General features: G+C 37.9%; 1 protein-coding gene across 23 annotated transcripts; it reads right to left on the bottom strand.

The window, feature by feature from the left end:
- Positions 1-331,751: 331,751 nt before the first annotated feature.
- Ptprd (protein tyrosine phosphatase receptor type D) lies at positions 331,752-813,552 on the bottom strand. 23 transcript variants are annotated; one of them, XM_038332350.1, is made up of 34 exons: positions 813,437-813,552; positions 692,779-692,944; positions 616,858-617,006; positions 612,203-612,344; positions 518,718-518,906; positions 515,053-515,163; positions 513,745-513,756; positions 511,468-511,737; positions 507,726-508,307; positions 496,821-496,954; positions 494,988-495,132; positions 492,747-493,052; positions 491,721-491,914; positions 485,305-485,422; positions 477,852-478,439; positions 477,320-477,420; positions 475,969-476,228; positions 464,360-464,450; positions 458,313-458,522; positions 451,435-451,595; positions 442,014-442,126; positions 432,447-432,488; positions 431,846-431,943; positions 405,257-405,380; positions 389,747-389,922; positions 374,292-374,411; positions 373,663-373,817; positions 348,750-349,035; positions 348,161-348,339; positions 347,038-347,164; positions 345,895-346,020; positions 342,476-342,630; positions 337,477-337,612; positions 331,752-335,481 (listed from the first exon to the last, which is right to left on the bottom strand). In XM_038332350.1, the coding sequence occupies exons 2-34, from the start codon at positions 692,861-692,863 to the stop codon at positions 335,413-335,415; spliced, it is 5,754 nt and encodes a 1,917-aa protein (XP_038188278.1). In that variant the 5' UTR covers positions 692,864-692,944; positions 813,437-813,552; the 3' UTR covers positions 331,752-335,412. The 23 variants fall into 23 exon arrangements, with proteins under 23 accessions (XP_038188278.1, XP_038188280.1, XP_038188279.1 ...); XM_038332352.1 differs by having other exon boundaries at positions 477,320-477,417; XM_038332351.1 differs by having other exon boundaries at positions 616,861-617,006.
- Positions 813,553-1,153,433: the final 339,881 nt, after the last annotated feature.

Here is a 1,153,433-nt window from a genome sequence, read left to right as displayed (position 1 = left end):
GAATTTCCTGAGAAACCGCCACACTGCTTTCCAAAGTGGTTGCACAAGTTTGCATTCCCACCAGCAATGGATGAGTGTGCCCCTTACCCCACAACCTCTCCAGCAAAGGTTATTATTGGTGTTTTGGATTTTAGCCAATCTGACAGGTGTGAGATGATATCTCAAAGTTGTTTTGATTTGCATTTCCCTGATAACTAGGGAGGTTGAGCATGACCTTAAGTGTCTTTTGGCCATTCGAACTTCTTCTGTTGAGAAGTCTCTGTTCAGTTCATCGCCCCATTTTTTAATTGGGTTAATTGGCATTTTACCGTCTAGTCTCTTGAGTTCCTTATATATTTTAGAGATCAGACCTTTGTCAGTTGCAGGGTTGGTGAAGATCTTTTCCCAGTCAGTAGGCTGCCTTTGTGTCTTAGTGACAATGTCCTTTGCTTTACAGAAGCTGCTCAACTTCAGGAGGTCCCATTTATTCAATGTTGCCCTTAAAGTCTGTGCAGCTGGGGTTATGCATAGGAAACGGTTCCCTGTGCCCATTTGTTGTAGAGTACTTCCCACTTTCTCCTCTATCAATCTCAATGTGTTCAAATTAATATTGAGGTCTTTAATCCATTTGGACTTGAGTTTTGTGCATGGTGATAGATATGGATCTACTTTCATTCTTCTACAGGTTGACATCCAGTTATGCCAGCACCATTTGTTGAAGATGCCCTCTTTTTTCCATTGTGTACTTTTGGCTCCTTTATCAAAAATCAGGTGTTCATAGGTTTGTGGTTTAAGATCCGGGTCTTCTATACGATTCCATTGGTCAACTTCTCTGTTCTTATGCCAATACCAAGCCGTTTTCAATACTGTAGCTCTGTAATAGAGTTTGAAGTCAGGGATGGTAATGCCTCCAGAAGTACCTTTATTGTATAAGATTTTTTTGGCTATCCTGGGTTTCTTGTTTTTCCATATAAAGTAGATTATTGTCTTCTCAATCTCTGTGAAGAATTTTAATGGGACCTTGATTGGGATTGCATTGAATCTATAGATTGCTTTTGGTAGAATTGCCATTTTTACTATGTTGATCCTCCCAATCCACGAGCAGGGGAGATCCTTCCATTTTCTGGTATCCTCTTCAATTTCTTTCTTCAAAGACTTAAAGTTCTTGTCATATAAATCCTTCACTTCCTTGGTTAGCGATATTCCCAGATATCTTATGCTATTTGTGGCTATTGTGAAAGGTGATACTTCTCTGATTTCCCTCTCTGCTTCCTTATCCTTTGTGTATAGGAGGGCGACTGATTTTTTGGTGTTGATCTTGTATCCTGCCACGTTACTGAAGGAGTTTATCAGCTGTAGGAGTTCTTTGGTGGAGTTTTTGGGGTCGCTTATGTATACTATCATGTCATCTGCAAATAATGAAAGTTTAACTTCTTCCTTTCCAAATTGGATCCCCTTGATTCCCTTATGTTGTCTTATTGCTATTGCTAGAACTTCAAGCACTATATTGAAGAGATAAGGAGAGAGTGGACAGCCTTGTCGTGTTCCTGAATTTAGTGGGATAGCCTTGAGTTTCTCTCCGTTTAATTTGATGTTAGCTGTCGGTTTGCTGTAAATAGCTTTTATTATATTTAGGAATGACCCTTGTATCCCTAATCTCTCCAAGACCTTTATCATAAAAGGGTGCTGAATTTTGTCAAATGCTTTTTCAGCATCTAATGAGATGACCATATGGTTTTTTTCCTTCAGTTTGTTTATATGATGGATTACATTAATAGATTTTCGTATGTTGAACCAGCCCTGCATCTCTGGGATGAAGCCTACTTGATCGTAATGGATAATTTTTCTAATGTGTTCTTGGATTCGGTTTGCCAGTATTTTATTGAGAATTTTTGCGTCCATGTTCATGAGTGAGATTGGCCTGTAATTCTCTTTCTTGGTTGAGTCTTTGTGTGGTTTAGGTATCAGGGTAACTGTAGCTTCATAGAAGGAATTTGGCAGTGACTCTTGTGTTTCTATATTATGAAATACCTTAAGGAGTATAGGTATTAGGTCTTCTTGGAAGTTCTGGTAGAATTCCGCATTGAAACCATCTGGTCCTGGGCTCTTTTTGGTAGGGAGGTTTCTGATAACAGTTTCTAATTCTTCGCGACTAACAGGACGATTTAGAGCATTTACCTGGTCCTGGTTTAACTTTGGTATATGGTATTTATCTAAAAAACTGTCCATTTCTTTTACATTTTCCAATTTTGTGGCATACAGGCTTTTGTAGTAAGATCTAATGATTTTCTGAATTTCCTCTGTGTCTGTGGTTATGTCCCCCTTTTCATTTCTGATCTTGTTAATTTGCGTGTTCTCCCTCTGCCGTTTGATTAGATTGGCTAAGGGTTTGTCAATCTTGTTGATTTTCTCCAAGAACCAGCTTCTTGTTTCATTGATTCTTTGGATTGTTTTCTGTGTTTCTATTTTGTTGATTTCTGCCCTCAGTTTGATTATTTCCAGTCTTCTACTTCTCCTAGGTGAGTCTGCTTCTTTTTTTTCCAGAGCTTTCAGGTGTGCTGTTAAGTCACCAATGAGTGCTTTCTCCGTTTTCTTTAAGTGGGCACTTAGTGCTATGAACTTTCCTCTTAGCACTGCTTTCATTGTGTCCCATAGGTTTGAGTATGTTGTGTCTTTGTTTTCATTAAATTCAAGAAAGACTTTAATTTCTTTCTTTATTTCTTCCTTGACCCAGGTGTGGGTCAGTAGTTGACTGTTCAGTTTCCATGAGTTTGTGGGCCTTCTGGGGGTAGCATTGTTGTTGAATTCTAATTTTAATCCATGGTGATCCGATAAGACACAGGTGGTTACTAATATTTTTTTGTAACTGTGGAAGTTTGCTTTGTTACCAAGTATATGGTCAATTTTCGAAAAGGTTCCATGAGCCGCAGAGAAGAAGGTATATTCTTTCCTATTTGGGTGGAATGTTCTATAGATGTCTGTTAAGTCCATTTGGTTCATTACCTCCATTAAGTCTTTCAATTCTCTGTTAGGTTTCTGTCTGATTGACCTGTCCATTGGTGAGAGAGGAGTGTTGAAGTCTCCAACTATTAGTGTGTGTGGTTTGATGGCTGCCTTGAGTTCTAGAAGTGTTTCTTTTACATAAGTGGGAGCTTTTATATTAGGGGCATAGATATTCAGGATTGAGACTTCATTCTGAAGGATTTTTCCTGTTATGAGTATAAAGTGTCCCTTTCCATCTCTTCTGATTGATTTTAGTTTGAAGTCAACTTTGTTGGAAATTAGTATGGCCACACCCGCTTGTTTCTTAGGGCCATTTGCTTGATAAACCTTTTCCCAACCCTTTACTCTGAGTAGGTGCCTGTCTTTGTGGTTGAGGTGTGTTTCTTGTAAACAGCAAAATGTTGGATTCTGTTTTCGTATCCAGTCTCTTAGCCTGTGCCTTTTTATAGGTGAATTGAGTCCATTGATATTAAGTGATATTAATGACCAGTGGTTGTTAACTTCAGTCATTTTTAGTAGTAGAGTTTGTGTGTTTCCCTTCTTCTAGTTGTGCTGGTGAAGGGTCGCTAGATGCCTGAGTTATTGTCGGCGTTGTTGGACTCCTTGGTTTGTGATTTTCCTTCTATTACTTTCTGCAAGGCTGGATTTGTGGCTGCGTATTGTTTAAATCTGTTTTTGTCCTGGAATATCTTGTTTTCTCCATCAATGGTGAATGCAAGCTTTGCTGGGTATAATAGTCTAGGCTTGCATCCATGTTCCCTAAGTGTCTGTAGCACATCTATCCAAGCTCTTCTGGCTTTCATGGTTTCCATTGAGAAATCAGGTGTAATTCTGATAGGTTTCCCTTTATATGTTACTTGACCTTTTTCCTTTGCAGCTCTTAATATCTGTTCTTTATTCTGTATGTTTTGTGTTTTGATTATTATATGGCGTGGGGATGCTTTCTTTTGATCCAGTCTATTTGGTGTTCTGTAGGCTTCTTGTACCTTCATAGGAACATCCTTCTTTAGGTTGGGGAAGTTTTCTTCTATAATTTTGTTGAATATGTTTTCTGGGCCTTTGAGTTGTAATTCTTCTCCTTCTTCTACCCCAATTATTCTTAGGTTTGGTCTTTTCATGGTGTCCCAGATTTCCTGAATGTTTTGTGTTAAGAATTTGTTAGATTTGTTTAGTTCTTTAATCTGTGAGTTTATTTCTTCTATAGTATCTTCAGAGTCCGAGATTCTTTCTTCCATCTCTTGTATTCGGTTGGAAATACTTGTCTCTGAAGTTTCTGTTCGTTTACTCAGAGTTTCCATTTCCAGTCGTCCCTCAGATTGTGTTTTCTTCAATACCTCCATTTCATTTATCAGGTCTTGTACTGTTTCCCTTACCTGTTTGATTGCTTTTTCTTGTTTTTCTTGTTTTTCTTGGGTATCTTTGAGAGATTTATTTATTTCGTCTACCTTTTTGTTTGTCATCTCCATTTCTTTATGGCAGTTTTTTACCTCCTGTTTACGGTCCTCTATTATTTTTATAAAGTACTGTTTAATGTCGGTTTCTTCTATATCTTCTGGGGTAGGGTGTTCAATTCTTGTTGTTTCGGGATGTCTGGCTTGTGGTGATGTCATGTTGCCTTTCATGTTGTTGGAGGAGCTCCTGCATTGGCGCCTGCCCATCTCTTCCCCAAAGAATGATGGATCCTTCTGCAGACTGTGAGGTCCCCTTGCAGGCCAAGCAGCTCTCGGACAAAGGCCTACCTTGCTCAGGGCAGTCAAATGAAGGAGGGGACCTCCCACCGGCCTGGGAGCACTCAATTCCAGGTCCCCAGAGCCCAAACAGGCTGAGCTGTGGGATTTTGTGGCCCCAAAGACGGGAGGATGAGGAAGGGGGAGGGGGGGAGGATTCTGGGTGCAAGCTGGGAAGGGACAGGGAGAGAGAGGCAGTATCCGGGGAGAATAACCCCTGCAGGAAGAGCAGGAAGTGTGCTGGTGGCAGGGGGGGTTGTGGAGAGTCGGTGGTCCCTCTCCGGGCAGCTGCCGCGGTTCGGGCACTCACTCCTCACTCACCCCAAAGAACGATGGATCCTCCTGCAGATTTTCAGGTCCCCTTGCAGGCCAAGCAGCTCTCGGACAAAGGCCTACCTTGCTCCGGGCAGTCAAATGAAGGAGGGGACCTCCCACCGGCCTGGGAGCACTCAATTCCAGGTCCCCAGAGCCCAAACAGGCTGAGCTGTGGGATTTTGTGGCCCCAAAGACGGGAGGATGAGGAAGGGGGAGGGGGGGAGGATTCTGGGTGCAAGCTGGGAAGGGACAGGGAGAGAGAGGCAGTATCCGGGGAGAATAACCCCTGCAGGAAGAGCAGGAAGTGTGCTGGTGGCAGGGGGGGTTGTGGAGAGTCGGTGGTCCCTCTCCGGGCAGCTGCCGCGGTTCGGGCACTCACTCCTCACTCACCCCAAAGAACGATGGATCCTCCTGCAGATTTTCAGGTCCCCTTGCAGGCCAAGCAGCTCTCGGACAAAGGCCTACCTTGCTCCGGGCAGTCAAATGAAGGAGGGGACCTCCCACCGGCCTGGGTGCACTCAATTCCAGGTCCCCAGAGCCCAAACAGGCTGAGCTGTGGGATTTTGTGGCCCCAAAGACGGGAGGATGAGGCAGGGGGAGGGGGGGAGGATTCTGGGTGCGAGCTGGGAAGGGACAGGAAGAGAGAGGCAGTATCCGGGGAGAATAACCCCTGCAGGAAGAGCAGGAAGTGTGCTGGTGGCAGGGGGAGTTGTGGAGAGTCGGTGGTCCTTCACTGGGCAGCTGCCGCGGTTCGGGCACTCACTCCTCACTCACCCCAAAGAACGATGGATCCTCCTGCAGACTTTCAGGTCCCCTTGCAGGCCAAGCAGCTCTCAGAGAAAGGCCTACCTTGCTCCGGGCAGTCAAATGAAGGAGGGGACCTCCCACTGGCCTGGGTGCACTCAATTCCAGGTCCCCAGAGCCCAAACAGGCTGAGCTGTGGGATTTTGTGGCCCCAAAGACGGGAGGATGAGGAAGGGGGAGGGGGGGAGGATTCTGGGTGCAAGCTGGGAAGGGACAGGGAGAGAGAGGCGGTATCCGGGGAGAATAACCCCTGCAGGAAGAGCAGGAAGTGTGCTGGTGGCAGGGGGGGTTGTGGAGAGTCGGTGGTCCCTCTCCGGGCAGCTGCCGCGGTTCGGGCACTCACTCCTCACTCACCCCAAAGAACGATGGATCCTCCTGCAGATTTTCAGGTCCCCTTGCAGGCCAAGCAGCTCTCGGACAAAGGCCTACCTTGCTCAGGGCAGTCAAATGAAGGAGGGGACCTCCCACCGGCCTGGGAGCACTCAATTCCAGGTCCCCAGAGCCCAAACAGGCTGAGCTGTGGGATTTTGTGGCCCCAAAGACGGGAGGATGAGGAAGGGGGAGGGGGGGAGGATTCTGGGTGCAAGCTGGGAAGGGACAGGGAGAGAGAGGCAGTATCCGGGGAGAATAACCCCTGCAGGAAGAGCAGGAAGTGTGCTGGTGGCAGGGGGGGTTGTGGAGAGTCGGTGGTCCCTCTCCGGGCAGCTGCCGCGGTTCGGGCACTCACTCCTCACTCACCCCAAAGAACGATGGATCCTCCTGCAGATTTTCAGGTCCCCTTGCAGGCCAAGCAGCTCTCGGACAAAGGCCTACCTTGCTCCGGGCAGTCAAATGAAGGAGGGGACCTCCCACCGGCCTGGGAGCACTCAATTCCAGGTCCCCAGAGCCCAAACAGGCTGAGCTGTGGGATTTTGTGGCCCCAAAGACGGGAGGATGAGGAAGGGGGAGGGGGGGAGGATTCTGGGTGCAAGCTGGGAAGGGACAGGGAGAGAGAGGCAGTATCCGGGGAGAATAACCCCTGCAGGAAGAGCAGGAAGTGTGCTGGTGGCAGGGGGGGTTGTGGAGAGTCGGTGGTCCCTCTCCGGGCAGCTGCCGCGGTTCGGGCACTCACTCCTCACTCACCCCAAAGAACGATGGATCCTCCTGCAGATTTTCAGGTCCCCTTGCAGGCCAAGCAGCTCTCGGACAAAGGCCTACCTTGCTCCGGGCAGTCAAATGAAGGAGGGGACCTCCCACCGGCCTGGGAGCACTCAATTCCAGGTCCCCAGAGCCCAAACAGGCTGAGCTGTGGGATTTTGTGGCCCCAAAGACGGGAGGATGAGGAAGGGGGAGGGGGGGAGGATTCTGGGTGCAAGCTGGGAAGCAAGAACCAACTTTTTGTAAGAAGAGACATTAGATTCTGGAGAATGGTGGATAATAAGGGTAGCGTATCGATGTTTCATCTGAAGAATTGCAGAGACAAACATATAGGGTATTTAGTTTTCCATTTGAAACTGAAAAGGGGAATAAATGATGTTTGAAAGGACTCAATCTAACCAAATGGGAACATGACATTCAAAGACTGTTACAACTATTTCCTTTTTGGAAAAAAATGATTTTAAAAGGAAGAATAAAGAATCTTGATAGGACTAGGTTCAAATCCTACTTCACAAGCCCCAGGAGTTCTGCTACAGGAGGTGGTCACACATATTTTAGAGAATTTTTCCATATGGTCAGAAGAACAAACTGTTCCTCCACACTCCACTGGGTTCTCAAGGAGACCCTCACCAGTTCTGCCATGGCAGAAGGAGCCAGAAAACTGAGGCAGCTGTGTGTATTTTGCTACTTTGTTCCTGACAGCACAGTGGTTCTGAGACACTGTTTTACCTGTATAGCCTTTACTTTCTGCAAAGAGTAATTTAAGGCGCTGTGAGTGGGCATCCAAAAGAGGCTAAAAGAAAGAGAAAATTGTTGCCCTGCTGTGAATTTGTTCATGTGCCTGTTTTATGTTTCTAAATAACAGCCTGTGGCTTTATTCAATGTAGCTGTGAATTATATTTATAAGTGGCTAAGAAAAAGAAGTTTCTTCATTTAAGATGTGTGTTAGCACCTGAGACATGGGAAGCGAGTCTTAATGCACACTTGGCTTTCAGGCCCCACGGCCATTATGTGTGAGTTTTTCAGTAACACACAATATGCACATTGTGTGGATGCTCCTGACAATTAAGATGAGAGAGAAGCAGAGTCTGTCTGGTCAAGTTTTCAATGTACAGAACTGAAAACCGTAGTTATTATGGATTGTCATTTGCTGAAAAAGACTGCGGTCTTCTTCTTTGCACTGGGAATGACCACTCTTCTTTCAATAAACTCAAGGCACAGCTCCAGGATCAGACAAACACTGAAGTGAATTAAGCAAACCCATGTGAGTGAGGTGTTAGAGACCCGCATGAGAAGCTGTGGTCATCTTTCAAGCAAGGTTTGACTGATATTTCAAAAGGAAGATTTTCTTGGTTTCTTTTCTGTTGGTATGATAAAGTACCTAAACAAAAGCAACTTAAGGGAGAAAGGGCCTTACTGTGCCCTACAGTCATCTCAGTCCATCATGGTGGCAGGAGCTTGAAGCAGCTTGTCAGAGAGAGAGAGAGAGAGAGAGAGAAAGAGAGAGAGAGAGAGAGAGAGAGAGGAGAAAGAGAGAGAAGAGAGAGAGAGAGAGAGAGAGAGAGAGAGAGAGAGAGAGAGAGAGAGAGAGAGAGAGAGAGAGAGAGAACAAAAAATGAAGCTGGCTATACCCCCCAAGGTCCACTCCTGGTGACCCACTTTCTGTTGGTAGTCTTTACCTCTAAGGCTCCACTATTTTTCTAATCAGCATTAAAAGCTGGGGACCATGTTTTCAAACTTGGGGACATTTCATATTCAAGCCTCAGAGCAGAGCCTGAGTATCCTCCTGTTGAGAGCACGTGTTCTGCCAGTATGAACTCTCAGCAACTGTACACAGTGAATGCAGGATTAACAGCTGTAAAATACTCATGAGTACTGAGCTAATTAGAAATGAGAGATCCAGGGAACATAAATGTGCATACATTCACTCTTTCTACCCATCATTATTGAGATCTTATGAAGTGATGAACATGATTCTGTCCACAAAAGATGCAGTGCTAATTGAGTAAGGCATGCCATACATAGTCTATGCCCTGAAGCAAACACAGCGACTGCCATTGGGTTTTATGTGTAGGACTGGAAGTACACTAAGAACCTTCTATTGGTAGCATCTGATCAGAGAAGTGGGGAAGCTGCTACATGGGCATGCTGGAATGAGCTTTTCCTAGACAAAGTAAAGCAAATTAGAAGACCTTTGATATAGTAGTACAAGGTTCCATAACTCGAGCAATACTGTCATCCAGGTTGCATAATTGGTTCTTTGGTGTGGTAGAAGGGTCCCATTAACTACTCAGTACCAGCCCAACCCGAACACTAAGCACCAGACTTATCTCTCCCTCATTTGTGACAACCATGTTTGTCTCCAGATAGTACCGAAAATCCAATGCAGAGAAAAAAATGCCTACAATTTCTCTCATAGCACACACTGCAGAACTAGTAAATGAAAAAACAATAGTTTATACAAATAAAACATGGAAGGGGCACCTTAATAGTTCTTGCTAAATAATACTCCTATGACTTCAATGGCTAATCATTTAACCACACTGTCCATCTCTGTTTCCTGTCTTGAAAGATAAAAATTGTCTGCTTAGCTGAGTTTGGAATAGGACTTAAAATGAGCAGGCTGAAGTTACAAGAATGGGGATGAAGAAGTAATTAAGTATATTTAAAGCACTTCCCCCAAAATAGTTTCCGATATTGACAGAATTCCAGCAAACTCTTTCTCCTTTATGATAGTCTACTTTGTTTGGAAATATTTTATAAAAAAAATAATAGTTCAATAGTAAGTATCTGGTGCTGACATTGTAATGAGACTAGCCACAAATAAGACTTATGTCTGAATAGGAGTGACACTCTTAAGATTAGGTATAAGATGACCTCAGTGGTTTGTGACTTTCTTTATCTACCTTAGTTTTTCATTGAATGTGGCAATACATTGACCAAAAATTGATTTATTGGACACTTTATATCCTAAACAGAAAATGCCACCGAATATTTACTAGATATAGAAAAGCCCACCAAATTGAGAATTCTTGAATAAACTTGAGGGTTTTAATGTGTTCTCTGGTTTAAGTTATGAGTTGTATGAGTCTAACATTTCTTTACTGATATATGAAGATTACTTGGGTCAGAGTTACTGTTTACCTCCATCGGTGGCTGACGTAATACTTAGGCATCCATAAAATGGCAAAGCTTTCAGAATTCTGAAGTCCTCTGTGTTTGCTCATGGAGCCTTCTAAAGTTTGGTCAGATTCTTGGTCATTTGGAAATCTTTCAAGAGAAATATTCTGCTTGGTGCACCTATCAGATATTTGATTTTTTTACCCTTCATCATTCAAACCATATGCTTGAGAATAATAACTAAAAATAATCTTTTACTAACAATGTCTCTTAGTTTGGGGAATTGATTTCTTCAGAGGAGGAAATTTCAAGAGAGGAAAGATAATTGAACCCAAAAATAGACTGCCATGGGACTCTTTCCATTCCTGGAGAACATAAAGAAAAGAAAATGCAAGCATCTGCTTCATGAAGTAGATGCAGCCCTGTCTGGTCTGGTGGTCTCTTGGGCTCCTTTATGCTTTCAGTGTCTATAAATTTTTGTGAAGGAAAAGAGAATGTCATGGGCTTGTTTTTAATACAGTGAATCAATGTCTTTTATTAGAATGTGTATTTTTATTAAATTAAAATGTTAAAATATGTTTGTTGCGAAAATAATACAAAGTATATGTGAAAATCAGTCATCCACCAAATTCCATTCTAAACTGTAAAGTTAACATAGGAAAATATAACTATAGATGATAGATACAAAGAATATCTATTTGAAAGGCTATTTCTTTGTATCTATTTATGTATTTTTATGATTTCCCTTTTCAGTAAAGATAAATTTTTTTTCTAAATTACACTGTGAGTATTTCCTCTTTTCTAATCTGTATTTCTAGCTCTTTTCTTCACTTACTTAAACTTCATATTCTTGGCATAAATTACCAAAAGAATGAACTGATGAAGGATAGTTCCATTTTGAAGAGAGGGAATAAGGGAAGCTGCAGAGATGACAGCAAAGGTATTTGAGTTACATAATATGGCTCTGTATATGTAAAATACATACCTTAATCATTGTAGGTGTGCTGGTTGAAATTTTTGTCAACTTAACACAAGCTTAGGTGATCTGGGAAGAGGGAACTTCATTCGAGAAAATGTTCACATCAAATTGGCCAGCAGACAATACTGTGGGGCAAACTTTATTAATGATTAACACGGGAGGGTGCAGCACACTCTACATGATACCTCCCCTGGGCAGGTAAAGGTGAACCTGAGAGCAAGCAGTAAACATCACTCCTCTATATTCTGCATATCTTCCTGACTCCAGCTTCCTTCTCTGAGATTTTCACCTGACTTCCTTCAGTGATGGGTGGTGAAGTGGAAGTGTAAAGCAAGTAAATCTCTTCCCTAAAGTTGCTTTGGGTGGGGTGTTTTTTATAGCGACAGAGAGCAAGCTAAGACAGTAGAAACCATTTGTGAAAGGAGAATCCCTGTCTATAATATTCCTCATGGTCTTAATGGCATTTATGGTGATGGACACTTATTTTTATCATTAAAATTACATGCTTTTCTACTCCCTCTCTGTCTCTTTCATTAATTTAATTTTTATGTGAACAAAAATTAGAAACTGTGCAGTAAGATGGAGAACTCCAAGTCCACTCTTCTGAGAACGTCCTTGCTGGAGACCTGCGGCACAGGGACAGGCTCTTGTTACTACTTATTTGTTTTATGCTAAATGAATTCCTCAGCCTGGTTGACAGCCTGATTAATACCAAGAAGAACCACCAGGACTCTTGGCTGGGGCCCCTGGACTGACCCACTCAGCCCCTTTCCATTTCTTCCTCCCATTTTATTCTATAAATCCTATCCAAATCCCCCAGACTAGAAGTCCAATGGTAGTTTATTTCCTGAGATCCCTCTTGCTATACAGAAGCTCTATATATACTCCCTCCGTTTTTAGTTCCCATCTATGAATCTAAAATAAACTTCTCTCTAAAACTCACCTTCTGTGATTCCTGAATTTTAGTCTTAGAATTCACAAAGCAAAAAACCTGAAAGACAATGACTGGGAACAACTGAGCTGCCCATGGAGTTTTCCAGAATCCCAACTCCTCAGGCCAATAAGGGCTCAATAGTTCTCAAAGGCACCTCAACATTCCCACATACAAACAGAAAACTCTTGAGATGTATTCTAATCCTAGGAGATTTGTGGAATATTTTTGTGTGAGAATACCTGACAGAATTACTTTAGAGAGTCAGGGTGTAAGCAGAGGCTAGTTGTTCATTTCCTGACCTCCCAGACCAGAATAATCACACAAAACCTATATTTTAATTACAGCACTTTTTGGCCAATATCTTAGACATCTTCCTAGCTAGCTCTTACATCTTAAATTAACCCATTTCTATTAATCTGTGCATCATCACAAGGCTATGATCTACAAGTAAGGCTCTGATGGTGCCCTTCAACTTTGGCAAATACATGGCATCTCCCAGACGCTGCCCACTCTCTCTATATAATCTAGCCGCCTGGCTAGATTCTTCCCTGGCTGACAATCAGAAGAATCTTTATTATATAAAGAAGCTCTGTAAAAAGCATCCTTATTAACCAATGGCAATTAAATGTATTCATAGCATACAGAGGGGAATCCCACACCACTTCCCCTTTTCTGTCTAAATAAAAAGGAAGATTTTAACTGTAACAAAGTAAAATTACATATAGTAAAACAGGTATCAACCAAGAATTACAGTTATAATATTTCTTTGTGAATCTAAAAATTCATATCTAATTTATCTTTTTTTTAAAAAAAAAAAAGCAGAGAAGGAAGATTTATTTACTCAGGTGACCACGTTAGGAAGGGGAACAAATGAAGAGGTTCAATGTCTTCCCCCAAGTCCAGCTTTGTGGTCCTGATGTAATGTTAAGCTTAAATGGAAGGCAGGTAGATTGCATGACTGGGCAGTCCTGGTCAAGGTGGTTCCTTTGAATCACCCTTGTCTCAGCTCCTTCTCTCTAGCAAACTGGTCTGGAAGCTGCCAGAAGGCTATGAAGAGAAATCCCTCCCCTGGCTGACCCTAAGATTTGGGTTTTTTTTTTTCTTTTGTAAAATTGCTATGTATTTTTTTACTTTTCTTTTTTTTTTCTCATGGTTTATTTTTTTTATATTTAAAAATTTCCATCTCCTTCCCTCCTCCTCCCCCCTCCCTTCCCTCCTCCTCCCCCTTCCCTCCCCTCCTTCTCCCCCTTCCCTCCCCTCCCCTCCACCCATACCTCCCCTCCCTCCCTCTCAAGGCCAAGGAGCCATCAGGGTTCCCCACTCTATGCTAAGACCAAGGTCCTCCCAACTCCCCCCAGGTCCAGGAAGGTGATCGACCAAGCTGAGAAGGCTCCCACAGAGCCCGTCCATGAAGAAGAATCAGAGCCCAGAGCCATTGTCCTTTGCTTCTCAGTCAGCCCCCGCTGTTGGCCACATTCAGAGAGACGGGTTTGGTCGCATGATCCATCAGTCCCATTCCAACTGGAGTTGGTGATCTCCCATTAGTTCTGTCCCACCGTCTCCATGAGTGAACGCACCCCTCTCGTTCCTGACTTTCTCCCTCATGTTCTCGCTCCTTCTGCTCCTCATCAGGACCTTGGGAGCTCAGTCCAGTGCTCCAATGTGGGGCTCAGTCACCTTCCCCATCTGTCGCCAGCTGGAGGTTCCCTCACGGTCCTGACTTTCTTTCTCATATTCTCTCTCCTTCTGCTCCTCATCAGGACCTTGGGAGCTCAGTCCGGTGCTCCAATGTGGGGCTCTGTCATTTTCTTCATCTATCGTCAGGTAGAGGTTCTATGGTGATATGCAAGAAATTCATCAGTATGGCTATAGGAACTGGCCTTTTCAGGCTCCCTCTCCTCAGCTGCCCAAGGAACTAACTGGGGGCGTCTCCCTGGAAACCTGGGAACCCCTCTAGGGTCAAGTCTCTTGACAACCCTCAGGTAGCTCCTTAAATTAAGATATATGCTTCCCTGCTCCCATATCCACCCTTCCTATATCCCAAGCACCCCATTCCTCCGAGCTCCCCCCCGTTCTCCCCTTCACACTTTTCTCTCCCCATCTTCCCTTGGCCCAGTCTCGCCCAACCCTCAAGTTCCCAATTTTGCCTGGCGATCGTGTCTACTTCCAATATCCAGGAGGATTACTATATCTTTTTTGGGGAGTTCACCTTCTTATTATCTTCTCAAGGATCCCAAATTTATAGGCTCGATGTCCTTTAATTATGGCTAGAAACCGAATATGAGTGAGTACATCCCATGTTCATCTTTATGTTGACCCAACTTCTTGATGACATTTTTCTCTCAGGTCTTTGTTTGACTCTCGGGGTTTTTTACTTTGAATTTTATTTTATTTCAGTTCCTCCTCAGATATTCTCTTTATTAAATTCTATTTCATATCTTGAATTGTTTAATTATTTTCTTCAACTCATTGTCTTTTTTTGTGGTCCTCTTTCAGACAATTGTTTATATCATCTTTGATTTTTTGAACATACTATTTTACAATCATATATCAGTATATTAGGTAAGATCCTTTTGTCAGAGAATATTAAAATTTTGGATTCTAATTTTTGGAGAACTATTGTTTTGATCATTCACATTGTGTTTTAGTGTTTGTTAGTTTGTGTTTGGGTGTAGCATTTGGAATGTTTTGTTGATAGAAAATTTTTGGTTTTGTATATCTGATCTTGCCTTTTTGGGTAGTTAATTGGATATTTGTTTTCTGTCATCCTACCTTGTTAGGTTGTGAACCAGTTGAATGGTTCTTCATGTGTGTCTTAGGACCACTCTGTGTTAGTGTGTTAATGGAGTGTCAGAAGTAGTTTCCCCTCAACTAGAAATAGGTGTAACTTTTGATCCTATAAGTACACCTTCTGTAGGTTTAGAAGAATCTCTCTGTTTATCTTCAGGAATTTGTAGCAAGCTTTATGAATTTTTCAAGTTTTGGCCTATATCATGCTGGTGTATGGTTGTGGTTGGGTTAAATGACAGGTAAGCTTATGGAGAAACAGGCCTGGAAAACCTACCAAGAGTCTTGGTTGTGACTCTATATAAAGCTTGTGATACTCCTTCTTTCTTGTTTCTTTTTTTCTTTTTTAATTGATATTTATTGAGCTCTACATTTTTCTCTGCTCTCCTCCCTGCCTCTTCCCTTCCCCTTCAATCCTCCCCCAAGGTCCCCATGCTCCCAATTTACCCAGGAGATCTTATCTTTCTCTAGTTTCTACTTCCCATGTAGATTATATCTATGTAAGTCTCTCTTCTTTAATCTTAACCCTAATGTAATCAATTATGTTGGTTATAACCATGCATTCTAAGAAAGACATTCCAACATTGGCAGAGAGCAAAATGTCCATGTAACAAACTTGTTAAACAAATTTGAGAACATACTGACTAACAAGATTCTGAGAATTATAAAGTTTTCCCTTAATATCTGAGGTACCTTTTATGTTCTCTTTGCCATAAATCTTCATCTTTGGTCAACTACTTTCAAAAAATTATGTCTATTTTATGTATCTTTATAAATCTGACATCCAACAAGGCTGATGGCATAAAGAATTAGTTTTGTAAGTGCTCACATTTGAAATTACATTAATAAAATTTGATTGCAGGTCCATTCAGTCATATTATTCTAACAGAAGAGTTTCAATTGCACTGACTACTGCTACAAGCTTGTACTATCAAAATATGGCATGCCTCCCTCCCATAAGATGCTTTCTAATCTTGTCCCTTCAAATTGTGCCTCACACCCCAGCTTCACTTGCAAACTGCCCCGCTTATCTATTACCTTATTTTTTAATATTTTTATTTTATTTGTCATGAATATTGGTGTGCACATATGTACATAAACAAGATGCATGCCTGGTGCCCAAGGATGCCAGAAAAATGAACTGGGACACCTGGAAGAGAAATCATGAGTCACCATGTAGGTGTTAAGACCTGAAGTTCAATCTTCTACAATACAGCAAGTACTCTTAACTGCTGAGTGATTACTCTGGCCCTGTTTATTATCTTTCAATAGCCATTTGCTAGTATCTTCCATAGTGAACATATCCTCTGCACCACCAGTCTTTTCTATGAAGATTGCCTTGCCTTCATTCATTCCTGAGTTTGCCAGTACATTTTGTCTATCATGACAGAAACAATCTTGTAATAATAAGCAAAGACATTTGTGTTGATTCACAGCTTTGGTCCTTAATAATCTTATTGATGCAGGATGGGTCTGAGCAACCTTTGGTCAGACTCCATGTAGTACTTGTGAAATACCTTATTAAATATTAAATTAGATTTATTTTGTTATATTGCATATAACGATACATGTTCATTAAGACATGCATGGTGAATTAGAAAATATCACATGATGCACAACATGACCAAAGAAAATGACTTAGAAAGAGGCAAGTGTCTTAGAAAGAGTTCAGTGTTGCTATGAGAGAATGATAAATTCTGTGTGATGGATATGTCAGAATTGAGTGTTGAAGAAGAATGAACTCCAATGACCCAAACATGAATTTCACAATGATTTATCAGTCATGAGAATTTGGCAAGGAAAATAGAAGCAATTCTGTTTCTTACATAGATATTTCAAGTAGTAAGGTTTTGAACAAACAGAAATAAGATTATTAATTACATAGAAATAAAAAACAGAATACCAGGTTGTGCAAAATCTGAAGTAGAAGATTCTTAAAAGTCTATTAAGAAACCATTGAAAATCTTAGTGAAATCTGGAGTCCCTAACTAGTACTAATGAGAAAAAGAACCAATTCCTACAACTGGTCAACCTGAAAGAGAATACGAGACTGCAAATCTTCAGCCCTTAATAGGACATCTATTTAATACTATTCTTCCAAAGGTCTAACTAACCTTGAAGTTAAAAGGGGATGCAAAGAGTGTAAGATCTGTAAATAAAAGGTACCTACAGGAAAATAGTACTTTCTGGACACCACATGGCTACTGCATATGTGAACTCACAGCACCTATGACAACATGCACAAAACCTACACAAGTTCAAGTTAGGCAAACGTCCAACATGTATTCACAGAGGGGAGCATAAATTCCAATCCCTAGTAGAAAAGTCCGGGCAGATGATGACTATAGGAGATGAGTCACTTGTCCTTTGGGGTAGCATTCCTAGTCAACCAGCTGGTTCCAAGGAGATCATGCCCAAGAGTATTTGGGCTATGTAAATTGGACTCAATGGTTTGGGGGAGGGTGAAGATCCATAGACAGGGTTATGAGGGTGGATCTAGAAAGGGTTTTGGTGAATATAATCAAAATTTTTGTGTTAAATTCTCAAAAATTAATAATGCACATGTGAATGAGCAGCTCTCAGGAAAGTGCAACCCTACACAAAGAACTATAGGCAACTAAGGAGTATCAAAATAGGAGAAATAATCTTCCCTAAGAAAGAACTAACTATCTGCTTATCCTATACTGAATAATAACTCTGAAAACATATATATATATATATGTTTATGTATATATATATATATACACATACACATTATACAGACTGAAAGGTTGTACTTACGTGTTTAGGAGTATGTATGCATGTATGTATATTTGGATGTATGCAAAAACAACTAAATAAAAAAAGACCACAAATTAGAAAAAGAGCAAGGAGGGGCATATGTAAAGGTTTATAGGGAGGAAATGGGGAGGGAAGATTCAGTAATTAAATTCTAATCTCATGAAAGGAATTAATTTTTAAATATAGAAGAAACCAAAATACAGACTGTCTCTCACAAAACATCTGGGAGCCTGCATGTGACTATTACCCCATTTCAAAATATCTTTCAATTTTTATAGGAATGAAACCCAATGGCTAACATACTGGAACAATAAAAACAAGAGAATTCTGGGAAGTGTAGCACTCAGCTTCTCTAGTGTAGCACAAAGATGATTTATTAGAAGTTGGTGATGGAGGAACCCACATTGCTGAGGAATTATTCAGACTACATCCCATTGGGCCCCAGGTAAAGGAGTCATATCTACAACTAAATGAGATATCAAAATTTAACCAAGACAAAATTTCAGTGTTTCATCCCTCCTTTAGTTAGATGTATTAGCTACTTTTCAACTGCTATTATAAAATACCATGCATAAGATAATTTATAGAAAGAAAGTTTATTTGTGATTATGGTTCCAGAATGATAAGAATATATCATAGAAGGGAGTCATGGCAAAAAGCACCAAACATTGTGGCTGGGTAAGAACAAGATGCTAGTAACACCTATGTTACTAGCAGGAAGCAGAGAGAGCAACTGGAAATAGTGTTAGGACTTGTGCTCCAGGTGACATTGAATCCATCAGGGTCTGTCCTAAGAGACCCCAGGAACTTAGCCAATCAAATATAAAAATTGCCTGTAATCATCATTCCAACCACCATTCTTAGAGCAGGAATAGATGAAATTCACTCAAACTTCACATGGCCAAAATTAAGCAATTAATTCTGGTAATGAGAAACTCAGCAAAGAAACTTTGGAATTGTTGGAATTTTGCGTAGAATGTGCTAATCCTTTATATTTATACTATTTCTGTACTGCACTGAAACATTAATTAAATAATGCAGCAGTGAATTCTGGGAGGTTTTCCCTTTTGAATAAAGTACAACTTAATTTATTTCTGCTTAATTACCACAATTAGATTTGTCCTATTTATTAATAATGATTATCTGTTCTTTTTAAATGGCATTGACCACCAATTCCCACTGCTGTTGAGGGAATTTGATGTGACAAATGTCCATCACTATAAGTTCCATATTATTGTTTGCCTTCATGTACATTATAGCATAATCAATATTTTACCCAATTCGTAGTGTATATATGTCAAACAAATTGATTATACCACAAGAATATTTTCTATACTTTCAAGAATGTTTTATTGCACCAAGTTTGGCTGAACTTTCATGAGCTTGAAAAGCTAATGCAATCATATTCATTGTGTGATGTTTCTCCCCATCTCTAGAGGTCTTGAACCATACAATGAATGTCATCAAAAATAATACTGATTTTACTTTAAAAGAAACAATCCTGATTATTGTTTCTTGCCATCTTTTTTAACAATGTTAAAGGGTTTGCTAGAGGTGAAGTGAAAGAAATTTGCTACTTGCTGTGAGGAAGTGGTATAAATGGTATTGATCTACTGTGAAAGGTTCATGACAGAAAAACATTCAGCATATTATCTCAAGGATAAGCATCTATTTTATTCATATTTTTACCAATAGACAAAAAATTCTCAGGCTAAGTTACCAGCACCTAACTTTTGGCCTTTCCCTCTTTCTATGCATTGACATAATAATAGGAGATAAGGTCTATAAAATTATTTGGATTTTATATTTAAAATCTAAGGAAAGGAAGAAAGAATATAAAAGGAAAAGGAAATATTAGTAAACACACCCTTGGGTTTAAAACACGGTCATAAAAAGTAAGGAAGACTTGGTTCTTCAAAGGTAACACCAAGGAGAAAGGTCAATGGCAGCCTTGTTAGATAGCAAAAACATCTTTTGCTCCAATATCAGAAAAAAGCATCTTGTGAACTGAAAATATATATGGAATCCTTAGAGAAATAATGCATAGATCACATGGTTGGAAAAAGTGAATTCCCTGTGGTTGGCAAAAGTTCTACATGGACCAAAGACAAAAGTGAGGTAAGAATCACTTATGAATGTTAATGAGGGCTGACAAAAAGGAAAGGCCATGTTGATGAAAGGCCATGAAAGGCCATGACCTAGGAAGGCAAACATGGAGGAAGAATATATTCCATCCATTCTGTCATGCCATCAGAAATAAACATAGTACACATTTCACATTCTCATTTAGCAAGACAAGCCATAGGCAGTATCATTTTGAAAAAAATTCACATAGAACTACCGAACAGATTTAAGAAATGAAGACTGGTAATTCTCCAAATTCTTCAAAGAATAATTGTCGCTGATATAATTAAAAAAAATTCAAAGTGAGTACTTTCTCTACTTATTCATATTAAAATGTATCTTCTATTATAAAAACATTTTAGTTGATTTAAATTTAACATAAATAATAAAATAATTTTTCTTTTTGATTTGTTTTTATAAAGTACCAGAATATCTTTTTGTTTATAGACTTTTTATTGAGCTCTACATTTTTCTCTGCTCCCCTCTGTGCCCCTCCCCTCCCCTTCAACCCTCTCCCAAAGTCCCCATGCCCCCAATTTACTCAGGAGATCTTGCCTTTTTCTACTTCCCATGTAGATTAGATTTATGAATGTCTCTCTCAGTATCCTCATTGTTGTATAGGTTGTCTGGGATTGTGATTTGTGGGCTTGATTTATTTGATTTATGTTTTAAAATCACTCATGAGTGAGTACATGTGATAATTGTCTTTCTGAGTCTGGGTTACCTCACTCAAAATAATGTTTCCTAGCTCCATCCATTTTCCTACAAAATTCAAGATGTCATTTTTTTCTGCTGTGTAGTACTCCATTGTGTAAATGTATCACATTTTCCTTATCCATTCTTTGGTCAAGGGGCATTTATGTTATTTCCAGGTTCTGGCTATGACAATTAATGCTGCTATGAACATAGTTGAGCACATGTCCTTGCGGCATGATTGAACATACTTTGTATATATACCCAAGAGTGGTATTGCTGGATCTTGAGGAAGGTTGTTTACTAATTTTCTGAGAAATTGCCACATTGACATTGAAAGGGGCTGTAACAGCTTGCATTATCGGCAATGCAGGAGTGTTCTCTTTACCCCACAACCTCTCCAGCATAAGTTATTATCATTGTTTTTGATCTTGGCCATTTTTGCAGGTGTAAGATGGAATCTCAGAGTTCTTTTGATGTGCATTTCTCTGATGACTAAGTATGCTGAGCATTTTCTTACGTGTCTTTTGGCCAGTTTAGATTCCTCTCTTGAGAATTCTCGGTTTAGGTCTGTACTCCATTTTTTTATTGGATTATTTATTCTTTTGATGACCAATTTCTTGAGTTCTTTGTTTATTTTGGAGATTAGACCTCTGTCTGATGTGGGGTTAGTGAAGATCTTTTCCCATTCTGTAGGCTGTCATTTAGTCTTGTTGATCATGCCCCTTGCTTTGCAGAAGCCTTTCAGTTTCAGGAGGTCCCATTTATTAATTGTTTCCCTTAGTGTCTATGCTACTGGGGTTAATATTTAGGAAGTGGTCTCCTGTGCCAATGCGTTCAAGTGTACTTCCCACTTTCTCTTCTATGAGGTTCCGTGTGGCTGGCTTTATGTTGAGGTTTTTGATCCATTTGGACTTGAGTTTTGGGCATGGTGATAGATATGGATATATTTTCATTTTTCTACATGTTGATATCCAGTTATGCCAGCACCATTGGTTAAATATGCTTTCTATTTTACATTTGGTATTTTTTGCTTCTTTGTCAAAAATCAGGTGTTTGAAGGTGTGTGGATTAATATCTAGGTCTTCGATTTAGTTCCATTGGTCCTCCTGTCTGTTTTCATGCTAATACCAGACAGTTTTAAGTACTGTATCTCTGTAGTAGAGTTTGAAGTCAGGGATTGTGCTGCCTCCAGAAATTCTTTTATTGTACAGGATTATTTTGACTATCCTGGGTTTTTTGCTTTTCCATATAAAGTTGAGTATTGTTTTTTCAAAATCTGTGAAGAATTTTGCTGGGATTTTGATGGGCATTGCATTGAATATATAGATTACTTTTGGTAAGATCGCCATTTTTACTATGTCAATTCTACCTACCCACAAACATGAGAGATATTCCTACTTTCTTGTGTCTCTTTCAATTATTTCTTCAAGGATTTAAAGTTCTTGTTATACAAGTCTTCCACTTGTTTAGTTAGAGTTACTCCAAGATGCTTCATTGATTTCTTTCTCAGCCCATTTTATCATTAGTACCAGGAGTTCTTGTAGATTTTCCATGAGACTATGTTCATCATTCTTACAAATAGTAGCACAAAGACAGAACAAAGTAACAACAACAAAACTTCTAGAAAAAAAAATCAACATATAAAAAGGGAAGGATGGTTTTGGCTCCTACTTTTGGAAACTTTGCTCCATGACTCATTGCTTTAAACCTGAGAACACACATAACACCATGAAGGACCAACCTAATGGAGGGAAATGTCTTGCATTATGGTCAGAAAATGAGAAGGGCAAAAGAGACGAAGGACCCAGGGTTTGAGTCGATCTACCTGAAGGCATTACTAGAGGCCCAACCTCTCCACATAAAAACTGAGCAAGCTTAGGAAGGAATTCTAGACATAAAAGTACAGAGTTAAACACAGCTTCTTATTAGCTGCAATTTTTTTCAGATGGGCTCTGTTTACTGGTAGTAAACAGAGATGCAACCTCTTTAAGTAAAGGTTTCTTGGTTCTTACTGGCAAAATAGCTCTGGCTCTTTTGGGGGTCTAGCTATGGAGTACTTAAATGGGGCTTGTGAGCAGCATGCTACTCATTGCTTAATGGTGACATAGACCTACGCAGACCCTAGGCTGGGGCAGTGAGCATGGCTTACAAAGGCGGTAAACATACCTCTACCATGTTGCGTGGGGCAGAGCACAAAGGCAGGCCCTCAGAGTTGTTTCTAGCCTTGTCTGCTTAGCATTTACAGGGAAAATGGTGCTCATGGTCAGAAAATGATTACAGATATGCAATAAAAACAGATTTTTAAAATGACCTCTGAATGGATTATGATGTTGTATAAATATATATAGGCTTAACAGAGAGATAAGAAAGAGTACAGATAGTCATGGATTAAAGAAATAATGATAATAAAATGGAAATAGAAAGTGATAGAGAAAAACGTCACATAAAGGTGGGAAATACACAGAGTGTCTAGATTATGTATATTTTTTATTTTATTTGAAGGTTTTGGCTGTAGAGAGAGACATTTGATTCTGGGGGCTGCTACGTTAAACCAACATAAAGACATCTTGACTTTAAAATTTGAGTCTAAGGATATGTTACTTTGGAAAAGAAGTTCTGCTTTTGTTTTCGCAGGAAACGAGAGTCTGTGGATTCCTTTCAGGCTAATATGATTTAATGGAACAAGGCCCATAAGTAGAAAATAAAGAATTGAAGTTAATTTATACTTTCTCTATTCTTGTTACCGTAGTGCATTGATGAAAGCTTTGAAAGATCTTTTAAATCGAGATGAAATGAAAAGTTGGCAATGAGCATGGACTTGCATGGATGTGCAGTAGGACATACATAGTCTTTTTAGTGAGTGCTCCAGTGTGGTTCATCCAGGTCTAATGGACATTCAGTTTCTAGGTTTCTGAGATGTCTATAAATTGATATACAGAGTGACTGCACACGTTTACATTTACACAAGCAGTGAATAAGCCTTCTCCTTTCATCGCAGCCTCACCAGCAGGTATCATTGTATTCATGAAGGTCCCTCTCTTCAAGGTGGAATCATAAAGTTGTTTTTCCTGGTAGATAAGGATGTCAGAAAATTTTAAGATGTTTGTCAGCAATTTATGTTTTTTCTTTTGACTATTTTCTGTTCAGATTAGTGCCTATTTTAATTTATTTATTATCCAGAGTTATTTGTATATTTTACAAACTTATTCATCTGACCAAGATTTTTCTTACAATTTTATAATTTTCTTTACACTTGCTGGATGGTTTCCTCTGCTTCACAGAAAGTTTTCCATTTCATCAGATCCTGATTATTCTCATTTTCTTGCCTGTACTGCCAGTGACCTATTTAGAATATTCTGATCTGTACTTATACATTAATATAAGGGCAGGTATTTCCAAACTTTTCCTCCAGCAGATTCTGAGCATTTGGTTTTATGTTGAACTACTTGATCCATTTGGACTTGAACTTTGGGTAGGATGAGCCAAAAGATCTAGCTTCAATTTCATGCATGTGAAATCCCAAGTTTCTTATCACATTTGTTGAAGGTACTGTTTTTTTTTTCTTCGATATATATTGCTAGAATCTTTGACAAAGATTTGGTAGAGTTGTATGATGTTATATCTAGGTCCTCAATTCTAGCACATTGGTCTATATATCTGTTTTTATATTACTATTGCTGTATAGAATATATTAAATATATTATAATGATATATATACTGATATCTTTCGCAGAATTCTTTTCTATTAGGATTGGTTCACTTTAGTCTTCTGTACATTCATGTAAATATTTAAACTTTTTTTACATGTCTGTGAAAAATGGCACTGCAATTTTGACTGGAAGTATACTGAGTCTCTAGATTGGTTTTAATAGAATGGCTATTTTTACAGGATTAGTTTTTCTGATCCACAAGCAAATTGGAAGTTTTCACATTTTCTAGTGTCTATCAGTTTCTTCAGTGTCTTAAAGTTTTCATTATAGAGATCATCCATTGCCTTGGTTAGATTTACTCCTAGATATATTACTCATGTGCATGTATCTGCCTCTCTCTCTCTCTCTCTCTCTCTCTCTCTCTCCATATATATATATATATATATATATATATATATATATATATATATTTATGTGATGTTTATCTGATTTCATTTTTAATAGGTACTTTTTGATATTGGTGTATTGAAACATAGTTTATATTTGTGTGTTAATATTGTACCCTGTCAATTACTGAAACTGTTTATTAGATCCAAGAATGTTTTGGGGGAGTCTCTAGCATCTCTTATGTGTATAATCACATGATATGTGAAAAAATTCTTTGACTTTCCATTTTACATTTGTGTGTTACTTATCCTCTTCTTTTCTATTATTGTTCTAGTTAAGACTTTAAGCTGTATATTGAATAAAAGTGAAAGAAGAACATTTTTGTCTTGTTCTTGATCATAGCAGGGATACTTCCAGAACATGTGATACATATAAACTCAACTATAAAGGAAAATAAAATTTAAAAACTTGCAGGAAATGGATGAAACTGGAAAAATTGTACTGATTAAGGTAACTCAGTCCCAGAAAGACAAATACAGTCTGATATTTTTCTTTCTTTTTTTTTTGGTTTTTTCGAGACAGGGTTTCCCTGTAGTTTCTAGAGCCTGTCCTGGAACTAGCTCTTGTAGACCAGGCTGGCCTTGAACTCAGAGATCCGCCTGCCTCTGCCTCCCGAGTGCTGGGATTAAAGACGTGCGCCACCGCCGCCTGGCTAGTCTGATATTTTTCAAATGTATTTTTACTTAAAATTTTTCATTAGTATGTTTAAGTTATAGTACATATGAGAGGTATGAAACTAGAAGTATACTTTGGAGTGGGTCTTTTTAAGGGAGGAAAGCAATAGATATAGGTCAAATAAAAGTAGAAAGATGAAATACTATGAAGAAAAGATTTAGTCAAGGAATGACATAAGATGGGTTGAGGGAATCAATGGGAAGGAGGAGAGAGTTACTAAACAATAGATACATGAAAAAGTCAAATGGGAACCTCCTACCTCAGATCCTAATTAAAAATGTGACTGCAGAAGGCAGTAAGGCACATGTAGCATGAAAGAAGGGGGATGATTTAAGTGGAGATGGGGTAAAGTAATGAAGGGAAGAAAGGATGAAAGGGTTATCCAAAACAAAAGATATATCAAAAGCCCTTATGGAAACTCACTAGTTGGTAATAATTTCAAAAATTAATTTTCAGAATGACGAGTTAAACTTAAGGTACATGCATAGGTGAGCAATGCTATGCCCAGAACATATGGTAAGTAAATAAAGATTTCAGTAAAAGACATGGGATACCTGTTTAGTAGTTATTAGTTAGGGAAGCACCTGAGGTCTGTAGAAAAGCACAGGATGGTGGGTCCCTATTACTGAAGATGTCACACACTCTGGATTCAGACCATAGCAAAATCAATCTCAAACCAACTAGGAAACTTTCTGCTACTTAGCTTTCATGATGACAGATGGTTCCATGTAGGTTATTAGGGGAGAAAAACACATCAATAGCATTACCCAATGGTGGACACAACACTCTAATAAACAAGAGGTGCCCACCAATACAATAGTATGACTATTGTGAGGTAATGAGGTGATTTGTGACTGGACTTGAATCCTCTTCACAGAGTAGAATTCCTGAATGGTACCTTAAACTTGGTCTATAATCCCTTCCTGGGGAAGTCTTCATCCCTAAAGGCATCAGTGGCATGAAAATTGTGAGATAACCAACTTCTATGTGGTGGAAATTGAATCCTCAGTATAAGGCAGAATTCATGACAGGTACTATAAACCTGCTCAAGACACAGACTGGGGATGTCCACACCCTAGGGTAGAACCTGCTGTTACTTTGCTCAGTACTCACATTGCAGAAGTGCCATCTAAATAGGGATGCTTAGATCCGTAGATCTGAACTGCTCTTTGTCAGAGAAGCATCTTTTGGGGTAGCAGGCAATGTAGAGTCTCATAATTAATCAAAGTGCTAATAAAATGTAAATGTGAGTGTAAAACCTTAAATGAGATATGAGTCAGAAAGAATGAAAGAGCTATGGGATGTGGAAGAATGCTGCTTTTAAATGCTACCTTACAGACATTGGCTTTCAAAGATTGTTAGGAATCATTTCTGATATACAGTCCACTATTGGGATAAGACCTGATGAACTGATTAATTTTAAAAAAAAAAAAAACCTTAGATAGTTACAAGGACTTAAATAGTCCCAGGAAATTATCCGTTAAAGATGAGAGGAAATTGATTTTGATTGAAGAGAAATTACAGGAAGCATATGTGGATCATGTGGGTCTGAATTTTAACTGCACTCTGCTCATATTACCCTATAAACAACCCCCTACAGGAATTTTAGTGTAGAGAGGAGATATTACTTTAGAATGGATATTTTTGTTACACAAACCGAGTAAAACATTAACTTCTGTGGAAAATATCTCTGAACTAATTACAAATGGGAAGTTGAGATTTCACTAATTAGTGGGAACTGACCCTGAAGAAATTGTAGTATCATTAAATAATGAAAATATTGACATTTATGTGAAGAAAGTAAACCATGGCAAAGAGCTTGAACTATTTTTTGGGGAGGGGGGGGGAGATTAACAACTATCCCAAAAGCAAAAGAATCCAACTTATAAAGAGAATTATTGGGTCCTCCTCATTTGTACAGAGCACCCCAATAACTGGAGCCACTACATTCTATCCTGATGCAAATAAATCAGGAAACATAGTTTACAAATCAGAAAATTTAAGTAAAGTGGAACAAAGCCCTTATGATTCTGTCAAAAGTCAGAATTATATGCTATTTCCATGGTTAAGGATTTTAGAGAATCTCTCAACACAGTTACTGATTCACAATATGCAGAAATAGTTGTTTTTTATATTGAAACCACAAAGTTTATACCAGATGATATAGAATTGACTTTACATTTATTTAGGTATAAGATATAATCAGAAATAAGCATCATCTCCTATACATAACACACATCAGATCCCATATGTGCCTTCCAGATCCTCTAACACAAGGCAATGCAGAAATTGATCAATTATTGATTGGGAATGTGCTGAAAGCCTCGGAATTTCATAAAAAAAAATCATGTCATTAGCAAACTTTTTAAAAAGACTTTTCTGTCACATGGCAACCAGTCAAGGAAAATATAAGGAGATGTCCTACTTGTTTTTCATACAACCAAACACTCCTACCTGCAGGAAGTAACCCAAAGGGTTCTCATAGGAATGAAATCTGACAGATGGATGTGTTATATTTTGTAGAATTTGGAAAATTAAATTATGTTCATCACACCACTGATACTTACTAAAGTTTTCAATGGGCAGCTGCTTTGAGTTTCGAAAGGGCTGATTCAGTAATCACATGTTTACTAGAAGTTATGGTCATTATGGTTTTACCTGCACAAATTAAAAAAGACAATGCTCCAGCATATATCTCTAAAAAAAGAAACAATTTTTGGCTTATTATAATATAAAGCGTACTACACAGTTATACTACACAATCCTACAGGTCAGGCAGTTATAGAAAGATTAAATAGAGCTATAAAGAACATATTAAGTAAACACAAAGAGATGATAAATACCCCCAGATATAGATTTCATAACTTTACCAATCATGAATTTTCTTAATGTTAATGAGAAAGAAGCAAAGATCAATAGGAAAAAAAACTTAAATTAAATCAGCCAGTGTACTTCAAGGATGTGTTGACTTCAGAATGGAAACCAGGAGATGTGCTATGCTGAGGAAGGGGTTTCACTCTTGTTTACACAGGAAAATAAAAACTATGGATACCATCAAAATTAATCAAGATTTGCTTTGAAAAGAAGAAACATCTTGATAAATTGAAATGACACCTCATCTATAGAGATGACAGTCCTACAAGTTGTAAGGAAACCTCACAAGGGTTGAGGCAGGGTTCTGTTCTTGTCCTTGCAGCAAAATAAAAAATACCTATCTTTGAGAAGTCAAGAAACCTTGGACATCTAGATGCCTAAAGAAGAAAAAAATCCATCAAGAAAGAATTACCAATCAATATGGTTATTTCACTCATGAACTCATAGAGGGTATTGTTATTATTTTACTACACACCACAGAATGATAACAACACAACTCCTCAGTCAGAAATGGGTGACCTCTTCTTGAGTTTTGGCCAGTGAAGTCCAAATAGACCCAAATGTTATTTGCTAAGGCCAAATGCCCTTGTTTCCCCTCTAGAAGAAAGGTTCTCAACCTTTGGGTCTTGATCCCTTTGGGGTTGAATAACCCTTTCACAGGGCTTGTATATAAGGTCCTGTATGATGGAGGAGAGTTATCTGTCTATGTTTCTTTCATTGGTTAATTAATAAAGAAAACTGCCTTGGCCCTTTAAGAGAACAGAAAATTAGGTAGGCGGAGTAGACAGAACAGAATTGTGGGAACAAGGAAGTAGAGAGTGGGGGAGACGCTTCAGGCATTCGCCATAGGAGTCTCCATGCTGCTCCTCTCCGAGATGGACGCAGGTTAAGATCTCTCCTGGTAAGCCACAACTCGTGGTGCTACCCAAATTACTAAATATGGGTTAAAGAAAGATGTGAGAATTAACCAATAAGAGGCTGAAACTGTGGGCCAGGCAGTGTTTTAAAACAATACAGTTTCCGTGTAATTATTTCGGGTGTAAAGCTAGCCGGCAGCCGGGTGGCAGGACGCAGCCCGCCGCTTCCCACTACAGATTGGCGCCCAACGTGGTGACTAAATCCACTTAAAAACCTGAAAAAGCTTTAAATAAAGGAGAGAGAGAGTTTAACACAGCTTTTTGCTGTTTGCTAGGATGTGCTGTAGAGAGATTTCCTGTTTCGGCAATAGCGGCAGAGAAAAAAAAAGCTGAGTCGTTTTAAAAGGCAGCTTCCTGCACTGTGCCGCCAGTGCAAACTCTGGCTTTAAAGCATTTCAATGGCTTTTATCAGACTGGATGTTTGTGTGCCCGCTTGGGATTGGAAAGAAAGTACTCTGAGACCATGCCAATGGCTCACTGCTCCCTGCCTGCACCTGGGCAGATGGCAGAATCAGGCTTAGGCGAGCAGGAGAGCATGGCGGATTTCTGCCGATGTTTCCAGGCTGCGTGGTGCTCTGTGCATCAGATTTGGCTGTAACTTGGATGAAAAGAGTTTCTGTGCTGCACGCTCAGTCTCAGAGTTAAAGTGCTGAGTGCGGCTCCTACCTGGCAGCCCCAGAGCTAGTAGAAAATGGTACATCCTCCATTTTGAAATTGGAGAGAGGTGGAGCCAACATCCAGAACAGCCGATTCAGAGTCACAAGCGGCTCCGCCATGTTGGACTGGGCGGGGCAAGCACACAGTACCTGTTTTTGACCTAGGAATGTCACAGCTTAGAGTCTTAAGCGCTTAGTGATGTAAAGGCAGAAATCAAACATGTTTCTCGACAGTAAAAAAAATTACAGATTCACAATAGGACAGATTCAGACATATGAATGTATGTAGGCTTGAGAGAGAGAAGAAAAAATATAAAAAATAAAGTTAATGCCTTAAAAAAGGGTAAAGTCTTTAAAGAGACAGAGTACAGATAGTTATAGATTAAAAGAAGTAAAGTGATAGAGTAAAAATAAGCCATGTAAAAATGGAAAATTCACAGAGAGTCTGGATTATGTATTTTGTTGTGTTTTCTTTGATTTTTTTGACTGTAAAGGAGCTAAGTACAGAGAGACATTTCATTATATGGGCTGCCAGGCTAGACCAGAATGGACATCTTAACGGTATGACTTCAGGATTTGGATCTAAAAACATGATGCTTTGGAGAAGAGTTTCTTCTTTTGTTTTCACAGAGGACGAGACTCTGTGGATTGCTTCTATCCCAATATGGTATGATAGACCACGCCCTCCTGAAAGGTTGCTATGAACATCTTCAAAAAATTACTTCATTCAACTGCCAACTGAGAGGAACCCAACACACAGGTTACACCATAAAAGACCTAAATAACAGCGCCCCCATTCAGCAGGAAGCAGTTTGGAGAGAAAAAACTGCGCCCATTTTCCCAAATATTGCTTATAAATGTTCTTTTACATTTAAAGGGGGAGATGATATAGATATGAATTTGCATTGGTATAGATTTTAAGGTCAATTTTGTTATATGTATATGTATTTCTTATCTTGATTAAGCTATTGTGATTGTAGTTCATTTTAAAAACTGTAATGTATAATTAGGAAATATAGGTTGTTAATGGATAATCATTGATAATAGTTAAGCTTGTAGTCATGTTATTAGATTTTCTAGATATGTAGAGACATATTTCAGTTAGATAGACATTCTTCATATCTTTCAAAGACTGCAGAATATGGCATTTAATGTTTTAATAACTTAGGGTTTTTCATGACAATGAGACACGTCTGCTCCTGGCAGCACCAATCTACTTCGAGAGGAAGATGGGCATCGAAGAGGCTACTTATGGAGTTTGTTAGCCATTTGGGCAAGAAACTGCTCTTGCCTGGACTGTTGCATAAACTGGACACAAGGAACCCACAGAAAGAGGACTGCTAAACTTGCCTAAAGGTGAGATGGTCTCTCAGGGTTCCTGATTCGTGAAAGAGTCTGCGAGACGTTCTGCAGGACACAGCAGAAAGTGACTGAACTGTCTTTGGAATTTTTCTGCTTCATGGAAATGTCTGCTGGATACTGTGGGCCTGAAGCCCGAAGATGGATGCCCCAACGGTACAGAGGAACTTTGGGTGACTGTCCAGGCAGCGAGTTGTCTCTGTCATTTCTAGAGTTTTATAAGTTACTTATTTCTTGTTTACTTAGGTAGCATTATATCCTTCTGGAGTCTTTGATGGAGTTGAAGAATAAATAGATAGTTATAGATTTCCTTAGTTATGATAAAAGATAAAATAGATTTAAATATTGTAACTGTAATTCTTGCTTGATAACTGTTTTGTTACATGTAATTTTGCTATGTTAAAGTTGAAGCCTTTCTTTTTTGTTTAAACAGAAAAAGGGGAAATGATGGAGGAGAGTTATCTGTCTATGTTTCTTTCATTGGTTAATTAATAAAGAAAACTGCCTTGGCCCTTTAAGAGAACAGAAAATTAGGTAGGCGGAGTAGACAGAACAGAATTGTGGGAACAAGGAAGTAGAGAGTGGGGGAGACGCTTCAGGCATTCGCCATAGGAGTCTCCATGCTGCTCCTCTCCGAGATGGACGCAGGTTAAGATCTCTCCTGGTAAGCCACAACTCGTGGTGCTACCCAAATTACTAAATATGGGTTAAAGAAAGATGTGAGAATTAACTAATAAGAGGCTACAGATAATGGGCCAGGCAGTATTTAAAAGAATAAAGTTTCCGTGTAATTATTTTGGGTAAAGCTAGCCGGCGGCGGATTAGCTGGTTGCTGGGAACTGGGCGGCGGGAACGCAGCCCAGCCGTTTCACACTACACCTGTACATCAGATATTTACATTACAATTAATAAGAGCAGCAAAATCACTGTTATGAAGTAGCAACAGAATAGTTTTGTGGTAAGAGGTTATCACAGCACAAGAAACTGTATTAAACATTGAGAACCACTGCTCTGCAACTTGACAGTAAGACCTTGCTATGAAAGTCACCTACTAGTAGGATAAAGAGAAACAATACGTGTAGTCTTCTGGAGATTTCATCCTTACTGGTTATCTTTTGTTGTGCTAGAAGGTGCCTTGGAAAAGAAAAGAAATCACCAGTCTTGCTTACCTATAAATACTGTAGGCTACAATAATAGTCAGCTTAGCAAGACATTCTGAATTTTACAATAGCGAATAAATGTCATGGAAGTAACCAACCACCTTCTGACTGAATATAAGGTCTGTTTTGTGAGTTTATTTCAATGCCTTACTCCAATATTGGGTCCAAGAGCCTGTGACTTCTCTTATTTACCTATATCTATTTAGCTTGGGAAACAGTCTTTATGTTTATGGAAAACTTTAGAACCAAAATTTAAAAATATGAACATTATAATTACTTTTTGTATTGTTTTTTAAACTTTAAAAGAAATGTTTTTTCATGTGTATTTGGGAATAAAACTTATCTGACTAGAAATGTTGATGGTCTTGGATATTAAAACCTTTGCTAAACTCCCTGAATTCTGTTTCTTTATTATGAAATGGAAATAGTGCTAACATTTTACAAAAAGCTATCAAGAATTTAATCACTAAGGATAAATCCAATCCTATATATACATATAGATTCTAACTTAATGTGGATCCTGAGTTCTCCCACACTAGGCTTGGTGAAGACTAAGGGAAAAGCAGTTAGATGACATACCATGGGACACCAGAGCCTGTGCCATACCATCACTATTATTGTATTTTAAGCTTTTGTCCTGTGTACTGTCTTTAATTGTTGTCTCATTTTTACTAACATGTTTAAACATAAATATTTTTCACCTTTTAAATTTGAACAATTTTTAAAGTATTTTTGAATGAAAATTCAGTAGAAATGGAGGCTCATTCACTCACCACTGAAACCTAATGTCAGAATTTTAATATAGAATGGCTCTCTGCAGTGTTTGGGAGCCTCGCTCTTAGACTGGAGTGAACAAATTAAGAATCTCTAATAAAAAGCATCATAGATCTTCATTAGTCTAACTTACTCCCATTGAGAATCTTGGGCCAATTGTAACTGATTTCAGACACTAGGGCCTTGCTTCTAACTGTTTTGCTGGAGGATTTGAGCTGCATGTGACTCCAATGTAAACTGACAATAACAGAGACAAATTAACATAACTGACTGTTTCAGTTATGAAGATTAAATAGCCTTTTATTGTAGATGTTTGCCAAGGAAAATGCTCCCTAGTGGAAGACTTTAAGCAGTTAAGATAGATTTGATGAGGGTTTTAATTGCTATTATGCAACTAGTAATAGAAAGCCCTTATTAAATGTCAAACAAGAGCCAATGGCTAGTTTAAAAGAGAAAAGCATCTCCCTGACAAAGACCGGAGGCTTTTCCAACAGCACGTTAGCACCAGCAGCAGTTCCATCAGCCTTCACAAATATTTATCAAGGACCCAGTATGCACATGATAATATCATAAATATGCTGGGCTACTGGAGATAAGCAAAAATCAGACCATGCTGGGGATGATCTGATGATTTGAAGCAAATAACAAGCTACCATGGAAACCAAAGTAAATATAAACATATGCCTGTGTCTTGTTCATGTAGATGTTTTTATGCATTCGACTTAAAAATGACCCAATGAGTAGCATCAAGAATTAGAAAAGATGTATCAATATTGAAAGTGCCACAAAGCCATTATTTTTCAAAAGGATTTCTTATAAAGTTCTTAATTCATTGATTTTTATTTTGTTTTCTGTCATTCATTTTAGAAACTCATCAGAAAAATACTTAACTATATTGTAATGCAGAATACTTGGGTTCTATTATGCCATTAACCTTCTTATCTAAGGCATTTCTCTTAACTTCTCTGGGTTTGAAAGTTCACCTGTAAAACTGACATTTATTGATTTATTTATATTTGGATGAGCTTTGCTACCATTAAGATTCATGGAGTTTATAAAGGAGTGAGTAAATCCCTTATGGTCATATCATAATTCATTTTACAAAATTATTTTATACACTTTAAATCCATTCATTTTACAAAGTGCATGCATACTACCAAAAGAATGAAATTTCCATAAGATTAATTTATTTATAAAGTACACCAAAAAGTAGCAAGAAATTAGAAGGTTCTACAGATTTCCATTCTTTATAATAATATAAAATAGTTTCCTTTTGTTTGTTTGTTTGTTTTTGCCAAATTCATCATACTGTCAAGCTTGCCTCTTCTATTGATGTAAGGTTCCTCTAGCAGCTCAATGGGCTGTGGAGAAAAGTACAAGCAAGCCCACTTTACTTTTATTTATTTATGTTTTATGTATTCAAGTGCTCTATCTACATATATGCCTTTATTTAAAAGAAGGCATCAGATCCCACCGTAAATGGTTGTGAAACACCATGTGGTTGCTGGGAATTGAACTAGGGTCCTCTGGAAGAGTACCTAATGCTTTTAACTGCTGAGCCATTCATCTCTCCAGCTCTCCCTCCCCACTGTCTTTTGGAGATAGTCTCACTATGAAGCCGTAGTTGGCTTGGCACATTGATTTTTTATTTTGTATTGGTATTGTTGTATTTGGGTTATTTTTGGTGGTGGTATAGTTGTTGTTGTTGTGTGTGTGTGCATGTTTGCGTGTGTGATTTTGGTTTTGATTTTTTTTTCAAAGCGGTGATTGTTGCTTATTTTGGATAATAATCAATGTCTGATGCATAATTGGCAAAGATTACCATTCTATGGGCTTCCTCTTAACCTGGTTGATAGTCTTCTGAATAAAAAAACACCAGCCCAGATGGAGTCACAGTATAATTCTACCACATTTTAAAAACAAAACAAAACAAAAAGCAAACAAACAATAAATAAAAAACAAAACGTATAACCAGTACTTCTTTCTTTGTTTTGTTGTTTTCACACCTTGATCTCAGTTTTCCCTCTCTTCTCTCCCTCACACAAACTCACCTCCCCACTTCCCCATCTGCTCCTCATTTCTCTTCAGAAAAGGACCAGTCTCCCAAGGATATCTACCAGCCAAGGTATATCAGTTGCAATGAAACTAGGCTATTAATGCTAGACAAGGCAACCTATCAGGAGAGAAGGATCCTCAAGGCAAGTAACAGAGTCAGAGACAGAGCCCCTGTTCCCGCTATTAAGAGTTCTACAAGAGGATCAAGCTACAAAACTGACATAAACGTGCAGAGGGCCTAGTCAGTCCCATGCAGGCTCCCTTGTTGTCAGTGCAGTCTCTTTGAACTCCAAAAGACCAGGTGAGTTCATTCTTTGGGGTTTCTTGCGGTGTCCTTGAACCCTCTGGCTCCTCCAATCCTTCTTTTCTTCCACAGGATGCCCCACCTAATGTTTGGATAGGGATCTCTGGATCTGCTTCTATCAGATGCTGGGTGAAGTATCTCTGATAACAGACTAGACACCAAGCTATAAGTATAACAGAATAGCAGACTATTATTAGATATCATTTCATTGACTTTTTTTCCCAGTCGTCTTTGCGAGGGCTCTGGGCTATTCCACTTCTGGTCCTGGCACTGCTGGACATATCAGAGGTGAGGTCATTCTCATGGTATGAGTCTCAAGCTGGGCCAGTTATTGCTTGGACATGCTCACAATTTCTACATCATTTTTACCCCAGAACATCTTGCAGACAGGTCAAATTGTAGGTTGAAGGCTTTGTGGCTGAGTTGATGTCCGCATTCCTCCAAAGGAAGACTTTCCTGGTTACAAGAGATAAAGATCTTCACTATATATATATATATATATATATATATATATATATATATATATATATGTATATATACACACACACACACACACACATATATATATATGTATATATAGTGATATATATATTTAGCTCTCTTTCACATGTGGGCTTGGTGAAGATCTTTTTCCATTTTGTAGACTGTTGTTTTGTCCTATTGATGGCATCCTGTTCCTTAAAGAAACTTTTTAATTTCATGAAGTTATATTTGTTAATTATAGATCTTAATACCTGCACAGTTTTTTTTTTTCTGTTCAACAAGTTGTCTCATTCATTCAAGGCTATTTCCCACTCTCTTGTCTGTCAGCTTCAGGGTATGTGGATTTGTATTGAGGTCATTGATGCACTTGGACTTGAGATTTGAGGAGGATGATGGATATGGACCTATTTGCATTCTTCTACATGCCAGCTTCCAGTTAGACCATCACCATTTGTTGAAGGTCCTTCTTTTTGGCATTGTATAATTTTGACTTCTTTCTCAAAAATCAAGTGTCCATAGGTGTGTGGACTTACATCTGAGTCTTCAATTTAATTCCATTATCAACCTGTGTGTCTTTATGCCAATACCATGCAGTTTCTGCCACTATTGTTCTATAGTATAACTTGAAATCAGGGACAAAGGCACCTCAAGAAATGCTTTTATTGTACTGAATTAATTTTTGCTATCTATCCTGGATTTCTTCTTTTTCCATATGAAGTTGAGTATTGTTCTTTCAAGGTTTGTAAATAACCGTGTTGGAATTGTATTGAATCTACATATTATTTTGGTATGATTGCCATTTTTACTTTGTTAATCCTTTTAATACAGGAGAATGGGAGATCTTTCCACTTCTGATATCTTCTCCAAATTCTTTCTTCAAAGATTTGAAGTTCTTGTCATACAGTTCATTCACTTGCTGGGGTAGAATTGCCTCAATATATTTTGTACTATTGTGGCTATTGTGAAGGGTGTTATTTTCCTGATTTCTTTCTCAGCCTGAGAGTCATTTATGTATACAATTGCAACTGATTTTTTGAGTTAATTTTGTATTCAGCAGTTTTCTGAGGATAATCATCTGTTGTAAGAGTTCACTGGGAGAATTTTTTGGGTGTCTTCTATATACTATTATATCATCTGCAATTAGTCATACTTTGACTTCTTCCCTTCCAGTTTGTATCCTCTTGATTTCCTTTAGCTGTCTTATTGCTCTAATTAAAACTTCAATTAATATATTGAATAGAAATGGAGAAAGTGGACAGCCTGGTATTGTCCTTAATTTTAGTGAAATTTCTTTAATTTTCTCTCCTTTTAACTTGATATTGGCTATTTGTGGTAGTTTGAGTGCAATTGCTCCCATAAACTCATAGTAGATGGCACTATTAGGAGGCATGACTTTGGTGGAGTAGATATGGCCCTGCTGGAGGAAGTGTGTCACTGTGGAGGGAAGCTTTGAGCTCTGGTATATGGTCAAGCCATTTCCAGATTCTCAGTTCACTTCCTGTTACCTGAAGATCAAGATGTAGAATTCTCAACTCTTCTCCAGCACCATGTCTGCTTGCATGCCTCTGTGTCCCACCATGTGGTAATGGACTGAACCTCTGAATTGTAAGCCACTCAGTTACATGTTTTACTTTATGAGAGTTGCTGTGATCATGATGTTTTTTGAACAGTAATAAAAACTCTAAAACACTATTTGTTTGCTATATACTGCCTTTATTATGTTTAGGCACGTTCCTTGTACCCCTATTCTCTCTAATACTTTTATCATTAAGGGTGTTTGATTTTGTCAAAGGCTTTTTCAACATCTAATGAGATGATAATATGCTTTTTTCCCTTCTTTGGGTTTATGTAGTGGATCACATTGATAGATTTTCATATGCTGAGCAATCCCTGAATCTGTGGGATGAAGCTTCTTTGATCATGACACGTGAGTTTTTTTTGTGTGTTCTTGATTTCATATTGTGAGTAATTTATTAAAGATTTTTCAACAATGTTCCTGAGGTTAATGTTCTGTAACTCTTTTTTAAATGATCGTTGTGTGTTTTGGGTATAATAGTACCTGTGACATCATAAAATGAATTTTGGAATGTTTCTTCTGTTTTTATTTTGTGGAATAATTTGAGGAGTATTGGTGTTTGCTATTCTTTGAGTGTCTGGAAGAATTCTGTATTAAAACCATTTGACACTGGACTTTTTTTGGTTGAAAGACTTTTAATTATTGCTTCTATTTACTTAGGAATTACAGGTTGTTTATATGATCTTTCTTTAACTTTAGTAAGTGTTATCAATAGAGAAAACTGCCCTTTTCTTATAGATTTTCTAATTTAGTGAAGTACAACTTTTGAAGAATGAACTATTGGTTCTCTGGATTTTCTCAGTGTCTCTTGTTACATTCCCCCTTTTTTTCTGATTTAGTTAATTTGGATTTTCTTTCTATGTTTTTTTAGTTAACTTGTATATCTTCTTGATTTTCTCAATGAACCAACTCCTTGTTTCTTTGTATTGTTCTCTACTATTTCATTGATTTCTTCCCTGAGTTTGACTATTTTCTGCCATCAACTCTTATTGGGTGTGTTTGCTTTTTTGTTCTAGAGATTTCAGGTGTACTGTTAAATTCTTAGTATCGATCTCTCTAAATGCTTCTTGAAGACAGCTATTTGTATGATCTTTCCTCATAGCACAGCATTCATGTGTCCCCTAAGTTTAGGTATGTTGTCAATTCATTTTCATTGAGTTCTAGTAAGACTTTCATTTCTTTCTTCATTTCTCCCTTGACACAGTAGTTCTTCAGTATTTAGTTTTTCAGTTTCCATGAGCTTGCAAGCTTTCTGTTGTTTTTGTTGTTGTTATATCCAGCTTTAATACATGGTGATCTGATGGGATACAGGGAGTTATTTTAATTTTCTTGTATCTGTTGAAACTTATTTTATGATACCACAATGTGTCATGAAAGCTTCCAGAAAAAGTCCCATCAATGAATCCTATGAACCATAACAGTGAAAAATATGGCATTATAAAACTTCATGATGCTGGTTAAAACTACATGTCAACAGCAATACTAAATCCAGAAAACCCACAAATACATGGAAATTAAACAATACTCACCTGAATCATCAATGGGTTAAGAAAGAAATAAAGGGAGAAATTAAAGACTTCCTAAAATTGAATGAAAATGACCAAAAATCATACCCAAATTTATGAGACACAATGAAAGCAGTATTAAGAGGAAAGTTCATAGCACTAAATGCCTACATAAAGAACCTGGAAAAATCCCACACTAGTGAATTAACAGAACATTTGAAAACTTTAGAACAGAAAGAAGTAAACTCACGTAAGAGAACTAGACAAAAGAAAATAATCAAATTGAGAGCTGAAATCAACAAAATAGAAACAAAGAAAATAATACAAAGTATCAATGAGACAAATAGTTGGTTCTTCAAGAAAATCAACAAAATAGACAAACCTTTATTCAAACTACCAAAAGAAAGAGAGGGAATATCCAAATTAACAAAATCAGAAATTAAAAGGGAGACATAACAACAGACATAGAGGAAATACAGAGGATCATCAGGTCATATTTTGCAAACCTGTACTCCACAAAATTGAAAAACTTAAAGGAAATTACCAACTTTCTAGATAAATATCAGTTACCAAAATTAAATCAAGACCAGATAAGCAAATTAAACTGATCTATAACTGCTGAAGAAATAGAAACAGTCATCAAAAGACTTCCAACCAAAAATAACCCAGGACCAGATGGTTTCAGCTCAGAATTCTACAAGCTTTTCAAAGTAGAAACAATACCAATACTCCTCAAATTATTTCACACAATAGAAACAGAAGGAACATTGACAAACTCTTTTTATGAGGCAGCAATTACCCTGATACCCAAACCATAGAAAGACATTACTGAGAAAGAGAATTACAGACCAATTTCACTCATGAACATTGATGCAAACAAACTAAATAAAATACTGGCAAATTGACTCCAAGAACACATCAGAACCATCATCCACAATGATTAAGTTGGCTTCATCCCAGAGATGTAGGGATGGTTCAACATATGAAAATCTTTCAATGTAATCCACCATATAAAAACCTGAAAAATAAAAAGGACATGATCATCTAATTAGATGCTGAAAAGCTTTTGACAAAATACAACATCCCTTCATGATAAACATCTTGGAAAGTGTAGGTATACAAAGAACATACCTAAACATAATAAAGGCAATACATAGCAAGCCAACAGCCAACATCAAACTAAATGGAGAGAAACTCCCAGCGATTCCACTGAAGTCAGAAACAAAACAAGGTTGTCTACACCCTCCATATCTATTCAATATAGTTCTTGAGGTACTAGCTGGAACAATAAGACATCAAGAGGAGATCAAGACAATAGAAATCGAAAAAGAAGGATTCATACTTTCAATGTTTGCTGATGATATGATAGTTTACATAAGCGAGCCCAAAAATTCTACCAAGGAACTTCTACAAGTCATAAACGCTTTCAGTAATGAAGAAGAATACAAGATTTCCTCAAAAAATCAGTAGCCGTCCTGTACACAGATGATAAAAGGGATGTGAAAGAAATCAGAGAAACATCACCCTTCACAATAGCCACAAATAGCATAAAATACTCTAAGTAACTCCAACCAAACAAGTGGAAGACTTGCATGACAAAACTTTAAATCTTTGAATAAATAAATTGAAGAAGACACCAGAAAGTGGAAGGATCTCCTATGCTCTTGGGTAAGTAGAATCAACATAGTAAAAATGGCAATCTCACCAAAAGCAATCTACAGATTCAATGCAATGCCCATCAAAATCCCAGCAAAATTCTTCCCAGACCTCGAAAGAACAATACTCAACTTCATATGTAAAAGCAAAAAACCCAGGATAGCCAAAACAATCCTGTACAATAAAAGAACTTCTGGTGGCATCACAATCCTTGACTTATACTACAGAGCTACAGTACTGAGAACAGCCTGGTATTAGCATAAGAACAGACAAGAGGACCAAAGGAACCAAATAGAAGGCCCAGATATTAATCCATACTCCTTCGGACAAAGAAGCAAAAAATATCACATGAAAAAAAGAAAGCATATTTAACAAATGGTGCTGGCATAACAGAAAATCAACACATAGAAGAATGAAAATCGACCCATATCTATCACGATGGGCTTCTATTATCTTTATAAGATTGGTTTAAAAGTCATTTTCTTGTGCTTTTGCTACAATGGAATATTCAGGTCTTGTTCTTCAAGTATAGCTATGCTCTGGTGGTACAATATTGCCCTGGCTATTGTTGATTGTACTGTTATACTGGCATTTAGACATCTTGGTTTGGGATGATTAGGTCTAGGTCCTGATTTCTGAGTTTATCTTCACTGAATGGGTGTTTTGTTCCTTGGTTTCTGTTTCTTCTTTGGTCTTCTAGTCTTTTGCAATCTGTATTTCTGGCAGTAGGTATCACTTCTGATCTAATAGGGAGTCTCTGTCCAAGTTGGGAGCTGGCCTTCTCTTCATTATCTTGGTCTTGTTACAGCAGGGGGTCTCTGCCCTTGTGATTGATGTGGTCTGTACTTTTTCTTCTGACTGTCTTCATCTGTACCTGAGAAGCAGGAATCCCCTGGGTTTGGGGACAGAGCCTCGCCTCAGGGCTGGTGACAAGGTGGAGGGGCAATGGAATAGATTTAAGGAACAGAATCTAGGAAGTGAGGCAGTTCAGCTGGGAAGTATGTCACTCAACTATTCTGATGACTGGTATGCCCTGTACCTGAGCAGTGGAAATCTCCTAGGGTTAGGACAAGGCCCAGAAGTAGTACAAATGATGAGGTAGAAGGAAAAGAGCTTTGGGATGGGTCTTTGGGAACAGTGTTTAAGGTGTGGGGTAGTTCAGTTGACAAGTGGGTAACTCACCATTTCTTCTGACTGATTTTTTTTTGTTATAGGAAAGCTTTTTAAGTTTATAAAGCCCACCCTTGTAAATTATTGGTTTTAAGTCTTGGGCAAATGGAGTCCTATTCAGTGTATTCTGTTCCATGTCTGTATCATGTAAGAAACTGCCTATGTTTTCTTCAACTAGTTTTATTGCTTTGGCTTTGATGTTGAGTGTTTGATCCATTAGGACTTAGGTTTTGTGCAAGGTGATACATAAAAATAATTTAATTCTTTTGTATGTTGACATCCAATTTTCCCAGCACTAGGGCTTTCCTAGAGATTCCAAAAATATATAGTTTATTGCTGTGTCTTGGCACTACATAGCCAATTGCCCTTAATTGCCCCATATAGATTGAAGGTATGTCCCTATTGATGAAGACACCATGTGCTACAGAAACAGGGCCCAAAGCTAAAACTGACCTACATGCCTCTGGCCTGAGAACTAGCTTTCATGATACTCAAAGGCACCATTCAAATATCCAAGGAAGAGAGGTCAATCAACAGTCATACCAAGCTATGATGTCCATGAACTACACTGAAAACCAGAATGCACAATAGCCATGCAGGTGCAATAGTGGAACACATACTTTGATGGTAATCAACTGTTCTTTAATTGGATTTGTGACCCATTCAACAAAAGGGATAGCATGTTTGGTACTAGAAACCTGGCTTACTATACAGAGGTGGTGAACTCTGTTATGGCAAGAGAATATACAACCATGAGTTTAGTAATCCAGCATAATCCCTAACAAAAATGTATAAATATTTGTCCTTACACCCAGAGATGAGGGTAGTCTTCACCTCTCATCAAGGAGACTTCTCTTTGCAACTGAGACCACTACAGAAAAGCACAACCAATCAAAATTCAAAGCTGTGGATTTACATTCCACTGGATTATATGGGCAAAATATTCCCATACCTAAGGCTCAGAGAACATTTTGGAAAAGTACTTAGAAAGACTGTAGGAGCAAGAAGATCAGAGAATTTGCTCTGAGATTATTTCTCCTAGTAATGTCAGAAGCTACACCTGTGAGGCCTGACCAACACTACTTCTCAAATGTTGGCTGAACAGCAATGTCAAAAAAGAACATACTAAAATGAGGTTGAAAATGTCCTTGAAGCTTCAAAGCTACATAAAGAAATGCAGGTAACTAAGGAAAACTGGGAATGGGAGACATAATCTTCCCCAAGAAAGAGCACACCAATTTGTTTTCTAGGGCCAAATGGTCAGTCTTAAAGTGGTAAGTAACATTATATAGATTATGCTGATATAAATATATGCATCCTATACAATTTTATTGTATTAATTGCTTCATAATATTTCATTTATATGTATAAATATATTTAAATGTAATGTATAATCATATAATTGATATAACATTATTATCCCAAATATATATTTTTAGAAATGTATAGCTATATGCATATATGTATGCAATAGCTATTAAAGAATGAAGAGGCTTTGAGTTTGAAGAACATGGAGAGAGGTATACAGAGTGTTTGGAGGGAGAAAAAGGAGTAATGTTATAAATATAACTCCACAATAAAAATAAGTTAAAAAGAACAGATCTTTCTTAATGTTTGAGTTGATGACTTACTCTGTAGCTTTGTGCTTTCTTGTGGTTGAATCAGCAACTTGCCTTCTGAAAAGCAATGACTGAGATTGAAGAAAATTACTGGATTTAGAGTAGGAACCACTCAACAACTTTTCATCCCTACAATAGGAGAAAATTGTCTGCCTCTCTGAGACTCCCAAACCTGAAAGGCATACCTGTTACTGAAAATGAGATGATATATACAGGTTCCTATGAAAAAAACTCAATATTTAAGTATTATCTCTATGCTTCTAGAAAGGTGCATTTGGCTTTCTCCAAATTCAGAGTGTTTTAATGAGCTCCTACCTTTGGAGTCCCAAGCTGCTTCACTGTTTTAACGGCACCACTAGGATCCAAGATGGAATAAAAAGAAGAAAGTGCACTGATAATCAGCACCAGTATTGACTTCTCACTGCTGCCTGACTGGAGGCAACACGGCCAGGTGTTTCACTCTCCTGCCACCGTGACTGACTCACCAGGACAGACTGGACCCTCAAACTGTAAGCTCAAACAAGTCTTTCCTTTTTCAAGATGCATTTGTCAAGTATGTTTGCAACAGTAATAATCACAGAAACTGACAGAACCAACAAATACTTCCTTTAGTCATAAAAATTTATTGAAGTTTGGATACAGAATCAAGAGTAAAAGTAGACTCTTTTAAGGGGTTGGTGAAAGTGGAAATCAAGGTGAGGAATTACTGCTTTTGAGGAGGAACCTGTGATAAATTGCTGTCCATGGGGAACAACATTGATTAAATAAGGGGGGAGGGGGAGAAAAGCCTGTGCCAAGTGGTTTCTTACTTAGATAAAAATGTTACTACATTTTAAATCCATTCTTTCTAGTCCCTAGGATCTAACGTGTGCCAAAGCACCATCTGCCCTCAGCTGTGTTCAGGCATGCTGAAGGCTACCATAAGAGCTGCCCTTAGAGAAAACACAGCAGAGCCAGCAGGAATGTGCTGGGTAAACAAGAGCCAATCATTGAACGAAGTAGTTTCCTTCACTTCCATAGTATAGTAAACATAGAAAATCTTTAATGAAAAATGAAATATAAATTAAGAAAAAAACAATTAACAAGTCTGCAATTTGTCCAGTACCAGCACTTTATAAAAGACAATTTGCTCATTACATTTCAGTTTTTCCTTCTATTTATGTGTTCATGTATGTTTCACATGCTTGTATGTTTGGTAGTGCACATATGTGTGGGTACACACACACAATACTGAGGTCTTGTGTTGTGATGTTGTTATAGATATTCTTGGCTTTCAACTTGACTACATCGGGAACTAAATCCCAAAATGGAGGCACCACCTCCATGGAACATTTTTGCTTAATTTGAGGAATAAAGACGCACATCCAATCTGAATCTTTGAGTTAGAAAGACATACATCTTTAATCTCAACCATACCATCTGTTGAAATACTGTATAAGGAAATGGAAAAAGAAAAAGTGGCCTTTTGCTCTTTGACTGCCTGCCCTCACCTTATTAGCACATCCATTCCTTAACCAGTGTTAGAGCCTATTTCTTTTGGACTCCAGTGTATACTGGGACATCCAGCCTTGTGAACCAAGCAACTACTGGATTCTTGGAATTTCTATTCTCAGACAGCCATTATTGGATTAGCTAGATGACAGGCTGTAAATCATCCTAATTTATCCCCTTTCTTTTGATATATATTTGAAGAGATTCATTCTATGAGTTCTGGTACTCTAGAGAACCCTGACTAATACAGGTGTCTTCTTCCATTACTGTGCAGGGCTCTCACTGAATTTAGACCTCACTGATTTGGCTAGTCTAGCTAGCAGGTATGCCCCCAGGGATTCTGTCTCAATGTTCTACTTTTCAGGATGACATGCAAGCCTTTATATTCACACAACTTTTACATGAGTGCTAAAGATCTGAACTCTGATCCTCATGCTTACTATGGAAATGTTTTCTCCGCTCTCTGTTTCTTCATTAGGAACTCTCCAAAATCCTTGTCACTAACTCCTCATTTTATAAGTAAGGGAACATTTGGATATAGCCTTGCCACTATCAAAAATGAGATTTAAACCTAAATATGCACTTTTTATTTTAAATATAAATCTTTATTGATTCCTTATAAATTTCACAATATGCAGCCCTAACTGCTATAAGCCACATTATAGAGTAATTACTTAGCCACCTTTTCTTTTCTTTCTTTTCTTTTCTTTTCTTTTCTTTTCTTTTCTTTTCTTTTCTGCTCTTTTCTTTTTTGTTTTCAAGACCGGGTTGCCCTGTAGTTTTGATGCCTGTCCTGGAACTAACTCTCATAGACCAGGCTGACCCTTCACTCACAGAGATCTGCCTGCCTTTGCCTCCTGAGTGTTTGGATTAAAGGTGTGCACCTCCACTGCCTGGCTGCTCAGCCGTCTTTTCATAAGTGACATATCAGAACCAAGGGATCTGGTGAAGGCTAAACCAAAAGGCAAGGCATTTTGGCATTTTAGCTTTGTGAATAAAGTGGCTGTCATTTGCTCTAGATTTTTTGCTGTAGCTTACTCCCTTTGTGTTACATATTTGGAAATTGCTTTCCACAGTTCTGAGCTGTTTAATGAAAATAGTTTCCCGCTGCCAGACCTCTGTTCCTCTTCACTAGGTAAGTGCAGAGATCTGCCTTCCTGCAATCATATTTATCAGCAGGCTTTGATCAGTACTTAGGCAAAGAGCATCCCATTTAAAATATTCATAGATCTCCAAAAACATAGAATTACTACCTGCCCAAGCTGCTGCTCTGGTGTTACCCCGCGACCAGAGCAGCTGATAACAGCATAGCCTGGAAATGACTATCAGAGGCCTGGTCTCTTCTTTGCTTAGAACAGTAAGTCTATCTACAGAGCTAGGCCTGTAGAAACTGCAGATTCTGGTGTATGTGCTATCTGATCAACAGCCATCAGCTTCTCCCTGACTGTTAGCATAGGTTGCTTGGTTACCTGATGGCCTCTATGCATGCTGGAAGAAAAGAAGTGTCATGCTGATTTAAAATACAATCTATGCCCTATTTATAGTTTTACTGAAAATAAACCTTTTAGCTCTTTTATCTACCACCTGAAAACATAGCATAGCACACTAACCTTTCCCTCTATAATTCCCTGGTGATTTATTCCCTCTATTAACTAACTTTCTCCATTAACTAGTTACCTAGACATGTAAAAGCACTCCTAGGGATATCTCTCTGAGTGTGGAAACCCTTATCTGGTTTTCTATGGAGCAAAAGAATTCTATCCCTGGAACCTGTTAAGGCTGGGAAATTGCTGGTTTTAAAAATATATATGACTGGTAACATTGTAGAACTAAGAATGACATAGAAGTAAAAACAATGTAGAACAAGAGAGGAAAAGAACAAGAGTGAACAAGGAAGAATAAGGACTGAAAGAAGAATAATGAAATATGGACAAATGATTCCTATTGTGAATAGATTTCTTACCCCTCAGATTTCAATCCTCAGATTTTTAGTCCTCTTCTAGATACTTGTGCCACCTTTAATTGAACCCTAAATGGAAGTCTTAAAGGCTAAAACTTTTAAGGCCCCACTCACTTCCCAACACTTAACCCTGCAATATGCCCCTCAAAGTTAATTAAAAACCAAATCAACCAACCAACCAAACACCAATACACAGATTAATAGAAATGGGTTAATTTAAGATATAAGAGCTAGGCAATAAGAAGCATGAGCTAATAGGCCAAGCAGTGATTTAATTAATACAATTTCTGTGTGCTTATTTTGGGTATAGGTGGTTGGGAAATGAATGAGCAGCCTTCACCTACAAACAACTTGACCCTCCATCTTTCCAACACCTCTTATAAATCCTTGTGGCACCTGGTTTGTCACACTACACAACCCCTTTTTCTAATCAGCCCTACCTAAAAGTGTTCATTGCAATGAGTCATTCATTTTGTTCAAGGCCTCTGATTTCTGGTACACCATCACCATTAGGTCCTGATCAAAACTCTCAGATAGCCTGTTGATTCCCAGAGTCATGAAGATCTTGAGGTTATCGATTGTTCCCCAGGACCAGTTCCTTTATGCACTCTAGCAGGTCATTCATTTCCTTTCTCCATAGTTAAACTATGGTACTATTAGTTAAAAAGGATGTAAAAACTCTACACAATGAGTTGTGTTATTTACAGAGGAAGTACTGAAAGCTGTGGAAATAGTTTCAGGGTTATTTTTCCCTTTCTGAAATCTCTTAATTTCTGTATTGCTCTGTTAAGTATGTTTTGCTTGATGAGTTGATGACTAGCTACATTATGTGTGTTTGTCTCTCTCCTGCTCTTCAGAGCACAACAGCACTTCAGATAATGGCCGCTGCTTAATCGCCATTGCCCAGATGTTGTCTGGTCAGATGCCATGCCTCTCTCTGGTTCCTAACTATCAGACTTCCACAGCAGCTCACACTGCCATTCTCCAAAGCTCATCTCTTTCTCCTAAACATATTTCTTTAATGGACCTAAGTACTGCCTGCATTGGAAATGATGTGAAGGGATTGAATGTAGAAAATCTCAACGTTCCATTTATGAAGGACTGGCTAAATAAACAGCCTCATCTAACAAAAATAACTACTAAGAGTCTATAAAACATAGTGAGGCAGAACAGTACTTATTTGTTTTAAAATATTAACTTAATGGAATTGATTGATGGAAAATCTAATTAAAATATACTTACTGTTACACAATTTCTGTTGTATCACTATGATACACATAAGTGTGTCTGTATGTATACATATGAAAAACTAATGTATATACTAGGCAAACAGCCATAAAAATGCAAAGATTTTACAGCTGAGTGATAGGACTAGTTATGAAAATTTATGTTTGTGTCTTTATATATATTACTATCATGATTTTGTGATGGAAACAGCTTTTTATGATCAAAATATATTTATTTTAAAAATATACTTAAAGCATATAATATATACAAAAATCTTCAACTTTGCATTAATTTTATATGCATTTCACCATATTTAGAATATTGTAATCCTTAATATCTTTATGTATAGCCAGGTAAAGGTAAATATTCATAATTGGATTAAAATGCTTCATAGAGCCTCAGAAAAGCCTCTGATAATCTGTAACCTGTGAAAGACAGTCATTATAAAATGTTTGTGCTTTAAATTCAAATGCTTCTCTCTGAAAGCCAACATCACAGTCAACATACCTATCTACTCAACATCTAAAGCGAAATACTGTTCTTATACTGGAGTTTATTAGGAGAATCTAGATGAATAGAAGTAATAAGTGTGTTTTCTAACATTTCTTGCCTGTTTTATCATTTTAGCTCTTCATAGAATAGGGTAAACCAGGCCAAAGTGTGATCATTTTCCAAAATGAAGGAATAAAAATTGAGATGAGGTTACCAACGCATGATTCTATGGAACACTCTCTGTCCAGACTAACAGACTTGTTTCTGGTTTCTCAGTATGGCATTCTTGCCAACTCATACAGCATCAAAGCAATGGAAACTATTTTAAAATTTTATTTATTCTATTTGACTAAGGTTGTCTAATAAACAAAGCCTTTCCATTTAAAGAATATTGCATGTAAACTGAGATCAGTGATCTGAAATAAGATTAGCAGATCATTGACTTTTGCAGGCTTCATGGCTTCACATTTAAATCATATGCATAAGTTTATAAGGGAATATATATATATAGCCAGCTAAGAGTGTATGGGGAAGAGGATGGCAAGCCAGTATGTTTATATCCTATATATGAGCAGTGATCTAGCAACCTATGGTAGCTTGGATTCTGTGTTCTACCACATTGATTGATTCACTGATAACATCCTAATCCAGAAATTTCTTTTGAGTGATCCAAAACACAACCCTTCCCTGTAAATACTTATTTACATACAAAATAACAAGTAGGCCAATTTTAACAGAGTGTGACACAAAGAGAAATTCATAGTAACATCCTAACAAATGTATGTTTCACTTCAAAGAAATACAGAATGGTCCTTTTCCCTTCTCAATGGCTCCATGAAACCTGGAATTGCTGAATCTGTCTTATAACCAATCAGGAGCATCCTGAAGTCAAAGGTCATATAGAAGAAACAGTCCCATGTACATTTGGAGGTGATGACTTCATCAGTAACCTTCAACTTGGAGTCCTTGACTTTCTATTATATGAGATGATACTTCTCCCTCATATGCTGATATTTGCTGCTGAAAACTTTCAAACTGATGCAGTTGACCAGAAGATGAAGTTAGAGCTACAAGAGATGAAAAATTAAGATACTAATGACAAAAATCTCTTCATAACTTTCCCCAGAAATTACCCTACCTCAGAATATATTACAGCAATGCATAGAGAAGATCAGAACCTTTCAAACATCATTGTAGACCCTTGTGAAAAGCTTGCTAAAGTTTGCATTCTTATCCAGTAACTATTTCCCAAGTGATGCTGATACTGCCATCTCAAAGCACCCATTGAGGAATTGCTGAAGTGCAGACAGCAGATATTGGAAGCCGAATCTCTGCGTATTGATATAAACTCCAACAATCTCACTGCATGTAGGCAATATCTTGTAAATCATAAATTACTATTTGAAACCCATTTTAAAATAAAGTTTATAAAATTAAACATTAAAGGCCATGGACATTGGTGGTAACGATATTGATAATGCTGTTGATAAAATATGGCTACTACTTGCCAATATGGGTAATATTGCTAGTAATATGGTTAAGGCTATAGATCTCAGAACTAACTATATAGGTTTAATCTGTGACTATATTACCTTTCCATTTTTATGGTCTAAGAAAAATTATTTAGTATCTTTCTATATCAATTACTTTACCTACAAATGAATGTGCTAGTGGAACTCTGAGCATAAAATAGAAAAAATAAATATACATATTTTATACATATTTGGCCAACAGTAAATGTTACAGTAATAACCATAGTAGAAATGATAGTGGCATAGACACACGAATGTGAGGTCATCCACTGGAGAATGGTCAAGATTGCAGTGACCACCCCCTTAAAAATTACTGTCTCTTCCATCCATAAAAACGATCAATGCCAAAACTAGGGGCTGGAACATCCTGAGTCCCTTTCTTTTGCAAAATGGAATTTTGACTGGCTTGATCTTATGCAAGTCTTTTGAAAACAACCATAGTTGTGAATTTATGGCCTTGTAACATCTATAACAAATTGTTTTACCTGATCTTGTTCTACCTCATCTCTAGTTTGTATAAATCTTTCTGTCCCCTCCTTGGCAATGGTCTTTGTGCCATGAAGATCCAGAAATGGGTGAGCACTCCGTAGAAGCTTAATCTCTTTACTTTCCCAGGTGTGAGTTTGTTTAGCAACCACAGTGATACTTCTTTGTGAGGATTGAGATTTGCAGCAATCTGTGAATATATCAATATTTATTTAAATGATAGCTTGATACTATGTCCACTTAGCAAAATAATAGCAAAAACTTATGGCTGCCCTATTCATATGTATTTGATCATACTGTACCAGGCATGTACTGTTTCTGTAAAGTAGGCCTTAATTCCTATCAGAAACCAGTTGTTTAGCCACAAAACAATTTGTGACACTATTGTATGTATGGACTTGGTGTGCCAGGCCATTTATTATTGTAATTTGAAAGGTTCACAGCTTAAACAAACTGTTGATAAGTTTTCTTCTCCAGCATCTTCCACGCAACTTTCCAGTACTGTAAATCCTAACCAGGAAGTAGAGATCAGTATAGTACCAGCCTGATTTCTCCATGCCATGTCACCAAAGTATAGGGCTTCTTCAGCAGTAGGGTCTTACAAACAAGGTCTGATGGGCAACAAAGAAATATGTTTAAACACTAGAATCATAGGGAATTATTATGGTAGCTCTCAGAGAGGCATGTAAGAACTGAAACTGCAGAGAAAAGGCACATTTACACTCTTATGTCACTCTTGACATTAGCTTGCTGAGTGGAACAACAGGAATGACTCACACTGAACAAATTATTATTTTTATATCCCCCTTTATTATTGACCAAGTGGGTACAGTTAAATATATCTAGGTTATGTAGAAACATAATAATATAATGTCAGACATGTTTTTCATAATTTTAATGCTAAGCATATGTTTGTTTGTTATTCTAGCTATTTGTAAATTGAGAACAAAGGTTCTTTTTTTCCTTACACAGACACCCAACAAATTAAGATTGCCAAAGAAAAGAAGTTAAATATGAAAAGCTTATTGTACAATACTGAATAATTTAATGAATATAATTTTGTTGAAATCTATGTGCATGCCACTTTCAGCTCCAACAATAAACCAATTTAACAAAGTTTATCTGAGTACTTTCATAATGCCTATTCTTCTTTGTGAACTATTTCCTAATAAGAATATTCACTAATTTTTCAATATTTATTGCCATTTGACACTTGGACCCTCTTTAGGAGTATTAATTTATCATATTATACTAGTATAAAATATGCATTTTCCTCTTATAAATAACAATTTAAATGAAAAAACTTTGTGTCACTTTGGTAGAGCTTAGTGACATTTTAGTTCATGTGATTAAGGACCATGATATGTTTTATTATCTAGTTTTATGAATACCCCTTGTTTGCTGAATTGCATTTGATATTTTATATGAATAGCCACAAGTTTTGAAAAAGAAGACAACTGTAAAGTAAGACAAAATATTTGACTAGCCTCCCTTACCTCCCAATCTCAGAATCCAAGTGGTCTAACAGTTTGCTCCAGGTCTCTAGGCAAGATAATCCGGCCTCCTGCCTAAGTGTGCTCTGGGCAATGATTAAATTTTAAGATATGAAAACATGCTGGAACTATAATAAACAACCAATCAACATGCCTTCCAAGGTGGACAGATTCTTGGTAGGCAGCCCTAATTGTTGCAATTGCTTTTAGGTGTTCTAATGTACTCATCTGAATTATGCACCACACTGCTTCTGAATGACACAGCCATTTCTGACTCCATTAATATGGAAGATTTCAGCCAAATGCTCTTAAACGATAGCTTCTCTTTATTTGTAATTTCAGACTCTATTGATTTCCTTCTGTTCCCTTCATTATGATTTCAATTGATTACCTTGGCAACTGCAATAACAATGATTGCACTTGACACTGTCTGAGACTCTTGAGATGGTATTTGAATAGGAATGGTATAATTTGGGGGAAAGTGCCTGCAAGAACCTTTCATTAACAGTACACTTACACTTTTCTTTATTGACTTTCCTCTCTTTTGAGTAGACTCTTGTCACAGAGTTGGCTGTGAACGTGGCTACAGTAGTAGTTCAGATTTCTGCAGTTCTTCAGAGAGTAAAAGATTCTTATTAAAGACAATTATGGTATGAATGTGCACAAATATGCATACATGAGACTCCTGTCTGTATGTATTTATCTCTGTGTGTGTATCTCTCTCTTTAACTTTGTGTGTGTGACTCATGTTATGTTTTACTCAATTTAACACAAACTAGTGTAACATGAGGGTGCCTGCTTGTTGGGGTTTCTGTCCCGCCCGGTAGCCCACAGCCAGTAAGCCCCAAAGAAATAACACAGAGATCTCTATACGTTATAAAGCTGATTGGCCCATTAGCTCTAGCCTCTTACTGGCTAACTCTCATATCTTGATTAACCCATTTTTCTGATCTATTTTAGCCATATGGTTCAGTACCTTTTTCAGTGGGGCAGATCACATCCTGCTGCTTCGATGATCTGGGCAGAAGTGGGAGGAATAAGTTTCCTCCTTCCCAGAATTCTCCTGTTCTCCTTCCATCATTTCTACTTCCTGTTTGGTTTTCCCATCTATACTTCCTGCCTGGCCAATCAGCGTTTATTTAAAACATGATTGACAGAGTACAGACAATTCTCCCATACCAAACTAGAGTCATCTAAGAAGAGGAAACATAAAAAAAATACCTCCTTAAGATTATCCTATAAGCAATACTGGTGGGGATTTTCTTTATTAATCTTGATGTTATACCATCCCCCATGCAAGAGGTCTTGGTTTATATAAGAAAACAGCTGAAGACCCAAGAAGAGCAAGTCAGTAAGCACTGTTTCTCCATTCCTTTGTGGCCTCTACTTCAGTTTCTAAGTCCCTGTTTCCCCACTTTATGATGGGCTACAAAAATTCTCTTACTTCAATTTTTACTTAATTTGCAGACAAGATGTAGTATTTGTTATTTTACCAGACTTCATGAAAATTTAGAAATGATAATTTTCAACTTTTTTTCTGAGAGGCCTTTATTGTTCATGAGTAAAGAACAGTGCTGATTCCCACCAAAATGTTTGGCTTATTTATTTGAAATTTTGGAGCAGTGTCAATGTACTGCAATCAATCTATACTGTGTCAGAACTTTGTACAGAAGATGACTGGGTTTACCTAAGCTGTGGACTCTTGGAGGATCTACAATTCACTTAATATCTCTCAACTTCATCTTACTTGACTGTAAAGCCAGGAGATTAGATTCAATTGTGTCCTACTCTTTCTAACTCTAAATTCTTATAAAATCTTTGGCAATGTAAACTGGTAAGCCAGCTTATTATGCATAAATGCAAGTGAATTTAAACAGAGAAAATGTGTGACATATAATACTCCTGTTTGCAAAATCTTCATGTTTTACAACAAGCGAGTACCAAAGTACTCCTAAATTCAAGCTGTTTTCCCTTTCCCTTCTGTGTTGTTTATCCTTGTCCCTTGCCTGCAGAACTTTACTGATTTTGCTGCTCTGTAAACTAATTAGTTGATCAACTCTTTCTTGCTTGTTCATTGGATACAGATTTACAGTTCTATCCTGAGCATAATCAGTTCTTAAAGTGAGTCTCCTCCATTTTGTTCAAGTGTCATGAAAGAATGGCATGAAGATTGAGGAGGAAAGCCCACAGTGTTAGCAACTCTAGATAAGGAAATGTCAAAATAACCTTTCTTAGGGTTACTCAACTACTGCATCAGTATCAGGAGTGAGATTAGAAGACATGGTGTCAGGAGATATTTTTAATGTAAACTGGCAGAAGTGTTATATGTGTGTTGTTAGTCTGTCTTCTACTATGAAATAAGATAAGAAATAACTGGCTCAGATAAAGGTCGTCCTCTAATCAAACCAAAAGGAGAGCGAGGATCAATAGGCAGACTGAAAACAAAGACTGATTAAGTCAGTCTCAAGGCTCAGTTTCCCCTTCTGAGGAATCTGCTTTAGTATAGATTAGTAGTAATTTTTTACATAGTCCATCCATCATCACTGAATCTTTTGAATGAAATATTTACCACAATTAAGAAGATCATCCTTTCACAAGCCTCACATTTGTACTTGCTTGTCATGATTTGGGCACCCCATTCTAACAGTCACAGAAAGATAAGGAGTAAAATGTAGAAAGCAAGCTCTACTTCTAAGGATACTGAGAACCCAAGGTACCTGAGATTGTAACACAACACAGCAAGTGGGAATGAAAGTTATTCTTTTTTGTCAAGCTTGCACACTCTATTTTCACTTAAAGTAATCCCAGCATACCAGGACTCTGTGATTTAAGAGACAGTTAGTATCAATCATTTAGGTGAAACAGTAATATGCATCCAGAAGAAAAGAGAGATGAGGGCCTGTTCTTCATGACATTGCTCTTGATAGTTGCTTCTTTTCTAAACTTAAAGGCCAATTTAAACTCAAGGCTAGAAGCATAAATAATTAGTGAGGCCAATAATGCCCTGGATAGTGTTATTAGTCTTACAAACCCTTTAATACATCATACTACTTTTGTGTCTTATAAAAATACTAAGGTACAGATAATATTCTCTTATATCAGTGGACACAACAGAGAATATTAAGGTTTACCAAAACCATGAGAGACCAGAATTAGGCATCAGTAGAAACTGAGGGATCAGTTCAGGCAGTATTAGAACTTGTTTCCAGAATACTGATTCCTGTATTTGGAAAACTTTATATAACAGTTCAGGGAATCCTGTAGAAGAGGGGCAGGAAGGATTGTATGAGCCAGAGCAGTTAAGGACACCACAGCAAAATTCAAAGAATATGTGAACCGGGCTCAAGGGGGATCACAGAGACTGAAACTACAGTCAGGGAGCCTGCACAGGACTGATCTAATCACTTTGTATATTTGTGTGGCTTGGTCCTCTTGTAGGATTCTAATAGTGGGAACATGACAGTCTCTGACTCTTTACAGACTTTTGAGAACCTACTCCTCATACTGGGTCACCTTGCACAACCTTAATACTTCCGGGGGGGGGGTGCTTAATATTACTGCAATGTGATAAGCCATGTTTTTGTTGATACTCATGGGAGACCTCCCTTTTCCTCAGTAGAAAGAATGTAGGAGTGAATTGGGAGATGGTAAAAGACAGGGGTGGTGGGAAGAGGCTGGGAGGAGAAGTTGGAGGGGAATCCATGGCAGGATGTTAAATAAATAAATTTATTTAAAAAGAGAAAGAGAGAGAGAGATCATGTCAGAGTAGACTAGGATATGAGACTGGAGAGGTTGAGATTGAGGTGACTTGTCTGGTTTGAGCATTGAATTATATACCTCAAAACCAGTAATAGAAGCACAAACTTTTCTTAGAATCACTTCTGGGACCCTGCAGTAAACCCTGAGATACTTCTCAGTCTGTCAGTCCACACTGCTGACACTGCATTCCACCTAAAGAACGGTCAGTCTTAGAGACCCACAAGGAGCTTGGAATGAGCACATTTTCCTTGTTTTGCTGCTTTGTAATGGTTGCTTGCTTCTTCATTCCACTGCCAGGAAATGTGTCCTTTCATGAGGGCATTTGAAGGAGATGCTTTTTTGTTTAGTGATTTTCTGCACCAGCAGTTTCCTCATTTAGAGATTGAAATGGATATACTTCACCTTGGGAAGAGATGTTCTAGAATCTGTTCTTTTTCTGGGAGCAGCCAGGTGGCAGGGACGCTGTAGGCGTGGGGTGAGGAGTAGAAGAGGACACAGGTCTGCAGAAAAGAAAAGGTCTGAGAGAAGAGTGGTGGGTAATGAAATGATTTTGGTCATCTCTCCACCTCTCCCAAAAAAAAAAAAGAAAGAAAATAAAGAAGTTTAATTGCTAAGAAAGTGATTACAAAACCCTACAAAACCAGCAGTGTATTTTGTTCATTTGCCAGTGGAAATCCAATGCTTATAAAAGTGTCAGTGTTAGCAAACTTTGATAGAATAGCTTAACTTTGCAACCATGATGGTCATATTGGTGAATGACCTTAACTGGAAGGAAAGTAGCCCCACAGACAGACAGACAGGCACGCATGCACACACGCACACACACACACACACACACACACACACACACACACAAAACAAACAAAAAAACTGAATCATTGCATTGGTTACATTGGTTAGGGTGGTCAGAAAAAGGTAACAAAGGATCAGATTACTCTGAATTCAAAGACTTTGTTCCTGACTAAGTACTTGAGTTCATATGAGTTACTGGATATTTGGGAGTCATAGTTCATCTTCTGTGAAACAGTATTGGTATCTGTGACTACACTCTAAAGTGAGTGTTTATGATTATATTAACATTGAGTTTTGTTGTTTAATATGATATTGGCTTGTTTCTCTGGTCACTTTTATATGCATGTTGTTAAAAAGCTGCCTCTTTGCTTTTTGATATGCTATCACACATAGTAGAGAAGGGCTAGTAAGTATCCATTTTCACTAGGAATATCAGTGGAGACTCTCAAAACATTGGCAAATTTGCAGTTACTTGATCAGTCAGGTATATGTGCATCTCAGTTGCTTGTCATTGGTTAATTGACACTTGGAAGTTAGTAGATCTATAGACTCTCAATTGTCATTCTGCCAATTATTTTTACACCATAACATCAAGTCTTTCTTTGTGTAGCATATTTTTGTTTACAATTCAATGAAAAAAGAATATTTGGTTAAAAATCAATATTGATTTTACATGAGCTCATTTCATAGCATATAATTTTGTTTCAAGTTGAAATCTAAGATCAAATTCTTCACCAGTTGTTTGCAAAAGCAGATTTCTAGTCACTGACAATTGTGCAAATAATATCAATTAACCTATGCTTCGTGTTACATACTTGGCATTGCTCTAAGTACAACATGCTCACTAACTTATTAATTCTCACTACAATGGACACGATTTTGATATCTAACATACTAAAAAATGTATACTAATTGTAGGCCAGGGCAAAAGAGATCCTCAACTTGATAGGATTCTTCTCCCATCATACCCTCTTTGTGACTGAAAGAAAATCTATCTATAGCACTAAGAGAACATATCGAACCAGGCATATGGTCAAGAGATAACTGCAGGTTGACCACTTGTGAGAACCTAAAAGAAATTCAGATTCATATGTCAGGGTAATATAAGCAGGAGCAATGAAAGCCTGCATCTGCAAGGAGGCAGAGTGGTGAAGGAAAGGATTGTATGTTTTCTACCAGTTGTCTTGGTTTTCTAGAATTGTAAATATGAACTCTGTACTCTCAGATAATAGAAGCTGTATGATATGGTTTACGAATCTTAGATAGATGTATGGCATTTGAGTCATTTATATTATTTCCCAAAACTGTAAAAACTTGTGGGTAGGCTTATAATTAAGACTGTTGAGGCACACAAACTAATCAAAGTGCCAGAACAAGAAGGTGGTAGAGCTGTGGTTTTAACAAAGACCTCATGACTGGAGTAACTCTGTTTACTTTAAGATATTAACACAGCAGCTTGGTTTGTGGCATATGTAAAGAGGATGGGACTTCTTACACCAGACTGAATCACCATCAAGCAGTAGTCTGTTATCTCAAAAAGGACTAATTTTCATTGCTGCTAAAAGGACTCATTATCTAGTTTAAGCAGACACTATAATGCTTTTTTTCAAGGGGACTCACATTTATTGGGAGCCAATTTAGGAGCAAAGGGCAGTCAGAGTCATAGATTTGGAATCAGCAAGAAGAGAAACAGTTTTTTAATCATTAAATGAATCAAGTCGTATAAAACTTGATCATGTGAAAAATTAGTATTCCTTTAGTATAAACAAAAGGAGGGAATGGGAGGAGGGGATGGAATAGAAACTTGGATTGGTATAAATAATGCAAAAAGATAGTTGGTTTACTTTTTCATAAAAATAAAATAAAATAATTAAAAAATTAAATTAAAAAAGTGGTTAAAAGGAACTTAATTGGTGGAGTGAATTCGTGCTTAGAAATAGAACTGGGTTTGAATCTGTGTACTTGCTGGTTGTATTATTGTCTATGTAATCATACCTGGTTTCTGACTCATATTTTTTCACTAGGGTAACACAGCAGAAGTTTAATTCTTTTTTTAAATTCATTTAAAAAAACAAACTATCTTTTTTCATCATACATACCAATCCAAGTTCCCACTCTCTTCCCTCTTCCCATTCCCTCCACATACCCTCCCTCCCCACACCATCCAATCTTCAGAGAGGATAAGGCACATTGCTTTGGGAAAAGCCCAAGGCCCTCCCAACTATATCTAGGCTGAGCACAATATCCATCCAAAGAGAATAATTTCCCAAAAAACCCAGTACATGCAGTAGGGGAAAATCCTGGTGCCACTGCTAGTGGCCCCTCATTCTGCCCCAGTCATGTAACTGTTAACCACATTCAGAGGGACTAGTTTGGTCCTATGCTTTTTCCTTCCCAGTCCGGCTTGGGAAAATTGTTTTGGCAGGTATGCCCATCATTGCCTTGACCCTTTTGCTCATATTCTCATTCCTCCCACTCTTCAACTGGACTTTGGGAGCTCAGTCCAGTGCTCTTATATGGGTCTCTGCCTCTGTTTCCATCAGTTGCTAGATAAAGGTTCTATGGTGATATTTAAGATATTCATCAGTCTGACTACAGGGTAAGTCAAGATTGGGCCTACTTTCCACCATTGCTTAAATTCTTAGATAAGGTCATTCTTGTGGATTCCTGGGAATTTTTCTAGAGCCAGATTTCTTGCTAATCCTATAATGGCTCCTTTAATCAAGATATCTCTTTCCTTGTTCTCTGACTCATTATTTTTAAGAACAGAAAAGTAAGAAGATCCATCTAAAACTTAGTAGAACAACTGCAACATAGAAAAAACACTACTAATGTAAATCAAAACACTAAAAGAAGCAGCTTTAGTAATAAAGATGCTAAATAAGGAAAAAAGAGATGATAATAATTATTATAGTTAATGTTAACATAAAACTAACTTTGTGCCAAAGAATTATAAACCAGTCTACAAACTGCAAAAGACCACATAGTATTTTAGGCTATACATTCCAGATGGTCTCTTCCAAACTACTCCACATGGACCTTCTACTATAAGCTAATCTATTGATAGGAAATAAATGAATATTGCTATGTTCAAATAAGATTACTTAAGGTCACAAATGTTGACATTTAATATTTATTGCAGATATGATTATTAAAAACTATTATTGAAGTTTCTATAGAAATAGGCAGCATACTGTTTTAGAGAGGTCTCAGTTTTCTCTTCCTGTTATGAAAGAGGGATTTTCCTGTTCTACCAAGGAACCACCAAGTTTAGAAACTGAGCTTTAAGTGAAAGAAAGAAAGGACATATTTTCAGGAGTAAATTAACTCTTTCTAGAGAGAATACATCTTGGAGAGAATGACAAAGCATGTAAAGAGTAGTAGAACGAAACAATAACATTTGGAAAGGCTATGTGTTAGAACTGACACATCCACGTCTTGGAGCACTATTTTGTTTTTGGGGTTTTTTTGTTGTTGTTTTTTGTTTTGTTTTATTATTTATTTATTTATTTTTAATAAAAATTTTCCACCTACTCCCATTTCCCTTCCCCTCCCTCCATCCCCCCTTATTCTCTAGTCCAAAGAGCAGTCAAGGTTCCCTGCCCTGTGGGAAGTCCAAGGTCCTCCCCACTCCATCCAGGTCTAGGAAGGTACACATCCAAACAGACTAGGTTCCCACAAAGTCAGTACATGCAGTAGGATCAAAACCCATTGCCATTGTCCTTGGCTTCTCAGTCAGCCCTCCTTGTCAGCCGCGTTCAGAGAGACCGGTTTGATCACATGCTCCATCAGTCCCAGTCCAGCTGGCCTTGGAGAGCTCCCATTAGATCAGCCCCACCGTCTCAGTGGGTGGGCGCATCCCTTGTGGTCCTAACTTCCTTGCTCATGTTCTCCCTCCTTCTGCTCCTCATTTGGACAATGGGAGCTCAGTCCAGTGATCCCATGTGGGTCTCTGTCTCTAGCTTCATCCTTCTCCAGATGAATGTTCTATGGTGATATGTAATATGTTCATCAGTATGGCTATAGGATAGGATCATGTCTGGCTCCCTCTCCTCAGCTGCCCAGGGATCTAGCTGGGGATATTTCCATGGACATCTGGGAACACCGCTAGAGTCACGTCTCTCGCCAACCCTCAAATGGCTCCCTTAATTAAGATATATACTTCCCTGCTCCCATATCCACCCTTCCTCCATCCCAAACGTCCCATTCCCCCAAGCTCTATTAAAGATATTTCCAGCTGTGTGTGTGTGTGTTATATAGTAAACATCATCAGCTAAAGTTTGCTTAATTTACAATTGAAATTTTAATTAAATTTGTGCTTTATTTACTGAGGAAGGCAAAAAGAGGAGCAATACATGGCTCTTAGGTTGAATAAACATTTTATCAGCATTAAACACCTGAAAGTAGGAAATGTCTGGGCATCAATTCCTTGTTTTTACTGACTCATTATCATATATAAATATTCTGCTCACCATCAAAAAACATTTGTGATGCCCTTGATTTGGATATCATAAACTATGACAGGTTATTATTTACTAAGTAAAAGTTATTTTTCTCCCTAAGAAGTTCAAAATTTTACAAACTTGTACAAATATCTGATTATTACTTTCTTTTCCTTAGTACGGATAGGAAAAATGTTGGAAATTGTTTGCAGCTTCTGTGTCTATCTAAAATTAATACCTATTCTAGGTAGGGAAACATAATTCTACCAACAGAACCAAATGTTTTTCATCCTGTTAAGAGTGGCTGAGTTGCTGAGCCCAACCTCCCCCTCTCTCAACATTTCTTTCTTCAATAACCTGCTTGTATCTGATACTGAAGCCATTGTTCTAAGACACTGATATCTTCTCCATTGTTTCTTAAAAATATATTTTTATTGTACATTAATGAGAGCAGACATGGAAGCTACATTTATAACTTCTCTTTTAAATGTGGTAATATATTTTTATTTCTTTATAATTTTAATATGTTTTCATTGAAATACATTTACAGCATGTTTACTTGTCCCTTTTCTCTTTCCAACCTCTCCCAGCTATCCTTCCTTGAACCCGTCCCATCCCTCCATACTCTTAAAATGATATCCTTTTCTTCTTGGGTTATTATTGTTACATGCATGCATACATACAAATGTATTTGCATATGTATGCATGTCTATATAAAAATACATATGTAAATACAACATGCAGGGTCCACTTTTGTTGTTAGTATGTGTATCATTTCAAGGCTGACCTCACCCTGCATTGGAAAAGCAGTAAGGAGTATCATACCTGCGAAAGGCTAATTTTCCTTCTCTCGGTAGACATTAGTTGCATATAGATGTTTTTTCTTCTTTATTCTCTTGAGGATTAGAAATATAAAAGTTTTATAAAGGGCTGAAGAAATTCCTCAGAAGTTAGGCACATGCACATCTCTTCCAGAAGACCAGACTTTCCAGGACTCATGTCAGGTGACTTACAACTGGGGATCCCCACACCAGGGGATCCATCTGGCCACAACATACAGCATAAACACAAGAGACATGCAACACATGTGTAAATTAAAATAAATATTTATAAAAATTGGCCAGGCATGTCTTTAATCCAAGAACTCTGGAGGCAGAGGCAAGAGGATCTTTATGAATTCAAGCTTGCCTGCTATACAGAGATGACTCTAAGGTCCATCAACACCACACAATGAGATCCTGCTGTAAATAATAAATAAATGAAGAAATAGTTGATAATACTAAGAATAGCAAAAAACCGAAAGAAAAAGAAACTAGGAGATAGAAAAAGCAAGGGAGAAGAAACAAAGCAGGAGGCACTTCAGACCATTGCCACAGTGTATGGAGCTTTCTTTGGCCTTAGGGTGTGGGGTGATACCTTTCTACAAATTTCAGATATCATGTGAACATATAGATGTACTGCACTAAGCATAAATTCTGATCTCAATGACAGTGGCTCCACAGACTGCCCACACCACACAACTGTCACCCACATTCAGTGGGCCTGCTTTGGTATGCAGATTCCCCTACAATCAGCCCAGAGTCAATGAGTTCTCACTAGCTCAGGTCAGATGTTTCTGTGGGTATCCCCATTATGGTCATGATTTCTTTCCTCTCATTATTGCTTCTTCCTTTCTGGCAGTGGAACCAAGATTTATCCCTTGTGCTTAAACTGGCATTTGGAACCCACTGTTTTTGAGGCAATAACTTGCTCAGCCTAGATATATGGGGGAGAGCCTCGGTCCTGCCTCAAAGTGATATGTCAGACTTTGTTGACTCCTCTTGGGAAGCCTTACCTTCTCTGAGGAGCAGATGAGGTGTTGGGGTGGGGGAAAGTTGGGGGGATTGAGAGGAAGGGATGGAGTGGTAACTGTGATAGGCATATAAAATGAGAAAAGACTTTTTTCATTTTTAGATGATTTTATTGAGCTCTACATTTCTCTCTGCTGCCCTCCTTTCCTCTCCCCTCTCCTTCAAACCCTTTCCACAGTCCCATGCTCCAAATTTACTCAGGAGATCTTGTCTTTTTCTACTTCCCATGTATATTTGATCCATGTACATCTCTCTTAGAGTCCTCTTGTTCTCTATGTTCTTTGGGATTGTGATTTGTAGGCTGGTATTCTTTGCTTTATGTTTTAAAACCATGTATGATTGAGTACATGTGATAATTGTCTTTCTGGGTCTGGGTTACCTCATTTATTATGATGTTTTCTAGCTTCATCCATTTACCTTCAAATTTCTTTTTTTATTATTACTTTAAAAATAATACCAATCAAAATTCCCACTTCCTCCACTCCTCCCATTTCCCTCCCTCTCCCTATACATATCCTCCACCCACCCTCTCCTAAGAGAGGGAAAGTCACCCTTCCCTGTGGGAAGTCCAAGGCCCTCCCCCTGCATTCAGGCTGAGAAAGGCATGCATACAAAAAAATAAGACCCCTAAAAGCCAGTATATGCAGTAGAAACAAATCCCAGTGCCATTGTTATTGGCCTCTCAGTCTGTCCCAAGTGTTGACCACATTCTGAGGGAACAGTTTGATCCCATGTTCATTCATTCTCAACCCAACTGGATTTGGTAAGCTTCCATTAGCTCAGGCACACTGTCTCAGTGTGTGAACCCCCTCATGGTCCTGACTGCTTTGCTCATATTCTCCCTCCTTCCGTTCTTCAACAGCAATACCACTCTTGGGAATATACCCAAAAGATGCCAAATCATACTACAAAAGCATTTGTTCAATTTGTTCATAGCAGCATTATTTGTAATAGCCATGACCTGGAAACAACCTAGGTGTAGTGTGGAGCTGCGGGCCTGCTTTCCCACCACCTGGCTTTCGGCCGCCTGGCTAGCTTATGCCCCAAAATAACAACACACAAACTGTATTCATTTAAACACGGCCTGGCCCATTAGTTCCAGCCTCTTATTGTCTAATTCTCACATCTAGATTAACCGATTTCTAATAATCTGTGTAACACCATGAGTGGTGTCTTACTGGGAAAGATTCAGCATGTCTGACCTGGTTGCTGGCTCCATCGCATCTGTCTCCCTGAGGAGAGGCACGGCGGTTTGACTAACTTCCCAGCATTCTGTTCTGTCTACTCCGCCCACCTAAGCGCTGGCCAATCAAATGAGCCAGGCAGTTTCTTTATTAACCAATGAAATCAACTCAAACAGAAGACCCTCCCACATCATTTCCCCTTTTTCTGTTTAAGCAAAAAAGAAGGCTTTCACTTTAACATAGTAAAATTACATATAACAAAACAGTTATCAAGCAAGAATTACAGTTACAATATTTATATCTACTTTATCTTTTATCATAACTAAGGAAAACTATAACTATCTATTTATTCTTCAAGTCCATCAAAGTCTCCAAAGGGATATAATATTACCTAGGTGAACAAGAAGTAAGCTACTTCCAAAACTCTAGAAATCACAGAGACATCTTGCTACCTGGACAGTCACCCAAAGTTCTTTTGTACTGTTGGGGCATCCATCTTCGGCCTACAGGCCCATACGTATCCAGCAGACATTTCCATGAAGCAGGAAATTTCAAAAGCAGTTCAGTCAGTATCTGTTGTGTCCTGTAGAGTGTATCTCAGACTCTTTCATGAGTCATGAACCCCAAAGAATCTTCTCACATTTAGGCAAGTTCAGCAGTCCTCTCTCTGAGGGTTTTTTTGTGTCCAGTCTATGCATCAATCCAGGCAAGAGCAGTTTCTTGCTCAAATGGCTATCAAACTCAATAAGGAGCCTGTTCAATGCCCATCTTCCTCTTGAAGTTGATTGGTGCTGCCAGGAGCAGATGTGTCTCATTGTCATGAAAAATCTAAGTTATTAAAACATTAAATGCCATATTCTGTAGTCTTTGAAAGATATGAAGAATGCCTATCTAACTGAAATATATCTCTATATATCTAGAAAGTCTAACTAACATGACTATAAGCTTTACTATTATAGATGATTATCCATTAACAACCTATATTTCTTTTTTTGGTTTTTCGAGACAGGGTTTCTCTGCAGCTTTAGAGCCTGCCCTGGAGCTAGCTCTTGTAGACCAGGCTGGTCTCAAACTCACAGAGATCCACTTGCCTCTGCCTCCCAAGTGCTGGGATTAAAGGCGTGTGCCACCACCGCCCGGCTAACAACCTATATTTCTTAATTATACATTACATTTTTAAAATGAACTACACAATCACAATACCTTAATCAGTATCAGAAATACATATACGTATTACAAAATTGACCTTAAATTTATATCAATAGAGTAAAATTTATACCAATGTAAATTATTCATATCTATATCATTTCCCCCTTTAAATTTAAAAGAACATTTATAAACAATATCTGGGAATATGGACGTAGTTATTTCTTTCCAAACTGCTTTCTGCTGTATGAGGGCACTGTTAATCAGATCTTTCATGGTGTAACCTGTGTGCCAGGTTCATCTCAGTCATCAGTTGGGTGGAGTAATTTTCTGAAGGTGTTCACAGCAACCTTTCAGGAGGACGTGGTCTATCATACCATATTGGGAAAGAAGCAATCCAACGGGTCTCATTTTCAGTAAAAATAAAAGAAGAATCTCTTTTCCAAAGTATCATATCCTTAGATCCAAATTCTGAAGTCAAGGTATTTTCAAGATATCTTTCTTGGATTAGTTCAGCAGCATTTTATAAATAAATATCTTTTATCAGCTGTTGCTTCTTCCTCAGCATTCAAACAATTCAAAGAGAGCGTATCATACAATATCAAGATTCTCTGTGTATTTTCCATATTATATTTATTATATTTATTTTAACCTCTTTTTGTTTTTATTTTTTTTACTTTTATTTTTTGAGACAGGTTCTCTGTATCTTTGTCCTGGAATAACTCTTTAGACCAGGCTGTCCTTGAATTCACAGAGATCCACTGTCTCTGCTTCCCAAGTGCTGAGATTAAATGTGTGTGCTACAACAACTTGAACTCACAGAGATCTTTCTGTCTCTGCCTCCCAGGCATTGGGATTAAAGGTGTGTCCTGCCACACCTTGAAGTCACAGAGGTCAATCAATCTACCTCTGCCTCCCAAGTGTTGGGATTAAAGGTGTGTACCACTACACCAAACTACCTCCCTTTTTTCTTTTTTACTTTTAAGAAGTTTAACCTTTAGCCTGCATATATTTTTAACACATAGTAAACCATTTAGACATTTTCTTCTACTTTAAATTTTTCTTTTACTGTATATCTCTCATTTTTCTGACCACATGAGCCTTTAATTTACCACACAATTTTGGTAGGACTAAAGCCGTGGATTTGATAGCTAGATCCAGCCCATTCCTTAGCTTTCTGCAATTCCAGCCTTGTGGGTGAGATACCGGCCAGAGCCATGTTCATTGCCACAGCTCTTCAGTGTTTCAAGGTCCCTGCCAGCAAGCAAGCTGCAACAGTGTTAAACAACAATCAAAAGCTCCATAGTCAGGACCACCTGCTTGAAAGAGTCAGAGTTTATCTGGGCAGGACAGCCCAGAAAGCTGGCATTTTAAAACAGCACAGCTTTTTTCCTGCTATGGCTGAAAACCGAAAAGCATGCATTCAGCTTTTCATCAATACCATTTAAGTGTTTCATGGCAGGACGTCTTAAAAGAGCTGCAGGTTTTTGCAGCTAAAGCTGAGTCAGGAAACCTCTCTTAGATGAGAGCGCTTGCCTCTAGAGAGCAGAGCAGACTCGGGAAATTGCTGCGACCAAGAAAACATGCTTTACTCTATTCTTTTCCAAGCTTTCTCAAGCTTTCTGTGGATTCAGTTATCCATGTTGGGCTCCATTCTGTAGTGTGGAGCTGAGAGCCTGCTATCCCACTGCCTGGCTTTCGGCCGCCTGGCTAGCTTATGCCCCAAAATAACAACACACAAACTGTATTCATTTAAACACAGCCTGGCCCATTAGTTCCAGCCTCTTATTGTCTAATTCTCACATCTAGATTAACCGATTTCTAATAATCTGTGTAACACCACGAGTGATGTCTTACCGGGAAAGATTCAGCATGTCTGACCTGGTTGCTGGCTCCATCGTGTCTGTCTCCCTGAGGAGAGGCACGGCGGTTTGACTAACTTCCCAGCATTCTGTTCTGTCTACTCCGCCCACCTAAGGGCTGGCCAATCAAATGAGCCAGGCAGTTTCTTTATTAACCAATGAAATCAACTCAAACAGAAGACCCTCCCACATCACCTAGGTGCCCCTCCATGGAAGAATAGATAAAGTGTTGCACATATACACATTAGAGTACTACTCAGTGAAAGTAAAACAAACAAATAAAAAAAATAACATCTTGAATTTTGCATGCAAATGGATAGAATTAGAAAATACTAACCTCAGTGAGGTAACCCAGCCCCCAAAAAATGATATGGTATGTACTCACTCATAAGTGTATACTAGCCATAAACAAAAGACATTGAGCCTATAGTTCATGATCCTAGAGAAGCTAAGTAATAAGGTGAAGCCAAAGAAAAACATATAGAGATCCACCTGGAAATTGGAAGCAGACAAGATCATCTGGCAAAAGTTGGGAGAAGGGGGCAAGATATAGAAGTAAGGGGAGAGGGGAGGAAGAGGGCAGAAGGAGAGGGTTGGGGACAGCTTGGGGGAATATGATACTTGAGATGGAGGAAGGACAGATGTGGGAGCAGGGAAGGAAACATCTTAATTGAGGGAGCCATTTTGGAGTTGGCTCTGGGGGGTTCCCAGGAGTCTTCCCACCTTCTCTTCTATAAGATTCAGTGTGGTCAGATTAATATTAAGGACTTTAATCCACTTAGACTTGAGTTTTGTGCATGGTGGTAGAAATAGATTTACTTTCATTCTTCTACAGGTTGACATCCAGTTCTGCCAGCACCATTTGTTGAAGATGCATTCTTTCTTCCATTGTATACTTTTAGCTCCTTTGTCGAAAATCAGGTGTTCATAGGTTTGTGAATTAATATCTGGGTCTTCGATTTGATTCCATTGGTCAACATCCCTGTTTTTGTGCCAAAACGAAGCTATTTTCATTACTATAGTTCTGTAATAGAGTTTGAAGTCAGGGATAGTAATGCCTTGGAAGTACTTTTATTGTATACAATTGTTTTGGCTATCCTGGGTCTTTTGTTTTTCCAAATAAAGTTGATTACTGTTCTCTCAAGATCTGTGAAGAATTTTGTTGGTATTTTGATGGGGATTGCATTGATTCTATAGATTGCTTTTGGTAGAATTTCCTATATTAATCCTACCAATCCAAGAACAGGGGAGATCCTTCCATTTTCTGGTATCCTCTTCAATTTCTTTCTTCAAAGACTTAAAGTTCTTGTCAAATAGATCTTTCACTTTCTTGGTTAGAGCTTCCCCAAGATACTTTATACAATTTGTGGCTACCGTGAAAGGTGATGTTTCTCTGATTTCTTTCTCTGCTTCTTTATCCTTTGTGTATAGGAGGGCAACTGATTTTTTGGAGCTGATCTTGTATCTTGCCATATTGCTAAAGGTATTTTTGAGCTGTAGGAATTCTTTGGTAGAGTTTTTGGGGTAGCTTATGTACACTTTCATGTCATCTGCAAATAACGAAAGTTTGACTTCTTCCTTTCCAATTCGAATCGCCTTGATCCCCTTATGTTGTCTTACTGCTATTGCTAGAACTTCAGCACTATATTGAAGAGGTATAGAGAAAATGGACAGCCTTGTCTTGTTCCTGACTTTAGTAGTATAGCTTTGAGTTTCTCTCCATCTAATTTAATGTTAGCTGTTGGCTTGCTGTATATTGCTTTTATTATATTTAGAAATGAACCTTGCATCCCTAATCTCTACAAGAAGTTTATCACAAAGAGGTGTTGAATTTTGTCAAATGATTTTTAGCATCTAATGAAATAATCATATGTTTTTTTTTCCTTCAGCTTATTTATATGATGGATTACATTGATAGATTTTCATATGTTGAACCAACCCTGCATCTCTGGGATGAAGCATACTTGATCATAATGTATGATGTTTTTGGATATGTTCTTGGATTTGGTTTGCCAGTATTTTATCGAGAATGTTTGCATCGATGTTCATGAGTGAGATTGGTCTGCAATTCTCTTTCTTGGTTAAGTCATTGTGTGGTTTTGGTATTAGGATGACTATAGCTTCATAAAAGGAGTTTGGCAATGACTCTTTTGTTTCTATTTTGTGAAACACATTAAGGAGTATAGGTATTAGCTCTTCTTGGAAGTTCTGGTAGAATTCTGCATTGAAACCATTTAGTCCAGGGTCTTTTTTGGTAGGGAAGTTTCTGAGGACAGTTTCTAATTCCTCACAACTTAAAGGTCTTTTTAAACTGGTCACCTGGTCTTGATTTAATTTTGGTATATTGTACTTATCTTAAAAAGTGTCCATTTCTTTCACATTTTCCAATTTTGTGGCATACAGGCTTTTGTAGTAAGATCTAATGATTCTCTGAATTTCCTCTGTGTTGGTGGTTATGTCCCCCTTTTCATTTCTGATCTTGTTAATTTGCGTGTTCTCTCTCTGCTGTTTGATTAGCTTGGCTAGGGGTTGTCAATCTTGTTGATTTTCTCCAGGAACCAGCTTTTTGTTTCATTGATTCTTTGGATTTTTTCTGTGTTTCTATTTTGTTGATTTCTGCCCTCAGTTTGATTATTTCCAGTCTTCTACTCCTCCTGGGTGAATCTGCTTCTTTTTTTTCTAGAGCTTTCAGGTGTGTTGTTAAGTCTCTAATGTGTGCTTTCTCCGTTTTCTTTATGTTGGCACTTAATGCTATGAACTTTCCTCTTAGCACTGCTTTCATAGTGTACCATAGGTTTTGGTATGATGTGTCTTTGTTTTCATAGAATTCAAGGAAAACTTTAATTTCTTTCTTTATTTCTTCCTTGACCCAGGTGTGGTTCAGTAGTTGACTGTTCAGTTTACATGAGTTTGTAGGCTCTCCGGAGTTAGAATTGTTGTTGAATTCTAGCTTTATTTCATGGTGATCCGATAGTACACAGGTGGTTACTACAATTTCTTTGTATCTATGGATGTTTGTTTTGTTACCAATTATGTGATCAATTTTTAAGAAGGTTCCATGTGATGCTGAGAAGAAGGTATATTCTTTTCTATTTGGGTGGAATGTTCTATAGATGTCTGTTAGGTCCATTTGGTTCATTACATCTGATAGTTCTCTTATTTCTCTGCTAAGTTTCTGTCTGGTTGACCTATCCATTGGTGAAAGTGGAGTGTTGAAATGTCCTACTATTAGAGTGTGTGGTTTGATGTATGCTTTGAGTTCTAGTAATGTTTCTTTTATATAAGTGGGTGCTTTTATATTAGGGGCATAGATATTCAGGATAGAGACTTCCTACTGATGAATTGTTTCTGTTACGAGTATAAAGTGTCCATCTTCATCTCTTCTGAATGCTTTTCGTTTGAAATCAATTTTGTTAGATATTAGTATAGCCACACCCACTTGTTTCATTGGTCCATTTGTTTGGAAAACCTTTTCCCAACCCTTTACTCTAAGGTAGTGTCTGTCTTTAAGTTTGAGGTGTGTTTCTTATAAATAGCAGAATTTTGGGTCCTGATTTCTTATCCATTTTCTTAACCTGTGCCTTTTTATAGGTGAATTGAGTACATTGATATTAAGTGACATTAAAGACCAGTGGTTGTTACCTCCAGTTATTTTTTCTGATAGTAGAGTTTGTGTGTTTCCCTTCTTAGAGTTGTGCTGGTGGAGGGTTGCCAGATGCTTGTGTTATTATTTGTGTTGTTGGCTTCCTTGGTTTGTGATTTTCCTTCTAGTATTTTCTGTATGGTTGGGTTTGTGGCAACGTATTATTTAAATCTGTTTTTGTCCTGAAATATCTTGTTTTCTCCATTGATTGTGAATGTAAGCTTTGCTGGATATAGTAGTCTGGGCTTGCATCCATGGTCTCTTAGTATCTGCAGCACATTTATACAAGAGTTTCTTACTTTCTTGGTTTCCATTGAGAAGTCAGGTGTGATTCTGATAGGTTTCCCTTTATTTGTTACTTGACCTTTTTCCCTTGCAGCTCTTAATATTTATTCTTTATTCTGTATGTTTTGTGTTTTGATTATTATATGGCGAGGGAATGCTTTTTTTGATCCAGTCTATTTAGTGTTCTGTATGCTTCTTGTACCTTGATAGTAATATCTTTCTTTAGGTTGGGAAAGTTTTCTATAATTTTGTTGGATATATTTTCTGGTACTTTGAGTTGTAACTTATCTCCTTCTTCTACTCCTATTATACTTAGGTTTGGTCTTTTCACAGTGTCCCAGATTTTCTGGATGTTTTGTATTAAGAATTTGTTGGATTTGTTTTATTCTTTAATCAGTGAGTTTATTTACTCTGTAGTATCTTCAGTGTCTGAGATTCTTTCTTCTATCTCTTGTATTCTGTTGGTAATACTTGTCTCTGCAGTTCCTGTTTGTTTACCCAGATTTTTCATATCCAGCCTTCCCTCAATTTGTGTTTTCTTCATTTCTCCATTTCATTTTTCAAGTCTTGAACTGTTTCCCTTACCTGTTTGATTGCTTTTTCTTATTTTTCTTGTTTTTCTTGGGTATCTTTGAGAGCTTTATCCATTTCCTCGATCTTTTTGTTTGTCATCTCTATTTCTTTGTGGCAGTTTTTCACCTCCTGTTTAAGGTCCTTTAATATTTTCATAATGTTCCATTTAAAGTCTATTTCTTCTATTTCTTCTAGAGTAGGGTGTTCAATTCTTCTTGTTTCATGATCCCTGGTTTCTGGTGATGTCATGTTGTCTTTTAGGTTGTTGGAGGAATTCTTGCATTGGTGCCTGCCCATCTCTTCCTTCAAATGGAGCCAGGAGAGTCTTGGTGTCTTGGTCCAGTCTGCTGTGACTGAGTCTCTGGGTGGATCTCCTCAGTACAGGAGCAGGAACTGTTCCTGTCCTTCTGGATAAAACTCCTCAGCACTGAAACAGGGATATCTGTTATTCCATGGCCTCCTCAGACTCAAGGGCAGACGTGGGGGCAGGGCAGTATCAAGTGGAAAAGAGAAGCCCTGCAGCAAGAGCTGGTGTATGGGGGTTGTGCTCTCTTCTGGGACAGTCTGCCCCGGGATAGGACACACTCACCCATCTGGATGAAACTCCTCAGCACTGAAACAGGGATACCTGGTATTCCAAGGCCACTTCAGACAGAAGGGCAGACATGGGGGCAGGACAGTATCAAGTGTAACAGAGACCTGTGTTCCTCCTGCAGCAGGAGCTGGGGTGGGTGGTTGTGCTCTCTTCCAGAACAGTCTGCCCCACGATAGTACACACTCAACTGTCTGGATGAAACTCCTCAGCACTGAAACAGGGATACCTGGTATTCCAAGGCCACTCAGACACAAGGGCGGATGTGGGGGCAGGGCAGGGTCAAATGGAACACAGAAACACTGCATCAGGAGCTGGTGTGTGGGGCTGTGCTCTCTTCTGGGACAGTCTGCCCCAGGATAGCACAAACTCACCAGTCTGGATGAAACTAGAGATTGTTTTTTTTAAAAAAATTAATTTAGTAATAAAATAGTAATGATGGCGTAAATCACAAACAATCCCACACCAGTTTGGAATTATGATGAATAGAATGGTTATTTATTTAAAGGGGAAAAAACTTACAGATCACCGTCCCAGACAACAGCCCTCTGTGCAATCAGGAAGGGAGCATAGTCGTCAGAAGCAGAGCTGGAAGCCAGAGAGAGAGCGGAGGGAAGTGGCCGCATTTTTGAAAAGAGAGACCACGCCCCAATGGGCTGGTATCTCAGTGGCTATTGGCTGAAGGAGCAGAAGGAGCTCCCGCAACACCTCCCCCTTTTGTTTAAGTAAGAGAGTTCTAAACCTACTATGAAATTATATACAATAAGCACAAATATTCTATTCCAACTAGCTTAAGTCTTGTATAATAAGTAACTTGGCCAAGTCATGAGAAGAAAGTAACTACATTTATATAGTCTTCAACCCCATCGAAGATCTGAGAAGGAAAATAATGTTACCTGAGTAATTAGGAAGTGCATTTAAACAACTTCTAGAACATGCAACAAATCACAGAGACAACTAGCTACCTGGACAATCACCCAAAGTCACATTTGCAGCGTTGAAGCAACCAACTTTGGCTAAGGCCTAATGTAACTGACATACCATTTTCAAAGGCAAGAAACTTTTTAGAACTATCTTACCCTGTCTTGGCAGGATATGACAGTCCTGTTTTATCCATTTATAGATGCTCTGTATCTGTCAGTGGTTGAGGTATGGGCATTTCTTTGCCCAAAGGCCAGTTCTGCCAAGAAGAAAGGCTCCACGTGGAGTGTCTTTGGTGCTCAACATTCTCTCGGGAATAGATTGGTGTTGCCAGGAGCAATTGTGTCTCACTACCAAATTATTTGTCTACCATGGAACTCTGAGTTAAATTAAAGGCCATTTTCTACAGCTCTTTGAAGAGGTTGAAGATTATCTATCTATTCTGAGTATAATCTCTATTTATCTAACGAACCTGATTAGTCTAATTATAAATGACAAACATAGATGACTACTGATCTATATAATTCTCAATACCTATCTAACTTAAAGACTAAGACAATAAACAACTGTGCAATAAATGAGGACAATATGACCTCCAAATATAAACAATGTACAAATATACAATGCAATATGGTAAATACGTACAATATATATCAATACAATATATATCAATACATAAATGTTTTAAACAGAGGTAGAAACATGCATGCATACAATAGTCAATATAATTTAACTTTGTATCAATATACAAGAATTGATACCAAATTATTTGTCTAAAAACAGTAACTCACAATTACAAATCTATTATCCCATCATCCAATTATCCCTCTTTTTTTTTAAAAGATCCCTGAGCTTATAAAATTCCTCCCCCAACCCCCAAACCCTCAACCATATACTAATTATAATCAACCCTTAAATAATGTCCCTAAACCCAAGGACAAACTTTACGGGGAGAGGGGACGTCGTCCTCTAGAATTACTTTCAGCTGTCATGGGGGTGACGTCTTTCTGGGGGATCCTGTGAAAATAAAATGATGGTTAAATTCCAAGATCAATATCTTTTAAAATTGTAAATAGTCTCTGAGTATTTTGTGTAGGTCTGGCCAGAATGTTGTACAAGATGTGCACCATTTCAGATAACCAAGTTGGAACTGTCTTGTGCAGCTGGTACCCAAAACAGGTCTTGTAGTCTTGTAGTAGCACTATCAGTATCATGACGGCGGGACGCAGCCCTGCTGCTTCCTTCTACCCGGCCGCCGGCTAGCTTTACACCCGAAATAATTACACAGAAACTGTATTCTTTTAAAACACTGCCTGGCCCATAGTTTCAGCCTCTTATTGGCTAATTTTCACATCTTCCTTTAACCCATATTTAGTAATCTGTGTAGCACCACGAGGTGTGGCTTACCAGGAGAGATCTTAACCTGCGTTCATCTCGGAGAGGAGAAGCATGGAGACTCACTATGGCGACTGCCTGAAGCATCTCCCCAACTCTGCTTCCTTTTTCCCACAATTCTGTTCTCTCTACTCTGCCTACCTAATTTTCTGTCTCTTAAAGGGCCAAGGCAGTTTTCTTTATTAATTAACCAATAAAAGTAGCATAGACAGATAACTCTCCTCCATCATAGTAAAATAATTATTTTGGTCTTTTTCTTCCTCTACCTCATACAGAATCTTCCCCTTCACCTACCTACCCTGCTTTATGCTATTTCTCTTTCAAAAAGACAAAGATAAAACAAAACCAAAAAATGCACAAGTGCATGGGTGCACATGAACCCACATGTACACATGCACAACAACAACAAGAAAACAAACAAACAACAAACAAACAAAAACAGGAAGTAAATTTTGTGCTGGCCAGCCAGCCCTGATCATGATCCTGCTTTGGGCATGGTTCATATACTCAGTGGCATTGCTCTGAACAAAATTGACTTTTCCAAGTAGATATCAATTGCAAATAAATTCTTAGTGAGGAGTAAGATTTTGAGTCTACTTCTTCTTTTCCATGCCAGAATTTTATCTGGCTGAACATGTATATTTTTTTGTTTGTTTGGGTTTTTTTGTTTGTTTGTTTGTTATTGCTGCCATAGTCTCTGTGGTTTCAGGTGCAACTGCCTTATTTGTGTCTGGAAAACACTGTTTTCCTTGAAGTAGTTAACCATTTTTGGCTTTTCAAATCTTTCTGACTCCTTTTCCCTATAGATACCTAAGCCTTGAGGGGAGGTGTGTAATAAAGACACCTCATTCAGGGCTGAGTGCTCCAAAATTGCATACCCTCTGAACATAGACCAGTTGTGGGACTCTGTGTTAATTTTCCTGAACTGCAAGATGTTTCTCTGATGAGGGTTGAGTGATGCAGTGGTCTACATATATAGCAATATGTTATTAAAAGTCATTTTTACTGTTCTGCTCATTTAGCAGAATAATAGTAGTAAATTCTCCCCTAGGCCCAGACCTATCTAGTCTCAGATTCATGGCCTCAAAAAGACTGTCTGATCCATCATTCTACATCATGCAGTTTGCGTTTAAAAGTAAGTTTTGATTACTCACAAAACATATATGCTACAATTGTACCATTAGATATACTTTTGCAGAGAGGATGTTGTTACAGCTCAAAGTATTCATGGATGGGTAGAATTGTTTGTTTTTCTCCTCTAGGAGCAAGTATGGTACCTTCACACTCTATGAATGCTTGTTAGTAGGGATGCAACTTTTAACTGAGCAGTTGCTAGATTTCTACATGTTTAATGACATAAATATTTGATGTCTTCAATAGATTCTTTCTGTTAAGTATTAGAGGGTAGCCTATTGTGTAGAAAGTCCTTCTGTCTATGTGTTGCTTTTATTGGTTAATGAATGAAGAAACTGCCTTGACCTGTGATAGTGCAAAAGTGTAAAAAGAAGTGGGGAAAATTAAGCTGAATGCTGGAAGAAAGAAGGCAGAGTCAGAGAGATGCCATGTAGACCCGCCAGAGACAGATGACCAATGGAATCTTGCCAGTAATCCACAGCCATGTGTCCATACATAGATTAATAGAGATGGGATAGTTTAGAATGTACAAATTAGCCAATTAGAAACTAAAGCTAAAAGGCCAAGCAGTGATTTAAATAACATGGTTTCTGTGTGATTATTTCAGGAATGAGCAACTGGGAACAAACAAGCAGTCTTTCCATTATAAATGTATAACATTGACAAAAAAGATTGTTGTGTTGTAAACTCTATTGAACCACACTAGCTGATGAATCAAAAAATTGTAAGCCATTCCTAGTATTAGGAACTTTACATGACAGTATATGACATTGGGAGCATTGCTCCCCTATTATTTGATAACTCCATTTAAATTCCTTTCTTATATGCATATATTTTAGGGAGTTTCTACACTAGTAAGTTTCTATAAGGCTTTTTAAGTGGTCATTTGTGTTACTTTTTTCTACCCATATTTCTTTCTTTTATGGTGTCCTTAAATTTACTTCCCCATTTAATCTTTCTAGTCTAATTTTTCCTTAATCTCTTTAAAACACTATAATCTCTTTCCCCTTCCTTGAAAGATCCTGCTACCCATAGTACCCAACTAATCACCTAAACTTTGTGGATATGTAAATACAGCACACATATATAAAGCAGTAAAACTAATATCCACACATGAGTTTGTTTTCCTAAGTCTGGATTACCTCATTCAATAAGATTGTTTCTAGCTCCATTTATTTACCAGCAAATCTCATTTTTCTTAAAGGCTGGGTAATAGTCCATTACGTAAATATACCACATTTTCATTATATATTCATCAGTTGATGTATATCTAGACTGTTTTCAATTTCTAGATATTATTAATAGAGCAATGAACATAGATGATCGAGTACCACTATATAGATGAAAGTATTTTTGGTGTATGCCCAAGCTCTCATGGTATATAGCTCTTGCAGTCTGTTGATTTTTTAGGTTTTTTAAGAACTTCCACAGCAGTTTTCATAGTGACAGTGCCAGTTTTTATTTTCATCAGAAATGAACAAGTATTCCCTTTCTCCTGCATCCTTGTCAACCATCTACTGTTGTTTGTTTTATTAATTCTTGATTTTAAGTCACACTACAGAACAATAGTAATAAAAATAGTATGGTATTGGCATAAAGCAGACATGTTACAAATGGAAGAGAATTAGAAGTTTATATAAAATTTCACACACATTTGATCAGCTGATTCTTACAGAAAAGCCAAAAATACACACTGTAGAAAAATACAGCATCTTTAACAAGTGGTGCTGGTCAAGCTGGATAGTTGTATGTAGAATAGATCCATATCAATCACTCAATACAAAATTCAATTCCAAATGGGTCAATCAATGACCTCTATATAAAAACAGATACCCTGAGTCTGATAGAAGAGAAGGTGGGGTATAGACTTGAACTCATTAGCACATGAAAGAACTTCCTGAACAAGAAACTGAAAGCATAAGCATTAGACCAACAATTAATAAATGGGACTTCATCAGCCTAACAACCTGCTGTGCAGCAAAGAACACAAACATTCAAGCAAAGTTGAAGCCTACAGAATGAGGGAAAACATCTTTACCAAATTATACATCTGCCAGAGCATTGGTATCTAGAATATACAAAGAACTAAAAGAAAACAGAACATCACAAAAACAATTCAATTTTTTAAATGGGGAATAAGCAGAGAACATTCAAAAGCTGAAAGAAAAAATACATTCAACTCTTAGTAATCAAGGGAATTCATATTAAAACTACTTTGAAATTTCATTTTACCACATTCATAAAGGCAAAGATTAATAAAACATTGATAATAACTTCTTTTTTCATAATTATTTTTAGAGTGTAATTTAGTTACATTTCTTTTTTTTTCCTTTTCTTCTCTCCAAACCCTGTCACACATCCCACCACGCTCTTCGTCACATTCACAGCCTCTTTATTCACTGTGTTTGGACACACATATGCATATGTAAATACACATATATTCACAAATTACTGCTTGCCACTGAATGAGTTATTCCCATACATTCGTAGTAATATGATTGTGCAAATGTAACAGTGTCACCAATGAATGTGCCAGAGTGGATGGAGAAAAGCTTATGCTGCTTCTAAGTGCTATAAGCAACTGAGAGAAGAGATGGCTTTCACCTTATGATCATTTTTAATACTTTCTCCTTTAAAAATTTCCTAGAAAATTTCTACCACTTAATTCAGGTGGAGCTCTCTATATTTCACAAGTTTTGTTTTACGAGGCCATAGTGAAAAACCCCTAAAAAAACCTCTACCCAAAGACAGTAAGCTAGCAGCAGTAACGCCATTTCGCAGGGCCTGCACAAATGGGGCAGATGAAAGGTTAGGGCTCTTAGGCGCCAAACAGATATCTGTAGTCAGCCATCCGGCCCCAACGGGGAATAGAAAGTCCCTGGGACCCGCTCCACACCCTAGATAAGGCCAAGTCAGTTATTATCTGAGTCCCCTGCTTGGCTCCAAGGCGAACTCACTACCCTGTTTGAATCCACCAATGACAACCCTGTAATCAGGCATCTGCTTCTGTTCGCACGCTTTTTGCTTCCCCTACCCCATAAAAAGGGGAGTCACTTTGCCTAGCGGCATGCAAGTCTCCCGAGTGACTTTGTGCCTGCAGGTACCTGTGACTACCTAATAAACCTCTTGCAGTTTGCATCCGTGGTCTCCGCTTGATCCTTGGGTCTCGGGGTCTCCTCCTGAGGGAAAGTCCTCTTCGGAGGGTCTTTCAGTAGAAAACTTAGATCAAATTCCTCTGGATTATGTGATTTTGATAGTTCCTTCCAATTTTATTTTAGGTGTATGCTTGTTTTGCATGCATGTCTGCACCATACATGTGCAGTGGGTGAGGGGATCAGAAGAGTGAAGTAGATCCTTTGTAACTGGAATTAAACATATATGAAAGCTGCCAAGTGAGTGCTGGAAGTAAAATTCAGTTTCTCTGTATGAACTGTTGTTCATACAGTTCATACAAACTTCTGAGCCAGCTTTCTAGCCAAAGGGTAGCTCTAGTAATTACCAATAGGTTACAGACAACTGAGAGAAATGCAAAGCCATTTTTACCTAACACAGATGAATTGTTCTCACAAACTGCTAATTCCTATGCCCTGCTTGAAAAGGAGCTAGCTTGGTTCCCTTTCCACACTCCATTACCTTTTTTTGACTTTTAGCTTTGGATTTAAATTGGACTGGTCATAATATCCGACCAGTCCTCTTCTGAAAGTGTAACCAGAATAGAGCTACATTGCACTACAAATGCCAATGATCAGAAACAGGAATTTAATCTTTAAATTGTAGTTTATTCAAAGAGCTGGGAACCTGGGAAGATCATGTTAACATCCCAAAAGATCTGCTTTCCCCAGGCCTTTCCCAATCAGCATATTTTATGGAGAATCAGAACAAAGGTAACTAATTATAGCAGACTGGTCAGCTTTACTCTGGGTTTTATGGTTTTAGTGCTTCTTTCTCTTATCTTTTCCCTCATTATCTTCTCTCCTTTATTGCAGGAGTTCACATACTGACAAGACTGCTGAGTCTCACATTCCTCCCAAAGTAGCATCTGGGTCAAAGGGTTACAACACAAGCTGTTAGCAGTGTGTTGAGCTAATTATAATATGTGCAGATTCCTTTTTATAAGATAAAGATCTAATGTGTCCTTACAACACAGAATACAAAAGTATTCCCAACTGTTTCCCTTGTCTCTTATACAGAATATTCCTTTGAATCTATGGAAAAGTCATGATTTGATATCATTTCGAAGACTATTCTTTCCTTTCCTTTCCCTGCAGATCAGTGGTTCTCATCTGGCAAGTGCCTTGCTGACTAGTATCATCTCCCAAAGTGCAAAGGGGCAATCTGTTTGCTTTTCAAAATTCTAAAGCTTAATCTCCTAATTCTCATGTATAATTTCTAGTTAATACATATTAGAATTTGGAGCAGGAGAGGATAGCAGTGTTTTCCTGAACTAGGGACCTGTTTTTAAATAGCCCAGATGCACATAAGGCTGCATGAGAACATAAAGGTAGCATGGAATTCTTGACTCTTTCCTTCACTATTTACTCCAACTAATAAACTCTGCAGAGCTATGGTGGGTTCCTCCTTGAAATAAGATATTTCTTTATGTTGTTCTATGCATTCCAGCAGTTAAATAACATACCTGCTGTGGCCTTTTGCAGAAAAAAATATAATTGACAAAAGAAATGAAGTTTGTAAGAGCAAAACGGTATACCTCTATAGGAACATTAATGCAGAGTGTTGTTTCTGCTTGACTGGCTAGAATGGAATTTGATGAAGAAGGAGTTCTATTACTTGATGATGGTTGTTCTGCATAATGCACCATCTCTTGAAATAGGTTTAAGAAACTAACAGAATTAGTTTTTAATAATTAAGGTTGATGGGATCTGCAGATGAGGTTGAAATAATAAACCATTTGGGTGAGTTAGGAAAGCTCTACTTGATGATTTTCTGGTCCCACATTATGTTTGTCTGAGTCATGGGCTGAGTGTCTTACTTCCTAACAGATTAAACTTCGTTATGTGCAGCGTCTTGGAATTATATGAGATATGGAACCGTATTTTGTTAGTGATGCAACCTCATTCATAAGCACTTTTAAACATTGATTTTATATTGTGCTCAAAAGTACTTGCAGAAATGCAGAATATATACATTCAAGTGTCTGGTTCATTAGGTTTATAATCTAATTTGGGAGAAAGCAAACTGACTTACAGCAATGAGATAATAACTGATATTTTTATCTTGGATTCTTATTTTGAGTATAATAGCCATAAATACAGTAGGGATATGAAATAGCTTTACCAAAAACACGAAATTTGAGCTAGAGAAATAGCTCAGTCATTAAGCATGTATTTCTCTAGTTCTATGGTGTTCTATGATACTGTGGTCTATCCCAGAACACAGACACATAAAAACCATATTAATAGATATTTCTTGAAAGAGAACATAAAGTTTGAGGTGGATTTTGCATATTTGAAAATTGGATATTACAGATAAAAGAAACAATGCAAGTGAAGAAGGAAAGTGGGACTATAATGGCACATATGAAATTTAATGGTTGGTTATGTCTGAATCATATAAAAGATACAATTTATAGCGTAGAAAAATAGAGGTTGATTGACTAGTAAGAATATAGAGTTCTAGGGTGAGCTACAGGAAATCCTCAGAAAAAAAATTGGTTTTGGTACAGTAGTCAGTCAAAATTATTTGGGACAGAAAGAGGAGATAAGACTTCAAAATGGCGAATGATACTATCAATTAAAAAATGAGCTGTAAGATGCTTCTCGGGATTCAGTCATTGAGAAGTGCCTTCTGGCCTAGCTTAGTTGTGTCCTCTGTTAGCAAACCATGGGCATGGTAATATGACTTGATTGCTTAGAAATATGAAAAACAATAATTTAATATTTTTAAATTTCCAGATGAACAGATTATTTTTCATACAAACAGGGGGCCAATACGTTGATATTTTATCAAGAGAAACATTACAATAATCAACTCAAAATTTCCCTGGTTTTCCCTAACCATTTCCTATAAATTTTAAAGTTTGATTATATTTATACTATGACTTTGCACTGATCCTTACATAACATGTCAGTTCTTCCCAATATATCTACTGTCAGGAGAAACATGTCAGCTATACTTTGACAGGTGCTTTCATTAGAAAACACCATGTAAGAATACTATTAGCATTTATATCTATTCCTGCACACCTCTAGTCTTCTGAGATAATACCAATAGGCTAGCTCACAGTCTGTTACCAAACAAAAGACTGTCATGTTTATAGTCCATATACACATCATATTGGTATACATGCTAACACACATCATGATAAAGTACCGCTGGCATCTATATCTATTCCTACACACCTTTACTTTTCTGATATAATGCCAATAAGTTAGTTTGCTTGTCTGCTCCAAAATGCACGATTAGCATATGTATATTCTCTAAATATCACATTGGTATACATATATGCATGCACATTCCAAGAGGTCTTACATATCTGAGTATGAGTTGAATTGTAGAAGTCATAGATGCAGATCTATATATACATATACACACACATATACATGACTAAAATTACAAAGCAGTTAATCCAAAAATCCAAAGATCCTAACACTTCTAAATTTTAGAATTTGTGTTCATTTTTTTTTTAATACGTTACTGCATTTTGTTGTTGTTTCTTTCTTTTTCCTGGAGTATTGTTAAAATTTTATTAGATGCTGTGTGCACATATTAAGTTGTCATATGCTCAGTATTCCCAATTTTGTTGCCTTGTTATTTTTTTGTTAAACATTTTGTCAAACATATTACATACTAATCCCATTGCTATTACATTCTGTATTGGAGATCATCTTCAAGTCCTATGTTTTGTACAAATCCACCCTTGATTCACTCTCACTTTGGTGTTTCCCTACTCAACACTTCTTTAACAGAATACCCTTCATTGGCTGTTAATATATTTGACTTAAACACTGCTGTTTGACCTTTGTAGATGTATTTCAGATGTTAACAAGTATGTTTTGGCAGCTTGAGATCTAGAATCAATTTAAAACTCCATTTAACACCCAGTGAAAGGTTCAAAGTTTTCCGCCAGTTTCATGGCTCCTTCTGGGACATCACCTCTGACTGTATACCTACATCTCTTATTAAATATTTTAGAATGTAGATTTATTTTAGCATCCCCTGGGTGCTTCTGATTGCTATAAATGTAAATATAACTCAGCTCCATCTCAGTTTCAACAAAGCCTCTCTCACTCAATTGAAAACACAGCACATTTATATTATTGCAGAAATAAGGATAACAAAAAGGGATAGCACTTGACACATCACAAGCAACATATAACTTAAGAACAGAAATTCCTGGTCTTCCACCATCTCTCCTCCATGGAAAATTTTTGTTAGGTCATGTCCTCCACTTTATATTATCTGTCTAATATCACCTTCCATTTATTTTTCACAAACAGTGCAAAGTTCCTCATTGTTTTATGGATAATAACTAAGCTAATAATATTGTTTTGTGACTGTTCAATATTCACTTCATCATTATCTCACCTTTTGTCCGAAAATATAAAGATATTTTCTTCCTAAGGACATTTTTCTTCTAAGGAAAATTCTATACTAGCTGTGAAGTTGCCAATATTCTACTGGTATGTGTGCATTCTATCCAATGGTATTGCAATTCTTCTAGGAGGCATCTCTCCTCATTTTGCATCTTAATACAAGTTTGGTATTAGTGTGGCTATTTTAAAAGAATCATGAATAATGAGGAAAAAATATTTTGCTTTGCATTGTGGGGAGCACGAAGGTAAAGGTGATAGTAATTCTGTCCTTATAAAGCTAGTGAGGCTGGAGAGATGACTTCGGGGTAAAGACATGGAAGAAAAGACTGATGACCTGAGTTTTATCCTAAAACCCACATCAAGTTGGGAGGAGAGAACCAACTCCAAAAAGTTGTCCTCTGATCTGCATATAAGCACTGTGGCATGCACCCCTGAAATAATTCATGTACATGTACACACAATAATAATAGATAATAAATTTTAAAGTCACAGTGTGATTTCAGAGTTGAGAATCCAGACAAAATAATGTTAATGATGATAAGAGTGATGTTGTTGGAAAATAACAGAAAAAGGAAGAAATAGAATCAAAACTGTGTTCTGTTGATTTGAAAAGAATGGAAGGTTGCCTGAGATATATAACCAAATATGTCAATATTTATTCATTCATAATATAAAATAAACTATACTTGATAGTAGACTTGTAACATGGCTTTTAAGGTACAGAATTTAGAATTTCACAGTAGCAAGTGTTAAGTATTTTTTTTTCAAACAAGCCTATAATTTATGTCATTTTAAATATATTTGCCTTCTGATAGTTTGTATCCTGGTAGAATGCTTTTGGTTCAATTCTAGTTCAGGGAACTTCTGGGCTCTGTCTGAAATATATGATATCCTCATCTGCAAGCCAATTCTATATACTTACATTGGCCAATAAATGTCTCAAAAGAGAGCATGAATTTGAAAGACAATAAGGAAGGGTTTATGAGAAGGTTTAGATGGAGGAATGAGAAAAGGGAAATGATGTTAATATATTATAATATCATCACATAAAAATAACTAAAAATATGTATATTTCAATTTTTATACCAAATTCGTGTTTATTCTGGTTTTCCTTTCTTATTCTGTTGAAAAAACAGTATAGGAGGATATAGTGGCACTGTAAATTTATTTTAATAAATAAAGACTGCCTGAAGATCTGAAAGGAAAACAGTCCCACTGGTCAGCCTTACAGACCAGGTTATGGTAGCACACTCCTTTAGTCCCAGTAATCACAATGACATGCACCTTTAACCCAAGTAGCAACAGTAGCTTCCATAGAAATCAGGTAGTGCATGCCTTTAATTCCAGTGGTGCATGCCTTTAATCCCAGCCCTATAAAGGAATATAAGACTGGGGGAGACAGTTCTCAGACACAGTCTCATTCTGAGATTCCTGGAGGCAGGAGGTAAGAGCCAGTGGCTGGCTGTTTTGCTCTTTGGATCTTTAGGTTGAATCTCAATTTCTGACCTTGAGTTTTTATTAATAATACTTCATTTGGCACCCAACTTTTTGTGGTACAAATTTATGAGAAAGCCCTTTGCCTAAGACTTGTTAGCCACTAGCCCAGGGCAGGGCTGAAATTAGAATTCCAGCTCTAAGAATTGGAACCCAAATCTAGATACCTGGGTTCAGGAAAAAAACTATCACTCCCAGTTCCCATCTGCCCTAGCTTAGCTTCCTGTAAAGATGGAAAATATACAGAGAATCTGGATACTAAGCATTATTGTGTTGTCTTTGAATTGTTTGACTGCTGAGGAAAGAGCAAGAGATGCTAAAAGACATTTGATTATACATGCTGAAGGATTAATCCAACCTATATATGTGAAAATTTCCTGACTTCAAAAACTAAGTTAAAAGACATGTTTTGGTTCCATAGCAAATGAGAATCTGTGGATTTATTCTTGTTTAAGAAAAGTAAGGTTTGATTGAGGAAGACCCCCTGAAAAATCTTCACTGGAACGGATGACCCACATGATCCAATGTTTCAGAATACATTTGTTGAAGCTTCCTTAGAGTTCTACATCCAGAATAGCTTCAAGACTGCTGGCTGAAATAATACTGCCTTACACAATACTCCAGTTAGGACTTGACCATAATCCTAAATTTTCTTTGGGTCCCCATAAGATTATCAGTGCCCCCAATCAGAGGAAGTAGCCTAGAAAACTATGTCCATATTGCCAAAAAATGAATTATGGATGTTTCTTTTTGTTTAATGTGTTAGTTTCAAGTTGTTATGGATAATGTTCTAGAAAAAAAATAGATTCAAAGTTCTAGTTTTGAGAACTTGTTTTGAGATTAAAGGTGCATGCCTTTAATCCCAGCACTTAGGAGAGGCAGAAGCAAGCAAATCTCTATGAGTTCAAGGTCAGCCTGATCTACAGAGTGAGTTCCAGGATAGGCTCCATAGCTACTGAAAAATCCTGTCTCTAAAAAGCAAAAAAAGAAAGAGAGAGAGAGAGAGAGAGAGAGAGAGAGAGAGAGAGAGAGGAAGAAGGAAGGAAGGAAGGAAGGAAGGAAGGAAGGAAGGAAGGAAGGAAGGAAGAAAGAAAGGAAGAAAGAACGAACGAACGAACGAACGAACGAACGAAAGAAAGAAAGAGGGGATATAAATATAATAAGATATATAATAAGATAGAAAGGTAGATTATTGAATGTACTTTTTAAAGGCAACTATTAGTTTTAAATGTTTGGCATTTGTTTACTTTTGTATATGTATACAACTTTTGTATATTGATATAAATTTGAGATTAGTTTTATTAAAACATATTGTACATATTTTTCTTTATTATTATTTATTATTATTATTTTATTACTTTGAAAAATACCAATCCAAATTCCCACTCCCTCCCCTCCTCCCACTCCCTGAACATACCATTCCACCCCACCCCCTCCAATTCTAAGAGAGCAAGGCACCCTCCTTGTGGAAAGTCTAAGACCCTCACTACTACATCTAGGTTGAGGAAGGTATAAATCCAAAAAGAATAGGATCCCAAAAAGTTTATACATGCAATAGAGACAAATCACAGTGCCACTGTCAGTGGCCCCTCAGTCTATTCAAACTCTCAACTACATTCAGAGGGACCAGTTTGATCCCATTCTCATTTACTCCAAGTTCAATTGGAGTTGGTGAGCTCCCATTAGCTCAGGCAAACTGTCTCTGTGGGTGAACCCATCATGGTCTTGACATCCTTGCTCATACTCTCACTCTTCCACTCTTCACCTGGACCTTGGGCACTCAGTCCAGTGCTCTGATGTAGGTCTCTGCCTGTTTCCATCTTTTGGTGGACAAAGGTTCTATGGTAATATTTAAGATAATAATCAGTCTGACTACAGGACAAGGTGTGTTCAGTTACCCTCTTCTCTATTGCTTAGGGTCTTAGCTGGTGCCATCCTTGTTGATTCCCGAGAATTTTTCTAGACCCAGCTTTCTTCCTAACCCCATAATGAAAATAGATCCATATCTATCACCATGCACAAAAATCAAATCCAAATGGATTAGAGATCTCAATACAAATCTGACTACACTAAACCTGATAGAAGAGAAAGTGGGAAGTTGTCTACAACACATGGGCACAGGAGACCACTTCCTTCCTAAATATAACCCCAGTCGCATAGGCAATAAGAGCAATAATAAGTAAATGGGACCTCCTGAAACTGAGAAGTTTCTGTAAAGCAAAGGACACAGTCAAAAAGACAAAAAGGCAGCCTACTGAATGGAAAAAACCAACCCCACATCAGACAAAGGTCTTATCTCCAAAATATATAAAGAACTCAAGGAATTAGACATTAAAATTCTAAATAATCCAATTAAAAATGGGACACTGAACTAAACAGAGAATTCTCAACAGAAGAATTTCAAATGGCCAAAAGATACTTAAGGACATGTTCAACTTCCTTAGCTATCAGGGAAATGCAAATCAAAACAACGTCGTAGATACTATCTTATACCTCTCAGAATGGCTAAGATCAAAAACACTAATGATAGCTTATGCTGGAGAGGATGTGTAGTAGGGAAACACTCATCCATTGTTGGTGGGAATGCAAACTTGTTCAACCACTTTGGAAAGCAGTGTGGAGGTTTCTCAGGAAATTTGGGATCAACCTAATGTCAAGATGTGAGTAAGAGGCTGAAACTAATGGGCCAGGCAGTGTTTAAAAGAATACAATTTGTGTGTTGTTATTTCGGGGCACAAGCTAGCCGGCAGCCAGGAGCAGGGCAGGATGAAAAGCAGGCCTGCCCAAAGCTCCACACTACGCATACGTTTCTCACCTTGTTCAAGGTATTATACATATGTAGCTTATTTAACAATGTAATGCGAATTTCTAGTCCTTGAAAATTGTTATTATCAACTGTTTATGATAATACAGAAACATAGTTTAATATTTAATCACCTAGTATAATTAAACTTATAGTCACATTAGGTATGTTTTCAAGGTCAAACAAAGACATGATTTAGATAGATAAGTCATCTTCAAACACTTCAGAGATCTATAGAATATGGCATTTAAGATGTTTTAATTACCTAGGTCCTTTTTTATGACAATGATTCAAGTCTGCTCCTGGCAGCACCAATCTAACTCAGAGAAGATAATTGGCACTGAAAAAACTCCACATGGAGGATTTTTCTTTGTGGCCAAGGGAGACATTGGGTAAGAAAAGCCTCTTCCTCGACTGCTGACATTATGCTGTCCTAATTAGACAAAAAGGACACATAATATCCTGCTTCACAGAAAAGTCTATCAAATATAATAGGCCTGTTGGCTGAAGATGGATGCCCCAACATTGCAGAGGAACGTTAGGTGACTGTCCATGCATCCATCTGTTTTTGTCATCACTCATATTTTTGGAGATCACTTGCTTGCACTTCCTGTTTACTCTGTTCCCTTGTTAAATCTCTGAGGGAGCTGAGGATTAGATAGCTATAGTTATAGTTTACCAGACACAGAAAGCAAGTTATGATAGAGAGTAAATTAGTCATAAGGTTTGGGACTCAACATGATAAAATAGATATAAAATATTTTCTCTGAATTTGTCAAAAGCAAATGAACTAGTCATTGTTGATGTATTTATTGCCTGTATATATTGTATATAGTCATTGCACTTATTGTATACAGTTTTCTTATATTAATTATAGCCTCCTTTTTTTAGACAAAAAGGAGAAATGTAGTGGCATCTTATTTGTATTTTAATAAATAAAGATGACCTGAAGATATGAGAGTAAAACAGCCCCATTGGTTAGCCTTACAGACCAGGTTACCACTCTCCAAAACCACCATATCATCACTATTTTTTCCAGAATTACTAAGTCTAGTGTTTATCATGTGTGTATGGAGGTAGGGCCATCAAATGGAACATGAGCAATGCTCTAGAGGGCATATACCTAAGGAAAACTAACCATGTGTCCCCAGTATCAATTGTCCATAGCCCCTCAGCTAGGGCTGGACCTCATCTACCCCTCTCCTGACATTGGTGGAATTTTAACTGTCTTATGTATACATCCATTGATGCTGTAAGTTAGTGATTGCAATGGACCTTTCATTTCCAGGTCACACAATTGTCTTCTCCAAAATCTTTAATTCCTACAAACCCCACTTTGCAATAGTCCCTGAGCCTTGGGGTAAGGGGAATGAAATAGCTGCCACATTTGTGGTTCAATACTCCACAGACACTATCTACATTTGGAAAGTTGCAAGTTTCTTCATCAGCCATCACACATTTGCACAAAGAAATGTCTTAGATGAAGTTTGATTAGCATCTATATTTATCTCTTTAGACAGGGTCTTACTGTGTAGCCCTAACTGATCTAGAACTCATAGAAATCTGTCTGTCTTTACTGCCTGAATACTGGGATTAAAGCCATGTGCCACTCCCAACCCATCCCCAAACACATACAAGTTAATATTTAAGTGGCAGTTTGATACCATATCAATTTAATAAAACAATAGTAGTAGGTTCTTCCTTAGAATCTATGGCCTTCCCAGCCATAGGTTTTTGTTCATTACAAGGTAAGAGAGCCTTCCTAAGGAGGGGCTTTCAATATTTTTCCTCCCTGAGTAACTTCAGACTGAAACAGAAGTGAAAATTCACTGTTCTACATTTTCAATTCAGTCTCTACCATGAACCTAATGTTCCCCCACATCAAGATCCAGAATTCTAGAATTATATCCTCAGCATTGAGCACAGTCTGAGCACTAGCATATATATATATATATATATATATATATATATATATATATATATATATATATATATATAGTAGTAATTTAGTTTACAAATTTTCAGTACATTTTAGAGTCTTGGTAGAAATGATCAAAGCACACTACAATCACTTAAAGGAATACTACCTCACCTTTGGACTTTCTCTGTCCATGTCTCACTCATACTCACTCATATTAAGAAAGAATGTGAGTTCTATGATTGACATATTAGAAATTCATCAAGACACATGACAGGCTCTGTACTGATGTTTGTCCTTCCTGGAGTGAAAACAGGCACTGACAGAATGTACAGCTCTCCTTTGTTGGGAGAAATGCCATGCAGAAAGGTCACCTGGTGAAATAAATATGCCTAGTTCTAAGCCTCATCTTCATGGCCACCAGTTGACATCTGGTACTAAGAAGCACAATTCTCTCATCTTTATCTGAAGTCCATTATTGTGTTTCCCAAGCTTAATAACTCAAGTGAGAAAACAGGGTCTATTTGTTGGATATTCTCTCAGAATTCAAAATGCTCAAGTAGTTATTGAGTATGTCATCTAAGATATTACATTATCATGCTCAGGCTTTATTAGGGTCATAAAAGAACAAACTCACTTCTATTTGGGAACATTGAAGATATTCCGCAGTGGCTGCCATGGAATACCTCTCAGTCTTATTTATTTCTTTGTAAAGAGATATTATCCCAAATTCTTCACTTACATTTCAGAATTCCTGTGAGTATCTAATCTTCTACAGCAAATTGCCCAGTCTACTATTCTGGGTTATATTTTTCTCACTTTTTTAGTTCTTTAAAAATTTCATACAATGTATTTTTTATCATTTTTTTTTCTTTATCATTATCTTACCTCATGTCTCTGGACCAATCTCCCACTATCAAGCTAAAACTGTATAGTCTTGTGTTTCATTTTATCCTATCATATCTAATTTGTGATGACCAAGTAATCTGGAATATGTGAACTTCAGTGGAGTGTGGTCAACCTACCAGAGATCTCGTTCTTATGGTATTTCCAGCATCTATCAATTATCAATAACTCAACCTATCATTCCATAAAGGAAAATGTTCTGACTTGTTCTAGCACAGACCTTGCAATACTCTTTCAGTTCATTTGAATTCCTATGTGCACCTGCCCTGCTAAGTTCAGAAAGAAAACTGTTTCGTTGTAGTCATGTGCTATCTTTGATTAGTAGATGTAGCTATGTATTATTAGTCACTAGAGATCAAAGAATAAAATAATTCTTTCCTTAGAAAGAATGAAAAAATAAAAAAATAAAACATAAGAAAATGCTTGTGCCCTACAGCAAAAGATCACTTAAGCAGGGTGAAGTAAAGTTTCTATTTATTGCATAAGTACTTATGAACTGTAAGTTTACCATTGACAGTCATTCTTGAATAAAACAGGAAAGACAGACAGGAAGAAGACAGTATTATACAATTTATTTCACAAATCATAAGAAAGAGTTCATAGAGAAAATATAGTGAGGTTTCCATTAAATACTAATGCAAACTTCAGCTTTCTACTTAGAGTAGTCCTTCTCTGTACCTAAGCAGCTGGGTCCTGACACACAGAATTATCTTACTGAAATATATACCAATTTCTGAAGATTGAAATTCAACCCAAACCAACTGAGTGGCAAATTGTAGACCCAAAGAGAAGCTCTGCTGAGTCCAGCCGTGAAATTTCACACAAGAAAAGAATTCACATCTAGTAAATGGCAATAAACCAGGAAGATAGAAGATTTATTTATGAGCCTCTGCAAATGTTCTAGCTGTTCCATGAGGACTTAAGGCATTTCCTCCTGTAAGTGCAGACATCAAGCTAGTAATCCATTCAGCATGTAAACATGCTAACAAGCAGATTGCACTCCCAGAACTGTGTTTTCTAAACATAAAATGAAGGGGCTGAGATTGTGTGGTGCTCACATTGAAGCATTCCAAATTTGCTTCTATAAACATCTTTTGAGTGCTATATGCCAGGGTGTTTGCAAGTCATTTCACATCTATTACCTTAGCAGCTAGTCAGTGCAACTGTGAGATAGTTCAAGAATGGCTCAAACAAACCAGTTCCTAATGAAAACAACTTATGCTGGAGAGGATGTGAGGTAAAGGGAACACGCCTCCATTGCTGGTAGGAGTGTAAACTGGTATAGTCCTTTTGGATATCAGTATAGTGGTTTCTCAGAAAATTAGGAAATAACCTTCCTCAAGACCCAGCAATACCACTTTTGGGTATATATCCAAAGGATGATCAACCATGCCACAAGGACACGTGCTCAACTACATTCATAACAGAGACAACATGAATAGAGCCTTAGATAGAAGACAGGCTTTTCTTTAAACAAGAATAGCTTATATTAAAAGAGAGACAGGCATCATAGACAAGTTGATGAGGAGAAATTTGGTTTGGGATGACCCATGTGACAAGGAATTTATAAGAACAAATCGTGGGGAGGGTCATAAATTAGAGACTGTGAAGCCACAATACACACACACACACACGGGGTGGGGGGGAACAGGTGGAATTTTTCAGTTTTGGATTGGAATCTGGCCATTTAGAGTCACCACTATTCTAAAAGCTCAGGTTTATGATCTAGGGCTTCGATCCAATCTGTGGGTTTTTCTTTTTCTCACTCGATTGCCCTAGGCAAGACTTCTAATATTATAGGAAATAGAACTTGTGAGATAGGACATTTGCACCATGATTTTTAATTTGAAAAAAATGTTTTTTAACATTGAGTATTATGCTAGCTATGAAAAGCCTTTATTATGTTGAGGTACTTATTTCTATACCCAATTTGTAGGAAGTTTTTAATCATAAAAGTATATTGGGTTGTGTCAACTTGTTTTCTTCTTCAACTAAGATTATCAAATTGTTGTTTTCCTTGACTTTGTAACACAATGTTTCACATTTATAAATCTAAGTAGGTAGAACTACCCTTGCATTCTATGGTAGTTCGTTGATCGTACTGGGTCATAGTTAGCAATCCTACCACTGTTTCTGGAGTCTGCTGACATTTGATACTGTTTTTGAGGATTTTTACAATTACATTTACCAAGGACAATGACTTAAAGTTTCCTTTTCTTGTCATGTCCTTTTGGCTTGGCTATCAGGTTAATGCTGGTGTTAAGAAATGTATTTGGAAATATATCCTCCTCGAGACTTGTCTCCTCTAGATTTTGTTTGGAGGTTTGTTTGTTTGTTTTGCTCTGATTTTGTGTGTAGGTTTTTAGTTTGTTTATTTCTTTGTTTTGAAAAGCCTGAGATTAGCAAATGGTCTATGCAATGGCTAGTCTTATTGTCAACTTGATTCCGGCACATTCTGAAGACCAGCTGGGACATCCAGCCTCTTGGCCTGAACAAATAATGGATTCTTGGGATTTCCTTGGCTAGACAGCCCTTATTGAACTAACTGAACCATAAACTGTAAGACACTCTAATAAATTCTACTCTGAATATATATATATATATATATATATATGTATATGTATATATATATATATGTATATATATATATATAAAATTTTACAACTGAGTTGTAAAGACCTCAGGTCTTGTGCTCTTTGCTCAAAGGGGAACAGATTATGACTATTCAATAATCTTATTAATCATTGGTATCTTCAAAATTTTCTGTTTTTACTTCAGTAAAATTTCTTAATTTGCATCTTTTTAGAAATAGGTTCTAGTTTGTTAGCTTATAACTATAATACTAATAATTTTATCTTATTTTTCTTATAGTATCTATTCTGATATTTGTTCTCTTTCATTTCTGATTTTGAGTCTTATTTCCTTTATTGTTTAGTTTTATCCAAATTTGTATATTTAAATTATCTTTCAAAAAACAACTTATTTTCATTTATCTTTTCCAATATTTTTCATGCTGTTTTATGTGTTTTTGTTCTAATATTTCCTTTTATTTTTAACTTCAGGTTTAGTTTTCTTTCTGTCTAGTTATAGGAGGCATAATCCTGGACTCCCAGAGTTTATATCCTTTCATTCAGAGACTACAGTAGGTTCTAATATATATGGATGTTGTATTTTTATATTTGCTGGAATTAATGTTTTTTCATTTTCTTGTCTCGTTGGTCTAGAGCATATATTTTACTTTCATGTGTAAATTTCAGGACATTCCAGTTTTATAATTTTGTAGTTAGAAAGGATGCTTAAAATGATTTGTCTTTTTAAATTCTTAAAACTTTTCTGTGTCCTAATCCAGGATCTATACCGATACCAGAGACTATTCCACACACACTAGAAGAATATGTGTTCTGCTACTGTTTATGGTAAGCTATGTGTATATCTTTTATGTCCATTTAATTCTAAAGTAAACTTCAAATCCAGTAACTTTTAATTTCCTATGGAAATATTCTGTTGTAGAAAGAAGGGCATTGATGCCTCATATTATTGTTATGTTATGAAAGTTGTGTTCTTTCAGATCTGCTTGGATTTGCCAGAATAGTCTGAGATATGTCTATGTTAAGCAAAAATATATTTACATTTGATATGTTTTTTTGATGATTGACCCTTAATTGTTATATAGCTTTGACACAAAGACTATACTTCCTGACGTAAGAATCATTACTCCCAAAGACTATACTTCCTGACGTAAGAATCATTACTCCCAAAGACTATACTTCCTGACGTAAGAATCATTACTCCCGTTCTTAGCTTCCATTTGTTTGGATAAAGTGTCCCGTTCTTAGCTTCCATTTGTTTGGATAAAGTGTCTGCATATTTTCACTTTCAATCATTGAATCCCTAAATATGCATTGAATCTCTGGCAAGTAACATGTATACTTTTAAATTTTTAATTTTATGTTTATTTAGGCTTCTTTTTGTCTTTTTGTTGGTGAATTAAGTTCATTTGAATTGCAAATAATTATTCACAGGTTGGAATTTATTGCTTTTAATGAGGCCATCATTTTCTAGATTTGTTTGCCTTTATTATTGTTTGTTTTGAATGATTTAAGAAAAATTTGTTTATTTGTTTTATGTTCATATACTTTTTTGTAAACTTGCTTTTCCTCCTTTTTGTCCCTCTTTATAACTTTATAATTTTGTGGCTCATTTTGTTTTGATCCCGTTGTTTTTTACCTTTTGTATATTTACTACATTAATTTATTTTCTGTTTACCATGGAACTTAAATGAAAGCATCTTATACATGTATTAACTTATTTCAAGATGTCAAAATGCACACACAATGCCCTACATGTCCAGTTACCCTCCTACTTCCTGCTTGGACATTCCACATCATATCAATTATAATGTGAATCTATTCACAAGTAATTATAGATATATTGAGGGTTTATTATAAAATTTTTTATGTTAGCCATTATATTATAGTGGTAAGTGGTTTATAGACTAATTTTATGGTGTTAGATTATTTTGTGTTGACTATATGCATATCTTTAGTGGCAAGTTTTATATTTCCTGCTTTTATAATCCTGATTGGCAGCCTTTTATTTCATATTTAATAATTCCTGTATTATTTCTCACACAGTATTTCTAATAGTGATGTACTCCTTCACTTTTTTCTGACAAATTCTCTCTTCTTTTTTCCAGGTCTCATTTAAATAAGCCATATCAATTCATAAATTGAATTTGTCCTACACAGAAAAAATTGAAGGTCCATAAGTATCCAATTATATTCATGATGAAACTACATGCAAATATATATTATCTGCTTGGTCTAAGTGTCCAAAATGGGAAGCAACAAAATTTATTTTCAGTACCATTCAATCCAGAAAATTAACAAAATACTTTCAGGTGACTATGCTAAAACAAAATTCCCAAAGTAAAAATAACAGGTTATCAAATAACATATGCAATAGAATCTTATTCTTATAAATATGTTTGTTTTCAAGAGTATAATATTATGTATGACACAAAATAACCTACAGTGGTCTAAACAAAAATTATAATAGTAATTTTATGAGGCTGACAGATAAAAACCCAATTTTAATTTTCTAAGTTGTTTTCTCAAAGATAATAACTTTTAAAGAATATTATTTAAGAAACAAAATTTTTACATGGTCATAGATTACAAAATGGATGTACAAAATCAGGGTAAGTGAGCTGTGGCATCAAAATGTTCTTTTGGCCTGAAGCTCTGGCATATTATAATGAGTTCTCCCAGTCTCATAAATATAATTAAAGAAAAACAAATATAACAACGACAAGGAAAAAGGTTGGAAATAAAGAAATTAGTTTTATAGCTTAAATCAAAATAATTTTTAAGTCATTTGCATCTCTCCATTTTGTTCTGAGCCAAAAATTTAAAATATGCAAATTAATCTATGCATGATTTAGAATAATGTGAGTATTCATACTTGGAGTTCAGAAGAACAGATATGTGCATACTTCTGAAGAACACCAACAAGTAAAGTATCTCCTGAGATTCATCAAAAGTTTTGTGAAATAGACTTATATTTCTTTCTATCTGTAGCTCTTCTTCTACTGGGTATAAAGACCAACAAACCATTTGCTCTGACTGTTCCTGACTCTCTTTTACCTGCAGGCATCTTCTGCGGCTTCTGTTTAACACTTGCTGTGCCAGCTTAGTAAAGAGGTCATGGAGACATCTTAACTAGAGATCCTTTTCCTGGTGCCAAAAACCTGGTGGCCATCAACCGAGTCTTAACCTGAATCAACACCAGCTGAGATCTTAGAAAGGTAATGTGAAACCTTAACTGGATTATGGCACAACGTGATCTGTTCCTCGTGGAGTGGTTTCTGTTACAACCGGTCCCTATGCAGAAAGAATGTAAACAACCTACCAGACAAGTAATGTGTCAAGAAGCCAAGGGAAGAGATTAACTAAACTTGTGAGCCTAAAGCATTAAAACAACTATTGTTCAAGTTCCTACCTATAAGTATTTCAGAATAATTGACAGTAATTCTTTTGGCCACATTGATAATATGCAATAGTGTTCTGTTTGTATGCCATAGGCCATAGGTGTCCAAAAGAGGACATAAACAATTTTAACAAAGAATATATTGGAACACATGAATACCTTTCATCTTCCTTATTCATTTCCCATTGTATAGTGTTTTTATACATTTAGTTTTATATAAATATATATATAACAAATATCATTTATTTGATAAGTAATAAGTTCAAGTAGATTTATTGAAAGTATTCAAGTCTTGAAAACAATTTCTATAAGAAATTAAATTGTATTTCCTTCATTACCTCCATTTCATTTTTCTAGTATTGAACTGTTTCCATTACCTATTTGATGGCTTTTTCTTGCTTTTCTTGAGTATCTTTGAGAGATTTATTCATTTCTTCTACCTTTTTTGTTTGTCTTATCCATTACTTTAAAGCAGTTTTTCACGTCCTGTTTAAGGTCCTCTATTATTTTCATAATGTTACGTTTAAAGTCAATTTCTTCTAATTCTTCTGGAATAGGGTGTTGAAGTCTTCTTGTTGCGTGATCCCTGGATTCTGGTGTTGTCATGTTGCCTTTCAGGTTGTTGGAGGAATTCTTGCATTGGCACCTGCCCATCTCTTCCTTCAAATGCAGTCAAGAGAGGCTTGGCATCTTGGTCCAATCTTTGCTGTAACTGACTCTCTGGAGAGTTTGCCTCAGTGCAGGAGCAGGAACTATTCCTGGGCCAAGGACCTCGCAGACAATAGGGCAGGCTTGGGGGAGGCAGGGTCCTGTGGAACAAAGAAGCCCCTGCAGCAGGAGCTGGAGGGGCCCTGTGCCCCTACCCAGACCATCAGCCCAAGGACGGCACACACTCACCCATCTTGATGGATCTCCTCAGCATAAGAACAGGGACTTCTAGAAGTTCAAGGACCCCACAGACAAAAGAGCAAACTTGGTGGTGGGCAGGGTTGTATGGAACAAAGAAGCCCCTGAAACAGAAGCTGAAGGTGCCCTGCACTCTCTTCCGGGGACCTTCTGGCTGGACGGGCAGACACTCACACCTCTGGGTGCCTAGCCTCAGTGCAGGAGCAAGAACTGTTGCTGGGCCAAGGACTTCACAGACAATAGGGCAGGCTGGGGGAGGCAGGGTCGTGTGGAATAAATAAGCCCCTGCAGCAGGAAATGGAGGGGCCATGTGCCCCTTCCCAGACCATCGGCCCAAGGATGGCACACACTCACCCATCTGGATGGATCTCCTCAGCACAGGAACAGGGACTCCTGGTAGTCCAAGGACCCTGCAGACAAAAATCAAAAACACCAATGATAGCCTATGCAGGAGAAGATGTGGAGTAAGGGCAACACTCATCCATTGTTGGTGGTAATGCAAACTTGTGCAACCAATTTGGAAATCAGTGTGGTGGTTTCTCAGGAAACTGGGTGTCAACCTACCTCAGGCCCAATCATACTACAAAACCATTTGTTCAACTGTGTTCATAGCAGCACTATTTGTAATAACCAGAACCTAAGAACAACCTAGATGCCCCTCAATAGAAGAATGGATAAAGAAGGTGTGGCACATATACACTTTAGAGTTCTACTCAGCGGTAAAAAACAATGACATCTTGAATTTTGCATGCAAATGGATGGAAATAGAAAACACTTTACTGAGTGAGATAACCTAGATCCAAAAAGATGAATATGGTATGTACTCACTCATTAGTGAATTCTAGCCATAAACAAAAACATTGAGCCTATAATTCATGATCCTAGAGAAGCTAAATAAGAAGGTGAATGCAAAGAAAAACATATATTAATCTTCCTGCATATTGGAAGTAGACAAGATTGCCAGGCAAAAGTTGGGAGCATGGGGGTGAGGCTGAGGTAGGGAGAAGGGGAGATGGGGAGAGAGCAGGGAGAAGGGGAGGATTGGGGAGAGCTTGGGGGAGTGGGATGGTTGAGATGGAGGAAGGGTGGATATGGGAGCAGGGAAGAAGATATCTTAATTAAGGGAGCCATTTTAAAGTTGGCAAGAGACTTGACTCTAGAGGGGTTCCCAGGTGTCCAAGGAGTTGTCCCCAGCTAGGTCCTTGGGCAGCAAAGGGGAGGGTGCCTGAACTGGCCTTATCTCATAGCCAGACTGATGAATATCTTGCATATCACCATAGAAACTTCATCTGGCGATGGATGGAGATAGAGACAGAGACCCACATTGGAGCACTAAACTGAGCTCCCAAGGTCCAGATGAAGAGCAGAAGGAGGGAGAACATGAGCAAGGAAGTCAGGACCACAAGGGGTGCATCCACCCATGGAGACGGTGGGACAGATCTAATGGGAGCTCAAGAAGGCCAGCTGGCATGTGAGCATGTGATCAAATGGTCTCTCTGAATGTGGCTGACAATGAGGCCTGACTGAGAAGCCAATGATAATGGCACTGGGTTTTGATTCTATTGCATGCACTGACATTTTGGGAGCCTAGTCTGTTTGGATGCGCACCTTCCTAGACCTGGGTGGATGGGGGAGGGCCTTGGACTTCCCACAGGGCAGGGCACCCTGACTTCTCCTAGGACTAGAGAGGGAGGGAGAGGGGGAGGGGGAGGGAAATGAGGGGAGGAGAGGAAGTAGAAAATTTTAATAAATGAATAATTTTTTTCCAATTTATTTATTTTTTATTAAAAATTGCCATCTCCTCCCCTCCTCCTCCCCCTTCCCTCCCCTCCCCTCTACCCATACCCCCACTCCCTCCCTCTCCAGGCCAAAGAGCCATCAGGGTTCTCTACACTATGTTGAGTCCAAGGTCCTCCCAACTCCCTCCAGGTCCAGGAAGGTGAGCAACCAAACTGACAAGGCTCACACAGAGCCCGTCCTTGTCGTAGAGACCAAGCCCATCGCCATTGTCCTTGGCTTCTCGGTCAGCCTCCACCATCAGCCACTTTCAGAGAGTCCGATTTGGTCGCATGTTCCATCACTCCCATTCCAACTGGACTTGGTGGTCTCCCGTTAGTTCTGTCCTGCCGTCTCAGTGGGTGAAATTAAATTACATGCTGTAGAGTAAAGTACACATACATTTCAGTACCCTGAGCAAATAGATTTTAGTAAGTAGAAAAAGATTTGGGATCTAAAACAAACTAATCACCTAAAAGAAATCAAGGGTAGTCCCTAAATAAGAAAATGAAGTAAATGTCAAATTATAATGGTAATAGAAAATTTAAATATAGGCAGAGGAGTCATTAATTTAATTATTTGGCCTAGCTTCCAATTTAGAACAGTTTAAAACTTCTTACTGGAAGGCAATGGAATTGTAGGAAGAGGAGTGGAACATTTACAAAGTAAATCATGACATGCTTTCTCATTTTTCTCTGTTCTATGACTGAGAAATCCAAGCTGACAATTGGAACACATTTCTTAAACTCCAGCCAAGATGTTGTTGATATCCATGGCCTAAAATTTACACTAAATTTAACTGCCTCTCCCCTCCAACAAACATGACCTCACACCTATTCTAAAAGAGTAACTTCCTCTAATGGGCAAATTTCATAGTGGTAAGACAATGAGAGGAATGAGGAGCAAGCTTTCTGTAACAATTTCAAGATTAAACATGAATGAATATCACCAGATGATCTTGAGAGTCCAGGAAAGGTAGGGGGAGAATTAGGGGGACTGAATAGGGAGAAGGCATGGGGCTTCCTAGTCACTCAGAAACCATAAAATTCATAATAAGCAGAAAGCTTGCTTTGAAAATGTATACTTCTTTGGATGAAGAAAACTGAGGCAGTTCAGGTAATGAATAAAATCCCAGTGAGTTCCACAGCCTAATCATTCATTAGAAATATAGATGCAGCATAATAAGGTCAGAAACCCATGCTAACAGCTTTGAGGAAATTCTCCCATGTAGCAGAACTTTCCCAAACCCACTGGCCTTGGTACCGCTGAAAAAGTCAGATTTTATACTTACATGTTGGTGAGTGTTTTCACTTGAAGTCAACTTTTGAGCTCTAACAGCTGAAACCAAGTCATTTAAAAAATACAATGAGAGCTGGAGCTATAAAACTGGAAACTGACTTAGCAGTATGAGCTAAAGATAACCAGGAATTTGCCACTGGGAGCTATTTAATGCTTTTGATGGAGTTGCGGCATATAGAGCCTAAGGTAATTGATGTGCAGAATGAACAAGCTAATAAATACTTATTCTAGACTTTTATGATTTAAGGGGGATGGGAGTATTAGGTTGATGGATAAGTCCCACAGCATTTTTTTTTTTTTTTTTAATGTTGTCTGCTTAGCAATGTTGGCAATGCAATTGTATTTTAAATCCATTCATAAGGTCACTATCAAAGAATAAAAAGAAATTGTCATGTGTCTGGACAGTCACAAAATAATGAACAAATGTTGTTATACAAGCTTCAGTATTTAAAAAATGTACTAAACCATTACTTCTGGTGAATCTATTCAGCATGCTTTTACTATGCCTGGAAATTTAGATGGCCTCTGACCTATAGATTTAAAGTAGTCTTTGAGAGCTCAAAAAGTTAAACACCAATGCATCAGCTAATTTGATCCATAAATGAGCAAATTAAATGGACAAACAGTTCTTGAAATATGTAGAACACATGGCCAACAGACACACAAAAGGAATGTAAGAATCCTTGGCCAGCACAAAAATGCAATAAAAACTATACTGAGATTCCAACTAGCTCCTGCCGGTATGGATGTCATTGCAAAATAAAAATACCAACAAAGATGAGGGGAGAGAGCAAGGCACACTTACAGCTGCTAATTAGATTATAAACTTGTATGGTCACTACAGAAATCAATAAGGATGGTCGTCAAGAAATTAAAAGTACAGTTACCACAAATATAGCTGTACTATTTCTAGGACTATACCCAAGGAAATTTTGAGTGAGCATACTACTCAGGCACCAGCTCTTCTATGTTTATTGCAGTACTATTCACTATAGTCAAGTAGTCGAACCTGTCTGTCAGTCCATCAAAAGATGAACAGAAGGTAAAAATAGGATTTACATGCACAATGAAGTTTTATTTAACCCTAAAGAAGAATAAAATTGTCATTGCAAAATTAGAGATGATCATATTGCATAAAAGAAGACAGATTCCAAAAAGGATATGTTGCATGTTTCCTTTATATACATATAAAACATATATACACTTACAAATAAAATAATAATAGATTTAACAGATAACTATGTATGAGGCAGGTTCTGTACTAAAAGCCTTATGTACATTATATAATACTGTAACATTTTGATGAGATATATGTACTCACACACATACATTATTATTTTATTTATAAGCATTGACATAAATGATTAACAAAAATAGAATGCAGAAACATGCAGCATGAAAACAGAAGAGGCTTATTTAAAAAGAGAAAAAAATAAATAGGAGGTGGAGGGAGTAGGAATGGTAATGAGACGTGAAGGGCATGATATTATGAATTTAATTATTAAGTATAACACTTGAACAATAGTAAATAAAGGAAACTAAAATAGTAAGCAGGCTTTAATAAATTCTAACTTATAAAAACTGAGCAAGAGCTTGAACAAGGAGTAGAAGGACTAAGGATAAGAATCGTTCATCTTTCTTATCTCCTTGTTTGACTTTTTGTGTCTTGAACTCTATTTTTGACTTGGGTTCTTTTAATAAACTTGATTATATGAGGCTTGAACATGGTATGAATCAGCTATCTAGGATATAAACATCTTAACAACCCTCTCTCCCTGCCCCTCTGATGAACACTGGAGTAAGGAGTCCTGTATTACCATCCACACCTAAACCCTCAATTATGTAAGCAATAATCCTTCTGGTTTCTGTTGATGCTAGAAAGAGCAATGTGTTGCTGAGCTGAGCTGGCCTCAGCTCATTTCAGGTTGGCTTTCTCATGTCAAGAGGCAGATGCCTGGGGAGTTAGTCTGGAGAATTAGGATGCTCATATAGGCAAAATATCTTTATCCAACTTCTGGTTTTAATTTTTCATGTTTCAGCAAGTTGCACCAGACTAGACCTCATGATAATGGCAAGATTAAGAAGGAAAGCTGGATTAAAAGCTCACTTATCATAAAGACTAGACTAGACCAAAGTCTGGCCCATCATTAGTATCAACAAACACTTCACAGAAGGTTTAGGCTAAGCTCTGTTTCTAGCAGCAATGAGGAAAAGACTAAGACAGTATCTGCTAAGTCTCAGAAATATTGAGTAGGATGAAAAATTGAGTTTCTTTTGGCAAACAATATATACAACAAATTTCAAAAATGAAGATATTTAAACTCAATCTATATTTCTCTCATTTATATGAAGGTCTCTGTCACCAGAAAGAAGAACAGGTATACAGGAACCCTAGTTTTGAGCATATTTAGACACAGTGGGAATTCAGAAAATGAAGACTATTGGCCTATATGACTGATCTCTAATTTGGGTTCTACAGTTAAGCATCTGCATGATCTGAGGAAAATCTCTTATCTTCAGATTCTGATGGTCTCATCTATAAAATACCTTTATCAAAATGGTACAGTATTTGATGAGACATAAAAATCACTTAGAGTAGAGCATGACACAAAATCACTTGCTTTTTTACAATATATTTTATTATTAATAATGACAAGAAACTATTAACAAATATGCAGATTGAATGAACGTGGAAGTTCAGTGGTTTTCCAGCTGATGTGTAAACAGTGAAGTTATGGATTAGTGATGTGTAAAGTTGTAAAATTATAATACCTCCTTCAGCCTGGGTTTTAACTGCCCGAAACCTCTCCTGGAATCTTGTTGAAGCCTTCTACCTAGCAATCAGTAAAGTATGTAAACGATTGTGCTCACTTCATTTCATGAAAAGAATTGGATTCTGAAATCAATTTAGTGCATTTTAAAGAAAGGCTTTATCAAAATGATCTATAATTGTAGCACCACTCTGCAGATAGGACCATAATGAACTATTGGAAGGCAGGTATCTTTACATGACTAGAGAGAAACAATCTCATTTTACTTCCTTAAACCTCACTTCAAATCCTCCCATCCTTTACCCAGTAAAAACATAAAGGAATTAGATCAAAAGTTCTATAACTTCAGGTCCATGGGCCATAAAAAACCAGCATATTCTACTGGTGGATTGAAAATCCAGGGAAGTCAGTCTCCTAAGCAGAGATCACAGCTAGGAAGTATGTATCAAGCGCCTATCACTTGAAAGAAGGATGGACGTACTTCTGTGAGATGAAAATAAATGAGAAATCTGGAGAAAGAAAGATGCCAAGTCACCAGAGAAACCAATTATGCTTCCAAGCAGCCAGAACATAAGCATATGCCTGGGTACCCAGGGCTTAAAAGAAACCAGAGTGTTGAAAGAAAATCAGGCTTTAGATCTAAAGGAAATCATTTTCTTTGTATATTCTGCCTGCAGTTTTGATTCTGTTATATCTCAATGGAATTTGCATGAACCATTTTAATTCATTCTTGCACAGATACAGCACATTTACTAGCATGCTGATGTTCTAGTAAAAGAAGAATTTGATATATGCTTTTTGGTCTCTTTCAGTAGGGTAGATCACACTAAAATAAAAAAGAAACTCTTACTTTGGAGTGTCTGGGTGAAAGAAGTAATGTTTATTGAGCAGGAATATTTATGTGGCAGGAATTTGACAAATGTGTTCACATATGATCTTTCACTTAAATGTGTCTACATTACAGTATTATAACACCATTGTACAGAAAAAAAAAGGCTTAGGCAGTTGGTTGTATGATGTGGTGGCCCAAGCCACCTTTGTTCCACTTGAGTCAAATCAGACTGGGCACTTAGTAATTTATAGAAAATGTAGAAGGACACATGAATCGCTTCACCCATCTTGACCAGGCTTTATAAATCTATGCCTAAACAGCTTTATTTGTTGCTATTTCAACCATCTCTATTAATCTTTACAAATGTCCCAGGCAGAAGGATCCAGCATAGTTTGTTCTCTCGCAGTCTCTCTCTCTTTTGCTTTTGCTCACTCTCTCTCTTGTGCTTACTCTTTCTTTCCTCCCTTTCGTCTTCCCTCCTTACAGAAAAAGAGAAAGAAAGAATTAATTCAGGAGTCAGAGGGAAAGGAGACTTAAAAGTTAAAAAGGAAGGTCTATGCCTCACAGGGATGAGGGAATGGATGAAAGATATCTTGTACTTCATATGTTCATCATCTGGTTTCTTTGAAAGATCCTCTTTCAGTTACTCATTCACTGCCTGTAGTAGGTGCTGCTTACAAAAGGGAATCACGCTTGAGTCCCCGAGCAGAGCTATGGATTCAGACCCAGGAGCACCAGTTACAGTGAATTAGTAATATTTAAATTGAATTTTGTATGGACTTAGGTGAAGACAAGCCCGTGGCTTGGAAATTTCCTCTAAAACAGAGGTATCTTGTAAATTGTGTTCCATAGATCTCTGCCCTTTAAAAAAGTTCAAGGGATAAACCCAAGTTGCCAATGTCTGCTCTTCTAGAAAGAAAATGATAATTAAACAATACTATCTAGCTTCTTGGGGCCATAAGATCTCCCAGCTCAGCCTGTTTGGGCGCTGGGACTGATGGCAAGTGCAACCTGGCAGGAGGTCCTTTGTTTCAATAGCCTGCCTGTAGCAAGGTAGGCCTTTTGTCTGAGAGATCCCAGCGAGGGGCCCTGAACCTGTACCAGAAGATCCATCAGAGGGGTGAGTGAGTTCCTGAAAAAGAAACCCGGGAAACGTAGCACAGAAATTCCTCAACCCCCTAGACTTCCTGGTCATTCTGTGAGGTACCTTGCCAGCAAGGGGACCTAATCCTGTATCAGAAGATCCATTGGAGAGCATTTGAAGGAAGCGTTGGGCAGGCGCCAATGCAAGAATTCCTCCAACAATTTGAAAAACAACATGAAAACACCAGAACCCAGTGAAATTACAACAGGAGGATTTGAACACCCCAATCAAGAAGAAGTAGAAAAAAATGACATTATGAAAGCAAGAGTCCCTTAAACAGGATGTGAAAAACTCCCTTAAAGAAATGGATGAGAAGAATAACAAAAAGTTTGAAGAAATGAGTAAATCCATAAAAGATACCCTAGGAAACCAAGAAAAAACAATCAAACATATTGGAAACAGTCCAAGACTTGAAAACTGAAATGGAGGCAATGAAGAAAACACAAACCCAGGGCCGGCTGGATATGGAAAATCTAGGTAAACGAACAGAGACTACAGAAACAAGCATAACCAAAAAAATACCAAAAGAGATAGAAGAAAGAATCTCAGATTCTGAAGACACCGTAGAGAAAATAAATGCACTAATCAAAGAAAACAGCAAATCCAACAATTTCTCATCACAAAACATTCAGGAAATCTGGGACACAATAAAAAGACCAAACCTAAGAATAATAGGGGTAGAAGAAGGAGAAGAATTACAGTTCAAAGGCCCAAAAAATGGATGGAGACAGAGACAAAGACCCACATTGAAGTACTGAACTGAGCTCCCAAGGTCCAAATGAGAAGCAGAAGAAGAGAGAACATGAGAAACAAAGTCAGGACCTAGATTGGTGTGCCCATCCACTGTGACTATGGGGCTGATCTAATGGGAGCTCACCAAGGCCAGCTGGACTGGGACTGATGGACCATGTGATCAAACTGGACTCTCTGAACGTGGCTTACAAGGAGTAAGAGCTGACTGAGAAGCCAACGAAAATGGCACTGGGTTTTGATTCTACTGCATGTACTGGTTTTAAGGGAACCTAGTCTGTTTGGATGCTCACCTTCCTAGGCCTGGATGGACAGGGGAGGACCTTGGACTGCTCTTTGGACTGGAGAGGGAGGGGGAGGGGCAGTGGGGGAGGGGAAGGAAAATTTGAGGAGGGGAGGAGGTGAAAATTTGTAGTAATAATAATAATAATAATAATAATAACAACAACAACAATACTATCTAGCCCTTAGGTAATGAACAGATTGTGAGACAGACAAATGTGGGCTACAGCTAGTTATAAATACAACCTTGTATTAATTATTAGAGTGTGTTTTAGGCAAAATTCTCTAGAGGGATAGAGTCAATAGAAAAAAATGTATGTATAAAAGTGCTTTTACTAAATTGGCTTACAGGACAGTGCTGAGTTTTCTAACAATGACCATCTACATGCTGGAAGCCTGTGAATCTGGTAGCTGCTCAGCCCACAAAACCAGAACTCTCAGCAATGCAGTGGAAGGTGGTAGCAGCAGCAGAGAAACTCACTATGGCAGAAGCAAAGGCAAGCATGCCAGCTTGCTTTATCCTTGTTACATTTTCTTTTCTCTGTACTAGTTAGAAGGCATTCCCCATTTCAAAAGGCAGTCTGTCACTTACTTATTCTCTCAGGAAATGCCTCACAAACTCACCAAGGGGTGTATCTTCTAACTTAATTCTGTTATTTTCTTGTTAGCTTCTCGTTTTGTTTTATTTTGTATGGTTTTGAAACAAATCTCTCCATGTAGACTTGCTGACCTGGACCTCATTACACAGACCAGACTAATCTCTAATTCACATATATTCTCCTGCCTCTGCCTTTTCAATGCTGGGGTTAAAGCTTCATTCCACTAAACCAACCAACATGATACTTAACCTGGTCAATTTGATAATAAAATCAGTCACCACAGAGTCAAATATGTCATTCTTCAAACTTTCTACAGATTCCTGTAAGTGGGTCAGGTATTAAACAATAAATACAACTCTAATCTATCCCATTCAGACCATTCTTGTTATTTGTGTTTCAAGAAAGCTCTAGGAAAGGATAACTTTGAAACATAGATGTGGTAGATTTTTCTATTATGACCTCAAAAACTGAATTAATCAGCAATCAGGCAGGGTGATACTTGTGGTGGTATTGGAGAGCATTATGGTGCTAACAGAGATACACTATGGCTTTTTTAGTGGTGATGCTTTCCACATTTGAAGAAAAACAAAAAAGCACAGTAACAGAAGCAGGATTCCAGACCTAATGGGAAGTGTTGTCCTGAAGACACATAAGACACCAATGGGTCAGTCTGTGATGGCTTATTTTCCTGGGCAAACACTAAATGATATCTGAGCTTAGTATTCTAAAGCTAACTGAATTTACTGGATTGGAGATTGAATGTTAAAAGCATACATTTAAGTGAACCTGCTTAAGGAAAACATCAACTCCTTGTGGAACAAAGGCAATGGCTTGAGCTGCTTGTTTTTTTTCCATGTTCTTAATTCTTGACAAGCATGCTGCTCTAAGTACTCAGCAAGTCAGACAGGTAGTGTTTTTTGGGCCACAACCTGTGCTAGAAGTAGTTAGACTCTCTGACAAGGTGTGCCAGGAAGACATTGCTTCAAATTTTATCTTGCTGAACAAATAATGTTAAAGTCCAGATATTTCTATGACTCTTCCAGGCTCCACAGTAGTAGATAAAGGCCCTTTAAGCTAAATGTTAGGCTATTCCCAATCAATGAACCTTTAACTCACATTAACAAAAACACTCCCACACACTGGCATGTTTATGGATCAAGGGAAGTTGTGCATATTTATTTAGTAACTGATCTCTTCAGCATGCCAGTTGCAAGAGATTATATAATGACAGGCGATCGATACTATCTATCACATGTATTTTAAACCCTCTTCAGTGATAATGGGGCATATAAAATCAGCCAGTTCACAGAGCACACAGAGAAATCAGCATGGGGATAGCTCTAGGGATCCCTTCAGTTCACCGCCTGAAAGCTTCCAGGTGCCTCTGGAGTGAGTGTGAGAAAAGACACATGCAGTTTTCTCTGTCATAGAAGGAATTCTGTTATTTAGGGAAGAAGCGATTCTTAGTGCTTATGGGATAGCTATGGAATCTTTAGCTGTCCTTCCTCCTTTATTTTCTAAACAGAGGTCATTAAAATATTTGTCATCTCAATCTTTATATTTCCCCTCCCATTTCGCTGGGCTCTTTCAAACCTACAAGGCCTATCTTTTTCTGTGAAGACTTACCTGAGCATTGCAGTGCCCAATTACTGCATCTCTTTCAAACACCTATGGCTCAGGTACCAAAGAAGCTATCTATGCATAGGCCTGACTTCCATCTGGATTCAACATGGCCAAGTGGTGCTAGGAAATGAAACTTATGTCTGTGACTCTTGGTTTTCTCACCTATAATTTTAGTTTAGTAAAGTTGCAGCCTTTCAGAAAATTATTATAATTTTTAAAACTCCAGTGCTGGAGCCGGGCGGTGGTGGCGCACGCCTTTAATCCCAGCACTCGGGAGGCAGAGGCAGGCGGATCTCTGTGAGTTCGAGTCCAGCCTGGTCTACAAGAGCTAGTTCCAGGACAGGCTCTAAAGCTGCAGAGAAACCCTGTCTCGAAAAACCAAAACCAAAACAAAACAAAACAAAAAAAAAAAAAAACCTCCAGTGCTGGTGCTTTGTGAAACTTAGCTGCTTAGATGGTACTGACTGATGGTCACAGGTTTAATCATTGTGATTGCCTTGAGCACCAACTGCAGAGCTCTATCTGCAGTTAGACATAGACATAGATAGACATAGACAATGAACATATCCACCCTCTGGGTATTAGATGTAGACATAGCAGGGCAGAGGCAGTGGGAAATGGTCTTTACCAGAACTCTGGCAGAAAGTAAAGCTTTAGAAAGAGAAAAAGGTCAACACCTTTGATAAAAGGTACTGATTGACCCTGAAGAAGCAATTTCATTGGCAAATTTTCTGCTTCACACAACCAATGTAAAACTAAACAATTACAGATATTTGCAGTATAAATCTGGGTCCTGGGACATGAAAGAAAGGTGTGGCCAGTAATTTTCTTAAATGTAAGCAATGTGTGTGATATTGTGTGATAACTAGTAGATTACCATGGGATGGAAAGTCCAACAAGTCATGAGGATGATGTCACTGATGACAACCAAGAGTTAAGGTGGGATTCCTTTAGTATATCTGGCAATGTGTCTAGCAGAAGTATAGTCCTGTAATTGTCTGGCCAATCAACCTAGATTAGCATTACTTAAACAGCATAATATTGTGCCAGCCCTATATCTGAGCATTGCCACATAGACTTAGATGCAAGCTCTTTCCCATTCTTTACATTCATCCTGCATCCATACTTGGATCACTTCCATAGCAACTCCTTTCTGGGGGACTGGCTGCATAATATCCATTCTTTCCACAAACAGCATATCTAGAAGCCAAGCATTAAATGAAATAATAAACTTACCATGAAAAAAAACTGACCTATAATCCTCATTCTGTCAAAGCACAAGAAAGTCTGTGCCTTAGTTCTATAGGAGGAGGTACTTTACTAGAACAGCTATGAGATATAAATGAGAAATCACAAAATGTCCCCTAAACAAGTCTCTCTGAACTGAGTGTTGTTAGATAAGGAGACACTAGCTAGAGCAGACTTCTAAACTTTTTCACTTGTCCCCTGTGGTACTTTGAAGAGGAATAGCCCTTATAGGCTCATATATTTGAATGCTTAATCATTAGGAAGTGATATGTCTTGACAGAGATTAGGAGGTGTGGTCTTGTTGGAGCAGGTGTGTCACTGGGGATGGACTTTGTGGTTTCAAAAGCTCAAGCCAGGCCCAGTGTCTGTCTCTTTTCCTGCTGCCTGAAGAACTTGATGTAGAACTCTCAGCCTCTTCTCCAGAACCAGGTCTGCTTGCATGGTACCATGTTTCCTGCCAGGCTGATAATGGACTAAAGCTATGAAACTGTGAGACAACACCAATTAAATGCTTTCCTTTGTAAGAATTGCCATGGCTACAGAATAACATATAGGTTGCTGCCTGTTACTCACTCAGGTCATTTTGTGAAGACCCAATCTGCCACTACCCCTTCTCTCCTCACCCCTAACCCCTACTGCTGTGTCCTCATTCCAACTCAGATGGACATCCCTTGCTCAAGTGCAGGCCATACCACCCAGAACAGGTAGGCTAACCCAAACTAAGACTCCCTGCTGGACCAGAGGTTAACTTAAAACCAGAACTCCAGAGAGGCCACTTTACCTCCTCCACTATCTTGGTTCCAATCCCCACATTCTCATATCCCTCTTCCCTCCTGAGCACCATGCCCCAGACCCCAACTCAGGCAGAGACCCTGCTTGACCTAAGACCATGGAGGACCATCAAAAATCCAGGTGGGCTACTCTCACCTTGACCTCCCCACTCTCTTAGTCCTCCTCATCCCCAGCATCTTCTTCCCTCCTTCTCATCTAGTCCTAGGCTCCAACTTGAGTGTAAACTCCCTGCTGAACCAGAGGCCATATAGAACTCCAGAACTGTAGAGGTCATCTGCCCTCTGAACTCTTCCACTGTCTTGGTGGCCCCCAAAACTATCACCAATCTTCCTGTCCCTCCTCCTCACAATGTGTCTCAGATGTCACAGACCACCAGAAGTTCAGCCCCTAACTCAGTCACAGAGCTCCTGCTCAGTCATAGGCTGCACAGGCAAGAAGACCAGAGGGTAAACAGAAACAAAGGAACAAAAAAACCCACTAAATGAGGAAAAACTCAAAAATCAGCACAAGATCTATAATTACCCCCCCCCCAAATTCAGATGCCTAGACAACAGTTGAAAAACACATTCAATAACAGTAAGAATAATTTGTCACCACCATAACTCAGATATTCTGCAGTAACAAGCCTTGAATATTCCAACATAGATGAAGTACAAGAAAAAGACTTTAAATCAGCTTTATGAAATGATGTGAATCCTTAAAAGAGAAGTGAATAAATCAATTAAATAAATCAAGGAAAAGACAAGCAAAAATTGAAGGCAATAATATTACAATAACAAAGCAAAATGAAACACATGCACACACACACACACACACACACACGCACGCACGCACGCACGCACACACGCACGCACTACCACCACCAACAACAGCAAAATAACAGGAATTAGCAATCAGTGGTCATAGACAGCTCTCAATGTGAATAGCCTTAATTCACCAACAAGAAGAAACTAGAAAAATGGATGCAAGAATGGGATCCATCCTTCTGCTGCATACAAGAAACACACCTCAACATCAAAGATAGATAGTACCTCAGAGTAAAGCATTAGGAAAAGATTTTCCAAGCAAACAGACTTAAGAAACAAGCAGATGAAGCTAATCTAATAGCTAAATAAATAGCCTTCAAACCAAAATTAATCAAAAGAGATGAAGAAAACACCATACTCATCAAAAAAAAAAATCAACCAAGATGATGTTTCAATTGTTAACATCTATGTCCCAAATTCAAGGACAGCCATGTTTGTAAAAAAAAAAATGCTAAAGTTTAAATTATGCATTGATCATCACCAATTGATAAAGGGAGACTTGGATATCCTCTTCTCAACAACAGAGAGATCATCTAGACAAAAACAAGATGAAATATTGAAGAAAACAGATACTATGACCCACATGGACTTAACAGATATTTAGAGAACATTTTATCAAAACACAAAAGAATACACGTTGCTCTTAGCACCTCATAAAACTTTCTCAACTGACCACATACTCAGTCACAAAGTAAGTCTCAAAAGATAAACGAAAATTGAATTAATTCCTTGCATCCTATCAGACCACCACTGATTAAGGCTGTATTTCAACAATGATTAAAGATGTATTTCAACAACAGAATGAACAGAAAGTATACAAATTCAGGGAAACAGAATAGTTCTCTACAGATTGGCCATGGGGTCAAGGTAAAAATGAAGAAAGAAATTAAAAACTTCCTAGAATTCAGGAAAAAATGAATACACAATCCACCCAAACTTATGGGACACCATGAAAACAGTGTTAAAAGGAAAGATTATAACCCTTAGTGGCCACATAAAGAAAATAGAGAGATCTCATACTAGCTACTTAACAGTATACCTGAAAGCTCTAGAACAAAAAGAAGCAAGCACATCCAAGAGGTAGAATAGATGGCATGAAATAATCCACTGGTTGAAATTGATAAAATGGAAACAAAGAGAACAATACCAAGATGCAAAGGAACAAATAGTGTGTTCTTTAATAAAATCAATGACATAGACAAAACCTATCCAAACTAATTGAAAGATAAAGAGAGAATATCCAAACTAACAAAATCAAAATGAAAGGGGTAAGATAACAGACACTAAGGAAATCCAAAGAATCATTAGGTCATACTTTGAAAGCCTGCACTCCACAAAGTTGGAAAATCTAAAACAATGAATAAATTTCTTGATAAATACCACTTTTTCAAGTTAAATCAAGATTAGAAAAGCAACTTAAATGGATCTATAATCATTAGGTAAATAAAAATAGTCATCTGTCAACTGAAAAAAAAAAAAACAAAACAAAAACCCAGGAGCAGATGGTTTTATCCCAAATTCTACCAGGCTTTCATAAAGGAGTTAATTTTAATACACATCAAATTATTACACAAAATAGAAACAGAAGGAACATTGTCAAATTTGTTTTATGATACCACTGTCACCTAGATAACCAAACCATACAAAGAGTCAATAAAGAAAGAGAATTACAAAACATTTTCCTTTATGCACAAAGATTCAACATTACTTAAAAAATACTGGCAACAGGAATCCAAGAACACGTCACAAAGATCAGCCACCCTGTCAAGAATGCTCCATCTATGAGTTACAATGATGGCTTAACATATGATAATCAGTCAATATAATCCACCATATAAACAAATGAAAGAAGAAAAAAAACTATTTGACCAGCTCAATAGATGCTGAAAAAGCCTTTGACAAAATCAAATTCCCCTTAATGATAAAAGTCATGGAAAGATTAAGGGTAAAGTGGACTTACCTAAACATAATAAAGGCAATTTATACCAAATCTATATCCAACATCAAATGAAATGGTGAGAAACTCAGTTCAATTCCACTAAAATTAGGAAAAAGACAAACTTATCTTCTCTCTCCATATCTAATCAATATAGTACTTGAAGCTCTAACTAAAGCATAAGACAACTGAAGGAGGCAGTTTGATTAGGGGAATTGAAATGGAGACCCAGATGTGAACGCATACACCTACAGACACCTGATTTTTGATGAAGAAGCCAAAAATACACAATGGAATAAAGAAAGAAAGCATCTACAGCAAATGGTGTTGATAAAACTGGATGTGTGCCTGTAGCAGAACACAGTGGACTGATACCTATCACCCTGTACAAAACTCAAGTCCACATAGATCAGAGACCTCAACATTAAATCAGGCACACTGAACCTGAAATAACAGAATGTGGGGAAATACCTTTGAACATACTGTCACAGGAGATCACTTCCTAAACAAAAAACTGATAGCACAGGTACTTAGATTAACTACCAATAAAAAAGACTCCATGAAACTAAAAAGCTTCTGTAAAGAAAAGGATAGCATCATAAACAACAGCCTGTAAAATGAGAAAATATTTTCACCAACTCCACATCCAACATAGGGCTCATATCTAAAATATATAAAGAAGTCAAGAAACTGGACTTTAGCAAACCAAATAATCTATTAAAATGGGGTACAGATGTAAACAGAGAATTTTCAACAGAGTAATATCAAATGGCTAAGAAACACTTAAAAGAAATACTCAATGTCCTTAGCTATCAGGGAATTGAAAATCAAAAATACTTTGAGATTCCATCTTACACCTGTCAGAATGGCTAAGATCAAAACCATGAGTGTCAGCTCTTGTTGGAAAGGATGTGGAGTGAAGGAACACTCCTCCACTGCCAGTGTGAGTGCAAGCATATGCAGCTGCTATGAAAGTCAACACAGTAATACCTCAAAAAAATGAAATCAATATGCTTCAAGACCCAGCTAAACCACTCTTTGGCACATATTCAAAGAATGCTCCATTCTATCACAAGGACACCTGTTCAGATATGTTCTTAACCACTTTATTCTTTATTTTTTATTCTTAAAAATGAAAACAACCTAGATGTCCTTCAACTGAAGAATGGGTTAAAAAAAAAAGTGGGGCATTTACACAGTGACTCTGCTGTTAAAAAAGAAATGACATTAGGAAATTTGCATGTAAATGATAGAACTAAAAAAATAATCATCCTGAGTAAGGTAATCCAGACCCAGAAAAATAAACATCATAAGTAGATATTATCTATTAAGTAAAGAATGATCATGCTACCATCCACAGATCCAGAGAAGCTAAGTAACAAGTAGCAAACACATGCAGTTGAAGGACAACACGGAAACCTAATGCAGTGGAAACTCCATGGGATATATGAGTATGTTTCTAGCAACGATTTGTAGCAATGTTTAACAGGGAGCCTGAACCAACTATCTTCTGTGACTGCACAAGGCTTTCAGTGGTATAAATGGGACATCAACCCAGCCACAAAACCTTCAACTTACAATATGTCCTGCCTGCAAACCTTGTAGGAGTAATGATGGCACAGAACTTGTGGGAGTGACAGCCAATGGCTGGTCCAACTTGACACCTGTCCTGGGAGAGAAAGCTCATGCCTGGCACTGCCTGGATGGTGAGAAACCAGAGGCTTGATAGATCAGAGACCTAGACTCATTCCAGACATGGCTGGCAAAACAAAAAAAATTCAATGAAATGATTGCTAATGATATTCTGCTAAGCTCATAGATCAGAGTCTAGCCTAGTCACCATCAGAGAGGCTTCTTCCTACTGATGGGAGAAGATGCAGAGACCTTCAACTAAACTTTGGCAGAGCTTAAGGAACCCCACAGAAGAAGGGGAGTAAAGGTTGTAGGTGCCAGAGACAAAATGAGAACATGGCCCACAGAATCGACCATGCTCATAGGAGCTCACAGATCATGATGTAGCAATCACAGAGCCTATATGGATCTGAGTTAGGCCCTGTGCAACTGTGTTATGGTTATGAAGCTTGATGTTCTTGTGGAACTTCAGCAGTGAGAATGGGGGCATGTCCCTGACTCTTTTGCCTACTATTGGGACCCCTTTTATCCCACTGGATTGACTTGATCAGCCTTCATATAAAGTTCTCTGCATAGTCTTACTGTAACTTCTAATTCAGTATTCAGTTCCTATCCCTGGGGGTCTCTTTTTTTGAAGGGAAATGAAGGAGGAGTGGATCTGGAAGAGAGTGGAGTTCGGGAAGACTGGGAGAAGAAGAGGGAGGAGAAAGAGTAGTTGGGGTGTAGTATATGAAAAGGTAAATTTTAAAAAAGTGTTGCCATGGTCATGAGGTCTCTTCACAGCAATAGAACATTGACAAAGACACCTTACCTTAAATCTTAAAAAGTTTGTATGTAACCTCAACTGTGCAGACATATAAGATAAGCATGCAAATCAAACAATTGATGATAATATATCATAAAGTAGTCCATTCTAAAATAATTCATTGGAATTTTGATTGGTTGTAGTTTTCTTTAATGATCTCCTTCTTTTACAATGAGAAGCTTCCTAGATGTGTGGTAAAAATTACTCTTATATGTGTGTATAACTTAGAATGTAGTGAGGCATTGTGCTGGTTTAGTAAAGTGGTGGTTGCAGGTCTTCCTCCAAGTTTTATGGTTCCATTATCTCTGTGTATTTGGCTATATTTCTAGTACCAGTCATAATTGCCCTCTTATTAAATGGGTCTGAACAACCTTGAACAACAACTCAAAAGAAGCTTTCCTGTGCTTGGTATTGGCATTTTTCTAATAAGATCTTTGGTTCCTGGAGCTTCCCACTTGGGAACCTTTATTTAAAGCATACATATTTCTTTATACATCAACTTTATGTATATTATTGACATTCTATGCAGATAGTACTATAAATCTTAATATTTTTCAAATATCCTTACTGTTAATTTATGTATTTATCTCCCTCCCCTTCCTAACTCGACCCCCCCTCCCTGTTTTGCTCACTTCCCCCATAAAGCCAGTGGTATGCAGTTTATATCCCTTTCTACTAATGTCCCGCCTTCTCACTCTGAAAATGGTTTACTTTTACTTTTCTAGTTACTGCAGATACTACAGGATATGTACTCACATCAGAATATTTGGGGTTAGGAGCCTGAGATGAGAGAGAACCTATGTGTTCTCCCTTTAGGTCTGGGTTGCTTCACTAAAAATAATCTATCCCAATTCTTCCATTTATCTGAAAATTTCATTATTTTGTCTTTATGGCTATAGTATTCCATAGTGTATAAGTACAACTTTTTCATTATCTATTCATCAGTTGAAAGACATTTAGGTTGTTTCCATTTCCTAAGAATTATTATTAGAGCAAATGTGAACATGACTGAACAAGGATCTGTGGAGTGGGATGTCAAATCCTTTGGGCACATGCCAAGGAATGGTGTAACTGAGTCATAGATAGAATTATTTTTACCAGAATTTCCAGGCTAATTTCTACAGTGGCTGCATCAGTTGGCAGTCCCACTAATAGAAAAGGAGGACTTCCTTTTTCTCACATCTCCTTTAGCCTTTGCTGTCAGTTGTCCTTTTTTTTTTTTAACCTTAGCCACTCCACTACGGCAAGATGAAATATCACTGTTGATTTTCTTTGCATTTTTTTATTGCTAGTATGGTGGTTTACATGAAAATGGCCCATTCATAGGGAGTGGCACTATTTGGAAATGTGGCCTTGTTGGAATAGATGTGGTTTTATTGGGATAAGCATGTCACCAGGAATGGGCTTTTGGTTTTCTGATGCTTAAGTCAGGCCCAGTGTCACTCTCTCTTCTGGTTGCTTGCTGATAACAGATGTAGAACTTCTGGCTTTTTCTCCATCATCATGGTTGCTTGTATGTGATTACTGCCATGATCACAATGGACTGAATTTCTGCACTGTAAGCAAGCCCCAGTAAAGTGTTTTTCTTTATAAGAGTTGCTGTGGTCACGGTGTTTCATCACAATAGAAACTCTAAGACAGCTAGAGACAAAACAAAAGTTTTTGATATAATTGTTTGTCATTCTTTTCTTCTTTTGAGAACTCTTTGGTCCAATAACTGACACATTTTTTGAATGGATCATTTTGTGTTTTGTTTTGTTATGGAAGATTTTTTAAAGTTCTTTAGATATTCTGGGAATTATTTCTCCATCAGATGTATAAAGTGGCAAAGATTCACGCCTATTCTGTTAGCATCCACTTTACCTGATTTTATCTGTTTGGTTTTGATCTTTGGTTTTTCAGATGTATAAAAGATTTTTTGTTGCATAATGTCCTTCTTGTCAAATGTTGGTTTTAATTCTTGTACAAATGGAGTTCTATTCAGAAAGTCTTTTTTATATCGATATAATGTAGGGTGCTGTCTGTGTTTCCTTCTACCAGTTTCAGTACATCATGTTTCAAGTTAAAGTCTTTGATCCATTGGCATTAGTTTTGTGCATGGTAATAGATACAGATCTAATTTCATTTTACTGCATATGAACATTCCATTTATTCAGCACTCTTTTAAAAAGATTTTTTCCCCTCCAGTATAAGTGTTAGGAACTTTCTGTCAAATATTAAATGGCTAAAGTTACTTAGACTCATATTTTGGGTCTTTTGTTAGATTGATCTTTGTTATATGTCTATTTTGTGACAATACTATAATTTTTCTTACTATGACTCTGTAATTTTTCTTGAGATCTGCAATGACAATCTCTCCAAGAGTGTTTCTTCCTCAGTATACTTTAGGCTACTCAGGGCCTTTTGTGGTTCCATATAAATTTTAAGAAATTTTGTTTTCTATTTTTATGAAGAATGAGATAGTGATTTTGATTGAGATTACACTGAATCTGTAAATAGCTTTTGGTAAAAGGCCATTTTAATAATCCTAATATTTCTAACCCATGATCATGAAATGTCATGTCATTTCCAATGCCTTTTTAGATTTTCAGAGATTTAAAATTTTTATTATAGAGGCTGTTCACTTCCTTAGTTAGGTTTATACAAGGTATTTTATTTTATTTTTGAGACTACTGTCAATAGGGATGCTTCAGTGATCTCTGTTTCTGCATGCTTGCTGTTCGTATATTGAAAACCTATTGATTTGTGGAAGCTTATTCTGTACCCGACAATGTTGATGAATTTATTCATTCTTTCTAGAAATTTTCTGGAAGAATTATTGGGATTGCTAATGTATACTGGCATATCAACAGGATAGTCTGACTTTTCATTTTCTACATGTAAACTTTTAAATTCTCTCTCCTGCTCTATTGCTTCTTCTATTGCTTAAAGCATACTACTAAAAAGAACTGAGAAGAGTGGACATCTCTGTTTTATTCCAGACTGCAGTGGAATTTCTTCAAGTTTAGTACCTTAGATATTGCCTCGCACTGCAATATAAAAGAAATCGGGACTGCACTTGGTTGTCATCCATTTGAACTGCTTTCCAAATGGCTGGAACTAAAAGTAGATATACGTAGTGAACACTGAAATCTACAACCTTCAGTTTTAAAAGTTGCCATCTGCCTTTCCAACAATATACCAAATCACCTCCTACTACAAGCAATTGTTTAAAATGACTATGCTCATTTGGTATTTACTTTGATTACCTTTAGAGTAATGTATAGATAATGGGGAAAGAGATAGAGATGTCAAAGTCTGAAGTTTTATATTAGCTAAAATGGTAAATTAAAAGCCCTCTGCAGGGCAAAACAGGGCAATAGGAGGATTTGACATTTGCAGAGGATTGTTACTCCCATCATGAGAAGATAGGTCCAACACAATGACAGCAAGTCCTTATCTTCCAATCACATTTTATCGAATAGAACAAATTTGCTGTAGTCATGAACATGGAGAGACACTTGGCAGTGCAGGTTGCTTTAATGGCCATATCATTTTAAACTAAACCTTCTCCATCTGTTTTGCTCTCTAATTATCAATGAACACAGTCTATATTTCACAATTAAATCATAAAAACAAGACTGGTATTATATCAACTAATGCCTTAGCCTTTGGGTCTACACTATTTGGCACCTGCCACGATATTATTTGCTCTATTCCAACAGCACATCACTTTCTCATTTAGAAGAATCTTTGATATTATGTTTTTAATACGGGAAGGAATTCTCTACAAGGCCATTTCATTTCATAGTTCTGCATCATTCACCTTCCACTCCAATTAACATTACTTAGTCTAGTTCTTTTTTCACAACACAGCTCCAAAACAGTAGAAACTAATACAGTCATAAAAGGTCAAATATCTCACATGTTGCAGTAATCATGGAATTTCTTAGCTCAAGTTAAGAAGATATAAAATGTAACAAAGAGAAAATACATGCGCATGTGCATAAATACACATTCCTATCCCATTCTGGTAAAAACAGATTGTGATAAGGATTTTTTCCTAAGGAAAATCCCAGAAGGAGACTAGAGGAATGGGTGGGGAAATGACAAGGTTGCAATAGTAAATATGTTTTTCCACACTACCTGCTTTACCTGCTCTCCACTCCTTCCCTAGCCATCCTGTGGTATTTCTTATTGTAGGCTTGGTAGTCTAACATCAAGAGGGCTTAAGTTTTATCCACATTTCCAGCCCTTTTCACTGCATTGCCTATTGTTTGATAGTTTCTTCTCACTGAGGAATTGTTGATAAGGAAGTAATTTAATCAATTAATGTTGAATGGCTAAATATTATTAACCTTGTTTTTTTTTTCCTCAGAAAGCTTCCTACTCTCACAACCCTAAGTTTTCCTGTAGGAGTGTAGGCAGATGAGTGAAGTATTCATGCAGAATAGATCTCAGGAGGTTTCAGCAGGAGAAGCTAGGCAGAAGCTAGAAGAGGAGTTTGTCACTTAGGTGAGATAGTTGAGTTGACAAATTTTACAAAGGACTTTTTCTACAGTTTACAGTGTTTATGCATTCACTCTGCATGGAAAGTCACTATTGAGACCAGTGTGGTCTCTGTGTTTCTTCCAGAAGCTTAGAACCACAAAACCCAGTGGACCATGATCAGGATCAGGAAGTTTTCAACAAGGAAAGATCATTTCTGTCCACTCTTCATTGCTCAGAGAGATTGTATGGCATTCCATAACTAATAGTGGATGAAACACATGAACTTGCTAAAGCAAGATTCATCAGAGTAAATTTTATTAGATAAATAATGTCTTCCACAACAAAGGAAATAAGACAAGAAAGTTGAAAAGTAAACTTGATGGATTAGACTTTAACAAACACACCATCTTTCTTTGTACAAATCATGGATGTAATTTACTGAAAGTGGACAATTAATAAATATAGTGATTATTGAAATTAGTATTTATTCCATTTCCAGAAAAATGCTCTATTAACATTGATATAAATGCATTTATGTTCCTAGTCTTTAGTTTAATAAAAAATAGACAACTTGTTTTGGAGCGATGGTGCAATAGAAAAAAACACTTGTTGTTCCTGCATAGGATATGGGCTTGGTTCACAGCAGCCATACAATGCCTCTCAACCATCCATAAGTACAACTCCAGGGCAGTAGATGCCCATCTATCTCAAGAGGCATCAAGCACATATGTTGTTTATATGGCAACATATGTTGTTCATCAGGCAAAAACACACATTTCCCCAAAATGAAATTAATAAATGTATATTCATATAATATGCACACATATTCATATATTATATGAATACATATGTGTAATATGTGTATATTCAATAGATATATATATGAATATATGCATACAATGCATTATTACATTATATATATATGTATATTACATGAATACACACACATACAGGAAAGACTGGGGCAAATATTTACATGATGAAATCCTGCCAACCAAGAAAACCTGAAATTATACTTCATGAACTATGTCACACAATCTTCCTGTCAAGTTCATGCATATACTTTAAGGAATGACGACATCTGTTTACCCATTCTCTAGCACCTTCCCAGATACTCCCCTGCAACTGTTCTTTTGAGTGTGATCCATGGTGGAAAAATGAAAATAAGAGTGGTTTTCTGGTGCATTCACTAATTAATAGTTTATTAAAATCAATGTTAATAGTATCAAGGTGCGTGTTCTGGTCAGTATTCCTAAGAGAATGACAATGGACTCAGTCATCAAATATTCCTGCTCTTTCATATTATCTCCCATAGTAGGAGAGGAAAACTATTTTTGATATGATTTGTCATAAATGCTGCAGTCCATATCACTGCTATAGTGACTTTTCTGAATACTCAGCATGTTTTATTCCATCCTTTAGAAAAGGAATAGGGATACATAGAAGTATCATATTTTGCATATATTTTATATTACATAAAATATATATTACATATAATAAAATAATGTTTTCCAAGTTCTTCTTCAGATCCTAATTACACCCTTCATCAAGTCAAGCCATTCTAATTTCAAAATTTTGTTTTCAGTGCAGTGAAAGAAACGTTCTGACTCTTTTTTAAGTCTCCATTGTCCTATCAATAGCAGCTGAGATCACACTAAAATAAGATATATTGTACTAAAACCCTTGTTGTCTTTGTGATCCAAATTGTGAGAAATCCTCTCTGCTACAAAGAAAATGTTGGCTTAACTCTTCTATAATCATTGGTTACTATTTGATTCATAGATTATGTCAAAAGTGAGAACCTGGCTTTCAATTACCCTAAAAATGTAGAAGACTTGAAACTGTTTACTAATTACTACCCTCTCACATTATTCAATAATACTTGCATTTTAAAATCTGTTTTAACAAATAAGGGGTAATATATAGAAACTTCTAGATGCTTACTTACTCTTTGGAAATTCAGCCCTGTGGTTTCAGCTACATGGTCACACCATAATTTCTTTCACCAACCACTGATTCCTAAACACATTATTTTATTTAAATGATGCTGCTTGTTTTTCTAAGCTATTTACCATTTCACTATCACTTCTATTTCATCCCTTTTGGTCATTTATTCAGTGACTGAACCTGACTATCTTATAAAACTGACCCCAAATCAGTTTAATATCATCTGTCATGGAAAACTTATTCCTGGTGAAATAATCAACCCTTTCGAGGGATGATCAGGATTGCTAATGGAGTCAGTATAAAGTCACCTGGGAGGAGAGTATTAAAGAGAAATTATTTGGATTGGGTGGGCCTGCACATAAGGGAAAATTGGTAAGGGATTTTCTATGTTGGATTACTTGAGGTAGGGAAACTTTCCCTGAATGTGAACCATTCCCTAGGTTTCAGTCATGGACTGTACAAGAGTGAAAAACATGAGCTGAGTGGTAAGAAACATATAGTTATCCTCCTGGATATTGGAAGTAAACAAGATTGCCGGACAAAAAATGGGAACTTGGGGGTGGGGTGGGATGGGGGGATGGGGGATGGGGAATGGGGAGAGAAAAGTGTGAAGTGGAGGATGGGAAGAGCTAGGGGGAAAAGGATGGTTGGAATATAGGAAGGGTGGATATGGGAATAAGGAATTATATATCTTAATTAAGGGAGCCATTCTAGGGTTGGCAGAGACTTGACTCTAGAGGGGTTCCCAGGTGTCCAGGAAGGCGCCCCCAGCTAGTTCCTTGGGCAGCTGAGGAGAGGGTGCCAGAAATGTCCAGATCCTATTGCCATACTCATGAATATCTTGCATATCACCATAGAACCTTCACCTGGCATTGGATGGAGAAAATGACAGAGCCCCACATAGAAGCACCGGATTGAGCTCCCAAGATCCTGAATAGGAGCAAAAGGAGGGAGATCATGAGCATGGAAGTCAGGACCGGGAGGAGTTCGTTTGCCCATTGAGACGGTGGGACAGATCTAACGGGAGACCACCAAGTCCAGTTGGAATGGGACTGATGGAACAGGGGACCAAACCGAACTCTCTGAATGTGGCTGACGGTGGAAGAGAACTGAGAAACCAAGGACAACGGCGATGAGCATGAACTCTACAGCATGGACAGGCTCACTGTGAGCCTTGTCAGTTTGGTTGCTCACCTTCCTAGACTTAGGGGGAGCTGGGAGGACCTTGGACTTAACATAGTGAAGGGAACCCTGATGGTTCTTTGGCTTGGAGAGGGGCGGAGTGGGGGGTATGGGTGGAAGGGAGGGGAGGGAAGGGGGAGGAGGAGGGGAGGAGATGGAAAATTTTAATAAAAAAAATGAGAAAAAAGAAAAAAATAAAAAAAATTAAAGAATCAACGCATTCATTCTCTCCTTGCTCTTGACTGTGAATGAGATTTCAACCTGGTATTGGAAACCAAATAAACCCATTCTTCCCTAAGAAAACTCCTGGTCAGGGTATTTTATCACAGCAACTCAAAGAAAACTAGGCCAGTGTGGTCTTAAGAATGGAACGAGTCATCTACTACCACACTTAGTATTTTGATTAGTTTGATGAGCTGTGCAGTGCTTGCCAGCTCACACAGATCTACAGGACAAGAAAGGCCTGTTTTGAGTGCTGATTTACAGCTTCAACTTCCAACAAAAAATCAGGCCAAAGTTAGTGCTTTGGAAATATTTGTTGAATGGAGCGAGCCATGTATAAAACTGCTGGAGACACTGCATTCTTCCTTTTAACAATCACAAGAATAAGGACTAGAGAATCTATGTTTCTAAATGTGTGGTCCCTTTAAAAACAATCCTTGCCATCCCAAAAGGTTAGTAGTGTCACTCAGCAGAGAACACAGAGTGATCCTATCAATATTAATGAGTTCAGTGAAGTGCCACTGGCTTCAATGCAATTTTGACACTCCGCAACCTGACTAATAAAATAAAAACTAATTCTAAAAATAATTTACCTCCTGAAGACCTTCAAATCGATTTTACTAATGAATGGGGGGAAATTCCAGTATAAATCTTCCTTTTTTGAAGGTGAACCAAATGTTATAATAAGCCATAAGTCCAAAATGACATATTGTAAATTATTTGTGTCTGGTTTTAAAGAAAATTGTATGCATTTTTTTCCATCCAGACTTACTATCTGAATCACTTTAGTAGTCAATCTATGAGAGAAGAATGAAACTGAGGGCAATGAGGAAACCAAAGGAATTAGGATATGTCTTTATTTACTTCCTTTTAGCTACTACTTTAGCTTCCTGCTATCTTCCAATTAAATATCACCATGTGGAAGACAGTAGACCAGGAAATGAATTACAAAAATATGGAGCTGTTAACAGATATAAAAATATCATTTCCATTCCCAAATTTCTTTATTATTCAATTAAAGTCAGAATAACCTGTAGCCAAATGAAGAATCTGCAAAAGAAAGACAGCTCTGTGATCCTATTGGCTAGCCACAGACTGACATAATCCTGGAGGCTGTATGTTGTTTTTAATTTCTTGCATATTTGATATGTGAGCCCTGTGGATTTTTCTGGTGGTGGTATGCATACAAAAGTTCATGTGCATGACTTCCTACATGAGAGTACTTGGTGCAAGGGATGAGAGAGACAACCATCTGAACTTTAAAATTCTCCTAGGTCAGTCCAATAATCCCAGATCGGTCACTAGGTAAACAGGCATAACTGTAAATATTTAGAAAATATAGACTACATTAATGCTGAATATGTTAGTATAACATCTTCCTAAAGGGATAGGGCTGCATAGATACTTGAAAATGTTTTCTTCCTGTTCTATTTAGAGTTGAGATTTTCTTTTTTGAGCACTAAGATTCATTCATCTCTCACAGTTACTCAGACACCCTACAATTTTCTCAAAAACCACACCTTTTTAATAGATTCATGGAAATTGCCTTTGAAAACTACATTGAACAATAACAAAAAAACCCTACCTGTCCTCTTGTGTTTCATGCTAAGAAGTTTAAAACTCAGAAATCTCAAAGCCCAAATTAGTCAGTGAAACTTCAGAAACATAAATATAAGTCTTTCTCTGTCCCTCTCATTATCTTCTGTTTTTCTTGTAGCTATATACATGTTTTTATCCACACTGGCTGTAAGTCAACTCATTCTATTATATTAGGGTATGTTGGTTAATCAAATGAAGCACTTGCATGAAATCTGAGTTTGGCTTTTGTTTCCAGAAAATCTCTAAAACATTTTATATGTTTATTTCTTTCATCCTTTTAGTAAAAAGCACCTACTTACTAGGCAATGAAGATAAAACACCATATTCTATTTTCACATTACATACTTTATAAACAAAGAAAGTTTACATTCATACATCTAGTAAATGTTTTTCAACATTGTATTAAGAAGAAAAGATGAAGGAATATTTTGCATAAAGTTTTAAAAGGTCTTTTCTATTTCTTGCATATGCACATTAATTGTCTCCTCCAACAAATGGCAGTCAGAGAGATTCAGGATAGCTGGTACATACCACATACATGCTTCCCCTTTCTGATGCACCTTCTCATATGTCACCTGAATCTCTTCCCCATGTTCCGAGTCAGTCTGTGCTGAGTCAGCGCAGGCAGATTGCAAGCTGAGTTCACAAATGGAAATGTGAACATCTATGGAGACTTTGTTATTCAGAGCCATGTAGAGGCTGTCCACAGATCTATGATTAATTTCCTCTGGAGGAAGCATGCTGGACTGAGTGAGCACTTCTGCTGTTGCATTAACTTCTGACCCTTTCTGTGCCCTTTCTGACGACTCTAACAAAGTTTTGGATTTCTTCAATGAAATCAATAGCTTGAGATGAAATCTCATCACCGTGGGCAACCTTCGCAAACTTTATTGAATAAAGTGTGCAGTGTAGCCCATCCAGCCTCCTACATCTTTACCATTTTAAACCTCAGTGATGAGCTGGCCTTGATGCCATTCTGCCTGAGCTCTTTATTGAATATGTTTCTCTTTTGATCTGCTTCTAATTTACCTTGTGCTTTGCACTGCCTCGTTCTCTGTTGGGGATCGATGGGTGTTTTTTTTTTTGTGTCATTGGTTGTATCACTAATTACTTGACTATAAGTCTGCTGAATGTGTTCAGTTTATTTGTCCACAAAATGCTTTTGCCTTGTCCTGTGTATATATTGGGTTCTCCAGAGTCCCCAAAGTAAGTAGAGAAGTTCAAATATTGAAGGAGCGGCGGGCAGGCCTGCTTTTCGTCCCACCTGGCTCCCAGACGCCTCGCTAGCTTCTCTTTCTATGTGTTGCTTTCATTGGTTAATTAATAAAAAAAACTGCTTGACCTGATAGGCCAGAACATAGGTGGGTGGAGTAGGCAGAACAGAATGCTTGGAAGAAGGGAAGTGAGTCAGTCGCCATGATTCTCTGATCTGAGACGGATGTAGGCCAGAATCTTTGTGGTACACAGATTATTAGAAATGAGTTAAGCAAGATATGAGAGTTAGCTAAGAAGAGGCTAGAACTAATGGGCCAAGCAGTGTTTAAATGGATACAGTTTCTGTGTAAATATTTGGGGCTAAGCTAGCCGTGTGGGAGCTGCGCAGGACGAAAAGCAAGCCTGCTGGCCTCATCACAACATTCAAAGGCAATTGGTTTCTACTGGACATTGGTGACCAAGTTTCCTACTGAAGGGCTTCTGGTAGAGGTATATACTATATTCCTAGAAAAAAAGTGACATTCTTCTGAAGACAATGTGATTTGAGTCAATTCCATATTTCTCTTCACAGCATGAAGAAATTATTATTCTCTCCTTGCTGTCTTAATCACAACAGCCTTAGTAACCTTTGTTTGATTGTATTTTGGAAACTTCTAAGACTGGTATTTGTATTGCAATCATAGTGGTGTTCCCACGTATCTAGTAATTATTTTGATAATAAAATACGTCAGTTCATTCTTAAAGTAATCATATAAGACTAAGAAAAATCTGATATTTTCTGTATTTCCCCAATGAAATATTCATGACATGAAGACTTCACCTTTATAAATCACCTTTATTCACTTTTTTCTTACACTTTTACCAAAAGAGCTCTTTTTTTTTATAGTGGATGATAGAAAATAATATGAATAAATAGATGAGTGTGCTTTTCAATTGCATGTGCTTCTGGTTGCTTAACTAACTTCAGCTTATTCTAAAAATAAAACTTCACCTAGAAGAAAGATTGTGCAACATTATTAAGTAATTTCTTAATATAAAAACCATTGATCATCATGGTATAAATAAAATAATGGTTAAGTTATTGTAGTCACTTAAGTTTTGTCTGTAAGAACTATTACTTATTAATGTGTATGAATTCCTTCCTAATTACTGGCATGTGTACTTATCTGACTTTCTTCTTTTTAGCCTTTCTTAGAGAGGAAGAGTATGTGAAATAAATAGAGACTTGATATGCATTCAAAGCAAGAAGCTGCTCAGAAACATAATAACTTAAACTTACAGGCATTTGATCTTGACCTCGGTAGTTGAATAAGTTTAGCTGAATGATTCTTCTGCTCAATGTTAAATCATTGCAGTCATTCACTAATGTCCACATACACATATGGCCCTTAATGCTTCTCTATCTAGTTTCTCCAGACCAGGTATACCATGATGGTCTCTGATATGCAGTCTAGTCCATGTGCATTGTGAACTGGGTTTAGAAAAGGAAAAAGCTCTGTCAATCCACTGAAGGTCTCGCCTCAGCAATTTCAAATACCACTTCCTTCACTAAATTCTCGTGTTCTCAAGTCACTCTGCTAGGCCAAATAAAGGGAGAAGGGAAATATGCTCTGTTACTTGCTTGGTAGCCTCAATAATTTTACCAGGAAACTGTTCTCTCCAAAAATTTAAAGTACTTTGATACATGTTTGAAATGAATTTGAAATGTGAGGTGATGTAAGCAAATTGTCACCAATGAATATTCCTTTGGGATTACCTACCAATCAATTCCGAGAAATGAGTGAAACTAAACTTTATTCAATTTATAAAAGAGAGAAGTAGATATGTATGTTTCTAAAGGGTGTGTATGCATGTGTGAGTCTACTCTCCCAAGTCTCAAATAAGGTGATGCTTATCAAATGTGACTATATAACTAGCTTGGAGCAAAAATATTACTTCTGGGTTTGTCTGACCGTTTTTTTTGGCAGCTAATACCAGAAGTACTAGGTAGGTTGTATAAATAATTAAAAATATTTTAGTCTACAAAACAAGCTACTTTAAGATTCAAGGGTTATGAGCTTTAACAACTAAAAACTAAAAAATGCTCTGTTTAAGTTACCTTAACATTTTTCTTCACTATTAAGTTTTTTAAACAATATGTTTTGATCATATTTTCTAATTTCTGTCAACTCCTCCCTGATCCTCCCCACCTAACCAATATCATGTTCTATTCCTGTCTCTCTCCTTCTACAATACTAAAAATAAAAAACAAAAAGCCAATATAAAAATTTTAAAAATCACACAAAAACATGGATCCCATTTTGTGTTAATCAACTACTTCAAACTGTGATCTAGCCCTGGAGTGGTTGATAATGCCCTGTGTCATTGTCAACGCATTGGAAACTATTGATTCTCTGTAGTTGAAGGCTGTTCATTCATTTTCTGGCCACCTAGACCTGAAATAATTACACAGAAACTATATTAATTAAAAAACTGTTTGGCTATTTAGCTCATGCATATTTATAGCTCTTATATTTTAAATTAACCCATTTTTATTATTTTATGAATTGCCTCAGGTGGGGAGCACCAAGCCATGGACATGCTCTCAGCTACTTTTATTTCCAACCTCTAGTGGGCACACAAGCACCCAGACCTGAAGTGGGTGACAGGCATTAGCCCCAAATGTTTGTTGGGTGCCATTTTCTAGGTAGAAGATGCTCCTTCGTTTCCTAGCTGCCCAAACCTAAAATAATTACAATACTGCATGGCCTGTTAGCACATGCATATTTTTAGCTAACTCTTATAAATTAACCCATTTTTATTATTTTATGTAGTGCCATGAGGCTCATGGTTTACTATTAAGGTTCTCCAGCATCTGTCTCCTTCAGCAGCTACATGGCAACTCCGTGACTCTGCCTACTCTCTCTAGATGTATCTCTTGTAGTCTGGCTATATTCTGCCCTTCTATAGACTGAAGCAGCTATTTTTATTAACCATTGGTAGTTAAACATATCCACAGCATAGAAATGGAGATGCCACCTCAATTCTCTTTCCCAGAAGGTATCAATTACGAATGTTTTCTTAAGTAAGGGACAGAATTTGAGTCAAATTCACCTTCTCCATACTGGAATTTTGTCTGGTTTGAATGTGTGCCCACCTTGAGTATGCTGTCACAGTCTCTGTAAATTCATATTTGCATTCGTCCTTTATATCTGGAAGATGACTTCTTGGCATCATCTACCATTCTGGTCTTACAGTCATAAAGCATAATTTTATAGATCACTAAATCTTAATGGGGGTGTTGATAAAGACCTACTTAGGACTGGGTGCTCCTAAATCTCTTATTCTCTTTATATTATTCAATTGTGGGTCTTTGTATTAATTACCATTTACTGCTAGAAAATGTTTCTGTAATCAGGGTTGAGAAGTCATCGATTTATGAATATAGCAATATGCCATTATAAGTTATTTTATTGCTATGTTCACATAATAGAATATTATTATTAAGTTTCCCCCAGGTCCTGTAACCTACCTAGCCTCAGGTGCTTGACTACTTTAGCAGAGTCATGTATATATATTTGAAGATCTGTTTTGCCTTATATTGACAAATTTCATCAGTTGCCTTCGTGTGTGTCCTGAAGAATGTCTGGCAATTTCTTCTGTGAAGCAGAAACCATGAAGGACCATCCCCTCTTTTGGAAAGTTCAGAAGTCAGTTTTCTGTGATTTCTGCATTTTTAGCTCATATAGCATACCATCAAGGAATCCAGATAAAACAATTTCTTGCCCAAATAGCTATAAATTCAATAAGGAGCCTGTTTGATGCCCATTATTCCTTTGTTATAGATTGGTTCTGCCAGAAATAGACATGTCTCATGAGAAAAGTCTAGGTTCTTAAAACATTTTGAGTGCCATATTCTGTAGGTCATTGAAGTGTTGAAGGTTATCTATCTAACTGAAGTATATATTTGCATATCTAGAAAACCTAATGAAATTAAAAGCTTGATTATTACAAATAACTATTGATCTGTATTTCTTAACCATACATTATATTTTAAATGACCTGTATAAACATAATACCATAAATAAGAGTTGAAATATATATATAACATATAACATGTATGTATGTGTGTATATGTATATATATTAAGGTCAATTTTTTACACTATATATATAATATTTGTGTTAAATTTGTATCAATAGACCAGAATTCATACCAATGTAAGTAATAATTTTTATATTATATCACACTTTTTATAAAGTATTTGATTGTTACTATTAATCATTTATATGCAACATAATTTAAATGAAAACAAACATTAATAAACAATATTTGGGAAATCGTGCATAGTTTTTTAGACTGCAGGTATGGGCAACCAGGAACAAAAGGAAAAGAAAAAATGGGAAAGGTGCTGTGGGATGCTCATATACCCTGTAAAATTTTTTTACTTGTATTGATTTAATAAAATGCTGATTGGCCAGTAGTCAGGCAGGAAGTATAGGTAAGGCAACCAGACTGGACTAAGGAAATTCTGGGAAGAAGAAAGGCTCAGTCTGCAGGCACCAGAGGAATTAAGATGAGAATACCTCACTAAGTAAGGTACCAGGCCATGTGGCTAAACATACATAAGAATTATAGTCTAATTTAAGTTAATAAATATAGTTAATTTAAATTAAATTAATAAGCCTTAGCTAATAGGCCAACCACTTTATAATTAATATAAGTCTCTGTGTGTTTTGTTGGGACTGAACAGTTGTGGGACCAGGTAGGACAGAAACTTCCATCTACAAATGGTGCCAACATGTGGCAACTGCATCCACATAAAACCTGTGACTGCTTGGGAAGGAATTCTAGATACAAAACTACAGAATTAAGCATGGCTTCTTGGTAGCAGCATTTCCTCAGCTGGGCTCTGTTTGCTAGAGGCAAGCATGGTTCCTTTTAACAGGCTTTCTGACTTGGCATCAGTGGCAAAGCCCTTGTAGCTCTCTTAAGAGGCCCTGCCACCAAACACTGAAATGGTGTTTATGAGCAGTTGATGGCATGCTTCATGGTGGTGGCATGGATCTGGGAACTCCACAGAGTTGTGATAAAAAAAATATGACTCCAGTCAGTACCTCTGTCATGAAGCTAGACACTGAGAAGGCAACAATTGGGGTAGATGCAGCCACCAAAGCTATGGCTTTTATCTTAACCATACCACTTAGGAAATTAAAGACTCATGTGGTCAGAAAAAGAGAGATATACTGTAAATACAGATTCAGACCTGATGGAGGAGTGTCTATGTGTTACTTTCATTATTAATAAGGAAGCTGCCTTGGCCCTTTAAGAGACAGAAAATTAGGTAGGCGGAGTAGACAGAACAGATTGCTGGGTAGAAGGCAGGAGGCAGATGCTTCAGGCAGTCGCCATATGCAGTCGCCATGCTTCTCCTCTCTGAAATGGATGCAGGTTAAGATCTCTCCTCGTAAGCGATCTACCTCATGGTGTTATATAAATTACTAAATATGCGTTAAAGGGGCTGGAGAGATGGCTCAGTGGTTAAGAGCATTGCCTTAAATGGTCCAAAGGTTCTGAGTTCACTTCTCAGCAACCACATGGTGGCTCACAACCATCTGTAATGAGGTCTGGTGCCCTCTTCTGTCCTGCAGACATACACACAGACAGAATATTGTATACATAATAAGTAAATAAATAAATATTAAAAAAAATTTTAAATATGCGTTAAAGCAAGATATGAGAATCAACCAATAAGAAGCTACAGATAATGGGCCAGGGGCCAGGCAGTATTTAAATGAATACAGTTTCCACGTAATTATTTCGGGTGTAAAGCTAGCCGGCAGCCAGGTGGTGGGACGCAGCCCCACCGCTCCTTCAACACAGACCAAAAATAAAAAACCTCTAATGATGGAGGAGAGTTATCTGTCTATGTTACTTTCATTGGTTAATTAATAAAGAAAACTGCCTTGGCCCTTTAAGAGACAGAAAATTAGGTAGGCAGAGTAGACAGAACAGAATTTGGGAAAGAGGGGGAGACGCTTCAGGCAGTTGCCATAGTGAGTCGCCTTGCTTCTCCTCTCCAAGATGGATGCAGGTTAAGATCTCTCCTGGTAAGCCACCCCTTGTGGTGCTATATAAATTACTAAATATGGGTTAAAGCAAGATATGAGAATCAACCAATAAGAAGCTACACACAATGGGCCAGGCAGTATTTTAAATGAATACAGTTTCCGTGTAATTATTTCGGGTGTAAAGCTAGCTGGCGGCTGGGTGGCAGGACACAGCCCCGCCGCTCCTTCTACACTCTAAACAGTTTTAAATGTGTTTAAAAACATACATAGACAGAAGCTCTGTCTTGAAAAACCATATATGTGTGTATGCATATACACACATACATGCACGCATACATACATACATATATACATACACGCATACATACATAGGCTTGGGATAGAAAAGAAAGAGGGACAATGAAAGTCCTTAAAAAAGAGAGAAGTTGGGTGTGGTGGCATTTGACTTTAATCCTGGCACAGAGGAGGCAGAGGCAAGAGGCAAGAGGATCTCTGCGAATTCAAGGGCAGTCTGGTCTACCGAGTAAGATCTAGGAGAGGCTCAGATACACATAGAAATCATGTCTCAAAAAACAAAAATTAAAACTAAAGATAAAATAAATAGAGTTTTTAAAAGCCACATTAAGAGGAAAAATACACAGACAGTCTGGAACCTGTATGCTATTGTGCCTTCTTTGAATTGCTTGACTGCTGAGGAAGGAACAACAGCTACTAAAAACCATTTAGTTATAAACACTGCTGGATTAATTCAGCCTATATATTTTGAAAATGCCTTGACTTCAAAATTTAAGTCAAAATATATATTACGTTGTAGAAGAAGCTTTGCTTTTGTTTTCAAGGAAATGAGAGGGTTTGGATTCATTCTGTGTTAAAAAAAAATCAGGTTTGATTGAAGAAGACCCCCTGAAAAAATCTCTGACAGGCGAGGATGGTCCATATGATCCAACATTTCAGAGCACTTCTGTTGCAGTTTCCTCTGAGTTTCACATCCATAACAGCTTCAAGACTGAGATGATCCAGCTCACAGAATACTTCAGTCAGGGCTTGACCATAATCCTAAGCTTTTCTTGGATCCCCATAAAATTATCAGTGTCCTAGAAGACTACTCCTACATTCCTAAAATTTACTAGAACTCCTGGGCAAAAAAAAAAGGACTTTTTGAACATGGTACCAATAGCATAGGCATTAAGACCAACAATTAGCAATTGGGACCTCATGAAGCTATGAAGCTTCTGTATAAGATCTTTCAGCCTCTTTTAAGAGTTATCTCCAGACCCAAAAAGATTAATATGGTATGTACTCACTCATTAGTGGATTCTATCCATAAACAAAAGACATAGAGCCTAGAGAAGCAGACAAGATCACTGTGCAAAAGTTGGGAGCACAGGGGTAGGGGTGGCTTGGGGGTGGGTGGGGTTAAGGGAGAGGGGGAGAGAGAGGGGAGAAAGGAAGGAGTGGGGAGAGATTGGGGGAGTGGGATGGTTGAGATGGAGGAAGGGTGGATATGGGAGCAGGGAAGAAGATATCTTAATTAAAGGAGCCATTATAGTGTTGGCAAGAGACTTGGCTCTAAAGGGGTTCCCAGGTGTCCAAGGGGGTGTCCCCAGCTAGGTCCTTGGGCAGTAAAGGAGAGGGTGCCTGAACTGGCCTTATCCCATAGCCACACTGATGAATGTCTTGCATATCACCATAGAACCTTCATCCGGCAATGGATGGAGATAGAGACAGAGACCCACATTGGAACACTGGACTGAGCTCCCAAGGTTCTGTTGAAAAGCAGAAAGAGGGAGAATATGAGCAAGGAAGTCAGGACTGTGAGGGGTGCATCCACCCACTGAGATGGTGTGACTGATCTAATGGGAGCTCACCAAGGCGAGATGAACTGGGACTGAATGAGCATGTGATCAAACCAGATTCTCTGAATGTGTCTGACAATGGGGGATGACTGAAAAGCCAATGATAATAGCACTGGGATTTGATTCTACTGCATGTACTGGCTTTTTGGAATCCTAATCTGTTTGGATGCATACCTTCCTAGGCCTGTATGGAGGGGAAAGGGCCTTGGACTTCCCACAGGGTAGGGTACCCTGCCTTCTCTTAGGACTGGAAGGGGGAGAAGGGTGAGTGGTGGGGTGGGAGGGAAATGGGAGGAAGGGAGGAGGTATTATTTATAAAGCAAGCAAGCAAACAAACAACAACAACAACAAAAAGCCCAAACTGACAAGTGGTAGAAACATTAAAAAAAGTTATCTCCTGGTCTGCCTGTGTGTTCCCATCAACAATCACCTTTTGTCTTATTAAGGTTAAACACCTAAAAAAAATGTGGACTATGATACTTCTTCAGAAACATTTGTGTTCCCCAGACAAGACCAGGCTTATGATATGAGCACAGTCTTTTTTTGTTTGTGCAAGATTAAGAAAATTGAAGTAGAACTGTGCAGTAACATTCTAGCTCCTGCAAGATGAACCCAGCTTATTTCTAGGCCATTTTTCTGTCTCTCATCCTCAGTGTCCTTTGTTGAGTTTTCCAAAAAATGCAAAGTAATGGCAATGACATAAGCTAAATATAATTAGAAAAGCAATCTGTTGGAAAAAGAAATGATAATGCTTTTCAAAATGAAGTAGTGTACCATGTAGGAAACTTGGGCGCAGTCCATTGTTTCACAGGATCCATGCCATGGTTCCTCACCATTAGCCCTGATATTGGAAGAAAGTAATTTCAACTATTTTGACCTCCAAACTAACTGAACTCTCTACATTCTCAAATGATGCTGCTTAGAGAAGTTTCAGAACTTAATAATGTATGCTTTAAAGTAAATTACAAGAAAGTACTTGCATATATTTTTCTCTAAATTCTTTATTATTGTTTGCAAATTATATTCTTTGATATTTTGGCTGAGGAAAAAAATAGAAAATGTCAGACATCATGAATAAATCAGTAGTGAGTGATGGTTGAATTGTGTTCTGTCATCTATTCTATCTGGTGGTGACAAGCACAGTATGGGGCTGCCATGGAGGTGAAGATTGCTATGGAGCCAGGTATCATAAACTCAAGACAAAACATAGAATACTGGGACAGCAATGGACCCACATCAGCCATTACAACTCTCAGTACCCTTAGTCCCAGTCTTAAACTGCTGTTGTGGAAGAACTTTTTTGATGTGTGGGAACACCAGAGGAATCGCTGGCATGGCAAGACAGAAATCACAATGCTGCTATTTTCATGAACTCATGATTTCTGTTTGCTGAAAGTCAATCGAAATCATATGCTAGGCAATTCACATGGATTACTTCACTTCATCTGTATGACAACTTAGTGAGTTAAATCTTATCATGAAATTTGTATTATAAGAAAGACTCTAAAACAAACCTGTATAAACAAAGTAATTCACTCAACGTACAGAAATATGAAATAGTAGAAGACGGTTTTGGCTTAAACTTAACAAATCAAAACGACTTGAACCATAATTTATATACTTGAAAGGTCATCTATTTTTTAAGTATATATTTCTAAGATTTGATGCATATATAAACCATGTAATTCCATACCACACATAAACTATAGAAATCTTTCATTATCTGCAAAATTGCCTCATGCCCTATATATTCAGCTAAATCCACATCTTTGAAACCCAGTAACCAGTAAAATTTCTCTTTTCTTTACAGTTCTTTTTTTTCATTTCAAAACTATCAAATAATTGGAGTCATGTGGCATGTATTTTTTTATTTCATTGCTGAGAGTGGAACAATGAGCCTTATGCGTACTGGGCAGACATTTACCGCTGTGACTCCTTCCCAGCCTACTTGAAACCTTTGACTCTGGATTCTGTCTTCATTTACCAGTTTTTCACTGAGATTCCCTCATCCTTCAGAAGGAAACCGAAGCTGATCCATTTTTCTTACCAAGTATTATTCCATTCTATGACTATGCCATAAAAGCTTATCCTTTTATCCATGGAAGTACATTTCTATTAGTTTTAGTATTTTTAATCCTAATATCTAAGTCATACAAGATATTATTTTATTCAACTAGAACTGCTTCTAACTTGTGATGGCCAATATTGCTGAGACATCCTTATTTTTAGTATTCTATTCTGAACACTCGATAATTCTTTGCTAGAGCCAGTTCATGCTCAGTCCTTTAGTATCATGTTTCCTATGCAGAAATACTGTTTTCATTCCAACTGTCATGTGATACTTATCACCTAGAAAGACCTTAAAACAATGTAGAATGAATAAATAAGTGAAAAACATACATTATAACCATGAATATTCTAAACTGGAAGTTCTGCAAACATTTAAGGGCCTATAGTTTTTCAGCTCACTATTCAATCACATTTCCTCACAGGCCATCCTGAAAGCTATACAACGCTGAGCCCAGTGCCTTTCTAGCACTACATCCTAACTCTGAATTAAATAGATTCTACAGAGGCGACATTGAACCTCTTACTCTCATCCATGTCACCTAAATATTTGAGAGAGTGTCCTCAATGATTTTCTATAAATAACCCTTCCCTTTTTATTTCTAAAGGTATGATATTACGGAATCCAAACAACACTAATTGGGAGAAATATCCTGTACAATCTAACACAAAACAGGAAAAGGACAAAGGTGGAGATGGCAGGTACTTCTTGCTAGAGATGAGGTATTCTAGCTCACTAAAAATAAGTCTTATCTGGGTGTGGTGTTACATAGCTATAATTCTAGTTTTGGAGGCCAATGCAGAAGGATCATAGGTTCAAGGCCAACCTAGACATCTTAGTAAGACAAAAAAATTAAAAACTAAGTAGCTGTGTTATAACTCCTAACAACATTAAATAACAAAAATAATTTATTAAATGCATTCCCTCAAACATCAACAATTTTATAAAATTTCTCATTGTATTTGAGATATCTGTAATAAAAATAACTATGAGAAAAGAAGAAGTAAGATAGACTGAGGCTGTAGGTGAGCCACTGGAAGCTCTCAGGATATATTTTAACCTTGTCTAAAAATAACACATTTAAAGAGAAGAGCACTGATGTCCATACTCCTAAAATGAATATTGATGGAGGAGTGTCTATGTGTTAATTTCATTATTAATAAAGATACTGCCATGGCTCTTTAAGAGACAGAAAATTAGGTAGGCAGAGTAGACAGAACAGAATTCTGGGAAAGAGGGGGAGACGCTTCAGGCAGTTGCCATAGTGAGTCGCCATGCTTCTCCTCTCTGAGATGGATACAGGTTAAGACCTCTCCTGGTAAGCCACCCCTTGTGGTGCTATATAGATTACTAAATATGGGTTAAAACAAGATGTAAGAATTAGATAATAAGAGGCTGAAACAAATGGGTCAGGCAGTGTTTAAAAGAATACAGTTTCCGTGTAATTATTTTGGGCAAAGCTAGCCTGGTGGTGGGACATACCCCTCCGCTCATTTCAACAGAATATAAATTGTGACAACTAATTTTCTATTGCCATTCTAACCGCTGCTAGCTTTACAGACTCTTCTCATCATAATTGTTTTTTATGAGATGCTTATAAATTTGTTTTGCTTCATTGCTGATAATAACCATACTACAGCATATGGTAACTATTGAGTCATTCAAATCTTTTCTAATTCCTCTAGAGTATGCCTTATGGCTCAGGTGCCTCTTAGGTAGAATTCTGTAGTCACTCCATTCCTACAAATCAGGTACATGGGTAAATGTGCAAGGGAGACTCATGGTGGTAAGTTTAACCATGTAGCATTTGATACTACGGTAGCAGCAAAAGCAGGGATTCTAATACCCAGTCCATTATTGTGCATGAGTTGAATCTGGTTGTCTGTCTCTTGGTATGGAATACATTGGGATTGTGAGAGCTCTCACATAGAGGCAGGAAGGTGCTCCATACCTCACAATTCAGGCATTTGTTTCCTCCTCCCTCACCTTCCTGACCTTCCCTTTCTCCTTACTGTGTTAAAAGTGCACACTCTTTTAGTAGGTAAATCTTCAGTATTGCTTTCAGATATAAATGTGGAATTTCTGTGTGGAGACTGCATCTCAGGATTTTCCATATTTTTAAAGCAATTAATTCAGTAGATTAAATCTTTTCTGTAATTGAACTCTGATCTCTATGTATAGTAAAATGCATGATGTAATTTTCTCATTTGATATCTTTCTGATTTATGATTTGAAGTTGTTGGCTTTCTCATTTCCAGTTCTTTAATTTATCCCCAGGATAGAGATTTATCTAACTGAAATGGAAGGGTATATACTCTTTGTCTTAAGTTCACCAGTATTTCTCAAATGCTGTTGCTGAATCTAATGTGTTCATTGTAATGTGTATCCAGAGCACATTGCAGGACAAAATAGGCATCCCTATTCTCTCTCAGCATTAGGCTTAGTCCCTGAAATATGCAAACATATGGGAAGATCTGAAGACATAGTCATTCTCTATGCTTTCACGTTTCACAGAAATCACAAATTCATGCTTTGTTTGGCATTAGAATTATGTGGAAAGCTAGTACTTACAAACCCAGAAAAATATACAGAAGTAAGTATATATATAATATTATGAAATAAAAAGGAGTCTTTCATGAAGCAAGAATTGACTTTATAGTTGGATATTTTATAAAAAGTTTGAGAATATATTTCTCTTTATATTTAATTGATTTTTAGTTGGCATGGTAAAAAATCATATTATGTTATGAAACATGGAGATTTGAAATAAAATAGTATTCACTTATGCATGAGTTTGCTTTCCCTATTTTTAACTGTTAAAGCTTAATCACAAGTTGAAAATATCCAGTAGAAAACTACAGAAATCAGGGAAGCGTAGACCCATATTTGCAGCCAAGTTCTCTGGCCAAGTTTAGTTTCCAAGGCAGCTGCTAACCTGCCAGGCCACCTGTGGCTACCTAACAAAAGGCTCAGGATAGACTGCTCCTTCTCTTTGTTATTATGTAGATCGCCTGGGAAGAGGTGTGGATTCCAAGCTGGTGACCTAGTTGCAGGTGTGAAAGTACTCCCGTGGCCCCTGGAAAGAGAATATTAATAAGTTTTCACCTTGGTTTACCTGGGGGAATAAAATGTGTTTGAATAATAAAACGGGAGATCTTCATGAATGAATGAAGCCTGAAACTCCCTTCTGATATTGCTGTGTGAACTGTGTCTTGGTTATTTCCTGCGCCTCCATATCAGTCCAGTTAGGAAAAAGTAGTTTTTATGTTGGGGCATCAGACCCCGACAGGGAAGCAATACCTATCATGATAGCTACATAATATTAAATATCTTGAAGTAGCTCTAACCCAGCAAGGGAAAAAGACCTATATGACAGATCCATATCTATCATGCTGCACAAACTCAAGTCTAAGATTTAGTTTAAAATACCTTAAAATAAATTTTATTAGAATAAACCTAATAGAAGAGAAAGAAGGGAATAGCCTTGAACTTATGGACACAGGAAACACCTTCCATAACAGAACATCACTAGTGTAATTATTTAACCACCCATTAGGCAGGCACATGTGGGCAGACCCTTGGGAACAAAGGGCCCACGTGACCCACGTGCCCGCATGCGTGGTTACCTCCACCTGCGACTCAACTCACCCTCTTGGTGGGCATGCATGGTTCACCCACCATCTGCATCATCAGCATCTAACATACTCACATAAACCCCCGTGCACATGTGCAAGGCATAGGGTCACCTATCATCAGCGTCTGATATAGGTATGTCTTCCCTCCCCCAACCCCCACCCCACCCCCGTGTGCATCTGCTAGGAAACCTTTAAAAGCTGGATGCACCATCTTTGCGCTCCCCCCTCATACCATTTCCTTGGGCCCATGAGCACACCCCTCTTCTTTAGTAAACTCCTAAGTGGGTTTGTTTGCATGTCATGTCCTTTTCTCACTCTCGTTGGACAGACACAAGTCCAGACACTAAGATCAACAAGCAATAAATGGGACCTTTATTACTTGTAAGGCAAAAGACACAATAAATAGGGCAAAGTGGCAGCTTACAGAATAGGAAAAGATCTTCAAATATGATAGAGATGATAGAGAAAAAAGTCTCCAAAATATATAAAATACTCAAGAAATTAGACATCAAAAAGTCAAATAATCCAATTAAAAATTAATTATAATCTAAACAGAATTCTCAGCAGAAGAATCTCAAATTGCTGAGAAATGTTCAACATCCTTAGCCATAAGGGAAATGTCAATCAAAAATAACTCTGAGACTCCATCTTATACTTGTCAGAATGGCTAAGCTCAAAACACAAGTGTCAGCTCCTGCTGGAGAGGATGTGTAGCAAAGAGAACACTCCTCCCTTGCTGGAAGGTGCTGTGGGACTCCTTTAGTCCATAGAGTTTAAGATAACCATCCACTTGGGCATGGTCTCCTGTATTATAAATACTGACATAAAGCTTACACAGTCCTTCTCTCTTGGCTGCTGGATTCAGTTGGTCCCCATTCCCTGCTTGTGCAGAGGACTGTGATCTATGAGTCTACCCTTTATTATACTCAATTCTGAGCTAGTGTGGGACTGAGTTATAGTGTCCATCCACATCTGGCATCAAATGTGAATCCCAACTCCATGCCCAAAAAGTCCAATAAGAACTTTAGAAAAATCCTACTGAATACTCAGAGACTATTTGCAACTATACCAGACAATAATCTTGAAATTTAACCATCATTTTAGTTTTACAGGATCTCATGGAAAAAAAGATCACCCACATGACAGCTGAAAGTAATTTTAGAAGATGACATATCCTCTCCTAAAAAAAATTTGTCCTCAGGGTTAAGAATACCAATTAGGGGTTGATTATAACTGGTATATGCTTGGGGATTTGGGTGGAAATTGTGTATATTCAGGGCAATTGGATGGGATAATAGGTAGATTATATAATAGTGTGAAACTACTCACACCAATAATAATAGGAGTAATAGAATGAATACTTGTGAGTTATTATTTATAGACAATTTACATTGGTATATATTCTTGTATATGAATACAGATTCAAATTATAGTTGTTATATTGAATATGCTCCTACTTCTGTTTATAATATTTGTGCACCTTTGCAAAGTTATTGTCATATTTCTACCTCATATTTTGCATGTTTCTACCTCTGCTTAAGACAACTTATATATTGATTCCATTTTAGGATATATTTATTATATTGTACTATACAGTTCTACCTCTGATCAAGATACTTGTACATTGTTTGCATGTTGAGGTCATTGCCCTCATTGCTGCACAGTTGTTTAAAGATTGTTTAATATTCTAATATGATGCCTTACTCTTTAAACTATATAGGTATTAAGAATTATAGGCCAATGTCATATATGTTTCTCACACTTATAGTTATATGAATCAGGTTCTTTATATACATAGAGATTATATTACATATAGATAGGTAATCTTCAACTACTTCAAAGAACTGTAGAATATGGCACTTAAATAATCTAGGGTTGTGTTGACATGAGTCATGATTGTTCCTGGAAACACCAATCTATTCCTGAGAGAATATTGGACACCAAAGACACTCCACTTGGAACTTGTTTTCTTCTTGGTAAAACTGGCCTTTGGGCAAAGAACAGCACATGCCTCATCCACTGATAAAATGCACAGGGTCCAGATAGGACAAGCAGGATATAAGAAAATGAATTTTGCCAAGGCAAGGTAAGGTGGTTTTGAAATTCTTCCTGCCTCTGAAAATGGTCTGTCAGTTACTGTAGGCCTTAGTCAAAGTTGGTTGCTTCAACGCTGCAGATCAGACTTCTGTGGGTGATTGCCCAGGTAGCCAGTTGTCTTTGTCATTTATTGCACATTTTGGAAGCTGCTTGATTGCACTTCCTGTTTACTCAAGTATTATTATTTTACTCCTTAGGTCTTCAATGGGGTTGAATGCTAGATAGTTGTAGTTACTTTCCTCTCATTATTTATCAAAGCCATTTCTAATATAAGACTTAGATTTCTTAGGATACAATAACTATTAAAGCATTTAGCATATGTTTCTTGCTTGATATTGTTATGCTGTTTGTAATTCTAATATTTGTATTTGATATTTATTCTTATTGCATATAGTTTTTTTTTTTTTTTTTGAACTAGCTCTTGTAGACCAGGCTGGTCTCGAACTCACAGAGATCCGCCTGCCTCTGCCTCACGAGTGCTGGGATTAAAGGCGTGCGCCACCACTGCCCGGCTTGCATATAGTTTTGTATTAGGCTTAGATCTCTCTTATTTAGACAAAAGGGGAGGTGCTATTGTAACTCCTTAAGCCAATAGCCTTTAAGATACCAGCCCATTTGGGTATGGTCTCTTGTACTATAAATGCTCACCTAAAGCTTTTGCAATCTCTCTCTCTTTCTCTCTCTCTCTCTCTCTCTCTCTCTGTCTCTCTCTGTCTGTGTGTGTGTGTGTGTGTGTGTGTGTGTGTGTGTGTGTGTGTGCTGGTGGATTCAGTTCCTGTTCCCTGCTCATGCAGAGAACTGTTGATCTGTGAGTCTACACCTAAATTAAGAACCCTTTATTATATTCAATTTCTGAGCTGGTGTGGGACTACTTTATAGCATCTGTGTACAAGTGGGAGTTCAAACTTGTATAGCCACTTTGGAAATCAATATGGTAGTTTCTCAGAAAATTAGGAATCTATCTACCTCAAGACCCAGCTATACCACTCTTGGGAATATACCCAAGAATGATCAATCATATAACAAGAAGACTTGCTCAACTATGATCATGGCATATCTATTTATAATTGCCAAAATCTGGAAACAACCTAGATGTCTTTCCACTGAAGAACGGATAAAGAAAATGTGATACATTAACACAAAGGAGTATTTTACAGCTGTTAAAAACTATGACATCATGAATATGGAAGGCAAATAGATGGAATTAGTAAAAATCTTTCTGAGTGAGGTAACCCAGAACCAGACAAAAAAACATTCACTTAGAAGTAGATATTAACTATAAAGTAAAGTGTTGACAGAGGCTGTACATTCTTTCCTGCTGCCCAGACTCTAAATAACCACACAGAAACTGTATTGACTAGTTCTTACATCTTAAATTAAACCAATATCTATTAATTTATGTATTGCCACATGGCTGTGGCTTACTGGCAAGTTTCTGGCACATCTGTCTCCTCTGGTGACTTCATGGTGTCTCTCTGATAACACCTACTCTCTCCTCTTCTATGTTAGGAACTCTAGCCGTGCCTTATTCTGCTAATCCACTGGCCTAAACAGATTTATTCATTAACCAATAAAAGCAACACATGGGCAGGAGGACTTACCATACCAGTAAAGGATAACCATACTACATTCCGCAGACCCAGAAAGGCTAGGTAAAAAGAAGCACTCAAGATGGACACTGAGTTCTCCCTGGGAAGGGGAAATATAAAAGATTTCATGGGTGGACTGATGACAGGTAAGGATGGGAGCATGAGGGAACAGACTGGGTAGGGGGAGGAGAGTACTCAAAGAGATGTCTGGAAAGGGTATTAATTTAGAGACACAGAGAAACCTCTTGCAAAGGAAATTCCCAAGTGTCTACAAGGATGACCCAGGCTAAGACTCCTACAAAAAGAGGATAAGTAGTATAAACAGGCCACCTCCTATGGCCAGACCAGACTGCCAAGGGAGGATTGAGACACCAACCCAGCAACATAGCATACAACTTACAATATGTCCAGCCTATGGAATGTGCTGGGGTAAAGGTGGAAAGGAGATTCTCAGAGAGGTCAACCAATGCTGGGTCCACTCTAAAACCAATGCCATAAGGTTGAGCCTACTGTGGCAATACCTGTTCCAGAACCCAGAGGCTAGAGGGCCCAGAGAACTAGAATAGAAATAAACATGAGCAACAGGAAAAAATGTCAGTGCAACAATGCCTAATGATATTCTGCTATATGCATAGATTGGTTCCTAGCCCAGTATTCATTAGACAGGCATCATCCAGCAACTGATGGAAACATATACAGAAACCCACAGTCAAACATTGGGCCAAGCTGGGGAAATCCTACTGAAGAGAGGGAGGAAGGATTGTAGGAACCAGAGGGGTCATAAATTTCACAAGAAAACCCATAGAATCAACTAATCTGGACTCATAGGAGCTCAGAGACTAAACCAACAACCAGGGAGCCTTCATGGAAGTGACCCAATCCCTTACTTATATGTGATAGTTTTGTAACTTGGTCTTTTTGTGCGACTCCTAACAGTGGGAGCAAGGGCTGTCTATGACTTTTCTGTTTGCTTTTGGGAACAGATTCCTTAAACTAGTTGCCTTGCCCAGTTTTAATACAAGGCAAGGTACTTAGTTTTTACCATATTTTGTTATAAACTTGAGAAGCCTGCCCTTTCCAGAACATAAATGGAGGAAAAGTGAATCGGGGAGTAAGGAGATGGAGGTGTGTAGGGGGGGGGGAGACTGGGATGAGAGGGGGGATGGGAAACTGCAGGCAGAATGTAATATAAGTAAATTGCTTAACTAAAAAAGAATAAAGAGGAAAAACTGAAAATATCATTTCCCTGCAGTATAGATTTTGTCCCCTCCTGTTCCTTTAGAAAGATGTGAGTCAGAACAGCAGAAAAATACTGAAAAAGGAGGTATTTATTTGGCTAAATTGTCTGCTTTACCCTGTGAATGTGGTCATGGACCAGGCCCTAGATATAAATGAGAGATGGTGCGTGGCCTTAGGTCTGGAAATCATTTTGAGGCTTCATACATTGTCATAATAAACATATCATATTACCCTCACATATTGACTATGATAAAGTGTGTATATGAATGTGCATGTGTGCCTTTGTGTGTATGTGCATGTGTGTGTGCATGTGTGCATGTGTGTGAGTTTACCTGTACATGTGTGTGTGTACCTTGAAGAAACAAAGAGAATTTTCACAGAGTGTCGTGCAGAATACTGCTTTAAAAGTCAACCTCACAAGCTCATTTCCAAACTGTTTATTTACAGCTCTGCAGCTATCAATAACAAAGACAATTAAATTAACTGGGTCAAAAGCACAGTTAGGTTAAAGAACTCTATTAGAAAATTAAGGGTTGTGGAAAGTGCCCCTCACCAGCCTTTCTCACATGAAATTGATGTAGAGGCTTTTTGGCATTGTTAAAATACTAACAGGATTAATAGCTTTCATGTTAGATAATATTACCCACAAATAGTGCCAAGTTTAAGGAACCCTCCCCCTGTGTGAATAAGAGCTGTTGCCTTGCTTCCTTTTAGACAATGGATGGTATTATGCTGCATCTAGAGAGCATCTGGGGTGAGGGGTTGGCTGCTCTCAGGGAAACCCTTTGTGAAGCTCAGCATTGGTGTGGAATTTGCTGTCAAACTCCAACTAATAAGTCAAACTGTGGCTTTAGCTGTATCTCTGAATAAATACCATGTTTCTTCATTAAATGATCAAATAGACAGCCCAAGGCACTGCAGTAATCTTTTGTGTGGAAAATAATAGATTACAACTAAAATCTAGGGTTTTAGAAAGTGCTGGTAAGCACAGAAGTTCACAAGCCATTTTCTGAGCCAACTTCATGCAGTGATGGCCGACTCACAATGGAACCTGCATTTTATTAGACCAGCGTTCAGCTCGAGAGAAGAAATGGATCCCTTGGGTCCAGTGTTCCTCAGTGTTGCTTGATAAAAGCATCCTAGTGTGTTATTCTGCCTCTTATGTTAATGGTGTGGCATCTCTATGGAATCCTTCTCTCTGCCTGTTCCTCTCTCACTCCATCTCCTCCTCTCTCCTTCCGTCTCTCTCTCTCTGAAACAGAAGAAATTAGATGTCCTCTCCTAAGGTTGTCTTATTAATTTAAAAGAAATTAAATAAATAAAATAGGAATTCAAAGGCAATTCTCTCAGAGTTTTAAAAACAACAACAGCAAGCAAACAAGAACAAAATAAAATAAAAAAAAATACTCAGGATATCCAGAGAATGGAGACCAGAAGTAGAAAGGACCCATGATGTTTAAGCTGTCATGGAGGTCACATACATGACTGACAAGCAACTGCACACCAGGAAGGGAGGTTAGAGAAACATTGATGAACCCCAGGATGCTGGGGACATCCACATGTCAAAGCTAGTGCACTTAGACAAGAGAGGGGAAAAAAGGCAGGAGTTACATTTCTGAATAGTTCAGGAAAGAAGGTAGACTGACAAGCTGCACAGCTATGGGCTGTAATCTACTGCACTAGAGTCAGGGATTCTTGGAAGGAAAATCATAGTATAATGAATTAATTATGGCACCTATCTCTTTAGTTTGACTGAAGTTGAGTCAGCCTTCCTAGGGTGTTCCTTTGGCCAAGTGACCAGTCTACCCCAACTGCAATGTTATCTTTCTAACCTGGCCAGGGCTTCTACTCTCTTAACTGAAAGGTTTTCCTCAATGAAACTTTAGTGCTATTATGTCTAACACCTCCCTCCCTCTGTCTAGTTCTCTCTTTCTTTCTATTTCCATCCTCCTTTTCCTTTATTTCTCAAAATTTTACAGCTGCTTGTTCATGGGCATTTTCTTTGAGAAATATTTTGAATTCTCAATTGATTCATCAAATATTTATGTCCAACTCAGATATTTTTTAACGAGAAATTTGTATTTCCACTCATCTCTTCAAATTTATATCCAGCAATCTGGTTTGTTTGTTTGTTTGTTTGTTTAAACTGTTCCAGTGTTGGTTATATTACCATCTCTTCAAACATACCCACTGAAAGGAATCTTTCTGCCTCACCAACCAGTCCCAAATAATGATAAGGAGATATTTCATTAATTATGAAAATTCTGCCTATAGCTTAGGCTTATTCCTAACTAGCTCTTATTACTTAAATTAAATATTTATTAATCTACATTTTACCATGTGTCTTTTGCCACTTTTCCATTTTATGTGTCCAACTTGTTCTTTGTCTGGCTGGCTTCTCCACCACTTCTCTTCCCTGAGCTTTCTGTCTCCAGAAGTCCTGCCTACTCTCTTCCTTCCTAGCTAACAGCCATCAGGTTTCCATAAACAAACAAGATAGTTCACACAGTATAAAGGAATATTTCACAACACCTTACCCCTTTGTTTATATTCTTTTGCCTCCATTTTATTTTCAACACCACCCTAAACTGTAACTGTGGAAGGTCACTTAGTCCTATTTCATATTTTCTTCGCCTCCTGTAAGCAGCTCATCTCATGGTCATCATATAAAAGCATGTAGCCTGAGTTCATATGATACCTCCACCATCCTGTCTTCTCTGTCAAGTTGCTTATATTCCTTAGATTTGTTTTCTTAATCTGAAACATATCCAGTACATTTATATCTGCCTCTTTGTAGTATAGGGTTAAAATAAGACTCAATGAGAACAAGTCACCAGGTACCTGGCTTATAGCAGTGATATATGGATGAGAACTAACCTATTTTATTTTCTGTCTTTAAAATGTTTTATCCATCTTGTGCCTCTGATATTTCCTTCATGTTCTTTCATTCCCACACAATATCCAACACCCTACAAATTCATAGCTCTTTCATTAATACTAGTGCTTCTACTACTAGCTTTCCCCAAAAATTAATCATTGGAGCATTTGTTCTGTTAATATGTACAATAGTGACATCTGATCAAGGTAGATGAATCTCCTCCCACTGGCCACTATAATAACGTGACATATATCCTACCTTTGCTCAAGTTAACTTCATGTCAAGACACAAGCTCTTAGGTGATTCATAAACACTTTCCTTCATTCTTTATTTCGATCACTGAGACCATTTAGACTAGCTTCAACATCACCCATACTAGGGTCCTCCTAAGCTTTCTAGCCTTAATGCATGCTTCCAAACAGGTTGTTAAAGGCAGGATTGTACAAGACAGAGAGTATGACATCTGTCCTCTAGCTATCCTGCTGTTCTGTCATAGCCAAATGGGTCTGAAGACCCACTATATGTGTTTTTTCTCAACAGTCATAAAGTCTTCATAGTCATCTCATAATCATCATCCCTCAATTCATCACCAGTTATACTAAATTATACTAATTTGTTTATATGGTAAATTGCATCTTTCATTTATCACAACTGATCTGCAACTTGAAAAAAATAATAGTTAAGGTACATTTAGAAATCACTATATTCTTATATCATTCTTGGAGATTTTAATGGTTAACCATCATTCTTTACCAAGTATTGGTTCTATTTTCAAATTTCTGAACCATTTCTCTATGCTTTGAGTCTTCTTGACAACTATCAGTGGCATACAGGGCAAACATTATCTCTACTTTTCTGATGAAGAAATTGAGATGGGGGAGGTTAAATGATTTTTATGAGGGTTCAGCTCTGGCTGGGGAACAGCAAAGCTAAGAAAGCACAGCCTCTGATTCATAATCTATTGTTCCTTCTCAAATATACTTTGCACATCTCTTACCACGTGTAGTACTGTCCGATAGCATTGATGAATACTGGGCATGTTAGTAAAATTCAGAGAACATTTTAACAATTATTTATGCATCTTTAAATTGGGTCTTTATTTTGTGATAATAAAATGGAATCTTCAATTTACTAACTTTGGTAAATGAAAGTCTAAGAAAGAAAAAAATATAGAGCATGATTTGCCTTGAGTCACAAGTAGTATTAATATATTGGTTAATATCCTTTCAGTATTTTTTCTGTACTTGATTCATTTTGTTTATGTAATCATGCTCACAATTTCATTCAATATCTTATTTCATTTTTTCTCTTTTCCTGTATTTTATTTTAAGTATTCATGCTTTAGAAACACAGAATTACTAATATTACTACTAAGTTATAAGAATATCCCGTTTATGAACTTATTTTAATGTAATTAACAACATTTTAATTTTGATCATTTACTGTAAATTTTGACTATCTTTTAATTACTTTACTCCTCTTAATTTTGAATACCACATCTCCAAATAAGGATATAATAAATACACATTCATCTACAATATATGCTGAAGTAACAAAATTTAAACTTGCATTCATAGAGAATGACCCTGCACTATGCAACATTCCAAACAGGAGTTGATCCTCCCCAGGCAAGATAATTCCCACAGTCATGAAAATCTCATTTGTTTGACCCACTGTGAAACCAGAAACACCCAGCATTCCCTTGGCTCCAGCTACTGTGAATCTGGGAGGAACTCAGAAGCAAAGCTCTGTCGTTAGCTCACACTGTAAACTTACTTCCTTTATGGCATATAGAAATCTCAGAATAGCTCATTATGGCTTGATAAATATTAATTAAAACAGCTACATTTATTTAAGTGCATTATATCTTTTCCATGAATTCTGTAAGAATTGAGACACAGTATTTCCAAGTTCTAATAGCCCCAGAACTGATAGACAGTTAGTAAAGTAATATCAGATCATAAAGGACTGTATTGTTAAGGAATTCAAAGTACGTTGGGCCAGAGGCTGATGGCTGTGGTTTGTTAGCTGTTTGTCCTGATCTACCTTGCTTCATTCGTCCTACCTGTTCACACAGCACTACTTGCTTTAAGGGATAATAGTGAGAATTCAAAGTGGTAATTTCGGTAAAGCACCTAGAGCATACTAGGCTGATGCTAGATCTAGAATGACTATTAGTTAGAATTTGTTTTATGTAAACAGAAACTGAAGAGCAGAATTAATAGCCTAGGCTCAACTATTTTTATATTAAACCAAACTTAAAAGGCATTCCCAATTTGGATTTCAGTAAAATCACTTCAGTGAAGTCTTGCTTTCTATTTTTTATAAACTTGATATCTTCAAATGACATTTTCACCTGAATTCTCAAACCCTTGTGTATTAAAAAGGAAATTGAATCAATAAATTCCTGATTCACATTCCTTAACTCATCAAACCATCATTAGAGTTATTTCATGTCTGGGGAAGTCCTACGTGCTTCCATGTGAGGTGTGAAAGTCTTCTCCATCTAAACCAATATATTTTCGAGACAGTTGTAAGTAACAATTAAGTAACAAATGATAGAAGCAGCTCTGAATTCTGAATGGTTGAAAATCAATGAAGCCTGTTCTGAGCAATCCAAATTTTCTCAGTATGACTTAACCCTTGATTATCAGAGAAAAGCATTTCCAGATCAGCATACCTGTGTTCATCAACAAGTAGTATTTATTGAGTGTCTGTTATGTGCCCTCTTTTAAAAACGAAAATATGAGCTCCTTTTCATCAGTCCCTTACTTGGTGAATGTCACAGATAACTTCTGAATCAACACTGGCATTTTCAGCTGACAAGTTAAAACTCTGAAAGACAGAGGGATTGATCAGTGCTCCTGCATAAAACATGGTTTTCCACTCTGGATATGGTAGCCAACTTCTCAATATGTTGTGCCCTGCCACATTTAATCACACTTGAAATTTAATTCCATGTTTTGGTTGTCATTTAGGTCTTTTACCTGGGTTTGACCTGCTTTATATCAGAGTTTCCTATATCACTTTAAGGCTGACATGGCTCAAGGCTCTGACTTCCCATTTCTCTGGCTTTAATATGGACTATTGGAGTGAGAATGTGCATTCCTAAAGACAAAATCCATACTGGTGTAATAGACATAGAAATAGCAGCAAGCATGCTAATTTGTAGAAGAAAGTGGAAGGATGCATGAAAATGGAAAGACCACAACAACTTCACAGAATACTCTTCATTTCGATGTTGCTGGGTAGTCTTTGCTGGAGTCAGAAGAACCTGCAATTCTATACATAATCATATTAAGAGACCCAGAGACTTTTCAAAGAGTATGAATTGACTGCCCTCTGTGTAACGTATTCTGAGAAACAGCAGTATGTGAACCTGGAGATTCTCACAGCAGTTGAAACCATATCTAGCTTTCCTAAGTCTCCATTTCCTCAACTGTGAAATTGGGACTTAACTCATTGGATGTGTATAAGAATTAAATGGATTTTGGTATTGACTCATTCAGAACTTATTAAATATTCAATTAGTGTTAACTGTTGATTCCATATTTTATTTGCTTTAGAGTATTAGCTTGTCTAAATGGATACAAAACTAGAAAGGGATACTGGCAATGGGATGTCCTTAAGAGTCATTGTGTGTGTGTGTGTGTGTGTGTGTGTGTGTATGTGTGTGTGTGTGCATATGTCTGTGTGTGGGGGGTGTGCCTGTGTGATGTTTAAGGAAGTTTATAAAAAGACATTTGTTCTTAAATTTTATTTTTTTGTTGTTCATTTTTTTTTTAAACAGAGTTTCACTATTTAGACTTGACTGATATGGATCTCTCTATGTATACATAGGACCAGGTGGGCCTCAAAATCATGGAGATCCACCTGTCTCTAGTTTGAGTGCCTGAATTGAAGGTATGTACTATCACACCTGACTTGTTTCATAAATTATTACTTCCTAGGTTGTGGACAAGTAGACACAACCATGGTTAAATCCTAAGCAAGAGAAAACATAAGCAAAGATATAAGTAAACAAATGAAGGGAATGAATACTGAGCCAAGCCAGAAAGTCCCATTAGTAGCAGCATTCCAGCAATAGCTGGCCTTTCAACCTGCATGCATCAGACAAACTGAGTTCTGCCAACAGTCAATTAAGACATCAAGAATGAAGTTGAACCAAAGCAAGCAGTGCCAGGTGGAACTGTGTTCAAAATCTATCAAAAACAAATAAGACCTTCTCACTTCAAAGGTTGAGAAGGACAGTAGAAAGCCAAGAAAGACAGAGACTCTGCTAACTTTGGGGCAAATATCAGCTTCTGTGGTGATGGGGGTTGACTTGTTGACTTGGGAGGGATTTAGGCTCCACACCATGACTCTTATTTAGACCTTTTATTTCTTACACATTTTTTTCTATTGGAAGGGAAAGGGCAGGAAGGGAGAGGGGAGTTCACAATCTACATTTTACTAATCCATAAGAATTAGCAAGCCGCCTACTGATTCAATAAACTATAGGTATAAAGTAACCAAGCTACAGAAGGATATAGCCAAGGTCCTCCTCAAAGCCATCATCTTGCTAGAAGACATTGTATAAGTGAAACATACATTTGACCCTTTTGCTGTGGGCACTTTTCAGTTCACTAAGGCACATCCCTGTTCTTGTTTCCCAATGTTTTATATACATCATATAAATGCCTATCGTTATTTTTACTCATCCAATAAAAATAATATATGCAAATATTTAATTTCAAATAATAACTATTCCTTAAGAAATCAGAAATATGGAACAAAAGTCAAAATTGTGGATGAATATTTGAAAGCAAAGCAGGGTTTTTTTGTTTGTTTGTTTTGTTTTTTTGGTCAGAATTTAGTTGTTTAGATGACCATATAAATCTAGCTAGTTTAAACAGTAAATCAGACAATTCAAGATATTAGGGGTTGTGGAGACTCAAAGATCAGACTGAAGGCTGAGTTTATATCGCCAGCTTTCCAAACAGTACCGGGCAACTGGGTGACAAAGGAACAAACACCTCTTTCTCCATTATGAATTTAAAGAATTATCCAGAAAGTGAAGCATTTCCTTAGTATGTGTGAGGGGGAACAATACTGAGGATGCAACCCACGAAATTGCACATGCAAGGCAAGAGCTCTACTTCTGAGCTACATCCCTAGACATAGAGGATATTTTTAATGCCCTACTGTCTTTAGGGGGACATTCTACTACTAATGTACATGTTAACTCCAGAAGAGACCCTTGGCCTTCTGCTTTTTCACAAAATCAGACAGCTCTGTGACTATATTCACTAAAGATTTAAGAGACAAAGAGTCTGGGATTTAATTTATCACTTCTGAATCTCATGTTTATGTTTCTGATAGGCTGATTCCAAATACTCCACAGGAGGCTCTGTTTGAAAGACATTGTGATAGATACAGAGAAGAGTAACCAGTGAATGTGGAGTGCCATTCCAGATAGTGAGTGGAGGCAGCAGAAATAGAGCAAGAGGGTGTCATGAAAACCACATAACTTCTTGGTGATAAAAAAAAAAAAAAAACACGTGGCTTAACTACAGGTAAATGAAAATGGGAAATTGTGAGAGAAGTCACAAGAAGGAGATGTATTCAGACTCTGGAAGAAATTGTGTGACCTTTTAAGGACCAGAAGTTTTTTTAATAAACTGATATTTTCATAACTAATTGATACTTGAACTAGCCACTATAATAATTCTGGCATTATTGAATATTGCTATTTACTTTTGTTTTTTTAGTGTTATCATTAACATACCAAGTGTTTTTATTTAATGATATATTTATTATCAGAAATCTATTTTCTAAATACAAATGATAACGCATAATATGATTGTGGGTTTGGGTTTTTTAGACAGGGTCTCATCTCCTGTAGTACACACGGACTTTCTTTACACTATGTACACTATGTGCCTGAGAAAAACATTGAACTTCTAGTACTTCTGCCTTCACTACACATGTCTTGGGACTATAAGTGTGAGAACCTAAAGATCTTGCCTGTTCATTTTTTATTTTTATAAAAACTGGGAATTATTTTGGCTCACTCCTTCAGAAGTTTCAGTTCATGGTCATTTTGACTTTTTCCTTGGGTTGTGTCATACAACATGGTAGGGATACCCTGTGGAGCACAACAACTCGCTTTATAATAAGACACTTAAACACAGAGACCCATATCAATAATTTCCTACGACAGTAACACAAAATAATCTAATGAAATCCTACAGAGTCCATCTCTTAAACGTTCTACTATGTTCCAAAAGTGGCTACCTGGGGATAAGACTTTTAATCCATGGCCCAAAGTGGAATGTTCCACCTTTAAACTAAAGAGAGGCCATTGGATATGATATAAAACTCACATCTAAATGCTAAGGGGAGAACCACCAAGCTTTTGAACCTGAAACAAAAGCTGATGGGAAGAGAAGGAACCACATTCCTTAAGTTTTCACATGTTTTTCTTTCTCACAATGAGAAAGCAATTGTTTTGAAGTCGCCATGGATTGCTATGGCAGTGCTATAAGTTTCTTCCCTTCCAGTTGGATGGAGAATGCTTATATGTATGCAGGTCAAACAGTACATGGGAAATATTATAAAATAAATTGAGTGCTTCTAATTTTTAACTCATTAGTGCAATTTGAGATAAGCATTTTTTGTATGTCAAGAACTAAAAGGAAAATCTACATAGTTAATTTTTATTCTTTTCAGCATTATAGAGCAAATAGAAATGTTAATAAATTCTAGTGAGCAGAGAGGCCAGTGTGAAGGTATAAGTTCACATATCTGCAGGATACTAACTAACATGGTAGTATGCTTTTATCAGTAGCTCAAAAAACAGTATCAGAGATGACAGTTATCTTGTTTGCCAAAATGCAGAATGTTTCAGAAACATGCATTTACTAGAAAAAGTCTAGTAAGAACATAACTTACAATATGCTGGATGGATTGCCTCTGTGACCAGCCATGCCTAAGAAGTGGACAGTTCCTAATAAATGATGGTGAACTGGCAAAATAATTTTTTTTTTATTTTTTATTAAAGATTTCCATCTCCTCCCCCTTCCCTCCCCTCCTTTCCACCCATACCCCCATCACTCCACCCCTCTCCAAGACAAAGAGCCATCAGGGTTCCCTTCACTATGTTAAGTCCAAGGTCCTCCCAGCTCCGCCTAAGTCCAGGAAGGTGAGCAACCAAACTGACAAGGCTCACAGTGAGCCCCTCCATGCTGTAGAAGTCATGTTCATTGCCATTGTCCTTGGTTTCTCAGTCCTCCTCCGCCGTCAGCCACACAGCTTCTGTAAAGCAAAGGACACTGTCACTAAGACAAAAAGGCAGCCTACTGACTGGGAAAAGATCTTCACCAACCCCGCAACAGACAAAGGTCTGATCTCCAAAATATATAAGGAACTCAAGATACTAGACTTTAAAATGCTAATGAACCCAATTAAAAAATGGGGCACTGAACTGAACAGAGAATTCTCAACAGACGAAGTTCGAATGGCCAAAAGACACTTAAGGGCATGCTCAACCTCCTTAGCAATCAGGGGAATGCGAATCAAAACAACGTTGAGATACCATCTTACACCTATCAGAATGGTTAAAATCAAAAACACCAATGATTGCCTTTGCTGGAGAGGATGTGGAGTAAGGGGTACACTCATCCATTGCTGGTGGGAATGCAAATTTGTGCAACCTCTTTGGAAAGCAGTATGGAGGTTTCTCAGGAAATTTGGGATCAACCTACCCCAGGATGCAGCAATCCCACTCTTGGGAATTTACCCAAGAGATGCCCAATCTTATTACAAAAGCATTTGTTCAACTATGTTTATAGCAGCATTATTTGTAATAGCCAGAACCTGGAAACAACCTAGATGTCCTTCAGTGGAAGAATGGATGAAGAAAGTGTGGAATATATACATATTAGAGTACTACTCGGCAAAATAAAATTTTAAGGTCAAGAATAACATCTCTTGATAATTATTCAACATAAATGGCCTTCAATCCTTTTCAAGTTATATCTGCATATCCTAAATACTTTAAGGATAATTATAAGATTAAGATGCTCAACTAAGACAGTTTAGATTAGAAATTGCTTCACACCTTATTTCAGAGTCTGTATTGATTTCTTTAAACTTTAGCACTGGCTAAACTAAAACATTGGGTTCTAGTTTATATATATTACTTTTTCTATTTCTATTCTATGTGACTGACTTGTTCATTCTATGCTTTGTGCTTCACTTGCTTGTTATCCAGAGTCTCTAAGCTCTTTTTGACTCATATTTTAATAATGCACAATCTACTCATCAAGCTACCTCATTCTGTGGTGAGTGTTACAACCTCAAGACATTTACAAAACAACCAGCAAATACTCTGCTGTAATTAGGTCAAATAATTATGAAAATTTCTTTTGTAGACTGAGCCTATAGACTCATCATGGACTCATAGTGTTTTGTTCCTTTTTTTGGCAAAAAGATAATTGCTTCTATTACCATCCCCAAATAGCATCTTTTCTTCTCCAGTCTTTGTTTGGAGCTGTCTATTAGCTCACTGACACAAGAGTTTCTAATATGTTGCTTTTGTCCATAATTTATTTACTCCATAAATTTCAGCTGAGTTGCAAGCATTTAGATTCCAGCTTAGATCAGCTGTTTTCAATCCAGATCCTTTATCTTTTTAGTTAAATGCATTAGAAGTTCAGATACATCCTAGACAGTATTTACAGAGATGTCTCTTTAAAGCACATATCTACAAATTGATAGGATGTTCTTGTTAAATGCTAATGGGTGCCGAACTGGTCTGTGGGTGATCTGCCATTCTTCAGTGTTTTCACATTACAGCAATCTCCCAAAATTTCTCAGCCAAATACCCACTCATATCCTTACAGATCAGAGTTCAGCAAGCACCCATTTTGAATTTCCTGAAATCAGGGACCAGTGATTTCTACATCATTCTCTTATAGAACAGAACAATTCCAGTTGTAAAGTTTGTTTCTTTCTTTGCCAGTTTGTTTTGTTTTATTTTGATACTGAGTTTCTCTGGTAGGTCTAGCCATCCTGGAGCTTGCTCTGTAGACCAGGTTGGTCCCAAGCTCTGCAACCCACCTATGTCAGCTTCCCAAGAGCTTGGATTAAAAGTTTGTGTCAACACTACACAAAGTCCAGTTGTGGAATTTGATCCAACATGTCTTCTGCTATACTAGCCAGTGCAGTCACTTAATTTTGATGGCCATGTAAACAGATTCCCTCTAATCAACATTATAAAACATGCAGTTTAGTTTGTACACAAACTATAGTTCCTATTCATCAGTGGGGCTATCTGCCATTCTCTTCATCCATTGAAGGTGCAAAAGTTTGTTTTATTTTGTTTTTGTTCTTTGTTTTTAAAAAGTCTTTTGCATCTGTAGGAAACAGTAGACAATTGCTGTTTTTCTACCAAACACATTCTTACAAATACCAATAATAGTTTTACATCAATCAATTGCCTTATTATCCAACTTGTCAGAACATAAAATTTTCAGCTACTGACCTCCAAGAATGTAATCCTAATAGATCTAAAGCAAATCTCACATTCCAGATGCTGTCTTCTATGTGTGACTGGAATGAGCAATGAATGAGTCCTGTCAGGTCAATGAAATGCAACAAGATATGTACAGGCCATGTCTGGGGATGCTCTTTCCAATTTCTCTCTCCATCACCAACATAAGAGAAGTTCTATTTATACTGCACTGAGCGAAAAGAGGCATGATTAGGAATAGATAGATCACCTCAGTTTAAATCCTGTCTTTTCCAGTTTGTGTGACCCTGGAAAAGTTACTTAATGGGTTTAATAGTGATTTCTACATATGGAATTTTAGTTCAAGTCATATAAACCCATACTTCTTAAGCACTGGAAATAGTGCTTGGAACAAAGTTAGTCTTTTCAGAAAATAAATGTAGCTTTAGGAAGGATCAGAAACTGGAGACATTCAAACATGGGCTTCAATGGTATATCCCTTCTGAAGTAAGCCCTAAGGATCTACTTTTGAGCTATGACTCATCATTAAAGCTTTATTGATTAAAACAGTTCATGTGAGCATTCTGTTGAAATAGTCTTCATTTTAATAAAGACAACACAGTTTTGCTTTTGAATATATAGATAAAGAAGATAGGGATACTGCCTCACATTCAACACATACTTATTAAATATCTATTATAAATAAAGCAATCAGCATTTACTAAAAATAAAGTGAGATGAATTTATACAAATAACTGTAATGAATGGTGTAACGTTTCTACAGTCACTGGCAAGTTACCCAGAAATGTCAGTCAAAAATTAGGTTTTTCATTTAGTATTTGTCTTAGTTACTCTGACAAAATATTCAAACAAAATGAATGAAGGGTTTATTTTGGATCTCAGTTCATTTGTGCAGTTTGGCAGGGCTGTGAAGTCATGACACAGGATCATTAAGCAACTTGTCACTTGACCCCCACACTCTGGAAGCCTAAAGAGAGTAATGGCAGCACTCAGCTCACTTACACCACTTTATACTCAGTCCAGGGTTCCAAAACAAAGGTGATACTTTTCATATGAACTAACCTGCCTAGATAATCTCCTACAAGTATGCCAAGGGCTAACTTAATGTAGATAATATTTCATAAATGTGCCTAAAGCTGTGCCTTCTACGTGATTCAATATCCTAAAATTAATATTATCCTGTCAAGCAAATATTAATCTTCACAGTATTCTCGAGACTCTGCCATTTCCAAGAATAAGAATTTAAGATCTTGCCGGGCAGTGGTGGCGCACGCCTTTAATCCCAGCACTCGGGAGGCAGAGGCAGGCAGATCTCTGAAGTTCGAGGCCAGCCTGGTCTACAAGAGCTAGTTCCAGGACAGGCTCTAAAAACTACAGGGAAACCCTGTCTCGAAAAAAAAAAACCAAAAAAAAAAAAAAAAAAAAGAATTTAAGATCTTTTGTAAATGCTGTGTTGTTTTTCATTTATAAAAAAAGTTCATTGAGTTCTTAGAAGTGTCAGAAATGGTTTCAAAAAGTTAGATATTGACTAATTTCAACATGATACCAATCCCACAGAACAGCAATGAGCAGGAAGCTCCTAACAAAGGAATATATAAACTACAAGGAACTAGGGGTATGGATCTATATTACAGCCTTAGTATATGCTGGTCTCTAAGTTTAGTATCCAGCACACAGACAGACAAACAGACACACATACACACACACATGCATACACAAGCACATGCATAGTATTTAAATACAATTAATTGTAATAAATGCATTGAAGAGGAAATTCAAACAATTTCAAAAATATTGGACAACAGAAACATGAAATCACCAGAGATATTCTGTATTTTCTACATAATGAACAGATTTATCAAAGAGACTCATGATTGCTCAGTTGGTCATCTTGAGAGCCAGAACAAAACCCTGTTCTCTTGTACTCTCTCCTCCAGTTTATTCTTCCCAGAGAGCAAAACGTTCACAGGTGAAGCTATTAACTTCAGTTTACAATGATCCTAGGTCAATCACAATTCCAAATAAAATTTTATTCTCAGAATAAACACAGCATTTTTTTTTTTTCCTTAAGCAAACTAAAGTAACTGCTATTTAATGCTTATGTCAGGGTCAGTGGGGTGGCTCAGTGGGTTGTCATGTAAGCTTCACCACCAAAATTAGATCCTCAGAACCTACACAAAGGTAGAAAGAGAGTACCAAGTCTACAGGTTGTCCTCTGCTCTTCACGTGCATTTTGTGCAGGTCTCATGTGCCTCCACACAGAGAAATACATACAATAATGATAATAGCATCAGTGGTGACAATAAGAAGTCAGTAACTTTTTTTTTTGCAGTAAGGTTCAAGTATTGCCAGTTAAAGTAAGATTTTTATAGTAAGAGAAGAAGGATTGAACTCAAAGCGGGAGAAAAACATCTGTAATACATTTTCAGGACTAAATTAATCTTATATCCATTTGTGCTGGGATGATTCCTTGACTTCCCCTGACAGACTGACAAAGAGTAAAAACCAACTCAGATTATAATACCAGAGACACATATGGCTTAACTGGACTCTTAGGCTGAAGTGTTGACACATGGTTATTTTACAGAAACAAATGATCATTAAAGAGAACATAGCAGTCAACACAAATAGGAGGCAATTATCATGTATCACCACCGGCTTCTAGTAAAAACATCTTAATAGACAGCAAATAATAAAAGATACTCTTTTGAAACTAGCTCAATTAATGGCTTTTGTTGTTGTTTCTTATGGGTAAAAGTAAAGTATTTTGGTCTTGTTTTCCCTTCTTTCCAACATTGACCACTATTCCCTATAGGCGGGTTGGGGTCCCTTGATTCGCTTCAGCTCACTTCTATAAAGAGAGCTCATTAAAAAAAAAGTCCTTACACATTTACCACCTTCTTTGTAAAGTGTATTTTGTTTTTTATTGCATTTTTCATGCTTAAGGTATCTCGAAGCAATTTACAGTAATGAGATTTGACTCTGGATTGACAGTGGCCCTGTAGGCAATCATGTTAGCCATTTCTGATTCAAGGAAAGCTAATTCTAAGTCCTGGAAATAAAATCTTCCTTGTCAAAAGAGATGGTCTCCTGAGAGGCAGCATGTTTCCTACTGCTGTCCCATTCTCTCTCCCTTGCATTTTTGTTCTTGCCCTGATCTCCCTTTCTTTTTTTCCTCTCCAAACTTACTTTGCCAGCACTGACAGGAATAAGTGGCTATAAAAGAATGGCATATATGTCATTCTCACAGAGAATTTTTTTTTCCTGCTGTGTCTGAGTCTTGTGCATGCTATGAACTCACATTTGGTAATTTAAAATATGATTTAGAGAGTGCTTGGATCATTTTGGAAATGTGTTCAAAGAATCAGGTTACCCTGGGTCTGCCACATTAATGCTGTCAATGCTTGCAGTCCTGAACTTGTGTCAAGAAGCCTCCTTATTTGATGTTATTTTCCACATAAACCCTGTCATTGGATAAATAATACTTCCTAAATGTTCTTGCATAGCAACCTAAATCCCTACAATAGGACTTTATAATGTAAGTTGTATTTAGTATTTGTCTATGTCCTTGAGTAATAGTAAACATTACAGCACCCGTCTCTAGTGTGACAGAATTGTACCCTAGTATTTGCTATCTTGTCTGACTTACAATGATTAGTAGGTAATATAATTAAGAAGAAAGAGGTAAGAAAACATGAAATTGATAAGAGAGAGACAGAAACAGAGACTCAAAGTGGAAGAGAAGGGAAGAGAAGGGAAGGGAGATAAGAAAAGAAAATTAAATAGCTTCCTGCACATGCTAGAACAAACTTTGGATGGTCTGAGTCCATGTAGATAATATAGACTGTTCAGGTTGTTAAGTTATTTCAGTTTACTTCCATTGTGTTTCTGTAACAGAATGGTATTGACTAGGAACGTTTATGCACAACAGAGACTAATTGCTCAAAATTCTGGAAGCTGGGAAATCCAAGAACGAGGAGCTGTCCGATTTTGTGTCTGTTGAGGATCTGCTTCCTGGTTCAAGGAGGCCAATCTCCGTGTGTTCTCACAAGGAGAAAGTGGAAGGATTTAGGAAGCTCTCTCGGAACCTTTATTAGAGACACTAATCCCATCATGTAGTCTCTGCCTTCATTCCCTAATCATTTATGGGAAGGCTGGCCTCCTAATACATTCCCTGTGGAGATCAGGTTTTCTATGAATCTGAACACACCTTCAGATAATGGTACTCACCTTCCTGGATAAAGGAATTACTTCCATGGGACTCTAATAAAAGGTTATTCAGTCTTTGCCCAAAGTCCACAGTTCTCCCAAGTCATCCTTGATATGTTTGGAATATTCCATAACCTACAGCACAGACATTCATCTCAGTCCATGTCCTGCAGCATCTGCAAGTGTGACTCGACTCCTCCTACTGCACTGGAGGGCATATAAAAGTTCTTCCTAAGGTCTGGCCTGCAGCACCTTTGCTTTCATTCAGGCAGGGGATTTGTTACTGTGAAGATGTGGTAAACAAGGCCTCACCCTGCCATCCAGCGCTAGCTACCTCTGTGTTGACCAGGGCTCTACTTACAGTTCTATTTCTTTGTTGGTTTATCCCAAGCATTTGCTCCTCTAAAACACTGAGGACTTTTATAAGAAATTTGTAATATCAGAAATTCTGAACTTTTATTTTTAATAAAGTACTACTCAGCTTTGTTTTATGTTTCTGGTGTTTTTAATATTTTAAATGGATGTTCCATCAGTCCCATTCCAAGTGGACTTGGTGGTCTCCCATTAGTTCTGTCCTGCCGTCTCAGTGGGTGAACGCATCCCTCATGGTTCTGACTTTCCTTCTCATGATCTCTCTCCATCCGCTCCTCATCAGAACTTTGGGAGCTCAGTCCGGTGCTCCTATGTGGGGCTCTGTCATTTTCTCCATCCAATGCCAGGTGAAGGTTCTATGGTGATATGCAAGATATTTATGAGTATGGCAATAGGATCTGGCCATTTCTGGCACCCTCTCCTCAGCCGCCCAAGGACCTAGCTGGGGGCGTCTTCCTGGACACCTGGGAACCCCTCTAGAGTCAAGCCTCTGCCAACCCTAGAATGGCTAAATCGGACTCTCTGAGGGTGGTTGATGGTGGAGGCTGACCGAGGAGCCAAGGACAATGGCGATGGGCTTGGTCTCTATGACATGGACGGGCTCTGTGTGAGCCTTGTCAGTTTGGTTGCTCACCTTCCTGGACCTGGGGGGAGTTGGGAGGACCTTGGACTCAACATAGTGTAGAGAACCCTGATGGCTGTTTGGCCTCAAGAGGGAGGGAGTGGGGGTGTGGGTGGAGGGGAGGGGAGGGAAGGGGGAGGAGGAGGGGAGGAGATGGCAATTTTTAATAAAAAATAAACTGGAAAAAAAGAATAAATAAATAAATAAATTAATTAATTAATTAATTAAAAAATTTGTAATGGAAAGCTCAAAAAATAAAATTGAAACTGTAAAAAAAATATTTTAAATGGATATGTATCTTGATGCCTGTTTTATTTTAGTTATTTACATGAGGTTATCATTTGTGATGATTACTTATTTACTTATTTATTAGTACTGTGGATTGAAACAGGGTCTTGTGTAGTCTAGGCACAATAGAATGAGAAAAGGCATGGTAGTAGAAATACATGCTTTTATTCCCAGTCCTCAGCAGTTAGAGGCAACAGATCTCTGTGAGGTCAAGGCTAGCTGATCTAAGAGGGAGTTCCAGGATATCCAAGACTACATAGAGAAATCTGTCTTGAAAAACAAACAAAAAAGGGATGGGACCCTGGAGAAATGACTTAGCATTTGAGGGCACTGGCTGCTCTTCCAGAAGTCCTGAGCTTAATTCCCAGCAACTACATGGTGGCTCACAACTATCTGTAATGGGATTTTCTGCCCTGTAGGCATACATGCAGATAAAGTACTCATACACATAAAATAAATAAATAAATCTTTTTAAAAAGATAAAGTATATTTATTCTTCTATTTTTTCAGCTAGTAAAATAAAGAAAGTGGGGGGTGGCTGGGTTGGCCATTTTCTAGTAAGTGTGAGGGGAATTGCTACCAGCAAGTTTGTCTTCAAGAGATAACTATACTCAGAAGTCACAGTGTTGACAGACTTTCTGCCTCCATTTAACGAGCAAAACAATGACTGACATATTTGACTTAGAGTGATATCAACTGATGAAACTAAAGTCAGAAACAGAATTTAACAGCTCACTGCAACAAGCGTTAGTCACTTGCAGAGTTACTTGATGTCAGTGGGGGTTTCTTTACTCAGGCCAAGACTCTGGTCCTACTTAAGGCTTCTGCTCACTGTGCTAATGTTACTTCCACGTTTATGCAGGCTCATGTCAGTCAACCTAGTGAGGACAAAACACACGGGAAAATAATATTCATTTATTAAGCCCTTTATCTTGGAAATGACACATATTAGCTCTGCTCACACCCACTGAACAAAATTAGTCATGTGATTAAACTGTGCTTCCCTCCCAGATGAGCTCTACCCCTTTCACTAGAAGAGAAACCCCAACATTAGATATCATGTGACCTACACAAGCATTGTCATAGTAGTGACATGGTTTACCCAGATCTGGCCATTTTTAATAATTCAGGCAGTTTTTAATAACCAATTCCAATACTGTTAAATAGTCAAAAATTGTGAACTGGCAATAATACATACAACTTACCTAGCACCCAATAATCATTTCCTTACTTCAAAAATAAACTTTCTCATAATTATTACTCTATTCCTGTTAATTAGTTGATTTTAATTAATATGAAATTAAAATTATATTTCAAAATAACTTGTTAATTTTTTCAAGACTTTATGAAAACTAAATTACCCATGAGAGCAACACACTTCTTTCTTGTCAGTAGTAAGCAGATTTTTCTAGAGATAAAACATAGATCAGGGAAGAGAATAAAACAATGAAAAAATATAAAAAGAACAAAAAAGCCAATCAGTTACAAATACAGAATTTAGCTAAATTTTTTCCTCACCAAAATCCAGTCAAAATATTTCATATACATATACAAAGCTTTGGGTTCAATTCATGTCACTACAAAATGAATTTATAAAGTAATCCAGTAAGTTGTACATAGAGAAAGTATATTATTATCCAATTTATAATTCTCCATATTGTTTTAAAGACATAAAGAAAATCCACTTTGCCAAATCTTGCATACACAAAAGCAACTTCTCATCCTTAATAAGTATTACCAATGCTTTGTCCTAGTATGAATTAAGTGTTTACCAAAACATTCAGGAATTCGTTATTTCATGTCAAAGACACCTGTAGGAAACAGCTATTTAGTCATGTAAAGTACCCTGGAATCCGTTACCTATGTTCTGATGTTTTGGGGGACTGATTTTCAAACTCCAGTAAATTGCAGCAGTAATGGCATTCAGATTTTCCACTTTTCACAGTCATGGAAGCATAGCGTGAAAAGCAAATACATTTTGGCACAGGGAAAAAGGATTGCACACTAAGGGTTCTAAGAATGGGGATGCAGCGGTGCTGTGTCGCAGTTTCTCGGTTATTTCTCTACTTAGTGGCATTTTAAGAGAATCAATCCCATGAGAAGAAAGTTTTTTACCGTAATTTTTTTTCAGTACCAGCAGAGGAAATCTTGACTGTCTGTTCAGAGCTGTATTAGAAACAGATAAATCTAGCTCTTTCCTCCTGGGAAACTAATGGAGTGAAGGAATTCAGACTATGTACAACCTCTGGTTGATGATATTCTCTCCAGATGCTACAGGGATTTTTCAAAATGCCAGAAGTCTAGGGTCCATGATAGGAAAGTGGAAATCCTGGGAGAAGTTGTCCTTTATGTATATATACTATAGTAGCCACTGTCTCTCAAACATTTAGAGGTATATGTGATTTGGACACTTTAATGCTTTGATCAGAAGTACTTCTTGGAGAGCATCGGAGGTAGAACACCTTGGTTATTGACCTGTGGACTCTTTTATTCGATCTCTGTCACTGCTCACCCCTCTGTTCTTGGTAAGCACTCTGGTTGCCGGCAACTTTAAAAATGATAACTTATTTAAATCTGTGTTGTTGCTGCTGTTGAACCTCCAGAAAAAGAAGCAAATTAGATCAATGGTTTGAATTTTAGTAAAATAAAACAACAACTAATGGCGAAGCAGCTATTGTTTCAGAACTGATACAACCTCATCAGATCATGGAAAAATCACAGGACACTGAACAAGCCCATCTCCCTTGAATGCCTTTTCACAACAACGGTGCAATAAGGAACCACTAGTTCCAGTGTCTTACTTTCTGGCAGCTTAAGTCTGCATCCTTGGATTGCTCCCATCAGCCTACCATGTGAAGTATAACATTCAGTGCCATTATAAATTGTCACCAAACAGAAAGATGGGTATGTGAGGACTCACACAGAACATACTGTTATATTGGAATATGCAGTACATTTTTGAGCATTGTTTAGTACTATAAACATGTGAAGGAAAGGGTGGATGGAATAATGTGATGGCATCTTGAACAGAAAATATCCAACTTTGGAAACAGGCATCATATAAAACTATCTACAGGTACAGTCAGAACTCAACTACTGCTTGTCCGATTCTCCCACCAATAGCCTACATAATAAGGGCAGTGGGGGGATCATATAGTTTTATAGTCATCTGATCTCTAGGTGGTGCCATCTGTGGGCTATCTCCTGTCCTGGACATTCCCTTTCTAGACCCTTATCTCAAATGTCCAGTTTTGAAGAGAAGCCTCCAGATATTAAATAATGGTACTTTACTTGGTAAACATGTGTGTTCAGGTAGCAGTAAGGAAGAACATATCTGATGTTAGTGTTGTGGAATGAAAAGAAATGAAAGAAGAGACTTGAGAAAACATCATGAAACAACTATCAATGCTGGGAAGTTGCACATTGGCAGATTCAACTAATAGATACTCAAAATTTGAGGGGAAAGAAATCCATCTGTATGGCAGATTTTGTCATTCCTTGAGCAGAACAATACACCAACTAATTTCACAGCATTAACATTGTATTAGCACACTAAAGAACTTAAAGATGATTTAAGTATACTAGGAGAGATTCCTGGGTTCTGTACAACTAATACATCACTTAATAGAATAGAAGCAATCATGGGAAGTTTTTAATTTTTGCAAGGGTTCTGGAACCAACCCCATACATCAAGGGTCAACTGTGCTTTCCTAAAGTCTCCAGGAGACAAGATTTATAGAGCAGCATACAGATGTTTAGCAGTAAAGATGGGTGAAGTATGGCCTCTGTGCTTAGCAGCCAGAATTTGGAGTGACTAGAGTTTGGCTGCATGTGGGGAAAGAGTGAGAACTGAGTTTGGTCAGTAGCCAGATCACGAACAACGACTCTGAAAAAGCTAAAGACAACATATAGTAAATCTAACTGAATTTTGAAGTCCTTCCAAAAATTATCAAGCACACTGAAATGTTGGCTAGCTCTCAAAAATGAACCTTGGCTGAAATGATGTCACTAGTGATGTTTTTCTCTGAAATCTATTTAAGAACATAGAAAATAAATTGTGGGGTATTTTGGGGGACTTTTTGCTCTCAAAATCTCAAAAACACATTTTTCTTGGAGAGTATCCCAACTCCGTTTCTCTTTTTTTCTTAGAAAGAGAGAAAGAACCTGAGAGCAATGATTCGATGAAATTTTACAAAGAACTGATTGGAAATGGCCATTGCAGGAGATTAATCAAATGTATTAGAGCAGGTTTTAAAATGTCATGCTTGTGGAAGTTAAAATGAATGAAGAATTACTTACATACTGATTTGAAATGATGACCAATATATGCTACTAATGAAAGTGCAAATTGAAAAAATAATGTATACAAAGAGTGTAGTCCCAAATATAATGATATATTTTTCTAAAGAGTATGCCAGAGTAAGGCAGAGGGTATGACATTATTCACATCAAATTTTTATTTATTTTACAATGTACATATATTGCTTAACTATAGTAAATTTCACCCAAAATTTCAATGGACAAGCAAGGAAAAGCAGAAATGGTAAAAATAACATGGTCACAAAACCTTATTCACATGATACATTTGATAATATTACCTCAGCTTAGGTAATTTTTTGCTTGATTTAATGCTTGTATATTATAACCCAGTTGCGTGGATGTTTCTGATCCAAAGAAATAAGACTTTCCCCTCTTTTGGTCCAACAGTTTTACTGTACTTTTTCTGAGTCTTCTGAGCCATTTTTTAATATCAAAACTTCACTGACGGAAGACTGCTCAAATAAAAAAGAAACTGTGATCAAGATGTGAGAACAGATTCTGATAACCTGAGAATCTGACAGGGTTAATGGGTAGATAAAGAAGACAGCTTCCTGGAATATTCAGTGTGTATAAAATCACTTTATACTTTCTTTTTTTTTTATTAAAAATTTCCGCCTCCTCCGCGCCTTCCATTTACCTCCTCCTCCTCCCTCCACTCCCCCTCCCTCTCCTCTCCTAAGAACAATAAAAGTTCCCTGCCCTGTGGAAAGTCCAAGTTCCTCCCCACTCCATCCAGGTCTAGGAAGGTGAGCATCCAAACAGGCTAGTCCCCTTCCCCCCAAAGCCAGTATGTGGAATAGGATCCAAATCCAATGCCATTGTCCTTGGTTTCTCAGCAGCCCTCATTGTCCTCCATGTTCAGGGAGTCTGGTTTTAAGCCATGCTTTATCAGTCCGAGTCCAGCTGGCCATGGTGAGCTCCGATTAGAATAGCCCCAACATTTCAGTGGGTGGGTGCACTCCTCGCAGTCCTGACTTCCTTGCTCATGTTCTCCCTCCTTCTGCTCCTCATTTGGACCTTGGGTGCTCAGTCTGGTGCACCAATGTGTGGCTCTGTCTCTATTTCCATCCATCGCCAGATGAAGGTTCTATGGTGATATACAAGATATTCATCAGTATGACTATAGGATCTGTACTTTTCCAGCTCCCTCTCTTCAGCTGCCCAAGGAACTGGGGGGGGCATCTCCCTGGATACCTGGGAACCCTTCTAGAGTCTAGTCTCTTACCAACCCCAAAATGGCTCCCTTAATTAAGATATATACTTCCCTGCTCCCAAATCCACCCTTCCTATATCCCAAACATTCCATTTACCCAAGCTCTCCCCATCGTCCCCTTCCCACTTTTCTCTACCCATCTCCCCTTACCACCAGCTTCCCCCGTCCCCAAGTTCCCAATTTTTACACAGCAATCTTGACTACTTCCAATATCCAGGAGAATAACTATCTGTTTTGCTTTGCGTTCACCTTCTTATTTAGCTTCTCTAGGATCACGAATTATAGGCTCGATGTCCTTTATTTATGGCTAGAAACCAATTATGAGTAAGTACATCCCATGTTCATCTTTTTGGGTCTGGGTTACCTCACTCAGAATAGTGTTTTCTATTTCCATCCATTTGCATGCAAAATTCAAGATGTCATTGTTTTTTTACCAGTGAGTAGTACTCCAATATGTACTCTAATATTCCACAGTTTCTTCATCCATTCTTCCATTGTAGGACATCTAGGTTGTTTCCAGGTTCTGGCTATTACAAATAATGCTGCTATGAACATAGTAGAACAAATGCTTTTGTAATATGATAAGGCATCTCTTGGGTATATTCCCAAGAGTCGTATTGCTGGGTCCTGGGATAGGTTGATCCCGAATTTCCTCAGAAACCGCCACACTAATTTCCAAAGTGGTTGCACAAGTTTGCAATCCCACCAGCAATGGATGACTGTACCCCTTATTCCACAACCTCTCCAGCAAAGGCTATCATTGGTGTTTTTAATTTTAGTCATTCTGACACGTGTAATATGATATCTCAAAGTTGTTTTAATTTGCATTTCCCTGATCGCTAAGGAGGTTGAACATGACCTTAAGTGTCTTTTGGCCATTTGAAATTCTTCTATTGAGAATTCTCTGCTCAGTTCAGTGCCCCATTTTTTAATTGGGTTAATTAGCATTTTAAAGTCTAGTGTCTTGAGTTCCTTATATATTTTGGAAATCAGACCTTTATCTGTTCGGGGTTGGTGAAGATCTGTTCCCAGACAGTTGGCTGCCTTTTTGTCTTAGTGACAGTGTCCTTTGCTTTACAGAAGCTGCTCAGCTTCAGGAGGTCCCATTTATTTAATGTTGCCCTTAATATCTGTGCTGCTGAGGTTATATGTAGGAAGTGGTCTCCTGGGCCCATATGTTGTAGAGTACTTCCCACATTCTCTTCTATCAGGTTCAGTGTGTTCAGATTGATATTGAGGTCTTTAATCTATTTGGACTTGAGTTTTGTGCATGGTGATAGATATGGATCTATTTTCATTCTTCCACAGGTTGACATCTAGTTATGCCAGCACCATTTGTTGGAGATGCCCTCTTTCTTCCATTGTGTACTTTTAGCTCATTTATCAAAAATCAGGTGTTCATAGGTTTGTGGGTTAAGATCTGGATCTTCTATTCGATTCCATTGGTCGACTTCTTTGTTTTTATGCCAATACTAAGCTGTTTTCAGTACTGTAGCTCTGTACAAGAGTTTGAAGTCAGGGATGGTAATGCCTCCAGAAGTTCCTTTATTGTATAAGATTGTTTTGGCTTTCCTGGGTTTCTTGTTTTTCCATATAAAGTTGATTATTTTCCTCTCAAGATGTGTGAACAATTTTGATGGGACCTTGATGGGGATTGCATTGAATCTATAGATTGCCTTTGGTAGAATTGCCATTTTTACTATGTTGATCCTCCCAATCTAAGATCAAGGGAGATCCTTCCATTTTCTGGTATCCTCTTCAATTTCTTACTTCAAAGACTTAAAGTTCTTGTCAAATAGAATTTTCGCTACCTTGGTTAGAGTTACCTCAAGATATTTTATGGTATTTGTGGCTATCGTGAAAGGTGATACTTCTCTGATTTCCCTCTCTGCTTCCTTATCCTTTGTGTATAGGAGAGCAACTGATTTTTTGGAGTTGATCTTGTATCCTGCCATGTTACTAAAGGTGTTTATCAGCTGTAGGAGTTTTTAGTGGAGTTTTGGGGTCACTCATAGACACTATCATATCATCTGCAAATAATGAAATTTTAACTGCTTCCTTTCCGATTCAAATCCCTTTCATCCCCTTATGTTGTCATATTGCTATTGCTAGAACTTCAAGCACTATATTGAAGATATATGGAGAGAGTGGACAGCCTAGTGGTGTTCCTGAATTTAGAGGGATGGCTTTGAGTTTCTCTCCATTTAATCTGATGTTTAATTTGATGTTAGCCATCAGCTTGTTGTAAATAGCTTTTATTATATTTAGGTATCACCCTTGTATCCCGAATCTCTCCAAGACCTTTATCATAAAGGGGTGTTGAATTTTGTCAAATGCTTTTTCAGCATCTAATGAGATCATCATATGTTTTTTTTCTTTCAATTTATTTATATGATGGATTACATTGATAGATTTTCGTATGTTGAACCAGCCCTGCATCTGTGAGATGAAGCCTACTTGATCATAGTGAATAATTTTTCTAATGTGTTCTTGGATTCAGTTTGCCAGTATTTTATTGAGAATTTTTGCATCGATGTTCATGAGTGAGATTGGCCTGTAATTCTCTTTCTTGGTTGAGTCTTTGTGTGGTTTAGGTATCAGGGTAACTGTAGCTTCATAAAGGGAATTTGGCAATGACTCTTCTATTTCTATATTGTGAAATACCTTAAGGAGTATAGCTATTAGGTTTTCTTGGAAGTTCTGGTAGAATTCTGCATTGAACCATCTGGTCCTGGACTTTTTTTGGTAGCGAGGATTTTGATAACAGTTTCTAACTTTTCGTGACTAACAGGACTATTTAGATAGTTCACGTGGTCCTGGTTTAACTTTGGTACTTATCTAAAAAAGTGTCCATTTCTTTTACATTTTCCAATTTTGTGGCATACAGGCTTTTGTAGTAAGATCTAATGATTCTCTAAATTTCCTCTGTGACTGTGGTTGTGTCCCCCTTTTCATTTCTGATCTTATTAATTTGCTTGTTCTCTCTGTGCCATTTGATTAGTTTGGCTAGGGGTTTGTCAATCTTGTTGATTTTCTCCAGCAACCAGCTTTTCGTTTCATTGATTCTTTGGATGATTTTCTGTGTTTCTATTTTGTTGATTTCTGCCCTCAGTTTGATTATTTCCAGTCTTCTGCTCCTCCTAGGTGAGTCTGCTTCTTTTTTTTCCAAGAGCTTCCAGGTGTGCTGTTAAGTCTTCAATGAGTGCTTTCTCTATTTTCTTTAAGTGGGCACTTAGTGGTATGAACTTTCCTCTTAGCACTTCTTTCATTGTGTCCCATAGGTTTGAGTATGTTGTGTTTTTATTTTCATTGAATTCAAGGAAGACTTTAATTTCTTTCTTTATTTCTTCCTTGACCCAGGTGTGGTTCAGTAGTTGACTGTTCAGTTTCCATGAGTTTGTAGGCTTTCTGGGGGTAGCATTGTTGTTGAATTTTAATTTTAATCCATGATGATCCAATAAGACGTAGGTAGTTACTCATATATTTTGGAACTGTGGAAGTTTGCTTTGTTACCGAGTGTGTGGTCAGTTTTCGAAAATGTTCCATGAACTGCAGAGAAGAAGGTATATTCTTTCCTATTTCGGTGGAAAATTCTATAGATGTCTGTTAAGTCCATTTGGTTCATTGCCTCCATTAAGTCTTTTAATTCGTTGTTAGGTTTCTGTCTGATTTGCCTGTCCATTGGTGAGAGAGGAGTATTGAAGTCTCCTACTATTGGTGTGTGTGGTTTGATGGCTGCCTTGAAATCTAGTAATGTTTCTTTTATATAAGTGGGTGCTTTTATATTAGGGGCATCGATATTCAGGAATGAGACTTCATTCTGATGGATTGAATCTGTTATGAGTATAAAGTGTCCCTTTCCATCTCTTCTGATTGATTTTAGTTTGAAGTCAACTTTGTTAGAAATTAGTATGGCCACACCTGCTTGTTTCTTAGGTCCCTTTGCTTGATAAACCTTTTCCCAACCCTTTACTCTTAGTAGATGTCTGTCTTTGTGGTTGAGGTGTGTTTCTTGTAAACAGCAGAATATTGGATCCTGTTTTCGTATCCAATCTCTCAGCCTCTGCCTTTTTATAGGTGAATTGAATCCATTGATATTAAGTGATATTAATGATCACTGGTTGTTAACTCCAGTCATTTTTTGTAGTAGAGTTTGTGTGTTTCCCTTCTTTGAGTTGTGCTGGTGAAGAGTTGCTAGATGTCTGAGTTATTGTGGGCATTGTTGGACTCCTTGGTTTGTGATTTTCCTTCTATTTTTTCTGCAGGGCTGGATTTGTGGCTACGTATTGTTTAAATCTGTTTTTGTCCTGGAATAACTTGTTTTCTCCATTGATGGTGAATGCAAGCTTTGCTGGGTATAGTAGTCTAGGCTTGCATCCATGTTCCCTTAGTGTCTGTAGCACATCTACCCAAGACCTTCTGTCTTTTATGGTTTCCATTGAGAAGTCAGGTGTAATTCTAATAGGTTTACCTTTATAAGTTACTTGACCTTTTTCCTTTGTGGCTTTTAATATCTGTTCTTTATTCTGTATGTTTTGTGTTTTGATTATTATATGGCTTTCTTTTGATCCAGTCTATTTGGTGTTCTGTATGCTTCTTGTACCTTCATAGGAATATCCTTCTTTAGGTTGGGGAAATTTTCTTCTAAAATTTTGTTGAATATATCTTCTGGGTCTTTAAGTTGTAATTTTTCTCCTTCTTCTACCCCAATTATTCTTAGGTTTGGTCTTTTCTTGGTTTCTTAGATTTCCTGGATCTTTTGTGTTAAGAATTTGTTGGATTTGTTTTGTTATTTATTCACTGAGTTTATTTCCTCTATAGTATCTTCAGAGTCTGATATTCATTCTTCCTTCTCTTGTATTCTGTTGGTAATACTTGTCTCTGTAGCTTCTGTTCGTTTACTCAGAGTTTCCATTTCCAGTCTTCCCTTGGATTGTGTTTTCTTCATTACCTCCATTTCATTTTTTAGGTCTTGAACTGTTTCCCTTACCTGTTTGATTGCTTTTTCTTGTTTTTCTTGGGTATCTTTGAGAGATTTATTTATTTCGTCTACCTTTTTGTTTGTCATCTTCATTTCTTTATAGCAGTTTTTTTTTTACCTACTGTTTAAGGTCCTCTATTATTTTCATAAAGTACTGTTTAAGGTCTATTTCTTCTATTTCTTCTGGAGTAGGGTGTTCGGTTCTTGTTGTTTCGGGATGTCTGGATTCTAGTGATGTTATATTGCCTTTCAGGTTGTTGAAGGAGTTCTTGCACTGGTGCCTACCCATCTCTTCCTTCAAATGGAGTCAGGAGAGACTTGGTGTCTTAGTCCAATCTTTGATGTGAATCTGGGTGGATCTCCTCAGTGCAGGAGCAGGAACTATTCCTGACTGGATGAAAGTCCTTAGCACTGAATCAGGGATGCTGGTAGCCCCAGGACACTGCAGACAAAGGGGCGAATGTGGGGGCATGGTGGGGTCGAGTATCACACAGCGAACCTTGCAACACAATTGGAAGGTGCCTGCACTCAGACCTGCTTGGAGGGCAGCCTCTCACCCCTCTGGGTGGATGGCCTTGGTGCAGGAGCAGGACACTGGTCCTGAGCCAAAGACCTTGAATACACTAGGGAAGGCTTGGGAGAGGCAGGGACATGTGTAACAATGACACTCCTGCACCAGGAGCTGGGGGAGCGGGACTGGGACTGTGCTCTCTTCCGGGGCAGATCGCCCCAGGATAGCACACACTCACCCATCTAGATGGAACTCCACAGCACTGAATCAGGGATTCCTGTTAGCCCAAGGACACCACAGGGATAAAAGGGCAAAGGTGGAGGCTGGGCGGGGTGGAGTTTCACACAGTTAACCTTGCAGCACAATCTAAAGGTGCCTCAGACCTGCCTGGAGGGCAGCCTCTCACCCCTCTAGGTGGATGTCCTTGGTGCAGGAGCAGGACACTGGTCCTGAGCCAAAGACCTTGAATACACTAGGGAAGGCTTAATCGAGGCCGGGACGTGTGTAAAACAGACACCCCTGCACCTGGAGCTGGGGGAAAGGTGCTGTGTTCTCTTCCAGGGCAGGTTGCCCCAGGATAGCCCAGTTTATACTTTCTAAATTAAAACTGTATATATTTATCTCATTATGGCAACAAATTACCTGAACAAGTAATTTAAGAGGGGGTATTGATTTTGGCTTACAATGTTAGGATATACAATCCATCATAGCCGAAGCCAAGACAGGCAGCTGGAGTAGAAGGCAACTAACTGGTCATGAAAGCAGACAGTGATGAAAGCTTATGTTCAGCTCACTTTTTTGTGATTCCATCAAGGATCCTTGCCTATGGAATGGTACCATCATATTTAAGGTGAGTATTCTTGTCTCAACGTAATCTACATACTCCCTCATAGACTTGCATAGAAGTTTATTTTCACAGGATCTTAAATTCAAGCAAGCTGACAGTCACGATTAGCTGTCTCATGCTCCTAACAAAGTTTGAAATATTTATTTGCATTTTTTAAAAAAACAAAGATTAACAATTAATTAAGATGACTGAAAATGTCAAATATACCGACTATAAAATGTATCTTTCTAGTCCGGTGGTTCTCAAGCCTCTTAATGCTGTGACCCTTTCATACAGTTCCTCATGTTGTGGTGACCTCCAATCATAAAATTAATTTTGTTGTTACTTCATCATTCTAATTTTGCTGCTGTTATAAATCATAATGTAAATATCTGTATGCTCCAGAGGTCTTAGGCAATCCCTGTGAAAGCATTGTGTGACCTCTAAAGAAGTCACAACTCACAGGATGAGAACCATTGATACAGTCAAAAATACATAGGTACCAATATCCATAAATATAAAAACTGATTCTAATCAGATTAATAACACATATCAGCCTAAGATAATTTATTATTTAAAATAGAGGAAATTCTGGGAAATATACTGATCCTTTTATACTCCCTGCCTTTCTGCCTGCCTGCCTTCTCTCCTTTGGCTGTTTGAGTTCAATATAAAAAGTTGTATTGAATTGTATTAAAATAGGGCCAGGCACAAATACTCATATTCTAGATGTGGATTTTCTGGACAAACCTCTTTGTCACCAAGAATTCTCTCAGATACCTTTAAGCTCCATCCTAAGTGACCCATATCAAATGATCATGAATCTCTCCTTCCCTGCTTTCCATGTTTCATTTGTCCGCTTTTCATAGTTGCAACCAATTTGGATTTGAAATGGTTCAGTTCACTGCAAAGATTAAAGAATAATTTTGTTTACTCTTAATTCAAATTAAACCCAGAGTACAGTTGGTTATCCTGGGCCTGAAACCTTGCTCCAGAAAACAAAGAGAACTGTATTTTCAGGTTTTGAAAGTCATAAAACCACTGATTTCGGGTGCTTTTACCCTCTTCTTTCTTTCTTCTCCTTATCCAGTTCAGCAATATGCATGAACTCGGTGCTGTCAGTAGTTAGACGTGAGGAACTGTGGTGGGGCAGTAGGTTGTGTCATTGGGTGCAGTATTTAATGGTATATTGGGAAGGATAATTTCCCGAGAGGGCAGGAACTGCCTTCACAAGGATGACTCAGGACTTGGGGAAAATAACTGTTCTGTGACAATTTTTGAGGCTTGTTTTTAGTTTCTTTGCCATAATAAAACACTGTGACAAAAGAAAGGAAGGAAGGAAGGAAGGAAAAGAAAGAAAGAAAGAAAGAAAGAAAGAAAGAAAGAAAGAAAGAAAGAAAGAAAGAAAAGAACCTTAGGGGCCGAAGAGTTTTATTTGGTTCATGTTTCCAGGTTATAGTCCATCCTTTAGGGAACTTAGGGAAGATATTTAAGGAAGAACTTTGAAGCAAAAAACATGAAAAAGGGCCTTTGCTGGCATACTCTGGGGGTCTTGCTGGGATAGCCTTTGGGTCCTAGAAACACAGAGAATGTACCTGCAGTGAGATGGCCCTTCCTGTATCAATTTATACTAAGGATAACCTATCTCAGACATGCCACATGCCAACCTTATCTAAATAATCCCTGAAATGTCACTCCCTTCTCAAGTAACTCTAAATAGTATCAAGTTGAAGGTTAAAGTTAAATAAGAAAAGATTTAAGTCTATGGGCCAGGAAAGGCCAACTTTAGTAAAATCTATATAATTTCTAGATGTATATTATAGTCTGAACCTGACATAAGGAATAACTCAAGCTGAATTTCTCAGATGCTCAGAAGACAAAAGAACGATATACACAGTATCTCTCAAGAGTAATCATTAAATAATAGAAACAATCAGAGTGGTTGACATATTTCTCCTCTCTCTCCAGATGATGAAATATCTATTTTATTCTTTGTCACAAAAGGAAAAGGTGACACTGGAGAGAGATTTAAAAAAAAACATCTAATATCTTGGCTTTGCCTAAATTAGCGCCCATTTAGAGTTAAATGACCTTTTATGGCCTTGCTTCAGTGTTCCACAGTACAGTTAGTCTGTAAACCAGATATGTCTTTAGATATGTCTTTTTCTTTTACATCATTCTAGCCCTATAATTGACACAACACTATTACAAGAAAAAATATAAAACCTAACAAAGACAAAAATATTAATGACAGGACAATTTAACTAGTCGGTAACATATTTGTAGAAAGCACTTTATAAAACCCTGACCTCACAAGACTTGAGACTGAGAGTCGTTTTCAACATTCTAGTCAGTTCTTCTTTGCATGGGAGATGATTATTCTCACCAGCTTTGTCAGGATGCATTGCTGTCATTTGGACACATACTCACAGGACTCAAACTTTCAGCAAGAGAGATGTAAAGCTGATTGCCAATGGAATGACAAGAGTTTGGTTCACCATTACTACCAAGATGATGCATTTATAAAAATCATATTGAAAGACCCGGATAAATCCAGACCCCTGTAGCAGGAAAAATAGAGCCAAAAATCTAGCAGAAAAAATAAAGCCAAAAATCTAGGTCAGCCGGTTCAGTGACTCTGTTTCAGGAACTAGCTGAAGATAAAGTTAGATTATAATCTTGAGAATAATGTTGAGAAACAGGGAGTTTGTGATTATTCCTTGTGATTATCACTGGTATTTTCGGAATTTTTCAATGATCATTGGTATTTTCGTAATTTTCCAATGACACCCACCCTAACCCCTTTGGGTTACTGGGTTGTGGTTTCTTCCCTTAAATACCCCTTCTCCCAGCTACTTGGGGTCGAACTCTCTACCCCTGCATGGGAAATGAGTTTCAGCCCCAGTGCACTGGTTCCTGTCCTGTCAATAAACCTCATGTGATTGCAGCAAGGACAGTCTCTTGTGAGTTTCTGGGGGTCGTGTTATCCCGAGACTTGAGTGAGAGTCTCCCTGCTCCAGAGGTCTTTCCCTACAATGGCTTCAAGAGCACATAATAAGGGCATGGAAGGTTTGCACACCTTTCCTCATACTTTACCATAAGCATTCACTCAGCGGTAATTTTTGTAATATCCTTCCTACTGAGCCAGTAAGAACAAATATATTGGATTCTGGGAATAGATACAGCATATTAATTGTTGTCAATGAAGGGGTTGTGGGAACCCAATTTGTATGTGCAAAGTTGCTGGACTTGTAGTTGTGACTGCTGTTTAAAGTGATAGAGTCCTGTGGGTCTGAACTCTCAGTGTGCTATCTAGACCTGTTCTCAGAAGGATATCATCAGAACTGAAAAGGAGAACACCTGCTAATGTTGCCTGCCACCGCACTGCTTGTTTGTGAGGGAAAATCCTCGCATACCTGGCAAGAGAAGGGTGCTGTGACAGTTAAGAGGCAGAAACTGAGTTTGAGTTTATTTATACCCTGCCCTTTGAAATTGGTTTCTATTCATTGCCGTGCTATACTTTTGTAAATGGAATGTCTTTTCTGTCAAAGTTTAAATGTGTGTCTTTATTATATTGAAATTCTATTTTGAATGGATTTAACTACATTGCCTAGGCATGCTGAGACAAGATAGAAATTCTTTTTGAGGGAGAGATTATCATTTTAAACTGATGGTGTTAAGAGTAGAAAAAAAAGAGTAATAATAACCATGAAGAGGAAAAGAAAAGCCACGCACTTACAGGCAATGCATATAAAACATATAAATATGTTTTTAACTTGGTCAACATATAAATCAGTTTTTAACTTGGTAAGGAATAGTCACCAAAACATTTCTGGGCTAAAAACTCATAGGGAAAAAAAGGTAACACAATTCAGATGGGCAAATGTTCTTCCTACACAATGAAGAAAATAGCTTCCACAACCAAATATCTAGTACCACAAACACTTAACAAAATTAAAGAAAGCAGATCTGTAAGAGAGTTAATCAGAACATAGAATCCTTCTGTTGCCTGAGAAAATGTAGGTGGCTATTTTATTAACTGTTTTGGAGGAATACAAATGAACATCAAATCTATGAAAGGCCAGAGTATAATTTCACTAAATCCCTGTTGCAGGATATTTATTTACATTGTGTGAAAATGTGTCATTATTGTTGATTTAATAAAGAGGTGAACTGCCAATAGCTAGGCAGGAAAGACTATGTGGTACTTCCAGGGATAGAGAGGAACTGGAGAAGAATATAGACATAAAGGCAATGCCAGAAAGACACAGAAGTCAGACATACAAAACGAAGGAGAGGTAAAAACAAAAACAAACAAACAAACAAACAAAAAACCCATGTAGCAGAATGTAGACTAATAGAAACCGGTTAATTGAAGTTATAAGAACTAGTTGGGAACAAGCCTAAACTAAAGACCAAGTTTTCATAATTAGTAATAAGTTTCTGTGTTCCCCAAAAGAAAGTCCAACAAGCAAGACATGATATAGTCCAACTTGGTGAGGCCAACAAGTCTATTGGGCTTCTGCAGGGTAAGGAACATCAAGTACTGAGTCCCACCCTATCGTGTATGGCATCCTCAAGGAAGATATATTGTGGAATCTTGCTTTAATTCAACCATTCTCATCTTGTATAATCTAGCATTTCATCTATAGCTGAGGGAGAAATTAGTAGCTAGGGTCTTGGGAAAAGCTCTACTGACTGTGTCTTACCTCTTTACTGCCATTACTTGTTATAGCTCTGATCCCACTGTACTTTTCTGCTCTAGTTTCCATGGCTATAAATAGGGTAAAGATATAGGATCTTAATATAACTTGAGGAAAAAGCACCACACAACAGTAGTCTCAAAAATGACAAAGGCACATTTTCTCAAAAAAAAATTACAGGAAACATGCAACCCAATATATAAAAATGTATTTGCCTTTTAAGTTTCACACTGTCCTACTGTATGAATAAATTCTATATTGTAAAATGAGCTTAAAAGGAAAACAAAATATATGAAAAATATGAAATGATATATGTTATTAGTACTTGAGGAATAAGGCATTGGATGGACACATTTTAATTTGTTCCCTAGTGGAAAGGATCCTCTCTGTTCAAATTCAATATTCCCTCTGTTTCTCTAGAGATCTTCACTGCTAACCACATCCTTGGAAAAAGAAGTTATTCAGGTACAGGTCAATGTGGAATTGTCCAGAAGTCAAATACACCAGGTAAAAATAGTCCAACTTTGAGGCCAATCACTATCATATCTGTGAATTCAAAGTATTTATAGCCAGGAAGATAGATTTGAGTATGTGGTTATTCTATCAAGGAACTCTGGGTGCCCTTTGTTTCTGTCCCTCCAGAAAAATTATGCTGCAGAGGTTGTGGGGAAAAGGGAACACTTTTGCATTACTGGTGAGAATGCAAAGCCGGTACAGCCCCTTTGGATGTCAGTGTGGTGATTTCTCAGTACATTAGGAAACAACCTTCCTCAAGATACAGTAACACCACTTTTGGGTATATATCCAAAAGATGCTCAATCGTGCCACAAGGACATGTGCACAACTATGTTCATAGCAGCACTGTCTGTCATATCCAGAACCTGGAAACAACCTAAATGTCCCTCAACTGAAGAATGGATAAGGAAAATGTGGTACATTTACACAATGGAGTACTACACAGCAGAATACAGTAACGACTTCTTAAATTTTGAAAATGGATGGAGCTAGAGAACATTATTTTGAGTGAGGCAACCCAGACATAGAAAGACAATTATCGTATGCACTCACTCATAGATGGTTTTTAAACATAAAGTAAGGATAGTCAGCCTACAATCCATAATCCCAGAGAACTTAGACAACAATGAGGACACTAAGAGAGATTTACATAGATCTAATCTACATGGGCAGTAAAAAAAAAAAAAGATCTCCTGAGTAAATAGGGAGCATGGGGGGAGACCTTGGGAGGGGGAGGTTAAAGGGGGGAGGGGGAAGCCGGGGAGGGGAGCAGAGAAAAATGTAAACAATAAAAAAAGAAAGAAAAATTATGTAAATACAAAGCCATGGAAGACTTACTTGTTAACAAACAGCAAAGGCCTGTGTATCCTTGTATCAGCCCCTTTGCCTCATTGTGATTATTTACATGTATACTGTGAGGATCTCTTTCAGAAAAAAATGCTAATACCACTTTAAGGAGTTATTGACTAACTGATTCCTCACATTGAAGTCTTTTATCTTCCCCTTCCTGAAACAACAACACATTTTTAAATGGCTTGTGTACTACTTTGTAACTACACTTAAATGGATGAAAAATAATTGATATAGGGAGACCGAAGGGAAGGTTAATGTATTTTTTTATTTTCTTTCTTTCAAAAGAAACTTAGATGTTTGGATTTAGAGCATCACAATAGATGGTGCAATTTTAGTTCCATTTATTTTTCCAAAGGGTTGAAAATATCATTCAAATAATTTTCTTCTTATTGAATTTTCTTAGTCTCAGTTTTTCTGAAACACCTATTTTGGGACCTTTATTAGTTAATAGTGTCTCCTTTCTGTTAATCGTATTTTCGGATACATATTAAATTTGACCGAGTGATTAATACCTGTGACCTTAGAATGAATATTATCCAATCTAATCCTCATGCTAGCTGCATATTAATAGCGTGATGGATTTAATTCATCTTTAAGCTGAAACCTTAGAGATGGTATTCTTTTTGTTTTCCTGGGCTCTGGTTTTTAAGTTCCAGACCACTATCTAGAGCAGGCCACTAAACATATCATCAAAATCACATTATAAATATTCCTAGAATAATGAAAGAAAAAAGAATATAGTATAGAAGAATATTTTGAATATTATGGAAAATGAAGACTTTTCCTCTTAGAATTTTAGCAATTACTGTTCAAAGATACAATATTGGGGTTTTCACATGTGCTGTACATGAGAACTGGAATTCAATACAGAGATGCACAACCTGCGATGCCTGCCTTGACAGAGAAACACTAACATCACATGGATTTGGAACAAGATATCTAAGTTTTCTCCATGTAAATGAGGAGAATTATGTGACACCCTGTTTTCCTTTTATTATATTCTGATGTATCTGCATACAAAGACCAGAGTCACGAGTTATCCTAATGTTACCCTGAGGCTACAGGACACAAAGGGAAAACCAAAGAGCCCATAAAGTTAAAGAAATCATAGTCAGAGCTGCCTTGCTTTCCTTTGAGGGCACTGTCTTTCCTCTTCGCTTTTCAGATGAGCAACATATTTATCTTTCTTTTAAAGCCAGGGTAATTATGTATTGTGTTTTCTGAAATGTTCTTTTAAAGCAGGTTCTCTGACAAAAAAAATAAACTCAAGATCTTGGATTTGCTCTTCAATTTGCATAATAACTTTATCTGGAATTTTCAAAGCAGTTAGTACATCTGGGGCAGCAAGGCCAGGAAGATACAGTCCAGATGACCTAACCTGGAGTGGCAGGCAGATTTTTATCCATTCTGAGGTCACCTATGATTAACCTTCTTTTTTTTCCTAAGCTCTGGGTTATAGTTTGTGTCCTCTGGGACCTTTGGTATAAGGAGATAAAAATAGAGTGCTTCTCAGATACACAGCCACAAAATGCAAAGGAAAATGCACACTTACAAAATCATGTCAGAAACATGGTGCCAAGGAAAACCCCAGGAATCCACAAGGATGACCCCAGCTAAGACTCCTAGCAATAGTAGAGAGGTGCACTGAACAGGCCATCCACTGTAATCAGATTGATAACTACCCTAGTTGTCATCAGAGAGCCTTTATCCAGGAACTCATGAAAGCAGATGAAGAAATCCACAGCAAACACTGGGCCAGGTTCCAGGAATCCTGTTGAATAGAAGGAGGAAGGATCAAGGTCATGACCAGAGAACCCACAGAGACAGGTCTAAGTTCCTGGGAGCTCATGGAATCTGTACCAAGAATTAGGGAGCCTGCATGGGTCCAGGCTAAGCCCTCCGCATGTGTGCGACAGATTTGTAACTTGGTCTGTAAGGCTCCAGCAGTGAGAGCAGGACCTGTCCCTAGCACTTAACTGACTTTTGGGAACCTGTTCTCCACACTGGATTACCTTGTCCAGTCTTTCTGGAGGGAGAAGAACTCAGTCCTACTTCAACTTGATGTGTCATGATTTGTCAAGCTCATGGGAGGCCTGTCTCTTTCTGAATGGAGATTGAAGAGTAGATGGATAGGGAGTAGGAACTGGAGGACAGGAGGGAGGGGAAATTGTGGTCAGAATGTAAAATAAATGAAAGAAATGTTAATTAAATGAAATAGAATTTTAAAAAATCATCTAATAATAGCTGTCATGATGTGCTTCAGAACAAAATTTGTGTTATATGGTGTATGTGATTTTTCATTACTTAAAATAAATGATCATAGTCACAGCTTTTCAATATTTGTATAGATCACTGTCTTTAATTCATAATTTTTAAAATATTTAATTTTAGTGCTAATTAGTGCTAAGTTAATATAAGGCTTTTATTATCAAATTTCATAGGTCCCTGAATTCTATCAAAGTTTCATGTAGGCACTGCTGAAAACAGCCCTTTAAAAACATCTGACTCACATAAGAGGCAATCTTAGTGCTTTGTTTGTATTTATAATATTCATGCCACACTGATTTAGTTTCAACATATGTAAATTAGAATCATTCTCAAAATTTACAGTTATGTTCAAAATTCCTTTAGTTACATTTCCCTTACTAATTATTATTTTTGCTGGGGACTTTCTAGAAACCACCTTTCAAATAAAAGCTTCTTGCTATAATTCACAGAAGGTAATTCCACCTTTACGAAAGTATTCTAATGTTAAAGTGTCGTGACTCTCTTGCAAGTAAGTCCGCAGAACCAGCTGGTGTTACCAGTCCTGGCTAGGGTAATTTAGGTAAAATTTTTTAATTGGTTGAAATATCCAATATAAGGATCCTATTTTTATTTGTTAGTCCAAACCTCAACTTTGACTCTCTAAAAATTACGGAAGACTTCATTGACACTTAATTACCAACTCGGGGAACAGTAAAACACATTGTTTTATCATTTAGCAGAATCCCTTACAAAACTTTTGGATTTTGTTTAAGAAGAAAAAATTATATATGTTTAAATGATAGCTACTGACTGCCTGCTTCTCAAATCTTAATTGCCAGTCTGTACTGTTTAGGGCCATTCTGTCGCTTTTACATCATCAACTTTAAAAAATATTCACAAATTCTTGCATCAAATAAGACATTATATGTAAAAAATGTAAAGAATGATGGCTGTTGTTTACTAACCACAAGAATATGCACACACACACACACACACAGAGAGAGAGAGAGAGAGAGAGAGAGAGAGAGAGAGAGAGAGAGAGAGAGTTATTTGACCTTAGATACTATTGATGCAAAAGTTCTCCAAGATCTAATTATTTATAAAAGTGAATGCATATTCACAGCTAGTTCATGTAAAATTTGCTAAGGCATTGTTCACTGTTTTCTTCAGCATAGCTTTTCTACTAATTGTATTCACATTGTTAGTTGAGACTGTGTGAAACTGTTAAGAGTCCCCTTGGAGGTTCACTTGAACCACACTTTCATCATTTCCTGAAATGACTGAGCCTCATTAATGGTTGCTACTTTCAGTTTCCAAAGAAACTGACTTGAATTTTCACCTAGAATATATCAATCTGCAATAATGAACATATGAAAGCATCTACTAGGCATTATCATTAAGGTCATCATTAGACACAGGAATTGTAATTCATCTAAAATTATTACAGCTAAAAAGATCAGGACAATAGACAAGTTAAAGAGAAAACTGTTGTTTAGGAGTACCATGAAAGATTGGGTAAGACAGATGCAAGAAACCTTCTAGCTTACTTTTGAAAAAGAGTCACTAACAGTTAACTAAACTTTTACATTAAGGGTAGGAGCATATCTACTTTAAAAGCTAAGCTACATAATGCAATTAAATGTGTCAATATTTCTTAGTTTCATAATGTTTTTTAAAGTATTTTTCTATTAAAATTATATGCACTATACTGTTCTCAGCCTAATAAAGAATACTCAGAAAAACTGCCAGTTACACTATCATCCCAGTGAAGAGGCAGATTACAGAATGGAATGGGAAAAACACTTCTATCACCTATATTTCTGGCACCTATACAGAGAATTGGTGTCAAGAATATATGAAGAACTCAGAAAACGAAACACTAAGGAAAACAGTTAAAAATTGATGCATGAAACTTGTAATGGCTATTCTTGGTTGTCAACTTGACACATCTAGGAATATAGATTCTATTTGGAGAATTTCCTCCTTTATATTGGCCTATTGGCATCGCTGACTGTCATTTTCTTGGTTGTTGATTGATGGATGAGAGTCAAGTTACATGGATAGTGCCATCTCTGAGCTGATGGGTTTGGTTCTTATAAGGAAATAGCTGAGCAGACACAGGAAAGCAAGACAGTAAGAAATCTTCCTCTCTAGTCTCTGCTCAGTTTCTACCTTGAGTTTCTGCTTGATTTTCCTCAGTGATGCGCTATGACCTATAAGCCAAAAAAGTCCTTTCCTCGCCTGTGTTGCTTTTGGCCAGTGTTCTATGTCAGCAATAGAGAGCAAACTAGGACAGGAATAGACACCAGGAGCATGAGCTGTTGCTGTCATTAACTTGATCATGTCTGGGCTGGAAGGATTACAGAAAGATTATGGAGCTTTGAGCCAGAAGAGACCATTGGTTGCTCACAGATTAATGAGCTGTTATAGAAGCTTGAAAGATAATGTTGTGACAAGTGTAAATGGAGAAGGCCAGGCTTGTGAAGTCTGATAAAGAAATCTGAATCCTTCAAAGACTCTCTTGACTTTTCCTGGAATATTTTTAGTTAAGAATCCGTGTTTCCTGGTCAATTGGGGTTGAAGAATTAACTGTAATAGAGAAAAGAATGGTACCACTAAAATGAAATCTTTGCTTTACTAGGACAATTATTGCTGGTTAACTGAGGGTGAAAATGACATATAATTGATAAGAGACCAGCAACACTGAGGTGAAACCTTTTGGGAGTTATTTCCTGAAGGTCTGGATACAGAGCTGTGGTCCAGAGGGAGCCAAATCTGCATTTCAAGCTAGTTCCTGAACTTGGTAGTGTGAAAAGATCTCCTGAATGGCATTGATTTTGAAGGCATAAAAAGCTCAAGAGCAGAAGTTGAGGGTTATCATTAATGTGGCAGTTGAAACCCCTACAGAAAGGTTGGAAGGTGAAACCTAGGTTGTAGTAGAGTATCCAGAATGGAAGGCATCATGAAAAGAAGTCAAAGCCTGGTGCTGTGAAAGGGAGGGAGAGGCCATGGTAAAGGGTCAGCCACAGTTGAAGTGGAGACCCCAGCATCCTGAAGATTACAGGACTGTAGGATGACCAGCAAGGAAAATGTCAGTTGTGATGTGGAACTCAGTGGAGCCTTCCAGACAATCTATGTGTTGTGGATACAGAGCTGGAGAAGTGTGACTACCCAAGACTTTAGGTCCCATAAGATCGTGAGTGAGTCCCAGTTTCTAGATATTGACCTGAGATTTATACAGTTTGAGTTTAACTTTGTAATTGTATATGAATTCTTCATTTAAAAATAGCGTATAACTTATTTTTGATATTACATGAGCCTGTAATAGAGACTTTGAACTTTTAAAGAATCATTAAACCTTTAAAGCATTGAAATTTCTAGAGAATTTTGGAACTTTTTTAAAAACATTGTTTTCAATTAGAAAAACATGTATTTTCATACAATGTATTTTGGTCGTTTGTCCCTCCTTCAATTCCTACCAGCTCATCTCTACCTCACAACCCACTCAACTATTTTTCCTCTCTAAACAAACAAATAAAAACAAGAAAAACATACAAAATATGCCCACAAAAAGAAAAATCAAAATAATCAGTCAAAAGCCCAGTAATACAAAAAATGGTCAAATAAAGCAAAATGAGACCAAATGTGTATAAAAATGTACTGAGTTCTTTTGTGTTAGCCAGTCTTTCCTGGGCGTGGGCCTGCTCTGGGAGGTAGTTAATATAGTCAGTGACACACTATGCTAGGAAAATATTTTTTCCTATGCCAGGAGGTATCAGTTGTAGATACTTTCTTGGTTAGAGGTGGGAACTTGCATCCACATTCCCATCTCAGTGCTGGACCACCTCTGTCTTGAACCTGTGCAAGTCTTAATTGTACAGCTACAGTTACACAAACATACCACTTTAAGCCACACCCTTTCCTTTCTTGTTTGCGCCAAAGACCTAATGTTAATATCATAATATGAAACATTGAATTTACATGTGCATCAGTCCTGTTGTGTTTGAAAGGCACTGTTTTCTTGGAGTCATCCATCACCTTTGGCAGTAGCCATATCCTCTTCCACTTAGATCCTAGGGCCTTGATGGAGGGTTTTCATGAAGATATCTCATTTAGACCTGACTATTATAAAGTCTTTTACTCTCTGCACATTGTCCAGTTGTGGGTTGCAATGTGAATTTTTAAAACTGCAAGAACAAGCTTCTCTGATGAGGCCTGAGGAAGGTACTAAGAGTTGTACCATGTTTTCTATTATGACACTAGTATGAGGTCTTGGAACCAAACAAGAACAGAAAGGATATAGCTTACAGTGACATGTTTTTTGATAAATTGAAAAGGGATAGACTTGTGATGGTTATTATTGCTTGTTAATTTGACATACATGGGAAGAGGAAAACTCAACGGAATAATGCCTCAATCAAATTGACCTATGAGTACATATGTGAGACAGTTTTTTGACTGCTAATTGGTAGAGCATGTCCAAGTCCAGGCAGGCAGTGTTATTGCTGGGCAGATGGGCCTGATCTAAAAGAAAAAGGTAATAAGCAAAACAGGAGAGCACACCAATCATCAACACTCCTGTACAGTCTCTGTTTCAGGTCTGGCCTATAGCTTCCTAAAATTAGTTCCCTCAGTAATGTACTATCATGTGGAAGTGTATGATGATATGAATCTCTTCTTCTCCATGTTGGTTTTGATAATCAGTCTATCATAGCAATAGAATGTAAGCTCTAACAAAATGAAAGAAAATTCTCAAAAGAATAAAATTAATGTTTTTAAAATCCTCAACATCTTTAGTCATCAGGGAAATTAAAATTAAAATTACATTGAGATGTCATGTTATCCTGGGCAGAATAGAATACTAATAAAACAAAAGACAGCAAATGCTGTAATGGATATGGGAAAAGGGGAACACACATTCATTATGTAGACACTTTGCAAATTAGTATAATGGTTCCACAAAATGTTAGAAATAAATATTCCATTTTACCCAGTGGTTCTGTTCCTGGACCCATTTCTCAAGTGCTGTCTCTAAATCCAACAACAAACATACTTGCTTCTCCATGATCACTGCTGCTCTCTTCACAAGAGCCAGGAAATAATAACAGCTGAGATATCCATAAGCTGATAAATGGATAATGAAATGTGGTTGAAATACTCAATAGAATATTATTCAGTTGTAAAGAAAAATGAAATTTGCAGATAAATGGGTGGAACTGGACATGATCATCTAAGTAAAGTAATCCAGGCCCAGAAAGACAAATACATCCTCTTCTTTTTGAGATATGAATACTGGCTTCAAATCTTTAGATTCATGTTTCATTAGGAATACCAATACAGGCCAGGAAATTAATAAGGAGTTATTGGTGGGATTTAAAGAAGGGGCTAACAAACAGGTGATAAAAAGGGAAAGGAGAATAATAGACCATGAAGGACTAAATAGAGTGAGGAATGGAAGAGCAGGGTAGAGGGACAGTGTGGGGCAGAATAACCAACACTAATGACTTCTTAAAATTCCAAATGGAGCCGGGCAGTGGTGGCGCACGCCTTTAATCCCAGCACTCGGGAGGCAGAGGCAGGCGGATCTCTGTGAGTTCGAGGCCAGCCTGGTCTACAAGAGCTAGTTCCAGGACAGGCTCTAAAAAAGCTGCAGAGAAACCCTGTCTCGAAAAAAAAAATTCCAAATGGAAATGGAGTACCATTGTACTTCCTAAAACATACTCCCTGAAATACTGTCTCCATGTATCTCTTTCTAGCTGTCTCATCTCTTTCTCACCTATGATTAAGTATGCAAGGACAGTAATTTTATTATGCAGCATGGTTTTTATTTGTTTGTTTTAATTCCAAAATGAAAAGGTCAGAGTCTTGCTACTCTGATTTCAAGAAGTCTAGGGGCAAATTCACGTTTGCCCCCTGCTTTTGAAAGTTTATAAATGACTACTCTCTAGCAATCACCATGAATGAACTATATTTCCATGGCTGTACCGACCTTATCATCTCCTCAACAATCATGTTTTTCTGTGTCTCACATAGTTCAATAGGATACCAAAGGCTCAGTAGAGCCCAGAAAGACAAACACATTTCAACTTTTCTCTGTAATGTAGTTCAATACAACTCCAAATATACTTAAAAATAACTTCCAGGTTGATAAGGCCTGTTATACAAACAGTTCAGAACTGAAAGATAAAACTGGTTACCAAATAGCAGCTATTAAAAAAATATTTTAAGGAAACCAAAGCAGTTCAAAGAATATCAAAACTAAATGAAAGCAACAGCCGAAGTGGACAGATTAGGTAGAAACTTACCAAGGGTCAGACCAAGTATTCATCTCTCCGCTTCACCAAATAAATGTAGAGACCAGCTGCTGCCAGCTGAAGTAGGAAGATAAGAAAAGTCCCTGCAAAAAAGGAGATTGTTACATCTACATGGGACATTCAATCTTCCTCTCTTTCCAGGGACAGCTTACTGAGGTGACTGACACCTCAAATGTGTTTCTTCCCCCGAGTCATAGCATGCCAAAGTTGTTATCAACATTGGGAAGATCAAAGCCTGAGCTCTTGTATCAGCTAAGCCACCTGTCTTCAGAAGACCAACTAAAGAGACAAATAACTGTGAAAAACAGAGACAGGGGTTTTATTCAAAATGACCACCTTGGGAAGAGAAACACATAAAGGAAGCCAATGATGCCCTAGTCCATATTTAAGGTCCTAATTGGAAGTCAATGTTTAAATTGATGGCAAGAAGCAGCACAAACAAGCAGTCTTGGTCATGGTGTAGTACCAACATGACTTGTCCTTGTCTGGCTCTAGTCTCTCCTGGAAGGTTGTCAAAACCATGTGAAATCTTTTCTTGGGAGACAAGCTCCAGTAGCTAGAACCAGCAATCAGCCTTTTCTTCTACCAGCGTGAGATTCTGGGGAAAAATTTTCATTCCTTGGGGAATCATTTTTTCAATCGTCGATAGCTGAAGGGAGAAATACAAAGGAGTCTTTAGTAACTTTGCTCTTGCCAGGATGGATTCACTACCTTGAATTATATAGTTAGCCTTAGGTTTTTGTGTCCTGTTTTATTCAACAATTTCCAAAATTTGATGTAATATCTAAGAGGGTCTATTTTGGCCAACAAATGAGCTGACTCCTTAATGCTTTCTTCTTGACAGATTATTTGTATTTATTCTGTGAAAGACATCCTGTGTCATGCCATGTACCTATTCTTTCTGTCAGTCATCCAGCTTGACCTTTTATTAACCATGCAATAGTGTGTAATAGATCTCGTGTTCTAACCTATCACAAAGAGAGTGGCATAAACTGGAGAAAACTGTTGCTTTTTATCTCAGTGAACACTGCAAAGGTTTCCATGAGAAGAGTGATGAAAGACTTCAGTGGTAGGGAGTTCCTCTTGTCCTATGCCTGACACCAGACTGAAGGTCTCTGGGCTGGTTTTCACATGCTACTTCTGCACTGAGTTTTGCATTAAACAAAAGAAAAAGAATTCTGACTCCAGAATTGTTTACCTCCCAAAATAATGATTTCGTAGAGAAGACTGCCTCTTCATGGCATTCACATTTCTGGATAATTAGCAAAGCTACAGTACCTCCTTTAAATGGCCATCTGATGTCTGAGGACTTCATTACATTGTCAGAGCACTTACTGCAATTAAACTCCCAACCCACTGCACCTACATTCAGGGTCTTGTCCTGGATTTATAGCTGCTGCTTTAGAACAGAAAATAATCTGGCTTCAGAGAAAATGTATTAGTAACTGCAAAATAGTCATTATTATTTTCCCATTTTGCAATAATATAGTTTTTATATAACCCAACAAATCTCAATTATTTCAAAATATTTAAAATTTAGGGATATAAGTCACACTAAGTCAGTTTACCTGATATTGCCATTGTCTGCTTGGTTCATATTTAATTTCTTTCTCCACTGTACTTTAAGTTTAAAATCATTTGTGTTCTATAAATAAAATCAGTGTATGCCATTGGGACACGAATGCATGTAGGACAGCAAAAACTAGTACTACCTAGGCTAGAAATTTTTATTTGTTTATTTTTATTTTTATTTTATTTGTTCTCCTTCAGAAAAATATTCCACAGCAGAAAAACAAGAGTAGTGTGAAATTTTCCTTACTTTTATTTCTTTGTGAAGTTCTTCAGTCTGTTAGATTCATCTAATTATTGATGGCAGAGCATCAATAAATAAAGAAATGTAAATAAAATAAATAAATAAATAAATAAAGTAAATAAATGTGCTTCACAGTGAATGGGTTATGCTCTGGTTAAGGACTCACTGAAACTACGGGGTCAATTATCTCTGGTAGCAATATCTTTTCTACATATTACTGTGTAAATAAGAAGCATGTTCAATCACGAGAGGCTACTGTTTACAAAAGGAAACTATTCAAAAGGCAGAACTAGCATTTGACTTTATTTTCGTGGTTCTAGTATCATCCAATTTTTCTTTGCAGCCCTCAGCTTAAAGTTCAGTATGTGAACACGGGGAAACAGTAAAGTTTTCAGTGAGCAATATGGAAGCTTCCACTAAGAGTAGCCCATTTATTCCAGTATATTCTTGTTTGGGGAACATAGAGTACAGAATAGCTACTTCATGGCTCCAAGTGAATCTGCTCATTAGAATGCTGGAGGGAGGTTTGGGGGGTTTAGTGTTTTACATGATCATAGTCCACTAAAGAACCAGAACACCAGGGAATATGTAAAAAGCACCTTCTAGTTTGCAAGTGTATTTGAAGATCTGTAAGTCACACCACACTTTTTCTCTTTGGGCCCAAAGATATCAAAGGTTTATTGTTTTTGTTTGTTCTTAAACTTTCATTAGTTTATTCTTGTTTGGTATGTCATAAATTGCCTACTTTGATAAATAAACTCAATCTAATGATGTCCCAGCCTCAAAACTGACACCACAGTCAGAAGTCTAACATATTGTTTACTTAATTATACTGGTTTATTTGAGCACAATTAAATCGTTGAAAAAACTTTTCCTCAATGCTGTTAGTGAAGATATGATTATATACGCTTTACATAGCATATTTTACAGTTAATAAACATATTCTAGCGAGAGAGAATATGATATAATTTATACAATAAAATGTAAAAAGAACTATTATAAGCAAAATAAGTAATAAGATGTGATGAGAAGCTTCAGACTTTTTGAGGAGTCCTTTCTAATAAGATCCATAATAGCTGAGACATTCCCTGGTGCTTTTTGTTAGTTTTTGGTTTTCTCAAGACAGGGTTACTCTGTGTAGTTCTGGGTATCCTGGAACTAGCTTTGTAGAACAGACTGGATTTACACTCAGAGATCCACATGCCTTAGGTTCCCAAGGGCTGGGATTAAAGGTTTGAGCCACCACACCCAGCTTCACTAGTACATTTTTAGAACATTAATGTACATTAGTAAATTTAAAATAGTACTTGGATCAATGGATATGGAACAAGAAAGTAAGGCCTTATGAAAGTCTAAGCAATGAGTTTACACAGCAGTTCAATCTCAGAATGTTCTACTATAAGCAAGGAGGTTAATGTTATATGCAGTCAGTGATAGGAAGCCTGAGATAGAACATCCAGGAGAGTTCACCTATGGTGTGGAAAAATCCTTCTATACATGTGAAACTGTGGTGCTCTTATTGTTAATAAGAAGTTTATTGGCCAATAGCTAGGAAGGATTTTTGGGACAGAGTCCATGATGGAAAGAAGAAGGGTTGAGTTTCAGGAGTAGCAAGAAGACACAGAGAGCAAAGGAAGATGAAGTTACTACCACATGGCAGAGGGTAGATGAGAAATATGGGTTAATTAAAAATGTAAGAGTTAGCTAGTAACAAACTTGAGCTATTGGCTGATCATATTTAACAAATATTAAGTCTCTGTGTTGGTTATTTATAAACTGGAAAACAGGCAAAAAAAAGTCCACCTACAAATGGCATTCCAACATGGTGCACCTACATCCACCTTAGACCGGAGAAAGCTTAGAAAAGTTACTAAACACACAAAAAAGAGCCAAACCAGGCTTGCCAGTCTAGTGCCTTTTATGCTGCCTGCAGTACAAGAAGCATCTTCGGGCAGCTGGCTGCTGGAGGAGCCAGACATCAGCAACCATACTGACCACCATGTGCTAAGCTAAGCTACATTGGCAGAAGCAGACATACCAGTTTAAAATTTGGCTCAAGCAATCAAAAAACAATATAATGCCCAGTAAAGACACATCTAGGTGAAAAATAGTTTAAAAATAGTAACATCCTTAAAAAAGGAATCAAGTAATAAAATATATAATAAGCCACATAAAGATGGAAAATACAAAGAGTCTAGATTCTGTACATTGCTGTGTTGCCTTGGAATTTTCTGATTGCTAATAAAAGAATGACAGTTGCTGGGACACATTATATTATAGAAAACTGCTGGATTAAACCAATCTATTAATTATATAATAAAATATCTTGACTTCAAAATGGAAGTCAAATTTATGTTACTTTGAAGGAAAGGTTATGCTTTTATTTTGACAGGAAATGAGAGGTTGTGGATTAATTCCAGGTTAATATGGATCAGGTTTCGTGAGGCACAAACCCCTTAAAAATACTGGCAAAAGACACAAAGAAATAATCCTAGAAAAACTATAAAACACGTAATGTATATTTTACCTACTCAACATAAAACAAAGAAATAAAAAATCTTTGGCTAACTTGTGTACAATACACAGTCTATACTTGTACTAATACAGATACATATGTTGCGTTTAAAATTTTATGTATTTTCAGAACAAGGAGACCAGACACCAATGAAAATGGATGGCCCAAGTGATCTAACATTTCAAAATGTCTCTGTTACAATTTTCTCAGAATACTGCATCCAAAACAGCTTAAGGCTGCTAGGTAAGAAGGTCCAACCTCACAAATTATTTTAGCCATGATATAACATTTATCCTGATTTCCTCAAGGTTCTCCCAAAGATAACAGCATCTACAAAAAACAGGAAGTATTCTAGAAAATAATGTCCACAGTCCAAAAAAATATTGGTTATGGATGCTTGTTATCATTTAAGGGAGTTTGGTTACAATATTCTTTTTGATATAGTCAGAAAAAGCTATATAAAATAGTTAAATTCAAAGATGTTTTATAAAGAAAAAAGGGATATATATATATATAGAAATGATGAGTTAAAGGGTAGATTATTGAACCTATTTTACTCCAAAAAACTATTAATCTCAAAATATTTTTATTAGTATGGATTATAGTTTATTGATACAAATTTAAATTTATTTCTGTTATACTGTATGTATGTTTCTACTCTTGCTTGGGGTATTATGCTTATGAATATCATTTAAAAATATAATGTATACTCATTGCTGTTGTCCTTGGTTTCTCAGTCCTCCTCCATTGTCAGCCACATTCAGAGAGTCCGGTTTGGTCCCCTGTTGCATCAGTCCCATTCCAACTGGACTTGGTGGTCTCCCGTTAGATCTGTCCCACCGTCTCAATGGGTAAACGCACTCCTCATGGTCCTGACTTCCTTGCTCATGATCTCCCTCCTTTTGCTCCTCATCAGGACCTTGGGAGCTCAGTCCGGTGCTCCTATGTGGGGCTCTGTCATTTTCTCCATCCAATGCCAGGTGAAGGTTCTATGGTGATATGCAAGATATTCATGAGTATGGCAATAGGATCTGGACATTTCTGGCACCCTCTCCTCAGCTGCCTGAGGAACTGGATGGGGGTGTCTTCCTGGACTCCTGGGAACCCCTCTAGAGTCAAGTCTCTGCCAACCCTAGAATGGCTCCCTTAATTAAGATATATAATTCCTTGTTCCCATATCCACCCTTCCTATATCCCAACCATCCTATTCCCCCAAGGACAATGGCGATGAGCATGAACTCTACAGCATGGACGGGCTCACTGTGAGCCTTGTCAGTTTGGTTGCTCACCTTCCTGGACTTAGGGGAAGCTGGGAGGACCTTGGACTTAACATAGTGAAGGGAACCCTGATGGCTCTTTGGCTTGGAGAGGGGCGGAGTGGGGGTATGGGTGGAAGGGAGGGGAGGGAAGGGGGAGGAGGAGGGGAGGAGATGGAAATTTTTAATAAAAAAATGAGGAAAAAATATAATGTATAATTAAGAAATACAAGTTACTAGTAATCTATAATAATCAAATTTGCAATCATATTAGGTATGTTTTTAAGGTCATTTAGAAATATATTTTTAGATAGAGAGGTAATCTTCAAACACTCCAATGGCCAATGGAATATGACATTTAATATGTTTAATAACCTAAAGCTATCTATGACAGTGAGACACATCATCTCCTGACAGCACCCATTTACTTCAAAGGAAGATTATGGGCATCAAAGAACCTCAGTATAGATTTTGTATTTTGTAAGGCAAAATCTAGTCATTTGGGCAAAAGAAATTGCCATTTCTTCAAATTCTGACAATATACTGTCCAAACTGCTCTAGCAGTACATAAAAAAGCAACTGCCACACTTTGCCAAAACAATATAGGACAGTCCTTTAAATTCCCTGTTTCTCAAAAATATCTGTCAGATATATGAGGCCTGTAGGCCAAAGTTGGAGAACCCAACATTACAGAAAACCCTAAGGTGACAATCCAGGCAGCCAAATGCAACTGTCATTAGGTAACATAACATTAGATAACTTCCCGGGTCTTTATGGAGTCAAAGACTAAATATTTAGACTTAAAGTTTTCCTTAATTATAATAAAAAGGTAAATTAGATGTGAAACTTTATAATGACCAAAATAGGATAGATAATGGACTATTTTCTCTATTTTGACAATTACAAGTGGACTGGATATAACTGTAATTCTTACTTGATAATCATTTTTGCTTTGTATATAGTTTTACTATGTTAAAGTTAAAACCTATTTTTATTAAGACAAAGTGGAGAGATGCTGTGGAATAATCCTTCAGTACACTCTGAAGATCTGTTGCTCTGATTGTTAGTAAAAAGTTGATTGGCCAATAGCTAGGCAACATTTTTGAGGCAGAGAGCATGCTTGGAACAAGAAAGCTAGAGTCTCAGGAGTAGCAAGCATATGCAGAGACAAAAGGATATGCCATGTTGAAAAAAGGTATAGCTATGTGGCAGAGGTAGATAAAAAAAATATGGATTAATTAAAACTTTAAGAGCTGGGTAGTAACAAGCTTAAACTATAGATAGAACATTTGTAACTCATATTAAGCCTCTGTGTCAGTTACTTGGGAACAGGTGAGTCAGAAAGAAGAGTCTACTTACAGATCTGGTACCCACTGATATAGAATGTGGAATCTGTGCTTCAGAGATGGCTCAGTGTGTAAAGACCAGGCTTTATATCCAAGCAGCCCTGAAGAAATCAGGGAGTGGCTGTGCTCAGCCTATATGACCCCTGCACTGTTTGTGGTAGAGACAGAAAAATCACTGGGACTTCTTGTTCAGTAGCAAAATACCTCCGGCCTCAGGGCAAATCTGTCTTAAAAGAATAAGGTAGTAAGTGGTAGAGTAGGACACCCAGTTTCTTTCTCTGGCCTCCACAGGTACGCACATTCATGTGTAGCCATACACACACACATACACACACACACACACACACACACACACACACGTGTGCACACACACTCTACCACACTCTTATACATACATAAAATTGAAATTTCTGCCTTGCAATGCTGAAGCATGCCTGGTCAGCCCATATATGGGGTTCTGTTGAACTTGTTTATACTGGATTTCATAGCCTAGGTTGACGAGGACAACTGACCAGGTCTCTTCCTCCTTATACATACATAAATATATGCAAATGAGCAAATACATAAATAAATAAACACATGAAGTTTTTACGTGTGCTAAGGGGAAGTTACCAGAGTTTCATTCAGAGAGGTGACATGTTTTACCTCATGCATTGTAAAGATCACTGAGGATTCTGCAAAGAAAAAGCTCCATGAGATTCAAAAGGTAGAAGACGAAATAAGGAATATTAACAAGAGGTTGTTTGAGTGCTTTTGAAGAGGATGGAGGGTGTGGACCTACTAAGAAAGGCTTAGACTAGAGATATGCTTTGAAGGTGGACTTTACTAGGGATTAGCTATGGAACTTAAGAAAATAAGAAGAGTGAATGGTTGGTACCTACATATTTAGTTTGAGAACAGAGTGTAGTGGTAGAGCCACAGCCATTATCAAAACTGAGTGGGTAGAGTTTGGAATCAATAGCTAAACTCCAGACATCTAAGACTAAGATGCATGTGAAACTTCCAGCAAAGATTTTTAAATTGGCAGTAGGATTGACATTTGAAGTTTGGGGCCACGTATGGACACAAAGCAATGTGGAAGTCAGTAGTATATTTGTTTTGTCCTTCTGGCTGTTGGGGAAATCTAACTTGGGACTTTCTCATGCTAAGCAAATGATCTACAGTGAGATCGTTATGGATCTGGAGTCATTTAGAGATTCACCAGTCTGACCGTGAATGTATTTTAACATATAAGAAGCTTTCATTCAGTTTCTATGGTTCCAGAATTCCCAAATGTAGCACCAAATTACATTACTCAAGGGCTTATAAAGGCAAAACTCACAAGGCTACATATTTCCTGCCTTTGTGCAATCTGAGACAGGCACACATCCTGACATACTTTCTGTTTACATGTAATTAAGCACACATCTTATTTACATGCAAACTGAAGGTTACAATCTATTTAACAAGCAGAAATCTTGGTTATCTCAAGCAAGAAAGTTTTTTAATTAATTTATTTATATTTATTTAATTATTAATTTTTTATTTTTCAAATTAAATTATATAATTTTTACAAATATTCACCTCCTCCCATTTCCCTTCCCCTCCCCCATTCCCCCTCCTCCTCCCTCTCCAGTCCAAGGAGCAGTCAGGGTTCCCTGCCCTGTGGGAAGTCCAAGGTTCTCCCCCCTCCATCAAGGTCTAGGAAGGTGAGCATCCAGACTAGGCTCCCATAAAGCCAGTACAAGCAGTAGAATCAAAACCCATTGCCATTGTTCTTGGCTTCTCAGTCAGCCCTCCTTGTCATCCACGTTCAGAGAGTCTGGTTTGATCACATGCTCCATCAGTCCCAGTCCAGTTGGCCTTGGTGAGCTCCCATTAGCTCAGTCCCATTGTCTCAGTGAGTGGACACACCCCTCGTGGTCCTGACTTCCTTGCTCATGTTCTCCCTTCTTCTCCTTCTGCTCCTTATTTGGACCTTGAAAAATTTTTTTAAGAACAAAAATAACAGAGGTATTATGACCATTAATTTGAATAAGCAAATATTGCATGAGACAAGAAAATTCAAAGACTAGCCCACAGCATTTCTGGCTATTCTGCCCTTGGGCAAGTGGGGCTTATGGGCTAAAGGCAATTTGTTTCATAAGCCTCTTAAGCACAGTAATTTAAACTTAAGGCATAGTGTTAGCTATCACAAGAGGCATCCCATGTTTCTTGCTTTATCTGTTGCCATACCTTTTAGCTTCTTCATTAATCTCAACTGCCCTCTTTTGCATGCTCTTTTGCCATAAGGATATACTGTCAGAACCTACTGATCACTTATTTTTTACTGTTGCTTCTCACCAAATGGTTTGCAATTTCTCACTTCTACACCAGGAGCTGTAAACTCTGTGTGTGATTCTTTAACATAGCTCCTCCCTCTCTGGACAGCAACCAGGTTAGATCCATGTATGGGAAGACAAAGGAATCCCTAGATGCTTATTCTACTTTAAGCCATCAGATCTGATTGTGTTGATACCAACAGTATTGTTAACAAATTATCATGTTTAGATAGGATCCCATTAAACAAGTGTCTATGTGTAAACATAGAAGTTTGAAAAGCACTGGCTTAGTCATCTTTTATTGACTTCCTACCTGTGAAGTATTTTGACTGCAGGAATGTGGTCAGAGGTAATTGTGATTTAAGTACCAAAACTAACTTCAGTATTATGTTCTTGATTCCTGATAAAGTCAACAGGACTTCAACAGGCTCATTCTCCAGCTTTTATCCTTACTTTTCTTTCACATATAAGATCCTTGAATACTGAACCACCCTTCTTATCTGAGGGACCTACAATAGTCTACCTTATCCCTAACTAAAAAGTTCTAATCCCTTAGCAGTCAATGGAATTACTTAAACCAGTTAGTTATACCCTCCTATGAAAACCAAGGTCATGTTATCATCTCACAACTGGAATGGCTCCCACTCACAGCCCTGCTTGTTCACTTTATCATTAAGTACAATCCCTGTGTATCACCCTACCTCAATTTACAGAAATACATAACTGTGGTGTACTGTCAACTTCACTAGACATAGAGTCAATACAGAAACATACCTCTGGCTAAGCCTATGAGGATATTTCCAGAATTTTTCACTCTGAATTAGCACGACACAATAGTTGAGACTCCTTGCCTGATTAAAGGGAGAAATCAAGCCAAACAACATTCAAGTGTCTCAGTTTCCTGATTGTGTATACAATGTGACCAGCTGCCTCCCACTCATGCTGCCAAGTCTTCTCTATCCTAATACATTGTACCTTTATTCTGTGAGCACAAATAAACCCTTCCTTTCTTAAGCTGTTTTTAGCTCTTCTTTTTTTTTAACAAGAAAAATTATTATATAAAAATGATACTGAGGCATAGACAATATTGATAAAATCTGAATGGATAGCTCATAGGAGTTGGGACAGGTTTTCAGGAAAAAGTGCAGAAGAATTTAGAACTGTAGACTAGAAATGTCCTGATACAACATAAAGGATTCATTAGACCACTGTGAAGTGATAGAACATCAGAATGCTGGGAGAATTGTGGACAACCAAAGGCACAGCTCATGAAATTTTGGAGGTGAATAATGACTTTATCAGGGACTAAAACATAAGTCATTCATGCCATTTCATCAAGAATCTGCCTTCATTCTTCCCATGACCTGAGAGCAGGGATGAAGCCAAATTAAAAAGTAATTGACCAATTTGTTTAGTGGAAGAAATTTCAGAACATGGTAGCCTCCAGCTGTGTTACGGTTACTGTTCATTGCTCACATCCAGTTTGCAGTATGTAGAACAACAGACAAAGCAAAAAATTTGAAAAATAGACAGTTTTGTGTGGAAAGGAGTATGATGTCAAAGTTACAGGATAGAAGAACAGAAAAGAGTTTGGCATCATTAAGGAGAAATTTCCTGTTCATCACTGGGAATCTTAAGGCAAGACTCCACATATCAGAGGCTCCAGCTTGGGAAAGTATGAATTAATTGTATTATCTTCTTATTGTTGGGAAACAGCATCTCATTTAACTCATGCTGTCCTTGATTACACTATGTAGCCAAGAATGACTTTGAAATCCCAATTCTCCAGAATGCAGCTCTAACTCTTAAATGCTGGAATTATAAGCATATTCCTGGCTATTTAAAAAAACAGGGTTTGAACTAAGAATGTTGCTGCTAAAAAACAAACAAGAAAACAAAAAACAAAAAAAACTTCCATGGAAAGAACTAAGCCCTCTGAATGTGGGTGACTGTTATGTGGCTTGATCTGCTGGGAGGGGTCTGGGAATGGAACCAGAACTTATCCCAGGTACAGGAACTGGCTTTTTGGAGCCCATTTCCTATGGTGGGATACCTTGCTCAGCCTTGAAACAGGGAGGGCCTTTGTTCTGCCTCAAACTGGTATGGCAGACTTCATTGACTCCCCAAGGGAGGCCTTACCCACTCACTCTGAGGAGTGGGTGGGAGGTAGGTTGGGGAAGGTGAGAGAACAGGAGACAGGAAAGAAGGGGGTTCTGGGGTTGTTATGTAAAATGAAAAAAACTTAAAAAAAACCTGCTAAGGAAAGCTAACCTCAAAATTAACCTTAAAGGCATATACCTGATGGAAGAATGTCTATGCATTACTTTCATTGGTTAATAAAAAAATTGCCTTGGTCCTTTAATAGGACAGAAAATTAGGTAGGCAGAGTAGACAGAACAGAATGCTGGGAAGAAGGGAAGTGAGGCAGATGCCTCAGGCAGTCACCATGATTCTCCTCTCTGAGATGGATGCAGGCTAGAATCTTCCCAGTAAGCCACCCCTCATGGTGCTACACAGATTACTAAATATGGGGTAATCAAGATGTGAGATTTAGCCAGTAAGAGGCTAGAGTTAATGGGCCAGGCAGTATTTAAAAGAATACAGTTTCCATGTAATTATTTTGGGTAAAGCTAGCCGGTGGCTGGGAGCTGGGCCACAGCTCACAGCTTCTTCTACAAATGGCACCCAGACATGGATAACTGAATTCACAGAGAGTTTGAGAAAGCTTGGGAAAAAATAGAATAAAGCATGGCTTCTTGGTAGCAACAATTTCTCGGGTCTGGCTCTGCTTGCAAGAGGCAAGCAAGCACTTCCTGTCCCATCCCAGATTGCACGCAGAACCCCCCCTTCATCCTCCCCTCTTCGAGGCCATAAAATCCCCCAGCTCAGCCCGTTTGGGTGCTGGGACTGGGTAGTGAGTGCAACCAGGCAAGTGGGAGTTCCTTGGTTTCAATAGCCTGCCTGCAGCAAGGTAGGCCCTTTGTCTGTGAGCTGCCTGGCCAGCAAGATGACCTGATTCTCTACCAAAAGATCCATCATTGTGGTGAGTGTGTACCTAACCCATGGCAAATGCCTGGAGACAGAGCATGGACATTCTTCAACCCCCTACACTTTCTGGCCTTCCTGCAGGGGCTATTCTCCCCAATACTGCCATTCTCCTCCTGTCTTATCCCAGCTTGCACCCAGAACACCCCCTTTATCCTCCCCTCTACTGGGCCATAAAATCACCCAGCTCAGCCTGTTTGGGCACTGGGACCGGGTAGTGACTGCAACCAGGCGGGTGGGAGTTCCTTTGATTCAATAGCCTGCCTGCAGCAAGTTAGGCCTTTTGCCTGCGAACTCCCTGGCCAGCAAGGAGAATTGAACCTGTAAAAGAAGATCCATAGGGATGTAGTCGGAGGAAGAGATGGGAAGGCGCCAATGCAAGAATTCCTCCAACAATTTGAAAAACAACATGAAAGCACCAGAACCCAGCGAACTTACAATAGGAGGACTAGAAGACCCTAATCAAGAAGAAGTAGAAAAAAACTGACATTATGAAAGCAATAAAGTCCCTTAAACAGGAGGTGAAAAACTCCCTTAAAGAAATGTATGAGAAAAATAACAAAAAGTTTGAAGAATTGAGTAAATCTGGAAATGATATCCTAGGAAACCAATGAAAAACAATCAAAAAGATAATGGAAACAGTTCAAGACTTGAAAACTGAAATGGAGGCAAGGAAGAAAACACAAACCGAGGGCCAGCTGGATATGGATAATTTAGGTAAGTGAACAGAGACTACAGAAACAAATATAATCAACAGAATACAAGAGATAGAAGAATCTCAGATTCCGAAGATACCATAGAGAAAATAAAGGCACTGATCAAAGAAAACAGCAAATCCAACAAATTCTCATCACAAAACATTCAGGAAATCTGGGACACAATAAAAAGACCAAACCTAAGAATAATAGAAGTAGAAGAAGGAGAAGTACAGCTCAATGGTCCAGAATATATATTTAATATAATTATAGAAGAAAACTTTCCCAACCTAAAGAAAGACATTCCTATGAAGGTTCAAGAAGCATACAGAATACCAAATAGACTGGATCAAAAAAAAAAATCCCCTCGCCATATTATAATCAAAACATACAGAATAAAGAAAGAATATTAAGAGCTGCAAAGGAAAAAGGTCAAGTAAATTATAAACGTAAACCTATCAGACTTACACCTGACTTCTCTATGGAAAACATGAAAGCCAGAAGGTCCTGGATAGATGTGCTGCAGAAACTAAGAGACCATGGATGCAAGCCCAGACTACAAAACCCAACAAAGCTTGCATTCACCATTGATGGAGAAAACAAGATATTCCAGAACAAAAACAGATTTAAACAATTCGTAGCCACAAATCCAGCCTTACAAAGTAATAGAAGGAAAATCACAAACCAGGGAGTCCAACAATGCCCACAATAACTCAGACATCTAGCGACCCTTCACCAGCACAACTCAAAGAAAGGAAACACACAAACACTACTACCAAAAAATAAATGACTGGATTAATAACAACTGGTCATTAATATCTCTTAATATCAATGGAATCAACTCACCTATAAAAAGGCACAGGCTAAGACACTGGATACGAAAACAGGATCCAACATTCTTCTGTTTACAAGAAACACACCTCAACCACAAAAACAGACATCTACTAAGAGTAAAGGGTTGAGAAAAGGTTTATCAAACAAATGGACCTAAGAAACAAGCAGGTGTGGCCATACTAATTTCTAACAAAGTTAACTTCAAACTAAAATCAATCAGAAAAGATGGAGAGGGACATTTTATACACATAACAGGAACAATTCATCAGGATGAAGTCTCAGAACTAAATATCTATGCCCATTATATAAAAGCACTTACTTATGTAAAAGAAACATTACTAGAACTCAAGACAGACATCAAACCACAAACACACTAATGGTAGGAGACTTTAACACTCCTCTCCCACCAATGGAAAGGTCAATCAGACAGAAAGCTAACAGAGAAATAAGAGAACTAATGGAGGTAATTGATCAAATTGACTTAACAGACATCTATAGAACATTCTACCGAAATAGGAAAGAATATACCTCCTTCTCTGCAGCTCAGGGAACATTTTTGAAAATTGACCACATACTCAGTAACAAAGCAAACTTCCACAGTTACAAAAAAATATTAGTAACCACCTGTGTCTTATCGGATCACCATGGATTAAAGTTAGAATTCAACAACAATGCTACCCCCAGGAAGCCTACAAACTCATTGAAACTGAACAGTCAACTACTGAACCACACCTGGTCAAGGAAGAAATAAAGAAAGAAATTAAAGTCTTCCTTGAATTTAATGAAAATAAAGGCACAACATACTCAAACCTATGGGACACAAAGAAAGCAGTGCTAAGAGGAAAGTTCATAGCACTAAGTGCCCACTTAAAGAAAACAGAGAAAGCACACATTGGAGAATTAACAACACACCTGAAAGCTCTAGAAAACAAAGAAGCAGAATCACCTAGGAGGAGCAGAAGACTGGAAATAATCAAACTGAGGGCTGAAATCAACAAAATAGAAACACAGAAAACCATCCAAAGAATCAATGAATCAAAAAGCTGGTTCTTGGAGAAAATCAACAAGATTGACAAACCCCTAGCCAAACTAATCAAATGGCACAGAGAGAACAAGCAAATTAATAAGATCAGAAATGAAAAGGGGGACATAACCACAGACACAGAGGAAATTCAGAGAATCATTAGATCTTACTACAAAAGCCTGTATGCCACAAAATTGGAAAATGTAAAAGAAATGAACAGTTTTTTTAGATAAGTACCATATACCAAAGTTAAATCTGGACCACGTGAACAATCTAAATAGACCTGTTAGTCGCAAAGAATTAGAAACTATTATCAAAAACCTCCCTACAAAAAAAGCCCAGGACCAGATGGTTTCAATGCAGAATTCTACCAGAACTTCAAAGAAGACCTAATACCTATACTCCTTAATGTATTTCACAATATAGAAACAGAAGAGTCATTGTCAAACTCTTTTTATGAAGCTACAGTTACCACAGAAAGACTCAACCAAGAAAGAGAATTACAGGCCAATCTCACTCATGAACATCGACACAAAAATTCTCAATAAAATACTGGCAAACTGAATCCAAGAACATATTAGAAAAATTATCCATTATGATCAAGTAGGCTTCATCCCAGAGATGCAGGGCTGGTTCAACATACAAAAATCTATCAATGTAATCCATCATATAAATAAACTGAAAGAAATAAAAACCATATGATCATCTCATTAGATGCTGAAAAAGCATTTGACAAAATTCAACACCCCTTTATGATAAAGGTCTTGGAGAGATTAGGGATACAAGGGTCATTCCTAAATATAATAAAGGCTATTTACAGCAAGCCGACAGCTAACATCAAATTAAATGGGGAGAAACTCAAAGCCATCCCTCTAAATTCAGGAACACTACAAGGCTGTCCACTCTTTCCATATATCTTCAATATAGTGCTTGAAGTTCTAGCAATAGCAATACTACAACATAAGGGGATGAAGGGGATTCGAATCGGAAAGGAAGAAGTTAAGCTTTCATTATTTGCAGATGATATGATATTGTACATCAGTGACCCCAAAAACTCCACCAAAAACTCCTACAGCTGATAAACACCTTTAGTAACATGGCAGGATACAAGATCAACTCCAAAAAATCAGTTGCTCTCCTATACACAAAGGATAAGGAAGCAGAGAGGGAAATCAGAGAAGTATCACCTTTCACGATAGCCACAAATACCATAAAATATCTTGGGGTAACCAAGGTAGCGAAAAATCTATTTGACAAGAACTTTAAGTCTTTGAAGAAAGAAATTGAAGAGGATACCAGAAAATGGAAGGATCTCCCTTGCTCTTGGATTGGTAGGATCAACATAGTAAAAATGGCAATTCTACCAAAGGCAATCTATAGATTCAATGCAATCCCCATCAAGGCCCCATCAAAATTCTTCACAGATCTTAAGAGGACAATAATCAACTTTATATGGAAAAACAAAAAAACCCAGGATAGCCAAAACAATCTTATACAATAATGGAACTTCTGGAGGCATTACCATCCCTGACTTCAAACTCTATTACAGAGCTACAGTATTGAAACAGCTTGGTATTGGCATAAAAACAGAGAAGTCAACCAATGGAATTGAATAGAAGTCCCGGATATTAACCCACAAACCTATGAACACCTGATTTCCATAAAGGAGCTAAAAGTACACAATGGAAGAAAAAAAGCATCTTCAACAAATGGTGCTGGCATAACTGGATGTCAGCCTGTGGAAGAATGAAAATAGTACCATAACTATCACCATGAACAAAACTCAAGTCCAAATGGATTAAAGACCTCAATATCAATCTGAACATAATGAACCTGAAAGAAGAGAAAGTGACAAGTACTCTACAACATATGGGCACAGGAGACCACTTCCTATAACCCCAGCAGCACAGATATTAAGGGCAACATTGAATACATGGGACCTCCTGAAACTGAGAAGCTTCTGTAAGGCAAAGGACACTGTCACTAAGACAAAAAGGCAACCTACTGACTGGGAGAAGATCTTCACCAACACAGCAACCGACAAAAGTCTAATCTCCAAAATATATAAAGAACTCAAGAAACTTGTCTTTAAAATGCTAATTAACCCAACTAAACAATGGGGCACTGAACTGAACAGAGAATTCTCAACAGAAGAATTTCAAATGGCCAAAAGACACTTAAGGTTATGCTCAACCTCCTTAAAGATCAAGGAAATACAAATCAAAACAACTTTGAGATACCATATTACACATGTCAGAATGACTAAAATCAAAAACACCAATTATAGCCTTTGCTGGAGAGGTTGTGGAGTAAGGGGTACACTAATCCATTGCTGGTGGGAATGCAAACTTGTGCAACCACTTTGAAAAGCAGTGTGGCAGTTTCTCAGGAAATTCCGGATCAACCTACCTCAGGACCCAGCAATACCACTCTTGGGAATATATCCAAGAGATGCCCTATCATATTACAAAAGCATTTGTTCAACTATGTTCATAGCAGCATTATTTGTAATAGCCAGAACCTGGAAACAACCTAGATGCCCTTCAATGGAAGAATGGATAAAAAAAGTATGGAATATATACATATTAGAGTACTACTCAGTGGTAAAAAACAATGACCAATGACATCTTGAATTTTGCATGCAAATGGATGGAAATATAAAACACTATTCTGAGTGAGGTAACCCAGACCAAAAAAGATGAACATGGGATGTACTCACTCATTATTGGTTTCTAGCCATAAATAAAGGACACTGAGCCTATAATTCGTGATCCTAGAGAAGCTAAATAAGAAGGTGAACCCAAAGAAAAACATATAGTTAACCTACTGGATATTGGAAGTAGACAAGATTGCCGGGCAAAAATTGGGAAATTGCGGGTGAGATGGGCTAAGGGGAGATGGGGAGAGAAAAGTGTGAATGGGAGGATGGGGAAACCTTGGGGGGAATGGGATGGTTGGAGATAAAGGAAGGGTGGATATGGGAACAGGGGAGTATATATCTTAATTAAGGGAGCCATTTTAGGGTTGTCAAGAGACTTGACTCTAGAGGGGTTTCCAGGTGTCCAGGGAGATGTCCCCAGCTAGTTCCTTGGGCAGCTGAGGAGAGTGAGCCTGAAATGACCCTATCCTATAGCCATACTCATGAATATCTTGCATATCACCATAGGACCTTCATCTGGCGATGGATGGAGATAGAGACAGAGCCCCACATTGGAGCACCAGATTGAGCTCCCAAGGTCCAAATGAGGAGCAGAAGGAGGGAGAACATGAGCAAGGAAGTCAGGACCTCTGGGGTGCATCCACCCACTGAGATGGTGGGGCTGATCTAATGGGAGCTCACCAAGGCCAGCTGGACTGGGACTGAAAAAGCATTAGATAAAACCAGACTCCCTGAACATGGAGGAAAATGAGGGATGCTGAGAAGCCAAAGACAATGGCACTGGGTTTTGATCCTACTGCATGTACTGGCTTTGGAGGGGCCTAGCCTGTTTGGATGCTCACCCTCCTAGACCTGGATGGAGAGAGGAGGACCTTGAACTTCCCAGGGCAGGGAACCCTTACTGCTCCTTGGACTGGAGAGGGAGGGGGAGGGGAATGGGGGGAGGGGAAGGGAAGTGGGTGGTAGGGAGGAGGCAGAAATTTTTAATAAAAAATTAATTAATTAAATAAAAAAGAGGCGATCAAGCCCTCTAATCTAAGAGAGGCTTCCTGACTCAGCTTTAGGTGCAAAACCCTGCAGCTCTTTTAAGAGGTCCTGCCACGAAACACTTAAACGGTGTTGATGAAAAGCTGCATATGTGCTCTTCAGTTTTCAGCCATAGCAGGAAAAAAACTGAGCTGTTTTAAAATGCTGGCTTTCTGGGCCATCCTGCCAGGGCAAACTCTGACTCTTTCACACAGGCAGTCAGACTGAGTGTGGTCTGTGAGCAGAATGTTGCAGCTTGCTTGCTGGCAGGGACCTTGAAACACTGTAGAGTTGTGGCGATGAACAGGGCTCTGGCTGGTACCTCCGCCATGAGGCTGGAAAGCTAAGGAATGGGCTGGATCCAGCCCTCAAAGCCATGGCTTTCCATATTGCTTAGTAATTTAAAGGCTCATGTGGTCAGAAAAAGAGAGAGATATACAGTGAAGAGAGATTCAAAGATGAAGAAAACTTCTAAATGATTTACAGTGTGTTAAAAATATATGCTGGCTAAAAGTTAAAGTTCTTAAAGTAAAAAAAAAGAGAGTAGTTGGGTATGGTAGTACACACCTTTTATCCCAACACTTGGAAGGCAGAGGTAGATTGACCTCTGTGACTTCAAGGTGTGGCAGGACACACCTTTAATCCCAATGCCTGGGAGGCAGAGACAGCCTGATCTCTGCGAGTTCAAGGACAGCCTGGTCTACAGAGTTATTCCAGGACAAAGATATACAGAGAATCTGTCTCAAAAAATAAAAGTAAAAATAAGCAAAATACCTATGATGCAGTGGTGATCCAGAGGAGTAACACAACATCTCTAGGGTGGAGCAAGAGTTGACAACATTGTCCAAGTGATGCTAATTTTTCGGGGTAAGAAATGTAAGTATGAACAATGTCACAGATGCTTGCACCAAGATACCAGAAAGCTGTTGTGGCCAAACAATGTATGACAACCTGAGTATTGCAAATATATTGGAGGCAGGTCATGGGAGATCACAGCACAAAGCTGGAAAGGTGAAGCCTAAATGAATTGGAGAACCAGGATGTTGGTGATGCTAGCACTAAAGGACATCTATTGAAAGAGGCTGCCTTCATGGAGCAGAGTTGGACTAGTAGAGTGATTGCTATGATACTAGAGGTAGCACTGGAAAAATGAAGTTGCTCAAGGCTACTGGTTTCCAGATTAGTTTACCACAAACTTCAGATTCTAAATACAGAACTGTACGGTTTGGTATTTTGCTTGTTGGGTTTATGCCTTGTCTTGGTAATGTTTTTTCCTGGCTGTCTCTTAGACCTGCATTTTAAGAAGGGAATGTTTATACTGGGTCATTGTGTATAAGAAGTATGTAACTTGTTTTTGTTTTGTTTTGGTTTGGTTTGATTATAAATGAGTTTATGGTCATTAGATTCATTATGAATCCCATAGGAGACTTTGAAGTTTTGAATAATGTATAATTAAGACTAAAGGGACTGTTTGATATGAACTAAATTCATCTTACATTTTTAGATGAAATGAGACCTTCAGAATATAGGGCATAATGTTATGATTTAAAGCAACATCTTTAGGTGACAAAAGGTCATTGATCTTCATTGTCTATGGATCCCCGACCACGTATCAGCCATTGGTGGTCTCAAGATGAGAAAGAGATGAGGAGCAGGTTCTTGGGCAACAGAAAGGACCCTGGAGACTGTTTTGGAGGAAGTATCAATTATTGAAGCAACTGGGCTAGCTTATATAGCTCCAGTCAGTCATGGGGAAGTAGGGAACAAGCAAAGAAGGAAATCCACATAATTTGCATATGTGAACCTGATTGAAGACAGGCAAATATAAATGATACCCCAATTCATACACCAAAGCACCTGGGAGGAAATGCTGCAGCTAGCAGAGGTAGGGACTTTACAAGCCATTCAGTTAGGTTAGCAGATTGCTGGTCACATATCAGTTCTGAGAAGCCAGTTCTCTGGTGGGGAAACAGAAGCTTAACAGACTCTAACATGACATGGTCTTTGTTTCTATGAAGCTGAATGAACCCACACTTGATTTGGGTAGGGAGCAGCCTCACTCCTACTGTGCAATCTGAGCTGTCCTGGGCATGGGCACCACTCTACTGTCCCTCATTTGGCTTGGGAACCCATCAATTGTCAACTGGAGTTGATTTAGAAATACACATCGGGTTATAACTGGAAAGGTTTATTTAGGAGGAAACACCAACCCTTAATCAGCACCTTCTAATGGGTGGGGGGACCTTGAGTGACAAAAAGGAGAAATCAAACTGAGCGCCATCATTCTTCGGGACAGCCAGAGTGTTGACACAGTACAAGCAGCTGCCTCCCACACTGTTGCCATGACTCTCTCACCAGAATGGACTGAACTCTCAAACTTTGATTCAGAATAAGCATTTCTATTCCTACATGGCTTTTGTTATGTATTTCCTTACAATGTAGTATCAGGTAACCTGGAAATGGCTGAAGTCCGAGGCACCATCCTGGCTGGCAGCTACACAAACAAAAAGCCAAAAAAGATTTATAAACACCTGAAATTATGTAGGGACTCAGCATAGCTAAGCAGGGGCTGAACTGAAAACAGTTGTATTGAGTTCCTAGCTTCTAGATAGAAACTGAAAGAAAAAAGTCTTGGTTCTGTACCTAATATAGATATTTTTATTTTAAAATCTTTATCATAACCTTACATACAATTCTCTCTCATGCTGATTTAGATACTTCCTTAGTTTCTATCAGACAGTGACATTCTAAGCAAAGTAATTCTTTGTTGTCAAGGTAAAAGAGGAGAAGGGCTCCCCTGTGCATTGTAGAATGTTTAGCAGTGTCATTGGCCTCCTCCCAGTTGTGACTCCCCAGTCATCACAGCCGCAAATGTTTTCAGATTGTGCCAAATGTGTCTTGGGGAGAAAAATAGATCATAGTTGAGTATCACTGCAGTATACCCATAGACTTGAAGTTAAACACTGTGCCTAAAATAACCAAGTTATTCCTTGTATTGGTCACCCTTACCATGCAAAGAAAGGGATATTAAGGGGTATTTAATCCTTCCTGATGTATCCTTCAATGAGCATGGTCTATTCTTTGGTTCAGAAAGGAAGACAGATTGTCATTCCTACACTAATGCAACAAAACTGGCCTTTGGCTCTATGCCAATAGCTCAAACTTCATCTTTTATTCCCAAATCACTGAGAATGTGTTCTCCATGGAGGATGTCCTTCACAAAGTACAGGTCTGTGTGAAAGAGTAATGAGCCTAGGGAAGGGTCAGAAGGGGTCTGTCTTTGTTATTATTAAAAAAAAAAAACCTGTGGTTGACCACATAGGCCACATGAAGAATAGATTAAGCGAACTTAAATATATACCAATACGAATTTCTGAGGCCAGAAAGTAGAACAAGCTTGCTCTTTTGCCAATTTGTGAAAAGACCGGTGCTCAACTCATGGTGAACTGTGTTTTGTGGCCAGCAGCCTGGACACTTTTGGTGAGGCCATAGCCATGAAAAAACATATGTCCACTGAGCAGACTGCAGCATCCTCATTAGGAAGCAGAAATATGGTGTTAGCTCTTTGGACCTTGAAAAGCTAGCCTTGGGCTCTCAAGAATTTAATTATTGCAAAGTCCAATGATGACATCCTCTCTTCTTCCAAAAATGGAGAAAGAATAGGAAACCACATATCATTAGAGCACCATGTAGCATCCTGTTGGTTCCTGTACATGAAAAGGTCACCCTTTTCTATGGCTATCTAAATGAAGCTGTGATGTGGGATTCCCCTCTGTATGATATGACTATCATTAGTTAATAAAGAAACTGCTTTGGACTTATAGCAGGGCAGAACTTAGCTAGGCAGGGAAAACTAAACTGAATGTGGGGAGAAAGAAGGGCAGAGTCAGGAAGAAGCCATGTAGCCCCAACCAGAGACAGATGCTGGACAGAACTTTACCTGGCAAGCCACAACTTCATGGCAATACACAATTCCTAGAAATGCTTTAAATAAATATATATTAGAGTTAGCCAATAAGAAGCTAGAGCTAATGGGCCAAGCAGTGATTTAAATAATATAGTTTCTGTGTGATTATTTTGGGTCTGAGCTTCCAGGAGGCCAAGAAACAAACTAATGGCCTCCCTACAACAGTGCTTCTCCACTTCTTCCTCCTTGTTAAAATCCTGCTTCCCACAAGCAGATGATTACAAAAGAGAAAAGATTATTTATCCATGAGAAACTGGAGAAAGAAAACCTCATGCGTCCATGGGGGTCTATACATTTTCTGTCACTCCAAGTATGTTAACTTTCGTTCTGTGTTCTTCCTTAAGCTGATGCCCTCAAGTAAAACACCACAGAAAGACAGACAAAGCAGACTCAATATCCCAGCAGCAGTCATTAAAACAGAATAATCAGGGTACAGCTACGATTGCCCTCATTGCCATTATTAAGTTCGACCATGTATAAAGAAACTGAGTTGGACTAAGAAGTCCAACTATTTTTCAGGACCATCTCGCCAAGATCCTGAACTGACTCACTTTCCCTTAAGAATACCAATGCTGTTTTGCATAAAATTCATTTAGTTATAAAGCTAGGGAGAACCCTTGCTTAAATATATTCTTCAAAGAATAAGAAATTCATGGTGACATATATGTGTGTGAGGGAGAGGCTCTTAGAAATTAAAGTCTAGCATATAATCATGTGTTGTTATCATAGTTTTATAGAAGAAAGCCGCTTTCATTCTCCTGGGGAACTGCACACTTCTTGATGAAGGACTTTAGATTAGTGGAGTCAAGGCAGGGTGACACACTATGTAAGATTCCCAGTGCAGCATTGTAGCTGACAGCAAAATTGCTGGGTTGATCAGTGATGTGTTTCTGATAGCGTGTGTTTTGTTTAACTGTTATTGCTTAAATGTGTGCATGCAAATGCACAGAATTTCAGCTACTTGGAGTTCTGTGCTTTGAGGGTGTATTTAATCCTCTTTAAGGATAAGTAATTTTTATTATTTTAGAGTTGGTCTTCTATAGTGTAATGGGTTCCGTTTATGTGAGGCATTTGTTATGGGTGAGCAACGTGGGCTTGAGGCCCTCCCTAGATGGAAGGGAGGTTTGAGGAGGATCTTATTGCTTGAGCAGTCTCCTTCCTCAGATAAAATAAAGGAACCAGTATCTTCCTTTAGAATTTTTCTTTGTTTACTGCTATTTCACTAAGTATATGAGACTTTAAAGGATGCCTGAGGAGCTAATGCATTTTTCAAAATGTTGAATATGGATGGGATATATTTTCATGACAGATAATGTTTAAAGAGTTCATGGTGTTTCTTTTTCGGGCTGAACTAAAATTTCACAAAGTGCTAATTCTGCTGGATTTTTAATTAATTTGTGTTTTGCTTTCTATTCTTTCTACCTTTAATTCCAAACTTTTGTTAATTCATGTTCTATGTAAAGGTTCTAACACATAGTTTCTCAATATCCCTCAACTTATTTGAAAAAAATAATTGTTTGATTGCATTAGATGGTCCCCATGTATACTTAAAGTGATGTTGCTCATACATTTCTCTGTGTCCCAGTTTCTAGGAAATTAAAGTGTGATGTATGAATTGAAATTCTGTGGACAAGCTGCCACATTTCTGTTAAAGTTTCTTTAGGATTGACTGACTGATTAGAACATTGTGATCGCAGACAGCTGGAATATTACAGATCCATACTCAAATTATTAAGGGTTATCTTTAGCACTCCTAAGATCCACTCATTTTCCAAACCCTTGCTTCTCTGACAAAACATCCTTGAATGATCAGATAACATCATTTGGAATGAAGTAACTCTGGAACTATAGCTTATACCAATTCAAAATCTAAGAATGTCATCAGATAGGATCAGAAGCCTGTTACAGCTTTTCCCATATTACTCTAAGCGACATGACACTGTGCAGACAGACATGGTGTTAGACATCTAGCTGGGAGTCCTACATCTTGAAGGCAATAGAAAGTGGTCTGTGACACTGAGAGAAGCTAAAGCTAAAGCCTGCCACTACAGTGACAGACTTCCTTTAGCAAGGCCATACCTACTTCAACAAGGTCACCCCTTCCAACAGTGCCACTCCCTATGAGCTTATGGGGGGCAGTTACATTCAAACTACCACATTCCACTCCCTGGCCCCATAAGCTTGTAACAATACCATAAAGCAAAATATATTTAGCCCAATTTCAAAAGTCCCCATAATCCATCAAGTCTCAACAATTTTTAAAAGCCCAAAATTCAAAGTTTTCTCATGCAATCTCTTAACTAGAATCCCCTATGAAATCAAAATCAAAGAGGGGATCACTTATGTCTAACATAGAATAGCACAGGATATACATTATCACTCCTAAACTTAAGGAAGGGAACATAGTGAAGAAATACTGGACCAAAGCAAGGCAAAAAAACCAGCTGGGAAAACTCAAGACTCTGAATCTCCATGTCTGATATCAAAACACTCTAGACCTCTGAACTCTGTTCAGCTCTGTTGATTGTAACATATTTCTCACTCTTGGGGTGCTTCATTCCCTGTTAACTTTTCTTAGCAAGTATCCTATGGCTCTGGCAACTCTAACATTTTGGGGTCTCCAAGGCAATCTAGCCTTCAACTTCATAACTTCATTCAAAGGCCTCTCTATTAGACCTCCATTCAGTGTCATCCCAATACATGCTTGACTTCAATGGCTTTCCTTGGTCTCAGAGGCAAATTCCACAGCCCCTTTCCTCTGCCTTTAACTCCAGGACCACGTGACTAAAACTGCCAAGTTCTACTGCTTACTGCAGCTGGAACCATGGGACCCTTATTCAACTACATCTTTACCAACTTTCTGTCCTTCACTGCCTAAGCATTCTTGGCTCAAACTTGCTCTGTAGAGGGTGTCCTCAAACTCAGGGCTTCACCAGTGCCTGCCTTCTGAATGCTAGGACTGAAGGAGTGCACCAGCAGCTGTAAGCTTTGCTTTAGTTCCTTTTCAAAAGTTGGAAACTTAGCTGAGCTATTGTTCTGACACCACAACTCCTTTTATTACATTTCTTTTTCTATTTATCTCCTTAAACACAGGATTTAGCGCTATTCTACTTCCTGGTGCCCCTTTTCTCAATCTATACATCTTGTATTTTCATTCGCTTAGCTTACTCCTTTCCATTATAAATGATCATTAGCGTTATCACTAATAACCACACAATATAATCTATACTAGGCAGTTTTGAGATTTCCTCTGCCAATGGAATTAATCCAAAATCCTTCACTTTAGCCTCAGACAGACACTTCAGACAAAGACAGAAAGTAGCCACATTCTTCACTAAAATGTCACCAAATATCTAGGCAACATATTAAAATTCTTTCCCTCTAAAACCTCTTGAGGTAGCCCCTCATAGTTTATCAAATCATACTCAGCACCAGGATCTCCATGATCCCACTAATTTGTTCCATTAAGCAGCAGTTACAGTATTCAATTGCTTTTCTAATCCACAGGCCCCAAGTACATATTCCTCCAAACTAAAGCATGGTAAGACCTATCATAGTAATAGCCCACTCCTAGTATAAATTTCTGTCTTAAGGCTTCTATTGCTATGAAAAGACACCATTGCCTTGGCATCTCTTGTAAAGAAAACAGCAACAGAGAACAGGGCTCATCTGAAGAAGTGAAGCAGTTGAGATGAGATAATAATAACAACTAAAGTATATGACATTCTAAGTGAAAACAAATATGTAGCATGAACAAAGAAGGCCCCAGGATGTGGGGAAAATGCAGAAACTTAGGGAAACAAAGGTTCTAGCAAAAAAAAAAAAAAAAAAAAAAAGAAAAAAAAAGAAAAAAAGGAAGGAAAGAAAGAAAGAAAGAAAAGAAAAGATTGGAAAAGGACTGAAACAAAGCACAGCTCATTGGATGGGAAATATGAGAAAGGCATCCTTCAAAGTCAAATTTCAGATTTTCTGCTTCTACATCGCTGAGGGGAAATGGTCACCATTAACAAAGTACATAAAAGGAGAAAAGTAACCAAACCGCCACAACAGCAGGAAGTCCTCGCATCAGTGGGCTAGCGCCAGCACTGAAACATGAATTCTGCATGTCGTAGTTATGGGACCTTTGTCTTAAATTTACTTCCCTGTCACCTTTCATTACAAAAGACTGTACTTATTTTTAAACCCAGGAAATATAGGCTAGCTCTTCACTAGAAATTACTTTTTAAAAATGGAAAAATCAGCTTGTTTGATGATTATTACTCTATAGGAATCACATTTCACTGTCACCTATTGTCTTAGCAAAACTGAATTCTGACAAGCAATGAGTGAGCAGGACATGAAGGGAACCACCATCCCTAAGCAGATTTAGTAGCGAGCTAAGCAAAGGGTCTTAAACTCCAGGCTGTGTCAGAAATTCTCGATGCCTTTCTATCCTATACATGTTCTATTAAGACATAAAGAGAGATTAATTCATGACTGATTCAGTTGAATAGAAGTGTTTACAATGCTCTCAAGATTTCCCACAGGAAATAGCTATTTCCAGTCTTTTGTGTTTACAGAAGACATGAGTCTGGAGCCACAAATTGTCACCATGATTTCAACCATGAAGATTCTTCTGATGCCCAGAAGTCATCACTTGTGCATCTACACAGCAGATGAGTCTTGGCTGAAGGAGGAATTAACTCCAGGATGGAAACGAGCACTTTCTGCTATCCTGAGATCATTTGCTTGCATGTATATCCTGCCCACTCTATTTTCTCTGCTTTATAACTTGGAGATTGAACATAACTAGATACTAAGTTGTCTTGGCTTGGCACTCACTATGGTATGATCATACTATAAATGTCTTCACTTGCCTAAAATATTGAAAACCAACATCTAATGTAAACCGTAGATACCGTAAGTAAGGACTTACTTTTAGTACAGAAAAAGTTTTACATAAGTCCAACTACACCTTTTGGCCTTAATCTCAGGACATCAAGGGTAAATGGGGTCAAAGTTGGCATCTCTAAGTTTCAGAAACTGTACAACATCATCAATTTACTAAATACTTGAGTAGATGCCTGAAGAATTTAGTTATCTCTAGTCTGCATTAATTTTCAGATTTTCTCTCATACTTAAGTTTGAAATATTTCAATATTTATTACTATACTAATTTAATTATTCTCCCATCCTTAATTAAATATTTTTACTATCCATAGTATTTTTATAGATTTTAAAGTATCTTTGTACAATATTACCAGTCCTATAAGCCAAGCTTTAGTAACAGGAAAATGCCTTAAGTTATAATATTATTTAACTAATGTGGGGTTTAGTTATTTCATTTCTAGAATAATACTAGATAACAGAATAATTTTGAAAGCCATACTTTGCAAATGGCAAACTTGTCTATTCAAATTTCTTTGTTGACAATCTTAACAAAAGACTGCAGATGAATGGTTTCGTGGCAGACGGCACTGAACGATGTGTATTTGTTTGAATGGTAGATACAGAAGACATTCTGAAAAAATTTAAGCTCTATACTTTCAGAAGAGGGTTCATGATTTTATCTAAATCCCTGGGCACCAGGATACAATACAAATAGTCATTGGGATTACTGTGCTTTGGTATTGTATGAGCACTTAGAATACTTTTTATCATATTTTTCTGTAGTGAGGCAGTCATGTGTTTATTATTCGATGACCAGAAGACAGAAACGAGGTTGAATTACCAGGTCAATAGCCAATATCATACAAAGAATTTCAAACCATGAAAGCCAGGTGGCAGGGACTGATGGCAAGAGCAAGGGATACAGGGTGGGTGGGTTTCTTCCCTGGAGGAAACTAAGCTGAACTAGATAGAAGTGAGACACACCCACTGAAAGTTTCCCTTAATGTACAAAATAGTATCTCAAGAAAATCACCACTGTGTGGTGGGAAAAAAAAGCATAAAAGATTCTAAAATCAAGATTCTGCTTCTGATTCTCAAATTTCTACTGGTATTTTTGCTGTTATTATTTGCATTTAAATTGTTGAATTATTATCTACTCCTTTAATTCTTTCTTATAACCTTAACTGAAATAACATTTGAATTCTATCACCATAAGAGTTCAGGTTTATCTTGAGCCACAGTATTGATTCTTAATAACTAAATTAGAACATTCCCTCTGCCCTGAGGCATAAGCCCTGGTAGAAGGTCATATGATACCATGTTGAAAGAGAGAAAATGATTAATCTAATCTATCTGTAGTGGAAGACATAGACAATATTATTTAATTTTCCCAATTCCTAAAAGGGAACAAACACTCCAATAAATGGGAGTTTTCTTTCTCTTACCTGCCAAGTGTTTACCTTATGTCTCTGTCATTTAGGAACTTGAATAATTGGTCTGTAAGCTTCTTTATTTGAACCTTATAAAGTTCCTAGCTATAAAATATATTTCCCCAGATTAGAACTGTATGTTACTCAATTCTGTCTAATGTAGGGGTTCAGTAATCTCATCTCTCACTTTCAGATTGTGTTACTTTATAGGTAAAATGAGTCACGTCTCTGAGTCTGGTGTCAACATAGGCACAGAGGTGATGACAGCAGCCAGCTTGCTGAGTAGCTGCAGGAACTTAGAAAGGTGTTACACAGCAGAAAATTCTGTAAAGAACAACTATACAAAGTGTGTAGTTGCTAATAGTAGCAGTGCAAATTGGTGGGTAGTTTATTCATTGAAGAGATGTAAGGTGACACACAGTTCAACACAGAGAGAAAGTTTGAGGCAGCGAATTGTGATTTCACATGTGGAATCTGCACTAAATGCTGCTTCTGCCCTTCAAATTGACCAATATTTCAGCTCTAACAATGATGAAATTTTGTGTTGGCAGCAAAATCTCCTCCTGCTGTGACAGCTGGAATGGCAAGAAGTCAAGTTCCAGGATGCTAGCTATTGGCTTATAAGAGTTGATATTTAACAACATGACACTAGAATTGAACATGAACAATCAAAAGAAAGAAAGAAAGTTCTAACCAGTGAATCAGTGGGCCTGGTTAGTTTTCTGCTTAGGGATTTATTCTGTTTCCTGTACCTTAAATTTGTATTTGTCAGAGTTTCTCAGATGTCCTAATTTCTCATGAATTTCCATGACTGGTCCAGCCTCCCCACACAGCTCCCTATAGCTTAGAAGAAATTGAGCTATACCTGTTTTCAAGTGTGCATTGCTGTGGTACAAGTATATAATAATAATATGCATCAATGAAGATATTCTGAGAAGGATTATGAATTTGAGGTGTAATTTAAAGGTTCAATTTTAACGAATTATCTTTTATAGCAGAACAATATGCCTTATATAATTAGTACTCATTAGAAAATTTTGGGATTCATTTTCTTAATCTTGTCAATAAGTGGCATGGGAAAATATATGCTTCTTTTCATAAATGATGGCATGAGACAGCATGTCTGGGGAAAATTGTGGTTTTGTATTGTTTTTTTTACTCAGAGTTTATTTCCCCCCACCCCCTACCCACAGCCTGCCTAAGGAGGACAGAGTGAACATCAGTGGCAAAAGGCAATCAGTGAGGCCCCGAAGAGCCAGCTCCATGCACAGGGTTTTTCAGATTTCAGCAATGTAGAAAACTCTTCAATAACGTACTATAGAAGTAATCCCTGACTAAATAAGCCTGTTTCCTCTGCAAAAGCAATGCAAGATGAGAAAGCTGCCCGTTCCCCCTTTCAACTCTGTCTTCAATGTCCTGCCATCTTCAGTGGTCCAGAAATTCAGTTAGGGTGTAAAGACAGGCTCCTTTTTGATGGCACAGAGGAAAGACTAAAGGACATTGTCCTCGAACTGCTGAATTAACCTTTACCAGACACTTTCTGCAGGCACTGGGTCCCACTCCAATCTATCTGTGTTCTCCCTTTAAAGAAGTAGATAGGAGAGACTCCATAGTCATACTGTCAGTTTCTGGAGAGGTTGGTCTTTGTTTACTCCTATTTTCTTGTACCAGGCATTCTATAGGGGCTTGTCCAGAGTGTCACTTTTTTGTTGAAAATTGGTCCTAACCAAAGACATAATGTGTACTTTCCTTTTTCACTATTTTTGAAGGGTTTAGTGTTTCTGTTCACATTTTCCAGATTGGCCAGTAGTGACAGCAAATAAGCAACCACCTGCTTGAGTCTATCTAAAATAAAAACTAGGAAAATATTTTATCTGTAAGAAAGTTTGACAAAAGTGATGGCAACATCAACTTTTAAGGCAAGGTATGCAAGTCCACGAACTAAATCGAATTGCAGGAACAAGTTTACACAATGGTAACTATTTAATCAGCCTCTAATGGGTGCTCATTAAGTATTTTCCATGCTTCCCAAGTGATCCAAATGAATGATGTAACACCACTCCTGTGTTGTAGCTAATTTCCTGTTGGACAATTTCTCCAGCCCCATCATCACCACAGCTGTTTAATCCTACCAGGCAACATGCTGTGGTGGAACCCTCCTTACCAGGCAGGTATGGGTGATGGCTTCTAAACAGCTCTGAGTCAGCAGACAGGAAGTATTAATGTTTCAGAAACTCAGCCATCTGGCCTTGGACTAAGAATGACAGGAAGGTTCAGAAGGGAAATCAAGAAAGGAAAGAAGAAGGGCAGCACCAAGGGTCTGGGGAGCCAGAGCTACTACTGGAGAAGGATCATAATGTGATTCGGGATTGGAGATGAAGGGGAGCAGCCACTGCTGCAGGAAGCATTAGGGCTGGGGTGGGAGGAAATTCTCTGAGCCAGCTTTAGGGCTAAGCTGCTTAGGGAGGATGTAAGGGAACATTCAGTCTCTGGGAGAGAGCCTGAGATAGGGGCTTGGGCTGAAAATTGCCTTTCTTTCCATCTGAGAACTGAAGGGAATCAAATGAAAGGCTAAGTAGAATGTTTATATTTTTTTCAGCTTAATTGAAATGCTTGCTGTAGGAAATGTGAGAGATGAAGACAATTGGAAAGAAGAAAATAATTGTCTCATCACTGAATTTCTCTGTCAGTGTATCTCCCAAACAGAGCTTCCACTAACATTAAGGTTTATGGTACTTGATTGCTTTTTATCACAAGGTTTCCACTGACTCTTGGATAACTTTGTGATCCTGATTGTTTTAAATGAATGCATTTTATAAGCATTTTCCCTGTTATTTCATATTGTAATTCATATCATTATAATTAAATACAGTTATGATGACACGGGCACTTCTTAAAACATTTATCTTGTGCTGTTTCTAGTGTTTAGCATTTATGCACAATGCAACCATGAACATCTGAATGTAATGATTATCCAATGGTTTGATTGTTTCCCTGAACAGGTTTATGCAAGTAAATTGTGGAAGTGATTATACATTCCAAAAGCTATGGACACTATAAATATTCAACTCTTGAAATACCATTACAGACTATTTTATTCATGAACATTCACAAATATATCCCTTCCTCCATTTCATAATTAACATAGAAATAACATTACAGACTATTTTATTCATGAACATTCACGAATATATCCCTTCCTCCATTTCATAATTAACATAATATATAATGTTATCATCTAAAACAACAATGTTTTAGGTGCTCCTTGTCCTTACACCCAGAAACATGGGGAAAATAAACTGTCAACTGTGTTATTTGACTACATACTAAAACTACTAGATTTTTATAGTTAAAAGAGCCACCGTGGTTTCCAGGGTCAATAGAGTATTCAATAAACTTCTGTTCATTGTTGTGGGGGTGACAGTGGATATTAAACATCACAGAAGAAAGTCCATAAGGGATATTTAGTAAGACCAGGTAGCTGCTACCAGGTGAGAATCAGTGCTTTGTTAAGTGTCCACAGGTGAGCATGAGATAATGCTGCATAGAAGTTTCCTTAAGATTGGAACATTCCATCTGGAAAAAAAAAAACCCTCAGCAAACCAGGGGATAAACAACTCAAAACAGCTTCAGGAGATCCCTGAAATTCACCAGTATTCCTATGCATAAATAATAAAGACTGTTGAGAGTCTTTATTACTTTGAGTAATTTTCTGTCCCTCATATGTTTCTTTAAGTAACCTCAATAAAACTCACTTGTTCCACACATTGGACTTTGGTGGTATCTGTAATTTTCTTTGTCCTGAGTTCCCTATGAATAGGTGTTGGGGGTGGGTGTGTATGTGTCTATGTGTGTTGTGTCTTTCAAGAAAAGATCAAAGATCTTATTACACATCAGACAAACAGCAGAGAAAGAGAACTGGCACACCATACAAACCGAACTTTAACATTTAAAGCTTCATTACTCAACAGTTTGGTTGCTTTTGGTTATCACCCTAATTCCACAAGTCATATCATAATAAGTAATATTTTCTAACAAATGCAACCAGATGTTTCCCTTTTCCTAAATCTTATTCACTTCACCTCCCACTAGCAAAGAGTTGAAGTGTAGCCTTCAAAATCAATAGACTATAATGATTCCGAATAAACACCACCAGAGTACTGACACAGAACACCTCCCTCTTCTCACCTTATTTCTGTCCTTTTCCCATCCTCCTCAGGCCATGCTCCTCAGGAAGTGTCAGAGAATAGATCTTTCACAACACTAACCACACCTTCCGTTTACACAGATGGGCATTGTGGCCTGCACAGAGGATGGAACCTGATTAATTCAGAAGTAGAAAGGAGTCATCGGTAATTTCCCAGTCTATTCCTTTCTGCTTCTCTAGCAAAATCACATTCCTTGTGCCAGCTATGCTTCTTAGTCTTCTAGTTTATGCTTAGCAAAGGCCTTAAAAAGTCCACTTTACTTATGCATATTTTTACATGAGATATTTCTAATCTCTCAAAATCTACTCTAGGTGATAGCTCCTATTCCTTACTAAGTTACAGATGGAAGGAGACAGTCATGATTTATCACCGCTGGTACCTTACACAGGGAGGAAAGTCTATCTATCTTAAGCTGAATGTCACTCTAAACAATGGAGACAGTTCCATTGAGACAAAAATTGGCTTTATATAAATGAATCATTTTAAGTAATAAATATATTAATTTTGAGACATTCTACCATGGTGTTGAAATGGGAGAACAGGATAGTCAACAATAAAATATTTTTTAATTATTCCTATGAGCAATTTCATGAGAAAAGTTCTTGTGAAGTCTGTTAACCCAGTTTCCACAAGAAGTTTGAACAAAATGGAAGGTAATCAGCCTTTGTGCATAATGTCATAATGATAGTAATCGAAACCATGCAATCACATAGATATTCTGCTCTCTATAACTAGCTCTGAATAACCAGTGATTTTCAATAGTATAAAAGTGGCCATTTCAAATTTCAACACAGAAAAGCATTGTGATATTTACATTTAACCCAGTTATGTACTCACAGTGGTATTTATAAGGAATACGGTTCCTGTGGAAGAGATTGAGAACAAGAGTTGTTTCTAATATTTTACATTTGTAGAATCCTTATAAAATCCATTATTCATGGTTTGGGCAAATTTTGGAAATGCTACCACAAGAACACAAGTACCATTAGATATTGTCTCAACTGTTTCATATTCCTCATTCTTGCTGGGAACACAGTGGTTGCCAAGAGCCAGATTGGATGGAGCACAAATTGTCCTCAATCCCTGTCATTACAAGATGACGTTGTCTAGCCCCTATCACTCTGAGAATGTCTCATGTTCACAGTGCTCATGTCTATGTTTAATACAGTTAAAAACAGTGTTCACAGTGCCCCCACCCTTTCCCTGGGCAATGCTTACCTGACAGACCAGAGAATGACATCAGTGGTCTAAGAGGAGTAATGGAGGACATGAACTAAGACAAAAGTAGCGTCAAGGAAAAAGAGTTGATACCGTTTCCTTGGGCCTCAAAGTTGCCTAACTTATTCAAATGTCCTTAATAAAGATTCCAGACTTTACTTAGGCTTTTGTATTAGTATTTGTGTTTGTCTTGTTCTGCCTGTATCAAAATCGGGCCTCTTGATGTCAGCCCAATACTCTACCATTAAGCCCCAACCCCAGTTCCTAGGTTCTTCTTAGTCAGATTCCTTACAATCCTTGAGTTCTACAGCAAAAACTTTACAGTTATGTCTTTCCCTTGACTATTCCAGAGTCCCTGGTGCATCACTCCAAGGCTTTCAGTCATTCTAAACACTTGAATTTCTTGGAGGAAACCACTCTCCTTTCTGTAAAATTATTGAAAGATTCCAAATTACATAAAGTCCATTTCTATGACATCCTCTTCAACCATCAAATTTTAGAAATTTAACTCATAAACTAATGAACTAGTATGCTTCAGACAAGGGTGTCAAATGGAATGCAGAAAAGAAAGCAACAAAAAAACATGGAAACTCTGAATGATCTCAATTAGACCATGGAAAGAACCGCAAGGGGAAAAGCTTATGAGGAAAATAAAATTGGAGAAACCATCAGTAAACATTCTGACTACACGAGATAGCTATTTGTATACCATGAGTTGGACTGTATAATAAACAAAGGGATTTCTGAGTATTAGGAGCAGTCAACCATCCCAAACAGAAAAAGTCCAATGAGCCAGTCAAATAAATGTCTGAATGTGGAACTTTGAGGTTCCATCCAAAAGTAGGTGATTCAAGAAATGACTGTTTTTGTCATTTCAGTCTGAAAGGAGTACCATTGAAATCTTCCCACTTTCAGTTTCTGACCATTATCTGTCTTTCTATCTGTCCGAAGAATAATTCTTACAAAGCAGGTGGTTCACAGCTTAGCACTTGGCATCCTACCGGCATAGAGCTACTCAAATACCTTTCTCAAAACACAACCCCTGGTCATTTCATACCCCAAGCCCTAATAACACCCTAGCAACCCCTATTGACTACCATTTTATCCTTTTGTGGTCAAACACATTCTGGAGTACATTCTAGATCTAGTCATGTTGGACCAATACAAGTTCCACAGATTTTAGGTGTATGCACACTATGGTAAACTCTGTTCTCTAAGTAACTTTTACTGAAAAAAAAAACAAAAACAAAAACCAAAAAACCCTTCTACTTAGAGGAAGTAAAGAGCGTCTAGTTAATACCACACCATCCAGGCTTTGTTTGGGGAGAAAACAAGCTCTGTTTTAATAATCAGTTTATCATCTGCCTACAGGCTCAGGTATTTTACAGGGAAGAAGAGAGATGAGAGCTAAAAGAGATTAACAAGTTTCTTTTGGATCAGAGGTTGGTTGAGGTGATGGATAAACATCTTTTTGGCTGCCCATTATTAGGAAAGGACATGACAAGGTAAGGAGACAAGCAGCTAAAGACGGGTGAGGAGGTGGAGGTGGTGCGATGAGGGGGTGATAATTAGGTGTAATAAGTTGAGGGGTAGTTAATTGTGGAGGCTAAGGAAACTAGGTACTTTTTAGTTCTGAAGACTAAAGGTATCTCCAGGGAGGCGAATGTGGGAGCTTGAATGAACTTACTATAGTTACAAGAATGGTCACTATTCCATTAAAATGAAAGAATTTACATGACTGTGCGGCCCTAGCTGTTGCTATGATAAAACATCATAACCAAGGAAGCTTAAGGAAGAATTTATCTTCATTTCCAGTTCCAAGGAGACAAATGTCCATCATGGCAGGAAGGCATGGCAACAAACAGTAGGCGTGGCGGCAGGAGTAGGAGGCTCAGCATTCACATCTTCACACACAAGCACAAGGCAGAGAGAACAAGCTGGAAGTGGTGGAGCTTGAAACTAGTGCCCATGCCCTGTGTTGTACTTCAACTTTGTAAACCTCCCACCAAACAATACCACCAACTTGGAGATGGGGTACAAGTGTTCAAATGCACCTACGAGGAACATTCTCATTCAAACCAACTATACAGTCTTATTGCTATTCAGAATCAGGCATGCCTATGATTAAATCGCATGTATCATAGGGAAGAACATGAACAGTGAACAAAGGAATACATAACTCAGCCTATAGATCAAAATAGAACACATCTCAGCCCTAACTATCAACTTCTCCTTCCTCTGAAGCCACAAAAGGAATTTTTGGCATGTACCCAAGATGCTCCTGAGCAAATCCTACTCTGATGCTATTGGCCTGATGCAATATTTTCACTCTGAGCTTGTGCTCTGCCTTTGAGTAAAATCCTTTTCTACTTTGGTCTCTGTAAGGACTTCTTAAATTCTTTGAACAAGATGCCAAGAATCTGGAAACACCAATTGCAGACAGACACTGCCAGTAACAATGACAGCCAACTCCCATTAATTTGTGTTACTGGTAAAGGAAATAAGAATATTGAAAAAATTACTTAAATGTAAAGTGAAAGAATTTTTAGAACAAAACCCAATTTTCTTATTAGCTCAACAGACAAGAAAAACAAATCACAAAGCAAAAATGAGACAGATCCTAAAAATTTTTTTCCTCACCAAATAGATAAGACCATGAAATTTTAACCGTGAATTTGTTTTCCCACAGTGCATAACAGTCTTCCTAAAAGAGTGTTTGCCAAAAAAGGCAGCTTCCTAGCCTCTGCCTCAGATCTACTGAATTGGCTTCTTTGTTTTGCTAGCAAAATATATGAGATAAGTTATATGCTTAGTAAATTACCACCAATTCTGTTATTGGCAGGTTTAATTTATTAAAAATTATAACCTAGTGTGAGCTAGTTTTTTTTTCAAGATATAACATGGTCATCTCTTCACTATTGGAACAGGACATTAGCCACATGACTATGTCAACTAACTAAGCAGAAATGTATAGATATATCCAGTCTATAGTAAAGGTAACAGAGCTGTTGATACTCCCTAGTGTAATGAGGAGTGAAAGATAAGTGATATGAAAGTACAAACCAAAGAAATCTGCGGTAGAAAAGCATCTTTCTAGTTCCCTAACTTCTGCAGGTCTCCACGTGGAATCAATTCACAAACCCAAAGACGTGAAGTCAGGTTCCACATGGGAGAAGGAAGAAATAGTGTTTGTCTTTCTGAGACTGAGTGACCTCAATCAGTATACTATTTTCCAGTTCAATCCATTTACCTACTGATTTGCAGTTTCATTTATCTCAGTGAAATAAAACTTTATTGTGTATATGTTTTACATTTTCATTATTCATTCATGAGTTGATGATATCAAAGTTGTTTCCATTTCTTGGTTTTTGTAAATTGAACAGCATTGAACACGGATGAAGAAGTGTTTCTGTGGAAGGATATAGATTCTTTGGGATGGTTTACCTAGGTCATATGCTAGTTCTCAATTGAGGTTTTTGAGGACATGCTACTCTGCTTTCCATGGTGGTTGCATAGGTTTGCACACTCACCAACAGGGAATAAAGATTCTCCTTCCTCCACGTCTTTGACAATATTTTTTTTGATTTCTTGATGATAGCTATTTTCACTTGGTAAGAAGAAATATCAAAGTAGTTTTAATTTTGATTTCTCTGATGCTAATGGTGTTAAAACTTTTTAAATGTTTATTTGCCATCTGCATCTCTTCTTTTGATAACTCTCTGTTCAGATCTATAGCCCAAGCTTTGTTTGCATTGCTTTTATCTTGTTTTTTATTTTTATTTTTATTCTTTTCTCAGATCTTATGTATTCCAGATATTCATCTTCCATTAGATGTATAGCGGGCATAGATTTTCTCTGATAATGTAGGCTGTCTGTTCATTTTATTGACTTTTTAAAGTCCTTGTCTATGCGGATATCCTATAATTTACTCCTTACCATTTTTTTTCTAGAAGTCTGAAAGTTTTAGGTTTTACTGAGAGGCCTTTGGTCCATTTCAAGTTAGATTTTGTGCAGAGAGAAGAGAAAGCAGTTTTTTCCCTCTACATGAAACCATCCAGTTTTTCCCTTTGTTGGAGATACTGTCCTTCTCCAGTGTGAGTGTTAGCTATCTTAAAAATTCAACTGACTGTAGTTACAGGCACCTGAATCTGAATCCCCTGTTATTCCATTTCACAATGTATCTGGTTTTGTGCAAACACTATGCTGTTTTTATTACTATGACTCTGATGTATATACCTTGAGATAGGGTATGGTAATGCATTCAGCATTATCCTTTGTTCTCAGATTAGCTTGGCTTGTCTGAGCTCTTTCGTGTTATTCACTATTTTGAGGTCACCCATGCTCTTACTAGTAACCCCTCACCTTGTAAATAAGTGCAATTAATTCATCAGTTAATCATGTTGGACTTTTGTGGAGCTGTTAATTTGGTTGTTTATAGTGTCTAGTCTGGTGGGAATATATGCTTGCTCTCATCTCACTAGTAAAAGTTAACATAAGAACATTTTTTGAAGCTCAAAGGATGGAAAGGAAACCTATGGCAGGACATTTTCTACTCTCCAAAAGCTAACATTAAGGCCCCCATAGTGGAAACTTGTAATATAAAGGAGGGTGATAGTTATTTGAGTAAAAAGAGGAAAGAAAGATGTCAGTGATAGAACCAAAGTTCTTAACCTGTATATTAATTTTTTTACCAAAACTGTTCAAAAAGTTTAAAGAGTTACCAGAGTCACGTGGTTGGTCTGAGCATAGCAGGCCTTAGGAAGGGGGCATATGGAGACAAGGCCACAGAGAACAGCATGGGGAATCATTTTTGCAGCCATAGTATATGAACGGAGGACAGGAGCATGAAGGAACTGTGGGACAAAGATTCACAATGTCGTATAATTTACAGGGAAAATGAGAGTCAGCTAAAATTCATTTTCCTCATGGTAGAAGTGCTAACAGTGTACTTAAAATTCCAGTATCTATTAATTATTCTGCTCTAAGATATGTTTACATTCTGTCTTGTTTCCAAAAGGCAGAGGGTTAGTACTACATATCGCTGATTACATGAAGGAAGGCACCCCATCTAGTTCAATGTGTTTACATGTTCTGCCACCCTTTAGTACCCTCTGCCTCTTTGACTTACTATCCAACTACACTTCATGATTCATTTGGCTTTCATATCAAATCCATCCTGACAAGAGCACAAATCCTCCGAAACACTTTGTGCAAAATCATGAGATGAACTAACCTCCAAATTCTAGCTCTGAGTTTGGGGTTGCTCTTTCGGATGTGTAGGAAGGAGGCATCCTAAGAGCAAGGGGGATATAATCAGAGGGGACAATGCCTAGAAAGGTAGGTAGCTGGCCCTGCCTGACGGAGCCCAGACAGCTGTTCACACTCACATGAATGACAAGTGCAGGTCTCAGAGTTCCTGGGAGGGTGGGACACAGCAGAGAGTGCACAGCTTGATCTGCAGATGCCAATTTGAGCTTGCAGCCTGCTATGTGTTTTGATTTGAGAATTCAGCAGTCTAGATGAGAAAGTCATAAATGGGCAGATGAATATGGAACACAAAACATCCTGTTTATGAGAAGTGATCACCTCCCTTTTGAGAGGCATGCTTCTCTGAGGTGACAGAACTTAAATGATTGAGATGTGAAGTTTTCCATTTAATGATATACAGGCATTACTAGTTGGAGAAACGAGTGCCAAGAATGAAAGGCTCTGTATCTCTCTTATTCTGACTTAGTTGTCTTTGGGGAACTGTTATGGAAATAGAAAACTAGCCTCTAAGCAGGATTTGGGGTCATGTCACGCAGCCAGGTGTATCATCAAGGAAAAAGGAACTGACAGCTGGAGCATCCTGCTTCGGAAATTCCCAACAGCGATAATGAGCAGGTCAGTGGCACACCTGCTGCAGGGAGGCTGCTGTGTCTCCTCAGGTGCGTGGTCCACCAGGGTCAAAGAACTGCCTCTGATATAATCCAAAGAGCCTTAAAAAGTGTAATTAATAAAAGATCACCAATTCAATTTTTCCATGAATCTAAGATCCACTGTGGGAGTTTGTTAATAAAAACATACTCTTGCCCTTTAGACTTCTGTTCAAATGGATTGGGATCCTAGGAATATGCATCTTCAATAAGCTCTTAGGTGACTCCAAGAATTATAGACACAAAGAATTGGGGAAGGATGGGGGCAGGGAGTGGACCTGCCTTTCTTCTCATATTTATTAATTTAACCCTTACTGTATGCTAAGTTCTTACATATCAGGGATACCATAGCATTGGTCTTCCATAAAACAGCTGTAGCAGATTGCTACAAATGGTAGCTTCAAGCAAGACAAATATACTTTTTTACAGTTCTGTTGACCAGAGTTCCAAACCCTAGGTTCTTTCTGGAGTACCTCTGAAGGATGTTTTTCATCAATCTGTCTTACGTTCTGGTGATTTCTAGGTATCTGTGGTGCCCATTGGCTTGTTGATACTATCTGCCTCATTATTCACATCTTCTTCTGCTCTGTGTATTATTCTTCATTACTTAGAAATTCATTCCCTAGAGAGTTAGTACAAATTCCTACCTGGCACAATATAGCATCAACCCTGACTTCAAATACTCTCCTCCTTTCAAACAAGAACACAATCCGAGATTCTTGGAAACATTACTTTAAAAAAAAGAACACCATTTTGCCCACTCTAAATGCTAAGAAAAGTTATATTGTTTATAGAACAGTTGGGAAGAAAGACATAAGTGAAGTAATGACACAAAGAAATATAAAGTTTTAGTCTGGGCAAATGGCTCAATAGTAAAATATTTACTGCAAATTATAAAGACCTGAGTTCGATACCTACCATACGTACAAAATGGCTTTCACTTATAATCCTTGCACTGGGAGGGAAAAAAATAAAACAGGTTTCTCCCTTGGATTTCCTAGACAGTTATCCTATTTGAATTGGCATTCTCCAAGCTAATGACAGAACTTCTCTCCAAAACTAAACAAAACCCAGCAAACAAAAATTATCACCACCACAGCAGCAAAAACAAGGTGGATGACATTTGAGTTGATCTCTGACTTGTACAAACCAAACAAATGCATGTGTGTACACTCATACTCTTGAACACATGTACACTCATAGAAACATACACAGGTACATGCTCACATGCGTACGCATATTCAATCACATGAATCTGAACACACACATGTACTCATGCAAATGTATGTATAAGAAACATAAGCATTCAACTGAGAAAATATGACTCATCAGAGCTTATTGTGCCAAGAGAAAGCTGTGCAACCTATCATTCAAGATCTACTGTATTTGCTATTTCTATTAATTTTTCTAATTGTTATTTTACTTACTAAAGAAACTGCAATATAAAATACACTGGTGAATTGGTATTTGATGTGTAAGCTTACTCTGGAGTTGTGTATGGGAGTGAAGTAGACCTCCTGTGATTCAAACCCAAGTACATTCATCCCAAAGTGTCCTCTGAGGCCCTGCATCTAGGGAAGAGAAAGAAAAGAAACATACCACAGAGTAAAAACATAGTGCTGTTGCAAACAGAAGGAAAAGTAAATAGCTTGAATAAAAACATCATTCCCCGAGAACAACTAGAGAGAAATCCTTTCCCACAGAAGTCTTTATTGTTTATTGCATGGTATTAAAAACCCTGCAGTGGAAACAGGAAAACAAAGGCTTATGCATGGAGAGCATTCTCGCTCTCCCTGGAATTCTGTTAATTGGGAACTCCAGCATGACCCTTTCAATAGGGCTTCCCCAATCATTTCTTCAGAATGCCGTAAGCACACAATTTGATGGTGTGTTGGCATCTGGTACCTCCACCCATCTGTTATTTGTTACTTCTTTTTTTTCCAGTTTATTTATTTTTTATTAAAAATTGCCATCTCCTCCCCTCCTCCTCCCCCTTCCCTCCCCTCCCCTCCACCCACACCCCCACTCCCTCCCTCTTGAGGCCAAACAGCCATCAGGGTTCTCTACCCTATGTTGAGTCCAAGGTCCTCCCAACTCCCCCCAGGTCCAGGAAGGTGAGCAACCAAACTGACAAGGCTCACACAGAGCCCGTCCATGTCATAGAGACCAAGCCCATCGCCATTGTCCTTGGCTCCTCGGTCAGACCCCACCATCAGCCACCCTCAGAGAGTCCGATTTGGTCGCATGTTCCATCAGTCCCATTCCAAGTGGACTTGGTGGTCTCCCATTAGTTCTGTCCTGCCGTCTCAGTGGGTGAACGCATCCCTCATGGTTCTGACTTTCTTTCTCATGATCTCTCTCCATCCGCTCCTCATCAGAACTTTGGGAGCTCAGTCCGGTGCTCCTTTGTGGGGCTCTGTCATTTTCTCCATCCAATGCCAGGTGAAGGTTCTATGGTGATATGCAAGATATTCATGAGTATGGCAATAGGATCTGGACATTTCTGGCACCCTCTCCTCAGCTGCTCAAGGACCTAGCTGGGGGCATCTTCCTGGACACCTGGGAACCCCTCTAGAGTCAAGCCTCTCCCAACCTTAGAATGGCTCCCTTAAGTAAGATATATAATTCCTTGTTCCCATATCCACCCTTCCTATATCCCAACCATCCTATTCCCCCAAGCTCTTCCCATCCTCCACTTCACACTTTTCTCGCCCCATCCCCCCTCCCCCATCCCTCCCCACCCCTATTATTTTACTTTTTCTTACTAATACATCACAATATCATTCCTTTCAAACCTAAACTATGGATACTGTAGAATATCTCCACATGGAGCAATGTCAAGCATAGGAAGCATAAGGTGCAATCTCCTGCCTTGAAGACTGACATTTGTAGGAGCGATAGGACAGACATATTAGTGGAATGTCAGAGAATAATGAAGCATCAAACTGTGTAGCAAACATTAATACAGTAAGTTCAAAGATTTACCATATACTGAGGAGAGAGACAATTCTGATAAAAGCAGGTATGGAGATAAAAAACAGTCATCCTAACAGGCTGTGGCTGACTTCTATGCAAACGAGGTGCATGACACACATTTACACGCCTGTAGCTATGTTTCAGGTAATAGTATACGGTGGTGACTTGGAGACTTATCTATTTGACATATTCAAAGTTATCTTTTAAGAGCCTCCTTCCAGCTATTCACATCACTTTTAAAGTACATTCATATTTGGGGTTTGTTTTGTATATGTTCATCGATTTAAATCCACTCATCATTTATTGAGTATTTAATATGTTCCAGACCTTTGCTAATGATTTACTTCCATTATCCAAAAAGTAACCCGTGTATGGAAAGGTGTTACTATCTTTGCTTTGTAATAAAACTATTCTGGAATTTTAAGGAAAAATTTTCAAGACCTCCAAATTCATGCTAAGATCATAGACCTCTGTATATAGGAAAGGATGTAATTTTCAACATGCATCAAGTCAGTAGGCCTGTTTAATTTGGGATCATAGTTATTATTAAAGGCATCTAATAAAGCCACCTGGTATCTCACTCACCTCTATCTTGAAAACCTTATTGTTTTCTCTTCCCTTCATCCATTCTTCTTTTTCTTAGCTTGACTTCTGTTCTATTTTCCCTTTGGGTCTGCCTTCTATAGTTTCAACTACACTCTTGCCTCATCTAGAAGCATCTCTCAGCCCATCTTTGTCAGTCCTGGGACAGCCCCAGCTCATTCCTCTTCTCATTTTAAGTGGGAATTTGTCGTCCCCGGGCTCCAGATGCCATGGTGATGAATTGCTGGCGTGCCTGAATGCTCCACACTGGGAACCTGTGAGGAATTGTTTCTTAAGGAGATTTTGGGTCACAAGAGCAGACCACATATGCCGAGAGCACTAAATAACCTGAAGGCAACAAAGACCTCGTTTTGATTGCTGTTTTTTGAAGTAACAGTCTCAGTTAGCTATGAATTGCTTTTCAGTGAACCAGAGTGACCACTGTTTGGCATGACTGTCTCACAATAAGCCTACCTATTGAAACTTTGTACAGAGAAATCTGCCTCTGAAACTAAACTGGCCATTTCTTTCCTGGGTGGTTTAATATGGCCTGTTTTGTTATGCTAATGTTGCTTCTGTCATGGCTGATGGGACCTACCTCAGCTAAGATGTGTGGGAGCTGCATTCTGTAAACCAAATTAATAATATTTGCTGGAGTAGAGACGCCATCAATCTGTTTGGCAACTAACCACCCTTAAGCCCATCATGGAGTAAGGAAAGATGAATAGTGAGAGGTCAATCTTTGGAGGAGAAAAAAAATGCAGCATTCAAGCAAGCATCAGTAGTTACCTGGTGCTAATGTAAAGAAATGAACTACTCTGCAAGAAAACGACACAGTCACCCTGTCTCCTTAGCTTAGGGAAAGGGATATTACCAGATTCCAAACTTATTTTCTCTTCCACAGAGACATTTTCAGACTTGTAGGTCTGTACCAGCCTCAGATCAGAAATGGTTAAATATACTTACACTCTCACTAAACATATACATGGGACAAGCATTTTGGAAAATTTCATTCATGACTTTGCCTTTGAAATATGTAATTGCAAATCATTCACTTAGGGCTGAAGAGATGACTCAGCGGTTAAGAGCACTGGCTGCTCCTCCAGAGGTCCTGAGTTCAATTTCCAGCAATCACATGGTGGCTCACAACCATCTATAGTGGGATCTGATGCCCTTTTCTGTCATAAAGGTTTACAACATACAGATGGATAACAAATAAATAAATCTTTGAAAAAATAACTCAATTGATAATTGACTTCAGTTCAGAAATAACTGCATATTTTCCAGGGGAATGTAAATATTCTCAACCTCAGTGCAATATAATAATGAGTAAAAGTGACATAATGTTTTATTTTGTAGACATGCAAATAAACATTTAAAAATTTTGATATTGCTATCTTCTTTATTTGAAGCCATTTTTTAAAAGCCATCTAATCATTTTAATAGGACTGTGAGCAGGTTTCAGCCTCAAGCATTTATTATGGATGTAGTTAAAACAGTAGTCCTGACAAGAGAGTTGACTTCCCTTAGTTGGGTTAAGACCAGTCACTATGATTTTCCAAGAAATGGTCTTGCTCCTTTTATAATTTTTCTAATCTCATGATAGAACTGGACACTCAGTAACCTTCCTGTGTCAAGTAAGCCTGCTGAGAATCAAGTCCAATACAACATACAATGAATATATATTCATCAGTTATTATCTAATTATCTAAGTAATTTGTTGGCTGATAACTGTGAGGAGCATGACTATATATATACACATATATACACATATATAAACACATATATAAATTTCTCTCTGTCTGTGTAAATGTCTTTATGTTCTGTAAGTACAGTTGATTAAGAAAAGAAGAAATGAAAGTATAATGATATGGAGACTAAGAAAGGAAATAGGACATAGATAGAAAAATAGGACATAATAGCATATAGTCATTCATCACTGTTCTGTAACAGAGCCCAGGGTTCACTCTCAAATCCTACTCAATACAACTTTGGCAACTCCAGTACTGAAGATCTCTGAACTTGGGTTCCATCATTCATGAATACAACTAAAAATAGCACTTTTTCCAGACAGTTTTTCAATAATTAAAGGATTCACTATATTAAGAACAGAGCTTGACAGGTGATGAATGCTCAGTTCGTATTATTTTAATTGAATCTGCTTGAAAATTTAACTGTAATTTAGATCTTGCATGAGCCCCAGTACTGAGCAACATATGTAGGGCCTGTGAAGGCTCAAATAAATGACCAAGAGTGTCTAGGATCTTACACATATTTTAATCTACAGAGAGGAAAACTTTGGCAAGTTTAGGACTTAGGCTGAGATTCTGGATTTTCTGTTACTTAAATTCTTCATTTTGTTTCTATTTCTTTGAAGTTGACACATTTTAACCCATGGGCCACATTGAAAATACAAAACATTAAAGGAAAGCACTGTCCATAATATAGAAATCTTTAAGGTCACAGAATCTCCAAAGTTTCTAGGTTGTCAAATAAATACTCTTCTATTTCCCAATATGGAGCAGATTTGCAGGACACAATTATAGCATTCCTTTCATGTCCTTCATTAGAGGATTTTTTGCATGATAGCAACTCTAGATTCATTTCTCTGCTCTCTCTTGGCCAGTATCATATCTGGCAGCATTATCAGTTAAATATTCATTGGTCAAATTAGAATTCAGCCAAATTCCTTCCCATTTAAAGTGGCAAGGCGAATATAGTGATCATTTGTCAATGTCCGTTTCTGAATTGTTAGTGAGATAGGCTTGGGTGCAGTATTTGAGACAGACAGAAAATGAAGTTTCAGTTGCTATGGTTACAGGTTGGGGTAGTTGTTTGCAAGTTATCTTTGTTTTCAGATGCTCCTACAAGAGCACATATGAACCACTACACATGCTTGCACACGCTTAGTTGTGCGCTGAGTCCTTGCTTTTCTAGTAAGGTGCCCATTTCAAATATTCTGCCCCAAAGTCACCATTAGTAACTCTATTATTGTTAAACTATTCATCATGATTTTTCTCACTGACAACTGCAATTTCATATATTTCACAAAAGAGATGTCACACACTGTTAAAGGGACCTATGATTAGATCTTGGAATTAATAACAGTTTTGCCTATGCTGAAGTCTATTTTTCAAAATCACAGTTCATTTTCATACTCTTAGGAATACTGTTTAGAAACTCAAATAGCTCGACAACAACAAAAAGTAATTGTGACCACTAGTTACAACATACTATTTCTTTTCTTAATTGCTTAAACATTTTACTAAGTTCTTAATTATTAGCAGTAGAGTGAAAAGGGCCAAATGAATGAGAAGCTCATAATAAATAAGTGTAGCTTCCTAGATTCATTAGAAGGGTTAAAATATTAGAGTCCTAAGTAGCTCTATAAAATAAATCTTTCATTGCTGTTGTTGTTTCTTGCTTTTTGAAATGGTTTTGCCTTAGGAAATTTAAGCCTCCTGTATCAGTCTCTTGGTATGAGACCACAGGCTTGCCTCATCATGTATGGTTTTAAAATCACAACTATCTTGGAAGCTATAGAGTCTACCACTTACATGTTGGACCCCTAAGAACTGGAAATTCACAAGTGTCACAACCAATTGTAACTCACATTCCAGGACCAAAATTTTGCTCATATATTCAGCCTTTGATGCAAGATGCTCCTCTGACTCTATATGGACCCTATCACTGGACCTAAGATAAGAAGGAAGGTTGGAAAACAGGACTCAGGTTCGCAAACACATGTATGTCCCAGAGAAGACAGGACACAATATAAAAACCCCAAAGAAGCTGCAAGATAGGAAAGTAAACTGAGCATCATGTAAGCACCTACTGTGTTTCTGCATGATGTTTCCCTGGGAAAATCTAAACAAATGTCTTTTTACTGAGGAAATATACCAACAGCACAATGAAGAATAGGCTCCATTGAAGTCTATACAATGACTATATTGGGCTTACTTATAGGTACATCGGTAAACAGTTACTTACAAGAGCATAAGATAACCCCTGAAGTAACTACATCACTGAAAAGCTGCACCCCAGAAAGCATGACTACTTTCTGGAAGTTGCATTGGTAGAGTTCCTCCTTCGTTTAGCTTTCTCCTTTCTGTGTTCTCTAGTTTCTCCCAAAACCATGTGAAGCCAGGGCAGAATTACATACAGCTAGTATAGACAGGGAAGCACAGTAGAGGAGAGTGAGCCCCTATAGTCTTTGGTAAGGATCTGATGACTGTTTCTTCTTCTTTCATAAGGGAACTGATCAACCAAAGGTCTTCTGTGAGTGGTCGCAGTCACTATAATTAGGAAGGTAATAGCTACATAGTATACCCTGAGCACAGTGTTTCCCCAAAATATGCATACAAAGGTTTTTAATTAAAAGTCTCTTATTTTAAAAATTTCATTAAACCAACCAGGTAAGGCAAACCCAGAACTCTTCCTGTTGTTTGCTGATAGCAGATTTGCACCGTAATTGCCATGTCCGTCTTCTTCTAAATTCTCACAGCATCTTCAAAAACACATGAGTAGCAGCACTCTATAGGAAGTCTCAGAAGCAGGCAGGCATGCACTTGCTTTTCTCATTTTAAAAACTAGGCAATGTGGGCAAGGCTGTAGCTCAGTTCGTATAATGCTTGCTAGGATGCACAAGGACCTGGGTTCAATTCCCAGGACCATAAGTCTGAGCTCCAAGCCAGTCTTGGCTATATGATACTTTGTTTCACAAACAAATAAAAAAGAAAGGAGAGACAGGGAGAGGGAAGAAGGAGGGGAGGATGGAGGGAAAAAGAGAGAGGGAGGGAGGGAAGAAGGGATGGGAGGGAGGGAGGATGGGAGGGAAGGGAGAGAGGGAGAGAGGGAAAGGAGAGAGGAAGGGAGGGAAGGGAAGGAGGGAGGGAGGAATAGAGGAAGGAAGGAAGGAAGGAAGGAAGGAAGGAAGGAAGGAAGGAAGGAAGGAAGGAAGGAAGGAAGACAGCTGGTGGGCAGACAAGCAGCAGGCAGGTAGAAACAGGCAGGCAGTCAAGCAATCCAGTACTTTCCCAATTTTCTTTCTCTTTTGCTTCCTGATACTATTTGCAGTCTGTTGCCTTCTCACTTTTATATGTTCCTGTTAACTCATTTCAGTCATTCTTTGGCTACCACTAACTTACAGAATGGCCCTGGAGTTCAAGATAAACTTCCCAATGCTAAATCCAATTAATAGTCAATTCTTATTCCCTGTGATGCTTGAACGATGGTAGCATTCAACAAACTGTTCACTTTTCCTTGAGAGCATATTACTTTGGCTTCACAGTCATGACCCTTCTCTGAGTTCCCCCAGCTTCCTTCCTATTTAATATACTCTCTTATCCTAATTTATAGACTGAATTTATATTAAAAGCAATCTACATAGTGAAATAGCTCAGGAATACTCTCTTCTAAAATAGGCACTTGTGTGTCTGATGATCTGATGATATCTCTCCTAGAAATCTAGCAAATATTTGAATGTATAACACCCAAAACAACTCTTAGTGTGGGACTTTTATACTTCTCTCTATATTTTCCAAACTCAATTCAATGTTCTTTAGTAAAATCTTACATCTTTTTCCCCCACACATAATAAGCAGTCTCTTAGCAATATCTCCTGGCTCTGTTATGAATTAGATTTTAGAATAGTGCTTTCTTTCTTTTATGATCTCCACAGGCACCAGGAAGTCCCAGGCAGCATTTGTATTCACATGGACTAGAGTAATAGCATTTTACATTTCCCTTCCCATCTTTGCATCCCAGCATGTTTTCCACATGGTGGTGAACCTAATCTTTCTTCTTCTTGTTGTTGTTTTTTTAATGCAATGATTTGTTTTTTCTAACAAACCTCATCATCTTGGGAATAAACACTGATGAGCAGAATTTCGGTCTTCTCAGATGTCATCTTTTAACATTCCATCTCACATACTAAGTAACAAGTTGATAGCTGGGCATGGTTACTCAGGCTGTACCTCAGCACTTGACAGGCTGAGGCAACAGCATTGCATTGCCAGGAGTTGAAAGTCACATTAAGCTGTAAGAGTGAACTCCAAGCCAGTCTCAGATATAATCTATGATCCAACAACAAGGACAGACTATGAAAAGTTTAAAAGTAATAGTGAGAATCTAGGTGGAAGGACTCACAGAAGAGATGCAGACAAGCTGACAGTTGTGCTGTGCTTTTAGAATTAGTACAATGTTGAAAAGCAAAGATAAGAAGATGGGAAGTGAGGCTGCAAATCTATCAGTTCAAAAAAGCTGAGCCTCTGCTCTGTACTGAAGACTAGGGAGTATAATGATTCCTGAGATGGGGATAACTGAGCATCCTAATTGGCTACCCGATTCAAGGTCATCATCACCCCTGAATCCATAAACACACAACATAGAAAAATGGACTCAGCACTTATAATTATTTTCCTAACCTATTATCACTCATGTGTGTGTGTATCTGTGTGTACCTCTCTCTCTCTCTCTCTCTCTCTCTCTCTCTCTCTCTCTCTCTCTCTCTCTCTGTGTGTGTGTGTGTGTGTGTGTGTGTGCACACATGCCTTAAAAGTACAAGATAATGTCATGACCCATAGCACAGGAGTTAAAGGCAGTTGTGAGCCACATGCTGCAGCTATTGGAAGTTAAACACTGGCAGTAGGGAGTACTACTGAATCTTCTCTCTAACCCTCCCACTTCTTGATGCTTTGGTGGCAGCCTCAGTGAGTCCAGGCTGGAAGCTGGGCACAAGCATGGCCCATGAAAATACAAACTATTTTTTATTTAAGCATCTACTGAAAACTTTTACAAGGATCTAGAAAGTTGGTCCCTACATTTTAAGTGGAAACATTGGCCAGTAATGACTCCTACCACACATTCTGTTTGTGACAGAAGAATGACAGAGTTGTGAACACTCGCCACTTTATTCTTTCCTAGTGTTACAAAATGGTTTCTACCTACTGCTCCACATCAAAGAGGTGTTAGCATAGTTTTTCACAGTTGTGGTTCAATTGAACCTTCTCTATTTCCAAATTAATGCTAAAGAGACTTAGTCACTAAAGGAACTCTAGACAGCATGGTTCTGGAAAATATGGTTCTGGTAGGCCTTGCCTTCTCCCCAGTTTTATCTGTCTTGCTAAAAAACTATTGAATTATATTCCTAAAACTAACCACCAAAGTTTATTCCCTTATTTGTCCAATCCTTCCTCCTAAAGCTGACTACAAAGGTCCACCTATTAATGTATTAAAGTCCAACAATCAAAAGTCCTTTTGGTTCACCTAATTAACATGCTCAATTAAAATTAAACCCCTCATCCAAATACAGAATTTCCCAATTTTAGCTTTATAAGTCATCATTTTTCTATGGGTTATGTCTGTCTACCCTCTATCCAGAGGCAATCCTTTGTTCTACTCCAGGACAAATACCCCTTCTCCCTCTTTCTTGTTTTTTTCTCCCCTACTTTTGTTCCCTTCCCCTTCTCCCTATCTGTTTTTCTTCTGCCTTTTCCCTTTATCCCTGTCCTCTGTCCCTCTGGGGGCAAATAAATCTTTGCTGAGAACTTGGTCTTGGGGGATCTTGACCCAACTATATATCCCTCTATCTGTGAGTCGACAAACTGGTCTGTATTGACCATTCCCAATGTTCAAGACAGGTTCAAGGGACCAGCTGAGCACTTAGGCAAAAGAAATGTGTGAAATACAGAAGTAAAAATGCAAACTTGATGTGATATTGACCATTAGTTCTCCTTGGTTTATGAAAGCATTGCAAAGAAAATGTAGCAAGAGAAAGCATCATTCTGCTCCACATAGATGTATTTCTTCCATTGCTAGAGAAGAATTAGAATAATTCTCTTAAATTAAAATTCTGGCTCTGTACCTTTGTCATCTTGGCTATATATTTACAAGTTTGTTTCTGGGATAAGCAATTATCGCAAATATCAGATGAGCAAATATCAGTGAGAATAATAATAGCGATGCTGTTGTCCCCAGTGGAAGCCCCTTGATAAATGTCACTGAAGTGATCTTTTCCTTCCCAGGGAGGAGGTGATATTCTGAACTTGCCACTGTGATCATTAATACTTAACAAGACCTCCCCTTCTTTTATCAAGGGCAGCCCTAGGGACCATTCTCAAAGCTTTGTAATGGAGAATGAAATTAACCTTTGGTTGAGTAGCTCTCAGGTCTATTTGAGAATTCATTATGTAAGTGCTGGCTAGTGAAGGAGTTCCTATAATCTCTTTGGCAAACAAAACGACTTAATTCAATATTTGAGGTGTTACCATATTTTTTCACAGTTGTGGCTCAATTGAACCTTCCCCTTTTCCAAATGATTCCTAAACAGACAAACTCATGAGTCTACAAACTTGTCTACATTGATCAGTCTCAATGTTCAAGACAAGTTCAAGGGAACTAGCTGAGAACTTGGGCAAAAGCAGCATGTAATAAGTGAAATGCAAAAGTGACAATGCCTGGCAGGAGTACTCGTCTTCTACAGCAGATTCAATATGATTCATGGCATGTATCAACTGTTCCTTATCAGACATTAGGTCATATTGATGAATTAAGTAGTGTGGATGGGGTAGGAAACTTCTCAAACTTTTTCTAGACTTGCAGAAACTGAAATCTTATCTTTGGGGATGCAAATTAGCTCTTCTGATTATTCATTCATGAATTTGATCAGTTCAGGGAAAGAAGAAAAATGTCTTCTATCTAACAACCCTCTCCCCCATTGTATGCTCACATACACACACACACACACGTATACACAAACACACACACACACGCATATATATATATAATATATACATGCATGCATACATACATATATTATTTGATTAAATATTATAACTTGGGGAGGAGGGAACCATCATCTCCATCTTGCAAAGAAAGGGACTGGGCATGCCCAGGGAAGGTAACTAGGTTGTTAAAGTTTATACGTTAAAATTTTAGAACTACTAATAGTCAGACACATATGCACTCCAGCTTATCATTCCATTGTTCCTAAGACGAATATTCAAAGGAGTCTACTGTGGAGAAGAAAGTCAACGATATTTGTAAACAGAGGCTACATGTTCTTTCCCTGACCACCCAGGCCCGAATAAGCATACAGAAATTATATTAATTAGAACACTGTTTGGCTGATGGCTCAGGGGTATTTCTAGCTATCTACTTTATCTTAAATGAATCCATTTATATTGGTCTATATATTGCCATGTGACTGAGGCATTACCTTAATTTTCTGCATGTCTTTTTCCTCAGTGGCTGGTTGGCATTTGCATCTCTGCCTTTCCTCTTCCCAGAATTCTCCTATTTTGTTTGCCCTGCCTATACTTCCTGTCTGGCTTAATTCTGCTAAGGCATTGGTCAAAACAGCTTTATTCATCAACCAATAAAAACAACATATACACAGAAGGACATCCCACATCATGGATATAAATAGGCATTCTTGCCTTTCTTTGGGGATAAAAATGATGTACATGGACTGTTATCAGGACTAGAGGTTTGGCTCTGTGCATGTTGAAGCCTTTTCTAGTAAGACCTCTTATTAGGCTTTGACTTCACGAAGAACCATTGGCCTTTAACACTGATGGGAGTGAGGGATCAGTATTAGACATGCCCTTGTTTTATTTTTGGTTTTGCTTTTTTCAATTGCAAGTCATTATGGACTTGGTTTAAATGTCAACTAATGTTTAATTCCCATAGCAAAGTAAGATCTGCCTTGCCCAAAATGTCTGACAAATGCTCTCCCCAGCACTGGCGCAGACTTGCTTCTGCTTGGGCGTTGCTACATATGGTTGGGTTTCTGCTCTGTTTTTGTTTTTGTTTTGGTTCATTAAATCCTATTTTGGAATATTGTTCACTGAATATAATGTAAATAGTGAAATAAGAGGTCATGACTTTAAAAGAGAGAACAGGGTGGTATATGGAAGTGTTTGAGGTGAGAAAAAGAAAGGAAATTATTATTTATAACAATTTTTCAAAAATATAACAGATAGTTAAAAAAGAAAAGAAGAGAATGGATTTATGATCACAATAACATTCTCAGGAAAATGATATAAAGCAAGTTAAAAACAATTTCAATCTTAAAATGGCAATAACTGAGGTAAGCATGTACTTCATTTACATTCAAGCAGAATGACTCTTCCTCCCCCCCACCTCCAACCCTGCTTCACATCAGAGTCCAAATGTGGCCAATTGCTTTAGGGCACCATTAGATTGATTGTTTAAAGCAATTAGTCAAACTCTGTAATTTAATATATACAGAACCATTTTATATTTCAAAGACTGAGTTCAAATCAAGTTGAGCTTTTATTTGAATTAGAAATTCCCTAGTCTTTCTCTTTGTCAATATTAAATTGATAACCTTGTAAAACAAATAAGAAGACAAACGCCATCTTTTAAAAACCTTTCCCGTGGAAAGTTGTTTTTTCTTTTTCCCTTAGGAGATGCTTTTTAAATATGAGCTGCAGTGTTGTAACAGGTGTCTTGACATAATTGTCATAACCACGTGCAAATACTGAAGACGGAAGCTCCTGTTCTCTGAGTCCACGGCCCTTCCCTGCCATCATTTAGAGTCATGTCTCTGCATTGGTTTCTGCTTCTCTTCGGAGACTATTTATTAACTAGGCTCCTCGTGAGTTGAGCTCTTTACTTTCCTTCTGTCTTTCCCTATTTTTCTTGTTTGTTTTCCCTCTGGGAAATTTCCTCCACTTTATATTTCAGGAAATACACTTAACTTCAACCTCCTTTTAAATAAAAATCTTTAATTTTACAGCAATGTTGACATTTTTTTGCACTAAACACCCTCTTGTTTTGATTTTAAAATTTTTAATATTAATTTTTAATTTTCAATATCGTTTTTATAGTTCTCTGGCTATTTCTTCATGTGGCATCCTTACATTACTTCAGGGCTGGGATGCTTTCTCTCATTTCTCTGAGGAAACTTTAGGAACTTTCCCACTCTTTTCTGTTCTTTATTTCCCTGTGTCAGTTTGCATTTTTTCCTCTACCTTTGGTCTTATTTTTTTTAATTGCTATCTGCGTATCTGTGGCTCTTGGTTGTTTGTACAGCAGTAGTGAGGGGATCTACACAACTAGTGTTTCCTTTTGCCTCTAGAAAAAAATCTAAACGCAATAACAATAAGGAAATACTCAACTCTTCATTTGGGGGTACTTTGGGAAGCAGAATTCATTTTTTTAGCTTTATAAACTTCAATATAAAATGTTCATGAAAACAAACAGAAACACCATACACCATGATTAGTTAGAGTCTATCCAACTCAATGAACTTCTGTCCAACTAGAATAGGCATTTGGAACAGAAACCGAGGAATTTTAAATTTTATGCTTTCTCTCAATCACTTAATTTTAGCCTTTCTTGTTTTCTTTGTCAAGTTATGCTATACTATGTGTATAGTTGTTTACGTGTAGCATGTATTAAAGGATAAATTCCATATTTAATAGAGAGAATATGGCTTTTTGTTTCTGAGAGTCTGTGAACTCACTTAATATTGTGTATTCTAAGTCCATCTATTTTCCTGAAATGTTTCTGTTTTCTTTAGAACTGAATAGTATTCATACACACCCCCTACATTATCATTATCTATTTTTCTTTTGATGGACAACTGGGTTAATTCCAATTCTTTGCTACATAAAGCAGTGATAACCATGATGGTACACATATTTCTTTGCAGACTATAGAGTTTTGTGAGTGTATGCCCAGGAGTGAAAGATCTGACTCAAAACAGCCCTAAATAGCTCACTTTACAAGGAGGTTAATGGGTCAATTACCCAAAAGCTTCAGGTGGACTGAGTCGCTCTAGACAGAAAAGTTGATATGACTGATAACACCTGTAAAAGCTTCCCATAAGGAGATCCACATACAAAATGCCCCTGATATCTACTGCTTCCAGACTGAAAGTGAACTGACCTGCACATGGACTGTTCTGTCTCCTATTCCGCCCTTCTATCTTATAACCACCCCACCCCAAGCAACCTACATCACAAGTGCACAGTCTAGCATCCATGGCGAGACTCTGCTGCTCAGTTGTTCTGCTGAAAGGAACAATTCCTGTTGAAGAAGAGATAGGTCTGGTTGCTTTCTCCATTTTCGCATCGCCTCCATCAGTCCCAATCTAACAGAAGTCAAAGGGTGGGGAGATGCAAACTGGGGTGAACCGGACAAAGGAGGCCTCAGAAACTCACTGAAGGTGAATATCCTCCTTCATGATGTCTAACTGAAGCTGAGAGAAAAGGAAACCATTCTATGCTCCTGGAGAGTGTGAACTTGGGATGTGAGCTGTGAGAAGGATCTCCCCTCATGAACTTAGTTGTTAAAAGGCAAAGAAAGCTGGGCTGCTGAAGTGTATTTAAAATTCCTATTTGCATAGAATCTCAGTTTTTATGAAAGTTGGGAGACTATGGGACTTTATTGCAAATATATGCTAATCTCAAAGGTGAGTTGATTCTCCTTGACACTTGATGGCCAGGAAAAGTCAACTCATTCAAAGATACACACACACACACACACACACACACACACACATACAGAGAGAGAGAGAGAGAGAGAATCTCAACATTCAGAATGAAATTAAATAAAAAACACAAAGAAAATATGAAAAGAAAGAAAATGGGAAATCTAGTAGGCAAAAAGAAGAAGGAAAGAAAGAAAAAACTCACTTCCCTCAAAAATTGTCATTATGAAGAAATAGAGGAAATGAACCATCCTGGACCAACTTGAGACAACTTGAGACATTGTGGAAACAATTTTTCCTTGGGTAAGGGTAAGCTGTCCTTCAGACTGGTTAGGAAGCCACAGAATAGAGCTGCAGGGTGTTGTCAAATTTTGATATTGTACATGTAAGGCCACATTCTCCAATCAGTTTATCAATACTTCTGCCTCTTCCGGATATATTTTTTCAATTAATTTTGGCTGACAAGGGGGAAAGAATTGTTGTTTATTTCCAAGTAAATAAGAAATAAAACTTAGTGTATAATGTGATGTTATTGGGATACTCCGGGGAAGAAAGGCTCTGCTCCTTCTGTAAGTAAGGCTGAGCTCTGATTAAATGGTTTTACTACTCTGGTATGCATCCTGCTCAACAGAATGAGACACTAAAACCCTATTTGGCCCTCCAGCTGTCTCAGGATAATCAGTTGAAATGAGGGTAGAGCATAATAAGACTGGAACCAATATCAGCCATCTTAACAGTTTGGCTTGGAGGCACAGTTGATGTGGAAGATCTGTGGGCACTGCACTATTGATTTCTCTTTGTTCTTTGAGCATGTATGTATTTTTCATTTTTAAAAGCCCAGTGCTAATACTGGCCAACTATGTGACTCAAGATCTGAAAGAAAAATCATTCAATATACTATTTCCCGATAGTCAGTCTAGACAACAGTGCCACAAGAATAATAACAAAAGTCTTTTGAAAAGAATTTGCTGTTTAAAATAAAAAAGTGTCAACATCACCTGTGTGGGTAAAGACATTTGTTTTAATTTGAAATAAATTGACTTACGATTAGAGAATCACATACTCTTTTTTAGTGTGTACAACCTGGAAAGATCTTACCACAGCCAGGCTATGTTTTTCCCGTTCACTCCTCTGGTACACGAAGAGACAGCTTTCATTACTTAATATCTTTTTTTCCTCATTATAAATGGAGGACAAAAGTCTGGCATTCTGAACCCATGTGAAAGAGTTAGTGTGAGTCAGCATCCCAAGGGGTCAGATTCTGAGTGACAAGGGTAAAGCCAGACCACTGGCCATTGGTGATCTAACCAAAACTTAGGGTCTCCAAAGATGCTGTAACCCATTTCAACAGCAAGCTGTGGAGAACAGCCTGGGCTAGGGACCTTCAAAATCATCAGGAGTAGAGGTTAAAACTCACGAGTTTTCTTTCTCAGCCAGGGGGAATGATGTTTCAAGCACTGAAAGGTTTTTGGTTTGTTTGTTTGTTTAGATTATTTCTAAAGAAAACTGAGCTGGAAAAGACAAACTCTCCTCAACAATCTACCCAGCACTCAGTAGGGAACTTACCTAGGCTTGGTGATGTCCTGGGTAGAATAAAAGAATTCATAAGTACAAAAGGACTGACCGCTGGAACTGATTCTCAACTTCTTGACTATGCATCTTAAAAGTTGTTATGATCCTACCACATACCATTCTATTCATTTATCAGCATACCAAAGAATCTTCCTCTTGGTGTCCCACCAGAAACTTCTCCACTATCTTCACAGCTCCCACTATCAACAATCTGGCAAAAGTGACTCCAGACATGATCAATCACACAGTGATTCTGGAAGTCAAGGTTCTGGATGATTAATACTGAGTAGTTCCTTGAGAGGTAAAGTGCTGACTTAGTGAGCAGTTGATGCCATGTGTGAGCAGAGTGGTGGACTGGGGAAGGAACGGAGAAGTAGCCAAGAGAAGATGCAGGAGCAGAGCCCTCTCTCTTAGCTGAGAGAGTGCCACTGGTTCCTGCAGCCAGCAGTACACCTGCCATGCATTTGCTAACAGCTGGCCATCACTTAAAGGACTTTAGGTGGACAGGCTTTCACAGCTGTTAGCCTCTTCATTTCTCTACCTTATTGACCAGAGTAACAAATAGCAGAAATAGGAGGTGACAGGCCGTCCTCTAGTCCCCCCAGAAGAAGACATCCAGATGTATGGCCTCTCCATTCTTTGTGTTCTCCACACTTGGGCTTAGTGACCCAAATTGGGATCTGTTCCTTTATCAACCCTCAACATTCTTGCCCCAGTTAAACAGAGTTCACAGACGCCACCTCTCAGAACTATGATCAGTTTGAAGGATATAGGGAATTTTACACAATCACCTCTTAAACAACTTAGAGAAAGAAAATGAGTCTTATTTGCCACAGTATTTCTAGCATCAGTATTGTCTAGCAGACAGCAACCATTAGTTGATGTGAAAATGCCCCAGGCTTTATGCCTTATAGTCCTGTGTAAAGACTGAAGATAGTTTAGTTTGGTCTTGGCTGCAGTGTCTGTCTGGACTTCTGCACAACACAAGGAAATCAACTTGTCCCCAGAAAGCCTCCTCAGTCCCTCCATAGCACAGCACCTATGAGACTATTGTGACACAGCCAAGGCTAGCTACTTGTTCCTTCTGAGTCAATCTATAAATTAAGACATGACTTTAATTCTGCTAAAATGTGTTCAAACAAAAAATGTCCATTTCCTCATTCTAAGAGGGACAGACATGGAGGCTTTTATTGATTTGTGTGAAGTTCCCTAGGAAGTAGAATTCCTACCCAAGTATGACTGACTCCATCCTTTTGTAATAGGAAACAGAGCCATACACAAGTTAAATTTAACTAATGGCATTTTAGAAAATAAGCTGGGTAATCAGCACGGTTCTCTGAGCCAGGTCCAATGTCTTATGAGAAACCATCCAGAGCCCCGGAATCATCCTTCTGGGCTGGCTTTTCAGCTCCTGGAGGGGCTGCCTTGTGATTAAGTTTTGAAGAGCAAGGTCTGGAGGGACTTGGTGACCATTTGTTTTCCTAATACTCAGCTATCAGCAGCAGAGTTTATAGTTGCAGATGAATTTTTTCCTTTATTGCAAATGGCTTTGATTTAATAATAACATTTTCTAAGTCATTGGCCCATAATGAGGATTATTGCCTCTGGGTATTTAATAGAGGACATAAGAAATGGGCCCACTTCACCATGCAAATGTCTGCCACAAACACTGCTTTGGGGGCGCTCAAGGGACATTTCTGCTATAGCACTGGCTGAATCTGGGTAGCGATGGAGACAGTCCGTGTTACTCTGTGTAAGCCACTCACGGGTCCTTAACTGATGTGCATTACTAAGAAGACAAATCTTTACCTTGGTGCCATCAACACAACACCATGCAACCTTAGGAGTCATTTCACCAAAACTGGGACTAGCTGTGAAGACACCAAGAATAAAATGGGGCTGGTAGAAGCAGAAGCAATTCTGGGGCTGGGGCAAAAGAAAGAGCTAAATGTGATGTCATTTCATCCTCATACCAACACCATGAGCTAGATGCTAAGGCTATGCTTACTTAGGGAAGAAACTGATGTCTTTGAGAGAAAAGAAAGTTTTCTCACATTACAGGGAAACAGGCATAAATCCCAGCATGGGTTTGTTCCACATGGAAGCTCAGGCTCTTCCTGAAGTTTGACATGGCCTATGTCTCCCTTGTCCTCACTTCATGAATGCAACACCAAGTTGAAGTTCTCCGTGGCTCTTCATTAGTCTCCCTGTTTTCTGAACCCTAAACCTCTGTAGGCAGTTTCTCAGCTTTCCTACAGAAAGCTGCCATATACAATGTGCTTTCTGGCAATCATTTATCTCTAGTTTGACTTTGCTGTGGTTTCTGTCTGTGAAGTGTCTAGAAGGCTGGTCCTTCCCTAATTCTGCATATAGAGGCATCTCCTTCACATACAGGCAAAGCAGAGTGATATTAGGGGAGAAGACACATTTCTGATGGTTTCAGAGAGGTTCAAGCTACCTCAGTTCATCTCTCTTGACTGGCCTTCTCTGGAGTGCGGCTGGTACTGCAGCTACTGACAGTAGTACTGGGACTGGGGAGGCATAAGAGAGGAAGCATGAGGGGCACATTCAATTTGGCCATGCAACCAGAAATTGTTATCTTCTGTTGCCTCCCTAGACCTTACCCCTTGTCTCGTTAGCCTGGCCAGGCTAATGTTTCCTTTGTTCCAAATAGTTCACATCTATCCTATGTGCATCAGGTTATCTGATGCTCTCTCACTGGATAAAGCAGATCTTGTTATTATCTCAGATTGCTTGTGCTGAATCCAATTGGTGAGAGGCTAAATAATTGGCCCTGGGCATCGCAGTTGGTCAGCGGTAGAGCCAGAATCCTGTGCAAGCAGCCTGACTCCCTAGTGAAACTCTCCAGACTTATATCAGTGCCTTCCATGATTACTGGGTCTTCTGAGGCCAAGGAATTCTGCCATTTCAAAAATGCTTTTTGTATTCTCAATATTCCCCTGATGATTGCACCAACTGCCACTCAGCTTCCCTCTTTATCATTTTTGTACACAGATTCTTTCTCTCAGATTGCTTCTCTTAGTGGATGCCAGCAGCTGTGCGTCTAACTTATTTGGTAGTTCCTGAGATGCTCTTGAAGTGGTATTTAAAATTTGAAGAAAAATTCAACAGGCTCTAAGTGTTACCTTAAAAAGAAAAAAGTGCAACATTCTGAACTTGATCACAAGACTTACCGAAAAGACTGCAACCTGTAGTTAATAACAAAGTGGCTCTTCCCCTTTTTCAGTTGTTTTGTTTTTATTTATTTTTAATTTCAATCATGTGTTGAGGTTTAACTTGTGAATGGATTTGGATGGTATCCTTTGTGTTCCTAGTGTCAAAGCGCCCTTCCAAGTATAACTCCATCCACCCAGTCACCTGATACTGCTTTCCATGGCCCTAATGCCCTGCTTTGAGCCCTATCAGGAGTGCTAGCCAAGTGGTCCATGCTCAGGTTTGGACAGAGGTTGGGTCTGGAGGGTCGGACATGTGAAGAGCCAGAGGAGAATGATCAAATGTGTCCTAGAGGTTTTGAAGATGCATAGCCTGGTACATAAAGCAGGAAAATAAAGTGGTAAAAGGTGTCCAGAACCAAAAGCTGTAAGGGAAGGAAAGAGTTTCTTGTAAGATTACAGAACACTATGTAGCAAGCGCTGATAGGCTCATATTCTATGAGTGTATGTTCTGCAGGGTAGGAGGATGAACTCACATAAACATATATATCAGTATGAACATAGTAAGAATGTATAGTAACTTCCCAAAGGGTAGTTTTAAACCAAAATCTCAAATCATAAGTTTCTTCAGAACCATAGAGACACACAGATATGGTGGACAAGTGCCTGCTGCCAATAGCTTAGGCAGAAAGAAAGACATGCCTCCAAAAGTACAACTTCCCTAGTTACGTGGAGTCAGTACACACCTGCACAGAATTCTTATACACAGGCCCAAGCACTAATGAAGATCTAAGGAATTAAATAGCTGCCAAGTTTACTCTACGTAGTCTTGGACAGAACACAGTCTTTCTTTCCACATGGATCCAACCTGGAAGAATGCTAAATATAGCCCTCCTGGAGGCTTCAGTATCTGAGGAAAAAGAGATCGTGTGGCTTTGTGGTATCAACAGTCAAATTGGGAAGAGCATTGACATACCCTTATCCAATAGCCCTTGTCCAGGAGGATTGGAGAAACAAGGCTCACACAGGGTCTGAGTTCAGAAACAGCAGTCCACAGGGAACATCCAATGGGCTGTGTTGCCTAGATAACTCTTCATTGCCATTTGTCTGGGTGGCTGAAACATAAAAGTCCTATTTTTAAGAACTGCTACAGAACAATTATCCACATAGCAATTCAAAACAATGAGGAAGACTCCAAAATGAACTTATGGAATGCAGCAGTTTTTCTGCCTTATCTGAAGTGCACAAGTTCACTGTTCCGTGACCTCTGAGAGCAATGATTTATCAACTCTTTTTTTTCTCTCTCTCAGATTGAAGAAGGGTTTCATGAGGCTTAGGTTCAAGGTGTTTGACTTTTGAGATGGGATTGGTCTAGACTTCTGACATGTTTGTTTCCTTGGCTGTAGTATTTGTGCATAGTACCTTTAATCTTATCACAGAGTAAGAAATTATTTCTGTAAACAGTATCTGTAGAGGATAGAAATCCTGTTCTCCCACCACTTACCAATTCTCTTTCCTTTATTCCTCTTCTCTCTCCTCTCCTGATTTGCTGTGGGGGAACCCTTTACTTCTTTCTTACAAAACATTTCTTGTAAGTATCCCTAGTTCCCAGACTCTCTGGTTCCCCAGCAGAAAGAAGCCAGAGAAAGGCAGGCTGAACACTTCCCTGCCTCCTGCACAGAACTTACAGACTACATTTGTCGACACAGTACTCTTACTCCCCAATCCTTCAACTTCATGGTTTGTCTTCAGCTTTGAAGTTTTTGTTCTTAAAGACTTAGTAGCTGGGCAGCTGCTCGGTAGCTGCGCGGAGACTCGCGGAACCCGTGTGACCATGAAGGTGGTGCAGCGGCGGGTTAACGGCACAGACACAGAAAATAGACATAAAGCTTTATTAAAGGAGAGATGGAGAGAGGGGAGAGGGAGAGAGAGAGAAAGAGAGAGGGGGGGGGCATGTGCACACGCAAAAGGGGTACAGTGAAAAGAGAGAGAGGGAAAAGATTCAGGATGACTCCAAGAGACCAGAGGTCGCTGGGAGTGGGCGTGGAAAGGGACGGGTACCAAAAGAATAACAGAAGTGAATCCTCTCATGGGTCCTCAGGACCTAGAACTCTATGGATTGCCACAGGAATCTCATTGCTGCAGTGAAATTTTCCTTTCTTGTGGTGAGGGCCTTGCTTTAACCTTGTAGCACTCACCCACCAAGACATAGCAATAGCATTACTTTGGTTGTGGTGTTACACACCCTGGTAGACCCAGAAGTCTCTTGGTTGTTGCTGGAGCTACAACTTTTCTCAACTGAGAAAAATAAAAGTTTCTCAGGGCTTATCTGACACAGCTGGATGCAAGAAGGTGTTAATGGACCGGCAACTGCTTCAAATACATTTTAATAAAATTACTTCCAAGAAGCCATGTGCAACTGAGATAAGAATATGAAAGCAATTCTGAAGCTGGAAGGAGGTGGAGAGACAACAGAAAAAGGTTTGTGTGGGTCTTATGGGGAATAATGAAGTTAGGCCTGAAGGGCATGTGTCTTCCAAAACTTTCCACTGCCTTCTACCCAGGGCTTGATTTTCCCTTTCTAGTCCAAGGACTTTCTGCAAAAATGGAAATTACAACTCAATTATGCAGTCAGTAGAGAGAGAGGACCTGCTTTGAGTCTGAAACACTCATTTATTACAAATCAAAATATATTAAGCAGCTCTCTGTGTGTTGGACTCTGTTACTTGCATACAGATTAACAAACCGATCCCTCAGCTAAGGAGGTATCTAGCAGACAGATGGAAAACTGTCTTAGCTACTGTTGTCATTACTAATACCTGGTGGAAGCAGCATGGGGAGGATAGGTTTATTTGGGCTTACAATTCAAAGGGTATATTCCATTGTGTCAGAAGAGGGACAATGGATGGAACTATTTAGTCTGGGGGCAAAGGTGCACGTATTGAATGGTCACATTTCAACAGCACAGAGGTTGCCACTATGTAGACTTAGTCAAGATATGAACAATAGCCTTTCAAGATACCACTTGTTCTAGTTTCTGTCCACTAGGTAAGCTGCACCCATGAAAAATTCTGTAGTTTCCCCCAAAAGAGTACTGACAGCTGGAGAACAAGTGATTGAGCATTTTACCCTATGGGAAACATTTCAGATTAGAATCATAACTCCAACTATAATAAAAAGAGATAGAGTAATACATAGGAATATAGATGCTCTAGTAGTTTGGAAAGGAATTGGATAATTCCTGCTAAGCTAATCAGGAAAACAACATAATTATTTTAAGATGAGCTTTGAGAGTAAGTCCAAGAGAGGACTGTGAAAGCATGAATTGGAACACTTTTGTGGGAGGTTGAGGCACGAGATACTCAGAAATATATTCAGAAACAGGTGGTGTTCAGAAGGATCTTAGAGATAAGTTTAAACAGGTATGTTGGAAGTTTATAAAAGTGCAAAGAGTTTAGACTTTTTTTCCCCCTTTGAGCAGTGGAAAAGGCATCCAAAGTGTTTAGGCTGAACATGATAAGAACAGTGTTTGAAGCCAACAGACTGCAAATGGTGGGCAGAGAAACCATGTGAGATAAATTTCATCAAAAAGTAAGACATTTAAAGACCAAATAAGATTTAAAGAGAACCTAAATGGGAACTGTGGTTATGTGGATAGATAGGGCACAACTGGAAGCTCATTGTTAGACTAACCTCTCAGGACACAGAAATTTGGAATATCATAGGATGTATGGGACAAAGAGTGTACTCTCAAGAAACCCCTCAATACAGGGAGCAGTAGAGACTCTGTTCTTATCTGAGATGACAACAGTGAATAAGTACCCTGATTTTAACTCCCGAGATTGGTAGATTTTAGGGAAACTTACTGTTTGATGTATAATCCTTCCATGTGATTTATCTCCAGTGCTAACTGGAACCTGTGCTTGGGGAAAGGAAACACCCTTCCCTACTACCTTCTGTCACATTGTTAAAGAATTGCATATATGCAGTTCTCTGTACAGCAGAAAATTAATGTCATTCAACTCACATTGGAATGTGAATGTTCAAAATACAGAGGAGGGGATGTGGGAAGTCTGGGAAGGACATAACATCCTCTCCTAATGAATAGCTCTGGTAGATAGAGGAAGAAACTAATGTGGACCATCAGCCAAGCCTAAAATATCCTCCTGCCTGGCATCTGGCTTCTTTGGCTCTATTCAATTGTTATTGGGAATTCTGGATGCATACTTTGGTTGAAATGTTCTTTGGAGCATTGTGTACTTCCTGGGGTAAGGTCCCAGCCATCATTATTGGTCAAAATGGAATATGGATAATACCCATGAGGGAAAATATAAGTAGAGACTTTCACATGACAGTTTTCACGAAATAAGAATAAGTAAAAATGAATGACAATCCCTTCATAAGCTTAGCCAAAGTGGTGATCAATCCGCTAAGCAAATGCCATTCTTGAAAGGCTTAACTATCCCTCAAATTTGGAGGGGGGTCTTAATTTTCTGAGAACTTGAGAGATGCTATTATATCAAGTGGGTTCTTCATATGAATTACCATTTGATCATAATCATAGATTATCTGTTTAAATAAGGTATATCAAATAGATGATTTACATGGAAATCTCTTCATTGAGTAATATTCTTTATACATTTATTAAATTTAGTGTGTGTGTGTGTCCTCCAAATGATCCATACTGAGATTTTGACAGAAAATGTGTTTGAATGGCCAGACACATGAGAAACCAAAGGGAAAAAAATCAAATATGTCCTACAGGTATTGAAGATGTATTACTTGATAGCCAAAGCAGAACATAATGTACGGTGGTTTAAGGTGTCTAGAACCAAAAACTTGGAGGGAAAGAAAAGGATATCTTGGTAGTATATGGAAATGTGGGGGAGACCACAATTGTTAGCCAAAAATTTAGACAAGTTAATGTAATATAATGTGATAAATGAAAGACTCAGAATCAAAGATAGCAAGACTTAGGAAGAGACTGAAGATCAAAAGTAGGTCTGCCATCCAATGCCAGGTGAAGGTTCTATGGTGATATGCAAGATATTCATGAGTATGGCAATAGGATCTGGACATTGCTGGCACCCTCTCCTCAGCTGCCCAAGGAACTAGCTGGGGGCATCTTCCTGGACACCGGGGAACCCCTCTAGAGTCAAGTCTCTGCCAACCCTAGAATGGCTCCCTTAATTAAGATATATAATTCCTTGTTCCCATATCTATCCTTCCTATATCCCAACCATCCTATTCCCCCAAGCTCTTCCCATCCTTCACTTCACACTTTTCTCTCCCCATCCCCCATCCCCCCATCCCACCCCACCCCCATGTTCCCATTTTTTGTCCGGCAATCTTGTCTATTTCCAATATCCAGGAGGATAACTATATGTTTTTCTTTGGGTTCACCTTCTTATATAGCTTCTCTAGGATTTTTTACGAATTATAGGCTCGATGTCCTTTATTTATGGCTAGAAACCAATTATGAGTGAGTACATCCCATGTTCATCTTTTTGGGCCTGGGTTACCTCACTCAGGATGGTGTTTTCTATTTCCATCCATTTGCATGCACATAGGAGCACCGGACTGAGCTCCCAAGGTCCTGATGAGGAGCCAAAGGAGGGAGATCATGAGCAAGCAAGTCAGGACCGTGAGGAGTGTGTTTACCCATTGAGACGGTGGGACAGATCTAACAGGAGACCACCAAGTCCAGTTGGAATGGGACTGATGCAACAGGGGACCAAACCGGCCTCTCTGAATGTGGCTGACGGTGGAGGAGGACTGAGAAACCAAGGACAACGGCGATGAGCATGAACTCTACAGCATGGACAGGCTCACTGTGAGCCTTGTCAGTTTGGTTGCTCACCTTCCTGGACTTAGGGGGAGCTGGGAGGACCTTGGACTTAACATAGTGAAGGGAACCCTGATGGCTCTTTGTCTTGGAGAGGGGTGGAGTGGGAGTATGGGTGGAAGGGAGGAGAGGGAAGGGAGAGGAGGAGGGGAGGAGATGGAAATTTTTAATTAAAAAAATGAGAAAAAAAGTAGGTCTGCCATATCGGAGCACTGGACTGAGCTCCCAAAGTCCAGTGAAGGGTGGAAGGAGTGAGAGTATTCGCAAGGAGGTCAAGACCATGAGGGGTTCACCCACTGAAAGAGTTTGCTTGAGTTAACGGGAGCTCACCAACTCCAAGTGGAGGGAACAAGCATGGGATCAAACTAGTCCTTCTGAATGTGGTAGACAGTTGGGGCAGACTGAGGGGCCACTGACAGTGGACTAGGATTTGTCTCTACTGCATGTACTGACATTTTGGGATCCTATTCTCTTTGTATGTATACTTTGCTCAACCTACATGTAGTAGGGAGGGCCTTGTACTTGCCACAGGGCATGAAGCCTTGTCCTCTCTTAGGATTGGAAAGGGGAGAGAGAGGTGGGTTTGTGGAGGGAGTGGAAGAAGAGGAAGGAATGGGAATTTGGAGTGGTATATTTTAAAAAAAATCTAATAAATTAAAAATGGAAAAAAAGTAGGTTCTGATATGTCCTATGTTTTTCTACACACACACACACACACACACACACACACACACACACACACACACACACACGCTAGGTATGTGAAGGTCAAAGGACAGTTTTCAAGAGCTGATTCTCCTTCCACTATGTGGGAACAGGGAATTAAGCTTAGATTGTTAAGTCTTGGAGGCAAGTGCCTTTACCCACTGGGCTCTCTTGCTGTCCCATAGTAATATTCTTATTTTCTATGTTTTATGCACTTCTTGAGATATCAGATAACCTGGGTAATGTAATTCTCAAATCAAAAGCTTAAGGATCACTTGAATAAAACAGACATAGTGGTACACACTTGTTACCTCTGAACTTCATAGATAGAGGCAACAAGATTAGAAGTTCATGTTATTCTGTATGTTTTGCTGTTTTCTTTGTCATCACTTGGAATAATGTTTAAAAGCAACTTATGCTGTATACGACCCTATCTCAAGAGAAAGGAAGAAAGAACAACAACAACAAAGAGTCTTTCTGTAGCAGTCTGAAATGTAGGTCTCCAAGCCAGTACATGTGGAGAGTGTCCAGGAATCCATTTTGAATGCAAATTCCAGGTGAAACTGGACCCTTTCTCGAAGTCTTCTGATTGGAAGCTGCTGCTGTATCTTCCGTGAGTTCCCCTTTCCTTTTCTTCTGACATTCTCTGAGGCGCAAGATGGAGAATTTGAGGAGAGAACAATTGTTATCAAGAAAGCATATCAACAAATGTGAGTAAATCCCATCTTCACCTGCAGCAAGGAATGAAAGAGAGGAAACATCCAAAGACTGCACGATTCAAATAAGGCAATCATCCTTTCTCGAGGGTAATAGGCTCCCTGAGGAGAAAGAGATTACAGATTACTAATAGTTCACATAGCAGAAAATTGCAAATTTGAACAAAATAAATGTGTTCTTCCATTTCTAGGCTTTACAATTGACTGTAAGGTAGAAGGATACAGAATTATTAGGCAGCCATCAAATAAGATGGTGATATTAAAATTACACAATCAATTTAATGTTCTGGGTCAGTCAACAAAGAGAACTTCTGCTTCCCTGCCATAAGTGTTAACCCCATTCTCAAGTCTTTGCTTTTTTATTTACTTTCTTCACTTTTGAGGAAGTTATGGCATATCAAATAATTTAATAAATATTTGTACCAGGGATCCCAGAGTAGCTGACCTTTCTCCTTTAGCATCTGAAAACAGAAATGAGAACATAATCACCGCTGTTGAGGTACCTGAGCGAAGCTGGGCCAAAGCATCAAATGAAGCAGCTGCCTTTGTGTGGAATCAATACCTGGTTTACAGCAGGTGTTGAGAAGAAAGCGTGAACAGAGGATTGGCCACAAAATTCACATAGGGTATATATGTATGTGTAAGTGTGAATTTGCACATGCTCAAGTTTCCAAAGTGAGTGGGGGCTAAGGAGATATTTGAAGGCATTTGCTTTAGCATGTAAGGCTTTTGTTGAAAAGATTTCTGGTTCTATTTCTGTGGACAGTGATGAAAACGCATGTTCTTCTCATATAGCCATAGCAAAAAAGCTTCCTCATTAGTTATCCGATGATAGGCAGTTCTCTGAAACCTGGTATTGGGAAGCATTCAGAGAAGAAATAAAGCTTAGCTCGATAGATTGGTTCATGATAAATCTGCCCACTCTCGGGAGGGCTGTGCAGGTACACACTTCTAAGAAGTTTTAGCTACATGCATTAAACAAATGAAGTGATTGAAGGATGAGTGAGGAAGACTTAGAAGCCTTTGGGATAGTCTATGCATACTGGGGCCCATGCTTAGAACAGATAGGGAACAGTCAGAACACTCTTTGATTAACTGCTGGTTGGTGGGTTTCAGGACTGTGCTATGCCCTAAGGCTGTCATGGAAACCAGGAGAGCTAGAGCAGACAGCCGTGAGCTTATACACAGGTTCTGATGGGTTTAGTGTTATGGAATGAAGCCCCTGAGTATGCATTTAAAGAATAAATACCAGATAGAATGTTAGATATTTCATTTTGTTCACAAATGACTGAATGAAAGTAGTTGCAGGGGAACAAAATTGGGCATGTGTGTCCTTAGATATCCTGTTCTTTTTGGGCTCTAGCTCAGTAATGAAGTGAACTTCAAAGACCTTAACCATTGTAATTCATCATTTTGGAAGGCTTAGGAAAAGAAAAATCTATTTGGTTCCTTGACCACATTTTCAATTCTGGAAGTTTCCCAAGTGAAGCAAGGCATGGTAGTCAACGGAAAAGGACAGAGTGGGTGGAGAACAAGTCATCAGAGAATGATGCAGCAATGTCAGAGAGGTGGCCATTCTCAGCGAGGGGTGCAGGTACCAGTGTGGGGGGAAGAGTGAAAGCATTTGCAAACTGCAATGGTTTTGGAAAAATAATTCACTCCTTTGATAGTTTTCTCCTACCAACTGCTTAACATTTCTACTGACAGGAGCTGGAAGGAGTAGACTATGGTCTTCCCTGACTTACCAAAGCTGTGGACTGTATGTATAGTCTGTGCTACTTACATCTGTTGGGGACAGGGAAAAAGCAAAAGTCTCTTCCATTTGCTGTTCCTTATAAGTTGGCATATATACAAAAAGAGTTGCTAAATTAATTTAGACTAAGTCTGAAAGACAGTAATTTAATTCTGTCGCACAATTATTTAACTTTTGTCTGATAAACTGTGTCCTGATATTTTTCAGCTAGTTTCTCTCTGTCTTTGTTGTGTATGCTATATATCTTGTCTGTTAGTGTGTGTTTCAGACTGTCACTGGGGATTAAGTTCATAGCCTAGGTCCTCTATGAACATGGTTAAATTTTATGAAGTAAATGTCACTGTGTGTGTTATTTGTACCCTTTTGTGAGTTAAATTGCAAACAATTATTCTTTTATTATTTCTAGGACAAGGTCTAGTATGTGGAAATATAAAAAGTCACACTCTAAATATAGATTTAGATTCCTCACCAAAAAAGTTAGGATAAATAGAAAGTAGAGAGTTTAAAATGTAAAACTATAAAACTCCGAAAAGACCAAGTAAGAAATTTTAGATAACAGTTATGATTGACTTTTATGTACATTGTTAAAGATTTATGAAATAAACTGTTTTTCAAAGTGAATGATACATAACATACAAAGGAAAGCAACATACTCAGAGAAAATATTGCAAAAGATGTATCTTAGGGAGGAATGGTATCCAGAATGCACAAGGACCCCCTTAAAACAACGGTAACAAAACAGAACACTTTGGTTTAAAACAGACCAAAGAACTTGGCAAATAGATGGTCAGTTAAGACCATCTCTTTATACAGATGCCAAGTGAGCATATGAAAAGAATCACATCACATCACAAGAGAAACATGAATTAAATAAAACAAAGTGACCACTTCATACATATTAAAGTGGCTAGAGAGCAGAGCCCTGGCATCATAAAAAGCTTAGCAAGGATGTGGAGCAACATGAAGTCTCAACATTTGTTGGTGTGGATATAGAACAGCAAAGGCACTTTGTGGGACAAGCTGGTGGTTTCCTATCCAACTGAACATATTCTTACACTGTGATGCTAAAGTGGTTCCTAGTATCTAGCATAAAAGAATGAAAAAAATGTTCCTGCACAAAGTCCTGACCATAGATATTTATAGCAGTTTCAGTTAAAACTGTCAAAACATCAAAGCAATTAAAATGTCCTTCAGTAGACAAATGGATAAACAAACAGTTAGATATCCATACAATGGGTTCTATTTAGAGCTCAGTGGGCATGAATGGAAAGACACAGAGAAACCTAAGTGTACTTAAGCCACAAAAGCGATCTGAAAAGTCCACACATTGAATGCTTTGAATACATGCAGCTCCGATAAAGGGAAACCAGCACAGTAAAACTATAAGTGGTTCCTGTGTAGGACAGGAAGGGGGTGAATCAGCAAAACACTAGAAAATCTAAGGACAATGAAACTGATGCTCTTTGTGATGCTCTCTGTGTGCTGCCGCTTGTCATTATCCCTCTGTCCAATCAATCTCATAGGAGAAACACCAGAGGGAATGTTAGTGTGCCACAAACAGGTTTAGTAGTTTGAGTGAAAATTTGTATGTGTAGTTTCAACTGAAGAAAATAAGCTAGTCAGTAATATGAACAAAATGAGAACCGTGTAGGTGTAAGAGGAAGAAGAAAGGTGAGTTCTCTATATTCCTATACATTTGTGCTTTGAACCTAAAACTACTCAAAAAAAACTGATACCAATTTCTTGAGTTCTTTGTATATTTTAGAGATCAGACCTCTGTAGTGTGGAGCTGCAGGCTGCATTCCCGCCACACCGCTCCTGGCCGCCGGCTAGCTTATACCACGAAATAACAACACACAAACTATATTCATTTAAACACTGCCTGGCCATTAGTTTCAGCCTCTTTCTCACATCTTGACGAACCCATATCTAATAATCCGTGTAGCACCACGAGTGGTGTCTTACCGGGAAAGATTCAGCATGTCTGACCTGGCAGCTAGCTTCATCTCATCTCTCTCCCTGTCAGAGGCATGGCGGTCTGACTAACTTAGGAGAGGTGTGGCATCTGACTGAGCCATCTACCTCACTTCCTTCTTCCTGTCTGTCTACTCCACCTATCTAAATCTTTCCCTATCAAAATGCCAAGGCAGCCGGGCGGTGGTGGCGCACACCTTTAATCCCAGCACTCGGGAGGCAGAGGCAGGCGGATCTCTGTGAGTTCGAGGCCAGCCTGGTCTACAAGAGCTAGTTCCAGGACAGGCTCTAAAAAAGCTGCAGAGAAACCCTGTCTCGAAAAACCAAAAAAAGAAAAAAAAAATGCCAAGGCAGTTTGTTTATTAGCCAATGAGAATCCTCCATCAGACCTCTGTCTGATGTGGGGTTGGTGAAGATCTTTTTCCATTCTGTAGGCTGTTGTTTTGTCTTCTTGACCATGTCATTTGCTTTACAGAAGCTTTTTAGTTTCAGGAGGTCACATTTATTATTAGTTTCTCTCAGTGTCTGTACTGATGGGGTTATATTTAGAAAGTGGTCTTCTGTGCCAATGCATTCAAGTGTACTTCCCACTTTTTCTTCTATGAGGTTCAGTGTGGCTGGCTTTATGTTGAGGTCTTTAATCCATTTGAACTTGAATTTTGTGCATGGTGATAGATATTGATCTATTTTCATTCTTCTTCATGTTGATATCTAGTTATGCCAGCACCATTTATTAAACATACTTTCTTTTTCCATTTGATATTTTTTTCTTCTTTGTCAAAAATCAGGTGTTTGATGGTATATGGGTTAATATCTGGGTCTTTGACTTGGTTCCATTGGTCCTCCTGTCTGTTTTTGTGCCAATACCAGACTGCTTTCAGTACTGTAGCTCTGTAGTAGAGTTTGAAGTCAGGGATTGTGATGTTTCCAGAAGTTCTTTTATTGTACAGGATTGTTTTGGTTATCCTGGGTTTTTGATTTTCCATATGAAGTTAGTACTGTTCTTTCGAGATCTGTGAAAAATTTTGCTGGGATTTTGATGGGGACTGCATTGAATCTGTAGACTGCTTTTGGTAAGATTGCCATTTTTACTATGTTAATTCTACCTACCCAAGAGCATGAGAGATCTTTCCACTTTCTGGTGTCTTCTTCAGTTTCTTTCTTCAAAGATTTAACGTTCTTGTCATACAAGTTTACAAATCTTTGTCATCAAATGAACAAATAATCCAATAAAAAATGGAGTACAGACCTAAACAGAGAGCTCTCAACAGAAGAATCTAAAATGGCTGAAAGAAATGCTCAACATTCCAAGTCATCAGAGAAATGCAAATAAAAACAACTCTGAGATTCCATCTTATACCTGTAATAATGGCCAAGATCAAAAACTCTGATGACAACTTATGCTGGAGAGGTTGTGGGGTAAAGGGAACACTCCTGCATTTCTGGTGGGAGTACAAGCTAGTACAGCCCCTTTGGATATCAGTATGGAAATTTCTCAGAAAATTAGGAAACAATCTACCTCAAAACCCAGCATTACTACTTTTGGGTATATATCCAAAAGATGCTCTTTCATTCTATAAGAACATGTGCTCAACTATGTTCATAACAGCATTGTTTGTCATAGCCAGAACATGGAAACAACCTAAATACCCCTTGACAAAAGAATGGATGAGAAAAAAGTACTCCATTTACACAATGGAGTACTACACAGCAAATAATAAATAAATAAATAAATAAATAAATAGATAGACAGACAGACAGACAGACAGACAGACAGATAGATAGATAGATAGATAAATAAATAAATACATAAGTAAATAAGTAAATAAGAAATAACGACATTTTAAAATATGCAGGAAAATGGATGGAGCTAGAAAACATCATATTGAGTGAGGTAACCCAGAACTAGAAAGACAATTATCATATGTACTCACTCATAAGTGGTTTTTAAACAAAAAGCAAAGAAAACCAGCCTGCAAATCACAATCCCAAAGAACCTTGACAACAATGAGGCCCCTAAGAGAGATGTACATGGATCTAATCTACATGGGAAGTAGAAAAAGACAAAATCTCCTGAGTAAATTGGGAACATGGGGACCATGGGAGAGGGCTGAAGAGGAGAGGCAGGGAGAAAAGCAGAGAAAATATATAGCTCAATAAAATCAATAAAAAAATAACAAATACTCTCAAAAAGTCACTAGCTGTTCATTGTTGTTCATCTGATAGTTAATTGTATGGCCAACAAATCAACTTGAATATAAATCAGAAAATCATTTATGTATTTTATCATTTTCATTTCAGGACAATTTGCTCCTGTTCTCATATTATTAAAGGGTATTACTTTAAATCATGAAAATAAGGTGGATTTTATCACATTTTCCTGAATCTATATAATCTTGTCATTTTTCTTCTTTTCTTTTTGAATAAAATATTATGCATTTATTTTAAATGATGACATAGTCTTCCATTATGATAGATTCTACTTGGTTGTAGTAAATTATTCTTTTTTATACTAGTATTTTGTTAGCTAACATTTCTTGAGGGTTTTTACATCTGTGTTAATGATCAGGCCTGTAGTTTTCATTTATTTTTAAGTGAGAGTTTTAGTTACCCTTTCAGAATTTTATACATGTATAAAAGTATTTCAATAACTTTAACTACCCATTCCCTCCTCCAGCTCTTCCTACATCTTCACCCTCATCATGCCCCCATATTTTTTAATAGCCCACTTGATATAATGAGTGCTACCCATATGTGTACAAGTGTGGGCCCATCTACTGGGTCATTCTCAACCTACCAGAGACTTTACTGTTACTAAAACTGACTCTCTCTCCAGTAGTAGCCATCAACCTGTCAATACCATCTCATCTAGAGTAGAGAACTTAGGTGTCCCTCCTTCACTGTGCTGGATATTTGACTATGTTGAAAATTGTTCTTTTCTTGTGCAGGCAAGCATAGGTACCATATGTTCATTAGAGCAATATCTGGTTATGTCCAGAGACATTATTTCACCCTGTCCTTCTTGATCTTAACTGCTGTAATCTTTTCACCCACTTTTCCATGATGTTTCATGATTCTTATAGTTGGGATATGTGTTGGTTAGTGATATGTTAACTTGATATGAACTTTAATGATCTGAGAAATTGCCTTCATTATATGGGGCTGTAGGCAAGTTAGTAAGACATTTTCATAATTAGTGATTGATAGGGAAGAGCCTCCAGCTCACTATGGGTGGTACCATTCCTGGGCTGGTGGTCCTAGTTTCTATGAAAAAGCAGGCTGAACAAACCATGAGCAGCCAGGAAGCAGCACTACTCCATGGCTTCAGTGTCAATTCTTTCCTCCAGGGTCCTGTCCTGTTTTACTTCCTGTCCTGACTTCCTTCAATAATTGACTACAATGTGGAATGTGAAAGTGTAAGCCAAATAAACCCTTTATTCCTCAACTTGTTTTTGGTCTTGGTGTTTCATCTCAGCTGTAGAAACCGTAACTAAGACAGAAATTGGCACCAGAATAGAGGGGCATAGCTGTGACAGACCTGGCATGCTATTTTGGGAATGATCATGGAAGAATGTAGGCACTTTCAGAGAGAAAGCCATTGAGTGTTCAAAGCTTGATGAGCTGTGTTATGCGAGCTTGGAAGAAAAGAATATTGAGAGAAATGCAGAGGATGGAGGCCCAGCTTGTGGAGTTCCAGAGTGAAGTTTGAGAGTTAGTTAAAGACTATCAAGACCATTGCGTACTGCGAGGAGTGCGCCCATCCACTGAGATGGTGGGGCTGATCTATTCAGAGCTTACCAAGGCCAGCTGGACTGGGACGGAAAAAGCATGGGATAAAATCGGACTCCCTGAACATGGCGGACAATGAGGGCTGCCGAGAAGCCAAGGACAATGACACTGGATTTGGATCCTACTGCTCATACTGGCTTTGGGGGGGGGGGTGGCCTGTTTGGATGCTCACCTTCCTGGACCTGGATGGAGGGGAGAGAAACTTGGACTTCCCACAGGGCAGGGAACCCTTACTGCTCTCTGGACAGGACAGGGAGGGGGAGTGGAGTAGGGAGGGAGGTAAATGGGAGGCGGGGAGGAGGCAGAAATTTTTAATTAAATTAAATAAAAAAAGACCATTGCATATTCTATGTTTTGGATTAAGATTCAGTGGCTTTAGTCAGCTGGGGCTAAATAGTTAGCTGTGATTAACAAGAGACCAAAACTATTGAAGAGAAAACTTTGCTTTTTTTTTTTTTTTTTTTTTTTTTTGATTGATACTGCCCAGCTAAAGCTGAGAAATTAATAGTGATTAAGAAGAGACCAGCAAGCCGGGCGGTGGTGGCGCACACCTTTAATCCCAGCACTTGGGAGGCAGAGGCAGGCGGATCTCTGTGAGTTCGAGGCCAGCCTGGTCTACAAGTGCTAGGTCCAGGACAGGCTCTAAAAAAAAGCTGCAGAGAAAGCTTGTCTTGAAAAACCAAAAAAAAGAAAAAAAAAAAAAAAAAAAAAAAAAAAAAAAAAAAAAAAAAAAAAAAAAAAAAAAAAGAAGAGACCAGCATCACTGAGGTGAAATATTCCCCTGAGGTGTTTCCTGAGAGTTAGAAGACATAAACTTTGTTCTATAGGTAGCGAAGGTTATATTTTGTGCTGGCAGCCAAATTTGGTAGTGTAAGAGTCCCCCAGGTGGAACTAATTTTGAACTCACAAAGGGGTCATAAGGAACATCTGAGACTTGGCACTATGTGGCAGCACTGGAGTCCCTGAAGAAAGCACAGGAGAGACTAATGGGAAAAGTGTAGCTCAGTTGCAGCAAGCCAAGCATAAGCCAAAGTTTCTCCTCAACTTGCTTTGGTCATGGTGTTTCATGTAACATGTATGTGTTCTTTATGGCTGAGCATTTATTCCACAGATTCCTGTTCTCTACAGTTTGACTAAATGTGAGCTTCTGTATAAATTACCATCCCCCACACAAAGATGTTTCTAGGATGAAAACTGAGAGTAGCACTAATCTATAGGCAAAGGGACTTATATTTAAAATACACTTTGAAGTAATGTCCATTGAGCAAAATAATAGTAGGAAATTCTCCCCTAGAGTCTATGAGTCCCCAAGCCACAAATAATTTGCCAGACTTACAGTGCAAGACCATTGTTCTCTTTTGTGACATGGGCCTTAAATATAGTCGGAAATCAGTTGATCACTCCTAGAACACTCATGCCACTATTGTACCTACGGCTCATCTTGCCTGGGTAAATATTACTGTAGTTCACAGGGTTTACAGCTGAGTAAGATGCTGACAACTTTTCTCTTTGATAATTTTCATAATCCCTTCTGCTTGACAATGTTCAGGTGGTATTCATAAGGTACTATACAAGTTAGCCAGCAATGAAGAAGCTTTGAAACCAGTACCAGCTTGATTTCTGCATGTTCTATTTATTTGTTTATTTATTAAAAATTTCCACCTCCTCTCCTCCTTCCATTTCCCTCCTCCTCCCCCCTCCTCTCCCTCTCCAGTCTTAAAAGAAGTCAGGGTGCCCTGCCCTGTGGGAAGTCCAAGCCCTCCCCCCTTCCATCCAGGTCTAGGAAGGTGTGCATCCAAACAGACTAGGCTCCCAAAAAGCCAGTACATGCAGTAGAATCAAATCCCAGTGCCATTATCATTGGCTTCTCAGTCAGCCCTCATTGTCAGCCACATTCAGTTTGATCCCATGCTTTTTCAGTCCCAGTCCAGCTGGCCTTGGTGAGCTCCCATTAGACGCGTCCCTCGCAGTCCTGACTTCCTTGCTCAAGTTCTCCCTCCTTCTGCTCTTCATCTGGACCTTGGGAGCTCAGTCCAGTGCTCCAATGTGGGTCTCTGACTCTATCTCCATCCATTTCCAGAAGAAGGTTTTATGGTGATATTCAAGATATTCATCAGTGTGGCTATGGGACAAGGCCAGTTCAGGCGCCCTCTCCTCTGCTGCAAAGGACCTAGCTGGGGACATTTCCTTAGACACCCGGGAACCCCTCTAGAGCCAAGTCTCTTTCCAACCCTAAAATGGCTCCCTTAATTAAGATATCTTCTTCCCTGCTCTCATATCCACCCTTCCTCCATCTCAACCATCCCACTCCCCCAAGCTCTCCCTAATCCTCCCCTTCTCCCTTCTCTCTCCTCCTCTCCCCTTCCCCCCACCCCATCCCCACCCCTATGCTCCCAACTTTTGCCTAGAGATCTTGTCTAATTCCAATTTCCAGGAGGATAAATATATGTTTTTCTTTGGGTTCACCTTATTATTTAGATTCTCTAGAATCATGAACTATAGGCTCAATGTACTTTGTTCTGGCTAGAATCCACTAATGAGTGAGTACATACCATATTCATCTTTTTGGGTCTAGGTTACCTCACTCAGTAAAGTGTTTTCTATTTCCATCCATTTGCATGCAAAATTCAAGATGTCATTGTTTTTTACCACTGAGTAGAACTCTAATGTGTATATGTGCCATACCTTCTTTACCCATTCTTCCACTGAGGAACACCTAGGTTGTTTCCAGGTTCTTGATATTACAAATAATGCTGCTATGAACATAGTTGAACAAATGCTTTTGTAGTATGGTTGGGCATCTCTTGGGTATATTACAAAGAGTGGAATTGCTGGATCCTGAGGTGGGTTGACTTCCAGTTTCCTGAGAAATCACCACACTGATTTCCAAAGTGGTTGGGGCTTCTTTGTTTCTTCATGTTCTTTATCCATAGCAAAGCTGCTGAAGTTTTCAAGTTTTGCAATGGCATTATCTATCTTTGACACTAAGGTAATGTTCATCTCAGAAAGCACTGGGGAGTGTTCTCTCTACTTCTATCTTCTGAAAGAGGTCAGAGAACAATAGTGTAATCTCTTTGTTAGATGTTTAGTAAAATTCAACCATGGTAGCTTCTAGCTCTTATGTTTTCTGAATGCTTAACTATCTATTTAACTGTTAGTAGACAGAATAACTTAATTGCTCTTTTGAGAATTTTGACAAATTGTGACCTTCAGAAAGCTGGTGTCCTCCATGTAGGTGGACATAGAGCTTTTAGAATCTTAGCTGTTGCGAGGAGTGAGCTGCTTATTGGTTCCAGGACACTTAGCCAAGAAATAATCACACAGAAACTGTATTAATCAATTCACTTCTTGGCCCATTAGCTCTAGCTTCTTATTAGCTAACTCTTACATGTTAATTTAATTCTATTCATCTATATATCACCATGAGGTCGTGGCCTACCAGCAAAATTTTAGTACGTCTGTCTCTGGAGGCTCCATGGCTTCTCTCTGACTCCACCCTTCTTCCTCACAGCACTCAGCCTAGTTTTCCCTGCCTACCTAAGTTCTGCTTTGCTATAGATCCAAAGCAGTTTCTTTATTCATTAATGACAATCGCAGTACACAGAGGGGACTTCCACATCACTTAGCAGTTTGTGTCTTTTCTCCTTGGTTTCTAATAGGTGCTTAGTGACTCAGTTGGTCTTTTTGAAGAGCCCACATTTTTTTGCTGATCTCTATTAGCCTCCTCTCTTGAATTTTTATTTATTCCTCCTATAATTTTTATTAATTTTTCTTATCCCTGTGATTTTGCTAGTTCATTAATGATAACGATTGGATTATTAACTTAGGTCTTTAACTCCTGTAATGTATGAGTTCAGTCTACAAATTTTCTCTAAGCCCTACTTCTGCTGCATCCATCACAAGTTAAGAGATTATATTTCTACTTCCATTTGATCAAATATATCTTTCTTTAGCTTGAAATTTCCTAATCAACACATGTGCTTAGAAATCTCCCCTTCAAGCTCTGTGTAATTGGGATTTTTTTTCTGTCATTAATTTTCAATTTATTTACATTGCATTGTAAGAACAAATGTTATAGGTTATCTAGCCTTAAATTTGTTGAGATACATTTTATGAATAACAATATAGCACATTTGTGTTCATTAATAATATATATTTCTAGTGCTGTTGATATAATGTATAAATAAATGGTCATTGCATCAGCCTGACAGATGGTGTAGAATTAAACAATATTCTTCCTGGTTTTTGCCTGCTAAACCAAACACTTTGTCCCACTGGAGTACTGAAGTCTCCAATTATTATTGTAGATTCATCTCTTTCAATTGCAGTTTTAACAATTTTGTCTCATATGTTTTGACATGCTGTTGTTAGGCAAGTCTGTTGACTTCCACCAAAATATTTTTGTCTACTTATGTCTAAGCTGTGATTGAATATTTTCTTTTCATATAATGTATTTCTACTACAAAAGAATATTATACATATCTTAAGAGAAATCTTTTTCCTTTATATAAAAGGATAAGTAAAATATATACTTGTAATTAATTTCATAAATACTTTAGCTCTGTACTTGTGGAAAGCATTCTCTCTGAGCATCCCAATTGTCTTGTTAATCATTGTGTCTCTTACTGATGATTCAAAGTAAGGTCTGGGAAGGTTGTCAAGGAAAGCAGAGCTGATTAACGTGACTATATTTTCAATCAATCAACCTGTATTTTTAAAATATGTAGCACTTTCCCTTTTTAAAATCAACAGGTTTTCTATTCTCATTTTGGGGCATGGTTTGTGCTTTTCAAGTATGCAAAGTTCAGTTTCAGGTTCGATCATTAATAGTTTTGCTAATTAGTTTTTTATCAACTAAACACAGGCTATAGTTATTTTAGCAAAAGGAACCTCAGTTAAGAAAATACCCCCTACCAAACTGACTTGTTGCTAAGCCTAGTACATCTTCTTAATTATTGATTGAGGAGGATGGGAAGGCTGGTGTCTCTTGAGTATATAAAAAAATCCGATGAGCAATCTATGGGTAAGTAAACAGCACTCCTTCTGAGCCTCTGCTTCTGTTCCTTCTTCCAGGTTCCTTGTCCTGACTTCCCTAGATGACGAACTGACTAAAAGTTATAGCATTAAATAAAGCTTCCCCCACCAAGTTTCTTTTACTCATAGTCTTTCATAACATCAATCGAAATCCTTACTAAGTCATAGGTGTTAAGGGTTCACGACACCACTTTTGTAAATCAGTGAAAATTTTGTGATTATGTTTTGAGATGACATAGACAGATACTTATCCTAAATCAGCCACTTTTTGTATAGGGAATGCTGACATCTGAATTCTCTTATGTCAGGTAACAGAGGCAGACAATGTCCTTGAACCCTACAATGGACGATAATAACATCAACTGTATTGCAAGCAGATATCATTTCCTGCTTTATGTGGGAAGGAAATTGAATTTCAGGGAATTGGATTAATGCACTCATGCCCCAAAAGATGTTAATAGACAAGATTTGCAATCCTGCGCAGTGTATGAATGAGAATGCAAAGGAATTCTGTTGGTCCACCTCTACCTGCTGCTCTTTCTACAATGGTGAAAATTGTTTAAGATTGTGTTTATAATTGTCTAAAAGGGAATAAAGCTATCTTATGAGCTTCCTTTTTCAAATTTGATATATTTACTTTCTTAAGCTACAAAGTGTTTTTTAGTAGAGTTCTTTCAATTTCCAGGAAAAAGGAAAAAATATTTCAAAAGTTCCTATGCGAATAAAAAGAATGGTAGGAAATTATAATCAGTTGTCAAGCTCTGCAAGCTATCAGCTTTGTCTATCAACTTACGAACCACAGCCATTTTGACGTGGTTCAAGTGTTGGGGATTGAGAAGTGGATTCTTCATGGCAAGGGAAGCATGAGCTCAGGCTCTGGAGCATGATTGTCTTTCTTCAAGTAAAGACCACAAAGACCAATTCTCAATTTAGGTTCAGTACACTTGTGGAATACATGAATGAATCAAACCCCTTTTACATTTATTTCATCTTTATAACAGCTATTACCATATCCATTTGAGAAATAAGCAAATTGAGAAGAACAGCGTTTTGCTCCAAGTTAATTAAGAAAAGAAACAGTGGTTGAAGCTCATCCTACCTACGTGTAACTTCACAGATATCTTTTTATCTTATTGGCTCAGCATCTCCAAAACCAGAATACAGGCAAAGATCGGAAGCAGCAGTTTTAAGAGCTGCTATTTAAGATTGTTTTCTCACATCTTTGTAGGTTATCACAGTCCCCACCCTTTATGTTATTCTTTTCTGGATGACGGTTGAAACCCCTTGCTGGGCAAGCTGGTGTTGTTCCCCAAGAATGTCAGCCAGAATTAATGCCTCCATTATGTTTGGGTAGATTCATTTCTTGTACTTAAATAATTTGCAGGTAAACACACATTAAATATTTTAAAATGTGTGTGAAGTTTTGGAGACCTGATAAGCCAAAAGTAATTTTTTCAATCCCTGAAGAAAAGAAAAAAACGTGGCTCCATAAAATAATTTGTCTTTATTTTTTTTTTCTATTCAGTTTCCAGAAAACTGGAGTAAAATTTCTATTTATCTTTCTGGATGAGAAAAAAATAAGAGATGAGAAGGAAAGGAGCAGATTTAGAGATGCTGAGATGTAAGGAAGGTAATTAACTTGAGTACTCAGCATGGGACAGTTTCTAAGCATATGAATTACTCTATCAAAACATGAAGCTTAGCCTGGTTACTTTTAGGTGGGATGGTGTGGAAGGGAGTGGCTTCCAGGGACCCTAGAAAAGCTAGCCAGTTGCTACTCTCTGTGCACTCACAGGTTTTCACCCTAGTCTTTGAATCTTGAGTTTTATTAGAACTGTAGAGATTTATTTAGAACAATCTTTAGCGGCCACAACAGAATTCACCCCAGCGATGGCCTTAGTGGTTAGGCCACTAGTAGTTTAAAGTACAGCCATTGTAACAAGGGTAAAAGAGAATTTTGGCATTCCAGCATGGGGGCTGAATTTCCACACAGAATCTGGGATAACTGAAGGAAAAGGGAAAAAAGTCAGCATGTTAAGTAGAAACAAGCGACATAAGAATACCTGCCACAGTTTGGGGCACCAGCTTCCTAGAGCTGGGTCTGTGGAATGCAATTCTAGGTCAAACTCAGCTCTGTACCAGGATCACAGCTTTAGGCTTGGCTTTCATGGACTCGAGAAGGGGATGAAGCCAGTCACCAGAATCGCTGGTGAAGGGCCTAACCACAGCCTGTAGTAGTTTAAATTTTGGCTTATGTATCAGCAAACACTGCAAGTGCACAACTTCAGGCTCTTAGTAAAGCAGGTTCAGCTTGAAAAAAATCTCTATGCAAGTTACAGTGTGTTTAACAACATGCATAGGCCTAAGAAAGAAAAGAATGAGTATAGACAGTCATAGACAAAAATAAATAGTTTAAAAATAATTTAAGTCTTTAAAGAAAGAGTAAAGTAGTATATATAGGGCAAGCCATATAAAGATGGAAAATATACAAGAAGTCTGGATCCTGTGTGATGCCCTGTTGATTATGAATTCCTTAAATGTTAAAGAACAAATGACAGATGCTGAAAGACATGGAATTGTGAAAGGAACTGCTGAATTAAATCAACCTAGATACCTTAGGGATGCTTTAAATTTAAAATGGAACTCAAAAAATGTTTTGCATTGGGTAAGAGTTTATGCTTTTGTTTCCACAGGGGAAAAAAAGACTATGTATTCATTCAAGGCTAATAGAAATCAGGTTTGATCAAGGAAAAGTCCCTGAAAACTCTGGCTAAAAATCTTAAGAAATAAACTTAGAAAAACTACAAGAGTGGAGACATATATTTTACCTTCTCAAACATAAAAAAAAAAATCATCTTTTGGTTGGCTTGTGTAGAACTCACAGTTCATACTTGTGTTAATAGAGACATATATGCTACTTTTGAAAGTTGTTGTATTTTCAGAGCAAGGGACCAGACATCAGTGGAAAAGAATGGCCCATGTGATTCATTCTCTCAGAATGCCTCTGTTGCAGTTTCCTTAGAGGTATACATGCAGAACAGCCTCAAGGATCCTGGCTGAGAGGGTCCAGCCTCGCACTCCAGCCAGGACTTCAGGTAAGACTTGTGTTTTCCTTTTGCACGAGACTGGACAAGAAATATTATAACTATTTTATCAGGACTTGACCATTTTTTTAAATTTTTTTCAGGGACCCCTAATGATGCCTTCACCCAAAGATAGCAGGAAACAGTCTGGGAAACACAATTCCCAAGAGATGGAATGGGTGTTTTTTTGGTTATTTGATCGGTTCTGTATGTTTGTTTGGGGTGTAATATAGGAATATAGGAAAAAAGACAGGCATTAACCTCAAATATTTTACACTGGTGTGAATTTCGGTCTATTGGTACAAATTTAAGGTAATTTTTGTTATACTATATGTATGTTACTCCTCTTTGGGGGTATTGTGCTTAGGCCAGTCACTTAAAATGTAATGCATAATTTAAAATGCAGGTTAGTAGTTGTCATTTCTAATAATCAAACTTATACTCACATTAAGTATTTTCAAGGTTAAACAAGTATATTTTAGATAAATGCTCTTCAAATGCTTTAAAGACTTACAGAAAATGACATTATAAATGTTTTGTTAACACAGTCTTTTCATTCACAGTGAGATATATTTGTCCCTGACAGCATCAATTTACTTTAGAAAGGACAGTGGACATTGAAGAACCTTCCTATGGAGTTTGTTTTCAATCTTACAAAGTTAGCCATGTGAGCAAGAAACTGTCTTTGCCTATATTGCTGACAGTATACTGTCAAAACAGGTTATGTAGGACAAAAAGGAAAGAAACTTCTGAATTTTGCCAAAACAAGATGTAATAGTTCTTCAAAATTCCTGCTTCTTTGAAAAGTCTGCCAGATATTCTGCAGGACACTCAGGAAAGCAACTGTAAATTTGGCCAACACAAGACAGGACAGTCCTTCAAAATTCCTGCTTCATAGATGAGTCTGTCAAATGTTCTAGGCCTGTAAACTGAACATAGATGTCCCAATGTTTCAGAGAAACCTTTTGTGACTATCCAGGTAGCCAGATGTCTATCAATTTTGTAAGTGGCTTGCACTACACTTTCCGTTTACTCAAGTAATATTATATCCTTCTGGCATCTTTGATGGAGTTGAAGACTAGACAGCTATAGTTTTCCTTAGTTATGATAGAAGTAAAATTAGGTACAGAACTTTGAACTCACCAAGATAGTATTAATAATGGAGTATTTCCTCTAAATTTGTCAAATATAGACAGACAAGATATTGTAAATATAATTCTTGTTTGTACTATTGTTTTTACTGTATATATATGTGTGTGTATATATATAATTGTACAATAAAGTTAAAAATCTTTTTTAAATTTAAACAAAAGGGGAAATGTCATGAAATATTATTTTAACTAGGCAAAGATGTGTTAATTTTTTTGGTGAAAAATATTACTTTAATTATGTAAAGGTATGTTACATTTTTGTGTTTCATTTATTTAATTATGTAAAGATGTATTGCATTTGTTTAATCTTGCCTGCCTATCTGATTGGTTTAGTAAAAGAAAAATTGAACAGCCAATAGTGAGACAGTAAAGGGATATAGGGCAGAAAGAATAAGTCGGAAGAGAAATTTAGGTAAAGGGGAGAAGCAGAAGAGAATGAGTGAGAAGGAGAGGGCATGCTCAGGTTCCGAAGGCAGGCATTCACCAGCCAGATGGACACAAGAAGCAGGGAAGTAGGACATAGAAAAAGAAAGAAAGGAAGGTAAAAGTCTCCAAGGCAAACATAGATGAAGAGAAACAGGTTGAAATAATTATGAGATAGCAAGGGACAAGATGAAGATAAGCCTGAGCATTTATAACAAATATTAAGTTTCTGTGTCATGATTTGGGAGCTGATTGGTGACCTAAAAAAACCAATAGTAATACAAAACTGACAATTTTAAGGGATGCCATATAGTAGTTCATTCTTTCAACATATTGAATTCATAGAACTCTTTAAGAACCCCAAATATGGCCAGGAGATGAGGGCACATGCCTTTAATTCTAGCACTCAGGAGGCAGAATCAGGCAGATCTCTGTGAGTTCAAGGCCAGTCTGCTCTACAAGAGGTAGTTCCAGGACAGGTCCCAAAGCTACAGAGAAACCCTGTCTCAAAAAATAAAAAAAAAAATCAAATTCAAGATATTTCACCCTTTGCTTTGATAATTTATTTAGTGGTCATCTTACCCAGAGTTAAGTCAAATCTTTCCAGCAGCAAAACAAAGACTCATTTCCAATAGAAAATGTTAGAAAGCAATGGAACATTGCTCTTGTTCATCATGGTCCCAACACACTGAATTCCTCAGCACAGAGTAGCCCATATTGCCATGCAGCTATCGTAACTGAATGTTGCTAATTTAAAAGTTGAGAATGTAGTGAGGAGCTGCAGGCAGGCCTGCTTTTCGTCCTGCCCAGCTCCCAGCCACCTGGCTAGCTTATGCCCCAAAATAACAACACACAAACTGTATTCATTTAATCACTGCCTGGCCCATTAGTTTTAGCCTCTTACTCACATCTTGACTAACCCATAACTAATAATCTGTGTAACACCACGAGTGGTGTCTTACCGGGAAAGATGCAGCATGTCTGAACTGGTGGCTGGCTTTATGGCGACTGTCTCACTGAGGAGAGGCATGGCATCTGTCCCAGAGAGGAGAGGTGGGGCAATTGTCTGAGCCATCTACCTCGCTTCCTTCTTCCTGTTCTGTCTACTCTACCCACCTATGTTCTAACCTATTAGGCCAAGCAGTTTCTTTATTAATTAACCAATGAAATCATCAGATAGATAGAAGACACGCCTCCATCATGAGAATAATGATATAAAGTGTCACAGGGCAAATGAAGTACTCACTGAGACTCTTTGACTACCCTCAAAGCTGTACATAAACCTACAAACTGGGCAGCATCTACCATTATACTTGTCTTAGCCATGTTCAAATGGCATCCTGGATGCAGGTCCTGACTGATTATTTAGTAACTGGACACTATTGATTTTACCATGCAGTGATAGCATGAGTATCACTCAGAAAGTAAAACTGATGTTGCAAGTCATAGCTTATGCTATATTAAGCAAAACTACTTATATTATAGAATATTACAAAGTTTATTGGGAACGTTCTTCTCTATTACATACACCAACAACAGACAATGCTAGTGACATTCAAGTTCTAGAAGACAATGCATCTCCTTTTGGGTTCTGCAGTGATTTCTATATAGTCCTCTTAGGAGGCCTTTAGGAGACTCTGGTAAAAAGCTGGCTTCTAATAAATCCTCTTATTCTAGTACAGCAGATCTCAACCTGTGGGTTGCAACTACTTTGGAGGTCAAATGTCATTATCACAGCAGCCTCCTGGGATAATCAGAAAGCACAGATATTTACATGGTGAAACAAATCAGTAGCAAAATTACAGTTGTAAAGTAGCAATGAAAATGATTTTAGGGTTGGGGGTCACCATGACATGAGGAACTGTATTAAAGGGTCACAGCACTGGGAAGGTTGAGAACTATTGCTCTAGTTCATTTACCGTGCAGAGACTAGAGCTGAGAGGAAAGCAGTTGAACGCAATCCAAAGGGATAATGTACCATTGTGGCTATTCTTCGGTATAACCAGAATTGCACAGGCCACAAGCAACTTAAACCTAGTGCTGCCTTCTTCAGGACACAATATTATGATGGAATTATGAATTCCTCAAATTCTTATGTTGAGATCTAGACTTTCAGCATCTCCAAAAACATTTTAAGATAGGATCTTCAAAACTGTAATCAAGTTAAAAATGAACACATTAGCACAGTCCTAATCTAATATCCTCATATTGTTTTAAGGGGATGAAACAGCAGGAGCACGAGTGCATGCAGAAGTGATCATAAGAGTCATTTCAATGATAAGAAGACACCTCTAAAACGTGGACAGAGATTTGGAATAGACTCACATATGGTTCTCAGAGAAAACCAACTTTATTAGCATACTTATCTTGAGCTTCTGCATCTGAGAAAGAACATTTTTTACTGTTTAAGACATTTTACTTTTTATGTTTTTTACATTCCTAACAAAATATGCTGCCTACTTCACACCACTCTACAGAATAAACCAGCATTAACAAGTTTTGAAAGAGGGCCCTTAGATCATAGGTCTGATCAGATTGCTTCCAGCCATCAGAGTCCCTTCCCTTTTGAAAGCCTCACTGTCTCTATCAGTAGCTTTTAAGGTCATGTACAGTTACTATAAATTTTATGCCATGGTACAAAAATATTTGTTTGTATCCTGCATGAAATGCTTCCTATGAAGCTATTTTCATGTTCTTAACTTTTGTCATTTAATAAACATCCATGCTCTATGTAGTTCTACATATTACTAGTAGTATTCTGCATTCAGTATTGTTCCAGATACATTGCCTAGTTGTCATTTAATATTTCAAGACCTATGTTTTTCAACTGTAGAAGGCATGATAGTAATTTAAGATTGCTGTTTAAAAAAAGAAAAGAAAATAGACTTAGTAGCTTATAAGAATCAGAGATTTGTTCCTGTCAGTCTGGAAAGTAGGGTATGTAAGTTAGGGATGGATATCAGTGCACTCAGTACTGCAGAAAGCTCTCTTCTGCAATACAGATAGCAACTTTCTTAGTGTTTCTCCTTGATAGAAAGAAAACTAGTTAGCTCTGTTACTTCCAAGTTTTCTAACCCCATTCTCCAGGGCAGAACAATTATGGACTAATAAATTACATCTTGAAGGCTTTGCACCATCACATTGAAATCAGAGTTTTTGGTGTAGGAGAGTCTTCGGTTTGTGTTGATTTCATTTGTTTATAAAGATACTGCCTTGGCCCATTTAATAGGCCAACTTTTAGGTGGGTGGAGTAGACAGAACAGGAAGAAGGAAGTGAGGTAGATGGCTCAGACAATTGCCCTGCCTCTCCTCTCTGGGACAGTCGCCATGAAGTCAGCCACCAGTCAGACATGCTGAATCTTTCCCGGTAAGACACCACTTCGTGGTGTTACACAGATTATTCGATATGGGTTAGTCAAGATGTGAGTAAGAGGCTGAAACTAATTGGCCAGGCAGTGTTTAAAAGAATACAATTTGTGAATAAAAGCTATTTACAGCAAGCCGACAGCTAACATCAAATTAAACGGAGAGAAACTCAAGGCTATCCCAGTAAATTCAGGAACACAACAAGGCTGTGCACTCTCTGCTTATCTCTTCAATATAGTGCTTGAAGTTCTAGCAATAGCAATAAGACAACATAAGGGAATCAAGGGGATTCGATTTGGAAAGGAAGAAGTTAAACTTTCGTTATTTGCAGATGATATGATAGTGTACATAAGCGACCCCAAAAACTCCACCAAAGAACTCCTACAGCTGATAAACTCCTTCAGTAATGTGGCAGGCTACAAGATCAACTCCAAAAAATCAGTCGCCCTCCTATACACAAAGGATAAGGAAGCAGAGAGGGAAATCAGAGAAGTATCACCTTTCACAATAGCCACAAATAGCATAAGATATCTGGGAGTTACTCTAACCAAGGAAGTGAAGGATTTATTTGACAAGAACTTTAAGTCTTTGAAGAAAGAAATTGAAGAGGATACCAGAAAATGGAAGGATCTCCCCTGCTCGTGGATTGGGAGGATCAACATAGTAAAAATGGCAATTCTACCAAAAGCAATCTATAGATTCAATGCAATCCCCATCAAAGTCCCATCAAAATTCTTCACAGATATTGAGAGGACAATAATCAACTTTATATGGAAGAACAAGAAACCCAGGATAGCCAAAAAAAGTCTTATACAATAAAGGAACTTCTGGAGGCATTACCATCCCTGACTTCAAACTCTATTACAGAGCTACAGTATTGAAAACAGCTTGGTATTGACATAAAAACAGAGAAGTTGACCAATGGAATCATATAGAAGACCCGGATCTTAAACCACAAACCTACGAACACATGATTTTTGATAAAGGAGCCAAAAGTACACAGTGGAAGAAAGAGGGCATCTTCAACAAATGGTGCTGGCATAACAGGATGTCAACCTGTAAAAGAATGAAAGTAGACCCATATCTATCACCATGCACAAAACTCCAGTCCAAATGGATTAAAGACCTCAATATTAATCTGAACACACTGAGCTTGACAGAGGAGAAAATGGGAAGTACTCTACAACAAATGGGCATAGGAGACCGTTTCCTACGCATAACCCCAGCTGCACAGACATTAAGGGCAACATTGAATAAATGGGACCTCCTGAAGCTGAGCAGCTTCTCTAAAGCAAAGGACATTGTCACTAAGACACAAAGGCAGCCTACTGACTGGGAAAAGATCTTCACCAACCCTGCAACTGACAAAGATTTGATCTCTAAAATATATAAGGAACTCAAGAGACTAGACTTTAAAATGCTAATTAACCCAATTAAAAAATGGGGTGCTGAACTGAACAGAGAATTCTCAATAGAAGAAGTTCAAATGGCCAAAAGACACTTAAGGTCATGCTCATCCTCCTTAGCTATCAGGGAAATGCAAATCAAAACAACTTTGAGATATCATCTTACACCTGTCAGATTGGCTAAAATCAAAAACACCAATGATAACCTTTGCTGGAGAGGTTGTGGAGTAAGGGGTACACTCATCCATTGCTGGTGGGAATGCACACTTGTGCAACCACTTTGGAATGCAGTGTGGCGGTTTCTCAGGAAACTCGGGATCAACCTACCCCAGGACCCAGCAATTCCACTATTGGGAATCTACCCAAGAGATGCCCAATCATACTACAAAAGCATTTGCTCAACTATGTTCATAGCAGCATTATTTGTAATAGCCAGATCATGGAAACAACCTAGATGCCCTTCAGTGGAAGAATGGATGAAGAAACTGTGGAATATATACATGCTAGAATACTACTCAGCGGTAAAAAACAATGACATCTTGAATTTTTCATGCAAATGGATGGAAATAGAAAACACTATTCTGAGTGAGGTAACCCAGACCCAAAAAGATGAACATGGGATGTACTCACTCATAATTGGTTTCTAGCCATAATTAAAGGACATTGAGCCTATAATTTGGGATCCTTGAGAAGATAATAAGAAGGTGAACCCCCCCAAAAAAGATATAGTAATCTTCCTGAATATTGAAAGACATGTTCGCCAGGCAAAAATTGGGAACTTGAGGGTGGGGCGAGACAGGGCCAAGGGAAGATGGGGAGAGAAAAGCGTGAAGGGGAGAATGGGGGGAGCTTGGAGGAATGGGATGCTTGGGATACAGGAAGGGTGGATATGGGAGCAGGGAAGCATATATTTTAATTTAGGGAGCCATCTGAGGGTTGTCAAGAGACTTGACCCTAGAGGGGTTCCCAGGTTTCCAGGGAGACGCCCCCAGTTAGTTCCTTGCGCAGCTGAGGAGAGGGAGCCTGAAAAGGCCAGTTCCTATAGCCATACTGATGAATTTCTTGCATATCACCATAGAACCTCCACCTGGCGATAGATGAAGAAAATGAATGAGCCCCACATTGGAGCACCGGACTGAGCTCCCAAGGTCCTGATGAGGAACAGAAAGAGAGAAAACATGAGAAAGAAAGTCAGGACCGTGAGGGGTGTGCTCACCCATGGAGACGGTGGGACAGAACTAACGGGAGATCACCAACTCCAGTTGGATTGGGACTGATGGATCATGAGACCAAACCAGACTCTCTGAATGTGGCCAGTGGAAGCTGACAGAGAAGCCAAGGACAAAGGTGCTGATCTTTGACTCTTCTACAAGGACAGGCTCTGTGGGAGCCTTCTCAGCTTGGTTGATCACCTTCCTGGACCTGGGGGGAGTTGGGAGGACCTTGGTCTTAACATAGAGTAGGGAACCCCGATGGCTCCTTGGCCTGAAAAGGAGGGAGGGGAGGGAAGGGGGAAGAAGAGGGGAGGAGATGGAAATTTTTTAAATATAAAAAAATAAACCAAAAAAAGGAAAAAAAAGAAAAAAAAAGAATACAATTTGTTTGTTGTTATTTCGGGACATAAGCTAGCCAGGCGGCTGGGAGCCGGGCAGGACGAAAGCCTTCGGCTCCACACTACAAGTTTTAATAAATAATTTGGGCATGGGTACAAAAATATTCAACTTATATCTGACATATGGTAAATATTCAATAAATTTTCATGAGAGATAGTAGTGTTCATCTTTATTATTACTAATGGAAGTATAATTCTCTTTCAAAATTCCTTAATTTGCTGGACTCAAGGGCATGGGAGCAGGAGCACTGGGCCCACTCCTTGTTGCATGCTGCATTTGGTGAGCTAGGCAGGCAGTACTGCAGAAATACTCTGGGTGGTGACCATGATGGAAAGCTGGCAACCTGACCAACACAGCTGACCCCCAGACCCAGAAGAAGGGCTATAAATTAGCCCATCCAACAACCACATCATCTATGAACTGTTAGATCATGTGAAGAAGCTCGACCTACAGATTTCAAACTGCAAAATCTCCATGACATAGGGCAACAACAGTATATTCAAGAGAACCAGTGAGGCCCCGTTATCTGTAATACAGCAGATACCGGAGACCTTGAACAAGACCAATGATTCATAGCAATGAACACTTAGAAGTAAAGCCATAGGTGCTACTTAAACAGTACTACACTGTACTACTAGTGAGTCGTACACACCAGAACTTACACTTTCAGACTTGTTTGTTTGTTTGTTTGGTTGGTTTTTGGTTTGTTTTTAAAAATTTCTTACAGGGTAGGGGAGAAATTGCAAGGACATGGGGCAGATTTGAGGGAATGGGGAGATGAATGGAATCAGGATGTAAAATGTAAAACCCACGAAGAATCAGTAAAAAGTTTTTTAAAAAACAGAAATTCCCTGATTTTCTTGGAGTAGTGGTCCATGTTTAAATCTCAGCCCTGAAATATCTAAGACAGGAGGATCATGAGTTCCAGATAAGCCAAGGGACCACAGTGAGTTCAAAGCTTGACATAGATATATAGTGAAACTGTCTCAAAAACTAGGCTGTGGCCTTAATTCAGCTGCGGAGCACTTGCCTAGCATGGACAGCACCCTGGATTCTATCCTGTGTGCTAACAAAAACCTAGACAAACCTGAATTGTTTTTATTGATTGTTTTAGCAATACACGTGTAAATTATGTAAAATATGATTTATTCTAACCTAGAGTACTTTGTTATCAGCCTCCATTATTTCTTTCCATATGGGTAAAATTTCTGTTTACAGCACCCAGGTTGGATAAGACTGTGCTGGTTAGGTTTTCTTGTTAACTTGACACAAGTTAAAGGCATCCCAGAAGAGGAACCTCAATTGAGAAAATATATCCATAAGATTGGCCTGCAGTACAACTGAAGGGCATTGTCTTATTTAAGGATTAGTTTAGACAGGCCTGGCCCACTGAGGATGGTGCCACCACCATCCAGGTGGTCTTGGATTTTGAAAGAAAGCAGAGCAGGCTAAGCCTGTCTGTCATGCAAAGCAGCACTCTTCCACAGTCTGTGCTTCAGTTACTGCCTCCCAATCAATGTTTGAGCATCTGCCCTGATTTCCCTTCGCAATGAACTGTGATTGACACATGTAAGCCAAGCAAACTCTTTCTCCACTAGTTTGGTCATGGTGTTTATCCCAGCAGTAGAAACCAAACTAGAACAAACACCCAAGCCTTGCAGACCACTTTCTGGTTTCTTTAGAAAGCATAGAGTTGTGCAGGAAAAGGTATTTACTCTGAAATTGCCACAAGGACACACATTTTAATCAGGTAAATAGTGGAAAATTATTTTATTTTAAATTATTTTATATAATTTATTTTGATTATATTCTTCCCCTCCCAACTTCTATCAAATCTTCTCTATCTGCCTGACTTCATGTATTTCCTCTCTCTCTCAAAACAAAAGCAAAAGTAAGACAAAGTAAAAATCAAAAATGAAAGCAAACTAAAATAATAATAATAAAACAACTAGTCCAAATAAAACAGAAAAAAGTGTACACATACACATAAACCCAAATGTGAGGTCCTGCTTTGGGTTGAACAAACCTCTAGGTGTGAGGCATGCCCTGGACTATGGTTGATATTTCCAGTAACACTCCATTAGACACTTCTGACAATCCCTTTCTCAGAAGGCATCAAGTGAAAACAACATCTTGGACAGTAGCCTTGGTATTGTGGAAGTTTGAATGCAATTGACTCCCATAAGCTCATAGGAAGGGGCACTATTAGGAGGTGTGGCTATATTGGAGTGGATGTGTCCTTGTTAGAAGAAATATGTCACTGTGGGGGCCAACTTTGAGGTTTTCTGTACTAAAGATACCACCTAGTGTGTCAGTCAATTTCCTGCAGCCTTCCTGGTCAACATGTAGCCAGCATCACATCTGTCTGCATGTCATCATACTCCCCTTTATGATAATAGACCAAAACTCTGAGACTGTAAGCCTGCCCTCAATTAAATATTTTCTTTATAATAGTTGTCATGGTCATGGTCTCTCTTCAAAGCAATAAAAATAAAAAACAAAAACAAAACTAAGTAAGACACATGTTGGTAGCAGAGATTGGGGTATTGCTATGATACGCCTCACCATGTGTTCGTTTGTTGTGGTTTGGACTTTTGTTAGAAAAGTGGTGGAATGCTTTAAGCACTACTTAATGGGCCATACTAATAGAAGCATGGAAGATGGTGGTGCTAAGAATTATTTGAATTGTGGGGTGCTGGCTCAAGAAGTTTTAGAGGAGAGTTTTAGTATGTTGCCTAGAGATCATTCTTGTGATATTTTGGTGAAAGAAGTGACTACTTTTTGTCTTTGTCCTAAGAGTCACCCTGAGGCTAAAGTGAAGAGTTTTGGATTAATTACACTGGCAGAAAAAAAAAGTCTCATAATAGCCTAGTACAGACCCTGTCATGTGGTTACTAGTGTCCATGCTTAGAAAGATGTGCAATGAAAAGGAAGAAGCCAGTAAGCAGCTCCCCTCTATGGCTTCTGCATCAGCGCCTGCCTCCAGGATCCTGCCATTTCTGAGTTCCTGTTATGACTTCCTTCAGTGATGATCGGCACTGGTGCAGTATAAGCCTAATAAACTCTTTCCTCCCGAACTTGCTTTTTGGTCATGGTGCTTGATTGCAGCAACTGAACGCCTAACGAAGACAGTCATAATACAACACATGTGACCAAAAACGGTCACACATATCAGAAAAGTCCATGTACATTCCTACTGTCTGCATATGGTGTGTGAAGATCAGATTCCCCACAGCTGAGACCCATGGGCTTCTTTCTGGAGAAGTGTGCTGTGCAAAAATTCCTCAAAAGGTCAATTAAAATAGTTCAAAGTATGAAATAGAGGCTATAATGACAAGTCCCTTTATTTCTCACACCAGGATTTTAAGTTAATAACTTTATTTCCACTTTACAGATGAGAAAATTAAGACCCCATGATACTAAGTAATTTAATCAAGGTCGCATGGCACTTATTTAATTTTAATTAATTTACTTTAGAGCTTTTATGAACACTATGAAAATTATTCTAATATAATTAAACAGTGATTAGGTAGAAAAAGCAGTGAACTTTCTTGAACAAAGCAAATTTTCTCATTTTTTAAAAGAAATTGTGAAATATATGCTAACACAGTTGAAAAAATTATCTCTAATCCTATCACCTGGAGATTGTGGCTTTCACCATTTTCATGATATAACAGTAATTCTGATTTTTATCGGAAACCTTGGTCATTCATACTAATTTAAGGAAGGGAAACATCAGAGAATCTAAAAACATTTCTATCTGTATTTTGTGCTTTGGGGAGTAGAAAATTAAACTTTTGATCACGTTCTGCATGGGCTAATTACTAAAATTACTTTTTCTTCCTCAACTGATCCTAATTCAGGGCAAAGTCCTGGAAGCATTTTAGTGACAGGGGATTAAACATGTGCTGCAGATAATTTAAGAATTGGAAACTCTACACATGGGTAATTAAGATCTGACTGCAGAACAAAAGCTTGGGCACGGTAGAGTGGGGGGTCTTCCACCAGCACTTCAGATGCTTCATCCTCAGAGCGATCCTGAAAGGTAGATCCGATTCAATTTGTTAAGCATCCATTGTGAGGTTAACTGCCTCCATAGTATGCTATAAAATGTCCAGGAAACAATCTATGATTACAGGGGACATGCAATCCAGTGAATGAGGCAGCTCAGTTGTACGTCCCACTGACTTTAATAATAGTAACAATGACCATTATAGGTAACATTTATTGAGCACTTACTTACCTGAGGCGCAGATCTGTTTTAAGCTTCTTAATGTATTAGCTCCCTTTAGCTTGGTGTAAAGCAGAGTGAGACCAAAAGAAATCATGTGCTTAGAGGAGAAGGAGTGAGAAACTCTGAATTGGAACTGAGGAACGCATCAGAACAACTGCAACAGCTGGAATTGAAGGCTGAAATAAACATCCTTCTAAACCTGGCCACTTAGGTCTCTCAACAGTGGTGGCACATGATGGTGTAGGCAGGAGCTCTTGGCTGCATTTGTTTGTTTCTCTTATACTCATTGACAATGAGTGATGGATCAAAATTCCCCCATTCCCAGAAGTAGTCACCCAACAACATGCTCAGAGATGGACCTCGTGTGGAAAATTGATATTTTATTCTTAATTTTTGTAGCAATAATCTAGCATGAGGAGCTGACTAGCCATGGGTCAAAAAATACTCTTATGGTTTAAGAGTAAAAATCTCCTAAAATCTATATACCGAATAGTTGGTTTCTGGCCTACAGCTCTATTGGGGTGACAGAAACTTCTGGTGTCAGGGTCAAAGTAAAAGAATGTTTGGTCAGTGGAGGCACGCTCTGTAAGGACACATTGGGTACTGGGACCCAAGCTCTCTTTTTCCTTTCTTCCCCTCTCTCTTTTCCCTCTCTTTACTTGACCCCTCCCCTCATCCTTCTTCCCTGTTCTCTTCCCTCCCAACTCTCTCCCTCTCTTTCCTGATCCCTATGACATAAGCTTGGTTCTATCACACACCTCCTACTGTGGTGTGCTGTTTTGACATGGGAAAAAGATTAGATGATCTGAAACTATAATAAACCTTTCCTCTTTCAAGTTGATCTCTCAGGTATTTTGTCACAGTGACAGAAAGTCAATACTTGGTTTGATCAGTTACAGTCATTGAAACATTAGATTAAACTGGGATATTTAAAACCTAAGTCAATGACTTCAACCAAAAACTAAGGGAAAGCCATCAGTTTTATTCTCTGGCGGTGGGATGAAAAAGCATAAGCTTGAATATTTATGCTATCAGTGGCAGTCATAACAATGGACAGTTTAAATGTTCTACTTAGGGTTGTGTAATGGATCCCTGAGCCAGCTACTAGCTATGAACATACTGTGTTATTAAGAAAGAGGATAATATGCATAGCTATAGATTAGGAGAGACAGTCAGAGGAAGACAGACCAATCTCTGTTAGGTAATTTTGGGTGGAGGATACCTCATCAGCATAGCTGAAACTTTCTTAGAATTGCATGTGTATAAGAGTTTGCTTTCTCAACCTTCATTACCTCCTCTTCCTGTGCTCTACAGGGGTCAGATGTATGCCACAATGTGTTATCTCTTCTTGCCACTTTTTGCCATCTCCTCCAAAGAAAGACCATACCTCTGACTTTCTTAGCAATAGTAGTTCTATATAGGTGAGTTGTATCAAGGCTTTCTTTTCATATTTCATCACATAAAGAATAGACAATGTCTTCCTATGGAAACCAAGCTACATTCTACGTTTAGCCATACTGGGCAGGAACTTTGCAAGCCCTACATTTACTGATGAGCTATTAGTTTTAAAACTCACATGATCAAGGCCACAATCTATGTAGGAGAAGATTTGTCAAGAGTGTGCATATCTAGAGTGAAAATCCTTCTCAAATTATTTTATAAAGTAGAGAAGTAAAGAATGCTTTCTAACTTTCTGTACAATGCCCAGATATAATTCCTGAGCTATCAGGAATATTTTAGATTGTGAAGAATGCATTGTAGACTGGGAACTTGATGAAACAGAGGTTTTTCAAGTATGCCCTTATATAATTATTGCTTTCTATGTACAATGATTAGTTTTGAACATTTTTTTGCTTTTCTATGATATTAGGGTTCACGTCTAAGTTATTTATTTGAAATTTCTATGATTTTGTACTCTAGATATTTAGAGTATAAATTCCATCTTAGAACTGTTGTATTGAATCCAGGATTTGCTGTGCTATGTTTGCATTTTCATGTAGTTGTGAGAATGCAATTACTTATTTTTCATTCAATAATGTGTGATTTAATATTCGCAAGTCTATATATGTTCTCTAGTTTTGCTTGATGTTAGTTTCTACTGTTAATCCATTATGGCCAGATAGAATTCAGGAAGTACCTTCAGTTTTTCTGTTTATGGAAAATTATTTTTAGGTTTATTTAAAAAAACATTCCTTAGATTACTTACAAAATTATATTTAGTAATGTTTTGTTAGGTCCATTGGATTTATGATGTTATGTAAATCCAGTATTTCTTTACTTATTTTTTTTTTTTTTGGTGACTGATCTATGGGTGAGAATAGGTTATTAAGGTTATTCACTGTCACTGTATTTGGATTCATTATAGTTAATAGTTTAATCTGTTTAATGAAGTTGGACACATTTGGTTGGAAGCATATGTTTAGAATTTTAACAACTTCTTTATATATTTCCTCTTAATGAGTATGAAGTGTCTTTCTTTCTCTCTTCTGATTAGCTATGGTTTGAAGTCTCTTTTGTCATATACTAGAGTACCAACATCTACTTGTTTCTTTATATTCTTGGAATACTTTTCTGTATCATTTCACCCTAAGATAGTATCTAAGTTTGATGATGAAGTGTGTTTCTTGAAGGCAGCAAAAGGATGGATCAGATCTTTAAATAAAGTTTGCTAGTCTGAGCCGGGCAGTGGTGGCACACGCCTTTAATCCCAGCACTCGGGAGGCAGAGGCAGGCGGATCTCTGAGTTCGAGGCCAGCCTGGTCTACAAGAGCTAGTTCCAGGACAGGCTCTAGAAACTACAGGGAAACCCTGTCTCGAAAAACCAAAAAAAAAGTTTGCTAGTCTGTGATTTTTGTTCCTTCAATTTTTCAGTTGATATGATTAGTATTCAAAGTTATTATTGAAAGGTATGAAAACCCTGTCTTTCTGTTGGATTTGTAGGCTTGGTATTTTTACTGTTTCTGTTTTTTGGAAGGTGGAGGTGCTGTTGTTGTTGTTGTTGTTGTTATTTTCTGTGTGTTGGGTGGGGGTGAGTGTATCGTCTCATTTATATAACAATCATCCTAGCATCACGTTTTCCCTGTAACTTCTTGCAATTTGCCATCTTTCTCCTGTATTTTTCAAGTAGCCTCTATTGAGATAGCTTAGTGATTGTAGATTCTTCTAGGCTGTTTTTATCATGGAAAGATTTTCTTTACTCTTAATTTTGATGGATTACGTTGCTGTTTGTTGGCAGTTATTTAGAGCTCAAAACACATCTGTAGGTGGAGACTACTTGCTAGTTTCCCAGTTGCCAAGACCCCCCAAAAATCACACAGAAACTGTATTAACTACAACACTGTTTGGCCAATGACTCAGGCGTATTTCTAGCTAGTTTTTATGTCTTGAATTCACCCATTTCTATTAATCTATGTATTGTCACAAGGCTGTGGCTTATCAGAAAGTTTCTAGGCCCTTCTTCTTTGGCAGCTAAATGGCATCTGCCTCCTTAGGCAGCTATATGGCATATTGCTGACTCCAACAACTCTATATGTCTCTGTTCAAATTTCTTGCCTGGCTTTACTCTACTAAGCCATTGACCAAACCAGCTTTAGTCATCAACCAATAAAAGCAACATATATACAGAAGAACATCACACATCTAACACATCTTTCCAAACACATTTTTTTGACTTTCAAATATTACATTGAAAATTCAGCTGTGCTTTTGACATGTTGCCTTTTATAGGGCTTCAGCATTCCTCTCATACAACTTACAATATGATCTCTTTGTTTTATGTATTTGATATCAGGTATCAATATGCAATGGATAGTACCCTTTCTGGTCTAAAAATATCATGTTCTTTATGACTTTTGTACTAAAATTGGCACACATTTCCATGGATTTGGGAAATTCTATTATTTACTGAATTTTTTCATGCCTTTTATATAGAGTAAAGCTATTTTTCCTCTTCTTTGCCCATTGCTTATGATTTGCCTTTTCATTGTGCTTCAATCATCTCATGTGGTTTAATAGTATACTACTTTTTATAAATATTTCATTGACCTTTGCAGAGTGACCCAGTTTTTCTTTTTCTTTCTTTTTTTACTTTTCAAGACAAGGTTGATCTGTGTATATCTGACTGTCCTGAAACTCACTTTATTCAAAGTCACAGAGATCTGCCTACCTCTGCCTTCCTGAATGCTAGGGCTAAAGGCATGTACCATCGCTGCCCAGTTTGTCCCAGTTTTTCTACCTTCTGTTCAAGCCTTGATATTCTGTCCTCTACATCATCCAATCAACAGATGAGGTTTCCCACTGACCTTTTTATTTAACATGTCATATTTTTAATTCTAGGAATTATTTTAATTTGGTTTAGTTTTGCATTGTAGTTTATCTCTTATTTTCATCATTTATCTTATTGAGTTTTTCAGACAATGTTTCTGATTATGGTTTCCTTTCCTCCAGCTCTTCACAGATGATCCTTACCTCCCCACCCACCAACTCCAAACTATTACTCTTTCTTTCTTTCTTTCTTTCTTTCTTTCTTTCTTTCTCTTTCTTTATTTCTTTTTTCTTTCTACGTTTTGAAAACTAATAAAGAAGAATGCAAAGTAAGTTCAAAACAAAACATAAATAGCCAAGAAAAACCACAAGAAACACAGGGAAACACACACAAACAAAACAAACAAAAAAAGCCCTCAATGTTGGAAGCCATAATATATAAGCAAAAGACCAGTAAGACAAAAAAATAGAAAAAAATTATATGAGACAAAGTCTACAAAAATACTATTGAATGTATTAAGTGTTGGTCATCCTCTACTGCTGGACATGGGGATTATAATTAAGTGTAGTTGATATACCCTATGAAACTTCATGTCAGTAGAAGATAGCTTCTACTGTTTAGAATGGGAGATTGTATCCTCTTGGGAAATTGTATCTTCTTTGCCCTCTCAGTGCTGGAATCCAGTCTGGTTAAACCTGTGCAGGCCTTGTACATGCAACCACAGTCTTTGTGCATTTATGTGATTGTCAGTCCTATTGTATATGGACTGCACAGTTTTCCTAATGTGCTCCATTCTTTGTCTCTGAAAATCATTCTGCCTCCTCTTCCACATAGCTCACTGAGCTCTGAGAAGAGAAGTTTGATGAAGACATCACATTTAAAATGAGTGTTCCAAAGTCTCAAACTCTATGCATATTATCCAGTTGTGGTTCTCTATGTTTATTCTCAACTACTATAAGAGGAAGCCTCTTTGATCATGGCTGAGTGTAGATTTATGTGATAAAGTATTTCCACACTAGCTCAGAATTGAGTATAATAAAGGGTTCTTTATTTGGGCACAGACTCACAGATCAACAATCTTCTGCATGAGCCTGGAACAGGAACCAAATCCAGTAGCTGAGAGAGAGAGAGAGAGAGAGAGAGAGAGAGAGAGAGCGCACAAGATTTATGTAAATGGAAACCTATAGATATGAATGATCTAAAGGAAATTAAGAAGCAGTAATATCTTATGGCTTGCATTCACCATTTGTTAGGGAGATGGTGAAAACATGGGCTTCAAGCAAAAAGGCTATCCCACATGACTGACTTCAATTAGTTTCAGTGGTCTTGGAAGATGGGCCACAACTATTGTGGAATTGCTACTAGTGATAAGAATAAAAAAAATTTAGAACAACAGGGAAAATCAAAAGGATTTGAGGCTTTCCAAGATCAGATTCTTGGTGAGGGCATTTATTCAGACCCACAGGATCAAGGTCTTTATGATGAACACACAGCAGCTTTAAATGCTTGGGACAGGATTCAAGAACTAAGAAAAAATTGAATCATATACCAGAGTTAAACAAGGCCAAAGATAAGCCTTTTGTGACTTTTTACAAAGATTAACTAAGGATGTACAAATAAGAGTAACAAACCCAGAAGCTAGATGAGTACTTATTGAATCCTTGGCTTTTGAAAATGCCAACTTAGAAAGCAAAAGGATACTTGCAGCTTTAATGATTAGATCATCACCACGAGATGAATGGATTTTTACTACAATTAATATTGAAGCATTTGCTTGGATAGGAGAAGCAAAGGTCAAAATGACAAATGCTTTAATTGTGGTAGAACAGGACATCTGAAAAGGATTGTAGACAAGGCATTCCTAAAAATGTCTCTTCTGGGAATAACAAAAACAGAAGGTCTCAGTCTTCTAAATTATATAGAAGATGGGGCAAAGGCTGACATTGGACCAATGAATGTAGTTCAACAAAAGACAAACAAGCCAACCAAATACCATTGGGAAACTCCTTGGCAGACCTCTCACAGGTCCCCAGATCAAATGTGATCCAGCCATTCTCAGTTAATGTGGAAGACATGTCTCACCAGGAAAATTAAAAAATTCAGTGCCTTCTGTAAAAAATCATACTGTTATGGATTATGAAATAAACATGGAGGATGAATCAAAAATTCCAATAGGAAATAGTAAGTGTATATTTTGGCAAACTTCTATAAGTGATCAGAACAAAGCCAAGAGTGTGTATAAATAACATTTTAATTGAGGAATTACTAGATACAAATAATCCTGTGGATGTAACATTCATTACTCCAGAATCTTGCGATCTGTATTAGCCTCTTCAAAAGGCAGATATTCAATTCCTAGAAATTGCAACCCTATCTCAAGTGAAACAAAGCACACAATGGGTTAAATACATAGAGCCAGAAGAACAGAGAGGAAGGATAAAGCCATATGTGGCTAATATCACACTGAATTTATGGGTTCTTGACCTGCTGCAGCAATGGAATACCAAGATTAACATTTCTGCAGTCCCAGAAACTCATGTTTCTGGGAAGGATATTATAAGGAACTATAACAAAAGATCACCAGTCTTAGGCCATAAAAGAACACAAAGCAACTAACAAACCTTCAGAGGTGCCAACGGCCCTACCTTTAAAGTGGTTAACTGAGGAAACAACATGGGCTCAACAATGGCCTTTAACAGAAGAGACCTTAGATCAGCTGGTACAAGAACAATTATATGCTCGTGATATTGACAAATCAACCAGTCCTTCAAATTCTCCTATATTTGTTAATAAAAAGAAACATGGAATGGAGAATGGTGATAGATCTAAGAGCTGTCAGTAAGGTAACTCAACGTATCGGCCATCTACTATCTGGAATTCCTTTGCCTTCCCTATTGCCTAAGGGACAACTTCTTATAGATATTGAATTAAAAGACTGTTTCTTCACTATACCCTTACAAGAAAAGGACAGAGAAAAATTTGCCTTCACAGTGCCTACTTATATTAATTCTCAGCCTACAAGGAGATATCAACGAACCATCCTCTCACAGGAAATGCTCAATATCCCCACCCTCTGCCAATACTTTGTAAATCATCCACTGGAAATAATATGTAAACAATTTCTTAATCTATAATTTGCCATTACATGGGTGATATTTTGATATCTGATTCAAATGCAGATAATTTAGAAAGGATTTTTAAAGAAGTAAAGAAAGTTTTGCCTGAATGTGGATTACAAATTACTCCTGAAAAATTATAAAGAGTAGATTCTATCAATTACCTAAGTTATAAAATAGGTTTACAGAAAATTAGAACACAAAAAGCTCAAAATAGGATAAACTGACTGAATACTCTTAATGAATTTCAAAAATAGCTAGAAGACATTTCCAATCTATGACCCACTGTTGAGGTAACACCTGACCTAATAATTTATTTAAACAAAACCTTACATGGTGACAAAGACTTAAATGGTACCAGGGAATTAACAGCTGAGGGTGAGAAAGAATTAACTTTGATTGAAGAGAAATTAAAGAAGACACATATGGATCGTGTGGATTCAAATCTTAATTTCATTCTAGTCATATTGCCTTCCAGAATTTCCCCTATAGAATTTTAATGCAGAGGAAAGATGTTATCTTATAATGGATATTTTTACCATATAAATTGAGTAAAAATATAAAAATTTATGTGAAAAAGTTCTCTGAAATAATTATAAAAAAATTGAAACTTTTTTTTTTTTTTTTTTTTTTTTTTTTTTTTTTTTTTTTTGGTTTTTCGAGACAGGGTTTCTCTGTGGCTTTGGAGCCTGTCCTGGAGCTAGCTCTTGTAGACCAGGCTGGTCTCGAAAATTGAAACTTTTTTAACTAGCAGGAATAACCCAGCAGAAATTATAGGGCCTTTTACAACTGATGAAATTCAAACAAAATATTGGAAGACAATGAACCCTTGCAAAGAGCTTGCGCTAATTTTTTAGGAGAGATTAATAGCAATTATCCCTAAGACAATAAAATTAGCCTTATAAAGAGGGATAATTGCATTTTGCCTGCATTGTATGTGGCAAACCAATAACTGGAGTCTGTAAATTCTATACTGATGCAAATAAATCAGGAAAGACAGGTTACAAATCAGAAGCTTTGTATCATCTGAATCCTTTTGGATATTTAGTCATAAGTGGTTTTTCAAAGGTCATCTCTGACTCTGACAGTACTGGCAATGCCAAATGCTGTCCTTGTACCTCCTCTCCCTGAACATCAGTTCCAATAATTTCTTCAGTCACTTCAAATATTTTTACCACTATCTTTTGTAAAGTCTGAATCTCTTGACCTTTGAATATTTCTAAAGATTTCATTAACTCACATAACCTCTGACTCTTGTGCTATACATATAATCCCAATGTATGAAATTTTTCATAAATAATAACTTCTTATCCTTGGATATTATTTGGATGGTGTACAGATTGGTGCCTTCTTGGAGAAATACTCTATCTGCTAACTTACCATACCTTTTTTAACAGATTATGATTGTCAACTTCAGCAGTATGAATTCTTTCAGATAATTTCTCAGTGCTCTTTGACATGGATTAAATTTTGTCTGTCAAGCTAATGCTATCCCTTTCAATAGTATTAATTTTTTCATCTAACTTTTGATTTTTGATGGTATAAATCCTGTCAGCTAGCTGTTCATTATTAGTCCATAAAGACTGCTTTATTCTTGTTTCTGTTATTAAATCATTTTAAGGATATAATATAGAAAACAAAACTAAGTCTCAATATTAAATAAATGGATGCATCAGAAAATTCATATAAGCCTTGTAGAATACCATCCATAAGATAAGCAAAAGGTTATTAAATTCCTGTATGGTGATATTGTCTTTCATTATATACCTTTCACATTTATTGATTTATTTATTAATCAAATGAACTTACCTCTCATATAAGATTTTAGTAAATTGTCATAGGTATAATAATCTTTATTGGCCAGTAGATGTTGTGGTTGTGGGCATATGGCAGAGAGATGTGACTGGCAATGGCTTGAACCGTCCAGCTCAGTTCCACTTTGGCTCCTGCTTAAAAACTGACAAATATGCTTGCCAAACTAAGAGTAATTGATTATGTATACAGTGAGAGTTTTTTTGGTGTGCAGAATATCAAGGAACCTAGAGCTGGTGAATGGGAAACACAAACCAGAAGGTAGGAACAGAAACCAGAAGCTGTGCCAATTGCCATGTGGCAGGGAAAACAGCAGAGAGATAAAACATGTGAAAGCATGGGAGGTTGTGAAAAATAACACTTAATAGGTGCAACCAAACCAGGCAGGCTGGGCTGGGAGACGTTTGGCTGCAGATCCTTTGAGCTGTTTCTTTGAGCCCATTCAGGTAGGCATGGAGTCATGATCCACTTGGGCACCAGTTGTAGATGAATGTGATAAAGTCTTACCACACTAGCTCAGAATTGAGTATAATAAAAGATACTTTATTTAGGGTTAAACTCACAGATCAATAATCATCTTTACAATAAGGGAAGAGCAACCAAATCCAGCAACCTAAAGAGAGAGAGATTGAGTAACTGCATAAACTTTATATCTACATTTATAGTACAAGAGACCACTCCCAAGTGGGCTGGTGTCTTAAAGTTTACTGGCAGAAGGAGTTCCCACAGCAGCTGAGTGAGGCACTTAAAGTGTTTTTATAGTAGAATGTTGTTAATAGTCATTTTATTACTATGTTCCATTAGTGAAAGAATAATATTTGGTTTTCCCAGAGCACATGCTTATCTAGTCTCAGGTTCTTGTCCACCTGAATAGTGTCAGGCTTGGGTTCTATTTCATAGAGCAGTACTGAAATCCAGTCAAAGAGTGGATGGTTATAGTTTCAACTTTTTGGTCACTATTGCACTAGCAGATTACCTTCAAAGAACTCAGGGTTTGTATCTGGTTTGGTGGTTATCACTTTTCTCTTCTGGTGGCATGCAGAGTACCTTCTAGTATAAGAAAAACTAGTCAGTAGGAACTAAGTTTCTATTTAGGCATCATCTTGACTCTTGGTGTTCCATGACATATGCTAGCACTGTTTTGAGCAATAGGGTCTTGACTTTTGTTTTGGGGGGAGCAACTTTGGTTTTTGGCAATAGTCTGAATTATTTCAGTTTCCATGGGATATCTTTGACCAACATGTGGGAGCCCTTAGAAGTAGGTCCATTGCACCTTGACTGCAGGTCAGAGAGTTCAGACCTATTCTTTTTCCTTCACGGTTATTGACAGGTAGTTTTATTTAAGTTGTGGCTACTAATAAGATCTCTTGACTGGGGGTGTGGTTACTTGGTGTTTGAGTATTAAGATGGCTCACACAGGTGGGTCCATTCCACCTTGACCAAAAGTCAGAGTTGTGGCCTATTTCTGATCCTTTAGGATATGGCAGGAGGTTTGACCCAGGGAGTGGCTGCTTACAGAATGATTGGCCTAAGGTATGGTCACTGCATGCCCTGCCTGAACAACAGAATACTTAACATAGGATATAGTTGTTTGTTGTTTCAAGGATTTCAATATATACAATTTCAAAGGTAATTGTTCTGCTTGTTCTTTGTATCATGTTAAAGCAGTCTTTTGCCTTCTCCCACTCCCCTTTTTGAATCGGGGTATATAAGCATATATAAAATAAACACAGGTGAATTTAGTATTCACTAAATTGACTTCCCAATTCTATTCTGTGTCTCTGTCCTTTATTTGTAATCTACACGCCCCTACCCTGGAAAATGTGAACCCCACGGAGGCTAGACACCAACAGATGCTGCCCCAATGTGAAACCCCAACACCAACAAAACAATTTGATGTTACCCATTCCTGGGATTAGAAGTTTCATTTGTGATAAAAGATTTTTGGTGATTCCATTCATATTTCTTGTGTGTGTGTGTGTGTGTGTGTGTGTGTGTGTGTGTGTAAGATCTACTCTAGTTGGTTTCTTTATGACCCCTCATGTGTGGGGTAACAAAGCTCCTTTTAAAATTCTCTTCATTACCCATTTCTTTCCTCAAAACACATAAAGAAATGTTCAACACCCTTAGCCATTAGGGAAATGTATAGTAAAACCACTTTAATATTTCATCTTACAACAATCACAATAACCAAGATCAATAAAAGAAATGACAGGCCATTCTTTTAAGAGTATAAATTTGTACAGTCACTATAGAAATCAGTATGTCAGATTTTTAGGAAGATGGAAATTGATCTGCCTCAAAATCCAGTTATACTACTCTTGGACATATATCCAAAGGACTACATCCCACTACAGAAACATTTATTCATCCATCTTCATTGTGACTCTATTTATATTTTCCAGAAATTGGAAATAGCCTAGATGTTCAACAGCAGACAAATGGATAATGAAAATGTATATTGACTTAATGGAATATTACTCATCTGTTAAAAAATAAAATCATGAAATTTACAGTTAAATGTTTGTAATCAGGATAAAGGTCATCCTAAGCGAAGTACCTAGACCCCAAAAGATGAATATGTTATGCATTTGTTTATATGTAGATGTTAGTTTTTAAGACTTCAACAAGCATGCCCCAAACTGTATAACCAGGTATAGATTAGGTTATATTTAGGTATAAAATAATGGACTGATGGTGGTAGTCTCTCAAGGAAGGAATAATCAGATATAGAGATAAGAAAAAAGGGGAGTGGGGAGACTGGGACCAGAGGATTAAACAGTTTGAATTCTTATATAACCTAGGAATTCTTCCACAGATAAGGCATCACCCTCTGTGGGCTGAGCCCTCTCAATTTAATTTTTAATAAAGAAAATGCTCCCATAGACTTGTGCAAAAGTCAATTGATAGAGGCATTTGCTCTGCTGTGGCTCCCTCTTTCCCAGATGACTCTAGGTTGTATCAAAAAAGACAAAAACAAAAATAAAACAAAACCCACTAAGCAATGCACCTAGAACATAATGTGGTCTTGCCCTTCATTAACCTCTAATTATATGACTTAAGTCTTCCTAGAGAGTGATTTGACAAGTTATTAGGACTATTTGAAATATTTTTCTGGTGACAGGTTTTTTCTGAAGCTGTCACCAGGTTTGTGTTTCCCTTTTATCAGCATGAGACTTCTTGGAAAATTGCCACTCCTAAAGGACCATTGTTTCATCATTCCCGACATGTTAGTTACACAAGGATAACAGATTAAAGCTGTAACAAAGGCCTTGACTAGGAAGTAACCTCAAGGCATAAATGTGTACATGAAAGTTAAAGTTAGCAGAATCATTTATGATGAGAAAATAACTACAAAACTAATATTTACAAAGCAACTTCGGTGCCTAAATTCAATATGCTACAACAAACGTACTGCATTCAAAGAAATAAAATTTTCTGTAACAACATTCAGACAGTAAACATGTTATCCAATACAGAAAGCATTTTCAGTAATTGTAGCCTCAAGGTTAAGATCTATACTGTATAAAAATAGCAATAAAGCATTATACTTAAGGAGCAGAATATTGGTCATTCCTGACAAATACATTACTTTAAAGACAATATCACATGGTCAAGGTACAGTTTATGATCTATGCTCTGATAAAGTTACTTTTACTCTCCTGCAATTTGCATTCTTAAAAGTATTTGTGTCTTCTTTCATCTGCTAGGTATTTTCTACTAAGCATGTTTAAGAGCAATGTAAGACATGAACCTAAAATTGCAGGCTTACAGTGCTGTTTTCATTTACTTCCTAGACATTGGGTGAAAAACCAAAAGTAGACTATTTATTCACTATCTTATAAGTGTATTAACTCTGTTTAGAGAGAGATGTGTATACATGTGTGTGTGTAAGCATGTGTGTACTCTCTGTGTTTGTGTGTGTGTGTGTGTGTGTGTGTGTGTGTTTGTCAATTACCAGGACTCTTCACTACAAAAAACAGGAACCAATTTGGGGTAATTTAAGCAGGAAAAGAATTCTTAGGAAGAAGGCCTCTGGCTCTCAAACATGTGGAAAACTCAGAAATCAAACTTACAAAGTGGTAAAATCAAGAAAGGCGGGTGCCCCAAAATATAACCAAAATCTTACTATCAGAAGGATTTGGTCTGGGCATTGCAGCAGGTGCTACCATATGCATTGGTGTTGTTTCTGCTTCTGGAAACATTGTACCTGAACCACCACTTCTGACATGCCAAGAATTAATGCTCTCTCTGCCTGTTTGAGATTATCAATGTCCAGTCAACTCTCCAAAGTTGAGAGGTAGCCAGTTGGCTTTTGATTCCAGGACTATAGAATGCAGATTGCTCTCTATGCAATTCACCAGAGAATGGACTCCCCTGTCTAGAAAGAGGTTCCACTGTAAATTAATTGACAGGAACTGCAGCAAGAATTGTTGCAGTGAATTAAGGTAAGGAACATGGCATCAGGTTTGAGCATGGGACTACTGTTTGTAAGCCTTGTAAGCCCTGTCACTCCATCTTTTTCTTCTCAAGCCCCACATTAGGACAGGCAGATGAGAACAGCTGGGAGCAATATCCTTTGAGTCAAACCATGAGCTTCTTTCATAAAGGTCTCCTCTCAACTTCCTCCTTAAAGCAAAACCTTGTTTTCTTTGTCAGACCCTTTATGTTTGCTTGATAGGAATACTCAGTTCTCATGCAGACCTCAGTTATATAAGGAACAAGCCTCTACAAGGCAGTGAGCATCAGTTGCAACTTAGAACTAAGCCTATGTGAGAGGCTAGCTACCACAACAGTGATCATGATACAGATCCATCAACTGCAACCAACTTGACCTCAGAATCACAGATGAAGTTCCCACAGACTTCCATCCTGTGAGAGGCCTTCTACACCCACAGTAAACTTTACAACTCGAACAACTTCCTGATGTGGAAGAGTCTTCTGTTTGTGTTGATTTCATTCATTAATAAAGAAACTGCCTTGGCCAGCCCTTAGGTGGGTGGAGTAGACAGAACAGGAAGAAGGAAGTGAGGTAGATGGCTCAGTCAGATGCCATGCCTCTCCTAAGTGAGACAGATGACATGCCTCTCCTCTCTGAGCCAGACACGATGAAGTTCCAGACCAAGATGGACGCACACTAGAATCTTCCTGGTAAGGCACCACTTTGTGGTGCTACACAGATTATTAGATATGATAGTCAAGATATGAGTAAGAGGCTGAAACTAATGGGCCAGGCAGTGTTTAAATGAATGAAGTTTGTGTGTTGTTATTTCAGGGCACAAGCTAGCCAGGCAGCCGGGAGCGGGGCGAAACGAAAAGCAGGTCTGCCGGCACCTCATCACTACAACTTCCTGGAACTAACTCTCCCTCCCTGGGGCGTAAGTAGAGGCCCTTATGTAGTACACAAACTCCCTCTCTTCTCAGTCACCCATTTCAAGCTCCAATTTCCCTCTCATTCTCTACATCTGACATGTTCCAAAACCACAAATAGAAGGTTTTTGTTGTTCTTGTTTAGCTCCCTTAGGCTCTACTTCAAGATCTTCTTCAGGGCTCCTCTTCTATGTTTCCTTTCTGCCCCTTGTAAATCTACCCAGCTCTCTTTATCAGAAAGAAGGACATGAGCAACTGAAGACAAAGATCAAACTACAATGAACCCTGGACTAGGAAGACAGGGCTCTGTGCTGCCTATGATCATTCTTCTAGTCCTTAGCACTTTTGTGTGGGCAGACTCCTTTGCAGAGTAAAATATCACCCTCCTCATTACTTCTCCCCACATACCTGTTCCCCTTTCACTCTACCAGATTGCCCACCTTCTGCTTTTATGTCATCAATATCTTTACACATATAATCTACTTACTGCTAGATCCTGGATGTGAGAGAAAGCATTGTATTGTCTTTCTTTTCCTAACCAATTACCATCTCTTGCCTCATCCCACTTTAGACAACCTTCTCCACCCACATGGTACTCACTACTTTCATAATCAAGATTCCACACATGAGAAAACACAGATGACATTTGGATTTCTGAGCCTGAGTTATTTGATTTAACATGATGATCACCAATTACACCCATTTTCCTACAATAACATAACTTTAATATGTTTTTAACTGAATAAAGTCTGTTGTGATTAATATATCACAATTTTCTTTATTTACATATTTATTTATAAACATCAAAATATGACTGGTTCTACATTTGTTTATTGTGAATAGTACAGAAGAAGTCATAGATACACAAGTATTTCTATAGTTTGCTAACATATTTTTTAGGTAAAAATGTGATAGCTGGATTATATGATAGTCTATCCCTTTTTGGTTTTCTAAAGATCTTCCATACTAATTGTATGGATTTCCATTATCATCAGTAGTGTATAAGGGATTTCTTCTCTCTACATCCTTATCAGTATTTGCTATCATTTATTTTCTTGATTATAGCCATTCTGACTGGGGGAGTGGAAATGTGATCTCAATATAGTTTTTGTTTCTTGGTATGTTTTCATGTGTGTGTCAGGGTGCAAGGACATATGTGCACGGACAAGTTACAACATTGTCCCCTTCCCTACTGCTTTCCTAACAAAAAATATCAAAGTCTAAATCCTCCAAACAAAAACATGGTCAGGCTTTTTACAACAATACCCCAGACCCTGGTACAAACTTCTGTTGTAGTTAAGGTTTCTGTTGCTGTGAAGCAACACCATGACCATGGCAAGTCTTATGAAAAAGATCATTTTATTTGTGTGACTCATTTTCATTGCAGAGGTTCAGTCCATTATCACTATGGTATGGAACATCATGACATGTAGGCAGACATGGTGCTGGGTATTTCTTGATCAGAAGGCAACAGGAAGTGGACTCAGTGTCATACTGGCCAGGAGACCTCAAAGTCTGCCCCACAGTGACACATGTCCTCCAAAAAGACCACACCTACTCCAACAAAGCCACAATCCCTGATATTGCCATACCTTCTGGGGACCATTTTCTTTCACACATGCTTTTCTTTGCTAGGAGACTGTTATTTCCTTAGTCTTACTGATTACTCTGCATCTACTTAAATGTGCATATTCTACTTCTCTTAGGTTGTCAAGGATTTTCTGAATATAGGTTTTCCATGTATTCTTAATGACTATGTTTTATCAAAATCAGTTGTAAAATACTGATGTAGGTGGGTTTTCTATCTATCTGTTGCTTTCATTGGTTAATTAATAAAGAAAACTGCTTGGCCTGATAGGTCAGAACATCGGTAGGTGGGGAAGACAGAACAGAATGCTGGGAGGAAAAAGGCAGTGAGACAGTCTCCATGAAGCCAGCCACCAGGTCAGACATGCTAAATCTTTCCTAGTAAGCCACCACCTTGTGGTGCTACACAGATTATTAGAAATGGGTTAAGCAAGATGTGAGAGATAGTCAGTAAGAGGCTAGAACTAATGGGCCAGGTAGTGTTTAAAAGAATACAATTTGTGTGTTGTTATTTTGGGGCATAAGCTAGCCAGGTGGCCAGGAGCTGGGCGGCAGGAATGCAGCCCATAGCTCCTTCTACAAAATACTTCTTTTCAGCTCTAATTTTATTATTTCAAATTTTCTGTCTACTTGGATAATTTGGCTAGAGGTTTGTTATGCTCATTTGAGTTTTAAAAGAACTATTCATTTTTAAATTTTTCTTTTTTGTATTTCTATGGTATTTGACTCTACTTCATTGATTTCTTTTTTGGTGTTTGTTCTTTCTACTGCTTTATTTTGTTCTTGTTTCTAGCATTGCTAGGTATTTATATGAATCCAGGTGGTGGGTACACACAACTTTAATGCTGACACTCACAGCAGTAAGTTTTTCTCCTTCCACTGCTTTTATTTTCTTTTTCTGCAAGGGGCTCTGATAAAATGTGATTTCATTTTCATTTGATTCTAAGGATCTTGTATTTTTTTTTCTTTATAATGGACCAATGATGGTTTAGTCTCCAATGATGTCTAAGTGGGTTTGATTTTTTTCCCTCTTGTTATTGACTTCCAGTTTTCTTCCACTATGATCTAATCGGATACAATATATTATTTTTGGAATCTACCTGGTGTATATGAGACTGGAGGTTGGAAAAGATGAGTTTGTAAATTCTTGACATTCCCATGGCTTCTTATGGTGCTACTGAACCCTTATACTGATCACGTACAAAAGATACACATGAAGTACCTTCACTTTCCTTTCCTTTCCATGCTTGGAGATGCTGAAGGCCTCAGTTAGTTTTGTAGTCTATGGGCCTGGTAATTCTTTCAACATCCTATGACTCTTCAGTTAATATATTTGCAGTGCCAAATGTTTTACCCATGGATTGTAGAAGGTGCTGCGGGCAGGCCTGCTTTTCGTCCCACCTGGTTCTCACATGGCTAGCTTAGTCCCAGAATAATTACACAGAAACTGTATTCATTTAAACATTGCTTGGCCCATTAGTTCTAGCCTTTTACTGGCTAATGCTCACATTTTGATTAACCCATTTCTGTTAATGTGTGTAGCACCGTCCATGAGGTGGTGGCTTACCAGGAAAGATCCTAACCTGTGTCTGTCTTGGGTCGGAGAATCATGGCGAATCCTCATTGCCTTCTTCCCAGCATTCTGTTCTGTTTACTCCACCTACCTAATTTGCTGTCCTATCAAAGAGCCAAGGCAGTTTCTTTATTAACCAATGAAAGTAACACATAGACAGATGACCCTCTTCCATCAATGGGTGTTTCCCAAATACACTTGATGTGGAGGAAGCAATCAATCATAGCAGTGATATCCGTACAAATGGTCCTGAGTTCACTGATATTTCTATAGGTTGTCCTCTATCCTTTGATATTTGTTCAGGTTGTCCTGTGTCCACTGATATCTGTGTACGTGGCCCTGGGGTCCTGTATGCATGAATATCTGTACAGGCAGTCCTTCATCTATTGACATTTGTACAGCTACTTCTGTGTCCAATAACATCTGTAGGTAACTGTCTGTTCACTCTGTTCACTGATAACTGTGTAGGTGGTCCTGTGTCCACTGAAACCTGTATAGGCAGTTCTGTGTCCTCTGATACCTGTGTAGGTGGGCATATGTCCATTGATATTTCTGTAGGTGGTTCTGTGTGCATTGATAACTATGTAGGTAGTAGTGTGTCTATTGTTATTCATACGGGCAGTCTTCCATACTTTGAAAGCTTTTTGAAGCTTTAAACCCCTTGCAAAGAGGATGTGGATGTAGTTGTCAAGGAGTTCACTGGAATTATGCAGTCACCTGTCTTTGCAACAGTCAATCATGTAGTAGATAGATGCTACAAAGAATAACTTTATGCTCAGATCTCTCTGCCTCTAAAGTTATTTGAAGCTAATGAGGTCATTACATCATTTTACCATGTAAGGCATACTTCTTTGTGTAAACTTCAATGTCTGAACTGAGTGTCCTGATATCTAAGCATTCCTGCAGTTATTACATTGGCAATCTTTGCTCCCAAACAGCCCATTCTCATCATGTTCCTTAAGCTGTGATTGTGGCTCAGATTTAAATTACATAATCCAAAGAAAGTAACAAAATGGAACTTCTTTCTACTTCTGAGCTGCCCTATCAGAGCTGTCATTGTTTTACTAAAACCCACCAGTGGACTCTAGGCTTGCAGTAACTGTGGGCCTTTCCCATGGAGAGAATTGACAAAAAGTAAGGGTTACTTATTTAGTGGCTTAAAATATTCTTGAAAGCATAATATGTTTTATTAATTCTTTGAGAATCCCATATCATGTGTTTTTCTACATTTATCTTCCATTTCTCAAATCCTCCCATATCTACACCCACTTTCATTTCTGCCCAACTTCATGTTCTCTTTTTAAAAAGAGACAAATAAAGAAACAAACATACACAAAATAATTGGCTTTAATTAGTTTTTCCCATATACTCTTGGGTATGGGAAGATGATCTGGATCTTGATCAGCCTATAAGTGGTCATATTCTTAAATAAAATGATTACTTCCAGAAGCTACCAATTGTCAATAGCTCAACAGGTGGGGGCAGCCTTATGCCAACTTCTCTGATTCATTGTCTGGCTTGAGCTTGTAGAGTACTTGTACATGCAGTTATACCTGCAGTGAGCTTTTTGTGCATCTACCTTATTTTGTCTGGAAAGCATTGTTACCTTGTAATTACCTACCATTTTTGGTTATTGCAATCTTTCTTCCCCCTTTTCAGCTATAATCCTTGAGTCTTAGGGCAAAAGATATAATGGAGAGATTTCATTCAGGGCTAAGTGCTCTATGTTCTGTTATTCTTTTCATATTGAACAAATGTGGAACTCTGTGTTAATTGTTTCAATTGTCTTCTATGTCAAGAAAAAGTTTCTTAGATGAGAGTTGAGAAATTCATTAATCTATGAATATAGTGATGTCATTAGTAGTTTGGGTTTTTAGTTGTTATTTTTATATATTTGGTTTTTTTTTTTTTTTTTTTTTTTTTTGAGACAGGGCTTCTCTGTGTGACAGTCCTGGCTTTCCTGGAACCTGATTTATAAAGTGATTAATGGTTTTTGCCAATAATACCCAGTTAATAGTTGATTTAATACTATCCCTATTTAATAATACTAGAATAATCTTAGTTATTCTGACTGTTAGAAGATGGTATCTCAGAGTCATTTTGATTTGCATTTCCCTGATGGCTAAGAATGTTGAACATTTCCTTAAGTGTCTTTTGACCATTTGAGATTTTTTCTCTTAAGAATTTTCTGCTTAGTTCTGTACCCCATTTTAATTGGATTATTTGAATTTTGATTTCTTGAGTTCTTTTTATATTTTGGAGACTGGTTCTTTGTCTGATGTGGGGTTGGTGAAGATTTTTTCCTATTCAATAGGCTGCTTTTTGGCTTATTGACTGTGTCTTTTGCTTTACAGAAGCTTCTTAGTTTCAGGAGATCCCATTTATTTATTGTTGCTCTCAGTGTCTGTGCCATTGATGTTATATTTAGAAAGTCATCTCCTGTATCCATGCATTGAAGGCTACATCCCACTTATGCTTCTATCAGGTTCAATGTGATCAGATTTATATGGAAGTCTTTAATCCATTTGGACTTAAATTTTGCTCATAAAAAACACATGGCTTTATTTTCATTATTCTACATGTTGACATCTAGTTATGACAGCACCATTTGTTGAAGATGCTTTCTTTTTTCAATGTATAATTTTAGCTTCTTTGTCAAAAGTCAGCTGTTCATAGGTGTGAATTAATATCTGGTTCTTCGATTCAATTACATTGGTCAACTTGTTTTTATGCCAATACCAAGCTTTTTACATTATTGTCACTCTATAAAAGAGGTTGATGTCAAGGATGGGGATGCTTCCAGTAGTTCCTTTATTATACAGGATTGTTATGGCTATCCTGGATATTTGATTTATCCATATGAAGGTGATTACTTTTCTTTATAGGTCTGTGAAGAACTGTGTTGAGATTATGATGGTATTGCATTGAATCTATAGATTACTTTTTGTAGGACTGCCATTTTTATTATGTTGATCCTACTATTCAAGAGCTTGGGAGATCTTTCCATTTTCTGGTTCTTCAATACCTTTCTTAAAAGACTTATTTGAGAAGACATTATGGGACTAGCAAGAAACCTGGCACTAGAGAAATTCTCAGGAATCCAACTAAGACCATAAACTTTTATAAGGCAAGCAAGGCTGCTTGTTCATCCTGGCCGCCTGGCCAGCTTAGCCCCTTAATAACCACACAGAAACTTTATTAATTAAAACACAGTTTGGCCCCTTAGCTCTAACTTCTTTTCAGCTAACTCTTACACATTAATTTAACCATTTCTATTAATCTGTATATCATCACGGGGCAGTGACTTACAGGGTAAAATTACCAGCATCTGTCAATGGCATCTCCCTGACTCTGCCTCCTTTCTCTCAGCATGCCAATTGTTTTCCCTGCCTACCTAAGTTTTTCCCTATCAATAGGCCCAAAGCAGTTTCTTCATTAACCGATGAAAGCAACACAAAAACAGAAGGACCTCCTACACCATTTCTCCTTTTCTGTTTAAACTACTTTATCTTTTATTATAACTAAGGAAAACTATAACTGTAACTGTAACTATATATTCTTCAACTCCATCAAAGTCTCCAGAAGGGCATTATTAGCACTTTCCAAAACTTTAGAATTGCCAGAGACATCTAGCTGCCTGGGCAGTTACCCAAAGTTCTTCTGTACCATTGGGGCATCTATCTTCAGCCTTCAGGCCCATAGTATCCAGCAGATTTTTTATGAAGCAGAAGATTTCAAAGACAGTTCAGTCACTTTCTTCTGTATGCTGCAGAATGTCTGGCAGAATCTTTCATGAAGCAGAAATCCCAAATGATCGTCTCACTTTTAGGCAAGCTCAGCAGTCATTTCTCCATGCATCCTGAATGTTCAGTGAAGCAGTCCAGGAAAGAGCAGATTCTTGCCCAAATGGCTAACCAACTCCAAAAGGAGTCTCTTCAATGCCCATCATCTTTTTAAAGTAGCTTGTGCTGCCAGGAGCAGATATGTCTCATTGTCATGAAAAGTCCTAAATTTTTAAAGCATTTAAATTTCATATTCTGAAGGTCTCTGAAAGATTTGAAGAATACCTAGCTACTCAAATATATTTCTATACATCTAGAAAATTTAACTAACATGACTACAAACTTTACTGTTATAGAGGGTTATCTATTAACCTATATTTCTTAATTATACATTATATTTTTAAATGAACTTCACAATTGCAATACCTTAATCAAGATCAGAAATATATATATATATATATATATAAAACAAAACAGACCTTAAATTTGTATCAATAAACCAAGATTCATATCAATGCAAATCTCTATAGCATACCCCCCTTTAAATGTAAAAGAACATTTATAAACAATATTTTGGAATATGGACATAGTTTTGTCCATACTTCTTCCAACTGATTAAGGGCACTGTTAATCAGGTCTTTTATGGTGTATCCTGTACACTAGGCTCATCTCAGTCAGCAGATGGGTGAAGTAATTTTTTGAGGGTGTTCAAAGTACCCTTTAGGAGGCCGTGGTCTATCAAACCATATTTGTCTGAAAGTATTCCACAGGCTCTCATCTTCTGTGGAAACAAAAGAAAAACCTCTTTTCCAAAGCAACATATCCTTAGACTCAAATTTTGGAATCAAGATACCTTTAGAACATATATGCTGGTTTAGCTTAGCAGCCCATACAATGAAATATCTCTCTGTTCTTAGCTCCCTCACAGTCAAAAAATTAAAAGAAACCACAATAATATACATAATCCAAACTCTCTGTGTATAGTCCATCTTTATGTGGTTTATTTTTCTTTACTCCTGTAATATATGATTATCTATACTGTCTCTTTAAAGACTTTACCTTTTTAAAGCATTAGCTTTATTTTATTAATCTCTATATTCTTTTTCTTCTCTCTTCCAAGCCTACATACATTTATCCAACACTGTCTTTTATGTCTGAATCTGTCCTATTATGAATCTGTAATTCTTTACTGCCCAGGAGCACTTCTTAAAATGCTAAACGCTTTTTAAAAACTTCAGCTGCACCATTGTTAGGGGTAAGATGGTACCACCTGTTTGCCTGACCAGTCTAGAACTTAAGCTGCACTATTACTAATATATATATATGGTATTTCCTGCCTGATCTGCCCAGTCCAGCATGGCAGAGCCACTTGCACCTCTGAGCCATGTATACCACCCCAGTTTCAGGCACAAAGCTGGCCCATGTTGCCATCAAGCAAGTTGCAGCATGCTGCTCACAAACCCCAGTCAAATTCTCCATCTCATGAAAGACCCAGAGGTCACACTGGCAGCATAGCCTAGAAAGCCTTCATTTTGAAACAGTGCAGCTTTTTTTCCTTTTGCTATGGCTGAATCAGGAAAACCTCTCTTAAAGAAGCTGTGGCCCACAACCAGCAAATAGCAAGAAGCTGTGTTAAACTCTGTATTTTTGTATCTAGAATTTCTTTTCAAACTTTCTCAGGTTTCACATGGATATAGTTGGCCATGTTGAAGCGTGTTCTTAGCTACATAGAGATTATATTCTGTATAGATAGGTAATCTTCAACCACTTCAAAGATCTGTAGAATATGGCATTTAAATAACTTGGGGTTCTTTTGAAGTGAGACACAATTGCCCCTGGCAGCACTGATCTAGTCCCAAGAGAATGTTGAGCACCAAAAACACTCCACTTGGAGCTTGTTTTTTTCTTGGCAAAACTGGCCTTTGGGTAAAGAAATTCCCACGTTTCAACCATTGACAAGATACATGATATCTGGAAATGGGTAAGCAGGACTATCAAATCTTTCCAAGACAGTATAAGATGCTTTTGAAAAATTTCCTGCCTCTGAAAATGTTATATCACTTATTCTAGGCCTTAGCCAAAGTTGGTTGCTCTAATGTTGCAAATGAAACTTTGGGTGATTGCCTAGGTAGTCAGTTGTCTCTGTCATTTGTTACAAATTTTTGGGAGTTGCTTGATGGCACTTCCTTTTTTCTCAAACAATATTATTTCCCTCCTCAGATCTTCAATGGGGTTAAAGACTAGATAGTTATAGTTACTTTCCTCTCATGACTTGGCCAAGTTATTTATTATATAAGACTTAAACTAGTTAGGATAAAATAATTATTGAATATATTTGTTCTTATTTTATATAATTTTGTATTAGGCTTAGAATTCAAAATTCTTATTCAAGCAAAAGGGGAGGTGCTGTAGGAAGTCTTGCAGCTGGTAGTTACCCACCCACTGGGGTGTGGCCTCTTATATACTATATATGCCGATGTAGAGCATGTGTCTGGCCTCTTTTCCGGCCTCTATTATGATTGCAGGATTCGTTTTTTGATCTCTGTTCACACAAAGAATTCTGATGTGTGAGTCTACCTTTAAATAAATAGCCATCAATTTCTTTTAAGTGGGATTTCTTTTAAGCATCCATCCATACTAAACAATAGTAGAGAGGATGCCAAAACTGGCCTTGACATGTACTTAGTTAGTTGAATACCTTAAATGTCACTCACCATAGAACCTTCATCTAGCCACTGATGGAAACAGAGACTGAGACCCACAGCTGAGCACTGGGATGAACTCCCAAAGTTCAAATGAGGGAGAATATGAGCAAAGAGGTTGACCATGATGGGGACACCCACTGAAATAGTTTACCTGGGCTAATGGGATTTACCAACTCTGGCCAGACAAGGAAGGAACCTGCATAGGTCCAAACTAGTCCATCTGAATGTGAGTGATAATTGTATGGCTGGGGCAGACTGTGGGGCCAATTTAGTCACAGATTCTCAGCCCCCAAAACAGTGCCAAGTATGCAGTCCATCTTGTAAAACAGGATTTAAATCTAATCAAAAATATGTTTGGTTCCTCATAATATTCATTCCACTATCACACTATTGGGCATATCTTTCCCTGCTAGTCATTATTTAAACTCAAGTTTCACTGATAGATAATATTGATAATTAATTTTCTTCTCTAATAATCCTAGCCCCTCGAGCACTATTAAAACTAACAAGTTTGAGTGAAGATTCCAGGTGAGTGCCAACTTGATTTCTTCATGCTTTATGTTTCACCAGCTAACAATTAAGTTCCGAGTGATAACTATAAGCAAAGGCTTGTAACCCTTGACCAATCAGTCTAAACCAAGTCACCCATTCTTTTACTGGGCTCTTTATTTGCTTGCCTTCAGTGTCTTGTGGAGACATTGTTTCTTCATTATAGGGTAACATCATTTTAAACTCTTTTAATTAATGTATGTTTATATTTTAGGAAGCTTCTACAGTCATAGATAGACAGGTGACTTTTTCAGAATGTCTTTAGTGTTAATTATTACTCTCCATAATCACTCCTGTGGTGCAGGACAATTCTATATTCTTTCAATTATTTTAAATACATGCTGATTGGCTGATTGCCAGGCAGGAAGTATGGGCAGGGAAAATCAGACAGGAAGTAGAGGTGGGGAAATGAGAACAGGAGTATTCTGGGAAGAAGGAAGCTCTTTCTTCAGTCCTGCCCAAACCACTGAAGAAGCAGGATGTGACCTGCCCCACTGAAAAAGGTCCTGAGTCATGTGGCTAATATAGATAAGGATAATGGGTTAATATATGTTATAAGAGCTAATATGAAGCTTGGGCTAATGGGCCAATTCAGTTTATAACCTAATGTAGACTCTGTGTGATTTTCTTTGGGACTTGCTGGCTGTGGGAACTTGGCAAGATAGAAACCCCAGCAAGCAAGGCCCCATGTTACAGAATGGGGCCCAAAGTGTGGACAACTGCATCCACATAAAACATGACAGAGCTTGAGAAGTAATTCTGGGCAGAAAAGAATAGAGTAAAGCATAGCTTCTTGATAGCAGCAATATCTTGGGTCTGGTCTGCTTGCAAGAGACAAGCAAGCACTCTCATTTAAGTGAAGCTTCCTGACTCAGCTTTAGCTGCAAAACCTTGCAGCTCTTTTAAGAGGTCCTTCTATAAAACACTTAAATGGTGCTGAAAAAAGCTGACCACATGATTTTTGGTTTTCAGCAATAGCAAGAAAAAAAGGTGCACCATTTTAAAATGCCAGCTTTCTGGGCCTTTCTGCCAGGGCAAATTCTGACTCTTTCAGGCAGGCAGTCCGACTATGGAGCATTTGAGTGTGGTTTGTGAGCAAATTGCTGCAGCTTGCTTGCTGGCAGGGATGTTGAAACACTGTAGAGTTGAGGCAATGAACATGGCTACAGCCGGTACCTCTGCCATGAGGCTGAAATCTCAGAAAGCAAAAAAAAAAATTGGCTGGATCCAACCATCAAAGCCACGGCTTTAATCCTACCCATTTTGCTTAGCAAATTAAAGACTCATGTGGTCAGAAAAAGAGATATACAATAAAGAGAGATTCAAAGATGAAGAAAACCTCTAAATGGTTTACAGTGTATTAAAAATATATGCAGGCTTGAAAGAAAAAAGTTAAAGTCTTTAAAATAAAAAAGAAAGAAAGTAGTTGGGTGTGGTAGTACACACCTTTAATCCCAAGGCTTGGGAGGCAGAGGTAGAAGGACCTCTGAGTTTAAGGTGTGGTAGCACACACCTTTAATCCCAGCACTGGGGTGGCAAAGACAGAAGGATCTCTGTGAGTTCAAGGACAGCCTCATCTATGGAGTGAGTTCCAGGACAAAGATACACAGAAACCCTGTCTCAAAAAGCCAAAAATTGAAAATAAAGAAATAGAGTTTAAAATTAAGCTGCATAAAGATGGAAAACACATAGAGAACCTGGATACTGTATGTTATTCTGCTCTCTTTGAATTGCTTAAATGCTGAGGAAGGAGCAACAGCTGCTAAAAGATATTTGTTTATAAATGCTGTTTAATTAATCCAAGATAGGTATTTTGAAAATACCTTAACTTCAAAATTGAAGTCAAAAGGTATGCTACTTTGAAGAAGAAATTTTGCTTTTGTTTCCACAGGAAATGAGAGGCTGTGGATTCATTTCGGGTTAAGAAAAATCAGTTTGATCAAGGAAGACTTCCTGAGAAATCTCCAATACCAGCAGAAGAATTAATTAATAAGAAGCCTGAGCTACTGGGGCAATCAGTTTATGATTAATGTAGGCCTCTGTGTGTTTCTTTGGGACTGAACGACTGCAGGACTGGATGCCAAAGAAACCCCAGTCAACAGCGTCATTTCTTGCTTAGTGTTAACAAAAACAATCTGAATATGCATTGGGTTCTAAAGCTCCATATTTATAGATTCATTTCCAGTCAATCTCTTTTGATTAAAATGCTGTGCTTTGAAGTAGTCTGTGCCTGTAGACAAGAAGGGCATATGCAAGGAGTCTTCCTGCATACTACAAGAAAGGAAAAGTTTTGTGGGTTATGGCTCATGCCTACTTTCTCTAATAGGAGTTTTACATTTTGTGAATGTCCTTTTTGCTACAGGTAGAATGGAGCTTATACAGTAGAAACACAATGCTAAGTAGGTAGTATGAACCTGAGGAGCTGTGACAAGTTAAAAGCGCCTAGATTTTATTATACTCTCTCAATATCGGAGGTAGGTACTTATCACAGGTGTGTGTTTAAATAGTGATTTGAAGAACATGCCTTGATCTGTCATTTAATTCTATAGCCTTTTTTCATGAGGAGATATTGTCCTAGAAGCTTATAGAAAAAGATATCCTGTAGATACTTTTTATCTGTACATTTCCTAATGATAGAGAAAGGATATATTCAAATGAAAGAGATGGACATAAAAGTTCTAAGAAATAATCACATAAAGTTGAAGGTCATTCTTTGAAATTAAGAGCAGTAAAAACAAGAAAATATTTTAAAAAGGGTCATCTGGATGGAAACTTGAAAAACCCAGGGAACATGCTGTCCTGTTTCAGATAGCATGGGACTGAGAAGAGAGGCAGGAAAGGCCATGAAGAGGTGAGGTGGAATGGCAGGAACTAAAGTGTTTGTAGTGAGGTTTACTGTTTCTGTTCAGAAATGACTGACCACACATTCCTGCCTTAAGCCTTTGCCTTCCCTATACCCAATGCTGCACTTCACCCATTAAAATGCTGTTTATTCTTTAATGCTTACATCAGTCTGAACTAAAATGTATTTGCACACCAAGAAAAAAATATCGAAATCAAATTCAAATTTAGAGTTGGATACTTGATATGCTAAAATAATCCCTTCTGGTCTCAGTCTACATATCCACTACGTAGCATATTATGTTCAAGCTGCACCTCCTTCTGCCCTTTGCAATTATAGTTTTCCTACTTTATACAGAGCTCTTAAGAGTACTTAAGGCAAATACTACCAAGTTTATCTTCCCAATGCCTCCTCACCTAAGCAGAAATGCTGGGAGTGTGACCCACTCTACTGATTTTGTTCTAACCTGGTGACTGAATCCAAGATGCTACAGATAACTATCCACTCACCCTGCAAATGACAAAGATCTGTAGTCTAAAGATAGAATTACTAAATTGTCATAATCCTAGCCTCTGAGTCTCCAAGCTACTTATGAAATCTTTCAATTGTTTACCTTTTACTTGGGGAAATGAGAATCAAAGGCATTTTGTGTCTTGCCTAAATTACAAAGAATAGAGCTGGGGATAGATCTTAGGCATAAACATTTCCATCTTGCCATTTGTCATAGATCTTGCAGTTTTTACTGCCTTTATTACAAAGTGCCCATCAGCAAGTTCTATGATCTTACCATGCTAGAGCCCTAATTAGTACTTCAAGAAAGCTGTAGTGGTCTCCTCTCCAGAGAGAATGTAAGGACAACAGTTAATAGCTATAACACACAGTACTATACAAACACCAACGTGGTAAAGCCAAGTCTATTTCACAGTAATTAACTTACTATTCAATGAGGCAAAAATCAGTAGAGCAGTTCCTATGAGACTTAGCAGAAGATCCCTCTGTATCTTAAAAAATGTCTTATAGTAATGAATAGAAGAGAATTTATCACATGATATTTGTTGATAAAGAATGTTTTCCTTTATTATTATTATTATTATTTTATTATTATTATTTAAGCCCTGATTAATCTTTCAGTAAGAAAGTAGTAATACAGAGTTTTATCAACATTGACTCTAAATACTCTAGAAATGGCAAGAGTTATCACATTAACAATAAATATTTTCACAATAAAACAATAAAAGTTTTACAATAAATCTTGATGATAAGCAATTTCATCTCTCCTTTATGAATAAAAAACAGGTCCAGAAGTGATTAAATCCATTTTATTTAATAAATGCTTACTGAATTAGGATTAAGAGTTTTCTTACATTTTTTTATTTTTTTTATTTTTTTGTTTTCTTACATTTTATTTTTTGTCAGTATTTGCATGGTAGAATTCAATGCCTTAACAACTGTTAAATGTTGAGTTGAATAGTACTGAATATATTTGTAATATTGATAGCTCTTCATTTGTCTTTGTTTCTATTGGTGGGAAAACACTCTTCTACACTCTGCCTAATCTAAGACCTCCATATATTTGAAATTATTAATTTCTTGCTAGGTTATTTCAATTATTGCAATGTCTCTAAGACTCTTCCATGCTGTAACATGTGCCAAAGGATTCCAGTCCTTTCTGAGACTGGATAATATAAAAACATTTTGCTTAAATGACTACCTACTGTTGATTATTTAGGCTGCATGTAGATTTTAGTACTTGTGAACGATGATGTAAATACATTCCACCTATGTATGGATCCAAGAATGGGATTTCTGTACAACATCATTTTATTAAGAAATTCTGGAGGAGCAACCACACTGTTTTTCAAAGAGGTACACCATTTTATTTTATTTTATTGTCCATAGTGTTGAAGAAACAGCCATTTCCCCACACCTTCTCCAGCACTCTCATTTGCTATTACTCTGACAGAAGTGTTGTAAAGAGTCCACTAGTTAGTTCCCAGTCACTTGGCCCTGAAATAAGTACACAGATATTGTATTAATTAAATCACTGCTTGGCGCATTAGCACTAGCTTCTTATTGGCTAACTTTTACATCTAAATTTCACACATTTCTATTTGTCTGTGTATCGCCATGTGGCTGTGGCTTACCCGGTAAAGTTCCAGCATCCTTCCTGGTGGGGCTACATGGTTTCTCTCCCACTCTGCCTCCTTTTTCTTAGCATGCCATTTAGTTTTCCCTGCCTACCTAAGTTATACACAATCAACAGGTCAAAGCAGTTTCTTTATTCACCAATGGTATTCACAGCATATATAGGGGAATCCTACATCACAGAAGCCTTTATAGTGAGTGTGCAGTGTTATCTTACTGTTGTTTTAGATTTCTATCTTTTGATATTAGTTTTGATTTGCATTTCTCTAATAATTAGTGATGCTAAGAATCTTTTAATATGCTTATTGATCATTTACATATGCTCTTTGAAGAAATATCTGTTCAAATCTATTGAAAATTTTTAAATAAAATTATTATCACTTATATTTTAAGTGCTCTACATTTTTAAACATATACGTATTACAAGTACTTTCTCATATCCTGTGAGTGCCTTTTTATCCTGTTGACACTGTCTTTGGATGCATAAATTTTAGCTATAATATTGTCCACTTTGTCTGTCTTCTTTTTTTTCTTGGTGTCTTTTATTTCTTATGGAAGGAGTTATTGACAAATCTAGTTTATTAAGTTTCCCCCCAAGTTTTATTTTAAGGTGTTTATACTTTTTGGCCTTTCACCTTGTCTTTCATCAGTTTGGACTTCATTTTGTTGTAATGTATTGAGGAAGTGTCCAAACTCATTATTTTGCATGTGTGTAGTCAATTCTCCTTTCACCAGTTTTTAAAAGCAGCTTTGTTCCACTGAATGGTATTGGCACCCTTCTCAAAATCATCTGTCCTAAGTGCACAAATTTCAACTCTGATCTTTTTGCTCTGGTCTATTGGTCTATGTGTGATTCTTACACTAGTAAGAATTACTTTAATCATTGTAGTTTTTCAGTAAGTTTTGAAATCATATATTAGTTTACCAGCTTTTCTCTCCTTTTACAAGCTTATTTAAGTCATTGTGAAGCCCTTGAAGTCACATAGGAACCTTATGATGAATTTTTTTTTACTTTTTTCAAAAACAATAATGGGATTTTGATAGACATTAGCCAAAACCCATTGTTTACTGATTAGAACTGACATCTTAAAAATACTAGGACTCCTATCTAAGAGCACAGTATGGTTCTTCATCCATGTCTTCTTATATAGAGGATTAACATTTTATATGCAACTATGATACCATTTTTTGTGAGACTTTAGTTTCCATGGACTTTGATAGGTCCTTGAGATTTTCCCCATGGTTACTAGGGAATGACTATACTTACAAATCATTCTCGGTATCCCTATGTTCTAACAGTGTATTGAATCTTATACACAGACAAACACTAAAGGTGGTTTTCAGAATTATTTTCATGAAGTACTTTCAACCTAACCTTTGGTTATCTTCTTGCCAGCTGCCCAAAAATGTGATCTGCAACAGCCAAGCAACTTGTGGTGGTGGTGGGGACCATTGGCTGCACATGCTTCCACATTTTGATTTTAAGATCGTAGGCTGAATTTAAGCACAGCCATGCTTTTCTTTTCTTAGTAACGATGTAAAGCAGATGTCCACTGAATTTAAGCACAGTGATGCTTTTCTTATTCTCAGTAATGATGTAAAGCAGATGTCCCCCATCAAATGGCAGTTTCATATTTTGAGAACCAATTTACACATCCGAATGTGTGCGCAATAAAATAGCCTTTGGTAAAATATTACTGACATGAACTAAACAGAGAAAAGTGCCCAAAGTCATGGTGTAACTCACTGTTTGTCAGAAAGCAAAAACTGTGAAAATACATCGGAATCATGAGATTACCAGGATCTCAGATACTAAACTTCTTGCCCTCTGAGTCACTCACCACCTGTCCTTTTCTTCCCAAGAAATGCTAGAAATCATAAAGTATGTATTTTTTCATAGAACCTTTACAATATCACATTATAATGATTGATATTACATTGTCAAAATCATTCATTTCATTGTTAATAGTGTACTCTGATGGGTCAGTATACACAATCTATCTTTTCTACTGCTGAAAAGCATTTACCTTATTTAGAGTTTTAGATACTATAACTAAATTTGAAATCAATAAAATCATATTGCTATTTCTCATTCATTTGCACTTATATTTGCAATGTCACCCCAACCACTGTAACAATTGATATAAAATGTGTTTTAATATAATCTTTAACTCTGTGACAAAAATGTTAGTGTTATCACCAATTCCAGATACTAGATAATGCAATATTAGCCTTCCTTGCCGAACTGCACCATGACTTTAGTTTGCATTTTCTTATTACTTATGAAAGTGAGTTACTTTTCATGTGTTTTTAGAAAGTTAGTGGTTTCATTTTGTGTGAAATACATATTTAAATATCATGCTTAATATATATTGACTTATCTATTTCTTTCTTGTTCATTTAAGTCAATATAGAAACTTGGTTAATAATACCAATTCGTATGGATGAGACAAAGCGACAGCCCACAGAAGGGGAAAAGATCTTCACTAACCCCACCCCAGACAGATCTGGTCTCCAAAATACACAGAGAACTCAAGAAATTGGTCATCAAAAGAACACATAATCCAACAAAAAAAAATGGACTACAGTCCTAAACAGAGAACTCTGAACAGAGGAATCTAAAATGGCTGAAAGACTCTTAAGGAAATGTTCAACATCATCACAGAAATGCAAATCAAAACAACTCTGAGATTCCATCTTACACCTACACACACACACACACACACACATATGTGTGTATATATATACATATACATACATACATACATACATATATATACATACACACACACACACACACACACACACACACACACACACACATATATATATATATATATATATATATATATATATATATATATATATATGGCCAAGACAAAAACACTGATGACAACTTATGCTGGAGAGGTTGTGAGGTAAAGGGCACACTTCTGCATTGCTGGTTGGAATGCAAGCCGGTACAGCCCTTTTGGATATCAGTGTGGTGATTTCTCAGAAAATTAGGAAACAACCTTCCTCAAGACCCAGTAATACCACTTTTGGGTATATATCCAAAGGATGCTCAATTGTGTCACAAGGACATGTGCTCAGCTATGTTCACAGAAGCATTGTTTGTCATAGCCAGAAGCTGGAGGCAACCTAAATGCTCCTCGACCAAAGAATGGATTAAAAAATGTGGTGCATTTACACAATGGAGTATTACTCAACTGTAAAAAATAATGACCTCATGAAATTTGAAGGCAAAAGAACGGAACTAGAAGAAGTCATTCTTCTCCTCCTCCTTCTCTTTCTTCTTCTTCTTTTTTTTTTTTTTTTTTGTTTTTTTGTTTTTTGAGACAAGGTTTCTCTGTGTAAAAGCACTAGCTGTCCTGGACCTAGCTCTGTAGATCAGGCTGACTTTGAGATTTGCGTGCCTCTGCCTCCTGAGTGCTAGGATTAACCGCTTGTCCCACCACTGCCTGGCTTAGAAGAAATCATTATGAGCAAGGTAACCCAGATCCGGAAAAACAAACATGGTACTTACTCATAAGTAGGTGGACTGGGTGCACGAGGCAGGTTGGGGATGGGATGGAGGAGGAGTGTAAGGAAAGATTGATGGGGATCTCATTTCGGGTTTAGGGAGAAACCTGGTGCCAAGGAAACCCCCAGGAATCCAAAAGGGTGACACAAGCTAAGACTCTTAGCAATAGTGGAGAGGGTGCCTGAACTGGCCATCCACTGTAATCGTGTTGGTGACTACCCTAGTTGTCATCAGAAACTGATGAAAGCAGAAGTAGAGATCCATAGCCAAGCACTGGACCGAGCTCTGAGAGTCCAGCTGAAGAAAGGGAGGAAAGATTATAGGAGCCAGGAAGGAACAAGGTCATAATGGGAGAACCCACAGAGACAGCTGACCTGAGCTCATGGGAGCTCATGGACCCTGGAACAACAGTTAGGGAGCCTGCATGGGACTGACCTAGGTCCACTGCATGTGGGTGACTGTTGTGTAGCTTGGTCTGTTTGTAAGACTCTTAGCAGTGAGATCAGGACCTGTCCTTGGCACTTAGCTGGCTTTGGGGAACCTGTTTATGGTGCTAGATTACCTCTCTCAGCCTTGATGTAGGGGGATGAGCTCAATCATTCCTCAACTTGATGTGTCATGCTTTGTTCAACACCATGGGAGGCCTGTCCTTTTCTGAATGGAGATGGAGGTGGAGAGGATGGGGAGGGGGAAGATGGGAGATGGGAAGAGAGAAAAGGAGGAGAGGAGGAAGGGGAAGCTGTGATTGGTATGTAATATAAATGAAAAAATGTCTACTTCCAATATCCAGGAGAATTACTATATCTTTTTTGGGGGGTTCACCTTCTTACTATCTTCTCAAGGATCCCGAATTATAGGCTCGATGTCCTTTAATTATGGCTAGAAACCAATTATGAGTGAGTACATCCCATGTTCATCTTTTTGGGTCTGGGTTACCTCACTCAGAATAGTGTTTTCTATTTCCATCCATTTGCATGAAAAATTCAAGATGTCATTGTTTTTTACCGCTGAGTAGTATTCTAGCATGTATATATTCCACAGTTTCTTCATCCATTCTTCCACTGAAGGGCATCTAGGTTGTTTCCAGGATCTAGCTACTACAAATAATGCTGCTACGAACATAGTTGAGCAAATGCTTTTGTAGTATGGTTGGGCATCTCTTGGGTAGATTCCCAATAGTGGAATTGCTGGGTCCTGGGGTAGGTTGATCCCGAATTTCCTGAGAAACCGCCACACTGCTTTCCAAAGTGGTTGCACAAGTGTGCATTCCCACCAGCAATGGATGAGTGTACCCCTTACCCCACAACCTCTCCAGCAAAGGTTATTATTGTTTTTGATTTTAGCCAATCTGACAGGTGTAAGATGATATCTCAAAGTTGTATTGATTTGCATTTCCCTGATAGCTAAGGAGGTTGAGCATGCCCGTAAGTGTCTTTTGGCCATTTGAACTTCTTCTGTTGAGAATTCTCTGTTCAGTTCAGTGCCCCATTTTTTAATTGGGTTAATTAGCATTTTAAAGTCTAGTCTCTTGAGTTCCTTATATATTTTAGAGATCAGACCTTTGTCAGTTGCAGGGTTGGTGAAGATCTTTTCCCAGTCAGTAGGCTGCCTTGTTGATCAAATAAAATAAAAAAGAAATTTTTTTATTTATTTCTGTTACTAACTTAAACTAAACTTTAATAAAGTCCCACACTATTAAAACACTTGCTTTATGTTTCAATTTTTGTGAATAATTCGTGTACTCCTGAAGATCATTTATATCCTTTAGTTGTTGAGAATAGTGGTCAGCAAAGGTCATTTTAATCATTTTTTAAAATCAAATTCATATTTGCTATATCCTTATTGATTATTTGCCTATTTTATCAGTTACTGTGAGAAGAATATCAAAATCTTCCATGTTGACTATTTTCTCTTTCTTATTGTCTATATTTTGATACATCTCACAAAATACAGGCAAGTACATAATCGCTTCATCTTCCTGGTGCACAGAAGCCTTTCTTGATTAGGAATTGACTTGTCATTTGGCAATTTGAGGGACTTATATTAGCACAATTCAGCATAGTTTCTTCTATATTTATTAAATAATGAAAATATTTATAGCCTATATTTTATGTTTAGCACTTGTATTGCTTATATATATATCATAAGCATATACATATATTCATCATAAAATGTGTCACAAATTTTAATGTCATATTAATTTTAATCATATCAATTACTTCTTATTTTTCCTATAATTTCTTCTTTGAACTTTTGGCTATTTAAAAAGGTATTTCTTAATTGTATTATATAGAAACTTCTTTTTTGCTATACATCTTATTATTTTGGAATTCCATATAGTATATTTTGATAACATTCTTTTCCCTAACTCCTCTCAGATTCTCCTCCTCCTTCCACAAGCAACTTCTTGTATTTTATCCCTCTTGAAACACAAACAAATAGCAACAGAAACCCAATACCAACAAACAACAGCAATGACCCCCCCCTCACACACACATAATCACAGCCATGCACCTGATTTATTTTAAGTAGCTACTCCTGAGACTGAGGCCTTCCTTGGAGTGTGATTGACATATTTACTATCATCCCATTGAAGAAAACAGATCTTCCCTCTCCAGCAGCTTCTGAAGAATAACGTTTTCTCCTGAACTCATGACTTATCTAATCTCAGGTTTTTGGCCTCGTTAACAGTTTCAGGTATGGGTTCCTTCTCATGGAGTGGGCTTTAAATTCAGTAAAAAAGTGTTTGGATATTCGCACAACATGGCACTATTGCACTAGAGGACAAATCTTGCTGGCAAGTCATTGTAGCTAGCAGGGTTTGCAGGTGGGTGAAAGTGATGATTACTTTTCTTCTCCAGTAATATGTATAGCACCTTCCAGTACTATCATCGCTAGTCAGTAGAGGTGAGGCTTCTAGTGAAAGGCAGCTTGATTTCTCCATACTGTATTTTTCTAATTATTAATTATTTTTGACTTCAAAATTAACATTCTTAGGTTTCTATACTCCATACACATATGCACACATGTACATGCATATATACATATCTATATGTATATGTGTGTAATTTCTCACATTTGAAGCAATTTCCTATTAAAAATTGTTTTCTATTATTTTTCTAGCATATTAATGGCAGGATAAAATTGAATCCTTCTAGTAGTTCCTAGAATATGAAGAAGCCTTTTTATTTCTCAGACTGATTTTAAATGTCATGTGTTTGTAAAGTTTGCTTTAACTGACAAATACAAAGAGACACTCTCCATATTAATGAATCACAATGTTATGTTTATTAAGCATAAATACCATGAAATATTTAAATCCAGATAAGCATTTTTGTCTCTAAAACAGTCCTCATTTCCTCATGGTGAACACTTCCAAAATGCTTTCTTACAGACTTCTGAGATGTAGTTATTGCCACATAGTGTACCCTACTGTGTCCAGCAGAGCTTCCTAACTGCAACAATGTAAGTTCAGTATTCTCTTCCACATTTGCAGATTATACCAAATGAGCTGAGATCTTAAGTATTTTCTTTCTTTTCCTTCTTCCCCTACTCTCCCCCGTGTTCCCTTATTCCCTTCCTCCTTTCTTCCTTCTTGCATTTCCAGGGTTCCCTGGTACCTTTTTGGCATACAATTTGTTATGTAGTCAAGGATAACCTTGAACTTCTGATCTTCTTGCCTTTACCACCTGAATTTTGGGAATACAGGTATATGCCTCCCTTCTTCATTTTGTGTGGTTATATGGAATGAATATTGTGGTTTATACATATTAGGCGAACAGTCCACTGAATGAGCTGCAGCCCCCGCCTGATTTTCTGCTTTTCTTTTCCTCACTTACTTCCTGTTTCCTAGTTTCAAACCATGTTGGTGTAATGACAGAACTTCATTTTTTTTTCCTATGGCTGAATAACAAATGCCCCATTTGTGTATTGCCACATTTTCGTTATCTAAATAAGCTGATGAACATTTTAGTTTATTTACATTTCTTTGTGGTTTGGAATAGTGATACAATGAATGAAGGAATGTAGATGCCACTTCCTTTTATACACACCCAGGTGTCTGGGAACTAGATAATATGTTCTTTCTATTTTGAATTATTTGAGGAGGCTCCACATTGTTTTCCTTAACGAATGTGCCAATTTACAATCCAGCAGCATACAAGAGTATCCTTTCTTTGGTATTTGATATTTTTAAACTTATTTTTAAAATTTATTTATTTAGTGGAATACCCCTCCCCCTCCCCCTCTTCTTCTTCTTCTTCTTCTTCTTCTTCTTCTTCTTCTTCTTCTTCTTCTTCTTCTTCTTCTTCTTCTTCTTTTTCTTCTCTTCCTTCTCTTCCTCCTTCTTTCTCTTCTTCTTTTATTTTTTTTGGTGGAAACTTTAGGGTGTCTTATGTACACATTTGTAAATAGGGATACTTTGATGCTTTTTCTCACTTGTTTTCCTGTTTCATTTTCTTGTCTTCTCTGAGTGCTGTATATAAAACATCAGCATTATATTGAATGGACAGCCATTTCTGTATCTGTTCTTACTGGAAGCACGTTGGAGATTTTTGGTGGTTAGTTTATTGGCTCTAGGTTTGTCTTAAACAACATTTATTATGTTAAAGTATGTTATCTCTATGCTTAGCCTCTATGACTTTATCATGAATGGATGCTAGGTTTTTGTCAGAGGCATTTTCTGAATCTATTGAGAAGACGATGATGTCATTTCTGTCTTTTATTCCATTTATAAGCTGAATCTCATTTATGTAATTCCATATGTTTAACCAACTATACATCTGTGAACTGAAACCAACTTAACCACAGACAGTGAGCTTTATGAAGTGATCTTCAGTTAAGTATTTTACTGTGGATTTTGAATTTTGAATCACAAAGGAGATGAGTCTGTAATTTTATTATATTTCTAGTATTTCTATTTTCTTTTTGGAATCAGAATAGTACAAGCTTTCTAAAAATTGTTAAGAGCATTTCTGCCTTTTCCATTTTCTTATAGAATAAATTGAGTAGCAGTGGAGTAGTTCTCCTTTGAAGGTCTGGTCAAATAATTCTGGTGAATTCATCTGGTCCTAGAATGGTTTTCAATTGGGATATTTTATATTAATGTTTCAATCTTTGATGCTGGTTTAAGATGTGTTTATATTATTTGTTTTAATTTTAATAGCTCATATATATCTGGAAGGATATCAATTTCTTTTATATTTCCAATTCATTGAATTATACAGTTTTGAGATATATTTATTCATCTCTAAATTTATTAATTTGATTCTTCTTTTTCTTTGTCTTTTTGGCTAAAGATTTGTCAATTTTGCTCATCCTTTAAAAGAACCAACTTATTGCACTGAATATTTGCATTGTTTTTTAACTTTCTCTCCACTTCTATAGCTTTGACTTTTTAATTTTTTCAAAAGCCTAACAGTTCACCATTAGATTATTTGAGAGTTCTCAGAAATGTTTACCCTTAGATATATAAACTCCCCTCTTAAGAATATGTTCATGAGGGTTTGAGTGATGATCATCTCAGCATTAAGAGTTCTTGCTTCTTTTGTAGAGGACCTTGGTTCAATTCCCAATATCCACATGGTAGCTAACTTCTATTTCTAAAGCTCCAGGGAACAGGGTACCATCTTATCTCACTAGGCATGTTCATGGTGTATAGACATAGAAGCTGGCAAGATAGTCATAATATAAAATAAATCTTTTTAAAAGACTTTTTCATATTTTCCATAGGTTTGGTCATGTCGTGCTTCAATTTTTACTTAATTCTGTGATTTTTAATATTCTCCTTGAATTTTTAATGGCAATTCAGCATTCAGTGCTATTTTGTTTAATTTTCATTAATTTGTACTTAAGTTTTTTAGTTCCTTCTGTTTATGTGTAGTTTTATCTAATTATGATCAGACAAAATTTATTATGTGGACAACCTTGTCTTGATCTTGATTTTAATGGAATTGCTTTGAGTCTCTTTTTGGGAAAGCTGCTTGTTCATTCCCAGTTCTCAGCCCTGAAATATTCACACAGAAATCATATAATCACTGCTCTGCCCATTAGCTCTAGCTTCTTATTTGCTAACTCTTACACCTTAATTAACTCTTTCCATCTTCATTAATCTGTGCATCATCACGAGCAAAATTTCAGCACATCTGTGTCTGGTGGTGGCTCCATGGCTTCTCCGGAACTCGGCCTTCCTTCCTCCCAGCATTCATCTTAGTTGTTCTCTGCCTACCTATATTCTGCCCTGTGCAGGCCGAAAGAAGTCCTTTATTAACAAATGATATTCACAGCATACAGAGGGGAATCCCACATCAAGTTTTTCTTTACGCTGATCTTGCCCATGGCCTGGTTGTAAACTGCCTTTAATTTGTTGAGGTATGTCCATTTTGTTCATACTTTCTCAAGGACTTTTATCATGAAGAGGTGTTATAATTTGTAAAACATCTTTTCTGCATCTAATAAGATTGTAATTTTTGTCTTTATGTTTGTTTACATGGTGGATTACATTGATTGAATAATGAAAGTTGAAACATTCCTGCCTCCCTGGGATGAAACCTACTTGATCATGGTGGATGATTTTTGTGATGTGTTCTTGGATTAGTTTTGCACAAATTTTATTAAGTAAGTTTGCACCTATCTTCATAAGGGAAATTAATTTCTTACTCTCCTTGTTTGACTGTTATTGGCTTAGGTATCTAATAAAACTAATTGGCAATGTTTCTTCTGTTTCTATTTTGTGGAATACATTGAACAGTTTTGGTGTTAACTCTTATTTGAAAGTCTAATAGAATTCTTCACTAAAACCTGGCCTTTAGGTGTTTTTTTTTTTCTTTTTCCTTTTCTTTTTTTTAAATCCCTGTTAGAAATCTTTTAAATGACTGCTTCTGTTTCACTAGGAATTAAGAGTCTATTTAAATTTCTTATCTGACTTCAATTTAACTTGAATAAGTGGTATTTTTTGAGAAAATTATCCATTTCTTTTAGATTTTCTAATTTGGTGAATTATAATATTTTAAGTATGTTGTTTTGATTCTCTGCATTTTCTCAGTGTCTGTTGTTTTGCTCCCCACACCCTGCCCTTCATCTCTTATTTTGTCAATTTGAATATTCTTTCTCGCCCACTTTAGTTAATTTGGTTGATGTGGGAGAGTCTTCTGTTTGTGTTGATTTTATTCGTTAATAAAGAAACTGCCTGGCTCATCTAATGGGCCAGCCTTTAGGTGGGTGGAGTAGACAGAACAGGAAGAAGGAAGTGAGTTAGATGGCTCAGTCAGATGCCACGCCTCTCCTAAGTTAGCCAGACTGCCCTGCCTCTCCTCAGCGAGATGCGATGAAGCCAGCCACCAGGTCAGACATGCTGAATATTTCCCGGTAAGACACCGCTCGTGGTGTTACATAGATTATTAGATATGGGTTAGTCAAGATGTGAGTAAGAGGCAGAAACTAATGAGCCAGGCAGTGTTTAAAAGAATACAGTTTCCGTGTAATTATTTCGGGTAAAGCTATCCGGTGGCCGGGAGCTGGGGCGGCGGGAAAGCGGCCCGCAGCTCCACACTACATTTGGTATGAGATTGCCAATTTTACCGATTTTTCTCCAAGAACCAACTCTTGATTTCATTGATTCCTTGTTTTTTGTTTGTTTCTACTTTATTGATTTCAGATCCGAGTTTGATTATTTCTTGTTGCCTATTCCTCTTTGGTGTGATTCTTCTTTATTTGGAGCTCTCGAGTGTGCAGCTAATTTACTATTCTGAGATCTCTCCAATTTTTTAAACACATGTATTTCATACCATGAACTTGACTTCATTGTGTCCCATAGTTTTTGGAATACTGTGTATTCATTTGCATTCACTTTTACATAAATGTAATTTCTCTCTTATTTTCTGTCTTGACCAATTTAATTCCATGAGTCTCTAAGCATTCTGTTGTTTCTGTTGTTGATGATATCCTGCTTTAATGTACAGTGGTCATTTAGAATAAAAAGTATCATTTCATTTTTTTGTATCTGTTCAGACTTACCTGTTTCTGATTGTGTGATCAGTTTTAGAAATAATTACACAAGCTATTGAGAATAGAGTGTATTCTTTTGTGTTTGTATAAAATGATGTGTAACTATATGTTAGGTCCTTTTGGTGTTTGATGTCAGTTAGTTACAGCATTTCTCTCTTTAGATTTTTTTCTGGATGACCTATCTATTGTCAAGAGTGGAATATTGAAGTCTCCAACTATCAGTGTGTGAAGGTCAGTATGTGAGTTGTTAGAGTTATGTTTCTTTTATGAACTTGGGTACCCCTGTGTTTGTCACATAAATGTTAAAAATTGAATGTCCTCTTGGTGTAATTTTCCTTGGATGAGCATGTAATAACATAACCTTCCCTATCTCCTCTGATTAGTTTTGAAATCAATTATGTCAGATACCAAAATGGCTACACCTGGTTGCTTTTCAGGTCCATTTGCTTGAATTATCTTTTTACTCGATCCTTTTACCTTGAGATGAAGTCTATCTTCCATGTTAAGGTGTTTTTCTTGGATGCAACTGAAGGTTGGAACCTGTTTTTATATTCATTCTGTTAGTCTGCGTCTTTCTATTGGGGAAATTGGAACCAGTGGTGTTGTGACTAATCAATGAGCACTGTTTGCTGATTTCTATCATGTTGTTGTTGTAGTGTGTAAAATTATTTTTTGTCCCTCTTTTTTTTTTTACTTGTTTGTGATTATTTATTTCTCATGTTTTCTTAAGTGTGTTTAACCTCTTCACGTTGCAGTTTTTCTTAGTTATTTATGTCTGGATAGATGATGCTTAAATCTAATTTTATTTTGTACTGTATTTCCTTTTCCATGTATTGTGATTGAAAGTTTCTCTGTGTATAACAGTCTGGGCTGGTTTCTGTGGTCTCTTAAAGTCTCTAGCACATCTATCGAGGTCCTTTTGGCTCTTAGAGTTTCCACTGAGAATTTGGGTATTATTCTCATAGGTCTACCTTTATGAAGTTTTTGGTCTATTCCCCTTGTAGCTTTTACTATTTAATATTTTAATATTCAGTATTCAGTATTTTGATTTTTACATGCCAAGGGGAATTTCTTTTGTGATCTAGTCTATTTGATGTTCTATATGTGTTTTTTATATCTCTGTATGTACCTCAATCTTTACATTGGGTTAATTTTCTTCTAAGATGCTGCTGAAAACACTTCTTGTGTTTTTGACATGGGCTTCTTTTCCTTCATCTCTTTCTATTATTAATATTCATTCTTTTAATATTGTCCTAGATTTCCTGGATATTTTGTGCCTGTAGTTTTTCAGAATTAACATTTTCTTTGGCCAAAGTACATATTTCTTCTGTCTTATTTTCAATGACAGACATTCTCTCTTCTATCTCTCATATTCTGTTCATGAGGCTTGTCTCTGTGTTCCTATTTTTTTTTCCAGATTTTTCTGAGTTGGGATTTTATTTATTGATTCTGTATACACGTTCAGGTTTTAAACTGCCTTATTCATGTCTTTCCATTGTTTGTCTTATCATAAATTTCTTTAAAGGATTTGTTAACTTTGTTTTTAAGGACCTCTATCATATTCATAAATGCTCTTTTAAGGTACTTGTTTTGTACTTTAGTTTTGTTGAATTTCTCAGGCTTAGAATTAGTGGACTCTAGTGCATGTATACCATCCTCCAATAAATGATTGTGTTTTAATGCTAGCATCTAGCCATTTAGTTTTGGGATAATTATAATTCTAGGTGCTGATATTTTATCTTATCTTTGACTGGTATATTTTTTTGTAGTTTCTGCTCTGGTTCTTTATGAGAGTGTGGTAGCTATTGTTCCCTCAGGAATGCTTCTGAGGTCCTGCCAGTTGTAGCCCTGGAATTCTCAGTAGAGTGTATTTCTGGGTATTGGGAACTGACACTTGGACATGGGAATGGACTAGAAGTGGTAGCTATGATGGGTGCACGGGAGAAAGAGAAGCTGGGTGCTCAACCAGGAACTTCTTAATTCCTTGGGAATGGGAATATAGAATAAGGAGAGGATACAGCGGATATGGATTTTGTGGAGAGAATAGTGAGTGATGATTTGAAGTTCCCCTACCTACATCATTGACCTACATGCTTTTCTGGCAGGCTTGGCCTGTGAGTTCCCAGGAACTACCCTCTGGGTAGTTCAGGCCCTCTGGGTAGTTCCCAGGAAAGAAGGTTGTGGAGTAGATTTGTGTAATCAATTGGAGATGGGAAGGAATTAAGCAAAACTGCAGCAAGTGGTCTGCTACAGAGCTGAGGATGAGACTGGGGGATTGCGTTTAGAGGAGAGGAGAGAGATGTAAAAATGCTGCAGTTAGCTCCACCCACTTTCCTGGAATTCTTTTCATCCATTTTTCTTATCATTGAAAATTTTACTTTTCTTAAAAGAAAAGATTGTTTCCCTGGTTATTATAATCTAAATTGGAGATTGCAATATTTTAGAATTTGGATTATATCTTTTTAAGACCTTCTAGCTTTACATTCTCCGACCAAATAAAATTTTGTTATTCCGATGGGCAGTTTTCTTAGATTTTTGAACTTTGTTTTTAGTGCTTTAAGTATAAAGCATGTGGGGAGTGTCTTTTCTATTTATGTCTGTTTGGTGTTCTATAGTCCTCTTGTACCTTGATGGGATCCTTCTATCTAGATTTGGGAAATTATGATTTTATTGAAGGCATACTTTAAATATTTTCTTATATGCCTATGGTTCATTTATTTTATCTTTGCACAACATCCTAAGAACACTTTATGTCCTCTTTATAGTTTTAATAATTTATCATTTTCTTCCACTGAATGACCCAGTTTCTATACTTAATTTCAAATCCTGATATTCTGTCTTTTACTTGATCCATTCTATTGGTGAATCTTTCTTTGAACTTTTTATTGGACTAAATAAAATTTTCACTTCCAGATTCACTGCAGTTTGGATTTTTTTTGTATTTCTATAACTTTAGAGTATTCCATTTTCATATTCTGAATTATCTTCCTCATTTTATTTGGCTGTTAATTTTTATGGACATCAATATGTTTATTCTTATTTTCACTAAGTTTATTTAGGTATCTATTTGTGTACTGTTTGAATTCTTTGATCATGTTTAATAAATATTCTTTTTAAATAGGAATCTTGAAGTTGACTATGTTGTCCTCTTTGGGGAGCATTTTTATGGTGTTTGTGATTTTAGGGACAGTATCCTGCTGCAAGGTTAAGAAGAGTGTAATGAAGTTTAACAGCTGCAGGGCATGCACACATGCAAGTCTCACAGCGCAAAGATCTCCACAGATTTGGGGTCTATCAGGACCACCACCACTCAACAGGCCAAATCATATGTCCATTTCACTGAAGCACAGTTTTTTGGGGTCACTTCTACAACTATATTACTTGTGAACCCATTACAGGTAATAGCAATGTTCCTGTACCTTAAGTATGGGTTTGGATGAACCTTAACATGTGTCGCAATGTTTGTCTCGAGGCTGTAAAAGCCTATACAGTCTTAGAAGAGGGAAGGCATTTTCCATGCTTACTCAAAGGCTAGAGAGGTTATAGCAAAGATTTAACCCAGCCACCAGTGTGCAAGTTTCTGCCTCATCGTGAAGAAGGCTGAGATTTTCTATAAGTTGTGGACTATGTGTAGAGCCTTCAGGTTTTATAAGGTACATGCCTGCCTGCCTGTGTGTTCTATGAAACAGAAAAGTCCTTGTGCTATCTCTTCATTGAGGTGAGGTCTTTTTTCTCTCAACTTGCTGTCCAAGGTTAAGGAAGAGTGGTGGGAGCAGTCTATGTGTCCACTCAGTTCTGTGGACATGTCTGTGGGCATGAGTCTAGTGTTGTGGAGGAACCTTGCCTGGCCCTGAAAGCCAAGTCTTAAGCTTGTATTCTTCTCCTAGCAGCAGGTGTGGCCCACCATGCAGGCCCACTTCGAGTTGATAAAAGGGTGACACATGACTCATTCCTGCTTCTCCTTCTTGTTGCTTTTAAATAACAAAAGCAGAGACCATGTCACATGATATCCTTAGCTCTTGTGAAGTTAGTTTAGTGGGAAGTGTCTACAGGGAGAGGCCCCTAAAGGATCTTAGCCATCGTCTCGGCTGCCTTTACAAATTAAACTTTATTTTTTAAAGTTTAAAAGAACATGGGCCAGATTAAGTGTGGGTACCCTAAATTAATCTCTATTAAGTAATTCTCAACCAAAAAAATTGGCATGTATATAAATATATAGTTACATCTCTGCCATCTCTGGCCTTCTCTTCAGATATCTGTTTATAGGAGTAACTGTAGTGTCCCAAATATATATGCTGCACCATGAATTTTCTGTCCCTATTTTCTAGTAAAACATCATAATACCTACATAATCAACAATTAGGTGGTCAAATCTGTAAATCTAATGGCCAAAAAAAGCAGAAAGGAGGAAAGAGAAAGAAGAGCAAACCTAATTATTTATTCTGTTTTAGGATTTCCAAAACCATTTCTGAGCAATGGGATTCCTGCATTAAGTAATTATTTCGATGGCAACAATTCTTTTTGATCATGTTGATTGACATGTCTTATCTCTCAGATTAACAGCTAATTGTAGCTGCCCCCTCAATCATCACTGAATTTTTCAAGGAAATGGACACTTGAAACCCATCTTAATTTGATAACTCAATGTGAACCTTTTCCCTCCTGTCTTCACTTGTATTTCAGAGATGATCACTTATACAGAATGTGGTCAGCTGAGCCAATAGGACTCTATTCCACTTAGAACTGCTGTTTTTGCTGTCAGGGTGAATGTCTTCTTCCTCTTACTTGGGTGTTGGCATTATGATGAGCCTGGACTGAAGAAGTAGAAACCAATAAGGAGACTGCAAATTCCCACTATTTTATTATAAGATCATTCTGATTTTTGACTGGGGCATATGAGACAACAGACACCTTTCTTTTTCTGAGGCCAGTTGGAATAACACATTCTCTCACTTAAGATGAAACAGTCTTCTTCAGGATGCTGTGTTTTCCTTGATAGCTTTCTGAATGTGATGCTGCCATTGATTCAGTGCCAGCCTCTCTTAGAATGATCTGTGTGTGCAGCAATACCTCACTATTTTCAAAGCTGCTTCCTCAATACATGGAGCAAATCTGACCTACTATTACAATTTAGTGTCTAAGTAAATAATCCGAAGCAGTGTGTTTTCCCAGCTATGTTTCTAAATGGTCAATAAGCTAATAACATGGAATTATATGTGCAGGAAAGCTATGGTTTCTTTCAACATTACACTGATATCACAGCATACATTCTACAACAGACCTTTCAGAGGATCTTCCATTGTCTATGTTCTCTACCACGAATGAAAACAATGCCTCCTTCTTGAGTATGTGAATATATGGAAATGTTTCTCTGAACTTGTCTGCTTAGCAGTGGAAAGTGCTTACCCTCAAGGGTAGACACTTGTGAGCAGCAGGTTCTTAGTAGAAATATAAATATATTCCTACGAGTGCACAGGACCTAAGCAGATAGCCAAAAAATAATAATAAATAAAAAATACAGGGAATAACTGGTTAGTTTGGAAGCAGCATGCTTGAAATGGACAAAAACAAAGGCCAGGGCTGCATAACACTGACATTTTTATTAGAATTCATTTGTAACAAATGGAACCTGTGTCAGCAAAGAACTGATTTTCATACAGACTTCTTTCGCCACCAATGTAACGAAGTAAGAAAATAAAAAGCACGCCTTTCATTCTGTAAAACACTTACGCGTACTACTAATTAGAGGTAATTGTATTTTTTAACAAGCCATTTTACAAGTTATTTTTTTTTTGAGTTTTCAGTCTATGCATCCAAAACGAGAGCAAAGAACACAACTGTTATCTTTGTAAAGACACTCCAAGCTTGGATGGCAAAGCCATGTAACGGATGGAGAGGATGGATCTGTAGCCTTCTGATCTCTGCTGGAGTATCAGGGCAGCCATATACCAATGGAAACCAAAACCCAAAAAGAAAAAAATGGGAAGGGGATTTTAAAATGACAAGAAAGACTGAAACAAAGCTAAACCAAAAATCAGCAGGAAAGAAAAAACCGTGTGTGCTACTATGCATTTTTCCTTTCCTGTTGTGATGTGTGATCCATGGACACAGAAATGAATTTCTGAAGCAGTTTCTTACAGATGGGTTCAAGTAATAACGTCATTGGGTGTAGAATCAATAGGGCAGTGCATAGTACAAAGGTATAGAAAGTGCAAAGTTCCCTAGAGGCCCTTCCCTCCCCTGGCTGTCCTTGCCTTGTCTAACCATGCAAACCATTTTTAAAAAAGAGCTAAAATAAAGTTCTGTACAAATCACTTTTATATATTTGATATTTTACCATTGTAACTAATTACAAAATTATACATAACTACACATACATAGGTAAATAATAGCACCGTACTGGTTATGATGATGAAAAAAACTAGAAACGTGGATGTTTATGATAATGGCAGATAGTGATGCTTGTCTGGGAAATTAATCTTGAATGGTCATAGAGATAAGAACAGAGTGGAATGCACATCAGTGACAGTGGGGAGTTAGTCCTAAGAATAGCTCCTGACTCTGGAGTGGTGCCCGCCTCATCCTCCTCCGCTATGCATCCCGTTTGTTCATTCTCTTTCGGGGACTACTGTCTTTTCTCCCTCTGCCATATATGGGCAGCTTTTGTTGCAGAGAGACGAACTGCTCACTGGCCAGTCATTCTGGTATGTGATATTCCATTAGATCCCACATGTCCAAAATGGCACGTCTAGATGATGCAATACCTGTCTGACTCCCTTCATTTCACTAAAACAAAATTACAGCACTGAGAAACCTGGCACTTGGATAAATCTTCAACGATACAAGTGAAAAGAAAATGACAGACCCATAGAGTGCACATTCTTCTCTGGTTCTGATGTAGGTTAGAGAGTCTCATTCTGAGGTAGCCTTCTAGATTCTTTTTTTTTTTTTTAGTGTTATATGTATTTCTGTTTTTCTTTTTTTGTTTGTTCATTTTTATTTTTTATTTTTTTACAAAAATGATCAAATGCGATACTTGTGGGTGTTTGGTCTCTAGGATTTTATTCTGCTAATAATGGGAAAATGGGAAAACAAATATCCTTCCATGCAGAGCATCATGAAGCTAAAATTAAACCAAAATATTATACCTGTATCAAAACTCTTTCAGAGTTCTTAGGATTTGAGGAGGGTAATTTAAAAACATATAGCATGTGGCAAACTCATACCACCATCCATGGCTTCCTATGGAAATGCTGTAGAAAGGTTGGGAAGATATATACATACATATATACATACATACATATATATGTATATATACATATATATATAAAATTTATTGCCCCTTTCAGAATACTCCTAATGGAATATCAAATATATCCCAAAATTTTTTCTGTAAGACTGGTGGTTACTGCATGCTCCAGAGCAGATTTGGAAGGGGTTAGAAGTGAAACAAGTTGCTCTTCCTGATGTGACGATGAGGAACGGAGAGGCCCTGATTATCCAAGTGCTTTGGGCTGGTACAATCACTAACATCCCCCACTTGGGTGAAAACTAGGAATGCATATTATTCAAAGAGTTTCTGTATGTGTGGTAAACAGATAATGCTTTAATTGAAAAAGTAACAGATGTGAACAACTAATGGAAATCAACCGAAAGGTAAAAAGAAATGCTAATAAAATAGGCATCAATTATAAGGCACTCTAAATGCAGAACTAAAACCAAATCAAACAGCACAGCGCCTCCCAGGAACGCCACAGACAGAAGAAACAGTGCAGCATCTCCCAGGGACGCTGCAGCCACAAAGTATTTCTGACTGAAAAGAGTAACATGAGTTTGGCTTTGCCCCTGTTACGTATCATAAATGCAAATTTCATACACATACTATAGACAATATATGATTGAATATACTTTTTTTAAAAACAACTTGAGAGCTGATATATTACAACATTCTTCCCTCCTAAAGGGATATGCACTGACCTTTCCCACATGCACACCTCTTAGATATTTAACAATTGTTATTGCACTAGAGTGTTAGGAATATTGAATTCTGTTGGAAGCCTGGCTAACGAAACCGTACTTGTGAATATGGTTGAGTAGGTGGGGGGAAGGCAGGGCAGGAAAGTCAGGGGCGAGGTTCAGTAATCAGTGATGTGCACTCCTCAATTCCCTTTACAAATTAAAGTTTTGAAATATTAAAAATAACTTGGAAATGATGGTTACAATAGTTTTTTTATCCTTAAAAAAAAAAAAACTAAACCATGGAAGAACTGAATGGCAGTAACATCTTTGTGTGGACATACTGTCTATATATACATAGATACCCTTAAAATATAGATATCTATCTATATATTTATATATATGTTAGCAGCAACTTTATACTTTGCGCCTCCCTGTTGATTCCAAAAGCAAAACAAAGCAAAACAAAATTCCCCTTGAAGTTTACAGAGAATGGGCACTTTCTCACCAATTATACCAAACAATTGCGTAAGTAGTATCTGTTGAGACAGATACTGTAGATTGAGTGTTGCACAAAAATGTGCAAAGTTTCAAATTATTTGATATTTCTACAGTAAGATATTGCAGATAACCGTTCTACAGCTTACAAAAACCTACAGTTCAGAAATAAAAAAATGAAGAATTACATAACTTTTTAAATTTACTTTATCGAATGATACATTTTTTAAAAAAGAAAAAAGTCTACACAGTTAGAAATGAAGCACAGGTCAGCAGAATCCTTTACAATACTAAAATGAAATCAAGGACTTTCTCTTTTAAACATCCCCACCCTCACCCCTAAAATGTACGTATGAGTGGCATGGGGAAAGGGGTGATGTTGAAGCACAATCCACCTTCTTGTGAGACGCCACACCAGCAAACGTCCTGCGCTGACCCGAGGCCCACAGGCAAGCTCTCTCTGCCCCTACCAAGCAATCCTGAACAAGATGGTAGTTCTTTGCTGTCATTTCTTCTCCCCTTTTATTTGGAATCCTTGAGGTATCTGCAAATAAAATCCTTCAGATGCCTCCTAAGTCAGGGTTCTTGATATTATTTTTTCAGGTTAGATGATTAAACTGTGAATTCTTGGTCCACTTGGAAGAGTTTGTTTTTGTTTTGTAATAGTCCCACTAAGTGGTTGTTAGCTAGAAGTTAAGAAGGACTTCTCAAGTGCCCTGTATGGCTCAGAAGAGACTCCATGGATAGCGAAGGGCCTGTAGTAAAAATCCAGAAGGGATCAGGGGTTTCTACGTTGCATAGTGATCAAAGCTGCCTAGGTATTCTAGTGCGGCTCGGTAGCAGAACTGGTATTGATCCTGTAGGACACAGGGTGTAAGAGAAGAGAGGAAGAAAACTGATATTTCAATTGCAAAATAAACCCAGCAATGTAAAGAAAAAACATATATACAAGGGGCAACACTACCACGTTAATTTAGTCCGATGACCAAATGACATTGAGCAAAGAGCAATTAGCCATGTGAGAATTGTATTAAATTCACCATCAACCTCACTGATACAAGGCTCGTAATTCCAAGTCATAATAATGTCAGTGAATATTATCTTCCATCTTATATGCTACAACCATCTTTCAGAATCACCTAAGTATTTTTGATAATTTTCAGTTGGAAAAAATATAAACTTTCCTAAAGGCAATCTGGATTTCTATTCTTTGTGTTGCTTTCCACCGAATTTGAGTTTATAAGAAAAAAAAAGTGGGGGGGGTAGGGGGGGAGTCGACAAGATGGCTCAGTGTCTAAAGGCTCTTCAGGTCTCATGACCTGAACTTGATTCCTGGGCTTCAATGACAGAATGAGAGAAATTACTTTCACAAGTTGTCCCCTGACCTGCACACATGTGGTCTGTGATCTGTGCACTCTGCCTCCACGTGAATAAAAAAGAATGTAAAGGCATCAGATCAGACATCAGACTCAATCAGAATTACCATCATATCAGATAGCCTCATGTAAGTGACAGAGGCATAGAAGATCCTATGTGTCTAAGAGAAAGAAAGTTGTGCCGGATAGTTTTATGTGAACTTGACACAAAATACAGTCCTCTGAGAGTGGGAAAGCTCAAGAAAACTCTCCCAGAAGATTGAGCTGTAGAAAAACCTGTGGGAAATTTTTTTAATGATTGGTTGATGTGGGAGTGTCCAGCCCATTGTGGCTGTGGTCATCCCTGGGCTGGAGGTCCTGGGTTCTATGAGAAAGCATGCTGAGCAAGCCATGGAAAGCAAGCCAATAAGTAGCACCTCTCCATGGTCTCTGCATCAGCTCCAGGTTCTTGCCTTGTTTAAGTTCCTGTCCTGACTTCCTTCAGTGATGAGCAATGCAGTGGAAGTATAAGGAAAAAACAAAACAAAACAAAACAAAACAAAGCCCTTTCTCTCTAACTTGCTTTTGCAGGGTGTTTCAGGGCAGCAATAGAAATCCTAAGACAGAAGAAAAAGGTAGCCGTGTAAGAGCAGGAGGTACATGGAGCCTTGGGCTTTCTGGCTTGCCACCCCTGAGAATGGCTGCCCACATCCAAAATACATGCACCATTTATCCTAAAATTCAGTGCGATTGCAAGTTGTCTGTTCTGGAAGACTCACACCAAAATAGAATGGTAAGAAACATGCCTTTTCTCATACAAGGAAGGACCCTGTCATATTGAAGTAAATTGGAGCATTGTGGGGGAGATGGAAAAATTACAATTTACAGATAACCACAGGCATGAGAAAAAGTAGGATTTTCCCCATAAAAGAAACTTATTTTCAGTAGCCAATGGGGCTGAAAGCAGATAGCTTCTATTTTGCTTAAATGTGCATTTTTCTACAATAAAAATGGTAATGCAAAATAAATGGAGTTTGCTTTTCTGTCTTGTCACAGTAAGTTGCTTGGCTAAATGTTAAGGTTTTTTAAATGTCCAATTTCCCTCTGTCACCCCAACACCCATTATGTTTGTCAGGCTGACATAATGTTTTAAGTATTGCAAGCCAAATGCTTGCACTATTTTGAAATCAAAGTCTGAAAGATATTGTAAATTGAAGAAAGCCTATAAATTGTATAATTTGGTAGATATTTGCAGAATATAAACACTACCACTCTGATTCTCTAGATCATGGACATATCCTGAGAAATGTACATATTAATTAATGAATAAAAACAGGGCATTTCAGGTTTCAAATGTTTAATATTTCAAGAATGGTTTTAAAATATTAAGTAAACAATTGATTGCCTTTCCCACGGTGATCTTCTGTATCTTGCAACTGTATTTTGAACCCACAGAGGGTTTAGCTTTTTACAAGGTGACCCCAAATGTTTTCTCACCTCTGTTTGTACCATGGCTGGTCGCTGTGTTCTTAACATTTTGACTGTCTGGAAGATATCTACAACCCCTTCATATCTCATTCTTTCCAACACAATACTCAGTGTTATGAAGACTCCAGTTCTTCCCACACCAGCACTGTCATGAGAAGAAAGGCAGTGTGAGTAACATGCTCATAGTCTTGGCCTCATTTGCTTTGGAAGCAGTCATTCTTCTACAAGTTTCCATATTCCCAGTTTCTCCACAAGCATGTTCAAGATAAAGTGGGAATGCTTTCACTACATGACTACCATGTAGTATGCTATGGTAACATGAAAGAATAAGTAGTTAGGATTGGGTCTTACAAAGCAGAATGCATTTCTAGAACACTATATAACTCCAGTTGAAAAGGTCAAGAAATAATATAAAATTAATAGAGAAAAGTATGAACAGATCAAACACTGGCTTACATTCTTCAAGTAGGTCCGGAAACAAGATTTTGCCATTATGTGAAGTATGAGATAAATTAGAAAAATGTGGAACACCTCATGTAGATTCTCCCTTTCTTATTCTTTAATAACATAATCTGTGAAGGATATGTTATCCTAAACAGGTAACAAATATGTAACAGGCTTACAAACTACAGTATCAACATCAGGTTAGATATAATAAAACTGATTTTGTAATAGACTTTTTGTTATGAGATGGTTTTTCTCTTAGTCTTTGGGAAGCTGTGAATATCCTATATGCACTGATTGTAAAAATATCATATTATATGTCAAATATTAGAAAATAAATAACTTTATTAGAGTCTCAAAAGGGCCTTTGACACTATAGTTAACCATTACTCTGAACTACTTATTTTCAGGTGATAAAGCTGCTAAAATATTCCAAGTTTCTTTCTGCCATTTCAGCAAGGTTATGAGTTTCTTTCTGTTTCCTTTGGTATTTTAAGATAATTACCGAATTTTCAAAGCAACAAGGAAGTACACTAATTGATAGCCCTTGTACTCTTAAAAAGTGACATCTGGGGGTTTAGGTAATGAAAACACTGAATAATCTGAAATAAAAACCCCACATTTTTGGATCTTAATTAAATGGTGTGTGTAGTGCTTGGGCACAGGCTGTGGAAAATAGATGAATTCATTTACTCTGGGATGGAGCTGACAGGCATATAAATAGTGTGTGCTTTTACAAACTGCAATTTCTCATGAATCTAAGGAAAAATGCTAAGTGGGGCTTTAAATCAATGGGCAGTTGTTAAAGAGGAGCTGAAGTTATTCGTCCCACAAACAGCACAGGGATCTGGTAGATTCTTTGAGCCCTGAAAGTCTCACATTCATGAGACACTTTGACTTATGACAATTTTGTGGAGTCCATGTAGGTATTTCAGGGCATATCTTACTTTGACTTGGTTAATCAAATGCAACCTGATGGAGGGCTCCCAGACCTCTGCGACTTCAAGGTGTGGCAGCACACACCTTTAATCCCAATGCCTGGGAGGCAGAGACAGACAGATCTCTGGAAGTTCTAGGTGTGGTAGCATACGCCTTTAATCCCAGCACTTGGGTTGCAAAGGCGAGTGGATCTCTGAGAGTTCAAGGACAGCCTGGTCTGGAGAGTTATTCCAGGACAAAGATATACAGAGAACTTGTCAAAAAATAAAAAAATAAAAGTAAAAATAAAAGAAATAGAGGTTAAAATAAAGTCGTATAAGATGGAAAATATACAGAGAATCTTGATACTGTATACTATTATGCTCTCTTTGAATTGTTTGAATGCTGAGGAAGAAGCAACAGCTGCTAAAAGATATTTGTTTATAAATGCTGCTGAACTAATCCACCATAGACATTTTGAAAATACCTTGACTTCAGAAATTGGATCTAAGGATATGATACTTTGGAAAAGAGATTCTTCTTTTGTTTTTACAGAAAATGAGACCCTATGGATTGCATCTAACCCAATATGGTATGATAGACCACGCCCTCCCGAAAGGTTGCTGTGAACACCTTCAGAAAATTACTTCACCCAACTGATGACTGAGATGAACCTGGCACACAGTTTACACCATAGAAGATCGGATTAACAGTGCCCCCATTCAGCAGGAAGCAGTTTGGAGAGAAATAACTGCGCCCATATTCCCAAATATTGTTTATAAATGTTCTTTTACTTTTAAAGGGGGAGATGATATAGATATAAATAAGTTGGATTGTTGTGAATCTTGGTTAATGATATTAAGGTCAATCTTGTTATATGTATTTCTGATCTTGATTAAGGTATTGTGATTGTGTAGTTCTTTTAAAAATGTAATGTATAATTAGGAAATATAGGTTGTTAATGGATAATTGTCGATAATAGTAAAGCTTATAGTCATGTTAGTTAGATTTTCTAGATATATAGAGATATATTTTAGTTAGATAGGCATTCCTAATATCTTTCAAAGACTACAGAATATTCCACTTAAATGTTTTAATAACTTAAGGCTTTTCATGACAATGAGACATATCTGCTCCTGGCAGCACTAGCTACTTCAAGAGGAAAATGGGCATCGAAGAGGATCCTTATGGAGTTTGACAGCCATTTGGGCAAGAAACTGCTCTTGCCTGGACTGTTGCCTAAACTGGACACAAAGAACCCACAGAGAGAGGACTAAATGTGAGATGATCTTTTGGGGTTCCTGATTCAAGAAAGAGTCTGCGAGACATTCTGAAGGACACAGCAGATAGTGACTGAACTGCCTTCGAAATTTCCTGCTGCATAGAAATGTCTGCTGGATATTTATGGGCCTGTAGGCCGAAGATGGATGCCCCGACAGTACAAAAGAACTTTGGGTGACTGTCCAGGTAGCACAATGTCTCTGTGATTTCTAGAGTTTGGAAATTGCATATTTCTTATTTACTTAGGTAATATTGTGTCCTTCTGGAGTCTTTGATGGAGCTGAAGAAGAATAGATAGATAATTATAGTTGTTTTCCTTTGTTATGATAAAAGATAAAGTAGATATAAATATTGTAACTGTAATTCTTACTTGATAACTGTTTTGTTATATGTAATTTTACTATGTTAAAGTTAAAGCCTTTCTTTTTTGTTTAAACAGAAAAAGGGGAAATGATGGAGGGCTCCCATTGGCTAATAAAGAAACTGCCTGGCCCATTTGATAGACCGCCCCTTAGGTGGGTGGAGTAGACAGAACAGGAAGAGGAAGTGAGGTAGAAGGGTCAGTCAGATGCCACACCTCTCCTAAATGAGACAGACTGCCATGCCTCTCCTCAGAGAGAAGCCAGACACGATGAAGCTCCAGCCCAAGATGGACATACGCTAGAAACTTCTTGGTAAGGCACCACTTCGTGGTGCTACACAAATTATTAGATATGGGTTAATCAAGATGGGAATAAGAGGCTGAAAATAATGGGCCAGGCAGTGTTTAAAAGAATACAATCTGTGTGTTGTTATTTTGGGTTTTAAGATAGCTATGGGGAAGCCAGGAGGCTGGGAGAAAGGCGGCGGGAATGTGCCCGCGCAGCTAATCACTACAGCAACCAAAAATATAGTTTCTGGATTGCCACTAAGAATTTTTAAGAAAAGAACAGGCATCTGCCTCATTAATTTCTAAATTTAATGAATCTCAGTATATTCAGTTAATAGGCTAAAAATAAGTGTTATTTCAGGGCATCCAAAAACAAGAAAAGACATGTATCTAGAAGACTTTGGGAGGTAAAGAGATATGTGAGTTTACAGGTGTACAACATGTGAATGTTTGTACTTAAGGGGTTTCTCAGTAACTGACTGAAAACAACGCCAAAGAGCAGTACCATGGGGCTCAAGCTTAAATTATGAATATCAGATATATTCTTTTCTTCAGAGGTCATACAGAGAAAATCTAAATTAAGTGAAGAAATTAAGTGCTAGATTTAAAAAAACCTAGATGTTTCAACTCTAGTTTATAACAACAACTTTAACCACTGGAGACCATACATCACATCCTATCTGCTTTTTAGTTGCACATAGCAAGCAATTTTGACAGCATAAAACAAATATTTCCAATGCTGAGAAATAAGCATTGTTAGAAATGATCCCAGAGACCTGAAGAGAAACCCAAAGCTCACTGTTTTACACTGTTATGCATCTTCGTGAAAGAATAGATCCAGGACAAGAGTGTGTATGCTCATGCCTCTGTCTAGTTTTTCTATTTTGAGATCTTGCTTCCTATGGTATTAAAAACAATAGTTTTTAAAGTAGCATAAATGCTACTTTTAGACATAAATGCTTTCAAGACTGACTATAAACATTATAAAAACTGAAACTTCAAGCTTTTACAATCCTAAAATACAGCAGTTTAAAAAAACAAGGAGAATTCTTTTTACTGTGTTCTGCACATGCAGCAACTTCCACATGCACTAAATTTATGGTGGATGTCTAAGGCGTTCACTTAGTATTTCTATTAACTTCAGTGACTTAAATTACAAAATGCTCTGGAAACTGTTGAAAATAATTAAATTGAAGGTGCTTCATTTTCTGATATAGCAACAATTTCCAAGCAAATTGCATTTTGAACTGAGGTACCATACTAATCACTTATTGACTTGCAGGAATTAGTATTGCTATTAAGTCTTGGCAGCTATTCACTGCTCTTTCAAGAGATAAAGGGGAAAGATAGAGAAAGGCAGTTGTAAGTGCAACTACACAAAAAGAAAGCAAACACTGGCAGGGATTAGCACTACACTTATTGTTGAAGGACACACTGACAATTGCTGGCAACATAAAACTGGTTTCTTGTAGGTTTTAATTTTTTTTTAAATAGGGGATCAATTTGGGGGATAAAAACATTCCTTTAATTCTTTTCATTTTATGTAAGGAAAAAGAAACAAATCTTTATGTCTCATAGAAAGATCTGCAAATAAATTTCAATTACACAGATTTATTATAACAAGCTTATATACCAAGTGAATAAAGGACAGCCATTTTCAAAGCAGCCAGGCATCTATCATAAATGTCCAGTTAGCATTAGTGACTCCCTGCTCACCTGCAATGCACCGAAATGGGCCCATCTTGGCCAAACTGCTCCTTTGTTTTATGGACTTGGCCGATGAAGTCAATAAATCCTTCTCCAGACTTTGGCACTCCTTGTTCTGGCCAGTCAGTGAACTGGAACTGCCGCACTGTTCGGGACTGGCCGTCCTTTCGAGGGGAAGCCACATAACCAGCCACAATGTAGCATGCCAAGAGAGTTCAGCAAGTACAGAAACCACAAAAGCATTCATGATTTTTCCCCCAAAAATAAAAAGACAAGAAAATTATTAGAATTATGTGTGCTGCCAACACAGTCAATATTTATATATTTAAATTACAAATATTTGAGTTATCCTCTTCAGAAGCACTTCTGAGCTTCAATGTTTAAATTGGAAATCATCAAATACATACATACATATTTGTATTTATATGTTTATATATGCATATAAATAAACATTTATATGTATCCCACTAAAATCTTATACACTCTACTTCAATCTAATAACTTCTTCACATTGAAAGGATTTTATAGGCATGGCACCTACACCAGAGGCTTGCTGTTGTCACAGTGATTTCCCATTTGCCATGCATGCTTTTTCTAGCATTATAAATGACAAATGGCAACGTTTAAGGAATCTAATATAAACTAGGTAATTGTGGTTGACCTGGCTGCCCAACATGTCTCTGTGATACACACTTGAGCCATGCATGAGGCACAGCATGAACCATGTGACGATCCTTACATTTCAGATTAAGGACACTGTGCCAGATTGTTTTTGTCAACTCGACACAGACCCAAGTCTCTGGGAGAAGGAAACCTTGATTAGAGAGTAGTTTCCATCAGATTATTTTATGTGCACATATGTGGGCATTTTCTTGTTAAGGATTGATATAGGAGGGTGCAGCCAACAGTGGCAGTGCATCCCCTAGACAGGGGCTCCTGGGTGGTGGAAGAAATCAAGCAGAGTGAGCCATGGAGAGCAGCCCAGTAAGCGGGTGTTCCTACATGATCTCTGCTTCAGTTCCTGCTTCAAGGTTCCTGCTTTAAGCTTTTGCCCTGGTGTCCCTTTATGATGAACCTTTATATCAAATAAAGCCTTGCTTTCAAGTTGCTTTTGGTCAGTGTTTTATCACAGGAAAAGAAAAGGAAACTAATACAGTAAGAATCTAAGGGGATGATTTACAAGCATCTCCCACCACCCTTTATTTTGTCAGAGGTACCTTCCCGACTGGCTTCAGGAATTAGTTTACACAGACATCCCGAAAAGTGGATGAAAATAAGTCATATCTAAAGCATGATAATTAAAAAAAGAAGGTGATTCCTTTTACTATAATGTTTACACAGTGACTCCCACAAGCACTAAATTAATTGGTGGATGTCTAAGGCATTTACTTCACATTTCTATTAACTTCTTTTCTGAAGAGAATATAAAAACTTCTCTGAGTTCAGGAGAACCATGTTAAGAAGATAAGGGCATGAGGTACTTCAGATTCTTTCTGGTATGTTTGAAGTGCAAGAGCAGAAGGGACCCTTTGCTCAGAGATACAGGAATGCCTGCTCTGACTCACATAGGAAAGCATCACTGAACCATGCTCACTGGACTGATCTCACTTGAAGAGTGTTCCCAGTGGCTTTCTGCGTCCTATTCTTGGGAGCTAAATCATCCTTCTAATATTCTTTTGGGCCCATATGTGCCCATTTCTAAGATTTGTGGAGATAAAATTCCAGGCATATTGAAGAGTGGTGGCCAACTCAGGACGAACACACATCACATACACTAGTGGAGCAGAGTAGATGCTTGAGAATGGAAAAGGATCATAACAATTCATGAGAATACAGAGGAACGTGTACTACAGTATCTGGGGCTATCACCAACTCCTAGATCTTTACTATGGAAGCTTGATTTGTTCCCCTGCTTGTTCTGGGAAAGTTTTGGAGGGTACAGGGAAGAAAGTCAGAGATCTGGGCAATGCAGAATTGTCTTCTGAGTGTTCTGGAGATTTCATTTTTGACCATAGTCACTTTTGACCATAATGTCAAGAACAGGTTTTGTTCACAGACACTTTCTATTTGGAGAAGAATCCACCTGCCTTTTAAAGGTTAGATGCTTAACAATGCTATATTCTCACATGCCAACTGTGATCTCAGAGCCTGAGATGAGAAACATACTGGGAGCATATACAATGGGCTCTGGCAGTTAACCACAGATATACTTTAAACCATGTGAGCAAGGTTTGCTTTACTCCTTCTTTCTCAATGTGATTAGGTTTAACTTGGAGCTAGGTAAATGTGTTCCCTATAGGTAAAAGCCACGTTTTCCTTTTTATTATCAGAAATAGCTAAGAAATTTATGTTCAAGGAACTTATGTGTTTGGCTCACACATAAGGGATAGGGGCAAGCATCAGGGCCTGCTTACAAAGACAATTTAAAAAAATGAGATCTTGGAACGTAATAGCTTCCTTGATGTGGCCACATTCAGAGTAATTAATACACAACAGTTCCTAGGATTATCAAGTCTATTACCTGAGCCAAACCTTCTGTGAATCATGTTCTCTATTTCTCTGTTTCTGTCTCTCTCCCTGTCACAGCCAGGGATAGGTTTCAAGGATTAGCAGGCAAACATGAGCTGAGAGAAAGCTGATTTCCCCAAAACAAAAACAATGGATCAAGTATACACTGTCCCTTGGGGTTTTAGTTAACCCACCCATGATGATAGTTCCAAAAATAAAGCAGGGCTTTATGCTGACCTGATCTCCCCTAAGATGTGTTTGCAATCAGGGTCTGTGAAATTCTTACAGCAAATATATTAAAGTTTATGCCTAGAGCCTCTTACATCAGGGCTGAACTTTGGACTCAGCAATCTTTGTAGAAAACGCAGAATGAAAATTAGCCAACAAGGGTTGTCAGCTCACAGTTCTCATGGACAGACACATTAGCACATGGAGGAATAAACCATGCCAGCAAGCGAATTAGAATGTGCAAGGCTTGTCAGAGCCTTCCGAGGAATGCCATTTGCTCCACAGTTTGAAAGTCAGACCAAATTAACCTACAAGCCCATATGACCTCAAGGGCTGCACAAACAACAACATATTTACAGCCTGGAGTAATGAAGAAATCAAAACTCTCCAATGAGAATGTTCTGATGAGGTGAACGTAAGTGCAGCCAACCAATCAGTAAATGCTGCCCAACACTAGTGCTCACCAAGCCATTCCCCACAGCTGGGCGTCCAGGTGTGACATTTGAAGGAAAGCCAAACCTGGGTTTATGAGAACACTTCCCAGACAGAGGCAAACTTCCAGATTCTTTTCCTTTAAAGTCATCCAAAATGGCTGATTTCTTTTCCTTTTGAGAATGGTTATTTGGCACACGTTTCTCTCAGAGAAGGTACACATAACCCTCATTTCTAGCTAATGGTGGAGCTGAACTTACCCTGGCATCTGTGACCTTGAATTCCCTTAGGATATACTGAGGCATGTTGTACTCAGCCATTGGATCTACAACAAAATATTGGTACCTCGCAGATCGTTCTGCTGGCCAGTACTGGTGACATTTCTCCTAAAAGGAAAGATTAATATTAAACTCCAAAAGTTTAATAAAGATCTGTCTATCTAAATTTGTTCTCTTGTTATTGAAGTTCTAAAATCAGGGCAGTTTCAATTGTACATACCTATTCTTTTGTACCTCTATCTGGTGTAATTTCTCCCCCCAAAAAAGCCCAGTACAGAGTCTGGCAAATCATAGCTGCTTATTAAACACCAGCTGAACTGTGTGCTTCAATTGGGTGGTTATCTCATGTCTATGAATTATGTAAATGATTACATAAGTCCTTTGGCAATGCTATCCGTTTTGGTCCTGTATTACATCAGCACATTTGTTTTACACCACTGTGGTTTTTAATTAGGAAATCACCAAGGATGAAGCAGAAAGAAACCTCTGCACTGATCCAGTTCATTTTTAGCTGTCAACCGAGGAGCTTGGGGTCCTGGGAGTTCTGGTGACTGTGTTGTTAGCCTTGCAGATCCAGCAGTCAGATTAAGACAAGTCAGATAACTTCTTGGCCTTATATATTTTTGCTTTCTAAATGAGCTCTAAAAGTTGGGTTTTAGCCATTAGTCTATTGTATAATTTACAAAAAGAAGAGAAAGGATGAGACTATCTCAAACAGCACAGCTAACATGCTTGCAAATGCTGTACCTGGTGGCAGGCTTTCAAATTCTTTGATGCTACTTTATTTGTACTTCAGAATAATTATTCTTAAAAAACAGATTTGCTATTATAACCCTTGACATATCATGTAGCTTTCCAGCACCATGCTCAGTGGTTGGCCAAAGAATGAAAGTCATGAATTTAAATTCTTTTATATGGGGAACTGATGGCCCATTTTGTCATAAAATTCTAAACTATTCAGGCAAAAGGTAATAAGCATTTGCTGAGGGCCCAACATAAGTCAGAGGCACTGAGTGACTTATTACCCTCTTCTGTTGCATGCCGCTGTACTAGAGTACTGAGTATTTCCAAAGCACGTAAATGAATGAGCTTGATGTGATTTTCCAAATAGGGCAACATACTTACTCTGCCCATTTCTCTCAGCTTGGTGAGCATCACAACAATGGTGGAGTTGTGTTCCCAAAGCATGCGCCAGAAGTCTTCAGTAGTCTCTGCTAAGGGCCCCTGGGTAGCAATGTAGGCTTTCTGTTGTCTGAATAGAGAGAATTAAAAAAAAAAAATACATTGCAGACATGCACAAATTGATTTGAGAATTGTTAGCACCAGTCCTATATATATTATTAATTCAATTGCAGGGGATTCCAATTAGGATACATAATCAATAAGATCATTTAGTACATGTTGGGGACTTTGCAAAATCAATTGTGTTGTTAATATTATTATGTATGTCTTTATCACTGTTATTTAATTTTAGTGTCATGCTAATAGGTTAATTTCATGTGTTATGCAAATCACTTCAATGATGAATTGTATGACTTCATTTTTGAGAAACAAAGCTCATTTAATCTATTAAACTTATAAAAAGTGGTCTAAACTAGCTGCTTTATCAACTTTCAGATCTAAATGGTTTCTGAAAGAATACCTTAGAAGGTAAGATTCAAAGAAGCAACAACCGAGGGTGAGGAGATGATTCAGACACTAAAGTATCTGCCATTCAGATCCTCAGCACTCATATACAGTGTTAGGTGTGTGTGTGTGTGTGTGTGTGTGTGTGTGTGTGTGTGTGAAGGTAACAGGTGGATCACTAGATTTCATTAGCCAGCCAGTTAGGCTGAAGGGATGAGCTCTTGGTTCAATGAGAGACCCTTTAGCAAATTATAATCTGGAACACAGCTGAGGAAGACATGCAATGCTGATCTTTGCTATCCACATGCATACAAACCCCAACACACTCACACTGGTATAAACATGCACATATGCCATACCTACCCACATGTACACAGCCATATAAGCATTTACATGTCACACATGTACACTTTCCCATCCTTACATGCAATAGAAACTTCGTTACTATTGCTTAATTCTGTCTAAAATTAAAGAAAAATAAACCACCCCCACCAAAGAATTGAATGAAAATCTATTCAGAAAGAAAATCGTTTTGAATTGAGATGAAAATCTTTGTGGTTATAAATCTAGGGCACATGCAAATACCAAGGCTTTGGATTGTCAGGGGAGCAAGGGTAGACACCTGTATCCATCAAGAAAACTGGCATTGATGTAATCAGAGCCTTCTACTCCTCGGATAGGCTGCAGGCACACCCTTGTGGATTCATATGGCATAATATTAACAAGGCGGTTTTTGAATTTATTACATGGAAGATTGGCACTGATGAATCTTGAGGTGTGAGCTTTTGAGCTGGCTAGACGCTGTTGAATTTAAAAAGAAAAAAAGCACAAAGATAATATTACCAATGGTTTTGAATGCAATGAACCTAATATGACCTTTTTTAGATATCAATCTTCTCTTTACCTGATGGTAAATATTCATAGTGTACTTTGTTTAGCTAATTATTCCACATAACCTACTGAATATTGTAAACATTGCATTTTGAGAACGTGATTTCTGAATTTATATTGGGACACCAAGGGCCCCTGATAGTTGAGGGAACAAAAAAAAATAGAGGAGAGGAAAAAAGAAGAAAGTTTTTTATAATCTGATGCTAGAGCAGAAGAAAAATGAAGCTTGTACTTCAAAATTTGTAAGGTAACAAAGTGAAGCCTATTTCACAGACAAAATAACTTGCTAGTGAGTAACCACATCACAGCTAATGTCATACCTTAAATTCGAGCTCCATTCCGGTGACATTCTCCCCTGTTTCTATTTGTGTCAGCTTCTGAATGTAGGCATACAAGTTTCTAGCTGGCACTTCGGTATTTCCACATGTCACTGCTTCTAACAGCGCATCATGGATAAAGATGTACTGGTCCTCTGTTTGCACCATGTAATTCCTCTGGGCTCTCATTAAAGTTACATGGCCATAAATATCTACAGTTTTTTCATGCTTTATTCTTTCTAACATGGCATCTATTACAATGAAACAGCCAGTCCGGCCAACACCCGCACTATAAGACAAACAGAGGGGGGAAAGCCCACATGAATTTAGCAAGAAGTTAACATACAAAAAGTCATATCATTTTGCTAACCAAATTTCAAACCTATGAATTCAACTCAGATAGCTATTACATGGACTTTCAACTACTCTCGAGTAAAACACATTAAAGCACCAATTACTGATACATATACACATATATATGTACACATATACAAAATGAGTAAGGCTCATTTCATTTCATAATATAGAAATCCTCAATCCATACTTACAGCCATATCACACAATATAATGTCATGTCACACAACTTAAGTATTATTATTATTTCAAATTTTTATTATACATTCTGACCATAGGTGCCCCTTTGCTTCTTAAATTCACGTTCCCCAGTATTCAATCAGAAAAGGGCAGACCTTCCATGGGCAGCAAAGTATTATGGTTTTAGCCAACCAGCATGGCTGGCACGCATCTGGGTTCTAGGGCCACGCATGTGCAAACAATCCCTCAGGCAAAAATATCTAGCCACCCTGGGGACCTTAAAAGGCCCTGTGTGACCCACATGTGGCATGGGTACATCACCTATGTATGACGCAGCTACGTAAACCCTTGCACGCATGCGTGAGCTCTGTCATCTGTGTATGATGTAGCTACATCATCCCTCTGTGCACATTTGATAGGCAGCCTTTAAAAGCTGGATGCACCATCTTCAGCCCTCTCTTTCTACACCCAACTTCCCCAGGCCTGTACACGTCCCTGCAATAAACTCCTAAGCGGGTTTGTTGTGTGTTTCGTGCTTCCTTCTCACTCACGCCAGGTAATTTCACAAAGTATGGCCTATCCAGCTGCTGCAAGACCAAGCACCTCCCCCAAAGATAAAACACTAATTATGCTGTCTAGATTCAAAATATTTTTTATCTAACTAGATAGTCACATGTTACAGCTCATGTCTGCAACCCTAAAATTTGAGAGGTGGAGGCAGGAAGATCAGGATTTGAGTCCAGTCTAATAAGTTTGAGGCTAGCCTGGGAGATAAATAAAATCCTGTTTTAAAAACAAGAACAAAAATATCTAATTAGGCTTTTAGAAAAAGCAATTTGGGTCTATTTTTGATTGAAAAATAAAAACAAAAACAAAGTGTCTACTAAATAACTCAAGCATGTCTGATTGTAAAATTCTGTAGGGAAGTTTTAAAACTAGTCTAGTGGGATATGTTGAATTAACATATGAAAATGTTGCACAGTAAAAATAATGCAGGGTAGTATTAAGAAACATTCTTAATAAATAACAGTCAATTGAGAGTGTGTGTTCCTTATTTTATTTTCTTTCAATGTACTTCAAAATTCTCAGTGAAATTCAGGCCTTCAGTATGGAAAAATAAAGGCCTCAAACTTTGTTATACAAAGAGATTGAAGGCAATTTTTAAACCCCGTTACGTGTGACTTACAGATTAGTATTCCAGTTGGACTAAAAGAAAAGGACATGAAAGAGACAATCCTTAATGGGCTGGCAAGGGCTGCTGCTCCAAGGAGGCAGGCTCATTTAAGGAACCAGCTTAGAGAGGCAGGGGCTTAAAACACTGAGCATCCTCTAGTAAGGAAAAGGATACTAAGAAAATAGCACACCTTTGTTCCTGCAGTGTCAAGGTAAGCCTCGTGTTTCCTTTGATCTCATCCTTCAAGATGAGCACATTTATGTGTCCAGAATGGATCACTGGAAAATGTTTTGCTCCTTTAGATTATACATATTTGCCTTACAGCAAATATGCAGTCAGTAGGCAGAGATACATATTACCAATGTAGAATATGCTCTAGTTTGTTTTCTCTTGCTCTAATAAACAGTATGATCAAAGTCAACCTGGGAGGAAGGGTTTACTTTAACTAGTGTCTTACAGCCCATCATTGAGGGAAGCCAAGACAGGACCACAAAGTGAGGGCTTAAAGCAGAAACTGATGGAGGAATGTTGCTTGCTTGCCTGACTACAGGGTTTCTTATACAGCTCAGGCCCACTTGCTTTTGAGATAGTACATCCATTAGGATCAAGGAAAATGCCCTGCAAATATTCCGAAAGGCCATCTGGTAGAAACAGTACTTCGACTGACAACCTCTCTTCTACCATGTGTCAAGCTGACAAACCAGAATAGTAAATGGTCTTCTTCATTTAAGATACACCACTGTCTGCTGTCGTCTCTATATTTGCTTTTATTTATTTGTCTGTCCAACTGCAAATCTATCTCTTTAGTCAATTAACAATGAAGTATTTTGATAAGTCAGGTAGGGGATATGACAATGTAATAACTTCCTTCTTATCATTAAAGATTCTGAAACCAATCCAAAAATGTAGTGATTTGCAAAACAATGAGTTACAATAACATAAAGGACTGTTGGTATGGATTAGACATGGGACTCAAAGGATAAAAAATTGAAGTGATGGACCAACAAGAGGAGAAATGACTTTAAATCATAGTGCTGTTACTCAGAGATACATGTGAAATTTTTTTATAGATCTATACAGACGAAAAGATCTATATAAGTAATCTGCCAAAACTACACAATGGATGAGTTTAATAAACACCAGGACTAGTCTCAAATGAACTGGCAGTTTCACTAGTGTCAATGTGGCTTCAAGGTAGTAAAACAGCATTAAAAAAAACACTTGATTTAATTATTAATCACTGCAGATCAAATCTACCGTCCACATGGAAACCTATTATGTGTAGACTATATAAATTTCACATAATCACTAATTTAAAATTGCTTATGGCTTTATGTCCCATACCAAAGGCCCCTAGATTCTAAGACTCTTACGTTTTAAGCTCACAAACTAATATGACATTGACAGATCCTACAGAAAGCCTTTAGGGAATGAAGAATACGATATTTTTTTCCTTCTAATTTGGCATGGTTTCTAATGAATACTGGTATTTGCAGCTTCCTTAGTGCAAAATACACTATGAGTCCTTCCAAGACTATATATCAAGTTAACTATAGCTATGGCAGGAGCGTTTTCTTAAAACCTCACCTGGCACCTTTTAAATGTCTAGACAACACAGTGTTCTATAATGTTACAGAAAGGTGCTGCAGAATCTTAGGAGACTGAGAGGAATAATTCCAGCTCTAAAGAGTTCAAAGCTTTTCATAGTAATAATATCACCCCCCCCAAAAAAAGAAAGGGAAACAAATACAGTATGTATCTGAGACTAAAATAACAAATTTTGAGAAGGGACAAAAGGCAGGCTCTAACTTGAATAATATATATTTTCACTCAATGCACAGCAAACTGTTCACTGGTTATTCTTGTTGATCATAGTGAAGGAAAGAGGCATGGCCTCTTTAGAACTTACAGGTTCTCATTTTTCTGGGGTAGTCAATTTCAGGTTCAAGGATTAGATACATGCCCATCTTAAAGCAAGCCTAAAAAATAAGGTACTTTTCCAGGTCTTAATGTGACCCTGAGAATGTCAGATTTTATTTATTTTCATTTTTATTGTATCTGATAGTAGTGATAATAGCTCCAGCCAATTAATGAATCTAATTATCTAGTAAGTCTTAAGGCTGAATTAAACTTATCAAGGTTTCTGAAAACAGAGGAAGAGACAGTTCTTTTATAAGTATATTTTTCAGTTCTATCTCTAAAGACAACAAGGACATGAGCAACAAAATTCTGGGGAAATTCTGAAAGTCTTTCTTATATTATTTTTTATTTAGACTTTAAAACCTTGCTTTAATCTACTTCCTCCAATTGTTCTAGATTCTCTCTATATTTCCAGCTAATAATACCTCATGTTCAAGTAATTTACTGCTTTCACATATACCATGACAAATGAAATGTAAGCCAAGAGCCTTTCCACCATAGGTCTTGGTGTCTCAGTTGCATATAATAGATGCTAGTTTCCTTCCCTTTAAATTAGCAACATTTGGGTCCTTTCCTGAAGCCACAGAGCTCATGGCAGGTGGGAGAGCTAAGACTCAAGTTTATCTTTAATTTGACCTAGGCAACAACATACTGAATTTGATACAAACCACTCCTCCATAATAACCCTTATCAGTATGTGACTATGCCTCAGTCAGTTTCTTTGGCTTGTAAGAACAAGTTGAGGGAGTATGGGGAAACATCTGGTATTATACTGGGCTCGATGGTAGGAAAGGGATCTCTTAATTATCCAAAGTAAGACCAACCCCTAACATCTAATATGAAACTTTTACTAAAGAAGAATTGTATCATGGTTTTGTGTAATGAGTCTACTGATTGAGAGGGTAAAATTCCTATCACATCAAACGCAAAAACCAAAGATGAATTCTAAATGTCATCTGCCTAAATCTACAAACACTCCTTCTGACTGTGTCTCAGTATTTACACCCTCTCAGGCAACCCTTCCAGAAATGTCCTAATAGATATAACCAGAAGTATGCTCTATACATCTCTCAGATGCTTCAAAACCTAGTCAAGTTGACAATCAAGACTGATCATTAAAATAGTATTTTGGTTTCAAACCCATCTTCCTGGGTGGTGTCTCCTTTACAAACATTTCCCTGACCTGTGTGCCTCTGACAGCTCCACACAGGTTAACTACATTTCTAACCTTTCATCCTTCTCTCATCCCCATGTGTCTCTCATCAATGGTTTCTACGTTCATAAATCCTAAGAGGGCGGGTTTTCCTTGGGCACAACTGAAGTAGTCCACATTCCAAGCCACCAGACCCTCACAGTTAGCATGTGGGAGACTCATCAGCAACTTCTCCAAGTGGCTCATTTCTTGTAGCCTCTCTCCGGGACTCTCAGGCACTGAGTTCCAGAAGGAACTTGCTCTCATTTCATCTCCTACCATGTACAATAGTGAATCACATACCATAAAGCTGATTTTTATACCGACTCTGTACCTCTTCTTTAATTGGTGAGATGGATGTGATAAAAGACAAATATTAACTTTTCATGATTTGTGCTTAAACAGAGGTATATTCTAAAGGCAACATTTAAAATACATTTTAATTCCTTATTAGAATATATCCTTGAGGTGAAAAATATTCTATGATGATGTGTTCTTAGCATTTATTCACAGTGGCTTCAGATTACCAGTGCTTGTAATATTCATACCTACAAAATAAGAAAATGCTACCTTGCCTTCTACTGAGTTGGTTGTTAATAACATTAGCATATTAAATATTAAATTAAATATCCACTTTGTGGACTTCCTGTGACATTGTTATACTAGAATAATTGCATTTTAGATCTTTACATTGCACTTTTCTGAAGTGGTTCATCTATTTTTGAGTTTGGTATATATTAATTGATAGTGATATGTCTTTAGTATTAAATAAAGAATATGCATGAATATATTATTTCTGATGCCCCATGTATCTGACAACTTCTGTTTTTGTGTCTTTATTTTGGCCTTTACAAAAGTCAGCTCCAACTTTGCTTCTTACAGTACAGGGCCTCTGGTACAATCTCTGTCTCAAGTATCAAGCACACCACTCCATTTTGCCATTGTACCTTGAATAGGATACATATCCATTTGAGTTTTGGCCATTAAAAGGAGTATTTGCCAAAAAAGTACCTATGGGTATTTTGTTTATCTTGGAGGCACAAAGTTTCAACTGGGTAAGTTTGGGACCTAATTTCACACCAAAAATTTCATGTCTCAAACTATATATTTATGATCATATTCAAGATTCTCCCTTGTCAACATCTGCCTACTTCTAGCTCTTTGCTTATGTTGGTCTTTCCATCTTCTGATAATTGCCATCTGCTAGCAACAACCTTACTTATTATTCACCTTAACTTCTGTACCCCAGAGGAAACTTTCCTTTCCAGATTTGACTTCTGCAACAACAGGTTCTCTCTTTTCAGTCTGGGTTATGCCAGTTGATGACTAGATCAGCACAGGGGAAGAGACAATGGCTTCCTTGTCTCTTTGTATCCACAAATTTCACACGCCAGGGAATTCCCATGCCAGAGAAATTGAAGGTGATCAACTTAAAGTGCAAAGCCAAAGGATGCAAGAGTAAAAATATCAAACTTTTCCTAGAGCACAAGTAACTTTCCCAAACCTCAACACAGCGCCATTAAGGCATATTTCCAAAGCTAAAAAAATAAGCTGTTTAAGGGTCCCATGTGATGGCAACTACTTGAAGCTAGGCTTTCTTTCAGCTGCTAAAGAATGGCAGTCCTTAGGCACCAGTCCACACCTCCCTATAAGAAACAGAATGCTGAAAACTCAGAGCTTTTACAACTGTGCCTGATGACTTCTGTTTGGATTTCTGAGTTCCCACAGTAGCACTTTCCTGCCTTCTCCCATTTACTCCATTTTTAGATGTCAATACCTGAGTGCCCTGTACCTCTCAAAATGAAGGATTGAGTTTTGAAAGCAAATGCATTTTTCTTTGATGCTGAACCTGAGTTCCCCACAGCAATGAAAATGACGGAGCCCTATTTAGTGTTGTTTGTTTCTCATCATTTCAACAGCCTTCAACCTGAAACATGAGAAGGACAGCAGAACTGATAAACTACCCTTATTTTTATCCGTTTTCTGTCAGAGTAGTTGCCAAGCACTGAGAAAAATTTTTCTAAATATCTTTCAAAAAAGAAGCGCATCACCCTGTGCTTCAGGCTGAGGCCAGCACAATTCAGTGTACTTATTATGGTACAGAACATCCAGCAAAAGGGAAGAAGACAGCACTTTTAAATCAAGCCCAGTGTTATGCTGGTTCCACTCTGTTATTGCTGGAGTAAACTTAGCTTTTCTAAGTTATTTTTTGGTTGGACAATGATGCCATTAATGAGAATCAGAACACAAACTCCAGATTTCTTGTGACTTCTCTAGCAAACCCAATGATTATTAAACTTAAGCTCTTAAAACCAAACAATTTCTGCTAGTGATAACCACTGCAGTGTTTATACATGGAAGGACTATGCAATCCATTAAACAGGCACGCCTAGCAGGAAATTGTTATTACTTCAATATCATCACTCATCCAGTTATAAGATTTGTTTTCAATTTCTAAAAACATGATTGAGTTAGTCCCATGAGTTGAAATATGGTTAATGTCCCATGATGTGATACAATAGTAATGTGCAAAATGAGGAATGTTAAGCAATGGAAGGGGACTACTTTGCAATAAAACCATTCTGGAGATGCGCTTAGGAGTTGGTTTTTGTGGCTAATTTAGTGGAGTTTTAATGCTGACCCTCAGGTGACACATCACTGCTCTGGCAAAGGACAGCAGAATTCAGAAACCTTAGAGATCAGCGAGTTGGATGAGAATACAGTAAAATGTAGCCAAAAATTATTGCAAGCATTTTGTACATCTATCAGTTTGTAATTTGATGGGAAGTAAAATTTCAGCTATTAAGAATGGCATTTATGAACTGCAAGTTTATTTCAAAAGATATCTGTGGAAAGGTATTGGGTTTTATGATCAGTTTTACAGCTGTAATCTGGTGACCATCCTAATAAAACTCTAAAGTATTTCTGATGAGGCTTCTGCTTTGAATCTCTTCTTTCGCTCATTTAAAATCAACACTTAGCTTAATTTGTTGCTGTTATAGTCATGCCTAGGGCATTTAGGGCACTATGAAAATAGATCCAGTGATACTTTGCATTTCTAATATCTCCTTCTCATTGGCTTATGAAGGAGACAGTGAAAATTCTTTAACATAAATATTCATCTGCTTGGTTCACTTATACACATTATAAAATAGAAACTACGTATTTTTCAACAAACATTAAAATACATAATTGATCCATGCTACTTAACAGTGACTGTATGCCTAATTAATTTACTTGTTTTGGAACGCAATTTTGTAGCATTCATTAAAATTTAAAGTGCAGAAGTTCTTTTACTTCTGGATATTTGTTATGGAGTCTATATGTGCACACATACATACAGAGGCTTCAGAGAGATTCTGTTATAGTATTATTTGATAGCAAATAAACTGAATAAAGTTATCACTGACAATGAAAATAGTTAAGTATGTTCTATTAAAACTACGACTACTATGTAACAATTAGAACAAATGAGATAAATGTACGTATTGATGCCCTACCAAAAGTTTGTAAGGTCTGTTCCCTTCTCACTATGTCACAGAAAAACATATACACCCTAACATCCCAAATATTTTAACAGATCATACAACAAGCTCATGCACTTCTGCAAGTCTACATGTTGAGTATGAAAGATCTAGAGACTCAGAGGTGGTAACAGTTAATAGTGGGAGGAAGAACTGGTGATGGGGTGGGACAGGTGAAAGCTCACTGATGGGCTTGAGGTTGTTTTAAAACAAGAACAGTAGAACCATATAGAAATTACACTGAGAAGAAATTAAAAATAATGAAGAAAACATAGCTTGAGTAAAAAAATCACAAGTAAAGATTAGTGAAGAGTCGAGGAGGAGAAAGGTACAGAGGAAGAAAATTTTGCTTCTGCTTTGCTCAGAGAGTGTTTCCTGCAGAAACCTGGAGGAACGCTGTGACTCAGAGGTGGGTTCACCTTTCAAATGCTGACTTCGAAACATATCAGGAGGATACTAGAGTCATCACAAAGTACTAGAACCAGCTAGACAGGTTGAAAAGAATCTGAGCTGGTATCCCTACCTTCTCTGAGTGAGGTGTACTCTGGCTCAGTAGTGACATGCTATGAGGACCAAAACATGTTCATGTCCCATCTACAGAAAGAAGCAGATGGCCTGCTTAATAGTGAACCTAATATAGAATATTAAGAGACTAGAAGAGCGTAGGTAGTACTCATGTATGAAATTTTTAAAAGATCTAAATTGAAAAAAAAAAAAAGAATGAGCCTAAAAGAAGTAAAACCACTTGGGCCTAATCAGACACTTTGCTGAAAAACCATCTTAAACAGAAATCCTCCACAGACTGCAGCACGTCCCTTGTTGTATCCCAACCAAATTACTCATTTCTCACAAAGTGACGTTCATGATCATTGAGGAGGTAAGCAGTTTAACTAAGAACACCTGAACAGGGCACCACAGGTCTCACCAGACGAGAACAGACAGATCATACCATTAGACTTGTATGGAAACAGCAGAACATCTCCATAGAGGTCAACCGAATAATGTCATGGAATAATAAGAGTAGTGCATTTACTTACATAGAGCTGCTTTTTGCAGTTCAGGTCAGTCATAATCTAACTTATATTGGAAGCTATCACACAAACTATGACATGTATAACCTCCTCACTTTACATAGAGCCTAGCCATTGGAACATGAACACTATTACTTCGGACTCCAGTTAAAGACAGTCAAGTAGTAGTGTCACTTGGAGACACTAGAGAAAATCTTCAAAATTTAGCATCTTTGACTATTTTGCTACCAGCATTTTCCTCTTTAAAATGTACTAATATATTCATTTCAATATAAACAGCCCAATGGGTTCTGAATGCTCTGAACTGGAGGTCACACTTCATAGCACCTCTCACCTTCCTCTTGGATTCTCAGTATCAGAAAGACTGTAAAATGAAGACTCAACACAATCCAGTGACAGACTGTTTCAGACAGAGCCTGTGTCTCTGTGTATGTCATCCTAACAATTGCAGGGCACTTTGTATTGCTGCCCCTGGGCTGCTGGCATGACTCCAGGTGCTCAGAGCTTTCTTAGTTACCCTGCATTACTCCTCTCAGTGACCCGCCCAGTGTCCAGGCTTAGGGTCCTCATCTAATGGAACTAGATGAGAGAAGACACTGCTTTTCATTGAATTCCAGTCAAGTTCAAGATCTATAGATTGCAAGAATATTGGTGGTCTGAAACTAAAATATTGTACTTATAATTGTCATTACTCATAAATAATGGTTTTCTCAGCCAATTTAACATCTCAAAAAATGAACTATGTGTTTTTTAAAAGTACTTTCCAAATTGTCTTTATTTACTAGGTTACATACAGGTTATATATAGGTTAATATAGCTGTATTTATGACGTTCTGGCATGTTCTATCTCCTTTAGAGTGTCCTAACATGCATATATAATCACTATTTACTGAAAATTAGAGTTACAATATTTAGAATAACAGACTATTTTGTAGATGAAAACAGCCAAGGTCAGTAAAATAACACCAGAGACAGAGCTGTCGAGAAATTGTGACACCAAAGAGATGAAAGTTAACGTGGATCATCAGTGCGATACATACAGGATGAGAGATTCTGCCACAGAACATTTGCTGTGAAACACAGCACCACGGATTGGTTTATTGTGCACACTGCAGGGCAATGTTAAAACAAAAAAACAACAACAGCAACAACAACAAAAAAAAACAAATAACAAATAGCTTCTGCTGGGTGTGGTGGCACACACCTTAACGCCAGCAGTTAGGAGGCAAAAGTTTTTGAATCTCTGTGAGCTCAAAAAGCTTGGTCTACATAGTGAGTTCTGGGACAGTCAGGTCTCTATGCAGAGAGATCCTTTTTCAAATAAACAAAACAAAACAAAAAACCAAACAAACAAATCAAACAGCTCTGAGGCTCTGCATCTGATCTTCTGATCTAGTGGTCTGGGGTAGAATGAAACATTCCTGACAAATTCTAAAGCTATGCAGAATCTGTATTCCATGGTCACATGCAAGCAGTAAGGATATGAGATATTTTTCTAAGTAAATGCAGTCAAACAGATGCATCCAGTATACTAATAATTATGTGTTTTATATATTATAAATGGTTACTATGGAACAAAATATCTCATTTCTATAGAATTTTTCCTTCAGTGAATTTTAAATTTCAGTAGATAAGAGACTGTAAAAACTTCTTTTATAAAAACAAATTGCTTTTGTCTAAACATCAGCTTTTCTACTATCTACAGGTGCCTGCAAGTACATGGCCTTATAACCAAACTCCAAAGCCAGAAGCCGTCCTTGCAAGCTTCCTTTGCCAGAAACAATGCCAGATGCAAGCAAATCAGAAACCGTGTAATGAGAGTGAAACGTGCTTTCCCAAAGACAGAAAGAAAAATAGCCAAGCAATAGAACTCAGATTGGAAAAACACAAAACAAAGATAACAGAACTATTTTTAAGTCTCATATTATGACCGGGAGGAACAGCAAAATAGTTTGAAATAGAAAGCCTTCATGCTGATTACATGAAATCAAAATACGCACTGTTCAAAGGCAGCCAACATTTTTTAATGCTATTGAGTGTATGCAATGAGTTTCAGTGTTCTTTTAGTCTGAGAGTATTTTGAAATAAAATAGCAGGTACAGCTGGGAAAACTCAGAGATACCCTTGTCCAGATCTCAGCTAATAGGGTATAAAAATATTTCTACATATCCTGCAGATGTCTAGGTTCTTTTCTTTGCTAGTAATTTTATTCTGAAGTCATTATTGACAGCTGTTTGTTCTGATAGAACCTAATTGCTCTCTACCAGTCTCAGCTGCATGTAGGCTGATTTCCTTCCCTTATAGAGTATATTTCATATAAACACAGGAAAAAAATTACCAATTAACTAAATATGTGTGCACAAAATGCTTCATTGAGAGCTCTGATCAAGTAATGCCTCTAGCTTTAACAGGTCACAGGAAATTACAGCACTTATAGTTTAGAGAATTAAGCATAATTACATGGAAATATTCACAAGCACTGAAAATATATCAATGATGAGTGACAGCATCTGAAAAAATTGTTCTTTTATTAGAACAAATTATAAATTACTATATTTGAGTAATCGGCAGGGCATTACTCAATGACATCTCTGACATAAACAATATGCAGCATCCTAACGTCTTTCATAATTGACACAAGGGAGGCATTTTCTAACATGTGGCAGAGGCTTTTCCTCCAGGGATCCTTTCCCAGAGGGTGGAAATCCTGGGTGTTCCCCAACTCCTTTACTCATCCTTTATCACTGCAGGGGATGAGCTATTTTCCCTAACGTTATTGGAAAGAATACAGTATTTTTGGAAGTGAGCATTTTCCTTGTAGCTGAGTCTTCAAAGTGAATCTCATTTAAGCAGCTTCTCAAGAGATGTGGGAATGCTCACGCTACTCTATCCAATGCCTAGGTACCATTATTCATGGGGCCTAAGCCAATTTGGCGACTTGACATTGACTTTGTTAGTGAACTGGAATCCTCTTAAAGAGTAAACTATGGGCTGAAATAATTGTAGACTATAATCAGCAAAAACAGTGCATTTGAGAAAAAAAAAAACAACAGTCCATTTTATTGCTCTTTCCTTTCCTTTCCTTTCTTTTCCTTCCCACCCTCCTTTCCTCCCTAAGCCACTGGAGATGAAGGGGAAGAACTAACTAAACATGAACAAGCGCTCCTTAGTAGGGAATCCATTCAAGGAAAATGTACTTTTCCTTAATACCAGAGATGCTATATGGTGTTTGAGTATATATTTCTGAGGACATATACATATCTTTGTAGACACATATATCCCAGATACTGGGAATTCTGAGATACTTGTTGCTTATAGAGAAAAGAAGGGAAAGGAAGGGAAGGGAAGGAAAAGAAAAGAAATGTGAACAGCTCAAGACTGAACTAAAACTTCTCAACCTCAAGGTCAGTACTCTGCTTAGGTTGAGCTCTGATTGTGTTGAAGTAGTGATTACTGTTTGCTGAGCCCTTTGTTCATTCCCATGTGCCTACGGCTCTCTATCCGTATTCTCAATGAATTTCGTCTATGGAATGGAATAACTAACCCGATCATTCCCTTTCCTCCAGGCCCTTGGCTCACTACACTACTGATCAAGGCACTCGGCCACTCTCTTGGAATCCATACTCTTTTGCGGTATTAAAGTGCTTATTCCATAGGAACTAGATACTTTAATTATAGAGTTGAACTATTTAATGAACGGATGAGACATAGATAGGAAGCAAAGTGATTTTGTTCCTTTCAAAGCTATGTCAAATGATTTGGAAAGGTTTTGTTAATGTGTGCCCTGTCACCCCTCCAAGAAGTGTGGCTGAATTAGGTGAAGGTGAAAAAACTGTAAATATCAGAAACATTGATAAAGTTTGTAGTATTCTAAACTTGAGTTCTTCAAATCCTTTAAGCCTGTGGTTGATTTAAATATACCAAATATGCTCACTATAGTTTATACAAGCTATTGGTTGTAAATTTAAAACATGATGACTTGAATATGGAATTATGTATTTGAAGTTACTGTTAACTGTATACATTTTTAAAGGGTGATTTTCTTTAAACTGTCTACATGACCTACTTTTTGTACATGGATCAATAATTTTTATTCCTACTTCTATTGTTCTAGTCTTTTTTCTTTTCAGGGTGTTCCACACTAATTCATGTCTAACAACAAGGTTATGCACTCCACACAGTTTAGTTTTAATAGGTGCTAATTATTTTACCACACACAGTAAGAGTTGCTAAGTTATTTTTCAAATTACACACACTATTGTTCTTATCTCATATAGATCAAATTACGTAGACAGGGAATATTCTTCTATGATAGCATTTCCTGCATTCCTCCAAGATTTCCCATGAGGAAAATAGTGTTTCATGATTGACTATGTATCAGAATGTTGGAGGTTAACAACATAAACCAGTATTTTATCAGATCTTGAATTCTTGTAAATAATTTAATGTGTGCATATATATATTGATGAATTGCCATAAATGCTTGAGCAACTTACCTTCTTTTTCACATTTTTATTGTTGTTTCATAGTTTTTTCATATTTCTTGAAAGAGTCAGAAAATGTATAAAATTATTGATCAGATTATATTATATATGCTAATAATTGGTTGGGAAATAGTCAGTATTTGAATTTGAAAATTTGACATCATTTTTTTCTTTCCTTTCTTCCAAACTGGATAGCAAACCATTCCTGATACAGCTCAGATTAAAAGCAGACACTTTAGCAGGGTAGTGCAAAATATAGGATGTTAGATAACAGGGGATGGTGGGAGCTGCCACAACTGACCTCACAAATTTAACGTTTAATTTAAAAATAAATGTGTTGAATTAAAAAAAATTAAAAGTGTCTGCATGTCTGCAAGCCAAATGCTGCCAAGGACACTTTTAGGTATAAACTCTGCATAAATGGAGGTGGTTTCAATACACTGGGACTATTTTAAAAACTCATGTCATCAGGGTTTAACTTTAAAAAGTAGTGTAAGCATCAGATTATAGAAGCATAGAATAACTTAGAAGCACCGCACCTGGAGTCAAGAAATTAGTAATGTGTACGCTTTACGCTAAATGTGGCCATGGAAGGGGCACTCACCCAAGATAAAACTGTTTGGGATACTAAAATCTTAAATGCTGAACGGCAATTATGTAATGAGCTTCTTTTGAAAACAGAAAATGAATTGCCATTTAGCAAGCACTGCAGGAATTGATAATTGAAACAGGGTAATGCATGCTTGGGGACTCATAGTCTCTCAATTTTGAATATGCTTGAAAATGTCCAAAGTAGGAAAGGTTAAAAAAAACATCTCTTTGAATGTAGGGTCCCTACCATGAAAGAAGCAGCAGTGATGATATAGTTTGATCTACTAGTAGCTCAGATTGGATGGGAGCTTCTTGTATCATGACCAGACTGTGAAGTGGTGAAGCTTTACCTGGACCAATTGAGGAGGTGATAATTCCAAGGCACTACTTGAGGAAGCTGACTGTGTTGAGGGAGGTAGAGACCTTAGAAAAGGCAGCGTGATGCCTTGGGAATTGGCAGACCTTTCTACATTTGTATGCTACAGAGATTTACTCTGAAAATGATTTCCATGCAGAATCATCGTCTCAGATTTTTATACATGTTTATTCTAAGCCTTCAGGAAATACAAATGTAAGAATGAAGGTGCCCACACTCACGGCTTATGGCTGGAATGCATCTGCACAGCTTCTTACTGAACTCTGGAAAGGATTTGCTAAGCTGGGAGCTTTACTATTGTACTTTACAAACCAATAAGTTTGAGTTTAATTGAACCCAGATAACAAGTGTATTTCAGGCTGTAGCACATAAGAGAAAATAGGTTGAAACCAGGTCAATCATTTTCTGACACACAAAAGAAGGATGAAATGTTAACCACAGGTTATAAAGAATTTTTGTGGTTTATAACATGATTGGTTCTGGGTTTGTGGATGGAAGGAATGACTGTGACTCCAGGCTGTGTAAGAGTCTCTGCCCAATGATTAGAATCAGAGTTAGGTAGAGATTGAAAAGGTGGGCTTGTAAGATGTATGGCAAAACTGACCACCTAGGAATTCAAGGTCAGATTGAAGTTGTCTTTCCAGCAAAACAAAATTGCTTGCTTGTGGCTTCCATAAAATGAAAGTTCCCAACCATCGTGATCATCAAAGTAGACAAGCAATTAAACTACTGTATTTTATCCAGTTTTTCTTGTAAAGAGCATGCTGCCAGCAAATGACTAGGTTGCTATCTATTTCCCTAAAGTGACAGAGCATTTCAGGTGAGTGACCTAATAAGACCATGCAGTGTAGGGAGTCTGATACCTTATTTTTCTATGCATGCAGTTACATTTTTTTATCCTGAAATCAAGTCATTGAAACTGTGAGATGATGTTATTTTTACTAGGACACTAAAAATTATAGCTTTAAGATTCTGGAGCTTTCACATTTAGAAATTCCCTCCTGTCCATGAACTTCTCTTGGAACCATTTGATTTCCCCTGGGGTTCCTGGTCCTGTGAGTCAGCTGATATTCGGAGATATAGTTCTACTCTGGACATACTGAAATTTAACAACCCTGACTCTGAGAGTGAAATTCAGAGGCAACACCAGAAGTAATCAAGGTTGCCATGTGTTCCGCATATATTCCCTGTGTTCATGATATTCTACCTGAACTTGGGTAGAAGAGGATTATGGATCTGAAAACACACTAATTGGTATTTATGTATGAGATAGGTTGAATCTTAAAGTAATTCTCCCCTGTGAACATAAATGGGTTTTGCCCTCTTAGCCCTATTCTTTATGATTAGAGACCACAATAACAGGGTCAAAATTATAGAGAGTGATGGGGGTTTAGCTGAGTAGCAGAGACAGTTGAGAGCACTGACCGGACATGCACAAGACCCTGAGGTTAACATGTAGCATGGGAAAAACAAAACCAAAGCAAATAGCCAATAAAATGAAATTAAAGAGAGAGCAAGGCCTTCTTACTCGTATCTCTCACAGTGTGGGAACAGTACATATCTGCATGAAAAATAAGTAAGCCGGATGTCCAGTGGTCAGGCAGGAGTCTACAAGAAGATAAAAGGCCTTTTCTTCTGTGCTTTAACACATGTCCTAAGGTGACAAAGGAACTTGCACTGGAGGTTTGGGAGAGGTTGATCCTCTGCTTCAGCCCTGTAAGGCAAATTCATGCTGCATTCCAGAAAGATGCAGAGAGAAGGGCAAGGAGACATGAGAAAAGCCATTCATGCCACAGGCACCTCAGAAGCTGACAGGTAAAGGAAGGATCAGTGGTTTAGTAGTCACAAGGCACCCCTCACCTGATAGGTCCTGTGTCCTGAAAGAAGTATTTTAAATTTTATTTCCTTATTACATCATCTGTTGGTCTCTACCACAGAGTCCACTTACATATTCAGGGTTTTTGTTGTTGTTGTTGTTGTTGCTGTTGCTGTTTTGAAACAGGGTTTCACTGTGAAACAGCCCTGGCTGCCTCTCTTCAAACTCACAGAGCGCTCTGCCTCCCAAGTGCTAGGACTAAATGTGTACCTCATCATGCCCAGCCTTTTATTTTTAATTTTTAAGGAGTCTCTATTGACTTTGAAGTCGTTCTATTCATTTCAGCAGGCAGAATTCTGTGCTGAGACTGAACTTTGTAAACATGTGGGTACCTTGCTAATACTACTTACTAAGGCAAAGGGTTTAAACATCCTTGCTAAAGATTTGGTTATTTCAGTGAAAACCTTCAGGCTTTTGCCCAGCTAGATTAGGTAGAGTATGTGGAAGAAGTAAAAGTGCTCCCAGAAGGTGAGATGTTCAGAATCAAAAGGTTTAAAAGAAATCCAAATCAGCATGTCTGAATGGCTATAACTGTAAGGCATTTTCAATAAAATGAAGAAACAGTCATTTGCATAATGTTAAAAATACAAGGGCAGATTCTTGCCTGTTTTTGTGTAACCCGAAATGAGGATTTGGCACATGCCTTCCTATTAGACAATATACCACACACACAGTGCTTATTTTGGTTCCAGTGGAAAAATACTATTGACAAATTTCTTTCTTCCCTCCCAACTTTATTCAATAGAGGAGGTAACAACAGCATCTGTTGCACTTGGCTGGAGCCTAGGATGAGGAAATTGTGGCTAATGAGCCTCCCAGGCATATGGACACTAAAAGCTCATGCTCCAGCCATGGCACAGCTACGTTAGCACTCCAGGGGGAGTGGTAGATACACCAGGCAGTCACTGCACATCAGAGCAAGGCTGCCAAGATAGCATTCATAGAAGTCATTTTGAATGGCCTGGAGCAGTTTCCACAATCATGGCTCTAGGGATGATTACAAAGCAGGATGCGCTTGTCTGTCACATCCTTTCCATCTCCTTCTGGCACCCTTCTACCATGTTTCCTCCCATAGCCATCCAGACAACCAGGTGTCCTGACCACCCACCCAGGTGTCCAATACACTCAGCCTGCGGCCACCCATCAGTCTGTCTTTCCATTAGTCATGGTCTTGAATCCTTGAGATACTAATTGGCTTTAATGCATCCAAATTATACACTTCAACCATCTTGGTGTAACCCATCATAACAGCTCTCATTAAACATATACTTCCTGACTATATTCTTAATGCATCTAGAACGAAGTCAAGAGACTCTCTAATCAAATTAATCTGGAAAAAACTGTAAAAGACCTTAATGATGTACTGGGAAGGTACACACAGTGTGCTAGCAGAGACTTGCCTGGCCATCTATGGTTAGGCTGCTAGCTTCGCTGCATTTCATTTTGTTTTTCATTTCTGAAATTACAACAAACAGTCTTTGCTTCCAAAACACAAAACCAGGAAGGGGGAATTGATATGTCAGATTCACTGTGAATAATCACACTACTATGTTTTATTCTTAATCTGAAAAAAGGCCCTTAACCTTGGAAATTTTGAATTACAAGAAGGTGCACAGGAAATCTTTTTCAAATGGGTTGAGAGAGGACAAGAGTTAGTAGTACATTTTTTTCCTTCCCACAAAGTGACATATCTATAAAAAATTTGGATAATAATTATGAAGCAAATTAAATTGAGGTTTTTGCTGTTGTTATTTTTGTTTCTTACTGCTGTCATGTTACCTCCGATTGATCAGAGTGCAGAGGGGGGCCCAGGGAGCTCAGCAGATAAAGGTTAACAGTTCTTTTTTTGTTTGTTTGTTTTTTTGAGATAGGGTTTCTCTGCAGCTTTTAGAGCCTGTCTTGGAGCTAGCTCTTGTACACCAGGCTAACAGTGTAGGTCTTAAGGGGAGAAACAACTCCATCACAAACTGCTTCCTCCAGACAGCTGTGTTCTGTTTCTCTGCTGCTTGAATCTGGCCAGAGCCTAACTCACCAGAACAAAGAACTTTGGGAGCCTCAGCTTCTAGGTCCTGGCTTTATGATGCCTTTGCTACCAAAACAAAAAGCAAGGCCACCCAGGCTTCAGACCCTCCCACTGCCTGCCAAGGACAGGGAGCTCAGGAGACAGGAACAGAAACCCCGAAACCCCATGCCCCACACAAAGCAGCCTCAGAGCAGTGAGAGACATGCTGGCTTGTCAGCCTCAAGTGTTTGGTTGATGGCTGCAGTCAGAATTGGTTAACAGATAGGAATGGCTTACATTTCAAAAAGATCGCCAAGTCCTAGGGCACATAGCTGTATGAGAAACAAAAATATGGTTCTAATTTTGAGAATATAATTCAATACTCAAAACCAGCCCCAATCAAAACAAAAGCAAAGTAAAAAGCATAGTTTCTCAAAATGACCGCAATTCTCAACATCCCCTCTCAGAAGCGTAAAGGACTCTTAGCAAGTTGTTTAGTGCTAATCTTCCTGATGGAGAGGCTCAGTTGATGCCTGCCAAGCTCATCAACCCTACCTAGCTCATCTTTATGCTCTGACACTAAAAACCATGATCTCTATGAATATCACTGTGCACTTGGAAGAGACTTAACTGTTGACTCTTTCTTGATGGACTGAAGGGGAGAGTAGAGGTACTGAGGAAGTGGAATAGGAAGAGAGAACTACTCTGGCCTCTTTCATGAAAGTTTTGAACAATATAAATGAATAGTGTATAAGTATTTCAGGAGAGATATTGTTAGTAAAATTCTGTCATTTGAAAAATAGGGGACTGTCCAGAAATATGTTCTCCCCAAATCAAAGGGAAGAGATTTCAAGAGCCTCGGAGCTTGGGGCAGGGACTGAGAGTATAATTCTCTTACCTTTATTTATCGTATCTGTTATTGTTGGCTGTTTCCTTACAATGAAAGTGGGGGAAGTCTCGAAGTCATACACCACACACCACACTCCTGGGGCTTACTGTTTTGAATTACCAAAATGCTGGCTGTCATACAAAGCATGAAGACAAAGCAATGCGACTGATGTCCTGGCAAGAAAGACTGCATTTATCACCTACAAAGGACATGGCCCTTAAAGGAAGCCACCTTGGGGGGCTGAAGATTCTGCCATGGTACAAAAATATTTCTGGAACTCTTTCTTGGCAGTAAAGAGCCTATGGCCTGTTCCTTTGAACTCACTTATAATGGGACATTTTCATCCTTAAGGGTGACCTTTTTTATTTTCTGTGACAAGAGGTGTCAAGAACTTGGTTTGTGTGCTAGAGGATGGTTGAGCGATTGGTCAAGTCTTCTGACTATGTGCTACAAGGCAATTATTTAAGCATATCTCATAAGAACTTCCCCAAATATTTAGAAGAAAGGTACCAGTCATGAAACTTTTGTAGAAAGTAAAAGCATTGGGAATTCATTCATCACCTTAAATATGGTAGTGGTTTCTCAGCTGGAGGTGGTGTTTTCTGGCAAAGAACATTTGGCAATACTGGAGGACGTTTTTAACAGTCGTAACTGGGGAGAGGTACCCTACTCTCACCTAGTGGTCAAAGTCAAAAGATGTGTTGAATACTTGTCACTGTATAGGAAAGCTGTCACAGCAACAGTCATGTGATCGTGGGTGTCATTAGTGCTGGAGATGGGATCCGTGGTCTTTGCTTTCCTGAACATAAAAACTACTAATAGTCAATAATTATTTTATGTAGTGCTAAGATAAAATAATTATAAAATATCAGTGACTACAAACACTTAGTTTGGTTGTTATTGTTTTTTATTGCTGTTGTTTGGTTTTTTTTTTTTTTTTTTTTTTTTTTTTTTTTTTTTTTTGAGAGGTAACCCTGGCTGGCCTGGAGCTTGCTATGGAGACTAGGGTGGTTTCAAACTCACAAAAGTCTGCCTGTCTCTGCCTCAGGTTTTATGCAGAATTATTGATATTTTAAGAACAGGATCTGGGATCCCAGATTCCACTTAGTGTAGTTAACATATTCCATCCACCTTCTTATCAAGAGATGATGGTATTTTTAACAGCCTGGGCTAGCTTCTCCTATTCCTTTATTTACACATGAAAACATATCCTGGCCAGCGGGATGCGAACGAGTGATCCCTGATAAACCTAGGGGAGAGGAATGGAAGAGCAAGTCACGAGAAATGATGGCAAGACAGTATTTCTGATCAAGCCACCGAGTTTATTATTTTTCAGAAGCTGTTATATAGCAAATGGGGAAGGGAGAGGGGTAGTGTCAGATCTGCTGGAATTCAGGCCTGGAGACATTCCTAGCTGATAGGTAAATACTGAGGGTCTGTGATTGTTGACTAACAAAGGAAAATGCTAATGTTTTCTAAAAGCCTCGTGCCGCAGGTCTCACTAGGTTAATGTTCTAGGTCCAGAACTTGCCTGCAAAAGTGAATATCTTACTTGTGAACTTAAGATGGCATAAACAATATGCAGATCTCAAATACAGGTCTTTGCTTCTGACAAAAACAAAGTTTCCTAGTTTATGGACAACCTCATTTTATTCTTTCAGCTTGTAAACATCACAAAACTATCATGTTTGGTAAAAATATGATCTCTTCACAGAAGAAAGATTTGAATGGAACACTAGGAAAAATTAGAATGGCGTTCAGATCAGTCCCAGAGAACTCAGACAACAATGAGGACACTAAGAGAGACTTAATAGATCTAATCTACATGGGAAGTAGAAAAAGACAAGATCTCCTGAGTAAATTGGGAGCATGGGGACCTTGGGGGGAGGGTTGAAGGGTGGAAGGTTGAAGGGGGGGGAGGAGAGAGGCAGCAGATAAAAATGTAGAGCTCAATAAAAATCAATAAAAAAGAACAGACTGATGTTATAAGTTGGATTCTCTAATTCAAACCATTAAAATGTTCTCTATTACTTAGAAAATCTAGAGAAATTACTATTATAGAAAATATTAAAAAAATTGACAAGTATTCTGCTATTTGGATATATGTCAACATCTGAGTATTAACATTGCCGTAGCAGTTCAGCTCTTCTCAGAGTTTCAGACCTAGAGTTTTATATGTGTGTACATACACACTTATATACAAACATAGTGATAATCTAACATTGTCTCACACCGTTAAATCATTTCATGACATTATATTCCATCCCCATAAAGTCCTTACTGCTGTGAACAGTGTTGACATAGGTGACAAATAAAATACAGAGACCAGGGGAAATTCAATAAATTTTTTGAAACACAAAACTCGTGGGTAATGAGCAGACATTCTCCAGAGACAACAGCCCTCCCTCTGAAGAGCAGCTATTTCCAGTACCTCTTCCTGCCTGTGAGGCACCAAGCTTTCCCATACTCATATTCTCTCCCTCCGCCCCTCCCTCCTCCGTCATTGACTTGCTAACATCATCCTTGTAAACGTTTTTAATACCCAAGCGTTATAATTATTTTCTAAAAATTGCTCTAGTTTCTATTTACTCAATGGCTTCCCCCCCTTACTACTGGCCCACCCATTAACAAGCAGAGCCACTGGTAAAATGTGAATTTTTTGGCTACCCCCAGACCTCTCTTCGATTTTCCTCCACACTCATTGTTTCTGTTTGTTAGGTTTGTTGTAGTTAGTCTCAGTTATCGCTGCTTCTTTTATAGAAAAAAGCACATCTGAGCATACAGTAAGAGAAACCAAACATGAGGTTCAATATTGAAAGCCAAGAGCACTTTGTAACTGCTTGTTACATGATCATGGTGGACAGTTCCCCTTGGTGACTTCATGACAGTGTCTTCCTGTGTAAAATTTAGTGCTTATGGACAGGTTCAAACTGACCCTCCTGGGCTCCAATCTAACTAAAGAGTATTTTTATTGAAATGGTATTAACCTGCTGCTCATGGAACCTTCATAACAACATGCTGTCACCATATGCTCTCAGTCATTCCTCTCCTCCAAAGCTTTCCACCTGTTTTCTTATGTCATCAACTTACAGAAATGAAGCACGTCTTTAGTTTAAAAATCATTGTTCAAAAATAATTTATCGATTAAATTTTTAGGTGGGGGTGCATGAACCCCAGGGGCAGCTGAAGGTTAGAGAGTAACATTGATGTACCAATTCTCTCCTTTCTCCTTTACATAGGTTCTGGGTATTGAACTAAGCTTGGATGGCAAGTTTGTCAGCCCTAAGATGGTGCTATATTTTAAATGCAATGCATATCATAAAACCATAATGCTTTGGTTCAATAGAAACCTTATAATTACTTTCTCCTAATTTTTGTTCTTGTTATTTTATGAGTACATTTCTCTTTTTTTTTATTTGAAGGCATGTGCTTGTGTAGGTGCATGTGCGTAGATTTGTATTTGTGGAGATGCATTTGCATGTGTACGTGTATTTGTGTGCACGCGCATGCGTGCCGCTGTATATATGTGAGGTCTGCTTCTTTTTGCCATAAGGCCTATATGATCAGCATTTCTCCTTTGAGGCCAAATTTTTTGTTTCATCATCTGAAAATGTTTTGGTAATGCCCATATGATCTTTATAAGCAAGTTTAGCTTGCACCAACTAGGGATAACATGTAACCAGCTACATTAGGTATTCGAAACTTATAAAAGGGTTCATACTGCGAAGCATAGAACATGTTCTAAAACTAACAGCAGGAGACTAAGACGTGGCTTTCACTACCTAAAACTACTTATTCAAATAAATGAAAATGATTTTATGTCTTATTATCATGTAGAGAATGAGAACTGATGTGCAGTTCTTAGAGGTCCCTCTCCTTTATGTGGAAGAGCTAGAACCAGATAGGAAGACAGGAGTTTGAGTGGGGTACTCCAGCAAGCTACTGCTGCTTAACTCAAATCTCTCGGCTTCTCACTTATGCATCTTTTAACCCGGCGAGAGAATGCTAGGAATATTTTTTTTTTGAAAAAAGTGATACATGAAGGTGCTTTGGAATTACAAGATAGCCAGGATCACAAGTTAGGAGAGATACTCTCTCATTTGGAACTCTGCGGGCCATTGCTCAGCAGTTACCTTTGTAGGGTGGACAGGCAGGTGAGTTTTCCAGGTTTCATTCTTCTCTATGCCCCAAATAATCCCATTCTGAGGGTTCATTATAATACAATATAATATGTAGCCTAAATGATGCTATTGATTGATGACATAATTTATACTTATTAATGTACCTATAAAATATATTTATTAATTTCTGATAAATAGCTTCATAATATAGTCTCCTTGCCTATTTATTATAAACTTCCACTTTAGTTTGATTTTCTTGTTCAAGAAGACATATTTGAATTACTCAGGTTATAAGGAACTATTGTGGAATTATGCAAGCAGATTCATGTAGTATCACCGAACAGAATACATTCAGCATTAGAGAACATATAGAGTCTAACTAGGCATATTGAATACTTTATTACTAGAGATATTTGAGAGGAGCTCAGGCGTCTGAAAGAGAAAAACTGAATATTAAAATACAGGAACACTTACACATACAGACACTGTGTGATTATATAGTGGATTATAGTCAGAATTGAGTAAAAGTGTAAATTATACATTTCAAGAGAAATAGTTTATCATTTTAATGTACATAATAAAATTTATTCTAAATTGCATGTCTCTTATCAAATACATTGAAAAGATCAAGATGGTGCATTTTTTGTATGTGAACTGATATTAAAAATGGATAAATCACATCTGTCGTTAAACTAAGTCATCCTCCATGAATGCTGGGATGACTGCAGCATTATCTTCTCCCACATTTTCCTATCTAATGGAAATGTATCAATCCAGCCCACAAAAGCTTGCTGAAAAGTTTATAAAATACTTTTAAAGAACTTTTTACTAGAGAGAAGGTAAAATTTAACCCCAATGATAATGTTAACATTTAATATTTTCTGTTTTGTTTATGGTCACATGCACACTTAGTTTTGTGTTTATTATTTACTTTTGCACCAAAGAGAAATCAGTGGGTTAGGGGGGAATGTGGTAGGGAAGACTCATCCTGCATCCAGAGGCATTATGCCTTTCTATCAAGTCTTTCCTATTGACCTTAGTACAGGCCTCAGTTAGCAAGAGCCACTTGAATGCAGGTATTTACCATCTCCCAGTATCAACAAGCTGCAAAGAGCACATTTATCACGGAACAGTTTGTACTTCTATTTCTACTCCCGGTCCTCTTGGCTGCAAATAAAGCAAATGCTCTCAATGGTACTTACCTGCAGTGCACGACCATTGGCCCTGCATCTGGAGGGTTACAGGTTTTGACTCTTCGTAAGAAAGCTAGGAAAGGTGTGGGGTGTTCTGGAACCCCGTGATCCGGCCAGGCAGTAAACTGGAACTGTCTCACTTCCCTCTTCTCACTTGAACCATTCTGTGACAAAGGAATAGAGTCTCAGATGCTGTTTTCTAACCTTAGGTGGCAAGGAAGACTTAGACTAAAATGTGCTGTCTCAAATCTCTCCTCTTATAGTACAGCCTTGGAAGAAACACTACCTGGAGCCCCAAGCCCTGAGCTCTTCTCCCTAAATGATCAGTATTTGCTCAGGCAGGTGAGCATTTCATGTGAGAAGCACTCCGCATCTGGCTGCAAGCACCAGGGGTGTTCTTGTGTATTCCAGGGGAAGAATTAGTTCTTCCATTGGGGAATCTTTCTCAGAGCATAGGTTTCACAGATACTGATAAAACACTAGTCTAGGAGGAAAGGGGCTGCGCTAACTGAGAATTCAAGGATGACTTCTTTCTTCTCTGTTGAAAGTGGGACCAAGATTTAGGTAAGACTTCAGGAATTTTTGTTTCTTTAAATAATGGGAGGATCACAGAAGGAAAAAAAAGACAAATAGCAAACCTTATAAAGTGCAAAGGTCCTGACACAGTATGTGGCCAGCTCCACAGTATCCAGCAGCGTCACCTGGACCAGCCCGTGAGTCTCAGTGCCTCTGCTGGGCCAATACTGGTCACACTTCACCTAAAGAAAGAAGTGACACATTCAGGCCAGATGCTCATCAACTCTTCTCTTAGCTTCCCTTTGAGTTGTTGTTGAAGGAAAACAGCTTTTCTGCATTTCATTTTATGTTGATCTTTTTCTGGCATGCATTCTTGTTATCCCCAAATATGTAAATTGCTGCTCTGATGCCAATATAAACCACATTTTAAAAACGGGTAGGAATATTAAGCAGTAACAGATTCAATTTTCTGGGAGAAAAATAAGTTGCAGATTGTTGCTGAATAAAATAAGGAGAGAGATAAATGAAATTTAAGAGTACTTGGGGAAAACACATTTTTTATTGGGTAGACACTATGATTCGCATCAGAAAGATTATACTTAGACATTTAAACTACATGGCTAGATAGCGTTCATCTATCAAGATTTTAAAGGCACATACTATTCCTCAATGAACTCTTATAATTTACAAATATGCTTGTTTAAAGGAAACTAGAAATAATTTGAAAAATATATCAAAGTGTAATACACAAGACAATAAGTGTTACTTAAAATAGAAGAACAATGGTATTTGTATGCAAGACAAATGAGTTATGTAGCATCTATGGGGACAGTAATATCTGGTATTTAAGCATGGTTTTGGAGGGTCATTATGTCAGAGTGGCTTACACAGTACAATTCATTTAAGATAAATGGCCTACGATTTCAATGTGGAGTAGAACAAGCCATGTAAGAACTATTCAACCCAATTAGTTAGATGTGACAAAGAATTATTTTAACTCTGCAGTAAGCCTCAGATTTACTCTATGTGCATACTGTGCAGCAAAAAGCCCAATAAAAATGACAAAGGCATTATATTTTCTAGTGAGGTCATAGGTCGGAAAATATTTACACATTCTGCCACAGAGAAAAGAAAAGTGGAAGTGTTGTTTCACTATGATCAAATGAAATCTATCTCTCCAGGTGAAGGAGGAATACTGGTGTCCTTTATTTGAAAAGAAATACTTATAAAGTATGGTTTTTGAACTACAAAAAGGCTATAGTCATTGTTTTCACAGAAGCTAGAAGATTTTGGTCTAGTGAACAGAATTATTAGATAAGTATTTGCTTTTCAGCTTAATAAAATACTAACAACATTCCGTGAATGTCACTGCAGTTTGGTTTGCGTTGAGTCTGTCCTCTGGCACTAAGGCTGCTTCTGCATAGATACCAGTCCTTCTAAAAGAGACAGTTTTCTCCACTAGATGATTTCATTGACAAGAAAAAGGAAGAAGACACTCTACTGTGTTTATCTATTTAGGATGCAGAAATTAAATTCACAAGGTTGATTCCACTACCTTTCTCTCAACTATGAGACCACACAAAATCACCTCGTGGACGAAGCAAACAAAACAAAAAGGGTTCAAATTCTGATAAAAAAAAATGAGTTGCAATAGTGTTAAAATTCTTTATATGTTTTCTACATTCACAGATTAATCTAGTGTTCTTATTTCTATTATAGGCTGCAACTCAAAGAAAAAGCACAAAAGAAAGTTAGTTATTCAAAGAAAAATACTGATGAGCATAGGTTGAACACCTCCATATATCCTCCAACCATTTGTTAAACCCACACCATATCTGACAAATTTACCAAAATACTAGTTGAAGGGAGCCACACGATTTAAGGAACAATAATTCATGTGGGAAAAAAACCCTACAAAAATCAAGCCAAAGACTTTTTTTTGTTTTAAATTATGAAAAAGACATCATGTTGATGTCTTGCGGCAGCAGATAAAATAACTTAGTATGCTCATAGTGTGCATGTGAACACTCATGGTATCAGTGTTTGGTAAGAGGTTTCCCGCAAGTTCAACTGAGCAATGGCAAAAAGCCATTCCATTGTTGGTCCTCTCTCAAACACAGGAAGGCCTTCCCTTCTTACTCATTCTCAGTCTACCTGTTACAGATTTTATCTGGTTTCACAGGGTGAAGAGCGGAAATTTAGAGATAAATACTTTAGGGTTTTTATTCTTAGCCCTATACTACATGAATATTTTCAATTCTAATATCAGAGTATGCTGCTTGAGATTATGAGAAAATAGATGTTTTAGAGAGATTTACTATTTCTTGCTTATGTTAAGGATTTGGGGTACATTAGTAAGTTATTTTTGAAAGATTTCCTTTATTTTTTGATACTTTAATATCATCATTTTCCCTATTCTATTTTTTTCTTCAAACCCTCCCATATATCCCTTCTTGTTCTCTTTTGAATTCATAGTCTCTTTTCTCATATATCACTGTTACATACATATGTGTGCATGCATATATTTTTTTTTCCTAAACATATAAATACACTGGCTTGGTCAGTGTAATGTTATTTCTATGCATGTTTTCAGGGCTGACCATCAAATAAGGGTAGTTTTCACCCCCTATATAAGAAACCTCTCTTTGCAACAGATGGAGACCATTACAGAAAACCACAACCAATCCAAATGCAGAGTTAGGAACCCTGTAACAAAATTCCTAAACCTAAGGCTCACAGATCATTGCAGATGAAGGGGTGGAAAGATCGTAAGAGGATCAGGATGTTTTCTTTGAGACTCTGTCTCCTAGAAGAGTCAGAAGTTACATCCATACAGTCTCACCAATGCAGCTACCTAAATAAGAGCTGAAAAAGGATAAAAGCAGTAGAAATGGCAAAGTGAACCGGGGAAAACCCATGAGGCCTCAATCTTACATAAACATTGCAGGCAACTAAGGGATGCTGACCGTGGCAGAAATAGCCTTCACCAGGGAAGGATACACAAATTGGTTAATTACTAAGCTATTTATTAAATATCCCATTCTTTTAACGTTGGCAATACTGTTTTCTTCTAAGGACTGCCTTCTGTGTGCTCCATAGGTTTTAATGCATTGTGTTTTCAATTTCATCTAATTTTAGGAATTTTCAAATTTCCTCTCTGATTTCTTCATTCACCAATTGTTTAGCAGTTTGTTCATTATTTTCCAAATATTTGTGTATTTTCAGTGGCTTGTATAACTGTTGATACCCAGCTCTATTTCTTTGTGATCAGAGAGAATGAAGGATATAATGGGAACATTTTAAGTTTTTGTTAAGAATTGCTTTGTGTCTTATATGTAGTCTATTTTGAAGCGAGTTTATGAGAAGACTTTGTATACTTTGTGATTTGGGTGGATTATTCTGTAGATATTTACTGGCTTTATTTGATTCATGATGCCATTTTTTTAACTTTAGAGATGTGTAGGTTTAGATTTCCCCCAAACTAATGAATCTCTAGATTAAAAAGAACCTATGAAAATTAAATCAAGATGACATAAATAAAAAGATCCATACATCCAGTGACAGAAGACTGGTTCAAAACTCTCTAAATAAGCAATAAAATAAACAAATAAACAAAACAATTTCAGTGACAGACAAATTGAGAGCAGAGGATCTATGAATTCACTGCAGAACGCTACCGAAGCTTCAAAGAAGTAATATCAACATTCCTCAAACTATTTACAAAAAGAATTTGAAAAGGAGCCTTTCCAAATTCCTTTTACAACGCAGTGTTATCCTGACAGTAAACCCAGGCAAAAATTCACCTCTGCCCTGGCTAATTTTATGCCAACTCGACATAAGCTAGAGATATCTAAGGGTCGTCTCAACTGAGAAAATGCCTCTAAAAGATTGGGCTATAGAAATCTTCATTAATGATTGATATGGGAAGGCCCAGCTCATTGAGGGTGGTTCCATCCCTGGCTGGTGGTCCTTAGTGTCAAAAGAAATCAGGCTGAGCGAGCCAGGGAGACCATGTCAGGAAGCCGCACTATTCCATGGCCTCTTATTGAGTTCCTGCCTCTAGGTCCCTGTCCTGACTAACCTCAGTGATGCACAGTGATGTAGAAGTGCAAGCAAAATAAACCCTACCTTCCCAAGTTGATTTTGGTTATAGTTTCATTTCAGCAATAGTAACCCTAACTAAATTAACTACCCCAAAAGAAAATGTCCAATTGCAATAAAAGTCCTGGAGAAAATAGGTATAGAGGGGACACATTTCAATAGAATAAAGACAATATACAGGAAGCCCATAGTCACCAGAATCCTAAATGGAGAAAAATTTAAAATATTTCCACTAAAATCAGAAGCAAGACAAGGATGTAAACTCTCTCCATTCCTGCTTAACATTTTAACTAAGGATGCTGGTCCAATTGGATAGTTGCAGGTAGAAGAAGGAAATCTGATCCTTATCTACCAAAATCTCAACTGCAAATGGATCAGCGACTTCAACATAAGACTCAGTGCCCTGAATATGATAGAGGAGAGAGTACAAAATACACTAGAACTCATGGCACAGGACGTGATTTCTGAAGAGAACATTGATAGCACTGGCATTAAGATCAAAGATTAATAAATGAGATCCCATAAAATAGAGAAGATATGTACCAGCTACATATCTGACAGAGGATTCATGTTTAGAATGTACAAAGAATTAAAAAATTAAAACCAAATTTAAAAATAGGGCAAGGATCTAAACAGACAGTTCTCAAAAGATGAAATGCAAATGGGTGAGAAATAGTTTTTGTAATGTTCAAGATCCTTAGCAACCAGGGAAATTCAAATTAACTACCTTGAGGCTCCTTCTTACCTTAATCAGAATGCCTATGATTAAAAACAAACACACAAAACAAACAACCAAAAAACTTGAGTACAACTTCTGGCCTCCATGTATGGAAAGGGAAATATTTATTCACCACCAGTGGGATTCAAACTACTGGGGCACTACAGAATCAGTGTGATACAGTGTACCACTCCTGGTATATTTCCAAAAGACTTTGAATCCTACTATATAGGTACCCATCTGCAGTAGGTGATGATTAATATAGAGACTCATTATTGGTCAGGGTGTAGAGAATAAGAGGGACTAAAATACTCAGCCCTAAATTGGAAAATCTGCCCCCCTCCATCTACACCCAGATTTCAAATAGTGTCTTGAAAGAGGCAGGTGAGAAGATCCTAATGGCAAGATGCAGACGAATATGAGGAAATGCTGTCCTCTGGTGATAGTAGGGCAGCTGTACATACTAACTCATAGTAGTTATACTGCATACACAGGACCAGTGAAGACTCAAGCCAAACCACATCTTAGGGAGGTAGGCATGAAGTCCCGCTGCTAGCCAAGGAGCTACTGGCAGTAGATAGCAGATGGGAGAGGGAGTGTCCATTTTCTCTAAAAGCATACATCATGTTAAGTCAACCACACATCCTGAGATACTGCATCAAACTGGACTTGGTGGGTTGAGGACAAAAGACACAAAATAAGTAGGGAAGGGCTGGATCTGGGAGGAACTAGAGGAAGAGTAGGTAAAAATGATCAAAACATATACAGAACTCAAAGAACTAATGAAAACAATATTCTAATAAAGAAAAAAAGATTCAAAATGTAATCTGCAAGGGAAAAGGTTTTGTGGAGGTTCATTAGAAATAAACTACTTTCTCAAGCCCAAGAATGAGTTCTGAGTTCTATTTCTGGTGCCAGGTAGAAACATGACATTCTAAACTGTCCCACTGATTGCAACATTACAATATCATACTACTTTTCCATCACCTTAATAGTTAATCAAATTGACCAACTCATAACCAAGGTACACCAAAAACCAGAGGAAAGCTCATATACCTGAAGACACACTGAGGAGATGGGTGAAATAATTTTCCTCTTAACGAGGTAAGTACACATGAGACGTCTCTCCCTCGATAGCTGATCACAGAGCCCACTTACATTTATGAGCTCTACCTCAAAAAGTGTAAGTTTCCTTTTTTGCCCTTTTCTATTTCTTCTTTGAATATCAACCCAAATCCTAATCATGTTTGCTCTGACTCTAGACATTCTCATATTTTTCTCTAAAGATTCCAGCTGCCCTCAACTCATGTAGCTGCTCACAGACTTCTCTGGTGCTCAAAATCCATTGTCTTCTGATTTCGTCTGTCTCCCTCCACCAAGCAGCAGCTACGAACTACAGCTTGCCTGCTCTGCAGTTTTCCTCTTAAACTCTAATAAAACCATCCTCAAATTTCAAAACAATGCATTTCATTTAAATGCATTCAAAACAAAACCTGTTGTTAGGCATATGTGGAAGGCCTTGGTACAGTCAATGGGTTTTAGCACCCTGCTTTGTAGATAGCCTCTCATGCTAGTTCATGGTCACTTCTATAGACCTTGTCTTAGAAGTGGCACACTGCAGTACCCAATAAACTTTATATAAACAGATATGTTGCGGCTTAGATTGGCTTATTTTTAAATTGTCCGTCACTTTCTGAAAACACAATCTGCTCTTTAAATCTACTAAAGACTTACTAAGTTTGGCACACCATCTGACGTTTACTTGTAATCAAACAGTTTCTCTCCAGATTTCTAGCATTCCTTCTCTAAAATATACTTGTTGCTGGATACTTTGAGAAGCAAATCTAAGGCAAAAGGTATAGGAGCCAAAGAAGTACCTGAAGTAATCAGCTAGTAATGCTTAGATACCATAACTTGAGAAAAGTAACTATCAATCCATATTGAGCAATTGCGGCCATAGAGACTATTAGAGTTAGGATTTTCTTTTAGGGGTAGACAGCAATTAGAGAAGCATCATATAAAATAAATCAAAGTCACATTTGTTCTTCCCTTTAAATAGTCATTCAATAATAGGACCTGAAATTTTAAAAAAGGTTTCAGACAAATATCAGGGTATATTTTTAGTGGATACAAAAATTACATGTTAAGCGGTTAACTTTTATAAGTTATAATAGCTCTTCTGATACCATGTTAATATCAGATTGGTTAATATTTTGTTCAATGACTCTGTTATTTTACAGCCAGTGTTATGCTTTGTATTCAACTATTATATTTGACCATGTAGTTTCCCAAGCCGCAAAGTTTGTATGCTTCCCATTTTCACTTTATCTTTACTGGCCACTCTTTAGCGATGGTTAAGAGACCATCATGAACATGAAGTGAGTAATATCCAATCAGCAGACACGAGTGCTTCTCCACTTTACAATCATAACACTAAAAATGATTCCCTCGACCATCCAAATTATATGCGACAAAACAGTTTACCAGTTCATGAAACACTCCAAAATTTTCTGAATCACTTGTCAAGTTTTAAAAGTTGTTCTTTTATTGCTTGACGTATCTGCTAGCTATTGATTCAGAAGGCTTGCTCTAAACTTTGTCTGCGACTTAAAAAAGGTAGTCACCACAGCTTAGGTACTTTGTTATAACCAAAAGATAACTATGTGATATTATTACCTAGATATTAGTATTTCCCACATGAATTATTGGGCCCTTAGAATACTTATCTCATCACTAGTCACTCCCAAGGAGCAAGTCGGTATCCAAATAGCCCTATAATCAATTCTGTCTCTGGTTTAGCCATAATCTTTGAACCAGCTACATTCAAGAATCACAATTACAAGCTGTTCCATTAGCTAATGAAGTACTTCTATGCAAGAACACTTTCTGTAGACCAGTCAAGAGAGACAGCACTACAAACCCATATATAAACTGCATGCTAACTGAACATCATCCATGCTAGAATTATATTGACGGAAACAGAAAAAAATCATAAATATACTGTCCCTTAAATGTGGGTTGTGAAGGAGATTACTTTACCATGCATAAAAACTAACTTAACCTAGTCTAGGAATACTAGACATGACATGACTAGGGTGAAGTAAGCTTTACACAGTCACTGTGAACTAACTGTATATTACCTTCTCCAGTGCAGATTTTGACATGTACTGTCATGTTTCTAAATGGCTTTAACTGACACTGGGCCTTAGTCTGTAGGCTGGCATTTTAGCAGTGAAGATGGCAAGGAAAATGAAGGATGAAATTTGGTGAGCTAATCAGTATCCAGAAAATGGCTGGATTCTTTCTCTTTTATCTGACACGGACATGAGAAAAGCAAGAGTGTGGAACTTGCTAGATAATGCCCCAGACATCCGTTTGGTTGCCAAGATGAGCATCACACCTTTTGTTGCCAGTATCCCATTTACACTAACTATCCAGAATTTTCAAAACAATCCCATACATCATGTAGACTCCAGAGGCAATGTTTGTGCTGCTGCTCCCAAAGTTGCTTAAGGGAAAAAGCAGTTTCTGTTGCCTTAGATAGGCAGGGTTTGGACTACAGTTTGAGAAATTAAATGTTCAAGGCCTTTGGCGCTTCCAGTTCTATCTGGAAGAAGACACAGACCTGGCATTTGGAAAGCATTTGCTCTCCATTAAACTCGCTGAACCTTGACAACCAGAGAAGCCAAGCATTAGTCTGCCAGAGGCCATGGGCAGGCTTTCCAAACCGATAACAACAACGAAAACAACAACCCTGCCATTTATAATCTCCAGTGCGATCCTGTCACATTTTAACCCTGAAGGACGTCAGGCTCGGAAAATACGCTCAAGGTTTATTTTTAAAAAAACAAGAAGAAAAATTTTGACCAGAGTCTGGTTTCTTTTTCTTTTCATTTTTTCTTTTTCTTTTGTTTCCCCTGCTTCTTGCTCACAATTGTTCTTAAAGACACAAGGCTAAATAGGAACGTGTCTCCATCTCACCCTGCTTCTTGGAGATGTTTACAAAAGCGACATTCAAGGACTAGAGGAGTGAGTGATCACTAGGTTAGAACTAGTCCATTGCCTAAATATGAAGTTTTGATATGTTAAGTTCTAAAATATTAACTCATTGATGAATGAAGAGCAGCCTGGTTTCCCATGCCTTGACAGCATCTGAACTCTATTCATACACACACACACACACACACACACACACACACACCAAGATTTAGTGATAAGGGATTTTCATAACTTCTGACCTAAGCAACAATGAAGGTCATGTTACAGAAAACATTTTATCTGAACTAGTAATGGGTGTTATCAATTGATTCTATAATGCTACAAATTATAATGGAAAATACAATATGGATATTTTGAGATAGAATAGAATTCCTGACTTCTAGAACTATATTTTAAAAAACTGATTGACGACTCAAATCATGTCTAATATGTCAGGTGGCAAAATTGTTCATCCTATTTCAAACATTTATAGCCTTAATTCTCACCGCAAGAGCTCTCTGTAACTTGGTCAATTCATTCTGTAAGGTTGGAAAGACAGTCTCGATAGCAATAGTTTCATCTGTCAGCAAATAACCATGGCTGGCTGCTGAGACCCAGTAAATGATAGATGTCCTTTAAATCTCTTCCCAGCTATTTCAGCCTCGAACACTGAGAAGGCTGCTCAAGCAGTTTCTAAGCAGGCTTTCCCATCTTATCAACCACTAGATGGGAGATAAAGTAGAAGCCAGGCAGTCAAAAGAACACAGATGAAGGAAAAAGTTAAAAAGTAGACAATCATCCAGTGAATAAGGGCATTTCCTGAGCCAGGAATCACCTTGGCCAATCCTACCTCGGAGACTAATTCTTCAGGGGAGGCTGCCAGCTGCGCACTCAGTCACCCACAAATAACACCCTTGGAGTGAAACTGCCAGCTGCATACGTTTTACTGTAACGTTGCTTCACTTTTTCCAAAGATTTTCTTTCCTCCATGTGGTTGCCCAGACCAATCCATGTGCTTATTGGCATAATATGAAACATGGAAACAATTAGAAACCACATTCTAGGGCAAGAAAATGGCTTGCTACAGAATCAATGAACTATGCAGAACTTGAGAGGACTTGGCAGTTCCAATGGAAACTGAAATAAACCTCACAGTACCTTTTATCACAGCTCATTCTCCAGTGGTTTCAAAATGAGCTGTGTATTTCAGGCAGCTATCATATTTTATTTTTAAAAACCTTAGGTTTTCGTCATTTTGTTTGTTTGTTTCTTGAGTTACCCCAGTGAAGCTCATCAAACCACTCAGTTTACACCTTTATTTTCCGTGTTGGCTGATGGTTAGTTTTAGTTGTTAGTTTGACACAATGTAGTATCAACTGGGAATAAGCTGTCCATGAGAGATTTCCTAGATCAGGTTGGCCTTCGGGTATGTTTATGGGAGAGTATCTTGACTATACTATTGTGGTAGGAAGACCCACATCATTCCATAGAGAGGCAGCAGGTCCTAAATTGTGGAAGAGGAAAAAAGCGACAGAAGTGAATGTATGGATTTGCTTTCAACTCTTGACTCTCGGTACAATGTGATAGGTGCTTCAAACTTGACTTTCAGGCAATGATGGACCACAGCCTGGAATTGTAAGCTAAAATAAACAGTCTTTACTACATTTCTGTAGGAAATGAAGCAAGATAACTATATGCACAAAGAACGCAAATATTGACTGAGAATGCAGAGAGTCAATACACGTGGAAAATCAAAGAAGTTGAATTTTCCACTTGAACAACCTGGATTCCAGACAGCATCGCTCTTCTGCAAGGACTGCTTTGGCTGTTCAAATGCTAAGAACTGTCAATTTCTTAGCAACAGGCCAATGAGATTTGTAGCTTAAACAATTGATCATAGCTTTTCTCTCAAGGGCAGGTCTTGACTCTGAAGGTCACAGTAGTATTGGTAAACCATAGGCATCCGTGAAGGTGAACCAGACAGAGACAAAACAGAAATCTGAGAAAGAGATCAGTTCCTGTAAGAAAATATGGTTCAGAGGGAATGAAAACTGAAATAAACAGAAATGTGCTCCATATTATCCTCAGTGACAACTATCACTACATGTAACCCATGCCTGTATGACTCATGGTTTTCATCCTGTATCATCTTGCAATGAAAGCAATATGCAGAAGGGAATGTCCTTTGCAAAATATATTTTCAGAAAAATTAACAAATCCACTCTGTTAAGATATGAATTCTGAAGAGCATGTCCAAAGAAGAAAGCCAGTACAAAAGGCAGTGGTAGTCTACATGCCATCTCTAGTTGAGGACAACTCAGAGATGAGCCACCAGCTAGGTGGATGGAAATTAACAAGGGTGGTGGTTCTATGAGGTTGTTCAGGCTTTGCTGTTAATTACAGAGAAACAAATTAATTTCATTTGGAAAGAAAAATGGTATTTAGAAGCCAGCTTTGAAGCAAAAATAGTAAAGGAAGCAACCCTTTAACTAAACTATATCTGAGGCTTTCAACTGTACTTCATCCTGAAACTGTTTCCAGTGTCTAAGACAAGAGCTACATTGTTGCATCATTTGAATATAATCCAAAAGAAAAAGTCTTTGAGTGGCCAAGCAATATTCTAGCTTCCATGCACCTATTAGAAAAGACTAGAGTTGAGATGTAGGCCAAGACATTTGACTACAAAGTATGCCTACTTTAAACTACCATGTTTCTGATGACACTTTCTCCTCTGATGGTGGTATCCCCATGTATAATGGTATGTTGTCTTTCTTTCCTTTCTTTTTAATTCCTGACAAAAAAAAGCTATAGACAATAAATATTCTCATTCACAAAGTATTAATGAGGTAGAATAGAAGCATGTGGGGAACGATGGAGGCATAGGAAAAGAGAATGTCCCCTTACTCCTTTTTTTTTTTTTTTTTTTTTTTTTTTGGTTTTTCGAGACAAGGTTTCTCTGTAGCTTTGGAGCCTGCCCTGGAACTAGCTCTTGTAGACCAGGCTGGTCTTGAACTCACAGAGATCCGCCTGCCTCTGCCTCCCGAGTGCTGGGATTAAAGGCGTGTGCCACCACCGCCCGGCTCCCCTTACTCTTGAATTGGGCTGAGGTCTGTCACCTGCTGACAACAAGAATCCCAGAATAATATGAAGGTTGCCAATATAGATAAAATATTTCTTTTAGATACAGATATTTCAGATTAGAATGTTAAATAGCAGTGAGCCTGCCTTAGGGCTGACTAAGCCTGTGTGACCGTTCTTCACAGCTATAGAACTATAATTTTCTAGGAATCTTACCAGAAACCCGAATTTACATCAAATATATATCTTAATTTCCTGCACAGTTCTTTAGGCCCATAGTTTTATCTTAAAAGATAACAATCCCATCTGAGACACTATTGGAACCACTCTATAATCTCAGTTACCAGAAAGCAGGGGAAAGGTTTAATCAACCATTTGAGGTACAATCTTAAAGCCACCAAAACAGCGTATATGGCTATTCAAGTGCCATGGCCTTGAAAATCTCCTACCCATGTTTGAATATGTCTTACCTACCCTGAATCACCTTTCTATAAAGCCCTGTTATTAAATCTGTTAAATTTGTCTTTTAATAAATTACAACTGTACTTCACACTGGCTCATCCTGAAATTGTTTTCTGTGGCAAAATAAAAAACTTCGTGTTGCAGGAATGGAGGTCCCTAAAGCACAAGTGAACTCAAATTGTTGGAGACAGTTCTAAACAATGTATCCTGCTGCACCACAACTGACATTAACATGGACCCATGTGTACAACCCCCACCCCACGTGTGTACTTTTTCAAATTAATTGCATTGAATATCACCAAAATCCTGAGCCTTCATTTAATAATGACATTTCAGTGATCAGCTTAGAACATACTTAGCTCAATATTTGGTTTGAGGTTGGCTGTTGGGAATAAAACCTTCTTTTGAGGTCTCACATCAAGCATGGAACCTTCAAGATTCCTAGAGTACGGAGCTATACATCCCTGTAACTATTAACCACTATTGAGAGCATTGTTGTTAGAGTGAAGTTCAGTGCACATTCTTGTCTGAAAGATCAGAAATCCATTCCCTTTTCTTCTTGCTATGGCAGAAGAAAGAACAAGTGGGCAGGGAAAGGTGAAGCAGGAAAACAGGAGAAGGATGACCAACAAACAGATGAGATCATCTGAGCCACCAGTGCTCTGCTAAATCTGCTTGGTGACTTGGTCCTTCTTCCAAAATGTGCTGGAAGGACAAACAAAGGGTTCTGGATGTTGTGGGGTCGGGACAATCATTGCTGTCTTGTCTAATGGATGATGACTGGGACTGCCCAGCTGCCTACTGGCTAAGGCAAGCCATCACAAGCTTGGGTACAGGCTGAACCACCACAGAATAAAAGTCACAGGACAGCAATTTAATTGACCTCCTTAGGCCATTTAATAAAGCAGACCGCCAAACTTGCAAGACCAAAGAGTAATTAATGGAGGGAGCAAACAAAGGTTCATTTAGTAACTTCCAAATAAGTTCCTCTGTCTGAGAGGGAGGAAAGGTGGCCTGCAACACAAAGATAAACTGCAGGTATTTAAGTCACAATGCCTTCTGCCAGGAACTGCTCATTACCATCAGATGTCGCGGCTGCAGTGGGCCCAGTTAGAACTAACTTTATTATTAGAAGCAATTAGGAAGAAAAGGGGCAGAATTTCATTTGGTTATTTCAAAACAAGTTTCTGTGCATAGTTTAATGAAGGCCTGCAGTGTCAAGATAAAATGTGTGTTTTACTGAAAACAGCTCTTGCAAACGACTGCTTGTTACCAGCTGGTATCTCTAGGCAGAGCAAACCTGGTCTGGGCGATTTACATGCCTGCTGTAATAGAATAGTTCAGCTGCCTCAGCTACATAGTCGTGTCATAGTGGATGCCCTGGTGAGGAAGAGCGTGTACTGTCGTGCTAGAATGTTGGCCTTCAATTCCTCTCTCTGACCTCGTTTTCAGAATGACTTTTGGTGACTTTCTGTGACTTTCTGGTTCTGGATTTATTTACAGGAAAAGCAAAGTTCACAGGAGCAATCATTTTTAAAAAATGGGTTTTAATGAAATATTATTACACTTACTGGGTTAGATGTTATAATTATGAACTCATATATATCTAAGAATCATTTGGATTGGGGATACTCGGGGGTTTGAGTACTTATATGCTTCCTGGGTTTTGTATGTAAAGTATGAAACAAATACTGTTTTCAAACCAATAGGCATTTCTATATCAGTTTATATGGAATTAGGTATTTTCAAAGATTTCACATTTTTTAGGTTTGCTAAAATAGCACCATACTACATCACTTTACTTCTCAACATTAAGGTAGCCTTGTAGATTTCTAGTATTTTCCTGTATATCAGATAAATTATCTGGGCAGCCTTAAACTCTCTTGTCATTGATACAGTTAGGCTAAGGAACACAGCCATATAGTAAACTTGGGAGAACACATAAAGTATCTCATTTGTCTCTTAGATGGGAAATTGGGTTTTGGCTTATAAGCATGCTTTGAGGTTTCAAAGTCAGCATGGATGTTCCCCATGTTTCAGTGACAGAATTCAGAGACCTATTAGTTAAATTCTCAAGGGTAAACTTATTTTTATCAGCCACATATGGAAGCTGTGCATTCCCTAGGGAATATTGCATACTGCCTGTGTGCTATGTTTTAGATTTCCAAACCAACAGTATTTAACTAATGTTCTGTGGACTATAATATTGAACCCATATGATGACTGAAACTCTTCTCATAGACCTTAATGAGCAATGTCTTGCTACTAAAATCTAGTCATTTTGGAAAGGCCTAAATTCATAAATGCCCTCCATGCATTTTTCAGCTAGGCTTTGAAATGCATCATTCTCTGGCTACCCTGAGTTAAACTGTGCCAATTTCAATAATTTAAGTATGTTACCTTTTCAAGGAATTTTAGAACTTGTATACAGACTATGAGAAAGAAAAAGGTGTAACTGTGAGAAGCACATATGGGTGAAAATTTCCATGGGTTCTTGTTCATAAATAATATTCATTTTTCTCTAACCAAAGTGATTATATCCTCAGATATCCCTTTCCGTTTCACTGTACCAATGATGACTATCCTAACATGTGAGGATTTCCTTGGAAAGAAGACTTAGAAGCTTTATATTTCTGTTTGCTTTTTTAGGGGAGGATCTACTTAGGTATCCCTGGCTGGCACATGTATCAAACTCTGCATCGTGCATCAGCCTCCAGGGTGTTGTGATAAGAACATGAGACACCATACCCGTCCTTCCTCCAAAGAGTTTAAACGTCTTTGAACTCTTGGATAAAGTTCTTCTAAATTTAGTGTATGAGCTTTGTCTAGGTAATCCTAATTGGTGCCAACTCTATAGGCATGGTGGATTTCAAAGCGGTGGTGAAGATGCTGCTTCAATCTTTCACATTGTTTGTATTTTTGAACAAGATCTAGGCATTTGCACTTGTTTTCTGAGCTCTGTGTCTGACAGTGACAGAAGAGATGGAGGAAGAGAATGACACTTGTGGGCTGGCTTGGGCCTGGCTAGACCCTGCTAAAGGATGTGCAGAATTGGGCTGGGTGGGGAGCATGGGCAGAAGAGTTTTGAAAAATAGTTTAATCAGAGTTTTTGACATCCATTTTCAATGACTGATTGTCAAGAGTACTACCTCAGGGAAGAAGTATCTGCTGAATCGAATGGATCACACAGCACAGAGATCGTGAATGGGGGATTTTGAAAAAGTAGTCACTCATCCTTACCCTTGACCTTTCTTCCAGCTTTGTCATCATGACAACTGTGGCACTCCGTTGCTCCCATATCATTCTCCAAAAGTCCCCAAATGTCTCAGGAAGTGATCCCTGTGTTGCAATATAGGCATTTTGCTTCCTATACCCATCTATGTAGTTTGCATTCACATAGTCACTTCCCGGGATACCTGCAAAACATGAAGTTATTAGTCAACCAGTTGACAAAACTCACAGCAGGAAACAGCATGGCTCAGGTTTAACAGTGATGTTATGTTACTATCCCATATACAGCTGTAGGAACTCCAATATGTTACTATCCCATTTACAGCTGTAGGAGCTCCAATATGTTACTATCCCATATACAGCTGTAGGAGCTCCAATATGTTACTATCCCATATACAGCTGTAGGAGCTCCAATATGTTTCAGTTTGGGTTTTGGGCCAGATTAAGAATAAGTAGTACCAGGATATCATGTTAAAATATGCAACATTTAGGGTATTGTGTCCTTAAATATGACAAAAATCACCAAATAATGTAAAAAAAAAAATCACCCAGATGCCTATAGAATTCATTTTCTCCAAGATTCTCTGCATGCCCATTTATGCTAGCAATAGATAGTTTGCAAAGGTTATTAACTAATCTGGTCATGTTCTCTTCTTCTCATTTCACCTCATTTCTAGATAAAAATTTAATAAAAAAATGCCTGAGTCTGAAGATTCAATATAAGGTGAAATATCACAAGAGCAACTAATCCATTGCAAATTTTACTACTTATACATCATCTAAATTCATTTAGTCATCTCAGAAATAGTATAAACTAATTCCTGTCTTGATCATATTTTCAGAAAAAGAAGAAAAGAAGCAGGGAAATGGTGGCGCACGCCTTTAATCCCAGCACTCATGGAGGCAGAGACAGGTGGATCTCTGTGAGTTCGAGGCCAGCCTGGTCTACAGAATGAGTTCCAGGACAGTCAGAAATACACAGGGAAACCTTGTCTCGAGAAACAAACAAACAAAAAGCAAAGAAGGAGGAAGAAGCAGATGAAGAAAAGGTACACCAAGTTGTCCACACTCGTGAAGGAGGTCAAGTTCAAACAGAGACTGTCTTTCTACTATTCCTGTGTCTGAACCTCCAGGTAGTAAAATCTCATTTGTGACTCACAAAGTTGGAGCACATGAACCACTCCATGAACTGCAACAACTGCCTGCAGACTCACTGTATCATCTTCATTTTTGCCTTTTCTAGTATGTTTCATAGTTGAAACAACAACAGGTTAAAAAATAATCTCAAATATAGTGATTTCTGCAAACCCAATACTGACTTTCCCTTACATTTCAAATTAAAACTAAACTCGTATGTACAATGCTCTATACTTTTCTAATTTCATCTCATTCTGCTCAGCTCTTAATCTCTAGGCACTGGCCTTCTTTAGTTGATAGAAAATGTTTTCTTCTACCTATATCCTAGAATATACTCTGTCTCCTTCTCTTCATACTTAGCCTACACGTATACCTGTCTTTGTAGCCAGGACTCAGGCCACATGTGATACTCCTATATTCTACTACCCATTACAGGTAACACACTGAGTTTTTCCTGAACTTGATTATTGCAGGTTTGACCACAATTCCATATCTTTCTTATTCATCTTTGGTAATATTCCTGATTAAAAGGAATGAATGCATAATTTGACCACTTCCCATATTTACTAAAGAGCGGAGATGTTCTTTACTGTGATTTTCTGACTTAAAGATTATTTTTTTTATTATTATAATACTTTTAAGAGAGAGAAGAAACAATTTGTGTTTCCTCCAAGGCCAGTTACTGAAGTGAACAAGAAAACCAATGTGACTCTTTATAGAAAAGGAAAACATGTTATAGGAGCAAAGGAAAAAAGATTGGGAGTTGAGGATAAGAGCTACCTGAGAGCATCTGAAGGGCCTTAATTTACTGTGTGGAGACACAGCTTCAATTCTGCAGGATGTTAACTACAGACAGAGGAATTGTGTCTCTGCTGCAATGATACATTTTCAAATAATCAGAATCAAAAGGGTAGTAGGTTTCCTAGCGAGATAATGAGTTTCCTGTCCCTGGAGAGAAAGCCATGCTTTACAGGGACATCAGTATGCGGTGGAAGGAAACACTAGAACGCATGCATGGTCTCTTCTGGCCCTGGGAAATATGTGCCTTGGAGTTACAGAAAAATATTTTTTCTTTATCTTGGAACATGTGCTCCCAAGCTAAAAATGTTATATTCCCCTGATTGCCAGTTGCAATTACTTTGACTGCTTTTCTTATTCCCGTTGTATAACTGATTCTCCCGAGAACAATAATGACACTCAGATGGAAGTCACTTCACCCTGAGATGAACATGTGGATATAGGATATGACCACCATTAACTGGAAAGTCTTTTGAGCAGAAAATGAAACACACAGTTGGTCAGAACATTATTCATCCATTTCAGCTACCCAAGAAACAGTTTTGAGTTCTGGCAGCTCATGACTGATAAAAGATCCTGACCCTCCCCCAATACCAAACTCCCGTAGATACAAAGACTAGCCTAAATACAACCCTTTGATTACAGCCACATGGAAGGCCCCAATTTTAGACAGTCATTATGAAATGAATTATCTATCAAAAAACTATGGATAATAAAATTTATGGGAAATGGATTATTAATAAATAATGACTGAACTTCCAAGAAATAGAAATAAGATATTTGTGTCTTAAGATTATCAAGTGGTGGAGATCAACACCAAATGCTTTATCAATTTATATCCTAGTATTTTGAAAGAAAGGAAACTGAAAATAAAATAATGCAATACTGGAGAATGCTGATTATCGGGCCACTATGCCTACTCTAAAAATAATGCAAAGGATCTTCTTCCATTTTGATGCTGTCAGTGAGAGAGTGTTCTAGAATGAAGATCTATGTGTATCGTGATCCTCTCTTTATCCACACTAGCAGAGTGCTGGGTCAGGCAAGTTCTCTCAGCCCTACAGTATGGAGATGCAAGGGTTGCTTTCCCAGGAGATCTTGTGTCTACTGAGTCTTATGTTCAACACCCTTTTCTGAGCTGTGCACAGGATGTGAAGAGACTACAGGAAAGGTGATACCCTATCCTTCTAAAACTACTAACTCCAGCATGGAAACCACATTTAAAATCAGGCAGTTTCACGTACTGAGACATCAGTTTTCAGTATGACATATTCACGAATGTTTTCCAAGCAGTCCTGGGAAAATATGCACTATAAGGGATTTCTGAATTTGGGTGCTATAAAGCAACTTCTCAGAAACTCTTAATTAGTATGTGTCTTCTGGGAGGCCAGATCTATGAAATTTGTTCACATTTATAGGTGACTTTACGGAAGAAATATGTATTAGTTTATATGATTTTTAATGCTTTTTTTCAGAAAATAGTCTGCATGTGCATTAGTAACACTCACCATAGTATACTAAGAAGCTAAGTGTGTGAGAATAAACTGAATTTCTCTGGGGACTCTGGGGATAGAAATCTAAATCAAACTGGAGGAATGAAAGAAAAGAGAATTATGACAAATTAGATTGCATCATTCCTTATTTACTTGGAGTCAGGAAGACCTCTTTCAATCATTTAATGTTAGGGTTTGACTTGGTTTATTGCATTTTTGCTTACTGTTTGCTTGTGGTATAGAAAAGAGTTATTAAAACAGCAAGAACACCCAGAGGTCTTTGCCTTGTGCTAGTCTCTGACAAAATTCTTAGGATAGATGGATCCTGCTATAGCAACTTTTTTTTAGATGGGATCTTACTATGCAGCGCTGGTTGGCCTTGAACTCACAGAGATCCACTTTCCTTTGCAAGGACTGAAGGTGTACATCACCATGACACAATAGTTGGCTCTTTTTAATCACTGCTCATCACCAGCTTAGATCAATGACTTGTATTTTTCCCATTGCTTTATTCCATTTAATAAAATAAGTAGAAGTTTAGAATCTCTTCTATAGTGATCCACTCATGCTCTCTAATTAGCAGTAATTGTATAAACAGTTCCAGTACCAAAATGACTATTTTATCTGGTCAGATGTGTGAAAACCCTAAGCCTTGATCCCAGATGTACAGTGAGTCCACATAGCCCAATCCCATGTTTAACCGAGTCTCAACAATCAATGGATTCCTTCTAGTGACACATTGGCTACTTACTCATGCTCAGGATAAAGCCCAGTTGCTCTGAGTCCACTATACCTAGAGTTGTAAACTCAAGCTTTTAAAATAGGGATGTAGGACTTACGAGGTAGCTCAGTGTTTAGGAGCTGGCTATTTGTCCAGAAGACCTGGTTCAATAACCAGTACCGCATGACAATTCAAAACCACCTGTTACTGCTGTTCTAGGGAATCTGAGACCTTCTCTACTGTACCCTCTTAGGACACCAGGCACACATGTGCTACACAGACCAACATACAGGCAAAACATCCATATACATGAAATTTAATAGTAAAAGAAATAAAGTAGGGAAGTAAATGTTTGACAGAGCCACACTATTGTATTCTTCTGAGGCAGCATGCTTCATACACCAAGTACCAGCTCAGGCAAAATGAGGCAATTTTTTAGGTTCTTATTTTATTTGTTGGTAATTTCTAGTTACAGGTCAAGGTAGAAATAACATACTTCAGCATGAACTCTGAGTCCGCACCATCACCACGCCCTTTTTGGAGATAAGCTCTCCCTCTGTAGCAATGACCAGTCTGAAACTTGCTATGTAGACCAAGCTGGCCAGTACTCACAGAAATCTGCCTGCCTCTACCTCCACTGTAGTGCTAGGACTAAAGGCACATGCCTCCACCACACCCACCTTTCGTTTTTATCAAGGTCAGCAAAGCTTTGGATAATTAGGTATGAGTTCCAACCCATGGACAGTAGTCCCTTTCTTCACTTAAAAATAAGGTTAAAAGGACAGTGCTTCATAACATTGTTTGTGCTTGTGTTCGAATATTAACATAACAAAAAAGACTCCTAAGAAAGAAGCTATGTGCTTTGAAAGAATATTTAACCAAGCAATTAATGACTTAGAAGTAATTTACAACTTTGAAAGTATATTGCAATGTCAAGGAATATTTCACCTGAGCTACTTTGTCAAGGCAGAGTTAAAATAAAATCTTTCTTCCATACTAATTTGAGCAGGACTAATTAGGCTACAGGCCCAGATAACAACAAAACCCATTCAATTTACTGTGGATTATAATTTTTTGATCAGAAGAAAATTTGACTTGAAAAGATTTATCCATGTGTAAAGAGTATTTTAGTTATGAATGGTCAGTAATAGTCTTTCGGCATTGAAGCTGCATGAGAAAAACAATACATGAATTATTTTATCAATACAGAATTAGGTCACCATTAGAGGAATGTTCACCCTTGTGTACCACCTCATTATGATATCTATATGGTAGCCTTGACTTTCTTGAATTCATCTATTTATTCAAAGTTATTTTAAGATAAAAAGAATTGTTTAGTCCCTTAGATTTGGTAGCGATACATTCTAATGCTCTTGCAAGCTGACTCCCACTGCTTTTACCTCTATCCTGTTGAAATCAGACTTATTTTGTGGGGTTGATACTGCAAAGCTCAACTAGAAGCCACTAAGGCTAAAAACAAAACAACGTAAAGCAAACCAGTGCTGGTAAGAGGCTAGCAATTGTCTGCTCATGGGAAGGAAGCAGTTCTCTGATGGAGCAAGTGAGAGAGACCAGCAACAGATATGGAGGAGAGGTGGTGTCCCTTCCTTCCAACTAAGGCAGACAAACACTTCCTGGCAGCGGTGGAGATGGAGAAACATGGCTGGAAGAGCTTTTACTGTTCCTTCTCATAAAGTAACACCAAAACGTGGAACACTCAGCCCCTCCAAATTCTACATGTTGTTAATAAGTAAAGTTTGTGTGAAATAAACCATACTTCAGCAAACAAGTTCATTCCATTTTTTAAGGCAGAAGAACTGAGAAACTAATGCAACATAATGGCTATCTATTATAAAAATAAAAATAAAAAATCATTCTCCTTCTGCCCTCCACTATACACAAACCCCAAATCCCCAAACACCGAATTGGTGGTTAAGTCCTAAACAGAAATTTCTACATGATAAAATACACAGAAAGTTTACTTTGCTGACAACACTTGGACCAGAAATATAACAATAAACACTAAGTAACAAGTAAACTTATTTAATTTCGAAGGATGCAGGGTTCTTTTCTTTCCCTTGAGCCACGGCACTACTCCTAGATGCATCAGAGCTGCTACAATGAAGGAGTTCCCTTGCAACACACAAGAGAAACAAGAATTCCCTCCCAAGACACAGTGTCTCTAGATTTCTTGATGTAGCTGTGACCTGAATTATCCTCCTCACTTTTGCAGAATTCAGAATTTGTTTTCAAAAGCATTCTTTGCTGTGCGTTTACCACAGTCCATCACCTCAGAGCTGACAAATGAGTAACTATAATACAAAGTCCCTGTGAGTCAGGGTCTCCTTACCGTGTTGTGTCCTTCTCTGCTTGACCTTCTGCCGTCTGGACTGTTGGGAAAGGGAGCTTTGAAAATGGTTCCAGAAAAGGAGCTGGAGAGCCTACCTGGCTATACATACATACACAGCAAGAACAACCACACAGCTTGGGGAGACTATCAGTTCCTGCACTAGAAGAAACTCATTTGTTAGGGAGTATTTTGTCTGGGGGCAGCTCTGAGGTCACTGTAGTGTATCATCTTGCAGAGATGGCTTATATTCATAAGGATACGATTATTCAAGAGCTTTGTCTAGTCATGAGACAATCAGAACCTAGCAGGGGGTAGCCTGTAGAAGACATGTATAAAAACCACTCAGATCATCCATTTTCATTGATACTATGGGAATATTATTGTTACAACATTGTCAACACTTTTTAAGAATGAAATGAAAGAATGCATGCACAATTTCTGAAATGCCAATGAGTATTGTAATTGATGCAATGAGTAAATGAAATAAACCTATTCCATTTTATCTAATGATGAAAAGTAATTCCAACTTCAGATTTTCCTTTCAAATTCTACACTAAAAATAGTTAATAGAGAAATAAAATTCTTTTTAGTAACTTCTCAGAAATCTATATCTCATGCCCCAATTCTAACATCAAAAAATTCACAGGAGACACAGCTCCCTATATATTCAGAATACCGAAGTGTGAATTCATTAACGAATTCTGTCTCCATATACTGTAAAAGTAATGAACATCCCATAATCAAATATGACACTGTCGACAGAAAGCAAACTCATATCCAGCATTTTCTTACTCAATATTTGATTGGCTTCCTGAGAATAAATGTAAACAAAGCAAACAAACACCACTAGCAACCATCACTTAAAAATTTATTTTCTCTTCTCTGGCTTATCAGTTGAAACAGGAGTTGGGTAATAACACATCTTTACGCTAGTGGCTCAGTCCCACGTAGTGGAAAGTTGCTATCCAAGCAGTGTAATAAGATGGCTTTTAATAAGCCTGAAATTGTGAAATTCCTTCAGGTTTCTAAAGCTAAAATTCCCATCTTGCTTGCTACTTGGGACAAATTAAGGTATGTGTCTTTATTGCTGCTCAAAAATAAAAAAGAGCTTTCTGTACTTAAAAAATAAACAAGAAAAGGATTAAACTGTGTCACTATTGTACATAATTAACTTGAAATGCGAAAGCCTGGAAGTGTTACAGGACCTGTGCTGTCTGCCTGCATCAATGATTGATGTTGTGGACACTGTAAGACAGATGAGCTCAGCTCAACAAATAATTGGATGGAACTCAAAATACAAAAAATAAAAAAAAACCTGGTTTCCAGAAAAATGAGGTATATTGTCTAATAAAATTGTTCTGCTTTGATATACTTTTTTGTTTTGTTTTTTAAAATGATGCACTTATGAGCACCCTGTGAAGTTAGGGGCTTCAGATTCCCTGGGTCTGGAGTTACAGGCAGACAGTTGTGAGTGCATCCACATGGGTGCTGAGAACACAACTCAGGTCCTCTGCAAGAGCAGAACATTCTCTAAACCATGGAGCCATCTCCCCAGCTGCTTGTACTGTTTTTGTAAATAGAATTAAGAGCTAGGTAATCCCCACACAAGGTGCCCACAGATTATTCGCAAGTAAAGAAAGAACCAGAAATTAGAGAAAGAATATTTATTGCGTTGATAAGAGAAAGAATATATGTAACCTTTGAAGTTAGTCTTTTCTGGAAAAAAATGCTTTTAATTATTTGAAGTCAGAGTATCATTTATTCATATTCACTATATTTAAAATTTTTTTTTAGAAAATGTTGGAGTTGTATTAATTTACCTTCCAAGTTTTTAAATATATTGCTATGTCAGTCTCAGTCTATCCTCTTGGGGCTCAGCCTCCAGGTTAAGACCCAAGGCCCCTAGATCTTCCTCACTGCACCCCCCCCCCAACTTCTAGGATCCACATAGCTGACCTCCATTCATTTGAGACTCCAACCAACATGAAGAACTGCTCTTTCCCAGGGACCCACAGCCACTGCCGCACTGCCACACTTGGCGAGGAAGCCGGTAGACTACCAGAGCTCTCTTTCCCTTCTTCATCAGGAGGCTCACTGTAACCCCTTCTCCCTGTCTGTCTTCATTACTGGACACCACCCATAGCAGTTTCTATTTCTCATTGTTTTTTGAGACAGAGAAACAACATGAAGTTTGGTGGGGGTGAACTGGGTGGCCTTTGGGAGGCAATGAAGATGATAAAAATATAGCATATGAAAAAATGAAAACATATGCAATAAAAAGTAAAATAAAAACATTTTTTATGTTTTTCCTTATAGACTATGCATCAACTTTCTATACATGGGCTGAAAAAACAGAAGAAGCTATTTCACAGCAGGGCCATGGTATGAAACTGGCAAACACTCGCACATGTGTGGACAGTAGTCTTCAGTGATTGATGTGGGATTAACTTGGTACAGGATTAACTACAGAAGAAAGGCCTCACCAGGACTGGAGCAGCGCATCTCATTGTGGTGAGTGGAAAAATCAATATTACGGAAAGCTACCTCTGGTTTTCATTAACTGTTTTTAGTTGCATTTATCTCAGAAGTGGTGAATTTGTGTGCTGTTCACTTACTAAAGCTGTGAGTTCCCATCTCATAAATAATCACAATGTTCTCACCATCATCTATCATCTATACTACGTACACTAAGATTTTTAACTGTTTCTATTATGCAAATCTAACACCAGAAGATATATTCTGAATTCACATATAAAGGAAACATGTTTCTCTTGTTGAAATATGTAATTTTATTACGGTCTGGTTTTCATTTATCAAGTACTAATATTTTCTTTTGCTTTATAAACAACTCTAAACACATGCAGCTTTCTCATTTAAATATCGCTAGCTTTTCCATAGATCATTTCAAAAAATTTTGAGGGAAAAAATCTTGTGTACAAGAGCAGAAAAACATATAGCACTAATGATAGTAGTGTCCAGTGTTTATTGGGCACTTCCTGGGTGACAGGCATTCTAGGGTTTTAACTGCTTTACTTCACTCACACTTTCTTCTGATTCTAGATAGTAGGTAGCAGTAACAGAATCACTATATTGTCAAGGAAACCAAGATTTAGTGAGTGACTTCTCTCAGTAAGCGCCTCAGAACCAAGAAATGTCTACAACGCATTAGTAAGAAAGATATTTTGAGTTGCATCATGGGCTAATTAAAGAAGGTAATAACGAAAGGAAGCAATTATAAATATTTGTTTCAAAACTTTAAATATAAGCTCCCCCCATAAGAAAATAAAAACAAATTGTTATGGGTATTGCCAGCCCCTGCCAAGTTACATACTGAAATATAATAGTGATATTGATAGGCGGGGCTTTCTGGAAGTGATAAAATCATGAAGCAGAGTCCTCCAATAAGGAATTAGGGTCTTTGAAGATCAGGTTTACAGTCCTTTTCCAGCCCTCCCACCACTGAGGAAACATCCCTTCAACCTGAAGCAGTGACATTGTTTGGGACAGTGATGACCCAGATCCCCAGCAGATATTGAACCTGCTGGTAACTTTATCTTGGAGTTTTCAGATTCCAGAAATGCACATCTAGTGTTTACATATTACCCATGTGGGGCAGGTTATTGCAACACCATAAACAGATTTAGATACATGTTCACATTTTAATAAACATTAAAAATCAGTTTTATAAGCATTAGTGTTGAAGAATATTCATATGTATGTCACAAACGAAACCTCTTAGATCTGCTTTGATGAAAGGGTTATACACATGCCTGTGCTATCTATATCATAAACTCTCTTGCTTAAGAATGTCTGCCTTTTTGAAGGAGCTAATATAGTAATGTTCAAGACTTAGTATTTATTTGTCTACCCAGTATCTTTTGATCTCAAAATTTAGAATAATCTTCAGAATTTTAAAGATGACAGGAGAGCCATATAAACCCTTGTCTTCAGACTTTGTCAGAAGAAACAGAACCAAACACATTATGTCAGGATTGCTAAAAGGGAAAATGAGCTTGTAAGGACTTGAGTGCCAATAAACCTCCACAGATGAGGGTGGAAATACACTGTGTGGATATTCTTTGTTTCAGGTAGACTTCCTGTACACATCAAATCAGCAACAAGCTCTGCTCTTCCAAATACTCCCTGTTGACCACGAGAAGCAGCTTGACAAGATCATGCAGCTATGTAAAACTGGGACTTACTTTTCAACCCCAGGCCTTTATTCAAAGTTCTTCCTGATACATCTTAAAAGAAACTTTAAGCTAATAACAAAACCCACTCAAAAAGCATTCACATATTTTTTATTTGGAAAAATTCTCTTTGCCTGGAGCCTAAAAAGTAAACTAGAAACCTCCAGCTCCCAGCTTGCATCATAAGTATTCAAACTTCTGAACAGTCATTTCAGCCAAAACCAAATGGATTTTAAATGAGAAACTGCGCACAGTAACAACTATCACAAGGGCAAAAGCAACACAGTTCCACATGGGATGCTGGGGAGAATAGCAGCTTCATGTTTAGCTGACGTGACATTAGCATTTTGACTTTACCACTTCTCACTAGTAATAATATAAAGAGCTCTCAGCTTTTTAAAACTGCACTTTTGTGTATAGTATGTATTTATGTCTATGAGTATGACGTGCTTGCATTGGCGTATGCGAGAGACAGTTCAGGGGTGTGAGAGAGAGACAGGGCAGGTGTGCATGTGTCACTGTGCATGTGTACAGGTCAGAGGACGGCCTCAAGCATCAGTCTTCACCTTCTAGCTTGTTTGGGGCAGGGACACTTGTTTGCTAATACATTGCACAGGCCAGTCGACAAGTTCATCCATTCCGAGAGGACCTCCTGTCTCTGCCTCCTGTCTTTTCATGGGAGCTCTGAGATTAGAGACATGAGCTGAAAATCCAGGTTTTAAGTTGGCTCAAATCTTCATGTTTGTGTGACAAGCACATTACTCGCTGAACTAGCTCTCATCTCAATATTTGTATTTTAATGTTCCCATTTTATCTTCTGGAAATAAGATAACAAGCCTTTCAGTATAGATAATACAGTTAAAATCTGGACATGGTGTCTACCATATAATAAACACTTAGATAATCAGGCCCACTCTAAGTCTTAATTGTTGCTATTGCACTGAAAAGTAGCATTTAAATATTGATTTATATTTAGGCTTTGGCATCAGCTTTTTTAAAAAGTCTTTGCCAATATGGTTCTTAAAGTAACATATTAAATATAATACTTCTGATGAAAAGTTAGCACTCAATGCTAGTGAAGATGAATCATGTTTCAGAACAAAATCTGGATTTTACCTAGGACAGTAGTGAATAACTCTTGCTAACTATAAGCATTGTAATAGAAACATGCATAAACTGCTACTACTACATTTATGATAACACACCTGAAGGTACATTAAAGTGCATCTGGGCAAAGATTACCCAGAGAATCAGTTAGATACTTGTACACCTGGCTGTACTTCTATAAGATTATGACTGATGTGAGGATTTCTAAGGCCGGGCCACAGTTTCAGGTTAGTTATAGCACAACCTGGGAAATGAACATAGAAATACAGTGCTTAAGTAATTCCTAACCACAGTGTTAAATAATAAAAAGGACCTCAGGGCATAAATATAAGTCCAGGCTTTAGGAGTCATACCCTCTATAGAGGAGAGTACCCTTGGTGACCTGGGGCAGCTGGAGGAATGAGCAGAGCTGGGTTCTGGAGGATGTAGGCTAGCCTCTGTCTGCTCAGCTTTCTCCTAACTAATGCATACTAGTAAATACCAGGTGAAATAGTTGTAATAGCATCGCATAGTTTGTAATACCGAGTTAACATAATAGCTGCTGTGATCTCAGGAGCCAGGAAAGAGAGGCTGTAATTGTGAAAGCTGCTCTCAGAGGAGCCAAGATTACCTAGATAGAGAAACAACTAATGCCTCAAAACCAGAATCATGCTCTTCATCTCTCTCTGTCTCTGCCTTAATGAAAGTATAGGTTCTGAATATTTTACACACTGCATGAGTTAACAGATTATTTTTATTATGGTTATAAGCACATAAGAATGAGCTTCAGCCAGGCAGTAGTGGCACATACCTTTAATCCCAAAACTCAAGAGGCAGAGGTGGCAGATATCTGTAAGTTCGAGGCCAGCCTGATCTACAGAGCTAATTCCAGGACAGCCAAGGCTACACAAAGAAACCCTGTCTCCAATGCCCCCTCCCAAACAAAAAGGATTTCAGTTTGGTCTTTATTTGAGAAAAACTAACTTAAGTCGTCACACTAATCCCTGTTACATCCCTTGTTGAGGAACCACAATTTTCTCATACCAACTGCTTAAGTGGAGCTTATCAAAGTGGCCATTAAACTTGTTAAAAATTCACTTGTGTTTCGCCACCTATTTTGCCAGATGTGCAACAATTGACAACCCTCTGTATTTGGACCCTCTGGATTTGATCTGGCTTTCCTCAGCACAGGATAATGAGTGATCTGGGCATGTCGGGAACATCACCACTTCCCAGCAGCTTAGGAAGCAGGCTGGAGCTATACAGGCTCCCGATCCCCATCAATTTACACTCTTTTCATAATCTCAATGGAAAGAGGGTAACTGTTCACACTGTTAGGTAAGATAGAGACAACCCAAGTCACTGCATCCATTTCTGTTTCTTCTCTAATGTCTGTCAGATAGTCTTCAAAGTAATAGGAAAAGAATAGCCAACACTACCAGAGAAAAGATTACAAAGCCATTATATTAAACCCTAAACCACAATCGCTCCAGTTAGCCAAAAGAGGTTGAGCACATTAGCTTTTATACACCGGGCTAATTTCAGTTCCCCTTTTCATTTGCCCCTGTGTTATCCAAGTTACCTGCCACGGAGCCAGTTAGTGACTGGCTGTGCAGTTCTCATGCACAGCACCTCCTCTCTAAGACTGATACAGAATGAATGACTGCCACCCAGGGTACTTCCAGGTTAGAAGGGCTTGGTCTGAGATAAAATGATGTTCCTGGTTGTAATCTAGATTAAAGCTCTCCATCGAGCCCATAAATTTTAATTAAATTCTTCTAACCTTTTGCATAACAGAACACTGGGATACTTTGCTTTCTAGGTCAGCTCTAGATTTAGGGAATATCTGTGGGCACAGAGTTATAAAAAGGCAGGTTTTAATCTGAGTCAAGTGCCTCTGATTCTGCACTGTAAAAACGGCCTAAGAATAAAGTGGACATAAGTTTCCAAATGTCATAATAAACGCACCAGTGTCCCCAGCCACCATCTCAACACCCTTTGTAAGATGTGAGAAATAATAGGTCAAGGAAAATTATGGCAACATATCAAAAATACAGGGATTTGGTACTGAGGAAAGCAAAAGCTGACAGGCAGCTTTCCAGATTCTCTTGCTGATATATTTAGTTACTTCCACATTAGCTTGACCGATTAAAGAAAGATTTAGTTCCTCTATCTGTGACTTAGATTTGCTCCTAATTTATTGTAATAAAGATTTTATAGACAAGGAAATACTATTTGTTACATTTTAAAATGAGGTGTAGAGTTAAAATGTCAACTCATCAGCAAACATTTGCTTGAATTTTTCAACAAGACTTAGAAGCAGTTACCAAAGTGACCTAACCTGGCCTCAACTGGCACTGGTGAGTCTCGATAAAATTAAAAAGTGTTATCAGGATGGAAGAAGATTGACATCTGGACACTACTGTATTGGCTACCAGTAAAAGATATCACAATATTTTCCAACATCAAGACTAGTATCACCCAATTTTATGGCCCATCAATTCCACTTAAGGCCATTTTGAGCCAAAAAGCAGGTTGCAGGTACATGCTTAGCAAATGATTAAAAAAATTCTTTTACTCCCAAGTCTGCCTTTTATGCTTACCAAATTTTCTTAACATTTTAAATCCATATTTGACTTATATATGTGCCCATCCAGGTATGTACCATACTGTTTTGGAGGTTAGAAGTCAACTTGTATCCTTCTACTATGTGAATCCTGGGATTGAACTCAGGTCCTTGGCAAATGGCTTTACCTGCTAAAACAATTGTCTGAAACCAAGATAGCTTTCAAGCTAAGAGCTATGAGATACGGTGGATGCTACCATTGATTTTTAAAAGCAGGAAACAAAAAAATATATATACTTGAATCCCTGTAGATGAGACTGTTTGCACTGTGAATTCCTGAAAGAACTGATGCGAAGCCAGCACTATTCAATGATTTCTAAAAGCAACTGCAAGAGATTAAACAGAGAGCCTTTGAGCATGAAGAGTCACTGGTGACAAATGTGGTATGTGACAGGTGGTGGCTCAGGATGCCTGCTATGACATGTGAAAAGGATTAGGTGGCATGAAAAAAATATTCTCTAAGGTTTTTCAATCTAATGATTTTCTATAAACTAAAGGACTCCTGAAATTCTGATTGTGAGGAATGAACTCCCAAATGTTTTAGTGTGGCACATGCAGGGATTGATTATTGGAAGGAGGGGAGCAGAAACCACCCTCCTGGGTCTGCTGAGGAGCAACCCTCTTCGTTCATCATCCCTCCTGGAATGCACTTCAGACTGCAAGTGGGAGAGATGGACTACAAAGCAGATCCCAGATTTGATACCCTGCATGTTTCCAAGGTGTTCCGTTTCTGCTAACCACCATATCAGTGACTCCTAAGTTCACCTTGCTCCAGTAAGCATATCCAGATTTATTTACAGACACCATTTCCTTACTTTTTAAATAACTGACTAGTGGACATACCTTCTGAAAATCACCAGTTTGCTCATAACTATCAATAATCATATGTAAGTTGAGTATTGCTTCCTACATCAAAACATCAGTAAATTATCAAGCCTACACAGAGGGATGCTTCTGTCATGTTAGCAATGCTAATCTGTTTCTGTTACCAATAAACTGTGCCTGGATTTGAGGCAAATGTTTTCATAGACGGCTAACAATTCTGGCAATATTACTTTCCCATGCAAATATCTAACCCCCAGAAAACAGCAATTTGAATAATATATGCATTTTCTTACCTTCTATTGCTGATAAGAGAACCCTAGAGTGATCATATGCAATGACATTTGCATATCTGTTCTTTGGTTTGTTTACTTCTAAGTTTGAGTGTTCCCATGTGAACTGCTGGCCGGGGTCAATCGACTGTAAAAGACAAACAATGCACACAAAAGGTGAATACTGAAAAATGGATTAAGGCATTTATCACAAGGAATGGACAAAATTAAAAAGAAATTCTAAAGCCATGCTCGATAAGGATGATTTCAGTTGTGAAGCTGAACACTAACATAACCTACATAGTGTGTGTGTGTGTGTGTGTGTGTGTGTGTGTATTATAAGAGACATTAACAATCACCAATATTGATACAAATGAAAAACATCAGCACAGAAGTTCTGTTAATATTTGAACGGCAGGGCTATATCTTACTTTTCTATTTCCTTCTCTGCTGCTGTAGTTTATAAGTTTATTTTGGCACAATTGACATTCTGGTGCTGTGAACATAATTTGCATGGAATACTCTTCTTGGTCTCTCTTGCTGGACCCTCTCTCTGTCTCTCTCTGTCTCTCTATCTCTATCTCTCTCTCTGTCTCTCTCTCTCTCTCACACACACACACACACACACACACACACACACGCACATGCACACGCATACACTCTCCCAACCTTTCCTGCTGGATCAGCACACACATTTTCCCAGACTTCCCTACAGGACCCGTATGTGTGCACACATACTTTCCATTGACTGGCCTCTCCCAGGCTTGCTGCACACAGTGTCTGCCTCTGATTCTCTACCTGTATGCTCACATTTTGTATGTTTCTTTATATCATAGCTAATAACAGAGCGATTTGTACAATCCAAACAGCTAAGAGGGACAGTGAGGAAGAGAAGCCAGCAATCACCATCACAGTTAGAAAACCAACTTTCTCCCTCCAGAAAGATTGGATTATTTTTCTGCTTATTCTATTGTTTCTATGAATCATCATGTTTACCAAGTCTGTCCCTTTTTAACCCAAATTTTTTCTTACATTTTTGAATTGTCAACATGTTTTAGTATCATAGTTCAAGCAAAAACAATCTACAATTTGTACTATATGGATAGAAAATGCATTTTGCATGTACCTCAACAATGATTTCAAAACTATATTCAGGCTTAATTACTTAATTGAAGAGTTGAAAACCCTGATAGTGAAGGGACAAGCTGTATGGCACACATGGAAATAGTCTATGAAAAGGAAACCTAGAATTTATAAGAGACTTGTAATGGATGCTGGGTTATTATGCTTCAAACCAGTATAATCTCATTTTCTTCATTGTTAGGCGATGGCTCCCCACCACCTCCACACCTCATTTGGCAGAATAAGTAGAAGGAAAGGCTGTGTCATCAATCTGACTGTGGAAAGCCTTCTCGGACAGGAAGTGTGCTAAATGCTGTTAGTAACCTAGTTGAGTCTGCAGGAGTGACTCAGACAATTTCAAACACAGGCCAGGGAATCACAAGCTCACTGCTAAGTACTGGCAGGTAGTTACTAAAGCACAAGGCTGCCTAACTGTCCAGAATGCCATTGCAGAGTGAAGAAGCCCAAGACAGGAAGCACATCTAAATACAACCATCCTTCACCTTCCAACTTATCATCCTGTGTCATTCCGGGACAATTACATAAGAAATCAAGTTTTAAAAATGAGGTTGGCTTCACATGGATGATAGGACAGATGGGACGCAGCTTACATTTATACTTGTTTTACACGGATCAAACAAACATTGATTAAATAATGCTGACTTGCCTTTGTGCAGCTCAGCACTCATCCATCTGTATCTATCTGTCTGACTGAACATTTAACAACACACAGCACTGGTCATTATTTTTGGAGCTTGTCAGAATGCTGAGAGCAGTAAACTCAAGAAAGAATAAATACAGCAAGTTGGTGAGGTATACCAACATCCTTTATACTTAAAAGAAGAAAACAGAAAAGTGCTTTGACAATCACCTTTCCATTATCCATGTTAGGAAGGCAAAGAAATCATAAATAAGTGAAACTATCATTCCTAATTTTTTTTCTCCATCTTGGTGCTGGTGATGGCAGAAAAGCTTTGCTTCTGGGTCCTCTGGCTTCTCTTGTTGCAGTCTCTTAAGGGTGAACATCAGGACCAACATGGACAAAAAACAGCATAAATACTAGCTGACAGGGAAGGTGATTTCTATTTCAGCTTCATATATTTAGCTGATCCACCCTGACTGTGCAGCCTCCTAATAGAAACTAAGGTGAAGCCATTGGAATAATATGAAATTAGCACCGTTTCACCCAGTGGACTCACTGAGGTTTTTTTCCCATATGGGTGTACCACTTGTGTCTTCTTTCCTCTTCAATTCTCCCTTCATTGTCAGTCCCTGTCAAACAAGTTTCTTTGTAACAGCGGTGTATTTTTAGCATTCCTGCCCATCTTTACCCTCCTCAGCTAGAGTGCAGCTAGGCTGCTTTCAGTCTCTGCAGAGTTCTGAAAGCTGGAAGTACAGCGAGAAGAGTTACTCAACTAAAAGTTGCTTAATGGGCCTCTTATATTTCAGAAACTATATAAAATCTGTGTACTGTCTTGTCCCGGAATTCATAAACAAGAACGCCTCATTATATTTACGATGTATTTCTCCAGACAATCAATAGGCCCTTCAACCCCACAAGCCAGATGTATTCTATATGGTAAAAACAACTTGACCAAGATTTCAAAGGGTTTTACATTCCTATCTAGACACAGGTATCTAGGTAGAATGCCCCCCTCCACCATGATTTCAAACAAAATAATTTTAATGCTAACAGATTCCCAACTCAGTATAGGTAGAACCAATGCAAGGAACTCTTTGTGGGTAATTCAAAGTAAACAGGCAGTCTCAAATATCAAACACTTGGTCTTAAAATCTAAAATTGTTTACCTCAGTTAGTACTTTGTCTTAAAATGAGTAAGTGGAAGAATAAACTACATGCAACACATGAAGTTCTAATTGTGTACTGTAATTTCATTCCAAAGCCACAATGAAAATGTATATCTATCCAATTACTCTAATAATATTTGATGTTAACTCATTTAATTTTAAATAAAAATCCTACATGTGGGTATTATGTTCATCATGGTTCTCTCAATGTAATGACTGCAGTACACAGAAGTTAGATGATTTGTTCATAATTAAATAGCTACTATGTAGAAAGGTCAAATTTCCTAAGCTTTCTCTCTAGCTCAGCCAAAGTTTACCTGATGGTTTTATACCCAGCCCTCTGCTGGTTCTTAAATACAATGCAGGGAAAATTGAGATCAAAACTCTGTAAGGAACTGCTGATCTCTGCCCATGATTCTGAGCACAGGACAGAACCCTACAAATTTGCACAACAGATTATAGTACTTGAGTGGCACTCCCTGGGCATGACCTTTTTTTTCCCCTAGCGCTGAGGTCCTCACTTTAAAGCAACATTCTTCAGTGGTTCTCTAAAATCCAAGCTTTGGGCCAAAAGAAAAGTATAATTGCCATTTTAAAAACACCACACACTCCATAATCACAACTACTCAGTAGGACTCTGCATCCTCCTTATGACCCAAAAGTAAAACCTCTAAATGTTCCTTTAGAGACTCATCAAAGAACTGCCATAAAAACACAGTCATGCTGGGTTTTTTTGTATGTTTACAAAACAAACAACAAAAATTTAATTATATAGGAGGACTAGACCAAATATGTTACTAGCCAAACTACAGGCCAGACCTTTTCATTTTTTCACTGGAACTGAACTTTCAATGACCTTAACTTCTGGAGAAATCCTGGCTTTTCACATAGTTCATCTGGTTCTTCCATAGTGTGGCTCACCCTACGGCACTCTCAAGCCCCTTTGAGGTTAGAAGAGCAGCTTGGAGCTGGTTGCCAATTTATGCAGAAATGGTTTCTCCTTTTCATTTATTTTTATTCATGTTTTCTCCCATCCCATTTGAAAATGGTAAAATGGTGTATATATCCATGTGAACAAAACACATGCTTACAGAGTTGGGAAGGGCTATATTTTCCACAGTTAGCAATTGCCAGCAGAACATTCTTCCAAGAAAAGAACATGCATTTAGTTGAAGCTAACAATCCTGTATAAGCCAGAATATGAGATGAGGTGGAAAGTAACAGCAATGTCTGAAAGACAAGGGTGAGACTGGTGTTTTCAGCTCTGGTTTAGCTGCGGCAAGTTAAGTAACAAGTCTGTGTCCTCTGTGTCCCTCCCCTCTGTGCTCCATCCCTCTTGGCATTTCTGTCACCCGAGTGGCAGGTTTGTGCCCTCGTTTTCTCTTTGCTCCCCTTATCCAGTTAGTTATCAGCCTTTGTTGAGTCTTTCCCTGTAACAGCACCTCTGATACAGGCTACCAGCAGAGTGTGAAGATCTGAAAGAGAATTTTTCTAGATTGCTAGTGTTAATAAGTGGATGTGGAAGCATTTTTCCTTGAACAGAAGAAGAGATGTATACAAATTCATAAAACATTTATAAATGTAGCATACTTGTTGAATGTAGTGAAAAGGTGTTTCAGGCGGACATTCCTTCATGCAGGATTTTGCCTTCAGGTAACAGAATTGAATCAAGGCTTAACACTGTCCGATGGTTAAATTTGAAATTTAGAGCACAGTTTATAGAAAACCAAAATTTAATATGTAAAGTACTATTTATTCTTCAATGTTTTTAGAGTTATGATATGTGAACAAAGTAGAAAGGATAACTATGCCCATAATAAGACACTCAGTTATGTGAGGCAATGATTGATGGAACTGTCTGGTCAACACTTGCCCTCCATTCTGTCACAGCCATACAGAGAAATTACTCTTCTCCTGTAGGACTCTCCTCCTAGAGGTACTTTTAAATGCTCTTAACAGGCCATGGTGCCAGTGGAATGAAAGCAGGAACAAAAGCCCTGAACATTCTTCACCTTTCTAAGGCAAGGAAATGTGGGCTCTGGAATCGGACCCAGCTCTTTTACTTTATGATTTTGAAAATGACCATTTTTGAGAGATTTCTTTAAATTAAGAGTTTGAAAGAAATACAACTTTGGCATTTAGAAATTAAATATTTCAGAGTTGTTGCCCAATATGTTGTTGATGGTGGCCACAAACAGAATTTAAACATTCCTGTCCCCGAAAGTAATGTTGATATGGATGGCATCTGTGACTTGTTTTAATCAGTTTGTTTGGATTGTTAGCTATTATCTCCTACATTAGATAAATAAGCAACAAAAAAAAAAGTGGACACCTGGGTGTGGTGACCCACCTCTAATTCCAGCACTTGGGAGGCCAGTCTGGTCTAACTAGCAAGATGCAGGGGCAGGGGAGGGGAGGTGGAGACATTCACAGTTCATTCGTAAGGACTGTATAATGGAGAAGAATTTGAAGAACACAGTTTACATACCAGTATTTTCTATGATATTTGAAAACATAAACATTTAAATGATTTGCAGACAATTTTCAGGCAGAAAAATTTTGTTAAATAACTATTTAATCTTCTCCAAGTAAAGAGATATATATATGACTGAATTGATACAACGTGACCATAAAGGTTTATAAGAATAAACCACTTGATTAGCAATCAATTTAAAGACTAGGATATTTATTAAGTAAAATAGGTTATACATTCTCAGGAACTCTGTGGAGTTTGATGGTTGATGTGTTCCACTATGAAGCAATCATCTATTAATTATAATCCATGTGCATCATTAAATTAATTCATATACGATCCTTCCCTTTCCTGAAGGTACCAGGCCACCAGACCACCAGGTTTTAGTACCGAATGGTACTGAATAAAAAGGATAATCACTGTTTCCTAATACTGCTTAATCTCTATCAGTTCTCAAGGATTAAGGCAAAGCATTTGTTGAAAAGTTTTAACTGAAAAGTAGTTTATCTTATCTCTCCTGCATGTCTCACTGAGTGGGATCCAAACAGCCCCTGTAGACCACGACTTAGCAAGCTGGTAGAATTCTTTCCCCCATCATGCCAATTGAATCTACCTCCACATGGGATTACAAAAGGTAAGCAAGCTGCTTAGTCATTACTGCAAGGCAAGTGATTTTTCGCCCCTCTATTATTATGTAACAGCATGTCCAACTCTATCATTTGGAGCCTCATCTACTTTTCAGCAGAGATAACAAAGCAGAGCCAAGTAGCTACATGCATTGCTTAATTTTCCTTTTCCACTTGGAAATGGAGGCCTGCTCATTCATAAAACCAGCACATTAGTAGCCTTAAAAGGGAAGAACAATTGAAGAATGGGTAGCTTGATTTCATGATATTGCTAGAGCAAGGAACAAACAACACTACAAGGAAAACAGCAGATATAAATCATAACGAGGTTGATAAAAGACATTAGTGGTCTCTAATCAATACTATTATTTCTTCAAAAAAATGTGGAGAGTTTTAATGAGATTTTACACATCATCTTGTTTTACTTTGTATCCTGTAGTTAAAATATGTGCTAGCCTTTCAGTATTGTTTTTGCTTGCCATTTATTAAGAAGGTTTTTTTTTCTCATTTTACTTTGCTTTGCGTTAAATCATTTATCCATTCTCATCCAAAGAGATGAACTTCGAAACTGAAAAATAAGACTTTTGTTAATGTTTAATCAATACCTTGTTTTCTGGATCAGAAAATTAAACATTCAACATCCAAAAAGAAAAAAAGAGAAATTGATGCTTTCTTCTTGTCTGTGGCAGAATACAGAGGATTACAGCCATCACTTAAAGAATTCCCCACATCACTCTTATCCCCAGATGTGTTTAGTGCAACTATCAGGCAGCGACAGAGCTCTCAGCAGGTGCCTCTTGGGCACAGCACACACATACTGACTCCTGGCTGCTAACGTGATTACCCTTTGCAGGCAAAGTAACAAGCCACAGCACTACGCATGGGTTTCAAATTAAATCACACAAGGTGGCCATTGCTTTCCATACCCACGGTGTGTGGGTATTTTAGGAAGTGTTTACACTCTAAGGTATCATGTTCTCTTTCTTTCTTCTTATATGTGATAAAATAAAAAAAAAACCTTAGACAACCAAAAAACTAAAATTTTAGTTCAATTTCATTATAAAGTGAAAAGTTGCTAACAATTTTTTATTTAAAATATATTGTCTTAAGATTGTAAAATTAAGGCATATCTCTAATGAAATATTATGTTTGAAATTGCATTGGTTATATTTCATTTTAACATTTTTGAAAAACTGGAATCAATAGAGAATACTGTGATTGGGTTTGAGTTTTCTCTAACGTTGTAACTCCATGTTTCCTACACAGTGGATTTTAAATACACATTCTAGAATGACTACATAAAGATTACCAGGCAGGATGAAGAACACAATGAGATACAGATCAATCAGCTTCCCTCTTATGTTGTAATGGTAATTAGCACGTATCAGGAAAGAACAGTGGATGTAAAACCAGTTAAAATAAACTGAAAACTATTGCCACATTTGCCTACCTACAATTGCATTTCTAAGAACTATTTATTTTCTTCCTTTTATTGAAAAGAAAAAGAAAAAGATTCCTTTTTTCTCCCATGCTATCTTCAGATTAGGGTTTCCCCTCCATCTACTCCTAGTTCCTCTGAACCTTTCCTCCCCTACAGATCCACCCATTTCTGTCTCTCAGTAGAAAACAAGAAGGTTTCTGAGGAAGAATAATATAATAAATATAATATGAGATAAGATACAATATAATAAAAAGCTAACACATTGGAATCGAACCAAACAAGCAACCAGAAGGAAAGGAGACCAAGAAAAGACACAAGAAACAGAGATGCATTTGTTCCCACACTGTGGAATCCCATAACAACACTAAATTAGAAGCATAGTATATATACAAAGAGAATTTAAAAGTATAAATAAAACAATAAAATAAAAGAATTAAAAATAGAAGAGGAGGAGAAAGAAGAAGAGGAAGAGTCCTGACATGATATTTTAAGACAGGAACCTCCAGAGATGCTGTTGAATCCTTTTCTGCTGGCCATCTATTGCTGGGTATACAACCTACCATTAAGAGGAGTTTGTTTTTTCAGTGAAACTCTCTTGGATAAAACTCAATTTCCATCAGTCCATTCCAACTGGAACAGGGGGCCAAACCGGACTCTCTGAATGTGGCTGACGGTGGAGGAGGACTGAGAAACCAAGGACAACGGCAATGAACATGAACTCTACAGCATGGACGGGCTCACTGTGAGCCTTGTCAGTTTGGATGCTCACCTTCCTGGACTTAGGGGGAGTTGGGAGGACCTTGGACTTAACATAGTGAAGGGAACCCTGATGGCTCTTTGTCTTGGAGAGGGGTAGAGAGGGGGTATGGGTGGAAGGGAGGGGAGGGAAGGGGGAGGAGGAGGGAAGGAGATGGAAATCTTTAATAAAAAAACTGAGGAAAAAAAAAACCTCAATTTCCATTTGCAAGTGGTTGTCAGTTGGAAATTGTTCGTAGCACATTTAAAACCTACTCTGAGCTAGTCTCTGCAACTGGACAGCCAAACTTTGCAGTTATTTTCCTCACTATTAGACTGATGAAAGTAGCTATTAGCTAGTGTCTACCTAGTCCAAATCTTCTGTATTGAAATATGTCTCATTCTAATATAATGGAATTTTGCAAAGTTCAGAATGTTGGGAGCTGTGGAGAGAATCTACAGGCTCTGATCAGATAGAACGAATATGCTAGACCAGAGTTATCATAAAGGCTGAGATTAATTTAGATTATATATCCTGTTTACATCTGTGTTCCTGGTTTAATTATTAATGGGATCATCCATCTTTCATTCTCAAATACATCAATTCAAGTACCAAATTACATGATCACTGCAGGTTAGTTAGAGTCATCCCTGATTTTCTCGTATTCAAGTTTGATAGCATCACAGCATCACACCTGTGTGTTTGTGTGCCTCCATGTGTAATGAGACAGATAACCTGCTTAGTTAAATACCGAATCTACTAACAAACCCAGTCACATGACAAGCAGACAGCAAAAAAGGAAAAAGGACTTTTATTCCTCCGGTATCCATCTCAACTTACTTAACACTGAGTATAACAATGGTGTATTTAATTCAGAACCAGAGAAAGGGGCTGGCTTTGCTCATTGCTTCGCTCTCACTCAATGTACCTCTGAGACCTCACCACAGAAAGGAATACAAAAAGAACAGACAACATACATTTTAGAAAACTTCTTGTCTGGTTTTTATGCTGCCATTACTACTTTTCCTCCCTTATTTTTATACACTTACTTATTTGTATATATGTGCATATGTTTATGTGTGTGGTGGGCATATATAGAGTGTATGTAAGGGCCTAAGAACAACTCTCCTTCTACTATGTGGGTCTTGAAATTGTCTCTTAGAAACTGAATGCATCAACATGTCTAAACAAATGCTAACAAATGCTAATGGATTGAAAAGAAACCTGGAAATCATAGACACATAGAAGACGGATAGTCAGAAGGAAGATGGCCATTAGCATCTCGATAGCTACTGGGATCATGTAACTGTGTAAGGTAATGTTCCCAGAATCCAGTTCTTATGTTTATAAAAAGAGTCAAGTTCAAGAGGAATATAATCTCATCCATGTTGTTCCTTGCTCTGAAGATCTGGCTTAGAGTTAATTCCTTTCAGTATTTGATAAATATTTTTTCCTACTGTGTATCTTCTTCAAACACTGAGCCAGGCACACACACAAAGTTTCCAAAGGTTGTACTGTGGATATGCTAGGACACACTACATTCTACCTTTAATATTTTGAAATTTTAAGGTGAAAAATAAGTCTTTGCCCAGGACAACTGTATAGTAAATCCACTGAAGAATAATTTCTAGTTATGAAAAGAAATTTTGTATAACCTTAATATAATGGACTGATAAATCAGTATGACAAGCATATGGCCAATGATACTGCTATTTTTCTACTGATTAAGACATACTTTCACCAGAGGTTCAAATGATAAAAAAACACTGTATTTTGGTTAAAATGTATAATATACTTCACTAGATACCTATCAATGACAACAATAGTCATAACTGGCGTGAGGGCATTCCTGTTTTAATCAATTTCCTTATGGTATAACTGAATTATTTAGTTTCAAAATTGGAAGCATCCCAGAGCTTTTCAAAATGGGAAGAAAAGTGAGTTTTAGGACACTTTACAAAAACCAGACATTTGATTTCCTTAGTCTTATTGGAGACAGAGCCAAGAGGTTTTAGAATTCAATACTTGAGATGGTATGTTGTACAATCTATAGCAGGTTTGTCACTTTGGACATTGTGGTCTAGGAAGAAAACATACTGTGTGAAGTTACCATCAAGAAGGAGCTCTGAAAAATCAGCAGAGGACTAGGTCAACCCCTCCAAACTCACAAAAGAAGTTTAAATTCTTAGTTTGAGGGTGAGGACAAATGAGTCAATCTATTTTCATCATTATACCTGAATCTAATAATTAATAAAATGAAGAAAAAGATATTGCTCCCCATTGCTGATAATGAGATATAGGCTTGGACCCTAATGCCACTTTCCTTGAGTCACACTGGGAGTTCTGGCTTTGAAGTCTGAAGTCTTAATGATGACCCTTTAACATTTACGTAAATTATAGATTTGCTATCATAAATCTTAATTTCTTATTTCAAAACTGTGGACAGTAAGGAAAATAGATTAACTCCAGATGTCTCTGCCAGTTTTGGTCTAATGATATCCTTATACCACAGTCATTTCATTTCCAAAAATTCTGTGGTAATGAAAGACAAAACTACAGCTTTCCACATGCTGAAATTTTTAGTATTTTTTTCTTTAAATCAAATGAAAAAAACCCCACAAGATCTTTACCCTGTATAATTAGGAACGAAAAGATACTTTTCTACCCACACAACAGAGCATCCCTTATGTTTTCTGCTTCTCATACACACCAGAAATTCTGAGCAAAGGACAGAAGCTGATGTACAGGCCCTCCTTGGAACTGAAGAGGAATAATGGAGCACAGGAGAGCCCACTGAGAACAGAGAGACCAATAACTCACGAGTAACAGTCTGCAGGAACAGCTTTAATGACCACTTTAATGGTTTAATGGATAGCACTTTAAAAGGATTTCTGGTACAAGCCTGCTGAAAGCTGGCCTTCAATAAATCTGTCATTAACAAAGAACTGGGTTGCTCCTCATAACCATAGTTTAATGAATCAGAATACAAAGAAATTATGGCAGTTATCATCCTATATTCTAGTCCTATATGGGGTTTCTGTACACTGTTGTGGGAGGGATGTCTACACACTCCAAATGTAAGTTACCCGTGAAACAGGTGATTGCCAGTGAAACCAGAGATTGCAGTGCACATTAAACAAACAAAACCCCACAACAAGTGCATTTATGTGTGCAAAGATGACATAGGAGCAGCACCTGAAATTTAAACCCAGATAAAAGAATGTGGCCACAGAAGCGGGCTTCTCTGAAAAGGCTTGGCAAATTCTTCAGAGGGATGAATTTTCAAGCATCCTTGTGTGATAGTATCACACTACTTATACTCAGTTAAGGTCTTTCAAAGTCAGAGATTGCCATGCTGTGCCCTTCATGGTACATCCCACTCACTATTAAGTGTTATATCACAATCAGGCGTGATGAGCAATCCTGAATTTCAATACTTGATTATTTTTCACTCTCCGTGTGAGGGGCTCTCAGTTCTGACTCCACACTGAAATACTCCTTCCTTAGCCAGAATTTTCTAAGCATTTTTGTTTGTGTAAATCTTTGTTTTCTTAAAGGGTTTGCACCAATCCCACATTCCCAGTCCACTTTTGAGTCGAGCAGATTCTCAAGCATTTGCTCATGTATCTAACATCCAACATTAAAGTACTTCCTGTTGGCAATGAACAGTCTAATAACTGTTTTCTAAAACTTGCTTAAATTTATCATTCTACTTATCCTTTTTGTGTGTGGCCTTATTGAAGGCCAGCTTTCACACTAGAGTCCACACTGGTCTGGAATATTCCATGTAGTCCTGACTGACTTCAAAATGATTAGCATCCTGTGCTTGGTTCCAGGGTACTGGCAGGAGCCACTACAAAGGTTTTCATTTGTCTGGTCCGTATTCCTTCAACTCCATGATAAGGTCCTTCATAGAAATACAGCCCACAATATATCTCTGCCATCTGAGAAATCGCTACCGCAGTGTAGCTAAAAATAAAATACCCATAAACCTATGCGATTTTCATACATCAGGTCATAAAATGTAGTTAAATAATGTGAGCCTGATGGAAGGAGTGGGAGAGGCTTCAGAATATCTCCCCATCCATTATGACAGCCATCAGCTTTTTGGCATCAATTATTGATACTACTGAAAGTGATTCATTGGCTAAACTTGCCTCAAATTTGACAAACTAAACAAGGCTGCGAGTATGCCAAAAGATTAAAAATACTTCTTTTCAGATCTGACATTGGACATACCTGAAAGAATCATAAACTTCCTAAGAAATTTATCTATGTCTGTTTAATCATTCTTAATGTCATTGTAAAATGGATTCCTTTCACAAAATAAAATTACTATTAGCATATCAATAATTAAAAGCAAATGAGAACTTTATTATGGAAAATAATCTGACTTTATTTCAAACATATATTGCTTTTAAGGGGATATTTTAGAGAGGAGATAGTCTGCTTTTATTGGGCTGATTATAGCTAACTCTAAGTGAAAGATGCATTTTGAAAATAGAACAGGATAGCAAACTAAATACAAGGAGGCTAACCATTCTTAAAAAATAGCAATATGATCGTGGAAATGAATATAAATGGTATGCTGTGAAAGACAAATCCTCCTTTTCTAAGACAGATGTTAAAAACAAGCGGAGGACCTTAATCAGTGATTTAGAGAGTGAGCAGAACATAAGAAGATCTATATGATTCCGTGGCAGTGCCCACATTTCTCTCTATAGCCCTGCATTTTAGCCAGCTGGGGGAATTTGGTTGAAATTGTAGCCTCCAATGCCGTGCTTCTCAACCGCTCCCACAGCCTACAGAAACATTAAGCAGTTCGGCCAGGGAAACGTAATAAAGAACAAATGTGTTCCCTAATCTCATTTTACATACACTCAAGTAACAGAGCACGAGGGGGGAAATGAACTTCTCTGAGACGGCTCCAAAAGCATAGGAGCCTGAAATACTTATTTTTCTGTGCATGGAATGAGCAAATACAGACTTTGAAGAACAGTTCTGAGACCTTTGCTCCTGCTTTAACGGCACAAAACCTCTGAGCTTCCTGAATGCCGGAAAGAGAAAAAGAAACCTATCATCCTTTACCAGTGAACATAGGAAATATAATAAACAGAATCCACGTTTAATTACAGAAATGTAAAACTCACAGCTACATGGTGTTTGAAACCTAACAAAACTGTAGCAGAACTAAAGTTTCTTCTGAAAAAAAAAAATCAATAACAGAAAAAAACAAAACAAAACAAAAAATCGTGAACAGACCATTAGATGCTGAATTCAAGGCCTTGTGTACGAGGTTTGTGTACATTATTCACCTTCTGTTCTATAGTACAGCAAAGTGCCAGCAAATATGAAGAAGTCAGTTAATCTTGCTGTAGGAGAGCAGCTGGATGCTAAACTCGCAAAGCACAGAGGTTGCTAGCAAGGCTGGGAATAGTGTTCTTACGGTTATTTACAAAAATACCTAATAATTTTCAAATTGATCTTCCTTGTTTTTTGTGTTACATGAAAAAAAATGAGCAGCTTCGTTTCACAGTCTTGGTCTATTTCTAACAAAAATTCTAGTCCTTGTTCTGTGGCATTGTAGCTAGTTGCTGTGGCAATAATTATAGATCAAACACAAAAAGGCTATAACTCTTTCAAGAACAAATGATACCAAGCACAGATAAAGTCATAGGGAAACAAAGTGTTCTTTTCTTCCAAATATTTTAATGACAAAACTGGAGGAAAATTACTGAAGCTACTGGTGAGAGCTAACGGGAGGGAGCAAGAGATGGACTTCTCTATCCAGTAGATTGGAGAACCATTAGTTCAAGGGCAGCTCAGGGTACACAGCAACACCTTGTCTCAAAGCAAAACAGGAGCATATAACATACATCACATAAATTCTTTATTTTGCTTACAATTTTACTGATTTTTGTTCTTTTCTTCTAATAAAACTCACCTACCTTGGTGCTATAGAAAAGCATCAGCAGTTAAAAGCACTTGTTGCTTCTTTAGAAAATCCAGGTTCAGTTTTCAGAACCCAGCTTGGCTCATAAGCAACCTAGGGTATCCAATGTACTCTTCTGACTGCTGTGGACACTTGCATGCATGTGGTGCACATAATCATTAAAAATATAAATATACATATATATTTATGATATATTAATAAATATTTTAAAAATTAAAAGCACTTGTTATGTAAGATTATTTTTTTGATGAAAGGTAATTTTCCATTCAGTTTCTAACCTGAATTCTCATACAGAAGACAAGTTAGTATGACCTTAAGATCTACTATACTATATTGTAGTTTCCCCAGAAATACTTTCCTTCCTTTATCAAGGGAGTACACTTAGAAAACATCATCTGTCACATAATACATGAAAGTTCCTGAATTACCTCAGCAACATCACTAGAAGCTGAAATGTCATCCCTCCAGCAAAGTGACAGAAGCATACTAGATTAAAAGACACTAGGCTCCTCAACGACATCTCGACAGTAGAACGTATGGCGCCCCCTGAATTACAGCCTCTAGCTACCCAGGTTTATTTATTTATTTATTTTGAAGATAATAGGAGAACTTCTGAGCTGTGACAGGATCAATATTGCAAGAACAGAAAAGAAAGACACAAGGAAATCAATGCCTCCTTGCAGAGTAATATCCGCCATTACCAACAATTAGGGTGAAATTTTTATTCTCCTGATGACAAGGACATCAATTAATTACTTGGAGAGGGGGTTAAGTTCCCACCTTCCCCAAGACAGCACCCTAGCTTCTCTAAATTCAAAGGGAGGCAGCATGTCACCGCTCATTAACTAGACTAATTACACTTCCTCAGCCACTGCAGCATTTCTGCTCTCTGGGTAGAGACAGCTTTGAACAGACAAAGCCTCCAAGGGAGGGGCCCTCCACAATGGGAAACCAAAAGGTCAAACTGATCTCTGTAACATCCACTTATATCTTATGTTGTAATAATCATGCAAACTAAATACAGTGTGAGGGAAGGCAGGCTTAAAGGCATCCCAGCTGAATTGCCTGTGACTGGGGCTTTGTCCTTCCTTCAGTTCCTTATGTACTACCTGATATGCTTTCATGGAAATAAAAGCTGGAGTTACAGCAAACATAACTACTACCACAGAACCTTAGGAAAAACTGTGCGAAAAAAAAGTTTGTATTCTCTACCATCAAAATTGGTCAGAATTTGTATCTATGGAGTTAAAACTCTAATTTTTTCCAATTACTTGGAGTCCCTTAAAGTTAGGTTACTGAAATAAAAAGGGATATTTTGAACAGACAAATGTTTTTAAAATCTTAAGAGGAAGAGTTACATAATATTATTTTAGTGGTGTTATGTGACTATTTATTAGAATAAACAGATATTCTTTAATCTTAGATCTTATATAAATGATGCTGGGTTATGTTGTCATTTGTGGAAAGGAGGCTGTTGATAGGTAAACGTTTTTATCTTTAGAATTCACAGGCCAGTTGATTAACTCAACCACTGAAATGTTAGGATGAGAAACACTTCAGTGCTACCACCCCATCTGAGAGTCCCTTAAGCAATCTTCTCTATTCCTCTTCTTTCCTAGTGGGCAGGATTGAGTGACATTCACAATTATTGCATGTGGCTACAGAAAAGTTGTTGAGTTTGGGTGGAGTGTGATGGGTTTTGCTGGTTTTGTTTGTTTCTTAATTAAATTTTGAAGGGAAGGGGTTCTGATGCAGGGTTTATGCAGTGTTGGCTACCCTTGAACTTTGTTAAAGTAGCAATAAAGGACCACTAAGAAAAACATCCTCCTGTTCAAAATAATTTAATCTCTGGCCATGAGACCACCCTGAGGAAAGTGGGCTTAAACTGTAGTAAAGAAATGGGCAGAGTGAAAATTTCTTTAATGAATGAGCAGAAGCAATGGTTTGTTATGGTTACAATGTGATCCAGACACCAGACCAGGTGGTTTATGGTTTACATTCTAGCTTGTCCTAGTAATAGTGATGTGACTATGGGCAAGTTAACTCACTTCCCTGTGCTCAGAGCCCTCTTCTCTAACATGCTATACTAATAGAACCTTTCACGATGACTAGAAGGAGTTGTTATTTACAATGTATTTTCAAGATGGCTAGGCACACGAGTACTATCTACCTTGTGGAGCATGTAGAGAGGCTAGATGTTATTATTATATCAATCTTATACAGTTTAAAATGAAAAGGATAATATGAAAATTACTCAAGTTGGCAAGATCAGAAAGAAAGAAGGAACAAGGAGAGGAAGAATGAATTAAGTATCAAGGATAAGCCTCTGGACAGAACCTTGTCTGATGAATGTCTGATTTAACACTGAGAAAGTGAGAAATAATTAAGTTTTTATTATGTTGTATGTATGAATACTTCAACTGCTGTTCTTGTGATGATTATAAAATAAAACAAAGCCACATCTATAAATTCTGGCAGTCTCAGAGCTCAGACCCTTGTCTTTAATTTTCTATATACTCCCCAAACATGATCTTATGCTCAGCCACAGTTTAGTGTTAGCCAAACATAACAAAACAATGAGAATGCACCTTCCCACTGCCACTTCTAAACTTGAAAATAAATACACAGGTAAGCAATGGTATCCTGGTGATTTCGATAACAGACTCTTAGAATTTTCACTCCAGCTTCTCAGCACAGGATTACTAAAATTCTCCCACAAAGCTGGGGTCTGGGGAAATAGAAATACAGATGCATTGATTGGGTCCTTCAGGTAATTTTTTCAGCTTGTTTCATGCTCACGAGTGGGAAGCAGTTTTCATGACTTGAAAATACTTTTGGGATATTCAGTGCTGACGGACTATCCTGGTATGGTGACCTCTAAGGATTGTGCCGTCTATGGCACCTCGCAACAACATGACTATGCTATGGCACTTGCAGCCACATCACAGCCCAGTGTTCCCAGGGAAGTCATTCCTTCCTCCATCTCATATCCCTGTATGCACATCTCTCCTAACCTGGAGTCTTACAACTGCAATAATCATCCTCTCTCGGGGAGGCCTCTCTCCACGCCCGTCTCACTCCCACTATCCTTTTCAGTTAGACATATTCATGATTTCTTAGGAGACTAGGGATTCATCCCAGATAAGATCACTTCTTCTTTTTCTTCTTTTTTTTTTTTTTTGGTTTTTCGAGACAGGGTTTCCCTGTAGTATCTAGAGCCTGTCCTGGAACTAGCTCTTGTAGACCAGGCTGGCCTCGAACTCAGAGATCTGCCTGCCTCTGCCTCCCGAGTGCTGGGATTAAAGGCATGCACCACCACCGCCCGGCTAAGATCACTTCTTGATCTTTTTTGTTCAGCACTAAATGTTTGTCAAATAACAGAAGCTATTCAGACAGTCTTCTTATTCCAAATAAAACAAGGAAACATTTGAGATCTAAGATTATTCCCTAGGGGCATAGACAACAGCAAACACACTAGGATAACCTTTGACAAATCAGTGAACATGAATTACTTGCTAGATTGTTGTGGATATTTTAATATAGATATCTCTCTTCTTTCTTTGACGGTAGATATTAAATATGCAAAGTACTCTAAGGACATCTTAGTTACTCTCCATCCTCTTTACCTCTTTCCTTTGCCTAGGTGATTCCATGGAGCTCCCTTTCGGAAAAACTAAAAGGAAATATGATAAAGTGCAAAATAACTTGTGAGGGGAAAATCAGAGTAGCTGATACGTTGGCCAAGTGTGCTGAATCCCCAGGATCAAGGACCACTTCTGCCCTGAGAACAGAGCGGGAGAAGCCAGGTGCCACCACAGTTTATCTTAATTACATCCTAATGAGGACAAGCAATAATCTCATTGCAAATAAGAGGAAGTCAAGGCAAAGCAAAGTCATCTGTTCTGGATTTAAACAACATAGCTCGTAAATGGATGACTGAAAAGATGCCTAGTTTTTGGACTCCAACATCTCTTCCTGTAGCTGGTTGGTCTCTTGAAGCTCCCAATCCTCATTTACACTCTAGCTATAAAATACCAACTTCATTTCAAAACCACAATAAAACTTAAAAATCGTACCTTTTCCAATCCTTTCAGTAGCTCTCTCTCAAAGTTAAAGCTTCCTTGGGAACTACAGACATGTTAGGATTAATTACTTCCCAAGAGCCTTGGGCTCCACATGAGAGCAAGTAGGAAGCTACTCCAGAGCCTGTCCAGCAGTGGTCAAAAGACCGTCAGCAAAGGGGAAGAGCAAGGTCTGCAAACCGGACAACCATACCTATGTGATGTGAAGGTTCCTGGGGTGAGTAGGACTCACAGAAGTAAATACTAAATTGCATGGACTTAGAAGACACTGAGTTTGATGCTGCTAAGAAAATAAGAAAACAATGAATTTTTTTAAGTGAGTTTAGGAATAACAACTTGAAGTGTCTAAATAGAAGAGAGCTCTGAAGCTTGGTAAATTGGCTGCCTTCTGAGTTCTTACTATCTGCATGAGTTCAGCAGGAATGAGTTCAGCACAGATCAACACTCTGATTTTGGCCAGTGCTTCTAAGATGAGCCGCTGTGTCTTTGTGTCCTGCTACATTTGTTTACAAGATGTAGCATGACAGCTAGCTGGGAAGGGATTCTCTGTTCTGTTACGGGATTCTCTGTTCTGTTACATCTTGGTTGGTGAGGTTGTTTCTTAACTATGGACCAAAGAGAGCATCTTCTCAGATTGCCAACTGCAAAGTCCATCTTCCTTGACCACATAGGGAGTTTAATCAATGAGCACTTTTGAGTTAAATCTAAAGAGTCTGCATTAAAATGTACTCACTTCTGTGTGATCTAATGATAATAATAGTTTATTTTCTGAAAGAAAAGGGTCTGAAAATAAGGCTGTGCTGCTGATAGACCAGGTGGAGACATAGATTGGGAAAGCAGCTCTTTTTACATAAGACAGTCTTTGTTCTATGGGCTCCTCTTGTTGGTTATAGCAATTTTGATCACAAGAAAGGTGTGTGTGTGTGTGTGTGTGTGTGTGTGTGTGTGTGTGTGTGTGTGTGAACTGAACGTTTATTTCAAAATTCATCCAGGCATACACTTTGGTTAATCATTTGCTGTATGCCCAATGGCAGACTTGTCACCATGTGGCCATCAACATGCTGAGACGCCTTGACACTTGACTAGGAAAGTCTGAACACAGCATGGCTCTGAAATGTAGGAAAGCAAACAGTAACAGCTAATGGTGCTAGCTTAAGCTATAGAGATTTTTTTATTCTTCCCTATTATATCATGTTTTACTGCATCCAGCAAAGCCCGAGGGGTTTGGCCATGAATAGAAAGAGGACAGAGTTTTACTGCTTTTAAGACATAGATTCTTTTCAATATTGTTACATTTCTGATTGACTGGCATCTTATATCTAGTGAGAAGCTTATAATTATTGAATTAATGTTTCTTTCTCAGTGTTCTATAAACTATGTGGTATCTTAACATTGAAACTATTTACATATAATGAAACATGCAGCATTTCCGAAGATGAGTGAGCATTTCTATCAGCAACTCCAATGGGCATCGTTATGTACAAAGCTTATTTTCATGCTCCGATACCAAGATCCAAATTGTGGTAATCTGACACCAAGGCCTGTGCAGTTTCCCACTCTTCCATATTATTTCTACTGTTGGTTCCATAAATGGAATACCCTAAGTGACAGGGAGACCAACTTGAGGGGTAGATGCATTATATTCTATGAAAATAGGAAATAATCCTTTCTCACAATTCTTCAGCTTCAGGAGAATCTCACATTGACTAGTAAGTTTAGATGGTCTTCTTCCTCAACTTGAATTATCAATACCAGTGAGTTAAACATTGCACTCTTTTTTTTTGTTCATGAAATTATTAATTTTTTATTCCACTACATAAGTGACCACAATTTGTTCAAAAATAAAAAGTAACAACAACAGACTCTTAGCCAATGTTTCAATTTTCTATGTTGCAAAAGAAGTTAAAAAAACATTTTTTGTTATCTACTGCTTTATTTCCTCAAGGAAATAGAAGCGTTAATTCCTACAAAAATCCAACAGATTCAAAGGTGGAATACACACACATGCACACACTCCAACACACTCCCACACAGACATGCAGTGTGGTTTAGAGAGGATAGTTTTGTGTCTGTGAATGTACCGTTGCATGGTCAAATATATCAAGATCTTTGTTATAGGAAAAATGAAAATATTTTCTTTTGTGGTCACTGCTTTGATGACAGACAATGTTTTTCTCTTCTCTGGAGAAATATGGTATTTACCACTGGGGATAGACAAGCTATCTCTAGATGAAATAAATATACCATCAACATGTCTCAGGAAAACCACCAACTATTCTGATGCATAACTATACAAGACAAAGTGGTAACTACAGCATCTGCAGAGGGTTTCAGCAGAAATATTTTTATTTAGTAGATTATGGTTCTTAGGCTCTGTGACAGGACATAACAGAAGAGGATTTACTTCTCGAAGGGAGATAATTCAAAGGGAGTGAATAAGAACACAGCATCAACTCTTGCTTCTACCACACAGTAGGCTGTGATGTCAGGCAATTTTTTTTTCTTAAGCTCATATTCTCATGTCTCCATACATTTAAAAATTTGGTCTAAACAATGTTTAATGTCTCCACATATATCAGAAATATCTTTATGTATTTCATTACTCATCAAGGGAACATTAATCTTATTATTTTACCTCCTACAATACATTGTGCAGAATTTATTCCATAATGGTATAACATATATGTTGCTATAAAATCAGAAATTTTTTTAATATCTGGAAAGTTCTGTGGACAAGCCTCATTATTTTTGGCACAAAGGGGGATGGAAGATCTCTGATATGAGTACTGGGAGAAATCTTTGGCAGACGTAGATGATAAATGGCTGTGTGACATAAGTGTTATCACAGATATCCATCTTTTTAGATAGTAACAAAACTTGGGCTAGGGCTTTATGACAGAAAAAAAGCCAAAGTTGAACTCTAGTGAGGACTTCTGAGAACCACTATCCTGTCACTTTCTAATTCCAATAAAAGCATTGCAGAGAATTGTTTTAATATAGAATATTAAGGTAATGCTACAAATAGAAAAAGGTATCACTAACATCTTAAAGAAGATTTTTAACAACTGTGTTTGGGTGACCACCAGAAGAAGATGGGGGATGTCTAGAGGGAATTTAAATTCCATCATAAACTGGTTAGTTAGCCCATGATAGTTCATGCTCTAGTGAGAGCAAAGGAAGCATCTGGGAAGACTACTGTGAAAGAGTGTTTTCTGAACATGTCAGGGCTGTTACACTTATGAACTCACAGCATGCATGCACAGGACCTGAACAAAACAAGCCAGTCAAAAACCCAGGTTGTGTGGAGTTTGGTGACCAATGAAGCAATTCTCACAGCTGAGGTATCGATGGCTGCTGGGGGAGAGAATCAGTTTTCTTCTGAGATATGGATCATGGTAGGTTGCTCTTGTTCCAGGGGAAGCTCTAAAACCATACCTATACTGAAAGCACTAATTGGACTCGGTAGGTTAAGAATATATATATATATATATATATATATATATATATATATATGAAAATTGAGAAGAGATATAGTGGGTCAATTCTGGTAAGAGTCATGAGGGAGGGATTACGGAGTGGATTTGAGAAAAACATAGTGAATAAATGTATGAAATTCTCAAATAGCATGTAAAAACGTTTTTAAAGAAATTGTAAGCAAGCTGTCAGAAATTTGAAGGGATTTTGTTGGTCACTGTGTTTTCAGGCATGTTAATCTCTCAATTCAGACCAGACTTTTAAAAACTAGACTGTACTTAAATTAGGATTTGTGAGTTGGAGAAACTAAAAAACTGTTGAGAACCAAATTGGAAGTCAAGTTTTATTTTTATTTTCCCAAAGCACTTCAATCATGATCCCTTGAATACTTGCATGCCAGGGGCCCTGACTCACTGGACAGAGCAAGTCTGTCTATATCAATAGCTTACCCAATCTATATCACAGGGAAAAAGAGAGACAGTTACTTCTCCAGAGTTAAGAGAAAAAGTTACTTCTACCAGTCTTGCTTAGGAGGGCACCTTGCCTTGGCAATTCATAGATAGCAGAAAACTGTACAGTTTTGAGTTCAAACTTATCTATTCCTAAACCAGCATTGGTATCTATGATCCCCCTAATTGTTGGTCTTTACCACAGTTTCTCTATATTCGTGTGCATTATACACATGATAGATTAACATTATTAAGGAATTTGTAAATATGCTCTGAATTATGATCAAAACCTGAGAAGGTTTTTAATCAACAGATTGATTATACTGTAAAACAAAATTTCATTGGCATACCTGTTTAATGAGAGAATGAATTTCTTTAGAATGGGCAAAATAAGACCTTAATACACAATCTTAACCTTTTAATATATACCTAATGCTTTTAAAGTAATGGACATAATTACCAACTTTCACTGGTTCCCTTTATAGGAAGCTTTTGGTTTTAAAACTACCATTTACATACATACAGGCATGATTTTCCTAATTCTCCTAACATACAGTTTATAGATGAGGAACTTATTATGGTATGCCACTGTGCAAGTCTACAACAGGGCAAAGCATCCAAATCAAGATGCAAGACTGTTTGCAGTAAATCTCATGTTTTTCTTATCATCAAAACACTTAGGTCTCACCATTGCCACCGCATTTGAAGCTCATGACAAATTTTGGTCTTCCACACTGGTCTAATTTCATGTCACCTAATTCTCTAAGATGAACAATACCATCACAAGTCTACTCAATGCTCTTCTCTACATACAGCTTCTTGTAAAGGTATCCCAGTGCATCTAGTGTGAAATGTATTTGTGCATATATATTTATGGATATGCATTGCTAATAATGACTCTGATGATGTCTGCCAATTGAATCTAAATGTACTTGCCATTACAAGAAGCAGTGAAGTTGGGGAAATCATCTTCTATCTTGCATAATCCTAAACAAAGGATGTCGTCTTTCACAATGAGGGCTTCCTAGAACTCTCACCAATGTTCTCCTAGTGCTGTTTTTAAAATAGAGAACCATGGCCACAGTGCTTTACCAACTGAGTCACTTTATTTACGGTGGAATCCATGAAAAAATTATTTTATTTTTTGAGGACAGAGACTCATTATACATAGCCCAGGGTAGGCTTAAATATATTATGAATATATACATTCCACATGCTATGATTATTGACATGTTCTACTGTGTCAGCTTCTAGGTATCTGAACTTAAAATAAACTAGACTTCCACATAATCCAAATAATGCCATTCTGTGTTGCAAAACCTGCACTTGTTTTTAGTGCTATGTTTGTAAGTCTAATCAATTGACTCTGAGAGTAGACTTTATTTAGTACATGATAGATGATATATTAACATTGAGATTACTCATATTTCAGTTACTTTTTATTCTTCTATAAGAACATGAAAGCTTAAAGCATTGACGACCTATAGCATTTAACATGACTTCACCTTGTATTTAGACATTTCCAGGCTATTCTTTTGTCTGCCATTGACTTCATTGATGGGACTTGATGTGTAATTTGACTTGTGTCCTCAGGACCACTGTAAACAACTTTCATGCTTTTAACCTTTGTTTGCTTCAAATTAGGGTGACAAATTTTTATTTTAATCAGCTTAAGCAGTTTCAGTAAACATTAATCCACAGTGATTGAGTAAAAATAGTGAGGTGCTTGAAAGTAACAAGTTTTTCCTTTTATTTTTTTCTTGCTGAAAATCAGTTAAAAACATATTTAAATTTATATGCTAGCTAAAAAGAAAATAATTTCCCAAAGTGTGGCCCTGATACTATTATATAAAGGCTTTATTCTTATTACCACAGATGAGTACACAACTTAAATATCTCCTTCATGGCTGTTAAGAAACAGTCCAGTCATTTCCTGCCCAGGGAGCTTTAATCCCAGATCATCTTCCTGATGAGTAGTGAAGAGTGTGTGCGCACTATCATGTCAATGGCTGAGGTGACTCGGGGAGCTGCTAATGGCAGGAATGCCAGCACGCAGTTCATGGCTACTTATATGAAATGGTTCTGATCTAATGATCTTTAGATTAGCTTGGCATGGAACATTTCTTGAGACTTTCTATATTTAAGCGAGGCCAGCTATTTTATTCAATGGATACAAGTCCATTTGCTGAAGAGGTTTGGATTTTCCTGGAAGTCAGTCAACTGTTGGTTTATCAATCAACTGAAAAATTATATTTTTAATGTTTGTGGTCTATTACATCATTACAAATAATGAATTGAAGCAGAATCATGAAGAAAATATACAGACAAACAATAAATACTTAACATTTTAACAATAAAGAACAGTGAAGATTCTGAGGGTTGGTGAAACTGACCCTTAAATTAAAAGTTTCTTTTGCCCCAGGATTTACTCTCCATATTTTTTCCTTCTCATTGTTACAACTCAATTTTTATCCTCAAGCTGCAAATGAGGGACTGGAGGGATATTCAAGGTTTAACAAGAAGGGGTATACTTTAGAGAAGGAACAGTGAAGAGACGAGAGGCATGGCTTTGAAAAAACAAGACAAGATTTGGTACAGTATTAATTTCCCAGAATGCTTGAAGAGGAAAAAAAGGAAACTATGACTGAGCCTTCTTGAAAGAAAAAAAAAAAAAATCCAGCTCTGTGTTCTATGAAATAGTACAAAAATGTTAGAATATGCAAACTGGGGAAGGCTAGAGAATAGCAGTGGACACCAATTCAGATAATTTGCTTATCCAGCATAAAATTAGGAAGCCCAGTTCTATGGTCCACTCAGGAAGTGGACAGGATGATAAATTTGAGGATACCTTGAGAAACTTAATGAGATCCTGTCTCAGAATAAAAAGTAAATATTGACTCTGTTGCTCAGTGTGAGAGCAGTCTCTAATTTGCATCAGCCCCAGATTCAATCACCAATCCTGGGCAGCAGGTGGGGTGACTAAAAGAAAGGAAGAAACAGAAATAAGTAAGAGCGAGAAAGACAGAGAGGAAGAAAAAGAGAGTTGAAGAATTAAGGAAGGCTTTGTAGGTAGATTGCCTTGGGCCTTCTGCCTCACATTCTCAGATACGGCACATCTGAGATTCGTGATCTCTCTGGCCCCTTAAGGGTACATCTAGAGATTCCTCACTGCATGTGATAGGACAGACTTTTAGACATGGTAGAGAAAAACCATCTTGGACAACTGCCTTTGACCCTGATGCAGCAAAGACAAAGAAAGGTATGAGGAAGAGCCATCTTTAAGACTTCCAGTAAGCCAGTCCCTGAAATTTCTCCTGTTGTTTGTAACAATTAGAAGATTTTTTGTGATATATTTAAATCTTGTGCTGCAACACATAAAAAGCAAGGATAATGATGCTCATTTAGTTACACATGAACAGGTTTCTCCATGGACCCTTGTTGCTATGGGACATGAAAAATGGCCAGGTTTACAACATGTTGCTTAAAAATGTCACAGTCACAGTATCCAAGCACACACACACACACACACACACACACACACAACACACACACACACACCAAACACACAACACACTCACACACACACACATACGCACGCACGTTACCAAAAATTCACATAGAATCTTTAAGGACTCTGGGATTTTACAGTACCAGTTAGTTTGGAAACAGGCACATTTCTGATAATCTTGGCACTAGCATTCTTTTCCACAGTGGCTGATGAGTTAAGTTTAGAGTTTTCAGGTCATAAGAAACATTTTATTTAGAAATCTCATACTTAAGGGGCCAGCAAGATGGCTCAGCAGGAAAGCAGCCTAGATTCCCAGAATCCCACGCAGAATGAGAGAACTGACTCCTGGAACTTGTCTTCAGATTTCCACACATGCACACTCACACATACCACATGCACATGGAATAAAGAAGCCAAATAAAAAGGGTTACTTATTCCTGATGATATGATATATGCTAACTTTTTCAATACAATCTTTGTTTGTTTGTTTGTTTGTTTGTTTTCCGAGACAGTTTCTCTGTGTGTAGCCCTGGCTGTCCTGGAACTTGCTCTGTAGACCAAGCTGGTCTTAAACTCACAAAGCTCTGCCTGTCTCTGCCTCCCGAGTGCAGTGGTTAAAAAGTGTGTGCCACCATTCCTCAGCAAAGATTCCTACCATGAATAATTAATTTACACAAATTTGGAACACTTAGAAGTTTACTGAGTCAGAATATTTTATGGACTTAATATCCAAAAAAAAAAAAGAAAGGACAAATATCACTCAATTTACAGAGAACAATACCTCTAAATGCAGCTACTATAATTATTTAATTGTTTATTTATACAAATTGTATCTGATTTGGAGTTGTATTTCAATAAAGAGTACTGATGTTAACTTTCTAGACAAAGACAAAAAGGCATGCATTTATTGGAAGTTCTGCCACATAAAGAAGTGTATTACCTCATATTCCTGGGAAAACTTCAGGTTGTCGTTTGCTTTCAACCTCTCAATATGATCTGCAAGTTCCAAGATAGGGATTGGAGGATGGCTAGCCATACCTATTAAAAATGAAGAGGAAACACATTTGAATAAAAACCACATGATGTTAACATTTCCAAAACACAGTGATGCTGTAGTTAGAAATGGCCTGAGAACATGTGAGTAGTAAAGATGTTTTATGTGAAGAAGCAGGCAGATAGTCTGGTTACTCAAAGCAGGACATGCTCTAATGGGAGGATTTTGGCACCAAGTACAAAATTCACCAAGCAAATTCCCCCAACTAGCATTCTTAGTGTGGAAGAAAGTGTTAACTGCGCTATGAATCAATAAGGTTAGCTAGCAGGAAAAACTGAAAGTCAGGCCTGATGTCAACTTCTGCTTTGAGTAATTACTGTTATGCCATCTCAGACTCCTTCTCCTGCACTGTGTGAAATGGAAATTGTGTGGAATTAAATGGTGTAAAGTCAACCAAGGAACAGACAGTGAAGAAGGCCTGGAGGGGAAGGAGGAGCAGCCTGATAGGAAACAGAAAGTGACTTATGTATAATCAAAGAAAACTAACTTGAAAAATGAAGGTTACCAGGGTAACCGGAATCATCTGAACCTGCAAAGGAAATGATGGTATAAATAAAAATAAAAAAAAATGAATGGATATGTTTAAAAAAATGAAATGGATAGCATGATACACCTTTATAAAAGACTAATACAACGCAAGCTTGTGCAGGGTTTACCACACATAGATGAGGGTCACTTTAGTATTTCACAAACATGTCAGGTGACAACATCCACATGCAAATATGGACACAGAAAAGGACATGCACAACAGCTTATAACAATGGCTACTGACAACACACGGACACCAAACCAAACTGAACTTCAAAAATGTTTCCACTCGTAGCAGATTGTAGAGGCTGGGGTTGCAGCCGTCTAGCCATTTACATAGGACCACACAACAGCACAGAGGTATTATGTCCCCCACAGGTCTCACTCTTCAACCTCCAGCAAACCTACAAGCTACTTCAGGTGTAAACATCTTTGTCCCTCATGTGAAATGAATTCGGGAAAATAAGCACACGATAGATGAAAAAAACAAGGAAAGGAAAGAAAAGAAAGCAGAGGGGCCAAATACATCTTAGTTCAGTCGGCCAGCTGAAGACACATGAATTTCACAGTGTTTGTTAAAAATAATCTGCTGTTAATTTTGATGATTCTTGTGGTTTTTTTTTTTTCTGATGCCTTTCCCCCTCTGTTCACATGATTTGATCTTGTCTCATTGAGATGAATTTTGCAAGTGCACCATGAGAAAGAATTGCTGACTTGGATATTAAGAGCCGCAAATTCCAGCTGGATTGAGACAGTGAACTAACATGCCCCCAGGGAAGCATCTGAAGTAGAAAATTAGAAGCGGGGAGCTCCAACTGGAAGCTCTGGTGATGCTCTTCTGTCACTGTAACTCTGGAGGGTAACGGGCTGGAAGGATGACCATTAGACCAATGTGACCGGACTTCTTAGGAGTGCTTTAGAAATGGTGTCATTAGAGAAAGTCACCCCCTAAGTTCTGGATCTGAAATGCCAAATTATCAATGGTTATGGTAAATTAAGTTAAAAAACAAAACAACTTTGCTCCTTCAAGAAAATTCTTTGTGCTTAGCACAGTGCTGTGATCTATGGTGGCTTCGTGTTCATGGCTGTGAACGTCTACTCATAGGAACAAAAATCTTGGTAGAGAGCCAACAGAAATGAGTTGATTAGATGTAGATTTTCTTTGTTGATGATATAATTATATATTCCGACCAAAATTTTGGAGGCCTTTCTGAAAATTTTCTCACGGATGGTAGAATCAAACTAATTTACATTCTGTGGTGCGACAGGGTGGGTGACAACAATCGCGTAATTAAGAGTGAGCTCATCCAGATGAGGCACTCCCCGGAGAAAAGAATGGAAATGCGGAAGCACAGAGATGTTAGACTGATCTGGACATGGGAATGGGCTGATGTGGACATCATTACAGTGCTTTAACAGAGAAGGTAATAGAGACAAAGATGTTTAGACCTTTTCGAGCGAATCGTGGGAGAGAGTTATTATCATATATGGACTGAGTGGTGGTTTGGCTAGAGAGGGAGGACACAGAGCCAATCAGGGAGGCGTAGGGGACTGAATTACTGCTCAAAGCTGCAAAAGTAAAGCCAGTTGGAGATGGGAAAAGTATTAGTATAACAGCAGAAGACCATAGGAAACAATACAAGATGTGATCACACATTTACTTCTGACATGTGGTCATAAAGTACTAATTTGGAAGCTAATCCAAATGAATCTGAGCTACCTCTTTGTGAACAGCATTAAAGAACTGTTACTTAGTACTGGACAGTTTGCATCATCTGTACCCAATTTCTAGGACAAGTATAAGTGGCAAAATAGCCATTTCATACCCAAGGGGTAAACCTAAGGAAACTGCATGGAGTAAGAAGGAAACGTAGGCCCATGATACAGAATATAAAGTTACTTCTGTTCTGACACCTACATAACAGGAACCTGTAATTGAGCATCTCAGTGTCTTTATCTGTAAGACCAAAGTAGGAAAGTAAGTTAGTTCTAGAGTGGCTCCCTTCTTCACAGCACTATTCTACTACACTGATAGAGGCTATGAACAGACAAGAGTCTTTTAAGAGGGGTTCCTATAAAAGGTTTTTTTTTTTTTAACTTATTGCTTTGAGTTGAGGAGGGAATTGTTTGTAAACTTGAAAACTATTATTTACTTGTGTTGTCTGCTATTTATGTTTAGGTAAATTTTCTTTAGCTAGCCAAAACAGTGTATGCTCTATATGATGATGTTGCCTTGCTTATGTGTAAGGCTGAATACCAACATCAGTCTGCTGTTGCATAAAACATGAGATAAAATTACTCTAACTCAAAGCTCCTTATTTCGTGTCAGAAAATAGTCATCAAGGGTGTGATGGTTTGAACAAGAATGCCCCCTATAGACTCAGATTTGAATCATTATGGAAATGGCATGAGGAGGTGTGGCCTTATTGGAGTATGTGTGGTCTTGTTTGGAGGAAATGCATCATTGAAGGTGAACTTTGGGATTTCAAATGCCCAAGCCATGCTTAGCGTCTCTCTCTTTCTATTGCCTGATGATTCTGATGTAGAACTCTCAATTACTTCCCCAGAACCATGCCTGCCTCTGGGCAGCTATGCTTCCTGCTATGATGATAACAGAGTAAAGCTCTGAACAATAAGACAACTCCAATTAAATGTTTCTCTTTATAAGACTTTGCTGTGTGCACGGTGTCTCTTCACAGCAATAGAAATTCTAACTAAGACAAATGGTTTACTTCAAAAATATTTCCAAGCAATTTGTTCATTGTCCAGTGCTGAAAATGCATTTTTAAATAATTCAGTTTACTATATTCTGGATGAAAAATTAGACAATAAGAATGTGTGTGTGTGTGTGTGTGTGTGTGTGTGTGTGTGTTCATTCAGAACAATGTTTTCACATTAATTCTTGGGTATTTCAAAATTCCTTTTTGCAGGATGCATATCAGACCAATTAATTCAGGACCTCTGTGTGGGAACCAGACACTAATGACTTAAGTTCTTAGCAGCAGTTTTCATCCTATGGGAATTTATGATGAAGACAGCAGGAACCTTGTAAATTCATTTGTTATATTTTATGCTCAAAAATCACATCACGATTTATGAGAACAAAAATAAACTTTTTTTTTTTGCTTGTGATATCCTTGTATTCTTGTGACACCCCACTGGCAGGCATTATTCCTTTACAGACATTACCAGCAGCAAAGAATTTGCTTATCAACTGCTAAGGAAGTGCCAGGACCAGGACCTCACTGATCCAAAGCAACAAATATACAACACAAACACATTTTAAATGCTTACTTTGACCTGAGCAGAGTGTTTATACTTAGCCACACATCTGTCAGATATGATGCTACACTGAGACCTGATGGTGTCTTCATCAGGTTGGAGAAAACAAAAAGATGACTGCTTTCGACATGGTACATATTTGTGATAATAGTTACAGTGGCTTCTTTACACGAAACAAAAAAAAAATTTAAAACTATGCTTGTTTGTTTTTTTTAGCTGAGATACATCTTGGAGTTAATGGAGTCCAGTGCTTTCATTTTATACAACAGGACTCAAGGATCCAGGAGTTGTATCTGTTCATCTAAGTAGTGAATAGCAAAAACACTACTAAGCTGTTTGATATCATTAGCCTGATTCCTGTCTGAACAGGAACTGACTTTCTAGAAGGAAGACAGAATCAAAGGGCTGAGGGAGTCAGGATGATAGAGCCAGTAACCAGAGATCACTAACTGTGGTGACACAGACGCTTTTACAAAGAAACCATCACTGTTTCTCCCTTGTGAGGAGCAGATTTCTAGGATGACTTTCGTTCACCAATTTTTGCTTTTCAGGAAAGAAAAGCATACCTTTATTATCTGAACAGCAACACCAAACATGAGGGCCAGCTCCATGCCAGTCACAGTTCTGAATGTGGAGATGTGGGTGGTTACTGAGAATGGAAGCTACTCTGCTGTGGTGCTTCCTGTGCCAAGGGGAAATGTGGGGCAGGCGGAGGAGGGAGTTGTCCACACAGCTAAAAATCCTCATCACCTCTCAAGCAGCAACTGCAGAATTGCCAGGGCTCACCCACCGTTGTCTTGAATTGACGTGAATGACAAAGGTGGGAAGCAGAGGAAATGAGGCCCTCGTGCTCACAGACAAACACCATGAGAAGCAGGAATGTTAAGCACTCGGGTTTATCTTTTCAACAGAAGTGATGCATATACCTGTTTTCTACCAGGGAGCTGGAAGTGGATGTTGTAATAACCTGGTGATCTTTTTCTATTTGTAGGGCCAGGCCTCACCCAAATTCCCCAAAACGGTTACCCCAGACTCTCCCTCTCTAGACCTTCGTTTTTAACTTTGTTTCTCAGTCAATAGAATGCATCCCTAGGGGAGCTGCTCCAAGTACTTTACAGCTTGCTGAGCTAGAACATTAAACTACAGAACACATCTCCAGGGTAGAGGTCAAATGTACTTTGCAAAAGAGTTCCCATGTAGTCATGCTTTAAGCTTCCTTGTGTTTAATCTGCACATTAAATGTTTCCTGAAACTCTATAACTTTGCAGAGTACAGTTTTTCTGGCCAGTATTAATAGTGGCATATGATTTTTGCTGTCACTGAACATGTGTGCTTACAGAGTCTCAACAGTATGCCATAATTTGCCTGAAACAATTTATGATAAAAGCTACGGGAATATTTAGTAGGTATCAACCAAGGGGAAGACAATTTGTTTATCAAATCAGTGACCTTCCATGAGTTTATCTGACTTAGCAGCCATTGAGAAAAATTCAGCTCCTTAAAGATTAGTCACAGTTTGAACATAATTTATATACTAGTTAAAATGAGATAAATACAACTACTCAACTATATTTATAAATTTGTTCTATAAACTAATGATAAATAAGAAATAAAGAGAACTGTGCATCATAAGATATAATTGCTTCTAGGGAAAAGCAACAACATAATTTGACTCAATTATAGTCAGTAATAGCTTAAATAAAATATTCTCTAAGAGTATGTCTCTTGAATTGAATGGCAGACTTAAGTTTTAATTTTATTGTAGGATTTATCAAAATGAGGAATTTGAACAACTATGTTCCTTTATACCCCAAATTTACCATGTTTAAATCAATGAACCAATGTTTTACCAGTATAAAATGCAAGAAAGAAATGTTCTATTGTTAGGTTGTATGTATATGTTTACTTAGAATAAACTCCGAAGATAATAAACATATGCATAAAAAGGTGTGTAGCATCAGCATTGATGTGATTACTAACACCAATGGACCAGGGAGCTACTGCATGACCTCTCACAATCTACTTGGCTACTGTGCAGACTGTCTGCTGCAGACACCACAATCTCTGATACATTAACTTCTCAGCTTATTTTTGTTTTTCACAGACCATCAATCATCTATCAGCCAAAAAGCCAAAACACAATAAGGTCAGGTCCATCCTGAAAGGTAGCCTTGAGCTGTGGCCTTTGCTTTTCAAACCTGTGACTTTTTTGGTTGTGTTTGGGTATCTTTGTGAGGGGAGGGGGAAAAGAGGCAACAGAAGCAGTCATGTTGGTGGTGGCTGGTACTGTGCCCCACACTATTGGTTACCTTTCCCTCACTTCTCCTCTGTACTAGAAAGAACACAGACTTCTCTTGACAGTGAACTCATTTTGCTTTGCTGGAAGATGCACAAATATGAACATATACCTGTCTCTTTCTTCCTTCTTCCTTTCTTCCTTTCTCTTTCTTTCTTTCTTTCTTTCTTTCTTTCTTTCTTTCTTTCTTTCTTTCTTTCTTTCTTTCATCTCAGCTTGTCTAGTTTGGAAGGAGAAACCCTTCCCTGCTGTGCCTTACCATTGGTCCTTGGTCTTCTAAAAGCTTCTTAAATAATTGAATCGTTTTCCCATTTTCCAAGAACTTAAAGATTTGAAAAGGTTGGCTAGAAGTTCATAATTTTAATATTGTCCTTTACTGCCTTTCTTTTCTCTTTCAGTCATTCTGCCCAACTTATTCTGCTGAAGAGGAGAGTAACAAACATCTACTAAGTTTTACTTTACCCTTCTAATGTTATTTGTTTGTGTTGGAAAGATGTCTACCTGCCCATTCCATAACAAAGATCTCTAGTCCAGCATACCAATAACTGAGGCCCTACTGATGTAAGATGTACTTATCTTAAAGGACTAAGCAGCCTATATTCTCCAAAATGCATCCTGTCTATATTCTGTGCTTTGAACTTTAACTAAGAAATCCACAGCCGTGGATGATATTAACAAACATGAGAGCCTGCGTTCTGTTCCCGGAGCCTAGGCCCTCCTGGCTTGCTCAGGTGCTCAAGTATGGGTTTAACATCAGGAATTGGTTCCTGTCTGAAATTTTACAATTACGCTAACACAAAATTTTGCCTTAGATAAGCAAGAGTGGACAGCATTCTGATTTGTTTATGATCAAAATGGGTCTGTGCACTGTTCATCTGCCAGAATAATGTCATGTGACAACTAGACCATCGATCAAAATTGAACAAAATCTGACTCCTTAGCTGTATACTTTCTAATGGGAATAAATAAAATGTAACTTATCTATCACTCACAAGAAATTTTTAAAAAGAAAATTAGAATAGAATCAGAGGACTATACAAGGCATTTCTGATGAAATGTCACATGGTAGTGTTTGCTTGTCCCTTTATCATTCCTAACAGTCTGTCACATGCGGCATCACTACTCTCCTGGGGACGTTCTGGGGTAAGTCCCTGGTATATAAATCACAGTTTTCTTATTTCAATGCATGTCATATTTTTTGGAGTGAAGACATGGGTTATTAATTTCCCACTTATGCGTGCCATTAACAAATATCCTCAACTGTTAATGTTGTTTGGGAACAAGTAATTACAGATTAATAGGCATGATACATATAAAAGATATTTCACATAATGAAATATAGAAAATTTAAAACAAAAACTAAATAGAATCATAGCAGCAACAAAATCTAATCAAGGATCACTTCAGTTTATAACGAGAAAAATCACTGATTCTCGAATAAGAGGCGAGGAAAAATACAGACAGTTACTTGGTTAATAGCCCCATGTTTAACTCTTATCCACTGACTGTTTTTAAGGCAGTTCACAGTCACTGTGAAAATACACATGGACTAAAGAAAATGGCCATATGCCTAGATATTTGCCACTAACACTTCAGTTTGTTCCATTTGTAAGTGGCCAATTATTTAGGATATCAGCCCACCTTTCATAACTTTAGAGGAAAAGAGTTTATTTCAGAAACAAATGAAGCTTAAGTGGATTGTTCCTCCAAGCTAAAGCATAAGCAAGGCTTCCTGAATGAGAAGCTGGGCTGGGTAGGGTCAGAACAATCGCTCCTGCATGATTTTTTTCCTTTACCACATTTCCTTTCTTCTTCATCATGTCTTTCCACTCATGCCACTCTCCATTCAGTAACAAGAATAACTCTTGGTAAATGATACCTTTTTGTAAACTTTTTTAATTCAGTAAATTCTTAAATGATACAATAATGATACTTCAACTGCAACCCATGACAGTTTGAATTTAGCACACTTTCTCCATAAGTGGATATAACATTTCCACATGCATTAAGAAAATGCATTCTTAAGAGGACTTGTGGTTTGGCCACATTTGTGAAAAGCATCCACAGAAGGGGAAGACCCCTGAAGATGGGGTCTCTTGGAAGAGGTATCGCTGTTTTATTGCTCAGCATTACCTATATCTGTCAGTCGTCCTTGACAAGTGGCTCCCTGTTACGCTTTGTCCTACTGAGGGACTGCTGTAGGGCTATAGGAATAGAGAGGTGCACTCACATGTGCTTTTCTTTCTTTCTATATCTAATCCCTTAATTCAACACTGCACTATGATTTTATGACTGCACAAGGTTGCTTTCAGAATAGATCATATTTCATACGGAAAGTGTGCACAGCAGCATCAGAGAGGAGTGCTTTCTCAGTAGATTATGGGTATAATGAATGGGAACTAGGGAAGAATTTGACCTACAGTGATGTTGCTTTGGGTGTCCTCTATGGATTGAGTTAGGTAATAGAGAAAGTGCATGAGTCACTGTGTCCACCTTTAAGCACTTGGCTGTATTCTGAGGTAGTCAGTATACTTCCATTTTAAAATTAAGCAAAAGAAGAGTTACTATACCAACTTATTTTATATCAAATTGCCTTTAAAAAGCACCACGGGGAAGACTCATCATGGTTCAAGCTGAGGGCTGCAATGACCCTGGAGGACAAGTCAGATATATTCTCCCATCATGCACAAGTTCACAGTCTCCATTTCTCAGTCATGTAAAAAGTGTGTGCAGGAGACTTTTGGTTTTATGAACATTTGTTCTGCCATTTATGCTTATAAAAGCATATGCTTGCTTTCAAAAAGGCAAATTTAAAGAAGCCTAACTTCATTTAAATCAAAATTTTAAACAACTCAACATCTGTGATGATTGTGTAGCCACCTTGGAAATAGGGAACAGCTCTTTCATTTGAAGAGTTAGTAGACACTGTGTTCATCTCCATGCACAAAAAACATGCTAAACACAATAAGCCACCCGTTCTCACAGTTCAAAGCAATTCATTGAGAATGTACAGTTTAATACCTACAGTGTATCACACTGGGAGTTAGAGCATTCAGACATTAATTAGAAACAAAAGACATCTGCCAGCAGTGTGGGGTATATCACTACAACCAAATTTTAATCCCAAAGACTTTGTAGATCAATGCTTTTTGTCTTGCTCACTATGGGAAGGTACTTATTAGGACTGCTCAGTGTGATTATTTTAGTTCTCTCTATCATTTGATATTTGCCATTCACTTAACATAAACAGTTTGGTCAGAAGAAAGAGAAGTAGAAATAGTCTTAAATTAATATTATTGTAAAACTATCCCCCAGTAGAGTAGTATTTTTTCTCTGTTGAAGCACTTAATAGTCTTTAAGAATAAGCATATGTTTCACATCTCAATTTATTCAAAAGTCTCTACAGCCTGAAACTTAAATTGGTCAGTGAAATTTAATAAAGTTAAGTTTTTGAAGAAATGAAATTGTTCATTCATTTCATCCATCTTTCTCTTTCTCCTCTGGTCCATCTCCCCTCTTTTCCTTTTCTTTCTCTCTTCACTTCCTCCATTCTTCTTTAATGGTACCATAAACACAGACAGCAAAGTATGAAATAAATATCCCACTGAGAAGAACAATTGCCATATTCATCTATTTACTCATGCATTTACTTTATAAGATGAGAAACCAGATTGGTATCACTGAACATAAATAAACCATGTCATTCCCATTAAAATGATAGATACTTTTCTAAAAGCTAAGGACAAATTATACATCTTTCTCTTCCCTGTCCCATTTTAGATTTAACAAAGTAATCAAATTCTTCTCTCTCTCTATATAAGTGAACTTCATCCATATTAAAACAAAAAATCAGATGGACAAAATGGTTCAAAACTGGTGATATATCATTTCTCAAGACAACGCCAATTGGACTAAGACAGTCTGTGACAGACAGAGTGAGTCACTTACCTGGCGTTTGAAAGTTAAGGCGCCTCAGCTCCACTGGGTCTGTCGGGTGGTGTGAAGGGACCTCCTTACTGTTCGGCAAGCTGCTCTTTCTGGACTCCGACTCTGCCCTCTTCCTATAGGGGGAAAATGAAAATTTAAGACTTAAGACAAGTAAAATAAACAAAGAACGAACCAAGTAACTTGTCCTTACACCATCTTCCCTCCACGCTTTGGTTTCGATTTCTCAGCTTGATGATTAAAAAGCTTTGTGACCCTGTTCAGATGCTGTTCTGTGAGCCTACAGGGGCTCTCCATGCGCACACATTCTGTTAACACAGATAATCTCAAATCCCCCTTCAGTAGGGGAGTAAATGATTAATTCAGGTCACCTGCCTTTGGGTTTGCAAGGGGCATTATGCTGAGACTCATCCAAATTCGTGCTCTGAAACCCTCTTGTCTGCAGGTGCTGTTTGTGGTAGATAGGACTGTATGCCTCTGGTAGACAAAACTACTACATTGCCATAGAAAAACTGACTGACCCCTATCTAGGCCCACCCCACCCCTTTCTTTTTTAAAGAATATATGACCGGTGACTACAAAATACAGTTTTATTGGTGGTAAGTGCAGTAAATACATTTCTAAAATATTAAGATATCCTGATGCTTAGAAGGAGAGCTGGGACTAAAAAAAGACAAACTCCCCCTTTCTTTCTCAAATTGGAAGGAAAAATGACAGTAGTGGGTGTGTATAGTGGTGTTATGTAACAAACTTTAATATTTTGTTAATGGCAGGCAATCACAGACAGACAAGAGAAAAAGTAATTTCATTTCAAGACGTTATCAGTTCCCTTGATGATTGTATTATACTTCAAGACACATGAACAGGTTTTTTATATATAAATGTGTAATTCACCTTCTCCTTTGTTTAATTAGATATACTTTCTTGTTAAACAAACTTTCAAATACAAAAATGTGATTTGTTCATAAAATTTATTCATCCATTTTCTTCCAAATACAAATAATTTCTTTTAAAACCCCATGTAGCAAATGGAAGCATTTTTCAGATTGCCCTTTTCCAAATATTAACACCAGCAGTCTCCATGCTATAGCCAAAGTTGTAGCATCTCATCCTTGCTCAAATCAAAAATTCTTCTTTTGGTAAAGGTGCTTCAATATGCGTAGTTTCCCCTGTATACTTCTATGACCATGGTATAGATGCCTAGGTTCTCCTGTATAATTCTATGACTGTGGTATAGATGACTAGGTTCTCCTGTATGCTTCTATGACCGTGGTATAGATACCTAGATTCTCCTGTATACTTCTATGACTTGGTATAGATTAGTAAGGTTCTCCTGTATACTTCTCCTGTGACCGTGGTATAGATGCCCAGATTCTCCTGCATACTTCTATGACCGTGGTATAGATGCCTAGGTTCTCCTGTATACTTCTGTGACTGTGGTACAGATGACTAGGTTCTCCTGTATTTTTCTATGACTGTGGTTTATATAGATGCCTAGGTTCTCCTGTATACGTCTATGACCGTGGTATAGAGGACTAGGTTCTCCTGTAAACTTCTATGACCGTGGTATAGATGCCTAGGTTCTCCTGTATACTTCCCTTGTGACCATGGTATAGACAACTATCAAGCATTGCTCCTGTTGTATTCTCTCATTTAATGCTATACAGGTCAGCCAGAAAAGTCTTTTCATCTCTCCTCATCTATACAAAATAGAAATAACCAGGGGATGAAAGGAAGCCTGGAATAAAGATGATGTGCATTTGACTTATTCAAGTGCAATGCTTTGGTGAAATATCCTGGAGGCAATGAATTTTCTTGGGTGGGTCCTATCAGGCACTTGTCCTTTAAGTACCTTGGATTAACCTATCTCAGGACTACATTTTCCTACATAAAGTTATCAGGGAGAGCCTTAGGATAGAAGGTACTGCCACACTGTCAATCTAAGGAAAGTGATGAATCTGAATTATGCCCAAAGTACTGGCATCTCTAGTTATAGGGAATAGAAACTGAAAATGAAAAGAAGAGGTGGAGGATTAGAAAGAGCAATGAGAAGATGACAGCAGCTTAGGTCCCATGTGAAAGGAAGGACACGATGGTCACTTTCAGGTAGCAGCCATGCAATGGGTATCAGTCTCACAACAATGAGGCACTAATTTTATCACTGAAGATGCAGCAATGCTAAATGGATGCAAAGGAGTTCAGCTAGCCAGATGATCTCCGGGGATACTCACAGCTGGCCTTTTCATGCCACAGCCCAGGGCTTTTCTCAGGCTTGGGTCTTTGCGGGTAAGCACAGGCACACTTCTTTACTGATGTGCCAGACCCAGTGGCTAAAGCCTGCATCTTTCTTCCTTTCCAAAGTGACCCCGCTGCTTTTTATTCCAGGACATGGAAAGTAGAATTAGCAATATCTGGGCAAGGAAACTGTCTCACTCTTGAGAGAATTACCAAGCAGCCTCCTTATCTTTCTTTTCCCAGAGGCCATGATGAGTGGCACTGGCTATGCTGAGGGAACATTCTATAATGAATCAATTTTTTTTATAGTAGGAAAGCTGGAAATTACACCAGCTGTCAGGACAGGAGCCTTAGAAAGATCATAATAAGGGATTGAAATTACTTACAAATAAAACATTCCATATAATTGCAATGCGTGATGGACTGAAAGGGGCTTCTGGACATCTAATAGCTAATCTTTCTTTTACTCTGTCTGCTCAAATGAGATGACCAGCAAGATCAAAGACTCTCTTAGCTTTGTTTGACGAAAACCAAAGGCATGATTGTAGCTGCCTATAACCTTACTACCAGTAGAAACATTATTTACTAGAATTGGAGTGTTTCAAACACACAAAGCATATCTGAGAAAGAATTAGAAGAAACATTATTGCCTATGATCAATAACCATTCTATGTAGTTTAGTTTTTTTAAAAAATTACTATTATAAAATATGAAGAGGATGGAATAGCCTACACCAGGCCTGGCATGAATCTGAGCCATAGACATTTCTGGTTAGATGTTACAAGCTTCCATAATTTCATTTTCAACTAGAAAACTATAGCAGTGGTCGGAAACACTCATATATTACCTATTGTGGTATTCCTATTACAGTTATCCTATTTTATTTTCAGTTTACTTTTTAACATGACAAGTGTGTACCATTTAGAGAAATTGTGCAAAGAGAACTGAAGATTGTGTGACATTCCACAGTGATCAAAACTGCTACCTTTATTTTCCTTTTACATAGCTCCCACTGAGGAAAGATGTCCGAGAAAACAGTTTGTCTAGAAGACTGTATTCCTGATCCTGAGACACGTTTTGAAAGCAACTCCTATAAAAACTCTACCGTTAATATTTGAAGAAGTGGATCAGATTTTATTCTTTCGCTGCCTCAAATTATGTTCTCAAATCTACCTAAATGTATATCTGCTAGAGGTCGTCTTCTCAGTTACTTCACCAATGAAAAAGGAGACTGATGTTTAAATTTTGGTCAGACTTTAACGTGAGCACATGGAGGAAGGATTATAAACTGTAAAGTGCCTGCATTGTTACAATGAAGCCTGAGGACAAGAAGTAGGTTACAAGTGCTGTGTATTTTAGCTGAAACAAAATAGCTTGTACTTTTCTGCTGGATTAATGGAAAGTCGTGATGTCCACTAACGGAGCCCCTCTCGCCTGACACTTCAGGGTTCACTGCCGGGAAACACAGGTTATATTGGAGACAGCAATGCAAACAATGATTCTCAGACTTAAGTGTGCACGAGAATCAGCTGTGCCGGCACTTTAGAATAGGCTGCTGTGTCAAACCTGGGGACTTTAGTCTTCTCGGGTGAGAATTAAGAATTTCTAATTCTGGAAAATTATCAGAGAAGAGCGATCCCAGCGTTGTTGACTCAGGTACCACTCACTAAAGGCCGCTGAATGCAGTGCTGGCAGATGACCTCTGAGATCCTTACTTTAGTTTAATTTTGATCAAGCATTTATATCAATAAATAGTGTGGATTTGCATATGCATGTTAAAAAGGAGAAAGCAATCTGGAATCATCATCAAATATATTTTAACTATTATTATTTCTGCTACTGGAAATCAGGTCTAGGTGACACAGGGATAATTTTGGGTTTGGTAAGAGTGTTCCCTAAGGGGTACAAACAAACAAAACAGAGGTCTACAGGACAACTCACATTTCCACCCTGCAGACACATTAACACACACATATACTCATTTACCCCTGAACATAGAACTCAGAGACTGGCTGTATTGCTTTCTAAATTTGGACTTAATGAAATACATTGTTTTATTCTGATAAAGGCAAAATATTTCCCTCATCATCATTTTAATATCCAAATTTTCACCTACGTATAGGCTCTGTCCAGCTTCCACTTGCTAGGTAGGATCTTTGATGCTAGCCCCCACCCTCACCTCATCAACACTTCAAGTCTACCTGTAGCTTAGTTTTTCTTTACTGAGCATGGAAGGGGTTTGGTCTCTATTCCTCACCTGTCAGGTTTACTGCTCCATTTAATGCAGCACAAAATAAATAAAGAAAGAAAAAAAAGGAAAAAAAGAAAGGCTTAGTGTTAGTTGGCCAATGGTAACAAGAGTAACCATGACAACCAAGTTTTTAAAAGTAGTGCTCACCAGCAGAGACACATAGCTCACACATAATAGTAAACAATAGTGCATCAAAATGTTTGCAGGCCTCTAATCATGAAGAGGATGGAGCCATGAGACCACAGCACTGAATAAAGAATGCAGGAGTTTCCCTGATGCATTTACCTTCACTTATTCCTTTATAAAAATGCTGTGAAAATTAATCAATACAGCAAGTATACGATGACCATGACATTCAATTTTTAAGATCTAACTCAGGAAAACAACTAGTGTTCTTAATGGAAATGCAACAGAATTTCATAACTATAAAGCCTTCAGCTAAGAAGTATGTCATTCTTTAGTGACATAGAATTCTGAAAATTGCATTGCATGGAGTAAAATTTTGAACACTGGAACATTACACCACAAAGAAATAAAGTAGCAGAAGTAATTTTCCAACACTTCTTGACAAGTAAGGCAATCATAAGTCTTTCTATAATAAAGGATTAAATACATTTTTAAGTATTGGAAAATTTAATACTTGTGATTATAAAACCAAAGTGCATGCCCGTTCTGTATAACTCGCCTAATTCACAGAAGCATTTTATCACTAGCCATTGAAAAGACAGACAATTATTCATGGGGGGTGCTACTTTCTATAAACACATCCTCCAGTCACTCATAGATGTTTCCCCTTATGATGATACATTGACTATTTAAATATGGAACTATTTTTCAGGGACATTTCTCCAGAAAGAATTAATCTGAAAAATACTCATTTGGAGGCAACACAGTGAGTAAAGTGTTTGTGTGGTAGACACACATAATATAGACTATGCAGTTCATCACTGTTCAAAAAAATCACATTTATCTCTATAAACACACACACACACATTGAAGGATGACAATGATATCACATTTATTTTATTTAGTTAATTTTGGTCTTCAATGTTAAGTGATTTACCTAGTGTCCTGAATTAAAAAAATAAAAACAAAACAAAAACAATTTTATGTACATGCTTCTCACTTCCTTTTACATCAATGAGTTTATTAGAGACTGGTGTGTAAGGCATTTCCTCTGTATGGAAGAGAAAGGCTGTTTGGACATTAATATGAAAGGATGGAGAGTTAACACTTCTACAGAATTACTTGATTTAGCCTATATATGCATTAATATTTGTTTAAATATCTACATTTGAAGGCTTGAAAAAGAGGTAAGTTTATATCATAGGTCAAGATGAAACTGATAGAAAATGACAGAATAAACAGTTGGAGGAAAGTAAATGTAATACTATCAGATACTTATAAAATCATGTGTTCAGTGTAGCTCTGTTCCCGGCACTCAGGAGACAAGGAGAAACAAAAGTCAAGACAAGGGGCAATATTAGAAATGCAACAAGTTCTCTCATCAGTCTCTAGAACTTCAAGGACATAGAAGGGGGACTTACGATAGCCTGAATAGAGGAGGAGAGGTAGAAACTCAGACATAAGAGAAGAGAAGAATGATCAAGGTAGGAGGAGTGGCAAGTAGTGAAGACTGGGACTCCGGGCCGGGGAGGCTGGTGGGTGGCAGAATATAATACTGACCCTGAGCTAGGTATGGACTTAGCTTTTTTCACAAGGTATAATGAATGTCTTCTATGATAGGCTTGATGATAATTTAGGAATTTGTGTAAGTTGATGTGCAAACAGGAGACTCTAGGATCAGCTGAAAAAGGTAAAATTAGTTGTGTCTCATCTCCCTCATGATATACACACAGGTATCTAAGGAGAAGGAAAGACATTTCTCTCTTCATGGGCTAAGCTGTCATATCCAAGGATATTATTTCTGCTTATAATATGCCTTGGCTTTTTCTAGTCTCATATTTTGCACTTTCTTTCCTACACCATGACATAGAAAAAGACACTTTCATGCATTTTGAATCTTTCCCATAAATGCATGTTAATATTTTATTTTAAAATGTTTGCTTTATAAATAGTGTTTAGGCTTTTTGCTTTATAAATAGTGTTTAGGCTTTATTAAAACTAATTATGGAACGCTACATATTAGCATGTGCAGAGTAGATGGATGTGGAAGACAAGAGTGGCCTGGTGAATGTTAATGATGAGAAGCTGGGTTTATACACCACAATTAGATACACACATATACATATAAAGTAGGAACAATATAAAGCCAGTCCTGTCATCTTTTTATGTTCCCAGATAATGGCATAGTATTATTAAAAAAATCACTTGTATAGTTCATTTATTTTCCTTGTAAATGATGAAGTTTGAGATGTTGACAAGACTCTCTAGACCTTCGGGCGCAGAAGCCAACCTTGACCACAAGGCTCCTGATTTATACCCCATTTTTTTCTAGGCCTTGCCAGCATCTGATTTCTAAATTCATATTGTTGAGTCATTGGATAAATAAATTATGAAAATCTTTTCAAAGAAATGAAAATAAATAATATTTGTAACACTATAAATCTACCAATTGTCTAATATTCTGAAAAGTCAGTAAATAGGTTTGGGCCATTTAAAAGCTTCAGAAATAGTTCTGTCACTTGTACCAGTGTATTATAGATATAAAAATGAGCAGAATAAAAGTCCAAATAACAGAGTGACATAAAATAGTCTCACATGTCCATATTAGTATAATTATTAAGGAAAAAGTCTCAAAGCCTCAAGTTGCAGGGTAAAATTCAGTTATTAATATGGAAAGCCATCAAAAGCTACTGACTGTTTCACACAAGGAATCATTCTGGAAGCATGTGTATCTGGTAAAGGCAATGACCAAATCAATGTGACCCAATTCTGTTTTATGTGATTAACATCTCTAAGCCTTATTTACATAAGGAAATAAAATATTAATATTTTCTTAATTATAGTAATGCCAATAATGATACTTTCAATTTTGAGTCATGATCAATGGTCTATGTATAACCTGAAAGGCACCTAAAAGAGAGTGAAGTGCATATTACATAATTAACTTTGTTCAGAATCCAAGCTATAAAAGACACCATTCATTGAGTACAGATTTCCTCTTGAACTGCTTCATAATAATCAAGAAGGACATTGTTGGGTCTACTTAAATTTCAAGTCAGGGACATTTTTTAGTGCTGAAGCAAGCATTTCTATTTCAGAAATGCTCCGTGGCCTTCAGATGGTTAGCTAAATATACTTAGCATTCGAGGATGTATGCATTTTCCGACAATCACATTAGACGAGGCTACATGTGCACACACGAAAATTCAACTCTTAACAGAGTCATGAAACCTTTAAATAAGATGTTTCCTCTTGCAGGATTAGGGAAAACAATAAATTAGCTGATTCTCTTTAAGCACATGTAGATAAATCAAGGGAAATGTAATTGTAGTTTTAAAAAATTATCAAGGTTATAGTTATTAATTTCACACATTTACATAATTAACTTATAAACACAATAGGATTAATTACTAATTAGTATATGATAAAACATGAACTGAAAATGAGGTATGCATTCTGCATATTTTGAATATCAGAAGTGCTACGTGACATGGACTAGAATGGGACCTGGGAATAGGTACTTTCTTTCTGGCTAGATTGCAGTATAGGCTGTGACCATTTGAATGGTTATATTATAGATAACAATGAGAAATATAATTTGGATTTTTTTTAAAAATCCACCCTTTCTCTTCAGTTACTACTTGTAGCCACATATATAAAAGGCACCAACTCCTGTCTTGGCTCACATAGGATCCATGAGTGACCTGCAGCATGTGGGCAATGCCTTTCTTCTACTTTTATGTCTTATATAGAAGAGAGGTGAGAAAATATATCCACTTTCGTTAACATGCATACCAGTAAGATAAAGACTACAGTAGGGAGATGGAAAACATCCCCTAAGAGAAGACTTTGCCATTGATCACGAGTGCTGTGCTATATTATAGCTTGAGCAATTGTATGATGGCAGTGATCTGAAGGAAAAAAGGGACTGAAGGGAGAACTAAGGATGTTTATCTCCTTCTTTCTAACTCCAAGATAGATTAGGCAATTTAATGGATCACGATTATTGACTTTGCTTTGTCTTTTATCATTTCAACTTTCTCTCTGTATTGGATTAAATAGAAGAGACCCTTATAGAAGACAGTTCTTCAGAGAGGATCAGAGAACATGAAGAAAAACAAAACAAAACAAAAAAAAACAAAACAAAAAAACCAAAGCAAGCCTATTCTATGAACATAAGAACAAAGGAATAATGGTAGAAATGACAAAATACTAATCAGGCCACTTTAGAGATGTATAATGACTACAGTTAGCATTTTTCATTAGAAGACAGAATTTTCTGATCACCCTTTATTGAATAAGCATGCAAATTTAATATTGAATATTTAGAAGATGCAGAAAAACTAAGAGGGAATTCATGATTTATCTTTTTTCTTTTAAAAAATCCTTAATCATTTAGTTTTATTTGCTAAACCCTCAAAAACGGCAATATTTTAGCACTTTTGCACAACAGATTTATGAAATAAATAGAAATGAGTAAACATGTGTTTCAAAATAATCATCTAAAAGTCAAATTGAAGCTTGCATAAAATGAGCTCTTTGGGGTACACCAATATCTTGCTATTATAAAATTAAAATGCATCATAGAATATGGAGACTGGAAGAGTGCATTCTGTACAGTAAAAGACCATGACACAAGCTCTGTTGTCCCAGCTTGCTCTAGGCATGACAAAAACATGTTTTCCAATATTAGTTACTGGACAGTCTTCAAATACATCATAAAAAAATCTCCCACACAATCACAGAAATTGATTTATTCTTCTAAATCTAAGTTATCCTCAAAGTCACTATTAAAATATAGAGCAGACTTACCTTTTATAAAGAAGAATAGCAATCACAATACAGATGATAAAGACCACAGCAAGGACAGGACCTACGACCCATATCAAGCCTTCCTCTTCATCTGTGATTGGCTGAGGATCCAGATCCATTGACACAACAGGGTCGGAATATGGGCTGGTTGCATACATTTTCTAAGGATAAACAGAGTCCATTAGTTAGAAACTAATGTCTTTCTAAAGGGTATTTTTGCACTAGAATGAAAGGAAAACTTATGATATAATGTACTTGATGACCTATTTTGAAAACACATTAAGCAAATACTGTATGAGTTTAAAAAGGAAAACAAAATAGGGAAGTATGAGAGGAAGAAGGATATTTTACAATGCTGGAAATGAGCGAGATATAACAAAATCATTTTGAATGGTGTAACTTCAAAGGTACCTTTATCATGGAATATATATATATATATATATATATATATATATATATATATATATTCTCATGAAGTCCAAAATACCATTAATTATCAAATCTGGACTTACAATGTTCCCTTCAAGAGTCATAGTCTATCTGACAAATTCCCAATGACAGGCATGAGAAGCTTTCTTTTGAGCTATTGGTTAGGGTTATCCAAAGGATTCCCCAGACAGGCTATTTCTCTTTCCTTTGGTTGCCTCCTAGAAGTCAAAGCAAGTTCCTGTTGCTAAAGATGCTAAGCACTTCAGACATAGGACTCAGGTGACCTGAGCTGAATCTGACCTGAAAGCCTCCTCCCTGAAGACTAGTATTCACAGTACCAAAAGGAGCCACACAAGCTAAAGGAGGGAAACAATCAATAGTATTGCTACCCAGCCATGATGCCTATGAACTATACCAACAACTAAGATGGCTTGATAACTCCAAGGGTGCAGTAGTGGCATAGATGCTTGGTGGCAATCAACATCACTCCAATTGGACTAAAGGTCCACTCACCAAGAGAGACACCACACCTGGTACTGAAAACATGGCCAACTGTCTGCAGCTAGTGAAATCATAGATCTTGAAGGAGAATCTATAACAGTCACTGTATGAAATCAGCATGATCCCTACCTACACTCTAAACATTTATCTTAATATCTGCAGTTAAGTATAGTTCATATTCCTCATCAAAGGAAACTTCTCTTTACAACAAGAAGAGAAACATCATTGCAGGAAACTACAACTGAGCAAAATGCAGAGTCGTGGAGATCAGTTTCAATTGATGTATCTACAGCACCAAGCCTGCACCTAAAGCAACGGGGGTCACTGTGGACGAAGGAACAGAAGGATAATAGTGTAAGAGCTGGAGGAACAGGAAGTATACTGTGAGACTGTGTCTCCTAGAAATGTCAGGAACACAACACTCATGAAATTCTACCAAAATGGCTGCCTAAAAACAAGGATACCAACAGACATGGTAATTTAAAAAAGAAAAGAAAATCTCATAAGCCTTCTACTCTACACAAAGAACTAAAGGTAACTATGGAAGGCTGAGAGATGAGGAATAGTCTTCTCTAGGGAACAGCTCACCAATTGGTTATCCAATACCAAATGGTCTTTCCTAACAACATGTACATACAAGTAACATTATACTAGCTGAGCAGGTTGTAGTTATATATTTTTAGGCACACACACACACACACACCATTAAAGAAAAATAGGTTATGAATTTGAGAGCAAGGGAAGTACATACAGGGCTGAAAGGAAGAGAAAAAATAATGTATTAATGTCAAAATGAAGAACTATCTTTTAAAAAGAAGCAACATTCAATAACCATTTGCATTACGGTAATATATTAATTACTATGTGAAAATAAAGAGGTTAGAATAGAGTATTCCTAATCCAAAACAGGTAGTCCAAATGCTTTGAAATCCAAAAGGGTGTGATTTTAGAATATTTTTCAGAGTTTATGGGTTCAGCCTGCTAAAATCTAACTCAACAATCCAGTGAGCAAGCAGCAACTCTGAAGTCAGAAACACTGTTCCAAGATCTTGGACATGAGATTATCCATGTCATGAAGTTACAGAAATCAGCACTGGCAAACATTTTCATAGGAAAACAAATCATTATTTAGTGCAATGTTAGAGTACACCAGCATTTATCTGTACTCTCCATTTCTAGGGTACTTAAGTCTGTAGTTACAAAAGAGAGTGCCAATTAGAAATCAAGATGTATGGAACTGATGGTGCAGTAGCTTTGTGAAGCAGAATTATTAGAACTTGAGGGATTTGGTAGCTTCTATTTAACTTTATGACAGCTACCAATTAGGACTTCATATGCTTGTTTCCAAAAGGAAATTGATAGCTTATCTTCAAAGCACAGTTACTCAATAAAGAACATGCTTTTTTTCCCCTGTAATCTCCTATTTCACTCCACTTTGTCCCATTGCAAATGAAGCATTTTTGCATGCTGTGGTGGCACATGCCTTTAATCTCACCACATGAGAGGCTGAGGCAAGTGGATTTCTTTGAGTTTGAGACCAGGACAGCCAAGGCAGTTACACAGAGAAACCCTGTCTCTGTAAATCAAAACAACAACAACAAAAAGAAAACCAAAAACACTCATACACTAAAATAAGATAAAGCATTTTTTTGACTCCATCACGTTTAAGTTCTGTGTTTTACTCCACAAGTCAGTCCAGACCCACTGGCTTCATGTGTCTTCTTCCATTAACTCATCCGTTAGCGGCACTTGGGAGCCTTAGCACTATTATAGCATTTACTAAATCTAATTGTCTTTCTTCAGTCCTTAGGTTTTTAGTATCTTTTCCGACCTGCCCCTGTTGAGCAACACTTCCTAAGTCCCTTCCTGGCTTTCTTAATTCTGTACTTCATTAGCTCCTTCCTACTGGTTTTAACTATTTGAACAAGAGAGTTCCACTTTCAATTGCCTGAACATTCAGGTTCAAATGAAGAGCTTCCCTTCTGACCAGTTATAGCTTTGTCTTGATCCCTTTACTTTTTTTGATCTTCTTTACTCTTTCATGTGAAGAGACACTACAGGTTTGACTCCTCCGTAACCCGAGGTTAAACTGCTGGTGTCATAGATACCATTTGTTCATTAAAAACCCCTTAGTGAGCTCCTGTACATAGCCAGAGTTCCTGCATTTTATTGATTACAGCTGCTACTGGAGTTACCATCCTAACTTGCCTTCGAGGGCGTTTGTCGTATGAAATCTGTCTGTGAAACCTGGGTACCTCACCGTGGTTATCTGGAGCCTTAGCACTTTTGTTTTAAACCTTCTTATCATATTTAAAACATTCTATCACAGTGAGCTTTCGTTGTTGCTTCCTAAATGTTCCATCCTTACTAATTAACATATTCACAAGCTCTATAACACTTAGCTCTAAAAATGCAGCTCCTTTCCAAGGACTCACTTAAACACTGCCTTGTTTACTGGTGGAATTCAGTCCTAAAATAACACTGGATTCAAACATAACAATTTCATCTAGAACACTGGATACAAACATAACAATTTCATCTAGTCATTCATTTCCTGTTGATGGCATGAATGAGATTCGGTTTTGAAAGATGTGGACGAACAGTTGATCTTCTCTGATGAAACTATACTCCTGGGAGGTTTGGGATTTATATGCTGTTTATGTTTATTTGTTTAGAGTGGCTAGCATAATAATTGTATTTAGAAAGTTCTCAACAAATTTTTTTGGAAAAAAATACAACAACAACAACAAAAAAAAAACCTCATCTTTTCAAGTGGCTGAGAATGCCAAGACAAAATTGGATATACTTGTTCAAGATCAGCAAATATAGTTAAGTTTTTTAATTTCCATTTTCCAAAGACTTACCTTAAGGCACATAGTCTAAATTTAGAACAAGCTCAAAAGACAAGCAAAGATCATGCTGCCCTGCATATTTGAATTTTGCTATGGCTTTCTATTTTCTTTACTTCCCAGGACAGAGGTTTAAAGACTTTCAAGTTTTTCTATGAATCAAACATGAAAATTCAGTATATTTTTGAAAATTTCTGAGATATAACTTTAAAGCAAGAGAGAGAGAGGAAGAGGTATAGGAAGTACTGGAGCATGGATGGATAGATATGATTGATGTAGATAACATATATTACATAATGATTTACATAAAAAACTGAATATTGGGCTTATATACCAAGGAAAAATAATTCTTCATATGTTTGGTTTCTTTGAATTCCTTCCATTTTGTAGGCTAATCTCAAGTTGATAGAAGTGAACAAACCAGATGATTTGAAATTCTTTACCAAATGGAGATAATAATCAAAATGGGCGATCAAAATGGAAATTTAAAGAAAGGGCTTTCCAGAGCACATGAATTTCTAACTTAAGTCAGGAAAGACATGTATGTAAAAAGGAAAAGAAAGAACAGGCACAAAATGATACCAGCCTCATGGAAAGTAGAATTTGCTTAGAGGGAAAAAATAATAAAAGAGATTAAACATTATATCATTCAAAACCAGTTGTGATACTCCAAATGGGACACAACAAATTAGCAAAAAGCTGTGTGTTAAGGGAGGTTAAAAAATAGAAAAAAAAAAAAGGTTTTGTTTCTGAAAACTGCAAAGCAACCAATGGAATGATTATAGTTATTATTACTAATCTGCAATGAGATCTGAAGCTTCCAAAAGTCGCCTATCACTGAAATATGGATACAGTTATTGGCTATGAAGCACACTCTGACCTAATCACACATGTCATGTAGGTAAAACATTGTTTATTTTGAGAGGATTGTCAAAACATGCAACAGAAATAATTGGGACAAAGAACTTGTGGCTAGAGAGGCCTCAGGTTCTAGGGGAGAACTTACTACTACAGCTCTACTAAATGAACACAGCGTTAAATTGACTCCTAACGAATGAATCATCATTTCATTCATCTATTAGTGCATCTCTCAACTTCATCAGAGAAACTTCTTTTTCTAGTAGGAGGTGATTAACGTAGAGATCCATAACATATCATGCATGCTGATAACATATCAGCAAGAGACTATAGAGTAACAGTGACCAGCTCTAGATGGGCCATCTATATAAATTATATGCCCTCCTCTCAAGGCTCAGAGATTATCAGGAAAAACAGAGTGTAAAGACTGAAAGAGTCAGAGGCAGTGGATGAGTACAAGGAAAGAGTGTTTTCTGGATGCAAGAACTCAGCAGCGCAAGACCTGCAGAGCATCAAACAGGATAAAAATCCCAGTATGGTAGTGCTGGGTGGGTAATCAAATCCCACCTCTAGATGGGGCATTCTTAGACAAGGGAGAGTCTGCAGGAAAGCTGAACATGAGAGCTCCCCATGCTCCAGTAGATAGTCCTGTACAGCTAGCTCTATATGGACTTACTTGAAAAAATAAAAACCAAAACCCTTAAACAAACCAAATTCAAAACATGAAGTTGGAAATAAAAAGTGATGGGGGAATAGGAAAGAAATTTAAGGTTAGGGAATACAGAGGGTTTAATTAAAATGCATTATATGCATGCATGGTAACATCAAACAAAAGAAAAATGTTGGGAAAAAGGGGGGAATCAAGAAAAATTTGAAAATTTTTAATTACTTCTAGCATTTATAAGATAGTGGGATGAAAGAATAAGGGAGAGACAAAATATATCAATGATGAGACATCTAGACATTAGTAAGAATACTTGGGAGACATCAGAATCCACAGTTCCCAAGGAAGGCACCATTACCAGTCTGCAGGATTGGGTGATATGCCTTTGCTGAATTCTGTGATTTCCTAAGCATTTTAAGTACACCTTCTGAAACATTCCTAGAACTATATGATGAGTTTTCCTCTTAAGTGTCTGTCTATTTTATCTTTAGTGAAAAAAAATCATTCCTACTATTCCACTCCCCTGATATTTTACCTTGAAACCATCAACTAAATCCAGAGAGCATCATGATGTATTGAAACGCCATGAAAACCATGAAATGACATTTAGACATAGTGGTAAATGAGGCTGCCTTTGTCCTCTGATTTTCCATGGGAGAACATGCCTAGCCATTGGAAGGCAGTACCTTCTGTACAAGAGAACACAGTCCTGATACATGGACCTTTCATAAACTGTGAACTTCTTAACTAAAGAGTACAACTCAACTCAGCTGCCAAACATGCCAGACGTTAAGTGTTGCTTAGGACACAGGAATATATCTGTTAAATATTAAAGCAAACTGCCACGTTAAACAGCTACCTTCCTTCCAGTCTACTGTTTCTCCCCATTTTTCTTTTCATTTTGTAAAAGCCCTCAAAGCAACTGAAGCATAAAATGACACAGAAGTAAGATGAATTACATAAAACAAGACAACTCATTATTTAGAGTACCTTAGGGATTCTCACTCTCATTGAATTATTGTGTAACTTTCTTGGCTTTTTGCTGATAAAGTCACTCATACATTCCTATAGTTGAAGAAGCTGCTTGTACTCACCTCTTCTTGGAAACACTGTCTGGTAAATCTAGATAAAGGCACTATATACTCACAGTTACAGGAGAATAAATTAAATAACTGTTCTTGTCCACATTTTTCAACGTGCAATTTGAATGAGGGAGCCTTTTCTTTCCTAACAAACTCATAGGTTAACATCCCCTGGATGTTTTTCTTAAAGTAAATCATTTTCAACAAAATAAAGAGAGAAACCCTTAGTGTTAATGGAGGGAATGCTACGCTGTGTGCTGCAGACCTCCATCCATTTGGTGCTTCACATCTGCCTGAAATTTCTGTCATCTGAACCTCCAACTAGTTTGCAAGGTAGGGTCCTGCATAAAACTCAGTAATGCTTGAAGGACAGCAGCCCAATGTTACCTTAATATGCCAGCTTGTGAGAATTATTTGGAATGCATCTCGAAATAAACATGCACAGTGGTGAAAATGAACAAGTGGGGGAAACAGAAGCCATCATAATTAACTTACAGACTCTGCATGGTCCATCACTGCTAACACAAAGAAAACATATTCTTGTCCACTTTGCAGTTGCTTGTTTGTAAATCCACCATAATGTTTGTCATCCCCCAGGGTGAACTCAGTGGGAAGGACATCAAAGTGAGCAGCAATATATGGCTTTAATTCAACTTCTCTCCCATAACGGATGCTTCTGCGTTTCCTAGATATCTCCTTAAGCAGCTTAAGGAAAAAGTGACAAACAGAAAAAAAAGAAACATAAACAACCAACTTATTGATGTCTTAGAGGAGAAATTAGTCCGGGACTAGGAAGGACCTGGCCCAGTCTGTTCACCTTTTCTGCAGCAAGTCAGCATCACTGACTCTCAGCTTTGGTTTTCAATCCCTTGCTTCCTGTTAGTTAAGAAGCCAAAGTGATTTGCAAGAGCCAGACGTCAAAACACAGGGCATTAGACCTTCAGTGGAAGCTCATATAATTTCCTACACTAACGAAATTCTTTAAAAGGCCAATAGTACATCATAACCTGTTCAAGGAAGAAGGACAGCCTGATGCACAAAAGCCTGGTCTCATGGGAGATACATGAAACCATTAGTCAAAGCCATTTACATGCTAATTATTATGGTTTCATAAAAGATGCCACCATTTTACGAATGGGATAATTTATATGATGAAAATTCTCCAAAGTTATCAGACTTGGAGTATAATGAATAACTTTGATTTATGTATTCGAAGAACTCATTGTCACTCATTCCTGTGCCTGGCTCTGCTTACATTTTCACTATCCAGTTTGAAAGATACTCTTGACATTTTTCCATCGAGTCAACTTTGCCTATAATACAGCTCTGATGAGTAAGGATTTCGACTGGTGACATGGTCAGTAGGGTGAATAAGAATAAATTTCAATATCGTGAAGGAAAGAAAACATAGATTCACACACACATACATATACATAAACACACACACACACACACACACACACTTGTATTTCTAAAGAAAAAGAAAACCTAAAATTAATGTTTTAGTAATTTTTTGACTTTCCTTGGGAGGAAATCTCATTAATGATATGACAATTGATTTGAAAACAATGTAATGTTATCTCTGTCTTCTCCTGTCACATATTATTTTATAGAATCTAGCTAGGAAGAAGCCTTTAGCAGTCTTGAATGCCTCTGGAAGCAAGTGATCAATTTTTAGTGGCTTTTTAGACAAAACTTTTATTTTGTTTTAATGTCTGTGGAGAAAGGGCGTGTGTCTGAGTATGAACTAGGAAAAGCCTAAGTACCTGAGAGCAAACATCAAATTTATCTTGGTAAACAAAAGTTAAAGGGCTTAGGCAGATATGGCAGCAAAACTATTATGCTTAGTTTTTATGCTGGAAAGGAAACAGTAAAGCCAAATTGGTGAGATATACTTTGTACAAAGAGATGCTGACGGAAGATGGAGTAATAGATGATTCAGCCATCAAGGGGCCCAGCTTCTCTTTCCGTCGACCTAGGTTTGATTTCCAGAAGGCAAATGGTGGCTCACAACCATTTATAGCTTTAGCTGCACAGGATGTAAGGCTCTCTTTTAGCCTCTGTGGTGCCGGTATGCATATGGTGAATATGGGAAGACACTCACATAAATCAAATTTTTCAAAAACTGGCAAGAAATATTGTTATAATCAAGGCAGAAATTGAAAGGAAATAGTTACTGGCCTTTTCCAGACGCAAATGCTTCTGTCAGCAACCACAGGCAGTATAGTCTGTTTTACACTGAGAGCCACAAATGTACCCAGCTGACTCAAAATCTAATAATGTGGAAGAAAGCCCTCTGGCTAAGGAATAATTTGTTCCTATGACCTGTATCAATAATATTTAATTTATCTTGCTCTACAAAAATGTCTGTGAAATTTAAGCTTATTGCTACAACTAAAATTATATGCGATAAAAGGCATTTATAGAGGAGCAGCCAATTAGACATGATCTGTTTGGCAAATCTGGATCTAAATTCCATGTATTCATGAAGGTGGGCCACTAACGTGTGCTCCAACTTCCAGGATAAAAGAACAGGAATTTACCTAACAATTCTGTTGCCAAACATAGGTTTCTTTATAACGATGATGATGGCCATTAGGTAACACTCACTGGGTACCAGACACTATTTCAAGAAGTGTAGATGAACTCAGTTTATTCGCTCCCCACAATAATCATGTAAAATAGATCACAATCATCTCCAAATCTAAATGAGCAAATTAGAGCATGGTAAAAACATTCAGGGTATGACTATAGGGTGTGGGAGGTCCTTTTGTCTACATGTTGTTTTTATTGGTTAATGAATAAAGAAACTGCCTTGGCCTGTTAATAGGGCAGATTTAGGTAGGTGGGGAAACTGGATTGAATGCTCAGAGAAGGAAGTAGGAGAGAGAGCCACCATGGAGCCACTGGAGATAGATGTGCTGAAACTTTACTGGTAGGCCACGACCTCATGGTGATATACAGGTTAATGGAGATGGGTTAAATTAAGATATAGGAATTAGCCAATAAAACGCTAGAACTAATGGACCAAGCAGTGATTTAAATAATATGGTTTCTGTGTAATTATTTCGGTTCTGGGCAGTCGGAACAAACAAGCAACTCCTTGCAACAAATATACGTCATGGGTGACAAAAAATTAAACCAGCCACAGGAGAGACACATACGAGAGCTATTCCCCCTAATTTTTATATAACCTAATTTTTGCACAAAATCAAGAAATCTAATGCCATGTGTAATCACCGATGATTTGAATCATTTTTACTCAGCATGTATGTAATCTTTGTGTGTCTGTTTTTATTAACATGGATGAATATGATCTTTCTATTTTCTCAAGTTTCTTAACATGAAGTTCTTATGCCAAATGTTTAATGTAATATTACACTCGAAATGAGACTACACAGGTTATTGCCAGTGTGCAGTAAATGGTAGTCTATATAACTCTTGTGGAGAGTACACTGTAAATGTGCTGAGAAGTCTTTTGAAGTTGGCCAATCAAAAACATTTACCATCAGTTGTTTATGTGACTGCATTCCTGCCTCTACTTCACTGATCAAACCCGATCTTGCTTCCATTCACATTTCAGATATAGGCAGCTGTCATAATTTATCAACATCATCCCCATGATTACCACTTGGTAGGGTTTATTTAGAAAATATAAAGCAAGTGCCTTGGGATTAAATATTAGAACATTTTCACGTTTTTTTTTAGGTCCAGAGAAGTCATTCACTGAAGTTTAATCTGGAATAGGATTCTTCCCATTTTATACTTTAAGTGGACCAAGTGAGTTTAAATGAGACCAAAGTTAGCCAAGAGGCTGGAATTATAGCCACAAATGACCTCATTGCTTTATGACAAGGTTTTGAAGTACAGTGCAATGAAAAGCTTTCACACATTACATCATTTGCCCTGAAATAAATACAACTAACATTTGGGAGTCATTGGGCCCAAAATTCATTGCCACTATCAAGGCCTGGTCTGCTCAGTTTGACCTTGAGAACAAGAATTCCAGGCTATGAATTTATCATTCAGATAATAACCCAGACCCAAAAAAAAATAAATGAACTCAGAATATAATTTAGAGAGTAACTTGCTTAAGGAAACTTTTTTAGTCTTGTGTGGGTCTATATGCGAGGCATACTTGTGGAAATTCCCTTAGGCCACTGTTCTACTTGATGTATTTCCAACAATGTGAATTATAGGCTTTACTGAAAAAGTACTTAGTCAAATACATTTAAGAGCAGAACTCTGCTTTGTCAAACCTAGCACTACCAAGTTCAAATTAAAATTATTAAAAGGCTTTGGTCATTCATACTAGGCTTAAAATAAGTCCTGTCAGGAGGGGTCTGAAACAGGATGAGCAGTCAGAAAGTGAGGCCATAGCCTTCCTTCATTTGTTCCCCTCCACAACAGTTACAAAATGTATTGGACATAATTCCAGAAGTTATACCAAGGGCTTTACTTCTTTATCAGAAATAATTTTCATTTTCCAGTCAATGCATATCTTATTTCTTCCACCATTAATTCCGCAATGTGGTCTCAATTATATCAGTAAGAAAAGTGGGAAACAACCCATCCTGACCCAAAAGTTTTGAATTAATAAAATGTTCTTTATCAAGCTATTATACAGATTAATGCACCACAACTCAAAGGATGATTAAAATGACCCTTTGTTATGGGAATCAGCAGCACAGACCTGTGGAATTTAATTGCAAGAAAGTTCAATGTCACATAGCCCTATATTTTAATCCATTAGAATGTCTGTGCATTCTAGAGGTTAAAACCTGGCTGTAAAGGAGAATAATTTTCCATTCCTTCCTATCAAATAGCTTCACTTCTAAGAAAAAGCTTATTACTGAAAGCATTTGATGTCCTCTTGCCTTGGTTGGGTTCCAGTGCTTTGAAAATTCATTTTTCCTAAGTAGAAATATTTATAGATTCCACAACTTATCATTGCATTTAAAAATCCAATTTCCACAAGAATTTGCTAATGACAATCCTACAGTTCAGCTAAGAGCTAGTTAAATAGTATAAACTGCTTTAGGGTTAACTGCTTAGAGAAGAATTTTGTTTCTCTGGCCGATGATAAACTGACAATTAAGTTATGTGACCAGATTGCTGAAATGTGTCATTTGGTACTGCAGTCACAGTGCCTAATTGCTAGACAGTGACACAAGTAGAGACCTGACCTTGAACTTGTCTAGATTCTGAACCTGAACAAATTTAACTCATAAAACAGGTAGGTGATGATGAGTCACACATGTAGAGATGATTCACATCTGCCACAGGATGTAAGTCCCACCCCAAATCCCCCTCCTTTTTGTCAGATCATAGTTATCTTTGTACAGATACATTTCAAAACCAATAATTCCTAGTAAGATAGTTAGGGAATTAATCGTTGTCCTTGCTCCATTTGCACTAATCTGAGGCAAAAAGAATATATAGAAATAATAGGATTATTTTCAGATACAGCCCATGTTGTAAATGAACCACATAAATTAAAATTTCATGTTTCTGGGAGGGGCACATAAACTTAACTGCATTTGTTAAAACAAAGACTCTGTAGTAGTTAAACATGACGCCTAGCTCTGAAAGCTGGCCCTGGTCATATCTGAGATCTTGGTAAATACTTGGGGCCAGTTTTCTCACTGCACAGAAGTGTGTAATAATTACTTTTAAAAAGTACGTGAGGGTGGGGAAATGGCTCAGCAGTTAAGAACACTAATATGTTGCTCTTAACAGAGAACCCAGACCATATTCTCAGAACCACACAGGGCTTACTACCATCTGTAAGCCCTAGTTCCTAGGGATCCAACACCCTCTTCTGATCTCCACAGGTACCAAGCCAACACACAGCACACAAATATACGTCCAGGAAAAGCACACATACACATAAAACCAAACTGTTTTTGAAAAGTTCTTGTATTTCAAGCAATAGAATTAATGAATCTAATAAGAACTTAATTAATAGAATCATGTAGGTATAAGATTTGAAAGTTGATAGCAAACTCTTTAGTGTTTGCTACCTTTTATATCACAGTCTTTGTTTGCTCAGAATTTTTTTTTTTCTGCACTGAAATGCACTTTTGATACCAAACCTGAAAACCTATGGACCAGAAAATAAGGGAAATAAATGTCTGGGAAACAGCAGAATTCTGTGAAAATATATTGAAGATGGTATGCCAGGTTAAACACAATGTGTTACAAAGAGCATTAAGCATTTGTAACAGCCTTGGCAACTGCCAAACTAAATAATGTTTCTGGAATTTTATTAATAGTAATGATATCACCTTCCATACTTCTGCATCGTGGTTACAATGGGTAGGTAGCAGAAGAGGAAGGACAACAAGTTAAAACAGGTTGTAATTTGTTAATTAAAACAAAAGAATCTTTGATAAGATTTCTAGGGTATAGCAGGCTCAGGTCACTGGTTCACCATATGGTTCATATGGTACCAGATGTACCATAGCTGACACCTGACCAAAATGCTAGGAGGCCTACATAGAACAACTACTGTAGGACACAGAAAATATAGACACAATTACCTCATCTAACTCCATTTCATCAGGGCTCTCCCATGGCTTGATGAATTTCCCACGAGACTTCTTCAAAGGCACAATGATAATGTAGTAACCCCTGTTCAGGAATGAGGAGACAATAAGATTAATTCAAAGAAAAGATAAAATGATTACGACCTTAAATCTTCTACAGACAAAATATTAAGACAGAAGAAAATTATGGATGTGGGGTAGCTCATCTAATATTTTGTAGTAAGGAAAAAATAACCACTTTTTTATGGTAAATATCAATGTGTGACCTTGGTGATCTCATATGGTAATTTTACATGGTTGGTTGCTCTTTATTAAACATCTGCTATTAAACATAGCAGACATGTTTGTTAGGGTCCTGCAACTGGACACGCCCAGACTATATTGAAATCTATCACTTCAAGCTGCTGTGCTAAATATTTTCAATATTTACTAATAAAAAGTCTTTTAAAAGGAGATGTATATTAAAATGGCAATTAATTGGAAGCATATATATAAATATGTTTTAATTATAATTTAATAAAAATAAAGTATTTTAAAGTCACTCATAATTATATAATTATATAAAGACAAAGTACATTTAAAAAACTCATTAAATTGCAAAACTTTAAGTAGTATGAGAATTTGGGGACTATTTCTACCTAAAGTACTTCAAAATAGGATTTATTGTAAATAATAATATCAACAGTTTAAGCAGAGACTGTTCTTTTATTTTCTGACCACCCAGACCCGAATAATCACACAAAATTATATTAATTACAATGGTGTTTGTCCAAAGGCTCAAGCATATTCCTAGTTAGCTCCTAAATATTAAACTAACCCATTTGTACTATTTTATATTTTACCACGAAGCCAACTTCTCTCTGACTCTGTTTTCATTCCTCCTCTATTCCGCTTGGATTTTCTTACTTGCTATATTCTGCTCTGCCATAGGTCAAATTAGCTTCTTTATTAACCAGTGGTAATAAAACATATTCACAGCATACAGAGAGGAATCCCACATCATTACAGAAAGAAGTGCAAACATTCCATGTGCTGAGTATGGTCAATTAAAACATAAGGACTGCATAAAGCTACATGATCAAGACAAGGTACACATTAGTATTTAAGGTGCTTTCTAACATCATAGGATGTATCCTTCTCTTGCTTTGCGTGTTTAAGAACTCTACTCATATCAGCGTTCAGTATGAAGGCATTGAAGATAATAACTAATAATATAATGATTACACTATAATTTTAGGCATTGCATTAAATGCATAATCTAGTTTGGCCTTCTTATAGCACAATCCATTAAAGACTGGATAGGAGCTGTAGAGGTATAAGATCAGGCCATGGATACAAGAAAAATGAACAATTAAATAACTGAAATTTAAAACAGCGAGGGAATTCACTCAGACTGTCATAATTACCTCTTTTTTTTTCACTTATTCTACGTATCACAAAGTCTTTTTGATAATCTCATAAATATGCGGGAGATTCATAACAAAACTGAAAACACATATACATATAACACAGGGAGAGACTCACATAATCTAAAAAAAGAGATGGCTATTACATGGGGCAAAGAAAAACAGGAAGGGAGGAGACTCCAGCCCTTTTCACATGTTATTTAGAGTCAACCGCACTTAGGAAGCCCTCTCGGCAATCTCTCTGCTACAGCAAGGTTCTTCCCATAAACATCTTCTAGAGCTGCACTGCCCAGTACTGTAGCCATGAACTTTCTGTGCTCTCCAAGCATTTGACATGCGGTTGGGGAGAACTGAGATATGTGTGAAAGACAGCATAAAAATATAATGCAAAGTATCTCTGTGATAATTTAGTTGTGATAGCATGTGAACAAATGACAATAATCTAGATATGTTGTCTTAAATCAAATGCCCCTAAAATTAATTTCATTTCACTCTGCCTTTTAAAAATATCACTACTAGAAAACTGAACATTTCCATCTTGCTCTCGCTGTATTAGCTGGGCAGTGAGTACCAAGGGCAGTCTTCTGATGACTAGTGTGTCACCTGGGGATCTACCTGGCCTAGAGCTAGGGCTCAGTACTAATGTGTTCAGAGATCTCAGATTGCTTATTTAACTCCCTTGAATTGCAGTTGTATATTCTGAAAAATAACAACAGCCCAAAAGAGTACATGTCTTTCTCTGGAGGAAAAGCAAAGCAAAACAACAACAAGAGCACTGAAAGACTTTGGCATCCTGTGCAGTGTACAAAATGGAGCAGAGGCCAGGGGATACTGGCAAAGATGCTACAGTCTTCACCAGGATGCAGGGCTTCTATAACTCACAGGTAGAAGAACTTGTTAAACCTTTCCCCTAATCAAGAATTCAAACCACAGTCTTTTATTTCCATGGTGCTCTGAGCAACTAATTAACAGACGCACAAGGTCCCAGCACCTAGCCATTCATTTTCTTTACTACAGAGAAATATGATGATCAAGGAGGGTGAGGAGAAATAAGAGTTGGAGCATGTGAAAGAGGCCAATATTTTTTATTTTATGATCCAAACTAAGCCTCCTCCTCATCCCACCCTCCTACCACCTAAAGGATTTGCCAAACAAGTCCATCATGTTAAATGAGCATGGAGAGAAATGACAGAGCCGCAACTGAGCGTTCAAAATAACACTGCAGATGCACTTGATAAACACACTTGTCAAGGAGTCTCTCGCTTTTCATACCCACTGAGTAGTCAGGAGAGCTCTTCCTAGAGCAATGGCAATGGGAGTTAGCAGAGAGCTCCCATTGTTCCCTGCGGGTTTTGATAGATCACAGTCAAGCTGATGAATCCCATTAATTTTTCTTATACTTCCACACCGAGATGCTATTCTTATACATGAAAAAATCCATTTTTTCACCAGTATCACCCCTCCCTCCAATTATTCACTGCACTCTTGGATGAGATAAGAATGGAACAGCTCACCCCACAGCAATTCATTACCAGTGTGGTGGTCAGATATCCATCACCTTCTCTTTCTACTGATCTAAGCGCTCATTGATGGCCTGCAAAGCAAGGCTGCCTTCAGGGCAGTCTTGCTCATTTCAGGATAATCTTGCAATCAGAAATTCATATTATCCGTCACGCGTTCTCTATAGCAGAGACTTTGTAATATGTCCTGGCATCACCTGAAACTTGTCAACCTGTCCAGGTTCTCGTTTTTCTTCTGAAAGTTAAGCATGTTACTGAGTGTGTGTATGGATGAACAGTCAGCATCCTCCAATCTTCATGCCTCTGCCAATGTTTTTCTTTGGTGTTTTTCTTTCTGTCTTTAGAGAGATGTACACACCAACCAAGGATCTCACTGTTTTTAGATTTCTTTTTTTCTCAAAGCCTTAGTTGAAATCCATAGATGTTTACCAGAAGGCTAAATAAAGCCAGAGAAATAATATAACGCTGCATATCATGCCATAAATTCATAACCCTCAGTTACAAGCAGGTCCTTAGGTCTCCACATAGCTTGTTTCTTAAACTATTTGTTTTCCACAACACAATTTTCTCCATTGGACTCAATACTTGAACATCTACATCTTCTTAGGAAAGGGCAGCCATATCACTTATTGACAGAGAAAGGAGAAAATACAACTCTCTTCATATTTCTAGCAAACTATAGTCCTAGCTGTTCATGCACGCAAACCATAATCTTTCTTTTTGTCACAGAAGATATCTGGGACTGTACTTAGAGATGACACTGGTGCATCATTGATTTCTATTACTTTAGTCCCACTTTCTTATGACAGGTACTAAACCCTGCAATCCAGCTGTAAGTGTTTCTATCTCAACTCTGTTCTCTCTATTGGAGCCTGCAGATGCCTTTCAACATCATCTGAATCCACTATTGAAATATAAAGCAAACAGAAGTCCTGGACGAAGCACCTACAAGTTAAAAGATGAAAAAAGAAACACAAGAAGAGGGGGAGGAGGAAGAGGAGAAGAAAGAGAAGGAGAAGGAGAAAGAAAGGATGAGGAAAAGATGAAGACCTTTCACATAATTAGATGTCCTGTCTGCAGTAGTTTGAATGTAAATTTTCCCAAAGACTCAGTTATTTGACTCTTTGGTCCTTGGTTCATGGAGGTGTCTGACGAACCTCAGAAGATGTGGTATTGCTGGAAGAAGTGTGACCAAGGAACTTGTCTGTGAGTGTTTAAAGTCTACCACCATTTCTAGTTTGTGTTTTTTCTGCTTCCTTTTTATGATTCAAGACATGAGCTCCCAGATACAGTTCTAACTACTATGCTTTTATTCCATTATCATGAATAGCAAGGGAATGGTCTCTGAAACGGTAAGCCCTAATAAATCCTTCCTTTTATAAGATAAAACAAACAAATAAAAACCAAAAACATGGCCCAGTCACTGCACTTTCTCCCATCTCTTACTGCCTCAATTCTCTTGGAAGGTTTGTGCTTTCTCTTGCCCACCTCCTGCCCTTGCTAGCCCTTTTGCCTAACAGTGCACTGCATCCACGATGCCAGGGATGTTAAGGTCTAAACAGTATTACATTGAAAGAAGAACTTTTGATATTTTTAAACTTTTCATAGCATATTGGTAAGACCTTCCATGTAGTATTCTATACCTTTTTTGGAATTAGGAACATTCCTGATTTTCCTAATTTATGACTTACTGTATAAACGTTATCATCATAGCAGAATTTATTATTGACATATAACTTTAATAGTGTAGAATCTTAGCAAACTCTGTCTCAGGATTTCTCTTCATGTTATTTTTTTTTATATCCAAGGAGACTCCATTTTTACTCATAGCTGAGAATATTAGCTTTATGTAAATAGTATATAGATAGATTCATCTGGCTTCAACTATGCACCAAAATATTTAGCTATCACTATAGTTGCAATGAAAGAAATAATGAGTTTCTCCTGCTCTCACACTGCATCATAACTATTAAAGACCCCAGCCCTGGATCTGGTCCTAACATTGGCAGTTTGTTTTCACTTTCTTCTTCCCTCCTTCCTGGTTTATCTTCAAGGGCTCTTAACTTCTGAACTCTAACTCCAGAGGATTCACTTCTATGCTCCTCTATGGACACTCATCTGGCTTCATACTATTTTTTAATGCTTGGACAATAGTCCCATAACTTTTCTGCTTCACTGACTATCTTTTTCTAGTCTAGTCTCTGAAATTTTTACTTCACAATACAAAATTGATTGTACTTATTCAGTCCCTGGAGATATTTCAATGGAGTCTCATTGCTCTTAGGATAAAGATCAAGATATTATAAGGCCTGCCAGAATCTTGCTTGAATCCCTGTCTCCACACTAAACTATACTCTGATTGGCTTTCGGTGTTTGGAATAGATCTGGGGGCATTTGGGGGTCACATCCTTGATCATCCTTTCTTATCTGCCTTGAATTGCATCAAGTCAATTCTCTTTCCATAAATATTTATTCATTTATTACTTCCCAACTGAAACCTTTTCTGGCTTCTGCCAGGACTATTACATAGATTAAATAGATGATTTAGGGTCTATAATTTCCTTAGATTATTTAAGGAATGTTTCTATACTTTAATAAGATTGTTAAAGGAAATGTACATGTATTTTGGAGATCAGTCCTCTGTCAGATGTGGGGTTAGTGAAGATCTTTTCTATTCTTTAGGCTGTTGTTTGGTCTTGTTGATGGTGTCCTTTGCTTTACAGAAGCTTTTTGGTTTCTGTGCTATTGATGTAATATTCACGAATTAGACTCCTGTGACAGTGCATTCAAGGCTACTTCCCCCTTTCTGTTCTATCAGCTTCAGTATAACTGAATTCATGTTGATGTTTTTTGATTCACTTGGACATGACTTATATGCAGGGTGATAAAGTATGGATGAATCTTTTTGTACTCTTTTACATGCTGGTATCCAGTTATGCCAGCACCATTTGTTGAAGATGCTTTCTTTTTTGCACTGTATATTTTTTGTTATGGTTGGTATGTAAAATAAACAAATAAATAAGTAAAAAATAAAAAAGTAGATGCACATGTAATCTCCTCAAAATTTGTTCAACTTTGCCACCTTATCACTGAATTACTTTTCCTCTAAAAAGTGGATGTAGTTAGGAACGGTAACTCTTATGGCTGCAAGGATCTTCCAGCTAAAGTACTCAAACACCTGGTGTTCTCTATGAGACTGTGCAATTTCTATTCCCATCAAGCTTTTTCTCCTTCCACTAGAAAAAAACAATGTCATGATCAAGTGGGGTTTATATAGGAAACATACTCCTTACTGCGAAATATTTTTCTTTATGTGCTTACTAGTAACCCTTGTTCTAATCTCACACAACATTATGAAAAATGAGGTGACTCAGAAGGGGGAGAGGGAAAAATGGGGAGCTGATATGTTTCATATAAATTAATATTGACAAAAATCATAGCAACTGAGCATACATGTTTGAAAAAGAAAAAAAATGTTTTGAGAAAACCAAGTTCTATATTCTACTTTGACTGTTTGTTTTAAGCCCAGACCTAGGCTCAAAATGCTTTTTATCAACATAGTCTTCAACTACTATGATAATGAAACAGTATTAAAAATCGTCTCAATTAATTTATCTAGAAGTCTTTGACTATGTATTATGATGTTTTCTCTAAGCAAGTTAAATCTAATATACAGAGAAAACATTATAGTTACCTTCAAAATTTAAATTATATTAAGCAAAGTTTTAGTAATTATATTTAATATACTATCATCAAGGGCCCCAGCTCCATATAATTATGTAAAAAGACAAGTTATGGTCTTTTTTAAACATAGCCTGACTTCAAACGCAGCCAGCCTTTTAGCATTAGTAATCTGTCTTGGCATCTTGAAACTTGTTATTTAACTTGGAGGTCAACATCTTTTTGAAAGTTCATGGATGAATGTCAATCCTCACATATTTTTTTCCTGTTATGTTTTGTGTGTATTGCTTAAATCAAATTATTTCATCATAGAAATCTGACAGCAGGTGGAATGATCTTTCCTATTTCTATCTTCAAATTAAGATGTTGAACCTTTTTAGCTGTATGTACTATGGGAAGTTATTTATACTTAGTTTCATGCCCTTCACTGATGAAGCAGTTGGGTGATAAATAAGAAGGTTTTCCTTATCTCTCCTGTAACTGTGGCAGCCTACATAATGCAGTGTTACGGCATTCCCAGAGCCCAACCTGGGTCTGGATATAAGTGCTAGAACACTCTTGGTTCTAATATCTGTTTAGGGCACATTTTAAATTACTATTTCTTAATTTATTTATCTTGTTTCATCTATATGAGTATTTTGCCTATATGTAATGTACCAAATGTGTATAGTGTTCATATACAATACACTTTTTTGTTTTCATTTCTGTTGTAAAATTAAGCCACTGCTTGTTATTAAACTAATTTATATGCCAAGTACCTGGAGTAACTTTGTCACTCAGAGTCATCAGTCTTATGATTTTTGCCCTAAGTACTTAGAGTAAAATGTTGCTCCATAAAAATCTCACAGAAGCACCCTCTGTCAATTCTACCTTGGAATAATGGTGGAATCGTGGTATTTTCTGACTGGCATTCTCTATCCAAAATTATTAAGAAGACTGAAATATCACAGAATCCATGACACCACAGCCTAATGTGTCCTTGAGATTGTTTCCAAAATAATCCAGCCATTTGTTAGTCTCAAAAAAGAACAGAGTACCAGAAGAAGATGGAAATAAGAAACCTATAACTTTTTCCTGACTCTAAATTCAAGGAGATATGGCAAAAGTACATAAGTTAAACAGTAAAGTTGCACAAGCTAAAAAAAAAAAGGAAAGAAACAAAAGCCCTAAAACACAAAATGTTCTTGAAAGTTTATTTCAGAAGTTGAAACACAAACTGAAATCTGTCACCAAAAGATAAAAATGCCTGTTCTACTAATGACTACAGTACTGCAACAGGAATTTGCTCATTTTGTGCATCAGCTACAAAGACAAAGTCATTGACTAGGTTGTGCTCTGTTCACCTTTCCTACACTGTGTTCAGGGACAGCCATGAGTCCTGTTGAATGGGTTAACTTTATAATGCACATTTCTCGCTGTCTTATAATCATTTACAACGTTTCATCTTCTCAGGTTTCAGAACTCACATTAAGTACTAATCAACGCCTTCAGCCTGCTTCCCTCGACATCTGCACTGAGCTGGCAGAATTTCTGTTTCCATAACCCCCTACTCCACTGTATCCAGGCCAACTGTTTGCTGTATTTTATGTTAAGATATGACTTCCTTGCAGTCACCTTTCTCTTCCCAGACACAGCACTGGAAGCAAACTGTGTTCCACAATTGGACTTGCTAACTGAAATGTCTAAGCGGATTGGGAGGATGTGGTGTAAGAGAACATGCACCAGCTTTTCCCTCATCTCTGGTGTGAGTACTTGGCCCTCCACCCAGATAGCACCCTAAATTTTTTATTCATAAAGCCTGAGGATAGATGCCACCTTCTCCAGGATGCCTCTCTGAGTTTCTTAATGTTATGAGCCTAGCCTATTACAGAACATTATGACAAGCATCACTGTTCAAGTCTTCCGAGTACTGTGCTGCTTAAGAGTAGTGATAGACTCTGCGTTTAATCACTAAACTTCTGCCACATTGCCTGGCGCATCATGGTTGCTCAAAGTAGATGTGCTACGTCTAGGGCTTTACAGTTGAATGATGATAATTATGATAAAAACTGTTTAAACTCTCTGTGCTAAATATGTACCACTGTTTTTTCTTTTGGTTTCTGTAAGATAGGGTCTTACTCTATAGTCCTGGTTGGCCTGGAACTCACTATGTAGATCAAGTTGGCCCCAAATTGACAAAGATTTTTCTGCCTCTGCCTGCCAAGTGCTGAGACTAAAGGCATGTGCTCCCATACCTAGCTTCTACCACTTTGTATATATTTCAATAAAGTGTTTTCAAAAACATGTTTATCTGTTAATAGTAATAAAAATTCAGAAGAAATTAGAAAGTCAATACATATATAAATATAATCTTATCCTCATATTAAATTTTACTGTGATAAAAAGTGTGCTGGCATTGCATTTTCACTTTTAATTTTCAGACACTGGAAAAGATTAGACAAAATGAAGACCTTATCTCAGTGAATTTATTTTACTAGTAACATTTTGAAAATTCTATTACTTGTGCTGAAACCTGTCGTCATTTTTATCAAATCAACGACAAGTGAAGGTCTGTGGAAGAAAGATTGATTTGACTGGGTGTAAGTGGGTCAAAATTACTACTTAATCCTGAGTGAATATCACAAATTATGCTACACTTCATTTTTTTTCTTTCATTATTTTGTTTTTTAATACTTGTTTTTCTCATTATTTTCTTTCAGTTTTCCAGAGATTTGGGGACTCTTTTGTAGATTTGTGTGACTCAAAAGGGACTTGCTATTAACTCAGGGTGTCTGCAAATTCCCAATCTTCCATCCTGAAGCTAGCACACCTGGCTGAAACTTGGAATTCAGCACTTACTGTTAAAATGCTGCTTCTCACAGAGTCCCCAGGCCGTGCAGTCCTGGCTCACATGCCCTCTTTATGAGAAGCCATTCTCTGTCTCTTCCGTGGACTCTCTTCATACTACAACCTTTGTGTTTTATTTTTTGTTTCAAATTTTCATCTCATTGCTTCAACGCTCTGTCATTCCCTATAAAACCACTGCTGCTCTGCTCACTCTGAGATTTGAGCGTTTGGTACCAGTTAACTCTTCTGGACTCACACCTCTAATTGGATTCTCATACAAAGCCTTTATTTAAACTGTGAGCTGCTGAGTCAAACAGTGATTTCCTCCTGATACTTTGTATCTTTTGATGGGTAGTAACCTTGTCCATCTGACATCAGATTTCCTCTTGATATTTCACCCCTTCAATGAATAGCAGTACTTTCCAGTATGTTTTCTAAGCTCAAACCTGAGCCATGTGTGATGCTGTCCCTTCCTCTGAAGTCTTTAAAGCAGATGCTGGCCCCTGGGGCACTTCTGGTCTCTATTCCTTCTGCCTCCTGTGTGGACCACTATTTGCCCTACTTTGTAAGTTGTATCATTTGTCAAATGTCACCTGTGTGATGGCTTCTCGACAATCTTCTCTACCACTTTTGGGGAGCTCCAATGATTACAGCCATACACAAAATATATACAAATGCCTTTCTGTAAAACTTCAAATATTTCCCAACAATTCCATCTTAACTTTATTGTTATAGAGCAAAAAGGGAAATGTGTTTTTCATCCCAAACACATAACAATTGTATCTAATATGACACAAGATATTCCATAATCTTAAAATGGAAAGATAAAAGTGAGGCGACACTAACCGCTGTCACACTGGTCCTTCCATCAGAGCTTTAGTGGATTTCTGCTGTATTTGCAGAAGTCAGCTCCATCTGCTAAGCACACCCCGACTCTTGTCTCTCTCACCATGACCACCCTGCCCCAGCTTGTCAGCTTCTCTGGACTCCAGCATCACAGCATCACTTGCTGCCCTAACTAAAGTGGACACTACCCCTTGACATTTAGCTTTCTGGCTCTTAAATTTTGTAAGCTCCTAATGTGACCCTCAAAATTATGTTAAGGCCAGGTGGTGGTGGTGCATGCCTTTAATCTCAGCACTCGGGAAGCAGAGGAAGGCAGATCTCTGTGAGTTTGAGGCCAGCCTGGTCTACAAGAGCTAATACCAGGACTGCTACCAAAGCTACAGAGAAACCCTGTCTAGAAAAAAACCAACAACAATAAAAAAATGTTCAGAAATATTCTATATTCATGTCATCCTAGCATGGTCACTCTTAAGAATGACTTGCATTAGTCTCTCTCCTATATATCCTACTCTATGCCAGACACACTGGAGACAAGAGTGACATCCTTTCCATGGTCATATATTTCAATGATACTGTCTTTTAATCTATTGGTTATGAAACCAGCTGAGCATATGTCTTTAGACAAACTTTTCAACTGACTGAACTTAGTTTTATACTTCTGGCCTCCCGGCTTTTACACCACACTCTATGTTGCATTTTCTAATTCCCTTCAGTGCTATTTTGTACTTTAATTGAACTCTTTCTATATTTTAGCATGCAAATATATATATATATACTTTCTATTATTTAAAACTTATTGCTTCGGTCTTTTTGTACATTTTAATGCTCTCTTCAGTTATAAAAATATCACTTTGCCAGGTATTAGTCAATTATCATTATATTATATTCTTTTTTTTTATTTTTTTTTTCTCATGGTTTATTTTTTTTTATATTTAAAAATTTCCATCTCCTTCCCTCCTCCTCCCCCCTCCCTCCCCTCCTTCTCCCCTTTCTCTCCCCTCCTTCTCCCCCTTCCCTCCCCTCCCCTCCACCCATACCTCCCCTCCCTCCCTCTCAAGGCCAAGGAGCCATCTTCTATGTGCTAGAAGAAACTGCATTTTAGCAACTTGCCATTTCCCTTTCAAAATATCATAAAAAAATGTATTGTTACATTGATGAGACTGTGTTAACATGAGTACACACACGGAGTGTGATGGACCTAGATAGTTAAACTATGAGCTCACACAGAAAAATCTTCCATGTTATAATCAGAGATCCATTCCTTTATAACCACTATAACACTGGAATGCAGGCTTTGTTTACTTGCTTTCTTTCCTTCACTTACTTTATGTTTTCATTTGCAGGAACATCGGGCAGCTGCACTGTAATCATGCCATCCAAGTTGGTCTTCCCGATGAAGGCAGGCTTGGTACGCAGCACATCTGGGGCAGTCTTTGCGGTAACCCTATGCTGCAACCCACCAGCACTGTTCCCACGGTTGGTTAACACAAACGAATAAGATTTCTCAGGTTTCAGGTTAACAATTAACTTCTGAGTAGCTCGGCCATCTACTTCTTCTACCATTTTCCCATCATCATAAAGAATCTGCCAAGATACAACCAATCACAAATTGGTTATCATTTTCTAAACCGAATTGTATCTACCTTCTTTGCCAGCTCAATTCCATTTCTAGGCAATTCCTAATCTTATAAGTATTAGTAATTCTGTTGACTGCATCGATTCTCTTGATAGTTCTTAAGGTGTAAAGGTAAAATGTTCCTGAGTCTCTCAAAAATGCAAACAATAACAACAAAGTGTACAATAGTTTTTTTTTTTTTTTTTTGGTTTTTCGAGACAGGGTTTCTCTGTGGCTTTTGGTGCCTGTCCTGGAACTAGCTCTTGTAGACCAGGCTGGCCTCGAACTCACAGAGATCCGCCTGACTCTGCCTCCCGAGTGCTGGGATTAAAGGCGTGCGCCACCACCGCCCTGCAATAGTTTGTTTTGTTCTTAAGATTTAGCCTGTCAGTCACATGTGATCTTAATGGAATGTGTTCAAGGTTTACAATGTATTATACACTTTAATTGACCAGGATGTTTTAAATCCGGCTCCACATATATTTTCATCTATCAAAAATATTTTTACTTACTATTATTAGTTAGCAATACTAACTTATTGTTGCTTTTTTTTTTCAAGATCTCGGTGGCAAGACAGAGCTTTATTTTTAAAGTGCCAGGAATTCAGACCAATAAATACAATCTTAAAATTTTCTAGAATATGGTATTATACATTAGGAGAAGTCATGAAGATTTCTTACTTTTATGGAAATAAAAAGTAATAGTTTGATGTAAAAGTTCAAGTTCAACATACAAGGTGCCATGGCAGTCTTGCCAGCTGTGGCTCTGAGTGTCTGCTTACTCTCCAGAATGGTGAGGCCACACTATCAAAGCATCAAATGCAACTCTTTCAAGAAAGTCTTTCACAAATAAGAATAGAACTTAGGAGTCCCAATCATCTTGTTTTGTAGTACAGGAAGGCTACCCCAGGGTCTCCCATGTTTGGTGAGTGCTCTACCACTGATGTATAGCCAAGCCCGTGTGTCCAAGTCAATGTTTTCTGTATTTGTTACAAAAAATGTATCACCGTGACATGAGTTGTCCCCTCTACTTATCCCCATGGCACCTAAAGAACACTTACTTTGAAAGGCATAGCAGAATTATAATTCTCTGGAATCTCCCAAGACAGCAGTACTGAAGTCTTCATAACTGCTTTGACATGAAAATTTTTTGCAAACACTGCTGGAAAAGGAAAAACTGTGTATTTAAACTATTCTTAAAGCATATAACTTGATCTTTTACACCATGGATCACAGTGCTTAGGACAGATATTGCCTACACAGAACAAAGAGAGAAATGCGATTTGCCTACCTGTTTAGAGCATTCATTAATACCCATTCTCATAAAGCACTCTCCTTTGTCTCCAGTTCAGTCAACTATCCTCTGTTTATCTTACCTGAGGATATACGGTACTGCCCACCAGACTTGCAGTGGCATTCTATAACTGAAATCTACGATTTTCAAAATAGATTAAGTCACACATACTTTACCTGCTTGCAGTGCTGAACCTACTAATATGAATGGGCCGATCGGTTATTTACAGCTTCAAAATATTGATTTCCAAAGATTGATATTCCTTTAAAGGAGGAAGGCCATAAGCAGACAAATCCTACCTTGATCCACAGGCAGTGTCCTGAACTGGACACTGGGACTATATGGCCCGGGCCCTTTGCTCGTGTGAGCACGTACTTTTACATCATATGTAGTATCTGATTTTAAGCCAGTGAGTGTCATAGAAGTGTCAGCTGGAACAATAAGGTGCTCCACCGGAAGAAGGGGAATGTTGATATCCCTATACAGGATGGTGTACTTGGTGATAATGCCGTTTCTCTCTGCCAGGACAGGGGGTTGCCAAGATAACTGAACAGACGTGGAAGTGGTGCCTTCTGAGTGCAGGTTTTGAGGAAATCCAGTTGGCATTTCTTCTGGAACCGAAATTTCTTTCACCATTTCCTCCCCGAAGCCCACTTTGTTTCTGGCTGAGAGTCTGAAGATGTACGATGCACCCTTGTGGATGTCTGTGGCTGTAAAGTGGTCTTCTTTCTCAGAGAATTCAAGAGTAGTGAGTGGCTCCATGTCTTTCCTGCCAAACTTTAGACGGTAGCCCTGAAGGGGTCCGAATGTGTCCACAGGGGGGTGCCACTGGATGAGAGCCGTATTCATTTGAGTGTGGTTAATCACAAGCCGGGGTCTCCCTGGAACTAGAGCAGACAGGATGGGGTAGTCAGAATGACTGCCATTTAGGATCGCATATCAGCTATTGCCACGTCAGGAAATCACTCTCCTAGGGTTCTCCTTTCAGTGGTATAAACAAAACAATGTTGAGCTTCCACGCCATTGTCAAACAATCTTTTTCTTTATTATAGCAGGCTGACACAGAGTTTGGTAATGAACACAACCTTTGTGCATCAAGAATTATGCTTGCCACAGGGAAATGAATCCAAGTAATGATTAACAAACTAGATATAGTCAATGAAAGGAATAACTACAATGATTAATTACTATGCACAATGCACTATTACTGAAAAAAAATACTGTACATAGTGCATTTTAGATTTAAACACTCACTCCTCACTGTATGGTCTAGGCAGTTACTATTAATTTCATTTTTTGTAATAAAAAAGAAGCCAAGAGAACTAGAAAACTAAGTTAAGTTGTACAGATGAGAGCGCTGTAGAACATATCTGGGACCACAGTCCACTTCCTCAACTCTGAGTCCATTTATACATTTTTGTAACTTCCCTATCGATACACTTCCCTATATCTACATCTTGTTATTGTGAATTACTAAATGAAGAGGTACAGATAAAAGGCTTCACTAATAGTAATTATAATTATCTAGTGATGGACTGTTTGTGTTTAGGAGCTACTCTCTTCTGAGGACACACTTCAAGATAGATTTTATATACATGAAGATATGCACTGTGATCATTCAGAGCCTATTACATCTGGTATTTTTAGTGGATTAAGCAACTGTTGTTGGAGTTGATTGCTCAGGCTAGAGTTCCAACAGGAGCTTTAAAAAATAAAAAGGTGGAAAGTGATGGGGGCACGGGGCTCAAAGAGAAGTAAGCCAAATCTATTGAAAGAAAAAAAAAAAAAAACAGGATGAAGGGAAAGCTCGCACTGCTGGGAGACAAGAGATGAAGAAGAGCACCATAAGGATTTTGACACAAATGATAAGAAAAGCATAAACCGATGATGGGGCAATAAGCAGTCCAGGAGTCCCGCATAATAACTGTTTAATATTCTCATTGTACATACCCCAAAGTTGAAGCCCAAGTGGATATAAGGTGTGCTCAAGGGTATGTTCCTTAATCCCTGGAGTAACAGCTGTCATTTCCATACTAGCGAGATTCAGAGTATGTATATGCAAGTCAGCAAACGTCCCATATATCAAAAAGAAATTTACAAAGTTTGGAAATGATATATGTAAGCAAGTGTTTGGCTAGGAATGTACCCACTGTGAAGTCATTGTTTCTCAGGGAAATACACTCTAACAAGTTCACATTGAACTAGAAGACGTTCACAATTCAGGATACTTAAGTTTTTTAAAAAAATCATTTCATGCAAGACACTGATAGGTACCATATTTATCACTTCATGTAGATATAGAGTTTATATGATTTTTTTCTCAAAATGTGAGCCAGCTAAGAAAAAAAAAACATGAAACAATTGCTGCATGAAGCAGAAAATATGTCATTTAATAAACAAAACTACTCAGACTATGAAGTGGGGATATAATTCTTAGTCTCACATGCTCTAGGAATAATCAAGTTTATTAAATGTATTTATTAAGCTTTTCTAAAATTCTGGTTTCAAGACACTACACAATCATGTATTCTGTCACTCTTGTTTCAGTAGGAAACATGAAAAGTCAGAAAAAGTGAAAATACTTTTACATATTTTTATGATTAAATCACATATAGATTTATTAGTAGTATATGATGATGTGGGTGTTGGGAGCTGTGAACCCCCCCAGACCCTGAATTTCTGGTAAATAACTTGTTTTCCTCTGCTCTGAGACAGCCTGCAGCTGCTCTGAGCACAAGAACCTCAGGAGTTCCTTATGGCAGGGGAGTGGTTTCTGGTGCCCTTTGGCTGTGGTGTGACTATCAGTTGAGGATCCATATATAAGCTGCCCCTGGACAGAATAAAGAGGTATTCTTGGGGCATTTTAGCATCAAGGATGACCTGTGTCTCTGTCTGTGAGTCTTGTGTGTTTCAATCTCCAGCCCCTTGCCAGGTTCAGGAACTGTATGGTAGCACATGGAGCGCAGACGGGCATGGTAAGCTATATGTGGGGAGTCTACGTTTTGCTTTTATTTGCTAATGAATAAAGCTGTTTTGACCAAAAGCTTTGTAAAGTAAGGCCAGGTGGGAAATCTGAACAAAGATAGATGGAGAAAGAATAGGTGGGGTCAAAAGAGATGCCATGTAGCAGCCAAAGGAGTAAGATGCCAGAAAATTACCTGTAAGCCACAACCTCAATGTAATACATAAATTTATAGAAATGGGTTAATTTAAGATATAAGCGCTAGCTAGGTATATACCCAAGCCATTGGCTAAACAGTGTTGTAATTAATATAGTTTCTGTGTGATTATTCAGGTCTGGGCAGCTGGGAAACAAAAGCATAGTCTCTGTTTACAATACGATTTTATTAATATCCAGGTAGTGATTCAATTTAAAATACAGTCGAGGCTCAAATTAGCAAAAATATAATAGACTGGCAAACTATAAACCATATAATACCTTAGTCAAAATATACAATTGCTCTTCCGTAAGAGTCAAAGCTAATATAGAAATATGTAAACTCTTTTTCAGTGTTGTTATATTCCATAGTATTCTGTGATAAAAGGCTCTGAGGCTGGAGACCGTGTGGTTCAATAATGTTCTACAAGGACCAGCATCACTTCTGACTCACTTTTGTCTGCTACAGTTCAAAGAACCTTGGCTTTGCCTCAAATAGTCATTTGTTTTCTAGGGAGAAATGTAACTAAGCATAAGAACTTTGAGGTAGCTATTGGAAGTACCACAAAATGCCATGTGAAGGACTCACTAAAGAAGTGAATGTTGACGTCTTAAGGAGACAACTCACATTGCCAGGTATGACAGGCTAGCCCCATGAAGGGAAGCCCAAATTCTCCACAATGCATAAGAAAAACAACACATGGAGCTTAAAGAAGTTAGAGAATGGCTTTAAAGCACTTCGATATGCTACCAAGAGAATGACAGGACTAAAAAAGGTGGGAAGAATCAAGTTCCACATCACTCCATATATTGTCAAAAAGAATTTGCAGAAAGCTCATATTATGGCAGTAGAATCACTTTGTTTGGGACACCAAGATGCACTGATTTAAATAAGGACATATTTACAATTTGTTTGCATTGCACAAAACCTTGTATCCAGAAATGCAGGGATAAGAGCAGGCTAGAGAAGGTTCACAGGGTAGTGATGTTTGTAAATATAAGTCTACCTACGGGTAAAGGTAAGGATGTAGAGAAGATTGCACTATATAAAGATTCTGAATCATGGTTCATAGGTGATAGTGGTCTGGTTGGTGACAGAGTAAGTGGTCTACTTGTACCTCATTAATGCTTGAGAGCTTAGACAGTATGAGAAGAGTCTTACATGCTCAGAGGAGAGCAAAAGTCAGACTTGACCTCATCTTTGTAGACAGTAGACACAGAGGACAAGCTACATAGTCAATAAGCTAACAGCGTCTATTGTGACATATTAAACCCCCTATGTGCACCTTTGTGATATGACAGTGCCTCCTTTTGGACCTTTGGGACATGTCAATGACTCTATTTGGACCTTTGCATCATGTCAGTGCCTCCATCTGGACCGTTGGCACATGTCAATGCCTCCTTTTCCACTTTCAGTTCTTTCCCCAAAAATCTTTTAGAGCAGTAGAAATGGTTAATACATGTGGTTAACTAAAAAAACATTTGCAAGATCAGTGTTGGAGGTCAACTTAGACCTCAGTCTCAATGGTTCTAAACTCACTATCCATTTAAATAACTGCTATCAGTGAGCATAGCTGACTGCTCTTATCCTGTGACTTCCAAATTCTCAGTCATAGCTGTGCCATCACCTTTAAATAAAGTTGAGCAACAGAGTGGGGAAACTCATAAACAATATACAGAAACTGTCAAATCAAAGAAACTTTGAATTTTGTATTTTATTTGAATTGTGTGTGTATGCAGCTATTGTGTAAGAGCATGTGCACATTAGTGTGCAGGTGCCCACAGAGGCCAAAGGAGAAGGTGGGATGTTGTGGAGTTGGAGTTATTGGTGGTTGTGAGCCCTTTGACATGGGTACTGGGAGTCATGTCACGGGTATTTTAGGTCCTCTGGAAGAGGCATTCCTGTTCTTAACATCGAGCCATTTCCCTAGCCCCCAAAACAATAACGTTTTTGGTTGTTTTAAATCTGAAAGTCTTAGGCAGTACACTAGTTATGATAAAGAAAAGAGATAATATTAACAAAGAAATTACACACATCATAATCATTCAAACACAGAAAAGCTAGCTCCTTCATACAAAAGTTTACACAGATTAAGCTAGTACTACTACTGCTCTTTGAAGGATTGATTTCTTACAGATTCTATAAATGATGTACAATCAAGCATACAATCAAGATTCTTAATGTTAATATAAAATTTCAAGGGGATTCCAAAATTATCCATAAATTCTATAATAATATGCCTTTATAATTTTTACTAGAAGTTCATCGCGGACATAGATACACAAGAGGAATTTTGTGATTGTATTCTAAATGAATTAATTTTCATTAATTTTTTTTACTAATTGCACAGAACTAAGCCATGGTCAAGGTATGCTTTCTTGCTGGAAGATAGGGAAGCAGTACAGGAACATTAGATGGTCTCTATAAGGACAGTAAGTATGACTCAAGCAACTACACTGTGAATATTTTCACTTTGGTACCAAGGCCTCTCTGTAAAAAAAAAAAAAATGGCAATTGTGGAAGAAAATTGTAAAATAATTGGACAACATGAAAAAGACCCACAGTTAAATCTTGTGCAGTAATGGAAAATAATGTTATAAAAAGTAAGTCATTCCTTTTGTGAGGATTTGGGTTGCTTATCTATAAATGCTCTGCTTTTATGTCCTTGTCCTTAGGTCTCAGCTCTTGAGTAGTAGGGATTTGATAATTCACATCAGTCATTCACAATACATAAGTATGTGAATATAAGCAGAAGAACCCTATTTCGTTCAATGTGGGATTCCATGTCAGGGATTATATCATGTATCTAGGTTCCAACACTGGTTGTTCCTTACTCAGAGTCATATGTTATGCCACCATGACTTCACTGAATGTCAATTTTCCAGTGTGGCACAAATAGCTTGATTAAAAGGTAGTCTTGAAATCAAAGAAAGAGAAGTAAGGAGAGAAAAAAGAATAAAATCTCTGCTTGAAGGAGTTTTTGCCGTCTGTATTCCTGCTGCTCGAGGCGCTTGCAGGTGGCAGGACGCAAGTGAGGCAAATCTTCTGACATTTAGACAAACTTGGCAGTGAGATGGCACCCAGGAGGGTGCTCAACATCACAGCTGTTCTCTGCTTTCTGTCTTTCCGGAGAAAGACAGAAACATAAAGTTGTGCAAGAAGCATCTCAGGAAGAGTAAATCAAAACCACAGCAGAGAAATTCCATGGGAGATTGCTCTGTGATGGGGTTGGAGGAGAATCCTCTTCTGTAATTACCCCTTAATTTATCAGTTTGTGATGCCAGTTCTTCCTGCTGGTTTTCCCTAAGTGGCCAAGCAAGACAAGTCTAAGAAGCACCAAAGAAGTTTCCAGTCTTTCTAGAAGGAGCAACTTGAAATTACTTTGCCTTTTGATATTTTTCCACCTTTGTGCAATTATCTTCTTTTAATGCCTCGCAGAAAAGATTAAGAGAGAAAATGAGAAAATATAAATCCATAAGTCATGAACCCAATCAAGATGGCCACTCCATTCTAGAGAGGTTGTTATGGATAATGCTAACTGCTAACATGACAGAATCGCCTGGAAGGCAGATGTCTGGGGATGATCTTAATTAGGCCAGAAAATTCAGTTTAAAAATGAGCAGCAACGCCGCCTGCACTTGAGTTCTGGACAGACTAAAGAGGAGAAAGCACACTGACCACAAGCATTCATTGCTGTCTCTTGGTTGGCGATGCAATGTGATGGAATGTTTTAGATTCTTGTGCCCTTAACTTCTCTGGCACGACAGACTCTTCATGCTATCATCAGCCCTTTCTCTCTTAAATTACTTTCATCAGAGTCGTTCATTACAACAGGAAAAGAAACAAAGTCAGAGTCCTTGTGTGGGTGGTGTCGAACCACTGTGCGACTTCTCTACTTAGACATTTTTTTTCTGTGACCTTCGTCAATCTCGCTGCTCTACATTCAGTTTAATAACATGCTCTGTGAGGGACTGTGGCATATGACTGCAGTCATAGCCCCAAGAGGCTGAGGCAGGGAGAAAACAAATTGTATGTCAATCTGGGCTAATCCTTAAATAGATATTATCTCAACAAACAAGCAAACAAACAAACAAGCAAGCAAACAAGTAATACAAAACAAACAAACAAACAAGGAACAACCTAATAGGAACAAAACAATCCTTCCTCTAAGTCACCTTTCTATCCTTCAAATGCTCCCTGGGAAGTAATATGCCTACATCCTTCCATTTTATCTTAGCACACCCTGAAATTTTCCCAAATGCTCATTTGCTAATTTAGTAATCCTGATTAGAAAATAAATTTAATGAGATGAAATGCTTTATTTGTGTCATTGTATATCTGGTACTGTAAAAGGTAGTTGACACATAGTGGGTGCTCAAAGAAGGACTTGTTGAATATGAATGGCAGGTTAATTTGGAAACTGTATACACTTTGATCTTCTTCTTCCTACCCAGCTTAGACAAATGCTTCAAAGTTTATCACAACATTTTATTTCCTTTCAGTGCATCATAAGGAAAAAAATGGTAGATTAGATCCATACCATCTGAAAGTCTGAAACAGGGCTGAAGGTGCAAATAGGCACAGAAGACATTACCTGCCCCAGTGGTGGACACTAGCTTGGGCTTGCTTCGAGCACCATCTCCTTTGGTGGTGTAAGCTGTGACAGTGAGGGAGTAGGACGTTTCAGGCTGTAGCCCAGAGATGATCATGTCCTGAAACGACACACAATAAGAACACTCATTCAGAGGATGCAAGAGACAGCCTGGAGCAAATCAAGGTGGCTGATATTCATTCTGTGCATGCCTGGACATGCCCTGAAGCCATGCTAAGTGCAAGAGTTCCATGCCTTCAGCTCATGCTATGGAGATGGGTCTTGATGTTAATAGTGAGGTTGGGTATTGGCACATCCTCAGAAGCAGCTTTCAGGAGGAATCGTTAAGATAGAAATATGAACCCAGACTTCCTGAAACACTTGAATTTCAACTTCCTTAAATGTTTAATTAAAAAAAATACTGGTTTGGTAATCCAGGACTGCTTACCTATTTACACCCACATTTCCCAACATAGAATACTGCAACCCCAAAGAGTTGATGGAAGATAAGTGAATTTTATCAGGAAAAATTGGAACTATGTCTGGTTTATCACAGCAGTCTGATACACTATCTGGGACTTTGTGGCAGCATTTTCCCACACTGATGCCCTGCAGTGGTAGCCAGTGTGTTGAAGGGAAAGATACCAACATGGTATTTCAGCTCCCAGAAAGTTGCTAGGTAAACAGTTTATCTGTTAGATCTAGATATTCTTGAGATCAAAGAATATTTTTAAGATATCAGGGAATAATTACTATTTAATTTAAAAACTGAGAATAAAATCATCATACAATGAGGAGAATATTCTGGATATTTAGTGAATAGGCCATACAAATACGAATGAGACTTGAGTTTATGATATCAGTAATATGTGCTTATTAATTATTTCTGACAATATAGAAAAGGTTCAAATGACAAACTAGAAATGTTTAAATTCTTAGTTTTCTTTTAATAAGGGCCTGGAGCTATGATGACTCTAATACTAGATGATAATTGAACTAATTTTCCAATTGGATGATAAATGATCCTTCAACTAGAGCTCTGACTAGTGGCTCGTTCTGGTGTTTTCCATAGTCCTTTACACATTCCACAGAAGCATACAGAACACATACAAACCAATTAACAGACTACTTCATTTTTGCATGTTTTCAAGTAGTATATGAATACATTTAAGAAAGTATTCAATGTCATTATCTTCCAAAGCTATTGGCAATATGGGTGAGTGAGGAGTGATGGACTAGACCATGAGAAATACAGTAGAAATTTTCTCAGCAAAGTAATTTACAAGTACCATGGAACATAACTGCTGAAACTGATGCCAGATATGACAGCTTTGACAAGGTACTTTCTCAAAAGAATAAGAATACCATCAATGTGGAAATTGAAACAATTCAAATATCATTCTGTTGAGTGCTTGAAGATTTTATTCAGCCACACAGATAAATTTTTTAAAGAAAGATATATTGTATCTTTAGGACCTTGAAATGTTTTCACTACCATCACAGAGGACACCCAGACCAAGTAACTACCTGGCAACCGTATTATACATTATGGAGGACAAACTGATTATTCAAGAAATGATAATGGCTAACTTCCTGCAGGGTTTCCCAAGATTACTGCTGGATAGCAGTCAACCTAGGTATATACAAATAAGTCATCAAGGTTGTGCCAATTTAAATTCTATAAGGTTTTCGCCCATAAAATTAGGGATGGCCAGATGTCTTTCTATCTGCTCAGGTTGTTATATGATACAATAAGTGATATACATTGAAACAGCTCAAGTCCTGTGTACTAGAATAGATTTAACTGCACATAACCCAACACACAATCATGATACAGCTTGAGCTGCATTCCTTGTCTTTAAGTAAAATGCACTTGCATGGTGGCATTGGGATTACTCTGTGAGGCAGTGTAACCACTTTAAGGCCATAGTTCCTTCTGCCTCTCATTACCTCCTATCTCACCTGCACTTTTGCCTCTTAAACGTCTGTGTTCCTAAGATTCTGTTCCAGTGCTGTCAGCCTCACTTCCTTCAACCTTAGAAAATACTGCACTTATTGTGGAACTTGAAACAATCATTTCTGAATATATCCCAAATTAATGTGTAGCCACAACTTGGCTCTTTGCTCCAAGTAGCAATATAATGTAGAATCTGCTGGATGTCTTCCTGTGGCTTTTTTCACTGGTATCTTTCATTAAGTTCAACTTTAAAAACTAGAAAACAACCTCCAAAGTAGACTCTATCTACATATTTTAATGACTGATAATATCCCTTTAAAATTCAGAGGCTACTTTTGATCTAATTTTCTTCATTAAGGTCTTCATCTGCAAGTTTCCATCAATATTTGGCTTTAGATGCTGCTTCCTTTTCATTTCTGCTGCCTTAAATTTTATTGAATTTTGATCACTGCATGAGTAAATTAGAAAAATAATTGTTTTTCATATTTTCTATCTTTTCATGCTCCAATTTACCCATTAAGTCACTGTTTTTAAATAAAGTATTGGTCCATTCCATGGCTCATAGAATCAATTTATTCAACCATGACAATTATTAAACTAAATAGGAACTACAATGGACTTAAGTAGAAAATATTGAGCACATTACAGATTTAAAGATAAACCTGGTTTTATAAAACTTTTATTTCTTTCAAACACACATATGCACATGTTCTTACTATAAATGTGTTTCTTACTATGGATATTAGTCCTAGAAAATACCCGATACACTATTCATATTTTCCAAAAACTCCAAAACTAATCTTAAGCTTTCCCAATAAATATTTATTCATCAAGTCTAATGACACCCTGTGAGTTCATTTGCTGGCATTTAAAAACCTTTGATTTGTCTTAGGTCTACCTATCCTGATAGACCACAATGTTTGAAGGTCAATGTTCACAGCATTTTCATCTCTATATGCTTTACATATAGTATAACAGTGAATATCAAAAGATTGATAAATGCTAATTACATTCAGTCTAAAAACAGGAACATATTCTTTGCAACCTCTGCATTATATTTATTTTTAATATTTTTTTCACTATCTCTCCAGAAAAGAAATGAACATTCCTTAATCTCCTATTGACCTCTCAGCTCTCATAGTTTACTTCTTTGCTCTATTGCTTGGTAATTTTATTACAAAAATCTTTTATCTGTGTCCAATTAGAAGGTCCATTGTCACAAGACTCGAGGACAGTTCCATTGGCCTCCATGGCTACACCCACTGAGCACTGCTACAAACAGTGAACATTTCTTCCATTGCTCCAAATATGCACAGATACTGTCACCTATAGAACTGCCAGTCATCTCTTCTGTCGTTGTCAAGTATATTAGCATCCCTAGCAGTTATCTCTGAAATTATAGCCCTACTAGCATTGCCATTTATTGCCAAGACATTGTACCTTTATTAGGACATGTCTTTGTCTACATAATAATGGTTTCAGAACTTTTTCTATATATCTATTCTTCTTCCTAATTCCCATAAGAACTTCGATGATACATTTTCTATCACATGACTATCTTACATAGAATTGGCCCTTTAAAGGTAACATAAACTACTCATATACATTAAACAAAATACCACTTCTGTGAGACTCTTTTTACTTCTTGACTTTACCTACTAATGCCATTCAGTTTGTCTTTCTGTGACAAAATTTAGCCAGGTCTAGGTGGAGTTAATCAGTGTCAGGTCTACACTATGTGACACAGTGACTATATAACCCTAATGTGGAATAACCTGCATCAAATGCCCAATATAACCCATCTGGAAAAAATCCATTTAAAGCATGCTTCCTCTAACTGTGTCATAAGCTGGAGTTAGTAGCAGAAATCATACTATGAGGTCATGACTTTCCTTATGCAATAAGTAGCACCATGCTCAATTCACAAAACATGAAACAAACTGAAAAGTACATACATAGTTAAGACCAATAAAAAACAGTCCATTAGTTCATGCAACCAAGCAAATGTGAAACAAATCATGAGTGAGTAAAGACTGGTGTTGAAGAAAAACAAGCATATAAGGTCTGATTTTTTTTGTCAAACAGTAAAAATTTACTCACATGTTCAGTAGTATCATCAATTTCCCACTGATTGAGGTTAAGAAAATTGGGGATAGGGGACAAAATAAAAAGAAATGAAGAGAAACTTGTACCCTTATAAAGATGAGGTTAGCCTCCATTAATTTAAAATAGGAAAATACATTCATTAAAACATGTACAATAACATTCCAAAGAATAGGTGCATTATGATGCAGACATTCTTACTTTAAGGGGATTAAGGTAATTATGTGCTACTGTCATTGCTCAAACTAGCTTAGATTTCTTTTTATTAAGCAAATTTCTATAAATTCTATAAAATCTGTTTCTATAAAATTTCTTTACTATGTACCCATTTTATTCAATGAGAATGGGGTTTTCTGGAAGTCTGAATAAATGGATTTGGGGACTGGAAGACACCCAACAAACCAGTGGGTACAAGGCTATTCAAAGCTGGCCCCACTGACAAGTGTGTCCTGCCTTGCTGAGACACAAAACCCTCAGGTGGAATGGAATGAGTAGTTCTAGGAACCAAAACAATGGGGATTAGAAATGTGTGTATACACGTACACATATACGTAGAATATGATTCCATATTTATTAAAGTCCATACTTACCAGCAAATGCATGCATAGAAAAAGTCCAAAAGACCCTCTGAATCTGCCTTTCTAACTTCCTTCTTTATTGTATCTACATATTTTAATAGGACTAGAATAAAATGCCTATTTGTAATAAAAGGAATTGTCAAAGGCATATTCTGTGTTACATCAGCTATATTTGCAGAATTCTCTGCAAAACAGTCAAAAGTGAGAGCTATAGGAGAGAGCTACAATTTAGATCCCTCTGACTTTCGTTAGGATGCTTCAGATTAGAAGCAAAGATAAACATTTTTGTGAGGTGACAACAGAAAGACTTTGGAGGGAGAATGCTTCCATTAGCACTGTGGAAACACACATTAGTTCATATTTTTCAGAGATAAAAGAAAATAAAACTGGGCAACTCTTATAAAAGTTTTCATTTTTGTGACCTTTTCTACATTCATATAAAAGACCTTTTCATTTCAAATCTTATAATCTCACAAACCCCACTCATTTCTTCTGCTCAGTTACCATGAACTAAAGCATCCCGTATCTTACATATTCTATAAGCACAGTATCCCATCAGTGTCAGTATAGCAATGGCAAGCTAGGCCCTAGGCTATGTGCCATTTCCAAAAAAGCAGTAATAAATTGGTGTCTTCCTCTTGCTCCCAGGAAAATATTTGAGATACATGCAGATTAATTAAACATTCATTTAGGGGAGATTACCTCTAAGTTATAGGGAAAATGAAAATATTTGATGCTTTGCATTCAACAACTAACTACAAAGCTGGGTAGAGACAGCATGGCTGGGAACCACATGAGGTGGTTCCTGAGGTGAACCAAAGATCTCACACATGCAGATTACTCATTCTCAATAATTTCTTTGTTTGCATGGACTGTGTATGCAAGAGTGTATACATGACTTTGTGACATATATGTGTGAGGATTCATGGACACCTGTGTGACTGAAGGTCAGAGGACCACCTGGGGTATTACAATCAGGTACTGTCCACTTCCTCTTGAGAGAGGGTTTCTGACTAGTCTTGAACTTGAGAAGCAGGCTAGATTGGCTGACCTGAACACCTGCATATTTCTGTTTTCCCAGCTCTAGGATTACAAGTGTAGCCACCACACCTGCATTTTTGAAACTGTGGGGCCTGGGAAATAAACTTAGGTTCTCTTTGGAAGCTCTTTACTGACAGGGCATTTCCCTCAGCTCCCTAGAAATTCTCTAAACTTGCTTCAGTACACGAGAACGCATTTATTCTCTTGGAAACCTTAATTCAGTTTTTATCGTCTATGTTATTATCTTCACCTTCTGGGACAGGAAGCAACTATTCTCATAAAATATGTGACCTGATGAAATACTAAATAAAATACTGAGTTCTGTCCCCTGAATAAAAATGTCTGTTCTCTAGTGAAAAAAATATCATACATTGAGAAATTAGATCAACCTTGGTCCAAATAGTTTAAACACAGCAGAAATTAGAGCCTATCCACCAATATGTAGCTTGGAACACTTTCTTTTGATTAAGTTAAACTCATCATTATTTTTTGAAGTTAGAAATGTGAATTTGGATGTAGATATAAAGAGTATAGTATCTATTTTTTAAAGTGACTTGTAATCAAAACTGAAAAGCATTTTATTTCAGTTTATTTTCAGTTGTTATTACTTCTAAGTAAAAGGTAAACATATAACAATGGGTTTTAAAATCTAGAATTTATGTGAGTTTTTTGTTAACGAGACAAAAAATTAGCAATTGAACCAGGACTAGAAGCAATGTTAACCAATAAAAGAGGCTCACCTGTGCATCAGCCAGCATGACATCCTTCAGCATGGGCTGGCCCTTGGGCTCACCGTTTTCCATTCTCACATAGTGCACCTGATATCCTCTTATCTGGCCATGCTGCTTATTGGGCACAGGTGAACGCCACGAGACTTTAACAGCCGTGGCATTGACAGCCTCCACCTCGACTTTGCGAGGAGGCCCACTGGGAACTGCAACAACATCATGGGTAAAAGACAATTACAGGCACTTGCCACCCAGCGAGAGTCCTCTCTTTACTTAAAAATGGGTAGACCCACTATGCTTCATTGAAGAACACAAACATCTTCAACTAAGGAAAATGCTCAACCAATCTGCTCTACATTTTAAGAAAAGATCAAAAACCATGACCGATGCAAAAACCAAAATGGAAGAAAAAAAAGAAAAAAGAGTATCAGAGAAATAGAAAAACATGTAAAAAAAATGTACAAAAGCCAAGGAAGATGCTTTGTGTTCCAAAGCATTAAAGCACAAAGAAGTATTGCATTGAAATAATAACAAAAACAGACTGTTGATAGTTGTGTGTTTTTTTTAAAGTTTTCGTTTTTAATAGCAGAATAAAAAGATTCTTGACTATATGGATTCTTCTTTTTTTTTTCATATCAAGAGGCCGTTCCATACAAGAGATGCCAAAAATCACAAGATAAAAGACAGAAAGAAGGTGGCAGTTTTGAAAGTTAAATCCGCAATGAAAGAGAATTCAGTAAAAATGCCAAGAAAAATATAGGAGACGTGAGATGGAGGTACAGAGAAAATCTGGATCATAGGACCATAGGAGCAAAGTGTCCCTTTAAAAGGCAGAAAAGTGTTGTACTGAAATTGAAAAAAGAAAAAAAAAAAGCCCAAGATGTAGGAAAGGCAGGTCTTTGGCAAAAACAGGTACATAATAGAAATGTTGGATCAAAAATGATGAGCAGAAAAAAATAAGAGAATAATTGTTAGCCTATCAAAAGCAGACCCAGACTGTGTCAGAAGGTGCGAACTGACGGAGCGGAGGCAACATACCATCTTCATCGGTTCGAATCAACACGGATAAGCTCTCAGGGCCAGGGCCGACATCTGTGTGGGCAGTCACAGTGATCCGGTATTCAGTCCATTTTTCCAGCTGTTCCAAAAGGTATTTGGTAGTATCCGAAGGAATTCCCAAAACCTCATGAGGCTTGTAGTCTTCCCCATCCACTGCAGTATACTTGAGGGAGTATTCAGTGATAATGCCATTCTGTTTTTCCACGGGTGGAGGTTGCCAACTTACCAAAATACTAGTGGAACTTGGACTGATGCAACTAATATCTTGAGGAGGAGCTGATGGCTCTTATTTTGGTAGTGAGTTAAAGGAGGATTTGAGTGAAAGGACAGGAGTGGTTGGAAAAAATGATAAAACAAAAGAAAAGGCAAAAATAAATAAATGAACAATAAGGGCAGAAAAAACAAAAATAAACTTAAAATTTTTAACATAAATTCATGTACCTTGGCTTAGTAACATGAGTAAACAAAAAATGAATCAATGATCAAAATAACTGTTAAATAATGAATGGGGGAAATGCGTGAAAATGAAACCTTGTGGTAATAGAGCCTCAAACAAAGTTACCTACCTGCAATTTAAATTCTTCTTCTAAATCAACTCCTTGGTATCTGCCATCCTCACTCTACTGACTATCCAGCACCTCCCAACTCTCAACTAATTCCAGTTTATAAACTTGAGATTCTAGAAATGCCATTTACTGATGCCGTTATATGTGTGTCTTTCCACATTCTAGAGTAGGGAAAACTCATACACAGCACTCATCTCTGGAAGGATCCGGAGGTGTACAAAGGTGCAGTAACTTATAGACGCCCTCCTACTTCATTCAATTAAGGAAAAAAAGAAAAAAGAAAAACCCAACAAACATAAAAGGGTTCACCCTATCTAAAAAAAAATCTAAGTCAGGCTGACCAGTTTTAATGAAAAGTGTTAATCTAATATTGATTGTAGCCCCAATAAAATGAGCATGCAGAATCATTAAAGGCTGAGAATGCACAGGTCAAGATTTACCTACCGAGGGCAATGTCAGGCTTGTTGATTCTGACTGTACTTACCCTAGGTCAGCTTTCAGCTTTTTTATTATAACTCTTCGTGTGACACCATTGCTAGTAAAGAATTAGATCCCACCAGCAAATTTTGGTAAAATTGGTAATAATCAGCTATCCCTTACAAAAGGTCAACAATACAGCAATTCAAAATACCTAGTTAACCCCCCAAGGAATCATCTAGAAATTATACAATTTATTCTCAGTAGTTTCATTTTTGTATTCAATAATTCATCGAAATTAGACTCATTTAAGAGTTAAAGCACACACTTTTACTGCCCATTCTAAAATAAGCTAGCCATCTTCTAATCAATTATTTACCATCAAATTACCCCAATGCATCACTAGGTCAGGAAATATAGACAAAATACTGCACCCAGAAATCCCAGACAATAGCTGCAAAACTATTCAAGATAAATCAAATGGATGTCTAATTGTCAATACTTATCAAAGAGAAAATGATGGTATTAGGAGACATCACATTTTCCATCAAAAGCAATCTTTTTGGTAATATTTATGGAAACCACTGTGTTCTGAGCATGGAGCAGCCCCATTATAAGAACCTGCAGCTGCACGCAGGACGAAGGCGCAGCAGAGATAGGGAAGTCAAGGGAACAGAACACCATTCAGGGAACAGATGTGCTGCTTATTATTCCATTATTCTCAGATTTATCTAAATAGGTATTTTCTGTGAATATTCCCAATGTCTACGTGGACACTCGCAGAGTCAGAAAGCAGTTATATGCACCGAGCTTTCCTTCTGCAAGGAACAAATACATAATAATCACTAGTTTGAAAGGAAATTGTTTTGCCTTTTGCCAGTCCGTTCTCTGACATCTGGTTTCTCTAGTGTTTTCAAGCAGCACGTTTTTTCAGACAGCCATATCATTTGTTGGAAGAGGACAGATCTCATTTTTACCCATTTCTCAGGCCGACTAACTCCTCTGAAAGTTTCTACATAGAACATGGAAATTAAGGCCTACTATTTGGACCATATTTAAAAACAGCATAGGTCCTTTGTGTGCAGTGTCTCCAAAGTAGAGTGTTGACTGCCACAGAGAAAGTTGTGGTGAATGAGCACATTAGCAGATTTTTTGTTGGTAAAAAAAAAAAAAATCAATTGTTATAAGCATCTCCTAGTGAGAAATGGGCAACAAGGAAGCAAAGAGAGACACCTACTTGATTGCATGGTTCTAGCTGATATTTCAGTTGTTGATGCACCCAGGCCTTGAGGAGAGCGTGCAGACAGACGGAAGTAGTATAAGCTGTTTGGTTTCAGCCCTTGCAGCCTGTAAGATGTGCCTGGCTCAATGGTGATTCGCTGCTGCAAGTAACAAGAAGAGTTGGTTATATTCCTGGGAACTGGTACAAATATAGCTTTTGTTACAAATAAACTTTTGTAACGTTAAGACTTCTGGCATAACTATATGCCATTATCACATTATAGCAAAAAAGAATCAACAATAACCAGGAGTATGCTGGAAACTATGTCACTAATATGCCATAGTTGAAAAAGTATATTTCTACAAAAAGAGGCTGAAATAGGTATACCAGTATTGGTATTTCCAATGCTGACAATTATCCAGTGCACAAAATCAGAGTCAAGGAGAGGTAAAGGCCAGATGTACTGCATCCTAAAGATGGACAAGGTACTGTGACCACAAAGGTAAAAGTCACCAGACAACCTTGACCATGGAGGATGCTGGACATACAAAATTCAATTCAATCACATACCCAGGTTTTCCTCCAGTCTATACTCCAAATGAGGAGCAAATATCATATGACTAAAACTAGCAAGAATACACATGATGTTCCTATAAAGAAGTGAGGGACTAGGAACATAGCTCACATAATTACCACAGCATACATAATGTACAGAAGACCCAGGTTTGGATTTCCTACCATAAAGCAAAACAAAGCAAAAACAGATGCTGCTGTCCATCCATTCTTACAAAATCACCCCTGGGGGAAGGAGAGGCAAGTGGATCAGGAGTTTAAGGTCATTTTCAGTTACTTGGTGAGTTTAAGTCCAATATATTTTAAGAGAAAACATACAAGCAGAACAAACTCAAATTTTAAAGAGATCTTAAATTCCCGATGGGAGCAAAACTACTTGTGACAGTCCCAATAATTTCTAAAAACTAAGACTACCACTGTTGCTTTCTTCAAAACAAGTTGAGGACTTTTTGTTGCCATATTGCATACAGTTAGAAATAAATGTTCCTATACCCATTAAAGTATTAACTTTAATTAATTAAAATTAATTATTTTTTAATTATGAAGGCCTCCATCATACAAAAAGAACTACAAGCAATTAATATTCTTGTTTATCAAACCAGGGTTTCAAATCTGACTTCTCACTTTAGCAAAAGTGTGTCTGTCTATGGTTAACCAATTTCAGGTAGAACATCAGCTCAGAGTAAATATTAAAATACAAATAAACATATAATTGAATAGAGTCATGAACAATCAGAGCTTAGTAAGCTGCTCTGGGAGAACTGAAAGACAATGAGAAGAAAGCAGACGGTGGAGGACAAATGGTGGACTAATGGCCACCTCTTAGAGGGAAAATTGAGAGTCCCCTAAAGAATCTTAGAGCTCTGCTTGATAAGGGTAAGTATGCATGATAAGGCATTTCTTTTTGCTTTTGATTTCTATAGCTTTAAAAATCTATTATTTTACTTTCACGGCATATTAACATTTTATATATAGTCATATTCATATCAAATAATGCTTAACATGACAGTAAACAGTTGCTATGGGCATTTTTCTCTTGAACAAATTTGAACAAATTCATCAGTCAGTCATGTGTTAATATAATGACCAAAATAAATACTATGAGCTATTGCAGAAAAACAAAGTGTTCCTCCACTTTGTGGATTTCTGTCTCCCCATGACCTAATGCCTGTATTACTCGGGGGGGGGGGTGAATCAAAGCATTTCACTTTGAACAAAAATTTCATGGTCTCTACCTTCAAATCTCCAAATTTCTAGTCTTTTTTTATGTCTTACCTCTTCTCCTTGCTCCCCATCTCTGTAGACCAGTTCATAGCTGGCAATGGTATCTGAACGTGGTGGTGTCCAAGACAGCAAAATACTTGTTTCAGATTCAGGTTCTGCCTTGAAGTTTAGTGGCTGCCCTGGTACTAGAATGGGGAGGGAAAGGATTGAGCTCACCATTACCACCAGGATTCAGAAACTTCCAGTTAAGTACACATTACACGTAATAAAGAGAGAAGCCCTTACATCCTCAGAGATGGCCTCCTTGTATAAAGTTCATTTATACACTCCAAAAGGATAAGAATAACATGGTGAATATTCTCCCACTACTTGAATAGTATAATATGTACACAATATGAAGTAGAATTAAATAGGCTCATTGTGTATCTATCTCGGAAATCAGTTGTAAATACAGTAAAATTATGGATTTCAAATAACATGGTAAAATATGATATGATTCATATAATATACACATATAATCCCTAACTACATTCTACATATCTGTTCTTATACCCAGAGAGAAGTGAGGTTCTCTTTACTCATCAATGAAACTTCTCTTCGCAACAGATGGAGACCATAACAGAAACCCAGAATTGATCAAAATGCATAGTTGTGGAACACAGTCCCAATGGATTCATCTACAACACAACTCCTTCATTTAAGGCTCATAAATCATAGCTGAAGAGGAGACAGAGAGACTGCAAAAGTGAGAGGATCAGGAGATTTTTTAACAAAATTTTGTCTCTAGAAATGTCAGAATCTACACCCATCAAGTCTCACCAATATGGCTGCTGCCTAAAAATGACCTGAACATGGAGTATACCAATAAACATGCTAACATGGAATGGGCAAGGATCATGAGACAAGCATCTAAATATAGAATGCTGAAAGCAGGAAAAAATAGTCTTCCCCAAGGCAGAGCATACCAATTGGTTATCCAATGTCAAGTAGTCAATCCTGAAATCAATCATATACATAGAAGTAACACTGTAAAAATAAATCAGGCTGAATTTGTATATTTAGGAATACATACACATACACATGTGTGTGTGCACACATAGGGGGAGAAAGAGATAGAGAGAGACCTATACATAACAAAAAAGAAAGAGAAAGCATAAAGAATAACACATAACAAATTTGAATGAGAAAAGAAGGAATATGTGGAGGATCTGCAGGGAGGGAAAGGGTAAATGATATAGTTATATTAAAATATCAAAAATGAAAAAAAATATAACTGAATAAAAAAATTTCAAAAAATCTCTAGTACCTCATGTAACATGTAGTGCTATTTCTAGTTGTGGTGGCCTGGGTGAAAATGATGCCCCATAGGCTCATAAGGAGTAGCATTATTTGAACAGATTAGGACCTGTGGTATGGAGTAGGTATGGCCCTGTTGGAGAAGTGTGTCAGTGTGCTGGCTTTGAGGTCTTAGAACCTAAAGACAGGCCAAGTAGCTCTGTCTCTTCCTGATGTCTATGCATATGGATGTAGAACACTCAAGCTCCTTCTCCAGTACCACATCTACCTGCATGATATCATGCTTCCTACCATGATGGCAATGCCCTACACCTCTGAATTGTAAGCCAGGCACAACAAAATGTTTTCCTTTATAGGACTTGCCATGATCATGGTTTCTCTTCACAGAAATAAAACCCTAACTAAGGCACTAATAATGTTTATATAATTCTACCTTAACTCCTTAACAGAGTCTCTGAGCAATAATAGCCTTTCAAACTTTTATCTCAACTGGTTATATTTTAAAAAGAAGTTAGGAAACAAAAGTAAAACAAAACCCCCTTAAGTATAAATAATTACTTGCAGCTCCTAGATTAAGTTATTTAAAGCATAGAGTCTAATGATTAGACCGAATATTAGCATCTCATCCCAAACAGTTCTTTCGTAAACTACACACAAATTAGTGAGATTCTAAAATGTACTTATCAACAAATTATGGTAACAGAAGCCAACTATTATCACTTCTCATCAGTCATTCAGTCACCTAACTGATAATTCAGAAGAGTCACACATGAGATATAATAAATAATAAAAACTTTAGCAGTTTAAAATACTCAAAGTTTAATAATCCAATCTTCCTTACTAGCTCATAACTGCATTATCTATGTTCAAACCATTATACAAAATACTAAGGTCCACAAGTCTCCACATCTAGCAGGGTGCTTTTGCCTCTGTCTGGTCTGATTGTTGGTGCCCATACCTTGCTATTGTTTAGTAATTTAACCATTACCCTTGATATTATGGAATGGTACAATATGGTATGACTGAATCTTTCTATATTTCCCATACTCACATGAGAAATAGAGTATATTTTATAAAATGTAACAACGACAAAAATAAAATACAAATAAAGATAGGCACAGCAGGACAAAAGGGGTTTCTAAAGTATTTTTCTAGCAACTAGAGAATACAAATTCTCAAACACACATGAAATAACATGATTTGTACATGATGTATGATATAACTTGCAAATAATACTTGAGATATAATTTTCACATGAGAGGAGGTCTTTGGAGATATAGGATATATTGTTTCTCTTTTACAACCATTTTTCTGAAACTTGATTACAGAATAAGAAAACCTCACCCTTTTTCTTAAATGGATATATGTTTTTTAGGCAACCTAGCCATCAGCACAGTGTTTTGCCAGGGTGTCTGTGCATGCTGTGAAAGGGTGGCCTGCTCAGGTTTACACTTATGCCCAAGGCCAGTAATATTCCTTGCCTGCCCCTCTATCTCCACCCCCTATCCCAAAGCCTGTGCCTGTACCTTGACATTCTCATTAATCTGATGTCTCTGGGAACTGCCTTCCAGACAGGTTATCATTCTTTCCCAGTGCCTTCCCAGTGAGTGACCTCATATAGCTATTCAGCTTGAAAGACCAAGACAGAGGAACATGAAAGATCAAGAGGCAAGGCAAGGGGCTCAGGAAGAAATAAAACCATATGGTACTTGGCAAATGGAAAATACATTATCTAAGAGGTAAAAGTCAAAAGCCTGGCTCATGCTACAATGGTCGCAAAGAGCCGTTGGGCTGGTGGGATAACTGTGACAGGGTTCCAATAATCAGATGATGAATGGTTTTCTTGGTGTGATATATATATACACACACATGAATATATGATAGTAATTCTTCTATACTTATATTGCTTATTTCTTCCCCTTATTCCCCACAAATCTGTGAAATAATAAAGTCTGTGTTAATGTGTGATTAAAACCAAACTAGAACCTAGTTTGGATTTCAATAATTAGAAACACAGACAATTCCAAAGCAGCTCAGGAACAGTCACTAGGTAGGGATTTGCTCCTGTCTAAGGCTACAAGTTGACACTGACTGAAACCATCTTAGAAATCTAATTAACTTTTGCTTACTTACACTGTTTGATTTTTTTTAAATTTATCTTCCCTGTATTCCTGTTTGGTCTCAATGTTTCATTCTTGTTTAGTGACACAGCTTCAACTGATCTAACTCTGTTTGGTTCTAAAAAGAGCTCTTATTGCTAAATAATAAATTGAATAGGAACATCAACACCACAGACAGGACAGGTTTCTTTTCCTTTGTAACTTTTGGACAATACAGTATTGGGTAGATGACTTAATTGAAAGTCCTGCCATCTAATAGGCTTGAAGCCTTCCTTCCTTTTCTTTTACAGACTCGTTTTGAAGTCGTTTGGGGGGAAAAGCATGTTTCTTAACTTTGAAATCTGCAGTGGAGACCTAAGCTCCTCAGGAAAGAGGAGAATAAGGATGCTCTCTGGAGGCGTCAGGCCAAACAGGAAAATGCATGCCTAATGGAGGAGGCACACAGGGTCTCACTAGGCACCAGTAGATAGCTACCTTGTGGAATGGAAGCCCGCATTAGATCTAGTATCGATATATATTAAAAAATATATTGATAATGCATCTTTACATAACAAGCTTTCAAATGTAAGTGAATTAAAAAATAATGGGATTTAGAAAAACAATGCGAAGGCAAAATGCTTCAATATGTTCAATTCAGTGTGTCCATCGGACACATGCATTGCCTTTTCATTCTACCATCCGCACAAAGCGCTTATGGATACCAAGAATCCCACTTCTTGGAAACTGTGGGTGGAACAAAGAGTACCATTTCCTTGGGATCAGATTTTAAATTAGAAACAACCAACATGAGTTGAAGATTCATAGGGAAAACAAAACTGCTTAGAAATGAATAGATGTATTCCCAAATGCCCAAATACATTGTTTTAATGATCATTAGAAAAATATGCAGGAAAATATTTTAAGGGGACTCAACACTAACGTATTTGTTTGCTTCAGACTACCCAGAGACAAAGATAGTTTTAATGCCTCTCAACTGATATTGCATGCCAAATATAATGCTGAAGATCTATTTTAAATTATATTCCTGTTTTCATACTACACAAACATATTTATATACAAATTTATAGATATGTTTATGCACATATATGTATTTATTGTTTTCCTCTTTGCCTTTACATGTTAGACTTCATTTATTGACATTTTTCATCTTTATATACTAGATTTATTTTATAAGCATCATATGTCATTTTACTTAGGATATTTTCTGTATTGTAACAGTCCCTGTACCAATTTACTGAACATCAAGGATAGGAAACAATTTTGACTTACTAAAACTCATTAAAAAATTGCACATGTAAATTTAAATGTAATCACTATACGTTAGAATAGAAATATGCCAGTATTAATCACAATCCAAATTGAGAATTAACCAAGAAAAGAAAAAATGGGAGTGTAGTACAGATATGTCTTTAAAATTGTTCTTAGGATTTGGGGAATAACAAACTAGGTAAGACAATTAGTTGTGTAAAAATGAGAACCTGAATTCAAATTCCCAGTACTTATGTAAAAAATTGTATATGCCCATGCATGCCTCCAATTTCATCACTGTGGGAGACAGAAAGAGTGTGGTCATTAGGCTTGCTGGCCACCAGCCTAGCTCCAAGCTAAGTGAGAGACCTTTTCTCAGGACAATAAGGCAGATAATAGAAGGGCTTGAAACTTGATGTCCTCCAAGGAACTCTGTATGTTTGTATAGGCATTTGCACCTGTACACACATACATGTGTGTATACACCATAGAGATTCATTTCACATACTTATACATAGATACAAACACACAATGTGCATAAATAAATAAATGATAACTGAAGAGATAAATACATAAAATTATACTTAAACACTTCGTATATTTGGTTACTTATATTCTACTTGACAATTTAATGTCCACAAAGATAGAAAAATAGTAACTATCAATCCCAAAATAAAATAAAAGGCCCACTGATGAATATCAAGTACTTGGATATTACTCTAATTCTTATAATCAACATAAATACATTTTAAAAATACTAAGAAATGAGAGAAAGCCTTCATTGTCATCTGAAATGTTGATGCACTAGAGGAGATCAGTGAGTAAAATTTAGTGGCTATCTCTGAAAAGCCCACCCTACAGTGCTAATCTACAACTTCATCTCACTGCATAATAAACATGAAATGTTGCAAAGGCAATAGAAGCCCCATTATTGCTAAGATAACTAATACTTTAAGGTGGCACATATTTTCTAACATATGCATGTAGCATATCGGCGAATGATAATAAAAGCAAGAGTGAGAATCTGATAGTAAAACCTGACAAAATTCAAAGCAAAATACCCTATATGTGAGAGCCACGACCATATATCGTCAGCTGCCATTAAATATAAATATGAAAAATCAAGCTTTATTATGTCTGTATTTATCCATTCCTCATTTCTACATTGTTAAAACCATTCACAGAAAGCTTACAGTGGGCTCACATTTTTTGAGCATTAGAGTAAAGGCTTTTTAAAAAAAATTTGCTTGTATTGGCCTGTTGATATAAACTAATTTAAAGTTTTAGAAAATTCTAGAGACCTTGAGTCAGTATTTTTCAATTAAACATTTATATTTTAACATTTTTCTGATTTAAATGTTGTTGTAGACTTCTTTTCTGTAAAATATTAAAAGTAAGATGGCTGGGTAGTGTACACTTCCAATACCAGCATTTGGGAAGAGAGGCATCAGGAGTTCATGGTGGTCCTCAGCTGCAGAGTGAATTCAAGGTCAATCTACACTAAATACTCTTAAAAGAGTCTGCAGACAGGTCCAAATGAAGTTGGAAATTTTTTTTTAATTTATTAAAAATTTCTACCTCCTTCTCTCCTCCCATTTCCCTCCCCCCCCCTTCCCTCTCCAGTCCAAAGAGCAGTCAGGGTTCTCTACCCTGTCAGTCAGGATGGCGAGGGGTACGCCCACCCACTGAGATAGTGGGGCTGATCTAATGGGAGCTCACCAAGACCAGCTGGACTGGGTCTGATGGAGCATGTGATCAAACTGGACTCTCTAAACGTGGTGGTCAATGAGGGCTGACTGAGAAGCCAAGGACAATGGCACTGGGTTTTGATCCTACTGCATGTACTCGCTTTGTAGGAGCCTAGTCTGTTTCGATGCTCACCTTCCTAGAGCTGGATGGAGGGGGGAGGACCTTAGACTTCCCAGTGGTTGGAAATTCTTTCGAAAGAAAGATCAGAAATGACACAAACCAGAATTTAAGGTTTATCATGCCTGTTGGCATTAATTTCAAGCAATATTTATATAAAGCATTAAGGATGTAGTTCCTAAGACTTCTTTAGCAGTTCTATGTTCCTTGTACCAAATATAGTTAGCATATATTATTGCAATAATCAATTCCAGAAAACTACAGAGTGTATTTTTTTTCTTTCTGGATGTTTTAGGTGAAATAAATGAGGGGTGTGTCACAGTATAAATGTTTTCCTTGCCAACATCCATCCATTCTCTATGTCTTCGAGGTAAGCTAACTGTAAAGCACAATTGTACCAGAAAATAGAGCTATGGAAAATGAGCAGTGACCCATAGTTCTAGGAAACAATAACTCCAGCAAAAATAAATTTTATATCTAAAGATAATTATAGTCTGCTGTACCAATATTCACAGCCAAGAGGATTTATTCTTTTGATTGAATATGAAATAGTTATCATGTTCTGACTTTCTCTACCACGATGAACACACTACATAAATCTACAAGTTCTATCCATCAGAATGTCGATTATCATAGATAAAATGCAAAATGCTTACTTCTCTCTTAAACTAACTTTGTTTTTCAGGACAGTCTTTCTTATTTATTCATTTTGTATCCAATTTAAACACAATGAGTAATGTTGGTGTTGGGTGATTCATGGTTATAAAATGAAACAAGAATGGGTCATACCCCAAAGACGCCAAAGTGACCTTTTTATGTCTATGTAATTAAAATACACTTAAATTATTTTGAACAGTATCTTTTTGTAGCCTTACTGAAAACAAAACTCATACTGAAAACTATGGTTTTCTTAGGAATGTTTGATGATGGCAACATACTCAGGGTAGCCATGATTCTAGGGACCAGGAGAAGGCTCAGCAAGAACTTCACCAGACCTGATAGCCCTGCATTTGACAGCTGCCAATAATGTTCAACCGCCTTTGTTAGTGAAGTCTACAGGACACCTCCAATCACTCTGCTATGTGGGAGGTCATAAGAAACTATGGCCTTTGACAGGCATTAGGTTCTCTGCCTTTTCACATCTCCATGATAATTCAAGCTACAGTTTATGGAAAGGTACAGGAAATTTCTTTATGTCAGAGACAGAAACACACACACACACACACAGAGAGAGAGAGAGAGAGAGAGAGAGAGAGAGAGAGAGAGAGAGAGAGAGAGAGAGAGAGAGGGAGGGACGGAGAGAGAGAGAGAGAGAGAGAGAGAGAGAGAGAGAGAGAGAGAGAGAGAGAGAGAATGCACCTTTGTACATTCCTGTACATTTTCTAATTTTGCTACTGAATTAAAGCAGACCTCCCAAAAGGAAAATTACCAGATCGAATTGACTCAACTGTTCTTTCACACACAGCATCCATGCATCTATGCTTATATCCACTGGTAGTTTACACAATACACTATTTAAAAACCACTTTTACATTTTTCACCAAGTTGGGATAGAAGGATACGTTTCTATAATTCAATATTCTGAATATAAAGATATTCATGAGTCTTTGGGATTTGCATTTTTTGACTGAATTTTGTTTCAGAAAAAAAAAATCTTGTTTCTTGGGTAGTTAAATCCTTTGTCTCCTGAATATAAATTAAAACACTGCAGCTTGCTAGGCTTAAGTTTGTGGTTATAAAACTTAGCCAAACCTAGTGCCTGGGCATAATAATGATTTTAAGAAAAATGATTATCTTTTTAACTCCATTCAAAACACTTGAAACATTTCAGAGTTGAAATTAAAATTAATCTTACTATATTTGTAATTTTAAATAATAATAAGAAGAAATTATATAGTCTCCAACTTTATTTACCTACTAAATACCTAGTGGGTACAAACACACTAAAGCGATCACATTAGGATATCCATCATTTTAAAATTGATGGCAGTTAGAAGGATCCAGGGTCCTTTGGCTTCAGCTACACCAGTAACCTTATGACCCAAGACCTAAATATGCTTCATTTTTACTCCCTTAGTTTACTTTCTGTCAAAGTCTTCTCCTCTAGTTAGATCATAAGTACCAACATCCACAAGATACAGACAGCATATGGGCTAACATTTATTAGCTGCTATTATTGTATTTTACCTATTATGTTTCTCTATTACTTAATCTATATTGTGGAGGGAACAGATAGTTCTTTCCTCAGAATTTGCATGATAAGGTCCTAGATGATGTGGGAGTCCCCTCTATGCATTGCTTGTATTGGTTAATGAATATAGAAACTGCCTTGGCCTAATAGGGCAGAACTTAGGTAGGTGGAGAATATGGAACTGAATTCTGGGAGAAAGAAAGTAGAGTCAGGGAAAAGCCATGGATCTTCCGCCTGAGACGGACACCAGTTAGAATCTTGCCGATAAGCCACAGACACAGGGCGGTATTTAGATTAATGAAAATGGGTTAAATTAAAAGTAGGAGTTAGCCAATAAGAAGGTAGAACTAATGGGCCACACAGTGATTTAATGAATACAGTTTCTGTGTGGTTATTTCACGGCTAAGCTAGCCAGCAGCTGGGATGAACAAACAGGCTCTCTCCCTGCTATACCTAGAGCTCAGCACTACAGAGCATTACTAGGAGAGACAAAGTTAGTTACAATAGAGTTTTTAGGTTGACCTAATTCTTATGACCAAAACAACACACTGTGGAGTTATATTAAGGAGCACGTGCTTCTACAAGCTAAGGAATGAAATGCTGACAGCAGACTATCAGACACTCAGGGACAGATAAAGAACACACCTTTCCCCATAGTGCTCATAGAAAGCAATCCTGTGATATTTTGATCCCAGCCTTTTGGGGCCTATACCTGTGAGGCAAAATAGTTCTGCTGTTCAAACTACCAAGTCTGTGGTACTTTGTTGCTGTAGTATTTTAAAAAAAAAATCAATAGAACCACAAAAATATCCGTTACAATTACTTTGAAGTCAGATGAGAAAACAAATTTGAAGAGACAAAGAATTGTGGTTAATCTGTTGTCATTGTCTTCAAGACAGCTTTTCTCTCTCTCTCTCTCTCTCTCTCTCTCTCTCTCTCTCTCTCTCTCTCTCTCTCTCTCTCCATTTCTTTTCTTTCTTTTTTTATGTTGCCTTGGCTGTCCTGGAACTCACTCTGTAGACCGAGCTTGCCTCAAACTCGGAGATCTGTCTGCCTCTGCCTCCCAGGTCATTGGACTAAAGCTTGGATACCAGTCTATGGGATTTAACAACCTGGAAACTTAGCAGACTGATTTAGAGGGAGTACTATGAAATGAAAGGGGAATTGGAAACCTATCCCTCTCGTGTCTACCTGTTTGACTTTCTCCCGAATTCATGGTAAAGGGCACATTTGCTGTTGGAACGCTGAAGATACACAGCAAGCTGACCTCAGGCTTAGGGCTGATCTGAGCTCCAGTAATCTATTTCTTCCATTCAGTTATTTCAGGTGTTTCACCACAGTAACAAAAAGCTGACACAAAAATAAATTCATTAGAATTCCCCAAGCTTGGTGTAAATTAAGAATTAGATTGTGATCATGTCACTCCAATATTATAGTCAAAACATGAGAAAAGCTTAAAGTAGAATATAAGCCCCATTCTCTTTTTTTTGCCAGTTTTACTGGTTTTAGAGCTGCCAGAATCATAAAAAAATTATCTTAAATAGTTGACACTTCTAAGAAAAGACTGTCAAGAAAAAGTAGAACAATGTTCATAGATCTCTATTATTTTCCAGTGAGAACCTTAAGTAAGTCTACATTTTTCCTTGCATATTAATATAGTGAATGAATGAATACAGAAGTACAAAGGCCAATAATGAGGGAATATAGATTTGCTATGACTGTAGTGAAATATATACATTTATAACTGGCTTTGAGACACGTAGCTTTCAAACACCATAGCAAGAAAATAATCTGTGAACAAGCTCAGAAGAACCAAACAATGGTAAAGTCAAATAAAGCAAAAGTCTGCTGTAAACATGCTTGAGACCTGGGACCGCAAAGATAGAAAGTAAACACCCGGAGTTAGATAACTTATAAGGCCCACACAAGCCAGGAAAATAAGGCATGAGTGCACTCTAGTAATGAAACCAGAGAAAAGGAATTAATACTTTATCAGGATTAACAATATTTTTCCTACACATTTATAGATAGTGTGTCCAATTGTGTAGTCCTTCTATAGATCATCAGAAAAAAATGGTATGATGCCCCAAGTTTCATAAATTAAAGCAAACTTAAAAGCACAATGTGAAGTCCTAAATCTCAACAGCTTTGTTTTCTATGATCTTTGCTGTTTCTTTCTCTGTTTTTATCTTTCCTACAGCCACCTGCCCCATTTCCCATGTAGAACAGACTTACCTCCTGTCTGCGTGATGACTTGTATGTCACTTGAAAGAGGGCCATCTCCAATTGAGGTAAAAGCCAGGACTTTGACAGAGTATGTTTTTTGGGGTACTAAATTGCCAATAGTAGTGATCTGGCTATCAGCTACATTGTGTTTCATCCAGTTGTTGACATGTTGGGTCGGGTCCATTGTATAATAAACTCTGTATCCTTGGATCTGTCCATTTGGCTCCTCAGGTTCTTTCCACTGTACTAAAATGGTGGTTGAGCTCAACATGCGTGCCTGGACATCTCGTGGGGCACTGGATGGTGCTTGCTCTGAGGTCTGCGTTAATACAGGCTCACTTGGTGGACCTCGACCAATGTTATTTACAGCAACAACTCTGACTTCATAATCAGAGTAGGGACTTAGTCCAGCAACACTGTAGCGTGTGGTTGCTATCCCATCGATTTCTTTGTATGGTTCTTCAGAATTTTTAGGCTTATGTTGAATGATGTAGTAAGAGACAGGGTCGGGGTTCCCAGAGTCCCATGTCAGCGTGATGCTTGTAGCTGTGCTCTCAGTCACTACTGGAGTTCCTGGAGGCTTGGGTAAGGCTTTGGGACAGAAAAAAGACAATGACCATTTATCCTTCTCAGCTGTTATACCAATCACTATGTTCTATTATTAATTTGACAAGATTATACCACTACTGAAGATTTAATCAGATAAAGCAATGTAACATGTCCAAAGAGGTCAAGAGAACAGTAAAATACAAATAGGTGGCCAAGATCCCATTTTCTAGCAGATGATGGCGTTTTGCGGGTTGTACTCATATCTACACTTATTCACTACGTGATCCTGGATAAATCACTTAATGTCTTTTGACTTTTGTTTCCTCACAAGAAAACTGGACTTGTTGCATTACCGGAGTTTCACTGTACTGTGGAGTAGCTATATTTCACAGATTTGCTGTGGAGATTAATGAGCTAAGTCAGTAATACACATAGACTTTGTCTGGGGCTCCTATAAACACTAACTGCAGTTATTATAATTTTTACTTCCAATGTTTGGTCACTTAATCCCTGGTTCAATAAATTAATGTAAATACATACCAATAAACATTAAGTATGGAATATATGGACATGGATATTAAAGGACTAGAATTGATATTTTTCTATTTGTAAAAAACAGAAAGAACATTATGAATTTCTTAGTGTCTTGGCTCACTCACTGTCAACTTTACAAAAGTTAGAGAGTTATCTGAGGAGAGTGAAGCACAATGAAGAAAATGTCTCCATGGATTGGCTTGTGGCTAAGTCTATGTGAGTATTTTCTTAATTGGTGATTAATGTGGGAGGACCCAGCCATTGTGGGTAGTGTCACCCAAGCACAGGTCGTCTCGGGGCATATACAAAAGCAAGAGAGGTGAGAAAGCCGTGATAAGCAGGCTAGAGAGCAGTGAGCCTCCAGGGCCTCTATTACACTTCCAATTCCAGGTTTCTTGGCCTGACTTCCTTCAATGATGAACTGTGATATATAAGTTTAAGCTAAAATAAACCCTTTCTTCCCCAATTGCTGTTGGTTATTGGTATTTCAGAAAGCAATAGAAAATGACTAAGATACTTAAAAATAACCTATCTAAAATTATTAAGGTAGAACTATGACAGTGTACTTTCTGGATTGATTCTCATCAATTTCCCTCCAAACACACCCCACCTCACCCACCCTACCCCCACACACACAAAAGAAGGGAAGTAGAACAATAATTTTGTCATGTTTCTTCATAATTCTCAAAATTTCTTGGGGATTTAAAGACATATTCACAAGTCACATTCTAAAGTATTTTGTCAATAATATTTTTTCTTGTATTCTTCATTGGATATATCTAAGATTATAGCTATTCAACAAATCTCAGTATTTAAATATGTTCTTTTGGCTATCTGAATTTCTCCTTTTAACAGAACAAATCTCAAAAAACATCTTAAGACTGCAAGCCATCATTACTGGAGGTCTCATTTGTAAGTTTTATGCTGGATAAAAAGCCAAAAATCTCCAAATGATAATGCTTATAATTAAATCATATTCTGTTAGCATGAGACCAGGATCACAAAACTATGTAGGACAGCAGCTTAGAAACACCAGACTTTAATATTTTTTCCTGTTTTGTTCTCTTTCTTTCTTCTTTCAATTTTTACCTTTTTATTTCATATTTGAAGTAGGAAAAGATAGGGAAACAGGAACATTCAGGACAACAAGGACACAAAAATGAATATGATAATTATTTGGTGTTTCTCTCACTTCAAAAATCTTTAATGTCTTTTGCAAACCTCAAATATTGGAAGCTCAAATGCCTATAATAAAACTAGGTGGTATGCTTTCTGCATATTACTAATATTCACATAATCACAATATTTAGCAAAGAGTTATTACTAAAATTAGTAGCAAAAATACATTTATTTAAATATTCTGAACTGTCTGCAGAATGAATAACTCTGAATGCTGCAGGAAAATAAAACTGTTGCTAAATGAGGTTGTGTTTCCTAAACTGGCATCATTGGTTGAACTAGCACACTTCTGTACAATAAGGGCATATATCTATAACATGCAACAAGGACAAACATCCTTAGTAGTTTAAGGATAAATAAGACATTAGATTGCATGATGCAATATGGATAATGTATACTTTTGTTCTTATGCCATATGATATGCTGGATATATATGCTCAGTTAGAGATATGATACCAATTTTAACAAGTGTGATGCCTTTTATAAATCCATGCTTCCCAAACAGAATGATTTGAGTTCATTTTGGACTAATTCTAGACACTGACAGGAAACTCAAATCACACTCACTATGACCCAATTTGTAAGTTTTCTAGAATTATATAAGTACTGGGTAAAAGAAAGTGATATTCACACATATTCAACTCCATTTTTTTGCTGGAAAAATGTTCACAGACTATAACACGCTGGTTATATTTAGTACAATTGTTGAAGAAGAGAATATTTCATGAGTATTCACATATGCAAGGTAAAGGACAGAGCTAAGATAGAACAGATCCATTTACATTTTGATTCTTAATGGTAGGGCCATCAAATACAGCAACTATTATAAGATCATACTGATTCCATCACTATCTCTTATTTCTATTTTTTCAGAAATTTAATGCATTTAATGACACTCATTAATATTCTTCTCATGACTCGTATCAAAAATCTGTACCAAATCAAAGTCTGCAGGCCATCCATCTTAGCAGAACAGTAGACCTGGTATAACATTCCTGACTCTATCTACCCAGTGACTAAGTCAGACTTGCTCCTAACAATTCTAATAATTATCCAAATTTAGATTCCTAATATCTTAGGAAAGAGTCTGCAAATAGATTTGAGTAATAAATCTTTGATCCCACTTCCTTAGGAGGCTAAAGTAAGAGGTCACTGACTGATGACTTGTATAGGGTACAGTGTAAGTTAAATCATAGCCTGCAGTTCAATGAAAACTCATCAAAATTAAAATGACAGAAAGAAAAGGATGCTGATTAGTGGTGAAACACTCATATGGCCATCCCACAAAGGAAAGAAGGAAGAAAAGGAGAGAAAAAGAAAGGGAAAGGTGAGAGAAATTGGTCCATCTATGACATGAACATTTTCTATACTATGACAGATGGGATTAGGTACTATACAACTGAAGCACTGAGTGATGAATTGGTTAATTTTAAAATCCTGAATCTAGGATGAGCATAATTAAGATTTTCAGAGCATGATCTCAGCATACCTTTGACAGCAATCTGTGCTATTGCTTCAATGACGCCCAGTGTTGACATAGCAACACAGGTGTAATTTGCTGACTGTCTTACATCATTCAGTTCGAGGACATTTCTTCCTATTGGCATATCATCTTCAGGTGTCAGATCTTCTGCCCCCAACATCCACTTCACATAAGGCATTGGTGACCCCACTGCCACACAGGTGATATTAACACTTCCACCTGGCATTATTTCATGATTAGTGGGTGGGATAGAGAATCTTGGTGGAACACGGCGAACTGGAACAAAACACAAGGCAACATGATAACATATACAAGGCAAGAATAAAGCAGCTAGTTAAACACATGACATGCACCATACAGACATGATTAAACAATTGAATTATAAATTATCCAAAATCACAACAAAAAACTGTGAATAATACAGACCATACAAGTATGGTGTGTGTATACACAGAATCATTTATTTAGTTTAATCATTGATATCTTAGACACATCATACAACAGTTGATTCAGACCTACATAGGCCCACACAAAAAAGAAAAACTATCTACAAGTTAACAATATACAAACACCATGCATAAGATAAACACCAAAATATATACATACATGCATATAACAATGATTCTATGCAGGCATGTATATGCAAAAGCCGACAGGATGGTCATCAGCATGTGTGAGTATCAAGACTGACATAGTGCTGTGTACTCCTAGCTGATATGAATGTGTGTATGGGGTGTCACATCCCAGCCCTGGAAAGCATCACCTTGAGTACACTGAAACAGCAATTGATTTGCTTTCAGCTCAAAACTTCAACTAGCAAACACAGAAATACATATACATATACATATATATGTGTGTGTGTACATATATATATTGTGTGTGTATGTGTGTCTGTGTTTGTGTCTGTGAGATATGTCTACTGTGTAGCTGTGATTATGTGTGTGCATATAGAAACTGACAGTCACAGAAGAAGAAACATACAACATCAGTAGATTCTATACTGGATTGAGTCATGCGAGTCATGCACAAGATGGACTCTTAAGGCCCACAATAGAACAACGGAAGAATGGCTGGAATCCTTGACAAGGGCAAAGAAGGAATAGTGGGAAATTAAGAATAAAGACAAAGAAAGAAGGTAGAGTGTAGTGACTGAGATGTGGACTAGTTTGGAAGTTAGAAGGTAAGAGGTTAGAAGATTACAGAGAGGTTGTTACAGGTAAGGTTTGTAGACTTGGGGAGGGTATTCACACTCAGGATTCCATCCAGCTTGTATAGAAGGTTAAATAGCATCAATGACCACAGAATCCAGTAAATGGAATTTATGTCTATATTCAAAGTGGTGGACACTGGATCTAAAATACATAGCAGGATGTGACATTAAGAGGAGTTATCATATTAAAACAACATGACACAGAAAAGATAAAAACAAATAAAAGACCCACTACCAAGCAAACACGGTTCAGTGCTCCTGCTTCAGATAATCTGCATGCTCTGCTGTGTTAAATTCATGCACCTTGACAATGTAAAAAGCTCAGGTGAGGAAGAAATAGCTTCTGTCTGGGACTTCAGGGGCAAAACCTTAAACTGTGAGAATATTAAAACCAAAGGAGCAACCTTCACGAGTACACTGTAAATACAGAGAGCAAACACTGATTTCTGAAGTTATAGGAAAGGACGTGGAAACAACTTCTTAACCCCAAGATAGAAAGGGATTCTGTCTGGAAACTCTGGCTACACTTAGGATCAGAAAACCTCTACCTGGAGAGGGCTCACTGCAATGGTGTAAGGGTGAGTGACATCCATAGGAAAGGATGGGGCTAAGCATGCCTCCTGGAGTCAACTCAGAGGTTTGAAGCAAGCAGGGGCCATCACAGACTCTGAGGCATCAAAGAACATATCAAGAAAAATGGAGGTGCCAGGGAACAATAATAAAACATCACCTGTGGGCAGCAGGCACCCTGAGAAGACAAAAATAAAAGGTGGGTGGAAGATGGGAAGAGCTGGGGGTGGGGGTAGGAAAGCAGGAACACTGACCAATGCACTGGACCATAGAAAGTTACACGTTACCAGTTCCCATGCACCCAGGTATATTTTCTCCCATCATGCACGGCATTTAGACACCACCAGCAAGCAACAGAAGCCAAGACCAGAACATTCTCTGCAATTATATACCATTAACCAAAAGAAGACCACAGTGCAGCTACATTCATTTCATTTGTATTCTTTGTTATTGGTTTAAGTAATAGTTTTTTAAGGTGGGTAAAAAGTAAAAAACACACCAACCTTCTCGCAGCTCTGAGGGATGTAGGGGGATTTGATGCAGAACACAATGAAATGAGGAAAAGGAGAAAAACAAGGGAAACACAGAGAGAGTAAAAAGGCCATATCAAGGCTTTCAACCACTACTTGAACATTGTTAAGTAATTCTAGTTCATCTTCCTACCTCAGATGGAAAAGTTAGCAATACCTCATAGACTAATGCAGTATTAGGAACAATAGCTAGCATCATTTTGAAATTTTCCATAGAAGAAGGAATGCATGCCTCATGCAGCAAAGGAGGTCACCATTGTGAGAAAAAAGGATTGGGGCCCTCAAATAATTTAGGGAAGATTCTCGGTGCACAGCACTCCCAACCCCACCCCAGCTACAGACTCCACAGAGAGGGAGGCAAAAGGCATCCCCAGGGGCACACAATTGTCACTGACAAAAATTTCAAAATCAAGCTAGGTATTTTCTTAAGGAACCCCATTCTGTAGTATCTTAAAGAACAGGCTGAACCATTCCCTCCCCCACCCATGCCTCCTATGATTATTTGGTTTTGTAGACCTACAACGGAAATGTTTTCAATAGAAAACAAAGCAAAACAAAATCCAGCTCTGAGAACTTTGGAAAGAGGGGTGTATACCTTCCAGCTGAATTAAAAGTTATAGCCATTCCTATGCTCAAGATGCAATCATTTAAATACTCATAAGAAAATATGACTGGATCTTTATACTTCATTCTTACTTCAAGAAGAGCTAATACTACTTCCTAAAATACGATCATTACCCTATGGCGTATAAATGCATATTCACAAATATAAAACTGTGATTTAATTAGGACAGCATAAGAGGAAAGAATGCAATTGTGCTATTTTTTTTTATCTAGTAACTGTTTTTCTTAGTTTGGAGACTTTATGCCCTTAGCTCCACAGCAGAGGTCATAAACATAAACACCTTCATGCTTAGAGCTGGTTAGTAATACACCGAGCACTTACTTCAAAATTTGTAAGGAAACAAATGAGAAACAACAGAAAAAAAAGTGCAAGGAAAGAAGAAAACTTCAAACAAATGCAAAGCACAGTCATTCCGTACAATCAAAGTAGAATAAGAAGAAACAATGCAAACAGTTACCTACAAACCTCAAGCCTCATGTAGATTGAAAAACAACAGATATCAAATTTTAATGTTCTACTTAGTAAACTGCTTCCACAACAGTAATCATTACCAAATCCTCTTATTAAACACTTCCATAATCACATAGACCCTGTGAGCATCTCAACTCCCTCTGAGCCTGAATGGAGAAGTCATGCCAGGGTTATGCCATTCCTACCTCTGACATATAAATTGGCAGGGGCAGAGTAACGAGTGCCCGCGCTGTTGGTGGCAACACACTCATATTTTCCTTGGTCAGATTCTTCACTCTGTTCGATCTGCAGGGCTCCTGTATAGATATAAAATATATCACCAAAGATATGGTCAGAGAAGGCTTTTGAGGTTCAGCAAGCTAAACCTCTTAACAATATGAAAAGCCCTGCAAAGCGAAGGTCCACTCAACGTCGGTTCAATCTCTTGCTAAGTTGCACAGACAGAAAATGATGCGATGAGAAAAACATATATAGATTATTTTTTACATCATCAATGCTAGCATAAGGAAACAATATCTTTTTCCCAAGCAAGACTTCTAGTCATAATTAGCACTCTTAGCTCCTAGACTAATAAAATGAAGATGGGTGAGACTGCTTCAAGGAAGTATGGCTTTTAAATAAAACAAAAGATTAATATTTGGTTTTGTTTTGTTTCATTTTGGCAGCAAAAGTGGCGCAAAAGATAGGTACGCTCAAAAAAACCAGGCTGAGTTTTCAAGAAAGTCTTCTGTGGAAGAAAGCCCAAAAATACGCAGCGAGCACAAAAAGGCTGCACAAAGCAAAAAAAATTAAAATTAGTTATTATCAATTATGAAAAGAGCAATTAAAGAAATAAAACTCCCTTAAGACATGCAGACTTTTTAAGAAAAGAAAGACAGTTTGCCACAACTTACAATCATTTCTGACATTTGCTGAAAAACAAAGAGCATTTGCATTAGAGGAGTTTTAAAAAGTTCAAAAGCAAGGCCCAGGCCAGCCAGGAAGAGCCAACCAATCACTGCTTGAGGACCTCTGGATGGATCCCCTAAGACACCCATCAAAATCCACTGTGGGATTAGCAGTGTGGTGTCACAAAACCCCAAGAAAAATACAAAAGAAGAATTACAAAAGAAACGCACACGGAGTCAAAGTATGAAAAACCGGCAATACCACATACCACCAAGAGTACCGAGAACCTGTTTCCACGGCTGAAGGACAGAAGATCCAAAAATCCAGAGACGAGCACCCAAGAAAAAAAGAAGTGGAGAAAAAAGCACTGCTGTCAGACTGTAGGAGGGGTCAGGTGGAAGGGGAGTCATTCTTTGACTTTAAGACAGTAAGAGAAAAAAGAATTGAAGAACAAAAGCAAAATCCTTTTGAAAGATAAAGACAAAAAGCAGACGGTCCAGGCTGTCTTCTGCATGTCTGCCACTGTTCTCCAGACCGCCCTGGCTTTGGTCCAGAACAAGAACAGCTAAGGAAGAAAAAAAATGATCTTTTTTTTTCTCCGGTTGGACAAAAAAAAGGTAAAAGAAGAAGAAAAAAAAGGAAAAAAAAAAGAGAAAAAAGAAAAAGGAAGAAGAAAAGAAAAAAAAAGAGGGACAGATGGTAAGCTGTAACTGGTTTGTGGTCTGACGACCTGGATATGCTTTCTTTGAAGCATATCAGAACTTAAATAATCATTTTCATAAATAAAGAAATGAACAAAACAAAGAGAAAAAAGGAAAAGGAAAGTCCACAATATGAGAGTCACGAATCATAACCAAACGGAGGGAAAGAAATCAGGTTGATGGACAGTATGGGAATGGCTCTGAAAAGCAGACAGAGATGAGAAGGATGAGAGGACAGGGAGAATGAGCAAGATCATTCTGTGAGCGTTAGGTCAGCATTCTTACCTCTTATTGGTGTACCACCTGGGTGGATAATATGAATGCAAACAAGATTAGAAAGAAGAAGCATTAGTACGAGAAGAAGGGGGCTAGGGCTGGGGAGAAGAACTCGATTAGATTTACAGAATTAAATAAGATCTTAAAAGAAACTTGAATTACTCTATCGGTAAACAGGAATATATTAGATCATATCAGTCGATCATAAAAGCAAGGTGCATTAAACCACAGAGGGCAAAGGTCATAGTAGGCAGACTTGCCTTTTTCAGAGAAGCAACTGTGTTCTTAAGGCTGGGTTCACATAGGGTTAGAAGTATATCTTATAAGCTTTGTACCCTTTCAAAAATATACAGCATTTTAGTGACATAGTTTAGGGAAATACTGGCTAAGCTATTTAAGTATATATATATATAAATATGTATATATATATATATATATATATATATGTATATACTATTTGAGGAAATACTACAGACTAGCTAAAAGCAAACACTGAGGGTAGGAATCTTATGCTACTCATTATGCTAGAACTGTGTGATAACTCGTGGACTATTTTATTTCTTTATACAGTGTTCTTAAGATAAACAGTTCTGTGGAGGTATGAATGAATGTGTGTGCCACTATACAGATCTGGTGCCTACACTGACAGTTAGTAAAATGCATGCCATGCATTTTATTATTAATAATAATAATCATATTCTGAATATGGAAATTAGTGGGGGTGAAGTGCGCTTCAGAACTAAGCACTTACCAATGGATTCTGGAGATTTAAATACGGAGAGAAGAAAGACAGCATAAAAATATTATTATATTCCTCATAATTTGGTACAAATTTTTCAGAGTTAAAGCTTTATTACACTAAATCATTTATGTTACATGTGAATAATTATTTATTTACAATAACAGAATGCTAATCTACACAATTCTGCTGACAACAAGCAAGAGAGTCAGTTAACAAGACGCTTTAACATCACAGGACAGGTCAAAGGCTGAGAATTCTGGGAAGACAGGCAGTTAACAACTTAGAATTTTACATCTATATCACTAGCAATATCATAGCACAGAGATTATTAGTATACATTCCTGTGAAATTACCTAGGGACAGGCTCTAAACTTTAAGAAATATAGAACTTTTTCTGTTTTAATCTACAGAGAGCAAAGGAATAAACTGGGATGAGAACAGGAGAAGGAGCTGGAGTAAAGAGAGAGAAAGAAAACAGCAAAAGCTGTAGTCTACACCAAAGCAGACTTCTGTAGATCCAGTCACTGGAGGGGTCAAAGCCCCCGAGCATGGGCACACACTACCGTGGCTACTGTGTGGGCAGTGCTCACTAACAATGACACAGAAACGGTGCTAATCAAATACCTTCATTTCACTGGTACTTAGAAAAGTGCTTTAAAAAATTGGTCTGGCCACTCGAGAATTGATGTTTCTGTGTATTGTGTAGTAGTGAAAAGAAAGCAGATGTGCCCAGACTCACTAAACTTTGCTTCTTGGATGAGTTTAAATGCAGAAAAGACAGCAGAAAAAAAAAACACTTGAATATAACTGAATCATTTTCTTGTTTAAAATGAACATTTTATATGGAAATAGCCACTGAAGCACCTTGCAAGTTTGTAATGAAATCCAATGTTGAAATAAATTTCATTCAAAAGAAAATGAAGAAAGAAGAAAGAAGAGAAAATGGACCCATCAAATACTGCAGAAAAGCAGTAAATTAAAAATTATTAAGAATACAGTCACAGCAGTGAGCAATGTGGATTAAACAGAAGTCGCAAAACACATCAAGGGAAGACAGATTCTGGATGAGGCCATGGCCTCACCAACATGGAGACACATAAAATGACAGCAAAGAGAAGAAAGAGATAAATCAACACCTAAAAAATTTTTAAATAAAATCAATATGAAATTAAAGAATAAAAATAAAGGAAAGGTATTTTTTAAAACTGTCCAGGAGATACTAGAAACAGTGACAAGACCCTACCTGATCGTAACTGCTTAATACGACCATTGTTGTTGCTTGTGTCAACAGGTAAAAAATCTTTAAACCACGTGATTTCTGGATCCGGGTTCCCGCTGGCTGCACAGAGCATGGTGGCTGTGCGGGTACGTTCCACCACCTTCAGTTGTGGGCCCATATCAATGGTAGGGAAACCCCTAGGAATCTGATCCTCTGCAAGACAAAAAGTAACACAATGATTTTAACAAAGCTAAAGTCAATCATGGATTCATTGTTTTTCATACATCTGATCCTCTACGTATTCAACATTTGTTGAGATCTAAACACAAACCATACACTATTGTATCATGGGAACGTGGTAGCATGTCTATTTCCAATCAGTGCTGTACATTATCTATGTGGAAGGGCAATGAACTAACAAAAAGCTCACTGTGTCATAAATCCCTCTGATGAGGTGATGCAGGAGTATTCTTGGGTTAGTAATGGCCACAACAGTACTTGCCAGGACTAGCAAGTACCAAAGGGAAGTGTCTACAGTGGATCTTTAGGGAGAAAAGTTTGACAGCTGGCAGACAGGAAGAGGGGATTTTGTTTTCTTTAGTAAGATGGAAATATGCTAAGTCTAGACAATGACACTAGCACACCACAGGATCTAGCAGAATGTAAGGGAATTAAGCAGAAGTAAATGAAAGCAAGCAAGTAGGTTCATAGGCATAGCAAGCTCTCTCTACTCCAAGGGGATATGCTTTTAGTAGATTTCAAATAAAGCTGCACACACATGACTTCTGTACTTAACCTATATGAGGACTGAAAAATGCACAACTGCTGAGTCCATTGTCAGTCTCTAAACAATACAGTATCACCATTTACCCATAAAAATTTACAATGAATCCTGTTGCAAGTCATCTGGTGATTAACTAAAGCATAGGGGAATTATTAGGTTATACACATGATAGACCATATTTTATATAAAGCACTTGAGCTTCCACTGTGTGTGTGTGTGTGTGTGTGTGTGTGTGTGTGTGTGTGTTCTGTCACATTTTTTTCAAAGAAGTGCGTGGTTCACCAGGATGAAATTTCCCAAGAAATTTCTATTAGTCAGAAACTTCAGATTAATTTTTACCATGGAACAAAGGCAACCAGTTATTAACATAAAAATATTCATTCTTTACAATGTGAGAATGTCTTCCAAATGGTTAGTAATATAAAAGATGTGACTCCTGCATCTTGAATATCTATCCCACTTAAGGGAAAAATCTCCCTGTCGTATTGAAATTGCTCCAGACATAGATCTTGAGAAATTATAAACTGATTACCCCTGCCCCACCCTTATCACCATGCTTATAGCAATAAATTAACATGGTAATACTTCCAACCAGGGCTAGAAAGTGTTCTCCACATTGGTCCTACTTGTGATTTTAGCTTGATGGGCAATATTTCTACGAACACTATCGTCAAACATTTGACTACCAATTGGCCTTTGTATCAATTTAATATACATTTCCTCATGACCACTGAAATGCTTCATTCTAAACTGACTTGCAAACATAAAAATAAGTGAAAAAAAAAAAAACGTAAGTGAGACATCTGGCTTCTTCATAGTTCCTACAAGCTCCAGACACCCATGGGTCCACTTTATCTGACTTCTAAACAGGTAGCATTCCAATTTCTACTGCAGAATCTCTACACTGATGCTGTCAGTTGGACCTATGTGGGTTTACTACCTTTCTCTATAGACTTGTTAACATTCCATCTCCAATACTTTGATGCCCAAGCTCTTTGTTAGTCAGGTCCCGTTCCTCTGTTGAAATCAACTTATTTCAAAAGTTTTTCTAATCTCCTTCAAACACATGCAGTCTCTTCCTCAACAATGCTACCAGAGCAACAAGCAGGTAAATCTACAATTTCTCCCTGTGCAACATGCGTTCTTTCACATCTTATTTATAACCAGATATTGTGATTATTGACATCACAATAATCAGGATTTCAAATGCCAGTGTATCCCAAGTCTAAGAGTTTCTGGAAAGAGGTGATGAAAACAGATTCTGATTACTGAAAAAAATGTCAAGTGCTATTAATGAAAAAATGGGAATGATTTTGTGAATAATCCTAGTCCATTGCAAGAGAAAGCTGATCAGCTAATAATTTAAACTAAAGACTTTGGGGAAATAAGCTGTGCATTTGAGTTTGATATTCACATTGGGGAGAGACTATCTATTACCAGACCATGTATTTGAGATTTGGATGGATAAATTATAAAACAAACAAAGAAATAATAAGTTAATTTTAATGAAGTATATAAGTTGAAAGAGAAAGTGGAATCACATATATTCAATATTCAAATTCCTATTTATTCTCAGCAATGTAGAGGTCTACAGTAGATCAGAGTCAGATACAGTGGTTAGGACCTTCAAAATGATTTTTTGAATCTCAAAAGCAAAATTAATGGAGACGGTGGGACAGAACTAAAGGGAGATCACCAACTCCAGTTGGAATGGGACTGATGGATCATGCGACCAAACCGGACTCTCTGAATGTGGCCAACAGCAGGGGCTGACTGAGAAGCAAAGGACAACGGCGCTGGGCTCTGATTCTTCTGTATGGACGGGCTCTGTGGGAGCCTTCTCAGCTTGGTCGATCACCTTCCTGGACCTGGGGGGAGTTGGGAGGACCTTGGACTTAGCATAGAGTGGGGAACCCTGATGGCTCCTTGGCCTTGAGAGGGAGGGAGGGGAGGTATGGGTGGAGGGAAGTGAAGGGAAGGGGGAGAAGGAGGGGAGGGAAGGGAGAGGAGGAGCGGAGGGAGGGGGGAGGAGGAGGAAAGGAGATGGAAATTTTTAAATATAAAAAAAATAAACCATGAGAAAGAAAAAAAAAGAATGATAGAATAAAATATAACTATCGTACCATGAAACCCCCCCCCCCAAAAAAAGATGTGTAATATAATTGTTTATTGATTACAGTTGTTTCCTTCAGGCTGAAATGCAACCTCTGGGAATGTTTCCTGTTTAATTGATGCTGTATCCTCAGCATCTAGTAATGTTTGATGACAGTTAGCGGAGGAATAAATATTTATTATTCAAAAATAATCAGTGTTTCAAGATCAATCTATAAACTAAATGAAGAAGCAAAAGAAGTGAGTGTTCACATGGTCTAACCATCAGTTAATCTACCCAAACATATCTGCTGCCATAAATATCTCTGTTAGAAATAAAAGTGCATAAAAATCTTCACATGAAACAAGAGGTAATATTAAGATATTAAAATAGTTAAAGAGTAAAAGATATTTGTCTCTTTGCTTGTTTGTGTTTCTGGATCTTAAGAAAAGAACTTACTCTATAGCCCCAGAGGCCAGGAACTTTCAACTTTCCTGTTTCAATATTTCCCAAAGTGCTGGTATTTCCAACAAGTTTGGCTGGTATGCTTCATCATTAATGGGAAAAAATGTGCCATATGTTTCTTTGTGCTTTATTATGCAAATTTTCAAACAAAAATAGAGCAAATTTGTAATAAGCCTATCATCTAGTTTCAATCATCACTATTTATAGACAATCTTATCTTCCAATGACACTATTGTATAAAAAAACCACACAGTTTAAAAAAAACTTGCATGTCCTGGATCATGTTAAATAAAGATATTTTCCATTAATTTCAAAATCAAAAAAAAAAAAAGCAAAATTAAAAGTTAAAAGTGAGATGGGCAGTACCTTGAGAATTGGGCTATATTAATTTAAAATCTATTTCAGCTGAATTCCATTAGGGTATGCTTTATGTCTTTATAAGTTTTGTCAATATATTCATATGTTGTTGGAGGAAACAAACAGAAAAAGGAGAAAGATCAACAGGTTCTGAACTGCACTTGTTATTAAACATCTTACTTGGCAGCTATTGATGGTAAACTGCTTCAAATGATAAAAACAATTCACCTCTTGTGCTCAAAAGTGCAGTGCACTACCTTCATCATTTAGAAGTTAGATGTATGGAAAAAATCTTACATTTGGTTTTTATTCTTCATCTTTCTGGCAACCAAGTTAGGCTAATAATTTTAAACATCCATCCTGGGTTTCCTGGGTGGTCTGTATTGCACAGGGCACTACATCTTCCTACAAACTTTACCTACCAGTTGCCTATAGATGTATCAATATTGCTTTCCTGATCAATTCCCTTTTACATGTGCATCATTCTAAAGAGTCAGTCCAATAGTCAGTCTCACACATGCACTTGTTTCAGGCACTTCCTAAAGGCTCTTCCTTAGGAAATCTCGATTTAATAACTGTCTATGGGAAATGGAGCCCTCATCTTGGAGTTTCCTTAAAGCAAAGACATGTGCCTCCCAAGCAGACTAATACATTTACATCTACTTTCTTTCCCTTCTTGGCTGAAGAAGAACACTCCAGAGCCTCCTTTTCATGTCCACAAGTACATGGTAAAGAATACCTCTCTGCATATTAATCGACAAGGGGATGTAAAGGGAATTTCTTTCTTAGTCTTAATAAGGGTAATTAAATTCTATCCACCACCCTTCCTTGCACAGAACCTCTTTGAATCTACTACCTTCATTAATTTTCATGAGAGGCATCACAATGTAACAGATTCAAACAGCCAGAGCTGTTACAAGTTGACAGATGGGGCTTGCTTCCAACTTGACTGTCAGGTATTTGGCAATAAAACTCAGTATTCAACCTAAAATAGATGGTGGAAATAATGAAATTTCTAATTGGAACGCTTATCTCAGTGGGTGTAGTTTAGAAGATGTTAATTGCTTTTTCGATCCTCTATATTTATTAGTAATTTATATAAAACTGTCTTGGCCATTTGATAACATAAGTTTTGACAGTTTATCACGTCAGTGGAAACTTGGGCATCAAATCAGCAAAATTAACACCTTAACCAAATGAACACTCTGAAGGAAAGACTATCAAAAACTAACAAGCCATCAATGTTAGCACTTTCAAACTTTTACACGAGGTGAAAAGAAAAACATTTGGTGCTATTCATTAATGTGCTTATTAAGGTTTAAAGTGCCTTACTTATCACTGTTCTGTATTAATATTCAATCATGCAGAATTAGCTTCTAATTCATCAACAATTTAAATCAGACTTGACCTTCAGGAAACCATTTGGTCTACCACTTTGAGAGGCCATTAAAAGGGCAGACGACTACACAGTTGTGTTTAGTGACTCTCTTTCTCTCTCTCTCTGTCACACACACACACACACACACACACACACACACACTCACACACACACATGCACACGCACACCACTTTGGAACAGCAGTTAAAGCAGGCGTGGAGATAGAGCCACAAGCACTGACTCTGTTTCTGTCTTAATGAAATGTGCTGATAGGAACTTTCAGTTACACTGAAAGGAAGAGAAATGTGCATGTCAGCATTTTGCTGAGTTAATTTACCATTTTTGTTGAACTTAACGTCATAAATGAACTCGAAAAGTATCTGTGAGAAAAGGGATATCGCTGTTTCCTAGGGACCCATGCTTTGGATAGCTCTGAATGATTAACTAAGAGCTATTGTGTAATTTTCTGGGTTAAACTGATTTTATCATTTACCCATGAATAATTTTTTGAAGGTCTTTACTTTCACTCAAATGCCACAAATATTTAACCTTTCATATTTGAAAGAAAACCACAGAACTCTAAATTATCTTCTATGGCCACAGAGATCTTCTGGGGTGGCCTTGAGGAATTCTTATTACCTAACATTGTCAGAGGTATTACAGGGTGAAATTGTCCTGACTAGGCTTTTTAACCTGATGTGTTTATTTTTTTCTTTCCTTAATTTAATTTCTCTATTGATTCTTTGGGAGTTTCACATCATGTACCCCAATTCCACTCCCTGTTCCCCCATATCCTCCTCTCAGACCTGTAGTGCTCCCACACACAAAAGAAAACAAAACAAAGCAAGCAGGCAATAACAAACAAAAATAAGAACAAAACAATTCAAAAATAAACAAAAAAGTTCTTTTCTTCTTCATTCTCACCCTCCAACACCTCTTCCTACGTCCTGGTGTTATTGGGAACCTATGTGTGACATTTTATATCCTTCTTCCTGGTGGAATTGGGGACCTAGGTGTGTCATATTATAATCTTTAGTTCTATCATTTTTTTCTAGCAAATGTTAATTACAGTGAGTACTAGTCTCTTTCAAGGTCTCTGGTTTCTGATATACCATCAACACTGGATTCTCAACGAAAGGAACTCCTTTGGAATATCCTCTGCCCTCCCTGAGTTTTGAGGATCCTACAGGAATTTTTCCAAAGGGCTAGTCCTTCACGAGCTCCAGCATGAGGTAGAAGTTAGAGTGGGCCAACCCAAGGCCCAGCTGTGGGCCTGGGTGGTAGCTAAGCTGGTCAGGTTGGGTCAATGGGGCCATCTGCTTCAGGTGGGGGCTACCTAGCTCTCCCAGGCCCCTGTGATCAGGGTCTGTTCTCCCATGCCAGTGGTGAGGGGTGGAGCCATCTCTCCTGAGTGCTAGGGCCAGCTCTCTTATGAGGGCTGTGAGTGTCAGGGCCAGCTCTCTTGCTGCAGTGTACAGCAAAGGGCAAGGCCAGCTTTCCCTAGACAATTGAAGGGCAGGGCCAGCTTATGTTGGTCCTCTGATTTCATCTCTCATGGTACTTAAGGCTCCCTGAGGTGACATGGGCCACAGACATTAACACAGACCCGAGTTACAGCCAGACCACGGACCAAGATACGGCCTTCAGCAGTACTGGGCCTGGACGACATCCTGGCCACTCAGATCAGGATTATTCTGGGAGCAGCATGCCCCCCCAAACATCATCAAGTCCTCATGTTGTGGCCCCAACCCTGGACTCCAATGTGACCATTGAAGGCAATATAGGACTTGGACTTCATCACAGATACCAACCACAGTAGGGCTACTCAACCAGACATGGTCCTGGACAGCAGCCAGGTCTGGATCACTTTAAAAAAAAAAGAAAAAGAACTTTTGTTTTAAAAAAATTTTTATTAAAGAACCGTTTGTCATAGTCCTTGAAAAAAATTACCAGATATGTCAACAAGATTTTCATGTCTATCAATGTTATGCTTCCTCACATCTGTCACCAAAATATTTGTTATTCAGATTTCATTGACAAATCAAAGGTTCTGTTGAGATTCGTGTTGTGGTTTGAGTGAAAACAGCCTCCATAAGTTCATATCTATGAATGTGTGTTACCCAGTTGGTAGAACTGTTGGAGAAGTAATAGGTGGCATTGTGTTGTTGGAGGAGGAGATGTGTCACTAAAGATGGGCTTTAGGCCATCTTCCTTACCCTTGGGTGTAGATGTGAGTTCTTAACTGTTCCTGATACCATGCCTTAGCTCCACCATCATCGACTCTAACTCTTTGGAATCACAAGTCAACATGTGCTTTCTTTTTTGAGTTGCCTTGGCCACGGGGTTTTATCACAGCAATATAAGATTAACTCAGAAGGCTGAGGAGTTTCATCCAGACGGTGCTGAGGAGTTTTATCCAGATGGACAGGAACAGTTCCTGCTCCTGCACTGAGGAGATCCACCCAGAGAGTCAGTCACAGCAGACTGGACCAAGAGACCAAGACTCTCCTGGCTCCATTTAAAGGAAGAGATCGGCAGGCGCCAATGTGAGAATTCCTCCAACAACCTAAAAGGCAACATGACATCACCAGAAACCAGGGATCACGAAACAAGAATTAAACACCCTACTCCAGAAGAAATAGAAGAAATTGACTTTAAATGGAACATTATGAGAATATTAGAGGACCTTAAACAGGAGGTGAAAAACTGCTATAAAGAAATAGAGATGACAAACAAAAGGTTGAGGAAATGGATAAAAGATACCCAAGAAAAACAAGAAAAATCAATCAAACAAGTAAGGGAAACAGTTCAAGACATGAAAAATGAAATGGAGGTAATGAAGAAAACACAAACCAAGGGAAGGCTGGATATGGAAAATCTGGGTAAATGAACAGCAACTGCAGAGACAAGTATTACCAACAGAATACAAGAGATAGAAGAAGGAATCTCAGACACTGAAGATACTACAGAGGAAATAGACTCACTGATTAAAGAACAAAACAAATCCAACAAATTCTTAACACAACACATCCAGGAAATCTGGGACACTGTGAGAAGACCAAACCTAAGAATAATAGGAGTAGAAGAAGGAGAAGAGTAACAACTCAAAGGCCAAGAAAATATATTCAACAAAATTATAGAAGAAAACTTTCCCAACCTAAAGAAGGATATTCCCATGAAGGTACAAGAAGCATACAGAACACCAAATAGACTGGATCAAAAAAAAAAAAAAAAGCATCCACTCACCATATAATAATCAAAACACAAAACATACAGAATAAAGAACAAATATTAAGAGCTGCAAGGGGAAAAGGTCAAGTAACATATAAAGGGAAACCTATCAGAATTACACCTGACTTCTCAATGGAAACTATGAAAGCCAGAAGGTCTTAGATAGATGTACTGCAGACACTAAGAGACCATGGATGCAAGCCCAGACTACTATATCTAGCAAAGCTTGCATTCACAATCAATGGAGAAAACAAGATATTCCAGTACAAAAACATTTAAAAATATGTTGCCACAAACCCAGCCTTACAGAAAATATTAGAAGCAAAATCACAAACCAAGGAAGCCAACAACATCCATAATAACACAAGCATCTGACAACCCTCCACCAGCACAACTCTAAGAAGGGAAACACACAAACTCTACCATCAGAAAAAATAACTGGAGGTAACAACCACTGGTCTTTAATATCACTTAATATCAATGGACTCAATTCACCTATAAAAGGGAACACGTTAAGAGAATGGATACGAAATCAGGACCCAACATTCTGCTGCTTACAAGAAACACACCTCAAACTTAAAGACAGACACTATCTCAGAGTAAAGGGTTGGGAAAAGGTTTTCCAATCAAATGGACCAAAGAAACAAGCGGGTGTGGCTATACTAATATCTAACAAAATTGATTTCAAACTAAAATCAATCAGAAGAGATGGAGATGGATACTTTATACTCATAACAGAAACAATTCATCAGGAGGAAGTCTCTATCCTGAATATCTATACCCCTAATATAAAAGCGCCCACTTATGTAAAAGAAACATTACTAGAACTCAAAGCAAACATCAAACCACACACTCTAATAGTAGGACATTTCAATACTCCACTCTCAACCAGACAGAATTAGCAGAGAAATAAGAGAAATATCAGATGTAATGAACCAAATGGATCTAACAGACATCTATAGAACATTCCACCCAAATAGAAAAGAATATACCTTCTTCTCAGCATCGCATAGAACCTTCTCAAAAACTGATCACATAATTGGTAACAAGGCAAACATCCATAGATACAAAGAAATTGTAGTAACCACCTGTGTACTATTGGATCACCATAGAATAAAGCTAGAATTCAACAACAATTCTAACCCCAGTAAGCCTACAAACTCATGGAAACTGAACAGTCAACTACTGAACCACCCCTGGGTCAAGGAAGAAATAAAGAAAGAAATTAAAGTTTTCCTTGAATTCAATGAAAACAAAGACACATCATACCCAAACCAATGGGACACTATGAAAGCAGTGCTAAGAGGAAAGTTCATAGCATTAAGTGCCACATAAAGAAAACAGAAAACACACATTAGAGACTTAACAGCACACCTGAAAGCTCTAGAAAAAAAAGAGAGAAGCAGATTCACCCAGGAGTAGTAGAAGACTGGAAATAATCAAACTGAGGGCTGAAATCAACAAAATAGAAACAAAGAAAACAATCCAAAGAATCAATGAAACAAAAAGCTGGTTCCTGGAGAAAATCAACAAGATTGATAAACTCCTGGCCAAACTAATTAAATGGCAGAGTGAGAACACACAAATTAACAAGATCAGAAATGAAAACGGGGACATAACCACAGACACAGAGGAAATTCAGAGAATCATTAGATCTTACTATAAAAGCATGTATGCCACAAAATTGGAAAATGTGAAAGAAATGGACACTTTTTTAGATAAGTGCAATATACCATAATTAAATCAAGACCAGGTGAACAGTTTAAATAGACCTGTAAGTCGCAAGGAATTAGAAGCTGTCATCAGAAACCTCCCTACCAAAAAAAGCCCTCGACCAGATGGTTTCAATGCAGAATTCTACCAGAACTTCCAAGGGGAGCTAATACCTATACTCCTTAATGTGTTTCACAAAATAGAAACAGAAGAGTCATTGCCAAACTCCTTTTATGAAGCTACAGTCACCCTGATACCAAAACCACACAAAACCTTAACCAAGAAAGATAATTACAGACCAATCTCACTCATGAACATCGATGCAAAAATTCTAAATAAAATACTGGCATACCGAATCCAAGAACACATCCAAAAAATCATTCATACATTATGATCAAGTAGGCTTCATCCCAGAGAGGCAGGGCTGGTTCAACATATGAAAATCTATCAATGTAATCCATCATATAAATAAACTGAAGAAAAAAAACCATATGATCATTTCATTAGATGCTGAAAAAGCATTTGACAAAATTCAACACCCCTTTATGATAAAGGTCTTGGAGAGATTAGGGATACAAGGTTCATTCCTAAATATAATAAAAGCAATATACAGCAAGCCGACAGCTAACATTAAATTAAATGGAGAGAAACTCAAAGCCATTCCACTAAAATGAGGAACAAGACAAGGCTGTCCACTCTCTCCATACCTCTTCAATGTAGTGCTACAAGTTCTAGCAATAGCAATAAAACAGCATAAGGGGATCAAGGGGATTCGAATTGGAAAGGAAGAAGTCAAACTTTTGTTATTTGCAGATGACATGATAGTGTAATTAAGCGACTCCAAAAACTCTACCAAAGAACTCCTACAGCTGATAAACACCTTTAGCAATGTGGCAGGATACAAGATCAACTCCAAAAAAATCAGTTGCCCTCCTATACACAAAAGATAAAGAAGCAGAGAGAGAAATCAGGGAAACATCACCTTTCATGATAGTCACAAATAGTATAAAGTATCTTGGGGTAACTCTAACTGAGGAAGTGAAAGATCTATTTAACAAGAACTTTAAGTCTTTGAAGAAAGAAATTGAAGAGGACAACAGAAAATGGAAGGATCTCCCCTGCTCTTGGATTGGGAGGATCAATATAGTAAAAATGGCAATTCTACCAAAAGCAATCTATAGATTCAATGCAATCCCCATAAAAATCACAACAAAATTCTTCACAGACCTTGGCAGAACAGTAATCAACTTTATATGGAAAACAAAAATCCCAGGAAAGCCAAAACAATCTTATACAATAAAAATACTTCCGGAGGCATTACTATCCCTGACTTCAAACTCTATTACAGAGCCACAGTAATGAAAACAGCTTGGTATTGGCACAAAAACAGGGATGTTGACCAATGGAATCAAATCAAAGACTCAGATCCACAAACCTATGAACACCTGATTTTTGACAATGGAGCTAAAAGTATACAATGGAAGAAAGAAAGCATCTTTAACAAATGATGCTGGTATAACTGGATGTCAACCTGTAGAAGAATGAAAGTAGATCCATTTCTATCACCATGCACAAAACTCAAGTCCAGATGGACTGTAGACCTCAATATTAATCTGACCACACTGAATCTGATAGAAGAGAAAGTGGGAAGTAGTCTACAACACATGGGCACAGGAGAGCACTTCCTATGTAGAACCCCAGTAGCATAGACAATAAGAGCAACAATGAATAAATGGGACCTCCTGAAACTAAGAAGCTTCCGTAAAGCAAAGGATACTGTCATGAAGACAAAAAAGCAACCTACTGACTGGGAGAAGATCTTCACCAACCCCACATCAGACAAAGGTCTGATCTCCAAAAATATATAAAGAACTCAAGAAACTAGACTTTAAAATGCTAATTAACCCAATTAAAAAATGGGGCACTGACCTGAACAGAGAATTCTCAACAGAAAAAGTTTGAATGGCCAAAAGACACTTAAGGTCATGCTCAACCTCCTTAGCGATTAGGGAAATGCAATTCAGAACAACTCTAAGATACCATCATACACCTGTCAGAATGGTTAAAATTAAAAACACCAATGATGCCCTATGCTGGAGAGGATGTGGAGTAAGTGGAACACTCATCCATTGTTGGTAGGAATGCAAACTTGTGCAACCACTTTGGAAATCAGTGTGGCAGTTTCTCAGGAAACTGGGAGTCAACCTACCTCAAGACCCAGCAATTCCACTCTTGGGAATATACCCAAGAGATGCCCAATCATACTACAAAAGCATTTGTTCAACTATGTTCATAGCAGCATTATTTGTAATAGCCAGAACCTGGAAACAACCTAGGTTCCCCTCAATAGAAGAATGGATAAAGAAGGTGTGGCACATATACACTTTAGAGTTCTACTCAGCGGTAAAAAACAATGACATCTTGAATTTTGCATGCAAATGGATGGAAATAGAAAACACTTTACTGAGTGAGGTAACCCAGACCCAAAAAAAGGAATATGGTATGTACTGACTCACAAGTGGATTCTAGCCATAAAGGACATATAGCCTATAATTTGTGATCCCAGAGAAGCTAAATAAGAAGGTGAATCCAAAGAAAAACATATTGTTATCTTCCTGGATATTGGAAATTGACAAAATTGTCGGGCAGGTGTTGGGAGCACGGGGGTGGGATGAGGTGGGGATAAGGGGAGATGGGGGAGAGAAGGGAGAATGAGATGATGGAGAGAGCTTGAGGGAATGGGATGGTTGGGATGGAGGAGGGGTGGATGTAGGAGCAGGGAAGTATATATCTTAATTACAGGAGCCATTTTAGAGTTGACAAGAGACTTGACTCTAGAGGGGTTCCCAGGTGTCCAAGGAGATGTCCCCAGCTTGTTCCTTGGGCAGCAGAGAAAAGGGTGCCTGAACTGGCCTTGTCTTATAGCCACACTGATGATTACCTTGCATATTACCATAGAACCTTCATCTGGTGATGGATGGAGATAAAGACAGAGACCCACATTAGAGCACTGGACTGAGCTCCCAACATCCTAATGAGGAGCAGAAGGAGGGAGAATATGAGGAAGGAAGTCAGGACCGCAAGGTGTGCGTTCACCCACTGAGACGGTGGGACAGATCTAATGGGAGATCACCTAGGCCAGTTGGAATGGGACTAATGGAGCATGTGATCAAACCAGACTCTTTGAATGTGGATAATGGTGGAGGCTGACTGAGAAGCCAAGTACAATGGCGCTGTGCTTTGATTCTACTGAATGGACGGGCTCTGTGGGAGCTGTGTCAGTTTGGATGCTCACCTTCCTGGACCTGGGGGGAGTTGGAAAGACCTTGGACTTCCCATGGTGTATGGAACCCTGACTGCTCTTTGGCCTGGAGAAGGAGGGAGTGGGGGTGTGGGTAGAGGGGAGAGGAGGGAAGTGGGAGGAGGCGAGGAGATGGAAATTCTTAACAAAAAAATTAAAAATAAAAAAGATTAACTCAGAAGAGTGATATTATAGTAAAGCAAAAGCAGTATCTTAGGGGAGAGATGAGCAGCTTCTTTTTGGATTATTTATTCCTAGAATTCACTTCTCTGATTGAAGAACAAGAAACACATGACTGCAATCCTTACCTGTATGAACTCATGAAGTCATGTAAAGTGGAAATTTGTGCTCAGCCTTTCTTTGGAATCCTCCTATAAACACATATAATCTGACCTGCTTAGGACACTGTATCAACCATTTCAGCATTTACTCAGAAAGCATTTATATTTTCTTGGAAGGCTTGCTCCTTGTCCCTCCTTTAATCAGTTCTTCATTCGTGAGTACATTGTGATTCTCCATTTGTCTCCCCTCTGGGAAGAGTGCCCTTCTGCATTCTCTATCAGTACACTGAGCAGGAGTGGACTTTCAGGCTCACAGAAGGGCTTCATACCTGTTTCCTAACAGATTTATTTAGGTCTCCAGACAATTCTGATAAGTAGAGATGTCCACTGTGCATGTGATTTTTTAACTTATTACAGAAGCTGCAGGAGATACACCAATTAAGTTCCTGACTTCTTTTTATAGGAGACTTCTCTGCATGAATTGGTTGTGAGCTTCTAAAAATCAAAACTAGAGCCACATGAGAAAACATTTATACAGTGCTGTTGAGTAGCAGCCAGTAGAGTGTGCATCTATATGGACTGTTACCCATGCAGAGAATAATGCACTTTCTGGTGTTCAAACTCATGACAAATTGAAAACGGGTGAATAAACCACACATGTGTGATGGCATCCACTTAACTGACAGGGGACATGGCATCTCTGTTACTGAGTATCATATGACTTTAAGGATATATGAGAATCTTATAAAGAACAGAAGTGAATTTTATCACTTTCAAAGGTGGAAAGACTGACTCGGGGAAGTTTTAGTTATAATAAACAAAGAGCTAGGTGTTGTGGACAACACCTAATACTTCATCCCTCAATAGGCTCTAGCAGGAAGGTCATACTGTTATGCCTTGCATAGGATAAAGATAAAGAAGAAAACGAGGAAAGAGGGACTGAAGGAAGTGAGGGAGGAGAGAAGGAGGAGGAAGAAAGGAAACTGAAGAAAAAGTTACATTGTTAATACTGACAATATACTGCTTTTAAATCAAAATGCTAAAAGTTCATATGTGTGATCCACCAATATTTATAAAAGAGAGGGGGTTGAAGAGACCCTAAGCTGACAGAGAAACATTTACTCTATTTTTTTTCTTTTTTTTTATTAAAGATTTCCATCTCCTCCCCCTTCTCTCCCCTCCCTTCCACCCATACCCCCACCACTCCACCCCTCTCCAAGACAAAGAGCCATCAGGGTTCCCTTCACTATGTTAAGTCCAAGGTCCTCCCAGCTCCCCCTAAGTCCAGGAAGGTGAGCAACCAAACTGACAAGGCTCACAGTGAGCCCGTCCATGCTGTAGAGGTCATGTTCATTGCCGTTGTCCTTGGTTAAGGGGGAGGGGTGGGATGGGGGGAGGGGGGAATGGGGAGAGAAAAGTGTGAAGTAGAGGATGGGAAGAGCTTGGGGGAATAGGATGGTTGGGATATAGGAAAAGTGGATATGGGAACAAGGAATTATATAACTTAATTAAGGGAGCCTTTCTAGGGTTGGCAGAGACTTGACTCTAGAGGGGTTCCCAGGTGTCCAGGAAGACGCCCCCAGCTAGGTCCTTGGGCACCTGAGGAGAGGGTGCCAGAAATGTACAGATCCTGTTGCCATACTCATGAATATCTTGCATATCACCATAGAACCTTCACCTGGCATTGGATGGAGAAAATGACAGAGCCCCACATAGGAGCACCAGACTGAGATCCCAAGGTCCCGATGAGGAGCAAAAGGAGGGAGATTATGAGCAAGGAAGTCAGGACCGTGAAGAGTGCGTTTACCCATTGAGACGGTGGGACAGATCTAACGGGAGACCACCAAGTCCAGTTGGAATGGGACTAATGGAACAGGGGACCAAACCGGACTCTCTGAATGTGGTTGACGGCGGAGGAGGACTGAGAAAACATTTACTCTTTTATTCAATATATGAGTTAGCAATTTTTATGCATGAGAAGGAATACAGATTCTCTTGGAAATATCAAATAAGCAATGGTTTTCAGAAAGTCAAATAAGGTGTTGGTATATTTGTGGAAGTCACATTAACAAGCTGAAGAAAAAGAAAATTTGAACTAGTGCACTTCCCGGATGCACAGGAAAAAGTACCATTCACTGTATAGATATTTATTGATAGCCTTGTCTGTGCCAAACTGAAACAAGAACGGAAGCAAGTAGTAATCTAGGCAATCTCGATATTGTGTGATTTAATTCTTGTCCCAAGCAAGGAAAAACTTGGGGAACAATAGCAGTCTCCAGATGCCAGGAAGGAGGGCAGAGTGAGATAATAGATGAGGTACTTTGCATCTACTAACATAACAGACTAGCCAAGCTCCGGGGACAGCACAAACAAGAATAGAAACATGTAACCCAAAGGTCTGTTATAAATAAGAGTGGCAATCGTGAACTGAAAGGCAGAAAACAATGCACACAAATCAGGAGCAAGCTGGGATAACCTAGGGTCAGGTCTGTTCAGGGAGCAGGGCCCTCTCCATACCTCTACAGAGCCCATGCTCTTCTTCCGTCACTGAACAATATGAACTGCAGCATGAATGGAGATAGAACTATACTGCCAGATGACCGTTTCACAAGCCACTTCCAAACTAAGACATATCTGAGACACCATGTTACAAATGATTAAAATACCAAAACGAAAGTCTTTTCTTTATATCAGGAGGTTTCTATTATTCAAAGAAGTGGGACTAAGCATTCCTTAGAAGAAGATCGCATGGAGAGTCTATTCAGCTGCTTGTTTATTTATCGATCCATTCATTCATTTACTCATTGTCATTTATTCATTGTGGTACTAGGAAATCAACCTAGGGCCTCATACATGCTAGGCAGAAGTTCAATCACTGGTCAACATATACCAAACAGCAGATTTTAAAAATAAAATGATATTTTTTTCATTTACATATTTAGGATGGTGTGCCCATGCTGTAAATGTCACAGCACATGCATGCAGGTTAGATGTAGGCTGAGACTTTTTGTTAGTTTCCTGGTTTCTCAGACCTAACTTATGACAGAGAAACTATAATAATAACAACACTGTTTGACCTATTAGCTCAGGCTTCTTTTTTCTACTAAAATTTACATTGTAAATTAACCCATTTCTATTAATCTGTGTATTGGAATGAGGCTGTCATAAGGATCTGGCATCTGTCTCCTTAGGCAGCTATGAGACATCTCTCTGACTCTGCCTACTCTCTCTATATATCTCTCTTCAGATTTCCCACCTGGCTTTGCTCTGCTAAACCATTGACTGAAACAGTTTTACTCATCAACCAATAAAAGCAACACATATACCGAAGGATATTCAACATCAGCTAGAAGCATGTGTATTGGTGTTGGTTATTCCACCAGCCATGTGAAATCTAATACAATTGAAGAAGTCAGCTACAGTGTCAAATGTCTTTAGTACATCCAGTGACCCAGTGAAAGTTTTTTTTCCTTTTCTCTTTTTTTAAAGAGGAAGCCATAAAATCAGAGACATTATTCACTGTGTTCTTTAAAACCCTTCCAATTCAGAGAACACATGATTACACAAAATGAGATAAATTAAGACATATGTCTGTACTATGTCTTCCTAGGTTAATATAACCCTCCAGTACCACTCAGTTCAAAACAGCCAATTCACACCACACCGAAATTAGCAAGAAGAGTATACTGGACCAATGAGACAGTACTTACCCTAGTAAGTATTGTGACACTCTGTTAGTCTAAAACAAGCATCTGAGCCTTTGTAGGCAGCTTAATTATGACAGCGGTGGTGTCTGTCTGTCCATTTTTTATGAACACAAATCAGGGTCTTCAAAATTAACTTACTTGTTCCATGTCAAACAAACAACAAATGTTAAATTCTTGGCTGTGCTTTTATTCAATTTCAAATTTACTGTGGTTCCTCTGTGCCAACTGTTGCAAATGAAATAAACATGCATCATAAATAATGATGGCCTCTTTCTCAGTGCCTGCACAATATGGAAAGCACAAAGGAAAACAGAATACTTGAGCAGATTTTATGCTTTAATATTAAAACATTAGATATTACCATCACATGGCATCTGACCGTGATTTCTCCTAAATTGTTATACTTCAAACATTCTTCTTTAGACATGTATCAGTTGGCTCCTTATTCAGTTACCATTGGTTTTAGGTAGAGGTGAAATAATAGGTATTTGAGACTAGAAGAGGAAGAAACACATGAGAACCATCAAGTGCATAGCCTAGGGAGCTCAAATTCACCATGTGTCTGTACCTTTGAGCTTTATGTAATTCCTGCTTAACTGTAGAAAAAGGGCAGTAGATGGTGTGATGTCTGTTGTGACCAGACACTAAAATGGCAGACTTTCTCTGTAAACAGTTTACAGATCTGAAAACCATATGCGAACAGAAAAAAATACATTAATGCTGTTTATTTAGGCCACACAGGGATCTCTCTCTCTATTCCTGACTAGCTGTGTCTGCCTGAGGGAACAGATCACAGTATCGCCAGACAGGAGACAGAGGGATATTTGCAACACTGCTAAGCACCAGTGTGCTTCAAGTCACTGTTTTCCAGAATAAGTCAAAATAACAGGCTACAAACAGGAACTGTTTTCTTTTCAGAATATAGTCTTGGCAGGGGGAAATGGATCATTCATTATTCTTTTCTTAAAGGGACCTGTGGAAACAAAATCTGTTTTCTAATAAAGTTTAAGTGTTGAGCCATTATCAAAATGATACGTAATGAATGAAATAAAGTAGTTCCTAACTGTAAGGCTAGTCACCCTTTAGGTGATATAATATGGAGAAAGATGCCCACTCATAAATGTTATTTTGAGTTGATTATCTAATAAATATATTTAATGACTAGTCTTAAGACTAATTATGAGTGAGATGCAATGAATAATTATTAAAAACTACTCTTTGCTTTTTTTCTTATATGTATTTATTTATTTTATTTAAAATGTTCTGTCTACATGTATACCTGCAGGCAAGAAGAGGGCACCAGATTTCATTACAAATGTTTGTGAATCACTATGTGGTTTCTGGGAATTGAACTCAGGACCTCTGGAAGAGCAATCAGTGCTCTTAAACTCTGAGCCATCTCTCCAGCCCCTCCTCTTTGTTTCTAAGAACATTTACTATATTGAGGAGTTAGCAATATATTTTGGGTTTTTTTTTTTTTGTTCTTCTTGTTGTTGTTTTTCCTGTGACTATGCCAAATATGAATAAAATATTTGAGCTGATGTGATGGCTCGGCAGCTTATGTTGGTTGTCAGCAAGACTTACAGCTCAGGTTCAAACTCTGAGAACCACACAATAGAAAGAGAGAAGACTTCTGCAAACTGTCTTCTGGTCTTCACATGTACGATGGTATGTGAGCAACTGTACACACACACACACACACACACACACACACACTGAATGAATGTACATAATAATAGTAGAAACTTCAACAATAGTGGCTACCAAAAATTCGTATAGAAACAGCTGTGCATATGGCATTATTCCAAAGCAAAGATCTATTTAACAAAATGATCTTCACATGTTAAGGACTTTATAAGGCAATTTTGTCACTGAATAAAACAAACTTGTTTAAAAGAAATATATGTAATTATCACACAAATTGCAAAGTAATATCTGCCTAGCAGAACACCCATTGCAGGTAGACTGGGCTATTGTCTGAATGCGGTGGATAAAATTTACATTGTAATAAATCAGTAACTCAGGATTAGTGTTTGGCTTTAGCCAACAATCACTCTTTTATGATTTTAAATAAAACAAGTGCAGATTAAATAGGAAAATTAAAATAAAAATTTCCCAACCTTCCTACCTAACAATATTATCAATACTTCATTGGACATTAAAATAAATTGAAATCACAGTGACGGTTGATGTCCTTTCTAGGGTATGAGAATTTCATGATGATAACAAAATTACTATTCACTTCCTAAAAATTAATAATTTTATTAATTTATATTTAATAACAAACATGTTACACAAAAATAATGCCCATACCCAATGTGCTATTTTTATCCTGAATGCTAAAATAAAATACACACTAGAGAGACTTAAGTTAAATAATTAATTTGATAACGTTTATAAAACTGGAGCTATAATTATGAATTATGAATTTTTTTGTTTTTACTTTGTTGTAGGAAGTGAGTTAAAGGAGTGAAACGGTTCAAAAGACTGTTTCTGCCTTCAATCTCCATTATTCACTAGTTTATTCTAAACAAGATTAAGACAGAGCTGTGAAAGCCATTTATTCTGACTGTTAATCACATTGTGACTATACAGACAAACAAAAATTTTTCTTTAAGCCATCAAGAATTTTCTTTAAAAGAAAACCAGAATAAAACATATAATTTGGGGTATAAATGAAGTATTAGTACACAAACAGTTTTCAATATATACTGTTAATGAGTTTACCTACACACATAAACCCTTTACATTAACCAACCAAACATATTTTTCAAAGTTGTCAATCAAGAGGTCAGGAAAAGCAAGACCAAATAGCAATGGTCACACCTTACTATTCTCTAGTGAAAGAAATGGAGGAATGGCAGATTCAGCCATCACTGGAACAAGAAAAGAAAAAGTCATAGATGGAACAATCTTATTCAAAAGAAAGTATACACACACACACACACACACACACATACACACACACAAAATAATAAGGAGGTGTCAAAACCACATAGATGCCAGTTTCAAAGAGCTAAATATGGGTCAATCAGATTGTCAATAAAGTATTTGACCTAATAAATTTTAATATACTGACTAAAATTACTGTATACCAGTATAAAAATATATAAATTTAAAATTTTTGGGTTGTATAAGTTTAGTAAAATAGTCTGAAAATATTTTTCAAAGAAAATCTATTAACTACAAAGGAAATGTTAGTAGTTGTACAATGGAGAAGACTTAGACACAAACTTAATCAGGACAGTTAATTTAGTAATATTAGGAATGGGATAAATCAAAATTATGTGGTAAGAAATAATAACACCACTTTTAATAAAACCCTGCAGAGACATTCCCAAATATGATCTGGAATAAATTTCAAATCATGTTTTCAACAGAAATATTAATGAAAGACTGAACTGAGAATTCTGAACCGAAGATCTGGTCACAGTTGAAACTGTGTGTGTTAAGATAACTAAGATTGTTTCAAATTTCTAAACTACAGGCAGGTAAAATAATTGAAGTAATACTATCTTTTTCCTCTATCATTTTTTAAAAATTTATTTTTAATTTTTTCTTTTAATTTTTTCTATTTTCTTTTTTATTGATTTTTATTGAGCTCTACATTTTTCTCTGCTTCCCTCCCTGCCTCTCCCCTCCCCCTTCAACCCTCCCCACAAGGTCCCCATGCTCTCAATTTACTCAGGAGACACAATCATCTCTATCGTCTTATAAAAAGTTTCAAAATATGTTTTTAACTAAAATAGCTCCATCACTTACACCCTCCTTTTCTTACCTTTAGGCCCTCCCAGCTATCTCCAGTGAACCCTTCTCGTACCTGCTCACTCTCAAATGGATAGGATTTTTCTTTGATTATTATTGTTGCATATGTGTGTATGAATGTGTATGTACAAATATATAAAAATACAACCTTCTCAGTCCATTTTTGTTATTGATATGTATACATATCAGGGCTGACCACTTGGGATTATGCAATCGATGAGGGAGCTCATCTCTGGGAGAAGTGAATTGTCATTTTCTGAGCATTCATTAGTTTTTTGTAGTTCTTTTTCTAGTAGTAAAACCTCATGAAAATTTTCCAATAATATCACAAGTAAAATTTAAAAAAAATTGTTAGTAATTACAAAAATCCAAATTTTATAATTTATTTCTGAACCTTCTGGCAAGAGAAATGCACTCAAGCAACTCTGTTCTAAGTAAAAAATATTCTCAAGCAGATACTTCTTTGGTCCTCTGGACATAATACCTACTGAGGTGATAATTCAACAGCAAAGACAGTTACAATGATGACAATGTCAAAATAAAACACCTTACATCTGGAAATATGTAAATTCCTAGAAAAAAGTAAGACACAAGTATTTTAACTTCCAACCTACTTCAAAAGACAGTCTCAACACATGAAAAGAAATAGAAAAAATACTTTTTATAAAACAATTCTGTTTATGGTAAACCATTTAATAAAGACTTAGATTAAACCCTTGTATTGATTTTCTTTCTATCCAAGTATCTACTAAAGTATAACAAAATAATGAACTTTTGATGATTTTTCTTCCAGCCAAAACAAGTATCAACCAAGTGGATAATGGGTCCGCCTCATGCTCAGTAATTGACAAGGGGGGGAGGAGGGAGAGGACAGGGAGTGTATTAAGCTATGTGTGTCTTTAAGTACTTTGTCTTGGTGAAATCAAAGATCTCCTGCCAACACGTGAGTTCAGAACACCCACTACAGAGTTACCAGAAGCTCCCTCGGTACCTAAACAAAATGCCTTGGAGGTAATCATGCATTTGCATATAGCTTTATCCACTTAGTAGTTCAATTTTTGTAGTCTGAGGACAGCTGAACATGCCAGTAAAGTTTCTCTCCAGCCCGAGGTGGGGGGGGGGGGGGGACAATCATAAAGTATTAGAGCATGACAGTCAATGGCCTCTTGAATAAAAAGGAGAATGGTTGGAATTATACTTATATAAAGACACAGCATTAAAAACCTCCTTATAAATAATTCATGACTGTCACATTTTAATATATGACATGCCAATTAAAGAGATACAAGTTTCCAATGATAAGATGATAAAGCAATGCAACGAACCTCTTTCTTACATATTAAAAACAACCCAGAGTTGTTCATATTCATTTAGTTGTAATAGACTGACATATTGTTATAAATTTAGGAAACATGCAATCTCTAATTCTTAACAAAGTGACAGGAACTTGACAAGAGAAGAAAGTTATTCCTGTCTTGGATTTACTAACAAAGAAAGCTAACATGTCCCGCTGCTTTCCCCACAGCATGAGGGGATTGTTCTTATGTTTACTGCAAGATTGATGCTTCTTCAATAGCTTAGAGATGATCACTAGGAGGCTGCTGAGTAAATAATGTGTGAGCATTCACTAAAGGAAGAGCATGTACTTCAGCCAGAGCCGTAAAGTTAAAATATAAAGATAAAGTAATATGCTCTGTAGCTTTGTAGATAATTCATGATGGGATTCATGGGGAATTATAATCAAGTGGGCAAATTTTATAGGGTTCCAAGAATAAACTCAGAAGCAAAACATATTTACCCAGCAAAAGGAAGCCAATTCCCATTTGTTTTTCCTAATGACAAGTGAATGCCACCAGAGCTAGAAAATGAGACTTCAGATTTCCTTGATGCCACACAGAACACATGGGGGCACAATCGAATACTGCGTGTTTGGTTCCTGCTCATTTGATTATGGTAACTGGATCCCTATTTTATTTTTTCACTTAAATCAGAGAACATTAATGTGCATACTAATGTGTGTCACTATATAAACTAGTGTATATACTAATATATATAAATATGTGTGTGTATGTATGTATGTATGTATATATACACACTGATGCATCCTCACTACTTAAAAGTCAAGTCAGCTTTCCCAGGACATACTGAGTGGCATGAAAGTTCCCTTAAATAAAGCTAACCTGGTACATCTGTGAATGTGAAAGCAATAAAAGAATATTCTAGTAAACAGAATCATAACTTTTACATATTTATTTCTTCTATTCTCTGGGAAAATGAAGTGAGACACAGATTAAAATAAGCAAAACTGCGCAGTGTCTAATCCACCTTCTTTCATGCCCCAGAAGTAATTTCTTCCTTTAAAAATATCTATTTTCTGGAAGCATAGTTAGGAGTTATATTAACAGGAACATTTACTTCTCTCAATAGCACATATAGTGACTTGCTCAGATCAATTGACTTCTCACTGATCTACTTAACCTGTGGGGGAGGAGGCCAGGGGTACCCAGATGACAATGTCTCTTCTGAATGTAGCAGAGGAGCTGTTTAATCTGGATAATTCAGTAAAAGGTAAATACTAAGTGTAAAGTTTCTCACCAGAAACATAAGAATGGCTCTGAACAAAACAATGATATCCTGATCAAACACATGATGGCATTTAGTGGGAGATAACCTTCATAAACTTTATCATGCCAGTTTCCAAAAGAAAAGGACTACGCAGGTCAATTTCTTTGAATCCAAGGTCATCCCTCAGCTAACTATTCTGAAATGATTAACTCTTTTCTTTATTGTCCCATAGATATGTGGTCTCATTCAGTTCCTGATGGCCCTCCATGGTGGCTGACTGATTACAGAAACATGCTATGTACTAATTTCTACAGGCTTTTCAAGTAGGTTAAAGCAGAAGGTATCTGCTTCCTTCCTATAAGCCACTAATTATTATTTTATGTGTATTTTATGGTAGAGCTTCATAGTTCCTTAATTTTCCACACTCTACTTTTAAAAAATGTGTTGTATGGTGTGGGGGTGGGATGGGCCGGTCCTCTATGTGCATGTTAAACACACAGGCATGCCGTGGTGCCTATGTGTATGTCAGAGGACAACTTGCAGGAGACAGTTATTTCCTTCAATAGATGACCACAAGCAAAACTACAAGCTGTGTACACCTAATTTCTGACAAACATATAGTGGGCAAAAGCTTAATAGTTATGTCAAAACTAGTATCAATCTTAAGAAGACAAAAGTTAAATTACTAATCTTATATAAAAATCAATTCAAAATGGAACAAATATGCCAATTTAAATCCCAAATGTTGAGCCTGCTGGAAGAAAATATAGAGAGACAACTTTAGGATATAGGACATAGACACAGATATTCTAAAAATAAACCCAAAGGCACAGAAGCTGCCCAAGGGATTAACACAGAGGAATAGATAAAAATTAAGGTTTTGCACAGCAAAAGAAACTCTTAGAGAAAACAGAGAGCTTGCAGAACAAAAGAAAGTTTTACTCAGGTATACGTCAGATAAGATGTTAATATCAAAAATAGATAAAATTACCCTCTCTCACAAAAGCAAAAAATAAAGGCCAACCTAAAGTTCTTTAAAAAATATAAATGATTGATTCTTATTTAAAAGTGTGTTCAACAACCCTAACAATGTGGAAATGCAAATTCAAACTTTTTTGGGTTTCCATATCACCACAGTTAGAATAGCTCTTATTAAAAAGAAATAAAATGGCATCATTTACTCTTTAGAATGAAGAAAAATCAGAAAGCTTCTTCAGTTTTGTTGCAAGTAGAAGCTGCAGTCACTGTGGAAATGGTTTTTAAATGTCTCAGAAAGCTCAAAAACAGGACTGCCATATGACAGAGTTGTGTCATTCCACCATAGAGATCCTTAACACGTATATGTCTATGCTTGCTCTATTAATGATAGCAAGAAAACGAAATCAGCTAAGATGTCCATCAACAGATGAACATATAATGAAAACATGGTACACATACATCATGGAATTTTGGTTATCCCCAAAGAAAAGTTAGGTTATAAAATTTGCAGAAAATTAGATGGAAGTGTTAAATATTATACTAAGAGAAGTATGTCAATGTTGAAAAGAAACACACTTCACATTCTTTTATATGTGGACCTAGTTTCTAATTTTTGTATATTCACATTTATATGGGATGTGTGAAGAGATCAGGAAACTAGCAAGGGTACAATGAAGACGGAGTAGAGTCTTTACAGGAGAGGACATGGAGGATAATGCAATGCGTGGGATTTGAAAGTAGAGAGAAAAACACTAGGGGAAAGGAGGCACATTTAGGCAGAAGGACATGAGATGGGGGGAAGCATATAGAGAGAGACAATCACCTAAAACTAAGTATGTGGGGAAACTCCCTAAGAATATCTGTTCTTCATTATGCTCATTTAAAGATTGGGGAGACTCATGGCTGTTCAAGCTGCTGTAAAAAAGAAAGTGTTGATTGCCCAGCACTTTTAAAGGACATTTCCCCTAAAAATCCCAGATCATCTGCAAGAGGGGACAGAAAGAGTGTAGACCCCAGAAAATAAGAAGAGAATCAAAGCACCATCTTTGGGGCATGACACAGCAGTTGAGATCCTGAATTTAGAGAAGAGGTTATTGCCTGTAGAGGCCTTACATGATGGGACTGCCAATAGGCATGGACGGGGGAGGTTCACAGGGCTCTGCCTTTTAATGTTGAACCAATAGGCTACTGATAAGTGGCAAAAGAACTAGAGTCACTATCTTCTATTGCCCACCCACTGGTGGGTCCAGACAACCTTGGTTAAGCTCACTGGGCCACCAACAAAACAGAAGGGCAAGTGTGTGGGAAAAGGACTTGTAGGGAGCAGAGGGGGCAGGCAGGTAGGATCGAGATGAGCAAGGGCATATGTAACCAGACCATACACACATAAAATTTTCAAACACCAAATATAAAGAGAAAAGAAACCCTTAAAGTTGAAGTAGAAATAATAAACAACAACAGAAACAAAGTGATAAGCAAGTACTGTGATGTACATCAATAATCTCACAAATCAGAAGGTAGAGCAAGAAGGAACTTGAGGTCAGAGACCATCTGGAAAAGAGGAAAACCATGTCACAGAAAGAAAGGAAGAAAGAAAGAAGGAAAGAAGGAAGGAAGGAAGGAAGGAAAGAAGGAAGGAAGGAAGGAGAAAGAAAAGTAATTAAAATATATTTATTATATATTTAATATATTATAAGATAATTTACTTTTACCAGGACAACACATTTATTTTTTATCTCATATAAAATAGAAGAATTTATCAAAGAAAAAAGAAAGAAAATCATGCTAATCATGAGCTATAGGATAAAATCACTGATTAACTGTATTAAATAATGAAAACCATAATAGAAGATTTTTACTTTTTAAATTACATATTTGGAAGGTAGACAAACATGTGTGTGAATGTTTACTTTGTAAGGTGAGGCACAGAAGAAAAACAAAATAATCTTCAAAGGGAGAGAGGATAAAAAAAATAAGAATAAAAAACTAATCCCATGTGAAATGGATTAAAGAGGTGACATTAAAAATGCCCAGGCTGTTAAGACAGCTAGACACAATTTATAATATTAAGATATTGAGCTATTTTCTCACTACTCATCTTCCAAAAAGAAAGATGCTATTGTTAACTACTGTTTCCAGCTGCGCATGAACACAGAGAAACAACCTTTCCAAAACTTTCATCTCTCAGATTTACACTCAGGTCCTCATTCAAACTAACCTCAGGTGAGCCATCAAAAGGAGATTAAAGTCAGGGGAGGGCATAATGCTAACACAAAGAGCATTGGCAGCTTGAGCTGAACTGTGCTAAAAGCAAAACCCAACAGGAACTCATCAGAAGATAAAAGGAACAAACAAAAGGCCTGCACAATTTTCATTATGTTTTCAAGAATTTGCTATTGAAGATCTAATCATCTGTGTCTGAAAATTCTCTATCTATCTAACATCTATCTATCTATCTATCTATCCATCCATCCATCCATCCATCCTTCCATATAGTTGGGTTTATATAGTCAAATGCATATATAAAACACTTCATTCTTGTTCTGAGAGCTTGCATGTGGCTAAAACACTTGAAATTATAGGCTTTTATTCGAATATGTTTTGTCAAGACTGAGATTATTATAGGTATTTTACATGGATATTGGATTTCTAAGATTGGAAGTATCTTAAATGGTTTTAGAGGTACTACATTCAAAAGTGACTTAGTTATACACAAACACTTGATATTTTAGCTACTGTTATTTCTGGTATTATAACTCTATTGAATTATGGGAGGGATACAATTAAAAATACATTCTGATCCATGCATAGCAATGCATATTTCAAAACTCCTGGAATCTGGAAAGTGATGCAGGGGAACCAAAAGTTTGAGGTTAGCCTGAATTATACAACGAAAGTTCATTATATGTAAATACATAACATTTATATATAATGTACATATATTATCAATCACACATGCATCTTTATTATATCTAATTGTTCTCAAATATTATAAGCCCAACAAATACTTGAATTGACTAAATAACAATGAAAAATAAGGCATGTTCTACACACAGAGGTACTTGGGATTAGATATACACATATTCTTCAACACAATTTTGTCAAGAAAATCACCACATTTGGAAACTAAATTCTTTAACTCATTAGCATGGCACTTCTACAAAACTAAAAGTTTGGGGCTTGAAAGATGACACTGTGGTTAACACTACTGGCTCTTCTTCCAAGGGACCTAGGTGCAGTTCTACACATGTGGCAGGTAACCAACCATCTGTAACTCCAGTTCCAGGGGCTCCAATACCCTCTTCTAGCCTCTGTGAACACTGAACTCATATAGATGCACATATATACAGACATATGTGCAGGGAACACAATTATAAATAGAAAATAATGAAATTAAAAAAATAAAACTAAAAACCAGAACTAGAACACAAAACATCTACAACACTCCTAAGTCTACATCAAGTGCTCTAAGTCCACATACCTGAGATATATTTTTGTATTTAGTGTTACTACAATACTACACATAATATAAAGTTATGGAATCTGCCTGTGTGTCGCAATAGATGAATGGATAAAGTACTGTGTGTGTTTGTGTGTAAGCATATACACATAATGGAGTTTTATTCATGAATAAGAAAGAACAAAACTGTGCTGCTTGTAGAAAAATGAATATGATTAGAGGTCAGCAAAGTAAGTCAGATGAAGAAAGAAGAATAACATGTGTCATATTTGCTTACATTTTTAGAGCCTACATTTTATACATATACATAAAATCTTTCATAAATGTGTGTGTATATATAGACATATATTTATGAATATATGTATGATATCAATGTAGAAGTACCTGAGGAGAGAAAATGCAAATAGCAGGATTGAGGAGGGATAAATAAGTTAAAAATTCATGATTACTTGCATGAATTACCTTTATGAAACTGTCCTGGTGGATTTTTGGTCACAGATTCAAGCTAAGTGTTATCTAAGGAGAAAGAATCACAACTGAGAAAAAGCTTCTATAAGATCAAGCTGCCGAGAAGCCTTGGCGGAGCAATAGTTTCTTAATTAATGGTTGATGTGGAAGGGCACTCCACTGTGAGCAGTATCACCTCTGGCTAGATGATCATGGCAGGATAGGAAAGCAGGCTAAAGCAGCCACGAGGAGCAAGCCAGAAGGCAATGCTTCTCTTTTGTCTTAGGATTTCTCTTACTGTGAACAGACACTGTGACTACAGACACTCTTATGAGGAAAAATATTTTATTTGTGTGGCTTCCATGTTCAGAAGTTTACCCCATTATCATCATGATGCACCATGGTGATGTGCAGGAAGACATGGTCCTAGAGAAGTAGCCTAGTGTCCCTATGTTGACTTATAGGAAGCAGGAAGAGGTCTGACTCACTGGCCATGGCTTGAGCATATATGAAACCTCAAAGCCTGTGTTCACATAACACATTTCCTCCACCAACAGCACACCTACTCAACCAAGGTCACACCTCCCACTAGTGACATTCCCTCGGGAGGCCATTTTCTTTCAAATCACCACTTCCATGGTTTCTGCTTTAATGCATGCTTCCAGGTTTCTGCCTTGAGTTCCTATATTTACCTACTTCAGTGAGGAAGTGCAGAGTGAATATGCATTATGTACATTTTTATATGAAAATAGTACCATGTCTCCAAAAATGCCATGTTTTAAAATTACTTAACAATACCTGAATTTATTTGAAAAATAAAAAATACAAGTTTGGCCTTGTTTTCTGAAGTATCTACTGGCTCTCATAGTCCATAGAGCTTATTTGGAGATTTTTTTTAAAAAGACCCAAGAAAGATGGAGTATTTAACTGTTATCTAATTTAGACCTCTATGAAATTCTCTAATGAAAAGTATAGTCTCTCCATGGACTTGCTTAAACTGACGTTATTCTCTTGCTGACATAACAATTATTCAAAACAGCAATCATCAAGTCTGTCTTGAACCTACAATTGGGAGATTTTTCTGAAATCTGATGCTATCCTGTTAAAAGATGACTATAAAACACATCAGCTAGATGTCTCATTCCTTTTAAGTATTTTCTTATTTATAGGAAAGCAAATAATTTCAAATGGCACATTTTCAATAAATAGTGATCCCTGCAATAAGTGATCTTAACTTCTGGAGATTTGGGTTTAAGACAGATGTATTTTATGATTAAAATTTTTCTTTTAATTCCAGGAGCCATGTAAAAAAAATTCTTTTCATTGTAAATGTGCTCAATATCCAGTAGCATTCAAAAGAAAAGTGTTTATAACTAAATCCATTGCACTTCATTCCTATTTTTTGTAACTTATCTTTTGTTTTCATTAAAACATCGTCACTACCCTATACAGCAGAGTATAAAACCAGTCTAATTTTTATTTCTGTTTTTATTTATTTATTTATTTACACAAGGCCAACATTTATAACTTTGACAGATTATCAGCATATAGGTCTGACACATCTACTAAGCAGGCTCAAAATCCTGACATTGTTCACACACCGCAAATGAAAATTACTAACTGGCTTCAGATTATCTTGCTAGGAACTATTTCATAAAATTTATAGTTACAATTATTTTAACATTTCAAAGATAATGAAGATGTACAAAAAGTTGACTTTGATTGCTAATTCAATGAATATTCTGCTTAGGGTAAACATGAGCATATTTCCTATAACCTAACCACTATCTGCCTTAATGTGTGAGCACTATAAACCAGCAAACCTGTCCCAGAGAATGACAACTTCCCAGCTGAGGGATAGAATTAAAAGGATTATCAGAATGGTGGTCATGTTGGGCAACTGAAAATGATTTCAGGACCACACTACTCACACAGAGCATTTAACGCAGATACTGAATCAACTGCACAAGGACTATGGACACTGTCTTGGGAAGTGTTCCTTTACAGAAATATTAGTGCAAGACAAGAAAATACAATATCAAAAAGCCATCTGGGCAGATGGAAAGTGAACTACTTGGAAGGCTTTGACCTTGTAGAACGGCTCAAGGAGGGGCCTTTAGTCACCTGAAAGGTACAAGGTAAACAATAATTTGCTTTGTTCTAACTTACCTTGTAGAAGGCGGAAGAAATTCACTGTGTGAGTTCATTATAAATCAGCAAGTTTAACTCATTTGCTAAACACCCACTTTAAATAACCCATTGTCTACACTAGGATAATGACAAGCTGGACCTTAGATAGTGACAGACTGGAAAAGAAATGGGAGAGACCATGAGTTCCACTGTGTGACACTTGAGGGTAGGACAGAGTTTACTACCTTAGAGGTCATCTTCACTGTAAGCGGAGGCTGCTTGTTCATTCTCTGGCCACACAGACCAGAATAATTCTTCAATATGCTGAGCATCTGTTTGCCCAAAGTGGACTGGTATCTTAAGGGCTATTGGCTCAAAGCGTTCTCAAGGCACTTCACTATGACTGAGTTTATACATGCTTATTTTTTGCAACATGAATTTGACATCTTGACAAGTAAAAAGCAACAGGATCCATGCTGAAAATGTGACATGATACCCACTGGCCTGGTAAGGAGCTGTATTGGTAGCAAAACCGAACCCGTACGTAATTCATAAGAAAAGGGTGAACAGCGTAGTACATCAAAATCACAGGCCGCTGAAAGGTTCTCCTTTGTTCTTCACCATCTGTATGTTCATGCAACTTTAAATTCTCCCCTTATATAAAAGTAATTTAAAACTGGTTGTTTCACACCAGCAAGGCAAAGGAGATCAAGATATGGTTGTTTGCACAGACAGAGAGGGGTAGTGTAAGAGAGGGCCCATGGGTGTGGAGAAGAGAAGGTCCATGGGTGTGGAGCCAGAGTACAAAGTGAAAGGGGAAGTGGGTCTTGAGGGATTAGCCCAGATTAAGGAAGCTTTGTGGTGACGGTGAAGGGCAGACATTCCAATACTATCGTCATTTTGAAGTTTACACAGTGGCTTGGGAAGAAAGGACCATCACAAAAGAAACAGAACTTCAGTTAACAGTGGGTCCAAGACTAGCCCTCAAGATACACCTTTGACAATAGATATCACAGGTCTTTACTAGAAATAAAACACTACCTAGCATAGTTTATTTGATTTTTAAAAAACTATTTAGAAAGCAAAAATTTGCGTGTATAAAATCAAATATGATAATTTTGAAAGGTAAATTATATTTATAAATCAATTTGTATTTCTACATATAAATAAAATGATTTTACTAATAATATAAGTTTTGTTTATTTTATGCTGCCCTTATCTAGAAGGCACTTTCTAGTTTATTAAATGTAGACTTTAGCAAACTTCTAAATAATTCATGATTCTTTTAGCTCATCTGCTGCAGGAACTGAACACTTGTCTCATCAGTTTAGAAATAGCAGTAATGTACTTAAGACAAAGAGAAAAGCAGACGCCAAGAAGAAGCAGGCAGCTCCCTTCCAGTAAAGTTTGGTTGTTTTGAAATTTAAATGTTATGTGATCAGTCTCCACCAGGATCCATAATGGTCTATTTTCTTATGCAAATGAAGACAAGCAAGGAGGCTTTATTTTCTTTCCTTGTTTCCCTTTTCGGGCTGGGGCTTCCCATTCAACCCTGCCAGGGAAAATAAAAGGGGAGTCACCTGTGCTCCTTTACTAATCCTGATTCAATTCAGAGCGACAGTAGAAGTGGTCCCTACCTAATGTCTTCCTCTTCCCTGCTTTAGGTTGTGTGGCCATTCAGCTTCTCAGAGTTAGGGCATATTCTGACCTCCACTTCCCAACTAGCAACCCCCAGAGGGCCTGGCTAGCTAGACATCTTTCAGGCCTACTCTACCAGACAGCCCAGAAATAACATATTAAATGGAGTCTGATCGGCTTTGTTGAAGGGCTCACTTAAAGCGTTTTCATGGCAGGTTGGAGGAAGCCTTGAACCTAGCAAATGGAATATGTAGCTGTCCTGGCACATGTACCTCTTGTTTGATTACTAAGTGGTGTCAACATACTTTGCGGTCTTCACTATATGCTTTCATTACAACATGTAATAGATCAAAATAAGTGTACTACTCAAATGTAGTGAGATCCACTGGGAACAGCCTCTCGGTTTACCTGTAGTTTTGATTTTATAAACAATAGTGAATTAAAAACAAATGGAAAATTTCCAAAATGGTAATGAGTTCTTTTCAAAAAGATTGAAACTTCAACTTAAAATTTCTAGAGAATATATATATATATAATAATAATAATCCAAAATTATTGGCCATGAGTTAATTAAATATGAAAATATCCAAGACATGTTATTCCAAGACCTATTAATAAAAGCCACAAGAATTCGTTGCTTTCTAAATCAAAGTGTCTAGCCCAGCACAGCTGCATGCAGTTACATATAATATAATAAATTTGAGTTTTTCCTTGTTTTTATTAGTTTTAGGACAGATTTTATGTTCATTGAAGTGATAAAATACTTAACTGATTTCTCTAAAGAAGAAAATAAGAAAAAATAAAGAAAATATATAACAATTCATGTATTCAGAAGATATGATGAAAATTCAAATTCTTTCCCATGTAATGGTTTATTATTTTAAAACTTCCTTAGAGGGGTAGGTTGACGATGCCTGAATCTAAGCAGAGAAAGCAGAAATTATCATAATTCAGTTCCATCTTCTCCAGATGTTCTCATGGTAAGGATAAGGTAATATATTTTAATTCTCCAGAATAAATTCATTCGTCCTTTCATACACGCAGGCTGCATTGGGAACAGCTCCAGTACCTGAATCTCTCTGTCACAGCAACCCTCCCTACCATTTCAACTCACAGCTCTGCTAACAGCTCAGAGCTGAGCACTTAAATTCTCACAGATTTCATACACAAGCCCCGTGAGATGTCCGTCTACGGCACATCATTCCAACTGCAAATACACTCTCAATGGAAATGGACACCTCCATAAAGTGTTTCTGTCTAGCGCAATTAACATTAATTTGCAGAACAGTCTATTGCAAACATTTTTGTATTTCCAGCAAAGTAATAGTGTATTGATTTTATTCCCCTTCTGGAGCTGTATCACGAACAGAGTTTTGCAAAGAACAGTCCACAGGTCACAGACAGGCAAGACAGTCAGAAGAAAAGGAAGACAGACACCACAAACACAATTCACTTCTTTCTTCTGTGAGCAAAGGGTTGGTTTTCACAAATGCTTCAAATAGCGTTATATAGAGACTATAAAATGTGTGTGTGTGTGTGTATTTTCTATAGCAAGATACACTTTAACTTCTTTCAAAACAATAGATTCAATAAATTATAATGTTCACTTAGACACATCAGATTATAAAGTGAGGTGACTTTTAAAGGCCTATTAAGGGATAAAATTAAGTTTTGGTTTATGACAAATATGACTCCTTAATAAATGGCCAAATTTTAAAAATTCTATTAGACAATGGAAGAAAATAATCTAGATAAATAAATAAATAAATAAAATAATCTAGATAAATAAATGAACATGTTTAATACAGAGAGATAAATAGTCATAGATAGAAAAATAGGAAAATAGTTGCTAAAAAGATGATTAATAGATAAATATTGATATATATATATGTGATAGATAAAAGATAAGTGAAAGATAACATTTCAAGTACATGTGATAGATGATAATCACTGACAGCTATATGATATGTAGATGAGAAGTGATGTATTAACTAGATAGATGATACGGGACAGGCAGATAGATGATAAAGAAGAATATACATGATAAATAAATGAAAAATGAAAAATGTCTGAGAAGTAGATGATAAGTTAGATAGATGATGGATGACAGATTATAATAGATGAAAAATAGATGAGTTGATGAATATTCTCTTTAACAATGCCCGAGACTCTTTAATATTAAGAATAATAAACATACAACTTTATAATATAAAATATATATGTGTTTAGGTGAGTGCCTCTATATTTCTTTAATAATCATCTATAGATATTGGTACAGGATGGAAAGGAAGAACATGTTTTTGTAGTCATCCACAACAAGCTTTAAACTATCTCTCAAAGCCAGTAAGATAAGCGCTGGTTCTCAAAGTGAGGCTAAAGCTATTCTTCAGAATTATTCTATAGTGCTCAGGATGAAATCTTGACCTATAAATGGATCTTTTCTTTCATTTTACTGTTAATAGAGAGGATTCAGAAGGTGGATAAATTTTTCATGGTACTTTATTGCAAGTGAAAATAAAAATGCAAAGGTATTCCTTCTCTTTACAACTTGCAGTCATTGTGATACATGGATTCAAATGTCAAGAATGTATTCCATTTATAAAATGTTTATGAATGAAAGCATAATCATTTCTGTGCCCAGCCACCGTCTTTACAGTCTGTAAATCCTAGGGGAAATGGATGGGCTGTCTAAAGTTGAAAGTTGTGTTCCTAAGAGTCAACCAAGTGAGTTCAACCTTTTGACATTGGTTCTAAGTCTTTGTAATCTATAATATGCATGCTCAAAAATCAGGCAATTGAATTAAAAGACCAGAATCTCAAGAAAAAAAACCTCTCATATTGATTTAAGCTATTTGTAGTGTCCTCAAACACATTCATAATCCTGAGGCCACATGTCAGACATGTCAAAACGTTTCTAGTCCCACAACCAGATGCTTAGCAATACAATTGTAGTATTGTGCTTCAAATATACATGTATAATGTGTGGTAGAAAATATGCAAACAAGTTGGAAAAATAAAAGCACCTATGGACATCAGAATGCTACACCAAGTAGATTTTAACAATTTCCTAAGTAACTGGTCAATCACAAAACCAAGAGTGTATGCCAATATACTGCTACAAGAAAACAAAGGCAAATTCCAGAAAAGGGGATTCAATATGGAAGCATATTCTTCAATAAGAGACAGGGGCAGGGAAATCCTGATTTTCCAAGTATGAAAAGGTAGTAACAGAATTTCTTTTAGACATCAGTCAATTACAAGGTTGATAAATGAGTTCTATATAAAAAGAATGTTTTTGATTCAATATCTGGGATATCAGTTCTCATTCCTTGTTTTTTTTTTTTTTCTTACTCTTAGGAAACAATGTAAGCCTATATTCTTAAAAATACACATAATGGTACTGTTCTATTCTATTTGAATAATATTTTCTTTAGCTTTTAAAAATTGAATATTTTTAAAAGTCTTTCCTCAGTACAAGGTTTGTTTTTCCATTCTTTTTTCATTATGTTTTGTTTTGTTTTATGACAGGGTTTCTGTGTGTAACCCTGGCAATGCTGGAACTCACTTTCTAGACCAGACTGACCTGGAACTCACAGAGATATGCCTATTTCTGCTTCTCAAATAATGGGATTAAAATGTGTCTCACTGCAGCCCAAAAGATTTTTCATTCTCTGAATAAGGCTCTTTTTTTTTTTTTTTTTTTTTTTTTTCTGTAGCTTTGGAGCATGTCCTGAACTAGATTTTACAGATCAGGCTGGCCTAGTACTAATAGAGATCTGCCAGTCTCTGCCTCCCAAGTGCTGGGATTAAAGGCGTGTGCCACCACCACCCGAAAATAAAAGATAAGACTAGGTCTGGGAGTTTAGCTAATTGGTAGAAAGCTTGACAAGCACACATAAGACCTTTGTTTTATTCGCTGTTCAAAAATCAAACAAAAATTTTAACATTCATGTTATATCACAGTGCTCTTAATGAAGCAAGAATCTCTGGAAAAATTTATTTATCCAAGAGAACATGTAGGTATGTGGTTATTATATGTTTGACTATTAAAGAAAAGGGGTGGCAATATTCTATTTTTTTAAATTAATAAAAATACCCATTAACCAAGTGAACACATTTATTTTCATACTCTAGCAATACTTTTTAAAAAGTTGACAGAAGTCATGAGACTAGCGTAATTCATATCTAAAATATCAGTGTCTTCACTGCACAAATATATTCCAATGAAAGCAAATACAAGGTTACTTAAAAAATTAAAATAAAACCATAGTAACAGAAAGACAAGACCATGACAATGAATCTGCCCCCTACTGGTAGAATTGCGAAGTAGCCACACTGGGCCTGAGTACAAAAAAAGTACTGTGAGTAAAGTGTGGAAGAGATTGGAAGGGTTATGCTGAGAGACTCCAGTTAGGTGCTCTCTGCTCAGTGAATAATCACTGGAAGCATTCCCATGTTCATCAGTGACTGTATGAAAAGTGACTTTTCTCTGAAGCAGAGATGCATACCTCTTTCCTGTGAGAATCACATGTGGCCACTTAGCAGACTATGAATTCATTACCTGCTAAAAGGACATTCATCTTCCTAAGCAACATTCAGAGCTGCACGGCTTATTAGGTATGGAAGTGAGAGTTCTTGGCACAGTCTTCACAGAAACACTTACCCCTAAGATGTTTCCGCTCCCAGAACTTTATATATTAAATACAAATGAATACAAATTTGTTTGTTAATGTGTTAAAAACTGTGATTATCTTGCTTGACATCAAAATACTATAAAGGAGGATCTAGGCACAAAAGGAGGATAAGCGAAGAAAAGATAAAATATTTTATTGTCAATAATTACTAATTTAAGCTTGTAAATACATTTGAAAATACTTCAAATTTCTGAGATTTTTTTTTGATAATATATAAAATGAATGCCTTAAATGCCAGGGCAGGTTTACTCATCAATGTTTTATTATGAATATTACTAAGGGAAACCATGAGCCTCTGGAAACCAATGTATATTATAAAGATTGAAAGCCATAGGTCAGCTGCTGCTTAAACAGAGATGGAAAAAACAAACAAACAAACAAACAAAAGCAAACAACTTTGTGAAACTCTCAGGGGCCTTAGGACTACTCTGAAGGGCGATAGTACAATTCTGTGAAGATTATAAACTGAGGATTACAGGTGAGCTGTCAGAAGAAAATCAACAGCACAAGAGGAATGGGAAATGCTTCTTCGGAGAAGAAATACATGAGATGCAAAATGTGTATAACAGGTTTTATTCACAGGCCAGCGCAGACTCTCTAGAAGGGGCTGCTTTATTTGTTTACTTGTGTGTTTGTTTTGTAGCTACTGCTGCAGACATCTGAATTGGGTACAGGGCTGGGGAGACTTCTCACTCCCGTTTTGGTTCTGATCATTTCAGTTTTTATTAAGGTATTAACGAGTTTTTCCAGATTTCAAGTTTTCTTAGTCCTAAGTAATGTCTCCCTTATCTAAATGACAATAGAACATCAGTGACAAAAAAATGTTTCACATTGGCACAAGGGGAAAAATATGAGCAAACAACGTGAAGTACTGAAGGAATGGCTTGGAGGTGACTCCCTTTATGCAGATTTCAAAGCTCCCCTTACTTTCCATTCCTGGTACAACAAAAATGATGGCACTGTTCTACAGTCTACTTCCCCACACAAATGTTGGTTAGGACAGAGGCAGGGAATCACCTGCTCCTGTCATCATCATCATCACCATCATCATCATCATCATCATCATCATCATCATCATCATCATCACCACCACCTTCATCATCATCATCACCATCATCATCACCATCATCATCATCTTCCTAAACATCTTGCCATTTCCAGTTTCAGAAGAGTGAGGTGCTAGCCCACATGCTTCCATAATGCCATAGTACATTTTATTCTGCATCAATAAAATGCAGTTCTGTGGACCATAAAAGCACTTTGTTCCACTGCCAAGAGAACATTGAGGAAAAGATGACAGCATCGAGCCCAGCATTATGCTAGGCACTGGTAGCATGTTACTTGCTTGGCATTTTTTGAGTGTATGTATTTGTATTCATGTGCAATTCCAATGGGAATATGAGTTTTTTGAAGTCAAAAAACAACTCCTAATATTCTTAGTACACACAGTAAGTATTTAAAATGTTTTACCAGTGAACAGATGACTCACCCAACATTTAGGCTAGCAGTAATCACAGATATTTTCCATGTAACTTCCCTCTTTCACAAATGAGGTCTGATGACCAAGCTAATTAAGTTCGCTTATTCACGAGTCTGCAGATTTCAGAGTTCATTCTAGGATACTGCAATGTCTTTAAATGCATGATTCCATGAATTAATCCTCTATGGAGCCGAACACATTACGCCGTTACCATGTCATTCTGAATAGTGATTTAGAAGTGATACCTCTTCCTCATTGAAATTAGATAAAACATTGCATTGGATTCTCTCAGTATGCAAGAAGGACTGACAGTCATGGCAATATATTAAAATTGAATCAGAAACATAATAAGTTTGAAACATAATTTAATCATTGATTTATTCAATGGGTTGCTGGTTATTCAGCAAAATCTATCACATTTAAGTATACTATGTATTATGGAGTTGCTGCATTTTGGTGAATACCACTTAACAGCCAGCACCTTAGGGAGCACTTAGGTACTACAATCTGAAAGATACTACAATAGGAGTTTCTCAGGGATGTCATGAATATAGTAAAGTCTTCTTTCCATCTGTTCTCCCTCCCTCCCTCCCTCCCTCCCTTCCTTCCTTCCTTCCTTCCTTCCTTCCTTCTTTCCTCCCTCCCTCCCTCCGTCCCTCCGTCCCTCCCTCCCTCCCTTCCTTCCTTCCTTCCTTCCTTCTTTCCTCCCTCCCTTCCTTCCTTCCTGTTACAGACCTCCTCTCAGTAGTACACAAAGCACCTATTAACAGCAAAATGCCTCCATCTCATCTCCCTGCAACTTTGCTTTCTTGCTGCTCGAAAACCACCTGAAAAGAAAGTAGTGGTTCTACTACTAGAGATACTTGCCACTAAGCAGGGTTTGAATTACATGGTTTTAAAAGGAAGATCCTTCACCTTTGGTAAACACAAATGAGAGAACAGAACAGATAATTCTCTACCTGTACAGAGAAAGAATAAGGTCAGAGCAATATGTCTTCAAGAGACAGACTTTTTTTTAATCTCTGTTAACCTAAATTAACTTCAGCCTATTCACAATCACATAGCTAATTCTATTGACTTTTGCACCAAAGGCAGACTTCTAGTATAACTCTGATGTCTCTCACGAATTTTCTTTTACAAGCACAATAGATTCAATTTTCTATAGAATTAAAAACCACTAAAAGCAAACTTTTATAAATGTTAATGTAAATTCTAGGAACTGTTCAAATATGTTAATGTTTAGCTATCGATTTCTTCGTGACATTATACAAACATCATTCCATTAATACATTCGGATGTGCTCCCAAGCTTGGCTTAGCGTGTCTCATTCTGAAGAGAACTACTATGTGTGTCAGCACTTCCTTCCCAGTTAGATAATCTTATTCCTCTATCCAGAAGCATCTCCTACCCAGATGCACTCAACTTCAGGGACTTCATTTTACTCACACAGGGAAAACTCTATGGATTTCATCTTAAGGGGACTTGGGATCTGCTACCAGATCAGCCCTTCACTCTTCTGGAAGAATAGGCTATGATTGTGCAGTAATAGCAACATTTGCAGAAAGAGGTTCACAGACTCCCCAGACTACATACGCCCATCTACCTAACAATATAACATAAAAGGCCTGCAGCATTCAGCAGTAGGAAGACAGAGGAGTGAGGTTATCAGTCTGCTTTAGAACAGCTCTGTCTATTTAGGGAAGAAAACTTAAAAAAAAAATCCCTCCAATTATCACAAATTTGCCTTCCCCTCAAAAATTGGTCTGTCTACAGTTTTCTTCGTCTGGTAAAGATTTATTTTCAAAAGATGAAAATTAAAAAGAATCACACCTTGCAATTTTCCTAGCTCCATCTATTTTTCCATTTATTTAAAGTAAGCAATCATAAAAATACCCTTATAAAACAGGCTTTAAAATTTTCAATACTTGAAAATGGATTTCTGAAAAGAAGTCTCAAGCATGGCCTCTATCAAAGAAAACTGTTTAAGGAATATCTTAATTTTAAAGCTGCTTACTAATCAAAATTTCTGAAAACTTATTGTTGGAGATTGATTTGTAAGTACAGTATGAAAACTAAAAAACAGAATATTTAGGTATTTTCTAATATTTAAAAAAGTTAATTTGGGAAATAGCAAGGGACATAACTTTGTACCTGTTTTATCAGGAGAAAGACTGTCTCAAAAACAACCAAGCAAACAAACAAAATGAATAAATAAGAAGAAACAAATGTTTCCTTATAAAAACATGAAAATAAATCTTAAGAGTACTACCGTTGAATCACCTTTCTATATTCACAAATAATATTGATAGCCTTAAAAAGTTAATTTGAAAATGGAAACTTAATTTTAAAATGAATGAGAGTAAAACAAAACAAATAAAAAAACAGATTTCAACAATATTGAGTCCTAAGGACCAATCCTAAGCAAAAGAAGACAAGTTAATTTGACATTGTAAATGGAAGCATTTGAAGTGTTCACTTGTATGTAACACGTGGAAGTCCTGTTGTGTGTGTGTGGGGGGGGTGGGGTTGTCTGAAGGTAGACAACTGCTTATCTGGCCAGAAATATTTTAGACTTTTAATTTTTTTTCAGATTTTAGACTCTCTGCACGTACAGAATATAGGGTATCTTGAGGCTATGACACTGGTATGAATACTAAACACACTGCTATTTCATATGTACAACATATATCAAAATATTTTACGAAATATTTTAATAACCATGTGCATTATACAGAATCTATGCATCTTAGCAGAAGAGTTAGCAGTGTCTTTCTCCCTCTGCCACCTTGAGTAAACAAACAGTAAAATGCTGGGCACCTGTGTTTGGACTGACCCATCCCATGAAAGGTCAGACGTGAACATTTTTCACGGTTTTGCATTGTGGGAACATTTTGGAAATGGAACTTTCAAAGTGAAGGTGTTTGCCATCTTCTAGACTATGAACAGCTCGGAGGTTGGCTCTACAGAGGACTGGAGCTTCCTCTGCACTGCATCCGCACATGGGGTGCTGGTGCCCATCCGTGCACAGGAGCAGACCTGCTGATTGTCCCTCAGGAGCCACCAGGTTTCCAGTGCTGAGCTAGAATCCTTCCCACATCACTGCCTAATGCTCAGAAAAACCTCAGGTGTACCCTGAGGAGAGAGGTAAAGCACTGGGAGAGAGAAAAGGAGGAGGAAGCCATTTAAATCAACTTGAAATTGTACTCAGGAGGAAATTAAAGGGAGAGAAATGGCAGGTGTGTCACCAACAGACTGCTCAGGGGCAGTCTGTATTACATTAAGAACTTGTAAATACATGGAGGCAAACCTAGGTAGGTAAAGGGCAAGTTACTAACTAGAAACCTAACGGACAACCCACGTTGCACACAGAAGTGGGAGACTGACTACACAGTCACCCAGCCCAGAGGGCAATTATCAATAATGAGACACTTAGAAAGAGCATTGAAAGCGCATACTGGAAAGAAGGGAGCCACACGTTAGACTACAGTTTGCATACAAAGGAAGCGAAGTCAGATATTCACACTCTTGTACCATAAGCCTGTTAAGAAGAAGATATATCAAATGAAATTATTAATTAATATTGTCTTGTTTGTTTGCTTTTGAAGCAGAGCCTAATTCCACATCCCAGGCTGATCTTGGTCTCATGGTGATTCTTCTGCCTCAGCCTGTAGGTGCCACAATTACAGGTGGGAGCCAAACAAATACTATTACTTTTTAAGCAATAATAAATTATTTGTCTTATTTATAAAATAGCCCACAGGGAAATTTTGAATCTTTATTTGTTTCTTTTCTCTTTTCAAAACCATAACTAACATAATCCATGGCCCATTTTCTTTCAGCACCGGTACTTAAGAGATCCGCTCATATCGTACAGAACACTTCCCTCTGCAATACAGAGGAAAACAAACAAGAATCAACTTTGTGCTCAGTGAAGTTTTAGTGGAAACGCAATCCCTGCTGCCTGGACCATCATCTCTTCAATTTTTTTATAGCATTCTGTAAATGCTGAACCACTTTCGATCACCAAACCCTGTCTATCCCCTCAGAATTTTGCAACTGACAAGCAGGTCGGAAAACAGAACTTACTGTGGCTCTACTCCATTACCTAACAAGACTATAACAGTGAATGAGAACTGTTAACAATAGCCATGACAGTACATCCACTCATCATTATTTATTATGCTTCAATAACAACTTTGTCATCAAACAAATACTTTTAAAATCAATTGTCATCAAAATTAAATTGTAAGACAAATAAGCTATCATCTTCTATATAGTAGTTTAGACATTTCAAAAGTAGCAATCTTTTTAATAATCTTAATAAATTAAAGATAATTAATCTTTAATAAAGATTAATGAGTAAAATAAGCATCCCCTTTTAACAAACAAACAAAAACTTTCAATAGTTAAAGACCGAGAGAAACACGGTCTTGCTAGTGTGCTTTTTAAAGTATAGTAATACATACACTGAAGGAAGATGGGTTTTTATAATAATAAAAAATGTTGCTTTCTTACCAATGACTGCCCGTGAGGTATATTCTTGGGTCGACTTTTGTACCGGGACTATTTGTCAAAACTTGCTTCATCGTTTATAGTCTCAGAGTCCTTTTCCTTTTAGCTCAATGCTTTGATGGAATCAATACAAATCTGCTCCTAAAATATCTATCTCTGACCTGTGTTTGTTTTAAGCTGTGTCATTCATAATGTTGATGGATTGGTAATGCTATTCCTCTGTCTGCACAGAACACTGCGGTATAAAAAGCGCATATATTTTATGCCCAAGGTCAGGAGAAAATTAATGGATAAAGAGCCTGATAAAATGGAGTTGAAGCTGAATGATCCGAGTGTGCTCTACAGGGTACAGCCCAGGCGGGCAGTATGAAGTCCATTATGCTTAAACACTCTGGAAGCGATCCAAAAGTGAAATCGTTTCCACAGGCTAACACATAAAAGCGCTGAGCTGTACGTGACGGCTGCAGAATGCCCAAGGGTCTGGACAGAGTGCTCTGGCACAAGCTTCCGTGGCATGTTCCATCTATCAACCTTTACCTTGAGCAATAACCCATTTGGTGTTTATCACAAGGCTTGAACAAGTTATGCTCTCTTGTCATTAGTAAGCCTCACTTTTTGCTTTCCTACTAATCCACCATTGGCTGCGACTCCGCCAGGCAACGTGTAAGAATTGACCGTCTAGTCATGAGGCTTCAAGCTTGACAGCAAATGCTCTACTTTTTATCTCATTCCTCAAACCTCAGAAATCTCATCAGCAACAAGCAAAGCAGAGGGGTATTTTTGTTTGTTTGTTTGTTTTTTAGAGGAAAAATTCCAAAGTGAACCTTCTCAGATTTGACAGTCAGGATCCCCTCAAGAGTATCGCTGTTAGACACAGGCTGCAACATCCAGCAAGAACGTGTGGAAATGAGCACTCTGCAGAGCCAAACAGCTCAACATCAATGAATTTATTCCCACCCTTTGCTGATAATCACAGTTTGCAAATACTAATAACGTATTCTGACATAGAAATAAAAATGTTAGCTTTAGGTTTAGAAAAGCAATATTTACATACTCTATAAATCTTTGTTTTCTTTGTTTCAAATGTAGTGTTTGTCCACATAATGCAGGTTTTAGCTCTGTGAAACGACATAAAGTCTTTTCGGAAGCTGTGGAAATTGTCTTTTTATCTCGGAGGGCATGCTCTGATAGCAGTCAATCAACAGAGAGCCAAATTCATCCAGAGCACAGAGAGGAGGAAGTTTCTGGGGACAGTTTTGGTCATGGTGTTTTTCAGGCTGATTACACGGCAAAAGAAAAAAAATGAAACTATGAAATAACTGAGTAGATGGAACCAAAACGAAGCACACAGTGCTGACATAGAATTGAAAAACAGAATGAGTTAACTCCAAGCCTAAGGCCACAGTGTAAAGCAGTTTTCTTCCTGTGGCTCATGATGGCTGTGGGGGGCATTCAGTCTGCTTCTTCATTCACTTCAACAGGGTGCTTTTGAGTGACTGTAGCAGGAGACAGAGCAAATTAAGTGTGGCCCTTACTTAGTCTTTGTTCTTCAGCCTCTTTATTTGTAAAATTAAGGGTCAGAAGAAATGTCAAAAGAATCTTAGACCTAATAAAAATTTCCAAACAAAACCCCCGAAAAAATTTCTATGAGGCTGTCCTAATATAAAATGCCCAAGCTTTCGAATTTAAGGACAGTGGTCTTTGCATTTTTATAGCAGTGTAGAGGCAAGATGTCTGCCTGAATCCATGTTGCATTTATACACATTAAAGGAATCCAGGGTAACTGTGTAAACGTAGGAAAAGGCAATTAGAAAGATTTGTAAGGAACACAAAAATATTTTCAGAGGGTAATAGAAGGCTGAAACAAAGAAGTAACGATTTAAAGAATAGAGGAAAGAATTATTGCTAGACACCCAGAATGTCTTGCATGTAGAAGTAAACTTTACAAGTATTCCGAGAGACACTTGAGTAATCTCGTTTAAATCATAGATGGAAATGGGGGAAGACTGCAGAAGGCTTTTGGGAGCTATATGAGTCACTCTCTGGCGTGAATATATATTTCAAGACCTGTGTTTTCATCCTTTGAAGAGTAATTTTCCATATTTATAAATATATTTTAAATTCCACAGTCATGAAACACTAATTTGCCAATATTGGACTTCAGGCCTCTATTTTCACACACAAGAATTCCATTCCTCAAACACTTTCAAGGTCTCAACATTCTATTTCTATTTAAGTGCCTGAGGTTATGTTACTGTATATTTAATTCTTTTATTCAACAATGAAAGTGATAAGAAATCAGTCTAGAAATAATTTAGAAACACTACACTATTTCAACAAGATACATGGGGCTATGATTCAGAAACACCCGGAGATGGATACAACCTTGCCCACAGCAGCCAATGCTTCTGAGCTCTCCCCTCAGTCTGCATGCAGAGAAAGCAGTTATAGAAACACTGGTCATATTAAAATCATCTTTAAAAAGGAACTTAATTCAATTTGGGGGAATTAAAAGCAGAACGTCCTTCTCAGCTATGAACCATATCTCTAATCATCTTGAATTTGTCTTTTTCCCGTCCTCTGTCCACAGTGGGGAAATGGTACCAATCCTCCCTCCCTTAGAATGTTTTCTTCACAGCATCTGAGAAAAACATTAGCAGCATATTTGTGCAATGCTGCTGTCATCTCTGTATTTTTTAAAATTAAAGTGGAATGCGTTGTTACTTTCTTTTGTAATTAATAACTACGTATGAATAAAGTTTATACTTATATTTTGTTTATATTCCAATTTTTGTAGAACAATTTTAGAATTCATGTGAGTATAAACAAGGAAGAAATACTATTTGTCTAATTAATATTTTAACTTTTGCCTAAGGTTGAGGTCAGTATTCTTCTGAGGAACTTGTCAGAAATGGTAGTTCCAGGCAACACCACCCTTCTTCAATGCAAACCCATTAAGTCATATTCTCCTTTTAAAAAGTGCACACAACACACACACACACACACACACACACACACACACACACACACACACATGGATTTTTTAAAGAATATATTCGGATCATGGTCTCCCCTCTCCCAACTACTCCCAGATCCTCCCGTCTCATCTAACTTCGCACTCTTTCTTTCTTTTACCATTTAGAAAACAAACATCCAAACAAAACAGAATTTTTACAAAGGTACAAGAAACACACAAACACAACCCATAAAAACACAAAATTAGACACCATAGTATGCAAGCAAAAGTTCAGTAAAACAAGGAAAGAAATGCCCCAAATAAAAAATATGAGAGAATACACAACTGAGTTCATTTTGTGTTGGACATCTACTGCTGAGTATGGGGCGTATCCTTAAATATGATTTATATACCTGCTGGAACTACACTGGAGAAAACTAATTTTTCCATTACAAAAAGCTGACTTGAATCTGTGCAGGCCCTGTGCATACTGCCACAGTCTTTGTGAGTTTAGATGAAACCATATTCTTTTCAGGCTTAGATTCTCCCTCAATCTCTGTGATGGTCTATTATCCACGGTTCTTCCAGAAGATTCATCTTTTAGGTTTTTTAATTGAAATTGCTCCTAATGATCAGCAGAATCATAATAATCCATTCATAATAACATACAAATAACATTGATAATAAGATACATTGAGTATTCCATGAGAATTTCCAACAAAGTCACTGCCACATTCCAAGAAATATCAATTTATTCAATTAAAGAATCATCTACTATCATGAATACTGCATGGCTTACTGTTTGAACACTTTAACTTATGGTGACAACACCCAGAAAAATCCCCAAACATAGTCTCAGCAGTATTAAAGAAAAACGATGAGGAGCTGCGGAGATGGCTCAGTGGGCAAGAATGCTTGTTGTATAAGAAGACCGCAGCTGTGATTCCTATCATGCATAGAAAACCCTGAGGGTGTTAGCATGTGCGTGCAATGCTAGTATTCAAGGGAGTGGGGATGAAGACAGGAGGATGACTGGTTCACCACATGTCTAGTTAAAAATTACAAGTAGCTCATTCCCTGAGAAATGACCCTATCTCAAGGAAATAAGGTAAAAATCATTGGCATGGGACACCCTATACCCTCCACACAAGTGCTTGTGTGCTGGAACACCTAAACTTCCATGTATGCACACATATACACACCACACACACACACACACGCAAATGATAAAAAATGAATGATGAATTAAATATAAAGACATCCAAAGTGATAGTGCATTGTACATTATCGTCTCAGTTTGAAGGCAGCTGATCTCAAGCTGAGAAGATAGAAGGCTTTTGAAACAGGCTTCTATGTCTCATTTACCAAGAGTAAGTTGGATTGTTCCCTGAAGGTAAATAAGACCTCAAGCATGCAGACGAGAGCATACAAAATTATATAGAGTCATTCCACAATACTCCTGGAAAATTCATTCTAGCCATTTCTGCAGTCACCAAAAGCTAAGTGTAGTACTAGCATGCTGCCTATCCACATCCTTCACACTCTAGACAACCTCTGCAGATCAGCCATAAGATGAGGCACAACATGCAAGCTAAGTAAATAGTTGTTACACTGTAGCAACACAAGTCATTTCCTGTTCAGTTCAGACTGAAACTTTGCCTGCAAATCTTTTCCATGTGAGCTTCCTGGATATACAAATCTGAAGGCAACAGAATAGGTCAACTGCATCTGTACCCTTCAGAGGCCATCAGATGTCTTCAGGGTGGTGTGTATGGTCACAGATGCAACTGTAGACTTCAAATAGGACTCAGAATCAAGACACCGGTTCTGGAACACACTTATTTTCTCTTCAATGCTAAACCAGTCTTCCAAAGTTTTCATGAAAAAGCAGTGGTGCAATCTCACAGACATAGAGAATTTCATAAATACCTATGTGTATAATTCACAGCATGCGTATCCACTTATACTGCCAAATTAAATGTCTATGGAATATCCTGTCTATACACATAAATATAGATGTTACAAAACAAGTACAAAATTGTTGCAACAAAAATAAAGACACTAGCTGATATATGTAGCCACTAATATCTATTAATACCATCCACATAGTAAACAATGTGCCCTGGACCAAGGATGGAAAGACCAAATGAGGAAGGGCTCCTGGCAAAGCTAAGTTCCCAGCCTAGCTCTGAAATGAGAAATGTACTCCCACAGTTTCTTCAAATAATTTACTTGGATCAGTTTACATTTACAAATGAGGTATCTCTGACAGTCTGTAAATCCCCACATGTTGTGGTGGATAGTATTTCGGATGCATGTAGCTCAGAAAAGGATCATGCTTGTAGAAACTGTTTATCTGTCTTTATAACACCAAACCCAGAAGTGCTGACAGATTACTGAAGGTCTTTTTCTTTTCTCTTTAATATTAATGTTCATACTTCTCAACCAATTGTCAGCACACAATACCTGCAGCAATTCCCAGTTCCATCATGTTTATAAAAAAGTCAATATCTATAATAACCATTCATACACAATATTGAGTTTTGCTAAAATAGCATTTCCAGCTTTCTGATAATTCTGCATTTAAGGCTGACTTCCAAGACTGAATCAAAGACTCTCACTGATATTTGAGGAAAAAATAAGATAGCTGTTTTTGGTGATGATTTGCATTTTTATGGGTTATCTATTCTAGTTTACATCTTTTCCAATGTGCTAAAATTTTCTCAGATATCAGTTGTATTTTAAACTCAAAATAAACACAATTCCTCTGGGCGGTGAGTGAAATAATTAGATTGGTGTTCTGTGTTGCTCTATTCTGGAACACATATATCTATACACATGCAACAGCGTGTGAGACAATTATGCAAAGGTTAGCACAGCAACAAGACACTCTGCACTGGGCATGTCCATTTCTCTTCCTGGTGAATGTGAAGCTTAATATTTCATGCAGCAAAACTCAACAAAGCGAGAGCAAATGTCCCTCTCCATCAGACTACAACTGTATTCTATTTTAAGCAGTCCCAGTGGGTCACCACAGGAGGCAGGGTTGGGAACTTCTTTCTCAGTGGGAACCTCCAGTTGTTCTGATGGATCCCCTTGGAGCCAACCCAAGACTCCCTGTGATCTGCGCTGTCAGGAGAGTAGTCTAGAGAACAGTCTGGTGTTTACCATTTAGTGTTTAGGTAACATCAGAACTTAATTCCTCCACTTCGAGTTCTTCCCACACATGTTCTAAACTGCACTTCCCCCACTAAACTTTTCCCGATTCAAATATTTCTGAATCAAAAATTATCCAAATTCTTTAGCTTTTTCTCAACATCACACACATTGTTCTGGATTACAGAAAAGGTCTACAAATACACCATATCTCATGAGCATGTATATACCATTCTTCATGCTTGAGAAACCTTTTACTAGAGGCTTGAAGAACTCCACTTCTTTTAAACATCTCCCTTACTTTCAATTTTGCCTCCTTTTAAAAAAATTCTACTTATATTCAACTGAAACAATTTAAAAGGTTTTAGTACAAAGATATAATCAGCATTTCCTAGGAATGTAATAAAAATACGAACTTTCTGATTCGAACCCAGACCTGAGTCAAAGTGTCAGGGTTTGAAAGGAGTCAAAATACTCAGCAAGCTGAGGTTCACAGACCTTCCAGGAAAGTCTGATATATATTCAAGTCTGTAAATCTCAGACTAAGAAATTATGTGTTTTCATGTGACTTTTTCTTTTCTTTTCTTTTTTTCCCGGAGACAGAGATGCTCTGTGTAACAGTCCTGGTAGACCTGGAACTCGATTTGTAAATCAGACTGACCTGGAACTCACAGAGATTCACCTGTCTCTGCATCCCAAGTGCTGGGATTAAAGGAGTGCACCACACTGACAAGCTGCCATGTGACAGAACCAAAAGCACCTTGGCAATTTCTTCTTTCCTTTTGTCTGAGTTTGCAAAAAGGCATTTGTTGAATGCATGAGAAAACAAACATATAATTAAATTTGGGAGTTTACACTCAACATTTGCCTTTCTACCAATTTTTAACATATCAAAGGGCTGTGTGTAGATAATCTTATGGTTATCACATCAGAGTTACACATGATACACTGCAGTGATTTTCCCTTAATAAATGTTCAACATGACAAGTAAGTTAGGAAACAAGAAGTTTTTCCTATACAAGATTACTGGAAAATTTACAAAATTATGGTATTAGTCAGGCCTCATTAATGAGCTATTTCCTTAAATAAACAAATGGAGATGTTGTGAAGAGGAACCTACCTCCTGTCACTACACACAGTGTGCTCAGTGAGCCCCACTTCACAGAGTGTGCCTCTCGGAGCTCTATTGTTTCTATGTTTGATATAAAAATCTATAAAGATTATTATTAGTGCTGGGCAGTGGTGGCGCACGCCTTTAATCCCAGCACTTGGGAGGCAGAGGCAGGCGGATCTCTGTGAGTTCGAGACCAGCCTGGTCTACAAGAGCTAGCTCCAGGACAGGCTCTAAAGCTGCAGAGAAACCCTGTCTCGAAAAACCAAAAACCAAAAAAAAAAAAAAAAAAGATTATTATTAGTTACTTAATTGTTGTAAGCATTCCAGTCAGAAACCTGGAAAAGCTGTGTAGATAGTCAAGATGACAAATGATGAACCCACTAGCTAAGAAACTGCAGAGACCATGAAGATCAGCTACGCACAGCAGTTCCATGGAAGGGTAACTCTTCTTTGTCGGGACTGTGTTAATCAGAACCAGATCACAGTGACTAACACTTAGACGTTGATTTCTAGATGGCAAAGGGCTAGAGATGACAATAGTGGGTGTTAGGGACCATGTATTCCTCACCACCTTCCAGTGACACAGTGCCTTTCTATGCATTAACTGTTTAATCCAATATTGGCTTGCGGTGTTGGGAGATGGCTCATTGGATAAAGAGTTTGAGGTGAAAGATCAAGGACAGCCTTTGAGGTAAAAATCTAAGCAAGCATAGCAGCCACCTCTAATTCCAGCATACAGAAGATACAGGCAGTGACACCCCAGGGCATTCTGGCCAGGCAAACTAGACAGCTCTGCATTCAGTGAGATACCCTGCCTCAATAAGTAAGCAGAGCAGGACAGCAGCCACAGTTGACTTCTGACCTCTCCACCCTTGCATACATAAGCGCTCTACTACATACATACTCATGCAAACAATAAACAGAAGAAACTACTTCAAACACGAATTCTACCCCAATTCTGCTAAACATTCTGAAATAAAAATATACAGTTATCGTTCAAATTAAAAGTTTCTCATCTGTCATTAACCTAAATTAATCAAGATGTGAGACCCAATTTAAAATATCTCATAAGTATATTAGAGCAAAGTTTTTTTCCCGCCAGACTAAACATAGGTCTTAGAAATTGCCCAAACACCTCGTGAGAAAGGAAAAAGAGAGCCAGTAAGCACTTCTGATGAACTGGCATCCACAGCTCTACACATTCTATTTCTCAGTAATATTTAATGATGGACTTCAGTTTCTGCAATGGATTACCCTAGAGAGGCTATAATTTTAGATCATGATGCATTTTGTCTTTTTTAATTTTGTAAGTTATTTAATATAATTAATATCATAGGTGATTCACTTAATATAATCCCATTAATATGGCTTGCAAGGGTTAATTCTCTCTACAAAACCAACCAGTTTAGATGGTAATAAAGAACTTCAAAATTGGTCCTAATTGTTTTTTTTTTAAATAAAACTATGAAAGCCTAGTTTTCCCATACTCTAAAAATAAATCTTGCAATTATGTTATTGGCGCTAGGAAAAAGTAAGACTAAACACACTGAGTCAACCTGTAGCAAAATTTAATGATTTTTATTCTTGGATTATCAAAGATGTAGCAAGTCTAATGTGTGATACTGAGTCCTGATGTGGGATTCCCTTCCACATGCTGTGAACACCATTGGTTAATAAAGAAACTGCCTTGGCCTGTTGATAGATAATTGACTCATGGTCTCATTTAAAATGTGTTACACTGCACATGTACATTTTAAGGTTTCTAACTTCAGATCCCAGAGTGAACTGATTTATTTAGTAGCAATTTGGTTAATAAACCATGTCAAAGAAATAGGTAGATTGAACTTACAGCAACTATGCTATAAAATCCTATGCCACGGATAGCAGAATATTTTCTTTCTAAATGTGAGACATTTGTCTAAATATTTTAATACATTGACAATCTCAGCTTTTCTACCTCTTATTTGTTATAATACAAAAATTCCACATTTTGAATATACTTTTCCTATTCGATTCTTGGCATAAAAGATAAGGGAAATATTAAACAAAGGGGATCATGCAAAGCTGTGTACAAAGCTTTAAACTGGAAAATATCATCAATACAATTTTCTTATTAAGTACCTATGGATGCCACGGGATGGTAAAGCCCGTGGTCCTTTCATTTCACATTCACTCATTCATACTGACATTTATTGATCATTTGTTCACTCCAAGTATCTTAATAAGCTCTAGGCAATGAAGGGACAAGAAGCTCAGCCTTTTACAAAAGAATGCACATTCTAGAGGAACAAAAGACATGACAGAGTCACAAAGTACTTTAATGGAATATAAGGGATTTTTATAAAGCATTACAGATCAAAGTAGGTTATTCTCCAGAACTGCTTAAGGAATCAAGAAAGGCTTCAAAGAGTTAGGCTGCAGAACACAAGAAAGAATTACCAGGTAGTAAGAAAAGAAGACCAGGAAATTGTACATTAGGAACATGATGACACAGACAATTGGGAAAATATCCACTGTTTGGTGACACTGAACCATCCCTATTTATAGTGGACAGAGAGTCTAGTGGTAGTTTTCCCCGGTGTCAAAGCTTTACCGTCAGCAGTGGGTAACAGGAGAGAGAGAAAGATGACATAAATCAGATCTCACTCCTGTATGGCAGTCATGGACATCTACCAGTGTCTATGAAATGACAAAGCTGAGCTTTGCTTTGTTTTAGTCACTTTCCAAATGTATAAAAAAATAGACTGTAAAGAAGAAATATATCGCCGGTCGTAACTCATGTTCTTTACAAATATTAAAATAAAGTATTAAACTTGAATAGATCTGGTAAAGGTAAGATTAGTCCAGTGGAAAACATGACGAAAGAGACGAGTATGCCTTCATAAATGTAAAGGAACAGTAAGCATGCAAGGAAAGCAATAACCATTGCAGTAGAGATAAATGACAAACCAAGATGATTCGAAATGATGTATGGCTCTAAAAACACTAAAGCAGTAATAAGGAATCGGCCTTCAATATGACAACACAATCACTTGAAGCAACAGACCTAAAAAGTGGAGTGATTATTGCAATTAATTTTATCTTGTGCAACGCTGACCCCAAGATGTACTCCTGCTTCAATGTTAAACACACGTTATATGTGCTGAAGTTCGTTCTGCAAATGTACTTCTTATTCTTTCAAGTGAAAATTGCACCTGAATGTAACAATAACACAGTGCACGATGGCTTGAACCATACAATCAGGATGCCTTTGACAAGTTAATAATAAATTGTCTTAAATTCAGATGCCCATTCTGACTTTTTCACCTCTATTCTAAGCAGTAAGCTATGATTTAAAAAATTGTGTAATTATACAAAATAGCTAACTGGCTATGGAACAAGTATAAAATACAGTAAAGTGGCTACTAGCTAGCTGACTGAAGACAGTTCTTTCTCTCTGTCTCTCCCCACATAGGTATGTATATATGTGCAAAATATGTGTATATCTATTACTAATAATATTAATGGTACTACAAATAGGTTGTATTTAGCAAAGAAACAATTAATCACACTGTAGTCTTCAAACAAGGTGGATCCGATAATTCTCCTCTTCATATCCAGGGTTTGACAATCCTAGTTACCTTCTAAGAGACAGACAGGAAGCAGAAATTTAATCCAGCTGGTCCTTTCTCATAGCCCCAAGGAGAAGCTGAATTCAATGACATTATGGTTAGCTATTTACAAAGACTCAGATTTCAGGAAAACAAGAATGTTTGCATCCGCAGAGAGCAGTGGAGTTATAAGGCACAAATTAATGCAGGATAAAACAAAGCAGAACTAGGAAGGATTGACAAGACAGAGTGCTGAGTGGTGAACACAGTAATTAAAATTTTAAATTCTGCTGAGTCTGATTAAGAAAAAAGGAATAGGCAGAATACACATCATGAGTTGCTTAAAAATGGACAAATTATAGTTTATAAGATGTTTTTAAATATTGGGTGAGAATCAAAGAAAAATACATTTATGGAACTTCAAAAATGAATTAAAGTGATGCTTTGAAAACACATACTACTGAAAGTGATGAAGAAAAATTTTTAGTCAAGCTAATGAAATAAAAAAGAGGCAAAGGACAATGGCGCTGGGCTCTGATTCTTCTGCATGGACGGGCTCTGTGGGAGACTTCTCAGCTTGGTCGATCACCTTCCTGGACCTGGGGGGAGTTGGGAGGACCTTGGACTTAACATAGTGTAGGGAACCCTGATGGCTCCTTGGCCTGGAGAGGGAGGGAGTGGGGGTATAGGTGGAGGGAAGGGGAGGGAAGGGGGAGGAGAAGTGGAGGGAAGGGGGAGGAGGAGGGGAGGAGATGGAAATTTTTAAATATAAAAAAAAATAAACCATGAAAAAAAAAGAACTTCCCACTTAAGAATGGAAATAACTATGTAGTTGTGGTTTAATGTCAGAGAGAAAGCATACAGCAGCCAATACAGTACTGCACAACTATGGATCAGTAAACAAACTTAGAACACTTGAGAGGATTAAAAAACAAAGAATCATTAAAAAACGGAATTACCGACTAAATCTAGAAGTTTTGATCATTCATAAAGTCCACAAATTACACAAAAAGAAATAATTATAAAGAAAGTGATGTGACTCTATATGTTCTATGTTACTCCTTAAAAAAAGAAAAGAAAAGCCAAGGCTGTTTTCAATACATTAAATTAATATAGAATTACAAATATACTTTTACACATCCAGAATCTGGGATCTAACATGAAAAGAAGGTACAGGAGATTGACTGACACTTTTTAGAAAATGAAACACATGTAACAGAGAAGCATAAAGTGCTCCCCACTAGGAACCAGGGAAAAAAAGAAACAGGAAGACCCTTTGTTTCACAATGGTTAGTTCAGCAGATTTTAGTCTTCAATTACCCAACGCCAGCAGTCATAGATTGAAAATACAAATCTTGCTGTTGCTACTAGAGTCCTAAGTGAAACAACTCTTAGGAAAAAAATGAAAACCCCAATAAGGTTTCTGGTCAAGTTTTTCCCTATTCAATTAATCTATCTCTAGAGAAATCTCTAGACAATCTCTGCATGATGTAAGCAGTCACAGGATGAGCATGTATAGTTGAGAATTAATCACAATTGAAAAACAACCCAAAGATCAGGAATTAAAACAGATACATTGAACTTTATTGATGAAATAAATGAAAGGAAAGAAAAACTATTAAAAGTGTAGATGCTATGTTCAAACACTAGTGAGAGGTTTTTTTTTTTTTTTTTTTAAATATGTCTAGGTTTTGTTTATGGGTGTTTTCCTGTTTGGCAATTAGGGCACTATGTGTATGAAGGTGTCTGTGGGATCCAGAGAGAGGTTTTGGATCCTCTGAGCTAGAGTTATAGGAATGTGTGAGCTTCTAGCTGTATAAACTGGGAAACAAACCAATATCCTCTGCAAACACAGATAGTGCTCTTAATCCTGGAGCCATCTCTTTAGCCCACAAATAATATCAATTTTTTTAAAATGAAAATTGATCAAAGAAATCAAGTTGAAGTATGATAACGTTGATGCAAATGATTGTCAATTTAAGACAAGCTTGAAAATAAGCAAATTCAATTTTTCATGTCCTTGTTATACTTAACATATACACACAGTTTAGATGTTAAACAATTCATGATACTGTTATTATATGCCATAAATGAGTTAAAGTCAAAGAGGGCTTCTCCGCCAAACATTTACTAGGTAGAAATACAGAGATCAAAGGTTATAGGTCACACTTGAACTTCAGAGCATCTGACTTTAAAAGAAAATCTAAAAATGTATACAATTTAAATTATGTTGTCCTTCTTGTTAGTCTTGAGAATTTAGTTTTGGTTACTTAGGTTTCTGGTAACCTTGTTTATTTCTAAATGCTGCAGAACCCCTGCTGGCTTTATAATGATGTCAGTGTTACTCTAAACTCGAAGACCTCAATACTTCAAAAGGAACTGCATGTATGTTGCATGTTCCCTTCATTTTTGTTTAAAAATAATTGTGCAATTTGAAAGAATATAATTAAAATGAACTTGAGCAGAACCAGTACCATGCGTTCATTCTGTTCCTTAAAGATTCCTAGATTAATAGGATGTTCTATTAATAAAAAGTTTTCTCACGGTGCACAGGAAAATAAAAGATATTCTTACATTTGCAGTACTTTGCTCTTAGGCACCCCAGAAATCTGCACACGGTGTGTACAGTCAAATTAACAAGAAATGTGAGGCATGTGTCACATGAAACGATCAAGCAACCTGGAAAGAAGGACAAAGCTTAAAAAAGCTCTGTAAATATAAATCTCTACTGTTTTTATTCAGTATGTTTCTGTTGGATAAATGAAAGCCATCAATTCTCAGTGATGTCGACAGATACTTCAAACAGTCAAATTACTGAAATGAAGCAGCAAATACTTGCTCTTTGCATCCCAGGCAGGGTCAAGAACTGGTCTCCACAGAACACACGCTGCTCCACACCCCAGTCTTAGGGAAACCTGAGCTTTGACTGTATGCAGTAATTGGCTTTAATTGAAGGATTTTCTTTTACTCTGTGACTTCTACCCATGAGAGTAGAAGCCAGCAAAGCTGGGCTAATTTGCATTCTGAAATTCCATTCTGTGTTTTTATTTTCCTTTGGAGGGTTCTTGCTACAGAAGAGCTTCATTAACTCAATTAGGCATGATCTAGTGGGCCCATACAAATTAGACTAGCCACAGTATCTTTAGAATGGACAGAAATAAGAAGCCAGCTGTAGTCTTTATATTTTGAAAACTATCTTACCAGCTGATATTTCTTTGTTCCACAAGCATATTAAGCTCACAACAACTGTAATAATGAAAGTGTACTTTAGAAGCCCAGCCTCCAAAGCTGCAAGACATAAAAGACTCACCAGTGCAAAGCAAAACAGATATTTAGTTACCACAGGCTACATACTGTTGAATTTCTTTTTTGTTTTAATCAAAGAATGATGATCTTTAGCACAAGTACATATATATGTCAATCTAAAATGAATACTACAAGTTATATTGCATACATATTACATCTGAAAGAATAAATTGCAATAGTATGTCGAGGAGGAAGAGTACTGTCAACACACACACACACACACACACACACACACACACTATACAGTTAATGGAAAGAATACTATATTCTGCATTTCCTGTCACCTTAGGCAAGTACTGATTTTTATTTGTTTGTTTATTTATTTAGTTTTTACTCAATTTATAAATCAGTAGACAAAAAGAATTCTCATTCTTCCTAAGAGAAGTCTTCAGGGCACCCATCAGACAAAATTCATGGGTCATAATTTAGATCTTATATATGAATATTTCCACTGAGGAATCTAGAAATTTGTGTTATTATAAAGGTATTATAATTGGGGTGTTATGAACAATAATAATTATTAAGTAACTCCATTGATTTTTCAGTGGTTACCATTATTTAACATTTGAAGGACATGATAAAACAATCCAAGACATATGTAAGTATATGAAAACAATATTATTTGGGGGGATATTTTACTATTATGTAGATAAACATAGATTCTACTGTGAAGAATAGAACAGTGGTGTGCCCGCCAAACTGCAGCTTTTTAGGAGGCTGCCCTCTCCTCAGATGACCTAGGGACACATACAACCTGTACCTAATAATACTGAAAAGCCAAAGTTCATGCAATACTGTTCAAAGAGTAAAAGACCCTAGATATTCATGAAATATAGAGTCCACAATGAAAAGCTGAGCATAGTTACTGTTACTTTCTGACTTGTCCCAATTGTAAAGTCTCAAAAAAGAAAATGCACCACCATCAATACACAGAGAAGAAACAAAAATGTGCATGCATGTATGCATGTGCGCACTCAAACACACACACACAATATGAAAACTCCAACCTTTCTCAAGCCATTTTTAGTTTGTAGAGAAACTTCCAGAGTTATTGTCAAATGGCTGTTCATCTTTACCCTCCCACCAACAGTGTGGGACATCCTTTTTGATGCATCCCCACCAGCACCTGCTGTCATTTGTATTTTTTATGATGTTATTTGGACTGGCATGAGATGGAAGTTTAAAGGGCTTTAAACACTATCTGAATGATGGCCACAATGCTGAGTGGTTTTCTTTTCTAACTATTTATACTTTTCTTTTACAGAATTTTCTATTTAGTTCTACAGCTCAGGTTTCAGTCAGGTTGCTGTTTCTCCAGCTCTTCTATTCTGGACAGCAATCACTGGGCAGAAGAGTAGCTGGCAAGGTTGCTCTTCCCTTCTGCAACTGACTTTTCACACAACTGATAGTTTCCTTTTCTGCATAGAAGCTTTTCAGTTTCATGAGGTCCCACTTATCATTGGCTGGTGGCATTTGCTGCACTACTGAAGGATTCTTATTCAGCCTGTAAGTTGAAGGATACTCCCTACGTTTTCCTCTGTCACTTTCAGGGTTTCAGGTGCTATGTTGAGGTCTGTAATCTATGTTTATTTCTATAAAGAGTGAAAGATGAACCTAGTTACATTTTCATTCATGTTGAATCCAGCTTTCCCAGCATCATTGATGAAGGCACTATTCTTTTCTCCAATAAATACTTGTCAAAATTCAGGTAATTATAGTTGTGTGGACTAATATATGTACTTTGATTTTAATACATCAGTTTATGTGTTTATTTCTGTGCTAGTACCACGCTGTTTTTTTATTGTGTCTCTGTAGCATACTTGGAAATCAAATGTGGCAATATTTCCTATAGTATCTTTAGATTGTTTTGGCTCATCTTAGTCTTTTGTGCCTCGATATAAATTTCTGGATTGTTTTACCTATGCCTATTAAAAATGATGCTGAAATTTTGTGGGGTTTGCATTGAAGCTGTAGATTGCTTTTGGGAGGAGTGTCATTTTCAAAACGTTAATGCTTTTTATTCATTATCATAGGATGATTTTTTCCATATTCAAGTGTCATCCACACTCTCCGCAGTTTCAAAACTTTCATTGTAGGAGCCTTCCATTTCCATGAATAGATTTATTCCCAAGTATTTCATTTTTTTTGGTGCTACTATGAATGGGAGTATTTTCTGGATTTCTTCTGGTTTGTCACTGATGATAGAAGAAAGCTACTGAATTTACTTTCTTAAACTTCTCTATTTACCTTATGTGTATGGGTGTTCTTTCTGTATGTATGGCTGTGCACCATATGTCTGAAATAGCTATGGGGGTCAGAAGAGGGAATGGGGTAGGTTAACCAAAGCTAAGGGTACATGAGAATGCCTTATGGACAACCCACTGAGTGGTAAGCTAATTTCAAAATAAAAACAAAGCAAATATTTCAGATGGAATTATCTTCCATAGCTCAACGATGTTCTTAGAAGACTTGGGGGCATTTAATGTAAACTACAGTGCGGGATATGGGCTACCTCTCTAGAAGTTAATGGTTCAGTTTGGCACTAGAGTTCTCAAAACAACAGAGGCTATTTATTGTTATTGCCCTTATTTACCCACCATAATTACATAGTAATACACTATTGATAAATAAATCACCCACTTTGGCCATAACATAGAGAAAAGGCAGTCGTAAACAAACCAGGATTCTTCCTGCCCATTGGCTAGCTTTCATGTTGCCAGAAAATTCTCTCCATGCTGCTCAGGAGAAAAGACATCAATGGTCCTACCCAGAAGCTAGTCCCTCCATGCCATAATACCCAGCAAGCAGGTAAGATGTACCTACTACTACATAAAGACACAACTGTTACAAGGTAGTTAATATTTTTCTGATTGGAGTGGACATCTGCCAGGTACTGTAATTCTGGTCAAAGTTCCGTGGCTGAGAAACTCAGAGGCACCAGGGTAGAACCTGCTATTGTTATTGTTGCTAAATGGCCTTCTAAATATTTATGTTTATGCACATATATGTGGGCTGACTTCAACCCTGGTCTCAGAGGCTATGTATTTGGTATGGAATAGTCAGTGCTGAGATAAAAGAACTTCCAAAGTGATGAAAATAAGAAACTGGTGCTCTGCCCTAAAGAAGGCATCTTTCTCACCCCATCCCTACCATCGAGACCAAGAGAACTTCTAAGAAGAGGAGAAAGAAAAAAAATAAAAGTCTGAAGTCATGGAAGAATGCCTTGAAATGCTGTCTTCAAAGGATGTTCTGGCTAGCACACTCATGAACTCATAGTAACTGTAGTTAACTAGAAATGATCATTACAGCCTAAATTCAACACAAATGGGGAAGGTAATCTCCAGGCCTCATCCTTTACCGAGGAGCTACTGGAAGTTGCTAGTTGCTGAGAGAAGAGAAATCATTTTTTCTTGAGGGCATAACCACTGGTAGTTTTCAAATGCTCTAGTAGACAGCCCAACACTGATGTACAAATTGGACTTCATGGGCTATCAAAAAACATGAACATGAAGTAGGAAAGGGGCAATGTTTAGGGAAGTTGGGAGTGAAAGGAGGGAATTATTAGGTTTATATTTTATTATACTATGTAGGAAATTTTCAAGAATAAATTAAAAATCAAAAATAAAACCTTTCAATTTACTTTTCCTAATTTTATTAATGTGAATTAGCAACGCTGAAAGTATTCGACTTCATTGGATTCTGGATTTACTGTCACCATAAGCTATTTGTGACTTCAAAACTAGAACATGGCGTTCAGAATGCAGTCCAATTTCTGTAGATGACAGCGAGTTCCCAGCAGGGCCTGTTCCTCTTCAGAAACCTGCCTTGGATAGCATCCTGGTACTTGGATGCCTTGGCATGTCTGCCACCTCAGAAATCCACAGTCATGCTTCCGTTTGAATGAGAATTGATACATTCCTTTGATTCCTAACTGAGCCCACACAACCTGCTACAATATTTTGTGAATGGTATGATCATTACTGAAGTCCTGTGGCAGCTAGCTGCACTTTTCAAATGTACATTTGCAAATTTGGAAAATGTCAATTGAGTTTCCTTGATGGGAATCATCCTGATGACAAAAGAAATAACTTCCTTTCAAGTGGCCATGGGTTAGTCTTCATGAATCTTCACTGAAATCATGACCATTGTTTTGTTCAAACTGAATATTGTCATACCACAGATTATTTGGATGCTATAAGCATAACGAGATTGATTTGTTTTAGGAAACCAGCTGAACTCTCTGTTAAAACATAACCTTCCTTAAGCTACGTTGAAAAATGCTTCAAAAGATAAATATATTTTTGTTATTTTATAGTGAAATATGTTAGTGTGTATTACCTATACATAATGATTTTCTTTATGAAATTGACTATTTTTTAATATTTATTGATTTTGTATATGTAGGCATGCATATGCCATAGTACTGACATGGGGGATAGTTCTCTAATCCTACCAGTTGGTTTCTGGGGTCCAACTGGTTGGTCATCAGGATTAGTAGGAAGGGCCTCATACACTGAGCACTCTCACTAGCCTATTTATGACATTTCCACACATATATAAAATTTAAAGAAAAATAAAATTTGTGCTGGATGTGGCAGCACACATTTTTAATCCTAGGATTTTCAAAGCAAAGACTGGCAGATTGATGCGAGTTTGAAAGCAGCCTGATCTACCTTATGAATTCTAGGCCTGACAGGGCTATGTAGTGAGGCCCTGTCTCAAACAAAATTTAATGTGACAGGGAATGACTTTTTCTGATGAGACTCTTGAGTCTCCCAAAGTACTTTTCTGAGAACATGTCTGCACTTATCTGCTTAGATTTTAAGATGCAAGTGTCTCACAGCTGTACCTGAGGGTCAGGATGTTGTTGACAACCAGTGTCTCCAGGTTTGGGGATATTAGGGCTACCTGGGTCCCTGCCATTCTCTAACTGATGTGTTTACTGTTTCAAGTCATTATATATTAAGTACTGGGGTCTCCCTACGTTGCAAGCATAAGGTACTGGGTTCAATGGCACTAGATAGGTACCCAGTCAAGGAAAGTGATGACAGCAAGAACTGAAAAGGTCTGTGGACCACAAACAAGGAAATATTCCTAGAGATGGGCCTTACTGAGCTGCTTGTGGTAGTTTTGAGGAAGGGAGTTAATTTCTTAGTGCTGTTATAATTAGCAGTCACAAGATCAGTAATTACAAATATACATAAGAATGTCACCTCCCAATGCTGGACGTTAAAATTCCACATACTGTGAATCGGGTCTGTGAGCAGAACAGGGTTGAAATTACTCCCTTACCCAAAGGATCCAGTGCTAATTTCCTTTGTTGGCTCACTCTCCCTTTCACCTAAGTCAGTACAGGTCAGTTCAACTTTTCTTCTTTTGCATCACAGATACTGACTCTTCTGCTTCCCTTCATAGGGAGCCTCCTGGTTATTCTCTACCCACCTGAGAACCCAGAAAATGTCCTAAAGTCACCATCAGTTGATTAGCAACCTGATCCTACTTACAAATGGGATTTTGTAATTTACAATTCAAAAGATTAGGACCAAATGTAATGAAAATCATATTTTGTTCTCATTCATGGCTTAAATCGTCTTCAAAGGGGAAAAAATGTCCACTCACAAAGTTTTCACTGAGCTTCATTTTGACATTGGTCCTTTGACAGAATGATCCAAGGTAGCTCTCTATTGGCAGGTTTGATTTAATGTTCAAAAGATAACTGCTTGATTGCAATCAAAATGAAACAGAATAATTTATGGAAAATGAAAGCGAAGGCAAAAAGAATGTGGGAGAGGGTGAATTTTTTTCCAAGTGCTTTAATTAAAGATTATTTTAAGAATTTCCAAAGATCAAATTCATAAGGATGTCTAGTAGCCTAAAATATCAAGTCTGAAGGTAACACGTTGTTATTCTGTGAGCACAGAGAGCAAACCAGATCAGTAATCATGGCCTATCTATCAATCACAGAGCTTCCATTCAGGAAGAGAGTACAAGTTGAAATCAAGCCCTAAATCTGAGCTGTCTTCACTGATTAAGCTCCCGGGCCCTATAGTGTAATCGAAAGTGCCAGCTGTCCATTAATAAAATAAGTCTAACTCTCTCCCTTCGAGAAGAGAATTCTTAAACACAAATAGCTAGGCATCACAGAAATACATTTTGGTTAGCTGGTTGATTTTATAGAATTCTTTTGAGTCCAACCTTGCAACATACATAGTAATCAAAATAACTTTAAAACCGAACACGTGGGGTCAAAATGTATCAAAGTACACTAATGCTAACATGGTGATTCTATTTTTAAAAGAACTTTGGAGCAGTTAAAAGCAAACAGATTATGTGGATTTTGATTCAGACCAAACACTATTGGTACTTCAGGAGCCTAGGAAAATGTGATGATCTCCTCCTAGGTTCTTACATTTAGCTCCTCAAATACTGACACAAAATTAACATACTCTCCTAAAGACAGAGCCATTAACCCAAATGGAGGATTTGCAGCTTGGGGAATGTGCACAGCTGTTTATCCAAGGAACAGATGTACCAAACATTGCTCACTCTTCGTTGTGATCAGAGTCAAAATCAATAGCTGATGCTTGAAGTTTCACTATCACAACTATACAGATTTTTAACGAGTTTCAGCTAAAAAATGAACAGGTGTCTGAACTTCTTACTAACACCACCAAACTACATCAATGTGAAAAATGACACCCAGTCATTTCTACAAGATTGACTAGCACATTTTAAATCATGTTTAGAACAAATGAATAAAAAAAATCTTATTATTTCAAACACATTTTTACAACAGAAAGCTTACAAAGAAATTTCAATAAATCTTCAGATGGCAGGCAAGCAAGCTTACTTAACCACATACGGTGGCTTGCCATTCCAAAACTATTAAAAATGTTTGGCACAATATGTCAGAGAGACAGACCCTGAGACATAACTCCACAGTTGATTGACACTTTGAAGTAAGCATTTAAAACCTTGATTCTTTTATTACAAATTATATAGGACAGACTTTCATTCACATGTGTAGAAAGAATGCAAAGAGTTTTGGCACACAAGAGATGGTGCTTACTCTTCTGAACCAAACACAAAGGATCCAGCAAATGCTGTTTCTGGAGCTACACAACAAATCACTACTGATGAGAAGACCACACACACCACTGTTCGGAAGGACAGCAAGATGACTGGGAGTTACACAGGGCCTTTCCCAGCTTAGAGAGAGTGGAAGGACCAATGCAGTCTTTTTAGTACTGATAAGATGGGCTGGTGAGATGGGAGAATGGTTAAAAGAAAGAATGAGGAAAACTATTGCTCTTCCTGAGGATCCAAGTTTCCTTCCCAGAAGCCCCTCTTGTGACTCATAACTCCTGGTCCAGAGGATCCAAGAGCCTCTGTCTTTCTTGGTTACTAACATTCACATGCATGTATTCACAACACAGACACATACAAATACATTCAACTATTAACAATTCTTTTCAGATACTTAAAAGATAATTTCCATGTATATGTAAACAAGAACGTAGAAAAACTGGAAAGAAAGTGATCTTTCTTACCTCAGGGGTATATATTCTGACTTTACTTCATGTCTATGAGATGCTATAGGCTATTATCTGGGAAAGCTATTGGCAACCTTAAGGGAACACCAATGCAAATACTTTGGATCTTGGAAGTTTAATTTTACTCATCATCTATTATATACATTTTATTTCAAATTTATTCTGGCTCCACAAATGCCTTTGGAAAAACATTTCTTATGTTCAATGAACTGAAGAATATGAAGATCAATCTGCTTCCCAACAACCATACAGTCCAATTTACACATGAAAAATGAAGTAAAGTAACGCATGCAGGTTGACCTAAAGAAGCACTAGAACTGTGACTTCCACCTCCAAGACACAAGCTAGGGATCTTCATTAGCACCTGTGGGGAAGTCTCTTCACACAAGGGGCAGGGTTAAACCCCAACACAATAGTTTGTGTTTGAGTGTGCTCTGGTTGAAACTCATTTGAAACTTGAGTGCACGGCAAGGTAGCCATTGTAATAGTCATTTTCAGCAGATGAAACTCGAGGCTGTGCCTGTGGCAGTCTCATCACTAGTAATGTCTGCAAGATGCTTCTAGAAGGGAGGTAAAGGAGGCTAATGAGAAACTTCTTTAAAAGGAGATGTGGAGTGCAGGAGGAGCAGGAGGAGGAGAAAGAGTGGGATAGGGATAGGTATGTAAAATGAGAAAAGAAGATTTTAAAAAATAAATTAATTAAAAATGTAAATATGCTGGAAAAGCATGTTTATGAGAAAAATCAAAAATATTTGATTCTTCTAAAAAATATGATAAATCCTGTTTGATTATGCTAAGGAATCCATTATAGTAACTTAGGATAATGAAAGACATTAATCACTTTGAAAGAAATCAAAATTAGTTTCTATCTCTTGAGTTACCTTTACCCTAATACATAGATAGCAAGTATACAATAATCATTCAAAATAATGGTTTTAAAAAGTTAATAAATAAAAACTGCAACAATAACTTTCAATTCTCTCTGTGGAAAATCAGGGGAAGAAAGATCCATAAAACCATTACATTGTCCAACCAACAACATACTAGAGTACGGTGCATGGTGTGACTAAGAACAGGTGTCACTAGCATAGAAAGTGACAGTATACAATAGGACTCTCTAGAGGAACAGAAATAATGTGAAAAGCAGGAACTGAAACATTCAGTTTCTTTGAGGAATGGGATTTGTTCAAATGTGTCAGTTTGCTATCTTAAAGAAAAAAATAACTTTCAATTTTTACAAAATATGATAATTAAGAGGGAGTAGTTAATAAATATAATGGCATCAGGGTGTTTATAAACAGGAGTGACATTTGATAAAATTCAGATTAGGATCTAAATAATCCTTTAATAGATCCATTTCATTAAGTCATGCAATGTAAATAAAGCAGTAAGGATTATGGAAAAATAACTTCTCTACAGGAAAGAAATAAAAGATCACCTGGCTAGTTTCTGTCTACTTGACAGAAATATAGACATACCTGAGAAGGAACATCACGAGGCTGCCTCCATTATTTTGGTCTGCAGATGAGTCTGTGGAACATCTACTTTTTCTTTCTTTCTTCTTTCTTCTCTTCCTTTCTTTCCTTCCCTCCCTCCCTCCCTCCCTCCTTCCCTCCCCCATCCTTCTCTCCCTCCCTCCCATCTTTCCTCCCTAACTCACTCTCTTTCTTGAGACAGGGTCTTTATACCATAGCCCTAACTACTGGACCACATTATGATTTGAAGCGGCTGGTCGGGAACTCGCAGAGATCCACCTGCCTCTGCCTCTCTGAGTAATGGGATTAAAGGCGTGCGCCAACATCCATGCCTGTCCTTGGCACATTTTTTAATTACTACTTGTTGCAGACTCTGGGACAAATAATTCTTGGTCAGGTGGGATCAATATATATATGAAAGACAGCTGAGCAAGCCAGGAGAAGCAAGCCAAAAAGCTGCATTTCTCTATGGTTTCTGCTTCAAGCTCCTGCAGTGAATCCCAGCTTTGGCATTTCTCTATGATGGACCCTGATCAAGACTTGGAGGCAAAATTAATCCTTTCTTCCCCAAACTGTTTTTGATCATGGTGTTTATCAGAGCAATGGAAAGCACATGAGAACAGTTAAGTAAATCTGTGACAGCTTTAGTTCTTAATGTTCTGTAGATAGATTCCATGTGACACATTTATTAAATGGTGCAAGCACACTTTAGCTAAATATCTAACAGGATGCCATCCTTAAACCTCATGTTCCTATATTATTATGCTGTAGCAGAAACAGCTTGCAAAGATTTATGACTTCTATTAATTACACCAAAAATATGGTAGATTTTTCTCAAAGAAATCAATTGTAATGGGGAAAGCAACTGTATTATTTAATTACAATCATACATTACAAATGACTGCCATTAGCCCTTTTTAAAATTTATTCCCCAAGTCAAAAGTTAAAGGAGAACCTTCTTGTTTTCCTAGACTTAATACTAGAAAAATAGTCTTTCTGTTAATGCTTCATATGTTTATTAGAGTTCCTGATTTAACCTCAAAAATTAAAATGAATGGAGTTGGGTAGATGGCTGAGACAGAAATGAAATTTTGATTCCTGACCTCCACTTTAATGCTGTGTTTGAGTGGTGAGTCTCCCAAAATCAAGACCTGAGGTTGGGGGGCAATGACAAGGGATACCAAGAGCAAACTGGCTAGTGCTTCTTGCCAAATCAGAGAGGATGAGTTCAATGGAGGCAATCAGCCTTAACACAAAAGGAAAACTACATAAAGAATACAGTCAATATCAACCTCTGGGGTTTCCATATGTATAACATATATATATTCACAGTTAAATGTTAGCACATATGAGAACACACAGATATACACACTACACACACATTCACATGCAAAAAATGCTTAAAATAATGTAGACAAAGCACCAAGATAATAGGAACATTTTAATATGTAATCTTCCACCTGAAAATCTATAAAAAATAATTTCTCCTTTCAGCTTTCAGTTCAATTAAACTTCTATTTTTCCTTTCTGCACATGATTCAGTATTTTTGCCTATTTATTTATTTATTATATCAGTCTTGTTCCAGAAATAATTTAGCATTGTTGTGTTCATATAAATAGTACAAGCAAAATAATAAAACAAATTTTAAGGAAGGAAAAGGATCAAATAGATAATAAAGAATAAAAAAGTAAAAAAATACTACATTTAAGTTTGTATTTAGAACTACACTGTAGATTTCTGAAGAGCACACTTTTCTGTTGGACATTAAATCAATATGAATTTCATGCTCACTGATGTTCCCAAGAAACTGTGTTTCTTTATCTGATGTGGACTTGGACTGTGTGAATTCAGGCTTCAGCCTGGATTCCAAGAGAGCTGTGTGGCATGGCATAGCCACAAAATCCATCCAAGCTGGCAACAATATGCAGTGTGGCATAGCATAGCTGCAAAATCCATCCAAGCTGGCAGCAACACGCAGGCTACTCTTTTCTGTTATCATTAAGTGCTTGGGACAAACATCATCCAATATCCTGGAGATTTCTTTCTGAAAAATTAGTTGTTTTGCAAAAATTTCTTTATTTTTATGTGTTGTGTATGAGTCTTTTGCTTGCATGTATACAGGAGAAATTCATGTGGCTCTGGAGTCTGTGGAAGCCAGAAGGACACTGGATCCCTGGACCTAGAGTGGCACATAGTTGTGAGCCACCATGTGAATTTTAGAAGGCAAATTCTGGGTTGTCTGCAAGAAGAGTGAATATTCTTAACCTCTGAGCAATCTCTCCATGCCCATCATCCCATATGATTCTTGTTATTTAAAAGAAAAATGTACCTACTCTTCTCAGGCAACCTTGTTTACAGCCACATAGAATTCATGTTCATAATCAAAACTGAAAATGTGGTAATTAATTTTATATTACATAATATGTATCATTTTACACTTATAGATCTCCAAGACAAGGATGGTGCTACCCACAGTGGATTGGGCTCTCCTATATTAATTACCAATTTTGAAAAATGCTCCCACAGACATGCTAATCATAGGCTAATCTAAATGAGGCAATGGCACAATTGACATTCCCTCCTCTCAGGTATCTGTGCCCTGCTCCACTAAGAGGCACATACTGACTTGATGCTAATGTCAGCATGAGCAGTACTAATTAGTCACCTCAGTGAAACATGAATGGGATATATTTTCCTCTATTGATGGATGCGGTATTAGTCTCTTTGTTGGATGATCACAATAAAGTCTTTATGTACTAGCACAGCCTTCACAGAGTCCAATAAGCCTATAACCAGAGCTTAAATCACAACTTAGAAAATCCTGCAATTAGTGTATCATTTAAGAGATAAGCATCAAGCACTGATTCTAAACACTGTGCTCTTATGTCTGAGAATCTGTGGAGAAAGTCTGCATAACCATGCTTCACCTGGCTCTAAGTTTACAAAGGAAAACAATTCCAAGTGCTCAAATTGACGGCACAATGTAGTCCATCCAAGGACAGTTCTAGAAGATCTCATACAAGCAGTAACACTTAGCAGCGCAAAAAGGAGCCAAGGAGTGAGTAGGCAGAATGTGCTATCTATGCATATGTATAGAGGCACAACAGTACAACATTAAAAAAAAAAAACTGGATGAAAAGTAAAAAGAACATTGACCATCTCTGTCTACTATGTCAACAATTCTGAGTGTGAAACGAGCGACATGCTTTGTCAAGTACCTTGTTTCTAGGTCCATTTTTCTATGAAGACCTGTAGACTTCACTAAGACACCACTTTCTCATCACTCAGTGCTTGAGATCTCAGTCGACTAAGACCGAGAATGCTCCAGTGACAAGCAAAACTGCAAGAGCAGAGGACATGGGAGGTGTCTGGAGCAGCACAGACATAGCTAACCCTAAATATTTCACGAGTACATTTTAACAGGTTCAAAACTGTTATGTGAAATAAATACGGTAACATAAAATAGAAACTTTTAGCTGAGCCAATGGAAAAGATAGCAGGGAACTCCTTGAACTTGAACTATGAGTTAGTTATGCAAACATCTAAACATATAATTTTTCAAATATAGTAAGACTCAGTACATTTTATCTGACATAAAACCTAAAAGGTTCTCCCTTCAAGCTCTCCAAGTAATAGTAGCAGGTATTCAGATAACAAAGAAAACTTTAGGTAGAAGAGACTACCAGTCTGAATGAACTCATTCCCATTAATATTATTTCAGAGTGAGTACAGTATCCAAACTAAGAAAACTATGTAATTCCATAAATAATGATAAATAAGTGTCCATATATCCTCCTTTTATACACAAAATAAATATATGTTTTTCTAATTATACTTTTAATTTCATCTTGTTTATAAGCATCATATATTCTCCATTACTGACAACATGCCTGGTTTAAACTGGCAAATGAAGTCCTGAACCTTCCGCAGACCGCCGCTATAGGCAGATGAGGAACGACCGCAACAAATGGCAGCAACTAAAAAGCTGTCTTGATCAATATGCGCTCTAAGAAAGAGATTTCTAATCATAAATAGTACAACCTGAAAGCTGATTTGTATTCACAAAAGTATATTATAATCCTTACCAGAAACTAATAATGATTTTAATGAAATTGCACCGGCTTCATAGGTTTCACCACTTACAAGTTGCTTAATTCAATCTTAGGAAAATCATTTATTACTTCTGCCTAACATCAGCAGGGGAACTACAACACAATTATTGGATTAAACTTGATTTAAAGGTTGCTTTTACTGTAATTGAAATAGAAAAGTTGTTTTTTTTAATCTACCATTTCTTAAATATAGTAACCTACTCAGAGCACATTTTTGGTTGCTGGGGGAAGAAAGGCTGATCTCCATCCTGACAAACGGCTTTCTCTTCATTAATGTGTAATACTGAAGCTGCTTTGCCGTAATGCATTGGTTTACTCACTTGTTGGGAACATTTTTCCATGCTGTGAATAAAAGAGAGACCCTTAACATCCAAACCCCATTTCCTAAATTAAATACTTCAATTATTTCAGAAGGAGAAGCTCTCAATTACAGTTACCAAAGTTCAGCATGCAATTAGATGATTAATCCACTTAGAATATAAACCCGAGGGTAGCTATTACTTATAGAGGAAACTGACATAAACCACGTGCCCTACTTCTTCTATCCAACGGTAGTATAAATCTCACAACAAATAGTAAGCAACACACTAGGTGTCAACGTTTCGTTTTAAAAAGAGCCAAAGTGCGCACAAAGCAGCTAACAGGCCTTGGACACAGCCTGGAAAGTCATACAGTAGCTATTGTTTTAACAGAGGAAAAGCATATTTCCCAAAAAGCATTTTATAAAACAAACTACAGATAAAGTAGCAAAGGAACAACTAGTGCCAGGACAGAAGTATAAAGGCAAGAAAGGAATGGAAAAGACTTCATTGCGACAAGAGAGTTAAAAGTATTACACAAAGGGTGGAGATGTAGAGCCATTGAAGAGTAATAATCTATGTAAGGCTTCTTCTGTCCCTTCCCCAGCACTGCAATAAAAAGATAATATATGTGTCGCAAACATAGGCATATATGTATGTGTACAGCTGAGGTGAGCAGATGAAGATCTTACGACACAAGAAGTGCCACAAACAAGCTGTTCCTTTAGCTTCTTCAGTAAGACACATCCCACATCCAGAAAGGGTTTCAGCATTGTTTAACCAACTGCTTTGAGAGAAGGTAGGTCAAATTTGAAATTTGTTAAAGGTGACAATTTAATATTTTTGTAACCTGAAAGTGCTAAGCATAATTGTACTTAACTATTAGCATAGATTTAATGGGACAGAAATTTAACTTGTATGTGTATGTGTGTGTGTATGTGTGTAATTTTTCACCTCACTCAACCAAGTTACATTTGTAGAAAAGTAAAATTCATCTCACCTGTGTATGCCTGTAAGTATGCATATGTGTACATGTTTTGCTGTATATGTGTGTGTGTGTACACATGTGTGCTCACACAAACACGTACGTATTTATAAAGTTAACCTGAAACTACTAGGTTAAGGAATAAGGCAATATCAATGGCGTGAAGTCAGAAAACTTGAGTTGTAATCCCAGATTGGCTGCTTGGTGTGAGAGTTCAGCAGCTGGTGAAGCCGCGGTACAAATGTTCTGGAACTAACCACACTCCAGAACAAATCCCATCCCTAAGGGTAGCTGGGTAACCCAAACTGCACTCAGTAGGAAAAGTCCTGGAGAAGGAGTTAAACTAAGTTATGTCCTAAAATGAAAATAAGTGGTTTAAGTAATCCACTCCTCTATACTGAATGATTTAAGAATAAAATATAAAACATTTGCAAAGTGATTTGCTTGTAGTAGATTAAAAGCACCACCAATAAGAAAATAGGCAAGAAGACAAATGACTTATTTCTAAGCAATAGAATTCCAACCAGCAAGGTATCATCTTCAGGTAGGTTTATGATTCACCGGGCACAGAATATACATCCAGAGCAGGTGGGATGTCCTCAGAGAGTCCCTGAGAAATATTCAGATTCTAGAGTTTCTCTCAAGTCCTCTAGGTTGCCTATTACTCTGCTGCATGGCTTCTGGAAATATGTATTAGTCACACTTTTGTAGAATTTACATCTCGTTTAGTCATGATAAGTAATCTCATTAGTGATAAAATGGATTATATATGTAAACATTCTCTATTTATAGCAAAATGATATTGTGTCTTCAGCTGTTAGTAAAGATGTAGGAATGCCACACTTCACAGTTGAACTATTGACTCAAACATCCCATTCATGGGCTACATGTCAAGTTACTTACTGCCTTCACTTCTGTGGCTTCAATCATAATTTTAAATGGCAAGGAAATTATTTCATTCAATATACTTATTCTATATTCTTCTATTTAGTTTGGAGAAGCTCTTTAATTTCCTGATTTTTAAACTTTCCTAATAAATATCATTAAACTTTACATAGCAATTGTGTTTTAATGAAAATGGAAAACAAAGAAAAAACAAATCATTATTACTAGTAAGTTGCTAACATCCTGAAAACATTTTGAATAAGATAAGGTAAGGACATTAAAGTTTTCCCAACAGCAAGCTTGGCTTTATATTTTAAAAGTGAACTCTTATGAGCCTTTTGGTCTAAGCTCATGATTTATTCTTTTTAAAATATTAGGACACTCAAATACAGTATTACTTAATAATATACTGGAATTTGGACATTTCTTAATATTTAAACAAGATGTAATTTTTAAAGCCTTCATGAGGGGAAATGTTCTTCCCTTCTAGCAGCCCAACTGCATTGATGACAAACAGCTGACTATGTAATTGAAAGAGAAAAGATTAAAAGTAAGCAATTGTGATTCTGTCCTCATAATTAAGAATGTTGTCTACAACCATCAAGGGGAAAAGAGTGGGCCTGGAGACTCATGTGTGCTGTGTGCCATGCTTATGATGCCATCGCTTAAGGATGAAGATAACACAGAATCCAAAACATCAAAGACATGAGGAGAGCAGGCCTATCAAGTAATGGTCCTTTACTCTGCACATTTTACAAAACAAATTTTAACACTTCATCTGGCCAAGTGTGTTCATAGTTTACAATATTATATCTATACATGTTTTCCCAACCATTACAAAAAAACATTGAAAATATGGGGAGTGCTGTTTGTTTGTTTTTGTTGTTGTTGTTTGTTTTATTTTGTTTTGTTTTTTCGAGTCAAAGAACCAATGTATGTAATTGACTCCACCAGCTAATGATGCACTAGGCAACACTGTCTGGGATAACTAGAGGGGAGAGAAAGAGACAGTGAGTAGATAATTTATGAGGCTAGCCCATGAAGGAAGGGAACTGCTTGGTTAAGATGTTGATAAAATGGATAGACAAATGAGGTCACTGTGGTAACCATAACATGGGAGCACATGAGTCAGACAAGGCAAGGGAAAAAACAAGTCAATGGAAACCCAGGAGATTCAAACATGGAGAGTTGTGGAAGCATAGTGGCATGGCACTGTCAGCCTGGACAAGAATACAGCATCTAATAGGGCCCCATGAGACAGGAAGAGAATAGAGATTCATAGGTGCAGCCTCCTTCAGGAGCAGAAACGATGACACTTAAGATCTGCACAATATTATTAATTTTAAAAATTCAGCAATTCCTGATTCTTGCATCCTAGCTTCTTAAGGACCTGTATAACTTTCTCTGGCCATGTTTCTAGAAGTGGTTAGTAATGGTTGAAAAAACAGCCCTTTTCAGTGGATACTAGTATTTTAAAAAATTATTTAATGAGTCTCTAAATGTTTTCCTAAACCAACATATCTCCATTTTACTGGAATTCATCATAGAAGTCATTTTTTTTTGCTTTCTCTCCCTCAATGGAGCTGTCCTAAGGTTCCAGATTATTGTTTACATACTGCCATAAAAATAATTCTCCAAGATTTAATTTTAAAAGTTCAAACACCATGAAAAAGGAAGTTTTTCTTAAACATTATATGACTGAATTTTTAGTAAGCAAAAAGATGTTGATTTAAAGTTTTAAGCATTTATAATATATTGGTAAGCAATAATGTATTCAAAACCCATCAGACTACTAAGACCTTAATCTTTAGTTTTCGGCTTCATGTGAAAAACTTAAAACAATTTGAGATGACTGAGAGCTTCACCTTTACTGTTAGCTTTCAGGTGATAACCTACCTACATGTGTAAGTTACTATAGTTTTATATTGGGACCAGTTAAGATGGAACTAGACCTACCTCCAGGTGATTATCCTACAACAATGGAAACAATAAAAGGGCATTTAAAAGTTTATTAACAAAGCATTTTAAGGGCACTCACATACTCTCCTTATTAGCCTTGCATGAAGGTCATTGATAACCATCTTATTGTACCTCTGGGGTGGTAGACCTGTGTGCTCTGACATGGCAACACAGAGCAGATGTTCTGATCTACAAAAATTTAACAGAAGAACCTTCCACATGATGCCAAGTGCTTCATCAGAAAGAGCAAAACCTACTTTTAAACTTCAAATCTGAGTATTTGTGTCCCTTGTCTAAGAAGACTGAATTGAAAGGGATCTTCAGATGGATAGCATGGGACATGCCACATAGGACGCCTATGTGAAATGGGAAAATCGTCTGTGCATTTTCATATCTTTAAGAGTGGGGTATTCTCAGGAAGACTGTATTTCTGCGTACTTGTTAATATTTAAAGTTAAGATATATTTTAAATAAATAAGGATATATTTTAAATAAAAAACTCCACATTATTTTTATGAAAGCCTATAGGCACCGGTTAATAATTTTTCAAGTGTGAACACTTAAAATTACAATAAGTGGTTTTTAAAATCTTGATGTGTCCCGTGATGTGAATGTTGTATTGCTGTGAGCAACCAGAGGCACTCATTTATTACACAATAATATTTACAAAAGGAAAAGAAGTGCTACCGTAACAGCAGCAAATTGATAGGTTTGTGGTTTTGGTCTTAATTTTTTTTTAATGCCCCAGAAATGCTTAAGCATGCATGGGCATCCCATTTATGACAGTTCTCCAGTTGTTCCTACCCTAGAAAGTCCTAGATGATTGCGTTATTGTCTACCCAAGTCTACAGGTTTGTGTTTATAGTTTATTTTTATCGAGGGATAATAAAATCTCAAAACTGGTTAATTAATTGGTTCCCAATTCTTAGCCCAACTGCCTTTGAGCCAGAGAGTTCTGAAATGAGTTGAATCTGCCTCCTTGATGCAGCTCCAAGTCAGTTATTTCTTCACTTTCCCCTAAAACTTAGTGAGACCCTTCATAGTCTGGTGCACTAGACAACAACTGTAATATGAGTTCTTGAATGACTTCAGTATGTGGGACTTATTATCCCCCAATATCCTATCTTGCAAATGGAAATATGGCATAATTAATGTCTTACTGTAAAAACTATTTAAGTTGTATTTCCAGAAGCAATAATGGGGGTCCATTTTGCTTCACATAAATTCTGTCCTCCTTTTTCTTAGAGAATCTGCTCTTAATCTATGCGGTAACTAATTAGACTAAACTCAAGGGAGGGAATCTTAGTAGGAACAAAACTGTACCTGGCCATGAGAAGATAAAATCTTGAAATTATTAGTATTACCTGAAAAAAAGTATGAAAAATGTGTGATATTTGACCTCAGCTAGAAATATATATGTGCATGGAGAAACTATAATTTTAATACTTCATAAAATGACTGAAACTACTACTACGAGCACTCAGTTAAGCGTTGAAAATGAATTTTAGCAAGAAGATAGTTTCACACACTTGCAATCCATAAAAAATGCAGGTTGACTTGAATGGAGAAGATAGTCACATTTCACAATTTAATTTCTCCTGTATAAAACGTACAGTGTCGAATTCCACAAGATCCTTGGTTTCTTGCAAATAATTCTACTTCTACAATGAGATTAATAGAAGAAAAAGGAAGACACTGGCAGCATCAAGACAGTCGGAATGCTATGTTATTTGAGTGTTACTATATGCACTGCCTTTCAAAGACAAGTATTTTCTGCAACTTCTAGCCTAAGTCAAATTGTATATTCATCACTAAAAAAAATCACCTAGACGAGGCCACCCCCTTTGCCAACAAAAGGGGCTCTTTTTCCCATCTTCTGAAGGAAACCAGTTCAAGTAACTCTGGGAATCCATTCTCGAGCGCCCCCTACTTCTTCTTCTGTTTCAGCTTACACTGCACTGGCAGCCTGCTTTGACAATGTCCTGGAGCTTTACTACAAATGACACTTCAGAACACTCTTGCCTCAGTTTAGCCATTGAAGCTAAGCACAGCTGAAGAAAGCGGAACTCCAGCTTCAAAGACTGGATTGTGCCCTCCTCAATACACATGCGGAGCTTCCATTAGCATTAGTGCGAGCTGCGGGAGTCCACAGTTCAGAGAACACCTCTAAGTCTGTTTGCTTGATGAGCATGCAATTAAACCTTATGACCCAAATATTTCAGGGAGAGCACAGAAAGGACAAAAAGTACTCATGTAAAATCAAGGATGTTCATGTCAGGAAAAAAAAATAAGGTATCTCCTCTGCTTAACCATGAAGTAAAAGTTGCCTAAATTAGGCCCATTATAGTTTTGGTTATCTCCCTAGATATAGTCAATGTCTTTCACAAGGTCCTGAAAAGGCATTCCTCTCTTTTGAAAAGTGAGTCACAGTTTTCTGTATTAGTCTCCACTGCTTCACAGACTAGCCTCGAGGAGAAAGTATCTATTAAGATCAAGACCCTTCTACCCAAATTTTCTGTATGCAAATATCCAGCATAACATCTCTACACTATTGGAGATTTTTCCTTTCTTTTTCTTTGCCTTATAGTCTTAGTCTAACTTAAAATCTTAAAATAAAAAAAAATCACTGGCTGAGCATTAAAAAAATAGAATTAAGAGAACAATGTCTACCTTAGTAAAGATTTGTTTAATTGGGAAGCATTAATTCCAGTAATTTTATTTCTAAGAAGACCCCTCCAGATTGTTCAACACATTAAATGAAAAGAATTAACATTTGCTAATGTGTGTCCATCCATGGTTTTTATCAAGCCTCTTGATAAATGGAGTTATTATGAAGCAAATTAATTTACACCCATTTGTTCAAATCCTTATCCCAAATTTTAAAAAGTTAGCAAAGATAACATTTAGATTTAATTGGGATGAGTCAATCAAGCAGATTAAAAGGTTTACAAATAACTTGTCTGTCTAGTACTGACATTAAAAATCGTATCCAATATCCAGTCCTGACTTTCTAATTATAGAAGAATGAAAGGTCCTCTTAGGTACTGATCAGAAATACAAATCTATCAACATACAAAGAGTCAACTAACTTTTTATACAGACCACAGAAACCATCATGCTTATGCCAGTACTAATGGCAAGAAACTTCACATTCTTTTTGGTTTTATTTTCCATTTTTTAATTAAAAAATAAATAAGTACATAATTTCCTCCCATTCCTCTTTTCTTCCTCCTACTTCCTCACCCTCTCTCAAATTCCTGGTCTTATAGTCTTTGTTACAAAATACAGAATAACCACAGATGGGAGCTATGTATGACCACTGCGGGCTATGGTTAAACAAATCTGCAATGATGAAAAATAATTTTTAAAATTACTTTCTTATAGAGAAAGAAGTGGTTTTTTTTTTTTATCAAATCCAGAGCCCAAGGTTGGAAGACACTCCGGTAGGAAGCCTAGTGTTACAGCATATATTATATACAAAGCAACTTTCTCATGAGAACTAGACCGCCAATGTTAGTACGAGGCTCTAGCCAATGCTTTTCTTAAACATTTGGCTTTGAGTCACTCTGGATAAAAATCCTAACAATTCAAGCTCAGTAAAGTGTTCTGTGAACAACTGTCCTCTGTGTTGCTAAAACGAGCTTCTCTTGCACATGTGAAGCCCAATAGGACTTCATGCAGAACATAGACAGTTCCTCATAAGGGATTTCATTTGTACTGGTCTAACTGGAGATAATCATTGCATATAATCATTGCCACTTCTTCAGACATTCACATAATTCATCCTTACTCAATTTTATATAACTTTAACCCAAAGTAGCTATCTACATGGTATTTATTTTCACCTGGTCCTCTGTATAAAAGACAAGTACATATTTCCATTTTGAATGAACCTAAATAAATTAACAGGTAGTTCACAAATTGTAGGTGTGTCGTGGAAAGTACAGCAAGTTAATGGCTATAAATGGCAATCACTTAAGACATTCCATGAAAAAATTCACAGAAAGGAAGGAGGTCGAAAGGAATGAAAGTGCCTGCCAGATGCCACTAACTGGGAGCAGCTCTGGGGAGCACCCATCTTATGACCGCGCAATGATGCAGAATCAGGAGAGGATTTTCATGTCATTTTGCAGAAAAAAAAAATCTGTATTATCTTAGAGAACTATCTGAAGGCTACTAATCCAGTTTGGGCACAGAACTGGAAGTTGTGTGTTTCTACTTGCTAATAATCAGGATGCTAGAGAGTACAAATATATCGCTTAGGTCATTCCAAATTGTGACATTTGTAGAAATGGGTGATTCTAACCAGCATTTTTGTGTCTGTACTGTAGCCATGCCCGCCTAGATAAAGAGGACATTGGGATGGATAACTCATATACAAACTTTTCTCTCCTAGGTAAGTAAAAATGATTTCACTTCTAATTAAGAACAAACAAAACTACTTTGTTTTTGTTTTTTCTACTTTCACGAATGGCTTGAATGTTAAAATAAAAAAACAGGTTCTTTGAATCATAAAAATAACTAATTGACGATGGGTGGCTAGCCTTTCATAAGAATGGGCATTTCTGCAAGTATATCTCTGTATATATGTAAAACCATAAATTCTATTTATTCTCTTTATTATTAGACTCTTGAAAAAGTTGTCACTATAAGGCACATATTTTGATCCAGAAAGAGCAATTTTAACCCAGAATGAATTAAATAGAACATAACTAACTGGAGAACCAAATATACCTTTTAAAAAAAAAACAAAAACAAAAACAACACCAAAAAAAACCCTAACTTTAAAATAGAGAGGTTGTCCCACTCAAAGGACTTGATTTTAAATTGCATTTCTTTTCATGCCCAATTAAACTGTCAGTATAATGAAGAATTGTCCAGCTGAGTTAAACTGTGAGAATCTTCTCATTGCCACTTTTCTCACTCTTAATTTCCAGATGCTTCTTCCTAAAAGAAGAATTTAATGTCTTCTCCTCAACAGTAAGACCTGCAAGGCTTGCAACACTGCTGTTCATGACAGACAGAAAAAGAATTTGTGGAGTACCATTATAAAAAAAAAAACCCAACTCTATTAAAACAGTAAAATATTTGGCTATTGAGGAACATAATATCATGCCCCTGGGTCTCTAATAAATATTAAATAACAACCTTTCAATGAGCTCAGCCAGTTTAGCAATTGACAGCATTAAAAAGAACACACAAAACTCACTCTGCACTGTCCATTTGCATGAAAATACTATCTAATAAAGCCGTAAAGCTTGTCAGAATGCTTTCTGCAATACAAGCAAACCAGCTTCATAAATTTTTCAGACATAGTGAGGGGAATGTGCAGTTTCCATCAACCAGAGGTTTCAATGAGAAAGTCAGAGGGTCACAAAAAGTACCACAGCAAAGCCTCCAACTTTAAGATGCCCAGCACTGATTTTTTCACTTTCTGTGGCCCTCTCCTTTTAAGATTTTATCTAAAATTTAAGTGCATGTATTACTCAGTGAACATAATGTTTTAAAGTCTATATAAATTGTGGCATGATAAAATCTGACTATTAAATACATTATCATGCAGAGTTAGCATTTTGTGAAAAGAATGATGTATTTTTATAGGCTCTTTGAGAAAAATTACAAAATAAAAAAGTCTGAGATATACTATTAACTATAGGTACAATAGATCTATTGAAATGATTTTTTTTCTAATTAATTCTTTGGTCGATATCTTCCTAATGCTCTCCCATTCCGGGCACTGGTCACTACCAGTCTACTGGATAGTCCTACGAGGTACGCCTTTCTAGATGCTACATGAGTCCCATACTACATTGGCTTTTTATCCCTCATTTAGTTAACTTGCTATAATAATAGAAAAGAAGTTGCTAAAGCACAATAACAATCAAATGTATTTTGTACAGGTATACTTTATGTGTGTGTGGGTCCATGTGTGAGCTTATGTCCCGCACATGAATGCAAGAGTGCATGAAGGGCAGGAGAGAGCATCAGATTCTCTGAAACTAGATTTACAGTCATAGGATGTCACATAGTGTCAGAACCAGCTACAAGAGTAGTAAGCATTCTTGATCGCTGAGACATCTCTATATCACATTAAATGTATCTTCCAAATATGCTTTTAGCCAGCGCTTAGACGCACATTTCTTACTCTTTAAGTGGTAACTTAGAAATGAATTTCCTTCTTTATAACCATCCATCTTGTACCCCTCAACATCACTATCTTTCTTATTTCCAGGCTCTCTTTTCTCACAGAAGGAAAATCTAAAGACAAAACACCCCCTGAAGCAATTCAGTGACCTCTTTTATTTTAGTTAAAACACTTTTCACATGCATCCATTTTTTTCAGGACAGGGTTCTCTGTATAGACCTAGCTGTCCAGGTACTCTGTAGACCAGGCTGCTCTTGAGCTGCTATCTTTTTAACGGAAACAGAAAAAAGAACTATAAAAGAAAGAGCAATCGATGCCTATATTTCCCTGTATCTTCTGTCTGATACAGCATTAACATGACTACAACACAGGTTCAGAGGACAGCAGGAAGCAGAAAACAGAGAAAAGGATCTGGAGCCAAGAAACCTGGACGCCCTAAACAGTGATTCTGGTCCAGAGAGTCTGAAGGTCAGTGTTCTCCTATAGCTCCTCCATAATGCATGCGGAATCTTTTTTCTTGCAGAGGGAAACCCTTTTCTTAGACCCCTTTAGGATGTCAATGTCACTGAATTTCAACAAAAGAAGATACACAAACGAAAATCCATACTTCCACATGCCTGTTACATACTGAGTGATTTCTAACCCCTGGGATTCTTCCATTCTGCTGCCATTACTATTCTTGTTGTTGTTTTGCTTTCAAAAACATGAAAACCCTGAAAAAGCATACAGGTAATATGGCATTCTCCTCTGTATGCTGTGAATATGTTTTATTACCACTGGTTAATTAAGAACCTGCTTGGGCCTATGGCTGGGCAGAATATAGCAAGGTGGAAAATCCAAGCAGAGATAGAGGAGGAAAGAAGGCACAGTCAGGCTGATACTATGTAGCCACCCAAAAAACAAGAGGTAACAAACCATGCCCTTCATGGTAAAATATAAAATAATAGAAATGGGCTAATTTAAGATATAAGAGCTAGCTAGGAATAGACCTGAGCCATTGTCCAAACAGTGTTGTAATTAGTAAAGTTCCTATGTACTTATTAGAGTCTGAGCAGCTGGGAAGCTAAAGCGCAGTTTCCATTTACATATAGGTACAAACGCATGTGCTCATTAGAATCTGAAGCAATTTTAAGTATTCATTTTATAGGGAAGTGTTTAAGAAAACAGTTCCAAGTACTCCTGCCCCACTAACTGCCTCTTTCACTTTGATAATAAGACAACAGCAATTCATAGAGAAATAGCTCAACAATTTATTTGCTTAATTATAGCAATGCCAACAAATTTATGAGTATATTACAAGAAGATATTGTATGAATTCACAGCACCTTGCTGAAAAATATTTCACACCATCTGGCTGAAAAATGTTTCATATCAGTGATGATTGTAGGGTGATGGAATTAAAAGAGAAAAACACATGGCCTTTTATGACGGAGAAATTTTAAGTTACCAGACAAAGGCTGGTTGACAGAGAAACATGTATTGTGCTGTTAGAGAGAAGTCAATACATACTGCCTATGCAGAATTAGCAAATAAACAAAGGAGGGAGAACACAGGGCTAAGAGACTTGCTGGAAACCCAGGGATCCAGAATCTTCAACCTGTGCAGGGTCTGGGTTCTGTGCAGCCTTATGCATGTGGGAGAGGAAAGCTGTCTCCTTATGGAGACATCCCATGGCCAATTATGGCAAACAGAGTATGGATCTTCTGTCGCTTGGTCTAACTACAGTCACAGAACCAGATTTTGTAAAGTCCAAGAAAACTTTGGGAAACAACTTTACCTAAACAAATGGATATTTCTATCTTTTCAAACTTTACAAAAACATATAATTGAGTACGTGGAGTGTTAGGTGCTACAGGGCTTTTGGAAGAGACCTAGATATTAAGCATGCTTAGGGACTTGTTCAGCTCCAGCACCCATCAGACCATCTCCTCTCTATGTATGCTTGCCATGGAGGAGTTGTTGGGACCATAGCAGCTGGGGAGACAGTAGGAGACAATAGAGCTGCCACTGAACTGAGTCAATGAACTTGCATGAGACAGCCAGGTGTAATGAAAACACACCACATCCGTTTACATCATGAAGTTATACGAGTGTACTTATAAAACTCAAACAAACAAACACTTAATTTTTAGGTTATCATAAACAGATTTTAACATGTTCTTTGGGAATTAAGAAAAAATTATCCCAAATCTAAGTCCCAATGAGACAAACTGCCAGTCCAATGAGACAACATTTAATGTCTTTCAGGGCTCTTTGCAGGAACTTGAAAACAAATCATTAAGAATAACCATTTGAGCCACAGTGAAATCGTCTAACCAGATGATTACTGGAAGGGTTCTCTTTGCAAGCTGAGAAAATTTCAATTACTACTGAGCTAGTGAAAGTTAACTTTATTAAGGTAATTTTGCAGCAAAGAAAACCGGAGCCCAAATAAGTCAGCTGTTGCACATATAGTTGCTTACATTGGGTTCTATGGTAGCTGGCAATGCAGATCTGTCATACTACACGTAATGACATGCTTAGAACCCTTAGGACTTAGGGTTCTAACTCAAGTGATTAGGCCTTAAAATTAGCATTTGCAAGTGCTTGTTGCTTTGGAGTATATGTTAATGGATTTTTCTTAAGGGTGAAAACATCTATCTCATTTTTAATAAATAAACATTTTATTACAAAAATCAATTTTGCTTAATGAAGTCTTCCGAGAGAGAAGACACTTTAATATGTTTCAGTAGTGCCTATTAAGACCACTTCACACGTTATCGTGTATTTTGTCATCTCTAACTAGAGAAAAGAAGGAGACAGAAGGCACGAAGTACAGTAAGTAAAACTTTCATCTTAAGTTGGCAGGAAACAAATGGAAATATTTCTTCATGAGACAAGGTCTTGCTTTGTAGCCCTAGTGGCCTAGAACTCACAATGTAGACCATGCTGGCCTCAAACTCAGAGATCTGCATGCCTCAACCTGCCAATTGTTAGGATTAACAAGGTGTTCTTTCTACTGCACTGCACTGAAAGATTTCATTAAATTTAATTATTTAATTTTTACTACATCATATTTTCTCACAATCCAAGCAAAGTTGATCCCAAATCTTCCTATATTCATTTTTTTCTCTTAGAACATTTTTATTCAGGAGGATATGGATGAGCTTAATTTTTCTGCCACTGTAGGCTTCACATATCAAATATGTCTGCTATTTAAGCAAACCTTCCTGGGACACTGAGAGAATCTTGGGAGCCGTTCAGAAGGTCAGAAGCAAATGCCCCATGGAAAGGTGTGTGCTGGACTGCAGGAAGATCCCCGTTTGAGAGGGACCCTGCAGCATGGAACAGCTTCTCATTTTAACCAAAACCATAGCAGCATCTCAGGGAACAGACTTGCCTCAAAAGCATGCAGATTTGTGTCCTTTCTTGAATATTTCAAGCATTTAGAATAGTACAAGACACAAAGAGACAACACTGTGGAGTGAGCAAGTTTATTAGAGACTCTAAATGTCACCTCATAGACTGCATGGGTGTGGTTGCAATAAGCAGCATGTTCTCTCAGTTTTTTCACTTGAGAGATGAAATAGATGAAGCTCTGGAAGGTAAAGAATGGTGCATTCAGCCAAAGAGCCAAAAATAAAGGCAACTTTGTGACCTGGGTCTGTGTTTACAAAACCTGAATTCAAAACTTTACCTCCAATAACGTCCTGCACCACAATTGGTAAGAGAAATAAATTGAAAAACTAACTATCTTTTTACATGCTTTTATGCATGTAGGAGTGAGAGAGTGTGTATGTGTGTGTTGGGGGTGGGGACCAATAACTGATGATCAGACTTTGGGGGGAAAAAAAGACAAGAGTGTTGGAGTTGCCTTTCATCTTATGTGCATATGACAGCTTATTTTTCAATCCCCTGGACAAAGCAATGTGCTAAGAGACAGGGAAACATCTTTTCCTGTTTCATGACCTATGCTCCTTCGTGACATGTTAGGAGTCCCACACTGCTCTAGAGATAGAGCCGCACTGACAGAGCAAGGCTCAGGTTGGAAGGTATACTGAAAGGAGAAGTAAGAGAATCAACATATTTCAGCTTTTGTATTCAAGTCAGTATGCCAGATGCTTAAAAGATATACCGTAACTTCTCACAATAACACTGAAAGTGTAAGAATTTTTTATTTAGACATGATGAGTGTGTCTGGATCTATGTAGTTAGGGAGCAGGGGAGTGCCCATAGGAACTCACGCCTGATACAGCTTCAGAGAACTAGAGTGCTCTTGTGTCTCCCTGTTTCACTCTCTGTTACTTTCACGCAACCTTGATTTTCTGATTCCTTTTCATATTCTCCAACCCACAGCAGCTAAGCAAACAATAGGCATTTAGTCCAGAATAGGCAAGATGTCCTAGCTCATGCTCAAGCCATCTCTGATCCTTGTGTGATGATCTACCTCTCTGCCCATGTGTGTAATCACTCTATAAGCACATTCAGGGTACCCAGTAAATTCTAAAAATAAATGTTGGCCACAGATAAAAGCAAAAGTGCTTACACACATCAAAAGACTAAATAAAATGAAAGCCAAACAAATTAAAAATTTCAAAAGTAGAAAGCATTATGAAGTTAAATATTTCATGAACAATTTGTGTGTATATGTGTACATATATATGTATACACACAGCACATATACCTCATAAGAACACTTATATATGTATATACATACATACATACATACATATATACACACATACATGTGTACAAATATCTCCACTTACAGAGTTTTTAACTTGGTTGTATAATGTATCAATATAAAGTCAACAATTAGGTTTATTAAAACCCAATACTTTTTATAACCTTATACTCCTCTATTTACTTTTTTTAGATTTATTTACTTATTGTATTTATCATGTATACAGTGTTCTGCCTGCATGTATGTATGCTTGTACACCAGAAGAAGGCACCTGATCTCATTATAGATGTTTTGTGAGCCACCATATGGTTGCTGGGAATCAAACTCAGGACCTCTGGAAGAGCAGCCAGTGCTCTTAACCATTGAGCGATCTCTCCAGCCCCATGTAAGATATTTTTAAAAGATCGTAGTTCACTTTATCATATATTTTTCTTACTATCTTAAATAAAATATTTTCTTAAACACAGAAGCCCAAAACTGGATAGGATGCAGAGTGAGAGACTATGGAGCACCCAGTCCTATATGGGATGTCCCTGACAACCCTCCCATCAAGGCTTAGGGATCTTTGCAGAAGAGGAGACAGAAAGATTGTAATATCCAGAGGAAAAGGGGCAACCCAAGGAAACAGCTTCCTCCAGGCACAATAGGACTGACATACATATGAACTCACAGAAACGCTGACAGCATGCACAAGATATGCAAAGGTTCAAGACAGACAGGGCCACGGCCCTGAAAACGGGCTATGGACACATGTGGTTACTACCCCTAGTCAAGAAGCTACATGCAATTGATAACAGATGCAAAGGCACAATCAGCCTTACTCCTGAATGTAACTGCGAATGATAACCAAACTCCAAGAGTTGTTGACAACACAAACTGGACTTATCTTTGTGAAATTTTTGTTTCATGATTGTTGGGTTTCTTTTTTATCATTTTTCCTTGTCTTATTGGTCTTTTGCTTGTTTGTTTTCCGAGTTTTGTAAAGCATAATTAATAAAAAAAAAAAAACTCAGAGACAGATATTGGGATTCAACCTCAAGGTCAGAAAAGAAAGGCAGCCAGCCACTGGCTCTCATCTCAATGTCAGTCTGAAATTGCGATCCTACCTCTAGGAATCTCAGAATGAGACTGTGTCTGAGAGCTGTCTCCTCCTGTTTAATAATCCTTTCTAAGGTTGGTATTAAAGGTGCTCACCACTGTGATTAAAGGCATGCACCACCCGGTTTCTATGGCAAACTAGTGTTGGGATTAAAGACTGTGTATTACCACTGCCTGGTCTGTAAGGTTGACCAGTGGGACGGTTTTACTCTCTGATCTTCAGGCAAGCTTTATTTATTAAAATACAAATGAAATGCCACTACATTTTTGTTTGTTTGATTTCTTTCTTTCTTTCTTTTTTTTTTTTTTTTTTTGAGGCAGGGTTTCTCTGTAGTTTTGGAGCCTGTCCTGGAACTAGCTCATGTAGACCAGGCTGGCCTTGAACTCACAGAGATCTGCCTACCTCTGCCTCTGATTTCTTTTTTAAAGAAAGAGAGACAACCAACCAAGTTCGGTGAGCAGGGAGGTGGGAGGAGCCAAGAGGAATTGGGGGAGGGGAAACATGATCAAAATGTATGTATGGCAAAAAAAATTCAAGTAAAAATTAAATAAGAACACTGAGCTATATTACATCACTTAGTTTAATAGTTTAATATAGGCATTAACTCTTAAGTTTGTGTGTGTGTGTGTTGTGTGTGTGTATTGTGTGTGTGTATATGCTACAGATGTTTGGTATATGCACATATATAGGCCGAGGTCCATGACTCTGCACACTCTCACAGAGAGCCTGTTGTATCACTCTGCCTTATTCCATCAAAAACAGCATCTATCACTGAACCTGGAGGTAGGTGGTTGGCCAGCAAGCTCTAATAAGCCCCATGTCTCCACCCCCATAGCACCTGGTTGGTATCTAAACTCAAGAGTTCATGTTTATATGGGAAATGCTCTTTCCTACTGAGCCATCTCTCCAGACACCCATTGTTTTTTTTAATAGGATAAAATAAGTTGCTTGCTCTTCTAGGGAAATACGTAATTAGGACTCTGATAATTAAGCCCTAGATAAGATATCTGGTATATCTGTGCCCCAAATCTCAATAAATTATGCATGCGCAACTTTTAAAGCTGCATCTTAATTAGTATCTTAAAATAAAACTAATTTTGAAAGCAATGATATTGAAGTTTAAAAAATCATCCCAATTTTATTAGGGGAAGTCGGCTACATATCTAGCTTTAAAGTAGAAACATTACGTAAAAATGACCATGAGTTGTTGAGTTCTTCAATAAACTCCTGTACAAATTTCAGTTCACAGAGCTGGCCTCTGCTGACTTCATCCTATTGGTCCTTATTTCATAGACTGAGTCCTCTCAGACTGCTCGGTTATTTCACTCCACTATGAGCTACTGTGTCCCTCTCTGATAGCTTATTTCATGCATTAGCTCACATAGGCCACCAACTTTCCAGCTATTTCTTCAAACATTCTTGATAAGGGTGTTTTAGACAAGGTTAAATTTTAAGACTTCACATAAAATAGATTGCTCTCCCGTATCGAAGGGTAGCACGAAACAAAAATGGGTAGCCATTCCACAAGTGCGGATGAATCCTTTCTGCCTGTAACAGAACCTTAGCTTTTCCTACTCACACATGTCCTGAAGCATCTGTTCTTTCTGGGCCATGAGCCTGCTGGCTATAGGACTAGAAATCCTCTTGGGTGCCCAGCTTGCCGATACACCTAGCATATCTTTGGACTTGTCAGTCTCATTAATCACATTAGCCAAGCCCTTTAAAAAAAAGTTCATCCTGTTGACAATGCTGGTGGTCATCTTTTTTTGAAATACCCTGATGATACTCCACCAGCCCTGGACCAGTACATAGTCATTTCTTACACACGAAAGCTCTCTGTGTTTAGCATTCTCTCAGACTCACTCTGTCTGATAGACTTCAATGCTCCCAGCTTTCACTCACAGGTCTCCTCTCTCCCAAGATGCATCATTTAGGTAGGGCTTCACTACATTTTGCATTTTCATAAACATTTGTAGACTTATCTATTGGAAAAATGCTATTCTTCCATGATAATAAACATCACACTAACCCCCAAAGAACAGAACAAACAATATCATGTTCTCTAGATGTTAATTTCTCAAATCATGAGCAAAATAACAGATGACATCAAGTTTCTTTCTGGTTCAACCTGCCACAGTCCCTTTAAGTCAATAATTAGCAAACACTCCTGTGGCTTTTATATTCATTTTAAAATCACTAAATATATTATTTTACTTAGAGATCAAGAAAAGGAAATTGTTTCTTACTTGAATGTAGTAATTCCTAATGGCATTTATTCTCTCTTTAAAGGCATGGTGTTGGTGAGTAGAAGATGCAGGGACGGTTTCAGGAAGAAGCAGGCACCATCGACATAGCCGTCAAGATGAGAAGTGACAAGCTAACAGGGACAGCCCTGAGGTTGCATACACATCACCAGAGAAGATTCTTTTAACCTCTCCCCTTTCCCGGATCTTCCAATGCTATTTAAAGGGGCTCCCATCTGCCTTTCTGACACTGATACTGATTAGAAGATTTTTTTTTAAGTCCTAAAGATCAAACTGCTGAAAGTCAGCAGTTCCTTTCCATAACCAGCCTCTGCCCCCTGACACCTCTTTCTAGTAGGCAGGCGGCATTATACAGCGGTATACGTGTTAGCATTTTGTTATCAATTTATCCCAAGCACTCCACTATTTCATAAGCTTTTTCAAGTAGGCTTCCCTCAGTAGCATAATTGTCAGCAAGTTTGTTCTGGGCTGGCCACCCTTCCTTTTCTTTCAGTCTTTCATAAAATCCTTTTGTGTGGCAGTCAAGCAGCTGTGCTTTGTTCTTTAATGTTTTTAGCCTGGATCCCCAGCCGAGATCACTTTATAACATAAACGGCAAAGTACCATTTTCACAGCAGGGACAACTGTGTTCATCTTCAAAAAGAGGCATTAATAAAATGAGCCTGTAATGAACATGCTAATTCTGATCGCAGGATAGTGCACAAAGGCAGAGACTTCACTGCCACCTCCCTGAGTGATGGGAAAAGTTGTTCACGTTCCTTTTTTTTTTCTTAACAACAGCTACAATGGCTTATGCTTTATTTTATTTTTTTGAACAGACATATTATGCAAACACTTCTCTCTGTTTTACAATGCAATGCTGCCTCATCTCATCCAAACTGCTCACCATGTTTTACTATCTCAGTAACAGTTACCTTCGGGGAACACGCTTTTTCCATCTTGCAAGAACTGACTTCCTGAACTAGGCATGGCATGGAATCATAGAGCAGTAGCTGAGCAGGGAGCTGACTGATCAGAACACCAAGCTAAGCCTTCTCTGTACCACGGAGATAGAGAAGATGAAGAAGGCACATAACTAGAACAGGGGCATAGGCAGACTGGGTAAGAGCATCCCAGATATCTGTCACAGAGCCAGCATGGGAGATCAAATGACAGGAGCCTGGCCTAAGTACTCTGCATTGTCTAACACGTAGAGGTGGCCATTTCTAGAGTTGTGTTACTTTCTGAACTGTGTTTTGTAAACTATGTAAGTGGACTGCCTCCGGTTTGGGCTGCTGACACATTAGACAGCGGTTGTACTCTATTTGTCTTCTGTGGCAAAGCTAGTTTCCCATAAGCAGGTAAGAGAAGCCCTGTGATGTTGACCATGCTTAGTTGTAGTGATACTGGTAGTAGTTTGAGGAACAGCACTATTTATCTATGGGCAAATATATCTGGACATAATTCACTACATTTAGAAAATGTCAATGTTGCGTAAGTAGTTTGAATGAAATGTATTTCCAGACTGCCTCCCCTCAAAAAAAAAAAGTTCAAGAAACATGCATGAATTTAGTTATGTATGAAGGAAAGGAATGAATATAATGACTCCATTATGCTAGAACTTTATTTTAAAGCAAGGGAATTTTGTGAGCAAGAAGGAAGGATTCTTGATCCCTTTCCTCTAGCCCCAAAGCAGCACTCTTAGATGCTTCAGTCGTAAGAAGAGACTTTACAAAGCACCGTCTCCTTTGCCAGGTGGCTGCTAACACACATCAGTAGAATGTGCTCACTCCCAGTTTCATTATATATACATTGCTATGTTTCCCTGCAGATACCAGGGAAGCCTCCCAGGCAATCAAGTCAGATCCAGAGAACCATTCCATCTAGATAGCAATTCCTACTCCTAAGATGTACGTCTGGTCCCGTACATGCACCAACCTACAAGTCTAATATTTAATTCATTGTTCTCAGCAGTATTCCACAGAAGATAAGCCTCAGTCCTCAGCAAGCTTAGTGATCCCAGCAGCCTTCACTTCCAGTCTGCTCTGGAGGAATGACATGTATCCAGCAATCATACAAAGCCTCCTAAAGACCCAGGTACCTAGTGCCAGGATGTGTCTGTGCTTCCATAACCATGGAAAATAAAGGTGATGATAATAATAATAAAACAACCTGAATGAGCACATTCAACCTGCATGTCCCATTCTGGGAACTACACTTTACAGAATGTATGCTTAACTGCCCTATATCTCATCTCAGGGCATGGGCAGCCTTGAGCTTTAAGGTGTCTGTATTGTGAAAATGCTTTTTCAGAGTCTAGACAATTTGACAAAAACTACTGACGGATAGTGTCCCTAAAACAATCCTTCAGTGCACATGAGTAGTCAGGGTATTATTATTATAATGTCTTCTGCGTTTAGTCACCCAGGTCACACATTTGAATATCCAATGACATAGGTTCTCCCAAAGCCTATTTGAAATAAATGAGTGCTCTCCATCCATCCTACTTAGACAAAAGCCATCGTGACAGTTGGCACATTTTTGGCATTTGTCAGCAAAGTGGGAAGAAAATAAATGACCCATGGAACTGAAACAGGCCTGTGCTGAGGGCCACTGGACAGCAAGTATAGAGTGGTCTCCATCTCTTGCCGAGTGGGAACTTGAATATCTGCCAACACAATCCGCAAGAGAAAGTAAACTCAAGACGACCAGAAAACTCATTAGCTATAACACACATACACATCCATCTCCCAAACATTTCACAATGTTCTAAGCCCATAAACACTAGTTTATTGCTGTCCTATTATTAAATGATTATTATTAATAGAATTATCAACACCTAGAAAGGTTAGAGAAGCGACCCTGGGAACCAAAAATGATTCCATCCTCAGGTATTTCATGAAGTGGAAATGGAAATAAGGACTCTAAGGTTGTGGTTTTTCTACTTTTCCGTTATTCTATGTCACCTTTGAATTTTCTCATGAAACATTTAGAGAAGAAGTAAATGCAATTATCTAAGAAAGGAAGGTTAAATATCTTATTATAATCATGTCTTTCATTCAAATGAATAACATATGACAAATTGTCATGTAGAAAGTCAAGATCATATTGAACTTGTCAAAAGCATTTGTTTACACAGTGGTGAACTGTTTAAAGCACAGGAGACAGGGGTCCAGTGGCCAGGAAACAGGAAAATGTATATCCCTGTGAATTTCAAAGGAAAATGATACTTTATGCCAACATTTTGTTGATATGATCACGAATAAATAAAGATTAAGTCAAGAAAACCACATATACTGTTTCCTTTGCAGAAATTCAAGGGAGCTTCGGTGATAAAATCAAAAAGCCCAAAAGTTCTTAATTAACTCTGTTTTATTTCACCTTTGTAGTACACTTGCTAAGTACTAGGAGAATCAATGGCCATTGGACGTTTCAAAGAATATCACAGGTGAATCTGAGTTTTGCTCAGGTATGGGTGTGTAAGGATTGAACCTAGTTTTTCAGCCTTGCTTACACTCTGAACATACACAGATTTGCATGCATCAAGATGCTCCATAGCATGAATATACCACCTACACACACGGATGAATGCTCTCTAGATGTTAATAACTGCCTATTGGATTTTATTCTTCCTTTTACCTTTGCAAATATTTTATATACTTTTTAAAGTTTAAAATCCATTTATGTGGTTTATTATGAGGAGAGAAACATAGGACTTCTACCATCAATTTTTGAGCTTAATCAGGGCTTGAAATTGGCTGGAATTCTTTAGAATTGGAGGCTTGGACTACACGTGACGATGAAAAACTGTCTTCATGGGTTAACCTGCAATGACTATTTTCTCTGAAGTGGACACTTTCATTGTTCTTAGTTTGGGACTCAGTTTTCAAAGCAGCTTGTGGACTAAAGGTCTAGGTTCTAAGAAGAGCAGCACAGGAATATGGCCAGAAGCCTCACTTTAGAGAGAGCTGAAAGCTTCTTACTAGATCTTACTTTTAACCTGCATGCGCCCTTCTGGAGAATTGAAACTCTAGTGCCGCACTCTAGAATCTTCCAGCTCTCATCTTGGCTTCATAAAGTTTTCTTTCCTGGGGAGCTCCCCACTTAAAGCACCTAGAAATTTCTCGTTCCTGTTTGTTTTCAAATACTGTCAAAATTGTATTAAAAAGTCTATTGGACGTTTTGCGAACAATCAATTCTAAAGCAAAAACAAGAGAACAGTATAACAGAGAAAGAGATAAAGACATACAAAAATATTAGCATAATAATGTGATCTACTAGCTGTCCAGTTAAGCAATGCTCATATCTCTACTCAATAATCCGGACTTAAAACATAGCAATTGGCCACATTTTACACTGCAGTACCATCATGGTAAAGAAACTCCACAAAATAGGTCAACGGCGGACCATGCCATGCTTGATCAAACCGCAAAAGCGACACAGAGGAAGAGGCGATTCCCATCTTATTTTATTCTTCAATGGATACTAATTCAAAAAATGACTAAAAGAAAAGAAGAATTTCGGACATGAAAATGTGTATATCTTATTCTTGGCTTTAGCTCACAATTTAGGGAGGGAAGCTTATCTTAACATAGTATTACTTTTTTAATTTAGTAGCCATGAATGTCGGCATGGGTAAGTAGTGTGTACAAGAAACAATAGAAGTAGGTGTTACACACAAAACCAGGCACAAAGGAGCAAGCTATGCATTTCCCCATCTAGATTTTCTTGCCAAAATCAAAATGGCATCAGGCATTTAAAACAAACACTTTTCAATGTCATTTTCTCTTCCTGGTTAGCATTCCTTCAAGAAACAAAAAGAGATTCACTGTCCAAATAACATTTGGCACGTCTGAACGTTTTACTTAAACCCTTTTCTCGTACGATCATACCACAACACTGATCTCCCTCCGAACAGGCCTCTAGAAAAACACTTGACATTGAGAATTGCTCCAGCAACACAACAATCGCCTTGAACTTGAGCACTTACCACGTAAAACTGTGAGTCTGGTGGACACACTTATTTCGGCCACATTATTGGAAGCCACACATTCGTAAATGGCCTCATCCCGTGGAGTTCTTAAGGGCTGTATTCTGAGAACTGATCCAGATCCATCATCAAATTCTATTACCTATTAGAGGAAACAATAGCTGTCACAGGTGTTGTTACAAGCATCCACCCCTCAGCTAAACTTCTCAGTGCCATAGTGCAGAGACGGCCATTAGGCTCCAAATGGACCAAGCATCAGTCTGACAGAGCACTGATTTCTACTAAGGTGCTAGAGCAGAACATTTGATCAAATGTACATACCTTGTAACAAAAAAAGACAAAAACTACAAATACACAGGAAAAGACTTCTAATCTCTAAGAAAACCACAACGATTTTTCTTATTAATATATCTAAAGCTTAGTAATTATACAAATATGGCACAATCGTGATGGATAAAATTGAGTTGACTTTGGCAGCACATGTGCTTATGTGGACTCATTGAATACTCAGAACATAAAGTGAAAACCACAAATATTTCTGTCTCTTTAAAGGGTCGCATTCCTAACAATATACATATATGCTTGAACCATGAAGAAAATCTGCATAAGTCTAGTACTTAAGCAGACAACAAGAGGACAGTCATAACCGAAAGCCTGTCAGCACGCACTAATTTCATCATAAATTATTCCAGTATTTGTTCCATATTAGCATCTTCTGCATTTTTAGGGCCTTCTGGCCATGAAGTGGAGGCTTGGCCTCACCAGGTCAAAAATCATTTTCTAAGTACCAGCCCTGAATGCGCTGTCATTGTGAGCTCCACTGTGAAACAGAAGAAGCCCACTGGTGATCTGGTTACTAACAGTAGGCAAAAGAACGAGAATCATGTCTGCAAACCAGGACAATGGTAGGTGTGGACCACGCTACTTTTCCATCACTGAGATCGTCTACAGCTGCTCACTGGGACACTGTGCTTTTGTAGTGTTTCCGCATGCCTTGACTGTAGATAAACTAGACTTTCTAACAAACCCAGTTCTGAGTGGCTTAATCCCAGGTTCTGTGTGCATGCATTAGCATACAGAGGAAGGAGGTTAAATATTTTAATTGTATTCACTTTAGTTCCATTACGTATTCCAATTTAATCATAAATTCAGAGATACTAAATGTCTCAAAACACCACTATAAATTCCCAACTCTATTAAGCACACATTTTAACATGAATCTAGTATACATCTAAGAGAGAAAAGTTCCAGTTACTAAAATCTTTTCTCAAATTTTCCATAATTTCATGTAAAATTATTTAGGAGCATTCTATGGTTTAATATAGGAAAATGCATAAAGATCATTATTAAAAATTCCAATTAATTCTGTATTAAATGTAATTATATATTCATATTCCTTAACCATTTTGTATACTGAAACTTTTCTATATTGTCACATATTAAAAACCAGCATTCTAACTCCCACTTTGAAAGATAATTTAATAAGTAGCAGCCAATGCATGCTTACCAGACACCAGTCACCATATTTGGTATCAAAAGAAGTGTCAGGAAAACCAGTTTCATCTCCTCCTCACATGGGCATATAAAGTGTGTAAGGACGTGTATGTGGCTGGGTGTGTGTGTCTACACAAACTACCAACTTGTTAAGGTATTTCAGGGCAGGACTCACTATCACCTCATTTAGCTACTTTGTATAAAAATAATTTCCCCTGAATCTGTTTATATGAGTCTCGTCAATAACTATGAACAAAGAAGATCTCCTGCTTTGAAATATGTGTTCTATCATTTATTTTTATAGCATTTATTTAAAAAATCACTCTTAGCAGCAAGCATATAAAAGAAAACTTTTGACAACAAGAAATATTTTAATGATTAAGAGGGGAAAAGGTTGTATACCCTAAATTCACACCACTATACATCATTTTTATACAGTAAAAGAAGTTCTTTGAAGATATTTTAAGATAATATTAAGCCACTGTGTCTTAAATACAAATATATACAAATTAAAATTTATATCTAAAAGTATAGGTTATGATTTGGAGTCAAAATTGTAAATTTTCCGGCAATCTTGTCTACTTCCAATATCCAGGAGGATAACTATATGTTTTTCTTTGGATTCACATTCTTATTTAGCTTCTGTAGGATTTTTTATGAATTATAGGCTTGATGTCCTTTATTTATGGCTAGAAACCAATTATGAGTGAGTAGATCCTGTGTTCATCTTTTTGGGCCTGGGTTACCTCACTCAGGATGGTGTTTTCTATTTCCATCCATTTGCATGCAAAATTCAAGATGTCATTATTTTTTACCACCGAGTAGTACTCTAAGATGTATATATTCCACACTTTCTTCATCCATTCTTCCACTGAAGGGCATCTAGGTTGTTTCCAGGTTCTGGCTATTACAAATAATGCTGCTATAAACATAGTTGAACAAATGCTTTTGTGGATATTGGAATTAGACAAGTTTGCCGGACAAAAAATGGGAACTTGGGGGTGGGGTGGGATGGGGGGAGGGGGGATGGGGAGAGAAAAGTGTGAAGTGGAGGATGGGAAGAGCTTGGAGGAATAGGATGGTTGGGATATAGGAAGGGTGGATATGGGAACAAGGAATTATATATCTTAATTAAGGGAGCCATTCTAGGGTTGGCAGAGACTTGACTCTAGAGGGGTTCCCAGGTGTCCAGGAAGACGCCCCCAGCTAGTTCCTTGGGCAGCTGAGGAGAGGGTGCCAGAAATGTCCAGATCCTATTGCCATACTCATGAATATCTTGCATATCACCATAGAACCTTCACCTGGCATTGGATGGAGAAAATGACAGAGCCCCACATAGGAGCACCGGACTGAGCTCCCAAGGTCCTGAAGAGGAGCAAAAGGAGGGAGATCATGAGCAAGGAAGTCAGGACCGTGAGGACTGCGTTTACCCATTGAGACGGTGGGACAGATCTAACGGTAGACCAAGTCCAGTTGGAATGGGACTGATAGAACAGGGGACCAAACCGGACTCTCTGAATGTGGCTGACGGTGGAGGAGGACTGAGAAACCAAGGACAACGGCGATGAGCTTGAACTCTACAGCATGGACGGGCTCACTGTGAGCCTTGTCAGTTTGGTTGCTCACCTTCCTGGACTTAGGGGGGAGCTGGGAGGACCTTGGACTTAACATAGTGAAGGGAACCCTGATGGCTCTTTGGCTTGGAGAGGGAGGGAGTGGGGGTATGGGTAGAAGGGAGGGGAAGGAAGGGGGAGGAGGAGGGAAGGAGATGGAAATTTTTTATAAAAAAAATAAAGAATTAAAAAAAATTTAGGCCGGGCGGTGGTGGCGCACGCCTTTAATCCCAGCACTAGAGAGGCAGAGGCAGGCGGATCTCTGAGTTTGAGGCCAGCCTGGTCTACAAGAGCTAGCTCCAGGACAGGCTCTAGAAACTACAGGGAAACCCTGTCTCGAAAAACCAAAAAAAAAAAAAAAATTAAATTTTCCCGCTATCACTAGCCAGCACTGTTATAAATATAAACTCATCACCCTGCCATACTCTGAATGGTGACAACACACTGGGTTTGTAGTTGGGATATTTATTTCTCACCACAGATTACTATCAATTTTCCAAACAGAAATAGGCCATAAAATCTATTAGAAAATCAAGCAAAAAGGAATAAAGATTTTATAATACACCATAGTCGAGGAGTCTTGATGTCCCCTAAAAGCCACAGGGCCCTCTGCATGGCTTCATTTATAAGTGTGTTTTGCTTCTGAATGAACAGATTCCTAAGCCACACACTTCTTTCCAAACACCCCAGAGGAAAGTATGAAGGGATTTAGCATCACAGAGCACTTCTTCCTGCGGGAAGGAAAAAGTCTCCAATGTTCTCCCTGCATAATTAGACTGTTTGGCTTTTAATTCCAATAAAACACTGAAGTCAATCTCTTATTCTAGTCCATAGGACTATCAAAGTTGATCCTTGCTGGGTTTTTTTCTTTTCTTTCTCTTCTTTTTAAAATCCATTCATTTATTTATATTTATTTATTTTGAGACAAGGTTTCTTTGTGGCTTTGGGGCATGTCCTGGAACACGGAACTCATTCTGTAGACAAGGATGGGCTCTAACTCAAAGAGTTCAGCCTGCCTCAGGCCCCCTGAGTGCTGGGATTAAAGGCATATGCCACTGCCACCACGTGTCAATCTTTGCTGTTCTGTTGCCTTTTGGTAAAAGAAACTAAAATCCCCTTCCACGAAAATAAAACTGCATTTAAACTATAGGACTGAGAGGGTAGGGACTTCTAAAAACAATACACATTTCCGTGCAGCCACTAGACGTGGGAAAGTAAGAACACTGGATTCTATCTTAAAATCTTTAAAGAAAGTGGTCTTTCCTAGCAGGCTGATCCTAGACTGCTCTAGGCCCTTTACTTGCAATAGAAACCAGAATCTCAGGCATGTGCTCTACAAAGTCAACTCCCCAGATTTTAAAGTTCTTACACACGTGGATACAAACTCAGCCACTACAATGATCATGTTCTCTATTCTAGAAAGATTTTGAGCTACAGGGCTCATTGCTGGTGACATAAGTGTCACACCTCAGTGCTTATGCCAACCCATGACAGAGTAGAGAGTGCATAGATGTGTTCTTCCCCAGAGAAACAGAACAATGGACCTAATACCTCAAATCTCTGGTTGCTGACTTTCTTTCCTTTTTTGTTCCAGACAATTTTAGGTCTTGGATCCCCTGTAGCTTGACAAATGAAGGACGCAACTCCGCCAGAGACCCCTGTCTGATCAACCGGAGTTCGTGTAAACCTGGGCGGTGCTGAAATAAGAAGAAATAAACACCACAATTAGCAGGAATATCGAAATACAGATCATTTCCCAAGTACACTTTTCGCTCACTGTACACAGTCTAGTTCACAGCATCAGTGTGGAAAGATTGAAAAGTGAGCTAAGCACCTCGCACGTTTGATGGTAACTTTGTGGTCAAGTTCTATTACCCGGTAGAGCTTTCATTGCTGAAACCTGTATTAAGGCAGAGATCCTATAACATTCAAAATGCAACATCACACATTAATTTTTATTACCAGTATTTAAAAATCCAATTTGTCCTCTGTAACAAAAGCTCATCAATCAAAGTGAATAAAATTGCAGCACATTTACTTTGATGTCACTATCAGGACTCTGCCAGAAAGCAGAGCTGCCACGCCGGGCTATTAAAATCAGTGACATTTAAGTGAAGTTCTAGGAAATTTTAAAGAGACAAGAAATATAGCCTGGAATTAGAAGGCACAGCAGGAAACAGGAAGGAAAAATGGCACAGGGACTTTCACACATTCTCTTGTCACTTTCTCCTCATTTTATGAAAAAGAATGAAGGAGAAGCTTCCCGTGGCACAGGGAAAGGGGGCGTTTTAGGAAACACTCACTGATGATTGACAAAGATAAAAAAAAATGGAAAATGCAGTTTCAGGGTCTCTGTTTCCATTAACTATTTCAGCAATTACACTTCTCTTGTTCCTTGAAAAGACTTTTTTTCTATCCTATATATCAAAAATCTAAAAATCAGTCAAAGTGATGACATAAGATGTAGCTCTTATTTATCTACAAGAACATTCATTGTGAAATCTGATGAGCAGAGGGATATAAGTAACAAAAATATAAGTAATGTTGATGTTTATGTTGAAATTGACTATACCATGAAGATGGAATATTTTGTAAGTGTAAACTCTTTTATCATATGGTAGGAGAAATATTTATGAGTCAGTGAAAAGCCACAGAAGGATAATACAGAATTCAATCTGAGGAACACCTGTAAGAAAACACATAAAATTATGCAAAATATAAGAAATCAATAATGATGATGGTTTGTGAAGTAGGAGTACGTCAGTTGCTTTTTCTGTCTTCCTATCTTTGTTACAGATCAACACAATATTTAAAAGGTTATATTTTGATTTGAGGATATATAATGTCTGTTGGCATGTGTAATGTCTGTTGGCACATGTGTATGAGGATTTGAAGAGGTCAAAACAGGGCATCAGATCCCCTGGAGCTGGATATACAGATTGTGGGCCACCAAATATGGGTGCTGGGAACTTGTTCAGCAGCAAGAGATTTTGACTGCTGAGCCATCTTGCCTTTCTTCATATTTGAGATATTTTTCATTGTTATATTTGGAAAGTGTTTCGAAGTCAAGAACACTTTATGTTTCTATCTTGCTTTCTTTTCTTTTACTCCGTTACAGATTTTATCACCTTCTGTTCTTTACTGGTATCACTGACAATAGCTATTAATAGCTCTAGTTAACATTTAATTTGAATTGAATCTTCAAATTCTAGGACAGAAGAAAATAATAGCAACATTTGTTATTTGCATTTTGCTCATTGCTACCATGAATCTCTACCCCCAGTCATGCTTCTACATGTTGTCTTTCAATCTCATGACATGGTCCGACTCAGTTTCATTTCTCTGCAGAAAGAGAAAACAGATTCCCATCTGAGGTTCACTGTTATTTCACAAATTATGATGATGATGATGACAGATGGTAGGTAGGTAGGTAGGTAGGTGGTAGGTAGGTAGGTAGGTAGGTAGGGAGACAGATAATTATGTAAGCAGACAGACAGATAGATAGAGGCATTACAGAGGACAATCATAGCTTTACTATTTCTTCAGTGTCAACTTATAAGATAGAAATAAAGTATTTTGCAGATAGTCTCCAGTTTTGAGGTTTCCTATCTAATTATATAGTCACACAAATGCAGTAATGCAGGAGAAGAGAAAGAGAGAAATATCTTTACAAGCTATTCATAGAAAGTGACTCTTCTTCTTGTGAACAAATTCAGCTTCTTGATGTCTGAAGCATGTTTGTGTTCAGAAAAGCTAGGAATGAAATGACTCCCCGAGCCCTGTTCACTACCACATGTAGGATCATGGGTAGAAATGTAAATAAGGTAATTACAATGAATGATGGGAAATACTTAAAAATGATTTTAAACTAACAGTGAGAAGGATTCAAAACAAAACAAAAGAACTAATGTCACTTTTCTGAAAATAATCATGATATTATGAGCTTTCTTATTTTGCTTTCCACTATTTCCAGCAATGCAACTTGATAATAAATACCCTTAGTCAGTACCTAATAAAAAATAAATCCAAAAAAATAAAAACAATCTCATCCATAAAACATAATTAATAAAGAAAAGAAAATTCCTAGTGAGTGTCTTTGTGAAATAAAGTCCATTGCTTTGCTGTGTTAAATGTCACAATACTGCCAATTTTGAGCCCCTTTAATCTCCAGTCTATATTCCAAACTGACCAGCCTAAATTAAATCCACTTACATTGTTTTCAAATTTCTTGCGACACTATAGAAAAGAAATGGAGAGCCAGTGGATGAGATGAAAACACACACACACCAACAGTATATTTAATAACCCTAGAACAACTATGGGTTCCCCTGCACTGGGAGCATTTGTAAGGGGTTCTGTTCACTGTTTTGTTTCTCTTTCCAACAGAAAGAAAATTTCAGATTCTTACAATCTGCAAGGAATATCTCCCACATGGAGAAAGGCTACTCTTACCCACAGTTTTCAAACCATAAAAGGAATAAATGTCATTGTTGTATGATGGGAAGGAATAGATGTTACTGATAATCCTTTCAGTAGGTATGAATGTTGTATAAATAATTGTTGTGGCCGGACCAATTCTAAGATTGATGCAGTCAATTCTTGGCAGAGAGGCACTAGAAGATATGTAATACAGGGTTCAACTTCATGATCCCAGTAATGTTGGGGGAAAGTGAAAATTTGTACCTTCAGAGGGCATAACAACATGAAACATGAATCTCCCATGTACACTGGCAAAGGATGAAAAGAACTAGATTCAACACACTATCATATTTTGGAGTACATTCTTCCCAAATGTTAGTCATGCTCTGAAGAAGGAAGAAGAAGTATGCAATTAAAAGAGCAAAACATAGTTTTAACTAAAACCCCACAAACAAGGATATCACAAAGGAACATATCCCAAATGAGGACATCACGCACAAGGATAAGTACAAGGCTGTGTCATGAAGGCTTTCATTCTATGAAATACAAACATCAATGTATACTTAGCCTGAAGTAAAAAGTGAAAGAAATGCCAAGAGTATAAAGAGAAAGAGAAATAAAGAACTGTTCAGATGCCACTACATAAAGCCCTGGTCTTCCATGACTAATGTAGCTAGCTGGCTGCAATTGCTCCTCACATAAAGCTACCAAGACTGTGCTTTAAGCAATGAACTTTTACTCAAGCAGATTTTGACAATATATATGGAGTGAACTAACCAAAACTAGCAAACTATCTTGATCATCCTTAACCACATGTATTACTGAGGATAAAAATATCTCTTAAGTAGAATTTGTTAGGTATAGCCAGATATTAGCAGGACAAATTCATTGATGAATTTTTAGTATCTATGGAAGAAGATAGGGAAAATTCTTAAAGTTTAAAATGACTCAGGTTTGATATAATTAGTTTGGTCAACTGCGACTCACTTAAAATAGGATCATAGAGCGGAGAACACGCTATAAAGTGAAGGAAGAATGTGATACCATTTGTCAAATTTAACTCTAATTAATATGATGTTTCTGTGGACATCAAGGAAATATGTCTTACAGGGAAATACACTAAGCAGCATGAAACTAATTGGCTTCATTTCTTTTCACTGATTATCATTTCCTTAAATAGAGAATTTTGATTTTAAAGGGATATTAGTCATAACATTTTTCTCAAGATCTTGAAGTGGGAAGGTTAATAACGTTGCTGTACAATATAAAGGGAGAGAGGATGTTCAGGATGAAGACGTGGGAAGCCTGTATTCAGGAACCGGCTCCCTCCCTTTTTGCGAACCTTCAAGCTGAGTTGCCTCAGACCTGTGTCTGCACATGTCAAGGCAAGAACTCTGAAGAACAGATCATTAACATGGCACCTACAATAACCAGGTGGGAAATGAAAGAGCAGAAGAAGGTGGTTCAAAGAAGTGCAAAGGCCAATAGAGGCTTTACCTTCTCTTCCAGCCAGAGGACATCATTTTGCGACTGAGGGGAACTTGGAGAGTGGCTAGAACTTGTGTGAATGCTATTACCATAAGCTTGATTTCCACTGGGCAGGAGCGCAGGGAGGAGACAAGGCCAAAAGCTCTGGGAACATGAAGAAAGACAGAGGTCCCCGAGGTAATGTGTATCTGAGGAAAACAGAGCTCACGACACAACTGGGATCTGTGTGGTTTTCCCAATATGTGTTCTGTAAACTTGCAAACATAGAGGTGTTTTGCCTTTAACATGGTCACACTGAAACTGAACTTTCTCACTGGTGTACCTATGGCCAACCAAGGCCTTAAAAGTTAGACCATTAAACGAATTGCTTACCCCATTTCCATCTTAATATGACACCCTAAACAACCTCTTAGCTTTAAATTTTAATTTAGAGGACAGAAAAATTTTGAATGAATTAAATAACTATTCTTAATAATTGCATGCACTAGAAGAAGTGCTTTCATGATCTTATACTCAAGGATTTCCAGTGGTCTCACAAAGTGTACTTCTGACTTTATCTTATAAACTGAGAGAAAGCTTTACAGTAATATAGGGATTTGTAGCAAAAGGAAGGAGAGGGGGAAAGATCAAAAGAGAACCGGGGAGATTTAGAACCAAGAGACTTATGAGCTTCTAGTATAATTGTGAGGTCCTGTTTTACTATTCAAACACAGAAGGTAGAAAGTTACAGATATGCCACAAAGTTCAAACAAGTTACCTAGGTTCCAAGTTCAGCAGAGTTGACTACATTAATTCCTAAGTAGTCTATATATATGATCAGCATTTGCTCATGAGGAAAATCAAACACAGTAAAGTCCCTGCTGTTGATTCTCCTTCTCCTTAAGACCCCTCAGTGATGCACTGCTATGACTACAGAAACCACTACTGTTACTAAGGTTTCAGCTACAAATTCTCTTGAAATAGCTGCTGGAGTGTGCTCAGATTTTATAGACAGGAGCCTCTGTGCAGCTACCATTATTTAAGCTGGTAAGGGCTGCTTTGTACACCAATGGACAGGGAAAGCAATAGGGAGAGAAAGATAAAGGAAGGGAAAGTACTTGGCACACTCAGTCTGACTTACTGAAGCATATATCCCACTTGAAGTCTGCTCTCAATGTCCAGTCTATGTTTCCAATACTTGAAAAACTGATTTCTAACATTGCAAAACCAGCACATGAAAGCACCCTATGCCCCACATCTCCCTGGACTCCTCTTACCACATGGCCACTTCTGTTTGTGGCTCTTCATGTCACCGAGGTTCAACCTTTCAAACTCCACATTGTCTTCTGACACATCCATCCCATGACCAATTCCTGGGCCAATTAATACACTTTGAATATTTTATAGATCTTTATTTTTATACCCAATAAGAATGGCCTCGTTTTTCTTTCTAAAATGTACGTTAGAATTAACTGGAAGCCTCAGAGAGAAAATGTACAGGTGTGTGGAGCCTCATTCCCAGGCCCATAAAAGAGAAAATCTGCTGGGGAGAGGACTAGGCAAACCTTTCTAAATAACTGCAATGTTTGCTTAGTTGATAGCTGTGACTGATATCTGCAGTTCGATCACCCTCATGCCAGGGTTTCATTTCTTTTATCAATATTATATATTACTATGGAGGGTTTTATTTTCTCTTTCATCCTTTTTGAGTTTCGTTTAGTGCTTCTATAAATATGTAATGATAGCTATGCATTTTCCACTCACACAATAGACAGGGCAAAAAAACCCACAGTTGTCAAGTAAATTAGAAAATTTAATTAGGCTTTCTAGATCTTTTTGAATTGCTGCTCGTAGAATTTTCCAAACACATGTCCACTTCTGTCCATCATGTACTTGATTTTCTGCCCTCCATGCGCTGGTACATGCTCTTCTCTTAAGCAAAGTTACTTCTCTCCTATTATCTAATTTAGAGATTATACTCATCTTCAATCAGAAGAAAATCATCCCAATGTCTATCTGAACAGTCATTAAATATATAACACAATTACACTAAAAATATATTTAGTTCAATTAATATTTAAAAACCAAAAGTTTATATCATTAAGGACTATAGATAGAATTTGGCTTAATGGTTAAAGGATTCCAGCTGCTTCTATTTCAGTATCATAGAAAGACTCCAATAATTCTTTTTAAATAAATAACCCTTGTAAAAAATTAACAATATCTATTGCTCACTCATATTTATATATAACTCTGATGTTCTTTATTCTTAGTGTAAAATTCCAGCAAGTATGATAAAGTATTACATATAGAAATCACTAGGAAAATTTGACAGTTGTAAAGCTTATCAGAAATTTTAATAGTTTGTCTTGATTAATAATGTAAGTAGAAACACCTATGTTATATTACTGATCTTACTGGCCATGCCACTGATAATACTAAAGATTATGACTTTATCACTGCCAAGGTTTCAGCTACTTAAAATGAGAGATAAAAGGTGAAGAAGAAGGATGATCATTTGGGAAGGATGTTAGCTGATTCCCAATTCAAAGAGCAAAGTTCTTCTAGCCTGGTCTGAACGTTTTCTGTTGAGACATAAGAAGGTCATGCCTGGTTATGAAGTCACATACATCAATAGGGAAGAAGTGATTTTGTAGAAGTACTCATGAAAATATTATTGTATACTATAAAAATATTTTCCAAATTTTAAAAAGGTAAAATAGTCAAGTACATCTTAGACTTCCAAATTTATTTCTGACACTCTTATGCAGGAAACTTTTCAAAGAAATTAGATTTCAGCAGTTTTGATTTTATTGCTAGGATTTTCTGTCCATTTTAGTGACTTCCATGAACTTCTATGTTTTATTTCACTCCATCAACAAACTATAAAATAACATATCTACATTTAAAATACCCTATATTTTAAATTAATATAGATTATTATGAGTTATTAAAATTTCAAATATGCTAAATGTTACAACTTGTAAGCTTAGTTTTATTTGTAAGGGCTGTTGTTGGAACTCTTTCTTTGCTTTTAATTAAGAAGCATTAAGGGAATATTCAGTAGAAATTTAGTTCAGTTCAGATAATATTTCCCAGAAGACTTGGCAGTGTAATAGTACTACAAATAAGAATAGCTTCATGCAATCTATGATCTAGAAGGAGTTAAAACACAGAGCTTTTATCCTGTTTATACAGACATATAAATGCAATCGATAATTATTTCTCTGCCCATTAATTTCTATGTGTTAAAACTGAGCAAATCACAGGACCAACCTATAAGCTTGTTAGGAGCACCAAAGGGGATCATGGAGAGCAAACATTCACCACAATGTCTGGCATATTTCCAGTAATTAGCAAATACTGATAGCCCATCAACACACTAACCAACCTGTCATTATAGAACTATCATTTCTTATCAGTTTTATGAGTCATTGAATGTATTCACATGTACACACACCTCTCCCACATTACAGCTGGTGTAAAAACTTTGAACTGCCTTTATTGCCAGACTTGTTAGTCAGCTTAACCAGAGGGAAATTGGTGCCAGTTAAAATATGGTTGATTTGTTCCAGGAGTAACTCATCTCCAGCACTGTCCCTATCCTTCCGTTCCAGTAGACACCATGGGACTTCTCCTCCAGTTGCCTCCAATCCTGGATACCATCTGCAGTCACCTCACATTTCAGAACAACAACAACAAAAACAATGCCAGCTCTGCTGTTCAAAACGCTGTGCATATGGTTGCAGGCCTGCTCACATGTGTGGGTCCAAAAGGATCACCCCATAGGCATGAGTAGCAAGAAGCAATGGTGGTTCCAACATATTTCATTTTAGATATGACCCCAGCTTCTGTCACTTCTGCTAATACACCAGTATAGCTGGAATGAAGAATAACAACAATTCATACTGTTTGAAAGCCTTTCACATTGTAAAGTCACATTCTTGGTTCTCCCATGCAGGTCCTTTGCTGGTGGTGTTCAAAATGAAACCAGAATGCGACATAACTCTAAGATATTCTTAATAATAAAGAAACAAGGTTGGCATAGAGCACTTGGGAGGCAGAGGCTGGTAGATCTTTTCGAGTTCTAATATTTTTGAGTTTTACAAGGCGAATTCTAGATTAGGCATGGGTATGTGTCAATACACTGTATTAAGAAGAAGGAAAAGATAATTCAGTTTTCAAAAATAATGAAAGAAAGCACAATGGAATATTCTAGAGAAAAAAAAATGACAGGACGATGGCTCAGAGTCTAGAAATAAAAGACTGGGGGTAGTGGTGCGGCTTCTGTATATGTTGTGCGTGTGTCAATTTGCTTATATCTGGTGTTTCACTCCTTTCAAATAAGCAAGTTACCTGTCCTGGGTGATTCAGTTTGCAGGCATACAATGTGTATCAGGTTAGGATGCAGAATAAATAATAGCTTTTTATGATGATCAGCATATGCGATTTGATAAATTATGATTAAATAGTAAGTAAATTACCAGTGAGTGATGTAATGACTCTGCTTTGAAAACTAATTATATACTAAAGATGCTAAAGGATACAAAGTTTCAGAGCCACATTTCTTTCCAGTCTACATTGCCAGCTTAACCAAAGTGAAAGTGGAGTCTATGGAAATGTGGTTGATGGATTCCTCAAGTCAATCTGTGATGCAAGATTATGTCATAAACTAGCGGTTACTCTGAGTGTCTTACTCCAAAATAAATGGCCAGTCTTACTGAAAACGGCAGTAGTTTAGAGAAGTTTTATAGCTCGGGCATTGCAAAAGTGGAGGAGCTTCTTTTGCGGTATCTGTGTTAAGTAGCCATGGGAAAATATTAGCATTAAGAGGAAATGAAGAAAATACCAGTAAATACTGTATGTCATGCGTGGCTTTGACCCGTTTCCATTACATCATCTGGTTAATGAAGAGGGATGCAGAGGCTGTGTATTTTGAACATATTGGATACAGAGAGCAAACTTAAAGCCTTAAAGTAGAACTGTGAAGTGGCTATCTAAGCCGCGATGCTGATGGGGTGTTTTCATTAGAATGTATGATTCTGGTACAAGGCCTGATGAGAATGGCCGCACAGACAATGCTGTGCTTCAAGACTGTGTCATAAACCAGTGGTTACCCTGAATGCCTTACACCAAAACAAATGGCCAGTCTTACTGAAAATGTCAATAGTGCAGAGGGGTTTTATAGCGCTGGTGTAGCCAAAGAAGAGGACTGTTTATTTTGGTCATAATACCCATAGTTCTATGTTAAATAAAAAGTTATGATGTTGAGACCATTCCGTTCACAGCTGTAAAGTAAGTGTTTATGACTCGAGTAGTGATATATCTTGAGTAAGATAAATCGCTACAATATATTGAATACCTCATTGCTGCTCCGACCCATGGGCCTGCCGTCTTGTACATGTGAACAGGCCTGTTGCAATATACACAGCGTTTGGAACAGCAGAACTGGCATTTTTGTTGCTCTGGAATGTGATGTGACTACAGACGAAACCTGGGATTGACAGGTACTGGCAGGGAAGTCTCAAAGTATCTGTTGGAATGAATATGTAGGGACAGCACTATAGGTAATTCGCTCCAGGAATCAATCAACAACATTTGGCTGACACAAATTTCCCTCTGATTAAGCAGGCAAAGCAGTCTTGGAATGAGTTTAGCTTAGAAATTTCCCACAAGCTGTAATGTGGAAGAGGTGTGTGTAGGTGTGTCTATCTTCATAAGACTGATTAGAAATAAACTTCAAATGTATTTGTTCCAGAAACTGAAAAGCATTATGTACAAACCTTTATAGGAAAATATAGCTGCTTAATTTTGGTGTGTTATTAAAAAGTTGCATTTTATGTAAAATACAATATCATGCAGAAGGAACACACTGATTTTGTGTGTGTTTGTGTGTGTGTGTGTTGTTTGGTTGAGATGGTCTCACTTGTAGTTCTGGTTGGCCTGGAAATGTTTATGTAGACCAGTCTGGCATTAAACTCACAAAGATAAGCCTGCTTCTGCCTTCCTCATACTAAGATTAAAGGTGCGGGCTACTGAAAAACTCTATAATAAGAATACAGCAAAAATCTCAATTAATATTATCTTCTAAATAAATATTATGACTTTGAAATGATTAAGCACTTAAAAACTGATTCTTTAAAAAACATTTTCTTGGTATTAAATATTTTGTTTTAAAGGTTTTAGCTTTTGTTAATCTTTATGTGAGTATATAATGAACAATGAGGAAGATAAAAAGCAAACTAAAAAGGAAATTACTTTCCTCTAAGACAGTGTTGTTTTAAAAAGAAGTGAGGATTTAACAGCTATGTTTGAAAACTGCCAGCATTATTCTCAGTTAGATGAGTACCCTGCTAGAAGCATTAGTATTCCAGGTCTGTAAAATTTATGCCATAGCTTTATTCTTTGTAGTACCTGCACATTAGAGGCATTCAAAACACTTTAAAGCAAATACAATTATTTAAGTAATAAGAAAATTTTAGGTATGAACCGCTGTTCCTTCTAAATAATTCCCACTAAACTGAGATTCCATTTTATTTCCATTTAAATACATTTCTCCATACAGTCAAAATTTTAAGCCAGACAGTGTACAGCAATGATCTACCATCTTCTGCATCTTCTTATTCAATGTTAGGTAACCATTAGGACTAGCAACGTTTTGTGGGATATTAAAAATTCTTGACTGCTGGAATCTTTTCAGCTGAAAATAAGTAGTAAGTACTCAAGGGGACTTATTTTTACATATTAAATTCACTTAAAAATAAAATCGGTCTCCCTTTTAGAATCAAGGAGAACATTTGCATACATGCCTACTAGCCGGACAGTAGGGACCCATTATGCCCCTGTCTGAGTTCAACCTTAACCATAACTGATCTCTACATTTTCAGGCAGTGGCCCCACCAATAGAAAACACCCCTCGGTCAGCTATTTGAAAATACAGAAGACGGAAAGCCTGACAACTGGCTCTACGCTAGGACTGTGAAGTCATGTCCAAGCAGGCAGCGATAATAATAGATAAGCACCCAGCCGTGGCCTGGCCCTGTCCACATAGCAAACCTGAACCGACAGTAATTGGACCCTGGCACTGACACAGCTCAGGATTCAACTCCTTGGCTTGTAGATAAAAATAAAGCTTTAAAGAACTTAAACAAAATGAGCTCTAGGTGGAGCAGAAGATAATGTAATAACACTACTATTGTGTGCTTAGTTCTCGGGAATAAAATAACCCTGCCAACACTACCATGCAACACTGTATTCTTCTCCTCTGTCAGCTACAATACACTCAAAACAGACACTCAGGGAGTCAGTCATCAAGAGGATAGGGTCTTTACCCTCCTTCACTTCCAGTTCTATTAAGGGGTCACATGTAATATGTAAATACTATCTCACCTCTGAACCCACAGAAACAGAGATCTTCAAATAGCAACACCCTAATTGTCTTCTTGGGCCAAAGTGGACCCTGGAACCAGTTCACTTTCGTCAGATTATGTAAGCTTTTCTAGAGAAACACAATACCCAAGCTCCAGGAAGATGGGAGGCTTTCCAAAGAAGCAGAGACAATGAAGGCCTTATTTACCAACAATTCCCCCTCTCTCTAATTTACAGCTCAGGATACTAAGTCAGAAAACAAAGGGTCTTTCCATACAGAAATGACCTTTGTAAAAAACCTGCAAACAAGAATTTAATTACACTATTTACCAATAGTGAATGCATACAGAAATAAACTGAAACATTTCTTGCTGCAGCTTCCCCAATTTAATGGGTGCAGGCAACATCAGAGCAATTTAAGTTGGTTTTGTGACAAATTATTAAGACACTTATTATAGAAGAAAATCAACCAATAATTACTGCTCTAGCACATGTCTATTGTTCTCAGCATAAACAGAAGCTGGGGCCAACAACTGATGTGCCCGTCCTCTGCTAACTTAGAGAACATTTCAGAGTCCCAAGGCCTCTTGCCAGACTCAGGCATGCCATAGACACCCAGGGCAACCAACAGGGCTTCACTGACCATATTCAGGTCTCCCTACTGTGGTGACCCTATTTTCTAGAGCTAAAAATACAATCTGAATTATTAAGACTCCAATTTTACAAAATCACTGGCCATTGCACATGACTCTGAAACATCAGTACGGAACCCCAAGTACTTGGGGGTTTTAAGTAAGACCCTGAAAGTGTCTGTTAATGTCCAAAGAGAATTATCAAAGGAAGAAAGTATATGTTTGCATTTGAGAAACAGGAGCATTTATAATTATACAGCAGGATGCATAGGTCATATCCCAGGTGAACATAGTAAGAGTTAGTAAAGGAACCTGAGGTTATCCTGCATAAAAATTCCTTCTGCTAAGCGGAGGTGAACCTCTTGGGATCGCAAAAGGGATGAATACCACTTATTTCTTGAAGTCATTTTATAACCACGTCATAGTTCCTCTTTCCGTGAAAGAAAATATTGCTTTAAAGTCTGCTGCAAAGTCTCTGTCAGCTTTTAGTCTCTGAGGTTTTGGGAACCATGGAGAGTAAAGGCTGCTTTTTGAGGTAGATCTAAAAATATTACAAAAGATCTCTTTTCAGAGGCATTACTTGCAAGACAAAAAGACAGAAGGGAATCTAAAGGGATATGGAGACACTGATTCTTAAATAGCTGTGATTCCAACTCCCCAGACAAATGGTACCTAGGATTTCCTAAACACCTCTGTGAGATGTACCGTGATGAAGACACCAAGGCAGTCACAACACAGGCAAAAGGCAGCAGACGCACCCACGAGCCTGTGGGAAAACACTTCTTTCTTAGCGGCTTGTCATCCTTCACTGAACATTCCAGGGCCCCAGTAGGGAAACTGCTCTGAAAACTGCCCTGAAGGTTCCTGAACATTCACTGCAGTGCACTGGCCTGAAGGATCCCCAACCTGGTTTAAATAATATCTTTCCCCCTTCCTGTTTGGAGGGGATGACCCTACCTGAGAAAAATCACAGCAGTGTAAGCGCTAGTATGATCAAAAACTCATGATTTACAACCTCAAGTGGACCCTTATGCCATCTCTCAATCAACTTCCTGCCTGTACCTGTCTCTCCAGCAGCCTGCCCTGCTCTAACCTCTGACCTCATGAAAACTGATGCTTGAGGCTCCTGCTTCACAGATAAAATAACGTTATCCAACATGTGTAAGGCTTTCGAACTAGAAATCACTCTTCCTTTCATTTTGCCCTGAGGAAGACCAACTGTGTCACATGTGTATTTTATTTGTCTGCTCACCACCCTGGGACATTGCTACACCACATATCTGTCTATACTGTTGTTTATACAACAACATCTTCACTTTCTCCCTGGATAACACACACGTCCTATCAGGGCAGGGTCTCTCGCTACTCACATTTTGAGGCAGAGGACACTTTGTGATTTTGTAAATACAGGCCTGTGCATGACAGGACATATGTAGGGCTCCTGGTCTCACCAATATTGTCAGTCACACCCTGCCCACCACCATACGCAAGCCTCGTGAATAAGCTCCAAAGAATATTCAAATTTGTCACATCAAAAGCAATAGCTCTATCTTGCGAAATTCTAGCATCGATGGACACTCTGGCTCAGATTCCTCCAGATAAAGCCAACTGTTCACTGCTTTACCCTGTTTCTTTGCAATTATCATTGCTTCACACTTGATTCTGCACATAGATCTTGCTTATCTGGCTTCTTTTTTTGCTGAATTAAGACATTGCTGCAACAATGAAGCTTTTATGAATGAGGCATCTACTTATGCATTTATTACAAGTTACTTATGTTATAGTCTATGGAATTAAGCTAATCTAAAAAAAAACCCACAATTACAGATTACATTTGTGACAAACCCTCAAGCACTGTAAGCTTAAATTTATTTTCAATTCTTCATAAATAAACACTAAGGGTTACAAGGATGAACATATCTCACCAAGAAAACCGATAATATTTGGGTTGAGAAGAAATAAAATAAGCTTAGTATGTGGCTATAGTAACAAGTTTGCTGTCACACATCACATCATGATTCACCCTTGGGTGATGGCTTTAGGAAAGTGAACTCCTCTAAAGCCCATTAATCTGCCAAGACTCTTTCATATTTTCAAGGTTAGCCTACCTTGTGCTATCATGAGCTATATCATTAGCGCCTTCTATTTTTCAGTAAGGTTGTTTTTTCATGTAGTATTTTAAGTAATCATTCTAATATTTTAATAAGATATAGTTTCACTTCACCTGTTAAGATGTAAGACAGACAGTATGAGCTTCAAGATTCCTAAACATGCTTAGAAATGTAGCTGGCATTAGATAAACAGCAAGTAATGAGACTATGAACCAAACAAGATACAAGCGGCTAAGGTGGAAAGTCATTCCTCCCCAATAGGCAACCTGGCCTAGACACAACACATCTATGCCAGCCAAGGCTCCGGAGAACGTTTTGTGCAAAAGCTTTCATTTGGAAGGTCTACAGCACCCCAAATTCCAGATGGAATCTGTGCTTTCCTGACCAGCTGCTTTAGCGTGATTTATTACACTCCTAAGTATATAGTGTGAACTTGAATGGAAGAAAAGAATGGTGTTCCCTTTCTCAACAGAATTCATGAAAATTCTGAGGTTAAATAACAGAGTTTCTTGATTCCCTCTGAGTTTGGAGTGATCATTCACCCTCATTGGTACAAAGAATTTTCCAGTCATATTTTCCAGCATTGTTTGAGGGACATAAACCAAGTGACAAGAGAGGTGCTGGAGAGGTGACCCTGCAGTTAAGGGCTCGGGCTGCTCTTGCTGCCCCTCCTAATCTACTTCCAGTATCCACATAACGAATATTAGAGGGACAAAAGACAATTTTGCAATTCTGTGGAATCCATCAAGGACAGTTAGATTGGGACAGACTTGGTTTGTACTGAAGACTCTGTTAAGATTACCCATACTTCACTACAGCTGGCCTTATGGGAAAAGGTTGTTTCCACACATGATGTGGGATGCCCATCTGTATGCTATGAATATGTTTTATTATCATTTGTTAATCAATAATGCTGTTTCAGCTAATGGCTTAGCAGAGCAAAGCCAGGTGGGAAATCAGAACAGATATATATATATATATATATATATATATATATATATATATATATATATATATAGAGAGAGAGAGAGAGAGAGAGAGAGAGAGAGAGTAGGTGGAGGAAAGAGAAGCCATGTAGCTGTCAAAGGAGAAGGGCATGCTGGAACCTTGCCAGTAGGCTACAACCTTGTGGCGATATACAGCTTAGTAGAAGTGGGTTAATTCAAGATGTAAGAGCTAGTTAGAAATATTCCTGAGTCATCGGCAGAACAGGGTTGTAATTCATATAGTTTCTGTGTGATTATTTTTGTCAGGGTGACCAGGAAACACAATATTAGTCTCCATCTACACACACACACACACACACACACACACACACACACACACACACTGATGACTATCAATGTCAGTAACTGAGAGAATTCTATTTCCAGTTCCTAAGGTAAAGAAGTGAATGACCGATAACTTGGTCTATGTCATATATTTGAAGGGTATTATGCTGTCACTACACAAGAGAACTGGAATATCCTGATGACACATAGCCAGCTAGCCATCATAGAAGTTACACGTTGCTAATAAAACCCAGGACTAGAATATCCTTAACTACCAATTTTAAATTATAAATACATTAATTAACACAGCTGTACAGAAACTAATCTATTTTTCTATTGTCCAGATCAAAAAAGACACGATCAAATTGCCATGTATAACAGAGTTAGAATATTATTATCAAGAAGTGTAAGGAAACCAGTTTCTAAGTACACCAAACAGCAGTTAAGTCACTACGTGTGCACCATCAACTCAGAGGCTCTTAAAAACAGCCCTCTTTCTAATGCAATATTGAAGCAGGGCACAATTGCTACCAAGCAAGCTTCAGATTCTAAAATAAATGATCAAATGGAACACATTTGAGGAACACAGTAGCGTGGAGCCAAAGGTTAAAAAAGTGAACTCACTTACTCCCATGGTTCTATTGCAGGTGTCATTCCTAAGTGCTTTATTTAGTCTCAGTCTTCTTCTAAGTTTAAAAGATTTAACTACTCTCCTTAGCTAAAATAAAATTAAAAAAAAAACAAAATATTTAAAGAGGTCTGTTTCGGTGAGCATCAGCATTCAGAATATCACGAGGTAAATGTAGATGTTGACCTGATTTAATTCAGTCTATTTCAGATCCTATCAGGTTGTCTAATTACAATGTAACTGATCACGTATAACATAACACCAGGATGATACAAACTATGGAAATCAAACAAATCCCTAAAGAGATGGAGAGGGTTTTTGTTTGTTTGTTTGTTTTTGACTGTTATCAGAAAAGCTTACTAAAACAGACCTATAGGAAACCAATTTATTTCAATATTTGGTAGATCTATAGATTCTTTATATTAAAAAACATTACTGCAAGTTCCTTCATAATAACTCCCACTGGGTTTTTCCAGCTTTCCCAATGTGGCAATTTCGATCTTCTTGACTCCAACTTCCAAGTTCTGGGCTTTCTGGAGTACATCTTTACATGGGACTCTTTACTGTAACCTATAAGCATTCAAGTTTGTCAATTTCAAATGTAAAGATGGGTTTTAACTACTGAAAACAGTATTGCTTTTACAGTTTGGAAGTAGTGTGTAAATGGTGGTTCTACAGTTCTACCATTTTCTAATGACTAGCTTCCGGTAGCAAGTGCTCATGTCTCACATAAGAAGCATAATTTTTAAAGTGAGTGAAGACAGCCAGGGGAAGGAACCCCTGATGTTTGGAATCTAAGAAAATAAAAAGCTGTACTCTCCTACACTGTAGCAGAACACTTGATGTCTCAGAAGAATTAGATATTTACATTGCAAAAAAATAAACTTGGGTGGGAAATAAACTTTATGAAGTAAAATTCTGTTATCATTGTACTTTTGAAATGGCTTGACTCTCCAAACTCATTTTTAGCTAAAAAGGAACTTTTCGACTGATAGACATTCGTGATGAGAAGAGTGTTTTTCAAACATAATCAAGTAGGTGCACACCTGAAATTCTTGATTTTCTTCCCAACAGAAATTAATGCATGCGTTTTGTTGGTTATAACGCAAAGGTGAAAAATCAATCACAGATAGAATGCTAATGCTAAGAAAATTAGGAAACCAGGGAACTCGGATCTCTTCTAGGACAACGACACCCTGGCTTCTGGCCACGGCAGCAAACTGTGTTCGGTTTGTACCTGTGAAAGTAAAGCTGTGAGGAGATTTCACCCTGAAACCGGCCCACAGACCAAGTCACAAGAGAAGGAGTAGGCCTGCTACTAGTGAAGTCTTCACATAGGAAGAAGGAAACTGAAATGCATGGACTTCTTCCTAATGACTGCCCTTCACCAAGCTGATGCATCCTCTCTACCTGCCTGGCCACCAGCCTGACACTTGAACTTGACATTTCACACTCCTTATAAAGCTTCCCAGATGATGACAAAGAGAAATTTCAAGCTGGGCACTATAGTACATATCTGTAATCCCCGTACTAAGGAGACAAAGACATGAAGAGTATATCTGGTACTTTTGTTCCTTTTATTATATTTTTTAACAAAACTTCCCGGAATATGAACACTAGTGTATTGTACAAAACTGGTATATACTCCAATTGTTTTTTCAGAAAGAAAAATGTTGAAAGACAAGAATGCTGCCATCGATAAAACAAATCATTTCAGGTTTGTATTTTGTAAGTTTTTGTTAATTTTTGTTTGAAAACAACAAAAGGTTGCAACCTTCTTGTTTTCAGTCAGCACAGTGCGAAACTGCTTTTCTGAAGCACATTCTATCCCCAGGCCAGTCCACACACTCTCCAAGATTTTCTTGGGGAATACAGATATTTTCCCATTGTAAAAATAGTATGTTGAAGATATTAACCTTCCCTCAATGAAAGCAGATCGTAGAAATAAACATTATAGCTACAAATACAAAGCAGGTATCTCCCTACCTAAATATTCACAGGAAAAATATGAGGAAGCAGATTCCTGTGTATCATCCAACCCTCAGAGAGGCAACATTGGATGAGTAGCCTGCAAAGGCATTTGGGACCCATTTTCCAAGATGGTCAGGTCTTATTCTTCAGTTCAGCTCTGTGTCTACACATCTCGAGCTCCAACTGTCTGTCTACCACACAATACTGTTCTGGAAGCTGCTTGGAATAGTTATCCATTCATAGTTCCAATACTTTTCTACCTACTTTTAAAGAAATCTCTCATGCACCATGACCACCGAGGTTCATTTCAGTTTAATGAGGTGTGAATGCACCACACAACACCTAACAATAAAGCGGTACCAAGCACTCCTACCAACTGCGTACAATTGAATCATCAGATAGAATAAAGGGTTTCATGATTTCTTTTCTGAACACTAAAATCTACCAACGAGTTCCCTTCACTTTTGCAAAATACAAAAAGAAGAAAATCAGTACAGACAAATATATATATATATATTCATATTTGATTATTCATAAAAACCAAGTGCATTCCAGTTTTATTTTACAAAGGTCTATTATTTCCCAGGTATTTTTAAGTGGAGTAATATTTTCTTATTTACGCTCATTTGAAGTAAGGAATATTATACTCAGAAACAAAATCACATTTTACATTAGTCCTCTCTAAGATGCAACAGCTTCAATCTGCAGGACTCGGGACGTCCTCCACCATGGAGTTGCTGCATTTCACTAGTGCGGTGCACAGTGACCAGAGAAGACCATATCAATTGCACAACCTGAAATTTGCTCTTAATGAAATTACTTCACAAGGCAGGAAAGAAATAAAAAGTAGACTAATTCTCTTCCATGTGCCCCATCAAGAGGAAGAGTTTCCCTGAATGAGAAAACAAAGCTGAGTCCTTCAGTCACTTTTCCTCATTAGAGGTCAACACAGACATTACTAGGCATTTGCCGTATCCAATTAGGAGCTGGCTACCAGTGCTCACAGTAGCTGTATACATTCCCTTCTAAATCTGTTTGCAGGCTTTCCTTATTATTGTCTGTGTCTGTCTTCTTCCTCCCCGGCTTTGATTTCTGTTCACAGAAATGTCTGCCTGCATTACTATAGTAACAGAGTGGCAGCCCCTTTGCAAGAAGAAGCAACATGAACTTCAGCGGCTCTTCTGTTAAGACTATATGATTCAGATGGCTGTTTTGTTATGACAGCGTCACTGCTACTCTCTTGGCTGCTTATTATGTTTGTGAAAGTTAATTATCTGATAAGATACACTGTGGCTATTATGGTCAGGAAAAACATATGGGTATGTTTCTTAATTCAAGAGGTTCCATTAAAATAAAGTGCTTTAACTGAAAAATTAAGCAATTATTTTTCATTAATTATTAATGTACAATCATCTGGACATCGTATGGCTTCTTTTTCTGAATGAATTCCATCTAATATTTAAAGCTGAGGGCATTTTTTTTTTTTGCTTTTTACTGATATAGACTATATTCTTCTGTCTTCATTGTTATGCCAAGAGCCTCAGTTGAAAACTCAGTGTTTTACACTGCAAGTGCCAACACCTGAGCCAATCACTGAGCACAGAGGACCAAGGACCTCCCACTCTGCTGCTGAGTCTGACCATTGCAAGTACTGTAATTGCTAGGTCCACACAACACACCACGCAACTAATGGCTGCCACAGAAAGAGGAACAAGAGTTTCTCCTGTTCCTCTTTCAACTCCAGGTGCTTTCCCGAAATAAACTACACAAACCTGTGACAGGAAGATATGGAGCACTGAAGGTCATATGGTAATAATCCTAACAGGCCTTCCTCTTACCACACTTTACAGTCAGTTGTTCTGTTCTCATAAAATCCCAGCAATAAAACTGAAGCCAAAGCCTTTTCTTTCACAGAAACCAAAAACTTCAAAAGAGCTGTATATGTGATGCTAATTCGAGAGGACGTGGAGGTGTGTCATCCCGTACGCCAGCACATCTGCAATTTTCTAGGTAACTCATTTGGAAAATAGAAAGACAAAATTATGCAACACACTAAATTCCATATTTTCTAAACTATAGTAGAATCCCGGAGTGTGAATCCCCTGAACATATCCAGCAGGGTTTTCTTTAGAATTCCTCTTGATTGAATAATACACCCTCCCACCCCTACCATCCACGAACTCCACCTTAACAAAGAGCTGTGAGAGAAAACCAACTTTTGTTGCCCACCTAAACCATAATGTGCCTTGTATATAATACTAAATATCTCTGTGACTTAATAACTTAATATCATTTGCACAAACATAAAGGGAATTTAGAGGGCTCCTTAAAACTGTAACACCTTTTTCCTTTTCTACGTTGTTTCTTCTTTTCAATTGATTAGGACAACACTATCACAAGTCATGAAAACTTTGACCATATGTGCAAGTATTATACGTTCAAGACACAAATTAAGAAAAATCCAAAAATTTTAAGTAAAAAATAAAAATCTGTTTGGATTCCCGATTAAGGAGTTTTTGTCTATATATTTGCATGTAACAGACCACTCAGTGAGCATTGGGACTGCATTGCTGATGCAAAAATTGAGAAGCTGTCATCTCAGAAAGAAAATGACTGGGGCATTTTAAGAGCATTTCAAGAGGAATAAGGACCATCAAGGAAGTTGCCACCATAGCAAATGAAGAACAAGGTTCGTAGGAAGCTAAGTGGAATGTAACGGGGCTGAAATCTGTCTTTTGTCATTAGCTTTGCTCTTCTAAGTTAAACAGGGCTTCACTGGATACTGAAACAATAGATCAAATTAGGTGAATGTGCAATTTAGAAGTTCTGTCAAGCTGGACAAGTTTCATCCTAATTACATGTAGATACGCACATAGAGACACATGTGTTCACCAAGATTTTCCATGACCTTTACAAAACAGTTAACTGAAGAATTAAGGCAAATTATTTGTGTAACATTACAGAAATTATCATTTGTAGAGAATAAATTAATTCTTCACTATCAGTCTTAAATATGCACTCAGACACTCTTCTAAAATGTTGAGTTAGTCTTTATTTTATGAAAAAGGCATTCATATACATTAAGACACAATTATATTATTATTAAAGAAGAAAATGCAAGGCCTAAACAACGAATCACAATAATGAAAAGTGCCCAGTAATGTACAGTGTGTCTATGTTGCATTAAGTGAGCCATACAGCCAGTCTTTCAATTAGGACTCACAACTTGACCATACTAGAACCCTACATGGAAATTTCTTAGCTCAATATTGTTCCTGCGATGTGAGATGGAAACAGAATATGTTTCACCTAGAGCATAGATGAAACAAAAAACAAAGTCACCATGACATGGCACTGTTGATACTCGTAAGGACTCAGAGGAGAGTGCGGATAAATACTCATTATCCAAAACCGAGCTTGGCAAGGCCGTGATAGGAAAGCCTCTCTTTCTTCACTTTCTAGTCTGTGCTTTAAAAAAAAATTCTGAAGAAAGGATCATATTTTGACCTTTTTTGTTCAAATTATCAAGGTATGGTTTCATTATCCAACCAGTCAGTTTCTGGGAAAAGTATAGTTTACTCCATTCCCTTCTCTGATAACCCCACTTTAATTTGATTAAGATACAATTTTAGAAGACAGAGAACCTGTGTGGCCCTAATGGGTTATCTGCTGAGGCTTTTGCTACTATTGTGAGGTTGGCAGGATGAGGATGAGGTGGTCCTTACTTTAGAGGGAATAAAGGAGGGAGGGAGGGAGGGAGGGAGGGAGGGAGGGAGGGAGGGAGGGAGGGAGGGAGGGAGGGAGGGAGGCCAGGAAAGTCTTAGCACTGCTGATTCCTGCTGAACTTCTGGGCACAAATTTAGCTTGAGTTTCTCTAAAGAAAGAAAGATTGAAAGCAAGCAGGTAGTAAGGAAATGAGATAAAACTTGGTAAAAGTATGAGGAAAAACAGGCTGTGCGCATGTGTTATGTGGCAGAGCTGTTCCCTTAGGTTAGAGATGTGACAATAAATGCACTCGTAGATACCCCTACTCTTCCCTTCCAATGCTACTGAAAAGCACCTAATGAAAGTTAAACTAAATTTAGAGTAATACAATAGAGGCTGGGTAGATGGCTCAGTGCTTAACAGCACTGTCTGCTCTTCTAGAGGACCCAGGTTCTATTCCTAGCATCCACATGACAGCTCACAACTGTTTATAATTCCAAGATCTAACAACCTCACTATACACATGCAGGCAAAACATCAAAGCACACACACACAAAAAGTAATATAATAAAGATCAAATGGAATTTAAAAATGTTTAAATAGATAACAACAAAACTGGCCTGTTTTATTTTGCAGGAAAAAAAGCATGATGCAGTGCTCATTATGTAATTTTTAAAGTTTATGTGCCTGGTAGCACTGCAAAGTCACACTCACTGTGTGAACAACTGATGTGGAAGTACATGTAAATGAGCAATGCTTGGCAGGGTGCTCCCATGGAAGCCGTGCCGGTAGTAGCAATATGCACCACCCAGTTGGCATGACCCATGGGAACAGTACCTTGTCCAAGATGAACACTACATTAAAGTCAAAATCAGTAGGATGTGGATCAGGGTCAATGGAGCAATAGCTTCTGAAGTTTACTTTTGAAAATATTGCCCAGACATTCCCATCATTCATTAATTGCTAATGTATACAAGTAGAATTGAGTTGTTCTACTTGTATATTGATCTTGAATCCTTTTGCTTTATTAACTTATGCCCCCAAAATTAATTAATTATTTAAAAGTAAAAAAATGTATGTATTAATTTATCTAAATTTATGTTTTTATAACAAAATAAACAGAAAATAATGTTGAATTAAAAAAAAAGAAAAAGAAAATATTGCCCAGAAAATATTAAGTCTTACAAGAAGACAGAAATGTTTGTATCAGCCATATCAAAGAAATTCTTATAGTCATATCAATGATACATTTAATTTAAAGCATAAATTTAGTTACTTAAAAAGTAACTAAACACCAGTAAGCAAGCATGCCCTACAAAATCAATACCCAAGTTATCACAAGACAAGGGAATGCCTCCCAGGTTAATAAACACTGAGAGGCACACAAAGTTACATATCTCCATCTGAACTAAGTTACCATTGATACTATCACCCCCTCACTGTAGCAATTGAACCCCTTGTACTGCATTACCTTTTTACTCTTTAATATTAATATACACTTGTGAAAGTTTAAAGCCAATCTAATGCTAAGGACACCTTTGAGGTAACCTTCTTAGATGAACTTATGGCTAGATCATTTTCAGTTATGTTCATTTCTTTACTGCGACATTAAGTTGGTCTTAGCACAGAATCTCTCTAACTAAAAGAACAAGACTCAAATAGTTTATTCAAATAAGCACTTCTCTTAGGATATCAATTTTCACATGAAAGGAAAAGTCACCTGTGGGTTGGATATTAACTTTCTCCCCAGGAATATTTCACTGTATGTATTTGCAAAAATTACGACTTAATTTTTTGCTTTAAATTCTTTATCTTTCTTAAACTATCATCGTCTATATTTTATTAGGGTTCAAGTAGATCTTGCATTTACTTGAGGATAAAATGTGATGTAATTAACATAAGACAAAGTTAAATTATCCCTTCTTGTGTTTTGCCAATTTGATGTTTTTCTTCCTAAAACTTAAATATGTAACATTAGAAATTGAGTATTATTTTACAAACTGACATTTATAAAATATTCTTGAGATAGCAAGGGTTCATATGCAGATAAAGTTATATTCTGACCCTGAAATAACACCTCATCCAGGCAAGCACAACAAAATACCAACAAACACAGAAAATAGATTGGTAATGAGGTTGTGCTGTAAACTCCCATAGCCTGCCCCAGTGACATAATTCCTCCCTCAGGGCTGTGCCTACTAACCTTCCCAAGCAGCTTCAACAACTTCTTAATGTTCAAATACCTGAGTATTTATAGATAAATGTAACATGCCTACATTTTACAGCATTTTAGTTGTATGTAATTTCATAGTCCTAAATCCTCTTAATTATTTTGTTCCAAATAAATATGGAATATCTATACAAATAAGAATCAGAAGTCTCTGATATTTTGTATTAAACTTACATAATATATTTCATAAAATATTTCACATCTATTTTTATTAAAATGTCTTTATACATCTTATAATGAATCTTGCCAGATGATTCGTATTCATTGGCGTGGTGGATTGAGGAAGAATGCCTCACAGAGACTCAGGTATTTGAACATTACAAAGCTGTTGAAGCTGCTTGGGAAGGTTAGTAGGCGCAGCCCTGAGAGAGGAATTATGTCACTAGGGCAGGCTTATGAGAGTTTACAGCACAACCTCATTTCCAATCTATTTTCTGTGTTTTCGACCTAAAGTTGAAGATGTGATCTCTGAGCTGTTTGTTCCAGTGGGCTCCATACTATTAAGGACTCTCCTTCAGGAACTGTAAGCCAACTTAATACAATTTTCCATAGGCTACTTTGGGTCCCAGTGTTTCAGCACAGCAACAGAAAGTAACTAATTCAGTCCATATCATAAGCATTTTTCTCTTCAGTAGTATCAAATGATTTGTCTCTGGTCCACAGTAGCTGACATTATTAAAACACATTAAGGATAACTGAAATTTAATCTAGTGTGCCTGACAAAACATCCAGAGCACTTGTGACATCTTCCTTATGTTGACAACCTACTCCCTACCTCCTGAGCTTCAGTCTCCTCCAGCTCCTGAAGGGTAAGCTCAGACCCCTCTGGGAGATGGCTTTGCCTATCTTCTACTCAGCACTGCTCATGGTCTTTAGTCTTTAGTAAGAGCAGAGGAATGTATTCTTTCCTTAATATGCAGACACAGCGCTCTTAATACCACAGGCTATACTCCTTTAAGTAGAATGGTATCAACTTCTCTCTTTATCCCATTTTGAACACTCAGCTACACACCCCATTCATCTTTTCAATTGTCCCTCTCCCTTCTTCACCTTCTACATCTCTGTTTCCACAATAGATGTCAGGAAGTACCTTTCATTAGCGGAGGCACTAAAGGGACTTTCTGAGCTCTGACACTTCTGGAGCTACATGATGTTCTACAGTGGAGGATTTGGGGACATTTTTCAGCAACCTAGAAGCATACCCCATTTCTCTGTTAAAAAAAAAAAAAACTATCCTGTCTTAAAATGTTTCAAGATACTGCCTGAGAATCCTTCCTTACCCACCAAGTCTGCCCTTTCCATACGTTCGCTGCAGTACAGCAAAGTATTTCCCTCTAGCTCGTAACACCACTGCAGGGAAAACAGTCAAATGTAAAAAATAGAATGTTAAATCACATTAAACAGCACATGTAAACCCTAAGCATATTTTGAATGTATGGCTTAAGCATTTAAGAAGTCTGCTTTTAAAAGAAGTGAATATCAGTAAAACTTTAATACCGGGGATTATTTGATGACCAAAGAAAAATTAGCGACTGCACTTATGAAAGCTAACCTGAAACATAACTCTTAAGAAACGCACTAACTGTGATTTAAGACCGAGATGTCTTAACTTCCAATTAAAATAAATCCTCCTAGCAGCACTTTTATAATATCACTTAGCTTGTTAAAACATATAAAAATATTTGGCTCCCCTGGGCTACAGGGTGATTAAGATACAGTCGGAGATGAAAAAAAATGCTACTATGTTCCAAGGTCGTAGTACATTTCAAAATGAGCCCGTCTTCTCTCTTCTTCAAGATTTTCCTACTTCCTTCACTATACTACTCAAGATCCCCTACTTATGTGCTGTACTATAAATCGGGACAGTGTCAAGTAGCACTTAAGCACCAGTGCTTTATTTGAAAACCTTATAAATTACAGCCAAAATAACCATGGTTCAAACTTCAACCACTTTTTAAAACAGTTTCTGTTTAGTGGCCAGTAGACACACATGCATTAATTTGAGTCTTCCTTGATTTAAATGCTAACTCAGCTAGAAATAAATAAATATCCTATTTTTTTAAAATTGAAGACCTGATTAAATAGTGCTAATATGTTTGGACTCTGCTATTGATTAACCCAAGATCATATTCCAGCTCCAGAATGTTCAATATCAGCTTGACCTTGTACATAAGACCATACCTTTCCTTGTGTGTTAATGGTGATTGTTCTGCACTGACCGAATGGTAACATTTTTTGAAGTTTAAATACAAGAGTGTTAGCATACATAGTACACACAAAGAAGATTTAACAACTGTTACATCTCTTTCAGGTTATCAATAGACACACATCAAGTCACAATCCACTAATGTGAAGCCAATCTAATTTTCCTTCAAATTTGTCTTACCATATTTCTTATATCATCCCATTTTTCCCAGAATTCAACCAAGATACTGGCCATTCCTGACATCTTCATCATCTTCACTACCATTAATTTCCATTTAGAAAAGTTCTATAGCTCCATTAACATCATCAGGTACTATTTAATGCCTCTTCTCATGTCATCTTCAAAACCCTTCAAAGCTACCTGCAACTTCAGTTCCACAATCACTGCCCCAAGTGGACATAACATCTACACTCTATGATTCAGAAAATGGTAGATTTCTTTCTTTTTCTGTCCTCCCCTCACCTCCCTTCTACGTGCCACCACCCCCACTACTCCTCTCTCTCCATTCAGAAAGAGTAAAGCCTGTGATGGGAGTCAACAAAGCATGCCATTAAAGTTGAGGCAGGAGCAAGCTCCTCCCCCCTGCATCAATAATTCCTAATGTACCTATTTGTAGTATCATCCCCACTTTATTCCCTCATGGTAAAGCCAAGGCATCTTTTATAAAATTCACATCATATTACTACTTACCTATGAGACATAATAGTGTGTTCCAACTCTCTACGTATAGGGAAATCTCCAGTCCCAAAAGGCTGAGTTCTCCACCAGTTAAGCTGGGTCTCTCCATCTGCTTGGTCTACAGTACTTCCCATATAAACTGATACACTAACATATTGACCTATTTCCATTTCCTTTTTAAAATGGCATTCATCACAATGCTTTTGGGAATATTAGAATGTTTCCCTGGAATGTCAGTTCCCAGTTCTGTGTCTGTCTAGATTGTGTTCAGATTTCCTTTAAGCTTCAACTTCCCTCAGAAGCAATTTCAGAAACTCTGGACCAAAAATCATCCCATCTGCATATAATTTCTGAGACTCCTTGAATCAACCTTAAGAAGTTACTACTACCTATCTTTCTTATCTAGTACCTCTAATAAAATTTATCAACAAACATAAGCCAGTTTTTTTATCTTTGTCTTTTTTGTTCTTCAAAATCATTACTATGTACTTGGTCCACAGTAAGGATTCAAAACATATTTGTATGAGAAAAAAATGAACAAATGGATAGATGGATACATGAAACAACTACATAGATTGAATATAGACGGGATGAGTTCAGTAATGGACTTAATCAAATGACATGTCTCAAGGGCTCCTGTACCTCCTACTAGTCACAAAGGTACTATTTAATACAAAATGACTAGTACACAATTTGGCACTGGTCTATCAAATTCAATGCAATAAATTGAAAAATGGAATTCTAAACATTCAAATCTAACTGCACAGAGTTCTTAGAAACCAACAATTATAAAGTACAATGTAATTACAGCTTTTATTCAGAAATGATGGCTTCCCTATGGCATTTTATAATGATTCTTACGTTAGTAAGACACTGACACCAGAGGCAGTAGGAATAGATTTGCAAGGGAAATAAGAAATGCATTTAGTTCTAAGATGATGCTTCAGAGGGAAGAAGAAGAGGCAGTTTCGTGCATCGGGTGTGGATATCGGGGCCCTATGTGTCTTCACCTCCTCCAGTCTCTGGGCTCTTTGTTGGTGTAGCCCAAGTGTCTCTTCCTTGCTGTTCCTAATGACAGCTCCTCTGTGAGACAGCATGGGATCCCCAGTAGTGAAGTGTGTCGATAAAACACAGACAAACACTTTAAACTACAGCTATATTTCTGAAAGTCGTCAATGCATTAAATATTTAGAAAAATGCTTCCTGCACAGAGCTCAGAGATTAAGAAAGAGAAATAAGAACCCATCACATTCAGTCACCAATGTGTGATCATGTAACACAACTATACACAGGATTCTGAAATATACATTAGTATCTCAAGCCCTTTTCTTTTCCTTTTTATTGATTTTTATTGAGCTATACATTTTCTCTGTTCCCCCCATCCTCTCCCCTCCTATTCAACACTCTCTCATGGACTCCATGCTCCCAATTTACTTAGGAGATCTTGTCCTTTTCTACTTCCTATGTAAATTATATCCATGAATGTTTCTCTTAGGGTTCTCGTTGCTGTCTAGGTTCTCTGGGATTGTGAATTGTAGGGTGGTTTTCTTTACTTTATGTCTAAAAGCCACTTATGAGTGAGTACATACGCTATATGTCTTTCTGTGTCTGGGTTACCTCACTCAATATGATGTTTTCTAGATCCATCCATTTGCCTGCAAATTTCAAGAAGTCATTATTTTTTTCTGCTGTGTAGTACTCCATTCATCAGCGTACAGAATGGGAAAAGATCTTCACCAACCTCACATCAGAAGTCTGATCTCCAAAATACACAAAGAACTCAAGAAATTGGTCATCAAAAGAACAAATAATCCAATAAAAATGGAGTACAGGCCTAAACAGAACTCTCAACACAGGAATCTCAAATGGCTGAAAAACACTTAATGAAATGTTCAACATCCTTAGCCATCAGAGAAATGCAAATCAAAATAACTCTGAGACTCCATCTTACACCTGTAAGAATGGCCAAGCTCAAAAACACTGATGAAAACCTATGCTGGAGAGAATGTGGGGTAAAGGGAACACTCCTGCATCACTGGTGGTAGTGCAAATGGTTGAAAATCAGTATGGCAATTTCTCAGAATATTAGGAAACAACCTTCCTCAAGATCCAGCAATATCATTTTTGGGTATATACTTAAAGGATGCTCAATCATACTATAAGAACACATGCTCAATTATGTTCATAACAGCATTGTTTGTCATAGCCAGAAGCTGGAAACAACCTAAATGCCCCTCGGCTGAAGAATGAATAAGGAAAATGTGGTACATTTACACAATGGAGCTCAAGCCTTTTTTTTTTTTTTTTTTTTTTTTTTGGTTTTTCGAGACAGGGTTTCTCTGTGGCTTTAGAGCCTGTCCTGGAACTAGCTCTTGTAGACCAGGCTGGTCTCGAACTCACAGAGATCTGCCTGCCTCTGCCTCCCGAGTGCTGGGATTAAAGGCGTGCGCCACCATCGCCCGGCGGAGCTCAAGCCTTTTAACAACCATAGTTTATTAGAAATTAGTAGCCATCTCTTAGAGTTTACCAGACTTAAGCTTCTTTTGTTATATAGCATTCTATTTGAAGAAAACTTTGAAACAGAATTCTTCCAGCAAAACATAGGAAAACAAACTCTACTTCCCAGTCTCTCCTTCTTCTTCCCTACCCTGTTTTCAGAATAGAAGTTCAAGGGAGGCAAAATATCGCCCCTGCCAAATTCCGAAACAAATTCTTTCTGCAATAGCATTGAAAGTCTTTAACTCCATATCTCCTTTCACAGGACCAAGGCAGACTTTGACTATCAACTGGATCCCAAGGCTCTTTCCAAGATAAAGTTTAAAAGTTTGCTTCATGGCCGGGCGGTGGTGGCGCACGCCTTTAATCCCAGCACTAGGGAGGCAGAGGCAGGCGGATCTCTGAGTTCAAGGCCAGCCTGGTCTACAAGAGCTAGTTCCAGGACAGGCTCTAGAAACTACGGGGAAACCCTGTCTCGAAAAACCAAAAAAAAAAAAAAAAAAAAGTTTGCTTCATATTTTACAGTGGTTTCACTGATAGATTCTTCTATTCATAAATCAATCTCTCCTGTCTGTCTCTCTCTCTCTCTCTCTCTCTCTCTCTCTCTCTCTCTCTCTCTCTCTCTCTCTCTCTCTCTCTCTCTCTCATCTATATATCTATCTATCATGTATGTATCTACCTATTTATCTATCTATCTTTGTATTTCTCCCCTCTACCTTTCTTTCCCCTCGATGTGTGTTCATAGAACCACATGTCATAATTATTCTTACTCTAGTAACTAAATTGATGCAACATTATGGAATCTATCCCTTTATGGGCCTAATGCAACAAGATAATTTATATAACTTAAAATTTTTGACCAAAGAAACCATAAAAACATACAATAACAAGACAGATCAACTTATGATATAACACAATTTGGATAAAATATTGAGAAATACCCAAAGTAAACTAATAACACTCTGGAAACGTGGGTGAGTTGAGCTGTCACAAGTATTAAAAGGATTCTGTATATGGAGGTAAAGGCATCCGTTGCTTCCTACTAAGTCTTTGGGAACCATTATCACTGATTTCTCCTTCTTTTCAGCATCATCTCCAAATCTAACAGAAATTTGGTTTTTATCATTCAATGTCAGCACACTGCTTTTTGAAAAAAATGTATTTCTATTATGGAAATACGCACATTTAAAATAGCCTTTCAAATTCCTATTCCTAAAACTATTTTAGTTTCTCAACTTTCTCACAATGATAAGGCAAAGATACAAACCAGTGTGGCCACTTCTCATTCCCTGTGACCATTTTTACTATATAAAGGGTGATTTCAGCCAAGTGTTCCTACCATGTCCAGGAATAGAAATGAAAATGCAATTGCAAAGATGAATGTACCACATGCCTTCAGGCCTGAGCCTGTGTTGCTCTAAAGCCACTAGATTCTCTTTTAGAATTTCTGGAAAAACTTATGGTTTAAGAAATGTTTATGATCAACACCAAAATATCAAGAACAAAGAGCGCATAGAGCCACGATCCTCTGCCTGCGGACACTGGGTCACTGGCTGTGACCTCAGTCATGGCTCAAGTATTTTGCTCTGCACTTTGTATGTTTCCTGATAAGATTATCTTCCACCAATGCCTTTCAGCTACTTCCTTAGAAAGGCTCCAGCCACTCTTGCTGAGTGAACACAAACTCACCTATGGGTTGTATGCATGTGTGAGTGTGTGTGTGTGTGTGTGTGTGTGTGTGTGTGTGTGAGATAGTAGTACATATATAGATCTATAATAACAGATATATATATAGTTTAATAATCATTTCTCAGAATTATAAACATGTTAATTCTTACTGCTGATCTCATATTTTAGATTGTTTATCTCTTAGAGAAAAGATAAACAATTGTCTAGGCAGTAAATTCATCTTTTTGAAATGCATCATGAGATCTAGCACAAGAAAGAGATTAAGTGCAATACAGAAACACCACTTGTAAATCCTGACTCATATGTTAAACAATCCAGCTCTTTTAATTCAACTGAAGAAAAATGGAACACATCATTTGCTATATACTACATTATAAAAATCAACTTAATTAAATGCAAAGTAAAGAAAGCAGCTGAGTAAAAACACTGCCCTGCAAGCTCTAAGCAGTATAAAAAACTGACACTGTAAGGCCCACGCAAAGGAGAATCCACAGTTTGCAATTATACCACCTGTTTCTCCTCGAAAGCTAATTAAAATACACCTTAGGAAACACAATCATCAAGATTTAATTACATCTCTTCCCTCCCTTCACTCCTAAATTAAGAAAGAAGTACACCTCCCAGGACAGACCTCCTTTCCCAACTCCTGGTGTCTGCCTCCCCTGTGGATCTTTTCTTGATGCTTTTACAGAGGACTGCCTACTTCTCCATTTCTTTGATTGTAATATTTAAAGCCATATATTTTCAGAAATTATGAAGTCAATAATTATATAATTTTTATATTGATCTCTAAATTGACTTCATATACATATTCTTACATATTCTATACATTGATATTATGTATGTATTCAGAACCTTCCATAACAGTGATTCTCAACCTGTGCGTTGTGACCCCCATCCATCAATTCCCCAGGTATTTTGAGGGTGGACTTAGAGCTGAGAGAAGGGACTTGGACAGACTGCTTAGCTATGCCTAAATTTTGCCTACTGCTTAAATCATACCCTCATTTTAGGACCCTGAAGATGGACTTTTAGAGTCACTGGATCTTGTCCTTTTTGTCTGTGTGGCCACACTGAATAAATATCTTTTTTGTTTCATTTTGAATTTGATTCTTATCATTGCTTTTCAATGATGGGTGGCTGAACCTGGCTCATTGGGGCCACAGACTAGAACTTTAAATCTCATAACACCTGCATTCCTGGGCTAACAGAACTGAGTGGTATTTGAGGTCCTGGAAGACAAAAGGTAAGGAGACAGCACCAGTGTGAAGGGACAGAAGAAATGCCATCTGGGATTCCTGGGTTGCAATGATTACACTGAGGTCTTTGTCCTTTTCTTGCCTCACCAGCATCTGACTTCATTGTTTTCTCCCCCAAGGGCAGCTGGAGAAAAGTCTCCTAAAGTCATGTCATTGCTAATTTTTCTTCATGCCAACATGGCCTTGGTTTCCCTGACCCATTATCTGCAGACTCACTCAGTACATATGAATTCTCAGAGGTTTACAATTCCCAAATGGTGCTAATGCCTGAATAATGACAATAAACACATTTATTTAATTTTTATTAAATAACTTGTTTGCTTCCAAGCATAGTAATAAGTGCTTACAATCCCAACACTTGAGAAGCACAGGCAGGAGCATCAAGTATTCAGAACAATCCTCAACTACATATTGGAGTTTAAGACCTGCCTAGGCTAAAAATGTCTGTCTTAAAACTCAAAAGCAGTAAAAAAAAAATGCATGAAATAAAAAAGCAACATATATAAAAGTAGCAACTGAAAAAATGTAATTAAAAAAGAATTTGAGCTCTCAGCTCACAAAGATATGATAAATTGTTATTTTAATTAGAGATAATCTACTCTAACAATCTCTTTTAAAGAGGGAGTGTTATTTTTTTTATTTAAGAGTCTATGTGTATAGTATCATGCATGTGTGGGTGTTCATGGAGCCAGAAGAGAGAATTGGATACTCTGAAGCTGAAGTTAGGGATGCAGTATGAGCTACCGGCTTGCATATTTGCAACTGAACTCTGGTCCTCTACAAGAGTATCAAGTGTTCTTAACCATTGAGTTATCTCTATAGCCCCTTTAACACTCCCTTAAAGGTGACAACACAACCCCTATCCTTGCATAGGAATCAATTTCTGCATTATCACTATTATTTCCAGTAAAATGCTAAATAAATAGCAATAGTGGCTTAGTGTTCATATTCTTGAATTAAAATATGGAATACATTTTCTCATTCTTAGAGTCTTAAAATCCATTCCATTTTGGTCATCATATTAAGTGAGATAATACACACAGAGATAAACAAATACTCCATGCTCCCTCACACCTGCAGTTTCTAGCTCCAAGTCATCAGATGTGAGTAAAGGACGTAGATTAAGTACAGAAACCAGTACATTGCTGAGGGACTATATGCAGTGCAGGAGGTGGGGGTCTCAGTAACAGAATAGCAGGGTTTAGTGATTTGCAGTGAAAAACAACAACAACAAAAACGGGAGAGGGTTCTAACAAGGAATCAGAAAGGGAGGTCAATACAGAATGAGAAGAAAAAACAAGGGGTAGATAATACCAATGTTGTTTTATAAACCCTCAGGAATTATATTTTACATATACTGAAAATTATAGACAAAACATACACAAACACACAGAGAGAGACAGACACACACACGTACACACATGTACACACACACACGTACACACACACACACACACACACACACACACGGAGGGAGGGAGGGAAAGAGAGACAGAGAAAGGGAGAGAAGGGGGAGAGAGAGAGAGCTTAAAGGAAGCTTTGGCACTTTGTCTGACAATTTCCCACAAGAACCATAGACTGAAATTCCAGTACTGGGCACAAGTAAACTCTTTTAAATGATTAGTTTGAGTATTTTGAGTGATTGGTAAAGCAATATAAGCCACTGATAAAGGTCTTTCTTTCATCTCAGAGGTTGAAGGTAAGCCCCTCTTGCTGAAAACACCACACACTTAGAACACAAAACATAGATTATTGGACCTGGTTTATAATTGATCTGAAAGCCTATTTCTTATAATCTGTCTTCCATGGTACCAGAAAATACTGTTCAGACTACTCAGTGAGGGAATCAGTTACTAGTGCTACACAGCAGCAATGAACCATGGCAGTAATCAGCATGCATGATACCCATAAACGTGCAAGAAGAGACGCTCACACATCAGTGGCAAGCAAGAGCTTGCTAATTGGACTTAAGGCCTAATCAATAGGGAAAGCATCCCTCGTAAGGAACCTAGCCAATTTTCTGGGGCTAGTAAAGTCACAGACTTTAGAGAAAATACTACTGCTATCACTTTTCTAGAACAAAATAATCCTCTTACTACATTCTAAATGGCAGAAAAGTGTAACTACCAGTTCTGGTTATAAAAACCTCTGTTTACAGCAAATGCAAACGACCATAGAGAAGCTCAACCGGATACTATAGAGAGCAACGGATTGTAGCCCAGACGCAACAGATAAATTTACATCACCGCTCCTGCATCTGTGGCTTATGGAACATTGCAGAAGAGGGGACAGACTAAGAGTCATAATCCCAGGAAATCTTCCGTGAACCAGGAGCTTGTAGAAATGGCTGAATAAACAAGACAGGAAACATGGCAATATCAAAAGACTTGCTGAACACATGAGGTGTAAAATTTCAAAGGGCTCCATCCCTAAACAAAACTACAGGCAAATGACTACTGGGAGAGAGAATTAACCTCTTCCAGGGATGAGCCCCATTATTCCTTGTCTAGTAGAAAGTGGTCAGCCCTGACACCATATATCACAAACAACAAAACTGGACTTGGCAGGTTGTATTCATATATTTATGCATACATATATATGTTTGTACCAGTAATATTAAAGAAAAGCGACTGTCAATTTGGGCATAGTATGAGGGAATTTTTGGGAGGAGACCCGGGACAAGAAAAGTAAGGGTGTAAGTGATCTAGTTTTATTTTAATCAAAATTGCTTGAAATTTGTTAAACAATAAAATGAAAAAGGGCTGAATATCTGGTCTGGTTTCTAAAAAGCAAAATGTTAAAGAAGAATCTCCAAAAAGTTCTGAGCATATTTCACACAAGGTATGGAAGAATATAACAAAATATCCTTAAATAAAAATGTATCACCCCTTCTTACCCCATGTTACAAGTCTGGTATCTATTACTATTCCGTGGACAGCTGTAGAGCAGAAGGGCACACTCAATTACTATTAGCTGCCACACACTGCAGACGTGTGAAGCTCACCAACACAATGAAAATGCATTGTACACTAGGCAAACAAAGTATTTTAGCTGAAGAAGAGGCCTCAGAAGGATGGTACACTCTCTTATTAAAGCCCTTTCCATGAGTCTGACTCCTGCCAGGATGCACTCTCTTAGCAGGACAAACAAAAACTAACAACAGGACTTCTCAAGAGGAAGCTTGAACTTGGACTTAAATAATTAACACTCCCTCTCCCCTTGACTGACACCTGTGGAGATGTCTTTGTGGACAATTAAAGAAAGTGTTGCCCTCCTCAGAGGAACTGACTTGGGCAGCTCTCCCCTATTAAAACATTGGACAGACCGTCACATTTGAGGAACTACAATGAGAGAGGGTTGCCTGTGTCATGTGTAGTAAATGTCAGTGGTTTCTAAGGCTAATTACAACTTTTCTCTCCATAGTTCAAGTCCAAGAGGCAGACAAATTTTAACCTAGCCCTACTGTGTGTTGCTGGCTGGTTAATTTTGACTTGCTTTTTTAAGGGAGTTTTTAATGTTTCCTTTATCATTTGTGTGTTTTTTAAGACTCAATACTTTTACTCACAGGAGTTTAAATCCATATTCCGAAGAATTCTGATACCAATCCCAACAGCAGGAATTCATCATTAAGTTGCAGTATTTGACACATTTAACTTTTATGGCGAGTCTGCCTCAAGAACATGCACCTCTTTTGGATGCCACAAAGCAAGCACCGTATGCACATATGCTATGAGAGCTCTCTGGAAGTTCTACTCAAATTTAACTTCACATTTAGGATTTAACTGCCTGTTCTGAAAAATAGGAAAATAAGTGAGAATTTGAAACCCAGTAGGATAACCCTTCTTGATAAGTGACGCTATATAACTTGAATGATATTCTTATCATGGAGTTGCTGCTTTCTTAGAAAAAAGAAAAGTGTGTGTATATATATGAACAGACATGTAATTACATACAGAAATATGTGTGATCATGAATATACACATATTGACACACTTATATAGAGAAAAGAAAATGCCAGAAGATTTCCACTGTCTATCTGATAGTTCACTTTATTTAGATCCAAACTAATAAGCCAGATGTAGCTGCAACATGCTACCTAAAAATAAATTATCTCCACATATCATAAATAAGGCTAGGAGAGGGCAGGGTGCAGAGAGAAAAGGCAGAGAGGAAGAAATGTCTTGACTCCAATAATTGTCTTGAGGCAAACAGCACCTTTGATAGCATGCGTATCTACCCTATAAGCATTTTCTTTCTGTTTGCCTGTGGAGGGATATGTGCCTGAACTACCCATAGACTATGCTGGAAGGGACTCAATGTCACCTCAGAGTCCAAGTCATAAGAGGATGCAGTTTTACTTCCCTCTTCTTATAGCAGACACCACCTCTCTTTTCCCTTCTTTGAACTTTCCAAAATCTGAGTTTTAGGTGTCCTGAGCCAATAATTAATAATGTTAATTTCTATAAAGTCACTATGCAGAAAAGAGCTTGTGGAATGTCTATCCATTTAGAAATATATCAATGGAGTCAAAACTATGGCATCCCAATGCTCAATAAAGCCCAATATTACCCAAGTAACATGGAAAAGAAAAGCTTCAGGTTTCTCCAGATAGCCTCAGTTGCTTCATATTGCTACTGACCAAGAACAAGTACAATGGAGAAGTGGTGTGGGAGGTCCTTTTGTCTATGTGTTGCTTTTATTGGTTAATGAATAAAGAACTGCTTTGAGCCTATGGAAGGGAAGAACAGAACTAGGCAGGGAAAGGTAGTGTGAATGCTGGGAGAAAGAAAAGAAGCCATGGAGCCACCAAAGACAGAAGCTGGTTGGAATCTTGCCGGTAAGCCACAGCCACATGGCGACACATAAATTAATAAAAATGGGTTTAAATAATATGTATGAGTTTGCCAATAAGAAGCTAGAGCTAATGGGCCAAGCAGTGATTTAAATAACATAGTTTCTGTGTGATTATTTGGGGCTACATGGCCAGGAACCAACAAGCAATCTGCTGCTACAGAGAAGACTGTTCCATTGTGACCCATCTGTATTTCTGACCTGGTCACTATATTGGTATAATGTGTCTTACATCTATAGTAACTAGAAGATTCCCTACATGAAAAGTCAAGTGTCACAAACCCATTCCTTTACAAAATAAAACATTTATCCATTGCCAAGTCTGTGTCTGCACACTTTCATTTCTCTGTGCAACCATCTGGTAGGTATTCTTGCTTTACAAATGAGCACTGAGAGACATAAGAATGTTAGTAAAGATCCAATATCACACAGCAAAGAAGCAAACCAAAATGGGAACCCAGAGAAAAACTACAATGAAGCTCCCCACTATAACTCTTGAGTCAGTAAAACTGCTGCCATTCATTCACTATCCCCAGTAACAATCTGAAGTCTGAACCGTGCTACCTACAGACTAAATGTAAGCTGTAGCTACTTCTAAGTGAGTTAAAGAACAGTGACATAAGAATAGAAAGCTGTGTGAAAGCTGATAAATAGAAAACATACTTGGGAAGAAGATACATCTTCAGAACAATATTAAAAGTGCCTGCTGTGTTTTTGTTTTAAGGGTTACAAATTACACTTTAAGAAGAGTGCCCCCATGAATTATAATTGCATTCATTATTTTACAATGAATGTTTTCATTCAAAGGATTTTACTGCTCTCTCTGGGTATATGATTAATATACATGTTCTCAGACAGTATTCATAAACTTCACTATGCTAAAGACAGAGAAAAACAGAGCAGCTTTCTTCCCTTGAAGTTTGTTTGGAGTAAATTTCTATACCTTTAATGGTTTTCTTTTGGGAAATGGCCACACTTGCATCAGGAGCTGAATTTCAGGATGTCCTCTGTCCTCACAGTTTCAAGGGCAAAAGCATCACATTGTTAGTCTGATGGACGGAGCTTGTAAAAAGCCATCTGTATATTCCAAGCCTTCAAGAGAAAGCTTTTCTTTGGCAGTGAATGAAAACAAAGGGAAAAGATGAAAGGAACCATGTTCTAAAGGAAACAAAAAAGGCTGTACAAAAAGGTGTACAAATGTGGAAAGCGGGGGGGGGGGGGGAGGAAGAGTACATTATATTTGGAGTGAGACTAGGGACGTACGAAGGCCCAATGGTCCAATAGTTTTTCGTTACTAATTTAGTAAAACTGGGGGAGGGGTGGTAGAGAAACACTTTTGAAAGTTCTCTGAAGAAAACTGACAGCCAGGAACTGAAAATCCATTCAGTAGTAATATTGCCACTTTGTCCGGGTTCCAGAATGCCCCTGGGCAAACTTTGCATGTAAAACAGACTGGGTGTGATGTGTCTCTATCAAGGCAGCAGACACAGCAGAAACAACTGGAAACCAGCCAACTCTTTAGTTTCAAATGATATCAATCCACTAGTGGGTCTAAATTTGCCATAAATGGGTTGTTTTAAAACTGACTGGAGGATTGTATAAATAACATCACTAAAGAACAAAGGTACTAGCTACACAAGAGGAAATAGTCAACATATATAAGTCAAACACCATCACATCTTCATCTTTAGATTGAGATTGCTGTCCATACAGTATCTAGTAACAGAAGATATTGTGTAATTGTGGTTGTCTTTCAATAAAATGAAAAGAGAGTACCATGTTCATGTATACATACATATACATGCATGTGCCTTTTTTTATAAAAAAAAACTGCCAGATTAGACTATTTTCTTCTAAATTCAAGGTTTAGTTGTTTTCAGCAGCTCATTTTGGAAAACATCTGTCCAGTCTGGCTCCTGGGGAAATATTTAAAAACAAGTGCTCTCATTTGAATGCACAGGGACTCTCCTATGGGAAATACTGTCCTTTGAAAGCAAGCAAAACTATCAAAACATCCATAATCCTTGAACTGCATCAAGTTCAGTATACAGTATATGATATGACCCAATATCATGTTTAATAAATGAAAGACAGGAAGTTAGGTAGAACAAGACACAAACGAGACTGTTTGCCTCTTCCCTTCGAGGCAGTCTGCTGCTTCCACACTAAGAACTATCTAGTAACCAGTCGGTTTTGAGACAGCAGACAAGCATGCAGAAATATTGTTATGACTAAATCCAGCACACCCAGCTCTAAGGATGTCTGTCCTTAAGACACTCAGAGAACCAGTATGTTGTGTACTGTGTATGTGGTAGGTAAAACACAAGTTTAATTGCAAACCACAAAGTCATCTCCTCTAGAACTAAAATACACTCTACGGGCAGGAGTCCGTTGTGGCAGTGACCACTTAGTATAGGCTAAGCATACGCCATACGTTAGCCTCTTACATATGTACAGCAATCCCATAAATCAGGGAACAAGTTGAGTATACAGGTAAAAAAAATCAGAATGAAAGAAGTCAAAAAGATTTCTATGGACCTGACAAATCCAGGATAAGATATAATAATTTTGATTATACTACCAAGCATCCTGGGGGGGATGATAAAATGTTATCTGGAATGTATTGTATTTTTATATTAAAAAGAAAGCCAAACAACATTTGAATAGCATAAGCTATACCTGACTACAGTATAGGCTGATATTAAAGCTAGCTCTGAGCAGTATGAACATTCCGTGAAGACAGAGAGCCAAAGACAAGTGGACTAACTAGATTAAAGTTTTAAAATTCTAACTTTCTACAAAGCAGATGGGAGAAAAAGGACTGTGTAGGATTTATTCTCCACTCCCTTGCTGGAAAAGTAGTCCATTAAATTTCTCATGGGAGGACTAGAATACCATTCCAAATAATAAAGAGCATTGAGTAATTCTAAATATAGTCAGGTAGACATTACAAGACAATATTTCAACATATTTCCTGTTAAATCAAATTCTGCCCTTGGAATTTACAGGTTTGGGAGAATATCTGAGATATCTAGCAGGCAACAAAACAACAAATGAAAGTTTATTCTTACTTGGTTTAATCGCACTTTCAATTTTTTCACTTCTGTATATTAAAAAGTCTCACAGCCTTGCTTCAATCTCCAGTAGCAGAAGCTTATTATGGATGGAAAAAAAGTCTTCAAAATAATGTGAAAAGAAACATTACACTTCTTTTAAAAAAATAAAAATGAATACAAAAATAACACCCTTCAGAGAGAGGCAACAATGTGCTTCAAATGTATAACATGAATGACATTGTCCATCAGGCTTTTTCTACCAGATGTGGGCCTCACAAGAAGCCAAAATCAATAAATAGCAGAGTTTACTGTGTCCAGCTCCAGCCAGTTGGATGGATTTATAAGTCTGAAAAATTTGGTTCTTTTCTTCTAATGTGAACCAAGAAAATATTTGATATTTTCTGATATTTGGAGTCAAATAAGGTTGTCCAGTACAAATGTGGAGAAAGAGGAAATGGCAGGTACTAGATTCAGAAATAAACAAAACAAGATATTCGTATGTAAAATAGGAAAGTTTGCTTTCTCTTCTTAAATTGTCACCGTAAATAGTTTCACAGTCTATGTACTAAATGTATAAAGAGAACCACACATACAACTGTATCTACAAGTGTGGGTGACAGTGCAGATATCAGACTTCAAATTCTTTGCTCACTGATAACCTGTGAGTACACTTTTTCAGAACAATGGTCGGAGTTATAGCTCAATGGTAGACTGTGTGCCTCCCATGAAGAAGCCTCTGGTTTTAGTCCCCAGTATTTCTCTTCAAAAGAACACACACACACACACACACACACACACACACACATCTACAAACAGCAAACGTATTTGAGGGGCCACAAAGATGAAACACAACCGGTGTGCACAGTGACTACTTAGTGTACTCCTCAGAACCTGATGATTTATCAGACACATCTTTACAGCTATGAGATTCAGCCTCGTTGTGGTGACTCCTCCTTCAGCATTGTGATGCATGCATACACTCACGCATGCACGCGCACACACACGGAAGGAAAAGGGAATGCCTACTTGGATAGAATACTTTTTAAACCGGTCCTAATAATCCTAAATATCCCTTCCATAACTAATGGTAAGTAATTTTTCTCACATATATGAGTTAACATAAATTCTCTATTTAAAATATTTAGAAATGAAAAATAAATTCAATCACTTATCAACAGGAGGTAATTTATTCAAGGGAACATTTCATACTTCCCTTAAAGCCAAAGAAATGAACCAAAAGTGACATTAAAAAATATAAAAAAAAAAACATAGAAAAGTGATGTAGAGGAGAGGAGAGGAAACAGAGCCAGGCAGAGAGACCAGAAAGAGAAATTCTAATTCAAGCTGGGATGGCAAAAATACCCAATTATACAGAAGTTCTAGAAAAATATGAACAATTAAAGGGTAAATTTTCTAACAAAATTTCTTCTCACATGAATTTAAAAGGCATAAGTATGTCATTTAATTCTTTTTAAAATAGAATTTTAAACTAATAGGTGATGCACTGACACATGTTTCCACTGTACAGTGATTAAATTAGAGTAATTAACTCTAATATTTCACATACTTAACATTTTTGCAGTTAAAATAATCAGAATCTAATCTTTCATAGTAATTTTAAAATATAGAATCCAATATTTAATTTTTATATTCAAAATACGGGTAAGAACATTGAATATTCAAGTAGAAAGCTCGCTGTTTTGCTGACACTTCATTTTCTTCTCAAATGTTTAGCAAACTTAACAATGCAGAAAAAAAAAACCCTGGGCTGTCTCATCCTGTGCTTTCCTCATCAAGAAGGTACTAGTAAAACCTTCAATCTTTAGAACAGGGGAAAACAGGGTCAATCTTTCAGAACAAGGGAAACAAAATTACTATTGCCCTTGGTTTTGAGAACAGAAAGCATTGCAGCAACTATGAATGAGAAGAAGATAATTAAGGGACTGAGGAAAAGTGACTGGATTTGTGGCCACAGTCGTGAGCAGTCACCACTTTATAACATGCCCTCAGTTAAGCTCAGAAGGATACAATTACGAAAGGAAAGCAAGCAAGCAAAGAAAGTGTGATTAAAGCAGTGTTCATCCAAACACACAAGTGTCCACTACTGTTCTTTGCTCTCCATCCCAATCTGCTGGCTCTCGGGAAGAGAATTTTAGACAGAAAAGTCCAAAGCAAGTCTTGCACAAGTCTCAGAGTGTTTCTTATCTGGAAATCCTACTGGTTTGAAGTCGCTTTGCCGGGATATACTTTTGAGTCATTGTTTCAAATGATCCTTTAGGTTTTACTTTTCGAGCAGAATCCAAAATACCAAAATATTTTTTATTCACTATTTTCCAGTTTACAGGAACCAACGGGTCCTGATTTTCCTTTAAATTTACATATTGCTTTATTCAGATCTCAAAGTTCAATATTAACTTCATAGTAAAGTAACTTCCCACCTCTTCATTCATTTCTGTTAAGTTGGTCTCATACCAAGAATTTACCAGCTTGTCTTTCAATTAGAAAGTCCTTCAAGCAGCCCCATCCCACCCCTAACCACAAGGTTTCCCTGAATGCTCCCGGTTCCCTTCACTTACTGCATGTCCCCGGAGAGAGAACTAACTGTATCCACATCAAGATCATTCCATTGTTTTCTTTTAGGAAAATGCATCGCCTACCCTACTGACAGTGACAGATTCCTCTTCTGTGTCCATCATACTTCTTTAGATTCTCAAACAGTTTCACAATAATTTACAAATGAAACCTAGAGGTTGACAACATGAAGACTAAGGAGTCAAGAGGAGGCCGAAATGAGTACTGAAGAGGGCTTTCAGAGACAGTAATTAGCTTCTATTTTCAGTGGCTGAACACAACAATGTTGAGCCTTCGTTCATGTTGCAGTCTAAGACAGGATATAGAAAAGGTTTGCTCTGTGACAACATTTAGGAGCCTCTCTTTCCTCTACCGTTCTCTCAATCCCAGAAGTGTTGAGCTCTGTGCCATTGGTCAATAGGCATGACATGGGGAAAGACAGAACATGCAAAAGATGACCACTGACTGGATCAAACAGAGCAATGGTGGAAAGTGAGAAGAGGGAATGAGTTTACATGCATTAGATACTTGCATGCCCATGTGCTCTGAAACAGCATTCACAATAGTCAAGCTTGGAATCAGTATAAATTGCTATCATAAGATGAATGGATAATATATGGTATAACATACACACACGCACAATCAAGTACTCTACAATCATAAAAATAATGAAATCATATAATCTGTAAAATAAAAATCATGTTAAGTGAATTCCAACAGAGAAAGACAAAAATGGGACAGTCTCATCATACCACTATCTACACTCAAAAAGACAAAGATATGAGAGTAATTGTTAGGGACTTAGAAAGAAAAGGGAGGAGAACAGGCAGACCTAGAATGTATAATGTATTCATGTATGGAAATACCACAAAAATCCCCATTAACCTATGCTAGCAAGTATTAATTAATGTAATAATAAAATTTTAACAAAAAAAGATATTATTAAAAGACACTTTAAACTGTAGCATGAGGGATAAAATATATATGACATCTGCCTCCAGAGATCTACAATGTTTGTTCTATTATTCTAAAGCCCCATCTTCATTCCTCAAGTGCTGGTACCACTACAACCAGCTCTTAAGATTTACTTCTTAGCCAGGCAGTGGTGACACACGCCTTTAATCCCAGCATTCGGGAGGCAGAGGCACGCGGATATTTGTGAGTTCGAGCCCAGCCTGGTATATAAGAGCTAGTTCCAGGACAGGCACCAAAAACTACAGAGAAACCCTGTCTCAAAAATTTAAAGAAAATTCATATTTGAGGACATGTGCGCAAATATGGTCATAGCATCATTGTTTGTCAAAGCCAAACCTGGAAACAACCTAAATTCCCCTTGATCAAAGAACAAATAAGGAAAATGTGGTACATTTACATAATGAAGTATTACACAGCAGAAAAAAAATGACATCTTGAAATTTGCAGGCAAATGGATGGATTAGAAAACATATTGAGTAAGGTAATCCAGAGAGACCCAGAAAGACAAATATCATATGTATTCAGTCATAAGTGACTTATAGACATAATAATAATAATAAAAACCATCATACAATCCCGGAGAACCTAGAAAGCAAAGAGGACCCTAAAAGAGACATGCATGGATCTAATGTACATAGGAAGTAGAAAAAGAATATCTCCTGAGTAAGTTGGGAGCATGGGGACCATGGAAGAGGGCAGAGTAGGAGGGGAGAGGAAGGGAAGGGAGCAGAGAAAAATATATAGCTCAATAAAGACAATTTAAAAAAAAGATTCATTTCCTTTGAGAATTCATGAATATTGAAATATTCTTGGTAGTTTCAGACCTTCTGCTCAACCATATTTTTATTGGAAGTAAATTCTTCTTCAGTTTGACATGCATATTAAGTTCCTTCAAATGCAAGGTTCTTCTCTTGATAATTATTTCAAAAAGAAAACAACTTAATTTTTAAGAACACATATTCTTATTGGACATGACCAAATCAAAGCATAAGCAAGCTTTTTCTTAGCGTTTACCATGCTAGCTCAGTCCCTTCAATGCTTGGACTTCCTAGAATGCAAGCATACTTTGGAATCAGATGGCCTGGCCCCCTAAGCAGCTCATCTCCTATGGAGACTCATGTCTGTCAGATGTCCATGCTCAGTACAAGACAAGACAGGACTTAGCCTATGGGATAAGAAGAAATGAACTGTCTTCCTGGAGCAGAACGTGGAACTACTTTGCATACGAAACATTAACTGTTCTAAGGCGCTCTAGGAAAAGCAACAGCAAGCCAAAGAAGCAACCCTGATGCACAACCAAGCAAGCCAACAGCTTGTGTTTCTTCAGTGCAGTTGTGGACATTGACAGTGCTCTTCACAGACCTGTCACCAGCAGTCAGTCTTCCCTAAACATCAGGTTGGGAGGCCTATGTTTGACACATGGTTATAAAAACCAGAAGGATTCAGGTGTCACCACTTAAACATGAGTACTTTACAAAAACATCCAGAATCCCAGTCCCAGTGTGCAATGCCCAGGGTGTTCCTCTGAATACACAGTTGTGTCAGAGTTCAACTGCAGGTACTTTCTAGTCTCATAGCAAAGAATCAGATAAAATTCATGCCACAAGTGCATGTGAAAAGACGGCCTAACAGTAGACAGAGAAGCAGTTAGATAAGATGAGGCCTACAAGGGGCAGATAGAACATTTTTAAGTCTGAATGAAATAATTCCCTAAAAAAGAAATAAAGTATCTAATTTTGGTCAAGAAGAAATATGAAACATGAATAGAAAGTAGCCAAAGGAGAAAAACGGAAAAGCTGAGATTTTTCTTCTTTAGCAAAATTAATAATAATAATAATAATAATAATAATAATAATATAAATTCCATAGAGGAACTCAATATGGGAAGCAGCTGATCCCAAAGTAAATTTCTGCAGCAGCTCCGACACTAAAGGCAACTCCCAAAATAAAAGTGAAATAGAAATCAAATTTGGAGTCAGTTCCACCAAAATCTAAATGTTCAAGAACTTAGGATTTTTCTTAGAAAAGTTGAAGTTACAGGAAATATATTTTTAAGTAGGACCAAAAGCTGCCCGCTAGCAAAAGCTAAAAAGAACAGAGCATTCTCTACAAGATTAAACACACTTGTCTCATTCAGATGCCAGGAAAAGTATGCGCGTTTGCTTAGACATCTGTACAGAACTCCAGAAAGCTATTTCTCTGAGAACTGTGACTAACAAGTATCTAGCATTTGTCAGTGCTCGGCAGGCCAGTACTAGGGAACATCTCCGTTCAGCAATCACGGGTGCTTGTATCTTCAAATGGGCAACTTTGGGCTGTGAGTGGTGTACTTAGCTGGCAACAACATAAACATTAATATGTTAAAGGACTTTCAGTTGTAGGAAACAAAACTGTCCAGGAAGAGATGTCAGTAGTGAGATTAAAATTCTCCCAGAAAATCCTTTAGGCAGGAAAGTTCATTCAATGACCAGTGACAATGTTAGTTCTCCCAACTATTTGTTTATGCTGCCCCCATCACTGTGCTAGAAGGCACGGCTGTCTGTAGCAACCCAAGTACCACACAGAGAGAAGGCACTGAGAATCAAGGGGTATTTCCCTGCCTAGATGACATCCTTATGAGGGAGAAAACCTTCTGAGAAGCCCCACCCCAAGCCTTTCTTATGGATGAATGTCCCTTGATATAAACTTCAACAGATATTTCTATCAATTTTCATTGGCCAGATTAAGTCACCTGATAACTTGGTTGCTCTTAGAACACCAGGTAAGGTGGCACATGCCTGTGACACCAGCACCTGGGTGGCTGAGGCCACTTTTGTCTGTGTACTATATAATGAGAGCCTATCTTAATAAATGAATCAATAAAGACCCAGTCGCTCTTTCCACTCACACAGGCAGTTAGAATGTAGTAAATAAAACCTGATAATGTTAGACGCAAACAAGGAGCATCCATTCTGTTCCAGTTAGGCAAACAGCCACATCTCAAAAGTGTCTGTCTATAAGCATAGACCTTTTTGCATCCCAGGAGTAATTTTCATAGGTAGCTCATCTACACGAGTGATTATATATAACTTCTGATAACTAATATGAACTTAACTCTACTTTCCCATCCTTAAATAAAAGCGAACATGGCTAAGTGTTAGAGAAAAAAAATGTTCTATATATAGCAGATGATCCCTCATAATAAATAAATTCACCTCTAAGGAGTCAATTTCATCCAAAGTGTACTTTTGATACCCACTACTAGAGATATCCTTAAAGAGAAGGTGTTGTGTTTCTAAATACACAGGTTTCTTCAGGTAGGAATATGGTGGTGGTATATTCACCATCTCCTTTTCAATAGATTACCTTGCTCTGTTTTGCTTTTAAAAAAAAAAAACAAACAGACTGGATCACTAATTATATGGCACACATTTTTCCTTTCCTAGCACTCAGAATGTAGAGAATGCGGAATCACTGTGGATTTGGACTTTATTTATGAACAGAGACTGTTCTTTTGTTCCCAGCCGCCCAGACCTGAATAATCACACAGAAACTATATTAATTACAACACTGTTTGGCTGATGACTCAGACGTATTTCTAGCTAGCTCTTATATCTTAAATTAAAGCATTTCCATTAATCTGTGTATCACAACAAGGCTGTGGCTTACCACCAGTAAAGGTTCTGAGTGTCTTTCTCCTTTGGCAGCTACATGGTATCTCTCTGACTCAGCCTATTTTCTCTCTATATCTCTGTTCGGATTTCCCACCTGGCTTTACTCCCCTAAGTCATTGGCCAAAACAACTTTATTCACCAGCCAATAAAAGCAACACATATACAGAAGGACTTCCCACATCATTTATTATATAACAAATTCTAGTCTAGTCTGAACATTAGAAACAGTACAAAGTCTAAGAGGGCAAATATCAAGAACCATGGGCATCTGGAAAGAGCAGCAGGGACCCTGTCAGAAGCAGCAGTCCTTAATTCAACAATGGGCCAAAATCCATCTGCTCGTTGTTTCTATAGTAGTATCATAACAGCAGAGAAACCGGGGATGACAAATGAAAAATCATTAGATCTGACTCTACCATCTTAGCTTGACAACAGGTTGTCTAGGTCAAGACCTTATCTTACAGGTAAGGAATGGACTATCTTAAACCACTAACAAGGTCACTCATTTACTTTGTCAAGCAAATATTTATAGAGAACCTACTTGTTTCAAGCAACACCTGAAACTCTGCTAAGTGAATTGAAAGAGGAGGCTCAATCATGAGGGCTAAGTAAAGTGAAAGAGCTAATCATGTCATCAAAATGTGAAGTGTTGTTCATGAGGTAATCATTGTGAAGTGACAGGAAATAGTAGAGAAACCTACTAAGCTTGTATAAGGCAGACCTAAAGAAGGAAGGGGCAGAGGAGAAAGAATGACTTTATCAGCAGAGAGAGAAAGTAAACAAAAGGGTAATAAATAAACGTCTAAGGATAATTGCAATGTAATAACCAAAGAGGAAGTTACATTAAAGAATGTAGAGGCCCATGGGAGGGAGAACACCAGGTGACAAAAGACAATGCAGAGAGGAGTACTGAGAGGGTAGAGAGGAGCTTGTCCATTGAGGAAATATAGTGATATTTTATTTAGGTTTTAAAAATTAACCTTGCCTCGAGACCAGAAGGTAAAACTAAGCCATTTGAGGCCAAGATAGTGGTGTCACACAACTTTAATCCCAGGATTTGGGAGACAGAGGCAGATGGACCTTTGTGAGTTCAAGGCCATCCTGGGCTACACAAGGTCAATGCAGAAACAAATCCAGGTGGTAGTGGCTCGCACCTTTAATCCCAATCCTAGGGAGTCACATACCTTTAATGCCAGCAATAGAGAGAATATAAAGCAGGATGAGACAGGAATGTGCTCTCTTTCAGTCTGAGGATTTCTTAGAGGTAAGAGCTCTCTAGTGGCTAGACTCCTTTGCTGTTCTTATCTTCATGTTGAACCCCAGTATCTGTCTCTGGGATTTTATTATTCATGCTACAAGGAAAGGAGTTCTTTACTCCATTCACATTTGCTACCAAGCTGGCTTATGCTATTGAAAGTTGTGAGAACCCAGTCCAAGTTGTCATCAAATATGGCTGCTAAAACCAGGTTTACTGATAAAGGTCTATCTTGGGACTTCCTAATAACTGTTTCTCTTCAAATCTTTCTTTTGAAAACTCAGATTGTTTTTTACAAGGATGATCTTGGGAGGATGACAATAACATAGTATTTTCTGACCCAGCAAAATTGTATGTTGTTTACACTCTGTAAACAAGAGGACATCACAAATATTTGTTAGACCTTAAAGTGAGCACCTAAGAAAATCCTAACTATGGAACTACAAAAAAACTTAAACAACATAGTTGATTGAAAAAGGGTGAATAATTCAAACTTTTGGAGACTAAGTATTTCTCTCTGGGACAAAAAAAGGAGGAAATATGCTCTTTAATATCTTCATAATTCATCACCAGCTTGGTAATTAGAAAAAGTCTAGCAGTCCAATAACATGGGCCATGAAGCTCTTAAATATGTTTAAGTGGTTCTTTCTTGGAGTGATCTTGGCCTGTTCAACTCTTGGATGTATATTTAGGAGTGAAGCATACACCATTTCATAGATTCCCATGTTGTGGGAAGAACAAGTAATTGGAAGAGCTATTCATATATTCAAGGCTGTCTACCAGAGCTCACCCCACTAAATGTGGACTCTCATTTAAATAATGTACCCTTAATTTTCCAGAAGCCACACGTTCTAAGGTCAAGAACAATGTTGCTTCCCTTTTCCTGTAGTTTCTACTGTGAATAAATTATCTATCCCATAAAAAGCAGTTAGTATAAATTTGGCAAAAAAAAATTGTTGTCTAAAATAGGATACAAGCATAATGCTTTGCTGTGTTTCATGGTAAGTATGGAGTTTCCACTCTATACTTAGGAAATGAAGGTCAGAGCCAATTCTTCAGGTAGAGTAAAGGTCATGGTAACTGTAGATTTCAAAGCATACTTGTGCTCTATATCTCCACTGTGCCAGACAGGCCAGGGCTTTACCCACATCGTGTGTGTTTGAGTCACTCTGCAGCTTCTCACAAATGCCAGTGTTTGCAAATACAGGCCAATGCCAGGGACTGCAGACAGGAAAGGTAGACATTGTATAGAAGCGATAACTGCGTTTGCAAGTCCTATTTGGGGAAAGTGTACACTTACCACCTAAATGTCAGTAAGTATATCTCAAATGACTAGTGACATGATGGAGAAGTGGCTAGCATTGATGTTCCTCCGTTCTTTTGTACTGAACACTTTTAGCTATGTTCCAGCTGTGTTTGTTTATTACAAAAAAAAAAAATAGAAAGGATCTACTACAAAATCTTCATACCTGGGGACCCTAATTCTACTCCATGATCTCAGGGTACAACACTTCCCAAAGCCCCTAGGCAGAGCATAGAACAAGCAGAACTATTCTGATTTTTCTAAGAAACTACATAGTTTAGTAGCAATCTGTTTTGGAGCTGTGCATAACAGTCTCTACCCTTCGTTTTCACAGATTCATACTGTTCTTATTGTGCCCAAGAAATAGCCTCTCGCTATTCATTATCCATAACAATCTATGCCAAATCCCCAAAACGTAGTGAACTACAAAACTCCTAAAGCAAATTGAAACAGGCTCTGGCAACCTCTGAACGCTTGGAATGCAAATAGACAAACCACAACTAGTGACTGGATTCGAGCTATAAAAGGATTGCCATCAGAGGTAGTATTCATCGAACTGCCAGTCAGGTCTTCTGTGGTCTTCCTGTTTTGACAGAGTACCTTTTTTTCTTTTTCAAATATCAGAAGTGTTGGGGATCAAATTCCAGTATTTATTATCACTGTGATCTGAAATGCTTTTTCTCAGCCCATAATGAGTATGCATGGAGACATAGGGCAATGTGAAACACGTGGTCTCCACAGAGGCAGAGCACACATTCCCATTAGCATCTTGGTCATATGGCATGACTTGGCTAATAGAATCTGGCAGACAGCATGTTCACCAATTCTAGTCAGCAGTTTTGGCCTAGCTTATTTTAATTTGTTACCATAAGATTGACATGTACCAAAACAGTGCTGCTCCTTCAAGTCCCAAAATGATACAAAGGCCAACCTACAGCAGCACAAGAAGAAATACTTCTGACATCAAGCCTTTGTATTTTAGTAGCAAGTGCCATCCAAAGGAAATTAAGAGGGGGGAGAAAGTTAAATTTTATAAACGTTTGATATTGGGAGAATAAATGCTTAATTGAAAAACTTTCTGTAATTTACAATAGATACCGACATGAGCAAAATCATACTCAAAATAACCAACTGCAGGATTGAAAGTACCATTGATAGAAGCTCTGCACTCACACGAAGGGGTACACCTTTAGCCTCTGGGCCAATCCTTCCGTAGGGAACAGCACCCTCTGGAATTGCAAATCTCTTTTTGTTCTTTGATTAAAAGATGAATTTCTAATGCCCTATCCGGATTTTTGTTATCATAAAATACAAAATACACATCCCTTTTCATAACTCTTGAATAATGAGAAATACAGGATTTATGATCCTTTGAGTGAATTCTAACAAGTAATGAAATTCAGATGAACTGTATAATGATTCCTCATTTTCTTTATGAAACCTATCAGTTCAACTCCTTGCCTTGAGGACAGATGCTAAACAGCTGTTCTGGCAAGTTATTAAATCAAGTTTCTGGTTTTATTCAGGGCCTTTCGACATATCCCCATAGAAAGAGGAGGCAGACAAAGAAATGCTAGCCATACACTGCATATAATTACAAGCAAAAAAGATTAATTCCTAAAATAATCTAAAAACATAGTGCTCTCAATTAGCCAGTATTTTCCACTTTAAGAATCAGAGGACATTTTCTTCCCATCCCTTAAGATCTAGAATTAAGTCCCAATGCAGTCATTTAGAACACACATATTTAACAAAGGAAAATAAACCAATCCCACTGAATGATATGAAATAATGTATGAAAAGTCATTGAAATTAAAGCCAAGTTTCTTGATTGGTGATTCTTCCTGGCCAAGTCAGGGATACAGTTCCACACATTGCTGTGCTTAATGTTCTAGATAACTGAGTTGGGAGACATGAGCTCTTCAGTGAAATGCAATCCATCCTAGTCCTTCAACACAGTCCCACCTGGACGGAAAAGCCCAAACAAGGCAGGAAAGCCAAAGGATCCAATGGAATATCCGGCCCAATTGTACAACATTAGACATTAAGTTTTTAGATTGAGGGGAAAACCTGAAAATGATGATTTAAAAGATGCTGATTGATTTGAGCTTTTAAAGATGTCTGCCAGTAAGGACTCAGAGTTCTTCACGGTTTTGACAAAACACATTTCAAATATTTCATTCATTTGTAAAATCGGATAGGCAACTGAATCTAAAAGCAAAAGAAGAAAGTTGTTTTCCCCCACAGAAGTGATTGGAGAAATCCCTTAACTGTGGTGAGGTGGAAGCTGTGCTGGCCATCGGTTCAGACGGCCATCAGTCAGTACAGGAGTCCCTAAAAACACTGGTTTCTGCAGTCACCTCATCCTGTAAATGCTAGTCAAAAAGATTTATTAACAAAAGTGAACATTTTATGCCATGACATCATTGAGAAGGTAAGGGATAAAGAAAAGTGTCCTCTTTTTGTGGGGGTTCACCTTCTTATTATCTTCTCAAGGATCCTAAATTATAGGCTCAATGTCCTTTAATTATGGCTAGAAACCGATTATGAGTGAGTACATCCCATGTTCATCTTTTTGGGTCTGGGTTACCTCACTCAGATAGTGTTTTCTATTTCCATCCATTTGCATGCAAAATTCAAGATGTCATTGTTTTTTACCGCTGAGTAGTATTCTAGCATGTATACATTCCACAGTTTCTTCATCCATTCTTCCACTGAAGGGCATCTAGGTTTTTTCCAGGATCTGGCTACTACAAATAATGCTGCTATGAACATAGATGAGCAAATGCTTTTGTAGTATGATTGGGCATCTCTTGGGTAGATTCCCAATAGTGGAATTGCTGGGTCCTGGGGTAGGTTGATCCCGAATTTCCTGAGAAACCGCCACACTGCTTTCCAAAGTGGTTGCACAAGTGTGCATTCCCACCAGCAATGGATGAGTGTACCCCTTACCCCACAACCTCTCCAGCAAAGGTTATTATTGGTGTTTTGGATTTTAGCCAATCTGACAGGTGTAAGATGATATCTCAAAGTTGTTTTGATTTGCATTTCCCTGATAGCTAGGGAGGTTGAGCATGACCTTAAGTGTCTTTTGGCCATTTGAACTTCTTCTGTTGAGAATTCTCTGTTCAGTTCAGCGCCCCACCCCCCCAAAATAAAAAAAAAAGTATCCTCAAGTGCTCTAATGAAAAACAGAGTAGGCATCTTGGAAAAGTAAAACAATACAACTTCGACACTATTTTTTTAATGAAAGAAAATGAACTGCCTCTGTCTCCTAAAGACTTCCGTTGTTCAGCTTCTGTTCTCACCTGTAAATGCTGATTTTTATACTATTTATAAAAACTATGTATTTCTCAGTGCTTTCCATACTGCCGGGTGAGTGACTGGCATCCTGAAGATGTAGGAAGCCATATAGAAGGGATGTTGGTTAGTTTTAATTTTTAGAAAACTTCAATTTTCTTATGATAATTTACTTAGCATATACACATTGGGGTTTCATTATTTCCAACACAGTTTGGCTTGGCATGTACACACTGGGATTTCATTATATCAAATGCAGTTTGGTTGTCCTCATGATCACTCACCCCTCAGGACCTATCCCCATAGACTTCTTGCCTCTTTCATATGGAATGCTCAGAATCCCATTTTTCTTCGTTTTCTTTTCTTCTGTTTATGGTTCTGAAGTCTAGATCTACACTCACCACAGTCATCCAAACAGGCACTAGAATCCACGTAGAGTCAGACTCAGCTTTGCCTTAAATCTTTTCCCTTTACAGATGCATGCATTTTCCTCTGTATTTCATGACTTCATTTCTTATAAGTGAACTAAAGTCCATTGGAGACAAGAATACCATAATTTAGTTCTCTATTCACCTGTTGGTGTGTATCTAGGCTCCCTCCATCTCTCTGCTCTTATGACTGGAACAACTGTGAACATGGCCATAGGAGAGTCTCTGGGGTTTGATACAGTCTGGGTCCATGCCCATTGTGGAGAAATAGCTGAGTCAGACAAGGTAGTTTTAGTCTTAGCTCTGTGAGAGAAATCCCCAGACTCATTTCCATAGGGGCTGTACCAATTTACATTCCCACCAACAGCAGGTAAGCGCTTCTTTCTTTCCACGTTCCTACCAGCATTTGTCAAATTTTTTGGCTTGTTTGTTTTCTTTCTTTGTTTTGTTTTGTTTTGTTTTGTTTGATGACAGCCTTTGAACTGGAGTGAAGCGAAACCAAAAGGTAATTTTAGTTTCCATGCCCCTGATTTCTTCTGAGAATTGACTGTTCATCAACACATTTGTGACTAGTTCTTTTTGGGGGGAGAGGCAGTTAACTTTTTCAATTATTTGTAAATTATGGATATTAAGCCCCTGACTGAAGTACTAGTGGCAAAGATTTTCTCCCAAGCTGTAAACTAAATATTTGACCTGCAAGTCTTCATTTGCTGTGTACAAACATGTTAGCTCCATTTTACATATATTATGTGAGTGTGAACAATAAATAAATAACACATTTATAAATGAATAAATAAAACCTGCTATTCCTTATGGCCTTTTTGCTCATCTAAGTTTTATGAGATTGTTTTCCTATCAATAATTACCTTTCTTTATTTCTGCATCTATCAGTAGGTCAAGGATTTTTCTAAGTTTACAATGGACCCATAGAAACAAGATTGATAACATTTCACATTTCATAGTTTTATATAACGTCTGTACAACAGTCACTGAAGCTTGCGGGCCTATACTTTGAATGAAGTACACCAATTGCTGGTGGCACCATGTCCTGTGGCTATTCGGAAATCTTTATTTTGTTTTTGTTTCTGTTGTCAGCTGAATATGCCTAGTTGAAGTCCATTTAGTAATTCAACAAACATTTACTGATTAATACTAGATCAAGTCATTAGAATAATAAACAAGCATCCTTGTCTTTATCTTCAGGAAATCATAAAAAGAAACAAGGGCAGTTGAGAAGGCTGCTGGAAAAATCTGCAATTCAAAGGGCAGAGAAGAACCTGAAGGTCCTCAAGAGAAACTATAGAGAAAAGGAAACCACTCTGCACCAGGCAGAATCAGCACTAGACTACATCTGACAGCCAAGAATGGGTGTGATTATGCACATAATCACCATTTATGTGGAGAAGGTAATTAAGATAGAATGAGTTTAATCCAACCTGTGGAAGGGAAGATCAGAGACCAGAGCACGAGAAAGCTCAGGAATTATATTGACCTTGAATGTGAAACACAGTTTAGACCTCCTTCCTAGACCAGACATGCAGGGTGGCGATACACAGACCAGTCTTTGAAGAGATCAGCAAAAAAGAGAGGGAAAGATTATAATGTCTAGACACTCGGTTGCCTGCTTTCTTCTTTTTAGTTAAGTAAGTACTTACAATAATATTACATCAAAAAGATGCCACTTTTAGTCGCTTGTGCTGAGGAAAATGGAAATGAGCCTGCAGAATTCTCCCTTACCGATAATACTACCGCATCACTTCACTTCCCCACTGCGCCAGCCCTCTACCCCGTCTATACTCCCAGTTCCAGGAAACCTGGGAGTCGGGTTCAGGTCCATGAATACCATCATGTCTAAGGTCTGCAGGTCAAGACTCAATCAAATTTTCCATTTGTCTTTGATTTCTCTATAGTCTCCCCAGGTTCTCCTATGCTTTTCCTCAAAAACTGGGAATAGCCAAGGGAGGAATCTCATAGCGGCCTATTTCTGTATTCCTTTGCCTATTCTCTCATCTCTGTTAGCGTTTCCTTATAGCGACTACACAGAGAGATCATTCACAGCTCCTACCTTTCCCTTGAGGCCTGGGTCCACACTTCCAGGTAGCTATCATTATTTATTTGGTCATCTTTCCAAGCCAAGCTCATGATTCCCCATTCAACCAAACTTCCCACTCTTCCTTAGTGTTCTCTTCTATTTCCATAAAGATTATAACCACCTAGACAGGTGATCATAGCAGAAGTCCATGGGTCTTTTGCACGACCCGTTACTACCCATGTCTGTCATATCCGAAAGACTGACTTATGCCTGTTTATTCTGGCTGCAGTTTTTCTAAAATCCATTTACTTCTCTGTTCCACATCCATCATGGTCTCAGAAAAATCAGCCATCCACTCTCACTTGCTGGGCAGTCCTCCCCCAGCTAAGACCAACCCTGCACATGACGGCTAGCCATGCCTGGCAGGGTAGACTGCCTTCCTCCTTCCAGCTTCCCCTCTCTCCATGGCCTCAACTCCAGCCAGCGTGGTCTGCTCTCCGAGACTGGAGCTCACTGGGCATCTCTGAGTGAGTGAGTAAAGGGAAGGAAAAGAGGATTTCAAAGGAAGAGTGGACAGAGGAAGGCAGGAGGCAGTCAGTTAAGAAAACTGAAAAGAAATTCTATGTTGGAAATCGGGATATGTTGGAAATCAGGAAGTACACATTTGTCTGTGTTGGACTTTATTACCTAATATCAGTGAATTTGAAGATGGACAAGAGGTCTCCCTTGGAGGACACATAATTAAGACTAGGCAGGGTGATGTGTTGAAAAATTTCTGCATATTCAGAAGCAGTCAGTCCCCAGCGGAAATATGGAAAAAAGCTGGGTTGTGCACTTTGTTGTAGAAAGCAATGGGCTCTCAGGCCTCTTTCTTCACCTTCATTTCGTAAGTATATATCATGTCTATGAAAATGGAGAATTTCACATCCTATCATAGTCATTTATTACAGCTGCTCTGGTTTGGGGGCCTTATATTTGATCTTATCCCACCTCAAGGTTGTCACATCATGTCGTTCCCACAGGGTCAACACACTAAATCTCCTGGTAGATTTTATTACTAACATAAATGTACTTCTAAACTTAATTACTTCACATATTAATTTTATTTTCTTAATTTTTATTTATTTTTATTTTTCTGTGTTTTCCATGCATATATATCTGTGAGAGGGTGTCCAAAGCCCTGGAATTGGAGTAACAGACAGTTGTGAGCAGCCATGTGGGTGCTGAGAACCAAACCCAGGTCCTCTGGAAGAGCAGTTAGTGCTCTATCCACTGAAACATCTCTCTAGGCAACACATATTAATTTTAAAAATACAAACAGAAAAAGTATTTTTTAAATGACTACTTCCCCGGTGTTACAGTATCAAGTACCATTCATCTTGAATTTAAACTAGTTAGGGAGCATTATTTTCCACTTCTGAACCAACATTTCTGTCTATTACAGAGAAAAGGAAGCAGTAGCAAATTATCAATATGAGAGCTCCACCTTCTTCCCAGATTAGAGAGCAATTAAACACTGGCTACACTGAGAACAGAGAAGGATAACTCATCTTGCTCACAGAGAACATTTTCAAAGATGGTATATGCACTTCTATACAGAGGATACCTTTATAATTACAGAGCAACTGTGACAAACTTCCAGAGGCACAGTAACTATGCGAGTTTTATTCAATAGTATATCTAGGATTCATATTAGTGTCCTGCACTGAAGCCTAAGCAGAGTCGTCAAAGTTGCATCAGTAACAATGAAGAGGCTATGAGGCAGTGCCATCACTGTATGTCACCTCCCAGCTAGATGCCCATTTCCGTCTTGTTCTGCTCTGGCTGCCACTTTGTTGTGTCAACTAAAAAAATCACAGGCCTCAAACTGCTCCAAAGTATTACCAGTCTCAGCACAAGCAAAAAAAAAGGGGGGGGGGGGGAACCAATTGCCAATCATGAATTTCATTACTTCTATGACTATGGATCTCTTCTAGGGGAACATAATAAAAGATAGCATCAAATTAAAAAAGGAAACCTCATATCTAAGAGATGTTTATCAATCCAAGCTTACTGTAGAAGTTCTTTTAAAATTAAATACAGCAGGATTTTCAGGAAGCTTTGCTGTTTTTCCTGTGAAGACAATTCTTTGCTGTCTTTCTCCTACTCATTTATTCCGATTAGATTACTGTAATTATTGCATTAGTAATTTATTCTTAAAGAGATATTCACACTTGAAACCGCTCTTCCATTGGCCCTTTTAATAATGTTGGTCAATTCTCTTGGCGGTCTCCAAGACACACTTCCCCCATCCCTTTCTCAGACTCACGGGAGCTCTGAAGTTTCCAAAGAACTCCATCTACTTAGAAAGCAAAGATTATCCAAGGCTTTGCACCTGAGAGAAAAAAATACAATCCTAGAGTGGGAGTTAGATGAACACACATCCCACAGACCAGACCCTCGGTTTCACAGAAGTACCCAAAAGAGGCATTGCAAGCCAGCGAAGCCCTCGGCCACGTGCAGACTAGCTGTCGAAATGCTGCAGATGTTTGCTTTAGCAGCCAGGGTTAAGCAACCATATCCAGGCTGGGACTCCACCGATACTGGAGGAAGATTTCATAAGCCACAGTTCTATGGCATGAGGGCAGAAGACTCCTCTGCCACTGTTCCCCATGGTATGGACAGATAAAACCACGTCTCTCCACAGTGTAGACACCCGCTGAAGAAGTGCATGAAGAAATGAAACAGTACTTCTTAGAGGATAGAGCCAAAAATGCAGCTTTACTGTTTGTTAGCAAGGGATCAACTCCAATCAATTAATGCTTTAATTGCCTGGACTAATTAAGATAATGAACAGTGGTGAGCCTAAAATCAATTAGCTTTGTCCAAACTTTCTGTTTTGAATGGAGGGACATAAAGATTTCTTTTGATTTTTTTTCTTAGCTGCTGCAGTAAAATAGGTGGGAGCAAATTACAGGTGATTTGACCCCTCTCTACCTCCAACAAGCCCACATGGTTAGTTGAATATTTCCCTAGCAATAGAAGCTGAGTTATAGTATAGGCAGGAAAACTGCAGATTTCAAACCAAATCATGTCTCTCTAAAGCAATCAATGGACAAAGACAGGAACGTGTCCCTTTGGTCACCTGGCTTTTATGATTTAAGTTACTTCAAAGTAAGCATGAGAGACTATAAAGCCTCTTTCAAATTTCACCAGACAGCAGAATTTCTTGATTACATTACCCTTAGAAAAAGCCCTTCTTGAATTACTTAGCACAGACTGAGACATTCAGATTCCATAAGAAGTCAGGGCCAGCAAGTGTGTGGAGCCAAGGAAGGCTTGAAAGACTGACCAATGTAAGCAATAACTAACACTTCCTCTCCCCTGATGAGTGCAACCCGAGACTCCTCACCTACAGGGGACCCCGACCTCCACAGCTGACTTCATCCCTCTGTGCTACCTGTAAGAAAAGCTGAAGTTCCAGGCTGCCTCTTACCTGGTGCTGCCCCAGCACAGCCAGCACAGCCGGCACAGCCGGCACAGCCACCCTGATTCCAGCTTGTCTGGAAGTGTGTCCTCTTGTCATTCTCTTGCAGTCCCAGTCAGGTTTCCTGACCCAGACTGTGAGGATGTGGAGAGGAGTACCTGATCCCTAATATCTACTTTGGAAAGATTGTGGTCTAATTCCTTCATTAAGTTTGGTCTACCTCACAGAAACAAGTTTGCTTAATCATAGTCTCAGTGACAGTGCCATCAATTATTGTCCATAGGAAGTAGTTTTCCATAACTTTATTTACCATTAAAAAACAACAACAACAAAAACAAAAACAAGAGATACACAGCCTCAAATCTTTCACCTCATACCCAGCTCAACCTTTGGGTCAGTCACTCCAGCTGTTACTCTCTTTCCATGGTAGTCGTATTTCTGTACCTGGCCAGTTACCTGTAAAACTCAATTTAAGAAACAGGTTTCTCTGGGCTCATAGGTTTAGTTCATGGTGGATGATAAAGATCTCTTTCTCTAGGAACTAAGTGAGGAAGTGCTTCATGCAGAAAAGGGCAAAACTGCTCAACTTGTGATGTCTGGGAGGTAGGGTGGAAAGTGGCATCCTAATAAATCCCAACAGTCCATCTTCCTTCACTGGGTCCCCCATCCAAAGGGGCTATACCCTCTCAATAGAGCCATAAACTAGGAACCAAACTTGCACACATATGTATTTCGGGACACTTTCAAGACGAACTATAGCACATTTTTGGAACAATACTGAATCATTCAACGGGTCCCTTTGTGCCATGCCAATAATACTGACTTGGCCATGGACTATAGGTGCTAAAATTTTACACCTTATAGATGAAGCCACCATGAAACAGACAGTAGAGCTGACTGTGGAAGCCTAATGAGGTGCCTCTGAAATGAAAGAAAATCTCAGCCTAAGAAAATGCATGTGTTACGCTGTGTGAACTCCACACCTGTTCCACATTCAGCCAGTCCGTAACTGACGGACAGCTCCATGTCAGGCAATGAGCACACAAGGCATGCAGCAGCAGCCCCACCCGCTAGAGCAGCCATCAGCAAGCAGACAAGAGATAACAAGCGGTGACAAGTCTGTGGAATTCAAGAGACCCTTGGCAACATTAGTGCGAAAATAAATTAGTACAACCATCAAAGAAAACAGCGTAGAGGTCCATCAAGATCAGCAGAGAAATAAAAGAACTGTATGAACTAGCAATCTTAAAGGCAGGAAAATCAATATGCTGCAGAGACATTGCCCTACTGGTATGTTTATGTCAGCACTGTTACTATTCATCATGAAATGAGATTCACCTAAAAGTCCATCAATAGATTAATGGGCAAAAACATTGGGATAATATGATCAATGAATGCTGTTTAGTCATCAAAATGAATGAAATCTGTCCTTTACATTACACGATTGAACCTTGAAGACATGAACTATCACACAGAAAAAAAAAAATACTACACAGCTTTAACTCATACAGATAGTCTAAAAGTATGGCCTCATGTGCCTGAAGAATATGGTTGGGGCACAACACTAAAAGCGGATAAAACTGGAGAGATATTAAATATTAAACACAATCGAGAAAAACAAAGGTGATGCTAAGACCCTGTGGCGCAGGGAGTTAGGTGATGGACTCTAAAGTCTGATTTTCCTGTAGAAGGCACAGCCTCACAGGTCATGATGGATGTGGGCAGATAACTGAGATCATCTTATGTAACTCCTGAGCCTGTAACTTATGATGCCCTAGGTTCTAGGATAATAATGGATTTCTAAAAGTCAGGCTATAGTGACAAAATGGCCCAAATATCATGCAGCCCCAGAGGCGCATGCTCTAAGTGCTTGGAAGATGTTAGCTCGACAGCTAACGGAAGAATGGTTTCTCTACTCCAGTAGCTCGCCAGTGCTCTTTAGTAAGCAGCTCTGGCCCTCTGAGGCAAGCAGAGGTCCAAAAGGCTGGGCACTCCCAAGTGTTCCCAGTCAATCAGTGGCCAGGGCTCTCCATCAGCTGGTGAGAGTCTGGCTCAAAGTTAAGGTTAAAACAAAATGCTAGTTTGTTTTTCAGTTTGCTTTTCTATTGCTGTAACATGACAACAGCCCGAAGAGGAAAGAATACATTCCATTGCAGAGCTTTCCATTCTCACGGATCACCACTGAGGGAAGTCAGGACAGGAACTCAAGGCAGGAACCTAGAAGCAAGAACTGAACTAGACACCAAGGAGGAGTGCAGCTTACTTGCTTGTTCTCCATGGCTTGCTAAGCCAGCATTCCTACAGTTTTCAGAATGACCTGTCTGGAGTAAGCACCACCAACAGTGGGCTGTGCCCTCCTATATCAACCCTTAATAAAGAAAATTCCTCGTAACCTCGCCTATAGGCCTCTCAGATAGAGGCATTTCCTCAATTGGGGTTTCCCTTTCCAATATTATGTCAAGTAGACAAAACACTAACCAGCACACTTGATGAACAATTTGAACACCAAAGCTCACACCTCACAAATAATATTCCTGTGGGATCCAGAACTTTTAAAGACTCCTCTGATATTTCGTAATTTGTGGCCACTGTAAATATTAACTATTTGAATATACAGTACTTAGAGCACCAAATTCATGAAGTACTAATGTTGTTCCACACTTTAACACAATGTAATTGATTAAATGGTAAAATATCACTATAAAACACTGTACAAACTCACGACCAAAGTATATAAGGTAATAATATATTTCAAGAGCAGTATAAACTAATTCTTTTGGTAATTAATGAAGCTCATTTCGTCTTAGGAGCAGGTTGTTCAAACATACAATTACACATATAACCACAAAGTACCGCTTTTAATGAAATTTATAATTATTAAGATATTGTGGGATATAATTGGCATATTATAAATAAATGTCTTTCATGACTATTTAAACTTCAATAAATGCACCTTTTAAAAGGCCTTGGTTTAATTAGCATAAAGTAACTCTCACCTTCAAATGAAATTAAATCCTTAAGAGAAACAAATAATTTGAACCTTAGTCTTTTGTTACCAAAATATGATTACAGAATCTCATCTAGTAAAAATATATTTTAAAAAAAAAGTAGAGAGCTGAGACTGGGAATGCTTCTCAGTAGAGTTTGCCTAGCATGCATGAGAGCCCGGGTTCGATTTCTAACACTACATAAACCAAGCAAGATGATTCAAAACGGTAATCCCAGCATTGAGGAGGAAGAAACAGACGCCACTGGAATCACCAGCAAAGCAGTTGGAACTCCCCTAACTCTGAACATACACATATCCTTAGATTTTTAACTTAGGTTCTATACTGTCTAAATTACTTTATTTAATTAATTAAACTCATTGAAATATGGCCTTCACATGTGGAATTTTTTCTTATTTTTATTGTTGATCTGTCTTGTTCTACTGATTTGCCTACAGAATATGGAACGATGGAGATCTATGACGTGAGGAAGTCACTTAGAAACTATGTGATAGAAAGCACTTGGGAAGGACAAAGGAAGAATGTTCAAATCCTTAGAACACAAGGAACATCCATGAATGGAGTAAAACAGAGCTCTGAAGGAAGGTAGGTTTCTGGATTGTACAAGAACAAGCTGGCAGATGCAGGCGTGATAACAAGGGCAGAAAGGATGCTGCAGCTACATTTCCCGATTATGAAACATGGCCAGGTTCTTCCTCCATATCTTAACTAACTCCCAACAGTTCCAGGAGAAAGAACTCATCCCCATTTACAGATGAGCAATTGCAGGGTGGGCTAGGGGTGGTAGAGGGCACAGGCCCTGCTATGTTCACCTCCCTCATTACCATAACCTAACTGCTTCTCTCTTGCCCAATGTGATGACCCCAGCTGTGTCTCCACTATGTGGGGTGCTGTTTGGCCATGGCTGGGGCTCAGGACTTGGGGGTGCTGCTCAGGCATTGCCCCACATATGATTAGAATAAACAGTTGGGAGTCCAGACTCCTAAGGAAAGTTCTTTCTCACATCTTAGTTTCCTCCTTCGCCACTCAGCATCCGAATTTCCTCGATCTAAGCCTGTTCTACAAGTGACTGTAAGAATGACAAGCATTCTCTGGCCATGGACCACATAACATTTCAGACCTGGCTACAGATCACGTGATGTTCCAGGCTTAGATGGGCTGTGGTATCATAAAGTTCACAGGTGGGACCTGATCCCAGGGTCAAGGTATTGACTACTACTTTTAGAAACACATCTCTGTTGTGGCCTTTATGCTGTGCTGGGAATCAAGCCCAGGCTTCTAAAGATGATAGACAGACACTGTTGACAAACCACACTGCTAATCATTTTTCCCCCCCTCTTTGCTTTTGTTGTTGTTGTTTTGAGAAAGGGCCTCTCTACATTGTCCCGACTGTCCTGGAACTCTTTACTCTTTCTCTTTTTAATCTCCTCTTACACTTCCACCTTTCTTGCTGTTGCTCTGCAGTTGTTTTAAATTCTTATAAACACACCATTTTCTCTGCACCCAGAGAGAAGCTCCAAGTACAACATATGGTCACATACTAGTTAACTAATTTAATAGAATGTCTGAAACCTCTCAACTTGTATATATTAAAACACAGAATGAACTCAAATCTTTTCATTTGAAAATAATGGTATTTTTAGCATATCATATTTCTTCTCAATAAAATTAAAAACATATATTGACCTATTTCTTAATCAGGGTTTCTATTGTCACAATGAAACACCATGAACAAAAGCAACTTGGAGAAGAAGGATTTAGTTCCTCTTACAATTTATAGTTCATCACCCAGGAAAGCCATGGTAGGAACTCATGTAAGACAGAAACTTACAGGCAGGAGGGACTGATGTCTAGGGAGAATGCTGGTTATTGGCTTACTCCTCTTGACTTGCTCAGCCTGCTTTCTGTGGGCTGGGCTGTATCATATCAATCATTAATCAAGAAAATGTGGCACAGGCTTTTCCACAGGCCAATCTATTGGGGGTACTTTCTCGAATGAGGGTCCCTCTTCTCAAATGACTCTGTCTTATATCAAGTTAACATAAAACTATCCAGCACAACCTATAGTAAGGCACCAGGTAGAGCAAGGTTGCATGATTCATAGCATCTTAGTGTGAAAAGATGATAATAAAGACTGGTATTCCTAAAACAAGGTGGGTGCAGGTATGATCCCAGGAGGGAGAGAAAGTCCTACACTGTCTAGACAGACTAATCTATTTGCTAAGTTCCAGGAGCTGTCTCAAAACAACAACAACTAACTAACTAACAAACAAATCAACTGACAGAGGCCAAAAAATAATAGAAGTGATAACCTAGGTTGTCCTCTGGCTCCACACACCTGCACACACTGATGAACATGTGCCTGCAAACACATGTGCACTCATATATGGCACATATATGAAGACACATACAAGCACACACAATTTAATATTCTTAGTGAGAATCACCTCAAAGATTATGCTTAATTCTGAAAAATACAGAGTACATTCTAGAGATTATTCCATTCAAGTTTATACTGAAAAAGATTTGGAAGCAATCTTTAGTCCTTGGACAATCACAAAGCCATTTTCAAAGATGTTTCTTATTATCCACCCATTAATGGACTAGTAAATCTGTATCCAGCAGCTGTTCTCTTCGGCCATGCCTTCAAAGAAGCCACTTTTAAATGCTGGTTCCCTGGCTGGCAACTGTCTCAGGGCTCTTGAGCTTTGTATGCACTAAGCTTCACAGTGGGTAGCCAGAGAAGCCCCCAACAGAAGCCTGGCTCTAACAATCATGCTGACTTGCTTCCAGGGGCAGAAAAAAATAGCAAGGAGGGAGGGATCCCCTGCCCCAGCCTTGGGCAATCAGAAGTCATCTCGGCCTGTACAGCCACCATTACTACAACATACAAGGGGAAGGAAAGGATGAATTATTTATCAATCCATATCCATTCTGACTCAAAATACCCATATAACTGCAGTAAAGGTACCTAGAATTTTTCCTCGTCTATACCATAGTGTGAAAGACAAGGCTATAGAATTCTACTCTTCATTCACAAACTCAGCCCTGGTTTGTTACCTGCTTTGCTATTGTTAATCACAAAAAAGACTAGAAAATTCTGGGGAAGAGAAATTTTATTTGTTGCAATTTTACAAATTTCTAGAACCCCTACACAGAGCTTTAAGCATTGTGAATCTACAATTTTTCCATTCCAAATAAGAACATCATTTAACCTTAGTATTAATGGTACTTAATTGTTTGTAAACCATTGTAATCATAAAAATGAGTTTTAATTTACCTATAAATTTTGATTTCAAGCTTCTCTTGGAGAGTCCAAAGATCCTGAGCATGCATTCCCCAAAAGACAAGAACAGAAATGATGGTTGCTTGCCTGACAGAATAAGTACAGATGGTGCAACCTTGAACCAGCTTGCTTCAACAATGAGTCCTACTCACCTGTTCAGCATAGGCTTCTGAGTTTGCTACCCAGAGCAACATTTAAGGCTTACATATTGAGACAAGGAGAAACACTCTATGCACAATCTAAGATGAGGCATACTTGCCTTGAACATAACAAATACGGATTTTACACAGAAACATAAACCATAGTAAAGTCTAAGAGGGACCCCAGACCCACATTTGAATCCAGCATGTTGAGAAAGGGACAGGAATGCAAGGAAATATTTTTTTTCTCCAGAGACTTCTTATCCACTCTTGTGTGTCTTCCATGTATCTAGATAGTATTTTCTAACTTCAAACCATTATAAAATCCTGCAGAGTCCACATCCTCAGTAGGTTTTATGCATGGCCCTTCTGGACCTTACAGCCATAACCTCAGTGTCAGCTACTATAACCCTGATCTTATCTGATTTTACAACCATCTCCTCGCTGTCAGATGCAGCTTACACACAACAGTTACTGATCAAAATAGGACCACACTGTCTCCATTTTTACTGGCTTCCTTTACTTATTGGTAGATTGTACTTAATGAAATGAGCAGTTCTTTACCAATTTCCCATACTTGATCCTTCTGGTCAACCATCATGATTTCATCAGTGAGTATATAACTAGATATCTACTTGGTTCCAAGAAGTCAACAGTTCCAATCACAGATCTACCACAAACCCCCAAGCCCTCTTATTTTGCTGTAGCCAGCAGATCGTCTGTCTCTACCACACTGGCACTTCCTGATTATCGTAACAGAGCTCTGCTCCACTACCACTTCCTGTGTATCTAAGCCAACATTGCATTTCCTACAAGGGAATTATCTTTTTATTGCTTCTACCAATTCTGACCATAGAAGGCTGGCTGGCTCCTTCCTCTTTCTACTCACATTTTGAGGCAAATCAAGGAAGACCGACCTGAGGAAAAGACTGGGAATGGAAACTTAGGATTTGAGAGACCAGAACTGGAGAGTGGTAGATGGTGTACTAACAAAGCTGGAAACCAGAAAGCACTTATCTGAGCTTTAGAAAATGTTACTTGTTGGAATATGTGAAGCCATAATACCTAGGGCTGAAGACAGAAACCAAAGGGAAGTGAGCCAGTCTATTACCTGCCCAATGGAAGAGTCAGATTCATGTGCCCAACTGCAAACTCTAGAGGAAAGTGATCCCAGAATGCAACTGCTTTATTATAATCATCATAATACCCCTCTGGTTTCCATCTCTCATTCTAAATCAGAACAATTAAAATAAAATAGAATTATGACTCTTACAACTGTTAAACGATCTTTTTATATCCTTTGCTGATGCCAATTTGATTATTTCAGAGGCAGTGGCTCTCTACAATGACTTCTTCTGCTTCCTGCAAATGATTCTCACTGTGGGGCTCTCAGTACTTCCCCTAGGGATTCTACTCCACACTTGAATAGACTTACCCATTAGTCATTTGCCTTCATACTCAGCCAGGATTTTTATTTAATCTAATTAGTCTTCCTTTTTCACACGAGAACAAACCTCAATCCTTATGAGGATGTGGCTATAACCTTTACACCTCTGTACAAACCCATGCCTTCTGCCAGCAGCCAGGATGAACTGACAATGGCTGAAGCTTTGCCCATGTGTGGCAGGGATTCCAACTGCAGCACATTGCTTCCCACACGCCACAGCCAGGTCTTACAAATGCTTTCAATTCTCTGCCATGATGGAGCATGGATGTGGATTCTGAGCATTTGCTGCAGAGTTGAGGGTGCCTTCCTGCCAGTGTTTTCTTCAGCTTTTTGATATGCAAGCACTGAAACAGAACAAGGGGTCTTTGCAGCAGGAATGCCCACAATGAGACCAACTCTCCATGACATGTCTGCTCTTCCCTACCTTTAGGAAACCAATATCAGGCTTCGATACCCACGATCAAACTGTCTCTTTGCAGGAATCTCACCGCAGTCGCAGCAAACACAATACTTTCCAACACTTTATTTTCCTCTTTTATTTAAGATGTTCAAATGTCAGGCATACAGTGCAATGAGAACCATCCCAGAGCTGATAAATTATTCATTTTTCAGGAGCTTGCAATTGAAGGAGCACTAACGGCCAAATACCTGAAGCACCCCCGAAAGACATAAAGCACAATAATATTCACATCTTTTTCTGCATAAATTCCAAAGGTTAAGTGCTATTAAACATCTTCTGTTTACCAAGAGATATGCTCTTTGAACTTCCTTCTAATTAATCTGCTCCCAGTAAACATTACTAACTATGCAGATGCCAAAAGAGGCCAATCAAGCACTTCTCTTCCCCTTAACTCATCCCACTGGGCTCAGGAAGGCCCTTTGCTGATGTGTTCCACTTCTCCCTACGTGGAGAAGATGAAGATGAGTAAGGCCAAAAGCAGCAGTCACCACACTATAAGCCTAGCACCAAATTGGAACATGGCCACACATACTTATAATGTGTAATGTGGCTGTCTTTTTCTATCACAGTGGAGCTAAAGAGTTGCTCCAGGGACCCCATGGCCACAAGGCCTAAAATATTTATAATATAGCCCTTCTCAGAAGTACTGATGGACCTCTGGCTAAAAGGCATGTGGCACATTTCACACTAAGCTTTAATGTTGTATGTGCATGGGCTCCTTTGCACAGGAAAGGACTGCAATTTAAATGTCTATGACACAAAATAGCATTTCCATGAAAATGCCAGGACATCAGGAAGGCCCAACTAAATGTAGGGCTAAAGCTACTTCCTCACTCATCCGGTAAGGACTGCATTTTCTGGGATGTGCTGTGTGACTTTTCCTATGGAGATGTGATCACACATTTACTCGCCTAGACAAGGTACAGATAATAGGCTAAGAAAGGATTTCACCCAAGTAGGGCTTGGTGAACCAATGGATTTACTGGGATTCCTTCCGGGGGGTTGGTGAGCCTCAGGCAGCTCTACCTTTGAAAGTTCAGTCTAATAAGCAAGGATCACTACGCATGAGCTGCATCCCTGGGACCTATGCCCTTACTGGAGGCAGTTCAAGCAAGGCTGTCCCATCCCAAGCAGTTGCTCACTGCTCAAAGAATCCCAGAGAGCGCCCATGTGAACGTTTTACCATTCTGAGCTTCAGTACTTTTCTAGGTGCCATGAGCCGCCCTCCTCCCTCCAGAGAACGTTCACTGCATTTCAGTTGCTTGTTGCTAGGAGAAACACAACCACAGTGTTGTCCCCTCTAGGGCTTAACACCTCCAAAGCCTAAGGTGCCTGACTCCACCTTAATAAAAGGAACTGGAAAATAGTTTGGACACGTGTGACGATGGAAATGGCATTGCTCTATTGATGATAGAATCACGAAAGCAGATCTTACTGCTGACAACATAGAACCAAATTAACAGATAAAGCAACTGGGAAGCCTAAGGAAAAGCAAAGTAATTTCATCATAAAATACTGAATTTTCTAAATGGATAAGTTCGCTTTTGCTTTTTTTGAGCGAAACTGTATATGTCAACCTACAAGTTGCTCCTCTGCTGCTGACACAAGCATGGACATGGTAGGACTGTCCTCCATGGTTCTATCACCTCACTGGCACTGTCATCACAGAGGTCCTACACGCCTGCAGTGGTCACTCCTGCAAATGACTTCTGGCTTGACTCCAGGGCAAAACCACCTACCTACTCCCCAGAGCTCCAGCCATTGCTTTTATGTTCCTCCCTCGACAGAAAGTGTAGAGAGCTAAGTGGGAGGGGCTTCACCAGTGCCTCATCCTTCTGCTCTAAGTTGGCCATCTGGGTTAATACTTGGTTGCTTTTCAGTGAAACTGGTGACAAAACCTATATCACCATACCACTGCTGGTATAGTGATACTCGTGTTTAATGCCAGCACTTGGGAGAAAATGCACGAAGGATGGGAGTTCAGAAGTAGCCTGAGCCATATAGTGAAATTTCTAAATAAAGAAAAAATACAAATTTATAGGTCAGAGCACTTGTCCAAAAGTAGCATTTACCTTAATCCCTAGTCTTTTTTTTTTTCACAAATGTTCATTTAAAGATAATTCTGGGAGTTGGACAGATGTCTCAAAGGTGAAGGACACTTATTATTCTTGTAGAAGACCTGGATTGAATTCCGAGCACCAATATCAGGCACTTTGCAACACCCTATAACTTGAGTTCCTGAGGATCCAAAACCTCCTCTGGTATCTGCTCACATATAGTACACATACAGAGAAGCAGTACCAATCCCTGCTGTCTCTCTCTCTCTCTCTCTCTCTCTCTCTCTCTCTCACACACACACACACACACACACACACATTTAACTAATAAAAATGAAGATGAATTATGGATTGAAATTTTTTAAGCAACAGAAGCGCATATGCATTGGAAGGAGGAGACACAGCTGCCTGAGAAGCCATTATTTGAAATGGGTCAGGTACATCAGGCACATAGTAGTTGAATGAGGAAAATTAAAGGAACCAAAACTAAAAAAAAGGAAAAACATTAGGAAACCATAAACACCCATAATCACATGCCAAGAGCCTATTACAAATAAAACACTCAAAAAGTCTTAGACATTGCTATATCATTCACACTTGGGGCCTCAACACAGAGAACGATCAGAGATAAGGGGAAGTTAAACTTGGTTGTTTCTTTTTTTAAAGCAAAGTCCTGTGTGCTCAATCAAGTGCTCTGAAGCATACACACATGTTTGCCTTGTGACACAATCTTAACCTTACTAGGTGTCTGCAGCTCTGTTGAGAGTTGCAGAAATACCACAGGAGAAGCAAGTACCAATGAAACAGCTGGGTTGTTTGCCTTGCTTCAGACAGCTAGTTGTTGCTAATGCGGCCACTTCAAATAAAGGGAGGAAGGAACAAGAAGAAACAGCATTTCTAGATCAACAGGCCTCTGTCAATTGAGAGAAAGAGGAAAGCAGACATCCTGCACAGCTTTCTCATCCTACCCTACCTGGAAGCCAACCTACTCTACTTGCAGGTTGCACTGACAGATAGGACCTTAGCCCAACAACGGGAAGAAACAAAAACCTTCGTTTTTTTGCATTTAATATTTTAAGAATTGACCCTTCTCTAATCCACCCAATCTGAATATACAACCAAGGGTATTCTTCAGACCTAGAGTCCCTACATCATCAGCTCAATTGAACTTTGGAATATTTACATCAATAGAAGCAACTACCTTCTAAAGGATGTTTAAATAATTTTTGGAGATTGGAAGAGAGAATACTCATAATCAAAAGTAAAAAGATTTTTTCAATGAGAAATTAATGTTCCTTGTGCAAAATGAAACTGCCACCTGGAAAAGGGAGAGTTGAATAACTGGAAAGGTATCGACTTCACTGCTAACGTCAATGGGAAGGGGTCTCACTAGGTCAAGAAAATGCAAAAAGATTCATCTGCTACTCCATTACCCTAGTTTGTGCCTCTTTGCTTACATGGTGTCTTGTTGGTGTTTGGAAGCACTTCTGATTATATTAATGACCACTTACTCTTTTCCTCTGCATGTTCATGCCGACCTTCTTCTAGGACCACTGGCCATGTGTTTCTGTGCCTGCTTACAGTAAATGTCTCCAATGCCCTCTTCTAAGTAGCTCAAGAAACTACATTACCACGAACAACAGAACAGACAGATGGAATGTCTTCAGATAGCCATTTTACCCAAGTTGCATGACTTTTACATTGGTATCTCTATAGATGAGCTTCTTCAGAAAGGCATCCTAAAGCAGACAAGTTCCATGTTTCTTCTTCAGATCTCCAGTTTAATTCCTAAGACAAATTGATAAGGATCTTCTGTGTCTAGGACTTACACAGAGAAGCAGACTATCAAATTAATACACAGCACGAAGCCCTGACTTCTCTGTCACCCAAAGTTTATAGCCTCCAGATCAAATGAAGAGTTTCAGCAAAGGACCTAAGGTAAGTGGTTGGTAAATATGGCTGTTGAAGGTATCACAACCATTTCTCAAGCACCTATACCATGTCATCAGCTGACCTGTGTTTTACTTCATTCAACTGAATCTCACAAAACTCAAGTACTAGGAATTCTATTCTTCTTTTACAAGCATCTGCTATTTTCATCAAAAAAAAAAACTAAGGCTAAAATAAGGAGTATTATTTAGTGAAGTGATAGCCAGAATTCAAAATCAAACTCTAGTGACATTCCAACACACATGCCGACTCATCTACTGATACAAAAAGGGTTATCTTTTTTTAATTCCATAGGCTATAGAACAATCCGTCCACTGATATAAAAAGCTATTTTATTTTTTTAAGTTCCATAGGACATAGAACATTTTGTCAGAGAGCAGGAAGTCTGGTGCTTTTATCCAAGAGAGAAGTACTGCACTTGTGGTGGCTTCAGCAAGGTATTTATGTGAGGAAAGAAAACAAGGGAAGAATCACCATTTATGACAAAGACCTGACAAAAAAACAACCGAGAATAGATAAACTAAACTAACTGAGGACTTAAATTATAATGGTTTATGTTTCTATCAGAAGCCTGGTAAAAAACTGAGACCTGGTAAAGAGTTATGTAGCCAAAATGTAAGATAAAACCAGTATAACCAAACGATTTCAAGAGCTGGTTCTTGGCCTATCTATACATGATATAAAAAGAGAAAAAAAAGGAAAAAATACTAGTAAATATCAAATAGAAGATATATTTCAGACAAAAAAGAAGAGATTTGCACTGGAATTAAAATGATAAAGTCTAAATTTATCTCTAATTTGCATGTGTGTGGGCTGGCTCTAAGGAGAAAAGCTGCTGACCCAGCATTAGCAAGAGCTACTCACCACACTCCAGCAAAAGTCACAGTTAACTCTTGGACCACAGTTTTCTCATATAAACACACTGAAAAATAGCTAGTAGAATCACCTGGAGCACTTAAGACATAGAGAAAAAAAACAGTAAAATCAATCACATACACACACACACACACACACACACACACACACACACACACACATCTAGTCTTTTATAGAAATTGTGTGGACCACTGATGCACTTTAAATTGGCAATGACAAACTATAATTTTCTAAAGGAAATTATAACAATTTTCCACCTACATTTGAACTAAAATTCTAAGAGTTCTTCTACTTAATGTAATACCACCCATAACTCTTAGTTATAATAAAGAATCCAGCCTCTTTGGAGACAATTATTTAAAAGGGAAGTAAATAAGCATGGTTAACTATCAGTGCCTTCTTCTCATTCCCTATCTATAAACCATCTTTCTCTACAAAAGAAAAAATAACGTTTGCAGCTTTCTCAAATATCTCTGACAAGTCACTATTAAATTTTGAACCATAACTCAGTATCTTAGATCAACACGAAACAGTGAAAATGTTAAAGAGTATATTATTATGTTCTAATGAAAAATAAGGAAACAAAGCCACAACCTAGATAATGAGAGCCTGAAAATATTATCTTTACATGACTATGAAACCCATTATTCCTTGAGTGTTTCATGGTTTCAAATCTTTAAAGTATTTTTTTAAAAAAATGGAATGGCATAATATACTAAGGTACAATCTAGATATAATTTTTGTTTTTCCTTTCATTTGGTAAGCTAGAGTTAAATGGTGATGTGGAATTCCCCCTCTGTATGATATGAATATATTTTATTACCATTTGTTAGTAAAGAAGCTGCTTTGGCCTATGGCAAGGCAGAATATAGCAAAGTAGGAAATCAAAGCAGAGATAGAGGAGCAAAGAAGGCAGAGTCAGAAAGATGCCATGTAGTTACTGAAGAAAAAAGACACCAGAAACTTACCAGTAAGCCACAGCCTCGTAACTATATACAGATTAATAGAAAGGAGTTAATTTAAGATATAAGAGCTGGTTAATAATAAGCATGAGCTAATAGGCCAACCAGCTTATAAATAATATAAGTCTCTGTGTGTTTTGTTGGGACTGAACATCTGCAGGATGAGGTAGAACAGAAATTTCCATCTATAATCTGGGACTAAGGAACCTCAGTTGAGAAAATACCTCCATCAGACTGGCCTACAGAAAAGTCTGTGAGGCATTTTCTTGATTAATGGTTGGTATGAGAATGCCCAGCCTACTGTGGGTGGTGCCACTCCTAGAAAGGTGGTCTTGGGGTGTTTAAAAAAGCAAACCAAGTAAGCTTTAGAAAGCAAGTTTGTACTCAGCCTTTTTCTATGTCCTTTGCTTCAGTTCCTGCCCCCAGTTTCTTGCCTTGACTTCCTGCACTGACTTTCCTCAGTGATGGACTGACCTTGTGAGATGAGATAAACCCTTTTTTCTCCAAGTTGCTTTGGGTCAGTATTCTATCCCTGCAATAGAAGGTCAAATAAGACAGCATATAGAATCTGTGATGGAGAATAGGAATGAGAAACAGAAAGTAGGAGAGGCAGGAGTGAGAAGTGAAGAAGTGGGGCATAGAAAAGCATAATTTCAGAAGCACTTGTTGCCAAACTTGACATCTGTCTGCCAATTTCCACTACAGCATTAAACAAAATCATAACTTCTCCAAAGAATGGGAGTTTTACTTGCTGCAAGGATGACTCCTCAGATATAAAATACATATCTAGAAAGTTCCAGAAAAACATACAGCTGTGATCTGACATTTAAATGGGTTCCTGGGGTCTTGATACGCTTTTGCCAAAAATGAACAATGGTGAAACAACTTACTTCTGAACTTTGGCCAAAACAGAATCCACAAAGTTGTACATTCAATTGTTTTCTAATAAAGTAAATTTAGATTTTAAAATAAGTTTTGACACAAATGCTTTTAAACTAACAATACCTTACATTTGGATCTTTCTCCAATTAATTATTTCCTGGCATGATATTAGAAATTCCTTGGCTTCACCTTAAACCAATACTCCCAAGTGCTAATTAGTAGACTATATATATATATAAAATTAACCACAGAATGTCGTGCTTAAAACATGCATGTTCCATATGCACTTAATTAATAACATCATTTTTTCCTCCCTGAAAGAGTCCTTTCGAAAATAGAGCCCTATTTAAATGAAGCACTTGGCTGCTAGTGAGGGAATTCTTGTCAAGATGCAATTAATAAGAAAGGGCCAAGATAACATAGGATCATTGTCTTTGAGATGTCCTTAACATGAATCAAGTTTAATCTCCCTGGGACAGCCAGTGGAGGGAAAAGTTAATGACTGCAGATGTTGTACATGTTAATCACACAAGGTGATTCCCCAAGAGAATAACCAAATAACATATGAAATACACCATTCCTGAGTAAATATTCATGCCAGTGGATAAGAGCCAGGAATGGGCACTATTGTCTCCCCAAAGCCATGGGACAGATGAGGAAAGAAGCAGATGGGAACAGTGGAGAACTAATGGTTGCTAGCTACAAAGGAGATAAGATCATCTCATTAGTTGGCAAGCTAATTGACCACAATTCCAGTTTCATAAATCGTGTCCAGAAACCCAAAAATTAGTGTCTGCATTCCACCGAATCCTTTCCCCACTTCCAGACCCTCCACCCAGCCACAAAGTTGTCAGTTCTGCTTGATTTGTTTGAATATTGTACTCCACGACAGCTGTCGGAAACAGTACATCAGAACAGCTGCTGTGACAGCTACAAGGGGCTTGCAAGTTTAATTGGGCTCAATGTGACATTGCGCATTTTTCTAAACATAGAAATATCCATACAACTAAAGAAATTTCTACTGAGTCTCGACTATGTTATTGACACTACCAACTGGTCAGCCACAGTTGAAGTGATATTGCTGGTCTCGTATTATCTTTGTCACCAGGCTGGTAAGAAGTATGAAAAGGCATATAAAAATGGACATAAATGGTAGGAACAGTTAGACACATAAGCAAAGAGGCATTAAACAGAAGAGGAGGTAGTGGGAAAATCACATCAATAATCTCTTCCAAAGGCTGGCAGGAAGCCAAGGAGGATCCCACAGTGTCTCAGGATATACTTCCAAAGGAAATATATTCGGAGGCTGAGCCTGCTGCCAACTGCAAACAAAACCACTCATTATGGCCACAGCTCCCTAGAGAAGGGCAGGACGGCTTACTCTCAGCACAGGCGCAGAAGAAGAAGGCGATAAGCAGCAGCGGCGGCTTGGCCACGGGCACCATCCTGCAGCTTGTCAATGGCATGCACCAGCAGCTTGGAAACTCAGCCTAGGGAGCTGCAGCGACTGGTCTGCTCAGAAACTTCAACTGGAAACCTTTCAGAGCCTGTGGAGGGAGGAGACAAGAAAAAAAGAAAACACAAAGACATTTAGATTTCTCACTCTTTCCCCCTGACCTATCACAACCTAGAGAGACATGCCCTATTGTAAATACACAATAAACACTGGAGCTGTCATGTCCTTGTATTGGGAAATTACTTGGTAAAACACAGGATTCTCTAGCATTCTCGCTACCAGGCCACCTATAAGCAACCACCGAGAAGTTTTTCCTTCTGCCATTATGCCATTTTTGAGTACTTTATGGAGTCATAGTTACTTCAGGCTAAACTCTGCATGATTGCATCAATGGAAAAAGGCACCCAGAGCCTTAAGGAATGCCTAATAGAATTCTTTTCAACTATTAATGACAATAAAAGAAGGAGTCTTTGGATGTTTTGCTGCAGGTATGTCTGTGTAACATGTGTATGTTTACCATATGCTTGCCTGGTACCCAAGGAGGCCAAGAAGGTGTCGGATTCCCTGGGACCAGACAAATGGTAGCGAGCTGCCATGTGGGTGCTGGGAATTGATCCCTGGTTCACTGGAAGCAGCCAATGATCTTACTTGTTGGCCATCTCCAGCCTCAGGAAAACGGGGCTTTAAAGGAAGCCTTCAGCATGTATAAGCAGGATTTTAGCAGAATGGGGAATATATATTCTCTGAACTCCATGCAAAGTTTTAAACAATGTAAGATGCTGGTGTCTGGAAGTGGAGATGGCGTATGCAGAGAACTATTCACCACAACAGTTTACACTTCTGAAGTTCTCTGGGAGGGTTCTAACTCATCCCTGGAAATGTTAACACATTTCTGGTTCGGTATTATATTGTGAGAGCTGTGGAGTTAGAATGAGGTAACTCTTAGGAGAACAGAAGATGGCACAAAAGAGAACATAACGAGAGCCTTGGATGTCCTTACATATAGTGTGATCTTTACTCAGCCAGCACAGAAACAAGCTCTCTTCTCTTTGTGAGCAGAGAAACAATATAGAACTAGGCTTTGGGAAAATTCACTGACAGCTGTAGCAGGGACAACACAAAATGCCATTAAAGTCCTCAGAAAAGAGTTCCAGGTGAGAAGTAATATAAAACTCAAATGGTTGGTCTGACAAGATGGCTCAGAGAAGTACAAGTGCTTGCTGCACAAGACTGATAACCTGAGTTCACTACCCAAAACCCACAGTAGAAAGAAAAAAACAACTCTCAGAAGTTGTCCTCTGACCTTAACACATATGTCAATGGCATGTGCATACAGTTGTGCATGAGCATGTACAAACACACACACACACACACACACACACACACACACCCATACGAATACAAAAACATGTAAAGTATTATTAAAGCCCATTCCCTGTACACAAAACAAGTTGATTGTCCTAGCAGTGCTGGGAGGGAAGTGAGCTGATCACACACAGGCTCTAAGAAATATTCTGGAGTGTGACTCGCCAAGTGATGTATAATTGTGCTTATAGAACCTTCAATAAATCCAGCAGAGTCTTTCACAGAGAGTAGCCTCTTAATTAAAAAGGAAATGAAGAGGCTGTCTGCAGACCACAGTCTCCTCTGTTGGCTGTGATGAGGATTTGAGAGCATTGGGATTCAAAATGAACTGGTACACCTTTATTTTCCCATCTCTCAATGTCTGACACACATGAACTTCTTGACAGGATATAGTAGAGATACCCAGAACCAACCTCACACCCCAAAGTAACTGGATTTTCAAAGGGTAATGCAGCTACTATATACACTTTGGCTTTTCTGGAACTGAATTTGAAAATTTTAAAAAAAGCATCCTTCTTTTAAAAAATTAGGTTTTCATTGTCCTATGGACAACAATAATTTGGATGCAGGAAAGATACAGCGAAAAGGAAGAGAAGAGCCACTCTAATTAGCTTTCTACTCTCCAGCCCCATCTTTTGTTTGTTTGTTTTTACACAGATTTGTGAGAGGCACGAGGAAGTAGGCTGAACACTGAAACACATCTCGGATCTGAAAGCTAGCCAGCTGTTCCAGAACAGTGATTGGTTATCAATCTCATCTGGAAAAATGCTTATCAAGCACTTCGCAGCTATCTGCTGCTAGGAATCGCAAAGCTCCATAGGACAAGAACTGTAGGAATCAGCTCTCCCCGCCACCTCTCCTCTCCCTGCCACTGCCTCTCTCTCACGCCAGCGTTTCAGATGGCAGCGAAGTCCAGGAGACATCAGTCCTGTCGGATTCAATTTGTGTCTGTGCAAGCATATCAGAGCCAACTGCTACATAACGACTCAGAGCCAGCACAGAGACGGAAATCCACAGAAGGTTGCTCAGGGAAGGGTGACTTGCCTTTTCCATGCGCTCAGCTAAAGTGTCTTAAGACCCAATTTTTCCAAATAAGCCTGCAAATGTTCCCTCTCATTTGGGTCAGTGGCAGGATTTCGCTCTCTAAAAAAATGAATGCTAACGTGAAAAGACACATTTACACTTAAATAGGCTACGCTCTTGGACAAGACGTCAAGGAAGTGATCAGAAGTGAGAGGGGAAAAATACACATTCCAGTGATTCATTCTGTAAACACTGCCAAAAGGAAATGCTGGATACTATTGGTATGATGAAATTGATATTGCAGTACAGAAAAGGAAAGTGAAGTTTAAAGGAGATATTTAATACAAAAAGAATGACCGTGAATGAACATCACTGGAATTTGCCTTTAGCCATTGTAAAACAGGCTGGGCATGCGACAAAGAGGAAAAAAAGAGGGAGAGGCATGAGCTGAGCAGTGCTTCAGGAAACCAAAGAAGACCAACCTGCTTTTCACCTCATGCGCCCCTCATCAACAGAGAAATACAAATAAAACACATCTAATTATTAGTTTCAAATATAATTTTAAACTCTGCTGTTTACTTCCAATACCACAAAGGTTTTTTATGGAAGATTTAAAATCACCATGACATGAAAGCATGCACATGTGTGACAGGGAACATACAAGATAGGACAGATAGAATGGTGCTTGGGATTCACAGGAGTTGAACCCAACACTTTAACTGAGGGTCACTTTCTACAAGAAATACATTAGTATTTCACCTAAGTGAACACTGACCTTTTCCCAGGTTTCCATTGTGCTAATGTGCATTTATGTAGATTGGGTAAAATGGGAGAAAGGGTAAAATTAAGCTTTTCTTTTAAAATATGGTAGGAATGACTGGCTTTCAACTTAGTTTAGTAAATATAGAACATCATTCTGGATCATCTTGCCATGCTAGGAAGGACGGAAGTGTTCAATAAGTCCTAGGACATACCCAAGAATGGGCTCAAATCAATGATGTGACATCAGCCAAATATACAAGGATGTTGCTGGAACAAAGAAGGGTAATTGAAATAAACTGAAGTCCATCATTTAAAAATTGCTAGCTTCATAACTCAAATAGTTTTAAATTATACTAATCACTCTACAGAACAATTAATAAAACTTAAACCACATGGCCTGAAAATGTGTGTTCCAGGGAACATGTGTTAATATCTTAGTCCCCAGTCCATTGTCCTAATGAGAATGAGTACAACCATAAGAGATAGGGCCTATGGGAGTTTTTCTGGTCATAGGCATCAGTCTTTACCATGGTTACTAAGGGGCCAAAAATTCCTCTTCTGCTTTTGGTGTCTCAGTCATAAAAATGGTGGCCTCTGTCATGTACTTTTACCTTGATAGACTAAGCCACCACATTCCCAAAGCATCAGGGCCAATCATTTTTGGTCTAACAACTCTGAAAATCCATGAGCCAAAATAAGCCTCTCTATCCTTCAAGCTGATTTTATCCTGGGTATTTGTTACAGTAATGGGAAGCCGAAAACAAAAGAATGAAACCATTACACTAAAACAGGGTAAGAACAGAAAAGAATTAACCATCAAGTATGAAAAATCCCCACAAGGACTTTAAAGTCACGATTATTACCATGAGAAAACTAGGTATCGCTGTTTACGTCTCCTCTGTCTGTCTCATAGCAAACCCATTCCCGTAAGCCTACACAGCAGAAGCAGTAATATCCTCATATTTAATCTTGGCAGACATGCCTACAGAAATCCAGTCAGTTGCAAGGAGAGTCCTCACACACTGTGACAGCTCTCATCAACCTCCTTAACTGGGCCTCTATAAATCAACCGGAACTGGCTTCCAATTATTTAAGAAAACGAGCCATTTGTACAAAGGGCATGATACGAGAAAGATTCCATTTGTAAAAGAGAACACATGGCCATTCCGGCAGAAGGCAGATGTGGAGTATCTACAGCAAGGCCAACAGAGGCTTCCCTGGGCACTCACCAGATTCACTATATCTTCAACATACAGCACAGGAAAGAGAAAGGAAAAGACTCAAAGCTTGGACTTTCAGTGTTTCCCTTACTGGAATTGATTTTCTAAGAAGACAGCCCCTTAACACTTTATCTTGATAAATCATAAACACTTCTAGCACTGTCCAACTTCCTGCATCATGGGAATGTTACTGCGATGTAATACAGACTGAAGAATGGCAATTAGACCAGGTTTTATTTACACTTAATTAAATAGCCTCTCATGTGTATGTGGCTATCCCAGAGAACAGCACATTCAGTGAGGAGTACAACGCATGCACAGAGAACTGTTTTCAGTCTTTTCTGACATAACATGGTACAATATCTGAGTCCTTGTTATCCTTGGGATCCAGCTAAAGTTACAGTGGTATGGGAATCAACTTAAACTATGCATTTCCAATTTAAATCCCATGTAAATGCACACACACACACACACACACAGAGAGAGAGAGAGAGAGAGAGAGAGAGAGAGAGAGAGATTCACTTCCACCAAACTATTTCTATCCATTGTTGATGAAAGAAAACATTGTATGAAAGTTCTGCAATATGCAAAAAAATTGAACAACATTCCTGTTTCTAGCTATATAAATCATATATCAAAGCTTCCACCCTTGTGTGTGTGTGTGTGTGTGTGTGTGTGTGTGTGTGTAAAATCTCACAATCCATGAAAGACAAAGATAGACCAAAAATTTTGAAAGCACTAGAAGAAACCATAAGCAGGAACAGAGCACTGTCAGGGTCAAGGAGTGTTTAGATGAGGCTCCAAATTCCACAGGTTAACACTTTACAGATTGAAGAAAGTCAAGCAACTCAACACTAAGAAAAATATAGCTCAATTTTTAAAACTTGATCTACACGGGTGCCCTGTCTGCTAGATATGCTGGGGCTATGGTGGCACATGGATTATGGAGTAACTAGGCAACATCTGATTTGATTCCAGGCCCACTCTACAAGATGAAATTTGTACTTAACACTGTTTGATTGATGGAGAATCTGAGACTAGATGACCCAACAACTTAAGGTAAAGCCAAATACTACTATCCAAAAACAAAAGAAAAAACAGAGCAATAAAATTACTCTTAATTGATATTCTACTATACTCATGGATGAGTGTCTTACTCAGCCATCATCATAGAAGCTTCTTCCTGCAGCAGATGGGAGCAAATACAGAGACCCACAGACAGACATTGTGCATACAATGAAAAACCTTGGAACCCTTAACCCTAAACAGGATGTCTGTCTCCACCAAATTCCACCCCTCGAGGCTCAAAGAACCCCGTGGAAGAGAAAGCAGATGAGTATAGAGCCAGATAGGATGAAGGCAAACATCATGGAAACAAGCCTTCTAGCTAAATCAATAGGTTCAACACGCATATGAGCTGACAGAGACTGAGGCAGGATGCACAGGGTCTGCACAGGTCTGCACTGCTGGCATCCTAGGGTTAAAAGGCAAAGCCAACACATGCCCCACCCTTAATCCAGATGCAATCTCCAATTGAGCAATAGAAAATGAACTCAACAGCATTATCAGAGGCTTCTTGTCTTATTATGTCATGTTACAATTTTTTTAAATTTCTCTTATTTTTTGTTTTAATTTGCATATATATGAATATATATATGTGCGTGTATATATATATATATATACACACACACACACACACACTCTCTCTCTCTCTCTTTTTATCTGACAGGTTCTTTGCATATATATTATGGCTTCCAGTTTAGCATTTTTATAGGATTCCTGGGTATATGAAAAAATGGGTCTCTGTTTCATGTGTCTTTTATTGGACTCTTTTCCTTCTGTGTTTTCATTTTTGCCCTATTTCAATGTATTAGTTCTTATTCTATATTATTATGTTTTATTATTATACCTTAGAAGCCTGCTTTCTAAGGAGAGATAGAATTGGATTAGATTCCGATGTGAAAGTTGGTGGGAAGGGACTGGGAGGAGTGGAGGGAGTGGAAACTATAGTCAGGATATATAATGTGAGAGGAAAAAAAGCTTTTCAATAAATGGAAAAACTGCTGTGATAACTAATCTTGATTATCAACTTGACTACATCTGGAATCAATTAAAAGACAAGGAGGTGGGAAAACCTCTAACGGATTTTCTTTATTGGGTCATTTGAGGAGTGGACACCCACCCTAAATCTGGGTCACATCTTCTGGTGGCAGCCTGCATAAGACACAGGTAGTTTGACCTGCTCGCCTTTGCTCTCACTGGAAAGCTCATCTATCCTGATGCCGAGGATTCTTTTACTGGCATTAGAACCTACTCCTTTGGGATTTCAACACAGACTTAAGACAAGCAGCTTTCTATGAATCTTCCAGTTTCCAGCACCATATTGAGACAACAGAGACATCCAGTTTCATGGAATGAACAATTACTGGTGTTGCAATTGTCCTCTCTAGTGGGATCACAGTTTTTAAGCCACTCTAATAAAACACACACACACACACACACACAATTAATTTCCTCATTGTATTAGATCTATTCCTTGAGAGAACCCCTGGCTAATGCAAATGAGAAATTATCTGAAGAGGTATTTCTCCAAAGACATCACAACACTAACAAAAGTTTAACAAGAGGAGTATCATGAATCAACAGTAAACTCAATCTGGCTTCTCTCTTACTGAAATGTGTGCAAACATCCCACAGAAGATTCTGTGTTCAATAACAAGGTATCAGAACTATCTTTTATGTTATAAACTAAAATCAAAGCAGAGATTGATTACTTTAAGGAGGACAACATAATGAAGAGCAACTATTACACCTATTATCATCAAAATGGTCAATTAGGCAAAAGATGAAATGGATGTCACTGAGGTAGAGGCTAGAAACTATGGACAACCTTGGAAATGTCTGCACAGCCAATGGTTTCCCCTGGGGATTTGAAACAACATCACCTCGGGTCATAAGGTTGAAACATGGTTTAAGGATTACACGTTTTACTGGACAGCACCTAGAAGTTATAGAGGAAGATAAGCTATTAAAAGATCAAAAAGAAGAATACATAAAACTCTTAACTATACCTGGAAAGTCATCTGCCCTGAAAGTGGGAACAAGGGTTCATAGCAATAAGCAAAACTGATGATGATAATGAAGATGATTACAATATGAAGATGCTGATGATGAGTGAGAAAGATGATGATGATTCTGATGAGTCAGAAAACTATGAGACAGCTCCAGTGACTATATTTATAGAAGATATTCCAGATAAAACTGCACAAAAAAGCAAAACAGAAAAGAATCCGTCACCCTCACCAAGATCAAAATCTCAAGATTCTTTCTTTTCTTTTCCTTTTTTTTAGCTTTGTTGTTCTTTTTTATTGTTTTTAGTGTGCTATACATTTTTCTCCACTCACGTACATCCCGTCCCTCTCCCCTTCTTCCCTTTCTCATAGCCCCTATACTCCCAATTTACTCAGGAGATCTTGTCTTTTCCTTTTTCCTATGTAGATCCATTTCTTAGTGTCCTCTTTGTTGTATAGGTTCTCTAGGTTGTGAACTGTAGGCTGGCTTTTCAAGATTCTTTCAAAGGGCAAGGAAATCTTTTAAAACACAAAGTGCTGTTCTATAGAAGACATTAAAGGAAAAAATGAAGCGAGTAATGAAAAAGGCAGGTCCCTTCCCAGAGAGGAGGCCAAGAGCATCACTTATGTGAAGAACTGCTTCTTGATGGTTGCTGAGGAGACTGCGTAAGATCCTGCACACTGGAGGAAGTCTCCTTAAAATCTTATTTAAACACCTGGTGAAACTGTCCAGCTTGCTTTATTTCTGTAACAGTTGCCATCTAGCTGCATTTTAAATAAAAATTAAATTAAAAAAATGTATCTGCCCTAGTTTCAAAAATTTTACCCAGGTCCCACTGCAGAGAACATGTCCTTTAAACTACCTCCTGGGATGTTAAAGATAAAAATCCATGCTTTGTTTGGTTTTAAATATGTCTGAAATATTATGCTAGGACATAGTAACTATGGTAGTAGAAATAGGGAATCAAAAATATGCCTGTGAATAAACCCCACATTTTATTAAATTAAAAAAAAATCAAAAGATAGGCTGATAGAACTACCACATGATCCAGGCATAGACAGTGAGTGTATATTTCAAGGAAGGGCAGCAGTATATAGGAGATATCCGCACACCCACATTTATTGCAGCAGTGTAGAAAACCAATATAAACAATCAGTTAGAAATGCCCACTGATGGAGAGATTTTTGTAAAATATAGTATATAAACAGATTGGAACATTATTTAAAGTGAAATGTTATTATAAAGATAATAAAAATCCCCTTATTCTCTCATCCATGGCAACATGGATGAGGCCAAAGGTTATCATGTTAAATGCAACAACAGAATAAATAAGCCAAGAACAGAAAGACAACTGCCACTTGATTGGGATAGAGAAAGGCTGCTTACATAAGCACAAAAAAGAGTTACAGAGGCAGAATAAGCCCTAGTTCTATAGAATAGTACCATTTCTTGTTCATGTCACCCCATATAGGACCAGGTGGACTATTGCCAGCATAAGGAAATGCAAGACACTAAGTAGGTAGAAATGCTAACTCTTCTAAATTGATTATTAAACACTGTGCCAATCTATCAAAATGCAGCTCAATATCCCACAAATACATATTTTCAGATGCTATGGGATGTCTTTCTGTACACTGGAAATATGTGTTGCTCTCACTGGTTGATAAATAAAGCTAACTTGGCCTATGGCAAAGCAGGATATAGTAAGGTGGGGAATTCAAGCAGAGATACAGGAGAAAGGCAGAATCTGGGAGATGCCAGCCAGTCACCAAGAAAGCAAGACATGTAAAAAATAAGATAACAAGCTACAAACCACATAGCAAAGCATAGATAAGAAATTAGGTTTAATTTAAATGTAAGAGCTAGCTAGTAATAAGCCTGAGTCATCAGCCAAATATTTATAAGTAATATAAGCCTCTGAGTGAATAATATAAAAGCACCTCCTGGGCCAGGAGGGACAGAAAAGCCTCCTTCTACAGTTAAACTTCCTACATTACAGTATTTTTCACTACTGAAAACCCTATCGTGGGATAATAACTGGAATGGAACCTTCTGGCCAAAAAGATATCCATACATCACAAGAAATAATTTATGTGCTGAATTGATTTTATGTAATTGCTGTACACAAATAATGTCTATGAGGGACATGGAAAACATATTCTTAAATACATCATTCCAGAAGCCTCCATACTAATTATTCTTAAATGTCAAAAAGCAATAAAAAATAAATAAAAGGCAAAAAAATAAATAAATGAATCTAAATAAAATATTCAGACCTGGTTGATTCAAGTAAATCTTTTTAGGAGAAAAAAACCTTAAAGACAATTTAAAACTGCACTCTTTCCCATAACCATACAACAAATGGAAAATCCAAGGTTTTTAAAAATCATTTTAAATATGTGTTTTTAACAATTAGAAAAATTGAGATGCATTTATGAGCTTCAATCATTTTATTTGGGGCAGATGCTCTATATTAATATTGCATTCCTGGTGGATAAGCAATTGTTATTTGGAGAAAGAAATTCAAAAGGATTCTGACAGTACTAAGGAGTAAATTAAAGCCCCAAATCACTCACACTTAAAAGATTTTTTTATATTTAAATCTAATACATAAGGAGGAAAGTTAACAGCTATCAATCTTAGCTTTATATCATCTAAGTTCCCAGCGTGTGCACACAGAAATGTTAGCCCCATTCAGAAACGGCATTGCTAACCTTAGCCCGGTGTCTTTTGTGTCATTAGAAGCAGACAGTGACCGACACAGGAAGAAACAAGCTCTCTCCATCTGGATGTCTTTCCCCTATTACTGCACATAAGGATGGGTTCATTAGAGTAGGGCATTTCTTTCAGTGAGTACTGTGCACCATCATACCTACCTAATGTTCAGCAATCTAGGAGAAAGGGACAGTGCAGGTGCTCAAATATAAGTATACTAAACAGGATGTGGACAGTCTGCTCTTTGTTTCCCCCTTTGAAACACTCCGTATGGAAGTAAGAGACTCATCTTTTTCACAAGACACAGAAATTCAAGTCAGCTGCTTCCCACCCAACAAAAGCACACAGAGCATTGTTTTAATGTCTTTGTGCATTTCTAATCAATGAAAAATGTTTCTTCATATCCAATCAATGAAAACCCATCATTTGTAACTCATTATAATGAGCTTTTTCATAATCTTAAAATGCAAAAGGTTTCTTTTGAGTGCCTGCAATTTTTCTTTGCATCGACCTAACTTTAAGAATGTACTATGAGTAATTTTTAAATTTCTATCAATTAAGACTTGGAATAAAATTTGCTAATATACAATTTACTATAAAAGCAACTATCAAAAAATTTATCTTGCAGTGTATTTACCCAGCCCATAAAACTGAGTACTTTAGCCCTGACCTCCTTATTTTCCTTAATATTAATTTTAAATAAAATAAAAGGTCTCTCTCTCTCTCTCTCTCTCTCTCTCTCTCTCTGTCTCTCTCTCCTTCCAACCCCGTGTGTGTGTGTGTGTGTGTGTGTGTGTGTGTGTGTGTGTGTGTGGTCCAAAACAGGGTTTTATTCTAGTCCAGAATAGCTTAGAAGCCACTCTGTAACTTACACTGTCCTCAAACCTTTGAAAATTATCCTGCCTAAGTTGTGGGTTTGTAGGCATAAACCAAAATATCCATGCCTCTTCAATCATTTTATTTGTGTGTGTTCATGTCAATGTACAAATATGTGTTGGGCACTAACGCCCATGTATGCTGGGATTACATGCCCATGTATGTGTGCACGTACAGCCCATAGGTCAATCAGAAGAGTCATTTTCTTCAGTATCATTCCTCAAGAGTCATCCAGCTTGTCTTCTCAAAACCAGGATGCTCATTAACCTGTAGCTCACCGAAAGCCAGCAAGTCCCAGGAATCAGTCTCTCCATGTTCTACAGGGAAAGAGTTATAACCAGGCAGCACTGGGAATTAAATTGAGGTACTTGGTCAATTGATCTATCCACCTTGAACCCATGCAATCATTTTAAACACTTTATTATTAGCACTCAAAGGAAACTAATTTATCCTACTTCTGTTTGTTGTATTTAGAGCTAGAGTTTGTATCAAACCTCTGGACAATGGCTTTCAAATGAGAGTGGTGTTGTCTTCTTTCTTGAGACTATCTGGCAGCATGCATTGCAGTGACAACATAAATGAAGGGCTGTGATGTGAATGGTTTGTAAGAGGATACACACACACACACACACACACAGAGAGAGAGAGAGAGAGAGAGAGAGAGAGAGAGAGAGAGAGAGAGAGAGAGAGAGAGAGAGAGAGAGAGAGAGAGAGAGAGAGGAAAATCCTACAGCAAAGAACAACCCAGGCAAAAATGTCAACAAAGTTAGGAAACACTAGGACAACTTGTGAAAAATGAGGAAAGATAAATGGTAGAAATGGGAATTTCAAGATTTATTTGTAGGACAGTTATAAAACCACAAATTTAAAGTGTTTTCAGTATGGTTTTAACAGTGAATTAAAACATATTTAGGAGTTCTATCCACAGGATTATCGACTGCACCCAAATTTCCCTTATTGTCCTCAAGAATAATGAAAATTGAGTTGATTCGTGGAAAATACAGCCTGCAGGACTGGGTTCATGAATGCTGTCATTAAATAAAACAGCAGATCAGTGGAATTCAGCACAGACAGCACTGATGTGCGTCCTTGAAGAGAAGCCTCCCCACCGTCACGTAGCTGTGCAGTTCTCAGGGAGAAAGGACTCAGTTGCAATGAGAAATTTCTTTTAAAGACTACATATAAAATGGAATGGTGAACAGCCACCAGGGCAGGCTGGAAAATTGGAATCTCATATGTCTGGTTCACCAGTGATGTTTTGATGCATGTTTAATCTCTCTGGAATCTGAGAACACAGGTAGTAAAGGAATCCCTAGTAAATCCCACGTAAATGACCACTAAGGCAAACAGAAGTGATTAAAGAAAGATGTGGAGGAAAACTCTTAATCAGAAACTCAATTGCTGCCTTCCCCTTTCCTGAACATTTATCTCATTATTACACCACATTTGCTTTGCTCTTTATTATCTCTTCATTTCAGTGACACCACAGAGAGGTAAAAATAAGAAAAAAAAAGATACATCATCTTCATTAACAACCTCCCTAACAGGCAATAAGTAATCCAAAAGGATGTAATGGAACCCAGAAATGCACGTCTGGCTTGTCTCAGAATCTATGAGCACATGCTTTCTTACCTAGCAAAGCATCTGCTTCTAGCCTCTCTCCCAATAGAGGCAGCTAGCTTAGATGGGGTTGCACTACTTCTGAACAGAAGAAAGCATGCTTCTGGCAGTTGCACAGAAGGGGATGAAAGCGACCGTAGAGGAAAGATAGAAAGAGCTACTGAATAGATCTGCACACAAGTCCTGGGCCTAGACCTACTAAGACTTGGCCAGTAAAAGGTCATTCCAGAAACGAAGACCCTCCAATGGATCAGAGTTTGCTGGTTAAAGAATGGCCCATCATCACACACATGCATACATTAGACTGAAAAAGCTTAGAACATGTGCTTAGGAGAAACAATTAAGCAGAAATAGATAAAATAACCAAAAACATAAAATGTACACGTACCTCAAGGAACACCCATTTTACATATTACCATCAAGTACTTTTTATGTATTGTTTTATATTTAGAGTTTAGAAGGGATACAAGCTGTCTAACGAGGAAGACAGGTGGGTCAAGAGGCAAATTTCACACAAATACATGGGTCGCATACCCAGGAGGAAAGATGCCCGATCAAATGCACTTTAGTGAAAAGCTGCTGCGGGCAATATGGCCACATTGAAAGAAAAAGTGAAGACACACAATGGCTGTTTCTCAAAAGCAGTTGGCATTATAAAGTGATTCGATAATAAAGCACTAATATTTCCCACAGCAATAAAAGCACTATGCATTTCTCACAGAAAGATGTGTCAGACAAGCAATGATAAAAATATTTTCCAGAAAACTCTCTTTGAAAAGGCATATCAAGACCTCCACAAAAACAAGGCTTTGTAAAATATTGTTACTTTTATTATGCTTCAATAAAATCTTTCAATGAAGTACACAGTACAGATATCAAAAAAGGAGTCATTAGAAGCATGCTAATGAATAAGATGCAGTAACTTTCTCAGTAACAGACTTTCGAGAAGCCAGTTGTAAAATGAATAGCCACATAACTAAAAGAAAAGGAACTGTCAATGAAACTTCAATCAAACTCCATGATGGGATTCAAGGTTCCAATTCCACTGGCCAGCAGGCTGAGAAGGCAGAGAGGAAACAGAAGCAAATATGGGGAGCGTGGTAGAAGGGGTGCTACTCATAGCTGTGCAGTTATGAAGTGGGAATGGAATACTTATCATTTGTTGTGTAATCAAACCCCAAATTTAAGTGCCAAATTCTGTGTAACATTCCTTCCTTTTGTGGCCTGAATAATTTTTATACTGCGGACTCAATTTTGATCATATTTCATCTAATATTTACCAGTCATGGATATTAGCACAATGGACAATCATATTATCTCTCTGAAATTCTGAAAAGCCACTTATTCCAGCTATAAGTCTCACTACTGTCAAGATTACCCTTTACAGTGGATTTGGGCATTTTAAAACTTGTGACTTTAGTGCACACATCCCATAGAATAATAATGATACCTATAATGCACTTACAAACATAGTATGTTCAAAATAGATAAGAAATATGATCGCTCCTCCCTCTCAGCAAGTGGACTTTGGGAGCTTGGCCTAGTGGTTAGTTGTGGATCTCTGCATCTGCCTCCAACAGTTACTTCATGAAGGTTCTATGATGACAATTATGGTAGTCCTCCATCTGATTACAGGGGAAGGCCAGTTCAGTCTCCCTCTCCACTATTGCTTTTATCTGGGGTCATCCTTGTGTATTCTTAGGAATTTCCCTAGTACCCAGTTTCTCAACAAGAACATGATGAAAAAACCCACAGAAAAACCTGACCTGAGCTAGAGAGAGCTTACCAACTCCAGATTGACAGCTGCATAGGACCAGACTAGACCCTCTGATTTCAGTGGGTGGATTGGGCAGTTATTGAGGCCATTGGCAGTAGGTTCAGAATCTATCCCTAGCACATGAGCTGGCTTTTAGGAGCCCACTTCCTATGGAGAGATACCTTGCTCAGTCTAGACACAGGAGGGAGGGTCTTGGTAAGGCCTCAATTCAATAATGGGACAGACTTTGTTAACTCCCCACGGGAGGCTATTCCCTCTCTGAGGAGCAGATGGGGAAGTAAGTGGAAGGTGGGGGGATTTGTATGAGGGGAGGAAAAGAGAACTGGTATTGATGTGTTAAATTAAAAAATAGATATGAAATTATAAGTGACACCTTATTTTTAATATACTAACAATTAGAAATTTTTAATTCTAATTTAAATTTAATGTGTTTTTAAAATTAGAAATATAAAGAAAGTCTCTATATATTGTTATAAGCCACAAAATAAGTAGGTGGAACCTGCTGCCATAGACACCATACAGCTAGATTTAGATAGATAGATAGATAGATAGATAGATAGATAGATAGATAGACAGACAGACAGATGATCATGGACAAAAATGAACATTTGCACTGTTCTGTCTACCATTCCCTTTCTGGATTCAAGTGTTTAACATGTCAACGAAAAGGCTCTGTCTCTATGCAGTAGCCAATGTCAAAATGAGGTAATGCACAGGATAAAAAGACATTTGTATTATCTGCGATTTCAAACAAAGTCCTTTTCTTATCCATATAAGTCATCAACACTAAACTACACACAAACTGGGTTTTGTTTTTAAAATGGCTATTCTTGTTCTTTTGTTTTAAAAAAAAATTGAATACAAGGCAGGAATCAACTGATGCAAGAGTCATGCACCAGTTCCCAGGACACTGAGGTCTCTGATGCTGGAACACGGTACTGTGCACAGACAGGAGCAAACAAGCAATATAAAAAGGAGTGGAGCGTGTGATAGCAGCTTTCTTAGCATGGTAGGAACCCAAGTTCAACCCCCAAAGGTAAGACAAGACAAGATAAAAGGAAAAGAGATGTATCTGTTAATCAATGTAAGGAAAATTAAACAGAATATGAGCTGTGAACAGAAGTTTAGACCGGTGATTTACCCAGAAAGGGCCCCGAAGAAATGTCAGATAAACCTGAACATGAAAGAAAAACTGGTGAATATTGCTGGCTGAAAGACATACTGCCCAGACAGGGCTCAGAGGCAGACACAATGTCATGTAGTAGAGTCGGATGCCCTTGGTAGAGAATGGCCTAGCAGGCTGGGAAAGCAAAGTGAGCCCAGATCACAAAGGGAGTGATGGCTACAGTGGAGAGACTAGATGTCATTCAAAATGCCTATAAAGACACTATTAAGCATTTTGGTGTGCAGGAGAAACTCTGTTTTACATTTAGATTATTTAGATGGTCTTCCCAGTGGTCAGGTATGGAGGCACTGGCCTGCCAGGGGCTGCTCAGCTTCTAAGTCACATACTCAGATGCATTCACAGGGTCTACTGTAGAGTCTATTAAGCCATGGAACCTTCTCCCAGATTTGCTGTTCAGCTGCCTTCTCTTCCCAAGTCCCCTTCAGACTATCAGAAATTGTGTGCTGCTTTCCAAGGGGTGGATCAGCCTTGTCTGTTTCTCCCACGGCCACACATTTATTTATTTTTTTCACTCCCTGTAATCTCCCATGGAGAAGTTTAACACACTGTAGAATTTTTACTTGAAAAGCAAAGTTCCTGATGTTAGTTCTCATTTGTGTCCTGAAAAACGCCAATGGAAAGAAACAAGCTTTCATGTACAAAGAAGCGGTGGGCAGATCAGGCCTCTGTGGTCAAACTTTTATATCTCTGCTTCCGGAAAGGCTTTCTACACTTAAAATGGCTTTGGGTTTCTACAGTTTTATAGATCAAAGAATCATTTTGTTTTCTTTTTTATGTCTTGAAACCTTGTAATGACAGCATTGATGCCTATATCCAATAACAAACTGGAATTCAGAAAATTAGAAAACTAGACTTTTCCAATACTTAAAGAAAAAACTTTTTTTTTTTTTAAGATTTAGAAAGGAGGTGCAGCTGTGAGTCAATTACTAGATTGCTTTCCAAATGAGGTCCTCTGTCTCTAGGATGGTCTTGTCACAATTGTGGGTGTGCTTTCCAAATGAGGTACTCTGTCCCTGGGATGGTCTTGTCACAAGCCTTTGCGAAGATAAAGAAACAGAAGTAACACTGTGACTTAGGGAACTAAGTCCTGTGCTCAAAAACTCCCCAAAACACTTTCCAGGTGCTTTTCTGAGGGAATCCAACCACTACTCCCATGTAGACAGTCCCAGGTAACTTGTGGGGAAAGAAACATTGAGGGAGAAAGATCAGCTGCCCAACAGTATCTCAGAGCAGTCAGTGTCTCCAGAAGATCTGGTCAAGATGTGCTGAGTATGAGCAACCATTGCAGTACAGGCTAGCAGAACAAATTCATTGAGTTCGGAAGGTAAACACACAGATAGTGTGTTTACTAAGATTTAGAATGTTACATGTCAAACGCTAAGAGCAGCAAGTGTTTATTTTGTTTTGTTCTTTTTACTTAATCCACAATAAAACAAAGATAAATCAGTGTGTTTTCTTTGGTCTATTTTGTCAGCTAAGGCAAACAGCTCCTGATAGGTCCATGTTAATTCATTGGGCCTTCTGATAGCAGTCAGCTAATAAAATTACTGCTGCCAGCTTTAAGATATTTAAGCCAGTAACTTGGAACTCACTGAGACCTCTCTGCTATTTATTTTAGCTCTGAATATTTTCTGTCTCATACCTCAGACACAGTGAAACTGTCCTCACATATCTTTAGCCACTGAGTAAAACCACATTCACGCTGCTCTGTCCTGGCGGTCTAGCTGGAGCAATGGATGCATCCGAGCTCTCAATTGATCTCACCACATGGCATTGGCAGGAAATGCTTAGCATAACTTTAAATGCTATTTTCCTCAAGAGGCTTCTGACCAGGGAAATATTCCCACCATTCAGGTTGTGTTACTAATCTAAAAGTAGGATCATTTTGACTCAAGATTTTTAAAAAAATGACATTTCAACAGCAGGAGTGCCAAAGGCTAGTATCATAGATCATTATGTTAGATATGTCTGCTTGGACCAGAACAAATCAAGTCACCTAGTGATGAAGACCTATTAAAAAATGAGGACACACAATCACAGCTGAAATTAATCAACAAGTTTAGAAAGATAATGAACACAAAGTCAATGTCAAAAAATACTTACAAGCTCAAAATTTAAAAAATACTTAAAACAGTGTCAGAAAATATAACTGACCAATAAATCGATGAAATAAAAATTAACAAGATTCACAAACATAAATTATGATGTTAGTAACAAAGTGAAAATGACTTAAAGAAATGTTTGTAATATGCCCATAGTTTGAAAGATTCATTATGAGGAAGTATTGGTTTAAGGAGAAGCACAATATAATACAAAGTCAGAGAATAGGGCCGAATGGATCAGGCAGTGATGTACACTCAACTGCATCCTTTGGTAAAGTGAAAGGGTAATTTTTGAATCAGTGGTACTTGAACAAATGGGCATCTGTACAAATTAAAATAAATGTTGGTCCCTTACTTCACACCACATATCTGTGGGTAAGATACAGAAATACAAAGGATAAATAATATCTTATGAAAAATAATACAGAATACATTGCTCCTTAAGCTAGCCAATGTTTGTGAATAAAAAGCAAAGTGATAATAACAACTGATAAATTACAATTCAATAAAGTTAAAAATATCTGCTCATCAAAGGTATCGTTTTAAAAAGGGCATCCACAGAGTAGAAATATTTTCAAGACATATGCCCACCATATGTCGGTTGCTGTCCTGGACAGGGCAAGGCCATGTTTCTTTTAGGGGAAGGCAGTAGAGACAAAAGAATAAGCATTTCATAACAGACATTATCTTAATGGGCACTGAGAGCATGACTATTAGTCCCTGGGGAAACGCAAAGTACAGCAATGAAAACAGTCAGCACATAACCAAAAGGATAATTAAAACCAGAATTCAAACAGTTCTGCCTGTTACCTAGGCGTAGAAAACACATATACTCATGTCCTGCTGCTAGAAGTATAAATTAGCAAAGCTTTGAAGAAGAGCTTCTGTGTTAGCAAGTGAAGCTAATACTACCATACTAATAATTTCATTGTTAAATGTGATCATTTAAATGTTATTGGTCCCCATAATCTCACAGGGAGTGGTACTATAAGGAGGTGTAGTTTTGTTGGAATGGATACGGCTAGTTGGAGAAGGTCTGTCACTGTGGGGGCAGGCTTTGAGGGTTCCTCTGCTCAAAATGCCATACAGTGATTCAGTCGGCTTCCTGTTACCAGCAAGATGTAGGACTCTCAGTTCCAGCACCATGCCTAGCCACATGCTGCCATGCTTTCTGTCATGATGATAACGGACTCAATCTCTAAAACTATAAGTGAGCCACCCCAATTAAATGATTTACATTAAAGGAGTTGCCATGGTCATGGTATCTCTTTACAGCAAGAGAAAACCATAACTAAGATATTCAGTTTATAACCAAAAGTAATAGATGCCATTATATCTTAATGGTACAAACCAGAAAACATTAAAATGTCTATGAATACTAGATTGAATAAACAGGGGCACATCCATACACCAAACAACTCTATCAAGCAAAATTTGAAACATCTAATGAGAAAAATTAGTAGTGTTTTGTTTGTTTGTTTTGTGTTTTTCAAGACAGGGTTTCTCTGTATAATTTTAGAGTTTGTCCTGGAACTCACTTTGTAGATCAGACTGGCCTTTAACTCATAGAGACCTGCCTGTCTCTGCCTTCTGAGTGCTGAGATTAAAGGCATGTGCCACCACTGCCCGGTAAATTAGTAGTTTTTAAGGACTGCTTATCAATATCTATCTATCTAATTAACTCCTAAATAATTTTAGAAAATTTTATTACTACTAATAAGTCAATATTATACTATCAGAAATCTAAAAAAATTATCTAAGAAATTATAGTAGAATTCAAAAATCTTAAAAACGAAATTACATAAATGGACTCAAGGGAAAAAAATCAGATAATCAAAAAATTAAAAATAAACTTTTAACAATACCCCACATCCCTTCATGACAAAAGTCCTAAAGATACTTGGAACTAAAGAAACATATCTGAACAAAATAAAAGCAAAGCAACAGACAACAAACCTAGAGTCAACATTAAAGTAAAAAAGAGGTAGCAAAACATTTCCAATAAAATCAGAAACAAAGACACATACACTCAGCATTCTTATTCACGATACTGATGGGAATAATAGTGAAGCAATAAGAAAACAGGAAATCAAAGGCATTGAAACAGACTGTGAAGGTAGAGAATCCTGACATAGATAATCTGATGCTATAGGAAAGAAACACAAAAGCCTCCACAAGAAAATACTCAGAACTGATATACAATCAGCAAAGAGGCATAATATGAAATTAATATATGAAAACTAAGAGAAAGTAAACTATATGCTAACACATGCAAACTAATAATAAATATGTTGAATGTTGCGGAAGAGGAAATAATAGCATTTAGAATTCTCTCTCATGCACACATGTGTGCAAGTACACATGCACACACATATACACACACACACTTCTAAAACTTGTCCTCTGATTTACAGATATGCACGAAGGAACATGCCTACCAGCACACAATATTTCTAAATAAACAAACCTAGTACAAATTTTAGCTAAGAAACAAGAGTTTTAAGAAGCTTGTTTAACACTAGGTTGCAGAGTTATATGTAGTTCTAAAGAATATATACATGTACTCTCTGAAGGTCAACTCTGTAGACCTCATATTTTAAGGTTAATGTATCAGAAACAAAAATGATTAAGCCTAGGAAATACTACTAATGAATTTTCCTGTTTGGGAATATAGAAGTACATAATGTTAGCAAGTCACAACAGTAAACATGGACGGAATAATAAAAATGGTATGTATGTGGAGGTAGAAAATACAATTTAAAAGGTCAGGAAAGTTCTTAATAAACTAAAAACAATTGACGAAGATGTTGACAAATATGTAGAATCTTGATTTGATAACACAGAAGGCATTTCAAGTATAAAAGCCAAAATCAGAAATCAAAACATGAAAAACATTTGCAGAAACTAGTAAGTTTGCCATATATATGCAATAGTTTTATCATACTAGGAAGCAAATCTCAAACCATCAACAGGAAAAATTGGGGATAGAACTGAAGTTAGGAACTCCTAACTTCAGCTCACAGAAAACCTTGCATCTCTTACCTAAACTCTTACCTAAAACTAACCCACCAACAGAAAAAAAAAAATGCACGAATGCTAGTGAAAATAATAAATCACAATATAAATACATTCAAGTTACATCCACAATTGTGATGAAACTGTAATCCCATTTGCCACATTTGGCATTCCACCCTTCTGAGCTTTCTAGGATCGGTGTCTTGGAAGACCACCTGGCACCTCCCATGGAATTTGGAGTTGTCATCCTCCAGGACTGCTGCCTAGGCTGAAGGGAGCTCTCCTCACCTTGTCATTATCCATTTCTGGAAGGCTCTAGACACAGTTGCTGACATTGTCATGCTGCAAAGTCCATCTGTGTGAAACCAAACAGCCACTGCCTCCTCTCAGCCTCAACATCAGTGAGAAAACAAAGCGCATTCAAATCAATGACACAACAGGGTTTTTGAGAGAAATATCAGTCCCTTGTCAATAAATCCAAGGTAAAATTCGTTCTACCTTTCTCAAACAGAGTTCTATGAGATAGTTACTGCCCTGTTTGATTTGAGTGTGACTTTTTAATTCTCCCAAGGCTGACACAATGCTAGAGCCATTCTAGATGCACAGGGTGGGAGCTAATTCATCACACATTACAGCTGCCTCAGGGCGTTAAGCCTTGGTTTTCCTAGGAGCTCAGGTTGAAAGGAGCCAGCAATACATGTAATATGCAAATTACACTTTAGTATGGTATGTGATGTCATTAAAAAAAAGAAAGAAAAAGAAAAAAACAAAAGGCTATGGACCTGGGGACCCAAAACCTCACTATACTGCTGAAGAAAACTAAAATAGCCTGGAGCAATTCTTGATTGAATTCATACAGATTTCAGGATGCCACAAAAAGTAACAACACAAAAGAATCACCAACAATATTACAAGTGAGAAAATGCATTCAGAAAAGCCTTTTCTGGCTTAACAGTTAATACTTACGAAGCTCATTTAACATTCTTGAGGATGTGCTTCTGGCAAGGCATTCGTTTTCTGTCTCAGAGAATGAGACGAGAAAAACCACCTTCTGAAACATTTAAAACTGGCACGACACAGGACTTCAATTTCAAGCTTAATACAACATAGGGTTGTCTACCTTAAAGCTAATTGATCTCACAATGAGAGCCCCATAAAAGATGTATCTCACTGTTCAGGCAAGAAAACTGAGGGCCACAGAAGTAACCAGCATTTCTCTAAAAGGCTCAGCACAAGCACTTGTCAACTATGTCTCTTCTAACTGCAAACCCTGCCTAGCTCCCTAAACGATCACTGAGACAAAAGACAAGAATCACAGGACTATTGAAATGTGGGATGTAGACCTAATTTGTTTAATCCCTGATACCTCAGGAGTAGGTGTTACTAAGAGATGGGGGTCTTCATAGAGTTAACTAAGTTAAAATGAATTATTAGGGTTTCCTGGACCTTAATATGTCACAAGAAGAGGAATGTTAGGCACAGCTATCTAAAGAGCAAACGAAGTTGGCAGAACATGAGAAGACCCATGGGACTAGTGTTATCTTCTCAGTAAAGGGGAAAGGATGGAAGTGAACTCCTGCCTCAGTTCTAGAAATAGTGTGCTCACTCTTTGAGTTGTTTTGAGTTAGTAAGGGTTTTCCAGAAGAACCAAGCCAAGAGTGGGAAGGAGCGGGAGGACAGGGGTTTTTTTCTTAAAAAAGCTTTAAAATAGTGGCAACAGCAGAGTCACACCTGAGATTCCAAACACACTGGGTACCTCAACATTCTAAGAATCCCAGAAGAGCTGTCTCACAGTGGGCAGCAGGCAGTCACTCAGTCCACTGGGCAGATTCCCTCCATAGTCCTAATTAGGGACCAGAAGCCCTGAAATTTCTGGGACAGCTGCAAGTTTCATTCCCTGACGGAAAGCTTAGAAAACTACTCTCAGTGAAGTAATAAGCAGGGCAACAAATCAGAAAGACTCAAAAAGGAAAAGCCAAGCCAACAGCCAGCAAAAGGTTCCAGGAACCTCCCTCTGAAATCTTCTTTCCATAGGATGATGTCAGAAGGTACCACCCACGAACAGGTGAGTCTTCCAGCAGCAACCGGAACAATGGGCACACTTCTTTGGTGACTATCCCTATTCAGGTGGTTTTAATTTGTGGCTAGCTGACATTAATACCACCTACATGTCCCTAGAGCCCAGACAATAAGATTCTGTCACTTAAATCACTCAGTGTATGTGGTATTCTGTGGAAGCAGCTAAAGAAAACTGATAAATATAGACAAATATTAAATTAATTTAAATTACAAAATTACCATGCACAACCACCAGCCATGCAAGGACAGAATAAATTTCTATAGACCTATAATGTTTACGTTTCTGGTGTTATTAAAGCCTAAAATCGAACTAATATAAACAATCTTTATAAAAGGTGAAATTCTTACTTTCATTTTGGTAAAAAATAACAATAAAACTACATACACAACCTACTGTCAGGTTAAATATTTTGACGTATTCACTCTATGCTAAATGTCAACCCACAGGCTTCCTGACAATATTCTGGCTCTTAAAAATTATTATGAATTATATGTGAAACTACACATATTTGATAAAAAATAAGTAAACAAAAAAATCCAGACAGTAAACCTATATTGATTGCTTATAATTGTAATGGCTAGCAAAACTGAACATTCTCTGTTCCTAAGAAACTTCACACTATTTCCAAGCTAATGACATCTTGGGGCTGGCAAGATACTCAGGAGGTAGTAAATGATTCTTATCACCTGACAGCCTGAGGTGGATGTCCAGTTCCTACATGATGGAAGCAGATTCGTCTGAATCCATACATGTAGTGTGTACATGCACAGAAACACATGATTTTTTAAAAGTTAATAAAATCTTACATGCAAAAAAGACCTTTAATAAAATGCATCATCTATTTATGAGATTAGGGAAAAGAGAATAAACCTCAACACAAAGGAAGCCCACAAACACCATCATCATAAATGCAAAGAAAAAGCAAGCATTTCCACTAAAATCATCAGCAAAACAAGCATGTCCACTCTCCTCCCTCCTGTCCAATAAACTACTTGACATCTGATCTGGAGAAACAAGACAAATGAAGAGAATAAGGGAAAGCAAATAGTAAATGCAGAATCAACTTATCTTTATTTGCAGATGATGATTCTATACATTAACAAGAAGTCCAATAGAAAACTCCTACCACCAAAAATATATTCAGCAACATAGTAGCATAGAATTTTATTATGTAAAGATAAGTATTAGTCCTATATACAAATCACAAACACACCAGGAATGACATTAAGAAAATAATATAATTTATAATTGCTTGCGCTGGGCTCTGATTCTTCTTCATGGACGGGCTCTGTGGGAGCCTTCTCAGCTTGGTCGATCACCTTCCTGGACCTGGGGGGAGTTGGGAGGACCTTGGACTTAGCATAGAGTGGGGAACCCTGATGGCTCCTTGGCCTTGAGAGGGAGAGAGGGGAGGTATGGGTGGAGGGAAGGGGAGGGAAGGGGGAGAAGGAGGGGAGGGAAGGGGTAGGAGGAGCGGAGGGAGGGGGGAGGAGGAGGGAAGGAGATGGAAATTTTTAAATATAAAAAAAAATAAACCATGAGAAAAAAATAAATAAAAAGATCTAATATCTTAGAATAGATCTAACTAAAAAGTGAAAATATTTGTATGATGAAACTTTAAGACACTGAAAAAAAGAAAATGAAGATTCCCAAAGATGGAAAGACCTCCCTTGCTCATGATTGGCAGAATTAATACTGCAAAATCTACAGATTCGATACAATCCCCAACAAAACTCTAACTCAATCCTTCACAGAAATTGAAAAAAAATCTTAAATTTCATAGGAAAATGCAAAAGACATAGGATTGTTAAAAAAAAACAAAAAGGAAATCTCCCTGAAGGATCACCATCCCAGATTTCAAGTCATATTATAGAACTACAGTAATGAAAACAACAGGATCCTGGCTTTAAAATAGACTCGCTGATCAATGGAATAACTGAGGATGCACATATAGAAACCCTTATGAAGAAGATGACAAAACACATCGGAGTAAAGGTTTTCTTTTGTTGACAGTGGTGCTGGTCAGACTGGATAGTTAGTTACATGTGGAAGACTAAAATTCCATCCCCGTCTCTCACCTGCACAAAAATTAACATCAAGTGGATCAAGGACCTCAACAATAGACCTGAACCTGATATAGAAGAAAGCAGGGGATATGACTGAACTCACTGGCATGGGGAAAGAGTTATGAACAGGAGAATAGTACAGGTGCTAAAAACAACAATTAACAAATGGGACCTCATGAAACTAAAACGCTTCTGTATAGCAATGGACACCATCACTCAAGTAAAGATGCAGCCTACAGAAAGGGAGAAATTTCTTACTAATTACACATCTGACAGAGGGTTATTATCTAGAATAAACAACGTGTTCAGAAAATTAAACAAGAAAAACCCAATTAAAATTGGGGCACAGAACTAAATAAAGTTCTCAAAAGACAAAATACAAATGGCTGAGAAGCAACTAAAAACATTGCAAACATCCCTAGCCATCCACAAATGCAAAAAAAACCTTGTGGAAATTTCTTCTCAGTTTTTTTAAGAACTTCATTTGGGAGTTACAGAGATGGTTCCTTGATTAAGAGCACATACTAGTCTTGCAGAGGACCACAATTCAGTTTCCAAGACTCCCAATAGAGAGCATGGGCACACATGCACATTCTCACAAGGATACACACATACACCTGTATTTTAAAAAAAATAAAAATGAATTTTTTAAAAGCCTAGTATATTTTCAATCTAATATTGAATGTAAAAACAACTCAGAAATTATATGTATCTAATATTTCATTAAATTTTAATGGACTAAATATAGTTATACATTTAGATTTCGGCCGGGCGGTGGTGGCGCACGCCTTTAATCCCAGCACTCGGGAGGCAGAGGCAGGAGGATCTCTGAGTTCGAGGCCAGCCTGGTCTACAAGAGCTAGTTCCAGGACAGGCTCTAGAAACTACAGGGAAACCCTGTCTCGAAAAAACAAAAAACAAAAAACAAAAAAAAAAAAAAACCAAAAATTTAGATTTCGATAATGGTTTTTATTTTCTTTTCTCCAAATACTTGGAAGAGAGTAGGAAAGACATAAATAAATATATGTCATAATCAGGAATCTCCTTCTAAATTAATTTTCCTGAGGCAGCAACAGCCTTTTGCAACCACTCAATCAGGAGAGAGTTAAGACCATGGTGATATGCTTTAATTGTTGGGCCTGGGATTTGGGGGCTGGGGTTTTTTCCTGTCGTCTCCTCACGGTTTTCATTGTGTTGTGTGACTGTCTACACCCCAGAGCAGCTGACAATACGCCCTTTATGTCACAATTTTTTGTACTGTCACATTTCCTCAGTTACATAGCAGTGAGTTCTCTAATTTGCCTCTGTCTCCTTCATTCTCTCCAAATTCCTTCTATTCCTCATCAAACCCCCTTTCCAATCACTGCAGTATTTTTTTTTATCCCACCTCTTCCTGATACCCATGTCGTTCTGCTGTTTTATAACCATCAATCTTCCCGCTTCCTGGTCAGGAAGGAAAACATCTGTTCAACGTTCTCTCCTGGTCACTGTAATAAATCTTCCACCAAAGAGCACGGCGTCTTTTCTTCCTCGGTCTCGGAACAATTTTTCTCTTCAGCTGAAACATGGATTCATGGCATCATGCCAGTGTTTTTATTCTCATATGCCATTGTTTAATTCCTAAAGACTTATGCAGATACTATGTGTAGAAAGATACATGGCCAAAGCTTATCCTGCTGTGGTTTGAATAAGAAGAAACCCCCATAGCTCAAGCATTTGAACACTTGGCTGTCAGTTGGTGGTGCTTTTGGGGAAGGCTATGAAACCTTTAGGAGATATACTGGATGAAGTATGTCACTGGGCGTGGGCTCTGTGCATTCATAACTTGGCCCAATATTCTTGAGAGTGGATGCCATGTGACCAATCAGCTTCCTACTCCTGCCACCATGTATATTCTGTGATTGGTGGCTTGTATCTCTCTGGAATTGCAAACCAAAGCAAATCTTTCTCCCCTAAAGTTTGTGTGGGACTATTTTGCCACAGCAATGGAAAAGAAACTAAAACACCTGGGTCCCTTATTGTTCACTACCTGTGAGGTAACTAGCTGAATATTTTCAGATCTGAACTTTAAGGTATGTTTAGCGTTACCTGATGGACAGTGACCTCCTTGAGTCAAGGCTTGACCTTCCTGTAATCTCAGTGTCTAGATTCAATAGAGTAAGCACAGGGATGTAGGAAAGATTGCAGAAGCCTAGATGTACTAACTACTGAAGCACTACTAATAAAAACTCAGAGAGAAATTGGGGTTTGACCTGAAGGTTAGAAAAGCAAAACAGCCAGTCATTGGCTCTTACCTCGACCTCAGTCCGAAAAGGGCTATCTTGCCTCTGGGAATCTCAGATTGAGATTGAGCCTGAGAGCTTTCTCTTCCTGTTTTATAATCCTCTCTAGGGTTGGGATTAAAAGTGTGCATCACTGGGGTTAAAGGCACATACTGCCCAGTTTCTATGGCAAACTATTTTGGCTGCTGGGATTAAAGGTGTGTATTATTGCAACCTGGTCTGTTGGGCTGACCGGTGCGCGGCTGTTTTACTCTCTGAACTTCAGGCAAACTTAATTTTTTTAAATATTAATGAAATATCACTCCAAACTACATCAGAAGAGAAGGCTCAACACAATGACTGAAAATTAGTGTAGCACTACTTCATTGACAGCTTTTCAACGTGACACTCTCAAACAGGATCCCAGCACTTCAGGAAGCACCGGGTCATCCTCTATTCTGTTCCTATGGCCATATGATGAAGAAATTTCTATTTAGATTTTAATCATAGCCATCGTCATGTTAGTTTCTAATATTACTCCGTTCTCTTTTTCAGGATTCGTGGGACGCTTCTGTTATCTCTATGGTAAAATGGAATCGGTTGTACCAAGGGCTCTCTATGTAGCTCAGGTTGTCCTCCATCATTCAGAGAGCCACCTGGCTCTGCTTCAGTCTGAGGGATTGAAGACATGCACCACCAAGCCAGGCCTAATACCATTTTAAAAGGAAATGCCTAGAATTAAAACACATTTCTTACATATATGTGTATGTATAAAGTATAAAAGTTTGTATATATTAACTTATGCAGAAATATTAGTTTTTTAACTCCTTAGATTTAAATAAGAGATAAAGATGGGTGGCATTAATATTCTATATTTTTGGCTTTGTTTTTTCCTTATTCTTTCATTTTTGCTTTTGCTGCTGACCAGGTTTAAATAAGTATTTGTTTTAAATTGAATATTCTAGTTAAAAATAACAAGAATGTGGTTTTATCCCTTCCTTCCTAATTTCTCCCCATCACATCTAAATGTTTTCTATTTCTGTAAACAGTCTTTTGCATTCTCCGGTTACAATATGCAGAAACTGGGACAGACTCAGTGTCCACACATACATTCCTTCTCTCCTCGTTCCCCTCTTTCTTCATCTCCCCCCCCCCCCCCGTCTGTGGAGTATTTCTCTTGTCTGGAAAGGGAAAGTATCACTTTGACTTGTAACAATAGTACATACTTCCTTTGATAGTCACATGAATTCAGAGAAATCATAGCTTTTTAGATAGTTTTCCTTGGCGCCACCGCTTCCTGCTAAGAGAAATCTTTTATTACTATTGTGAGTCAATACAAGTAGAACTAGAACATAGATTAAGGCTAGAAATCATTTGTTTGCTTTGCTTTTGTGGTAATAGGGGTTCACTCTGGCTTTGTGCAGACCAGGCAAGCTCTCTTTCAGAGCTTTACCACCTTCTCTCCCTGTGCATTCTTGACTGAGGATTTTGATGACTGAATTAGTTCCACTTTGATTCTAGAAGATTCTACCCAGTACATATAAAGTGGATCTTACATTTTACCTAATAAATTAATCATTTGCTCTCCAATAGTGGTTTCACTGAAAGAATTATAATTCGAAGGAGCTATTACAGCAATGTTTTAAGCATCTATTCTGTCCTAGTTGTGAGATAAAGATACATGTAAGAAAATTTAAAATAATAGACAAGCTGATGACATTTCTGTGCCTAAAAAGCAGCCATGTAAAAGCTCAGCTAACAACTCTAAATGAAAGCAGATATAGCCCAGGTTGTGCCAATAAGGAATCTAGATGATTGCCAAGCAAAGGCAAGACAGAAAATAACTTTTAATACGATAGCTATGAAAAGAGACCAAGGCACTCCAGCATAAAGAATAAAACTATCAAGAGTAATAGTAGTTAAATAAGAAATAAGCTAGGAAGGTATATTGTATACAGCAACCTTAGACTAGAAAGACTTCTTATTCTATAATCAATTATAAAATCTCCTTGAATGGCTCTTTTCATGAAAATACATATCCCAGTCTATTCCTCTTTGAGATAACTATTGGTAGAGAGGGCAATCCAAGTAAAAAAAAGGCTAAGCACAGAGGCTGTTCCATGGGGTTTTACAGCCAAAGCGGCAACTGAAAGCAGAGGGCGAAGGTTAAAAGAACTCAGATCCATCAAAAAACATTGGGGAAGATACTACAGTTCTAAATGATACACCTAATTATGGACTGGAAAGCCCACCGGCACAGAGAATTTTACAGTGTGGTCACACTGTGAACAATAATCCTGGTCCGAGGAAGATAAACTAAAAGATACAGGGCCGAGGAAAGAAAGGAGTCGAATGTCAGTGGATGCTACGAGAATCTTCACAATGGGCACAGATTCTGCCACCACAGTGAACAACGATAAGATTATTAAATTCTGCTTTAACTACACTTGCGAAGAAGCCTAAGAGTAGAAACACAGTCCATTATCCCTTTCTTCTCTGGTGAGCTGTAAACCAAATTCCCTCAGGCAACATCAACACAAGAACCACAGATGGTCAAGTAAACTTGGATGCCAAATTTAGGTGCATTAAAAATAGCTATTGGGGAGAAACAGTGAGAAGAGATTAGAAAACGAAAGCCTGTCTGTTCCAGCGTCTAAGCTAAAGACATGCAGGGGGCAGATGCACGAATTGCCTGAGAATCCCAATGTGTACACTGTAAACAACCATTACAGGAAGGCTTCTGCACGGAATTGTATCAGTAGAGTCCTCAGCAACCACTCTTGGTGTGGAACTGTATCAGAAATATCTCATCTTCCTTGAAACAATGGGGATTCTTGTCTGAATCATAAAACTTGGCTAGCTTTGGGAGTTTTTTCACGTACAGAACATAAATAAACATCAGTTTTGTTCGAGTTATATTAATGAAACTGAAAATACCATCTTCATGATGTGCGTAAACCACAGGGGAAGGCTTCCATTTTGATAGGGTTTATTATACACCCTTTATTATCTTTTTAATTCAATCTGATTTCTAAAGTTTTCCTAAGATAACACTCTTAAATCAAAATCTTGCTCCTTGGCAAAATCCTGTGGTGTGGAGGGAGGCAACAGCCAGACTAACGCATCCTGTCACCAGAGAAGTGGGCACCTTCAGAGGAAACCCTTTCTCTACACTCATGGCCTAGTGCACAAAGTGAGCGCTCCGGAGGGAGATATTTATGGGCTTTCTCCTAACTTCTGACCCTTGAAATTAAAAGCACTTTCTCCACCTCTTTTCTTCCAGTTAACCCATAGAAAAAATGTCTCTCTTTATTGCAGGGAGAAATTTTTATGTGCCCAAAGATACAGTTATATAGATGAGTGATCCAATTCAGTGCCTCCTCCCAAAAGCTGGCCTCCCAGTGGTGAGATAAAAGCACAGAGTACCAGGAAACAGGGGTCCTAACCTGCACATGGCCCATTCTCTTCTACAGGTGAGGAGGAAGCACCTGCCAACTTGGCACCAAAACGTCCAGGTACATGCCCTTCTCCAGGTTGGTAGTCAACCTGAGGCTAAGAGTGCTCAGGAGGCACACCCCCTTACTAAGCCATTTCAGGAGCGCCATCAATCAGACTTCCTGGATTGTCTGAAAAAACGGCTTCAAAGGAGGCAGTATCTGGAGAAAATGATTCTCTCGCTGTCATCTCTTAGCACAGAGGCAAGTAGAGCCAACCAAGTCTACCATAACCAATCTCACTGCAAATAATAACAATAATTACAGACCACTTCATGTGTATAATGTATGCATAAGATTCTAACACATTGCTTTGAATAACATTTCATTCTGGAAAATAAGAGATAGCTTAGCTGAACAAAAAGTATTTAAAAAGAAATAACCATAACTGTTTTTAAAATTGTCTTATCTTGGAGGACAGTATTTTCTACAAGGGAACATTCACATTACCAAGCAAAAATTAATAATGAGGTCGTATGCACAAAGACAAATAACCATATGTATTTCATAAAAGATATTTTCTATTTTTTATTTCTTCTTGATAGCATATTAAATATGGAAAATTTAAGACTAAACTATTTCCCCTGGTAATTCATATCCAGAAAGCTAATGCTTTCTAAATATCACCATTTCAGGCTTTCATTAAGAATTATTGGGAGATTGTTTCTTCATAAAGAAATGTAAATATTAAAAGTGAAGGGAGTGTTAATTACTTGAAAATGTGAAACCATTTGCAGCATTTAAGACCCACGAAGGAGCCTTGATTCCCTAAAGTTATTTCATGGCTGCACTTAATCTTTCATCCTCTATGCACCATGGCCTTACATTAGACATGACACATGCATGGAGCACCATCCTTTTTCTTCTTCTCCCTATTTTACATATTTCACTGCAGTCGGAGCCATATGTTCCCCTACAAAGAGTGGCATGAAAGGCGATTTGCAAGAGAGGGAACCTCTTGATTCCGATTTCAGCAACACACAAAGTCCTCTTCATTAAAAACACATTATTGTTTTGCTTCAAGGCATTTACCTTATGTTCCCAGTAACACCCTGGCAGTTTAGAGATTAAAAACATCTGGAATGCAAGCATTAAGATTTTAGGGATCATGAGTCTGGCACTAAAAATATCAACCATTATGGAATACTCAAAATAATGGTCCTTTTGGTGGGATAGGGTTCAGCTGAAGCATAGATTAATGTGTAATCATGTAATTACTAAACACCTTTCATGACTGGACATGAGGATACACAAGTTGAAACTTTGTCTGGGGATGCCACCTGCTTATAAACCCTCTAGCATATTGTTGTGCTACATATTAATGTTAAAACTATATTTCAGTTGCTCAGTTTGACACAATGTTATCAACTTCCTTTTAATACCAGGAAGTAAAAAGCAAAATTTTCTTTGAGCTCATATATGACTTTTGCCATTTCTAGATTCTAAGCAGGATATAAACATATAACAGTAGCTTAAAGACATGTCCATGGGCTGAGAAGATGGCACAATGCATAAAAGCAGTAGAGAGCCCAGCATCCTCTAACCCAAGCAGTGAGAAGCAGAGACAATAGATTCTGAGAATCCACTAGTGAGTCAGCCAAGACAAAAAGGCAAGGATCTGGGTCAGTAGCAGGTCCTGTCTCAAGGTAATAAGGCAGAGAGGAAAGTACCAGGAATTCTCTGGCCTCTACCTGTGCATGTACTAGCCCACTCATGTGTATATGTTACACACACACACACACACACACACACACACTTACAGAGATATTTATAAAATATTTTACTCTCTCCATCACAAAATGAAACAAGCTTCAACTACAAATGAGGACCAGACCCAGTAACTTCTTCTGGCACACTGATCAGATCATATGCACCCATCCCTCTTTTTCTGTCCCCCATTCGCTTCCTTTCTCTCAGTGTCTCTCCTATTAGCTTTGCATAGCCTTGGGATTAGACAGGTTCTAAGAAGTCGCAGACACTGAGGAATCAATCCTTCAGTCGTGGCATCCACCTAAACGCCCCAGAAGCTGAATCAAATGACCAAGAGTCAAATGAGTAAGTCTAGAAGCCAGTATCTCTCAGTTAGGTCTTGAGATGGCTTCGGCTCTAGAGACATCTTGACAACAGCTTCACGGCAAAGGCTCACATGTTCTTGTATGTGTAACTCACAGGACTGCAAGATAGAAAGTGTTGTTTAAATCTGCCAGTGTTGGATGGAGCTCCTATATGGCAGTACTTAGCTACTACAACATCTGATAAGATTATGCTACAAAAGAAGATCCAAAGTCTTAGTCCTTAAACCCAGGAAGAAGACTTTTGTTCTATGATACCGGAAAGCATGGTAGTGCCTCTCTAAGCATCATTTCCTCAGCTGTGTGCAAATACTGTAAGCACAATATTTCCATGATCTTCTACCTCTGCTGAGACAAAAACAAATAAACAAACAAACAAACAATGAAACAGTCCAGCCAAGGGGCTACCTTGGTAGATAAAAGGCTGGACCACACCAAATATTCTTACTCAGGGTGGAAAAAGAAAATATTGTGTTTCGTCCTAGCATAATCGAATAGCTACCTTTTCACTCGATATTTCAAAAAGGAGGAAGAGATCATGTCATTAAGTTAAGTTAAACTGAAATAATGTCTATATAAGATATTTAGGTAAAATATTTCCCACGCTGCTTGAAACAACACTAATGTCTTACAGAAAACTGCCTACAAAAACACATTTCTTAGAATTTTGTTCTATGTTGTAATGGCGAAAATGAAAAGGAGGCAGTCGGGTGTGGGTGTTTGTTCCTCAGCTGAGCTGGTGAAACTGTCCTGCAAACTTCTCCAGCTCCGACACCTGGTGTGAGTCCCAGCTCTCGGCTCTTTGTAAAACTGACTTGATGACGAAATGTGCATTCCAGCTGAAAGCCATCAAGAGCATGGTCATGAATTACTAAAAAGGGGAGGGGAGAGGAGGGGGAGGCCCCTTTTGTGTGTATCTTTCCCATCTCAAAGAAAACACATTAACTAAGTAGAAAGGAAATTTTACCCTTGACTTTTTTAAACAAGGAACCTGAATTGTTGGAACTCAAAGGGTCAAGAAAACCATATCTCACAAATTCCTCAAATAACTATGTAAAATGGAACAAAACTATTATACCTCAATTTCTAAAAAAAAAAAAAAAAAAAAAAAACCCTAACAAGTCTACTAATATATAGTAGACTATATATTATATAGATGGGAGAGTTTAAACAGAGGAACACTTCATGGATGAACAATGTTGTTTCCAGGATAACATGGGTTATTAAATGAAAATCTTAGTGCTAGGCACAGGATATCTCCTTTGAGTTATTGAGTGGGAAGAGCCAAAAGTAGTCAAAATAAGACAGATTATTGCTATTGTTCTTGATTGCCCACCATAAGTAAATGGCAAAGACTCTATTGCTGAAGATACTATATATTTCGGCTACAGAACATGAAGAAATCTCAGGAAACTCTCTCTCTCTCTCTCTCTGTTGGCTAACTTTCACAGTGCTAAAATGTACCATGTTGGCTGCTGGAGGAGAAAAGACATCAATGGGATAACACAATACTTGACTCTGAATGGGAAAACACGGGCCCACCAGGCAAGATGTACCCACTTGATATAACAGTGAAATGAGAGCTGTAGGGGTAACCAGTGGCTTTCTGATTAGATCTGAGGCCTTCTCTACAGGAGGCATTTCTTGTGAAGTACTGTAAACCTTGTCAAAAGACCATGACTGGGGAGACTGGAAGCCTCAGAAGGGGTACACTAGAACTATTTCACAAATGTCAAGTAGCCTTCTAACTTTTGACGTTTATACTGCGAATTTGTACTGTTATCAAGGCTGGTCAAGAAGATTCTTTCTTGCAGGGGTTATTTGAAGTGCTAAGAATTAGCAATTCTGAGTGCTCACCCGTAGGCAGGCCATCTATATCAATATCCTCCAATCCGGGATTCAGGAAACACTGAGGAAAGGGAGACTGAAAGAATGTAAGAGCTGGAACAGGGAGGGAAGCTAGGAAATGCTGTCTTCGTGGTGTGATTTAGCTGTTACACACATCAACACTGGGGAGTTGTAATTGCTTGCCTGCAGATTAAGCCAGCCAAAATTCTAGCATGGATAAGAAAGGGGGTCCCAAAGCCCCTTCCTCACCTGAGACTAAGCCCATCCCTATCTGAGAAGCCATTGAAAGCTAATAGGTCTGAGGGAGGAAAAGTCCCTTTTCTTAGGGAATGTGGCTAAAGGAAGATTACCCATGTCCCAGTGGAGGCTCTCATCCCAGTTGCATATAATCAGCAATACTGGGATTCAGGGGTTTCAACAATAATATTAATTTTAAAAGAAAAGTACATTAGCTATAAACGAGCAGATGCCCAGTTAAAAAAATGAAAAATGATACAACTACCTAATCTATATTACATAATACTGCTGCTTGCAAGAATTCATTAATAATTTCTCTCACATTAATGGCATAAAGATAAAATCTGAGGCCTTTTATTAAAAGAAAAATGATGAAAATCTGCATGCAATTTACAGATTGTAATAATCATAGAAACAAAAGAACCAAGTTTTCCTTTCAAGTAAGGCAGAAGGAAAGTGACACTCGAGGAATCAGACAGTTGCTCAATGGTATGCAAGGGACTAATACTTCGACTTGCGACTAAGTCTAATGTCACTCCGGCTCGGCAGTACTGCGACTTAACGATGATGCGCAACCATGCCTCAGAGGTGTTTGTGCAAACAGTAGGCAGGGAAAACACTGCTTCCAGAGAAATCACCTAATTTTTGTGTTAACATACTTCCAACTGTTTTCAATGATTTATGAATGGCCCAAGAATATATTATGTAATCACTGAAATATTTAACCTATTTAAACATGTAATATCAATGAGAAATTGCTAAAGGTACAGAGGCATTTATGTTATAATGTCTAAGTCGTAAGACACATTTCTGCATCTAGTATTTGTTTGAATTCACTTAGAACTTCTCCACTTACTCATTCACTATTTATTTGTTTCTGTTCAGCTTCCTCACAGTGTTTCTGTGTGGTAAATATTAGTAATACTGAGAACTAAATGGGAATTCCAAAAGCACCATAGGAGCTGGGAGGGAGGTGAGAGCTCACGAGTGAGCTCCAACCTGAATTTTAGAATACACAATGCTGTCAATCAAGATTTATTGAACTTCCACAGGCTATGGTGTGATCTGGCCAAGGTGGTAGACAATGATGATGTTTGTAGATCCACGATGGATTTCTTACTTTCGAGAGGGGTGGAAAGCTGCCAAAATGCTAATGTGATGGGTACAATGTGTCTCCACCACTCACTGGAATTGACAGCAGAAACAGGTTTCCTTCCGACACTACCCACTGGTATGAAATGTCTACTCTGTGATCTACTCTGTGAATGCTTACAGTGGAAGAAATGCTATTTTAATAAGTTCTCTTATCTCTGAGAGAAGTTTCTTGGTTTGTCTTAAATTTGGGGGTGGGGTAGATATTTGCTGCTGTTCTCCCTCTTCTTTTTTTAACCTAAAAAGAATGCATAGAAATCTAGGGCCAATTCCCTTTATCCCATTTTTAAGGATAAAAATTAAGATACAAGAACAAATCTGTAAATTATGAATGAGTTCGGATATTGTTCTAATTTGTTTTCTATTGCCATGAGGATGAAAATGACCAAATGTAACTATGAGAAGAAAGGTTCCATTTCAGCTAACAGCCCTCAGGTCACCGTCCTTTACCGAGGGAAGTGAGGGCAGAAACTCAAGGAGGAACCAAGAGGCAGGACCTGAAGCAGAGGCCACAGAGAAGCACTGCTTTCTAGCTTGGCCTTCATAGCTTGCTCAGCCTGCTTTTGTTTTCGCTGGGCCATCTATGCAGGGATTGTACTTTCCATAGTGGGCTGAGCCCTCCCACATCAATACTAATTGATAATCAAGAAAGGCCTTATAAGCCGGGCGGTGGTGGCGCACGCCTTTAATCCCAGCACTCGGGAGGCAGAGGCAGGCAGATCTCTGTGAGTTCAAGACCAGCCTGGTCTACAAGAGCTAGCTCCAGGACAGGCTCTAAAGCTGCAGAGAAACCCTGTCTCAAAAAACAAAACAAAACAAAAAAAAAAAAACAAAAACAAAAAAAAAAGAAAGGCCTTATAGACTTGCATACAGGCCACTCTTATGGAGACAACTGACATTCCCTCTTACTAGACGATGCTAGCTGGTGTCAGGTTGACAAAATTCTAACTAATAGCTATGATTAAAACGTTTGCTTCTATGTATTCTCTCTCTCTCTCTCTCTCTCTCTCTCTCTCTCTCTCTCTCTCTCTCTCTCTCTGTTTTTTTTTGAGACAGGGTTTCTCTATAGCTTTGGAGCCTGTCTTCGAACTAGCTCATGTAGACTAGGCTGATCTTGAACTCACAAACTTGCCTCTGCCTCCCAAGTGGTGGGATTAAGGGCATGGGCCACCTCCAGCCAGCATCTATAGACTTTCTCAATTTTCTATGATAACGTAAAAAATGTAATAACATAATAATTATTAAATGAGGAAAATTTTCAAAGAATGTGATTGAAGATCTGTCCGTTTTCTATTCAAACACAATTTACTTCTTTATCTTAGAATGTAATCTCCACAAACAAGAATAAAACAGATACAGATGACTTGGAGACATGAAGAATTAGTGCACTAGGGAGCACAGCCTAGGAAACCAGCTAAAACAAAGTCTCTTTAAATACATAATCTTACACCTTAGAGTCAACCAAACTCAGGGAAAATTAGAAAAAAATATCTGAAAATTAATTTGTAATCTTATAATTGTTATGAAAATAAGTATTGTACCCTTTGAACAATCATGTTCTTCTGGTAGTTTTGACTTCTTCTCTATTAAAATAAGTATGTAAATAAACAAGCTTCCTTCTCTTTCAATGAATATGTTCTACAACCTTTTCTTAGTTGTTTACAGCACTTCATCATTGTAGAAAATATTTAAGGGATATATTAATATGTGTATATATAACTAAATACCATCTTTAGAGCCAGTGAGATGGTTCATCAGAGATAGGCACTTGATATAAAACTTGATAGCCTAGGTTCAGTCCCCAAGATCCACATGGTAAAAGGAGAGGACTAACTATCACATGTTGTCCTCTGACCTCGACATACACACCGTGACAATACATACCCAAACAAGCACACACACACACACACACACACACACACACATACACACACACACACCAAAAATAAATAATAAAAATTTTAAGTATGCCTTTTCCATTTCAATTTAATGCCTCAAATAATATATTTTCTTAGTTCTTACAGTTTTTTTCCCTACTGCAGAGAATATTGGGATGGATATACATATATCTTAGTACCATGTTTATACATTTTGAATTTATTCTTTACTACATGACCAGCAGCATTTAAACCATCATGAGGAAACCAAAATCATTTGGCGTTTCCCCAAGAGTGACAGATGATATATGTAAGTAAATCAGAGTGGTGAAGTAATCCCAGGTACTACGGGGAATGCCCAGTGCCACAAGCGCTGTTGAACCATTCTCTGCTCCTGATTTACCACCTGGAGATCTGGAAGAAACTCACGAAATATGAGAAGAGCGTTTTTATTGTCGTTGTTTTGTTTTGTTTGTTTGTTCTGAGATTTGCTTTACTGGGCTATGGCTGTAACTTAAGGCCTCCTATCAATGAGTCCATGTGCAGTTATTTTACATCCGAGAGAGAGAGAGAGAGAGAGAGAGAGAGAGAGAGAGAGAGAGAGAGAGAGAGGAGAGACTCAAAAACCCCAAACTTCAAAGGGATAAAAGCAACATTTAAAACATGACTATGAGAAAACAATACCTTCAAATTGCAAGCACATGAATGCATGTTGGATGAGATGCTTCAACCTTTGTTATAGATGCTAAAACTAGTACCACCATTGGGAGCTACCACCATTTCAAACATCTGCGAGTTCCTAAAATCAGCCTCAGCCAGAGTCCTTGATTCAGAACTCAGGCTCTCAGTTTTTCAGTCTCTAAGCAAAGTTGGACCATAAACCAAATAAATGGGCCTTTCTACAAAATGAGCTATGTAATATAAGGAAACATTGGACTACAGAATTGCCACTAAAAAAAAAAAAAAAAAACAAAAACAAAATTTATTCTTCCATAGGTTAAAAGAAAAAACAATTAAATGCCACAATTTTCTTATTATTTCTTTATGGGATATTAGACATTATTTATTACATTTTATGGCTTCTGGATATGTTCGGGTTCCTATAAATACTCTTGTTTTTTTGTCCTAGGAAAGCAACTGAAATTCTTGAAACCATTTCGACATCTTCAAATCTTGTTTTTAATGACAGTGAGAGCTGATCAGAATTAGCCTCAAGTCAATTTTTCTGCAATAGACAGTCTTTCTTTCTTTCTTTCTTCCTTCCTTCCTTCCTTCCTTTCTTCCTTCCTTCTTTCTTACTTTCTTTCTTTCTTACTTACTTTTTGTGTGTGTGTGTGTCATATCAGATGCTCCAAGAATTTTGGAACTTGCTTCTTTAATGGGCAGGACCAGACTCCATTCCAAACAGCACTTAAAGACCACAGATTATTTCCACAGTCCTTTGAACCACTCTGTGGGAGTTCTGCAGACTTCCAGAATTCTCTTAGCCATTTTATCTCTAGCACTGTGTCCTGCAGGATGTAACTGCCCTACTCTCTTAGACTCTTATCTCACTGTGACCCACTGGTTGGTTCTGCCTAATAGCTCTAGCCTTGGTAACTTTATATGAGATGTATGAAGGACCACTGACTTGTATCTTTTTTTTAATCTTGTTTCTCCACTTCTTCTTTTTAATATGTTTTTTTTTTATATTTAAAAATTTCCATCTCCTCCCCTTCTCCTCTCCCTCCCCTCCCCTCCACCCGTACCCCCCTCCCTCCCTCTCCAGGCCAAGGAGCCATCGGGGTTCCCTACTCTATGTTAAGACCAAGGTCCTCCCAACTCCCCCCAGGTCCAGGAAGGTGATCAACCAAGCTGAGAAGGCTCCCACAGAGCCCGTCCATGCAGAAAAATCAAAGCCCAGCGCCTTTGTCCTTGGCTTCTGAGTCAGCCTCCACCTTCGGCCACATTCAGAGAGTCCGGTTTGGGTTGTCAAGAGACTTGACTCTAGAGGGGTTCCCTGGTTTCCAGGGAGATGCCCCCAGCTAGTTCCTTGGGCAGCTGAGGAGAGGGAGCCTGAAAAGGCCAGTTCCTATAGCCATACTGATGAATTTCTTGCATATCACCATAGAACCTCCAGCTGGCGATAGATGAAGAAAATGACTGAGCCCCACATTGGAGCATCGGACTGAGCTCCCAAGGTCCTGATGAGGAGCAGAAGGAGAGAGAAGATGAGAAAGAAAGTCAAGACCATGAGGGGTACGTTCACCCATGGAGACGGTGGGACAGAACTAACGGGAGATCACCAACTCCAGTTGGAATGGGACTGATGGAACATGAGACTTGTATCATTTTTATCTGCTTTATGTCCTGCTTAAGGCTGCAGAATAAACCGCTTAGTAGGTCCATTATTTGTACATACAAATCCAAAGTCAAATTACCTTTGGACAACTCACTTTTGATCACAGCTCTCCTGTTTAAAATGCACCATTGCGTTTTTATTGGTAAAATACGCTCCAAGGTTTTTATTGATTTAGAAATTGATTTTCTAAAGCACGCCTGTTTTCCTAATCTTTTCTCACAATACTTTAGAATAAAATAATTGCAATTTCAGATACACAAAATAGTTTTCATTCCGTGTGTAGATGTTCTTTCTGTCTGGAAAGCTCATCCCTTCCTTAGCTGCTATGAATGTCTTATTTATCCAAGCATTAGCAACACAAAGGCAATATCACTGAGGCACCTTCCTTCCAACCCTACCCTGCTCTCTCACTCCCACAAGTCATTAGGGACACGCTGTTCCCTCTACTTCTGCCAGAGTGTCACAGCTATTTACCAGAACTTCTATTTTCCCACCTTCCATAAGTTTCTTATGCTCAGTTTTATCATCTGAAATGGAGAAAATAAAGGGGGCAAAAGTTGGTGCGCATACTGAAAATCTATCTTAATGGGTAAATTAACTTTATTTTCCATTAACATAGTCCATTTGTTCTCTTCTGTTCCACAAAATCTTTTTAAGATCATATACCTTTAAAGCATTTGGATCCATTTACTAATCTAAATGCCCTATATAGTATAAATACTACATGGATTATCTTAAAACAGGAAAGAGCTCAGAGGCTCCAGAATGACAGATAAGAGAGAACCAGAACAGGAAGATAACTGGATGAGGCTGACGAAATATCAGAGAGCCCCAGGGTCTGTGTAAGGGACTATAACCTAACATAAATTCAGTAAGATAACACAAATATAAACAGAATGCACAGGAAAATAGAGAAAATGCACTAGAGGTGAATAATAAGTCCGTTGTTGATTACAGAGGTATTTCATTGTTCAAATGGCAATAAAATCTAAAGGCATTATTAAAGGGCCCCACTCACCTGCAAGAGAGAGGGAAAAGTGGGAAGCAATCTTTCATAATGACTCAAACAAATGGACCATTCCTTATTGGTGGTTGTGTCAATGGATGCTTTAAATGAAGCACTGTAAAATCCTTTGGAAAGAATTTCTAATCAGTTTTGTGCATTTGTATTTAAAATACATAGTCTATAACACTGCAGAGCAAACAGTGGAGAATAAAACACAATTTTTTAGGCAACATTTGAGGAAAGAACCTGTTTTATTCTGATCTGGGTCTCTTTGAGCTTTGTTTACTTTCTCAGTAAGAATAAAGGCCTTGGGCAACATTTAATTAAGATGCTCCAGGAGCTTTCTGCCTTCCTGAGGCAGGACTGGGGATGCTGAGATAGTCTTCTCCTTGGAGAAAAGCAATGGATAACTTTAAACTCTCAAAGCCACGTCCCTGCAAAGGCCAATTAGGTAAGACACCTCAGTGAATGGGTGTGGAAGAATTGAGGGCTGAGACTTCGAGGAGAAAGTGGAAAGCCTTTACCTTATGTCATTTCTGTTATCTCAATTACATTTGTTTCTATGAACAAATAATCTGTAACACTAAATGATTATTTTAGTAATATAAACTACTATTTTCACTAGTAGCATGAAGTTTTCTTTACACTGGATAATTCTCAAGCCTTGGCAACAGGGAAAGTTCATGGAGACCGAATTAGAAAATGCTCAGTGGATTGAAAACTAAGTAAAAGAGAAATGAAGATCTGTTTTTGTAATGCTTTTGTCTTCTACTGTGTGGGTTTTAAGAGTGGAGGAGAATGTATATGTACAAAGACCATTATAGAAGTTCTAGGGCCCCTTATGGAAGTCCTAAAAAAAAAAAAAGAACGTTGACTTGAGGTCAACTGAATGGAGAGGCTGGACTTTGGAAGAACAACAATTGAGGCTCATGCTGCTAAGGAGAATAAGGGATGCTGCCGATGTGAAAGGAGACACTCCAAAGGATCAGCATTTAATGGAGCAGACATTGCTATGGCCAGAAGCCAAGATGCTGCAAGGTTATGCAACTGTATGCAAACGACAAAACTGGGAGAAAAAGCCCTTAGAAAGGAACATGGCCGAGTGGTTAGTCCAGGCTTTCATTCATCAGAAATGACTCCTACTTAAAGTTATCACTTAAAACTCTCCTGTTAAGTGAGTATGCCCAAAATAAAATTGAAAAATGGCATTGCCCAACTGGGCAATAAGACGTTCACCCTCTACTTACTTCCTCTGGGAATAGGCATGCATTAACGGGGAAATGACTTCAGGGCAGACTGGTAGTAATTAACATATTTTATGTAACGTTACAAAAACTGATATGCTTCCTTTCCCAGATGTGCAAAGAAAAACAATTTTATTTCCTATCAACATAAATTTTATAATTCAGGAAAGATTTGAGAGTTGGTACTTTTGTTAATAGTCCTAAAATATCCTGAGAATATTGTCCATTTTGAACAAGATATACCTTAATTTTGAATTCTAAATCTTTGCCAGCTTAAGTGTTGTTTATAAACATCAGTTGTATGAAGGTCAGTGATTATAAAGGCAGTGATAGCATACTAACTTCTTACATTTACTTATTCTGTGTCTGTGTGGTATGGTGTGTGTGAGTGTGCTGTGTGTGTGTGTGTGTGTGTGTGTGTGTTATGTGTGTGTGTTCCCATGGGTCAGAGGTAACTTGCAGGAGTAGGTTCTCTTTTATACTGTGTGGACTAAACTCAGTTTGTCAGGCTTGGTGGTAGGGGCCTTTCCTTTTGTGCCACCCCACCAGCCCAAATGTTAAATTTTATTGAAATCCTTATTCACTTCACTTCTTGATTTCTCTAGTCATATATCTCTTTTGCCAAGGATATGGTGCTATGAATCTAATTTAACTGGGTGAATTCAAGCAGCGAGTACAATGCGTATGCTTTTAATCCAGCTGTCATTTTAATCTAACTGACAGGATTTAGGCACCGAGAAGACTTAATCATCATCATAAGGGTTGAAGTTCCGGACTCAGTAAAGAAAAACGAACAAACAAACAAATAATTCAAGAAATGGGAGAAAGAAAGCTGAGCATCAGGCTTCATCTTTCTGATTCTTGAACAAACAAGGCAATGTGACCTGCCACATGCTCCTGCCACCATGTCCTCCTGCCCTTCAGTCTGTGAGATGTGGTAAATCTTTCCTCCAGAAGTTTGCTTCATGTCAAGTATTTAGTGAAAGCTGCTAATATAAACAACTAATATACATCCCATAGCCTGCAATGAAGAATACTCTCTATACAACAAAAGGAACCTTTGTTTCCTTCTTCAAGTACTGGTCAGTCCCCATAGCCTGGGTGTTCCCTGTTTACCTATGGTGACAATTTCATTGCAATATTTCTCCTCTCTGAGCCTAGTGCTTATGACAAAAAGTGAGGATGAAATCTGACGTTGCTCAGTAGACTGACCGAAATAATAGGCATCACAAACTAGGTAAAAGAACATGCTCCTTCATGCTCACATGGAGAGGCAACAACATGTAATGGGACCTGGCATAATAAATACTGACAGCTAGGTAGGATGCAAAACTATTAGGAATTACAAAGAACACAGAGCTGTTCAGAGTGCAAAGGGAAGGAACTCCATTCCAGTCTCTTTTTTGTATATACATTTAATTCCTTTCTTTTTGGAATTTCTGACATTGACCACAAGCACAGACCTCCCACAGCAATTCACCCAACCCTCTCAATCATCCCTCATCCTTGCCAACTTTGCAAACTTTCAGGACAGATTAGCCTTATCACAAAGGGGTGGGGAGAGGAGCTACAACGGAGCCAAAAAGCAATGTGTGTTCTTAAAAGGAATTTCCTTCTAGATTATCTGGAACATTTAAAGCTAGTACTCACTTCCAATGAGTTTAAAATGTTCTATTACATACCAAGGACCACCTTCTACATACACTCTCTCTCTCTCACACACACACACACACACGACAGGGAGAGGACCATATCACCAAGGGTCATCACACACACACACACACACACACACACACACACACACACAGAGAGAGAGAGAGAGAGCTAGAAATACCACCATCTCCTCAGTCATTTCAAGCTTGCCTTTTAATCAGCACAGTAAACAAGCTTCTGTGCCTCAGGCTGGCGTTCCACAAACCCAGCCAAATCCTGGGGTTTTGTGAATGCTGCAGTCAGCAGGCCAAGCAGATATATTTGCTCACACATTATGTTCCTGGGCACAATAGAAAGACATGCAAAAAATTCAAACACTGTTGTTATACGGCGGTTCATAATCTGGTCGGAATCTCCTGAAGGAGTTTTGACAGCATACTGTCCGACTCAGACAGTCCGAGGATTAACGCTTTCATTTGAACATATCTGCAGAAATAAAAAGAAAATGTTCCGAGCAGTTTCTGCCAAGCTAAAGTGCTTTAATTTTCTATCTGAGCGACTTAACACTACTTCTGAGTAACACGGGTGCCACAGGTCCTCAGTTGGGAAGACTCCTAGAATGAATCACTAGGATGTTGAAAAGATTTGAATGATACCTCTTGAATGAGCATTAATTATCATGTGTGATCTGTAAGGCTCAGTATATTATGTTCCCCAAATGACTGAGATCAGAAACAGAAACAAGAATCCTTGTAACTCTCTTCCTATGTGCCCAACTAAGGGAGATCACGTCAAGATAAGCTTGCCAATGGTTAGGCTCGTGGTGATTATTGAGATAAATTTGATCGTAGTCTCCCTGGTGCTTGGCTCTGCACATCTCAGACTTGTTATTGATCAGCTTGGGCAGATATTGTAAGTATAAATTAACATGCTCCAGAGGAAAATGCCCACGGGAGCCATTACTCCGGTAAGGAATCCTCTGCTCCGCTTAGCTGTGATTACAGCAGAATTCCACAGGACAGTGCCAGGAGAGGTAGCAGCTTCCTTCCCCTTCATTCTTTGACATCCCCGAGAATGAGACTCTACAATTTATGACTCCAAATATGCTCTGCCTTGGTACACATTCAGACGGAAGGAATGGCACGAGAAATACAATTTATTGCCAGCAACTGACCATCAGCTGTCAAGAAGCGCATTGTAGATCTCAGGAATCTTGGGAGTCCAGAGGCCACTCTTTAATTGACTTTGGTGATTCCTCTAGAAGGCTTAGAGGCTGCCTCTAAAGCCTGAGGTGCAGGAGTCTCTTAATCCATATTAGTTTAAATTATCAGTCTCAAAGAAATTACCCTTAGGAGATAAAGGTATTAAGTAAAAGAGGAGACAAGGTCAGGAGACCTGCACCCTCCCTAGGCAAAGGATTTGTCAAAAATATTTTTGATGAATAGGAAGGTCATAAAAATCAGTCAACAACTATTAATAAGAGAAAACAGGAAAAGTATGTAATGTAGCGCACTAATGAAAGCACAAAATTGCCAAACGCTATTTTCTAATTGTTTCCTAAACTCTTAAGGTAATATGGTGCACAGCATTCATATTCTACAATAATAGACTCCGGGAAAGTTTTACAATTAAATGAATTCATAAGGTCTTAATCAGCCTATGCAGAATCTGTGAGGAGGTTAGACTGTAGAGCAAAAATACAAACAATGCTCACACCCTACACTGAGCAACCTTCCTGGTGGAACATGGTGGACTCTATCTTCAAAGTCCAAATAATTGTGACAAAGTGAAAGGCTTCAGTCTACATTATTACACAGTGGATATAGATGCAGTGGATCTGACCAACAATACTTCCGTAAGAGATTCCAGTCAGGCAATTTTAAAGTTGGGCATTTGCATCAAATGTTCTTATTTTTCTTTTGTAACAAAGAATACAAATAATATCTATATAACATTGATGTGCAAAACATTTTTAAATATGTACATACTATAGAATGGATAAAAATTACCTAGTTTATCTATTGCTTCACATGCTTATCAGTGTTTTGCAATGAGAACATTTAAGAATCTACTTACTTAGCAGTTCTCAAATATAGAATACACTCTTATTAACTACTGTCACCATGTTGTATAACAGATCTCTTGAACTTTTTCACCTGCATAAATGGAATTCTGTAACCCCAATTTCTTCAAAAGCCTAGCTGAAATACACCTACCACATCCTTTTCAGTAATACCTATGAAAGGACTGTCTAGCCTGTCTCAGTACAGAGACAGATTCATGAAAACACACTTTATATGTCTTCTTCATATTAAAAAATATAAGTAGTAATAAAAAATATCAAACTGGTACATAGCAACATTCTACTTCAAAATAACTTTTTTCTTCAAACCTTATATATTTACCTACATCTGGAAAAAAAAAAACTTCCCTATCCATTTCTGAAGATTCCATTGCTGTTGCAACCTCAACAGCCTACAAGATCAAGTAAATTACAGCATATCAACAAAATTGGAATATTAAATAACTACTGAAGAGAGTTACCAATCATAAAACAAATGTAAATAGCCATAGGGTGATTAATCTTAAAATTAGAACCCAAATAAGTGCTTATAAAATGATTGCTAATAATTGGTAGACAACAAAGTACATTCAAGCATTGACACTCAGAAGTCAATGGATAATGGCATACTGTCAGGAAATGGCATGAAACACAATGCTTGCTGTTTATCTCCCAGCAAGTGAGAGAATTTTCATCTTAGTAAGGTCTCTAAGTATATGAAAGTGACTGATGCTTTCAACTGAGAGATATTAAGTAGTTATGCTTAATTTGCTAGATAGATGTGCTAAGCCTATGCGTGTCATTTCATTTATACCTTCAAGTAAGTCTGTAGGGTAAATACTATTAGTAGCATTATTTTGCAGATAAAGAAACCGAGACTTGCTGAAGTTACAGAAGTTGCCTAGGGTGGCACTGACCGAGATAAGGATTAAGTCCTCTGCCATGCTAACAGATTCACTAAACATGAAGCGAGCCACTCCTCACTTGAGAGCGGCCAATGGTCTAGGGTTTTATGGTGTTGAGAAGACAAAAGACTCAGGTCCATTTCAATATCACAGTGGTGCTCTGATGACTGAATGAGACTGTCAGATGATTTTCAACTCTACTCGAATGCTCTAGAAGTCCTAAGATAGGACAAGACAGCAGGGAAGGAAGACATTGACTTCAAAAAAGAAAAATGAAAAGCTCATGAATCTGTCACTCCAAAGGGGTTATACCTCTTAATGCACCTTAAGGATTTTTATTTTACTCACACATCCTGGCTCCTCAACAACTCGGAAAAGGTGGTGCACCTGACCGCTAATGATAACTCATCATCTATCCCAATGCTCTGCTCAAGCTGTAAAACTGTGAGTTAGCAACAAATCCCCCACTCTTTGCCCCTTCAGCCCTTGGAGTTTAACTCCTCTCACATTACAGTATTTATTGAATTTCCCAGCCAAACGGTGTTCTGCTCCATAAAATTCTGACAAGTGGACTCTGCCAAGCTAATAATGGCTTCATTCTGCTGAAATAAACTTATTTCACTGCGGCAAACAAAACGCCATGACCTGGAAAGGTTATTTTTAACTGGGTAATGACTCAGTCCCAACCAAGCATTTCCCTCAAGGTTCCCTGTTTTAAATAAGTTACATTTCTTAAATATAAATGTAAGTTATTATGTATGTTCTTGTCTTTCAATCTTCCACAATGAAGTGAAAGTGGATATTTTCATTGCTTAAAGTGTTTGATTCTATTATTCCATAGCTGGTCAGCTTGGCAGAGCCCTGTCCTATAGAAACACCCAAATAACGCATACAAATATAAATACATTAAAGATCAAAATACTTTTTAAACAGAATCTGGGTTTGGCTGCAATTTTCGTTTTAATTAAGCAGCACGAAATCCTTTCAGTTCCACACCACAGTCAATGGGACTCTGAGAAAGGCTTTCTTATCACGCTACATTTAAAAATGTGAATAAATTTTGCTCACGTTGCTTAGGCTGTTTACCAAATAAAGTTCTGCCTAGACAGACTTATCTGCATCCTCATTAATTAACATTGTATGCAGTTCTTAAATTCCCCCTACAAAAAACATTGAAAAGCACATCCAACTGCGATTTTTCTCCATACTGTTTTTCTGCTTTACAGTGATCATTGTACGATAAGATACACAAAACCAACCAAACGAACCAACAGAAACAAATGCTATGATGAGGTCAAATTGTTCTTCAAGTTTCAAATGATCAGAGAGTCCAAGGGCTCAATTACAACAGCTGGGTTCTTGTACCAACATGCTGCACCCTGCCAGTCCTGCCTTCTGAGACTAATAAAAGAGAAAACCCTTGACAGAGAACAGCTGGGCTCCTTACGAAGCCGCTCAATCGAAAGGAGGAGGCCACCCACAGCCCACCAAAACTCATGGCTGGGTGTGTAGGCACAAAGGCACAAGAAAAGACGTCTGGTGGTAAGAGGGAGCATGCATTTAAAAGAGACTGAAACCAGGGAATGGCGGTGACTAACAGGGAAGAGGTGCTGATCTCCCGAAGTTAAACCCTGTTAGAGTCGGGTCTGGCATAGCTAGGGCAGACAGGAGCCCCAAGGCTGGCACCTGTACTGTAACTTTCATTAGTGCAAAAGGAAATAAAGACAAGTTTTAATCTAACTAGGGTTTCTTAAGAAAAGAACCTTTAGTAAACTCCCTTACTTGTCGTTCTTTCCAAACCTGAATACCCTTTGGATGACCTATAGTGTGTATTCACACTTTCGGTAAAAGGTTGCAATCTGAATCGCCTTCCCATTGCTTCCTGCCAATTGCTCTGCCTCCAGATTGCAAGAGCGCCTTGGCTACCACAACAGCTCCCCCTGTCAAAGCCATGCCACAGAATTACTGTCAATTAGCCAAACGTATAAAGGGCATGGAAAAAAAAATTACCAAGCCACATATGGAGGCTGAAAAACGGATGGTAGCTACATTGTGCATAGTCCTTCAAGTGCATGAGAGTTTCATATTAGGTAAGTTAGCCTTAGAGTCAGTTTAGGGAAACTACAAACAGGAACAAGCAAAAGGACAAGGAGCACAGAAACTCTCCTGTATTTTACTACGGCTATTTTGTTTTTGTTTTAAGAAAAATCAGACCAGTTTCTATGGATACTAGCAAGGAAACAAAAGCTTTTCCCTAAATTAGCATGTTCTTTTAAGACGGTATAATAGCCATCCCTAATTATTACAGATGGATCACAAATACCAGAGTGAAGGCAGTTCAGTTAGTGTGTGTGTGTGTGTGTGTGTGTGTGTGTGTGTGTGTGTGCATGTGTGCATATGTGTTGTGGGGGAAGAGAGAGAAAATTGTTCACCATCAGTGGCAACCCCAACACTAATGCAGAACATGAGAAAACAAGGGGAACATTATTATGGCAACAACCATCATCGATAAATTAATGGCCCAGGCCAACTGTATTACTGCCTGCTTTAAGTATGATTTGATTTTGGCTTTCTTATTCAATGTAGAAAATATCTGAGAGCAACCTAAACCAATTAATGAAACCTAATATTGCTGTCATTTCCACTTTTGCATGTTAGACATTATCTGCTTTTGAGATTCGTCTCACATTCAAAATACGAAAAGTTTGGAATTACAAGTTTGAAGTCACGTGAAAGTAAAAGTGGATCCTTTTTCATGAAGAACTATGAAGTGTCTCTTTATGCCCAAGTCCTGAGATTAACATGCCTCCAGAGGACCCACGTTTAATTCCCAGCACCTATGTCAAGTGGCTCACAAACACCTGTAACTTCTTTGGATCCCCAGTCCTCTTCTGGAACCATTAGGCACCTGCACCCACATATACATACCCACACACAGACACATATAATTTCAAAATAACAAAATATGGGGTTAGAGAGATGGCTCAACAGTTAAGAGCACTGGTTGCTTTTCCAGAGAACTCGGGTTTAATTTCCAGCATCCACACAGCAGCTCACAATTGTCTATAACTCCAGTCCCAGGGGATCTATCTGATGCACTGTCCTGGCTTCCAGAAGCACCACACACATGAGGTGCACCAACATACAAACATGCAGGCAAAATATTCATACACATAAGATAAATAATAAAAATAAATAGATAAAACAAAATAAACATTGGAGTTGAAGAGATGGCTTGGTGGTTAAGAATACTTATTGCAGAAGTCCTGGGTTTGCTTCCCAGTACCCACATGGTAGTTCACAACCATCTATAACCCTAGTTTCAGGGTTTCTCACACCCTATTCTGACCTCTGCAAGCACCGGGGTATTTATCCATACTCAAAAGCTAAACAGTCCAACATAAACTAAAATGAAACAAATAAGTTTTAAAATAAATCTTTGAGGCATAGTGAGAAAAGCATTCTGAACAGGTCAGGACATACACAACCATGTAGCTCAGTGCTTCTCAGCCTTTGGTTTGCTACCCCTATGTAGATCTCATATCAGCTATCCTGCATCGCAGACATTTATATTACAATTCATAACATTAGCAAAATTTCAGTTATGAAGTGTCAATGGAATAATTTCATGGTTGGGATAACTACAACATGAAGAACTGTGTTAAAGAGTCTCAGCATTAGGAAGGCTCAGAACCACAGGTATAGCTGGCGCATGGTCTCCTACAGTGACTTGAGCAAACTAAAACCTGGTGCTGTCTTCCTGATATTAGAAATGATTACACAACCCTCTTCATCCTTCATTTTCTTGCTTATTAAAGACAGTGACAAACTCTTTGATTTCAGACAGATAAAGCAAGCTAAAACTGAGCTGGAAGTTTCCTTCCTGTTGGATAGCTTTCACAGTGCTGGAAAGTGCTGTGCAGGATACTGGAGAGATAAGGTCTACGATCTTATCCAGTCTCTTATCCAGTCTTGGAACCTGCATGCTCCAATACCAACTTTCTGGGTAAGATGTGTCTACTGGAACAACAGTGGTGTTGCTGCTTTGAGGGTGATCCTGATTTACAGGAGTAAAGAACTCAAGCCTGGCACTGTAACTGTAGCTAAAGAGATCATGGTATGGGCCCTAGGCAAAGCCATCTACTACTGATGTTTTGCTAGATGGGTATGCAATCAAACTCCATCAAAATATCTGTATTTTATATTTATATTTCTATAAATATCTATATGCCCCTCTATGTATGAGGGAGCATTGTAGAAAGGAAGTACATATATAAGGAGTTGAAGAATAGGGAGAACAATGAAAGCTGTCTTCTAGATCCAAATGGGCATTGGAATCATGGACACACAGCAGCTGCAGCTACCTGCATTGGACCTGCACAAAATTGAAACCATTGATGTTACACAGCTCATTGTAGAGGAGCTCAGGAGTTCCCCGCCTTTTCTCGAGGTGCTACTAGCAGTTAATGGTTGTCTCACTGACTGCCGGGGGAAGGAAAGCTGTTTTCTTCAGTGTTATAGACACTGGTAAGTTGTCTATGTCCAACTAAAGAATTTTCTGCCGATGGTCCTATAAATAACTCTAATTAAACGCACAGACTCACACATACACACACATAAATACAATCATACACACACACACACACACACACACACGATTTAAAAGTAGGAGGATACCTAATTGGGAAGAAGGGTTTCAGAGAATGGAGGAAATAAGAGATGGTAATAGAGGCACCTATTTGATCATAATATTGTTCATAAGCATGAAAATCCTAAAAATGCTTAAAAATATGGTGATAACATGATCTCCCTTTCAACTAATCTTATGTTAACCCATTGGTATGTGCTGTGAGATAATGCTTGTATTGGCACATTGGCCAGTGGCCAGAAAGGAAGTATAGGCAGGGCAACCAGACTAAGAGAATTCTGAGAAGAGCAAAGGCAGAGATGCAGTCACTAGCCAGATGCAGAGGAAGCAAGATGAGAATGTCTTACTGAGAAAAGGTACCAAGCCATGTGGCTAAACTTAGACAAGAATTATGTGTTAATTTGAGCTGTAAGAGTTAGTTAATAATAAGCCTGAACTAATAGACCAAACAGTTTATAATTAATATAGCCTCTATTTGCTTATTTGGGACTGAATGGCTACAGGACTGGACAGAACAGAGACTTCCATCTATAGGCATGTATAATTTGTGCCTGTTTATACTTGATTCACGTCTAAAACAGGAGTGTCTCTAGTAATGAACCACTGGATTTCCATGAAGTGGGAGAGAAGACATGTGAACAAAACTTGCCTTTCTGAATATTTCAGTGCTTACTGAAAAGTATATAAATCCCGAAAATGGAGGAAAGCATACCACAGACAGTGGGGGAACAACAGTACCTGGTATAGGAGGTTCTTCTGTTTGTGGGTTGCTTTCATTGGTTAATTAATAAAGAAACTGCTTTGGCCTGATAGGGCAGAACTTAGGTAGGTGGAGAAGACACAACTGAATTCAGGGATGAAGAAAGCAGGGTCACATAGAACTGCCATGGAGCTGCCAGGTCAGACATGATGAATCCTTCCCTGTAAGCCATGACATTGTGGTATATAAAGATTATTAGAAATGGTTTAAATCAAGATGTGAGAGTTAGCCAATAAGAGGCTAAAGATAATGGGCCAAGCAGTAATTTAGTTAATTCAATTTCTGTGTGGTTATTACTCGTGTAAGCTAGCAGGGCAGTAGGGACGAAAAACAAGGGACCCTCTCCTTTTCTGACAAGTATCAACTAGATCCTCACCAGCCATGCTCTTATTCTTTCCAACTCTGAACATCTTTCTGCAGATCCTACCCTTATGTTCCATACTCCCCAGCAAAATTGCCCATGATGCCCTAACCTCCTGTCAAACTGGGTGGAGATTCTGGCTGTGCCTTCTTCTAGAAAGGTGACGTTGCCTTCTGGTTATGTGCCATTGCTTTCGGAAAATTCTTAAACCCTACCCAAAAATTCCAGTTTCAGTTTTTTAGAGGTTGTTCCTTGCTAACTTTAAAAAGTAAACAAACCAGCTCAATTACTGTCATTCCTGACAGTATTTTTCCGTATTACAGCCGAGCAGAATCACAAGATATATCAAAAGCTTCTGGACTTGATCACATCTGTCATGGAGAATTCAAAATTCACTTAGGACAATTAAATTATCTAAGTAAAAAGAGGTTGTGTGTACTGTGGTTATGGTAGAAAAACATCATCAGATATATTTTAGTTGACAGAATATGACGTTCTTGAAGTTAGCCCAAACTTACTTCCTTACAATCAACCACAGACAGGTTACAATGGAGATATAGTAACAAACACCTCCACTGTTGACATTTCTTAGCATTCAAATGAGACAGAATTCTTTTCAAATGCAAAATAAAATAGTAACTGAATGGAAAAACCCCGAGCATCAATCCTGTTGCCTCCGATCCATCTTGGAAAAACAGAATTTTACTGACAACTTCTTTATTTAATAATGATGCAACAGGCAGCATTTCAAAGTATTTGGAAATTTCAATATTATGTTGTTCCTATATCACCAATTCCACAAGATTTAAATTTTGTCAGTATCACATAGCCACAATGACAGCAGAATTCCTAGTAGGAGTAAAACTATAAGTGAGTCACAGCAGTCACAGGGACCCTGGATGTTGAGAAGGGCATTTGCCAGAATGACCAGGAGAGCTTCACCAAAGCTTCTAGTTTAGACAGGGGTGAAATCTTAGTCTGATGTGATCTGGGAAAGGTGCACAGAGGCAAAGCTGTCATGGAGTTCTTATGTTCTTCCTTAGCAGCCACATTTTCCAATAGAACCTGCCATTGTTTGTGGAAACCTGTTCCAAAACATGTCAATGAGTTAGGCATGCTGAATTATGCCTATAATCCCAGCACTTGAAATACAGAAGTAGGAGGATCACTAAATCAAGCTCTTGGCAACATAACAAGTTCAAGGACATCCTGGGTTACATGAGACAAAAAAGAAAAGAAAAGAAAAGAAAGGAAAGGAAAGGAAAGGAAAGGAAAGACACAAATAAACATGTCGATGAAAACTTGAAACATGAATGGCAATAGCTTCCATACTGTGGAAATATGGCACGTGAAATCCAGAAGTGTTTGCAACTTTAATTCATACTAACGTGTTCTATGAGAAACACATATGCATCCATTCACAGACGGTGCTAGGATTCAAATCTAGTCTTCAGACTACACCCCAGCCCTACAATTCTGAGAGCCATCTTAAAAACTCATTGTTTCTTTTTTTTTTTTTTTTTTTTTTTTTCATCAGGAAGGAAATTCAGTGAATACTGAAATCTCCTATGTTTATTATCTATACATTTATATACCCCAATCCAAAAGTGGGGAGTAGGCAAAGGACTGTTTTAGTATGATTTGCAAGGAATAAACAGAGCAATTACCCATTTCATTGTTTCTTTTTACTTGGCTGAAATTCAGAGCCCATTACTTACAAAGGATGTCTTTAAGGATTTGTGAGGAGGTTTAACAGTACAACTGTGTTAAGCTGCAGAAGGATTAATAGTACTAGGCAGAGGCAGGTGGCTCTCAGTGAGTTTGAGGTGAGCCTGAACTACATCATAAGTTTGTAGGCAAGCCATAGTGAGATTCTGTCTCAAAGACAGTAATTACTATTATTATCATAATAAAAAATATTTTTATTAAAAATATTATTTAAAGTGTTACAGTAACAACTATATGTAAATAAATAGAAAAACACAGAATTGATATCCCAAATTGGGAGAAAAACTAAAAGAAAATTCATTCCCCGCCAGAACAGAGTCCAAAACTGTAGTTGTCTGAGGAGATTTCTGAGTGATTGTGAGAAAACTCAGAGAAACCAAGACAAGAGTCTTTTGACCTCAGTTTCTTCAAAAACATGAAATTCTTCCTGGAGCCTGTTTTTCTCCTCCCAGGTATATTGGGTAGGAGTGGTTTTATTCCAGATTATTCATTACAACTGGCAACTGTTATTTGTTTTTTGGTTTGACAGTCATGTGCGACTTGCCCTTGTGATTGAACCCTTTCCTTGTGTGATTCCTCTGAACTCTCGGAGTATAAAGTGTCTGATGCTAAACTTGGCTATTGCATGAGACTTTAGTTCACCTCATTATTGGCTCCACTCTTCCAGGTCACACCCCCTCTAGAATAGTGACAGTACCCTACCTCACAGTAGACAAAGATTAATTCCAAGTAGGCTGAAATTAAAAAATATATACACTATACAACTTTTATAAGAATATCTTTATATAAAAGAACTAACTATAAGGGGAAAGACCAACAAATGTTACTGCATTAAAAATTTAAATATCCTTTAGCCAAACAAGAGATAGCAAGTCACATAGGGGCTGGCATCTAGAGTGCACAAACTGGCTTAGAGAAGATACCAAGAAACTATAAAGAAGCCTTCTTTTTATTATTTATTAACAAAAAATAGTGGCCATCAAGTAGAAAAATACACAAACAATATAACAGGCACTTCCCAAGAACAGAGATCAAGTGCTCAACAAATACTGAAGAAATAGACACATGTTCATGTACAATCAAATACATATACAGTGCTTAGTGTGGAACTCTTCATAAACGACCAAATCTGAGCACATAGATCTTTTGGTAGTTCAACAGATAAAAGTGTGGGATGCTTATACAAATGCAACACTGTATCTCCAAGAGCATGAAGACAGTGCACAAATGCATCAAAAGACCTTAAAAACACAGGATTGTGCCAAAGTCACATGAAAAGAATGCACACAATGCAGTGCTACTTTAGACACTAAAGGTGTGATAGCTCAGGAATGTTCCATGAATGATTTTCTGGCAACTGTTACCTATAGGCAGAGGGAATGGAAACAACAAGACTGAGAATCCTCAAGAAGTCCAGTTAGGAGAAGATTAAAATGGTACTCGTGTGGAAGACCAACGGTGGAGTGCAGAGGGAAAGCAGAGCTGAGGGATTGCGAAGGAGGATCAGGACATGGTTTCCAAGCTTGCAAGGTGACAAAGAAGAAAGGGACTTGAGGGACTCAGGATCTCAGCATTCCCGGAGAAGCTCCTTTAATAAGTGAACAATAGAAGGCACACAGCTCTCTCGAATCAGGTGTTCAGATTAAGGGCTCTTTCAAAGGGTAACATTTTGAAAGATTTCGAGTGCTCAGGACCAGGGAATATCTGTAGTAAATACCCAGACCTTCATTCCCTCCTTGATGTGTAGCTTAGACATGAGACAGACAGAAAATCAAGACTGGGTGAATAATAAGGCAAGAAATGTGTGAGAAATATCCAGCAAGTGTGAAATCACCTGTTGCAGGCATTTCTTAAGTCGAAAACAAAGCTGAAATGCTGCATTTTTGGACAATAGCAAACCAATTTCTTCAAGTCAGTGTCAATGCAGCATATGGACGCACAAGGTTAGCGGGATATGTTCTCTTTTCCACTACTGCAGCAAGATTCCAGAAATAGACAGCATTAAGAGGAACGACCGATTTTTCTCAGTTTTAGTCCATGGTCAGTTGACTTCTTTGTCTTGGGGCCTGTGGCAGAGCATAGTATCATCAATACAAAGTGTCATGGAACAGAATGTGCTAGGGCAAAGAGTTAACCCCAGAGAGCAGAGAAGCAAAGATAGAGATAGGAAATGCTCAGGGTACCAGAACCTGCTTCAAGAGCATGGTTCAGGTGATCTAACTTCTTCCCAGTAGCCCCACCTACTAGGGTCCACCACCTCATAAGAGCTCCACAGTTGAGTGACCAAGTTTAACGAATGAGATTTCAGGAGACACTTCTGTTCTCGAAGCAGAGCGTATCAGAGGGAGAGATTTGGATAGATTTGCTTTGCACCCAAATATCCTTGGGAGACTTAGTAAGAGCTGGTGGGCTAGCCAGATCCCTGCAGCACAGCTGTGCTCCCGACAGAAATATACTAGGGAACTAAAGAAAAAGCTTGCAGGCTGCATTTTTCCCATTAGCAGGCATTGCTGTGCAGCAGCCTGAACCAAAGAGATGCAAACCCCACCAGGGACAGCAGGGATGCGCTCCCCACCCCCGATATGTGCAAAGGAAAAAGAAGGCAAGCACGAATGCAGAAACAGCTGCTCCCTAAACTCATTTAAAAAATACCCTACAAAAATAAATGTGACGCGTCCACAGTACACAGCAGATGGAAGTGCAGCATGTCTAGCTCATGGGGGAAGAGGATGTAATTGAGGAATCGGAAAGTGTAGAAATCCAAAAACACTGAAACCCATGTCACATACGGCTGCCCATTAGGCTACACTGTTGTCAAGCTGTGGAGAGAATTGCCTTTCATGTGTACCCACCACTTTGAAAGCATTTCAAATAATTACAGGAAATCCTCTAGTAGAATTGATTGGAACTGATAATTTTACAGCCACATTCGAGAACCAAAATTTTATTTCCTTCTAAAATAAACTATAGCTGTATCTCCTGATCCCAAGAACTTGAGAAGAGAAATTAAAAGATAATGTCCAGGCTGGAAAGATGTCTCAGTCGATAAGGGTACTTGCTACTCTGATTCAGGACTGGAGCTTGCTTCTCAGCATCCACTTTGGTCAGCCTACAGCCACCCATATCTACAGATCCACAGCTCAGCACCCGTTCCTGGTCTCTGCAGGCTTCCACACACGTGTGCATATACATAGACACACACAGGTGAAAAACTCTTTTAAACATAAAATAAATGTCAGAGAATACCAACATGACAGCTAGATATTGGGTAAGATACCTGAACCTCTGATTAAACATACAAACAACAGGCCAAATGCCTTTGAACAATGGCCAATGACTGACATTACAAAAGGGATATACACCAATGTTTGGTCTTCCAGACAGATTCTTTTCAGCCAAATCTTAACACAAAGTTTCTTTGTACCTATGCAAGTTATTTTTTTTTTAACTTCTAACATCCTTTAGCATGATGGTGAAGCATTTTAGCATTTTCAGAAGTCATTTTAAGATCTCATTACAATTTCTATGGCAACCCCAAGATGGGAAAATATTCCTATAACTCTATTACCTACATCTGTGTTGACTTTAAATGACAAAATAAAATAGTTCACCTATGAAGTACAGCATATAAAATATGATGGGAAATTAACTCCACAGGCTTATTAACAGCACTATACAAAGGGCTTCTGATAAATGAGCAAGTTAAATATATCAGTATACTGTTAGCTATCTTATCAAAAATATTTTAACATGACTCAAATTATATCGTACGATCTTGTAAGAGTCTAAAATTTTAGGACAAGGAAACACACAATCTTACTTTTTAGGAGTAGCCCAGAGTCCAAGTTATCAAAGGAAATCTCTGCTGTGGGCAGCAATGTCATAATCAGATCTAAAACATGGAGTTACAACATCTTCCTCGTGTATTCTCTTTAAAATAAAATAAACTCAACTGGGAGCTGTGGTGATTACACCTTTAATCCCAGCACTCAGGAGGCAGAGGCATATGGAGCTCTGTGATTCCAGGCCAGCTAAAGGCTGCATAATGAAAGCCTATCTCAAACAAAAACAAAACAAAAACTAAGCCAACGCATACAGAAAAAACAAACAAATGAACAAAACCATCAAGGTTCAATTTTAAAATAAAAAAAAAAAAACAAAAATAAAGCTAGACAAGTGTGATGCCTCAACTCTTGTAATCTTAGCACTGCCACGTAGAGTCAAGAAGATCACCATGAATTCAAGGCCAGCCTGGTCTGCGCAGCAAGCTCCTGATGGCCTGGTTATATAGCAAGCCATGTCTCAGTAAAACAAAAAGTAACATAACAACAATAATAATACTAGAGTGTGAATGTTAAATTCCTGGAGAGGAAGATCTAAGCATAGAATATTGAGAGCCATCTTTATTCGCATCTAGCAGAGGCCAGTGGAACATTTGACCATTGGTATTAACGGAAAATGCTATTCAGATGTGAAACCAACCTCACTTCTTTACAACGATCCTCACTCACCAGTTCGTTCAACTGAGCATCCCCCAGCCTGGAGTATTTATTTAGAGACACCAGAGTGTGTGACTCTGAAGTAAGAATATGACATATAACTATTCCCCCCCCCAATATTAAACTTTTAAAAAAAATCTCTGTAAATATCAAGAGCTTTCTAATCTGGTGACAACTTACATTTAAGAGACGTTTTACCAGGTCAAACCCTCATTGCAATAAAGGACTTTAAAACATTCCTATTTTACCTTCATCCTGGATCTTTGTGGACTAAAAACAAAAGCTGTAATCTTGGGGCTAAGAAACCCAAGCATAAAATTTATTCAGAATTAGAATAATGAGAAATGCCAAATAGCCAAACCTATTTTCTAGGAAACAGAGAAAGATCATATGCCTCTGTTGATAACCCAGAACCTCCTACCACCTGAAGGGGCCTTCTGAATAAACATGGAATTTAATTTACATATGCTCACAATATTTTACATGCCAAGAAATTTTGTTTCATTCTAGCCAATGGACTTGAATGACCCCAGCAAAATAATCCTGTACTCTCTAAACTGCTCTAATGTTTGATTAACTGAAACATTCTATCCCCAGCCATCTGCAGTAAACAGCAAATTGCCATCACATGGTACTTCATAGTATCAGTGCATATTCAAGAGAGTTAAAGCTCCAAAAATTTGACCATGTTAGAAACAAGTTCAAACTATAGACGAACATAAATCCCACATGATTGTGTTAGGGCAAGAAATTTGCCCACGTTCTGCCAAAGCTATAATATGCAGTCTTATGGAAACCTCCTTTAGAAATTCCAAACTCTCTCTCTCTCTCTCTCAATTCATTTTCTAGAGTTATTAAATAAATAGACTGTTTAATTGTGAGATATTTATTCTGTGCAAATGTAGGCCTTGCAAGTGATAAGCCGCCCAAAGAGGAAGCTATGTGACATGCACAGAGAGGGCCAAATCTCTCCAGGCTGTAGGTGGGAAAAGCTTCGTGGCACTCACATTTCAAGAGAGGCCCCACAACAGGTGACTGTAACTTCTCAGATGCCCCAACATCTATGGCCCTGCACTCTCAAACTGACTTTCCCGTTACCTCACTAGTCAGTGAGGACAGACCAAACTGAGTACACCACTGTGCTTGTATTAAAGAACTTGGTGTGTTAGCTAAAGGTTGCGCTAGTCTGTGGAGACCTCAAGAAGGGCTAATACATTTTTTTCATTATTAATTCCATTTATTCATTTTGGTGTCTATACCTACACAGTAGAAAAGTTTACTGGGATGTTTCTTTGAAGAGGAAAGCAAACTGAGCTCAAAACTGCTCAAATCAAATATCTGTATAAAATATCTCAGGGTATGATTGTAAAGAACCCCACTTTTATATTTTACTGAATACTTTAGTCAGTATATGATAATTTGAACATTTTAAATATTTAAGTATTTAAGAAATATTTACGTGACAACTTTGATTACCTTTTTCCTGCTTTTTTCAAGTAAGTATTACTATGTTAACTTTTTAAGTTAATTTAGCAATTTAATGTTGTAGGTCAGGTCACAGGATCAGTAAGTTCAGTGCCCCACATATTCTTAAAGAGCTACCAGGAAACCAGGAGTGATGATGCCTGACGGTAAGTCCTGCAATCCGGAGGCTGAGGCAGGAGGACAGAAAGTTTGAGGCTAAAGTAGCAGACATAGGAAATCTCTTTTCTCACTAATAACAACAAACAACACTGATAACTATAAGAAGAAAGGAGAGCCGGGCGGTGGTGGCGCACGCCTTTAATCCCAGCACTCGGGAGGCAGAGGCAGGCGGATCTCTGAGTTCGAGGCCAGCCTGGTCTACAAGAGCTAGTTCCAGGACAGGCTCTAGAAACTACAGGGAAACCCTGTCTAAAAAACAAACAAAAAAAAAAGAAGAAAGGAGAGAGAGAGAGAGAGAGAGAGAGAGAGAGAGAGAGAGAGAGAGAGAGAGAGAGAAGGGAAAAAGGAGAGGAAGTGGAGGAGAGGGGAAAGGAAGTGGAGAGAAACAAAATAATAGAAAAATGGAGTTTAAGCAAGCAATTACCTTCAAAACTCCATGTAAAGCATGCTACACACAAGAGCAATCCTAGCCTGAGGCAGCCTGGTATACAAAGAGAGGCCCTGTACCAATAGACCAAAAGAAACAAACAAACAAAAACTTTTAGAGGAGTTTCGTGCCAGTCATACCTATAGAGCCATTCTACATCCCTGTGTTAAGGATGCAGATAAAAATGCTTTCTAATAGGGATTATTAAAAAACTGAAGGACTAAATAACTCTAAACTTGGTCATCTAAGCAAAATAAATCAGCAGAGAGGTTCTGATGCTAACAGAAAAAAATTATAAATAGGAGTTGTGTAAATGTGCTCAAGTCGTTTTGAATCTTCTTAATAAAGAATGACTTCCTGATGCACTCTAGAGACAGCACAGCAAAGCTTCTGGATGTTGTGGAGTTCTTACTCATTCATTCATTAGCAGACATTTACTAGACACCTACTCCCCATGAAGTGTTGCCCATGGAGGCTGCCATTCAGCAGTTAGTACAAAAGGGCTGAGCCTCCTTGAAATCCGCAGGTAGTTAAGTATATTTAATCTGAAACTGTGCCTCCCACTCAAGCTTCAGCAACCACATATAAACACAGTTGTTTCAATCCAACTTCTCAGTGATATGAATCTATAAAAAGCTGTGAATCAGAGCATAGAGGCTCTTGTCTCCTTTCTAGAGCTGAGTGCCTATGAGAAATCACATCGGGACCGAATCCTTGTTTCATGTGTGAAGGTAGACACAGTAACTCAACTCTGTTTTTCTTTCTTTCTTTCTTTCTTTTGTTTTTTTCTTTCTTTCTTTCTCTTTTAATGATTTTGTTGAGATATACATTTTTCTCTGCTGCCCTACCTTCCTCTCCCCTCTTCTTCTCTCCCCTGCCCTTCAACCCTCTTCCATGATTTTCTTACAGCAGGAATCATAATATAACAAAAAAGTGAGGAAACACTGAGCATGAATATACATTAGTTAATGCTAATGAAAATCCTGTGTGTTTTAATGAAATACTTCTGTTACATATGTGTGTGTATTCATAACTAATTGGTCATTCAAAGTTTTTTATTTCAAAATGAATGCATTTATTATTTGTTTTTGGCCATGGAATATCACCCATCCTCTAGGGGCAATGCCTTCATATTTTCTGCGACCCTTTAGAGGATTCCTATAGTTTTTTGTTATGCTAGTTTGTAAAATAATTCTTGGGTCCATCTAAATATCCATCGAAGAGAAATGTCTCAGGGTGAACCATTGGGGACCTTCTGGTTTTGTGTGAAAAGATCAGGAATCATGCAGTCTTTAAGAAACAAGCACTAAATATGTAGCCCAGAGATAAAGAAAAAGGAAGGATGAAATTAGGTTATGGGACACCAGCAGAAGAAGGGAGTCTTGCAAGCTCTGATGCCTTTAATATTAGTAAATTAGTAAATTAGTAGAAGCCTGCTCCCATCTTCCCAGAAACTCAACAGCAATGGAGCTCAGAGGCCTCAGTGAAAATGTGGCTGCCTCCCCAATCAAGACACTGCAGCCAATACTGTCAGCTCCAATTAACATTTAGCTTTCCGCCTTTCATGTTTAGATGCACTTTCTAATGAATAGCCATCACTCTTATTTCCCTTAGCAGCTCTCTGCAGAGAAATCCTCCCACTTAATTACACTCTTAATACCCACTATCCCGCCCCCCCCACACACACACATACACACTGACTGATATGTGACCCCAGCCAATCCAGGGAAGATTGTTCTTCAACTCAGAGAAACAAAACTGGGATCCTTTGAGATAGTTCATCAGGTAATGGCACTTAAGGAGCCTGGGCACTTGTTTGAACCCCTGCCCCAAACTCAAAATAAAGAAATAAATGGAAACATAAAACAAATATATTTTTACTTTCAAGCCCCAAATCCCTACTTTACCAAAGCAGATGTTAACGGAATTCTCTTGGAAATTTAAAATAACTGTTTAGTGAGAGATGGTAGGTAAATATTGACATCCATGAGACTGCGAAGCTGCACAAGCATGCGGCTCTGAGGCCACCGCTCAGAGTCCCAGACAAGGGACAGCTATGTCCATCCGTCCTCCTCTCCCTGCTCGAGATATGTAAATACGCACATCCTAAGTATCTAGAGGATGTCTGACATCAGATGCACGCTAACTTTGTCTCTTGTCTCAGTGTATTAACAATTCTTTGATTCTTATTTGGTGTCACATGGACCACTCAGGTTTTCTCTAAACTGACCAAAGTATAATCTGTCAGAAGCCTCTGCCACTAAAAGCATGCATGAATGCATGAGGGAACTCTGGGTCAGACTGGATTTGACTGACAGTGCTGGAGGACGGGCACATAAAAAAAACGCTTAGTCTAATTTCTTCTGCTGTCGACCCGCTATGGCAGTAAGTGAATTTATTTTTGTCAAGGAGGAGAAATGAAACATCTAAAGCCTCACACCTCCATGTCACACTAATCTTTGCCATCTTGCTAGCTTCTCTCTTGCCAGCCTCACAAGTCCATGGTAATGGGAGGTGCTACTACCTTCCAGTCCCATGTGTTCAGAAGAATTAAGAGACAAAACCCTGAAAGCTATTGCCACTTCAAATAGTACTTAATCGCTCATGTCCACAGCATGCACAATAAAGCAACATTTTCATAGCATTTGTGAGAGATTAGAATGGTGCTCGCCTATTTATTTCACTGATATTTAGAAAATATTTGTGCATTCTGAGTATACTTTAGTCATTTGATGGTGTGAAATAAGGGTCACCCAGTACCCCTATCTACTATGTGGCATGAATGATATTTAGCTTCCCCTGAGTCTCCATTTTAAACCTTGATTGTGTTACCACAATTCTCTATAAACAATGTTAACATTCTAAAAAGAAAGAGGGGCTGTGAAGGGGAGAGCTAAATTGGATAATTTTCTATTATTAATACCATCAAATAATATCAGGCAAAAGGATATGAAAATATTGTTCTCAATATTAAACCTTGATTCCACTTCACAACTGGAGTCAGCTGCATCCATGGTAAAGTTAATTTATTAAATCCTTGAGTTTTGCTAGACTGACGTGAGAAAAGCAGACACCACAGCAGCAAACAGCCAACCCAATCACATACCCTTCTGAAGGGGGATAGTGTATGACCTCAAAAACTATAAGACAAAAAAAGGACATCAAAGCCATCTGAGATCAACATAGCCAACTAAAATGCCACTAACTGTCCTTGGCTTAATTACAATGCCATCTCTATTTCATCATTTTTATCCATCTGACTGTTTCCATCAAGTACCTAATGCCATGACCCAGGAGAAAGCCTCATATGAGGACAGAAAAGAGCAGTTATCCTACTGACTGGAAAACCCAAACCCATTTCCAGGATCTCCCATTTCATGCACCCCTTTCATCCACCAAAAATCTTAATCTCATTACAGTTCATTCAAAAGCAAGCAAAGATTAAATATTCCACAGAAAGGGGTTTCATTCTTAAGAAGTCATCCTCATCCACTTTGTACCTCTCCCCAGTAGCTGACTCTGTCTCTGTGTCCTTCCAAGAAAGTGAAAATAATAGGGTGTTATATAATAATCTGTGCTTTGTATCTGAGACCTCCTACGCCTTCACCTTTACCACACCCACTGTGATCTGGGATGCTTGAGGACTCTACCTTCTCCAGTTGTCCATACACACAGGTTCATGAGGATTACAGAGGCAACTTTCTCCTGTTCTGAAGAAGTCAGTTTACTGAGAAGAAATGGTGAAGGAACTGTAGAAATTGCTATTTCTAGACACAAGGTGTTCCCAGGAGTCCTGAGACTATTTCTTTGTTTTATCTCATTAGCAATAATAGGCTAAAGGACCCATCTAGCCAAGCCCAGGTGTCATATGATAGAACATTCATAACCTCCTCTACTAAAGATATCTCTAACTCCCAAGGCAAAAGAAGAAAGCACAAAAGGAAAGGTCAAAAAGAGTCAAAGTATGTAACTTTAGAAATCTGAGGGCCTGAGAGAAGCCTGGATGTATCTGTAAACAAGCCACACTGGGTACGTGACGTTCCCAAAAGAGGCAAGTGTTTTCAATAAGAAATTCTAATTCTCTTTCCATCCCTCCAAGATGTATAGATGCAAAAATGAAGGGCATTTATGCAGAAAAGGATAGCACCCAAAAAATTAACAATGATATGATCTTGGAGAAACTATGACTTTCAGTTTTCTCATTTAAAAAAGACAATTAAGAAGGTAAATGGGTTGAGTGAACGCATGCATGTGATATAACTGACTCCCGGTGGTTTACTGCTGTCTTGGGTAGCTGTCACATTACTTATAGATGGGTACACAGACCTGCAAGTATTTGTGGGAAAATTTCTCTTCTCTCATCTGAACAAAGGCACACTTCAAGTATTATTAATAATAGAAATAATAATAGTTTTTAAGCTTAGCTTAACTTGTAATTTACTTGAAAGAATGAATCAGTTAAAATTAATTATAAAATCAAATAGAATTAGTTTTGCCCATCATAAAACTGAATTCAATTGAAAGCTCATTTACAGAGCACAACAGTCTACAGCTTCAGATTCTTTTAGGAACTACATCTTACAGCATTGTCTTTAACCTTTGAATTCCTTGAATTCATATTAATATTATCAAAATATGATATATTTTATAGCCCGATTCAGAACAACTCTTTTGACAGGCAAGGAGAAAAACACCAAATGCCAAGGAATCATATAAAAATATTTATTGCTAAAATATTTCTAAAACATAAACCCAAACTGTTTGTTCTTTTACAACTTGTTGATTTTACCCTTATTCTTTTCCTTGCTAATATAACTGTAGATGTGTTTGGAACAGCCACCCTTACTGTTGAGGCGTCTGCTGTGAATCCCTTTAGAATTTTACCTCCACTTCTTTCTAGGTTAAAGACCTTGACTATTTGCCATGTTTTAGTTCATGAAGAGTAACTGAGACATGATTCTTGGTATCAAATATTCAGTTTGATGAAGAAGACAGGTGAGTCAATCTGTATTTTAAAAATAAGCATGTAGAATGCGTGTCAACTATAGAGATGGTTTAAGGAACTCAGGAAGCTAGGCCTTCTAGGTTTGAAAGAAAACTTTGGTGCATATACCTAACCAATTTTTTTTTTCTGTTTCTGTTTTAAAAGAGGGGTTTGGGGGAGAAACAGAAGTAACTCTGTCTCTCTATTCTCTATTGGCAGAAACTTTCCTTCTGTTCCTCTGGTGTGACCTGTGCCTGCCAGGCCAACATTGCTGGCTCAGTGTCTTCCTTAGCACCTAGAAAGATAAGAAAAAAGCTAAACTACTCGCGATGCTGTTTACTCAAGGCCTACCATCACTCAAGTTCATAAATTGTCTGAGCTTGGTTTGATCGAAATTATAGTAGGGAAACCATTTAATGAATTGAGTAGTTCAAGCCCACAAAGAAAAATAGACAGTTACTGACAATTACAAAGGATGACTACAAAACTAATTGTAATACAGAGAAAAGAAGACACATGAAAAGACACAGAGCTTGCATGTCCAAGCTATGATTTACAGCATATACTTTTGGTGGTTATTTTTGGAGATAACGGGGACATCTTTGTGTGCATATAAATATCACATTTTCAATGACTTTCAAAACATTGCCAGTAAGTTGGGATCAAATTCCAAACTACAACCATCTGATTTTGTTGAAACAGAGAACCTATATTCGTGTGTAATGAACATATTCCAAGTTACCATCACAGCCCCTCCAGAGATTTAAATAGTTCCTGCTGTGCTCAAATTAAATCACCTTCAAGTTCTATGAGTCACTTGGCTTCAAACAGTCATGCTCTGAGACTACCTGAAAAATCAGGTACATACTGACAAAATCTTATGAGGGCTGAATGGTATCTGTTCAAGACCGAGCTACACTATAGATTTCCATCGTGTCTGTGTTAAAAATGGTATGACCACTCTTCTGTGCTGGCAAACTGTGAAGCTATTCAGCCTTTTCATATGCTTAAGTGGGTTTTGATAAGAGATTTATTTCGATCACTGTTAAAAACATATTTTGAAATCCCTTCCCCCCTGACCAGTATCCAGATGTGCTCCCTCCATTGGGCGGCTATGCTGAGATGTATCATGGAAGCACCAGAAATACATCCACACTGACATAACCTAATCCATGGAAACAAAACTCCAGTTCTGTCAGCAGAGTAATAAGTAGGACAGCTAGAATGCAAGAACAACCAAGAATTGTCTTTGTCCCATCACAATTACAGTAACAAAAATATTGATACTAAAGGGATAGCGCTGCCACTGAGTGGAGTGAAAGCAGGGTTTCAAGCCGAGGAAAATAGAAGGCATGAGATTCCACTGGCCATAGCTTATCTGAAGATATGAGCCACCGCACCTACCCAGGCAGTACTAATGAACACTATAATCACTGTAATCAAGCCAACAAAGCAACTGCACATTAGGAGAGATTGAACTATTATTCAGAAAGTTTCACTAGATCTCTTCATGGGTAATTTTAATTGTGATGAGTTAATAAAGTTAGAATTGCTTTTTTATAAACAATTTTGCTATTGTGGAAAATATATGGGTTAGGTCAAAGCTCACATATTTTAGCCATCTCCCTTATTAGTGAGTTTATGAAACAAAAGGCAGAAAGTCATCTGTGGTTATTCAGAACCAGAAGTTACTTAATAACCCCAAGCTTGAAGTGACTTTTTTTGTACTGCCTTTCCCATCTATTGTCCTTCCAGTCTTCCAGTCTTCCTAGAGATACACCTCTCTTAATGAAGGATCGAGTCAGGGTGCTGAATGGCTGGCTGTGGAGCAATAGCTAATAGCTAAGCAGTATGCATCCTACTGCACACATCCTACAAGCATCCCCAACACAAAGACACACACACTGATAAGGAGCTTAAATCCAAACATTGTTTTGAACGAAATTGAAGAGCAATGAAAACCTGATGTATTCAATACAAACTTTGCCATACTCCTTTATCCTGGCACCACTCTAAAGCCTAGCACAGCATCTGATTTTCATTCATTACAGATCCAGGATCTGTAAGTATAAAGCCAAAAAGTAGAGTGTGGCTACGAAGTTCTTAAGGTTAGCCGAAAGTGACCAGCGATGCTCCTGCTTGCTTCACTTCCTTCAAGAGAAAGCCATTGTATCACCAACTCTTTTGGCATGGGAAGCCCCAATGCAATTCCACATTCACCAACTTTAAAATAACTACAATGGAATACCTATTCCAAAGATTATGTGCTAGTAGAATTTTGAAAGTATGTCTGGTTTGGCTCTGTATTCTCCATTCCAAAGAGAGCCACAACTACTCATGCAGTGCCAGCCTGTCCCTGAGACACAGTGGGAAAGGTCACAGGAAATGGGTTTGGCTATATTGAGTGCCTGGTTACCAGGACTGTCTTTAACTCTGGCAAAGTGAATGCTGTTGTCAACGATGTTACCTTTACTGACCTCACAATGTGATCTATATGTTCCAGTCTGATGCCACCCACAAGAAGTTCCATTGAACAGTCCAAACTATGAATGAGACACCTATTATCATCAGGAAGGTCATCACCATGGTCCAAGGACAAGACCCCACCAATATTAAATGACCTGATTCTGGTACCAAATATGTTGTGTAGTCTACTGGGGTCTTCACCACCATGGAGAAATCAGTGAGCCACTTAAGAGTGGGACCAAAAGGGTCATCATCTCTGCCCTTTCTGCTGATGTCCCAATGTTAGTGATGGATATAGATCATGAGATAACTCATGACTGTCAGCAATGCATCCTTAAATACCAGCTGCTTAGGCCTCCTGGGAAAGCTTTATCATTATTGAAGGACTCATGACCACAGTCCCTGCCTGCAATGACACCCAGACAACTATGAAGAGTCCTGATGACTATGGAACTGTGCAGAGCATCATCACCGAGTCCACTGGCACTGCTAATGCTTCAGTAATGGTCAGTCAAGAGCTGATTGGGAAGCTCATTGGCACCACACATGCCTACCCACAAATATGCGTCATGGATCTGACCTTATATGGGAAGAGTGAAGAAAGCTGGCAAATTTGACTACATCAAGAAAGTGGTGAAGCAGGCATCTGAAAAAGGGGGCATACTGAACTATACTGAGGACCAGGTTGTCTCCACAAACTTTAATAGCAATAGTTACTCTTCTATACTTGATGCTGGGGCTGGAATTGCCATTAACAACCATGTAGTCAAGTTGATTTCTTGATATGACAAGAAATGTGGCTACAGCAACAGGGTGGTAGACTTTATAGTTCAAATGGCCTCCATAGGGCAAAAAGCCCTGAAAACTGACCCCAGCAAGAGCATGAGAGGAAGAGAGAGAAGGCTCTATGCTCTCTGACCCAACTAAGTCCCAAATACAATAAATCTATTACCTTACAGTTTCCCAAGACTCACAGAAGAATGGGAGAATTTTGTGAGCCCTGTGGTAGTTTGAATGAAATGGTCCCCATAGGTACATGGGGGGTGGCATTATTTGAAAGGATTAGAACATGGGGATTGATGGAGTAGGTGAGGCCATTTGGGAGGAAGTGTGCCACTGGGGTAGGCTTTCAGGTTCAGAAGCTTAAGCCAGGCCCAGTGACTGACTCAGTCTTTTTTCCTACTGCCTGGAGATCTGGATATAAAAGTCTTGCTTGACCTCTTCTGCTCCACCATGCTTCCTGCCATGATGAGGACAAACCAACCAATTGTCACCTGCCCCAGGTAATTGCTTTCCTTTATAAGCGTTGCTGTGGTCATGGCATCTCTTCATAGCAACAAAACTCAGAAATAAGTTGCTCTCTCAGTTACCATCAATAAAGTTTACAGTACTCACAAAAATACACATATGGCTTTTGATGTTTTCAAAAAAACCACTAAAAAATAAACATCTTAACTAAGTGTTATGCCTGGTATAATATACAATGTCTCAAAAATCTTGTGAGCTGGTGGGCTCTTCATATTTACTTAAAGTCAACTTAGTGATGAAAGTAAACCCATAGACTTGACTTAAAATAATAAACAATGACATCTTTGATTATGTAAATTGTTTATGTCATACCACCTTGAAAATGCCAGATCTTATGTGGTCCTATAAGTTGTTGCTGGATTTTAGCACTGTTTGTTCTGGACCCAAGCCTTTCAAAAGACCATTTGCATCAGATTCAAATGAGATGTATAAAGCATTTGAGTCCTTGGATCCAGAATGGAATTCACTGAATCAGATTCTGGAATGTAGAACCTCAGACATGCATTTTCAGAGACATTTCATAAGCAATAAAGTAGTACAGACTTAGACACAGACAAAGCGTTTATACTTCTTGATTGCAGAGAAATGAAAGAAAAGAAGTGCCAGGCAGAGGAAAGATGCCACCAGTCAGAGAACAGAAAAACAGGAGAAAATCCAGGAATAACAGTTCTATAGGACTAAAGAAGTGTAGAAACAGCGTGTGCAAGGTCACCAAGTATCAGTTACATCTCTGATGCTCAGATGGAGTTCCTCATTGGTTGGTGTCTTTTCTAGAACTACATCTATCTTTCTATAGTCCAGGCATCATCCTAGCATTAAAAATGCTGAGACAATTAATTAATTTTTACTCTAACATAGAGTATATAACAAAACTGTCTTTAAAATAGCAGTTTTAAAACACTAAATTACTTCAGATTTTGACATTAAAAATACTTAGATATTCAAATAACCAATACAATATGTCGATATTTTCTCTAACTGACCAAAATCTTCTTCTAATGTTCTTATAACTGACTGGCATAGAATGCTAAGTAGGCAAACTGGTAGGAGCATCTCCACTTTACAGATGAAACAAAGGAAGCTTCCAGGCCCTTAGCAAGTTCTCCAGCTTTTCACAGTCTAAACAGTGAAGTCAGGAAGCCAATACTGAGCAGTGTTTTTAATGTTCCTTTTATGCCCCCTGAAATTTGTTTAAAACAAAAAACAAAAAAAAATGTAAGTTAAACTATTAATTTTCTTATTTCCTGAGTTCAAATAATGATTCCTTACAGATCTGATTCTGAGCCAGATGTTGATCTACAGCGTCAGAGTCTCTGGGAACACTCCTGGCAGCCTGGTCACATGCATTTCCTCAGCATATCCCCATAAGAGAGCTGGTGGCAGGTGAGTATGCGTGCAAACCCAGCACTTCCAACCATCTCGTCAAGAAGCGGCATTCATCGCATTACCAGTTTCAGGCTAATAACTGGATACGATGCGTGTGAGGCATCAGCTACACGTCACTCCATCATGAAACAAAACTTGTGAGCCTTTACTCTATACCAGGAATATCAAGGTCATTGTCTGGATCAAACCTAAAACAGAGCCTCCCTCAATAGATGTCATGAGAGACAAGCACCAAGCTGACGTGTTCTGACCGAACTATCGGCTGCTATCAGAGCCACTGTGACAGCTGTGTGGCAAGAAAACGCAAGCCAATTCATCAGGCCTCTGGGACAAAGTGCCGTCCTAATGGATATGATGAGCATATGCCTCCCTGCCACACAATGGGTGCTTATTACTATAGGGCTGTTTGCATAACGATCCAATTAATCACTGTTGATAGTTGTGTTTTCTATAGTTGATGAAAACAAGAACCTGCATAACTCTATAGAATGACTGCTTCTATTGCCTTAGTGTGAACTTTGAATAGGAAAACTATCAAACACACACAATCCTTCCAGGATACATACAATATGCATGAACCCTTGGCTTTGACATATTATCTTTGCCATGTAAGGCTTTTTGCCCACTCTCCTTTTCAAAAGCTCTCCTTATACATAAAAGGCTCAACACAAGCGTTATCCAAAGTCTCTGCAGCCTCTGCTTCTGGAACCTGATTGGATAATTTAAAGAGACATTTTGACTGCACAGAGAGGAAGTGAGCCTATAAAATTAATCCCAATCTAAGCAGTGGTCAGTCTTCAGCATCAGCTGACTGCTGTCACAAGGAGACAGAAAAGTTTTCCAGGTGTTCAGGATGATGTGATTGTTTTATGTGCCAACTTCTAATCTTTAAATATTTTGGTTTCCCCAAAAGCAGGACTTAAGACACAGACTTTTCTGTAATTCATTTCGGAAGTGACTTCAGAAGAGCAAAGTACAGTAAAGAAGAAATTAAATCAACTAAGAGATGTTAGCAACGTCCTTGATCTCGGTACTCCTCCCTGTGGGTAACAGAAAGCAAGGACATGCACCCCAACTCGTAGCACCTGCCCCCTATTGCCTTCACAGGTGTTCCTCAAGATAATAATTCCTTGCACTTTCTAACTGAACACGCCAAAGCACTGAGTGGGCTCAAGCTGGGGAAAGCCATGAACAGAAAGTCAATGCTTGCTGAAGTGGAATCTCCCTGTGACTGAGGTTTAAGGCAACTGAAAAGGTGTAATGATAAAGAAGCTGACGACTCTTAGCAGCTAGTAAAGCTAGAAAGAATTACACACAGTCCTGGTTTGGTTCACCAATTTCTCAGTTTTATCTGGACAAAAATCTGACTGACTTAGAGGAAGCATAGCATCCCCACTACTGTGTGGCATTTATACCATTTAACTGAGCCATGTGTCAGCGTGCCTGGCATCTACAGGCAGTATGCACATTGATGGCATGTTGTATAACCTGTTGACTCCCCACAGGACCTGGCTTAAAATAAACAGTCAATAAAAATCTGACGGAATTAGCTCAAGGGAAAGGCCCATGAATGTTTATGGAACTGAATCAATAAACGTGAGAATGGTGGTTCAAAGATGCACACCTACACTGTAATTTGAATGTGAAATGTCTCCCATGGGTTCGTCTGTTTGAACACTGCATCCCGACCTGTTTTTGGAAGGCTATGGAACCTTTACAATCCAAAGGAAGTGGGTCACTAGGCAATGCCTTGAAGCTTTCTAGTGTGGCACACTTCTAGTTCCCACTCTTGCTTTCTGAAGCATTTACAATGTGAACAGCCAGTTTCTGGTTTCTGCTGCCAAGACTTTCCTCCCCATTACTGCTATGCCCTCCCCAAGAACATAAACTGTATCCTCCATGAACTTTGAGACAAATAACCCTTCCAAGGATTCTTTTGCCAGGGTATTTTGTCACACAAGAAAAGTAACTGAGACTTTAGTTCTTACATGGTATAGGTCTGTATATTATATTGGTGGTTCCTTGGTTGTTTTCATAGAGTTTTGGTGTGTAGCCTAACTTGACCTTCAGGAAGTGAACATCCTGCCTCAGCCTTGAGAGCACTGGGACCATAGACATATGCCCCAATGCCTACTCATGACATAACTTCCACTAACACTCTGCTAGTTACAACTAAACATCAAATTGTCAGCAGAAAGACTTCTATGGGAGGTAACAGACAATCATTTCTGGGATTTTGTTGTTGTTCGGAGGTTTTTGCTTTGTTTGGTTGAGCCTAGGTCTCACTGTAGAGATCTCACTGGTTGGAACTCTCTATGTACATCAGGCTGGCATTGAACTCATAGAGTTCAGCATACCTCCGTTTACCCAGTGCTCTTCTTAAGGGTATGAGCAACCATACCAGGCAGAATAATCATTTCTCAATTCCTGAAAGAGCTTTTTCATTCCAAAACACTAATCACTGATAAAGATAAAAAGTGTTTTCTGAATAGGATGATATATTGCTCAATTATAAAAATTATAATTATAAAACGGGGTTCTTAGTACCCATAGGTTGTGGCTCACAACTGCATAAAACTCCAGTCTAAGTGATCTGAAGACCTCTTCTAGCATCTTCAGGCATAAGAATGCACAACATACACACATGCGCGCGCGCACAGACACACACACACACACACACTATATATATATATATATATATATATATATATATATATATATATATATCTCATACATATATGTTTCAAAATTTAAAAATACCTGTGCATTTTATAGTACTAAAAATTGAAATAATATTGCATACAGAAAAATATGGCAATGGCAATTCAATTTTAATACATGCCACTACTGAATTTCTTTATATATCACCTAGAAATTTGACTTTTCCCGTACAAACTCTGTGTCCTGATTTCATTTCTGTTGCTGTGATAAAATATCCCAACAGAAAGCAACTTAGGGAAGAAAGGGTTTATTACGGTTCACAGTTGCAGGTCAGTCTATGACATTAGAAAACAAAAAACAGGTAGTCACATCACACAACAGTTAAGAACAAAGAGAAATAAATGAATGCATTATACTGCTTGCTTACTTGTCTGTCTGCTTATTCTCATGCAATTTCTCCACTCACAAAGGTCTCTCTGCATAAAGAGCATTGCTACCCAAAGTGGAATGCTGAGAAGGATAACTAAACAATAAAAGCCTTAAAACACGCACACATAGAAACCTACCATTGCATACGCTTCCAAAATTTATACATACACATAAACATATATGCAAGTAAATAGATTTTTATATAGAATTATCCTAGAACAGTGGTACAATACCCCAACTAGACATATATAAAAATCTCAGTACTAGGAACAGGTTACCTCTTTTTGAGTTGTTGCCAGTGAGGTCCCACAGTCCACTAAAAATTACAGGTGATTACCACTGAGCTTGGTTACCTTCCAGAACCTGTTAGTAAGACTCTATTGTGGAAGAAACTACATACCCGAGTCATAAAAGATGGGTAACAAATCAATCAGGTACTAATCACAAAGCGTCCTCCCCACTAGCTAGGCTTCATAGTGCTGAAAGGTCCTATGTCGACTACCAGAGGAAAACAAATCACCATCTATCCTATCCAACAATAAACTCATATGAGCTACAATAATAACTTTAATGGAAGTAACTAACCACCCACTGATTGATTTTGAGTCTTGATCTACAAGATAGAAGCCATTTCAGAACCATTATCAAAAAAGGCCAAGAACCTGTGGTACAAATTGGACACCTATGAGGTGAGAGGGGGTTGGAGGGGCAGGGAGAGCATACAACATGACCAAGAAGTTGGAGGAATGGGGCAGTAGATGTATATCAAAAAAGTTGAGGACAAACACTGTCTAAACACATTTTATGAAATATTCAAAGAATTAATAAAACTATTATTTTTAAATCATGCAATAAAGTATTATATTCTCTACTTTGCTAAGTTTACTAAGCAATGGATCACACCTATTGCACACATACAATAAGCATGCTTTTTTATTTAAAAAGAATGAAAGATCACTAGGAAAGACAGATATTGGTCAAAATTCTGTATGGGTTTATTTCACTCTTCTAAACTTTAGTAGGACACATGTTGGCCTTCAGCCCACCATCTTAAAGAATGTCACTGATGTCAGTGGAAGTGACAAACATTTGAAACTCTCAGGAAAACTGCTTAGGGTTCTTAAAGGTTAGCAAAACAGACAAACATTTCTCAAAGAAAGCAATGACCTTGGAATTATCTCGGAAGCACTGCAGAGAAAGAAATCCATTCAGCAGACACAGTGATCCATGCCTATAACTTCAACAACAGCTGAATGTCCTGCAGAGTCTTAGACTCCAGTCCAGGCACCATCATTAAGTCTGCAGATGGGATCAAATTAAAACCAAGACTGAGGAAAAGGAGTGGGGAGGCCGGGGTAGTTACCAGCCATTAACAAATATGGGATTCAAGATCAAAATGGCCTTGGAAACTTGAAAAGTCACAGATAGAATGCACTTCTCCCTCCCTTTTCTTCCACAGGATGAGAAGCATGTTCCTCTCAGTCACAGAAATGCACTTACACATTTGGTAAATAGACATGAGACGCTGTGCTAAGTTCCAGGGATGCATACTTATAAAATTACAAGAATTAAAAATTACAAGTCCTGACTTGTAATTTTACAGAAATAACTACTTTGTTGAAGAAAAAATTACCTGTAACTGACAGTCTTACATGTGGTGCCTTCTTTGATTCTGGTTCACCGTTCTTACCACTCCTAGTCTGAGTTAATTATTTCTCCTGGGTGTTTTCTCTCTTCCGGTGTCACAGAACACTGGAGTGTAATCAGACTTACTGACTTGTTGCCCTCTAAATTGCTAATCTCTAAAAGAGCACAGGGCATGGCTCATGCATCTTTGCCACCCCAGAGCGCAGCACCTGACACACAATGGATGTTCAATAAGTGCTTATTGATTTACAACAGAAAACAAATTGTGTCCATGTAGAGTGGGCTCTGTGCGTGTATTAAAAGGCTCTAGAGCTCTGCGCTGAAACCCAGTGAAGAGTTTATGTCATCCAATAGCCACAAATGTAAGGTTAAGGATACCTAATAATGACTCTGGAAAAATGACTCCATGGTTAATAATGAGCACTGGCTCCACTGGTAGAAAACTTGGGTTTGTTTCCCAGTACCTACATGTCACTTACAATCGTCTGTAACTCCAGTTTTGCACCAGACATACATGAGTGCACATACATCCGTACACACACACAAACACACACATAAAAATGAAAAAAATCTTTTTAATTTTTTTCTTTAAAAAAAAGGATACACAACAAACTAAGTGTAGGTGAAACATATCCAATAATTCTAGTTCTATAGAAGTAGAGTCATTAGAATCACAAATTCAAGCCAGCCTAGACTGAAGACATAGTGATGTCAAAAACAACTTAAGCTACATAATGAGCCTGTTTTTCAAAAACACAAAACAAAAGCAAATAGAATCATGTTGAGCAGAACATCGTCATAAGCTACTTTCAATGCAGGTTCATAGCACCCATTCTGAAGGATGAGACGGCAGATGGCAAAAACAGTCTCCCAAGAAAGAACTACTCTGAGAGTCAAGCGGGGATGTTTGGAAGGGAGGAAGGAGGGAGGCAGGGGATGCTAGGGAAGCAGGGAGAAGCTGCCGACCTGAAGTTGAGAGAAAAATGAAGTCTTGTAAAAAGTAAAGTCAAGAGCATCAAAAATAGGACAGAAATGAAAACAAATACCTAGAGAAGAAACCTCAGTTGACACAGGAAGTCAAAGTATGTTAAAACTGTGAGCACACACAGAAGACAGCCATGCCAAGACTGAGATTCAACCCAACATGAAGTTGAAGAAAGCAGAAACAACTCTGGCATAGTTGGAACTAGGAGAAAAGAGAAGCCCCGCAGTGGGAATGGTGTCTATGCAGATATGCACAGCACATACATGTACAAAGCACTGGTTACATACCAACTAAGGAACCTGTGTTTCTTTGAACAAAACAAAGGCTAATTAGAAGCTCTTGACCTTGATCAGGAGCATCCATAACTGAGCCTGAAGTTCAATCTAAAGTGCATCCAGTAGTTAACTGGGGCGGGGGTGGGGAGCTCATTTCAATACACAGAAAGTTAGATCACATTTTTGAACTTGAATCTTAGCTCCTTCTTTCTAGTAAAGTATAGAAAAATCTATTTTAGCTTTCTTATAGCTCAAGTTTTGGTAATAGATAGAGAATAGGTATATTCTCATTATTGCATATTTTATTTTATTTTATTTTTAAAGAAAGAGGAAATGGAGAATGAGGACAGAAAAGGAGAAAAGCACCTGGCTTTGTAAGCTCTGCATCTGATACAGAATCTAAGTCATACCTATGCTATGGCAACCATAAACTTAATCACAGTCAACGGTATGTCATGAAAACATCAACCATTCCATGACAATCCTCAAAATTCTAAATATATAATGACAGTTAAGGTGAATTAGACTCAGCATGGATCTAGGATTTCCCAATAGGTTTGAGTGTCAGGATCATTTCAGATAACTCCAAAAAATAAAATAAAATAAAATAAAATATTGGCTTAGAAATTGTAAGCATCTAGAAACTTTCATTTCAAAAAATTATTCGTCAAAAATAATTCATACATAATTATATTTTGTTATTGTGTGTGAATTTTGTTACCAATCATGGGATCCAAAAGTTAGAAGCTATGTGTCACAATTCTTAAATATTCATATGAATATAAAGTAGACTTTTTTTTTCTCCTCACCTCCTTTACAAAATTACACCTTGACAACCCTGATGTTGTGATTGTCTATTTAAAGTCAGTGGGTCTATTTTGGAGTGTCTGTTTCCCAGGTCCTGAACCAGTAAGTAAAAAAGGAAAAATTGTAAACATGTGGCTGATTAGAAAAATAGTTAGAATAGGCTTTACTATTGTTATTATTGTGGGTACAAGTGAAAAGCCATCAGGTCATTTTAACTCTGGAAAACACCCTATGGTGGTGCTTGGCTGATGCGATGTGTTTCTGTACACAGTCGCTGTGATAATGGAGCAGACGTTTACCCTGTAACAAAGCAAAGTGCAAACGTAAGCCTTAGGGTTTACAGTTATTCCAGAATATCAAAACACCAGGAGGAGTTTTAAATGAAGCCCCTGCTGGTCTATTTACTGGTGAAAACCCTTTTGCCCACTAATAACAGTAACATCATGCACAGAACAAATTATTGATAAATTGAAGAATCTCAAACAAAGAAAAATAGGGAATTAAAAATCTGTAGCAGACATTAGCTTTGAACAGAACAGAACTTGGTTGTTGGTCTGGATCCAGTTTTCTCTATGTATTTTCAAACATAAAGGGCTCCTGTGTGAGGTTCCTATTCTCACAGAACCCAAAGAACAGAGAGAGCTCAGCTATGGGACTGTGAGAGGAGCCAAGCAGTCCTGATTGCTTAGCATAATCTATCAACACAAGACACCAGGTTGACCCTCAAAGTGATCTCTTTCCCTTCACACAGGGATGGCAAGCCAGCGATATCGTTATGGGTTACAAAACAGCATTTAGAAAAGGTTCCTAAAGGAAATCTTTCTTCCTTTCAACCATGTTGCTATGGTAACCACACCAATCAAGCCACTTCACAAAGGCTTTGTGTCAAGTTCTGTTAGCAAACTCATATAGAAAGTGTAACTCCCATCCAAGTACTAACCAGGCCCGACCCTGCTTAGCTTCCCAGATGAGGCGCGTTCAGGGTGGTATGGCTGTTAAGAAGCCCAAAGGACAGAAAGCCAAGGGAAAGAAAGTGTCCCCAGCCCCCCAGTCATCACCAAGAAGTAGGAGGCCAAAAAGGTGATGAATTTGCTGTTTGAGAAAAGTCCTAAGAACTGTGGCATTGGACAAAACATCCAGCCCAAATAAGAACTCACTCATGTGGCTGAATGCCCCCTCTCTATTAGACCACTGCAGCAAAGGGCCATCCTCTGTAAGCGGCTCAAAGCACTTCCTGTCATTAACCAGTTCAGCCAGGCCCTGAACCTACAACGACCCAGCAGCTTAAGGTTGCCCACAAGGATAGGCCTGAGAAAAAGCAGCAGGAGAAGAAAAGGCTGCTGGCCAGTGGTAAGAAGAAAGTTGCTAGCAAAGAACACCCAACATAGACCCCACCGATGTAGGAGTCTTCCTGCCTGTCCTGTGTGGAAAGACAGGGGTCTTCTACTGCATCAAGGGGAGAGCCAGGCTGGAATGTCTGGAACACAGGTGCCTTCACACCGGTCCACTTGGAAGACAGGCTCTCTGGCTAAGATGATGGAAACTATAAGGATTAATAATAAGGACGAGATCTGCCACCGCTGGGGAGGCAAGGTCCTAGGTCCAAAATCTATAACGCACATTGCAAAGTTGAAAAAGACAAGGCCAAAGAACTCACCACTAAATTAGGACTAAATGTACACTGTTAACTTTTCTGTACATAAATAAAAAAACTGCCCTGCCCGCCCATCCAAAAAACAAGAAAATAAAAGAAACTGTAACTCAAGTAAATTAATATTACATTTATTATCATATTAGAAATAGGCAAAAGACGCAAGCACTTCTGAAAATTAGAGAAACATTTTAGTACTGAGCATTTTAGCATATTAAATTAGTCAAGGTTACTCTTCTGACATAAAAGACTCCAGAGAACTCTTCAGGGAAAAGAAAAAAAAAATGTGCTTAACGGAAGGACTGGCTTCCCATACTTCCTGTGACTTCTTTCCAAAGCCTGTTTTACACACGCATTTGTGCTCAGGGCTCACTCTCACAGGGAGAACCCTAGCACACACACTAGTGCTCAGGGCTCACACTCACACTGACAAACCTAGCACACACACTAGTGCCCAAGGCTCACTTTCACAGGAAGAACCCTAGCACACACACTAGTGCTCAGGGCTCACACTCACAGGGAGAACCCTAGCACACACACTAGTGCTCATGGATCACTCTCACTCTGAGAACCCGAGCACACACATTAGTGCTCAGGGCTCACACTCATAGGGAGAACCCTAGCACACACATTAGTGATCAGGGCTCACGCTCACAGGGAGAACCCTAGCACACGCATTTGTGCTCAGGGCTTACTCTCACACTGAGAACACTAGCATTTGAAGTCCACATGGGCACAGACGGTGTAAGAAATGAATCCATTTCTTACAGTGTATTTTCTCTTGGCAAGGACCCATGAGGTGTATTAGTGATAATTGATTACAGTAATAAATTTGAATACTTTTTGTTAATGACATGGTTTCACATTGGCAAAACTCCATTTCTATAGAGCTGCACTTTCTGTTAACTGCATGTTTAAAAACAAACCAGAAATTACTACTGAAGGTGGTGGTTTCAGCACATGAGAGAGTTGAGAGGATTAAAAGCTAGCCTGGACTATGTGGAGAATTCAAGGCCAGTCAGTGCAACACCGTAATATCCTATTGTAAATCAAAACGAAACCCAGAGAGAGGGAGAGATTGATTGATTTAATAAACTTCAACAACTGGCTTGAGAGTCAAAACATTTTTACAAGAAAGCAAACTAAGCTTTTCATATCCTTTACTCAGAAGTAGCCAAGAAATTAAGAAAGTCTATGGTCTGGCCAGCCCTCAAAAGCCTGAATATGATATATATACATGTGTGTGTGTGTATCATACATACACACACACACACATACATACCTACATGATTGTTAGAGAATGATGTATTTATTACCTAACACATTTAAACAAATATTTCATGATAAGAGCAGTTAATAGGTCCAGCCTCTGCCTAATAGTCTTCTTAAGTTTAAAATAGGTATTATCTGTTTCCTAGAACTGATAGAATTTCAAAGTTTATGATGAAAAGATTATATGTCAAACCACTTGATAATTATGATCAGATTGAAACTAATGAAATAAATGAAGACCAATTAAAACTTAACCCTTCATAGATTTTACAAAACGAACATCATCAGTACCATTAAGGGTAACTTCGGCCAACACAGGGCACATGAACTGTCTTCATGTAAGCGAGGTACACACAGCGTCTCTGTGACCCCTGCACTGAGTGTCTGCATGAGGTCTGAGGGGCACACAGTTCTGTAGAAACTCAGGCACACACTGTCTTCATGTAATCTGAGTGTGTACAGTTTTGTAGGAACCTAGGGCATGTCAACCAAAATTAAATTCTAATTACAAGTTAAGGGATGGGGACCCAGCTCAGTGGTGCAGGATTTCCGTAGAGTGTGCAAGGCCCTAAGTGTGATCCCTATATGTCAAGCAATAAATAATGAAATTATAATTAAGAAAATTTGAAACAGTGAATGTATCAACATTCATTATCTGTATTAACTTCAAGTCTTTCACACCATGAAGTTAGTGTCAACCAAAACTATGGAAATTGATATTTTCATTAACTTACAAACAAGTGTAAATGCCTAAACTTAAATAGTGCATTTAAATCTTGCATTTGTGTATGAAGTGGGAAATTCGCCTTGGCTACTTTCTGCTTCACAGTATTTAACTTTTTTCCACAATTTTGGTAGATAGATAGGGAAAATCTAGTGGGAAAAATGAAGTATCAATCAGTTTGACAGATGTGACTACCCATGCTTTCTCTTATATTAATAAGTGAACTATCAAGCTTTACTAACTACCTACTAGAGGCATGTAATTAATCTATTTTCCTTCACTGCTTACATATTATCAGGGCAGCAGACAGACAATGTCTTCAGTTGTCACAGCAATTCTGAGATGTGACTGGACTCGTTTCACAGTCTAACGCACAGAGGTTCAGAAAGGTTAACTGGCCTGTCAAAGTCCGGCAGAGAGAACCAGTCACTAGAACCCCCAGCCAACCCAGTAGAGCAGCACATTTCTGTTCTCAGGAAGAACAAATCCACACCTAGCTAAGCTTCCCACAGATCACAGCTCCCCATACAGGACATGCCATTTCTAACACAGTTCCTTCTAACAGCTATAAAATTGGAGACAAATTCTTGATTTGGCTTTGTAATTGCAGCTTTTTCCTTTCAGGGACACTATAAACATCTTCATTATAAAACAGCCATTTGCCCTACAGCAGACTCCTGTGGGGTGCCTCTGCTGGCATTTAGAGGAACTTTAAACCAAGAAGAAAAAAGACTTAGTCTACTTGTTTCCACGCCTGATTGTTAATTAAATACAAAATACCATGGAACCAGAACAAGGCCCAAATACTAGGAAAGGTTGTTCTAACAAGAGCTGACTTTGCAAAAGGAAGAAACGAAGGATTAATCTTTAACCTTGTTAGGATGAAAGGAAAACACTGGGAGACACAATGTGTACAGCACCCGGTTATTTCTCTCTGCATCCTGTGCTCTTGCTGCTCAGTGGAGACGGTGTCTGTGTTAGCTTGTTATTCCTTTGACTATGGATAAATGGAAGGATAAAATACATAAAGGTTCTTCCAACACATTTTATTTCCTTCTAATTTATATTAACATACTAATTTCAATCTTATAGATTTCTCTAATAGAAAAGCTCACTGGAAATGTGGGATACATTTTAATCTACTACATTATATTTGACTCTTTCAATAAAATTATCTAGGAGATTTTTAAAGCCAAATCCCTTTGTGACCCAGCATTGTGAACTTTTTGATAGCTGGAATTACCAGATAATTCTCTCATCTTCTACATAATCAGGGATCACAAAGCAAACAGAAGGCTCACTCCTGGGCTTCTCGGTGTCTTGTTCCCCTGTCTGTACAATTATATACTTTAAAACTAGAGTCTAAAGGAAGTGTGATCTCCCATGACAGTTGAGCTGAATGTTTTTGGTGTCAAAATGTTTAAAGTAGCATTTCACAAGAGACAGAGATGCTCACAGGCAACATTTTAGGCATGCTACAATCTCACCCACTCTTAGGATAGAGAAAAGGAAATACACTCATATTAGAACACAAGAACAAGCCGGGCGGTGGTGGCGCACGCCTTTAATCCCAGCACTCGGGAGGCAGAGGCAGGCGGATCTCTGTGAGTTCGAGACCAGCCTGGTCTACAAGAGCTAGTTCCAGGACAGGCTCCAAAGTCACAGAGAAACCCTGTCTCGAAAAACCAAAAAAAAAAAAAAAAAAAAAATAGAACACAAGAACAACCATGTGTGTGCATTTTAAAATCAATCTAACCATTCTAAAGTGTATAATTAAAAAACTCAAATTGTACAAGATAAATACATACGATGTTCTGCCAATTTAAAAATGAAAGCCATGCATGGTGCACATGATTTAATTCCCAGCACTCAGGAGGCCTAGGCAGGAGGATCGGGGTTCAATCTGACTATTTCACGATATAGGGAGTACAAAGTCAGCCTGCACCATGTGAGACAGTCTTTCAAAAACACCAAAATCCAAGCAAAACAACTGCATAATAAAATCAAAGTTATTTGTGTGTGTTGAATAGAGCCACCTACATTACACATGCCACTGTTATCCCCATTCAAATATAAAGAATAAGGATTTGTCATAGTCAGTGTTTTCTTGCTGTCAAGTGATACCATGACCATGGCAACTTTTATGAAGAAAAACATTTAGTTGGAGTTTGCTTATAGTTTAGTCAATTATCAGCATGTCAGCATACAGGCTGACATGGTGTTAGAGAAGAAGCTGAGAGTTTTACATCTAGATCCACTGGCAGCAGGAAGAGAGAGACACTGGGCCTGGCTTGAGATTTGGAAACACCAAAGACTCCCCAAGTGACACAGTTCCTCCAACAGGCCACAGTTATTCAAACAGGCTATGCTTCTTAATCCATCACAAGTAGTAACATTCCATAATGACCAAGCATTGGGGCCATTCTTATTCAAACCATCACAGGATTTATGCAGCTTTCTCAGCAACCCTAGTACTTAGCTACACGTCCACCTTAGTAACCAATTTTTAGCCCTTTAATCTATCTTTTGAAACTTGTCATTTAAGATGAAGAAGTGAGGAATGCATAACCCTTACCTCACCAGCTTTTGTATTTTTCCAGTGCTGAAAATTGAAACATTGATCTCAACATAGTGGCAATCATCCAAACATTCTGCCACTGATATCAATATACATATCAGTATATCTGTATGTATATATATATTATATATATATATATACCACCACATATAGTCTGTGTGTATGTGTATGTATGTCTCTGTGTGTCTGTGTGTGTGTGTATGAGAGAGAGAACACACATGTAGTTATATTGTCCTCACTCAGAGGTTAAAATGCCTAGGTCAACATATTTGTCCATCAGAAAGACCAAATATACATTCCCAGTGCCCCTATCTTTTTTCACCTTTGAGACATATTTTGCCAGACTTTTACAAGCTGACCTTAAACTCAGCCTGCAATGTAGGAATGCCTTAATGTTACCATCTTCCTGCCTCAGCATCCCAAGTAGCTGAGGTACAAGCTTGTACCACCAAGCCTGGCTTCCTCACCTAATTTTTAAATCAAAGTAAGTACTGAAGAGAACATGTTCCTATCTGCCTCCTTAATGTCAAAATGCACAGGCATGCATTCCTACATATATTCATGTCTATATTATTATATCTCTGGGTCCATGCAAGAGTCCACGGGAAAAATTCACAGAAGTCTTTGATGATAATCAATCTTTAATGACAATTTGATTGGATTTATAACCTCCAAGGAAAGAGATGGAAAGGTGGAGTGCCCAACCTGAATGTGGGGAGTACGATCCCTCAGGCTAGGACCCCAGATTGAACAGAATGGAGAAAGACTTCTGAGCACAAGCCCTCATCTTTCTCAGCTACTTGGATCTGGATGCAGTAAGGCCAGTACCTCACACTTCCACCACCTCACAATCCCTCCGACGCGATACCCTCAAGCTGTGATCCTAAATACATCTACTCTTCCTTAAATTATCTTTGTCAGATATTTTTGCTATAGCAGTAAAAAATCAATAAAAATGCTACTATGCTACTCTACCCTGTCCCTTTGAAATCCGGCCAACAGGGGAGGATCTTATCTATCCTTGACCAAAACTCCAACATTTCAACTAATATTCTGACTCAAAAATTTTAAGCCACCACACACAGTCCTAATGCAGAAGTTAAAAGGCCTAGGTTAACATATTTGTCCACTGTAAAACTCAAATTCTAGGCATCTATCCCACCCAGACACAGCTAGCTACATGGAAATGTCTGTGAGGTAAAAAGGGTGATGTTATCCCCCTTTCCTCTCATTCCGTCCTTGGATCTCTCTGCCTCGTTTTGGTTCTTTCCGAACATCAAATGATCAGGCTGACGTGATGAGAATGAGGTAACTGACTTGGACTAAGAGATTCCCTGCCTCGTTTTCACTGGGAGCTAACTCCATGCTCCCTAGTTCCATCCGCAGCACCCTCATCTCCCCATCCCATGAAAGTGTGCGTGTTTGTGTGTGTTCATAGTTTTCAAGACATTTATGATAAACACTGTCATGACTATCCCAAGTTCTATCACAATCTCTGAAACTAGTACTGATCCCTACGACTTGGACTGTACTGAGGTTTGTGCCTTTCTCTGTAAATCATCCAAGACGGCCTCAACTCTCATACAGGTGGCCCAAGTTTTTTGCACCAGAAAACGCAGAGTAAAAGCAATCCCAACATGTGCCTCTTCTTCTTTTCTATCTTCCTCCTTGGGATGAATAGCTTATCTGCCTCTCTTTTGATCTTTTAGATTTCTACACAGAAACAAGAACATCGCCCTGTAGATGGAAAATTCTAAGGAGCTGTCTTAGAGCTTCCACGGCTAGAATAAAACATCATGACCTAAAATAACTTGGGGAGGAACTGCTTTATTTCAGCTAACAACTCTCAGGCCAGACTCCATCGCTGATGGAAATCAAGGCAGGAACCTAAAAACAGGAACTGAAACAGAGACCATGCGCAAACACTGCTTACACGCTTGCTTCCCATGGCTTTCTCAGTCTGCTTTCTTACATACCCTAGAAGAACCCTATCCAGGGGTAGCACTGCCATATGGGCAAGACCCTATCACTTCAACCACTAATCAAGAAACCCCAGATGCCTAGAGTCCGATCTTATGAAAGCGTTTTCTCAATTCTCAGATAACAGTAGTTTGTGTGAAGATGACAGAAAACTAGGCCAACAGCACTGACCTGTGAAAGTTCCCCACCCTACATGTTTAGTCAGGACTGCGGAGGACCTCTTACAGAGGAGGGTTTGCCCAAGTAACATCATTGTGAGTTCTGTCCTTCAGTTGCATCACTCAAGGTATCCCAGTATCTCTAGTCCGAATGCTGGGGGTGGGACAGGTAGCATTCAGTGGCAGATCATATTCAGCCTGTGATAGTGTAAGTTCAACTTTCAGAGTGTAGGTTCGATCCCCAACATCTTCCTATCCCTATAGAAGAATGAAAATTATGTTCATGCTTTGGGGAGTTGAAAATAGTATCTGAATCAGTCTGAAGCCAGTTTCAAATGATGAGTTCTTAAATAAGATGTTTTAGATATTGATGTTATTAAGAACCTGGCTGTATTATTATTATGTACAAATTTGACTGTATTATTATGCAAAATAAGTCTTTTTTATGATTAGGTTTGTATTGATATTTTTTTTGAGTTTTTCTGTTTGTTTACTTGTTTGTTGTTGGATTGCTTTTTTCTTTGGTTTTGTGGTTGACTTTTTGAGACATGGTGTCATTTAGTCCAGGGCAGACTCAAACCCTCGCTATGTGGCTGATGCTGTCCCTGAATTTCTAATTCTCCCAAGTACTGGGAGACTGATGTTTGCCACAATGTTCTTTTGGAACATGTATGTTTATTAAGAATTTATCCAGTTATAAAATAGATTTCTTATAGATGCACTAGATAGTGAAAAATTAATACTATGGGATATTTTAAGAATATTAAAGAGCAAATATCCTCATCTGTAGAACTAGAATAAACTGGGTTTCTTTGAAAACAACAGCTCATTATTATTAATCAATCATATAAACATACTATTCTCAAGTCTGTGCTATCTTTCAACATCTCAAGCAATGACATTCTGAAGCAGGCAAACATCATCAAGGATTCAGTGGTCTCAAGTAGTGACAGCACTGACTGCTTTCACACTGGCAGAAACAACAGTCACTATTATAGTAGAAAATGCATTTTTGATGGGTTTTGTTTTGTTTCGTGTTGTACTTCTTCAGTGTTCTGGATTCTACGCTCCTATTCCTTACACTGTAGCGAATGAGCCTTTGACAATTCCCAACAATGATCTAATACATCTGTCTCCTTTGACTTCTGCCCCTGAAGCATTTAGCCAAGCCCTGGTTGTGTCTACTTCTGCAAAGCCACTAGTACTCTAAATGATTTCAAAGCAAACATAGTTGGGAAAGAAAAGGCTATAAGAACTGGGAATAAAATGTTAAAGTGCAAGCCGATATAAGCATGTGTTCTGACAGAGGAAATGGACTTGAAATTGTATAAAGCCAGGCGTTCACTCCTATCTGGAAATTTGCCCAGTGAGAGTAGCGCCACTGCATTTATACTTTGACAGGTTGAGAACATGGTGACTGATGGCTGCTGTTAAAATACTAGGGCATGGAAAGGGCAGGTACAAGGATTTCCTCAGCCTAAATCACTAGGAGAAGCATGCAAGTCCTTATAAATCCTGCACACAAACAGGATATTTTGGAGGACTTAACTGTCTGTTACTACATATCCTCTGGGATAGGGACATGACTTTTTGTCCTTACACCCCCTAAAGGGAAATCAAGTTGCCAAGTAAGCAAGGATCGCCTGGCTTGAATTCAGAACTGGAGTCCAGATCTGACAAAACTCAAAGTTTTCATCCCCCAAATTATTATGTGTGCTGCAGATGCTGATTTTAAGCTTAGGAAACTTAACAGGTTAGGAAACCGAAAGGAATAAAAGTCACTTGCAAATTGAACCCAGTATTCTCATAATCCTTACACTGAAATCTTCCTGAAATATGCTTGTGACCGTTAACATTGATTGTCTACTGGAGAGGATCTTGAACGTGAAGACAAATCTCTGGGTTTGACTATGAGAGATTACCAAGAGGAGTTTAGGTGAGGTGGGAGGACCCACCCAAAAGGCAGACAGCACCATCTTCTGGGATCCTGGACTGCAGAAAAGGAGAAAGCTAGCTAAACACCAATGGAACCTTTCTCTATCCTTTCTGGTTGCAAATGCATTGCAACCTGCTAGCTCCTTCCACCATGACTTCCCATCCCTGGAGAACTGGAACCTGAAATGAGTCAAAATAAACCCCTTCTCCCTTAACTGGATTTTGTGAGGGCACTTCATCCAAGCAATAAGAAAAGTAACTAATGCCTGGTGGTGGTGGTGTACACCTTTAATCCCAGCACTTGTGTTAAAGGCAGAGGCAGGTGGCTCTCAATGAGTTTGAGGCCAGTCTTATCTACAAAGCTAGTTCCAGGACAGCCAGAACAGACAGAGAAACCCTGTATCAAAATCCCATTTTCCCCTGATACAGGATTCCCTTCTGTATGTTGTGAATACCATTGGTTAATAAAGAAGATGTCTGGGACTGTGCAGGCAGAACAGAGGTAGGTGGGGAAACTAAACTGAGTGATGTGGGGGAAAGGCAGAGATGGGAAAAGTCATATAGCTCCTCCAGAAACAGACACTATACAGAACCTTGCCAGTAAGCCACAGTCATGTGGCAATACACAGATTAATCAAAATGGGCTAAATTAAGATGTAATAGCTAGCCAGTAAGAAGTTAGAGGAAACAGATCAAGCAGTAATTTAATTAATACAGTTTCTGTGTGGTTCTTTTGGGGGTGAGCAGTCAGGAACAAACAAGTGGCCTCCAATACACCCCCCTCCATCAAAAAGAAAAAAAGAAAAGTAACTAAAACCCTGTCAGTCACTTCAGATGTCTTCAAGAAATCTTTCTAAACCCTTCCACCAGCAGCTAAACAAAGATCAGACACTCTAGTATAATAGTTAGCACTGAGTGCTGTTAAAAAAACATTACTGTAGATCACTTGTTGACCCGGCTCCTGTACTAGGATGGAAAAGGCCAGACTGAAAATCAAAACTGGAGTCACTCATACAAAGTACCATAGAAGTAAGCTCCAAAGAAGTGGGGAAAGAAAACTTCTAGACAGAAAAACTCCACTCAGCATGTATGGTGCAGCAAATTCTTTCAAACTGGAACATTCTGCCTGGAGGAAACCCCTCTAGACTCCAGAAGTTTTAAAGGGAGCCAGCTAGGACTCAGGAAATAAACAACTCGCAGGGCTCAAGAAGTCCCTGAAACTTTCCTAACTCAAGAGGCCCCACCCTCTTCAGGGTCATATAAGCAGTAAAGCTTGAGCTGAGAAGATTTCTCCATTTGCCAAACTGAGTGCCTGTCAAACAGAGCCCAAGGAATGCTTCTGGTTGGTGTTTGGTGATACAGCTCTCTGTGACTTCCTCATACACCTGTACGCAACTTCCCGCAAAATCACTGGTTCAGTGTGGTGGACTCTAGTGGTAGCATCAGTATGATCTGTCCACAGTTCTCTATATGGGTGGGTAGACACTTGTTCCCATTTCTCCAGGAACAGTGTCACACAGCAGTGCCCTAAATACTCCCTATCAATGGCTAGCAGTCCTGCCATTCCATTTTCCCATCCACATCCTACAAGGAAAGGAATTAGAAAACGCTTGAGGTAATTTTGTTCATTCTTTGTTGTTTGTTAGGTATGTGGGACAAAACTCCTCTTCTCAGCTTACAGGGACACTAGTTCCATGTGATAGAAGGAAATGCAACCTCATGGATCATAAAGCAAACTCAGATCTCTAAATTATTACTGTAATCTGAGCCTCAGACAAGTGGTGCTCCCATCTTACTCTTAACAGCAAACTCCCCAGAGCATCCCTGAGCCCTCTTCCTCCGTGGACTCCTACCTTACCACCCTACCCTGGTGTACATATTGCTTGGCCTTCCTGTCCTCAAATTCCAGAAAGGTTTCGCTTTTTGCCAGGTCTCACTCACTCTCACTCCCCACTGCCCTTGGATATTTTCACTTTTCCCAGTATGGCTCTAGCACCATGACTTTGACCCACAGAATCATCAGCTACTACACAGCATCGCCTCAACAACCTCCCTCTGCTGATTTTCTAGCATTTGCTAAACTGCAGGCCCTTGAAAAAAAGCGGAAATTTCTAAATCAAAACCTTAAATTTCCATCTTAAACTTCTTCATAATCCTCCCATCCTGCTCCATAATATAAACAATTAGAAACCCTCTCTCTACAGCTACCACCATCTCTCATCTGAATTATCCACCAATACCTCCCAAATGGCTTCGCTGCTTTTTATTCCTTGTCTATCCTTAATAAAGAAGCCAGAGTAATCTTTCTAAAACAAGATCCAATGTCTCACTCATCTGTCTGAAACTCCTCCCATGGTCGCTCACAGTGCCCTAAATGAAACACAGTCTCCTTAAGGAGGCCCATGAGCACCTGACCATCAGATCTCCTGACTGCATCTTTCCACAAATTTCAACTCTCCCTGTCTTTTACTCTCCGTCACTACTGACCTTTCCTTAGTTATCAGAGCACTATTTCCTTCTTCATACCCTTAAACAGATGTAGGTATCTCCTACACATAACCAGATGATGATTTCGCATCCTCTAGCCTCAACTCAAATGTTTCCTTAACAGAGAAACTATAAATATGGGATACTAAGAGGTCAAACATCATTTTTAACCCTAAAATCATCTCTAAATGATTTTCATATACATCTGTTATTCTACTCCCCTGGATACCAAGTTCCTTAGTGACAAGGATATTATCTCCTTGATCAACAGAGAATGTTTAATGCCTAGGACAGTATCTTATGTACATACAGGAGACGGTCTATAGACCTTGGAATCCATAGCCTCATATGCCATCGTCTTTGGCTAATTGGAGACTCAGAAAAGAGGACCAATTTCTTCTTCTTCTTCTTCTTCTTCTTCTTCTTCTTCTTCTTCTTCTTCTTCTTCTTCTTCTTCTTCTTCTTCTCCTCCTCCTCCTCCTTCTCCTCCTCCTTCTCCTCCTCCTTCTCCTTCTTCTTCATGTGTGTGCCTATTAAACTAGTATCACACTGAAGTAGGATACAATGACGGGAAATTGTAGTGATATAGGAAGGGAGAGGAAACCCCTCACCTAAAGCCTCTTAGCAAAGGGGAGCCAAGAATTCCAGCATAATTATCATTTTTGAGGACTGGTGACATAGGCAATGATCCTTTTATAGTAAGACAGATGTTAACATAGCAATAAACCATGCTAAAGGCCTAAGCCTAGGTCAACTTCAAGTATAAATGCATTCATTTTCTAGATATTCTGGGACTCTCAAAAACAAGAACCAACCTCAATTTACAGTACAAATTATCTTTCCCTGAAACTCTAGTAACACCGAATTTTCTACCTTAGCAGCTGTATCCCGACGCAAAGGCATAGACCCTGCCCTATGGCCTCACTTTGTTCCCTTAACACGTGTCTTCAGAAGCTTCCCTAAACAGCAGCAATGTAGGCACTTACTCCTGACCCTCCCTAGAGAAGCTCACGCCCACACTTGAGTGTGTCTCCCTCCTCCCCTGAGGACCTATCAGCATTTACTTTAAAATCTGTTGAGTGTCTTTTGAGAAGCTCCAAGTCTTCTTCACACTGGCTTGGCCTGAAATTCTTTTCTACAGCCAGGTCAAGAATATAGTTTTATTTGAGTTGAGGTCCCTAAAGGATGAAGGGAAGTTCTTAGGCCACTAGAGGTAACTGTAGGGGATGATATCTCCATCCCCACACTGGCTGACAGAACTAGGTTGGTTAGCTAACAAAAGGAGACTCAGAGAAATCTCCATTTCATGTTTCAATACTCCAAATTTATGATGAATTTCATAATTCAATCCCACAAATGTATGGTAAATTTATGGAGGATAAATGGGTCTATTGATGAATGATGGTATTCAAGGAATGTTTATTTTCTTCCACAAAACTGGAAGCAATTTCTTATATTTTCCCCTAGACCCTAGAATATAGGTCTGCTCATCATTTACATTTCAAAGCATATTAGGCCTGGAATCTATAGGATATATATCAAGTCCCATCACTCAAAGATTTATTACTTGCTGGAGGTCATTAAAATTTCTGAATTAAACTAAACGTGGATCCAATCCAATTAAGCCACGGCTAAATGGACTTGAATAGAATCCCTTTAAAATAATAGGCCTGAAATTATGTAGAAGAGGATCTTCTTGAGAAATCACATTTTTGTAATTATTAGTACAATATCCCAAAGCACATTTAGCTAGCACTTAGCACCATCATCAAAAATAATGATAATATATTCAATATGCTGGACACAGTGTGACCTATTTCACTAGTACATTATTAATAAAAAGGAATGTAAATTCCATGAAGGTCCTTTTGTTATATAATCCACAAATGTGAGCTTGATTCATTGAGCATGGCGCATACAAGGCCAGCTCCTTGGTCTTGGACCTCCATCTCCCAGACCTGTGAGAAATAATATTTGCTGTTTTAACCTCCCAGTCTATATTATGTGTCACAGCAGCTCGAGCACATTAGGACAGTAGGTTTGATGGCTATACATTACAACAGATGGCTACTTCATTTATTGTGTAATATACCGAGTGGCTCAAAATGAATATCAGGTTCAGTTGCAGAGCCGTTAAATGAGAAGCTTACTGATATTTTTATTGCCTGTGTATTTCCAAAATATATGGCTTCTAAAAGAAGGAGAATTAGTTTCTTCCATGAACAAGCTCTCACGCAAGTTGTGTGTTTGTTTGTTTCTCTGTGTATGTATATATGTGTGTATGTGTGTATATATATATGCTGTACACACACACACACACACATACACACACATACACACACACATACACACACACACACACACACACACACGTAACCATAAAAATTAAAGATCAGATCTGAATCTGGAAGGAGACATGAACAGAGTTGCAGGGGAAGACCAGAGCACAAAGGGTATACAGGGGCTGGAGAGGGAGGAAGCAACAGGAAGAGTGGTGTAGGAGGTCCTTCTGTATTTGTGTTGCTTTCATTGGTTGAATAAAGAAACTGCCTTGGCCTTTTGATAGGGCAGAGCTGAGGTAGGCAGGGAGGACAGAACAGAATTCTGGGAGGAAGAAAGCAGAGACAGGCAGACGACAAGAAGCTCCTGCCTGAGACGGATGTAGGTTAGAATCTTTCCCAGTAAGCCACAACTTCGTGGTGCTATACAGATGATTAGAAATGGGTTAGATCAAGATGTGAGAGTTGGCCAATAAGAAGCTAGAAATAATGGGTCAGGCAGTAATTTAATTAATACAATTTCTGTGTGATTATTTTGGATGTAAGATAGCTGGACAGCAGGATGCTGCCTGTCCTATTTACAACAGAAGAGGAGGAAGGATCAGGAGTAACATAGATGTGAATGTGTGCTCATGTACAAAGTTTGTGAAAATTAAAATTTTTTAAATATATGTTAAAATAATGAAATATAGGCCATGTTCCAACTTGGATTTATTGTTGGCCTTAACCTTTCCAATAGGATAAAATGTCATTCAAATTTGTGAAATTATATCTGTAAGTAAACCCTGACTACTCAAGTCATACTTTAAAATCATTCAGAATGCTTTCATCTCTTCACAGCAACCATGACATATCCTATAATGCGTTGTACTCACAAAGGATTCTTAGAAACACTCTTTATATTCTACCAGCAATGTGTGTGCTTTGCATTTACTGGGGAGAGCTTAACACATCACAAAGTTCCTATGTGCACTTGCAAATTAATTTTCAGTGTTTAAATCTTAAGTATAAATAGGTCTACCTACATTTTACGTGTAGAACGATGTTTTCAAACACGTGTGTCTACATAACTACATCCTATCAAAACATGTTTTTGAACATAATAAGCTCCTTCAAGTCCTATCCCATCTTGCTTTTTCCCCTTCCTAACATCCTTCCCTCTTGGACCTAGACACTCATTTCCATGGCCTGTCACTGTAGATCAGCCGTGATCACTTAGACTTCACATTAAAGTGCTGGACATGGGAAACCTTCTTTCCAGTTGTTGGCCAGGGTGGTCAACACAAAATTGGTGTATATATAGACTATTGTCATTGTCTTTAGTACCTCCCAAAATATGTAATAACATTGCTAAAGACACCATACACTTAGAACAGGACACAGGGTTTGGAGGATCTGACCTGGAAGCTTCCTTACTGGTGAGTAGCTTGCACAGTCTCAGAAGGAGCAAAGGAGCCATGCAAGCTGCTAGTGAAGATAATCAATAGTCCTACCAAGCTATAAGGCCAACAAAGACAGCAGGGAAAGACCTGCAGGGAAAGATATCTGGGTAGGTAGCAATAGCAGCACTTATATCCTAGGGGAAACCAACAGTGATGTAATTGAACTTAAGACCCACTCAACTGGAGGAAATCCATGCATGGAACTGTGAAGTAGCCAACTACCCATGGCTGATAACGCCATGGAACTTGGAAAAGAACATACTACTTGCACTTTCCTAAACCAGTATTATTCCTAACTGCACTCTATTTATCCTTATAGCCACAGCTAAGAGTAGCTTTCACTCCTCATCAACAAAGCTTCTTTGTGAAGCAGACAGAGATCATTACAGAAAGTCTGTAGGGTGCCCATTCCCAACTGATACATCTAAAACACAGGCCCTACAACGTGGCTCATGGAACATCTCGGAAGAGGAGGCAGAAAGAGTGTAAGAACCAGAAGATCAGGATATCTGCTGGAAGATAATCTCTAGAAAATAAGAGAGAAGAAAAGAAAAGACAGAAGAAGAGAAAGAAAACAGACAGAAGAGGAGGTTGAACCTAGGTGGAGTTGGGGGAAAGAATAGCTGGTGAATATGATCAAGATACATTGTATTAAATCCTCCAAGAATCAATAAAAATATCATTTATCTTTAAAAAGTCTTTTGGGTAGGTACACCCCAATGTTTTTCCTTATACTGCTTTTCATATTGATCTATTATATTACATATATTAGCAATTTAAAATTTTTAATGCTATCATTTAATAATACAATTTTTATTACCTTCATTTTTCAAATTATCAAAAACAGGAGAACAAATGAGTGACCTACCATGTTCTCATAGCTGAAAGAGGAGGACTGTGTTGTGGATCTGGGAACATAGACTTATACAGCCACTCTCTGAAGCACTTTGTTTTACCCCATTCAAAACTGTTGTGGAAATTTATACGGTGATTTTGAACTACAGGGCTCAACAATGTAAAAAGCCAAGGGATGGAAATGAAAAAAATTTAGACAGGTACTCATAGAGATGCCTGCCATCCTCAAAAGAATGAACAAGGAAAAGAAGCACTAGCATTAAGCCAATGGCAAGCCAAGAAGGCGGAATACAAGGCAAGCTGATGACAAGTAAGCTGTCGCGTACAGAGGAGCAAGGTCCACAGGGAGATGCATAGCTGTAAAGGGTGGGAACCTGATGAGCGCCCGCTCCTACGTGCTCCAGTCAAGAACACGCAGGCTTGCAAAGTTTAACTGCTCTGTAGAAGAACCTACTGACTAAAATAGCTCTAGCATGTATGTTTGCAATTGATAATAAGTAAAAGTAATGTTTATTGAAAATTTTATTGTGTGCCGAGCACGGATATTGGGATATGGTATTTTAACTAAGCCTCACAATAACTTAGAATGGAGTCAGGGCATATATAGATCAGGTTAAATTGCCCTAACTAGATAAAGATACTATTCTTCCACATAAAACCTGTGTTGCAGTTCAATGGTATATTTCTATAGAAATGTCATACAAGACTGGAAGACAGCGTAATGAAATTGTGAATAAAATGTGGATGCTATTTCAATGATTTTTTTCACAGTGATAACCATAGATCAAAGATTTCTTTTAACTAAGAAAACTGTGGCTCAGTCCACAAGCATAGACACCAAGCTGTGTAAGAGGGCAGTGGGCTTCAGCTGTAACCACATCTTGAATATTGAAAGGCATGCCACCTGATCAATAAGAATCTCATCTGATAGCCTTAAGTCTCGCCTCCTCAGCTCCCCATAAACAAGGTGTAAGCTGTCCAAATCAAGTTTTCTTGCTCTTTTAAATTAGGTTTCGGGGAGAAAAACGCTTTTAGATGCATTTGACCTGTTCTGTGTACACAGCTCACATCCGTTATCCAGTTTACAATCACATTTGAAAAAGCATTTGTATCATGCACTGCACTGCATGCTGCATACTGGAAAGAAAACCAGCCCCGCTGCAGCCCACATCATTCCCAATTTTATTAGCTAGCCCTTCCCGGGATCCACAGTGCACAGCATGTTCCCAATGAGACATGAAAAGAGGGAGGAATTAAAACCAAAGATAGAGGCTCAACATACACAGCTCCCCAAGGAGAAGGTGCCCTGGAAAAGGTTAGGACCTGCAGCTCAGCTGCTAGGTGAGATGGGAATCTATAATGGGCTTGCTTAACTAGGCAGGATTCTTACCTCTAAACTTCATCCTCTAGACTAGTGGTTTTCAGCCTGTGGGTTAAGACACCTCTGGGGAACTGAACAACCTTTTCATAGGGGTATCAAATATCCTACATATCAGCTTATGATTCATAACATTACAATCAATAGCAGTAGCAAAATTACAGTTATGAAGTAGCAACAAAACAATTATATGTTTGGAGGTCACTGCAACATAAGAACTGTATCAGAAGGGTCATAGCATTAAGAAGGTTGGGAGCCTCTGCTCTAGATGCTAGACTATTGTAATACCAGGTAACCAGACAGAAGTAGCTTGTTTGTTGTAAAATAAAGAAGGAAGGCAAGGGAGGGGAGACAGTAAAGAAAGGAGGGAAGGAGAAGGAATGGAGGGAGGAGTGGATCCACAGAGACAGTATATTAAACTCTGAGTCTGTTACAAGCTCTGTAGTCCTGGGCCAAGGATCCCTTTTAAAAGATGGCTTTTCTTTTTCTCTAATTCTTCAAGGTGGAAGCAATCTGTTATAAATGTATCACAAAGTTCCTGGGATTTTGCACCTGTCTCAGGTCTTCAATTTCTGATCAATAACTCTCCTGGGTCTATCCAATTGAATGCTGGGAGAATGTCTAGAAGGGTTAAATGCTAACTATATTGGATAAAAAATTAAAAGTCTTGCCTACTCTGTGTCAAAGTCCACTTGGCTGGCTTCCATTACACCATTATGAAATTGCCAGAGGAATACATTATGTAACCATGCTCTGTGGCTGGACTAGAGATTACAGAGTCCACATACAATTAAAGAGAACACCCTCGCCTAAATCAGCGAATCCAGTCATTTCAGGAAGAGAAACGGCAAGGTGAGCAAAATTAAAGCTTGCTAAGCTTCCTCACAAACACACACTCCATTCTTCTGAATGCCAAGTCCTTCTGAATCACACATATCATTGCTACCGACTCAGAAAAAAAAAACCCACACATGCTCCGTCTCTTTTCCCAGCACAGAATGAATCTTATCATCTTGGAAATGCTTGGCTATTCACTTCAGCAGTGTTTCTTTTATGAGTCAGCTGTTGTAAACACTGCAAAACCTCACAGAAAGTTTCACTGGGTAAAAGCCCATTTGCATATACTAATTTGGCAAAAAAAAAAAAAAAGGGCTTGCCAGATTACAGCGCTTCTCCTTGGCCTTCATTCTTTTCCTGACAGTTGGAAATGGGTACGAGTTGTAATTTACCTATATCTATGCCCATTTTAGTTATGTCCAGCAAAATCATTCAGACAGCGTGACAGCTAAAAGGACAATAATGAAAAGTGCCCGCAATCTTCAGAGAGCTACAGTGTTCACAGAATGTAAACAAAGCAGGCAATTGTATTTGTGTCTACATCCCTATGGCTGGTGACTGCTAAGGAAACCTGAACATATTTACAGATGCTATCATGAAAATAGCAGATAGAATGGTTTGTACTGACCCACCAGCTTCAATTTCCCTTACTAGAGAACTGATTGGAAAGGTCACTAAAGACAATGAAATCCAAAAGTGGGAAGCAGTGGATTTTAGAAGACAAGAAAGCAGAACAACAAAAGCCCATAAGGCCCATGGCAGCTAAGCAATACTCCACAATGTGAGATTAGGAAGGAGATGAGTAATGAGTCCCAACAAAGAAAGGATCGATATGGGGACTACCTCAAGAGCCACACCTCTCAAAAAATGCAGAGTTGAACATGGCCACCGTGTACTGTCATGGCTGAGAAAGGAAATAACTGAGTCGGCACCCATGATAAGTGTCTTGGTAACACATGACATTGCTTAAGTTTATGTCACACTACATGATCACAAGGCTTCCCAAAATAAACTACTTTAAATATGAAGTTTTTCAAGTGTAAAACATCATCTCCAGAGGAGTCTGGATATCCGGTGTCTCTCTGAAGCAGTGTATGCTCTCTCTCTCTCTCTCTCTCTCTCTCTCTCTCTCTCTCTCTCTCTCTCTCTCTCTCTCTCTCTCTCTGTCTCTCTCTCTCTCTCTTATCAACATCTTCCCCATATTCCTTCCCTTTCCTCCTTTCTGAACCCTTTTTCTGATGGGCTTCATTTCCATAAAGTGAGCAATGATGCACATTGCTTCAAAACAGCAAACAACACATGAAATGAAAATTAATATAAGCTTTTATTTCATGCTAGTATCTCATAAATTTAATAGCCGTCCTAGTTAGCTTTTTTATTGTTCACTTGATGTAACCTAGAATCAAGTGGGAAGAAGGAACCTCCATTGGAGACTTGCCTACACCAAAAGAGCATATCTAGATTGATTTTTGGTGTGGGAGGGTGCAGGGATAGGCAGGTGTGTTAAGATATGTAAGAAAGCCATCTTAGAGCATGAGCTAGCCACTGAGCCAAGAGGAAGGCAGTAAGAAACTTTCCTTGTTCATCCTACCATGGTATGCTTGAAGCTTGCCATGAGTCCTCTCAGTGATGTACTGTAACCTGGAAATGTACTGAAATAAACCCTTTCTTCCCCATAATGCTTTTGGTCAGAGTGTGGTTAAGAGCAACACAGAGCAAATTAAGTCAATATTCATCATTCACTGTCTACAGAACTCCAAGACATAGAAGACATTTTATTTTTTTTCTTCATTTCTTGTTCTTCTTGTGCACATAATATACCTGAGTTAGTGGCTTCTCCATGGGACCTAGAGATGTTAAGAATAGGGCCATGCAGCTGGTTCATTCACAGGCCAAGTCAACAGAGGTACCAGCAGGATAAAATGGAACAGAGTCTGAAGGACAACACTGAAAGTATGTAGCTCTGTTCTGCATGACTGGACAGAAGACCTGGCTGAAGTATAAACCTGGTATGGCAGTATCCCATGGCCTCCAGCTCCTAAACGTTTGAGAGATGGAGTTATAGACATGGGAAAATGCCTTGATCTGCAGAATGCTAGGTTAGTAGGAAGCACCATTCCTAACATGAAATAGAATAAAAATGATCTCAACATTAAATATATATATTTTAAATATTTCTGTCTTCCATTTAAAAAACAAATTCACCTAACAGTTTTAAACAAATGTGAGGCTATTTGTTGTTTTCATTCTTTTTTTTTTTTTTTGAAGTTTTTATGAGACAGGTTTTTACTAGGTAGCCCAGGCTAGCATCACATTCCAACTGTATAGCCCAGGCTAGTTTCAAACTCTTGCTAATCCTCCTGCCGTGGCTTTCCAAGTGCTGGGCCTATCAGTGTGTGCTAAGTCTCTGAGAGTTTGCACACACTAGTCGAAAAGTTATACAATGGTGGGTGGGTTTTAGCATTCATTTTCAAGAAAATCTTGGAAAAGACATAATGAATTCTTTCTCTTGTTGTTAGGTTACTCCTACTTGTACCTCCATTATGGACCTTACTACCATGGAATTGCATGAGCTGACCTCACATCAGCTGGTCATAAGGAAGAAACACATCAATTTGGCTTTCATACATTCAAAACAACAAGGAAACTTGCTTAGAGGGGATTTTTAGATGGACTTATAAAACCTGAGTACTAGAAATTAAATGGTTACGTTTCGAAACAGTATGTATGAAAATTAAGGATTCATTCGATAGGCTTAGTGTGTGTGCATCTGTATTGGTGGGTCTGCACATGCAAGTCTATATGGTTCCAGGGATGTAGGCACTCATGAACATGCGTGCATATGCATGCATGAACAAGGGTATACTCTCCAGTGTCATTCATTGCTCAAGTGTCATCCACCTGAGTGTTTTGAGACAGTTTCTCATCGGCCTGGCATTCACATATTAGCAAGGTTGAGTGACTAGTGATTCCAAGGGAACTCTCCACTTCTGCCCCCACAAGACTGGGGTGACTAAAGTCTACTACCATTGCACTCACATACCCCACACACTGAGCAAAGCACCATCACCAAAACTACGACAAGCACAAACACATGCCACCACCCCAACCCTCACTGGACATCTCTTCACACACACATGCATTTCTTCAATGAAAAAAATAACTAACAATAACTCCGATCTAAGAGGTTACACAGTAAGAATTCAAACCTTGATCCATTCAGAAAGCTAGGCAAAGAGACAGGACACACAGTGATTTCTAACATACCACTGTGATCTCTCTCTGGCTTTGAGCAAGATAAATTATTGCTCTTAACAAAAAACAAAAACAAAAAAACAAAAGCAAACAAACAAACAAATTTTCTAATATAAAACTTGGGCACAAAAAGAAAGGGGATACAGAAGAAGTTTGTATAGCTAACTAAGCAGTCCCTAATCACATGGGCTTAATTTGAAGCAATGAAAGCGGCATGGCTGAATTAAGAAATCTAACTGTATGGCTTGGGAAGCAGATACTGAATTTTCAGGCTGTGTTAGCATCCTGGGTTAACATCAGTACCTATGAAAGGCTTATATTCAAGTATATCTGAGAGTTTCAACGTAAGAGTCAACAAAACGGACCAGGCCATGGAGTAGGCAGAAGAACTCAATGACCCTTTTTCTTTCTGCTTGGTTATATATCACTAGGGTTTATGGCACCATCTGTAGGGAGCTCAGAGGGCAGAGGCAGCTATGATCCCAGAGTAGCATGCACACAGAGGAAGGGCTAGTCTAGAATGATAGGCTCTAGAAACAAAATTGGGAAGGAAACATGCTTTTCAAAACAGTGGAAGAGAGGCCTTCCTGGGCCCTCCTTCCTTAGCCCATGCTCAAAGCCCTGCCTGGACCACATCACTAACTCAGAAATGATGCAGTCCCCATGTCTTGCCACACTGTTTTCTGTGTCTGATGACTTGTGCTGTGTGCTGTTATACACATTCTCTGCATCAATGTTTAGGAGCAAAGAAAACAACCTGATCTTTAGCGCCACATCCTTCTCCATCTCTGGGACACAGAGGTAAAAGCTTTTTAGTTTCAGCAGAAATAAGTTTAAAAGCAATATTTTCTAATTCCATTTTCATAAATTTTAGTTTTATGTACTACTACATGTCCTATTCAAATTAAGAGATGGTTAAACTGATGAAAATATAATATAATCATAGTTAGTGACCTTGAAATGTATAAATTAATTCAGGCATAACTACTGTTCAGAATGCAGAACTTGAGTGTTTGGGTCATTTAGTGGAACACGGACAGAGTATGCTGAAAACTACGCTCTATTTCACAAAGAAAGAGAGCCGCTGGCACACGTCTAAAATACCAGGATCCGTGGCTAATTACTGGAAAACAACTCTCTCCCCGAAAGTTTCTTCTTTATAACACTCACTAAGTAACCAATTGTACACCAAGTAAAGAATCAAAATTCATCCTTAAAAAAATACTTGCATTAATCTGAATGTTCATGTTTGACATAGAATACTCAAAAATTTGTCTTAAATTGGAAACATTAATAAAAGCAAACATTGAAAAGAAGAGGTTAAAAAACAGTACAAAAACTTAAAGCAAATTCCCATCAAATGTTTTTCTTCCAATAAAAACATAAATTGAAAGAATATTCTCAAAGAATAAGAAAACTGAATTAATGAGGAATCAACACTCTTTGATAAAAAAAACCTTTCTATAAAGAACAGCTTGTTTCTTCTTTCATTTCAAAAGTGCAAAATAAAGAAGTTTTATCATTATAAAATTTATATAAATAGTTTTATATAATATACTCATCCCCAGAACCATTCCATGACACTAGACAGAAACCTAAAATGCCATTTCTTACCCAAAACATAAAGACCAGTGTAAGTTATGTGACAGAATAAGCAGGATGAATTAGCCCAGAGAAATCTGTAATAGAAGATGTGAGGTAGAGAGAGGGCATGCCTTCAAAGTAGACTTTTTAAAAGGAATTTAGCATATAACTGGGGAAGGAATAAATGTTCAGGGCGTTGTTTTTATTAAAAAATTATTTTATATCCATTTAGAGCCTTACCTTGCAACACAACCATATATCACCAATTATTAAGTGAGATTTTCAAAGAAGGTCAGGAAGTTCGGAGCAGCCCTATAACCGCAGCTATTGGAAGAACTGAACAGGAGCAAAGCTCAAGACCACCATGGGCCACGCAACCATGTGTCTCTCCTTCCAGCCACACAGTCATGAGATTTTTTAATAGCGCAAAGTATTCCAATTCTTCAACTAGAAACCTAACAGCACCTCCTCACATTCAGTCCTTCGCAGGCATATCACTAGGCTTTATACTGTTTTGTATAAAAAGAATTAAAGCTAAATTTTAAAAACAAAAATAGCTCTGCATGAGGGCACAAAGTATTTAATTCCAGCACTAAGGAGGTAGAGGTTAGGGAATCTCTGTGAATTCAAGACCAGACTCATTTACATAGAGAATCCAAGGGAAGTCAGGATAGTGAAAGCCTGTCTCCAAACAAACAAACAAACAAACCAACAATAAAAAAAAAATGAAACCAGGAAAGACCTTACTTAATAGGAGGTCAGTTAGTTTGGAAGTATTTATTATCTACTGTGTGAATATGATTTTTGGTTGTGAGTGTACGTGAAACGAGAATGAGAAGAATACAATACAAAAATATTCAGAGAAAACTCTTAGGAAAAGGACATTCTGATCTAAACACAAAGGAATAACAGGAGGGAAGCTGTCAACTGTGAGAGCTATAAAATATTACAAATAAAAATTCTACATGTTGAAAAAAATCACTAAACAGGCTGGAGAGATGATCATTTAGTGATTAAGAGCACAGGTTGCTCTTCTAGAGGATCCAGATTTAATTCCCAGCCCCCACATGGCAGCTCATAACTGTCTTTAATTATAGTCCCAGGGGATTTGATACCTTCTTCTGTCCTCTGCTTGCATTGCACACACATGGTGCACAAAAATATATACACTAACACACATAAAAATTAAATATTTAATAAAAAACTTTAAAAATCATTAAAGACCAATAAACAGACTTAAGGTACATCTGTTATAAACATGACAGTGTTATTATGCCATATAGAGAGAGAACAAGAACTAATAAATGAAACACCCTAGGAAGAAAATAGACAATCCACATAATAGAAATAATTACTTGCAAATTCTAAGGGAGAAATTATCACTTTAGTAATTAAAAAAATCCGTGTCAAAAGGAATAAGATGTTTCACATTTCAACTTGTTTCTAATAGAATGGCTTCCACAAGGAAGTGTGGTAAGAAGAAAGGCTGCTCTATTCTATCATCAACATGGTAGTGACCTGGGAACACACCATCACTACTGACAAGCACATACATGTTGGAGCAGGCTTCAAGACATGTACCCTCTGGGCACCCAGAGAAATCAGATAATTTGCTATGAAGGACATGGACATTCCAAATAGGCCCACTGATACCAGGTTTAGCAAAACCTACTCATATATTGGATGTCCCTGTACGTTTGTTCATATACCCACAAAAAAGCTTTATACTTCAGTAATCCATGCCTCTGATGTCACAATCAAAACTTCACAATGAGCAGGAGAGCAAAAGTGGACAAAACTAGATGTGGTTTTTCAACTGAAGAGAAAACAAGCCAGTGCCTTTAAGTCTTCTCCAGGAACATGGCCATCACATATGTTTCCTCTGGATCACAGGTTGGCAATTTGTTTCAAAAGATACAAAACATGCAAATCTTTGTGCCTCACAAGTCACAACTATAAAGTAGTTTTAGAGAAACAGCGCAAGCCAAGTAAGGTGCACACACGTCTAATCCCACCACCCAGGAACTCAGGTTTGAGGACAGCCTGGGCTACATAAGGAACTGTCTCAAAAAAGAAAAAGCACAAGCAGAGACATAATCGAGAGAGAGAGAGAGAGAGAGAGAGAGAGAGAGAGAGAGAGAGAGAGAGAGAGAGAGAGAGAGAGAGAGAAGAAAATGCTATTTTCATGAGCAAAGCTTTGAATTTGTAATAGCAAGAGACACGGGAACATGTTCTGGGCCAGAAGAGACAAGGATCAATGGGAAAATCGACACATGACATTCAGTAACATACTGGTCAGCCACTGAATAGGTGGTAATGAGGAAGAAGACGGTATACAAAAAGAAAATATTCATTCTAGATATTAACTGACATAGTATCAAACAGCAAACTCACTACTAAGTATAAAGGACTAGGCATTTAGGCTGGGTCAGAACGGTGGGTTGTTTTCAGGTGAAAATATTATAAGGGGGATTTTTCGTCCAGTTCTGTATTTTCTAAGTAAGGTTCAATCACAATTATGGCTTGAAAAAGCAAACAAGTACAGATGAGAAAGGTGATGATAGTCCTGGTTTTGTCACTAATTGTAAGAGTTCACCTGCAGAGTTTCCTTGGCTCCCTCTTTCAAACCACTGTACTGTATTCCCATCTCTTCTTATTTTTGCTACTTAGCAAATACATCCAAGTAGGGTATTCAGTATGTCTGTTTCTAGTGACTCAGAATGGGAACCAAAGCTAAGGCTCAGTAATTCATTTGCTACATCTATAGTGACAGCAACTTAATATTCTGACATGAGCTGGGGGATATGGCTCAGTGACTCAGTGGTCATCCAGCATGTGTAAGACTTGGGTTCAGTTTCCAGCATCACCACACATACACACAAATACAACAGTGAGACATAAACCATGTTTCTCTGAAAAACAACCAGACGCAACCTTTAAAATTGAAATTCTGATAAAGCGGGAAATGATTCGCTGCCCTTTTAATGAACTTAGCAGCACTGTGTGGGCAAAGCCAGAAGAGCAGTCCATCACTTGATCCAGGCTGCCCTTTCTGCACCACAGGAAATAGCAGAAGAAAGAGCAGGGCCCTGTATGAACTGCTGGGTGGCTATAATGCAAAGTCCTAGCATCCTTCATATGACATTAAGTTCAAGCTCTTCACCATGACCTGGGCGATCATAAGCAATCAGTACATTGTGATGGGAATGAGGAGATGGGCTATTAAATCTTTCTGGGGTGAGAATGTGTTGCTGTTTTATATAGCTCATAATATCCTTGCAACCATAAAGATTTAGATCTGTAATTATAGGAAGAAGTCTGATTTCACTCCAATTACTAAGAAAGATGCTACATAATAAAAAGCCAAGACTTGAGAAATGAGAGTATGTAAGAGGTGAATGTTCCCAGACCTAGTGGATTAACTGGTGGAAAGCAGACCTCCTTTAACACAACAAAACCTCATCAGATACCGTTCACCCAGGCAGGAATCCTTTAGGCGAATAAATAAACACATTTGTTGTAAATGAATCATTTTTTCTTAAATTAAATGTGTATAGAGACCAAGTCAACTGTTTATAGACAACAGAAGATTATTGTTTCCATGCACACATGTGCACGCGCACCCCCCCACACACACATACACATGCACATGTACGCACCCTTAGCCTTGAGACACGAGTGTGCTTTGTCCTAGGCTCAGTTGGCCACCGAAGCCTGGAGAAATGACTTCAATCCCCAGACTGATGTAAAGGTGTAAGAAGAAAACTAATTCCACATTTCTGACCTCCACATAAATACTGTGGTACACAGACGTAGATATACCATGATAAATAAATAACTTTATAAATAAAAAAACAGGCTATCTTAACAAAAGCTTTTGTATTTTTTTTTAAATTATAAGCACTGCTAAACATACCAATTGATTATGTCTGTTATGGATCAGCATCAAAACCTTAACCTCTTAGAAGATTGTTTTTGCTTATCTTAGTTATAAAAATGGTTAGGTATATGCCAAAAAAGTCTGAGAAGTGAATTGTAAATACCTTATCCTCAAGGAGTGCAGCATAAATATGCCTTCTAAACAACATCTAGAACAAAATAACTTCTTGATTAACAATAGTAATAATGAGAAAAATTTCTACCTGCAAAATGTAAGTCCAAGCAAAGCCCAAAACCTATGGCACTCTCTGGAGATCCACAGAAACTTACAAGGAGAAGGAAATGAGAAGGGCATATGGAAGGATTATCCCGGGTTCTGTGGTTAAAAGAAAGACTGAGTTGTGCTACATTAAGCCACATAGCTCATCTCCCTCCTCTTAGCTCTTGTACTCAATGGCTCTGCAGAAATCTCAAACTGAGCCTTTAAACCATTGCCTGGGGAATTTCAGGCGGAGAAGGAAGGGTTAAGAGATGGGTCTAGTCCTGTCTCCCTCTCTCTCCCTGCCTCTCATTTTCAACAGATTGTCAGGGGTGGAGCCTGGAAGTCACTTATCTGCCCCCAGACTTCTTTCAGCAATTTCTAACAGGTTGTTCTGATATGTGCTTGTCATCATTAATTACATGTGACACTGGATTGGCTTGAATGCTGACAAAATTTAAAAGCACTATAATAAAGCAAGGGGCATCAGGAAAGCTGCCAAGCAGGAGTCTGGGGGGTGGGGTGCTTGTACACCTCCCTCCCACCCAGCTCCACCACCCCCTGATACAGCTGCTCATCTCTGCAGGTGGAACTGAAGATAGCAGGCCTGTCCAGTTTGTGTAGGACAGCCCAGTCTGCTGTCCCAATAGAGGCACCCCCTCTCTCACACAGCTTCCTGTTGAGTGTTGAACTACAAGATCGACATACCAAGCCTCCTGTTTCAACTCCACTACCATTCCTTAATGCCAGCCCTCTAGTTACAGGCAAAGATCACCTGGAAAGCAGCAGAGAGACTTCCCTGGAATCTGAGCCGTGAAACTGGCAGTGCTCAATCTGTTTCCGGATGGATTCTCCGCGGAAGTCTTATTTCTCAACATTAAACTGGTACAAAATCTGAGGACTTGTACTCATTAGACAAAAAGCACAGACTCTGCTATCAACTCACTTTCCTGAGAATAAATGTGTTTTTCAGAAGCACGCTCTCCTTTACTCCCATCTGGCTGGTACATTCTTGGCTAATAAGATCATTGGGTATTCTAAGCATATCAATGGCGGTCCTTTACTTCACTGCACTGCAGCCTGGAAAAGATGAGATGGTGTTTTGGAAGTGAAGTGGACCAGTCTTGTCCAGTAGAGCTTCAGACAACAACAGATATGTCTATACCAAAGCTGTTCTATATGGTCACTAGCGCTGTGTGGGTTTTGGCCACTTGAAATGTAGCTAGCACAACTGAGCTCTTAATTACATTTAAATTTAATTAAGTAATAAGGAAACTTGGCTTCTTAAATTAGATAATTAGGAACAAGAAGATCTGTCTGCTATTGCTTCCCATGGGTACTGATAAGAAGATGCTAGACTCTGGCAGATCCCTCCCAAAGCATCAGCACATGGGTCCGGGCTCTATGATTATAACAATGACAGCAACTATGTCAGCAGGCAGAGGATTGGTCTTGGGCTCCAAGGGTCAACTGAGGGCTTTTAAATTTTTGGCATCTTAGTTTCCTTCACAAAGCTTAATGAAATTTAGTTTAATGTTCTGTTTGTAATGTACAGAAATGTTCCCATTTAGTATCTGAGAAATGACCCTCATCAGGACAAAAAAAGCCAAGATGCTGCCCCAAGAGCCCCAAGTCCTGTCTAATCATATGGAACCATGTGTGATACTTCATTCTAGCATATAAATATTCCAAAGGGGGGGGTGGATATGCTTAGTGTCCATCCCATAAGAAACACCATGTGCGGACGGAAGCAAAACCTTTGCTTGCTTCATTGTTTTTCTCAAAGTTAATGGCCAAGAACAAGAGCATTACAACTTAAAAAGTCCTACTACATTCTACGTACCTTCCCTTCTAATGAAGAATTTGAAAGGTTTACCCAATCAACTAAGGTAGCAAACATTATCACAACTGACTTAAAAAGTGTCAATCACAGGAACATTATTTTTAAGTAATATACTTCTTAAAATGGTTGAAAGTCATGTATTTTTCAACTTCCAAACATTTAAAGAAGTATATTACTTTAAAATAGTGTTCCTGTGATTGACATTTTTAAGTCACTTTTCATTCTTCATTTTTAAAAATATGAACAACAATCACTAACCACCATGTATATCCGTATACTTCTTAAAGAGCCCTATCATATTACAAACATCATGACTTAAAATAGAATTCAAAATGGGTCCAAGACGATGCATATTTTAAACATTTCTCATAGAAACTAACCATCTGCACAATAAGTCATGTCTATTCTACCAAGGTAATTTATTAAGGATAATGAAGCATATGATTTAATAGCTGCCACAAATCCTTTTTCAAGTAGGATGGGAATAAATAATACAAAACGATGGTCCAATAATAGGCAAGTCCTAACCTAAGAACTATGCTGCATGCTGGGTCACGGGAGATCGCATGCGCTCAGTTAACTGTGGAACAAGTAAAAATGAAGAGCCGTTATACGTGCAGCACGCCATCTCTTCCTTTAGGAATCGACATGTCGGCTATTTAGTGAAATGCATTTCCCAACTGACAGCACAGAGCTCTCCAACTGGAAGTGAGGATGATGTAGCTCAAGTTTTGTAAAATTCCAGATCTCTGACATCTGTCAGTGCAAATTGAAGTTGGCAGTGCTGCCCTCATCTCCAAAGCCCCCCCCCCCAGCGTCTTACACTATGCAGTAAGCAATGTTCTAAAGAATGAGCTCACAATAAAAGAGCATGTGAGTTCAAGAAGTAAATGAGATCTCTGAAATCTATACCATGCTAATGCACACTTGTGTCCCTGTGAAACCGATTTCCAACCTATGCCATCAGTCATACTTTTGAAATGTCTGCCTGGCCAGTTGTCAGAAGCTATTGCTATCTGCAATAACTTTTGACTTGCTAGCAATGTTCTACAGTGTATAAAACCAAAATCGCATACATCATTTGACAATAACATGTAGTCATCACCTCCCATTTGCAAGCTAGCTCTCTCTGGTAACAGTCAAGTCTTCCCACAGCCTTATGAAATCAGTATGGCACATTTCTAACAACAAGCCATTTTACATGTGAGCTGTTTGGCATGAACAGACTCTCTGGCTGTGCCTGACTAGTGTGACATGGCCATTCCCTAATAAGCTGAAGCATCAAGCCTGTTCCCATCCCCATACCACCCAAGGAATCCCTCTCAAATAGGATTGGATGCCAGAAATCCAATCTTAAGTGTTCAAGTAACAGTGGGCTTGAGAAAATGTCCACGGTTCAGCACAAACAAGGGGCCTATGTGTGAGGCATATACAGTTCCTACTGCCCTTGCTCTTCTGAGCCTGCCTTGCCAGAACTGAGATCATTTTATTAGATGCCATTAGTCTCTGTTATGGCGGTCATTTGAATAACAACAGATTGGCAAGTATAAAACCAAGGCACCTGTTGTACATTTGGCAGCCTGGATGAAGCCCCTTAAAATGAAAACAAATAAGAGCTATAATCATGCCAAGCGATGGCTTTTGGTTCAATAATGACCATGTGTCAGAATTAAGTGCATCTGGGAATTCTTACCACAGCCAGATGTAAAGGCAGATTTGTCTTGTCTAGTGGCATATGAGTGCATACACACAGTCTACTCAAATTTGCCTTTGTTGTGGTTTAGTAACCAACTAGGTAAGTGGAACCTTTTCAAACAAAATAAATTAGTCCTGAAAAGGAACCAGCAATATGCTCATAAACTGTAGACCCTGAAGATGTAACATGTGGACCATGAACTAATTCATCTCTGACTTCTCTGTGTCTAGTGGAAAACGAGAGAGAATTCAAGTGGGAATACAGAATGTTCAGTATTATAGAACAGTCCCAAAGGGACATTGGGAGCTGCAAAGACTTTGACAAAGCTATAATATGTGTCCATTAAGGTGGGTAAAGAGAAAGAGGAAATGAATAGAGTTGGTAAGGGGGCAAGAAACAAAGCATATGAAATAATAATAATAATAATCACAGCAACAGGATCCAAATTCAAGTATGTTCTAGTTAAAACAAATCGTTAAATCCAAATCAGCTTAGCCAACAATTGCTGGAAAACCAGAACTGCAAGCAGTATCTTTGAAATTTTTGCTATGAGTATTATTTTAATTATTGCTTATTAGTTACCCAAACGAAGTGTACTGACACTTGCCTCTGATCCCAGCACTCAGGAGGTACAGGCAGGAGGATCAAGAAGAGGTCAACATCATCCTCAGCGAGACAGGCAGTTAGAGCCCAGTCTGGGATACATGAGACCTTATCTCAAACAACAACAAAGGCCCTAAATAACTGTGGATGAGTCTCAGCTCATGTCACCCACATAAGGTGGTACTTTCTGATGATCAGTAGAAGCATATACTCAGAGTCCATTAAAAATCAAGCTGGCTACAGAGCAGAAGAGCAACCGGCATTGATGCACAGGCACAAAGAAGGATGCTGCCATCCAAGTGTGCTGGAGCTACGCAGATAAAGCAGGATGAAGGAGGCAAATGCTCATTCAAGTATCACCAAGATAAATAGAGATAATCCACAAGAAAATATCCCAAACTATGAACTTTAAAATCAAATTTTAAATTAAGGTTTTCCTAAAATCTTATATTCATTCGTCGGAAAATCCATCAAATTCCGGTTGAATCTAAAAACCAAAGTTAGATTCAAATATATTTAGGCCACCATTACTAAAAATAGTACCGGCACATACAAAATTTATTAAATTTGCTATTCTCAATTTGTAAGTATTTTTATTTAAAGGCATTTAATAAGAAGCAAAAGAAAGGATGATTTCTCAGCGCAAAGAAGGCAGTGTGGATCCACACTTCCTGGAGGTTATGGTTAACACGTTAATCTGTGGAAAAGTGTGTGACTAAGTAGGCTTGTGTTTGTATGGAAGAAGAATTTTGGAATCTTGTACCCAAAGGTCTTAAATGTTAAGACACAAAACGCTCATAAAAGAAAAAAGCATTCTCCATGTAACTTTATGTACCATGTCTGATTTAAAACTTCAGGGTGCTCTGCTATCAAAGAAACAAATAATTTTCCAAATCACCAAACAAATATAACAGCCTGAATTTTATTCTTTAGAAAAACCATAATTAGTCAAAAACAGTTCTCTGAAACATTTAATTCACCTTCAAAAAGTAATTACAAAATAAACTCCCATAAAAAAAAACCCAAATGGAGAAAAAATAATCAACTTGGCCATTTGTTATTGATAATAAAATTATCTTGAGACCGGTAAAAACCAAATATTTTCGAAAGCTATTCTACTGGACCAAAGTTTCCCAGACGAACATGTGGTGGGCGGGCTGCCAGCGAAGGGAGCACCTCTGCATCACTCCCTTGGCAGAACTCCACTCCTTTGATGGGAGGCTGCTCTTCGGAGAGCCCCGCTTGATTTATATTTCTCTTTATAAAAATGCTTTTGATTCCTAGTGGCTAGTAGGAAAGTGCCAGGTTTTATTGCTTTAAATTCATTTTTGGTGCAGATCCTTCACCTACCCGTGCTCAGAAGCGAGCCCAGAGCTCAGCAGCTCATCACTGCCCTGGAAGCATGACCCGGCAGAGCTGGAGAGCAACAGCAGCCGGAAGGCCAACTGGCCAAACCCCTGTGGGGAAAAGTGTTTCTCCTAGAGTAAGGAAGAGGATCTTCAGAAATGGCACATAGAATCTACATGTGTTTATATTTTTCCTGAATTTGTGCCAAAGAAGCAGAATTGTCACTGTTTGAACTGGTCTGCTATGTGTAAGACATGCGTTTTAACGTATTTTTTCTTTTTTTTTTTTTGTACACAAGAAGGAGGGGCTTAAGTGTAAAGTAGATAGATAGAGTTTTGACGCTCACACTGCCTAGCTCTTGAAATCCTGGCTCTCGAATCCGCCCTTATCACATCTATGTACTCAACCCTGAGCTCTCTCTTAATCAGTTTCCCTCTCTGTAAAACTGCAACATGGAAATAGCTACTTAGTATTTAATATACATAGTATCAATTTAAAGGTTAAACATAATGCTGAAGGGAAAGACGCAAGCACAATGCCTTGCACTACAGTAAGTGCTCAGTACACCATAGCCACTTTCACTAGCATGACTCCTGGGTGCTAATCACTCTCATTATAACTGCAATGTCAACAATGCTAAAGGACATTTTCTCCAAAAAGAAATGCTGAATTTCTCTTATTTCAGGGTCCTGGGATTTTATTTCTTTCTGCTTTTGAGTCTCTAGGGATCCAACCTAGGGCATTCACATATGCTAGTTGAGGGCTCTACTACTAAATTTTATCTCCTATTTCCACAGCCTATCACCATATGCATATATTTACAATGGTTCAAACCCTGCAACACTTTAACACAGTGGTTCTCAAAATCCCTGATGCTGCGACTCTTTAATGTCATCCCTCACATTGTGGTGACCGCCAGCCATAAAAACCATAAAATTATTCCATTGATACTTTACAACTGTAATTTTGCAACTATTATGACAATGTAAATATCTGATATGCAGGAAGATATCGGATACATGACCCTGTAGAAATCACAACCCAAACACAAGTTGAGAGCCACTGGCTTATAAAGAAGAAGTAATTATTCTTCACATTTAGGGTTTCAAGTGAAATTCAATTCAAATCACCTTTAATCAATTCAATGCCAATAAAAGGCTATAGTACATGAGTTGGGCATTAGATGACTAGGAAGACGTCCATGGTCACAAATTGGTACAACAGACAAGGTTTCTTGGAATTGTATTAGAAAACCAGAGAGTCCCACAGCAGAGACTCCTCCAGGATAGCTCAGAATCCACTTTTGCCCCCCCCCCAAAAAAACAAACAAACCCCAATCACCTCTGGGCCTGGGTGAGAGAGCAGGCAGGACAAGCAAATTCCAGTCAGGTTCCAAAGGACTGTGCCTATTGTGAAGGGTAGTTAGCACTTGATTGTGGAGACATGGAAAACTGCATTTCAGAAAAGAACGGAGAAAACACTAAGACAACATGGAAAGCTATTTATGGATTGCTGAGCATCCAAGCACATGGTAAAGTCAGAAAGGGAAAGGAAGCCATACAATGAGGAAAGTCCAGGAATAGAGCTACAGAATTGGAGAGGAGCAAGAATGAAAGAAGGAAGCGTAAAGAATGACGCCGAGGTTCCTTCCAGGGGCTAAGTCAGATGATGGATGGTGCAGAGGATGGTGCTACGAATATGAAGGGTTTACAAAACAGAGCTGGGAATGCAGGGAAGTCTTTTATTTATGAGGATCTATCAAGCTGGATAGAAATTTATCAGACAGATGCTAGGAAACCTACTTCAGGGTGACGTATGCAGAAATTGCTGGTTTTATGCTAACTAGACAGGGCATGGGGGTGGGGTCTGAGTAAGGTGTAGATTAGTCAGCATTCAAAGACTTTATAATAGAAATAGGAAGTCAGAGGCCTACACACCATAGGAAAGGGCTCAGGTGAGCACCCATGCACATCAGGCTCCAATAGAAGGTGTTTCCAACATTTTATTCTTCCAGTGAACTACAAAAATCATTCAAGGAAATAAATAAACAGGAATGATTACATGAACAGTAAGCGGACTAGGGATATTTAAGATATTTTTAGATGATTATTCTCTACTATTCAAATAATCATGAGAAAGATTAAGGTATAAAAACATGTATCTAAAGAAATCTGAATTAGTAATGGTTTTCCCCTTTTAAAATCTTTAATAACATTTCAACTAAAATACTACTTACTATAAAGGGATGGAATATGTTTCCCATGAAGTTGAGTATCTACTCGTGGAAAAAGGAATGATTACTGTCACTCAATTTGTTTCTTTTGTTGGGGAGAACATTGGGGAGGATGGAGAAAAATCTTATTTTAAATACTGAAAACACATGTCTTTGTGTCCTATAAAAGGACACTGTATCAGCATTTGATGTGGCTAGTCTAATTTGAAACTGTACCGATGGGTCTTAAGAAAAGACAGAAGGCAGTAAGTAAATTCGTATCTTCCATCAACACATTTGACCTCAGAGCAAACCCCACAACTGGCTACAGGCCCCCACCATCCATCACTCGTCTTGAAACCGGATCTTTCAGGAAAAGACAGCTGCACTGGGCAAGGACTGCGGAGCTTTCTAAGATGCAGTGCACTTTTCTGAAGGCATATATTTTGGTTTAGTATTTTAATTAACTGCGTTTCTAAGCATTTCTTTCCCACACTGCAGTTCCACATCAACAGCTATCCTTGGGAATCTATTAATTCATTCTTGACTTTTAAAAGAGATGCTCCTTGTACATTCTAGGCAAAGTCATCTCTAGCTTTCCCTTTGAACACTTCCTGGGATAGCGGTGTACTGAGGCATGCTAATAGGCACAGACTGCGATGAACACACCGGGCAAGAAAGATTGTTCTAGGAACTGCCGTGATGACAAGAAATACACAGGAGAATGTAGAGGAGGAAGGAAGGATATACAGACACCTACATCCGACAGATCGGCGTTTTAAATCAAGCAGCACAATTTAGAGGAGAAAGGCGATGATCCAGATAGGCATTTACCATAAAACACACACCTACCATGAAGCATGCTTATTTCATAGCTACCACAATGAGGACTTTAAAAAAAACTTGAAAAATAAAACAATTTTTATTACATAGTTAGTTGGAGGGTCCCACATGGATGGTTATTCTCTCCACCTTAGAGATGGTGGAACTAAAATTATGAAATGCTGCCTCCCTGCCCAGCAGAAAGCTCTTGTTCTTAGAACCTGAGGCTTTCCTTAGAGCCAAGCTATCACTATCATCTCTTCACTGGAAAAAGAGAAAGAAAAAAATAATGGGAGGGGAATGATATTTTATAGGAGTTTCTCGACCTTTGGTACCCAATGATTACAGCTGATTATCCTATACATTTTAAAATACAATTTCCACAAATCTCAAAACAGGGTCAAGAAACACTCTTAAGAAATACAATCAATCCATCAACCTCAATTTAGTTAGCTACTGCTACATTAGCCCAAAGGATGGTTTGTTGTTGTTGCTGCTGCTGCTGTTGTTATTGTATAAAGACAATCAAGATTTCATAAACTCAATTAATCTCAAGACACTGACAGATTTACAAAAGCTATAGCCGGTAAACAGCAATGGTGAAGGCTGAGACGCTCCTGGCATTGTTAGCTGAAGGTCAAAGCTCCAAGAAAGTGAGGCAGCGTTTTCTGGTCAGTGAGCACAAGGCACCAAGATAAAGCCTAGACTCCGATGGTGCTCAGTTATGGGATTCGGCTCTTAATGCTGTGTTGTTAGTGCTGAAGCTGAGGCAAGGGCCTGCCGCATCCATACACAGCCATTGCTAGAGCAAAGCAGGGCTTGATTGCCACAGGTGGGGAGAGAAGCACACTGAAGTGGTTGGTCCATTACTGTCTGTCTGCCTGTGTCCATGACCTGCCCCGTGCACACAGAACAAGCTGCCTTTGCTTTCCAAATTGTCACCTTTTTTGTCATTTTATTGCCTTTATCATACAGAAATTTGATTTAGGGAACATCAAATAGAAACGAATAAATATCCGCTACTGAATTATCTTAAGGGGAAGGACACTACAGGCATCATCTTGGCCCATTTTTTTTCTCCTGAGTTGCTTTGAGAACTGTTGCAATATGAACGAATAGAATCCTAAGTTACTTTAAAGCCAAGTCCATGTCTTAAAGATATTTTATTAATAAAATATTAACTGAGGGAAATTAAATCAGCCAGCTGCTGATTTCAAAAAGTACGGGTAATTTGTTAAATGGGAAACAAGGTAATTTCGTGGCACATGCCTGGTAAGAATGCTGCCTCAATGGGCACGGGTCTCATAGTTTTATCATGGCATTATTACTTAGGTCACATTAGGTCAGAAACACCACGGAATACGAACATTGCTCTTTGACCTTGCCAAGACTTAGAACACAAAGAAAATTCTCAACTTTTACACTGGATGCTATAATTTTATGAGATGAGCAATTAGTAAACGCAAGTCATATATTCTTTTAACTGTCCTTTCTGGGAGCTTAACTGTGAAGAACTAAAATACACTTTTCCATTTTATAAAAAAAAGGAAAATTTGTACAGATTCCGTGTTGACACAGAGTCAAGCCAAGTATGACGTTTCAGCAAGCATTACCAGCTCCTGATTAGAAGCAAATGAGATTATCCAGAGAGAAAATCCCAAAGAAATCGTCCTTTGGTAGAAATGTCACTGTGTTATAAAACCACAGACACTTAGGCAAATGACGCCTGCTTAACGAAAGTCACTAGCAAATACTATCTAAGCAATCTCCTTCCGCATTAGCAGACTGCTTCAGCTGAAGCAGTATTACACAGGCATCCTCCACCTCATCGTCTGCAGAGAATAACGTCTCTCTTTGGCCTCTCTTTGCAAATCAGCACTAATATCAAGCAGAAGGTTTTAAAGCACTGATGTTGCTGGAGGCTGCAAATTACCTTTGTGCCACCACAATTACATAGCTTTCCTTAGCGACTTTCTCCAGGAGACTGAACAGTACAAAGATTAACCACGAAAAAGTTAAATAAATCCACGAGGCAGCAAGCCTGGTTTAACACAATCTCACTCACTCACGCTGACCTTCTCAGTTAAAAGTGACTGTCATCTCACAAAAACTCAGCACAGCAAACGTTCATTGGGTCCTTTAAGAAACTGAGTATTATTATCTTTATATTTGATATCTAAATATCTGGATTGGTAACTGCAAATCTGTTTTGTGGCCACCTTGTTGAGTATTGTACATCAAAGGTAAAGTTCTTTCCAAAAAATAAAAAATAAAACCCCAAAACTTTTGGATACTAAGATCAAGGGCCACTTGTATGGGTGTTAAAGATAAAAGCCTTTAGTCCGTCTAATGCTCTCAAGTCAGAACTAGTCACACCTCTAAATTACCCACAACTGCACACTAAATTAGAGAGGGATGCTTTAAAAAAAAAAAGACCTTGAAGAATCCTTCTTCCTTAGGGAGGCATTTTTCATATAAGACAGTGTTAGTAATTCCTCATTTACCCATGGAATCCTTTTGAATCCTAGATCAACTAGGTCTAAAGGAATCCAGTATCTCTCTCTCTCTCTCTCTCTCTCTCTCTCTCTCTCTCTCTCTCTCTCTGTATATATATATATTATATATATATATATATATATATATATATATATACAGCTCGTTCTTCTACAAAGAGTCACCCATGTCAGTTTGAAGAACTGAAAATCAACAAAAGATCAGTGTAAGTAGACCTGGCCTTAATGCCTAATGTCATCAGGATTGGCACAGCTGATCGATTTCAAATTTGCGCAACTGACACTAAAAAAATTTCTAACCCATCCTTAGTACAGGTCCCTCAAGTGCTGTCAGAAGGACACTCAGAGCTTCAGAATCTCCGTCTACACAAACTTACCCAGCACTTACAAAACCAGTCTCACCCCACCATCGAGCTGTGCCGACGTTTCCTGAAAAGTAACTCATTTTTCTCCTAACCCTGCATTATGCAAACTATATCCTTATCAGATCAATTAGGAAAAGTTATTTATGGTTCTTCTTGTTTAGTTTTACCATTCACTAAGAAACAGGCATCATAGAAGAATGTGCAGAAGTCATTTTTGTTTCAGACTGTATGAAAAAAAATCACCCTGGTGTCATACCACCATAGTGTCATAGAATACCATTATAGACTCAGAGAATAACTAAAATAAATTCTTAAAATATCAATTAGCATCCACAGCTAACATCAGAGCATGGGTTGGTGTTTTCAAAAAGGAAAAAAGAAAAAAAAACTATTGAAGTGCCTACTTGAATTTTTCTTAAATGTCTCTCTAGGAAGGGTTTGTGTGAGCCCTAGCAGGGTGTCTCCTGAATATAAGAACAGTTATACAGGCCCCTAGTGGCTTAGCACATAGCAGCAGTTGAGGGGAATCCAATTTTTAGTTTTAGACTTTGGGGTATTTTGGTTTTAAACGAGTGTCTATCTTAAAAGGCATGCCAAGTCATGGCATACATTATTTTAAGCAGTTTTGCATCTATAATTACCTACACACCCACACCCATATATATGTATATATATACACACATATATATATGCATTTCATTACTTAAATTAATTGTCCAACTTCACGGGCCAAGAATTTTTGCCACATAACCGCCACAATAGAACAGTTGACACATCTGCTTCTTTGCACGTCATTGTAAAGTAGTATCTCACCCAACTGCCTTAAAAGACATCTGAGGGCCACCTTCCCTAGTGGAATCCTATTTCTATTCTATCACCATTACTAAGGGTTTTTATAATACGTGCTCATTATTTCAAACCATGTAAACAAACCTAAACGACACTTTTCAGTTATAGAAATCTCAATGTGTTTTCTACAAAACAGCACCTACTTTAAAATATTTACAATTAATAACACCCTTTAATCCGCCATCCCCTTGTGTCTTTCCTTCACAAAAGAAATGCCAGGGCAGGCACATTTACAGCTTTTAGCAATTTTTAACTGGACACAATCTGACAGCTGAATTCATGAAACTGACCAGCTTGTCAATTTCACACACTTTGAAAGTACAATAATAGCTGATAACATGAGGGTGAATTTAAAAATCTGTCACAGAATTGCTAGTTTCCATTGAAAAGGACAGTACAGTACATAATTATGGGAGGCAGGAGGTAGGGGAAATTTTATTGTCCATTTAGGAGATGAGTTTCAAGTATTTGGACACAGAAGAGAGAAAATGTGCTTCCTCTTTGCTATGATGTCTTTCAGGGGCATATAGGAGAAGATGTAATCAAAGGGGTATAATACCTAATAAGCTTTTTCCATGAATATCAACAGTGCTTGCACCTAAAGATTCTTTTAAATCAGAATGTTTGAGTTTGGGTATATCATGCTGAATTTACCATTAAGTTGAGACATTGGTGTGTTTGCACTCTGAAACAGAGACATAGCCAAACCATCCGAAGTACCTCTGGGTGAAGGAAGTCTTCGTAGGTGTGCTCCAGACTGCCAAAAAGAATACACCAAAGTCTGCATTTGTAGCTAATTACAACCTCAAATCTGTGAACTCCCAAGCAGTTACTAGTTACTAAAAGGCTCAAATGTATGAGCCACTGCCTCTCAGTTCACTAGCATTGCATATCGGAAGGAGCAGGACGGAAGAAAAAAACGATAAACAATTTAAGAGCAAATACAGGGCCAGCGATCCCTCGGGAATCTTCCAGGGCATTTAAGGTGCAGATTGTAGATGAGGCTGGGGGATATGATCCAGTCTAAGAAACCCAGGCAACAGGAGATGCTAGGCAAGTAGACCACGGAGAAGCGAACTGGAAACAGCACAAGTGGATTGTGATAGTCCGGGTTTTGAAGAATGGCATTACAATTTGTTATTTAGAACGCACGATTAAAGAATACTAAGCTCATACTTAACTGTTTAAAAAGATATTTAGGCGGAGCAAAACCTAACTTCACTTGTTAAAGATTTAAAATAAAATCGTCGTCGCGGAGAAAGAAGCAGGGCAAGTTTTTGTTGTTGTTTTTAACATGTCTATGTTAAAGCTACAATCAACGTGTAGGAAAGCAAAGACTCTTTGGTTGGTGGCTTTCTTTTTGAATTGTTTCCTACTACTTCAACTCTTCATAATAAATTATGTGTTTCCTTCCCCACGGAGCGAGTCTGTGTTGAGTACACCAGATTCCCGCAGCACAACTCGAGCTCCGACCCGGCCACGGAAAGCGCTCCGAACAATCCCCCTCCCGCGGGCAGCCGCGGACCCTCGGGTGTCTCTGTATTTTTCCTTCTCCGGCACCAGTTCAGAGAGAAGAAGCCAAAATTGCCCTCCAGAACGTGCCGCTGCCTTCAGGAGCAGGTCGCCGAACCCCTGGCTGCGCCGGCTACGGAGCGGAGTGGCTCCGGGCGCACCGCACTCCCGGGGCTAGACGGGCTCGGGGCTCCGACACCGGGACATCGGAAACTGCTATACCTGCTCACGTCGGCTCGGGGCAGCCGTCGCCCGCGCCGCAGCAGCAGCACCGCGCTCCAGCCCTCCGAGGCCGCGCCGCCTCCGGGCGGCCGCTCAGATCCCGCAGCCGCCGCCGCCCAAACCGCGCGGCAGCCGCAAGTGGCGAGGTCCGCGGGAGTCCCGTCCCCGCAGCCGATGCGCCCGCCTCCCTTCGCCAGCGCCGCGTCCCTCGGGCCCCGGCGCCAGCCGCTCGCCGCTGCTCCGCTCCTCCCGCTGCTCCACGCTCCTCCCGCTCCTCCGCGCTGCTCCGCGCCCTCCTCCTCCTCCTCCTCGCGCGCGCGGCTAGGGGGTCCGGCCGCGTCTCGCCTCCTCCCTCCGCCTCTCCTGTTTCCTTCTTCCTGCTGCCGCTGCTGCTTTTAAAGCAGATTCTTTGGCCACAAATAGCAACTCGGCAGCCCCCCCTCAGCGCCTCCCTCCGGTTCTTGTCTTCTTTCCCCCAAAAGTGAAGAGCGAGTGAGATAACCCGACACTAAGGCCCTCAGGGGTGAGGAGAGCGGGCGAGAGGGGGCCCGCTGCACTGGAGCGGGGTCCGGGCTGCACAGCTCGGGCCGGGGCAGGGTGACTGGTCCACACCTTGAACCTGGCGGGAACCTGGTGGCCACAGTTGCAGGCTAGGTGGCTTGGTAGAGAAATGAAATGAGGGAGCTCAGGAAAGTAATTTTCTAGGCTTCTCTCTTTGTTTCCATGTCTGGGTGATTTCTAAAATCCTCATAACTGCTGGAGATCCCACGATCGCTGTACCCAGCGCTTGGGGATTGTGTGTGCGTGTCGTGTGCGCCTGAGTGTGAGTGGGTGCGTCCCGGGCGGAGAGAGCTGGTCCGCCGCGCCCGCTGGCTAACCCTCAATCTGGACCACAGACTCACTGGGAGGGCTTGCTCAGCGGGTTGAACAAGGAGAGACAGGCTGGAGAGCTGGGCAAAGGGGCGCGTGCACACACACACACACACACACACACACACACACCCAGCGCGTGCGCGCGCACACACAAGCACGAGAGAGAGAGAGAGAGAGAGAGAGAGAGAGAGAGAGAGAGAGAGAGAGAGAGAGAGAGAGAGAGGAGAAGGGGAGGGGGCTGGGTGACGTCACCCCCCAGCATCCATCCACCCAGCCAGAAAAGACCCTCTCAGACTCTCAGATTGACTCAACTCATCCCAGTGCAGTCACACCCGGGTGCTTCCCGCTCTGTTTCCTGAAGCACAAGAGAAGACTGTCGAACCCTATTCAAAAGCAGTTGAATAATTCAAGGGGCGTTCATTGATGACACTCAGTTGTGTCTATCCCAGTTCACCTGGCAGCCCCCTTTCGGGTCGTTTGTAGGATCCACTTTGGAGGCTGGAAGGAAGGCGAGGAAGTGCTAAACCTAAATCTTGGTGCGAGAACTCTTAGGTTGCCTTCTGCTACTTGCTCTTATGTTAGCGAAGCACTGCTCTCCGGCTCTCCTGAAAGACAACATAAAAACCTCTCCAGACAGGCACCAGTTGTTGGAACGAGGGTGGCTAAGGTTGCCTTGTACGGATTGCTAGCTAAAAGAGGCGTTTTAACCTGCTTCCCTACTCATACGATCTCCAGCGTGTGGGGGAAGTCAGCAGCTGGAAGCCTCCATTGGCAACTGGCCCATCAAAATTCATTAAGAACACCAAGAGAAAGGTCAAGTGAAGTGAAGCCGGGGCCTTCAAGCCACCTCCACTGCTCCTTCTGTGTTCAGGCCAGCCAATGCAAACAACACTTACTCCTGCAGACTTCACACAGTTTTGGAAGGAGCAAAGGTAAGCAGACCCTCTTAGAAGCAACCTAGTGGTCCAGTATCCAGCATCCTGACGACTATTTCTAGCTGCCTTAATATTTGCTTCAATCCTCTGCATGTCATGCTCTTGAAAATTATTGAGTGGATGATCAGTAGTCCACTACATACTGCAAAAAGAAGGTATATCTTTTGGAAGGGGTCTTGTGAGATGTAGTTTAGTTTGTCGACAAGTTAAAAGTAAAGAAGTATCCTTGCTTAACAACTCTCACTTCCCCCTCCTGTTTCCTCCTCTTTGAATGGGTAGCCTTATAGTGAGAACCAGAAAGAAATCCATTACTGTGCAAAGCTCCAAGCCAACATTTAACCAAAACAGTTTTAATGCAAGAAGCTGAAAGCTTGAGCAGATATAGTAAACCACTAGTCATTTTTATACCCTCAGAGTGAATCTGGAACCTGAACTTCCTGATAAATCACTCCCATCCCACTTATAAACTCCAGGTTGGCTTTGTCACCGTAATAGCTGCTGATAAGAGCCCAGCAGTGAACCCTTAATGTTCTCACAGCGCACAGTCTAGGAAGTTTTTCTCTCCCACACAAGGAACAAGTTAGACTAGTTAGAGAATTCAGTGCTGTCTGTGGCCAAATCGAACAACATAGCCCACAGGAGGAATAAAGTGATAAGCCCAAACTTCTTACAATATCAGAAGGTCCTAGATGTTTCAAGTTCTTATTATAACCAAGCATCTTTTTTTTTAAAAAAAAAGAAAGATATCTAGTGGCAATCTAGTCCCAGCTATTATTGTACAAAATTAAAAAAAAAATCTTAGAAAAAATCAACTGAAGGCAAGGTAGAATAAGCAGAGAAACCTAACATCGCACACATCTAAGTCGAAGTGAGACTCCAGCCAGTTCTCTCTCTCCTCTCTCCCTCTCTCTCTCTCTCTCTCTCTCATCTCTCTCTCTCTCTCTCTCTCACACACACACACAACACCACACACACACAACACACACAACCACACCACCACCACCACCACCACCAACCACCACCACCACCCACCACCACCACAGTGGTAGCAAATACACACAGCAGCTGATGTCGCAGCATCTCCTGGAGTGACGACTTTGCCTTCTGGGTCTTTTAACTAAAGAACAGTAGAGGTGGGCAGCTTTCTGGCTAGTCTCATTTCATTGTTATGGGGGAAAAAAACTTTGTCTCTGAGGCTATAACGTGACACAAGGTGTCTAAAGCAGAGGTTGAATACAAACCTAGATGCATTGCCCCTTTCCCTGATCCTAATATTCACAGTCACCTTTAAGTTCTGGGTCAAATAAACGGTTTTTCCAAATCATCCATGAACAGCAAATATAGACTGTTTCTGAAGTGATAGCTGTTTCCACAAAAGAAAACAAAGCCATGGAGCTGGGCCTATCTTCTCCCCTCCAGCTCTGACACCCTGTGAAGAACAGGGCACTGGAACTTTGCAGGGATGCACACCCCTGGAGTGCACAATTCAGCTAGGGTGACTGTGAGTATGCTTTGGACTCCATCCAAAGAAGGTTGTTACTAGAAGTGCTGGTGAGATTTTATTTCATTTGTCAGGAAGCATACCAAAAGAAACTTCAAAACAATCACAGTGGTAGTAGCCAATTATTACCTGTATTATGTAATAAGCATGTTATCACATCACATTGTTTCGCTTGGGTGGGTGGGCTATCATAGAAAAAACAGTCTCCTGTAGCCAACACTGACCTTGAACCCTTGATCCTCCTGCCTCCTCTTCCCTCTTGCTGAGATTACTGGACTATGGCTCTACCACAGCCACCTCCCGCTGGTTTTTCAAAAGACACATGATGACCTTTTGAGAGGTTCATGAATACAGTGATTACAAACACGTTTCCTTCCCCTCAATGGAAGAAAAGCAGGAAAGGATTATTTTGATCATTTGGCTAGTTATTAAAAGAGAAGTCTGTAAGCCACCCTCTCCAATGGTAACCTTTGCCTTTCTGGCTGAATATTATTAGTTTCTGAATGTAAGTGGAGAAACAGAATCAAATAAGATACAGAATGTAACCACTCTGAGAGCTTGCCAGTAGCCAAACTAGAAATTTTCACCTTATAACTTTTCAAGCCCAAAATGCTTTTACTTCTATAATGATGAAAATTATAAACTAAAGATGCAATACATTTTTGTTAATTCATATTTTCCTTGAAAGGAGTAAGAGAAATTTTTATGAAATCCAGCTAGAACAGAGAAGCACAGCATAGATCCAATGACAGGTGCGTAGTTTCATAGCACCGAAGCTAATATTAGACCATTCCTACAGGTGCTACGTTGTGTCTAACATTCTTTATTAACGTGTTGCTAAGAGCAGAAATGAAATAATAATGATGGTTTTAATCCTCAAACATTCGCCGCTACAAGTTTCAATGCTAGAGAGAAATTCCTAGATTGAATTCATGCAGCGACGCTCAGCTTCATGTACTCCCCTAACACAGATGTGGCATGAAGAAAGACTAGAAAAATGTGAAAGCCTAAACTAACACTATTTGGCGTAACTTTGCAACAGAAGATACATTCCTATACCTGAGGTTATAATTCTACCTACACTGCAAAGAAGAACGGAAGACAGTAACTCATCTGAAGAGTTCTGTAGATTCTCCTTACAGTGTTACACAGTTATGTGGCATGTTCCAGTTTCTCCGGTCTGGGAGTTCAAAGCCAGTACCAAAAAATTGCTGCGGTAGATCGTGGCCTTTCTGATCTCCATAGAAGGGCTTCCACTACACAGGAGGTGGTAAGGGGTTTTGAGCAGTGCTTTGTAAACACCAACATCTTTCTGTATATGAAATAAATGCACTTTTTTTCACACAGGGCAACATTTTAAAAAATCCTTATTATTCTAAAAATAAAAAACGTCAGGTCTCTCCTTTGACTGGCTCAGTCCAGTTGCCACATTTCCCCCTCACCTGTACCCTAGAGAGGACATTATGCTTCCATGCTAGTTTCCATTGGCCCCACTCCTGGAGATTACAGCATGCAACTCTGACAAATGGATAGTCCCATTAAATTCTTTAGGAGAGTGGGGCATTCCATTAACCACTGGCGCTATCCCAACCCAAGGGAAATACTGGGTCATTTTCTTCCTGTGAGCAAGAAGTGAAGGGGAAAAACAAAGGATATACTCTAATGACTTTCCTATTTTTTGTTGCATGCATTATGATAGTCATATATTACAATTATTTATAATTATCATATGACAAACTGTCAGATAAAATTTAACAGGAGTGATTCGTCATGAAACTCCATTAATGTATTTACCAAGCATCTGGTTTTCAGTATTTCTTAACAGGAAATTGTGTCCAATTTTGTTTTTACGAGTAGCAGTTTAAATATTCAGAGGCCTCCTGTCTTTAAATGACAGAAACTACTTATTAAAATACCACTCTTGGTGGGTCGTAGAGGGTGCACTCATGTGGTGCCAGACCGAGAAGGCCTCTATGAGTAGACGGCCAGCCTGATCTTTCATCATGAGTTCCAGCCAGCAAGGAGAGACAGGAACTACAGGAGTGGCGAAGAAAGCCAAGTCAAATATCACTATTTTTAACACACATGGGCACACAGTAATGCAAGGCAGAAGCACATTTTCATCATTTCAGCTTTCAAATGCTGAAGTTTCTTCGAAAAGAACAAACTGTCTAGTGCTTCTTTTTGTTTTTACTTCCTTATAGCTTATAATTTTTAATACACCTTTTAGGTTTTAAAAGTTTTCACTTATAAATGTATGAATGAGTGCACACTTTCATGCAGACAGCTGTGTATGTATAAACCTGTCACAGCATGCACATGGAGGTGAAAGGCACAGCTGTTTGTCTTTCCTGCCACAGCATGGGTTTGAGGGGAATGGAACTCAGGTCATCGGTCTTGAGGCAAGCATCTTTACCCACCAAAGCTGTCGCACCAGCCCCATTTTTAATATGTTGAAATACATTTGCTTAGTGTATTCGTGGGGAGGAGGACACATGTGTACCAAGGCACATGTGACATGAAAGACATCTTGATTGCCAGAAGTTGGTCTTTCCCTTCAGGTCTATGGGTTGGGGCTCAGATTCAGTGGTCGGTCTTGGCAGGTAAGTGTCCTAATCCATTTCAGGACCCAACTTTTAATGGATGGAAGGATGAAGAGAGGATAAGAGCAGGTATTTACATTCTGTTTAGGGTCTTTATCTTACCGTAATGTGCAAGGAGAAGGAATATTTTAAAGTACAAGCAAAGGATAAGAAGTCATGAAAAGCTAGTAATTAATCACTGAATAGAGGACATTCTACAGAGAGCCAAAACTGATGAAGCAGGCTCTCTTTTGTGACTGGCACAAAGAACGGGGCAACTGAAGAAAAAAATCCCAGGACGGTTCTGGGAGAAGAATCTAGGAAGAATGAAAGTATGGTTCCAGTATCTGACGGATGTCAAAGTTCATAGTATATAACCTTGGAAATGAAATTAAAACTGTGTGACACAATTTTTTCATTGTCCCCCATGTCCAGCCCATAGTTTCTACTGCTTAAGATTATGATAGGAAAGTACAGCAGTGCTTGCCTACAAGTTTATTTGCACAAAACCTGACTCTTATCTTTAAGCCCATGACATGCAGCAGGCTGTTAATGACTGGCAATCAGCGACTCGGAGGGAGCTGAATCTCCCTTAATGAAAGAATGTGCTTCCAAGATTCAACAGGGAAAAAAAGTAAAACCAAAAGCCCAGCTGTCTTTCAAAGCAAGTAAGAGCAAGTAAGAACCCAACAACCAAGGTCACCAATAAAAGGCAGGTTTCATATTTTAGGAAGAAAGGACTAACAAATTATTTTTTAAAGGTTCTTTCTCCCAGGCTTCAGGAAATTGACTTTCAGATGCTCAGAAGCAAAATAGCAGAAGCTGATCTCCATGCCACGAGAAGTGTGTCTTTATGAAATTAAAGTCTGTACAATAACCAGAGACAAACAGATTCCCATATCCTGGGACAAGGGTCATGGTTACCAAATTCCTGCTGGTCCCATGAAGATGAAAGCAGTTAACAGTGTTAAGACTACTGTTTTTCAACTCTCTCATACTTTCTTACCTTTCCCTCTCTGCTCTTTGTTTTTCACTTCTGTTATAAGTCTTAATTTCGTCCAAAGCTCACAATTAGTGACATGGCTTCTCAGCTATTTGAGGAAATTCATGTCTGATGAGAAGCAAACCTCCTACCTATCAAAGTGTTCCAAGCATTATAGGGTTTCATAAATATTTGAGAGAGAAGAGGCAGGATGAAGATAGGAAATGAGGAGAAATGAGAATAATTGAATGTCAGTAGTCCATTTTGGGTGAAATATCACTTTCTTTTATAAAGTTTCCCCACACCCGTTAAGTAGAACAAAATCACCCGGTCTTTGGGCTCTTGTGTTTTCTTCTTTTTTCTTCCTAATGTGCATCGTTTGTGTTGTGTCTGTGAGCATCCTAGCAGACCCCGGGCTTCTCCACATTCTTCATGTCACCAGCAACACCTTGACTGTAAGCACATTTCAAACATTTCAGATCTGTTGCATGAATCAGCATGATGGCCTGTGCTCAAAGCCCACTGTGACTGGTGAGGGCCCATTTCATCATCCGCTCTCCCTCAGCCTGCACTGAGGGCGACATTACCTAGTTGGGTCATTTAGGTTTTCACCAGTCATAGCACGCACAGAACTGTCATAAGAAATAATAGAATCTGAGCAGAACTGGATAGATTCATAGTTCCACAGAATTCTTGATGAGAGTAATTTTAGTTTCATATTTTCTTCTAAGATGTCAGAATTATTTATCAGTTCAAGAGGAAAATCTTCCATAACTCCAACTGGTTACTGGCCTTTTTATTTTTAACTAAGTACACTTTATTAGATATGAGGTTCTTGATACCTCATATTTGTAAATATTGCTTCCTGTATGACCATATATTATCATATCATCTTTTCTTAAAAACTCATTAGCCATACTTCCACTATCAATAACACTACTCAGGCGAGTAGTCTAGAAGAGAGTCTAGAAGATAATCTAAAAGTAAACAGCATTCTTAGTTATCTAGTTGTTAATTTCCTTAAGTTATATTTTATCTCTTTGTTTCTCACTGTCAAATGCCCATCTTTACAATACAAATGTCTTTATTCTTTTCTGGGTTAATACACTATATATTATATATATATATATATATATATATATATATATCCTTTCTATCTTTTCTTTGTATTTTGTTTATTGTTTTTTGCATATTCTTCTGTTCCCAATCTTTTCCTGATTAGGGTTCTGTCCAATCTCCATTATGTTGTCCTATTAAGTCAGGTAAAACATGGGTTCAAGTTGTACACAAAACTCAGGACTCACAAGTGTTTAGAGCCACCAAGGATCCACAGATGGAAAAGCACTGGAAGCTCCTTTTTTCTGTTCTAAATTTCAACCCCTTACTAACAATGTCTTAGTCTTTTGATTCTGCATGACTAAAACTGCCATTTTATACTGAAACCAAGTGGAGAGCTCTCCAACAATCACCTGCATAGTAAATACATAACCATCCCCAAAGGAGCCTTATACATTATTTGATTTTTTTTCTTATTCTGTTGCCTAAATATAGACAGTACTTCCCTTAAGATGTTTAAAAATCTCTCCCAGGGCTAATACATTTGCTACAGAAACTGCTTAAGAGACCACATTAAAACACACCCTCTTCCCAGGACACTTTCCATGGATAGATTTATTCACAACCATCTATTTACAATCATAGCAAAGTGCAATAAATACAAGCATGACCTGGATAGAGTCCGTGGAAGTTTATGCCAATTGAACCCTAATCATCTCTTGCAGAACCACTTCTTTAATCCCACCTTGAATGCTCTCATGCCAGGAGCCTGGGCTGGGAAGAGAACAAAGGAATGCAAGGAATCTGAGCTAATGCTAACTTGAAGAACAGCAGACAAAGTAGGGTTGCTTTAAGTCTGCTCAGTGCTGGGAAGGGAACTCAGGACCTCATGCATGGTAAGCAAGCAGTTAGTGAGCTGGACATTTCCAGGCATCCCAGCTTGTCATTCTCAATTCATCCTGGAAAAGAACCAGCATGGGGGAATCCTAACAGTCTGGGGCCTGGAAAAGTCCAGAAGCTCACCAAGGGAGGCAGACATACTTCTGCCACAGAAAGACTTGAGGAGAAGATACCTCAGAGGCAGGTCTTCTGCTAAGTCCCAGTCATAGAAAAATACTCCCCCAAAGAGGTGGAGATAAGACGGGACAAGAACACTGGAATTATTTCTCATTTTTATCTCAGTGCTTATTCCCTGCCCTCAACAGAAACTCCCGTGGAGTTCCAGTCTAAGACTGTGGACTTCCAAGCTGTTGAGCTTGGCCAGTTCTAAAGTGAAGAAAGTGGAAAAGTTAGAGGAAGCTGTGCAAGTTGTGCTAGCTTCTGTGTGATGACTTCTTACCTTAATATTCACATCACACATGTCTTTCATTAGTTGTCTTTATGCCCTTTTCTCCTTTTCCACGCTCCATGCATGTTCCACAGGCCAACTCCTCTGCTCCTGTGTGCTATCGGACTGCAAGACTAAATGGTGGAGAGAGGAAACTGGATGTGTGGCCCTCGTACAGAGGCAGAGTGGACCTGTGTGGAGTCATGTTTTCCTGGATTCTACCAATTGCCTGAAAAATAATACTGAAAAACTTGAACCAGATGTGATGGCATACTCCTTTAAGCCAATCATGTGGAATCAGAGATGGGGCAATCACTGTGAGTTTTAGGCCAGCCTGGTTAACATAGGAAGTTTCAGTCCTGCCAAGGAACTCTAGTAAGACATCATAGCTCAAACACTTCATATCTTTTTTTCAGTTTAATATGCGATGTGATCTTGTCTTCAGGGAGCACAACTGTGATCACACCAGAAGTCCAAATGTTTGTGTTACTAAATGCTAACATGGTTATTACCTTGCTGTATATATACATGAATCCCTATGAACTTTAATGTATGCCTGCTATCCCCTTCTAACAGCTGAATTGCTTCTCTGAGACAAGGCCTCTGGAATCTGCGTTTTAAAAGCTATTCCAGTGATCCAAATGATCAGCTAAGGAGACATAAACTTGCTTTGCTAACTCTAGGAAACATGATTCAGAAACTTTAGACCAGATAATCTCTGATTTCTCTTTCCAGCCCTTGGGTTCTTTGTGAAGGACTTCTTATCTCATAAGTAAAAAAAAAAATGACCCCTTTCCCGAATTCCATTTTTAAGTGGCAGTCCAAGCTTCACAGTCTCCTGTGGTGTTCCCAGCATTTGTTATTGCTTACTTTTCAGGAGGGTCCATTCACCTCACTGCTCATTCATCAGCCCTCCTTTGTGTGCAAAGTATGTGAACTATGCATATCAAATCATGCTATGACATGTGTGTGAACAAGGCACAGGTGACAAAAACCTTTTATCCAAATGTAATGCAAACACTCCATAATGACTTATTCTCTGCAGTTTCATTAAAGAAGAATGTCGTTTGCTTTTGCAGCAGCCGAACTTCCATCCCACCCAAACAAGTATGTGACTGAAATAAGAAGGGGGGGGGGGGGTGCTGCTGGTGGGGGGTGAATTACAGGAAGCACTGAAACTTCTTGCTTGGGAGCATATTGGAGCTACCTTGGGTACCTGCATATTATTTTCAGAGTTAAATCAGGAACAAAAATAACTGCTACTTCTGAGACAGGAAGAGGTTGCTCCCAATTTTTGCCTTAAGGAATTCATATTTTTGAGAAAGAAATATTCCTGGTAAACTCTAATAATAGAAGCTGTCAACACATATTGGATAGACATCTCTCTCCAAGAGTTCCTAACAAATATGTGGACCTGATCACCCCTTATTGGCCCACAGTGAACATGTGTGACATTTTTCTAGCCCACACAGGAAGTTGAGAGGACAATTTCTTTCAGTGTTCCTTATGGTTTTCTGAAATGCACTTTTAGAGAGAACCCAGGCAATTAATTGTTTCACACTCCAAAACTTGGGCTAGTTCCTGGGAGTCAATATTTCAGGCAAGCTTTTCAGGTAATTGTGAGAACAGAATTCAGATTCATTGATTTGCTTAATTTTTCCTAGGATGCTATCCCAGTAAAACTGAACATATTCTAGCATTCCATATAAAGCTAACTGCCTTTTACTAACCCAATTTCCACCTTTCTTTTTTCTACTTTAAGGATAGAAGGGGACCAACCACAGGTTTTACCTATGCCTACAAGCTTTTGACTTCTGCCTTGCTCAGCAGGCTTATTCTCACAGCCTCTACTCTGTTAGAAATGTCCAGCTCCTAGCAAGGTTGTAGGGACTTGGATCTTACCCACCTCTCTTCCAGCTATAACTAACATCCTAACAGCCCATAGAGACCACAGGGTCCTTCAGCAGGCAGCTGTAATTACATGAAATTTACTGGACACCCGGCCACTTGCCAGAACATTTCCATTCTAGCTGCTTCCCTAGCGGAGAATCGGCCATGAACTCTGTGGTGCTGTGTGCCTTTCCCAGCAGCTAAAAAGAAAGTGAAGATGTTGCTTTTAGCTTGTCCCCCCCCCTACACACACACATACATTTATTTGGCCAGAATAATAGTTGCATTGGAAATCCAGCCTCATATATGATGTGAAACAACAAACAAACCCCATAAAAACCTTAGACTAAAACCACATTTTCAAGGGCAGAGACAATGTTCTTTCTGCTCTCTAATGACTCCTGCTCCACACAAAGCCTGGAGAGGAGAGGGTCTTGATTTTGTGTCTGGAACAAAACATGACTGGTCAGAATTGAAGCTGCAGCAGGAAAAACAAACCTCCAGGAATGAAAGGAAAAGAAAATGAGTATCAACTACCCGACCCTCCCTGATTCTCAAACTTTCCAAATTCTTTTGGTTCGCCGACCAGCCTTAGGAAGGATGTGGTGGGAAATAACTCCCCGTGTCCTCTGGGCGCAGTTTCTGGGAATCCATCCATCACCAGAAGAGAGGTTGCAGAGAGCCCAGCATTCTTCCTTGTGGGCAATAGGAAGGGTTATGACACAGATGCGAACACACACACCCTTGGGAGTACGATACCCCATGATGGGCCACCTTTTTCACTTGAAGGAAATGGGACTGACTATTCTGTCACCTGGCATTGGTGACCACACTGACTGCCTCAGAACTTGACCTTCAGTCCTGATAGTGCCCCTAGGTGGAAAGGGTATTGGGAAAATGACACAAGGCACTTTGCCATATCTTTGAACAGCCAGAAGGGGAAAAGGCCTTTATGCCATTTTACTCCCTGCCTGCTAAGCAGATAAGCTAGTGATTATGCAATCCTGCTTGAGACCACCAGGTACCCCACCTTTCCCTCTGCTGTGTCTTATGCCCTTTAAACTGTCAAATCGGTCCACATGGTTTTAGGTTCATAATTAAAGTGTTGGCAATGCTCGCTCCGTGGCTTTCAATTTCATTTGTACAAATGGTCCCATCACTCTTTTTAAAAGCCCTGGGCACATGTTCAAAACAGACAACCCAAACAAATAAAATGGATAACCAAGCCAAAGCCGCCAGTCCTGGGTACATCCTTACTACTATGTAAGCCCCCAAAAGCACACAGAGAAAGAACTTTCCTAGAACTGCAAAATGCAACTTTTTATGTTAACACAGTATCACTAAAGAAAGATGGGGCTCATACAATGACACAGAATCAGCAATTTAGCATTCAATGAGATGAATTTCACCTTGAATGAGTCCTCAGAAAAGGAATATTTAGGAAGATGCAGAGTTCCTATGGGGAATCTTAGGGTAGAGCTTGAGTTTGACAGAATTTATTACTTCCAAGTGCTAAGAAAGAGTTTATATTTAGAACTGAGTTCTTGATCTTATCCAGTGATTGACTTTCGTGGCCTTTGGAAGTAACTTTGATAGCAGAATTCCTGTCTGTCATTTACCCCTGATGCTGACACGGTCATAGCAGTGGGAGCTGCTATATAAAAATGTGGTAAAGGTGAAAACTTCACCAAGGTAAATGACTCCAACATGTGGAGAAATGAAAACTTATGACAAATTACTTAGTATAGCAAGAAATAATAATAATAATCTAATAATAATAATAATAATAACAATAATCACAGAATTCAAACTGTGGTGTGAGATTTCGCCAATACAGAGATAAAGAGCAGGAAGAACTGGCCAGACACACTTTTCAAAGCAGTTATGAAATAAGGCATTGGCTACCACTGGCCTACTTTATCTGGAGCAAACCAGCTCCTTGATCTGGAGGCTCTGCTTGGGAGGAACTGTCTTCTGCAAGAAGGCAGCCTGTTCAAAACAGCAACAATGCAATTTCTCACCATTGAGGGTCCAAAGCTCTCACTTCTTCCACTTCTTTGACAGAAACCAACTGATCAAAAAGGGCTTCAAATTCAGCTCTTACCACAGCACAAAGTGTAGTTCTAAACTAGAGTGTTACGACCTGCACCCTATCTCAGCCTCATCAGAGCCATTTTCTTTTCTGCATCATCTCATAAGGATGGAAAGGGAGCGAATCTGATGATGGGCCTGGGAGCTAGGAGAAGGAGCCTGGAGACTGAGCAGAGAAAGAAACAAGTCTGTGTCTCCTGCACAGAAATAACTGTATGATCATAGCTCACCTCTAGCAAAAAGGCTCCAAGTCCAGGAAAACAAAGACTTCTTTGCCCAGTGCTTTTAGTTACATGACTGAGTTATCTTGCTAACAATGTGTTGTTATTACAACCTTTGTAAGGTTGGGGACACATATTTGTATTAAAATCACAGTGAAGAAAATTGTTTATTTATACAAGCTAGGTTTTTATCCATAATTGAGCTTTTCTCTGTGTTCTTGGTGAATAAAGAAAATTTGGGCCTGGTATTATGACAAAACAACCATAGAAATGGGATAAAATGGCACACTATACAGGATGTGACCTACATTTATGAAAATCTGGCCAATAAAAAGTTCTCTTCTGTTGTCACTTTAAAAGTCTGTATTTTTTTTAATCTTAAATTTTAATAAAACCCATCCAGGGACAGTCCACATTTTTCAGAAAGAACAAATTTTTCAGTACAGGAGACAGCATTTGCCAGTACAACAAGAAGCCAGCCAAGTTGCTGTGGAGGAACGAAGCAAGTACATCTCAATAAGGGCCCAAACAATCCCTGGCAGCCAATTAGAAAAACAACTCTTTGTAGCATTAAGGAAGCTCTCAGCTATGAATGATGTCGGTGGAAAACAGAGTAACTCATCAGTTGAAATGTTTGCTTGAATTGAGAATTATTTTATGGAAAGCACACTAGTCCTGGCATACTTGCGGTCTGTTCGGATTGGTCACTGTGAACATTACTATAGCAATAAGCCCCAAGATGTCAAATCTGTCTGCTTAATGAAGCAGGTGATGAGGATCTTCAGTGAGCTGTGAGCTCCTGAAGGTCATGGACTCTGTGGTATTCATCTTCTATCTCACACAATACCAGCTTGATGAACAGCCAATAAATTTCAAATGTGAATACAGATTGCCACCCGGCCTGACCCTGTGACATAAAATATCACCCCATCGCCACTGACTATTGCCCTGCCTAATTTCTCTTCTGATTGATAATTGTCAACTGTCATGTTTACATGAGTCCTTTTATTATTAATCTAATTCTCTTCTCCTTCACAAAAGTCTGCTCTCCCTAACTAAGGTCGGGGATTGAAAAGGTTTGATTTTCTTTAGAGCTCTACTTCCTAGGGTGGCGCTTAGCACTTCTAAAGTCAATCACAAATATGTGTTGACCTTTGAATGAGGCAATGATTAATGAGGAAATGGCTCACTCTGTCTCTTCTTTATCTCATTGATTCTACTTTAATGAATGAAGCCTACGAATTATAGTCCGAGCCTTAGTCAATTGTAACCAGAGGAGGGCTTCCTAATAATGTAGGTGGTGGATGCTAAAGAATGGAAGGATTGGAAGGCTGGTCCTACTGGTATCAGATGCATGCATCTATAATCCTGCAGAGAAATAGGAGCGGTAAGAAAAGAGAGGGAGGTTTCTAGGACTGGGACCACCCAACGCAAACAGTGGAACACATTGCACATCCCTGTCCACATTTGGCACCATCACTTCTCCTTAGAAAGTTTGCTTCTTAAAAAATAACACAGAGGTTTTTGTCTACTGTGGGGCATCTACAGGCACTTGCAGGCTCTGAGGACTCGGCTACATGCAATCTAGACTTTGAGCATTCATGTTAAATTTTAGTAAATAAATGTAACATGTTTTTTCTTCTTGGGCATTTCTGCACTGGTTGTGTCTTTGAAGTTTCCATTTACCACACTCATTTAAAGGACCTTTCCGAGAAAGCCAGTGACTCCTGTTTCAATGACTTTCCGATGATTTGTCTGGTAGACCAGACAACAGAAAACTTTGATCTGTAGTTCATTTTCAAACCAAGATAGACATACATTCTTTGTTCCTTGTAGATATATCTAAGGTGTGGTAACAATTGGACAGACTTATTTTGGCAGTTTCCCACCTTGGGTGAAGAACCGAGCATAAATAGGGAATTGGTCTGCTTGTATAATCTGTCTGGAAAATGACTGAGAAATATCCATCTATGACTTTCTATTCTCATCCCGTCTCCTGACTTACACCTGCCAGAAATGTCTTATAGTCACCCTAATCAGTTCCCCTTAGTGTGTCTGAGCACAACACTTGGTTACTTTGTTCTCTTAATAACTCTTATCTTTCCACTAACACACCATGCTGGGTATTGCTTTGTGGTTCAAAGAAAACAATCCCTAGCTCTGTTGAACCTTGCATGTTATGGCGTGAACTGTTAAGACCTCCAGAATCCTCCTATCTTTATTGAGAAACAGAGATATTTATTTTGCCAGGTTATGGAGTGGGCTACCTAGAATCGTGCAATTGAAACTGGCAGGTAGAGCCTGGCTCCTAGGAACTGTTTGCTGTATATCGAGGAGATACAATCTAGACTTTTGCTCTACAATGGGGATTCTTAATGTGGGATTCCCCTATGTATGCTGTGAATACATTTTATTGCCACTTGTTAATAAGGAAGCTCCTTTGGGCCTATGGCAGTACAGAATAGAGAAGCCTCCATGTATAGATTCTAATGAAACTTTCAAAACATTAAAATGAACATTGTTCTAGTGGATGAGAGGATTGCCCGAGATAGGGAAATAGGGCACGGTGGAGGGAACACAGGATGTTTAGGATGCTGCTATTGGGCAGATGTGCAGTCATTCACAGTGATGCAGGAAATGAAGGGAAAAGGGAAAAGTCAACTTTTCTTTGAAGAAGAGATGCAAATAATCCCCATTTAAGGTTTCAAGGAGGATTACAAGAAACAACCAATCAATCACTTATATATTAAAGTTAATTATAAAGTTCTCTGGTTTTGCTTTAAAAAGTTCATTGCAATAAATAACATAATTGCGTCTTTGTCTTTCTGGTATCGAGAAGAAAGCTCTCCGGGAAGTTCCAGATTAAGCAGAATTAACATAACTCAAAACTAGCAAAGTGACTACAAAAAGATTTTATTCAGTTTCTAGTTTATTCAGCCCCTATGATCTCCCAGAGTTCATGACCACCAACTATCCTGTTTCAGACCTAAAGTAACTATCTCTTGTGTACTCACACATGGACAGAGAGGTGACAACTGTGGAATACCAGACTTAGCTTCAGGGATGCTCACGTGGACTCTGCTTAGCCCACATATGACATCATTTCCTGAGAAAATGCTCAGCATCTACAACGCATTTCATCACTTCAGAGGGATTAGGGACAACAGTATCTTCATAGAGTGGCTAGAAGCTTGGCTCTGCCACCTAGCTAATCAGTTTAGAGCACGATCCCCCAAACCCACTGAGCAGCACTCTCTGTAAAATAGCACAAACAGGCCTACTTCTTACGGTGGTTACGGAGGGATGGAAAAATAATGCTACTTCTCCAAGATACTTTTATGATGCTCTGCCAAAGATTAGCAAATACTAAAGTACACTGCCAGGATTTCATATGAGGTGTTATGATTGTTAGAGCTTTCACCGGACACACCTTAGAATCAGCTGGGAAGAGAGTGGTAAGGGACGTCTATATGAGTTGGCTCATGGGTGGGCCAGTGGGTGATTGTCTTTATTAAGTTAATTACTATGGGAAGACCCATCCCACTGTAGCAACACCATCCCTAGGCGACAGTCCCTAAACTGTGTAAGTAAAAAATGCAGTCTGGGCACTAGCAAGCCTCTATTTCTCTCTGTTTTTCACTGTGAATGCAAAGTGGCCGACTAGCTGTCTCAAGCTCTTGCCTCGACTTCCCTGCAGTACTGGACGCAGCCAGGAGTTAGGAGCTAAAATAAACCTTTTCACCCCTAAGCTCTTTTTTTTTTTGCCAGAATAATTTATCACAACAACAGAAATGAAAATAGGACGGGATGTAAGGGTCCTCTTCTTCAAGGAACATGTTTGTTAGGTTTTCCTCTTAATTGGATTTCACAAAGTCTAACTAGCACATTACTTATTTTTGTTACATCATTGAGTATTCTTGTTTTTAAGAGAATTGAATTCAGAATTTGTCTATTATATGTGCCTTCCACTACAGTATGGTATGTGTGTGTATATATATGTGTTTGTACACATATGTGTGTAGATGTGTGTGTTGCTTTCAAAAACTTGCAAGATATTATGAGTCTTCATAAGAGTGAAGTCAGGCATGAGTACATCTCTATTATATCAGTACTCAAGAGGCTGAAGCAGGAGGATCCAGAATGTGAGTAGATTTGGTCTATAATAAGGAACTGAAGTCTAATCTGGGCTAGCAGTGAAAGCCAAAAAGACAGAACTAAGAAGCTCAGCTCAGACAGGTTCTATAAACCTTAACGTTGGGGGCCACTGGAGAGCTGTTGGGAACCTGAAAACTACAAATTACTTTACTTTCCCTGGGAAAATTGGGAACGGAGCAGGAACCCAATTCTCAAGGACAAAAGAAGTTATGAGACTCCAGGAAATGCTTACACCTCTAGCCACCATTGTGAGACTTATGCAGAACAGTATTAGGATAGGGCTCTGTATCAATGGTTCTCACACTTCCTAAATGTTTTGGGCCTTTAATACAGTTCCTCATGTCGTGGTGACTCCCAACCAGAAAATTTTCGTTGCTACTTCATAACTGTAATTGTACTACTATTATGAATCATAATACAAATAGCTGTGTTTCTGATGGTTTTAGGAGACCCCTGTGAAAGGATCATTCACGTCCCCAAAGGGGTCTCAACCCATAGGTTTAGATCCCCTGCTCTACATCATCCTCAGAAGAATGTGAAGTACATTCTTTCATTGGTAAATGTTTCATGTTTGGGTTCTGACAGAAACCTCTTCACTAAGAACTCATTTGTTTGTGATCTGAGAAAATCTTCTGACCTTTAAATGGGAATTTCACATTCAACAGTAACTCAGCACATTTGATCATAGTTAGGACTGCATAGATCTTCACTCTCTGACCTTGTCTTCTTGGCAAACAAGTTTTTACTGTTTGGAGGAAAAATACAGGCTTCTTTGCAAACACCTTAGAAGTTACAAAGTTCAGGGTCATGGATTAGTGTGTAGACAAAGTAACTTTTGTTTTAAATGTTTCCTTTTCTTGGTTTGTTTTTGTAATGATTGCAGTGTGCCTATGTTGTTTAAACTGCTCAGTTTTTACTCCTTCCTGTCTTCCACTGCGAGGATTATACCTGGACCAAACATGCCTTTTAAATGTATTCCTTTGTCCCTTGCTATTACCATGCTGCTTCACACTGAAAATATTTGTTTTTTTTTTTTTTTTTTTTTTTTTTTTTTTTTTTTTTTTTTTTTTTTTTTTTTTTTTTTTTTTTTTTTTTTTTTTTTTTTTTCTTTTAAATACTGCCTGGCCCATAGTTTCAGCCTCTTACTCACATCTTGATTAACCCATATTTAGTAATTTATTTAGTACCATGAGGAGTGGCTTACCAGGAGACATCTTAACCTGTGTCCATCTTGGAGAGGAGAAGCATGGAGACTCACTATGGAGAGTGCCTGAAGCGTCTCCCCACTCCTGCTACCCAGAATTCTGTTCTGTCTACTCCACCTACCTAATTTTCTGTTCTCTTAAAGGGCCAAGGCAGTATCTTTATTAATAATGAAAGTAACACACTGAAAATATTTGTATTAGCCAAATTAGAAAAAGAAACTTAAGCTGGGCCTTGTTCCAAGAAGTCAAACTTGAATAGCCCAGGGTAACCTCTGCAACAAATTAATGATTCATAATAATACCTGAAAAAGTAAACATTTCATTTTTAGCTGTTTGGAGCAGTTTATAAGATACTGACACTCAGGGGAGCTTTTTACAGTAGTCGTTTATCTTTCCTACTATAAAGGAAAATATTTTTGCATATTTTAATGAGAATATTATCTTTTGCTATTCTTATCTTCTAATGGTTCTTTTGTGTGACAAAGATTAAATAACAAAAATTCACAATTTTCCCATTTACAGAATGAACCTTTATAGAAAAAAATGTAAAAGAATGCTCAGATCTCAGTTGAACTTGACCTATTTTTCAATATTTTCTAAAAGTGATAACTCTCATTGCCATTTTCCTCAGACAGACCAAGCAGATCAGTAAACAAAGGCCCTGGTGTCTTCATTTCCCCTCTGCCCTTCCTGTGTAAATACTGTGAATAAGTGTCTCCAAGTCTTCTCAGAGAAGCCAATGCCCACTTTCTTAAACATAAAGCTATGGTGGGTATTTACGGGAGGAGTTCTGTCTGTTAGTAGTTTAGATCTGCCTGGAGTGGCAAGAAAGGTCCAGTCCCACCTCAGCTATTGACATTCTTTTTTTTTTTTTCTTCGAGACAGGGTTTCCCTGTAGTTTCTAAAGCCTGTCCTGGAACTAGCTCTTGTAGACCAGGCTGGCCTCGAACTCAGAGATCCGCCTTCCTCTGCCTCCCAAGTGCTGGGATTAAAGGCCTGCGCCACTACCGCCCAGAAGCTATTGACATTCTTAAGGGAAGTTGTGACACTGAGAATCCTGTGGACTGCATTGAAGATGAAATACTTTATAGCCATCAGAAACGCTGTGTATAAGTCACACTGGAAGAGCACTTTGCTGGCCTTGCTGTACGTCATTTCTCTAGAACTTATCTGAAGAAACATTGTGCCTTGGTGTTCCCAGTGTCCAATTCATTTGTGGAGACTGGAAAAATGGTAGAGTGCTTCTGTATCATATCCTCTGTGCAATTCTTTGTTCCCAAAACAGAAACTACTGGGAGGGACAGAAAATGACTGTTGTACCTAGTATAATATCAGCTGCCTCTGTAACTATCCAAACAAGCCCAAAGGCATGGTGCAGGAGAGTAGGAGCAATGTCAGGATGAGAGAGAGAAACGACGACAAAAGGAAAGTAAGTAGGAAATAGTTATATGTGTTTTGGAGGAAAAGTACTCAGCTAATTCCATTCTGTACAGAGTAAAGTTCCCTTTGGTATTCACAGCACACTTGGAGGCTCTAGTTGATCCTAGCCCTGTGTCTCCCTGGGGAGATGTGGGCTTCTCTCTCTGTGCATACTAGGCTCTCATGGTTGGTGATATAAAACGTTTGCTTTGCCCTGGCCATGTATGGAAAACAGGAGTCAGTTGCATGCATTCAAAGTTGTCCTTTGATCGGCCCATTATGAGGTCAGGGAAGTGTGAGCTGTGAGATGAGTCTTGGAACTGATCCCCTTTAAAGGTAGTCTAGGTCCTCATGTAACTCTGCTTTTGGTCTTGAGTAGTTGAACACACCGCTTGGACACAGGCGAGCTTTGCTCTAAATGTATTTATTCACTTGTTTGCTCCTCCAACCTTCAGTTTTGCATTTGCTCATGTGAATGTGTGTGCCCAGTACCCGGCAGAGTGAGGGCTGAGCTAAGGAGAACACAGCCGGGTTGTCATCTTATATCACAGAATTCATGGGTCAGTGGCACCTAGCACTGGTTGCTGATTTGCTCTTGTGTGTTCCTCAGTGATTAATACTTATCTCTCTATCATAACTGTAAGTTACAGACTTATTACAATAGCAAACCTTCTCAGGGGCAGAGGAATATTCTTTCATTGTAATGATGGGAAAGAGAATTCTGAATTTGGAATTCCTGCTTTCAATTTGTCATGACAGTCTTCTTGACTTAAAGTTCATCAGGTTTTCCTTCAAGTTTCCTCATAGAAACAGACAGAAAGTAGTTTAAATTTGGAAGTCAAGAATCTCATCATCCTGCTCTGAGACCATTCAAAATGTGCCTCAAGTTTTAAGGCCCAGTAACTCGCAAAGAGAGGAATGATACTTATTTAAAGCAGAAACACTGTGAGCCTTGACGTCACTTCTTAAGTCAGAATTTGGATTTTGTTTTGATTTACTTATTTTGTTCTGTCTTAGATAGGACATTGCTGGACTAGGCCATGGCTGGTCTAGAACTCACTATGTTGATTGACCAGGCTGGTATTGAACATGTAGCTCTCCTCTTGTCTACCAACTGCTAGAATTTCTGATGTGCTGCCACAGGCTACAGTTAAGTCAGACTTTACAGGATAAACATTTTCAACCTTTTCCTTGCAGCATTGCTTATAAGCTAGACTCAATCTGCTCTTCTCAGATATAGCTTTGAGGATCCCCACTGTCTATCCCACCAATAATGTACCTGGCACTTTTTACTGTAAGCTAGGACAGTAGCCATGTTTATAATCATCGAAAAAATTGGTATATTAATGTCATCTATCTGGTCTCAGACAAGATTTTAAATCCTCTCTCAAACTGGTTTTTCTAAGTGAATTCTTCGTTTCCAGATATACTTTGTATCATTTGGTATTGTTTATAGAAATTGCTGGCTGGCATTTGCTTTTGCCTTTTCCCTTTCTGGAATCTGACAATGTAGTACAGTATGCAATCAACTATTGCTCACCAATTTAATGTAGCAAAATTCGTAGTGCTCAGAGCTGATTGTTCCTATGTAATCTGAAGGTCAGAATTAGAAGAAAAACCATCACCTTTAGGTAAGTGAACAAACATCCCAGGTCCACTACAGTTCTTTGTCTTTGACAATCATGGCTGTGGTCCTCAGCCTTAATAACTGACAAACAGTGGCTATTATCTTGTATAGCGTCACAATGAACCAAAGCCAAACTAAAGAGATATTTCACTAGCTTACAGTACGCTTTCTAATGTCATCTGTGACAAGTAGCAGGGGCTGGCAGCACATGGTGCTCCCTTATTTGAGTAACAGATACAGTTCTTCATTCCTATTCTTGTGTACTTATTTATTTATTTAACAAATACATCCAATATTCTTATTAAACACTAACTCTAGACCAGGCACTAGGGAATACAATGAAAAAGAAATCAAATATTGTCCGTGCTAAGATGCTAGTGGCAAAGATCATTCCTTAAAGAGCTATTTATTCATATCTATATAAATTAATATTAAAATTCAATAGAGTTATTTGGTCATAACAGAATTTCTTCATGAATAATTTTATAAGGTAAATATTTGATTTATATATCTATGAGTTGAGCTACATCCATTAGGCTTGATTAAAACACAGTGTATTTTCCTTCTTGAAATGCTAATTTATATTTTATACTAGGTTTCTGTATATAAGTTGGTACAGATCTGCAGTTTTACAAAAGAGAAGAGCAGGAGAGCATAGGAGGGAGATTGGCTGCTACCTCCCACTTCTGAGTGCATGTGCTTATTGTATGTATGGAGGTGTAAAGTGAAACAAAAGACAGGCAAATAGACAAATAAATAGTTTTTTGAGAATGGGTCTTTTACTGTCTAGTCTTGGCTAGAGCTGACTTGGCATCCTTCTTCCTCTGCCTCCTGAGTGCTGAATTATAAGCATGTGCCCTATTCTTTGCATTGCATTAGATTTTCTGAAAAAGTTGGAGGATAGCACAACAGGAGGAATGAGAGGCAGCCACTGGGGATGGTGTCTTAAGAAGTTTCTGGGGTTTGGCTATAAGGTCTTTTAGGGTTGATGAACAAAAGGAAGAGACAGCAGGAAGCTAAAGTTCGATCTACAGAGAATTTCCCCTATAGTTCAGCTATTCCTCCTGTGGCAATAACTCTTGGTGGACACTTCTAGACATTGTTCTGAACCCTTAGTGAATTCCTGTTGACCCTCATACTCAGGAAGGAAGACTGGAGAAGGAAGGCACCATTTGGTTTCAAAGCAATAAAGAGGCTATATATATATTAAACTATCAATGTACAGAAAACTTGGAGGGAGAGATGAGCACTGGCCTTGTGAGTATCATATCTCTGAAGTCCATTCAAAAGCAAACACTAGGGTTGATGAGTTGGCTCGGCAGTGAAGTTGTTTGCCACCAACATCAACAACCTGAGTTCGATTTCTAGAATCCATGTGAAAGAAGGGAAAAGAGTCAAATCCTTAAAGTTTCCTCTGGTCTCCACTTTTTCACTGAGGATTGTGCACTTGCAAACACTAAATAAATGTTAAAAAATAAAAATAAAACAGCAAGCATTCAAAAAGTACATCAGGGCAAGAACCAGCAGGGTCTTCTGTTCTTCCTTTATTCCATTCATGGTTTCAAGATGAAAACACATTGGCTGGGAACAGAAAAGTGGCAATTCCTTTTGTTCTTGATGCCATGGATTTTTATTGACATTTTATTGTACCCGATTTTAAACTTATAGTTTTGAAAAGGTTCCAAAATGGGATCCAACCCAGTCTTCTTGTTTTACAGCTTTGAACATTACTGATCAGAAGAGTGAGGGAGCTTCCTCATGTTCATACATTTTAGGGATAAAACTGAAAAAAAAAAAGAAAAGTCTTTTAGACCACTCCTCCTGGGAGGGGCGTGAAAGGCGATTTAGAATTTGTAATAGCCAGATCCTGGAAACAACCTAGATGCCCTTCAGTGGAAGAATGGATGAAGAAACTGTGGAATATATACATGCTAGAATACTACTCAGCGGTAAAAAACAATGACATCTTGAATTTTGCAGGCAAATGGATGGAAATAGAAAACACTATTCTGAGTGAGGTAACCCAGACCCAAAAAGATGAACATGGGATGTACTCACTCATAATCGGTTTCTAGCCATAATTAAAGGACATCGAGCCAATAAATTTGGGATCCTTGAGAAGATAATAAGAAGGTGAACTCCCAAAAAAAGATATAGTAATCCTCCTGGATATTGGAAGTAGACACGATCGCCAGGCAAAATTGGGAACTTGAGGGTTGGGCAAGACTGGGCCAAGGGAAGATGGGGAGAGAAAAGTGTGAAGGAGAGAACGGGGGGAGCTCGGAGGAATGGGGTGCTTGGGATATAGGAAGGGTGGATATGGGAGCAGGGAAGCATATATCTTAATTTAAGGAGCTACCTGAGGGTTGTCAAGAGACTTGACCCAAGAGGGGTTCCCAGGTTTCCAGGGAGACGCCCCCAGTTAGTTCCTTGGGCAGCTGAGGAGAGGGAGCCTGAAAAGGCCAGTTCCTATAGCCATACTGATGAATTTCTTGCATACCACCATAGAACCTCCACCTGACCATAGATGAAGAAAATGACAGAGCCCCACATTGGAGCACCGGACTGAGCTCCCAAGGTCCTGATGAGGAGCAGAAGGAGAGAGAACATGAGAAAGAAAGTCAGGACCGTGAGGGAACCTCCAGCTGGCGACAGATGGGGAAGGTGACTGAGCCCCACATTGGAGCACTGGACTGAGCTCCCAAGGTCCTGATGAGGAGCAGAAGGAGCGAGAACATGAGGGAGAAAGTCAGGAACGAGAGGGGTGTGTTCACTCATGGAGACGGTGGGACAGAACTAATGGGAGATCACCAACTCCAGTTGGAATGGGACTGATGGATCATGCGACCAAACCCGTCTCTCTGAATGTGGCCAACAGCGGGGGCTGACTGAGAAGCAAAGGACAATGGCTCTGGGCTCTGATTCTTCTGCATGGACGGGCTCTGTGGGAGCCTTCTCAGCTTGGTCGATCACCTTCCTGGACCTGGGGGGAGTTGGGAGGACCTTGGTCCTAGCATAGAGTGGGGAACCCTGATGGCTCCTTGGCCTTGAGAGGGAGGGAGGGGAGGTATGGGTGGAGGGGAGGGGAGGGAAGGGGGAGAAGGAGGGGAGGGAAGGGGGAGGAGGAGGGGAGGGAGGGGGGAGGAGGAGGGAAGGAGATGGAAATTTTTAAATATGAAAGAAAATAAACCATGAGAAAAAAATTAGAATTACTCAGAGGGCATCTGATTTTGTTCTCTTAATTATATGAGTCTGTTTACTTTGTATAATGGAAATAGTAAGAGTTTGTAGACAAGTTATGCAAAATGCACAGAGGAGTTCTAGAATTTTCACAGAGACACAAACGTTTGTTACCTTTTCTTTCCTTTAGAATGCAAAGCAAGCAAACAAAGAAAAAACAAAACAAACTACTTTAAAGGTATTTTAATAAAGATACTTTAAAGACGATGTATTAGTTCAATCTGGAAGGGTGCTGCTGTCGAAAAATGCATGTGAGCTTACACTGAAATCACACAGAGATGTGCACACGCAATGGAAGACTGATCTGATAGACTCTTAATTCCTTGTAATACTTAATGGTGCCAGTTAGACTAACAATGGACACCACTACTAAACACTCACTGTAACTCACTATGGAGCACATGTTGTTAATTCTCACTGCAATCCAGAAAGCACTGCGCAGATGTTGACCAACGACAGAGAAGTTAGGTTAGCCGTGGGCCAGCAGCGAGCTGCTCTTGGGCAACAGCTGTCTCAGATTTTCAGTGATCAGATTCATCCATGAGGATTACACAGAGAGGTGATTTCTTTCCTTTTTTAAGGTTTGATTATCATCATCATCATCATCATTATTTGGTTTTTCAACACAGGGTTTCTCAGTGTAGCCTTGACTGTCCTGGAACTCACTCTGGAGACCAGGCTGGCCTCGAACTCACAGAAATCTTCCTGTCTCTGCCTCCCTGAGTACTGGGATTAAAGGTGTGCACCACCACTGCCAGGCATGTTTTAATTTATTCATTTATCTGTTTAGTTTATTTATAAGTATGTTTATGTCTATGTGAGTGAATGTCATGTGCGTTGGTGCCTTTAGAAACCAGACGAGGTTGTCAGCTCCCCTGGAACTGGAGTTAAGCAGGCAGTTAAGAGGTAAGAACTGAATTCCGGTCCTCTGGAAGAGAAGAGAGCACTTTTAACCATTAAGTCCTCAACCCAGCATCTGAGTTCTTCCATAACATCCACTCTCGCACAACTGCCTAGATGCTAATGCAGCAGCTGTTCTCGGGGATCCAGTGGGCAGTGTCGCTCATGTTCGTCAGGACCATAAACCTGGGTAATTTAAAAATTGATCAAAGGGCACAGAGGAAGATTTCCTGAAAGCGCACACCTGCTGGGAACTGAGTCAGTGTCCCCAAGGTCAGGCTTAAGTGCACTTAGGCCTAGATGAACTCAGACGTGTTGATTAGTCATGGCTTGAAAGTGGGAGGCCAGCATGGTGCATTGTCTCCCACCTCCAGAGTGATGCTGAAAGCCCCCACTGCAGACTCTCTTTTCTGTACATCTCTGGTGAGTGAGTGCTGACTCCATCCCCAGGGCAGATCTTCTCACTGGGCATCACTTGAATCTTCTAGAATCAGTGCTGTAATGGAAGTGTAGAGCCTAACCAAGCCCAACACAAAATACTGGAGACACATACTATCCAACCAGGAACCATGGAGCTTTGGTATTTTTTTGGCTTTAAAAAGAACTTCTTTATAAAAGTTTTTACAAAGAACTTCTAATCCCCCCAATTTTTAGTATATTATTGTCTTAATTTACTTCCCCATTTCTTGTCAAGTTTAGTGAAATTCTTCAATATGTTAAACTTTGTTTTGTACACATTATTCTGCTCTGTTTTCCCACCAGAATGATTATTATTTTCTCATAGATATGGATAGTTATCTATAAATTTAAGCATTTAATTCTATATTTCAGTCTATTCATAGCAACATACAATTGAATATTATATATATTAAGATCATTTGTAATGTAATATTAAATGAAGTATTATATATTGATTCAAAAAAAAGAATTCACAATATTCTTTCCTTCTACAGAATTTGTGGAAGGGGTGTAGGCCATCTTCGGAAATGACAGGAATGCCAAGGTAGACAAATTAGTTGATCTGTAAATTTTAGTTGTTCTTGTTTTACCTCATTAATTCTCACAGTGGAGAGAGAGCAACTTGTAAGAATTAGTTTTCTCTTCCCCCTATATGGGACCAGGGTTTGGACTCAGGCTGTCAGAGGTGGCAGCAGGTGCCTCTTACCTCCTGAGCCGTTTTATTGGCACCAACACAAATATAAGTCTAATACCCATCTTATTAAATAAATAATCAAGGCAGAAGATGAAACAGAAAAAAATGAAAACATGTCTTTACTACCATACGAGTAAGTGTTATTTATAATCTGGTTCTCCCTGATGCTGTCAGTATTCTGAGAGAATGCCTGTGCTGAGATTGTACAACTAGGTTAGACATTAAAGGTACCCACTGGGAAGATCTTCATGCACAGATCGGGTCACAGGTTGAGAAGCAGAAAAGAAAGGATGCCGTGTGCTCACCATCTAAGATTGCGGCTGTTGGAAGGGCTATGATTAAGATGATGCAGAAGGCACAAGAAATAAAAAAAAAATTAGGAATAAAATAAGGTAGAAGGAGAAATCTGAAGTATTTAAGGGGATGTTCTTTGAATTTGGAGCTGGACCAAGTAATGAAACTAGGCATTGTCTGTGGGTGTGTCTATACAGCAGTAGGGAAAGTAGGACCTGGAGAATCAGAAACGAAATGGAGCTAGGGAAGTGGAGAGAGTATTGTACTCTAGGAATATTGGAAGATAGTTTTTCGTGAAGGAAGTTCAACAAGCTGACCCTGAAAACACATGTGTTTGCCGTGTACAGTGACATCTGTGATAGAAACAGGTGTTCTTAGATAACTTGGTTTCATTCCTTTGGTTTGTGAGAGCCTCTCTTATTTTTCAGTTTGTGAATGAATGAATATTCTGCTTCCCGAGGCCCGCTGCGAGTCCACAGTGACTGTTGCTTTCACTGTGATTCTTAGCTGGTGCGGCATGGCGGGTCTGCTCGGCAGAAAACCCAAAAGTCAGCGTGGAGATTCCAGTGCAGATGATGTAAGGCACGTGGCCACCGTGTCAAGGCTGGGAAACGTAGTGTGGGAACGCACTTTCAGGATGGGATGGAATCAATTAGAGTGACTAACACAGTGCTAGCAAAGTGTTGATTGTGTTGAATGAAATGGAAAAAGACAAGCCTGTACTCTGAGAGGAAACCAAAAAGGAAATGCGGATGAGATCTCCGAAGATGGTCATAGTTCCCATTTGGCAACCTTCTTTCCGGATAAAGTAGATGCTTCACTTAGGCAGGACTGTGTAGTGCAACTCCATGAGGAAGGGAACGCTACCCTACATCAGAACCTTGGCTATCAATTGTCTATGTGCTTGGGGCTGAAGGATTCCTGGGACATACGACTTTGTCTGCTAATATGGGAGAATTCCAGACAAGACAGGATAATTCAGTCTCTTGGGAGTCTCTAAGGGTCATGGTGTTTTAAGAAAAGGAGAAGAAAACCCCAAGGATTTCTGATGTCACTATCTGTGTCTTCCTAGTCACTGCTTTCCTTTTCATAAATTCTAACTCACCAATACCAATGTGCCTGCTTTCTATATACCCAAACATGGAAATGATTTTATTTCTTCAACCAAATTACTGTTTCACTCTCTGATTACATTTACAGCCAGCATCTGTGTATGACCTAGCAGACTGGTAGCATCTTTTAACACAGGAAACATGTCTTCATGGTAAGCCCTTTTGTATTTCATTATTTTGGTTATAGTCTCAATGGTAGGTGGCAGGAAAGAACTTCCAAACAGGTTGTATAGATAGGAGAATAGCATGTGCAAGAAAATAAAATGAAAGCGTTAAGTCCAGGTGTTCTGTCCATAGGCCAAGCACAGTGATATTTGGGAACATCTGGAGAAGTGATTGAGATTTTAAATATTCATGTGTATGTCCAGTGTCATATAATCACAGCCCCAAGAACACATGGGAAGATGGGCATAATGGCATTTCACTAACTATGCAATTGCCACAAGGAACCTTTTCATAATGCTAATGTCTGCAGACAGAATGAAGACTCACCTTTCTGGCCTTCACTGTAACATCAATTACATTTTACAGCATGTGGCTATTCTGGTCCAAGACTATGTTTTGACTCAGGTAACCATGTAGATGTTACAGATTTTGAAACTGGTTGCTTTATGGCTTTAAGTTGTAGTCAAGAAGAATGAGGACATTTACTAGATTCCCCAGGTTTTCTTAGGTAAACAAACAAATTTTATTGAAAAATGTGTGAATCACATAATTCAGAATTTTAAACGATGCCATGTTCTAACTAAATATAGTGTCTGAACTCAATTCACCTTGCAATCAGCACTCCACCCCCTTTTCCTGTTTTATGAAGCAGCTGCATTATCTATATTTTGTCAAGTAAACCGACTCTACACCGTGCAATGGTGTTTGTTGTTTGCTAATATGCCAGTGGTTACAAACTGTAATTATACATCTTCATGGGATGCGGAATGTGGGTGTGCTCTATTATTTGGAGATATACACATATAAATTGCATTTGTGTTTCATCTGGTTTATAGTAGTTATTCAATAAATGTTTTGTCAATGCTTTAATCACTTACAATGTACTGGAGGATGCAGTAAGTGTGTTCATGGTAGTAAATCTTAATTTTCAACTTATTTGGCTCTAGCACCACCTGGAAGATGGGCACCACAGCATGCTTGTGGGAAATTAACTCGATGAGGTTACTTGTGATGGGAAGGCTTGACCCCTGTGGCTGAAGTGTTTGGACTAGGATTTCATGGGGGGGTTTGAGGTAACCAGACACTAGCACTCATTGATCTTGATGATGGATGCTATGCTACCAACAGCCTCCAGATCCTGTTGCATGTACTCTTTGCCATGTGTATTAACCTCAAACCAAAATAAACCATTTCTCCCTTAACTTACTTTTGTCATGGTGTTTTATCACAACATTAGAAAAAGACTTAAGAAAACTAACTCTACTTAACTCATAAAATAACTCATGAAGTAGATTTGTTTTCTATTTTACATAGGCAGTAAATGAGGTGCATAAATACTGAGTAAACAATTTTTCCAAATATATATCAATCTAGTACAAGGCAAAACTTTTTTTGAAAATGGGTTTGTCTGAGTTCATAACCAATGATCCTAACTATCACATTCTACTGTTTCTTTTTAATGTGGGCATCTCATGATAACCTTGTAAATTTATTGAGGTCTCAAAGACTGGCTAGAGATCACTATCAAACATAAACCTATACAAATTATTTTATTGTTATTTTGTTAAGAAGCAGGGCCTGATAAAATGATTTAACCAGTAAAGATGCTTGCCTTCAAGCATAATAGCTGGAGTTTGATCTCAGCTATTCCTGGTACTTTTCTGATGGAATAAGAAACTGACACCGAGAAGCACTCCTCTGATCCATCATATGTGCTGTGGCATACACATGTGCATACACATATACACACAAAGAGCAAATACATAAAAATACACATATTTTTTAAAAATTACCATGGCAATGAGGTGGTGAATTCTACAAAAGAATGGGGTAGGGCAACAGTTATTACACAGATTCCACTTGCACACATCTGAACCGATCCAACCACAGAGCCAAACAAAGGTTGTTTTAGTCAATGGTTCCTGTAAAAGAAAAGTTATGTCGCTATCTTTTTCCTTTGAAGTCTGAACCTTTTACTTACTAACCTGGTGGTTGCAAATATTGATGTGTATAAAGTTATGTTGCCTTATGACTCTGATCTATGCCATAGGAGATTTTTATTGCCCATATAAAGCTCTTAAAAATTTGTTTCTTTAAAGCCTATTCTAGTTACAAAGAGATGAGGTTTTTAAACCAAAGGAAGCAGTTGCAAAATTGACAGTTACAGAGCACAAAACTCCCATTTTAATTCAGTACTTGGGACCTTATTCACTTCTTTGATAGTCATTAAAAACTTCACAATACACCAAAAGATCCACCTTCTTTGAGTATCCCACCACCAGCTTTAATGAAGATTGGTCTAAGGTCTTGTCTTCCCTAATAAAACTCATTGGGAGAGTCACCTCAAGTCTTAAAATTACAACTTCTAAAAATTTATCATGAAGTACATTATTAAGTAGTGTTTTATACATAACCATAAAATTGGGGTTTTAAAAACAAACATTTGTGTTTCTCAGTGCAAAAAATTCTAAAGGAAGGATAATTACTATCTACAATTTAATAGAATAATGGATCAGTATTAGTTACACTGTGTTTATTTTCTTTATAAAATGCTCTCATCCACTACTACACCAAAGCCTAAGTTTACCTATCAACATAATAATACCTTTCGCTTGCATGACCATTTGTAGTTATAAAGTTCTTTTGAATTTACTACATTGTTGGGTGAAATCATTTAGACACATAAAATTATATACCACATGTAGGCATCTAACTACTTTTTTGCCACATAATTCAAGACAGATATAATTTAGTGGCTATGTGTTGATACAAAAAAAATACTTGGAGTGGGAGAGATAATCTTCCCCAAGGAAGAGCATACCAACTGGTTATCTACTACCGAATGGTCAGTCACAAAAACATATATACACGTAACATTATTCAGGCTGATCAGGTCATATTTAGAAATACATATGTAGACATGTATGTATATACAAGTGAAAACAATGACAAAAGAAAGCCATGAGTTTGAAAAAGAACAAGGAAAGACATATGGGATGGTTTGGAGGGAGGGAAAAGAAGGTGGGTGACATATTATAATTTCAAAAATAAAAGAAATAATAAAAAATATGTTTGTGTGTGTATATAAAAGTGTTCAGGCACATTGTAAGAAATCATACACACTGATAAAGTTGGCATCATTCCAGAGATACAGGGATAGATATCCATATATACACACATATAGTTCTAGAGAGATTTCACATAAAGGAAAAAGAAGAAAAACATTGTTTTACTGGAATAGGGCCAGATAGGATGCATGGAATTATATCAAGTTTCATGTATTTATTGAGATTGATTTATGTCCAATGTGTGGCCTATTTTATAAAAAATTCCATGAACTGCTAAATAGGATGAATAGTCTTTGGTGTTAAGAAGAGTATTCTGTCAACATCTGTTAGCCTCTTTTGATGTATGGAATTAAATGAAAATATAATACAACAAGATCTCTGGGACATATTAAAAGCAGCTTTAAGAGGGAAATTCGCAGTTCTTAATGTCAACATTTAAAACATCAGAATACAGGAGGAGGCAAATAAGTCACCCTCTTCACTATTGCTAGAAATCTTAGCTTGGGTCATCTGTGTGGATTCCTGGGAATTTCTCTAGCACCAGGTTTCTCCCTAACCCCATTCTGGCTCTCTCTACCAAGATATCTCTTTCATTGTTCTTCTCTGTCCCTCCCTAAACTCGACCATCCCATTTCCTCGTGTTGACAGCCCCCATCCCCTCCTCTTTACCCCACTCCCCACAGTTTCCCCACGTGATCTCATCTATTTCACCCTCCTATGGTGACCCATGCATCCCTCTTAGGGTCTTCCTTGTTACCTAGTGTCGCTGGAGGTGTGAACTGTAGTCTAGTTATCCTTTGCTTTACATCTCGTATCCACTTATGAATGAGTACACACTGTGTTTATCTTTCTGTGTTTGAAACCCTAGCTTCTGACAAGACAATATAATATGTAAGTGTTGAGTGGATGGATGAATGAATGAATGGGAGACATGTCAAGCCTAGTTCACTGCCAGTATCTGAATCAGATAAATGTTCAACATGAATAAATACATCATTGATTCAAATGATAAATGATCCAAATGAATGGTATTGAATATCTGAAAGATGTAAATGTATTAGTTTACATTCTGCCTTTTATTGTGATGAAAGACATTTACAGCATTTTAAACAGAATAAATTAAGAATGGAAAATGCAGAAGGGCAGTTATTTAAAGGGTGAGGACATGGCTTTAGTTCCTATCTATATCTTTTTCTATGTTCACAAATCTGGGAGGGGGTTATGGGAGTTGCAGAGAGCTAGCCAATTCTTACAAGTTCATAGAGTACTTCCCACCTCACCCTGAAGACTCACAAATGACACAAACCATTGTATTGCTTATGTTCATCTCTTGGGCCTGGGCTGAAACACTGTGATTTTTTTTTTAAAAAGTATATGTTAAACAAAAGGTAACTCAGACCTTTTATAGAAATGATTTAACTTTATGTTCACTTTAGGTACTATTTACTGATACCTTAGAATATCCCCATTTCTAGAATAATCTAATTTTCCATTTCATGCTAAATGGTTCTGACTCTTCTTTCAAAGTCTTCTATCCCATGGTAAGTAAGTGGATAATTTTTCTGCAATGTATTGATCTTTCCAGGAACACTGGACATGAGGAGGTACAATGCTGTATTGTCTATTTCATTACTTCTTTCACTGTGAAAGCAGAGTGAAGTATGTAACAAAGGGGTTGCGTTTAAGAGTTCCCTGTCTCAATGATAAAACTGGCTAAGGGGGGTTTTTCATAGGGCAAGATCAACAGCCTTTAAGATTATTGATGAAGTGAGCTTTATCATTGTGAAGTACTAACAAGTGATGGGTTTTTTAAGTGAATTAAATTTCTTTAGAAATAAAGTTCAAGGAGAGGTGAGTTGGCTTAGAGGACAAAGGCACTTGCAACTAAGCATGGCAACCTGAGTTTAATCTCTGGAATCCTCATGGTGGAGGAAGAACTGACTCCACAAGTTGTCCTTTGATCTCTTCAAACACATTGTGGTGAAAGTGGACACACCACACACAAATAAAATAAAATAAAATAAATGTAATCATTTTAGATAATGATCACTTTCCTTAGGAACTCCATCGGTCTTTGCATTCAAACAGACAGGTTCTGTAGCAAACTCATAGAATCTCTGAGTTTTGACTCTCTCTCTCTCTCTCTCTCTCTCTCTCTCTCCCTCCCTCTCCCTCTCCCTCTCCCTCTTCCTCTCCCTCTCCCTTTTCCTCTTCCTCTCCCTCCTTTCTCATTTGTGACAAATACAGGACCAGGGCCTCACACTTGCGTAGAAAGCACACTCCACCTCTGAGCCACACCCCTAGACACTACTACCCTACTATTTTCTTTTGAAAGAGAAGGATTCTTTAATATGCATTAAAGAAGATCTTTAAAAATAATATTAATATATAAGACATTTTGTTGCGTGTTTGAGTTGGTAATATACAATTTAACACAAAATTAGCACAACAAGGGAAACCACACAGTTGCCTGAGTTCTGCCCCTACCTCTTACTTACAGTGATAGAGTTAGGAATTACAGACAATTGTGGGCCTGGAGACACATTAACAGGGCTCAGGAAACACTTATTAGTAACAGTCAGAGGATTCTACGCTAAGTTTGAGACAAAGCAGTCCTTCCTTGACAGTTTAAAGCCACCATGGGAGGCAGCAGTACCAGAGCTGGCAGATCATGGTGACCAAAGTCAGTCTCTCCCTGTGGATCACTTGATTTTATGTCTGTTTTGTGAGTGGGCTAGAAACCCTTTAATAACTGTCACCTGCTTAACACCCCATGCCATCTCTTAGCTGCTTCTTCCTCATTTATGTCTTTCTTTCCTTTCTTCTCCCCTACTTTCTGTTTTTCTTTTCTTGATTTTGAGTTGGGGGGGGGGGTAGAAAGCAAGGAATGGGATTCTATTTGAGTTGCATCTGGTCCTCTGGTGGCCTCAGTCCTCAGGGATGGGGGATTCAGTATCTCTTTCCAGATATGTTCCTGTGTTTCTTGGTTTGTGAAAGGAATTTTATCTGGACTAATGCAGAACCTGCTGGATTCTGGCAAGAGTTCTTGTCAGCAGGGCAAGGACCATTTTGCAAATGCAGAAGGCAAATAGTGCAGGCAGAAAAAGCACACTTTTAGCATCTCCAGTGATTCTGAACCAGATGTTAAAAATAGATGGACCCCAGAGAAATGCTCAACCAATTTAGTTATATATTTCAAAAACATTTTCCAAGTATTAAATACTAGAAGTACATAAGTAAATGTTAATCCTTTGTTATATCTCTTATTATGGATGTTTTCCACTATAATAAAATACTGGCAAGGTTCTGCATTGATTGACTCAAAGGTGAGACATAGCATGCAGTCAACACACAAAGACTCCAAAGACTGAGAAAGATAAAAGAGTGTTCAATGAAGCCATGAGCTCCATTCGATATGGAATAAAATGATACCAAAGTAGAAAACATATGACATAAGTGAACCACAAACATAAAATGATATGTGTATGGTTAAATATTATTTAAAAATTAAAATGTAAAGCATACAGTTTTAGGTATCATTTATATATTATTATATATTTATATAGTAGGAAGAGAAAGATGAGGTCAGCACATCTGCCTATCATTTTACTTTGTGAACTATATTACAAAGCATGCAAGGTCAGAGCACCTTGCAGCAAAGAAGTTATCAGTCTACAGCTCCACGCAACTCTATTGAAGTCTCTCTCAACCATGAGGCTGAGCAAATGACAGTCCAAAGAATGCACACCGTGAGATTTATATAAAAACCAAAGTTGGTGTTTCTTGATGGAGTCAGGATGGAGGACTGGGGATGTTTAGAGACTGTAAATAGGTTCAGATGACCCGTGGGCAGTGCTGCTATGTCCTGTTCTCCAATTTAGTCTCTGGCTGCAGTGATGTTGCTGGTATATGAAAAATCAATGAACTGTGTACTTACTAATGCTCACTTACTAAATATATGCTATACAAGAAAACTTGAAAATGCTATTTGAAAAAGAAAAGAAAATTCTTAGGTAAAATGGCATATTGACATTTACATATGCTGGTTTGATGAGACCACAGGTGTTTTCTGACATTTCTTGGGTTTTCCTGTTTATTTGTAGTATTTCACTGTAGGAGAGGAAGCACTTGCACAAGGGCAGAGAGAGGATAGCACGATCAAGCGGGACAGCAGGAACAAGTGAGCAGAGCTCGGAGGCCACTGCAGGCTTGCTGCTGCTGAATGTCAGCCAGTTCTGCCACTTCTCAGCACAGTTCAGTGCTGACTTCAGTCTTCCATAAATTTTCCCAATAATTTGGCTTGTTAGTCTGCAAATCCGTTAACCTTCTGCCTTTCAGTCTCGTCAAGGTCCCTCCATGTTGTTTGCAGCCCAGTAGCAGCCGCTGATACCTTGTACCACAGAGCTAAGGTGGGCAAAGGGGTGGAGATGGTACCTTTGCTACCTTTCAGACTCCCAAACAAGGATGAGCAGTCGGTCACTCAAGCCTCCAGGAGATGCTACTTTATATCTACACTAGATGAGATCAAAGTCTTCCGAAAATGGCTGGAATTTATTTTTTCTTATTTTCAAAATAAAAACAGATATCAAATTCAGCATTGTTAATGGATAATGTTGCTCCCATTTTCTCTGGCTGTTGAAAAACGCATGTGGGCTTGCATTGAAAATTTCAGCAAGATTGAATTGATTTTACATGCATCCTGTATTTGCGATAGAGGAATCTTTAAACAATATTTTCAGGAGCATCCCCAGCCTCTGCTTGCTCTGTGTAAATGCAGTAGAGAGAGCATGCAATGCCCTTTGGAGCTCTCTGCTTCCCTTTGGTGTGTGGAGCTCCTGTTCCCTGCACTCACTTCAGTGCCCAGATGATCCCAGAGTCTTTAATCAATGTCACTTCAGCATATCACACTCGTTTGCAGAATCTGAGGAAGACAATGCTGTGTGCTGAATGTGAAAGAGCTTACTGGGAAAAGCTGGGTGGGAGTGGGTGGGCAGAAGGTCTTTAAGGTTGGCTTTTGTGTACCTTGCGAGTGGAGTTCTAACAAGATACATTCCACGTCCACACTGGGAATTTCTCAACTAGGGAGGTGGACCATCCCTGAACTTCTTGGCTTCAGCAAATTCTGAAGTGCCTGCTAATATTTGCTGCCCCCTGTAGTTTGCACTTGCAAACATTCTGAAAAATTGAGAGCTGCCCCAAACAGCCTTTGTTCTACTAAATCTTAAGCACTTGTGGGATTGTGTCTTCTTTTCTGTTCAGCCCATCTGCACACATCGGTGCCGACATGGAGCAAGGCAGAGACGACTTCTATGCGAGGCAGTGATCTCATTAAATGAATAAACTCTGGGAAACGGTCACCCTATAAAACATGCAGATTGTATTATATGGAGAAAGTCTGCTCAAATAAATACGATTTTCCTTCAAAAGGCAAAGGAAGCATCTGTTTATTAAAGCACTTTCTCAATTTCCCATTGCCTTCAGAATCGGCTGTGCGACATGATTGCCATTGTCTTGAAGCACAATAGCTTCTAATAGCATTAAGCTTAAAATAATATAGTAGAACAGTTCACATTCATGATTTGTTCATTTGCTGAAAATAATATAGATGACAAAAATTATGCTCAAACTTAAAGTAGCTTAAAATAGTACATGGAACACTAGGAATTTTACCCAGCTCAGTGATGAATGAAATTTCATTATAAAGAATCACAGCCAGATATCTAACTTTTGTAAAAATTTTGAAATGGGTTAACACCATGAGCAAATGCTGAGGGCAAAGGTAATAAATGGGTTTACTTTGGCGATAGAGTAATGAATAGTTGGTGATCTTAAGGTAATGTCACCCCAGAGCCCCTGTGACTTGAATAGCTTCAGGTGTAATTTCATGATGCAACTGGCCTGTGTGCGTGTAATTCCCAGAAAGATTATAGAAGAGGATGATTAGTTTGTGCATACTAAAGCCTCCCTCGGGCACATAAAACATCTTCTCTAGCTCATGGAAAGTCTACATTGTACATTCACATTCACATTCAGGATTGTTTTCTATCAGAAATATGCTTATAAGTTGAGAAATCTAAGCTTTCTATCTCTCTGTATGTGAAATAAAGAGAGAGAGAGAGAGAGAGAGAGAGAGAGAAAGAGAGAGAGAGAGAGTGAAAGAGAGAGAGAAAACATGAGATTTTCTATGGTTTCTAAGTTTTCTATCATGTCAAAAAGCAGAATTTAAGGTTGATGGCTGTTGTTTCTTGTTGTTATTGTTTGTTTGATTGATATTGTTTTGCAGTTAAGTGAAGTGAATTAAATTATGCTACACAAAAATGTTTCTTTAGCCATATGGAAATCTACTACTGTAAGAGGTTCCATATACATATATATATATGTATATATATATGTATATATATGATATGATATAAAAGAAATGAAAATAAATCACTGAATAATTGAGGGATAATACCCTAGATAGACATTGTATGTCCAGTAAAACCTTCAGGTTTCAAGAATGGGTTACATCTTATCAAGTTACTGACAAAAGGGGCCCATAGGCCCTCTCTCCAAATTTCTTGGGCTATTTCCAAGGCTATTTGTTTCTATCCATAATAGATGGTAAGGCCTTAGTACTGAAGACAACCTACCTACTCAACATTACAATTGTTGTTATTATTATTATCATTATTATTCAATACTGAGAAATCGAGCTGATACTCAGCTGAAGCTTCATCCCTACTGAATAGTGTTCATGGTGCTAGAAGGTATTTTGCATTCTACTGGAGGAGGATAGAAATCATCAATTTCACCCAGTGACAAACCCTTCTACCTACAGCAGAGACCTGCCACCTGCAAGATATATTAGTACATTAGCAGAAAAAAACTCATGGCAATAACCAACAATTTTTAATTGTATTTAAGGCCAATGAGATGGAGCTAATACTTGATACTGCTAAAGTATCCAAAAACCTAAAACTAATTATAGGTTTCCCATAGGCCTGTAACCTACTATTATTATTTTTCTAGTGGGACACAGGAATGAAATTAACTCTACATTGCTTAACTTTCATTGGAGACATTTCTTCATGCAATAGATGGGAATTAGCAAAGAGATTCAGAAATGGACAGTGTACAGAGAGTGAGACTTTGGAGCACTCATCCTTAAATGGGATATCTTTGATAAACCCTTCCCCTCAAAGTCCAGGAATCTATGCCAAAGAGGAGGCAGAAAGATTGTAAGAGCCAGAGAGGTGGATGATCGCAAGGAAAGACTGTCTTTCAGACACAATGAGGATGTGACACATATGAACACACAGAGATAGTGATAGCATACCCAAGACCTGCAGTTTCCAACCAAACAAAAATCCTAGCATTGAGAAGGGAAGTGGATACAAATTCCATCCCGAACCAAGAAGTTATAGATATTTGCAATTGATACCTGCCGGCGAAGGGAAAATCAGTTTTCTCTGGCAGTTTTACTGGCTATAGTAACCAATTCCAGGTCACAACCCATAACCAAGAGTAGCTGAGCAGCACAAAAGAACTCTGGTTTTTTTTGTGTGTGTTTTATGGGCTTTTGCTTTTTACTGATTTTCTTTCTTGTTTTACTTTTTTGTTTTCAATATTTGGGTTTTTTGGGTGTTTTCAAAAATATTTTACTATAAGTTTTTGGTTTTTAGCCTATTTTTCCTTCTTCTAAACTATCCTGTATATCTCCTCTCAAATTTTTGACCTCTGTTTTGATTAATTGCTGTAATAAGCATATGCATGTAAGTATATGTGCATATATTCCTACATATATTTCGCTCTGTCTGCATAATGTTGGTTATATGCTTGTCTTCAGGGCTGACCAATTGGCAATGGATAACTAATTGTGCTCTTCCCTGGGGAAGACTACTTCTCCCACTCTCTACAGTCCTCAGTTGTCTATAGTTCTTTTGCAGGATTAATGCTTTATGGTATTTTCCCTGTTCGTTTTTGCATATGTGCATTGTTGTTATCCTTGTTCAGCTCATATTTAGGCAGTTGTGATGATGAATTTCATGGATGTAGCTTCTGACATTACTAGGAGACACCACCTTAAAGCAAACTTTATTATCTTCTGGCTCTTAAGTCTCTCTTGGTCTTTTTCCTGTTTGTTTATTTGCATATTTTTGAGAGAGAAATTATGTGAAGCTGAGTAGGTAGACAGGTGTGAAAGCGAAAATAATATGATCAAAATATGTCGACTAAAAATTTTTAAAGAAAAAATAAAAACAAGGTCTCATGTAACTCAAGTGGGCCTTGAATTTCTTATATACCTCTTTCTACCTCCTGGGTGTTGGTATTATAAGTGTGTGTGTGCAACCATTGTTGGCTGCCAATTTCTAAACAAATATTTCAAAATGATTTTTCACAGGAGAAGTTTCAACATATGAGGTTTAATCATTTCTACTGACAGTCAATTTTTATTATAAATTTATTGACATTGCTATTTCACTTTAAGTTAGTAAACAGAGGTCTAACTCTGCCAAATTCAGAGCTATTTTTTAAACATCCGTGGCTACCTGTTGAGACTGATAGATGAGCAGAGGCTATGGATCCTCTTCTCCAGGTTCATGTAGACTAATGGACAAGGGGACAGAATAGGAATTAGAAAGATTAACTACAGATAGATTCTTTTTGCTTACATCACTTAGGAAGTTTTAGTCTGAACTGATCTTGGGTTTGGGTAGGAAAGCAACTGTGCCAGCACAAGGGATTAAAAAAAATGTCTCCTAAAAAGCAGACACTGAGCATACAAAGGGTTTGCAGCTGGCCTTAGAGATTTGAGATTGTCCCAAAAGAATCCTTTGTCTAGAGAGCTGTAGCACCTACAGACAATACAGAAATGAGTTTCTTAGTGAGACAGATGACCTCAGCATTTATCTGAGCAGTGTCTTAAAGGAGCCCTGTTGAAGAGACTTGGCCAGAAGGAAAGAGATTCTTCTGCAAATTGCTTGAAAGGTCAACAATCTGTGAAGGTACATATTAATGGGGAGAATGTTGAGTTAGATGAGAAAATATTAGATTTCCTGTTCTTTATCTATTGTATGAAGTTTGGTTTTGGTACAAAACTTTCCTATGTGTGAATACATATACATACATATTTATATGTGTATGTATATGTAACCTGAGGGCCTGCTTGTTGGGGTTTCTGTCCTGCCCAGTTCCCGCAGCCATTTAGCCCCAAAGAAAATCACACAGAGGTCTCTATAAGTTATAAACTGATTGGCCCATTAGCTCAGGCTTCTTATTAACTCTTATAACTTATATTAGCCCATTATTATAGTATATGTTAGCTACATGGCTTGGTACCATTTTCTGTGGGGCAGTTCACATCCTGCTTCTTCGGTGTCTGGATAGGACTGAGGAGGAATTGGCTTCCTCTTTCCCAGAATTTTCCTGTTCTCATTGACCCACCTCTACTTCCTGTCTGGTTGTCCTGTCTATACTTCCTGCCTAGATACTGGCCAATCAGCATTTATTTGAAACATAATTGACAGAATACAGAATTGTCCCACACCATGTGTATATGTATATGTGTGTATATATTTAAAGATATGTTTTTGTATATTAGTGTTTGTCTGTTTCTATGTATATGTACCTCATGAATGCCTGGTGTGCACAGAGGCCTGAAGAGGTTGTTGAATTCTTTGGAACTGGAGGTACAGAAGATTGTGAACTACCATGTAGGTGCTGGGAACTGAACCTAGGTTCTCTGCAAGAACAATAATTGTTCCGTTTCCCTGGTACCACTAGAAAGAGAAGCATCACAGTTAAGGTTCAAAGGATAACATGAAAAGGTAAATGTATTTGGGTTTTGTTGAGGCCCAAGGAAAGCTTTTTGTCATTGTCTAAAGAAAAGATTCTGAGTTCTGTCTCTGGCCCTGCAATGAGTCAAGACATCCTGATCATTCTAGAGGTTGGATCTGATTTGATGCTGTTTTCCGTTAAGAGTTAATCCAACTGATAAAATGGCTGAGAGACACTTAAGGAAATGTTCAACATCCTTAGTCACCAGAAATGCAAATCTAAACAACTCTGAGATTCCATCTTACACCTATAAGAATGGCCAAGATGAAAAACATTGATGACAACTTATGCTGGAGAGGTTGTAAGATAAAGGAAACACTTCTGCATTGCTGGTGGGAATGCAAGCTGGTACAGTCCCTTTGAATGTCAGTGTGGCGATTTCTCAGAAAATTAGAAAACAACCTTCCTGAAGGTGCAGTAATACCACTTTTGGGTATATATCCAAAGGATGCTCAATTGTGCCATAAAGAAATGTGTTCAACTATGTTCCTAGCAGCACTGTTTGTCATAGCCAGAACCTGGAAACAACCTAAATGTCCTTTGACTGAAGAATGGATAAGGAAAACGTGGTACATTCATACAATGGAGTACTACACAGCAGAAAAAAAATAATGACATCTTGAATTTTGCAGGCATAAAGAAAACATCATTTTGAGTGAGGTAACCCAGACACAGAAAGACAATTATCACATGTAAGTGAGTACTCATAAGTGGTTTTTAAACATAAATCAAAGAGTTAATCCAACTGGAGCTCAAGGGCTACTAGGCCACCCCTAAGGAAAACTGATTTATCCAAGGACCTGCTAATGGCATGAAATAAAGTATTTTCCCCTAGAAAGTCCACCTCCAGGCCAATTATTTATGGATCTTCACTGGAATGCTTGTCCATTTTTAAAAGTTACAGTTAAAAAAAAGGTAGCTTTTCCATTCCCTTCATTCTACGCCTTTTCCTGAAACCAGTCAATATCTAAACTTGCTTTCCCGACACTGTGCTTTCTCACCGTTTCTCTGATGCTCTCCCCTTTCTGCGGCTGCTTGCTGCTCTCAACTCAAAATGACTTTCTTCCCCTTCCAGGTGCCACCTGCAATTTTCATCTCTTCTGATGTATTGTTTTTCTATCAATAAAATCCTCCTTAAGCTTCCTTCTGAGTCTCTTTTAAAATTCCTTTATCAATGAGACCGAGAACCAACAACGCCTGAGAGATCCAATTCCCTGTAACAATATATTCTTAGTGGAAAGCAATAATATGAGAGACACAATTTGTAAACTGTAAAATGCTACATAAACCAAAGGTATGTGATCCACATTCAGGGAGAAGCTGGACTTCTTTGACAAAAATGGTGGCCATTATCAGTTGTCTTCTGTTCATTCCCATGAATCCACCTCCATCCTACCTCCTACGCTCTGATTTCTCAGGAAGATTTTTCTACTCATCTACTGTCAGTTTTGTAGACATTACTTTAGTTCTTTAGTGTGGTCTGTACCACATGTATTCACGTTATCTTTTCCATGAGAACATGTTGCCTCCAGGTGCCTTGTGTTTTTGTTTGAGAACGATTAATGGAATAAGAGCCCCAGAACTCTCCTTTGTTTAGAAGCAAAGAAGGAAGGTAAAGGCAACCAGTTACAGATGGCAGCAAAGAAAACCAAGGGACAGCTCAACCCTGTCACAGGTGGCCTGGCTGTTCTCTTCTCCTAAACAATTCTCTGTTCTTTTCTGGACATCTATTTATAGGACAACAATGGAAATTTAGATTCTCTATTGTACACTGTTTGAATTGGGTAAAATATAGTGTGTTAAGAAAAGTATTCATTTTAAACATACAGAATTTCTTTCAAAATTGCAGGAAAGACAAAAGCTGGATGAGAGTTAGATCTCTATGTCAGATACCTTCAAGATTTCAAACATCACTACATAAGATGGGGAAGATAATTCTTGACGGGATCATTTCAAATTCTTAGAAATGAGTTAAGCCCCACATCCTATGACACATATAAACTATTTCTGTTAAACAGAATGTAGATTTACATACAGGAGAAAGGCAAGGTATTTGTGAATGGGCCTGGGGAGGAGGGAACTGATTTCTTAATTTTTCATGTTTTAAGAAGAAACTTTAAAAAAAATGAGGACTAATTTCATGCTACAATCAGTTCACTGAGAAAAGCAGATATGAGGTGAGATCCAGGTCAGCAAGGACACGGTGTAAAACAGGGCATCAGTGACAATGACTATGAAAATTCCCTGTTTTGTGTTATCTGCTTAAGTGACCTGCCTGTCAAATGTCTCCCTCGTGATTGTTTATGCCATGGCATTTCATCTTCCTGTCGTGAGGAAAGCTGCAGAGAGACTGGAGGACTGGATTAGGATATCGGCTAATCAGACCTCCTGCAGTCTTGTGCGTGCATTAAGGAAACATTGCCCTGGACCACCAGGATTGCCATCCTGAACCTTGACCTCAGTGGAGCTTCCATTAGCTCATGGCACTTCCCTATTGATGGTAGCCTGCCCTCTCTACGGAAATGCAGCTGGAAATAAGGAACTCTGGGCATCTGTAACTTACAAATTGACTGTGTTCTCAAACATTAATTCAGGACATCCCTTAATTCAACCTAAAGGACTGGGCTTTCACGTTTTTGTGCTGTTCTTCAAGCAAGCGCACCCCCATCCTAAGTGTAGATAGATAGCAACAACAGGCGATACCCAGATGTGGCTTCCAGGTTCTAAATCATAAATTTGCTGGAAAAAAAATAATGCTTGTAAGCTGGACACAATGGCGCACACCATTAATTCCAGCACTCTGGAGGCAGATGCAGGCAGATCTCTGTGAGTTCCAGGACAGCCGGAGCTACGCTGTGAATCTGCCTTCAGAGTGAGGTAGTGCTGTGCTCGCAGTCCGGGGTGTTTATATTTGATTTTTCCTGTCCTGCATGCGGTGGCTGCTCTATGGCTGGACCAGGTTGGGGCAGGGTGCTCAGAAAGAGGCTACAAGAGACGGTCTGTGTTTAGACTTGAGGAGATGCTTGGGGCCCACACAAGCGAGCACGTCTCCTTTCACTCCCATTTGCGATGCGTCACAATGGGGACTACTAATTCCCACCAGATGCCAGTGTGTGCATGTTTTCCTGTCCTTGTGGGTGAGCTTGGCAGTCGGCCTTAGACAATGAACATCATCGTGTTGAAGTCTAGACATCTAAGAGCATCTTAGAGAAACAAACACTTGTGAAGTGTTTAGAATAAGAGGAAATAAAAGCTTTTATAAACACAAATCTTTATGAAAACACAAATTATTTCAAATACACTTGAACATTTTTTAGAATATTTTTTAAACTTCTTTTTAAAAGTCTTGTCTAAGATTTTCCTTCCCTCCTTTCTTCCTCCCTCCCTCTCTCCTTCCCTCCCTTCTCTCCCTTTTTTTCTTTTTCTTTCATGACATAGATCACTATGTAGCCCTTTTTGGCTGGAACTCATGTAGACCATGCTGTTCTTGAACTCACAGAAATCTTCTTGTTCATCAAAGCTAAAGCTGTCTGCTGTGTACAACTTCTTGCTACTCTGACTTCTATTTAAAACAAACAAACAAACAAACAAACAAAATGGAGTTTGTCCTCATGTAAGTCAATGAGCACAAGATAAATAACGATTGACCCTCTTGATATTAGTGGGCTTTATCAAGTTATAAAATGTGGTCTGGAAAAAGAAAAGGAGGTGGGGGGGAAGAATCATGCAAAGGGGAAATAACAGAGAAAGCACAAGAACAAAGCAAAAAAAAAAAAAAACAGCGAGGTAGAAGTATTTGTGATTATCCTGGCCTCACCAGTTTGCACTAGTTCTGCATAAATCCCAGAGGGCCAAATAGGATGGGAATCCATAGGGACCAAATTCAGAAAGATACCTGAAGAAGCTAGGAAATTTTTCAGAAGAATGAAGAGGCAGTTGATGGTGAAATTGCTTCTCCTCAATGATGACACTGAAAAGAACCCTGCTCACAAATCTTGACAGTATAAAATATGCAGTATATGACAGCATATGAAGGGCTGTTCATTCACACATTTGTCTTAAGTGTACTGGCTCACCATTGCCTCCTGTGATATAGAGAGGGACCATGTTTGTCTCCACCTCAGAGACCCAAAGCAAGTAGAGAATGCTCCCTGCCCATTCAGTGACGGTTCTAAGCTTCTTCAGCAGAACGGGTGGAGCTGAATCATGGGTGTGCTCTGTCTCACCACTCAGCCCTTAGCTTCTCAGGTTATTCATAATTACCAAGTTGCACCTAGTGCATCTTCATTCGGAAAGCAACTTTTTCACAATTTTCCAGAGTTGTACCAGCTTCCTCACTATTTCAATTAATCACTCTCTCCTGTACCCTGCTGCTTCCTTTGCTCTAATGTCTTACCTCCCCTTATCTTCCTCAAAGTCATTTGCGAGTTCAAGGTAAGATTAGAACATCCTTCTCTTGGTTGGTAGTTAGGAACACAGGCACAAGTACCTCACTCTCCCGCATCACACTAACTATTCTGAGAACACATGTAAAACTCAGTAATCTTATCTGAGAAATAATCAGAACTAGTGATTCAAAAATCTTTCCTCTCCCATAGTCTTTACACATGCACACTACACACATAGCACACACACAAACACACACATGACATATACATACACACAAACTTTACATAGAGAGTAAACACACACATCACACAATAAGCATATACACAAACACCACATACAGAGTACACACAAGCCACATAAAATACATACATCATTGCACACTGCACACAAAACACACAGACATCACACACATACACATATACACAAACTCCACCCAGAGAGTATAGACATACATTACACACATATCTACTCCACACACACCACAATACAATTCAAAACAGATTTCCATATGACATACATACACCATACATGCCATATCACACACAACACATACACACACATGTATACCACACACATTTCACACATACATCAGATGTACATATGTGCACCATACACACACATCACATACATCTTTTCCATCCACATTTTCCATGCAGTTATTTAAATGATTATATTATTATATTATTATACTCTACACATAAAATCCGTTCCTTGTTGAATTCCTACTTTCAACCTCATTTAACTTCCACCTGAATTTCTAAGAGAGTATTTGTTACCCCGAGTGTTAGAAAACTCCTGTTATTAGGAGTATGGGTGGTAGAGTATCAGCAACACAGTGAAAGTTGTTATGAAGGCTTCTTGGAAACCAGGCCTTTTGAATCGGAACTAGTCTTTCCAGTACGGCATGTGGGGTTTGCACACACTTTAAGGTTTAAGAAGCATTGCCACAGATTACATGCTTCCCAGAGGAGCAAGGCTGGTAAGTCTTGGTGACTTAGAAAACCAAGTGAGTTTCCAAATGATATTTTCTTAGTTTGTTTTGTTTCTCCCTGAGGTATATTCCTATATGCCCCTCCATTTCATTTTCTGATATAGAGTTTGTCATAGAGTATGCAGCTAACCACTCCAGCTAGACTAGAGAGCCAATGAATCTTTCAGATGTCCATTCCATGCTACTGCTCAGGACTGGGGTTACAGATTGGCTTTTACATGAGAGCCAAAGATCTGAGTTCATAACCTAATGCTTGTGCTGCAAACACTTGATGCATTGAGTCAAGATGATTTGCTATTTGAGAGAAGGTCTCACATAGTCTAGGCTGACAAGACTTCCTAGATAGCCAAGGCTGACATGCTTCTTCTGGTCTCCATGGGTAGTTGAATGCATGCATGCAAGAGACCATAAAGACTTGCATGGATACACATAAATAAAAATAAATCCATTAAAAATAAACATTATTTTCAAAAGAAATGTTTATCATTGTGATCACTTTACTAAATGAATAAATGTACTCACAGGGAAAGTACCACATTTGATTATAAATGTGCAATATACATTTTCATATGCTTGAGGTAAATTCTCTCAGATATATAAACACACATAATTTTTCCCACCAAAGTGAGAACATTTGAACATATTTTTTGGAAGGCATATACATTAAAATTGGCTGAAATTGTAAAGTTTAAACTTGGCAAAAGTTATCAGAAAATAAGGCCAGAGTTATAGAAAAACTCTTCAAGACTTAACAGACACAATCAATTAGAATCATGAATAGACCAAAAAAGAAAGAAAAATAAAAAGAAAGAAGAAATGAGGGAAGGAAGAAGAGAAGGAAGGAAGGAAGGAAGAAAGGAAGGAAGGAAGAAAGAAAGGGAGAGAGAGAGAAAGAGAGAGAGAGAGAAAGAGAGAGAGAGAAAGAGAGAGAGAGAAGGAGAAGGAAGAAAGAAACGTAGTCATCCTTTTGGGTCAACCTTCACAATCCTCTCATCTGATTGGATGACCTAGATTCCACATGAAGAAGGACTTCACACAATGTGTAAGTGCATCCAATGTTTACGATAAAAAACAAAAACAAAACAGTTTCCATAAAGTAGTGATGTTATTTTTTGTTTGTGTGTTCACAGGTATGTGTAAGCCTTGACTTTCACAGCTTTCGCTCTCTCTGTTTGCCCTCTGAAGTTTTTCTTGTCTTCACTTTAAGTCTCAGGTACACTTCATTTTCATTGTGCAAAAAGGATAAGGGTGGACCATGAGCATGTCTCAGAGAATAAAGAATAAGCCCACCTTTCTTCCTTCCTAGGCTAGCCCAGGAAAATTTATTTTGGCAAGAGGAACTGTACAATCCAACAGATTCCTTCACAATGACTCCCACGGAAACTGTCAATACCACTAATTTGTTATATGCATTTGAAGTAGAAATAAGTATTAGTGTAGGCTAGTGTTATTTGGAGTGCTCAGACTTCATGTGTTCCAGTTTAGTTTTAAGTGTACACACTTTAGTCATATTTAGTTTTCAGATATGTGAATAAATCTGTGTTCAGCTTGCAGAAACACGTGGAATACATTTCCTGAATGCAGCAAATGCAGACGGAACCTGAATTAAACACTTCAAAGACCCATGATGTGGGTTTCTTTTTTCTGACCTGATGATAGTTTTCTTACTTTGGAATGACCTCAAAACTAACATTTCTTTTCTTTAAAATCATGACTTATAAAACTTTAAAAGTTAGAGAGATTAAGGGACAATTAACTTTCTGGTTTAGTACCTGTAATTACTTTATGTCATCCAATAAGCCTTTTACAGCTTATTTGAATAAATTAAGAATATACTGTACTGTTGACAATGTATTAATCATTAAATTAGACTACTAATTATTAAATGGCCACATAATAAACTATTAAGTAATTATTAAATTACTATCAAATAATTGCACAATAATTATTAAATTATTCAGTAATTATTGTCTAGCAGTGTAACTTTGGAAGTTACTCTGTCTTGATATAGCTCAGTTTCCTTACCCATCTGATGGGGTTAAAGAAAGAAATGAGGTAAAGTTATGACATAACAATAAAAAATAAGTAATCATCAATTGACAGATTTTTATATTAGCATTACAATTATTGTAGTTCACCAGTAAATGCATTATTTTTTTAGAATTTATTTATTTATTTATTTTAAATTTCTGCCTCCTCCCCGCCTCCCATTTACCTTCCCCTCCCCACCTCTACTCCCCCTCCCTCTCCTGTCCGAAGAGCAGTAAGGGTTCCTTGCCCTGTGGGAAGTCCAAGGTCCTCCCCCCTCCATCCAGGTCTAGGAAGGTGAGCATCCAAACAGGCTAGGCCTTCCCAAAGCCAGTATATATAGTAGGATACTACATATAGTAAATGCATTATTTTTAAGAAATATTTTATAATGAAATCTTCATTCTTAGTAGATAATTTGGCTATATATTTAAGAACAAATGAGACTTTTTGCATATAGTTACTATATACTGCTTTATAAATATACTATGTAAATATGAAGATTTGAAAAAATCATACGATTTGAATCACAGTTAAAAACAAAACTGCCTTCTAAAAAAAGGCAAACTTCAAGAAATATGCATAAGGCCACAAGTGACCCAAGAACAAGAACCAAATGTCCCCATGCAGAGAATCCCAGTGCTGTACTGCACCTCTGGTTTCTATTTGCACAGACTCTTTGAGAAAGTGATAATACCTACCACTCATTCTAGGTCTTGTGTATTGGATGCAGGTTTCTCAGCGCTCTGGCAAGTGCCTGCTCAACTACCTTACTAGCCCCTAGACTCAATGCGTTTTGAAAAATCAATAACAACCAAAACCCACCCACATAACAATGGATGATATAGCTAACAAGTGAAACTTAATTTAAGCATACATGGTTGATTTAGTCCAGATCCATTGGCTTAACAAAATTGGACAGGAAAACCAGGGCAACCTCACGTGGTCATCACATTAAGTACAAACCCAACACCTACTCCAGCCCCTTGTTTTTCATACTGATCAACTACAGTTTGTGCTGCATACTTCCACTAGAGCATGGTTAACCTATCAGTGGATATACCCTTAAAGAAGTTGATCTCTCCTGCTTCTGGCAGCTACCAGTTGCCAATAGATTCTCAGTTTTGCACATTTCCATGGCCATGTTGGGATTTTGCTTGTAGAATCTTTCTGTTCTCTCTTCTACATTATTCCTAAGATTTGTGAGGAGGGGTTGTGGAATAGGTATCACATGTAAGGGCAATTGTAAAATGGGCCATAATATGACCAGAAAGTGGTTGGTTACTCCCACAACAATCCTGCCACTATTGCATTAGTGGGAATATGTTGTAGCGCTAGTCATTGGTGGAGTTCAGAGTTCACAGATGGGTAAGACGGGTGATTATTTTCTCCTCTGGTAGCATACATAGCACTTTCTATCCCCATAAAAGCTAATCAGTTTGAATGAAACTTCAAGTTTAATTTCTTTATGATCTATGACTAAGTATGTGGTATCTTCAGCAATAGGGTTTCAGTGTTTCATTTTATGGATGATAACAAGATCAATAGCAACAGCCTTTATAGTTTACTGGCTTAAGGGCTATCACTGGCCAAAAACTCCAAAAAAGGTAATCTACTCCTGGTACTGGGCTTTTTATTTGTTAGTTTGAGTTATCGAGTATAGGTTACTCATTATAGGATGATTCCATTTAAACTCTTTTTATATGTGTATGTGTAAGTATTTTAGGAAGCTTCCACTATTCCCATTCAGTCCCTTATATCATCCTCTTCTATTTCTCATTCCTCAAAAGTCATCCTACACACACGGCTTCTTACTAGTTTCCTGGCATCTAGGAGTAATCTAGATGAAACACAGAGATGTTTAAAGATTCAAAACTAACATCCATAGATGAGAGAGAACATATGAGCTTTGTTTTTCTAGATTACTTCACCCAATATAATTGTTTATAACTTGAATCATTTACCCACACATTTCATAATTTTATTTTTCGTAATTTCTGAGTAATATGACATCATGTAATGTATCACGTTTTCATTATCCATTCTAGAAAATTCAACCAACTAGTCAAAGACAACTTCTTCATACTGACAGGGAAATTTCAAAAGAGAATCTACAGCTAGCATGGAATTTATGATAAAAACTATCATTTATCATCAAGGATTGAGAACCAACAGAGATGTCTATTACTGTCACATCATTTTAAAGGGTGGGTTAAGGAAGTAGTATAAGAAATGGAAAATAATTGAAAATAGAAACTTTGATAGTGGTGATGGGTTCAAAGTACATCGGATCATAATGGTTTGTTTTTATTGTATGTGAATTATTATCCAATAAAGCCATTAAACTGAAGGAGAACATTTTTTATTAAAACAAAAGGGCAGCAGGGCAGTAGTGGTGCATGCCTTTAATTTCAGCACTTGGGAGACGGGGCAGAGGAATCTCTGAGTTCAAGGCCATCCTGGTCTACAGAGTGAGTTCCTAGAAAGCCAAGGCTACCCAGAGCAACCCCATCTCAAAAATAAAACAAAGCAAAATGAAATAAAATAAAAAGAGCACAAGATAGAAAGATTTCACAGTGGTTAGAACCACATGCTGCTCTGTTGGGATACCTCCAGTTGTGCTCCTCCTGCTAAGGACTGCATTTGGCTTTTCTTTTGTTTTTCTATGTGGATTTATCATTCTTCCTGAGAAGAGTGACTTTGGAATTTTGCTAGGAATTGTACTGAATTTGTAGACTTGTTTTGGTAATGTAACTACTTCCACAATGATAATGTGGTCAATACAGAAAAATGGAAGGTCTTTACAAAATCTAGGTCTTTTTCAATTTTTTTTTCAGTGTCTTAAAATTTTATTGTAGGGGTATTTCATTTCCTTCATTAGGTCTATTCTTAGCTATTTTATTACTTTTGGGGAGGGTGCCAATATGAGTTGGAGATAGGTTTCCTAATTTCTTTCTCAACAGGTTGGCTGTTGATGTATATGAAAGCTACTAATTTTTGTATGTGGATATTGTATCCTGATGAGGACGGGAGAGAGAAACTAGCATTAACTGGTGGTGAGCATGTGAACTACAGCAACCTCTGTGGAGACATTCTTCTGGTTTCTCAGGAAATTAAAAATAGAATTCTCTGGGTTCATACCCCAGGGACTCTGCATTCTAACACAGAGGTGTTTGAACATTCAGATTTACAATCGCAGGGATGTGGGAACAGCCTAGATATCCATTAACTGCTGAGTGGATAATGAAAACATGAACATATATGCAGTGGAATTTTATTCCACAGGCAACAAAGATTAAATGAAATTTCCAGGAGAATGAACGAGATTAGAAATTATTATATAACATGAGGTGCTCCAGGATGAGAAGAATAAAATCACAGGCCTGGGGATATTTAAATGGGTGGGGAAAAAACAAAAACAGAGAAACAAAAACAACGACAAAAAGTAAACAAGGAAAGGGAACAGATTTAACAAAGACTAAAAATGTATTTCCAAAAACTGGCTAGTTTTAGTTGACTTCACACAAACTAGAGTTACCTGAAAAGTGTGGGGATGTGTCCATCAGACCGGAATGTAGGCAAGTCTGTGGGAGCATTTTCTTGATATGTGAAGGCCATTGTGGGCAGTGCCATCCCTTTGGTAGGTAGTTCTAGGTTATATAAGAAATCTGACTGAGCAAGCCATGGAGAGCAAATCCTGAAGCGGCACTCTTCCATGGTCTCTGCTTCAGTTAGCGCCTCCAGATTCCTGCCTTGACTTTCTCCCCAATTCCCCTTCATGATGAACTATTACTTGGAAGTATAAGATAAATTAGACCCTTCCCTCCCTAACTTGCCTTTGTGATGAAGTTTATAGTATCAATAGAGAAGCCAACTAGGACATGGTATAGAGACCTACTAATTATTTATAATTTATAAACTAGTTTTTAATATTATGAGCTTATTAGCATATTTATTTTTTCAAAGGAGTTTGAATAAATCGAGATACTCTGCATGCTCCATCCAAAAACCATACATTTTCAACAGAAATCCCAGTGGTAGGAGTGGGATACTTCTCTAAGAGTTTTTGGCCACAGAGGCCCCATGGTGGCTCCAGACGCTTTAAAAGAAAATAAGCTTGGGAAGGAGACATGGCTCAGAAGTTAAAAGTACTTACTGCTCCCACAAATGAGTTTTGCCCTGCTTGATATCTTTTAACCATCTGTGATTCCAGTTCCACGGCCTCTAATACCCTCTTAGGATCCCTTGAGGAAGTGGGCATGTGTAGTGGGGTGGGCACACACACACACACACACACACACACACACACACACACACAGGGAAAACATTCACACACATTAAAATAGAGTAAATGAATATTAAAGATTCTAAACAAAACAAAGTCCATACAAGCTATGGTTATTGCTCTTGGTTATTTACTGGAACTATGTTGCTAGGTTCTATTATTGAAGACACCATACACACCAGATACAGGACATAAAAATTTAAGATAAAAATGAATTGGGAGTCTCTTCCCCACTGGCTAGAACACCAGCCTTTCACTGGTCCAATACTGGCCTTGCTGTTTTGGAGGGTAAACAGGTGCTTTCTGATTGAATTTGAAGTCTGCTCTGTAGGAGGAAATATATGCCTGGCACTACGAATCCACTGAACAGCCTATGATTGAGAGGTCACAGATCCTTGGTGGGGGATGGGGACCTAGTATTGTGCTTTACTAAATGAACACATATACACACATGCACACACACAGACATACAAAAAATAAGGAAGTAAAGAAACCAAGAAAAGAAAAACAAATGTTCTCTCTCAGGTTCAGATCCTATTAGATGATATCTGAGTGTACATTTATGAGTGGGGATGACTGTGGAAGCAGGCTATTAGACTAGTAAGGAGACGAGAGGAAAAGGTCTTGAGGCTGTGGGGGAAGTGCGTTGTACATGTGTGACATGCAAGTGGAAACTTGGCTTTGAGGAGGACACAATGTGAGTAGTCAAAGGGCAGGCGAGTGGATGGGAGAGGAAAACTAACAAAAACAGGTTTTGTTTAAGAAGTCACAAAGAAACTTAATGCTGTGTATTCTAATAATGAAATGCACCACAACACTATCTGGTGCTTTGGAGATGACTCAAGTTACCAGACAACTTGCCTTGCAGGCATGGTGGCTGGAATTTGATATCCAGGACACACAGGCCTGGGCACAGTGCCGCTCTCCTTTAATCCTGGTTTTGCAGAGACAGAGATGGGGACCCCTGGGGCTCACTGGCCAGTCAGCCCAGTTTCCTTGGTAGTTTCAGTCCAGTGAGACATGTCTCAAAAAACTAAGTGAACAGAACATAAGGAAAGGCAGTTGAGGTTGACCTCTGAGCTCTCCACACACATTCACACACACTCTCCCACATGGGAACACAGGCACAAGCACACACATGCAGATTCACTTTCTGAGCATGGTCTGCGTGTTGTCTAGTATGTTTTCATCATGTTATGGGTATTAGTAGTTGGCAATAAGACATAAGAAAATATGCATTCCATGCATGTTTGTGAGGTTAAAAACTTGAGCACTCTGTGTCTTTAGAGTCATTTCTATTACAGTTCATCCTTATCAGACACATTACTGAAGATACCCCTCTGGGGAATTCTCACAAATGAATTTTTGCAACAGCAATTTGTTTACATAAAACCTCAAAAATCAAGCAAAGTATATTATTTACACATGAGAGGCTCTATTCTGAGTCTGCGTACATCTGCCAGAGCTCATGTTTTCAGTTAATTTAAATAAATAAGTGTTGCAATGAGTGCCTTATATTTAATTGTTCTACACTGGCTAGCTTCGGTACCAAATTTTAGAATATGCTTATAAGAATGAGATCCCTATTATGGCATACGCCTCTGTCCCACACCCTATTCTTTCCCTATCATTTCTGTGTCTCCTAATGAAGAGTACAGAGAATGCTTAACGTTATTGTTATCACTATCCTGCGGTTGAACACCCTTTCATTGGTGGGCAGTGAAAAGGGACACTGTAAGACAGTGGGGGTATAAAGGCAATGACTAGTTTTGAGCTAGGGAAACTCGGGTTGATTCCTGACCCCGTTCATGCACCATTCATTCCACAGACATTTAGTAAGTACTCATTTTGTGGTAGCATGGAGCTAGGTTCTGCAAAAATAATGGCGGATAAAAAATTAGATAGCACTCCAATTCTCAAAGACAGATGAGTTTAGCCCAAAATTCAGCTATGAGGTGCATAATCAGATTAGTAAATTCAGGCTATAACTAAAAGCCAAAGCTCCAGGAAACAGAAGCATGTCAATTAAGGGATAAAGACTGGATACCAGACATGTGTTTTATTTATTTATTTTTTTTGCTTTTTTGGTTTTTGTTGTTTTTTTTTTTTTAAGTTATGGGACTGATCCCAGGGTCTTTCTCAGGTTTTGCAGTGCCTAACACTGAGCTGCAGCCACAGTTCTGAGCTGTGAAATGAGATATTTTTAAAGACATCTCCTATTCACAAGCCAGATTAAAATAAGATGGAAGTAGTATATAATAATTACTAGAGCATATACATTTTAATTTTAAAGGCATTACTAAAATTAGCAAAGTATTTTTGTGAATCAAATTTATTCTTGTCAAACAAAAATATAATTCACTGCATGTATTATTCCATTTGATCATTTAAAAGGAAATTCAAAGTCGAAGCTGTCAGGACAGATTGCAGGACAGCAGCAGCTCAAATGGTTTTTTTCACTCACTGTCTAAGGGCTCACATTGCTCCTTTGGCATTTACTCCATAATGTAGAAAGATGGTGTTCTAGGCTTGAGACAAGTTACACTTGAGACGTGCTACGTAGTGACTTAGAGCGAATATTCACTTGATATTTAAATAGTTGCATGCAACTGAGTCCATGTCAAGAGTTGACTATATAATTTGGAGTTCTTCAAATTAACCTCTAAGCAGAATGTTTTAAAGTAATACTAATTTGGTGTTTACATAAATATTACAACCCACTTGTGATTGTATCAATTGTTTGAATTTAGACAAACTAATTATTCAAAAATACAGTGCTGGAATTGATACTACCAAGGTATTAGCATGAAGCACATTAACATTTGGGGGGGCTTTGCTATTTTTTGCTAAAGCGCTACAGATAGCATACCATCATTGCTTCTCCCCCAAAGACATCTACCAACCTGTCCTGGGTGTTCACAGATGCAATGTGAACAGGTAAGTAGCAGAAGGAGCCAAACTGCAAAGCCCAAGGTAGACCCATCTGAGAACGCACATCTAAGAACCACAAAAGGTTTAGCATAGCCTGTGCCAAATGAAGAGGTGATGGAAAACAGAGCTGAAGTACGTACACAGAGATACGTGCAGCCTTCCAGGTTATACTCTGGAATTTGTTTACTCTAAAACTAAAAGAGAGTCTTCAATATCTTATGATAGGGAAAGATTATAGGTGGTAGAGAGATATGAGAACCAGATCAGAGTCTGAAAAATCCCCTCCAGTTAGCAACAGAGACCAGATGGCACAGAAACAAAGATTGTACAACACTCTCCTTTGTAAAAGATGGGAGTCTGATTGCAATAGTTGAATTGAGATAATATAACTCATGACTAGGGTATTTACAGGATGGAAGATCTTTTGCGATTAGTAATATGTGGTAGTCAGGCTTCTCCAGACAGAGACAATAGGGTTCATGTATTCTATGTTTGTAGTTCATAGTGTGAGTGTGTGTGTGTGTGTGTGTGTGTGTGTGTGTGTACTATGATTATTAGGAATTTGGTCATGTGATTATGGAGGCCTACAATTTACAAGATATGTGACCAGTTTTCTGGACTCCCAGTGACACAGATCCACCTTATATAGTGACAATCTTGAAATCATAAAGGAATAGCTCACGGCAGTTAAGAACAAGGCTGTTCAGTGAGTTGGGCGATAGCTCAGCCTGTTAAGCATGCGGCGCTGGCACAAGCAACGTCCCAAGTTGGAACCCCGGGTCCATGTGGTTCTGTGTCCTGTGTGTGTTGCGTTTTCCCACGCTGTCTTGTGGGGGAAAAAAAGAACAAGAACGTTCTCAGTAAAAGAGGGGGGAATATTTAGTCTATGCCTTCACTTGTCTCGATGCAGTCCCCAGTTATGGAGAGAATCTGTTTTACTTAGTTCATTCAAATGTTAATGCCATCAAGACACATGCAGAATGTGGTTTGACCACACACATAGCCCTCTTCTGGTCCAGTTGACCTGCATAACTAGTCAGCACAGTAGGTACAGTTGTGCGGGAAAAATGAAGTGTCTGGAATGATCCAAATATTTCTAGTTGAGACAGTTTGATGATTGATGGTTCATTTCCTCAGGGAATGCTAGGAGAGCAGTGGGTTTGACGTCAAAGGTTAGAAGGTCTACTGTGATCTTTGTGAGTTTGGGATGACTTAGTGACATTAATAGATTTACTGGTGCAAACAGTCTGGGACTCATAAGAGAAGTTCAGTTTAGAAAGAATTATATGCGAATCAACAATTTTTAGATACCAGTGGAGGACCACAGAACAGGGAAAAAGGAAAAGAAGCCCGAGACAAAGAAAGGAATCCCAAAGTCAGTACTTGGGTAATTATGTTATTTAGGGATTAGATCAGAATGGTGGCCCAGAAGTCTGGACAACGCAAGTGAGTATGTGTACTGAGGCTCAGGGTGACAGTAGGGACAGCTTGATCCTAGCTGAGCACAGTGAGCTCTAGAAGTTGCTGTCAGTGGAAGGAAGCTAAGTGAGCAACAATTAGCTTGAGATGGAGAAATCCAACTCCAGAAGATTGGCTATGAAAGGCAGAAGAAATGACATGATTGTCAGTAAAGGGTTTCAATATATTTCCCTTATTAAGCCCAATGAAAACAATGACCTAATATAATCAAAGTAACAACATTTTACCTGTCTCTCAGTAAATCCACGTGAAATGCACACACCTCACAGCCCGACAGCTTTCTCTCTGGAAGGCCATTATTTCCTTAATTTTTTAAAAATTTGGAACAATGAACTATAAAACATAATATGTTAAATATATGACTTACATTAAATAATTATATCCCAGTGGAGAGCCCCTGATTAAACCTTTCTTGTAGGATCCCCAGGGGTATCAAATCTCTAAAGCAAACTGCACTATTGTTCTCAGGATTCAGGCAAGTCTGAATATCATTATATCCTTTTCCGGAGGCCTCATGTGATAAATGAGTCTTTTCTCTGCATTTGGAATGTACAGTTTCATTGTACAGGCAAAGGGAACTGTGTAACCGATACTATTTCCCTTAGCAAGGGAGCGTAGAACAGAGCTGCGCTGTTTTAACCCTGGGAATACAAAGCTCAGGGACTCATTTTGTCTCTTTCTTACTCATTTCATTACTTAGTTTTTTCAGTCAATCAGGAAGTACCACGCTCTCCATCTTTTTGTGCTGAGTTCTAACGTGGAGCATAAACAATAAGACGTTCTAGCCGTCTATACTAATCCAGGACCACACACCTGTAGCCCTGGCAGCGCTGCAGCCCCAGAACCCATTTCAATGCAACATTTGGCAAACAGCTTGATAACCTCCAGAGTATTTCTGGATTCATCTGGTATGAAGGCAGGGAAGAAAGACGGGTTTGCATTAAAGGGTGATTTTGAGGTGCTGAGTGTACATCCCCTCTCCCCTCCCACTCAGGCACAACTGTTAAGGAAGTCTCTGCTTTGGAAGAAGGGAGGTGTGTTTTTAATGAGCAAGAGACATTAAAGGGAATTTGGGGCCGCTCAGAATCACCAGCATCACAGCAAGCTTTCAATTACGGAGACATCTGTTGGGAATGCAGGGGAATCTCTAGCCAATGTCAGTTACTAATCACATTCACCTGGCCAAGCACCAGGCAGCCCCAGCTCTGGGACAGACTGCTTACTTCCTCTTGCTCAATCACGCTGAGTTAAGGGGCCACCTGGGCAATGTGTTAGTTCATACCTGCTGACGCACCTAGTCTAACAAAATGCACAGAAATCAACCGTCTAAAGAGACAGAATGCAGCTAGCTCCTCTCCAGCTCAGAAAGGAAAACGGAACAGTGAGCAAGAAAAAGCCCAAGACTAGAAAGACACAAGATGCTGCCAGGAAACCAGAATTACTATGGGACTTTTTGTCCTTTAAACGGTAGATATAAGGGATTCTTACACCGAGGGAGAGAGCAGCCTTTCCATTTTCTGAGTTACAGCATTTAAATGGAATCTGGGGGAGTGGACAGATGGCTTTAGTGGTTAAGATCGCTTGTGGCTCTTCCTGAGGACCCAGGTTGAGTTCCCAGAACCAACATGGCAGCTAACAACTGGTCCATAACTCCAGCTCCAGAAGATCTGATGCCTACTTCTGGTCTCTGAAAGCTCTGCATGAAAATGGTGCACTGGCATGTAAGTAAGAAAAGTACACTTAACCATGAAAAAAATGGATTGATCAAAAATAGTCTGATCTGTAGAGGGTGATACTAAAGAGCATTGAATACGTATGTGCGGATGTGTAAGGGACACACATTTGGGTGATTATTCAGTCTAAGAGCGCACTTTCCTAAATATACAAAGTATAGATAAAGATAACATTTCAGGCTCATTTTTCTTTTTCTTTTTTTCTCCTAACTCATCTAACCATTGTTCTCTTCTCCAGTTAGCTTTGCCTATTTAAATCCAGACTCAGGTTGTGTTTTTGGTTTCTTCTTCTTCTTCTTCCTCTTCTTCTCTTCTTCTTCTTCTTCTTCTTCTTCTTCTTCTTCTTCTTCTTCTTCTTCTTCTTCTTCTTCTTCTTCTTCTTCTTCTTGTTTTCATTCTGTAAAAGTGGTTTACTAAAACTTTCTCATTACTAAGGGCTCTCTTACACAGAAATGCCTTCCTTTCCCCAGCTTAGCATGCAGCATGTCCTTCTTAGGTTTAGTGGTTACTTCTATAATCATTATGTGTATATTAAAATCATGTTATAATGATAATATTTTTAATAAATCAATGTATTCAAAATGAAAAAATGGAAATAGTTGGCTCGGTCACATTCTTACAGTTTAATCAAAATGATTAATAACCAAACACAGACCTCGCTTTCAGCACTTATAAGCAATTGATACATTGTAATAAGAATGAACACTAACAAATGCTCTAGTAGAGTCTGTAATTCCCAGAAGCCACCTCAATTTTCTGATGGAGATAATCAGTTAGGAGATCTCCAAGGCATCTATTAATAACTGTCAGTTTTGACTAAATAAAGGTTCTGATTGGATGCTCAGGAATGGCCCATTGCTAAAGGAAACTAAAAAGTCTTGGGGAAAAATCCATTTTTCCAACACAGAAATGCCTACTAGTTGAGGTCATAAATAGCTTTAAATGAAGGGAAATAAATCTAAAGGAATAAATGCATAGATTTACTGAGATTTAGTTAATGCGTACTAATAACTAATTTATTTAGCAAAGGAACAAGAATGAAACAAATTAATAAACACATGTTATACAAATCTCACATTCAACAAACTATTTAACTAGTACATAGATTCTTGTAGCAAATTCCTTATGTACTTTTAAGCTCAAATATTCATGTTATTGCAATGGCTTGTCACAAGACTTCTACAATACCAATGTTGCATCTGAAAGCTAGACTAGAAATATCAGCTAAAAATAATGTAACTTTAATAGTTGCTTTAGCATTTGTAACCATAGCTTGCTGACAATGTTAATAACATTCCACGCTTAGATGTTCAGGTAGTAAGTTTTATATTCTCCTTACCTAACAACTATGTCCTTACTAAAGGTGTGGTTTGATTTTCCATTTACTAGCAAAAGAATGGGACTTTTATCAATTGAACCAGGTAATAAACTAGGAAATATTGTCCTTAATAGTCAAATGATGTCAGCATCTCAGTCATTCTTCTCATTCTTGTCTCTTTGCCCTCTTAAAAAAGAAGCAGTGGACTTGATTTCTCAGAACTTGCCTAGACAACTTGTCTGTGCATATTTAGATGCTACATCTTTGACTTTAATAACAGAGTCAGGTTAAACCTGTCATTTGTTCAAGGTCATCTGGGATTTGAGCAGAGCACTTTTGTTCTATCTGTGCTTAAGATGAGATGTCTAGTCCCTAGTATAGGCACAGGCGAAGGAAAGACTATCAGGGAGATAGAGAGGGATTGGGAAACCATCCTATCCCAGACATGGAAAAACATAGAATTGTACTTAATTCTATGTACATTCTTAATTGTACATTCTTCAAATGACTTTTCATGGTTTCCGCATGGCTCCTTGCTGTGGGACAATGGTCTTATAACCTGTCATTTGTATTATTTTAATAAAATGCGGATTGGCCAGTAGCTAGCAAGGAAGTATAGGTGGGGTGACCAGGAAGGAAGTAGAGGCAGGGTGACCAGATCAGAAAAATTCTGGGAAAAGGAAAGGTTCACTCTGAATTCTTCACCCGACAGAGAGGAAGCAAGATGAGAATGCCCTGCTGATAAAAGGTACCAAGCCACGTGGCTAACACAGGCAAAAATTATGGGCTAATTTAAGATGTAAGAATTATTTAATAAGAAGCCTGAACTAATAGGCCAACCAGTTTATAATTAATGTAGACCTCTTTGTGTTTCTTTGGGACTGAATGACTGCAGGACTGGGCAGGACAGAAACCTCCATCAATAGGTCCTTTCTGTGGTCTGGCTATACTTCCTGTATTATTCTGTCATGAGAAGAAATTCTTCAAGAATTTTAAGCAAGTCCCTCCCCTATCCAAGTATTTGCTTTTCCTTAGGCATATCAAGTATGTTTATGGTGCCTTCAACCAAATAGTCTATTCTAAGATGTTTACAATATCTGAAATTAAAACCAAGTTATTCTGTTGTTCTCTATTCACTATTAGTTTAATTTTTAGCTATAGATAATAGCAGTCTTTGCCAAGAAATGACTTTGATTGTCTTGGCTTAGTTGATACTTACTCTAATGTAAACTTGTCATTTTAGGTTATGAGTTGAAAAACAGCAAATCTTATTTTTTCCTGGATAGAATATACTAACTCTTGTCACCATAGTATGTGACTGTGTGTACACATATGTGCATGTATGTGGATGGTCACAGCAGCAGCATGTTCATTGAATGAAGAAAGAAAACCGTTGTGTGAAAGTGTGGGAATTATGTTTTAGAAAACACTCAACACAGAACTTACTGTTTTATGTCCCCATGAGCAACGTTTAAAGCCATTCCCTCTGGAATCTCTGAGGCCATTCATATCTAACTAGGAGAGCATTATACAAGTTGAAGAAGGAAAGAGATAGTAAGTGTACTAAAATCATGGATTATTGAACCCCTATTTCAGGCAATGATATAACCCCCCCCCCCCATAGCTAGCTAGTTCTTATGTGTTACACTCCCTATATATGTTAAGAAGCCCTGAGACTGTGAATAGCAATAAATCATTGTCTGCTACAATGCCCGTCTTTCCAACAGATTCACATAGGCTGTTTCACAAACCAGGTCTAGGAACTTCTTTCTAGGCCATCTGAATCTGGGCACGTGAGATTGGAGCTTGCTGACTTGTGTTTTACATCTCCTGAAATCTGACACAGTAAAGCCAGTGTCATCTTGAGGAGGCACCATTTCATGAATTACCATATCAGTTCTCAGCAAGCTTACATAAATAGTCCAGCGTGAACTGGAACAGGCAGGAGTGAGGTGTGAGTTCATAATTGGGCAAAGAGGAATGTGGAATGCTTAGAGCAATGCAGGCGCTTAGACCATGTTGAGCCTGTCAAGAACCAAGGCAGGCACAAGACTAGTTTTCATTCATGGAGAAGTTTCTGTGCTTGGGAGAAGGGCTCGGTCGTCAGCATCACTTCCCGCCGTAAACTGGCGTAGGATTCATGTGTCGTTTCTCCCTTTCACTTCTCCTGTTAATACCCATTTAAAAGTGTATCTTCTGAGCTGTTGTTTTTCTTCACCAACTCCTTCATCTTTTTTCCTAATGTTAATACACATTTTTTGTTATTGGATATAATCTTTCTGAAGTTTGTGGGCTCAGTTTATAATTTTTTAATGAATCTTACTAATTAAAAAAGAAAATATGAACAGCACCTGTCTGGCTCAGTTAGCCCTGGGTGAGGAATATTTATTTCTGTCTTTATATTAAATACACATGCACACCTAAACTAAGAAAAATGATCAGTTTTTTTTTGCTCAGATAATTTCTTTTAAATTAATATGAGAATAGAGATGTCATCAGGGGAGTGAAAGAGTTTAACAACAGTTAAAATGACATCTTGTGTGTTAGACAGTGTTCATTTAAGTTCCATCTGCAAGCATGAGGCTTAACATGAAAAGGAGAGGGTGGTGGTTAAAAAGGCCACTTCCAGCTCTTTAATGCCTAGTTACTTTTTATTTTAGAAATAGCTCAAAGTAACACAAAAAGTTAACAGTGGTAAATGTGTTTGAAATAATAATAGAACATAGGCCCACTCTACAGATACTGTGGAAGCCTTTAATAGGGATAGGTGCCAGTGCACGAGTTTTGCCCGTGAATGGAGGTGACCTCTGCACTGGGGTTACTGCGAAATAATGTAGTGAAGTACTTACGATTGTTAGGCCCTATGATCTTCACAAAGCATTATGAAAACGGAAAGATGCATTCTATATCTGAGTCAGCTGAATGCTTTAATTAAAAAGCCCTTTAAACTGTGTTGCACCGTTTACACAGCTGAAAAGACCGAACTGTGCACAAGCCATTATCATTTACAAAAAGAAGACAGCCATTTTCTAAATTTGGAACAGTTAAATATTTTAATTTTGCTATTATGTCTACTATTTGTCTTCATAAGGCACAGTCCCAGGGGCCTCAGCCACTATTAAATCCAGCATTCCACATCATGCTTGTGATTCAGTACCTCTGGAGTAGAGTTCCTCAGGGAAGTCTGCCGTCCTGATCTCACTGGCAAGCTCGCAACCAAGAAACAAACCTGCTTCTTTCACTAAGGCAAAGTAATGCTCTGGGTTTTATATTCTTTTCTTATTATCACAGTTAAATGAACTATTTATTGAGCCTTAATCATTGTTTAGCTTACTATTCAGTGCAAAGTAACAAGAAACACACACACGTGCACAGACACACACACACACACACACACACACACACACACACACACACAAACCTCTTAATCCTTAGTGGAATCGAAGGAGAAACCATTTGTTGTGAACTTACTATGTGTCAAGCTGACTGGTGTGTGCTTTTAGTATACTATGCCAGTTTGTGGAACTGGAGTTCACTTTGCAAGCAAATATAGGTCTTCTATCAACCAGGGAATAAACTTGTACTTGAATTTTCAGAGTTTACCAATCCCTCTGTCTTGAACTAGCCTATCACCTCACCTCCCCAGACAGATGTGTCCACAAGGGTTTCTCATCACTAGCAAACTCCCCCACTGCCAGCATCCATGTGCAGAAGAAACTTTGAAAGGCAACTCCTGGTTGTGCCTTTTCTCATCATGTTCACACTGCCCAGCTTCTGGCAGTTTAGTAGAGCTTGGTCTGAGGCAACAACTCTAATGTAAAGGAGAATGGTAAATATTGTTTTTGAGATAATTCCCTGATTTGCTTTTGCTAAAATGTGACAACAGTAAACATTCATGAACTTTGAAAAATACTGAGGTAATCTGAATGGGCCTATGGAAATACTTTTAATGATAGGACTACTATTTGCTTCTTATATTTGTGATACAGTATGATTTTTGCCAACTTGATACAAACTTGAGCCTCAATTCCTTCCACAAGATTGATCTGTGGGCGTGTCAGTGAGGATGTTCTCGATTAGTGGTTGATGTGGGCATAGTCTGCTGTGTGAGGCGCCATCCTGGATAGGTGAACCTGAGCTGCTGAAGAAAGTAAGCAGAGGATGCTGTGGGAAGCAAGGCAGGAAACAGTGTTCCTACATGGCTTCTGTTTCAGTTTCTGTCTTCAGATTACTGCCTTGGTTTCCCTTAATGATAAACTATCACCGTAAATACCTTAAAATACCCTCCCAATTGTTTTGGGTTAGTGTTTTATCACAACAACAGGAAAATCAGTAGGACAGAAGGAAAACACGAGGCTATAACTTGAAAGTTAGCGTATTGTAGAGACAATATGCTTAAAACAATTCTTCCTGTGTGGACATTTACAATCCTCAAAATGTTGGTAGACTCCCATGGTTGTCTTTTGCCTGCTTCTTACACTTCATTTGCTCTTTGTGATCATTTTTTTTTGTCGATTCTCATTATTTCTTATGTCCTGGTGCAGCCTGCCCTGACCACCAGTCTGAGTACTTGACTGAGAGCCACATCTTTTTAGGCTACCAAGGGTGCTCTCACCCCACTGCACGCTCTTGTAAGCAAGGCTATAGGAGATGTGGCAGGCACTGTTAGGGAAATTACGTTCTTCTCTTCAGAAACATTTGGGCCATTTGCTCAATACCTTCCCAGTAGTTTTCCAGTAGTTGCTCTCTGTTTTATGAATACAGCTTCTTTTAGATTCTCATATAAATAAGTTCATATATTATTTGCATTTCTGTGTCTGGAATTTTTCACTTATAATCCTCTAGTTTCATCCACACCGTAATTTAAGACAAAGTTTTCTGACTTATTAAGATTAAATAATATAATATTTTATTCTGCACATATAAAACACTGTATAAGCCCCCATGTGTAGTCCAAGCTGTCCTCAAACTCATGATCCTCCCAATCCTGCCCCAGATTCCCAGGTTCTGGGAATAAAGACATTCTCTACCATGACTGAAGCACAGTTTCTGTAGCTGTACATCTGTAGATACAGACATAGATTGATTCCCCATCAGGCTATTGTGGAAATGTGTACTGAACATAGAAGTGCAGACAGCCTTAAAAGTAAAAAACAAATGATCTCTCTTTGCAGAAGACAGTCTTATTGATACTGTAAAGAGCTAACAAAACATAGATAGAAATAATAATCTAATTTAGTAAAGTAGGCTATCAAATCAGTGTGCAAACATCAGTCTGATTTCTATATAGTAACAACAGGCTATTAATGAAAGCAATAAAGGCAACAATCCTATTTGCAACAGTAACACAAAGCAAAACAACAACAAGCAAGATGAAAGAAAACAGCAAAGAACCCTTAAAGTTAAATTTAACCAAGACGGAGAAGATGTACATATTAATGATAATGCATTGGTGATGCCTATATTTGAAGTTATGCGTGTGGGTATTTAAAGTGTCCACCAATAACACCCAGAGAGACATATTAATTTCACAGGCTCATTTTCTTACTGAAGCGTTCTCACGGAAGCTCAAAGAACAACTTCCATTAGCAGCTCGACTTGACTGGAGGCCCTGGAAAGGTATGCTTAAAACAACCTTTGTGCTTCAATTAGGGACAACCTAGTAAGAGGCAATTGCAGGAAGCTGAGTGCTGCAGGAAACCAGATCCTGGAAAACGGTCCCCAAAAGTGCTGCAGAGAGTAGGTGAGACACCTTCTCTGAGCAAACTAGTCCTTCTTTCTCAATCTTCTTCATTCTTTCTTTTTCAAAATGGAAATATACTTGTCATTTGGGGTTACGCCCAATATGAATAATGATGCCCAAGTGTTGTGTCTTCTCATATCACCTGAAGACTCAATGCATGATATGAGTTCTGGGGATCTTGAACCCATTTTTTTTTTTTGCCCCTGAAAATTTTAAGGCTGCCTTATTGAGGTAGCTTGGTCTCCTGGCTCAACATTTGTTCCTTTAACCTCCAAAGGGCATTTGGTAACACAAATTTGGATGCCAGAGGCATCTTTTGTTCATTCTAATTTGAAAAATCTTAGAATTTCTTTTAGCTCCTGAATCACACAGTCCTTCCTGTGGAAGACAAGCAATGTAGCGATTAGGCATATGTGATAATTAAAATCTACTTAGCCTTCAGCACTTCTCCTGCAATCTTGCTTTAGGGAACTGGAAAATTCAGAAAACTATTCACACGGGGTAGACACAATAATTAATAGACAGGAATGGCCATGTTATGCTTACTTTGCCTGTGGTCAGATATTTGCCCTCATGTGATAACATGGACTTAGCTTCATAAATGTATTTGACATGACAGTGTTCTCCTTAGCCCTCAGGGGCAATCAGTTTCCTGCTAGGTGTTCAAGGGTAAAATTAGGATCAGATGTGAGGTAACTCAACATGATTTCTTCAGCAGAATCTATTGTGAGACCAACATTAAGTTAATGGAATGGAAATTAATAGTGCTGAGCAATGTAGATCGTGGTTACTAATCCATTCTTATCAGCTCCTATGTCAGAAGAGCACACTTTTGGTTTTGGCTAGAAGAAAGCAAGAACAACAAACAAAACCTTACGTGATATTATATGCACAGTCACTTTTTAGTGGGATATACTACATCTAAAATTAGAGTATAGAAATCATGATTGTCTGGGGATGGTTGTAGTGATATTTCATTTGTATTTTAATAAATATACCTTGCCTGAAGATCAGAGAGTAAATGGCTCCACTGGTCAGTCTTACAGATCAAACAATTGTGACACACACCTTTAATCCCAGTGGCCACACTAGTTTGCCATAGAAACAAGGTGGTAGTGGTGTACGCTTTTAATCCCAGCCCTAGAGAGGAATATAAGAAGTGAGGAGACAGATCTCAGACACAGTCTCATTCTGAGGATTCCTGGAGGCAGGATCTCCTTTTCAGACTGAGGTAGACATAGAGCCAGTGGCTGACTATTTTTTTTTCTGACCTTGAGGTTGAACCCCAATATCTGTCTCTGAGTTATTATTAATCATGCAACAGTTGGAGAGATGGCTCAATGATCTAAAGTGCACATTCTCCCAAGTTTGCCAATCGAAGTTTGATCCCCAGAACCTACATGGTAGAAGGGGAGACCAAGCTCCTGAGAACTGTTCTCCTACCTCTATACAAGAATTCCCAAATGCATCACATATACCCCTCCTCAGCACACTAAATACCTAAAAATATAATTAAAATTTGGTTTAAGGCATAAAACATAAACAAAAGAAATGGTGATATCTTCCACTCTTGGGTGGGAAGGAGTGAAAGTCACTAAACATTAAGATTAATGGCATTCATGCTCATTGCAGTTCTATTTAAATTACCCAGGTTTGGATACAATGAAGAGAGGCAGAGATTAGGTTTTTGATTTCTGTATACTCTGCACATGTATGCAGTTTCTCCTGATAAAAAACATTTGGATAAAGCCTTGCCAATTTCATGTTGTTCCTCATGTCTGTCCTTTTTGTGCACTGCACCGTTCAGCTTCCTGATTAGCATCCTTCCCTACAGGAGGCCCTGCTGCTTCCTTAGCTGGTATTTTGTACGTTAGCTTGGAATGCCCATCTTTAGCCTTGACTCTGACCTCTGGTCATTAGGCAAAATCTGAATTAAATAAATGATTGAACTTTGTGGCTTTCTCCCTCTTTCTCTCAAAAGCTCACAATTAAATAACTATGTATTTCTTTTACTTTGCCGTTGGTTTACTATTCATAAAAAATGTAAGCAACCCAAATCTTGTGACTAAATTATGTGATAAACATACTCTTTGGTTCTAATAGGAAGAACAGTTTTATGATATGAGATATGTGTTGCTTTTATTGGATAATGAATAAAGCTGTTTTGGCCAAATGGCTTTGCAGAGTAAAGCCAGGTGTGAAATTCGAACAAGATGTACAGAGAGAGTAGGCAGAGTAAAAGAGATTCTCCTAACTGCCAAAGGAGAAAGACGCCAGAAAACCACACCCTTGTGGTGAAATACAGATTAATAGAAACAAGTTTATTTAAGACATAGGAGCTAGCCAGGAATACACCTAAGCTATTGGTTGAACAGTGTTGTAATTAATATAGTTTTTGTGTGATTATTCGGGTCTGGGTAGCTGGGAAACAAAGAGCAATCTCTGATTACAAAAGAAGCGAATGAGCAGCCTCCATTTACAGACTTGGGTCCATTTACAGACATATAGCTTTTCATTTAAATTTAGCTTACTAGTTTATAAGCCCAATACATGTTAAAGTCACACAGAAATATAATCATTGAGTTTAACACCAAGGAATTTGAGTTTATTGTTTCATAAAACACTTAAACTTGCAAGATACTATTTTGACTTATATTTAGAATTGCCCATGCCATAATCCTCAGCATAAATACCACAGAATTTGGATACACAGTTCCTCACCACTGCACATAAAATACCACTTTTGAGCTCCATATCATTTGAGAGAAAGGCATAAATGAAGGCTGTAGCTCATCGTTTTTACTGAATACATTTCTCAGTCTGAAGTAGTTCTGTGTCTAAAAATAATAATAGCTTGTACTATTACCCTGAAGACACTATACTTTCCTTACAAGGTTGTTTTTGTGGATATTTTTCTTTGTGGATAAAGAAAATTTGAGGTGAACTTGCCTGAGCTTTCAATAAAATCATTAGTTCAGTAAATGTATTAATTAAGACAAGTGCCGATATCTGGCTCCCTCCGCTGCCAGGTAATCATTGTACTTGCGGCATTTGTCCAACAGAAGCTGCTCATCTGAGGTTTCTGGAACTCACCCTTCAGCCTTCCAGATGTAAGTGAAAGGTTCTTCATTAGATGCTTTATTTTTTAGACTTTGTAATTGAGCTCTGAATGTACATCAGGTCACTGAGGAGTTAGAACACTGCAAGACCTTTCCACACTTCTTGATAGGAATGTAGTGCAGACGTCTCTGATAGGCTCTAAAGCTATTGTTCACTGCACAGGAAGTTCTTCATATGCTCAGAATGGGCACACTTTCCATGACCACTGATATTTATTTAAACAGCCCACTTAAGCTTTGAGACCTATATTATGTTCAAGGAAGAAACAATCTAGAATAGTTTTTAAAACCTTTGGATCCAACACAATATATTTTTTTTTTAAGAGAAGTGGTGGCAAATAAATGTGGCAAGCCTATATGTGGTTAAGTAGACAAACTGACAGAGATGTCCTTTTAACCATATTTGGAATGTTCTGAAACTCTCTATGGTTCTACTGCACACTGAGGCAAGAAAACATTTTTATAGCCATCAAGACTTAGGAGAACAAAATTTAATGAATTTGTAGGAGAACTACTTATATGTTCTCTTAGTTTATACATTTCTCTATAAGCACTAATGTCTCACATGAATACACACACAAACACATACACACACACACACAAACACACACACACACCCCATATTCCCTATCTGCCATACATTATAATTTTTTACTATAAATAAAAAGCAACATGAGAAAGAGAGCTTCCAGCCATTTTTTTTCCTATAGCATAGGCAGAGTCATAGCTATCAACGTATCTATTTTTTATTCTATAATGCTTGGCTATTTGAAAAGGTTAAGTAGAAACTAAAGCAAATAAGTGTGATAAATGCTGGTGACAATAAAAACATATTCACATTCTGATGTGTTCAGTGACATTCGTCCTAAACATTTAATTCTTCCTTTATTGTTTCCATTTAAGAAAAATAGTAGCAGGTATGTTTTGGGCTCCTTTAAACTCATTTATTCCTTTATGAAACAGTATAAGAAAATGAAATTAGAAAGGTCAAAAACCTAGTGTTTAAAATGGTGATCAATCTCTAATAGCAAATAAACTCCAGAACCTGATATGTCCTTATAAAGCTTGGTGTTTCAGAGTGCACAGTGGCTGGTAACAAGTCTGGTTTCAGGAAGAGCAGGGCTCTGAACTCAGTCTCAGGATCTGTGCTTTCATCTCCATATAGCTTGGATCTAGTAGGATCTTTTTCTAGAGGACTAATTTGACAAAAGTTCTGCATAGAACTCTTAACTGAGCTCTAACTAACACTTCGGTGCCTGACCCAGAGGGACCTTTATTCCCCATCAGGAGTGTCTCATTGCAATGGCTGACCTTCTGGCTGAAGATCCTCCATCTTGCCTTGTGCTCATCACTTCTTTTCTGAAACAAATTAACTTTATTACCCCTTTAGCTTTGTGCCTTAGATAGATTCTGTGGTTTGAAGGAGGAGTGGATCTGAGGGACAGGTGAGGTGGTGTTGGGGACCGGGAGGAGAAGAGGGAGAGGAAACTGCAGTTGGGATGTAATATATGACAGGAGAATTAGTTAATTAATTAAAATAAATCAACTTAAATTTTAAAATTACTGTTGGAAACATTGCTGATGGAAGTGGTAGATTGGCTGCCAGGTCAATCACATCTCAGTAATTCGGATTGTGTCTAAATCAAGACCTTTAACCCTGGGTTGCACTTCATTAAAAATCAGAAAACAAAATGAATCTTTACAGCTTCCTGCTTGGAGGTTTAGATATTATCTTGGCCCAGCAGTAACTCTTGATAAGCCCATCTAATGAATGTCCTTTATGGTATTTTAATTCACCCTCTCACCAGACTAAGCCAATGACCCATGTGTTTCTCCTGCTCATGAACATCTATATAATTCTAAAATAAAGGCTAAAAAGCAGAATAAAATTTTCCCCTCCAGTTCCCAAATCAGTGAGGAATCATTTGGTCACTACTTCAACACAGTGAAAGAAACAGGAGCAAATATTTCTCCAGTAAAACACAGAACCACTGGTATAGATTGTCTGCATAGAAAACCATGTACTTATATATCATTTAAAAGTAGTTCTTAGTGAAGAAGTTGTGTTTGAATGCTGGCTTTGATAATGCTAGCCATGGTTATGGTCGATAGATACATGATAACTTGTTCATTAATATCTGTTTCCCTTTTTTATTGAAATTGAGACAATGTTTCTGTAATGAGTGACTGTGGTAAGTATATTTAACTAAATTAATTAAGTAATTAATTTAGAGAGGTCTTGCTGTGTAATTCAATCCTCATGTTTTAGTCTCCCGAGTGCTTCTGTCACAGGCAGAAACCAGTATGCCTGGGCTAAGACTCAAATTAAATATTCACTAGTAAATGTCAACAACTATATTGGTAAAATGTGATAACATGATAAGCAAAATACTTTAAAGATATTTGGAAGTTTTTAAATAGTGACTTAGTGGACCAAACAGACTGGGCAAAATATGTAAAAAAATATGACTTGCAACTTACTTTATTAACTGGTCAATATGGAACAGAAAATAAAGGTTTTTAACAGGCTGAGCTCTGGTATCCACCATATTGGTTTTATCTTTTAATTTTTATTGCTTTGTAAATAATGCCATTCAAAATTTCCACTTCCTCTCCTCCTCCCATTTCCCTCCTGCTCCCCCACTCACCTTCCTTCCTTCTCCTCCAGTACTAAGTAACAACAACAAAACAAATGAAAGGAAAATAAACAGTAGAACTCAGGGGGTTTTAGTGACTTTGGGTTTCTTCCCACCCTTGTCCTTCACGTGCCCCTGGGTTTAAGTTTTATGTTTTTGTGTTATTCTAAATAATTCGCCAGAGTCATGTTTAAAATCTCGGCCTTCTGAAGTGACCTACTCACATCAGAGCTGTTTTCAAGTTTTGTTCTTTTCTTCTCTTCCATTTTTCTATATAACTATCAATTTTCTGCATTTGCAGCTGTCATAATCTCAGTAGCTCACACCTGACCATCCACAACAATCAATCTTGGGGCCATATTTTCATGAATCATGGATTTACTATGAAACACTCTGACAAGAGGCAGACTCCCCACGGGTAATTAACTCATGCCCAAGCCCTACACACTGGTATTTTATACTCCTATCATTTCCCCCCCACTCTGTCCTTCTGGTTTTTTTTCTTTCATTTTTAGTCACTTGACAAAAGGACTCCACAATCCACCAGCAGTGGTAACCACACCTACCACTCTTGAAAATTTGGGCAGGCACATCTATCTACCTGGCAGGCACACTGCTTTTCTTTTTGCTGTACCAAATCTCTGCAGACCCCAGTGAAATTTCAGAATATCAGAAGCCTTCCTTAAATAAACCAGGAATGAACATTCTTAATTCTGGTAACATACTCTTCTCATCTAGAAATCTCTAGGTTTCATCAGCTCAGACACGAGCTTATGAAAACTGAGTCACGTTACTTAGAAAGAACATGGAATACTGATTTAATTTTTCATTCTTATCTAAGACCATCGTTGCTAGCAAAATATAAATGTGTTTCTTACACAACATGAAATAGATCAAATATTAACCAGGGCACTCATTTTCAAAGAGAAGACAATCGGTTGATAATTCAACTCTATCAAATAGCTAGTCTTCTAGTTTGGCACCAACACCTATATACTTTTGTCGCTTTAGTTTCAACATTAGTCTCAGATCCACTGAGAGAAGTTGAAAATGGTAATAATGGCTATCAAAAAACATCTTAATGGAGAGATTTCCCTAAGGTAAAAATAAAGTATGGACTCATTGGGTTCTATAGACTAACTGGCTCTTTTTGATGTCCCCAAAAAACTTACCCGTCCTGTGTGAAATGTTAAGGATTATATGGGGTAATAACACTGGGTCAGTGAAAGATTAAATGACATGAAGATACATTTAAGTCCCCCATAGTTTTGTAGCTGTGGGGTTTTTTTTGTTGTTTGTTTGTTTGTTTGTTTGTTTTCAAGACAAGGTTTCTCTGTGTTGTTTTGGAGCCTGTCCTGGAACTAGCTTTCATAGGCCATGCTGGCCTCAAACTCACAAAGATCCGCCTGCCTCTGCCTTCCAAGCGCTGGGATTAAAGGCATGCACCACCACCGTCTGGATAGTCCCCTATAGTTTAACATAGGGTGATAACCATAAGTAATCGCCCCTAGTGGAAAGCTAAAGGTCTCCCTTATACCTGCAGCACCTTCTACCCCTAAGGAAGTGGAATGCAGCTTGTGAGAGTCAAGGATAAAGAACTAGGGAGTGTGTACGGTTTACTTTGCTTTTCTTTGCAGTCAAATGTTTAAGGATCCCAATCCACGCCCCTCTTCACATTTTCCCCCTCCCTCACCTTCTCTCCTTTTCTATTTCTCCCCTGTTTCTCTTTCTTCCTCCTCCTCCTCTTGCCTTTTACAGGGTCTTATTATATAGCCAGGTTGGGCTGGGTCTCCTATCTATTGGCCTAGCTACTTGCCTGCTTCATGGCATGTGTGCGTTGCTGTCTCTGACCTCTTTCTGTGTCTTTATCGTCCTCTCTTTGCCTTCATCCTACCTCTCAGTCACTCTTGGTCTCTTTCTTTAAGTCTTTGTTTCTGTATGTCTGTCTGTCTCCAGAGGTCCTTCTGTCAAACTCTGCTTTCCTCATCCTTTTCGTTTCTGTCTTTCCATTGCTTTTGTTTGTTTGTTTTTTGTTTTTCGAAACACGATTTCTCGGTAGCTTTGGAACCTGTCCTGGAACTAGCTCTTGTAGACCACGTTGGCCTCAAACTCACAGAGATCTGCCATCCCATGCCTCTGCCTCCTGAGTGCAGTGGGATTAAAGGAGTGTGCTGCCACCACCTGCCTAACTTTCTGTTTTTAAATATCTACCTCTCCTTTTCTTTCTTCATTTTTTTTCAAGATAGGATTTCTCTGTAAAACACCTCTGACTGTCCTAGAACTCACTTTGTAGACCAGGTTAATCCCCAACTCACAGAGATCCACCTGCCTCTATCTCCTGAGTGCTGAAAATAAAGGTGTGTACCACCATTTATATATCTATTTTGTATTTTAAACTTTTAGAAATATTCTTTCTTACAGTATTTCTGGTATTTCTGGCATTATCTTCTGTTGTTCCCTATTTTGTATCAGGCTTTATTTAAAAGAAATACAAGGTTAAGCTATTGTCGTGGATATATATATATATATATATATATATATATATATATATATATAGGCTCTGGGGCATTCATACCGCCCTTGCATATCAGTGAGACTCCAAATGATCGCCTGAAGCCTGTGCCTATGCTTTCTGCTTGGTTTAGTTTGTGTTGATAGGCAGGGGACACAATAGCTTAATAAATACGAAATTTTCAGTTTGCTGTAGTTACTTATTTTGCATTCTTTCCATCTCGAAAGAAGAGCATTACTGAGAGTAAAATAAATGTGTCACTTTCAAAATCAAGGTAATAAAGTATAGATGACTTTTACGAAACACCCACGGGTTTACCAAACGTGATTTTAAGTACTTTGCTCACATCAACTCATCTCAGCTGCACACCGATGCGTTAAATTGGTATTATTACTTTTACTGGGTTAAAGGTCGCTGCTTTGATCATCCTTAAGCCTAATGGATGTCTGGAGTCTGAACTTCTCCACCATTGTACCCATGCATCTTCAAAAGAATTATTACTACCAATGCGCCAGTTGGATTTGTCTTGAGGAAATGAAACTTAAAAGCTGTTACTTGGGTTAGGTGTAGTGACCCATACCCATAATCCAAGCATATGTGCAGTGGAAGTATGAGGATCAAAGTTTGAGGCCAGTCTAAGCACATAACAAGACAGTGTCTCAAACAACACACAATATGTACAGATTTCCTACTTGATTTTAACAATGGGGACTTTTTGGAGGATTTACTTCATAGACTGTATCTCAGTAGTGAAACATAAATAAGTTACAAAATATGATTCATTTTACTAATAGCGCAGTTAGTTTTATCTTGATAGAACAAACATTCCATGTTTTTGGAATGAGTAACTCCAGGATCAAAAAAGAATGAGTAAAACCCTATTTATGAGATATTTGGAATATAAAAATATGGCATGATATAAGTAATTTTGTTTTCCCACAAGATGGCTGGTACACTGGCTTTTAGGTTTTATTTTGTTTTTGTTTTCCAGTTTGTACATTGCTATAAGACATATGAATTAAAACCAAATGGTATGTAAAACCCATTAAGAATGTTGAACTAAATTATAATATAAAAATAAGTTGGTATTATTTTTAAGACCACATTTCACCTAAAATTCACTCTCTCTTTTTGGCTTGAAGGTAGTATCAGCTCGGCTTTTTGTTCACAGTTTAATTTTCATGAAAAGCAAGAGTAGAATAAAACAGTAAAAATGCAGCTGCCTTAGCTATAAACAATAACCACTTCCATTTCCATAGCACCTGTGAAAAGGTCCCTGGAAATCTGATAACTTTTGAAACCATGCACCAGATTTCAAATGCAAACTCTCATGAGATGTGATGTTGGGTTAGGAATTTAAACACTTGAGGTCAGAAAATGGGAAATGTCTGCTTCTCATTATGATGCTATCTCATCTACATAAGCAGGCTTTATAATTTCCACTTATTCTTTACTTAAAAATTCTTCAGTACTGAAAATATTAACTCTCTCTAAATATTTAGCACACCAAAATGTAAACAGTGTGGGTTTGTTGTTTTCTGTGTGTTGATATTTTGAAATACAGCATGAAATTGGTGCAATTTGAATTTTTATTTTTGCCTGGAATTCCTAGCTAAATGAAAATGCTGGTCCAGAAGTCACAAGGAAATGTTAATAGCTCACCTCATTTACTTCTGGTTGTTCCTTCCAGGGTTCAAGAATGAATAGGAAACATAGTGGAGATTCTTGTACAGTACTAGCACAAACTGGGGTTGTGACACCACATTAAGTGCTTTGCTCATTTCAACTTGTCAATACTTCTATAAATTGCAAGCAGGTATCTTAATATTTATTTTATGAGAGAGAAAACTGAAGCTCGAGTGATTAAGAAATTAAGGAGCCAAGATTCATGTCAGAATTTGCTAGCTGCTAATGGCTCCACTTTTGTCAGTGACTGGAATAAGGAGAGAACCCTCTTGAAAATATAACTTTACCTACTTTGCATTACTTTCTCAAACCATATATGGCTAGGAAATAGAATGTAGGCAAAACGCAATGGAAGATTTTAAGCATATAGCTAGAATTTTGTAATGTGGTCTTCACAAATTGACAGCCAACATTTTAATTTTGGAACATATGGAAAAGGGTATGTGCGTCCAGTTGAGAAGAAAGCTGTGGGGCAAGACCATCTGCCAAGATGCACGAGATCAGTCACCTTCTGGGGGGGAAAGCAACCAACTACAGTTTATCAAGCAAGTTTGCCTGGTGCTAACGCAAGGATTTCCTTCTAACTGACCTCTTCTTGTAGTGGTGACATGCTGCAGCTCTCTTGTCACATGTAGTGTAACACACACACACAGAACTCTGTAGATAAATACGAAAAACATCTATTTTCTCAATAGGTAGAACTTCCCCAAATTTTAGCTATTCACTTGATGCTACTAAAACAAAATTATGTCCTTTTACAGGTAGAAATGCCGAAAAAAACATTTTTTTTTTTTTAAAAAATCTGAGCTTTGGGAACAGGAGACTCTAAAGGCAAAACATTGTGCTTGAGTTACTTATGTAAGTGCAGAGCTGTTGTCTGGACTTCAGGCTGCCCTCTCTACCTGCTCAAAATCCAATGCACTTTATGGCACTTACTTCCTAAAATACAAAACATTTACTTATTTATTATTCATGTGTTTGTTTAATCATTTTTTATCTATCATATCTATCTATCTATCTATCCATCTACCTACCTACCTACCTACCTACCTACCTATCATCTATTTGTTGTGTATATCCTTGTTCTGTTAGGGTTTTCTAGATGGAATTAATCTACATATACATAGAGAAAGGTGATTTATTAGAATGGCTTCCAGCTATCTACAACTACAACTATGGCTTTCAGCTAGTCTAAAAGGCTTTCTACCAATAGAAGGTTTACAAGTACAGCAGTCTTCAGTCTGTAAGGCTGGATATCTCAATTGGTCTTCAGTTTACACTAGAATCTTGAAGAAGTAGACTCTAATGTCAATGAAGGAAAGGACTTAATGCCTCTCCATCCCTTCCTCCATCCCCAAACTCCCTACTTACAATTTTTGTCTGCCTCTTGATCTAATCTGTGAGTTTCACAAGGTCAAAGATTTTACTTGCTTTTTTCAGTGCTGTGTATTCTCTATCTCAGAATATATTTTTCTTTATCAGTTATAAGCCTTAGTGATATGGGATTCCCCTCTATATGCTGTTAACAGAATAAAGCCAGTTGGAAAATACAAACAGAGAGATACAGAGAGAGTTGGCAGAGTCAGAGGGAAGCCATGTAGCCAGAGAAAAAGACAGATGCTTGGGAACTTTACTGGTAAACCACCATGAATCTCATGGTAAAATGTAAAATAATAGAAATGGGTGAATTTAAGATATAAAATCTAGCTAGCCAAGTGATTGGCCAAGCAATGTTTTAATTAATACAGTTTCTGTGTGATTATTTCAGGTCTGGGTGGCTGGGAAATAAATGATCGGCTTCTGCCTACACCTTAAGGACACAGGTTAAAAAAATCAATGTGTTAATATAAATACCATTATCATATTATTTTATTTCATCTTATTTATGCTGTCTTATTAACATAAATGTTATCACATTACTTGACTTCATCTTATTTATGCAGATAATCAGTTATATTTTCTACCTTCACTCTTTAAAGCATATTATATACCATAAAATAAATATTGAACATATGAAGATATATTTGCATATTGTTTTAATAATAAGCATCAGGAAATGAAATTTTCTATGATATAATCTGGGTTCGGAATATGATGTGAGATCTGTGGTTCAGGTAACTTTAAGGAAATTAACTTCATAGTCTCTGAGGCTGCAAGTAAGTAACCAGGCTATTTGTGGGCAGACAGTCTTTATGTCTTTATATGGCTTTGAAAACTGTCAAAAACTAAAGATTTTCAGTGAACATTCAGTTCTGTATAGAAGTGACAGCATGACAAAGACTAGATGAGCAAATTAAGACTTGGTGAAAGAGAGAAGAAACTTCAGAAAATCCCTACCAACTACAAAATGGCTCCCATACATTTGGGGCTAACCTGCATGGTCAGCCACACACTTCAGGTCCAAGTGTTTGTATGGCCACTCAGGGTTAGGAGGAATGTGGCTGAGAACATGCCTGGCACTCAATACCCCCACCTGAACAAGCAGCTGAATCAGGTCTCCTGGGTGTGCACAGGCAGGAAAGTATGACAGATTCCCACAACCATACAACGAGACATTTCCAGGCTTCACAGTGCACTGCATGGCAGATTTTGCTTTTACTCTGACAAAAAGGATTTATGTTCTACAATGTGCTTCCCAGAGTTGAGGTGGTGAGCATAACTCCAACCCAGCAGTCCCAAAACTGTCTGTAAATGTACCTCCACCGTATTGAAAGGTCAAGAGATATGGAGCCAGAATCCAGGGCTGCCATGACCACACTGCTTACCATTTAAAAATGTTCCTTGTCAGAAAAGGATTTCAGATACACAATAGGACAAATTCAGACATTAAAAAAACCTCTGGACAAGACACAGTGTGCTTAAAAATTGTATATAGACTTAGGAGACAGAGGAAAAATCATACAGCTATAAAAAGAAGCAAATTATTTAAAAAAATAAAACAAAGTCTTTAAAAAGAGTAAAAATAATATAAAAAGAATATAGACAGTAATAGATTAAAAGAGTAAAGGGAGTAAAAAATAAGTGATGTAAAGATATATATACACAGAGGATCTGGATTTTCTATATTATTGTATTTTCTTTGAATTTTTTGACTGAAGAAAGACATATGATTCTGTGGGCTACTAAGTTAAACCAATGTAAAGTTATCTTGACTTTAAAATTTGACTCTAAGGATACGTTACTTTGGAAAATATGTTCTTCTTTTGTTTCTACAGAAGATGAGAATGTGTGGAGTCCTTCAAAGTTAATGTGGTTTGATGCAACAAGATTCCCCTCCCCCCATTAAAGGTCTCTGTGAACCCTAAAAATACTTCAACAAACAGCAGGAAGCAGTTTGGAGAAAACTATGCCAAAATTCCCAGAAGTATTGTTTCTAAATATTTGTTTTCTTTGAAAGGGGGATATAATATAGAGGTGAATACTTTGCATTGGTATGGATCTTGGTCTACTGATACAAATTTAAGGTACATTTTAATATATATTTCTGTTCTTGTTTAAGATATTATGTTTTGACAGTTCATTCATAATAGTCAAAGTTGTCGTGTTAGTTAGGTTTTTTAGATTACAGAGGAATATTTCAGATGGATAGGTATTCTTCAAATCTTTCAAAGACTTATAGAACTTAGCATTTAAAAGGTTTTTAAGACCTTAAGACTTTTCTCACTAGTGAGACATGTCTGTTTCTGGCAGCATCATTTACTTTAAAGAGGTTGATGAGCATTGAAGAAACTTGTTATGGAATTTGCCTTCAATGTGAAAAGGCTAGCCATTTCAGCAATAAATTGCTCTTGCCTGTACTGCTTAATGGCATGCTGTGTGAACTAGACATGCAGGACCCACAAAAAGTGACTTCTGAACTTGCCAAAAGATGGAATAACTTTTCAACATTCCTGCTTCCCAGAAAAAAAAAAAACAAAACTGCCAGACATTCTGCAAGACACAGAAGAAAGAGACTGACAAACTGTCAATACAGGCTAAACAGTCTTTCAATTTTCCTTCTTCATGGAAAAGTCTGCCAGATACTATGGGTCTATAGGCTGAAGATGCATGCCCCAACAGTTACAAAAAAACTTTGGGTGACTGAACAGGAAGCAAGATGTCTGTCAATTCTAGAGTTTTTGAAGTTGCTTACAAGACATTTCTTGTTTATTTAGGTAATATTATATCCTTCTGGGGTCTTTGAAGAATTGAAGAGAGATAGTTATAGTTTTCCTTAGTTATTATAAACGATAAATTAGATATAAAACTTTAGACTCACAAAGATAGGATAGATGGTAGAGAATTTACCTTAATTTAAATGGACTAAATATTGTAACTATAATTTTTGCTTGATAAATGTCTTGTATATGTAATTTTACTATGTTAAAGTTGAAACTTTCCTTTATTTAGACAGAGAAGGGGAGATGATGCGGGATGTACTTCTGTATATGTATTGCTTTATTGGTTTATGAATAAAGCTGTTTTGCCAATGACTTAGTGGGGCAAAACCAGGTGGAAAATCTGAACAGAGATATATAGAGAGAGTAGGCAGAGTCAGAGAGATGCCATGTAGCTGCAGATAGAGAAGCATGCCAGTTGGAATTTTACTGGTAGCTCACAGCCTCATGGTGATACATAGATTAATAGAAATTGGCTAATTTAAGATGTAAGAGTTAATTAATAAAAAGTCTGAGATAATAGGTCAACCAGTGTTGTAATTAATGTAGTTTCTGTGTGATTGTCTGGTCTGTGCAGCTGAGAATGAATGAGAAGTCTCTACCTACAAGAAAGAATGTAAAGAGTTTAAGAAAAATCAATAAATTTCACACTCACAATTTGAGAGCAAATCTCAGGGTTCATGTGAACATCCCAGTTATAGCAAAGTCATCAACAGAGCTTCTCTTGGCTTCTGCTCCAAAACCAAAGCCCATTGCAGTGTGCTGACTGCCTCATAGTGTTTACAGGCTCAGAAATCCACATGTCTTACATTGCTCCATTCCAGCAATTTTACAGTGTTGAACACGGTATACATATACATACCAACAAAACCTTCATGCACATAAAATAAAAATAAAACAGTTTAAATCTGTTTAAAAATAATAAAGCGTAAGTATAGCATATAGAGTCTATATAAAAAGTTCATCTTATGCTAAGAAAACTACTGAAGTTTGTAATGCTACAGATACCAACTGTAGACAGCCACATTCTTGTTCAAATTCATATGTACTATTTTAAAAAGCTTATGTTCATACAGAGATATTTTGCCTCAAAAAGAATACTGAAAAATTAGACTGTATGTATGGAAGGAGCAATAACTTGATAGAGGGTACCTTTGATATCACGCTAAAGAGTTTGGACTGCTTTGTCATAAGGTTACAGGATGTAATAATTCTCTTCAAAACTGTGAAGAGGTGTTATTGGGAGAATATAGACCAGCTGTTCCTCAGATTCACTGAGGTCAGAATAAGTAAACTTTAGTTTTGTTTAGTAGTTTGAGAGAAAGAAAGCTCTGAAAGCAAAGGTTACTTATGGATTTCTGGAGTTTGGTGGTCTTCTTGACAGGAAATATTGAGGTCTCATTTGCTTTTATGGAAAGATTTAGCCTAGCCTGAGGAACTCCACTGTACTTGGAGTTATAAGCTTCTAGATTCAAAGTTATTAATACCATAGCTATGGATAATTAATAATCGAAGCAAGGCTTATCATTGGTGTTACCAGGGAGTAAGGATTCTCTCTTTGGGGACTTCGTTCTTGACAATAAAAGTATTTAGAGATGGATTTTGAAGGAAGCTCAAGGGCAAGGTATTAGTGTTTGGTTAAAAGGTTCACCTCAGTTCCCTAACACCCCTTTATTCAAAGAGTCTGGAATGTTTAGTTGGGGGCTTTACCCCAGCCCCCGGCATACATTTTTGAATATTGGGTGGAAAACCTCATTTCAAGCCACCTTCTCTGGGTATTGCCTCAGTCCAGACTCCACCTCTGAGAAAACCTGCCAAAAGGTGATCCCTCCCCAGGAAAGGTCAAAACCACTCCCAGAGGCTATTTAAACTGTCCCCCAGAGAACAAACACGTGGTCTCCCCTTTTCCCTCTCTGGTTGTCATTGTGGTTCTCTTCCTCCCCACCTCTCCATGTTGGCCCGGGGCCACCGGGGAGCACTGGTGTCCATTAAACCTGGGCCTTTCCTAATTTGGTCTGATCTGGATTATTGTGTTGGCAAAGAGGCTTGTCAGTCAGAAAATACTTAACAATTAGTCTTTCATTTAAAAACAATAGGTCAGGCAAGTTGTGACTCAGCAACTACCAGGAACAGAGTGGGGAAATGGAAGAGAGAAAACCATGCCATTTGTGTCAGGGTACAAGAAAGTAGAAGGGGTTCAGTAATGGAGGTAGGCAAGCAGCTCTTGGCAGGAGAAAGCAGGAGTGGAAGGTATTTCAGAGATGGAGTGAGACATCCTAGAGTATTAGGGAGCCATGTTTAGGCTTTTGGCCACAGTATTTGGCCAAAATTAGAAAGAAAGGAAAGGAAACGTCACACTACTCTGAGTAACACAGAAAAGTGGGCAGGCAGGCAACATGGTTGAGGCTCCTTAAATGGCTGCAATGTAGAGGAGTTATCTGGGAAGAATAGGCACATTATCTCACTAAGGGGATAATTATTCCTCCAATCTCCTTAGTATGTCCTCAAGTGAATCAGATTTCCTATGGAACAGATTATTAACCAGGTGATTGACTGACCCAGCTAGAAAGAGACAATAACAGGCAATGTTTTAATCTTTGGAGCAGATTGGAGCTCTGTGTTTTTACTCAGATTCTAAGGAGTTGCAATTGCTGAATAAGTGGTAATGTTGATGCTTGTATTTGTAGTGTTACCCGGGAAATGGAAGGTAGGCCCAAAGCTATCTATAAGAGAGGTGTTCATCCCTAGTGGCTTTCGATGCTATAGTAACATTCTTGACTCAAGAGTTGAGACCCTAAATATTTGAGATAGGCTGAAAGTGGTGGCTAGATATATTTCCATCACCAAAATCCAAAGGTCCAATTCCAAAACTGTTTGCCAGAAGGGCTTTAATGTCTGGAGTTTTAGTCATACCCTCATGAACAGGAGTATTCATTTAGGAGAAGACATAAGCCCAAAGAGCTTCCTCCTGGCACTTCTGTTACCAGGACAGTGCCAATAACCTTTCTTGCTTGGTCGAGGGACTGGAATGGAAGTGCTGCTAATAGATCCTCTGTCCTAAAAACTATCTAACCCAATTCTGTCTCCTGTCTTCTCCATCCTCTCTCTCAAGAGGTATGCCTATTAGTCCTTAGGGAATCCTTTCTATATCTGGGGAAGTGGAAGTTTCCTTTCCTCTTTGTTTCTTCTTTCTTGATAATAAACTTTCCTTCAGGTTTTCATCAGGAGAGGCTTCAGGTCTAATTTATTTGTTATCATCCTACCTAGCTTGTTATTAAAACACAAAGAAAAAAAGGGAAATTTTATATTTGAACATCTGAATCTGAAATTGAAAATAAATACCTTTGAATTTAGCAAGGACTTTCACTCACATGTAAGTCCTGTATCTGGATGCTCATTCATTAACTCATGCAAATGTGAGGGAAAATAGAAGCTCATGCCTCAGACTTACATTTAGCATTCATTTGCATATACATGCACACACGCACACGCACACACATACACATACACACACACCTTATTTTACATTAAATCTGTCTCTATACTATTTATATTTATACCCATGTGCTAAGTCCAAATATATCTAACCATTTTTTGTTAATTCAGCCAAGTATTCTTAAGAAAGTATTCTCAAGTTACACTCAGTAAGACTTTGCAGAAAGCAGAATTATGGTGGGAATCCCTTACAAATACTCATTCTTCCCAACAGCAATAAATTACAATGCCAGAAACAAAAGGTGCTGACCTCCCAGTGTGAACAAAGAGTGGAAGGGGTGAGTGATAGGGAGGGAGCTCTGATTAGAAATGCTTTTCTTGAAGAATAAAGCATTTATGCAAGGAAACAGCTGTGAGTAAAGTCTCTCCTGATGTTTATCCATATAAAGTACAAGAGGATTTTCTTCAAAAAAAAAAAAAAGAAAACCCTATGTTTTGGATTGATACTGAAAAATATAAATGTTTAATGCATATCATTACCACAAGATTATGGGGTCCTTTTTACTTAAATAAATAAAGGTATAACATTTTTTAACAAAGAAATGAATGGGCAATATTAAAAGTAAAGAAACATTTAGTAATTTTATCATATTGAAGTGTCAAAAGCACTATATGTAGATTTCTTTAAAAACTCACTATCAGCATTGGATTGCATGTATAAGTTGTCATCGGAGTTACAGTACTGAGAACAGCCTGGTATTGGCATAAAAACAGACAGGAGGACCAATGGAACTGAACTGAAGACCCGGATATTAATTCATACACTTTTGTCCACCTGATTTTTGACAAAGAAGCAAAAATTATCAAATGGAAAAAAGAAAGCATATTTAACAAATGGTGCTGACATAACACGTAGAAGAATGAAAATAGATTCATATCTATCACCATGCACAAAACTCAAGTCCAAATGGATCAAAGACCTCAACATAAAGCCAGACAAATTGAACCTCATAGAAGAGAAAGTGGGAAGTACACTTGAACACATTGGAACAGGAGACCATTTCCTAAATATAACCCCAACAGCACAGACACTGAGAGAAACAATTAATAAATGGGACCTCCTGAAACTGAAAATCTTCTTTAAAGCAAAGGACATGATCAACAAGACAAAATGACAGCCTACAGAATGAGAATAGATCTTCACTAACCCCACATCAGACAGAGGTTTGATTTCCAAAATATACAAAGAACTCAAGAAATTGGTCATCAAAAGAACAAATAATCCAATAAAAATGGGGTATAAACCTAAACAGACAACTCTCAACAAAGGAATCTAAAATGGCTGAAAGAAACTTAAGGAAATGCTCAACATCCTTAGGCATCAGAGAAATGCAAATCAAAACAACTCTGAGATTCCACTTTCACCTGTAAGAATGGCCAAGATCAAAAACACTGATGACAACTTATGTTGGAGAGGTTGTGGGGTAAAGGGAAAACTCCTGCATTGCTGATTGGAGTGCAAGCTGGTACAACCCGTTTGGATATGAGTGTGGTGATTTCTCAGAAAATTAGGGAACAACCTTCCTCAAGACCAAGTAACACCACTTTTGAGTTTATAACCAAAGAATGCTGAACCGTGCCACAAGGACATATACTCTACTATGTTCATAGCAACATTGTTTGTCATAGCCAGAACCTGAAAACAACCTAAATGCCCCTTGACCGAAGACTGGATAAGGAAAATGTGGTATATTTATACAATGGAGTACTACACAGCAGAAAAAATAGTGACATCTTGAAACTTGCAGGCAAATAGATGGAGCTATAAAACATCATTTTGAATGAGGTAACCTGGACCCAGAAAGACAATTTTCATTTATACTTATTTATAAGTGATTTTTATATGTAAAGCAAAGCCAGCCTAAAATTTACAATCCCAGAGAATCTAGACAACAATGAGGACTTTAAGAGAGACATACATGGATCTAATCTACATGGGAAGTAGAAAAAGACAAGATCTTCTGAGTAAATTGGGAGCATGGGGACCTTGGGGGGATGGCTAAAAGTGAGGGGAGAAGCAGGGAGGGAAGCAGAGAAAAATGTAGAGCTCAATAAAAATTAATAAATAAAAGAAAATATCAGTTTTATACCAGTCAAGAGCAATTATTTTGATGAGGTGCAAATTTTATTATTAAACAAGACCAACCAAGGCCACTAGCCAGGAGGGGGTTCTAGTGTGAAGCTGTGTCTGGGAGCTAACCCAGCATCTGATTATGAATTCCTATATCATGAGTGGCAGTGAAAATATCAGGAATATTAGTGGATTACTTCAGCTCTGTGATTCCATCCTTTTATGGTACTCTGATTCATCTCTTCCTGTGCCATAGACCATTTCATTCCATAGCCATAACTAAATCCACTTGGATAAAACTGCTCTAAGACATCCATCTCTAATCTTGGTTTTCCTGTCAAGGTTTTGTGTAGCTGTTTCCTCCCAGACCAAAGCATTCCAGGGAATCTCTTTAAGACAGGACATAAACAAATGAGAATAGCTTTAGGAAGTTCCTGAAACTAACCAGATTCACTAGCCTTCTCCTTCTCTAAAAGAATATATTCAGCAAAGATTGCTAAGAGTCACCCTCATGAAAATCAGGCTACAAAAAAGACTCTCAGTGAAAGCGAGATGTTTAGCAGATCATACCAGCCACTCAGAAGAAGCAGAGTTAAGCCAAATCCCTGAAAGAACCAAGGATAAGGCAAACTGGGTAGAAGAAAGATCAGCTGAACTACTTGGAAGAAACTTAGATGACTGAGCCCATCTATAAAGCACCATTCAAACAGTCCAACTGCCTGAAGGCTGCATGCATATTGTACCTCAGTCTCCATTCTGGTGTGGGCTTTAGTGGTACAGTAGTCTTTTGAGCCATTTTTGGTTATGCAGTAACTCCTCCCCCACATATACGTAAGTAATTCCAATACAACTCATTGGTTTACCAAGTTGGATCTTAGTGCTATTTGTACTTTGGTCCATTCTTATTGGTTCCATATCTGTGGTGAGTAGGCCTCTGTTCATATCTCCAAAGAATTGTTGTTACACCACACTGGGCCATATGATACAAAAGCATCTTCCCTAGACATAGGTTTCAACCTTTAATTACCTAAATATCTGCCCAGCTCTCTGTGCCTGCCTATTCTTCCAGACAAACATTTTCAATTTTGAAGTAGTGTATTTTAGGCCCTTGACCATCTGGTTTCCATACCAGGAACTTCTCACTGAACAGCAGGGATCTACAGCTCCCCCAGCTTTGTCTGGATCCAGTATTTCCTGAGCCCTGTCTTCTGCAGTTTCTTTTTTTTTTTTGTTTATGAAATGCTGATTGCTTTTGTTCAACTGACCCATGTCTTAGCTTAAGGATCATTTCCTGAAAGATTTCTCCCCATGTAACTGGACTCACTTCAGTCCCCTGTTCCTAACACTTAGTTTTTGATTCTATAGAATTTGCATTTGTCACATTTTTTTCCTTGGGCCTTTCTTCAGCTCTCTTCCCAGTGCTCCAGTGATGCTTTTGAGAAACAAGACTCACATATTGTTTAAGCTTTCAGCAAATGGCACAACACTGCACACATAGTAGGTACTCAATTTCTAAATTGTCTAAAGAACTGCAGAGTGATTAAATGGCACGGAGTATACATGAGCTCACATCTGAGTGGTTTAATGCTGAGTATGCACAGGCTGGAAAGTCTGTCTGCATTCCAGTGCCAGAATTATATTTATGAGGATATGTGGAGGGCAGAGCAGACTGGAACACTATAGTCCAAAAAGACAGGAAAAGAAGACCATTTTTAACCTTAAAGTGTACATAGATCTTCAGAAGATTTTCTTAAAAAATTATTGGGAGAAAGGTCAGTGCTAAGTTTGACAAAATGCATTGCTGATTAGGTGCTCCATACATAGAACTTAAGCATCCTGAGCTGCTGGATGACTCCTGCATGTTGCTCATACCAAATGTTCTCTTTTACTGTGTAGAAGGAGTCAGAATTTGATGACAGAAGAAAAGAAAGTTCTTCATGCAGGGACTCACGCTATCTATTTCCTTTTCTGCATCCTGCTTGCCATTTCTCATTCTGACTACACAGCAGATATATGAAATGTTGCCTCTTAAGTTGTTCCTTTATTTGATCTGCTAGTTCCTCTTTACAAGTTGCCTTTACTTCCCAGTTTTTTTTAATAACATCTACTTGATTTTGTTTTTTAGCCTTAAAACAAGAAAGCGTCAGAAAAAAGTGTGGGGGGCTATTGAGGTGCAATGGGTAAAAGCACTTGTTGCTTAGCTAGAAGACATGATTAGTTCCATATGACCAATATAGTGGAGGAAGAGAAGTGGCTTGCCCAAACCATCTTCCAACCTAACCTATACACACACACACACACACACACACACACACACACACACAAATAAATAAATAAATAAACAAATAAATAAATGTAATCAGAGAGCATAAAAACAATACTGTACACATTTGAGTAGATGGCAGAACTGAGCCTCTTGTCTCATCTCTGGTCATTTAGAAGCAAACCCTTCAAATCATAATGAGGTCATTGTTCTTATTAGCAGTTGGCTCAAGAGCTAAGCCAGTGAACTTTTCTAAGGTCTATACCTTTCTATAAAACATTTAAAAAAGATATATGAATGAATATGAGTCAATAAGAGACAAAAAATTTAATGTAGTGATTTATGAGTAAATGTATTTTATAAAACACATTTATTAGAGTTCTGTTCTTTGCTGCATTTTACTTCACAATAAGCATGTTTTACAGGTTGAAGTTGTGTAAGCATCCCAAATTGAACAAGTCTACAGGGCTGTTTTTCCAGCATGTGCTTCTTTTCTGACACAATTATCAAAACGTTTGAAGATTTTTCATTATTATTACACCTATATGGTGGTTTGTGTTTAGTCATTTGTGATGTTATAGTTGTAATCATTTAGGAGAACCAGAAATTGTGCCCATAGTAATAAAAATGATCGGCTATGTTCAGTGACCAATGACCTTCTATTTATTCCTCCATCTCTCTCCATCTCTCCTCTCTGTGGCACACTATATCGAAATCAGAAAAATGAATAGCATTTTAATGGGATCATGTGTGATATTCACAGCTATAATCTCAGAACTTGAGAGGCAGAGCCAAGAGGACCACTGTGAGTGTAAAGTTCACTTGGGCTACACTACTGAGCTCCAAGCCTTTGTGAAATACAAAGTAAAGCCCTGTTACAAAAATAAAAGCAAACAGCCGGGTGGCGGTGGCACATGCCTTTAATCCCAGCCCTTGGGAGGCAGAGGTAGGTGGATATCTGTGAGTTCGAGGCCAGCCTGGTCTACACGAGCTAGTTCCAGGACAGGCTCCAAAAGCCACAATGAAACCCTGTCTTGAAAAAAACAAAACAAAACAAAACACCAAAAAAAAAAAATCTAACCAAAGCAACAACAGCAACACAAAAACAAAAAAGAAAAGCAAACAACAAACATACAAAAAAACCAATCTCCATAAAAAAAAAAAAAAAAACCAAAAGATTATGACCCTCTAATTGCCCTGTGTTGAAATAAAAAGGAAAAGTCTCGGGTTTCTTGCTTTAAAAGAAAAGCTATAAAAATTTTCAAGGACTTCATCTTAGTGAAGAAGGCATGTTGAAAGATAGGTCCAAATCCCATTCTTTTAATGCCAAATCTCAGTTAGCTGAGCTGTACATGCAAAATAAAGATAACTGAAGAAAATGAAAAGGCTACTGTGTGAGTACATTGATGAGGAAAGGAGAAGCTTCATTGCACGTTTAGTAAGCTGGATGGATCCATAAGTCAGATGCCACCCTGTAGTACAGCGCAAGGTCCAAGTTTCTTCAGACCTATTAAGAGGGAAAGAGGTAAGAAAGAGGGGCTGGAGAGATGGCTCGGAGGTTAAGGACACTGACTGTTCTTCCAGACGTCCTGAGTTCAATTCCCAGAAACCACATGGTGGCTAACAACTATCTACAATGAGATCTGGTGCCCTGTATTGTATAGATAATAAATAAAATAAAAAAGAGAGAGATAAGAAAGATATAGGAAGAAAGTCAGAGGTCAGTTTAGGAGGCATAAGAAATGACGTGGTCTTCAAAACATACAGGTGTCAGTTGAAACAATGAGTGAACCCTGATGTAGAAGCCACATCGATGTAAGTGGCCCAGAAGACCCAGCTCTGACCACTGATGCTGACTTAGTACTATAGAACAGTCTTCAATACAGAGATAACCATCTTAACTGGAAAAAAGATGCCATCTAGGACGTCCTTAGCAGCGAAGAAGGTAATACCTGTCTGCAACAGTTCAAAGCACAGTCTGTCTCATGAGAGACTAGGGCTGCTTTGAAGCCAATGCTCATTTATCATTCTAAAAGTCCCAGAGCCTTTAAGAATGATCTACTTTGCCTCTGCTTTAAAAATGGAACATCTGAACCTGTGAAGTACTAAATCTTCTTTACATGTTTACTGAAGAAAAAAAATTTTTTTGAGGGAGTGGGAGGCACATGGTATTGTGATATGGCCCTGGATGGCCCTCGACTCATGTCAATATTTCTGTTTCAAAATATTAAGAGCAGGGATTATAGGAGTGCACTACCATTGCAAGTACTACCAAAACATTTTAAGCACAATGTTGAGCCTTGTTTCTCAGGAAAATAAATCTTTTAAAGTATTACTGCCTTTTGACAATGAACCTGATCACTTAAAAGCTTTGATGGAACTTGTCAATGAGACTGATTTTTTTTTAATCAGGAAAACACATCTATTCTGCAGTTCATGAATCAAAAAATAATTTCAACTTTCAGTGCTTATTATCTAAGAACAGTGACTAATAAGAGAGCTAAGTGATAGAACATTTTTCTAGCATGCACAAGGACCCAAGTTCAATGGTCAGAACCCAGAGAAAAAAGAAAAACATTGTATAAGTTTAGAATCCTCATAGGAATGTGACCTGCGAGTCTGGAAAGGGCACTCAAGACCTGGAAAGGATTCTTCATCCAGACATCATTAAGAACATTTCTGACTCCTGGACCCAAGTCAAAATTTCACCGGTAGCAGGAGGTGGAGGAAGACGATTGAGGCTCTCATGAGTGACCTTGAAGGGTTCAAGACTGCAAGGGTGAAAGAAGTTTTGAACTTGGTTAAAACGGCAGAATTGCCTGACGTTAAAGGAAAACACAATCTGTGGCAGGATGGCTGTGGATACAGGGCTTTGCTTCGCATGATGATTTCTGATGGGAATATGCTCCAGGTGAAGATGCTGTCGACACGGTTGCTATAACACAAAGATGGAGGATTGTTAGATAAACTTAACTGAGAAAACAGAAGTAGGCTTTGAGAAGACTGATTTTAGTTTCAAAAGAAGTTACACCAAGGTTAAATACTGCCTGAGTATCAGGAGCTATAGGGAAATCATCCATAAAAGCGTCAGTTAGTGCCAAAATATAGCACTGTTGCCTTATGAAACCGCCACGTTCACTGCAGGCTCGGGGGAGCCATCATTCTATTGAAGTCTTCCATATTGACAAAGACCTCTACTACCAAAGATTCTGGATCCTGAAGATTCCATGATCATGGGCATTTAAAATAAAAAGAAACCTTTCAGTTGCTATGTATATTGCTTTTAGGACCAATGCTATTGCACATGTAATAAACTGTGCTATATTAATGGATCAATAAAACTTGCTTGTAAATCAGGAAACAAAAGGCATCATGTGACTTTACTGCAGTAATCACATATGTAGTAGTCTGAGACTGACCTAGCAACATTTCTGGAGATACGTAAAGCCTTTCTGTTGCTATTGTTTGCTTATTTGAGTCAAGGTCTCATATATTGGAAACTGGCCTTGGACCCACCATGAAGCAGAAATCCAGCTTCTCCTGTCTGTACCTCCCAGGTGCTAGATTACAGATGACTCTCTGCTACTCATATAACTGGAGTGCTTGGAGTCTTAAGACCAAGAATCATTGTCTTACCACAAAGGAATAGAGTTGGTGTGTTGTGGAATATTAGTTGAAGATGAGTTACATTTGTTTATACTGTGGAATATTTATTTAATGATGCAAAGATGTGTTGTATTCTTTCATGTTAACATTTGGTTAACTTTGTGAAGCTGTGTTAATTTGTCTGCCCAAAACACCTGATTGGTCTAATAACGAGCTGAATGGACAATAGGTAGGCAGGAGAGGGATTGGTGGGGCTGCCATGCAGAGAGAATAAATAGAAAGGGAAAGGGGGGAGGAGTGAAACAAGGAGAAGGCGAGGAGGATGTCAGCCACCCAGACACACATCCAGATACAGAACAGGAAGAAAATAAAAGATCAGAAATAGGTAGACAGAAGTTTCTGTCCTGCCCTATCCCACAGCCATTCAGTGCCAAATAAACACACAGAGGCTCATATTAATTATAAACTGGTTGGCCTGTTTGTTCAGGCTTATTACTAACTAGCTCTTATGCTTAAATTAATCCATAATTCTTATCTATGTTTAGCCATGTGGCTTGGTATCTTTTCAAAGTAAAGGATTCTCATCTTGCTTCCTCTGTGTCCAGGTGGTGACTGAATCTCTGCCTTTTCTCTTTCCAGAACTCTCCTAGTCTGTCTGCCCCCCTATACTTCCTGTCAACTACTGCCAATTAGCTTTTTATTAAACGAATATAAGTAATAAATCTTTTCAGTGTGTAAGAACATTATACCACAGCAGAAATAGGGGAGGTAAAAGCCCAAAGACAAAAGGTAGATAGGATAATTTAAGTTAAAAGCTGGCTAGAAATAAACCAAGCTAATGCTGGGCATTCTTAAGAAAGAATAAGTCTCTATGTAATTATTTTTGGGGGGGGGGGGTTTCGAGACAGGGTTTCCCTGTAGTTTCTAGAGCCTGTCCTGGAACTAGCTCTTGTAGACCAGGCTGGCCTCTAACTCAGAGATCCGCCTGCCTCTGCCTCCCAAGTGCTGGGATTAAAGGCATGCGCCACCACTGCCCGGCTTCTATGTAATTATTTGGGAGCTGGGTGGTGGGCCCCACAAAGAGCAAAGAGAAAAAGTAACAACTACACTGGTGATGAACATTACATATCAGTATCTGAAGGACACGAGGAAAAGAACCAGAATTGCTAGTGAATTATGTGTTGTTAGTTTGAGTTGGTTTCTTATTAGAACTTAATGTACCTTAAATGATCATGAAAACTGAAATCAAACCAAAGCAAGGTCATGTCTGATTCTAAATGCCCAACTGACTCACAAAGCGGTTACTATTGTGAGGGTTTTTAAATTTTATTTATTGTTTTATTGAAATTTTTAGACAGGATTTTGCTTTGTAGGTCACTATGGCCTCAAAGTCACAATTCTTTTGCTTCTATCTCGTATACGTTGGCAAGAAGACTGGCATAATTGTTTCTAAATTGTGTTATTTGGTAAGAGATGCTAATACGGTTTTACTATAATAATGACATTATTCATTAGGTTATCTATATTAATGTAGCATAGAGCATAGGAAGGCTAGTGAAATGTGCCAGAAGATGAATGGTGAACATGGTTGTGCAGTTCTCTGAGCGCTGGTAAGAACATCTGCAGACTGTGGGAGACCAGGTAGAGAAGCAAGATCTGATCTCATCTAAGGACAGAGAAGACAGAAGGATGATGAGGGGGAATATGGAAGAAGTTTTTGGGGAAAAAAGAATATCCAAAAAGTGGATGGAAATTTAGCATGCTCAAAGGGAGAGAGTAGGAGAGAAGAGACACAAACATGGAGCCTGGAGGGGTTTGCTGGACACCCTGGGCTTCATCCAAAGCCTTAAAACACAAGTACGAGCAAACAGCAGAAGATTATCACAGCTCAGCTTACTTGCTTTGAGTTATTTTTAAAGTCTCTGTTTATTTGGAGGAGTTAATGTTATTAACAGAATCCTTGAGTATACCCTAGGGAAGGCCACCATATTCCTATTAAGACTTCCAGTAAGCCGGGTGAATAAAGTTTCCTGATCTTGAAAACTTTTAAGTACTTTAGAATATTCAAAACAAACCCTTCACCTGAGACCTTGGTGATGAAGTTACTAAGCATCTTCAGCTTTGTGAAGCTACTATCTGTGTAGGAGGGAAGGCTTGCTCCAGGGTTTATTTAGCGCTTCATGTGTCAGGGGATTCACACACAGCTTTTGCATCCAGTTGAGCTCCACACACATTCATTTACTACTTTCTACCTCAGTTCATTTTGTAGAAATTAACACACACTGTAGCATTAGGGTACCTCTTCAGGGATCAGATTGCCATTATTCCATATTGGTCTTGCAGTGTCCTTGCTGTGTCGCCTGAATCATTACAAAGCAACACGGTAAGCTTTGTAACTTCAGTATATCTCTTTGTAGACTGGAGAACATGTTACTTATTTGGGAGATGCCTGTTCTCAGGAGTAAATGAAATAATAATATTGAACATAATACCTAGAATACAACAAACACTCACACATATTAGCAGTTCATTGTTAGTTGTCGCTGTTACGGATCTATGTATGGTATAGGTGATAATAGCAAATATGAATTTACTTGGAGGAGCAGTTTATTTGGAGTGATTGGGCAGTTGACCTTTGCCCCACAGCTATAATTGGGAGGTGTCCCTAGAAACAAGGACACTAGGGAGTAGCCGGGACAGTAAAAGCAATCCAGATAAATGTTATTGTAGGTCACCAGCATCCTGAAACTCACGGTTCAGACACTAGTAGATAAAAGATGTCAAGTACACCATTCCTCCACCCCATCTCCCCCCACACACAGCAAGGCCAGTCTTGACTACCCCCAAGTTAAACATCTGCTGGCCCGAAGGCAGTAGTAAAACCGTGTCTTTGGGGAGAATTAAAATCTGAATATAGACTCTGGCTGAAGGCAGAAGATCTGCTTTCTAGTTGAATCTTGTCATTTATAAGCTATTGATTCTGAACAAACTTTGCGTCATCTCTCTGATTTTATTTTCTCATTAGTAAACTGGACATGGCTATGACTTTTTTTTGCCCACCCCAAGGCATTGCTGGTGTGATTACGTGAACAAATGCACTTGGAAAGGTCTAAAGCGCTTCACCTAGTCCTTAATACAAATCCTTTCAGTTAAATCTTTTGAATCATTGTCCTGTTCCTTGGACGGTAGTTTAAAACACAAGAGAAATGTGTTTGCTTTAAAGGAAAAAGAAGAGAACGGTGAAACTTTTCTGAACACTTAAGGAAATTTGACAGACTTTGCTGTGCTGGCGCAAGGAAGCACTTCTAGCCTCTACACTGAGGGAGTGAGAGGCTTCGGGAAACTAAGTGCATTATCTAATCAAGGGAATAATTACCCCCACTACCCTCACCACCCAACCAGCCTTTGCTTTCAGGAGAATCACCTTTTCCAGGTAGCGGTGGGGGAGGGGTTAGGTGATGGGCAGGCCTCACTGAATTGATTTATGAGGAAAGAAAAGTGTGTGAGGAGGTAGGTAGGTCAGACTCTCAGGTCTCCAGAGTCCTGGAGCCACAGGTAGAACCTTTCCTTACACCAGAGGGAAGTAGTTGTGTCTTAATGGGTGTCCACAAAGCCCAGAAGCTCTGCATTTAAATACATTGATTTAAATGCTAAAGATGGGCTTTGCTTTCTACTGTAGCTTAGGGAAAAAGCATGTGATCTAAAGACAATCCTGAGGGAGGGATTTATGTTCAAGGAATGAACTCCAAGTCTTTAATCCATGAACGATCTTTGTGGCAGCTTGTACCTCTTTATTTTTAATGCATCAATTGGTATTCATTTCTATTTTCCTTCTTTTCTATCTCTTTTCATCTCAGACAAGAGCCAAAAGCCCAAGCACAGTTGCCCTGCCATTCTGGGCTTCCTCCTTGTTCCTGTGAAGCTACCCCATGGACCCTGCAGCTGCTTGCCAACTTCCATTGCCAAACATGTGCTATTCACTCTATCGCCCTCCTGGCAGCTGCCAAAATGTACAGCTTTCCTGCTCCTTGTTTGATGTCATACTCTAATGAAATTGCCCAGCAGCTTCCAGTTCAGTCTGTTTTAAAATTCTTTTATTAACAAGACTCAGAACCCCAAAAAGAGACCTCAGTTTCTCCAGTAACAAGGATACATAAGATTCAGTTGAGCTCAGTGCAGATGGATCTGGAGAATGTGTACAGAGGGAACAAAGCATGAGCTTATTTAAATCGATGCTTGGAAGTTTTTCAGGGGGATGAGGTGAGAAGGATGGCACGGGGACAAAGGATAAAATGTGCATAAAACATAGAGCTATCTCCATGAATTGTGTGAGGCTCCATTGCAGCCAGGACATCAAGCTGACTGAGGTCTTGCATTTCTTTGTGATCTCATCACAGACTTTCAGCTGTATTACTGTTGGGAACTTTGATCCTTGATGACTCATGGTCCTGTGATTCTTCCTCCTAAGTCGCAGGTGTCCTTACACCTATAGATGTCACAGCTTCTGGTAGTGAACAGCGAATCTATGTTTCTCTCTGGTTTCATCCATTAATATTTCTTCATCCATCATTGTTGAACCCTGCATGCATTAAACTAAGAATACTAACTGAGCAATGACTGTGAATGATTGCATCATTTCTGCCTTAGAGCCGAACAGAAGGTTTCGGTTTTTGCTGCCTTCTAGGCTACTTAACTCTCCCTAGCAGAAGTATTCAGATGAAGAAACACAACTGTTAGGATAATCTTGTTGATGCAAGACATCTGTATATGACTTCATGACATCTGGCACTGTTTGGAATATAAGGAATCCAGAGCTCTGAATTCTCTAAATACACCATATGACAGCTCAGGAAATGTTTCCTCACTGGGACAGTAACAAAACTCCCCGGGCAGGTGAAATAAGAAATGGTATTCTATACAAATAAATCTATAGAAATATATGTGGCATGTGTTGTACACGAAAAAGTGAAGTCAATGTACTGGCATTTTACATAATTCAAACTCGTTTCTATGTTAGGTCTAGATAACTCTTGAAAACCACCTTTACAGCTGTCAAAAGATATTCATTTAACAAACACTTAATAGGGAATGACTTCATCCTAACAATGATGCTGAGAATCGAGTGATAAAATACTCCTTCAAACAGGTAGCATGTAAGCAAACATGTAGACACATGGCAAAGAGCAGCCATGGACTAGTGCGGCATTATTTCTCCAAAGGACTTCACAGCGTGGCTGGCCAGGTACTTTGGCCCTCAGTTGTCATTACTGGAGAAGGCACATGACCTGCAGAGAGCAGTGGGTTTTCCCTTGGGACTTTGCTACCAACATGTTCAGAAGAGATGCTCTTTCTTCCTGGTTGGTGAAGGCAAGACCATGGCGCCCTGAGTGCCATTTTGATATTCATCTTATCTACCACAAAGAAAGTGGTGAAGAATAAAGAGCTGGGAAAAGAGGGAGGAGTGGAGGAAGGCAGAGAAGGGGAGAGGGCAGGAAAGAGAGAGAGAATACCAGTTCTATTTGTAGTCCTTATAATTCTTTCTCATTTCTCTAAAATTTCAGTTAATAGAAATGTGTATGTGAGGTTTTGTAAGTATCATATCCTAAAGCATTCAAATAGCAGAGTTGAGAAGAAGTAAGACCAAAATTCCAAATTTCCATTACAAATATTCAGTTGTATAGTCTAAGAAAATAGTTCATGTTACCAAGGGTCACCCTTTGCAAAACTAGTATCATGCCTAACCATTCTGTTTGCAGCACAATATTTTAAAACAGAGGAGGTATATTTTCTATGAGCTAACTGTTCAACTTTAGGAATTTATGTATATACACATTAGAGTACATGCATAAAGACTTCCTAATACTGATTTGTAATAAGCACTCACATGTATACACACATACACTCATATATACACAGATGCAAAATTTAAAAAGCAATTAAAGAGAAAAATGGTTATATTTCTCTTTTTTGAAGATTTATTTATGTACTATGTATACAATGTTTTGCCTGCATTTATGTCTATTTTTCAGAAGAGGGTACCAGATCTCATTATAAATAGTTGTGAGTCTTATGAGGTTGCTGGGAATTGAACTCAGGACCTCTGGGAGAACAGCCAGTGTTTTTAACCTCTGAGTGATCTCTCTAGGCCTGATATATTTAAATCGACACACAAAAGCATTCTCTGAATTTCCAAGGCCACAATAATTTGAACAAAACTTACAAATAATAAAAATTATTTTAACAAACCTTAAAAATAATAAAAGATAGCTAAAAGATAGGGAAAAATTTAAACATCTTCAATGGAGAAACATTAATTTCCTTTTACAAATACAACAGGACCACGACAGTTTTCATCATCGCAATGATTAACAAGCAATTGAAAGCTACTCTAATTCTGCTAAAAAGTAAAAACAAACAAGCAAAAATTGCCCAAACCCAGATGTACTGAAAAATTAAAAGAATGGAAGAGTGGATATGCATTGTCCTTTTTATGGATAGTAGGAATATCTCCTTAGAAAAGTCAATCAAAAAAATCAAAGTATTGTTTCAATTTTATTATTGGATAAATGATCTGTTAACAAAACAAATAGCATTTCTGTTTTACAACAACCCTGGCCAATAGAAAAGGCAGTTTCAACAATAACACAGAATATAAAACTTGTATGGATTTCTGTTATCTCCTGCAAAGAATACAGATGATCTGAAAGAAAAGAATGAAATATTTTGTGCTCTTGATTGGATGAGCACATAAAAGTTCAGTTCCCTGAAACTTCATAAATTCAGTGTTTTCAAAAGCAAGACTTCATTTGGATAATTTTAGAAGTACTTTGTGGTAGTTTCAATGAGAAATATCCACAATAGACTCAGGTTTTTGAATACTTGGTCCCCAGCTGGAATGTGGTTGGTGTTCTAACTTGAGTATATGAACCCATCATGGCATCTGATATGCTGCTATTGATCTCACTTTTTTTTCTTGACAGTTGTCTATAAGGACCACCAGAATCAATCTGCTTTCTATTGGTGAGGCCATATACCTTTACAGTTTGACATCAAAATGTGTTAATTCTGTAAGCCTGTGTTATAACTTTGTGGGAAGAGATCTTGATATTTTGTCTCTTCCATAAATAATCACACTGGTCCACTATACTGATCACATTATGCTGATTGGACCAAGTGAGCAGGAGTTAGCAACCACTCTGAATTTATTAAAGAATATGTGGACCAAAGGTTAGGAAATAAATGTAACCAAAATTCTTTATGTCAGTGAAAATCCTAGAAGGCCAATGATAGGGGGAATACAGAGATACTTTTTTTTGAGATGTAAGGTAAGTTGTTGAACTTGACCCCTCAGCACCAGGAATGGTGTGCAGCTCTTACCATCTATGGAGATTATGGTTTACTGAAATCACATGCTCTCATTATTCATTGTCTTTGTCCCTCTGCTTGAAAGGCAAAGCTAGAAATGAAAGAAAAAAATCTTCATGACAGGAATGGGGGAAGGACCTTGGAAACAATACTCAAAAGGAAAATTACTAAGGCAAAGCCAGTAAATTTTATAAAAAAAAATAATGCTTTTAATTTACTATAGATTCATTGGAGAAAAGTCATACACAACAGATGGACTGGAAGAGAAAATAAAATTTTCAGTCAAAACGGCAAGAACTTTATATTAAATTCTTATGAAATTCTTCTTAATGGACAACAACTCACTTAAAAATTAAGACAATAACAAAGGACACTGGAAGGGGATACCTCTCCTTTTATTCCGTCTACCCCTAAAAATATTGGAACCAATGACGTAATGTCCAAATGCATGGATTAAAAGAGATCACAATCAAAATACTGGCATCAGCTTTGTACATTGCATTAAAAAAAATTAAAACAGCAGGAGCACTCGGGTTGGCCAGTGATGCAGAAACTCTTGGTAAATCTTTAGATATTGTGACAGCAGCAGCCATTCTGGGATCTGCTCCGGCAGTGCATTCCAGAATTCAGATTGTCAATGTTACGTGGACAGATTTCAAAGGTGTTCTAACTCAAACACAGAAGGGATCAGTAGTGATGGGTTGTTTGTTAGTGAAGTGTTAGAGGTTGTGGAAGTGAACAGGAGTTTCATGCTGTTAGAATACCGTAAATCAGGCAGAGACAACAGATAGTGGTCTAGAGGATATTTAAGCACATTGCTAAGGAAAGGTAAGAAGAAACAGAAAGAATTCTTATATGGTTTGCAAAAAGATACAGAGACAACATATAATGCAATGAATATGAGTGGCGGAGAGATTTGGTAATAGAAAGTGGAGACAAAAGAGCATATTTAGGTGAGTAAGTAAATAAAATTAACCCATAGCGATGGTGGGTCACAAGGCTGAGGAGCCCAATGAGGTCAGACCATTGCCCTTGAGGTCACAGAAAGGAAATAAGGTCAGTGAGAAAGCCAAAGGCAACAGGGACCCAGACTTCACATCCAGCTAGTTGTAGCAGGACTGCTTTAAATGTCTACTTTGGGAACTGTTAAAATATATGACATTTGGGGTGTTGTTACCATAATAACCAAGAAAATTAGCACATATTAAAGTAGAAGACTCTAGAAAATCATAAAATATAGAAATGAGACTAGGATTAGATGTTTATCTTCCAATCTTGAAATGAAAGGGATGTATTGTGGCCATGTGCTATCTTTGATTAGAAATTCTAGAGTCATTTATTATTTCAAATTCTATACATTTGGAAGAATATTGATGATGAGTATTCTTGTTAATTTTCTAGACTATGGTGTCACTGACATATTGGCATAAATTATGTGTTTTCAAAAGCAGCATAAGCTTTATCATCTGTACATCTATAAGAGTACCATGAATGCTCTGCACAGGGGAGCCAAGAATAGCATCTTTCAGAAACTCTTGGTTCTGGATAATCTGTTCACATTTGAAGATAAATAACCAAAAGAAAAAGAAGAAGAAGAAGAAGAAGAAGAAGAAGAAGAAGAAGAAGAAGAAGAAGAAGAAGAAGAAGAAGAAGAAGAAAGATAGAAAGTGATGGGGGAGATGACTCAGTTGGTGAGTTGCTGGCTGTGTAACCATGGGGACTTGACTTTGGACAAGTAGGACCCAAGCTAAAGTCAGGTGCATCTGTAACCCTGGCACTGGAAGGGATGTGGTAGAGTGAAGATGAGAAGATTCCTGGGTATTGCTGGCAAGCCTGTCTTGCTGAATCGAATCCAGTGAGCTTAAGATTCAGCAGCAGACTGTAAGGTTGCCAGTGAAAGGGAAATTCACCTGAACTTGACCTCTGGCATTCACACCCACAGGAGGCTAGCTCACTTGCATTTGCACAAAAATGCACCTATGGGTAGCACACCTCTAAGGTGCCCAAAAGTCCCTGTGCTACCAAACAATGATAAGAAATGGGGGAGGGGGTATTCTACAATTATCTATCAAAAAAGAGACCAATTAGGTGAAAGATTATAAAAGATGGGCCATCTAAAACTTGTTTACTCCAGGAAGTACTGACAGTCACTGATAAAAAGATTATCACACCGGATGTGAACACCGATTCCTAGGAAGAAGCTGTGTTTGCAAAGGCTGGTAGACTGCTTAAAGCTTCAGACAGGTGGAGAGGTTGGGTGGGATTCTGCTGGTCCAGAAACTATTTGCGGCTAGCTAAGTTTCTTATAACCACTTTTGGCTCACCCCTGCAATGGATGTAAAATTTCAAGACTAACAGATAAAATCAAACCAAACAGCTGCTGAGCAGATAAAAACCTTTATAAAAATATTAGATAACACACCCTCATTCCACCAAATGAAGGGCTAAGAATGCTCTCAGATAGCATTCAAGACAAACAGAAGAGTTGTCTTCACGTTAATATAACTTTCCTGAGGTACCCAGCAATGTATTTGGAAAGGGTCTTTACTTATGACTCTCTTTGCTCTACTACTATAAAAATTTCATGAACCTACTTCTGGGATGAAATATGGAATTTAGAGAAGCCTAAATTTATGTTTCTGAGCCATTGTCATTCATACTTATCTCTAGAATAAACTATCTCATCATTTTTGAAGAGAGAGTTGTGCTTTTATATCACTAAGATAAATTCACAAATTCTATGAAATAGAGCAAAAATAACCGAGAAGCAATAGGCTATCAAAACAACAAAAGCCAACAAAACTCAACAAAATCCTGAAGAGCAGTCTTTTTCAAAAGCCCTGCTAAAAGAAACCAAAATTATATAATAGCTAAATAAAAGCCTACTTTAGAAATAATAAAGTTGACATTTTAAAAATTTAAACCAGTTAAAGAAAATAAAGAAAAAAAAGGAACACTGCAGAATCTTTTAAAGTGAAATTAAAAAATTAAAAAAAACACGGCTTAGTTTACACCTTCTATTGTTTCTGATTAGGTGGAACCAATGACAGCCAATGCAAATAGAGAGGAATTGTCATGCAGCAATGAAAACAGCCTCTCTGACAACATGAAGAAAGTCCAGAAGAGTACAGGATGCAATTTGCGTCCTACACCACCACCGGATTAAGCAGGGGTAGTGGGGTATGTTCTTAGAGTGTTTCCAGTTAGGAGGGCTTTAAACACTTAGCAGGATCTTTTGCAGAAATTGTTCTCATATGAAACAAATGTGAAGCTGCCAGTTTTCTTTTCCTTTGAGATTTTGAAAACTAATAAGGCTGTGTTTCCAATTGGTAACTCAGTTTCCAATTCTGCACAATTTCACCAAACGTTTTAGCCCAAGCAGTTTATAACTGGCCTGGTTGTTATCTAGAAAAACATAAGAAAAAATTTCATTAGCTCTAAGTAGGCTTAACAGTATGCCTTTAGAGTAGATCACTAGTCAATGACATATTTTAGCTGGCTAAAAAATAGAGATGAATCATCCACAAATGGAGAAAAACAAGAAACGAAAAGTCTTTCTCTACACTCTCTTTGTCAGTGAGCCATTCTTGGTGAGCGCTAACTGCAGAGCCCATGTCTTGCTTTCAAACCTGGCTTTCTAGGATGGTTTCAAGGGCAGTAGTTTTCTCAGTAATTGAAGCAGAGTTATTATAAATAGGGATTGTATTAATATGTGCAAGTGTCTAGGACACAGTCGAGGCTCAGTGTTATGCAGCCTCTGTGGTTATTTGTTTATAGTTGAGCAAAAAACGGTAGCAAGGTTCTCTCTTTATACAATTTACTTAAGCCAATAATCCAGGCTAATCCTCTTAATGAGATGACAGACAAATTGAAGTCGAACAACAATAATATTAATAACAGCTCCATATTTATTACTTATCCCATGTAAGAATTTTATGTCTATTCATTTTACTCTCATATAATTTGAGTAATAAATCCTACTATTATTTCCATTTTTTTTTTTTAGATAAGAAAAATAAGACCAGAGAAACAATTGTCCTCCAAAACTCCCAAGGCTCCCAAGAGTTGGATTTGGGTTTTGATTAGTCTTCTCTTAACTGAATAGTAATCCATTGAGGCGAATCGTTTACTCTATGTTGGCTTAATATAATTTCATTGTATACTTCTTTCAAATTTCCTTACAAAATTAAAATTACATAAAGTAGTATATAGTTCTATGGCAGTCCATGTTATTTCAATGCGCTGACATGAAACACTTCAGTTGGAGATATCTCTTACAGCATCAAGTCACCTCCTGACCAAGTGACCTGCCACAGCCTCTGTGATGGCACTTCTCTCCTAGTTTGCTCTCTTTTGCTGTGATAAACACCATGACCAAAAACAACTCGGTGAAGAAGGGGCTTATTTGGCCTATATCTTCCAGTCACTTTCGATTATGAAGGGAAGTCAGGGTAGGAACTCAAGATAGGAACTTGGAGGCAGGAATTAAAGCCAAGGCCATAGAAAACCACTGCTTATGGGCTTGTATGGGGGCTGAAGTTATGTGTTAAGTTTAAATTACTCTGCTAAAGCGATCTCTAAAACAAAAATGTCTCTAATCTGTAAGACCCATGTGCCCATGCACAGATAACTTCCTGGAATGTTGGGGGCTGTTGAAAGGTGACAAGTCAGGTGTTTTTACTTCTGTGGACAAGTTTGTTTGTCCCAAGGGTACAGGATGTGCCTTACCGTGCATAGGCTGGAGGTATGTAGGCAGGAAGTATGTCGGGACATGTGCTTGCACTTGCTTGATGAAGGTGAGAAATATGTAACCTTGTGGTTTTGTCATTATTAGCCTCTGACTTAGTGTCCATCGTCCTGGCTAGTATTTAATAAAGCTTGCTTCAAATTTGGCTCAAAACTTGTGATAGTGGTCTTATTCTTACCTGGTGGGATTAAAACTTGCTGTTTATGGCTTGCCCAATTTGCTTTCCTGTAACACCTAGGACTACCTGCCCAGACATGGCCCTGCCTACAGTGGACTATGATCTACTACACTCATCATTAACCAAGAATAGGCACCACAGACTTAGCCACAGGCCAATCTAATGAGAGCATTTATTTTCTAATTAAGGATTCCTCTTCCCAGATAACTTGAGTTTACCTTGACAAAGAATCAACCAGCACTACTTTCTATGCTGTCGTATTTCTTCTTCACATGTCTCTTTGAGCAGACAGATACAGTGCCTGCTGTTCAAAAAATGCATGAAATAAGAGGACTGTAACTTTAGCTTTTAGAAGGAAGAAAGGGCAGGAGAGAGAAAGGGAAGAATAGGGGAAGAGAGCAAATGAGATGAAAATGATGTCAGGAATAGTAGCTCATCCCTAGCGCTTCAGTTCAATCTGGTCCACATAGTTCAAGAACAGTCAGAGATGCATAAGGCGCGGGTGGTGGTGGGGGGGGAGACCCAAAACAAATAAAAATAAATAAAAAGAATGATGAAGACTAGAGGCTAGTTAATAGACAATGCTTATTTGCATTTTCTTGCAAAACTTCACGGTTGCAAAGGATTTACATTTTAAGGGTAAGAATCTAAGACCATTCTGATGGTGTTGGTACATTTCCATACATCTCTTTTCCTAGTATGTGGATCAGGGCAGAAGGATCAGGCATTCAAGACAGTCTTGACTCCTTGAGACTATGTCTCAACACCCCTTCCCTACCCTGCCAAAAGAAAAGAACAGGAGACCCAAACAGGTGCCAAACTTCTAGGAATGTGGTCAACCAACATGAGAATTCAGTTTTGTTTTCCTTGTGTGTTTCTCATGAGCCTGTAATGATAGAAAATTTAATACCCACTGTTCTGAGAGGAAAAAAAATATGGACATTATTACACAAGCGGTAACAACGCTGAACTTGTACCCATGTTCATACCGCGGATCGCTTGGCTTTCCACATATCAGTGTTTTAGAGATCTGTAATGGAGTTGTAGATGACAGTATGATTCTCCTTTTATCAACACTCACACTGCTCTAGATTTACTGCTTCCAGGGAGAAAAACATCATTTGCATAGCTGAGACCTTCTGCATGACAGAGAGAAACAGAGAGAGAGAGAGACACACACACACACACACACAGAGAGAGAGACAGACAGAGACAGAGAGAGACAGAGACAGAGAGAGACAGAGAGAGACAGAGAGAGACAGAGAGAGAGACAGACAGACAGAGAGACAGACAGACAGACAGACAGAGACAGACAGACAGAGAGAGAGAAAGAGAGAGAGAGAGAGAGAGAGAGAGAGAGAGAGCGCTAAGGAAATTGTCTTTTTATACATATTTAAAACTAGAGTTTGACCCTAGCACTAATTCCTGTGAATCCTTATGCTCTGTCATTTTCTTGAGATCAGAGGGACTATTCCAGGACAGCACCTGCTGCTGTCCATTGGGGAAACAGCCGTCTCTCTTCCCTGGATTATCTAGATTGGCCGTGGGTACTGTGTACATTTGTTAATACCTTTTGGCCCTTTGCTTACTTTATACACTGTATAACCAAGTTAGGAATTTACACAAAAGAATAAAGTTCTGAGTGAGAAACACAGAGAAAATCTTTTATAGGAGGATTGCAGACTTTCAAGGACCTATCTTCAGAGCAGCTCCTCATCCTCCCCGTCTTGCCCTCATTTCAGAAATCACCATTGCATGTCAAGGCAGTATTCACACAGTGAATTTTGAATGAAGTTTGGTGGAAGACACTGAGGCTTCTGTCCTTCTTGTGTTTATAGTTGTGGGGACCCTAGATTACAGATTCTTATGAACCTAAACTTTGGAAACAAGCCTAGACATGTTGTTCATTCACTGCTTATTGATTTAGAAAGGTTAACGGAAGTTCAGTTGCCCATGTTCAGGTACGTATAAGATGAACCTAAAGTTCTCTGAATTCAAAAGATTAATTTTCCAAATTACTTTTAGGTGATTTTGAAAGCTTGTTTAGCTAATGAAGCTATTCTGAAATATTCAGAGGTTCTCTGAAGTATTCCTAAAGGACTGGAGAATAAATCTGTCAGATATTAATATGCTATACAAATCTACTGGAAAATGATACTAGGTTTCAAGAAAATTTATCCACATTCTCAAGGATATGAAAATTATAGCAGAAGATTCTTCAGGGACAAAATAAGTATTAAATATTTCTTAAGTAAAAGAAGTTTTCCATTAAGAAAAAATGACTCTGGCATTCCATTAAGGAAAGAATGAGCCATGGGGTCTGACATATGTGTAACTTCAAGTCTTTACCTTGAATTTCAGGAAACCTTCTGAGAACAATTTCAGTGCTTACTATAGCTGTTTGTCAAAGCCAATCTCATGGTATGGACTTATGAATCCTGCGGGACAAAGAGTAGCTCCAACAGGAAAGAAAAGAAGCCATGAACTGATAACATGCATCTCTTCTAGCCAAAATTCCACCTCATAGATTAGGATGAAGACAATGGATATAAAACTGAGAGTGACATCATCCTTAGAATGATGAGTGTGGGCCTCCCAGGAGTCAGAGCTCAGAGACCCCCACATCCTCAAGCAGCACACTGAATCACTTGCCTCCAGCGGCGCACTGATGGAATTTCCTTCCCTTTTCTTTTCTAGCGCTCGGCGATATCTGGACACTGGTCTAATGTTCATGTTCCTGACCACCTGACTCACTTTGGCTCCTTACTGAGCACCCTGTCTTTGCTGGACAGAGACAGCTCTGCCTTAGAAAAGTCAGCAGCACTGCTGCCAATATTGAGAGCACAATTTGGTAAGAGTTTTTAACTTGGGTAAAACTTGTACACACAGGTATACATAACTTTGTGCATGTGCACATGCACACACACAGACATACAGACACACAGACAGACAGACGGATAGACACACACACACACACACATACACGGTCAGAAGAAAAGGCATGCTAGAATGCTCATATTATTTCAAATTTAGTCATTAGGAAAAAGGCTTCAAGATCAGTACCAGCTTGATTTCTCCATGTTTTCTCCATGTTTCCTGACTCATGCATATTGGGAACCTTTATGTATGTACGTATGTACACACACACATGTGGGTATACATACATATATATATATATAAAATACACACACACACATATATATATGTATATATATATATATATATATATATATATATATATATATTAGGGATTTTCTATAATAGTATGTTTCCCTATGGCATTATCAAAGGTTCTACTATTAGTTATCCTTCCATATACTCTCTCTTCTGCTTTGACCTCATATGCTTCCTCCCATTTAATCTTTTCTGTTCCATTATTCTCCTTACCATGTGCTCTTTGTCACCCTTTCATAATGCTGGACGTTTCTAATACTGCTACTGAAGGAGAAAAACAGTCAATAGTTTAAACCAGCTATGCACTACAGAATTGAACGGCCTGGAAAGATAGGCCCATCTGTGCAATAGCAACTTGGATGTTATAGGAGTAAACAATTACTTCCTGATTTGATTTAAGGCTTGCTCTACATGATGGAATTCATGCTTGGCACCATTATCAGGACCCAGATCCTGTGACTGGCTCAGTCATAGGCTCTAGTGAATAACCTAAATACTGTTATTCTTTTAATTGGCCAAAATATAAAACTGTCCCCTAAGTTCTTATCTTTATACCCATAGACTAGCATATGACTCAGTCTTCCTCAAAGAAGCTTCTTTTTACAATAAATGACATTTAACATGGACACTCACAGTTGGTCAATATGCAGAAAATAAAAGTCTTCAAAGTATTTAGCTATAAATGGGGTATTTATATAAAATTCCTCCTCCCAAGGTATAGAGATCACCATGGAAGAGGATCAAAAAGATTGTAACTACTAGTAGTGGGGACTTTTGCAACAAAAGATATTACTGGGCATGATAGGACTTCTATATGAGCTCACAGCAGTTGTGAATACATATAGAAGACCTGCACAAGCCATACAGGAATTCTATAATAAAGCCCTGAGGGGCATGTGAACTATGCCTACTGGCTGGAACTATTAACAGTTTATGGCTGCCGAGAGACAATCAATGGAAGGCTACCCAAGCTCCAGTAGATGACTCTTTACCAATATACAGTCCAGTAATATGTGGACTCAGTGTATTTTAAAAAGTAGCACATAAGTTTATGAGGATAGTGCCATGAGGTGCATCAGGGAGGATGTGGAGAAGAGAGAATGGTAAAATGTACTATACACATGTATGCAATTCTCAGACATGAATAACAAGGATCAAGCAGGAAAAACAGTTACTATCTTTGAAGTCAAGTTAAAGATGAATGTTAAAAATATTTCCAATTATGCATTGCCAAATGATTTACTCCTTTAGTTTGATTTTTTTTTACTAGAAATCATTTATAAGACCCAAGTGTTTATATTTGTATGTGACAGCACAGTACTAATTTTCTCAACAAATAAAATGGTTAGAAAAATTATGGCTAAAGTAGTAGAGATACCACATTATATTATTCTGAAATTTCCCTTTTTCCTCCTTATTTATCGGACTTTTTCGAAGCTGGATGGATAATGTGTGTGAATATACCTACTCTGCTATTTGGATTTCTGATTGTATACAAAATTTAAAACAATGCATTTCCTATAAGGAATAAATAAAAATGAGAAAAAAATAAAATCATCTATGCTTATGTTAGTTAGAATTGGGCTTCCCTCCACTCCTAGAATTGACTGCTTGAAACTATTTTATCTCATCAAAGCAGAAGGCAGGTACTTGTATGGGTTATTACATGAAAATTGTAGTACAAAGCATGGGATACCTCCCTACAAATAATTGCTCAGGGGTGGAAGGGAGGGCAGAAGAAATTTTCAAAACAACACAGGTTATTGCTTTTGACCTTGGTAACCCACCATAACAACATGGTAAGATCTTATTGCATAAGACACTACACACTGTGCCTGCAGGACACAGAAAAATCATTCTTAAATCAACCCAGAAGCTTCTTTTCTCCTGCTAGTTTTCATAGTGCTTAAAGGTGTTCTGCAAGTCATTTGCAAAGAAATAAGACCAATGGTCTTACTGAGTGCTTGCCATTGCATCCTGTAACACTGCCTTGCTCGGCAGTAAGTACTCATTAGTGCAATGGTTGCATATATTATGAAGTAATCAACCAGTTTCTGATTGGACTTGAGGTCTACTCTACAGAAAGGAATCTAATACCCGGTGCTATATCCTGTCAAACACCAGTGGCTAGTGAGGATATAGGCCCTAGGGCAGACCCTGCTATTGTTACTTTGCTCAATGGTCATGCTTTAAATTTTATTTTTAGATATTTATGTTTATACTCAAAGACCTAGATGCTCTCAACTTTTTACAGTGGTTAGTAGTCCATACATTTAAAAAAACTGTAAAGACGCCGAGAATTCATGGACCTGGGGGGAGTTGGGAAGAACTTGGACTTAACATAGGGTAGGGAACCCTGTTGGCTCTTTGGCCTGGAGAGGGAGGGAGTGGGGGTATGGGTGGAAGGGAGGAAGGGAGGGGAGGGAAAGGGGAAGAGGAGGGGAGGAGATGGAAATTTTTAAAATATTAAATAAAAAAATTTAAAAAAGAAACATCTTGGTCAACACTATCTGACCATCCTACAGAAGGAGGCAGAAAGAAAGTAGGAGCTGAAGGGTAGGGAATATTGCTGTGAAATACTGTCTTACATGGCATGGCTATGGCCTTCATAAACTTATAGGAGCTGTGCTTACCTGCCTAAGACCAAACTCGCCAAAATTCCAGGAAAAATGGGGAAGGGAGGTACTCCATAGGTCCCTCCCATTACTGTGGAGCTATTGGCAGGTGATACCTGCTGGGGGAGGGAGAATAATTCCTTTTAAGAATGTTTTTGGTGGAGGTCCCCTCCTTCATTAGCCTGCCTGCTGCAAGGTAGGCCCTTTGTCAGCCAGCTGCTTGGCCTGCAAGGAGACCTGACAGTCTGCCAGAGGATCCATCATTCATTGGGGTGAGTGAATTGAATTCATTGGGGGGAATTGAACTTCTAAAAGAAGACCCAAAGGGGATTATTCAGAGGAAGAAATGGGCAGGCGCCAATGCAAGAATTCCTCCAACAATTTGAAAAACAACATGAAAGCACCAGAACCCAGCGAACTTATAACAGGAGGACTTGAACACCCTAATCAAGAAGAAGTAGAAAAAATTGACTTTATGAAAGTAATAGAGTCCCTTAAACAGGAGGTGAAAAACTCCCTTAAGGAAATGGAATAACAAAAAAGAATAACAAAAAGTTTGAAGAATTGAGTAAATCCGTAAATGATATCCTAGGAAACCAAGAAAAAACAATCAAACAGATAATGGAAACAGTGCAAGACTTGAAAACTGAAATGGAGGCAAGGAAGAAAACACAACCCGAGGGCCAGCCGGATATGGAAAATCTATGTAAACGAACAGAGACTACAGAAACAAGCATAACCAACAGAATAAAAGAGATAGAAGAAAGAATCTCAGATTCTGAAGATACCATAGAGAAAATAAACGCACTGATCAAAAAAAAAAAAAAAAAAAACAGCAAATCCAACAAATTCTCATCACAAAACATTCAGGAAATCTGGGACACAATAAAAAGACCAAACCTAAGAATAATAGGCGTAGAAGAAGGAGAAGAATTACAGCTCAATGGTCCAGAAAATATATTTAATAAAATTATAGAAGAAAACTTCCCAAACCTAAAGAAAGATATTCCTATTAAGGTTCAAGAAGCTTACAGAACACCAAATAGACTGGATCAAAAAAATCATCCCCTCACCATATTATAATCAAAACACAAAACATACAGAATAAAGAAAGAATATTAAGAGCTGCAACGGAAAAATGTCAAGTAACATATAAAGGAAAACCTATCAGACTAACACCTGACTTCTCTATGGAAACTATGAAAGCCAGAAGGTCCTGGATAGATGTTTTGCAGAAACTAGGAGACCATGGATGCAAGTCCAGATTATTATACCCAGCCAAGCTTTCATTCACTATAAATGGAGAAAACAAAATATTCCAGGATAAAAACAAATTTAAACAATACATAGCCACGAATCCAGCCTTACAGAAAGTAATAGAAGGAAATTCACAAACAAAGGAGTCCAGCATTGCCCAAAATAACTCAGACATCTAGTGACCCTTCACCAGCACATCTCAAAGAAAGGAAACACACAATCTCTACTACCAAAAAAAAAAAAAAATGACAACCGGAGTTAACATCCACTGGTCATTAATATCACTTAATATCAATGGACTCAATTCACCTATAAAAAGGCACCGGCTAAGAGATTGGATACAAAAACAGGATCCAACATTCTGCTGTTTACAAGAAACACACCTCAACCACAAAGACAGACATCTACTCAGAGTAAAGGGTTGGGAAAAGGTCTATCAAGCAAATGGACCTAAGAAACAAGCGGGTGTGGCCATACTAATTTCTAACAAAGTTGACTTCAAACTAAAATCAATCAGAAGAGATGGAAAGGGACACTTTATACTCATTACAGGAAAAATCTATCAGAATGAAGTCTCAATCCTGAATATCTATGCCCCTAATACAAAAGCACCCACTTATATAAGAGAAACATTACTAGAACTCAAGACAGCCATCAAACCAAACACACTGATAGTGGGAGACTTCAACACTCCTCTTTCACCAATGGACAGGTCAATTCGACAGAAACTTAACAGAGAATTAAGAGACTTAATAGAGGCAATGAACCAAATGGACTTAACAGACATCTATAGAACATTCCACCCAAACAGGAAAGAATATACATTCTTCTCTGCGGCTCATGGAACCTTTTCAAAAATTGACCACATACTCGGTAACAAAGCAAACTTCCACAGTTACAAAAACATATTAGTAACCACCTGCATCTTATCGGATCACCATGGATTAAAATTAAAATTCAACAACAATGCTACCCCCAGAAAGCCTACAAACTCATGGAAACTGAACAGTCAACTACTGAACCACAGCTGGGTCAAGGAAGAAATAAAGAAAGAAATTAAAGTCTTTCCTGAATTTAATGAAAATAAAGACACAACATACTCAAACTTATGGGACACTATGAAAGCAGAGCTAAGAGGAAAATTCATAGCACTAAGTGCCCACTTTAAAAAAAAAAAAAAGGAGAAAGCACACATTGGAGACTTAACAGCACACCTGAAAGCTTTAGAAAAGAAAGAAGCAGACTCACCTAGGAGGAGTAGAAGACTGGAAATTATCAAACTAAGGGCAGAAATCAACAAAATAGAAACACAGAAAACAATCCAAAGAATCAATGAAACAAAAAGCTGGTTCTTGGAGAAAATCAACAAGATTGATAAACCCCTAGCCAAATTAATCAAATGGCAGAGAGAGAACACACAAATTAATAAGATCAGAAATGAAAAAGGGGACATAACCACAGACACAGAGGAAATTCAGAGAATCATTAGATCTTAAAGCCTGTATCATTAGATACAAAAGCCTGTATGCCACAAAATTGGAAAATGTAAAAGAAATGGACACTTTTTTAGATAAGTACCATATACCAAAGTTAAACCAGGACCAGGTAAATGCTCTAAATAGTCCTGTTAGTCGCGAAGAATTAGAAACTGTTATCAGAAACCTCCCTACCAAAAAGAGGCCAGGACCTGATGGGTTCAATGCAGAATTCTACCAAAACTTCCAAGAAGACTTAATACCTATACTCCTTTCATAATATAGAAACAGAACAGTCATTGCCAAATTCCTTTTATGAAGCTACAATTACCCTGATACCTAAACCACACAAAGACTCAACCAAGAAAGAGAATTACAGGCCAATCTCACTCATGAACATCAATGCAAAAATTCTCAATAAAATACTGGCAAACAGAATCCACGAACACATTAGAAAAATTATCCACTATGATCAAGTAGGCTTCATCCCAGAGATGCAGGCTGGTTCAACATATGAAAATCTATCAATGTAATCCATCATATAAATAAACTGAAGGATAAAAACCATATGATCATCTCATTAGATGCAGAAAAAGCATTTGACAAAATTCAGCACCCCTTTATGATAAAGGTCTTGGAGAGATTAGGGATACAGGTGTCATTCCTAAATATAATAAAGGCTATTTACAGCAAGCCGACAGCTAACATCAAATTAAATGAAGAGAAACTCAAGGCCATCCCACTAAATTCAGGAATGTGACAAGGCTGTCCACTCTCTCCTTATCTCTTCAATATAGTGCTTGAGGTTCTAGCAATAGCAATAAGACAAAACAAGGGGATCAAGGGGATTTGAATTGGAAAGGAAGAAGTTAAATTTTCATTATTTGCTGATGATATGATAGTGTACATAAGCGACCCGAAAAACTCCACCAAAGAACTCCTACAGCTGATAAACTCCTTTAGTATCGTGGCAGGATACAAGATCAACTCCAAAAAAATCAGTCGCCCTCCTATATACAAAGGATAAGGAAGCAGAGAAAGAAGTCAGAAAAGCATCACCTTTCACGATAGCCACAAATAGCATAAAATATCTTGGGGTAACTCTAACCAAGGAAGTGAAAGACCTATTTGACAAGAACTTTAAGTCTTTGAAGAAAGAAATTGAAGAGGATACCAGAAAATGGAAGGATCTCCCTTGCTCTTGGATTGGGAGGATCAACATAGTAAAAATGGCAATAATACCAAAGGCAATCTATAGATTTAATGCAATCCCCTTAAAGATCCCATCAAAATTCTTCACAGATCTTGAGAGGACAATAATCAACTTTATATGGAAGAACAAGAAACCCAGGATAGCCAAAACAATCTTATACAATAAAGGAACTTCTGGAGGCATTACCATCCCTGACTTCAAACTCTATTACAGAGCTACAGTATTGAAAACAGCTTGGTATTGGCATAAAAATAGAGAAGTCGACCAATGGAATCAAATAGAAGACCCAGATCTTAACCCACAAATCTATGAACACCTGATTTTTGATAAAGGAGCTAAAAGCACACAATGGAAGAAAGAAAGCATCTTCAACAAATGGTGCTGGCATAACTGGATGTCAACCTGTAGAAGAATGAAAGTAGATCCGTGTTTATCACCATGCACAAAACTCAAGTCCAAATGGATTAAAGACCTCAATATCAATCTGAACACACTGAACATGATAGAGGAGAAAGTGGGAAGTAGTCAACAACACATGGGTACTAGAGACCGCTTCCTACCCCAGCAGCACAGACATTAAAGGCAACATTGAATAAATAGGACCTCCTGAAGCTGAGCAACTTCTGTAAAGCAAAGGACACTGTCACTAAGACAAAAAGGCAGCCTACTGACTGGGAAAAGATCTTCACCAACCCCGCAACAGACAAAGGTCTGATCTCCAAAATATATAAGGAACTCAAGAGACTAGACTTTAAAATGCTAATGAACCCAATTAAAAAATGGGGCACTGAACTGAACAGAGAATTCTCAACAGAAGAAGTTCAAATGGCCAAAAGATACTTAAGGGCATGCTCAACCTCCTTAGCAATCAGGAAAATGCAATTCAAAACAACGTTGAGATACCATCTTACACCTGTCAGAATGGCTAAAATCAAAAACACCAATGATAGCCTTTGCTGGAGAGGATGTGGAGTAAGGGGTACACTCATGCATTGCTGGTGGGAATGCAAACTTGTGCAACCACTTTGGAAAGCAGTGTGGTGGTTTCTCAGGAAATTTGGGATCAACCTACCCCAGGACCCAGCAATCCCACTCTTGGGAATTTACCCAAGAGATGCCCAATCATATTACAAAAGCATTTGTTCAACCATGTTTATAGCAGCATTATTTGTAATACCCAGAACCTGGAAACAACATAGATGCCCTTCAGTGGAAGAATGGATGACGAAAGTGTGGAATATATACATATTAGAGTACTACTCGGCGGTAAAAAACAATGACATCTTGAATTTTGCATGCAAATGGATGGAAATAGAAAATACCATCCTGAGTGAGGTAACCCAGGCCCAAAAAGATGAACATGGGATGTACTCACTCATAATTGGTTTCTAGCCATAAATAAAAGACATCGAGCCTATAATTCATAAAAAATCCTAGAGAAGCTATATAAGAAGGTGAACCCAAAGAAAAATATATAGTTATCCTCCTGGATATTGGAAGTAGACAAGTTTGCCAGACAAAAAATGGGAACATGGGGGTTTGGTGGGATGGGGGGTTAGGGGGATGGGGAGAGAAAAGTGTTAAGTGCAGGATGGGAAGAGCTTGGGGGAAAAGGATGGTTGGGATATAGGAAGGGTGGATATGGGAACAAGGAATTATATATCTCAGTTAAGGGAGCCATTCTAGGGTTGGCAGAGACTTGACTCCAGAGGGGTTCCCAGGTGTCCAGGAAGATGCCCCCAGCTAGTTCCTTGGGCAGCTGAGGAGAGGGTACCAGAAATGTCCAGATCCTATTGCCACACTCATGAATTATCTTGCATATCACCATAGAACCTTAACCTCGCATTGGATGGAGAAAATGACAGAGCCCCACATAGGAGAACCGGACTGAGCTCCCAAGGTCCTGATGAGGAGCAAAAGGAGGGAGATCATGAGCAAGGAAGTCAGGACCGTGAGGAGTGCGTTTACCCATTGAGATGGTGGGACAGATCTAACGGGTGACCACCAAGTCCAGTTGGAGTGGGACTGATGGAACAGAGGACCAAACCGGACTCTCTGAATGTGGCTGATGGTGGAGGAGGACTGAGAAACCAAGGACAACGGCAATGAACATGAACTCTACAGCTTGGACGGGCTCACTGTGAGTCTTGTCAGTTTGGTTGCTCACCTTCCTGGACTTAGGGGGAGCTGGGAGGACCTTGGGACTTAACATAGTGAAGGGAACCCTGATGGCTCTTTGTCTTTGGAGAGGGGTGGAGTGGGGGTATGGGTGGAAGGGAGGGGAGGGAAGGGGGAGGAGGAGGGGAGGAGATGGAAATCTTTAAAAAAAATTAAAAAAAAACCAATAAATATTGAATCATTTAAAAAAAAAAAGAATGTTTTTGGTGGTGGTGCATGCCTTTAATCCCAGCACTCAGGAGGCGGAGGCAAGCAGATCTCTGTGAGTTTGAGACCAGCCTAGTCTCCAGGGGTAGTTCCAGGAAGGACTTTAAAGCTACACAGAGAAACACTGTCTCAAAAAACCAAAAAAGCAAAACAACAACAATAGAAAATGTTTACATGGGCAGGTTTCCATGTGACTATGATATATATATATATATATATATATATATATATATATATCACTAATTGGACTTAGTGGATTGTCCAAAAATAAAATAAGAAGGCAATAAACTGGAGACATACACAGGAAGAGCAGAAGGAGGAAAATAGTGAAGTACATATGAACATATATCATTGAATACATTCATGAAATTCTTGTGGATGAAGTAAAATTATAGTTTAATAATCTTAATATAAATTAAGTTAAGATCTATATAAGTTATAACTCAACAGGAAAAGAAATGCAAGCGAATCCATAAGCTAAGTACAGTGAAAAGTTTTTCACAATGACACCAAGGCACTAAATGTAATGAATTCACGATGTAAAAGGAGGAAGAGACATTAAGAAATACTACTGAGTACTTGTAAATTTCAACTTGTGTTCTGATTGACTTAGTTTTGAATGGTGTTTAATTGAAATACATCTGTCTCAATGATGCATTTTTAAAATGACATGGATTTTTTTCTTGTAGTTCTCACAAACAACATGTAAGCTTTTTAAGGCTCCAACCTACATAGATTTAAAGTTTTCATTTATTCCTCACTATCAAAAGCATAAATAAACTCTCCTCTCTGTTCTCCTCACAAAACTGACCTTTTATTTTAAATAAATGCTTCCTGGCAATTCAATCTGAAATCAGCATTTTAATAATAGTAAATGGTTCTCCCACATTTGTGTTGTGGACTTCAAATATGACATTTAAGTATAATTCTTACCTTTTATTTTTAAAAGAATGAAATGCCAACTAAAGGAAGAGAACATAAAAGCAAACACCAGGAGCCCATGAGATGCTCAGTAGGTAAAGGTGCTTAACATACAAGCTTGGTGACCTGAGTTCGATCCCTGCAATCCACATAGTGAACAGACAAAATTGAATCCTTCAATTTGTTCTCTGCCATCCACAAGTGTACACTGGCACACACAGACACACACACACACACACAGACCCATACAGATATACATAGACACACACACAGACACACACACAGACATACACACACAGACCCATACAGATATTGATAGACACACACACAGACACACACACAGACACACACATACACACAGACACATACATACAAACACACAACACAAACACACACACACACAAATACACAGAGACACACACAGATACACACAGACACAAACACACACACACAAATACACAGACCCATACAGATATACATAGACACACACACAGACACACACATACACACACAGACACATACATACAAACACACAACACAAACACACACACACAAATACACAGAGACACACACAGATACACACAGACACAAACACACACACACAAATACACAGAGACACACACAGATACACACAGACACACACACACACACACACAAGCATACACATACAATTTATAAAGACAAACACCACTACCAAATATTAAAAAAGCAAATGGAACAAAATAACAAGAGCCTAAAGAAAGTACCAGAAATATCTTTATTGACATCAATTCACATTTATTGAAAGTGCGACAAAATATTTGTAAAATGACTTCATCTTTCCAGTCCTGTATAGTACTATTTTCAGATTCAGTTTTTACCTTTGTTAGATTATTAACTCATTCATATCCAGCAATTATTTGACATGACCTTAGACTATAAATAAAACAAGCATAATTGAATATAATTGTCCAAGCACCCATACTAAAATGCACCATGGAGAAAATTTCTTTGATATGGTAATTCTTTTTTAAATAAATGTATACATCATCTTTCGTTTCTCTAGTGTGTTTTCACTAAATTTCTCAATACTTGGTGGTTTTCCCTTTGTTCCAACAATATTTTAATTAGGAGTAATTAAATGGTCAAAATTAGTCTAACTAGTGTCAGAGAAGTCAACTTCCTTTCTCTTTTGTGTGTTTATTCATGATGTGGTTTACACATGTATACGTGTTCATGTGCTTGCCAAAGCTTATCTGCATGTAGAGGTCAGAGGTTGATGTTAGGTAAGACATTTAGATTGCTTTCCATCTTATTGAGGAAGGGTCTCTCAATGGATCTGGAAATCATGGATTTGGCAACAAGCTTCACAGCAAGTTCCAGAGACACCTATTTCTGCTTTTCCAGTGCTGGGACCACAGATGCACGCTGCCATCTTCAGTCTCCTGTGCTGGAATTATAAACTAAAGTCCTCATGTCTGTGTGCAAAACTTCACAGGTTGAGCCCTATTCTCAGACCCTCTCTATAGCTTTCATGACAACACGAGCTTTCTACTGAATTATTCTAGCTTTAAGAGAAATTGGTAAAAATGAAATGCTTTCTTAGGAGTACCAGCGGATGATGGTTTATGTGCATAGAAAAGACAATCTGATGTCAGTAAAGAATGAAATCTCAGGGTGTGGCTTACTGTCTTTTTTCGTGATTCTCTCAGGTTTAGGAAACATGCTGTTTATTTTACAGACTCTCTGCATCTTTACCTCACTGTAAAGGTCATTTATTGTGGGAAGGGAAGAGGCCCACAGAAATTAACATTATATCAGTAAGTGCTGTTTCTATGCTTCAAACTCAAAGAACACTACTGTCAAATTTTAAAATCGACAGTGCTTACTGTAAATATGCTTTAAAACAAAGGGACTCGGGCCTGGAGAGAAGGTTCATTGGATAAGAGCACTTTTGCTCTTGTAGAGGACCTGGGTGCAGTTTCTAGCACCCACATGGTGTCTCACAACTGACTGTAGTCCATGTTTCAGGTATTCAGTGGCTCTTATGATCTCCATGGGGTCCTGCACACATGTGGTGCACAGACATACATTCTGGCACACACATATACACCAAATTAAATAAATAGTTTTAAATAGAACTTTGTTAAAATAAATATTCAGTAGAAGTGTGTTCTACTTAATGTAGAACATCAATTAAAATTGTAAGTCTGTGTTTACAAACTCTCTCTTGTTAGTACTAATTGACACCATAAAAACAAATAGTACACTAAAACGATGATTGTTTCTTTTAAGGTAAAATTATTGATTTACCAGTTGAATAGCAAACATTTCCTAGGCTTTAAGCTATAATTAGTAGTATGTAATGAGACCAAGCTCATCAAATGTGTTTCAGGAGGACGCATGAAGAGAAGAATGGCAGCTTCCCTTAAAATGAACACACACACACACACACACACACACACACACACACACACACACACACACAGACAAATACACACAGAGCAAGTGAAAAAAGCTTTCAATTTTGAGGTTCTGCTTCTTCAGATTCATCATTAATTTAATTTGTTTAGAGAGGATATCATAATGTCATCTTTACTGACTTCAAACTCAGACACCTGCCTCTGTCTCCCCAATGCTGGAATTAATGGCATGCACCACCATGCCTAATTTCAAACTCATCAGTTTAGAAAAGTGATTCAGGTTATTTGGAAATATAAGATCCAGAACCATAGTGACAGAAATTGAGATCTAAATGATTAGCTGTTCTGCAACATTCAACACTGCCTTTAGGATGAGAGAGTTTCAGAAACACAAGTAAGGAATGTATCATCCATCTTTCCTCTAACTTCTAGACTAGACTAATTCCAGAAAGGACTGGAAGTGTTTTGCTAAATGACATGTTATTCTTGTTGCAGAATGCTTTGACTTTAAACATCGGCCACTAGTTTGGGTTCTTGAAAACCTGCTTCCTACTAGGTGTCACCGTTGGATGTGTGGCACAGATGTCCTGGATGAAGTATATCACTGGGCAGGGAGTTTGGGAATTCATAACCTCACTCACTTTCAGTTTTGTCTTTGCTTCATGGTTGTAGTTGAAGATACGATAGCTCAATTTTCTGCTCCAACCTTCATACCTGCCACTTGTTGCCACGCCTTCCCGCCATGATGAACTTTCATTCCTCTGGAACTGTAAGCAAAATAGACTCTACAATTGGCTATTGGGCCAGGCACTTGAACAGCAGGAGAGTGACTGATAGAGAAACCATGTATTTATGCTGTCATTTGATGAAATTTTCTGAGATAAGAATGTGTCTGAAAATAATTATTTGTATAAATCTTGGCTGGAAGAATAAAATATCACTTAAAACCTTTTTAATTTTTTAACCTGAATTATTATTTTTATCGTTATCCTCTTTTCCTCTTTCTTTTCATTTTCTTTTTTTTTCACTGTGGAATAATTGAAGTTACTCATTTGATACTTCAATATTTTCAACATTATTTACTCAGGGTTTATTTTATTTGGCCTTTGAAAATGAATGAATCAAGTTGGGTACAAATTTACTTTTATCCCATTTAATGCAAACCTTTCTTGTAAGTTCAATAGGGAAAAAAATCCTTCAACAGAGAGATAATTTCAATTTGTAATCAGAAATGCAAATGGCAAACATGGGCATATTTACTTAAAAATATTAGGTTTGGGATTGCTGTTCCTTAGACTTTTAAAAGTTATTGAAAGAACAGCTACCTTCCATAGGAAGACTATATTAAGCATATGTATCCATATGCAAATGGCTGCTCATAAATACTATTTTGTAGCAGAACTAGATGATTGGATGTTTTATTCAATATTTTTAAAAAGTCTCTTATATCCAACAGAGAAATTACAACTTATTTTGAAAGAGACTCTGATACTTAGCCTTTAATAAATCATCGAGCAACTGTGAGCAACGTATATGATTACGGGTTATGATAGCGAGTAGCAATCATAGGTTCCATTCGTGTGGAACTAACTGTGAGCCATGCTTTCTTCTTAGTCCTTGACTTATTTAAATAATTGAATCTTCCAACAATGCTAAGTACAGCAAGGCTGAGCAAGTTGCTTGGGAGTCCACAGGTATTAAGTGATGAAGCTGTACTGTTCTTTCCTGTCTGTTTCCATTCATTTCAATGGAAATGTGTAATTAAAGAGATGTATAATGAGATACATTGCCTGCTGCCAGCAGTATACAGTGTCTATACCCTGAAATTGATAAAATTGTGCAGTGTCTATTTTAAACAAATGCTGGTTAGGACCACTAGTTAATATTCTTCTTTCATTAGTCAAAAGGAGCGCTTTTTGTTCTGTTCTTTTAATTATTTCCTTTGTGTTGCTTTTTGAATAGAATGACATTTATGTTGGGCCATCTAAATACCAGCAAGAACAAGCTACACAGGTCGACATCGTCCTCTGTGTATATAGTACAGCCTTCACCCTAGTATTTTTTATGGGACTTCTGAGTGTGTGAGCAAGTGAGTCTCGGATTTTTGTGTCTGTCCTTGGTGTTCTTTTCCTTCGCCTTGTCCAACCTCCATGTGGTGGTTTCTGTTTCATCTCATTATATTGTATTTTGTCATGTTTGCTTCGTATCTCCTAGAAGGTGTTCTTTTGTAATGAGCGACAAAAAGGAGTGGATGGGGATGGGGTAGGCAGGAGACTAAGAGTAGAGGCAGAGGAAACTGTAATCAAGTTACATTGTATAAGGAAAAGAATTTATTTTCAATAAACGAAAAAAAAACATTTAGAAACACCATTTTGAGTATCTGAGCACAGACCAGGGAAGGTCTTTTTTATTCAGTTTGTAAGGCGTAGACTGTGTTATTATTGCCAACCTTTAAAGCGACCTTTGTGAGACTCCACGCAGGCGACACGCTGGCACATTGTGCTAAAATCTTTAGCGAATAAACTGGAAAAAGTTGGATAACAGCTATCAGAAGAGGTTGGTAACGGCCAAAAATGAAGCAAATGTTACAAAGCAGAACGGGGAAGAAGTACCAAGTCCTTCCTGGAGGAACTGGTGGATTTGGGGCGCACCCCTCTTCCAGTCAGAGGAAGCAATCTGAGAGCCTCTGAAAATCAGCAAGCACTCTCAGCACCAGATATTTTTAGAAGAAGAAAGAGGAGGGAGGAATGGAGACAGATTTGCATGCCACAGAGATAAAGGGAGGAGAGACATCGAAAAGCCTTCTCTGCTTGCCAATGGATGGAACAACAGCAAGACTCTGTCTTAGGAGATCCCTGCTGACTCAGTGGTTTGGTGCCACTGATCCACTGAACCATGAAAGTTGTCCTGGGACCATATGCTGAAACAGGATCAGTCGAATACTTACTGAATGCTGTAAAAACCCTTTGGGGTGGAGCCTTCCAGCCCTCAGGGACATATGGAAACGTAGTGGGAATGAGAGTCTTCACCTAGGGGTGAAGCCAGGATTCACAACTGTACTACTGAGCTACCGCCCGGAGGTCAACTTCACTGGGAAGGGATTGCCTTCTGTCAGGACAGTCATCTCTGAGTAAACCAAGGGAAAGGAGATGCAGGAATGTGAATGGCACCTGGGAGCCAGGAAGGAACCCTGCATCTGAGGCCAAAACCAGGAATCAAAACAATAGCATTCAGACTACACATCCCCAGCCAGCCTCCCTTCACACTTAAAACTACTTCATCAGATAATGTCAATTAAACAGGGCAGCTCTGTCCTCATCACGTGCCACCCCACCCATATGTCATTTGTCTTTTTTTCGTCTTCCCATCCTTATTTTCCTTTTCCATTTGACAGGCTTTCCCAAAGTATAGACTTTGCAGGCTTTCCAAGCCTTAGTTTCCCGAGAGCTGGCACTCCCATCTGACTACATTTCTTTACCTCTGTTTTCATTCTGCCCTTTGCCAAAACCACCTTATCTCACGGCCTCCATATACCACTCTCCCCTTCCACTGAATGTTCCCTTCTTTGTCCTTTTTTAAATCAACATAAGACTAAGCACTAGTCCTTTTCTGCTTTTGTTCTAGCCACTCATAGTCACAGTAATTAATATATTCAATTCTAAACTATCAGTCTTCCTTTATTTCCTAACATGATTCGTGTTTAAGGGACTATTATTACTTATTTGACAATTTCTGTATTTTTGTAGTGAGCCTTCTTTTTTCATGATTCTTTATGTAGACACTATTCTACTCAGGAGAGTATTTGAAATGGAACCTCGTTCCCCAAACACCTGTTTAGCAGAGGAAAGTGATGTTTTAAGCCTCCTAAAACCTAGTCCCTCTTGAAGATCATAAACAATTCTATTGGGAGAAAAATAATCATTTTGAAAATCCAATCCAGCCGGGCGGTGGTGGCGCACGCCTTTAATCCCAGCACGTGGGAGGCAGAGGCAGGTGGATCTCTGTGAGTTCGAGACCAGCCTGGTGTACAAGAGCTAGCTCCAGGACAGGCTCTAAAGCTGCAGAGAAACCCTGTCTCGAAAAACCAAAAAAAAAAAAAAAAAGAAAGAAAGAAATCCAAGAAGCCCACCAACATCAGTGAACAATTACCAACTCAACAGCACAAGAATCATAAAAAAAAAAAAAACAGGGGTATGTTACTTTACCAAAGATCACCAATCCTACATTAATGCCCTCCACTGACAGTGAGTTAGATGAAGTACCAGATAATAAATTCAAAATAGTGATTGAGTATGTTCATAGAAATAAAAAAGACAAAAATTAACTTGAATAAATTCTAAGATAACACAAATGGCTAGATGGAATAAGAAAATTAATATAGGATATAAAAGTTGAATTCAACAGGAGGATGGAGATACTTAAAAGAAATCTGAAACACAGGTATTGAAAAATTCATTGTAATAAATAAAACTTCATGGAAACATGTTAAGGAGTAAAGAGTGTCAGAGCTTAAAGACATAGCAAAGGAACTGGAGCAACCAGATACTAACAAAGATGAAAGCAAAAAAAGATGAACAAAATGTTCAATGAACAGAATATGAAAGTCCTATGAGACATTATAAATGAGTCAAATCTAAAAATCTTGAGTGTAGAAGGGGGAGAATTTCATGGTAAATGGATAGAAAAGGTTTTCAGTAAAAGTGTAATAGAAAATCTTGCAAGCTGTAGAAAAAGATTTTTTTGAGGCAGTTAAAAGGCCAAACATGCAAGACTATAAATGAACACCACCTTTTGAAATTATAGCTAATACTCTAAATATGTAGAACAAAGTATACTGAGAAGAACACGAAAAAAATATATACAGGCTAGCCTATTATAATAACATATTTTTCAACAGAAATGTAAAACATAGGAGGTTTGGAATGATGCATTTCAAACTCAGAAAAACAACATTTGTTAAAGCTGACTACTTTACCTTGCAAAATTTGCATATTAGTGTCAGTCAAGTTGTTGAATTTTTAGTCTTTATTTTCCTATATTATTTAATTATGATTCTTGCATGTCATGTTTTTTTTTGTTGTTGTTGTTGTTACCTTATGGGCATCAGTCTTTCCTTTCTGTCTGAAGGATACCTTAGGGTATTTTTTATAGAGCTGGGATGGTCATAAGTAAAAGAGATAATTGGTCATATTTGAAAGAGAAAACTTTTTGTCCCAAAACAGCCTAAAAGAATGCATGGGCAGACCAATCTCACTCGTGAATATTGAGGCTAAAATTCTTAATAAAATTCTGGCAAACAGAATCCAAGAATACATTAAAAAAATTATCTATTACGATCAAGTACGCTTCATTCCATAGATTCAGGGCTGGTTTAACATACACAAATCTATCAATGTAATCCATCATATAAATAAACTGAAAGAAAAAAAAAACATATGATCATTTCATTTGATGCTGAAAAAGCATTTGACAAAATTCAACACCCCTTTATGATAAAGGGATACAAGGATCATACCTAAATATAATAAAAGCAATATATAGCAAGACAACAGCTAATATCAAATTAAATGGAGAGAAACTCAAAGCCATTCCACTAAAATCAGGAACAAGACAAGGCTGTCTACTCTCATCATATCTCTTCAACATAGTGCTTGAAGTTCTAGAAATAGCAATAAGACAACATAAGGAAATCAAGAGGATTCAAATCAGAAAGGAAGAAGTCAAACTTTCGTTATTTGCAGATGATATGATAGTGTACATTAGTGACCCCAAAAACTCTACCAAAGAACTCCTACAGCTGATAAATACCTTCAGTGAAGTGGCAGGCTACAAGATCAACTCAAAAAAATCAGTAGCCCTTCTATATACAAAAGACAGAGAAGCAGAGAGGGAATTCAGAGAAACTTCACCTTTTACAATAGCCACAAATAGCATAAAGTATCTTGGGGTAACTCTAACGAAGGAAGTGAAAGATCTATTTGACAAGAACTTTAAGGCATTGAAGAAAGAAATAGAAGCAGAGACCAGAAAACGGAAGTATCTCCCATGCTTTTGGATGGGTAGGATCAACATAGTAAAAATGGCAATTATACCAAAGACAATCTATAATTCCAACTCAATCCCCATTAAAATCCCAACAAAATTCTTCACAGACCTTGAGAGAACAATAATCAAATTTGTATCGAAAAATGAAAAACCCAGGATAGCCAAAACAATCCTATACAATAAAGGAACTTCTGGAGGCATTACCATCCCTGACTTCAAACTCTCTCTATTACAGAGCTACAATAATGAAAACAGCTTGGTATTGGCATAAAAACAGAGAGGTTGACTGATGGAGGAGAGTTATCTGTCTATGTTACTTTCATTGGTTAATTAATAAAGAAAACTGCCTTGGCCCTTTAAGAGACAGAAAATTAGGTAGGTGGAGTAGACAGAACAGAATTCTGGGAAAGAGAGGGGAGACGCTTCAGGCAGTCACCATGATTCTCCTCTCTGAGATGGACGCAGGTTAAGATCTCTCCTGGTAAGCCACACCTCATGGTGCTACACGGATTACTAAATATGGGTTAAAGGAAGATGTGAGAATTAACCAATAAGAGGCTACAGATAATGGGCCAGGCAGTGTTTAAAAGAATACAGTTTCCGTGTAATTATTTTGGGTAAAGCTAGCCAGGTGGCGGGACGCAGCCCGCCATTCCTTCTACAGTTGACCAATGGAATTGAATAGAAAACCCGGATATTATCCCACAAACCTATGAACACCTGATTTTTGACAAAGGAGCTAAAAGTATACAATGGAAGAAAGAAAGCATCTTCAACAAATGGTGCTAGCATAACTGAATGTCAACGTGTAGAAGAATGAAAATAGATCCATATCTATCACCACGCACAAAACTCAAGTCCAAATGGATTAAAGACCTCAATATTAATCTGAACACACTGAACATGATAGAAAAGAAAGTGGGAAGTAGTCAACAACACATGGGCACAGGAGACCACTTCCTACGTATAACCCCAGGAGCACAGACAATAAGGGCAACATTGAATAAATGGGACCTTCTAAAACTGAGAAGCTTCTGTAAAGCAAAGGATACTGTCATTAAGACAAAAAGGCAACCTACTGATTGGGAGAAGATCTTCACCAACCCCGCATCAGACAAAGGTATGATCTCCAAAATATATAAAGAACTCAAGAAACTAGACTTTAAAATGCTAATTAACCCAATTAAAAATGGGGCACTGAACTGAACAGAGAATTCTCAACAGAAGAAGTTCAAATGGCCAAAAGACACTTAAGGTCATGCTCAACCTCCTTAATGATCAGGAAAATGCAAATCAAAACAACTTTGAGATACCATCTTTCACCTGTCAGAATGGCTAAAATCAAAAACACCAATAATAGTCTTTGCTGGATAGGATGTGGAGTAAAAGGAACACTCATTCAGTTCTGGTGGGAATTCACACTTGTGCAACCACTTTGGAAATCAGTGTGGTGGTTTCTCAGGAAATTCTGGATCAACCTACCCCAGAATCCAGCAATGCCACTCTTTGGAATATACCCAAGAGATGCCCAATCATACTACAAAAGCATTTGTTCATCTATGTTCATAGCAGCATTATTTGTAATACCCAGAACCTGGAAACAACCTAGATGTCCCTCAATGGAAGAATGGATAAAGAAAGTGTGGAATATATACGCATTAGAGTACTACTCTGCAGTAAAAAACAATAACATCTTGAATTTTGCATGCATATGAATGGAAATAGAAAACACTATCTTGAGTGAGGTAACCCAGACCCCAAAAGATGAATATGGTATATACTCACTCATAAGTGGATTCTAGCCATAAATAAAAGACATCGAGCCTATAATTTGTGATCCTAGAGAAGCTAAATAAGAAGGTGAACCCAAAGAAAAACATGTAGTTATCCTCCTGGATATTGGAAGTAGACAAGATTGCCAGGCAAAAGTTGGGAGCACGGAGGTGGGGGTGGGCTGGGGGTAAGGGGATATGGGGAGGATGAGAAGAGCTTAGGGAATGATGGTTGCGATGGAGGAAGGGTGGATATGGGAGCAGGAAAGTAGATATCTTAATTAAGGGAGCCATTTTAGGTTTGCCAAGAGACTTGACTCTAGAGGCATTCACAAGTGTCCAAGGAGATGTCCCCAGTTTGTTCCTTGGGCAGCTGAGAAGAGGGCACCTGAACTGGCCTTAACCTATAACCACACTGATGAATATCTTGCAGATCACCATAGAACTTTCATCCTGCGATGGATGGAGTTAGAGACAGAAACCCATATTGGAGCACTGGACTGAGCTCCCAGGGTCCAAATGAGGAGCAGAAGGAGGGAGAACATGAGCAAGGAAGTCAGGACTGCGCGAGGGGTGTGCCCACCCACTGAGACAGTGGGGCTGATCTAATGGGAGCTCACCAAGGCCAGCTGGACTGGGACTGATAGAGCATGTGATCAAACCGGACTCTCTGCATGTGGCTGACAATGAGGGATGACTGAGAAACCAAGGACAATTTCACTGGGTTTTGATTCTACTGCATTTACTTTCTTTGTGGGAGCCTAGTCTGTTTGGATGCTCACCTTCCTAGACCTGGATGGAGGAGGGAGGCCTTGGACTTCCCACAGGGCAGGGAACCCTGACTGAAATTTGGACTGGAGAGGGAGGGGGAAGGGGAGTGGTGGGAGGGGGAGGAAAATGGGAGGAGGTATACATTTTTAATTAAAAAAAATGCATGGGCACCTGCCAGCTTTACAAAAGATATTTGAAGGTGTCTTTCAAACTGAAGAGAAAGATGTGCATCCATAAGGTTACAAGAAAAAAAAAACATGCCATGCAGGAATCATAGTTAAGTAAACAAGGTATGGGAAAACAAACACTAAAAAAACAATAACTTTACTGATATTGATATGTAACTTTCACTAATAACTTTGAGTATGAATGGCTTCATTACTCTTAAACAAAAGACATTGCCTAGCAGATTAGGTGAAAATAAACTAAGTCAGCAAAGCAGAATCTGTCTATATGTTGTCTCCAAGAAATGCAACTCCATAAAAGACAGACAAAATGTAACATTGGAAAGAATGGAAAGGGTATTCCCAGCAAATAGAACTAATAAACAAGAAACTTCCTGTAAACATTGTCATCATTCCAATGTCTGCCAAAGCAGACTGAAAAGGAAAATTAGAATAGTTAGAGTCTCATATAATACTTACTAAGAGAACGTTGTAATTTCAAACAAATTGCATTGAATGTGAGTACAATCACTTTTACTAAACAAATCCTACTAGATATAAAGATAATATATAATGCCAACATAAAATACAGGGTGGCTTCAATAGAATACTCTCATTAGTAGAGTTGTGATTCTGACAAAAAATGAGCAGAGAAATGTGAGCTTAATGATCCTATAGACATAATGGAAGATGAAGCTAATAGATGTCTATAGAGCATTCTATCTAAATACATCAAAGTACTCATTATTCTTAGAAGTGTATGAGAATTTCTCTAAAGTGGATGATGAATAGGTTAAAAATCAAATCTTTAGAAAGAAAGGAACATTGCGAGAAATGTTTGTTGCTTATCTGATCACAATGGAATAATCAGTAAGTAAACAGTCAATAAGAGTCACTGTCGAACATGCACAAACATGCAGAGATTAAAAAACAAATTATTTAATAATGAATTGGGTATTTAAGAAATCAAGATGTAAATAAAAACTAATTTCTAGACTCAAATGGAGATGAAAATACAATTTACCAAAATCTATTTGTTTATTTGTTTGTTTGATTGATTTTTTTTCTGTTTAAGAAAGGGTCTCATCATGTATCCTTGTCTGGCCTTGAACTCTCTATGTAAACCAGGCTGGTTTTGAACTCATAGAGATCAATCTGCCTATGTCTATTGAATATTGGAATTAAAGTATTGAACTACTGTGTCTTGTACTTCTCTATCTATCATCTATCTATCTATCTATCTATCATCTATCTCTCTATCTATCTATCTATCTATCTATCTATCTATCTATCTATCATCTATCTATCATCTATCTATCTATCTATCTATCTATCAATCTATCATCTATCTATCTATGTATTGTCTACAAAATCTGTATGATACAATGAAAACAATTTCAACAGGAAAGTTTATAGCTAAATTTTCTTACATTGAAAAATCAGCTAGGCTTCACAGAACTAATGTAATGATGCAAAAAAACCCAAAACAAAATGACCAAAAATAAAAAATAAAAAAAAAAAAACAAAAACAAACTCTAAGAACAAACCAGACCCCAAATAGTATTTTGAAAAAACAGTTAAAATAAGGTAGTACAGAATTTATTGAAATGAAAAACTCAAATTATCAATCAATCCAATATTTAGTTATTTGAAAAAGATAAACAACCCTTAGCTAAGATAAGAAAAAGAGAGAAAAGACTCAAATGAATAAAATGCGGAGTTAACAATAATGTTTGCTGGTGTAACCTGGAATTATATGCCACTGGAGATTAACACATCTGGTGTAACCTAGGAATATATGCCACCAGAGATTAACACATGTGGTTTAACCTGGGATTATATGCCATTGGAGATTAATACATATGGTTTAAACTGGGATTATATGTCACTGGAGATTAATATATATGTTGTAACCTGGGATTATATGCCACTGGAGATTAGCACATATGGTGTAATCTGGGATTATATGACACCAGAGATTAACATATATAGTGTAACCTGGGATTTTATGCCACCAAAGATTAATATATATGGTCTAACCTGGGACTATTTGCCATGCCACTGGAGATGATTAACACATATGGCAGCAGTGCATCTTGTAAAGAGCTTTACTTCCAAAAAGAAATCTCATCTATTAATTTAGAAGAAAATAGCAGTGTAATTCACCCATTTCATTAATATTACAAAAGTTATTTTGAGGCTTTCCTCCACACATTGTTTTATGAAAAAATTAAATTTTCTTCTGTGTCTCACTGTAATTGCTTTTCATTTGTTTATTTTGCAGTCCTAATTGGACATTATTGTGCCCTTTTTTCTGAGGTCAAGAAAATGCTCACCTTTTTTTCTACACTGAATTGTTCCAAGGAATGAAGTCAGTTCTTGGAGATATGAATTCGAAAGGAAACTGGTGTGACTTAATGGAAATTATTCCAACCAGACTGATATGGAGAAAGCCAGGTTTAATTTATTTATATGCAAGAATATTTATACAAATATTAAAAAATTAATTTTTGATAATTTTTATAATTAACACTAATGGCTGTTATGAATTAGACTATGGGCTGCAATTATATACATCACATGTACACTTCTTTGTCAGTAAAATTCTATGGTTAAATCATGTTCTATGATTTTTAACATCTAAAATTATTTTATCAACCCACTTACAATTTTATAGCATGTACTTTGCTCATATTAATCTCCCCCCATCCCCCCTTCACCTCTCTTCATATCTCTATCTCCTCCAACTTCATGGTTACTTTTTAAAAATACCATACAGAGTCCAATTTGAGCTGTACATATATTCGTAGGTGTGGGGAAACTCGCTGGAGTATGGGGACATACCCTTAGTGAAAACTGACTCTGCTTCTCATAGCAGTTTTCAGTTGTCAATAGCTTCCCAACAACAGGTGAGACTTCATGACATTCCTTTGCTCTATGCTGGAATTTTGTCTGGCTTGATCATGCATACAACTGCCCTCTTTTAGATGCAAAACAGTATTTTGATAATCATCACTAACTATGGCTTTTACTACCTTTCTGTCCCCTCATCTATGATGATGCCAGATCCTTGGGAGAGTAGTGTATGGTACAGATGTCTCATTTAGGGCCAAGTAAATCAACTTCTCTTATTCCCTGTACACTGAGCAGTTATGAGTCTCTGTTTTAGAAGCTATCGACATAAAAAAAAAGCTTCTCTGATAAGGGTTGAGAGATACATTACTTTGTTAGTATAGTGATAAGTCACTAAGAGTTGGCATAACACTATTATACATTTTGAAAAATAATAACGGTAGGCACCCTCCATGATTTTATGACCTGCCTAGTCATGGGTTCTTAGTTCTTAGCCACAATAACAGTGCTACACATGGGATCCATCTGTGAATGTGGCTTTAAGTCTAAATAAAGGTAATTGGTAATTTCCATAACATTTGTGCCATTATTGTAGTGGTGGGCATATCTTGTCAGCCTAGTTATTATAGTCAGCCCATGTGGTTCACAGCTCAGCAAGATTGATGATTACTTTTCTTCTGTAGTAGTATACATAGAATCTGCCAGCACTATGAAAGCTGGTCTGTAGTGATGGCATTTCAAGGTGCCAGATGACATTCTTTAAGTTTTCTAATGCAAATATGACACTCAAGTATCATCAGCAACAGGGTATTACCATTAAATTATGGGTTATAACTAGGATCAATAGCAATAGCATATAATGTGTGGAGGTCTGTAGAACCTCACTGACTAACTTTTGAAAAGAGATAATCTATCTGGATACTGGACTTTTTATCTGATAGCCTATTGCATCTGGGAGAGGCATTGTTCCCTAATTATAGCACAACTCTGTTAAACTCCAAGGTTATTGTCAACAGGTGTAGCTAATGGCCAGATATTGCATTTCAGGAATAGAAAAGTAGGTATGTTCCTACCTCAGACAAAAGTCTAAGGATCCAACAAAGGGTCCAGTTCCTTTATGGAGATAACTTTGGATTCCACCAAGGGAGTGGTTTGCCTACAGAATTTTTGGTCTAGGTTGTAAGCCTGACTTGTTTTGTTCTATCAACAGAATGTTTAGCTGTGGATGTAGCCCATGACTTTCAACTGCTCTGTTCATTTCCTTGTATCATATTAATGCAGTTTTTTTGTCTTATGCCTACCTTTTGGAGTCAAGAGTATTTTAAGCAAATGGAAATTAAACACGGGCAAAATTCAGGACTCACTGGAATTCCCTCCTGATACTATACTATGTGTTTCTCTATTTTATTATTTTATTTTGTGTCTTCATATTATTTATTAATATTTTCTAAATTCACATGCCTCTACTTTGGCAAAAGATATTCTTGTCGAGACTGCCCTTCCAATCCACATTCCACTTAATCCTTTCTTTTTTCATTATTCTCAATTCCCCCTTTAAAACACCTTAGGGTTATGCATATGTATGCGTGTATGTGTGTGTTTATGCATACATATAAGCATAGAGGTCAGATGGTGTTAGATCCCATGCAATTAGAGTTGCAAGCAGTTGTGAGCTGCCTCATCTAGGTGTTAAAGACTGAATCCAGGTCTTCAGCAAGAGCAGTAAATGATCTTAAAACATGAACTGTCCTTGTAGTCCACAACTGATGGCTTGAAAAGGGTGCAGAAAATGTGGGTTAATGTTTAAGATGAACAAAGGAAGCTAACTATAAGAAAGAATTAGAAGTGCTTTTATGTCTATTTAATGCTTGAAAGACATGGAATATTAAGAAGCCTAATAATGGAAACCATTGGTACCTGAAAAAATAGTTAAGAGAAAATTTAGCAATTTCTTATAGTGAAATTGTACATATGAATTTGTTTCTTCATTTTAAACTGTAGTATTTATTCAGCCAATTCCTTGTATAATTGATAAAAGAAAAAGTAACTTATTTGGATAGAAATGTGGGCACTGGGAGGATAGATTTGTCATTAAGAGGCTCTGTGCAATAGTCAAGACCTCAGTTTGGATACTCAACAGCCATATAGAAGTTGGAAATGGTGGCCTGTGCTTATGAATACAGAATGGCCTGAGTAGAGAAAGGCAGATCTACAGAGCTCAATCTGAGTGAGTCAATCTGACTGATTGATTAGTTCTAGTTTCAGATAATAGTGACAGAGGACAACACTTAGTATTGACTTCTGGTCTCTATGTGCACGCACACACACACACACACACACACACACACACACACACACACACACACAAACTACAATAAAACCATTTTACTTTGGACCTCATTCCTTCAGCATCCAGGATAACATAGGCAAGCTTAGACTTGTGGCTTCCTATTATTCATGATGAACTTAATTGTTGAAAAAGACATGGTCGTACATCCCTTTAATTGCAATGTTTGGGAGGTAGAGGTTGCCTGATGTCTATGGTTTTGAGATTAGCCTGATTTACATATTCAGTTATAAGCCAGCCCAGTGTACAGAGTGACGACCTGTCTCAAAAACAAGCAGACAAAATACCTTGAAAACAATATAGTTATTTGCTAAGCAACTCATCAGTACAAACAAACTTCAGTAGAAATCGCCACAGCAGCCCACAAGTCAGAAGAGTTAGGCTTGCAGCACTCAGTCACGTTTAGTTGGCCTCTCTCTTTTTATTTATTTTTGTTTTTTTAAAGACTTAGTTTCATCTGTATGTGCTATTGTGTTTATCAACACAGTGTCAGGTACCCTCGGGGAGAGGGGAGGAGGAAATCACATCCCCTGGACGTTGAAATATGGGCAGTATGAGCCTCTTAATGTGGGTGCTGAGAACAAACTCAGGACCTCTGTAAGAGCAGCCATTATTCCAGCCTCTGGCCACTGGTTGTAAAGATCTACTGAGGAAAGGAACAGAGTCAAATAATGCAGAAGCAAGGCCACAGTTTAGATATAGGCGCAGATATAAGCTGTCAGTTATGGAGGCACTCTGAGCAGAAAAGAAACGAGCTTATGACTTATAACCTGTTTAGACCCAAAATTTAACTCTTAGACAGTAGGCACATTGAATTTATGGACAGTGCAAGTGATAATGGGCAGCACATAGTAAGTGTTCAGCATTGACTTGAATGACTGTCGTAAATTGTTTAAGTTTCTTTCATCTTATTCTACTATGTTATGAGCATTTATCTGGCTAGTGTTGGGCATATATAGTCTTCTGTGAAGGGCTGATGTACCCGGACATTTGTAGTTCCTTCGTGTAGAAGCAGCAGGTGAAAAGATCTCTTGAGTTAGATTTCTAGAAAATGGATGGGTGTAATGATTTATTATTTGATTTACTTCCTAATTGAAATCTTAGAGTAATTCATTAGTTCTGTGCAATATGTTCATTAGAGTAATTTTAAATAGAAAGTAATTTTGTTCTGTCCATCAGGTCAACAGTATTTTAAAATAGCTAATTATATATTCACTACTACATAATAAATATTTTTGAAATCTGTCTATATTTTTTAATTTAGAGAATTACTTAATTAGATTGATTCCTCAATATTTAATTTGTTAGACTTCTTTCAAAGAAATTACTAATTACTTAGAACTGAACATTAAATTTTAAGGTTACTTTTACAAAAAAGCATTTGTAATAATGAAGTTAGGGGTGTGAGATCCAGAATGGTTCTCTCTGATGCCAGAGAGAACAGCTCTGAAGTGAGGAGGGGCTCAGAGGGTCCTTGATTCATTTATTTACTTACTTTGAGACAACATTTCAATGCATAGTCTTGAATTCTTTCCATATCCGAGGCTTTCAACTGGCTATCCTCCTACTTCAGCCTCAATGTGCCACCCATTGGGTGGTAAGTTATAACTCAAAATTTCTTTCACTTTCCCATTATTCTTCCTTAATTACTAGTCTACTTTTTTGAGGCTCAAACACAGATTCTGATGTCCAATGACACTATCAGGACATGCTAATTTGATGGTAATTTTTTTTAATTAAAATTTCCATCTCCTCCCCTCCTCCCACTTCCCTTCCCTCCCCTTCACTCACACCCCACTCCCCCCTCTCCAGGCCAAAGAGCAGTCAGGGTTCCCTACACTATGGGAAGCCCAAGGTCCTCCCAATTCCCCCAGGTCCAGGAAGGTGAGCACCCAAACTGACAAGGCTCCCACAGAGCCCGTCCATGCAGTAGAATCAAAGCCCAGTGCCATTGTCCTTGGCTTCTCAGTCAGCTTCCACCATCAGCCACATTCAAAGAGTCTGGTTTGATCACATGCTCCATCAGTCCCAACACAAAATGGTGATTAAAGAAGTATTCTCAAAGTTTAATATTAACAGTGACAAGAAAAATTGAATGAGCTCTCCTTCCTCCTTCCTTCCTTCCTTCCTTCCTTCCTTCCTTCCTTCCTTCCTTCCCCTCCCTCCTTCCTTTCTTCCTTCCTTCCTTCCTTCCTTCCTTCCTTCCCCTCCCTTCTTCCTTCCTTCCTTCCTTCCTTCCTTCCTTCCTTCCTTCCTTCCTTCCTTCCTTTCTCTATTTTTCTTTCTCTGTTTTTTAAACTTTATTTTTCTCTCATACAGTCCCTCCTGACCTTACCTTCCCCTCTCTCCAATTCTCCCAGTTGGCCCAACTTTTCCTCTCCTTCAGATCTACTGCCCCAACCCCTCACTCCTGTTCCCTGCCTCCAGAAAACAGCAGGCCTCTCAAGGACTTCAACCAAACATGTCACAACAAAACACAGTAAGATCTGTTACAAATTCTCACATCAGATCTGGGCGAGGCAACCAAATAGAAAGAAAAGGGTCCCAAGAGCAGGCAAAAGTGTCAGAGACACCCTCAATGTCCACTTGTCAGGAGTCTTCCCTTAAACACCAAAACAATGATCATAACGTAAGTACAGAAGACCCATGTAGATTCTGGATTGTTCCTTCAGTCTTTGTGAGGCCCCATGAACTCTGCTCAGTTGATTTCATGGTCCTAAGGGAGGCTTTTTCATGTGTTTATACTTCACTTTTTTAGTCTTTCTTTGATTTACATTAGAACAAGGAAAAGAGATTGTGATCTATATTTGCTAAGAAGCTGGAAAGGACATTGGAAGTTATTTACCACTCTGAGACATTAGTTAGAAATCTTCTCAACTGGATGATGGGTATATGGCCTTACTGTAGAGAGGTTTGAACCAAAAGAGTCTTCAACTTTCTGTTCTTATATCTGATTAACACCAGAGGTTTGGTAATTTTAGTATACTAAATACACATGTTTGTGTGTGAGATGATATAGCTGAAATCAGGATATTTGAACTGTTAAGAGCTACATGACCGCAGAGAGTCTTGGACCCTCAAGGGTTGAATCTAGAGAGCCCATGTTTTCATGCCTTCAGAATATAGTGCTGGCTTTAGAACTTTGTACCAAACCTCTGTTTAAATACTAAGAGGGTTTTTGTTATCTGGTTCTGACTAGACACTTACCTAAATTATATTATGATTCAATGAAACTTTGATGTAAGATGTTATCTTAAAAAGACAGCCACTTTGCTGTGCTGTTAATCAAGTTTTCAAGATGTGTGGACGTTTTTCAAACTATTTTCCAATAATGATTGTTAGGGAGATTGACTCCTTCCCCTTCCTAAACCTTTCCCTCTCCTCCTTTCTCCACCCACTTCCTGGCTAGGAATTAAATCATATTGAGGCCCACAATGAACTAAGCAAACCTTCTTTTACTGAGTTACATCCGTAGCTACTACTATTACCTTAATCTGCAGACATGATCAAACGATCTAATCATTAATGCAATGCACTGATTTATTTAGACTAAGTTTTTTCCCTAAAAAATTTAGAGATTAAAAAATACCAATAAAATTTTTCTGCTTTTGTGGAAGAAAATAGCACATTGCTTAGAGCACTTGAGGTTCATTTGTCCAACACGTTTCTCTCGTCTGACTGCTCTGTTTTATTGCATGCTATTGATTTTTCTCTGAGTTTTTAGCAAAGACTTTAAAAATATATATCAAACGTTATGAATTCTTTACATCTGTCATGTATTGAGGACTCAAAGAGGTGCAAAGCAGTTTATTTACATGAGCTAGCAGTAGTGGCGCAGTATGAGCATGAACAAAAGAAAAGAAAAGCTCCAATTTCAATAACTGGGATGTGACAAAAGACTCTAGAGGACGGGGTCATCATCTCAGACCTCAAATCGCATGAGCAAGAAGTTCATTGGCAACCATGCAAGAGCTCACAAAGTAGGACTCTGGCAATGATGAGAGACTAGGTAGAATTCAGACATGTGTTGTTGAGGCCAAGTCAGGGATGGAGATTCTGGAACTTGAGACCATTGGTCCAAAAACCACAAGTTCCTACATGTAACCAACTTACCTATTATTTTATATGGGTTGTTTCAATTTGCAGTTCACTGAAACTACCCAGGAGGGGTGACTTGGAAGTGACTGCATAAACAGCATTTTACAAGCTGACTCGATTTACTTAGCTCTTTCGGGTTCACAGCGATATCTATGAACAGTTCCTTCTATAGAACACCGGTGCTGCTCTTGGCAGCTAGGATGGCAATGTAAAGGAACTACTTTTATTTGGTTTATTTAATCAAATGATTTGTAATCTAACAAGTTACTGAGATCAATAGGACAGTTATCCAAACAAAGAAGGCAAACAGGACAGGGAATTTAAAAGTATGGAGTAATTAAGAGGGTAGATAGTTTTAGGTGGTCTATTAAAGTGGGGATTTGTGATGAGTAGATTATAGGGGGAGCATCCTGTAAAACCAGGAAAGGATTTTGTCAAGAATGAGAACCCAGGACTGACATGGTGACCATCAGATGTCAAAGAAACAGATTTGTCCGCTTCGTATGGAGAGATCCAAGGAGACGAGCAAAGCAGAAGATGTGGTAACTGAGCAAGATCAAAAAATTCTGCCACAGAACCCTGAACGATGGCTGGGAAGGGACGCACTCTTGACCATTACTGACCTGGAAATCACGCTCAAGAGTGGAAACACACCTATTTGTTCTGCTTATGTCCTATTGCTTGGAATCCAGTGGAAGGGAATACCTTGGAAAATGACAGAAGAGGTATACTCTTCAAATTACCTCTTTGTCCCATTCTTTTAATTGGTAAAAGCAAGTAAGAGACACAGAGGGATTGGGAGTGGAATATATTTCATAAAATAAGAAGCATGAAATGAGAGAAGCTGCACAAACACCTCATCGATAAGCAACTGTCCATTTTAAAAAGGGAGGAAAGGTAAGAAATATATTCTATCAAAAGCAGTGTTTTAGGCAGTGAAATTTGACTGTTCTGGAAATTAGATAATATTAAATAATCTTTACCAGCTGCAGTAATACCTTATGTCATGTTAAAATCCTTCTGTTTTATTATTTGGAAGTGATGTATTATGACATTTGAAATATACTGCCAAAAGAGCAAATTTCAATTTAACACAAATAGGTACTAAGAACACAACATTGACATAAAATTGATAATTTTGAAACTTTCTGTTAGGATCTGAGTTTCATAGTTCTTTATTCTTATGAGATATTTGAGAATGTTAATGGAAGGCCAAATTTCCTACATCTTCGAAGACGAAGGAAATATTAAGGGCTCTTAAAAAATACCTAGGAATTTGATGACTGTTTCTGTCCATCCTGTGGGATGGGCTCCAGTCAAAGGAGTGCTTCCATCTCATAGAACACAGAGCGCTGGAATCTGACTCTTCTAACCCACAGGGTGCCAGTGGCTTCTGCTTTTCCAGCAGCGGCGTAGACCATAGCTCACTGACATAAATGTCTGGGTTTGTAGTAATACATGCTGCTTCCTAGAAAGTCTCTTTGAGGAGCATGGTGCAGATGTGCCAGTATTTTACAACACTACCAGGTACAAAAGGTCATTTTCATGAGCAAAGGGGGAAATGGTTGAATGTGATATTTAGAGAGATATCAGAGAAACCAAATCTCTTCCTTAAATCTATGTGTCTAGACATGGATTCAGTCCATTTACATGGCTAATAAGTGATCACATAGAATATCATAAAGGATACTGCTAGCCCTTGGAAAAGGGAAGAGGCATCAGACTTGACACACAGCTGCTGGTGTCACTATTTGATATTGCACCTACATGTCTAAACAGTTTGTCTGTGTCTGATAAAGCTAAACACACCTAATTGCAGGTGTGTGTTAAGGCCAAGCCTACCACTCCTACAAAAGGCAGCTACCCAAGAGAAAAGAAAACACTTTCTTATCAAAAATATATATTCAAAAAATTTTAGGAACTCTTTCTCATGATCTCAATGAAACCAATCTAACTCTTTCCTCTGGTGAGTGAGAACACGGGTTGTGATGTATCCATTCCTGGAATACTACTTAGTTAACAAAACAACAATCAAATTATTATTGCTAATACACATAAAATATGGCTACGTCTCAAATGTATGTTTTGGTTTTCTGGTGTTGGGAATCAAACTCAGGGACTTCTGCGTGTCAGAATCCAGACCCTCCACATGCTGCTAGGAAAAACCTCTTAGAATTGCCCCATACAACTTGTGAAACCTCTTTTCCTTCCTTGGTCTCACAAAAACCTGATACTTTTGTTCCTCTGTCACTTGGTAACAGAAAGAAAATGAGGACATGACTGCTACAAGATATGGTTGCGCAGATTTTTATTGTAGATACGAGGCATAGAACAGATAGAGGTCCTTGAAAGATCCAGACTGAACTTGGCTTTAAGAGAAAAGAGATGGGGTAGGGTAAGAGAGGAAGAGAAGAGGAGAAGAGAGGAGAGGAGAGGGGAGGGGAGGAGAGTAGAGGAGAAGAGAGGAGAGAAGAGGAGAGGAGAGGAGAGAGAAGGGGGAGGAGGGATGGAGGGACAGATGGAGGGAGGGAAGGAGAGAGAGAGAGAAAGAGAGGAACAGAGACAGAGAGACAGAGAGAAGAGGGCAAAGAGAGGAAAAGAACCAAGAAAGCGAATGGGTGAAATGGCAGGGTTATTTAGCAAAGAGAACCTGGGAAAGGTAGGCAAAGCTCCTAGGCTCGGAGGAGGTTTAGGCTGGATGAGGAGTGTTGAAAGCGCCCACAGATGCCTAGTTAGTCTGGTGGCCAGCCTGTGCTTTGGTGTGCTGATAGGCACCTTAGTTAGTTTTTCCTCTGTGTTTCTTTGGGAACTGACCTTAACAGGAAAGCTTGACTTACCGCACAAAACCACATAGCCTAGATTGCATCATTAAAGCCTACATCCTCACAGTGTAGGGCTTCTGCCTCTCGAGGAAATGTTTGTCTGATTTCCTTGCCACCTTTGGCGCCCTTCATTCTGGTGCTTGTGTGAACCACCCAATTGACCTGCAAGTTGAGTTCCTTTGGCCCTTCTCTAAGATCAGGGTACAGTCTTCGCGCCTCCACCAAGCCTCCTGGGAACTTCCCTGCATCTCAAGCACCTGCTCCTTTTCCTTCCCCTTTCTCTTCCTGCCCTGGCACTCCCAAGCCCTGCGACCTCCTCCACCCCTTTCTGTACTCACTGCATGGGGGTGCAAGCAGGTCGCTAACCATGTGTATGTCTGCTGCTCTTCCTGGTATATAAAACAGGTCAGGACTGGGGTTTCTCCAGTGTATGAGTCCCCTCTTTTCCTCACAGCTGATTTGTGCCACCCCCCAGCTCACCCCTCCCCGAGATATATTCTAAAAAGTGATTAATCAGCAGACTTTTCCCTTGGCTTCCCTGTAACAGGTGAAGTGCCCTCAGACACACATCTGCTTAACAATGATGCTCTTAACCTCACCAAATGCTCAGGCTGCCTGCCTAGGGCACCACTGCTCCCTTACACTTACTTGTGAACTTCAGACACAGGAGTCAAGAAGCAATTATCTCCTATTCATTAAAAGACTTCCTACTAAAATTAACTGGCCTACTCTTTTGTTCTGAATCTCACAACACACTTCACTTTCTGACTTTTGCCTTCACGGTGCCCTACTATACTTAGAGATATAATCCTCTATTTGTCTTTTTATTATGGTGATTATCTGAATAAGAGTAATCATAGTACATGTTCTTTGAATTTCTTGTTACAGAGTCCTCAATTGTTTTCCCGTAATTGTCATTTTGTTTGCTGGTATATGTTGTATATGTTCATAGTAAATGTTTTCATATCTTTGTTCTTATGTGTCATTTTTGTGTCCCAAGAAAGGACTAAATAAAAATATGTGATCGCTTCATTTACAAATGTCTTAACATTTATTTAGTGCAAAACTTGGCACAAGCTAATTTTAATATGTGTGTATTTGTATGCATGTGTGTGCAAATGTTTTAAGGTGACTTTTGATAGATACTGCCTTACAAACAAGAGAGATCCTTAGCCAAGCCTGGATAAGATAGGACTCAAAATCCCTGAAAGACAAAAATGGTCAACTAAACAACTTAACTTGTGTAAAGACATCTTGAATTTTACAGATGATCATTACATCTTACATGTGATTTCTCTTTATAATATGTTTGAATTCATAACATATCTGTGTACCTTTAAGTCTAACATGTCTCTACATTTATTTCTGGTAAATATTTGACATAAAATCTAAGTCAAAGTGTATGCCATAATATGGATATTTTCTAGGTCCCCTGAGTTTTCTTGTTTGTAAATAAAAATAAAACAGAAAGAAATCATTAAATAAGAAAAAAGTGAACTTATAGATGTTAATTATATTTTTAAGAAAGAAGGTTAAATAAAAAGAAAATATTTTTTGGTAAAAAGGACTTATCTGATAAAGTAATAGTTTGTTATAAGGTAAAGGATTGTGTCAAAATAGAAATAGACAAAGGCAAAGCTAGGAAAAATATGTTATAAAAAGAATTTTATGAGAGTTAAAACTTAAAGAAAATTACATAAATATAAGCAGTTTTAATTAAAAAATTATTAAAGTTTCTAAGTTCAAAATTAAATGTTTTGAGTTAAAAGTTACACATTTAACACTTTATGTTTTTCAAATGCCGGTGTTCTACACACAGTGCCTGTATCCCTTCTGGCTGTGTGGTGTTCATGCTTATTTCAACTTCAGGTATAATACTTCTATTGTATGTCATATGTAAATGTAAGTTACATACAAGGGAAAAAACAGAACAAAGATCTGATGAAAAATCAGACCTAGATCACAATTGCTAGCAGATTTGATATGATTTAATGCTTTCTTCCTTAAAGGCTTTACTAGTTTTCCTTCCTGGAGAATGTGCCCTAACTCCCTCAATGTGCCCTGAAATGTACCAGAGCCCAAGAATGAGACCAACACCAGGAGACATGAGAAAAATCTGTAGAACATGTAGACTCTGATGTCTGGTCAACAGGAAATCATGGACCAAAGTTGTCAGAAAAAAGCCACACCTATATGCAAAATTTTATGTTGCACAAACATATCAAAGCAATCATTAAAAGTAAAATTATTGCAGGTTCAAATTATGTCAGGCTCTCTTAATTCTTTAAAATACAGGTTTATTGACTACCTCAGTGTGTAATGACCTGAGAGTAGATATGTTATGGATCCAGGGGAAAACAAAATACTATAGTTTTGGTTAAGAAAGACAGCAAAAACTTGACTCTTAACAAGATATTGCTATGCCCATAGATCAGTGTCTCACTCAGGCATCATCAGAGACACTTCTCACAGGAGATGGGAATCAACACAGAGGCAGCTGGATAATGTTCTGAGAGTGAGAGACTTTCAAGTATTCAACTCTAAATGGAAAGACTTCATCAAACTCCACCACTGAAGGCTCAGGGAATGATGCAGAAGAGGAGGCAGAAATATTATAAAAGCCAGAGGCAATTGGTGACTGCATGGAAGCAGGGTCTTGAATACCCAGCGTATACCAGCAGGACTGATAGATGCATGAACTCAGAGACACTGGGGCAGTATGCGCAAGACCTCAATAGGCTCAACCAGGCAGGTTCCCAGCACAAAGAAGGGCACTCAGGCACAGGTTCCAGCCCCTGTTTGTGATTGCTGCCTTCTGGCAAAAAGAAAGTCAGTTTTCTCTGATGGAGTACACGGGGTACTATCTACCATATTCCAAAGTAGGACCCATGGCCAGGAGTAGGAGCAGTTAGCTAAAACAAAATTAACCTCATTTTTTGTTTGTTTTGGCTGTTGAGGGGGGGTTGGACATTTTTTAATTAATTAAGTTTTTGCTTTGATTTTCATGTTTGTTACTGAGAGAGAGAAAGGCTATAAAGTTGAAGTGGTAGAGAGGTGGAGAAGATTGGAAGGATTTGGGGGAGAGGGAAACATGAAATATATATATATATATATATATATATATATATATATATATATATTATGTGAAACAATTTTACAAAAGGAAAAATTCAAACATGTGTTACATATTGATGGGGGACTCCCATTGGCTAATAAAGAAACTGCCTGTCCCATTTGATTGGCCAGCCCTTAGGTGGGCAGAGTAGACAGAACAGAAGAAGGAATGAGGTAGATGGCTCAGTCAGATGCCACGCCTCTCCTAAGTTAGGCAGACTGCTGTGCCTCTCCTCAGGGAGCCAGATGCGATGAAGCCAGCCATCAGGTCAGACATGCTGAATCTTTCCCGGTAAGACACTATTCGTGGTGTTACACAGATTATTAGATATGGGTTAAAGCAAGAGATGTGAGAATTAGACAATAAGAGGCTAGAAATAATAGGCCAGGCAGTGTTTAAAATAATACAATTTGTGTGTTGTTATTTCGGGTGTAAAGCTAACCATGCGGGAGCCGGGCAGGACGAAAAGCAGGCCTGCCCGCAGCTCCTCACTACAACATATATTGAACATTTTGTTTAAATCTTACATATATACTTACAAGGTAAGCACCAAACAGAACAAGAAAGCTCCTTGCCTCATCTAACTTCTGGTTGGGAATTGCCCGTAGCCTGACGGTGGTCCTAGTCCCATATTAACTTGGTACAGTTCCTCACAGCACAGGGCCTCCCTCTCCCTCAGAAGCCTTTGACAGAAAATGTCTTGCTTTGTCTGGTGAGGCTGAAGCCTCTTCAGGTTTCCTTTGTGCTGTGCTCCTTTCTGTCTGGTGACATTGACAGAATGCTCGCCTGAAGGATGATCTGACTCAGCACCGCTCTTCTGAGCCGTGTTCGCCACAGAACATCTAAGGCCTGCCACAGAAGCACTCCCACCTAGCTGTTACATGCCCTGCCTCTCAAATATATTTTGCTAAGCAAAAATAACGCCAGAGTCAGGGGCTATGTACGCTATGATCGACGTGACAGTCTGAAAGATTAAAAACGAATAGAGACAGTGACCAGCTATTGCTGAACGAGTGTACAGGTAAAGAAGCATTAATGACAAGGAGATACGAGGGGACTTTTGGGGACATTTTAATGTGTTGGGGCCGCTATAATAAAATGCGCTAGACTAGGAAATTAGTAAACAACAGAAATTTAATCTGGGCACAGTGGCTCACATCTTTGATCCTAACACCTCAGAAGGAGATTGCTTTGAATTGAAGGCTATAGAAAGACATTGTCTCCAAAACAAAACCTCCAAACTCAAATCACAATAAGAAAACCCAGAAGCTTATTGTGTACGATAGGTTGGGAATCTATGATCAAATCCTGAGTAGATTTGCTGTCTGGTAGAGAACAGTTTCTCTGTCCTCACTTGGCAGAAGGGCAAACAGGCTCCCTCAAATGCGTGTCATCAAGGCCCTCACTTGGATAGGCAAACAGATGAAAATCTGTGATTTAATTGACTCTCAAACTGGCCACTTCTTAACTTTGTTACACTGTGGATTAGATTTCAGCTTGTGGATTTGGGGGTGGGAACACAGATTAAAACAGTGGTAAAACATGTATACTTTCTGTTACACAGAACTACACAGATGAGAATTACATCTTAACAATCTGACCCAAAATAGATACAAAATAATGCGAAAGAAGGCCTTTCCAGCTTCTTTACTGATCATCTAATGCATTTACACAAAGCCACTTGGTTTTGCCTTGGCTATCATTTTGACGAACTGTCATAACAGTCCTTCTAGTTGAACATTTCAGCCATTTTTCTACTTTATTGTTATAAAGAAGAGTTGATTAAAGCAATGATCAAAGAACATTATTATTCATTTTACAGCTACATAAATCTAGTTGGGAATCTTTTGTAATTGATATTTTTTTGCTTTGCTTATGTGGATTCTCCAGAAACCAAAAGATGATGTTCAATGTAGTCCTCTTAATTATTAGGAATGTAGAATTCTATTTTTACCAACAGAGTTTGGAGATTAAGCTTTGTAGAATAAATAAGGGGCCATGCTGCTGACAGCTGAAAAACAAATCCTCCCAACAATATTCAAAAGCCTGGCTAAGCTAGGGCTGAGATATTGGTGAAGCAGAGTAAATATTTCAATGGATATTACTTTATGATGAGAAATATTAATCCTCATATGCCAGAATGCTGGTGGTGAATTTTTACTCTGGCCAAATGTTGCTTTTATGGGTAACTGGGGGCTCTGTGCAACTTCGGAATCCATGGTAATGGTTTTGCAAAAGAAAACTGTTAAGCAAGTCTGAAAGCACAGATATCTTCACTGATCATTTTAGATGCCGTAACTGACTCTGCACATGGAGATTGTTTCAAATCACTCCAGATTTTAGAACTTAAAACACTAGAGGTTTGGAACTGCACTCCTGCTTCCATCTGAGTCTATGCAGAGGTCTGCCCTCCTGCACCCCTCAAACAGGAACAGCTCGCGATCTGATTTTACTAATAAAAATCCTCTTCGCCAAGCTGTTCCAGTGTACAACAGAAGAGAATCATTGGGTAAAGATAGGTATGTAGGAGTGGGGAGGGGAAGCCTAGAAGTGAAAAATAAAAGGTAAAGTTTTAAATCGCACTTTCACTTTTTAATGTTCTTTTTCCTGTGATCTATATCACTAGTGAGAATGGCTCTTTCTTTAGATTCTTTATATCTAAGAACTTTTAAGTTTTCCTTTGTAGGATAATATCTGAACTCCTCGTATTTTAAAACCAGATATCTCAGCATAATTGATGAATTTTCCCTCGTGTGGTTATTGTGGATATCTGATGATGAGATGCACAAGAAACCTTCATTCAGCCAAGCTGAACATGCTGAACAGAAATCTCACATTCAGCAAATTAGCACATGTAAAATATAAAGAAAACAGCCGAAGGAAATCCTTTATCACAATAAAAGCATTGGTGCTACAAAACCAACCCATTAGGTAGTTTTGGGTCACAGCATACTCATCATGGAGAAGTCACAGGGAAGTATCTGTTTTTTTTTAGGTCATCTGTGGCTTACCATGCAAGCAACTGCAGCAAAGAACACTGGAGACTCTCTGGCCTTGCAGCTGAGGATGTAGGGCCGTTAATACTGTGTTAGACTGCCATAAATTGTGTAGAAAGGTAGAGAATTAATTCTAAAAGACAAGTGTTATTTATGAGGCATTTTCTCTTCATGCTCCCACCCATTTAACATGATTAGCAGAATTGTATTGCAGAGAATTCCATTCCCTGCTTTATTTTAAATTTTCATTCTTCATGGATCATGGGACGGAGAGCAGAAGGTTGCAGCCTTTCAGCTACCTGTGTTTTGTGAGTTTTATTCTATTTTACTAATCAGGAAACTGTGGTACAACATACCCTTGTGATTCATACTGAAGATGAGATAAAACGATTATATATTTTTACGCATTTATGCATTTAACAAAATCAAGTTACTACTCTATGTTGACAGCCCTGTAGAAATATTTGTATAGAAACTATAGGGTTGTATAGAACCAGAATGAGTTAAAGTTTAATATAAGTATTCAGTGTGCTTACAAAAAGTCCCCACACCTTATCTTGAGAAGGCCATCACTTGCAAGAAACTGCCCTAAAGAAATAAAATAGCGATAAAATGATTCTTAATGACATTATATTCTGCTCATAGATCAGTATCTTGCCCAGCCATTATCAGAGAAGCTTCCATCTGCAGTATATGGTAACAAACACAAAGACCCACAACTGGACAATGTGCAGAGACTGAGAGACCTTAGAAGACTTAGTCCTTAGTCGGATATCTCCATCCAATTTCTCCTGTCCAGGCTCAGAGAACTCTGTGAAGAGAAGGCGGAGGGATTTTAAAATCCAGAATGGATAGAGGACATCAAGGAAACAAGGTCTTCTAGATTCAGCAGGACTGATGGAGTATGAATTCAAAGAGATTGAGGAAGCATGCATAGGTCATGCACACACCTAAGTCAGATGGGGTCCAAATGATGATGAGAAGACACAATCCCAACCCTTTAGTTGGAAGATATCTACAATCGATAACTGCTCAAAGGAAAATTAGTGTCTTCCAGTTGCATTTCAATTGGTGCAGGCCCTGTGACCAACAGTAAAGAAACAACTGAAAATAAACTAGCAGGCAGTCCTGACTATGGAGCTTTTGATTGTTGTTTAACATTGTTGCAGCTTGCTGCTTGCTGGCAGGGACCTTGAACCGCCACAGAGTTGTGGTGATAAACACGGCTACAGCTGGTACCTCTGCCATGAGGCTGGAAAACTAAGGAATGGGCTGCATCCAGCTGCCAAAGCCACGGCTTTATTCCTACTGATATTGCTCAGTAAATTAAAGACTCATGTGGTCAGAAAAAGAGAGATATACAATAAAGAGAGATTCAAAGATGAAGAAAACCTCTAAATGTTTTACAGTGTGTTAAAAAATATACGCAAGCTAAAGGTTAAAGTTCTTTAAAGTAAAAAAGAAAAAAGGAAGTAGCTAGGGTGTGGTGGTACACACCTTTAATCCCAACACTTGGGAGGCAAGGTAGGTTGACCTCTGTGACTTCAAGGTGTGGTACCACACACCTTTCATCCGAATGCCTGGGAGGCAGAGACAAACAGATCTCTGTGAGTTCAAGGTGTGGTAGCATACACCTTTAATCCCAGCACTTGGGAAGCAAAGGCAAGTGGATTTCTGAGAGTTCAAGGACAGCCTGGTCTGCAGAGTTATTCCAGGACATAGATATACAGAGAAACTGTCGCAAAAAATAAAAGTAAAAATAAATGAAATAGAGGTTAAAATAAAGTTGTATAAGATGGAAAATACACAGAGAATCTTGATACTATATACTATTATGTTTTCTTTGAATTGTTTTAATGCTGAGGAAGAAGCAACAGCTGCTAAAAGATATTTATTTACAAATGCTGCTGAAGTAATCCAAGATAGATATTTTGAAAATACTTTGACTTCAGAATTTGGATCTAAGGATATGATACTTTGGAAAAGAGATTCTTCTTTTGTTTTTACAGAAAATGAGACCCTGTGGATTGCTTCTATCCCAATATGGTATGATAGACCACGCCCTCCTGAAGGTTGCTGTGAACACCTTCAAAAAATTACTTCACCCAACTGATGACTGAGATGAACCTGGCACACAGGTTACACCATGAAAGATCTGATTAACAGCGTCCCCATTCAGCAGGAAGCAGTTTGGAGAGAAATAACTGTGCCCATGTTTTTGTTATATGTATATGTATTTCTGATACTGATTAAGGTATTGTGATTGTATAGTTCTTTTAAAAATGTAATGTATAATTAGGAAATATAGGTTGTTAATGAATAATCATCAGTAATAGTCAAGCTTGTAGTCATGTTAGTTAGATTTTCTAGATATATAGAGATATATTTCAGTTAGATAGGCATACTTCATATCTTCCAAAGACTACAGAATATGGCATTTTAAATGTTTTAATAACTTAAGGCTTTCATGACAATGAGACACATCAGCTCCTGGCAGCACCAATCTACTTCAAGAGGAAGATGGGCATCGAAGAGGATCCTTATGGAGTTTGACAGCCATTTGGGCAAGAAACTGCTCTTGCCTGGACTGTTGCATAAACTGAACACAAAGAACCAGCAGAGAGAGGACTGCTGAACTTGCCTAAAGGTGAGATGATTCTTTCAGATTCCTGATTCATGAAAGAGTCTGCAAGACATTCTTCAGGACACAGCAGATACTGACTGAACTGCCTTTAAAATTTCCTGCTTCGTGGAAATGTCTGCTGGAAACTATGGGCCTGTAGGCTGAAGATGGATGTCCCAACGGTACAGAGGAACTTTGGGTGACTGTCCAGGCAGCGAGATGTCTCTGTGATTTCTAGAGTTTTGGAAGTAGCTTACTTCTTGTTCACCTATGTAATATTATATCCTTCTGGAGTCTTTGATGGAGTTGAAGAATGGATAGATAGTTGTAGTTTTCCTTAGTTATGATAAAAGATAAAGTAGATATAAATACTGTAACTGTAATTCTTACTTGATAACTGTATTGTTATATGTAATTTTACTATGTTAAAGTTAAAGCCTTTTTTTGTTTAAACAGAAAAAGGGGAAATGATGGAGGATTCTCATTGGCTAATAAACAAACTGCCTTGGCCACCCCTTAGGTGGTTGGAGTAGACAGAACAGGAAGAAGGAGGTGAGGTAGATGGCTCAGTCAGATGCCATGCCTTTCCTAAGTTAATAAATCACCCTGCCTCTGCTCTCTGAGGCAGACTGCCATGCCTTTCCTCAGGGAGAGAGATGCGATGAAGCCAGCCGCCTGGTCAGACATGCTGAATCTTTCCTGGTAAGACACGGCTCGTGGTGTTACACAGATTATTAGATATGGGTTAGTCAAGATGTGAGTAAGAGGCTGAAACTAATGAGCCAGGCAGTGTTTAAAAGAATACAGTTTCCGTGTAATTATTTCGGGTAAAGCTAGCCGGTGGTTGGGATCTGGGCAGTGGGAAGCGGCCCAACAGCTCCCCACTACAATTCATGAGTTTTAATGTTAAACTATGTTAAAATGCTTACAATATATTGAAATAGTTAAAGTAAAATGATGTAAGATTCCCCCTCCTTATGCTGTGAATAGCATTGGTTAATAAAGAAACTGTCTTAGGCCTGTGCAGAGCAGAATAGAGGCAGGCAGGTAAAACTAAACTGAATGCTGGGAAAAAGAAGGTGGAGTCAGGAGATGCCATGTAGCCCCGCCAGAGACAGACGTAGGATAAAACTTTATCTTGTAAGCCACAGCCATGTGGCAATATGCAGATCAATGGAGATGGGTTAGTTTAGGATATAAGAGCAAGCTAGATATATGCTTAAGCTATTGGTTAAAGAATATTGCAAATAATATAGTTTTTGTGTAATTATTTCAGGAGTCTGGGCAGCTGGGATTGTAGAGGCCTCCTACAACAGTAAAATCAAGTAATCAAGTCATTAGTCAGCCCACACTAAAGATTGATTGAAGGATCAAAATTTAACGGGAAATTATATAAATAGTAGTGAAAATATAAAAATAATTTCATATAATATAAATGAATCTTAAAATCTTTACAAGTTGTGTCTATTTCTTTTATACATAATTATATTTGCACTGAGGCAGTGAATTTATAGCTCATGGGTATGCTACCTCAACAATAACATCTTTTATGATGTCTAACTAATATTGTTTGATTTTTTATATATAATTAGATCTTTTCAAATCTAAGCAACTTCATTTTAGGCTTTAGTCTGGTTATTGGGCTTCTGTTTATATCTAGGTATCCAAATATATGATGTGGAAATCTACATAATGTCCTGTCTCCATAAGACCTGGGGACAGGGCTCTGACTTGACAGGTTCTCCTCTCCAGGGCAGCAGAGCCCTACTTCTGTGTTCCATTCAAGAAGTTTCCTCACTATGCTCTCTCCATCCATAACTTCATTGTGTTTCCTTGCTCTGTAGATTCTCATATTAACATTAGTGGCCAACCCTTCCGAGCTTGTAATAATTACTGCAGATATAAAATCAACCACATTGGAAGCTTGTAACCAAAAAGAAATGTGTAATAATAAACAACATGTTTTTCATTCCTGGAAAGTTGGTTCAGTAGCACCACTGGAGCATTGGGCATTTCTAAATGTGCTAGCAAACTGTTTCCTCCCAGAGAACACAAACTGTAAGTGAAACATTGGCATTGTGGCTTTTATTCCTGATCCTTATCTTGGTACATGGAAGTGACTTTACCATCAAGGTTTTGAAACCTTGTGATAATCTAGTGGGGTTCTGGGTTCTGTTTATAAGTAGCTGAGACATAGATAGCTGAATATCAAATGACTCTGAAAACTCAGGACATCTCTTGTCTATGTGGAACTGTCTGGAAGTCTCTCTTAGCTAATTTAAGCTACTAAAATATAGCTATTTGCATTATATTCTTTCAACTGCCAATATGTGGTATGAGACTAGGAATGCCTTCTGTATTTCATTATAAATACCTTTTGACTGTGGTTTTGGAAATATACACTTCTGGGGAGATTTGCTAAGATGGCAAGTTCCATGATAGTGTGTGTTAGCTGGGTTTATATATTTACTTAGGTCCTTTAAAATAATTAGAAATTTATTTTATGTGCACGAATGTTTGACTATATTATGTATGCATGTATCAAGTATGAATGTGTAAGTATAATATGCTTACTTGGTGCCCAGGGAAGCTGAAAAAAGGTTCTTAGGACTCCAGGCAGTGACCATAGTTAAAAACTGTCATGAGCTGTCTTATGGGTTCCGGAGATGAAACTCTGGGCCTCTGCAAGAAGATCGAGTGTGCGTAACCTCTGGGCCATATCTCCAGTTCTGTTATTTCAGGTCCTCATTTAATGCTCTTTAAATATTTATCTACTCAAATGTAGCTGGGGATATTTTATGCAATGGACAATGAACAAACTGAAGGAGTGGCTGAGCTTGTCTCTGATAACACAGTTGGTAAGGTAGGTGTTTGAGGATTTGCTGCTTTGAAACCAGTTTCTTTAATGTTCCCTTCATGTTTTTGAACTTCTCTGTGATAGTTGGTAAAAATTTCCCCCCAAAAGGCTTAACTTTATTAATAAAATCAGACATATCTCAGTCGGTCAATGCCTGACTCTATTCTACCATATTGGCAGGAGTCTGACCACCATTAACTTCCTGTTGAACTTACTGCTTTGGACAGGGAATCCAGTTCTAGTCTCGTGGTTGTTATATATCTAAATAAACCTAACCTCATGTCTAGACTCATCCATGCCACAAGAGATTTTCTAAAATGCAGAGTAACCTTGAACATATCTTACACAAACCTTTCTCAGCGCCTTAATAAATCACAGATCTGAGGTTTAAAATACTTTAAGGAAAAACATCTGTCACCCCCAAACACTCCAAAGAATATTGTATTTTGAAGATCAGTATTGTGTTAATTATTGTAAGTTATACTTTGGAACCATACATATTAGTTTAAGCCATTTTTAAGTTTTAACATTATATAACAAAAAGCTTTGAAATATTTCTAGGCTATACTTCAAATATTTTAGATGTATTATCATCAAAAATAAACCCCTAATACTCTTATCCTTCAACTACATTTCAGGCATTTGGACATAAGACCTGTTAGAGCTGTGCAGTCATGGCAATTCAAAATCACATATTTGCTATAAATATCCTGAAACCCTACACTTTTGGCACATTCCATCCTGTGCCTGTTTTCTTGCTTGGCTCTTGTTGGTTAAAATGATGAAGATCCAGAGTGACTGCATTCTATATAATTCTTCCCAAATGTTTCACTTCCTGACATTCTTCAGCCACATGGAACATTTCCATTTTCAAAAGGTGAAAAGTGCCAGTAAGAAAATAAGTTTATAGTTGGAAAATATAACAACACTGCAAGTTAAACTAAAAGAAGGAAAGCTGCCCATATATAAGAGAAGGATTGAAAACCTAACCTCTGGAATCTATAAGCCTCATCCCTTTTGGTAGAGCACAAAGAGAAGAAACCAGAAGTGTGCAGTACTGAGCGACAGATCAGACTCAAAACACTTTTATAAAGACAAAGTGGATCAGAAGATAATAAAAAAACACCCCAAAGTGAGCTTGTTTTCTATGTCTTGCTCAATTGTACATAGCATAGGGAAGCCAAAAATGAGCTATACAATTTATGTCATTTGCTACTTCCACCTGATGTTAACATCTTTGGCTGGAGTCATCCTTTCCTTCATTAGCTATGCTGTCTTACAAGTCCCACGGCACACAGTTTTGAGCAGATGGACCTTCATGGGAAAATATTCACATAGTTGTGCCATAGGACCAATCTGCCTCCATTGAATGACAGAGGAGAAAGCACAGTTCACTAGAGGACCTTAACAGTAAACCAGTTGCAACAGGCTCTGACTTTGCAGTCCACCGGGTTCAAAACTAGATACTTCACATGGTACAAAAGAGCTTAAAATATCCAATCCGAGTTCCAGTTTCATCCAAGACAATGATAATAAAAATGTGACTACCTTGCTTGACTGCTGTGAGAATGAGAAGATGAGCGGTGCTTGGTACAGACTGTATCAACCACACACTTAATGAATATCGAGTACTATTACAAGTAATTAATTTGCAATGATCATAATTGAGGGAGGAACCTCTACATGAATTGATGAAAACACAAGGAAGCCTGGATTCTACATGTCTGGAGTGAACCACTGAATTCACTAGTCATTTGAAAAGGTGACTGCAAACCCAAAGGAAGAGGACGGCAGCTCCATCTGCCCCATCCTTTCTGTAAAGTGGCACTCTATAAAAATCTAAGTATAAGAAGACAGGCAGGGCTGGGCAAGAATTTCTGGGGCTCTCAGCTGCAGAGCACGATGGGATTGCTCCCAAGGGTACCTTTTAATAAAGTTCACTTTATTATTATCTAATACATTTTAGCAAGCTTCACTGGGTTAACCATGGCTTTCTTAAACGAGAGATTCTTTTTCTTTTCAAAGAAGCAAATCGGGATTTCTTATCATAATTTGGTATGTCTAGAAGACAAATCTATACCTTTCACTCTTCAGCGATTGGACTGTGGCTGTAGACCAGCTGCCTTGCTCCACTGGACTCGTTAAAGAAAAATAGCACACCTGCAATGATGACTAGAAAATAAAGAGCCCTGGAATTTAGTAAGAAGCTACTCAGGCTATTCTGCTCATCATGAATGACTTTTAATTTCCACAGGGCAGAACCCATCAATAAGCCTCACGATAGCTGCCGCTTTATTTACAGTAACACAGGGAGCAACTGGTTAAGTGGAGACGTTTTCCACTGTCATGTCTGGAGCACAACGATTTCCCATCAAAAGAAAGAGCCCAGGTATTTTCACCTGAAAATGTCATATGATTTTCAACATTAAACTCTAATGATCATTCTGGGCCTTCCTACATTAGAAAGGCTGTGAGAAAAAATGTGACACATGATTTATAAATTTGGACCCTTTATTTTCCCTTACTGTTCTTTTTCCTCAAGAATTAGCAAAACATATGATTTCACAACAAAAGTCTATTTATGTTGAGGACTAGACAAAACAAGAATTACCCATTCCCTTGGAATTTCCATATTCGGTTTTAAAGCTAATGTTCTGAAGTCAATGATCCCCACAGTATTATCGCTGCTTGTTGAAATGAAGATTGAACTCAAAATCTGCAATCCTCAGTGGACCAAAATTACCATATTTATTTACATTGTCTACCTGTTGATTATAAGTTAAAATTAGAAATACATATTATGTCAACATTGGCTCATGGTCTATTAATTTTAGGAAGTGTTATTAACATTATAAATCAGTTTCCTTGGTAGTTAAAGGAAAATTTTACAGTTTTAGTATGGCAAGGAATCAACAGTGCACCAAATTGAAATTCAAATTACCTCAGACATTTTTGAATTTATTTGATCTATTTTTCTCGTTACTCCACCCTCTCTACATATACATAATCCTCCTCCCCCTTTTTAGAGATATTTGTGTAGAAGAAGATAAATGATTCTTTGAGAAATGATAAATTATATGTATGCTAAGTGTCACTGCACACTGGCAGATGTATAAACACAATATCCTTTTATTCATCTATACTGAAAACTTAGGTAGAAGAAACTCTATTTGTACTGTCTAATGATTGTCTATTCATAACAAGGAAAAGGTCTCCATTATCCTTCCATAATTTCTTTTCAATTATGTTGAAAAGAAAACACTAATACACAAATGTACTTCCAGAACAAGGTCCTTACAAAATTGTAAAATTCAATTACTTGTTTAGTACATGTTCTTTTCCCTTCTTTTTCTTTGTTTTCCATTCCATACCCTTTTGTCCCCTCCTACCATCCCTTTCAATCTTTCTTTTATTTGAATAGGAAAAACTCCAGTAGATTTAGCACAGAATAGGTCTACCAATGGGGCTTTCTTAGAGACAGCTATAGAGTCTTTGATTTCTGTTACCTGAGCAGACACCTCCTTGTCTTCGTTCTACTCTGGTTGGAAATGCCCATTTGGATTTGATGTAGTGTCTTTTCTTTTCTTTCCTTTTAGTTTTTAAAATTTATTTAACTTCTCCCTGTGTTTGTTTCCCAATTTCTCAAGTCTTAGTTTTATATAGTTTTTTCTCACATGCTGCTTAAATGTATATTCTTTCTGTTTATCATGAAAGATTGGAAGGGGGATAGTGACACAGCCATATCTGATGAGAAAAGTTGTTTGACAAAAATTCAACATAAATGAGTCACATGATGGCCACCATGTCACCTTTGGCTTTCATTTCCACCTGTGGCAGACTTGGGAGACTTTTAATATTTGTACAATTTGGGAATATTGGATTGATGAAAAATTTCTTATTAGTTATTTAAGCCTTCTCTCAAGAATGTTATTTCTAAACTACCTCAGGACAGCCCTGAACATACTATTTCCCACAACCTCTGCATTAGGGAGCTATCCTTATCTACTTGAAGGTCTTCCTTATGCCTTGAGGGTTGTGACACACATAAAGAAGCCAGAGGTCTCTTTATGAAGCTATGAGACATTTTTGAAACATTTGCCCCTGTACTTACTCAGGAGCACAATAATTAAAACAAAGTAAACTTTAAAAGGTCAACAATATTCAGTGGGCTAGAGGAGCTGGTCACAGTGTGGGTTGCAATCCTCTTTCCACGATACACTCAGGCATTTGCATGGCATATACACCAACAAAGTTAGATTAACTGAAGTTATCTCTGCCTTATACAGAGACTTACATTGATGGACAAAGAATGATGTAGAAAAATTATTAAAGTATTCTAAAAAGATATAAAATATAAAGATTGTATTATGCCAGAATTTGAATAATAACTTCAGCAGCTTTTATATGTATTTCTTAGGTACTCTGACCATTAAGTGTTAATAATACACTGCTTGGGATATGGCAGTATGCCCGGCAGGCTTGAAGATTGTTTTGGTTTAATGTCCTCATAGCCACAAAAGCAACTGGCCTGAGAACTGCTGTCATATATTTCTAAATTCTTAAAAACTGGTTATGGGGTTGATGAGTAAAAATGGTTATGAAAGATAACTTTATCAATGTTGTCAAAACTTGAAGGAAAATGATTGGAAATAATAACTCTGTTCTATTATAGTTTGTTAATTATTACTGAAAGATGAGCAAAAGGAAGTAAGCCAGATGTTAAAAACCCAAAATGATACAATCTATGTTTTGGAAAAACATGAATGTATCCCTAATTACTAAATTCTGTATAAAAAGAAGCACTCTGTCTAGTAAGTCAAGCTGGAAGATTCTCTTGACCATCATGACCTGGCTCACTTCCTTCCCTCTCCAGCTCATTACATCCTCTGCTGGGTCCTGGTCACTGTCAAGGATGTCTTCCAGTATGATGGATTTTAAAGTACTTTATCTATCTGAAATTACCTTTATTACATCATTATTATTGCTAACTTTTGATACTGATGTAGTGCTTTATATCCTTTTACATTTTTAAAGATGTGTGTGAATTCTTAAATATAAGAATTCAAAAAGTTGGGACCAGAAGACACATCTGGGAGAACCTTCACCTGGTGATGGATGGAGATAGAGACAGAGCCCTACATTGGAGCACCGGCCTGAGCTCCCAAGGTCCTGATGAGGAGCAGAAAGAGAGAGAACATGAGAAAGAAAGTCAGTACCGTGAGGGGTGCGTTCACCCACTGAGACGGTGGGACAGAACTAACGGGAGATCACCAAGACCAGTTGGAATGGGACTGATGGAACATGCAACCAAACCGGACTCTCTGAATGTGGCTGACGGTGTGGCTGACGGTGGCTGACGGTGGCTGACGGTGGAGGATGACTGAGAAACCAAGGACAATGGCGATGGGCTTGGACTCTACAGCATGGACAGGCTCTGTGTGAGCCTTGTCAGTTTGGTTGAGCACCTTCCTGGACCTGGGGGGAGTTGGGAGGAACTTGGACTTAACATAGGGTGGAGAGGGAGGGAGTGGGGGTATGGGTGGAAGGGAGGGGAGGGAAGGGGAAAGAGGAGGGGAGGAGATGGAAATTTTTAAAATATTAAATAAAAAAGAAAAAAGGAATTCAAAAAGTTGCAGATATTTAGAAAATGCATTTTCTATATTTGTTAAATATGATATTCTTCTTACAGATTCTTTACTACTTAATTTTTATGCCTATGTATGCATTCAGATGCCTGTGAAGTTCAAAAAAGGGTGTCAGGGTTCAAGAACTTGGAGTTTTGGGTAGTTGAAACCCACTTGATGTGGGTACTTGGAACTGAATTTGGTCCTCTGAAAGAGGAACAAGTTCTTCTAACTGCTGAGCCCTCTCTTCAAATACACATGGTGTTTTGTATACAGCCATTTTCATAAAAATATATATTAAAACTTGAACAAAGTCTCCAATGCCTTGCTGTCCCTTATCTCCATCCCAATTTCCCCTCTTGTTCTCCCACAATGCTGGTTTCTACTTCCATGTCATGTGTACATCCATGATTCAATGGATTTATAGAGATCACAAATGAGAGTAAACAGTAAACTTGACTTTCTGAGATTTGTTTTATTTGCTTATTCCAATTATCTTCTATTTGCCCACTTTCTTGCATCCTAAACTGGTTTCACTATCTAGTTAATGTAACTAGTGCTGCAATAAAAACCAGTGGGCTGCAATTTCTGTGATGTGTCAACTTGAGATCTTCTGCCAAGTCTTCAGGAGTGGTGTGTATCTAGCTCATACAGTAGATCTTATTTTTAGTTTTTCATGTAATCGCTACATGGATTTCCACAATACCTAGATTGGTTTATAATTCTATAAAACTGTGTGTACTATTGAGCATTTTATGCTATTTGTATATTCTTGAGATCCATCTTCTGTCAGATTAAATACTAGCGAAGAATTCCTTTTGTTTTGCATGCTGTTCTCTTTTTTTCTTTTTTTTTGCTATGTGTTAGGTTTTAAATTCTAAGAGGTGCCACTGTCTCTTCACATAAGAGAAAACCTACATTCACATCAGTTTATGTGAAGCCCCAGATCAGAGTTTAAACAGCAAAGTCCTGACTTAGCAGATCTCATTTCTAACCTGACATTCATCTGTAAAATCACCACAGGGAAAGGTAACAAAGATTCATACTAATGCATGTCACATTGTACTTTCTGAAATGTACTCATTGACCACCAGTACCTACATGGATGTCTGCTTCTAGTCATTTTAGGGCTGAGTCTGTACATGCATGAGCATGTGTGTATACATGTGTGTATAACTTAGAAATGGTAGCTAAATCTTCTTGAGCTGTATTATCTGATTTGTATACACAAATTGTATTGAAAAGTTATTCACTGTTCCTCACAGTTTAAAACAGTGAGCAATTGCACACTCTAGAGATGGAATTAATGCATAATTTAAGGCTGTAAAAGTGAGGAAGCTCCTTTAAGTGCTAAAACTAAACACTGAATTTTTGGCTCATATTCACTAAGAATTAGTTATATACCAGGATAGGTGAGTCATATATGTAATAGGACACTTTTACTCTTGTAATCATAAAAATAAATATTTTATAGAATAAAAATATAATACTCTACTGAATTAACAAAAGTTATACTAAAGTATTATGTGTGAATTCATATATATATATATATATATATATGTATAACCACACACACACACACACACACATACACACACACACACACATATATATATATATATATATATATATATATATACATTTATATACACAAACACACACACACATAAAATTAACCTTGTTGCTGTGACCTGTATAGGTTTGAACAGGGGCTCATTCATATCTTGTTTGTTTGGTTTACTTATGTCATAGCTTCTCAGACATCTGGTCTCCCTTGACCATTGGTGCTGTAGGAAGCTCCAGTGAGGAATTTTGTGTCAATGTTTGTGATAGTGATGCTTGCTGATTGAGACTTTGATGAGGGATATTTAGATAATGAGATACCCATTTCTCAGTATCATTATACGTTAGTGTTTTCTCAAACACACTTAAGTTCCTCATCTTAGCCTTTGTTCTGGTGTCTTATGTGATTCTTGTTTAAAAGGATCTGCATTCATCCACTTATTAAGAGCCTTTATGGCACTTTTTATTTTGAGATTCCTGATTTTTGGCTTAATTTTTTTTTTAAATTTTATACTTCTGGTTTCTTTCTGGAATGTGGTCCAGTGGTCTAGTAGTTATATATTAATATGGAAAGGTATTAGGCAATGTAAGCATAATCTAAAGAGTTATAAGTAGCTGTTTTCATTCTAAGTACTTTGCTTTGCATCCATATCCCAAGTAAGTGAAATAACTGAATTTGGAGTCTCAGAGTGGATGGAGTGAATTGGTATATTTCTCAGCATTAGCTAAGTTTAATTTCCTAGCCAAAATTTAGACAGGAAGTCATGACTTTGGTTCATTTTGGTTTTTTATTTTGTTACTCTGGTCACATAAGACTATAATTGCAGAGTGAAAAAAATAACACTAGCATAAACTTGCATTGTAACAATGTTTAGAAATTCTTTGCAGTTTTGGACTAGCTCACTTAAGGAGTTCTGAGGTTTGAGGTTGACCTGGGACTGATGCTGTGAGGCCTTAGGTAAATTTGGTCTTTTATCACCTTGAACCTTCCCTTAAAGAAGACTGAGAGATACAAAAAGAGCTTTAACCTAGTCTGTCTGTATTAACGTGAACATTACGGATTCCTTTTAATCACTGCAAGTAGCTGAAAGAATGATAAAGATTTCAGCAATGCTTCCTGGGAGATTCATGATTCTGAAAAGAGACCGAAACCTAACTAAATGGTGTAGATGATTGATGTAGCTTTTAAAGCATTGTAGGAAAGCAACAGAAGACTTTCTCAGTATTCCCTAGGTAGAAAGGGAAATACCCAGCTCAGGTAATAGAATGTAGGTTATGGATGGAAGTTCAATTCTGATAGAAATGGGACAGACTTATACAGAGTATAAGGACATATCTCCCTTCCTGATCTATTTTCACTTTTCCTCCCACTGCTCTATGTCTGGTGAGTTCAGCTTTATGGAATTTGCCAATGCGGACATTTTACTTTGTGCTTCTGTACAGTTCAGGCAATAGGAGCTTCTTATAGCTTAACATTAGAAGGGAAAAAGAGTTCTATGACTTATTTTTCTTGTTCTTTTTTAAAGAGCTATTTTTATTTTTACGTACATGTCTGTGTGAATGTATTTCACATGTGCCTGTGAAATCCAGAAAGGGTGTTGGATCCCTTGGAGCTGGAGTCACAGATGGATGTGAACCTCTCAACATGGATACTAAGAACTTAAATCTTGTCCTCTGGAAGAGCCAGAAATCTTCTTAAGTGTGGGACATCTCTCCACCTCTCTGTTTCTCTGTTTCTTTAGTTGTCAGAATATGTGAGTGCTGTGGGAACTCCTTCAGCCAATAGCCTTTAAGATACCAGCCCATTTGGGGCATGGTCTCATGTACTATAAATGTAGATGAAAGGCATGTGTGGTACTCTTGGCTGCTGGATTCAGTTCTAGTTCCTAGAGTATGCAGAGAACTGCAGATTGCTACCCTTTCTGTGAGTTTATTTATCGCTTTGCTGAATTCCAGTCTGGGTGATTGTGGAATTCTTTGTATGCCAACAAATTGGCACCCAACTTCATCACCCCCATGACAGCTAGAAGTAAGTCTAGAAAATGACATCCCCTCTCCCAGCAAAGTTTGTCTTCAGGTTTAGGGACATCTATTAGTGGTTGATTATAAGTGGTATAGGGATGGGGGTGGAAATGAAGTAGTCTCAGGGATCTCTCTTGAAAAAATAAGGGGGTGGAGAAATGAATGGAATGAGATAATAGGTAGATTAGTGTGAGCTTACACTAATAATAGTAGTGAGTAATAGTGAAATCACTTATGAGCTATTATTTACGAACAATTTACATTAGCATAGATTCTTGTATATTGATACAAATCTAAATTATATTTGTTATATTAAATATGCTCCTACCCAAAGTTATTTTGTCATATTGTATGCTTGCATGTTTCTACCTCTGCCTAAGATATTTCGTATATTGATGCAATTTCAGGATTTTTTTTTATCATATTGCACTATACATTTCTACCTCTGATCAAGATACTTATATATTGTTTACATTTTAAGGTCATTGTCCTCATTTGCTGCACATTTGCTTAAATATTATTTAAGTTTTAAATATGAAGTCTTAGCCTTTAAACTATATAAGTATGAAGAATTACAGGTTAATAACAGTCATCCATGTTTATCATACTTAGAGTAATCAGGTTCTTTAGATGCATAGAAATTGCATTCCACATGGATTGGTAACCTCCGAACACTTCAAAAAACTGTAGAATATGGCATTTAAGTAACTTAGGATTCTGTTTATGTGAGACACAATTGCACCTGGCAGCACCAATCTATTTCCAAGAGAATGTTGGGCACTAAAGACACTCTACTTGGAGCTTGATTTCTTCTTAGCAAAACTGGCCTTTGGACAAAGAACTGCCCCTGCCTAGACAACTGACAAAATGTGGTGTCCAGATTGAACAAGCAGGTACAATCAAAAAGTCTGCCAAATCTTGTCAAGACAGGGTGAGATGGTTTTTCAAATTGTCCTGTCTCTGAGTATCTATCAGATACTCTAGGCCTTAACCAAAGTTGGTTGCTGCAGTGTTGCAAATGAGACTTTGGGTGAGAATTTGGCTACTCAGGTAGCCAATTGTTTCTGTCATTTCTTGCACATTTTGAAAGTTGCTTGATTGCACTTCCTCTCTGTTCAAGAGTATTATTTCTCTTTCCAGGTCTTTGATGGGGTTCAAGACTAGGTAGTCATAGTTACTTTCCTCTCATTACTTAGCCAAGCCATTTTTAATATAAGACTTAAATTCTTTAGGATAGGATAGCTATTGAAAGATTTAGCATAGGTTTTTTTTCTGATGTTGTTCATGATGATATTAATTCTAATTTTAGTGTATGATTTTGCCTCTTCTTTTCCTTTGGTAATACATGATATTTGTTCTTATTATATATAATTTTGTATTAGCCTTAGTACTCTCATATTTAGACAAAAGGGGGAGGTGCTGTGAAAACTCCTTCAGCCAATAGCCTTTAAGATACCAGTACACTTTGGCAGTGGTCTTATGTACTATAAATGCAGATGGAGAGCAGGTGCCTGTCTCTTGGCTACTGGATTTGGTTCCAGTTACCAGTGCACACAGAGGACTGTGGATTGCTACTCTTTCGGTGAGTTTATCCCCAGTTAAATAAACCTTTGTTGTACTTCATTCTGGGTGATTGTGGAACTCTTTTGTATGCCATCATGTGGAGTCAGATTTTGGTCTGATGGTCTGCTTACAGGTCCTCCCAAATTCTGATAAACCAGTGTCTCTTCAAGCCCTAGCAAGTGGGTTGCTCTTTAATCATGCCCAGCTTGCTGTAAATACTTGATTAGCTTATCAGAAGAAACTGACTGACTCATCTACAGTAGCTTGCCAAATCTGTATGTGCCAGCTGCTATGAGTTGAGCAACTTCTTATTTTTTTATTGCTTTTATTGAGGTATACATTTCCCCCATTTTTCTTGCTTATTCCCCTCTCCACTTTTACCATGCCCCTGCCTCCCATGCTCCCAATTTACTCAGGAGACCTTGTCATTTTATCCTTCCTAAGTGGAAACATGTATGTCTCTCTTAGAGTCCTCTTTGTTGTTTAGGTTCTTTGGGGATGTGGACTGTAGGCTTTATGGCTATTCTTAGCTTTATGTCTAATATCCACATATGAATGAGTACATATTATATTTGTCGTTTTGGGTCTGGGTTGCCTCACTCAGTATGTTTTTTCTATTTCCATGCATTTGCTTGAAAATTTTAAGATATCATTATTTTTTTAATGCTAAGTAGTATTCCATTGTGCTAATGTAGCACATTTTCCTTATTCATCATTCTGTTGAGGAGCATCTAGATTATTTACAGGTTCTGGCTATTACATATAATGCTGCTGCATAGAAACTTGAGCAAATGTCCTTTTGGTATGATTGACCATCCTTTGAGTATATGCCCAAAAGAGGTCTTGCGAGATCTTGAGGTGGACTGATTCCTAATTTTCTGAGAAACTGCCATATTTATTTCTAAAGCAGTTGTACAAATTTGTACTCATACCAGGAAGTGTTCTCCTTACTCCACATCCTCTCCAGCATAAGCTGTCATCAGTGTTTTTGATCGTGGCCATTACGACAGGTGTAAGATGGTATCTCAGAGTTGTTTTGATTTGTATTTCTCTGATGTCTAAGGATATTGTGCAGCTTTGAAATGCTACCAAGAGAATAACTTTCTTTGTCAAAGACTCTTGCTAATGGCCTAATGCCTTCTTCAAGTAGGAAAGCATCAAGACCAAATTTTTACAGAATGAAACCCTGCAAACTTTGAGACAAAATAGACTTTTTTCTCTTTGGTTCATTATCTCAGATATTTGTTATATTAATATAAATCTGTTTACCTCATTGGACTAACAGAAATCAAGCCTATATTAAAAAATAGACACAGCCTCCAGAGAAGCTAACAGGAATTAATACAATTGTTGAAAACTTACTACAGTTTAGTTTGGTTTTTTTTTTTTTTGGCAGAAAAAAATTCTGGGCTTATCAGTTCACATATAATGTACTCATAGTTTAGATTGCCTTAGTTACAAATTGTTGGAGTCAAGTGTGCATATTCTGATTACCTTATACATTGCTTCTTTTCAATATAATATGACAACTGAAGGGGCCATTAGAATTAATGTCTATTCTAGGATGACCCTGGTGGCTCCAAGGTGGGTAGTTTTTCAGAGCTCATCTGACATAGCTTCTGCTTTTCTACACAGCTCCATAAATCTCAACACACAGCTCCTTGGGGAATGGCTTATAATTTGCCTATTAGTCTCACATCCTGAAAGGTTAGGAAGCCTGCAGCTTTTGATTTAAATATTATACAATTAAGTGGTTATTTGAGAAAAGAGACCTATGAATAAAGAGATTCTAAAACACATAATAACCACAGCATATAATTATATACTATATAATCAGCTCTGTGGGTGATACAAATCAAACAATATCACATATTATGAGGTGTTTATTACTAGCAAACTGTATTATTCAGAATCCTAAGATTCAGAATGCACTCAGAGAGAAAATGGGTTCACATGCTTTCCAATGCCAGTGCAGTCAAGAATATAGCATTATCATTCTATCGCTGAAGACTCAAGCTCTTACAAAGGGAGGGGCTGAATGTATGTTCCAGTAACAATCCCACAGCCTACAGACAGATTGACAGCCATCTTACATCTTTATTACCAATGTCATAGTAAGTTGTTTTTAATGAAATTTTAAATTCTACTTCAAATTTGGGATTTCAGGGCTGCCTTCACCATCAGTGCTTGCTACGATCGTAAAGAGGCAGGGACTTTGTTGTGGCTCATGCTTTCTATCTTAGTGTCCACACTGAAATGTAATTCACTGGGAGGGGCTCCATCTTGTCAGATTCTTAGTCATTGCATTTTATTCCCCCTTATTTTCTTTTCCACACCAAGGTGCTATGCTGGGAGTAGAATAGGGCAAAGAATTTCAGGCAGTGCCTGGATTTGAGTAGAAAATTGCCAACAAGGAGCCAAAACTTTCAGTATGAAAGAATATGCAATTTGGTAAGTTGAGTGGGCAAAAGGAAGGATTGTAGCAGCCAGTGGGCTCAAGGACACCACAAAATCACAGCCCATAGAATCAACTGAGCAGGGCACACAGGGGCTCACAGAGACTGAAGTGACAATCAGGGAGCTGGCATGGGTCCGATCTAGGTCCTCTGTATATATATTTTTGGTTGTATAGCTTGGTGTTTTTGTGGAACTCCTAACAGTGGGAGTAGGAGTTGTCTCTGACTCTTTGACCTGCTCTTGGGACCCTTTTTCTTCTACTCAGCTATGTCATCTGGTCTTGATTTGAAGATATTGCCTACTCATATTGTAATTTGTTATGCTGTGCTTTTAATATTTTTGGGAAACCTATTCTTTTTTTGTAATAAGGGAAATGGAGGAAGAGTGGATCTATGAGAAGAGAGGAAGTTGGCTTGAAGAGTGCAGGGAGGGGTAACTGTGGTTTGTATGTAATAGATGAGAGAATAAATTAAAAATTATGGTTCCAAAGTTGATAAAAAAGATAAATACTTGTTTTATTAACTATTAAGTTTGTTTAACTTGATATACTCTAGAGAAAACTGGCATAAGCAATGAGCATGGGACTGAGTTTCATGAGATGTCTTCTTCAATCCACTTACTTAAGGAAACCAGGATAAATGATTTCTAATACAAGTGGCCAAGACAAGAATCAACTAAGTAAGATATTTTCTTTCACACACAGACAAGGGCAGCTCTGCCTGTGTTAAGAGTACTCAGAGAACAAGACAGACTGTAAAGGAGACTTAAGAACGGTGCGAATTATATGAACCTTCATCACATTCCACGCCATATGCTTGCTTTGTCAGTCTGCTTTCCAGGAGAAGGAATTGTTCTCTCTGCCATGTTAGGGTATGTATTCTTACAATTGCATTCCACAATGTCACAAACTCAGCAACCCTAAAAGGAAATCTGCATCATGGCTATGTGCACTACCCACTAGCCTACATCTTTGAATATCCACACTGAATTTTTAGCAGACTCTTGTTGTTGTTTTGGATGATTTCAGCAATGTCTAGAGTATCTGAACATTTTTGAATTAAACAACAGAAATACTAACAGAAGCAGAAAGAAATAAAGTTTAATAACGGATGCATTTAATAAAGTATACTTTTCTTTAAAGCTGAACCGTGGTATTTGAGAATCCTTGTCAGTTCTTATGCTCCATGCTTTCCCTGATATTGGAGGCTTCAGGAGTTCATGTCTCAGGAACAAAAAGCAGCTAAACTCTGATGCACTAGAAAGAGCTTCTGTAGCAATAATTAATGTTGGGCCACCAACACTAGAATTCATCTTGGGAACAGGGAAAATAAATGTGCCGTAGGAATTCCCATAGTGTGGCACTGACATTGGTGAGTCTCATCATTGATCATTGGGGATAGCAGCAGAGTGATCACTCACAAGGCAGACCTAATAATAGCCTCAAATATGGAAGAGTCCTCACTTGCTGCCTCTTCTGATAAGAGACCTTGTTAAATGACTGTTTCTCTCCACAGAGCAACAAACCTCCCTTTCATTTCCCCAGTGCATTGTAAGTACACCTGAGATCAGTTGATTCACATTTAGGTAACTATCCCTTTTGATACCAACTTTCTTCCAGATATAAAATTGTGGCTTAAGAAAGTATAGACTTAGTATGCCTTCATGGTTTTCACGTGTGTGGACACTGCACTCTACCCAGATCCAGAAAGCCAAGGAACATGAACTGTGGAGTTCATGTTAAGTATAGCAGCCATGAGAAAGTGACAACATGTGAGAGGTCATTGTCACCATTGGTTCTGTTGGTTCTGCCACTGAAATACTACTACTTTAGGCATTTCCACATAATAGTCTCATGGGCATCATTTGATGCCCAGATTGTGGTATTTAGGTACAATGAATCATGCGGTATCTATAAGCAGCTTCAATAACATTATGTAGTGTGTCATCATGCTCTAGCTCTTGGTGTCTGGGCCTTTGCAGCCTTGATGCCTTCATCATCAGTTGTAGCTATATACAAAGAGCCCTTTTTTATTATACAAGCAAACCACAGTCTCTCTGTAAAGTTAAAACAGTGACTCAAAGTGGTGGAAATGCAAAATAAAAAAAATGGTTTGGCCCATGGCTATTTCTTTCTGAAAGCATTTTTACATTGTTTAATGAGTAAAGTCAATTTTATAAACTAAAACTTTTACCTGCCCCCAAGATCATGTTAAATTCTCATAATAGAGATGAAAACCTGCTCCCCTTGTGTAGGTCAGCTTCCTTTTTCTGTATAAAATGCCAGTATTCTTTAATAACAGTATTCATGTTTTAGGAATTCCCACAAAAGAACCAATGACACCTTTTGCCTCTGAATTGAGTGTTACCAAAAATATAAAGGATATACACGCGAGTACACAAAATGATTAGATCACAATCAAAAGGAATCCTTATAGAAGTTCTTTAACAGAAATGTCTAAAGAGGAAATGAGTTGTTTACCTATGTTAATAACAGGATAGCTGGACAGAGATCAACCTAACATTGCGTTGTTTCTATCAACTGCTGTGTTTACACCTTAGACAATCCTAGGAAGGAGAAGATGGCCTTGCAGATCTGGCACAATGAAAGTGTATTTTAAACACGTTGCCCCTCTTGCTTCTGATGCAACAATAACAACTCATAATCGTGTTCAGACAGGCAGATGAGAAATAATGCAGATGCCACAGCACTGCCGGCCAATACAATTGTGGAAACATATATGTGTATGAACATAGAAATAGTTGTTTATTGATCATTATGCAGCATTCTAACAGTTCAGGATCAATCTGTCTAATGAAAAAATAAAGGATGTGTATTTTAATGAAGTTAATCAAACAATTGCCTTTAAAGTTAAGCAAGTACTTATTCAAGAATTTCTTTATATTGTTTTTAAGAAACTTTTTTTTAATCTAGAAAATTTAAAGATATTAGCCTCTAATGGATGCTCAGCATGGATACTCTCACTCCTAAGGAAGAAGTATACTTATACTAGCTGTGGGGAAGCAGAGGCTTCACTCCACCAGCAAGAAGCAGATGCACGCAGAAAACATCTTTGCTGTTTGGTTGTGAAGATGAGGAGGAGTGGTGATACGCAGAGAAAATACAGAAGCCAAAGCTTCTGTTTGCTAAACTAGCACAAGAAATCAGAGGAACTGGGCCTCACGGGCATGCGCAGGAAGATTTGAGGAATCCTTCTATTAACTGGTCAAAGCTCAGAGAATTGTAGGATTTTCTTTTAATCTTTTATTAGTGCCTCCCTCAGGGGTTGCAGCAGCACAATCTCTGAGATACTATACTGCACTGTGTCCCTTCTCAGACCTCATTCTTTTGGGAGGTAGCAATGACTGTTGATGTCCCTTCAAATTTGTCTCGTCCATGTTATTTTCTCTGTGCCTTGTGAAAAGTTTCATTCAATGGTTTGCCCTCAAGATACTATGTTTCTCTAAGGGAGGTAGCATGGTACGTTTGTAATATCCCAGAGATGGAATCTAGTGTCAGCTTCGTTTTCCCTTTGTGTCAGGTATGTTTCTTAGATTTTCTGAGGCTCATCTAAAAGCAGATCATCAGTTAGTCATCACATGATCTCTCTGAGGCTTGTATGAAACAACGTAAATAAAACACCTAGGTCAGTGTTGCTAAAATGTGGAGAAAGAGAGCGAGCCCTCCTTTCAGTCCACTGGAGAAGCTTGAGGCTTAGCAAGTGGAGGTTATTATGAGCCTGAAAACATTTTCCTGTACTTCATACATAGCACCATGAGGGTGATGACTAAAGATTTTTGCATTATGGGTTAACCCCCAAAATAACTTTTGAAAATGGCAAAACTGAATCACAAGTATAAACACTTGCACAAATTCTGGTAAGGTCAGTTTTCTGGCTGCTGATCATTTGGGCAGGTGCTTGTAGGGAGCTGAAATGCTGGCCTCCTTAATTTGTCTTCTAGTGATAGCCTAGTGATACACTTCAGAATGATAGTTGTTAAAATGCCATAGCAAACCTGTAAGGACATGACTCCACACCTGTTTCTAATGTGCAAACACTGAGGCCCAGGGGAAAGTGCCTTTTAATGGTAGTTTTGGGATTTTTAGTATTTTGGATTGAGAGTCAGTGGGTACATTTTTACTGCCCCAGCTGAAGGGTCCATGGTCATGATGTATAATGATTATAGAAAGTAGTGGACATACTGTGGATATGTATGATTCATAAATCACCAAACATTTCTTAATGCCTGTTGACCGTTAGTACCATTTTTTATAATAGTACACATTATAGTTACACAGCCATGATCAGCAACAAGCATAAACCTCCTCATATCCCCCAAATGCTTCTGCATAGGAACACTTCCCTTATTTGTACCTTCATCCCAATACAAAGGCAAGTTACACTGATAAATACTTATGTTTTGTTCTTTGGAATAGAAAAACTCATTCTATACTTCCCTTGGAATATCTGTAGCTATCAGTCAAGATCATCACTGCAGTTAACCTTTCCTTTGCCAATACATAGTGATTGCATCAAAACTACAATGGAATTCTAGGTCTTTTTTATCACTAAATACAAGAGTGATTTGAGCTATTCTGACTGTAAATTTGCATGGTTTAAAATACGCTTTCTATAAACAAGAGCTATATTTTATTTACTTGCTTCACTTTGAGACACATGGTTTTAACTTTGGGAGAAGTCAGTGACTTCCTGAGTGCAGAAACAATTACACAAGAGAAGTCAGGAATAACTCAAGAACTGGCTCCCTCATTTAAACATGGCTCAAACTGTCCATAAGCCGAGGCTTCCAAAACATCAAATAATTACATGTTAAGTAAAATCCTTTCCTCAACAAAGTATATATGTTCTTTGCTTCTGTTTGCAAAAGATTCCATGTTCCAGTTTCAATGAAGTAAATTGTCAAGTAAGTGAAAAAGCAAAACCTAAAAAGATCTATCTCCCTCTACTCTCTTTAAAACAAATTCTATTTTCTTTCTTTTCTTTCTTAAGTGCAATCTGTCGTATATCCTGTCTCCAATTTCTGTTCTCTACTGTTAGTTCATTCTTGTTTTATTCCTTTGTTGCCCATATCCACAGTGAGAAATGGGTTACCTATTTGTTTCCTTGTTTCCTCCCTTGGCTTGTTGGACACTGGCCCATTTCTTCCTCCTATTGTTTTCAGCTCTCTTCTTACTGGAGTGCTTCCTTTCTGTTTGCTAGGCCTTCTCTGTTCCCTTTATTAGCCAATGCTTCTAACATCATTCCAACATAGCTCATTCTGATGTAGGGTAGGACTTCTGTCTAGACTATGTGCTAACAGCCATATTAGTACATAAAACAGTTTCTACTAAACCCCCTGAAAAGTCAGAATAGAACAGTTACAACAGTTAGTTTCTATCTGATTTAAAAAGAAAAAACCTTACAAAATCTTTTGAGTTCATTCTTCCACTTGTGAATAATACACTACAACCAGAAATTTCTGTCTGTAATTTCTTTATATCCATCTATTGCATTAAAAAACTCATGCATATTTAAGACTTCAAATAGCCCTCAATTATTGAAAGTTCACTTTTATTTCTCAAACTATATAATTAAACTTCTAACACTTTAAAAAAGAAGCCATAACCCACTCTAACAAATAGACACAGTTAAATAATAAAACAAAAGGAACTTGAAAGCTGAGCCCAAACCTGAACATCTTAAATCTTACTTGCTATTTAGATCCCCCGGGTGCTCACCAGACTTCTCCCTAAACAAAGAAGAAATGTGACAACAATTAAAACGTGAAAATGATGCTATTAAAAACTGCTCATTTAGGTGACGCATGTTTATCGCGCCTGGCTAGAGGAAAATGTCAAAATCTATGGAGAAGCAAGATTTGTTGTATTATGGCATTTTCTTTCACACTTACTGTTCTAAGAAGCAATCTAAAACATTCCTTTTTAAGCAAGAAGAAGCAAAACTTGCTCTGACTATTCTTGGAAGAGGAATACGGTTCACAAGTATTCTGTGTACTTGGCATTATCAATTATATACAATATGAAATAAATGACACAAAATCATTATTATTAAATACATATTTGTGTTGGAAAAATTTTGAAATATTCTTATGAAAAGGAATATTTTCTTCATTCTAAGCTTTGGTTGAGATTAAAATTATTATTATTGTTATTATTATTATTATTGTTAGTGAAGACAGAAAATGTTCACTGATGTGTTTTGAGTAACAACACCAGTTTTCTAAAAAGACAGAATCTCCCTAATTAGAGGGGTAATGTTAAAAGAGAGGGATTTAAATTTCAAAACTGGTTTGGAGAAAAGTCTTTGTAAGAATTTAAAGGCTGGTAAATTGTCTTAGTCAGTGAGGTACTCTTCTCACCACGTCTGAAGACATGAATGTGACCTTTGGGAACCACACAATACAAGGACAGAATGGACTCATGCAAGTGGTCTTCTGGCTTCCACAACATGTGATATGCATAAATGCACACACATATAAACACACAGAGATAAATAATTTTAAATTAAAAATATAATTTCTATTAAAATTGAGAAAACTGCAAATCAATGAAAGTATTAGTGTTTCAGAAGTTTACTTTTACAACCTAGAAGCCACTTTATAAACAGCCCAGTCATTTTTCTCATTTTCCCAATTATTTTTACTTATAGTCGTCCACTGTGGCTTTTTATTTAGTAAAAATGAAGAAATTAATTTGGGCTTTGAGTATTTACAGAAGTGGAGATATTAATCTATTTCCGTACTTTAAAAAACAATGTGAACATATTGTCTCCTATTCCAGCGTGGCCTTGAATTTGAGGTATAGTTGACGATGCTGTTTTATCTCTCATTATCCTGCCTTCAAGTCTTGAGTGCTGGGATAACAGATAATTTTTTTACCAGTCCTGGTTTACACGGTACTGGGGCACATGTTCAGGACGCAGTACCACCTGAGCCTCCTCCTAAACTCTATGTCTGCATGTTTTGGTTTAACCAAAGAATTTAATTTAACCAAATTCTTTGCTTAAACCAATTAATTTAGTGTGACAAGAAAAATAAGTGAAAATGTAGCCAAGGAACAGGGACATACTCAAAGGCTTATCGCTGAGCTTCTGCAGCTGATGTGGATATTTGTTTGCTATGTGGGACCTAATAGGAACATGCATGTATAATAGTTTGTGGCTTATAAAATATTGTTTATATTTTAGCACTCTAAATAAAGAAGTAGAAGTATGTCATTTAGTGTATTTACTACAGAACATGCCTTACATGACCAAATCTTTGATGAAATTAGCTGCAATTTTTGTTTCAGAAGAACATCTGTAACTGGGCATGTTTTCATACGTCTATAATCCCAACACTCAGAAATCTGAGCTGAGGGTCAGGAGTACAAGCCAAGCTGGCTTAAATAGTAAGACTGTATCTTAAAAAGAAAAGAAACACAGAGTCACAGAAATGTCACCCAGATGCAGATGGCTTGGTCATGCTGGTTTCCAGGACCTGTCCCTGAAGCATGAACTGACTCTTTGGAAGCTATTTCCTATGGTGGGATGCCTTATTCAGCCTTGATGAAGAGGGAAGGGGCATGGTTCTGCATTAACTTGATATGCCATGCTTTGTTGATTTCCGTAAAAGACCTTACCCCTTCTAAATGGAGACAGACGAGGAGTAGATAGGTATGGGATAGAATGAAGGCAGGGGGAGGGGACAAAACGAAAGGACGAGGGAAAACTGTAGCTGGTTTTTAAAATAAATAAAGCATGATAAATAATAAATAAATAAAAATAAAAAATAAAGAGAGGGAGAAGGAAGGAAGACAGGAAGGAAGGAAGGAAGGAAGGAAGGAAGGAAGGAAGGAAGGAAGGAGAGAAAAAAATCTAGTTGTGACAAGAACTGTTATAAGGTCTAGTATCAGGGGTGGCCTTCTGCAGGCAGGTGAGGACTGCCACACTGGCAGGAGAGGCTGAGGGTCCTGGCTCAGATTCTGATCATAAGTGCAGAGAAGAGGCTGGCTGAGGCGTCGGGTGTGAAGCAAGGCAGAAGAAAGAAACTAGAGCTTGTTAGGCTTGTGGGCATGAACTGCATTTTCCCTGAGACACTGAAGACTGAGAATATAATGGGATCTGAGGAGATTTCAATTCTGGACATTTTAAAATGTCTGTGAGACAATGAAAATGCTAAGTTGGGTAAACGTTTCTAGAAAGGCTACCATAGAAGGGTGCCATAAGTTATTGAATGGAACAACTGAAGAACCCAGGGTCAGGATGCTACCTGACTCAACTATTTGACTGGCCCCGTTTCTTCAATCTGTCACACAGTCAGAAGGAAGATACAAAGAATTTTTTTTTATTAGACAGAAGCTGATTTTAACTATGTTTACACTCTTTGGTGTCTTCAAATGTAGCAAGGCAAGAATAATAGACCTTGATACACAATCTTTTACACAAATACTAGTCAAATGAAATAGAATTTCAATATAGATTTGTTAAAATTTTCAAAGAAGTCATCACTATTTATAGAACTTAGTTACACTTTCTGAATTAAAGACAAACAAACTGTGATATGATTTGCTCATGATAGCTGTCTCATTTGTATTGTGATGATCCCAAACTCACTAGTCTTACACACTGATAGACACCAATGATATAAACAGAGTATGCAACCCTAAACACACAGCATATTAGGATAAAAGGAAGTTAGGTTTTGTGGTTAGTTTGGTGGGTTTTTTTTTTTCCAAGAGATTTCTCAGCTTCAGAATAATCCTTGGGAATCTTGGTTTTATTAATATTCATTGACTTTTACGTTACCATCGCTGAAACTGGGAAATTATATTTGCTTATTAAACTTTGATTCTTGATCCATGAAATGGGGTAGTATATGGCCACTCAGTCTCTTTTCTATGGAGTAGTATGTACTTTATATGATCAGTAATGCTATGAGGTTCTTACTGTTACAGTCAAGCCCATGAGTATTTCCAAACGATGAGGAATTTTTCTGTTGTCACCCTTCTCAAATATTCTTAGATATTGCATGGTAACTTCAAAGTTTAATTTTATGGACAATGCATAATTAGTTAGCCCAATCAAAATAGCTCTTGTTGATTCTTTATTGTCCTGTGATATGTGTCCTAAAGGTTGCATGTTTGTAAGAATCCAAGGTTAAATGCTTAGGGTGAATAGCTGAACTGAACTAAAAGCCTGCATATTACACTATAGAAAATATAATGTATTGTCAAATTCTACTCCATAGAATTATAACACTTAACAAGTCTACTAACAATACACAAGTGTGTTGACCATCCCAGACATCAAACAATAATTGATTTTATTGTTTTGATTTTTAATTTTTGATAATCTGACAAAATTGCCTGCTAGATTAACTTTTTCTTCCTCTACTTTCACTTGTATAATTTGTAGCTTCTGAAATGTGTGTGATAGATTTTGCTCTTCTTAGTCATCTTCCAAACACAGGTTTTCTGATTTTACTTGTAATAGCTTTTTATGGGTTAACAATATTAACTATAATCATAAAGTTTGGACAGAATTCATACTTAAATGATGGAGGACTCTTATTGGTTAATAAAGAAACTGCCTTGGCTTTTTGATAGGGCAGGATTTAGATAGGTGAAGTAGACAGAACAGAATGCTGGGAAGAAGGGAAGCTAGTCAGACGCTTCAGGCAGACGCCATGCCTCTCCTCTCTGGGACAGATGCCATGGATCCAGCCAACAGGTCAGACATGCTAAATCTTTCCCGGTAAGCCACCACCTCATGGTACTACACAGATTACTAAATATGGGTTAAAGCAAGATATGAGAATTAGCCAGTAAGAGGCTAGAGCTAATGGGCCAAGCAGTGTTTAAAAGAATACAATTTGCGTATTGTTATTTCGGGTGTAAAGCTGGCCATGCGGGAGCCACACGGGACAAAAAGCAGGCCCGCTCCTTATCACTACAATGAAACTCTTAGTTCTTCTTGGGACAGAAGTGAGGCTGAGTAGATGAAGGAGTTTAAGCAAAATTTGTAATTATTTTTCTTCACTTGTTTTCTTTGAAATTTGAATTAAATCTGCATTTTACCTATCAATTACTGCATTGTTTATATCAACATATTTTATATAGCATATAATTACTTTTTCTTATCTATCTATCATCTATCTATCTATCTATCTATCTATCTATCTATCTATCTATCAAGACACTATAAGGAGAGGCCTTGCTGCTATAGCTAAAGTTACTGCCTTTTCAGAAGTGCTTCTTATGATAATGATATAATGACATCATTTCACAGAGTGTGACTCTGCTGAGGTCAACAGCCTGTCACTAGTGCAGTCTTAAGTGAGCTCCTGTGTAGATAAGCACTTCCATGTATAGTAGTAAGACTCTGACAATGGACATACTCTTTCCTTGACAAAGTCCAGAGCATCACAACCTTATAGAATCAGGAAGGATGTCAACAGCTGAAGTGAAACCTACCAACAGAAGCCATTAAAACAAAAACTTATACATTGCTACTGTGGATTACAGTCTGGTTGTTATCTCATGTGACATCGCAATGATTTGGAAGTTGATACAGAATATAATATGCTAGAAAGAAGCTTTGCAAATATATTATTAGCCACACCATGATAAGCAAGTAGTTTCTCAGTTTATTTTATGATAGGACACATGTAAAAAGAAAGCAATATCCATCTTTCAGAACAACTATAAATTTAGAAAGTTATAATGGATGTTTAGCACTTCATATTGATTGAAATTTCATTTGTTCGATATTTATATTTGAGAATACATCATGAGTTCTTTTGTAGATGCTAGGATTTTCAGTCTGAAGAAAATCCTAGTTTTCTTCTTGCTAAAGATTATTTGATAATGTGTAGCATAAGCATTAAACAACAAGGACAATAGACAGATGACAGATAAGTAGCCAAATAGAGTAATGAGTTGATAGAAAGTTTCAAATATAACTAAGTGCCATGAAGATGATAAGAGAGTACAATTTGTAGTCAAGAGGGTTCTACTAAAGGGTGAATCATCTGTGGTGAGATATGACAGTCTTGCCAGAGGGAGTGGTTGAAACTTCTAGAAAAAGTATGCAACTATAAACTTGATACAGAGAACAACTTTGGTGTTTAGAGAACAAAAATATGGTCAGGATGGTTGGAGATAATCAATCAGAATAATAATCAGAATAGTCAAGTATAAGAGGGAGGAAGCAGAGGCACAGGCAGCTTTTAGATTATATAAGGCTTTGTGTTATGAGAGGTGTTGTCCACAGAAAAACAACAGAGCAACTGGGACCAGAAGGAGAATGGGTCAACAAAGTTCCAGCATACCAATGATTCATCAGTTCAGGACAGGGTCTTGTTGCCATGGCCTTATATAGCAAGTTTATCATTAAGTCCAGTTTCTGGCTCTTGTGCAGTTTTAGCATTGCTGTATTCATTGCTACCTGTAGCAACGCTTTTCATCATTGAAGGCCAAAGCTGATGATGGCTCTTGATTTGTTTTTGGATTCTCTCCTGATTCAGTGCCCATTTCCTGTCCAAGGTGTGCCTTTCCCTTTGGCTGCACTCTTGGTTCTCTACCATTGTCCCTGGACCCTTCTGTGTCTGAAGCTCTTGGAAGTGCTCTTTCTGAGCATCCCTCAGCATTCCTGCCCAGCATCTGCTGCCAGCTCTGATATGGTTCAGCACCACTGCACCCTGTTCCCAGAGTTGAACTGTCAAAGTTGACTATCGTCCAGGTAGAATGTGTTTCCCCACATAAACCTTTTCTTGTGTTTAAATTAGCAATACCCTTCATTATCAGAAGAATAAACATCTTTTTTATTTTTTTAAGAATAAACATCTTTAAAACACATGTTTTTCAGGTTTGATACATGATTTGACAGTAGCTGCTCCATGCAAAACACCTCCCCCTCCCCCCAGAGGGGATGGAAATATTGGAGAGCTGCTTAATTTTTATTTTTTGCTGTCATCCATGCTTTAAAAAAGATTAAATTTCAGAGGCATTTAAATATACTTTTATAATTTATTACATACTAGTTTATTACCATTGTAAGTTTTGGATAATAGCATCAATCATATTAACAGAAAGATACTCATGAATATCTTGCATATCACCATAGAACCTTCATCTGGCATTGGATGGAGAAAATGACAGAGCCCCACATAGGAGCACCAGAATGAGCTCCCAAGGTCCCGATGAGGAGCAAAAGGAGGGAGATCATGAGCAAGGAAGTCAGGACCATGAGGAGTGCATTTACCCATTGAGACGGTGGGACAGATCTAACCGGAGACCACCAAGTCCAATTGGAATGGGACTGATGGAACAGGGGACCAAACCGGACTCTCTGAATGTGGCTGACAGTGGAGGAGGACTGAGAAACCAAGGAGGACGGCAATGAACATGAACTCTACAGCTTGGATGGGCTCACTGTGAGCCTTGTCAGTTTGGTTGCTCACCTTCCTGGACTTAGGGGGAGCTGGGAGGACCTTGGACTTAACATAGTGAAGGGAACCCTGATGGCTCTTTGTCTTGGAGAGGGGTGGAGAGGGGGTATGGGTGGAAGGGAGGGGAGGGGAGGGAGAGGAGGAGAGAAGGAGATGGAAATCTTTAATAAAAAATGAGGAAAAAAAAAGATACTGATATAATTTTAGTAATTAGTGTGGTACTTCTAACCAATTTATTCTTCAGTGCTGGATCTTGTGCCGTTTGCTGTGTCATGGCTTTTCAAGCACCACAGTTCACTCTACAGGAGACAACACATGCCTAGTGCTAGCAATCTCTCATAGAGTGGGAGCCCCAGGTCTGAGTTTACTACTGTTCTTCTGCCAAATGGAGATGGCATAAATCTGCCCTCTAAACTCTATGTGTCTCTATATCCCTAGATGAGTGCAGTTCTCAGAACCCACTAGAGAAGTTTCTTTGAGTAGTGGACAGTGGTAAATGCAAACACCCACAACAGGTCAAAGTGGAGAGAATACCTGTCTTAAGAGTGCTCAGCCATATGTGAGACATCTTTCATCACTCTGTCCCAAGGCTCAGGGACTGTCACAGAAAGGGGGATGAAAATACTGGAAGATATGGAGGCTGGAAAGGAATGAAGTGAAACAGTGTCTTCTGCATATGACAGGACTGCAGCACCCACAAAATGGTTACTCTGTCTGCTTGCATAGGATCTGTACACAAAAGCTTCTCAACACGTTAGCACCAAGGGGCCAGGAGCTCATTAGGCCCCATTCCTAACTGAGGACTGACAGGTACATGATGCTTGGGAGAGGGAGAATAGAGGGTGAATCACTTTTTTTTTAAAGAAATAACTCCAGATAGGTTGAACATGCTCTACTAGATGGCCCTACTCCCATGGGTATCTGAACAACACAAATAGGAATAAGTGAACTATAGAAAAAGGGACAGGGAGTTACAAGGGGTGGGGGTGTGGATCTTGGAGGAGTGGAGGGTGAATTTGATCAGATGCAATGGAGGTGATATGGGTTATAATCGAGAAGAAATGGGTCAGAATTGAAAAGAAGAAGGTTTGGTGATGTTAAAGTTTGGGTATTCTAAATAATATTTGATTTTTTATACTGTTAAACTGGATCTGCTTCATAAGTCTTAAAATATGGTTTCATAATATTTGATTGAGTCATGCCCTTCAAGCCAACACCATTTAGTCTACGTATTCTTTCTGTCTTGTGCAAACTGGTAGTAACTCATATACAGATCCCCTGTAATGGAGGAAATACAGGACCCCTTCGAGTTCTTTACCCTTCACGCCAGGACACATTGCTTTATTCTGTAATTCATTGTGTGAAATTGCATCATAATCTCCTCATATGTATAAACATGGAACCCACTCTGAATTTAAACCTTTATGGCACAGTACCTGTCACAGCTTTTACATAGAGTCACTGTACAAAACTCTATCACAAACTGATATTGGCGACCCCTTAGCTAATCACTTTTCCTAACATATTCCTTTATTAGATCTTTATAATGTGTTTCTGAGCAATCTTTTATATGGATAAATTAGTTAGGCAATATTTGCTGCACTTCACTCAATGATGTTCTCTATAATCCGGTTATAGTCACTGTATTGTAGATAACAGCATTCACATTCTTCCTTATATAAATGTAACTCAGAACAAGAATTATACCTCCTTATCTTGACTGTATTTTAATGTGGATAGCCCTTGCATTTCTAGTATTTCACGTATCCTTTTCTAACAGGACTAAGTGTGACATTTCAGGAAACAATTATAATTTTTAAGATTTGCTTATTCATGTGTTTGTGTATGGCTGTTGTTAATTGAAATGTGTAATTTCAAACACTCATAGGAAAAAGTGTGATGTTTCATTAGCATGATTTATTATATATTCTATAATTATAAATATAACACAATATTTAGGACATATGAAGTGAAATTTAACATTAGTATTGAATTGCTTTCTGGAATTTGTATCATTTAAAGACACGTTCAGTGGCATACAAGTCTTAACATTTATGACTTTCTTCACATATGTGTATTAGTGGCTTTTCTCCACTCTATGAGAAAATATTCTGACAAAAGCAACTTAAAGAAGAAACATTATATTTGGTTCATAGTTCCAGGTCCAGCCCAGTATGGTGGAGAATTCACAGCAGCAGCAGTTCAGGCTGCTGGGTACATTGCATCCCCAATCAGACAGCGGAGGCAGACAAGTGTGAGTGCACACTCACTTTCTCCTTTCACGCAGATGCCATCACATAGCAAAGTGCCTGCCGCCTGTGGGTATGATGGGTCTTCCCACTTTGGTTTACATAATCTAGATGATCCCTCAGGAATACGATGGGAGGCCTTTGGTTAGGTGAGTCTAGATCTTGTCAGGTTGCTAAGCAATGTAAACCACCACAGAAACTATTTGTCATCACTGAGCTGTTGAATTAATGTAAGTAGATTATAGTTACTTAATGTGTGTTTTTAAAAAGTGATAATATACCCAAAGGATGCTCAATTATACTCTAAGGACATTTGTTCAACTGTGTTCATAGCAGCATTATTTGTAATAACCAGAACCTGGAAACAAACTAGATGTCCCTCAACAGAAGAATGGACAAAGAAAATGTGGTACATATACACAATGGAGTACTACTCAGTGTTAAAAAAAAAAGGACATCTTCAAATTTGAATGCAAATGGATGGAATTAGAAGAAACCATCCGAACTCAGACCTAGAAAGATGAACATGGTATATACTCACTTGTAAGTGGATACTATCTGTAAGCAAAGGATAACAAGCCTCATGACCCTAAATAAGTATCAAGGTTAACCCTAAGAAAAACATACATAGATCCACCTGAAAAGAGGAAATAGAAAAGATCTCCTGAAAATTGGGAGCATGGGGGTATATGGGGAAGGGAAGGCTGAAGGGAAAATGGAGGGAAGAAGGTAATGGGGGAAGAGAACTTGAGAGAAGGGGATAGTTGAAATTGAGGAAGAACAGAGATGGCAGCAAGGAAAAAGATATTTTGATGGAGGGAGCCATCATGGGGCTTGCAAGAAACCTGACACTAGAGAAGTTCTCAGGAATCCACAAGGATGACCCCAGCTAAGACCCTAAACAGTAGAGGAAAGGGCGTCCAAACTGACCTTTCCTGTAGTCAGACTGATGGATATCTTAAATATCACCATAGAACCTTCATCCAGCAAGTGATGGAAACAGATGCAGAGATCCACAGAATAGTATTGGGCTGAGCTCTCAAAGTCCAGCTGAAGAGTGCGAGGAGTGAGAATATGAGCAAAGAGGTCAAGACCATGATGGGTGTAGCCACTGAAACAGCTTACCTGAGCTAATGGGAGCTCACCAATTCCAGCTGAATAGGGAAGGAACAAGCATAGGACCAAACTAGATCCTGTGGGTGACAGATGGATGGCTGGGGCAGACTGCGGAGCTGCTGGCAATGGCACCAGGATTTATCCCTATTGCTTATACTGACTTTTTGGGAACCCATTGTCTTTGGATGGATACCTCGCTCAGTCTAGATATAATAGGTGGGGTCTTGGACCTTCCCCAAAGCAATGTGCCTTACCCTCTCTGAGGAATGAATGGAAGGTGGGGTGGAGGGCAAGGTGGAAGGGATGGGAGGAGAGGAGGGAGTGGGAAATGGGATTGGCATGTAAAATGAAAAAAGATAGTTTGTTTTCTTTTTTAAAAAGTAAAATAAAAAGAAAAAATGATTAAAAATAAAAAAGTGATAATACTGTAAAATGATGACTAGTTAGGTGACACACAAAGATATGTGTTTTCCACAAAGAAATGTGGAAAACTCCATGGAGCACAAGTGAGGTGACAAAGGCTTTACGAGACAGGAGGCATTAGAATGAGATAGAACAGCAAAATCTACTTTTTAGTGTGCCTGGCTGCTTCCCTTTCAAAAGCCTTTTCTTAGATTGCTACTATTACAGAAATGTTGTCAAAGAACATTTTCAGAACAATTAACCTGGTAAACAGCGTGGAGAAAGAAATCAGATATCTTGATACTGTGAACTGAGGAGATGAGAAGGGCAGTGGTGGAATTTGATGGGAGAACCCTGTTAGAGAGATGTCAGTTCTGGAATACACACACCGCTGGGGCACCCTTCTGGAGATGACGTGCCCTTTAGTGGGATTTATAACACTGGAGAGCTGGTCAATGGCTCTGTCTAATATGGCGGTGTAACCTCCCTACCTGAACATGCTTTAAGTTTTTGGAGAAATGCTCGTGGATGGAGGGGGTGGAAATGATAAATCTCCTAAGAGAGATCTGCAGAGGCACTGGTAGAAGTGAGTGCTAAGTTGTGTCAAGTTTGTCGATGCAGGGAGAAAACCGACATTTAATGGTTAGAGGAGAATGATGTGCAAGATAAATCAATCAGTCATGGAAATGAGAAGTAAAATAGAAAAAGACATTGTGAGATCATGGAGACTAAGAAAGAAAAAGTTAAGACAGAAAATCAGCTATAAGGAGGAAATGTTTTGAGGAGAGCATGAAGGACGCGTATGGAATTTTATTATTCAGCATTAACATGTAACCTGCAGAAACACAGTCCTCAGCCAGGAAACATGAGATTCCACAGATGTTCCATGACCTTGGTGCCTTTGCCTCTCATGCACTACGCTGGGACTTCCCTGCAGATGCTTGTCTTTTCTCATTCGCTGTCAAGAATACCTATACCGTAAACGTCCCCCGAAGAGCATCAGACGATTTATTGTTTCCTGTACACTTAATATCTGCATCCTCAATCGGTATGCATCACTGACAGATTAATACTATTATCTTTTCTGTGCATACCAAGTCTTCTGGCTCCAATCCTGAATGCTTTTTATTGTCTTCTGGCTGCCATTCTAGGATTGCCCTTAATGTATAAAAGATACCATGCATAGAGGAAACAGCCAATCAAAGAAGATTCAGGGCTAGACCAGAAAGAATAATGGACCTGGACTGTTGGGAGTCACGGTGCTCTCCAAACCCATATGTCACTATTGTTTCATTTTTCTACCGGATTTTATCCACTGCTGCTCTCCAGGGCCTTTCTGTTGTTAATAGTACAACCTTCGTTTAATCAGTCAGTGAGGCAGCAATATTTAGAAGGCTATAAAAAGGAATCTTTCATGCATTCTGCATATTATAAATTATAATTTATAGTCATGTTTTTTGTCTACTACCCATGCTTAAATGCAAGGCCTTGAAGAAAGACCTTCTCAATATTTATGTTTTAAAAAAATTTATGTTTATTTATTTGTTTGTTTGTTTGTTTTCGAGTGTGGTCATGTGAGCATGCCAGAGAACATGTGAGGATGTCAGAGGACAGTGTTTCGAAATCAATTTTATTCTTGTGCCATGAGAGTTAGGAAAATTGAAAGCAGATCATCCACCTTGGTGACAAATGTCATCTGCTGAGTTGTCTTATCAGGTCCTCAATATTTGTATTCTTAATACTTAGAAAGTTTGTGATATTTGGTAGGCTATCAACTCATTTAATGAATGTATAAATGGGAGTGTGAGTTCAATAAAAAGTATTAGCATCTATTAATTGCATGAAAAAATCAATCATATAATAACATATTCATCATGCATAAATCCGTTTTTGAAAAAGGTATGTAGATAAACTTTTGGTGAGGGCACAAATATGGTCCCAAGTAGGTAGTGGACAATTAAAGAAATGGCCAAGGGAAAAGAACTCATTTTAGGGGTTACTGAAGAAATGGAATGTGTCTCATAAAGGGATGGTGAAAGCTGGGTAGAATGTCAAGATGAAAGGGGCACATTTTTTTCCAAGGACAATGTGACTATTTGATGTATCTGAAGACTTAGCTTTATTTACAGACATTATAGTCATTAATGAGAAACACTTATTTTCCATGTTTGTTCAGTTTTTGTTTGAATTCCTGTATTATTTTGTCTACAAAAGTTTTTTTTTCCTCAATTAAAAAAAGAGTCTTACAATATGTAGCTCCACAGTCAAGTTTTATTTTAAGGACAATGGCATTTTTACCTCCTGTTTTGCATGAGGGGCTGTGGGTAGGAGGAGATGAGGAGAGAGAGTCTCCAGCTGCTACCACCCAGTGAAGCCCAGCAAATCATTCCTGCATCCACTCCTGCCATCACCACATACTGAAAAGGATCTTTTTAAACAAGGAATGCAAATAGCTGCAGCGGCTCAAAGCTGCAGTTGCTTTTCATAGAGCAAACTGCTGTTTCCCTGCTGACGCCGTTCCCAGCCCTGGCGCCAGCCTGCCTTTGAACTCTTAATTCCCAACAACAGAAGGAACTTCATTTGAGGAACCTAGAGTAGACAAAACAGGCAGGGGTGGAGCAGAAGTGGTGATGAAGGGAGACTGCTCTCTGGCCCCAGGTAATAGTCTGTATATCTGGGCCTGACTCTGAAAAGATACCCATAGGTAGGGGGCAGTGAGAACTGCCTATAAGAGAAAAAAACCTCTATCTATGGACATATTGAGCTAGAAAGAGATGGTAAGAGTGGATCAAGGCTTATACTCCAGCTCCACCTCATCTCAGGTTGTAGCTTCTGTGCTTTGTTGTTTTTTGCTTTACTACATTGCATAATCTTTCCAGATTCCTGAAAGTGGTCTGGGGATTCATTCTTTGGGGATTGCCATGACATAGCTTAGGTGTGGGTGATTCTACTTGTTTCATACCTTATTGTCAGTGTCTTCTCAGGCAACTACTTTCTCCACAGGCACTTGAGAAAGTTCTGCTAAGGGATTTCAACAGCACCACTTCTCACGGACATGGGATGCCTGGACTTTCACTGCAACAATGATGCGTGTTCACAAGTCTTTGTCCTTCCCTTTATGAGATGCATTTGTCCTGAGATGCACATTTCTCTTCTTTCTTCACTTTCATTCTTGTTTGCATCATTGGGTACCATCCATAGACAAGACACGTGATTTGGCAGTAACCAGGCTGTGTTATCACAGTTTCCTCCTTTCCTAAGGATATGTTTAGGGTTATAAGCAGAGTATTTTATCACTGAAGGAAAATCTAGAAAACATCTCAGCTGAACTCATATAGACAAGGCATAAATAACTCATACCTATGAGCTAGCCCCTCCTGAGTCCATATTAGAATAGGAATTCTGCTGCTAGCTTAGAGCATGTGATTATCAGTCTCAGAAAGACACATTGTTCTTAAGTTGTCGTCAGATGCACTGCTGTAAATCCACATGGAAGACCAGCCATATAAGGGTCCCTGAAGCATTTTACTGGAAATATTGAAGACTGGAACATGCTCAGAATTCTCCCCTCCCCATTTACTTTTTGGATTGGACATGATTCTGAATGCATTCCCCTTCCTTCTGTCGCTGCCCCCATACTTTCTTCTTAGCTCTTCTCTCAGTTGTCTCTGTGGTCTCATTTAATGGTGGCACTCTCTCTAGCTGAAATACCGGGTCTTCTTGCTTTGGGGACTATAGTATGCAAATTGGTGGGAGTCAATTGTACCTGATTTTGTAAATTGCCTCTGCTGTAGCAATTCCTCCACCCATAACAACCCATTGAAACCAAACAATGGGATTGATTACACATTCCTCACTCTGGGGGAAACTATTAGTTTTACCTGAATAAAAACTGCAGAACAGGGCTCAATTTGGGTAAGTAGTGTACAGAATTGTTCAGGAAGCACAGCAGAAACAGGCTTAAAAAACCTTAAATATTATTCTCTACCTGCAGAGACTATCAAGGAAAGAGAATTCTATTTACAATTCAGAAAAACAAAGGCACAGATATTAAACAGGGCTCCAGCATCACCAGTATTAACACTCATTCAGCTCAACTCTGAAGAGGGTTTTAGAGTCCCCATAGCTTTTACAGATCTATACATGGGTAATCACAGTGGGGAATTGTCCCATTTTAAACTGCAAATATCCAGTTGCGTGGTGTTCTAGAAGAGTCCTAGTCCTTCCAGTTATGGACTGGGAGACACTAGGTACAGCTGTTTAACCTTCCTGATTCTCAGGGATTTTTTTTTTAACTTAGCCTAAGATACTTGTTTTATTGCAATCTTCAGAGTCAGTATCAAATGAAATAAGATACAAAATGTGTCATGAAACCTGCTAAGTGCACTCCTAATATTCTTATCTAAGGAAACCTTTTCTTTTTTCAAACAGATGCATAACTCTATCATAAAGACCCAGGCAGTGGCAAGGCCCCTGAACTCACACTTCAGGGTAGTAAGGCAGAGTCTATGTCAGATCACCCTGTGCTTACAACACAGTTCTCCTTTTTTCTGCCTTTCTGTCTAGAACTGAGTTAGACTGTGGAGAGCCATCAGCAAAATATTACTAACTAGCCATGCTCTCGTTAGAAGCAGCAATGTTGTGCTTGGAGTAGTAACACCATACCACTATTGGCATTTATTAGCCATCGAAACCAACTGCAATGTGAGGAATGCTCATAGGATGTCTCCTCTCAGTCAACCGAGTGATGCCATTGATGTCTGAAGTCCTGGTCCACTGCTGACATTTATTTTCATGTTTGCAGAAGCGACTCCTGAAGTCCTTTAGAGGATGACTGCTGGAGTACAGGACCAATGGCACTGGATTCCTAAATCATAAACTCTTGATGGGCTAACTTTTATTTTGCTTCCTATCTCATCGATTATTCCTATTCATAGCCTAGCTTGGAGTCTGGCATACCGTTGACTGTACAGTGAACAAGAACAAAAATGAGGACAGAAACGTTGGAATGTACGGGTGCATAGGAATGAAACCTGGAAGCTAGTTACTCTTGTTGAAAAACTGGTTGATTTTGTTAGAATATTTATCATAGCAAATTTTCAAGTAATGAATTTTTTCTCAACATGTACCTGTTTCCAAACTAAACAATTTTTTGTCAATTTTATGTGTAAGTAACTTCTCAAAGATCTGAAAGCTACTATTAGAAATGTAAATGTCAATGAAGAAAGAATCGATATGACCCAGCTTTTTTCCAACACAATATATTTATTAATTATTTGGGAATTTCATACAAGACACCCAGGTCACAGTTGCTTCCCATTCTTACCAGGTCTATCCTCGCATCCTTGTGTTCCATCCATAAAAGAAAACAAAACCAAATAACCAACCAAACAGCCAGCCAACCAACCAACCAACCAACCAATCAACCAAACAAACAAACAAACAAACAAACAACCAAACAAACAAAAGACACCGCAGAGCCCATATTGATGTCCTTGGTCCATGGTGTTGCCAATATTTCCCAGTTTTTATAGAAGAGATGTTAACCTAGCTTCAGTGGGTTCTGTTAGATCTCAAACACAAGACAAGTGGTTAATTCAGGTGCCTATTTAATATATCAAAGTGGACACTGGCTTCCCATTTTCCTCAGTCTTTTCCTGTTACAGTCATCCTGGCTGGAGCACCCCATCTGCTACACTAAGCTCTCCAGCCTAAGGACTGAGCTGGGTTTTCCTTTTTCCTGCTTCTCTTATTCCTATCAGTCATTTTTACTACCACCCATATTGTACTTTTGATCTTCTTAGTCCCTGAGTTCCAACGTACTCTCTTTGTTCCTCCTCTCTTCCTTGCTTTGCACCCTTTTCTCATGACCCGTTTCAGTCTGAACCCTTCCAGATGGTTCTGGCTGTGTTTTCCCTCATATCTGTAATAAACCTTCTCCTCCACCACACCTAGGAGCAGTCACGTCCTTATTTATTATTTCCATTCAGTTCCTTTCACCAAAGAGCAAATTCCCTCCTGTCACAGAATTTGTCATTCACGTCATCCTTTGTGGATGAAGTCAACAAGTTAATATAGGGGCATTATTAAAGGGGACCCTCCAAGTCCTCCTACTCCAGGGTTACCTATTTGTTAACTTCTAACATGTATACAATTGGTTGCATTTTTCTGGTTTTATGGAAAGTTTAGATTTCTTCCTATTTGTGTTAAATCTCTTAGCAAATTGCCTGTGTTATTTTGCCTTCATGCTTATTAAAAACTGGAGCAAGTCTTTTTCTGTACTAATTTTTTGAAGAGAATGTCTGGCGCAAAGTAGGTGTATGTGTGTGTTTGTTTGTGTTTGTGTGTGTGTGTGTGTGTGTGTGTGTGTGTGTGTGTGTATTTTAAATATGTGTTTTGGGAGCTGGAGAGATGGCTCAGTGGTTAACAGCACTGATTGTTCTCCAAGAGGACCCAGGTTCAATTCTCAACACCCACATGGCAGCTCACAACTGTCTGTAGCTCCAAGATCCATTACTTAAAATAAATATAATGTCTCAACACTTTTTTTTCAAAAAAAGGCATGAAATTGCAGGAAAATGGATAGGACTAGAAAAAATATCTTGAGTGAGATAAGCCATACCCAGAAATACAAATATGGTATGTACTCATTCATAAGTGAATTCTAGATGTAAAGCAAAGGATAATTAGACTACTATCTACAGGTCCAGAGTGATGCTGGGTACCTCTCTGTATGCTATGAATTCTTATCATTGGTTATTAAAGAAGCTGTTTTGGACAAAGGTTTAGTACAATGAAGCCAGGTGGAAATCTGATCAGAGATATAGAGAAAAAGTAGGCACAGTCAGATTTGCCATGTAGCCGCCAAAGGAGAAAGATATGTTTTCAGCCAGAACCTTACAGTAGGCCACAGCCTCATGGCAGTACATAGATTAACAGAATTGGGTTAATTTAAAATATAAAAGTTACCTAAAATATACCTAAGCAATTAGCCAAACTAATATAGTTTTTGTGTCATTATTTGGGTCTGGGCCGCCAGGAAATCAATGAGCAGTCTCTACACCAAAGAAGTTAGGTAACAAGTAAGACCCTAAGAGAGATGCATAAATTGACCTGGGAAGGGGAATTAGATGAGATTTCCTGGGTAAACTGGGGGTGAAGGGGAGAGGGGGAGTAGAGGAAAAGGGAAGGGAATGAGCACATGAGGGAAATGGATGGTAGAGTTGGGGGAGGGATGGTGTGGGAGAGCAATGAAAGAGGTTTCATGATAGAGGACTCCATTATGGGGTTAGCGAGAAACCTGGCACCAGGGAAACGCCCAAGAATCTACAAGGATGGCCCCAGCTAAGACTCTTAGCAATAGTGGAGTCGGTGACTAAACCGGCCTTTCCCTGTAATTAGATTAGTGATTACCCTAATTGTTATCATAGAACCTACATCCAGTAAATGATGGAAACAGATGCAGAGATCCACAACCAAGCTCCAGTAATCCAGTCAAAGAGAGGGAGGATTGACTATATGAGCAAGGGAGGTCAAGATCATGATGGGGCAACACACAGAGACAGCTGAATCAAGCTCATGGGAACTTATGAACTCTAGACCAACAGCTGTGGAGCCTTCATGGGACTGAACTCGGCCCTCTGTGTGTGGGAGACAGTTGTATAGCTGAGGAGCCTTTGGCAGTGGAACCAGGACTAGTGCATGAGCTAACTTTTTGGAGCCCATTAATGCCCTCTGGTGGAATGCCTTTCTTCAGCTTTGATGCAGGGGGGAGGAGCTTGGTTTTGCCATGGGAGGCCTTACCCTTTGGGAGGAGTGGATAGTGGGTGGGCTGGGGGGGGCAAATAAAGGAGGAAGGGAGAACTGTGGTTGGAAAGTAAAATGAAATTAAAAACAAGCAAACCATTAAATAAAAAAAAATGTGTGTTTTCCTTGAACTTTCTAAGTAGAGTTTCATGATTTGTAGCCTAAATGCTACTTAATGTCTTTGGAGATAGTGATGGAAACCCACTTTCCTATGTTCTGCACCAGACAGAAACCTACATTTTCCTGTGATTCCACTCCTAGCATTTCCCAGGGGAATAGTTTATTAATCAGCTATGCATACATAATACCATCAGTATTATATCTTCTACTTGAAGTAGATTTAGATCCAATCTCATACACGGGAGATCTGCTGTCCATCTTGAATAAAAGGATTGAAAAGGTATAAATTGTTCTTAGCTCTGTGAAGAAGTACATTTTTAAAAGTCTACTAATGGACTGGGCTATAATATTGGAGCAGGCCTTTAATCCCAGCACTCGGGAGGCAGTAACAGGTGGATCTCTGTGAGCTCAGTGTCAACCTGGTCTACAGAGTGAGTTCCAGAGCAGGCTCCAAAGCTACAGAGAAACCCTATCTTGAAAAAAAAATAAAACAGAAAAACAAAAACAAACCAAAAAAGACTATTGATTATAGCTTGGAAGTTTTCTTTATTCTTTCATTAGGTTATTAGAAATACTCAACAATTATACACTTATTTTGAAACTTAACTATGTTCTTCAGTCAAGTAAGATTTAAGAGTTTCAATTGACTGACTCACTAATAAAGAATATTCCATTTCTGCCATACAAAGAAGTCCTGATTAATCACAAATTCTTATCACCCTCTGGCTAAGAATGCCCTCATTAACTGCAAGCATTCTTAAAATTAAAAATTCTTGGCACTGTGTATGGTAAATGGGGATTTCCAGATCATTTTCTAAACAATGGAGTAAATAATTGATGCTCTACTAAGTAGCAGAAGAATTCAAGAAAGCTCACATAAATAAAACGAATAAGTAAAGCTCTCCAGATAAAAAGAAATTGGTTGCTTAAAAATCAAGGGTTTGGCTTAGGTAGGAATAGCCAAAGGAGAGATGACTATAAATCATAATGTGGAATTATAGATGGGATTCTGCATTAAAATGGATAGTATGTGAATATCAAGAAAATATCACCATACTATTTATTTTAATAGTTATCAATCTTATACCAATAAGAATCCATTAGTCGTACTGTAATTTATTATAGAATCCCAATATCATGTGTGAGATGTAATACAAGTGCACTCAGTGGAAAGACAAAGAAGACCTTGATGTCCCCAAGAGTAATAGTGAAATTTCCCCATTTTCCTGTAATCCTAAGTTGAGATCAAGGTCATGATTTTCACAATGGATGAAAATTATCTTTTTTACCATGTTCATCTCAAACGAATCCTCCTTTCCTATTTCTACTCTATATTATGAGAGTCCCATTTCCTTCTTAATGTCCCAACATGCCCATCGTTAATGTCTACAGAAGGATCAACAGGAACAATGCTATATATGCCAACAACTTTTGGTCAATTTTAAAATTTTCTTCTATTTTAAAGATTTATGTTACTTGTAACTTTTCTTAATGATGAAAGTTAAATTGATTTGAACACCGATGCCCAAAAACTCACCTACAGTACAGTCCAACCTGAGAGGCTGTCAGTGTACAAGTACAAAAATATAATAATAGTAAAATATCCGTACAACAGGTAAGATCAGGAAGTGTTCACTATGGACCTCATATCTAATTTTCAACTTGGGCACAGTACAACTCGAGAGCTTAACAGTGGATATGTATCTCATGATAAAACAAACACAGAACATTTACTTTAAGAAGTTCTACAAACTACTTTTTAAAATTTAAGTATAAGAAAAGTGTAGCCCTGGTAAGTTGCCTGGAGTTAGGCTTTGATTACAGGGTCATTTGTCAAATATTTGCTTTCTGTCTGTTGAGTCTGCTTTGATAAATTCTGGAAATGTTGGGAGGAAGGACCAAGTTGGGGGAGGCAGATCTTTGAGGATATATTGTCCTTTGCCCCTGCCCTATCTTTATCTGTACTTCCTGTGCACAATCTCTACCATATATTCCTATAACCTTGACGCTCTCCCAAGTACCTGTGGATTGAATCTTCTGAAACCCTGAACAAAATGAATCTTTTTCTTCTTATAGTTTTTCTATTGGTAACATTTTTGTCATGGCTATACAAAAGAGATGCATCTTGTGTGTTGAAAGCCCCTACCCTCTATGTTAATATATTTATTAGTTTATCCCAGAAAGAGTATGAGGATGGACTGAAATAAACTGAGAACACAAAAAAGCTTATTTTAATAGAACTGACCTTAATGGCTCCCTTATCAAGTTCTCTGGGACCAGTTTGCCTGAGAAGGATGTATGCTGACAAGTTATAACTTCAGAGTTGGAAAAACACTCTCTGCTATTAAAGTCATCTTCCCAAACTGTAAAATTCTGAAACAGGCAAAGAAAATGTTAGGAAGGAAGGCAAAAAGTGGATAAGTAATAGGTAGTTTTAGTAGCACGATAAAAGGTAAGACGAGACATGGCATTTGAGGATTGACTGGGAGCAAGTTGGTTTGGGTTGGCTGGTAAAACACTTCCATCTCAGTTTTATATATATTTTGTTTTATTCACCAAATTCCTCTCCTTGATGTACTTTCATCAAACCTTCCCAAAAAAATTACATATAGTGATCGCTCAGAACTTACTACAAACTACCACAATTCTTCACTTGAAGGTTAGCTCAGTGTTAATATTATCAGTATTACTATTGTTGTTATTTTCAATTATAATTATCATTATTCAGTGTTCAGTGTATGATGATTACTATTGTGTCATGTTAATAATCTCTATGGCAGGGGCTTTTAGAATCTCTTTGAGTATCATACATTGCATCTCCATGCCAGTTTCTGCTATGTTCTTATGGGCACTATATGTAAGTATCACAGTATTGTGGTAAGAATTCATTATGCTCTTAAACTGTCAGGGTAGAAAATAAGGAATTGGGATAATATTTTCATTTACGTACTAAATGAAAATAAATGTAGGTGAGGTACACTGGTGTCAGATGGGCATTTGCATCCAAAGCCAAGAGAAACAAGTATAGCCCACTAGCCTGTCTTCTTTTAGAATGCGGTCCCTGTCATTTGTTTATATTCTGCCCAGACCTGTTTTTTTGGAAACAGCTGTATTGAGTAGGCATGGTTGTGAAGGGATCTGCTCAGCCTGGAAACAGTTAGCCTTCACAGTCATGCATACCCCCTATAACCCAGCCAACGTTCTCTGATGTCCTTTCCTCAATCTTTTCTCCATGCCTATTTGTTTCTGTGGGTTCCGGAAAGAGCAAGAACAGGTAGAAAAGTTGTGAGGGAGTCTGCTGAGTGTTCTATGTGGTACAGTGAATCTTCTGGGAAAACGTAGTTTACAGTGTCTGAGATCAAAGCTCATGATGGATCTGAGTCAGTATAGGTAGGGAAAATTATGCAGACACACCAAGGGGCAGATGCAGCTCATCCCTGACGGAACCGTGGAAAACACATGAGACTAAACCCTGTTATGAAGATAAGCCTCACTGATTTCAATGTGTGTAATAAAGATTCCTTTGATCTTTCTATGTCTTTTCTAATCCACCTGTAAACCTGTATTATAAACCACAAAAACCACTTTATGATCTCATGTACTAAGTGAAATTTCATTTTTTATTCTTATTTTGTTTATTTAGTTAGTTTGTGGTTCTTTTGAAGCATGGGTTCTCTGTAGCTTTGGAGCTTGTCCTGGAATTTTCACAGACCAGGCTGGCCTCGAACTTACAGAGATCCACCTGTCTCTGTCCCCCGACTGCCAGAATTAAAGGTGTGCACCACCACTGCCCAGCTTTTTTTGTGCATATAAAAATGTATTTACTTAAATTTTTATTGACATCTATTCATTATAGAGTGATGTTTTCTAAAGACATTTTTATACAGTTTTGACCATATTGACCCCTTGCCTGCCTCCTTCTCCATCTCTCCATACACCGATTCTTCCTTTCCTTATAATCTCAGATTTTTATGTGGCTGTATAAAATCAAGACCATAAGTGAAAAAAATTTGATATTTGTTTGTCTGGCACTGATTTATATCTATTTAATACAATAATCATTATTTCTATTCATTGTCTTATTAAGGACATACTTTCATTTTTAAATAAAATTTTATTATGCATTTATATATAGGCTATCTAAATTATTTGAACAATGTAAATTCTGAAACCACCACCTACATGTATGTCGATATGGCTAATACACTAAAATTCAATTCCTGCTCAGAAGAAACCCAGACTCACACCTGGACACAGGAATAAATATAACTGTTCTTTTTGTCTACTCCTTCCTCTCTCCCTTGATGCCTACCGTTAATTCTATGTTAAAGCCTTTTTCTCAAGAAATTCTCATTTGGCTTTATAGTATCTTGCTCTGAAATTTTTTTTTTCTGCAAGATGTGTCAAAAATCCTACTTCTCTGAGTAGAGGTCTCTGAAAAGAAATCCTCCAGATGTTGCAGCCAAACTAAAATCCTCCTGTCCAACCCACTGCTATTGAGGAGCTGATATGCTGACTGTAGTAGATCTCTTCTTGCCCAGGTTTGAGTAACCTCTTCTTTTGATGACCAGTCTAAATTCTCTTTACAAATGCAGATGCTATATTTTTGGTTGTGAGTCTAGCCTTAGTGGCTGAGCCATCTCTTGGGACCCCTTTCCTCCTACTGGGTTGTCTCGCTCAGCCTTGTCAAGAGGGTTTGTGCCTAGTCCTATTGCATCTTGTTATGCTGTGTTTAATTGATATTCCCTGGAAGTCTGCTCTCTTCTGGAGTGAAACAGAGGATCTGGGAGAGAGGAGAAGTGGGAAGGGGACCTGGGAGGAGTAGAGAGAGGGTAAACTGTGATCAGAATGCATTGTATGAGGGAAGAATAAAGAAAAAGAAAAAGCAATTCCCCAACATACACACAAAACCAAACCAGAGCAAAATCAAAGAGGCAAACAACTTCCCCTGAACAAATGCAGATGTTAAACCAGAGAAAATAAGAAAACCACCTTTCCTAAGCATCTCCTCTGCAAAGACAGTGAGTTATTCCAAACCTCAGGAGTGATATGAAACTCAACATTGTATTTACACTGATACGGAAAGGAGAAGAACACAGTAATTTACTGGCAAAGTCAGAACTTGAAAGCAGGTGTTGAGCCTACAGTCCTTTTATACGATGGTATTTTCACATGACATATACTGCCTGGCAAGTCTGCTTGTGTGAGGCTTAAGAAAGCAATGCCATATGCTTCCATCTCTTCCTCCCACAAAGGTGTATTGTTGTTCTTTAATAAACACCGATTGAGCTAGAAAATCATAGAGATCTTAAAGGTCTAAATTTTAAAGCAAATTCTGATCCCTTCACTGCAGAATTCTTCCCATATCCTACACTCTTGTGTAAAGGAGTTTGGTAACTTCAGGGTCTGCTATTCATAAATAACCCTTCCTGATTTTTTTAAAACTCTTTTGTACTTATTTTAACTCTTGTACTTGAATTTCTTGTAACAGAAACATAATTTAGAATTTTTGAGTGCTGAATAGGTATTGACATCACTGGTCAAAAGAATCACACATTCCCTCCAGGCAAACAGAGATTTCAACATAAACAGCCGGCAACAACCATCTAATGTTGCTAGCTGAGAAATAATCTTCAGGAGTTTAAACATCTGACAAGTTTTTAATTACTAGTTTTTAATGCTTAGTAATAAACTCTTCAGTTTTAGCAATGGAGCTGGTTCAACACTGCCACATTAGGGCTTGTGTGCTGCCCTGGTTTTGACTTGTAATCATTTGACTATATTTTTTCTCTTTTTGTCTCCACTTACTCAATTTACTGATATGCAAATCTGGCAGTCTCATGAAAATATTTGTCAATGAATCATATTAGCAAAGATAAGTGTTTTAACAAATTACAAAGGGACATATATTTGCAGTTATTAAACAAGGCAAGTCCATACAATTTATTTTCATAGTTTCTGTCTTTGTTGTCTCAAATAAGGAAATAGAATAATATCCAAGGATTCATGAACTTAAATGAGAAAAATGTCACACCAGAAATCACTTGGAAATTCTTGTTACAGAAAGCACTAGAAAGTTCCTGTAAGATACCTCATCCAACCTAATATACAAATGGAACTATAGACATCGTAGGAATCTTATGTCTTGAGTTGAGTTCCAGACCACAGGGCTTATGAATATCAGAACTGGGGGCAAGAACAGGGATGTGGAATCCAAGATTGTCTTCTACTCAGCTGTATCTCCTAGCTAGGAAAAATAAAAATGTACATTTTCTTTGGAATTGTTAACAGAAGTCTATAAAATGCAAAAAGTTATTTTAGGTTTCCTTAGTTTTGGCAGAGAAAGAACAACGTATTTCTTAGAAGGCTGTTTATGTGAAAGAAATCCAATTTTCTCTGGCTTGAACATGAAAAGGAGAGTTTATTGATTTGCTTAATGAAGCTGCTCATGGTGGCAGGTGTGGGTAAGCAGACTTGGAGTTTCCGGCCTGACTGGGCTGTTTCTTCTCGTGTTTCTCATCTTTGACTTCTCATACACGGCGGTTTTATTCTTTCAGGCTAGCTGTTTCTGTGAAGCTTCAGATAGCTTCATCCTTACTGCTTTGTAATGAAAGAGGAAAGGGATCCTTCCCTATAAGCCTTCCAGAGGAGCATCCTTGCAAAGTGTGGGTATGCCTGAAAAGGTCAAATGGATGTGTCTGGATTGATGACTGTCTCTAGAAGGCAGGTACCAGGAGTCATGTACCAGGAGACGGCAGAGAGCACAGATGAGCTGCTCACCTCAGACTCACATTAGAGAATGAGAAATGCAGGTCCTTAAAGGGACTGGAATCGGGTCAACTGATAAAGGAAGTGAGATGCACCAGGCAGGTAAACCAGCAGGAGCTGAATGAGGGCTTGAGTCACACTGAAGGCAATATTTGCCCTAGAGAAACAGATATGAAACTGGACCTTTCTTGTTTCAGAGAGACATTTATCTTATGAACCTTGGTATGAGACACAAACACTTTGTACAGGCGATGAAAGTAACATCCTTACATTTCCAGCTGACCATAACTAGAAGAATGAAACATGGCATGGATATAAGTCGATATAACCAATTTCCTGAACTTTGAGCCAGGAGTTAGTGATATTCAATTTCTAGTCAATAGAAGTGGCAATATTTAATGCTCAGAAGCAAAAATGAACATAACTCGGCATTCAGTATCCATCTGTTCTCTGAAAGGACTGGAATTCTTTGGTTTAAAGGCAAAACTCTGCCTTTACCCAACTTCATTTGTTCCTGGAGATTTTTGCCTCTGGTCTTTGGAATCTTCGCGACATTCTGAGTTTCCAGTTTATGACAGATTGATTGTCTTTATCAGCTGATACAAAGTTTTCATAATGCACATGTAAGCTATGTCGTTAGTCTCAGAAGAAGAAAATTCTGGTGTAGATCACTGTTGTTGGCATACAGTATTTCTCTTCTGAAATGTTTTTCTTAAAATAATTTTATTGGTTATTTCCTTCTCTTGGCAACTTGTAAAGCACCTTCTGGTACCATGAAAGCTAGAACTCAGGAAGGAGGCTATCATGTCAGAGCAGCAGTTAGTTTTACCTAGCTGTGAAAACTATGAACCACAACAATGCCCAGCTTGGCAAGCTAACCTTAAGCGTGCAATAGCCACAATCATATCTCGGTGATAATCAACATTTACCTTGCTGGACCCAAGACCTGCTCAACGAGACAGAAATTGTTCCTTGTTCTGAAAAATCTAGACAATGACCAGTGGTTAGTGAAGTCATGGATTGTAGAGAAGAGTCTACCACATCACTTTATTAAACCAGCGCAGTCTTTAACTCCATTCTGAAACCTGTTCTTATATTCACAGATAACTGCTCTTTTCACTCCTCATCAAAGATGTATCTCTTTGCAGCAGATGGAGACTGTTACAGAAAGTCATAACTGATCAAAATGGAGATGTCAACTAATCTTGTGGTTGGGTCACAGCACCCTTGAACATAGTTACAACACTTCCTGCACTTAAGACTAATGTAACATCTTGGAAGAGGGGTATAAAGATTGTAAAAGAAAGACCAGTAGGTCTACTGTGAGATTGTGTTTCCTAAAAATAGCGTGAAAGCTAGACCCTTGTTACCATAACAGTATATTTAAGGTATACCTAAACAAGCCAATAATGTTCACATCTGTAGATACTCTGATATGGATGGATGGAAGCTCATAGTGCTCCACTCAGAGGCAGACTGCAGGCAACTAAGGAACGCTGAAAAGGAAGAGTTAATGCTGTCCAGAGATGAGACCCCTAACTGGTTATCCAGTACCAAGTAGTCAGTCCTGAAATCATATGCATATAATTAGCACTAAGCAAACCAAAACAAGTTGCATTTATGTATTTATGCATAGATATATATAATAATCAAAAAGTCATGAAATTGAGAGCACATGGGAGGGGTTTCAGGGAGGAAAAAGTAGAAATCATCTAAATATATTTTAATTTTAATAAAATACTTTTATTCCGTTTATTATTTGTGTGTATGTGTAAGCACATGCATTCACACAGGCTCTAGCACACATGTAGAGGTCAGAAGACAACTTGCAGGAATACTTTATCTCCTACCACCAAGTGGGTCCCAGGAATGAATTCATGCACCCAGTTTTGGTAGCAAGCATGTTTACCTGCTAATACATCTCCTTGATTCCAAGTCGTTCTTATTTTTAGCAGCCTGTCACACATCAATTGCTAGCTTTAACTGACGTTATAGCAATCCATATTAATGGATTCCCAAAGTATCGTCGTTAGTTTGTGCTACCTGTCAGACTATCATCTGACAACAATGTCAAACAACACAAAGTTCATTTTTTTTCTCTCTGACCTCATTTCCAGAATGACCTCAAGGTCACTGCTACCTGTTTCTCCAACAGTTCTGCTAAGGCAATAGTGCCAATAACTAGCTCATTTTAACTAAACCTACAGACAGAATGTGCTCCCTAAGAGAAAAATGGCCTGATACCTGACAATCTAGAAACGATGAGAAAGATGAGCAAATTGAAACCCTACAACCTTAAAGTTAGAGTTTAATACACCCAACATTTAAGTACAGGTGATGCTCCCATTTAAAACTCCAAGATTCTAACAGTCGACATCACATGCCTATCAAGAATAGTGAACATTTAAATGTGACTTTTAATAATACTAAATGAGCTCTTACTTTGTTTTGAATAGAAAATACAACTTAATCCCATCTTGGTAATAAGTGATAGGAGGAATGTTGGAGACTAAATGCCACCAGAGACTAGACATCATCTGAGAATATTTGCAAGCCCTCAAAGGTTTTAACAATTTTTATTTTTCTCCAGGCTTTGTTTGTTTGGCAAGGAACCCATGTATGCATGCTTCGTAAAGACAGATGTCATTGACCCCCTACAAATGGACCCCATTAGCCTGTTACAATGTCTAGGCATGCTGCATGCTGCAGAGCTAGTGAGGATATCTTCTGGCATACCAGGTGATGTCTTTTAATAGTGTATGCAGTGTAAATATAGGTTGTTCTCTCACTTTGTGAACATTAACCAGTTTAGTCATTTCTGTCTCTCTCCAGGTAAAGTCAAGTGTACAAGAATGTTTGTCTAACTAAGTAAAAATGGCACTGTTAAATAAATGCTGTGCCTTAGAGACGGTGATATTAACTAAGAATTGCTTAAGAAACTCACAACCCCAGTAGAACTTTTGCTTAGGAAGTGTATTGAGTATCTGTGTTCAAAAAATTTTCTTCCAGCTTCTTGTCTTTCACTTTTGTTTCTGTTATTATGCATTTTGGGGAGAGCAGGGAAGGCAAATCACCATTTAGCAAGGATGACAAGTGTCTCTGAGCATTAAGAATAACAATGAACTCATTCCTCCGAACAGTGTTGTGACAGCTTATCAGAAAGCACAACCTGAGATAGCACAATACAGAATGTTTCTTTGAGAACCACCAAGGATAATGAATTTGTTTCTACAACACAATCAAGATAATCTTCAGAAACAAGGAACAAAAGAATCAAGGGAAAGCCCTTGGTGGCAGAAGCTCAGCCAAAATGATTAAACAAGCAAAACAAAAGAAGCAATGCGAACAAAACAAGACTGTCATTTCTGACAAAGTAACCAGACATGTTACTTTAATTTAGTCCAAATTAGAAGAATGAAACACACCCCACTGATGTGTGATTCCCTCTGTAGTTTGTGAATACCATTCATTAATAAAGAAGCTGTCTTAGACCTGCGCAGAAGAGAATAGAGTTAGGCGGGGAAAACTAAATTGAATGCTGGGAGACAAAAGGCAGAATGGAAAGGTGCCATGGAGCCACCAGAGGAAAAAGACACAAGCCTCTAGGCAGAACATTGTTGGTAGGCCACAAGCTTAGTAGTAATATATACAATAATAGAAATGGATTAGCCAAATATAGAAGAGCTAGCTAGCAATATACTTAAGTGACTGGCTAAGCAGTGACTTAAATAATATAGTTTCTGAGTGATTATTTCAATCAGGGGCAGCTGGAAACAAACAAGTGACCTCTGACAACACCCCACATCCTTGTGTAGAGCACTGAGATGAATCACAAGTGATACACCATGTGGGAGCTCAGTGAACTACCCTAACCCCAAGATGAAGGAAAGTAAAGTTATGTATGCCTTGGGGCTCACTGGGAAAGAGCTTCTGAGTTCAGAGAGTGATCTAAGCATGCTTCTTGTTCCTAAAGAGGATCCACTTTCCTTAGTGCTTCCCAATTAGAAGGCTTGAGTGTTGGCCATTCTGGTAAGTTTCTACACTGTGAACCTGAGAAGGGATGGACTGGAAGGTGAGGACTGTCATTTGTTTTAGTTTGACCTGCAAACATAACCACTGAGGAGAGGAAACCCACTGCCTACTTTCACTGTTTTGCTGATCTTAGAGGTAGCACTTGGGCGCAGGAGAAAGATCAGCTCATGGCTGACGCTCTGTTGTGGAGGCTGTGTCTGTAAGTTGAGCTTTGAATGACACATTATTTCCTCTGTGCACCTCAATCTATTTTCTGCCTGACTAAGCTTATAAAACTCTGCATAAATTCGCTTCTCAGCCTGTTCCATAATCCCATGAACACATTGTCTTCCTGTTCATTCCTTCAGCCAGCAAGCACCAGCTGTTGGGCCCTGAAACATTTTATGATAAAGGAAAAAAAAAGTCGATGATCAGAAAAGCTGCAAAATGCTTGAGAGACAGTAACGTTTTAGGGAAGTGAGTGTCTGACCTGGATGAAAGGGCTTATTAGGCTTCCATCAATCCTCAGCCCATCCCAAACTGTTAGAATCAGTTTATCCAGACGCTGGCTAGATGCCCTAGTTTGGCACAGTCTGTAAACTCATTCAGTATGGTTTTTTATGTGTCCCAGAAAGGATCTACTCTGAGCTTAAAGATAGGAGCAGAGATGCAATTTTATTAACATAGCACTCGTGCTTCAAGACAAAACACCACAAACTTTATTTCCTACATCTTTCAGCTTCAAAAGGAAAGGAGAAGTTGCTTGATAATGTCTTTCTAATTGCTTGAATGCACACTTTATGCTTCAAATATACCGAAAAGCTAGTTGTTATAATTAGAAGTTATATAAAGACACAGTTTATATAAATTGCAGCTAATTACTTAACTAAAATGCCAGTCTCTTCTCCATTCTACAGGAACTATATCCAACGACATGTGATTTAACAATAGGTCAAAGTGGGAGAAATTGTGATTATATCAGGAAGATTGTTTAACTGCTTTTGTGAAGTTTTCTAAAAAAAAAAAATGATGTCTGTTCCTGAGAAAACTGAATAAATACTGCTTCCATTTGGAGGCTTATTTCAGGGTATATGTGCAAGAGCAGTGCTTATCTATATTCCAAATAATTTGAATAGAAGAATACTTACATATATCCTGGCTCTAAGTCTTCCTATTCCATTTATTGAGTCTTAAAAGGAGGAGTGGAAGCTGGTTAATCAGGTGACATTATTCTAAGGAAAGGGCCATATTGCACTCCACACCCTCCATCTTTTCCTGTCTTTTATAGGAATAGATGTTAAGTTTTTAAGGTTTTTGAAAGCATGAAGTCTTTTCTAAACCTCACCAGCATTGCTATTATTTTTGGGAACACAGCCATAAGGCAAGACATAAGGCAGGTATCCAGGCACATGGTGGCGTTTCAAGATATGGTCATAGTTACAGGTGGCCCACAGGATCTATTTTGCCACCCCCTAGCTATATTCATAATATAATAACCTGGAAAGAAATTTCATAGTTTTCTGTTACTTGAAAATAAAAAGTCTAACAGTCCTCTCCAAAAACCTACTAGAGAATGTCATCGCTTTCAGCTGAGGCAAGAGGGAACTTCTGTTTTAGCCTCTAGAATGACTGCTAGCCTTAGAAAGACATGTCAAATAGGAAACTAAGTAATTTCTCTAGAGTCTAATTTCTATAAGGAACCTTATTTGAGATATATAAGAACAGGTACTTCACCAATGCCGCAGCACAGAAAAGACAGTTTTGATCTACAGTGACTCTTGAAAAACCACTACTAAGGTGGCAAAGACAAATAACTATTTGGGGATGGGACAAAATAACAAGAATATTTAAGTATCACTCCTAATACATATACTTACCATTCACTAGACTGAGTAGAAATATTAAATGCTGGGGAAAAAGTTCAAACTGATGTTCATGGGATGTATACAAAGAACAAGAATCATAGAGTAGTTTGTGTTACTTTTAAAATGCTGAGCACACCCCTGGGTATGGTGTTGAAGTAAGGACAGGGTAGGTGTGAGGGTAGTCTGGATTGCTACCTCCACAGGACTTAGAGTCACCACAGGAAGATACCATGTGTTTGTTCAAAAGGGGTTTTCTAGATAAGGCAAGCTGGAGTGGGAAGATGTACTGCATATGTAGGTGGTGCCATGACATGGTCTCCATGCCTGGAATGAATTAGGAGAAAGGTAAACAGACACCAGTGCTTTTCACTTTCTGTTTTCTGACTGACGGTGTACTTTGCTTCTGTTAACACACCTTCCCTCTCTCAATGGACCATGCCACCTGGAGACATAAGCCAATAGAAACCCTTCTTTCCTTAGGTGGTTTTACTAGGTATTCATTCTGTCACTGTAAAGACAGAAGTAACTAATGGAGAAACTTAGTACGAAGGTGGGAGTTTTCTTTTTCTTGTGATTTGTGTGGTTCTTTCCTTTTGAAATTGGTGTTTTAAAAATGTAATAAATGTAGTAACGTTTGGAAATTGGGGCTAGAAAAACCCCAGATCATCATAAGCAGTGTTTAAATGACAGTTCTGTTGGGAGTTTAGAAGGCTACAGTATGGAAATAAATGTGGGCTGTGGAGGCCCAGCTCATAAGGCTTTAGAGCAGAAGAAAAACTCTGTGTGGAATAGGGCAAGCAACCATGTGTGTAATATCTTGGCTACCTTCAACCCATGGCCTGAAAACAAGAACGACATTGAATACAAGTGTAATGGACTCATTTATTTGGGGGAGAAAACCTTCTTGTCAGGGTAGCATTTGTGCTATGACACGGCTACTGCTTACTTTCATCTTCTTGTTTGCAGTGAGAGACAGAAGGAAGTGGAGAAAGGTATGTGACATGTGCAGTCTATGAGAAAACAGTGTGGAGGCTCTTAACCTTATGGGCAAGGAATGTTCAAAAACAGTTGCAATTGTTAGAGGGATTAATAATCTTAAAAATTAAAAAAAAACATTGCACTTTCTGCTGGGATAGCAGCAGGTATGTTCTGAGAGCCAGACCCCATGTTCTGAGACTCAATCTTGCATGAATGTAAATTCCTTTGAAAGAAGAGAGCCTGACGTCAGAACAATAGTGAAAATGTTCTCTTTTCCTCAAGAGTCAATGCCTATGAAAGATTCCCCACAATAGCATACAGAAGCTTCTAAAGCTGTGATCCAGGATCTATCTTGATTTGTCAGCAAAACTTGGTAGTGTCGTTCATGAAGGTATGAAAGATTCAGGACTGAATGGTTAATGAAGTCTTGCATCATGGTTGCAGAGAGTCACTGAGACCAAGCAATAGATGGCAGGGTCAGATTCCCCAATGAGGCCCTGTAAAGTACCTGTGAAGCTGTGAAGGTGAATCCTGTGTTTCATTGGGGACCCCAGGATTTTGGAGATGCTAAGATGATAGGGTATTTGCAGAGAACAGCTTTGTTTATGGAGTGGAGTTAGTCCAAGAGGGGCTGTAGGCTGCAGAGATTCAGGAGTGTGGTCATCCATGCCATTCTGAGCCTAAATACACACCAGTCTTCAGATACTTGATGTGGGATTTTAGTGTTTGCCAAGCTGGATTTCTTTCTTGCTTTGGCCTGATCATTTATTTGTATGCCTCAATTCTCCCCCCTTTTTTCATATCATGCCACTGTTATTTGAAAGTCTGTAACTTGTTTTTGGTGTTACATCAAGAATTTGTTTTGAGTCTCTGATGAGACTTAGACTCTGGACTATTAGACAGAGAGAATCTGTAAAGACTAGGAGAGTTTTTAAAGTTGAATTAAATCTATTTTGCTCTAGGAGATAGCCATGAGCCTATGGCGACAAGGAGTAGAAAGATATAGCTTAAAAGCAGTGTTTAATCATGTGTGCCATTATGATAGGCTTTAGAATCACCATAGAAATAATAACATATGGGATTGTTTGTGAGAAATTTTATACACTGAGTTAATTGACACAGGACAAATATTGGTAACAGCTGTGGGAACTCCTTCAGTCAATAGCCTTTAAGATATTGGCCCACTTTGGGCGTGGTCTCCTGTACTATAAATGCAGACGAAAAGCATGTGCATGTGCAGTCCTCTTGGCTGCTGAACTCAGTTCCAGTTCCCAGCACATAAAGAGGACTGTGGATTGCTACCCATTCTGTGAGTTTATCCTCTAATAAATAAACCTTTGTGTCATCCCATTCTGGGGCTATTAAGGAAGTCTTTTGTATGCCATCAAATTGGCGCCCACGTGGCCTGAGTACACACCATTGCCAGGGCCCTGCTCAGACCCCCGTCTGTGGCCTTTTCCTACTACATGCAACTGAACTACTCCTCTGGTGCGCAGCTGCACATGGTTTGGCTTCACTGGTCTGCCATGGCGACTTGGCATTTTCCTGCCAGCCTGTATCCATGTAGCTTGGTCCTGCCTACTAAGTGACTGAGTTATTGTTGCCCATGGCTTTCTGCTGTAACTCCTCCGTGGGTCTTTTTGGCTCTTGCCAGGCCTGATCTGAGCAGGCCGAGCTCTGACTAGAGAAAGAGGGACTCCATCCCTCTACCAGGCTTGCATTCCCAGTTGAGATCCATGAATACCTGGCCTGAACTTTGGCCATTAACTGGGTGGCTTGCAACTGTCTGCAAGTTCTGGGTTCCTTGATATGCTGCCCAACTCAAAATTTCTCAGTATGCGGGTGTGCTGCTCTTAAGAAATTAAATAAATTTGTTAGTAATTCTAAGTCTCATGTAATTCAGGTGAACCTGCCTTACTGCCGCAACTCCGACACCTGCTGGTCAATCAAGATTATTACACCTCCAACAATTTTCTGAAATTTATAATGGAGGTAAGTTAATTTGATAAATAAATGAACAAATTTGAAAATTGTAAACTAAACCCAAGATAATTTCACACAATATCACCATCCAGGAATTTAACAGTCCTTTTGTTTCTACTACAGATAGAATTCTGCAAGAGTTGTATGACCTACTTGGTACATGTATTTTTGTCTTCTTGGTGGTTATTAGCTTTGTTCTTCATATTATAGGCTTAAAGAAATGGTTTGATAACAGATAAAAGAATGATAAACTTTCAGGAATGATACAGTCTTTAGCTGAAAGTGTTCATACTATTGAAAATGATAATCTGAATTTGACAGGCAAAATACAATCCATGTCAATGGGTTATAAAACCTTGCAGAGTATTACTGAGAGATAATCTGAAAGGATTCATACTGTTGAAATTGACCATCAAACTATGTTAAAAAGTTATGATAAACTAGCGGCTAGAACATCCCTCCAGGAAGGCAATCTACTTGTCATCCAAATAATATCTAAGAATGAGAAGATAGCATTGATAGGAAAATTTAAAACCTTGAAATTACATGTGAAGAATGCAAATCAGAAATTAATTGATTTGATGAAATCACACAGGCCAAGAGATTCCAGCTTTACAAAAGACAGAGATAAAAGATTTGAATTGACTGAGGAACCTGTCACAACTGATAACCAAGGAGAGAAGGTACAGGCAAAAGATTTAGCATTGCCATTGACTCTCAGAGTCACACATGACTTACCAAGAGTTTTAGCTACTTATCCTCTATTACCTCTGAAAGGTCAGCAAATAGTCAATATCCAAATGGCTATTCAGAATGTAAATGAAAACTTAGAGGTATGAAAGATTTAAATGAAATTAAACAAACAGTGGTTTCTTATGGTATACATTCAACATTCGTTAAGGAGATGACAATGGCATGGATTTCAAGCAATAGGGTTACTCCACACGATTGGCTTCAATTAGTCCCAGTGGTGCTACAAGTTGGACCATGGTTACAGTGGAAGTGATATTAGAGAGACGAGGCAAAGCCCTGGAATATCAAGATAAAGTCAAAGGATTTTAGGCTTTCCAAGATCAAATTCTTGGTGAGGATCATTAGGCTGATCCACAGAGTCAAGCTATTTACAAAGAACACATTTTGTCCCTATGTTATATAGCAGCCTTAAATGCTCGGACAGGATTCAAGAACTAGGAAAAAGATATGAGTCATATTCTAAAATCATACCAGGCCCAAGAGAACACTTTAGTGACTTTTTACAAAGACCAATTAAAGCTGTACAGATAGGGGTAACAGATCCAGAAGGTAGAAGGATACTTATTGAACCTCTGGCTTTTGAAAATGCCAACTTAGAATGCAAAAGGATACTTGGGCCTTTAAATTTTAAACCAACACAAATGTGATGAATGGATATTATCAAAATTAATGAAGATTCAGTTTGAAAAGGAGAAACATATTGATAAAGAGAAATGAAAGCTTTTCCACAGAGGTGACAGCCATACAGGTGGTAAGGAAACCTCATAAGGTTTGTGGCAGGGTTGTCTTTGCAGAAAAACGGCCATCTTCTAAAAGTCAAGAGACCTTGGACATCTAGATGCTTAAAGAAGAAAAGATACCTATCCAGAAAGAATCACCAAGCAAAGAGAAATCTGACTTACAATATAAATAACCTCTGCAGAGTAAGATATTATTGATATACATTTAATAGCAGTTGCCATTTATTAAAAATCGAAGCTGGCTTTGGAATTGGACAGTGACTATCCTCTAAATCCAAACATCTTGTTAAAGACAAAAATTCAGAGTTTCTGTCTCATATCAGGAGCCACCTGGTATGGGGAAGAAGGAAGATAAAATCTATAGACTACTATTATCAAAACTCTGCTTTCAAAAATTTTACTTCTCCCCATACCTATTTTTGACTTTATACAGCCTTTTGTTGAATATATGTCTAGGTGAATAATGTTAAATTTTTCACAATGAAGCCAGGTGGTGGTGGCGCATGCCTTTAATTCCAGCACTCGGGAGGCAGAGACAGGTGAATCTCTGAGTTTGAGGCCAGCCTGGTCTACAAGAGCTAGTTCCAGGACAGACTCTATAAACTACAGGGAAACCCTGTCTCGAAAAAACCAAAAAAAAATTTTTTTTTCACAATGAACAATAAATTTTCCTCCTTCCAGGAAAAAGATGGGACCCCACAGCAATGATTCCAGTTAGTTGATATGATGTCATTATGATGATAGTACTGTTTTAAGACTGTTTTTGGATTACAAGTTACTCAAGATGATTCCAACTTGGCTAACTGAGTTGGTGCACCTTATTACAGCATTCTGGCCATAACTTCAAAAAGCTTCAGAAAAAACCTACTGACTACCCAGAGACTATCTGCAATTATTCCAGATAGCAACTTAACTGTCATTTTAGTTTTTACAGGATCACATAGAAATAACATTGTCCACATGACAACTGGAAGTAATTCTGAAAAATGATGTTCCCTCTCCCGTTAAAGTTTGTCCTCAGGGATAGAGACATTACTAGGGGTTAGTTAAAACTGGTATAGGGTTAGAGGTGGAAATGAAGGAGGCTCAGGGATCTTTCTTGAAAAAAATGGGGGGTTGTTACATGGAGTGTGGGCCGTTTTGATGTAGGAGAATCTTCTGTTTGTGTTGATTTCATTCGCTAATAAAGAAACTGCATTGGCCCATTTAATGGGCCAGCCCTTAGGTGGGTGGAGTAGACAGAGCAGGAATAAGGAAGTGAGGTAAATGGTTCAGTCAGATGCCACGCCTCTCCTAAGTGAGAAAGATGCCATGCCTCTAATCTCTGAGACAGACACGATAAAGCTCCAGCCCAAGATGGACATACGCTAGAATCTTCCTGGTAAGGCACCACTTTGTGGTGCTACACAGATTATTTGATATGGGTTAATCAAGATGTGAGTAAGAGGCTGGAACTAATGAGCCAGGCAGTGTTTAAATGAATATAGTTTGTGTCTTGTTATTTCGGGGCATTAGCTAGCCAGGCGGCCGGGAGCCGGGCGGGACAAAAAGCAGGAAAGCAGCCCACTGCTCCTCACTACACCCTTTGTTCTGTCCTGGCTGCCTGGCTAGCTTACACTGAATTAATCACACAGAAACTGTATTCATTTAAACACTGCCTGGCCCATTCACTCTAGCTTCTTATTGGCTAACTCTTATGTCTTGATTTAACACATTTCTATTAAAACTGTATATTACCACATGACTGTGGCTTACTGGCAAGATTCTAACTAGCATCTGTCCCAGGCAGGAGCTCCATGGCATCTGCCTGTCTGCCCTTCTTCTCAGCATTCAGTTCTGTCTTCTCGATGCCTAGCTAAGTTCTGCCCTATCAAAAGACCAAGGCAGTTTCTTTATTCAAGCAATGAAAGCAACACATAAACAGAAGGATCTCCTATACCAGGGTGTGGAATGTGTGGGAAGGAATAATACGCAGAATATTATGATCTTAACACTAATAATAATAGGGAATGATAGTAAAATTATTTGTGAGCTATTATTTATAGACAATTTACTTTGGTATAGGTTCTTGCATATTGATTAAAATTAAAATTATATGTGTTATGTATTATGTTCCTATTTCTTTTTTTAACATTTGTGCACCTATGCAAAATTATTTTGTCATATTACATGAACAATTCTACTGCTGTTTAAGATGTTTTGTATATTGGTGCAATTTTAGGATATATTTATCATTTTTCACTATACATTTCTATCTCTGATCAAGATACTTATATATTATTTACATTTTCAAGTCATTGTTTTATCTACTGCACATTTGTTTAAAGATTGTTTAATTTTTAAAAAAGAAGATTTAGTCTTTGTGCTATATATATATTAAGAATTATAGGCAAATAGTCATCTATGTTTGTCATATTTAAAGTTAGACTAATTAGGTTCTTTAGATGCATAGATATTGTATTCTGCATAAATAGGTAATCTTCAAACACTTCAAAGAATTGTAGAGTATGGCATTTAAGGATTCTGTTGACATGAAACATGATTGCTTTTAGCAGAACTGATCAATTCCAAAAAGAATCTTGGGCACTGAAGACACTCTACTTGGAGCTTATTTTCTTTTAGGCCAAACTGGCCTTTGCTTTGACTACTGACAATATGCACGGTATCCAGACTGGACAAGCAGGATACAAGCAAAAAGACTGCCAAACCTTGCCAAAACAGAGTAAGATGGTATTTCAAATTTTCCTGCCTCTAAAAATGGTCTGTCAGAGACTCTAGGCCTTAACCAAAGTTGGTTGTTCCAATGTTGCAAATGAGACTTTAGGTGGGTTGCCGAGGTAGCTGGTTGTCTTTGTCATTTATTGCACCCTTTGGAAGTTGCTTGATTGTACTTCCTATTTTCTCAAGTAATATTATTTCCTTTTCAGGTCATTGTTTGGGTAGAAGACTAGATAGTCATAGTTACTTTTTTCTCATGACTTAGCCAAGCCATTTTTAATACAAGACTTAGGATAACTATTGAAGCATTTAGCATATGCCTTATTGCTTACTCATGCTGGTTATAATTCTAATTTTTATGTATGTTTTTGCCTCTTCTTTTCCCTGGGTAATATTTGATATTTGTTCTTATTGTATATAGTTTGTATTAGACTTAGAACTCTCTTATTTAGACAAAAGGGGGAGATACCATGGGAAATCAGCCAATAGATGTTAAGATACTGGCCCACTTTGGGTGTTGTCTCATGTAACATAAATTTAAAAGAAATGTGTGAAAGGCCCTTTTGGTTGCTGGATTTGGTTCTAGTTTCCAGTATAGCCAGAGCACTATGGATTGTTAACCTTTCTGTGAGTTTATCCCTAGAAAAATAAACCATTGTTTTTTTTCTATTTAAGGCTGTTGTAGAACTCTTTTGTACGCAAACAGGAAACAACATTCCATGGGACAAGATCTTGGACTGAATAAGAAGGAGAAAGTTGAACAGAAATATCCATCTCTCTTTGTTTTCTCACTGTGGATGTAGTATGACTAGTTAACCTCCTGCTCTTCTCGTCATACCTTCCCTGCCAAGATGGATGGTGTCTTCTAGAACTGTTAAAATAAACATGACCTTGACTCTCTTCTTTCAGGAATTTTGCTTCCAGAAAACAGCAGGGCAAATGACTGCTCTAATAGGGCTGTGAAGTGTTAAGGCATATCTTGGACACTTACATTCAGTGATGTATTAGTTACCTTTGTGTTGTTGTGAAAAGATACTGTGGATAATACAATTTTGGCTTCTTGTTCTATAAGGTTATAGAGCATAATAGTGTGGGGGGGGGCAGCATAGCAGTAGGCAATCTGGGCATTGAGGCTGAAAACTTAAATCTTTAATTGCAACCATACATGGCATCTCGCAACTCTGCCTTCTTTCTCCCAGCATTCAGTTTAGTTCCCCCCACCTATTTCTACTCTTCCCTATCAGAAGGCCAAGCTAGCTTCTTTATTCATTGACCAATAAAATTAACACATATACAAGAGGACTTCCGATACCATCAATAATTTAAAAATGAGATTCACCATGGAACTGCCAGAGGGGAAATACATGAACTGCCAGCTAGAACCTTGCTGGTAGGCCATGAGTCTCATAGTAAAATATAAAATAATGGAAATGGGTTAATTCTAGATGTAAGAGGTAGCTAACGATATGTTTAAGCTATTTGCCAAACAGTATTACAAACAATATAGTTTCTGAGTAATTATTTCGGGAGTCTAGGTGGCTGGGAATGAACATACATCCTCCCTCAACACACAGTCATAGGAAAAGAGAACCTGGAGTTACTGTTTGGCTTATTCCTATTCTAGGATTGCCTAATGGGGTTTCAAATCCTTTTCTGGGTTACTTATGAACAATAATCCTACGAAAGAAATTATAGTTTTCAAACAATATCACCTTTATTCAATAAACACGAGTCTAAAACAGTTTAGACCCCAACATTTCAAAGTTGTAATCCTATTTGTGAAGATACCACAGGGAGATTAATAGTTTCACAGTCATTTCCTGTTTTGAACTAAGATGGAAAGGTGTAGAGATATTTTGTTTGCAGCCAGCAGGAACTAGAGTAAAAGAAACCATGTTTTGTTCTAAACCCATCACTTAGGACAAGAGTTTGATCTTATACTTCTTTTTAAACCAAATCTCATTCATAGGAACTTGAGAGGACGTCAGTATACCACAGGAGAGAGGCTTAAATGATTCACCTTTTTTTGGAGAATTTCCTCCATTTATTACTTTTTCCTATGCGCAAGCATTTTTCAGTGTATCAGTTAAGCCACAGCCAAGGTCAAAAGCCTTCTTGATGTAATGAAGGAAAAAAAGGCAAGAAAAAAATCTATGAATGGTACAGTTGACAGAACAAGGGTCTAGAGTTATGCCATGTGCGACTCGTTCCTTTTCCCATTCTACTGCACAATCTTCTACAGGCAAGGACAATTCACATGCTTTGCAGCCATACATATCAAGAATAATATGCATATTGTTTTAAAGTACTGGAACAAAAACTAGATCAACTACACAAAATGTGTCTGTGAGTCATACTTTTAATTTTCCCAACAAAGGTGCAGTGTTCTGATTCCTAGCTATAAGGTTTTCTTTTATTATTTTATAGTCTCCTATTTATCAAGGTTATTCTTTGTTCAAATTTTATATTTAGAAAATACAAAGCAGTAGAAAACAATAATTATAGATTTAAAAATATTATTTTAGCCATAATAAATTATATCTGTCAATTGAATATAAAAATTTTATGAAATAATATTAATATGTGGCTTGCTAGGTTTGCAGCATTCTTTTTAAGCATAAAGAGGGTTATTATAAATAGGGTATATCTTATTAAACAAGATTTAGCCAATATGTAGAGTTTGAATGCTTCTTTATGTGGCATGTGTTTTCTTAAGGGAAAGTATACAGGGTACTGCAGATCTCTAAACATAATGATTTAAATGCAAATGAATTCAAATGTAAGACTCAGCTTTGGTGTCATTTGATACTATCCTCTGCCATCAAAATTTAGAGGTATTCTTTTCGCTTTGCAACCTAGAAATCCAGAAATCAACAGCAATTCTTGAAAAAAAACTTACAAAAATTGAGGCAGAATATTGGAAGACTGATTTATATGCTAAAATCATTTAGAGTGCTTTCTTTTTCAGGTGCAGAAAATGAATGTATATTTAGATTTTGGCATGGTCATTGCAAAGAATGTTTGGTAGCTTCTAGGGATCACAATCAATAAGAATAATGGCAAGTAGTTTTGGGTTTTTATTGCATCTAGTTACAGAACTGACCAATTTGTTTTCTGATGTATCCATTCAACTCAAATTATTGCAAGACAAATTTAATGCAGCCTAAAGAGTAAAAGGTCTTTTTTTTCTCTTCTAATTGCACATGTCAAAATATTTATATTCAGACAGTCATTGTTATATGGCTACAAATATGCAAATACAAAGGATATTAGATGTGTAATGTGTACATGAGATTTAAATGGACTATTTAATTTACCTTAGTCAATTTGGACTGCTACAACAAAATTCCATAATTTAAAATGTATTTAGGTTTAGAGTGAAAGATCAGTGGCAGAGTACTTTTTAGCATTCTTAAGGCTTTTTATGAATCCTTAAAGCACTCAAAGCATCAAATAATCAAAGATAATTCTTAACCAACCAATTCACTATATTGCACTGTAAATAGAAACACAAAGCTGTAAAGAAATCATTGATTCTCAGTGGGTAACTTCATCTTTCTTTTATACTAAGTGCTTAGCTACATAAAGTTAGACTCCTTGTGCTGCTCATTGCAAGCTCTGGAGAGACACTGGTTGTGATGCTACCCTTGCTCAGAACAAATTTAATGTTGCCTATTCTCTACAGCCAGTCTGTCTTGATTGGGTCAATGGGTCTAAGAGTATTTCAGATGTTCTGTTTCCACAATTCTAGAAAAAAGGAAAATATCCAAAATCTGCTTGAGAAAGGCATTTCTCTAGAGACTTTATAAGATGGTAGAGAGGCACCTGTACACTTCTCCCTCTAGAATTGAGAGAGATTCCATTCCTATCGATTTACAGCAACAAGGTTGTGGTATTTTATGGAAATTATTATAATAAGTAAATAAGTGCTGCTGAAAATAACATTATCTCAGACTGTGCTGTGAGCAAAAGTTGCTGGTTATTGTAAATGTTGACCAGCAAACTAGGCTTACTGGATGATTTGACTTAGAAAATAGGAATCTTGTATTTAACAATTAAATAGCTCTATAAAAATTTACTATGATTTCTTCTAGTCTCTTTTATAGCCCCTCTTTCTTTTTGAGTTTAATGACTTGCTAAGACAATTCTTCATATGAGTAAAAACAAAAAGTCTGCTGTGGTCAGGGACAAGGCAAAGTCCAAGTTTTAATCTCAGGATTGACTGAGATGTCAGCACCTTAGTCTCTGTCATTCAGAAATTTCTACAGAGTGTGACCCAAATGTGTTTATGGTTGGAAATACTGATTTTTTTTTAGTTCAATTAAATAAACATCATATTTTCATGGTATTTTTATTTATGTCAACTTAGATGATTACATAATGTTAAATAAAAGTTGCAAAATATAAATATAGTAAAATACTATTTATGCAGTATTATATAATGGTAATTATGTTTGAATGTATATGCAAACATACCACTGCCAAATCTTCCATCTTTTCCACCATTGTATTTTGACGTAGCCTTGTATATGTGTTGACCTTATTGTTATTGAGTAAATAATGATAATATATTCATTTAATTGTGTTTATTACTATTTTGTTTTATAAATGGTTTAAAGGATTTTAACTCTGAAAACTAAATGGATTTAAATACTATTACAATAAAAACAAAGATCAAAATTTTTTATTTAAGTATCAGACTTCCTAAGGGAGTCATTTATAGTTAATTCAAAGATATTCAAATAGAAGATTGTTGGGATTATACCTTATATGCTACAATAACAAGGCCTGAAAGTGTGTGCCTGCATTAAAATGATATATGGACTCTATCCAAGAATATTAGAAAGGTATGAGAGTGTGTGAACCTACCAGGAATGTGGAGAATGTATATTCCTAATATTCTTTTACCTATGACTCACCAAGGATGCTTCTGATGTACATTCTTTGTGATTAGTCAAGGTGTCTGATGGGAGTGGGAAATGACTATAATATTAGCGTAAGTAAGACATATTAGGGGAATGTGGTAGTTTGAATGTAATTGGCTCCTATAATTTCATAGGGAGTGGCACTATTAATAGGTACTACTTTGTGCGAGTGGGTATGGTCTTGAAGGAAGTGTGTCATCATGGGGGATGGACTCTGAAGATTTCTATGCTCAGGATACCACCCAGTGGGTCAGTCAACTTCCTGTTGCCTGCAAGCTAAGATGGAGCCAGTACCCTGTCTTTCTGCATACCACCTTACTCCTCTCCATTATGATAATGGACAAAACTGAAAGCATAAGCTGTCACTTCAGTTAAATGTTTTTCTTATAGGAGTTGCCCTAGTCTTGGTGACTTTTTACAACAATAGAAACTGTAACTAAGACAGAGAGCCAGTATTTTATAAAGCCTTTATAAGCTACACTCCTGAGGCAACATAAATGACATCTGCACTAACATTTTCCTTTATTACAGGACTTCCCAACATGTATAAGAAGTCAATTATCTTATATTTACAAAGACTCTTCTAAGATGAGCTACAGGAGAAAATAAATCCATAGGACTCATTGACCATGGTAACCTGAACATGTGAGGAGAAGGAAATCTTGTTAGTATTTTTTAAATATTGAAAGTAGGATTTATAAAGCAAACAAAAGCTTATTCCTCAAACTAGCACCTTTAATAAGCAAGGCAATGACAGCATTACAATTTCATCCATCAACAAAAATAATGTTGTGTTCCATGTATCATGTGCAATATCATGGGCTATGGCATGCAAATATTGCATTGACACTCTGTTTTAGTTTTGGCTGATATGAATATAAATCAGATTGGCTACACTACCTAGAGAACTGACTTAGAAAAGACATCTTTTTATAACTATATCATTCAGAGTAAAATAAGAGGTCATTTCTCCTTCCCTCCCTCCTGTGTTTGTGATTCTGTGAGTTAGTTCAGCCACAGTACAACACATGCAAGTCAGAGGACAACCTCATGCATCTGTTCTCATCATCTACCTTATTTGAGACAGAATGTCTCTTTTTCCCTTTGTGTATGGGAGGTTACCTGGCTGGCAAGATTCTGGGGAGTCTCCTAGTTTGCTGTAACTGTGCTTGTAGACATACACAGCTGCGTTGGGTGATTTGTGGGTTTGGGGGTTCACATTTGACTCTTGATGCTTGCATAGCAAGCAATTACTCATTGGGTCAGATTTCCAGATCAAGGGTTATCCTCTAAGAAAGAGAATCGTAGTATTAGTGATGGTGTAGAAAAACAAGTTATGAAGGAATAGGGGGCAGTGGGTTAGTATTGCAGTGTATGTTTCCTTAGATGGTGGAACAGAGGAGGAAGAAATGATGCACATGCAAAATGTTTACAAGTGATCCACAGATGGATTCCAAAGAACTTCTAAATGAAACAGTGACGATATGAATCACTTAAACTGTAGAACTTTAATCTCAATAAAGAAGCTGCTGGCTTTGATGCTTCCTTAAAGGAGATGGATGATGACCTGATTGTCTCTTCAATGGAACAGCTTAAGGAGCAGGTATGAGTGATGCCCACTGTAATTAGGAACTACAAAGGGCAATGGGCAGTAGAGATGAAGACTTAACTCAAGGCAGAGACTACAGCAGAGGCAGTTAAGCTGTATCTTGTCAGAGAGGAAAATAAGACCCTGTTCAGCTAATGGCAGAGTTCTAAAGTGACAGCAAGGGAATGATCCACAGCAATAGTTCTTAATATTTCTCAATACATGAGGAATAAGTTGCTACAGAAAAACCTTAGGCACTTGGGAGACCAGTGCGTGGTGTTGCAGGGGTGAAAGGCCACAGGGTAGCATCTAGTTCAGGCTAAAGATGGTCAGAGACAGAAGGACTCAATAAATTAATTTAAACTTATTAAGAAAAGAGAGAAAAAAACTCTTAGGATAAAGATCTCTTTCTTAGACATGGTGGGGGCATGCCTGTAACCTTAGCGTCTACCACTCATAAAGATCTCTTAATGAGTAGAGGTGAAAATACCATATAGGAACATTGGGTGAATATAACAGGAATCATTTTTTAAGAAAACATCAGTTTCTACCTTGTGAAATTGGAAAAATATTTTGAAAATTAATGAGAGCAAAAAATCCCAGCACTTGGAAGGCAGAGGCAGGTGGATCTCTGTGAGTTTGAGGCCAGCCTGCTCTACAGAATGAGTGAGTTTCAGGACAGCCAGGACTGTTATATAACAAAACCTTGTCTCAGAAACAAACACAACACAAAACAAAACAGAAAAAACAAAACATAAAGAAAAAGGGAAAGGGGTGGGGCCAAGAATTGAGAACTATGTTAAAGGTGCTGTCACTGAAACTGTTCGACCTTGGTTTCTGGGTAGAAATTTGACCAATGTGACAAGAGAGAAAGGATAAGAGTCCCGTGTGCAGATAGGTGACATGCAACAATGAAGGGAAGCAGAGCACTGGGAATGGCCAACTTTCTCAAATAAATTTTAGTTCTAGCTAGTGTTGCAATATGAGAATTTTACTTTATGATATTAAAGATTAAAATAGAAAGTAATATTTGGAAATAATTGTATAGTCTTGAGATAGAAGAGAATTCCTGAAATAGACACAATATGCATTAACTATAAAATTTAGATATGTGATCTTTACTAATATCATGAATTTATGTTCTCTAATATAAAGATCAAAATAGAGATGAATTAAAAATATTTAATTCATGTATCAAACATATTACATAATCTAAGATTGGGAGGGCAAAATATAGCCAATTTAAGAATAAAAGGATATTTGAACAAGCAATTAAAAGAAAGTATTCAAAAAGCCAAAAATCATCCAAAAATACAGCTAACATCATCCATAATCAAAATGAGACACCGTGATCCACTCTCTGTCTTAGCTAAAGTTGAAAAGAGCAGTGTTATGTGCTGCATGGTTGGTGTGTATTTGGAAGTTCACTGTCACCACCATCAGGTAGTAAAAACCTGTGCTGTAACCCTACCCATAGACCCTTATTCAGTAGAGGTATTAGCAAGCCTCATTTACTTGCAGCAAGGTGGCCTCTCAAAAACCTGTGGGCTAATATACTTTGATTGATATGATATTTGGAGGCAAACATAACAGGTTTGATATTAGAGGAACATCTGCTTTTAGTGGGAGAGTTGCAGGTTACTAATTGGAAGGGGACACAAGGAAGGCTCTCTAAGTACTGGCTGTTTGATTGTTTTGCCCCGATGGTGGTTATGAGGATTTCTCATTTTGTTCAAATTGTTTTTAGCTGTTATTTGTTTTGTGCATTTTTCTATGTATGTAATACTACACCAAAAGGCAAAAGCAAACAAAAGTTGAAGAGGAATAAGAAAGCGCAATGCATTTCTCATGTGCGTGTCTCAATTACATCTCATTTCAACAGCCCACTTCTGTTGAAAAGAATAACCTCTCTCAGACACATCAGTTTACAATCTAGAATCTTGTTTAATGATAACCGCAATGAAGCCTCAGAAAAACAATGACATAATATTGTACTTTGACAGCTTTAGAGAAGCTGGGAGTTGCCTGGAAAATTCTGATTTCATTTCGTTTTTCTTTTTGCCAATGGCTAGTCCTAAGGCACCTACCACTCTTAGTAGGAGGCCTAGCCTATTCGTCAATTAAATAAGTCTAAACGTAGATAGAAAGGGGCAAAAGAAGGCATGATGAAGTCAGTCTCCATTAAAAATATTAATAAAAGAAGAGCACCAGCTTATTAAATGGAAATCCTCTGATCTGCTCAATGGAGCAAGCAGCTGTTATTTTGTATCCTATCGAGAGCCTGGGGACTCAGTGACACTGGCAGGTCTGCTTCTGTGTACATTTCTCTCAGCTGCTCAAATAAACAGTTCTTTTCTCCTCCTGTAGAGAGGCAGGGTTGCTCCCAGTAGTCAAACTCAAATAATCCCCTTCAAACAGAGTCTGTGGCAAGCTTAAAGAAAACAGGCCAAAGCCCACTGCTCTGGGGATATTGACACCAGACTCTACCATACGTCCAGTAACAAAAAACGTTGCTGAACAAAAAGCCGTGAGCAGGTCAAAGTTATTACCAACACCCCATCCAACATCTTTCCTCGTGAGATCAAGCCCAGCCCTTTAGTTTCAGTTCCCTCTTCAGCAGCATCTCATATTCCAGGAACTAAAGTTCAAGCTCATGCAACATAAAATGTTTTTATGCTTTTTTCCCATAAATTGAATGAATACTATGTGACCAAATCATTTGACAAAGCAGGCTAGATTTCATGTGAAAACATTATACAGAAGTGTTAGACAGCTGTCAATATATATGTACTGCAGGATGTTGTTTAAAAATTATGTAACTGTTCAGATATAATGACTACAACTGACTGTTCATACCTTGAGGTTCCGAGCAAAAATCATAGTTTTATAATATCAGGGAAGTCATTTCTTAATTCCTTCTTAGTTATCACCATTTTTACTTGTAACCCCTGAAACCATACACCATAAGAAAACAGCATCTCTCTCATTTAATAACCATTATATCATAACTATCTGTCTAGCTATCTATCATCTATCTATCTATCTATCTATCTATCTATCTATCTATCTATCTATCTATCTATCTATCTATCTATCTATCTATCTATGGTGTTGGCCAATTGTCTATATTCTGCCAATTATGTTTTAAATAAACGCTGATTGGCCAGTAGCCAGACAGGAAGCATAGGCAGGACAACCGGACAGGATGTAGAGGCAGGCAAATGAGAACAGGAGAATTCTGGGAAGGAAGAAGCCCATTCCTCCCCAGTCCTGCCCAGACACAGAAGAAGGAAAATATGACCTACCCCCATGAAAAAGGTACCAAGACAAGTGACTGACATATACTATAATAATGTGTTAATATAAATTATAAGAGTTAATAAGAAGCCTGAGCTAATAGGCCAGTTAATTTATAGTTAATGTAGACCTTTGTGTGATTTCTTTGTGGCTAAACGACTATGGGGCCTAGTGGGAGGACAAAAACCAGGTAGGACAGAAACCCAGACAACATTATCTATCTATCTATCTATCTATCTATCTATCTATCTATCTATCTATCTATCTATCTATCATCTATCTATCTATCTATCTATCTATCATCTATCTATCTATCTATCTATCTATCCATCATCTATCTATCTTCTTAATCACTATCATGTATCTATATCTAATTATAGCATGGAAAATTAATTATGAAATTCAAATGATTCATCTAGCAGGACTTAGTATATACATGTTTGTGGGAAAAATGCCAACAGTGCAAAAAGCACATGCAATCCACATATCCACTGGTGTGCAAATATGCAGATGTGTGTGCTTGACATCTGATTTTAATCCTATTCCCAATGAATTTTTTGACTTGTTTTTAATAGGCACTAACATGTGTCTTATTCTCCCATTCTAGGTAGCTCTTAGTTCACATAAAGGATTATTGCTTAATTTAAAATAGTGTTTTAAATGTAAATGTGGCCCCTTAGAAAAAAATATTAAAAATTAAAATTAATTAAAAGGAATGTAGTAACAATAGCTCTTGGTTTCTGTGTTGATCCTACTCTTGACATTTACCTGAACTATATGCCTTTCCACTAAAGGATCAATGGCCCCCATCTATGTTCTATGGGGGAGAAGCAGAGCAAAGTGACCATTGAGCTAAAAAAAAAAATCAAAGGACTCTGGGACTTGTGCTGGCTCTACTTACAGATTTATTTTCTGATATAACTCTTGACTTGGCTGGAAGCCACTACTTCTTTATTAACACAAGACATAACTAGTTACTAAATGGCCTACAAGGTAATGATCATCTCTAGCTCTGTGTGGATGCGATTCAGCCTAACTTGAACTTTGGAAAGGAAAGAATCAATGTTGAAAGAAGGGAATGTTGACATAGTTAAAATCACAACTTCAAAATTCTAATCTCATTAGATAATTCAGACTTAGCTCTCACAGATAACCTGGAGTATTTAAAAAACTGAAAAAAAAATGTACTTACCACAGGCTATAATTACCTTTTTTAAAAAAAATAACAAACTTTCTCCTGAAAGAGAATATAGATTGCCTTGTTTGTTGCTGACTCCATGGGACCTAAGGCAAAGATTTATATTATAGTATTCAAAAACCCACTTAGTGAATGAACAAATGCCTCTACAAACTCCTTAGCTAAGAATATTTAGTAAAAGACTTGATTTGTTCAGAATAAGATGTTAAATGAGCATCAGCACGTGAAAGCCTTAGATTTCTCACATATGTTAAACCAAAGATGTATTGGTCTGGAAACATTCCAATCAATAGTAGATGAAGTTTTCCCATCCTCCACATCACTTTGCTGTGTTCCCAGAGAAGTGTGTGGCTCAAGTGTGATGAGGCTTCACAGTCATTCAGGGGAATCATCTTCTATTTTACATGACTTGACATTAATCCAATAAGAACTTTCTCTAATCCTAGAGTAATTGCTTTTATTGACTGCAGCATGCTTTTAAAATATAAACAAGGAAATGCAAATTTTAGTGAAAAAGAAAAATCCACTGAGTGCTTGAAGTAGTTTCCCTTTATGCTGACAGTATGCCATAAGATACACTTTGTTACATATTGTTTCAGAAAGCAATTTGCATAACTGAGTTTAAAAGAAAATTGAAGGCATAATAAGTGGTTTTTTAAAAAGTTTTTTTCCAGCATCTGTGCTCTCAGTATGTAGATTCTATCTGTTGTTACTTATTCGTTATGTGCATCTATTTTTAGAGGCTCTAAGAAGTAAGAATATGTATCAGGCACATTTTCCCAGATCACTCCATCACACAATAGTCTGGTAGGTAATTTGTATATAGGTCACTGGGAATTTTAAAAGAGAATCTATAGTTCTATTTCATGTAGTTTTGCTGCCTTTTCTCAGGTCTTGTGATCACTGATTGCCACACAATGATCCAATCAACTGTTTGATTGATCTGATTCTGTTCACCCATGGTACCTGTACCAAACATTTCAAGGTCAGTCAACTCTTGTCTGACACTGATGGAAATGGCGCACAATATCAAGGAATAAAAATGTACATTATATTCAGAAACTGTCCCACACCAAATACATTTCCATTACTTTCTTAAAGATAACCAAGACTTTCTCAGTTGAATGCCCCTTGCTTAGTAATTTCAGTCCACAGCTGTCTTTCTATAGTACTGCAGTTAGTGAAGGGATGAATTGATGGCAATCATGATTGAATAGTACTTTATAGTTTCATTCAGAAAATATATAAGATACAGGAGACACTGTTTGATACTGAAATGAACAGATAGAATATTGATGCTGACAGAAATCATAATATATAGTGCACTATCATCCAACTTTAGGTTTTAGCCAAATGTGAAAAGCTATAGGGAAGTCTTTACATTTCCCATTTTTTAAAAAAATATTTACAAGTTTTGATTTATTTTGTAAACACAGGAATTTGGCTGAAACACTCATCTCACCAGTATTTTTGAAGCGTTACTAAAAAAACAATAGGCATCTCTTAGGACCTGTAGACAAAACACTGTAAAAAGCTAGACAAATATTGTTTGCTTCTGGAATTTTTAATTCTACTAGATAGAGACAGACAGCCATCATAGTAAAAGAAATTAAATAGTGTGCCTAAGTGATAGTGTGTTAGAAATAAAGCGGAATCATTTGGAGGGTGATTGCCTTGAGGTTTGACAGAATTTGACAGAATTTGAAAGTGAGATCAAGGTAGACAGTGTAGAAAAGTGACAGTAGAAGGAGCAAAGATCTCACTATGAGAAAGATCCCTGTTATCTGTGGAGTAATGCTCCACACAGACTGAACAGCCAGACCTCAGAAGGCAAAGAGAAGAGTGATTCTGTTGCAGTGCAGGGGATCTGACAGGGGAGAGTAAGGTGAGGCCAGTGGGCAGGATTTGAATCATAAATTCAAATTTATGATTTGGTAGTGATGTGGGTTTCCCCTCTGTATGCTAAAAATACCACTGACTGTAAAGAAACTGCTTTGACCCTATAGCAGAGCAGGGCAGAATAGAGCTAGGCTGGGAAAATTAAACTGAATGCTGGGAGAAAGAAGGCAGAGTCAAGGAGAAGCTACTTAGCCCCCCCGGAGACAGACACCAGAACTTTACTCTGTAAATAACCACCTCGTGGCAATACACAGATTAGTGGAGATGGGTTAAATTAAGATATAAAAGTTAGCCAATAAGAATCTAGAGCTAATAGACTAAGTAGTGATTTAATTAATACAGTTTCTGTGTGATTATTTAAGGGAGTCTGGGCAGCTGAGATAAGAACAAGTGGCCTCCTACTATAGATTGGCACTCCAACATGTGCTGACATCTACATAAAACCTGAGAAAGCTTGGAAAGGAATTTTAGACACAGAAAAACAAATTTAGCTGTTTTTTTAAGCTAGTGGCATGCGGCAGCTCCCTTAAGAGAAGTTTTCCTGGTTCAGTGGTAGCAGAAGAAAAGCCGTGTTATTTTGAAATGCCGGCTTTCTGGTCCTTGCTGCCAAAATGACCTCTGGCTCTTTCAGGAGGCTGAGCATTTAAATGGGGTTTGTGGGCAGCATGCTACAAGTTATTTGGTGGCAGCATGAGCCAACTGGTTACCAGAGTTGAGATGGTGAGGATGCCTCCCACCTGGCAGTCTCAGAGGCAGTGAACAGACTTCTACCATGTTGGACTGGGCAGAGCAAGCAGGCAGGGCCATATTACCCTTAGCATTGATGCCACTTAGGTTTTTTTTAAGAAGCGCTTAGCATTTTAAGAAGTTATCTTGGTTAGAAAAGGATTACAGATATGTAATAAGAACAGATTCAGACATAAAAGACCTCTAAATTAAACACAGTGTGTTTTAAAAAATGTACATTGGCTTGGGAGAGAGAAGATAAAGAGTATAGAGAGTGATAAAAGGAAGTAAATCATTTAGAAAAAAATATAAAAGTCTTTAAAAGATATAGTAAGACAGTCATAAAGAACTAAAGACAATAAAATAAATATTAAAAAGTAATAGAGTAAGAAATAATAAGCTATATAAAGATGAAAAACACAGAGTTTGGATTATGTATATTATTGTGTTTTCTTTCAAGTTTTTGACTATGAAGGAGCTAAGTAACCAACATATATACTTTAAAGGCATCTTGTCTTCAAAATTTGAGTCTAAGGATATGCAGCTTTGTTTCCCCAGAAGATGAGGGCCTGTGGATTTCTTCTAGACTAATGTAGTGTGATTGGCCAAAACCCTCTGAAAGATCACCATGAACAACCCACAAAATACTTTGCCCAACATACAGCAGGAAGCATATTGGAGAGAACTATGCCCATATTCCCAAATATTGTTTGTGAATGTTTCTTTACACTTAAAGGGGGATATGCTATAGAGATTTGCATTGGTATGGATCTTGGTTTATTGATTCAAATTTAAAGTCAATTTTGTCATACTGTGTATATGTATTTTTGATCATGATTAAGGTATTGTGTTTTCCCAGCTTATTTAAAAATATATAATTTTTAATTAATATATATAATGTAATGTATAATTAAGAAATATAGATTAATATGTAATAATCTATAATAGTCAAGCTTATAGTCATGTTAGTTAGTTTTCTAGATATATAGAGATATATTTCAGTTAGGTAGCTATTCTTCAAATATTTCAGAGACCTTCAGAATATGGTATGTAAAATGTTTTAAGAAGTTAGGACTTTTCATGACAATGAGACACATCTGTTCCTGGCAGCACCAATAACTTAAAGAGGAAGATGGGCACCAAAGAGGTTCCATATGGAGTTGTTTAGCCATTTGGTCAAGAAACTGCTCTTTCCTGGACTGCTTGATGGTATCCTGTGTGAACTGGATGTGCAGCACCCATGGAAAAATGACTGCTGACACTGCCTAAAGAAGGTGAGACAGCCCTTCGGTGTTCCACCTTTATGAAAGAGTTTGGCAGACATTCTGCAGGACAAAGAAGAAATGATTGATAAACTGCCAATATAGGCAGAACTGTCTTTGTAATTTCCTGCTTCATGGAAAAGTCTGCTGGATACTGTGGGCCTGTAGGCTAAATATGGATGCCCCAACAGTACAGAAGAACTTTGGTTGACTGTCCAGGTAGCAAGAAGTCTCTGTCAATTCTAGAGTTTTGGAAGTTGTTTACAATGCACTTCTTGTTCACTTAGGTAAAATTATACCCTTCTGGAGTCTTTGACAGAGTTGAAGAATAGATAACTATAGTTACAGTTTTTCTTAATTGTGATAAAAGATAAAGTAGATATAAATGTTGTAACTGTAATTCTTGCTTGATACCTGTTTTGTTATATGTAATTTTACTATGTTAAAGTTTAAGCCTTTTTATTTAAACAGAGAAGAGGAGGTGATGTGGGAGGTACTGTAGTTAATAAAGAAACTGGCTTGGCCTGATAGGGTAGAAAAGATCTAGGTGGGGAAAACAAAACTGAATGTTGGGGTAAGAAGTCATAGTCAAGGAGAAGTCATGTAGCCCTGCTGAAGACAGATGCCAGAACTTTACACAGTAAGCCACAGCCTCTTGGCAATACAAAGATTAATGGAGATGGGTTAAATTAAGATGTAAAAGTTATCCAATAAGAAGCAAAAGTAATGGGCTGAGCAATGATTTAATTAATACAGTTTCTGTGTGGTTATTTAGGGAATCTGTGTGGCTAGGAAATGAACAAGAGACCTCTTACTACAGGGTAGGATCATAAAGACACTGTTTTTTACCACAAAATACAGTGTGAAACATTTAGGGTTTGGAAAATAATAGAGATAATTTATGGGGACAGGAAAGATAGATGACTTAGCAGTTGCTGTTGCAGTGGAGCCAGCTTGATTTCCCAGCTCCACCCTTGGGAGGTTCACAACCACTTATTATTCCAGTTATAGGGATCTGGCACCCTCTTCTGACCTCTGTACTCACTGCATGTACATGGTACAAAGAGGAGGAGTTATGCAATATACAAAAATAAAAGTAAATAAAATTAAAATACATCACAAATTGCAATGATTTCTACTATACTTTGACAGATCTTGATTGTTTCATATAAGTGAAAGTAAATGGTAGTTTTTCAGGCAATGTTGAAGGAATGAGGACATTCATCTAAAACACTGTTTCAATCTACAAATATCCTCCCCAGTGCTGAATCTTCTTTTTCTGAAGTTATATCTTCATGGTGGATATGAGTTCATAGTTTTGCTGATAAGCATTACTAGTGGAATTTATGATAATTACTGTAGGCTATTTTACAGATGTTACTGTTCTCTTTGTGTCTCCTTTGTGTTTCTCTAATGTTTTTCATAGTGACATGTTTTGATTTCTTTCTCTTTTATTTATTTACAGTGTGCATGTATATAGGTCAATGCATGTCAGTTTTTGTGTGGAGGTCAGAACACCACTTGAGAGAGTTGGTTCTCTCCTTTCTACCATGTAGGTCTCAGAGTTGGAACTTAGGTTGTCAGACTAGGCAGTTATTATTTTCCTTTCTATGTTGTTTATATGTACATTCCTGTTTGTTTTTGTAAAACAACTTATGGTTATAAAAAACCTAATTTAAATTGACAACAACATAATTTTTTCACATAAAAATTCTTTACTTTTATTTTTTTCCCAAAAACTTTACTGATATCAAAAATTATATATTGTGATTGTATATCTGTAATGTTTTATTTTTCTAGTTATCCTTTTGTTATTAAATGTCCACTACAGAACTAATAGTGGTTTATGTATATATTGCCAGTATGGTGTTGCAAATCTTTTTATCATCTATGTGGTTATGTCTAAGAACATCTTTATACTTTTGTATCCTGTTGTGTTGCTGTGAGCAGTCTTACATTTCAAGATGAATGGTTCCTTTTATAATTTCTGATAAAGCTAGTGGTGAAGCTCCTTTAGTTTCATTTATCCAGGGATGTGTTCCATTCCCCCTTAATTTTAGAAATACTGTTTTATCTGTTAAATTTCCAATTCTTATTGCTTTAGGTAACCTTTTCCCCATTTTTTTTCTTCTTCTTCTCAATGTACAGACTGTATTGTTGTTATTCTGTCAATTTTCTAACTTCTTATTCTGTGTTGCCTTTTGTTGTTGTTGCTATTTGGTTGTTTCTCTCCTCTGAATTGACAATTTCACATACACTGGTTTAGAATCTATCAATTTTCTTCTGCTTGAATAGCTCTTCTTTTGAACTTTTCTAATGAAGCTTTCTTCCAATTAAATTATGGCACTCAGCTTTATTTCTGTTTTAAAAATATTTTCTAGCATTCTAAATGGCCATTTTCTTCTCATATTGTTCATCCTAGCTCACTGTGCACTTTTTTTTTTGGTAACAGTTAATTTGACCACTTTGTCAGAAAATTCATAAACTCCTAATTCAGAGCTGCTTTCTAAAGAATTCATTTGTCTTTTTTTGTGGAGGGGGTGTATTTCATACTTTTCAAAGTGCTTGACACTTTGTGCTGGTATTTGTAGGTTTGAAAAATGCTGTTAGCTTTCTTATGTTTTACAGCCTGACTTTGTGCAGAGCAGGTTCACCTATAAATAAGGTTAGAAATTTTCGGTGTCTCACAGCTTTCCTGTGGATACTCTCTCTCTCTCCTTCCCTCCCCCCCCTCTCTGTCTGTCTCTCTCTCTCTCTCTCTCTCTCTCTCTCTCTCTCTCTGTATGTATGTGTGTTTGTGTGTGCATGAATGTGTACATGTGCAAATGCCTAAGTAGAGAGGTTTTCTGGGGTTCTGTTTGTTTTGGTTAGGATTTGGGAGTCTCTTACCACTCACACACTTACTGATGTACACTGCTAAACTTATTTATTGATTATTTGGGTTTTTTTAGTGGTCATTGGGCATCTAGAGTATGCCTACCTTTGTCAGTTTTCTGATTCAAGTAATCACCCCTCTACAAACCTCTCCTCTGTCTAAACAGCAGACACAAGTTTCAGTGTTTTATCCTCATTTGCCCAAGGTGAAGCTGGCAGCTATGAATTTGTCTTGCTGAGTTATATTAAGATGGAAGAGGCTATTTAGGTAAATGTCTACCAGTGGCTGTGATGGTTATTGTTGCCAGTTTGATACAACTAGAGTCTACTGGGAAGTGAGTACTTAATGACGGACCATAAGCAGAGACTGCTCATTTGTTTCTTAACTACCCAGACCTGAAATAATCACACGGAAACTCTATTAATTGCAATATTGTTTGCCCAATAGAGTAAACGTATTTCTAGCTAGCTCTTTGATCTTAAATTAACCCATTTCTATTATTTTATGTTTTACCACAAGTCTCATGGTTTACTGGTATGCAGGTGTCTTTCTCCTCTGGCTGCTACATGGTATCTCTTTGACTCCACCTACTCTCTCTCTATTTGCTTGGAATTCCTACCTTGCCTTATTCTGTGCAGCAATATGCCCAAAGCAACTTCTTTATTAACCAGTGGTATTCACAGGATACAGAGGGGAAACCCACACCAAGGGACTGTCTATATTATGTTGGATTGTGAGTGGCAACATTCCTCAGGTAAAAGGCCCTAAACTGTATGAGCATGGCATTCGTACTTGGGCAGAAGTCTTAGACTGAAAAGCAAACAAACAAGAGAGATTGTGAAGAACAGCTGAGGGCTGGCAGGCATAGAGGTTTTTTTTAGAGAGACTCAAAGAGGCCACTGCATGAGTGTATGAAGATGAAGCCCCAGTTTCAATAAGAATGTCATGATATTTGAGATGGCCAGGATCATAGAATTTCTTTCTAAGAAAAGTGAAGCCAGCCTAAGCCCCAAAGGGAAACTATATGTCCTGCATGTGACCAAGCTGGAGAGGTGGGGTTACTAAAATTCTCTAGAGTTCAGAAGATGAGTCAAAGGTACTGGGTTTTGAGCTATAAGATTTGCTACTGTCCCTATTGTATATTGGATTTCTTGGCATCTGATTATTTCTGCAAATGCCTTCATTCATCTCCTTTGGAAGAAGAGTGCTGTTATCTGCTATCATGGGAAACATGTATTTGGTTTTAAATGTTAGAGAAGCCAAGCATTAAGAGACTTTGGACTTCTAAAGAAATAGAATTTTAAAAAACTTTGGATTTTTAAAGTGATGGTGCCTTTAAAGTTGGCCTGTATTTTTATTACATATAAATGAAACTTTGGGGACATGGAATGAAGAGTTATGATTTAAAAGTGCTGTGTTTATGTGCTAAATAGAAATTGGGTAGAGTGTGAAGGTTAGCTTTTTCTGTCAACATGACACAATTTAGAATCATTGAGGAAGAGAGCCTTATAATGAGGGGTGGACTGGGACATTGTCTCAAGTTACTTGATGTGGGAAAACTCAGCCCACTGTGGGCAGCCTCATTCTCTAGGTAAGGGGTCCTAAACTTAAAAAGAGTTGGGTGATGATGCTGATCAGAGAAAATAAGTAAGTAATAAATGCATTCATTTATTTCTCTCTGCTCTTAACTATGAATGTGCTGTGACCAGCTAGCTAGATGAAGTTCCTCATACTTTGACTACCCCAGAATGATGAACTGTGACCTGGAACTGTGAACTAAAATAAACTCTTCCCTTAGTGTCTTTTTTTTTATCAGTGACAGAAATGAAACTAGAACAACATGCCATGGACATGTAATGTGTACTAGGTTCCATGAAAGCTTTGAACAGGTGATAAAGAAACCAAATCCCTCAGGCATCCATCAAAAAGCACAACATTTGACATATGCTTTAATTACTTCACTCCTTGTGGTGAAACTGAGACATGGCTGAGCTTTGCCCAGTGATTCTTCAGTCAGCTGGGGAGGGTCTTTTCCAAGTGAATACATGCTGATTAAAATTCTTCATTACCTTTGTTCAAGATGGGTTCCAGCCTGGACCCTCTCCTATCACCACTTAGATTCAAGCATGAAAGAAAGCATTTCCTCTGTTAAGCCCACATTTTAAATTTAGAGGATTAACTGTATTGCAGACTTTTCTTTTCTCCCCAGGGAGAAGCCTGGGGCTACAACCTTCCTCTTGATTACATGGCTTTTGTCCAGGGAGAGAGCTTGTGGCAAGAGGTTTCATGTGCTCGTCTGTACTTACTTTCCCAGAGTGAAGGAGCATCTTCATTGTTCTCTGCCATGCTTTTGGATTTCAAATTGTATTCAACATTTTATTTCTCTTTTTTTAGTTTTTTTATTTTTATTATCTCTTAAGTTCCAATTGTTTGATGTATATTTTTAATGTTTCCTTAGATATTGAAATGCATATTTTTAGTATTTAGAATATGTAGTGAGGAGCTGCGGGCAGGCCTGTTTTTCATCCCTCCTGGCTCTCGGCCGCCTGGCTAGTTTATGACCCGAAATAACAACACACAAACTGTATTCATTTAAACACTGCTTGGCTCATTAGTTTCAGTCTCTTACTCACATCTTGACTAACCCATATCTAGTAACACCACGAGTGTTGTCTTACAGGGAAAGATTCAGCATGTCTGACTTGGCGGCTGGCTTCATTGCATCTGTCCCAGAGAGGAGAGGCATGGCGGTCTGACTAACTTCCCAGCATTCTGTTCTGTCTACTCCACCCACCTAAGGGCCAGTCTATCAAATGGGCCAAGGCAGTTTCTTTATTAGCCAATGAAATCAACAGATAGATAGAAGACACACCTACATCAAGAATGAATTCCTACTTTGAATATTTATGAGAAAATATAAGGGTCTTGGAAACATGACACTTATATCCTATTTAATTTTATAATTTCATTTTTATTTTTTGAAAAATTTCATACTGTATGTATATCATTTCCTTCCCTTCCTTTCTGATCTCCAAGTCCTGTGTCCTCCCAGATTCTCGTTCTTGTCGGGTAAATGTTCCAGTGGGACCGTGCCCCTGTCAAGAGCATAGTCAGTGATCAAATGGCCATAAAATGAACAGGGTCTCTCCTGGGAGCTTATTCTTCTTTGGGACTTTATCACCCATTTCTTATAACTATATTCAGTCTGGGACAGTTTTGGGGTATTCCTTTCATAAACAGAGTATAAGCTATTTTGCAAATGTGAACTTCATTTTAAAGTGAGGAAAGTTGTACCTGTGGTAGGATTACCTTTTCTCTAGGAAAATTAAGAATTTTAGGCCTTGCTGTCATAGAGACATAGCAATTCCTCAATTTAAGCTGAAAAATTCCTTATCAAGTAGCATACATAATATTACTGAGTAACTCATCGTGTAGTCACTGTAAGATATATATAAATATTTAATTTAAAGTTTTTATTCATATATATGTTGGTGTAAGTATATGCCATATGTATATATATGGATGCTCTTGGAGTCTCAAAGAATGTGCCACAATCTCTGAAGATGGATTTAAAGGCAGTTATGAGCTGTCTGACTTGCTGGGAATTCAACTCAGGTTTTCAGGAAGAACAAGAAGTATTCTCAACTACTGAGTCATTTCTCTGACTCCATTATATGATATTTAGGTTGTCTTTTCACCATAATTAATTTTAGAGTCAAATATTGCACTATATACTCATGTAGCACCAGGAATAAGTCCTTGCTAATTTTTTAAATTAATCTATGGTTATGTATTTTTATTTTATTGTTTTCATTTTAGTATTATTATTATTATTTTGGTTTTTTTGAGACAGGGTTTCTCTGTAGCTTTGATGCCTGTCCTGGAACTAGCTCTTGTAGACCAGGCTGGCTTCGAACTCACAGAGATCTGCCTGCCTCTGCCTACTGAGTGCTGGGATTAAGGTATTTTTATGTAGCATTTTATGAATATTGTTTGATAAATGCTAGTTTTATTTCTGAAAGATACCAAATAAATACTAAATGAAGAAATGAAATTCTCTGACCAAAGCAAATTAAGAAAGAAAAGAATTTATTTCAACTTATGTATCCAGGTAATGGTTCATCATTAGGGAAAGTCAGAGCAGAAACTTAAGCAGCAACATCAAACAAAAACCACACTGCTTTTTTACTTTATTGCTGGCTCATTATTAGCTAGTTTTCTTATGCAGTGAGGAACACCTCCCCAAGAAATGGAGCCACCCACAGTGGGCTGTGTTTTCCTACATCAATTAACGATCAAGATAATCCCTCACAAAATGCTCACAGGCCAATCTGATTGGTGAAATTTCTTTTAAAATTATTTTTATATATTTATTTTTAAAATTTCATTTTACATTCCAATCCCAGTTCTCCCTCCCACTCCTCTATCTGTACCCACCTTACCTTCCCCCAACCTACTCCCCATCCACCCTTCCCAAAAGTTAAGACCTCCCATGGGGAGTCAACAAAGTCTGGCCATTGAATTGAGGCAGGACCAGAGCCCTTCTCTCTGCATTAAGGCTGAGCATGGCATCTCACCATAGGGAGTGGGTTTCACAAGCTAGCTCATGCAGTAGGGTTAGATCCTGGTCCTACTACCGGTGGCCCCTCAGATAGACAAAGCTATACAACTTTGTCCCACATGCAGAGGGCATAGTTCAGCACCATGGAGGCCCCACAGTTGTCAGTCTAGATTTTATGAGTTCCTATAAACTTGTTTCAGCTGTCTCTTTAGATTTCTCCTTCATGATCTTGACCTCATATTTCCACTTCTTTTTCTTTGACTGGATTCCCAGAGCTTAGCCTGGTACTTGAGTGTGGATCCCTGCATCTGATTCCATCAGTGACTGAATGAAGGCTCTATGATGATTTGTGGTAGTCACCAATCTGAGTATAGGGGAAGACCAGTTCAGGCACCCAATCCACTATTGCAAGGAGTGTTGTCTGGAGTCATCCTTGTGTATTCCTGGAAATTTTTCTAGTACCGCATTTATCCCTAACCCCATGATGGCTTTTTCTATCATGAACCTGATAAAAGAGAAAGTGGGAAGTAGCCTTGAATGTATTGGCATAGGAGACCACTTCCTAAATATAATGCCCGTAGCACAGACATTGAGAGCAACAATCAATAAATGGGACTTCCTGAAACTGGAAAGCTTCTGTAAGGCTAAGGACATAGTAAATAAGACAAAATGACAGCCTACAGAATCAGAAAATGTCTTTACCAACCTCACATCTGATAGAGGTCTGACCTCCAAAATATATAAAGAACTCAAGAAACTTAACATCAAAATGAAATATCATCCAGGGGGATCAATCTTTGTCTCTCTTAGTGTCTTTCTTGTTATCTAGCTTTTCTGGGTTTGTGAAGTATACATTGATTAGGTGAAACAGACAAAATCTTCTGAGTAAATTGGGAGTATATGGAGAGGAGAAGGGAATGGGGAGGAGAACATGAGGGAATGGGATGTTAGAGTTAGGAGAAGAACAGAGAGGGAGAACAAGGAAAGAGATTTTTAATGAAGGAGCTATTATGAACTTATCACAAAACCTGGCACTAGGGAATTCCTCAGGAATCCACAAGGATGACAGCAGCTAAGACTCTAAGCAATAGTGGAAAGAATACCTGAACTGGCTTTCCTTGTAAACAGATTGATGATTACCTTAATTGATATCATAGAACCTTCATCCAGTAACTGATGGAAGCAGATGTAGAGATCCACAGCTAAACACTGGGCTGAGCTTTGGGAGTTTAGCTGAAGAAAGGAAGGAACAATGATATGAACAAAGGGGTTAAGACCATGATAAGGAAGTTCACAGACACAGCTGACCGGAGCTAGTGGGAGCTCTTTGATTGTGGACTGTCAGTTGGGGAACTTGCATAATACTGAAGTAGGCCCTCTGAATGTGGATGACAGTTGTGTGGCTTGGGCAGTTTGTGGGGCTACTGGCAGTCAGATCAGAATTTATCCCTAGTGTATGAACTGACTTTTTGGAGCCCATTCCCTATGGAGGGATACCTTGCTTAGCCTAGATACAAGGGAATAGCCTTGGTCCTGCCCTAGTGTGATGTGACAGATTTTGTGGACTCTCCATGGGAGGCCTTACCCTCTCTGAGGAGTGGATGGGGATGCAGTAGGGAGAAAGTGGAGGGAGTGGAAGGAGGGGAGGGAAGGGAAGCTGGGATTTGTAAGTAAAATAAAAAAGATTATTTTAAAAAATATTAAAGTACAAAATAATAATTCAATTAAAAATGGGATCCAGAGCTAAACACAGAATTCTCAACAAGAGAACCTCAAATAGCTGAAGGACATTTAAGGAACTGCTCATCATCATTCATCATCGGGGAAATGCAAATCAAAACGTCTCTCAGATGCCATCTTACATACTAAATAAGGACAGCTTTTGTTAGAGAGCATTGGGGTAATGGGAACATACCTCCACTGCTGGTGGGAGTGAAAACTTGTACAGCCACTTTGGACATCAGTATGGTGGTTTCCTAGAAAATTGGGAATCAATCTACCTTAAGACCCAGTGACACTACTCTTTGGCATATACCCAAAAAATACTTACTTGCATCACAAGGGCATTTGCTCAACAATGTTCATAGCAGTTTTTTATTGATTTTTATTGAGCTCTACATTTTTCTCTGCTTTTCTCCTTGCCTCTTCCCTCCCCTTTAACCCTCTCTCAAGGTCCCCAAGCAGCATTATTGGTAACAGCCAGAACTTAGAAACAGCCTAGATGCCCCTCAACTGAAGAATGGGTAAGAAAAATATGGTACATTTATACAATGGAGTAATACTCAGCAGTAAAAAAACAATGGCATCATGAAATTTTTAAGCAACTGCACATACTAGAAAAAATATCCTAAGTGAGGTTAGCAGACTCAGAAAAACAAACATGGTATGTACTCACTCATAAATGGATACTAGATGTAAAGCAAGGGATAACTAGACAACTAACCACAGGTCTAGAGACGTTAGGTGGCAAGGATCCCTAAGAGGGCTGTGTGGATTGTGCAGGAAAGGAGGATTAAATAAGATTTTCTGGGTAAACATGGAGTGAGGGGACTAGTAAAGGGGAGGGGATGGGGGATAAGAGCATGAGGCAACAGGATGGTTTAGTTGGGGGAAGGACAGAATGCTGAAATTTCTTAATGGAGACTCTCTTGTTAGGTGACTTTAGTCTGTGTCACAGAGACAGTTGAAGCTAACTAGGGAAATTAGCTTTTGGTGTTTCTTACATTTTCTGTCAGCTGTTACTATTTGGTGATATTTTATTTTCATTTTCTTTCTGTAGTCTGTTTTTTATTTTATATTTCTTTATAATTATGTTATTTGGGATTTTGGTAAATTTGTGGCTTGATATCTGTACTAATAATTTTTTTCAGTTATGTGACAAAATATTTAAGAGTAATCTAAGAAAGAAAAAAGCTTATTTGGCTCATGTTTTAGGGTATTTTCTAATAGGGTATCTGCAGCATGAGACAAGTTGTCACCCCACATCTACAGTCAGAAAGGACTAGGAGAAAGGGGGGCTACTTGTTCTCAGATTAATTTCTTATTTATATTCAGTTTAGGACCTTGGGGCCCTTGGAAGAGTACCACAGACAACTCAAGGTATGTTTTCCTACCCCAGGCAAACCAATTTAGAAACTCATATACGTGCCTGGATATGCGGTTACTAGATGATTCTGTATACCATCAACTTGGTGATCAATATTAAAATTTACAAGTTCACCTTTGTCAATTTGACACTCAAATACATCATTTTTAAAGTCATAGCTGGCTACCTTTGTTTTCACAGGTTTATGGTCATCTTGTAATACAAGAGGCATCAAGTATATCTCTATATTATTCCATAGTGCTAGCAGTTTGAAAGTATGAACTCCAAGTCTCTTTTGAGACTCATGGGCATTCCCTAAGAATGAGCTCTTACAAAATAAAAATATTAAGTGATATGCTCCAAATATGCAAAGACATTAGATTTCTTCTAATAGAGAGGAATGAAAAATGGAGTAAGGTATGGTTGAACAAAAGTAGGAGCAAACACCAGAATGGTACACACCAATTATTTTACCTCCATTTACAGCATCTGAAACTTGTGATGGAATTATCTGGATTCCCATTGGGGTTGGCAGTCCAGCTTCTTTCTTGGAGTACTTCCTCCGTGTTTGTAGTTCTCTTCTGCAGACATCTCCAATACCATGGGGGTCTTCACTGCAACTAGTTTTTTTTTCCTTTACAGTTTCATAGTTGCCTCTTGGGAATTTTGTAGGAACTTTGACCCTATCACCCATTTTCTGACCCCAGTAGGTCTCTGTAACCTTAATGTCAGTCTCTATGACCCTCTTTACTATTGAATATTTCACACCTGCCAAGTCACTACCACAAGGGGGCTGCTTGTTCTGGTGCTAGGTCAAGATGTAGCTTGACTCCCATGAAAGCACACAGATTTATTGGCCTCTACGTGCCTCCCAGGATGATTATGAGGATGGACCTTCCTTGCTGGTTGTTTTTCAGTGGCATTCTTAATTTGGGGTCTTCCATTTCAAATAAATTTGGATTTTCACAAGATAGAGTATTTGATGAGTGGAGTCTTTCCTTCACGGCCCCTTGCTTCTTTTCCCGAAGTAGCTTAGTATGTTTCTTTTAATGACCCTGCTCTTCTCATGAATTACAGCTGATTCCTAAACCTCCTCCTTGCTTATAACGTTAAACTCCACCTTTTCCACAAATAAACGAGATGATGTTTATATCTTCTTATTCTGCTGTTGTCTTCTTTTACTGCAAATCTGGATAAGAGTAGTGAGCAGTAGCCATGACACAGCCTTCAAGGATACCATGCAATTGTTTTCCATATCGAATAGAAGTTTACTGTCTAATTAAAAGGTGATTACTTGATAACATTTTCAAATCTTGCTTTTATATGGCAAATGATTACAACTATATTTTGTATGTTATAATTAGTTTTTTATTTAAAGATTTATTTTATGTATGTTTGTTTGGATGTGAGAGTGAATAGTATGTGTGTGTTAATGCTTATGGGAGTCAGGAAAAAAAACGGGTCCCACGGAGCTGGAGTTCTAGGTAGTTGTGAGCCTCTGGTATTGGAAACCAAATTTGTGTCTTCAGGAAGAATAGAAAGGCTGTTAATAGCAAACCATCTCCAATGTCACAACACTTTAAAATGTTTAAAAAGATTTGATTTTATGTTATTCATATGATCATTTTCCTGCATGTATATCTGTGTCCCATGATTATGTTTTTTTGTCCAAGATGGACAGAAGTAAGTGTCAGGGCAATTTGAAATTGATTGGCAGTTGTGAGCTGCCAAGTTGGTGCTGGGAACCAAACTTGGGTACTCCTGAAGAGCATCTGGTGCTGTTAGTCACTGAGCCATATTTCTAGCCCCACAACTTTGTTTTTGATTGCTTTAATATTTGCTTTTTAGTTTGCATATTTTGAGAGGTGGAGTGTGTGTGTGTGTGTATACACTCCCTCCTTTGTGTACATCTGCAGGTGTCCTCATTTACCTTTTCCCACTGTATTATTTGAGTCAGGGTCTCTCACTGAGCTCTGAGCTCCCCATGTTATTTACATTAATCAGCTGACCTGCATGCCCCGGGTATGCACCTGCTCCCAACCCCAGCACTGCGGTTACAGATGCGCATGGATACTTTGCCCTTTCCTTGTGTTCTGGAGATTAGAACTCAGATCATCAAGTTTTCAAGACAAGAAGTTATTTCCCAATCTTTTTTGTATATTTTTGCTTTTTATTTTTGTTCACAGTTTTTATAGCTTTGATTTTCTTTCTGTATTGTAATGCTGTGCAATATATCCTAGGTAAGTTTCCTGGAGATTTTGTTAACACATACTTCTTCCTTCTATACTTTCTCAGTTTCTCATTTTTGGTGGTTGTAACACATACGAGGTTTACATGAATATTTTTGGTAAGTAATAATTGCTTTATATTTTTAAAGATTTATTTTTATATATTTGTTTATATGTATTTATGTATGTAGGAAGACCAGAAAAGAATGTTGGATTCGTTAGGGCTAGAGTTAAAGGTGCCTGTGGACTATAAAAACGAGTGCTATTAACAAAATTCCAATACTCTGAAAGAGCATGAAGCACATTTAAATACTGAACCATCATTCCAGTACCATATATATATATGTATATTTATACATATATGCGTATACACATACATATGTATATATACATATATACATACATATATACATACACACACACACACACATATATATATACTGTATATACATATATATGTATATACAGTATATATATATAGACAGGGTTTCTCTGTAGCTTTGGAGCCTATCCTTGAACTAGTTCTTATAGACCGGGCTGGCCTTGAACTCACAGAGATCCACCTGCCTCTGCCTCCTGAGTGCTGGGATTAAAGGCTTGTGCCATCATTGCTCAACTTCTTAAAATATGGAATATTTCTCTTACTCTCAGCAATCTGTATTGCCTGTAATTCTCTGTGGAGTGTTGAGGCCTTTTGGCCCTTCCCCTTTCACTTTGGAAAGTCTCTTGTACTCATTAGTTCTTTTTTTTTTACATCGCACTATTTTTTAATTTAAATATAGTTTCATCTATTTTACATACCAACCAGTTTCCCCTTCCTTCTATCTTCCTGTTCTCTCCTTTCCCATCTAGCCCCTTCCCATCCACTCCTCCTCTATTTCAATTCAGCCTCCCATGGACTTAAATAAAGCATGAAAGTAGTCAAGTTGATGAAACTTTATCACTGTAGTTTCTGGCATTCCTGGGAGAAATAATCTCTGAACCTCTGGCACTTACCATATTCTTAGAATAAGTACACCAGTTGTTTATGCAATACCAAATGACCTGCTCTTAAAACACACACACACACACACACACACACACACATGCGCATACACACACAATTTATTATATAGAGACTGAGCAGGTTATATATAGGAATATACACATACATACATGTTACAAAAATTAATGAAAAAAGATGCCATGAACTTAAAAGAGAGAAATATGGAGCATACAGGAAAGTTTCAGGGAGGTAAAGGAAGGGGAAAATGAGGTGATAGTAATATAATCATCAAAATAAAAGGAGCAAAAATGTAATTAAAAATTTCTGTGGATGAGTGTTCTATAGCTTGTATGTATGTGCATGATGTGTGTGGGTTGTGCCTTTGAAATTCAGAAGATGCCATAGGATCTATGACGACCGGAGTTGCAGATAGTTGTGAGCTGCACTGTGGGGGCTTGAACTTGACAAGGGGTCTGCTGCAAGAACAACAAGTGCTGTTATTATCAAGCTATCTACCAAGCCCCTTAAAACATTTTAATTAAAGTATTTATTTTGTTGTAAAGTTATTTAAATATAATTGCAAGAAACAATAGGTAAACATCACATGTAAGGATTCCAGTTTTCTTCAACGATATTAATTTGTAACCATGTAGTACAATATCAACCTCAATATTGATACTGATACATTATACTTGTTTCATTTGAATGTTTCCTTTATTCCTTGGGTGTGTGAGTATTTCATTTCATGCAGGTTTACCACTTTGGGTATCACTGTTTCACACATGAGACTATTTTGTCTTCTGGAGAATCCCTCACATTGCTCTTATAATCATACCTGGTTTACCTGTCTAGTACCTAGCAACTATTAGTTTCTTTCCTATTGCTACAATTTTGTCATTTCAAAATCTTTCTGTAAGTAGATGATTTAATAGGTGTTGTTAGGGAATAATCCTTTCCCTTCTCCTTCATTTTATTCAGCATAATTCCCTTGGGATTCACACATGTACCCGTGACTTGATTCTTTTATTTGTGAGTTCTAGTTATCTGTGTGTGAAGGTTACAGCTCAGTTCACCCAGCACCGTGGGTCCTGTCCTGTTGTCAGTCTTACCTCTCAACATCCATGTATAGCAATGGTTCTAAACCTTCTTAATGCTGTGGCACTTTAAGACAGTTCCTCATTTTATGGTGACCCCAACCACAAAATTACTTTTGCTGTTACTGTATAACTGTACTTTTGTTACTCTTATGAGTCATAATGCAAACATCTGTGTTTTCTGATGGTTATAGACGATCCCTGTGAAAGTGTCATTCTTCTCCCAAAGGGGTTGTGACTTAGTTTGAGAACTGCTAATGTATAGGTTTTTGTGTAGACCTAAGTGCCAATGAATGCAATAATCAAGTTGTATAATAGCCCTTGGGGAGATGGCCCAGTGGGTAAAGCACTTGCTGAATAAGAGTGAGGAACTGGTTTCAAATCTCCAGAACTCACGTAGAGTTGGGTGAAATAGCTCTAACCCGAGCTTTCCTATGTGGAGATGGGAGGTGAAGACAGGAGACTTACCTGAAGCTGGCCTGCTGTATGACATGACAAGTCAATGTCTCTGTCTCAAATAAGGTGGAAGACATGGCTCAGGATCCTGTATTGTGCATCTCTCTGACAGTCCCCACTACATGACCAGAAATATAAGAACTACTGTTTTCTTAAGCAGTAATGATATATTGCATTTCTATTGTTAATATAAAAGCGATCTTTGTATTTGTTTTAAAGTTTCTAACATTGCCTCTGACACAGTATTTTAAAAAATGTTTTTATAGGTGTCACATTTTATTATTGGGAAACCGCATTAACTAGATATCCATCTTTGTCTTATACCTTATATTTAACATCTGATTTTAATATGTGACAACAGTTAGGCATTTTAAAGTAAACTTAAGATAAAAACCTATTATTTTATTATGTTAAATTTTATAATAAGATTTTATACTTACAAAGGACAATAGAACATATCTACTAGAGAAAAAACAAATCAAAAGTATGTCTTTATTCGCTAATAAAGTAAGTAGTGTATTTACAAGTCTAACACAAGTTAAAAGAAAACATTGGTTTTTCAAGAAAAGGCTGGCAAACCTGAAGTTTTTCAAGAAAAACTGACTTCTGTGAATTATTAAAAACTTAAATGGCATTGCTGAACAAAATAGTCTTTTATTTTTCAAAACTTGAAATTATTTTTACTTAGATTACGTATTTACTAAAGATGCAACAAAGCACAAAAGTCAAAAAAATGCATAGCCCAAGTAGCATTCTTAAGAAATTGATTTCGACATGGTCACTACTTAGAGGTCTTAATGACAGGACTGTGTTGTTTTCATAGTAAAATTCTTAGGAAAATGGGCAGAAATAGAAAGAGCTTGAGGTTGGTGTGTTACTGATAGGTGTGGTAGGCACAGAATCAAAGCATCTCATGGCGCTACTCCACCTGTAAAACTACACCATGGGTTGCCTGGTTGGGGACTTCAAAGCATCAAAGTCATCAGCATTTAGTAAACACCAATCATTTTATAGTTATGAATGTAGTACCTGATGCAGCTCCCCTAAACTAGACCATCCTGACTGAGTTTATGAAGGCTAGGGTTTAAATGTAAAAGAACTGTGTATAGGTTTTGGTTTAATATAGAAAGTCCAGGTACTAGCCAGAACTTGGCTTAGTAGTATTGAAAAAGGAATACAGAAATGAGTTTGTTCCAGCAGAACCAGATTCAATCATTCAGCTATTGTGTACTGGCAGGTAGAGGGTCATCAGCACTTATTATTTCACCAGAGGAGAAAAAGAAACCATAAAATTAAAAGAAAAGCATAGCTTTTCTCCCTATTGTCTGCCATGGAATACAGCATAAAATAAGCCAACACTTTATTGTAGATCATTTTCCTCGTAGCTTCTTCTGAAGATGAAGTCCTTGAGGGAGCAGCCATGTATTTCAGTTTCAGCAGAGCATAGGGGACCAGCTGTGCATCATAATTTACAGAATTTTATTTTTTTCATGAGTAAATCTTGACTTAAATTAGGTAGATTCTGTCTTGGCTTCACTTGATTATCTAGATTTACACAAGGGTTGGAGGAGCAATTTATGCAATTCAAAGATGCCAACTTGTCAGGGAGCAAATCAAGGTGATTTTCATAAAGCCAGTTTAACATAAGTGCTCTGAGCTTCTACAAAGGATAATATGCTCCTCGGCTTTGATTCCATCAGAAAAATGTGTGTACGAGATTGTGATGAACAAGTACATGTTCCTCTTCCCATAATTAATGTGAGCATAGGTACCTACAGTGGCACAAATCATTCCCAGCTCCAGTTGATCTATTCAACTTTGTCCAAACCCCTTCCTATTTTGCACATTCTAAGAAGGAAACAAATGTGTATTACTATACATTCTTTATTGAAAAGTTGTAGTCTTTTTGTTTTGTTTTGTAAAAGCAATAAACATTGTGACTTAATTTTCAGGTCTAGCCTGAGAGGAAGAACTTTGATACACACTTTTGGGATCTATAAAGGCTTCAAAATAAATCTAGGTTGAGAATTATATTTGCCTTTACTGTGTAGGTGAAACAATGTGCTAAGCATCCAATCCAGTTTAAAAAGCTAAAACATACCAAGGTTTTTAGTTAAGGCTAGTATTCAGAATATCTTTTAAAATACTAACTATATACCTAAACACCAGTTATGGTCATATTTTCAGAAACATTCCCAAGAAAGAAGAGATGGAAACTTATATGTACTCAAATGCATCCCTTACCATTCAACACAAATACACACACACACACAAACACACACAAACACCACACATACCCACCCCATACCCTCATATATATGCCACACAAACCACATATATACTACACACCACACACATACACATACTGATCATATACACACCATACATGCATACACCACACACATACCATATATACTGAAAGTGAAAACACATGCACACACACATACAAAATCTCATCCCCCCTCAACATCATTCCATATACCACATACACATATACAGAGTCCTTGCTATGCCCATTTTGTCCTCAACAAGAATAGATAGACCTCTGACACAAATTGGAACCAGATTATATAGACTCATTTAGAAACTAGTCTTAAAGAATGGAACAGAGAAAAATGTAGAGCTCAATAAAAAAAATTAATAAATACACTTAGAAAAAACACACAAAAAAGAATTAAGTATTGGAAATCACTAGGTACAGTATATGGAATACTCTTTTATTTCTGTTTAGCTTTTGTCCTCTTTCTAGAATAAGGAGCTTTTCAGAAGTAGTATAATATAAAAATGTAGGGTGTGTGTGTGTGTGTGTGTGTGTGAGTGTTGTGTGTTTATGTGAGTATGTGTACACAGTCATACATGAGGAGGCCAGAGTAAATGTCAGGCATCTTCCTTTATTGTTCTCAGCTATTTTTTTTTTTGAGGCAGAGTCTTGTGTGTGTATTGTTGAAAGTGACTGAGCCCCACATTGGAGCACTGGACTGAGCTCCCAAGGTCCTGCTGAGGAGCAGAAGGAGGGAGAACATGAGAAAGAAAGTCAGGACCGTGAGGGGTGCATTCACCCATGGAGACGGTGGGACAGAACTAAAGGGAGATCAACTCCAGTTGGAATGGGACTGATGGAACATGCGACCAAACCGGACTCTCTGAATGTGGCCAACGGTGGAGGCTGACTGAGAAGCCAAGGACAATGGTGCTGGGCTTTGATTCTTCTGCATGGACGGGCTCTGTCGGAGCCTTGTCAGCTTGGTTGCTCACCTTCCTGGACCTGGGGGGAGTTAGGAGGACCTTGGTCTTAACATAGAGTAGGGAACCCTGATGGCTCCTTGGCCTGGAGAGGTAGGGAGGGGGAGTATGGGTGGAGGGGAGGGGAGGGAAGGGGGAGGAGGAAGGGAGGAGATGGAAATTTTTAAATAAAAAAAAAATCCAAAAAAGAAAAAAAAGTTTCATACGATATGATTTTGACCATATTTTTTCTCCCTCAAATCCTCCCATATTCTTCCACCTCACTACCCACTTAACTTCATGCTTTCTCACTCTGTCTCTGTCTATTTTTCTCTTTCTCAAAAACAAACAACAAAATCCCAGTAAGACAAAGAAAAAAAAAAACCCAACCAGTGTTAGTGATCTAGCCAGTGTCACTCCATTGGGGGAAAAAAACTAATTCTTCCTTTCTCAGCCGGTATCAATTGCAAATAACTTATATGTTAGGAGTGGCCCACTTACCTTCTCCATGTTGTGATTTCCTATGACTTGAATTCAAGTATGTCTTGTGCATGCTGTCACAGTCTTTACTGTGACACTGCACAGCACCAACTAGACAGTATGTGTTACCAAGTAAACCATCCTCCCACCCCAAGCATGGAGAATGGTATATTTTTCTGAGTCATTGGCTAAAGGAATTCCATAGATAGACCCAACACAATATTATGACTATTGCCAATGCTAACAATTACCCTCTCCAATTTGATTCTAAGGCCCTATTTCTGAAGACACCACTTTTTAAAGGCATGAACATGAACTTGGAGATAGGGTCTCTTGTTGATCCCTGAACTCATCAATCCATCTAGGTTGTTTGGCTCATGAGCCTCAAGGGGTCATAGCCTTATGTCATAGTCTCCTTATAACCAGCTCTGGAATTACAGCAAGTGCTACCCTGCCTCACTTTTATGTGGTTTCTGGGATACAATGCTTGCATGGTAAAGACTTTCCTGATAAAGTCATCTCTTCAACCTTGTAAGTTTATTTTTTTTAAAAAAAATCCTATTAATGATGCTCTGAGAAAAATGTTTCAGTGTTTACATGTTCCAAAGTCCTCATTGACACCCTGTGACTCAAATGTAGGATTCTTATGTTACAGATGGGTGGGTTGACCTAATATATATGGTCTAATTATTTATCCTCCTCATTGAAAGGCATGAATGATATTGAGTCACATTTTGCCTTGTGTCTTTCCTTTCTCCATATTTATTTCATACAAGGAATAGACTATATCATGTATAGGAAGTTAATAGGAAAGAAGAATAAACTAGACATGAAGACCTATGGAGCATTTAGTCAACCGAGCAAATGTCTACTCTGACACACTCAGGAGTGTTTTGGTTCAATAACTGAAGTTCAAAGTAGGACTCAGAAGAGATTCCTTCAATAACTTTATTGTGTAATCAAGGGAAGAAATGCTGAAAAATGCAAAATCTGACAAAAGAGGGCAGAATATGCAATGAAACATTAATAAATGGACAGCAGCATGGGGAGTGCTCTTCTCAGGAGTTATCCAGACTCCAGGGTAAACTCAACCAAGATTTATTCAACCAAGATGTATTTACTATTTATTTTATCACAAGGCATGTGCAAGACATTTTCACATGCTCTACCTGTGTAAAAGAGTCGCAAACAAATTGTTTGGTTTTTGAGATCATAAATGATAAGACAATATGGACTTCTTTACTAAAAATTAATTATGCTATTATAGAGAATTTTATCTAGTGAACTTTAAATAGGATTTTAAGTAGAACAGATTATCCTTGTTAATGAGGATAGACCTCATCTAATTAGTTAAATGGAGAGATTACAAGGGAGAAATGACTCTCCACCATACTGTAGTACAGACACATTGCCTGACCTTCCGGTCCTGGGATTCAAGAGTGTAGCAACAATGTTCAACACCTCTTTAGCCTGGGGCTTTACCTGTGTACTGTAGACTGCAAATCTCAAAGATTTGAGTCAATTTCTTGAAGCAAATCTGTTTATATGTCTATATTCTCTTATTTCAGACAACCTTGACAAGTACAGGTACTAAGTATTAGTAATGCAGGGCACATGCACGCAAGTTGTAAATATTTAAATTCATTAAACTTCACTGACCATTTTGGATACAAGATGCTGTATACACTATACATATGTCATATTAAGTATGTTATTCAGCCTTATCCTGTGTCATTTCAATTACATCACTTTTCTTACCTGAAAATAGAAGACTAATTACAATATAATGGTTCAGGGTGTTGTAAGAATGGACGTAAGATAACATGTCAAACATGTAGCAGTGTCTAAGAGACTCAAAATTCATTAACTATTTTGCTAACTGTAACACAACTCCAAAAGTATATTCATTTTACAAATAATAATGTTGAATCTGAAACATAAAATGTTGAGAACAGAAGGGCACTTTTGTGACTATGAAATCATGGCCACAAGGTGCCTTCCTTCCCTTGATTTTATTGACCTCTACAAGGAATAGGTATGCTGAAATCTTGAAGTTTGCATAAGAACTAGTTGAGAAGAGATGACAACTTACATGACATGAAAGAAAAGAGTTAGCAAAACCTATCACTTTTACTAAAAATGAGCTAAGGCCTGTCTTACAAATAAGCAAATCTCAATGTACACATACCAAAACAGACTTTCAGCATCTACTAATGTTGGGACAGGCGTACTATTACTTGGAAAGTTTTGAAATGTGATAATAAACCAAGGGTGGGCCAGTGTCTCTCATTTGCTTGTATTTTTAATAAACATTTGGTAGATCCACACTGCTTTCATATATACAACTAATATTTAATTTCATACTTACATACTTATGAATATAATACCAACATGAATTAAACTTAGATAATGATTGATATTTAATTATCAGAATTGGAATTGCAATTTAGCTTGAACAAAATTTAGGGTAAAAATAAGTCCTATCCAAAATGCATTCTGAGATATTGACAATGTTAAGCAAACACTGTTTTCTAGTGAAAGACATTTCAGGGTGAATATATCTACCTAGTTTTTAGATACTGAGGACCCAGGACCCAGTTCATGGAACCAACAACGTTACAAGCCTGAGTAAACAGGATCCATTGATTTCCTAATACAGCTAGTATTTTGTATTGCTAACTTTGCTTACTTTATTATTGAGCAAGAAAAATAAAAAAATAAATGGTTGGCTGATCTTGACACACACACACACACACACACACACACACACACACACACAGAGAGAGAGAGAGAGAGAGAGAGAGAGAGAGAGAGAGAGAGAGAGAGAGAGGAGAGAGGCCATTATTCTTTTTCCATGTGTGTAGAGGTCTAGAAATCTTTTGTAGGGCTCTCATTTCTGAGATTGACAGAGGACGGTATCCCACAAAGATTTGTGAATCCAAGTAGTTAAGTAGCACTAATGAATCACGGTTGAGGGTTTCTTTTTAAAATACCATTTCAGTTTGGGGAGAGGAGACTAGTCACGTCTGAGCAGACACTTACAGAAAATAGATTATAGCTACAGACACATAATAATGTGAAGGAAATGGACATTTCCTTGTAAGTGTGAAAGAAAATATCCTTAGCTTAATCTAGGTAACTTGAGTTAGTTTTGATTTTAACAGTCCTCCTTGGACTTTTTCTTCTTTCTTTCAAATTAAATGAATTCAGAATAAAAGTTTATTTATATTCAGAAAATCAAGAATGTGCCTACCTACCATAAGCCTAAAAGGAAAAGCTAAATGAAAAAGGGAGAGTGGCTCATGGTTTATCCTTTGCAACTGTGTGAGCGTTCTGTTGAGACAGCTACAAGAACCTTGAATTGCTCAATGGCCTATGGGGGTTTACAAAGCCCTTTGTATAAAATTTGAGTCCTTGAAATTAAATTTATTGACTTTAGAATCCAGAAGGGAAACCACAAAATCAAAATGAATAAATGTTTAATTAAATGTCTGTAAGACATAACCTATGCCACTTCATTAATTATTAAATTTACTATTCATAAAAGTTTTATTACATTTGAAAACACTTTGATGGATACACTGAACACTTCATGAAAATTTCTGAGTCAGTAGAATGTTGAAAAATCATAGTTAATCATAACTTATCTTAAATATATCATAGCTAGATGTTTTAGAAGCAAATTTGTAACATCCCTCTTTAAAATTATTGCAATAATAACAACCCCTGACTGATGGTGTACACTCAGATGGTGATATGATGCTGACTGTAGCTTCCAAAGGGGTATGATGTTCTCCCTGCAGCTCCACACTGATTCAGCCCTGTCTACTGTGAGTGGCAATTTAGGAAAAAAACCACTTGACTTGCTACTCATCTCTTTCAAACCTTTTCACATGCCGGGCTGTAGTGTGAAGCTGCGGGGCTGAGTCCTGCCACCCGGCTGCCGGCTAACTTTACACCCGAAATAATTACACGGAAACTGTATTCTTTTAAACACTGCCTGGCCCATAGTTTCAGCCTCTTATTGGCTAATTCTCACATCTTGCTTTAACCCATATTTAGTAATCTGGGTAGCACCACGAGGTGTGGCTTACCAGAAGAGATCTTAACCTGCGTCCATCTCGGAGAGGAGCAGCATGGAGACTCCTATGGCGACTGCCTGAAGCATCTCCCCAACTCCTGCTTCCCAGCATTCTGTTCTGTCTACTCCGCCTACCTAATTTTCTGTTCTCTTAAAGGGCCAAGGCAGTTTTCTTTATTAATAATGAAAGTAACACATAGACACTCCTCCATCACCGGCTGGTGGTGGCGCACGCCTTTAATCTCAGCACTCGGGAGGCAGAGGCAGGTGGATCTCTGAGTTCGAGGCCAGCCTGGTCTACATCTACAAGAGCTAGTTCCAGGACAGGTTCTAGAAACTACAGGGAAACCCTGTCTCAAAAAAAAAAAAAAAACAAAAAAAAAACAATAAAAACAAAACAAAACAAAAAAAAAAAAACCTTTTCACATAAGTGATACCTTAGATACCTTAGACTAAGTTCTGTAGAAACAGTCTCTTGGAAGACAGCAGTGGGTAGGTTTGCTGGTCAGTGCTCTTTGGATGTGCCTAGCCTACAGGGGATGTGCGAGACAAAGGAAGTAGCATTCAGCAATATGGCTAAACTAAAGGACCAGGGCCTGAGATGAGCCCCGATTTAGGTTTGGGATGGCTCTGCAGAGCTACTCAAGCTAGGGCATTGAGTTACCATGTAAGTCAGTTGTTGCCACATACCGCCCCCCCCCCCAACACCAGACATGGGATAAAAAGGCTTGAATAGCAGCTTGCCACAGTTATGAGAAACACCTTGCTTGGGGATTTAATTGGAATGCTTAACAGTATGTGTCAATCTGTGTGCCTTCAGGTGAATAGAATTGCAGGTGTCAGGGTTCAGCTCAAATATTCTATACCACTTATTTCTCAACCTATGATCCCAACTTCAAAAAGTAGTTAACTGAAATCAAAGATTTATATAAACTTTCTTCATTTACCTATGACATAAGGGGTTAACGGTAAAACTTATTAAAATCCCCAGTGATTCCAAAGTCCAATGTTTGCACCTCAATCTACTGTTTTTGCCAAGGTAGTTGAGATTCTTTCTTAAAAATTTTAAAAGCCTATGCAAAAATATCACAGAGTTGTATTCAAAATAGTCATGAAATTCCCCTGTAGGAGAATAGTAATTTTATTATGTGTAGCTTGCCTGTGATGGATGTACTGTATATTGCTCCCAGGCTTCTCGTCAAAGACTCTTCAAGCTTAAGAAGCCACACATTATTCGCTTATGACCCCCCTTTCAGTGATTGGTAAAATAAGAGAAGAGAGGGTCAGAGCTTCTTAAGATTACAGAGATTTAGACAGTAGAGAGAACTCCACACTCTCATCCTCTGAGAAGCTCGCTTAATACTGAAGTGCTATCCCTCTTCAGGTCAAGTGTTTATGCATTACGTTTGAAGTGCTGGCCTACTACTCTGTTACAGAAAGGAGTACTGGCATTGACACACATTTACGGGAGACAAAGTCAGTGTCAGCATCTAGGAAATTTCAAGAACTGAAAAATGAACAGGCTTGGAGAGTGTAATTGTTAAGCCTCTGTCCCTAACAATGGTTGCAGGTGTGCATTATAAATAAGGCACACTGTTATAAAGTGTAGGCAAAGCATGCAATGGAGGATTTGGGAGAGAGTGAAGCTATGTTCACCGTGCAAGGATTGAGCCAGCTAAAGAGAGTGCCACCTGTATAAGACTATCAACACTGTACTTCTCTATTGCTTAGGGATTTCTTAACAACGCTCCTCCTCTTCCATCTTTCTTGGCTCTGGCTCTGTTTCCCCTCCTCTCTTTATATCTCTTTCTTCCCCATATTCTCAGCAAAATGGGATTTTTTCTATTTTGGCACATTGGGCAAAGGCGCAAAGAGGTTCAGTGTGATCTCTGTCTCCAGGGTATTACTGCGAAGTTTAGGTTTAAATGGAGGAAAAGTTGCATGCTCAGCTAAGCAGTCCTGGTCAAGGTGTGATCCCAGCCATCATCACTGCTTGGCCTCCCAGCTCTCTTCCTAGGTGGACTGACAAGCTGTCATAATTATGTAAACTCCTTTTCCGGTAGCAAAGCTCCTCTGGCTGGTGTCAGGGTAAAGTCTTTTTTCCCAACACCCAACTTCTAATAATTATATTTCTAAGCCTATAGGATAAAGACCAGCCTTTTGCAGACAGAGTCATTTGTGTATCCTTGGATACCTTAGTATTTGCATGTATGCAATGTTGGTCTTGAACTCAAAACCAGCCTCCTGCTACTGCTGAGATGAGAGGCACACACGACCACACTGGTTCTTTGTTTTCAGTACTTGAGATGTGCCTCCCATATTCTGGGCAAATGTAGCACTGAGATGCATCTCTAGCTCCGAGGAGAACTTTAAGGCCATGTCCTCCTTTCTACTGAAAATTGACTTTCTTAGTTTGGCTTCTATTTAGGTGATATACAGTGACCAAAATCAATTTGGTGAGGAAAGGGTTTAATATACAGTTGTACAGTCCATCAAGAAGGGGCATCAGAGCAGAATCTTAAGACAGGAACTTTGAGGCAGAAACTGAAACTGAGGCCATGAAGAAACACTGCTTACTAGCAGGAGAGCTGCTCTCATCCCTCCTTGGTATGCTATGGGATGGCAAGGCCAAGGGAAGTACACCCTGCCTGCTCTACACAGGCACCTCCACCACTTACTACAGGCAGGTGCGCCGACCTTGGGGGCATGGAAATGACAGAGCTGTCCCTGTCCCTCACCAAATGCAACAATCCCAGAGAGCAGGCCCTGTACCTTTTCTGGGCAAAACAGTATAGCTGCCTGGCCCTGTTGGTGTGAATATGGGTGAGCTGGCCCCAAGGGTATGAGAGCAGAAGAACTGGTCTGACTCCTTGTTGCCTGCTGCAGTGATGGAGAACTCGCTTGGGTGGTGATGATGAGAGAAAGCTGGCTGACTGACCAACCCAGCTACCACCCAGGCCCAGAATCAGGACTGTGAGGTAGCCTACCCAAACACCCACCTCATCTATGAATTGCTGGGGCGTGTGAAGGGGCACAGCCTGCAGATCCAAAGCTACAGCATCTGCATGACACAAGGCAACAATAGGATATCCAAGAGGAGCACCAGTGTGAGTCCACTATTGATAGTGTAGCAGAAACCAGAGGCATTTAACCAGACTCAATGCAATGAACACTTACAAGTAAAGATCTATGGACTAAAGGCTGTATTACATGACTCACTGGGCCACACTACAGCTTCTGTGTTATTTTTCTCTTTTTTTGTATGTTTGTTTCTTTTTGTTTTTATTTGTTTTTGGACTCTCTAATTTTTTTCTTTTGGTTTTATTTTTAAATTTTGATTGAGAGGGAGGTTGCAAAGGCAGAAGCAAGGGTATGGAAGATGAGTAGGATATTGATGCATGATGTGAATCTACCAATAATCAATAAAAAGTCAAAAAAGTAAAAAGAAAATGCCCTACGAACTGGCCAACAGGCAAACTGATAGACACATTTCATCAATTAAGGTTCTCTTCCCTGACAACTCTAGTTTGTATAAAACTGACCAAAAACTAAAAGCAAAAATAAGAAAACAAAAACAAAAAAGCAAAACCAAAAAAAAAAAAAAAACACCAACATTGTGTGACTTATCACCTCATTGGGAAATCACCTTTCCTCTGAAAATGCTTTTCCTTACTACAGTGTACCATGTTGATGATGGAGAGTGAAGAGAAATAGGAGGCCTGTACCCATCACCTTCTGATTACAGGCATGGCATTAAGATTCTCAGAAGAAAGACTGCAATACCTGTTAAGTGTCAACCATTTATAATGCATATTTTCTTATGTCTTAAAGAAAAATATTACTACTTGCCAAGGTGAAGATACGGCAGGCCGATTTTTGACTTTGGATGTTATAGTCAGATGGAAGTTTTGATGGGAACTAATGGATGCTTAGCTCTGACCCTTGGCTGAAAATAGCAGCTTGTTGTATTTTAGCAAGAATAAGATCAATTTCCAAACATTTAAGAAATCTCAGGGCTTTTTCCTTTATAAATAGACAAATAAATGGCCACATTAGCACTTTCAGTTCAATGTGAGCCAAGGACATTTTTAAAATGTCACAACTCAGGGTTAACGCTCTTACTTTTGACATTTGGCCTTCAGATTTTTCTCCTTAATTGTCTGTTTGCTGCTTCATAGCCATATACAGAGATTTAAGGTCAAATTCATCTCATTCCTGCATTGCCATAAGATATAAAGTCCAAAAGTTTTAAATATTTCATAAGTGGCTGGCTACCACACTTTTCCAATCTCTCTACTAGATCAAACATCTTGAATCCAGAGCAGTGTTTTCTTTAGGCCATATTGCCCTGAGCAAGAGTTGTCAGCTATTTGATTCCAACCTAAGTAGTTTGTTCTCTATCAGATGCTTGTGGGTTTGTCTTTTTACCCCTGGAAACATTTGGGACTAGTCTTAGAGCAGCAAATGCATCCAGAACATAAGGTTTTGCTGTTCTAGAAGAAATTGCATGAATATTCAAAGAGGTTGATGTGACTGGAATGTGAGACTGATTTTACAATATAGATAGATCAGTTGCAGAATGGTGCTGCATGGACTGAAGTGTAAATGCTATACACACTCAACTGAGAAGGACCAAAAAATAAAAAAGCTGTGCATTTGTAGGCATACCCCCCCATCTCTCTTTCTGTAAACGTACATGCTTGGGTATATATGTGTATCCACATATCTGTGGAGGCCAGAAAAAGATGTCTGATGTCTTGTTGAATTGCTTTCCACTCTACTTTTTGAGGTGTGGCCTCTCACTGAACATGAAGCTCAACAACTTGGTTATGGTGACTAACAAGAAAGCTCAAGAGATGCTCTTATCTCCAACTGCCTGGGTCCTGGGATTAGAAGCATGTACTACCTCTCCAACCTTTTCATGAGTGCTAGGGTTCTAAATGCATGTCTTATGCTTGAGAAGCAAATTCTTTATTGATAATATAGAACCCCAACCCCAGGGACTTCTTGCTTGATGATATTTTCATTAAGAACAATACAGAGTGAAAAGCATCAATAGATATATCTGTTAATATTGAGACACTTGGATTAACCTGCATGATATGCTGCCTATTACTAACTTGTCACTAATGTATTGATAGTCAATTACGCACTACACATTAGGCTAGTTACTGGATGGCAAAGGAAAAGTTGCTTCTCTTAAGAATACCTATGGACCCTGTCTCCCGTTTTATACTTTATTTAAAGGTTTGCTGTCGTTTTCTCAATTATTTTAACTTTGAAAATAAGTACAAGCTTGCAAGTATATTCTGAGACATTAGCTTCTTTCCAAGGGTATCTTGAAATTGTTATCTTAAAATGCTCAGCCCTTCTGTCCACAACCCTCCTGTTTTTATCCTATTCTTAGTGGTGGAAAGTGGTCACTGACATAGCAATAGGGGATACAGACCCTGAACTGGATTTCTGTACCCAGGCAAGACTTCCAAGGGAGGGACTGGGACACTAACCCAGCCACAAACCCTTCAGCTTACAATTTGCCCTGCCTACAAGATGTGCTTGGGTAAAGATGGTGCAGAAATTGTGGGAGTGACAAACTAAGGACTGGCACAGCTGGAGACCCATACCCTGAGAAGTAGCTCACCCCCGAGGGCCTGGACCCTGTGATAGGATACCCTAAAGACCCAGGACAGAACCACACATGAATGGCAAAATCAAGCAATCAAGTAAGCAAACAAACAAAATAAAGATCTCCCACAAACAAAAACACAAGGAAAAGTCAATGAAGTGATTCCAATGATATTCTGTTATACTGTTAGACTGATACCTAACCCAACTGCCAGCAGAGAGACTTGCTTTTACTAGTGACTGATGGAAACATATGTAGAGATCGAGGGCAAAACATTAGGCACATCTTATAAAACCCTGTACAAGAGTAAAAGGAAGGATTTTAGGACCCAGTGGTGTCAAGGGAGCCACAAGAAAACCCACAAAACCAACTGACCTGAGCTTATTGGCACTTACAGAGACTGTATGGACATCCAGGGAGCCTGCATGGGAGTGTCCTAGGCCTTCTGCATATATGCTACAGTTATGTAACCTTTTGTTCATGTGAGACTTTTAATAGTGAAAGCAAAGGCTATCTCTGACTGAGATGCTGTCTTTTAGGGCCCATTCCTCCTACTGGATTGCACAAACCAGCTTTAATACAAGAGGAGTTGCCTACTCTCAATGCAACTTGATATATCCATGGCTGACTGATATCCGTGAGAGAGCTGCCTATATCTGAAGAGAAATAGTGGGGACAGAGTGGGTGGGGTTGGGGAGGAACTGGGAAGAGGAAAAGAAGGAGAAACTTTGACTGTTGACTGGGATGTAAAAACAAACAAACAAAAAAGAAATCAGGTAACCAAATGCTATACAAGAGGACCCTCTCTGTTGAAAGCTGAAATGATTAAGGGTGATAACTATTTTAATGTCTGGATACCAGCTTCTGCAGTTCAATTGAACAAAACCTTTGTCCAAGTATAGGCAAAAATGGTTAGGTAAACCAGTCAAAAAGTTCTGAGAATTTTAATTTAGTAAAACCAAAAAGTTTACTTTAGCAAGCTGAATCAAGAACTTATAAAATGAATTATTCTATGCAGAGAGAGAGAGAGAGAGAGAGAGAGAGAGAGAGAGAGAGAGAGAGAGAGAGAGAGATTGTGACATAGCCAAGAGTTAATAAACTGGCACAAAGAGGCAGAGAAGAAAATGAAAAACATAAGCATTGTGGGTAAAGGGATGTACAAACTCAAAAAAGCTGAATTTTTCTAATTGTATCATACCAGCAATTCTTGCACCTAAAAATAAAGAGAAAGCAATTTCCTGAGCTCTGAGCTGGTTCTGTAGTTACTTTTGTGTTTCTCTTTCTCCACATTTCTCTACTTTAGGCTCTTAATAAATATTCACTTAAGGTGAAGTTAGTGAGTCCCTTCCCCTTTAAGTTCAAAGACTCTATGGCATTTCTTAACTATAAACATGCTCAGCATCTGTGAATTGCCCACTGAAATAGTGAAGTCATTTTAATTTTTGATCTTCAAGACATTGCATTATTATAGTTCAAAAGAGAATATACATAGATGAATATAAAAGAGAAGAATAATCAAAAGTTGCTATTATACATTCAGTTCCTGAAGGAAATATTACAGCCAGTAGCTTTTTAAGTTACCTGCCCACTGGGGCATGGCCTCATAGTATTTATGCTGATATAAAGCACACATGTCTGAACTTTTTTCTGGTTATAGGACTTGGTTACTGTTCTCCATTCCAGCAGAGGATATTGATTTGTGAGTCTAGCCCTAAATAAATAAACCTCTATTATTCTCAATTCTGAGCTAGTATGGGATTTCTTTTAAGCATCCTTCTTCATCTGATGCCTATGTGGATCTAATAATTCATTTAACACAAACAAATCCTTAGATGATGATAAAGACTTGAATAGTCCCAGAGAATTAACAGCTGAAGAAGAAAAGGAATTGACAATTGTTCAAGAGAAATTATAGGAGGCACATGGCTATAGGTAATCTTCAACCACGTCAAAGAGCTTTAGAATATGGTATTTAAGGCCGGGTGTTGGTGGTGGCGCACGCCTTTAATCCCAGCACTCGGGAGGCAGAGGCATGCGGATCTCTGAGTTCGAGGCCAGCCTGGTCTACAAGAGCTAGTTCCAGGACAGGCTCTAGAAACTACAGGGAAACCCTGTCTCGAAAAACCAAAAAAAAAAAAAAAAAAAAAAAGAATATGGTATTTAAATAAGTTAGGGTTCTGTTGAAGTGAGACATGATTGTTCTACAGTGACTGGGAATGACTGGGCCATATTTGGCTTGCAGGCCTACAAGAGGCCCCTCAAGGAGTTTTCTGATGGTATTGGGTTGCCTTGTCTGTCTTTTGTTAAACTGCATTCATTAGATCAATGTTGGTCTTTGCCACACCTTCTACATATACCTGAAGGCTGAGTCCTCCTATTCTTGCCATTCCCAGAGGAGATATTATTCCTAGGAATCCTTTGTCTACAATCCCTTCTCAGTTGTCCTATTCTACCACAATTAAAACATTTGGCATTTTGATGTCTCCTTATTCCTTTGGAAATTATTTCTCCTTCCCAAGATTCAGTATAGTTAAATGTCTCAATCTTCATTATATGCAGCATCCATTCATCCATAGGTGCTAATAAATCCTTCAAAGGCCCAAGTACCTTTTTGCATTCTAAGTTGGCATTTTCAAAAGCCAGAGATTCAATAAGTACTCATCTAGCATCCGGGTCTGTTACTCCTATTTGTACAGCCTTAGTTAATCTTTGTAAAATGTCACTAAAGGGTTCTCTCTGACCCTTTTTAATCCTGGTGTATGATTCAATTTGTTTTCCTGTTTCTTGGGTGGGTAACTTAAAGGATACTGGCTATAGGATTTCCTACAGCATTCAGTCTATGTTTGAATACTTTTTTTTCAGTCTAGGTAGTTTCAGTACATAGTGTAGGCTGGACTCAAATTTGCATTCTTTCTGTATTTGCTTTCTAACTTCTAAGATTACAAGTATGCCTACACCTGGTTTTTGTTCTTTTCAACTTGACGTATAGTGTTTTTGCTAAAGTATAACAGGCAATAAACATAAGAATGTAAATAATAATATATAATTCCAAGACTGAAGCATTCATCACCACCATAGTACTCTTAGATTACATGGATAGGAAGAATGAATTAATAAATGGAACATAATTCACAAAACCCACAGTGATTATTTTATTCATTTATAAAATAGCTATAACTAGAAAAATTAGAGATAGCCTAATCAAAACAAATCTATAGTAGAATTAAAAAGACAATGGATATGAAGCTATTTCCTGGAAGCTTGCACAAGACTTGTATAGAGTCACAACAGAATAAATCCCATGGTGGCATCTGGGAAGTGGGCGTACAATACACTAGCAAGTGAGGAGTATTTGCACCCAATAGCTATTGTGAAAGAGAGAGTCAGTTTTCTATCATCATGTGACCCTTAATAAATCAACCATATTCCAGGACAGGACAGACGCCAAAATTAGTTGAGCAATACAATTGGAAATAAATGGGGTTTTTTAAAAAAGAAAACTCAGAGTTGGTTGGATAGGTAGGTAGGTGAGAATGGAGACACTGGGTCTGAGGAGAGTTGAATGAGGAAATATGTGAATATGCCCAAAATATACTGTATGAAATTCTCAAAAAATGAATGAAATATGAAATATGGTTAAAAGTGAAATAGAAAATAAATATCAATCTGGTAAATAGTCACGGATTTTTTTTTTTTCGAGACAGGGTTTCTCTGCAGTTTTAGAGCCTGTCCTGGAGCTAGCCCTTGTAGACCAGGCTGGTCTCGAACTCACAGAGATCCGCCTGCCTCTGCCTCCCGAGTGCTGGGATTAAAGGCGTGCGCCACCACCGCCCGGCGGATTTTTTTTATTAAATGTAATGTGTTTTAAATATAATGACAGTATTTTTTAGGTTGAGAAAGAAAAAAATTACTTTGTTCCTCAACCATGGCAATAATCTCATCTAATGTAAATGTTTTACACACATCAATTGAACTTCAGAATTTTTTCATATTGAATTATAAAGATCCAAAGAGACTTCTATATCCTGTAGACAAGAAACTCACTTCAAACCTAAGGATATAGCTGGGTTCATTTCAAAAGTACAGAAGCCAACAAGACACTTTAAAAAAATCAGGTGAAAGAAAGCTGAAGTGGTTATATTAAAATCAGACAAAAATACTTTAGGATAGGAACAAATAGAGATTGGACAGTGATAAATGAGGCAACTCCAAAAAGATCTAACCATACTAAAAATGGTTGACCTAATAATGGGACTGAAAATTCATGATTCCAAATCTAGGAGTCCTGAGAATTACTGAAGTACATAGTAGCTGGATATTCCAACACTGCTTGACTAACAATTAATAGGATAAATATAAAATCATAACAGTTATAGAAATTGGAATGTACTATTAACCAACTTGACCTAGTGGCCATTTAACACAACATTCCGTCTTGTATTAGTAGAACATATACTCCGTTCAAATGCACAGGGAATATTCATCATGATGGAAAGCATGATAGGCCATAAGGTAAGTTATATCCAGTTAAAAAAAATGACAATATAGAGTCGTTTCTAACCAAAACCAATTTAAGTGAAATAATAATTTATTAGTAATTACTAATAAAATACAGTGTGAATTAAAGGATGACTCAGTATTTAAGAGTGCTTGCTGATCTTGCAGAGGACCCAAATTTATTTTCCGGTGTCCACATTAGGTGGTATACAATTTCTGATAACTTCAGTTCTGGGGGTTCTAAAGGCCTCTGGCCTCCTCGGGCACCAGCATTTGTATAGTATACATACACTTACTAGGAACACACAATATACACAAAATAAAAGCTCTCTAAAAATTTCCCAAAGTTTAGAATTAAATAACAGGTTTCTAAGTAACTCATGAGTGCAAACAGATATTATCAGGGAAAAAAGCATTTGAATTGCACAATAGTGAAAAGACCAAATAACATTTGTGGGATTCAGCTAAAAACCATGTCATCAAAAATTATGGCATTAAATATCTTTTTTGTAAAAGAAATAAAGTTCCATTATAATGACATATTCTTCTATCTTAAGAAACCAGAAGAGGAGAATAGAAAGAATGAAGAAAATAATAAAGATTTAAAATGGACAAACATGGTGTTAAAAACCAAGATCAACCCCAACAAAAACAAAAATACCTAACAAAAACCAAAGCAGTGAATAAAAGAGAGACAATATTGAGAAGTTTCTAGTCAGGACAAAAAGAGACAAAGTTTGGGAGAAAAGGAACATGTGATCTCAGATCCTATAGAAGTTAAACAGATAACAGGAGAATATCATGTTCAAATTACTGACCATAACTTCATTGCACTTAGATGAAAAGAACTAATTATTTTAAAGATACTTGGAAACAAGCCCACTTAAAGATTAAACAGTTCACCTTGATGGTATCCCTTTAATGGAATGAGATGAACTAGATGAATTAGCAGTTGGAGGCTTCAAATAAAGAAAGCATCAGCTCTTAGTAGCATCCTAGAAAATTCATCAATTGAACAAGTAATACCAACTCCACAAAGCACAACTCATTTTATGAAGCTAGCTTGCTGACCAACATAAAGAAATGATTTGTGTTTCTAAGGTTAGTGTTCTTTGCAAACAACCCATGAATATAAAGTTAATATCTGTCTATCTTTACTTAACCCTAATAGATTCTGAACCTGGGAAAGTAACATGAGAAAATATTGATTCTCTTTTCTACATCTACTGCTATAAATTAAGTCATGTATTTCTGCCCCGGGAATGGTCATGTTCAGCCAACATGAATGCAACTGTGGCAGGCTCATATAGTCTAATAGCTTGCAAGTTACAAACTTCCAAAACCACATTTAAAATTAACTTTTAATATTTATAATGTAGGAAAAATTTGATCAGAAAATTTTGTCTTTGTAAAAAATTGACAGCCATATTCTCTCACAGGAATAAAAAAGCATGCTGCATAATTATTGAAGCATTTTTAGATACAAGCATACTCAATATTGTTATCAGTATGATAAAATATAGTACATAGATAAGGTATATGAAAATAGGCCAATCTGTGTGTACCTAAGTGGAAAATTGCTCTGATCCACTTTAGATAAAGTAAACAAACTCTAGTAGAATATTTGGTATGACTCAGTACATGTCTACAACACACAATTTTAGAACAGATGCCCAGAGAAATCGTATGAGGGTGTAATTTGGGAGCGAGCAGGAATTGTCCAGGGGCCAAGAACTTTTGCTTATTATAATTGGTTGCATGTTTTAAAAAATGTAAAAAAAGACAATATATTTAAATATACTAAAGTAAATGTAAAGATTTTGTGCAACTATGTGAAAATTAGCAATAAAATATTTAGACTTCAAACTTACTCTTAATAATATTATTCTGCAAAATGAATTCTTTTTCTTCCTCTAAACTCTAATGTACACTTCTGCTGGTGACTTCAGTTGTTTTGTCCCATGGATAGTTTTATTGTTGATATACTGAGACTGATTATTATTGTTATTATTGTTATTATTATTATCTTTATTATTGGTTTTTGAGACAGGTTTTCTCTGTAGCTTTGGAGCCTGTCCTGGAACTAGCTTTTGTAGATCAGGCTGGTCTCAAACTCACAGAGATCTGCCAACCTCTGCCTCCCAGGTGCTGTGAATAAAGGCATGTGCCACCACTGCCTGGCTGATATACTCGTTATTTACTTTAGTGATTTTCATTAATATAGTTAGTGGTTATAATTCTGTGCACCTGCAATGGATTCAATAAAGTTGCTAATGACAACAGATAATTATCATGATGATGTTTATTATTTCATTAATCAGCACATTGGGTGTTTTATACTACTGGGGAACCCATAGTTGTTTTATTTTGTTTTGGTGTCAAGTGTTAACGTAGTGCCCATTGATGTCAGTCTTATGCCAGTCCTCCTATCCTCCTGGATCAGCCTTCTGAATGCTTAGGACTGCTTTTATGTACCTTCTTGGTAGGTTGAGAAAGTATAAATTCACTTTTTTGGGGGGCAGAGTGGACTTAAAATATAAAATTAGTCATTTAAACACATTGCACACAGGGACTTTTTATTCCTGGAGAATCTTACATACATGTTCACTAAGATGAGCACAAACATGTTCACAAATGGTATTACTTGTGTTAGCAAAAATACAGAAGCAAATGTCATATCTGTAACCATTAAATGAATGCGTGCCCTATGGTAGAATCGTACTATAAAGTGCTCATGTAGAAGCTCTAAAATGAGATCACAACACAGTTTCCTAAAATTGTATGGGCACCACTAATAAATAAAACATTGAGTAGAAATATCGACTGAAAGACAAAAGAGTGAAAATGTGTGTGTGTGTGTGTGTGTGTGTGTGAACCTATGACAGATCTTTTGAGAAGGCAATGTAATGACATGTAAAACTTGTTGCAGACAGGTGATAATATTGGAACCATTCTGTTTACTTTTCCCATGGCCCTATTGGAATGTGGGTGCCGGATCATGATTATCCATCTTCTCATATGCTTCACAATCAACGAGCATATCTGGAGAGAATAAATTTATTACTTCATATCTATTAAAATATTACACACTAAATCATGGGGGCGAACTTCATTGGATATCATTAATCATCTTTGTATTTAATGCATGTCCATAGACTACATCTGTTTGAAGATTTAGAAGTTACTTTATAGAGTGAGGCTGTAACTTCTACCGACTGCTCTGAGAGAATTTTGAACATTCTAACATCTGTGTGTGTGCTAAAATCTGTGGAACTAAGTATGAATTAGTGGAATACTCTCTACTTACATTACTGTTGGGCAGATAGAATTTATTTGCTTATAAGTTACCTTTCTACAATTGTAATTCTGCTTTCAAGAACAAAAATATTGCATAGTAGGAAGCAGATAGGTGTTACTGGAAGCTTCATGCTGTGTAATAGAAGTGAAGATTACTTTCTTATGGACTATGGTTTCTATGAATAGAATTAACCAGACACCAATTATCACCTCATTGAAAGAATAAGTCACTGTGACATCTACAGCTGAGATCAAACTCATTGCTTTTGCAATGCGAATTAATTAGAATTGGAGAGAGCTATATGGAAGGGTTAGGGAGCACTGAAAATTTTAAGCAACTAAGGGAAGAATATGTTTCAATTAGTATATGATGCTAATACACAATAGTTTTATTTATGCAAAAGTGCTTTACAGAAATACTTAAGCAAACAGTGGAAAAGGAATAAAATTACCATTCTTTTATTATGACTATAATCAAAAGGATACAAAACATTGGCAAATAGTTTATTTAATTATTTTCAACTAGCAAGCAGACTCACAAAAGGGCTTTACTACAAAATGCAGAGCCGTGGTGGTGAATGGAGTAAAATGGTTGGCTTCTTACTCAAAACCACATCATATAAATATGCCCACCAGCTTCACATCAGATAAATATGCCCAGCAGCCTCTTTGGACACAGCAGTAGGTGTTACCATCTGCTCCCAAATATGCCGGCAACCCTGTAGCTCTCCATTTTGGCAGCAGGATTGATGGGTAGAGCATCATGTCCTAAGATACACTGATTTCTGAAAAGTGCCTTGAAAGAGAATCCGCGCTGACACAGCGTTGTATAAATAGCTGGGTTTGCTTCAACCACTGCTGTGTTGGAAGAAACCACCTCCTTCTTCTATGTTGGGACAGGGTGACATGACCCAGAAAACTTAACATCTTGTTGGAATGAGCAGGTAGATGGAACTTTGTTCTAGAAGATGATCATCACATTTGTTTGTACCAGAAAATGTAAAGAACAAAACAAAGCATTAATTTGCTGACATCAACAGATGGTACCCCTAGCAGGTAATGGGGAAGATAAAACGTCCTGAAAACGATGGTAGCCACATTTGAAGATAATGTTCCCATCCCAAGTGCACATCTAGGCAGGTCCATTGCCATCTTTAAAAGTAATTACTGAGTGTGAGAGGCTGGGCTCTGCTGTGGATTCACAGTGAGGAGATGAAGGTTTCCTAACCCTCAGGGATTTTTAAGTTCATATTATAGTATTGCTATTGATACCCGATTCTCATGGTGTTGTGTTTATAACCACTTAAAAGCATAGATTATGTAAAAATTTATAATTTGTGAATATTATTTTACACAAACATAGCAATTTCACTTGAAAACAGGTTTGTTTTTTAATGTTTCACTATTCCTGATTATTTAGAAAGAATGGAGAAAAATATGCTTAAATATTAGAATGTCCATGAAGGCATTATGAAATTCAAACAAATTGGCTATCAAAATATTGGAACAAGAGCAAGAGAATTGAATCATCAGTAAGTGAGTAATAATGATGTTGACCAAATCAATAATAAACTTATGGAAGCAATAAAGTATCCATCAGGGAAAAAAAAAAACTGAGCTTTAATAGACAAAAATTGGTTGCATGGTAAAAGAATCTGAAATATTAGCTAGGTACTTATTTCTTATTTCTAAATAGACAGAATATTAATTGCAGATAGATGATGCTCTTGAGTGAATAGAGGAGTTTTGCTTTCAGGTCTGTGAAACACCTGCGCGGATAAGATTACCTTCTGTGCCTCCCATGATGTCACAGAAGGGTATGAAAGGCAACACTGGAGATATTGATGCATAAGGCAGCAGGGCAGGGTGTGATGATAAAACCAAAGTGCTTGCACAGGATTGCCATGCCTGACATTTATAATATAGGCAAAGCATCATATGAATTATCTTTTGTAGCACCTGATGTAAAAAAAATCCAAAGCAATAAAACCATGCCGTTATCTATCCACAAACAGCTTGAAGAGCTGCAAGTTTGAAACATGAAATGTGCCTATCACCACTACCCTCTTCCTCATTGAGTCATTGCTAATAATGATGATTAGCCTGTATGGACTGTAGGTGGGAAATTTTACAGAAAGATCTGACATGGGAGCAAACTATTCCTTAATTGCATATTTGTACATACAGAAAGTCTCATTTTAAATATCCTTGAGTACCAGCATTAACTTTTATCTGAATCTAAAATCCTGAATAAGTAACAAAAATTAAGTACAAACAGTAATATGCAGAGTCTGTTTAAGGGTCTGCTTGTATGATATTTGGAAAAATAAAGCATATACTCTCCAGCTTTGTTTTGAATTAGCTATTATCTTTAATGATCAAAATTTAACCATCTTCTAGGATAAAATATACTGCTCAGTACAAGTAAACATGTAGGATGAGATTTAAATTAAATATTTACTTGGACTTTTAAATAAATATTGAAAATCACATTCAGAGTTTGTGTTACATTTATTTTGCAAATATCTAGGTTATCAATGTTACTGAATTTTCAATCACCTTTACTTTTGAGAGAGTTTTATATTGGAATACTTCATCTTATGCACATATGAGAAGGAGAAACAAGGAATCACATTATCTGTATTTCCTTTTAAGTTACCATCAGAGTCACCAAAAAAACAGGGTCTGGGCAGGACAATGATCTAAGCAGAAGAAAATGGCTAATTTAAGCCATTGAACCATAACCACGTTACTGGGATTGTGGCTTCTTCCAAGTCATTCAAAGATAACTGCCAGCAGAGCAGTAGAGAGAGGTGGCCTCCAGCCACTTGGCTTCTACAGCATCCAAACGCCATCTACTCCCAGAGCTCATCAGCATCAATCAGGGAGATAACAATTCATCCTCTCACTAACTAGGGTTGGAAGACTCACATGGTGGCTCATAATATAGATGATGGGGCCCACAGAGAGAAACATTTACCAATGACAATTGTTTCCTAAATATGCAGAGTACAATTGCTTGCCATGTGAGATTCTAGGTTACTATTCTTAGAAATTAAGTTAATTGATGGAGCTATTTTCCCCCTCAACTTTCAAATACAACAGCAAAAGAGACAGGAAGACACACAAAATATGAACAAATAGAGAGTTGTAAGTAGCTCATATCTAAAGCTATCATATGGGTAAAGTGATGTTTTCCCCACAGTAGGACACAGCTACAGGTAGCTAGTTGCCTTTGTCTTTCTCCAGCTGTGGTCACCAGTCCTTGGCTGGTCCTCATTTATTTTCCTTTTTCTAACCCTCATACTCAGTCCTATATTAAAACTATCTTCAATAAAATTTCCAACTCCACTTCAAACTGGTTAGGTCTGTAACTCATTTTGACATCAAAGCCATGAATTCTGGTTTGACTTGAGTTGAGGTCCCTAAAAGATTAAGAGCAGGACAGAAGGATACTTTATGAATTTTATTAAGCCAAATAGCTCTAGAGGAAAAATCATTTGTTAGTTATTTGAATTAAAATAAGATGATCTTGGTAAATTTTTATGGGTAAATGAAATTATGAATGATATTTAATGAATATTATTGGCCATGGATATGTAAGATCAAGGTAAATATCTTACATTGAAGAGATAATTTAGCCACAATAGTTCTTGGCTTAAATGCTGAAACATGAAATGGGTTATAGCCCTTTTCCATTTTCTTCTGGAAATCTGTTTACATTGAAAATAAAATGGAATTGAAAATGTGCCCATTCCAATTGCTGAAGGCACCTCTGCTCTCCATAGAGAGGAACGCTTTTATTCTCTATAGAGACGAACCACTATTCTCTCCACAGTGAATATAGAGGAATCCCTCTGCTCTCCATTTTGCTAAACCCCCAACTTCAAAGCAAGGTCTAAAGATAAATCCCATTGACATCTTTACCCTCTATTAGTGCATCCAAGAACAACATGCAGAAGGAACTGCACTGGGCAGTGTCAGGCAGCACCTTGTGAATTTGTAGCGCACTGCACAGTGTCAGGTTGCACCATGTGCAGTCGGAGTGGAAGTGATGCTTTACTCACATCTACTGATAAGAGCTGCTCATTTGTCCATTTATTTGGTTACCACCTTTGCTTGTAGATGAAAGTTTCTGTCCCACTCTGTCCTGCAACCATTCAGTCCCAAATAAACACACAGGGGCTTATATTAATTATAAACTCTTTGGCCTATTGCTCAAGCTTATTACTATATAGCTCTTACCACTTCAATTAATCAATAATTCTTATCTATGTTTTAGCCATGTGGCTTGGTACCCTCTCTCATAAGGCATTCTTATCCTGCTTCCTATGCTTCTGGATAATGACTGTGTCTCTGCCACTCCTCTTCCCAGAATTCTCCTAGTCGGGTTGCCCCACCTATACTTCCTGCCTAGCCACTGAACAATTAACATTTTATTAAACCAATATAAGTGAAAAAACTTTACAGTGTACAAGAGTATTATCCCACAGCATTTATTCATTCTGTAGTCACACACTAAGCGACAAGCCTTTTCCTAAGTGTAGGAAAAAAGTGAGTTAGATGTGTTTCTTGAATTTCAAGAACCCAAATTATCTGCAATACCAGTAAACTTCTGATTCATGTTTCGGGTGGTAGGTATTATGAAATGAGACTTGCAGGACACCAAGGAAAGCTTCGTACACAAGACAAAATAAAACATTCATTCAATATTGCAAGAAGAGTTCATTTATTGCCAAGAGTCTCAGATACTACAATGCTAACTTTCTGTTTGTTTACCCAAGAGAGCAATTATTAGCTTATTCCATAGTCATGGAATTATATAGATAAAGGATTCTACAGTGATGATGTGTTGTTTATAGTTTAGTGATTGAAGAAGTAGTTCTGAAGGAAGGCAGTGCAAGGTCACCCAACTCTTCAGCTCCCTCACCAACCCAAGACCAAGACTTTTAAACCTTAAGTTATCTTTGCTTCTCATGGTCTCTCAGTAACTTGCTACAATTATTCTTCCTTTCTTCTTTAGCATGCAAATTCTCTAAAAGAGCTAGCAGGGAAATCTTATCTTTCCTTCAATGATTCTTTAATGACTATAGTTAATAAAACAGAGAAAATGCAATTGGATATGATGCTCTAAAGATGTTCTGTCTTTTAAATTTTCTGCTGATCTGAAGAAAAACACAATTACATCAGTTCCCAGACTCAGCATATTGTAGTCTTCATTCTGAGTGACTTCATAAATTGTAATTATAATCATTTGTGGCTCTCACAAGATTATAGGTGACTGAGTATTTCATCAAATAAGCTCAGAATTTCCCAAGGTAAACAACAAAACATTTGTATAATGGTCTAGGAGAGTTTATTAAATACACAGAAAAGGGAAAGCCAAACATTCAGGGGATTATCACTTTAGCTTTTCAAGGCCTTTCAACTAAACTGAAATTGATCAGGATCTGATAAGATGTCAGTACCATTTTGGGTTTCAAAGTTTTTAAAAGATTCATTATTTCATAATTTTATGTGTATGAATGTTTTGCCTCAATGTATCTACGTGTACCACATGCCTGCCTGGTGCCCAAAGAAGCCAGAAGAGGGCCTTGTGTCTCCTCGGCCTAGAGTCTCAAAGAGTTATGAGGTCCTTGTGAGTTCTGGTAATTAAAACTGGGTCCTCTGCATGATCAACATAGACATTTAAATGCTGAGTTATCTCTCCAGCCTAGATTTAAAATGTTATTTTTCCGAGTAATTGTTACTAAAAACTTCTAACATTTATAATGACAAAACTGAGATCTTTATTATTCACCTAGCCTCCTGTCTAGTAACTTGTGTACTAGTACCCTGTGTTAGAATTGTGTCATGTAGGTTCCTAAGGGATATCTGTGGGCCAGGCAGGTATAAAGTTATTGTGACTTAAATTTAGACATCATCTCTGGAGTTAGACCCATGGCGTGATTGATATAGAATAATGATTACAACTTAAATAGTTTCATCAGTAAGCTTCATCATCATTATAGCATTTAGTAGTTCACTGAATTCCAGGAATTCAGACAAATTATTTTATTGAACTTACACTGAATGCAACGAAGTGGTCATTGCTACAGTCACATTTCTCAGCTGTGTCTGACGTAGCCATGAGTGTATAGAATAATATCAATAACTAACGTTAATAGATGCATACTACCCACTATACTTTAGGAATTTTTCTACTTCATTAGTCTTAATTTATCTAATTTTCCGAGCACCTATGACAGCTACCATTCCCATCTTGAAATTATAAACCATTTCTACATAATATGCATAAACTCACAACTAGTTAGGAGAACTGATCTGGCCTTAGGCAAGCTCATTCTGGATTCACATGTATACAGCAATGTAAAACAAACAGGCAACTGATAGTTCATTTACATTTGTTCCTAGACTATGTCCCAAAGATTGAAGGTTTATCTGTAGTGTACTCTCTAAGGTTAGTAAAACCACCACTTAACTTTAATCTCAAGAAATAAGGACTATACTCTGGTTAAGCAGCTGTTCAAAGGTCATTTAAAATATTCTCACATACAGTAGTTATTTCTCCCCATTTCTTCTAAATATGTTTCTTATCAATCTCCATGGCCTAGAATTCTTATGATATGAATTTATCTTTAAAATATTTAAGCACATACAGAATGATATGTGTATATGTGTGTGTGTGTGTGTGTGTTAAATGTGTGTATATGCACTCAATTGTGTTAGTTTAACCTTAAAATGATTGAGGTCAGTTGGTTTGAGTGAATGTATTTCAGAAATAGCTAGCATTTAAGGACTTCTAATCAGAATCCTACTTATAAAGTTATACATGTAGGTCAGCATCTCAAATGTTTTTATGTAGGCTAAAACTAGAGGCTGGAATGATCAGCTAAGTGGATGTAGAAATAAAACATTAAACAATGTGTTGAATTTAAGTTTTGTGTAGGACTCCCTGACTGCCCAAAAATGAGGTGTAAGATTTCAGAAACCAGATGCTTGCATTCTTACACAGGGAATCTGAGATTTACTTTGAAGTGGTCTCATCTATGTCCAGCAGCAAACCATGATGGTCAACATGCTGAATCTAGCTGCCAACACTTCCATGTAATTGTTTTAAGGAAAATCTTCATCCTGGAGTTGTTGAAACATTAAGAAGCATAAAGAAGTTTAAATGCCTATTCACCAATAAATGTTTGTAATTATTATGACCATATTCATGTTTCTGGAGTGATATGCCTACAGGAAGAGACTTAAAGTCTTATTTGCCTCTACTATGTGAACTTTCATTCATCAGGAAGGAAACTACTTATAGTGAATAGTCACTTGGATACATAAGTCAGCAAGAGTCTATGCATGTGCGTACATGTGCATGTCTGCCCGGATACATGTTTGACCCCTAAAACAAAACAAAACAATAATGAAGCAGGACAGATAAAATAGGATATACACAGTGGCTGCTGTCTGTCTTTATACTGGCCATTGTCCCTCAGGCTGGGAAGTTTTCATCAATAAATGCTCCAGAATTTCTTATTGATGTTTAAGCTATTGTCTTGGTCCTGTGGACGGCATCATTTAATTTATTTTTTCTGCTGCTCAGCTGACTGCAGTTGTTCATATTCCTTCTTCTTTCATGACTGTGGGCCATGCAGCACTCTCTCCCACCCACTGCTTCAGCCCACATGCTTTCGTTTACTCCTTGGGAGCCTGGCTTGTGTTTATTTCATGGAAAAGTGTAGTTTTGATTCTTTTATTCTACATTTTGCCTGTTATAAATGGTCAATCACTCTTCTGATACAAACTTTTTATCATTATCAATTTTCTTAAAATACTGCCACACTTCTTTCTCATATCTTAAAACTTAGATAGCTATTGGTTAGGATGGGTCTGAAGAGAAGGCTCAGCCATGAAGACAATTTTCTGCTCATCAAGACAACTTGAGTTCAGTTTCTAGAACACAAGCAGGGTTGATTACAAGTGCCTATCACTAAAGCTTCAGGGCATCTGAAACCCTTTTTCAACCTCTGAAGATACCAGGACACATATGGCAGACATTCCCACATGCATATATATACGTTATATATACATACATATATATATATATATATATATATATATATATATATATATATATATACAGGAATAAATGAAATCAATATTTTAAAAATAAAGCAAAAGTCTGTTTAAAACAATATAATGAATATATGAAAATAAAACTCAAAATTAAATAAAAATTTAATTAAATTGAAGAAATTGTAGGATTTGTCATCTAATGACAAATGACTCTTTCAGTCATCAGCACTATGGTTTCTCTGGGTAATAGCTTTTTTGTTAAATATATGTTTTGTACTTGACTGCTAAAATTAACTCTTCTTGTCCTTATAACAATATTTAATGTTTGTCTTTTCACATTTTGTTTTTATATTCTTCTTAGAATGTAACTATAATCTCTTTCAAGTGACAAAGATACATTATGGAGCCTACAAAACCTATAATCTGATCTAGAAGAAGAAATTAGTTTAGTTCTAATGAGATCTAGTACCAGTTTACACGGGAGATGACATGCTGAAGTAGCAGATGGTTACAGCAAGCAAGAAAGAACAAGTTTTCTTTCTTTCTTTCTTTCTTTCTTTCTTTCTTTCTTTCTTTCTTTCTTTTCTTAAATTCCTTCCTTCTTTCTTCCTTCCCTTCCTCCCTCCCTTCTGCCTTCCTCCCTCCTCCTTTCTTTCTTCCCTTGCTTCTATTCTTTCTGTATTTTTCTCCCCTGGTATCTTTCTGTCTATATGGAGGATGAAACATAGAGTTTCACAATTACTAGCTCACGTACTCAGCCTAAAAACAGCTTTTTATTCATACCAAGTCAATACAAATATTAAGAATGCTGCTCTCTGGTGTGTGAATTTGACTGATAAAATGTTTTATTTTCTTGCTCTGCCACTTACAACATTTGGTTTTTCACAAATCTTAAATGTTTGTGACATCAACTGACTTAAATTACATTTTGTAGCACATTACCAGAAGAAATCACCAGTACTTGCCTAAGAACAAGGAAACTCTACTTTTTAAATCAATAATTGTTTCTGCTTAGTATTTCCACAGAGGAAGGGTTGTTTAAGTGTTGAGCTTACTTACATCACTTTCTCTCAGACTTGCCTGGGGATTGTTTGGATGCTAATAAGCAATTAACATGATTATATTCAGAGCTGGAGGGATGACTCAGTGCTTAAGAGCACTGAGGACTCTTGCAGAAGGCCTGGATTCCATTTCCAGCACCCACATGGAGACTAACAACCATCTGTAACTCCAGACCCAGGGGATCTGATGCCCTCTTCTGACTTCTGTAGGCATCAGGCACTTATGTAGTGCATATACATCTATATACATAAAAAATTAGTGCATATTCCTGCAAACAATCTTACGAGATTGTAGAAAATATAGGAAGTAGAAGCTGATTGAAAGGGGGATTCCCTGATGCAACTTCTATGACATCATTATCCTTGATGGGATGGGAAGTTGTGGTATCCATCATTGGTTTTCAAAAGTGTTCAATAGCTTCTAGGTTAAAAAAGGGAGAGAGAAAAGCAAAGCAAAAACAAAAGAGATAACTGACCACAATTCCCAGCTTAGAGCTGTCCTTACACAGCGCTTGTGCTTCTGCCTCAAGGTATGACCATCATCTCTGTAGAATGCAATCATCTTCTACTTCTCACACCCGCTCTTCCTGTCTCACTAATAAAATCATTCTTGTTTTGTACAGTAATCGGCATGGTTCTCTACTTCAGACAGAAAGCTAACGATGTCAGGAAGGAGTTAGGAAGTCCTGGTCAAGTTTTTCCTTAGTAGTGGACTATGTAAGTGGACTTCCATGTGTATATGAATCTCTCCTACTGTGAATTAGGATCGTAAGAGCTTTAAAGTGTTTCTGGACATTTCTGGCACCCTCTCCTCAGCTGCCCAAGGACCTAGCTGGGGGCGTCTTCCTGGACACCTGGGAACCCCTCTAGAGTCAAGTCTCTGCCAACCCTAGAATGGCTCCCTTAACTAAGATATATAATTCCTTGTTCCCATATCCACCCTTCCTATATCCCAACCATCCTATTGCCCCTATTGCCATACTCATGAATATCTTGCATATCACCATAGAACCTTCACCTGGCATTGGATGGAGAAAATGACAGAGTCCCACATAGGAGCACCAGAATGAGCTCCCAAGGTCCTGATGAGGAGCAAAAGGAGGGAGATCATGAGCAAGGAAGTCAGGACCATGAGGACTGCGTTTACCCATTGAGATGGTGGGACAGATCTAACTGGAGACCACCAAGTCTAGTTGGAATGGGACTGATGGAACAGGGGACCAAACCAGACTCTCTGAATGTGGCTGACGGTGGAGGAGGACTGAGAAACCAAGGACAACGGCAATGACCATGAACTCTACAGCATGGACGGGCTCACTGTGAGCCTTGTCAGTTTGGTTGCTCACCTTCCTGGACTTAGGGGGAGCTGGGAGGACCTTGGACTTAACATAGTGAAGGGAACCCTGATGGCTCTTTGTCTTGGAGAGGGGAGGAATGGGGGTATGGGTGGAAGGGAGGGGAGGGAAGGGGGAGGAGGAGGGGAGAAGATGGAAATTTTTAATAAAAAATGAGCAAAAAAGAAATAAAATATAAAATAAAACAAAAAAAGTGTTTCTGTATTTTTACATTTTCAACAATGTTGTTATTTTTTATCTATAACTATGCACAGTCAATGGAAAGGACTTTGCAATTTTAGTATTTGTACAGTTTCTGATGTTGGTTGTTTGGATGAGGATGGGCTCTGTTCTGTCAGGTCTGGTAATAATTCACTATTATCTATTCAAATTTTGATTTTGAGCAAGTTATCTTGTCTCTGGATTTCTCTGAAATGGAGATAGAATGACATACACCATCGACGGTTGTGAGAAAGAAATAGGAAATAAAGACAAAGCACTGTAAGGAGAATTCAGTGAATAGTGGCTTTCAACATAATTGCTAATATTCAAAACCATGCCAATGATAATAAGGAGAGAGGAAAGAAGTGCTATGAGGAAGGAAACAGAACATAGAGGACAGACAATCTGTGCTGAGCTGAGCAATGCCTCCAATTGTAAATGCAGAAATGTGCACACAATTTCTCCCACAAATATTAACGATAAAGCTTGACATTTCAGAGACTTGAAATTTCTTGTGTTGCTTAGTTAAGAAATATTTTTGTTAATATTTTTCTTATCGTTCATGGGGATGAAGTTGCTTAATCCCAATATCTGTAGCCTTCTTGATGTTGCCTAGATAACACAGGTTTCCTGGTTTAGCAGGAAAACCCTGATCTGCTGGGGATACGAGGCCAGTTATAAGAAAAGCTCAGATATACAAAGTCGATATGTAGGCTAAAGATGAATGACCCATCTTCATGGTGGACAGAAGCTCAAAAAAGTGAGTGATATAAGGTATATTTGGTAGCACTAAAACAAAAGATCTTGGCCCTAATCCAGGAGGTGTTCAGAAGGCAAAAAAGGAATGAGAACATGGTGGGTGCCAGAACTCCAACACAGGAGGAGATTTTCTGGGGTAAAAACAGAAGAAATACTGCTCTAGTCTCTAAAGACTGCAAGTTATTTCTTTTAAGTAATATGTATATTCATAATATTATGCTTTATGTTGCAATCTGTCCTTAATTGCTTTCAAGTCTATTTACTTCCAATAATAATGAAACCCAGATATCATACTTGGGCACTTCTTTTTAGTACAGTTGGTCTCACAGCATAACCTCAACCATGAAGGTTAGTATCCTTCTGGGACATGACAAATATGCATGTCCCCAGTATCACAAAACCCAGAAATTAAAACCAGGAATGTGTGTTCTCACAAATCTTGTAGATGATGCAGATGTTCTAGAGTAGCACAGAGTTCTCATGATCATATTTTGCAAATGTAATTCCACTTTCTTCCATCACCATCATGCACACCTAGTGATGCTTCTTTTGCACAAAGGCCTCCATCTTATAGCCAGAAACATAGACTTGTCCAACCCTTTATTATATCAAATTACTAAATAATCCAATAACTAATCAAGAGCTCTTAAACACATCTTCTTCCTCTCCAGAACTTAGAACATTAGCTTAGTTTTCCCTGTTCTGTTCCAGGTACTGTAGCCAAGTGAGAGGTATATCCTAAAGATAAGTATTTACTAAAACATAACCTCATACATTTGCTTACAACTTGAATAAGGCTTTACGATTTGGGGTGTGTGTGTGTGTGTGTGTGTGTGTGTGTGTGTGTGTTAAATACATGAATGGCACAGACATAGCATGGCTCTCAAAATCTCATGTGATTTGCTACCTGGCCTTGTAGAGAAATGGTTTACACACCATTATCATAGGTAGTAAACATATTGTACTAATGGAATCCAGAGTACACTGTGGATGGACAACAGACAACATGAGTGTTATGGTTATCTGTTTCAAAATCTCTCAGAGCAAACAAGAAAATGGTCCAGGAAAAGTGAAGTGGAGCCCTGTTTAAGGAGTTAAGTAGGAACTCAGCAGGCAAACAGGAAGTACCTGGTTTACTTGCTTTGATGGCGTGTGGCTTAACTTTGTCCTAGCTCTCTGGTTTTCAGTGCAGTTGACTGAAAGTCATCATTTCATAAATCCACTGACCCAGTCTTTAGAGGGAGGCCTTCGGAGTGCTTTCCTGGTGGGTATGCCTCTCTGTTCTAGAATGCTCATCCATTACCTAGGGCAGTTGTGGGAACATTATTTTTGAGTTTCAGATACTTTTGGTTGTGAGCCTAGCCTTTAACGGCTGAGCCATCTCTCCAGCCCTTCTATATTAAAACTTTAACCATCTACCTCAAAACCCAGCAATATCACTCTTGGGCATATATCCAAAGGATGCTCAATCATACCATAAAGACACTTGATCAACTATGTTCATAATAGCCAGAACATGGAAACAATCTAGATGCCCCTCAGCCAAAGATTAGATAAAATTTGTTACATTTGCACAATAGAGTACTACTCAGTGGTAAGAAGCAATGACATCATGGAATTTACAGGCAAATGGATGCAACTAAAAAAATCATCCTGATTGATGTAACCCAGACCCAGAAAAATAAATACCACATGTATTACCTCATAAGTGGATATTATATGTAAAGGAAAGGATAACCACAGCCCCAGAGAAACTAGGTAACAGGGAGAATCCTAAGAGGGGCACACATTGAACATCCTAGGAAGGGAAAATAGATAAGATAAATTGTGGGCAGGGGTGGGGAGGGGTGGGGATGGGAATGAAAACAAGGTCAAATTGGAGGAGGGAAGAAGAATGAGAACAATGAAAGAGACACTTTATTAAAAGAGCCATTATGGGGTTAGGGAGAAACCTGGTGCTAGGGAAATTCCTAGGGATCCTCCAGATGACCCCAGCTAAGACTCCTAGCAATAGTGGAGTGGGTGCCTGAACTGGCCTTCTCCTGTAATCAAATTGGTAAAAATCCTAAATTTCACCATAGAATCTTCATCCAGTACCATATGGAAGCAGATGCAGAGAGATCCATAGCCAAGCACAGAACTGATCTCTTTGAGTTCAGTTGCAAAGAGGAAGAATTATATGAGCAAGGAAGCTCACAATCATGATGGGGAAAACCACAGAGTCAGCTGAACCAAGCTAGTGGGAGTTCATAGAAACTGGACTGAAAGCAGAGAATCCTGCAAGGGTTCAAACTAGACCCTCTGAAAGTAAGTGACAGTTTTGTGGCTTGGTCTGTTTGTGGGACCCCTGGTAGTGGGAACAGGATTTATCCCTGGTGCATGAACTGTTTCCTTTTGTGGAGCCCATTGCTATGGGGGGGGGGGTTACCTTGCTCAACCTTGATGCAGAGGGTGGTGGTGGGGACTTGGTCCTGCCTTGATTTGATATGCTAGGCTTAGTTGACCCCCCATGGGAGACCTTTCCCTGCCTGAGGAGTGGATGGAGGTAGGGGAGAGTGGGAGGAAGAAAGAGGGGAGAGTTGTGTTGATATGTAAAATGAATAGAAAAATGTACTCTTGAAGTCCTAATATACCCTTGAGTATAGAAAGGACCATCACATCACATTTAGCCTCAGCTAACAAGTGTCCTGGAAAGAGAAAATATTGATACAACAATATTGCCTGAGGGTCTGGCCCATTTCTTCAGTGTTTCAAAGGCAAATAACATGAAGATTGGTAATGACTTTAGCTATGGATCCCACTTTTCACTGTGAAAATTACTTTTTTTGAGCTTTTGTGGAGATACTAAAGAAAATCATTTTTTAAAACTTCCACAAACACAAGAAAACATGTCTGAAACATTATAGAGGCATTTTCTCCTTTTATTATCCGTTGTAAATTGCATGATATTAACCCAAAACAATCTCTTGTCACCAAAGTCAGACACTCAGGAGTACTTTTCTTCCTGTTTCCAAAGTGAAGAAGGTGTGAGTTTATAAGTGCAGGTCACTGCCAGGCTCCAACAATTTCTGGCTGGGGACATTTCTTGCCTCATTTTGTGGTCACCTTGTCTGCTTTTGCTGGTGCCCCATCATCTCATGCAAAACACATCTTACTTTCCTTTCTCCCTACAAAGCCATGCTAGAATAATTCCACCTGTTTTGTGTCTGGCACTGATGCTTTTGGCATGGAAAATGGAAACACTGGTCTACCTCTGCAGCATCTCAATGGGTCCCCTCGTCCAGCTAATAACTGCTTCCTTTCCAAATGGTGCATTTCCACTTCAGGCAGGCATGGCTTTGGATGGCAGTTTCAGAGCTAGAAGCAGTTAGGCAATCCAACAGACTTCTTAATCCACCCCCAGCCTCTCACATTCTGCATGAATCAGATCATTGGCTGCTTGCTCAGTCCGTTTCCTTGTGCACAGCCGGCTTCCCTTATCGCTGGCATTACTTCCAATCTTGCTGTAGATCTTGCTGATTAAAAACACCGGTCTTGAGAAAATTCTCTTTCTTGAAAGTCAATGCTTGAAGGAGATTAGTCCTATTTATATTGTAAGTCACTCCCTTAAAGCCCCTGGTGACTTTAGTCTCTTGACTGATGCAAACCTCAGCTAATTCTCTTTATCCAGATAATCCACTCGAGTCCAATATTCATCACAGGGCAAAATGAAAGCTTTTAAGAGAGAGAATAAATGGGAAGGCTTAAATTCACATAGAATTTTAGTCTTAATAAAACTGAAAGAAATTATGAGGAAGTCAGGGGTTTTACGTCCTGTTTCTAGTGAGATAACTTGAAAGTGAGTAAAATCCATGCCACCGTAACACATGCTTTGTTCATCTTGAGTTTCTTTACCAGGGCTTCGAGTCACAGACATGGGCTGAGGAAAAAGATATATGCTTATCTCTGATCACACAGGATAAATATTGTCCATTGAAGCTTTTATTTCCTCCATGCTTTCGTGCGGATTTCTTCATTGGTCTCAGGTCTATTTGATGTCTTAAGTTCATTAGACTTATTGTGCAGTGACTACACATGAATTACTAATGAATATCTGTAATGTAGGGGAAAGTCTGTCTTGAAAGACTTCCAATATTCTAGTGAAAATACATGATACTGTTCTGAATTAGGATCTGAATACAATGGAAGGGAACACAATCGAGGTTAGTCTCTTCCCTAAGCTAACTTCCTGAGGCATCAGGGGGAGAACATGCTCCCTTCTTATTGCAGCCCTGGAATACTGCCGTCAGCCAGCCATTGAACACGCTTCTATGAACTGGAAGCACAATGAATCAAGCCTCACCTCATTCTGTGACTTCTAGTTGTATATCATATATCAACTGACCTAGTTTCTTACATGACATCCCAGGATCCTACAAGGATTACCAATGTATTTTCCACATATATTCAGAAAACACTACGGAAATTTTCCCATATTCCAGAGCACAACATGATATAGTTAAGTATCAATTGCCTTTGTGTTCACCAAGATTGTTATGTCTTTGGAACAAGAGATCTGAGAAGAAGGGTACATCCACGATGGAGATAGAGGGTTTTTTGTTTTCTTTTCTTCTGTTTGTTTGCTTTTTTCCCCCTTTAGGCATATTTTACATTTTTAAATAAATGGGTAAATCAGATGAGTGGAATAAATCAAACAAAACAAAACATTAACAACAGCAAGAAGCTGCAAAATATACCCCTTTAACCTTAAATTGTTAGTACAAAATCTGTCATTTAGAGCTTATATATAAACAAAATTAAAAGGTCACAGGCTAGTTATGCTGCCTGCAGCATCTGGCACCAATTGTGTGGGTTTCTACAAAGTAATTTTGGGTAGAAACAGTGATGTATTCTGACTGTCCACTGGTGAGAATGCAGGTAATGTGTATGAGTGCATCCTGTCATTTGATAATGCCGTAAGTAAACAGCGGTTGTGATGGGGCCTATGACGACAAAGACTCCAGGATGCCTAGCATTGGAACGTTGCCTATGCAGGTGCCTACTTTGCCTGTTCCGGCCTTGTTAGGCACAGGAGGCCCCAGCATGATCATTTGTTTCTCTACATGAGCACATGCAGAGTGCTTCTGCACAAGGTAGGTGATAAGCAGTTGTATATTAGAAAGTGTTTCTTAATCACACCAGCATCAGACGTATAGACATACCCAAACCCCAAACCACAATTTGAGTGTATGCCTCAGAATACTCCCAGAGGCTTTACGTGACCATGAAGGTAAAGAAGAGTTGAATTTTCTCCCTTATTTCTAGAAAGATTTCAAGATATTTTCTGATTTTACCCATTTTAAGAAATGGGGTCAGTGGTTGTGGGTCCTGCATGTCCAGTTTATCAAGCAGTCCAGGCAAGAGCAGTTTCTTGTCAGATGGTCAACCAACTCCATAAGGAGTGTCTTCAGTGCTCATCATCCTCTTGAAGTAGCTTGGTGCTGCCAGGAGCAGATGTGTCTCACTGTCATGTAAAGTCTTAAGTTCTTAAAAATTTTAAGTGCCAGATGGGGAAGGTGACTGAGCCCCACATGGGAGCACTGGACTGAGCTCCCAAGGTCCTGATGAGGAGTAGAAGGAGCGAGAACATGAGGGAGAAAGTCAGAAACGTGAGGGGTGCGTTCACTCATGGAGACGGTGGGACAGAACTAAAGGGAGATCACCAACTCCAGTTGGAATGGGACTGATGGATCATGCGACCAAACCCGTCTCTCTGAATGTGGCCAACAGCGGGGGCTGACTGAGAAGCAAAGGACAATGGCGCTGGGCTCTGATTCTTCTGCATGGACGGGCTCTGTGGGAGCCTTCTCAGCTTGGTCGATCACCTTCCTGGACCTGGGGGGAGTTGGGAGGACCTTGGACTTAGCATAGAGTGGGGAACCCTGATGGCTCCTTGGCCTTGAGAGGGAGGGAGGGGAGGTATGGGTGGAGGGAAGGGGAGGGAAGGAGGAGAAGGAGGGGCGGGAAGGGAGAGGAGGAGCGGAGGGAGGGGGAGGAGGAGGAGATGGAAATTTTTAAATATAAAAAAAAATAAACCATGAGAATGAAAAAAAAAATTTAAGTGCCATATTCTGAAGGTCTCTGATTTGAAGAATACCCATCTAAGTGAAATATATCTTTATACAGCTAGATAATCTAACTAACAGGTTCCTGCTTCATGAAAGAGTCTGCTAGACATTCTACAGGGCACAAAAAAAAAAAAAAAAATGTGACGGACAAACTGCTAATATAGGTGAAACTGTCTTTGAAATTTCCTGCTTTGTGAAAAAGTCTGCTGGATACTATGGACCAGTAGGCTGAAGATGGATACCCAAACGGTACAGAAGAACTTTGGGTGACCATCCAGGCAGTGATATGGCTCTGTCGTTTCTAGAGTTTTGGAAGTTGCTTACAATGCACTTCCTGTTTACTTAGGTAATATTATATCCTTCTGGAGTCTTTGATGGAGTTGAAGAATAGATAGATAGTTATAATTATAGTTTTCTTAGTTATGATAAAAGATAAATTAAATAGAAATATTGTAACTGTAAAAAAAAAAAAGAAATGGGGTCAGGATTCAGTGAAGTGATTTGCCTTACCTTTTAATATCTCTGTGCATAGTAAGCTGTAAGAAGAATGCTTTGGTGTGGATCTGGGTTCTTATTCACTCACGGCCTTTGAGTATGTTCCTAAAGCTCTGTTCCCGATGCTTGTGTGGAATGCCACTTCTGTTTGGGATAGAGATTCCTGTGCAGATAATGGCTCATTTAAAGGACTATTTCTCTCAGCTTGAAGGTAACATTTACCACTACTATGATTTGGTATAATTTAACCCAAGGATTATTGAAAGTTCAATCAAAGGAGTTGAATGTGATTTTAGGTCTTACAACTGTATGGATAATAGTATGGAAATGAAAACTATTGTTTCATTGATTAGCATGACCTACCAGGGAACACAGGATGAGTCGGATCCCCAAACTGCATAGATTTGCATGCTGAGAGAACAGACACAACCCATTTAGCCCTATTTAGCTGACCAATTTGTGTAGATTTGAAATGGGATTAGAGAAGTACTGCCCAATTTCACAGCAGGTGCACAGAGATTTGGTCCCCAGTAACATTTCAGTGACAGTCTGGATTCCATCTACCACCAGGCAGATTTGCCTTTATTCTCTGTGTCAAGAACCAATGTGACTATGGTACCAGCCTGTGCACATCAGAGAAATGAGGGTGATTCAGCTTTGCACACCCCATACCCTCTTTAAATAAATCAAAAACAAAGTTCTAAAACTCATGAAGATGCAGATTCTTCTAAGATGACAGGGTCTTCCTGGTGACTTGAAAGTGAGTTGCAAGCTTGGGCCAGCTGATCACTGAGCACATAGGATGAAGAGAAAGTGGTGGCCTCAGTGTGGTACCTTTTAATGTGTTTATTTTCATAATGTCAATTCCATATGCTCAGTGGAGGATGAAATAATATTTTAAAGCAAATTATGAGTCAAGTGTAAGTGCAGCCCAGTCATCACTTCTGACAAACTTACGCGGATGAACTCACTCTATCCACCCATCAGTAAAAGGGAAGTAGAGTGTCTGCAATCACCAGAGTGTGTGTGAATGGAAGTTATTTAAAAGGGTGATAAGATTCATAAGAAAGACTGGAGAGACAATGAAATGGATGTATCTGCAATCTTTCCTTTGGCAACAGGGAAAATAACAGCTGCATCTGATTGTTCTTTACTTGGCATTCTTGGCTTCCTACCAGAGATACATGGTGTGGGCCAACATCCTGAATGTTTCTGACTGTAACTACTTGCTGTCTCTCTATAGCCATGAGGGATATTCTCTTCCTATAGCATCTTTTTGTTGTTCATTTGTTTCTTTTGCTTTGAGATGGGGTCTTGAAATTATTATGTAGATCCTGCTGTACGTGGTTCCCAGTCCTCCTACCTGTACCTCCTGTGTGCATGGATGATGATGTATGCTGCCTTGTCTGCATTTTCTCTTAGTAACAACAAAAATGAACATCTTCTGCACTTTATCACAAATTTAACTTAATAAAAATGGTGAAGCAGTAGCTCTCTGTGTTGTCCAGTATGGTGAAGAGATGACTCTTGGGACTGTTATGTTCTTGCATGATTTTTCAAAGGAACTTGAAGACTTTCCTTATACTTGAGACCTATGTTCAGAAACTCAGAAATATTCCTATGAAATTTGCTTTGCATGATTAAATGATTGTAGAAGCAGTACAAATTAGCACACATTTAAAACGTGTGTTTCTACTATAATAATACACATCTTTTTCCAAACTTTATGCTATTTAAATAATTTTTAAAAGCACTAGTACATAGACACTATGTAAAAGGGCCCATGTCTAAAGAGTGGATGTGCTTCTTTACCATTCTCTTCTGGATATCACAGTACACACTGGCATTTTGAACCTTTGCTAAGTAACAGAGAAGCGAAACATAAACTGAAGAAATCTGTTTGCTAATTCATTTGAAGAAAGAAGTCATGCATAGTCTTGTTAGTTAAATCTCAAAAGATAGCACATATCTTCTTTGGAAATGCTAAAACAGTGATGCCAAAAAGACTGGGATGTTTCCTTAGGAACCTGTTGTGCTGTAGAAAGCCAAATACCACTGTTCTGCTAAAGTGAGACAGCAGTAGGATGACTCCTAATGGTATTATGCTGTACTCATAAATCTGTGCCTTGCTCATCAGTAATCAATGAAGTTTCCTCCTGCAGAATATAGCAACAAATACAAGGATCAACCCATAGCCAGAAAATATACAGAGAGAGAGAGAGAGAGAGAGAGAGAGAGAGAGAGAGAGAGAGAGAGAGAGAGGGAGGGAGATGAGAGAGAGAGAGAGAGAGAGAGAGAGAGAGAGAGAGAGAGAGAGAGAGAGAGAGAGAGAACACTCTCCTCATGGTTCAGTGAACCCTGCAGGAGAAGAGACAGAAAGAATGTAAGAACCAGAAGAGAAGAAGGAGAACAACAAGGAAACAAAGCTTTCTAAATGCATCTCATTAACAATGCACATATGAAGTCACAGAGACTGTGGCAGCATACTTAGGGGCAGTGTGGGTTTGCACTAGATAAGGTTCTGGAGCCAAGAGGTATTAGATATGGACACACTCCTGTATCTCTAATTCAGAAGCTGTCTGCAACTGATAGTCACTTGCAAAAGGAAAATTAATTTTTCCATGGGAGTCTTTCTGGAGAAACAAAGCACTTTTAAAGATGGACCCATGACCAGCAGAGACAATGAACTCAGCAGCATCTTTGGAGGTTCTTTGTCTCATAGAGTCAGGTATTATATTTTAAACCTTACAGGTCCTTTGTGTATATATTGGGGCTTCGGGTTTTATGATCTCATGGGATTTCTGTAATGTGTCTGTCTCTGCTTCTATATTTGTTTGTTCTATATTTGTTTCTTAGTCTTTTAATTTTTTCTTCCATTTGTTTTGTTCTATTCTGATTTATTTGGTTTATTTTATCTTATTTGTTATTATTCCTTATATGATTTTTTTGTTTTCTAATGAAAGACAGAAGTGCATGAATCTGGGTTGTGGAGAAAATGGGAGGACTAGGGTGAAGGAAAACCATAATCAGAATATATTGTGTGGAAAAAAATCTATTTTCAGAAAAAAAAGCTCTAGGAAGCTTCCTGTAAAGAACTCTAAAAATATTCATTACTGCAAATGTCAGTCATCAGTGTATACATGGGTCGCAATTGGGGCAATGAAAAGTCTGTCAGATACAAAAATTATGCACATCTTTAATTGCCTATGAAGCTACATTTCTGAATTGAGGCATAGAATTAAAGAGACTCTAAGTCTGTCTCATTGTAGAAGCATATCAATGCAGAAGATGATGAAGCCTGGATTCACAGGCACTGCTCTGGGAGAATCTCGTAGATTTGGCTTAGGTGAACATCTTGATTTTACTGTTTAGTGCTTCCTTCAGAAATTCTTTTACATACTCCAATTTGAGAACTTATGATGTATATATACTGGATTCCCAAAGATCTTGCCTTCAACATTTAAATAGCGGGGAAATGCAAGTCTAAACATGTCTGAGTTTCTGTGCCATTGCTGGAAATTCTCACTTGCATGTAAATGGAGACTTGCTCGTTTGTTTTCCTGTTGCACAGGCCAAATATTCGCGAGGAAACCATATTAATTACAACAGTTTGGTCAATGGCTCAAGCATATTCCCAGCTAACTCATATCTTAAATTAACCAATTTCTATTAAACTTGAGCCTGTGGCCTACTGGTAAGGTTATGGTGGGGGTGGGCAGGGGTCTTTCTCCTTTGGCGAATACACGGTGCTCTCCTGACTTTGCCCACTCTCTCTATATATCTTTTTTTGGATTTCCCACCTGGCTTTATTTTGCCCTGTCATAGGCCGAAGCAGCATTATTCGTTAACCAACAACAAAATCAACACATATACAAACGAACTTCCCACATCGCTTGCACACTAAAATGTAACCAAGAACCAGCACTTTATGGATGGTTACAAAATGTGAAGTAGCACAATTATCCTGAATTATTTCATTTAATTTTCACCATGACGTTAAAAAGTAGATAGTGCTGTTATTTATTTTTATTGGTGTAAAAAATAAAACATAAAGAGTTTTATAGACACCATTATGATTCTAATTTCTATTTTAAATGTTACATAAGAATTCAAAATAACTTCTCTTACTGTTACCAGAACACAGAAAAGTTGGCACACATGAGATATCACCAAAAATAAAAATACGGTGAATTTTTTTTATTCAGTTTAAAAGATTCCCCCATGTGTACAAAACTGGCTGGACATGTTTGGTACACATACAGACCAATATTATTCAGTTCATGAATGACTCTATTGATTTTGTAGTCTAGAGCAGGGAATTGAGATTAGTGTTTGATCATTAATCTAGTGAGTGTGAGGCTTTGAACTAAACCCCCTCCTCTGCAAAAATCAGTTTATAGTCTGCAAATTCAAGAAAAGTTTAGTAAACATCAAAATGCCTACTACCACTATTCAATAACTATGAAATTTGTAAAATGGGAGGAATCCCTCATTTTGTTCCATAAATTAACTCTTTATGAACCATTTAATTTAGAAAACTCAGAATGAATGGGAAAAGCTTCTGCTGCTGTGTTTATCAGATACTATGTTCAGCAACATCACATCGTGAAGGCAATAACAGGGATACAGCTACTCACTTCTCTCTACTTCTAGAAGTCCTGCCATCTTTATATCTTTAAATCTACTTCTAAATATGTCCTTCACACCTGACATATTTCACATTGGTCCAAATATCATGCAAGATGCACTATAACATCAGGAAAAGACAGAGTTGTTGCTATCCTGCAGTTACCATTCCAGCTTGACTTGGGCACAGAAGCAATAACCAGGTGAGTGTAGTCTCCTGGAAAGGTAGACTTATCTGAAGTTGGTCAGCTTTTAAAATCAAGATTAGTATTCTTTCACCCACTCATTAATCGATTCTTGTTTCTCATCGCATAACCACAAAACCACAGACAAACCGTGATATAATAAAAATGGTTGGGTTAGCAGACAGATAATCTAAATCAGTGAATGTGCTGTGGGATCAGGTTGAAATAATTAAGAAGAATTACTGGTTTAATTTTTTTTATAGCTAGATGTAACTCAAACATAACTTAAGTGAAAAAGAATTTTGTGCTTGATGATTTCTGTCTCATCCCATCTTGAAGACATAAACATACAGTAAGCTGGCTGCTGTATTTTAGGTTGAAATTGCCTTTCCAGTTAGGTACATTCCATATCACAGAAACAAGCTCCTCTCTTACTCCCAATTAATGTTTATGCCAGAATCTGGCACGATGTGCAAGCATAGAAACAACATTGGGAAACTCATCTTCCTCATCCTGCCCCGTGAAATGGATGAAACAAAATCATCCCCAATCACAAGGAAGAAAAAAAAATGCAGTCTTGATCTTGTATATAGTGGGTAATAAGCCACATTTAATAAAATTATTTCCATTGATTTTAAAATAGCATTGCTACAACAATAGCACACTTAAATTAATAGTACTTTAAAATTATTTTCTTAAATATTAACTATTAGATAATTTTATAGAACATATCCTCTTTATCACATTTTATCTCCCATATCCTACAAGACCACCCTTCCTCTCTCACCTTCTTAGCTGCCCCATTTTATGATCTCTCTCTCTCTCTCTCTCTCTCTCTCTCTCTCTCTCTCTCTCTTCATCTATCCATCCATCTCTACATATTTATTTTTTTTCCTATTCATCACATATATATCCCTATGCCCTTCTTCAAATCCATCTAGTCAAGGTATGTTACTCCTGGGTGTATGGCCTGCTGTGGATTCTGGTAGATATACCAGATGTCACACCATTAAAGAAAACTGAGTTTTCCCAGACTAGCAGCAAACAAATTCCACTTAGGGGTAAAAATTTATGCCCACTACCTCTCCTTCATGCTTGAATTTTGTCAAGTTGTTACAAATGTTGCGAGTCATATTTGCATATGTGAATCTCTTGTGTCAGGAAAAGACTGTTTCTTTGAAGCCATTGACTATCTTTGGCTCTTACAATTTTTTCGCCTCCTCTTTATAGATACTTGAGCTTTCAGAATGCATGATAGATGCATCCAAATTATCTCTTAGCATTCCAGTCTTTTATTATCTCATATTGACCAGTCTTGGGTCTCTGTGTTAATTGTTATCTATTGCAAGAAGCTTCTTTGATGAGGGTATCAATGTAATGATTTATAAGGATAGCAATTTGCCATTAGAAATCTTTTTTATTGCTATGTTTACTTAGCAGAATAAAAGCTGAACATTTTCCCCTAGGGACATGACCCATCTATCCAGATATTCTTTCCCTTGTTGACAATGTCAGGTATATTTTATACTGTGGGGTGTGCTTTAAATCCATTCTAAAAAGTGGTTGGTTACTCCCATAATATCAATGCCACTATTGTACCATTAAATTCATAGTATTATGCCGGGCGGTGGTGGCGCACGCCTTTAATCCCAGCACTCGGGAGGCAGAGGCAGGCAGATCTCTGTGAGTTCGAGACCAGCCTGGTCTACAAGAGCTAGTTCCAGGACAGGCTCCAAAGCCACAGAGAAACCTTGTCTCGAAAAACCAAAAAAAAAAAAAAAAAAAAAAAAAAAATTCATAGTATTAAAGAAGCAAAGCAAAACAAAACAAAGTACTACCTTAGATCCTTGACAGTGACTGCCGTTGTACATATAAAACAGAATTTTGTGATTTTTAGTGGAAAAGAACTGGAAATTTATGGAAATAGAGAAAATAGTTAGTGTGTTAATTTTTTCTTAGACTTATGGACAGTTTAGCATTCTCGCACCACCTACTCAGATGAAGAAACAGTTCTGGATTTAGAAGTAGATGATAGTGCAGGGGCTTTTCTGAAATACTAGTGACTTCCCTCTTTGGCTGGCTGTTCATGTTCTGTCCAAGTTTTCCATTGCTCTTCATGACTGCATTACAAATATAACTTCTCAGTAGAGTAAGTAATACATTAACCTGAAATAGCCTGCTTGCTGCATGTTATGTAAGATCACAAGGCTTATTAACTCCATATGAAAAAACCTGATGGGCAAAAGACTGCCTCACCTACATGCAAGCAGTCATGTTCAATAATAAGCATGAAGAAAGCCAAATATGAGCTAATTAGCCAGCCTGTGGCATACAGAATAGAGCATATCATTTATTGCAAAAATTGTTAAAAAATAATTTTACTTTCCAGAGAGAATCCTGATATTATATAAATTTTATAAAAATGAATGAAAATGAAAATTATTACATTAAATGCCATTTCATAAACTTGCAATGACAAAAGCCACATGTTCTCTCACATATACATAATTTATATATGTATATATGTAAACATATATATGACATGAAAACAGTACATAGGAACTATTTGAAGAGTTGATAAAATGGGTGGAAGAGGACAGTAAAGTTCTCAAATATGAGCAACATTTTATGATACATATGTATGAAGATGTCATAATGAAACCCATTATTTTGAATTCCAACTAATTTATGTTTAATAGTGCAGCTTGCTATGCTTTGTGTCAAATTATATAGAGAGTATTGTTTTGGAGTAGGTGGAACAAAATCTTGTTGAAGATTAGATAACAATCATCAAATTCAGAACAACAAAAATTATTTTGACAAAGTTCATCAGGAATACATACAATCCATCACAGTAAGTTAAATTGCGTGATATAGGTAGTAATGTAAATTCATAAGACCGGAAATGGAGTCTATCTCAGGAAAAGCACAGCCTAGAAAAGACAGATTGACCAGACGATGACTACAGATACCTGCAAGCATTTTGAATAAAAGCCAGGGAAGGAGGGAGAGTCTGTTAGAAGTTTTACCAAATTGCCAAACAAGTTGGTCACAATTAGTGAAAAAAGCACAAAGCCATTATCAAGAAAGTGTTCTTTTATCTGCATATCTATATAACAGATACAAAAATATTGATACTATCAGGTTTCAGTGACTTTTGTGTGTAAAACTGTATGGCAGTGATGTTATGGTTTTAATGATTAACATTTTCTTGAAAGAAGTATTTGATAGTAATGAAGATGAGAAAAAGTCTGGTAAAGGGATGGGATTGTTAAAGATAATCCTCAGTAAAAGTTTTTCACAATAATCAGGTGGATTGTATTTGACTATCACCCATTCATTTATCCATCATCCATCTGTCATCTGTTTGTCCGTCAGTCCGTCTGTCCACCAGTCCATCCATCTGTCTGTCCATTCATCTGTCCATACATTTATACATACATACATTCATAATTCAATCATTTATTTCTCTGCCTATCTATTTAGTCCATCTCCTTGCTCCAAAATAAGAATGTTTAAAATTCTCTAAATGGTAATTATTTTCTTCCATTCCCTTTCCCCTTTTCTTCTTCCTTCTTTATTATCCATCCACTCACCATCCTTTCTATACCCTCCTGTGTTGTCCCCTCTTTTAAGCATCTAATGTTCTAATAGGCACATAATACAAAAGTATCCCATCAATTACAGCTCAAACTTACTTGACATAGATGCCTCAATAGTGTGACGGCTCTCATTAGAAAACAATCCTAGATGAGGCTGGCAGTGCTTTTTCTTTGTTTTGTTTTAGTTTTGAAACCTGTCCTGGAACTAACTCTTGTAGACCTGGCTGGCCTCAAACTTATAGAGATTCACCTACCTCTGCCTCTCAAATGCTAGGACTAAAGGCATATGCTACTGGCACTCAGCCGAAGCTGACACTGCTAACCAGTGTGGTCATTATATAATCAATATATTTATTGATTCATTTTAATATTTGGCCAAGTGTAGAATGAAATTATATCTGATCAGAAATTAATAATCATAATTGCTTTCAAGACTCTGTTTTATCATGGCTTTATAAAAACACCAAGAACTAAGAAAATCAGCTCTTCTGATCCAAACTTCTTGCCCTAATCCTGGCTCATGTCTCCTGCTGAGCCCATGCCTGTTTGCTATTGTTTTCAAGCTCATTTGTTTTCAGTCTACAATAATAAACTTGAAATAATCTAGTTTTCAGTCTTCTTGTGTTGTCAGTTTATAAGCTTTTATGCTTATATTAAAAATGTTATAGGATGAAAGCCATAAAAAGTTGCTTGGTAGCAGAAAATAATTCCAACTATGAAATCAGGTCACTATTTTATTTACTCCTTAAAATAAGAAACCAGTCAATGGTTTAGCTAGTACCCCTTCCCTGCCTCTTCCCTTCCTCCTTCTTCTCATCTTTTATTCTTCAATTCATTTTGTGTGCAAACTTCTCTTAGGTATCTGACACTATAACAGCAACACTCATTATGGAAACTTCTGATGAATTATAGTTCAAACATACTTGCAATGGGTGATGCCATAGTGTGATGGCTCACATTAGCAGACCTGACTTAGCCAAGGAGCCCAAGGCCAGGTAGTGTGGTGAGAGTGGCACCAAACTCTGCTCACTGTATCTTTCCAGTCACCGTTTCCAGGATGGAAGTGCTGCACTGCAATGCCAGAGAATATTTGGCACTTCTACTGTTAGGGTAGCTCCTGTTTTCTATCAAGCCACCTATGCAGAGGGTTTCCCTAGTTTGATCTTTTGTACTATTAATATTGCCTATTTGGAATTTCTTCATCAGTACCAACTCACCTCTGCTTTAGCTCTTCCCTCACAGGGCTCTAGTTGTCATAGGGATAACTTTCACTTTGACCTGTTAAGTGCCTTCAGGCCAGGGACTCCATTGTTTATTTACTGTTTCAGACCATACACTACCAAGCAGGTAGCAAAATGCTTGTCACAGAGCAGGTGCTCAAATTGGGTGTTTGAACTTGTTGAAAAATGAATTTCTGTGTAAGAAACACTGATCTGAAGAGGCAAGCACTTACTGAGACAGTATGATGTTCCAGCATAGGAGAGAAACACTTAGTTATAAGTCATCTTTTTTTCCTGAGCTCATACTAAGTTCTATGGACTAGATTTAATGCTAAATGACGTAAATAAGAGTAGAAATACTTTTTTTTAAAGCTGAATTGCAAAAGATAAAGTATGTAACAAAAAGCCAAGAAATACATAAGGGCAAGGAGAGAAAACCAAGAGAATAAACAAATATAGACTGGCTGGATTTGGCTGTTTTACACCCTGATGTCTTTTCTACTATTTTACCTAAAACACAAAAGAGATGGAGTCAAATGCACAGTAATGGATAAGAGGCCAGGATGCAAGGCTAGTGAGAATGCATAGGGAGCAACTTGGACTGCTTGAATGTAGAAATGAGGCTACTGAGCATGCAGCACTCCAAGTGAGAGAAGAGCAAGAGACAGTTGATTGCATAGGCAATATGACATTAAACAGCATTCAAAAAGCCCAAGCTAATACTAGGAGCAATGGAAACATCAAATAACTGAATATTTGTCAACTCTACAAAAGAAGCCTCTACTTGGGTAATTTCTGCAGTTCTGTGTAATTCAAATGTTCATGATGAACCTATTTATCCTCAGGGAGCTATAACAGAATATTTAGAAGTAACAATGTGCCAGCTTTATCCATACCCATTGTTTCACGCTGGACCAGTTATATAACTTCTCGTTGTTTCAACCTACTTATTTATATAATGGTTATACGAGAAATATCTGAGAGTGTGACAGGATACAGTGAGTGCTAAAGACAGTGTCTGGCATGCAGTAGGCTCTTAATGTTATATTTGTTCTAATTTTAATGATCATGAAGATCTGCTTGTCAATCTCATGGTAAGTTCTAGGGATATATGCTTAAAAGGCCAGATCTGCTCAGAAGACACATACTATCAATAGAGTAAGTGCCTTGGTAGGACAAAGCCCAGATCATAACATATTTACCTCAAATATCAAAGAATGCCAAATATTAAAGTGAATTGTTTCCTATAGAAATTTATATATTTGTTTGTTTTCTATATGCTTACAATGCAACACAAAATTTCTCATTAAAATTGAAGGGATTCTTCATATGATTTTCATTAGAGCTTTAAGAAATCATGTGACTAGAATTAGTTCACTATTTTGGAGTCCTATCTTCCCGTTTCAGTGTGCTGCTAATTTAATGGTTTGCAACTCAAGCAAAACATAGGTAATAGATTCTTTGTAGGAGAGAAAGCTGTGGGAAATTCCACACCAATCAAAGAAGGAACAGCATTTTATGTTTTCTTGTTGAGTCTTAACCCAATGTAAAGTCCCTTTAAAGATTTCATTCCTCAACATACCCATGTTATTATTTGTTTCCACGTGTCTTTCCTACTGACCTCATGTATTGTGATGATCTGAATATTATATATTGCTAGAAAATAAATGGAAATATTGATTCAGTGTATATATTTAATTGATCAGAAGTTTGGGGCTATTTATCGTTCCTAGCTGGCCTCAGTATAGGTCAGTACGATAACAGTAGATTGTAAATTTCACTCTATTTTATGTATAAGAGTAGAATCCAAAGCTGAATAGAAATCAGGTGTTTATTTAATAGTTTTGATGTTGAATATTTTTTGCAAAATTAATAATTATATCTTAAATTATAGTCATGTTTTTAAGCATTTTTTTGAGGCAGGGTGTCATGTTTCCTAAATAGGACTGAACTCTTTGTAGAGTCACGAATGCTCTTGAACTCCTGTCTTCCCAGTTCTATCTCCTGAGTGCTGTGATTAAAGAGAAACATCACCCTTCATTGCTTACTATTCCTAATTATAATTTTCTAGTTGTAATTTCCCAATAGAAAATAAAACTTTGACTGGATTTCAGATCTAGTCTGTACAAGAGCAAAGATATTTCTTGGAAGAAAATATGTCCAGAGGTCAAAGAAACAAATGTTTTCCTATGGTTCATAAAAATGTGTGCCAGTAGATCAGCAAAACATGTGCCTGGAACACTGTGAATATGCAGTTGAGTTACAAAAGCAAATCCCTGGTACAGATGGCAGGAGCTGTCCATCGCCCTCATGCGAACTCCAAGCCATGTTATGTCCTTTATATTGTGTGCAATAACAGTGGCAGAAAGTATTGCACAAAAAATTGATTTTGTAATAGTCACTCAAGAATGGAGACCCAAAAGGTGTTGTAAAATTAACTAAGGTGTCAGCTTATATCCAAACTGATTCTTTGTAGAGTAGCTGACTTCCCTCTTATGTAAACACCACATGAGACATTCAATTCAGAAATTTACCAGAACGAATGATTAGCCTAATTATAAGAATTTGATCGAGTGAGAATGACTTTATATAATGATCTGAGCAATAAAATGTATTTTTAATTGTGATATTAGAATTTCCAAACCCAGAAAAACGCATCTGTAAGAAAATGCACTGCTTTCCTTAATTAACTTGAAAGGCTATTCTATTAGTGCTCTCAGATATGCAGGAAGCATTTAGTCTACTGAGCTTAAGCAAGACCTGATATTTTTGAAGGGTGGGGATTTTCATTAATCCTTCATGGTTTCAAAAAATCCCTTTGTGCCATCTGCATGAGCACAAATTACCACTTAAAATATCAGTAACAATAACAAGGGTGTATCATTTCATGCCCTGAAAAGCATGTTTCGGAAAACATTACATTAGATGAGACAAGGATGAAAGACAAGCTTGTAGACAGTGCAACTGGATGGATGGATCTTGATTTCAAAGAATCGCGATATCGTCCTCGGAGACTAGTGTTCTCATTCTATTAATGAAAACAAACAAAATCTGAGATGAAGGCAGTCTGTTTCCCAGTCTAATTAAAGGGATGTTTGATTTTAATGCTTCTTTGAATTTACTTTGCCCCTACTCAAACATGCAGTCATGGAAAATGAGCTTGAGGCAGGGCTGCCAATTCCAGCTTCTCACTTCGCACACTTCAGGGAACACACTGCATGCAGAAATTTATTTTTGCTTGTAAAGTTGTAAGGCTAAGTAGTAATTTATCTTTCTAAGCAAAAGTGATATACCATAAAAATACCATGAAAATGGGAGTTTATACTGAGACTACACTGCATATATGAAATTATTTGAGTTATATTCATTTTTATGCCAAAAAACTCCAACACAGGACACAAAAGATACTGGCATTTTAAATTTTTTTCATGAATAATGATTTCAATAGAAGGTATTTTATTAATTAACCTCAATTTCCATTCATTTTGCACTATGTAATTGAAGGCATTTGAGGCGATATAAAGGGATTCTTTGTTTAATATTCCTGCATTTAGCTGATTTAGAACCAACAAGACAATGCTTGTTAGGTACAGAATCCAGGGTTTATAGTAGAACCTTGCAGGAGAATGACATGGGGGTTGGGGACAGATAGCTAAAAAGAGTGTCACACTATTCTAAGACTACCTAGACTCTGCTGGACGTGTCCCAAGCTTGGCGATTTTCCCTTTCTTTATTTCACTAACAAGCTGTTCCTGGAAGGCAGTTAAAAAAATGGAGGTCTCTAAATATTAATCAACATTGTTTTCAAAAGAATAATACTGTATTGATTTAACATCTATTTAAAATCTGATAATCACTTCAAGGAAATAAGAATGAAAGTATGTCAACAGAAAGAAAGGCAGAGATTCTTACAAGGCATTGTAAACAACAGAACAGAAGAGAAAATGTATGCACGGTGTATACAAAAGCAGACTTTAATACTTCATCAGGATCGTCCTTGGTAACTCGAAATTCCTGCTCTAGACTAATCCTGCCGTCCATGGTTTTCACATCTGCAGTTTACAGTAGGCTGCAGGAAGGCATTCATCGTTCTGCAATTCTCTGCTCCAGATATTTATCGCCAGTTCTCGGAGTATCTCTTTCAAATCATGTACCTTGGTTAAAGTTTTCACATTTGCAACATGGCAGTCAACAATCTTCAGACAGGCCTCTTTGATTCTGCCCTAGCTGATACGGTACTTTTTGATTCTTTCCCACCACTTCCACAACCTTTCAAATGATTGAAAATGAAATGGCTCGTAATGCCAAATTGGTCCCAGCTTTCTTCTTCCAGTGAACCCGTCCACCCCCATTTCTTCATCTGACTTGCAGTGTTTACTCGTTTCTTCTTCGTACGATTCCTCCCAATAGATTTGATTTCTCACTAATGCCAGGGCACATGTGTGCCTCTGTGTGTGTTCAGATGTGATTCTTGGCCTCCAAAAGACTGATAAGCACATTACAAATGTCAAATAATTTTATAACATAAATGAAAAGTTCAGATTCAATATAGAATGTTATCTAGGAGACAGTAGCAAGGAGTATGCTGACAACATAACCAAATACCTCAGGTCCACCATACGCAGAGTTATAACAATGATACTCACTTAGGCCTTGGAATTTAAGGCCTTAGGCCAATTTGCAAATGTATGCTGTGTTAGTAAGAAGACCATTCTTTGAGAGTAGTAGGAGTGAATGGTGTCTAGAACTGTAATTTTACCTATGTTTAAAGAACTCTTACCTTGTCTAAATTTGAAGCAAAGTTGAGAGACACTACATCTCCCATCACTTTAATTCTTGGCCTCAAATTTTGTACTAAAAACTATCTCTTTGGAACTTATTACAATCACTATATGAAGCAGACAAAAATACACTGCATCTTGATTTGCTTCCGTCTACCCACTCCTTTGCTTCACAGAATCATTTGACTACTTTAGATTAGGACTCAACTATTTAGAAAAAAAAGAGCAAATCAATATGTGTGCACTCATGTACTAAAGACATTCAAGACAACTAGCTCATTTCCTGTGTAATAGCTGCAGGGACTACACATGACACCTTCATTTCATTCTTGGTGAGAGTTCCTTTGTAAGAGAAACACTTCAAAAACCAGTGCTTTATTTCTTTTATAGTATAGAATGTGTAACAGGTGCACTGACAAATGGCTTGATTATGTTTGAACCCAATTACCAAGAAAATGCTGACATCAATCCAACATTAAAGTCAGTCTCTCTATATAGAATTAATTGGGCCACAATGTCTTGAATGTATGTTGAATTTTAAAAATTCAGTTACTAATAATTTATAACATGAAATTATCTTAGGACATAATTTTCTGGACCATTTCTTACATTTAGCCATAATATTAATAAACAGGCTGAATAAGAGTAATTTTATCTTTCCTCCTTTTCTCCAAAGTTTGAGCGCACTTTTATGGCAGATCTATAAATGCCAATATGAAAATGACAAAGTTTAATTTTAATACAAAGTTTTCTTATACTTGATCCCATCCTGTGCACATGTATAAACACAGTACACACATTTGTTTATGAAACCCCGCTAATTAACCTCTGAAGGTAGTATGATACTGAAGGTGATTTATCAGCCTCCACAAACTCATCAACTGCTGAACAGAGAATAATTTTCTATGACAATGATTCATGTTCAGGATGAGAAGAAGCCAATGACAAAGCAGTAGCAATTCAAGCATGTTAGTTCCAACTTGAATTTTTAGTCTCTAATTAGCATGTTTGGGCCACGTAAATTTAGATTAAAGCTGCCCTACTTCTTCATTGCAAGGTATTTGTAGTATTCCTATATAAATTAATGAAAAAGTTATAAAACCTTACAGGATTAAACCATGAGCTGCCATCTGAAGTCATTTGCAGAAATGTAAGTGTTGAAAACCTAAAAATGGAATGCCAGCAACATGAACACTACTTAGGAGCCAGGGACAAAGGTATGATTAGAAGGAAAAAGACCAAGGAGTTGACTAATCAGTGAAATTAAAAATAAAATAATCTTATAAAAATTAGTCTTCTTTGGTAAGATAATTAGTTTAAGAGAAAGTTTTACAAATTTAGTCTCTCTAATGGCAGTCTGAGACATTAGCATTGGCAGAATAACTATGTGTCTTCTGAAAATAATTGCATGTAAAAAAGGGCTCCAAACCAGTCTTCATGGTCCTGTTTTATATGATGAGATTTATATAGACATGAGAAAAAATAGCATTATATAAGAATTTTTGAAGCAAAATAAGCAATGTTTTTGAAACAATTCTGTTTTTCCAATTCTGATATGGTTACTTCTGATTGCTTTTCAGGTTCATCTCTTGAGAGGGGATTTATTCTTTCTCTGACTTGCTCCAGGATAAACAAGATCCCCACTAGCAGGGCACTGAGAGGAAGGTTATATTTTCTTGTTTATGTTAGGTCTTTAAGTATAAAGTATTAGCTTTTCAACAAACAACCTCAAAAGCCCAATTACATGATTTCACTTGTTCAAAATGTAATTTATTGCTAATGGAATCACAGAAGTGTTTTCACAGTGTATGGAGTACAGAGCCAAGTAAGGCAAATTGCTATTGAAGAGGAATTATTGATTCTCTTGTTACAATTGGTGCTTTTCAGCTTTGATACATGACATTGTATTTCTATTGTAACAATAATTTCTATTTAAGCCTCTAGTTTTCTGTGCTACCTTCTTTGAGCTATGTTTTAACCAGTTGTGGCATTTTGCAAGAATTTTGTTGTTCTCTTAAGAACCTTGAATAAATGTTGTGAGATCTGGGATTGAGAAGTCAGAAAGGCACTAACTAGTAACTGCTTCCTAAACTTCGACCAGACTATTCTTGTCCACTGTTTGTATCTACTATGTAGGAGAATAAAGTGATGATAGAAGTTCTGTCTTAGCCTTAAGATATCTAGGGAGATGAAATTACTTCCAGATTATTATAATTGGCAAATATTAAAATTCATAAACAATTTTCTTTATAAAATTTAATGCCAAGTACATAACTATTTTCCAACCAATTTATTCGATTTACTGTAGCGAAGCTAACAAATGAATGTGTTAGGACAGAAGCATTTCGTTTGTTCTCTGGCAGGATGTTGTGCTTTTGTTGACTATGAGTCTCTTTTAGCTAGAAGATACAGATGGGTTTTTGGTATATTAACTCTTCCTCATAAGATAGACAGTCATGCGGGGCAAGGAAGTAAATCACTCTTTTACTCCTCCTCATTTCCATTTCAACATAGGTCTAACCAGTGGCCATTTCCAAAGGAATCTCATGGTGTCTAGTTGACTTCCTTCTAAGAGCTCATGAAGTGACTGCCATTACATGGTTTTACAACTGAGAAAAACTGAAACTTGAAGAGAGTCAGCTGCTAGGTATAAAAGCAGTAGAAAGAGGTGAACTGGAATACTGCCTGGATCTACCTCATGCTGAAGCTAAGATCATGCTCCTCACTCAAGATTTGACATCCAGTACAGTCAAGCACCACCTATGGAGAAGACCTAAAATGTTTTTTATTTTTCTGGAAACAACATTTAAATAAAAAAAAATTCTCCAAATGCAACTATTTGGTTTTAATACTATAAGAGAAACAACAACAAAAAGTTATTAGATCACTTCTTTAAAAAACGAGCTTTGAAAATCTTGCAAATGAGGATCACATACTTAAATGTAATTATTTATGGAGCATAAAATCATTTATTTGTTTGCATCTTAACAGCTCTCAGTGGCATAAACATTGTAACCATCATTATTATGTAATATTACTAGTCCCGAAAGCACAAACATATCTGGAAGGACAGAAATTCTTACCTTTTTGGCTGACTCTACTAACGCATGACAAGTAGCAGAAAACTTCTTTGTAATTGTTTCAAAACCAACATGTTACCATTTTGCAAATGTCTTAATTTTATGTCTTAATATTGAAGAGCTATGCTGACTATTCAGAGGGAAATGTTGCCTGCATTCATGTAGAAAAGGAAAGAATGAAATTTTAAAGTAGGTTCCTTAGGCACTTCAGAGTTTTGTTTATTTTTGTTTTCAATAGCTTGAAAAGTCATGATGAACAACTGCATTTATGCTAGTGTATTAATATTGCTCTATGCTAAGCAGTAGAAAAATTTGAAACTTTGGGTTGGAAAAATGTTTGATGTAAGTCTGTTTAGAACAATAGCTGGCATAGGCAGACACTGATGACTTTTTTGAAGATCAGGTTTAACATAATGTTAACTGTATAGGTTAGCTTTATATTAATTTGACATAAGTCTTCTGAGAGGAAAGAACCTCCTCTGAGAAAATGACTCCATAAAATAAAGCTGTAGCAATCTTAAAGGAGTTTTTTTTTTTTATTTGTGATTGAAATGGGAGAACCTAGTTCATTTTGTGTGGTGCAGCTAGTGATTCTGGGTTCTGTAAGAAAGCAGGCTATGCATGCCGGGAAGCAGCAGCCACCCAAAGCCTCTTCAACAGCTCTCTACTATGGACTCTTGCCTTGAGTTCTTGTCTTGGATTCCTTCAATGATCAGTAATATGGAAGTGTAAGCCAAATAAACCCTTTCCTTCCCAACTTGTTTTTGGTCATGGGATTTAATCTTAGTAATGGAAATTATAACTAAGACATTAACATTCTAGGTTACAGGTATCGTTCATATGTAGTCAGAATCATATTTGGTTCTTATAGCTTCCCTGAACATTTACTAGCATAGTTATAAAATAATAAAAGAAGATAGCAGAGCCAGGACAAATATTCATGATTCCAAATACAAATTTTGTGCTCATCCTCTATTAACAGACTATATGATCAGAAGTAGCTTTCAGTCAGATTTTGATAAGTTGTTTGCTATATAAGCAGAATACATCTGGGGGCAATTGGACTAAATCATGTAACAAAAGGAAATTGAAATACCTAATCTGTTCAGTGACTCTGATGTTAAGGAAACAAAAGAGCTACCTGCTATGTCTGTAAGCATTTCTTCTGTGCTTGATGAAGAGTGAGTAATTTTATTTTATTCCTTAAAAAGGAATAATTAATATCATGAAAGTTAGGTAAAAAGTAGTATTCAATACTGAAAGAGAGGTTAAAATTTCTAGAAGAGACTTGTAATATGTGTTTTAAAATGAACTTTCTTGGGAGCTGAGTTACTATGTGACACTGTACCTAGAATATAAACTTTGGTATTGGCAGTTCCAGCATGATTTTTATTTTGATAAATTGCACCCTGTCATGGTTTCCTCTTCTTCTAACTCTCACAGAAAACTCATACATATAAAACCAAAGCTCTCTTAGGAGCTCTTGCGGAATGCCCTCTCAGGGTTTTCAAAAACCGAAAAGTTCCACTTGCTTGTTGAATAAGGTTTTCGCAGACTGAAGAGCTTTTGAATCAAGAAGACCTTAAGATAACTCTCAAAGATTCTGTCTTTGTTATTCCTGGTCTTGAGTTCTCAGTCACATGGAAGACTTGACAAAAGATAAGACTCCATGAGCCAGTATTAAGGAGAGCATAAAACATGCTCAACACCTAGCTATTGGTTTTCTTTCTGAGAATGTAGCTGGACTACATATCCCCAAACCCCTTAGTTAGAAGTTAGATTGGGGCATTTACAAGTATACACAAATAGAATCATACATCACTCAAACCTGGTGCTTAAGTCTTAGGAGTATACCTTGAGTTCGTTACCCTTTCCTCTTCCCCTATTTCCTCCTTGCAGCTTTCTCTTTCTTTTCTTCTTCCTTCAGAAGGGGAGCGCCTGAGGCTTTGCATAACTTTGTCTAGGTAGGTAATAGCTAACATCTTGGTTTTCCATGGTGATACTTAAATGTTTGTTATGTAAATCTAGCAAAATTTGGGTGCGGCTTATAATAATAGTAATACTTCTGATGACTTTTAATCTCATCAGGACAGAAGAATTCATCTCAAAGTAAGTGTGTTACTTTTGCACTATGTTGTGATTCTAGATAATGAAGAAAATGTATTTCATTTTAATATTTCCCTCAGCCACTTATGAATCATCTCTACATAATGAAGAGACAAAGATTCCTGTTTTGCTCACCATGGTACAGGTTACAAAATATGAATGAAGTACACTATATAGTTAGTGAGCTAGTTTGTGCTGGTTGTCAGTTTAACAGAACCTAGAATTACCTGGGGGACAGGCATCTGGGCATGCCTGTAGGAGATTATTTTGGTTAGGTTAACTGAGGTGAGAAGAATAGCCCATGTAGGTGGCTTTATTCCCTGGGTGGAGTCTGCACTGGTAAAATGAAGAAAGTGAGATGAGCATGCATTTATTGCTCTTTCCTTTCTAATTGTGAATGTGATGTTAGGAGCTGCTTCAAGCTTCTAACACAGTAATTTCTTTGATGTGATGGAGTACTATGAGTTAAAGTAAACCCTTTCTTCTTTAAGCTGTTTTTTTTTTTTTCAGGTTTTTCAAACCACCTGATTAGGAAAGGAAACTTAGAAATCAGTACAAAAGGTGTGGAGGTAGATGTGCTTTTGGAAAACAACGGGAAAGGATGGGGTTGAGAAAGCACAATGGTTGGTGACCAAGACCAAATGTCATTGTATGTTCTTGTATGAAATTGTCAAAGAATATACATCATTAACCAAGGAATAAATAAGTCAGCCATCAGAAATTTTATCTAAGTAAGAAGACATTTTTCTCTATTTGGCAATTTTAAAACTGACTGGTTTACATGAATATTCTCCTATAATGTTGACTGTGGTATAAACAGCACTACCAATGTTTGTGGCTTCTAATAGAAGAAGAAATGGTGACAGAGGAAAAGTGACTCATGTGACAGTATTGGTGTTTTGCCAGTTTCGATATTCTAAGTTTGTTTGTGTGCTCTTTTTGTCCATGATGTCTTTTATCAGGTCTCAACCTTGATTTTCTTTCTTTTGATCTGTGTACTGCAATACTGACCCATATGAAGCTATGTTATTGGAGCTTCCTTAATTCTAACTTCCTCAAGTCCTGGGATAAGTAGAAGGAAGATGTGTTTGCCAAACGCAGCTCTAAACTTCCAAGCTAGGCAGAGCTTCCACTAACAAGCCTATCATCTTTTTCTGCCCATGTTCTGCCATGGGCTTTTTTCCATCACTACTTCATGGATCGGATCTCTTACTCAATTCTTTTTGCCCTTGAATAAGTTGTTTATTAAATCCTCCTCAATTTCACTATTGCTTTGCCAAGTTAGTCATCTCATCTGATGTTTAGAGCTACTCTAAAAATTATTTGATCCATTTAATAATGGAAATATTTGATACATATAGAAAATATCACAAAGTAAATTAGAAATTAGCCATTTGACTCTTATTGTATTGTTTTGTCCATACTTTATGCTGCCTCTTTTTACCATACAGGTTTTTATCACCATAGACATATGATATTGAATGAAACTCATGGCCATTTTTTTAATTTTTTTTTTTTTTTTTTTGGTTTTTCGAGACAGGGTTTCTCTGTGGCTTTGGAGCCTGTCCTGGAACTAGCTCTTGTAGACCAGGCTGGTCTCAAACTCACAGAGATCTGCCTGCCTCTGCCTCCCGAGTGCTGGGATTAAAGGCGTGCGCCACCACTGCCCGGCTTCATGGCCATTTTTAAACATATTTATACTTACAAGCAAAGATCTGGAATTAAAAGGAAGTCCTTTTAAGTGAGAATCATGGGTGATTATCTTGTATGGTAATGAGAATGTGAATCATAATGACGCTTCAAAGAGCGAATGCTCGATAATAGCATAATTACCAACTACAGATCATCACAACATGCATCTTCTCAAAAATGTTAAATATTGAAAGCTCACTATACTGGCAATTCATCTTCATTGTATGTGATGGGAATAAAATTTGCCAAATAATTTGATCATAAATTATGAATGAACCATTGATGCATTCACCTGCAAAGGGATTATACTGCTAATCATTTTCTTGTAGAAATTATCATGGCTTTAATAGCAACATATTCATATTCAACTTCAAAAAAATACTCAACTTAAATTGTTATACCAAAAGATACAAAGTAAAAAATATGGAATATCTTAATATACATTTGAATAAGTTTCTTCAGGTGAGAAGTGCTATGAGCAAGGAGTTATATTAGCAGAGAGTTTTGTACCACCTGTCCCTCAGCCATTCTGTCCCAAACAAACACACAGAATCTTATATTAATTATAAACTGTTTGGCATATTAGCTCAGGCTTAATATTAACTACCTCTTACTACTTAAATTAACCCATAATTCTTATTTATGTTTAGCCATGTGGCTTGGCACCTTTCCTCAGGGCAGCATTCTCATCTTGCTTCCTCTGCATCACAGTGGGAACTACAGACTGATGTTTTCTTCTTCCCAGAAATCTGTTACTCTGGTCACCCCACCTATAATTCCTGCCTGGTTTCTGGCCAATCAGTGTTTTATTAAGCCAATACAAGTTAAAAATCTTTACAGGGTATAAGAGAATTATCCCACAACAGAATTGTTTTTATGATAGTAATGCCTCTACAATCAGCCCAGTGTCTGGGAAACCAATGTAGGGCGATTTTTCCCCTCTGTCCTTACAGATCATTATATCATCAATGTTAAAAAAATGAACTTAAGTGACTATTAGGAAATAGAAAATTTGCTCTAAAAGGTTTTTCTATGACTTTTCTTTCCAGTGATACACAGTTTTTCTAAGGCATGCTATTTGTAAAACCCTGAACTAAACCTTAGAGTGACCAAGTGGTATCATGCTCTGTAAAGATGATTGACTTCAATTTGGCAATGTTTGAAACTATTCCAAAATAGTTTGCTGACCTATCATAAAATGCTTTCAGTGAATTATGAAACAGTAAATTTGTTATGCCCACTAGGAGCATTATGTGATATCTGAAAATTACATTACAATTTATTGAAATAATATAAAATATCCTTTATTGGCAATCTGGTAGACATGAAGACAATATTCTCATTGAAAGAATAAAAATTCTTGGTTTCCCAAACTCAAGTGGCGATTATATTGACATCATTTAGGAGTAATAAAAGTTGTGGGCTCTACACCTTTGATAAAAGAATATGTTTCTAATGGAAGCTGATAAAGATGTTGCTCATACGCTTTTCCACTTTTCTTTCCTTAAGAATTTAAGTGTGGGTTACATGCAACTAAAAAATGCTGAGAGTGAGAGAAAATGTCTTCCCCAGGAAAGAACACAACAATTTGTTATCTAATAATATACAAACATGCATGCATATATACATACATATAAATAATATTGTACAGACTAAGAATGTTGTGCTTATTTATATATGTAGCTATATATATGTATGTATATACATACATACATATATATATATATATATATATATATATATACTTTTTTATGTAGATAGCAACAATTAATTAAAAAAGAGTTCTTGAGTTTGAAATAACACAAGACATATACGGGAGGATTTGGAGGGAGGAAATAGGAGAGAACAATGATATAATAATATTATAACCTTAAAACATAAAAGAAATAGCTTTAAAAATAACACAGTATGTGTATGTTGCTATGCAATATTTGTATGTTGGCAAGAACGAGTCAATTTATAAGTTATATTTCATGTCCTATCACTAAACTAGGCAGTATTCCACATTACTAAATATAGATAGTATTTTGAAATCACTCTCTATAGAAACACCAGTATTTTATAGTGAAGATAAGTTGCACAGGGAGAATTTTATATGATTATTATGATAATTTTATTTGGCATAAAAGAAAGGTTTATTGTACACATGCCAGTTGAATGTGCTTATAACTTAAGATACATAATAATCAGATACCTTTGTGTAGTCAAAATATTCTGACAACTATATTATCTTCAATATGGAAAAAGTTCCTGGGATCATAATAAAACTGATAATTCTTGGAGTTAATCTAAGAAGGGCATGAGCTATAGAGAAATTTGTCTTTATGTCTAATTTAGGTTTGGAGTTAGCTGGCTTTGTTCTAGAGTCCTGGATAAGGACAGAGACACAAAGACACAACAGTTTCCCATGTCCAAGTTCATGGGATATTATAGTATCAGGTATAGCATTCCTCACGAAACAGGTACCACTGAACAATAGATGCACAACAATTAGCTCCCCATCATGGAAAGATATGTTGCATGGTGATGAATCAGCAACCAGTACAAATGAAGCGAAAGGTACTATTGTATCCCATTCTGGGAATTCCATAAAGAGCAGATTAACTATGCTTCATCTTGTTCTTCATTTGTAAGACCTAATAAACACTGTATAAAAACATCTTGTCAATTAGTACTCTATTACATTATATTTCATACATAGCTTAAAGTGTTGTGTTTATTTGATTTTTTATCATTTTGTTATAAGGGCTTGAAACCAGGTCTTATGCTTGCTAAGCAAATATTCTATTACTGTGTTCCCAGTTCTTAATATAAGGTTTTGCTAAGTAATTTTCCCTAGTCAGAATTCCTTGTGCTGAATTAGAGAACTGATTGTGATTATCTTGCTATGGGATCTTATCATTTAGATTCTGTGATAGCCATATTAGGTCACTTCTTTGTGTAGGCAAATATAACATTTGTTAATTTTTCTTTTATTTAACTTGGCCTTCAGGTTCAATTATATATTTGCTTGTAGAAAGTAAATATTTTTCAAAGCATCTATATCTATATCTGATCTACCTAAGACATTATTTTAAAGGCAACATATGGGTCATGCAACTGCTTGAATTAGAATTTGGGGGTGAGGCTCAGGATGTGTCAATAAGAACCCCGGGTGGTTCTTATGGTCATGGAATTGGAAGCACTGTTGTAAAAAGTCATTGTCCTTTGATCAGGGTTTTCTTTTCCTATGAACAGGGTCCCTGGAACTAATTTATTTCAGAACTCAAAGGGACCTTCCATATCACCTCTTTTAACATCTACATGAATAAATGAAATGAATTTGAAATTCTAAAGATATTTGATATTTTTTGCGAGAAGGCAGTCTTAAAAACTCTGATACAAGTAAAAATAACAACTGTCATTTATAAGGTGCCAAAAACTTGCTTAGCACATAACATGGTATTTTTAGTAGTAGAATGACCTTTGGACACAGACTGCAGATTGGGAAGATTACAGATTTGGCAGAATCCCTATCAGCAGGAGGACTGGTTCCATCCCTGTGTATCTTTGTTATAGGTGACTCTACATGGATCAGCTACCATGCACATGGGAGCATTCTGGTTTATTCTGACTCAAATTTTTAAAAATATTTTCTAATTTGTTCTTGAAATGTACAGAATTTGAATTATTGAACTCAAATGATACATGTATATTTAATTACCTCCATACTGGTATGTTAAAATGTTAAAATCACACGTAATGTAATATTTTGCCTTTCCAACAGGAGCAATTATTACTATAGATTTCAAATGGTTCCTCTAATCCAGTGGTTCTCAACCAATGAGTGATGATCACTTTGGCAAACTTCTATCTCCAAAAACATTTACATCTACAAGCCCCGACTCCTTGATCTATAATTTGATAGTAAAATCTTCATGGTGGGTGACCATGATTTGTACATGTTCTGCATCAGAAACTAATATACCAGTGGCTCTGATTATGCTTACCATCTAGGGAGAGTGTTGGTCAATTTCAACTTCAATTAAACTCAAACCATAGTAAGATGTTCCATTCCCATAACTGCACGATAACTGTGTTGCTTTGAATGAGAACGGCCCCATATGCTCATATATTTGAATACTCATCTGTATTTTGTGAAACTGTTTGGGAAGGATTAGGAGGCCTTTTTGGAAGAGGTGTAACCCTGGGAACAGGCTTTGAGGCTACAGTGGAAATATGTCACCCTCAGTCCTATCTCTCTCAGGGCTATCTCTTTCTGCTTCATTGTTCTGGACCAAGGTGTGATCTTCAATTATTCCTTTGCACCACCATGATGGATTTTTTGAAACCATAAACTCATTAGATGCTTTTTTTAAAATAAGTCCCCATGGTCATTCTGTTTTATCAGAGCAAAAAAAGTAACTAAGATATTAAGACTAACTTTACACACACACACACACACACACACACACACACACACACACACACACATTTTTAAAATAAGTAGATTGGTTCATTAATAGAAAATTTAAAAATGAGAAACATCAACTTATTAGGTATTAACATTTTAATGGTCCCATCCTGTCTCATTTCTACAACTGCAGGCTATATGATGCATTTCTTGGCTTTAAAATGAAGTAAATTTTTCCTTAAAAAATTAATAGTTCATCCACCTGGACAGAACTTTATTTAATATATTTAGAAAAAGCTCACAATATGAAAATAATGTGATGGTCATAAGACACATAATATGCAGTCATTTAAATATCTCATAAGGAAGTTAAGCCCCCTGACTCCGCACAAGGACACAAACTAACAAATAACTCCAGTACCAGATACAATAAATGTTAATGAATGGTCAGAGTAGTCCCTTGACTCCCTATATAATATAGATAGATTATAGATGCTATTGTTGGTGGCCCCTCAGTTATTGAGGCTAGGCTCCTATTTCTGTAGACACCACATACTTAGGACACAGAAATCTTGAGCTGCATATCACCCGAAAGTCTCTTTCCTGCAGTCTGTTATCCATAGTTACAGAAAATAACATGTAAGATGCCAAGGGAGGAAAAGCAATTAAATAATCCTACCTAGCCGCAATATCTATAAAACATGATAATTAACAGTACAGCAAGATATGCATAAAAGTATAATAAGCAGCATTTACATTGCCAGTGGAAACCAACAGCTGAGTAATTGTATATAAGACATACCAAATAGGTAGGAAATTATGGATGGTACTAGATATCTATCCAGTTTTGCAAAGGTAGTGAGGTTATGGACTTTAGAAAAGAATCCACTACTTCAATTTTGTTAGGTCAACATATTTTCCTTACATTCTAAATCTTATCCTTACCCCCATAGATAAATGTAAGTACCGCTCCATCAAAAAGGTCTCTGTTTATAAATAATGTGCATCCTTACTGTAATCCACAGCTGTCCATAACGCAGAGATAAATCAATCATGGGGAGCTTACAGTTCCTGAATCCATGCTCAAGAACATGGTAGAAACAGACAAAATCAAACTAAATGGAGAGATACTCAAAGCTGTCACAGTGAAATCAGGAACAAGACATGACTGCCCACTCTCTCCATATCTATTCAATATAATTCTTGAGGTTCTAGCTAGAGCATTATGCAACAAATGGAGATCAAGGGGATACAAACCGGAAAAGAATAAGTCAAACTTTCATTGTTTGCTGATGATATGATAGTTTATTTGATCAACCACAAAAGTTCTACCAAGGAACTTCTACAACTCATAAACACCTTCAGTAATATAGTAGGAAACAAGATTAACTCAAAAAAATCAGTGCACTCCACTACAAAGATGATAAATGTGCTGAGAAAGAAATCAGAGAAATATCACCCTTCACAATAGCCACAAATAGCATAAAATATCTTGGACTAACTCTAATTGAACAAGTGAAAGAGTTATATGACAAGAACTTTAAATCTTTGAAGAAAGAAATTGAGGAAACACCAGAAAATGAAAAGATTTTCCATACTAATAAGTAAAAGTAACAATGTAAAATGGCAGTCTTACCAAAAAGCAATCTACAGACTCAATGCAATGCCCATCAAAATCCCAGCAAAATTCTTCACAGACCTCAAAAGAACAATACTCATCTTATACGGAAAAGCAAAAAACCCAGGATAGCCAAAACAATCCTGTACAATAAAAGAACTTCTGGAGGTATCACAATCCCTGACTTCAATCTCTACTACAGAGCTACAGTACTGAAAACAGCCTGGTATTGGCATAAGAACAGACAGGAGAATCAATGGAACTGAATCGAAGGCCCAGATATCAATCCACACACCTACAAACACCTGAGTTTTGACAAAGAAGCAAAATTTTTAAAATGGAAAAAAGAAAGCATATTCAACAAATGGTGCTGGCATAACTGGATATCAACGTGTATAAGAATGAAAATAGATCCATGTCTATCACCATGCACAATACTCAAGGCCAAATGGTTCAAACACCTCAACATAAAACCAACCACAGTGAACCTCATAGAAGAGAAAGTGAGAAATACACTTGAACATATTGGAACAGGAGACTACTTCCTAAATATAACCCCAGTAGCATAGACACTGAGAGAAACAATTAATAAATGGGACCTCCTGACACTGAAAAGCTTCTGTAAAGAAAAGGACATGGTCATCAAGACAAAACGGCATCCTACAGAATGGGAAAAGATCTTCATTAACCCCACATCAGATAGAGATATGATCTCTAAAATATACAAATAACTCAAGAAATTGGTCATCAAAAGAACAAATAATTCAATAAAAATGTGGTACAGACCTAAACAGAGAACTCTCAACAGAGGAATCTAAAATGGCTGAAAGTCATCAGAGAAATGCAAATCAAAACAAGTCTGAGATTCCATCTTACACCTGTAAGAATGGCCAAGATCAAAAACACTGATGACAACCTATGCTGGAAAGGATGTGGTGAAAAGGGAAAACTTCCTCATTGTTGGTGGGAATACAAATTGGTACAGCCACTTTGGAAATCAATATGGCAATTTCTCAGAAAATTAGGAAATAAACTACCTCAATACCCAGCAATACCACATTTGGGTAATTTGAGTATATACCCAAAGGATGTTCAATAGTACCACAAGTACATGTGCCCAATTATGTTCATAGGAGTATTGTATGTCACATCCAAAACCTGGAAACAACCTAAATGTCCCTCAACCAAGGAGTGGATAAGGTAGATGTGGTAAATTTACACAATGGAGTACTACACAGATGAAAAAAAATTATGACATATTGAAATTTGCATGCAAATGGATGGATCTAGAAAGCATCATATTGAGTGAGGTAACCCAGACCCAGAAAGATAAATATAATATGTATTCACTCGTAAGTGGCTTTTAGACACAAAATGAAGAAAAGCCAGCCTATAATTCACAATCCCAGAGAACCTAGACAACAAAGAGAACCCTAAAAGAGGCATACATGGATCTAATCTACATGGAAAGTAGAAAACACTATTTCCTCAGTAAATTGAAAGCATGGGAACCATGGGAGAGAGTAGGAGGGGAGGGGAGGAGAAATAAAGGGAGCAGAGAAAAATATACAGCTCAATTAAAAAATAATAAAAGCAACTTACTTCAACAAAAACATCTATACACCCTTCTTAAAAAAAAAAAAAAAAAAAAAAAAAAAAAACGTGGCCAAAGAATGGGCAGGATGAGTGTGAGGGCCAGAATACCAGGTATCCTGCTGTGAAATCATGTCTGCTAGATGTGGTTGCATAAGTAAGACCAGAACAAAGACGGTATAAATGGACATGTTCACACGGAAGGTGGAAATTTTTGCAGTCTCACCACTAGACACAAAACTATAGGCAGCTAATGGCTGTTGGGATGAGGAAATCATGTCCCTTTCGGGGATGAGCCACCTTATTCGTTGTCTAACACAGAGTGGTCAGTCCATAACCCATATACATGCAAACAGCAAATACATTTTCAACAAGTGATGGAGGATTCCCATTGGCTAATAAAGAAACTGCTTGGCCCATTTGATTGGCCAGCCCTTAGGTGGGTGGAGTAGACAGAACAGGAAGAAGGAAGTGAGGTAGATGGCTCAGTCAGATGCCACGCCTCTCCTAAGTTAGACAGACCGCCATGCCTCTCCTCAGAGAGAAGCCAGACGCGATGAAGCTCCAGCCCAAGATGGACGTACGCTAGAATCTACCTGGTAAGGCACCACTTTGTGGTGCTATACAGATTATTAGATATGGGTTAGTCAAGATGTGAGAAAGAGGCTGAAAATAATGGGCCAGGCAGTGTTTAAAAGAATACAATTTGTGTGTTATTTCGGGTTTTAAGCTAGCCGGTGGCCGAGAGCAGGGCGGTGGGAAACCGCCCGCAGCCCCTCACTACAAACAAGTTGTATTTATATGTATTTGCATATAGACTTACAGCCAGACATATATTTATGTCGGTCATAAAGTCATTTATGACAGTCATAAAGAAAAGGAATCTCTCAAATTGAAGGACTAAGAAAGGGGTTTGAAGCAGGGTGTCTGAGAGGAACTAGGAACTAGTAGAAAGAAGGAAAGTTGTTTAAATCTATTTCAAGTAAAAACATATAAAACAATTACAAAGTAAAAATCTACATAAAACAAAGTAGTAGACAATAAACTCTTTTTTGCAACTCTAGTCGTCCTATGAAAATGATAAGACATTTTAGCTTCAGTGGTCATGGGTGTTATTTTCTTGGAAGACAACCACGTACATTCATTTTCTTACCATATGACAAGGATTTCCTGCTACAATTGGGGACTTCAGCCGTTGTTTACCATGAAGACCATATATTCTACAGCTTCTAAAATTTGCCCTTTCAGGTTTTATACAGAAAATGTTTTGTGCATTCCTACTTCTAGAGTAGTAACTTTCAAAGTGTAGTCTACATATGAGCAACTTCAGGAACACTGAGAAGTATCTTGTTAGAAATGCAGTATGCTTATATTTACAGGCAGAATTACAGAGGAGAAGCCTTGTAGATGCACACTCAATTGCCTGGTGCTTTGGTAAACTTTTGGGAAGGTTCTGATACCAGTCAAGTTTAAGAAGCATTGTCAAGTGAGGGCCTGGTGTGATTCCTCAATAAAAGTAAGCAACAATGATAAAATGTAAGTTATTATCCATATAGGAAGATTGTGACTTATTTCGTTTCTTCATTAAATTTGTAAAGATATACCAAAAAAAAAAAAAAAAAACAGGGAAGAAAACGATGAGCATTCATGAGTACTCTTTGTTGCCAGAGAAAACCTTTAGTTATGTGGGTAAAAGGTCTATTATGTTTTAGGGGTTACTTTAATTTTAGGTTTTGAATAATTACTTCTGAGTGTCATTGATAAATCAGGATATGAGACAGCAACCATTCTGGAGACTAAATCTCTGTGGTATTTAAAAGAGCTTATCACTAGGTATATAGTGAAAGAAATGTAATGTATTTAATTATTTAGACATGAAGTGAAGGAGACAGATCTATAATTATATTTAGAAATAAAACTGACTTCAAGAGAGGAGAAGAAAACAGCAATGCGTCTCCTTGTTTTTCTAGAAGAACCTCCTCCTGGTGTCCAGGAACATACATGTTCCAAACATCACGAAGGCATTACTCCCTGGTGGCTACTACTTTTCTGTCTGCTAATAACCATGAACTGCATGGTCCTAATCAGAACAGCAACTGTAGGGACAGATGAGGATGAAGGAAGACACTGAGTCTAGTATTTATAAACAAACCAACGATCTAACTGAACTGCAGCTATTGCTTTAAAAGGCACACTTAGGAATCCTTTTAAAAGAGACTCTTAATGTTGCGCTCTGAGGCAATGAATGGCTCAATGAACCATTCTATTCTCATTCAGCGATATTTATTTCAGGATATTAATGAATATTTAATTTCAGTTCTATTTACCAATACAATAAAACCTGAGGTGATAAAAATAAGAAAATGATATTGTTATTAACGCTAGTACAAAATGCTGCATTAACAAATGGTGATTGTAATTCAAGAGCTGTGTTAGAAGGCAGGCTAACACTGCTTTCAAAGACAGCAAACACATTAGACAGATTCTGATTTTTGAAACATATGAGGCTTCATTTTCAGTTATGAGCCATGCAAAAAGTGGTCTTGGACTATTTGGTAGTTGTACCTGGGCGTCACCTAATCTTGGGTGAAATTACACCCCTCACCTCTCTATTCAACAGAGGCTGTGGTTATATTGCCTCCTTCCTAGAATTCCAGTGAAGATGATTAGAGACTAAAATCCAATCCCTGGGCTTGACACAGAGTAAATACTCATAGTGTTGTTGAGGATACAGTGTATCACCTACTTGCATACAAAGGAAGTAGAAAGACAGTAGAAAGATGGCAAAGAAAATTCCTTCGCCAACAGACTCAGAACCCTTGACACTCAGTTCTTGCTGCTCACTGGCATTGCCTTCTCTTCTAGAAAAGTTTGGAAATAATCTTGTCAACTTTTGTGGAAGCTGCTTTGGCAATATATGTGTACTACCTCCACAGGAAAAAACCCCAACTCTTCATAGAAATAAACTTCAGTAACACATTCCTAAAGGCATCCAGATTTTTAAAAATAATATCAATAGATGGTACTCTTATCCACTTGGCTTACAATTTACAGTCTTTTGAGGAGTAATGTTGTCTTCTTAGACTATTTCCTAATATTTACAAATGAAAGCACTGCCAGAGCAAACAGCCCTCCTTCTTTGACCTGTTATGCCATGTCTGTATCCATTTTGGACTACGGGACATCTGGATGTTGATAACTTCCCGGCTGTGTTTATTCTTGGTAAGGGTGCAAACCTGAGGTAGCTCTAAGTCTGGTCCTGGAATGCATCTGTGAACAAACATTTCTACAGAAGTGTCTGAGGATATGGTTGAGCACAAAATCAAGGTTTTTTTTTTATCTCATACATAGATTCGCTTTACTCCTTTGCTTTGGAATATGTGATTCCGCGATCATCAGAATAACTGTCATTTGGGCGTCGGCTCCATTGATGCTCTCAGGATGAAAAGATCCAGAATACCACCAGGTACAATGAAAACATAAAAATTGTTTTGTCTTACTCCTCACCATTAAAAGTACTGTCTTGTGCTTCTCAGAGGGTTATTAGTAAGAAAGCACAAGATAACGATTTGGAAGATTCCTCAAATCTCAATGTACAAAGGAATGACTGACTAAGATGAAGTAATGTGTGCCAGACTAGGTATATGGGATAATATAGAAGATATGAAAAGCACAGTCTTTAAATACAGAGTTCCATTTCTAGTTAAACTTATATTAAAATAAATACTGATAAGTGTGGTATTCATGTTTCTCTCTAAAATCAAAAATAGTTAAACTTTTTAAGATATAAGAATGGTTAGTTATAGTCTTTATTCCCATCACTAGCATCAGAAAAATTTAACTTTCTTGTTCTGCTACTTTGGATCTCAATTTCTAATAGTACAGAGTCATATTTGTTTGGTGGAATCTTAGTCCTGTGTTTGGCATTCTCTCTTTCTCTCTCTCTATCTCTCTCTCTACCTATCTATCATTTATCATCTATCTATCTATCTATCTATCTATCTATCTATCTATCTATCTATCTATCTATCTGTGTATTTATTTATTTTAATACTTGGGTATTTCTTGTCTTTTGTTTTTAAGATTAATTATTGGTTATAGATGCAGTGTTCTACTTGTCTGCCAGAAGAGGGACCCAGATCTCATTACAGATGATTATGTGTTACCATGTGCTTTGCTAGGAATTGAACTCAGGACCTATGAAAGAGTAACCAGTGTTCTTAACTTCTGAGCCAGTGTTTGGGTATTTCTAGTGCTATCTTAATCTATGATTTCCACTGCTTACTCCAGAATTAGTTGTTTAGATGTGAAGGAAGCCTCCTTATCCCAGATTCATAGGCTTTCCTCATGTCAGAAACTTGATTCTGTCTCTGAATTATATCCTGAAATCAAAAAATGTTAAGGTAGTTTCCTGAGTGGAAATGAATTGCTGATATATGGCCAGGGTTGCAGGCATATATCAGAAAGGAATGGTATAGTAACCTTCACAAAAGAGTTGGATTTGAACTTATTTGGGTGAACTTATTATGAAAGAGTTAAATAGTTCATATTATTTCCATGAGATAGAGATAGGAAAAAAATTAAAAGTCTAATATAAACTAGAAAAGTTTTGGAAAATATCCTCTGTTTTTATTTCCTTTGATGAAGCCATCTTGAAAAATTAATTTTAGAAGCTATTAGAGAATATATTTTATGTAAAATGCCTTAGTTGTTGATGAGATAGGGTTTGTTTTTCAGTTCATCAGCAAGATGACACTTTGATAAATCACAGATTGTGCAGGGCCTGAAGAGGCACGTTGAGATGATTCCTCTCACAATGTGCTATCAAGAGTCAAATGAAGCGATGTTCTAGACCATAGCAGGGCTGGTGAGGCAGTGGCACCCACTGTGATGCTAAGAGCGCTGCTAGGCAGACTCTGCCAATTTTAAACATTTGTTTGTTCTTTCATCCACCTCTGAGAGGATCTTTCTATCAATCACTTGAACATGCATTTCATTTAGAATCATTGTTAATAAACTTAATGAATCAGATGTAACATGGACAGCAAGGATATCCCTTTGAAAGGAAATCAGTTGTGATTTTTGTTCTGTTTTGTTTTTCTCTTTTCTGCCTCGTTAACTCAAGTTGAGACTTTTGTGTAATAGCATTAAGTAACAGTGAAACCCTGATCACTGGTACCTTGGCACATTTGCATGCACAGATTGATACTAACCAATTCCATATTTATTCTTGCAACTGAACTTTTGGCCAAATCATAGACAGGAAATAAGGAGAGATATCTACTTTTACATCAAATTTCCCTTCATGACAGTCAGTTTCTCTTCGTTTAATATGTATAATATAGAACTTTGTCCAATGCAACTAGGTAAAATTTAAATTCTACCCTTGGAAGTAAATTATGAAGTAACTACTGAACAAATTTCATTTTCATCTTGCATTTGACTCACAAGAGGAACATTATGTTGGCCACATACTGATTCAGACAGAGTCTAGGATCTCAATGGGTGTGATTATTCAACATTGATGGTAAAGATGAAAACGCAAATGTAGAATTTAGAACACAGTATGAAACACTTAACCAAGTTGTCACTGGATGGTTGTGAGTGAGTTCTAAGTGGTGCCAAATAACCTCTTTGATGATAATTTTCACCCTTTCAATATTGCTATTGCACTGTGGAGATGGGTCCAAAAGAGGCTGATCTCATTTACTCATGCTGGTTTCTTCTGGTCCTCTGGCAAGTGGGACAACACTTATTTTCAAGGCTGACCTCATCTTTTCTGGCTGCTGAGAAGGCTTTGCACTTCAGTTGATGAGGGCAGATGAGAAATGAACCAGATAAATTGCTTGATTAGAATCTTCATGAACCAGAACTGATGAGAGGGACACACATTTACTTGTGAATTAAGAATCAAATACATCTTCCTGGGCCCAGCACCACACTTGAACACCCTCCCTACTGTGTGTGGCTTACACTAGTTGCCAACCCTAGGTTATTTCATGTTTCAGAGTTTCCCCAACACTCTTGGATGTGTGCAGATTTATTACACTTGTTTTGTAAATCTTATGTTCATCTATACGGTGCTCTGGATAGGGGACCACTAAATCTTAACAAATGAGTCAATCCATTCTATCACTCAATGATTCTTTACTCATTTGCATCAGTTTCTAGAACTAAAACAAACAATCAAACAATTAAACAATGTCATTTAAAATAGTATATGGAATGAAAATGGATTCTGTAGCTTGTTGACAAGTAAATTAATATTTAGTTGAAATGGAATATTCTTGTATTCTTGGTATTACATAAAACATAACACATTACTATAGGTCTCTCTGCAAGTGTTTTGTATGTTTCTGAATGCATATTTCTGAGAGTAATAGACTGAGATATAACAGTTCTGAAGTATAAATAACCTGTATTTTAAATTTATTTAAAAAATCATCAAAAGTTTTAAATATGAGAGTTTTGCTTTTTCATAAGCCACACAAAATTTAAATTTATGTTAACTCATTTGAGGAGGTGAGTTTGATATATTTACCTTACTAGTATCAACAATAATATTAGTTACACATATAAATGTTCATTTTTATTCATTTTAATAAAGTATCTAGATCTCCACAAAAACACTAATCAATATGAAGGACATTAAATAATCAGGAGGCAGATTTTGAAGTTCCTACAGTCTTCCAGAGTCAGATTTCTAACATAGAAAACATACAAGTCCAACTCCTCAGATCACACTTGTCAGTATAATTTTAACACTCACAAACACCTGCAAAAGCTTAACTGATCAAACTAGTGACCGTCAAGACATGGACGTTATTGTTCAGCCAAGTACTCAAGATTCTGACTCTATTTTGTGCCAAAGAATATGCTGTTCTACTCACTGATACTGAATTACCTTTCGCTCTGGCAATGCTGTGTGAGATGTTATGCAGTCACTTCTGGAGAGATTTTTGCTGACCTGAAGGTTTCTGCATAAGCACTTCAGAAACCTGTGATCTTGGTAGATGCTGCTCTTATGCATCAAAAGTCTGGATCCTCGAGCAGAGTTTGTGAGTGGGAACTAAGTGCCTTTATTATAATAAACTGAGATGTCTATGCTTGGCTCTTACAGTCTTCATCTGTTCATGCTGCAGAAACAAAGCAGCATACTGTGTTCAAGACCACAAAACTGATTTCTTACATTTCTGAAAGTCCAAGATTAAGGTCCTGAGTTTGAGGTTTTTTTTTTTTTTTTTTTTTTTTTTTTTTTCATGGACACTTTTGGTCACAAACAGCTGTTTCTAAATTTTAAATTTAAAATTTAAATGCAAGTTACTTACTCTTCAGAACTGTTTTATCTCAGTCTATCACTCTCAGAAATATGTATTCAGACAAATATACATACAAAACACTTGCAAAGAAACATATAACATTGTGTTGTTTTATATAATACCAAAATTACAAGATTATTCTGATGTGAGGTTCCCTCTGTATGCTGTGAATATGTTTTTGTTACCATTGGTTAATAAAGAATCTGCTTTGGCCTATAACACTGCAGAATATAGATAGGTGGGAAATTTAATTGAATGCAGGAAGGAAAAGGCAGAGTTAAGGAGATGCCATGTAACTGCCCAAAGAGAAAGATACCAGTCAGCTGCTGAGGAAACAAGATATTAGAAAATGAGGTAATGCAATGTCCATGTGGCAATACATAGACTAATAGAAATAGCTTAATTAATATGGAAGAGCTAGCTAGAAATATGCCTGAGCCATCAGTCAAAAAATATTGCAATTAATATAGTTTGTGTGATTATTCAGGTCTGGGCAACTGGGAAATGAACATGCAGTCTCTGTTTACATTATTTCATTTTAGTTAAATATAAATTTACCTGTCAACAAGTTACAAAATTCATTCTTATTTCATATACAACTTACAAAGATTTTGTTTAAGCTGGGCATGGTGGCAAATGACTTTAATCCCAGCACTCAGGATGCAGAGCAGGCAGATCTCTGTGAGTCTGAGACTAGCCTGTTCTACAGAGTGAGTTCCAGGATAGGTTTCAAAGCTATATAGAGAAATTTTGTCTTGAAAAAAAAAAAACAAAGAAAAAAGACTTTGTTATTTGTTCGTTTGCTTGTTGGTATTGTCACATTGTAATATGGGAGGAAGAGAGAATGTGTTCTCACTCTCTGTTCTCTCTCTGTGCAAGGATTTAACCCTATGAGAAAAGTATTCTTCACCATGAGACCTCATATAACACAAATTATTTTACTAATGTTCTCTTCTTCAAACCTCTAGATGGACATTGGATTTTGTGGGGCCACAAACAGCCAATGGGAGTAGAACACTTTTACTATGTAACAAACTCACAGATATATCTATGTTACGTAAATCTGTCCATGCTCCCTGAATAATTTCTTTTCTAATTCATCAAGGGTGTATTATTTAGAGTCTATTCTGGTGTACAGAAGGAGAGCAGTAAAAATCACTTCTGTTTCTGTGGCCAGTTTGAGTTTTGCTTTTATATCACACCCTGTCTTCTCTTATCAATATGAAGATATTTTTTATCAGCAAGATATTTAGGCATCATCTAAACTTACTTTATTTGCTTAAGGACATCTGGAGTTGGGACAGTGACTCAATGGCAAAGCAGTTGCCTACTCTAGGTTCTAGTCTCAGGGCTTCCAAAGAGGAAAATTTTAATAGCATGTGTCTCTGTCAAGAAAGACCTTTATGTTTTGATGTGGCACAAAAGGAGTTAGAAAAACAAACTAACCTGCCAAGTTAGCAGAAAAGGGACCAACAAACATTAGAGAGGAGAGAAGCCAGACAAAGAGTGAAAAAAAGCAATGTAACTACTAAGATTTTTGTGAAAAATAAAACCAATGAGCCTTAAGTGGATTTGTTTAAGAAAGGAGGCTCAGACAAAATCACAAATAAGAGAGAAATAAAAACAATAGTAAAAGGCATAAGGAATAAACACAGATATAAACAAAATGAATGAATTCTAGACACATCAAACTGCCTAGGCTGGACTGTAAACAACACCGATGAACTGACAGATCATGAGGAAGTAAATACAAATTCCTGAGCACTAATGTATAGTACCCAATGACTTCACTTCAAAAAATAGAAGAACTTAAGTGTGCATTGGTTCCAATGTTTGACAAACTTCCAAAACTCAAAGTAGAGATACTAATTCAAGTGCAACAAATAGGCAAATAAAAGTTTTATATTGATTCTTTTTCAATTATTTTATAAAAATAAAATAAAACTAGAAAACTTGATAAAACCCAGGGTTAAACCTCTCAGTACACATTAGGCAGGCAATCTGAAGTGTGAGAGGCAAGAGTCTGGGTTCAGGGCCACACTCTCCTCCTGCATTGGAGGCGGTAGCCACTTCGTTGCACAGAAACCTACAATTATTCTCTTACAACATTTTTTTGTTGTTGTTAAACAAAAACTCATTTGCTCCTACAGTTAAAAATTCTTAACTTTTAACAACTACACTAGAATTCTTTTCCAAACGCAAGACTCAAATTCCAATTTAATGGGGAATTGTACCCTTTGGGGGTTTAATAACATTGGTCTATTTGGTTTTAGAGAGGAACCAAGCCGGGCGGTGGTGGCGCACGCCTTTAATCCCAGCACTCAGGAGGCAGAGGCAGGCGGATCTCTGTGAGTTCGAGGCCAGCCTGGTCTACAAGAGCTAGCTCCAGGACAGGCTCTAACAAAGCTGCAGAGAAACCCTGTCTCGAAAAAAACCAAAAATAAATAAATAAATAAAATAAAGAGGAACCAAAATTATTATTGTTACTGTATTATTCATCCACAGCCAGTGCGTCACAGGCAAAGGCCTTCTTATGCAATTAAAAAAAAAAAAAAAAAAAAAAAAAAAAAAAAAACCCCAAACCAAACCAAACCTCAATCCACAGAAAGATACTGAAGACAGAAAATTACTAACATCCGATAAACATAAATGCAAACAACCTTAGCAACATGTTAACAAACTGTATTTGAAGCACATTAATAGAATCATTCACCCCCATAAAGTGAGGTTTGTCCTGAGACAAAAGATATACAAATCAATAACATATACAAGTCAATAACAAATTCAAGAATTAAGTCTTACAGGGTGATCTGAAAAGATGCTCCTAGTACCCACGAAAAGCCCTGTTTCAAATATATTAGTACACTTTCTTGGTAAAGTGTTTCAACAGGGGCTGAGAAGATAGTACACTGGTTAAGACCACATATTGTTCTTGCAGAAGACATGACTTGTTCCCAACTCATAGATTCAATGACTCTCCACCTCCAACTCCACCCTGATGGATACTCCAATGCTGCTGGGATCTAAAGATACCTTCACTCACATGTACAACACTGCCCACCGACATACACGTAAGTAAAATGATTTTTAAATGTCAATATATTAGAAAAAAGAATATAGTTTAACATGAAAGGTCATCTATTACAAACAAATAGCTTGCATCACTCAGAGCACTGAAAAATTCTTAAATTTTTACTATGAATTCAGGGCCAATGCAATGGTGTCTACCTTTCAGCTATTTTCAGCACAGTACTAAAAGTTCTATCCAGATCAGTAAGGAAAGAGAAAGAACTAAAACAACATTATAGCTTTGAAAAAGAGATACAATTATCTCTATTTGTTAAATAAGATCTGATGTACATGACACCAAAGATTCGACTGTAAAGACTGTTAAAGTAGTTTAATAGTTTCAGTTCAATTATAAAATAAACATTATTATTCAAATATTAGTAATGTTTTTATACTAGCAAGAAATAATTTGAAAAAAATTTAAAAAGTGAATCCCATTCACGAAGCAACAAAAATTTAAAACATAATACTTTTAATTTTAACTAATTTAAAGCCTGAACACTAAAAGCTATAAAACACAGATGAAAGAAAATAAAACAAACTAAATATAGATAACTGCTAAATGTTCCAGCACATAAAGCTCTTTTCAGATTGATACAATCCTTGCAAATTTTCCAAAACCGTTTTCACAAAAATAAAAAAGTTCTTAAATTAATGTGTAATCAGTAAGCAGTGAGAATGCACACAACCAATGGTCAGAAAAACAGGCAGGAACACAATAAAAACACACAGAGCTGTAATTAACATTAAGACACATTAAATAACACAATAGAGGACAAAGCCCAGGAATAAGGTCCTATTATCATGGTCAGATTAGTAACCACAAACATGCCAAGATTGCATAAAAATAAGGTAAAACTATCTCTTCATATGTGGCTTTGGGCAAACTACTTACATGTGTACCGAAAAATTTAACTAGACCCTTGCTTCATGAAAGCCAATAGTCAATACAGGATTTATTAAGAACCAAAACTTATCAGCTAAGAAACTGAAGGTGATAGAAAGCAGGTACATGGCATACAATACTTATCTTGGTAATTTTTTTTTTTTTACATATGTGGCTTTGAAAGTATTCCACAAAATATAAATGGAGAGACAAGGTTATATGAAACAATATAGAAGCAATATATGAAACAATATTTCAAGGATTACAGACAGTTGCATACAGAGAAAAACAGGAACAAATAGCAAAATAGGATTTATCATTTTCAGTATCTAATAAGTGGCTGATATCCCAAATATATAAGAAATCCAAAAGATTATAAAGAGAAACAAGCAAGAAAGCAAACAAAATTATAAAAGCTCAGAAATTGATCTTAACAGACATTTCTCAAAGACATACAAATGACCAACAAGTAAAAGAAAAGTGCTCAGCTTAGTAAAACAATGAGATATCACTTTCTGCCAGAGTGGAATTTTTATCAAAAAAGGTAAATTGGGGATACACAGAAAAGAAAGCTGTGTATACTATTGGTAGAAATATAAAATGAAAAATAGTTATTTTGGAAGAATACAGAGAAATTCATTTAAAAATTAAAAAGAGACTGTGTGATCAAGTAAACTACCTTTCTGGGTATATACCCAAAAGAAATGGAAATAGTGTATCAGAATAATATTGCCCTTCTATGTTCATAGTTGCCTTAGTCAGAATAGCTGGGACATGAATAAATCAGTATTAATTGCTTTTATTGCAGGGATAAAGCATAATGACCAAGGTAGTTTGTGGAAGAGTTTATTTGGTTAATAATTCTGGGGGGTTATAGTTCACAGTCGTGGAAAGGATAGCAGCAGGAACAGGAAACTGAGGGCTCACACCTTGACCCTCAAGCAGGAAAGAGAGATAGTGAACTCCAAATGGTATGTCTTTAAGCTCTCAATGCTCAACTCCAGTTACATACATCCTCCAACAGGGCCACACCTTTTCAACATCCCAAACCTTACCATCAAGGAGAGACCAAATATTTATATAGACAAGACTATGGGGGCATTCTCAATCAAAACACTACACAGGCCAACTGTTCTGCAAAGGGAGAGTGTAGTTTACTACTCAGTGTTAAAAGTAAGGAACCTTGGCGTTAAAAAGAAGGTGCTTGGTTTTTAAAAAAAGAAGGAAATTAATTTCTATTCGCTGTTCTAAATAATAAAAAAAGAAAAAAAGAAAAAGAAAAGAACAAGGAGAAAAGCCAGTTCTCATTATGTCAGTGATATGCTTTTTCTGTGGAATCCAAAACAGTTGAAGCCACAGAAGCATAAGAGGATGACAATTTCCAGGGTGGGGGATGGGGTGAGAAAAAAAGGAAATGTTGGCCAAGAGATATAATTTCAAATAGATCAATGGTTCTTACCCTTCTCAAGGCTGCAACCCTTTAATACAGTTCCTCATGCTATAGTGACTCCAGTCATAAAAATAATTTCTGTTGCTACTTTATCGCTGTAATTTTGCTATTGTTATGGATCATAATGTAGGTATATAATATGCAGGATATCTGATATGTGACCCTGGTGAAACCCCGAACGGATCATGACCCATAGGTTGAGAATTGCTTATAAGATCGGAGGAATAAACTAAATGGATAAATGTTTGTATAGCACAGTAACTATAGTAGATAAAAATGTACTATGTAATTTAAGATAATCAAAAGGAAGTTTCAAATAGTTCACAGAAAAAATAATCATAAAAGTTTTGGACAGTGTTATTAGACTAATTTAGTCATGTCAACCTTGTATGTGTATTAAACAGAAGTCACTACAAGCTATATAACAGTTTTAAATTTCATTAGTGTATAATATTATGAGATATTTATCTGAAAGCTATTGAAAAAAAAAACAGAATTAATGATCAGAAAACATGACTGCAGAACCCACACTCTATATATAGGGTAATTCATATGCTTTTCTTTTGATTTTATTTAATGGGTAGAGTGATCAGGAGACGGAAAAAGTGAATGTGTGGTTCTTATATGTCTCCAAGTCCAACAGTCTAGAATAGAGATTTAATTTTTAATTAAATTGAGAGACTAGAGATGCAACAAAATTCAAGAGATAGAATTTGAAAAATAAAAGCAAATAATGAGGCAGAATACTTATAAAGTCACATAAAGGGTTCTAAATGGGAAAGGAGCACTCCCGGACACTCCACTCATATCTCTTTGTGATGAATATCCAGATGTGCACTGTGACACAGAGTTATAGGTAAACTAAAATGTGTTTTAGATAAATAATTATGTACACTTTCCTCTCTAAACAGCCACATGTGTGATGCCCTGAGTAACAGGAAGTAACGTTACTACAGAAGCTACACATACTCATACATATGATTTGTTAAAATTTTCAATTTCTCTTTACCTTCACTTAATAGACTATAGGTCATTATCATAAAGCAGAATCTTAAAAGGCATTGTATTGCGAATTCCTTTTTCTGGCATCCTAAAAGGACAGCAGGGTGACACAAAGACATAATACATTAAAGGGAAGATCTGAAGGTCCAGTGTCTAGCAAAAGAGCTTCTTTGGGTTGTTGCCAAAAAGCATCTCATTCTGTACAGCCATGGCCTAGAAAATTCACTATAGTGAGATTTCCCAAAATTAGCTTTTACGTCTGTTTTGTGTGTGGTGACATGCCCAAACTGTTGTGTGCCTACGATGTTCATAGGACAACCTGAGGGAGTCTGCTCTCTCCCTCAACCATGTATGCTCTGAGTACTGAACTCAAAGAATTGAGCTTGGTGGAAGGCAGATTCACCAACAGATTATCTTGCTGGCTTCTTAAGTATAATTTTTTCTTGTGCATTAACCAAGAATATTAAAAATTGTTGGAAACTGATGATGTTCCCAAAAAAAGCACAGATTGGTAATAATATATTTGTATGATTGTTAATTTTACCATTACTCTCTACAACTCATTGGAATTCTCATTACTTTATTATACGATGTATTTTTGATGGAGGAGGGTCATCTGTCTATGTGTTACTTTCATTGGTTAATAAAGAAACTGCTTTGGCCCTTTAATAGTACAGAAAATTAGGTAGGCGGAGTAGACAGAACAGAATTGTGGGAGAAAGAAAGCAGAGTCAGGCAGACGCCTCAGGCAGTCACCATGACTCTTCTCTATGAGACAGACGCAGGTTAAGACCTCTCCTGGTAAGCTACCACCTCATGGTGCTACACACATTAATAGAAATGGGTTAAGCAAGATGTGAGAATTAGCCAATAAGAGGCTGAAACTAATGGGCCAGGCAGTGTTTAAATGAATACAGTTTCCATGTAATTATTTTGGGTAAAGCTAGCAAGGTGGCAGAATGCAGCCCGCCGCTCCCATCTACATATTTTCCATTATTTGCAATTAATTTCAAACTTTTCCAACTCTTTTCAAATGTTCAACCTATAAAACTTAAAAAAACATACATAACAGCATTTCTTAAAGTCATTGGAATGACATAGACTTCACACATTCCACCCTACAATTTTTGTATGTTTTTTTTCTTCATCCTGTTTGAAAGAGGAAAAGGACTTTTCATGTATAAATCTGGTTTACACTATTCCCCATCACAGTGGTCTTGGAGATGGAATATAATCTTCTATGCATGTTAGGTAAGCTCTATTATTGAGTAAACTTCAGCCCTTGACAAAGTATGTATCTATAATTTGGGTCCTTGCTTTCTGGATTCCTTAAATAGTGATGACATCACTACCATCAACCTGCTTGTGTCTGGTTTTTCTTTCTTTATAATTGAATGGGTTTCATTAGAATGATTTTAATATTAAAACAACAGAAAGTAATAAAGAAAGCAATGATAATTAAGTTAATACAAAATACTATGAATATTTTAGCCTTACATCCCTGTAGAAGTATTTTTTCTTTCCCACTACAGTCAAAATTCTTGATCATGTTTATAGTTATGGTCTTTATTTTTCTGAACTCACTCCATGACAAATTTTCCTGCACCATTTGCCTGGCCTTGATCTGACATTGAATTTAGATGCTTATACATTTCAAGACATGGACACTGTTCAGGAATCTTGCCTGAATTCTTAGAAACATTAGAATCTGTTAGAATCTTCTCTTTCTGTGCATATGTTTCTTTGCTGTTTGTAGTATAACTCTTTCAATGCTTACCTTATTTTTCTCTGAGCTCTCCTTATTTTTCTTTGAATGTTACTTTAACTTTTTTTTGTTTTTTCTTCGAGACAGGGTTTTCCTGTAGTTTCTGGGGCCTGTCCTGGAACTAGCTCTTGTAGACCAGGCTGGCCTCGAACTCAGAGATCCGCCTGACTCTGCCTCCCGAGTGCTGGGATTAAAGGCGTGCGCCACCACCGCCCGGCTCCTTTAACTTTGATATCTCTGAAAAATATCGGTGACTTTCAAGGTACCATTCTACATGTCCTGTGTCTCACTCTAAGTATTTCTTAGATAAATGCACAAACACTTTGGGTAATTACAACCCACCTCCAAAGTTCCTAAGATTGATATAACTGATATTACCCAAATTTCTAAAGTCTGAAAGCTCCTCCTGGATTTCTGTCTAAATACTCAACAGCTTATCGACATTTCATGTGATCATTTCACAGGTATTATGAGATAAATACCATGAAATGTATGCTCATGATCTTTGTTCTCTCTTTCCCATACTTAATTTTTCTTTTGCATTCTCTCTCTCAAAGATATCTCCTCATCTACTTGGGTACCTCTTCAGTTAGCAAATGATATCACTTATGCTCAATTGCCAGATTGTTTTCTGGATATTTTTATTCATTTTTACAGCTACTAGCTAAGTTCAAGAAATTGCTATAATAATTTTGAATGATGGATATTTCTTCTGAAGTGGTCTTTTCTTAATATTTTTCTCTTTAATTAATTCCCCACGGTGGACCTATGAAAGTATGGTAATAATATGTTGCTTAAAACTTTCCAAGCCTTCCTGCCATTCTCGTCATAAAAGTTCAGACTTCCCAGCAAGACTCAGCCTCAGCGAACTCGCCAGCTTCATCATGAAACATTATCACTGAGTCCTTCTCTAAAGACTGACTAAGTATTTCCTCTAATTCTGCAGGAAACTCTTGCTCTTTTCTACCTGTAAGCCTTCACCTTTCTCCTCTAAATTTCTCTGCAGGAATTATTCTTCAGGTCTTAGATTACCTATCACCTTTCCAGAAAGCCCACTGTAGAGCCTTTTATTAAAAAAGATGCATGCTACGGAACTATAACTATATAGTTATGTATTTCTGTTACTTTAACACCATTGTGCTTCTTTATTCTCTGCTATGTAGACACTAATAACAAACTCCATAGCTTTGTTGCTTAAAACTGAAAAGATAGGTTATAATCCAGATTCTGCCCTGAGAATTCTTTTTTAATTGATTTTTGTTTAGCTCTACATTTTTCTCTGCTACCCTTCTTGCCTCTCCCCTCCCCTTCAAATCTCTCCCAAGGGCCCATGCTCCCAATTTACTCAGGAGGTCTTGTCTTTTTCTATTACCGATGTAGATTATATCTATGTATGTCTCTCTTAGGGTCCTCATTGTTGCCTAGGTTCTCTGAGATGGTGATTTGTGGGCTGGTTTTCTTTGCTTTATGTTTAAAAACCACTTATGAGTGAGTACATGTGATAATTGTCTTTCTGTGTCTGGATTGCCTCACTCAAAATGATGTTTTCTAGCTCCATCCATTTGCCTGAAAAATTAAAGATGTCATTATTTTTTTCTGCTGTGTAGTACTCAATTGTGTAAATGTACCACATTTTCTATATCCATTCTTTGGTTGAAGGGCATTTAGGTTGTTTCCAGTTTCTGGCTATGAGAAAGAATGCTGCTATGAACATAGTTGTGCACCTGTCCTTGTGGCACAGTTCAACATCCTTTGGTCAACTCAAGAATAGTTATAAAGAAGCAAATCAAAATCAATTTACGAAGAAAAGGAGATACTACAATAACAACTGTTATTGCTAATAATATGCTAAGATTAATGATATAACATCGTAAATATTCAGCAAATAGCTTTAGGGGGCGTAACCTCCAATTATGCATAGCCATCAGTTAATGATTATTACTGACATTCAGCCAAAGTTAATTTTTAGTTAATTTTGAGATATATTTCACAGTTGCTTGCAGGGCTGTGCTCTGATACTACTTGAATCATATTGTTTATGAGAGAGCTCTTGTCCATGATGCTGTCCTCTGTGCACTCTACTTTCTTAAATTTTCTTTCTCCTGTTCATATGTTTAGTAGACTTTGTCTTAAAATCAGATTCTTGCTTCATCTAGTTTTGCCTTACGGTGGTGAGGAGAGGCTCTAAGTCAGCACTTGAGGATTAAAACTGGGTCTTGAGGTGCATTTTCTTGTGATTTGTGATTCTTGAGCTAATATGGCAGAGTTGCCTAACTGCTCGTCTAATTACCTGTAACATTTCTCCTTTGTTTTTGACAGTACGAGTTACTTACCTGTTCTCTAAGAAAGCCGAGGTTGGCATTTGCTGTTACATAGGCTCTGTAGGAAACACCAACTACTGTGTTGCCGCAATTTCAACATCATCTTTAACATTCACACACTATTTTATACCTCACATATTTCACCTTACTTATGAATTATTGCCTTTTCATATACTGTTAGCAATTTAAAATATGAATCGGTCTTCAAACACTAAATTGGTGTTGGAAATATACCTACATTAAAACATAACATGCCACTGTGTTGAATAAAGCTTTGTATATTATCTCAAACGTTTGCTAAAAATGAAGTTAGATATGATGGAACAAATAAGTAACCCAAATGACTAAATCCTTGTGTTTCTGATACAATTTGGATATTTCCATATTTGATTTTCAATCAGTAGAGTATATTTCATTTATAAGCTATATGATGTTTGCATCATTTATTAAGGTTTTTACATCAGAAAATCCAACCAAGAAAGCATAATTATCACAGTTTTAGCTTTCAATTTTCTAAGAGGAAAATAAGAATGTATTCAATACTTTAAAATAAAGTTGAACAAAACTCAATTATCTTTTCAATTTAAAAGAAACAATTTAAAAGCTACCATTTTAAATTTAATTTAAATTTTAAATTAAATTTTTAGTTTTTATTTGTTTATGTTTCTTTTGTTTATGGATTTTTGTAGGCAGGTAGCCTGAAAATTAATGCTGCCCTTTGTCTCACTGCAACAAAAATCGATTTATTAAATTAGACATGTGCTCTTTCATGAAATTCCATTTATTTAGAATATATAGTTTTGTGATAGAGACAGCTATTATGTACTATGAAATATGAATACAAATAAGTTCAATGGAAGCCAATGTGGTTAGAATCATGCTGGCCTTAACTGAACGTCACCAATTTATATAATATACAGTTTTCTTAGCAAATAAAATAAAGTCTTTTTTTCTAGTTTAACTTCTGTCACCCAAAACTATTGTGGTATTTCTGAAGTCTTATTTCACTTTATATGACCCAAAATACCACAAATAATATATGTTAAGGTCACAGTACAAACATCTGTGTCTACCTTTATTTCAAACCAACTCTAGGTCATATTAAGTTCCTCAGTTTGGTATGTGACAACCCTAAAATGACTTTTGTCTTTTCCATGCTCTTTGAGTTCATTGGAAATAAAATACATACTCCCAGATTATAGTCCATCCATGTTCCCTCAATTTACCACAATACAATCAGAAACAAATACGAGACATTTCTACATGCCATAACCAGTTAAAAAGGATGGGATAATCCTTTATTATAAAATAGACTTTCTACAAGGACTTCATCAAAAAGCAGATAAAAACATCACACTCAGAAATATGATGACATAAAACCTAGCCTACCTGCCCATTTCTGTCAAATTCAAAGCAGGTTGCTCTGTGCTTTGTTTTTTTAGAACACAAAGAAAAGGTTCACATCCTAGACTGACTTTCAGAATATTAGCTGAGACATAAAATGGTAATCAGAAGATCAGAGTCTAACTACACCCACATCTAAAGACACCACAAGCACAGCAGCACTGATCACAGAAACACAACCACTGTGGTGAGCTTAGGCATTCATCATCACACAGACAGTCCTGACTAGTACTCCTGACTATCGAGGAGATGCCATATTTGATGGCTCTTCCAGAACTTATCAGAGGTTGGATCTGTATTATTTTCCAAATCCTATCTGTTTTCATTTTTGAAAAGATGTACCTGTGTTCTAGTGCAAGGGCACAAGAATGTATCCCTGAGTGTCTTGACTTGTGTGTCTTCCAAGGGCCTAGAGAGCACCCACTGTTCTCATGTGTCACTCTTTGTCCTTAACCATTGAGGTTGCTTCTGTACCTGAACTTGAGTCTTGAGTTTGCAGTTACGCTGGTAACTGTCAAGCCCCAGGCAATGCCAGTCCCTCCTTCAGAACCAGGGTTACAGGTGTTCACAAAGAGTCATGCTCATTTATTTGGGTGCTAAGATTGATCTAAACTTGGGTCCTCATGACCTTGGAGCATGTGATCCTAACTGCTGAGCTACCTTCCTGTGACTCACATTAAATTTATTTTTAAAAATCTTCCTTATTTGTAGATTAAGGCAGATTAAGAACATACAAATTACTGGGCATGGTGATGCACTTGGGAGGCATTGGCAGGCAGATCCCTGTGAGTCAAGACCAATCTGGTTTACAGAGCAAGTTCTAGGACAGCCAGGGCTGTGACACAGATAAACTCTGTCTCGAAAAAACAAAAAGAAAAAAAAATGAACATCCATCTTTTCAGAAAATTATTTTAAGATTTTGTAAATTAAAAGTTGCTATTTATTCAAGTATGAGGATATCAATATTTGGATATGTAAAATCATATCATTATATGCCTAATAATGTTAGAAAAGCAACTTTAGGTCATGGTGTTTAGATTTCCCAGAATAGTCTTACTTTAAACTGTATTAGTATCTTAAACCATACACCTAGAATTTCATTAGCATTCTTGTTCAACATTCCTATGATGGATGCTCAGGATTATGATATCAGATTTCATTGTTGCAGCACTAGTAGCCAATGAAACAAAAGACAATGCCATGATTTTCAGCTAAAAGTTCTTAAAGGAATCTTCACCTTCCTTGCTCATTACTTTGTTAGTCCTAAATGATGTCAGTCAGTTGAATCTAACTGCTGTGAGTGGTAGCTAGAACTACTGTGGTCAGTTCCAAATTATAGTATTGATTAATTGATTGTCTCTTCCAGTTGTGAATCATATTAGTGCTGGCTCAGGCGGCTTGGCTTAAGGCCAAAGCCTAATTGTAAATGGGAGGCAACAGGCAGCTATACTGTTTCACTGCTGTGGTTAGGTGGCTATTCAGAGAACAAAAAGCATTGGCAAAAGGATATGACAGAAAGGAATTTACTAAATTTAATAAATATGCAGTTACTGATTGATCTAACGAACAACAGCTAGCAGCATGAAAGCACAGAAATTCGTCATTTCTCAATAACAGACTTCTAAAGCAGTTTAAAATAATTGGGTATAGGAAGAGAAGGGAGTGACGTGTTCTAGGATCTTGAATGATAATGAGCCTACGTGAGAGAGAAAGAGTTAGTTCACAAGTGTGACGACTGTAGTGCTTTCTAGATAATTGTAATTTAATGTAGGTTAAGGGCTCTTATGTTGCATGGAAAGAGCTGTTCAAGAAGGCTGGGGCACTTGTTAAGTTGTTTCCCTCCAGAGCATTGGAATCATCTTAGAAAAATATAAAAAAAAAAAATTTCCAAGTTTGAAACCAAAGCAGTAGGTGCTGTTTCTTGTTAACTTTCTGCTTTAATGAGGAACACAGAATGGATGGGTGTGTTTATCGTTGATTCCTGCAGAATGGAAAATCTAAATGGGGCATTGAGAGGTTAATAACTTTCACAGATCCATAACTTTCAGTTTGTTTCCTACCAGATCAATTTCTATTCCCTACAAGCAAAAAAAATGGTATGAAATTGAGTCACTCTGATTACAAAATTACATTCACATTAAAATATATTGATAATAATTATTGGCCTTTCTAATATGAACAAAATTATACTTGATCTCACAGGGTCTTAGAGATAAAACTCCCACTTAGCAATTAAAGTCTAGGGATTTGGCTAGTGTGTGGAATATATAAGGAAAATGATTTAAGGGTTCTTAAGATCCAAAATGATGAAATCAACTGCTTACACATGACTGATAAAATGAAGATTTAAAGAAACAATAGTAGGTAAAACACTTGTATAGTCAAATGTTTAGCTAGACACTAGGATTTTGTCACAGTATATGCTATAAAGATAATATAGTAAGTAGATGTATTGATTAGGAAAACATTCTCTTTCATAAGTAGTTCTAAGGCAAATTATTAATTGATTTTATTTATATGAACATCCTTAGACAAAGCAATGATGTAAAAGCTTCTTGGCATGCATCCTATATGGAAAATTCCAAAAGATGTAAATGTACTGTTTATTATAGTTGCATCAAAGTAAGATTAGATTTGACAAGACTTATTTTCAACAAATTATATTATGGACTAAATTAGACTAGGTAAGTGCCAGGTGGTAGTTAAAACAAGTAGCAAGAACTGTGTATTTAGGGCTGTCTGCTAAGCAAGTGGTAACTGAGTAAATTCACACAAGGGGTGATGTCTATCTAGTATACCAGCAATTTGAAAAGAGAAGTGCATATTCTAGTGAGTTTAAATAAGGGAGTTTAAATAAGTTAATACCTTAACTTGAAATATAAAACTTAGCTTATGGATGCTCCAGCATAGGTCCCAAATATAATTTACTACTTTGAATTCCTTAGCACACAATACAGACAATATGCACAATATATGACCCATAAACAGTTTTGAAAGAAGAAATGATAAGAATACAACTGTGAATCAACTTACTGTTGCTGACAACAAAGTTGTCACATATTTTATTTCCCTAAAGAGACATAGCAGAGAGGCTTCTCTCAGACCTGCCCTATCTTCATCCACCCACATCTACCACCACACTCAACACCCTGACTTCTGTTGTCCTCTTTGCTAGGGTCTAGCCTGGTGAGGACCCCAACCACCCTATTCTTGTTTTTTTTTGTTTTTGTTTTTTTTTTTTTTTTTTTTTTAAGCCTACCAGATTTATCTCAGGACCTAAAACCAGTGCCTCAGCCTAGTTGGCCACCCAAATAGGCACTGTAGTCACTAGCTAGGCCTCCCCCAGGACACGCCCTACCTTACCATCCACAGGTCCATTATGTGATACCTCTACCACCCTACTTGGTACCCAGACTCCCAACATCCTTCTCCAGTGTCTAGCCTGGTGAGTAACCGTCACCTGTCCATCCCAGCAACCCACCAACTTTAGCATGGGTCCCACAAGCTATGTACCAGCCGGGCCTGGCCTTCTCTGTCTTTACTGAAAGAAACTCTATGCTTGAGTGAGGATTCCACCTACCTATCCCCCAAACAAAAGGACTCTTCCATGTCATATGCAACCATTCCACACAGACAGATCTACCCTCACACTCCAGGCTCTGAACAGGAAGCAGATCTTATATACCAGTCCATTCCCCTGTGAAAATTACAATTCACAGAAGACATTTCCAATCTCTAGACCTGCCCCACCCCCACATCTTCTTTTCTACACCACCCTGCTCTGTTTACAGTGAAATCAGAACTAACAAAGAAAGTCTATATGCTCAGATCTTATTGCAATAATACAAGTAATATGAAAGATAAGCCAGTATCTTCTCTCAAAATCTACAAGTCTGGTAGAAACATTTGTCAAGGAACCTAGATGAACATCGGGACAATTTTAAAGAACAATTATAAGAATTCAAGGAGTTTAAAGACACAAAGAAAGACCTCAGTGAAATTAAGGGGAAAGAGCTTAAGAAGAATAGATGTCTGAGTGATGCCCAGGAAAGCACAAACGTAAAGCTGATGGAAATAATGAAGTCAATATAAGACTTGAGAATAGAGTTCAAAACAAGGAATAGAACTATTCAATGAGACTTAGCCTGAAATGAAGATGGAATGGAAAAACCCTAATAGCTCAGCAAGCAAACTCAAAGGAAAACCTTACAAGTAGATGAATTGAACAGATTATGATAGAATTATCATGTCTCGAAACTAAGTACAAGCCTTAGACTAAATAATCAAAGAACATGGATGATTTTAAAACAAAAACAAACAGAAAAAGAAAAAAAAAATCCAAACCTGTGAATTATAGGCATTGATAAGTGAGAAGAGTCCTAAGTTAATTCATAGACCAGGTCTACAACAAGAGGATAGAAGGAAAAAGTCCCCAAGCAAAAGAAAGATACCCCCATACAAATACAAGAAGCACACACAAAACCAAATAAAAAAGACCATAAAAAAATCCTTGTGGTATAGCATAGATAAAACACCAAGTACACACAACAAAGAAAATGTTTTGAGAGCTGCAAGAGAAAAAATTAAGTCACATATAAATAAAACCCATCAGAATAACAGCTGCTTTCTCAAATGGGAACTTTGAAAGGAACAAGAACTTGAAGTAATGTAATCCAAATCCTAAAAGACTATGATGAGCAACCTAGGAAACTATACCCAGGAAAACTATATGACACAATTGAAGGAGAAAATCTTTCCATGATATAAAGTGCCTAAAATAAATTCTATTCAATAAACTGAAAACTAAAGAAAATACAGGAAGCATTATTTCTGGATGAAAAGAGAAATCATATAGCAAGGAGAATGTAGAAAGAAATTCAAAGCAATAAATGTTAAAGCACAAAATACAACTGAGAACCTAACAGCAAAAATTAAGTAGATGATGACCAAAATTAACACACATTTTGATTATAATTTAAAATATTAATGGTCTTATTTTACCAATCAAAAAACATTGCTTGATATTAGGGAAAGGAAATCCAAACTACTTTGAGGTCTTGTCTTACACCAGTCAGAATGGATAAGATCAATAAAATAAATGACAACTCATGCTAGCGAGGATATGGTGGGGGAATATGAATCCATTGCAGGTGAGAGTGTAAACTAGAATTACCACTATGGAAATCAGTGTGGTGGTTTCTCAGAAAACTAGTAATACCCAAGATCCAGCTCTACCACATTTGGGCATATAACCAAAGGATGTGGCATCTGCCTACAGACACACATTTGCTCAACTACATTCATTGTGAGTCTATTCATAAGTAGTTGAGAAGAGTCCCATGTGTCGATTAACAGATAAATGGATAAAGAAAACATGGGTTGTGATCCATTTACACAATAGCTTTTAAAAAACTTATAAAATTCCCAGATAAGTATATAGAGCCAGAAAAAAATCATCCTGAGAGAGGAATCCCAAACCCAAAAAGGCAAACATGGTATGTATTTGCTTATATGTGGATGTTAGCTGGTAACACTTCAATATGCATTTACAATCCATATAATGACAAAAGTTTGGTATGGAGTAAGGATTGGGGTAGAGGAGTAATCACTCAGAAACAGGAAATACAATTGATAATTATGAATTTTAGAAGGAAGGGCCTGGGGACTGGAAAGGGAGGAACAGCTAGGGTAGAGGAGGGAAGAGTGTGGTAATAGAATACATTATAGGAAATATATATTTTTATAAAAGAAGAAAGAAAAAGTCATTAATAAAAAAAGACAAGACACTGAATGAATGAAGAAACAAAATTCATCACTTATAAGAATCCCATTTTGCTGGTGGTAGTGGCACACACCTTTAATCCCAGCACTCGGGAGGCAGAGGCAAGCGGATCTCTGTGAGTTTGAGGCCAGCCTGGTCTACAAGAGCTAGCTCTAGGACAGGCTCCAAAACGATAGAGAAACCCTGTCTTGAAAAACCAAAAAAAAAAAAAAAATCACATTTTCAGTTTAAAAATAAGCACCACCTTAGAGTAAAGGGACAGACAAAAGTACTCCAGGCATTATTATCCTAATATCTAACAAATAAACTTTGAATTATAATTAATCAGAAGAAATAAAGAAGACACTCATTCCCATCAAGGGAACATTAACCAAGAAGACATTATTCTAAACATATATGTACCAAACTGCTAGGCATTTAACTTCATACTGGATTTCATGACACAGACTAATATCACTTTATTAAAAGTAGGTGATTTTAATATCCTGCTTTCTCCAATAGACATGTTTTCGGAATAAAAATAGACAGATATACCTCAAAATTAATTGACATCATACATCAAATTGATTTAACAGTTATCTATGGAATATTCCACCCTAACAGCAAAGAATACACATTGTATTCAACAGTACATGGAAGCTTTTCCAAACTAGAACACATACTGGGACATAGAACAATTCTTTATAAATGGATAATGAAAAATTACTACATATATACTGCACAATAATATAGCTGTAATGAAAAATGACATCTTGAAATTTGTTAGTATATGGGTGGAATTAGAAAACATCATATGAAGTAAAGGAACCCAGACCCAGAAACATAAATATCACATGCTCTTTCATTGGAAGCTCCTAACTCCAGCTTTTTCAGGTGTGAATGCATAGATTATAACTACAGAATCTAGGAAAGGAAAAGAAAGCCATTGTCTGGATAGGAGATTTGAGGGGAAATAGGGAGATAAATAGCAAGGTACAGATAATCTGTTCAATAATATGGAAAATGAGGTAATTTAGGGTGCGGAAGAGAGTTAAATACAGAAGAAGATGGGGGGAGGGTAAAGGGCAATAGAAGGATAAAAGCGAGCCAAAAGGGGAAATTGGAAAGGAGGAAGGATGAACTTTTTGGTGCAGAAGAGGCAGATAAATGCAGAATAAGTTGGGAAGTGGCTAAAATAGCAGTAAGGATATTTGCTAAGGCTACAAGCATTCATACTAATTAACTATTTACCTAAAACCTAAAACTATATATAATATATATATATATACAGCTGTTTTTATTATATATATTATATATTTATATAAACATACACACACACACATATATATATATACATATATATATATATATACTCACATATGGTTTTATTGAATTTTATTTATCAGTCTTGAGGGATCTTTCTTTAAAAGCTAGATATTACCTGTCAAAAATCTAATACCAAACATGAGAAACCATTTTCTGAGTTGTTATTTTGTCTATTCATCTCAAAACATAAAACCTACTGCTATTGGCTTTGGTTTCTCCGCATGGTTAGAATGTAAGTCTTACATGAACTTCAGAAACAAGGACCCTGAAAACCCTGAGCTTGAAATGACCTGAATACATCCTTACCTGCTCCAATGCCAGCTTTCATGGTACCAGAAGACACCATGCAAGGGTCCAAATAAGGGAGGCAAATAAAAAGCCTTCAGAGCTATGATATCTATGAACCTCATCAATCATCGGCATTAGGGGTGAAGTAGTGGCATGCATACCTTGATAGTAACCAAGAGCTCTCTAATTGGATTTACAAAAGGGAAACCATACTTAACACTGAAAACATAGCTAACTACTCAGTGTTAGTGAATGTACTAGCTCAATTTACTAAACCAGCATAACCCCTAAGAACAATGTATAAACACTTTTGATATAAAATACAAGAGAAAGAGAGAGAGAGAGAGAAAGATATATATATATATATATATATATATATATATATATATATATATATATATATATAGAGAGAGAGAGAGAGAGAGAGAGAGAGAGGTGGGGGGAAGGGAGAGAGAGAGAGAGTTCACTGCTTATCAAGGAAACTTCTCATTACAACAGATAGGCACCACTAAAGAAAACTACACACAATCAAACTGCAGAGTTGCGGAGCCCAGTACCATTGGCTACACTTACAGAACACCTAAAACTCATGAAATTTTGCAGGAAAGGTGCCTGAAACATTGTAAAAGCCCGAGGGTCAGGAAGTTTGCTGTGAGATCATGTATGCTAGTAATGGCAGAACCTAAAGCCCTACAGTCTCAGCACCATGACTGCCCAAATGTGATCTGAACAAGGGCAGCACCAATGAACCTGTTAAAGTGGGTGGAGAAAAGTTGATGAGGCCTTAACCCTATCAGGATTATAGGGAAGAGCAGGCCAATGGGTTGTCCAGTTCCAAAATGTCAGCCCTGAAAATTTACACACAAGTAATTTTATATAGACTGATAAAGTTATGTTTATTTAGTACAATATATGTATATATACACATAAAATATCTCACTAACAATTAATGAAAAAAGAGGCCATGGGTTTGAAAGAGATCAGAGAGGGGCATATGGGGATGTTTGCAGAGGGTAAAGGGAAGGGGGAATTGTAATCATAATCACAGAAAGCAAAAAGCAACAGCAGTAATATTATCAATGAGTTGTTAGTAAATTAAATGTACATGACTAAGTATAGATTTTCCTGTTATCAGTCAATTCCTCTCCTCATCTGAGAATGTTAGATCAATTCTCTGTATTCAGACACCATTTTTATTCCTGAAGAAATGATCTCTTGCTCCTCAGACTAGATGAACCCTCATTATGTAGCTACCTTCACAGTCTCTAAACTATTTATATGTTCTTGTTTATTTGGTCTCTGTGTTGATAAATAAGGTCACCTTTCTCTCTTTATGTCCCTTAGACTCTTACTATAGATACCATTTTATTATCTCTTTATATATTACTCTTAATACCTCAGTCTCATTTCCCACATCTGCTTGATCTGTACTCTCAGGCAGCTTTTCCATAGTTCAGTGCCAGTCTCCCTACTGAAGCCTAAACATACATGTCTTAACATGCATGTTCTCAAGCTAATCTGTTTACAACCCCCTGTGAAAGATCAGTGGCCTCAAATCATTTTCAGTACTCTCGCATCTTAAATTTCCTTGTTCATGCCTCCATATTAGTGTTCAAGTCTATTATTGTTCAGGTAGGATGAACTTCCATTCAGTTCTGATGAACCAACTATTACAAGCTGTTAAAAAATTTTTCTTCAACTTCTGCCATCACCACTGATTTCTCTTCACTGTCTGCATTCGGTACTTAATGTTGCTACAGCCTAAGTATTTGCATCTCTCAAAATTAATAGCTTAAAACTAATCTTTTAAAATTTCATTTCCAATGTGATGAAAGAAGGAAAGAAGTGAGCATCATTGAAGATGTTTATATCTTGAGCATGGAGTCCTCTTGAATGATAGTGTTCTCATGAAAGAAGGCCACAGAGCTGTTTTGCATTTCCTATCTATAGGAATGGCCTTGGCATTGGATTTCCAACTTCCCAAACTGTGAGATCTAAATTTCTGTTTTTTATAATCAATTCTCAGGTGATAAATATCTTTGTTAAACTAGGTAAAATAAGCCACACAATTGTGAAATATTATCTGTAATGGCATCATAGGCACAGCAGAAAAAGATTATCTTTCATGCATGAATCTCCATTTCCCCATTTTTAGACCAAATATCCAGGAACCAGGCACCAAAATATACAAATTAAGCAAAATTGGACTGATTCACAAATTTTTATTTATATTTTTTCTCACAGTCTATTGCCCAGTGAATGATGGAACAGGAGTGTACTACATATAACTAAGACTCAGGAACAGAAGAGAGGACAGAAAGAGAGTGAGAGGCAGAAGACCAAGACATCTGCTGTGAGAAAGAGTCTTCTAGACATGACAGCGAAGTTGCGCTGATCAAACTTCAACAATAAGACCTCAGTAGTGACAATACCAGCTGACTTGCCAACATGGATGAGGGAATTTTTTCAACATTTATCCCCTAGATATAGAACTATAAGTAATCAATTACTGCTGAGAGAATGAGCACCAGGTTTCTTCAGGGAACAGCCCCTAATAGGTTAACCAAGCCCAAGTAATCGTACTAAACACATGTACATATGAGCAAAAATAGATAATTCGGCACACACACACACACCAAACGCACACACACACACACACACTTAATTAACCCATATGGCTCTTAATTATGAATTTTTAGAACTGGGATGATGATACAGGTCAGACCCCTCTAAAGTTTAAATACTCATTTTTATTCAAGGGTCTCCATGATAAACCTCATCACCAGATTGTGGTGCTTTCTGACTCTTTTGGAATCTTTGAGAGTGGGGTCTAGTGGGAGAGTTAGGTCATTGAAGAAATGCAATCCTTTTAATGGTGATGAAATAACCCTAGATTTCTCTACTTTCTTGCTTTGATTTCCTTGCTCTCCTAGGTACAAAGTTATAGATTAAGCCTCTATAGAATATAACCATCAAGACTATATGCCAAACAATGCCTGTGTCTCTTTCAATCTATTATTTGAAGAATTGTGTTACAGCAGAAGAAAGTTGTCTAACCTGGCCTCTAGACCAACTATTAGTTCATACATATTCTGACTGTACAACAATTTGCTAGTAATTTTAGTGTTCTTCTTTAAATGATATGCAATTAGTGCAAAAGTTTTTGTTCTTATCCTTGAATGAACAAATGCAACTCTCTCAAGCAGAAGTGTTCAAAGAACATCCCACTGATATTTTTTTTTCTGACGACAATAGTCTGCATCCTCAATTAACCTTCTCTTAATTAAATTAACTTATCCTTTACCTTAGGTTGTAAAATTAGCACTGCAAACCAAGATCTCTATAGAGACTTGAATATGTCCTTGCTACATTTAATGATAATTATTTATTTAGTAAAAATAATAGAAATCAGACTCATTTAATAAGAAGTCTTAGTCAGTTTTGATTTGGTTTCCAGTAGAAATAATTAAAACTTTATGAACAAGCCTGAAAAACACACATTTCTGGTATTTCTGGTGTTCTAGTTGATGGAATTTCTAAGATATCACTAAAATTACAGAAGCATATTGCTATGTGTATAAAAAATTTATAGACACTGGCCATATCAAATTGTGCATCTTGTTATATACAGTAAAGGGCTGTTCTAACAAATTAGATTAAGTTTGTTCAAATGAGCTAAACATTTGGCCACAGAACGCACAGTGTTGTCATCTTCCCTTCTCAGTCTTGTGCATTTCCAAATTGGACTTAGTGACAGTGTCTGGCCAGCATGAAGTTGATCACATTATCAAAACTGACACTGACAGCTATATGGAGATAGAAGTTCATTTAAACAAATTGACTCAAATTAGCCAGTGGCCCTACAACATGTTGTGAACATCTATCTGTAGATGAGTTAATTCAAAGCAGTTGAAAGTCATCTTAAAATAAAATTTATGTTGGTCCCTCTGGATTTCAACATGGCTTTGAATCTAGATGCTACCACTATGATGCACTGAGTAAGATATTGAGTTTTGCTTACTTCTCACGTCCTTCATTTTAACATTGAGATAATTAAATTGTAATCTTCAGACATGCTGAGAAGAGGAAATGCACTTTTTGTACAATGAGCTTTTTTTTTGTACAATGTCAGACATAAGACACATAGTAAGGGGCTGGAGAGATGGCTCACTGGTTAAGAGCACCGCCTGCTCGTCTAAAGGTCCTGAGTTCAATTCCCAGCAACCACATGGCGGCTTACAACCATCTGTAATGAGATCTGGTGCCCTCTTCTGGCCTGCAAGCATGAATGTAGGCAGAATAATGTATACATAATAAATAAATAAATCTTTTAAAAAAAGACACATATTAAAAATAAAGCTTAATGGCACTAGAGAGATGACTCAGCAGTTAAGAGTACTTTGCCACTCTTCCAGAGGACCCGAATTGGCTTCCAGCACTCAACATTTGGAGACTTACAACCACTTGTAACTCTGTCTCCAGGATAGCCAATGTCCTCTTCAGGTCTTCTCTGTTACCAATACACATATGGTACATGCATCCATGTGCACACACACACATAAGTAAAAACAAAGCATGTATATTTAAATGTTAAGGACATAAGTAAACAAAGCAGCTGTAACTTTTATGTCAAGAGTAAGAACTGAAAGATTTTTCTGACATATTACAATTAAATGCCTGCATTGTCTACATTCAAGACTGATGAGAAACTGTCATATGCTGCAAAGGGAAAGGAGAATGTCTAATTCAATACAACACTAAATAGTGACATTATGATGTCAGATACATGGAAGAGAACACATGGAAAATACTCTTTAAAGAGATTGCTTTAGATATGAAAGTATTGGTTTCATGCGAATCTTTGTAAGCATGTCTTTCTATTTTTGTGGACAGTATGAAGAAGACAGGATTACAAATGTTTGACAGATATGACAAGTATTAGAACAATCACAAGAAGGGCATTGTCATGTAAAAATGAATATTAGAACATGACTCTTGGAGCTGTTTTAATGCTTTTAATGTTTTAATGTTTTTAGTACAATGGAAGGGTCAGAGTTTGGACTAGAATACATACTCTAATTCTTCAGTTGTGAAAGATCTTTGTTTCCTTTATTACTACTTTTTATCTGTTACAAGAGGGTATAAATATAAATGTAAGGACATTTGATTCTGTGTGGTCATTCTTTTTTTTTTTTTTTTTTTTTTTTTTTTTTTTTTTTTTTTTTTTTGGTTTTTCGAGACAGGGTTTCTCTGCAGCTTTAGAGGCTGTCCTGGAGCTAGCTCTTGTAGACCAGGCTGGTCTCGAACTCACAGAGATCCACCTGCCTCTGCCTCCTGAGTGCTGGGATTAAAGGCATGCACTACCACCGCCCAGCTCTGTGTGGTCATTCTTAAGGCTTCAATTTGCTATCAATATTAATTCCTTTCAGTTTGCTATACTTTCTTTCTTTACTTGGTGATGAGAAGGCCATTTTAACTAAACTTCATATGGAAAATAAGAAGACCTATAATAGCCAAAACTATCTTGTACAATAAAGGAACTTCTGGATCTATCACCATCCCTGACTTCAATCTCTACTATAGAGCTATTGTAATAAAAAACCAGCTTGGAACTGTAGTACAAACAGGCATGTGGATCAA

Source organism: Arvicola amphibius, chromosome 6 (assembly GCF_903992535.2).
Source record: "Arvicola amphibius chromosome 6, mArvAmp1.2, whole genome shotgun sequence".
Taxonomy (NCBI): Eukaryota; Metazoa; Chordata; class Mammalia; order Rodentia; family Cricetidae; genus Arvicola; species Arvicola amphibius.
This window is presented reverse-complemented; position numbering and strand designations above follow the sequence as displayed.

Coding starts and splice junctions, on each gene's coding strand:
- Ptprd (XM_038332350.1), bottom strand. CDS start 692,863: ATGCCATTGACAAGCTGCAGGATGGTGCCCGTGGCCAAGCCGCCGCTG. Junction 485,423..491,720: donor TCATGCTGGCTGATGCACAG/GTGAGCCTCTTT, acceptor GTGTCGTTTCAG/GACATGATCATCTCTGGGCT. Junction 349,036..373,662: donor CCAATGGTCGTGCACTGCAG/GTAAGTACCATT, acceptor TTTGTCTTATAG/TGCGGGTGTTGGCCGGACTG.